The following is a 1,101,678-nucleotide window of genomic DNA, read 5'->3' on the forward strand; positions in this document are numbered from 1 at the left end:
ACAAATCAAGTTTTATTCCACTCATGTCGGAGAACATCTTCCGAAAATCGCATGATGAAACGAAAAAGTGTCAAGAGGTGACAATTATGCAAAGGAAGCTGTTCGTGCAGATAAAGGAATATGTAAATGCAAGTGTTGGTAAAAGTCACGTGACTAGATTATACTTCAATTGAAGATGTATGGGAAAATGTGAGCATGGCGCATATCTTGGATCAGTTTCAGAGAAAATTTTACTTTTTTTTAAATAAAAAAGTGGCATTTTCACAACAAAATGTTGACGAAATTATTCTACAAATTTTGATCCTTCCCATAAATCCATTAAATTCTTATAGTCTACTATAATTGAAAACAAAAACGGAAAAAAGAATATAGAATTATTGACTAAACAGGTGTGCATTAACTACTTAATTGCTCATTTCTTACTCCAAATACTGTGCATAATCCTCTGGGGATGCGAATAAAGGCAAATCTTTGACTCTTTGGCGCTTAGACTTTTTACCCTTTTTCAAACTATCCTTTTCGTCTGCTCTAGAACGCTTTTTATTGGTTTTTTCAACCAATTCACTTTCTCCTTCCGTTTCCTCTTCTTCTTCGTCTTCTTCTTCAACTTCATCAACACCATTTAATGCATCAAGATCAACTTCTGAATCGCTAAACTCGTCATCCTGATTGATATTAAACATTTCTCTTTCTTCCTCGTCAAAATCGTCTTCTTCGTCCTCATCAAACGAACCCTCGTTCTCAGAAAAATCAACTTCACCAACAACATCTTCCCCGTCTTCATCGAGATCACTAGGTAACTCTCCTTCTCTTTCTCCGTCATTCTCCTGATCACCATCATCATCATCATCATCATCATCATCCATATCTGAAAAGTCAGCCTCGTCAAAATCTGAGAACCCTCCATCCGAAATATCATCCTCAACATCAGGTTTAGATTTAACCAAAGCTTTCCACACCTCTTCATCATCCATATCTCCGTCCCTTTCGATTTCGTCGTCTATATCAACATCTCCCACATCACCATCTTTATGAACCTTTTTGTTCTTTATTTTCTGAACTTTGGTAGTGAAATACTGATGGAAAAAACGCTCATCTGCTTTAATATCAGTCACTTTCTTGTTTAACCAATTTTCGGTATTTGCGGGTACTTCCTTATTAAGAACATTGGTTGACTTGACAAGTAAATCACCTGTATGCGTACCACCCAAAGGTTGCATAATCGACGACCCTTTGGTTTGTGCCTTCTGCTTAGCATTCTTATATACAAATCTATCCAAAAAGTGAGCAAGTGTGTACAAGCCGAGATCTGGCTTTGGTTGTGGAGTCCCATCAATGATTGATGATGCGTAAATTGCAACTGTTGGGTGGTAATGGTTCAAGAATTGGTTGATCTCCCAAAGTGACGAGTTTTGAGCATTTGCATGAGTAGGATCTCGCTTCTTAGGGTCGTACAAAGAATCGGGTGTAATCTCTTTTTCGTCTAAAGATTTTGGTTCTTGTTCTTGTTCTTGTTCTTGTTTTTGTTTTTGTTTTTGCACTTCCACTTGAGCTTGTTGTTTCTCACTCTCTTCATCTTGATCCGGTCGAGCAGCCTTCTCCACCAAAAGATCAAAAACTTCGGGAATGGTTTTCGATAATTCAATCAACAAAAACAACATACCAGCAATCGCACCCACATTGAGCCAATGCAAAATGACTTGCATTATTCTCTTGACAAATGCCAATACCCTGGGTACATTATCCTTATCGTGCTTAAGAGACTTGTATAGCAAATTCAAGTATATACCTTGCTTTGAAGTATTCACCAATCTTGAATCCAATAACGACTCGTACAAGGTTCTGTAGTATCTATCAGAATTGATTTTTTGCTGAGAAACAATATGGTTGATGAGCACTAATGCTTGGATAGCCGTATTGAAATTCGCACTATGGGTTATTTTGAAAAGTGTATCAAGGTGGACTTGGAACACATCATTGGGCAATTCAGAAAATGGAAAAGCACGGTTCAAACCAGTTAAAAGTGCAGAAAACATCTTGGTATTCTTCTCTTCAATTATCTCATGTTCAGTCTTTTCTTCTTTTTTAACTGATCTACCACCCTTCTTTCCCTTTTTAAAGTTTTTCCTGTTGTTGTGTCTACCCTTTTCAGATTTGCCAACTCCATTATTATTGGACTTGTCGCCCTCACCATCTTTTGACAACGAGTTTGATTCAAGAAGCACTTTTTCAAAAAGTGCAAAATACGTCTTGACCAAAGTATTGGCCAACTCTACTTCTTTTCTTGTAATAATTGTTTGATTGAGTGTAGTCACACCGTAATATTTGGAATGATCATCATTGTTGCTTTGAAAAATAATATCAATGACGGCATCAACAATGATCTTTTTCATTGCAGGATGAGCTTGCTGAAGCTGTAAGATGGAATATGAGGCCTTAGCAGAAACTTTGTTATCCATGTCACCCAATTTGTTTACACCAAGCTTGAGCAAATTCACTTCTTGTTCTGGTTTTGCACTCAACAAGTCAAATGTATGTGTTAATGCACTCATACGCACATGCACAATTGAGTCTTGTAATAATTTCTCCAAAATTTGAATGAATTTGAAATACCATTTTTTCAACATATCTTCAAAGTAGTATACAGCCAATCGCGAGTCAGAATCCTCCTTTGTCAAAGGTTGTTTATCAAAAGCAAGTAATTTTCTATCGGGTAACAATCCATTTAGAAGCAAATCCTTCATTGCAGTAATCGATTGCAATGCAGCGGTTCTGGATTTTTTCTCACAATAACCTAGTAAGGTCTCCATGGCTTTGATATTGTGCATTGGTGCTTCCTGTATCAACAATGTCAATGCTGAGATTTTATCATTCAAAGTACCACTCGTCAATATCTGAGACAAGAACTTTTTCTGCGAAGTATTTGAAGCAAATTCTTCAAGATAGGTCTTGTTGTCATTGTCCAAGGTCAATTTGGCTCGATCTAAGAGTCTTTCCCTGGCAAACCTATCCAACTTTGGCACTTCAACAGTTGGGAGAGAAAAACTATTATACCAATCCAATCTACTAGGAACTTTTAATTTATCGCTCGAAACAGACGAAAAATCGGATATTTCCAGTGGTGCTGTAACCGCTGGATCTGCTTCGTTGGTCTCCTTACCAGATTGTACATCTTCATTTGTATTGTTTTCGCTGCTTTCAAGAATTTCTTTGTTTTCATTTCCCTTGCTCTTGGATGAAGAGTTCAATGTTCCATCATCATAAACAAGTTCTGGAACATCTTCAGGCTCTTCCTCTTCCTCTTCCTCTTCTTCGTCGCTCAGCCCAGAAAAATCTGTCACTGAAACATTTGAGTCCTCGTTTTCTTGACTGTCCTCATCTTCTACTTCAGCATGTCCCTCAGCAGTAATTTCGCGACTATCATCATCGACTTCATCCTCCTTCTCCTCCTCTTCTTCTTCTTCTTCTTCTTCCTCTTCTTCTTCCTCTTCTTCTTCTTCCTCTTCTTCTTCTTCCTCTTCTTCAACCACAGGAACCTCACCATTGCCTAATCCGATTCCGTTCATAAATTTACTCAACTCATTGTTGAGTGACTTGTCCAGAGTTTGTTGTGAATCATCGCCAAATTCCATTTCACTCTCTTCACCGCTTTCAATACCAGCCAACAATTTCAAGTCTTCTTCAGTTGCACCTAAAGCTAATGCCTCTTGACGGAGAATATCATCGGTGGACTCTTCCTTTGGGTTTTCATTGGCTTTTTCCTTAAACTCCTTGTCTTCCTTTTTATTCAGCGTTTTTTGATTTTTTTTCAGTCCACGTTTGTCTTTCTTTCCTCTGCCTGTACTCCCAGGTTTCAGTTGATTTAATTTATTGGAAATCTTATCCTTAAGGTTGGACAAATTCAAACCAGTACTCATTGGAAAGGGAGTTCTAATCTATTTTTGTATTAAAGTTAGGTTGATAGCCTGGAAAGAAAATGTCTGTGTATCGGTATGTGTCTATTAATAAGTGAGTGTGTGTGTGTGTGTGTGTAATCTATAATACCGAGATGAGTTTCGTTATTTGTAAATTCTCATTTTTTTTTTTCTCTCTCTCAATTGTGATTTCGTGATGAGGTTCTCTACATGCGCGCGCGCGTGCGGCTTATGGACGAAGAAAATCTCGTTTTAAACTTTTTTATGTTTATAATTTTATCTATTTTTTGTGCGTACTCCTTTCTATGGGCTTTCCTTTGTTGGGCGCAACAATTCCCTTTTTCCCTCCACAAAATTTAGTTTTTAACAATCCACCAATCTATTGACTATTATTACTGCAGCAACTACACGAATCACAAGCATAAGCATAATTATTACAGTCTCTACTGGAACGTTACCAAACAAGTTCAAACGCTTGTTTTCCCCCTTCCCTTTTTTTTTGTTTTTCTTTCATCCCATCAAATGCGGAGAAATAAGTCACTTCAAGCATTTTTAGGAACACAACCAGAAACACAACAATAATTTTTTTTTTTAGAAAAAGAAAAAGAAAAAGAGTAAAGGATGAACCCAAGTTCTGATCCAGTAATGACCACGGCCTACCAAAACTCAATGAAACCGCGTGAAGAATATGAACTAACAGAGATGTATCCCGATTTGGCTGAATCGGTACCGATGCCTGTCTTTTTTGTAATGGGAGACACAGAGTGTGACAGAGAAGATGGAACTGGTTATAAAAATGGTAAAGCTTTTAACTCAACCTCTGGTATACTCAATTTAAAGACCCCTACATTTAAAAAAATTACATCTACTATGCCGAACGCCACTGTCAAATTCAACAAACAATTACAGGAGTTTGGATTTCAAGAACCATCCAAGATTAATAGCAAAAACAAAATACAGGACACTTACATACGACCGTTTGAAATTGCAAACACTAAAAACACAAACAAGAATGCAAGCGATTCAGAAATTGCCGTGAAACAATTCCTAGAGAGCAAGCAAATGCTAGTGGAGTATGATATGGATGAACAAGATTTCTTATTCTTGCAGGCGAGAAACAAGAAAACTACCAATGTTGTAAAGATTACACCTGAAGTATTTGAGATATTGATTAGCGCTTTGGAAACTGAATGGACCAAATTGGAACACACAATGAATTCCATGACTGGCGGAATAGATTCCAATGGGACTGATTCGTCAAAGAAACTTCTCACAATGGGACACAATAATGAAATGTATGGAAACGATGACGGAATTGAGCCTGGTTCGATATACGACCAAAGGTGTGCCGTGTGTAACGATAGTGATTGTGATAACACCAATGCTATAGTCTTTTGTGATGGATGCGACATTGCTGTACACCAGGAATGCTATGGGGTGGCATTTATCCCCGAAGGTTCATGGCTCTGTCGCAAGTGTATGATTAACAAGAACAAAAGCGTGACAGAATGTGTTTTTTGTCCTAGTACTACGGGAGCGTTTAAGCAGCTCGATAACAGTTTGTGGAGTCATGTGGTATGCGCACTATGGATTAATGAGTTGTATTTTGCCAATCCAATCTATATGGAACCGATTGAAGGTATAGATGCAATACCGAAAAGCCGATGGAAGTTGGCATGTTACATTTGCAAGCAAAGGGTCGGTGCATGTATACAATGTGCCAATCGCAACTGCTTTTTAGCATACCATGTCACTTGTGCCAAGCGGGCGGGCTTATATATGGAAATGACGCAAGGTATGAAAGGTGCACTCACCAACAAATTGACTTTGAAATCTTTTTGTGAAAAACATAGCCCGCCTCTGTTTGACACAGGTGGCGTAACAAAGGGGATAGAGCGAACAAGACGCTATTTCCGAGATACCAAGATATTGAAGCAAGAAAATGCAAAGCTCAAGACTGATCAGAAAATTGCTAATAAACTCAATGTATTCAAGTGGAAAACAGAGCAGGGCACACCCATTGCTCCCAAATTGTTTAGCGATGTCTTGGTTGGCCTAATGTATAAATTAAAGGTGGAAAATCAAGTTAGTTTACCGGAAGAGTCTTCAAGCCAAGTGCTCGAGCTTAGCAGGCTTCCCAATCGAACTAAAGAAGACATTTACCGTGACTTGCGTAATATTGCAAATGAGATGTGCAGATACTGGTGCTTGAAGCGGGAGTCCAAGAATGGAGCTCCGTTGGTGAGAAGAAACAATAATTTAATGTCAGCCAACTCCATTGTTTATGACTCCAATAATTTGGAGAATGATACCATGAGCTCGAGCCAGATTGCAGAAAAGATTGGTTTTGCAAATTTGCTAATCGACGACATTGAAAAGCTTATATCGATAAATGGCGATAACATTGGGCGACAAGAATACCTTGCTGCCATGGAGCTACTCAATCTTGAAATTGTCAAGACGGCATATTTTCCGTTACGCACGTTTATTGAAACAGTTGTAAACTCGCTTAGACAGCGGTATGACTTTAATGGTGCTATTTTCAATTACAAGCCTAAAGATGCATCTTGCAAAAGTCTTTTGCAGATTCTCGCAAAAAACGATCGCTTTGCTTACCATTCCATTGAAGAGTTTCAATCTGATATCAATAGCCTTAGTCTGTGCGTGTTTGCCGAGAACAGGCCCTCATTCATGGTGTATAAGCAAATGAAGAAATGGAAGAGGGATTTTGATGAGCGGGTGAAAAGTGTAGAATTTCGTGATGGAGACATTGTTCAATACCCGCGTTTGAATCTATGCGGTACTGAGACCACGTTTAAAGAGCCGAGCTATAGACGAATACTAGATGAAAATGAGTTGAGTGAAGTAGAGGACGATGAAATAGAGTCTGAAGAAAGCAAGAAGTTGCTTACAGAGTTTTTGGCAAAGTAAGGATTTGTAATTATTTTTTTTTTGCTAGGAAGGAAAGAGAATGAGATTGAGGAGTAAGAAGGAAAAGTAAGAAGGAAAAGTGAGAAGGAAAAGTGAGAGGGAAAAGTGAGAGGAAAATGGACTGGGTGTGGGTGTTTTTTAGTCATTTCCATGTAATTTATCAAATGATCGACAACTTTTGGTGAAGTAATGCAAATTATTACAAAGATAAGCTCAACAATTCTACATCCCACACGTAATTTTCCATTGTAAATACTATTGTAGTCAATATTGTTCTTTTTTATTCTTTTCATCCTATTTGCAATCACATAATTTTATGGTCCATGTTATTCATAAAATAATAAGAAAAGAAACATCGTTAACAATGATCCAAATGTAGTTTTAGCTACATGGGTATACGAAACCAAAGCTCACCAAGAAACACTTGTGTGTGGAATTTTTTCTTTTATTCATTTTCATCATTTCCACGCATGAATTATTACACGTTTGAAAGTTTTGTAAATCTTGTAGATACCAAATTCACAGGCTCACATCAACTTTTCGCGAATCTTGTTTATTTTGGTTTTTGTTTTTTTTTTTATTATTATTTTTTTTTTATTTTTTATTTAATTTATTATTTTCAGTAGTCGTGGCGGGTAGAGGAGATTAGGCGTGAAGGGAACGAAGGGATCAACTTTTGATAATCTTTTGCACACACACACACACACACACACACACACACACGTATACATACACAGTGCTCTTGACTGTGTTATTCAATACACGCCGCTTAGGGGGAGAGAGAGAGAGAGAGAAAAAATATATATATAAAAAATAGAAAAAGATAAACAAATGCCAAAGTTGTTGCAATAAATAAACAAAAAGTGGGCTGCCAAACTTTCCGTAAAAAAGACCCCATCAAAGATTTCTCACCATCAGAGGGTTTAGAAAAATTCACATACAGTAGAGGGTATTTGCTCATTATCAACCTATAAGGTTTGTCATTCGTTTATTCCAGCATCCCCACTGTTCATTTAGGCTTCCTTAGTCCTCCGATTTTGATTCCTATTCTTCCTACAAACACAAGCATACCCACTCATACACACATATTTACATTTACATTCACAAATATACACCTACACACGCAGAGAAAGAGACAGAGAGAGAGAGGGAGGAAGAGAGCCCAATTTTCTTTTCGAATCCAACTACCCTACATTCCTTTGATAAATACCATTTACCAGATTCATTCGCTGGCTGATTTTGCAACCACCTCGATCTGTAACTATTCACATTTGTTTATTTTTTTTAAAAAAAACCCCAAAATATACATTTCTCAGGTTGGCCAAGGCAGATTTTCAAGTGTGAAAGGAGGAGCAAGTGATTAGAAATATAGCTACAAAAGATACAAAAAGCGAATGAGTTTTCAGAGCATCAACCCCAGAGTTGATAATCTGTCAATTTATACCGAACGTGAAAACTATAATGAGAATAGTGCTCAGATAAGGAGCCCTGCCATTAAGCAAACTAATACACCAACCTCGGTATCCCGTCTGAAATCAAAACACTCTCATAAAAGAAGAGCAAGGCTACCTATAATCGTTGATGTAGCTCTTGATAGAAATGGTAAACAAGTTTATCAAGTTCACGAGACTACCAAATTGGTACGACTGGAAATGCCCAAATCCCTAAGCTTTTCTTCCAACTACCATGTGGGACAAGATGGAACTGTCACTCAGCCTCATGCTATGCCTAATGCTATGCCAAATACTATGCCACATTCTATGCCACATTCTATGCCTCATACCATGCCTCATACCATGCCTAATGCTAATTTGCCAAATACTGACCTACTTGCAGATAAAAGCAGTGGCTTGCAACATTATAAGTCTCAACAACACACTTCATCATATGCAGCTTCGCCTGCACATACCCACCTTATTGACGATGACATTTGGTCCCAGGATGTTGAACGCGCATTTGAGCATGTCCTTCAGTTTATACCCAAAAGCAACTCAAACAAGATCAAGATCGCTGGTAGATCGTGTGGTCGAAATGAATTGATTTCGGATTATATTTATGCTAAAACTGGGAAACGGAGAACTAAAAAACAAGTATCGTCGCATATACAAGTCATCAAGAATTTGGGGCAAAAGACTTCCATCATACAATTGATAAATGACGGGCCCACATTTTCAAATGAAGAAGATAAGGAGAAGATGATGAAAATTTTCGAAAAGGTGTTTACCAGGATATACCTCGATATGTCAATTGGAGTTGATGATGTGCGAAGAGGAAGTTTGATGGATGATGAACAAGAGGATGAAGTTTCTAAAAGTCAACAGAGGCGCCGGAGAAGAAGGACAAAGATGACAACGGCAACAACGGCAACAACGGCAACAACGGCGACAACGCTAACAGGCAATAACAATAGCGATATAGATGCATCGAATATTGTGGTAAATCAATTCGCAATGTCGTTACAAAAAGAGCCTGATCATTCTAGTTGTTCACTATTGACCAAGTTTACTTCACTTGCGACGGATTTACCTAAAAAACAATTCAATCCCGAAATTTTTGTAAAGTTCCCCGATATGCGCGAATTTGTACACCGACCCAATATTGCAGTGATCCATAATACCGTGAACCTTTTCATTCCCGAAATACCGACCGATAAAGAAGTTGCCAGTCTCGACTCTATGTATGAACTTCGAAGCACACCAAATACTATTGAACTGGCCAAACTGACCAAACTGACCAAACTGTTCAACTCATTTACTAGTATTTACTCATTTGGTAAGCCCGTTTTCAAGTTTGAAGATTCCCATTTCAAGCTTTATGAAAAACGCAACTTTCTTCCTGAGTTTTGGAAGCCATTTTTATGCTCTTTAGCTGGTACCAGCTCGTCAAATCTAGATTTAATTTTCAGCGGGTTAACGATGAAACAAATCATTTACGAGTCAAAGGGCTTGAAGCATGAACATGACTCAAGTTACACCTCAAAATCAAGGATACGCGTCATTTTACTTTGGGAATTTAGTCGTGTGCATAGACTCGAGGATGGTTTTACTACTTCCATTCCAATCTTGTTAAAAACACCAGATATGCCAAGCTTATTGAATCCAGACATAGGCGACGAATTTCAAAGAATTGATAGAAACATGGGCCGAGGAACTTTCGAGGCCACTAATTTGCCTCTCTCCGTGACAGATAAACCTAACAATAACGAAAACATTCTGCAAAGACAAGTATCGGGTCCAGCTATACCACCACCATTACCACTAGGAGCAGCAACAGCAGCAACAGCAACAGCAACAGCAGCAACAGCAACAGCAACAGCAGCAACAACGATTCCAGCTGCTCCTATAGCTGCATCATCTTTAAGCTCGGCTCATGTACCCAGCCATCTACCTGCTTTTGTACCTGGCCAAGGTTTGGCTCTTGCTCGAGACCAATCTGGGTATGTGTGGAGGCATCCTCTAACACATCACCCTAACAGTCAACTCGTCAACCAATCACTGATCCAAAATCAGTTTCAGTTTCTATCGTCTCAACAACAAGGTTACCCACCAAATGTCAACTATGCTAATCCAAATAGTGGTCAAATAGTTTACTTTGACCATCCTCTGTCTATGGAGACTCATCATACGTATAGTGGTACCAATTATGTTCCCGAAGAACACTATCAACCTACCGGCGATGAGTATCACCATCAGTGATTGATGGATATCTTATCACAGGTGACGATTGTTTTACCCCTTCATTTCGTAGATTTACTTTCATTTTAAAATTAGTATTATTATTAATATATAAGCCGTATTTATTTATGCATTATATCTATGCGTTATGTTTTTTTTTCCAAGGGGAAGGCAACAATTGCATTCTCTGTTCATAAACATTGAATATATAGATTCTACAAAAGAATAAATGAATGAAAAAGGGAAAAGGAAAAAGGAGAAAAGAAAAAGGAAAAACAAAAGGAAACGAAAGAAACTAGTGGAAAACATGAGAAAATTTCACTCTAAATCCGTATCCATGGAAAACCAATGGTAGGTAAAAGATAAATTGGTTATCGAGGGCCGTTTCCTTTTTATTTGAAATAGGGTCTTGCATTTGACTTGTTTGCAACTAATGTTCATTTTCTGCCTTAACATTTTTTTTTTGATTTTTTTCTTTTTTGTTTGGTTTTGTCTACTTTGATTTCGCATTTTTGCAACTCCTTCTCTACTCCACACTAAGATTGGAAAATTGTATATATGTATATATATTATGTATATATTTTCTGACTCCTTTTTTTTTTCTCTTGCCCGCACTATTCTTATCGTACCCTTTGGTGAATGAAGGAGATGTTGTGAAACATCTTTGCAACTTTTTTAGACTTGTATCTTGAATTTTCGAATCTTTCAGATCCTCTATCCATACTCCTATATAACAAACATACAATACTACTTTCAAACTTTTTTTACATCTTCCTTCCCCCCCCCCGCAAAATTATATATACACACACACATATCGATGGATAGCAAAAGTATTGGAATTCTTGGAGGCGGCCAGCTTGGTCGTATGATTGTTGAAGCAGCACACCGTCTCAATATCAAAACAGTAATTCTTGATGCTCCTGAATCGCCAGCTAAACAAATTAACGCATTGGATGAACATGTTGATGGTTCATTTACTGACTACTCTTCAATCGAGAAATTGGCTGAGAAAGTTGATATCCTCACTGTTGAGATTGAACATGTTGATGTTGATGCATTGAAAAGGATTCAGACCAAATTCCCCAAAATAGAAATCTATCCATTACCAGAAACAATCAAGTTGATCCAGGACAAATATTTACAAAAACAGCACTTGATACAGCATGGTGTTGCCGTAACAGAATCTCAAGCCGTTGCCGAGAATAGTGCTGCAGATTTGGAAAAGATTGGGGAAGAATATGGCTACCCATTCATGTTGAAATCGCGCACATTGGCCTATGATGGAAGAGGCAACTTTGTTGTCAAGGACAAGTCGTATATCCCAAAAGCGTTGGAATTTTTAGCGGAGCGTCCCTTGTATGCCGAGAAATGGTGTCCATTCACCATGGAATTAGCCGTGATGGTTGTAAGATCAATTGAAGGAGAAGTATTTGCTTATCCTACAGTGGAAACTGTACACCAGAACAATATCTGCCACTTGGTTTATGCACCAGCTAGAATCACTGACACGTTGGCTAAAAAGGCTCAGTTACTTGCACAGAATGCAGTGAAGTCCTTCCCTGGATGTGGTATCTTTGGTGTTGAGATGTTTTTGTTACCTAGTGGAGAGTTGCTCATCAATGAAATCGCACCAAGACCACACAATTCCGGACACTATACTATTGATGCGTGTGTTACGTCGCAATTTGAAGCACATGTTAGAGCAGTCGCTGGTTTACCTATGCCCAAAGGTTTTACTGATTTTTCAACCTCCATCACCAATGCCATTATGTTGAATGTGTTGGGAGACAAGGAGACCCCAAATAAGGAGTTGGAAACTTGCCGAAGAGCATTAGAGACACCTCATGCATCGGTTTACTTGTACGGCAAGACGACTCGTCCTGAAAGGAAAATGGGACATATCAATATTGTCTCGTCATCAATGGGTGATGCAGAAAATCGGTTATCGTACATCATGGGAGAGAGCAAGAAAATACCTGAGGTTCCAGAGTCGGAAAGAGTTCAACCATTGGTTGGAATAATTATGGGTTCTGACTCGGACTTGCCAGTGATGGCTGTTGGTGCACGTATCTTGAAACAATTTAATGTACCATTTGAAGTCACCATTGTTAGTGCACATCGTACACCACACCGTATGTCGCAATATGCAATTGACGCGCCAAAGCGTGGTTTGAAATGTATTATTGCCGGTGCTGGAGGTGCTGCTCATTTACCGGGAATGGTTGCAGCAATGACACCATTACCTGTGATTGGTGTGCCTGTGAAGGGTTCAACTTTGGATGGTGTGGATTCGTTGCATTCGATAGTCCAGATGCCAAGAGGCATACCTGTTGCCACTGTTGCCATAAATAACAGTACAAACGCCGCGTTATTGGCGATCAGGATTCTTGGTGCAGCCGATTCACACTGGTTGAATGAAATGAGCACGTATATGAACAACATGGAATCTGAGGTTTTGGGAAAGGCAGAGGTATTGGAAGATATCGGGTACGAAGACTACCTTACTGATAAGCTCAAAAAGTGATTAGCTAAAAAATAAAAACAAAAACAAAAACAAAAATAAAAAACAGAGATAAAATTAGTAAATGAATAAGAGAAGGAAAGTAAATGAATAGAGAAATAGAAAGAGAGATAAAGAAATATCGATATTGTCATTTGTGTAGATGTGCAAAATTCAATATTTAAATTAGCAAAGTTAACAAAGTCATTTAAGTTAACAAGATGTATGACGTTAACAAGATTTATGAAGTTAACAAGATTTATAAAATTAAAAAAAAAATATTAAATTGTAAAAACATATTAATGTACAGATTGAATTGAAATCAGCTTTTGTTTGATGCATTCGTAACTCATAAAAGATGTTTGAGCTTAAGCAGCTCCATGGAAGAAAAAAACCAAGTAAAGTTTCGTGATCCTTGAATGATGGGTAGGAATAAAAGAAGCAGTTGAATTTAAAATTTCATAACCTTTTTCTTGACTCTTTTTTTCAACTGATCCTGCTTGTATCGCTGAGAATTGGAACTTCTCCAACCAGAGGTGCTAATCTTCTTTTCTTTCTTCTCTGCATCAACATCCATTGCTGCTGCTGCTGCTGCATCAGTAGCATCAGAAGCATCCTTATCCTTGCCTTCGTTCTCTTTTTCCTCTTTCTTTTTTGCTTCTTGCTTCAATGTCTCTTGATGTAACTTTTCTGCTATCCTCTGGTTCCTTGCATCGACGAATTTGGCAAATTCACCTTTACGTTTAACAGATTTTGCTTGAAGCTTCGACTTTGACCTAAGTGATTTAGCCATTTGTTGTAGATTGATTGTGTTGATGATATATGCTATAGAAATAGATGCAATAAGTTGTATTGTCAAACTCAAACCTCTAACTTCAAAACTAGCTGATCTGACCTATATATCAATATTAAATGAGATGAGCTTTTAGATGAGATGGGATATGCAGGATGCGATATGTATTCTGTGCTCGCTGCTCTATGCTCTATCTGTGTTCTGTTATCCGTATTCCATATCCTCTATTTTGATGTGTAAATATAAGCATCACACTAATCTAAGTAAATGCAAGTTGTCAAAACTGTCACGTGTTTACAAAGATATTTAGGGCTTTACATTGTTTAATTTTTAAATATTCAAATTTTTTTTCAAGTATTCAAAGATTCAGGGTAAAAAAAAAACAAAGAGAAAGAGTGCGACACATAGTTAACTTTGTAAATAGAGTGAGAGAAAATGTACAATAGTATAGGTTTTGTGTATGTCTTTATATATGGTGGACAGAAATAATAGTAGTGAAATTGGAAAGGGGGGGAGAAAAAACAAACAGAGAGAGAGAGAGAGAGAGAAAAAAAAAATATTACTACCTCAAAAAAGAAATATAGTACAGAGAGAGAGAGAGGAGAGAGAGTCACAATTAATTGTAAAGGGAGAGTCAACACCCACATAGTTAAGAAAACTTTGATCTACTCACACGACTAGCTGAGTGCGAAGGAAGAAAAAAAAATTGTGAAGCTACTATCACTTCAAATTTTATTCCACTAGAGATTGGAAAAAGAGGTTCTCTTAACACTTAGTTTGCAAGACAACACTACAAGGGGAAAAATGTATGTTCAACAAACCACTAGCAGGCCATCTGGATATGAAGAAATGAGGAAAAGAGTAAGAACGAGAGGAAAAGATTGAGTGGGAATGAGCTGAAGAGGAATCAATGACGGGAAAGTGTGAATCAAGGAGTTTGGAGAAATGAGATTGCTTGGAAATGGAGAGCCATTATCAATTTGGAAGGCAAACGAGTCCATCTCATTCTTTAGCAGAATGAATTAGATTTTGAATGGATTACGAGATTGTGTTTACGGCTTGATCGAGTGCTTTACCAAAACACTTTGAGAGAAATCTTGGCTATGGAGGTCATTAGACTTTGAATCTCATCAAGTTTTTTTTTGACCGGTGGCAATAATCAATTTTTTTTTCTCTTATTTCCTTGCTCGTCACTTGATTTCAATATTTCACCGCCAATACTACCACAACAACGATCAACGATCAACTATCAGCTTTCCCGTCTTTTTTTTCCTCTTTAACTTTTTCATACAAGCAATGCCTGGCTTTTTGATCCTTTTTCTTTTTCTTTTTCTTTTTCTTTCTAGGTCCAAAGATAAATACTTGAATTTCTGATTACTAACTAATATTTTTTTTCTTGTTCAGGGCTAATTTAAGAACTCAAAAGAGACTCGCCGCAAGTGTCGTTGGTGTTGGTAAGAGAAAGATTTGGCTCGATCCTAATGAGACCACTGAAATCTCCAACGCTAACTCTCGTGCTGCTATTCGTAAATTGTACAAGAACGGTACTATTGTTAAGAAGCCAAACACTGTCCACTCCCGTTCCAGAGCTAGAGCTTTGAAAGAATCCAAGGCTCAAGGTAGACACATGGGTTACGGTAAGAGAAAGGGTACCAAGGATGCTCGTATGCCACAACAAGTTTTGTGGATGAGAAGATTGAGAGTGTTGAGAAAATTGTTGGCCAAGTACAGAGATGCTGGTAAGATTGACAAGCACCTTTACCACAACTTGTACAAGGCTGCTAAGGGTAACACATTCAAGCACAAGAGATCATTGGTTGAGCACATCATCACCGCTAAGGCTGAGGCATTGCGTGAGAAGGCATTGAAAGACGAGGCTGAAGCTAGAAGAGTCAGAAACAGAGCTGCTAGAGAAAGAAGACAACAAAGAATTGCTGAAAAGAGAGAAGCTTTGTTTGCTGAAGAAGCTTAAACGGTGTGTTTCTTTTCTTACTTTTATCATGATGATGTCTAGGTGAATTCAATCGAGGAAAAATGAGAAGGGCACGAAACAGTGTGCTTTGTCATGGGCCTTTGTATTTTAATTAGTTTTATAAAGAGCAATATAACCTTTCGGGAGATTTCTTTGTGTTATGTACATGTAGAGATTATGTTTTGTTTTCAAATGTATTTTTTTTTTCTGAAAAAATATATCAATAGTTTTGGAGTCGACTTGTTTGTTTGTTTGTTTGTTGTTGTTTTTTTTTTTGGTATTTTGTTTTTATTGCTTTATGGAAGTGTCAGAGTAAATTAGTAAAGTCTAGTTTGAAAAAAATTGAGAAAAGATTATATGAGAAATTGAATTATATTTCTTTTTTTTTTTATTTCAAGTCATAAGTGGTGTATTAAAGACATATCGAAAGAACTAAATAAATTTATACATATATATGTGTATGTATGTGTATGTGTGTGTAATTGTATGAGGAATTTGTCTGTCTGTAAGTGCATCTAATCTTAAAAGATTGGCACATTATTTGAGGATTGCAGATGGACAATGGAGGATTAACAATTGTTGATTATTATTTTTTTTTTTTTGATGAATGACTGTTGTTTATAGTCGGTGACCTGGAACGAGACTAAACAAAACGGTGAATATAGCGGTCATTACCAAGATCAAAAACATCACCCACAAACTTCTCTTGACAATGAATTTGTAGATGAATTTCTCTTCAATCCTCAATATTGATTTGCCATTGCTTTTGGAAAATGTCTCCAGTAGTCCCAACCATGCTAAAATGGGGTCGACCAAGTAAATCGAGGATATGATGAAATAAAATGCAATGAAAAAAGGTGCAACTATAACTGGACGTAAGCCTTTTCTGTAATTCAAGAATACAAATATAAAGCTAATCCAAAATGCGCCAAAGAGGAAAAAAAAGCCTGTAATGATTCTTCCAAAGTTGGAGTGGTTGATATTTCGTGTAGCAGTAAAGTCGAGAAATTTTGGCAAATGGTCATTCTCCAATTTGTTAAAGACAAATGTCTTGACATAATTGAAAATATCTGGGTCATCACGTCCATCAACTTCAATCAGTTTAATGATGTATGAATTCAATTGTGGTGGCAAGTTGAGGTTCTTTTCCGAGTCCTCGACAAAGTACTTGAGAAGTAAATTGTGTGATGATCCTCTCAAGTTATCACGAGTGACAAATGACGAGGCTTTATTGGACATAGCTGGAGAATCCCTGATAAGTCTTTCCAAAAGCGATGGATTGATAACCGATGCTCTTTTGTTTTTGGGTTGCGGGTACACCAAGTTTCCTGTATCTCCAAACATATTGGGTGGTTGTGCGAGAGGTTGTGTGTTTTGCATATTATGTATCTGTTGCTGGTGATTAGTGTCCGTATTAGCATTAGCATTAGCATTAAAGTTGTTATTGTTGTTATTGTTGTTGTTGTTGCTGTTGCTGTTTAGTGAAACATATTTAGATGCATGTACTGCACGATCTGCTTGGCCGATATCCAATTGGTTGTCATATAAAGAGTCGCCAGAGTGTGGGTGCAAGTCAACACTGCTATCATCGTCTTCGTGGTCATGGTCATGGTCATGGTCGCGATCGAGAAAGTCGTCGTCATTGTATTGGTCAATCAAGTGGGATTGTGAGCTGACTCGTTTCTCTTGTCGTTGCAGATGCTTTAGCTTTGGCAGTGGTTGTTGTGGTAAAAAGGGGTTGTTTGATCTCGACCCTAGACTAGCAGAAGACCTAGCACTTGTTTGAAACGCAGGTGAGAGTGGACTTTGAAGTGGCTCATTTGAGTATCTATTTTCGGCATCGGTCTCGGCATTGTATTGTTCAATCAACTCTTTTAGTTTTGGATCGATATTGTCCAAGCTAATGTCACCTCTCAAGAATGCAGATAATCTGTGTGAATCGTTTTCCTCCAAGATATTGTCATTGATAATGAGATCTAGCAAGATGGATGAGCTTAGCGACTTGTGTTTTTGAGATGTCTCTGATATTGGTCTGGCTCCTGAACTTTGTCTATTTGAGGGGATACTTGGTGAGTCGGAGCTGCGATGCATTGCATTTCTTGGCGCTGAAAACCGTTGCTGTGACTGTTGTTGTGACTGTTGTTGTTGTGCCTGTGGTTGTTGTTGTGACTGTTGTGACTGTTGTGACTGTTGTTGCAAATCCAATGTATCATTAGTGTAAGCACCGCTTTGGTGGCTCTGGCTCAAACGGTTGTTATTGTGGTGGCTAAAAGTGCCTGATTGCCGTACTATCGAGTCTCTCAAGCCTTTGACATAGTGTTTACACAAGTTCAAGTGGTTGATCAAGTCGAACCAGAAATCCAAGTAGTCGACTTTTCCTTCGACATCCTTCATAAACTGGTAAAATGTAAACAAGTCTACTGGCGACTTTGACTTGTTGGCTAGGATCTCGCCCAAGGTGGGTAGCCTGTTCAAGTGTATACTTTGATTCGTTCCATTCAAGTTATTTAGGTTCGATAAGTAGTTGGAATTGGGGAAATTCAGCTGATACTTTTCGTCATACATGATACTGGATGACTAAGTAGTCCTTTTTAATTCGATGTTGTTTTTTTTCTATTCTATTCTTTTGCGGTGGCGTTTGTTTGTGTTGTACTGCTGGTGATATTAGTTGAATACCAAAGTCAAAGAAATGGTGTAACAGTCCAAAAAAAAAACAGAAAAAAAAAAATAGAAGAATGGGAGTAAGGGTTTTTTCAAGTATATAATTGAAATGAAGTGTTTGCAAGTAATGTTTTATAAAGATTGTGGATGTGTTGTAGATGATTTGTTTCTGAAGAAGAATGGGGTCGAGCTCCAATGATTACTATTTGGGTAAGGGTGTGACTTACTCCTTTGACGAAGATAAGGAGGAGTAGGTGCAGGTGGTGGTGGTGGGTACAGTGGTGGTGGTGGGTGCAGTAGTGGTGATAATGGCGTAGGTTTCTTGGTGGTGGTGTATGTGTGTTTGAATATGTATAGTTTATGTTTTTCTTGAGAATATCAATTTTTTTTTTTCTGACTATGGTTGATGGTTTGTTTGTTGTTTTCCTTTTTCCTTTCTCTTTCTTTTTTTTTTGTCTTCTTCCTCTTCGTCTTCTTCTTTTTCTTCCTTTCTGAGGCGAGAAAAATATAGGCAAATGGAAAGAAAAGGAAAGAAAAGGAAAGAAAAGGAAAGAAAAGAAAGGGAAAAAATAGAGAAAAAAATAAAAAAAATAAAGAAAATAAAAAAAATAAAAAATCTGTGTTGCCCTTAAAGCCCACTCTGTAACATCTTGTTTGTTGTTTGTTGTTTGTTGTTTGTTGTTTGTTTATTTATTTTTTTTTTTGTTTCTTTTTTTCTTTACAAAACACGAATTACTACTAGCAATAGACTACTATCGAGGTAAAGGAGTAAATAGTGAGTAACGAGTTTGAGAACTGACGGTTTGTCTTTGGCAAGTCGACTAGGAAACTCAGTGAAAAAGTATTCAGTATATAGTATTATGAGTATTGTCGACATTCTTAAAAAAAGGCCCAACCAAATGGGTGATTTTTAGACGAGAACAAAAATAAAGGAAAAAAATAAAAAAAAAAAAAAATAAAAAAAAATTGTAACAACAAACATTGTGCAATTTAGACTTTTGTAAAATTAAGGACACAAAAAACATTTTCTCATCGTGTTGTAAATAGCTTATATTATTTTACCTATACAGTCGACTACAAAGAGAGACTGGATTTGGGTTATATATAAACAGAGAAGACGGCTGTTTGCAAGGAGTGGAGAGCAAAAAACTTAGGGAAAAGAAAATTAAATAATAGGGCATTAAAAAGGAAAAGATGAAAAAGTTAGAATAAAGGATTGAAGCAAGGATGGAACAAAGTGCAAATGCTATACGACAAAGAGGAATGTTTAATAAAGACTTGATTTGACTCTGTTTTAAAAAAAAAAATGAAAATGAAACAAAAAATGAAAAAACAATTTTAAATCAAATCAAAACACTTTCCAAAAGCGCGACACGGCAAGAGCATCCACCCCCTGAGATTCGAAAGCACATGAAACACAAGGGTCTATACAAATATATATATATATATACATGTGTGTGTGTTCACTTTTCCATGCTTACATTCTTTTGTTGTCTCACTGCTCATCATCGTCTAAATGCACTGTCGCATGTTGACTATCAAATATGCGTATTGTTGGTATTATCATATGGATGTGATACTTACCCTATGTATATAAGTATATATATAAGTATATATATATGCTTATATCTCCTTGTACCTACAAATTGTACGCGAGTAATGGAAAACATTATAAAATACTCTATCAAGCTTTTTTCAATGATGGGACAATGTAGTATAAAGAGTGAAAAAAAAAAATTAAAAAACACTTGAAAATTAAAGAAAGAACTTAAGAAAGAAAGGTAAGAAAAAGTCTATACTATCAACTAATAAGTTTGAATGAGAGGAGTTTTGATACAATAAACCAATTACTTACTTTTCAGTTCGTCTCCAGCTAACTAATGCAGCAATACCTTTGTCTTCCTTTATTTTTTCTTAATGGTGTGTGTGTGTGTGTGTGTTTATGTCTGCTTCAACTGTTTGAGTTTTAGGACACTCATACTTCTATGCTGTATGTATGTATGTATATATGTATATATATGTATATACATATATTGTCTTGTTGTATTTTCTTTTCTCTCTTCCCCCCCCCCCATTAACTTCAATTACGCGTCTGTCAACAAGTTCTTCTCGTATCACGTGACTATACTATAGCTATATATATAAATATATAGCTATCCTTTTTCTTTTTGTGTTCTCTTTTTTTTGTGCTACTTGATACCTTTTTAATGCGAAATTTTATATATACATAGAGAGAGAAATATATATATAAGGAGCATTGTTACTTTTAACAAGAAATTTGGTTTGATTTTGGAAACAAATGTTTGGTCTGAGTTTGGTAAGAATGGGGCGAGGAAAGGGAAAAGGAAGCGAAGTTACCATATATCTACAACACTATAGTTCAGACCTATGCATTTTTATTTTTAATTAATCTATTTTTTACCTTTGAAATACCAACTACTTGTTTTGCTAACCCCCATAAAAAACTTATCAAGATGAGTATAGGTTTATTAGCCTGTATATACATACATGTTGGTCCAAGGGCTTTTCACTTTCAAAAATCAAATTGGTTCAATTTTATACTTGGTGAGGCTGTGTGCGTTTAGCTTGTTTTTTTTTTTTTCTTTTCTTTTCTTTGTTAGTGTCTTCTGTATGCATTTTTCGTGGTTTGCCAAAATACTTGGTCATAAATTTTATGAGTCTCTGTTGAGCATGCACCCCATCAAGGCTGAGTTGATTACAATTCGTTACACTAGATCAAATTGATTTTGCACAAAGCCCCTGACTAGTAGTTTTGCTTTAATCTCATATTCTAGAATCTTGCAGAACAAATAGTGCTAGAGACCTTAACAACTATACGAAAGAGGGCCAATAAAGATTGGAGGAATATAAAGAGGCTATGGCATGTTTCTATTTATACATTTCCACCGTTTATCTGCATTCCATTTTAAAGATATTCTTTTATATTGAATATATATATATCATATATATATTATTTATTTATTTATTTATTTATTTATTTATTTATCTGTTGATAGGGTAATCGAACAAGAGCAAATTCACACAGCTACCAGTTCCCTCCCCCCCCCCCCCCCCCCCCCCGCCAACCCACTCACTCTCTTCCCAAACCCAATCAAGGAAAAGAAGAAAACGCAGTTTACGAACAAAGCCACAAATCTTGTAAATTTATGTATTTATTTATTTAGTTATTACTTCTTTTTCTTTTTTCAAACAGTGTATATATATCAACTTGTCATTTACAAGTGCATTTGGTTCTTTATCTGATGATGCAATTCTTTTTGGTAAAACTTGAGATTGCTATTTATCTCTTTCGTTGCATTATATCATTGCAAATAGTTTACCCACCTTAGCCACTTTAAAGGTAGTCTTGTAACCAAAGTAATAATAATAATAAAAAAACAAAAGCAACAACAAAAAAAAAAAGAAAGAAAGGGGAATTGTGGAGGTTAGTTGAACGGAAATGGTGATTATTTAGTGCACAAATTCCGTTCTAAATATATCAACAATTGACTAGTCCTGTTTGTACATATATGTATATATATATATATATATATATATATATATACATATATAGATGTGTTTATGGGTTTTTTTTTTCTTTCTTTTGCATAGACTAATTGTGTTCCATAGAACTAAACTAAACTTCATATACAACAGGAATCATACAAAAAAATAATAAACAGGAAAAAAAGTCTTTTTTTTTTGGTGACTATAACGTTATATAAAACCTGGTGTAGTTCAATGCTAACAGTTGCAATGAAATCAAAGTGGACTAGTGCTTCTGGTATCAAAGAAAGATTTAAAAAGACAATAGACTCTGAGGACGAACATCAAAAGTCTCATTTACCACATGGTCGACAAAGCCATTATGGCCATGTACATCGCCGTCATCGGTATCGTCAATACTTATCACTGGACATTCTCGAGTCCGACAAAGTACAATCTATGACTTCTGCAGCAGCAAGTACTTACAACACAACTCGTTCATTAACCAAGTCTCTGTGGAGAATAATGAAAGATGCAACCATTATGTGCACCGAAGTCACTGTACTGGCCACAGCGCATGCGTATACTGCACTAAGTGGGGGCAGTAGTGGTGGTGGTAGTGGTGGTGGGAATAGTAGTAGTGGTATAAACTCTAATGCTCAAACTTCTTCTCTGGAAAGGATTGTACAGGAGGATGAAGAACTAGAACTAGAACAAGAACAAATCCCAATTTCAAAGGTGCAAAGGAGAAAATCAAAATCAAGTGGGAAAAAGAATAGAAAAATTAATCGAGCGCAACTTCGCAACAACCACCCAAATGTCAGTTTTGCAACCAATACCCAATGCACACCATCAATGCCATCATTATTATTAAAACAAGAACAGCAAGAACAGCAAGAACAGCAACATGGCTACCAAAAATCTCTGTTGCAGACAAGAAGAAACCACACAATGACCACATCAAATATACTCAGCCGATACCCTTCACCACTACCAATTCAGTCAGATATAAGCTATGACGTAGATGTGGACTCACTCACGATTAGTTCGAGATCAAGCACTATTAGTGAAGTGGAGTTATCACAGGTGCATATTGAATGTAGACTGGAAGACAACAATTTATTTAGTCGCCATTGTCGAAGATGTCAAGTTGGGATTAGAGACAAAAATATGGACAAAAATAAGGATAAAAATAGAACCAGAAACAGAAACAGAAACAGAAATAGGTGTAAGGGCAGTGGCAGATGCAGAGGCATAGAAAAGAAATGTATGTCTTCAGTCAAGGGATTTGAGAATATTAATCTCTTGGAGTTGGGAATATTGTGTTTAGTGATGGTTATGCTTTTCGTTATTATAAAGATGAAATGAATTTGACGAAAAAAAAAAATTATGAATCTACAAAACAATCTAAAAAGAGAGAGTAAACGAATTAAAGAACAAAAATGGCAAAACATATGAGCTAATAAATACAAGATAACTTGCAATGGAATGAAATGGTTTATACCACAAGGAAGAGAAACGGATTCGGGTTGGTGTACATGTACGAGTACGGATACGGATACGGGTATGACTGTTTGTTGCGAAATGCATTCGGATAAATTGTTTTTTTTTTTTCTTTTATTTTTGTATTGCCTTTGCACCGACAAAATTGCCTAACTTTTTTTTTAATTACATTTTTTTTTTAATTACTTTTTCTAGTGCTTCGGATATGTGCACTATATAGCAAAAATGAAATAGAATAAATGTAAAAAAAAAAAAACAAAAAAACACGGAATATAAGAGAGGATGGAGTCGACCCGGCGACCTAAACCCGAGACTAAAAATGAAAATGGAAATGAAAGTTAAAGCGAGCCGTGCAATTCACTCCTTTTTTTGTTTTGTTTTGTTTTGTTTTTCATATCTTCTTCCAACTTCTACAGTTCAATTTATTTTATTATTTATTTGTCATGTTTATAAATTTTTTTTTTTCTTTTTTTTTTATTTTTTTTATTTTTTTTTTATTTTTTTTGGGGTTTGAGGTGACTGCGATGTCTTTATGTCCGAGGTATTGCACAAAGATGTGTTAAAAACGATTGGGAAAGATGACCAAGCATTTGTTCGATTTAGAGAATAGATTAATCTCCAAAAAATAAGGAGGAAAAGGAGGAAAAAGAACGAGAAAAAAGATTGTTGACCGAGGAATTACATTTTGATTACATTTTGATTATGTTTTATTGCTTTGAGAAAAAAGGAGTTTGTACTAATATTGTGTTTGATGAAGGGTTGATTATTGAAGAGTTTATTTGTTGTCAAGCTGCTTAGAACGTTTGCAAATTTATATGGATAAAGGGCGAGAGAAGATTTGCCAGAAGTTCATGGGATGAGAGTAGAGAGGCTAGTTAGTAATGGGTTAATGAGTTATAGGTTGAAGAGAGTGTATAATGTATGAGGAATGGGGGATAACCCATCAATTTTTGTGAAAAGTACTTAAATCCGCACTGCTCATGACAAATTCTCTCTTTGTGATATATTCATCTTCTCGTCGTCGTCGTCGTTTATGTCCATGTTTCTATGTTTCCAGCCTTACTTAAGTAAACTTTTAGTTGATATGTGTGCAAGTTCTAGAGTGTACACCCAAACAAACACATATACTTCCAAACCCTACCCTCATACCAACCACAATGTAACTATTGATTGTATGGCAACTGATGTAGAGTTTTCAATTTCCCACGATATATATATATACTGTTCGTTTATTTTGAGTAGCTGTCAAAAGCAGAAAAGACAGAATTAAAAAAAAAAAATGCAAAGCAAAAGAGAATTGCTTCTATAATTATTTTTGTTTCTTGGCGTATAGAAAACGTCAGCCAAGAACTCAAGCAAAGATGAAAAGAAATAGAAAAATAGAAAAATAAGAATAGAAAAGAAGGAGCCAAAGAAGAATAGAAAAGAAGGAGCCAAAGAAGAAAGCGAGGGAAGGTGGAATATGTTATAGAGAATAAGGAGGAGAAAGAGATGGAGATAATCGAAGAGGAAAAGTGTGAAAATAAGCTCTCTGATAGTAGTAATTGCGAAGACTTGACGAGTCGTGTTGGTGTAGCTTTACTCTTTATTGTATACTATAGTTGGTGGCGAATTCAAATGCAAACAGAAAATCCTTGTCCTTTTTTTTTTAGCCATCACCATATATCAACTTTATAACTCCCATTTTTAGTAGTCATTTTCAACCGTTAACCGCTGACTATTATATCTCCTACTTCAACTCTTTCCCACTTCACTTTTTACATTTATACATTTATACATTTTACTCTAGTAATCTTCTTTTTTCTCTCTCTTCTTTTTTTTTATTATATTCTACTACTCATTTTGGATCAGTCACACTGGCATGTATGTATTGGAATGAACCTTGAGACGAGACAGGGAGACAGGGAGAAGCAGGGAGAGAGGAACTCGCTGACAAATTGCAAACTAACTCCGCTGTGGGATAAGCTTCAGCTTGGGTAATTGTTGTATTCTCCCAGTAGGAGAATTAATCATGTAAAGAAATAAAAAAAAAAGTAAAGCAGATCTGTACGGCGTTAGGATAATAACAAGTCAATGGAAGTTGATGACCAGTATTTGTAAGTATGTGTGCAGCTCCCAGAAATCCTATCCGTGTAAAGCCATCGCGGGAACGACATCTAAAAAGAAGAGTGTATTTGTGTGTCTCAAGCAAAATCAGATGGGTTTCGTTGTTTGTAAGCAGCAGTAGCAGTAGCAGTAGTAGTAGTAGTAGTAGTAGTAGCAGTAACAGTTCATTTTTTTTTTTGGCTTAGCTCCGCTCCGATTTCCATCCTCCCTTTCCCATTTTCGCATGCGAGTGGATTACGTAAGCTAACGTAAGGGAACTTTTATACCAAGAAAGTAAAAAAAAAAAAAAAAAAAAAAGGAAGAGGTGCGCACATCTCCTACATTGAACTTATTGAGAATTTCAGTTACAAAAAGAAAAAAAAATTATCTAATAATTTATATTTTTAATATACAACTACAGGATTCACTTTAGGGCTAAAAAAAAAAATGCAGCATTTGCTCACAGTATAGCTTATACTCCACCAGCTCTAAATGTATATAAAAGTAGAGGTAATTCACTTATACACCAGTTACACCTCTTGATTCGAGCTCGACAATGTCAAGTTGAACAGCTTATTCATTGCCTCAAATAGTCTATTCTACTGAAGAATCTCGTCTGCTTTTCCAACTCTTTTTGATAAGCAGCAACAACAACAAAACTTTTGCAGATATGCTCACCTTGTCTAAATGGACAGGTGTCTCCTTTATCAAAAACAGATTGGGAAGATCAAACAGTTTAAACGATGGGCAGACTAGACCCACCAGTACCACACCAATACCACCAATACCACAACCACAACCACAACCATCCATGATAATCAACTCTCTGCAAAATAAAACACACAATAACAGGACAAAGACACGATCTAGTACTAGTAATAACAATGGTACGAGTAATAGCACTACCACAATTGTAAATACATCGACACTTGGTAAAGCACCACCTATAGTCAAGTCCAACTCAACTACAGCGTTGCTCAAAAGAAGAAAAAACACATTTCGTCAATCACACCATTCACACCGTCGCGATACTGATCCCGCATCGATTTTATTATCATCATCATCACCACCACCATCACCATCCTCACAAACTCCTGCTCATTCCCTTTCTTCTTCTTCCTCAAAAGGGAGGAAACTATCACTCAAAAAGAAGGGTAAACACACCAGCAATAGACTCAGCATCAACAGAGCACAAATACTACAATCGGTTCCAACTCAAGACCAGTTACGGAAAGGCGCTCGTCCGTCAATGGAAATACCATCGTCTTTATTTCTCAATGCATCTACAGAATTAACTTCTCCACCAAAATCACCCAAATCTTTTTCACCTGCATCTGTACACTCTACCGAGTATTTTGCAGAAATAGAAGATAAACTCAACTCACAGTTTAACAATTACACAATTAGCACATCATTACCGTCCAGTTTTGAGAAACCCAGGCATGCGTCTATCCTCAGTCCCACAGACTATTTGACCATAGATATCAACAAAGACCAAGAATCTGTGTATAACTTTGAAGGAATCAATGAAGACGACGATGTTAATGAAGAAGAAGAAGAAGAAGAAGAAGAAGAAGAGGAGGAAAAGGAGAGAAATTCAGGCGATCTTGGAGGTTGTCCAATGTTACCCTTGTTCAGTGCCACACGAAATGTTGAGTTGTCTACAAGCTCACTTGGGCTCAAACAAGATAGGTACGTTGAAGAAGGCTCTAAAGTAGAATTTGAGACCAAAAGGAAAGGCAGTGGTAAAGTAGATGGGGAGCTTGCACCAAAGAAACGATCAGTTAGGTTTGCTTAACGATTGTTATAATCTTCCATTTTTTGTGCTTGGAATATTTTTTTTTTTTTTGCCTTCCTGACTACTTTATTCTTTTATTAATCCATAAGCTGCTTTCAATGATAGATGACATACAATGACGATAATATATGACGTTTAATGATACGATTTTCACGATTAATTCCAAATTTTTTTTTTTTTAATCTTTTTTTTTTATTTTTCTTTCAGTTCAAATATACGTAAATAGTTTTAGTATAGAGTTCATGTGTTTCTATATTTAAAAAAAAAAAAGAAAACTGTTATAATAATAGTCATAATTTATTAATGATTCTTCTTGCCTTGGATATGCAAATTGTATATAAACACTCAATAAATATTACAAAACAATTGAAAGAAAGAAAGAAAGAAAGAAAAATCACAAGATGCAATAGTAGCTCTAGTTTCGTTTTCTCTCATCCCCCTTCCTCTCTTTCTCTTTCTCTCTCTCTTCCTTTTTTCTTTTCTTTTCTTACATAGAAACATATACAGTTCGTTGAAAGGGCAAAATGTTCTTTTTCGGGATAGCTTATTTCAACCTATGTGGGAAAACTGGTTTAAACGGCAATGAGTTTTTCAAATAGTGACTAATTTAGTGTGAGAGAGATATATATAGAGTATGTATATATATGGTTGTGGTAAGTGGATGAGGGCAAACGAGCAGTAAAAGAACCGTGACCAGCACAGTAGAAGCGGACCAAAGAGCTAAACCACATCAACATTTACAATTTCTAGGTTTGAGTTTAAAAGTATTAGTTGTTTCTCGGAGCCGTTGCCTGCAATTCTTTTTCCGAACATTCTCACCTCCGTCGGCTTTCGTATCCCACACATCGCTACTCCTCCTTCTTTATTTTATGTGTGTGGTTCTTTTATTTTTTCTGGTTCTTTTGTTCTTTAATATTATTTCCATAGAGGTAAAGCTATAGATCACGTGCGTTATCATATATGCTTGTAAGAACAAGAACCAAAAATTAATATAATAAATAAAATCGAAATTGAAAGTAAGAATTTATAGAAGGAAATAAGAAATGAAAGAAATAAAATTATCTAGCGAAGCTGATATGTAAAACACAAGTAGTAGATCTCCATACTTGGGATCTTAAGTTGCCCTTCTACCGAAAACCTTTTCTAGGTGCTTTGTAATGTTGACTATTTTGCTGAAAAAAAAGAAACCCCCATTTTCTATGACACACACACACACACTCTCTCTTTTTATTATTATTGATTATCTGTTTTTACCGACATTACAGCAAGATAAAGGTCTATCGTTTGAAAGACTAGTGTGTGTCTGTGTCTGTGTGTGTCCGTGTGATATCCATAAGAGCCGAACAATGTCTAGTGTTAATTTCAATATATATATCTTGTTTACAATTTTTTAAGTACCAGATGTAACCACAATACACATTTTTTACTACTGGACATACTTTGCATCCCTTACATACATACTTCTGTCTCTGCTTCTACTACTAATAGCTCGTTACTGTCCGTCTTTCAAATGAAGATCCGTTTCTCTCTTTCTAAGTTTTGTTTTCAATTTACAATTTTTCTTCTCTTTTTTTGGCATTTTCCCACCTCCCGTCCCACAGATCAATGACCTTGCGTTATGAGCCCATACCCTGCAGACTGTCAAACAAACAATCTATCTTGAGCGTTTTTTCTTTTGTATATATATATATATATATATATAAATATTTATGAGTATATACTTTTCCTTTCCTTCTTCCTCTATTGTGTTTTAGTACATGATGAATTATTTGTCTTCTACAACGTTCTTTTTTTTTCATTTTTTTTTTTTACAGGCACGAACTCTCTTTGTAGCATGTGATTGTATTACCAATAGATGCTTGTGCTTTAGGAGCGCTCGGCATTAATTTACGAGATTAGTATGAGCTATTTTATTTTGTCATATGTGTATTAATCGTTTGCTTTTGACCATTTTTACTAGTTGAAAGAGTTGGATGGTTATGGTTGCGAAACATATTCGATACCTTTCCCTACTGACCTTTTCCTCCCCCTTTGTCCCCTCGGCATTTATTATTATTCTTATCTTTTTTTTTGTTGTTGCAATTTTGCTTCTTGCTATTTAATACACATTGAATCTGCCCTTTATTCCTTGGCAAAGGGCTTCGTAAGTTACTCCCCTGATACACCATGTGAATATACATTTGTATACTATACCCCCATACCAAAGCTATAGCAACAACAACAACAGTAGAAGAAGAAGAAGAAGATCAAGTCTCCTCCATTTGACTTTTTTTCTTTCGTTTTTTTTATTTTTTGCTTCTTGTCCAACCCGACTCATTAGACTCCACATTTAGTGTGTTCCAAGTTTCAAACAATGATTATAGTGAAGCAATCAAAATCTTTATTGAACAAGGTGACCCCCGATATCCTCACGGGCCAAAGATCACCTTCGCCATCTCCATCTTCACTTGAGCCGCCTTCTCCAAAATCAAATAATGTTTCAAGGAGATCTACAGTGTCTCACCATAATCACCACACGGGAAGTGTAAATGGTGCCCACTCGCCACCAAATAGTCCCAGCACACACAAGGGCATTAACTATGCTGGTGGTGGTAGTGGTGGTACCTATTTTGCTGATCACGATATAAGTCCTGTAAGCTCACTTGATCCCGATGCAGATCTAGAAAATACCGATAATGTAAAGCATTTGAAAGATACATTGAGGCGCGGGAGGTCTAGCAAACACCACGGACATAATAACGGGCATTCTCATGCCCATGGTCATAATCGACAGCACCGAGGAAATCACAAGGAAGACAGGGACGACGCACAACGGGAAGAGAAAGAGGCTGGTGCTACATCATCAACAACAACAACAACGGGTGCAGTATCTCGTGAAAAGAGGACTGGTTCCAATACACTATATGAAATCAGTCCGTTTGAGTGGATTTTGATTTGTATTATTATACTATTGTTAATCATAGTTTACAAGCTATAGTAACAAAAAGGGGCAAATTGAGCCAACTTTTCTGACCCAACACCCTATCCAAACCTCCAACCCCTTGCTCGTTTACACATACACATACAAATACATACGTAGACAAATAAGAACCTTTGTACAGAATTATTTATATATATAGTCACGAGACTCCTTTCAACTCAAACAATAGTGAGATGACGAGTAATGTAGTTATCCTTTTTCCTTTTTTTTTTTTTTTTGTCCTCCTCATTTTTTGGTTCCGATTTCAAAACCGCGTTTCATATTTGTACGTGATTTGTGATTTTGCGCGACATAGCTTGGATTTACGTTTTGTTTGTTTGTTTGTTCTTCCTTTCTTCCTTTCTTTTTAGAAAACTATGCAATAATTATATATCTGATAATTTACGCACTCTAGTTGCAAGAACAAGAACATATAAAGAGATGTGTTTGCAGATATAAAGAACAGGATTTATCCTTAAATATCAAACACAGCAAGTGATTTAACGCCTAGAGAAAGGAAAAGGTAAGTGCCAAAGTGCACATAAAGACCATTTGATGTTCCACTACAACTTTTTTTCTTCTTCTTTCATCTTCTTTCCTTATGTATCTTTTTTTTTTTCAAAGCCAAGAAAGGGATACACTTCGGTGTATTGTATAAAAAAAAAAAAACCAAAAAAAAAAAAAAAATTTAAAAAAGCCACACAAGGTCGTGCATAAATGGCAAAAATGCGTTTTGCTCTCTGTTTATTAATAGTGCTAGCAACTTAACAATACCAATACCAACAACAATAATCAGCACTCGCTTTTTTTTTTTTTTTTTTTTCTAATTCCCAAATTTCGAAACAATCCTCAATTTTATAGAAGAGACAAAAACCTTGGTAACATTGAGCGAGTTTGAATCTGTCTCTTTTATTTTTATTTTATTTTTATTTTTTTTGTGAAAAGCAAAAGCAAGAGAGTGAGAGTGAGAACAAGAAAAAAAAGCACCACCAGTTCCACAACTACCACTTTCTAACACCAATATATATATATCTCATCTATATATACATTATTTATTTTCACCCATCTTTATTGATACTTTGTTACACACAACCATAGCAAATACATAGCATCAACCAACCTACAAGCTATAGCATTTCCATCTAAAGAAGAAGAAGAAGAAGAAGAAGAATAATAGACAAGGTGAAAACATACAAACACACAAACATTTAAAAATATAAATCAGCAGAACAATCTGAATACACTCGCTCATTGACACAGCCACGATGCAAAGTATATTTCGTCTAGCTTTTCTATTCACATTTCTTACCCGAGTTTTAGCAGACGTTGAGATCACCTCACCAGAGTCTGGCGATTCATTTGCTGCTTCGGGAGGCACTGCTGCTGTCAAGCTTGAATGGAAAGACTCTGACGACTCAGACTCTGATTTATCCTTGGACAATGTCAAGACATATACCATCTCACTTTGTACAGGCTCAAACTCAGCCATTCAATGTCTCGATCCATCTATTGACCAAGAGAAGTTGAGTTCTAAATCACAAACTATCAATATTGATTCGACAGATGTGCCTAACGGGTACTATTACTTTCAAATCTATACTGTGTTCACCAATGGTGCAGACACAATCCATTACTCCCCCAGATTCAAGTTGACTGGTATGAGTGGTGCCACTGGTACTTTCACCGTCACAGCAACCGGTGATCCACCAGCAGGCGCAACTGAAAACTATGATGTTGCAACAAACACAGACTTTAGCAAGAGTTTCACTGTGCCATACACTTTGCAAACTGGTAAAACTAGATTTGCACCAATGCAAATGCAACCTGGCTCTACAGTAACCGCAACAACATGGACAAGAAGATTTCCAACAAGTGCAGTGACTTACTACACTACAAAGTCCAAGAGCCCCGTCGTGATGTCTACAATCACACCAGGCTGGAGTTATACAATGAGTTCAGATGTCAATTGGGCAAGTGTGGCCCCCTACCCTACTTACTGGTACCCAGCTAGTCAGAGAGTAAGTACCGCTAGTATCACAGCAACTAAGAAGAAGAGAAGATGGTTAGATTAAGGGAAACTATTGTCTATAACCTTACTTTATTTTGTTTTGTCTTGTCTTGTCTTATTTATCTTTTTTTTTTCTTTCTTTTCTCTCTCTGACTACTTTGTCATTTTGTCCTCTTTGTCATTTCGTCATTTTGGTTGGTTGAAAGGTTAGCTCAATGTTTGTGTAAATTTTATAGAAAAGACAAGCAAGTATTTGAGTCTACTAGATCTCTTTGAAAGCTATTATTGGTTTTCGTTATCACTGTTCTATCTTCCTTTCCCTTTCCCTTTCCCTTTCCCTTTTCCCTTCCTCCTTTTTTTAGACTCGAAGGATTCTTATTTCAATTTTGATTTTAATTTTAATTTTTTTTTTTTGGTGTGTGTGTTGGTGAGGGAGGGGAATGGGGTAGAGTGGAAAGGAGGATTAGGTGGAGTGATAGAAATTCACCAGAAAAAAAAAACAGAATGAAAAAAAAAATAAAATAAAGATCAACCTCATTTGCAACAAATCTTGCAAAACACATATTGGGTGTAAAAAGCGGTACAAGATTATTTTGTTGATATTAGCAGTTACCTCAAAGTTGTTGTTGTTTATTTCTTTCTTTCGTCGACTATGTGCATGAACTATCCTAAAAGTAAACCAATAACTGATTTACTGGTCAATTCAAATGAAACTAACATTGTCGATATGGGCTGTGCTACTTTTAAGCAGCTGATTGATGGGCACTTGGTGAGTGCCATCCGCGACGAAACAAATCACTTTGTGAATGATATGGATCACCAGGAAATTACGAACGGCAATGGCATAACAGGTACCAACAGCAGCTTTGCGGTGGATTTGGAGAAACAGGCATTGAAGGTTAAGGAAACAGTAGAGAGTGGAGAATGTGGAGATAATAATAATATTAATAATAATAACAATAATAATAAGAATAATAGTAATATAGTCTATAAGATAAAAAGAGACAAAAACAATAAATCGAGATCCAAGATACCTGATCTTATATTAGTTGCTTTTTTCATCATGTTCTTTTACGTTAGTAGTTCCAAGTGAGAAGTCTGTATTGCATTGGATGACGAATCAAGAAAAAAAAAATCTATAAATAAAAAGATGTTGCTGTTTCCGTTGTTTCAGCGCGTGTCAAGTGCCTCAAAATATCAGTTACTTTAGCACATATTGAATATTCATATATGTGTTGTGCAGTGTGAGTGACATTGATTGATTAGTTGTTAATGTTGTTGTTGAAGGAGGTTTTACAATTGTCGTTGTTAAAAACTTTTTTTTTTTTGGTTTCTTTGGATATATCAGTGTTGTTGATTTCGCAACAGACTGTTATGTTTTGAAAACCAATACAACTCGGCTACTACGAGTTCATTGGTGCAGTGAATTTTTGTCAACATTAGTGAGTAAATACATATAAGAGAAGGAATATTTAGACCATTGCGTACTAATTGGTTTATGAAAAAGACGCGTTTATTTTTTGAGGCTGTGTTTTCTTTCCCCTCATATTAAACGTTTTTATATGATAGTGGGATCTTGTGATGTTGAGCATTCGAGAAACGTAAAAAGCGAAAAGGAAACTGGAGCAGGAACAGAAGAACAACAACAATAAGATTTTTTTTTCAGGGGGTGAGAATGAGAGAGCTGTGGCAAGTTATTGTTGGTTTCTGTACCCTTTACATCTGTATTGAGACTGTATATACAAATTAGCGAAATCCGATATTGTGTCTTCTGGATAAAGCAAGTAAAGAGAGAAAAATAATAATAGAAATGTTTATAAATTGTTGAAAGAAAAGGGACAGAGCACATGCAACACACTGGAAATGACAGAGAGAAGGAAAATCTACAGTATTGGACTTTCCGCTTAATACCAATGGTAGTTCATCTATAAGATTAAGTAGAATGTTGAGAAAAAAATTGATGAATCTGTTAATTTGTTATGATAACACTTGAGCGACATGATAGGACAAAAAAATTTCACGGTGGTTTTGGATTATTGGGTTAGGTTACTTAATTTATTTGAGTTGAATTGAATTAAGTTGAGTAGTACATATAAGCAAAAAACAAGAACAATAGGGAAGAATAGAAAAAAAAAATTACTCAAACGGAGAGGGGCTGGGAGGAACAAGAAGAAGGACGAATAGGAGATTTGTGTGCCGTTGTGAGTACTGGAGACTTCTTATTTGGTTGTCAGAGATAAGTAGTGTTCGGTATGCTTATGTCTGAACAGTAATAGTGATATTACTTAGTTTTGTGTGTGAACTAAAGATATAACATTAGAAAGTTATTATACTGAGAGTTAGTTGATCTAAAGCTATCTACTCTAAAGTTGTCCTCTAGAAGTATATATCGAGGAGGTCTATCTAACGGGGATCTTGGTGGCTATTTAAGCTCTTCTCAACAACCTCAGAAGACGTAGCACAATGTCTATCTCGGGAAAGTACCGGCTCTCTAATTGGCGAGCGTATCTGCAGTTCGCTAGTCAGATGCCCAGAGGCGGATAAACTCGGGATGACAAGATGGTACGGTCCTTCAGGTGTTCTACAAGAGGTTAGTAAGGGAGCTACCTATTGGTTGGTAGCGAGCTTAATCACCTCGTAGATGCCCTGTATGTGACATTGGTATACATTTTATCCTATATCGGTTGAGGCAATGCTCTTGTAGATTATTAAGTTTTCAGGCAAGCAAACGGATGCTCCTAACCATTAGGTGTTGAAAACTTTGGTGGTGGTGTGTTAAGTGGTAAAATACTAGGTCGTGTGGGTGTGCGAGAATATACTCAGTTGGAGTTGGTTAGTGGACAATCTGCGAATATCATTCCAAAGGATTTACATATGGCACAAGTCTTGATGGCTAGAGCGACAGATGAATATGAGGAAGCAAGAAAAAAAAGTTTCGAAGGCTTTCTGTTGTTTGGTCATTGGCTGATGCTAGGCTTTATCGTATATCTGTGTAGAGTACTTCTTAACTGATGGATTAAGAGAACAGTTTTGAGGCTTTTCTTGAATAACCAAGTATTGACAAGTTTTTTATTGACAAGATTTATTTAGATATAGATTTAGATATGTATATGTTTGTGTATAATTGTGTGTAATTGTGTGTAAAGACTATCTTTCATGTCAGAATGTGTAATCCACATTCTACTCTTCTTATTCTGCCTATTGTTCTAGTGCCTGGTAGTACATTTGTTCCTACATATATGACTGTATATAGCCTTTACAGCCCCCATTTCCCCCAATTACCTCTGTCACACACACACTCTCTCTCTCTCCCTCTCTCTTTTCCCTCGCCCTTTTTCTACTCCTCCCCCTACTCCTCATATTTTCTCTTCTCTCTCTCCAAACCATTTATTAACAATTTCTTTTGTACCACGGTGCATATGGCTAAATACATATATTTTAGCAACCAAATAAGATCCCAATACTTTAAAATCTGCAACTAATGTTACAACAACAACAACAACAACAACAACAACAACAACAACAACAACAACAACAACAACAACAACAACAACAACAACAACAACAACAACAACCTTTTTCTGTTTTTTCTTCTTCCTCTTCTTCTTTCTTTCTCTTCTTCTTTCTTTCTTTCTTTCTTTAAATCAGCTATACAGTCAGACGTTTATCATTTGTTCTTTTTTTTTCACACCATATAATCAACTTATGATTCTTCTGCTGACCAGCACAAGCTTACCCATTACTATTTTTACCTATTAACCCCCCGCTTTAATCCCTCGTCGACATATATATATATATATATATATATATTAGTATATTAGTATATTTAAATATCTAAATATCTAAATATTTTCAAAACAATGTCTTCCAATAGACCTCGTCATTTGACTAACGACAATAGTTTCAATGGCCATGCTGGTAGCACCCAATCCTTGTCTACAGATGGACAAAATGCAGGAACCATACAACTCAAGAACCCATTCGAAACATCATCTTCATCAGAAGAAGAAATACGCACTAAAGAAAATTTACCACCCAGAGGAGTCAAGGAAGCAAGCAACTCTAGTATTGAGTTACTTAGTAAATCAACGTCATCATCAGGGTATCAACAACTGAAGCAACAACAACAACAACAACAACACCACCACCACCACCACCCTTATATTGGACTGTCTAGAAACTATGGTAATCAGCCCTACAGTGCTGATGGAAGCTACATTGATGAAAGTGAAGCTAACTTGTTGAACAATCCTTCAACGGCATCCGACTACTCCTCTTCTTCTTTAACATCATCTTCCACTCCTGGTATCCAATTCATACCACCAAATACGCAACCTTACCCTTCAGCATCGGGTACTACAACACCAACAAATTTACATCAAAAATATACACAAAACCCAGTGAGGGGCGAACAACTAAGCATCAAAAGACCACCTTCGTATGATCGGTACCCTCTAATAAATGAAAAGAAAGCAAGTTCAAACTTTGCTAGTGATTTCGAAGGATCACTGTTGCAGTCTCAGTCTCAGTCTCAGTCTCAGTCTCAGTCGCAATTTCAAAACCAACAGTATCCGCCACACCCGGACTCGCCATTTGCAACTCCAATAAACTATAATAGTAAACATGGTCAAGAATATTATAAGAAAATAGGACAAGGGCAGCAAGATCAGCAACAACAACAACAACAACAACAACTTCTGCTGCTGCTGCTGATGCAGATGATGCGAACTACAGACCCACAATACTATGGCGAGCGAAAAAACTTTAATTCAAACTCCCAGATAAACTCTCAAACCAACTCATTATACAAATATACAGACTATAGTCCTTTTGGTGGGTACCCCGCCTCTTCATTTCCTTTGGATATCAACGACAAAGAAGCAGACGACCATTTGCATAATCCAGATCCGATACAGGATGCCAAATATGAAAAGAATAGATTTTGGTACGATTTGAAAAACGGAGACAGTAGATCCCGATTGGGAATTGCCGGATTTGTTTTTCTCTTGGCAGCAGCAATTGCCGTATTTGTTGTATTGCCAAGCCTTACATACACTGGTGTCACCGACCACAAGGCGGTTCCACTAACATACCTGATTTTAACCCAGTACAAGTACCCCACTCTCAGCGCGATACGACAATCTTTGATAGACCCTGATACACCACTGGATGCAAGAACTATTGAGGCTCGGGATGGTAGTGATTGGTCATTAGTGTTTAGTGACGAGTTTAATGTTGTGGGCAGAACATTTTACGAAGGCGACGACCAGTTCTTCACTGCACCAGATTTGCATTATGATGCAACTAAGGATTTGGAATGGTACGATCCCGATGCCGTAACTACTGCTAATGGCACATTAACATTACAAATGGATGCATTCAAAAACCATAATTTGTTTTATAGATCAGGCATGCTTCAATCATGGAACAAAATGTGTTTTACACAAGGGAGAATCGAAATTTCAGCTAGATTACCAAATTATGGAACTGTTTCTGGTCTCTGGCCAGGATTGTGGACTATGGGTAATTTAGGTAGACCAGGATACTTGGCCACAACTGAAGGTGTATGGCCTTACTCGTATGACTCGTGTGACTCTGGCATCACGCCAAACCAATCATCCCCAGATGGGATCTCATACTTGCCCGGACAAAGACTTAACAAATGTACTTGCCCAGGAGAGTCGCATCCCAACCCCGGTGTTGGTCGCGGTGCCCCCGAGATTGATTTAATTGAAGCTGAGGTTATGACTGATGCCACTGGTAAAAAGGAGAATAATGGTGTTGCATCACAATCATTGCAAATTGCACCAATGGATATTTGGTACATGCCAGATTATAACTTTATCGCTGTGCACAATGACTCTGTCACAACAATGAATACATATGCTGGTGGGCCATTCCAACAAGCAATTAGTGGTATAACCACATTGAACATAACGTGGTATGAACGCAGTGAAAAACCTGGTCAGCCACACCTTTTCCAAAGTTATGGCTATGAGTACCTCAATGATAACGATAATGGCTACTTGCGTTGGTTTGTGGGTAAAACGCCTACACTCACGTTGCAATCTACAGCGTTGCATCCAAATGGTAATATTGGATGGAGGAGAATCTCAAAGGAGCCAATGTCCATTATTATGAACTTGGGTGTATCGAATAACTGGGCATACATTGATTGGGCTTCCCTAGTGTTTCCCGCGATGATGAGAGTTGATTATGTTAGAGTCTACCAGCCATCAAATGCTATAAATGTTGGCTGTGACCCTGACGAATACCCAACATACGATTACATTCAGGACCATTTAAACATTTACGAGAATGTGAATTTAACAAATTTTGAAGATGCTGGTTATACATTTCCAAAAAACTCACTCTTGGGATGTTGAAATGAGAAATTTTTCTATTTTGATTTTGATTCGGGTTTGATTTGGGTTTGGGTTTGGATTTACTTTTCTTTTATCATATTCGTTATCTATTTTTTCTTTTTTCTTTTCTTTTTTTTTTTTGGTTTTAAATTTGAGTTTCCGTTTCATTTCGTTTTGTTTATAAGTCCTTTATTTTTTGCTTTCCTGATGATAAGAAGATTTTGTTTTTATTTTTAGTTCCTTTCAAAAGATGAAAAAAATGTTCATGGATAAATGTTTTCAATTCTTTATCAGAGGTAAGAAGTTTAGGTCGCTTTTTACATAATAGTTTTATGTATTGTTTTGTATTATTTCACATTGTTTCGTATTGTTTTGTTTTTGGTGTAGGAATTGTCAAACCTGATAGGCAATTCAAAAGTGTTTTTGAAGTTTGTGTATTATATAACGGCATGCTTCGTATCACAAGAATGATAACATTTTTCATATGTATTCAAAATTTGACCATCTTAATTCTATGTCATCTCTTATATTTCCTCTTAAAATCAGAGAAGAAAGAATATTGAGTAATACATAAACTGAATATAACAATACAATAAAAGAGAGATGAAAAAGAAGAGAAAAAAATTGGTCAACAACGATTTGTACATGCTAGGGCGCCACGCGTGGTATGAGTAAACAAGGTATAAGAAGCCAAACTTATTTGTTTTCTACTTAAAATACGAACCATACATGTTCCAAGCGCGATTTACCAAATACAATTTGGTTTCCAAATCAAATGAAGAGTTATTCAATTCGTTCAAATCATGGATCCAATCTGCGTGTAGTTGTTTAGGGATAATAGGCTCGGCAGAAATGATCAAGTTGATAATCTCAATCAAAAGCTCACCCTCATACACATCCTCTTTAGCTTCCTTGTCCACTTTAGATTTTTTCAGTTGGTTGTTTTGAAGCATGATTAACAAATTTTCTATACTGTTCAAGCTTTTTAAACAAACAATATTTAACTGTTTGCCATTGACCATGATGGGCTTCGCACTTGTCAAGTATCTATACACTTGGTACAAGATGATGATAGAGGGGCTCATTGATACTAATCCAAAAAGCAATTGTTGACTCTTGAGTAACTTATCTATACCCGTGATTGCAACTGCACCATCAACTTTGCCTTTTTGAACTTGTATCAAAATTAAACGTAACAACGATCCAGAAATGATATATTTGATTGGTTGTCTAATTTCCTGTTCGTAACGCGACATTACGAGTTTTAAATCTCCATTCCTTACGTCTGACGAAACTGCCGTGGGTGTAGTTTCGATATTGTTATCTTGAGCAAATTCCCATATCATCTTCTCCAAGGAGTCCACATCAGATTGAAGAGAATCCCGTGAAGTAATTGTCATCCCACTATCGCTACGGAGGATGTTTAGCATTTCATTGATTGGGCCCACAACCCAATTGACAAAAAAACCCTTGATGGGCTCGATTCCGTTGTATTTGATCCAATAAACAATTTCTTCTCGGTTGTTGTAGATGTTACGTGTCTGAGATGGCGCATAAAATAGGACGAGAATAATAATTGGCCAATACCGTGTAATAAATGAAGGTTTGGAAGTAGACGTATATTGTTTGTCATTAAATCTCTCGAGTGCAGATGTGGCTTGCAAAATAGGGTTCTTTGAGGCCGGTAATGTGCCACTTTCAGTACTGTTTCCAAAATCGAGCACCTTCACTAAAGTTGGTAACAAGTTTGTGGCATCCGCTTTGATAAACTGGTCAATGTGTTGCGTGTTGATTCTTATTTCAGATTTTATCTCCCTTATTTTGGACTTGATTTCCTTATTGGTAATTGTTATAGGTGACTTGACTATGGATGTGATATACCATTTAAAGGAAGACAACCGTGAGGTATTTGACTTGGACAAAAGGGTAATTGCTGGATTGTCTTCAATAAAAAGAGTTTCGGCAGTTTGTACAATCGACCTGGCAATGGCTATGGCAAATCGCTTAAATTTCTTCCAGTTGCTTACATTTTCAACAACTGCTCCAGCTTCAATCTCTGAGGCCAGATGAAAATTGGAGGATATAATGCGGTTTGCTTTAACAACAATCGTTTCAACAAATTTATACAACTTGACTGGGCAAGTTTGAATAAAATAAATGAGCTTATTTACTGTAGAATTGTGGATCGTCTCCCAGTAAACTTGCTGGTTTTTCAAAACTAACGTCTTGTAAATAAGTGAATTGGACAAGTTCAAACTGAGTATAAGCACAAGATATTCATTAACCAATTTGAGTGTTGTTTCGTCATTTTGATTCTGGGCTTTGACCCCGTTGAGCTTTGCATAAATGGGAGCAAGCTTATCTAAACCTATATCTGAGACTTTTTCAAAATTAAAATTTTCGATGTCAAGTAAAAAATACAAGTCCTTAAAAGCATCTTGTAACCTCTCATTTTCCATTGGTTGTAACGACTCGTGAGGTGCAGACTGTATATTTAGCCCATGCTCTTCTTTTTGTTGTTGTTGCTGTTGTTGTTGGTATTGAGTTGCCAAGAATGTCTTTGTAAATGAGTTTAATCGCTCAAACTGGCTCTTGATTGCAATTGAAACACGATTGTTATTGTTGATGATTCGAAGAACCTTATTGGATCGCGATGAATTGGGAGTAATTCCCAACAGTAAGATATCCATAATAGCTTCTTTCTGTTCTATAATCAATTGCTGTAGAATTAGAGGAAATAGAGATCACGAAGATAAAGGGAAGTGAGGACGAGAAAGTTGCAAGTCTAGTAATTTGCTCTTTTATTTTATTTTATTTTATTTTATTTTTTTAATTTTTGGTGTGGGGGTAAAGTACTACTACTACGAGTCTCGCGGTAATCGCATGCTATCTTTGTTTGCTTTCTAAGTTTAAGTTTTTGTTTTTCTTTTACTATCTTTGAAGAAGAGGGGAGAAAGGAGAGAGTGTGTGAGAGAGAGAGGGAGAGAGGGAGAGGGAGAGCTAGGTTGCTCATTCAGTTGTCTACTTGTTTGCGGCAAACTCTGTACCTGGTAGTGATCCATACCGGAGTCGTACATGTCAATATACTTTGAAGAATTTCCATCTATTTACAAGGGTAAGAATGAATAAAAAGACAAAAACATTAAAATATTAGAACAAAAATTACAAAATAAAAAATTAAAAGAGATTGAAACACGGATTTTAAACAGGCTTAGATTACGAGTTTAGCTAGTCGAATATATATATATATAGATATCTATTCATCATCGTTCTTCTTATCATCCAATACTCCACTTGCCTTAATCAAGCTATCTATATTTTCGTCGCTCCATATCTTTTGTAAAACTTTACCCTCTTTATCTAAACTCAATGTGGCAAATTCCAACTTCTCACTATTCAAGTTAGAAGCATCCATTGTCTTGGACAAGACTTTAATGGCTAACTCGCAACCTTCTTTCAAAGTCAACTCTTCCTTGTAATCCTTTTTTAGCAAAGTTTGTGCTGCTGAGCTATTAGCTCCAATTGCAGTTGCTTTCCACCCACTAAAGTTTCCCGAAGGATTCGATGTATACAACTGAAACTCGTATCTATCATCCCACCCAGCGTACAAGAAACTCACACCAAAGGGCCTCAATCCACCATGTTGTGTGTAACCTTGCATTATGTTGGCAACTCTCTTGATCAATATCTCGCATGGAATCTCTTCGCTGTATGTTTTTAGATACTGCTGGGCTTGTACCCTTGCATTATTGACCAAGATCGAGGCATCTGCAGTCATTCCTGCTACAGCACAAATCATTTGGTCATTGATTATGTATAATTTTTCAGCACTTCCGTCGTCATCCAATAGTTTTGAAGTAACTTTTTTCTCACAGGCTAGTACGACACCTTCGCTAGTGACTATACCAATTGCGGCACCGGCCATTGAAATAGCTTCTTGTGCATATTCCACTTGATACAATCTACCTTCAGGTGAAAAAATCGTCGTTCTTGAATCGTATCTCCTAGACATTGTAAAGCAGTAACTCTATTATTGACTCGCGTTGGATTTACAGATAAATTATAAGTTCTGGTCCCAATACTAGTCCAGAAACAATTGATGTTTGCCTGTATGAATGTATGAATGTATATATGAAGCTTATATTATGTGTATTCCTTTATGTATTGCAGTATGAATCTCAGTAACACTGCTTTCTTTGACCTCCCTCTACTTGTTATACAAAGTTGGCTTACTGTTAAATTTTGCAGTCTTGAATTGGTGGCGAGTAAATGCTTAAATCGACCGAGATACTCGTGAGCGCTGTTGGATTCCGGACAAAAGAAAATCTAGGTGTGTCGCAAACAGTGTCAGAAGCCTGCCTAAAAACATCATACATAAAAATGTTTTACGTCAATACCTATATTAATTACAGCATTTACAAATAGGCAATAAATAGTCAGTACTGCAATTCTTCTCGCAGATCTAGGCACATACCCCAGACACAGACACAGACACAGACACAGACACAGACACAGACATCTATACATATATACATACTTACTTCCTTACTTCCTTACTTACGTGTTGGCACGGTTCTCATCGCAAGATCAATCACCACTATAAACTGCATTAAAATCCACTTTCAAGAGATGATTCAATGTCGGTGTTCATAAGCTCTAACAATATCCCCATTGGATATCGAACACCAGAGTTTCCCTCCTTATTCTGGCCTATTGGACCTACTAGAGGTTCGTATTTAAATTCGTTCCTATACTATTCCTGGGACGTTTGGCGATTTACTGTATACTGGTCTTTGATTTTGATGGGGGGCTTATACTTTTGTGTTGGACTCGTGGCAATCACGAGTAGTGTCATAAATAATGTGAGACATAAACTACCTGTGGGTCCTTCGAAAATAGCCACAAGTCTTTTGGTATTGACTTTTTATGTGATTACAGGTTTGATCAAAGGTTTTATTGGCGGTGCTATTATTGGTATCATATTGGCCGCGATCTACCAAGCAGGAAGTTTGGCAATGAGTTGTTGGATTCCCTTAACGTGGTCAATTGCACAAATTTTATACGATATCGCCTCATCATACCTGACAAGCTCCATTATTCTATAAAGTTAATTGTCTTTCTTTTTTTCTTTTTTTCCTTCTTCTTCTTCTTCTTCTTCTTCGTCTTTGTTTTTTTCTTCGTATCAACAAAAAATGATCAATTTAATAACTGGCCAAGATCGATGTAACGAGATAAGGTTCCCAAGTTCAAGCATTGACAAGTATTGTAGATACATGTATACATATACATATACATATACATATATGTGTATATGTATGTAGTATAGGACGCGCCGCAATACCTCGCGACAATTTTATGTTTTGTTTTCTGTACCGCAAAGTTGAAAACCTATTTTATGTATGTTTCTTTATCTTTCTTCTTGCACCTCTTCTAACCGTTCCTATACTCTCCATCTCTGTGACCTTTTCTAGTAACGCACTCGTTAGTATTTCTTACAACAATCTTCTGGTCACCTTAACGAATCCCAATGACGCAGGGATCCTTTGATATCGACTTTATTGCAATCAATCAAATTGCATATACTTTTAATAAGCTCGTGCATAGCAACAATAAGGATGTTTATCGAGACCAACTAGTTGCCAAAGCGAAGGAGACCCTCAAACTAATGGACCAATACCAAGCGATACACCCGTCTTTTAGTTCATTGACTTCATATTTATCGTCACAAGGTATTGCTGATGCAGAACATCTTTACAATGACTCTTGGGCTGCAAGAGTGACAACGTACTCGGAGTCGTTTATGTTGGAATTGGCCGACGAAATTAAAGGAATACATGAAAGCTATAGCAGTGCATTAAGTCAGGAACAAGCATCGGCGCTTTTTGACAAGGTTAGGAAAGGAGTCATTTCACGAATCATTAAAACAGAGTATCTGGATGCACTTCGCTTACTTGATAAATTTGCTTCTGTAGTTGAGTTTTCAAACCAACCACGCGGAAAGGACCATTTCCAGATGAATCGATTTGTTGAGTTTCTCTTTTTGAAGTACGTGGCTACAATATTTAGTCTTGTTTGGTTTCCATTGGATGATAACAAGTACAAAGTAGCATCAGGTGTCTACTTGAAAGAAGGGGACAAGCTATTATATTCTAGTTCCTCTTTCAAACCCTTGGACAAGATCTACATCCTGATAACGACTTATCAGCGAAAGAATGAAAGTTTATTTGAAGAACAAAATGATGAAACACGCTACTATTGGATTGTTAAGTTTCTAAATTTGAGTCTTTTGTTCAAGCAAATGGACTTTGTGCAGTTCCACAATGAGTTTACAGAATTATTTATAAACCAGAAGGAGGCATTGCAAAATTTGGTTCAGGACACTTCCTTGATCAAAAGCAATTTACTTGTAATGTACGGCATAGTATCGATATTTATGAAGCCGTTCAATCAATTGAGCTTGCTTAATATTGAAAATGATGACTTTGTCGAGTTGTACTATGAAGATCCCACAGACATTGAGTTTAAATTTTATAATAAAATAGTAAAACCTTTAGGTGATGGTGACAATCATGAGGTAAAGAAAGCATTTGCCGATGACAACTTTATGCATGAGCTTGTCTCGTATTTGGAATACAATTTGCCAGTGTCAACATCGAAACTTGCTGCCACAACGTGTTCATTTATTGAATATTTAAAAGTGATTATTGATAGTAAACTATTTCTTGTGATTATGTCAAGCACTGCCAATATTACTAGACGGAATATGCTTCGACATCTTGGCTACAGTTTAGAGCTGACGAACGAACTGGAACTTCACGAAGTGTCGAACCATTTACTTGGGTTAATCTCGGCTTTAGGGTTGGGTCAAATTGGTATTGGATACCTTGTAAAAGAGCAGGTATTTTATAATAATGGCCCACCTACTACAATCGAAGAAATTGGCCAAGTGCAAGATAGTATTGACCAAACAAGACACCAATTGCACGGCGACTCGTTAGCTGGACTAATGACTAGTTTGCTTATTGAAAGGCTTTATAATTAGTCTGTCATTCTATTGCTGTTGTTGTTGTTGTTGTTGTTGAAGTGGTGGTTTTTGTCTATTTATAAGAAAATGCTAAGTTTGATATTAATTGCATGATATGTAGTCTGCCATCGAGAGCATTAAAACGTACTTTGTTCATATCAAATGATATACGGTCTTTAAACAACATTTGGTGAACAAGGTAGCATGTGAACATAATGACGAATACTCCACAATCATCAAAATTCGTTTGTTGGTCGCACTGCATATGTAGAATCCTGATCTTGCTTCCTTTCTTAATTAATTTTTTACAATTTTCGAGTTTTTCACAGAGCAATTGCAACTGTCGTTCTTCATTTACATTATCGTCTACTCTCATGGAATCATAGACATAGAGTGTATTCTCTAGCAAGGATAATACCCCCAAGGCCCAGTGATCACCATTATTTGAACCTTCAAGGTTAATTTCTTCGAGAGGTTCTTCAATATAATTTATTGGAAGAAAAACAAATTTCAGTTTTAGTAAATCGTTCATTGGCAATAACGTTTCAATACTTTCTGCTGGAAAATGCTGGATTAGCTGGATTAAACTTGGAAAAAGAAGACATACTTGATTGGCAAAATCTCGGCACCTGCCAGAGTTTATAAATGCTTGTGTTATAAGCTCATAAACAAAGGATATGTCATTATCGTTGAGCCATTCTCCAGGTAAGATATGCTCCAAATCAGATTTGTATATAGCGATTGAATGGTATTGAAAAATTTTGAAATCGCGAGCCTTAGCGGAATGATTCCCGTTAGCCTTTGCTTTCCCTTTTCTTCTTCCTTTTTCGTCTCTGCTCTCACTACAGTCACCATTCGTACTTCCTTCTCCATCTTGGGTCTCGCTTGCAGCCTTGTTTAGTATAATATTGGTAAAAATATGTTTTATATCCCTCTTGGCCAAAAATGGCTTAAACGATGTGTCACTTTCAACTTCTAAACCAGTCTCTTCTAACTCGGTTTGTCGTTTCAACTGCCGCTTTCTTTGAGCATTAACTTTTTTCAACTGACGTAGTTCACGCTTCTCCAGTTTTGACAATTTTTTTGGAGATGGTGCAGAAGAAGCTGATTGTGATGATGATGGTAATGATGATGATGATGATGATGGTGGTGGTTGTAGTAATTGTTCTTTCTCTAGAGCTTCTTCATCATTATCATTTAGCTTATACTTGTTGCTATCTTTCTCAAATTCTGGTAAAAACGACGACCATGGAAGGCATTCTAATCCATTGGTAACCTTCGACTCTCTTGATTCTTGGTCTACGGTTTCCTCATAAGCAAGACAAAATCCCTTATGCTCCTTCCATTCAATCACACTCATCATTTAAAACATGGACGAAAAAAAAAAAAAAATAAAGAATGAAATATAGAAACAAAAAATAGAAATTGAGAAAAAACTCTTAAAAAAAAAATTATGTAAATAAATGAACTTTCAATCTATGTAGCTTTATTTGAAGTAATCAAGTTTTGTTAATTTGGAAAATGTGTCTATTTACGTCATCGTAGCATTGTTGATGTGCATTGTCTATACAAACGAATTCTCTGTCTAAAGCCCAAAAAAAAGAAGCAAAGAAAAGAAAAAAAAAAAAAAAAGAAAGAAAAGAAAAGAAGAGGAAGATGAAGAAGGAAATACAATGAAATAAATAGATCGAGATTCTTCTCAACAATTAGTTCAAAATTCGTAAAGATTGTAGATCATTTGGCAGTCGTTGATATTCAACCCAATTGATCCACTTGTCCTTTCCACACATATAGACATATACCTTAAACAAACACTTTACGCCAATAATTTCTTTTTCAACCTCTTTCCTTCACTAACACCAACACATACACATAAATACATATACATAAATAATCTAAATGCACCCAATAATTTCTAGGATCAGTACAGCTGGTTTACGACTAGGCAGTAACTTCTCAAAAAGAAGCATTTCCGTCAAAACTCGACCCAAGGTTGATATCAAATTGGGCCAGCCCACGTTTGAAACGAGGCCCCATATTATCCCGCAACCTGGGAATCTCACGCCCGGAATATCGGCATTGGAGTATTTCAACCGTCGATTAAAACTAGCAGCTCAATTACCTGATAATTCTCTTGCAATAATTATTGGTAATAGTGTGCAATATAGCTCTGGAGCGGTTTTCTACGATTTTCAACAGAATAATGACTTTTACTACTTAACTGGTTGGTTGGAGCCTGATAGCGTGATGGTTTTAGAGAAAAAAGGAACTGGTAGTAGAGATGAGGACGTGGCCTTACACATGCTTGTGCCTCCAAATGACCCACAACGTGAACAGTGGGAAGGTGCCAAGTCGGGGTTGGAGGGTGCCTATGAATTTTTTAATGCTGATTACGTGGAAGATATCAGTAAAGCTCCTGTGTATATAAGAAAGCTATTATCGTCTACCAGCAATGTCTTTTATGATAACCAAAGCAATGGAGGACATTTAACGTCCAAAAGTTCAACATTTAAGCTGTTCTTCAATCTTGGAGGAACAGATAGCAAGAACCAAACTTTGAATGACGTCATCATGAATTGTGGCAAGCCTGTAAACCCGTTGAAGAAGCTTGTTGCGCTGCAACGTAGCGTTAAGTCGCCAGCTGAGATAGAAGTTATGTATGCTGCAGGTCAGATTTCGAGTCGTGCCATAAACAAGGCTATGGGCCAAGTAGCTACCACTGCACCATTTCGTACTGAAAAAACATTGGCCAAATATTTGGAGTATCAGTTTGTTAAAGGTGGATGTGACAGGCAAGCATATATTCCAGTTGTCGCAAGTGGATCAAATGCATTGGGTATACATTACACTAGAAACGATGATATATTGTATGAAGATGAAACCGTGTTTGTTGATGCCGGTGGTAAATTGGGTGGTTATTGCGCGGATATTTCTAGAACATGGCCAAATTCTTCCAACGGCTTCAGCGAGCCGCAAAAGGATATTTATAGTGCTGTATTGAATACAAACAAGGCATGCATTGATCTATGTGACGAGAGTCAAAACTGCTCATTGCATGATATTCATGAGTTTTCTGTTAGTACATTGAAAAAAGAACTCAGTAATATTACCGGATTCCAGCATGTTACAGCAGCAGATGTTAGACAGCTTTACCCCCATTATATTGGACACCATCTTGGATTGGATTTGCATGATGTACCATCGGTATCAAGATTTGACAAGTTAAAAGAAGGCAATGTCATTACTATCGAGCCAGGTTTGTATATACCTGAAACTGATGCATGGCCCAAGCTGTTTAGAGGTATAGGAGTTCGGGTTGAGGATGATATTGCCATTGGCAAAACTGCGGGTGAAACTATCAATTTAACTAGTGGTTGTGTAAAAGAGATTGCTGGTATCGAGTCTTTAGTGTCCAAAGGAATCACAACACCTGGTATAGATGATGAAGTGGTGGTCTTGGACATATAGAAGAATATTGGATATATATAAGTAATAAAAATGATAATAATGATAATAATGATAATAGTAGCACTAGTAATGGTAGTACTGGTAATAGTAGTTCTAGTAATTGTGGTAGTAGCAGTATAATCTTGAGTGCTATTACTTCGACTACCGAATCTACTGCGTCATTCATTTGCTTTCAAAATCAAAATTCTATTTACACAAAATCTTATAAATATCGCGCACTTTAACGACCTAAATTGAGCAAAAGGGAGTTTGAGGCCGAAGCACCCTCAGAACCACCAGCACCTGTTCCATTGCTTGGCAAGTATGTCACATTTGGAGATCCTGCCAAAGTTGTAGCGATATCTTTCGAAGCTTCGAGTCTTCTAATCATAAGCAACCCGTCGCCTGCCTTGGCCAACGCCTTGGACACAACATCTGCCGACTCTGCTTCACCTTCTGCTCTAATAATACTTGCCTTTTTCTCTTGTTCCGCCTTTTCAACCAAGTACTTCGATCTCTCTGCATCTTGTTGTGCAATTTGTTTCTGCTCCACTGCCTTGGTGAATTCTCGGCCAAATGTCATATGGGTAATTGAAACATCTTCCAATTCGATATGGAATTCGTTGGCTCTTCTCGCCAACTCCTGTCTGATTCTAGCCGAAACGACTTCTCTTTGCGTGATCAATTCTGCAGCATCGAATTGTGCAACAATAGCTTTCAAAATTTCATTACCAATAGCAGGAAGGACCCTTTCGTCGTAATCCAAGCCCAAGGTTTGGTAAATAGTAGGTAATTTGTTGATATCAGGTCTTGTCAAGACACGTAAAGTGATGGAGACATTTTGCAAATCTTTTGACCCGGTGGTTGTGGTGATGACTTTAGGTTTGATCCGCACATCAAAGATGATTGCTTTCTGCAACCATGGTATAAGGAAATGTGTACCTTCGCCAATGACTCTTTGCTCCACACCTTGCAAACGGTCAAACAAGACAGCCTTTCTTCCTCCTGCAACGTCGTACATCGACGATTGTGCAATTGCAAATGCTACACCAGCGGGTAATGCAATCTTGGAAACAATTTCTGCAATCCTTTGAGACATCTTTGAATGTTGTCGGTGTTAGTAGTAGTAGTGGTGGTGGTGGTGTAAGTGTTGGTGTTGGCGGTCGTTTTCGTAGTAAGTAGTTAATGTAGCAACAATTGAGCCTTACTGTTAAGGCGCTATGGTGCGGAAAATTTTGGAAGTTCTGGTGCGAATGGCAAACGTGAACTCTCCACTCCTTCTTCCCTTTTCTCATTCGTTTTCTCTTTCTCTCTCTCTCTCACATACACACACACACACACTCTCTCTCTCTCTCTCTTTATTCTCGCTTTGCCTCCCCTCCCTCGGGGTATGTACGCTACCTTTTTAGTATATACTAAGCAATTACGTGTGTCAACTCTTGGTTGATCCTTTAGACCCAGTCACTGGAGGTAAGAAACGAAGTTTAAATTAAGAGGAATGCGAGAGGTTTGCATCTAAGAAAGGTAAAAGAAAAAGAGAGGGGAAAAGCAAATTTTTTTTTTAATTAAAAGCTGTGATTTTGAGTGTGTTGAAAAACAGGGGAAAAAGAAAAAGAAGAATCACAATAAAGCAATATGTTTTCGCCTAAGAGTCTCTGAAAATTTCATTTGCACCCAAGGCAGCTTAGTAGTATATAGAGCTGCTACTTTTGCTCATTACTTGACAAGTCTATTAACTAACCTATTGGTCAAGTATACAAAAGATCGATGGGTTGATTGATGGATTTAAAAAATTCAATTTATCAAGTGTGTGAGTGGGACAAATGTATGAATCTATGCTTCTATATCAGAATATGGGTCGTGTTAATTGGTTCGGTCTTAGAGACATGAAGCCAGCGCTCACCTTACGCGAAAAAAGAGGAAAGAAAAAGAAAAAGGAAAAATAGTTCAAAAATCCTCGACAAAACTCTCACCATATATAAAACTTCCCTGCTGTTGTTCATAAGTCTATAAAACAAATTTTTCTAATCAATCAATCAATCAAACTAACTATCTAACTAACTAACAAACAAACCGGATCAGATCAGGTCAACACATATCATACGAAATCAAATCAATACTAAATAACGTTAGTTTAAGACAACTTACAATAAATAAAATATAATAAATAAAATCGAATTCAAAATGTCTGCTTCATTAGATAAATCATTAGATGATATCATTTCATCGAGCAAAAAGACTTTCAAGTCTAGAAGACCTGGTGCAAAAGTTGGCGCCAAAAGTAACCAAAACAAGGTTGGCAAAAAGTTGACAAATGGCAAAGCAAAAAAGCCAGCCACTGTTTCATTCAACAAGCCAAAAGCCGCTGCTGCTGTTGCTGCCGCTGCTCCCGCTATAGATTTGAGCTATGCTACAAAGGTAAATGTCACGGGTTTACCAAGAGATTTGAAACATGACAATGTTAGGGTATGTTGCTTTTAACAAAAGTTACGAATTTGTTTTTTTTTTTTTACAGAAGGAAATGTTGTGCTAAAATAATTTTACTGCATCATTTTTCATGGGTTATCAATCTGGGTGTTAATGGGTAATATGGACACATGGAGGATCTCGGGAACTTCATCACTGCAGGTCAGTAAGTGAAGTATTGGAAAGTGTTTTGTCACAATAATCGGGGATCTATTGGGTGTATGGAAAGCATTTTTATTTTTGTTATTTAACAAAGCTACGTCTATCTGATAGGAGCCGAATGTCTCATTCTGATGCTTTTTCAAATACTAGCATCTGTTGGGCTGGGATGCAAACTTGAGAAGACGGTTGTGCTATATTCACGAACTGATGATGTGTGGTTTTCATCCATACTTATTTACTAAGTTCGTTATGAGCATCAACTTAAACTTTTTTTTTCCTTCTCCCCCCCTCCTCCTTGCTCCAAAAAAAAAAAAATAGAGAGGAAGTTTGCATTAAGTCATAAGTTTGTTTTTTGAATCTTATCTTTTTTTGTTCCTTAGATTCACTGAGTCTGATTGGATGGATAACGATAAATGAACTTGTGTCTTGATAGTTGAGGATTGAGTATGATCCTTTCTCTTCAACAAACAAGCCTCATTAGATTGGTGGACTGGTACAAAGGGTATTGGAATAGATCGAGGTTTTGGTTTTTGCACCTTATTTTCTGCGTTTTGCAAATTTAAGGAGCTGCTAAACCTCATTTCATTTCTACTTTGCAAATGATTACAAGTCTTAACTCGAGTTATTGGTTAGACTTTGAAAATTAGTTTCATTTGACTCGACTTTACTTGACTTGACTCAATCTGATCTGATCTGGTTAAATGATTTATTGATTAATTGAATAATTGGTTGAGTGATAGTTTTATTAAATTGTTGCTCAATTTCTTATACAAGTATCTCGATTGAAACTAAGCACGTGACTTTTGTTAGTTAACGGCACATTCTTTCCATGGAACAAACCCTCACCAGTCCTCATTCCAATAATGAGGGGTCACACTTTCTATAAGAGACCATTTGTCTATCCAGATGATCATATGATAGACGCACTTCCAATCGATCCCTGTTTGATCCCCATTTGATCCCCATTTGATCCCTGTTTGATCCCTGTTTGATCCCTATTTCTTTTTCATTTCTTATTTCTTCATTTCAAAGACCTTGAGTACCATTTATAGGTTTTTGGCAATTTGAAGATGCACTTCACCCTTCATTTCTCCGTAAATAAAGAAGAAAAAAGCAAATTGTATAACATGGTAGAAACCAATATTTAAGAAAATAAAACAGAGAGAGAAAGAGAAACAGAATGACTAACAAAATATAGGAATTTTTTCAATCACAAATTGGAGGTGTTAACAAAGTTGACATGAGCTACAACGAAAAAGGTCTATTTAAAGGATACGCCACTATCATTTTCAAATCTAGCAAGAACGCTGCTTTGGCTGTCGAGAAGTACAACGGTGCCTCAATCGATGGTGGTGCAGGTAAGTTGAAGTTGGAATTGATTATTGACACTTCAAAGAAACCATTGGCTGCTAGAATTACTGCTAAGCCAGTACAGCAAGTTAGAACACCAAAAGCTGGTGCAAAGGCTGGTGCCAAAAAAGTGTTGGTCAAGAAGAATGCTGTTAAGGCCAAGAAGGCTACTAAGAAGCCACAAAAGAAAAAGACTGTAGAAGAGTTGGACCAAGAGATGGCAGATTACTTTGAAAATTAAAATTTTGCTGCTGGTATCATTATAGTTGCAGTGGTTGTAGTGGTCAATAAACTCGTCTAGTTCGACCCCCAAAAAAAAAATAAGAAAAAAAAAAAAGAAAAAAGTTGTTGTCTTTTTTTTGACTTCCCAGTAGTTTTCCTTTTTTTTTGCCTTATCAGCCTCATAGGCAAGTATTCAAATTGAATAATCCGAATTTTGCTTTTGTATACATATATAAAAAAATATACTTTAATAATAAGGTTTTATGTAGTATCATTATGTGATGTTGTATTTGTTGTGAGAATTGTCTATGTGTTTTTTTGTTTTTAATTTGCATTTCGTAAAAAGCAATACCATCAGAGATGTATCTTCATTATACCTATAGGGTGTATGTGACCATTTGGTCTGTCTCGCTGATTGTTTTTTGTCACTTTAATTTTAAGTACTTTTTTCACTACACGATAAAGAGCAGAAAAAAGAAAAAAAAAACAATTAGAGAAAAAAAAAAATTAGCCGAGAGTATGGTTTGGTAATATTTATGTACCACAAATCATAAACAACACGAAGGGTCCAATAATTGTTTCTTTATCGGCGAACATCAACTTTCTTCGCTAGGCACTCCATTGAACAAGTCATCATATACATCAACAATTTATCGACAAAAGCAACCTGTTTTTTTCTATTTTTGAAAAAAAAGATAAAAATAAAGGTAGAAATCTAAACTAAAATAAAAGAAAAAACCAAAAAGGAAAAGGAAAAGGAAAAGGAGAAAGGAATACCAATTTTCTTGCAAAATCTTGACTCTTTGAAAAAAGAAACAAAAAAAAAAGATGCCAAATTTGGAATATATACTCACTGCTGAGTTTCATATCGATAAGGGCCCCAGTCTCACATATCAGTACCCCAATGAGATTCCTGGTCTTCAAAATCTTTACTTCTTGCCTGAGCTAATGCTTCCCGACCAGATTCACAAAAGAAATGAAGACTTCACGTTGTTCTTGTTGTATCGAAATCTCAACACTGGAGAGTTTCAATACTTGTACAATCGAAATACATGTGAGAGTGAGCCATACTTTTTATACACTATAGTGACAAATATGAAGAAAGATGAGTTTAAGCGTGGGTCTCAGATTAAGAGTTTGAGTGTTTTGACAAAATTGAGCTTTTTCAAAAGTTTTAAACCTTTGCTTATGATCTGTTTGGACTTGTATTTTCCAAAGAACGACCATAGTGTCATCAAAGAGTTGTACCGCGCTATCAATGAAAAGGATTTCCTGATCAGTCACGACTTGAATGGTGGTAAATCTGTAGGTGGAGGAAGTGATGATGATATAAGTATCGTCAAGAAAATTCTACTCACAAGTATCTTGGACCTTCCGATAAATGACAAGATATATTACGATGAAAGTTTTCGTAATCGAATTTTGGGGATTGGCAAGAACCAAGTCATGAATGAGTCCTTGTTCATACGTAAGGATTTGAGTTTGAACTCGGTAATTGATTTTAACTCGATGAAGATCCCAGTAAGGATCCCACTACTTTCCTTGCCGGACACGATTGGAGACTATTTGAATCCCACAGACTTAAACATGAGACCAAACTTGATTAGTTTTCTTAATTGTAAATTGGCAAGCAGCTATCTAAACAACGAGTTGACTATTTATGGGTTGCAAACCCCTCCCATCATTTTATTGATCAATGCCGTGCTAACTGGTAAAAAGATTCTTTTTCTAAGCTATGAAAATAGTGCTGGCCACATCATTGATCATGTATTGTTGCTCTTGAAGATTGTCACTGGTGGTGGAATATTGAGCGGGTTGTTAACAAATTATAATGTGTTCCCTATAATTGACGTTTCCAAAATCGATCTTCTTGAAGAGTGTGAGAGTTTTATTGCTGGTACAATAAATCCGTTTTTCAAAAACAATGACAAACTATGGGACCTACTTTATGACTTGGATGCAAACGAGTTGTTTCTCAGTTCTAATATTGAGAATAGCAAGTCTTTTGGTGGTGCTGGTGTTGGTGCTGCTGGTGGCGCTGGTGGCGCTAGTGGTAATAGCAATAGCAGTGGCGGATTTGGTTATTCAGAGTTTCGAAATTCAATTATTGCGGAAGATGCCAGGTTCCTTTCTAATTTACAACTTTCATTATTCAATTATAATGATGACTTAACAACACTACAACTTATTTTTAGAAGACACATAAACGAAATCATTCGAATACTTTTGAGCTCAAAGAATTTCAATAATAGCTTGGTGCCGTCGAATAAGGACCTCGTCTTGTTGTTAGATGGGATTGGGTATTTCTGGACCAGTGATACGAACAAACTACTCGAAATCTCCTGTTATCAATTAATCTCCAAAAAGTTTCAGGACTTGCTCTATACTGAGAAATTAGTTTATAACCTCCTGCTTCCCAATTTATCCAATGAATTAAACTTGATGATCGACTTGCACTACCATTTGCAAAGTTTGAGCAATGTTTCAGTGGTCAATAACAAAATCAATGAGCGGGAGATTTGGTTTAATATTTTGAAGTTTCTTATTAGTGGCAAATCATTAGAGATTTTTTTGTTGATTACATATTTGATTCCACCAAGCAGTTCAACTAGTTTACAAAGTTCCTCGGCACATGGAGGAAACTTGACCATATTTGACAAAAATAAAGGGATAGAGATATTGCTCATCAACTTGTTTAATCATGATGACCAAATCAAGTCTAATATTGTGATGATTTTGCAAGAGTTGCAAGACAATTTCCTTTGCGGATGGTGTCTTGAGAAATTTCTAAAGTCAAACTTGATTTATGAGATTGCGTTTAAAGAACTTATTGCTGAAAGCTAATCAGTCGGTTAGTTGATGAGTTATATGATCTCTGCTATATAGCTATTTACATGTTGATATCACTTTGAGAAGAAAGTTTCAAGCGTCGCCGTTCAATCGTTCTAAACCGCAATTCTTCTCGCTGCTGGCTTCTTCCCTTTTCTTTCTAATTTTTTTTTTTGTGTTGTTTTATTTCACAATCTTGTCTTCTCGTGAAGGTGTATAGTACTGAGCCTCTTTCTCCTTGTCGTCGGGGAACCATTTCATCTTTAAAACATTATAAAAGTTTAAACGATCACCAGGTCTTCTTGAACTGTAGGCATCTCCACTACCAACGTATTTGCTTCTCCTGCTTGCATCATCATAGTTTAAATTTGGATTATTTTCGGGGAACCCTGGTCTTTTAACGCTGACGGCAAACTCGTTATCTGAATTGTTCAAGTCCGAGTCATTTTCCATCTTGTGGCGCTGGTCTTTTTCGTAAGCAATGTGTTTCTTACCAATTAAGAATAAGGTGACAGCAACAGCAGCAAAAATACCGTATCTTCGTACAAGGGTACTTCTCGTATCAGTTGGCTTCTCAGCTAATCTATTCATGGTTTTTTGTATTTATGTTTATGCTGGTGCTGGTGTTTAGGTGCTTGGAGTGGTAACTTTGAAAGTAATGACCAATAGATGGTATGTGTAGTCATGATAAATGGAATAGTAAGATAATTTGAAGATAGATCTCAAAACACCTCAGTATGTCGCGACAATCCTTTTCCTATTTCGCTTTTTATTTTTTTTTCTGTTCTTCTTAGTTTTTTGAATTCTTTTTTTTTTTATTATTTCTTTTTTGATTTATTAAAAAAAGGAACCAACAATCACGTGATATCTTAAGTGCATTAAATCACGTGTTAGTTTCTTTACGCGTAATTCAATTTTTTTTTTCTCTACAAGAAAAAAGACACGACAATTTGTTGTTTTATTTTTTTTAAAAAAAAAAAAAACTATTTTGAAGAAAATGAAAAGACCAACTACCCCACATTGCAACTGCATGTGATTTGTACATGGGTCTAGTTTATCATGTCTACCCAAAAAATTACCGTGGTTAACCATCGATAATAGGTCTAATATTAGTGGTCTGTTTTCTTTTTTTTTTTTCTTTTGGTCTTTCCGAAACTAATAAACTCAGCTTTCAGGTGTTTGAAGAAAAATGATATGATACCTATTGGTGCTTGATCTTATTTTTTTTTTTGCTTGCTGATTGTAGAGGCTTGAATCAATGTAGAAATGATTGCATATGTTTTGTCATGTTAATGCTTTTCCCCCAAGTGAAATAATAGGTAATCTGTTGTTGTTGTTGTTTTTCTTTTTTTTTTTTTAATTGTTGTTATTGTTGTTGTTTTTCTTTTTTTCTTCCTTCCGTTAATTTGCGTCCTCTCCCCCACCTTGTCTCCTTCTTATGTCTCCACCAATTCTCCTCCCCCCCCCCCACAAAGTAAATATTTTGAGAATCAAAAGTTTACACTTTCATTCACTTAGACAGATTGATATATATATATATATATGTGTGTGTGTGTGTGTGTGTGAGTCTATGCTTATATACATATATATACTTATTAATTCAAATCAATAACCACCTTAGATAACCATCTTGATTTTACACGGTTTTTTTGTTTTTGTTTTTGTTTTTTTTTTTTTTCTAATTTTTATATTTGGGAAACAACTGAAAATTTTACAATGTCTGATAATGAAGAGATTGCGCATGCCATTGCTGGTGCCGGTGGTGGTGCTTTATCAATGATTGTTACCTATCCCTTGGTGACATTGTCCACCTTGGCACAGACTCAAGCTAGAAAGAAGGAGGAAAAGATTAGCAATTCGCCTGAGCTAGAGGCGAAACTCGAAAAACTCAAGAGTGAACCTGCTTTGAAACGGTTTACATATGCTGTGAAGAATAGTAACTCTGTGCTTGCTGCCAAGGAAATTATTAATGAGAAGGGTGTATTTGGTTTGTACTCTGGGTTGGAGAGTGCCCTTTATGGTATAATATTGACTAATTTCATCTACTACTATTTCTACGAATTGACATCGAATGTTTTTTTGAAGGCAAATAGGACTGCTGGGAAGAAAAGGGCCGGTCTTTCGACAATTCAGTCAATTATAACTGGTGCGATTGCTGGTGCTGTGACTTGTGTTGGTTCTAATCCATTTTGGGTTGCCAACACGCGGATGATGACTGAAAAGAAGAAGAAGCAACAAGGTGAAGAGGATGTTTCCAACTCGACTTTCAAGACTCTTTTGAGCATTATTGAGAATGATGGAGTGGGAACTTTGTTTGCCGGCGTATTGCCAGCCTTGGTTTTAGTGGTCAACCCCATCATTCAGTACACCATATTTGAGCAGATCAAAAATGCGATTATTGCCAAGAATGGTGTCAAGTCATTTACTGCAATCAAGGCCTTTTTTATTGGCGCTTTTGGTAAGTTGATTGCAACGTCCTTGACGTACCCATACATCACCTTGAAGTCGAGAATGCACATTAAAAAGAAGGTTTTAAGAGAAAAGCACTTGACGGAGGAGAAAGAGCCACAATTGTCAATGTATCAAGAGATTAAAAAGATTGTCCATGAGGAAGGTCTTGAAGGGTTGTATGGTGGTTTAGCTGTTAAGTTGAGTCAAAGTATACTCACTGCGGCATTCTTGTTTTATTTCAAGGAAGAGTTGTTGGTTGGTAGTGTGAAACTTGTGGAGATCTTTAGACTTTTGAAAGTGAAGAAGCAGGTTTCAGCTTAAAAAAGGTAAAGCAGCATAAGAGTGTGAGAAGAGTGTGAGAAAAATCAAATCTGCTATGACAATATGTGCACACGTGATACAATTGTTGCACTTTTATAGGTGGTTGAGTAGTATGGAATATTCAAGTTATATATCAAATTGCGACATATGCCGTGACCCTCTATACATATAGTGGTATGAATATAGACCCTCCATATACAGATATGTATATATATATATATATATATATACTTATAGACTGGCCATGGTTGTGTTATAGTACATCAACATTGACTATTTTTTATTGAATCACCTTTTTTCACTAACTCCCATCTGGAATTCCATACACTCACTCACTCGGAAGTCTCGGAATTATTTTCTTTTTCCTTTTTCTTTTTTTTTTTTTTTTTTTTGCTTACGCTATTGATATTCCTGTTTATATTAAAAAAAAATTTTTTTTTTGCCTATTCTATTTAATTGCTGCTCTGACAAATAGGAAGAGGAATACTTTGCCACGGGAATACAGTTTAACACACACACAATAAGAGATGAAGATAGGATAATACACGGGTATCAAATGCCGCTGTACAATATAATCAAAAAGGTTTGTTGTTCTGGTTGTGGTTTTTGTTGTGATTGTGGTTGTGGTTGTAGTTGCTTTTTTTTTTTTAACATTCCATTGCCATGAACTATATCTCTACCATCAAGGCGTTTGAGATAAGAGAATATATAACCCTTATCCTAACAATAAAAAGTGTTTTTGAATTGCCTTGACCTATCACCGATATGTGGTGTCTAAAGGCATAAGGAAGAAAAAGAAAAAGGAAAATAATTTCGATTTGCCGTTCTCAAATATTTTTTTTCTCTCTTATTCTATTGTTGTTCTTTATGTTCTTTTGTGTGTGTGTGTGTGTGTGTGTGTTTGGGGGGGAGGGGAAGTGATTGAGTGGAAGTTCTATTTAATTATTTATTTTATTTTTGTCCCTCTTTGTTGTACAGTTCACAGAATGAGAGATATTTTTTTATTTTTTTTTTTGTTCTTTTTTGCATGGTAGCTCTCTATTTATTTATTATTTTTTCATTCTGCACACTGTGTGGACATCCCGGCATTTGAAATACGAATTTATGGAATAGCAAAGTTGTTAAATATAAAAAAAAACGTCCATTCCGGACACCGTTAAGTCACACTTTCACTCCAGCTTCAGCTCCTCTCTTCTCTTTTCTCTTTTCTCCTTCTCCCTTCTTCCTTCTCCAAATTTAATTTTTGCCTTTTTTGTAAATCTTTTTCTTTTCTTTTCGTCTGATCATATTAACTCTTTGAAATTGGGCACGGGATTGGCTGTAAAGTCAAACAGTTCCTAACTTAGTAGCAGTATATATCCAAACAACATATTCCTTCACTATGAGGTTGTCTGACAAAAAAACAACAACAAAAATAATATCTATATCTATATATTTGTATGAGCACTGAATGAGTAGCCGAGGATGTTGATTTCAAATACCGCACGGCACCAAAGTGCTCGGGAACAGAATAGTTAAAAATAGCACACACTTCTCTTTGTGTAAAAAAACAAATATGTATAGTATGTATAGTATGTATAGTATGTATAGTATGTATAGTATGTATAGTATGTATAGTATGTATAGTATGTATAGTATGTATAGTATCTATAGTATCTATACTTATATTACTATATTCTTACGTAATTCGTGGAGGAGAACAACTGCTTTTGCGGTTTTTAAAAAAAAAAGAAAAAAAGAAAGAAATTTGTTTCTCTTTATTTTTTATTTATTTTTTTTTTTTTTTTTTTTTTATTCCTTCACTTTCTGGTGTTTGTAAATGCCGAAAGAAGCAACAAACAAATACAGTAACCAAATAATCAAAAAAAAAGAAAAAATAGAAAAAATAGAAAAAGATTTTGAAATTGAAAAAAGCAAGAACAAGAACGAATAAAGGGAGAAAATAAAAAAAAAAACAGTCACTGTTCATTTTTACTTCATCTAGAACTGATAGACATAGCAGAGGGGCTCCAACCAACCAACCAACCAGGTATTATATGCAAGTTGCTAATCCAAAAGCAGGCCTCACTAAAGGAAGTCGTGATTCCAGCCACGATGTCCAAGTGCAGAGCCAACCAAAAACTCAAGGACAACGGCAAGCGCAAGGACAAGCACAAGCACAAGCACAAGGACAAACTCAGGGACAACGACCGAGAAGAGTAGCCAGAAGAGCATGTTTATCATGTCGTGAAAAGAAGATCAAATGTGATGGTGAGCCGGTGAGCTCAATAACCTCTTCTGATGGAACAAAGATTATCCCAGAAAAGACTAGGACATGCTCCAACTGTAAATTTCTTGATATCGATTGTGTCTTTGTCCAAAGCAACAGAGGCGGTCGAAGAAAGCGGAAAGACGCAAATGACGATGAGACAATCAGCATGCACGAATCAATAACAGATATCAACATGGGCTCAGCACTGACTCTGGCATCGGAAGCAAAGAGGATAAGGAAAACACTACTGGAAAGGGAATCAGAAGCAGCAACACAACGCGTAAGTCTGTATATCCTTGATGGGACCGGAAATGCCGTAAAACCTGCACCCCCATCACCAGCACAGTCATTAACAAGCAGTGCTTACGATAGACTTCCAGCCCTTGCCGAACCATATTCAGACCGAATGGGACGACAATATCCACCTCCACCGCAGCCTACTATAAGGTCCTTTCCAGAGACAAGAGCTAATTACCGTCGTCTCGACCACCACCACGACCACCATCACGGCCACAAACAAGGACCTCCATTTATGCACTCAAGGACTAACCCAAGCATATCATTTTCCAGACCTGATGTTCCACGAAGACCGCTGTCAGAAGATAACTATGTAGGCCATCGAGTACAATCGCCCCTTCCTCCCCCACTAGGCAGTCACAACCACACCCATCCCCGCCGTGGTGGTGAAGAAGGCCCATTCTCACGCGGGTTTGACTCATATTCTCATTTTCCACCACCTCCACCATCTGTTGGCTATCCCCTATCACAATCACAATTACAATCTCAATCTCAATCTCAGCCTGCACCGCCCCCACCACCTTTCCTGACACTTCCGCCCCCACCACCACCACAACAATTACCACCACGAACTCCGCTAGAAGGGTATGATGGTCACTCTTATCGATTACCTCCTCCTCCTCCCTCTCCTCCTCCTCATCATCTCCAACATCTGCGTCATGATCCTCATCATCCTTATAGTCCGCCACCTTTTCACAAATTTCCCTCTACATCATCACAAACCGCATCTCATCAGTTCCCTCCCTTTCCTCCACCACAACATCTGCATTTTCATCCTCGTTTTCACCCTCGTGGACCTCATGGTCCTCATGGGCCACATGGGCCACATGGGCCACATGGGCCTCGCCATGGTCTACGCGGTCCTCATGGTCCTCATGGTCCTCATGGTCCTCATGGTCCTCGCCATGGCCCACACGGTCATCAGCATCATGACTTCCCTCCACCGCCTCCATTTCGTGAACATCTGGACTATCCAGGAAGCTACGAAATGCGCCCTTTTAGACCACTGCCTTCGCCTCAAAATGACTTATTTAGAACAACCGGAAAGACGAATCGTGAAGGTGATGAAAACGAGGAACAGAGCATTTTGCCCACTGTCGAAAACCAGAAAGTACAAGCAAAAAAAGCAACCCCGGAAAGCGGTTTGGAAAGCGTTGAAGGTCCAGGAACATCAGGTGGTATTGCCTCATCTGCAGCTGGTCTGCTCGATGTGAAAAGTACTAGAATGAAAGCTTCAGCTTCAACAGAATCTCGCCCTTCGAATCAAATGGATCGTGGTGAGAGTGATGAAGTTAAAAAACGCGATAATAATATAGGTAGTATTGTTAACCATGCTGGAGACAATGAGCTGCAAACGAGCGATCCTATACTTGGCAGAAAGGTAAAAGAGGCCAATTTTGCTAAAGCAAAGTCTTATGCGGATAGTAAAGTGGTCCCAAAAATTCAAGCTCCACAATACGATGATGAAAAAGACGCACCATTCTCCAATAAAGAGTTGGCAAAGTATGAACTACCAGATTGGAAAACACTAAACAAATTGGTTGACTATTACTACATTTACAACCAGCCAGGGCACCAGATTCTCCCTTGCAAATCCATTTTTTTGAAAAATATTTCATTAAACACTGATAGTTCCATTTTGCACATATTCATTGGAACCATTTGTATAATTGCCACGCGGAAAGATTCCACGCTCAAAATAAGCCCAGATGAACATTATTGGATTAAGAAAATGTACAAATACTGGGACAATTTGAATGGATTAGGGATTATGGTTTGTTACAAATTGATAGCCAAATGTACCGCAGTGAGATTTCACATGAACAAGATCAATCAGCATAATATCAAACTTTATGAGACAATCTATGACAACAATTTCGTCGAAGTATATAGCCAAAAAAGATTTGACGAAAAAGAGTCACAACGGAAACTGAAACTTGGATTGAAACTGGAACCAAAGTCAAAACTGAAATTGGGCAATTCATCTTCTAGAACGAGTAGACAGATTTATGAGCGTGAGGTTGTTTTGAAACTGATGTGGAGTTTTTACGTATACCATATAATTCTATTACGATTCATGCAGGGGAGACCATATTATAAGTTATCGTCGATTATTGATGATTTCAAATTCGATTACGAAAGAGATCACTATTCAAATAATGTGTTGTTGCCTTTAGATGATACTGACTTTCAAACATTAAGTCTTGGAGCAAATAGAACCACGTGGAAGCAATTACATGACAAAGATCATATTCCCTCTGATTTTAACAGCTTAACATTGGCGAGCAAGATATTTGAAAGCCTATTGAGCAAATTGGCAAATGGTGACTTGACATTTGATAATTTGATTAGTAAGAATGAATTCAATGTTGACCTTACGAATAAGATCAAGAATTTGCACTCCAGCGTTGTAGAGGACAGGAAAATCATTGTTGTGAATGTGACTTATTGGCTTGCCAATATGGTTTTGCGTGTTGGTGAAGTATTACAGTACACGTACTTTATAGTACGGGTGATGAAATTCAAATTATCGAAACATGATTTTAGAAAAAGACAGCTCAATGATGATGACGATGATGATAACAATAACAACAGCAGCAACAATAATAATAATAATAACGGCAATAGCAACGACAATGATGACGAAATGAATATGAGTGAAGCAGACGAAATGAGCCAGCCTTTGATCTGTGATGAATTATTGGACTTGGACGACCCCACCACTTTATTAAAGGGTTTTGACGTCACACACTGGAAGAGTCTTGTTGAAGTTATCAAGTCAATGTCGGGGTTTGTTGCATTGATTGAACTTATTCCGCTGGCTAAGTATAAGGATTTTTCCATTGTTTGTGGTCCCACATTGTTCAATGCTGAGGATGATGAGTTTAGAAAGCTGCCGTCTTCCTCGTCACTCCGCGATGTGATGAACACTAGAGAGTGGTGGGAGGCGCCAGAATTGAAAGCATCTGTCAAGCAAAGTTGGGTTAAATTACCTCAATATACCTTGTCCTTTTCTACCGCTTTCTTATCAGTTGCGTGCAGTTTGGTATTCTTGACAAAATTTATCAAGTTATCGAGAAACCAGGAGACAGGTAAACTAGTTGTTGAGTTTTTAACCACTGGTGAAACTCGGGATATTGAAGGTGTTGAGTTGGAAGACGACGTCATTGAGAGTTTGTTTGACCAGAACGTCATGGCGCAACAAGTTTCATCGATTTGTGAATTCACAAAGTATAAATTGAGCTTTTGCGACGAGGACCTTATGGAAATCACCATAAAACGAATGAACAAGTTAACTCAGTACCTTGATAACTTGTTGCACCGTTAGAGATAGTTTATACTGTGTTAATAATGTGTTATAAAATGTATATAATTTATTACAATAACTCGTGAATGGATAGCAAACGGGTAATGGTTTAGTCACGACTAGGTGGCCTACTGTATATGAACCTTGCGTGGCAACTTTTATGTATGATTGTTTCTTTTCATTTGTTTTTTTTTCAAGGAGTATTCGTGTGAAAGGCGGAGGTGTGATTGCACTCTCTCTCTCTCTCTCTCTCTCTTGTCCTCTCTATTCTTCAATGTTCCTTTTTCTTTTTCTTTTTATTTTATTTTTATTTTTATTTTTCCTTCGTTAGTCTCGCTGAAATCTCCACAGTTTCGGCGAAATTTCATTTTTTTTTTGCCTATATCCGAGCTAGCTAAGCAGAGAGAGAGAGAGAGAAAAAAAAAAAATTGGAAATTTTACTATGAGAAAGTGTGGGAAGAAAAAAGAACAGAAGAAAAATAAATTGTGTATTCTGTGGAAAGAGACACTCCCCCTCCCCCTCCTCCTCCCCACGTTGACACAAAGTAGCACGTTTCCCATCTTCATTACCATATGAGAAAAAAAATAAAAAAAAAACAATGTATATATGTATTAAAAGAACGAATGAACGAAAGAACGAAAGAAAGAAATAGAGAAAAAAAAATATATCAATAGAGGAAACTGGATTTCTCGTTGCTGTTTGGACATATATTTGTACATATATAATGGTGCTGTTCCTCCCAAAATATCTTCATTAACATAGCTCAGAATTTAACTCCTTTGTTTTTTTATCCAATTTCTTTCCATTACAAATACACATTTCCATTATTAATCATGATTAATGTCTTTAAACCATCGCTACATGCGAGAGAGACATACAACAATAATTCCATCGATTCATCCTATTCATCTTCAGCAGCAGCAGCGTTATTGCAATACGATGGGAACTCCAATAGTACACCGGTGCTTCCTTTTAACTATACCGTTGAGGGATTAACTAGAGATGTCTACCCAAAACCTTTGCATTCACATAATGATTATTGGAGAGCACATCCATTATTTGATGCTTTAAGTGTTGGTGCCGTGAGTATTGAGAGTGATATTTGGTATTTTCCAAAAACGTATACATTACAACGTACAAGTACAGAGACTACCGCAGAGGGAGGAAATAAAGTAAATGCGACTACTAGTAATGGAAGTTCCAATGGCGGAGGCGAACCTTCAACTTTGTATTTCAGGGATGATGAAGTATATGTTGGTCATAACCAAGTGTTTTTACGTCCAATCAATACATTGTTTAATTTATACTTGAATCCCCTTTACCAATTCCTAAGCTATGCTAATCCCAAGTTTACCTATACTGATGGCAGTGGTAACGCTTTGTTGGGTGACCAAAATAAACATAGCATATTCTACAATGATCCTGAGCAACAGGCTTATCTTTGGTTTGATTTTAAAACGGAACCCAACTCGACTTATGATGCATTGAAACCGCTCTTGCAGCCATTTATTGATGCTGGATTCTTAACGTACTATAATGCTACTGATGATACTTTGCACGAGGGCCCGTTAGTGTTGACAATCACTGGTAACTTACCCATAGAGAAAGTTGAAGAAGAAGAAATTCGCTATACTTTTTTGGATGGGCCCTTGGGTTATTTCAACCTGTCTGCAAATGAAAATGAATTACAGAGATGGAGTAAATTGTCACGTGTCGCCAGTGGCGGGATCCAGGGTTTGTTGGGTGACGAATACAACTCGACATTGAGAAACGATTTCAATGATGATCAGCAAAGCAAGCTCCAAGAATTGTTTGATTCTGCTCACAAGCATGGCTTAAAAACTAGAATTTGGGGCGATGTGACATGGCCTTGGAACTTGGTGGATCTGCATTTGGAAACTTTGTTCCAACTTGGATCCGATTTGTTGAATGTTGATGACTTACAACGCGCAAGCAACTTGTTTCCCAATTGATATCATTATTATAATTATTATTATTATTATCATTTTATAGAATATGTTGTGTTAGTGTAATTTCATTAGACTTTGTTTTTGGTGGTAATCTATAATATCTCTTTTTTATTTATTCTCTCTTTTTTTTTCTCATTGTTCTAGTTCATCTTTCCTCTAACCTTTTTTGATACATATACATATATATATGTATATGTATATATATATATATATATGTGTGTGTGTGTGTGTTGTTGTTGCTATTGAAGATGCAGTTGTTTTCCCTTTTGTTAGAAATTGCGTTTCAAGAGTTCATATGTATAAAATATTAATGCGTTTGCTGGTACACACCTTACCAAAGTGATGCCCAATCCATTATAGAGATTTATTATGCCTCCCTTCCTCAGCACCAATTTCCTAGCCTCCTTCCAAAAGTTTGTGTTTGATTGTTTATGTTCTGCTTTGTTTAAGATATCATGTGTTTGAATGTTTGACTTGATGGTGTCAACGGGGAACACAGACAAATTGAAGGTAACCCCAGCTACAGCACCACTAAATAGTAATTGTAAATCTTGGTTCTCAATCCATGGGTCAGCAGTACTTTTGAAGTGATTGTTGAGGTATTCAAAAGTGCCAAACCAAATTGCTGTGCCTACAACTTCTCTGATTATAGTGGATTCGAGCCCCTTCCATAATCCGGTTATACCATTATCCTTTATTGTTCGCTTTACTATTGAAGAGTAAGAGTGCGTTGTTGATGTTGATGTTGATGTTGTTGTTGTTGCTGTTGTTGTTGTTGATGTTGTTGATGATGATGATGACTTTTGCACCTGCGGCAGTAATTGTGACAGAATAGTTAAAGGTGTGCTATTATGCATATTGACCACTTGTAATTGGCATTTCACGAGCTCTACGGGTGTCAAGATAAAACTGGCCATGAGTCCAGCAAATCCACCGGAGACGCATTTGCTCCAGAATGGTATGTCGTCGACTGAAACAATCTTTCTCGAGTTAGTTCCATTGGATTTATCGATTCGGTTGGCGATAAAAGTCGAAGCATAGTTGTAACTACTAAATAATATTGCTGTTTCTAAACATGCACCAAGCAATGGAGCTTTCAATCCCTTATAAAATCCATGTACAAATCCTTCGTTGTGATACGTTTGGCGGATCATTTGTATTGTTGTTATGGGCGATTGGCCATGATTAGACTGTAGTCGAACCTTGATTGTGTCAAGAGGAAACTCGATTAATTTACCAACCATTCCTGAAATGGCACCAAACGTGACCTCTTTTATTGGGTGAATTTTCTGCTCAGTGGGTCTAGCAACATCGCGCAGTACCTGTTCCTCCTCCATTACTGTTGAATATGAGGGTATATATTGATGAGTTTCTTATTTAGTTTTATTTCTTTACTTTTTTTTTTTTTCTCAAAAGATAAGCAAATTTCGAATAAAACGGAATGCTTCAATTGATGTCATTGAGAAAAAATTAATTAATGTGATTTTGATGCGAAAATTGAAAAAAAAGAAAAAAAAAAACACTGAAAGAAAGAAAGACAATATTAATCTACGAGATTGGAGAACTTAAACAAAGAATACCAAGATTTACTTGTTAAGCGCGGTGAAAAAAACTGATTAAAAAATGAAAATTTGAAAAAAGAAGAAGAAGAATAAAAGCAAAACTTCATACAACTTCAGGGTCAGATGCATGATTTAGACATGTACTTATTTGTCAATGGTCTGATAGTAGCACTCTCCAATTGTTGAAAAAAAATACTAGTTTATTCAAAAAAAAACAAAAAAATAAGCCCGACGCGGGACTCGAACCCGCAGCCTTGAGATTAAAAGTCTCACGCTCTAGCCGATTGAGCTAGCCAGGCTAAACCAACAAGTATGCTACTGCACACGTTTGTTGCAAGAAAAAACAGTGTGGTTTTACATGAATTGCTATACTGAAAAGTTTGCTGCAAAACTTGTGATTGTTTTTTTTTTTCTTTCTTCCTTCTTTCTTTCTAAACACTCTCAAATCCTTTTTCTTATCATTTTTGGTGCTGTTTTTTTTGTTGTGCTGAAGCTCGATTTGTTGTTCTGAACGATTTCGTTACTATGTTGTTGAACAGGTTGATTCCGAGATTTACAATTAGTGTATCATCCCTTTTCTCATTCTTATCAAATGGTGAGATTACTTGCTTCTTACTGTGCCTTTTTATATATGTATATATGCACATTTCTTTTTCCTCTTTCGTAATGTCGCCAGGGGGAAAAAAGAAGAAGAACGAAAGATAGAAAGAAACAACAACAACAACAACAACAACAGCAGCAGCAACAACATCAGCACACACAAAAAGTAATGTACGAGACGATATCTAAAACTATTCGCATACATGTCCATCTCACTTTACTGTACTTTAATCTGTTTTATTACTTTTGATTTTAGCACTGGTTGGGAAAATTTAGCAACAATCAATCAATTTATCAATAAATGCACCTTATAAGTTGTGAAATGACTTGAAAACCATAAATTTCGAGGAGATTTTACATTGCATCTCCACCCCCATTTCTCTTGCGTTGTCCCCATATTAATAATACTGGATTTCTTTTCAGCATGTGGTGGTGGCTGCCGAAAAAACAAAATGGGATGGAGAAAGTTTTGAATGGTTTTTTTTGAAATTTTTTACAAAGCTGAGTAAAAAAAATGTAATTCGTGTAAAAAATAAGTGGAACATCAAACTATTTCAAAACACAATGTTTATGGTACCAATGAGAAGCTGAAGTAAAAGTGAACAACATTTGTATGGCACTCTAAAGGCAGTTCTATAATCAAATTATGAAATAATTAACTCTCTAGTAAATCATAATTGGCCTCCAGTATGGTTATTATTGTATATAAACCAAATGGTAGCAGCTACCACTCAATCCTGAGAGATTACTAGTTAGTTAAATTGCTTGTGATAGAAAAAGTATTTTATTTTTTTAAAAAAAAGATAAAGTACATAAAAATTATCACATGCAAGAATAACGCAATCAGAACTGATGTCATTTTTCTCTTTTCTTTTCTTTTTTTTTTTTTCTTCCTTTTTTTTGGGTGCTCAAAAAAAAAAAAAATTAAAATAAAATAATAAAATGAGCCAACCAAAGCACCTCGTGCAAAATTGCTGACAACGTCAACTGTACCCCCACAAACACACACAAATACATAGACACCCTCGAACTCAATCCAATATTGTTGAGAAACAGTGATAAAAGTATCTACAAAGAGTAGTGGTAATGGGGACACCGTGGTGCAAAAGTCTTGTTGACATACAATCCTAAACGATCCACTGCATCGAAGCGGTATGCTGCAAAACAAAATCACAACATCTCTTTTCTTTTTCCTCTTCCTAATATATATATATATATATACAAAGAAAAAGAAACAAGATCCAAGCTATCTTTGTCAGGTTTTGTCACCAAGCCATTCTTGTACATCGTAGATGTTGGCCCATTAGATCAAAAACGTATATTATTAACAAAGTTGCATCATCTTTACAGGATCGAAAGATAATAATTGTTGGTTCAACATAGAAACTGAAAAATTGCGAACAACAAACGACTAAACAAATCTAACAAACAAACCCTTTACTATTTACTAGGCACTAATTTTGTCATGCACTTATTATATTTGCGCCTGTATTCGTATTGTATTGTTTGCACCTACATCCTACTTGTTGTGTTGGAAATTTCTCAACACTTTTCTTTTCTTTTCTTTTCTTTTCTTTTCTTTTCTTTTTGTGTGTGTGTGTCCGTCTGTGTGTTTCCGTGTCTCTCCCCATAAATAATATATATATATATAGAACGTAGTCGACATATTTTAGCATAGGTATACATATTTTCACCATAAACATCTTGAAATCACCCAATTACTCATCTATTGACCCACCGAGCCATTGACCTACTGACGCTCTGACGCATTGACAAACTGTCTCATCTCACCATCGCCTCAGTCACATAATCGCTTAACCACTGGATAGGCTGTTACTTTAAAACAGCCATATTTCGCTTCTTCTTCTTCTTCTTCTTTTTTTTTTTTGATTCCTTCTTTCCTTTTTCTTTTCCTTCAGTAGGGATCAATTACAGTAGTTACAATTTTTGCAAACAAAGCAAAAATAAAAAACAAGAAAGCTAACTCTGGGACAACCAAAGACGTCAACGATTGAAAAAAAAATCTCTCCTACTAGAGAATATATTTTTTCCAAATTGCCACTCACTTACCACACGCTTCTTACGGATCTATTTGAATTCCGACTGCGCGACTCAAGCTTGGCCACTGCAACAGTTGCAACATTATCGAAATCAATCAATCCTCTACGGAGCACAGCATCAGCAGCAACAGCAGCGTCAGCAGCAACAACAACATTATCAGCAGCATCAGCAATGAGTACATCTACACATACTTCGCTTGAGTTTCTTACTAAGGACTTTTCCTCACTTAAAGAGGAAATTCCGTTTCTTGCAAAGAACTTGACAAGTTACATCACCTTTGATAATTTGTTCTACTACACTTTGGCCTGTATTGCATTTAATCCGATTTTCTGGAACATTGTTGCTCGTTTACAGTACCGTACCAAGTTTATCACCAAAGTCACCAGGTCCGCCAAGTTGGGTTGTTACTTGTTAGCCATTACAATTTTCTCGTTGGGCATTTACCGTGACTCTGTATATCACGAATTACTCAAGGCGCAACCTACTTACCAACCATTGTTAGATTCCTTCATTATTAAAGCAGTGGCCGTTGTTTCATTTGCAGTGGGTAATATCTTTGTCATCACTTCAATGTGGAGTTTAGGTGTCACTGGTACTTACTTGGGTGACTACTTTGGAATTTTAATGAAAGAAAGAGTCACGGGGTTCCCATTCAGTGTCAATAACAACCCAATGTACAATGGAAGCACCTTGTGTTTCTTGGGAACCGCACTCTGGTATGGCAAACCCGTGGGGTTGGTGGTTACGTTGTTTGTGTGGGTGATGTATAAGATTGCCTTGCTTTTCGAAGAGCCATTCACGGCTAAGATTTACGCGTATCACTTGAAGTTGGATTGATCAACCAAGTGAACACCACCCAGTGCACACAAAGTTGCACACAAAGCTGCACACATATCTGGACATAAGCATATTAAAATGAGGCCGCCAAGTGCAAACTTGGCATTGTTTTATATGTCAAATATGTCAAATGCAAACTGTAGACAAAAAGAATATCTTAAAAGTAGATTTTCAATTGGTGTATAAAGAAAAAGTATCGTATAGAGTATAGTTAAATAAAACAATTAAATCAAAATTGGTAAATAAATTCATGAGTTGAATAAATGTATAGAATAAATGATATATATGCAATATAAAAAAAAAATGTATAAAAGGATACGTCATGTATATCAAAATACACATTGGCACACATGTATTTGGACATGTATTGCTAAAGCAAAGTAATCACGATGAAAAAACTTTAAAATTATCAAAACCTAATGTCAAACCCAAAACGAAATGAAATCAAGAATATATATATAAATATATATATATTTATAAGGAAAACTAATGTTGTTGGAAGCAAAATTAACAAAAACAATAACAGTAATAAAAATGATGATGAATAAATGAATAAACGAATGAATGAATAAATTAAGTAATAAATGAATGAATGAATGAATGAATGAATGCCAGATCCTTGGATGAGCTGTATAAAAATTGTTTCCTAATTTAGCTCTCTCTCTCTCTCTCTCTCTCCTTTTCTCTCTCCCTATATCTCTTGTGTCATGTTTCCTAGATTTAGTTAAAGTCAAATACCTGCGAGACTCCTCTTTGTTCAACATGCTGAAGAGATAAAGATTGAAACTTTTCTGATGAGTTATGATAGTATAACCCAGAAATACTACCAGAACCAGAATCAGAATCAGAACTAGAATCAGTATTAAACCCAGAACCAGTGGTATACTCCCGCCTTCTCCCGGCACCGAGGTTCAACACGATATAGTAGAAGCCCTCGAAAGAGGCATTTGGAATCAGCTTAACTCTGGAATCGGGTAAGAGAAACTCCTCTTTCCATCTCATATAAATAAGATGATCACCACCTTCATCTGTTGTTTCACCTTGGTAAATTCTCTTCAACTTCTCCTTGAAAGCATCAGTGGGCATCATCTGGCAGTCAGTGAGTTTCTTCCAGTGTTCTATATCATTTTGTGGATGCAGTCCCCAGTTCTTATCCTCAGACATAAATGAATATCTCTTGAATGGTGCAGATCTTTGCTGGTAGAGATGTGTTGGTTGTTGTGATTTAAGTGTATTCAATGGGTTATTGATAACTTCACCACGGAAGTAAGTGGTAATTTCAGAATGGTCCTTGGTCAATCCATTAATTTGAAGAAATCCTGTTACGAGTGAGTTTTCAAGATCAACCGTTTTGAATTCGACTTTGATTTGGAAACGTGATTTGCCTGATTGTTGCTCACCTACAAATTGTGCATTAGGCTGTAGATATTGACTATGAAACTGGTGTGGGATTTTGGAGTACTGACTACAGTTGTAGTGGTTGTAATTGTGGTTGTAATCATAGTAGTGATGGTGATAGCGATTATTCAGACTGAAATAATCCAAGTTGTATCCTTTTATTGGCTTGGTATGCTGGTTAAACGATAAATCATTGTCTTGTGTTTGTTTTTGTGGAGATGTGCGTGAAAATGGAAGAAATGAATCATCTTGCGACTGAGAATTTATATTATTATTACCGGCGCTATTACAATTAGAATTTGCTGCTGCTGTTGTTGTTGTTGTTGTTGATGATGATGATGCAGAAGATGGAGCAGCTATGGGACAGGATGCTGATGAGTTGAAACTGGTGGTGTTTGGTCTTTTATTTGGGACTTCATGATTATTGTCATAAATGGTGCTTTTGAGACTCACAGAGGTTAATTCATCTCTTTGATTGGTTACTCTATGTGAGCCATCAAATTGAAGTATAGATCCCAATGATGACTTCTCTGGTTGTTCTTGGTTTTGTTGTTGTTGCTGCTGTTGCTGCTGCTGCTGCTGCTGTTGTTGTTGTTGTTGTTGTTGTTGTTGCTTTTTCTCTTTTTCTTGTTGTTGCAACTGTTGTAACTTGAGTAGTTGCTGAGCTTGTTGTTCGGCATTGATGATGGTGGTAATATTATTAGAATTATTGGTGGTAGTATCAATAATAGTACTAGCAGCGTCAATAGGAGTGTTGGTATTGGTACTAGTGTTGGTGTTTGCGTTGGTATTGATATTGGTGGTATCAGCAATACTATTAGTATTAGTAGTAGTATTAGTCGTAGTGGTAGTATTAGCAGCAGTGGCAGTATCACCAGCATCAGTAACGAAATCAACAGTATCAACATCAGTTATTGCTTCTTCGTTTGATACTGGGATGTGTGATCCTGGTGTATTACTCCTCCTCTGCAAGGGGTGGTTATTGCTTTCAGTGGCAGGCATTTGTAGACAAGGTAGAGTTTGGGATGATGTGTTGATCTAGCTGATATGGAACTATCTAGTTGGAATTTTTTTTTCTTTTCTTTTCTTTTCTTTTGTTTATTCTTTTCTTTTTCTGTATTCTAAAAGCAGTGTAAAGTAGTAGTAGTAGTGTTGGTGGTGGTGGTAGTAGTAGTTACGAAAAAGTTAGTGTCAGATTATTGGAGTATATTGATAGAAAGATGTAATAGATGAGATCAGTGTGACATAACAATCCAACCTAAACAAAATCAGAATTAGGAATACAATAAATCAGATAAAAGAAAACTGTGATGAGTGTGGTGTTAAATTGCTCCTGATAGTTTTAGCTTCAGTTTCAGTTTCAGTTTGAGGATTGAAAATGAGGTTTAGTTGGCGAGGTTGAGTTTCAGCTTAAGCTTCAGCTGCAGCTGCAACCTCAGCTGCCCTGTAACTCCCTTTCCACTTAATATGGCTTATCTCTTTCACTGGTTTTGTGTAATATTACACGCGGTGTTATCGCAGTTTGCTGTTTTTCATTTTTTATTTTATTTTTTAATTTATTATTTTTCCTTCTTTTTCTGCTTTTCAACTCTTTTCTCAACAGCAGCAGCTACCACTCTATTCCGAATGGCATATTATATATACAACCAATAGATGCTCTATTCTTCATGTTCACTAACTTCAGCAAAAGCCGTAGCATAATACTAAAAAAAAAAAATATACATACAACAGCAAATAGATCCTAAATATACAGTTCCATGGTTTTAGTGTATACTTCAGGAGGTGACACTTGCTACAAAAAATTAGCCCTCTCTTCTCCCTCTAATTACTTATTTATTTGCTTATTTCTATTTTTTTCAATTAGTTTGTTTTCCTTTCAAGTAATTTAGCGATAACGGGACTGCCCACAACAGAAAGAATGACTTACACACATTTGAACAACAACAAACAAAAAAAAATAAAAATAGAGGCCTAGCAATAACAATGGTAATAACATTAATGATTGTTATATGATTAGTGAAGACGACAAAGAAGAGGAGAGTAATGGTGAGATGGTGAGATGGTGAGATGAAACAAAGGAGAAAGATACACGCATCGGAATGGTCTATTTAAGCCAATGGTAGACTGAGCCTTATTGTGTCTTTTATCTTTCTTTTTCTTTTTCTTTCTTCTTCTTTTTTTTTTTTTTTGCTTTTCCTGTTCACATTGTCATTAAAAAGAGGAAACGAAAATTTGGAAAATCGGATCCGGACTATTTCTGGCCTCCAACAGAGCCTTGTTTGGGGTTTGATCGATTTTCTCGTCTGTTTCTTGCCCGATAAAGCCTTATACATTTCCAACTATTGTTAGTAAATTGTTCATTACTACCTTATGTTAGTATCACGTGACATTTTTGCTAAAGGCACCACGTAATCCACTTTATATCTAACTTCATTCACTTTCTTTTAAAGGACGTGAATGGGTTATGAACTCGTCATTTTCCAATATCCGAGAAGAAACGTACGTATAATCATTCAACTTTTGTTATTGTCACAGGTGTTTATGTTCTTCTCTTTCAATCTCAACAGTTGGCATATTTTGGGCAACATAAAAAGCATGAATAACATCAACAATATTGAATGTCGCAAATACGATGTTGTCAAAGATTAAACCACGACAAACACAATATCGACTGAGATTCTCAATAAATGAAGCCACTAAACTAAACCACACAGGTCATGCCTCCTATCAAGCCGCATGATTTCTTTCCGTCACAGCTCCAGTCCCAGTCCCAGTCCCAGTCCCAGTTCCAATCTGAGTCTTAGTCTTAATCTCTCTGACCCCCCTTTTGCATTTGATTCCCCGTGCTGTACATCCCATTTGTTTTACACCAAATAATACGACACACACACACACACACACACACACACGCATACGCACACATTTCACAACCAATTATATAACTCCCAATACTGTTCAGGGAAAGTTTTACAACAATATAGCTCACAATATAGAATGCAGGAACCACCTTCAGAGACACCGGGAAGTCCATTGCACCCAGCACCAAACGAAGAAATTGACCCACTGAGTCTCCCAACTACGCAATTGGAAAACAATGATATTGACTTGAATCCCGAGCTCTACAGCGACAACAATAATGTCAACCTTGGTAATAGCAATAGTAATAATAATGATAATATTAATAATGATAATAATGGAGCCACTGACTACTATACCGAACCCAATCTAACAAGCAACAACATTAACGGCAACAATTCAAATATAGCTAATTATGAGGATTACGGCAAAAATAACAGTAAGGGCCTATTACAACAATTGAATCTTAGAAGCGCTGCACTTGAAACTGAAAACCTAAAGCAGTCATTTGAATCTCCAGAGCGCCAAAACACTGTCTTGCCACTACAAACAAAGCTGATCCACCAAATCACTGAACCATTCCAGCAAATTTATCTCCAATTTAAAAACAACTTTGACTCATCTCCACAAGCACATCCAATCACCTCGGCCCAAGAATCACGATTCATCAATATCATAGATGAACAGCTCTTGCAAATTCAGCGCAAGTTTGTCAAACAGCAATCAGACACCAAGATTACTTATTCCTGTTCAAACCTAATCATGGACTTGGACGGTGTTTTGGACACTTTGTGGCTCCTGATACAACTAAAACAGCGTTTGTTTGGCCAGCAAGATTACTATATCAAGATTTTGGGTGACCTCGAAGATTACATAAACCATTATAGACGAATATTTGATGAAATTTGGATTGAATCCAATGTACAAGGCAAATTTCTAGATTTGGAAATGAAAAAAGTTGAGGCATTCTTCAAGTTCTTGCAGAAATTAGACCTACAACTCAGCTTATTGATTGATGGATACTATTTGCACTCGGGAAAAGTACAAACTGTGAACCTCGATGCAGACACACAACAACAAAAGCAATCCATTGGACAAGATCTACAAAGATTTAGTAGCACAGGACTAACTAGACTATTGTTGATTATATCGAGAACGAGGTTGGCGATTATTGAAAAGATCGACGCTGTGAGAGTCAAAGTACTGCAACAAGAAATAAGAGACTTGTTGGAGTTGGAAGTAAGTAGGATTTTTGAAGGTGTATTGGAACGATCTTGATATTTGTTGATATAAGTAAAGACAAATATATATATAAAATTGTATGTATATATAAAGTTGTATGTACAGAATTAGCCTCAAATGCGGCGCTGAACACAATCGCAATTACAAAAGTATGTTCTCTCACTTTTACCTTTTTACCCTTTTCTCTCTCTCTCTCTCTCTTATAATTTTTGTTTTTTATTTATTTATTTATTTATTTTTATTTTTATTTTCTAAAAAAAAATTTACCTTCTCTCCATCCTGTTCGTGCTACTTTAGTTTTCCACATTTAATCTTGATTTCTTACATCCCGCCTATTATTTCAAAAATCAAAATTGAAATATACAAAATAAAAAATAACAAATAGCTACTTTTTTTTTTTTTTTTCATTTTTTGATCTCCACCCTAAGTTCCAGCTCACTCCCGGTACAGCGCTATCCAATCATTTAGATGTGGCCATTCACTAGCTCAACAAACAAAGTCAACGACGAAGATCTTGAAAAAGTCACAAAGGACCTTCCTGCAGACCTTCAAGAATTCCTTATAAAGGAAAACCCAGAAACAAGAAACATCAATACTCATGACCCTACATTGCCTTACAAATTCGAATCATCTCGAGATATCAAAACCGTCGACCGTGTCCTATCCATCAAGGCCCAGCAAATTCAACGCACTCCACGCGAACAACTCGAATGGGATGAATTCCAAGTCAAAAACCAGATTGACAAAGCGGTAAAGATCAACTGTTCCGAGATTGAAGCAGCAATGAACTCGGATTTACAAGACACGCCATTTTGGAAAATCTTTGCTTCATTACCTGGGTCAACCCAGAGAGATACTTTGAAAGACTGTAAAAAGTATCAGATGGATGGATTAAAGACATTGTTTTATCACAAATGTTATAGCCAAGCACAATGTTTGGCGATTAAAATGTTTGTTGATACTGCGTTTGTAAAGAACTTTGGCGAATTGGGCCAGGAACAAAAAGACCCCGAAAAAGTCGATCAGTATTATCGAGATTTGAACCAAGCGTTTGATGTATTGTGGTCAGAAAAGTAATGAAATTTTTTTTTTTTAAAAAAAAACAAAGAAAAGGAAAAAGAGAAAAGATGTTTAGGAGAGGAATAAGAAAAATCATAAAGAAATGAAAAATTAAAGTAAATGGTAAACACCACTCCACTTTTAATTGATGCTTTCCTTCTGCTTTTCCATTATTATTATACTTGAACTCGTTTGAATTTTTTTCCTTTTTTTTCCCTTCTCGTTTTTTTTCCCTTGGTTATTATAAATTATTAGCCATTTCTTGCCAAAGCCGGAGTTTCTCAGAAAATTTCATGCTTGCCACTAGCCCCGAAGTACTGGGGAATGCATATATTGTGGTGTGCTTGGGAAGTTGTGCATAAACATGCTCGATAATCTGATTGTACTGTTTATCTTTGCTTTCCGCAATCTGACCCCATTGGAAATTGTCTTTATTGAGTTGAAACTTGATTCCTAACTGTGCCTTGTAAAACTTGACAATGACTTCCCATATCCCTTTTCCAATGAGCACGACGTTTTCGGCGTTACTTTCGTTTATTTCCCGAATAAGGCGAGGAATATTGGCGATTTTCTCCTCCGAGGTCAACTCTTCGGCTCGAACAGTGCATCTCAATGACAAATCAGAAAATCCAATGTCATATTTGATCAAATCGAAATCATGAATAGCCGAACATCCTGTAGATAATAAAGTTTTGAGATACTTGTCGTCATCATCATCATCATCAAACACCTTTTGATGCATGCCATTCTCCTTTTTCTTCCTTTTTTGTACAACTCTTTGTAAAACATTTGCTTGGTTGAATAATTTCCAGAATAAATTGGAATGATGCGCGTAATGATGCTGCTGTATTGAGGACTGAACTCCAGGATTGTATCCAACAAATAGGAGCTTGAGATTAGAGTTGAGAGAATGTCTTAAATCTGGTAGTTTAGAAGTATCTATCTTCACTTTCTGTGCTTTCAGAGGTGAATTGCTCACATTGTATGTGGCACTAGCATTTGATTTATGAATAATGGAGGTAGATTTAACTTTAGTCAGCAGTCGCCTTGAACTTGTGACGCGTTTATTGACTTTCACACTTTTTATTGACTTCAGCACATTCTCTAGGTTCTTTTTGGCCTTGTCATCTCCTTCATACTTGAACGTCTCGATAACAGTCTTAAGGCTTTTGTTCATCATAGTTTGCCACCAACCTTATGATTGCGAAATAATGATGATTGCGTTCTAGCGAGAAAGAGAAGGAGAAAACAGAAAGTGAAAGCAGAAGAAGCAAAAGCACAAAAACAAAAACAAAATGTTAGGGGACGTCTAAAACTTTTAAAAAATCACAAAAAACTCTCTAGACTCTTGCAAAGAAAAGACAGGGAAGGCACCGGCTTCATTTTGCACGTCCTTGAAACTTACATAATCATTATAATTATTACAGTCATTAAAATCACAACAAGTACACTCTCCTTCCTCCCCAATATACTCATATACAAAACATACAACAGCTTCAATGGTAATGGACAATGGTTTAGATGCATCGCAGATATCACATATATCGTTCAGCGGAATCGAACATGAATCAACACCAATCAGGAATTCACGCGTCATTTCAACTGAAAAAGCAGGCACTGATGTAGACGAGATAGAAAACCAAGATGAAATTGAAGTTAAAATCGAAGCTGAAGCTGAAACCGAAACCGAAATCAGCGATGACGAGGAGACTAATGAATTCAGAAGTATTGTGGAAACTCACCCTGAATTGAATATAGCTGGAAAAGAATTACATCAACTAAACCCGGTGAATGTTGCTCATGTCATGTTTTCTCCCGAGAAAAAGAATAGACAACGAGACTTGCAAACAGTGCAATCATTTGAAAATATATCAGGAAAGCCAAAAGGAGTACCAACAGAAATCAATCGAGAAATATCCTCGGTCCCCTCCGCTATTTCCACAACCACTCTCGCTGCTAGTGTAAGTAAGGTTTTTGACCCATTTACTCCTTATACTTTAAACTTGTACCTTCAACTAATTGTCAATTGTATCCTTTGGTCAATCATCATTTTTCTTGTTTACTCTGCTATCACCACAATAAGAACAGACATTCAAATCAAAACCGAGCAGTTCACACTACAAATCCTAGAGGAGATTGCAAAATGTTCACGTGAATACATACGAAACAAATGTGACTCTCCGCATAGGCCTCCAGCGATAGACCATGAGTGTGATTTATTGAACCGGTGCCAAAATCAGGATCCCTCAAAGTTTGCCAAGCTGAAAATCTCGGTAGAGTTGATTGCAGAGATTGTAAATGCATTTTTCAGTAAAATAAGTTTCAAAAGCTTAGTAGTTTTGATCTTGATATTGATGGTTACGATGGTGAACACCAGCTTGGCTGTACGAGATTTTCAGTCGGTACAAGTACGTAAAATGGAGAATAAAGTGGAACTGATTCAACGTGAAAATAAATATAAAAAGGAGCAAGAACTTGTTGAAGAGGATCAAGAAACGGTATTTATCGAACAGGAGCTAAACCTGTGAATATAAAAGTAAGCCCATCCATCTGATGATCACATTTCAACAACAACAACTTTAGGTCAAGATTAAAAGAAAATGAAAAGAAGAAGAAAAGAAGAAAAGAAGAAGAAAAGAAAAAAAAAAAGACTCTTTTTCAAAAGTACAATAAAACACTATTCAATTCTATAACTTGTTTATGGATTGTATTTTACACTAATTGGAGGAATATCAACGTCTTCACCATCCTCGTCTTCACAACATGCTTGAAGGACAAGATACTTCAAATGTGATGGAATCTCTTTTTTGCTCACCATTTTGATCAATTCAGAAATTGGTTTGCCTAATCTCTCTTGGTTCTTTTTGGCTGGGAAAAATGAGGCATAGAGCACAACAACGTCATAAGAGAGGATTGAAATCTCCAACCCATCCTCTTTTTGAAATTTATCCAATAATTGTTGTAATGTAATATCGTCTTCAATAACAATTTGATCCCACACTGTGTCAAACTCCTTCTTACCGTATTTGCCCTTGACCGATTTGATTGGCTCCGAGAATCCAATGAATGGCAACGCCAAATTGATAAACCCATTCTTGTACTGCTCTATATCGTCTTTTTCATCAACAACTTTGTAAAGCTCCAAACACACCAAACCTGTAACCAACGCAGTGGTTGTAGCAATGGCAGGAATAATCTTACCAGCAATAAACTTGGTCTTTGATGCATCAGCAGTCTCGATTCCATAGTTTAATGCCCTGCAATTTGATGCAGCCGTAATAAATTCAATGTGGTGGTTTGTGTCGTCATCTTTTTCAAACTCAATGGGAGTGAGTCTATATCCAGCCAACGTACTAGGTTCCGGCAATGAAGCAGCAATCTTTCTAACCTCTTCATCATCAAATGATCCAGACAACTGATTGGCCTGTTCTTCAGCCTCAGCTTCGGTTGCTGCAATTGCAACACCTGTCTTGGGTTTGAACTCAGGAATCGTTATATTATCCAAAACCTTTTTGTAATCCTCAACTGTGGCACTAGGCTCTTTCAAACCATAGATGAATGCAAGTAAGTTTGCACCACCAACAATAAAATCAAAATGATCCTTATTGTTGATATCAAATTTTAATGGTGTTGGAGCCCTTTTTGGACCAGACCAAAATGGCTCACCAGTAGATGTCTTGGCGTCGGCTGGGAAATTATACAACAATTGCTTAATATCATGGTTGAATTTGTTCTCAAATTCCAATCTAGCCCATTTGATGCAGTCATCAAAAGTGTATGGGCGTTCATTAAGGTACTTGGAAATATTCTCCAATGTTCCCTTTTTGTCTGGATTTTGTTTCAAGCTTTGCTCTACAAAGTTTGGCTGGCTCAAATACAAATTAACACTTTCTGGTGCTTCAACGTAAAAGCCTTGGAACAATGATTTTGCCCACGCAATTGTGTGATCAATTTTACTAGGGAAAGACCTCAATGTACATAATGGGATTGATTTTTCTGGTGGATCGTGAGATGAAGAGTATGACTCAGTGAGGTTTGGAATGACTACTTGAGTATTTCCCTTTGTACCCAAGGTACCGGATTCCAATAATGGTTTTTTGTAAAAGATACAACGACGATCGACATATTCTCTAGCCTCGACGTTATCCAAAGCGTTTGTAACAAAGTCCAAGTTTTTCCAAAAACCATCGTCAAAAATATTTTCAGAGTCAGGGCCAACTTTGTCCAATCTAGAGTCAATTTTACCTTTCAAGGCTGGGTTCATTGCCTGTACTGCAGATGCGGCAACATCAGATTTGTTTTTACCCACATCTTTGGGTCTAAACAAAAATTGACGATTAAGGTTAGATTTCTCAATGGAATCATTATCGGTAATGAAAATTTTACCATTTGGTCCAGAACCCAATCCCATCATTGCCCAGTTCTTCAACATCTCACATCCAATAGCACCTGCACCAACGAGGAAAACTTTCAAATCAAAAATCTTGTCCTGGAAAGTTTTACCAAAAACGGCAATTTGGCCATCATATCTTGATCCAATTGGTTTGTTATTCTCTGCATTCCTTGGAAACTCTTTTTCGGATGGGAGTGATTCTAAAGAATCGAAATAGAGCCATTGTTTAATTGGTGTAAACTTTGATGAGCAGCACTTCAACACTTCTTGTGCAATTAAACCTCCAAAAAAGGCAACGACACCAGGAATATCACCTTGAGCTTGATAAAACAACTCCTTCAAGTACTTTTCATCCAATTCTTCCACAATATTTTTGTTCTGCGTTGCGAGCTCCTGAGCATATCTAAATGCTTCGTTTGCATCCTCCAAATGATATGGTGCGGGTAACCTACCACGCTTGGTTTTGAATGCATGAAGTGCTTGGAATCCAATGTGTAATTGGGGTGGTTTGTCAAACTTGGCAAAGTCAGAAATCAAATATTCTGGGTTCTTCAATTGTTCAAGGAGTGGCTCGAATTTGAGGTCCTTAGGTACTTTAACTTGTGTGTATTGTCCTCCTTTTTTGTATGTTCCGAAACTCTCATCCAACTTGATCTTGAATGCATATGGCCCCAAGACTTCGACTTTATGAGGATTGCCATCATTTAATTTCGGCATTCCTTCAACTTCAGTGAATTTGACAAAATCGCCATCTTCCAATCCATGTCTCGAGTCGTCCAACATAGTTACAGTTCCATCCTTGTCTATGTCTGAGATAATTCCGCTCAAGGGTTCTTCGCCTGTTTGGTCAACAATTGTGAACTTATCGCCAAAGTCAACAAAAATTTGGCCAAACAAGCCTCGAATATCGGCATTGATGTAGCCAATGTCGTTAGCGTGTGTGATTTGGTTGATTCTGACTTGTTCTTCCAAAGTGACATTTGTGGAAACGATGCACTTGAACTTGAGTAGTGTTTCCTCATTGATGTTTTCAACAACGCTGATTGGCACATATGCATTCAATTCTCTCAATTTCACCGCGCTCACTTGGTCTGTTGGTTTTCCATCATCTGCTTCTGAAAGAAAGAATTGCGTTGATAAATCCCTGAGCTCTACAGGGTGTGGGTCGTACAAACTCAATGACTTGACACCTGCAAGAGCAATGTTTTTGGCAATCTCAATACCCAATCCATTCAAGCCTATAATAAGAACGTTGGCGTTTTGCATTTTGAGCATTGCTTCTTTACCCAAGACGTAAAGTTGACGGGAATACAACCCCTCATCAATCTCTTGTGGTGATGGCGAATCAATTTGCATGTTATCTGACATCTTTCGTAATAAAGTGGGAGATGTAGAATGTGTATATCGATGTAATTGAAAGAAAAGAAATAGCAGAAGAAGAAAAAAAAAATTGATATTTGAAAGGAGTTGGAGGTTTCAATTTGAATTGCTAAAGCTTACTAAATGTTTAAGGTAAGTTAATTCCTCAGGGTAATAATGTAAAAGAGGGAGAAAGTGTGCGAAGGAATTCCAACAGCTTTTTGTGCGGCAAAAAAATTGAAGAGGAGGTCGTGCCGGTTTTTCATAAATGAATGGTATTTTTATTTGCAACCCTATCAGACAAACACTATACACAAGGGTTAATCCGGTAAAATTTAACCAAAAAAAAAGCTGTTTGGAAGGTGAATATTTATAGAGTTTTGGAAATAATCAGCATTGGCTACAAAAGAAAGAAAAGAAAAGGATAAAACAAGAATTAAAAACAAAAACAAAAACATAGGAAAGGAAAGGAAAGGAAAGGAAGGTTTTGAAAGGCTAATTTTCAACACTGAGCAACACAAACTTGCAGAAACAGATGGAAAATGAAAATTAAGACTACTAATAATAATACTAAATTAATACTAATAATGATAATAACACTTCACTTTAGTACATGAATGGGGAGGTATGAAAAATAAACGAAAAGTATAGAAAAGAAAAGAAAAGAAAACAGTAGTATTATATTACCAAACAAAGTGCAATTTTAAAGAGTCCAGCATAGCCAATATAGTGTAGCTAAAGCATCCCTACTCTTTTGTTTTTCCTTTTTTTTTTCTTTGCGGCTTATAGGTTTTTTATGCCTCTATTTTCACCTTTACTTCAACATTTGTTTCCATTTTTTCCTAATTTCCTTTGTCTTTGGCGTCTTCACGTATATAGAAGCAGGACTATGGGATGTAATCCATTCCGTACTCCTTAAGTGTTTTATGCACATCGAAATCAGGGTCCCTGGGTTCCATGGTTTTCACCACACGTCCAGGAACACCAACTACTAATGAGTTGGGAGGAATATCGCGGTTTACTACTGCGCCCGCAGCGATAACACTCCCTTCTCCAATTGTTACACCACCCAATACTGTGCAGTTCGAACCAAGCCAGCAGTTGTCGCCAATCGTAATCGGAAGTGCGTTCTCTAAATAGCTGTGTCTCAAAGTTGGATCAATTGGATGAGATGGTGTCAAGAGCGAGACCCCGGTGCCACACATAACATTATTCCCTATCTTGACCACTGAGCAATCCAATATAGTGAGGTTGAAGTTGCTGTAAAAGTTTTCGCCCAAATATGTGTTAAATCCATAGTCAAAGTACATTGGGTACTCCATAAACGTACCTTCTCCCACATGTCCAATGAATTTTTTCAAATATTCCCTTTTGGCGTTGGCAAACTCCTTGGTGGTTTTGTAATCCCTGCATCTAAAATTACCGTAATCAAGCAAAGTGTCTCTCAAGTTCATTCTGGACTTCTCCAAGTCCACTTGCATTGGATTGTAGAGCATACCGGATATCATGCGATCGTAGTTTTCGAATGCAGCTTCATCAGTAAATGGGATATGGTTTAAATTGTTTTTAGCAAACTTGATAAGCTCCTCGTTCCTTTCAGCCTTGACATTTGTTTGCTTGCAGAAATCTTGCTTGTCCTTAAATTGAGGCATGAGTGTGTATGTATATATATATATATATATATATCTGTGTGTGTAAATGATGTATGAGGTATACTACTGACACGTACTCTGCAATTTGGTTCAAACCCTTAAAGTAACACTAGCAGAACAATTCCCGTCCTAGTCATGGATTATATATCTTATTTTAAATATCTTCATGGTACAAATTCCGCTGTGTAATTCTCGCTCAAATTATCGGAGCATTCAAAACAAGTCGGCTAAAATTTAGAAACCTTGGCAGGGAAATAGGGGAATAATAGAACCACATCAAATCAAGACTTTCCCAGAGTATTCCGCTCCCCAAACGCTCCCCAAACGCTCCCCAAACGCTCCCCACGCTCCTAACTCCCAAAAGAAAAAAAAAAAAAAAAAAAGAGATTAAATAAATTAAATAAATTAAAAAATTAAAAAATTAAAAAAATTCCGTCAATTGAAAAGTAAATCCAAGTGTAGGTGGGAGGGGTCGGCTTGTTGAATCAATTTTGGCTTTAACTTTATTTGTTTCCACTTTGTTTTTCCTTCTTTTTTTTTTATTTACAAACAGTCACTTTTTATTCTATTTGAAATTGAAAAAGCACAAAATGGTCGTCACACTTCACTGTCTAGCAGATGTGTGTTTGATTCCCGTACGTTATCAACCTCGATTGTTTCAAATTTGTCTTTCTTGTCTTTACTTCTTCGTCCCTTTGCTCACCTCCATGGCTCTTGCCTTTCCCCCGCTTTCCACCCTCCCCCCCTCATCCATCTCTTTTCCCGGAATGATTTACTAACTTGTTTCTTTTTTTTTTCTTCTTTATCAAGATTGGCACGAATACCGCTTCAGTATCAGATGAAATAACGGCAATTTCTAAACTCGCTGAGGATTCCCCGCTCAGCACAACTTTGCATTCAGCAGGTACGACTATTGCTGGTCCTTGGAACGAGGTTATGGATCTTATTGGTCAAATGCATGAATTGTTGCATAATAAGCACGATGTATTGAGGATTCAAAGCGATATTAGAGTGGGTACTAGAGTCGACAAACTGCAAACTCCGGCTGATAAGATAGATGTGGTTAAGAGAAAATTGAAAGCATTGCTGGGTACCGATTAAAATTTTATTAATTGCTGGAAGCTAAACAAATTCAATGCTCAAGACAAGAGAGTATCTAGAAGACACTTTTAAGTGGAGTTATCGATGTCGACTAGAAGAGTGATAAAGTGGATGAGTCTTAATACACTCGAGGTGATTGGAAGTCGGATACATAGTACATTTTTTTTGGAAACGTATAATAGCAGTAGTTCTAGTAGTAGTAGTAGTTGTCGTTGTTGTTGTTATAACTGTTTTTATGAGTCCTTCTTCCTAATTTATACTATTATTATTATTATTATTATTATTTTCTGATATATAAAGTACATAGTAATATATTACATAGATGAAGTTGAACTTTAGCTATTTCATCGTCAGTCATGAATTGAATGGCATTAGTAGATCATAGTGTTTGTGATGTTTAAGTAAAATGAAAAATCGAGAATTTCAAGTAAAAGAAAAAAAGAAAAAAAAAGAAGAAGAAAAAGAAGAAGAAAAAGAAAAAGAATACAAAAAGCATTGAAAGATTGAAAGCAAGCTGGAGTCTTTTGTTTTGGTTCAAGTGCCCAACTTCTTTCCGTGCTTTTATTCTTCGGCCACCGCCTCTATTTGGATTCTTTATCGCAATTAAAGGATGTAGCCTAAAGATATTTTCCACTCTTCCCTTTTTTTTCTCTCTTAGTCCACTGGTAGTATAAGCCAGGTGCTAGTTGTTGTGTGGGAAAGGCTGCTCAAGTTATGGTTGTTATGGGAGTTGGGAAAGTCTAGGTTGAAAAACGCCCATTTGTTGTTGGTGTTGGTGCTGGTGTTGGTGTTGTTGTTGGTGGTGCTGGTGCTGGTGCTGGTTCTGGGATGTTTGTTGTGGTTGTAATGGTGCCAGTGCTAGTGCTGGTGGTGATTGTTGTGGTTGCAAATGTGGCTGTGCCAATTGCTGGCTTGCAGAGCTAGTGGAAGATGTCGAGTTTGAACTTGGGTACGCTTCATATCTCCCTTCAAGAATGCTAGCTTTCTTCTTTCGTTGTTGTTCTCGTTGCTCAATAATCTTGTCTGTTTGTTTCTTTTCCTTGATGCTCTCCTTAATTGTATCTTCGCTGACTCCAAAGCTGGATGGGTCCTGCCAGAATAGTTCACGAATAACTTCTCTGCACTCGTAATCAGTAAACACTTTTCCCGTAGATTTGTTCAATTCAGCAGTAATATATCTCCATTTTTCAAATTCTGCTGCATCCAACAAATTTTTGAGAAATAGTTTGTCTGTGTTATCCCAGGCGCTCGAGTTGTTATTTCCTTGTTGCCCAACAATAACTTGGTACCTATTTCTTGCTGCTAAGTAAGACCCTACACCTAATATTTCGGCAATTTCAACCCAATTCTTACCCTTTTTCTTCAAAGTCACAATCAAGTCGTCTTGTTCCTGACTGAATTTAGACTTGCGTTTAGCCCTTTTAGCAGTTGTGCTTACAGTAATATCTGGCCGTATAGGGGCTTTTGACAAGGGGGGTGGCGGGAGTACTTTTTGCAACCTTTCGGGGAAATTGGGGAAAATCACCAAGCTATGAGACTGCATTGTAGATGCAACCTCTACAGAGTCTTGGCGACGACCCTGTTGTGACAACAGAGGCAGCTGCTGTTGTTGCGAGCGCAGTTGCAGTTGCAGGCGCAGGCGCAGGCGCAGTTGCAGTTGCAGTTGCAGTTGCAGTTGCTTACGTTTTGAAGTGCGTGTTTTTGACTTTCCATTTTCAGGTGTTGTGGATTTTCCATGCTGCGCGGGTGCGGGTGCGGGTGCACTTGTAGGATGTGGTGGTGGAGCTATTGCTGGTGGTAGTGGTTGTGCTGTTGATTGTAGTTGTGGTTGTGGTTGTGGTTGTGGTAGTTGTTGCATGTACAGGGGTTGGTTCATATTGTAGTATGAAAATTGTGGTTGTTGATAGTGATTTGATTGTAGATTGTGAGTTGCAGATATACCCATTATGTAGTTGCTAGTCATATTAGGGTCAAAGTACTGTGATCCATTATTGTTATAATGCTGCTGTTGAGGTGCTGGTGGTAATGCTTGTTGTTGTTGTTGTGCCAGTGCCAGTGCCAGTGCCAGTGTCGATGTTGGCGCCGGTGCTGCTTGCATTTGTTGGTATTGCTGTTGATAATAGGGAGCCATGTGCTGTTGTGACAGCGGAGGTGGAATTGAGTACATCATTTGCTGCAGAGATGGGACATTCGGTGATTGCTGCTGCTGCTGCTGCTGCTGTTGTTGCTGAGGAATATGGCTGTAGGCTTTTCCAGACAGTAGGTTCTGGTTGGTTTGGCCGTAGCTGTAATATGAATTGTGTTCAAACGACATTTGGGGTGTATTATATTTAAGCGGTAGTAATTGACTAGAGATTCTTATTTCCCCCTTTTTCTCTTTCTATTTTTTTTTTAAAAAAAAAAAAAAAATACACGCTTACCTTTTGATGATGATGATGATGATGATTTTATGGCTGTTGTTGTTGTAATTGTTGTTGTTGTTTATATTCTTATATTTTTTTTCTTGAGTAACACCAAAGAAGAGCTTTTTGGTAAAAAAAAAATTGTTTATTTTCTTTTGCTCAAGAATTCGTGGTATTTGCTTGTATTTGCTTGTATTTCCTTGTATTTGCTTGTATTTCCTTGTAATTATTGTATATGGAAACAGAAAAGAAAGGACAAACACAACAAGAAATACTGCCTTTTAACTCTCTTTTGTTATTGTTCTTTTTCTAGTATTTTTTAAGGCTGTTGTTGTTGTAATTGTTGTTCTTCTTGTTGTTGTTTAATTTTTGATTTGAAAATATTAGAATTAAAAACAAAAGACAATTTCTCTTATTATTCTCCTTTATTATTTATTTTTCTTCTATGAGGGAGGGGGGGCAGCGGTAATCAAATGGTTGGGTGTTGGGTATAGCTAAGGTTCGATAATATTGTCAAAAAATATATCAGGTAAGTTCTGGTTAAAATGATTATGATGAAGGAATGGAACAGGAATGGAAAGGTTTAAAAAAGAAAAAAAAAAAATTTTTTTTTGGTATTTCGACTGTATTATATATTGCACGATGGTATTGAGCAAGTCAGTTGTTGTTGTTGTTGTTGAATGAATTCTTGTTTCTCTTTGTATATGCTGTGCAGCCAGTGGAGTTTAGTTGTGGGTGGTTGAATTGTTGTAATAATGGTAGTGAATAGTGGTTGCTAGTAGTGAATAGGGGGGGGAAGAAGGGGGCAAAAGTTGGGAAAATAAAATAAGACAGAAACAAGAAACAAGAAACAAGGAACAAGGAACAAAGAAAAAAAAAGAAAAAGGTTGTTGGGATACTTGGATGGTAATTTCTCAGTGAAATGAGATGGATAATGATGCGATTGAGTGTTGAGGTTGTATAGAGTGTGTGTGGAGTGTGGGTCTGGTTACTTGGCGATGTTGGGTGATTGTATAGTTAAGATTAATACTTTTAATTTTTTTGCTATTATTATTTTTTTTCTTTGAGGGGGAGGAGGAGGGGGGAGGAGGAGGAAGGAAAGTACTTCTCTTAGACCATGGAGGAGATATATATTTTAATTGTGTATTATCTTTTTACATGTAGCTTTTGCAAGATACAAGTCCCACGGTGTGCTAATTTTTCAAGATACGATTGGACAATCTATGTAAAATATCGAGATTGTGGTGTGTGTGTGTGGTGTGCGTGTGTGGTGTGTGTGTGTCTGTGGAGTGTGTGGTAATAGTAGTGTTGATAAATGTGCTGAATATAATAATAGATTATATTATCCTTACTACTACTCAAACCCAAACTCAAACCCAAACTCAAACTATTGTCTGTTGATGATAATAATAATGATGGTGATAATAATAATAATTTTGAATCTGGGTATCTTGCAATTATAAAGTGACTCGTTTTCTTAAACAAAGAAATATTTGATTGTATGTGTTTGCTTGTTTGCTTATTTGCTTGTGTTTTGTGTGGGTAAGTATTTTATTTTCTATTTTCTTTTCTCAAATGAGACTTGTTGTTGTGATGGTTTTTTGTTTTTTTTTTTTCGGAGAAAATAGTCTGAGTTTATGAGTTGTAGACTGCTTGTTGTTGTTGTTGTTGTTGTTGTGTTATGTTGTTAGTGGTGTTGAGTGGTTATTATTGGTGTTGTGTGATGGATTTACTCTATTCTATATACTTCATGTCATTTGATGCAATGTGTAAAATTTCCTTGTGGGAACGGGACAACATATTTTTTTTTTTTTATTTTTTATTTTTTATTTTTTATTTTTATTTTATTTAATAATAAAATAAAATATTAAAGAGTATAATAATTACGTAATCACTCACTGAGTAAATAATTTTATTTTTTTATTTTTTATTTTATTTTATTATTTTATTTTATTTTCTGATTTCTTCTTGATAATCATGCAATTACCAATAAATATGTGCTGATTAGAGTGTATATATGAGAGAACACTCTGTTGACATAAAGAAAAAAGAAAAGAGGGGGGGAGGAAAAGGAGAGGAAGGAAAAAGAACATAAAATAGAGAGAGATAAAAAGAAAACTAAACATACAACAGAGAAGTTGAGTTGAAGGTCATAGATTAAGTTTTAGAATGAGGTGTAGTGTAATTTGGGATTATAGTTTAATAAGAGAGATGGAAAGAGAGACCCTTAAGCAAAATGTTTAACTCTATTATTTCTCTACCCCTCCCCTCCCTCCTCCCCCCCTAAGACCATAATGTCTTTTTTTTTTATCTATTGGTGGTTGGTGGGAGTGGTATGCACTTTACTACACGATACGATAAAGAGTTGGTACAGCCTATTCATTAGTATTGCTTGTTTACTTATTCTTGTAAACATTACACTTGGAAAGAAATGAAATACATTTTGGCTTGTTCTTGTTTGCTGGTAACAAAGAAATAATATATAAAAATAATAATAATAATAATAAAGAAGAAGAAGAACATTATATTATATTATATTACATTGTATTGTATTATACTTTATTTTGTATGTATGTATGTCGCTATATCTGTTTGTAGCAGTTTACCAAAAAGAGTGAGAGTGTGTGTATGAGAGAGGCGTGGGGAGGAGAGGAGAGAATGAAAAGTGAATGTGAAATACTGAGCTTCTGTTGTTTGTGTTTTCCCATCGCACATACGGAAGCTAACAAAAAACGAGATAGAAACAAATCACAGAAATATACTGAAATATCACTTATGTAGATATAAAAAAAAAAAGAGACCCCATTCATTCAGTAGTACCAGACAAAGTTGCAGATGTGTGCATTCCAACGTATAGTAGCTAAAGGAGTGAGGTGAGGAAAGGCGAGAAGAGGCGAGGCGAGAGGAGGAAAAAAAGAAAAGTATTAATAATAGTCAGAAGATGATGATGATGATGAAGAAGATGAAGGATTGATGAATGAAGCTTTTTTTAGTAAACTTCGATCATCTTTGCTTTGTCTTTTTAATTTCCCATTTGCCATTTATCTTTAAAACCTTAAAAAGAAAAAAAAAACCATTTCTAACTTTCAGAGAAGAAGAAGAAGTACTAGAAGGATGGCACATGTACGAGAGCAATGCGCCTCATACCCTTTCTCTCACCCACTATTATACTAATTTCAATCAACATTCTCTTGTAAGCTGATTTAAAGAAGGAAAGTAGCACAACGTTTAAGTGCAATATTTGATTCATCCCTATATTAATCTCCTCGTCGTCTTCGTCGTCTTTCCTCCTATGGGATTTGAAAAAATTATAAACCAATAATAAAAATAAAAATAAAAATACTGTTGAAATTTCAGATGCTCTCATATGTAAGGCCTCTTGTTTTTGCTAAAGTTTATTTGGTTATGTACGTGTTTGTGTAGATTGTGGTTATCCTTCACCCTATTGCTTTATAACAACAACAACAACAACAACAACAAGACAAATATAACCAACCACTGTATCTATCGTAAAGAGAATGAGTGAATGAGAATGGTATAAATTGTGTAAATTGAAAAATGAAAAAATTGGAAAAATAAAAATAAAAAATAAAAACATAAAATAAAAAAATAAATAAAAAAGTAACAAACCATTGCATTCCGTTGTCTCATATTGCACGTGTCGCATTTTTCCTCATTCAGAATGTATGCTGTGACTGTCAAATATCCGCACCCACACTCATCCTCATCCTCAAACAAACAAAGAAAGAAAGAAAGAAAGAAGATAAATGGAAAACACCACACTCTGGGTCTAACCAATTGAGTAATACTCACCAAAGTGATTATGTATATATGTATATATATATATATATATATATATATATATACACACATACAAACCACCTTTGGGTTTTGTTAGTTCCACATTTAGAACAATATATTAATATATATATATATATATATATATGCCATAACACCTAAATACAAAAGTAAGAAGAAAATAAAATACAACAATTAACGCATAGTAATCAAATGGAGAATAAGTACACAGTAAAAGAGACATAGTGAGACAGACCAAAATAATCAAGAATCAGAAACAACAACAACAACAACAACAACAACAAAAGAAAGAAAGAAAGAAAGAAAGAAAAAAAAGGCACAAGGTCCTGGTCTGGGTGATACATTGCATGAGCTAATTGCAACACCCTCGGCATTCACAGACCTATTCTTGTCTTTCCTTCTTCTTCTTTTTAACTTGTACAAGAAGAACAGGTAATTTTTTAAAAAAAAAGAAGAAAACACATGGACCCACACACACACACACACACTTTTTCTCTCCCTCTTACTTCAAATTTGGTTGGTTTTCGCACCAAATAAAAAATAATAATAGAAAGAGAAATAGAATGAAATCAAACAGACACATTCTGGAAACACAAGCAACAGCAAGAGCATAATACAGATACTTAATTGCAAACACAAGTAGCTACTCTAACTTATACTCCAAAACAACAGATGCAAAAAACAGATTAGAAAAATGGAGTTGGACGTAGAAGCACAAAAAAAAGAGTAAAGCAAAAAAGGATAGCAAAAAAAAGACAAAAAAAAGAAAATTGCCATTGCCAGAAATCGAATCTGGGTCTGCTCGGCCACAACGAGCTGTACTTACCACTATACTACAATGGCTGATATGTTCAACTCTACTATTGAGTTGTTTTTCTTGACAATGAACTGTTGCACAAAAACTCAATATAGCTATTTCGTAGTTTACCTTTTTAATGTATAAAAACTAATTGACTACTACTACTACTACTACTAGTACATCAAGACTTTCTTGAACCCAACAATATACCCTTCCTTGCCACCCCCGCCCCAAAATAAAGGAACAACAACAACAACAATATCAAGAATGCCAAAATATTCAAAAAAGAAAAAAATGAGAGACATAAACTGTATTAAAGGAGCCACAAAGCACAGCAAAAGAAATGAGCAAAAGGCATATACTTACTAAATTAATTGGAATACCACTATTACTACTAATACTACTACTAGCAATAATAATAATAATAATAATAATAATAATATTAATGGAAAGAGTCTACTTCAACATATAAATAACTTCAACCTTACAGATAAACAAATAAACTTAGAAAATTGAATTTGTTGCACTTTAAAAATCACTGGCACCAATAGGCTTTCTCTCTCTCTCACTCTCTTTCTCTCTCTTTTTTTCTCCACCACACTTTAGTCCTTTTTTTTTGAAAATGCCCTCAATTAGCTACTTGTCCTCGCTCTCTCTTCTTGCTTTTTCTTTTGAAAAAAACTTGAGCGGCAATTTCGAAACTTCATCCAACGACTTATCGGGATTGAAATCATCATCTCCTTGGCCAAAATTATACTCTTTCAGTAAGGGCGCCTTTTTTGTTCGTGGCGGTGCGGGCGAAGAAGATGAGCCAAGTTTTGTAGCCTTCAACACATCAAGGTTTCTTCGCAACTTCTCATGGAAAGCCTCATCTTTATCTTTTTCTTCATCTTGGGTAACATCTTGATAACTAGGTAAATCATCTCCTTCATGGAAGAACCTTGTTGCCTCTCTCTTATCACGATGCTCCCAAGGAAATATAGGTGGGTGCTCAATATGCTTTCCGGAATCTGATACCGATTCGGAAGCAAAAGAAGCTCTTTGTAATTGTTGTGGCTCTTTGAGATTAGACACATCCCATTCATTGACCAATTTCTGGAATCGCAAATTTGCGCCTTCACCTTTTAATCTCAACAATTTGTACCTCGTTGACTTATCAAAAAACCTATTAAAATCATCCCACCAAAACTGATGAAAGTTGCTCAAGTCACTCGATAATATATTATCGTAGCTCCATGGTTTGGCACCCCCAATATAGTGCAAAGCCTTAATATCTTTAAAGAACCTGTGAAATGCTGGCAAGTACTGGTAATCTTGGCGATAGTTGGGAGTTACATTGTAAAGATATGGCAATCTGTGCCAATTGGGGTAAAACTCATTCAACAAACCTTGGTCAGCACCATCAAAAGTCAGCGAGTCACCTTTACCAGCAAACTCAATCAAACTATTCAATGTCTCTTGGTTTGGTTTCAATTTGAACACACCAGAATTGAAGATATCGGGCCAGCCTGAGTCAGGCGATGCGGCAATCTCACCAACACCAATCTCATAGGAGTCAAACAAGTTATCCAAGCTTTGCAAGGGTAAAACATCAGCATCAAGGTAAACAATAGACTCGTATTGTGTTAATCCCCACAATAGCAACTTTGTGTAAGTAATCGACAATTCTGGACGATCCAATGTTTCCGCAAGCTTGGTCAATGGTGCTTGAATGGTATCAACAGGTATAATCTCGTCATAAACTGTGGAGATCAAATCTTGTAACTCTTGTGAAACTGTACTAGTGTCCAATAACAAAACCAATTTATGGCTTGTTCCAAGCTCTTTGAGTTTGGATCCAAGGGTGAGAACACCTGGAGCATAGGACTCGCCTACAAGTAAAGTAACAAAAGCCGAGTTGGATGCAGACATTGCAGAAGAGAAGACACTCTGGTGAAAATGACAATTGAACCTCTTTATTATTGAGTAATATGGAATTTCCAAAAAAAAAAAAGAAACAAGGGCCGTGTAGATACTGGTGGTGAGGAAACCAAAATTAATAACCAAAAAAGAAAAAGAAAAAGAAAATAGAAATACAAAGTCAATACTGGTTTGGCTCTAATAATTATAAATTAGAAAAAAAAATAATAAATTACACAACTATACAAGAGATAAGAGAACAACAATAAAAAAATACAAAAAATAAAAAATAAAAAAAATACAAAAAAAAGGGGGTGGGGGAGGCGGAGAGGTAGGGGATTTTCCTCATACAAAACAATATAAAATATAAACAATAAAAATACACACAAATATAAAATATAAAATATCAACAAATATTCAAATTACAGAAATAGCAAATCAAATACAAGGACAAAACCAAACATATAGTCTATTAAAATTATACATGTTTACAGCATAACAACAAGGTGAGACGTTGGTTAAGAAAAGATTCTTAGTATATCAACTTCACAACTCACAGAATTTTTTTTTTTTTCTTTTTCCTTTATTTTTTTCTTTTTTTTCTTTTCAATTGTTTTTGGGAGTTTCAAATAATGTTGATCCTATCGTTTTCTACTCCATTCATTCCTCACCCTCTCCCATCTCCCATCTCCCACCTCTCACCTCATCCACCCACGCACCATTGGTTGTGGTTGCAAATGGTGATGATGACTGGTTATAAAGGTAGAATCAATGAAATCTTATATAAAACTAAACTTTACGAGAAAGAGAAGGAAAGGTATATATACATATATACCTATATATACCTATATATATATATATATATGTAAAATAGGAATTTACAAAGATTTCTTACATCTCTTTCACTCTAAACTTCCAGTCACCAGTCTCTGGATCATACGAGATAAACTCCATCTCCGGTAATTTTTTCAAATTTTCAATATGGCGTTTAACAACGTCGCTCTTGGGGTCCAAGATCGGCAACTTGTCGACACTATTGAGAGGAAAACAACCTTCAAGGGTAATTTCGGCTGGCAAGTTTAATCCTTCACCTGGTCTTGGCTTTACATCATCATCTGGGTATACGACGCACGACTTGGTATCAAATGTCACCAAGTTACCTGGTATATCCTCGAGATTGATCATGGCAGTCAAGTCAACGGGATCAATAAATTTCAATGTACCATAATTCTTTCTGCCGATTTTGAAATCGTGCACAGATTTCAACTCCAAAAGCGATTTCTTCTTCAACTCATTCAATGAAGGCGACATCCAGTACCCATCTGCATCGAAAACTTCCTCACCATTTTCTCTCTCTCCAGAACCTACTTTATCTCCCGAGTCCCCTTTAGTTTGGCTTTCTAAAGTCTCTGACGAAGCAGGCTTCTTTTTGCTTTCAAAACCAAAAGTCACTTGTTTGGTGGGACTACTGGTTCCACTAACCAACAACTGTCCGTTCTTTCCATCTTCTCCACTGGACTTCTCTATAACCAATTTCTTGAAATTGATGTTAGGCTTAAACACATCAGAGGTGATTATAGCCAGATCAGTAATGGGCGAAAACAAATTGTCCACTTTCTTTTTAAATAGTTGGTCCTGCGCTTTCTCCTCGGGTTTCTTTGCCGACAACACATTAACTTTGAATAATGGAGTAATCCTCAGCGACGCGCTCCCCAAAGTAACAGTCTTTTTTGCCGGATTTGAAGAAGACAATGAAGAACTGACAATTACTGCTTGCGGTCGCTGACCTTGACCTTGTTCTTGCAGAGTGCCAGTGATCGACTGGAAAAGAGGATTGTTTCCATACGGATTCTGCGTATTGATATTTGCCAACGGTTGGGTTTGTTGTTGTTGTGATTGTTGAAGGAACAGCGGTTGCGATGATTGTGGTTGCAGTTGTTGCAGAAACCCGCCAGAGGTAGACAAACCACCTGCAAAATTTCCAAAGCCACCACCGACAGTATTACTATTATTACTATTATTATTATTATTGTTATTGTTATTGTTGGTGTTATTTCCACCACCAAATAAACCACCAGTTCCAGTGCCAGTTCCAATGCCGTTTTGTGCTGGCTTAGAACCAAATAATCCACCAGAAGTAGAAGAACTACCACCACCGAATAATCCGCCGCCCGTGGCACCAGATGCAGTGCTTTGTTGCTGGCCACCGCTTCCAAATAAACCACCAGTTGCACCACCAACGCCAGGTTTAGATCCAAATAACCCACCTGCAGAAGAGCCATTACCAAAAGCATTGCTATTTTGCTGTTGCTGGTTTTGGTTGCCTCCACCAAATAATACACCCGAGCTACCCAATGTGTTCAGTTGGCCGCCAAAAAGTCCGCCACCTGTAGATCCAGCTGGCTTTGAGCCAAAGAGTCCTCCGCCACTAGATTGTGGCTGCTGCTGTTGCTGTCCAAATAGTCCACCAGAAGTGCCCTGTTGAGTATTGTTTCCAAATAATCCACCACCAGTTGTTCCAGCTGGCTTTGAACCAAAGAGACCACCAGATGTGTTATTTTGTTGATTACCACCGCCAAACAAGCCACCAGTATTGTTTTGCCCAAAAGCTGATGTTGTTCCAGTAGCAGCAGGCTTAGAACCAAAGAGACCCCCGCCACTCTGTTGATTGCTATTGTTTTGACCAAACAAGCCACCACCTTGATTTGACTGCAGTTGGTTCAGTTGACCAAACAAACCACCGGATGTTCCAGAACCAAATCCGGTTGCCGGCTTGTTTGCTCCAAAAACGTTGTTACTATTGTTGTTGTTCAGTTGTCCAAACAAACCGCCACCGCCACCGCCACCGCCAGCGCTGCCTGATCCGAAAGCATTTGTATTTGATTGCCCAAACAATCCACCACCACCACCACCACTTCCAGACCCTGTGTTATTCGAGCCGCCAAATACAGAACCTGTATTGGTGGCACCAAATGCACCCCCGCCTAGAGCATTGCTGTTGTTGTTTTGTCCAAATGGCGAATTTGAACTTGCACCAAACGCATTACCAGTGTTTGAATTAGATGCTCCAAAAGGCGAATTGGTGCTACCACCAAACCCAGTGCCTCCCTGTCCAAAAGCACCACCACCACCAGTGTTGGAGCCAAATGCATTTCCAGTAGTGTTTGTAGAACCAAGTCCACCAAACCCGGTTGCTGGTTTAGCACCAAAAGCACCGCCTCCACTACCAAATGCATTTGTTGCTCCTCCGCTATTACCAAATGCACCACCACCTGTAGCGTTTGTTGCACCAAAAGGTGATGGGTTTTGAGCAGAACCAAATGCTCCTGTAGATTGACCGTTCAGACCAAATGGAGAACCGGTTGGTTTGTTAAAAGATGAGCCAAAAGCAGAACCACTAGCATTGCCACCAAATGGCGACGATGTATTGTTGTTCTGCGACCCAAAGAGACCACCACCCAAAGGTTGTTGAGATGATCCAAAACCAAAACCTGTTCCAGTAGCACCAGCTCCTCCAACCCCAGCACCAGTCCCAGCACCAGCACCAGCTTGGTTGGCGAACCTTCGCCCTTGCTCATAATCCTTCAATCTCAACTCTTCAAACGAAAAGTTTTTATATTCAGACATACAGCAAATATTTTGAAAAACGTTATTAATATTGGCTGAGTCCTTTTCAGTAAATGGAGTAAAAGCCCTACCGGCTGTTCCATTATTAACGTTTGGATCAATTGCTGCTGAGGTTCCAAATGCATTGGTTGTTGCGGTTGTCGCTGTTCCACCAAAGGGCGATGAAGTTGTATTTCCTGTGCCAAAACCACCAAACGTAGATGATGTAGCGGGTTTACTTCCGAAAAGCCCACCTCCAGACGATGTGCCAAATGCAGATGTGCCTGCTGTCGAATTGGCATTTCCAAACACAGAGGAAGGCTGGGTCAGTTGCTGTGGTTGTTGCTGTTGTTGGCCAAAAGGAGATAAAGCAGTGTTTGTTTGTGTGCCAAAGAGTCCACCATTACTACCAACACCACCAATGCCTCCGGTGTTACTACCAAATGCGCCGCCGGATCCAAATGTAGATGGTTGCTGCTGTTGTTGTTGTTGCTGTTGTTGTTGTGCTGTTGTTGTATTGTTGTTATTTCCAAATAAACCTCCACCACCAGTAGTGCTGCTACCGAATGGCGAAGCGCCAGCTTGAGTAGTACCTCCTCCACCAAATGGAGAGTTTGCTGGGTTGGCGGTATTGTTTCCAAAGCCACCAAAACCAGAAGATGAGCTTCCAAACATTTGCAAAGTGATTCAAGGATTGTTCAATTGATTTAGAGATTGTAAAGAGAAGAACAAAAGTAAAGAGGAAAGGAAAAAGTAAAACGAAGAGAAAAGGAGCATGCGAAGGAGAGCGAGGGGAGAGGAAGAAGAAGAAGAAGGTTTTTCTTCAAAGTTGTCAGTTTAAAATCACAAGTATTGTATATTTCCAAATTTTTTTTTTTTTTCCTACAAAGCGAGAAAAAAGTTGGTTACATGTGTTTCACCGCTACCAAATATGTTCTCAAATCGGGGTTCTTTACTTTTTTTTTTATTATTTTTTCTATTTTCTATGTTCTATTTTTTCTATTTTCTGTTTTCTTATACTATGTCTAACGTGTTACTTTTTGTTTCTTAGTTACTTTATTGATAATGTCATCATCATCATTTTCCCTTTCTTCCGCTTTTATTGTCTTGTTAGTTTTCCTTTTTGAAGCTGTTGCTTTTGCATTTTTTTTGGTCTTTGCTTCATATTTTTTCAAATGCTCCAGCCTTTCTTTTTGTCCTGCTGTTGATAGTTGATCTCTTTTCTCGATATATTCTGCATCGTCAACCAGTTTTCCCTCGAGCCACTCTAAAAGCTTGATTTCCTCTCCGTATATCTCATCTGTTTCGTTTTTTTCAATTGGTGTTTCCAACACAATGGGAATATTTTGCAATCTTTTGCAATTGGCAATGGCTCTGAATACCTCCAACCCTAAAAATCCTTGGCCTAGTTTCTGATGCAAGTCTCTGTTGGCACCAAGAGGTGCTTTTGAATCGTTTAAATGTATCGCGCTGAGATATTCTGCACCTATGAGATCATCGAAATTTTGCAAAAAGTCCTCTAGTTTGGTAGCATCCAGTATATCATACCCTGCAGCAAACGAGTGACAAGTGTCTAAACAAACACCAACTCTGGATTTATCCTCAATCATATCAATGACGTCTTTAATGTCTTGCAAGTTGGAGCCGATCAAGTTGCCATGACCAGCCATGTTTTCAAGTACTATTTTTACAAAGTTTGTTTCTTTAATTGCGCGGTTGATGTTTGTAGCTAGTCGAGTCAATGCTTCCTCATGGTTGCCGTCTAAGCTTGAACCAGGGTGGAAATTGTATAAACCGATATTGAGCAACTCGCATCTTTTTAAATCATCGACAAATGAAACGTAGGCCTTCTCGGCTTTCTCAAAATCGGGGTTTCCCAAATTTAACAAGTATGAGCCATGGGGTAATATATCTGTGCGTGGATTGTAGTTATGCGTGGAGCACAACTCGTGAAACTTTTTGACATCATCTGGGTTGTATTCTGGAGACACCCACTTTCTTGGTGATTTGAGAAACAAGGCAAAGCTATTAGCACCAATATCCCTAGCGTTGGTCACTGCGTTATAAACACCACCAGAAGCTCCAACGTGAGCACCAAATTTGAATTTGGTGGTTAAATTGCGTTCATACTTGGGCGTAAATTCAACCTTTACTTTCGGCGCCTTGCTAATAGAGTTTGGTGAGTTAGTCAATTAGTTATTTAAACACAGGTACACAGGCAGAGTAGTACTAGTAGTAGTAAGACTAGTAGTGGTAGTATTAGTAGTAATAGTACTAGTACTAGTGCTAGGGCACATACACTTTTGGTGGCATTGTGATTAATGATGTTTTAGCTGCTGTTTTGCAAAGTCTATCATTTAAACCACGCGTAAATTCATCATCATATTTTTTTATTTTTTTTGGTTCTTCAATTGCATTCTGAGGGAAAGTGTTGATTGTGTGATTGTGTGAAAACAAAGACCACAAAGCCGCACAAAACACGGCACCGCCCGTATTCACGTCGAATTCTTTTTTTTCTCTTGTTCTTCTTCTTTTTCTGTATATTTCCTATCTTGGCTAATTGCACGTGAGGACTAGTGCCTTGTAGGTCGTGCACATTCTCCTTCTCAATACACAAGACTCTCTCTCTATCTTTTTGTTTGCTTCTTCCTATTCTTTTTTGTAAGAATTTTCTTAATGGATGGAATCAAAAACAAGAACCTAAAATTGAAAGATCAAAACCTGTCATATTTCGAATATTTGAATCAAGTTCTTTTTTTCTTCCTTTTCTTGTTTTTTTTTTGGATAAATTCTCCACCACCTTTTCAAAAATTATTTATTGTTGTTGTTGTTGTTGCTGTTGTTGTTGTCTAAAATCATATGTTTCGAGTGCCAGTAACTAATGTGCGGAATTTAATGGTAGCTTTGTAATCCATATTTATTGTGAGTTTGTTGCCTATATTGCTATCTACAATTGTTAGTGTTAGTAAAGGTGTTGTTGGTGTGTGTACCAACACAGTTTTTTTGTTATCTTTCTTCTCATACCTGCTTACGTAACACAAACACTACGATGATTAGGTAGCACCTGCTGAATATAGATAATAGAAAAAAAAAAATTTAACAAGAGAAAAAAAAAAGAAAAAGAACAACAAAAGACGAACAATATTTATACAGAGATATTGCAAATTTGACTTCTGGCTGTAGATATATATCAACAACCACAGTTTTTACAAAAAAAAAAAAAAACAACATACACCGTCATTCCATTAGGTTTTATTTATTTATTTTTCTTTCTTTTTCGTCATCTTCCCTTACTTCCTCTCTCTTACACACACAGACAAACACACAGACAAACACACAGACACTCACACAGACACACTCTATCTCTCTGTTATCACACAGCTCAATACTTTTACTTATTTTCTCAGCTGAACCTCCTTCGAATGGCATCTTCGCTAATGAATGTACGACTTAGTATACTCCGATATATACACGCATTCCTCATACCAGATAGTTCGCTCCACGCAAGGCAGAAATGGATTTTGGGCCTTATCAATTTAGCCACTGTTGTTATCTTTTGGGTGCTCTCGAGCTTTCTAGTCAACGCCATGGTGGAGGATGATGAATATAGAAAACCATTTTTTATTACATGGACGAACACGAGTTGTTTCAGTTTATACATTATTCCATACTTGAGACTAAAGAATATGTCATTGAAACAATTCATGACAAAAATGAGAAGAGGTTGGAGATATAGTCGAGTTTCAGATAAACAAAGAGGAGCAAAAGCTGGAACTGGAGCTGGAACCGGTGAGGAAAGCATTAGCGGGTCTGTTAGAAGTAGCAGTCCATACGGATCAGACGATAACGAAAACAATAACATCTCGACGATGAATGTGATTGAAGACGAAGAGAATGATGTCGAGTCGAATTTGATTAGCGTCAAATCAAGGCCATCCACGCTAGACGGTACTTGCAGCGAAGCTTTTGCTAATGAGGATTCCACAGAAGATGGTATACTTGATGTGGGTATATTTGAGACTTTCCAATTATCGCTACTGTTTATCATCCTCTGGTTTACAGCAAACTTGGTCACCAACGCATCACTTTCCTACACTTCAGTGGCATCACAGACCATCTTATCATCTACATCGTCATTCTTTACGCTAATCATTGGGTTTTTAAAATCTGTTGAGAAAGTAAGTCAGAGCAAAGTATTGGGCATTTTACTCAGCTTTGCTGGTGTTTTGATAGTGACCAAGGCTGATACTACGGCTACTTCCTCCAATCCCATAGATACAAACCCAAACGCAGACCCAAACAAATCGACATTGGTCATCATATGGGGCAACTTACTCGCCTTGGCAGGTGCCCTCATCTACGGCATTTATACAATCCTACTAAAACAAAAAATCACAATTCCAAACTCACACAAGGAAAGAAACTTGAATACACATTTGTTCTTTGGCTTTGTCGGACTCATATGCTTCTTAGGGCTCTGGCCTATCTTGATAATTTTACATTTCACAGGGGTAGAAGAGTTTGAACTTCCACCAACTTTGTTAATGACAGAATTGCTTATAATCAATGCAGGCATTACATTTATAAGTGACTTTTGTTGGTGTAATGCTGTGCTTTTGACTAGTCCGTTAACAGTGACTGTTGGTCTTTCAATGACTATTCCGCTCGCTATGATCGGAGATTGGGTGTTTAAAGGTTTCCAACTAAATTTAGTATACATCTTTGGTGCTGTAATTGTCACAACTGGCTTTTTGATTATTAATAAAGAAGAAGAGGATGATTTTGTTATAGATGAACTTTGATAGATATAAAGACTTGATTTACATAAATGGAAGCTCTAGTATTTTATGTATTGTTTTTTTTGTTTTTGTTTTTATTTTGCTTCCTTCTTTCCTTCCTTTCTTCCTTTCTCTCTAATAATATACGTGCATTCTTCTAGCCGAGTTAGAGAAACCAAAAGAGATTCATAGAGAACACACACACACACACAAATATATATATATATATATATATATATGTATGTTTATAAAGTTATTTATGTTTGGAATGGACGTGTTAATTGAGTTATCTGTCCACCTCATAAACCTTTTCTTTTCTTTTCCTGGTTTTTTTTTTCTCCCACTTTTGCGATTCATTTTAAATATCGATTTAGTCTCTTGAAAATACAAACGCGGTACCAATCGATACTTGCAAATTCTAAACTTTTTTGTTTGTTATAGTTTGGTTTCCCAGTACAACACCATTCTTGAACTTTTTCTTCTCTAGTTTTCTCCTTCCTTCTTGTTCAATTAAAAATGCTCAGGCAATGGGTTTTATACTTGGTATACACTCTCTTCACATTCCTTCTTCAGTCTACATGTGTAATTGCTACTGGTAAACGACTAACCCAACTAGCAGTTGAAAATAATATGGCCGACCCTCACTTGGGATACATTATTCCCATAGCAAACAGTGATATCTCGATCCTTGATGGTAAAAGGGATTACTACACTTTAATTACTATCACTTCAACAAATCCACAACATGGGTGTTTACTATGTCAAGAGATCACTCCAGTTCTCGCTAAAGTCTCCAAATTATGGCATGCAGATTATTCAGCGTCCAATTTCCTACATTTTGTCACTGTGGACTTGAATGACGATACAAACAAACCGATTTTTAGGAGTTTGAATGTGGGAACTGTGCCGCATATATGGATGGTGCCGCCAAGCTCTGTCAATGAAAATCGTGAAAATCGTGAAAGTGGTGAAAGTGATGAGGAAAACAGGACCAAGTTTGACTTTCATTCTGTTCCCTTTGATGAATTTGCTATACCTAAAGGCTCACAGCATCAACAAGTCTTGGCGCTTGCAAAATTCATAGGACACCATACACAACATACTTTGATGATCAGAGATGAAAACGCCATGGAAAAGTTTATTAAGACATTTATCGTCGTGTTTTCCGTGGTTGTATTGATAAAGAAAAAGGGACCCGAGATGATCACAAGTGTCCCCAAAAGAATGGTTATATGCTTCCTTGCAATCATTGCTATACTTCTATTTACAGCCGGGTATCAATTTACTGTACAGAATCAAGTGCCTTTTATTGCAAAGTCAAACAAGGGCGAAGTAGTGTTTATTTCTGGTGGGATGCAGTATCAATTTGCGGTGGAAGTGGCGATTGTGGCAAGTACATATGCAGCGATGGCTACGACTACGTTGCTGTTGATAAATTTAGGACAATACCAAGTCAATGAGAAAAGTATTATTAAAGTGGAAAAATTGAGGATAGGGCTAATTATTGTGCATTGCTTAATAATATATGTGTTGTATAGTTGCTTGACTAGTCTCATGATGAAGAAAAATAGTGGATATCCATATGAATTGAGCAGGTTGTTCTAATACAAATTTTGAAGAGAGAGAAAAAGAAAAAGAAAAGTAGCATATATAAGAATTTACGTTTGAAAGCAATTATTGAATGTTTCACAGCATTGGTATCAGCTAGATTGAATGAAAAGAAATAACTAATACAGTATGATAGGAAGGAAACGACGGAACGAAGAAAGGAACAAAATACTGATTGTGAAATGCAACTTATTCCGCGTCGCGTGCACTCTATTTGTGTGGAAATAGAAATGAAAAAAAAAAAAAAAAATAAAGAAATCAAAAAATCAAAAGATTAGAAACAATATCACCAACAAAGTCTCATAAACCGCCGTTGAGACTAAATTCCGCCGCAAAGTTTCTACATTCATTTGTTGTATCTATCCACATACTTTTTAGATATATCTACCATTGTATTATATATTTATATACATATCTACTAACAACCATTTTTTATTTTATTGCGGATTCCTTTTTATTTTTATATATAGGAAAATAAAAACATTTTTGGGCGGTACAGTTATTTTATATATAATTTTCAAATTTCAAACAAGATGGTAAAACGACCGATCACTGATTATTTCAGCACAGTCACCATCACCAGAAAGAAACCGCGGCCTGAGGAATTGGCTCTGCATATAAAGGTAACAGAACCTAATGTAAATTCTGACAAAGAAACAAATGGCGAGAAACTAGAGGATGATGAGAATTTAAAGTACAAAGACTTTTGCAAAGAGTACAAGTTCAACAAAACCAACTGGGTAAATGGTTTAACATTAGACCAGAGGGAAACTTTACAGTTGGAAATTGAGAAATTGCATATAACTTGGTTAGCAGCTTTGCACCAGGAACTCACAAAACCCTATTTTATTAAATTGAAGAAATTTTTGGCATCACAAACTTTGCAAAAAAAAGTGATTTTTCCTAAGCAAGAGGATATTTACTCGTGGTCGAAGCTAACTCCATTGCCCACTATTAAGTGCCTCATTTTGGGGCAAGATCCATACCACAACTACAATCAGGCACATGGGCTAGCATTTTCGGTGCTTGAACCAACGCGGCCACCGCCTTCATTGGTCAATATATACAAGACTCTTGCCATTGATATTCCCGAATTTGTGGTCCCCAACTATAAAAGTAATAATACTGGTGGTGGAAATTTATCAAAGTGGGCTGAGAACGGTGTATTGATGCTCAACGCAGTTCTTACTGTTGAGGCACACAAGGCTAATAGTCATGCGAAACAAGGGTGGGAACAGTTTACTGAAGAAGTGATAAAACAAGCAATTAGGTATCATTGCAATAGCGAGAGCAGAGTCAATGGCGGTTTCGTAATAATGGCATGGGGCTCACCTGCTCAAAAGAGAGTAGAGAACATCTTTCGGAAAATGGATAAAGGCGATAAGGAAAAGTTTTTGGTACTTCAAACGGTGCACCCGTCACCTTTATCCGCTCATCGTGGGTTTTTCCAGCTGCAAGTGTTTAAAAGATGTAATGATTGGTTAAAAGAACACGATCGCGATGTTATCGATTGGAACGCACTTGCTGAAAAAGAAATAATTGAAGAAGGGCCGAAGAAGGAAGGATGAAATGGTAGATGAATAGGTTTAGATTCTACGGCAATTGATTCCATAAAGCAAGTTGCTTCATGTTTTTTCTCAGTACTTTTGTGTAGAGTAGAGTAGAGTAATTGTGTAGTAAGTTTTTTTTGAGAGTATTCAATGGTATTTTGCAGGATCACAATTGGAAAAGCATTTCTTGTATATTTGGATGATATCACGTAAATATTTGTTGTTTTTTTTTTCTCCTACACAATATTACATAATATATTACATAAGAATTAGTACACGCTAATGTTGCGACCTTCATTTTGTGTCTACTTTCCAGGTGCTATTTGTTTACAATGTTTAATTCTCTGAATCTATATGAATATATATATTTATATATATACCAAAAGGAAAAAGAAAAAGAAAAAGAAAAAAAAAAACAGAGAAAAAAAAAGGTAGAAAAAAAAAAACAGAAAAAGAACGAAGGAGGGAAATTTAAAAGATAAGCACAAGCTACTTCGATTTTCAACTTGTTTCAAGCTTATAACTTTGTTTTGTTTTGTATTGTTTTAGTTTAGTTTAGTTTATTTTCACAAATCGTATGCCATTGTCTTCATAATCTACTTTACTTTTATACTTGTCAAAAAATTCAAAATGGTTAGAAATTCAAGAAGTGATGGAGCTTCGGTATTGGCAAACACACCATCAACAACAACAATGCCTTCAAGTACGCAAAATCAGGTTAGTGAAATCGAAGAGACACTGGAGGAAAGGAGGAAACGGTTTTTGCTTGAAGTTGATGCAAAGCATGCATATGCTAATGATAAAGACGATGCAACAAAGCGTTTTCAATATTTATTAGGATTAAGTCCGATATTTAGGAAATTCATTGACCTTAATGCTTCTAAGGATCCCGAGTTTAAAAAGCGTGTTCGAGAAATAGATTTTCAACAGTCATTTAAAGAGTCCTCCTCAAAGAGCAAGAGAAGGAAAAATTCATCCAGAAGACGCAAAACTGAAAAGGAAGAGGATGCTGAATTATTACACGATGAAGAGAATGAGGATGATGAGGAACATCAACATACTATCATAACCGAGTCCCCCTCTTATGTCAAAGAAGGTAAACTACGGGAGTATCAGATTGAAGGTCTCAATTGGCTTATATCACTAAATGAGAATAGATTAAGTGGTATTCTTGCTGATGAGATGGGTCTTGGAAAAACTTTGCAAACCATTTCTTTTTTGGGTTATTTACGTTACATCAAGCATGTTGATGGTCCATTCATTATCATTGTTCCCAAATCTACCTTGGATAATTGGAGAAGAGAATTTTCAAAGTGGACGCCAGATGTCAAAGTTGTTGTTTTACAAGGCGACAAAGAGCAAAGAAACGATATCATCCAAAACCAACTATATACTGCACAATTTGATGTCTTGATTACTTCGTTTGAAATGGTTTTGAGGGAAAAAAGCGCTTTGAAAAAGTTTAGGTGGGAATATATTGTTGTTGATGAAGCCCACAGGATCAAAAATGAACAAAGCTCGCTATCACAAATAATTCGATTGTTCTACTCAAGAAATCGTTTGTTGATAACGGGAACTCCTCTCCAGAACAATCTACATGAGCTATGGGCTCTTTTGAATTTCTTGTTACCGGATGTGTTTGGGGACTCAGAGCAATTTGACGAAACTTTTGACCGACAAAACGGGAATTCTGAGCTCGATGAGAAAGCCAAACAAGAAGAACAGGATAAGGTTATCCAAGAATTGCATCAACTTTTGAGTCCTTTTTTACTTCGACGTGTTAAGGCAGACGTTGAAAAATCGTTGCTTCCAAAAATCGAATCGAATGTCTACACTAGAATGACAGATATGCAACTAGAATGGTACAAGAAGCTATTAGAGAAAGATATAGATGCAGTCAACGGCGTTGTAGGTAAGCGGGAGGGTAAGACAAGGCTCTTGAATATTGTGATGCAATTAAGGAAATGTTGCAACCATCCATATTTATTTGATGGCGCAGAGCCAGGTCCGCCATATACAACCGATGAACACCTTATCGATAATTCTGGTAAGATGATTATTTTGGACAAAATGTTGAAAAAATTTCAAAAAGAAGGCAGTCGAGTACTCATTTTCTCGCAAATGTCAAGGGTGTTGGACATACTTGAGGACTATTGCTACTTTAGGGATTACGAGTACTGTCGTATTGATGGATCTACATCTCATGAAGATAGAATAGAGGCAATTGACGAGTACAATGCCCCTGATTCTGCCAAATTTGTTTTTCTTTTAACCACGCGTGCTGGGGGATTGGGTATTAATTTGACTTCTGCCGATATCGTTATCTTATATGACTCTGATTGGAACCCGCAGGCAGATTTGCAGGCTATGGACAGAGCACATAGAATTGGCCAAAAGAAGCAAGTCAAGGTCTACAGATTTGTTACTGAGAATGCCATTGAGGAGAAGGTACTCGAAAGAGCTGCACAGAAGTTGAGGCTAGATCAACTAGTAATTCAACAAGGACGACTGGCTAATGCCAACAACAATGTGGGGAATTCCAAGGACGATTTGATTGAGATGATTCAACATGGTGCTCAGAAAGTGTTCGAAGGTGGTAAGAATAAAGGGGAGGAAGATGCTATAGAGGATGACATTGACAAAATCTTGGAAAGAGGAATGGAAAAGACCAAAAAAATGAATGAAAAATTCAATAAATTGGGTCTTGAAGATCTACAAAACTTCACCTCTGATGGATCGGCATATCAATGGAATGGTAAGGACTTTGCAAAGAAAGAAACCAGTGGTTTGGGCTTTAGCTGGATCAATCCTTCAAAAAGAGTGAGAAAAGAACAGACTTATTCAGTGGACAATTATTACAAAGATGTGTTGAAAGCCCCGCCAGCTGTACCTAAAGAAAAAGTACAGAAACAAATCGTGGTAAAACCTAAAGCTCCCAAACAATATACAGCCCAAGACCATCAGTTTTTTCCACCAGGGTTGGTGAGTTTACTTGAAAGAGAACAGTTGGCATATAAGAAGGAAATTAAATTCAAGTATTCACTTGATGATTTTGGAGATTCGGATGAAGAGTTTCTAGTCGAAGAAGAGAAAGACGAGCTTTCTCGAGAACAGAAAAGAAAACAAGAGCAGAAAAAAATTGACAATGTGGAGCCATTGACCGAAGAAGAGATCCAACTCAAGGACAAACTACTTGCAGAATCGTTTTATAACTGGTCTCGACGAGACTTTACAAATTTTATTCATGCAACGGCAAAATACGGACGAGACGCTTATGCCAAAATCTCCAAAGCTTTGGGCAGAAACACAGCCGGTTCCGCGGCCAAGACACGACTGGAAGTGGAGAGATATGCACAGACATTTTGGGAGAAATACAAGCAGATTGATGGCTACGAAAAGTATATTAATCAAATTGAGACACTGGAGAAGAAAAGAGAAAAGTTGCAAAATCAGCAGAATATACTAGTGTCCAAAATTGAAAGTTTGCAAGACCCAAGGGAGGATTTAGCAATTGTTTACCCACCAAATAATTCTAAGAGGGTGTACTCAAAAAGTGAAGACAAGTTTCTTCTCAACTGTGTTTACAAATTTGGTATATTCGACGAAAAATTGAATAACAGGATTAAGCAAGAAATTTTCGATTCGGAGATGTTCAAATTTGACTGGTACTTTCAATCGAGAACACCACAAGAATTGGGAAGGAGGGTTAATACATTATTGCTTGCTTTATCAAGGGAGGTTGATGGTCCGGCGTCTACTCATAAAACCAGGAAAAAAATCGACGTTTCTGCTAGCAGTTCTCGAGTTGGATCCACGGAACCAAGTACAATAGTGGAGAAACGGCCAGCCTCCGAAGTCTCCGAAGTGCTGCCGATAATCAAGAAACTCAAATCATAATAGTTTATTTCTTTTCCTTATACAGTTTTCGCAATAGCTAAACTTACAAGTACAGGTACAGTTATAGGTGCAGGTACAATTTCAAATACAAGTACTTTTGGCTTTTATTTTTGTTCTTTAAATAAGAAGTTTTTTTATATTTTATAAATTTTGATAATTTCATCTCCCAATGTGTTCCTAGTATCCCCCTTTTTTTTTCCCTCCATTTTTTTCCCATTCGTTACTGATTACCTGCCACCCATCCTTTACAGTTTCTCAAATTCAGGGTCTGAGTTGTGCTCCGTCGGCGGCGTCAGGGCACCGTCCGCATTTAGACTATTTCTCATTGGGCTATGTGGACTCTCCTCGCGTATGTTATTCAAAGGGCTTGTAGATTTCGAGCAATCATTGTAGTATTCAAGAGTCATGCCATTATCTCCGCGAAGATATTCTGGTCTTATTGTTGCTTCAACGGTTGAAATATAATAAGGCACTTTATTAGCTGTCCAACTAACGGACATGAGATCGCTCATTTCTTCTTTAACGACGCTAAGGTAGTCAAAAACTGTGTCAAACTGAGCCCTGTATCTAGGGCTAATAAAGTTTCGAAGACTGATTATTTTTGTACCAGGTTTCAAACCAAGAAGTAACTTTCCAACTGACGCATTAAGCTCGCCATCGAATAAATAATTGTTGATTATGAGCACGTCGCATTCTAAACAGTCACGTCGAACTTGCTCGTTTGCAACAAAGGACTGGCTCAATGCAAATTTCAAATCTAACTCTCTAATTCCTAAAATCGCCAAGTGTCTTCTTATAAGGTTGTCTTGAAGCTTAGTGAGCTTTGATGCATGTTTCATCAACTCACATCCACCGCTTATTGCGCCAAACTCTAACGCCGCTTGAAATGTGGTATTTCCCACTCCCGAACCTAAATCATAAAATTTCTGTCCAGGCTTGAGCCCAACTTTCTCCAAAACTTCACTCGTGAACGAAGGAAGTAGTTCCCCGTATACCTCTGCAGTAAAAGCTTTGTAGGATCGAAGCTTTCGTGAATCCGTCGATACAACCCGAGCATATACCCTGCATAAAATTTGATGAACTGCATATCGAGAAATACTGGATTTTAATTGTAGTCTAGTAAAGAAATCCAGAATATAATTTCTGGGTCTATGGCGACTAGTAGCCTCTGAAATGTTTAGCGGTGGCTCAACATTATTTATTGATATATCAGCTGCATCGTCAATAATAATCTCCTTTGTCTCGTTTTGATTGTTGTCAAGGTTCTTCTTGTTCTCATTTTCATCACCGGTTTCCTTTTTGTACTTGATTTCTAAACCTTCCTTTATGATTTCAACTGGTTGGTAAAAAGGGCTAGTAATTTCAAAGCAGATTTCTCCATAAAATGTCTCTAAATCCAAATCATCTAATTGAGGATTTTTTATTTCACTTATATTGAGGCATTCTTTTGCATTTGCATTTATGTCGACGTTTCTATTCAACACCTTTTCAACCGATGCAGTGTTGGGAGAAAGATATAGCATTAACAAGTTCCACTTGTCCACAACGAACATAAATTCTGCAAAATCATTTTCTTCAACAGCTCGCTCAAGCTTCTGGCAATAACCTGTGATGATTTCCTTAATATTCTCTGAATGTGAAAAATACAAAGCATAATGCAAAAGAAAAATTTTCATGATTTCGTGCACCGGGTCCAACTCGTTATCCTTTGGCTCGGCAAGGATGTACAGTTCGTAGTGCTCTGGATATAACAAAAACCTCACTTTTACTGCATGTGAGTGATTGGGATTTCCATTTTTATTTGAATATTGCGGAAACGAAATTGGCATATCCCGATAACATTTTTCGTGGCTTCCAATTACATGTGCACCTAATTCATCTATATATGGTATTGTGTCATCATCCCGAGTCATTGAGTCCTTTGGATCTTTCTCTTTATTATCCACCTCTTTTTCATCTTGATCCTGGAAATTTAGCTCGGGAACTCGTGGGAAATCCGAATAAAATTCTTTGACAAAAAACTTTCGACCGTGAAGATCAACTAAAGTATCAGAATTTATGTCTGGTGGATCAAAAGGCGATATGTGCTCAGATGTTTCCTCCTCTTCCTCCACCTCTTCTTCTTCTTCATCTTCTTCTTCCTCTTCTTTCTCTCCTTCCTCCTCTTCTGATTCCATTCCAATATTCATTCCCAGCGTTAGTTTTGAATGTAAATCAGAGTCTTCATATTCAGTCACTCCAGGAACTTTCGCAAGCGAGGTCAACTTACGCCTTTTATATGTCCGTTTTGTTGTTTTCTGTTGTTTCGATTTTGATTTTGATTTTGATTTTGATTTTAAATTTTTTTTCTTCTTTTCTCTTTCTTCTTTCAACTTCTTACGCAATTCATTCTTCTTTTCTTGTCTATTTCTAGTCTTTTTGACAACTTTAGTTTCAGGTGTATAGAATGTTGCAGGAATAATTTTACGCTTTACCCCTTCCTTCAATATTTGTCTATCACCGGTTACTGATTGAAAGTGTTTTGTTGCCTCGATTAGTTTTTCCAACGCCATTTTAGAAACTCGCTGATCAGTTTTATGCTCAGATGGTTTAGGTTTGGGAGGATTCTTTGCTCTTTGCTCGAGTCTCTCAAGACGTTTCCGTTCTTTTTCTTGCTCTCGTTCAAGCTTCCTTTCAGCTCGAGCTTGTTTCTCTTCTTCTGTCAAAACTTTTTTTGCAACTTTAATATTCTGAGCCGATTCTGCCAATCTCTGCAATTCGTCAAAATCAACTGCCTTGCTTCGCCTTGAAGCGCGCCTTGATGTAGTTAATGCCATTCCAGACTCGTATATGAGCTTTTCGGTTTTGTTTTTGAAAGTTACTTGCCTACTACAAGCATACGAAAGTCTTTTGTACCAATTTGCAATGCAGGACTCAGAACGCAATGGGAACTCGTGCAAAATTTCCTCATACTGTTTTCCCAAAGTGATAAACTCTCTCATTGTTTTCTTTTCGCCGCCTGTTAGTTCATTTTCATTAGTATTCAAATTATTGTCTTTTATATAATCGGCAATTTCCAGAATATTGTACTGCGGGAAATACTCTGTAAGCGTTTTAAGCGTCAAGTCGCTTTGCACGCAAGACTTGAGAAGTGCAAATTCCGTTTTATTTTTTTGCATGAATTCATTAAATGCACTTTTATCACTATTATCATAGAATTCAGGACTTGCTCTCCTAGAAAAGTTCTTCAAAATTTCTTCTCGCGACGAATGATCTCCATTAAAAGAGGAGTGCGAATGGCTAAGTAATTCCTCTATCGATGCTCTTGAACGAAGAAAGCACTCTTCATATACGTTTTCTTGCCTATGCTTGATTAATTCAAGCTCTTTAATTGACATCGGATATGCATAATTTTTTGTAGAAAGCTTTAAATCTCTAATTAAGTCGTTAGAGTCCATTTGAGGGAATTGTTTGGTAAGCCCTGTCTTTGTTAGGTCCTGATGCAGTATTGAGATTACCTTCTCAATATCCTTGTTATTCCAATTCAAGCGTTTGAAGATGTCGGTGATCATCGATAAATCTTTTTGAGTTTTCTCTGCAAGGTCATTATCTCGAAATTGCTCTTTGGAGTTATAAAATAGTTGATAAACATATATCTTTTCTTTAGCAACTAGACTTGCATCCTTATTATCAATTACATCATTCGATATACTGATTGCTTGCTTTATTACATCTCGCCAATGATACTGTTTGAAATTATTCACAATATCAGACATGCTTAGAGTCAGCAGTATCAACTGTTGTTTGAGCAACTCCAAATCGGTTGTCAGCCAATTTGAAAATGAAGAAGAAGAAGAAGAAGAAGATGATGATGATGATGATGATGATGATGGTGGTGGGGATGAACGGATTTGATTATCACCGGAATGCAGAGTCAATTCTTGAGTTTCTTGAGTCATCGCAGTAAAGCTTTCCAGTGGGTGATACATCATGTTTGTATTTGGGTGAAGGGGGGATGTTGGGTCGGAAAAATTTCAAGTTAGAAGTACTTTTAATGTAAAAGAATGATCTGTCACCACCAATAAATAATAACAAACTTGATTCACGCACAAATTTAGACTAGCCCCAACAAATTCTGGTGATGTGAACTCCTAAGAAGTGGCCAGACTATAAGATTCTTCAATCAGATCTGTCGATGCAAGTTAGTTCAAGTTTTGACTTTTTTGCTTTAAAATTACAATAATATGAATATTTACAGTTTTCATTTATTTATGTTTTTTGGAGGGGGAACTCAGAGTAGAAAAAAAAAAAAAAAAGAAAAGAAACAGGAATTACATTTTTGTGTTGAAATGATAAATGTCAAATTACGCGTTTTGATTATGTTCACGTGATTCTATTTTAACAAAAAGAGAAACGCAACAGAGTATCATAACATTGATGCATTATAAAAAGAGTCACATATGTTTTCAAGCGGCCCTTGTATTCAGTTGTACTTCTTTACACATAGATCCCTGTATGAACCACTTATAGAAGTCAAAGGAATGAAAGAAAAAGAAGAAGAAGTAGTACTAGTAAAAGAAGAAGAAGAAGAAGAAGAGGCACAAGAAAGAAAAAAAAAAACAGGACAGAACAAAAAAAGAAAAGAAGACCAAAAAAATAGAAACCAACGTTCTCCAAATGTCTATACGTTATAATTTACTGGCTCTAAATCCGTTTAATCGAAACTTGAGATCTTTGTAGATCTTTGTTTCTGGCTTCCAATGTTCAAAGATCTCGTATAATTCATGGATCTCTTCGGCCCCATTTCGACCCAATCTATTACATGCGATTCCTCGAGATTCTTCTCGATATTCATGCTCGTCGTTGTCGCCGTCGTCATATGCTGCTCTATTAATGGCATCCGGCCAGTTCTTCTCTACGTTGAACAAGAACCCTCTTAAGCACCACGGCAAAATGTACGGATTAGTGCCGATCTTACCCACGTTGTACTCTTTAATGTATACTTGATTTGACACTGGTAGTTCACTATTTTCGAAATTGTCATAGTCTATAGTCCCTTCGTGTGGGATCACCAAATCATCAGTGTCAAGAAAGAACTTGATCCCTAAATCATAAACCTTACCATCGTTATATATCTTAGAATGTCCGCCAGCAGTCATTGGACCAGCCAACGAAGTGCTCAACTCCTTTATCACGTTATTATCGAAAAACCCCAAGTTCAACAAATTTGTGCACATGGAGACCAACTTTTCAACAAATTTAGGCGTAAATGACGAATAGTCAATGTAACATGCTCGATAAATATTAGGATGGAAAATATGGGACGCTAGTGCTGAATAAAGAGGAACCAATTGATCATTTATCGAGCCAATAAAACAAATTTTGACATTGACATTGATTATAGTCTGAATCGATTCCTTGTAGACAACCGATTGGGTACTGTCAAATTTAGTTAGCTCAAATAGCTCGTTTAATGAATCGTGCTCAATTGTCGAGTACGCCTTCATGAAAAAAGTCTTGTCTGCTCCATAAAATGGCCCATTATTAATTCCAGCCATCCCTAACAAACCAATCCGCTTGTCTATTGGAGACCTCAATATACCCATACGTATAAGTCTTGCCAATAGTATTATTGAAACTACGCATCCCTGTGAGTGCGATGCAATAAAAATAAAGTCGGCATTATTCAACTCAGCTTCCCATTTTTGCAAAATCTCTGTAAAAAAATTAACCCTGTCAAATATCTTACCCTCTTTTTCCAATGCAATTTTTTGGATACTGATTTCTGATTTTTCGTCACTTATCAAATTGTTTTCTACGCAGTATCGGATAACGGCTTTCTCGGCTTCATTCGCAAACTTTAATGAAGTACCTTGTGGAGCTCCAATCAAAGGACGAATCATCTTTGTGGGGAAAAAACCGTGCACACCAATGATTAATATCTTTTTGATCTTCTTTAATGGTCCAGCTTTGTAATTCACAATTTCTGCATTCAAAGCACGATGCAAAGCCCTCTTCTTGTTCCCCTTGTTGTTGATCAATATATTTCCCATTGCATCATTTGTAACTGAAATTGAATTTGGGTCCAGTTGATCATCTTCATATTGTGTTGGTTCAGACTGCTGTTGCGGCAGACCCACCTCTGTATAATATTTGTTGAAACTGGGCAAGCATGCACGCTTGTGCAAAGGCAATATTGCCAAAGACTTTCCGTAAAGCTTGTATGACTTTTCGTAAAGTAATCCCATCTCGTTTTCAACTTTACTGGTCTTGCTCGCTTGGTTTTCGGTACTGTCGGGAATGGTTCCAGCTGAGAATCCAAACTTTGTCGAAATCTGATTAAGAAAATGTTTCCAATTATTCAAGTCTGTGCGAATAGTTTGACTAGCGTTATTTTGATTTGAGGTGGATGAATTGTGAAAGAAAATGCCTTCATGCGCAGCAGGGAGACAACCATCCCAATCTGGAACTATAGTGTTTTCTTTCAAATCCTCATTTTTGCGAGTGTTTATTTTTTTAAACTGAGAGTTTTTGTCATGTGGTTTATACAAAACAGCATCATCTCCTTTTTGTTGAGAGGGAGTGCGTTTGTTATCATCAATTAATTCTTGTTTGAGAGGTAATGGTGCCGTCGAATTTACTATAGTGTTTGCAACAATCAAAGCTGTTTCTCTTTTGTTCGCCTCCTTGCTCGTATCCTTATTTTGAGAAGACTCGGAGTTTGTATCAGTGTTTTGTAAATTGCTATAGTTGTTGTTAGTGTTGTTGTTAGTGTTAGTGTCGTTGTTGTTGTTAGTGTTAGTGTCGTTGTTGTTTTTAGTGTTGTTGTTGTTGTTAGTGTTGTTGTTGTTGTTAGTGTTTATACCTACACCTGTATTGTCGTGATTTGGGTTTGTAACATTTCTGTTGTTGCCACTCCATAACCAACTAAGGCCCCTTTTACCGCTGTTTGTATCCTTTACATGATCATCTACTTCATCTCCACTATCATCTTCAACTACATCATCGCCACTTGTACCCTCGACTTCGTCATCGTCAAACGTACTGTGCTCGTCGTCAACATCATTTCTCGTATGCTCCTCCTCTATATTTTCCTCTTCTCCTTTTCCATTTCCATTTCCATTTCCTTTTAATGACCATATAGAAGTACCTTGGTCTTTTTTCCAACCGAGCCAGCTCGTAGAACTTTTGGCCGCGTTAGGCGATAAAGCAGGTTTTTTGTTCTCCAGATTGGCTAGACCCAGATATTTCTGCAGCAGTAACGGCAATTGCTGTTGTTTCTGTTGTGGCATTTGCCCGGCAAATTCCGCATTCTTGTTCTTTTTGGAGGGCGACATCTTATTCTGTACTGAGATATCACTAGTTCGTTTGCTACGAGGCGAAACCATGGTGGCGGTTTTAGTGGTGTCGACGGCCGTCTCGTTGTGGTTACTGTTGTTATTCTTATTATTATCAGTATTATTATCAGTATTATTATTATTATTTTCAATGCTGGTGGTGGATGTTGTAGAAGGATTTGGCTCTTGTTCAGGCTTGGTTTCGTCCAATCTATTCCAAAAGCCAAATAAAGTGCTTGTGATATTAGACATTTTTATGCGGGGTAGTGTCGGTTGCCTTAATTAGTTTCTCCTTAAGAAAAAGAAATAGCTAGCAGTAGAAGTGGTGGTAAAAGCAACGGTGGTGGAGAACCTACTTCGGAATACGGTGTATTCAAAACGTTACTTAATAGCTATTTTACTTGTTTGTCGTTCTAAAAATTTTGCTTGTTTGTCCCAAAGTTGTTGTTGGAAATAAAGAAAAGGAAAAGAATATGTTATATGTTGTAGTATATTTCGAAACTAGTGTGCATGCAAAGGTAGGTAGCAAAAACTGAACAGATAAATACTTATTTTGGAAATATCTTTCTTTTAATTTTTTTCTTTTTTGCTTGTAATTTCCAGTTTCTAGTTTCTAAATTTTTAAAATTTTCTTTTTTTTTTTTTCTAACCAACAACTTGTAAATGCTTTCATCATCAACTTGTAAATGCTTTCATCATCAAATGGTACATACCTTTGGGTTCTCTAAATACACGTTTGATGTCAAAATTTCAGATCAATAAGGGACCATTTAGATTTAAGTAGAGCTTAGAAAAAGAAAAAGAAAAAGAAAAAGAAAAAAGAAAAAAGAAAAAGAGAAAGCCAGCTTTGACTTGCTACTTTGAATACTATAATATGTTTATGATTATTTTGTCGAGTTTCTAGTCATTTGTCTATACTGTTTTATGATCTCCTCGTTGATACCGGAGCCTCCGCATACAATGACGATAATTATATCATCCTTCTCCAAACCTTGAAAGTAGTTTAAAAACTCTTTTCTCTGGAAAACTGTAGCAACGGCAGCTCCACATGCAGGTTCCACCTGGTACCCCAAAGTGTCGTAAAGATCAAGAGTCCCCTGTATGGCATCTAAATCGTCAATTAAACCAAGGTATGTTTTGTGTGCTTTGTAATTTTCCCAAGCTTTAGCTGAAAGGTAGGGAGAGCCCAAGGAACTGGCCAATGTCTTTACACTCTTTAAATGAACAACCTGGCCATTCATGACCGTCTCATTAAAAGTTGGGGCTTGTTTAGTCTCCATTGCCAAGACTGGGACATTGTAAGATCTTAACCCTTCAACGACACCATTGTATAGACCACCGCCCCCAACAGAACATATAACACCTTTCACTTTATCAAAGTTTGGTAACTGGTTTTCCAAAAGGATTTCACTGACTATCTTACTATGCCCTTCCCAAATTAATGGATCATCAAAAGGATGACAATATATAGCCTCAACATCATCTCCAACGGACTTGATGATTGTTTCCCTTAAATGTTGGTCTGCCTCGCCCCAGTGCTCGCCATGAATAATGACTGTGGCTCCCAATTCTTCTAATTTTGCAATTACATTTGCTTTTGAAACTTTTGGAAGTACAACAGTACACTTGACATTGAAGAATCTGGCAGCATATGCTGCTGCTAGACCTGCATTCCCACCAGAAGATGAAAACACAATTATACTCTTTTTGTTCGATTTCTCGGCCTCTTCAATTTTCCTTGCAACTAAATAGCCGATACCTCGAAGTTTGAAACTTCCAGATGGTTGCTCAAGCTCATTTTTGAAAAAGATCCGACAAGGTGCAGAATTGATTTTATCTGTAACTTCAACAAAAGACGTTTTAATCGAGGGCAACTTCATTATAGGTGTGTGAAGTTGCAAACAAACATAAAATTTATAATTCACGTATCTAAGATCTGCTTTTCCAACTTGTCCGTCTATTTCTAATTGTTTTCATCCTTCTCTACCTTTCCTTGTTTTGTTCACTTCTTCATTTTCATTGAAAATTAAAAATAAAAAAAAAGAAAGAGAAAGAGAAAGAGAAAATAGATTTTTCTCTTTTCGTATCACAATGCTGCGAAATTCAAGTTTCAGATACGAATACAAAGGCGATAACGGCTTATTTTCCGTTGCCTTATATTTGGGAGGGCCATAAAAAAAAAATTCCCGCATTAGCGGAGATACGCATTTGCACGCGCGCGCGTGTGTGTGTGTGTGTGCGGATAGTTAACGCCTAAGAAATGAAGAGAAAAAAAGAAGAAAAAGAAAAAAGGAAAAGGAAAAAGGAAAAAGGAAAAGCGTCATTATATTTTATGCTAAAGCTTTGCGCTGTAAAGAAGCAACAAAATCATCGTTATCTGCCGTTGCAAGATATCAATTGATGTGTTCCTTTTCACTTTTAAATGACACCAAAGAGGAAAAAAGGACAATTCGCATTGTCAGGGTCGTATTCTCTGGTAGACCCAGAATTGGAAGATGAAATTTTGGAGGTCTACACTAATTATATGGACAGCCAAATGGATTTGAAAGAGGTAGAACAAGATCTAGCATTGCGAGATCTACCACAAATGTTCAGCATGCTAAACATTCCTTCCTGTTTTACAAAGGATATAGAGGCTGCCATCGACTACTATTATGACATTATGAAAAGCAAAAAGAGCTCGATGATTGATCGCACCAACCGGAAACAGAATATTACGATGTACATGATTGAAGCCTACACTATTACGCCATCGTCAGTCAAAGTGGTGGACGACGTCTTAGACATTGTTGATATTGATAAGCTTATAAACAATTTGAACAGGTTGCTCAAATTTCGAAATAACTACTCCCATATAAGAGCCAGCTGGGCCCTCTTTTTTGCTGATGGTGCGGACTACTACAACGCAAACCATGAAAATTATAAATTGGACTTGCCTGGTTTAAAAGCAGTAAAGACAAAATTGGGGTTGGACAATGATTTGCTGAATGGTGGTATGATAAGCGACTCGTTCTTGATTGACATGTTGGGCTGTAGTCAACACGATTCAAAAGATCGACTATTAAATTTCGATTTTGATCAGAGGGGTGCTTGTGTTACAATCAAAGATTTTGCCGAAATATTAGGAAGAATTGGCGAGTATGATTAGTTTCCCAAAACAAAACAAAAAAAGAGAAAAAAAAAAAGAAGGAAGCAGCAAAAGAATGTAGTGGAGGGGTAAAAAGAGAGAGGGAGAGAGAGGTGTCGCAAAGCGCAGTCACGAGTGACAAGTGTACGACTGCTGAGCATCGGTTTGAGCTAGTAGCTCACCGATACCAGCGGTTTGTGGTTCGTGACTTGATAGGCTATATTCCAACTAAGTGTAATTGTCAATGATCACACCTATAAAGGTCTCAATGCTCATAAGTTAAGAGAGTAAATTGTCTCATACAAAGTCACTAGTAAGGAGAATCGTGAGAGTGTACACTCCACACGTTCACCTAGTGATTTGTGTTCAATGTAGTTGACCGTCTAAATTATGTATTTTACCGATAATTCTATATAATAGTGATGAATTTATTTTACCACTTCTCGTTCCTATTTATATAAACTCATCTCGTTTGAAGTTTCAAGTTTCCCATGTCGTGCAATATTCTCCGAATATTCACTTAGCGGAAACGAGGGCACAGAGCGTCCAGTGTGTGTCGCACTGTGACACCATACCATTCTCCATTTTTTTTTCTCCAAAAATTCATTTCAAATTTCACGTGACTCTGTCATAAGTTTAAATTTACAAAAAAATTGATACTGTAAACATTTTGTATCACGTGACTTTAATCTTTTCCGTTTATTTTTCTTTTTTTTTTATATGCATTTGCCCCAGCCCTTAGAGAAGAAGAACGGAAAAAAAAAATTTGAAATTGAAATTGAAGTGCAATCACGAGAAAGAGAGAGAGAGAGAGAGAGAAACGCCAAATCAACAAGCTGAAGTTGCTAACTTAGTCTCTTCTTTCCTGGTCATCGAAACCACTAATTTCGCAAATAATTCACCACTTCGATTTTTCTAGCACCTTTGAATGTATAGAGTTTGTAGCTAATACACTGAAAAACACTTTAAAAGAGTCAATGGGGGTAAAGCATTTTTTTTTCCTCTTTAATTATTAGATAGATAAGGACCTTTTAATTGGTGAATTCAGTACTAGTATGTAATTTTAATCTTAATCACAATAGATTCTATTCTATTGACAGAGAATGTAGGGAGAAAATCTTCATCTGGTTCAAGCTGGCTTTGTTAGCTGTTGCGTAAAGCTGCAATGTGAATCTTGATCTCTTCTTCAATAAACATGTTGATGGGAGTAATTTCATTTTCCAGAAAAGAATTGAAAAGTGTAATAAGATTACAACTTTGATTGAAATCCAAACAAAAAATTTGTATTTTGACATACCTAAACATGGTACATTACACAAAAGGAAATATGATTAATAGAACACAATCGATTGATGATGAAAACTATAATGCACTACATAAATATGTGTAATTCATATACATAGAGTGTAGACTCTATATACATATATGAATATATCTTACTCAAATTCAAATCAGTTTTCATCAACGCCATTTCACCTGTCAACAAAAACTTCAGTTGAGTCGTTTCGGTCTCTTTGTAGGGAGATGTGTTGAACAAATATAGCTGCCTTATTTTGTGTAATTATATTAACTAGACGCGAATCGCCTTGATTGAGAAACATAATTGGTTTTGCTATATATAAATATATATATGTATATACGTATATATATATACACATAAATATATATATATATATATTTCTTTTATATCTCCATCCTCCTATGTTAAAGCCGCAGGTTTTTCCTTTTCCTTTTCCTTTTCCTTTTCCTTTAGTTTTTTTTTTTTTTTAATAATACAAGGAAACAACACTATTTCCACACCTCCTACACATACTCTTGATTAACTTGAAGCTCCATGACGGATAATATTTATAATTAACTCCTCCTTCCTCTCTCTCCAAGAAATACCACTTATGCTCTCACTAGAATTATACAAACAGCTTCAGACGAGCTTTATTGATTGTGTAATTCCAGACCTTAAAGAGGATTCAATTAATCTCAATAAATTTGCACTACTAGATGATTTATTAACAGTACTCGAAGCATCATTTAAAGTGGAATTCAACACAGCTTTCTTTTATCGTGCAAGTAATTCAAAGAATGACTCACAACAAAATAGCCAATATTTTCCCTCAACGAATGTAATGCACATCCTTTTCACGCTAGCATCAAGGTCAGACAAGTGCAATTGGACTGTAACACAATCTTACACAAAAAATGGTATAAGTGAATCACTCAGTCAAGTCAAACAATCAAACGCATACTATAGAAAGTTATCTTATAAACTGTCTTTGAGTTGCAGAAGTTTAGCTTTGTTGAAGCAGTATGTTGCCAAGGCAATAGAAAATCCCATTGACAATACTCAATTATATCAGTTGTTGATGGATGTGATCTCAGACTTGGTAATGAGGCCGAGTTTCAAATCACAATTTCCCCACAAGAAGATTAGCGACTTTTATAAAACTGCAAAGCGAAATTATCAAGATGACAATGTCACAGGTGAAGATGGAAAAAATATATTGAAGAAGCGACGAAAATCGTACACCAATCGATCAAAAGAAGAAATAGAGACTGATGATTTGGTGTTGAGTGACTCACAAGAAGACTCTGATACGGAAATTCGAATTGCAAGATGCACATTGGATGGAAATAAGCCGATTCAAGGGAAGCAAATTTTGACAGACATGGGAAGGAAGAGCCATCAGCAGGAACACGAGGAACACGAGGAACATGAGGAACACGAGGAACATGAGGAACATGGGGAGCAAATGGAGCAGCTAAATCACGATGCGCAAGTGGGCAATTTACCCACAATTGAAAAGGTGACGACACGACCTTTAGAAGCATGGAATGGTCTCAGAGTGTACGACGAACCATTATTAAAGGATAAATTGATTATTGATAATGGGTTTAATATTTGGAAACTAATCAACTGGACATTTTACTGTGCTGGACTTTCATCAAACTATTACTATGGCGTCGAATCAAATTGCTCGTCAATCTATAAAGCAGAAGCGAGGCTTTTGGATACCATATTTGATTTTCTCGAGGCAAATTTGGTTATGGAGTTAAAACGACTAATGCACCTGGAGGACCCTTACTTGCAATTGTCAAAGTTGACGACTGGTGAGAAGAAAATGATGATTTCACACGTGGAAAATAGCTCCAACATTTTGTTTCTGAAACTTATAAAAACCTTGGGCCATTTCCGAAGCCTGTACTATGATAGAATAGTGGAATATGTTTTTAATGGTCTTGCTGCTCGACTGACAGGTATGCCCGATGCTTGCTACCAACACGAAGCTGCTCTTGTAAAAAAGGAGGCAAGAGCAAAAAACACACAACAAAGTAAGAATAGCAGTGATTATAGAAGATGCAAAGTAAACGACAATTTGGATTCAATGAACCTTCGGTTTAAAATGAGTCTTGTGACACATCACTGGAGTCTCATCTTTACTGAAACTATTGTTATTGAAAAAAAAGACAAGCTTAACATAAACCAAAGGCACTCTCCACTTGAACTGAATAATTTTTTAGGTTACTTGAGCGAAAAGCTTTCAACACTAGACTTTAAGTACTTTGAAGCTTTTTATTTTGCTTCATATTATGAATCAAAAATCACCAAAACCTATAAAGACTTTTTTCTTATGCAGCTATCATGCAAGTTTCTTCTGGATGCCTTATCATCTTCAAATAATGATTACAACTTGAAGCATCGGTCATTTTGTAATGATAATGCATCATTGATTGAGGATGAGAATCTCAATACGATATTAGATTGGATCCAAGATACAGCTACTTATTCTCTGGTGACAGAAAATGAATTATGGAGAAGTTTTGGAGAATTTTATCAGATGTGGTTGAAGGTGAATTTTGTTCTAGAGTGGTTGATCCTATGGGTAATACAAGATTTCAAACAACAAACTTCCCACCAAATTTTCCTTAAGAGATTAAACACATTAGAGGAGGCGTTTACCGCATCTGATCACTTGCGACAGAAAGAGTTTTTCAAATTTGTTAAACTTTGTACTAAATCAAAAGAAAGGAAGAGTTCTAATTCCAAAACCAAGTTGAGATTTGATATCAATGAAGCAGACGCGAGTTTTTACAAGGCTAACTTTTCAAAATGTGATACATTTACATCAATATTGAAGCGTTTCGTATAAAAAGAAAGATTCCTGTTAGATGTACCTAAAATTGATTTTCGATAATCATAAAGTTTCTTGAAAAAAATATATAAAAAAAAGAAAAGCACTTTATTTTATTTTCCCCACCCCCCTTCATAATAAACTGTTTTTTTCTTATGTCCTTTTTCTTTGAATAAAACTTAAATGATATGCTTTACTTTGAAATAGTGCCTCAAATACAGTATTTGCCAAACACCAAACCCCACTAGTGAAGCAATTATGACAATAGAAAAATTCTTCACTCTTGAATTAGTTGACTCGTTTGTATCTCTCATTCTCTCCTCTCTAGCTTTTAAATATTGCAATTCTTGAATGATCTCGCCAGTTAAACTTTCAATCTTTTTCAAGTCAACTTCGTTGGGTTTTAATTTTTCACTTGCTTGCAATGCATTCCAATCCCTTGCTGCAGCTCCGCTTTCTATTTCCAATTCAACGGAACGAATGGAGCTCTCCCTTGAACCGTGCTTTTTCCATTCTTGCTCTTGATGGTTTGTAAAACAGATATCTACTGCAGCATTGTTGTGTGACGTAAACGCGACTTTGGTCTCACCAACGACGTTCTTCCTCGTAGCGTAAAGATTACCCAATGAATCTGTCACTCTCATGTCTAATCTTTGACCATCGCCTTTATAGCCGTCGGTAAAGACATTCACCACAACCATTTGATCTCCCTGGACAAAATCACGGATACAGACAGGAGTCGGATTGGGGAGTGCAGGAACTTCCATGTGCAATGCATTGGCAAAGCTGGCGAAAAGTACCAATATGTAGGTAAGATTGAGAACAGAATACATCTATTTTCTTGCTCTGATACGATTTAGTTCTTTGAACTTTCTTTATTTCTGGTACTTTTATGTAGATTGTTATGGTTCTTGTTACTAAGAAAAAACAAAAATCCAGACCGGTTGAATATAAAAGCTGGATGCCTGAGCTGTTGTAGTGATGGCGGTGGTATTGGTGGTGGCTTTGCCGTTTTTAACAGATCAGTATAATAATTGAAAAAAAATGTGTCCTCTCAAGTCGACATAGTCGAGGTAACTGAAGCGGAAAAAAAAAAAAAAAATCACTGAGGTGGAGGAAAGGGAAAAAGACGTGTTTCATTTTTCCAATGCCTCGGCAGCATAGGTTACCAAAAAAAGAAGTCTAGAATCTCAGTAGCTTTTTTTTCTTCATTTTTTTTTTTTCTATTTTTATCTTTATTTTTTTTATTTTGCTCCCTCTGTTCTCAGTTTGTGAATCTCACGACAGAGAAAAATTTACAGCTCTCATGAATTCCCAAAGTTGAGTCTTTAATGAAAAGTTCGCTTGAAAACAAGTCAAAAGGTGATCTTACATCAAAACTCTAAAATCTTACTTCGAGCTTCTGGATTTCGGCTCTCAAGTTTTTTATCTTCAAATTTCAATTTTTAAATTGACAAGATGGCAAAGGGAAGAGCCGACTCAACCATGATAAAGATGGTTTCTACTGCACTCACAGGATACGAGAAATGGTTTAGAATTCCAAGGAGTTCAAGAAAGCTACATCTTATCCTATATGACCCAAGGGCTAAAAGACACTGTCTTTTTGAAGAAGACAGAAAGCGTAAGATTGCTGAAGTTCCTCCTAAAGATTATACAAGAAGCCATCGTTAAGAAAATTCACTCGCAAAATCACAAGTGAGTTTCCAGGAATACAAGCACATATGTACATAGTCAATTATAGCAATTTCGGGAAAAGAAGGATACAAAGAAAAAAAAAAGAGAGTATTTCTGAGAAGAATGGCTAATAAAAGAGTTTAGTTTTCATTATTAATATAAATACAAGGAGGTGTGATTTGGCATTTGTGAATTAACCAAATGTCGAGCCTTTATACTAGGTGTATGTCTATTTACATGTAATATACAATTTTTATTTTATTTTTTCTTCTTATCTTCTTCTTCTTCTTCTTCATCTTCATCTTCATCATCTTCTTCTTCATTTTATTGTATAAATTATGTACCCTCTAAGTTTTGCAAGTTTTTAACATTCCAATCTTCACCCACCTTCAATGTATCATTATTTGCAATAACAGTGATGGCATCTCTCAGGTTCAAGAGATACTTTTCGGTGACATTCATCAAGTCTTGATTATTGATATCAAGGAAATTGTCTCGTCGTTCTTGTCTCAATGTGTCAGAAATTCCTTCATAAAACTCGGTTGCACCCTGACTCGCAACATTAATTGGCGCATCGACGCTTTGGAAAATTCGTAATTTTGCTTCTGTTAGGTCTTTCGAATCCCAGTTGGCATCCAAGCCGTAAGCAAAGGAAGATTGAAAAGTTTCAATAGACTTTATTGGGTTAGGGTCTCTATAAGAATAGAAATCTAGTATCCCTCCCAAGCCATCATAATTCAAGCCTCCTCCATATGCACCATTTGACTCTCTAATTTTCGAATGCAAATTTTTAAAAGTGTATAGCTGTGACAAGATTTGCAAAGCCGCACCATCCCTAGAACTATATGGCGCACCAGTCTTTGCTAAACTTGAATATCCAACTTGGAAAGGAAGATTAACCAACACCTTTTCTAAATTGGGGTTGTAGCTGTCAAATTTATGGTTCATGAGATTCACAATGCCAATATCAGCACCGGATACAGAGCCATCACCTTTTGTTGCCACAGAAATGGGATCATAAGTGGATATCCTTTCATCAAATTTGGTTATTAATGATTCATTTTCCGTGACGATATCTTTATTTCCAACTATTCTATACTTGAATTGTCCAGCGAGCACAAAACTCTGAATCTTCCTCAATATTGGCAAGAGCTCATTTTTCAAATATTCTGCACCATGTGCATCAAGGCTCTTGTTCATCTCCATTATCAACTGCACCTGTGTTATACCATTCATCTGTTCTGCAGCAAATTTTGCTGGGGTTAAGCGAGAGTTGCTTTCACCACAAGCAAAAGAATGGCCGCGGTCGGCTATATTGTTGATTTGATTTTGACCCAAATTGCGTACAAGTGTAGTAAGTTTTTCCAAAACGTCATTGTCATCGGTAAATCTAGTCTCGCTCAAAATCTCATGCCACAAATCATAAATGCGTGGCGCATTCTTCTCAAGTGCAACCCCAGATATCAGGTACTGCAATTTCATCTTGTTGATATTATATGGGTCTGCAGCAATTTTGGCACCAAAAGAGAGACCACCTGTGTATGTTTGTATAACGGTTTCTAAATCGGTTATTGGTGTGCGCGCTGTACCTGCCAAGTTGGTGAGGCAACTGCTAAATATTGGCAAATACTTGTACCATTCAATTGGAAGCAGATCCAAAGACTTTAAACCGCTAATATACACCAATCCGTTAGTATCAACAACTCTTCTACTAATGGACAAACCTTCATTATTTTTTGTATTGATAAGTGGATACGAATCACCTTGTTGTGGTATATCCTGAATAGTAAGAGTGGGTAATACACTAACGTCCTCTTCTTGTCTTTGGTATTCCACCAAGCCAATATTTCTATTGTATAGTTCATTTCTGTCTTTGTCTGTCAATTGCGATATCTTTTGTTCAAGATTCTTGCTTTCAAGATTTGCCAAATTTTTATTAAAGTTCAAATCAGGTTCCATAGTGAACTTGAAAGTTTGTGAGTTTTTGTTTAATATGGACTCATTTAAAAGATCTTCAAACATAGATAAACCTCGTGATTCAAACTCATTTTTGAACAAGGTTAATATTTCTTCCACTTTCAACAGCTCAATAGGATCAACACCATTTGTCCAGCTTGACACTATCGAGCTTAATAAACCAAATCCGAAATCTGGTTTGTGTTTCTTCAAACCTATCTCAAATTGATGTAACAAAGCCAGAACACGCTTATGATACAGACTGCTTGTGTTCCTTAGCTCAGGTAAGACTTTTCGTTGTATAATATCCTCTACTTTGGATGTTAAAGCGTCTGCTTTTGCTTTTGTCAAAAAGTTCAAGCCTATGGTAAATGAAAACAATGCAGAAGTAGAGTCCAATCCAGAGTTTGCGGAAAAATCTTCGGAATAGCCCGTTTCAATCAACTCTTGGTATAATGGAGAGTTATGACCATCAAACAATAAGGATCCCAATACTTTCCATTTGAAAACCTTAAATTGCATGTTTGCTTTCAATGGATTTCCCAAATACCAAGTGATTGATGAATGGAATTGTTCTGCAACAGGTTTGTTGGACATTGTGTCTACTGGTCCTTTTACAATCACATCGTAATTAAGTTGCTTCTTTGTTTCGAATATTGGAAGCTTGATATCTGTCTCTGACTGCTTTTCCCTCTTGTGATTCAGCAACGGCATATTTTTTCCATGCAGAGTATATTGTGTGTAATACAAGTTAATATGCCTCAAATGATTATCCAAACCTAAATTGCCATAAGTAAATGATTTTGCATTCGAAGGGGTATAATTTTTGGAATGAAATTCTAAAAGTTGTTGATGAGTTAAATCAGTGATATTAAGCGGATCACCACCTGAGTTGTTCAATGATGGATAGATGGATTCCAAAAATTTGATGTAAAAATAATACATCGAATTTGAGTATTGTCCTTTCATCTCGTTGAATACTACTCCTTTAAACTCCAACTTACTGTTGATATCTTGGACGTCTGAATTTTCCAATCTCCAACCTTCTTGCAAAAAGTCGTTTGATGTGAGCAAAGGTTGAAATACAGAAGATAGATATACGTCCAACAAATTGTCAAAATCTTTTGAATTGGTGGTGGCAAATGGGTAAAATGTATAATCGTGACCTGTCATTGCATTCATGAAATTGCTTAAACTTCGATTTGTCATTTTAAAAAAAGGATCTCGAACCGGAAACTTTGAAGACCCGCAAAGAGTGGTGTGCTCAAGAATGTGTGGTACACCAGTAGCGTCTGGTGCATTTGTCTTGAAGGCAATCAGAAACACATTATTGTGGTCGTTTGGCGAGTCCAAGTGTAGATGCTGAGCACCACTTGCTTCATGTTTTAGTAATACAGCCACCAAGGAAAACTCCGGCACCAATCGAGTGTTCTGGATCTCGAATCCATGCAACTTCAGCCCTATGGGGTATTTCTTTGAAACCAAACTCAAATCTGTCGAAGCATACCGACGAACACAAAGATTTCTCAGATGGTTTGCTATATTCCTTGTCAACATCTTATCAACAAGTCTTTACTTATAGTTCAGCCACTTTCTCTTTCTTGGGTTCCTATAGTTTTTATCTTTAATTGATCTCTTTGTCTTAAAAAAAAAATTATCTTTGTTTATTTTTATATTTTTATATATTTTTATTTTATATATATTTTTATTTTATATATATATATATATATATATATATATATATATTATATTTCTCTCCTCGCTAAAATTGACATGGTGATATAATAGTTTTATTCGCCTCTCTAGATGTTTTATTATTATTGCAATTTTAAAATTTAATTTTTTTTCAGTTTTTCAGTTTTTGAAGCGTGTAAAGGAAAAACCTCTTGATAACATTACTAGTCTCTTTTGACGTACAAGACTGGCACCGGTAACGGAAAAAAAAATTTTGCCAACTATAGTCAATTTAGTTTTTTTAATTTCAATTTGAAATTTGTACTTCTAGATTTACAACAACAGAAAAGTTTCCGATATTTTACTAGTCAGGGTGCTTTGAGATTATAGCTGCATCTTTTTTCCTTCCAGCAATTAGCAAATTAGAAGCTATAAAAACGGATGAGCGAGTCTAATGAGAAGGCGTTACTTGCATTTAGTGCAAGGCCGCAGAAAAGCGGGCTGAAGAAAAGTGACGACATTATTAAGAACTCAACTCCTGTGAACAATGCACAGAAAGTGTCACTGGTTGGCGGGTTCATAGCTGGAGGTTTAGCAGCATGTGGTGCAGTTACATTTACAAACCCAATCGAACTTATAAAGACTCGAATGCAACTTCAAGGGGAATTATCGAGGACGGAAAAGGGCCAGGTGAAGTTATACAAGAACCCATTTCAAGCATTCAAAGTGATTTACCAACATGAAGGAATACGAGGATTACAACAAGGGTTGTTATGTGGATACTATTATCAGTTGGGGTTGAATGGGTGCAGAATTGGTCTTTATGAGCCCAGTCGATATTATTTCACAAAACTTCTTTACCCAAGCAACATCAAGAATGGAGTTGTCTCCGAAAACATGCTTATCAATGTACTTTCTGGGTTCACATCGGGCGCTGCAGGTGCCGTGTTGGCATCGCCTTTCTTTTTGATCAAGACTAGAATGCAATCCTTTTCGAAAACAGGAGCAGTGGGTCAGCAAACGCATTACGAAAGTGCATGGGACGGCATCAAACAGATTTATCGCCACGAAGGGTTCAAGGGGCTCTATAGAGGTGTAGACGCTGCGATTTTGAGGACTGGCGCAGGATCGTCAGCCCAACTACCTATTTATTACTACACCAAGAACTTTGTATTGAAACACGATATTGTCAAAGACAATAGTTTAATGTTGCATTTCTTAAGCGCATCCATGGCTGGTTTAGGTGTGTCAATTGTGATGAACCCTTGGGATGTTGTTTTGACGAGAATGTACAATCAAAAAGGCAACCTCTATACTAGTCCATTGGATTGTTTCAAAAAAATCATAGCGATAGAAGGACCTTTGGCACTTTACAAAGGGTTTTGGGCTCAACTATTCAGAGTGGCACCACACAGCATCTTGACATTGATGTTTATGGAGCAATGTATGAAAGTAATGGTGAAGGTTGAGGATGGTCTCCACAGATTTTTTTGATTCGAGTTGACTTTCTTTTTCCTTGTTGTTGTTATTTTTGTTCATTCTCCTCCTCCCCCCCCCCTGTTTTTCGAAAAAAAAAGAAGCAAAGCAAAAGCAAAAGCAAAGCAAAGCAAACCAGAAATTGGTCGTTGGAGTCGATAAAGTGATTTTGTATAGAGTTTTTATAGAAAAATAGCTTATAATCTTGATAGAGTAATTGGTAGAGTCAAGTACAAGTAGCATAAGGTCATCTGCGATTAACATTTGACACTAAAATTGTACGAAAGCAACTGCTTTGATTTCAAAACACTTACCTTGGTAACATATAGGGTGGAGTGCCTTGTAATATGTTCCAGGATCTCTAGGTTCACGAAATACACTTTTCAAAACATAGAGCCTTTGAGACATATGTGTTTTTTGACACTTAAAATCTTTTTGTTTATCATCGAGTCTACATAAATAAACATGCAATATGCCTCATCTTCTTTCCACCATCCATTCTCCACTAAAACAAAAAAGAGGACAGGATATTTCAGATAAATTCACCTTTGCAAAGATTTGTTTACCAAAAGCTCAAGCTTTTTATTAGCTTGTTTCCCCACTCTCTCTTTTTCTTTTCTTTTTTCTTATTTTTTATTCTTTCCGCTCATTCTTTTTTCCTCTCAACTAAAATGAATTGATTTGAATCCACACTATAATTTCAATTTGCGCGAAGGAACGAACAAAAAACTAAAAAAAAAAAAATAAATTTAAAAAAAAAATAATAAAGACAAGTGTGCCGTAGTACCAGAAGGGTTTTTTCTCTCCCCCCTTAGCCGTCGATAGAGTATAGAGAATCCATCAATCATACCTTTATCGAACAACTCCAACCTCCCTCTCTTGGTAACATCCTCGAACTTAGACGGCTGTAACAAGATCAGAATAAAATACAGTGCAACTAAATCGTAATATAACATTACCATAATAGAATAGGATAACGCAGGGCACCGTTTTGTTTTCTCGGTTCCTGTTTTACACACAAACGATAATTTATATCTTCACCGTTTGCCCTCAGATTGTTTACCATCCAACAAAACTTTATCCAGACAAGAAAGGAACTAATGCGTGACTCCAACTTTAGAGCTGTTTCCGGCAATAAAGCGGCAGTGACAATAACAACCAGTTTATATGATAGGAGGGCTTTAGATGTCACCTCCGACAAGCCGTTGGTGAATTCGTTGAATTATCTTACTTATCTAGTCAGTTCGTCAGCAAAAGTGAGAGAGACATTATCAGTCGATGGAGGAATTGAGAGGCTAATTGATATCTTGCAAGAATGCCATAACGGCGACTTGCACACGGACAACTTTACAGAGGAAAAAAAGTTGTTGGTGGCGTGGAAATGGACCTTGGCTTTCCAATGCATAGTACTCGTGGGGACAAGAGGTACAGAAAAAGTGAGACAAAAAGTCGTCAAGGCTGGTGTGTTGCCAATTATTGCAACCGTCTTGGATAACTATTTATCATTGCATGAGGGCACTTTCCGACACATGCATGCAAATTCAACCACATATTCGGACGATAATGGGATTAGCCCCGCTGAAAATGTTTTCCAGTCAAATCAGCCAGGGCAACTGATCAACCAAAATTTGCGCAATTTGCGACTGAGGCTGACGGATGGTATAACCCTGCGATATGGTGGCACTACCGCTAGCTCGAACGATTTCAATACATACCGTCTTGTTGCTCGAGAAACTTCCAATTCAAACACAACAATAAGTGATACAAACTTATTTGGAGATCATAACTCCCCCAACAGCTTAAATATGGCGAGCCTAACGATTGATGATTATGAAAACACAAGCGTGGAACAATTATTCAACTTGCTTAGACTGATTGAATGGACAAATAAATATACTTTTACAAATGGCAATAACAATAGCAACAACAACAGCAACAACAACAACAACAACAACAACAACAACAACAACAATAACAATAACAACAAAATTAGCAACAGCAACGCAAACTCAACCACTGACAGCTCATTACTTCTAAACGAGAGTGCCGAGTCTGCAGTAGATGCGGATCTCAAACGTGCATTTGTTATATTGAACATTCTAATTAGATTAAGGGAGACCAAGGAGGCTGAAATTTCCAAGCCTGGGTTTGTTGATGACTGTGAGTTTGATATGGATAGTAATCTTCTGTTTTTGTCAGTTTTGTATGCACGCGATATGGAAATAAACAGCGCCAATGCAAAAATTGCGGTTCGAAACTTTACAGACACCGGCGTTGTTATACCAAAAGATGATGACATTGTCTGGTCATTGCAATTGTTGGCATACATTTCAAAATACCCGTACTTGAAAGAATCAATACAACATACGCACTTGGATTTAAATATGAGCATCCGAAGTAAACTTGTTAAATTATATATAGAGCAAGAAATCAAGCAGGAATCAAAAAGAAATCCTATTTTACTTATCAGACAATCATCGACACCTAATCCCCAAGGCGCCGACAATCATATTGAGAACACTAATCACAGTATAGGCACAGGTCTAGAGAGGTTTGACCCGAGTGCGTCCAACTCTCCTCAAATGGTGAAAGCGTTAACAGATGATAATCTAATACTCAACGAGGACAATTTTTCTTTGAGTGTGCCACTGCTAAAGTGCAAAGGAAGGTATGTTGGCGAGAGTACGGATGCGATGGACTCTGCTAGTGCTGCTAGTGCTGCTAGTGCTGCGAGTGCTGCCATTGCTAGTCGAGAAGATTCTTTTGGTAAAGACGAATATTGTGCTGAGAATGAAGAAGATCCCGACGAATACGAGGAAACTGTTTCTGAAACTAGCGGTAGTTTGGTGGATGCTGCATCTACACATTCTTTTGATTATATACTCAGCTTTTATGAAGCTTTGTTTGAGTGCGAGCAGATACAGGATAAATTTGAACGCAATATTAGGTCCTATCAGCTTTTGAGCAAACTAAAATTATACATTGAAATGGAACGCGATAAGCTTTGTGATGCTGTTATTGAATGCAGACTCAAACAAAAGACGGATCTTGAAAAGAGATGGAACTATGAGACTTATAACTATTTTAGTGTTGATGATTTTGATGAAGATAAAGATGATCGGTTATCTGCTTGCAAAGAAGTTGACTTATTTCCCTTAGTTGAGAAATTCACATTCTTGTCTGGGAGTGACATGTACTACTGGGCAGGGGTTATCATGCGAAATTCATGCAGAAGGAATGAACTTAAAGGTGGGATACGCCAATGTGGGAACTTGGAGTGCGGGAAATGGGAGAAATATCCAAGGGAGTTTCTGAAATGTAGAAGATGCAAAAGGACAAAATATTGTTCCCGAGACTGCCAAATGAAGTCATGGCATTGCCACAGGAACTGGTGTATACCAAGCGCATCTAGTAGTTCCGCCAGTAGCAGCACTACGACAGGCAATACTATTTCGATTCATGGCAATCAACAACATCATACCCATCCACATAATCAAGAAACCGCTAATTTCGATGAAGGCGGTGATTGAACTAGGGCTGAGAGTTCAATTGATGAGGTTCTAGAAGGCTTATAAGATTTTTTGGTTAGTAAATGCACTATCTTCAAGTATTGAAAACAGATTTTATCAATATTGTATAAAGTTCCGATTTTTTATCCCGAGATTATTTTTCTTTTTTCTCTTTTTTTTTCTTTTATTTCTTTTTTTAAAAAATTGTTCTTTTTAGTAACTTTAGATCTGTTCAAATAAAAGGCACTAGAGGTTTAGGTCACGTGAATGGTACCCACAATTACTGCCGCGGGTTATAGGGGTTGTGGATGTGTATAGATTTCATTTACTTTTTACTTCTCAGCCTCAAATTTTTTATAGTGTTTTTTTAACTACTATTCTATTTTTCTACTCTTAATGATTTCGTTAATAATCAAGAAATCTAATAAGTGCAGCTTTCCAGCCACACCTAGAGTCGTGTAATAATTATTTTAATACCACTATCTTTAAGAATAAACATGCCATATTCGATCAACACGGATAATGCAAGCAATATTGCAGCAGCAGCAGCAGCAACAACAACAACAACAACAACACCAGTGGCCGCGGTATCAGATCATTATCTTCCTCAAGATTTGTCACTCCCTGATTATGTTCCCTTGAAGCGTTCGTTGCATCGTGAATTTCTCAATATTTTTTCATCGAACATCGCAACCGATCCAATCAAACCTGCATTGAAACAACACCAGGAAGTTACAAATAATTACTTGCAACACATCTTATCCAATGAAGCACTCGAATTTGACATTGACTCTCTTAGAAATTATTTGAATGGATACAAAAATTTATTTTACGCGTTTTCACGACAAGAGCGATTTTCAAAGTTGACTCAAGAGCCGGAAATGGTTGCAGTTACCGAGCGAGACGAAGGCGATGTTGACTTGAACTCCCTAGATGAATTCCATATGATGCAAGGCAAAAGTTTTGTGGATCAAATTAAACAACATGTAGAGCGGGCGAACGAAGTTACTAACACTACTGGTTCTGACCGGCTTTTGAGAAAAGATAAGTTTTACCAATTACTTAAGAACATTATTTTCGTTATTGAGAACCCTGAAGAACCTATCCCCGATGATATTGAACACTTTCGAGTCCATGAAAATGACATTGGAAATGAAGATGCTGGGGATATTGATAGCGATGGTGATAATGACGAATTGAATGTCTCTGGTGGTAAGATATCTTTAAAGGATCCAATGACGATGAATTTTTTTGTCAAACCTAAAAAATCAACTAGATGCGGACACACTTATGAGGAAAGTAGTATATTAGAACTTTTTCGAAGTGGACAAAAAAATTGCCCAATTTCGGGATGCAAACAGCAAGTTGACTTGGAATGCTTAGAGGATGATGTATTAATGCTTATAAGGGTTCGAACAGCATTGAGGTCTGATAAAACTGCCAAAAAAGATTTAGATTTGGTTGCATGAATGTTTTTATACAGTTTTAAAGCTGGTGCTGATGTTTTCAAACGTGGGTTTTACAAATTAATAATTGGTATATACCGTGATTAAAAAAATGGCAGGTTCTTGTCAATTTGGTTTCCTAATAATACTTCATTTCAAAATGCTGGTAACAGCTTACTTGAAAGCTATGTTACTATTCATTAGAATGTTTTGTTTTTTTATTTTTTAACTTATCATCTTGCGGAACAACATGGTAAGTAAAGATGACTTTTGTTTGTACTTGTTAAGATTTAGTTCTGGTTGAATGATCTATATTTGTCTTACTCAAAAGAAGAAGAAGAAGAAGAAACATTTTATGGAATGCAATCAAAAAAACTGAGACTAAAAGCCAAATTAATAAATCAATAATTCAATAAAACAAATCCATTAATTTGGAAGCTCAAAGTATACATGGCGAAGGTGACTGTGAATTGCTTATGCTGACAATTTTTTTATATTTAATTTGTCTTTTCCATCTGTTTCAGTTTTCGGTACCTGAAATGAAATGGCTGTTGAAATATTATACTTAATTTTTTCATTCACTTGATGGTAGAGTGGATTGACCTGGTGAATGTTTTTGTTGTTTTTCAAGAAGGGACAAATAATAATTACCAAATGATATGTTTTAATGAAAATAGTTTAAACGACTCGCTACTACAAGAGACACGGAACCTCAAGGACGCCGCTGTGTTACTTTGCGAAGAATTCTAAGGTAACCACACCACTTGCAGTGCTACAAGTTACGCAGTAACTGTGAGTATCATGGTAAAATTTGGATGGAGTTCTGTATGCAAAGTGACACCTACCATTTTTCCTTTTGATTTTTTTTTTTTTTTTTGGATCACCACAAGATCTCGGTATTCTAAAATTGATACTCGATAATTTCTTGCCAAATCCCGTGCAAAGCTATTCCCTTCGATGCTTGAATATATAATAGCTATCGTTTAAGGTACAATTGGGAAAAGACAAGAGTTTGTAGTTAAGTTGTACATAGTATGTTTTGCTTTCTTCTTTCTCAGATTCTCTTTCACTTTTGTAAAAAGAGAGATAATAGTTGAGAGTTGAGACGGTACCAGAGCGAAAAAAAAACATTAAAGTGTCAACATCGTTTTATAATGCAGGAATTGCGATGTTGGTGATGGGGATTAGGATGAAGAAAAGTGCAAGCAGAAAAGGTTAGAACCGAATGATGATAAAAAGATGGTAAAGGTCCTTTGAAAGAACTTGTTATTTTATTGAAAAAATAAAAATAAAATTGCCCCGTCATCACTTCTTAGGTTCCTCAAATGTTTCAATGTGTAGATTCAAAGTACACAATCTTTAGTAGAGTTAACTGCTTTTTCGTCTTCTCTCTCCCTCCCTCTCTCTCTTTTTGTTTTTTTTTGTTTGTTTTTGTTTTTTTCTTTCTGTTTTCTATTTACCTTCAACATGGCTAATCGAGGATAATAAATATATTCGAGGCACATATATACTCTGTATTGACATTGTTCGAGGGAGTTGGTGTTTGTACCTAGACTTGTCTCAGGTTTATATTCATAAACTTTTATTCCATTTTTCAAAGTTTTATTTTTTCTTGAATCATGGTTTTCACAAGTTATTTTTTTTTTTTTTTTTTTTTTTTTGCTATCTCGGTTGTATGGATCCTATTCTAAAGTCACGGAGAGCTTTTCTGCAATTAAATCAGTCAAAATAATGAACCAAAACTCCAAAATTCAACTTCTACGACTGGGATTCAAATAGATGCTATGAGATTTCCTTTTTTTTTTTTCTTTTTCGCTTCAGCATTGATTTGATTTACCTAACAAAGAAACAAAAAGACAACTTTACTTGCAAATAGAATGGAAGGTAAATGGAAATGGCATGAACTAAATAGAGATGGATTCTGATTTTCCCCTTGTTTTCTACTTCTCTATTTGAAGGAAAAAGGCAATAGGTCTTCTTTACATATGATCTACTCTTTAACTTTTTGTCTGCTTTGAAAATTGTTAGTTTCCATCAACAGAATGTTACTTTGGCTGTTTATTCAATCAACTAGTTCGCAAGCAAGAAAAGCGGCGTACTAATCGATGAATATTCAAATGAGTACTTGTTGCATATAACTTTAGTACTATTTTCTCTAACCAGCCCAATAAAATACTCCAAAAAAAATGGTTCTAGAAGCATACCCCTATGATGAAACCCTTCCATTTACTAAGGAGAGTTGAATCGATTGTTGCATTTTATTGTTCTTATAACACTCTTTTTGTGCTTTGCAATATTCTGCTGCCTAATGTTGCAGAGAAGGAAGACAGCAAGACAGCACTAGAGCGGAGGTACATGCCACCAAAACAAGGTACTGTTCTGTTCAAAATGTTTTACAAAATTTTCCTCATCTATCCCTTTAGTTGCCTGGTAAGCAAAGTTTGTCATCAACAGGGGGTTCGTTTAATTTGAAAATTGATCTATTGATCTATCGACTTTTTCTTTATTTCATTATTTTTTTTTCATTATTTGGAAAAGATGAAAGAGAAATAATATGGAAACAGTTCAAAAATAAAAATAAACCACTCGCTCTTTCAGTATTAGCTAATGTTTACTTCAAGCAATAAAATATTGTAGGGGAGAGAGAAGGTTTCGAGAAGAGACTGTCAATTTATGCTCATGTCAAATTTGAACAAGACTTTTCAATGGATTACAAACGCGTTGCACAAGGCAAAGAAAATGATTGCTTTCGTGGAAATTAATATAGATAAACCCATAACAGACGAAGACAAATTAAGATTCTACTTGACAAGTTTCTCAATTATTCCGTTGTCTAAAGTACCACCCTAAAAGGTGTTTCATCTTGTAAGAAATGGTTGGAAATGAAAAAAATAAAAAAAAAGAAAAAATACTTATACAAGAACCATTGAAAAAGTAGATACATTCCAACACTCTGCCACGTTTCCCATTAAATAATGAAAATTCCATCCAGTTACTGTCAAACAGTAGATCTATAGTAGTGTTAAAACATTTAATTACATCAAGAACCACAATAATGTGCATTTGATAGTTGGACATAAATGATTGTTTTTGTTTCCCCATCATTGGTTAAAAAATAAATATGTCAAATAAATTGCAAAACTATAAAATTACAAAATTACAAAATTACAAAATTGCAAAATTGCAAAATTGATATGGTGTATTTAAGTGACATTTTGCAGTGACAAAGTTTATTATAAAACTATTATCATCCTCTTACCAATTATTGAACTAGAGCAATTCTAGACCATTTCCATTGCAATTTTTACTCCTCGTTCTATAATCCCGTGTTTCCAAATCCCTCTTGACTCTGTATTCTACATTCACTATCCTTTCTACTTCTTCTTGCATCTCCCGTAATCTGTGACTATGAAAATGGCGCCAATAACAATAACAAGCACGCACAGACCTATGCATTTGATTGCATGTGTTTACAGATTGATGCTATTATAATTGATCAAGAAATTATCGTTCCATTTGACATCCTATACCAGGGTCTCTACGATTTCCTTAAAATAATTCACCGTCATTAACATATTGATGACAGAAAATTATTATTACCGCTCTGTCCAATTCAGCTATATACAACACACTTGAATTAGAAGCAAGCTCAGTATCATAGCGATGGACTACACTTGAAAACATTGATTAATCCGAACATTTCTCAATCACTGTTTTATCTTGTCTAAAAATCGGATAAGAATGGGCGGGTAAGGTAGCAGAAAGGTAAATGGAAAGATGATATAAACTTCGTTCATTTACAAGTTGTTATTGGTAGTTAGATACATTTAAATCTAGTAGCAAAGAAGTTGTGCTTGGTACAGTGTGTGTGGTACGATTGTGCAAGACAAAAATTGTACTCTAAATCAAAAAAAACAAAATAAAAAAACAAAAGGGAAATTGCTAATACATCAACACGCGCGCGCGCGCGTGTGTGTGTGTGTGTGTGCACTCACAATACTCGAGACATTCAAAATTTTGTTTTTCTTCATTTATTTTCATTTATTTAATTTTTTTTTTTTTTTTTAATTCATTATCTTGAATCCACTGGCCAAACCTCGATTTATTAATTTCAAAGATAATTTTATGGCCCTACTCTACAAAATGATCGATATCAGTGCACAGACTGGAATTTGACTATTTTTTGGTATCGTTTGCCAGAGCTTCAAAATTCTTATTGGTATTATAACTACATATGATGGGAAAACCATATACTCATTTGCAGAATGTAAGAGTTGATTCGAAAAATCTAACCATCACTTCTGATTCTGAATACTTTCAATATTAAAACCAGAAACCATTTTTTATTTTTTATTTTTCAGAAACTAATAATTAATAAAAATGTTTGAAAAGGACAAGATAGACTTTGCATTTCAATGCGTCGACTCCAACCAACCTTTTGGTTATACTTTCCTTGAACATTTTCTTACCTTTGGTAGAAAAAAAAATTGGCCCACTTATTGCACGTGTTGGCTGAAACATGACAATACAAGGATTGCAATGTATGACTATATATATATGTGGGTCAAATCACTTTGGATTAAAACTTTTAGATTTTGGTTTTTTTTTGAAGCAAGCACGAATTTACGTCACCAATGATCACTTTGATTCTACGGTTTCTAACACTTCTTGCGCTAATACAAGCGGCGCAAGTTAGTAATGTTTTTAAAAGTTTTGATAAAATTCAATATGTACAAGCGGGCCTATATGATTATAAGGTACCTGCATTTGCGTATTGGAAATCCACTTTATCGTGGAATATTGATGGACAAAATGTTAAACCTGGAGATACTTTTACTTTGCACATGCCCTGTACCTACAGGTTTTATTCATCTCAAAGTACCATTCAATTGTCATTCGCGGGTAAAGCTTATGCGGATTGTACGTTGTTTTCTGGTGAAGATTTAGTTACCTTTTCCGAACTACAATGTACGGCAACTAGTTTAGTGAATGAAGATACAAATGTTGCTGGCCTGATTGATTTACCTTTGATTTTCAATCAAGGAGGAGGTGGTTCCAAAAACGACCTTGAGTGTTCCACTTTTTACAAAGGTGGTACTAATACAATTACGTTTTCTGATGGTGGAGAACCTTTATCTACAACGGTAAATTTCGAGCTCCGTAATTATTATGTAACACAATCACCGGAAAATTATTTGTTGATGAATTCACGTTATAGTTCAAATCTACAGAGACTTTACATTCGACTTACTGGTGCTGATTGTCCAAATGGAATTTCAAGCGGAGTGTACACTATAGATAATCTTTATACTACAATTGATTGTTCTCACGTCGCAACCTACATTGCTACATCATTCAACGGATGGAAAAATCCAACAGAAGCAGAACCATTTGACATGAGGGTAACATGTACTCGAAATTCTGTGAGTATTAGTTACAATAATATTCCTGCCGGTTATAGACCTCTTTTTGAAGTGACCTTTAATCTTGGATTGGGTCAACAAGCGAGGGCAAACGTTTATAATGATTTTCAATGTGTAGGTCAAAGCGCTAAGTCTAACTCGGAGCCCTTTGGATGGCAACCAGCGTCAGTTGGAAATGTTAATGTTAATGAAGGATATGAAATTGATTATATTACACTGACTTATGATATGCAGCTGACAAGAGTTACAACCTTGCCATTCAGAACTGGAATTGATAAAACAAAGACTATAGTGGTTGAAGTCCCTTACCATACGACGACTGTGACAGAACACTATTGTGGCAAACTGGTGAAGTATAGCACTGAAACAGAAGGTGGAGTGGTAAAAATTGAGGAAATGCAACCCGATAATGATTTATGTACACCTACTCAATATACAACTACATGGGTCACAACTACTGATGATGGCAAGGAAATAACCCAATCAGGAATTGTATCAGAACAAGGTGAAATCACTAGTACCATAACAACTTTTCCACCACCATTCACTACTGAGTACACTACTACATGGACCACGACAGATGAGGAGGGTAACGAAGTTACAGAGTCTGGTATTGTTTCGCAATCGGACGAGTCATTGACGACCATCACGACGTTCCCACGTCCATTCACTACTGAGTACACTACTACATGGACCACGACGGATGAGGAGGGTAACGAAGTTACGGAGTCTGGTATTGTTTCACAATCGGACGAGTCCTTGACTACTGTGACGACGTTCCCACGTCCATTCACTACTGAGTACACTACTACATGGACGACGACGGATGAAGAAGGTAACGAAGTTACGGAGTCTGGTATTGTTTCGCAATCGGACGAGTCATTGACGACCATCACGACGTTCCCACATCCATTCACTACTGAGTACACTACTACATGGACGACGACGGATGAAGAAGGTAACGAAGTTACGGAGTCTGGTATTGTTTCACAATCGGACGAGTCATTGACTACTGTGACGACGTTCCCACATCCATTCACTACTGAGTACACTACTACATGGACCACGACGGATGAGGAGGGTAACGAAGTTACGGAGTCTGGTATTGTTTCACAATCGGACGAGTCCTTGACTACTGTGACGACGTTCCCACGTCCATTCACTACTGAGTACACTACTACATGGACTACGACGGATGAGGAGGGTAACGAAGTTACAGAGTCTGGTATTGTTTCACAATCGGACGAGTCCTTGACTACTGTGACGACGTTCCCACGTCCATTCACTACTGAGTACACTACTACATGGACCACGACGGATGAAGAGGGTAACGAAGTTACGGAATCGGGTATTGTTTCACAGTCCGACTCGTCATTGACGACCATCACGACGTTCCCACCTATCGCACTGGACTTCACGACCGAGTACACTACTACATGGACCACGACGGATGAGGAGGGTAACGAAGTTACGGAGTCTGGTATTGTTTCACAATCGGACGAGTCCTTGACTACTGTGACGACGTTCCCACGTCCATTCACTACTGAGTACACTACTACATGGACGACGACGGATGAAGAAGGTAACGAAGTTACGGAGTCTGGTATTGTTTCACAATCGGACGAGTCCTTGACTACTGTGACGACGTTCCCACGTCCATTCACTACTGAGTACACTACTACATGGACTACGACGGATGAGGAGGGTAACGAAGTTACAGAGTCTGGTATTGTTTCACAATCGGACGAGTCCTTGACTACTGTGACGACGTTCCCACGTCCATTCACTACTGAGTACACTACTACATGGACCACGACAGATGAGGAGGGTAACGAAGTTACGGAGTCTGGTATTGTTTCACAATCGGACGAGTCCTTGACTACTGTGACGACGTTCCCACGTCCATTCACTACTGAGTACACTACTACATGGACTACGACGGATGAGGAGGGTAACGAAGTTACAGAGTCTGGTATTGTTTCACAATCGGACGAGTCCTTGACTACTGTGACGACGTTCCCACGTCCATTCACTACTGAGTACACTACTACATGGACCACGACAGATGAGGAGGGTAACGAAGTTACGGAGTCTGGTATTGTTTCACAATCGGACGAGTCCTTGACTACTGTGACGACGTTCCCACGTCCATTCACTACTGAGTACACTACTACATGGACCACGACAGATGAGGAGGGTAACGAAGTTACGGAATCGGGTATTGTTTCACAGTCCGACTCGTCATTGACGACCATCACGACGTTCCCACGTCCATTCACTACTGAGTACACTACTACATGGACCACGACGGATGAGGAGGGTAACGAAGTTACGGAATCGGGTATTGTTTCACAGTCCGACTCGTCATTGACGACCATCACGACGTTCCCACCTATCGCACTGGACTTCACGACCGAGTACACTACTACATGGACTACTACGGATGAAGAAGGTAATGAAGTGACAGATTCTGGTATTGTAACGCAATCAGGAGAGTCATTATCGACGGTGACGACGTTCCCACGTCCATTCACTACTGAGTACACTACTACATGGACCACGACAGATGAGGAGGGTAACGAAGTTACGGAATCGGGTATTGTTTCACAATCAGACACGTCATTGACGACCATCACGACGTTCCCAGGTCCACTCACTACTGAGTACACTACTACATGGACCACGACAGATGAGGAGGGTAACGAAGTTACGGAATCGGGTATTGTTTCACAGTCCGACTCGTCATTGACGACCATCACGACGTTCCCACCTATCGCACTGGACTTCACGACCGAGTACACTACTACATGGACTACTACGGATGAAGAAGGTAATGAAGTGACAGATTCTGGTATTGTAACGCAATCAGGAGAGTCATTATCGACGGTGACGACGTTCCCACGTCCATTCACTACTGAGTACACTACTACATGGACCACGACAGATGAGGAGGGTAACGAAGTTACGGAATCGGGTATTGTTTCACAGTCCGACTCGTCATTGACGACCATCACGACGTTCCCACCTATCGCACTGGACTTCACGACCGAGTACACTACTACATGGACTACTACGGATGAAGAAGGTAATGAAGTGACAGATTCTGGTATTGTAACGCAATCAGGAGAGTCATTATCGACGGTGACGACGTTCCCACGTCCATTCACTACTGAGTACACTACTACATGGACCACGACAGATGAGGAGGGTAACGAAGTTACGGAATCGGGTATTGTTTCACAGTCCGACTCGTCATTGACGACCATCACGACGTTCCCACCTATCGCACTGGACTTCACGACCGAGTACACTACTACATGGACTACTACGGATGAAGAAGGTAATGAAGTGACAGATTCTGGTATTGTAACGCAATCAGGAGAGTCATTATCGACGGTGACGACGTTCCCACGTCCATTCACTACTGAGTACACTACTACATGGACCACGACAGATGAGGAGGGTAACGAAGTTACGGAGTCTGGTATTGTTTCACAATCAGACACGTCATTGACGACCATCACGACGTTCCCAGGTCCACTCACTACTGAGTACACTACTACATGGACCACGACAGATGAGGAGGGTAACGAAGTTACGGAATCGGGTATTGTTTCACAGTCCGACTCGTCATTGACGACCATCACGACGTTCCCACCTATCGCACTGGACTTCACGACCGAGTACACTACTACATGGACTACTACGGATGAAGAAGGTAATGAAGTGACAGATTCTGGTATTGTAACGCAATCAGGAGAGTCATTATCGACGGTGACGACGTTCCCACGTCCATTCACTACTGAGTACACTACTACATGGACCACGACAGATGAGGAGGGTAACGAAGTTACGGAGTCTGGTATTGTTTCACAATCAGACACGTCATTGACGACCATCACGACGTTCCCAGGTCCACTCACTACTGAGTACACTACTACATGGACCACGACAGATGAGGAGGGTAACGAAGTTACGGAATCGGGTATTGTTTCACAGTCCGACTCGTCATTGACGACCATCACGACGTTCCCACCTATCGCACTGGACTTCACGACCGAGTACACTACTACATGGACTACTACGGATGAAGAAGGTAATGAAGTGACAGATTCTGGTATTGTAACGCAATCAGGAGAGTCATTATCGACGGTGACGACGTTCCCACGTCCATTCACTACTGAGTACACTACTACATGGACCACGACAGATGAGGAGGGTAACGAAGTTACGGAGTCTGGTATTGTTTCACAATCAGACACGTCATTGACGACCATCACGACGTTCCCAGGTCCACTCACTACTGAGTACACTACTACATGGACCACGACAGATGAGGAGGGTAACGAAGTTACGGAATCGGGTATTGTTTCACAGTCCGACTCGTCATTGACGACCATCACGACGTTCCCACCTATCGCACTGGACTTCACGACCGAGTACACTACTACATGGACTACTACGGATGAAGAAGGTAATGAAGTGACAGATTCTGGTATTGTAACGCAATCAGGAGAGTCATTATCGACGGTGACGACGTTCCCACGTCCATTCACTACTGAGTACACTACTACATGGACCACGACAGATGAGGAGGGTAACGAAGTTACGGAGTCTGGTATTGTTTCACAATCAGACACGTCATTGACGACCATCACGACGTTCCCAGGTCCACTCACTACTGAGTACACTACTACATGGACCACGACAGATGAGGAGGGTAACGAAGTTACGGAATCGGGTATTGTTTCACAGTCCGACTCGTCATTGACGACCATCACGACGTTCCCACCTATCGCACTGGACTTCACGACCGAGTACACTACTACATGGACTACTACGGATGAAGAAGGTAATGAAGTGACAGATTCTGGTATTGTAACGCAATCAGGAGAGTCATTATCGACGGTGACGACGTTCCCACGTCCATTCACTACTGAGTACACTACTACATGGACCACGACAGATGAGGAGGGTAACGAAGTTACGGAGTCTGGTATTGTTTCACAATCAGACACGTCATTGACGACCATCACGACGTTCCCAGGTCCACTCACTACTGAGTACACTACTACATGGACCACGACAGATGAGGAGGGTAACGAAGTTACGGAATCGGGTATTGTTTCACAGTCCGACTCGTCATTGACGACCATCACGACGTTCCCACCTATCGCACTGGACTTCACGACCGAGTACACTACTACATGGACTACTACGGATGAAGAAGGTAATGAAGTGACAGATTCTGGTATTGTAACGCAATCAGGAGAGTCATTATCGACGGTGACGACGTTCCCACGTCCATTCACTACTGAGTACACTACTACATGGACCACGACAGATGAGGAGGGTAACGAAGTTACGGAGTCTGGTATTGTTTCACAATCAGACACGTCATTGACGACCATCACGACGTTCCCAGGTCCACTCACTACTGAGTACACTACTACATGGACCACGACAGATGAGGAGGGTAACGAAGTTACGGAATCGGGTATTGTTTCACAGTCCGACTCGTCATTGACGACCATCACGACGTTCCCACCTATCGCACTGGACTTCACGACCGAGTACACTACTACATGGACTACTACGGATGAAGAAGGTAATGAAGTGACAGATTCTGGTATTGTAACGCAATCAGGAGAGTCATTATCGACGGTGACGACGTTCCCACGTCCATTCACTACTGAGTACACTACTACATGGACCACGACAGATGAGGAGGGTAACGAAGTTACGGAGTCTGGTATTGTTTCACAATCAGACACGTCATTGACGACCATCACGACGTTCCCAGGTCCACTCACTACTGAGTACACTACTACATGGACCACGACAGATGAGGAGGGTAACGAAGTTACGGAATCGGGTATTGTTTCACAGTCCGACTCGTCATTGACGACCATCACGACGTTCCCACCTATCGCACTGGACTTCACGACCGAGTACACTACTACATGGACTACTACGGATGAAGAAGGTAATGAAGTGACAGATTCTGGTATTGTAACGCAATCAGGAGAGTCATTATCGACGGTGACGACGTTCCCACGTCCATTCACTACTGAGTACACTACTACATGGACCACGACAGATGAGGAGGGTAACGAAGTTACGGAGTCTGGTATTGTTTCACAATCAGACACGTCATTGACGACCATCACGACGTTCCCAGGTCCACTCACTACTGAGTACACTACTACATGGACCACGACAGATGAGGAGGGTAACGAAGTTACGGAATCGGGTATTGTTTCACAGTCCGACTCGTCATTGACGACCATCACGACGTTCCCACCTATCGCACTGGACTTCACGACCGAGTACACTACTACATGGACTACTACGGATGAAGAAGGTAATGAAGTGACAGATTCTGGTATTGTAACGCAATCAGGAGAGTCATTATCGACGGTGACGACGTTCCCACGTCCATTCACTACTGAGTACACTACTACATGGACCACGACAGATGAGGAGGGTAACGAAGTTACGGAGTCTGGTATTGTTTCACAATCAGACACGTCATTGACGACCATCACGACGTTCCCAGGTCCACTCACTACTGAGTACACTACTACATGGACCACGACAGATGAGGAGGGTAACGAAGTTACGGAATCGGGTATTGTTTCACAGTCCGACTCGTCATTGACGACCATCACGACGTTCCCACCTATCGCACTGGACTTCACGACCGAGTACACTACTACATGGACTACTACGGATGAAGAAGGTAATGAAGTGACAGATTCTGGTATTGTAACGCAATCAGGAGAGTCATTATCGACGGTGACGACGTTCCCACGTCCATTCACTACTGAGTACACTACTACATGGACCACGACAGATGAGGAGGGTAACGAAGTTACGGAGTCTGGTATTGTTTCACAATCAGACACGTCATTGACGACCATCACGACGTTCCCAGGTCCACTCACTACTGAGTACACTACTACATGGACCACGACAGATGAGGAGGGTAACGAAGTTACGGAATCGGGTATTGTTTCACAGTCCGACTCGTCATTGACGACCATCACGACGTTCCCACCTATCGCACTGGACTTCACGACCGAGTACACTACTACATGGACTACTACGGATGAAGAAGGTAATGAAGTGACAGATTCTGGTATTGTAACGCAATCAGGAGAGTCATTATCGACGGTGACGACGTTCCCACGTCCATTCACTACTGAGTACACTACTACATGGACCACGACAGATGAGGAGGGTAACGAAGTTACGGAGTCTGGTATTGTTTCACAATCAGACACGTCATTGACGACCATCACGACGTTCCCAGGTCCACTCACTACTGAGTACACTACTACATGGACCACGACAGATGAGGAGGGTAACGAAGTTACGGAATCGGGTATTGTTTCACAGTCCGACTCGTCATTGACGACCATCACGACGTTCCCACCTATCGCACTGGACTTCACGACCGAGTACACTACTACATGGACTACTACGGATGAAGAAGGTAATGAAGTGACAGATTCTGGTATTGTAACGCAATCAGGAGAGTCATTATCGACGGTGACGACGTTCCCACGTCCATTCACTACTGAGTACACTACTACATGGACCACGACAGATGAGGAGGGTAACGAAGTTACGGAGTCTGGTATTGTTTCACAATCAGACACGTCATTGACGACCATCACGACGTTCCCAGGTCCACTCACTACTGAGTACACTACTACATGGACCACGACAGATGAGGAGGGTAACGAAGTTACGGAATCGGGTATTGTTTCACAGTCCGACTCGTCATTGACGACCATCACGACGTTCCCACCTATCGCACTGGACTTCACGACCGAGTACACTACTACATGGACTACTACGGATGAAGAAGGTAATGAAGTGACAGATTCTGGTATTGTAACGCAATCAGGAGAGTCATTATCGACGGTGACGACGTTCCCACGTCCATTCACTACTGAGTACACTACTACATGGACCACGACAGATGAGGAGGGTAACGAAGTTACGGAGTCTGGTATTGTTTCACAATCAGACACGTCATTGACGACCATCACGACGTTCCCAGGTCCACTCACTACTGAGTACACTACTACATGGACCACGACAGATGAGGAGGGTAACGAAGTTACGGAATCGGGTATTGTTTCACAGTCCGACTCGTCATTGACGACCATCACGACGTTCCCACCTATCGCACTGGACTTCACGACCGAGTACACTACTACATGGACTACTACGGATGAAGAAGGTAATGAAGTGACAGATTCTGGTATTGTAACGCAATCAGGAGAGTCATTATCGACGGTGACGACGTTCCCACGTCCATTCACTACTGAGTACACTACTACATGGACCACGACAGATGAGGAGGGTAACGAAGTTACGGAGTCTGGTATTGTTTCACAATCAGACACGTCATTGACGACCATCACGACGTTCCCAGGTCCACTCACTACTGAGTACACTACTACATGGACCACGACAGATGAGGAGGGTAACGAAGTTACGGAATCGGGTATTGTTTCACAGTCCGACTCGTCATTGACGACCATCACGACGTTCCCACCTATCGCACTGGACTTCACGACCGAGTACACTACTACATGGACTACTACGGATGAAGAAGGTAATGAAGTGACAGATTCTGGTATTGTAACGCAATCAGGAGAGTCATTATCGACGGTGACGACGTTCCCACGTCCATTCACTACTGAGTACACTACTACATGGACCACGACAGATGAGGAGGGTAACGAAGTTACGGAGTCTGGTATTGTTTCACAATCAGACACGTCATTGACGACCATCACGACGTTCCCAGGTCCACTCACTACTGAGTACACTACTACATGGACCACGACAGATGAGGAGGGTAACGAAGTTACGGAATCGGGTATTGTTTCACAGTCCGACTCGTCATTGACGACCATCACGACGTTCCCACCTATCGCACTGGACTTCACGACCGAGTACACTACTACATGGACTACTACGGATGAAGAAGGTAATGAAGTGACAGATTCTGGTATTGTAACGCAATCAGGAGAGTCATTATCGACGGTGACGACGTTCCCACGTCCATTCACTACTGAGTACACTACTACATGGACCACGACAGATGAGGAGGGTAACGAAGTTACGGAGTCTGGTATTGTTTCACAATCAGACACGTCATTGACGACCATCACGACGTTCCCAGGTCCACTCACTACTGAGTACACTACTACATGGACCACGACAGATGAGGAGGGTAACGAAGTTACGGAATCGGGTATTGTTTCACAATCAGACACGTCATTGACGACCATCACGACGTTCCCAGGTCCACTCACTACTGAGTACACTACTACATGGACCACGACAGATGAGGAGGGTAACGAAGTTACGGAATCGGGTATTGTTTCACAGTCCGACTCGTCATTGACGACCATCACGACGTTCCCACCTATCGCACTGGACTTCACGACCGAGTACACTACTACATGGACTACTACGGATGAAGAAGGTAATGAAGTGACAGATTCTGGTATTGTAACGCAATCAGGAGAGTCATTATCGACGGTGACGACGTTCCCACGTCCATTCACTACTGAGTACACTACTACATGGACCACGACAGATGAGGAGGGTAACGAAGTTACGGAGTCTGGTATTGTTTCACAATCAGACACGTCATTGACGACCATCACGACGTTCCCAGGTCCACTCACTACTGAGTACACTACTACATGGACCACGACAGATGAGGAGGGTAACGAAGTTACGGAATCGGGTATTGTTTCACAGTCCGACTCGTCATTGACGACCATCACGACGTTCCCACCTATCGCACTGGACTTCACGACCGAGTACACTACTACATGGACTACTACGGATGAAGAAGGTAATGAAGTGACAGATTCTGGTATTGTAACGCAATCAGGAGAGTCATTATCGACGGTGACGACGTTCCCACGTCCATTCACTACTGAGTACACTACTACATGGACCACGACAGATGAGGAGGGTAACGAAGTTACGGAATCGGGTATTGTTTCACAGTCCGACTCGTCATTGACGACCATCACGACGTTCCCACCTATCGCACTGGACTTCACGACCGAGTACACTACTACATGGACTACTACGGATGAAGAAGGTAATGAAGTGACAGATTCTGGTATTGTAACGCAATCAGGAGAGTCATTATCGACGGTGACGACGTTCCCACGTCCATTCACTACTGAGTACACTACTACATGGACCACGACAGATGAGGAGGGTAACGAAGTTACGGAGTCTGGTATTGTTTCACAATCAGACACGTCATTGACGACCATCACGACGTTCCCAGGTCCACTCACTACTGAGTACACTACTACATGGACCACGACAGATGAGGAGGGTAACGAAGTTACGGAATCGGGTATTGTTTCACAGTCCGACTCGTCATTGACGACCATCACGACGTTCCCACCTATCGCACTGGACTTCACGACCGAGTACACTACTACATGGACTACTACGGATGAAGAAGGTAATGAAGTGACAGATTCTGGTATTGTAACGCAATCAGGAGAGTCATTATCGACGGTGACGACGTTCCCACGTCCATTCACTACTGAGTACACTACTACATGGACCACGACAGATGAGGAGGGTAACGAAGTTACGGAATCGGGTATTGTTTCACAGTCCGACTCGTCATTGACGACCATCACGACGTTCCCACCTATCGCACTGGACTTCACGACCGAGTACACTACTACATGGACTACTACGGATGAAGAAGGTAATGAAGTGACAGATTCTGGTATTGTAACGCAATCAGGAGAGTCATTATCGACGGTGACGACGTTCCCACGTCCATTCACTACTGAGTACACTACTACATGGACCACGACAGATGAGGAGGGTAACGAAGTTACGGAGTCTGGTATTGTTTCACAATCAGACACGTCATTGACGACCATCACGACGTTCCCAGGTCCACTCACTACTGAGTACACTACTACATGGACCACGACAGATGAGGAGGGTAACGAAGTTACGGAATCGGGTATTGTTTCACAGTCCGACTCGTCATTGACGACCATCACGACGTTCCCACCTATCGCACTGGACTTCACGACCGAGTACACTACTACATGGACTACTACGGATGAAGAAGGTAATGAAGTGACAGATTCTGGTATTGTAACGCAATCAGGAGAGTCATTATCGACGGTGACGACGTTCCCACGTCCATTCACTACTGAGTACACTACTACATGGACCACGACAGATGAGGAGGGTAACGAAGTTACGGAGTCTGGTATTGTTTCACAATCAGACACGTCATTGACGACCATCACGACGTTCCCAGGTCCACTCACTACTGAGTACACTACTACATGGACCAAGACGGATGAGGAGGGTAACGAAGTTACTGAATCAGGTATTGTGTCGGTATCCGGCGACTCTGAGACAACCATCACCACGTTCCCACAACCAGAAGTTAGTGAGGGCGATGTGACTACAGAATACACTGCCACATGGACCAAGACGGATGAGGAGGGTAACGAAGTTACTGAATCAGGTATTGTGTCGGTATCCGGCGACTCTGAGACAACCATCACCACGTTCCCACAACCAGAAGTTAGTGAGGGCGATGTGACTACAGAATACACTGCCACATGGACCAAGACGGATGAGGAGGGTAACGAAGTTACTGAATCAGGTATTGTGTCGGTATCCGGCGACTCTGAGACAACCATCACCACGTTCCCACAACCAGAAGTTAGTGAGGGCGATGTGACTACAGAATACACTGCCACATGGACCAAGACGGATGAGGAGGGTAACGAAGTTACTGAATCAGGTATTGTGTCGGTATCCGGCGACTCTGAGACAACCATCACCACGTTCCCACAACCAGAAGTTAGTGAGGGCGATGTGACTACAGAATACACTGCCACATGGACCAAGACGGATGAGGAGGGTAACGAAGTTACTGAATCAGGTATTGTGTCGGTATCCGGCGACTCTGAGACAACCATCACCACGTTCCCACAACCAGAAGTTAGTGAGGGCGATGTGACTACAGAATACACTGCCACATGGACCAAGACGGATGAGGAGGGTAACGAAGTTACTGAATCAGGTATTGTGTCGGTATCCGGCGACTCTGAGACAACCATCACCACGTTCCCACAACCAGAAGTTAGTGAGGGCGATGTGACTACAGAATACACTGCCACATGGACCAAGACGGATGAGGAGGGTAACGAAGTTACTGAATCAGGTATTGTGTCGGTATCCGGCGACTCTGAGACAACCATCACCACGTTCCCACAACCAGAAGTTAGTGAGGGCGATGTGACTACAGAATACACTGCCACATGGACCAAGACGGATGAGGAGGGTAACGAAGTTACTGAATCAGGTATTGTGTCGGTATCCGGCGACTCTGAGACAACCATCACCACGTTCCCACAACCAGAAGTTAGTGAGGGCGATGTGACTACAGAATACACTGCCACATGGACCAAGACGGATGAGGAGGGTAACGAAGTTACTGAATCAGGTATTGTGTCGGTATCCGGCGACTCTGAGACAACCATCACCACGTTCCCACAACCAGAAGTTAGTGAGGGCGATGTGACTACAGAATACACTGCCACATGGACCAAGACGGATGAGGAGGGTAACGAAGTTACTGAATCAGGTATTGTGTCGGTATCCGGCGACTCTGAGACAACCATCACCACGTTCCCACAACCAGAAGTTAGTGAGGGCGATGTGACTACAGAATACACTGCCACATGGACCAAGACGGATGAGGAGGGTAACGAAGTTACTGAATCAGGTATTGTGTCGGTATCCGGCGACTCTGAGACAACCATCACCACGTTCCCACAACCAGAAGTTAGTGAGGGCGATGTGACTACAGAATACACTGCCACATGGACCAAGACGGATGAGGAGGGTAACGAAGTTACTGAATCAGGTATTGTGTCGGTATCCGGCGACTCTGAGACAACCATCACCACGTTCCCACAACCAGAAGAATCCACTGATGAATTCACTGTCACGTGGACCAGGACCAATGAGGATGGCTCAGAGGTTACTGAATCGGGTATTGTATCCAAGTCTGGCGACTACGAGACAACCATCACTACGTTCCCACCAAGCGAGGGCGATGTGACTACAGAATACACTGTCACGTGGACCAGGACCAATGAGGATGGCTCAGAGGTTACTGAATCGGGTATTGTATCCAAGTCTGGCGACTACGAGACAACCATCACTACGTTCCCACCAAGCGAGGGCGATGTGACTACAGAATACACTGTCACGTGGACCAGGACCAATGAGGATGGCTCAGAGGTTACTGAATCGGGTATTGTATCCAAGTCTGGCGACTACGAGACAACCATCACTACGTTCCCACCAAGCGAGGGCGATGTGACTACAGAATACACTGTCACGTGGACCAGGACCAATGAGGATGGCTCAGAGGTTACTGAATCGGGTATTGTATCCAAGTCTGGCGACTACGAGACAACCATCACTACGTTCCCACCAAGCGAGGGCGATGTGACTACAGAATACACTGTCACGTGGACCAGGACCAATGAGGATGGCTCAGAGGTTACTGAATCGGGTATTGTATCCAAGTCTGGCGACTACGAGACAACCATCACTACGTTCCCACCAAGCGAGGGCGATGTGACTACAGAATACACTGTCACGTGGACCAGGACCAATGAGGATGGCTCAGAGGTTACTGAATCGGGTATTGTATCCAAGTCTGGCGACTACGAGACAACCATCACTACATTCCCACCAAGCGAGGGCGATGTGACTACAGAATACACTGTCACGTGGACCAGGACCAATGAGGATGGCTCAGAGGTTACTGAATCGGGTATTGTATCCAAGTCTGGCGACTACGAGACAACCATCACTACGTTCCCACCAAGCGAGGGCGATGTGACTACAGAATACACTGTCACGTGGACCAGGACCAATGAGGATGGCACAGAGGTTACTGAATCGGGTATTGTATCCAAGTCTGGCGACTACGAGACAACCATCACTACATTCCCACCAAGCGAGGGCGATGTGACTACAGAATACACTGTCACGTGGACCAGGACCAATGAGGATGGCTCAGAGGTTACTGAATCGGGTATTGTATCCAAGTCTGGCGACTACGAGACAACCATCACTACGTTCCCACCAAGCGAGGGCGATGTGACTACAGAATACACTGTCACGTGGACCAGGACCAATGAGGATGGCACAGAGGTTACTGAATCGGGTATTGTATCCAAGTCTGGCGACTACGAGACAACCATCACTACGTTCCCACCAAGCGAGGGCGATGTGACTACAGAATACACTGTCACGTGGACCAGGACCAATGAGGATGGCTCAGAGGTTACTGAATCGGGTATTGTATCCAAGTCTGGCGACTACGAGACAACCATCACTACGTTCCCACCAAGCGAGGGCGATGTGACTACAGAATACACTGTCACGTGGACCAGGACCAATGAGGATGGCTCAGAGGTTACTGAATCGGGTATTGTATCCAAGTCTGGCGACTACGAGACAACCATCACTACGTTCCCACCAAGCGAGGGCGATGTGACTACAGAATACACTGTCACGTGGACCAGGACCAATGAGGATGGCTCAGAGGTTACTGAATCGGGTATTGTATCCAAGTCTGGCGACTACGAGACAACCATCACTACGTTCCCACCAAGCGAGGGCGATGTGACTACAGAATACACTGTCACGTGGACCAGGACCAATGAGGATGGCACAGAGGTTACTGAATCGGGTATTGTATCCAAGTCTGGCGACTACGAGACAACCATCACTACGTTCCCACCAAGCGAGGGCGATGTGACTACAGAATACACTGTCACGTGGACCAGGACCAATGAGGATGGCTCAGAGGTTACTGAATCGGGTATTGTATCCAAGTCTGGCGACTACGAGACAACCATCACTACGTTCCCACCAAGCGAGGGCGATGTGACTACAGAATACACTGTCACGTGGACCAGGACCAATGAGGATGGCTCAGAGGTTACTGAATCGGGTATTGTATCCAAGTCTGGCGACTACGAGACAACCATCACTACGTTCCCACCAAGCGAGGGCGATGTGACTACAGAATACACTGTCACGTGGACCAGGACCAATGAGGATGGCTCAGAGGTTACTGAATCGGGTATTGTATCCAAGTCTGGCGACTACGAGACAACCATCACTACATTCCCACCAAGCGAGGGCGATGTGACTACAGAATACACTGTCACGTGGACCAGGACCAATGAGGATGGCTCAGAGGTTACTGAATCGGGTATTGTATCCAAGTCTGGCGACTACGAGACAACCATCACTACGTTCCCACCAAGCGAGGGCGATGTGACTACAGAATACACTGTCACGTGGACCAGGACCAATGAGGATGGCTCAGAGGTTACTGAATCGGGTATTGTATCCAAGTCTGGCGACTACGAGACAACCATCACTACATTCCCACCAAGCGAGGGCGATGTGACTACAGAATACACTGTCACGTGGACCAGGACCAATGAGGATGGCTCAGAGGTTACTGAATCGGGTATTGTATCCAAGTCTGGACTCAGCATATCTACAATTTCTACGTTTAAACATGCTTCTTCTGTTATTGAAAGTAGAACAAGGCCAACTGTTAGCCCACTGTCCGTTGCTACTAGTTCTTTGGTTCCTGTTGAGGCTGCTGGGTCATCGATACAAGTTTCGTTTGTTTTATTTATTTTTACTGCTATTTTTACAGTGTTGTTTTAATTTTGTCGGTGGTATGCGAAGTCCATTTTTATAATTGGATCTGCCCACTATGAAAATATTGAACACTTTTTTTTTTGTATTTACTTGATTTTTTAATTTTTTTTAATTATTAATATATGTTTAATTATGGTTTGAAAATTTTATTTTTGTAAATGTAAGCAAATAAAGATGAAATTTCTGTCTTGAATTGTTGGTTTTTTTTTTCAAAAAAAAAAACAATTTATATATATATATATATATATATATTGGTTATTTAATAACTGTATTGAACCTTGAAGAATGTAAATAGGTTCCAATTATCTAGGAAGCTCGAAAGTCTAGCCTTTTTGTTGTGTGTTTTCGTGCATACTTGTTTTTTATTTTATGGACAAGAAGAATGCCATGGAATGTGTGTGTTTTTAAAAGTGGTTGATCTATATATTTTGCTTTTAGTTAGAAATTACAAGATGGAAGAGGAGTTAAGTTGATTGTTGTTACAGGTGCATAAATTTTCTTAGGAGCAATTTATGGTTTGCAAATTTCCAATGTTTAATATGGAGCATTATATACTTCTGCTTTGATGACTATAAAGTATTCAATATTTTTTGATGGGCCACCAGATATATAGATTTGATGGAAACATGTCAAACACTTTGAATAGCCCCATTTTAATATCATCTATATATATATGTATTGTCTTTCAAGGTGGTAAAATAGCGTTGCGCAATACAATCTAGTTAGAGCAGGATATAATCAATCACGTGACCCAAAATCAGGAGAAAGGTAATTGAAAGTAAGTATAATGAGTTATGAAAAAGTATAGTTCAAACATGGCATCACGTGATTGAGATTTAGCAACCTTTAAATAAATATAAAGATTATCAGTAGGTTAATCAATAAAGAGATTTTGATTTTGTATTTGTATCTTGAGATACATCTTGTGATGAGTGTTTTGCAGTTTTCATTGGATTTTTGGATTCTTTGTTGGTTTTTTTTTTCATTTGTTTTAGCATGAGTTTGATCTAAACATTTATATTTGTCTGACCTCCCTAGTAGTCCTTTTTTTTGTTCTTTGATGTGCAAAGGTTTTGAATTTTGCAATAATTTTACGCTACCTTGTCGCCAAAAAAAAAGGAAATTTTTTTTTCCAATTGATAAAAGGCCACGCTACCATATGTACAAATTCTTGACATAAAGCATTTAAAGAATATGGGATTATATTTTTATACCGTGTATGTCGTTGGGAGTTGCAAAAAAGAGTCTCAAGAAAATTGAATTAGACAAAGAAAAAGAAGAAGAAGAAGAAGAGAAGGAGAAGGGTGATGATGATGATGATGATGATGATGATGATTAGTACTAGAGAGCATCCGTTGACCAATTATGGACCATTAGAGTGTATGGTATTGTGTACTAGATTTTGATGTTGGATTTGATTGAAAAATATAATTGAAAACATCAAAGGTATAGAAGTTGCCAAGAGAAGCAAAGCAAAGATGTTCAATACTAGTCCACAGTAGTCTATAGTTTGTAGTCTATAGTTTATAGTTTGTTGTTTATGCCTGAAAAAAAAAAGGGTACGTAGCCAGTGGTTTGAATTTGATTTGAGCTTACCATATATTTTTTGGTCTTTGTCTTTGTCTTTGTCTTTGTCTTTGTCTTTGTCCCCTTTCTCCTTTTTCCTCTTATTTTTTTATATATATGTATATAAAGTTTTTGTCTATAAGAAAACTAACGAAGATGTTGTGGGAAATAAAGCATACAATGTTGACGAAACCAACAATGTGCTGAATAGAGCATTTTGTTTCACTCACTCATTCATTCAAATAAAAACAAAAGCATTGAAAAGGGTCATGGGGTCTCCCCTCCCCTTCCCCCAATGTATACTTTATGGAGAGACAGGGGGTTCGAGTTTAATTCTTTTATCCGAGGAACTCATCACGGTCAAAAATTATATAAAATATAAAATTAATAAAGTAAGAAAATTAGAGAGAAATAGGAGAAACTCTCAGTTCCAGTTTTGGGAATGCACGAAGATTAAGTTAACCATCAAGAACGAACGATAGAAGGTCAATTTGCTTTTCTTTCCTTGAACAAAGTTTTTTATTATTTTATTTTCTTAAAAGTTAGTTTTGATGACATCATGTAAAATTTTTTTTCACTATTCCATATCCAGTACCAATAATTCCGGAAAATAATACAAAAAAAAAAAAAAAATAAGTGATAGTAGAATGAAGAAGTGACGAGCAACAAAGTCATGGTGGTTGTTGTTTTTTCCCCCATTTTTTTTTCCACCTTTGCAACTCCCTGTCTTCTCCTTTGTATCCCTGGATAATCTTCCTACAATTTTTGTTTTGTTTTTGTTTTGTTTTTTGTTTCTTAGTTTTTTGATAATTAATTGTCATTGCATGTTTTGTTTTTGTTGTACATTTTGTATTTACTTGAAATTCCTTTGGCTCGTATCTGCTGCTTGCAAATTTTCGTTCACTCTTCTCTCTTTTTTTTTGTTCTTTATTTTCGATTTTGATTTTAATTTTGCCGTTGAGAGAGTTAATGAAGAAGAAGAAGAGGAACAACAACAACAACAACAACAACAACTACAAAATCGTCAATATTGATGCAAAGAGATCATCACCATCGCAAAAGTGCAAATCATCATTACTCACTCATTTGGCTAATCAATAGGTAACCGCTAAACATTACTAATGACTAGGATAATACATTAGCCTCTCTCTTCCCCCCCCCCCAAGTTTTTTCCTTTATTTTTTATTCTTCATTTGAAAAAAGTAGACGAAAACACTCACTTTGAGGCAAAACATTTGCCGATGCACGCAAAGAAGTTTAGACCGGATTTATCCAATACAGGAGGGATACTGTGTATTTGTAACAATCACCATTCTCATAAGCTTGTGCTTGTAAACAAGAAATGAAATTAAATGAAATGAAATTTAAATTAGATTTAAAAAAAAAAATGTCATTGGTTTAATAACAGTACACTAAAACACTTGTTGGTGGAATTTAGAGCAAACATCTTTTTGAAAGAAAATTTGGTTTATTCAAGTAAAAAGATGGCTCTGTTTTGCTGTGCTTTGCTCTGTTTTCTTTACTTTTGCCTCACGTTTCACACTACACACTACACACTACACACTACACGACTCCTGTCTTATGCCTCCTTCCTCCTTCCTCATGCCTCACGCCTATTGTCGTTGTAGAATTGGCATGCCACATTTTTCTTGTTTTCTTTTTTTTCATTAATTTAATTTCTTCGTATAACTAGCCTTTTCCTTTGAATCTAGATTAATGGATTGTCCACTATCAAAGTAAACAACATACTGTTTGCTTTCTCTACCCCAGACACTATTTCCACTACTACAACAACACATGGTCAATGTATTGCTAATAATGATGTTTGTAATAACACCCACACACAGAGAGAAAAAGAATAGGAGAATACCATAGAGAGAGAGAGAGGGAGAGAAAGTAAGAAGGAATCAACTTACGAGACATTTTCGGACATAACAATATGCAAGTACGTGGTGGTTGTGAAAGCAACAACAACAATAACAATAGAAAGAACAGTAACAACAACAGTAACAACAACAGTAACAACAACAGTAACAATAGAATGAACAGTAGTATCAAATGAAAAGAAGGAAAGGGCATTAAAATAAACAGGGTTTCGGCTAAATAATAATTACATGCGTCAGCGAACGACTGCAGCATAGTAAACAAAATATTCATACACAAACTGTCCATTTTCTTTTCTTATAAATTTTAAGTAACTTTTAAGTATTTATTCATTCGATACACAGGGATTCCATTCATAACCACACTCACTTGTTCAAATGCAGAGAAGAAGTGCACAGAACAATATCGCTTAAATATAGCCGAAGGAGTGCTAGTGTATTACTATGTTGCTATGTTAGTGTATAAGCGTTGATAGTTAGTCCCTGTATACTTTTAGAGAACTATTACAAAGCTTAGTCTTGGTTGCACTACCACCACCTTTTATTTTTTTAATTTTTTAATTTTTTTCTTTTTAGTCACAGCAAACGAAGAATAAACAAACCATCATCACCAACATACACACACAAGAAGGACAAATTCAAAAAAAATGGATGCCATGTTGACGAGAATTGTTACCAAAAAAAAATTAAAGAAAGCACCGTCTTTCTTTAAAGAGCAGCAGTTGTTGAGCTTTCAATTATAATTGTTTCCTCCTCCTCCTCCTCCTCCTGCTCCTGCTCATCCACCTCCACCTTCACCTCCTTCCATTTCAGTACACAAAAGGCACATGTCGTTGAACAATTATTCTTTCCACTTGATATCGAATGATTAAAGTATAAGACAAAAAAAATAAAAAAAAAAAATAAAAAGAAAATAACGAATAAAGATAAACAAACCATGTACACATATAATGTATACACTTGTTTGCGAATTTCATCTTCAAACATCAATCATAAACAAATTTCAGTCAAATACATACGCTTTTCACTGACTGCTTGGAAGGCTTAAGGAAATTAAAAAAAGAAAAGAAAAAGAAAAGAAAAGAAAAGGAAAGAAAAGAAAAGAAAAGAAAAGAAAAGAGAAGGAAATTGCTACTATTACAATAAATACAAGTTACCAGTTATAAGCAATAAGAATTTCATAATAATAAGCATAAGCATAAGCAAAATAGGTATCAAGAATTTCAGTTGAGAATCCGATAAACCCTGTTTAGTCAACTAAAGTTAGTTTCCATGCATATTAGTCTCAAAGATTAAGGGTTTCAGTGGGCGGTGGTGACGGTTTTGTGAACGTTGTTGATGTTTTAGTCAACTTCCCACCACCCTTCTTTTTCTTTTGTTCTTTTGTTCTTTCATTCTTTCATTCTTTCATTCTTTCATTCTATTTCTATTTCTTTCCCATTTTTTTTTTTTTCCATGGCAACGATGAAATTTAGTACAAACCAGCCTGAGGGTAAAACGCATAGACTACTATCACCATTAGCTTTGTGAAAGTACTTTTGCAACTCATTGAAGGTCACTTCGTGTGCAGGAAGAAACATATACTTTCACATGAAATATCTCATGAGTACCAAACCAAAAGCGATGAACATACTATTATCGGAAACAATGGAGACAAAATGAACGAAGAAGAAGCAATAGGGAGAAAGCAAAAAAAAAGGGAAAAAAAGGTAAAAAAAAAAGATGAATAAGGCATTATGATGGGTTCGAATTCGTATATCGATTCTAGCTCTTGACGACACTGTATGGATCTACAGTTGATTGTCCCATTTCCTTTTTATCTTTCACTTTCACTTTCCCTTGTGCATTTCCTTGTCCCAATTTTTGTTTTTGTTTTTGTTTTTAATTCTTTTTTTTTTTCTTTTCAACCTTTTTCAATTTAAAAAAAACACACTAAACCATTTACTCGAGAAGCATGCCCAAACAAGAATACAGCTACATCTCTACCACCATGCTTCTACTGCACTCAATGCGTTCCCAAATCTTGCCGCCTCAAAACGCCACATCCTACGCATTTGTTGTTGTGGATTATTTTGCTCATCAATTGGATATTCCCACATGTGTGTTCCTTTTGCAAAAATAACATTATTAATAATAATAATGATGATGATAATAATAATGATAATATAAAAAAAAAGCAGCAAAATATCAATTCCTGCTTTACAAACCAATTAATGCCGTGCCAGCTATTTCCTGTCCACTTTGGTTGAAGAAGGTAATTTTTTCAGCTATAAAAAGATGGGCGAAATCCCCATATTTTCCCCTCCCACCTACGATGAATTGTATTTGTCAATATAGAATTGTTTTGCTATTTCACTTTGCTGCCACAACCACAACCACCACCACCGCTTGACTCTCACTCTATTAGATCCATTCGAGCTAGCCAATGTTATTCCAAATAATACAAGTGCTCGTGGTCTTGTCCATCGCTAAAGCTGCCCAGGTCAGCAATGTTTTTCAAAGTTTTGATAGCCTTACTTGGCAAAATGGTGCATCTTACCCATATAGGACTCCTGCTGCTCCTAATTGGATTGCTCAATTGTCATGGAAAATCTTGGGCTCAAACGTTCAAGCCGGTGACTCATTCACATTGCACATGCCTTGTGTCTTCAAGTTCACCACTACTTCGACCGGAGTCAGTTTAGCTGTTGGTGACACCGTGTATGCCACATGTAATTTCGCTCCTGGTGATTTGGTTGTTGCTTACTCTGAATTGCAATGTGTTGCAACAAGCAATGTCAAAGCAAGCACTAATGCTTATGGTTCTGTTAGTTTCCCATTGACTTTTAACACCGGTGGCTCCGCCAATGCCGTTGATCTCCAGGACTCAAAATGTTTCACTGAAGGAACCAATACGGTCACTTTTACCGATGGAGGAAACCCTCTTAGTATTCAAACTAATTTTCAAGGCGGTTCAAATACCAATGCCCAATTGGGAATTGGAACCGATTCTATCATCTATTCTAATCGTGTTGTTCCCTCATTGAACAAACAACAGTTGTATCTTGTTGCTGGCAATTGCCCTAGCGGCTACACTAGCGGTACCTTGGGTGTTTCTGTTACTTCGGGTCTGATTGATTGTCTGACAATTCATGCTGCAATTAGTAACTCCTTCAATGCATGGTTCCTTCCTACTTCGGCATCATCTTTCCAATACACTACTTCTTGTAACTCCAACGGTTACTCAATTCGGTACTCAAATGTTCCAGCCGGCTATAGACCATATATAGACCTCCTTGCTCTGGTGGCTACAGGTAGTCGATTGAGAACAGTATTCACTAACCAATATAGATGTTCAAACAGTTTGTTCACCACAGATAACTCAAGAACAGTCACATGGAGTCCATACAACAATGACCAAGTTGGCTCTAATGGTGAAGAAGTTGTTGTGACCACAGAAACTTATTATGGATCAACAACTGCCGTGACTACTTTACCATTCAGTTCTGGTATTGATAAGACAAAAACGATTGTTGTTGATGTGCCTATTCCCACTACAACTGCATTTGAAAAGATTTGCGCTTCTGCTAAATCTTTTGAGACCATTAAAGCAACACCAGGTGCCACAGCTACAATCATTGAATATGATCCGGATGTATCATTGTGTCCTTTGGCCAGCTCGAGCAGTGAGGAACCTACTACTAGTGAGGAACCATCTTCCAGTGAGGAACCTACTACTAGCGAAGAACCATCTTCCAGTGAGGAATCTACTTCTAGTGAGGAACCATCTTCCAGTGAGGAACCAACTACCAGCGAGGAGCCATCTTCTACTGAAGAATCATCTTCCAGTGAGGAACCTACTACTAGCGAAGAACCATCTTCCAGTGAGAAATCTACTTCCAGTGAGGAACCATCTTCCAGTGAGGAACCAACTACCAGCGAGGAGCCATCTTCTACTGAAGAATCATCTTCCAGTGAAGAACCTACCACTAGCGAAGAACCTACTACTAGCGAAGAACCATCTTCCAGTGAGGAACCTACTACTAGCGAAGAACCATCTTCCAGTGAGGAACCTACTACTAGCGAAGAACCTACTACTAGCGAAGAACCTACTTCCAGTGAGGAACCATCTTCCAGTGAGCAACCTGCTACTAGCGAGGAGCCATCTTCTACTGAGGAACCTACCACTAGCGAAGAACCTACTACCAGCGAAGAACCTACTACCAGCGAGGAACCATCTTCCAGTGAGGAACCAACTACCAGTGAGGAACCAACTACCAGCGAGGAACCAACTACCAGTGAGGAACCAACTACCAGTGAGGAACCAACTACCAGCGAGGAACCAACTACCAGTGAGGAACCAACTACCAGTGAGGAACCAACTACCAGCGAGGAGCCATCTTCTACTGAGGAACCATCTTCCAGTGAGGAACCATCTTCCAGTGAGGAACCTACCACTAGCGAAGAGCCATCTTCTACTGAGGAACCATCTTCCAGTGAGGAGCCATCTTCTACTGAGGAACCATCTTCTACTGAGGAACCATCTTCTACTGAGGAACCATCTTCTACTGAGGAACCTACTACTAGTGAAAAACCTACTTCCAGTGAGGAACCTACCACTAGCGAAGAACCTACTACTAGTGAACTGTCAATTTCGTCTTCGTCGATTGTACCGCCATATCAAAATTCAACTGTCCCCGAAAGTTCATCCTTCAATACAGATACGGGTACCGAGATTCCACCAACAGGCACAGACACAAATGTCCCACCAACAGGCACCAACACTGGCGTCCCACCAACTGGCACAGACACAAATGTTCCACCAACTGGCACCGATACGAATGTTTCACCAACAGGTACAGACACGAATGCCCCACCAACAGGCACCAACACTGGCGTCCCACCAACTGGCACAGACACAAATGTTCCACCAACTGGCACAGGCACAAATGTTCCACCAACTGGCACCGATACCAATGTCCCACCAACTGATACAAACACTGGCGTCCCACCAACTGGCACCGATACCAATGTCCCACCAACTGGTACAAACACTGGCGTTCCACCAACTGGCACAGACACAAATGTTCCACCAACAGGTACAGACACGAATGTCCCACCAACAGGCACCAACACTGGCGTCCCACCAACTGGCACAGACACAAATGTTCCACCAACTGGCACAGACACAAATGTTCCACCAACTGGCACCGATACCAATGTCCCACCAACTGGTACAAACACTGGCGTCCCACCAACTGGCACCGATACCAATGTTCCACCAACAGGTACAGACACGAATGTCCCACCAACTGGTACAAACACTGGCGTCCCACCAACTGGCACAGACACAAATGTCCCACCAACTGGTACAAACACTGGCGTCCCACCAACTGGCACAGATACCAATGTCCCACCAACAGGCACAAACACTGGCGTTCCACCAACAGGTACAGACACTGGCGTTCCACCAACAGGTACAGACACTGGCGTCCCACCAACAGGCACAAACACTGGCGTTCCACCAACTGGCACAGACACAAATGTCCCACCAACTGGTACAAACACTGGTGTTCCACCAACAGGTACAGACACTGGCGTCCCACCAACTGGCACCGATACCAATATTCCACCAACTGGCATAGACACAAATGTCCCACCAACAGGTACAGACACGAATGTCCCACCAACAGGTACAAACACTGGTGTTCCACCAACAGGTACAGCCACTGGTGTTCCAACTACAGGCACCGATACCATTATTCCACCAACAGGTACAGACACGAATGTCCCACCAACTGGTACAAACACAAATGTCCCACCAACTGGTACAAACACTGGCGTTCCACCAACAGGTACAGACACTGGTGTTCCAACAACAGGCACAGACACAAATGTTCCACCAACAGGCACCGATACCATTATTCCACCAACAGGCACAAACACTGGCGTTCCACCAACAGGCACAGACACAAATGTTCCACCAACAGGTACAGACACGAATGTCCCACCAACTGGTACAAACACTGGTGTTCCACCAACAGGTACAGACACTGGCGTCCCACCAACAGGCACCGATACGAATGTTCCACCAACTGGGACAGAGACTGGAACCTCTTCATCTGGCACAAATGTTGAACTTGCACCACCCATAGAAACTGGAAATGGAACAGGGTCTCAATTATCAGAAAGTAGCACTAATGCTCAACCAACTGGTTCTAATAGCGATAATGGTGGCCAATCAAATGAACAAACTAATGGTAACAATAGTGCACAACCAAGTGAATTTTACGGCAGTGGATCTGGACCTAAAGCTAGCGGGGAAGAGACAGCTGTGGCATCATTGACCACAATTGCTACCCAATCAGCACCCTCAGTTTCAGAGTCTGCTATTATTAATGTTCCAACAGCATCAGCTTTCGAAGGTGCTGCTGCTCCTCAATTTGTTAAGCATTCGTCTTTGTTGACTGGGTGCATTTTCCTTATTACCATTTTGATCTGAGTCTTTCAGATATGAGGCGGTACTACTTGCCATTATTTTATTCGTTGTCTGCAATATTTACTGAGATTGTAAATGCTTTCAATTCTTCAATTTGACATCTTCCCATTATTCCAGTGAAATTCTTTGTCACATTATTTATTTATTTGTTTTCTTTTTATTTGTTTTTTTCCAGTTTTAAGGTGTTTGAGAATTAGCACAAGTATACTGCAATTGCATATACTCAATTTCCGGTTGTATGCTCCATATAAAAGCAATAAGCCTATGCTTTTTGTGAAGCAAGGATAGGAAGAGAAGGAGAGAAACGAAATGTTTTTTACAATCACAGTATTATTAAATTTCGAAGCTCCAGGCAAATATTCGAGTCGATTTTGTTTTTTAATTTTTTCTTTTTAATGTTGCTACTGTTGCAGTTTTTCTTTTCTCTCTACATTTCATTTTGCAATTTACTAATTGTATAAATACATTCGGTATGATTTACAATCATGTTTTTATCATAGAAATTATAGATAATTTATTTTATTTTATTTTATTTTATTTATTAACACAGTAGTTCATGGTTGCTTTGTAGATGCAAGAGTGATTACTATCCACCCTATCAATACGAGTTTGTGTATAGTTAGTTGATCAAACTGACTTATCAAAAGCTAAAAAAAATTTTCATTAAGACCTAGTAAGTAGAGTTTAAAGTCAGTACCAGGAGTTTCAACGGACTGAACGTAACAGACGGAAACTTGCTGATTATGCGATGGAACATGTACCAAAATCTCACTTGCAATTCACTTACATTACGATATTATTTTAATGTATACTTCACACACAAAAAATAAAATAGTACAGTGTTCAAGTAAAATACCTGTGTTAATTATTAAACCCATACTTTTAATCATTTTTATCGTTGGTTTTCCAAAAAAGAAAAACGATTTTGGGGCGAAGGGGCTGCTCTGAATACACAAGACACTAGCTGATAAAACCCGAAGATTATTGCCAATGGTGAATGCAACGACAAGGTTTTTAGATACTGCGAAAACGCAAAGCTCACATGACCTTTTATGTAGACACCAATGAATTCTTCTCATGACACACAAACACATATATATCCACACTTTCTCACTCTCATCTTCAGGGTAGTGGGAGGTTTCTTTTTTTCTTCTTTGTTCCCACATTTTATTCTTTGCTGGACAAATCCAAATTAGTTAGCTACCTAGGAGATACTACAGGTACCAATCTTTATATTCTATAAACACCACATTAGATTCCGCTTTCTTTGTTGCTTCAACCTCGACAAAGTTTTGCCTTCTTCCTTTTTCTTTTTTCTTTTTTTCTTTTCTTTTTTTTATTTTTTTATTTTTCCTTTTCTTTTTCATATTCCTGTCTTGCTTGTATTGCAACACTCGATTGGCTCATGATGAAGATACTAACCTCATTGGCACTTGTTGCATCCTTACTATTCTTCTTCTTCAACACTGCAAGAGCAGCAGCAGCAAAGGATTTACCCGAGAACCCTCCTGTTACCGACACCGTTTACTTCGATATCGAAGAAGAAGGAAATTCTATCGGTCGTATCACCATTGGACTTTTTGGCACTATTGTGCCCAAAACAGTTGAAAACTTCAGAACCATTGCTGCTTCGACTGACCCTAAGCAGCAATACACCAATTCCGTGTTCCATCGTGTTATCAAGAATTTCATGATTCAAGGTGGTGACTATGAATATGGCCAGGGATATGGTGGACAATCTATTTTTGGGAAGAAATTTGAAGATGAAAATTTCCAATTGAAACACGATAGGAAGTACAGATTGAGCATGGCCAATGCTGGTAAAAACACCAATGGTTCTCAGTTCTTTATCACCACGGCGGTTACTAGTTGGTTAGATGGTAAGCATGTTGTGTTTGGTGAAGTTTTGGATGGTCAGGATGTGGTTGATTACATTGAGAGTGTAAAGACTGCACGTGGTGATAGACCAGTCAAGGAGATTAAAATCTCAAAAGCTGGGGTGATTAAAGCAAAAGAGGACTTAAAAAAGGACGAGCTTTAAGGAGCGAAGCCGAAAGAAATAAATTACTCTGAATATATATATATATATATATATATATATATATATATATATCAATATCAATACCAATATCAATATTATACAAGCACGTTCAAGTGCCAAATTGTATACAACAGTGTAGTTTGGCAATTTCATGGTTTTGATGTTTTAATCTACTATATTTGTCCGTACACCTAATTGGTCCACAATGCTTCCTGGTCCATAGAGAGGTTTATCTTTAAGGTATATTGCTTCCTCAATATCTTTCTCCTTTGTCACTTCCCCGAGAAGCGCGTCAAATGTCGAACTTGAAAAACTAATAGTATTGTTTGCTGCCCCTCCATTCGTTGCCGTTGCCGTTGCCGTTGCAGTTGTTGAGTTTGTCGATGATGGCTGATTCTGTGCCTGTGCTAAATTTGGTGATACAGTATTAATTGCAGAGGACTCCAAACCTGGGCTCTCTTTAAACGGAGCTGGTGTCTCGGAATTGGGTTGCATTGGTTGTGGTTCTAATGAGTTCAGAGATATGTTACTCGCAAGTTTATCAGCTTCTCCGCCATGAATAGAATTATTAAATGAGTGTCCACCATCGGAGATATGATAACTTGTCATTTCATTCATTGTTTTTGCTGATTTTTTTAACGCCAAAACACTAGCTAGCATTCTCGACAGTAAGACATCGTATATTCTAGGTGCTTGATACACATTTGCACCGACAATGTAATAATCTTGTAATGTGTTTGTTGATGTAGGGGATATTCGTCTCTGCTTTCTAATGATCCAAAAATCTGGTTCTCGTACTAGGGCAATGACAAATTCTACACCTGTCATTTCCTGAAGTCTGTTCTGAAAGTACTGGTGGAATGTCATTCGTGGCGGGATCTGCACTTGTTGGTATTGAAACTGCATCATTAGCACTTGATTATTGGAAGTTCTGTCGTAAAATGGAGAGAGGGAGAAGTACTCCAAGACGTTTGTTGTATTAAGGCCTCGTGTTTGAATAAACTCTGGTGATTTCCATTGTATTTCGTCCAACGCCTCCATGGTTTAAGGGAAAGGATGCGTTTGTGTGCTTAGAAGTAAAAGAAAAGAAAAGAAAAAAAAAATAAGGAAAGGGAAGGCAGCAATAACGGGTATGTTTGTATGTGTGTGTGTTTATATCTGGATGAACGGTAGATTGTTTAAATGAAATTTTTAATTTTGTTTGGTTTTTAGAGTTCTACATGTTTTTCAATTTTTTCAATTTTGTTTAATTTTTTTCCTTTTTTATTTTGGGTTGTGAAATAATGTACTTTATTTTCGTCTATCTGCTACGCAATGTTCTTGCTGCTGTTACTGTTACTGTTACTGTGTTGATGGTGGTGTTCTTGGCGGCGGGTAATGTTGGCGAACTTATCGGTAGCGCCATCTTCATCCATAAACGAGGTTAATGCCTTTGCCAACTCCTTTGCTTCCTCAGCCATGACATCTTCCAGTCTCTCTATTCTCTGCGAATCATCTTGATTTAGTTCGTTTGTTTCTTGCTGTTCTCTTACTTGTATTGCAATTTGTTTTCTCTTTTCAAAATCTTGGTATCTAGTGTCGAGATCAAACTTTTCCAATTTCTCATAAATCGAGTCACCAAATCCATCCGTCTTGTACCGTGGAATAATATGCGTATGCAAATGCGGTATCAGTTGCCCCAGCTCGGGGCCGTCCTGAATGGCAATGTTGAGCGAGTCGGCTTTGTAGTGTTTGATGATAAACTTGTGAATGAGTTGCAATGTATTCATGTAATCAACGGATTCGTCTGGTATTAAGTCGCTGAATCTTAATACTGAAGTACGAAGTGGCACCACGAGGACGTGACCCGGGACCAATGGTTTTAAATTGACTAATGCATAAGTGAGTCTGGAGCGGAAAAAGACCTGTTTGTTGACCAAATATCTGAAAAAGTATACATCATGTGTTGAGCCCATTATATCTCTGTTGTTATAGTTGTTTTTTTTTTGTTTTTGGTATGTCTCGTAAACTTGTTTTCATCGTGTCTGAACAAAAGTCCCGAGAACGGCAGTTTCTTCACTGTGAGAACGAGCACTATCTAATCAAAATTTGAATCAGAATAAAAAAAAAAATTGAAAAATAAAATATGAAGAAAAGAATAAGAGGTGGAACAAACCTTGCAAAGGAGAATAAATTAAACATTAAAAAGGGGATAGTAGTTTAAAACCATTGAGAGAAGTTTAGAGTAAGCATTCAAACAGATTTGGCTATATGGTCAATGAAATTTGAATAAGTGCAAACTACACCGATTTAAAAATTGAAACCAATATAGTGTGATTTTTCTCTCTCTCCTTCTTTTCTCTCATTCTTTTCTTTCATATTTCCTAAAACAAGGTATAATACACATTACTACTATTAAAACCATTTATCGATGATACTATTATAGTACATTTCCAATTTTTATAAACAAGAGGTTCAAAACAAAGAATAGAAACCTTGGGCAATCATCAATTCATAAATATACTTTCTTGAATGTAAAAATGTCGTGGAAAAAAAACACTAAAAAATTGAATTAACTATGTAAATTTGGCATGTGAGAAGTTTGCTGAAAATGAGCTTTTTGTTTCCTAATTTGGTTTTTGCGCTTAATAAAACTCTTGAAAATTCTAGAATTCATTTCGCGATTACAAATACCTCAATCCCTCACAACCAACAACACCATAACCACCACCACCACCACCACAGTTTTTGCATAGACACTTACCTTGTTAAAAAATGAATTACAGAAAGAGAACCAAGAAACAAAACAAAGCAAAGCAAAAAAAAGCAAAAAAAAACCAGAAATTATGCTTGGATAGGTATTGACACGGATCGCTTAGTTTGATTCGATGAAGGTATTTGCAATAATATTTATTGGTGAAAGGGTAAAGCACAAATGAGGCCCGTTTGAGGTATTCCTCTCTATATATGTACCGGTTGATGGAACCTGATCCGATATTTTCTATTTTTTTTTCTTTTCTTTTCTTTTCTTTTCTCTTTTATTCCTTTTTTTTTTAATTTTTTTTTTTAATTTTTTTTCTAATTTTTTTATAAAAATTATTTCCAGAGTAGAGTAAGCTGTAACATTTTTGAGACGAAACTGAATAGATTGTGCAACTTATGGACCCTGGTTCTTGATTGCGGTAATGAAGATGTAAGAAGATGTAATACCTTGTCGTGTGCTTTATTACCGTATGGTGGTGTGGTGGTGCATTTTCTTGATCAGTAAGCAGACTGATTGTTCTAGACCAAGGAATCAATTGCGGCGCATCAGCATCAGCATTAACAGAAGCAGCGGAAGCAGAAGCAGCAGCATCAGACGACATTGGCTGAACAAAGTTGGCGGTGTGTACAATATTGGGCATGTGTACACGACCCACTATATATACTATTTTAATTTGGGGTTTTTCTTTTTCTTTTTTACTTTTATTTGAAAATTTCGGCTCACATGGCTGAACGAAACCAAGATTGATAAGATTGTATTACTAATTCTGTCCAGTAAATCATAAAAGTATCAGTAAGAATAAGTAATTACTTTGTGGGAAAGTTGTAGACGATGCAATTATAGTTAATGAGAGGCAATGAGCCAGAGCCAGAGCCAGAGCCAGAGCAATTGGAGTTGTTAATGGAAGTATATGTGGTTTTGTAATTGATAGTGAATTGGTAGTGTCCATGGTCCCTCACTCGGTATCTCTCACTCACTTTATTCACCCACTTTTTTTTTCCCCGTTCCCACGGGACCAAAGTATATAAATACACGTTGATCTGCCCCTCAATTTAACACAACCAATTCTCTTTTTCCATTTTCCCTTTTTTTTTTTTTTTTTGCTCTCTCTCTCTCTCTCTTTCTCCTTTAGTTTCCTAAATTTTCCAAAAGTAAAAGTTTCCATTAATCGACACTTTGCTAAACTAAGGTTAATATAGAGACATACAGTACCATTACTACTACAACTACAACCACCACATAGCTTTTTTTTTAAATTTTTACAATGGCTCCAGTTATTCAAAAACCAGCTCCATCATTCAAGAAGACCGCCGTTGTTGACGGTGTCTTTGAAGAGGTTTCCTTGGAACAATACAAGGGCAAATGGGTCCTCTTGGCTTTTTTCCCATTGGCCTGGACTTTTGTCTGCCCAACTGAAATTATTGCCTACTCTGAGGCATTCAAGAAGTTTGCCGACAAGGATGCAGTTGTTTTGTTTGCATCTACCGACTCTGAGTACACTTTGTTGTCATGGACCAATGCTGCCAGAAAAGATGGTGGTTTGGGACAATTGAACATTCCATTGATTGCAGACACCAATCACTCTTTGTCCAAGGACTATGGCGTCTTGATTCCAGAAGAAGGTGTTGCCTTGAGAGGTATCTTTTTGATTGACCCAAAGGGTGTCTTGAGACAAATCACCATCAACGACTTGCCAGTTGGTAGATCTGTTGAAGAGTCTTTGAGATTGTTGGAGGCTTTCCAATTTACCGAGAAATATGGTGAAGTTTGCCCAGCCAACTGGCAACCAGGCTCAGAAACCATTAAGGCTACACCAAATGACTCTAAAGAGTACTTCTCGAAGGTCAACAAATAAGCACTTTTAAGAGTACTTGACTCTAAATACGCGAAATAGTGCTCATTTGACTATTATGTAATCTAAGTTTATAGATCAATATATATTTATATATATATATATATATCACAACGAAGAAATATCGTAAACTAAACGTAGAAAGCATATACATAACTTTGGAGTGAAGGAACTGTGACTTGAATTGGATATACTTGTTGTCCTTTGCCAAAATTATTGCATTGTTATCTCTCAAGATGTTGTTAATCTTATTTGTTGGTTGTTTGATTCAATGTATTTGGTGGGAAAACGTGGCGTTTTCTTTTTTTCTTTTTTTTTCTTTTTTTTTTTTTTTTTACTGCGAGGCATTGAGATAGATGGAAATGAAACGCCACACCCACGACATCGGCGCCCGCCCCCTATTGTGCCACAGTAAACTTTGGGCTTTCGTCTTTCGCCCAACTCGGCTCTTACTCTAAGTTTTATTTCTGTCTTTTTTTTTTTTCCTTCCATTATTTGCTCCCGACAAAGCACGACATTTTGTAAGGCATTTGAGAAAATGAAAAACAAAAAAGGAAAAACAAAAAGGAAAAGGAAAAAATTTGCGAAATGTCGTTTCAAAAATTAAACACATTGGTCCATCATCGCCCATCGCCCATTGCCCATACCTGCTTGAACATATTCCATGGAAACTCTTTCGTCTATTATATATCGACTTTTCAAATATCCTTTTCTTCTTTCTTATTTCTTTTTCCCCTGTATTTCTACTAATTTATTCCATCATTCCTTCATTTTACTGTCTTTTCTCTCCCTCTCTCTCTCTCTCTCTTTTTTGTTTTGTTTTGTCCTTTTGGTTTTAGATACGCCATGGTTTCTTTATCCTGTAATAACCACTAAAGTAATCTTTCTATTCTGCTTTTTGTTTCCTTCTTGTTATTTGCAAATCGCGTCTCTCCTTTATCTAAGTGAATGGAAAGGTATGTATTAAAACAACCTTTCGGGTGTTTTAACCTGATATGGATAAAAAAAAAAAATTAAAAAATACTCCACGTTGCCTACGGTATACAATACAATACAATACAATACAATACAATACAATACAAAAAGTAGGCTAAACACTGTACACATTTATTCATCTAAATTGAGAAAGTTGAGTAAAGCAATCGCATTCTTTTAAGTATACATCATTCACCACCATCCTTTTTTTTTTTCCATTTTTGAAATAATTTTCTACTTTTTACTTCATCCAAAACCGTCCCATCTAAGACAATTCAATTTGTTGAAGTAAGAGATTAAAAGTCAAAAAGGACAGAGAAAGAACAAAACAAAACAAAACAAAACAAAAAAGAAAGGGAAATACTTCAATAATCTATTGTCTGCTTGTATTTAATCTGCAAACTTGAGAAAGGCTACTTTGAACGCCTTTTTTTAGCTCTATCCCAGGACGAGGCTGGTCTCTTTTTTCTCGACGTGCCCTCACTCATATTTCTATCCCTGTTTTCAAATATGCTCCAATCCTCACCGGCAAATTGATTAGCCATATCCCTTTGCTTCTCCCTAAAGCTCTTCTTTGTCTGCGTAGCGGGTAATCTGGTGAAATTCGACTCTTCGTATGCTTGTATTTCTTTCTCTTTTCTACGATCATGTTGGGTTTTAACACCTCCACGACCATGTCCAACAATAGTGGAGCCAATGTTTGCCTCAGCAATAGGCAAATCACTTTGCTCTTGCAAGTACTCTTCCATACTTTGCAATCTCTTGGTCTTGTCGGGTTTAGCCGTAGGCTCCCTAATGGAAGAAGGTGGCGCAACTGCAGATATCTTGGGAGGTTTATACTTTTCAGTTGATGATGATGATGAAGCAGAAGCAAAAGCAGAGGCAGAAGACTTCGATTTGGTTGCTTTCGGTGCAAGTTTGGCCAATGCAGTCGCATCTGGTCTATATGCCAACTCGTCGTCGTCGTCGTCGTCGTCGTCGTCCTCCTCATCATCATCATCATCAGAGCTAGAAGCAACCAGTTTGTTGCTTGCATTGCGATCACCACCACCACCACTACTAATACTACTACTACTACCCTCCTCGCCTTCTTTCTCGTCTTTCCTTTCTTGCTCCTTCTGTTGAGCTTCCGTCTTGTTATATGCTTTCACGAGATTCTCCATTTGATAGTTAATCTTCCGTTCAAGTGGCTTGACACCCTTCTCAAGCGTCACACGCTGTACAATCGTTCTTGCAATAGCTTCATCGCGCTGCTTTGAAACTTCAGTTCTATAATCAACATCACCACTATTGTTATTATGATCTAGACCATGAGTAGAATTACCCCCTTCTAGTCTATCTAGTTGACTAAGCACAACAAGAGATAAGTTGTTGATGTATGAGGCAAGTGCATCGTTCTTGAGTGAAAGCAATGATATACCTTCCGGTTCCTTTTGATTCAGTTTTTGTAATAGTTTATTGATGAAATCTGGTAAATTATCTCGATTCTCTTTAATATGGGCAGTAAGTTCGTCCACAGCATAACGTGTAGATTCTGCTGAGGACATAACAGATTTCAAAAGAAGATCTATTTCAGACATTGTCAATGATATAAAGATACCTATTAGGTATAAGTGGTTTGGAAAGAAGGAAGTATGAATTAGTGTTAAGTACTTTGCCTTATCGCATCGCATTCTACTCTTTTCATTTTAAGTTTTTTTTTTTTTATTATTTACTTTTTTATTTTTGGTTTTGGCAATTGAATTGCATTGCATTGTTTGTGATGTTATTTTTATTTTATTTTATTTTTATTTTTCTTCTCTTTCTCTTTTTATTTTTCTTTTTCTTTTTTTTTTTTTTTTCCTTTTGAGTTTGTGAGTATTCCATCTCAGATGAGATAAAAATATCGATTACACCAACCATTGCCTTTTCAGAAGCAACAAATAAATTTATTCACATATAGACATATATATATATATATTTAAAAATTCTTATTCTTTATTAGCAAAGATATTTTATTGAACACAGTCATTGGAAATACTCAAATATAGCTACCCATAATGCCTCAAAACGAGTATATTGAACAACACATAAAACAGCACGGAAGGAGGTTAGATCACGAGGAGAGGAAAAGAAAGAAGGAGGCTAGAGAGGGACATCGAGTGGCCAAAGATGCTCAAACACTTAAAGGTTGGAGAGCTAAACAGTTTGCCAAGAAGAGATACAGTGAAAAAGTATCGATGCGTAAAAAGATCAAGGCACACCAAGAAAGTAAAGTTAAGGGCCCCTCCACTCCAAAACAAGATGAAGGCGAAGCTTTGCCTACATATCTTTTGGATCGTCAGACAAATAACACTGCAAAGGCCTTGTCTTCGAGTATAAAACAGAAGAGATTGGAAAAGGCAGACAAATTCAGTGTTCCATTACCAAAGGTGCGTGGTATTTCGGAAGAAGAGATGTTCAAAGTGATAAAAACCGGAAAGAGCAAGACCAAGAGTTGGAAGAGAATGATAACCAAACATACTTTTGTCGGCGAAGGTTTCACACGTAGACCCGTTAAGATGGAAAGAATCATTCGTCCTGCAGCATTGAGACAAAAGAAGGCCAACGTGACACACCCAGAATTGGGCGTGACAGTATTTCTACCAATATTGGGCGTTAAGAAAAACCCACAATCGCCAATGTATACTCAATTAGGCGTGTTAACAAAAGGTACAATCATAGAAGTGAATGTTTCAGAGTTGGGTTTAGTTACTGCCGGAGGAAAAGTTGTATGGGGTAAATACGCCCAAATTACAAATGAGCCGGATAGAGATGGATGCGTTAATGCGGTTTTATTAGTATAGTCTCAAATCTATTAAATGCGACATTCTTTAAAGTTAATTTTTGGTTTCGATTGCCGGTATAATTTCTGTTTTCTTTTTTTTAATGTTTCGGTCTCTTTAAATTCGTTCACGCTTTATTTCTTTTGCTTCCCTTCAACCTCCCTTTTCATTTACCCCCCCCCCCCCCCCCCCCCCCCTCCTTTATTCTCTTCTTTTCTTATTTTTCTTTCTTTCTTTCTTTGTTTTTTTTTTCAAAAAAAAAAGAAAAAATTTGAATGACTTTATGGGTTGTAGTAATTTATACTCTGTGCAAAAACTACTTTCGTTGAGCATTCTTTGGATTTAGCATTTTCATTATTCATGACCTATATTTCAAAAACTCACGTTCTATCCCTTGCCTTCCCCCCCCCACCTCTTCCCCCTGGACCTACCTACTTCCATGCTTCTTGACCTTATTGAAATTCATTATCAAACAAGTCCAGACAAAGTATATTCTTCTTTCCTATTGATCTCAACCCACAATTGATTATCAACTTCCCGTGCTCTCGCATAATCTCCCACTGACTTCTAACAAGCTTACTACCTATCAAGAAACATAACCCAGAAATGTTTTGCTTATTGGAAATCAAAGGAAGAATTTCACAATATTTGTTAATCACATCATGGTGTTTTGTTCCTGAATAAGGATGTATACTATACTCCTTATGCAAATTTTGTTTCCTTAAATTGGTCAAAAACTCCTCTTTGATCCGTATTAAATATTGATAACCATTCTCGGCACTCAATGTTGCAAGCTGTTCCTCGTATCTATTACTATCCAGACTGGTTTCATTCATATGTTCAATTTCTGGATATCGGTTACTTTCAAGACCACAAGTCACAAAACAGAAACTCCATAGCACCAAGATTGCCAAACTCAACGGTGCAGCTGAATCATGATAGTCGCAATTAGAGTTCCAGTCTAATGGTTCATTTTCTTCTCCCAAAAAGACATTCCATAGGAAGACAAGACAATAAACAATACTTCTTAAACTCTCGACGCTTTTGTTTTTACTTCCCCAAAGATTGATCATCTTGCGTTGAACAATGTGATGGTCCTTCATTGACGCAGCAACACTTTGATTTGCCGGCGAGCCACAATAAATTGCAATATCATAGTTGGTCAAATCGGGCATAGCAATAATTTGTGTTAGGTAAAATATAGGTAAAGATACATTCACTTTAGGTGTATTGTAAACGGACACGCCTGTAGTAGCGGTGGGTTTCGCATTGTCCATTATTTGAAAGTACCAAGTGTCAAAGACTCGAGAAAGCATTTCTCTCCATATCTTGCTATTACTGCTCAAATGATTGCCCGTGAGCAACGACGAATGCGTTTGAAGCTCAACTTGTTGCATTTGGTACATTAGTGAGATCAATCCTGCAAGCAAGATTTTTTTGTAAAAGGGCGACTCGGCTTTAAGTTCTTCAAACTTCATTCCTCCTAATCCGCTTCCTCCTCCACTTTTGAGCAATTTTTTCACAGCAGACAAGAAACTTTCCTTTTTAGGGACTTTTTTCTTATTACCTGCATCTTGAAGCTTTTTTAATCGTTTAACAAGTTTTTTAAACGAGCCATTGATTTCGGTTGACTCCCAAATAGTTTCTTCATTGCATGGGATATTGAGCAACTGTAATTGGTAAAACAAAATTTGTGGATTATGGCGGAACTTGACATAATCAATTATGTCCAAATAAAAAGTCATAAATGTTGCCCTCTTTAAAGATTCAGATTCCACCCATTGATCAAACAATACTTGATCCTTGTTTTCATCATTATTTTCCTCTCCGCGAGAATCTTCAGCTTCATTTGTCTCGCTCTCTTCCCCTGCACTTGATGGCGCGCTTGTGCTTTTCTTGTTGATCTTTGCAGGGTTCCCACCCATCATTGCACTTCGTCTCAATAGTTGTGCAGTAGTTCCATGATGTAAGTGCGCTCTTTCGTGCAACCTCCGAGAAAGAAAATTTTTCTCCACCCATTCCAACATGTTGAGGCATTGCAAAATCCATACTTTGACTGGCGACTTGAAATCCTCGTGCTGAAACAATGCAAACCTCAATGGTTGTGCAAGTGCATTACTAATTTCCCACTCAAGGGATTTCTTACGTTGTTGAGACAATTGTTCTGCTGTTCCGGGGAAACTATACTGAGCACCAACAATAATCATTGATGCTAATAATAACGGGTTGGCTGTCTTTGTGTCAAACGACGGTTTGTGAACAATGGAAAATTGGGGATGAAAATGGCTCCAATACAGCGACAAGTAGTATGCAAATCTGTTCTCGAGTTTACTTTCGAGTTTGCTTTCGAGTTTATTTTCCAATTTGTTATTGGCTTCTCCAAGTTTGGCGATATCTAGTCTGTTGATACCGAGTGATTGAAAAATTGAGTTAACCAATTGAGTGTCCAAATAATAGTTTCTATACTTGCCAATATTGTATCTTTCTGAGAAATGCATATACTTACCCTCTTCGGTTAAGGTGATGTCTGAAAGTGCGGGAACACTCTCGGCAACAGAGTCAGCGGTGCTAGTGGGAGATGTGGTTGTCGTATCAGTATTATATACCTGGTTAGGGAATCTTGCATTTTCTTCAGTGATGGATCTCCGTGCAGTTTTTGATGCCATATTATTATAATTAGTTGTGAAGAACTCATCGAGAGGATTGGATTCATTTGAAAATACATTTGCATCCATGATTCCGTTATGAAGTATGTTTGCACTGTCATATGGTGGTTGTACTGATTGACTTATATTTGATTGGCCATTACTTGTCATTTGAGGCGACATCACATATGGTGATGGGATATTGGGGGTGTTTTGACCAAGTCCAAAATTGATTGTATTACTCTGTTGTGAGTGTTGTTGCTGAAATGACGGTACTGCTTGTATTTGTGACACCTTTTGTTGCTGTTGCTGCTGTTGTTGATGATGCTGTGGGATAGTACTAGCAGGCTGGACCTGGTACGGTACGCTTGTCTGTTGATAGTCGTTGAACAACCAATTCAAAATATCATTTTGGGGCAAAGTTGTTCCGTAGTTCTTGAGTAGAGTGTCAAAGTTATTTGTGTTGGGATACCCAAGATTGGTAGTCAAGGGATACAGGGGAGAGGAGTCGATTGTTGGTGGTATTGGTGGTGCACCAGAAATTGGTGTGTGTGCCAACTGATTATTGTCGTGAGTTTGTTGGTGTTGAAGATGATGATGAATGTTTTGATGCTGTTGATGCTGTTGATGCTGTTGTTCTAGTAGCAGTTGAGTAGGATGAGTAGGTGGAAAGTGGTTAGAATGTGAAGAGTTGAGCAGTGAATGTCTTTCTCGTCCATTAGGAGTATGAACATTAGGGTAGGATACTCTTCTCTCTGCTGTGTCAATGAGATTTGAGATTTGCATACCGTTTCCTGGCTGATGTGAAATCCCAGTATCAGTAGCGAGTGTTGCAATAGAACTACTTGAACCGTATTTTTTCCTCTTGATGTCTCTTTTTCCGCCAGTACGTCCATTATTGTTGTCGGATTTGGCTGGTGATGTCGCTGCAGTACCACTTGCCTCATTCATTAGTTCATAGTGTCTTCTTACATGTCTTTCTTTCAAATCTTTCCTAACAAAAGTCTTTCCACATTTTGTTGTTCCACCACCTACCCCTCTACTTCCATTTCCATTTCCACTTGCCTCGCCCATTTCGACTGGGAAATCGCAAACAAACACTTCCTTTGGTTCGTGGTTCAAATTATGACGAGCTAGGTGGTCGGATCTACTAAAAACTTTGTCGCAGTGCTGACATGGAAATGTTCCCAAAGAACGTTTTTTCTTTTTCTTGGTGGTGTTGGTCGTGGTTATATTGGCAACTGAAGAAGGGGCGGCTGAATTGTTATGGTTTGCATCCTCGAAATCAAGGGGCGTGCTGCCTGTGCTTGAAGTGCTCATCTGTTCTGTTCTGTTTTGTTCTGTTTTGTTTTGTTTTGTTTCCTTCCGTTCTAATCAATGCCTCGAAGACTATGTACAACTCTATACAACAGACTTGAAGGTGAGCAGGTAGTTAGCTGCTTCGGCTGTTAGTGTTTTGTAATTGATAGATTGGTTAAAAATATTTGTTGATGACTCTTGCAATGAGCTAGCGGAATCAAAGTCCGAGTAGAGAAAGAGCAAAAATAAAAAAATAAAAAAAAATAAAAAAAAAACAATAAATAATCTGTATATATATATATATATATATATGTATATGTGTGTGTGTTTGTGTGTGTTTGTGTGTGTTTGTGTGTGTTTGTGTGTGTATGAATATATTCTCATAAATACAACTAGAGTCAACCTCCTTGCCCTGTGACCACTTCTGAGCAACAAGAGTCAAATGATGCGCTGTTGTAACTTACACTTTGTTACTCTCATTCACCTATTGCTGTGCTCCTCTTTTGTCTGAAATTTCTCTCCTTCTGATGTATAATGAGCTAAAAATGGGCGAAATCTTTGACTTGTTTCCCTTTTTTTATGTTCTTTCGTTCAAAACAGTCAGATGAACGACGGTAGCCTTTTGCGCGAAACTGTAGCTCTTCACCTGACTATACAAAAGCGCTGGCATCACGTGATATTAGTGCATTGACATATATATATAACTATATAAATATATAGCTATAGAAATATATACATATTTATACACGGCATCATCCTCTTTGATTTATAGGTGGGGCGGGGGAATTTTTTCCTATTGTGGTATTGTCTCTGTTGGTAATACATTTGCCAACATTTACATTGGAAAAAATATTAGAAAAAAAAAAAAACTTAGTGAAAAAGTACTAATTTGAATTTTATTGACTTACTTGGTGTCTACTTGTAAATTATGTGGAAAACACCCCTTTTTCGTTTATATCAATTTAGGATCTTGGTGTTGATTTGGCAATTAGTTCTCTTTTTTTTTTGTTTTGTTTTTCTGTGCTTGGGATGTTCCAATAAAGATGAAGTAGCGATATTTGCATTACATTACGTTTTTTGCTTGGTTTCCACTCGTAAATTTTTACTGTTTGGGAATATATACACACACACACACACACATATATACATATATATATAATATGTCAGAGCAATTTTTCATTCATTTGCTTATACAAGACATGATCAACTGGAAGATAGCGATTGATGTTTATAACATTGTCATCATCACTGAATCTCAATTTCTTGGGCTGGTGCATTGATGCATCTACTAGCAGGAACGAATTTGCGATACTTTGAGCATCATTATTTGCTAGATGTATAGGATCGTTTGCAATAGCAACAGTGGCATACAGACCATTTGTTGAAACATTACCCTCACTAACATTAAAGTCAATAGCATTATTGCTATTGTCTTCTCTATCTTGTAAATCTTCGTCCTCCACATCTGTGTCATTATTGTAGTTTTTTGCGTCGCTGGCAAAGCTCGCTACAAATCGTCTGTAGTTTGCCAAAAATCCATTTTGAAGAATTATATGCTCCATGGTTGTGGCCGATTTGCCGCCGTTATTGAAATAGTCAAAGAAATACTCCTCATCATAGTGTTTATAGTCTCTAGAGTCTAGCTTCCAGATTGTATAGTACTTGTCGTAAAATTTTGGGTTTTCTAGTTTTTGGTAGCTGCAACCAGCGAGTCGATGGTTTAAAAACAAATGGAAATGGTCGATTAGGTTTTCCAATTTTATTTCCTCGTACTTTTCAATGAAGATTGCTTTTATAATGTCTGATAGCTCGTTTTTGTATCTATGATTTACTATTCGACCGAGAAAAATGTCTATATTATCCTCTTTTTGAATAATACTGTTAATGATATAATTTTTTATATTTGCATAAAGCAGTTGATTGCCTACAGAATCCGGTGGGAAAAACTCTTTGATCCAACCGTCAATTTTTTGGTAGCACATCACCATTGAAATATCTCTAAAGTCTGCTTCGTACGACCCTCGTCGAGAAAAGCTTCCTCTTTTGAACGAGGACTTTGGCGTATCCAAGGGAACAAGTATAGGACTAGGAGGCACGTGCTCAAACTCCATCAAACTATCTTCATCTTCTTCATCGCTATTATTATTATTATTATTATTATTATTATTATTATTGTTGTTGTTGTTGTTGTCGTCGTCGTCAATTATGCGAGGTTGGTCACTACAATGTTTTTTTGTAGAATGTATGTCTATCCCTTCTTCGCAAGTGGTTTCTTTAAAGTTGTGAAAGTCTATAAGGCCAAATTGAATTGTAAGATTAATTCCGTGTTGAATTAAAGCTCTAGTCTCGAAGAGGTGTGGATTGTTGCAAGTTGAAAACGGGAACCTCTGCTCCAAAATCTTTCTTTTAGAGTCAGCACCACCCATATTCTCAAAACTGTTCATTTTTCTTTCAACAAAGACTCAATATAGATTTTACGAGGGTTAAAAGAGAGAAAGGGTAAAGGAAGACCAGGAGTAACACACTCATATATATATATATACAATACAGGTGTATGAGAACAACATTTTTAGCAACAATAGGAATTTGCAGTCGCAGTTGCAGCCTCCCTCTATATCTTTTATTTTATATTAGTTTATATTATTTTATATTATTTTTTTATTTATATATATATTTTTTTTTTTGGTAGATTTTGTGCGGTGACAAATGAGACATGTGGGCTCAAGATGAAGCCCACATGTCCCCGGTTTCATGTTGTTTTCTTGCTTGTTTACTTACCAAGTGCTCCCAACTCCGTGATGCCGAGGCAACGTGCGCCAATGCTTATTCTAAATACTATGTGTGTTCAGCTTAGGAAAGAGGATCCTGGTTGTGCTCCTTCCACCACAAAGAAGATAAAGATGGGTTTTTGATAGAATTTTGGGATTCGATCACAAACTCCTTTGGTATATATATATGTATGTATATATATATATATATATATATATGTACATGGAAATGAAAGAAAATAATCGATATGAACGTTTATTGTCTATATTACTCAGAAGTAGATACATCAGGACTAGTAGATAAGTACAGCCATAGAGTTAGCAATAGTGGATTTGAAAAGCCATCTACCCTACTTTTTTTACTCTTTTTTCCTTCACACCTAACTTGCTAACCACATATTACACAATCGGTATCTGGAGATGTAATGATTCCTTTTCTTTATCGTTCCACCATCAAAAGGATATAGAAACATTTTATCATACACTGTTGCCCTATCTATCTTTCTTTTGTCTTTTGTCTTGTTTCTTTTTATTTTTTATTTTTTTTTTCTCCCCAAAGAGTGACGCAAATGGACAGTATTTCTGTGTCGTTTCCTTCTTTTTCTTTTCTTTTTTCCCCCCCCCCCCCCCCCCTTCACAAAGTGCCAGAATTTCACGACAAACTCCCTCGAGCACGAGATGACACGGTCTCCAATCTTTCCCAAAAAAGACAATTAAAAGCAGAAGGAGAGAGAACTGAAAAAAAAAGAAACATCTCACACTACAACACCACAACACCACAATACCACGACACACGTACCTCGTAGTTGTGGGCCGTTTTTTGTTTCTTTCTGTTCATTTTTTTCAGTATTTTTTTTTCTTTTTCTTTCTTTCTTTCTTTCTTTTATTCTTTTTGCTCCTTTCATATGTAAACAAAAGAAACCAAAAGAAAAGAGGAAGAATCAGATATATAATATCTTGCACGTCAAAGAACAGGGCCTTTATAAATTATTCATAGCAAAAACTTGGACTGAATCACATAAATTATCGCGATTCTTTTTCCATTTTGTTTTTTTTTTCTCTCTTGTTCTGTTCTGTTCTTGTTTTTTGTTCTTTTTTTTTTTTTTTGGATTTCAAGTTGAGTTTGTTACTTTCAGTTCGACCAAAGTACTCTTTATCTATTGAAATAAGCAAATGCTAAACACTCGAAATTTGAGGCTCGTTGTGGCCGTGCTAGCCATCTTTGGTATCGTTGCATTCTTTGTCAGCTCACAGAACTCAGCAGGCAGCTCAGTCGGCCGTGTCAACAAAGAAATACTTAAATCCAATAACAATGCCGGTGGTGGTATTCAAAAGGGTACCCTGAATGATCAGTCCAATTTGATCCAACCCCCTGTCATCGAAGACGAAGAAGAAAAGGAACAACAACAACAACAACAACAACAACAACTGCCACTGCAACAAAAGACGGAAGGAAAGAAAGAAAAAGGAACAAATCAACAGGACTTGGAAAAGGAGGATTCAAAGAATACGCTACAAGGAACTCCACACTCAGGAACAAAACCACCATACGAGAAAGACGACAAGCCCAAGAAGAACATTGCTGAGAAAATTGGTGGAAATCCCGGTGATTCAATTGCCGACTCCAACGGGAATATCAAGGAAACTGAATCAGAAACTGAATCAGGAAACGAATCAGAAAATAAAGATGAAAATGTCAATGACGTTGAAAAAATCACCGACCCTAAAAAAGTCAATATGAATAGTGAGTGCAATGAGGTGAAATACGTTGTTATGATTGATGCGGGCAGTACTGGTTCAAGAGTCCACGTTTACGAATTCAACACGTGCACTCAACCCCCAAAACTACTTTCTGAAGAGTTTATGATGCTTGAACCTGGCTTGAGCTCATTCGACACTGATACAGTTGGCGCAGCTAAATCCTTAGACCCATTGTTGGAAAAGGCATTGGAAAAAGTCCCAAAAGATAAACAAGGATGTACACCAGTTGCTGTTAAAGCCACTGCTGGGTTGAGACTACTCGGAGAAGAGAAATCGAATGCAATTTTGGCAGAAGTGAGAAAACATCTTGAAGAGGATTATCCATTTGCAGTTGTTAAAGGAGATGGTATTTCCATATTGGACGGCAAGGATGAAGGTGTTTACGCTTGGGTGACTGCCAATTATTTGTTAGGAAACATTGGAAATAAAGATAAGTTGCCAACTGCTGCAGTATTTGACTTGGGCGGTGGCTCAACCCAAATTGTGTTTGAACCCGAGTACAAAGATGACGTTCCAGTTGAAGGTGAGACCAAGTACAAGTTTACATTTGGTGACCACGATTTCACCTTGTACCAATTTAGCCACTTGGGCTTTGGTTTGATGCAAGGAAGAAACAAAATCAATAAATTGGTTTTGGACAATTATAAAAAGAGCAAAGATGCTAAGGAATTGACATTGTATACAAGCAAAAAGGAAGCCAAGGAGGCAGTTGCCGAAGTCGATATTATAAATCCATGTATCCCACCAAAATCTATCGCCAAAAATGTTGCAGTTGAAGTTGCCGATGGCGAGATTTATGTTGTCAACATGAAAGGTTCATCTGAGGCCACTGGATCACAATGTAGATTTTTGGCTGAGCAAATCTTAAATAAAGACCAAGCATGCGAAAGCAAGCCATGTTCATTCAATGGTGTCCATCAGCCATCCTTGGTGCGTGCATTCAACAAAGACTCAGATATGTATGTTTTCTCATTCTTTTACGATAGAACAAACCCTATTGGGATGCCATCAAGTTTCACAGTTGAAGAATTGAGGGACTTGACCAAGTCTGTGTGTCAAGGTGAATCATTATGGAACAATGTGTTTTTGGGCGAGCATGTTGACAATTTGAGCAAGGAACCCCAATGGTGTTTGGACTTGAGTTTTATTACTGCCATGTTGCACACTGGATATGATATTCCATTGCATAGAGAGTTAAGGACAGCCAAGAAGATTGACAATAATGAGTTAGGATGGTGTTTGGGCGCTTCTTTACCATTGCTTGATAGCACTAGTTCCAATTGGGAATGTAAAAAACCGAAAAAGACATCGTTTGAAAATATCTAGAGGCATAAAATATTATATAGATTACGTTTTAAATAGATGCACCTTTTTTAGTAGCAAAAAATGTCACCTATTTATCTTTCTTTATCTTTCATCATCATTGATATATATGTCTATATATTTGTGCGTGTTGTACAGTTCTCTAAATGTTATGTACATTTTCATGAACAATAAAGAAATTCAAAAGGAAGAATAAATAAAGGGTAGGCTAGTGAAATATTTAGTAAAGCATTTTTCCCCCCTTCCCTATCATATATCCGATGGATCCCTGCACTGATGATTCCCCTTTTAAAACAGTCCTTTGTGTTTCTTCTTTTGTGTTTTTATTTCTTCTCTACGTGTTGAAGATAAATGACTATAATTAGATTTTCCTCAGGACAATATTACATTCGACAAGGAGAGCTGTTTGATTTGATTACTTTCGATTACATCATCGCCTCTTATTCTAGACAAACGAGAGAACCAACCTTATGAGGGTATCCCTTCACCCACCTTCTCGTTCCCGCACCCACTTTCAAATCTGCTAATCTCCACTTACACCCTTCTTAACAATTGTCTTTTCCAGTACTCGACATTAGACTTCTTCAGTCTTTACTTAAAAAAAGTTTTAAACATTTGTGTTTATTCTTTTTTTTTCAACTTATTTTATAAGTTTCTATTTTTTTATTTTTTATTTTTTTTATTTATTTTTTATTTTTTTTATTTATTTTTTATTTTTTTTAATTATTTTCTTCACTCTGAAACTTCCAGCTACCAAATACACCACAGAGCCAACAACTCCACCTTACAAATCGCAATAAAACGGCAAATACATACTTTCTGATCTTTCTTCTCGTTTATTTCCCGTTTTTCGCTCTTCTTTTACCATTTGTTCCTTTTTAAGTTTTAGTTTTTCATCTGTTGTAATTCTTTAATTTGGATACCATTTGGGTGTTGTGTTTTTTTATTCCTTCTTTTCTTTAGATTTTTCTTTTTTCTTCAATGTCGGATTACACACAAAGCCAATTAACGGCACAAATTAGAAACCTCAATACTAGTAGCAACAACTCGTCAAATCAAACATTCCGTAAGGAAAACGATAATATTGAAAACGACAATAGTGAAAACATTAAAAGCAAAAACCAAAAAGACAATCATAATACAGAAGACGTCGGTAAGCGGAAAGGGAGCACACCAAAAACAAATATTAAACCGCTTACTTCACTAACTTCAACTGAATCACAATCACATTCACAACCACAACCACAACCACGACCACAACCACAGTCAAAATCGCAATTACCAACAACTCCAGCATCAACATCAGCAATGGACTTACAGCAATTGCGGGAGTCACGTAAAAATGGCATTTCTCACGTGAGCTCGTCATCTTCGATATCATCATTGGCCACTGAGGTGCAACCGGATGGGACAAACATTCCAGAGCCTCTGCATGCGGAATCACAAGCAAGACAGATTCCTCAACCTCAACAGCGGAAACAAAATCACCTGATAAACGACCACCCGTTGGTGCTGCCGCAACCCCAGTTCCCGCACCATCATCAGCATCAGCATCAGCATCAGCATCAGCATCCACAAACACAAACACAAACACAAACACCTCAGCAGCCACAGCCTTCTTCGTTTCGACGTAAGAACTCGATACAAAGGTTTAATCGATCGCTTTTGAACTCCAGCACCACGTCAATGGCTAGCTCGTATAATGGTGTTGGCAGTTTTACCAACTCTGCAGCAAATTCTGGACTAAATTCTGGAGTAAATTCTGGATCTGTTTCGGCATTACATAGCATGAGTAGTTCACCCAAGGATTCTTTTATTCGAGAAACACCTAGAATACACTCCAAATTGTATTGTGAAGAAGTTGCTGGCGGTGCTAAGACTGCAAAGGAAGTTTTATCGAGACTTTCTACTGATGAATTGCGTTCCGTAAGAACACATACTGAGTTGGCAGAGACAGCAAACGGCGTCAGGATGCTTGCCAAAAATCTTTCGAGAGCCACCATACAGTTAAATGTTAAATCGATCATGATTATCACCAAAGCTAGGGACAATGCTTTGGTGTACTTGACACGGGAAGTCGTAGAGTGGCTCTTTTCCGAGCACGAGGATATGACCATTTACGTTGATGCCAAATTGCAAGCGTCGAAAAGATTCAATTGTGATGCCATCATCCAAGAATATCCCGTGGCTGCAAAGCAGTTGAAGTTTTGGAATAAGAAATTGACCATGAAGTCCCCAGAGTTGTTTGATTTGGTTGTAACTCTTGGTGGAGATGGAACTGTGTTATTTGTTTCCAATTTGTTTCAAAGAATTGTTCCACCTGTGTTGAGTTTTGCTTTGGGCAGTTTGGGCTTTTTAACCAATTTCAAATTTGATGATTACAAGTCAAGGTTAGACCATTGTATCAATTCGGGAGTCAAGGCAAACTTGAGGATGAGATTTACTTGTAGAGTGCATACAAATGAAGGGAAATTAATTTGCGAGCAACAAGTGTTGAATGAATTGGTTGTGGATAGAGGTCCTTCGCCATTTGTCACACAGCTTGAGTTATATGGAGACGGGTCATTATTGACTATTGCGCAAGCTGATGGGTTAATAATTGCCACGCCGACGGGTTCTACTGCGTACTCTTTGTCGGCCGGGGGCTCATTGGTCCATCCTGGTGTTAGTGCAATTAGTGTGACACCAATTTGTCCGCATACGCTTTCGTTTAGGCCTATTCTCCTACCAGACGGAATGTTTTTGAAAATAAAAGTGCCTCTGACAAGTCGTTCCACAGCGTGGTGTTCATTTGATGGACGCGTTCGAACTGAGCTTGCTAAAGGATATTACGTTACTGTGCAAGCCTCGCCGTTTCCCTTTCCCACAGTGATTTCGTCAAAGAATGAATACATTGATTCTGTGAGTAGGAACTTGCACTGGAATATCAGGGAGCAGCAGAAGCCATTTAGTTCTTACTTGAAACCGGAAATGAGGAGAATGATTGCAGACAATCCCGAGGATCAAGGTACATTTGATAAGTTGAATAGCGGGGCGACGGGAGCAGAAGATGAAACAGAAGAGGAAGAGTTTGATATTGATTATGGCGACCAGGATGTAAAGGAAGAGAAGCATATAGCTACATCTGGTGGCCAAGGTGGTAGTCAAGACGCAAGTGAGACAAATAGTGAAGACATGCTTTTTATCCCACCTGGTGGTGGTACGCAGACTCCTCAGAATGCCAACTACTTGAATTCAGACGAACGAAGTTGCTATGCACATCCGCATGCAAAGATTCATTTAAGTGGCAATGGTGATTTATAATTAAAAAAAAAAAACGATTATCAATAAAAGATATCAGTTTCTCCTTAATTTTTTTTTCCTTTCTTTTAAAGAACAAAAATAGAAAAAAAAGAAAGAAAAAATACTAGACAAACTAAAAATAAAAAAAGGCAAGTTGAGAATTTACCTAAATACAAAAGAGAAACAACATCTTTGCTAGATGTTTGTATTGTAATTCAAAGTAGAGTTACCCTCTTTTCTTTTCTTTTCTTTTCTTTTCTTTCATTCTTTTCCTTCTTTTCCTTCTTTTTTTACAATAAATACACATCATAACATCACGTGATGTTATAAAGTGGGGCACGTGATGTTATATAATGATTTGCACGTGATTGTTCCTGTAATATGTTTACTTGTTGAAGCAATAAGCGCGTCCAAACATCATGTTCGCCACTTTTAGCAAAATGAATATAGGCTTAGACTGTGAATTTTTCTCTTTTAATTTCTTTTGATTTCTATTTTGTGGTTTTTTTTTTTTTCCTTCTTGTCGCGAATAAAAAAAAGTAAAACTATTTGACATTCTCAATTGTGACACATGATCACATCTTTGTAAGGTTCGTGCACAAGGTCGTGTACTTTGCCATTTGACACGCCTTTATAATGAGTAACGTGTACGGCCAAATAATAGCAAAACTAGAGGCAAAAAAAAGAAAAGAAAAAAACCAAAAAAAAAAGCAAACTCTCTTTTTTTTTTTTTTTTTAATTTTGGGTGTGAAAATGTGTACACTCATTATATACATACACATTGATACACATATGTATTACCAGAAAAAAAAAAATATATAAAAAAATAAAAATTTACAACGGTAGAAGAGAACATCTCTTGATTTCTGAAAAAAAAAAAACAAAAAAAAAAAAAGAAAGAAAAAAAAAAGTTAAAACAAAAAATTATGATACACTATGTAATCCTTCTTTCTTCATAAAATTTTCCCAATTTTTTTTTTTACCTCTTTTTTTATTTTTTTGGTTTATTAACCCTTTTTTACAAAGAAAGTAAAATCAAACTAGATCATGTCTGACATTAGTCAACAGATGAATAACTTGAGCGTTCAAGATAACAATAAACCCAATGGTAATGGGTATTCAGGTCAACCGCAACAACAATCGGGAAGAAGACAATATGTGCCACCACACTTGAGAAACAGGTCATCTCATCAGCCATCTTCCAATGGTGCAAACGGTGATATTCCTTTTGGAGGATCACGTCGTTCTGACTATGGTGGTGGTAGAGGTGGTTTTGGTTTTGGTGGTGGTAGTAACGGCGGCGGTAGCGGCCCATCAGGTGGGTACAGAAACGGTGGCGCTAGAGGCGGATCAAGAGGTGGTTTTGGTGGTGGAAGATACCAAAGACCTACACCAGGTGTTGGTAGATGGGTTGACGGCAAGCACGAACCTGCACCTCGTAACGATAGATTGGAACTTGAATTGTTTGGTGTTGCTGAAGACACCCTGTTTCAATCATCAGGTATCAACTTTGACAACTACGATGACATTCCTGTTGAGGCCAGTGGTGAAGGTGTTCCTGAACCAATCAACTCATTCACTGCACCACCTTTGGACGAATTGTTAGTTGAAAACATTAAATTGTCTCGTTTCACCAAACCAACCCCAGTTCAGAAATACTCAGTGCCAATTGTTGCTGCCGGCAGAGACTTGATGGCATGTGCTCAAACTGGTTCAGGTAAGACTGGTGGTTTCCTTTTCCCAGTATTGTCAGAGTCCTATATGAATGGTCCTGCTCCAATTCCTGAGTCGACTGGTGCCTTTTCATCACACAAGGTTTACCCAACAATTCTTGTTATGGCTCCAACAAGAGAGTTGGTTTCGCAAATTTATGACGAAAGTAAAAAGTTTGCTTATAGATCATGGGTCCGTCCATGTGTTGTTTATGGTGGTGCTGATATTGGTAACCAAATTAGACAATTGGACAGAGGTTGCGACTTGTTGGTTGCTACTCCAGGTCGTCTTAAGGATTTGTTGGAGAGAGGTAGAGTCTCCTTGGCAAACATCAAGTACCTTGTCTTGGACGAAGCCGACAGAATGTTGGATATGGGATTTGAACCACAAATCAGACACATTGTTCAAGAGTGTGACATGCCAGATGTCCAAGATAGACAAACATTGATGTTTTCAGCTACTTTCCCTAGAGACATTCAAATGTTGGCACGTGACTTTTTGAAAGATTACATTTTCCTTTCTGTTGGTAGAGTTGGTTCTACTTCAGAGAATATCACACAAAAGGTTTTGTATGTCGAAGACGAGGAAAAGAAGTCTGTTATTTTGGACTTGTTGAATGCAAACAGCGAAGGTTTGACCATTGTGTTTACAGAGACTAAGAGAATGGCTGACAACTTGGCAGACTTTTTGTATGACCAAGGATTCCCAGCAACAGCAATTCACGGTGATAGATCTCAATACGAAAGAGAAAAGGCACTTGCTGCATTTAAATCTGGTCAAGCGCCTATCTTGGTTGCTACTGCGGTTGCAGCTAGAGGTTTGGATATTCCAAATGTTTCACACGTCATCAACTATGACTTGCCAAGTGACATTGATGACTATGTTCATAGAATCGGTCGTACTGGTCGTGCTGGTAACGTTGGTATTGCCACTGCATTCTTTAACAGAAACAACAAAAACATTGTCAAGGGAATGCTTGACTTGTTGACGGAGGCTAACCAAGAAGTTCCAGATTTCTTGAACAAGATTGCTAGAGAATCAGCATTTGGTAGACCAGGTCGTGGATCTTCACGCGGAGGTGGTGCTGGTGGTTTTGGCGGCTCTCGTGGCGGAGCTAACAGAGACTTTAGAAGAGCCGGCGGTGCTAGCGGTTCATCAAGCTCTGGTTGGGGTAACAGCTCTAGCAGTGGCTGGGGTGGTTCAGGCAACTCTGGTTGGGGCAACTCTAACGGTTACTCCAACGGCGGAGGTTCTTATGGTGGCTCTCGTTCAAGCTTCAATGACAATTCAAGCTACGGTAACCCATCGTCCCAAAACTCATGGTGGTAGACACAGAGAGGGCAATCATTTGTACAAGAGGAGAGTAAAAGAATATACATAGACGCATTTTGAAAAATGCCTTGCTTTATTTCATAAAATGGGAGTTTTCTTTGGTTCTTTACGTAAACATCACCATCACCATCATCACCACCATCACAAGCGCAACACATTTCATCCAACTACACCGTCATCTCCATGCGCAAAAAAAAAGAAAGAACAAATCCACACACAAACAAATACATTGTTTGTATTGAATTCATTTATTATTTACATATTATACAAAATTGCATGTTATATTGGGTCCTTATAGAGTTTGCTTTTTATCAAAAAAAATTTTTTTTTTATCTTTTTTCTTCTTTCCACAACATATTTCACGCGACCAGATTATAAGTTAATTATCATGACATAGAAAGAAAGGGGGAGGCAGAAAAGCAGAAGCAAAAAGAATTAATGGGTTATAAATTTATTACTTGCACGTTTGTATTATTAGATTCTTTTTTTTTTTCTCATTATTATTATTGTTAGGGAATGAAAGTTCACATTGATGTGATGTAAAGTTATTAGATTATGTATATTAGTTATTATTTTATCGAAATTTATCAGTTTTTTACTTAAAGGAAATCATTTAAAGTTTTTGCTGTAATTTAGAAATTTTTGTGAATTGGAACAAGAAGCAAATCAAAACGAAATTAGGGTAAAAGTTGGGAGACAATAGTATATTTCCAACTTGGCATTCATTCATTAGTTCATTAGTTCATTAGTTCATTTATTACTTATTTTTATCGGTTTTCCCGTTTTGTTATTTTGTTTTTTTTTAATTTTGCATTGTTTTTGTCCATCGGTTGTAGTTGGAAACAATCCACCCCTTGAAACTTGATTTTGTGCGATTTTCCCAGCTTCTCCCGTCTCTGCTCATACAACTCTAAACCATAAAATTGGAGGAAAAAAAAAAAACTATTTTTCAAATATCTCAAATATATTCGAGTTTGAGATCATCAAATTGAACTACATAATGGGGAGGAGGAATTACAGGAACTATATTTTGGGAACAGCAATTCTCATTTCGTTTTATTACTTTTACTTATTTTTCAATACTACCAAAAGCTCGGCCTCGAAAACTGATTATAATTTACCAAAATTTCAACTCTTGCGTGAACTAGAATCGCATACAGATTGGAGAACTCGAGGTCTCAATTTTCAACCAAAATATACGTCTCCAGCAAGCCTTGAAAGTCAGGTGCAGCAACAGCTTGCTCTGGCGTATCCATACGACCGCGAATCTGCGTTTCCCAAGTTAATTTGGCAAACGTGGAAGATTGGGCTCGATGATCCTAGTTTCCCCAAGCGGTATGTTAATTACCAAGAGACATGGAACGATAAAAATCCTGAGTATAAACACTATGTTGTTCCCGATGAGCAATGTGACTTACTTATCGAGGAGCTCTACTCTACTGTGCCGGAGGTTGCAGAGGCATACAAGTTATTACCGAAATCCATCATGAAAGCAGATTTTTTTAGGTACTTGATTCTTTTCGCACGTGGAGGGGTATATACCGATATCGATACTGTTGGTTTGAAACCGGTGGATTCTTGGATCAGTAATGCTGTTGAAACTCCAAAATATTTGGATAGTGCAAATACTGCGGGCTTTGTTGTTGGAATAGAGGCTGATCCAGATAGACCCGATTGGAATGACTGGTACGCGAGAAGAATACAGTTTTGTCAATGGACAATCCAATCTAAGCGTGGACATCCATTGTTATTGCATCTCATTTCAAAGATTACCGAGTTGACCTTGACAAGAAGAGATAAATCACAATTGAACAAAGTTTTGGGTAAGGATCAAGGTGGTGATATTATGGATTGGACTGGACCTGGAGTATTCACCGATGCTGTATTTGAATATGTGAATAGGTTGATGCAAAAAGGTGGAGACACAACAAAGAATGTGATTCTGAAGAAAAAGTCAAAAAGTAAGAAGAGAGAAATGATTGAGAAGATTGTGGACTGGAAATTATTTACAGGAATGGAGCAGCCTATCTTGATAGATGATGTGATGGTATTACCGATAACTAGTTTTAGTCCTGATGTCAATCAAATGGGCGCCAAAAGTTCTGGCGACCCAATGGCCTATGCTAAACATATGTTCCTGGGAAGTTGGAAAGACGATCAAGTGGCAAATTGAAAATAAGAGTGGAAATGTATATGTGTATGTGTTTAAAAGGGTGGGGGGATAAAAGAGGAACAAGGAAATCTTGGAATAAGGAGATCACGGGACAAGGAGATTGCAGTACTGACTTTGGGGCAGGACAAATAATACTATCGGTGGAGCTTGATTTGTCATTCTAATGTTAGCTAATCTTCAAAGAGCAACAAAATATCAAAACACTAAAACACTAAAATAAGTACATAAAACTGGTGAAGATCGAAGTCGCAGCATTATACCACACAAGTTCTTCACCAAAAGAAGTAATCATGACGCTAGTTAAGACCTTTTTAGATTCTTTTAGAGTAATAGACTTAATAACTAATTAAAATATTAATAATTAGAGAAGGAATTATATTTCGGAATAAAATTGAAGTATATGCGTTCGAGTCAAAGTACCGAAATTCAAGTGTCATTTTATTTTGATTTTTTAATTTTTTTTTTTTTTTAATTTTTGACTGATAATGCGAATGTTGCACAAAAAAAAATATGTTAGTATTTAATGGGGCTAATTCCGTTGTTTTATACCATACTAATTTCCTTATCTATACTGCTCAACCAATCCCAGTATTGGACAATAAGATAAGACACTTTAGAAATGTTAAATTGACCTTCCCCAATGAAAAATTTTGGATCATGATTATAATAGGCATATCTATATATCTATATATCTATATAGATATACATAAATATAACTGAGGTAATTTTGTTTGCAATTGCTTTATCCCAAATTATTTTTTTATTCCTTCTCCTCCTCCTTCCTCTTCTTCACTTTACTAATCATTAGACATTCTTGTTGAACTTTGTTAATTTTCCAATTAATCTTGTTTCTCCTTTTTATTATCATCTTTTCCTTTTTTTTTCTTAAAAAAAAAAAGAAACAAATCTTAACATCATTTGATCAATCAACAATTTTGGAAAGATTTTTATTTTTATTTCTAATTTCTTAAACAAATGCCTGCAGAACCAATTAGATACGTGACTACAGTTGATCTTGATAAACCCGGAGATGTACAACCACAGGTGCACAATAGATGGCACCCCGATGTACCATTTACTGAAACTATTAAACCAGGAGAGACGGTGAAGCTTGAATGTTTGGACTGGACGGGGAACCAGATCAAGAACAATGACTTTGCGGATGATATTTTGAATGTTGATCTTTCACGTATTCATTACTTGTCTGGTCCTTACAATATTGAGGGTGCAGAGCCTGGTGATGCCATTTTGGTTGAAATCAAGGATGTGCAGCCATTGGAAAGGCAACCCTGGGGGTATTGTGGCGTTTTCCACAAGTCCAATGGTGGTGGGTTTTTGGACAAGTTTTACCCTGAGGCTGCAAAAGCGATTTTTGATTTTGAAGGTATTCATGCTACTTCAAGACATTTGCCGCATACCAAGTTCACTGGGTTGATTCATCCGGGTATTATTGGCACTGCGCCGAGTGAGCAAGTGTTGAAAGAATGGAATAGTAGAGAAACTGGGTTGATTACCGAGATTCAACATTTGCATGATACGCCGGTTGCACAGGCACCGTTGGTAAAAAATGCACATGGTGGAAAGGCAACAGGTGAGGTGTTGAAAAGGATTGCAAAGGAAGGCGCGAGGACCATACCGGGAAGACCGGAGAATGGTGGCAATTGTGATATTAAGAATCTAAGCCGTGGTTCGAAATGTTACCTTCCTGTATATGTCGCTGGTGCCAAATTATCCATTGGGGATTTGCATTTCTCGCAAGGGGATGGTGAGATATCATTCTGCGGTGCTATAGAGATGGCAGGGGTCATTACGATAAATGTAAAGTTGATTAAACAAGGTGTAGAGAAGTTATCATTAAAGAGTCCAATGTTTATTCCGGGTGATGTGCAGAATCATTATGGTTCTTCAAGGTATTTGACATTTGAAGGATTTTCCGTCGATGAGGATGGCAAGCAAGGATTTCTCTGTGCCACTACGGCATATAGACAATCTTGCATCAGAGCAATTGAGTATTTGAGAGGGTTTGGATATAATGATTATCAGATTTATTTGCTCTTGTCGAGTGCACCCATTGAAGGTCATATTGCAGGGATTGTTGATGTTCCAAACGCGTGTACGACATTGGGGTTGCCGATGGATATATTTGATTTCGACATCTCGCCAGAATCCAAATTAGAGAAATCCGGTGACTTGGACTTGGATATGGGCAACTGTGCTTTTGTCAAGGGAGCTAACCACAGGGTAACATATGAGTTCTAAGTGAGTAGTATAAGTAAATAGAGTATAGGATGGTTTTGGTATACGAGTTGCAACTTAATAATAATAGAAGAAAAAAAAGAAATAAAATAAAAAAAAATAAATTAAAAAGGAAAAAAAAAAAGGGAAAAAAAAAAGGTAAAAGAAAAGAAAGAACAGGATTATTGTGACTACATATTCTCCGTCGTATAGCCTCTATTACCTACCTCATATCGTCTCACCAAAAGTAAATTGAGGAAACATGGATGTGTCTATCTGTCTGTGTATGTAACAAGTGTAAGCTATACGAGACAATAGAGAAGACGCTCTGTTACTTTGTTACTTTCTTTCTTTGTTACTTTGTTACTTTGTGTGTGTAAGTGTGTTGTAAGTGTTTATCTTGTCCATATTAAATTGCTCCATCGTAAAGCACACCAGTATCTCTTTTTATTTTTTTGGCTAAACGACAGATGGAAATTTAAACCCACTTCTGTGCCAAGGTGTGTCAACGCGTGGTGCAAAAGTGTATATCCCACTCGATGAGCCTGGTGTTGAAGAATAACTGGGCCCGAAAAAAAAAAAGAAAAATAAAAAAAAAAAAAAGAAAAAAAAAAAATTTAAAATTGGGCCGTGTCAGTATTACAAGCGACAACTTTTCCAACCTCTGTTTCTCTCCCTCAAAGGTAAATTACAACAACTTGAGAGTATACCTCTTTGATTATATAGCCATATCGCTGTGTTTCAGTTTGATTTGAGATGTTTGTCAACCCTTTCTTTTCTTCTTCTTCTTCTTCTTTTTCTTTTTCTTGTTTTCTCTTTATCATTGCCTCGGTGCTTACAAAAAGGAAAAAATTAAAATACATATATTTTTTTTTTTATTATTTTTTTTATTTAATTTTTTTTTTATTTTTTGGCGTATCGTAAACAGAATTTTTCTTTTTTTTTTGTTCTTTTTTTTTCAACATTTTGTTCCAAGTTAAATTAATTATTTCACATTCACAATTCAAAATTCAAAATTTAAAAACAAATCCACTCGTTTGATCGATATAAAGAACAGATAATCTCCATAAATATTCTAGATTCTATTCTTGTTTTCTTTTCTTTTTATTACTATTATTTTTAAAAAGCCTACTTTCAACAGGACTTATATCTTCACATAGATTCAACTCAACGGCATCTCCTCCGCAGCAACAACCCTAAGCTCACCTCTAAGGTTAAACACAGACTCACAAACATACTCATACACACATTTTCATATATATATATATATATAAATAAATACATAATGTCTCCCGTTCAGTTGGCAGAAAAAAATTTCGAAAGAGATGAAAAATTCACAAAGGCTCTTCACGGTGACTCTCACAAGAAGCAAGGTTTGTTTGCCTTGATGGCCAAGTCCAAAGACGCTGCCTCTGTTGCTAATGAAGGATATTTCAAACATTGGGATGGTGGTGTTACAGAGGACGACGAAAAGAAGAGATTAGGTGACTATTCGCAATTGACTCACCACTACTACAACTTGGTTACCGACTTTTACGAGTATGGATGGGGCTCGTCATTCCACTTTTCTAGATACTACAAGGGTGAAGCGTTTAGACAGGCTACAGCAAGACATGAACACTACTTGGCGCACAAGATGAACTTGAACGAAAACATGAAGGTTCTCGATGTTGGTTGTGGTGTTGGTGGTCCAGGTAGAGAAATCACTAGATTCACCGATTGTGAGATTGTTGGTTTGAACAACAATGATTACCAAATTGAAAGAGCAAACCACTATGCCAAGAAGTACAAATTGGACCACAAATTATCTTATGTCAAAGGTGACTTTATGCAGATGGATTTCGAGCCAGAAACTTTTGACGCTGTGTATGCAATTGAGGCAACTGTTCATGCGCCAGTCTTGGAAGGTGTCTACTCTGAGATCTACAAGGTTTTGAAACCAGGTGGTGTGTTTGGTGTTTACGAATGGGTCATGACTGATGAATACGACGAGACAAATGAAGAACACAGAAAGATCGCTTATGGTATCGAAGTTGGTGACGGTATCCCCAAGATGTACAAACGTGAAGTTGCTGAACAAGCTTTGAAAAACGTTGGTTTTGAGATTGAATACGAAAAGGACTTGGCAGATGTCGATGATGAGATCCCATGGTACTATCCATTAGCAGGTGACTTGAAATATTGCCAATCCTTGGGTGATTTGTACACTGTGTTTAGAACCTCTAGATTGGGTAGATTTATCACTACCGAGGCTGTTGGATTGATGGAAAAGGTGGGTATTGCACCAAAGGGATCAAAGCAAGTCACATTTGCTTTGGAAGACGCGGCAGTGAACTTGGTCGAAGGTGGACGTAAAAAGTTATTTACGCCAATGATGTTGTACATTGCCAGAAAACCAGAAAACAAGGAGTAAATAGTCAAGGAAACAAAAAAATAGAAAGAGAAAAAGAAAAAGGTAAAGAAAAAGAAAAGAAAAGAAAAAAACAAAAACAAAAGCATGAAGGCATTTTAGTTTTCATATTAAGTTTGTAAAGCAATTCACTCGACAACTGTAAAGAGCAAAAAATTAAAAGAAAAGAAACAAAGAACGAAAAGGGTAAACTTGTTGTAATTAATGAATAAATGATATCTTGCAATGACAATTGTAATAACCAAATATTGGTCAAAAAAAAAAACAACGCATTTTGTCACTTCGAACTTTTGCTTGTCTCTGACTTGTAAGAGCAGTTGCTTGACATATTCCTGTTGTTGTTGTTGTTGTTATTATTATTATTATTATTACCATTATTTTTTTCTTTAACTTTCCGTCTTCTCCTTTGCCAAATCAATAAAGGCGCAGTAAAAATAGTGCCCTTGATAACTCTTGATGCCAAAGATTAGTGAACCAATGATGAACCTTGGGCCGACAACCGTTAGTATGATGTCTAATTGTATGCAGGATTGAGCTAAAATGTGCACACGGGGTGGAGGGTGGAGGGTGGAGGGATAAAGAAGACGGAGAGTGCGAGAATATTTTATTTCTTATCTCACAAAATTTAGTTTCTTTGCCACGAGGAAACGTCATAGTTGCTATTTCATTATTGTCTATGAGAACAAGAGGCATTATATATATATATATATATATATATATATGTATAGCAACATTTCCTCCAGAATGTGAATCTTTTTGGCATTTAATATAGGGGAGGTCTTCAACACTAACTCAATTGCACTTGTACACACAGATTTATATATTCTTATATATATATATACCCACACCAATATAAATCCTTATACACACCGTTGCTTCATTTATTTTCATTTTACAATAAAAAACTGAAAAACAAAATAATCAAATAAACAAAATAAACAAAATAAATAAATAAACACAACGTCAATGGCACCATTAGAAAATCCTAACTTAGAAGGGTACCACGTTGCCCGTCAAATGTGGTTGGAATACTATAATCCAAAAGCCGGTACATACATTGCCAAAAAAAAATGCAGTGGCTGTTACAACGATGAGAAATTTGTCGTTTGGGCAGTTTCAGTGGCAGACCAGGCCATTGTTGATGCTGCACGAATCTACCCGGAGTTTAAGCCCTTGATTCAACCTGCAATTGCTATATTTGAGAAATACAAAAATAGATCCAAGAAGGGGTTCTCTGCAGCTGAAGGCGGTGACAATGATATCTACTATGATGACGATGCCCAGGTTTGTTCTGCAATGCTTACTGCATACGAAGTCACAGGCGACAAAACATATTTGGACCAAGGTAGGGAATTGACAAGGTTTCTCATGAGTGGCTGGAACGATAACCCCAATGCGGTCACAAAAGGCGGTGTGCACTGGCACATCTCCAAGAAATTGTTGAATGCATGTACCACCGCTGAGGTGGCCAAGGCGTGCTTGCAATGCTCCAAGTTTATCCCACTGGAGGCACAAGTTTATGTTGATTTTGCTGCAAAATGCATTGACTGGCAAATCAAAGTCTTGCAAGATCCAGGTGACAAGTTGATCATGGATGGTATTGGAGAGGATGGCGACAAACCGGATGCTGCAAAATGGTCGTATAATACAGGAACTACGCTTTCGGCTGCAGCACACTTGTACCAAATTACAAAGGACCAAAAGTGGTTAAAGATTGCTACTGAGTTGGCCGAGGCTGGAATCAACCATAACTCATTCTTTTACGATCGTGATTTCCCAAACGACAAACGATACTGGAGAGACCCATCATATTTCAACCAATTGTTGATTGAGGGTTTGGCTGATTATTTGCTTTATGTGGGGCAAGACGTACCCGAGGGATTGGCACAAAGAATTCATGACGAGGTACGAAGACATTTGATTATGTTTTACGAGTTTATGAAGGACCCTCGTGATGGCGGATACATTCAAAGTTTTGAGCCTCACAATACATACAGAGAAGTGTATGATGCAAAATACCACCAATGGTTTGGAGATGGTAAAGGATGGGGGTTGAAAGGCGAAGATAAGGATGGTGAAGGAAATCCACAAAAATGCCTTATGGGTCTTGGCTCTGCTGCAAGAATATTCTTTCAAGGTGCTAGAATTGTTCCAAAGATTTAACGAGAGTAAGAGAGACAAGTGCCGTTGGTTTTACTTTGTTTTACCTTACTTTTCCTTGTATTGTATTCATATTTTCAAATTTTTTTTTTTTAAATTTTGTGGAATCAATGATAGAAAGAAATGTACACTTTTTGGTTTTTAAATTCTTGGATATTTTCACCAATATTGCCTCTATAATTCTTCTTTTTTTCTTGATTATCCTTTTTTTTTATATATTTTGGTTCAAATCATTTGAGGGTGAGATTTTTTCTTCTTTTATTTTCGTTGGTATGACTTTGAAATCTTCTTTTTTTCTGATTAAAACAAAAAAAAAATGCAAGAAAAGGAAAAGGAAAAGGAAAAGGAAAAAAGAGGAAAGGAAAAAAGTCCTAGTTTATGTTTTATTTTTTTTACATATCTAGTTTATTTCTATACCCTTAATTTGGGCAAATCAAATGCTGGAGTAGTAGGTAATGCAAAGTAGGGTCTTTCAATTACTACCAATGCGTTCTCGCCAAAGTTGGCTACTTTCATTATAGGTCTGTACTTCTCAGTCATCCAAAATGCCTTCTTGTCCAGGGCATTGATTTCAGCATCTCCCGCCTCTAATTGTTCCTCATCCTCGCCTTCATCTTTAATATGCTGCCTCATCTTGTCCAACCCACTTTGTTTCATTCCTTGCTCAATCTGGTGCACGGATGCCTCTTCGCCATCTAAGTAATCGGCATCATTTATAGTCAATCCACTTCTATTTCTCTTTCTGCCTATACTTAAATTTTTATACATCTTGTTGATTGGAATGTTTTTGGTCAAGTCAAAAAAGCAGATCCACGTTGTTCCATAAATCCAAACTTTATCGGACTGGACAAACATTCCCTGAGGCTTGTCTTCCAAAGCCGTAAATTGCCGAGGCAAATATTCACTATTCCTCTTAGACCATGCTGTAAGACCTTGACCTTGACCTTGACCTTGGCCTTGGCCTTGCTCTTGTGTGCCTATATTAAATTCAAAAAGCTTGTTTTCCTCGGTGAGGACAACTAAACGCTCGCTATTACGACAGGCAATAAGGTGAGGGGACAAAGAAAGCTTAGTAAGTGTGTATGGATTTTGAATTTTATCGTTGTTGAAAAGTGGATATATCTCAATACTACCATTAAAGCGCGAAATAATGAGTGTTTGTGAGTCTGGTGTAATAGTCAAATGATTTATAGAATATGAGAAGCTTCCATTATTCTTGTCGTCATTATCGTTTTCAAAAAGTTCGACTTCTTCTTCAAGAGTAATTGTTGCTTCGCCGTCATCTTTATCATCAAAATTGATTTTAAATCGGTATATCTCTTCATCTGGAGTAACCACTAAGAACTGGGCATCATTAAGAAGTTTGACAATTTTTGCACCAGAAACAAGAGAGTCAAAGTTTTCGTCTCTAATCTTGCTCACCTTGTACTTGTCCTCGGCCACCTCAAATAACTCATACACTTTGACTGATGACATCTTGGCAACAACCAAGACATTGTTTTTCAAGTCCACGCTTGTAATATTTTCATCATCCGATAAAGTGAGCTTTGAAACAAGTTTTTGTTTACTAGAGTCGCAAACTTTCCAAATCTTAACCGTTTGATCACTCCACAATGCAATCAATCTATTATCATTATTATCGGCATCATCATCGACAACAACATTGCTCTTTTGTTGATTAATCAATAACTTCTTGTATTTTCCATCGTGGAATGACTGCAAGTTTTGAATAACTATTGCTCTTTCAACACCACCACTCACCAAGACATTTAAGTTCTTGCTTTCATATATGGCCATGGCCCTTATATCGTTTGAATGTAGGAGTCTGTTGTAACTATGCACCCATTTACTACTAGTCTTTGTGTTTAACAAGTCAAACTGATGTATTTTACGGTCAATACCCAGTGAATAGAACTTATCCTCTTTAAGGTTGCAAACGATTGAAAGGACATCAGCATCGTGGATCTTGAAACTTTGCACCAACGTAAAGTATCTAAGGTCCCAAATCTTGACATGGCCCGTAGAATCTCCACTTATGAATTGATGCTTGTTCTTTAACACATCCAAAGACCACACAAGTGTACTTTCTGTCTTGGATTTGTCTACCCTCATTGTTGCCATAATTCTACCTTTGGTCTCTGGCTGAAAACTCCATACTCTAATTCTTCCATCAGCACAACCACCAATAATCTGTTCATTTTTATTCCACTTCAAACTCAAGACTCTTGCATCCTGACGCTGACAAATGATATCGTGCTCTAAAGACCCTTTACCGCCTGAGATATCAACAACGACAACAGACCCGTCGTCGCATCCAACAGCAAGCTTATCACCAGTTGAGTTGACATCAATTGTCCATATCACACCAGCATTACAATCATAATTTATCAATGGTTGGCCTGTAGCTAAGTTCCATTCTGTGATGTATGTTGATCCACCGATGGAGAATAATCGAGATGACTCAACTTTTCTTGAGGCGCCAGTAGTAGAAGGATGACTGGAAGAATATGTTGTTACCCAGCACAAACCTTCAACTGAGCGGCCCAGAGAGCCTGCGAGAGTAAGCTCGTGTGTCCAGTTATGACGAGGGTTCCATATCTCGATGTCACCATTGCTTCTGCCAACTGCGAGACGCAAATCTAAGGGTGTTGGTTTGTTGTCATCGAGCGTCGAACGTGTAGAGAACGCAAGCGATGTGATCGTGTGTGGAGTATAATCAACAAATCGACATCTGTGAACCTCCATCTTGAATTAGGAAAAAATAAAGTATAAAATTTAAAAATAAAATGAAATGCAATGATTGAAAGTTGAGAAAAACAAAAAACAAAACTAAAAGAAAAAAAAACAAAAGAAAAAAGAACCAGGAAAATCGCTACTATTAGTATGTTGAAGTAAGGTGAGTTTGATGGTTTGTGAAAAGTTGAAGCTTAATGGTTTTGTCTCATCGCGCACAATTGTAGAATATACTCATCCAATGCAAACACAAAATTGGAATAACGTACGTTGTGGGTTTGTCTTTTTTTTTTTCTGTCTTTTTTTTTTCTGTCTTTTTTTTTCGGCTATTTGTTCTCATTCTATTCTTTTTATTCTTAGTGGTATTTACTAATAAAGCTAGTCTACCTTAACAGCGTTTATTAATTGACAATATGTAGCTCTTCAAATCAAAGGTAATTGGAACTGGCCTAGGTTTTTTTTAAAAACGCTCTAACTAGCACTTAATATCTCCGAGTAAAAATTGACTTTTCTTGTTTTATCTTTTATCTCTACTGTGAAATAGAAGTAGATCAAAAATTTTCATTCAGTATTTTATTACGTGTATACGTTTCAGTTTTATTTTTGTTTTGTTCTCTCTTTTTTTTTTTTCTTAAAATTTGCACCCATTTCTAGTAAAAAATTAAAAAACTCAAGGACTATGCAAAATAGTTTGCGTATTCTCACCAAAATTACCAACAAAAGGCTTGTTTTGTTAAGCTGAACGCAATCAGTTAACAGAAAACTGCTAGGGAATTGTTCAAGAATAAGCTCTTTTCTTTTTATTTTCTTATTTTTTTCTTTTACTTCTTTATTTGTTGACAAGAAACACTTGCAAGAATTACAATAAAAAAAAAAATAATTTCAATCACAATCATTGGAATTTTTTGTTTTTTTTTGGTTTGCCACCTTTTCGGCTGACGACAATTGCAGTTTCGCTCAAGCTATATCCACATAAAGAAAAAGAGAGATCAATATGTATAAGGTCCACATACATTCCAAAAAAACTTCAGACAAAGCCTACAAAGCTATTTATAAAATTTAACAATCTAATAAACCATTTGTTTTCATCTGTGTTAAGCACCATATTGATGACGAGTTCCTTCTTGTCTTTACCCTTTGTATTTGCATGCTTCACGATTGTGTTTTTAACAACAACGTTTTTTTTAAGAAGCCACACAAGAAACAAAATTGCAATCAAACTCACCGCAAAATTCTTCAAAAACTTTAATGCATTAACGCCTACAATCTTGACAATGCGCAAAATTCGGCGCTTTGTAATTTCAAGTTCATCCAACTCAGCGTCCGACTGTTCCTCTTCCTCGTGCCCAGAAGGTGATCTCTCCTTCCTGCTATTGACGAATTCTCTAGTAAGTTTATTGATGATCGCATTGACATCACTCTGCCAATTCTTAAAGTCTTCAATAACATTATTGGTACCTACTCTTGGAGGTAAGGAAGTAATAGACCCAGGACCACCAAATCCAGCAACCTGAGAGTTTATATCCAAGCCAGCCCCTATATCAGCTCCAATGCCAATACCAGTGCCTTGGTTTTGCGAGTGCGTGTGCATTCTTTGCTGCTGTACGTAATCATTTATTGACAAGGCCGTGTTTCTCCGCGCATGCAGGTAAATGTTGCTCAATGTGGAAACACCACCACCAATACCACCACCACCACCACCTCCAGCTTGTACTTGACCCCTTAAACCACCACCACCGCCAACACTTGGTGTTCTGTTGGAAAGCCTATCTGTTTGACTAAACAGGGGCGACTGAGAAGGTAGCTGTATGTGGTGATGGTGAGGATTGTACTCTTCATCCGAATTAGGCATATCCTTTATTTGTTCCCATAAATACTCCAACTCACTCAATAGCTCTCGTGCCTCATGAGTGCCACTGGCATACACCTTCATAGTTTCAATCAAATAGGCAATGTATCGCTTTTTTGCTTCTGTCTTGTGTAAACCTTCTTCACGCTTCCAAGCATCCCATTTCTTCTTTGCGCCCTCATCCTCAGGCGTGAACCCCACTGGGCGTGGCATTATTCCCTTGACATCTCCTTCAGTCGCCTGTTTGTATAGCCCATAAAGCTTGACTCTGTTTTCTGCTGGCGGACGCGGCAAAGAGCCGTAATTGGATCGTGAGGACAAGGCTCGAATTGTGGCGATTGCTTTCACAAAGACACGGTCTGAAACATGGTTAGTAATAGATAATTTGTGAAGCAAAGTGGGGAAATAGAGGTTGAGGTTTAGCGAAAGAAATACATACCGACACTATCTGACATTTTTATTTCTGAAGGTTTTGTTTGCAGTTGCAATAGTTGCGATAGTTTCTGTAGTTTCTGTAGATACAATAGTTGTTGTTGCTGCTGCGTGTGTTGTTACGAGTGTTGATATGAATACGGGTCTTGCTTCTGTATTGAATTTTGCTTCTGCTTTGTTTGGCAAGATAAAATATGTATATGTATATGTATACACACACAGTGAGAGAGAGACAAATATCTGTATACACTATCTCTCTTGTAGCAACAGCGATATGTCAACAAAAATAAAGTGGGGAGGGGGGGAGAGGGGAGGAACTCAGAAAACAATAATATACACACACACACATATATATATATATGTATATATACAGCAATAAAGGTGCGGCGCAGACAACTTTATTTGCATCTGAATTTTTTATTTTTTATTTTTTACTTTTTTGCTCTACCTCCACGAACAATACAAGTTTTAAGAGAGACCAAGTACATAGTCGATTCAACTAGAGCGTAAAGAGATTACTAAGAGTATAATAATCAGTAGAAAGTCTGAGATATGTACACCACCGGATAATTTATGAGTTGAAGCATTCAAAATGAGTATCATATTGAAATATCAAAAGAGAAAAAAAAAAGAAAAAGATGTTTGCTAATGAAATGGACCAATCACACCCATATACGCAAAAGGGTGCAATGGTGAGTAGTCAGCTATAATTATCAATTTAGTTTGCACCAAAATAGGAACCAAATATGGCACATATCACTTCAAAGAGTGTTATGATTTGGCACCAGAGTGTTGGCAAACATATCCTTTGGGATTTAGTTTCTGAAACTTCCTCCATTTCATTATCCGGTGTGATTATATCTCTCCTCCATGTTGATGAAAAAAAAAATGGAAAGAAAAAAAAATAATGTCTATGTTTTCGTCAATATTAATTAAAACCCTATAAAAACAACACTTTTAATGTACAGAATCAAAACACCTCCTTTAGTTAGCAGGCACGTCAATCTCTCCAGCATTGATAGCGTCGATGATATCGTGTGGGTTCTTACCGTCAACACGGCATCCAACAGATTGTGCGGTACCCAAGATCTCCTTTGTTACTGAAGCCAAGTTCTTACCAAAAGATTTGTCTTGCATCTTTCTGGCAATCTCGTAGATCTCATCCAAAGCAATGTTACCAGAGTGCTTAACGTTCTTTTCCTTCTTTCTGTCTCTGACTGGCTCTTTCAAAGCTGTGATGACTAATGATGAAGCAGATGGAACGACTGATGCGGTGGCTTGTCTGTTTTGGATTCTCAATTGAACGGTAACTTTGATACCCTTGAAATCTTTAGTGGCCTTGGCGATATCTTCACCAACCTTCTTTGGGGACAAACCCAATGGACCAATCTTTGGGGCCAATGCGGATGAAGCACCGACTTCACCACCAACGGCTCTCAAGTAAAGGAATTTAACTTCGGATGGGTCGAATTTTGGAGGCATGGTTGATGTATATGGATGTTAGTAGAAGGTTTGTAGGAAGGGGTAGACAAGCTCTTTTGTGAGGTTATATGAATTTTTCACCAAGTTCTCTCTCTTCTTTTTTTTTTTTTTTTTTTTCCTTTTCCTTCTTCTCCAACTGGTGCAGAGTCAGAATGTATTAGGTGCGTGGATGTATGGCCTTGTGTCACTGTGTACTAGGTGTGTGGACACATGCGCAGTTTTAAGAGATCGTTTTTTTCTTCGTTTCTCACGCTTCTTGTACTGCGCACAATATATGTGTCTGTAGCCCTACAAAGCACGTGACCAATATATATATTCTACGTAGACATACAAAAATGGTGTATGCATAGATTTATATGCCTACAGATATATTTATTCATAAAATCAATGGATCTACAACCAATGCACATATGTATGGAAGTAGAAATATGGTCTATATATTGTAACAGGTTTTTTTCATCGACTTCCAAGCTTATATACGTTACAAATATCCACCAGGGATGTCTGAACTAATTCTAGAGTCTTCATAAAGAGAACCATCGCTGTCAACTACCGGTGTAGCGTCAGCTAGTTGCCTCAACATAATTGCTGGGTGTCTACCCGATTCTTGCAATTTCTTAAAAATTACAACTGGCTTTTCTGCAAGTTTTAAAATCCTCTCTTTGTCTCCGTAGCAAATCACTAGCACGTATTTCGACCAGTCATCCCGAGGTATATGATGACGCTTCATCGCTTGCTGTAAGATCTTCAAACAAGAATCATCAGTAGATGCTCGGAGTTGCTTTAATGGTTCATTAGCATCGTGCTTACTGACTTGCGAGCTTTTCAGGTTACTAGAAGAAAGAGGAGGGCGTGACTCCGATGGATGAACGGGAACGGTACTTCCTGAAGAGTTATTCAAAGCGGTACTCACAGCAGTAGTACCAAGGGATTTTGCGGCAGTGGTAGATTGAGGAGGATGAGGAGGAGGAGGAGGAATCATGGATGTGGTGGTAGTAGTGTTAGTAGTACTAGGACCAGGATAGGTCGAAATGAACGGAGCAGTCGAGAAACCAGTTTGACCTGCAGCACTGGCTAGTTTACCAACATCATGCGATATTTGTTGCTCTTGCATTTGTATGTCGCCAACATTCGTAGGGCTAGTGCTTATATGATCACCTAATTTAGCTCGCACCACAGCTGGCACAGATGCCGTCACAGGAACCAGTTGAGACTCAATGCTTTTACTTGAATTACTCTTTTGAATTCCGACTTTTTGTAGTTTAAAGTCAGCAGCATTTTTGAGATCTGCAAAACGTGACACCGATTGAGATATTATCTTACCCGTACCCATTGACAAAAGTGTTCCCGAAGAAAATCGGTTTGAAGCTGGACTCAGTGTGAATGAAGGGTCTCGTGATAAAGGAGTTGTTGTTAACCCTGCTGTTGCTCCTATTCCCGCTCCTTTTCCCGCTCCCGCTGATGCAGTTGTCGATGTTGTAGTAGGTGTATCGGGTGTTGAGTCTTCTTTGGATAAGCGTTTTTCACTGTTAGCATCGTGCTCGTGTAGATACGATAGATAAGACGGCGATTCTACGGTTGCAGAGCCCGGATCTAATGTTGGCGTAGGCAACGGTTTAGATTCCTTTAAAAGTTTTGTAATTGGGATTAGATCTGTTTTGAGTTTAGTAAAACTCTCTGATAATTTCTTTATTTCGTCATTGGTAGGGGAGATGGGCGATTCAGTAAGTACTCCTTGTAATAAATCACTATTGAATTTTTGCACCGAGTCTTGAATCAAATTTGTCGTTAGTGCAAGGGATTCCAATGTTATATGATTATTGTTAATATCCACGTTGTTCAAGCTGTATTTCTCCATATCCGTTAAGGACTTTGGCGGGTATTTCTTGTAATGATCAGCTATTAGTAGACTAATTCCCTTTTTGATGCTTAGCCTTAGCATAAGTGAGTCAATACCAATCTCTTTTAGATGCTCAGTGGTGATAAATGGAAGAAGCGAACCATCAATGTTATTATCAAGAAACGCGGCACCGTGTCTCTTGTCGTCATCTTTCTCCACAAGTGAGTTGATATAAGTGGCAACTTGGGCAGGATCCCATTTTAAGAATGATTCCGTCATTTGTGCTTAAAGCATTTGCTAATTTAAGATATTCAAACAAATTTCTCTCTATGTTTGGACTCAAAATTATTAGTAGTAGATCTAGAATTAATGGTAGGAGCAGTGAAATATATTGTGAAGTGGACCAACAAACTGTGCGTGTTTTCTTGTGCTCCGCCTTTTAGACGAGAAAGGTTTCGAAAACATCAAAATGTTTTGATTTTGTGACAACAAACAAAAAACCATTAGAAAACAAAGGTTAAGGGGCGGGAATAGGTAAGCGTTTGGGAGAAAGTGTGGGAAAAAGACATAGAATGAATGAGATTCCCATTTTTTTTTTAGTTTTTTTGCTTTTTTGCACACATGTATGGTCAAGTGCTTACTGGCTCTTTATTCAAGGTATCTAACCTTTGAATGGTATAAATATGACCTCTTTCAGTTGAGACTTTAGTGTGTCTGGCTACAATTTCTACTTGATATATGCTTATCTTTGGTGTCGCACAAAGAGGTTATGTCTTTCTTTCTTTCTTTCTTTCCTTCTTTCTTTCGTATCTTTCCCTTTTCACGTGGTTATTCAAATAAAGATTTAGGTATAATAAAGGCTCCTAGGTTAGGAACTTTCTCCTCACAACATTGCATCCATCGTCCTTACCAACCAACCATTACTTTCACTCATCATCTCAACATCTAATCAAACTCGCCACAAACACAATTGTACCAAGTAACTAAATCTTTTGATGTTGAGAAATGGTCAATTTTAGTGTTTAGATTCTATTTTGGATTATGACCACAATACTAGCTAGGAACAACTTACATTCAACTTCAATAGCTGTTGGTTATCAAGACTTGGTCAATAAAGGAGATGACCCCAAAAACGGAATAAGCTGCGTCTATTTCCGTCCACAGCTTACTCCTTTTAGTCAATTATTTCTCTATAATTTGTTCTTTCCACTCATTTCCCAATCAAATTCTATCCTTATCACATCATCTAACACATACGTACCACCTGATAAGCGAGTCCACAGTGGAATTGAACAATACATTTGTATAAAAAAATCAATAGGAGAGGAATTAAATAATTAAAGCACGAAATGATGATATATCACTGTGGCTATTGTAAATTCTTTTCTATACAAGCAAGCCTACTTTACTATTTCTCTATTACTTTGTCTTTGTCTTTGTCTTTTCCAATTTCGAACAAAAGGAAACAAAGAAAAGGATAAAATGAAAACGCAATAACCATAATCTATGGTGGGAGTTAACTTGTGGCTTTTCTTGTACCTCTATATTGTTTCAATTGCATCATCTTTAAATTATTGTAATCTTAAACACTTAAATTTCAAGCTAGATGAACTAGCAAAAGTGCTTAAGCAGACTGGTTTAAAAAAAGATTAAGTAACATCTAAACTGGCATTTTCCTTATTGTTAACCCTTAAGGAGCTGCAAAGGCTTCGTGGCAGAAGTGGGGAGGGGGGAAGGGAAAAAGGGAGAAGTGAGGAGAAGACAGAGGAATAGAATAAGGTTTTACTTATAACAATTGCGTAATCAAATTCCGTTTGGTCAATCTCAGGATAGAATAAAAGTGTGGTGTTTCCTTTTCTCTCTATTCGTTTGTTCAGTCTATCTCCATACCTGTTGAGGTTACTTGCTTTGTGTCACGGAGGAGACTATGAAGTAGATAATAATAATTTTTTTTTTTTTTTAAATTTTCTCTCACTCAATATTCGATTTGATTTCTGTACTCAATTTAACATTTTAGTATTTTGCAGCCACAATTTTCATCTCTTGTCTGAACACTATAAAAGGGCGTTGATCAGGTTTCCATGAGAATTCAACCACTTTTCGTTTATACAAAATTCCAACCAGTCTAAAGCAAATCAAACCAAACCAAATCAAATCAATACAAACTAGATAAATAAAAATCAAAACAGAAAACGGAAAAACAAATATTTCGCAAAAAAAAAACAACAACAACAGTATTCCATAATTTAAAGTCTCAAGTTTCCTTTTTTCTTCTTCTTTCTTTCATCTTTTTACAATGCCTGCTCGTTACGTTAAAGTCCCTTCTGCTCTCACAGGTGAGAGCAACTTGAAATCAGATGCTAAAGGAAAAGTGGTTGTTGGTGAGTCCACAATTGCAAAATTGTCTAAAGAGTCTCTCCCATATTTGCCAACCTGGGACAAAAATGAAAAGTACGAACCATATACTTTCCAAGAACATCACGATAATGCCTTGAAAGCAGACAAAAGTTTTCCAGACTTGTTTAAGGGCGATGACTATGTCACTACCAATCTTTCACCAAAGTTGGGTACTGAAATTCGCGGTATACAGTTGTCTGAGCTAAACGATGCTGGTAGAGATCAAGTTGCATTGCTTGCTTCCCAAAGGGGTGTTTTGGTTTTCAGAGACCAAGACTTGATTGATAAAGGGCCCGAAAACTTGGTCGAGTATGTTAGTCACTATGGTACACCACATATTCATCCCACGTCTGGTGCACCAAAGGGACATCCTGATATTCATTCAGTGTTGACTGGTGATACTAAGGAAGACGCATTTTCCACAAGAAACAACCTTGTTGTTTGGCACTCTGATGTTAGTTACGAATTAAACCCCACTGCTGTTTCATTTTTGGCCGTAACAAACATTCCTAAAGCTGGTGGAGGTGACACTGTTTTTGCAGACAACAGAGAGGCTTACAACCGTTTGTCGCCATTGTTCAAGGAAAAGATTGATAACCTCAAAGCAGTTCACAGTGCTGTTGACCAGGCCAACTTGGCAGTTGTCAAAGGTGGTGTTGTTAAGAGACACCCAGTTGAAAACATTCACCCCGTTGTTAGAACCACCCCAAGCGGTCAAAAAGTTTTGTACGTCAATAGTGGTTTCACTAGAAGAATTGTCGATTTGAAAGGTGAGGAGTCTGACTTTTTGCTTAAATTTTTACTTCAACACATTGCAAGCAGTCAAGACTTTCAAGTTCGTGTCAATTGGCAACCAGGCACTGTTGCCATCTTTGACAATAGAATTGTTTCACACTCGGCTATCCTCGACTTTGACACTAGTGACGGTAGATTGATTATTCGTGCTGCTGCAAGAGGCGAGCGCCCAGTCCACGACTTGGAAGACTTGAACAAACCAGATGAAAATCTCGTTTATGAAGGACCTGAATACATAGGTAACCACAGAGAAGTATAAGAGTAGATTTAGAATTTATAATGTTTAAAAGTGGTTTTTGTTTTCATTTTTTTCTCCCTCTCAAATGAATGCAAAAAAAAAAACAAGTAAAAGTAACTTATTCCATTGACTGTAGCAATGACTTGTTGTTTAGAAAATAGTATTACGAGGTGTAATAATGGGAATGGAATTTGTTACTGCTAGCGTTTTTTTTTTCGACTGTCTCTTTTTATTTTTCATTCATTCATTTATTCTAATGATTGAATATTGTTTGTAAAAAACAAATGCATTTGCACAAACGCGTGCGCGGATCGATAATAATGTAAACAAAGAAAAAAATAACGAAGTAAATACACCTTTCATGATTCAAATATATATATATACTTGGTACTAGTCACAAAATTTATCTTTACAAGATTATCGTTCTATTCCTTTTCTTTTTGTCTTTTTTATTATCACTCATTTTGAATTTCTTTTTAACATCAGAACGGCAATAAAACACTCAACTTACCTGTATCTGCATACATTTGTTCAAGATGAGTCGTCCACCAAAACCAACACTAGCATCAATTAAAAAGGCTGAAAGGATTAAAGATCTCGATGCTGGAATGATGCATGTCTTCTATGACTGTCAATTTACTACATATTCACACAGAAAATTACTAGTTATCATGAAGAACATTTATTATCGTGCAATTGACCTTGGTCACCAGGAATATTTTGCTATGCGCTTCACTCAATTACTTAACCATTCATTAAAGTATAAAAAGGGCGAACCAAATTCCGATCGTATTGCCAAATTTGTAGCTCACTTTGTACGTGTAATCAGCGATGACTCAAAACGGGACGATGAAGAAAACAAAGATGAAAATGAAGAGAATAAAGAACAGATTAAAGAACAGAATGAGGATAACACAGAAGACCAAAATATGGACAACAATTTGCAAAAAGAGTCTGCAAATCAATCTTTGTATGTCACGGAATTTACATCATATCTTATTAAGCACTTGTTACGTGGTATCGAGGCTGCGGATAAGCTGGTGCGATACAGAGTGACGCAACTTCTCGCTATGCTCACAAAACACATTGGGGAAATGGACAGAGAAACTTTTGAGGCGTTGATTGTGTCGCTCTCGAGCCGACTAAGAGATAGAGAGACACCCATTAGAATGCAAGCAATCTTGGCACTTTCTAGCTTCCAAGATTTCAATTTAAATTTTGATGCACTAGCAGGAGATGCTGGCTCCGAGGCCAAAGACAATGAGTGGCTCACGGAGTTGTTGGTACAATCACTACGGTATGATGAAAGTCCTGAAGTGAGGAGAACAGTAATGATGAACTTGGATAAGGACGCAAACACAATCCAGTATTTATGGGAGAGAGCCAAGGATCTAAACAATATAAACAGAAGGATTGTTTACTCCAAAATTACACCCGAGATTGGAGGGATGAAGAATATGCGACACGAACACCGGGAGTTTTTACTCAGGTGGGGGTTAAATGACAGAGACGAAAGCGTGATGCAAGCAGCCACCAAATTGTTATGCCATACATGGTTTGACTCTTGCGATAATGACATCAATGAATTTTTGGAGTACTTGAACGTAACAGAAAGTTCGATGGCGGAAAAGGCAATGGACATGGTCTTTTCAGAAAGAGCTGATCTAGTGCAAAATTTCAAAGCAGATAGGACATTTTGGAAAGCATTGGATGTCCACAAATCATTCCTTTGGAGGACATTTTTTCGTCATTGCTATCAACACAAGCTTTACAATTTGATAGAAATCAATTTTCCAGATGGCTTGGAGTTATCAGACATTTTGAAAAAGTACATGTCTCTTCGGAAAGATTTCGTACTGGCAAGCTTTGATTGTTGCAAAAAGCAAGATGATTTGCGTAAAGATGTGCAATTACTTGACCAGCAATATTTTGTCATTGAAAGGGAATTGATTCGGACAAACAGGGAATGGGAGAATTTATCACGTCATATCAAAATAGCTGAAGAAAGTCGTAGATCCAGAAGTGAAGACAGGGCTTATGAAGAAATGTTGAAAAGTAGAGAAAGTTTGGAGGAAAAACAAGCCGAACTCCAGCATCATTTGATTCAACGAAACGAAACCAAAAGGCACAAAATTGAAGAAGTCTACTCCGATCCCGACTTTGTGAAATTTGTCGAAACCCAGCGAGATTTTAATTTTATAGTGAACCAATTATTGATGATTTGTATCGATTTTGACTTTAGTGACGAAATTGCAAGAAGAGCAATGTTGAGCGTGATTCGGTCCGAACTTTACGAGAAAAGTATGGAAGATGACATGATTAGAAACTGTCTCAAGATCTTGAAAAAGATTTCTATCAATGAGAAAGATTTTGTTTCTATGACTGTGGAGATTATAACTGACTTGAGAGACATGGGCGACGATGAAGCGGATGATGACGATGATGATGATGATGATGACGATGATGACGATGATGATGATGATGACGATGATGATGAAGATGATGATGATGAAGACAAGGAGAAAGAGACGAAGGCAATGGAAGATGGTATTGGAGGTTCCAACGATAGAATAAAGAATAAGCGCCAGGCAAAGCAGAAGAAAAATAACAAAAACAACAACCATCAAAACTATAGTAATGAAGATATTAATGTTGACAAGGAACTCAATCTGGATCTTGGTGAAGAAGGAAAAGAAGAGGAAGAAGAAGAAGAAGAAGAAGAAGTGAATGAAAGTCAGTCACGGCGGACAAAGAAACGAAAAATCGAACCTGCAATGCCAGACGACGATGTTATTGTGCGTTGTTTGAAAATGACTTGCCAAGTATTGGAATTAATTGAGGAAGAGCTCGACAATCATTTGTCACTAAGTTCTATCCAATCAGGGATTGTTAATTACTCCTTGAGCCAAGTTGACAAGCCTTTGCTTTTCATGACTGGGTTAAAATGTTTAGGGTTGTTTGCTTTGATTGATAAAAAAACGGCCATTGATTCTCTACCCATATTCTTTCGAGCGATCAAATCATCTGGAGAGCAAGTACAAATAATTGGAGTCGAAGCTGTTGTTGATGTTTTTGCAAAGTACGGCAGAGATGTGATAGATTTTGAAGGAAGGCGGACATTTATTAGACTATTTTACAAGTTATTAAAACGGGAGTCAAATAAAGTACAAGCTGTAATGGCCGAGGGTCTAATAAAACTTTTCTTAGCCGATATCTTTAGTATAAAGGTTCCGTCATTGCTGGTTGCGGAGGTTGATGACCTGATACAAGATACAGTTGCAAGCACAGGCGAAGGCGAGGAAAATGATGGCGAAGATAATGATCCCGAAGTTGAAATTTTTGAAGCGTTACTTTTATCCTATTTTAATCCCGCTACTGCAGGTAATCACGAGTTGCGACAAATATTAGCATTCTGTATACCAGTATATTGCTACTCACATCCAAAACATCAATTAGGCTTGGCTTTCACCACTGGTTCATTTCTTCTACAAGCTTCCAAACTTCAACAAGGGCACCAACCAACAAAAATGGTTCCGCAATTGATTGCTTGGAGCGATCCGCAATACCTCGTACATGTTGCGGAAATTGAGCAAGAAAAACTGCCGTCTCGTATTTTACAAGCTGCTCGAATGTTAGGTGTTTTTGGTGAAGAAGAGTTGTCTAAAGATTATAGGCGAGCAATCATAAACAATATTTCAAAAATTCTGATTTCAAGTAAAGTTGGATCAGAGTACTTGGCTGCGTTTGTGGAATTGATTGAGCAAGTTGAAAATAGCATTGATGAAAACAAAGATAGATTTGAATTTCAATTGGATAGATCTACTTTGAAGAACCTTCTGAACCTTCACGAAGCTGCATTTGCAGCATTATCAGAAGCCAAGGAAATGGAATCAAAAGAAGAAGCGGAGTCATCAATTGGAGTAAAATCAAGAAGTGTATCTGCTGTGCCCGACTTTAATGAAGACGGGGTGCAGATCGTGAAAGAGAATATAGAGATCAAAGATGAAAAGATTGACAATATCAACACACCCAAGACAAATTTTATTGATAGTGATGAAAAAGATGAGGAAAACGCAAAAGAGCGGGGTAATGAAGTTGGAGTTGAGGATAGTAGTGTGGATCATGTGCTAGACAACGAGCCTAATCTGATAGGTGAACCATACCGTGTCCTGGTTAAGAAAGAGTACGCTTCTATTTTGGATGTGGCAAATGCCGAAAGACGTACTTTGTTAGATATACACTCTATTGATGACACGACCAATTCAGCGACCATTGATGATAACGATAAAGAAGCTAATTTAACAAAGCAAAATGAAGGCGGAGGCAGTGGTGAAGGGGGAGAAAAAGAAAGAGAAAAAGAAAAAGAAGAAGAAGAAATAAGAGGAGAAAAAAACAAAAGGAACAGAAATGTTACTACGGAGGTTACTGATCATAACCTGGGCATATTGCAAGTTGACGATATACTAGTTGAGGGAGACGAGACTGTTCAGACGGCAGAGAAAAACAAAACCAAGGACGGTTTTTATGGCATTGAGGATAAAAAAGGTGGCGGTGATAAAGAAAATGGTGATGCAAATAATGACTACAGTTCTGATGTGATCTTAGCCGATGAAGACGTTGTTCACGACGTGCTGATAGCTGGAATAGAGTCGAGGCTCGATACAGAATCAAAGAACGAGGATATACTAAGAGATGTAGTTGAAGATATAACAGCTTTGGTTGTTTCTACTAAATTGGCATCACCAAAAAAACCAATTTTGGATGCACCTATCGATGACTCGATATTGGACACAGTCACATCGGACTCTGACGAGGAGGAGGAGGAGGAGCTTGATTCAGATATCATCTTCAATTGATGATAGAGCCTTAGTCTTTGATAGAAACTTCCATTGCCAAGTGTATTCGCTCTATCGTTCTGTTCTCTTATTCATATCATCTTTATATACTTTATTACATCTACTAGTTTTTATTAAATTATTCATTTTAGAAAAAAAAAAACTCTTTGTCACTGTAGAACTAAAAAAAATATCAAAACAATACTATATAAAACTCACCAAAAACAGAAACAAGAAAAAAACAGCCGTTAAGAATAATAATCGAAATATACCAATCAACACTATAAAAACAGATATACAACGTCACATATAGCACTCTTTGAATCTTTTATTTAGCGCTCTTTCCTAAAAGTTCATTGACATCGGTAGTATTGATAACCACACCTTTTTCCGAACACTTGGCTTTGCTTTTCAATTCACTGCACAAACCATCGATGTCCAACTCTGTGTATCGTGGATGCGAAGTAATTCTGTCCCATATCTCACTACATTTCATTGTTTGTTGTGGTGCTGGCACAATATCGTTTTCCTCGTCATCTTCATCATCGTCATTATTGATGTTACTATTACCAACACTATTACCATTATAAGACTCTACACCTGGACCAGTGCGTGGCGTGGAGTCTTTACGTTCAGGAATAGAGTCCTTAATGAAATCGTTAAAGTTAAAGTTTGTATTGATGTCATTTTGTCCTCCAACCTTGTTGGTGAAATCATACATCGACTCTTCGGTAGTGAGAAAAGACATGGGGTCTATTTCTCTCTCTGATGTGGCTGTTTGATGTGGCTTAAATGAATCATCAAAGGCCAACGCAGCATCAAAGCTTGGTATATTGTTGTTGTTGTTGACAATGCTGTTGTTATAGTTGCCATCATTTGAGGTGTGAGGTGTGCCATTCATATCATTGAGGAAACTTAATGGATCATCGGTTGAGTATTTATTATCTAGAATGTTGAAATTGAATTCAGGGTCATCCAATCCTGATAAATTGTTGAAAAAAGCATCATTCATGTAGTTGTTCTTGGACTGATCGGGTGCGATTGAGGTGGTATTGTGTGGTGTATTGACATTGTGAGCACTATTAGTAGTGGATGAGGGTAACAAATACGACAACGGCGAATTATACTGCGAATGCATTGTAGAATTAACAGATTGTCCGGGAATAGAGCTTGTGGAAGGGTGCAGATGTTGTTGTTTTTGATATTGTTGTTGTTGTTGTTGTTGTTGTTGTTGTTGTTTAGGAATAGGATTTGCGCGTGTTCCGCATGCTTCGTTCAATTTGCTACAAAATGGGTCTATCTCTTCTTCAAACTTTTCGGCAAAGTTGATGTTTGGTCTATTTGAGCCTATGGATGAAGAATTGGAGTCCGGCGACACCAAGATATTGTCGTCCAACGGAGTGGTAGAGGTCGACGAGCCAGATACGAGATCGGGGCAAGTGTTATATGAAGAGTCGCTTGCTGGTTTTGTAGCATCTGCACGAGGTTGTTTCTGTTGCTTTTGATGTGTTTGATGGACCTGCAGCAGTTTTTCTTGTTGTTGCTTTAAATATTTTAGATTTTCCTTAGACCAAGGCAACCCAAAAGAGAAATTTGGTGACAGTGTTGAGATGGACGAATTGGAAGATGCTCTATCCAAGCCTGAGCTTCTTGAGCTGGCACTATTTGCTCTCCCACTACCCACATTCTGATCTTTAGCTTGTTGTTGCTGCTGCTGACTTGCAGCAGCTGCTGCTGCAGAGTACTCTTTGTTAGTATGTGGATGACTCAAGTGTCCGACAGTTGTGGGTAGATTTAAATCCAGGAAATCAGTGGTTCCTCTGTATTTTGCCAATTCATTCTTTAGTATATTGACTTGAGCTTGCAAGAAATCAGTTTCAGTGGTGGCTCTGACATTTTCATCCTCCAACATCTTAACCTTTTCCTCCAATTCTTGCATCTTGCGTTCCTTTCTCTCACGATAAGCTCTTTGTGCAGCTCTGTTTTGAGCTGTTCTCTTTGATTTGGGTTCTGTCTCAATTTGCTTCCTTCCAGGTTTGGTGTGCAATTTCTTAAGGTCGTTACCTGAGTCCAGGTCGGCATTGTCCACTGGTGGTGATACAATATCTGAGTAGTTCCGTTTAACGTCAGTCATTGTCCTTTTACCTTCTTTTTTTTAGTTCTTTATTTATTTATTTGTTTTTTTTTTTATTTGTTGATTTCTTCCTTGTTCAGTTCGTGCTGCTGATGGTAAAAATGGTTTTGTTGATGTGTAAATATGTACGTTAAATGTAAAAAAACACGATGGTGTTTTTTCTTTTCTTTTCTTTTCCTGTTCCTTTTTTTTGGTTAGGAAAAGAAAGTTGTGGTGGTTGGTGAAAGGAAGTGATTCTTTTATTTGACGAGTGCTGACTAATCTACTTCACACTCAAGAGGTGCTGTTCAGTTGAGTGAATTTATAAGGGTAATATCTTAGTGTGTGTGTGTGTGTGTGTGTGCTAGTTTGAATAATTAGCAAAGAAGCAAAAAAAAAATACGTTTTGTTCTTTGACTTGTCTTTGTTTTTATATTTGCTTGTATTAGATGAGTCTGTCTTGGGAGTTGAAGAAGCAAAGGAGTTGATTATTTAGTGATGGATATGGTATAAAAGAAATTGGGTACTTAAAAAACAAAGGGGGAAGGGGCGAGGACTATGTTTGTCTGTGTCAAGCTCTATAGAAATTTGGTGAGGGTTGGCTCTCGCTATATATATGATACACACAATTACACTAAATGTATTTTTCCCACTTTATAAATCTTTTTTTTTTTTTAAAAAAAATAAAATAAAATAAAAAAAATTTCTTTCCATTGCCTTCATATAGATCCTTCTATTATTTCTATTTAGAATTTTTATTTTTTATTTTTTAATTTAATCCTTTGCATCTTTACTATTCCTCTTGAGCTGCTAAAAGTATATATATATAGATGTGTGTATGTGTGTATGTGACACTCTGCTGTGTTCCATTCTGTCTTTGCCTCCACTCTCTTGCCATTTCCCATGTATCCGATATAAGTTTATTGTGCCAATTTCAATTGTTGTAGGTTCATCTATTTACAATGTACATAAGTATCAAAGTATGTTTGCAGTCATAACTCTCTTTATCTAACACATACTGAAAAGAAAAAAAAAAGCGGCAGAAAGGATTAGTAAGCAACTACCCCGTTTTTTTTTTTTTCTTGCTTTTTTTTTCTTTTTTCTTTTTGCAAAAAATACCTTTGAATCACGTGATATATCAACTTATGTGCCTTTACTTGTGTGTACTACAAAAGCTTTTATAGCCATCGATAACCTACCTCAAATACTGGAACAAAGACATTAAGCATTGACTGGTGACTCAGAGACTACTCAAAGAGTTACTACTTACTACCTTGTTCCTTGTCAATCCCCCTCCCCCTAAGAATCTTAACAAAAGAAAAAATAAAAATAAAAAAAGATTTTTCATTTTTCATTTTTTATTTCTTTTATTTTTCATTTTTTTTTTTTTTTTTTACTTGATCTATCTTTCTAAGTATATACATGTAACGATAGTCTACTTTCCTTTTTCGCTAGCAAAAGTGGCAGCAACAATCAATGGAAATACCAAGGTGACATCTGCATAAACCTTGACTGATCTAGCATCAGCCTTGATCTTACCCCAACTTATTGCTTCATCGGGTCTGGCACCCGCATCGGATCCGTCAAATTCCTGGCCCGTATTAATATACACCGCGTAATCGGCACCGTTCCTCATTAAACATGCGTTACAAATGTGGTGTTTTATCAAACCACCTCCCAATATGATCATCCCTGCTCTTGATGCCGACATCGCCATTGAGTTGATCTTTCTAATATCTGCAACAATGTCCAACCTCAACTGATGGGGCGAAGCTTTAAATGTATGGAAAAATAACATATCACCTATGGACCCATCGGTTAAACCAGGTGAAAAAATAGGAATTTGGTTCTTGTGTGCCCAATAAAGCACCGAAGTCTCATCATTAATCTCCTTACCCAAACGATCAATAATCTTGGACGGCGTGAGAATAGCACTAGAACCAGCATCAAGGACACCATCACCTTCCTTCTTTACTGCCTCTTGCTGCTCCTCAAGTAATCTATCAAATATAGGTACAATCCACTCTTCAAACTTACAATAGTTGTCATTAGGCACCAACAAGTTCCCAATCCTATTCATTCCCTGATCTCTCAATCCCTTCCCTGGTAATGTGAAATCGCCCATATACGTAGGGGCCAAGCACTTGATTAAATCTTCTTCAACTGCACCTGCAGTAGCCACAATACCACTCACCATCTTATGCTGCACAAGAAATCTTAAAGTATCTCTTAATCCACTAGAAATCAAGTTTGAAGTATACCCTAAAAACACCGTAGTCTTTTGTCTTCCTTCATCGTCAAATTCTCCAACTTGTTCATGTTCTGGTAATTCACTCTTGTGCTTACCTCTCCAACTCCTCATCTCATCTATTATATTACATGCTTGCGCAAGAGAGCTGGCTTGGAAACCCATTCGACTCATCGATGAGATCAAGTCTTTTGCAGTCATGTTATATGCAGAGTCCTTCAGGTAGTCAATACCAGAAACTTCAACAAAATCATCTGGCACAGGCACTGATTGTTTCAACACGGCATCGGAAGCCAAGTTTGGAAGTTTACCGGAATCACTCATTGATTATATAGTATGGCACTAGCAGGGTAAATGGAAAAAACTATAGGGAAAAAAAACGTATTTATGCCTCTTGTTTTCTTTTGTTTCGGATGTTATTCCATCTTGCTTCTCACTTTATATATTTTTTTTAAATTATTTTAATATTTTTTTTTTCTTTGAAAAAAAAAAACTAAAAGAAGAAAAGAAAAGAAAAGTGGTTTCACTGACTAAATCTCGTGGTTTAAGTTCCAAGGATTTGTAAAGAGGAATTTTGGATTCTTCAGAGGATGTCCTAATTAAAAGTCATAAAGATAAAGATAAAGATAATAATAATAATAATAAATTAAGAAAAAACAACAACAACAAAGAAACAAACAATAAAGACAAACAAATATACATGGCAACTGAGTTGAAAATGGATACCCAATATCTAACTTCAAATTTTCAATATCTCATGATGTAATGTAATGTAGTATAATGTAAATTAGAATCCACTTACCATGCCTTCTCAACAGTTCTTTTTTTTTTTTTTTTAATTTTTTGCCCTTTCTAGCAGTGTAAGATTCTGGAAATGAAACTGACTCGATAAGTGGAATGCACCAACGACTTTAGTATTTTGATCCAAAATTTTTAAGCGAACTATAGTATATCTTTTTTACCAACCATAGCAAGTTGCAAATCTTTTAGTTATTATTCCTTTTCTGTTCATTATTTCCCTTCGTTTTCCTAAAAATTTAATACTTTTCAGTTTAACCAAGAAAAAAAAAATGATATGTCAACTTCTCTTACAAATCCAAGTCAACAAAAACAAACATTAAATCAATAAATGACTCAAGAGCAATGTTTAAATTTACAAACATTTTCTTCAATTTTTCTTTTAGGAATCACAAACTGTGAAAATTTCAGTAGAAGTAGAATAAAAACGAACAAGAAAAATAGAGAACAAAAAATAAAATACAGAATACGGAAAGCAGTTAGCAGAAAACTCAATCAAATTCATTTTCCAGTACATTTTCCAGTGCATTTTCCAGTACATTTTCTGATGCATGTTCTAATTCACATTCAACATTGATATTACTCAAATAATTATCTATACCCTCTCACTCACTTCAGGAGTCCAACTCTGACATTTTGGTTTAGCAGTGTTATAAGTAACGTATGCACCTGCCGTGTTTGTATAGTTAGGTTTGTGTTTAGCTGGCAATGGGTATGCTCTATGCACTTTTTGATCTTCGGGTAACGCATTTGGAGGTGTATTTGTACCGTAACCCAACCAGTAATGCCAACCTGGCTCAACTTGTGACATATCTGGGTGCCAACTATTATATTCGACCCAACGAGTTCTCATGTGTATTTCTTCTGGTGCATCTGTCTCGTAGAATTTGTTACCAAAATCATCCTCACCAACAAGCCAACCGGATTTCAAATCATTATGAAATTGCAATTGCCATGCAGCACGCTTGATGCCCGATTTATAAGCATTCTTGACAAATCTACCTATTGATGTTGACATTTTAATCTGCTATTGTTGTATCGCTTCGGGGATGATGGATGGGGGGGGTGGTGGTATGTACTAAGCGGTTGAAGTAAAAGAAAATTAGTATCGAGAAATGAATGGGTAATCACAGTTGCGTTTCATTCACTTGGTGTAAAGAAATGAAATGAAAAGCGAGAATGAGAATGAGAGAGAGAATGAGAGAGAGAGAGAGAGAGAGAGTGTGTGTGTGTGCATGTGTGCATGTGTATACACACATATATATGTTTGGGTGTGCGTTTGTATGGGAGAGAGAAGGGGGGGGGGGGGGGGAGAAAGAAAAAAGAATTCATAAGATATTTTCAATTATGTCTGATTGGTTGCGCACATTACAAAACTGGAAACCGCCGCACACATATTAGTCAAACCCCAACCAAAGAGGAAACATTTTATTATTATTATTATTATTATTATTATTATTATTATTATCGACAACTGTATAAACAAATTGGGAGTAGAGGTTGAAGAAGCAAATGTTAGAAGGAACAAAGTCAAAAAAGAAAGAAAAGACAAAGCTCATTTCTCCATAAAGTTATAGACATTTCAATGTAATCTTTTGTATTTTCTCTTGCTCTCTAGAAAAAAAAAAACTAGCTACTCATTCTTGGTGACAGTTTTCATGGACAAAAAATATGCGTGCTTGCCCCTTTCAACCACCAATCTATACTGCTTGGGAATTTCCAACAAATCATCATTGTGCTCAGATATTATCTTGCCTAGAGAGCTAACCTCCAGGCTCATTTCATTTCCTGCCTCCGCGAGTCTCTCATACCATTCCTTTATTTTACTTTGCTTAATAAAATCCACATCACCATTTCGACTCACGTAATTCAATATACTCTTGACCCCCTTTTCCACCTCATGTAAAGCCAGTTTGATTTCCGTTAAAAGTTTCAAGCATTGGGTCAAGTTCACTCGGTTATTTGCATCAGGTCTAGTTGCAATAAGCTCGTGTTGATATTGTGCATAACTGGGAAATTCTGGAACGCCTATCGACGACCATGGTTTCATACGTAGATAATAAAGATGTTCCATGGAGCTCATATTTTTAGTAGGTCCCCTAGAGAAATCAATGAGTCGCAACTTAGCAAGCACTGCGCAAAATTTACTATAGCATGTGACTAGCTTATCCATGCACGTATAATGGTCAACCATGTAATCTTGGTATTTGATAGTGTGAAGCAAGCGAGGAATGGTGACATCAACACCATAGTTGTGTTGCGTTTTCAAAGCATCCTTTTTAGGACCATTTTTCAATTTTTTAATCTTCTTGGGCATATTAATTTCAATCTCATCAATCTTGGCCAATACAATTTTCCTCAATGGAGTCTTGATATGGTTGATCAAATGGTTCAATAACGTATCTGCATAAAGATAAACCATATATATCTCAAAAGGTTTGTAAAGCTCTAGGTCAATACCATTCAACAAAAGGTCAAGCATCATTTGTACTTTTTGGAAATATATAAACATGGTAACACTAAGTGATGGGATTCCAGCTTCCAATGGATCATAGATCTGAAAGCTGTCATATAATTGTCGCTCGAAAGTTTGCCAAGATACTTGTAAAGTATCCCATATCACTAATCCCTTTGATACTAATTGTTGCGACCGGCCAGGATTGGCGCCATATATGCAAAGATTATGGTAAATGGCACCTTCAAGATCCTGCATCACCTGCAGATGCCTCTCTAGAATCTCTCTTTTCATCGAGTCTTTCAATTGCGCTACACGAGTATTGAGGTTGTGTAACATTATAGTATTATCGCCAATCACATTTTCAACAATATCGGTAGTGAGTTTAGTCAAATCTGTTGAGGACGAACCAAATATAGATTTGTCATCGCGGATAAAGTATTGCTGAAACAATGCTCTAGTGAAAACAGAAAAGTCGGTGCTAGGGTATCGAATATTGTAATGCAAATAGTCCTGTAGCTGGCTAATGGACTTGATCTCACTGACCTGAGTTACAAGTTGAAAACTTGCTCTAAAAATTTCACTGATATGGTCAAGTGAATGAGAAATATTTATTTTTGCAACGTCAACTGGTATATTAGGATTATCAAGATCGGCTTGTATAAAACGTGAAAATGCGCCTTTTGGTATTGTTTCCTCATCATATTGAAAAGCACGCACTCTTTCAAGGTGCATCTCCACATCTTTGCAAAAACTAAACAGGCGACACAATTCCTCGTTCCCTTTCAATGATGCATCCTTATCCATAAATGGTACCAGCAGAGATAAAACACACTCTTCAAATCGATTTAAGCTCTGCACTATCTTCAACTGACTGATTAAAATGCCCCCATTCTCTACAATATCGTTACCCAAGATCCATTCAATCGTGGTATCGATCTCCTCGATAATCAGCAAAGGGCTCACATCCAGTAAAAAGTCCAAATCCATTGCCCTTGTCATGATATCTTCTTCATCGTAGAGGAATTTGCGTGAGATATCGAGCATAAAGCCAATGAACTTACACAATGCTCTAACAAATGTCTTGAGAATCTTGTGAACAGCCCAGTACTTGAAGTTCTTTTGATAAACTTGCTCCCCGATTCGTGAGTCTCGGAATGCACAGCCAGTTTTCAAATTATGGAATCGAGATTGAGAGTGGTTCACCAACAATGTTTGCACATAACGGCAACTCAATACGGATACGGGAAGACTATTATTTTCTAACCAATTTACCAATTGACACAACAAATGCGTTTGTACATTGATTATCGAGTCTACTTCTTGAGGTGCAGCGCAATCAAATTTGATATCGTATGTGTTGAGGTAAATAATTCCTGTATCTAGCTTAGTGTTTAAAACCTCCAATGCACGAGTACCTTCGAGAAGTTCAAATAATGGAGACTTTATCACTTTGTTATTTTTGATTTGCGCTAGCGAAGCATATACATCATCTGTTATGTCAACTAATTCTGTGTCCCGATCATTGAGACTTAAACTATCTATTATCTGGTTAGTATATTTGTTAAATAAAGAGGAATAGTCCTTAGTCCTTTCGCTACACTTATTCGCCCTTTCTAATTGGCCTTTTCTAAATCCTGTTTTTGTTTCTTTTTCTTTTTATTTTTATTTTTTTTCTCTAATTCAATTCATTTACACCGCTAGTTGTCTTTTATTTTGATTCTGTAATTAGAAAATAATGGAAAAAATGGCAAAGGTTTCGCGATGAAAGTACGTACTTATGTGAGGATATGACATGTATTTACAGCAATAAAGTCTTTAGTTCATTAATGGTGTTTCTTATGGGATCTTTCAAATCTTTTATAAACGCAATTGAAAAAAAAAAGGAAGAAAAAAAAATTCAAATAAAATACAACATAGAATTAAAGACAGAAAAAAGAAAAAAAGAAAAAAGAAAAAGGATCGCGTGCAAACACTTATCAAAAACACACCTGCAATCAGTATCTCTTTTATTTTTCTTCGTATACAACTGATGTCCTTGAATCAAATATAGTTTCCTTCGAATTGTATCCATCCTAGAAAAAGTTTATTGAGCAAAGCATATTTGTTTTGAAAGCCACAATAATGTAGCTAATAATTTTGCAAATTGCAGGGTTGGCTTATTTGTTTTCATTATGTAGTTTATTTATCATCAATTGATGATTTCTTTGGCCTTTGAGTAAGAATCTTTGGTAGGAAATATTTGTGACATAATTCGAGTAGTTGTACCTTTTCTCATTTGTTCCTTTTACGTGGTTGTATTCTATGAGAAATCGATTTATCTGTGAGTCCTCATTGATTTACAAAATCAAATACACTTGGGACAGAATATATGAGTTTTAAGCAATCTATATTGTAAAACCAAAAACCAAAAACCAAAAAGAAATAAAAAAAGAGAAAGCTATCGAGAGAAAGTAAATAATTTTAAAGGTAAGATTATACCAATTGGAGAAAACAGATGCTAATAACCTCCATGGCTGGCTTCATCAAGATTAATGTCGGTTTCAAAGTGCGGAATTATGATTCCAAAATAGGAAATATACTCGAAAGCTTATCAAGGTTTAATTATTCATTCTGCTGCGTTTATTTTTTTTTCAACACTTTTTTGTTGTATTCAGGGTGGTAGTGGTAATGGTTGTAATCATGAGGGTGAAGATGGTAACAGTTTCAAGGGCTGGTACTTTTGCGTAGAGTTTGGCAAGAATTCTTGTGCCATAATAGCCTCGTGTTGGCCATGCAAATTGACTCCTGCTATCTTTATCGTGACCCACAACTTGTCTTCTTTGTGTGAGGCTCCTCCACACTTTTTTTTTCTTTTTCTTTTCCTTTTTTTGTTTTTTTTATTCAAAAAAAAAAAAATAGTAATATTCCCTTGATTAAATTTGCCTATTTTTGTGTGTGGGTGTGTATATGTGTGTGTGTATGTCAAAGTTGACGCTTTTTATTGGGGATATTTCGTGCCGTTCGATAATCAGTGTACTATTTAAATACCTCTAACTTTTCATTTTCAATTATTTTGCCAACAGTCCTAGTATTTACTACAAATAGGAAACATAACTAGTGCATACGCCTAAAAAAAAAAACCAATTGAAAAGAGAAAAAAATTAAACAAGATCGTAAATGTCAACCGTTAATATTGACGATATTTTAAAGGGAATCTCAGATTCATTGAGCAAGCTTCAGGAACAACAAGCACGTCAAAAAGAACTCAGTTTGGCTGCCAAAGATTCCCCAAATAATATCTCCTGTGATTTAGCATCTGTCAATTCCCAATCAAAGTATACTTCAGAGTACTACGAAGCAATTGCCAAGGATTACATAGAATTCACGTATAAAAATCCAACAATTTACCACGTTGTCAACCATTTTGCCTCGCAATTAGAAAATAACGGCTTCAAGTACAAGTCCGAAAAGGATTCATGGTTGGATATCAAACCCGGAAAGTACTACACCACAAGAAATGGCTCATCGCTTGCAGCTTTTGTAGTTGGTAAGGACTGGTCGCCAGAAAAGGGTGTCGGAGCCATTGGTTCTCATATCGATGCGCTCACCACTGTTTTGAAACCAAATTCCACCAAGGAGAAAGTTGACGGATATGAATTGCTCGGGGTAGCACCATATGCAGGTACTTTGGGAAACATCTGGTGGGATAGAGATTTAGGAATTGGTGGCAGGTTATTGGTGAAAGACTCCAAAGGTAAAATCACTCAAAAGTTAGTTGACTCGTCACCCAGTCCTATTGCTCACATCCCAAGCTTAGCACCTCACTTTGGCTTACCAGCAAATGACTTGAACAAAGAGACCAAAGCAGTTCCTGTGGTTGGATTTTCAAGTAAAACACAAAAAGAAGATGAACCAACAGAGGCTGAGAAAAATGCTCCATTATTCGGTAAGCATTCTTTGAAACTATTACGCTACATTGCAAAGCTAGCAAATGTCAAAGTAGAATCCATTTCTCAGTGGGACTTGCAATTGTATGATGTCCAAAAGGGGACTTTTGGTGGGCTTGACAAGGAGTTTGTTTTTGCTCCTAGAGTCGATGATAGGGTTTGTTCCTACGCCGCTTTGAATGCCATTATTGATGCAAGCAACGAAAATTTGCTCAAAAGCGATTCCTTGACTGTTGTTGGCTTATATGACAACGAAGAAGTGGGAAGCTTGACAAGAGCTGGCGCTAAGGGCGGGATCTTGGAGCTTGTTGTCGAAAGAGTGTTGGCATCAGAGTATTTCAATCCAAATCAATCTGGTATACAAGATGCTTTAAGAGTCACATATGCAAACTCTATTATCTTATCAGCTGATGTCAACCATTTGTTTAATCCAAATTTCAACGAAGTTTATTTGGAACACCACAAACCCGTTCCAAATACCGGTATTACTATTTCTTTGGATCCTAATGGCCATATGGCAACTGACTCTATCGGTTTGTCTTTGTTGGAGGATTTAGCTAAGCAGAACGATGACAAAGTCCAGTACTTCCAGATTAGAAATGACAGTAGATCTGGTGGCACTATTGGGCCATCTATCTCAACCCAAACTGGCGCAAGAACGATTGACGTTGGAATTCCACAGTTGTCAATGCATTCAATCAGAGCTACTCTTGGATCGAAAGATATTGGGTTGGGAATCAAGTTCTTCACCGGATTTTTCAACAACTGGAGAAAGACATACGATAATTATGTGGATTTGTAGAAAAATGTTTAGCATAAAACCAAATCTAACAATTGAAAAAAAAAAAAACAAAAAAAAAAAAGGAAGATGATCAAAAGAAATAAAAACATAGAGTGAATTAAGTAGCATATGAATAAAAGTTAAACATGTAATGTTTTTAATAAAGACAATTATTAATTCTAAAATGAAAGCTATAGATTACAACATAGTATCAATAATCAGGCGGAAGTAATTTCAATCGAGTTTTATTTTTCGTGTAGTTCATGTTTGATCTTCGTTTCATTTTCACCTCTTACCCATTGTCATACTCCTTTTCATTTTGGAAAACTGGCAAAGTATGCACGTCATAGTAGTGAACTTGCGGCAGAAACAATAGAATGAAGAGGAAAAATAACAATAATAATAATAATAATAATGATGATGATGATGATGATGATGATGTATGTTTTTATTTTAAAAAAGAGAGAGGAGAACAAATACAAAAAGTAAGAAAAATAAAATTAGAAAAATAAAAAATAAAAATATAAAAAAAAAACCAGAAAGACAGAAAGACAAAAAAAATCAGTTTGGAAACTCACGACCAACATCTTTTGTAATTTGTATTCATAAGTCATCATCACGACATTTTCCAAATCGAACACGCTACAATAGCGTTGCCAGTAGCAATTAATATTTAAAAAAGAATACTCAACAAAATATAAGAGGAACAATTACAATTACCAGTCAAGAAATAATCTCAAGATGGGTATGTCAAATCATTCCATTGCTCTAATTGTCTTCATTGCCAATAAGTCAATTTATAGATTTATTGATTTGTTGATTTATCTATTATCTTTTGTTTTTTTTCTTTAAGTTTTAGCTCCTTTGGTAGTGTGATCCACCCCGAATGAGACGTGAAATGAAAGCACATTGTTACTAACTACAAAGATAGCACCCCCAAAGAAGATGAGTTTGCAAGAATTCTTCCAGGACGAATGTATGTATATGATCGAGTACAATCCTCATCAAATAATGCAGAGTACTAACAATCCTATTTTTTTCTTTCGTTTTAGCATTTGGTGGATCCTGGGCAGATACTGAAGTCGATATGGCATCGATTTCAGTTCCTATTGAAAAACCGTACGGTTATAATGACGGGTATTCTCGAAGCCCCGGACTAGGTGGGGCTGGAAATGTAGGACTTGGAGGAGGGGCTTTTCAAGGCGGTATTGGTCCTCCATATATAGTGAAGTTACTCAACCTTCCGGTCACAGCAAACGATGCATTTGTACAGGACTTATTTCAGAGCCGGTTTACGCCGTTTGTTAAATTCAAGATATTAACAGACCCTTCATCCAACATTTTGGAAACACATATTATCAAACAAGTGGCATTTGTCGAGCTCGAGTCCGCACAGGATGCACAAAAAGCATTGAAATGGCACGATTTGTATTACAAAGGAACAAGAAGAGTCATTGTTGAAGTTGCGGATTTCAATGACTTTCGTCATTGCATTCAATTTAACCAGGAACATGCCGATGAGATTCATCGTATTCAACAGGAATTTTTATTGCAGAAGCAGCAACTGAGGCAACCAAGACATATGGCTTTATTGGATGAGCTTGACAAAAGAGGACCGAGAGCTGGGTTTTCCGCGGTTCATGGCCACGGATATCAACAACACCAACACCAACACCAACACCAACACCAACACCAACACCAACACCAATACCCGTCATCTCATAATCAACCACCAGCTCATTATAATCAACACCAATATCCACTACGAGACATTGGTGGGCCACGTTCTCCGGAAAGAACTTACAATAGTTCCCACCATCTGCAAAACCAGTCTTTTGACACTCAATTTCCAGCCCACAAACCCGGGCTTGCACAACCTACTTTAAGCCAATTGCACGACAAAACGCAACTAAACTCTCACACGTCTACTGAAGCTCACAAATCAAAACCCAATCCATTTGGTGCAGCAAAACCTGTGGATACAGTAACAAAACAAATTGAGATTGAAAAAAAACTAATTAATTTAAATAAAACCACTGTTCAAACATTGGGTGATGATTCCGATATTGACGTCGAGAGCACCATTAAACAATTTCACGAGAGCGCTTTACATCCAAGAAGGGAGAGTTTCAACAGAAGAATGTCAAATGAACGCAGACACTCTGTTTCAATATTAAGAAGACAGTCGCAAGAATCAGCGCCAGCAACTAATCAACACCAAAATCATTCACAAACTGCGCAGTCAAACAATGGTGGTGAAAAGCAGTCTGAAACTACTGCGAAATATACAGCAGCACCCTCACCAAGAAACGAATTCATAGCCAATGGTACGGGCAAGTCATTAGCGCAATTACTTAGCGAACAATCAGATCTTGTTACGAAGTCTTCGGGCAAAAGTACTCCAAATAATATCACTCCAAAACCTGCGACGGCCAAGCCGGTAATTTTAAAGAAGAAATCGGTCTTGTCCCCACAACCTCAAAAACTTGAAATTAATTCTCAAGAAGGAAACATCACGACACAAAAAATAGCGGAGGCAGGAAAAGAATCGGTGTCGCTGCAGAAAGAGAAACAATCATTCACGAACGTAGATGGTGGAAATGACAATAGTAGTTCTCTAGCGGAAATAGGTGATGCGAGACTGTCAACATTGCGAAAGCAGGAAGACTTTAGCAAGCCGCAAAAGCAAGAAGGACCAAGCTGGAGGTTGAGGCAATCGGGCACTCAAGGTCAAGAAAAACAGGAACAAGAGGAACAGTCGAAAGAATTAGAGAGAACACAGACTTTATCACTTGCTGAACCCGCTAGTGATAAGGGCCAAGTATATCATTCAAGAAAACCATTGAGAGCATCAAAATCTAAACGTGGCGATGATGATAGACCAAATTTTAAGAATTTAGATTTTTTGGTACAAAAATCCACGCAAAGAAAAAACGCATCTACACCATTTCACACTACGAAGGAGTCAAACTTACAATCAAATAACTCATCATATGATACAAAAGGTTCATCGTCATTTGAGAAGCAACAACCTACAATTGCAGGACATGCTCTGCAACAGCCTTTTGAAGATGATTTTAATTTACCCATGCAGGATGTCGACACCGGTTCCGTAAGCAACGAAGAGCACATACCTAGAAAATTTCGTTCCTACCAGCAGCAACTGGATCAAAGCCAAAGACAAACTCAACTGGCCTCAGCCACTCCTGCAATTTCTTCGACGTCCTTCTCAACACTGGGAGATACAGTTCCTAACACAAGAGCAGTTTCTGCTGAAGTAACCCTTTCTAATGTAGACAATCTTGCAGCTAATCCAAAATCTAGTCCCACTCACACTGAAGTATCAACCGTCGATAGAACCATTAACACTAATGGCGAGCAAGAACATAAAGCAGGTGAAGTTGATGGAAATTTTCCAAAAACGAATGCAGATTCAGAGGAAAAAGAGCACCTCGAGTATGCAAATGGTGTCCCGCGATCTCCCTATAGAGGGCGAGGCAGAGGGTCTGGTCGAAGTCGTGGACCTGGACGTGGGCGTGGACGTGGTAGCGGCATTGTATTTGATGACAACATCCATAGTAATACAACAGGACGCGGTGGTTTTGTAAGACGTGGTAGTGATGATCAAGGTGCAAGCACTATTAGCGGTGAAGAAAGCAGAGAGGTTGAAAGAAGTAACGAAGAAACTTGGAGCAGAGGAAGAGGAAGTGGCAGAGGAGGGAGAGGATGGAGAGGAGGAAGGGGAAGGGGAAGGGGAAGGACAGGTGCGAGAGGGCGTGGTAGAGGCCATGGAGGCATGGGTAGTGAAGGACCAGTAACTGAACTCAGTACCGATGCTGGCTCAAGATGATGGCGCTAACACGGGATGCATTACAAATTATAATAATTGTTGATCGTTTCAGATACTTGAATATACTTGAGAAATTTTTGATGAAAGTTTTTAAGTATAATCTGTTTTTAAGTATAATCTTTTAATATGGTCTATAAGTGAATAATTTATTTGAAAAGTTTTTTTTTTTTTGAGCCTTTTTTTAAATCAAGTTAATCTATAATCTGTTTATGTAGTTACAAAAATGTTCTGTTTATTGACAATTAACAGTTATTTGTCTTTACAAGCAATAAATCAACAAAGACTAAATGAAAAAGAAGGAAAGAATCAAGAATTAAGGAAAAGATTGTTTAACATCAAACAACAAGAATCAAAAATTTAAATTTATTAAAAAAACCAAAAAAAAAAAATAAGGAAAAGAATGATGAAAAAAAGATCAAAACAAAGATATTTTATTGAAGTTGATAGTCTTGAAGATTGTTGTGTAATGATTATTTAATATGCAATCGTCTCTCAATTCTTTTCGGAGTTTTACTGATTGTTCTTAAATTATTCCTGAGTCTTTCAATGAATTTTCCATAATTGTCTCCTTCACAGCAGCCATGACTAATTTGATGTTGGAAGTATCAGTAGCCTGCGTTACGTGAGGATATATATTCAATCCGGATCGATTGACTTGGTTAAACCTCCACAAGATGTATTTTGCTGCTTTGTTGATATTATTTCCTCCTGTATAATCTGGGAAATGGGCTTCAAGCGGTGAATATTGCAACTTCTCTGCAAATACATCGATTTTATTCAAAAATAGAACTATGCTAGTCCTAGCAAACCATCTGGAGTTGACTACAGAGTCAAACAATGCAAGAGACTCTTCTAAGCGATTCTGGTTGTTTTCCTCAAGCAAAACCTGATCGTACTCGCTTAGTGCAACACAGAAAATGATTAATGTAACATTGTCAAAACAGTGAATCCACTTTTTACGTTCAGACCGTTGTCCTCCAACATCAAACAAATGAATGTTTAAACCGTTGCCCATATCAAAGTTGAAATCAAATATACCGGAGGTCTTTTTACGCGTATGCAATATATCTGTTGTTGACGGTATATAGTCTGGTTGTACAATACGATGCAAATTTGTGAGAAAATATTCGGTAGAATCAATGAGGTAAAATTGTCCTTGTTTGTGTATCATGAATTCCTTGACTTCAGGATGGTTGTAGATCGCTTCTATTTTGCTTGCTATTTCGGCGTCGAATGTAGTATCGTTAGTTCCGTCTAAAATAATTTCATAATTTAAAACTTCCTGGAGTGCATCATAATCTAGCACGTGCATGTGAGGTTGTACTGCCGTAGTATTTTCAATGTTATTGTTAATCTTATTGGATATAGTAGTTGTGCCATTGCTAGCTCCGGTCATAGCTGCTGCGTCTGCATGACCATTCCCCACTTCGCCATTGGCTACGCCGTTGACGTCATCAATTTTTGCGTTTGGTTTAATCAATTCCGGTTGTAATTCAATGATTGCATTGATAACGTTTTTGATGCAATCCATGATGTTTTTGTATACAAAGGGCTTATATTCGTATAATTCTTCGACAGAGAATCCCTCCTGGTGCAAGATTTTCATTTGCTTAACCACAGTTGATTTACCACTTTCGCCCGAGCCCAAAAGTAAGATTTTAACTTCCTTTAGAGTATTCAGTCTCGCGGCAATGTCTACGGGGTTTTGGTTGGTGGATGATCTGGATCCATTGAGTGTAGAGGTGACAGTTGCGTCATTGCTCTTTTTTGATTGATTTATTTTTGGAGTAGATACTTGTTGTTCTTGTACATATTGTTGTTGCTGTTGTTGTTGTTGTTGTTGCTGTTGCTGTTGAAGATGTCGATCGTTACCATTTGCTGTAGTAGTTGATAAGGGATCACCAGTCGATAATGTAGACCCATTAGAGTGATCTACATCTGAACCTGACCCAATTGCCTCATGTTTGGGTGCTATATGATTCAGATTTTCGGGTTGACTCAATTGTTGAGGAGAAGTTTGTTGATTTTGCTGTTGTTGTTGTTGTTGTAATGCCAGTCTCTGCTCCTGTCGTTTCAGCTGGGTCGTTTGTTGAGAATGTGGTGTATTCTTTTCTGAGGCATCCTTAGATGAACATAAACCCATTTTTATCCTTTTCTATATTGATTGCTAAATTTTGGTGCTGTTGATGCAAAAAAATATATATATTGGATTGAGGAAGTTGTAGTTTAGATAAAAACGTAGATGGATTGAAATGGATGTTGCAGATAGTTGGGTAAGAATTTCAATAGATTTATGATGTAGTGTTCCTGATATGTATTGAACTTAGCACTTGAAATGTTTAGTAGCTTTGAAAATTATATATATATATATATATATGTATTTATGTATATATATATATATGAAGAAGATTCGGTGTAGCTTTTTAGGTAATGCTGCTATTGATTAATAGTTGTGTTTGTAGTAGTTCCTTGTGCCTGGCAATAACTGTATCAGCAATAGTTGGAAGTAGATGTTTTGAGGATGGTTTGGGAATATTGTTTGTCAATTTAGTGCGGCATTAAAGGAAGGTTTGTTTACGCCCTACTTCCCATTTATATTTTTTTTTTTACATATATAATTTTTTATTTTTTTATTTTTTTTTTTTTTGGTATTGGAATATACTACACAGAGTCACTGCTGCCAGTAGTACTATTGCCGCTTGCCGCTTGGAATTCACCCCCTCCCGTTTTTTCCCCATCTCTCCGACAGTTTTTATTTGTTCCAGCGTTCCTCTCTTGCCTCCCTCCCCTTCCCCCCATCCCCCCCCCTTGTCTTTGTCACTCTCTCTCCCGCTCTCTATCTTCCTTCCACCTCCCTCTCTCTCTTTTCCTGGTTGTACATCACTGAGCAACTTGCTGCTTTTCTCCATCACTTTTTCCTTTGCATTTGGAGTATCAGAGATTTTATTTCGTGATAGAACTTCCTCCAGCAGATCAAAATTGTGAGAACTAGCAAAATGCAAGTAAAGAAAAAGAAGAACGAGTCAGGCTATTGAGTCTCTTTGTTGTACCCCCATCCCCTTCCATTAGCCTTTACTTTCGATTCATTTTGTTGTATCTTACCTCTACTAAAGCAACTTGAGAGAGGATAGCCTACGAACCATCTTGCCAAAAGCAAAGTGTAGCCAATTGTGTACTTGCCAAGTAATCACGCGCCTTCTCTACAATGTCACTTGAGTTATAGCTCGTCTTCCTCTTAGCCCCCACCACCCCCCCTCCCTTTCTCAATTTATATTTTTTTACGTAATGCATTCGTAAGACAATCATTGGCTATGCTTATATCTTTCCTTTTTTTTTTGCCTTTGCAATTTATTAATCTTCAAAAATTCAAGCTAGACGAATTGCAAAATTCAACTGGAATCACCACAAGAAAGAAAAAGAAAAAAAAAACCTCAATTTTTTACCATCGTATAAATCCTAATATCTTTACTACTAGTATTTGGATGCTAATGTGGTTGTAATTGTTAACCTATAAAGTTGTATGCATTACAATTATACATTATCTTCACGAGTCTACTATACCGGCAAGTTTAAACAAAAAAACCCAATAAGCAACAAAAATACCGCTAGGACTATTAGCTTAGTTATTTTTCAATTTACAAACCCCAAAGTTCATTTAAATCCTGTCCCCGTTCATCATGGGTCATACAAAGATTTCTACAAAAGATTGATAAAAGTAATTTTTTTTATAAAGGAAAAATATACAAAACTGCTCATGACCTACAAAGTCGGTTCGACTATTGCCTAGTAGCCACATCTGTACCATTTTCAAAATACACATCTAGTACAAAATACTACCAGATATCATCTTGCTCCACTTCCATCTGTCTCTTTTAATTATCAAGATTTACAAATTTCACTATTGTCATATCGCCAAGATTCCAAAAACCCCAAAACCCTTAGTATCGATAGCAATTGAATGCTATTTCCATCCTATCTTACCAAAATCTACTAAATTCCTTCTTGTCGGTTTCTGAAGGTTCTTTTAAACCCTTTGCAACAGTATAATGTAAACTATTATATTATTCTTTTAGAGGAGCAAACAAAACAAAACAAAAAAAAAAGAGATTTGTTTATTATATATAAAACCTTCTTTTCGTTGCAACCAAAGTCTTTTCATTTTCTACTTCGTAGCAAGAATATTAAAATATAGTTGCCCCAACCTGATCGAGTTCAAACTAAAAAAAAAAATTTGAATTTAAAACCAAAGAATAAGACTCCAATGACATACGTTTTCAATTACTTCCTGCAAAAAAGAAAAGAAAAAAATATAATTTAAAATAAAAAAGAGAAAGACATTTATTAACACTATATTTTACTCGAATAAACACCTGTGCTAGACATATCTGGTGAAGTCTTTTCTGACAAATTTGCACCCAAAGATAGACCATTACCAGCATTACTATGCTCTACTTCCGCGCCTTCTTCTCCTGCTCTTACGACTCCAACTAGTCCTTCTCCTCCTCCTCCTCGTGCTACTTCTCCTCCTCTATCTTTACTTTTTTCATCACCGCCATTATTCAATCTTTTCTTACTGGCAGCCAACTCGGCATCCTCCTCGTCCTTTATCCTCTTCCTTTCCTCTCTTCTTCTCTTTTTAGTCTCAAATTCATGCCATTCTCCCTTGAGCTCTTTCAAAAACGTCAACGGCTCTGGTTGTGGATCCTTTATGAAATATGCATCTTGTAAAGCCTCTTCTGCAGTAGGTCTGCTTTTTGGGTTTAGGCTAAGCAACTTTTCAGCAAGAAAAAAGGCGTCATGCGTCATTATCTCAGCATACTTTTGTTGAAATTTGGGGGCAACATTAATCTTTGGCTTAAGCATTTCAAACCATGGTAGTTGATCTACTTGAGGCCATTGCTCATAAGTTGGTGTGCCCATGATATTATAAATTTTGGCAAGCTGGCTGATTTCATCCATACCTCTAAACACCGCCATCTTTGAATAAAGCTCAACAAGTAAACATCCGACACCCCAGATATCCACTTCGCGTCCATAATCAGTGGCACCCAAAAGTAACTCTGGTGGGCGATACCATATTGTAATCACCCTATTGGTAAAGTCAGCCTTTTCTCCCTCAGCCAATATTTTCATTGTACGTGCTAGGCCAAAATCAGCTATTTTCAAGTTGCCTTCAGAGTCAAGCAAAATATTCGAACCTTTGATATCTCGATGAATAATTCTCATTTTATGTAAATAGTCCAAACCCTCCATCAACTGCTTAAATAAAAATTTGCGGTAGCCCTCCTCCAAATTCAAATCTGGGTGGGTCAATAATCCAGTTAGATCATGATCCAAGTAATCAAAAATCATATAAATCTGATTATGATCAACCATCATCTCTAATAAACCAACAATATTCCGATGCTCAAAACTTTGCAAAAGCTTTATTTCTCTAATTGCTGTAATGGGAAACCCTTCTCGCTCCTGCTCTAACCTCAATCTCTTTAATGCAACATACTCTCCAGTTGTTGAATTTTTGGCCTTGTATACTTTCCCATACGTACCTTCTCCCACTTGCTGGACTCTCTCGTATGGTGGTAATCCCTTCTTTATCGCCTTGATGCAATAAATTTGGTTGACAGAGAGTCGTGTTGCAATTGGCGCGGAAGTAGTACGGGAGATAGATGGCGACTGAACAAACGAACTATGTTGGTCTGTATGATCTCCATGTCTAGGTCCTTTAGGTACAGATATATACTTTTTATTATCTCTATAACCTGGTCCAACTGCTGGACCGGATTCAAGTACACGTCGTCCAACACGGCTTTCTTTACTTCTTCGTCCTCGACGCTCCGCCGTTGTTCCTGCTGCTCCCACTCTTATTCCCAGGCCAGCTCCTTTGCCTCGTGGCCCACCACCACCACCACCACCACCACCTCTTCTTTTTCCTCTGTCTCCGTCCCTTTCTCTTTCTCTCCCCTCTCTATCTCCATCCTTGTCTTTGGATGTCATGGATTTAGGCCCTTGTGGTGATTTACGAGGACGATTTGGTTCATTTATGTTTCGTCTCTTATGGGAATTAGATGCACTTGATGGTCCCGATGGTAAAGGACGTTTGGAACCAGAGCTGTAGCTAGATGTTTGACTGTTGTTGCTTTTACTATGCGATGAGTTACGTGACTGTGAATTCATAGAATCATCACGGTCTTGTTGGTGCGGTGGTGGACCTCTTGATGGCTGAGAGTGTTGTTGTTGTTGTTGTTGCTGTTGTTGTTGACGTGACGATGACGATGATGGTGGTGGCGGTGGCGGTGGTGAAGTCGGAAAATTCTGGTGCAATTGTTGCCTCCGTGGCCCTGATGGTGGTGGTCTAGATGCTGGACCCAGGGGTGGTGGTCTGCTCGTGCCTCTATTTAATTCTCTATTTGACCCTCTACTTGACCCTCTACTTGGTTCCTTTCTGTATTCGTCTCTTGATGGTTGCCCTCGTGATTTTGACGGTACATAACTAGATCTTTCATGGTCTCTGTTATAAGAGTCCAGCTTTGTGGGAACATAAGAGGATGATGATGATGATGATGATGACGAGTGATTCGCTTGGAAATCTCGCGATGAAGTAGAGGACAGCTTAGGCCCTTTTGGTCTCGATCTATCTGACATGGTAAAAGATCCCGTGATTGTTACTTAATATAGTATATCAAAAGAAAATAAGAGAACAACAATCCTATCCGTGTTGTTTGGTTCAAGCGCAACACCCTATAGCTTTGTTGTGTCTGTCTCAAGTACTTACTTATTCAGGGCAAATGCTTTCCAGTTTGAACCTCCACCAGTTCCCATTGAAAATCTTCCACACCGCAGACTGCTCACATGTGCTACCAAGTGTAGCTTTGTTGTCACTATTGTCTGTCCAGCCATGTTAAAATTTCTAAAATCCCAAAAGTCTTATTCGAGCACATACCACCACAAAATCTAACAACACGAAGAAGAACCCATGGAAGCATTTGTGGACATGTAAGAACAAGTATCAAACTATTAACTCTTTTTTTTGTCCAATATATCTAGTGGTGTGCATAGGTAAAGATGACCATTAAGGAGCGAGAGCAAAAGATAAGAGCTAGAACAAGAAAAGAAAAAATGGCTATAACACCATCAAACACCAAATGCAACAATTTAATAGCACAGCAGCTCCAAGGAAAATATATGCAACCCAATTTCCAATATTTCTCATCGCAATGACCATGTCCAAACATTAACGTAACTGAATCTCTAGTTTTCTAGTTAGTAATATGAATAAGAGATATTCAAATCCAAGAATGAAAAAAAAAAAAAGAAAAAGGAAAAAAGAAAAAAGAAAGGAGATAAATAAATAATGAAAGGAAAAAATTGAAGGAAAAAAATGTAATGTAATGAAAAGTGAAATAAGTTTTGAACTGATCCGATCTTTTTGCGTTCTAAACTTTGAGTTGATGCTGTTGTCTGAATAACGATTCAATTCACTTTTTTCCAAACAAAATTGGAGAAATGCTCCATCGATTTTATTCGTGCAGTGAAGGGCTAATGACACGAATGAAATTTAACATTGCAAATAATCAATCCATGTAACCATTTGATGTTTTGTTTAGCTCAGTTTTACCTTTTGCCTTTTGCCTTTTGCAAATTAAGACAACTAAAATATTGTTGACGACTATATTGAAAGAAATTTGCACCTCTTATGTCGTTAAGTATTCTCTTTGTTTCATATCATATTCAAAAAAAGGGAAAAGAAAATAAAAAAGTGACAATTGCTGAAACGGTTCATATAAGTTGTCGCAAAAGGACAAGAATCTTATTCCATTGCAAACATTATTGGGATTCAACTTTATTCTTTTTCATGCTTGATTGAAATTCCCAAACTCATTTGTTATATTTCATCCTTGGAGCTCAACTACATTCACAATTTAAATCGACACTGTCATTCTCCGTTAGGAATTTTAAGCTCTTTAAATCTCGCTACATCAACTTTGGCGTGTCCCGAGGCTCAATTCCCTCCATATATACACGCACCCAGCCATATACAACAATTCATAAATGGTCTCCTTATCATTTTACCCCATACCATCAATCAATTACACCCAATCAATCATCCACTCAGCATAAGCGCCACAAGATTGTGCACTAAGATATTTTTTGAGCACTGATTATTAATTATTCTGGAGTTGTCTAGTGAATACACCTAGTGAGCCTACCCATTGCCGTATTAAAAGCTTACTTGAGAATAATTTACTAGTTCGTTGAAAAAGAACCATACATTATCGCCACATCCACACACATACCACCTGAAATAATGATCGGAAGAGTAGCGCACATTGGTGTTGATCTTGTTCTCATTAGTGCATTTTTTGCCGGCTTGAAAAGATCAACTGGTGTTCAACCCAACTTGGACTTGATTGAAAATAAGGATGTAAGGACATATGCAGGAAAATTTTTGAACTTTGGAGATTCAGTTTTGGACAGTTCTGCTGCGTTTTTAGGGAGCAGCGGATACTTTACTAGGAAATGAGTTCAAAAATCTTGAAGTAACAAATCTAAATTGAGAATTTTGATTTTTTTTGTTCTTTTGTCTTCGGTCTTGTTTTAATGTTTTGTCCTATGATTTTCAATATTCTAAGCCAAATTGGTTATAGGTCTCTTTTCCATTTTTTTAAAAAAAAATAATAAAAAAAAAACAACAACAACAACAAGAGTTTTTAGAAATGTACATAGAGTTGATATGGTAATAAAGTTGCATTAAATAAAATTGTTAATCAATCACTAAATAAAATATGATCAAAAAATACCTCTTTTTGTTTCCAATTGGGATCATTATTGGACATCCTCTCAATTCATTTCCTACTCAACCGTGACCGATTTGGCCAAATTACGTGGGAAATCAACATCAATACCTCTATTCACAGCCAACCAATAACTGATTAATTGTACAGGAATCACATTCAATAATCCTTGCAAGCAATCCACGGTTTGTGGAACTTCCAATGTGGTATGAACTTTATCGTTTGAAACGATGGCATCACCTTCATTACAAATGACTATAGGTCTACCATCTCTAGCAGTAACTTGCTCAATAGCAGACATTGTCTTGGGGAACAATGAGTCCCTTGTTGCAAATGCAATGATTGGTAATTTATCATCAACCAAGGCCAATACACCGTGCTTCAACTCACCAGCAAGCACACCTTCAGAGTGCATGTACGAGATTTCCTTAATTTTCAATGCACCTTCCAAAGCAGTGGCAAACTGGTACCCTCTTCCTAGTAAGAGCAACGATTTCTGGTCATTGAGGTTATCGTTACACAACTGTTTAATTTTTGATTCCAAGTTGAGCACTTGCTTGATTTGTTCAGGAATCTTTTGCAATCCCTCAATAATTTCTTCGTGTCTTTTTGCTTTGGAGATGGAGTCATTGGAAAGCGAAAGAGCAACCATGACAAGCGCAATGTACTGCGAAGTGTAGGCTTTAGTAGAGGCAACACCAATTTCTGGACCAGCATTGATGTGAACACCACAATGTGTTTGTCTAGACATGGACGAGCCAACGGAGTTAACAATACCCACGGTTAACGCGCCTCTTTCCAAACAGTATTGCAACGCGAGTATCGAGTCGGCGGTCTCACCAGATTGAGAGACAAACACACAGGTATCGTCTCTAAAAACTGGAGATTTTCTGTCCAAAAAGTCACTTGCCAACTCAACACTTACTGGGATCTCGGTCAATTCTTCAAAAATGGATCTGGTAGCCAAACATGAATGGTACGATGTACCACAAGCAATCATAATGATTCTTCTACACCTCCTAATAGTTGGTAAAAATGCTTTCAAGCCACCCAATGTCACAGTGTGGTTTTCAAAATCAATTCTTCCTCTCATGGTATTAAAAGTGGAGTCTGGTTGTTCAAAAATTTCCTTTTGCATGAAATGCTTGTATGGACCTTTCATAATCTCATTCAATTCCATCTCCAAAGTTTGGATTGGCCTAACTGTAGATTCACCTGCACTCTTGGTTGAAGCTCTGTGAATGTGAAGCTCACCATCGTAAATGTGTGCAATGTCGTCGTCTTCCAAGAACAAAACTTTCTTGGTATGTTGGACAACGGAGGCTGGGTCAGAACTCAAAAAGAATTCAACTGGCATTGGCAAATCATCCTCGGAAAGGAATGCTCTTGATTGTGATGTTCTCAAATCACCAGGAACAACTGGGATGAAACCCAAGTCTGGGACGCCACTAGCACCAGCAGCGCCTGCACCATTGGATAATGAAAGGTTGCCGCCATTTGATTGTTGCTGCTGTTGTTGTTGTTGTTGTTGTTGGTGCTGTTGCTGCTGTTGTTGTTGGGCTGCTGCTGCTGCATTGGATTCAAACTCAACATCGACAAAGTCAACTTTCAACTTCTTTTCAGTTTTGACACCAACCAATAATGGTGAACCTTTTCTGGTACCACACACTTCACCTGGAAAGTGGTATGATTTTACCAATAAACCATATGAGCCTTCCAATTCGTGCAAAACTTGTTTTGTCAATTCATTAAAGTCTGGAGAGACTCCCGCTTTCAAGTTCAAGTCGTAAAAGTGTTTAAACAATTTAGCGATACATTCAGTATCGGTTTCACTTTCAAACTGGTGACCTTTAGACAAGAGATATTTTCTCAATGCGGCATAATTTGTGATGATACCGTTATGGACAACGATGAATTCAGCTCTTGAGGCATCAGATCTGTGTGGGTGACAGTTTTCGACTTTAGGTTGACCGTGAGTAGCCCATCTAGTGTGGGCAATACCCACGTGATTGTCAAATACAGCCGATCTGTCAATTTTGTCGTCAATGATTTTTTGTTTCAAAACCTTAACCTTACCTGGGGTTTTGACGATAATGCTGTTCATGTATTCCTCGTCGCCATCTCTAACAAGGTGACCATCAACAGCCAAACCTGCTGAATCGTACCCCCTGTACTCCAATCGTTGCAAACCTTCGATAAGGTTATCGATGATTTCGCCTCTTGATTTGTCCACCAAAAAGTTTATGTATCCAAAAATACCACTAAATATTTGTTAGTCTTTGATTCTGATATTTATTTATAAATATATACATATATGTATATATATATATACATATTTGAAAACGAGGGGCAAAAAGTGAAATAGCATGAATGGTAGATGGAAAGCAATCAACACATGTGAAAAAGAAAGAAAAGGAAGAAAGGGACAAAAAAAAGTGGATGGATGAAGAGAGCTAGGTAGGGCAAGTGGAATGGTAAAGGGTCGAGGATGTGATTAAAGGGACATGACGAGGTCATAACATTGTCCTACCAGTTTGCAGTTGTTCACTTTTGAATGAGAAAAATATATAAAAAAAAAATTTTGTTCAATTACATACCACATAGTTTCTATTTTTCAATTCTTATTTATTGTGATTGTTTTGCTCTACTTGTTCGAAGGAAAAGAAAAGAACAGGTTTATGGAAAGGAAAGTGAATGAAAGGGAAAAAGATTGTAGATGTGATTCGATTGAAGATTGAAATAAGTTGGTGGAAGGAAAGAAAGTAAGGAAAAAAAAAAGTTGAAGTGAAAGTGAAAGTGAAAGTGAAAAGAAGAAAGAATCAGCGTGTCTAAGTCTTTGTGTCTGTGTGTCTGTTTTTTTGTATGTTGAAAGTAATTTTTTTTGACCGCCATTTTTTATACCTTACAGAAATTCTAGAAATGAAATGTTCCTGTATAGATCATCTCTCACAACGATACGCATGCACACCAAAATAAGCAAAATATTTGTATAAAACCTTTGGTTAGCACTGCCAATTATAGAGATACAACCAAAAATAAAACACAACAAACAGTATACAACATACAAGAATTGTAAATTTCCTATTTTGTTTGGATTCTTCTTTCGAAACAGTTCATTTTTTTTTTTTGTTGTTGTTGTTGTTCTTTAGCTGTTTCAAGAAGACCGATAAGAAGCTGCAAAGTAATATCCGGATCAAATTTGCCTATTATGAGACGCTCGTGAGTCAAATAAAAGAAAAAAATTTAAAGTAATAATTAAATGGCAGATATACAAATCTGTATGGATTCACTTATACCAATTGTAAAATTAGACATGTGCTCACAGCGTATTTGGTGTTTTTGTTAGTACTCGTATACACATCTTATGCCTTGAAGCTTTCCAATTACACCTCAATCACCTACTCTCTGCCTCTTCCTCTCTCCCTCTCCCTTTCCCTCTCCCTCTTTCCTTCCCCCAACTCCATGTCCCAGCTCTTGCAAGTCATACTGTTTTCACTTTTCACACACCAACGTTAATATTCCGAAAATGAATACAGATGATGATGAAGAAGAAGCGAAAAATAAAAAAAAAAAAGAAAAGAAAGACAACTTTTCAATATAGAATTGGTTTCCCAATTATGTTTCCTAAAATGGATAAATTTACAACAAACAAAAAAGAGAGAAAAAAAATAGAATTAAATATAAAAATTAAAAATAAAAAATAAAAATAAAAATATATTTTCTGTAGAGATAACAAACTGAAATTGATCATTCAACAATCATTACAACGATGTCTTCCCTCCAAGGTCAAACTGAAAATACTCATTTACCAAGCTAAGATACCTTGAGTAACGGATATCCTTTCCACTTACTATATACTTTGCTTCTCTTTAATTTGTTTTGTTTTGGTTTGTTTTGTTGTAGAAGGTAATTTCAAATACTCTTTTTTTTTTCGCTTGGTTTAACTTTGTGTATGATTCCAGTAATTTATTATTAGAAGCACTGCCACCATAACATTCTACACCAACTGTCGCATAGCACTGTCACAAGTAACAAGTGTACGACTGCTGAGCATCGGTTTGAGCTGGTAGCTCACCGATACCAGCGGTTTGAGTTCGTGACTTGATAGGCTATATTCCAACTAAGTGTAATTGTCAATGATCGCACCTATAAAGGTCTCAATGCTCATAAGTTAAGAGAGTAAATTGTCTCATACAAAGTCACTAGTAAGGAGAATCGTGAGAGTATACACTCCGCACGTTCACCTAGTGATTTGTGTTCAATGTAGTTGACCGTCTAAATTCTGTATTTAACCGATATTTCTATATAATAGTGATAAGTTAATTTTACCACTTCTCGTTCCTATTTATATTAACTCATCTCGTTTGAAGCTTTCAAGTTTCCCATGTCGTGCAATATTCTCCGAATATTCACTTAGCGGAAACGAGGGCACAGAGCGTACAGTGTGTGTCGCACTGTGACACCAACCACAGTACTTTGACAATTTACAATATGCCATTGACCTCCATAGCCTACTAGGGAAAGGGGGGAAGGGGGGGAAGGAAAGAGTTCGTAAAACACATTACGAATATTGCCTATAGGCTTAAATATATATATATTTAGATTGAAAGAGAGCAAAGTGTACACATGTATAGCTTCTTTAGTATGTAGCAGTTCTTTCATCTGTACTCAAATTACTGTAATGGATGATGATTCCACTATTCTTGGGCTATTCTTCTCAAACGCTATATAAGCCATTATCGTAAATCTCCAAAAAGTTGGTTCTGGGTCTTTCACCTTTGTTTTCTTTCTCCAGCCCTATCTTTCCTCTTCCTAAAGTAAAAAAAAAAAACACTTAGTTTGTTCTTTTACTCAAAGGCTGAGTCTTTGCAACGAAAGAAAAAAAAAAGAACCAAAAAATTAAAAAATTAAAAATGGGAGCGCAAGAATATGGAAAAAAAAATAAGAAACAAAAATAAAAAAAAAAAAACACCGACCTTATGCAAACTAAAAATAGAAACACTTCCATACAGTCTTACTATCCATCAATAACCAGAGTTACAAACATAAATCGAATCTGCTTTGTTGTATTCTTCTTTGCATTGCATTGCTTTCCTTTGATATGCTTTGCACTCTTGATTTACCTTTTTTTTTGGAACCAACGGGGAGGCGGAGAAAACTCTTTTGACGAGAAATGTAGAAATGTACGGTAAAACGAACAGGTTCTTTGTTTTCCATCTTCTGTAATTTACTTGCTCATATGTCATAGGACATATGATATCGAGTTGACTCCAAATACCAGTCTGTTCATTTGAAAAAAAATAGCAAATGGGCCTGGTAAAACAAATTAGTACTAGACTATGCAATAACTTTGCTGAAAATTGAAAGTCTATTGTTGCAATTTTTTTTGGAAAAAATCAACATCTTTTGATCAAACACGCTTTTCTAAGTCATAGTCAAGTTGTTAAAGTCACGTGACTAAAAATTTTCTGGAAATAACACGTCTGTTTTTTCATTATTTTTTTTTTTTTTTTTGTTTCTTTTATTTCTTTGTATGTTAAAGTTTTTACAATAATTTTTTTTTTTTTTGGCATCAATATCTTCCAAAACAAAAACAAAATAAAAGGTTTGAGTCAAGACAACGAAATTGTCCAAGATATAAACTGAGTAAAATCCAAAAAAAAGGAAAGGCATTTAGCCATATATAGGTAGATTGTATATAAACCACTTCCCTTTTTCGTCTCTTTCTTCTTTGTTTGTGTTCTTCGTCTTTACACATTCTTCCCAATTGGCTTTCTTCTTATTTGTTTACTTGTTTATTAATATTATTATTGTCTTTGTTAGAAAACAACCACCCCCCAAAAACCCCTCAAAAACAGAAAGGATTTTCAATAGCAAAAAAAAAAAAATATTACTAAAAATAATAATTAGAAATTGGAATAGTACAATGTTGGGGCCTAATAAAATAGCCGCTTGTGTGTGTGTGTGTCTTTAATTAAGCACACTCTTGTTTTTTCTCAATTTTTTTCAAACCACGTAATGCAAAAATGTACTTGCCAATATTCACTAGAAACTATTGTATAGGAAACGGAAACCCTCTCCCTACCCCTTCTCCTTTTAAATGCCAGACAACTATTTAACCTATACTGGTTCGAATTCTACAGAGACTATTGAAAGCAGCACAAGCTCTAATATCAATGGTGCCAATAGTCAAAGTTTATCACCTTCTTCATTGGTCATTAATATCCAAAAGCTGCTGTCTCCAATAACTCTTTTGAATGACGATATCTTAAATTTAATCTTGAGACAATTGAACCAGATTGATGTGATCAATTTATCACTTACTCACAGACACTTTTGTAGTGCATGCAAACGTCGACTTCATGCAACCATTTATGTTTATTACGATACTAATGGCAATGGCTCTCTACTCAAACACCATGTTCCGCGAAACTGGTACGGTCCGCCATTTGTAGGACAAACTGTGCTTTCAAACACAAATTTCAAAAAATATTTACGCAGTCCAAATGCTTTTACCTGTTTGAACAACTTGGTAATTTTCAATCATTCAATGGTTGATGACGAAATGTTGAGATTTATGCAGAGGACCCTCAACTGCAGAATCTTGACCGATCGACTTGGTGGAGGTGGTAGCGATATTAATGAAACAGTGGCTTTACAACAAGAGTTGAACAAAGAGCTTAAACAACCCCATTGTCTGATATTATTTGATTTTCAACTGCCTTTGCTCGGCAACGAGGATTATGAATTTACATGCGACAATTTCCAAATTATGGATTGGAGACAATTTATCCCAAACAAGAGATTTCATGCTACAAGTTTGGGCATTATGGGTTTTGAAAAACAAGCTTCCAGCAAATTGTTTGAAATAAACCTCGGCTGTCTAAAGTCTCTTACCATTGCTGGATTCATGGGCAAACCTTTTCCAGAATTAAATGACATTGAGAATTTTGCTTCAAAATTGACTTCCTTAAAATGTCTACACCTTCATATCGGTAAAAAGAGCTGGTTTGAGTTTTGCAGAGCTATACGTCAAAACTCACTACGTGAGCTTGCAGTACCAATTTCAGTAACAAACCTGTGTGATTTTTCATTTGAATTATTGAATTCTTTGCAATTACAATCCAAGTCTTTAAAAAGACTCGTACTACGCACACCTCCATACATTCCCGATGCCACCTTCTTCACAGCAGGAACTCCTGAACGAGAATTGGAGTATTTTTTCATCTTTCCGAATTTGGAAGAAATTGTCGATAAAATGGAGCTCTACACACTCGACAGAGTGTACACAACAATGAATACAATTGACTTTCATAGAGGATCATTATGTGACCCCAGAACCTGTAACGGACTCCACATTACTGAGCAAGAATAAAGACATCCTCCTCCCCCTTCTAATAAAACCCTACAAAAATGGAAACTGCAAAAAACATAAATAGGAGAAAAATGACAACTACAAAAAAAAAAGAAAATGGAAACTACAAAAAACAAAGGAAAAAAAACCAGAAAAAAAAAATAAGTATCAAACTCGCCAGAATACAATTTGTTTATATAGCCTGTAAATATATATATATATATATAAATACAAATTTCTCTTTTGTGTTTTTTTTACACACCGTTTCAATTTTTACAGCCCTTTAAAACCCACCACCAGGAGGTCCGAAATTACCAAAGTTACCGAAATTGCCTCCAAATCCAGGACCACCAGGACCACGCAATCCACCATCTGGTAAACCTTGTCCCAATGCATCTAAATTCTCTTCAGAGTATGGGTCATCAAATCTGGCACCGGGTGGGACACCTTTTCTCCCGCTATACCCGCTATACCCGCTTGTGCCGCTGCCTATTCCTCTGCTTTCACCACCTTGCCCCGGGTGGAAAATTGGGTGATTTGCATCTGGGTGCATTCCTCCGCTTCCTAATGGTCCTTGTGAGCTGCCTTGCAAAGGATCCAAGTACCCTTTCAAAGTTGGATCTTTTGGCAATCCAGGTGGGTTCAAGTCATCGGAACCTATAGGGGGTAGATGCGAGGATTGTCCTAATGTGTCATGAGTTGGTTGACCCGGGTCTCTTATTTGATATTCATCTTCAAAATCGGGCATATCCGATGGTCTTTTGAATGCAGCATTTTGTACCCGAGGCTGGGAAGATTGTGGTGCTGAGGCAGAAGGATTACCACCGGTGAATACCGGGTTTGTTGGATGATAAGGTTCTTCTGGAGTAGGTGACTTCGCATAGTTACTTTCTGTATCAGTGTGTTCTTCGACAATTGGCTGTGATTGTTCTTGCTGTCCTTGTTTCAAATCATCTTTTTGAACGTGTTGTTGTTGTTGCTGCTGTTGCTGCTGTTGCTGTTGATGCTCCTTTTCACTTTGAGTACTGCTTGGGAATATTGAACTGACTTTTTCATTATCGACAACGCCTCTAAATTTTTTTTGGAATTTCTCAACCAATTCTCTGGGCAATTGACTAGTACCTGCAATGGGAAATTCAATAGTGTCCAAATCAAACCATTCCCAATTGATCAATGCGTTATCCAATCTTCCATCAAGGTTGAGTAAATTTACCAACGACTGGACATCGCTGATTGCGGTAAAGCTCAAAATGAGAAATTTCTCATCGTAGTGGTACAATTCAACTTGCTTTAGTTTATTCTCATTGGTTGTGCCCACAACCTTGTAGTGGTTTGATTCTGGGTATATTTGGCCAATGTATTCCGTAACCAACTCAAACGTGAGCTGAAAGTAATTGTCTATAGTCATTTTTTGGCTTGGTATGACGTGGAGTGACTGCTTATATTGTAAAGGTTATTGAATAATCCCCCAAAAAAAAAGCTGTGTAAGTAATTAATTGTTTAGGAAATGGTGGAACAGGAGGAGAACCAAAAACAAAGAAAAAAACAAAACAATTAAATAGTATAATCAGATAGTGGCAGTTGGTAAAGGATAAAAAACAGAAGAAGGAAATGAATTGTTTCTGGATGAGTTGGATTTCTTTGATTAATGTGATTGATGCATAAATGTAGGGTGACCTTCTTTTGAGATTTTTTTTTGCTTTTGCTTTTGCTTTTGCTTTTAAACTCTTTTTTAAATACTTTTAATAATTTATATTTTGAGGCCTAGCAGATTATAGAACATTCTAAGGGATCATTACATTTATTACACAAAACAAGAGATTAGATAACTAGAGGAAGTGTGTATACATAGTTGTGGAAGAAAGAGAAGAAGAGAGTTAGGAGGGGAGTAGGAGTCGGAGTGAAGGAACAAGCGGAAACTAATAATTATAAATTGGTGGGTGTCGCGCATCCAGTGTCGCAAAAAAGGTGAATTTGCAAATAGGAACTCGTGCGACAATGCAATTGTCCAACCATGTAATGTTGCAACAACGCAACAATTTATTATCAATGAAGGCCAAGTAGTGGGTCAGGGAAAAAAACGACAGGGGAAACACGTGAAGGAAAACAAGTGAAGGAAAACAAGTGAAGGAAAACAAGTGAAGGAAAACATGACAAAGCAAAAATAAATGAAGCAGGGCAAGAGGGGGAGGATACTTGTATATGATCTTCCAAAGTTCTATCCATTTTATTTGTGTACATCCACCACATTTGCAATTAAAATTCTTAAACAAATTGCTAATTCGAGTATTACTGATCAAAGAAATAAAACGCCACACAGTTTTACTAGAAGCAGATTCACAACTTTCTTGAAAGAAAAAACAAACCGCGGTAATCACGTGACCTCTTTATTTTTTGGTTTAGCCAAACAAAGTAAAAAAAAAGAGAAAGGACTTGTGCCAAAATCTATTCAAATAAATGTTGGTTGATAAAGCTAGTACCAACCTTTTTTTTTTTTTTTTTGACTTTGAAAGGGCACATTCACTTGACAACGTATACTCATATATGTTTTCTTCCCCACTTCTCTGTATCAAGAATTTACCTTTTGTGATATCACAAGAACGGAGCAAACGTCGAGTGCTCAACTGCTGGGTTGTGGCTACATTAATAAGTTGTCAAGCAGCATGTATTGCTATGCAACAAATTGTGATTGCTATTTGCCGTGCAACTCGAAAAAAAACAAAAAAATACAAAAAAAAAAAAAAGAAAGAAAAACCGAGAGAAAAATTAAGAAAGCAAAGTAAAACACCAAATTGCTTTCTCTGAACCTCAATTGCTGTCGATGTGACTGACAAAAAAGGGAAGTGTCTTATTCGGGATTCGGTGGCAGTAGTGTTTTGCAGTAATTCAGAGTGAATGTGGGAAGTGGGAGTGAAAGAAAAAAGAGACTAGTTTCTTTTACATTTTGTGGAAAAAAGAAAAAAAAAACAATCAATAAATAAGAAAATAGAAGAGATATCAAGACCATGTCTAGAGCTACTCAAGTGTATGGTGACGATTTGGAATTAATAGAAAGATGAAAAACTTGTAGAAAAGGACTATATTGGTCAACGTTGATGCTCCATTAATAGCAGAAGCAGTAGTACTAATAATAATCCCGACAGCTGCTTAATGTTAGTCGATTGCTAGCTGGTGAGGAAGGATCAAAGACGGAAGCGTGCGAAAAAAAAAGAGGCGGTGAAGTGGGGGGTTTAGAGAGGGGATGAAGCGTGCTTTTTTTAATGAGGAAAAAAAGTCATTGACTATTCATAGTTCCCCTTTTCTATCGTATTACATAATATCTTATGTAATACTATCTTATGTAATACGATCTAACTTTCCATTTGGGCTTTGCTTTTCATACAGAGGAAACGGAATTAACACTTCTTATCATTGAACTTTTTTTTTTTATTTATATATTCTATTTGTTTTGTTATATTAAGTCTTTTTGTAGGGAGACTATTAGTATTTATTTTATTTTTTTCTCTTCCTCTGTTTTTCCCTGTTCCATTGTACACGACCCACACTACTCACAAAAGTAAGTCCAAAAAGGGTGTTGCTGGCGTCGTTGCGACTGAGTAAGTAAGTGACTGAGTGAGTGAGTGAGTGACTGAAATGACTAAACCGCAGAATGTGTGAGAATGTTTGCGAATGCGTGCGAGTCAGAAAAAAAAAAAAAATCTTGTGGACAGGTTGATTTGGTAATCTCTAGAAAAGTCCACCATTCCCTTTCAATTACTCTACAACCCACTTCCACACTTACCAACCAATCAATCAATCAAAGATTACTATACCATTACACCAACAGAATAAACCTCATTTTTTCTAACCCCTAACTCCTTCTCCTTTTCATCTTCATCCTTTTACTCCTTACGCCATAACCCATTCAACTACGTACACCAACACTTAGACAAAACACCTACACACATATATACATATACATAAATATAAATATAAACATATACATATACATACATATATATATATATATATACACATACGTACATCAACGTCATTTCGAAACCATTTTCCATAACCTTGACTACACAGACAATTGTTAGCAGTTCAGAAGTTATACTAGTATCAAAACTTCAAGGACCATTTTCCAGACCAATACTATTCTCACTAATCACTATCATTGTTGATTTACGATAAAATTCTATTTCTATAGCTATACTACACTACGTGCCCACTTATCAAAGATACAAAAATGACTACAACCGTTCCCTTAATCTATTCGTTCCCCGAATTCTTGGGAGTCGCAGACGCTGTTGCCGATTTAATCATCTCGGCTCAGAATCAAACCTTATACAATACAACAGATGCTAAACAGATTGAAATGATCAAGCTGGGACAGATGAAGCGTCCATCAATGACCAAGACCAATAGCTCATTATCTGTCGCAATGGCCATGAATGGTGCTAACAACAATAGTAATAATAGCAATAGTAATCATAATCTCATTAGCAGTAGCAGCAACACCATCAACAACACCGTCAACAACACCAATAACAATAACAATAACAATAATAATAATAATAATAATAGTGGTAGTAGCACTTATATCGCCCACAGTAGTGGTAATGGCATATCTCCATTAAGCCATCCAAGTACAGGCACAAACACTGGAGCAAGCTCCACTACCAATAGTCCTAGTCTTAGCCAAAGCCAAAGTGTCACCAATATTGCTTCTGGTGCATCATCAACCAATTTGCAACAGAACAACAAGATCAAAAAGGAAAAGAAGATAATGAAGAAGCAAGAAATTAGGTTCAAGATTGCCATTAGTGGTGGATCGCTTATAAAAATTTTGAGCCAGGGACTCATGCATGAACAACAGTATATCGAATGGGATAAATGGGACATTTATTTTGCCGATGAGAGATTAGTACCGTTTGAGAGCCAAGATTCGAATTATGGCCAAGCTGAAAGGGAAATCTTTTCACTCATCAAGGGTGATAAGAAACCACGTATCTTTCACATTGACGAGTCCTTAATTGATGATCCACAAGAAGCAGCTGATGACTATGAGAAACAATTGATTCAAAACTTTGCCAAAAAGGATTCGGTGAAACTACCAATGTTTGATTTGTTATTACTTGGATGTGCACCAGATGGCCATATTGCATCATTGTTTCCCAACCAAGGTGAAGCTTTACGTGAAAAGTTGGCATGGTGTATCCCCGTGTCAAAAGCACCACTGGGTCCAGAGAATAGAATCACATTGACAATTCCAGTCATTTGTCATGCGGCAAGAGTTGTATTCGTTGTTGAAGGTTTGACCAAGGCTCCGATCATCAAGACCATAATGGAAAGACCCGAAAAGGGATTGCCCAGCTCTATTGTGAATGAGACTGCAGTGGGTAAAGTTAGTTGGTTTGTTGACGATGCGGCATTGAATGATTTATATGACATTACAAAGAAAAAGTATAAATATTTGTCGATTCCAGAGCCAGACCACTCAAAAGATAAACAAGAGGAGCAAGTATAAACAAGTATAGCCGGTGGTTGTATATGTTGGATAGTCAAAACTTTAAGCTAATGTACAATATATATATATATATATATATATGTATATATGTGTATACAGACACCAGAATAGTTTTAATCACTAATCATATACATACATAAATGTTATTTACACATATGAGAGTGCTTGTCACACCGTGCCAAAAGATTTTTTTTTTTCTTCATATAGTCCAGTTGACATCTAACTTGTCATTTCATTTTCAAGTGGTTAAAAGTTTTCTCTTATTTTGCTATATTAATATATTTTCAACACGCCACAAATCCTTACAAAAAAGGAAAAATGAATTCTTTGGTGAATTTTCAAGTAAACATCGAAGTATAAATTTTCTTTTTTTCTTTCTTTTGATGATATACTTATTTAGTCTCAAACATCCTTGACAATGAGTTCTTCTGGAGCACGCATTGCCCATTCGGTCCAAGATCCATCATATAATCTCACATTGACGTTTTGCAACTTTAATACATTTTCCAATCCCAATTTCAATACACATGCAGTAACACCAGTACCACACATGACTATTATTCCTTTGGGGTATTTTGTAGCAATCTCATCCAATTGTTCAACGCCAACAGCTTCCTTCACTATAGATTCGAGTTCATCGCGGGATTTGTATTGGTTGTTTTGTTCTTGGTCGAGGAATTTTGTGAATGGCAAGTTCTTTGCTGTTGGGATGTGACCTGAGGATAAGCCTGGTCGTGGTTCTGGTGCCGAGCCAGAAAATCTATCTGGTGACCTGGCATCGAGAACCAAGTACTCGTGAATGTGGTCTTCTTCAATTAAGTTGACCAATTCCTCGTACTCAATCACTTCTCTGTCGTAGCGTTCTTCAAACTCTTCAGCTGTAAGTGGTAGATGCTTGTCATCAATATCCTGTTCCTGTGTTTCTGCTTGTGCGTGAACCTTTGTTTGATTTTGACTTTGTTTGTTTTCAACATTTGTTTCACTCTCAATTAATTCAGTCTTGATTAAATTCAAGTCTAGTGGGTAGTCATAGTTTTTGTAGTTTAGATAATTATCCAATAGATAAACACGATCGTAACCAAACAATTTGAGAGTGAATGCGACTCTCGGGCTTGAAAAATTGCCAACTTTGTCATACACGACTAGATTATCCAGAGGCTTGATATGTCCCTTGCCCAATTGCTCGATAGTCTTGGCCATAATTTGTTGAGTAGGCAACATGTGTGGATAGGGCGAGTCACGACTGCACTTGTCTAAGTCAAAGAAGCGTGCGTGTGGTATGCGTTCGTTTTGGTATTCTTCCAAGGCGTTGCGTGGTGAATTGGGCATAAACCATGTTGCGTCAATGGGAACTGTTTGGCGATCATTGGCAGTTTCCTGTGCATTATCGGCAGGAGCATTTGAAGCGGGCGAAGCAGACGAAGCAGATGCTTGAAGTAGTGTACGAAATGACGAGGGTTTGATTATTGATAAGAATGACTTTGGCTTTGACATTGTTTTGTTGCAATTTGGTGATTTACTTAAATTGTGTATTGAAATCACTAAAGATACAAGTTATAAAGTGGGTGTAGAATGTGTTGATTAAGAGGTACAAGTTGTTTTGTTAGTCTTAGCATTGGGTATATAATTCATAATATTATTACTTTTTTTTGCCCTTTCCTTTTGGCGGGGAGAGGAGAGGAGAGGAGGCGAGAGGGAGGGTGTGTGTATATAAGGGAGAAAGTAGCGCAAAGCTATGTGATAAGAGATTGAGGTTGTATTAAGTGGGGAAAAAAAAAAGATTCAGCTTTAAGAATACGTTATTGAAAAAAAGAGTGGGTGTGGGATGTGAGGTGGTGTGTGTGTGGTGTGTGCAAAGAGAGGGAAGAACAACTAATGTTGTTATTAGAGTAGTGAACGGAGTTGACTGAAGAATAGGACAAGGAGAAGGAGAAGGAGAAGGAGAAGGAGAAGGAGAAGGAGAAGGAGAAGGAGAAGCAGAGTGAAACAAGTATTTATCAGATCGGGAAAAAGAATATTATTTGACAGATTCGACCAAGTTTTTTTTCCAAAGTACCTGCTTTCATATCGTATCTCAATGAGTGTAGAATCTATTATTTCAAATGTGTAAAAAAAAAATAAGTTTCCAAAAACCGTTTGTTTCCTTAGTTTAGGACAAAAGAAACAGAAAAAAGAAAAAGAAAAAAGAAAAACACTTGGATATAATATATTTAGTTGTTAATTCAACTTGTATTGAAGATAAAGTCAAGCTTAAGTTGAAGATCGAGGTGGTGGTGTAGAAACTTCCACCTCCTCGATCTTCACATTCTTTTGGTCCATATAGTTCGGAGTTAAATACAAATATGGAGTTAAGTTAAATTGTTTTTTTTCTCTCTCTGTTTTGTGTGTGTGTGTTTTTCTTTAGCTTCATTTCACTTTCTTTCTTTCTGTTTCCTTATTTCCTTTTTCTTTTGTGTGTGTGTGTGTTGTAACAAGTAGGTTTATCTTTGCGACAGTCACGGTATGAATGTTTACTCGTGTAAAAACTGCATTCAATCTCTTTGTAAATAATCTTTGTACAATGTTTACCATTTTATTTTTTTTCTATTATTTTTTTGCCTATTTTTCTATTTTTCAAATCTCACATGTTTTGTATGACTTGAAATATTGTTTACCTCCACAGTAGATCTAAGTTTATTGTTTTATTGTTGGTTTTTTTATTTGTAGAGATGACGTGAGTGATAGTGGGTGATAGTGAGTGGTAGTGGGTGGGGGAAGGGGAGGAAAGACGGCAGTATGGATGTGCCAATGTTTACTATTAAATCAGTGTGAAGATCAATTAATTAGTGGTGCCGTGTACATGAGGATTTGTATTCGGTCATTTGCCTCCTTTTTATCTTCTTCTTCTTCTTCTTCTTAATTGGCCAACTCCAACTTTGACAAAGATGTCCAGCTAAGCGACCCTTGTCTTCCCCTCCTTCTTTCCTTCCTTCCTTCCTTCCTTTCTGCTTATTATTTGATTAAATTTATTTTTTTATTTTTTATTTCTTTTTTATTTCTTTTTTTTTTTCATTTTGTGGAAGTTGGAAACAAAAATATTCTGGTAGGAAAAAAAAAATTGGTACCCCTATTTTTTTTAATTAATTTTGTCTATGACTCTCTCTTTCTCTATCTAAAGTGTTTTTAGTGTATACATATGGTAGCTACATTAATTTACAAGGAGAACAAGCACCCTATCGTACATATTTTGACAAGTTTTTTTTTCTTTTGTATGCAGTACACTATATTGAAACATTAAAGTATACAATTTTTTTTTTGTTTCTTTTTTTGTTTCCTTTTTTTTTCATTTTTTTTTATTTAACTGGCATTTGACAAGTACATTACATCTCTTTTGCCTAACCAATAACTATGAGAACTGCGCCTCTTCCGATCTGGGTGTTGGCTTTTGATTTTAAATTTTAAATTTTTTATTAGACATACACTTTTGTGTCTATCCTCTAATTTCATAGAGTTCTTTATCTTTACACACAACTAAGAGGCTTACTCTTTTACCTAAAATTTTGTTACTTTAAATTTTTATTTAATTTTTTAATTTTTTTAATTTTTTTAAATAATTGTATTTACTTTCTATTTCCCCCCACCCACCACCACCAAAGTTTTTGTGATTGGTTCCCCTAACAAAACAGATTTCCAGAGCGTGTCCTTCTTGTTCTCTGCTCAGCTCAGCTCAGCTCAGCTCAGCTGAAATTCCTTACTGACTCTAGCCAACAAAGCAAATAGCAACACTTGTAACACATGTAACACATGCTCATCTCCCATTTCATTTCATTTCATTTAATACCCAACCACCACAGCTTCAAGCATTAAAGCATTACTAACTAAAAACACTCGGACACTACTTCCACCAATTACTGACTAGTAGCAATTTGTCCATAGATATTAATGTAAGGGAAAAACAGATATATATTGTATGAGACAAAATTCTACACATACATACACAGTAAATAATACAAATCATCAAATCAATTTAAATTTAAAATTTTTTTTTATTCAGTCTCCTTTTTTTTCTTTTTTATTTTTTATTATTTGTCTCCCTTTTTTTTATTTATTTATTTATTTATTTACGACCTCTGACCGCAGCAGCAGCAGTAGCAGTAGCAGCAGCAGCATCATTTAGCGTCATTACTCACCACCCACCACTCACCAGCATCAGCGTTAGCAACGCGAGTTCAGCAGCGGCAACAAGCACTACCTACTACCACCCACCCCACCAGCAACAACAACAACAACAACAACAACAACAACAACAATAAACACAAAGAGCAGCAATCTTGTACTCTGAGTTTGATTTTTTATTTTTTATTTCTATTCTTTATTTTTTATTTATTATATTTTTTATTTTTAATTTTTTATTTTTTAATTTTTTAATTTTTTATTTTGGCTCTTTCTCTTTTGCTGGCGCAGTAAACTTTGAAAGAATTGAACTTCCCAAATTCCACAATATACAGTCCCACTATAAACAATACACTTTATACCGCAGTAGCAGCTTCTTCTTCTTTGTCTTCTTTGTCTTCTTCAACAATACATACATATATATATATATACAAATACTCCAACTTTTCCACAATTGTTGCCAAACATACCAAAATTAAACAAACCAAAACAAAACAAAACTAGGGTTCTACAAAGAGAAAAATTTATACTCATTAGCAACAAAGTATCTCAACACTAACCACAGAAAAAACATTCTCCCAACAACAACAACAACAGCAACAGCAACAGCAACAACAACAGGGAATAACAAATAAAAAACAACAACACTTGCATCTTGCATCTTGCACTTGAAACACAGTATTTCAAAGACGAAAAATAAGAAATATCTACAATTTCTCTAAATCACACCAATTTTCTGACCCAATCACCAGATCACTTCTATATCCATCATACCAATAAGTATTACTACTACTACTACTACTACTACCACTACTCATGAGAAAGGAACTAAAGTATATACTCTGGGCACACGTTGCTCTAGTCATTTACCTAATATACTTGTCTTTTGACCTTATAACTTTACTCCACGACGACACCTACAGCGATGCACTTATCGACTTTGAACTAAACCCACTGAAAAACAGCGGACAATTGAACAAACCAGCACTCATCCCCAAAATCATCCACCAGACTTATAAGCTGGAAAACATTCCAGATATTTGGAAAGCTGGCCAACAAGCCTGCATCGACTTGCACGAAGACTACCAATACATTCTCTGGACAGACGAAATGGCTAGGGAATTTATCAGCGAAGAATTTCCATGGTTTTTAAAAACCTGGGACAATTACAAGTACAATATCCAAAGAGCAGACGCAATAAGATACTTTGCATTATACCACTACGGTGGTATCTACATTGACTTGGACGACGGATGCGAAAAAAAATTGGACCCATTATTAACAGTACCGGCATTTGTCAGAAAAACTATACCCACCGGTATCTCCAATGATGTTATGGGAAGTGTACCAAACCACCCATTCTTTCTCAAGGCAATCGAATCATTGAAAAACTACCAGCGCAACTGGTTGGTACCCTACATCACCATTATGATCTCTACAGGCCCATTGTTTTTATCAGTCATTTGGAAACAGTACAAGAGATGGGGTGTTCCTGAAGCTGGCAAAGTAAGAATCTTGATGCCAGAAAACTACAAGGGATACAATAACTCCTTTTTCGCAATCGCACCCGGGTCCTCGTGGCACATGGGAGACGCCAACTTTATCAAGAGCTTGGCAAACCACTTGGTATTGGCCGTTATTGGTGGCTGTTTAATTGCAGTTGCCATCTTGGCTATTGAGTACTTGTTTTACTCATTTATCATCTCCACTTTTTTCAAAAAGTTCACCGCCAAGATTGGCAACTTTTTCATGTGGACAATCACCAAAATCTTGAGATTCTTCAACTTGGACAAGTTTATCGAATCAAGTGAAGCTTTGAAACAATACAAGTTGGTGGGCCTTGGAGAAGACGAAGAACGAACCTTTTGCGCAATAACTGAAAAGTTTAAGCAGCAAGAACAATTACCATTGCATGTACAACAACAACATCAACAACAACAACAACAACAACAGCTGCTACAACTGCAAGATAAAGACCAACAATTGCACAAACAAAAGCATCCTCACATTGCACAAGACAATCAGAACAAAAAGAATGGCATCAACTTGATGCAATTTTTGAAAAACTCCAATGTGAAAAGAAGGAGTCGAAAAGATTCCAACTTGCCATTCAATATTGAGATGATGGAGCAATTGGCTCAAGATACTACCATTGTGATAGCCGATGATACTAGCTCTTTACCCAATACAAAACAACACCACCAACAACAGCAGCAGCAGCAGCAACAGCAGCAGAAAGACGGTGCTCAAGAGCACATTGTCTACCTCTCCACCAATGACGACACTGACGTCGATCCCGATAACGAAACTGACCAAGCCTTCTTTTCAGACGGGAATAATGATGCCGATATACTGGCAAATGATGAGTTTAATGACGACTATAACGACAACATTGTATAAGATAACTTTTTTTTTCAAAAAAAATAAACAACAAACAAACTAAAATTTAAAGAAAGAAGAAAAAAAGAGAAAAACATTGTATAAATTGACCACGCCCCACACCACCCAACTCATTTGCAGTTGCAGTGGAAATAAGAATAATAAGATTAAAACAACAAAAGAAAAATTGCAGCAGAGATTATAGATCAAATCTTTTTCTGAGTCAAAACTTTATTTGTTCACGTTAATTCTTTCCTATCTTTTATTTAATTAATAATTTTACTTTAATTTTCAACCTTTTCCTTTCTTTTTCCTTTTTTTTTTCTTTCTTTTTTCTTTTTATTTATTCATTTTCCCCTTTCCAGTTTTCATATTAATTACTAAAAATTTGTATTTGATGTAACCAAAATTACATACAAAATTATGTAGTCTAATTCAAATCATCTGCACTTTCCTCATCATTTTCTCTCTCATTTACATCTACCGATTGGCACTTGACTCCAACAATTTGAAATTCTCCTTGTTATATCTTTTCTCCTCAGACTCCTTAATCTTTTTTGTAATCAAATCCGTGAGTTTATCAATGTGTTGCATTGAGTCATGACATATTTCAACTAATTTCTGGGCGTCAATAGGAACACCGCCATTCTTGCTCAACTGAATGATTTCTCTATTCTTATTCATTGTTATTGTTATGGAACCATCTCGCAATTGCTCCTCCATCGCATCAGCATCAAGAATACAAACCTCCCGTACTTCACCTTGCTCTTTTTCTCCTTGTACTTGTCCTTCCCCGTATAAATCACCATCATTGTCATTATCAATATCATCGTCGCCTTTGATATTCATCTCTTTTGAACCAAGGTTGAAAAATGAATATGTGAGACAAATTGGAATATGCAATATGCTCAACCCCACAGGCTGTCGCTCATTTACATCATGTATTATAACCCCATTGACACCACCATTGCCACTACCACCAAAACCACCGTGGGTAATTGAAACATCGGGTTTTTTAAAATGGCTCAATGCCAACATTGTAGCAAAACATCCAATATCAATCATTCCACCATCGTAGTTCCAAAAGTTCAAATCTGCCGTAATCTCCCAACACTGTTCTCCTGCAATGATACACAAATTCTCCAAGTCCAATGCATTAGAACGACGGATGGACTTTTCAATTATTCGTGAAATTAAAACCTCGTCTTGTTGCTGCGAACGTGTGGTATCAAACTTTAGTGATGCCATGGGAGAAATTTCACTATTGATAACAAAGATACCTTCAAATGGTCTATCTTCATAAGGCTTTGTGATTGAAGCAGAGATTCGCACCGATAGTTTTGTAGAGCCAAACGACACTTCAACATAACCGTACTCTGTTGGAGATAAGTATATGGAGATGTCACGAAGTTGCATTAGCGAACGACCATTGAGTCGTAACTGCGATTTAAGAGCAGTGTGGAGGAAATGTTTTTCATTTGCGGTGAGTTCAACGTGACGTGACATTGTTTGACGTCTTTATTTGGTCTTCTTAGCTCTTTTTTATTTGGCCCTAAGCTCTATGCTCTATACTTTAAGCTTGATTCTCTATAAAGTTTGAATCGTTTTTTTTATTTTTTCGTTGTTTTTTTGTTGCTTTATCGTTGCTTTATCGTCTCTTCTCTTTTCCTTTGGTTTTCCACCGGTATTCGATAAGTTTATTCAAACAGATGAAATAAAGCGAAATTGCCAGTTATTCACGTTTGGGTGGTAAGATTTTAACTAGTAAATCTAGTGATGAGATGGATGTTGAATGGAAATTTCTCGATTTTAATATTTGCAACAAACAATAATCTCTCTTTTTTTTTTTTCTTGCTTTCTCTTTTTCTCGCCCACACTCTCTTCCCTTGTGACATACTCACGCACCCAAACGCCCGCGCATTTATTCCATTAACCTTACTTCTCTGAAGAGCCAAAGTACAGGTAATTGAGGAACCCGACCCAGGAACCAAGGAAGTACCAATACGAATCTAATATTTTTTTTTTCTTTTTCTTTTATTTTTTTTTGCCATCAAAACAAAAGCAATCAATCAATTAATCAATCAATCAACGGAGCCAATAACATTTTGCATTACATCCATACTACCAGCCCCCCAATCCACGTAAAAATGCTTTCGAGAACTGCTATCAATAAACAATTAATGTCTCGCACATTACGGGCGCAACAACACTTACCTCTCTTTACACGTTCATTCACCAATGGTGGTAATTCACCACCGTCACCACTTAACTACTTTCAATCTCGTTCACTTCCCAGCAATACAATCATTAAATTTGTACCTCAACAGCAAGCATGGATTGTTGAAAGAATGGGTAAGTTCAATCGGATCTTGCCACCGGGTCTTGCATTTTTGGTGCCCGTTATTGATAAAATCACTTATGTTCAATCTTTGAAGGAAACTGCTATTGAGATCCCTACACAAAGCGCAATCACTTCAGATAATGTAAGCTTGGAGCTTGATGGTGTCCTTTACGTCAAGGTTAATGATCCATACAAGGCCAGCTACGGAGTTGAAGATTTCCAATTCGCCATTAGCCAATTAGCACAAACCACAATGAGGTCGGAGATTGGTAATTTGACCTTGGACTCTGTATTGAAAGAACGTCAGGCTTTGAACAATAACATCAACCAAATTATCAACGAAGCGGCAAACGATAACTGGGGTGTCGAGTGTTTGAGATACGAGATTAGAGATATACATCCACCAAACGAAGTACTTGAAGCTATGCACAGACAAGTGAGTGCCGAGAGGTCGAAACGTGCTGAGATCTTGGAATCTGAAGGTAATAGGCAAAGCAAGATCAATATAAGTGAGGGTGAAAAGCAAAGTGTTATTTTGCAATCTGAGGCCAACAAGATTCAACAAATCAATGAGGCGCAAGGTGAAGCAGAACAAATCAAATTGAAAGCAGAAGCAACTGCTAAAGGATTAAAGATTATTGCTGATGCCATAAAGAACACCGAGGGTGGTCAAGAAGCAATCAATTTACAGATTGCTCAAGAATATATCAAGGAGTTTGGTAAATTGGCTAAGGAGAGTAACACTTTGGTTGTCCCATCCGATGTGGGAGACATTTCCAGCTTTATGGCACAAGGTTTGTCCATATACAAGAGCTTGAACCAAAAAGCAGAAATTGGACAAAAAGAAAAGTAATAAAGATTGTTGGGTTTTTTTTTAGGGATGAAATTGAGAGGAAATAAACATAAAAAGAATGAAAAGAATAAAGTGAGAAAAATGAGAAAAGTGAGAAAAGTTGAAAATTTAAAATTTTGAAAAATGAGATTATTTTTTTCTTCTTTTACAAAGAAAAAATATAAAAGTGGCTGACATTGGATTCTTTATTCTGTCTATTATGTAAATAAATTAAAGTGGTCATTATAAAAGAATAATATCAAATGTTCATGGCAGAAAAGATAAAACAAAAGAAAAGAAAAAGATTTAGAATCTTTTAATTGTAATAGATCCTTGCAATTCTATGTTTTCTTTTTGAAAAACCCATCTAGGGCTCCTTTACCAACAGCTACTTTTTGCACGGGTTTCTTTCGTTTCAGCTGTTGGGCGTTCTTGCTCTGGTTTCGATTTCGGTTTTGATTATGATCTTTAATATTGGTTTTGTTGGCATTCGATGTTGTTTGATTGACTTCATTCATATTCGCATCCACTATTTGTAAGTCCCTCTGTTTCTTTTTGATCTCGGCTAAATAAGTTTCCATTTTGGTAAAATCATACTTTAAATTTTCAACCAATACCTCTCTAACCCCTTTGCACAAGTATGAGAAACACACATAGTCAATAGCACAGCACATCACTGTGTTTTGTAACACTTCTTCATTGATGTGTCCTTCTATACTTGTTGGGTCATTCAATTCCAGTTGTATTCTCCTCATTATGCTATTTCCTTTTTCTTCAAAGATAAAGTTTGATAACGCTATAACTTTTCCATTTACCCAATCCATTGCTTTATTAACAGAATACTTATAAAACCGTTCTTGGTTGCCTTCTATGATGGACTCGCAAATCGAGTCCAAACTCAGCAAATAGATTCGTTCTGGTACATCGTATACCCATGTATATTCACCAAGGCTTTCAAGACTATCTCTAATATCATCTATGGTCTTAAATGTATTTCGAAACTTTTCCTGGTGTGTGTGAAAAATGGAAATCAACAAGTATGTAAAGTTGAACGGCGAAGTAATTATAGTTTTACTAGATTGTAATAATCCGCCTTCGACACTGGGGTCCTCGGGTTCAAAGATATAAGACTTTACGGCATCACCGCTCGTAGGTAACTGGTAAGCGGTATTGTTGCCAAGTATAGTGTTGAGTTCATAAATCGAATCCGAATCAACCAAGTATGGTTTAGTTGAAGTAAGATTCGAAGTGGGGAGATTTATGATCTTATACTCAATAGAACATTCACTTTTCGTTTGGGCAGGTAGTATTATCACTTTGCTAGTCTTATCAATATTCATTTTTTTAAATAGTGAGAGAATATAGATATGAAAAGCCTTGGTGAATTTGGCGGAATGAAAACAAAAAATAAAAAAAAAAAAAAAAAGAGAGAGAAGGAGTATATGTATATGTGAAAGAGGTGTTTATGCGGTTGTAATATTATTATTTTAATTTTCGTGACAAAAATTACAATAAGAAGGAGAAGAAAGACAAACAATCCTCACGCGTCGCGACTGGACCAACCAATTAATAAAGCGTAATGAAAGGTGCAAACAGTAAAAAGAAAATTGGGGTGTGGGTCGATAGATATGTGCGCCTTCTCTTTCTTTCTCTCTCTCACACTCACTTTCTATGCGCGTGTCTGCGTGCGTGCGTGCCACAGATCATGTCTGTACTTACATGTTCTAATCTTAGATTCAATACAAATAGTCTACAATATAATATCTAGATTGCCAGTAAATTAAAAAGTTCTTTTATTTCTATAATTGTTTATGCTTTAAGAAAGGCCCACCCAGGAATGGATCAAGTCCCGTATAGCACCTATAGCAGCCATAATCACCATCACGGTTCCAAATACACTAAAACTCAACGAGCTCATTGAGGCTGCTCTTGGATCAACATTCAACAAATGGGCAGTTGCAATTGCGCCACAATTGATGCCCAATGTGACACCTCTAGTCAAGTAATCTTGTTTCGCGACACGAAGCACTTTAAACAAGGGCTCGTTGATCAAGACACCAATGATACCCGACAATATAGTACACACTGCCATCAAGGATACTGAACCTCCTAGAGCGTTGATCAATGGTGTACCTAGCGCTAACGTCACCGATCGACCGATAAACCCTATTGACCTCTCTGCTTGAATACCAATGGTGTGACAGAAAATCGGGTAAATGAAAAATGTAGCAGCAACACTGATCAAAATTGTCGGCATCAAGATCCAAAAGTTCTTGATGAAATCTCGTCTATGGGTAAACATTGGTAGTGAAAGTGCTACAATCAGCACATCCATTAGAGAAGAAAGGAAATCTCCACACCCGGGCCATTGTGGCGTTGATGTGAAGTCATCTGTTGGAGGAGTAGTGGATTTTGAGTTATCGTTCATGGTTTTGTTGCTGAACAAATTCAAATAGTTTTTACCTGTCTTGTAAAATTTTAAATCCTCAAGAAATCCCTTTGGATTGTGATGATATATTAATGAACCAATGAAGCAAACAAAGAGGATGATTGCAGTGGAAACCAAGATCGGATGAGCAAATTTCTTGGTCTGTGGATAATGTTGTGGTATGAGCAAAGCAATATAATATGCGATAACTGTGACTCCAAGATGGTAAGGAAGAAAAGTATGTATTGTTGAAATGTAATAAAATGGAAGTGAAATGATAAATAACGTCGTGTATAGTATCCAGTCGATATATTTCGAAACAAGTACAGTAATGGGTGATAGTTCAGTAGGTTTTTCGACAAATTGATCGTATGCAACTGTAGCTGATAGAGCAGATGATGACGATGACGGTAATGAAGACAGTATTCGGGCTTCAGTATGAGGTTGTGTGGATATCGGTGTAGATGGTACAAAGCTTGGTGCCAGCACAGCGGGTTTGGTTTGTTGTATTTCAGTAGTTGAGTAATGCTGTTGCAATGGTGCAACATGGTCTTTGTTGTATATTGGTTCTGGTTCTGAAAGTTGCACTTTGTGTTCAAATGGGTTCTCATGAAGCACGGCTGAAGCTGCTATTGTTGGTGGTGCTGTCTGGATCTTATGTACAGACTTTAATCTATTGAGATCAATTGTTGTAATGTCATCGCGCATGCTTGTGAACAAGTTAGAGCCCTGTCTACTAAAAATGCTCTCAACATTCTCGATACTTTGTAATTCCAAGCTCTCCTCCTTTTCGATAAATTCCTTTTCTTCTTTGAAAATCCCTAATTTGCCAAGGGACATTTTCAAAAATGCAATAAAGTAAACATCAAGCAAAACCAAGATAATCATACCAACCACAAATACACCGGCAATCTTCAAACACTCAATAAATGTAATTGGATCTGATAAGGGCAAGATGATAAATGAAGGTATAAAAAACACATTGATCCATTTAAGTGTAAAATTCATTGACGGTTTGATCAATGTTAAGTAATTGGTCAACACCCAACTGGCACCAGTTCGCAAGTGTGTTTTGTATTTATTTTCATTTTCATTATGGCTCATATCGGCAATGATACTTAGCACACATAACCATACTAAATTAATCAATAAACCCAATACTGAGCATGGGAATTTAATTTTAAACACATCTGTTAACAACACGTTGAATCCATATAAAATGATCATTATAATTATAATGCCAAAAGGCACCACGGCATAGCTATGAAATAAGTGTTTCCGGGAAAACCATACACCTAGGAATACCAGTCGTAAGATATATACTAGTTTGTTCTTGAAGTGAGATCTTTGTCCAAGTGACTCACGGCTACTGTCATTTCCAGTACTGATAGTGTTACTCCGTACTAAATCCATGCTATCGTTCATGGGTTCTTGAATATTGGTCACCGAGGTCATGAAAAACAAATTATCATTATACGGCCAAACAAAAAAAGAAAAACCCGCAAATGAAAATGAATTCTAGGATTTAGTGTTTTCTTTTGATTATATTCCTTTTTGATTTTCTTCTTTTTAAGAAAGAATTAATAAAAAAGACAAGAATAGCTTTTTTCTTCTAATTTTTTTGTTTGCACTGGAAGTCTGGGGTAATTTATACCAATCCTGGAAACGAAGTTACTGAAAAACATATAGTGATAAGAGATGTGCGAACATCGCAGTTAATTTATAAGAACTATCGGTACTAAGGAAGTGATCAAGGTTTTGAATCTTAAGCCATTTCACATAATTGACTTCTTTTCCGTTCTTTCCTTTTCGCCCCTATCCCCTCCCCACCACCCACCTTTCCCTCATGAAGATTCAGCATTTTTAAGAAAAACAAACCTAGTGGATCATTTAAAGAAAAAACACTCAGAGAAAAAAAAAGAATAAAGAAAGAAAGAAAGAACGAATAAGTAAACGCAAAGAGGGAACAAGATTCAAACAGAGTCAAATTACTTTATAACGTAAACTACAACAGCCAAACAGATGTAAATATCAATTCGATATATATATATCTATATTTATATATACCGACTCCCAAATATTCTAAAACTTTTCCCTCCAGCAAGATAAAAAGAAAAGGAAAAGAAAATAAACACACTCACTTTTCTTTATTTATTTTTAAGCTTGTTGGGCCTGTTGGGGACCTTCACTCTCACCTTCAATCAACTCCTTGAATTCTTCCTTGGCATACCTCAATCCGCAATATCCGCAAGTGGCAGGCTTGGGTTGGTCCAAATTGATAAACACCTTAGGGTGTCCTTGTACAGTAGAACCTTTGTTTCCGTCACAAACTGCAATGTTACCTTGCTCGGCTGTCAAGTATCTTACTGGTTCTTGGGCAATCAAGTCAATTGCAGCATGTGGTCTTGGTTGCTGTTCCAAGTTACGTTGTGTAAATCTATATGGAAATTTCGAAATAACTTCGATTCTCTCCTCTTGCGATTGCGACCATGTAGTTTCTCTGTTTGGTGCCTGCTTAGCAAACTCGTTGTTTTGTAAATCTTTCTTAGTTAGCTGGCTTGCCTTTGGCTCTGCAACGGATGGCGTTGGTGTAGCTTGCGAAGGGGTGTTTGATTCAAAACGTTTTGAAACTATTGATCTTGATGCACTTGATGCGGTGAGTGTTTTGAGGTTTAGGGTCTTGCACCTACTTATCCTTAACATCATTATCGATCGACTGTGTTATTTGGTGTTTTATTCTTGTTTGTCTTTGTAGTAAAGTTTATATCTGCAAAATAACTTCAGAGCAGATGTCGAAAACTTTAATGGTTTAGCAGCTCAACGGTGTGATGGTTTAATGGCTCAAAGACTCAAAGGTTTCTCCCGTATAGCTCTGAGCATTCAAACTTTACAAATAATAATCAATTTTTCTGTCGCACTCATTGGCTTGTAATGAAAGTATCAGTTGGTAGCGCGTTCATTCACTTACTTTAAAAAAGTAGCCGAGAAGCCATTATATTACTCTTATTTTGGCTTTGCTTTTTTGTTTTTAATTTTTACCCTTTTTCTAAAATAACAATAGATGAGAGAGGTTAAGAGATTGACATTCCAGTGGTTATACAGGAAAATTGTAAAAGATGGATTAGCCATTTGATTAAGGTTCGCCCAAAATTTCACTCGTATAAGCAATCATTAAAATTTATGTATTTCTTTATGCAAAACGGGGAGGGGGGAAAAAAGAAGAGAGTTAAAAATAAAAAATAGAGCCATTGGGCAATCTTTTCACCTCTATCTTCCAATCTTTCTTTACTTCTCTACAGCTCCTGTCTCTCGTATCTTGTGTCTGGTCTCCTGTCTCGTCTCCTGTCTCGTCTCCTGTCTCGTCTCTGTTGCGTTTCTCCCATCTTAGTTGTCTATAAAGTAGACTAGACCCCAAGCTGCACCAGCGGCAACTGACCCTACAGCAACCATTTGGAACCCTTCTGCTATCTTTTTCCGGTTTCCACAATCGTCTCCGAGGGATATTTGTGTTTTGATATAGCCGAATATGAATAATGTGATCAACATGACAATCACTGAGATTAATAATCCAGTTTTCACGACATGTGTAAAGAAATATGGTAAAAGAGGTACAAATCCTCCAAAGAAATATGACAATCCAATGGTCAATGCCGAAGTGAATTCCCTTCCCTCGGCAGGCTCTTCCAAGCCTTTACCAAACCTAATAACAAAATCTATAAGGTTTTTCGGTTGTGAATCTAGGTCTTTAAGGAAACTTATAATTGTTGCTTCACTTGCCCCAAGCTCAAAAAGTATTTCTGCTGCATCTTGGTTGATGGACTCTGGTCTCTTGAAGAAATCCAACTTTTCTTTTTTGACTTGTGATGTGTAGTATTCTGATTCTGATTTAGCTGCAAGGTATCCTCCCAAACCCATTGATATTGCTCCCGAAACTAGTTCCGCCATACCACCAGTGATAACCAATTTAGAGTCACCCAAAGAAGAAAGACCGGCTGTGAGAGCAAATGGCACTGTTAATCCGTCACTTAAACCAATGATAATATCTGACATGACCCTAGGATCAAATCTGCTAAAGAATTTGGTAAGAAAATTAGCATCAACCTCTTCATCTTCTTTGTTATCGGATGAGGATGCAACTGATTCTGCGGCATTCATGACTGCTTCTTGCCTTGCCACCTCGGCTGCTCTATCGTCTTGTGGAGTCAATGTGGCATCATTGTCTGTAGAGCCATATGGACCTTGGTTATTTTCCAATAGCCTATTAACTCTATTTATTTCTTCATCTGACTTGTTCTTGTGGTTTAGGAGACTTGCGACTCCGTTCTTCAAGGCTACTAACGACATTTGAGGATTATTCGATAAATTGTGAGTGTTTATTATTCTTTTCCAAAGAAGGTAGAAAGGAAAAAAGAAAATGGAATAAAATGAACAAAAAAAAAGGAAAAAGGAAAAAGGAAGTTTGATGAACTGCTTGAAGGGGTTGTTTCAATCAATATTGTTATGCACTATGAATTGCTTTGTAAAGATGAGATATGATACACTAATATTTCACAAGCGAGAAATGTGGTGTTTAAGGCTTGCCGATAATCGAAAAAGAAAATTAATTGGAGGAAATGCAACTGTAAATTGAAGTATCAAGTGGTCTGTAAACTTGATAATTTGCCTTTGTCGGTATATATATATATATATATGTAGATGTTTATGTATGTGTGTATATATATAATTCTTGTGGGAAAGTGAAAGGATGTCGAAGGAAAACCAGGCTACACTCTTTGTATAAATACAATAACAATTGTTAAAACAAAACAAATAAAAAAATAATAAGTAAAAAAATAAAACAAATAAAAAAAATAAAAAAAATAAAAAAAATAAAAAATAACCAAAATTCTCTCTACTCATCGCCAACCCACAACTACTACCCCAAGTACAACCACAATCACGATTCACAGTCTCACATCTACATACACTTACCCCTTTGTCACCCTTAGTTTTTTTTTTTGTTGTTGTTGTTGTTGTTGTTTTTTTGCCATCACTTTATTATTGGAACACTGTATTATACTATATTATATTATGGTAGTGAAGAGGTATGTTCGAATACGGTGTCACTAGTATAAACGTTCACACTATGCTTAGAAACATGTGTATTACCAGATTGCCTCTACTGTAAATACCGAATCTTATTTTTTTTTTTTGAGGTCTCTAGTCTTTTTTTTCATTTTTAACCTGTTCTACAAACTTTCAACTTGCACTTGATTCCATAGTTTCCTACAACTCTTGTGATGTATGTCATCCCCTCATCTTTATAACGACCCAATAGACTTATTCTATTACTCATGTACATCATCAATCAGGCAACGCACATTGTGACACTCTTGACAATAAAATCTTATATGTTCTATATTACAAAAGCCGAGAGAGAACTCTTCTTACTATCTCTCTAAGTATTATTTCTCTTTGTGTAAACATTGTTTGTACCTTTTGCTTACAAATTAACGCGCTCTCATTGGCTATAATTTAGTAAATACGAGAAATAAATAAAAAAAGATAGGCAAAAGTAGCCGCATTAGGCTTGAAAACTCAAAACAAGTTACTGAAATCAAGTAGCAGACATTTTACACATATATACAAACACTACACGTAGGCACTGAATTGTGGCTGCAAATTATATATTCATATTATCAAAAAGAGAAAAAAAAAAAACTATTGCGATGACTTACTAACTAGTCGATTGGTGTCATTGGATTAGCTCTCTTTTTTATCTCCTTCATCTCCCACTTTTCCTACTTCTTCTTCCTTACCCAATTTTACCGGCCCAAACAAATTTTTAAGAAAACAAAGAGGCAAATACAACAAACTTAGAGAAAAGGCAAACTGATTTGAATGTGATTGTGAATGAAAATATAGATTTTTCACTCCTGCATTCCTGGCAGTATTCGGGAACTACAGCAGTACAATGTTTATCAGTGTTATTTGATCCGACCACTCCGTACCATGAAAGGTTTCTCTGTCATACAAATTTCAGAACTAATGTCCCAATTGGGAAATTTTGCGCGTTTTTTTTTTGAAGGAAAAAAAAAAGAACTTCAAGTGTATCACCTATTATCTCATTGCAGTGACAATTTAGTTTTCCCTAAGCAAACAATTAAAACTTTTCCACTCCTCGAGTTGTATCTGTGGCCCTAATTTTGCACCTGTACTGAATCTATTTGACTGGGTTAAGCCTATGTCCCGTCATAATTTTACTCCCATCCGTTTTTCCTTTTTGTTTCATTTCCTTGTTTTTTAATTTTTGTAAAAGCATTTGGCGCAAAATAAAACAAAAACAATAGAAAGATAAAGATAAACTTTGCAAAAATTTAAGCCAAAACTTTTCCTACAAAGTACAAATTCCCCAAAATTCTTTACTTTCTATATTACAAAGAGACACCAAAACAAAGACAAAAAAAAAAAAAGAATTATGGCATTTTTAACCATTATGTAGACCATGAATAAATTATGTATTATCAATTTATAGAAAGAAATTCACAGCTAAAAAAGCTTCTTACAATCAAGTAACACAGCGCTACCAATCGATACTTTATCACTTCCGGAGATTTGCTAGATATTATCATAATAATAAAAGAAAAAATAAAATAAATACCAGATCTCTATTTTATTCAATTTTTGTAGACTCTTGCATCTATAAGGTGCAACAAAATATATATTTATTGCAAAAACCAAAAAAGAAGAAAAATACGGGAGAAAAATGTCTAGTGAGCCCAAACGAACAATATATTTAAATAATCTCAATGATAAGGTTTCCATAAATAAGCTTCGATCGAACTTAGCTACTCTTCTTCAACCTTATAACCCAACCAACATTATTGTTGCTAAAACACTTCGTCTCAAGGGACAAGCGTTCATTACATTCCAAGATGTGACTAATGCTCAAGCTGCAATCAATCAGCTAAACAATAAACAGCTTTTTAGCAAATCGATGCGTGCCTCTTTTGCTCATCTAGAAAATGATGCGGTACTATCCCCCAAAGAGCAACAAGAACAATATTCACGACGATACACGGGAAAAATTGAAAGGAACAAAGTGGCAAAATTAAGCCGTGGAAAACCAGGCAATCAACGAGCAAGTACAAAGACAAGAAAAGGCGATGCTGTTGTTGAAGGGCAAAGGGAGAAGAACAATATTGATGTGTCTATGTGGAAGAATTTGCCGCCTAATCATATTCTTCTCTTGCAGAATATTAGCAGCACACAAGTGTCGAAGGAGACTATTGAAGCTCTATTTACCAACTTTGAAGGATTTGAAAATACAAGATTTGTCAAGGTGCGAAATCTAGCATTTATTGAATTTGAGAATGAAGAATTCGCCAAACAGTGTCTTGCTGCCATGGATGACACGGTGTTGAAGGAAAAATTCGGCAACGATATCATCTTTTCCTACGCAAAGAAATAGAAATATGTTTTACTATTTTGCCTCTTTTCCTTTTTTCCCTTTTTTTTTTTTTCTTTTTTCTTTGTTTTATTTATATTTTTTTTTCACATTTTCATTTTTACAATTTGTTAGAAAGAAATTTTTGTGAAAAAATTATATATCTATACGGTCTATAGGATTTGATCATAGGTGTACTTGTACTTATAAGCTAGATCAAAATTTTGATCAATGTAAATCAGCGATCCGGGATCTCTAAACAACAGCGGTCGCTCAAGCGCATGGTACGGGTATTCCTCAAAAGATGCAATTCCATTCTCAGGCCCGTTTGCAACAGGTTTATTTTCACTACCATTTGCAGTTCCATTTGCAGTTCCATCTTCACGTTCATCATTTTGGTTGTTTGAATTTTGCAATGCTTGGTCAAGAAATTGTAAATTTGGCATCCAACTCTCAACCGCATCGTAGTTATTGCCGTAGTTCATCGCAGTAAGCTGCAACCACATTTGATCGGTGTCATCTCGGTTAGCATTTGCAATTTCTGAATTTGCAATAGCACCATTGGACTCATATGGTGCTGTAAATGAGTTTGTACTGGCACCACCATTCATTTGCACACGCTTGCTCTTGCCATCGACTAGACCATCAGTATTGTCATTTGAAATGTAGGAACCTAACTTTTCTTGCTTCGTGCCAAAAGTGTTTGCCAAAGGTTCAGTTGTGTAATTTGCAAAGTTACTTTGCGAGTTTACACGTGGCGAAAAATCAGGAGTGGGGTTTTCGATAGAATCCTTGTAATTAACAATTCTTGCCGAGGTGTCTGCCAACAATTTAGCCAACGAGTTGAAATAATCCAATTGCGATGGTGTAAACTGAAAAGCCCTGATTTTCTTTAATCCACTATTTTGCTTATCATAAAATCCAGAATCAGTACTCTTTTGAAAAAGTACATTTTTGGCCTTTGAAATTCTCCATGCATAATAGTATCGGGTTCCCAACCTTTCCAATAACGACAAGAGTAACAAACCCGCATGATTGAGGTTCTGCAATATAGATTTTAATATTTCATGGTGTCTTTTATACTCTACGTCGTGCTTTAACATTTCCATGTGTTGTGGCTTCTGCTCCATTGCCCTAAGATTGTAGCGCACTCTTACCAAGCATGATAATGTTAGCTCGTTGACTCTACTCAATGCCAATTGCAAGTTTGGATTAATGAATAGGGCCATTTCACTCATGTATCCGTAGATAACATCTCCAACCTGTGGCATAACATCGTAGGTGCTGATATGCATCAATTTGCAAAGGTAAAAGAATGCCATTTCGGAGTCCAATTTCTTTTCATAATGGAGGTATATATGATAATAGTATGATATCAAGCTTGTTCGAAGCCCCATAAATACTCGAAACATACAACGCAATTCTAAAGCGTTGTGCTGCACGTCCTTTAATCTTTTCTTTTGGACAATGTCAAACTGTGTTTTCAAAAGCACTTCCAATGAATGTAAATCATTGTTAATTACATTCATTTTAACCCCCCTTGTGATATCCAACGCGTAATTTGACAATCTTCTCAACAAAGTCAAATGAGTTCCCAAAAACCCAAACATTTCAACAATTTCTGCTTCCATAGCCACATCTTTCAGATTACTGTTTGAATCTGTCATAAATGGTCGAACAACATCAAAATGGTAAGGATGAATACTTGTTGGATAGCCTGCGTTGAAGCAGTGTGCAATGTCGGTGTGCACAAGGTAATACCAAATTTTACGACCCAAATGATTAATTTTCTCATCATGAAACACATCAAGATTATCTGGCTCGCGATTCAAACCTAGTGAGTGGGCCATTTGTACTAGTAACGCTGTGCCAATTTGTGAGTCACTACCTTCGATACTGTCACCCTCTTCAAAAGCACAATTTCTATATACTCGCATAAACAAGAGTGCCTGAAAGACAGTGAAATTGGCTTTTCTTGTTATATCAAAGCAGTAAATACACGAGTTTGCCACATCAATCAAAGTGGTTGTTATTGGATTTGCCAAAAGAAATTTTTTCATCGTGTCTGCCTTGGAATTGACAATGGCTTGATTAACACAATCTCTATTTGAATATAATGAATAATAGGTCAAACGCAAGATTACAAAACATATAGCAATGGTAGCCAAGTCCAACTTCTTAATAAATGTTACTTTAGTGAAAGGTTCCATGGTATAATCTGCTGGTCCAAATAGTTTTTGCAAATCTTGTCTAAATGCAACTTCGTCAACATAGGGCACATACGGGTAGATATCTGAAAAGAATAAGTCAATAAGGGTCCAAAAAACTTTCTTTTGTGGCAAAATTTGTTTGATCTTTTCAATAAGATGTAATTCTGGATTAACTCTACCGTCAAATAGCGTTTTGGCAATACTGATCTGTGTGAATGTCATTCTGCTTTGCGACTCAGCCAAAATATTTGACATATTAGTGTCTTCTTCCAATCTGTTCATGTCCTCTTCAAGATGGCTCGACAGCTTCTGGTGCTGCATTATTATTTTCTCTTTCTTCATTCGTGACTTGTAAGGGGTGTACTCATCGTAACCTTCAACTTCCAAATATCTCGTTTTAAATGCATTGTCCAATTTTTCCGAAATGCGAATGTCTGTCGAGCATGAACCATTATTTTCACCATTGGTATCGTTGATGTTGTTGGTAAAGTTATTGACATTGTTGTGAACAATTTTGTTACTATCAGCGTTATGTGAATGAACCAAAAATGGTCGATCCACGTCCATTATTTTTAGGTAACCTCTTTTGCATGTTGAAGCCCACAAAATTGTCAATGCTGGATCGCGCTTCAACAAGGCTATTGCAGATAATGGTCCGTGATTAATTCTTTTAACATTTCCTTCTACCTTCACGGAAGTATAACCTTCGTAAAAGTTTAAAATCTCGTCATCGCCAACTTCTGGATTTGGAAAAGTGGAGTGCGTCGGAGGAAGAATTGGCAGCTTTCGTATATATGGTTTCAAGCTAGTAGGGGAGCTACCACGAGTCGAGTTGGACGCCAAGCTATCTAAGTTTTGTTGATTCTTGTCTTTATGTATGATTAAATTCTCCAACTCTGCAATTCTTTGCTTCAAAATACGATTTTCGTTTTCACTGTTTTGGAGCAAAATGTTTGCTGTCGATACAGGTTCCACCAGTGGCAGTATAGGTTGTTGCTGGAATTTCCCTGTATTATTGAAATGTTGAAATGATAAAGCCGTGGGGCTGTTTACCAGACGGTCGCTACCTCCTGTTTTGACCGGTCTCCATTTGGTGTCATAGGTACAAGCGTAGCCCATGTTGATTTTTACACAACTCGAACATGGAAGCTGCCTGTTGCAACGAATCTTTTTTCTTTTGCACAAGTCACATGTGTTACTTGGTTTGCGTCTTTGTTTCTTGACTACTCCTCCTCCCTCAGGCATAATGGCGTTGTAAAATAAAAAAGTAGTGGATATATTTATGAAAGCAAAATACTGATGGGATGTATACTTTTGTCGTGTTTCTATTGAAACTATTGTTTGAAATAATGTCGAGTTAGTGAATGGAAATATAACACGTTCAAATCTTTAGTTCAAAATACAAGCAAGTTTAAGTTGTTTGATACTATTATCCATGGTATTGTCTAAATTTTTGGCTGCCCACATCTTTTTGAAGAAATACATCATATATATATATATATATATATATTTATATTGATTTATATTGATTTATACACATATTGATTTATATGTACATTGTTTCCATTGCTTTTCAGACCCACATTTTCTTTTTCACTTACAACGCAAACAAGCTCTAATTTTTTTTCTTTTTTCTTTTGTTTTTTTTTTTTTTTTCATTTTGAGGTTATAGGCCCTTGTACATGCTGTTCCACTTTGGTCTTTAAAATCCTCCAAAATAGTTTGTCTAGTGTTCATGGCTCCTTGTGGATGGTAAGTTAACATGTTTAAAAATGCTCAAAATGATGCAGTATTGTTTGCGTCATAATGCACTTGTCCTCAACCTTTGTTTCATTCCATTTAGTTAAAAATCGCTACACTTTGTCAAAAGTTGCGTTCTTTTTTTTATTACTATGTGTCACAGTGCGACACACATTGGACGCTCTGTGCCCTCGTTTCCGCTAAGTGAATATTTGGAGAATATTGCACGACATAGGAAACTTGAAACTTCAAACAAGATGAGTTTATATAAATAGGAACGAGAAGTGGTAAAATTAACTTATCACTATTATATAGAAATATCGGTAAAATATAGATTTTATACGGTCAACTACATTGAACACAAATCACTAGGTGAACGTGCAGAGTGTATACTCTCACGATTCTCCTTACTAGTGACTTTGTATGAGACAATTTACTCTCTTAACTTATGAGCATTGAGACCTTTATAGGTGCGATCATTGACAATTACACTTAGTTGGAATATAGCCTATCAAGTCACGAACTCAAACCGCTGGTATCGGTGAGCTACCAGCTCAAACCGATGCTCAGCAGTCGTACACTTGTTACTTGTGACAGTGCTATGCGACATAATGGCGACCAGAGTGAGGACCTCAAATCCTTGCAAATCATGTTGTTTGAATGATTTGATATGGTTACCTAATATTTCAAGTAATTGATACATTGGTTGAGGCTACTGTTAAGCAGTATTGTCGACCAGGATATTGAATGATCATGACATTTCAATACCTTGGCATTTCAACATTTGGTCAATATCATTTATGAGAAGGACCTGTGGAAGAGTAAATCTCCTATCCACGAATTAATAGCTTCACTATTGTGAACTACAGTTTAAAGGAGGAGCTACTCCTCATTGGAGAACTATGCGAGTTTAGTCCAATGGAACATAATGCATCGTAGTCATCGGGACGTATCCGAGACTACACCAGAAAATATCAAATAGCGTATACTGTCAACACTTTATGATGGAATATTCACCCATCAGTTGACAAAGGGCGAAGGTTGTAGACGTTAGACAGAGTGCAACTATAGACCGAATAGAGTCGTGTCTGCTGACTTGGCTATAGTTTGAAGGCTGTACGTGTGATAGGCATGGCGTTGAAACGAGTACCGAAGATTGCACGGGTATAGGTGGCTACCCTCAATTGGTGCAAAGATCGAGGAAAGTATTTTTAGGATAATGACCACATCCCTAATTTGGGTTTATATCATTTTTTTAAAAAAGACTTATTACATTCTAGAAGGTAAATAAGCACCGTTAAAGCAGCGTTTAAGAAATCATCATTACTGTCTACGGACTCATCTGAGTATGATGGTAGCAGACTAAACAAACTACACGGGTTATCGGTGAGGTAGAATTACACCAGATAAAAACGGCGGAGATGGTAACTACCGAGGGAAAGACTAAATTGCATCTCGCAAGAAAGACTATATAGCATCTTGAGAGAAAGACAGAATTGCATCCCGAAAGAAGCAACCAATTATTATTATGAAACTACAGTGTTTCAATAGGTCGTTCAATCATCACTTTATTAGAGATACTGACTTAGCGCCTGCTATATAGGAGGAGTCAAATCCGAGGCACTCATTTATTGTCGACAAAATTTTTAAGATGAGGCCAGGATACACGACTATGCGCTGGTGAAAAATTTTCACCCTACTCAACAAAAATTGTTGTCCACGACCTCTTACTCGCGTGACGAGAACTATAAGTATTCCCGAGATTGATTGAACGAAACCCTTGATAATTTGGAACAAAGGGTTTATCTACCATAAAAACATTTCACCAAAAAGTTTAACACCAAGTATATCACATATTACATTCAAGCAAAATATTATTCCAAAAACTTGAAAAACTTCTACTACAAATGTCATCTTCAACAAAAGATTCTAAGACCTCTAATCCTACTCCAAGGAGTATCAACCCTGGTCCAAGTAAACCAGACCTTGCTGGTGTCGACTCATCTTCAATTTCCGGGCAGTCTATTTCTACCTCGGGAAGAGCCGATATGAGCGAAGGTGAAGATGAATCTCCTGGTTTGAAAAGGACAGAAGCTCCTCAAATAAATCAGGTTGAGATTAACGAGATCTTAGACTTGAAATCTGAGATGATGATGATGCAAGAGCAGATGAAACAAATGACTGCTATGTTTAAAGCCGCTATGATTCAAACAGTCCCGCAACTTAGCACTCCTGTACCAGCTAGGAACGATGAGGCTAACAAGGCCCAGATTTCGGATGATAACAACAGCATAACCCTGCCAACTGACGTGCAAATGAAAGTTCATCCGGAAGAACACACATTTTCACCAGGACGTAACTTCCCTACCTCGAGGCCACACTCACTCGCTTCACCCTTGACTCACCAATCCCGTCAAAGTGGTACTCCTAGTGCTTATGGATCTGATAGATCTGTTGCATCTTACGATGGTATCCTTTACCATGGAGAAGTAGTCCATAGCGGATTCTGGGTTGAAGGCCATGAAGAAGCTTGTCAAATCATAAACGAGGCAAGACAGAGGTACCCTCATGGGGAAGACGTCAGGGTAATTCCATACATTCGAGTCCCAGACATAGCTGTCGAAAAGGCATTCATGGCGTACTACGACAAACTCCTTGCCAAACAAGGGAGAACTCAAAATGACAATATGGCACTCGGTCAGTATGACATTGCAAAACGTGTCCCTTTGAAGTTCTCCGATGAGGAAGGTTTCATGTTCTGGTTAAAGTCGGTTTTGTGGCACAAACACACCTACGGTGTTCCTGATAAGCTCATCATTAATGAGTTAAGGAACGGAGCTAATTTGACGAAGTCAGAGTCGTTGAAGGACATGATTGAGATGTCATGTAAGAGTGAGGGCCCCTTTGAACAACCGGTGGTTGATTACTTACCTATCTTGGGCAATGGGGGCACTCCTCCAGAAACGAACCAAGTTACTGATGTTATGACTGCTATCCATGATGCTTTGAAAAAGAAACATAATCCTAGAGTGAAAATGACCATTATTGGTATTGCTGTCAAAAAGTATTTGAGGATCACCAATACATCTCACCTAGCACAGGAAACATGGATCTCAATCTTTAAGACCCTTTTCGAAAGGATGGGTAGTGTCATGGATCAAATAATCATGTATATGACCCCGGAAGTTAAAATCGAAAAGCCGGGAAGGACTGGACCAATAGTCACGTTTGAAGATGCGTCGATCATAAAGATTGGCCTTGGACTCCTCAAGAATAAACCTAACGATAAAATCATTCAAGGTGTCAAATCATACGATTTGACATTTGAGAGGATCTGGGATGCTGTTAATGCAACATTTCAAACGAGGATGCATCTTATCTCAGATGACGAAGAAAAAGATGCCGGTACTACACTGGTGTCTAAAGGTGACAAATCACAAAAGACTACTAAATGTAATTTTTGTGGAAAGTACAGACACACTGTTGATAGTTGCCACTTATTGGTGACTGCTTTGGATGAAAAGTTGGTAAAGAAAGTCGATGGGAAGTATTACTTAGCAAACGGTGAACCGTTGGTCATGGATTTCTATAAGTGTCCCCTTTTAAAACACCTGAGCTTGAAATCTCTAAGTTCTAATGCGAGGCATCGCACGCCCCCAACAAAGTAAGTCCAAGGCAGCACAAGTTATGGAGGTAGAGGTTATTCCTAAGAGTACAGTCACTAGTAACTCTAGAGAAAATACCCACCACGAACGATTACCGACAGAAGTGATGCAATCTAATTCTCATATAATGTCTGATTCAATAGATGAAGTGATTAAACCCGGACCCATCATGATTGATGACGTCCCGGTTTACTTGGTGCACGCAGCCAATGCTCAATCTGCTAAGAAGGTAGTGAAGGATTGGACTGCGAAGAAAGCCCATCTCCCTAGCTCGCGAAAAGATGCTCACAATAAGTTGAAGGCTGATAAGGTGAAACAGCAACTCAATGCAGCAGTTAGACAACGGCAGGAGATGGAGAGAGTGGAGCGTGAAAGCGCACCTAGCCCTGTAACAGAGCAATCTATGCAGGAGTCCCGACGGGAATTAGACACTGAGTCCCCGCCGATCGGAGAGCAGTCTCCACCCTATGACTCACATTTACCATTCCTGGAACTCCAGTTTCCAGATGAAAACATAGACGTAGACCCAGACTACGAGTATGAAGAACCTAGCTCGGCTGGTATTCGGTTCGAACCCTCCGCACTGACAATGGATAGGGAATTAGAAAACCTAGCCATGGAGGACACCGTAGATCCTGATGAAGAGTTAAAGTTATTCCTATCCGAAGGAAAAGGAATTGAACAGACTTCTACGCCACCGGAGAATGGAAACATGATGAGTCACCCTCAAGAAGAAGTGCCTAAGGTGAAATCTGACGTTGTTGTTAATGAACCACTTAATGAGGAACAGGCAAATGCTACCGCTGATGATGGAGTTGACTCCCCAGTGGCTGACGATTCAATTAAACTCTTTAGTGTCGAAGACATCTTGAGAGAGAATCAGCTAGATGAGCTTGCCAAATTAAGTGCAACGTCCGACCAACCACACCACCTTGCTGACGATTCCACTGATCCACAGCGGAAAAGTCAGCGCCGAGTACGTACTAGTAAATTGACCATACTAGACAAACAGGCTGCATTCAAAGATGCCATGAAACATAACTTCTTCGTGTTTATGGATCTTTCGAAGTATTTGGGAATGCACGATGATGCTCGAGCCATGATGAGAGAAAGTACTAAAGCTATGTTGGTTGACAGAGATGTTTTGCAGAAAGCCCTTAAGGATGGTATTGCCAAGTTCAAGAAGAAACCAGTTGTTACTGAAGTAAATCTGACGACCACTTCGACAGGCTACCACCAACCAGGGGTCACTCAAGAACTACTCTGTTTCCCCGCATCCATACATGGCCGTAGGATAGAAATGAAATACGACACCGCGGCCCAGTTGAGTTTGATCAACCCGCAAACACTAAAAGGGTTACCAATTAAGCCTTTTCCCTTGAGCCAGCCAGTATTTGTTCAAGGTGTTAATAATGACACCAAAGCAATTACTCAGGGAGTGTTTTTAGATGTTACTGTCCATTTCATCTCCTTACCTGCAATCCTCTATTTGCACGAGCAAATTCCTGTTGGTCAGGTACTACTCGGGTTGCCATTCCAAGATGCGCACAAACTCTCCATTGGGTTTACTGATGATGGTGATAAACGAGAGTTACGTTTCCGCGCGAATGGCAACATTCATAAATTCCCTATTCGTTACGATGGGGATTCTAACTACCACATCGATTCATTTCCAACTGTCCAAGTGAGTCAAACCGTCGTCATTCCTCCCCTTTCAGAGATGCTTCGACCTGCATTTACCGGGTCTAGGGCGAGCGAAGATGATATTCGGTATTTCGTGGACCAATGTGCTGAGGTGTCTGATGTCTTCTACATTAAAGGTGGAGACCCTGGCAGACTTAAGCCTGAAATACACCCTCCCGTTCGTATCAACTTGCGAGATCCGAATGTTCACTGGCGGATGAAATCGATCCCATTAGGATCTAAACGTACCGCTGCAGTAGAGATTCTCCAAGAAATGATACGACAGGGGCAATTGGTCTATAGTGATGCGACTTATCGGAACCCATGGTTTCTCATAAGTAAGAAGGATGGAAGGCATCGATTGTTGATTGACCTTCGGGAACTCAACAAAAATGTGGAGTTGGAAGGGGGTCACCCACTCTCCGTGGATGATCTCACTACAGAGATTAGTGGTTGTTGGTTTATAAGTACTATTGATGTGCAGAATGCGTATTTTCAAATACCATTGGATGCTGCTACTAGCGATGTTACCAGTTTTAACAGCCCGTTAGGTTTGTTGAAGTATGCTGTCCTTCCTCAAGGATATATCAATTCAGTAAGTGAGTTTAGTTCTATCTTACAAAAGATTTTGAGCCCAGTTGCGAAGGATGTGATGTGTTTTATTGACGACATTGCCATCGTGGGTCCCAAAGTAGATGAACTTACCGACTCACTGGTTCGAGAACACCTAGATAAGATTGTCGAAGTGTTCCGTCTTCTAACCAATGCTGGCTTGAAGATTAACCCTGCGAAGTTAAAGATCGCTGTACCTGAATGTGATTTTCTTGGATACCATATTTCACCTGCAGGGAAAACGTTAATTAGGGGTCAAGTGGATGCATTATTGAATTACCCACTCCCTAACACGGTCAAACAGCTAGAAAGTTTCCTTGGCTTGGTCAATTATTACCGACAGTTGATTGTAGGGCATGCTGAGTTGACTGCTCCCCTCTACAACTTAGTCAATCAAGCAAGGAAGGAACCCAAGCATCAGATTCATTGGGATCCTACAACTAAGCGGTTTTTCCACCAAATCATCACAGTACTAACCAACCAACCGATTCTCCAACCCCTTAATTTTAAGGACCTCATTACTGTCCACACTGATGCTTCGACAGACTCTTGGGGTGGTGTGTTGCAAAACACCAATGCGGCTGGAGAATCGAAACTAGTCCTGTGCTATTCTGGAAAGTTCCATGGTTCTGAAAAGAACTATACTATTTACGAAAAGGAACTTTTCAGTATTTATAAGACGTTTGATGCAATCCATCCACTCTTGTTTGGATTTACTGGGGTCATTCATTTGTACTGTGACAACAAAGCTCTTGTCCTTGTGATGAATAAACCACTCGATAATTCACACTTTGTAAATCGGGTTTACAAATGGTTGAACTTCATCAGGACCTTCAACTATCAGATCCATCACATTGATGGACTGAAAAACATCATTGCCGATGCTCTTAGCCGATGCCACACGTCTACTCCGCAGACTGATCATTATGAGGTCAGAGAAGCTATTGCCGAGTTTAGGGCGAAGTTGGATCCTAAAGTACTAGCAGAAGTTAATGTTGTTACCATTGAAGCTGAGCCTAATAACAGTTATAAGAAGATCCCACTTCAAGCGCTTAGAAAGTACCTTGAGGCACGTACCATTCCCGTTTCGCACAACGCACCTGCTGACGCCAGACGTTTCATCAACCGCGCACTAGAGTTCTATTTACATGATGGAATCCTTTACAAGTTAGGTCGGACCGGTTCATACACTCGACGCGTCGTTTATGAGAACAATCAGGTTGAACACATATTCAATCTTGCTCATAGAGATCGTGGTCACCCAGGAGTTGAGACTACGTTCAATCTAATAAATACTGGATTCTACATTCCGAACCTCTATCGCAGACTTGCCGACTATATCAAACGGTGTGTTTATTGTCAAAAGGACCAACCTGCAACTAGGCAGCGGGATCCATTGTACTTGAACTACCCGGCTGGTATGTTTCATACAATCGTCTGTGACTGCGTTAAGCTCCGTGACGCTACTGTTGTCGTTGCACGTGACGAATTTCTGGGATGGCCCGAAGCTCAGGTTTTACCAAAGGTTACTGCAGAGGCAGTAGCCGACTTTATTTATTCAAACTTTATTGCTCGTGTAGGAACCTTTAGTGTTTTGAAAACCGACAATGGTCGTGAATTTCACAATGAGGTCCTCCAGCAATTGCTCTCAAATTATGGCATTTCTCCATCTTATTCTGTACCGTACCATCCGCAGGGGAATGGGATGATCGAAGCGTCGCACAAACGACTTATCAGATTCATCAAACTGGTTCCAGAGAATAAGAATTTGAGCAAAGTTTTGAATGCTGCATTGTGGGTGGATCGTACTACGGTTCGTAAACGTACGGGATTCACACCACAATACTTGGTTTTTGGATTTGAAGGTAATAATCTGCTCCAATCATTGATGCAAACACCATCTGATATACAACAATACACGGAGGACGAACTATTCAAGTTCCGCGTTGGTCAGTTTTATTTCCGTAAACAACAGGAAGACTCTGCTAAGGAAACTCAACGCCGCGATCGGGATCATCAGAAGGAAGTTTTTGACAAACGTTATGACACTAATGTACCGATCAAGAAAGGAGACTTAGTCTTAGTTTACGATGCTGCTACCAACAAGATGGGCTTGAATTGGTCGGGTCCTTTCGTTGTCCGGAAGGTGCTGTCGAGGATTTACTATCTTAGTAACCTCCAAGGCATTCCCATGAAACGTCAGTATACTAGGGAGATGTTGAAACCGTTTGTTGCCGCTCCGCTTAGTACTACAAAATGATTTTCTACTTTGCAGGGGGGGAGGCCACAACGGTTATCATCAATTTGTACAGTTATTTTACCTCAAATCAATTTTTTCCGAAATGCAATGAAAATAAGGCCGTATCGCTCATTCAGACTCTGAAGGGGGGGAGGATGTCACAGTGCGACACACATTGGACGCTCTGTGCCCTCGTTTCCGCTAAGTGAATATTTGGAGAATATTGCACGACATAGGAAACTTGAAACTTCAAACAAGATGAGTTTATATAAATAGGAACGAGAAGTGGTAAAATTAACTTATCACTATTATATAGAAATATCGGTAAAATATAGATTTTATACGGTCAACTACATTGAACACAAATCACTAGGTGAACGTGCAGAGTGTATACTCTCACGATTCTCCTTACTAGTGACTTTGTATGAGACAATTTACTCTCTTAACTTATGAGCATTGAGACCTTTATAGGTGCGATCATTGACAATTACACTTAGTTGGAATATAGCCTATCAAGTCACGAACTCAAACCGCTGGTATCGGTGAGCTACCAGCTCAAACCGATGCTCAGCAGTCGTACACTTGTTACTTGTGACAGTGCTATGCGACACTATGCTTGTCTCATCCTCCCTGCATCGACTCAAAGGTTCTATCTCGTCATCTACATTATAAAAAGAAAAAAAAAATGTCGCCCTTTTTAAATCCGTTGCATATGTGGAATTGATGATATAAACCCGATAGGTTTTATCTCCGATAAAGCGCAAGGCATTAGGCCAAATGCACGTCACGCCATCACCAAAATCAAATTGATATTTCTGTTTTCTTTACTTTTTTTTGTTTACAATAACTTAGATTCCACCTTGATAGAAGAGAAATTGCTACTCAGTATAATGTGAAGTGAGGTGAATACAAAACCTTTTTTTTTCTTTTGGTGCATCATTTCAATTCACTTCATTTTTTGTTCCCTTTCTTTCATTTTCTTTTGCCTTTTTATCCTTCGAAATTTAGTCAATTTAATTATGTTCTTTGTTTTTCTTTGTTTTTCTTTCTTTCTTTCTTTCGATTCTTCACTTGCTCTTTGACTAATGTTCCTCTATTAGCACTTAACCAAGAGTAGAATCGGTTCTCGGATAGACATCCGATTGCAATTTAGTCAAAATTAGCTTAGTTTTAGCCACATTTCACAATTTCTTGTGAAAAAAGATTCTCGGTAATAAACATCTTTTTGACAAATACAGTAATAAATACCGACAAAGAATGATTGTCAGACATTTTTCTATTGTTTGCCTAATTCGCGCACTTTAAACGAATTCATCTCTTAGTTACTGCCATACATAATATATACATACATATATATATGTATATATATACAAAGTTATAAGGATTGATATATACATTGATATAAACACTTCCATGACAATCAAGTACAAGGATTTATAATTTTTTTCAAAACGGCGTACTTGGCGTCTAAAACGTAGCATGTGCAGTTTACTTTATGAGCGCTTAAATAAATTATTCATTCACATAGTCTCTTAAAATTACTTAATATTACTTATACTAACTTATAGTTTGCTTTAGTTTTAATCTCTTTTTCATTAAGTGAGTCTAGATCGCTGACTTGTCCTTTGCCAAAAAAAGCAAATCTACGATTCTACACTTCAAGCAACAGTCTAAAGATTAAACATTTGATCAAACGGCAAATCTGCAAAAAAGTCCAAGCCACCGTAGTCTTCATATCCACCTAACCCCATTGCGCCCTGGGCATTGCTAAATCCTGGAGTAAGTGGATTCTCTATCACCATTGGTGTGAGACCAGTATGTGATGCTAAATGATCATGTTGCCCTTGTGAACTTGCCGTTAATGTGGAACCATGTATTCCTGCATTTGATGGTTGTCTACTCCATCCAGGCAAATTATGTCCATTATATGGCGTCCCTGGTTGAATAGTCACATCATCGCCAGCATTTGCACCTGAGTTTGTTGATGTACTGGGAAAAGGTGACTGAGAAGCAACTTGCGGCGGTTGTTGCTGCTTAACATCATTCTTTATTGACAACATCTGCAACCAAATCTTATCAATCTCTTCGCTGTTTACAAGGTCGAGGCCAAACTCATTGGCGAAAGTCTTTGCATCAACCGACAAATTCGATGCTGGAGTAGAGTAACCCCCAGACTCCGACGCACTGTTTTGACCATGCAGGGTAGACGAAGTACCCATAGATTCAGGCGCAGACGACAACGATGAAACACTATACTGATGCTTAAACAGCGAACAGGATACATGATCACAAAATTCATGGCCCTGGATGCTAACTTTGCCTAAAGTGCGTAAAGCAACTTCACACATTTCAACCATTTCTGAAAGCTGATGAGTTGAAAACTCTGGAAGACGCAAGTTTTCTGAATTCAAGTGCGCTGGATGCTTGTAGAAATCCATTGTGGTAATCACTTTTAACAAGAAAGTGTGGCTCTTTGTCAACTTCCATGCATAAAAGTACCGTGTGCTGAGTTTTGATACAGCAGCAATTGAGACCTCGGCGCATCTGGTGAGACACGATGAGAATTTACACAATTCTCTATAGTACTCATAATATTGATTATCGGCTGAGCATTTATCTTTATGATCAAGCTGAGATTTCAAAAAATAAATTGAGAGATTAACCCTTATAATCATGGCAATAAAGATCTGATTGGATTTGTGGATGATCTGCTGCAATTTTGGATTGATAAACATATCACAAATAGCCTCACTGTTACCCATGAGCTCAAAGTAATGTGGCATAATCTCGGTTGCGGCAATTTTGAGAATTTTTTTAAGGTAAAAGAACGATAACTGCACATCCTTATGTTCATAATGAAGGAATAAATGGAAATAAACTGAAACGAAAAACGATTTTATCGAAATAAAATACTTTGCAGGAAAATTTCTTGCAACAATGTGTTTTTGAGGATCCTTTACCACCAAACAATCTTTTAAGGAAGTAAATGACTGTGAAAAGATTGCTTCATACTTTGTGAGCAAGTTGCATAAATCAGAAACTTTAATCCTCGCCTTCACACTCAAAATCAAGGTCAAGATTTCTTTTAAATGATTGTTCAATTTTGCGCCTGATCCATACCAAATATTTGTTACGTAACGGTCCAACTCTTTGTCGTAAAGATTCTCGTTTCCCTCTTCGTTGAATGGCAATTCTGTATCATAACTATCGGGACTTATTAGCATCTGGCTTCCGTAAGAATAAGCCGAGTGGACATCTGACAGCACGAGTAAATACCATATTTTGCGTCCTAAATGATTCATCCTTTTATTTTCCAACTCACCTGGAAATTTGTTAGGTTCACGATTTAACCCTAAAGAGTAGGCCATTTGTAAAACCAAACCGCCCATTGCATTTGTATCAGCCCCCTCGCCATCATCTCCATCTTCGGGAGCAAACATGTAATATAACTTTATAAATAGTGCCAACTGCAACACAAAAATGGAAGTTCTTCTTAGAACGTCAAATTGATAAAGACACGAGGTGGCAATATCAACAACATTTATGTCTATAGGGTTCTGCATTAAATACTTTGTATCCTGTGCTTTTTCAGAAGGGTCAGTCGAATTTAATCTTTCTTCATTAACCAGTAATTTGTTTGAAAAAAGAGATAAATATGATAACCGCATGACAACAAGTAAAGTCCCAAATATAGCAAGATCAAGTCTCCGTTCAATCTTAACGTCTTCAATTTTAATATCTTCATAAGATCTGGGCCCAATTATTTTCTCTACCCATTCCACAAAGTCATGTTGATCGAGAATAGGCATAAAAGGGTAACACCATGCAAAAAATCGATCAATAAGCTTCCATACGACTTTTTTCTTAGGTAACATTTGCCTAATTCTTACAAGTAACTGCAACTCACAACTGAATTGTCCCTCATATAACGTCAATCCCAAGGGAAGCATTTCTTTGTTCAAATCCCTTTTCATCTTTTCCCTTAAAATATTATATGGCACCACATCTGCATACCCACCTTTTTGTAACATTGTTTTCTTGAAATGAAGCTCTGATTCTTTTGGTTCACTTGTCACGAGTTGCGTGTTTTCCTGGGTTACTTCATTACTTCCTGGGCTAAAAACAAAGCTGGTGGATTCTTTTTGCTTTGCAATAAATTTCCAAAGTGCTCGCAATGCGGCATCTTTATTCATAAGAGATGACCATGCAAATGGCCCATAGCTTATTCTCCTAAAGTCCTTACACAATACAGACGTGTAGTTTTCATAAAAATTAATGGTTTCTGTGTCATTTAAGTAAGGGTTAACATCAATTAGGCTTTTTTGCTTAGAATTGGACATGTTGCTATGCGGAGAATAACCAGGTGATGCATGGCTAGTTTCAGTATTAGCATTGGAGAAGCTGTTGTACGATGAAGACTGTTCCCTGAAATTTATAGGCGGCAACTGTATACCAGTAGTACCTGGTGAACGATCCCTTGCATTTGATAGTCTCTGTGTAGTTGTAAATTGTGGTTGACTTGTTATTCCAATTGGATGTGAAGAACCAAACGGCTGTACTGGACGTGTTTGTAAAAACCGTGGGCTCTGAGAAATTGGTGGATTTGGTAGCCTTGGGGCTGCTGTTGACAAAGGTGGCATTGTCTCACAACCAAAAGATAAGACAGCATCGGATCCAGATTTAAACCCAAATTCAGAACCAGTCCGACCTCCATACAGAGAACCGTACGAAGACCTAAAGTCAGATCCAGTGTTCAGCAAATTGTTGGATAGTGTTGGTTGGGCCAGACTCAAAGTGGACTCTATCGAGGCTAACTTTTCCTTTAAAGCCTTGAGTTCTTGTAATGACGCATCTACGTCAACATCATTGGGTTTCAGCACCTTATTAGGGTGGGAAATTTCTGAGCCACTTCCCATGCTACTGCTAGTGGTACTGCTAGAGTTACCTCTAGTGCCACTGCCGGTGCTCGTATCTGTACTTGAAACACCATTTGTTTTTTCTCTTTTACGTTTATTGCTATTTGCATTATGTGAAGTTTTTCCTCCCATATTAGCAGTGTTGAAATTCATAAACTGAATAGGTTGACTAGCACTTCTTTGATACAGTAAAATAGGCGGGTTTTGGCTATTACTCAGATCATTTTGTGTTCTTTCATTTGTAATGGGAGATTCATTTTCGTAAACACAAGGAATTTTGCGGCGACTTTTCAAACAATTGGTACATGGCCATGTTCTCGAACATCTAATTTTTCGAATTCTGCAATTCTGACAAACGTTACTACTCCGCTTTTTCCTCTCCAGTGTGGTTTCGCTTGCTTCAGATTCCGTACCGGGTTTTGGTTTTGAAACATGTTCCACTTGAGTCGGAGTAGAAGTTTCCTGTTTCTGGTTTTGCATGTCAATGCTCATTATGACCAATTTCAAATCAAAAATTTGCCGCTCGATTATAACTGTAAATTTTTTTTTGCCTTGGCGAATCAAACGAAACTATATTTTTACAAGTATACAGCTTGGGATGACGTGGTAGGCTCCTTTAGTATGAATATTCAAACTCTTCAAGATCTCTATGCCCTTTAAAAATAAAGCTTATTTTTCTGTAAAGATGAAAAGTGTCGATAACTCTTGCACGATTATTTCAACACAGCCGATGGCGACCTCAACCTTGCTGTGAAATGTCTAAGTTGAACGGTTTCTTTTTTTTTTCTCTTTTTTTTGTTTTTTCCTAAGTTAAAAGCAAAGGCAAAATGGAAAAAAAAAGTAATAATAACTAAACAGACCTGTTTGTAGGCTTGATAACAAAAAGCCAAATTTTTTTAGAATAACCTGCTATCAGATTCACCCGCTTTGAAATCGTAATATTCTTAAGGAAGTTAGATGAGGGTGAAACAGATAATGCTCGGGTGATTTCCTAAAACTGAATTAACGGATCCGCGCAAATACTATTTTTCCAAATTTTTTCTCAAAAGTACACGACCGATGTTTGGTCTGTGTTGTTGTTATCACGAACGGCGCTTTCAATAGTGCGGAAAATTAAACACTTCTTTAGTTCGTGCAGCGTCGTCGCATGATTGCAAAAAAGGAACGAACAAATTGAAAATCAATATATATATTAATAAAGAATATGGCAACAGTATGCCAAAGAAATAACGAAAAAGAAAAAGAAGAAAAAGAAAATACTGAGAAAAGCAAAAATTTCGTAGATTTATTTGAGATTACAGATTTTAATTACATTATAGAACAAATTGAACTTAGAACCATTAAATCTTAAAGTTGATAAAAAGATATAACAGAAAATAATTATTCTATAAATCAAAAAGTTTCTCTAATGGTAGATCCTCAAAGAGGTCGGTGTAATTGAAGATATTTGGCGGCGGGTAAGAATATGGATGCGATGGTCCGGCTTGATTCAAATCTGGAGGTTGAGGTTGAGATTGAGGCTGATGACGAGTTGAAGGATGAGGTTGAGGCTGAGGCTTTGGTTGATGTGCAAGATGAGATTGAGACCGCGGTTGAAACTGAGAATGAGAATGAAATTGTGATTGTGATTGTGTTTGTGATTGAGACTGATTTTGAAGCAGAGGGGAAAATTGCTGCGGAGGTTGAAACAGATTTAATGATGGGAATGGCAGTTGCATCTGACGACGCGGCTCACCTTCAATAGACTGTGATTGTGTTTGTAGATGAGCCGATTGTACTCCATTAGCACTCATTGGATACATTTGTGAACTTGATGCATAATTGATGCCATCTGTAGGTATATTGTAGTTTCCTATCAGGGAAACTTGGCTATTCAGACGCAAGTGGTAAGGATTACTCATGTCCCGACGATTGTAACCTTGTTCCAAAAACCCATTCAGGTTATTGGATTTGAGTGATAACATTTGTAACCAGATTGAATCAATCTCGGCACTGTTGTCAAATGTCATATCTTCAAATCCAGCAAAAAATAATCCTTTTGGATCTGTGCCTGAAAGTGGGGAAACCTCATCCACGGTCTCACCAGAGTTTGTTTCAATAGTTTGACTGGAAACAGTTGACAATTTTTCAGTTTTTCCAAATTTTTCAGTTTCTCTAGTTCTTTCAGTTTTACTAGTTTCTTTAGTTTCTCTAGTTCTTTCAGTTTTACTAGTTTCTTTAGTTTCTCTAGCTTCTCCAGTTTCTCTAGCTTTTCCAGTTTTTCCAGTTTTTTCAATTCTCTCACTACTAGTAGGAAATTGTTGTCTTTGCTCAGTCCCTGTCAGTAAACATGTTGACTTATTGTTATTTCTGTGGTTTTCTCTCGCTGGATCACCCATTTTAAAGATACCTGGAAGATCAACCTCTTCACAGTAAGTAAAAACCAATTTTTGTAAAATTTCCAACCCCGAAGAAGCAATATTGTTGAGCTGCTGAAGTCTTCGATAGTTTGGGGTTGGGAAATTCACAGCTTCTTTATGCTTCGCCTTATAAAATTTGGGGCTTGTGGCTATTTGCAAGTAATAATTTTGAGTCTTTACCGCCTCCCAGGCCAAATAGTATCGACTACTCAACATCGACAATGCTGCAAGGCAAACACGGCAACTCTTTTCCATCAATGTAATAAGTGTGCTTGTTTCATCAAGTAATTTTTGAAAATCTGGGTCATGTTGCACTTTTGTCTTGTTTGTTGTTGCATTCTCGTCATTTGATAGTCTCAACAAAGAAACATTACTGACAACTATCGCAGTGAGACACAAATCGCTAATCTTGACAATAATTTGAATTATACTAGGATTGATAAACAAGTCAGCACCTTCACCAAATATTTCTTGACTTTTTGTGATCAAGGCAAAACTATAAGGAAGGTCCTCCAAGAAAGCGAGTTCAAACTGCTTTCTTAAATAGAAAAAACACAAATCCTTATTAGATTTCTCGTAATGGTTGCACAAGTAACGGTAGTTGATCATTAAAAACGCATTCATTTTGAGTAAAGCTTGTACTTTCATCATTTTACTTGTACGATATCCAAGCTCTTTTTCTTCCAATGCACTCATATAGTTGCTCAAGTTGCCCAAAAGTAACTTCACCCCCTGTTCCAAATGGTTCAAGTGATTTGTTAGCTCCATTACCTTGACTTTTCCTTCAACATCCAAATATAGCTGTGTCAACATGCGCACTGGCCCACGTATTAATGCGGTTATGAATGCAAAATAGAAATAACAAGTCTTGTCTATTTCCTTATTTTCCAAATTAGAATTTTGCTCGGTATAGTATGGCCTTTTGGTATCATAAGATTCCTTACGGATCAGCATAGGCCATCCATAAGCACAAGTCAAGCTTTGTTCCGCTGAAACCATGAAATACCACATTTTTCGATATAAATTTTTCAATTTCTCATCCTTTGAGACTGTGACTTTATCAGGTTCTCTATTGAGGCCAAGCATATAGCTCATTGCAATTAAATTACATGTCTTGATATGACTATCGCCGCCATCGCGGCCATCGCCTTCTTCAGGAGCATAAGTTCGATAGAGCCTGAGGTATATTGCGCATTGTAATGTGGGAATACAGACTTGTCCCAATTTTTCCAAATGATGATAACAAGCCAGTGCAATATCCGCTGTATCAATGTTAACTGGGTTTAGAAGAAGATACTTTTTCTCAGCAACTTCCCCAGTGGGTGCCGGGTCTGTTAATACCTTTTCATTATGAAAGCCACGATTGTGAAACAAGGACAAATATGATAAACGAAGAATAACTAAAAGAATCCCCAAATTAGCAAAATCTATCCGACTACTGATCCTTATTTGAGGTTTCACTTCCTGATACAATTCTGGGCCAATAATGTTTTCAATCGCGGAGACAAATTGGCTCTCAATAATGAATGGCATCATGGGGTACAACAATTTCAAAAATCGTTTAAATAATAGCCAGATAACTCGTTTTTTTGGAATGACCGATTGTATTTGTTCGATCAAATTGCTTTCCCGTTCCTTCGCGCCTGTTTGTACACTCAATCCTAAAGCAAAAGTTGTAACATTAAGTTTACCTGATGGATTCTGTACATCTTTGAAAGGCGTAGTAGTAGCGGCATCAGCAAGCGGAGGAGGAGGAGGAGGAGGAGAAGAAAGAAAAGAAGAAGAAGAAGAGGAAGAAGAAGAAGGAGCTGTAGTCGATGGTGTTGTGTTTGCTTTTTTGGTTACCGCTGTTGTATCCCCACTTTTTCTTTCCTTTTCCCCCTCTCCTATCGTTTCATTTTGATTTTCTTCTGTCTTTGCTTCAAAGATGGACAAATTTTCGCCATCCATAAGCAAAGTGGATTTGATCCTCGCATCTTTTGGAAGCATTAATTTCCTTAATGGATCGTATGTGATTCCTATACTTGCTCTCTTGATATTCTCCAACTCTTTTTGCTCAGAAGCATAGCTTCGCAATGCTCGCATGGTTGGCGAAATACGCAATAGGTAGGACCACGATAACGGTGAGAACATTTTTGGTTTGTTCAAGTCGTTATAATGTGATTTTTCTGATTGAAGTTCAATTGTCTCATCAGATCTGAGGTACGGGTTAATACCGAGTAAAGATCTTTCAGGTCGAGATAATTCAGAAAGACGAAGCTCGCTGGTGACTGACATGTCTGTAGAGTATTCCAATACGGTGTCTGTGGTGACATTTTCCAAAGGAACATAACCTGGCCGTGATTCTTCGTGTGCGGAAAAGATAACATGTCTATACGTATTGATTGATTTGTTGTACACTAAATCAGCAGGTTTTGCTGATTGTAGGTGGATCACCTTGTTATTGTTACCTTGTGGTTTGACTAGCTGTTCTTTAAATTGCAGCTCATATGCTTTGACTTTAGCTTGTAAAGCTTCCAACTGAGACTTACCAATCAAAACACATACATCGGGGGAGCGCTCACGTGGGGTACTTTCTAAGAAGTTGTCCTCAATCTTTGTAGCTACCTCTCCTTCATAAGATGCGCCCGAGATTGAAGTTATGGGCAAGGTTTCTACCAAAGTTTTTGTTCTCTTTCTATCCAGCTCGGCTGATATACCCTCTTTTTTTAAAGACTTTCTTTTTTGTTTCTTGTTTAATCGCTCATCATATTGACATTGATCAACAATCCCCTTTTTCTGGCAAGTATCACATGGCTTACCTCTCGAACATTTCACTTTCCTTCTCCGGCATGGAAAACACAGTAGACTAGCTCTATTTCTTGTCTTATGGGTAACACTATTTGTATTTGTAACTAAGTCTGGATTTGGATTTGCATCAGTATGACTATTTTGACCGGGTATTGTAAATTCATCGTGTTGCTGATTGGGTTCTGGATTTTGATACATTTGCAAAAAAAGGAAAAGGAAAAAAAAAAATTCAAAAATCAAAAATAAGAGAACAGAAAAAAAAAATCAAAAATCAAAAGCACCAAACACAAATTTGAGTTTGAATTATAATGTATTCGTCTTTGTCGAGTGAACAGCTATGTATTGACTGATTTAAAGATGCTCAAATAAGATGATAAGGTACTGCTTGTCTATGATGTGGTTGGTTGTGTTGCAAAAGAATTGAAACATGTATCTCAAAGATGTTTCCAAAAAAAAAAAATATATATATATATTATTACCGAGGGTATTTGGGTAATCGCACAAAATCTAATCTCCGAGAAAAAAACGAGGTCTAGCCGGTCTAAAAGTTGCATTTGTATATATCTATATTTATATATATTTATATTTATATATTGATATATGTACCATACATACATTATTATATAACATTACTCTATATTTCTATTTGCTCCATATGATGTAGTATTGACGTCACCTTGGGAGTTGTTAAGTAAGGGCTCTGAAGCAGAAGATGGCCTACTTATACCGGCATTGACACATGCGCTATTGCACAAACTGCTTTCTTCATCTCCTTCGTCATCATTTGCAAAATCTTTATTGTACAAAAAGAATTGGATGAATATGGTAAAGTCCAATCCCAAGGTGCCCAAAGATCCTGCAAGCCACGAACTGTTAACCCAGAGATAATGCCAGCTCATATCGATTGACAATATCGAAATGACATATGTCAAATTACCTAAGCATGCAAAAAGAAAGAACATAAAAGAGATTCCTTCGCATGATTTCCTCTCGTAGTTCAAAACAATTTGTGGAACTCTTGAGACCAAGTAGAGAATGGCACATAGCCAGCCAAAAGTTTGCGCTAACGGGTCGTAAACCAAATCTTGTGGTTTATGAATTTCGCCTGGATGCTTTCTTTGGTGGTCTTGGTCTTTCAAGTAGGAGATGTACCATCCAACAATTCCCGAAACAATGACAATAGCAACCATTAGTGAGTTGAGCAAAAATGTCAGAGTGTTGCTAGATTTAGGTGGGGTTGACACCGATGATGACGACGATAATGATAATGATGTTGATGATGATGCTGCTGGTGGTGCTGGTGGTGGTGGTGCTAAAAGTTGTGTATTTGCAGCTTCCAAATCTTCTTGTCTCATATCGGAAGAAGCTCTAGCTGAGCCATTTGCATTGTGGTTATGATGATGGTGGTGATGGTGATGGTGTTCTGGCAAATTTTCATTCATGGGGTTGGCCGGTGACAAATGGTACAAGTCTGGCTTATTCTTAGCTTCATCGGCAACATTGGATGTACCATTTCCATATATTAAACATTGCCATAGTAACACAATATCAGCCAAAGTGTAATACACGGCAAGTACAATCATGGTTGGCAACACCCCTTGAAGCACTGCGCCAAGCACGTTAAACACGTCACCCGCAAGCCATAGTATAATAAATGTTAACGATAAGCCTTCAGATGATTTTCTTGTAAAGTTTTCATAGATTTGTGGAGCGAATACAATGATCCAACATGCGAGGGAGATGGAACCAGTGATCCCGCTAATTGCTTGTGCGTCTAATATGATCGGTGCTGGGGGTGGAATCATCATGGGAATCCAAAAAAAAAAAAAATGAGAAAGGGGGAAACGAATATATTTGCACTATTTGTTTCTGAAGTAAAACGACTGATGATGTATCCAACAAGTTTGGCGAGTGAAAGTGGAAAGGAATGTATATAGAAAATGAAACCTGACAGAGAGAAAGTGGAAAAGAATTTTTTATATTCTTCTTTCCTTTAAAATTAAAACCAAAAAAGAAATTAGTGGGCAAAAAAAAAAGGCAATTTCATATTATACATTCTCCACATACACTCTATGGCAACTTTGGGTCAACGTAATTTTTTTTTTCTCTTTCTTCCGCTCAACGTTGCGCGAGATGCGGCACTCCGCAATTCTTTTTTTTTTCTTTTTTTTGATCAGTACATACTATTGTTGAATTTATGATGACTCAAAGTTTCTTTTCTTTTCTCGTCTCTCTCTGTCTCTCTCTCTCCTTTCCCTTTTCATTTTTGCAACCAAATGGCGGAAATCAAAAAGAAAAAATAAAAAAAAAAAGAAAAAAGATCAACAACGTGCTACCAAATGAATTCTTTTAACTTCATTATTATTTTATTTGTTCACTCGTAATCCATGAAAAGAAAACAGCTGCTGCCGACATGGTTCAATTCCGTTTAAAGAGGCAATAGGTGGAGCTTTTTGGTTTTCTTTATTTTTTTTTGTTTCTTTTTTTTTATTTCTTTATGTTTTTTGTTTTGCAGAAATAAAAAAATTAGGGTAAGAGGAGCTATTATACTTGTCCAAAAGAGTGGGGATAGTTACAATGATACGTTTGCGATACATTTACTCTACATTTGCAATACATTTGCAATATATTTACAATACATTTACAATACATTTGCAATACATTTACAATACATTTAAAACTAGACTTATAATATTTCTAAATCAATTTGGATAGAAAACTTTGGCATACAAAGTTCCTATAGTCTTGCTGCTTGGTGTTTAGCACCGTGGATCAACGACTGCTCAATCTCATACAATTTATGGAAAACATCAGCAAAAAACCGTTGCGCAATTGGTCTTCGCAATTTAAAGGTTGGTGTTACGACATCCCTTTCAACTGTCAATGGATTGATTTCAATATGAATATTGTGCAAAAGTTCAAAACCATTTAAATGTTGGCGTACATTGGAATTTAAATGATTGAGAAACTTGGTTTTTGCTTCGACTGAATTCATCTTTTCAAGCATCTCTTTAGGCAGCATCCCAATCTTGTTGAGACCAAAATTCTCATTAAGAAACTTGAGACCTTGTTCGTATTCAATCCCAACAACACCAATCAAGTATGGCTTAAGTGAATTTCCATGAACGTAAAGTTGACTAATTGATGGGTTGTTTGACAAATACCGGTTTTCAACTTTTTCCGGTGAGACATATTCTCCTTGCTGCATTTTGAAAAAGTTCTTGACGCGGTCAATGATTGTAATTCTGCCGTTGGAGTCCACTGTGGCAATATCTCCAGTATGAAACCATCCCTCCTTGTCAATTGCCTTATCTGTCTCTTCCTGGTTATAATAATATCCTTTGAACATCTGTGGGCCCCTAAGCATAATTTCACCTTGTAGCTTATTTATGTCGTACCCCATATCTGGAACAGCACGCAATCTAAACTCGCCGGTAGGTGAGATGGAGCCGCATGTACCTGGTTTTGCTTCGTATGCGTCAGTACACGTTATTGCAGCACCTGACTCTGTCAATCCATACAATTGTCGCACACCCATGCTTAAGCTGGCCTTGAGATATATCAATGTAGATGCAGCCACTGGTGCTGATGCCGTTTGGACCCAGCGCATCTGATCAAATCCAATAGACTTACGTAAATTTGCATATGGAGGGAAGGAATCAAACTTTGTGTGGAATCCGGTCGAGCCATCAGCTTTACCTTGTTGTTCAATCTTGTACTTTATAATGTCATTAACCGTTTCCTGCTCCTTGGCTGTTAATTGTTTAATTTCTTCTTTAATGAGAGTCTCAATCTTTGTAAGCAACCGTGGTACAATTGACATATATGTCGGTTTAAAGATCTTCAAGTCTTCAATCATATTTGTAAATGTATTAATCTTTGTTTGACCCACTGTAGTTTGTGGAAACCCCAAGTGGTAGCCATTGGTCCATGCAAAAGCACACGTTTCTCGTTCATACAAGTGCGTTAATGGAAGAAGGATGAATGCCTTGTCACCAAGTTGTGCCTGGGGCTGATAAGCAGTGAGAAACGAGATATATGCTGCTGCACATCTATGTGGAATCATTACACCCTTGGGTTTCGACCCAGTGGTACCCGAAGTGAATGACAATGTGAATAACGCATCTGGGCTTGGTGATAATTCATTTATGGGCTGTTCTTGTCCTAATTGCTCAACTTGTTGCAAATCTTGCACTTGGATACCCAAAGCGTTTGCTTTCAGCAACGCAACTTCACTTACAGTACTGATTGGATCCATTGTTACTATTGAGATCAATGCCTCGGTCTCTTTTGGGTATTTTTCTTTCAAGTTGAGCAATACATCGACTTTATCCGAAGTGCAAACAACAATGGGGGATTGGGTCAAGTGTAAGATATATTGTGAGACATCTGGACCCAAGGTATCGTACAATGCTGTATTTGTTATAGCATACGACGAAGTTGCCAAGTCGGTCAACACCCATTCTAACCGGTTTACGGCAAAAATGGACAAGATAAAGGAGCAACTTTTTTCAATCACTTGATCTTTGTTGTTGCATAGATAGTTGGGAATTCCATAACCTGACCAGTCCCTCATATGATTTTTGATTTTCCGATGTGATTCCAATTTGTCGTTCAAATATGGGTTGTTCAATAATGAACGAAGAATCCCTGCACCCAAATTGTTTTTCCGTTGCCAAACCTCATCATAAGTATAAGCTTCGAATTGGTCGCCTGATTGCTTTTGTTGGTAGTTGTATGGCCTTGCACTTAAACATGGTCTATTTCCATACTTTTTTGCAGCATAATTAAAATATTTTGCATGTGTATCTAGTTCTGGGTGTATTGTTGCAATCATGCGATTGGGTATGACCTTGTTCCTGAATGTTTTGGAATAGTTTGTGCTATCATGGTGTAGTTGTGGGTTAGATACTGAATTGTGAATGTCTTGTTTGAATGGCAATTGGGATATAGCCAAGTCAGCTGTAAAGTCGTGACCACTGTATAAGCTTCCCATTAGATTTGTGAATCTCAAAATATCAAAATAAAACAAAAAAACTAGAATTAAGTACTAAAAAAAAAACAGAAAAAATTGTAAAGTATACGAGGATTGGTTAATTATTTATTTGGTTGGCTCTTGTGGCTGTTTATAATACGAAGAAGAAAATTGACATTGAGATATTTCGTTTATAAACATTGCCCTTTCCAATCTATTTATACTTTGTTATCAATAATATAGATCATCAACGTTTACAAAGTATTTGTTTCTCCCCTTAACACACAAAAACAACTTCGACACAATTACAAGTAATGAGGGGTAACTTACTCCATCCGGAAACCAAGCGATAAAACAAACGAAAAAAAAAAAAAAAAGGAAGAAAAAAGGAAAAGAAAAAAAAACAAAAATATTTGAAGAACAAGTAAAGGTGCAAAGTGCTTGAACTTGGGGGCGGAATCAAAAAGTGCCGCTCAGCACCCATCCCCAACTATTCACCAAATTCTCCACATCTTGGTTTCATTTGTACCAACCCCACAAACCCACTCTTTAGCATTTTCTTTTTTTTTAAGACTAAAGAAAGTAAAAAACACTCCATATTCACTTAAAGACAAAAACAAGTGGAGAAAAAAAAAGGGTTGAGTCCGTATTGTAAAAGCTATCTCGTTTTATCAATTCTGTGGGTTACGAGGTTAAGTGCATACTTAAAAAAGCGGAATAAAGAAATAGAAAAAAAAATCAGTGCGGATATCGGGTAATTGGAAATTAAGGAGAATTCAGTAATATGGGAACAACTCCGAAAGCTAATAGAGATTCAGTAACCAACAGCTCTAAGTATTAAAGATTCCGAAACCAACAGCTCTGAGTATTAAAGGTTACTATGTGTTTTTCTCATTGGGAAAAGAATGGCATACGTAAAAGAAAAAAGCAAATTAATGTAAGGGATATTGAAGGAAGGAGCAAGAACAACAAAAGAATGAAAGAAAAAAAAAAGAAACAGCCAACACCAAGAAATAGGAATGAGTTCTTCAACAACATCGTCGTTTTGTTTGGTCTCCTCTCTTTTTTTCTTCGGTTATCCACGGCAATCAGTATTGTTGCCAACCCATTCTGCTTAAACCTAAACTGGACTTTGGATAAGAAAAAAAAGGTTGGTGTGTGGTGGTAGGTGGGAAGAAGAAGAAGAAGAAGAAGAAGGGGAGGAGCAGGAGCAAGAGGGGTAAGTACCAATGGCTTAGAGTATAATGTCTATTGTGGTCATAAAGTGGGGACATCTATTCTTTTCTTTTCTATTTTTTTGTTCTGTACTTTTCTAGCGCTATGTCAACAGAAAACACCACTTTTCGTTCCTGCCACTTTATTCACATTTGTCAATTCTTTTCCCCCCCACAAAAGCAGAGAACAAAAAAAGGTTAATTGCGCAACAACATTTAACAAACAACAATAAGAAGAAAGGAGCTAAAAAAAATATATATATATAAAAAAAAATTCGATGCAAATGGATGAAGCGAGTTTATATTGTGCGCAACCATCTCCACTTTCCTTATTGCCCTGTTCTAGCAAGTATAAATATTTTTTTGCTGCCACTTGTACATAGAGTTACCCACGGAAATCAAGACAAATTTATATACTAGATACAACCCTTACAAGAGAGATGTGAAGATAAAGAAATAATGGAATAATCTTCTTCATTGTTTGACAAAATAGAAGCAAAAAAAAAGCAAAAAAAAGCAAGAAAAAGCAAAAAGCAAAAGACAGAATAATAAGTTTGATTTATCTTGGGTTTGCAATAGATGTAACTATAGTATATGGCCAATATGAACCTTTTTAAAAGGTTAAGAATAGCAATTCATAAAGCACCTAGTTCTAGATGTGGCAATGTTTTATATTGAAGTCAAAAGCAGGTTACAGCGCGATAGACAACCTTGGTATCCCCAACAAACTTTTCTAAAAGATGTATTACCTTTATGCGTTTATCGTTTCCAGCTTTACGCCAATGCAAAGAGTAATCTCATCTGAAAAAGACGAATGGTTTCAATCCCAAAGCTTCTTAGTTGTAAAATGTGACTTTTTTTCTCTTTAAAGTAGCAACTTTTTAACAGTCTCTTTAACGGTTTCTTTAACAGTCTCTTTGATCAAGTCAAAGTGATTTAAATGCAAGACAGGTTTCTTCATTCCTCAATTATGTTACTAATTTATCCTTCCCAACCATCCAACTCTTGCTCCTTACATATCGAAACATTTTCTCTCCACATTTTCTATCCACATTTTCTCTCCACATTTTCTTCATCCAATTTCCTCCGGTGTCAACTAATTATCAAAAGTTCACGGTAGTGTCAGTTAACTGAAAGTCTTTAGATCAAACTTCATTAGCATACATCAAATAGCTGGACTAAAAATGGTACATTCTTTTCAATCACGCAAGAATAAGACATAATCACTTCCTCTTTCTATCCAAACATTTATTAATATGTTGAGCAAACCTTCCTCCTGCAATCTTTCTCCCACAATTGTCACACGAAAAATATCGTGACGCCTCTATTCCCTTGAGTTTGCTCCTATCCTGACCAAAGATATCCTTATTGGTATCTGCCAGTTGCAAGTTTGTCGCCAACTTATCCAATTCAGGGATTGAAACAGTTGCTTGTGCCATACAAGCATGGTCGGCAAAATGAGTCACAACCTGGTTCCTTATAATATTATTTATCATGTCATCTAGTAGTGAATTTGCCTATAACATTAAAAAAAAAGGAAAAATCGTTAATATTGATTTTGTTCCAACGTTGAAATTGTTTAATTATAAGAAACATGCAAAAAGAAAAGAAGAAAAGAAAAAAACGAAAAGCCAGAACATACTACCATTCCATATGTGACATTTTCATTGGCCATGTTTCTTAGAAACAGCGATTGGTTGCAAATTATAAACAGATGAGATTAAGATCGATAGAGTAAAAGTAAAAGTAAAAGTAAAAAAGAAAAAGAAACAAAAAAGATAAAAGTAGAAAAAAAGAATAATTGATGCGGGAGAGTTCTCGACCTTTGCTCGCAATCAAAATAACGTGAAAACAGAAATGGGACCAAAAAAACAGCATCAAACAGAGATTAGAAAAACAAAGAAAGGGAAAAAGGAAAAAGAAAAATGGAAAAGAAATTAAACACTACTTTATGGTGCGGCTCTCTTGTGATGCTTTCTTATGAAGATAATATTAGTAACACATATAAATACGTATAAATGTCACACAACGTATATAACAACGACTACGACGCCGATGACGACGACGATGGCAGCCAAATAAGACCTTCGAAAGTAATCTTGGAAGATGATGATGAAGTTCAAGACTGGAAATTATTAGGTCAGCCCCAAAATCGTGGCCCACAAGCTTCCATATGCAAGTCATCTTCAATAACAACAACAACAAAAACAACAACAAACGCAACTGCTGCTATTGCTACTGCTACTGCCGCTGCACCACTGGCATCATCCTCAATTCCACGACGCGGAGAAAAAGAGTTTGAACCCGATGGCACACAGGTTCAGATATCCTCACTTGAGGAATCTCAAAATGCAATGTTTAACGCACTACTGAATACACGGGGTCACCACTTGAGACAGAAACTTGTTGGAGTTTGGTCTATGCGTCTTCAAGAATGTTTAATATTCAATATCAGAGGGAAATTCTTCCAAGACATGGGTGCTGCTAAAGGATCAGTAGTATACTTGAATGCCGTCGAGACGGTGTACTTGTGTGAACGTGGAAGCTTAGTTGTGTACTTGTCAAATGATGAATTTGATCTATGGCTTACGGGCAGTATGGAACCAGAGGATTTTGATGTTGAAACCAAATTGATGGCTTTGGATTTGGAATTTTTATACTGCTTAACAAAAATCAATTTGTCGAAGTATCTAGTCTACTCGCACCTCAAACGATTAGGCTATATTGTGCTTGAGCATCACAATGAGATAAAATCGGCATCGGAATTTGACATTAAAGAGGAAACTGAGTTGGAAGACGTATCATTTTGGAAATTACCAAGAAAATGGGGAGTACTATCGTACCCAGCATTGCATAATAGACATATGTCCACGGCCAATTATTTCAAATATACGCCAATATTTAAAGCCATAGCTATACAACATTTGAAGATAGCGGAATCCAAAAACAGCCTGCAGCACTCTAAATTGCAATTAACTTATAATGTGTGGAAACCAACACCTTCATTTTCCAAGAAAAACCCACCAAAACCAGATTTTCAATTAGTTGTTGTGGATGCAGAAAAGACACCTATGTATTTATCGTACGCACAAATCAATAATCTTCAACAACAGTTGGCACAAATAGAGGTACTGGATAAACTGCAAACTAATAAAAACCCTAAACCATCAGTCAAAAAGAAAGAACCACGCGTAGAATCCAAGAAGCAAATACAAGCAAAGAGGAATGCAGAAAGGCAATCCAAATTGGATATTTCCATACAAGAGAGAAATACGTATTTGAGGAAAAGAGATGAGAGTTGGAAAAATGGATTTGATAAAGTGATTGCGGCAGTTGTAAACCAAGGTCTAATAAGTTTTGTTCAGTTGTCATCTGGCAATTTCAGGTGTTTGGAAAGTGACGCAAAAAAAGTATTGGATCTGATATATCCCGAAAGAGATCATTCGTTAGTCTACAATGAAATATGAGAATAGAGTCTCTAATTTAGGAATATAACAGACAACCAAAAAGGAAAGGAAAAAAAAATCATCAAAACAAAAGAGAACGAGATGGAAAGGAATTTTATAGATAGAAAAAAGAAATAAAGAATCTAATGCATTTTTAGAGAGTCGGGTGTTCATCTGTGAGTGGTTTCTTTTATTGATACTATTATCGTCATTAACCTCAGAATTTTTCTTTCTTTTTGTTATTGTTGTTATTATTATCATTATTTCTAGTGGTTCTCTTGTCCACCTGATCACGCCCAGTCCAGTCTGCCAATTCTTTAGTGTTTTTTTCTTTTCTTTTATCCTTTAATTTTTTCTCCATCTTTTTCCATTTCCAGTTCATCTTCTTTTTTTATTGTTTCAGCAACCAGTGAGTTTATTCTTTGGGAACTTGTATCCACCTTTTTCAAATGTGGTGAAATTAGTATTCATGTAAATATTCAAATGGTCCTGAATATAATCATATGTTGGGTAGTCATCGGGGTCACATCCCATATTCACTTCGTCCTCGGGTTGGTACACTCGAACATAATCGACTCTCATTTTGGATGGAAAGGACAAACTGGGCCAATCGATATAGGCCCATGAATTACTTATACCCAAATTCATAATTATGCTTATTGGCTCTTTGGGAATTTGTCTCCAGCCAATATTTCCGTTGGGGTGCAATGCCGTTGAAAACATGGTGAATGTTGGCTCGTTACCTACAAACCACGTGATATACCCATCATCGTCGTTATTCAAAAATTCATAGCCGTATTTTTGAAAGTGATGGCCCAAACCTTCGCCCTTTTCGTACCATGTTCTATTAAGCATAGTTACCCCAGAAACAGCTTGTTGGAATGGTCCACCGGCATAGGTGTTCATCAATGTTACCGTCAGATTATGTAACTCAATAAAGTTGTAATCGGGCATATACCATATATCGTATGGAGCAATTTGCAATGATTGTGAGACTCGTCCTGTAGTGCCATGAATCTCACCTTCAAGAGCATCAATTTCGGGTGCACCACGACCAACACCAGGGTTTGGATGCGATTCTCCTGGGCAAGTACATTTATTGAGTCTTTGTCCTGGCAAGTATGAAATTCCGTCTGGAGATGATTGGTTTGGTGTGATTCCCGCATCACACGAGTTATAAGTATATGGCCAAACTCCTTCTGTGGTGGCCAAGTATCCAGGTCTGCCCAAATTTCCCATTGACCATAATCCTGGCCAGAGCCCTGAAACACTGCCATAACCTGGTAGCATTGCAGAAAACTCCAACTTTCCCTGAGTATAACACATTTTGTTCCATGATTGCACCATCCCTGACCGATAATGTAGATTGTGGTTTTCAAATGCATCAAGAGTGAGCTCAAGAGTACCGTTTCTAGTTGTTACAGCGTCAGGGTCATACCATTCCAAATCCTGTGTTGCAGCATAGTGCAAATCAGGCGCGGTAAAGAATTGATCATCGCCATCGTAAAAAGTCCTTCCTTCAACGTTGAACTCGTCGCTAAACACCAATTTCCATACTCGACCATCTTGGCCGATATTTGTTAATGCTGATTCTGGAGTATCTGGATCTACAAGTGACTGGCGTATGGCACTTAGCATTGGGTATTTATACCTCGTCAAGATTTCATAAACTCGAGGTTGTGCTGGCTGAACATTATTGGTAAAGGTTAATACGGGCAAGAGGACAAACACCAATATTGCGGCAATCAACATCATGATTAGTGCCACAAGTCCGCCAAAAGATCTGCGATCCATATTTTTCAAATCGGACATAAATCTATTCTCGTCATATTCTGCATCCTTAACCGGGTCTGGGTTATGCAAGTAATCGTCTGGTTCTTTTTCATCTATGCTCAAGGGGAATTGGCTTGCTGGGTACCCTCCAAAGGGTGAAAACTCATAGTCATAACTTGAATTGTTTGAGATTGGGTTTGGTGATGAAGCATAGTTGAATGTTGATGATGAGGCGTTATCGTCCAAGAGTAGATTTGAAGCAGATGCTTGGCTTGAATGGTTTGCATAGCCAAAAAATGCTTCTTTTGGGTACCGATCATACTGCTGTGCACCACATGCTGAACCACCACTGCTTCCCCCACCTACTGTGTATGCACTAGTAGTGTTATTGTTACTGTTACTATTACTATTGTTGTTGTTGTTGTTGTTGATGTTGTTGTTACTGTTTCCCATTATGGATGTTGCGGTAGATCTCCTTAATGATGAATTATACGTGTTTGAAGAGCCATAATGGTGATTCAATGGTAGGTGTGATAAAGTATTGGGTGACAGATTCAAGGGATCTGAGTCCGAGCCTGAGCCTGAGCCTGATTCTGAGTTTGGGTCCGATTCTATATCTAATTCCGATCTGTATGATCTCGAGTAAAAATCTTGTGGAGGATTGTTTTGTGTTTGATAGTTGTGTGAGTTGTAACTCAAGTTCTGAAAAGAGTTATTGTGTGGTATAGAAGATGAAAAATGTTGGTGGTTTTTTGGTGACTGTTGTTGCTGATACTGCGAATACGTGAGTTGGTTCTGATTATCCAGCGGTCGCGTATAGTAAACAGATTCTGAGTCAGTATTGCTTATTGGTCTCGAGTGTGAGTTGTACTGCAGGGGGTATCCATCGTTGTAAATATCTTCTTGTTGCTGATCTGCAAAAGGGTTCTGCTCTTGTGAAGATGAGGATTGTGATTGCGAATGTGATTGTGAATGTGATTGTGAAGTGTATGGACCGTTTTTTTGGTTTTGAAATTGGTCATATTGGTGTTCATAGTTATTGTTATTTGGGTTACTTTGACCACTACTCTTATGGCTGAATGATACACCATCTTCATTGGTAAGGTTGATGACTGGAGTTGTGCCGGGTGTCAAATTTCGTCTCATTGTTTGTTCTTTCACTTCTGTTATCCGTGTTTATCACCGTTGAGTTTAGTCAAATGTAGAATAGTAGAAAAAAAGATAAAGGATAAAAGATGGAAAAGAAAAGGGGGAAGAGAGCTGGAAACTCTTGATGACAAATACAGATAGTACTTTTAAACTTTATTGCACCCTTTCCTAGTCTTGATGAGTTGTAGGATTATTGGAGGTATTCTGTGAGAATATGAGTATCTGAAACAAAAGTACCAAAAACAAAACTGGACTCTATTTGCTTCTCTTTGTCGTCTTTTGATTGTTCAAACAAAAGTTGTATTTTTTTTTTCTTCTTCTTTGATTGATTTCTCAACTTGCCTATAATAATATTGATAATTAATCAGATCAGCCTTGATAATGATGCATTCAATGTAGAGTAACTGAAATCAAAAAGGAAATTGAAGTGAAAAGAATTGGTAAAAATTTAAATTTAATATAAAATAAAATATAAAATAAATGTAACTGGGAAAGGTAGAGAGGTAATAGACCTATCTGGGAGGGAGAGAAAGAATGGCTGGTTCTAGGAGATTATTATATATACTTATATGAGAAATGTTGAAAAGGAAAAAGAAAAGAAAAGTAAGAAAGTAAGTAAAAAAAAATGGTTTACTAGCTGTTGTTTGGGATTACATTGGCGTACATGGACAAGCATTTTCATATATTTCTTGCCTGGATTGGCATATTTTCTTTTAAAGTTGCAAAAAAGAGAATAAAAAATAAAAATAAAATAAAAAATAAAATAAAATAAAGTAAAAAAATAAAATAAAAATAAAAAATTAAACCAAACCAAACCAAAGCAAAAAGCTTAGCTAGAAAAGAGAGATATAGAGAGGGTATATCGGTGTATAATGTATGTATGTATGGGTGTATACTTCACTATGGATTCCGAATTAGGAATCTGGTGTTGCAACAGAAAATAAAAAAAAAAAAAAGAATAAGAAAAAAAAGAAGGAATGAGATCAGACAAAAAGAGACTGAGAGTCCTTTACCAACTGTAAATTTGTAATATATAAAGAAATAAAGAAATAATAAAATATATGATATAATAAATATTGAAACCAAGTACAACAGAATCGAAATTGATGACGATTTCTGTTTGGAAGAAAGTTAAACAGCAAAGTTTAGTTAGCGTTTAGCCAATTCACAGTTATTATCGCTACCATATGACATTTCTTAGCTTACCCTTTTGTTCACTTATTATTTTGTATTGTCTTTCTTCTAACAAGATTTATACAAGAAAAAACAAAAAAAAAAAAAATAGAATAGAATAGATAAACAAAAAAACAAGCTAATTGGCGATGACAAATTCAGAAGTAACTTTGCAAACCACTTGCTCGATATACGTATATGTAGAAGGCTTACTTAGGCTAATTTTTATTCGGGCTTTACCTTGTCTAAATGTTTTGTCTTGATTTTTTTTTTTTTCAATTCATTTCTTTTCTTGACTTTGTTCAGTCCTTTTTTTTTCTTTGAGCAATGTGTATAACTATTAAGTTGTTGCACTTTCTATATACACATGTTGTTACAACTGTATCGAAAGTACTAGTCGTTATCTAAAACTTGTAAAGATCAAAAAGACAATTCAAGAGGAAAAAGTAAAAAAAGAAGTTGGAGGAAGACAACGAGAGTGCAATAACATTAAGGAATAGTATATTATATGTTTAAAGTATACTTGAATCCAATTGAACGGAGGATGAAGAAGACGAGGGGGGTTCTATGTCTAATCTATGCTATATATCGTACTGGACTTAATACCATCTTCTCCCTTTTTCCCCTGTCCAAACCGTATTGTTCAGTAGCACTGCCACGATGCACTAGAAAGCCAATATTAGCAACTGTTTCTTTTACTTCCACTTCTACTTTGATACTCATTCTTTCTCTTGTTTAAAAAAACAACACAAAATCAGACATTAATAAGAAAAGAAAAGTGAGAAGAAGAAAAAATATACATATGTATATATATATATATATATGTATGAGTATATGTGTAGTTTGTTATTAGTCTCTCTTGTTACACGCGTGTTTATTTCTCTGTCTATTTGTATACCTGTCTGTTGGTGGAATTAGCATTGAACACACGACCAAGAGTTTACAAAGAAACACCTTTAAAGCAAAAAGAAAAAAAAAAAAGTGGCTGTGCGGTAAAATTTCATTCAGTAAAGCTCATTGATAAAAAAGGAATACTAAAAAAAAATAAAATACAAGTTCTTAAAAAGGTCTAAAAACCAAAGTGCTCAAAGCTGATGAGATACAGAAAGAGTTTTCTCTTTTTTTTTTTTTTGTTTATTTGTTTTTCACTTTCCACTTTGCTCTACTCAATGAATGCATAATTAGATAAATGGGTAAATAAGTAAATGAATAAAACAACTAATTAGATTGTAGAATGGGTGAATTAAACATGGTAAAAGAGATAGAAGAGGCCATTTGATAAATATGACCACTGACAAGTAAATCTAACTTAACTACATGGTGTCTTAATATGTTCCTGTTCAAATTCAACTGGTTGTGCTTAATAAAGAATGTAATGGAATAGAAGAGAAAAACCAAAAATACACCGCGTTTTTATTTTTTTTTAATTTTGATTTAAGAAAATCTGTAATAGATGCTATTAGTATCAACAAAGTAGACAGCTAGACACGTATTGTAAAAGGTGTAGATGGGGGGGCTTGTATTCAAAGGGTAGTATAAGTAAGTTGTGTTAGCAATGACATACCCAGTACATATACAAAAGGTTAAAAAAATAAAACTCAGAGAATCAAGAACAACTGAGAGTATAATAGAAGTAGTTTGTTATTCATCAACTCTTACTCTAACCTTTATCTTTCTGTTGCTCATACAATTGCATGGCTTACTTGTTCTATTGTCATATTTTTCGCAATTTATGCTCAAAAAGAAACTCTTGTTCTTCTTCATTTGGCTGTGGTTGTATATATTTTAAATTCTTTTTTGTGATGTTACTTCATTTTTTATATAACATACATTTGATTTTGACGTGTTTGTGTCTCTATAATGTTTTAATACTCAAAAGAATCAAGACAGGACAGGAACTACGTTAACCTGATTCAGGGGCGGGGGGAAGGGTGGTGCAGCAATATCAAAACAAAGAAAATAGATATGAACATGAAAAATGAAAATGAAAATGATAAAAAAGAGAAAAATGGATGGACAAAAGTAACCCACTGCCACTTTTTCATACACACACACACACTCTCTCTCTCTCTCTCTCTCTCTCTCTCTCTATTTCAATATGTGTCAACTTGATCTTTATATTTTTATTTATATTTTTATTTTTCTATCTTTATTTTGTTCCTGATACTAACATTATACTACTTGTTAATAAAAGGGATCGTCACACAACATGGCACGTGATATTGATCTAGACCTGTTATGATTCTAATTCTGATTTATAGTTTATATTACCTCTACACTAAATTTAAGTATACTCTTATTCTATTCTTGTTTTTCATTTTTATTTATTTATATATATATATATTTTTTTTAGGGGGAGAAGAGAAGTAATGACGTAGTTGGCAAATTTGTTGTATGTGTTTTATATACTAAATAAAGCCATAGATGAATTGGGTTGGATTGGGTTGGGAGGCTTGAACCTAATGGGGTGCTAAGCGTGTGAGTTTGTGCAAGGATATTCGTCTAATATCCCGCCTCTGTTTCAATTGCTAAGCCAAATCATTGAAATAAAAACAGAAAATTTTTTTTGCTGTTATTACTGTTGTTGTGAAAAATAATCATATAAAAATAAAAAACAGTACTATATTTTTGAAAATGTAAACAAAAGACAATTATGAAAAAAAAAATAAAAATTCGACAACAACCGCAATCGAGAATTTCTTTTTTTCTTTTCCTTTCTTTGATTTCTAGTTTTGTGTAACTGTACAATTCCCAAACATTTGATAACGTTGAATGCTGCCTTTGGTCTTTGTGCTTTTCACACAAAAAAAAAAAAAAAAAAACTTTTATCCGACTCTACCCTTTCAATTGCTAGAGCTACCACATGGCCTCGACAAAAAAAAAAAAATTCAACAACAACAACAACCATAACCATAACCATCTATTGTAGATCTCTATTGTACTATAGGGGGAGGTGGAATATAAGAAGTAAAGGACATTTTTCCATAATAAAAAAAATAAAAAAATGAAAATAAAAATAAAAATAACAGAGAGAGATTGACTGTAAACGCAAAAGTAACAACACAATTCTAGTATACTCTATTCTATCATTCAATCAATCAGTAAATCTTTCCTTTTACTTTCACATTTCTTTCCACCCCTTCTCTCCTCCTTCTTCTTCTTCTTCTCCTTCTTTTTATCCAACAACTTCATCAAGAAGAAGTCCTTTTATTGGCCTTGAGTTATTGCAAATTCTAACAGCATACACTATACATCATATCCTCACTCGTTAACCATATTAAACACGACATTCCTTTACAATCACAATTGTGTAAATTTCATTCAGCTTATTGTGCTCAAGCAAAAAAAAAAAAAAATAATTACAATAATAGAAGAAGAAGAAAAAAAAAAATTATTTCTTAGCCTAGAACACTATATACTTGAACCCAGTGTTTCTCATTGCTCAGAATTTGCATATTAATAGAAACTTTGAATCAACAACAACAGTAACAACAGTAACAACAACTACAACAAGAAAAACTACTATTACCACTATATCAAAGTCAAAGTCAAAGCTATTATCAACACCCATCAAGATCAACTGCTTTGTCCATTTCTTTTCTTTTCAAGACTTACTCCCCAAGAAATCAAGAAATTTGTTATTATTTTTCTGGCCACTTTTACCAGATACTATTAAATAATAAATTATATATTATTATTATTTTTTTTTTGTTCATCCTTTTTCCCCTTCATTTCTCGACTTTTTCACTCCAACCATTCAACTCATCCACCGTCCTAGTCGATCTCACTAGCATAACTTTGCATCTTCCCCTTTTTTAGCCAAAGATCTCAATCTAAGATCTATAGATATCTATTCTTTCAAGCGCAAATCCAATTTTGTTTCCTTTTCTTTACTTAACTTTTACCCACAAAGAAAAGAACAAGACGAAACTATTTGAAAAACAACATAATTAATTGGTTTTTTTTTATAAGGGATCCAAAGAGAAGAAGAAAAAATAAAATAAAATAGGGAAAAAAAACCTGGCCAAGACCTTTATCCAATCCTGTCAAGAAAATAATTAAAAAAAAAAAGAGACTAACTCAAGAAAAAAAAAAACAGAAGGTCGAAACAGAAACCAAAACGGAATAACTTAATATAGAGAAATAAAAAAGAGAGATAAGGGATCATGTCTTCACAAAGGGATCTTACTTTTAACACTCCGAAATTATCGGTAAACGATGCTAATACACATGATGAACATGGAGAACATGCATCACCCGAATTCCAGGCACATAATCCATTCGCAGACGATGAAGCAGATATCTCGTCATTCTCATCTTCATCACAAAATCACCAACAACAACATCAACATCAAAACCAACAACACCAAAACCAACACCAACACCAATATCAACCATATAACCAGGAAGACGACCTGCTGTTCACTCAACAAGATGCAGCAGAATACGAAAGACCATTCAACAACACCTACAGCGGCTACCATTCTAATGCCGGCAGCTCAAACTACTTGATCAACGACAACTCCGATGCCGAAGATACCTCGCGATTCCTCAACCGAGATTATAGCAACCAAAACAACAATATTGTTGATGTTCAGGCCAGAGCTCCAAGTAGCAGATACGCCGATTCGCCGCACTTGCAAACATCAAGTCCCGCAGAATTCGACAGGTACCCATCTGTAGCCGGTTCAAGAAAAGTATCATCAACATCATTATCATCACACTTTTACCAAAACAATGAAAAAGCAAAATCGGCTCAGTCGCGTGACCGCTACATCTCACACTCCTCATCAACAAATTCCATGGATGACACTTCCTCTAGGAAATCCACAACACCATTCACCGAGGATCTCAGTCCCTTTGGCGGATACCCGGCATCGTCATTCCCATTGAGCATCGATGAAAAAGAACCTGACGATTACTTGCATAACCCAGACCCAGTCAAGGATGCAGAGTATGAGAAAAATAGGTTTGTGTACGACATGAAAAACTTGGACAGAAGATCATTGGGAGGTTTAATAGGGTTGATTGTTATGGCATTGGGTGCACTCTGTGTGTTTGTTGTGCTTCCAGCATTGACTTATTCTGGTGCCACAGAACACTACAAACCAGAATCATATGAAGTCTTGACTAGATACTCATACCCAATGTTGAGTGCCATTAGACAATCATTGATCGACCCTGATACGCCACTGGATGCAATGCTGAAAAAGTCCAAACTGGGTGATACCTGGCCCTTGGTGTTTAGTGACGAGTTCAACGTTGAAGGTAGAACGTTTTACGATGGCGATGATCAATTCTTCACGGCACCTGACTTGCATTATGATGCCACCAAGGATTTAGAATGGTATGACCCCGACGCAGTCACCACAGCAAATGGTACTTTGAAATTGCGTATGGATGCATTCAAGAACCACAATTTGTACTATAGATCAGGTATGGTTCAATCATGGAACAAGTTTTGTTTCACCGAAGGAAGAATCGAAATCTCGGCTAGATTACCCAACTACGGAAACATCACTGGTTTATGGCCAGGTTTGTGGACAATGGGTAATTTGGGCAGACCTGGATATCTCGCTTCTACCGAGGGTGTTTGGCCATACTCGTATAACTCGTGTGATGCGGGAATCACACCAAACCAATCATCTCCAGATGGAATCTCATACTTGCCAGGACAAAGACTTAATAAATGTACTTGTACAGGAGAATCGCATCCAAACCCTGGTGTTGGTCGTGGTGCACCCGAAATTGATGTTATTGAAGGTGAAGTCATGACCGATTCCTCGGGTGACAAGGCCAATAATGGTGTTGCTTCGCAATCGTTGCAATTGGCACCCATGGATATATGGTATATGCCAGACTACGACTTTATTGAAATCTACAACAATTCCGTCACTACAATGAACACCTATGCTGGTGGACCATTCCAGCAAGCTTTCTCAGCAACCACAACCTTAAATGTCACATGGTACGAAAAGGGTGATCATGCACACAACTATCAAAATTACGGGTTTGAATACTTGAATGACGATGATACTGGGTACTTGCGGTGGTTTGTTGGCCAGGATCCCACTCTTACAGTGTACCTGACAGCTTTGCATGCAGATGGAAATATTGGTGCAAGAACCTTATCTAAAGAGCCAATGTCAATTATTATGAACTTGGGTATCTCAAACAATTGGGCATATATCGATTGGAATGCAATACATTTCCCCGTTACTATGCAGATCGATTACGTGAGATTATACCAACCTGAAGATTCTATTAATGTTGGTTGTGATCCAGATGATTATCCAACATACGATTATATTCAAGACCATTTGGATATTTACGAAAATGTCAACTTGACAAGTTTCGAAGATGCTGGGTACACATTCCCAAAAAACAAACTTACAGGCTGTCTGTAGGTAAAACAGTTTTTTTACTATTAGAGTCAATATTAGAGTTTTAAATTTATAGATTTGATTGCATTTTTTTTTTTTTTTTGCATTTGCGTTTATCTTTTTCTCACTTCTCTTTACCTTTTGTCTGTAGTCGAAATCAACAGATTTTTTGTTGCAAAAAATTAATAATAAAAAAAATGGAAAAAAAAAAAGTCTTGAGAGGTAGAGCAGTTCCTTTAGTGGACTCTAATAAAGAACAATTGTGGCATGATAAAGCAATGAAGAATGAAGGAAAGAAAATAAAAAGAAAGAGATGTACGGTATGTGCATGTGTTTGTGTGTGTGTTTGTGCATGTGTCTGTGCCTGTGCCTGTGCTTGCGTTCTGTTTCTGTGTATAACTCCACAATTGATTCAATTGCAATAATCTCGACCACAGTTTTATTCATGGTGTCCACAAACAACCTCAATTGGTATCATATGAAGATAAAAAAAAACATCAAAATTAACTACAATGGCAATGACAATAGTATTACATCATCATCACCCGCAGCATCATCATCATTATCATTAGTAGTAGTAGTAGTAGTAGTAGTAGTAGTGGCAAAAATAGGTTGAGACAATGTCTGATTTGCTTTGTACAATATCAAAATATTATCCCTCAATAATCCGTTCCCATGTTGAGCAAAGTAGGGATCTAGAATAATGATTAATGTTGATAATGAAGACATTTCCAGACATTTTCATAAAATTGACAGAAGCCACAGTTTTAATTTTATAAAAAACAAAGTAGAGAAAGAGAGAACAAAGGTTTACTTAGAAATCAATCAAACACATTTAATACACAAATACTTACTTAGACGGTTTTTTTCATGTACATATACACAGTTTTGAAACCATCCGTTCCGACTAGCGTTGTCTTTTTTTATTTATTGTTGTTTCTTCACTATCTACTATGTTGGAGTTTTCTTTTTTCTTTATTCTTGTTTTTTTGTTTGTTTTGGAATAACCACAGTCTTTTGTTGCATTTATAAAGGTCTCTTATTCCTCGATAATAATGAGTTGAGCCAGCATTTGCTTAATTTCTTTCCACCAATTAACTCTAGAAACCAATGACAGTAGAAATTCCAAATATCAAATCCATTGCCATAATTGGGGCGGGTCCCGGTGGTCTTGCCTCGCTTTATGAATTTCTTCATACAAATAAAGATGGTACGTCCACTATTCGTGACCCCAAATCCCATACAGCTCCATCACCAGGAAACTACCCCAAAGCGGCTGATCCAGCATTTGATAAGATAGTTGTGTTTGAACAAAAGGATCACCCCGGTGGGATTTGGGCTCCAGCTACTTTGGAAGCAGATTTGCCAGTACCACCTCAGGAAATATTAGATGCTGAAAACTATAATGACCCTAGGTACGTGAGACCGAGAACTGAAGTGCCTGAAGGCGTCAAAGGTGCAACTGTTGATAAGCCTTTTGTCACGAAAGGTGAACCAAATACAAAAAGTGGAAACTTTAAAGTTCGCAAGCAAGCTGAAGTACCGGAAACTGAGGTTAATAAGTCCGAGGGTGAGCAATTGATTGATGAATTGCAATGGAAAAGAACTGGTATTTTCCCATTTTTATTCACAAACATTCCACAACGTTTTACTAGATTTAGTTACTTGCCCGATGAAGAAGAGTTTCACAACAAGCAAAGAAAGATTTATCCCTTTTTGACCCATCAAGAATTGTCTCAAAAATTTACCGATTTTGTTGAGCAAGAGAATTTACTAGAATACATTAGATTAAATTCCGCTGTGGAGAATGTCGCCAAGGATAAAGACACTGGAAAATGGATTATCACAGTTAGACATCCTCAACAGAATGGTGATAATTTGTGGTACCAAGAAGAGTTTGATGCCGTTGTTGTATCGAATGGTCATTATACTGTGCCATATTTTCCGCACATTAATGGTCTTGCCGAGTATAATGCCAACTTCCCCAACCAGCTTATTCACGCCAAAAGTTTTAGAGATCTTGAGGATTTCAAGGATAAGGATGTCTTGGTAGTGGGAGGTAGTATTTCCACAGCAAACTTGTTGCAATACATTGTTCCTGTGGCCAAATCAGTCACTAACTCTAAGAGGGGTAAACATTTGGTTTTTGCGTATATCAATGATGCATTGGTATCGAAAGGGATCGATCCTAGACCGGAAATTAGTTACATTGACCCCAAATCGGGTGAGTTTTATTTTACTGATGGTACACTGGGAAAATATGATAAGGTACTTTTCACCACTGGTTATCATTACCATTTCCCCTTTTTCAATCCTCAAGACAACTACCTCAGCTTGGTCAACCCTGGTAATTTGTCGCGTGTTGGTGGGTTGTATCTCCACACGATTGATCAGAAAGATCCCACCTTGGGAACCGTTGGTATTATTGTTTCGCATTTGAACTTTCATACGATTGAGGCAAGTGCTGCTGCTCTTGCAGGTGTCTGGTCTGGTGCATCATCTTTACCAAATGTTGATCCTGAGCAAAAAAAGTGGGAAGATGATTTAGTCAACACTAGAGGTAATTCTCTTTTCTTCCATTTCTACGACAATCATGGAGCTAAAGAGATTATTGATGACTTGGAGCAATACTTCGCCAAGGGTAGATATAATCCATTGATTCGTGATGGTGAGTTTGTCGATGAGATTGATAAAGGTAGTGACTATTTGGAAAAATTGTTTTACGGCTTGAAAGATAAGACTATTGCGATTGAGGAAACAAACGATTGGAAGAATGAAACAGGGAAAGGAGAGATTACAAAAACAGAAAAGAGTACGAAACAAGACAGTGAGATACCCCTGTTGCAAAAAGGAGTTGCCGGTATCTCTGTTGCTGAAGTTCCTACAACTGTTCCTGCCTAATGTAACATTTGTTGCTGCTGTTGTTGTCGCTGTTGATGTTGATGATTTTGGTTTATCGTTATTTATTCTTTCTTTTTTTTTTCTCTCCTGCTTATCTAAAGATTTTTATGTAGAGTTTTCTAATAAATGATTTTCTTACCAAAACATTTTTCGCAGTCAAATTGAAATCAAGAATAAAAAAAAAAATTGGTTTGATTTTGAAGCAAAAGAGTTTTCGTTCTGATACGGTATTTTGTGAATGAAGTTTAATTTCCCGGTGATTTGTTTTTTTTTTATACAAAATGTTCAAACGAACCAATGGAGAAGCATGGTTTTCTTTTTCTTTCAAGTTTATCAGGATGGTGTATATCTTATCCAAACATTCTTGATTGCTTTTGTTTTTTTCTTTTTCTTTTTCTTTTTTAGTTTTTTTTTTTTCGAAATCCGCATAATATTCAAACATGTACTTGCAAGCATAGTAGGTTTGGTCCTAGAATCAATCAATTTATCTTTTGTTTTGTAAATATTTGCGAAGAAATTGACTAAAAGGTGTAAGAATCAGTGTTTACATTCTACAATTTGATAAATCACATGTTTCTTTTGTGCATTGATAGGCTCAACTGGAATAACATTTATACCATTGGCTCAACAGTGAAAGCCGCTTTGAAAAAGCTTTTGGGTGGAGATTTCTGTTCTTCTTCTTTTCTTTTTTTTTTTATTATTCAGTTTACTTACAGGTTTTGCCAGTGCTCATAATCAAATGCCAACTGTGGCGAGCTTTGTAATGTCGCAAGATAATCAATCTTCCGCAACATTGGATAAAAGGCAAAAAACAGCAAAATACAGCAAAAAAAACACACACACACACACACACACACACTTACACACACCTTTCCTCGCTTCCAACTCCCTCCCACCCCGTCAAGAAGAACTACACATTTCCTTCCTTTGTTAAATTTAACAATTTCTCAACCTTGAATTATACTACAAACCATAGAGTAATATGTTTCTGAATGCTGGAAATTACATTAAAAATTTAGCAAAATTTCTATAGCCAAGCAGTTTGATAAGCTTTCCCTTTTCCTTTTCTAATTTTTTCTTAATCAATCAAAGTTTCAATATCGTGTTTGAATAAATAAAACAGATAGATAGAATGACAACATGAGGAAATGACCAGTCAATAAAGGAACTTTTGAGATAGAGCCCAACAACAACAACAACAATTATATGAAAACTCTGTTTGTAGCTGGCATCGTTGTTTTATTGTTGAATATAAACTATAATTATGCAAGAGGTGGTAAACGTAATTTCCAACTCAAATGAGACCTTCTGGGGAACATTGTACCAAGAAGAAGCAAAGAAAACAAAGAAAACAAAAAAATAAAAGCAAAGAAAAATTGAAATATTGAATTGATTAAAAGATGAAGAATAAACACCAAAAATTTGGAAATCAACAACAATAGCAGATTCATATTTGAATAGTATATATCTTTTATTTCCTCCACAGTAGAAAACTGTGCAAATTAAAGAGACCCGAGTATGGTGCAGTTGGCAATATAACCAAATCAGTTTCAAATCAAATAAGTAAATAAAAAAAGATACAAATCAAATCTGAAAAACATTATCCTCACTTTTTATCTACACTGTTGCATTCTTTTACTTGCTTGTCAAAAACAAGTTTAACAAAATAAAAGTTCAAAAAATTCATAAAAAAAAAAAGGGGAAAACGAATAGATAAAAATATGACCTCGGACAAACCTTTCAACATTAAAAATGTGGCCATCATTGGCGCAGGTCCAGCAGGTCTTGCTTCTTTATACGAATTTCTACACACCAACAAAGATGGCTCTTCCACTATATCAAACCCCAAACTCCCACAGCTGAATCTAAACTACCCGCAATCACAGGATCCTGCATTTGAGAAAATTGTTGTTTTTGAACAAAAAAACCAACCCGGTGGGATATGGGCACCTTCGAACTTTGAGGCAGATTATCCTGTACCTCCACAACTGATTATGGATAAAGAGCAGTATCACAATCCTGAACAAATTAGACCAAGGAATACAATACCCGAGGAAATCAAAGGCGCTACTTATGAAAAACCCTTTATCGAGGAGAAAAAGAATATTGATAAGAACCATCTTCAAGGAAGTTCAAAAATTGGGGATACTGAATTTGTTGAGAAACAACGAAAATTGATAAATGAGTTGCAATGGAGCAGGTCTGGAATCTTTTCATTTTTATTCACAAATATCCCACAAAGGATTACAAGGTATAGTTATATGAAGGACGAACCAGAATATCACGATAAAACAAGGAAAATTTACCCATTCATGACACATCAAGAGTTGACAAATAGATTCACTAATTTTATCGAGCAAGAAGATTTGCTCAAATATATCAGGCTAAGCACCTCAGTTGAAAATGTTCACAAGAACATAAAGACAGGGAAATGGGTGGTGACCGCTAGACAAAGAGGTTCTTCAACTGATGGACTCGATACTTGGTACCAAGAAGAGTTTGATGCCGTTGTTATTTCCAATGGCCATTTTAATATCCCATTCATTCCCCACATAAAAGGGCTTGCCCAATATAATGCCAATTTCCCCAATCGAATTTTGCATGCAAAAAACTTTAGGGACCCAAAAGAGTTTACTAATAAGGATGTCTTGATTATTGGCGGTGGTGTTTCCACTACAAATGTATTGCAGTATGTGGTTCCTGTTGCAAAATCAGTAGCAAACTCAAAAAGAGGCGAGCAAAAGGTGTTCAAGTTCATTAATAAAGCATTAGTTTCAAAAGGAATTGAACCGAAACCACCAGTAGAATATGTAGACCCAATTACGGGTCTTTTCCATTTTCAGGATGGTACTCTGGCAGAATTTGATAAAGTCATTTTCTCAACCGGTTATCACTATTACTTTCCATTTCTTGACTCTAGTGAATACTTGCTGTTGAATAACCCAGGAAATTACTCACGCGTGGGTGGATTATTTCTTCACACTTTTTGCCAGAAAGATCCAACATTGGGTACCGTTGGTGTATGTCATTCACAGTTCAATTTCCATACCATTGAGGCAAGTGCTGCTGCTCTAGCAGGAGTTTGGTCGGGGGCAACACACTTGCCCGATATCAATCAACAACGGAAATGGGAGGAGGATCTATTGAAGGAAAAGGGAAACAACATTCTGTTCCATATATACAACCACTACAATGCAAAAGTGTTTGTCGATTTGGTGAAACCGTATTTTCCAAAAGGAAGGTACGACCCATTAATATTTGATGGTGAATTCGCTAGTGATGTTGATATTGGCTTCGACCATCTCGAAAAGCTATTCTATGGATTGAAAGATGGTACAATCACCATTGAAGAAACCAATGATTGGGATCTATCGAATGGAGTGAGCAAGGCAAATTTTCATGGATGATGCGAATACTAAACTAGTTGGAACTGCAAACATTTTGAGAATTCCAAAAAGATTTTGGCGAAATTACTATGAATAGTAGTGAGAGTAAACCAGGCTTGTTGCTGCCGCTGCTGTTGCTGATGATGATGATGATGATGATGATATAGATGATGTAAATGATAAAGATAATAATGCTGATAATGTATCAATTTGTTAACTCTACGTTTTAATATGTTTTTCTTTTATTTTATTTTGCGTACTCGTTGGATCAACCTTGTATCTCGTGCAGCTTTTACTCTTTTTCAACCCCCCCTTTTTTTTAAGGACAACCTTGTGGTGACACTAAAACTTGGTCACCCCCACTGGAAAGCCGCATCGGCAAAAGTAGAGATAAATTGGGTTTCCTTATCTGTGTAGTATTAATTTTAGAAGTGCTCCACACACACACACACACACACAGGCACACACAGACACCTAAACCATTCTATATCAACTATAAAGACAAACAATTGCCACGTCAAATCAATCGCAACTGTCAAAATCTTTGACGCTGTTGCCACATCAATTCCACTCACCACAATCCTATCATTTATCAACCCAGTATAACTGAAGTCTTTAAAACCGCTCCACAGTATAGATCATTACACTTTGTAATCTAATCAACTTTCTAACAATGACGGAACCTACAATTGCGTTCCATTTACAAACACATCAAACACAATTCAAAATTCCAACTGAGTTAATCAAGAAGAACTTCAAAAATATACAAAAACTTATCGAGAAGCAGAAGAAGCAACTTACTGATGACATACTCAAAATAAAGAAAAACGACAAGATGCCTACACAGATCAAGTTGGAGATGATCCGTAAACTAATAAAGAATTTTGAGTTGTTTAGGAAAAAATTGCTTGTACTTGTACGCAAAGACGAGGAGTATAGAGGCCGGATGATTGCACGATTGGAGAATATTGCTGAACTTGTTTCATATTGCAAAAGTAATGGGGATTCAACAACGAATGGAACAAAGAATGGCACGGGTGGCGGAATCAAAAATAGCTTTAGTGATCAAACATCCAGTCAAGCAATAGGTGAGCACGAGGAAAACAAGGGTAAGGTGACAGAAATGGAGCTTGATTTCAAAAATGCCGATTTGATAATGTGGTATAGAGATCAGGCCAATTTATTAATCATTGATTACTTAATAAAGCTGAACCAAAGTTTGACTAAAGATCAAAACGCAGGCATTGTTTTTCTTGAAAGCTTAAGCAAGACAAACCCAAACCTCAAAAAGCTTATAGACTACGATGTGCTATTAGAGTTTAACACCATCTTTCTATCCATTGTCAAAAAGCATGATCTAACGCAGATTGTTGCTTGGTTCAGTGAGAACAAATCACAACTAAAGAAAAACATATCCAATTTGGAATTTGAAATCAATTACTGCAAATTTTTGTCTTTGATAGAGCTGGGCAAAATTGACGAAGCAATCAAGTACTCCCGGGAAAGTTTATCAGGCTATGGCAATCAGGAAAACTACCTGACACTGATGAATGACACTATTAATCATACAAAAAATTTAGAAAAATTAAAAGGTTTGGGAGGTTTATTGGTATTTAAGTCTATGAACGATTTTGATTTGAAATCCAAGCTGAGCGGAAATTTAAATGGCGTGGGATATGCAAATGATATTGAGACAGGTATTGAAAACCAGTCTATACATCATCAACACCCTTATTATCGCGAATACAAAAGGCTATTGTCAAATGAACGATGGGAAAGCTTAGGACAATGTTTCATTGATAATTTCATACAATTATATGGAATTCCTAAAACATATCCATTATTCATTTACTTGTCCGCGGGTTTATCTAGTTTAAAGACAAAGTCGTGTTATTGTAATTATGAGAATACTATTTTCAAAGATGCTTCGCTGGGGAGGGAGAATGTTGTTCCAGTTGGAGAGCACAGTAATGCTATCAACGAAAATACTAATACAATGAATGCAAACAACGGGTCATCTTCTAGTGATCATTTTATCCATTTTGCTTTTAATCATGGAAACATGACAAATATCCACGTGACTAGTGAAGGAACTGGAGCGGGTATTATATCCCAAATATCTGCTTCAACAATACCCATAAACAATGATCAGCAGGTTTTGTCTGGGCTTTCTAAGGAACCCACCGACACAAAATTAAGAGGCCCCGACCAATATTATAAGCTTTTGGGTAAAGTAAACAACTGTCCCGTGTGCACACCAGAACTATTCCATTTGAGCAAAAATCTTCCTTTTGCCCAATTGATAACGAGCGTACCGCCAGAGCCATTCAGACTTCCCAATGGGAATATTTATCCATTCCAGAAGCTACTAAACCCTAATGATGATTACAACTCAATTCAAAATGATTTGGTAAGACAAGGAAGTATCAAAGATCCTTTAACCAAGGAAGTTTTTCCCATAGACCATTGTCGCCGTGTCTATCCCGTCTGAATTTTACTTATCCTTTCTGTCATTAATTTCATGCTCGTTCTTACCCTTTTAATTTTATACGTGTGATTACTGGTTATTTTTTTTTTTCTTTTTTCGCTTTTACTTCTTTCTTTAATACTTTAATTTTCATCAGAATCAGAATCAGAATCAAAACCAAAGTTTCCATTCCTTTTCTCATTTCTCTTTTTATTACTGTCGGCTGTTTTGCTTAATTGTGTGTTTTTTTCGAATACATATAGTCTTGCATCACGCTCGCTTGCAGGCTTTGTAGTATCTCTTATACCATTTGTTCTCTTGTGGTGATATTGTGGAAACATGGACCAATCAAATTTTCCCAGCTTCATAACCTTGTAGCCTTGTTCTTTGCCGATTATTTTGATGCCCCACGAACTATAAGGCTCACCTTCAAAAACACTCAATATTATTTTACCCTGGTAGCTATCGTCATTACTGCTGCCCTTATTATTTGACTTTCCGTTCTTATGTCTATATCCTGCAAAATCATCGTGTACTTTATTGTTTTCATTCACCAAATCAAAAACCGTGTTACAATTTTTAAAATATTCCAAAATGAGCTTTTGATGATCCCTAATGTTCCTATCCTGGTCCTTAATACCTTTTCCGGTGTGGGGAAAGTTAAACATGATATAGTCTAGCTCAGTATGAGAGCTAGAACCTGGTGTGAATAATCTTAGGGCAGACGCTTTAGATCCTGTTCGGCGTTGTTTTGAATTAGGTGCGATTTTTAACGTTTTCGCAAGATCAGTAGCATCTACATCATGCATGACCCTGACTCCAGAATCTTGCAACTCTACAAGCGTCTTATCAACGTCAGGGTACTTGGCCATCACCTCTTCTTGTGAGTCCAAACTTGTGGCTACCAAATTTTCTGGTCGAACATAATTTTGTAGTATTAAAGATTTCGCAAATGAGAAATCACCTTCTCCAACTAACAACACAGTATCCTCCTCTGTAAAAGGTAAATATCCTCGCAGTTGTTTTGCAAGAGCCAATCCGTTGTTTTGCTTTGCTTTCTTTGTAATTTTCATGGACTTGGCTTTGTTTAGTTGGTTTTGCGATTCAACTTGAGCATTTTTCAAAGCTTTTTGTTTAAGGGTATCTTGAACTTGATGTCTGGCCAAAGCAGCCTTCAATCCCTTTGAGCCGAGCGCTTTTCCTTTATTCTTTTTTGACATTTAGCGGCAAAAGCTCGTAACTTTAATACGTATATATTTTGTTAAAAAAGAATACTAAATAGATATTAATGTTATTCATAAAAGATAAACTAGTAATGATCTCTGCGCAAGATGGAGATGCGCGACCGAAAAGAAAAACATTCATAAAAGTAAAAGATTAAAAGATTAAAAATTGAAAAAAAGTAAATAATATCTTGCAAAAGTAAGACAGAGAATTTTGGAGTCGAAAGATGTAATTTGTTTGTCGATGCAAACCTAAAGCTCACGAATAAACTCTATATTTTAAAAATTATTGAAGAAGAAGAAGAAAAAGAAAAAGAAAATAAACACTCTAAAAAAGTACCTAAAGATGTACTTGAGCTTCCGCTACGTTAAAAAATGCATCCTCTCGTTCTTGGACGGGTTCTTCCTTTGATGGCTCTTTTGCATCTTCATCTTCCATATCCACATCAGAACGGGATATGTGATATTCCAGATCCTCCGATACTGCTCGGTCGCTTTCTTCAACATCACTTTCTTCTGAGGCAGATGATACATTGTTTGTGACACCATTTGAAATCAGATTATTGTTATTGTTTTTGTTGCTCTTCAAGTCACCATGGTCATTTTCATCAGCGTTTGGAATTCCTTCAGCACCTCTCTCTTGATTACCCTTTTGTCCATCTACCTGTCCACTTTCTAGCCTTTCTTCTTGCTCTTCCTCATCATCAGTGACATTTTGAAGCACCTCCTTGAACCCATCATCAAATTCGTAAAATAACATGAATGTCCCTTGTCCATTAAGAACCTCATCTTCGGTAACAACATACACAGACTCATCGCTGATCCTCCACCATGTTCCACGTAATTTCCTGTAACATATGTAATGCCCATAATTATGGGTTCCATAATGCACAATGACGGCTTTTAAATTGTAAAAGAGTCTTGAGTCTGATGTAGCAGTGTCGGCTGGAGTTGGAATCGAGGTGTCCAACGTTGTAATAGGGCTTCCGTCTGTATCAATCACCTTCTCATTATAAGAAGCGGTTAAAGACGATGCAGAAGACTCGGAATTGGATGCAGATAACTCTTTGTCTTCCCCAACACCATCTTTACCATCCTGGATCCAAGAATTTTCATTAGCCTTTTGTTTGCTTCTCAAAATGTTCTGATGTATTTCGTCTTGTTTCCTCATGTGCAATCTTGCATCCATGTTGATATCGTTTGGCTCGACAATGTACCTATTCAAGTCAAGCACTGCGGGAAAAGTTACATTACTTGGATTTTTAATCACCATATAGGTTCTTGGATCAAACTGGGAGCGGTTGATATGAATACTAAGCAATGGAGGTGGTCTGTCCAAGAAAATCTGCTTTGTTTTTTTACTCTTTTTGATCTGATTCTTAGTGGTCAATTTTTCAAACGCCTCGTCGGTGACTTGGTACTTGGCTAGTTCTCGTTCAATATCTGTGATTCTTACTTGTAATTTGCTCAACAAACTTTCATCGGCGCCTTTCAATTCGTCAAGTTTGCGTAGAAGAAACTCTCGAGTCTGTACAAGACCGCATCTATTACAATTTACATCATCAATTGTTTCTGGCTTGATCCACTCGTCCAATAATTGCGCGAGTGTAAAGCCTGAATGATGGTATGATGATGACTGGTGGCCACCAGTTGGTAAGTTCAAACTCAACCCACTATTGACAGCGTACCTTATACCACCCGATTCTCCACATGTTAAACAACCAACACGTTCGGCTGTAATCCCATCTACAGGTGTGATTAACTGCAATGGTACAACTTTATGCTCTGCATCGTCTATATTAGGGTCAATTTGCATAGCTGGAACGTAAACAGTTCCTAGTTTGCCCAACTTCTTGCATCCCGAAATCACTTCTTTCAAGTTTCGAACGTCGATGAATTTGGTCTCCTTTTTGCTCGAGCTACTATTCTCCTCGGGTTCTGGAGTTGGAAGACGGCTAAGACTCATTTTTTTAAATTCTTTTTCCAAAAGACCCATTATGAGTTGGTAAAACTCTTGTGCATCCTCTTGGTTGTATCCACTAAAGAAATTTTGTTTTGGTCCATTTGGCATTTTGTTCAATAATTGTTTTGTTGTAAATTCTTTACCTCGAGAGCCATATTTCCCATTAACATTATCGAGAAGTAGTTTCAATGCATTGGTGAACGTCAATTCCGGTCTCGGTTGATTAGATTTCATGGTAATCTTTTCGCCGCTCGTTTTATTAGTGTCGATTTCGATCTCCGCGTACAAGTATGAATCAATAAATTTCATCAACTGCCTGGAAGATGCTAAAGACTGTATCACAGAGTTCATGAAACACGTATTTCCATCATTACTTATGCCTCCCAATTCTCCTCCGTTCTTCATGGCAAAACGATGTTCCTTGCTCTTCTTAGACCTAAACCTATCGCTGCCTATTCTACCGTATTTCGAGTTTATCATTTTGTGTAATAGCTGTGGAATGTTAAAGGGCAAGATATTGTTACTTTGGTAGTTGGAGTTGTCGGAGTTATTGGGGTTATTGTTGTTGTTAGTGATTTCTGTTAACTTGGGAATGATATATTGGGTTGATATATAGTATACAGAAGCTATGACAAGGAGGCTGGTTGATATCGTCGCAGTGAGTTTATTTGAGTTTAAGAACGACACTTTGATGATCTGGATGAATAGCGTGAAATTGAGGAGTATAAATAAAACTGTAGTCTTCTTCGCAATGTACATGTAGAAGTAAAAAGAACGAAGAAAACGAAAAAGATCTGGTGGGGAATACAGAAAGCTTGTTAATGCAGCAATAATAGCTAATTTCAAGCTAGTATAGATACAATGGAGTTAACAGCAAATTCAATATAATGTAGTGATACTTTAATCTTTCCCAATAAGTGGTGATGTAATGAATGATTACACGAATTTATGATGGTATAAAATCTCGGTTTCACAGGCAGTTTGGCAAAAATTTCAGAAAATTATGATGATTTTTTTTTTTTTTTTTTTTTTATTTTTTTTAAATTACTTTTATTTTGTTTGTGAACTATATATACACACTCGCACAAATATATATATTGACATGTATATTGACATGTATATTTGACATCTTGCATCAGAAAGCAAGTACATTTTTCTTATTATTGAATAAACTAGTGAATTCAGGCCATAGAAAAACTGGAATTGCCTACAAAGCTTGCAAAGGTCGCATGGCTTGGTTATCATCAACATAACATTTTTCTTAATTGGCAAAAACTTGAAAAAGACAGAGAGACATGGCTAGGTTGCCACACCAGAAGAAGAAGAAGAAGAAGATCAATTTATATTGAAAAGGTATTGTATTTGTGGTCAGCATTTACGGAATATATCTATACAATCTACCATAATCCTTCCTCCCACTTACCACGTCGTCAATCAAACTTTTGCTCTCTTCTCTTTCCTAAAACCATAAAACGTATCAAGATCAATTTTGACCATACGATGGATGTTCAACCTCGCCTGCAACATGGCCACCGACTCTTGATTGATACTGTTGTGGTCTTTCTTTACCCCACCCGCATTTCAAAGGTCTACCATTCAAGTTAAACCCTGCCAACTGTATTATAGCTAATGCGGCACGTTCGTGTGAATCGTATTTCACAAAGGCGCACCCACGTTCGGGATGGAACTTGAAATCAACAATAAAACCAAAAGACTGAAGCAATGGGATCATCTCGTGCAGCTGAGTGAAATGGGCAATATTACCTATGTACACTGTAGTTTGCCATGATGGAGTTTGTCTAAGAACTATATCGTAGGTTTGAGGAGAAACCATTGCAACATTACCAGCATTGTTGTTAATACTATTGGTATTGGTGTTGTTGCTATTGCTGTTACTGTTGTTATTGTTATTGTTATTGTTATTGTTGTTATTATTATTATGATTATTAGTATGAGTACTATCTTGCTGTGTTTGTTGATTCATGTTACTTACTGGAACTGGACCCTGACCATTATTGGCATTAAAAGTATTATTTTGGTTGAATGGCACGAGGTTTGGGTTTGACCCAAAATTGTGCAACATCAACCCATTCAAGTTTGGACTTTGCTGCGGTAATGCTTGTCCATTCACTTGTGTAATTTGACCACCCATAAATTGGGGTGGGAACTGTGGAGTGTGGATGTTGTTGTTAGCATTATTGTAGTGACGCTTATTGTTGCCATTGTTATTGTTGTTGTTATTGTTGCTATTGTTGTTGTTGTAATTTGATCTATTTGTACGATTGTTATTCAGAAAACGATTAAATCCTTGTTGTTGATGCTGTTGTTGTTGTTGTTGATTGGATGCCTTGAATGGATTGTCTCCATATGCAAATTGTTGCGTGTGGCCATAAATTGCATTGCCATTAGTATTGTTGATATTATTATTATTATTATTGTTATTGTTATTAGTATTGCTATTGTTGATATGTGATTTGTGAGATGCCCAGTTGCATCTAATAGCTCTACCGCCAAGCCACTCGCCATTCATTGATTGGAGAGCATTCTCGGCGTCCTCTTGTTTTCCAAACGTAACAAACCCATACCCTCTAGACCTTGAGGTCTGCATATCCCACATAACGTGCGCTTGTTTCAAAGATCCAAACTTGGTAAAAGCTTTCTTCAATGCTTCGTCATTCACTTCAGAACTCAAGTCGCCAACAAAGATATTGTACGAAGGTTCTTCTGGTGTTGAACCACCAGCAATTGCTGCGGATTGGTAGGCCCAATTGACTTTAATATCTGAGCCATTGACATCCTTGCCATTCAATGAGTTCAAAGCCTTCTCGGCATCTTCGCTCTCATTAAATTCGATAAACGCATAATTAAAGCCAAGTTTGTTCTTGTCATTAAGCAACTTGATCGACTTGATTGGGTTGGACACTGATGAAAATATTTCATTGATTTGTTCCTCTGATGCTGATTTCGCCAAATTTCCAACATACAAAATTTTATTAGAAATCTCACGGCCACCATTCACAGCTGAAGCTGGGGCAACTGTACTTTCCTCGGACTCCAACTGAGTCTCCGACTCCTTGGGCGAGGGGCATGAGCCAGTAGAAGAAGGGGGATCTTGACTTGGAGAATTAGTTGAAATAATCTCTTGGTCCCTTTCGGCTTTGTCGTTATTATTATCGGTATCTTTGTTCTCGTTTGGTGTGTGCGAGGCCTCTGATTCGTTGATCGAGGCAGGAATTTGATTCTCAACGCTGTTGCTTGAATTCGACTGTGTGTTTGCTACTTGAGACATATTGAGTTGTTGTTTTTTTTTTTCTTTTCTCTATTTCACGTTTTGTTTCGAAAAAAGAAAGTAGTACTTGAAGCAAATAGATAGAATGCAAGGACTTGGGATTGTAGTGTTTGGATAATTAGGTGTACTAGGTTATATGTTGATCTAGTAGATGACGAATCCGACTTTTTTCTAAGAATAATCAAAAAAAAGGGGATAAAAAAAAGGGATGAAAAAATTGAAAAAGAAAATGGATTCAAAAATTGATAAACTTAAAAAAAAAAGAGAGCAAGATTACTTTTGTTTGGAATGAATGTTTGCAAAAGGATGGGTGCAACTTGTGTATGTTAATTGAGGTGGGCTAATAGTCGGCAAAATGATCTATTCTTTTTTCTTTGACTCCTTTTCTTGTTGCAGTGTTATTGAATAAAGATTCAGTAGTTGAAGATATACACCTCTTGTTTTCGGAAAATGATGCTGTACTTAGATGAGGATCTGAGTGACGTGACTGGATAAACAGAAAATGTGTAGCGTGCAAGTTCCTTTTTCTTTTTCTTCTTCTATTGTTTTTGTTTGTTTTGTCGAAAGGTTTTAAATATAGGTATCGGTTTTTTGGTGTTGTTTGTTTGTCGTTGACAATTTCTCCAGTCTCGTGAAAAATGGGAAATTTCGAAAAAATATAATAAAAATAAAAAAATAAAAAAATAGTAAAAATAATAAAAAAAAAAAAGAAAAGAAAAAAGAACAGAACAGAAAGTATGTAAAATGAATGTAAAAGTGGACTCACACGTCTTACTCAAGTCGGGTAATAATCAAAGTAAGGATGAAAAGGTAAGGCTCATTCCTTTGTCGCTTCATGAAATGCTTGTTATATAAAAAAAAATAACCCAACCTAGATCAAGTAAGAGCGAGAGTCACGAGTTGTTATTAAGTAATTACTATTCTCTAATCAACGAGGTTATATTGGGTAATACACGGTCAAAAAATAGATCTCATAAAGTAGCGGTCGATCCCGAGTAAAGCAGACGGGGCGTGGCGTCAATGCATATTATATCAAGAAACTTGTAGTTTGCAATTTATAAAGATTGGATATCGATACACATACACATACACGTACATATATGTTTGTAATCTTTATTGGTATCCTTTTCTTCTCTTTTTTTTTTTCTTCTTTCTTTTGTTCTGTAATATTAAATTTGATGTTCCTTTTTCATTTGCATCTTAGATCCCGCTGATGAAGATGTGAAGATGTGGGCGCATCTTGTTATTTCCACGTATTTTTTATTTTATTTAATTTTACAAAAAAAAAATAAATAAAAAAAATAATAATAATAAATAAATAAAAAATAAAATAGAGTAAAACTTTAAAAAAATAAAATTAGGAAACAGTGGAAGTATAGGTGTAGATGTAGATGAGGTTGAGGATGGAGAAGGTGAAGGTAAAGACGATGATTAAACTAATTATCAGAGATAGAACACACATCAAACATGTTAAGAACATTTTGGAAGAACACAAGTGGTTGAATAAATCTAAGAAGATTGATAGTCATCAAGGTATATTTACGATATATACCACATTGACTTTGTTGCCCACAATTTTATCAGGTTATGAATATGGCGAATATGAAGAAACTCCAAATCAAGAAGGCACGGGAAAGAAAACTTTACAATTTATTGTGGAAGAGTACTGCGTGCGTAATGGCATCGACGTATTGGAATTCCCCAAAAGATGGTCTCTCTACCCGCCCATGCTCCTCTTTAACTCCAGTTTAACCTTTAGTTCCAACACCAACACCAACACCAACACCAACACCAATACAAATTTAAATGGAGATATTTCACTACCTTCTGAGTTGTGCGAGGAGTTGCTCAAAAACCAATTGGATTTGTTTGGCACTTGTAACATAACTCATATTGCAATAAACAAGCCCATTATTGAATCTGACATTATGCGGCGACCGCATAATATTGTTCCGCTATATGGAGACTTTGGTCCACGCTTGCCACTAGAAGACTATAGACCAACTGCTAAGGACTTCCAAAATGCCTTTTGGTGTCATGTTGTACAGAATGGTATATGGCAGACCTGGGCTCCGTTGTATACAATGTTTTCTCGCGGAAACATAAAGGAGAAAAAGAGGATTTTAGATAATTACAAAACTTTACAAGGCACAGTTGTTATGGATCTCTATTGTGGAATAGGATATTTCTCACTAAGTTACTTGCGCAATGGTGCCAAACTTTTGTGTTGGGAGTTGAATCCATGGTCCGTCGAGGGATTCTGTAGGGCAATGGAACATGCTGGGTACAAATACCGACTATTTCAAGAAACTGACACTTTTGATATCATTGCTCTAAATGATGTAGATGCTTGTGTTTTTCTCGAGAGTAATGAGAAAGTATTAAACAGGTTGCAGAATGTGCAACGACATAGCTTGAGAATAAGTCATATAAATTTGGGTTTACTACCTACATCACAGCCTAGTTGGCCAATTGTTAATGAAGTGGTTCACATTTACTCCAATACGGATCCATTGGTACATGTGCATGAAAATGTACACGTTGAGGACTTTGAAAAATTAGGCAAAAAGATTGAAGCCAATTTCACTCGGGGAGAGGTTATACACCAGGAAAAAGTAAAGACGTTTGCACCTGATGTGTGGCATGTGGTGTACGATGTACGTGTTAGGAAGTAAACTTTGATGTATAGAGATGAAGAGAATACAATTGGAATTCAACAAGTATTCATTAGTAAAAGCAAAAGCAATTAGTAAATGGCAAGAAACTGTCAAAATAAAAAATAAAAAACAAAAAGCAAAAAAACAACTTAAAGTCATAATCAAATTATAGAGAAGGAACAAGTGTAGAAGAAGGAAGGGAGGAATTGTAAGCAACCGTTCTTATTAAGGAAATGGGATGTCCTCCTTGTTCCTACTTTTCTCTGATACCGTGCTCATCCTCGTTTATCCAATAGTAATAATAAGAGCCGACATGACACCGAAAGTATGAAAAAAAAAAAAAAGAAAAAAAAAGAAACATTTGTGGACATGGCACTCTACACTTTTTAAAAATTTTTCATTTGGTTCTCTACAAAGGTTCCTTGAAAGAAAACGCACTTGATAAAAAAAAAAAAGAAGGAGTGGTGCGAGGCTGAGCCGTGTTGAAAATTCCATGACCGTTGCAGATTGGAGAATCTTTTATTCTGTAAAGTTTGTTGTTGTTGTTAATGTTGTTGTTGTTGTTTTGAACTCTTTGCATCTTCTACAACTTTCCTTCCTCTTTGTTAACACACAAAAACCAAAAACCAAAAAAAAAATAAAAAAAATGATTAAAAAACAAAAGGAAAATAAATGATGATATAAGTTTTTGTCAGGATGAAGAAGAACAATAACAAGTATCAAATAGGTCGGTTCTACAGCTTATTTCCCATCCTCAATGTCTTCCTTTAATAACAAGCCTAGACAAAATCTCAAAATGAGAAAACCTAAAATTCAACTCTATTCCTTGTCCTTCTTTCCCTTCCTTTCCCTTCCCTTCCCTTCCCTTCCTCCTACCTACCTACCTACCTACTCAGTTCACCCACTTACTTACCAGCCGTTTCTCTACTCCAAAATTAATACACAGTTTACAAAAATGGTGTCAATTGCAACTGTTTGTATCTTTAGTTTGGTTGTTCAAGCATTTATATTAGTGTGCTGCGCCTTTCTCTACATACAAAAAATAATAATAAAAAAGAGAAAACAAAAGTTGTGGTGAACACAATAACGGTCATTTTTAATTTTTAATTTTTTTTTTCCACATTTTTTTTTGGCTTTCCTGAAGTGATAGTTTTTGGAAGAGCATTTAAAGTGTGCCAATTTCAGTGGTGTTAAGAGTTTGGTGCGTTTGTTCTGGTTACATGTAGATGGTGTAATACATGCACAGTATTTTGATTGCAGAAGCGTAGACAATATGAAGGTATCAATAATTCCGGTAGTTCATCGGAATAGTGCCCATGAAGATGTTTGAAAAAAGGTTTTTTTTTTCTTTTATGAGTGACTAATGAAACATCCAATAGAACAATTACAACGACTGCAAGGAAGCTTTTCAAACTATTGACCGGCTGTAAATTATTTTCAACATATAAAGTCACACTGTGGAGCATATACATTTTTGTGTTGTTTTATCAAGCAGTTACTACGAACCAAAGTAGATTATTGTTAGACTAGCTCAATTGTTTGCTCTGATAAAAAAATGATATCGATGCAGTTAGCCTACTCTCTACAAAGATTATATATCAGTTCTAGTAATTCCTATAATTCCTTCAATAGTCGAAAACTCGCTCTTGGTAAAGACATTTTACGCCATATTGAACGTCAATATAGATCATCACAAGCCAATCCAAGTATTTATTGTGCTGTTGCATCCGAAACAGGCGCACACAAATACATAGACAACCTAGGATACATATAGATAATAAACACTTAGTTGAAAAGCTCCGCGTGTCACAAATCTGGATTATTATTATCAGACAAACTTTTTCACGACATTAAAATCTTTAACATTTCTCCTTTTTTATATATAATTATTATCATTATTATCATTATTATAATTATTGTATTTTTTTTTTTTTTAAGGCACAATTTTTATATCTCACAAATATTTTTTATACAAACCCACATTGAAAGAAAGGAGAGATCCCCTTAATTAATCAAATACACACACAACTAAGGACCAAGACACGGACACATTTTTCCGGTAATCAATTACATACCCATTTTCATATTACCCCCTCTATCCATTACCTTCACCTTTGATATCATAAATTATCACCGCTTTACTGACCAAAGAGTGATGTCTACCCATTTACAGGGCTCACAGGAAGATGAAGAGCTATACAATATTTTAAACTTGTCACCACCAGTGATCAATGTTGCTGATTACCAAAGTGAACTGATACTTGGCCAACAACAAGGGTTCATAAAACCAAACTACAACCACAACAACAACAACAACAACAACAACAACAACAACAACAACAACAACAACAACCTAAACCACCAACACAATAACCAATTTGAAAACTCGATTCGAAGGTCAGTCGAACTAACTTTGGAAACTTCGAATATGCCACAATTTGCTGATGAAGAGTTTTTATCCCCGCATTCTCAAATTAGTCAACACAGCCAACATAGTCAAGATTGGTCCTCGCCAAACAATTTACAACTTGCAACCGGTGAAAATAGGAACGATGTTGGAAACAGTTTTGGAAACAATATTGGAAATAACATTGGAAATGGAAGCGGCAGCGGTAGTGGCCATGGATTTCTTCGTGTGGATAGTCCACAAGGATATCTCAACCCACACTCTCCAGGAAGCCATTCAGTCTACTCATCGCATTCGGCCTATTCGGAAGTTTCATCCCATCCAGCATCACCCTATCTCGATGCGATGTCTCAATTTAGTAATACCAATTTGGCACCTCCAGAAGTACCGACTGCATATTCAGATGTGGGATCTAATTACGGTGACGATGTGAACTACCCTAATAATTACAGTAATGAAAACAATGACAGTAGTTCCAACAACAAGAATGATAATATTTTTCATGACTATCGAAATTCCAACTTGATGCCAGGTCATTTCGACAGCTTTGGCTTTAACTCGAGAGATGGCGAGATCCCACTAGGTGGATCTGTCAGTTCAGCTAACTTGTTAAGCATGTATCAACAACAACAGCAGCAGCAGCAACAGCAGCAGCAACAACAACAACAACAACAACAACAACAACAACAACAGCAGCAGCAGCAAGAAGATTCTCCATTGAAGCAAACACAAAACTTGAATTTGTTACAAGAACAAAGTTCAGTATTTCCTAGAGGAGACATAAATTTTCAAGACATGGATGAAGTGCATAACCAACAATTTCAACCTATGGATGGTTTGGAACTCGATCCTAACTCACAACCACCACAACATCACAATCAACAACAAAATCAACAACAAAATTATCAACATCAACATCAACAACAACATCAACATCAACATCAACAACAACAACATCAGCAACATCAGCAACAACAACATCAGCAACAACAACAACATGGACAATTTCATTATGATAATAATAATAATGACATCGTCCACGAGCAGTATAGTTTTGCAAATCCACAAATGAACTTTGAACTTGATATCACCATTACACCGCCACAACAGTCTGATCAAATTTTTCCACATCAGCAGCCACAACATACTTCTTCTACTGCACTCGATTCCTTGGATAACAATGCATCTCCTGAAAACAGTAAACAATTACTCACCGAAAATAATCTTTCTCACTACTATACTCAAATCAAAAAAGAATTTGTAGAAGAGGACTCTCCAAACATTGTTATATCAATTCATCAGGCCCCCGAAGATGTGGCTGCCAAAACCCCATCTTTATTTAGTAATTCCTCGGCAAATTCTCCGGGAAATGCACTTTCGCGAATAAGTTCAAACAACGAAGAAGATAGAGTTAAAACAGATTCGAGTAATTTTGTCTCCAATGATCAACTCATGCCATCATCCTCTTCCACTAACAATAATAACCAAAGTGAAGCGAAAGATTTGTTGAACCCAGAGTACCAGTCAATTAAACGTGGAAGACGCAAAAGCCATGCATCCAAGTCAGCCAGCGCATCTCCACGACTGCGCTCTAGATCTACACGAAGTAGAAATAGCAGTCGAAGCCGAAGTAGGAGCAGAAGCAAAGATGGTGATGGAGACGGAGACGAAGCAATTGACGATGAAAATGAAGCAAATGACAGCGATGGTGGGAACACTTATGAAAACGAGGATATGAGTGAGCATGATGGTGATCACGATGGTTCTCATTCTAAGAATGATGGCACATCACAAATATCATCGCGTGAGAAAATGTTGGAACTTGCACTGCCAAACCAGACATCGAAAAGAACTCAAAAGCATCCAAGCGTTTACGCCTGCCATTTATGTGATAAACGATTCACACGGCCTTATAATTTGAAATCCCATTTGAGAACACATACTGACGAAAGGCCCTTTATATGTAGTCAATGTGGCAAAGCATTTGCTAGACAACACGATAAGAAACGACATGAGGATTTGCATACAGGTGAAAAAAAGTACCAATGTAAAGGTTTTTTGAAGAATGGGGAGCCATACGGATGCGGACGCAAATTCGCCAGAGCTGATGCATTAAGAAGACATTTTCAAACCGATGCAGGAAAAGAATGTATTCGATTATTGATTGAAGAAGAAGAAAGAGATGGTGGGTTACAAGGCTCGCTGTTGCGAGCGAATGAAATTGCTGATACTATTGTTAATGACAAAACTGATGCCTTGAACATGGCACAAGCAGGAAATCTGAACCTGGGTGTGAATGGTGATGACAATATCAATGCAGATTCCAATCATAATAGAGTACCACAAGTTCTAATATCACCGTCACAATAGAGATGGTAAATAGTTTTCTTTTATTAGTATTATATTTCTTATTATTGATATTGTTAATGTTATTATTACTACTATTATTACTATTATTATTACTATTATTATTACTATTATTATTACTATTATTATTATTATTATTCTTTGTTTTTCAATTTAATGACCAGATTGTTCATTTTTTTTTTGATGATGCTGTCGAATATCATGCTAGAATAAATGTTGTAATCTTTCGTCTTCTTGCAGATGAACTTGAACTCGTTTGGATTGAAGCTCTTAGTGTTGCTTTTTTTCTCGCTAATTTTTTTTTTTTCTCTTCTTTTTTGTTGCGAAATCATATTGGTGAATACCTTTCTCTCTCTGTTCTTTTCTTCTTTGTTTTCTCAATGTGTGAATTACTTACGAGTCTCATCAAACCCCAATCCCAATTTACTGCCTTTCATTATAGTGTGACTTTTCCATGTTATTCAACCCTGTACATCAACTTTTGTAATCACGATTACTCCTAAAAATGTCCATTGTCAGTCAGGATGAGGAATTCATGGAATCCATGAAATTTCAACCGCATAATCAGTCAACAGCTGGTTCTAATCAATCCACTGAAGAGAAGCAATTGCTTGAACTTCAAACACTTAAACAAGAACAATTAATAAAACAAAATCAACAGTTTCTCAATGACCTATTTCATGATAACTCTACGCAACCCATTAAGGTGCGAAACGTACAGATTACAAATGGTGATCAGTTCCGGGATAGTTTTGTTGCTGCACAATTTGCACCATTACTTGAAGAAGGGACCGTGATGAGTTTGAGAAATTATCTTGATGTAGTAGATAATATTCTGAAGGGTTTTTTGAAATTGGGCATAGTGGAAAATATCATGTGCAGCACACATCAAGTTAATGCTGTTCAACCTAAGAGATCGCCGTTTCCGTTCGTTACTGGTGGTGCTCGTGGTAATGCAGGAGCTATTGGGGCCATCAACGTTGTTCCCGTGTTTAACGCACTTCCTGTGAAACGTTTTTTTGCGAAAACAGGTACCAATATAGGAAACGGGGAAGGTGATGGGTACATCCAATTTCAACTCCGTAATATATTTGGAGGTGGCGAAAACTTGGTGTTTGATGCTGTGACTGGTACAAAGACGCAGAGCTCATACTTACTCAATTATAATCAACCGGTATGGAATAATCCAAATTTCATTTGGGAAAATCAATTTAGTATCAATTCACGCAAACTCGATTGGATTCAGAGTGTTGTACAATCGAAATCTATTGTAAATAAAATATACACTCAATTTCATCACACAAAAGTCAATCATGAACTAGTTATGGAAAATACTGTAAGAAATTTGAGTAATAATGCTTCCCGCAGTTTTGAAGTTATGCAACAAAGTGGACAGCTGATAAAGAGTTCAGTAGCATATAATATCAGTTATGACTCGCGAGATAACAAGCATTTACCATTTTCAGGGCGGTATATTCAATGTGGTGTCGAGTATAATGGGTTACTTGGCCTGTTGAATGCTTTTCCATATGTAAAGACAGCATCGCAAGCGCAACAAGCTTGGAATTTACCGTTCTTGAACTCCCATCTACTTGCGACCGTAAAATGTGGGTTACTTTACCCTTTACTTGCCGAGCGGAAATCGGGAATTTCACTGTCAATGTCGCTGTCACTGTCGCTGTCGCTGTTGCTGATTTCTCCTTCTCCTTTTTCTTCTTCGTTATTGGACCGTTTCTATATTGGTGGTCCAAATGATGTTAGGTCCTTTATGTTGAATGGACTCGGCCCAAAGAACCAAAATTCATACATTGGTGGCGATATGTTTATGAATGGTGGTCTCTCACTTTTCACGGATATCCCGAGGTACAAGGACTCGAATTTCAAGCTACATAATTTTGTCAATTGGGGTAGGATTGCATCAATGAGCAAAGACCAGAGTCTTGTAGATAATTTAAAGAAAATGAGTCACTCGTATTGCTTGAGTTGCGGATTTGGGATTTTGTACAACCATCCCATGGCTAGATTTGAACTCAATTTTGTTCTTCCGTTAATTGTTAATGAGAGAGATTTAGTAAGAAAAGGTATACAATATGGTATTGGTGTCTCGTTCCTATGATTAGTTGTGTGCAAGAGTAAAGTAGAGTAGAGTAGAGTAGAGTAGAATTAAAAAAAAAAAAATGACAAGTTCTTTTCTTTTTTTTATTTCATTCCCCATTCGTGTTATTTTAATTCCTAAAGTTTTGTTTCGTTTTATGCTAAACTCTTTTTAATCCATTCATTGTGTAAAGTAATGACCGCGGGGATCATTTCGCTTTCAATCTCCTTTCCGTTGGCCACTTCCTCATCAGTCAACCTTACCCAATGATCATCGTGTTCGAGGTCGACAAAGACAACTTCCTTTTTTCTCGTTTGTAACAAGTTACCAATCACAAGTTGGTGATGGTATCTTTCCAAAGCGCTTTTTGCCTTTTTGATCAATATACTGCTATCTGTCTCCAATTTAAAGCTGATAATCATTGCGCCTGAAGACCAGTTTTCAACCAATCTGCTTAAAAACTTGGGTACTTGTGCCAAGCGAATGACCAATTCACCATCTGTTGCGGCAGAGCTCTGGATCTTATGTTGGGGCATTCTTGATTGTGGAATAAAAAAGTCTGACACTGCAGCCGCGAGATAGAACAAGGCCTTGTTTGTGCATGGTTTCAATTCTTCCGAGATTAGCTTCAAGGTGTACAAGTATTGGTTAACTGTGGTGTATGGGATGAGCAAAAGTGAATTGGAGTCTTGTGCTTCGTGGTATTTGCGGTATACATGCAACATTTGTTCGCTGTATTTCGGATCAATTTCAATCTTGCCATTAACTTCGGTCATATAGTCTAGGAAGCAGTTTGTTGAGTGACTATAATGCCTCGAGTAAGGAAGTAGAGAAAACTCTCGGTGTAAAAAGATTACGGCATACCCGTTTTCAAGAAAGTATTCGGCAGAAGTAGCCCCTCTTGTACCAGCGCTGAAATTGTCAATGAACCGCACAGTATTATTTTCCAATGGGACTGTAGTTCCGCCTGAAGTAACCAAGGCGATTCTTTTCCCGGTGTTTTCCAAATGGTATTTGATGAACTTATCGAGCTCCTCCTTGATCTCGGGCAAGTATGATGGGGGTTTGTGGTTGGCAAAGTACTTGTCTTCATCGGAGATTTGAGCCGCTGCAAACTCGGGGATCTCTCTGTTGATGGCTGTGGCCTCTTCAGGGTTTGAAGTGTGGAAATTTTTCTGGTGAGCTGGAGTCATTATTTAAGCAGTTGAATCCAATTGGAGAAATAAATCTGAATATAGTCTAGCTTAGTTGACAATGGGTTGGGAAATTTTTATTATGTGAGACAACAAAAATATTCTGGGGTACGAACCTCTCTGAAGAGAATGAGAAAAAAAAATAAAATAAAAAGGGAAGAGAATCGCACCAAAAAAAAAAAAAAAAAAAAAAAAAAACTGGAATAGAAAATTCAGTGATACCAACTGTTTTTCTTTTTGTTGTTGTTGTTGTTGTAGTAGTAGTAGTAGTACTTTTTTGGATACTTGGAAATCATTGATGTTTTTGTAGAAATGGTGTACTTTCTTTGCTTCCAATTTTTTTTTTGTATTCTTTTTTCCTCTTACCAAGTATTTGTAGTAAAATGTGTTGTTACAAGCTAGCTTGTGATGTTGAAGAGAATAACTGGTTGTTAGTGAGTTATTGGCATGAATTTGAGAAGAAAAAAAACCCCCCCAAAAAAAAAGGAGGAAAAGAAAAGAGAGTCCAATTTGTCACATACCAAAAGCTATGATAAACTATTTACACTTTTTTAGAGGATAAAAATACCTACATACTAAAAGAACAAAAAAGAAACTGGTTGTTCTTCATAAAATATAACACACCCCATACATTCGAAGCTCATCACCCAAATGACGTAGTAACTTTTCAATTCAGATATAAGACTAGAATATAAACATTTTAGCAAGCAATCCAAGGAAAAAGATGAACTAAAGATATGACATGGATTGCAATATTTCCTGATTTTTTCTTTTCTTTTTTTCATAATAAATAAAAAAGAAGGACATAAAGAAACACTCTGACCCCTTCCCCCTTCCTCCGAGGTTGCTGCTGCTGCACTAAAAAAAAAAAGTTGAAGAACATTTTAAAAATTTCCCAATTGGGAAAATGAAATTTAAAAAACGCCTTTTTTTTTTTTTTACCAAAATAAGCCTTGCAAATGTTTAATTTTTTTTTCTTTTTTGCAGCTACAAGTCACGAAGCTTGTTTGACCTTATCATACAACACATAGTAGATACGCACATAGATACATGAGTGCATAAGTAGATTAAATGGAAACGGAAAGGAGATGAGGAAGAGGAAGAGGAAGGGGGGGGGACATTGCCAAAGATATAACTTTGTTTGCGTACTCACATTCAGTTTGAACTGTTCCAGTATCATACAATTTCGTATGTTTCTAATGATGAAAATTATTCAGTTTGTATAAATAGCAGTCGTATTTATAACCCATCATTTCTCGATTCTCATTTTTCAGTTCTAACCTCGTGGTGTCCCTCAAAAGCTATTCCAAACTTTCAATTTTTCAAAACTTTCGATCTCCATATTATAATTCTACTAGTTTGTACAAAACTCAACGACAAGTTGCCATTATGCAGTTTAAATATATTGTTGCATTCAGTTGTATTTTACTCACATCTGCTTCTGCCCTTTTTATACCTACGAATCTTGATGAATTTGAAGCCATTACAGAAACTACAAATGTCAAGGCTTTACTCAAGAAATACCCCAAAGGCAAAGTGTTTGACGATATCAGTGACTCCAACGAAAAGATCTTTGTTTATGATGTCGACAAGGCGCTACTGTGGAACGTAAAGAAACCAGAATTCAAATGGGAATAAAGCCATGCATAAAGAAATATTGGAACTGATATTAAGTAATAATAAAAAAAGAGAGAAGAAAAAAAAGCTGAAAATAGGCAAATAAATGAATAAACCAACAATGACAGTGCAAAAGCAATAAAGCAGCGAGTTTTCATGATAGAATAGACATAGACATAGACATAGACATATACATGTCTATGTATATATGTCTATGTATATATGTTTATATGTGCCACAGACTTTGGGTTTCTAGCTTCCAAGATGTTATTCCCAGATTATATAATATCTGAAATCGGTGCAATGGTGTCGAAAGTAGAGGTTACTTGATTTGTCGGTAGTGCCAGACTTTTAATTAAACTTTAAACAATGCTGGTCATTGGGTACTGGAGTACATATGATATATAATTATATAGATATATATAATGTTTAATCTTAGGCTCAGCATCATATAAGCATTGATATTCGTTAGAAAGTGTGTTTTGATTCAATATTGGATTCTTTTCTCTCTAATTCTATCTTTCTTCATTCGATAAGATTTACTATACATGGTTTTTGAGGTATTATACGTGGTGGCAGATTTTCCTTTTAAAATAGGCGTTTCTACTCCGCTCTCTTTCTCTCTCTCATTCTCACACACACACTCTCTCTTTTCCGCCCCAAAATCAGTGGTATTGAGAGTATTGAAAAAATAGAAAAATCCGTTCGTGGGGGTTTTTTTTTTTGATACTAAAGTATACACTTGTAACGAAATAATCACCAGTATATGATCACTCTGTAACTATCAACAAGTCTATAACAGAGAGGAAAAACAAGACAACTGTCTTTGTCATTTAAGTTCTTTTTTTTCATTTTCCATTTTTCCATTTTTCCATTTTTTAATTTTGGTTGTTTTACAAAAAAAAAAGTCAATCAATGTCAGCAGATTACTGGAACTCTTCGCAACGAAGTCGGTGGCAGTTCACACGGTACTCACTCTTGGAGGCACGAAGGAAACTTTTATTTCTTGAGCGCAGGATGATTCAAAATGGCCTAATCAGAGATTACCCAAACATTGTATACGATTACAACATGAGAATATACCTACACAATCTCCTACTCAAACTTGGTCGACGGATGAATGTCCGACAAATTGCCATTGCCACTGCCGAAGTATACCTTTCTCGATTTCTTACGAGGGTAAGTTTAAAAGAGATCAATGTGTATTTACTTGTCACCACATGTCTTTATGTCGCATGTAAAATCGAAGAGTGCCCGCAGCATATTCGATTGATACTTTCAGAGGCTAGAAATATTTGGTCAGAGTATATTCCTCATGATGTGACAAAGTTGGCTGAGTTTGAGTTTTATCTAATAGAGGAAATGGACTCATATATGGTGTTGCACCATCCATATAAACTGTTGATCCAACTACGGGACTTTTTAGAGACAAAATACGAAGTTTATGGTTTCAAATTATCGGAAGAAGAGATGCAAAACTCATGGAGTTTGATCAATGATAGTTATATCACTGATTTACACTTGTTAGTTCCACCACATATAATTGCCGTTGCAGCTATATACATTACAGTTGTGTTGAAAAAGAATTTGGCCCAATTGCGAAATAAAACTAGTCCTAGCGGTATTTCTTCTCTGATGTCCACAATGGTGACAAGTACAAAGAATAATACCTTGGACAACAGTGGAGCTGGATCATATTCTACAAAGGGAGTTTCACAGAATTCAATAACGCCTGAGATGCTAAACTCTTTAACTGATGGCGTAGAATCAGGAACGGGGTCAGGGCTAGGGTTAGGAGAGTCAGAGGGAGGAGGTTTATCCAATGAAGGGACTGGAGTCGCAGGTGTAGGTGATTCTGGCGTGAATGTCAAGAATTTACAAATTGATAAAGGTAACAAGACTACCCCATCACCAACAATTCTTTCTGACCATCATTTGCTGGCTGATTCTTTGCAAGCAGCAGGTCATAAGCAAGAACCTCGACTGCAGCTTCCAAAGGCTAAAGGAATGTCAAACCTGGATTTTGTCAATTTTGAAGTCGACATTTTGGATGAGGACACGATAAATATCCACAAGTTTATGAACTTTTTGGAACATTCGCATATTAACTTGGATGAAGTGGTTGAGGCTGTGCAAGATATGGTGGGCACGTACGTATTGTGGAACCGATACAATGAGCAAGGTGTCAAGAAGGCACTACAGATTATGCTACTACGAAGATGAGCACACGACGGTTCAATGTTCTAGCTGTTGTGAAAACAAATAACATATTCATTTAGTAACGAAAGTAAACCAGCCATTAAAACCGATAAAGTTATAAAACTTTGCATCATGGCATTTATACCATCCCAGAGTCTAGGACGCGTAGTATTTCTTCTTTTTTTTTGTCTTTCCCCTTTTAAGCTTTCTCTCTTTCTTTTTCTATTTTTAATTTTTATTCATTTCTTCAAATTGATAAAGAAAACCCGAAAAGAATCAAAAAAATTTAAAATTTAAAATAAAAAACTAACAAGAATGGTTGAAGCGAGTGCGAGGCTGTCAGAGCTGCCGTCAAATATTCTTTTATCAAGAAGGAGAGAGAGAGAGAGAGAGAGAGAGAAAAAGGTTGATGTGTTTTAATATTTAATTTTTTAGTTTTTTGATTTTTTTTTTTTTTTCGTTGAGACACACGCTCTTCTTTCTTTCTTTCTTTCTTTTTATTTTTTCATAGTAATTTTTTTTGTTGAGCGTTTTGTAATAACACCAGTTGATACTCATACACTCGTTCATATACCACCACCTCCAGCAGCTGAAGAAGAAGTAGTAGCAGCAGCAGAAGAAGCAAGAGGAAGGACCAGGTTTAAGACGAAATAAATTTCACAATTTCAGTGTTTATATAATTTTTTTTTTGCCTTTTTAAAAACAACCGTGTTTTTTCTATAGATAATCGGATATGGCTACTAGGACAAGAACACGTACAAAGACCAGGCGGCTGGAAGAAGAAGACGAAGAAAGCGGAAAATTACACCACGAACACCACCAGCAACAACAGCAACAACAGCAACAACAGCAACAACAGCAACAACAGCAACAACAGTTTCAACAACAAAAGCAGAAACATAAGTTGAATACATATAAATCATCACCATCGACATCAAGCACAACCATTGATCAGGAACAAGAAGAGGAGTTTGACCTGATGGTAGATGTGGCTCCCGTAAAATCCAAAGACGACGAATACCACGAGTCGTTTCTTGCCACTATTGAGAGAAACCAAATACCAATCTCGAGAAACTTGATGATCCTCCTTTATTCGCTACATTTTCTTAGCTCAAACCCCAAGATTGTCTCATACACCCATAAATTCATACACTTGCAGAACCAAGTTGGTACCAATCCAGCGGGGAAAGCCATTTACGATATCGATATTGACGACGCCTATTTCGTCATCAACTGGGTCATAACGGTAACATTTCTTCGTTCTGCGTTGATGAAGTATTGTTTTGAACCTTTTGCTGCAAAATTTTGCGATATCCACTCGAGAAAAGCCAAGACCAAATTTGCCGAACAGAGCTGGTCTTTTGTCTATTGGGGCGTGTCATTTATTTACGGAGTGTACTTGTATTTGGATGCACCATACTTTAATGATTTAGACCAAATATACATCAATTGGCCAAACTTTTATATGCAAGGCAATTTCAAAAGCTATTATTTGATTTCAATGGCATTTTGGATCCAGCAAATCTTTGTTCTACACGTTGAAAAGCCAAGAAAAGACCACTACCAGATGTTTAGCCATCACATCATCACATGTCTCTTGATTATTGGCTCATATTACTATTATTTTTTTAGAATTGGACATTTGATCTTGATGATTATGGATTCTGTGGATATATTTTTAGCAGGCGCAAAGATGTTGAAGTATGCTGGCTTCAACAGAGCCTGCGACGCAATGTTTATTTTGTTTTTATTGAGTTGGATTGGTTTGAGACACGGTGTATACAATTTTATATTCCACCACGCATGGTCAAAGTCAGTACATTTAATGAGCGACGGACAATGTGTTGTTGGTGAAGCTCAAAAAAGATGCTGGACACCAACTATTATCAATGTATTTATGGGTTTACTTGGAGGATTGCAGATCATCACATGCATTTGGATGTATTTGATATTAAAAGTTGCTTACAAGGTTATTATTGGTGTAGGGGCAGAGGATGTGCGAAGCGATGAAGATGACACCGATGTTGAATTGGAAGAGAATCATGAAGCAGATGACGAGAAAGAAGTACAAATGGGTAAAAATATAGAATTAAAAGTTGAATCATCATGGGCACTGACTGACAAACACAATGTTGAACAGCAAAATGATTTTATCAAAGATACTTACAATTCAACTGCCACTAAAGCAGCAGCACCAGTACCAGTACCGGAAACTAGGGAAAGGTGAATTGTAAATTATTAAGGGTGAAAAGTTATAAATTTGAAATGTGAAAAGTAGATACAAATTGTGTATTTAGACTAGATTGCATTTATATTATAAAGCATTGGTGTAACTTGTTTTTTTAATTATTATTTTTATTATTTGTTCTTTAACAGATCGTTTGTTGTTATATATATATATATATATATATATGCCAGAGTAGAAGAATTAGAAGAAGGACAAAGAAAAGGGTTGAAGGATACCTAGGAGCAACTTGAATTGTTTCTAAACTAGTTGGTAAATGGTATTCATCTGTGTATCAAAAAACAGATTTCTACTTCCCATTCAATATTGTTAGTTTAAACATTGCGCTTTACTTTATACTTTTTTCTGTTTTTCGAATTTTTTTTTATGAATTTCCTTTCCTTCTTCATCTCTTCTAGCTCGTTTTTATTACTTTTTTTTTTCCCTCTTTAACCCAAGGCCAGTGCGAGTGAAAGACGCGTCAAAGATAGAAGAAAAAAAGCAGCAACAAAATAGATCAGAAACAAAAAAAAAAAAAGATCAAAAAAGAAAAACAAAAATAGTGAATACGAAATCAACAGCAAAAGCCAAAAAAGAAAGAGAAAGAAACAACAAGTAAAAGTTTAGACAAGAACAACAAAGAATCAACAAATAATCTAAAGAGCAATATACAATAGAGAGAGAGAGAGTTTTCATTTCATTGACTCCCGAATACTTCAATTATTATTATTCTTATTATTCTTATTATTCTTATTATTCTTATTATTACTTTTTTTTTCATTTTATTAACCAAATACATCTTGGACTTCTTACCAGTTTGACCCAATCAGAGTCCTTTCTTCTAAATGGTATGGCAGATAAAACTGTAAGCGCTGCCACATCATTTTCCCTGGCTGTATCTACCGCAAAAGTTGCAACCGCAAGCACAAGTTCCACTACCAGTATTACTGAAACACCTGCATCAACACCTTTATCAGCATTTGTCGCCCCTTCTGCAAAGCAATCCTCGATATCAGTTGCGGTTCGTGTACGACCTTTTACAACAAACGAAAACAATAAATTAATAAGAAATGACGATGATGAGATGCTCATGGGTGATGGGTGTTTGTCCACGCCAACATCTCAGCAGCAATCTTCTAGTTCACAAAAAAAAGTTTTTGCTCCCATAGGGTTAAGGAAAATTATCAAGGTGGTTGATGATCGCATGTTAATTTTTGATCCACCCGAAACAAACCCAATTGCCAAGATGCAAAAAAATGCTTTCCCCAATAGCTTTAAAGGATCAAGAATACGCGAGCACAAGTTTGTGTTTGATCGATTATTTGACGAAGACACGGCGCAGGATGAAGTTTACCACAATACTACAAAACCTTTATTGGATTCTGTTTTAGATGGGTACAATGCAACTGTTTTTGCGTACGGAGCAACGGGATGTGGAAAAACACACACTATTCTGGGCACACCTGAACAACCAGGTGTCATATTCTTAACAATGAAGGAGTTGTATGAAAAAATCAATGAGCTAAAAGATACAAAAATCATTGATGTTAGCCTTTCATACCTTGAGATTTACAATGAAACAATTAGAGACTTGCTTACACCTGAAACTGATTTTAAAAAATTGATTATACGCGAGGATTCAAACCAAAAGATTTCAGTTTCGAATTTATCGACACATCGTCCAAACTCCGTTGACGAAGTTATGGAACTTATTCTCAGAGGGAATATGAATCGTACCTCCAGTCCCACAGAGGCAAATGCCACATCAAGCAGATCGCATGCAGTGTTACAAATTAATGTTGTGCAAAAGAATCGGACCGGGGATATCACCGAAGATCATACTTTTGCCACGTTGTCAATTATCGACTTGGCAGGTAGTGAACGTGCTGCAGCAACGAAAAATAGAGGTGCAAGACTTAACGAAGGCGCCAATATCAACAAATCATTATTAGCATTGGGCAATTGCATTAACGCGTTATGTGACCCACGGCGACGAAACCACGTACCGTATAGGGATTCAAAGTTGACGAGATTGTTGAAATTTTCACTTGGCGGCAACTGCAAAACAGTAATGATTGTATGTGTTTCGCCAAGCAGTCAACACTATGATGAAACATTGAATACTTTGAAATATGCGGACCGAGCAAAGGAAATCAAAACAAAAGTGATGAGAAACCAACAGAGTTTGGATCGTCATGTTGGCTCATATCTAAAAATGATTACTGAGCAGAAACTTGAGATTGAGGAATTACGAGCTAGAGAAGGTAAAGTTATTGAAATTGATCGAGAAAAGCAGGAAAAACTCCGCCACGAAGCATTTGTTTTATTACAAGAACAGATTGCTACCATAAAGCGCAATTTGTACAAAAACACCCAAGAAAGATGCAAGAAATGTCTTTTGCTTGCCAAAAGGAAGCTTTTGCTTCTTCAAAAAGTGCAAGTAGAGCAACTACTTTTGAATGCAAATAGCGGAATGTTGGAATCGAATCAAGAGTCCACCATTAGAGATTTATGCGAACAAATTGTATCTAAATTGAACTCACAAATTCCAGAAATTGAAGAGCAGTATTCCCAACAGTATGAGGTTGATTATATCTTGGGAGATTCCGCAATGCAAGGATTGAGTAAATTACAGAACGAGAAAGGCTGGACCGAGTACCATACCACAATTTACATGCAACAACTTGAAAACTTGAGCAAAGAAGTGCAAATTGATCAATTGGTCAAGTCCCTGGCGTTATTTGACCAGTTGATTAGATCAATGTACGAGTTCATATATCTCGGTATAGAGGGAGAAATTGTAAATGTGTTGCAAAACTTGGTCAATGGCAATTTCGAAACCGCGCTACAATACCATGCTAGTGAATATATAAGAGAAAGACTTTGGTATCAGCAGCCATTAAATAATTCCGCACAGCATCCACTACAGCAACATGATTCTAATTCCCTAAGTTCTCTTCCATTAAAGAAACTTCGTGGTTTCAAAAATAACACGCATTCCTCTTCAAATAAGACATCGCCAACAAGAACATCACCTCTTAAGACATCGCCTACTAGAGCGTCGCCAACAAGATCATCACCAATGAAGCCACCGCTCAAACGTATAAAGAGCTCTCAGAATCGCAAAGCTAAAAAGGTTTTTAGATGGGGTGAAGGTGCTCAAACAACAGAAAATGTTGCACCAAATACAAAGGCTCCCGATGGCCCACAGCAGTTGCACCATCAGCATCAATCGCGGCAACAGCGGCAAATGGACTCGAGTTTTGATGACACTGTTGTAAACACTTCTGCACTGGCAATGCTCGATACACTAGAGCAAGGATCTCCTACAATAGATCACGTACTCGATTTGGATCTCCTGTTCAATCCTGTTTTGGAATCTCCTCAATCTCCGCAACCACCACAACTACAATCAACAAATTTATTTGCCAAAAGTCCATTAAGCGAGAAACTGTCAAAGAATATACTGTGCCCCAACACAATTGGAGATGAACGTAATAAAGCAGAACAAAAAATGGAGCAGCTGAGCGGGCTGCTTGTAAATCGACGATTGAATGCGAGTTTAATTGAACTGCGAAGGCCCCTTTTGAATACACTGGCTGCATCGAGACTAACCCAAACTGAAGATTGAAAAGTGCCACATATAGATATATAGATATAGATAGATAGATAGATATATCTATGTATAGGTTTATTTGTCTAAAAGAGTATATCTTTTTGGGAAATGAATATTTCAAATAAAAAAAAAATCGTCGCAATTTATTTATTTATTTATTTATTTATTTATTGTTTGTAAAACCAAGAGAGTGAAAAAGTGAGAAGGCAGACTTTCTTCTTACCCTTTTCCCCTCCTTTCAACATGAAAAGCAAAAGAGTTTAATAGCTAAATAAAAATGTAATCAACAAATTTACCAACCTCCTTGACGACCACCTCTACCACCTTCCATTCTGTTACCATAATCGTTTTCATAGCGACCTTCATCACGACCTCCTTGACGTCCAAATCCTCCTGGGCCACCTTCCATTCTGTTACCGTAGTCACTTTCATAACGTCCCTCGCCACGGCCTCCATGAGGTCCATGACCACCTGGGCCACTTTCCATTCTGTTACCGTAACCTGTGTTGTAACCACCTTGACCGCCAAAACCTTCTCCTCTTCCACCAAAGTTGTCTTCTCTTCTTCCACCAAAATCATCTCTTCTGTCTCCGCCATAGTTGTCATTTCTTCCACCATAGTTATCGTTTCTTCCGCTTTGACGGTCGTTATATCTGTCTTCTTGAGATGCAGAATAGCTTCCCAAACTTCCGCCATGTCCGCCTTCTTCAGCACGGCCACCATGGTGTTTACCTTCTTGTCTGTGTTCTTTGTATTCGTCCTCTAATTTGTTAGCACCAATGGCACCACCAATTGCACCCAACACAGAGCCCAATTTTCCGTGACTTTGACCACCAAGCTCGTGGCCACCGTAACCACCCAAAGCACCACCAGCGACAGTAGCGAGGAAACCACGGTCTTGGTCACCGCCTTGTCCACCATTACTATTGTTGTTGTTGTTGTTGCGGGATTGAGTTGATTGTTTTGGGTCGTATTGGGATTGGTCACCTGATGAGTAGAAATCGTTTGCTGACATTGTTCAATTGATTAATTTTATTGGAGAATAATAAATAAGAATAGGAATTGGTAAAGTTAATTAAGCAAAAGAAAAGAAAAGAAAAGAAAAGAAAAGAAAAGAAAAGGTTCAGGAAAAGGTAAATTACATTGACGTTGGGTGTTGGAGATGAAGCTGAGTATTTATATTCAACACAAGTAAAGTGTTGCCAACAAATAGGATCAAGTTATGGGCGACGTCGAGCCAAATGCTTAAATTGCGGAGAGTTATTGTGCTATAACGTGTGAACATTCAAAACAAATGCATCAAGGGGTGAAATTATATGCAATAATCATTTTTGATGCAGGCGATTGTGAGAGCTTGCGGACGCAAAAAAAAAAAAAAGAAAAAGAAAGAGAAAAAGAAACATGAAATTTTTGGTGAACTCTACACGAGGAAATAGATATACTGCTTAAAAGGTGGTAGTATCGAGAGAGATGGGATGGGACTAGGGGAGAAGGAAAGGGCAGGAGAAGAGGCCACGTTCAATTTCTAATCAAAGTTCTGGGTTATAAAGGTTTGTAGTGCTGCACTAAACGTGGATTTCGCAGTAGTGGACGAAGCTGTCAAGGAATTGTATCATCTGTTGTTCTTTGTTTTATTATTTTTATTTTGCAACAACGCCTCTCTTTGCTGCGTCCAATCCCCCCTGCCACCCCCCTCCCCCCTTTATTTTCTTTCCCACCTTAGAATGCAATACATTAATTCACACACACACACACACACACACACACTCCTTCTCTCTAGTTCCTTAATCTTTGTCTTGGTGAAGTTTTCTCCCTTAAATGAAAGATACCACAAAAGTGTTGGATAGGAAGAAATGGGAAATCTAAAAGAAGGAGAGAGTTGGACCGATTCAATTCGAGTTTCAAATTAACAGGGGACATCTTTGTGCGAGTGAGTGAGTGAGTGTGGTCTTTTGTTTTGTATTTGTGTTTAATTCTTCTCTTTTCTTCTCTCTTCCTTTTCTTTTCGTTTCATCTAATTGTCACAGACCGATGTTGTTTCAATTATCGTTGACCTAAGTCCAATTCCAAGTCGAAAATTCAGAATCAATGTGGGCTTAGCCAAAATTTCAAATCTTTATTCTTCAACTTTCAAAGTCGTGATCATGAAGCTTGCTACGTCATTCCCCGGTTTTGTGTAGCATTGCTTACTCTACTCACACTGTTAATAGTCAACAACACACACACACACACACACAAACACACACCGATAATAGTATTAAAATTCTTATATATATATTTTTATTTATTTATTTATTTTTTTAATTTTTTCGCAGTTTTTCCTAATTGATATTTTCCATTCGATTGAGTTGTTTTCAATAGAATATTCTGGTGCGTACCTGGAACTATGCTCATGCTCGGTGGAAGGTTTAAGCTAAGCCATGGTAGAGGAAATGAGACTGAAAAACAACAACAACAACAGCAACAGCAAATAAGAAAACAATAATAATATTCTTGTTCTCGTGATTAGGTGACTTACGCCGTTTATAAAACTAGTTAATTCCTTGTATGGTGCCAACAAACTAATCCAATTTCGTATTTGTTTTTATCCTAATTATACCATAGCTAACAACGGGGTTTTACTTTACGGAAAGATAAAGCAACATGAAAAAAAAAGGGACGAAAAAAGAAAATAGGTTTGTCTATTAATGAGGGTTTATTATTATTGTTATTATTACTATTCAATTTTTTTTTCTTTCTTTCCTTTTGTTTTGTTTTCCAATTGTGCATGGTTTTAGCACGGTGTATAAATATGTATGTATAAAGATATATATATATATATATATATATATAAGGGGAGTAATCCTAATCTCCCACTGGGGTTTTTCCTACCAGCTTATGCGTCGAGAATAACATTTACTTTTCTCAGTTCTCACTTTCACCTTCCTGTTTTACTTCTTGATTTACTCCTTGTTTTACTCCTTGTTTCACTCCTTGATTTACTCCTTGTTTCACTCCTTGTTCTTATATTTTACATGATGACACAATCTCTCTTTTTCTGAGCCCCTGCAGCCCCTGCATCTCCGGTACCTGCTCTAGTCAGCTGTCCATTACTACTTGCACCTACTCCATTGTAGCTGGGTTGGCCATAATTATTTGCAGATGCAAACTTACCTGACTTTTTCAATTTTTTTTGTATATTCTTTGCCAATTCACGGTCAGTCAACCTTGCAAGACTTTTCTCATCGCCATTCTCGGCAGCTTTTCTATACCACATTTGTGCCTCAGCAACATTCTTTACACATCCTATTCCCTTCTCAAAGAAATTTGCCAACGCAAACTGCGCCTTGGGCAAATTGCACAGCGCTGCCCTCTTGGCCCATTCAAACGCTTCGGCTTCATCCTTGGGCAAAAAAGGATCAGCGCCCACGAGATACCATGCACACATTGAAAGCATCGAGTGTGCATCACCACCCAACGCAGCTTGCGTATAGTAGTGTATGGATAAGTTGGAGTCTTGTGGGATAATATCATCGCCATACTCGTAATGCGAACCCAATATCGCGGCAGATTGAGTGTGCCCCAATGCTGCAGCTTGTGCGTATAGTTCGAGCGCATACTTACGATCGGTAATAATGATGTCCTCGAATCCATTATAGTACAACTTGCCCAACTCAAATGGTGCTGCTGCCGTTAATTCTGTCGCAACATTAGTAGCACGTGTAAGCCATTTGATACCCATCTTCTTTGTATTCATATCGTTCGGCAACCCCATTCTTGAATAAAAGGAATATACTCCAAGTTTGTACATTGCTGCCGGGTGATTCTTGGCAGCAGCAATCTTCAAATACTCTACAGCTTTTCGTGCATCGCGACCGGTACCCAACCCTTCTTCATAGCAATACGAGGTACGGTATGCACTTTCAACGTGTCCGTGTTTAGCAGCAGACTGGAACAAAATGAATGCTTCTCGATTATCAATTTTTTCCAATGCTCCAGAAGAATATGCGTCTCCCAACAAATATTGAGCTTCGACATAACCTTTATCCGAGAGTTTCTTCAAGTAAAACACGGCTTCCTTTAAAAGTGATTTTTTCAACTTCTTTTCATTGCCTTCTAATTCAATATTTGAAAAGTCAATAGATTTATTTTTCTTATGAGCTTTGGAGTCCCTGTCCTTTGCGTCCATAGGTCCCTTTCTGGGAGAGTTGTTATACAGAGGAGTGTTTTCGCCCGAGGATTGTGATGACAAAGTTGTGTTTGTGTTTGTGTTAGTATTTGTGTTTGCAGCTGTATTTCCAGCTGCATTTGCATTTGTCGAGTTATTGATATCCTGTCCCAAGAGCAATGCAGTTTGCAACATATACTGTGCATATTGGAACAAGACATTGGCATCGTTTGATTTTTTAGCATTTTTACGATACAATTCCAATGTTTTGATTCTGGGCATTAAATGTTGCGAGTTGGAGCCGAGGTATTGCTGAATGACATTTTGGTTGAAATCAACCATTGATGCGTTGTCATTTCTCTCATAAAAGAAGGATGAGGTCGAGGATACCGAACGGCTGTGGCCAAACTTTCCCATTGGTGATGGCATGCTCAAGTTGTTTTCAGATCTGCTAAACATCTGGTTATCCAATGATAAGTTGTTTTGGTTGCTTGCTGTGGTGTTATTTGTGTTCAAGTTTAAGTTTGTGACTGATGATGCTGTTGACAATGGGTTTGATGGTGGTGAAACCACAATGCTATCCTTGGAGTTGCCGAAAACTGGCGGTGGTGTCGATGAAGTTTCATACATGGGGTATGGCATGGTTGGTGATTTCACATTTACAGTTGAACCAATCTTTGGTGAGTGGTTAAATGGAGCAGTTTGTTCAAAAGTTTGAGTACGTACTGGTGAGATTTGGGCCGGTTGTTGTTGCTGTTGCTGCTGTTGTTGCTGCTGTTGTTGTTGAGGGATATAATGGTCGGATGTTGGTAGTTGTGGTGCTTGTTGTGTTTGTGACAAGTTGGGAACCAAGTGTGGAGGAAAGTTGATATTAGAGCCGCTGTATTGGCTAAAAGCACCAGCACTTGCATTTCTCTGTTGTTGCTGTTGTGATGGTGGAGGCTCGTTGACTGCCAATAGGCTTCTATATGGTTGTTGTTGTTGTTGTTGTTGTTGATATTGTTGCTCTTGCTCTTGCTGTTGCTGCTGTTGCAATTGCAGTTGCAGGTGATTGGAACCTTTGTTGTATGTGGATGTCATATGCATGTCTTCCAAGCCCGAGGTGACTTCAGTCATACTTGGCGAGCTATCTGATCTATCACTCTGGCTATTAGTAACATTAAAGTCCAGTACCGGGTATGGTGGTGCTGATGACGAACTGCCCGATACCTGACGATATGGATGTTGTGAAGTTGTGCTCATAGTTTCTAAAAAGCAAAAAAAAAAAAAATTGTGTGTGTACTCTAGTGCTTTGAGACAATATATGGATGTGTATGAAGTGGAAAGCAGATGCTGATTAGGGACACTGGCAACGGTTTTGAATGAATAGATGTGGTTGTTCCTTACTGTTTCTGACTACTATCTTCCTTTCCTTTCCTTTGTTTTTTTTTGGGGGGGGGATCTTTCTTTATTTCCTTGTGTTGGGATACTTTTCAACTCTGTTCCACTAGACCAGTAGTACTTTTTCTTTTGTTTGTTCCTTTTTTTTTTTTGAGCTGTTTTTTGCTGTCAATAACCAGGATTCAAAGATCAGTCTAAAACACGGTGTATGGTATGGTGTTTTGTTGACTGTGAGTTTCGAAAAGCAAAGCAGAGAAAGCAGGAAAATAAAAAAAATGAATAAAAAAAAAATAAAAAATAAAAAATAAAAAAAAAATAAAAAAAGAAAGAAAAGAAGGAAAAGAAAGAAAGGAGAGAACAGAAAGGGGGACGTGTGACAGTGGTGAAATTGATCTGGTTTATGCGTCTACCTGTTGCTCGGTTGGTCTTTTTAATATGTGTTGTACCTCGACCAGTCTAGTGGGAGTTCTCTGATTGTGTATATGAATAAATGGATGAGCTAAGGATGAACCAAGATATGAAGTAGTGATCCAGCAAAGTCAACGTCCTTTTTATGGCTAAAAAAGAAATAAGAGTAGGAACTGATGGATCAAAGAGAAATTGGTTTGTCTTCAAGTGTTACAATTTTTTAGAATTTGTTACCTCGTGAATCAATTTTTTATTTTATTTTTTATTTTTATTTTTTATTTTTTTTATTTTTTATTTATTTTTTATTTATTTTCTATTTATTTTTTATTTATTTTCATTCTGCCTTTGGTAGAAATGTCTCCACTGTTGGATTGCAACTGTTTCTCTCATAACACTATGCCATCTATTCTACGTCCTATACATCTTACTGTGCATCGTGTGTCTCTCTGTGTGTGTGGGTGTGGCCCTTTGTTCCATGGTGTCTCTTTCGGAACTATTTTTATCTTTTTATCTCCTTTTACTTTTACCTTTTACCTTTTGTTTATTTTTATTTTTATTTTTATTTTTATTATTTATATTTATTAATAGATTCGGACATGCTAGTATTTTATTCTTACATTTCTGTGTCTGAGAGTATACTGAAAGTATATACTGCAGACAGTGTCTGATTCCTGTGTGTGTCTTTTTACCAAGTATTTTTTTTTTTTTCAAGCGTCACTTTTATAAAGAAATATTCTTTTTTGTCGTGTAGAATCTCTCTGCACAGCATTGGGTGGGGAGGGGGGAGTGTGTGTGGTTAGAAAGGGAAAAAATGGAACGGCACCAACAATACCACTATACTTTAATCGAAAACTATCACCGGTTCTTTAAAGCATGTATTTGATGATGGGTACCAAGTCAGAGCACTAGACTTTGTCATGAACACACTAGGAGGTGGAAGGTATGAGTATATATATATATATATATATATATAAGCATTTGTCTGATGAAGGGATTCAAACTGAGAAGTACACAACTATGGCTTCAAGTTTCAAAAAAAAAAAATAAGGAAATAAAAATAAATAGACAAGACAGACAAAATGTCTGTTTCTCGTATTCTGTGTCTGTTTCCTGTATTTAATTTTTTTTATTTTATTTTTTTGTGTGTCTGAATGATCTTTTTGCACTATTTTTGCACTCTTTTAGATTTCATTATTTCTCGTGTCTCTAAAGAGTATTTGCTGTTTGTGAAATAAAGAGAGAGATCCTTGACAATAATAAGCTTTTGACTTTTAGTATATATATATATATATTTTTCTTAATTACATTCTACAAAGATGATTGGAACTCTATAATGTATTTGATGTTGTTTACCAACACTGCTTCACTTTCACCAGGACATTTTGAATATGGCTACTCAAGTATTTCTAGAGCTTTGGTTGTGTTCATACACACTTTATATATATATATATACATTGCATCTTTTGTATATTAGGCTACGTCACATCACAAGTATGAGAGAAACCCTAGCAATTTCTAGACTGCTAGGGAAAGTACCAATATTCCTTGACTTTATACTATATGTCCTTCTGTTTCCACATCTTTTACTATATTGGTTCTAAGCCCACACACGTCAATTGTCTTCCCCTCCTCCTACTCCTCCTCCTCCTCCTCCTCCTCCTCCTCCTCTTCCTCTTCGTCTTCGTCTTCGTCTTCGTCTTCCTTTTCGCGCCTTTGATAATTCATGCAAGTAATTAACTAAATATATATCATAAAAATAATTAGTACACACTTTGCTATTCAGATAAATAAATATATATATATATATATATATATTTGTACATTTGGTCAAATACAGTCTATACATTTCTTTTTGAAATTGGAATGCATCCTTAAAACTATTGACTTCCCGTTTTGCAATTAACGTGTTGATGCTTAAACACCCAAATAATGATGTATATGTATATATATGTATATATATATGTACATCGTTTGTATATTCTGCGTTTCAGATGGCAGCACAGTACTCTTGGTGATTAAATCCTTCACCGGCTAATCTGTACAAGGCTTGAAGGAAAGATTGTGGGTCAAATATATAAGCCACCACTATCTCTTTGAGCAAAAGAAGAAAAAAAATTAGGAATTGTAGTTAGGGAGCTAACGGATCGTTAGGTTCCGGAAGGTGCCGAAGTGAAGAAACATTGTATAATACAATTTAGGTTACCTATACAACGGCTTGAGACAAAACAGACATGTAACTCTCTTCTTGCTATACAGTTACAAAAAAAACACCGCAATTCTCATCTAATCATTCCTCTTTCATCTGTCTACAATTGTTTTTTTTTTTTATTTTATTCGTTTCCGTTGTATATTACCTCTTTTTTTCTGTTTATAAATTCATTGTATTATGACCGATATATATATATATATATATATATGGGGAACTAGCAAATTGAAAAAAAAAATTTAACACTCTTTATTCTACAATAAATCCTCAATTCCTATTCAGCCTCTCTTCAAAATACTGAAATAAGCAGCTAGAAAAGCAGCAACAACGACACCAGCCAACGCAGTGACTCCTCCACCACTCAATAAATTCTTCAACAAACCTAAACCTCCGGCACCACCATTTTTAGCAGCATTCCGTTCATTTAATGCCATTTTTCGCTCATGTTCAACCAAAATCCTTGCACGATCTTCGGGGTCCAATTTGTCCAAATCCTTAAAATCTAAGGGCTTCTCTTTTCCTCCATTCTGTGCACCATCTCCATTCTCTCCATTCCCAGCTTCCGCCTCCAAACGCTTTCGCCTTCTAATTTCCTCCTCTTCTTTTTCTGCGCGTCTAATCAACTCTTCTTTATTCAGCTTAACAACATCGGGAAACTGCCTAACAAACCTCGGATTCTCCTTTGTGTTCCATTTCAAACTTTCTCTTGCTAATTTTCTCTTGACATTCTCCAGAGTATTAATGGACCCCGTCGTGCTTTCATTTCCAGTCATAAAGCTCAAAAGCCCCGTAAGAATCGTGGCTACACTCCATGCCGGATTCCAAGTGTCTGGATGATAATCACTCATCGAGAGACATAATCTTGTATTTGTTTGAAATCGACCATTGGGGGTAATCATCGAGATTGAAGGGGGCTTAAATGGATACTCAACGGGGAACCGCAATATACCATGATACTGTCCTTCCTCATAAACGGTATTCTTGGGACCAGTTATAATATAGTGCCACTCCAAAATGTTTTCGTCGTTAGGCTTGGCCATAATGTAAGGAGGCGGAGTTGCCTGGATCGACTTGTACTCTTTGCTCAATCTTCTCTGTGATTGCCTTGATGCCATTTTCAGAATAATAAAGTTAAATGTGGGGAACTGAAAATAAATGCTGGTAGAAGAAGGGGGGGGCAAGAAAGTTCGTGAAGGATTGTATCGGTAAACTATTAGCTGATATATTGGATTATTGGGATGGTTGGTAGTTTAAAGTTTCTGTTTAATTATTTTTCACTTTTTTTTTGGGGGTTTTTTACTTCTTTTGTATTGGTAAGAGTAGTTGTAGTTGTACTGGTAGTTGTGGTTGATATGTCTCTGTTATCGCTAAATCTGGGTTGGGGAAATCCTCAAATTGATCGCAAAGTGTGGTCAGACCCAAAAGAAAAAGAAAAAAAATTACATCGATGGAAATGCGTCATTTTTGATGATCTATTTTGTGACACGACACACACCCATAGGTCTGACTTTACCTAACTGTATACACATATTTATATATATATATAAATGGATATTTACGGATAATTATGGCTATATAAATACATGACTATTTTACCTGCTATACAACAAACACCAAAGTTACCAGTATTCCTATATACAAACACGCAAGTGTTTCGTTGCAAGCTTACAAAATTATGGCTTTTGGCCTATAGCATAAATAAGACTTACCTCGACCAAGTAATCAACTTCACCTTCTAATCCTTTTCTTTCTTTTAATTCACCTCTTTCCAATCGCTTCGTAATCTCTTCGGGACAATGGTTAACTATAAACTCCTTAGGTTGATAGATTTGGGTCCTGAATTCTCTTGCACTACTGACATTTTTTAAACCCGAAATGTCACCCAATGTGTGGTTCAACTTATCCTTCTTTAAGCCGCCCATATGTTGCACAGCCTTAGCAGAACCATTCCCAGCTTCTTTCGAACCACTACTATTTTCAACATCTTCATTATAAAAATCAATAATAAATAACCATCCACCAGGTTTAAGAAATGTTGCAAGTTTTTTGGTCACTTGTTCATAATTATGTATATGGTGGTAAGATATAGTGCAAACAATAGCATCAAAAAACGAGTCAAATTTGTTCAATTCTTTGGAGATTGAAGAATCAAGAATATCGTATTCATACGAGCGCATAGAAATATTTTCACTACTGTATTTTGCAGCCCGTTCATTGAAGTATTTGAGAAAAGTGGGGCCAATGTCGATACCAACAATCTCACTTTTCTCACCAGCATGCCCAGTCAAGTATGAAACGAATAGTTCAGTAATCATTCCTGTACCACATGCAAAATCCAACAACTTCATCCCTGGACGAAAAATAGTGTTTGGGTAATTGGTCAAATACGTTTTCGGGTTGGGTAAAGTGTTTTCCTTGGTGAATCCATTGAATGGTAAACTAGCATCCCCGAGGATTTTGGCTGACTCTTGTTCACTTTTGCGCTCAATTGGAGCGGTACTAATATCCATCTCAAGGATATGTTTAAGGAATAAAAGGGATAGAATGCGTTGACTTTCACGTTGTTCATATTTTCTGGCAAAATCTTCGTTGAAAGAGTCTTTGTTTGCCTGGACTGCGTCTTGGTGCAAAGTGTTGGTCATATTTGCTTAAGCGTAATTGTTTGCGTATTAGAAGAATGCAGAGCTTTTGGGTATTAGCAAATAAATCAAGAACAGATAAGTTTGAACAAAAAAAAAAAATTGTGTCTTATGACAAAAGTTGAAGTCTTATCGATGCTGGTGGTGGTAGGAGTAGTAGTAGTAGTTTTTGTAATAATCGTGGTAATTATAGTAATAATAGGTGTGGTAATCGGTGGGTCCCTATCTTTTTCCCCTCCGCTTTTTCTAACCCCCTCCCCCACCCCCTCGCACACACTCCGTTACTTGCTCCACTCGACCAAGACCTCATCGGCGCTCGTTTTCCATCTCCGTCTGAAATTTTTCCAAAAATGGAGAAGAAAAGAAAAAAAAAGAGTCAAGACCTCTTTTGTTTATGTTTCCCCGCCTCTCCGTGACATTCCCAAACATTTATAAGTTGACTCTACTAGCTTCAACCATTGCCTTACTACGAAAAAAACTGGCGCTGTTTTTGAACAGGATAAAGCTTGATTCATTGGTATTTTTTTCTTTTCCTCTTTTACTTGTTCAGTTGAAGAAAGAGACATGAATTGCAATCTAGTTTCTGATTGGAATTGGTAATATAGATTTTCTAACGCTTAAAGTCTGATAAGAAATAAGTTTATTACCGTACAATTCCTCTATTCTATTTTTTTTCATCTTCTTTCTCATTTCCTTTTCATTATTCCTATTTTTTCTTTTCTTTATGCATTTCATTTTAGTTCTTTGACATTCTTTCGTCGTTTTTAGTTTGTTTTATTTCCATGTTTTCTCATTATTGATTCTTGTCAACCGTTAAAGCGAAAAGTACCGACAGCTTCCCGAAAGCGGCACGAGGATAACTACCACAGTCAGGATAATAGGTCTATACTCGTTTATTTGTTTGTCCCCCCACTTGTGGAGGATTTTTTGGTGCTTGGGGTATGGAGCTTGATGTTTACTGATTGATGTTTTTTGGTAGAAAGAGTTACCTTGTGTCATATTATAAGTGGGCAACTGATAGCCGCTGTGGTTCCAACGACAATGTATCAGTTGACCCGATTAAGTCAAATTTAGAAAATAATAATATAAAAAGATAGATTATAAGATTCTGGATCAAAAGTACAACTTTGGTAATGATAAACTATAGATAAGGCAAAAAAGCTAGTTAGAAAGAGAGATAAAGACGCAAATAAAGAAACAAAACAAACACAAACAAGAAACAGACAATAGAGAATAGAGAAGTAAAGAATGCTGAATGATGAAACAATAAAGCAAGCAAGCTTTGTGAATACAGATGATCACTGTAATTGCGATAAACATAGACGTTTTTGTTTTCTGCTCTAGTCGGTGCCTATTCTTTTTTTAAAAAAAGATTACAGTGAAAGTAATTCCTTATCTATAGATCTGTGAGTGAGAGAGAGAGAGAAAAAAAAAATCATACTTCGTTTTGGTGGCTTATCTTTTATTTTTTAAAAGGGGGGTGGGGGAAAGAAGGGAGAAGCAAGAGACTTTTGCAACCAATTCCGTTAACTAACTCTCAAAGATTATAAATAGGACTCCAAATCAAATCCAAAATTTCAACATCGACCACCGTAACATTTCACAACTGTAACTTTGGTGGCCCCTACTGACTACAAAGATATAATTAACAAAAAAGAAAAAAGAAAAAAGAAAAAAAAGAAAGAAAGAAAAAAGTTAAGGCTCAAACCCAATTCTTAGTGAAACATTTATAAGTTTTTAAAAGTATACCAGAGAAATCAATCATGACAAGCGTAACTGCAATTCCACAAGTCGTTCTTGAGGGAAACATCCATAAAGTAATTCCACAATCTACCTATGAGTCGCAAATTTCTCCTTCCCGCTCAAAGCTTGCAACTGCCTCTACCATAAAGTTTGAGCCATTTGTTCATTTGCAATATTATGCATCGCAACAAGGTAAAGACAACTACGATGCCACAAGAAGACTAACATTATCGCAATTGGGTATTTCTCAAGAGACCGCTACTAAGCGTGGAGCAATCTCAAATATTGGTGTGAGCGATCCATTCCCACTCTTCACGCAAGAGGCAATTGACATAATGCGTAATGAAGTTTTACAAAGGGAAACTTTTTTGAAGTATGCAAGATACAGTTTCAACTCGACTTCTGGAATGGATTGCTGTATTCGTGGATACGTAAAAACCACAAACAACGATGGGGCAAATTCAGGTACAACTACAGATGCAAATGTAGAATTGGATATGATTAATTGTCCTTTTATTTATGAGGCGTGGAATCACCCAGAGACAATGAGGTTAATATCACAAATGGCAGGTGTCGAGTTAGAAGTTGTAATGGATTACGAAATTGCCCATGTTAATGTGTCGTTAAAATCAGAAGCCGAGGCTGAAGAAGAGAGGATGGCTCATTCCTTATCCAAAAAGTGTGAGCAAGAAGAAGAAAAAGAAGAAGAAGAAGATGTGGCCAATCCAGTTGATATTCACAGAAAACAAACAGGTGCTAGATCAATGTCCGAAACAAATGGTGATGACATTAAAGCCGTTGTCGGCTGGCATTACGATTCCTATCCTTTTGTATGTGTTCTCATGTTGAGTGATACTACAGACATGATCGGTGGTGAGACGTGTTTACGCATGGGTCACGAAAACACCTCCACTTCACCTCTTTCTTCTGATGCTGAAAATTCCTCTTTTGGTAAAGTTGCAATCATACCCGGCCCAAAGCTAGGATCCGCATCTGTACTCCAGGGTCGCTTGATCCAACATATTGCACCACAGCCTCGTGGCTTAAGTGAGCGTATCACCATGGTGACATCGTACCGTGCCAGAAACCCAGAATTACAAGATACATCAATCTTGTCTACAGTGAAACCGGAAGTTAATTTTGGTTCAAGATACAATGATTTCTACCCGGAATGGGTTCGGTACAGATGTGACTTAATGTGTGAAAAGTTAAACCTTGCCAAGGAAAAATGTGTCACTAAAGATGGGAAATTTGACAAAGCAGAAGCTAAAAAGAGGTTACAAGAGGTGGAAATGTATTTACGCAAGACATACGAGGAAATGGAAGTCACTGATGTAGAAGCTAATAAGATGATGAGAAAAGCTTCTGTTTTCTAATAGTATTGCTATTTAGCTTCCTTAGTAGAGATTAGTTAGAGTGCTAAATAACACGTTTGATTTGATATTTTTTTCATAAAGTAATAATTGGCTAAATTATTCTTTTGCTTCAGATTTATATTGTATTTTTCTTTTATTTATTATCATTATTAATATTCTTATTATTATTATTTTCTCTTTTGAAATTAGAATTGAAATACAATTTAGTATTACTGATCCATAGAAACTCCTGGTCTTAAGCACCAGTTTAATGCGCCTCTGTCCTTTCTTCTACAATCCTTAGCTTTCAATGACAACACAACTTTGAGAAAAAGCCTTTACTTTCTTCCGCATCTTCGTCGTACTGTTGTTGTTGCTGATGATGTTGTTGTTGCTGTTGTGGGTAATTGTTCATGTTATATCCCTCGTATTTACCACCTTGGTCCAATCCTCCGGTGGTTCCTACTGCGCCAACACCGCCATTCAAAAAATCGTTTTGTCCGCCACCACTCATAGACTCTTGTTTAATTGGTGGTAATGGTCTATTGACCAAATGTTGTAATTTTTGTTGGTGCAATTGCGCAGCCGACAATTGTTGCTGCGACTGCAAGTTTTGCAGCTGCTGCAATTGTTGATGTTGTTGCTGGGCCAATTGCAGTTGCAGTTGTGACTGCGATTATTGAGCTTGTTGTTGTTGCAGTTGCAGCTGCTGAGCTTGTTGGACCTGTTGAGCTTGTTGAGCTTGTTGTTGTTGTTGTTGTTGTCTGCTCCTCTTTTGATCACGGTGTCTTCTTTCGCGCTCATTCGGTGGATTTGGATGGCCGTAACCGTGCAAGTTTGGCTTTTTATTGATTGAAGCATCCCAGCCCTTACCGCCGTTCAAATGCATCCAGTCATAATCTCCGTCACAGCTTTGACCCAAGTCATCCAAAATAGACACAAGCAACATTCTATACTCTTCATACGGTGGCTCTGCATCAAATGGCAATGATCTGACCGAGTCCAAGTATTCTGCAAATTGGTTGGGCAAGCCGTCACAAAGCGTCACTGCTGGTGTGGTTCTCTTTTTGTCGCCAATCTTCTCATACTTTTGTTTGTTGGTTGGCGCTTTTAAACCTTGCCATGGTAATTGTCCTCTGAGAAAATAGAAAAACACATGCCCCAAGGCTTCCAAGTCGTCTCTTCTTGATTGCTCTCTACCCAAGTGCGTGTTGATGGACATATAACGTGCGGTTCCGCTCAATGACTTCTTTTCTCTATATGGTATGTGCTGTTTCGTTCTTGGGTCTCTATATTGTTTGGCCATTCCAAAATCAATCAAGTGGACATTGTTTTCATCCGGCATCCCTTGGCGTCCAATAAGGAAATTATCAGGCTTAATGTCTCTATAAATCAAATCGTGACGATGGACTTCTTCAACTAATGTGATCATTTGAATGGCAACTTGAACAACGGTCTTGACTGAGAATCTTCTTCCACACCAATCAAATAGATCCTCCAATGAAGGTCCTAACAAGTCAATCACCAAGATATTGTGCAACCCTTCTTGACCAAAATAATATGCATTGGGGATACCAGGACATCCTTGCAAATGCTTATAAGTTCTATACTCGTCTCGCAATTGTGGTGCTTCGGTCTTTCTGGGTTCAAATTTGATACCTACAGGAACACCATTGATGATGTTTGTACCTTCAAAGATGACACCAAATGAGCCTTCGCCAATTTTTTTCCCAATCTTGTAGTGTAACCCAACTACTGATGAGTTGGAGTTGCTTGCTGCATTTGCTGCTTGGTGCGAAGCAGAAGAAGAGGTAAGATTGTTGTTAACCATATTGTTCTTGTTGTTACTGTTGATTATATTATTGCTAGAATGAAGGTGGTGTTGATTCATTCCTCCCAAGGCAGAGTTTTGTTTGGACGATGATATTATTGGATTACTATGTGATGCTTGAGCAGCTGCTACTGCTGCTGGATTATTTGTTGTAGTGGAAATGCGGTTTGACATGTATCAGTGAAAGCCAATTATTACTTGACTAATTTGTTTGTTTGTGTTTGTTTGTGTTTGTTTGTGTTTGTGTTTGTGGATGTTGTAAATGTTGTGAAAGGTGTCGTCGTTGCTCTTGTGTTTGGGAAACAAATTAGTGGTGACAATGATAATGATAGTGTTGATGAAGAGAAAGAAATGAAAATGGGATTATGATGTTGATGCTATTGTTATTATTATTGTTCTAGTGATTTTCTTTTATAATTTCGTGGTTGTTGAAATTATGGTGAAACTTAAAAATTACAATGAATCCTCTAACTTTATCTTTCTTATTTTCCTTTTTTTTTTTGTGATGCAGGAGTATGTGGTTGTTGTGCTGATGGTAGTAGTACAGGTAGTAAAAAAAAAATAGTGGTTTTTGTTTTCCTGGTTCTTTGTAAATTAATTGTAATGTTGATTTTATCCGCCAATTAGTTTGTTATACACTGGACAAAATATTGTAATTGCGATTTCTTGCAAGTCGTGGAAAGAAATGTCGACCTTGATGTATATCACCCAACGTTTTGGTAGTAATAAAGCTGATGATTATTCACTCAATTTCAAAAAGAAATAATGGGAAAAATTAATCAAAAATTAAAAAAGAAAAGAAAAAAAGGGGGAAAAAAAGGGGAAAAAATCAACCAAATCGAATAAAATAGAAAATCAACCTTTGTACAAATTTGTGAGTGCCTCAAAATCAATGTAAGTTTAGAAGAAAGAACAAACAAACGAAAAGTTGTAAAAATCTTTAATATAATGAAGACAAAAGCTGGAGCAAAAGTAGATGGTATTGACGTCAATTGTAATGACAACTATTTTGTTTTGTTGACGAGTAGTGTTTAGTTCTCTATAAGTTATCTCTATCAAAAGTTATAGATACGAGGAAATTCAAATGTAGATGTGTATCTGAGAATGGTAGTGGCAGAGATGGTGTATATTGAATGAATCTACTTTTGGTGATGACCTAGCGTGTGTGGATGTGTGTATGTAGATGTGGGTGTAGTTGTAGTTGTAGTTGTAGTTGTGATTGGCTGATTGTATGTAGCAACTGCCACTTTGTTGAGTTCAAATCAGAATTGGTAGTTGAAGAAAGTGGGTGGAGGAGAGGAGGTCGATTGCCTGTTGAAAATTCTCTCGCTCTGAATTTTTTGTCCTTGTGGATTTTTTTTTTTTATTTTTTTTTATTTCTTTTTTTTTGAAGAGAGAGAGAAAGAGAGGGAGAGAGAGAGGGAGAAAATTTCTTTTTTTTTTTTCCTTTCCTTTCCTTTTTTATTCCTCCATTGATATTATCAACAATCTACAATCAACAATCAATTATTGTCTTTCACACCTTTTTGTTTATTTGGCTAATTTTGCTCTTTTTCCCCCATTGCTTCCAGTTTGTGGTTTCTATTTTCGTCTATTGCTGATAACCATCGCTTATTCTTCTCTTTTCTTTTTCACCTATTCATTCAATGTGAGAGAAAAAGGGCGCGGGAAAAGGAGAGAAAAAGAAGAATTGACGAATTGACGAATTCACCCATTCAATATATCTTTTTTTGGTCAAAATTATTGATGAGTCCACTATATACCTGTCTGGAATCGATAGCAGAAGATCTACTCTTTAAATTTATGTTTTGCTTTTTTTTTCCCCCGATATTACGTCCTTCTTTCATTCGATCCTCTTCTTAGTAGCTAATTGATAAATTTATACACTCTATCTCTACTATCGTAATTTCTTTTTTTATTTTAACTAAACTAAACAACTTTGACAGTATCAAAAGGTTGTAACGTATCCTTGACCTCATTTCTTTGCTTTGTCCATTTTGCTTCTTTTGTTCAGTTTCTATTGTTGTAGCTGTTGATGAAGTATCGTCTATTATGTGCAATGTATTGTATATACATATATATATATATATACACACGGGTGTAAGGGTGTAAGTAAATCTCATACTATACACACAGCCTTATTATATGACTGGTGATCATTGATGCTCAATGCCGCATAAAAAAGAAATAAAATAATTTCAAACTCCACAAAATCAGCACCAAAAGCAGACAGATTGTGAAAACAAAACTAACCAAGTTAATATATATATATATATACCTATATATAATTTCAAATAAATAGAAAACATATAGCAATTCATATATAGTCGGTCACGTGTATTGAACAACTATCTTTTACTCATACTACCAATCTATATTTCTTATATATATATAATTATGTATTTATTATATATCTAAAATGGAGTGGAGTCTCTACTTATTCTATTGCTGGGTCGACTACTAGACCCACTTGGTCCACCGTTATTCTCAAGAATATGCTGTCTCTCAACATATATCCTATCGATTTTTCCATCATAAAACGAATTAAGAAATTTGTTTTGCGCCACAAGTCTAGTCAACCTTTGTTCATAATTAATCAATGTATCCCGGCGAATCAAATCAGGTAGTTGTGCCATTCCTGGTCCATTTATTTTCTTATAAAGCTTGTTTCTTTGCTCCTTGATTTTTTCTAGTTTCTTAAGTTCCAAGACAGCTTGCGATGAGTTTTGTTGATAATCCTGTCTAGCATCATCAGCATCATCACTAACTTTCTTCATTTCAGTTTGCAAATCACCAAGCTCTTTCTCAAGTCTTGAAAGAAGCTCCCTCTGGTTCAAAAGCACCTGCTCAAAACCCTCCTTGCTATCTTCACCACTTGTATTGCGTATCAATTCATCCTCTTTACATTCCAATTCATATAATTTCTCTTGATTCTTATCGATATCATTTTCAAATCGAGCTAGTCTCTTGTCCAATATCGAAGCTTGCTCATTTAACTTGCGCAATTTTTTGTAACTTGCTTGTATCGAATCTTCATCTTCATCAAAATGGACTTGTCTCGCTGTTTCAAGCAGTCTTTTCAATGGAACCTCCTTATGCTCAATCCTATCCAACTCATCGCGAATTCGAAGATACTCCAATTGTATTGCTTCAACAAGTTGACTTTTAATATTCTCCACCGTTAATACTCTACCATTATCGTAATACACCCCATTGACCTTGATATTATACATGGACTCCAATTTTCTCTTCAACTTTTCCAAAGAAAAATTAAGGGTTAATTCTTCGTCAAATTGACCTAGTCGATTGCTAAATTCAATCGGATTTCTAGCAACTTCCGCAACATACTTGCTCATCTTGATGCCATAAATATCTCGATAAAATGTTTCTCTAAAACTATACTTGCCACTTTCCAAATTGTACATATTCACCACCATAGTGTTCAAAACCTTAAGCCGCCACCTGTGTAATTCATCCCCTCCGTCGTCAAAATTAGAGTGCCGGGGCTCTGGAATACACAATTTGAGATGCTCAATCGAAAAGATGGGGACAGGAACGTATATAGGGCAATTGTGGCTCAGTCGAAGCATCTCAATACTTGGATTTGACGGGTCGATATCGAAATCAAATGAAAAGATAAATTTGTAATTGCCGATAGAAGATGTGGACAGATTCATATAGTTATTGTAAAGCTGGCGAGTTTGAATCAAGTTAATAAAAAGTGACGCATGGACACCTTTATCATGGTGTTGATCATTATCATCATTATCATTATCATCACCATCGTTGTCGCTGTCGTCGTTGTTTTCGTGTTCGTCGGCACCACCTGCTCTGCCTCTTTCTTTGTCATCTTTTTTCCGCAAAAAAGGTCTTTTTCGCTTATCATCATACAATCTCATGTTACTCGAATTATGATACTGCAAATCCTTGCCAATGATCATTCCTTCAATCAACTCCAATTCTTTATTACTCTTTGCCACTACCAATATGGAAACCAATTGTTTTTGCTTACCTTGCGTTTTTTCTTTATTTTTTCTTTGTTCTTTCTCTTTCTTTTTCTCTTCTTCTTTCTCCTGGTCCCTATCGTTTCTACTTCTGTGTCTGTGTGCATCGATAATACCGTCCACGATCTTGTTGAAGAGCTCGAGTTTACCAGACATGCTGATTTGCAGCTCATTGGGTTCCGAGAGTAACAACTTCCTTGGCATGAAATGGTCAACCAACAATGAAGGATGGTTGTTTATCACGCAGAGTTTCTCAAAGCAAAATGCAAAAAGTTTATAAAGGTCTCTACTGCCACCGTCATTAGCATTTTGGTGCCCATTATCGGGTGATAAAGAAAGTGTAGATTGCATGGTTGATACTTCAAGCAAGCTATCAATGGTGTTTTTTTTCTTTTCCTTCGATATAGATTGATTGATTAGTGGCTCGCTAATCAAATGCAAGAGGATTTTTGTTAATGCAATCTGTAGCTTGCTAAGTTGAGTGGGAATATGGTAAACACCCGAGGAGTTGTGTCTTGTCGGGTTATGGGCTTGATGTTGCTGTAGTTGTTGTTGCAGAAAATTTAATTGTTGATCATCTCCTCCCACTGCTACAGCAGCAGCTGCTGCTGCTGCTACTGTTTGATCTTCAGCTTCTTGCAGACTATTATGAAACTGGTCTTGTATAACTGTGTCGGCTAGTGTGTTAAGACCTTGGCCACTGCCACCGTTTTGTCCCAAATCTTCCATACTACCATATATTGATGATGGGGGATCAGCCGATAATATATCCATCAAATTCATGATGCCTTTAATTGAATATGCAGAGACTATTTAATAATTTGATATCTTGAAATTCCAATAGTGGAATGGGTTGTACAATTAATTAATTTCTTTTCTTTTCTTTTTTTTTTGGTTTTTCTTCGATAACAGTAAGCCAGATGTTGTTTATATATATATATATATTTTTCTTTTCTTGTTTTTTTGGGCTTTTGAAAACAACGCGCAATCAAATGCGTAACTCGAGCATTTTACGATTTAAAACTGAAGTTTCGTTCTTCTGTCTCTTGACTAAATTACTAGAGCATTTGTGTTTTGTTTTGTTTTGTTTTGTTTTGTTTTGTCTTGTTTTGTTTTTTTGCCCAAACACCCTGTCAATATTTGTTTATTAAAACTATCTATTCAACCGGGAATTGTTCTTGTTCTATATTATGAGTTCTACAAAGCTGCTGCGCCAGGAATAAACCGTCGTCCCCTGGCCGTATTTCACTCGCCTTTCTGAAAAAAAAAAAAATATATAAGGTCAAAAACAAAGAAAACAAGAAATAAATGTTTCTCTATATATTTCTATCTCATTTTTTTAGTGTTAATATTTACTCCGATTCCACCTAGACTCTCCCATACAATAGATTCAACCTTCTTTGGTAATTTTCTTCCATACAAACATTGATCGACAAGCCACATACCAACAATAAACTCGTTTTTGGTCAATGTACCATCGCGTCTAAAGTCAACGAGGTTCCATATTTGTTCCAAAGTTTCATCCGGGAGCCCACTTCTACTCCATATTCTTTTAACAACTGCACCTAGGATAAGCTGACTAAGTTCAACTCTTTCTGGACGAGATTGATTATTGGCTTGTGAAGGTACCTCAATTGCAGAGTTATATACAGAGCCATCACTATTCACCTTTATTCCTGTGCCATTGTTGCTTTTCATACTCTCTTGCTCCTCCTGCTTAGATGAAGGGTAAGCGTTAGTAGATATAAGTGCGGCCCTCATTGAATCATCAATATGCTCTAAGTTGACTTTCCCATCTTTGACAGTTGAATAGTCAACTCCATGCAATTTTACTACCACAAGGTTTGTATAATTACCTTTATTACTCACCCAAACACCTTCGTATCTCTTCCTTTCTTGGTCTGTCAAATAATTAAGATCGCTATGGTTCTTCCATGGTTTGTACTCGTCAAACTTTGATTTTCTGTCTTTGCGCTTATTGGTGGTTCTCATTGTGGTTCTAAACTGGACCGGTTGCTGTTGCGATTGCTGAGGCTGTTGTTGCTGTACGTGTGCTTGCTGTGGACGAGACTGTGGTCCGAGTCTTCTTACGCCATTCTTTGTATTTCCATGATTAAAATTATTAGCAATCGCTGAAGCATCGGAAAACTCGGATTCTTCATTTTCTTCAACTTCGTTTCCTTCTTCTTCTTCTTCTTCTTCTTCTTCTCCATCTTGTTCTTCTTCTTCTTCTTCTTCCAATTCATCATCTTCTCCCGCACTTTTTCTGTTGACCCCTCTTACATACTTTGCTTCTCCCCCTAAACCTTCGCCTTCTGCCTCTACGTCACTATCTGGATCCAGCCAGATAACACTGTTTTGGTTCCTGTGATCATGACGTTTTAAACCAAATATATTTCTTGAATGATAGTGCTTCTTCTTAATTTCAGGAAATTGTGGAAATTTTGTGTCTCCACGACGGACTAATGTTGCAGCAGCTGTTGTACCAACATTAGGTTGTCCCGCGTCGTTCTCGGCTATTGAAATTTGATCATCGCTTTGATTGAAATTGTCTCCACTGGAAAAAGTGTCAGAAGACTTTGCATGCAACGCCATTATATGTTTTAAATCAGTCGATAACAACTCTGTGCTGCTTGAACCATATTCTTCTTGTGATAATGACGGTGGTGGCTTCCGACGAACCTTGCTTTTTGAACTTATAGATGATTTGTCACTATTGTAGAGTTTAATTGGTACCATAACTTGGTCACCTATATCGGATTCATTATCATGTTGATTTTCGTTCCTAATTCCATTTTCAACGTTGTTTTCATTTTGAGTCCCATGTCCATTTTCATGTCCAATTCCATTTGCACATTTGTTTCCATTCTCATTTTTTAAACAGTCGTCTTCAACATCTGAATCATGGTAGGTCACATCAATGCAAATCCCATGTCTTTCTGGTGTTGATATATTCAGCTCGGTGGTTCCTAGTTGATCATTTTCACCTGCTTTAGTAACTACATTCTTTGCAATAGAATTAACAGTCTTGTTTGAATTTGTAGATTTGACAGATTTAAAAGACTTAAAAGACTTAGCTGACCTATTCGAAGACACCGGTTTCTTCCTGTCTGTCAGATTCCATGTATAATCTTCATAACCTTTATCTTCTTTGTCTCCATCTTCTTCAAAATCAAACCCTGGAGCAAGTCCTCTCGTGGCTGCTTGGTCTGCTGCTATCTTTCGCGACGTATCTAGTCGTTCCCTCATATCACTCAAGATTTGTCTTCCCTTATCATTTTCACTCGCCTTTGGAGGCGCTGGAGCCTTTGATTTCTCATTAAGTGAAGTTTTCAAGTTCTTCAACATTTGCTGTGGTGAATAATTAGCTGATAATCTTCTCGAGCTTGGATCGTTTGCAATGTTTTTTGCTTCAATGGAACTTTTCACGTTATTTATCATATCCTTGGGAGTATGCGGCAGATATCTTGGCAGTTTAAAAGTATCTGACCTGCCACTTGTGGCAGAACCCAAATTGAAGTAGTCGAGGCCTTTGTTATCGTGATTATTTTTGCTAGCTGCTGAGGAATATGAGCCTTGTTTTGAACTGTCTGTATTGACATTTAATACAGGTCGAGGAGACTTGGTCATTATTCGATCATTGTTTTGTGAATATTGTTGGTTAACCATAGAAGTTGGTGTAGTATCACGGTGCACTGCATGATTTGATTTTGGTTTAGGCGTTGTTGATGCTGATGTTGTTGTGACGGTATTAGTGGTATTAGTGGTATTGGTATTAACTGCTCCTGCTAGTGCTGCTGGTGCTGCTGGTGCTGCTGGTTTAACTTTATTATTCTGTGACTTTACGGCTGGTGCACAAACGTATTTGGAGCTCTTGTTGTTGCCTTCATTATTCTGTTTCCATCCGTCGTCTCGTTTTTTACCTGCGTTGAATGCAGCAAGAGCTGCCGCATTAGCAGCAGTTCCACTGGCCATTTATGATCTGATAACTGGCTGGATAGTTTAAGGTTTAATTGGGCGGAATGTTTGGGTTTTAAAGAAAGAGAAGGAGAGGATGCCAGAGAAGAAAAGAGCAAATCAACGGCTGAGCAATTGAATGATTGAGTAGCTGAATATATGAGGAGAGAGTAGAAGAAGAAGAGGAGGAGGAGAAGGAAGCAGACTCTTATCAATTGTTGTTTACAATGGTTTGTGTTTGAATTGCTCGCGTTTGGATAAAAAAAGAAAGTGAGAGAGTGAGAGAGTGAGAGAGAAATATTTGACAAAGAGGAAAGAAATGGCAAAAGCAAAACAACATTACAAAATGAGGAAAGCGAAGATATTGCAATTTGAAAAAGGAAAAAAAAAATGAAAAATGAAACATTTGTATATATATATATATATATATATATGTTTGTTCCAATCTCCAATACAATTTAAAATTTAGATGGAATCAAAAGAATTTGAAAAAGGGAACAAAGAGAAATTGTCTACCATAAATCAGTGTCTAAAATTTAAGGTTTATAGAATACAGCAAAGAAACATAAGATAAAGATCCAAAACATACCTATTACAACAACGTACTACTTTTTTTTACCTCTTGAAGAATTGACGTAACGACCTTTACCCACACGTACACCCGATGGTCTGATCGTATTAACAGTGCCAAAAGGGCTGACGTAGTTATCGGCACTTCCTCCACCAATCCAATCTTGTAACAATTTTTCATTCTGTCTTCTTTCCCAATCATCGTTTTTCAATGCTTGCGCATACTCCTTCTGATCTTCTCTCAAGATCAACGGAGCTTGTTGTGTTTTGTGCCTATTTTGCTTGTTGTGTTGGTACCCGCCTTTACCTTGTAATCTTTGTTGATTTTTACTCAATGGTGAAGGAAGCGAATACTTTTCTCCACGCTTGATCCATTGGAAATTGGCTTTCAAATGAGGGGTTATTTTACCTGTCTTGTTATCCACGGAAACAGCACATCTGATTAACGTATCACCTCCACATTTGGGACAGAAATGTTTTGGTCTACCATCTTTGTTGATTGGTGTGAGCCTGAAACATGCATGACACCTATACATGTAGTTTCGCACACGCTTGATTTGCTTACCAGACATGGTATTTAACAAGTTTATACCCAATTGCATGGCAACATTTTGACACGCAAAATCCCCTGTAGCTAACGCCACTTTCACCAAATGACTATTGGACCCAGAATCCTGTATCTGTTCATTTTGATCTTTCAACATTTCCTCTTGGACGTTTTCTGGTGTGATCCATTCTCCATCATCGTCGGAATCATTGTATTCTTCCTCTACAAATGGCGGATTTTCTTCAACTTTTCGTGTGTTATCTTGTACAGGTTCTTGTACAGGTTTTTGTGTAGATTCTTGTGTAGATTTTTTTGCTAAATCTTTTGACGCATCGTGTACTGTTGGTACATCTTGATCCTTATCAACCAAGTTTTCTGGATGCTTTGATGCAATCTGTGCAGAAACATTCCTTTCGTCCCCATCATCGGTACCGTTTTGTGCTGTTTCCTTCTCTTCTTGAAGTCTCTTCATTTCAGCTTCTCTCTTTTCTCTTTGTCTTTTACCGCCTCTTTTACGTCCCTTTTTTTTCACCACTGCAAACCCATCAGAATCTGTTAAGTTAGCAGCATTGTTCTGAACAGCAAAATCTGGTTTAGGACTCTCCAAGATCTCTCCTGGAAAACTTCGTAATTTTCCTCCACTTTCAATCTCTAATTCATAAGCCAATGCTATAATATGCAAATCGTTTACTGACAATACGCTATAATCACCAGTCAATTTGGCAAACTTTATCACTTTATCAATGTATTCTTGTTTAGGCTGTTTGATCTTTAACAGATCGCCCCAAAGAACCAACTGCTGGCGTACATAATCGTCTTTCAATTCTGAATGAACTCCCGGAGTAGTGTAAAAGCTATTTGCAAATTGTTGTAGGGACGAGGCTGGTTGAGTGATTAATGGGCCTGCATCCAATATCACAGTTTCTACATGCTTGGTACTATGCATTTTATGTGTTGTGTGTCAAATGTTGATCTTATTAATAAGAGTAGCTTACGATCTTTTACCGAGATGAGCATTTGATTTTGAATACATATATATGTGTATATATATAAATATATATCTAATTTTTTTTCTTTTTTTTTTCGGGCTTTTTGTTCTCTCTCTCTCTCTCTCTCTCTCTCTCGCTCCTTCTTCTTCTTCTTCTGTTTTTTTCCCTTCAGTTCCTTATGAGCCGCACGACGTGAGACTTTGCAGATTTCAAGTAAGGTGAAAAAATAAAGTAAATAAAAAAAAATAAAAAAAATAAAAAAAAACAGAGATTCAGGGATTCTGTTTCTTCTTGCTGCTGGCATGGGTTGGGTTCAGGATTTGAAGTGTTTATCTTGCACTTGTACAGAAGCAATAGTAAAAAAAGCAGAAGAAAAAAAAAAAAGAAAAGAGGGACATTGAGAGCTATAAATGTAGATTTAGCAACTAAACAGCTTTTATGTATATTCCTTTAATCGCAAACGACAATTAGTAACTTCCATTACATCGCCATCAAACATAGTCTTGGCTAACATTTCAAAACCACAACTGAGGAGTATAAAAGACAGATGATAGTCTTGTACCAACATTGATTTCCTAGTGTTTTCTTTTTCCTTTTCTTTTTCCTTTTCCTTTTCCTTTTCCTTTTCCTTTTCCTTTTCCTTTTCCTTTTCAATTTGCTTCAATTGTCTGAGACCGCTACTAAACTGAAGTGAATTTCAAACTTAAGAATTAAAGAACGGAGATTTATAACTAGAATTAAAAACAAAGCAGTTAAAAAGCAGAAGAACAAATACAAAAAAATAAAACAAAGAAGAAAAGAACTGAGCAATCAAAACAGAATGGTACAACAAGATAGAATCGTTTTGCACTGGTTAGATCAATCAAGGTCACAACGTGTTGTGTGGCTATTAGAAGAACTTGGTGTAGAATATGAAATTGTTTACTACAAGAGAGACTCCAACCATAGAGCTCCCCCGGAATTGAATAACGTCCACCCCTTGGGTAAGTCTCCAGTGTTGGAGATTTTCCAACCTAATGGTGAAACCGTAAAATTAGCAGAATCTGGATGGATTTTCCAGTATTTAATCAACAAGTATGACACTGCCAACAAATTAAAGGGCACCAATGAGACCGAAAGTAATCAAATCAATTATTTTCTTCACTATAGTGAAGGTACTTTGCAGCCACTTCTAGTTGGACTATTGATAAATCATTTGGCGAGAACAAGACCAATGTTACCAATAAGGATGTTGATGGGCCCCTGTGTTGGTGGTATAAACAATAGTTACTACAAGCCGGAGCTTTTAAAGAATGTCAAGTATTTGAATGATATTGTCAAACAACAATACAATAAACATAGCAAGTATTTGGTTGGTGGGCAGCTTTCTGCGGCAGATATTATTTTGTCGTTTCCCATTCAGAGTGCAATCAACAGAGGAGAAATGTTAATCAACCAATCGTTGGAAAATGAGTATCCTGAATTGAATGAGTATTACCAACATATTATCAAACAACCGGGCTGGAAGGCTGCTGTTCAAAAGGTGAAGGACTTTGAAAAAGTCCTTGGCGATAAGCAACAACCAAACCAGGTTGATTAATTGGTTGGTTGATTATGAAATTGGATTGTATAGTACTTTCTATTTTCCAAACTTTATCGAGCGTAGGAGCTAGAGTATTGAGGGGAAGGAGAGAACAAGAGAAAGAAAGAGAGGCGGGGGGGGGGGGGGGGGGGGGGGGGAGGGGGGGACGGGAATTGTGTCTGTCATTTAAAGTAGTGCTAATTGCTAATACCTTAAACTAGAATAGTGAGCAAATTTATATGTATATGTATATGTATATGTATATATATATAAACGTACAAACAGTCTAAAACATATAATGTATGTATACTCAATCAAACAAAACAAGTAACATGCTGTTCATCAAGGAAAAAGAAAAAATATTTTGATGTTGAACTTGTATTTTCCCCAACTTAAATATTTGGCTTTGAAACTTCAAAAGAAGCAACCAAATCATTAGCCTTGATGAACTTGGGCTCTTTGGAGATGTTTTCGGCCCAAGCACTGATGTTTGGCCAGAGCTTATCTATATTTCCAAATCCCATTTTCTGGGCTGACTCTTTCGAGCCAAAAATATTAGTCAAGAGTGGGAAGCTCAAGATGATATCAGCACCAGTCAACTTCTTCCCAACAAAATACTTTGAGCCTGATTGCTTCTGCTTTGCTAGTATAGCATCTAAAAAGTCCAAATTCTTTTTGGTTTCGGGAAAATAAAATTGATCGTCAATTCCCTTAACCAATAGGCCCATAAGGGTTCTTGTTCCAAAAGGTGCTTGTTTTTTGGCAAATGAATGAACCAAAAGGGCAACCAAGTTTGGCTGAAGTGTGCCTTCGGAGTAATGTAAGAAATAATCAACTTCGTCTCTTTCAAGTGGCTCTTCTGGAGTCAATATATGGTTTGGATCATAGTATTGTAAAATGTGATTGATGATGTGCCCTGTCTCGGCAATGACCTGGCGGTCGCCATTGGGCTTGACAATTTCAATTACTGGCGATTTTCCCAAGGGGTGAATTTTCTCCAAGGATTTTGGTGCCCTAAAATCCTTCTCTCTTGCATAGGTCTTGAGTTCAAATGGAAGATTCAATTCTTCTAGTAACCACACAATTCTTTGCGAACGAGAATAATCCAACCTATGCTAAAAGGTTAGTATATTGTTATATTGCAAAAGATCAAGATAAAAGAACTTCAGAGGTTAGAAGTTACATACCAATGTAAAATGATTTTATCTGACTCTGTAGACATTTTGTATTGTAATGTATTTAAATTTATATTTTTTTTTTGATTCTTTGTATATTTTTTTTTTAGATTTATTTTGAATTGGTGCCACAAATCTTTGATCAATTCAAATAAAGCGAATAAAAGGAGGGGGGGAACTCAAGGAAAAAAAAGGATTCCGATTTTCTCTCCATAGACAAGGATTAAGGAAAAAGGAATAAGGAGATGGAGAAAAGCTGTGGAAGATGGAAGTAAAAAAAAGAAAGGACAAGAAGGATAAGCAATTCCAATGTGTTATATATCTTGTCTCCGTGTCTCTCACATGCCACTAACTTCACATGAGGAGTGCATATTGCTGAAAAGCACAATGTAATATGTCATGTTGATATGTTAAAATATGTAGGTGAGAGCAAAGATGACACAACATGAAATGTTCCTGGTTCTTACCTACCGTTTCAATTGCTCGGCTATGGAAAGGGAAGTTCAATGTCTATTGTCTACAGCAAGTGGCATAAATAAAGAGCACAAATACTTTACATGATGGAAGTTCAGGTGCGCTTTATTCTTTGAATTATATATTTTAGTCCCTCCTTCTTTACCGAGAGCGCCACTTCCCCCCTCCCCCCCTCTTTCCTTCACCTCCTCCTCCTCCTCCTTTACCTCCTCTTCCTTCCACCTGCTCCCCCATTTAACCCCGCAAATTTCATTGACTTAGATCTTAAAATATTTTCCATAGTCTTAAATAGTATTAGAGAGAGTAGTCGTAGATTATATTGCATTAAGTTTATTTTTTCTAGGTGTTCTTGTTTGTTATTCTAGTGGTTGTTTCTAGTTTAATTCTAAATAGGGATTGATATAAGATAAAGGTTACAATGGTAAACAATTGTATTATTGCTGGCTTCAAGAATAAATTGTGCTTAAATCTTGCGATGATAAGTTGTGAAAGTATGCAATTGCCGAGGAAAAAATGTTTCATCAATCATGTGTGACCTGATTTATGATTTAAATTAAAAACTAAAGAAGTTGAAAACAAAATTCAAAAAAATGTCAATGACAAAAGTATTCCAAAACATCAATATAGTGTCTACATACTGGAATATTCCATTTTGCAAGCTATTTTGGGTAAGAGTAAAAAAAGAGAAAAAAAAAAGTCCGTTATTTTGAAGTTTTGTCATTAAATCTCTGTTTTAATTTTTTTTAAATTCAAATTTATGCAAAATAATGAAGAATGTGTTAAAATAAAAACCATCAACAATATGGGATAGAAAGCAACAGTCAGTAACAATTGCAATATTTCCTTAAAAGAACAACAGTCTCTCCTAATGCGGTAGTTGGAATGGTCAAACTGTGTCAAGTATCAAAGCTGCATCTTGCAGAACTCGTTACTGGTTGTTGGTCCTTGTAAATTGGAATTGAAGTATATTTCTCGCCCCACCACACTAATTTCCCAAAACAGTTTGCTTAGAGATCTTTATTTCAATCCTGGTTTCTCTTTACAAAAAATAAAAAGAAGAAAAAAAAAAGAATTAAAAAAATATAAAGGACAGAACCCAAAACTTCCTAATCGGGAAACATATACATTCAGATCTCATTTACCAAAAAACCCCATTTTAGGAATGACACTCCCCACCACGAAGCTTGAATAGCCATCAATAATAATCACTTCTATAGTTGTACATTGGTGGGGTTGGGGTCTCTATTCATATACCCACATATATAAATATACATATACAAACATATATATATATATATATATCTTGGATTGCCCTTGCCAATGGTTCTAAATTAAGCCTGTATTGTCCTTCATTTTTTCTTTCTAAAAGAGATATAGAAATACTGAAATTTCATCCTATTCATCTCAATCATCTTTTTCCTTTTCTTTGTACTTCAATACAGCTGACACACTCGAAAGACAATACCCATCTTCTTTGAATTCCTCCCCCCCCCACACCTTTCAACTACGCAAAGAAGCAACAACAAAAAAAAAACTATTAAAAATAATAAAAATAAAAATAATAATAATAATAGAAATAAAATAGATTAAAATAATACAAAATATAATGCCAATGTTGCAAGAACAAAAAGTACCAGAAGACAGGTTTATATTGCACTGGTATGTTGATATTTACTTCACATAAGAAACAAGAAATACTACTACTACTACTACTACTAAAATAAAAAGATTGGGAAATAACAAAGAATACCTATTTAGATGACAATGAACTATAGACTAACTTTTTCCTTCTTCTTTCTAGGCTAGATGATTCTCGTGCACAAAGGATATTATGGCTTCTTGAAATATTAGAACTAGACTACGAAGTGAGAATTTACTTGAGACATCCACAAACATGGCGTGGTCCTACCCAATTATTTGACGCGCATCCCTTGGGTCGAGCTCCAATCCTTGAGATCATTCATGGGGATGGAAGACCGCCAATGAAACTTGCCGAGAGTGGTTTCATCATGCTGTATATATTGAAAAACTATGATCCAAATTACATATTGACACCAACAGACCCCAATGAGCAATTGGAAGTTGAGTACTGGCTCCATTATAGCGAAGGATCGTTACAACATTTACAAATGGCATTGCTTATCAACTCTGTTGCCAAACACATTGCACCTGTAGGATTAAAAAGTGTCGCTAACTTGGTTGCTAAAGGATTGAACAATGGTTATTATGTTCACGAATGGAGATTACACATGCAATACTGCAATGACAGGTTAGAGCAAAATGGCACCGGTTTTTTTGTGGGAAACAAATTGACTGCTGCAGATATTATGTTGAGCTTCCCCATTTATGAAAATATTTTTGACAATCTAGAAGGTGTTAAAGATTGCACACGAGATAAAAGAGATTTAAGGAAAGTCTGGCCATTCTTGGATAAATGGTGTAGAATGATTAAAAACATTCCATCTTACAAAAAAGTAAACCAGATGATGGACGAAGAAGTTGAGGATTTGATTGCGCTTAACCCAAGGTTTGATTATGCTAAAGGCGAGGCAAACAAACCATAAAAAGAAAAAGGATCAAACAAAGCAAACAAAGCAGACAAAGAAAACAAAGCAAACAAAGCAAACAGAACAGCTGATTTTGACAAGCTCGAGATAGCCAAGTTTGTAAATGTTTGATATACCCACCCGCTCATTCAAGTATACCCTATGTTGATATGAATAAATGATTGTATTAGTAAGCTAATTTTGTGAAACACCATAAAACTATGGTATTGTTGTATAGCGTCTATTCAGTTCAAAGGATCGTTCCGATCACCAATATCTTGTATATTTTTGTCTTCTCTAATAGACGCCACACTATATTCCGTCTTCCCCTCCTCGTCCTCTCCGCTCTTTTTTTCTTTTTTTTTTTTTGTTCTTCTAATTTTCCTCCTCCGTCCACTCTCAATCAGTGTCGCCCGTGTATTAAGTAACGCGCGTTGGTGAGACTGTAGATAAGACGAAACAGAAAAAGGGATGAGAAAAAGTGGAGGAGCTGGTAGCACCGGAAACTACAAATAGTTTGAATGAGATGACGGAATGAGGATTTTTGCAGCCACGGTTTGTTTGCTCAAGTGTGGCGTCACTTTGTTATAAAATTACTACATATACCCTCCATGTATTAATAATCAATCAATTAACAACAAAAAACAAAAAATAGCCAACAACAACAAATGATTTGTGAGATAACGTTTGATAACGTATGATAACGTACGGAAAGAGAGCAAATAAACTTTAAAACCAACTGGGCTCGATATATTCAGCCTGATTTACAAATATATTATCCATTCCATCCATATAAATAGTTGTTAATTGCAAGTATTTGACTTTTTTTTTTTTCATTTTCTTGTTTGTTTAATTTTTTGCTTTATTATTCATTCTAACTTTAATAATTGAAACAATCTTATTATTACGCTTAGTGATCAATTCTTATTACTACTAAACTATACAAGTGAAAAAATGGCACCAACATCAATTGTCAAAAACCCAGAAGAAACTCAAACTCAAGCTGAAGCTCAAGCTCAAGCTAAAGCTAAAGCCCCACTTAAGGGAAATATCAACAAAAAAGATACTACTGCTACTAATTTTACTTTACAAGAAGACGAAGTAAATGAACTCATTCAAAAATTAGCTTCAATCAAGCCAATTGGCTGGGCACAAGCAAAGACAGTAGCAAGTACTGGCTATGATACTGAGTGGGTCAATAAGTTACCTGCCACAGCTAAAGAAAGATACACCAAACATGGAGTGGACATCTCCAAAGGGTACCCTTATATTCCCACCATTGACAAGATCCCCAAATTTGTTGATGAGGCGTTTGCTATCAGGAATGAAGAATATCCATTTATTGAGCGCGGAAAGAATGCAGATCCCGAGAAGAAGGCGTTGTTTGGTGCTGCAAAGGATGTGATCAACTTGACACCATATGTAGGCACAGAGATTGTTGGATTGCAATTGGCGGACTTGGATGACAAACAAAAGGACGAGTTGGCATTGTTGATTGCTGAACGTGTTGTTGTCTTTTTCAAGGACCAGGATCTTTCACCCAAAAAACAATTGGAGTTGGGAAAATACTGGGGCCAAGTCGAGGTGCATCCACAAGTTCCCAGAGTTGGTCCAGATTATGACGGGATCACTGTTATTTGGCAGGACTATCAAAACCAAAGAAATGGTATTGGTTTAAGTTTCCAAAATTCAAAAAAGGGGAATTCAACTTGGCACAGTGACTTGGTTCACGAGTTTCAAACTGCAGGGATTACTCATTTACACATTGACTCTATTCCAGATGTTGGGGGAGATACTATCTGGAGTTCCACATACGGTGCTTACGACAAGTTATCACCAGCATTTAAAGAGTTTTTGGATGGCAAGACTGCTATTTACAAGAGTGCTCATTTGTATTTGAATAGAGAGAACCCATTGAAAGGGCCAAAGCATGTTGAAAGGGAACACCCAATTGTTAGAACACACCCTGCTACTGGCTGGAAATACTTGTTTGTTAATCGCGCAATGACTGATAGAATTGTTGGTTTGTTACCAGAGGAATCCGATGCCATTTTGAATTACTTGTTTTCAGTCATTGAAAACAACAGAGACATTCAAGTCACTTTTAAGTGGCAACAAAAATTGCCTGGCTTGAAATCACCTTCTGATGCTCACAAAACTTATAGAGGCACTTCAGCTCTTTGGGATAATAGAATTGCAAACCACAATGTGATTCACACTAACGAGAGTATTAAAGGGCGTCATGGTACACGTGTCACTTCTTTGGCTGATACAGGATACTTTGATCCAGAATCAAAGAGTCAAAGAGAGGCATTAGGATTGAGTTTGAATTGAATAGATTAAACAGAGATTTGTTAATGTTTTTATCAAATTTGCTTCTTTTTCTTTTTCTTTTTCTTTTATTGATATATTGAAATAAATGCACAGTTATTTTCGAAACAAATAATGAATATCTAGTATTGTATATCCGAATTCTTTTACTGCTTTATTCTCTAATCATTAAACTTGATAGTGTGTGCATTCAAACCCAGGTCGTTTCTGTGTATTTATGAGATCATATTGTGGTGGTACTTGTATTAGCTTTACTCCTGTACTAGTGGTTGCAAACACGCACACACACACTCACTCACTCACACTCACAGATGCAAGTATATAAATGTAAACAGCTCCGCAGATTGGGCCACACTTTGTGCCTTGTCTCAATAATGTAAGATATGTTATTACCTTATATGTTTAAAATACTCAATATACCTTTCTTTATGATACATAAAAACGGAATATGTATTTCAAATTATTTAATTTTGTCTTCAAGGGGTAAAATGTGTTTATCCCTTTATTTATCACTGTGGCGTCACCAGCTAACGAAAAGGCATTAATAAGCAACCAAGGAAGTTTTACTAACATTAAAACCAGGAATTATTAACGGTACTTTGCTTAGTGGCTTTAAAAGCTCTTTACTAGGTTTAGTACCTACCTGTTAATGTCAAAAGATATTAGTTATATAAATAATGGTTCAAATGTAGCACCAAAATTCTTTAGCTTGATATCTTAATCAGAAACCAACTATTAGAAATTTTCATTTAGCTTGTACTAAAAGAAAATTTAACTTAAGATTAAAGCAAACAATAGTGAGATTAAAAGAATGGCGCCAACTTCAATTATTGACGAAACCAAAGCCTCAGTGCAACAGCTTCCTTTAGATAAAAAATTGGATGAACAAGAGGTACAAAACCTCATTCAGAAATTAGCATCAATTGGTCCCGTAGGAAGTGCACAGCACAATACAAAAGGAAGAACTGGATACGATACTGAATGGGTCAATAAAATTCCAGAAACTACTAGACAAAGGTATGAAAAATACGGCATTGATGTTTCCAAAGGGTATCCTTATATTCCCACCATTGACAAGATCCCCAAATTTGTTGATGAGGCGTTTGCTATCAGGAATGAAGAATATCCATTTATTGAGCGCGGAAAGAATGCAGATCCCGAGAAGAAGGCGTTGTTTGGTGCTGCAAAGGATGTGATCAACTTGACACCATATGTAGGCACAGAGATTGTTGGATTGCAATTGGCAGACTTGGATGACAAACAAAAGGACGAGTTGGCATTGTTGATTGCTGAACGTGTTGTTGTCTTTTTTAAGGATCAAGATCTTTCACCCAAAAAGCAATTGGAGTTGGGAAAATATTGGGGCCAAGTCGAGGTGCATCCACAGGCAAATAGGATTGGCCCAGATTACGACGGAATCACTGTTATTTGGCAGGATTATTTTAATGAAAAAGGTGGTTTAGGCTTGAGTTTTCAAAGGTCTAGACAGGGCACCTCGCGTTGGCATGGGGATTTGTCTCATGAATTCCAAACTGCTGGCATCACTCATTTGCACCAGGACTCAATCCCTGATGCTGGTGGAGAAACCATTTGGAGTTCCACATACGGTGCTTACGACAAGTTGTCACCAGCATTTAAAGAGTTTTTGGACGGGAAAACAGCCATTTTTAAAAGTGCACATGTTTACTTGAGTAGAGAGAACCCATTGAAAGGCCCAAAACATGTTGAAAGGGAACACCCAATTGTTAGAACACACCCTGCTACTGGCTGGAAGTACTTGTTTGTCAATAGGTCTTACACAACCCGCATTGTGGGTTTGTTACCAGAAGAATCTGATGCCATTTTGAATTACTTGTTTTCAGTCATTGAAAACAACAGGGACATTCAAGTCACTTTTAGCTGGCAACAAAAATTGCCAGGCTTGAAATCACCTTCTGATGCCCACAAAACTTATAGAGGCACTTCTGCTCTTTGGGATAATAGAATTGCAAACCACAATGTGATTCACACTAACGAGAGTATTAAAGGGCGTCATGGTACGCGCGTAGCTTCTTTGGCTGATGCAGGATACTTTGATCCAGATTCAAAGAGTCAAAGAGAGGCATTAGGATTGAGTTTGGATTAACCACAAAAATTAAGTATTTCAGAGTTAACTAAACTTATTTAATATTATTCTAGTTAAACCCAGTAATTTAAAAAAGAAGTAGCTCTTCCAAGAGGTTGTAATCGTTCATCTACACCAAAGACTTTGTCTAGTTGTTTACCAACATTAGCAATACGCTCTAATAAATTGAAAAATAAAAAAAGGTCTCGTGGCAAGCTTGAAGAGGAAGGTGTGTGGGTTTACTATTTAACTTTTAGTTTCTTTGGTTTTATAGCCGATGGTAAGTCTTTTTTGTGATCTTGACATATAAAAAAAAGGATACTTGATACCAAAAGGAAAAGTAAAACCAAACACGCACTGCGCAAGTACTTTTACTCTGTCTTTCTCTTTCTCTCTTCCCGTCCCCCCCCTTTTTCTTTTATCCGTTCCTATATAATTAAGAATATAAAAAAAATAAAAAATAAATAAAAATAAAAAAGAAAAATAACTATTTTTACATTGCGAGATTTTACATTTAAGAACATTTGTTCCGCTAAACCCGTTTCTTCTTCGTATAGGTTTTTACACTTCCATTAACAATCATTAGGGCAAGAAAAGAACCAAATACTTTTTTCTGTTTCTTAGTCTTAGTCTTAGAAAAAAAAAAAGAATTAGTAGATTGAGTGACGGAAAACATATCATACACCCAACCTTTCTACTTTTGGCGAATCACAACCATTCCATCCTTTGCCTCTCCTGTCTGCTTGTTTGATTTTATATTATTCATCACCAACTGTTAATTAAATGCCACCTGTGGAAATAACTTTTGCATGGCCCACGAGCCTCAATGAGATCCCCGAGTCTCTAATAAAGTTACATCATCAAGTAGAGTTATACATTCTCATTAATTATTATGCCTCAAATGACTTGTTGTGGGGATCGATCTTCCTTATACGAGACCTCACGTTTATCTACATTGTCTACTCGTACTTTACTAGAACACTCAGGCGAGTTCGTGGATATGGACCAGTTGGATCGTTAAAGAGACTATACACCAAAACTTCAGTTGCAATTTCGTCCAGAGTTATGTCTTTACCATTCATAAGAAACAAAATCGATAAAGAATTGAATTCTACAATCAAAATGATCGAGAAGGAGTTGATGAAAAATAGTGATGATTTGCAACAATTCAAAGAATTACCTTTACATGGACTCTCGCATGATGATGTTTCGTCAGAGTTGGTCAAACTCCAGGACTTGAAACATTCCGATTGGACAAATGGTAGAGTTAGTGGCGCAGTGTACCATGGCGGTGACACATTGTTGAAATTGCAACTGGAGGCGTATCACCAATATAGCGTTGCTAATCAGTTGCATCCGGATGTTTTTCCCGGCGTGAGGAAAATGGAGGCTGAAGTAGTTGCAATGGTTTTGGAAATTTTCAATGCACCTGATGGCGCATGTGGGTCAACTACATCTGGTGGGACTGAGTCCTTGTTATTGACTGGATTGGCAGCTAGAGAATACGGAAGAAAATATAAGGGTATTGTCAAACCCGAAGTTATTGCACCCGTAACCATTCATGCTGGTATTGAGAAAGCCTGCTATTACTTTGGCATGAAACTCCACAAGGTTGACTTGGATCCAAAGACTTTTCAAGTCAATTTGAGCAAAGTCAGGAAATTGATCAACAAAAACACTGTTTTGCTCTGTGGGTCTGCACCAAACTATCCACACGGTATAATTGATGATATTGAAGGTTTGTCCAAACTAGCTGTAAAATACAAGATCCCATTGCACGTTGATGCATGTCTTGGCTCATTTATTGTTTCCTTTTTGGAGTCATCCAAAGTTCATGGCGATAAGAAGCTACCATTATTTGACTTTAGGTTACCCGGAGTCACGTCCATCTCGTGTGACACGCACAAGTATGGCTTTGCACCAAAAGGCTCATCCATTATAATGTACCGTAGTCCAAAGTTGCGTGAGTGTCAATATTACATTTCAAGTGATTGGACTGGTGGTATGTATGGTTCCCCAACCTTGGCGGGATCAAGGCCCGGTGCATTGATGGTTGGTTGCTGGGCCACTTTAGTCAATATAGGAAAAGATGGCTACAGACAAAGCTGTTTTGATATTGTGCTGACAATGTTGAAGGTGAAAAAGGCGATTGAAAAAGACTCTACTTTATCTGAATATCTTGAAATTATCGGGAACCCTATTGGCTCCGTGGTATCTTTTAAAGTCAAAACAAGCAAAAAGAAGGAGCTTTCTATATATGAGTTGGGCGACTTATTAACTAAAAAAGGTTGGCATTTTGCAACATTACAGAACCCGGCAGCATTACACTTTGCATTCACCAGATTAACAACCCCAGTTGTCGATGAATTAATTGATGACCTTGTTGGCTGCACGAAGGAGGCAATCGAGTTAACAAAAAAAACAGGAAAGAAACAAAGCGATACCGCCGCATTATACGGTATAGCAGGCAGTGTTCATACTGCTGGATTGGCAGATAAAATCATAGTTGCATTTTTAGATACCTTGTATAAAACATAGAACAAAAATATTGTTGACTTTTTTTTTTTTTTCATTTTGCCTTTAAACGAATTTTTTTGGGACTTGTATCTTTATTTTTCCCCCCTTATGTATCTGTAGCATTAGCTTGAAAAACAATATTCTTGTGGCTTAAAAAAAGTTGATGTACTCTGATAAGAGCAATGATATTTCATTTCTTTTCCTTTCTTTAATAGACCGTGTCTTTTTATAATGAAAATCAATGTTGGTTCATGTTGATAATTGATAATCGATATTTATTGTATGATGAAGTTGTCAAGACGGATTTCAAGGTGGGGTGTGGTTTCCTATTGAGGAAGAACGCGCGTAAATTTTTATGTGCGTTTCAAGTTTTTGATAGATAAGCGAGGGCATCTATAGATAGGAATTGGATAACATTGAAACATGAAGCTGTACAACACCGAGAACAATCACTTTTAATGGACCATATAGGTCTGCCACAAATTTTGTTTTCCTTTATCGATTAATCTGGTATCTACCCACTTTTTAAGTCTGCATTTATAGTAATTTGTTGGTGCCTAATTTCTTTGGGACGATTTGAATAGTACCACGTCAACTCTATCGACAACAACAACAACAACAACAATAACAACTACAACAACTACAACAACTACAACAACAACAACAACTGACATGAGAGATCTGTGCCTTGGTTGGATTTCGCATGTTTCAAGCTCATTCAGTTTTATCTCGGGGCTTAGCTGGGTATTTGCTCAACTACCGCAGATTGTGACCAATTATAAACTTAAATCGGCAGATGGTATCTCGCCATCTTTTTTACTTCTTTGGTTTCTTGGAGATTTTTTGAGTTTCACTAGCTGTTTACTTAATGATGCCACACTCAACTTTCAGCTATATTTGAGTATTTTCTTTCTTTGTAATGATATAACATTATGTTTTCAATATTATTACTATAACAGCGTTTACCCAAGGACAACTGCATTTGAAAGCTATACACCAGTTGACATTCTGCCACAACCAGTAGTAATTCACAAAGATCTGGATGAGCACGGTGAAGAAAGAGAGATACGCCAGCTTCACGAACAGCTGCTGTCCGATGAAAGTGCGCCAAGTAGCTACAATTCAACGGATGAAAATAAGTCGATAATGAAGAACCTTGCTGGTACGATTGCCGTCCACGCTGGCAGAGCAAATGCGTTTGCCAATGACGCAATGCTTGATAAGGCCCAACTGTATACGTTAAAGGATTCCGTGGGTCTAGCACTTGCATGGGGCTGCACAATTGTGTATTGTGCTTCCAGATGCCCCCAGCTTTATAAGAACTACAAACGGAAATCGGTTGATGGTATACTGCCGCTATTATTTGGTGCTGCTCTTTTGGGGAATTTAACATATACATTATCAATATTGACAAGTTGCTCCTTTATCTTTGGTGATGACCGAAGTGAATTTTTTTACAAAGAGTTGCCGTATATATTGGGAAGCTCGGGAACAATCTTGTTTGACTTGGCTTACTTTTACCAAAAGCGGTTGTACAATAATAGCAAGAAGCAGACTAATACTTTTAGATTACAGCCGTGGAGCGATATAGAAAGCAATAGTGCGTAATTAGTCTAAATCTAAAAGTTCCTTTGATATTAATGCCATCTGTAGAGTGAATCCTAGAAAGAAAAAAAAAAATTAACAAAAACAAAAAAAAAAGAAATTGTATAATATCTATTGCAATTATTGGTGTGAAACTTTGAAATATCTATTCTTCGGTATATATGTTTCTGCGTAAATGGACTTTTAGGCTCTGTCCTTGGTATAAAATGTTAATGTGGGACTTTAGATCACCATTTTTTTGCGCGCTTCCAAAAACATTGCAAAAATCGGTACAATATTCTAAATTTTCCCTCTCTCTTCTTTTCTTCTTTATTTTTTTTTTTTTTTTTTCATTTTTTCCTTATGGAAAATAGATTTGAGAATAAAGAAAGTTACCAAAACCAAACTTGAACGACATACGATAAACAAGAATGTTGCATTATATTGCAAATAAACATGGCGTTTGCTTTCGATGTATAGCAAAAGTGCGAAAAGGTTATACTTATGCAACACTTAGCCCGACCCAATCTAATGTGGGAGACAAAGTCTCCTCATTTTCTTTTTCAATGCCTCCCAAACAATTATCAAGCTTTGCCAATAGCACACTGCCGTTGGAACAATTAAAACGCTCTAAACAACCTAAACTCGAAGAGAAAATTAATCGAACAATGTTGAAGCATGGAAAGAAAAAGGTGGCGCGAGGTGAACATTATTTAACTGTTTCTCAAGATACATATCCGCATCCATTTACAACCATGGGTAAGGAAGAGGTTCTGAGTTTGACGTATAAAGAATTATTATACCTAAACACATTTCAATTTCAATCAGTCGAAGAACGTAAAAAAGTATGCAACAGTTTGGCCAGCTTTATAGGTGACGAGCTTCTCGCTAATACGAAACTAGCGAGTCGTATATACACATCAGTACAAAAAGACGATATGAAACTTGAAATTACAAGCCAGCTACTAGATCGTTTTGCCAAAGATAGCTTCTCGACTTCAATTATTCAATTTATGGCACAGTCTACTCACAGTGATACAAGAGAATTATTTTGCAAAAATATTAAAGCTATCGTGGAAGAGAAGAGTACAGTACTATCCAACACCGATGCAAAATCAAGATATTTGATGTCCTATTTATATAAACTTGCACAGACCCAAGTCATCAACGAAAAAACTATCTATATTGGGAATGATTTGTTTTCGAAAATTCTTCAGCTAGTTCCATCGAGTCAATATGGTGATTTGTATTCATATATGGTGCACATTAATGTGCGACCCCAGAACTCAGAACTCATTGATAAACTTCGTAAAATCTTGCTTAAAGGCACGGAAAGATCCAGATTTATAGCTAGGACCGGGTTTCTTCACCCCGTGTGGCATGACTTGAATAAAACCTCATTTAGTGAATTGCACTCTGCACGTGTGATTGAACATTTTGATATGAAGGAATTCCTTCGAAACACGTTTAGTTTTGTCAACAGGAAAGAGCACACATTGTCAATTTGGTCATTGAAATGTATGGAAGCCAAGTTTGAAAAATTGTGTGCAGCCGAAACTTCCAATCGTATGATGCGCCAACACCTTTCCTATATGCTTGTAACTGCTTTCCATGTGGTAACTGAGCTTAAAGATGTGAAAAGTGGGTTGCCGATTTTGCAGTATATGACTACCAACAATATTGGGGTAACGTTTAGTCGATACCATACCATTTTGAGAAAATTAAGAAGATCACTGTTATACGACGAGTTTTCAACAGTATTGAATGGTATGGATCTAAAACTGCTCACTCGCGAGGAGAAACTAATTGTTGCTGAGGAGATTTTGAGGTTAATCAAGCGCAGGTATCCTACTTCGCCAAAAGTCTTACTTGGATACGTTGGTGCAATGTTTGGCAAATGTGAATCTGGAACAACATTGGATGTTTTGAATGAAATGGGGTTGCTTAGTTGGCCATACGAAAAAACGCATTATTCGAAAATTTCTTCGACTAATGTGGTTGAATTGGCCAATGTGGATGAAGCTTTAGGAGGGCTCGACTTGAATTGTACAACATTAGGTCATTTATACGAAGTTGTTTTTAGATCATTGAAGGAGCACACTGGATACCAATTGGATGCATCCATCTTGATGAAATACTATCTTTTATTTGAAAAATGTCTCACGAATCACCCACAAATAAATTTTTCTGACCGCCCAATCACCGTATTTATTGACCACCTTATACGCGCACAAGACCCATTATCGGAACTGTATAAAATTTCTAAACTAAACTACAATTGCGTGAAGCGGGTATTTGAATTTTATTCCAACTTCAGCATCAACCTCAAATCAGAACATATTGACTGCCGAAATTTTGAAAAATTGATCGAAACTGCCATTTTTCAGTTTTCCGATTTGTCATTTGCAACAAAAGTGATTCAATACCTGTCGCTGAAGGGCAAATTGAGCTTCAAACAAATTTATCCCTTTGTTAGTTACTATTTCGAAAATGGCAACATGGAGGAGACAAAGAAATGGTTTCAAATACTAAATGATGGAGGATATAGTGCCACATCTAGACACATTAAGAGTTTGATCCATATAAGCCAATCATTGGGCACAGAAAGTGTGTTTGGACAACATTATAAGTCTCTGCATTTTTCCAAAAAGCGCGCCAATCGAAGGCTTTTGGAAACATTTGAGTTACAATCCGTACCTGTATCATTTGCAGAGGAGCCGGATATAGAATGAAACAAAAAAGGCAGTAAGGAATATGAAGAAAACCATTTTGAATGGACTCTCTATAGCGCCAATAGTTGAAGAGTTACATGTGTATAATTTTATGTTTCTCGTGACTGCAATATGCTTTTATTTTTTTTATGTTTTTTTTATCTTTATTTTTTTTTTTTTTTGATTTTGTGAAACTTTTTTTGCGCTCTCTCATCCCGCCATACTATTCTTCCTTTGTTTACATTTACAATGTTTTAAGTATGATTATCGCTATAGTCTCTTTTCGCACTTTTTCTTTCCTCCTTCTCTAGAATATCTAATTTCATAACAAACAAAACGAAAGGAACGAAAACTAATATATTACATTTGCCTAAACCTTGAAATTCACTTTATCATCAGCTTAAAGTTAGTTTAGGATTGCTTTATCATTGATTGCAATTAGGGTTGATAACAACTCTTGAAATTAACCTACCTTATCCACTATCACATGGAACTGAATCTTCACAACCACATATCCTTTATTCAAAGTGCAATTAAACCAACAACCACAGCAGGCTTAGACACATTTACCAAATCACAAATGGAGTTTGAGCACTCACTACATAGCACACCAAAGCAATCAGTTTCTGATATTGACAACAACATCAAAACGAAGAGCAGCAGGAACCATTATGAACTGCGACATACACCAATCAAACAACACGACCCATCATCCTTTCAAAAGCAGGCTCTGCTGCCGACATTTATATCGGAACATGAAATGCCAACCGATGATGACTTGATGCACAATTTGGGTGCTATTGAAAGCAATGTCAGTGAAGCTTTGAACGAGTTGAGCTCCACATATAAGACCATTGGCTACTCTTCTCGCGAGATTGCCTCGAAAAAGACAGAAATATTTACTGCGATACATACCACAATCAATAATTTTGCCGAGAGCTTGCAACGAGAACAAACCACAATTGAAAATGAATGTGAATGGCTACGGCAGCAAATATTGATAATATTGGCTATGATAAATGATCAAAAAGGTGATAAATCGCTAAACTTACTACAAAGGGGACTTGTGTTTGCCAATGAAGAACAATACTCCGATGGATACAAGCAAGACATTTTAACAAAATTATCCAATTCAAATTATTTTTTACCTGTTTCAAAGGAAGAGAAAGGACATGATGATGGACAAGAGTTGACTATTGAACAGCAGTATGACTACATGACTCAGAATATACCCAAATTGACCTTGATTGAACAACGTTCCCAATTAAATGACGTATTTATTGCCGTATTGAAATTATTTGTAGCAAAATTCAAGAAGTTCAATGCTTTAAATATGGAGTATGCAAATTATACCGATATTATGGGCGATGGTGAGTTGGAACTTATGGGAGATATGCACGACTCAATACCGTCTAAAAGAGATGCCGAAATGCACTATTCGGTAATTACTGAGTTTGAAGAGCAAGTGAAAATTGCTATGCCCGCTAAAAGTGCTACTGGACCCAGTTCTGCAAATCTTTTTATTTTAGCGAGCCCTCATAAATCTCATCATCTCCAACAACATCAACAACAACAACAACAACAATCTCTGGCACATGAGGATAGCTTGGAGATTGATAATTCACGTATTGACCGACTAAGAGAGCTAAACTACCAATTGGTGCGCATCATTAGAAGCTTGAAGATAACTAAAATCTCAAATGAACTTATGCTAAATTTAAAGGAACATACTGAGACTATAAGAGAACTTATTGAGCAACGCAAAGCTTTGATGCAAAGTCTAGCACAAACATCACTCGATTGTCTCAACTTACTACAATTGTCTGATGATCAGTTTGTTGGTCTTCAAAAATCTCACATTTCGTCACCACTACCTTCTCATTTACCAATTACTGTACAAGGTCTTCGATCAATAACCAAGAATCCACAATCTTATGGCATGCATACTGACCAAGTCCGGTACTTGGAGAAAATCGAAGATTTTTTGAAAGAAAAGTTAGATCACAGACAGAAGCAATGGACGATGTATTCTGAAAAGTGCTCAAGGTTGTGGGAGAAGTTGGGTGAAACCCAGGAATATATTGATGAATTCATACAGAGAAATAATTCTCTATCTGAATATGCTATGCGTAACTTTGCACTAGAGCTTAATAGATTGATGATCCAAAGGTCAGAGTACATTGAAACTTTTATCACCGATGCACGAAAAGAAATTGATCAACTTTGGGACAAAATGTTTTATTCACAAGAGATGCGCATGGAATTTCAATTTTATTCATATGATGCTGATTTAGATGATACAGATAAGGAAACAGTACTCAACTGTCATGAAGAAGAAATCGTGAAGCTTAAACAAGAATATGATAGTAAGGCGTCGGTTTTTAAGCTTTACAACGAGTTGGGTGATTTGATCAAAGATCAGAAATTCTTACAGGAAAGTTCGAAAAATAGTTCAAGACTATTGGACAAGAACTCGTGTAAGATTTTGCTCAATGAGGAGAAATTGCGGAAAAAAATTAACAAAAACATGCCCACAGTCATTGCATCCTTGAAACAAGCTATAAGTTCGTACAATCGTTCAGCATCGCTCAATGGAAGCAAACCGTTGATGATGAACGGAAAGGATTTCTTTGAAGAGATTTTACTTATTGAATCAGAGCAGCAAAGGTCGGGTGTACGGATGCGACCAAGAACATCGGCATCACCTCAAAAACGAGTAAGTTCTGCTCGTAATTCACCGGAAAAGCGCAACAATTCAAATCAATTTAGAGTACCTTCAAATACAAGATTAAGAATCAACAAATCACCGGTTTACTCAAGACCGCCTTCATATAGTCAAACTAAACTTCAAAATCTTAATCAAAACCAGAACCAGAACCAGAACCAAAACCAAAACCAACGCCGAAGTCCAAGCAATGACAAAAATCATATTTCAATTCTGAATCAAAATCAAAATCAAAATCAAAATCAATCTACAACTCAAAGCCGTGCATCTTCAGGAGCAACTACTAGGCATTTCAGCAACCCATTGAAAAACCTGATAATCAATTCTTCTTCAATAACTATGCTGCTTAGTCCTGAAAAGAGTAGCAGGTCAAATTCACAATTTGGCTCGCCGCCTATCAAGGACATTGGACAACCTTTACGGTCGCCTTTAAAAATAAGAGACCTTAACAGCAAACCTCCAGGTTTAAAGCCTGATTACTCGCCTGGTTTGAAATCCGAAACCACGTTGCATTTCCAACCCACCACTATTCAATCTCATTTTTTTGAGCAGAATCAATCTAATGTTACGAGCAGCAACGTGAACGACTCATCGACACTCATAGGCGACGACTACAATAATTGGCGAGAGGAAAAAATCCGTGAACTTCGAGAAATGTAAACATGCTCAATGATGTATAATTAGCCATTTTCGTATCGGAATGAAAAAAATAAAATGAGAAAAAATCTTATTGGCATGGCATCTTTATAATTAGTAATTAAATAGGACATTTTATGATGATAATGACCCCGTTGAATTGTTTGGCTATATTTTTTTAAACTGATTGTTTTTTGCTGACAGCTACACAGAATAGCGCTGGAACCAAAAAAACAATTTACAAGTCGAGATCTTTTATTCCCTTTTCGACTTTTATTCGGAGTGTTTCCTTCGCTCCATGGTAGTTGTCTTTGTTAATTTCACCACTCTTGTTGTCTATATAGCCATCATTATCGTCGTCATCGCCATCATCATCCTCATCCTCATCCTCATCCTCATCCTCATCCTCATCCTCATCCTCATCCTCATCATCCTCATCATCCTCATCATCATCCTCATCCTCATCCTCATCATCATCATCATCTACAATAGCAGAATTCTTATCCTTTTTCAAGCCCGTCTTTTCATCATCAATGCATCTTTCATCGTCTTCTTCTTCTTCTTCATCATCATCATCATCGTCTTCCTCCTCGGGGTATCCACCCAATTTCATAACAATTCGATTAACAACCTCATTCCAATCCATCATTCCCCCCATTCCTATATCACCATAGCTTCCAAACACCTTTTCCAGCGGCTTTAAAACTTCTATCCAGGGCATTTCTTCTGCAATTAATCTCAATTGTCTTTTTGTGGTAATTGCATTATAGGAATAGCTTCCCATGGCAGGGGCTAGTAGAATAGGATACGAAGTGTTCCAGGCACGTATAACATTTGTCAACAAATTGTCGCACAACCCAGTAGAGATTTTCGACAAAGTATTGGCAGTAAGTGGACAAATCACTAGGATATCTGCCCAGCGGCGTAGTTCAATATGCAAAACAGGATCCAGCCTAGCTTTCCATGTTGTCCATTCATCAGAGTCTCTCCATATCCTAACTCCCTTATTTTCCAAAACGTTTAAACTTTCTTGGAAAAGAAAATTCTCACTCGATTTCGTCATTATTAATTGAATTGTAATTTTGTCCTGTGTATAAATTTCGAATAGTTTGCTAATGATTAACTTGATCTTTCCGGTAGATAAAGCGCCACAAACGCCTAATAAGACGTGAATCTTCCCATCGTCCTGGGGTAATCGAGGATCAATGTTTGCATTCTGTTCTGCATTTTGATTGGCATTACTTGGTTGTTTATTTGTAGAAGTTGGATCTACGGCAGTTGCAGATGCCGGAGGCGCTAATAAATGTGAAGCTGTTCCAGCGGTAGCAGTCGTCGTTGATGAAGGAATGCCATTTACTCCTTCTTTTATGCTTTCTTGGCTTTTACTTCCATCTCTAGAAAACACCAAAGAATGTGCATTAATACCGGAGCTTGACCCAGATCCACTTCTCGATCTGTTTCCTAGCTTGTTTGGCCTCAAAGTTTCATCTACAAAGAAGTGAGCATGAACAGAAGGTGATTTGTGATGTTGTGGTTCTGCAGGAGGATTAACAGTATAGTCTATACTAGAAGTTGAGTTATTCTTTGTTGTAGCTGTTGCCAACAAGGATGACGGGGGTTTTTCCAAGCTGTTTAATTTTTGAATTAACGAATCTGAATTTAATCTATCTTTCAAATAAGCACCTCCCGCCATCACCACATCTTTCCTATTCGCATCAACCAGTGGTGCACCCTCATTCGAAAATGTTGACAATGGCAACAGCTGAGCCGAAGCATTTGCCGATGATTTCCCGGGATGATTAGTCGATGAAGAAGTTTGTGGGGTGGTATTTTTCGCTAGAATTGATGGTGGCATCTCTGCGTCATCTGACTTTGCCTGCAACTGCAATTTCTTCTCCTTCAAAGCAACCTCGGAAGTCATATCTTCGATGAGCAAATACTAGAATTGATTAGATTTTGATTGATACTATACTCTATCAAGATGAAAATTCGTTGTGGATTAAGTAGTGAATTTTTGCTGCTGAATAAAATTAAGGATAGTTAGCTTCGAGGTAGCCTCGCAATTCTCTGATTTGGTTGCTTAATTTTTGAGCTGACAAAAGTTTTTTTTTTAATTTTTTTATTTAATTTTTTTATTTTATTTATTTTATTTTTATAGCTTCTAAGTAAAAAAAAAAAAAGATGTAATATAAATGTATATATGTTTTTATAAGAGCAAGAAAACAAAAGAGGAAGAAAAGTTTTTATTTTTTTAAAAAAAAAAAAGAACACAAAGATCAAGATTACAGACTATGGTGGGGGGGGGGGGGGGGGGGGCCACAATTTTTGCCTGAACTTATCAAAATGGAGTGCACTATCATTTTCGTCAAGGCAACAATTATACAAGCAAAAAAGTGATGTAGAAGTACACTTATGAAACAAAAATATAACAAGAAAGCTGGGAAGGGAAAGGGGTAGAGGGACTGAAGAGTTAAGAAAGTGAAAGTGAAAATGGAAGTGAAAGTGGAAGTGAAAGTGAAAGAGAAAGAGAAAGAGAAAGAGAAAGAGAAAGAGAAAGAGAAAGAAGATGTATGTGAATAATTGAATGAGAAACGCGAATAAACTAAGACTAGTGTTGGATTTTAATAAGACTTGTAGAGAGAATGGGGAAAAAAAAATCAAAAAAGATAATTAATTAAATCTACTCCATGTTCTATTTGCTAAAGACTGTTTCATTCTTGGCTCCATTTGTGTTTTGTATTTCTACAATGCTCTAGTATACAAGCTATCTATAACCTCGTTGGTTGCTGGGATTTGTCATGGTCTAAAGACAAGTCTTGGAATAATTCGTGGGCACGGTCAGCCTCATTTAAACTTTGCTCCAATTTTTCGGAACCTTCAGGGGCCATTGGTGGTGGACTGTAATTCTCCTCTTCGAAATTGGACGACAGCGCAGGCTGTGCTACTGCTATAGGTTGCTTAAAATTCTTCATTGGGTACAGAGTAGGAGGAGCTGGGTAAGCATGATGCGGAAGGAGAGCTGGCGGAGGTTGGTATGTAGCATATGCTATACCAGAAGCAGATGGATGATAAAAGAATGGAATCGGATAGTATCCGGGACCATTGAATGAATTTGTATTCGCTGGTGTTGCAAATTGTGTTGCTTGGAAAGGAACTTGGGATTGGGGTATAAAGGGCTGTGGAACTTGAGACCCCTGTGAAGCTAGTGCATTTTGTGCACCTTGTGAAGTCTGTGGCATTTGAGGGCTTTGAGAAATCTGATAGTTTTGCGGTATACTTTTTGGATGTGTTCTTGGCCCCCTACCATAATATATTTTTTGTTGTAAGGAATTTCGCTCAAATGCTAGATTGCTTAATAATGAAGAGTTTGAGGGATGTGGTTGTTGTAGTTGCTGCTGTTGTTGTTGCTGTTGTTGTTGTTGTTGCTGCTGTTGCTGCTGCAGTTGTTGCCGTTGTTGTTGTTGTTGAGCATAAATAGAAGGTGAAACTTGCGGCATATATTCATTTGCAAACATTTGTGGAGCATTTGTCACCAAAGGAGCATGGTTATATGGTCCTTGAGGTGCAAGTGGCATAATGTTTCGAGACCCACTGATTGTGGATTGAAAACCCAGTGCATTAGATACAGGTACCGGTAGTGAATGTGGTTGTAGTGACAAATGTGCTGGTTTGATTTGCTGAAGAGCGTAGTTGCTGTAATGGGGAAACCTATCATATCGAACAGTGAGTTGTCGGCCTTCAAATTCAACATTGTCAAAGTACTTGATTATTTTTTCTGACGAATGTTGATCTTTCGTGGTTACAATTGCAAACCCTCGACTCTTTGTGAGGATCTGTGGCCCCATATGTCGGTACATGAGGAAACTACCATCCACAGAGACTTGTTGAATAGGAATCTCTACTCGTAATATCGAGATTGAGTTACCAGGTTCGATTTCGCTAGCTCTTTCCGAAAGAAACTTTTTCAACGAAGCCCAATTTGACGTATATGGCACATTCCCTATAAATAATCTTGTTGGGTTCACATTTATTAATTGTTCTGGATTCTTACCCTCTCCAACCTCTACCTGAATAGTATCAGGAGTTGCTTCGTGCAGTTGCTTACCTTTATGGTTAGATTGAAACTGTAAAGACTCCAGATGCGATTGTTCAGGTTGTGTTGCTTCTAATTCCGTTTCCGTTTTCAGTTCCGTTTTCGTTTCCGTTTTCAGTTCCTTAGCTCCAACATCTCTTGAAAATTGTCTATTCTGAACCATGTTCATTATAAAAGAAGGAACAGGCTGTTTCTGGGATAGCAGGTCATGCGTGCCTAAACTCGACGCACTTGAGCCTCGCGCATTTGAACGATGTGAAAACACCGAGTCAGCACGGCTACTGGCAAGCGAAGTATTTGATCTCCGGGATCTTACCCCTAATGCGTGTGATAATGAAGATGAAGTTGAAGATGAAGTTGAAGATGAAGTTGTGGAAGAGAAGTTGCGCTGAGCAAAACCGCTCTCCGTGTGCGATATACCTCTTTGTGGAGTTTGTGCCGGGACAAACGATTTGTTAAACTGCAAAGTATGATTTGCCAGTTGTCTCCTTCCATTTATCGACTTTTCTTCAATTCCGTTCTCCATTTCCAACGCCAACTTTTGGCCCTTATAAAAAGATTGGTCGAGTTTTTCAATTAGAATGTTGCAAAGTCTTAAATTTTCCACTTTGACCACAGCCCACCAGGGTTCATTTTTGCTCAATTTAACAATTTTGAACGTTGAGTTGTCAATATGACTTTGTAAAAAATCATTGAGAACCACTTCGCTGACACCATTTGCAATGTTTGCAATTCTAATCATATACGGTTTTGGTGTAATTCTGGAGTTACCAGGTGATAACGAGCTTGTATGTTTATCCAATAGTCGTGAACTCGATGGCTTGGCATTTTGGAGTTGTATGGCCGCATCTTCATCGTAATCGTCTCCAGTTTCCTCTTTTCCAACTCCTTTCTCGGTTTTTTGCTCAATTCCTTCCTCAGTATCTGCTCCGGTTTCTTCTCTTACCTCACCTCTTTTCTCTACCAGAAAGTTTGAACTTTTATACATGTCACTGGTTTTTGTGTTTTGTTGCTCGTTGGAAAGCTCTACTTTGCCGTCCAATTTGTTTCCCAAGCTCGCGCTCAATTCAGGGTTCTCTTCTGTTTGTGGCTCTCCCATGCTGCTTTTGATTAGCGCGGCTGGAACTTCTTTACGTTATTGAGCAGTTAAAGCACTATTTTGAACTAATATGAAAGGAAGAAAAAGAAAATAAAACAGATGAATAGGTTTAGTGGTGTATAACTCAATGTCTTCAACAAATGTAGTATGTGCTTTTTTTCACTTAGTGGAATATTCTTTTTTTTTTTTTGATTATTTTTTGAATTTTTTTTTTCTCTTTTATTTTTATTTTTCTTTTTTTTTTTCTACTTTTCAATTGTTATTGTAGATGTCAATGCGTGACTAAGTTATTGAGTGATTGTAGAAGACAAAATGAGAGTTTAATGGATCAAATCGGTAAATTCAGCATAAACAGAATATTCTTTCATATAAGTTGAGATGATAGAGGAGGAGGGAAAAGAAGCTCTGGTGAATGGTAGTCTCTTCTCTTCTGTTCCTTTTTTTTTACTTTTTCTTTCTTCTAACCAACGTCTGTTGATGTAAAGTTGGTTCAATGTGTTTATTTTTTAGTTTTTAAATTTCTTATCAAGTCCTTGATTTTTTCCTATTCTACTTCCACTTCCCTTTTCCCTATTATTGTTTTAGTTGATTCTTTGAAAAGGATGGCAGCAGAATGGAAGTATTAGAGTAGAAGAAAGCTAGGTGATTGGTTTTGAAAATAGGAATGAAAAAATGAAAAAAAAAACGAAAAGTTCAACATTCTTTAGAAAAAAAAAGGGGGCAATACAAAGTCCATCGACCCTAAATCTATAATAAACCATACAAATACTCTCTTTAGGGAAATCTTCTGGAATGCAATTATGTGCATCTGCATTTTTCCATCACTTAACCAAAAACAGCTGGAAATTGCTATGTAATGTGTCTTGTAAATTGGTTTTCTTTGAGAAATGGAGCATGAGCAACGAAAACCAAAATCAAAGGGGAAAAAAAATAAAAAAGAAAATAATGATAATAACAATAAATTAAATGAGAACAGAGCAATGGGCAAAACGTAATAGAGAATATGTAGTGGAAATTTGATGAACAGAAATTTAGGAAGTCCAACCTATGAAGTATGAAGATATTGTGGGAGTGGAAATGGGGAGGTGGGGGTGATAGTGGGGGGGGTCTGACGAATGGGGGAAAGATTGCTGCTCTGGTATGACGCAGACGATGAGTCGCCCAGAACTCTAATTTTCGGTTTGTTCTTCTTCTTGTCTTCACTGATTTTTCGGTTTTGGAATTTTGTTATTTGTTTCTTTGTGTGTGTATTCGTTTGTATGTTGACGTTTGTCTACATAAGAAGTACTGTGCGGATTACTGCATGGTGAGTTATAGAATGTATTGGTTAGAGAGATTATAGCTTTTTCTTTTTATCTATCTGATAAACACAAAAAAGTATGTAGCGGGCGGGACAACGACCCACTTGAATTAGATGGAGAAAGGATTTCTTTTTTCAAAAACAACAACAACAACAACAACAATGTACTACAAGTTGTCCATTCTCTGAGTTTAACCAGTGTATATTAACTTCTAGTTATTACTTGTTGACAAACAACATGATATCAAATTATAGTGTGTCGTTGATAGAGGCTAAGAACCGGGAAAAAAAAAAGCAAAAAGGGGTTTGTTCAAGGCTATTGAGGTTGTTGTGATTATTAGTAGAAGTATTATAATTTCGCAGCAAGTAGAAATATAGTCGACACAAAATCATTGGCTTTTATTTTTTTTATAATTCTTTATTTTTGTGTCTCTGTGTTTTGGCAGCGTGCGCGCGCGAGAGCGCAATCGCGCCTGAAACGCCCTCGCGGCCACACCCACTCCTCGCCTCATCTTCTTCGACAACTACTGATTGTTATTAGTATCAGTGCAAAAGCTCGTAACCATATTACTATTTGCAAGAAAGGCAATATCAGAAACTTACAGTATACATCTTGTTGCCTTTTCAATTTATAAGTCAAGTTATCTTATTATGAGTTTTACCAGGTTCTTTAACAATAGTAAAAACAGTGAACATACACCATCATGGAATATTTTTAGTTTTAGTTTTCTCTTTTTCTCTTTTTCATTTTTTAAATTACTCTTCATTCAAGTAGGAAGGATTGTGATTGTGCGTGTGACTAAGGCAGAAAGAAGAGATAGTTTATGGAAGTTACATTTCAAAAAAAAAAAGTTGATTAATAACCTGGGTAAATAGAAGGGGGGAAACCCCAGGAAGCTAATGCTTTAGCTGGAAAGTTTGTCATAATCTCAGCTATATTGTACTGTTGAAGATTAAAAACGATAATACTATACTGTGTGACAAACTGAAAGAACTTGACATGTTCAAAACACAATTTGTTTTTGGTTCAAAAACCTACCAAAAAAAAACTTTCATTTTAAGTTGAAAAAAAAATAGAGAGAAAAAAACAAAAAAAAATTCAAGATCACGTGACCATTTGTATTTATTTGCATGCAAGAAAACGCCTCGGTTTTTATATGCCTAATATAATCTCTTGCATTTCGCCATTTGTGTCAATCCTCCAGGATGCAGCAGGGGTTGCAAATGTCAGCGGGAACAAAGAACAAAAAGAAAATGTAAATGCACAACTTGTTTGGTTGATATCTTTTGATCCTGGGTACGAGAGTTGGATCAACAAGGAAATTGACAAAAAAACCAAAGTAAAAAATTTATACAAATGATGATAAAAACCAAGAGAAAGTGAGAAAAAAAAAAGGGTTTGCTGTCAAGTATTTGTGTGTGCACGCAGAGGGTACTTTTTTAATTAAGTTATAGTTAAACTTCACTAGGTTCAAATTGTGTTTCAAATGTGTTGAACTTCCCATCTATATATGCCATTTCTTTCTATCTCTTTTTTTGTTTGTACTTTTCTTTTTCTTGGTCAAGTAAACCTCCCCCCCCCGCTCATCGTTATCCATCGTAGCATACTTACTACCTAGCACAAGCATTCTATGACGAGGGAAAAGTGAAGAGGGTAGGAAAATAAAATGGGAGAGAGACTTTTTATCGATGCCGTAATACCCAATGTTTTTGAATTGGTGCCTTTTGATGAAAGAGAAAAGTTTGTATTGCAAAAAGCAAAAAGCAAAAAACAAAAAATGATGATACTCTCGGAAAAGTTTGAAAACAATCTTTACTCAATTCCATTAGCATTTAGTTGATAAAATGTATTTAAAGACAAGCTCATGTGTAAAGTTGTTTGGTACAAAAGTGTTCAGTATTTTCAAATTTTTTCGTTATTATAAGGATCGGTCTGCATATTGCAGAGCCGAAATGTGTTAAATCCTTTTAAAGTTGTCAGCTTTGCAGAATGTTGTTTCTATTGTTTTTTATTTTTTTATTTTTTTTATTTTTTTATTTCTTATTTTTTAGGGGGAACTAATCCTTTGATTTCCGTTCTTGAAAAACATGAGAATAGTTCATTGCCATTTTCATAACTTCCTTTTCGTACTAAATATTTCACAACTGTTTTTTTCATCTTTATTAGGCTTTAATTTTGCTCTCTAATTGTTGTAGTTTGTTGTTTGTTGTTTGTCGTTTGTTGTATTTTTGCTTTTTCTTCTGTTTCTACTTCTTGAAACTTAAAGTACAGAAGCCAAACCCCTCCATTCTACACACACAAAAAAAACAACAGAGGCTTTCCGTTACTTCATTACTCAAATACAAATTGGATTATAAGATAGATGAAACCATATTCAATAAACATTTTTCATATATTTATACACACATATATACAGGCATAGACATATCGATAACTCATAGCTCTCTCCAAATCAGAAGTCATTCACAAAACAAAAAAGGGTGCAAAAAAGAAACGTGCAAACACTAAACTTAAATATTATACAAAAGACATTTCTTACCCATTTCCAGATCCTCCACCTCCTCCCCCCCCTCTTTCTCTTTCCCTCTCCTTCATTCAAATAAACTTTACGTCCCCTACCACCCCAGAAAACCATTCTTTTGTGAAATCAATTACAAAACATACTAAGATTAAGAATAGGAATAATATTGATACAAAAGAAACCAATTAAAACAACAGAGGCAATACACTTGTAGCATATCAAGTGTTGAAATCCACTCCAAATTGTTTTCTCAGAATTTGAATATCAAGTGTCACACTTAAACATATTTATCCTGTGCTGACACATTCTTGCAACCATTGTTGGCAAAACAAAACTCGGAATACCATATATTACAATGACAGCTTAATCTTAAACGCATTTATTCAACACACACTCTCTCACACACACAAATATATATTCAGAGCATTATATAAGAAGTGACCACTCTAGGCTATTTAAGAGCATCACTAGTTAAACACAGTTACTCCCATTTAGTTAACTAGGAATAACAGATTTCCCAAAAGTTTTCAAAACATCCTATTTGCCTTTTGCTTTTTGTTTTTTTTTTTTAAAAAAATTAAAATAAAAGTACAGACACACAGACTCACAAATAAAAGTCAAAAGTCAAAAGAGTCAAAGGACTCTAAAGAATTAAAAGGAACCACAGGTTTGATCACATTATCCAGGAAAAAAAACGATAAAGAAATAGCTTTCACATTACAATAGTGCCCTAAAGTAACTATTGGCGAAAAAAAAACTCCCTATTAACTCGATTTCACTTACAACGTCAACCGGCAAAATGCCTAGAAGGAGATTAGATTCGTCCATACGAAGAAGTCGGACCAGATCGGGGTGCATAACATGCCGAGATAGACATATAAAATGCGATGAACAACAACCAATTTGCAAGAATTGCTTGAGGTCAAACAGAGAATGCTTGAAAGGTACTCGCTTGAATTTTAGACAGTATATATTTCATGACCCAGAAGAAGATCCAACTACATCGAGGTACTTGAAGATGCTAGAACTAAAACTGAAACTGAAACTGGAACTGGGACTGGAACTGAAACTGAAACTGGGACTGGGACTGGAACTGAAACTGAGGCCACTGCTGCTGCTGCTGCTGCAACTGTATAGAATATTGGATCACTCAATCACTGTTGCCGCGTTATATGATCACGTATCAAGATATCAACAATACTTGCCACTACATTCATTGGACGATCTAAAAGAGTCTGATATGAATTTCCACGACGATGGATTTGGCGCATTCAACCAACCATATACAAAATTAGAAAAAGACGCAGAAATAGAGGCAACAACAGAAGAAGAGGAAGAAGAAACAGCAGCAGCAGCAGAAGTGGAAAAGGAGATGACAATAGGAATGTATGCAGCAGATATTAATATGCTTGAAACATCAAACACGTCCTACATGAGAAGCTGTAGCACTTCTAATTACTTTGCCATACAACAAATGTCGCAAGCGCATGGATTACCCTCAGATCAACCAGTTTATTCAAATATGGCCGGCCATATAAACGCTGGTTTCCCAACCATGCCAACGCTGTTTGAAAAAATAAACCATGATGCTCGACTTTATAACGCAACACACCCACAAAATCAAATGGTTCCACTTCCGCAGCATCTGCAACCACAAGTACAACAGCCTCAACCACAAGTACAACAGCTACTTCTTTCTTCAGTTCCAGATTTTTATTCAACACAGCAGCTGCCCTCACAGTTACCACCATCACCACCACCCCTTCTACAACCACCACCTCTACCACCACCGTCACATAGTTTGTGGTTTCTAGACTTGACAAACGATGCAGAGATTTGGAGCACAATTATTCCAAGGTTGTGCCGCCAAAGTAGTGACACATTCCTACCTGATTGCTTGCAAGCAGCGTGTTCACCATCAATTGATATAAAATATTTACTGTTAACAACGAGACAGTTTAAAAGATGGAGTCTAATTGAATCTGCACTTGTTAACCAACAAAACATTACCATGTTTGAAACACTTTTGATTAGCATTTGCTTGATCCTTTACACCATCTACACCAAGAATGAAAAGTACAAACTAAACGATTTGCAACAGATGATACTCAACAGCGAATCAAAATTGTTTGAGAGCATTTTAGAAAAAATAACCCTGTTTTTAGTCTCCGTGGAAACACCGGCATCAGCCATAATAGTTTCAAGTATACAATCCATAACCATATTGAGGTTTTTCATTAATAAATTCCAAGATCTCACGTTTAACAAGCGAGATCAGAAGCAGAGGAAGAAAATGAAAAAGAAAATTGATCTTGAGACTATTGATAAACAAGGCGTGGAAGCCGGACTCGCAACTACAACTGAACCTGGTGGTGTTGACCTAAGTCATTTCTTAAAACTCAACCCATATGAAATTGGGTTTCTAAACTCATCCTATCGCGGCATTGACCGCAATTCTTTTGCAAGGGTCTCTGGATCTCAACCTACTTCAAGACAACCTTCTTTAAACCCCACTTTTACTCTACCAGAGTCGCAAAAAATATCCTCACTTTTATGGTACCTTATCAAATTGGATTACATAACAAACAACCCACTCGAAGCTAATAATTTTATATTCAGAGAAACTTATCAGTTTGAAAACATGTTTGAAATAGATGCACAGCCCTGGCCATTGGCGGATAAATCAAAGCTAGCTAGGATAGTTCTCGAGAAATTCACTATGAAATTATTAAACATACGCAATGACAATTTGGTTAGCAACATGAATTGGGGACTTAATAATATCTTTGCGCTGATAAATCAAAGTACAACATGGAGCGCTACCACAAAGTCACAATGGAGTAATTATTTCGAGTGGACTATTCGGTATGTGAATCCACCAGAACCACGTGCAAAATAGCAGAGTACAGCTGCACAATTATTTGTTACAAAATAATGAAAGAAGAGAAGAAAAAGATTTAGAAATATAATACAAAGAACAAGACCAATAACAAAAAAGAATGAGAATAAAAAAGAATTGAAGATCAGGCTCAATCAAAGAAACCAAAGCAAAGATAAAAAAGATATACCAACAGACCTATGAAAACTTATTTAAAAATTATATTTGGATCCAAAAAAACCAATTTGGTGAAGTTGTTGTACTTGAGAAGAATGGCAATGCCACAATTTTCCGTGAAGAAAAAAAAAATAATTCTCGACATCGGTGCACACCCTCTGAATTGATTTTCATTCTTGAGCTCAATTTTTTTTTTCTTTTTTTTTTTTTTCCTTTCTTGTCTCTCATTTTTCAATTGGCTTTTCCATTCTCCAAATAAAATTTTTTTCTCTCTTTCTTCTTCTCTTTTCACCCACTCTACTCATCTCTTAACCAGACTCTTTTTACAATGTCACAAGGTACTCTTTACATTACTCAGCAAATTAGAAGTCTTGCTCCAAAGGCTTTGATTAAGCACTTCAACTTGGATGTCAAATTGGCAGACAAAGATGCTACATTCGAAAAATACTTTCCATTGAACAAGATTCCAGCTTTTGTTGGACCAAAAGGATTCAGATTGACCGAAGTCATTGCTATTTGCATTTACTGTATGTATAACCTTTTTAGCTACTTTTTACCAATTGGTTTATTTGCAATTGCCCAATTGTGCAGTTGCCGATTTGAATGATGAGAAATTTTTTTCAAATATTAATACAGTTATCCCTGTCTTAATAAATTATGTCGAGAATACTTAATCTGAAACAAAAAAAAACCAACAACGGCAATTGTCTTTGGCTTTATTACGCTAACTTATCAATCATTGTTTTTACGGTAATACTAACAATATTATAAAGTGATCAACTTGGCTGATGCTGAATCTCCATTGTTGGGAAAGAATGCCGCTGCTTACGCCCAGGTCTTGAGATGGCTTTCTTTTGCCAACTCTGAGTTGTTGCCAAAGGAAGCTTCTGCTTTTAGACCATTGACTGGTGCTGACCCATACAACAGAAAGCAAGTTGAAGAGAGTCTTGCATACTTGAAGAAGGTCAACGGTGTCTTTGAAGAAAGATTATCCAACTTTACCTACTTGGTTGGTGAGAGAATCACTTTGGCAGATATTTTTGCTGCTACCGTTTATGTTAGAGGTTTCGAGTACTTGTACGGTGAACAATGGAGAAAAGAGTATCCTAGTATTACCAGATGGTTCAAGACCTTGATTGCTTCTCCATACTTGAAAGAGTTTGTTGGTGACTTTAAATTCATAGAGAAGCCAGTTGAATACACTCCACCAAAGAAAGAGAAGAAGGAGAAGGCTGCTCAAGCTCCAGCTGCTAAGAAGGAAGCTTCCGCACCAAAAGCTGCTGCTGCTGCTGCTGCTTCTGAACCAGCTGAGCCAGCACCAGCACCAAAGCCAAAGCACCCATTGGAGGCCTTGGGTAAGCCAAAGGCTGCATTGGATGAATGGAAGAGAGTCTACTCCAACGAGGAGACTAGAGAAACTGCTATTCCATGGTTCTGGAAAAACCAATATGACCCAGAAGAATGGTCATTGTGGAAGGTTGACTACAAATACAACGATGAGTTGACCTTGACCTTTATGTCCAACAACTTGGTTGGTGGTTTCTTCAACAGATTGTCTGCTTCAACCAAATACATGTTTGGATGTATGGTTGTTTACGGTGAAAACAACAACAATGGTATCACTGGTGCTTTCTTGGTCAGAGGTCAAGATTACGTTCCAGCTTTCGATGTTGCTCCAGATTGGGAATCTTATGAGTTCACCAAATTGGATGGCTCAAAGGAAGAAGTTCAAAAATTCGTCAACAACATGTTGGCTTGGGATGAGCCAGTCGAAGTCAATGGTGAGAAGAGAGAAATTGCTGACGGTAAAGTCTTCAAGTAGATCTTGAACTAGCTAGTTTATATATTTCTGTTTAATTATCTTTTTTCTTTTTTTTTTCTTTCTTCAGTGGTCAGCGACTACATTGTTCATTCTACATTTATATTTATAATTTATCAGATGTAACCAGTTTGTCATGTATACTATTCTAGCTTTTAACAAAATTTGTGTATATAAAAAAAAGGCGGCGGTGTGTCACATTGCGACACTAACTTGTCGCAATATGCCCATATTTCCACAAAGTGGAAATTCGTGCCAAACCCAAAAATGGGAAGGTTTGGCGAAGACAATAGAATTAAATGTAGAAATGAGAATATAAATAGAGGAGAGAAGTCGCATCTCGAACTACTCTCAATTTATATAGAATTATCGATAAATACTAGTTTTATTGGTCACCATAAGTTAGGCGCAATCTGCCGTGTATTCGTAGAGAATGGCCACTCTGCCGAATGCCTTCACTTAACAGATTGTGTCAGATAATTTACACCTTACACTTAAAACATTTGTTTTACTCAGTATACAATCAAGGAAGAATTCACTCCCTTCGAATATAGTCAATTGGTAGTTAAATATAATCGCTGGCACTAGTGAGCTAGGTAGCGAAATCTAGTGTACAGCAGTCGCACACTTACGAGGAGTGACGTTGCTATGTGACAAAATGGTGGTCCCTAGCAGGAACAATGACCATTCCTGCAACTTTGCAGATCAATTGACTCAGACAAACGATTGTTGCTGATTGATGTTTTAGTGCATTAAATTGTCAAACTGGAATGTGACACTGTCGCGAAAGTGATCACTATCCAGTATAAAATACTATCGGAAGACCCTACCCGAAAGACAAAGTTAGGGGATATGCTGAAAAGAAATGCATGAATGTTGGAGATCTCACTCCCACAGGGTGGAAGTCCCTAGGAACAAAGAAGGCCTAGCTGAAATAGCTGACGAGGAGAGCACACTCCCCTTGGGTGAAAGTCCCGTAAATTAAAAGACATCTAGCTGAAATAGCTGACGAGGAGAGCACACTCCCCTTGGGTGAAAGTCCCGTAAATTAAAAGACATCTAGCTGAAATAGCTGACGAGGAGAGCACACTCCCCTTGGGTGAAAGTCCCGTAAATTAAAAGACATTTAGCTGAGATAGCTGACGAGGAGAGCACACTCCCCTTGGGTGAAAGTCCCGTAAATTAAAAGACATTTAGCTGAGATAGCTGACGAGGAGAGCACACTCCCCTTGGGTGAAAGTCCCGTAAATTAAAAGACATCTAGCTGAAATAGCTGACGAGGAGAGCACACTCCCCTTGGGTGAAAGTCCCGTAAATTAAAAGACCTACTAAAATTACGGAAACCAGAGTATTGTGGGATTTCACAGCAGCAGCTCTAGCGAAATTCCTTTATGATGCTTTTATTGCTCGAGTGGGGTCATTTCAAGTGTTAAGGACTGACAACGGACCAGAGTTTATCAAGGGTGTTTTTGCGATACTTATTATAAACTCATGGAATCAAAGGAACCTTCTCAGTCCCGTACCACCCCCAAGACAATGGGATGATTCAATCATCCCATAAAGGAATTATTCGATTTATGTGCCTGTTACTCCCGAAAGCTTTGGTGGAAGTCCCCGAAATTAAAAGTATTTTATATTTGAAAGCTAGGAGAGCCAACTCCTCTTGGGTGGAAGTCCCAGAAATGAAAAGTGATTTATTTTTAAAAGCTAGGAGAGCAAACTCTTCTTGGGTGGAAGTCCCAGAAATGAAAAGCGCTTATTTACGATTGAGAAGATCAAACTTCCGTTGGGTGGAAATCCCATAAATAAAAGAACTTACAAATGAGAAGAGCAAACTTCCATTGGGTGGAATTCCCATAAAGTAAAGGTATTATAATTGTGAAGATCAAACTTCCATTGGGTGGAAATCCCATAAATTAAAGAAGGTTGTCACTACTTGTAGGATGCCTAAATATCTTACCTGTTTCAGAATCAAACGGCAAAATTGATGGTTGTTGACATGACACAATCGGGAAGAAATTCCGGAAGCGAAAATAATGCGAAATTGCTACAACTACTGCAAGTCGAAAAATTTCGATTTCGCGATGAGCCATCGTGATATTTATTCGCAATATTATTGGTCAGAGAAATTTATACTGAAAACAGGAGATGCCCTATACATATCCATGCTATTCTCGACAAAGTAAACGACCTTACATTGAACAACACCTAAAACCAGTTAACAAATTAGCCTATAGCAATACAACCATTAACATTGCAATGTACCTATCCAATCTTTACATATACTAAACAATATGTCAAACCCTGAAAACACTAAGCCCACAGAAAATAAAGTTCAACCTGACAAACCATATACTCATGTCCCAACACCTGATAGAGCTGATCTAAGACAGACGCTCCACTCAAACTCCACTATCGAAGATGAAGATACGTCCTCCATCGGTGATAATGTTAAACTGATTGTGCAAGAATTGGTAAAACCCAGTAGAGCAGATGTGACTTTAAAGAAACCAGTTACCATAAACTAAAACCAAGAATCTATATCAGAATTGGAAAATCGGATGACTAGGATTGAACAATCTTTGCTGAACTTGACTACGATGTTGACCGGTATCTCAAAAGGATTTCAAACTCATAGTTCTGAACCTGAAAATAAATCAAGAATGCTGGAACAACCCGTGCAATCGACGCCTACTATGGGATCAAATTTGTGTAACAGTCCAGCCCGTACTATACCATTGTATAACGAAAGTCTTGACATTCAAGGAGGTTTACAACCTTCTACCATTTATGACAGAACTTCCTACACTCTGCAATCAAGACCTGATGGTATCATGGTGAAAGGGTATGAAGAGACTTGTGAATATATTAATGAGATTCGAAGGAGGTTTATTGATGATAGTAAAGTTGAAGAAATTCCTTATATCATGCATCCGAATTCCGCGGTTGAGAAGACCTTTATGGCATACTACAATGCTTTAGCCGCGAATTTGAATAGGACACCTAGCGATGAACTAGCCTTGAAACGGTATAACGTTCGAAAGTTCCCGCCTATGAGAGTGAAAGATATAGATGGATTTCATTATTGGTTAAGGAGTATGGTTTGGTATAAACACACTTATTTCATTCCGGATTACTTAATCCGTGATACGATAATTGCAACAGCCAAGGAAGTAGATGATCCAACATTGACTAGGACCGTCCAAACGAGTTGCAAGAAAATAGACAAAGCGCTATATTCACCTATTAAGTATAACCTTATATTCAAGGACTGGAGAAAGAGTAATAATGATGAGAAGCCTACCGATATAATCAGGGAGGTGGATGAGATATTCAAGTTGAACATTCATCCACAGAGTGTGATGGTAAATGTACAAGGAGAAATTGAAAATTACCTTGAGAGTAATCACGTGAATGCTTTGCCTGTCGTGGATGGATCAGAATATCCAAGATGTTATATGAGAGACTAAGTGTGGTAATGGATCAAATTATATATTATATGAGTCCAGATATCAAGGTAGTAAAAGTTAATGAAAAAGGTTTAAACTATGAAATCACATTGAATGGATTCGAAATTAGGCACCACCTATATTCCTTGAAAATGGGTAGTCTAAAACAATTGTTGGATGTGGAAGGCGAAGTACCATATAATGATATATGGGATGCGGTTATTACAACATATGACGATAACATGTCACGTATACACGTCGTAGAACTGACTTTGAAGATGAAACAGACGAAAGGAGACTTGTGTCAAGTATGCGGTAAAATTGGACATGAGTTAGCAAAATGTTATAGAGCAAAAGAGGCAGAGAAACGTGGTACAATATTAATGAAGAATAGAAGGGTGTTTACTCCTGACGGCACTGAATTGATAATAAGCGGAAAAGAAACAATGATGAGAAAGTATCCGGACTTATTCACGAGTGCTGAAGGGCGACACCTGTATAAAGAATGAGAGCCGATAGTGATAATGATATAATATGGGTATTGAACAAATCTTCAGATGGTTGAAGTAAAGTGAATCAGTTCACAGTATTGAAGTTATGATTCCCAACTACTACTAAGATAATGATAGATCCTAAAAGAAGAACCCGTGAGACCATTAAAGTATGAAGGTTTGAAAACAAGAATACCCTAGTGCAGAGAAGAGGATGATTTTTCATGTCTGTTCCTATTGCAACTGAAGGCAAAGGAAACTTGATTGTACTATTAATTCTTTTCTCAAAGGGAGGGTGCGATCCATGAAAAAATCATCGCTGAAACCTATTTAAAGAAGTCACATGAAATTTAAACAAAAATTTCAAAGCATGTTTACAATGTTATAAAAGAGCAATCATGACGGTACTTCAAATCGAAAACAAAGGTTTGTGAATCTAATGATAAGACCAAATAAAAAACAAAAAATTTCAATGAGTTTACCAAATGAATTTACTCAATACACAAATACAAGTTGACCATTATATTGAATTAAGATTAACCGAAAGAAAATATTGTTAAGTCGAAACTCGTCGACATACCCCCCCTTACTCCCTCGTGGAGGGGGGAGGATTGTCACATTGCGACACTAACTTGTCGCAATATGCCCATATTTCCACAAAGTGGAAATTCGTGCCAAACCCAAAAATGGGAAGGTTTGGCGAAGACAATAGAATTAAATGTAGAAATGAGAATATAAATAGAGGAGAGAAGTCGCATCTCGAACTACTCTCAATTTATATAGAATTATCGATAAATACTAGTTTTATTGGTCACCATAAGTTAGGCGCAATCTGCCGTGTATTCGTAGAGAATGGCCACTCTGCCGAATGCCTTCACTTAACAGATTGTGTCAGATAATTTACACCTTACACTTAAAACATTTGTTTTACTCAGTATACAATCAAGGAAGAATTCACTCCCTTCGAATATAGTCAATTGGTAGTTAAATATAATCGCTGGCACTAGTGAGCTAGGTAGCGAAATCTAGTGTACAGCAGTCGCACACTTACGAGGAGTGACGTTGCTATGTGACACGGTGCCTGTGTACTGAATTGCTGTGTAATTTGAGTCGAAGCCAAAAAAAAAAAATAGCTGAGGAAGAAAAACAAAGAAAAACAGAAAGAAGAACAAAAAAAAAATAAAAATAAACAAATACCACTACCATCAAGAATAACATCACCAACACGAATCAACGACGCTCCAAGTAAGGAAATAAGATAAAATAAAGTAAAATAAAATAAAATAGAATAGAACAAAAACAACTGGGAAAGGATTCATTTCAAGATACTCCACTTTCTCACCACAACTTAAACAATCCTTCTTGCACTCTCCGTTAAATTATTAATCAATTGGGGGTTTCTATTTCTTTTAATCCTTAAAAGTTTATTAATCCATTTTTAGACAACTTTAACCTGTTGCAGCAAAATTTGATACAGTACATCAAGGACTAAGATAAGGATGGTATATTACAGGAATCCATATATCAACTATATTCGAAGGAAGCCGCTTGCTTTGCTAGCACCACTTACTTTACTTGTCATCATCTACTTATTTTTCTTTTCATCTTCATCGTCAACAGGGTCTGGATCTGCTTTAACGAAGGGCCAGAACAAATATAGCTATACGAAAAAGACAAAGGGTTGGTTCAATAGTAACCCAAACAAAGATTCGGTAATTATCAAAGATTTACCCAAAAATCGAATCAGTCACCATGATTTGAACAAGTTGACCACCTCACCAGATGCTCTAGCAAAGCGAGAGGAGTTGTTGATCTTGACACCAATGTCGAAATTCTTGCCCGAGTTTTGGCAGAATTTGAATAAGCTAACGTATGACCATTCCTTAGTGTCATTAGGGTTTATTTTTCCTAGAACCGAGGAAGGTGATGTAGCATTGAAGGGTGTGGAACATGCTTTGAAAGAGGCAAAGGCCAAGGGAACCTTGAATTGGAAAAAGGTCACTTTACTAAGACAAGATTCAGGGTCCTTGGAGAGTCAATTGGAAAAAGACAGACACGCTTTTAATGTTCAGAAGGAGAGAAGGTCGATGATGGCTATTGCCAGAAACTCGCTCTTGTTCACCACGATTTCGACCAAAACCTCATGGGTCTTGTGGCTTGATTCAGATATTGTTGAAACTCCGCCAACACTTGTCCAGGATATGACCGCACACAATAAACCAGTGCTATCAGCCAATGTTTATCAAAGGTATTATGATGAAGATCTCAAAAAGAATTCAATTAGACCATACGACTTTAACAATTGGATTGAAAGCGAAGAAGGTTTGAAGATCGCAAATGAGATGGCGGATGATGAGATTATTGTGGAAGGATACGCTGAGATTGCGACATATAGACCTTTAATGGCACATTTCTATGATGCTAAGGGAGATGCAAATACAGAGATGGCATTGGATGGTGTTGGAGGCGGAGCAGTTTTGGTCAAAGCCGATGTTCACAGAGATGGTGCAATGTTCCCATCGTTTCCATTCTATCATTTGATAGAAACTGAGGGTTTTGCAAAGATGGCAAAGAGATTGGGCTATGAAGTATTTGGGTTGCCCAACTATCTAGTGTTTCATCACAATGAGTAGATGATTAATTACTTATTAAACTAGACACGGATAGAGTTAGACATTTTTTATACATTAAGTAATGTTTAGATTAGAAATTGGCCATTATTGTTTTCATCGACCAAAAAATAAAAATTAAAATAGAAATTCATTATTTTCTAGCGGTCAATGTGATTTCACCCCTCCTTATCCTCCCACCTGCTCCTCTATCAAGTCAGTGTAAATGTTGAGTGCGATACATTTTGATTTATCCATTCTCTTTATCAAAGAAATAAAAGAAAAAGGGGAGAAAAAAAGAAAAGAAAAAGAAAAAAAAAAAAAAAAACAGAAAAAGAGAAAAAGAGAAAAAAAAATTAAACGGGGAGACACACAGAAAGAGAGAAAGAGAGCGAAAAAGAGAGACAAAGATATACACCTCATCTCATTTATCATTTTTTTATTAAATATTCTGTACAATACTTTTAACACCATTTTATTTATTTACTTGATCAACAAAGATGCAGTTATCATGGAAGGACATACCACCGGTGCCAACATCAAATGATATGTTGGACATCATATTGAACAGGACACAGAGGAAAACACCTACTGTGATCCGTCCTGGTTTCAAAATCACTCGTATTCGTGCTTTTTACATGAGAAAAGTCAAATTCACAGCTGAAGGTTTCGTTGAGAAATTTAACGATTTGCTTAGTGGATTTCCTAATATTAATGATGTTCACCCTTTTCATCGTGATTTGATGGATACATTGTATGAAAAGAATCATTACAAAGTCTCTTTAGCTGCCGTGTCCAGAGCCAAAACTTTGATTGAACAAGTTGCAAGAGATTATAACCGTCTTTTAAAATTTGGTCAATCTTTGTATCAATGTAAACAGTTGAAGAGAGCTGCTTTGGGTCGTATGGCTACCATCACAAAGAAATTAAAAGATCCTTTTGTTTATTTGGAACAGGTGAGGCAGCATTTGGGAAGATTGCCAAGTATCGATCCAAACACTAGAACCTTGGTTATTTGTGGGTACCCAAATGTTGGTAAATCATCATTTTTGAAAAGCATCACCAAGGCTGATGTCGAGGTTCAACCATATGCATTCACTACCAAGTCCTTGTACGTTGGTCATTTTGATTACAAGTATTTGCGATTCCAAGCTATCGATACCCCAGGTATTTTAGATCGTCCTACAGAAGAGATGAACAATATTGAAATGCAAAGTATATATGCCATTGCGCATTTGAGATCATGTGTATTGTACTTTATGGATTTGAGTGAACAATGTGGGTTTTCAATTGAGGCTCAAGTCAAGTTGTTCCATTCAATCAAGCCATTATTTGCCAACAAGTCGGTGTTGATTGTAATGAACAAGTCAGATATTATCAAGATTGAAGACTTGGATAAAGCAAACCAAGAATTGCTCGAGACTTTGAAAGTTGTTCCAGGTGTTGAGATTATGCAAACTTCGTGTTATGAAGAAGATGGTGTTATGCAAGTTCGTAACCATGCATGTGAGAAATTACTCACAGCTAGAATCGAGCAAAAATTGAAGGGCACTGCAAGAGTCAATAATGTTTTGAACAAGATCCATGTTGCTAGACCACAACAAAGAGACGACGTTGAAAGATTACCATTTATTCCTGAAGGTGCTAAAGATTTGTTGAACTATGATGCCGAGGATCCAAACAGACGGAAATTGGCCAGAGATTATGAGGCTGAGAATGGTGGTGCTGGTGTGTTTAATATTAACTTGAAGGATAAATATATTTTGGATGAAGAAGAGTGGAAGCAAGACACTATGCCCGAGTTTTTGAACGGTAAGAATGTTTATGATTACTTGGACCCAGATATTGCAGCTAAATTGCAAGCTTTAGAGGAAGAGGAAGAGAGGCTAGAGCAAGAAGGTTTTTATGACTCTGATGACGGTGAAGATGAAGATAATATGGAAGATGCCGAAGATATTGCCGATATCAGAGCCAAGGCCCAATGGATTAGAAACAAGCAAAAGACAATGATTATCGAGGGAAGAAATAGAAAATCTTTGAAAAACAAGGCTATAATGCCAAGAGACCAAATCAAAAAGAGTATTGGTGATATGGAAGAGCATATGTACAACATTGGTCATGACACTGAGAAATTGCGTGAAACTATTAACAAGAAGAGAAAGGCAGACGGTGATAGTGGCAAGATGTCGGGTGTTGATGTTCTTAGACGCGACCAAGGTATCAAGGCGCGTAAGTTAACCAAAAAGAAGCACGCACTTACCCAATCAGATAGGTTGAATGATGGTGTTAGTGATGGTGCTATGAGGTCTCAAGCCGAGCGTTTGGCCAAGATTCAAAGGAGAGAGAGAAACAGAATGGCAAGACAAGGTGAAGGTGATAGACATTCTACTGCTGCATTGCCCAAGCATTTGTTCAGTGGTAAGAGAGGTATTGGTTCTAATGATCGTCGTTAGTATATGTGTAATTTAATAAGTTTTTGAATCTTTAAAAGAGAAACAAAAAAACGGAAAAAGAAAAAGAACAAGAAATCAAATTGGCAAAGACAACAACTTGCATGACAAGTTTGGTAAGCTGATTTTCACTCTTTTAATAATGTGAGTTCCAAAGAATATTGTTTGAATTCTCTGCATTTCTTTGCACCTGCGTGTTAGTCCACCATCAACTCTTGATATCATTTTCTCTTGTACTGCCAGTTTTCCTCCGCTCTTTTCAATCTCCTTTTTTTTTCCAATGTTACGATTCTGCATGGTGTACTAATCGAGCGGGAAAGATATAAAGGGGGTACAACCAATATGTTAATGTATAGGAGAGCATCAAGAGTATGAAAATAGTAACAGTAACAGTGAGGGAAAGAAATGAAAATAGTAACAGTAATAGTGAGGGAAAGAAATGAAAATAGTAACAGTAATAGTGAGGGAAGAGAGAGAAAAAGAGGAAGATATAAACAGAGTTGAAACAAATGATGATTAAGAGCAATTTTCCTTTGCACTTGTTCTTGTATCCCGTATATATATATAACTGATAATGTTAGTGTGTTAGTGTGTTAGTGTGTTAGTGTGTTAGTGTGTTAGTGTGTTAGTGTGTTAGTGTGTTAGTGTGTTAGTGTGTTAGTGTGTTAGTGTGTTAGTGTGTTAGTGTGTTAGTGTGTTAGTGTGTTAGTGTGTTAGTGTGTTAGTGTGTTAGTGTGTTAGTGTGTTAGTGTGTTAGTGTGTTAGTGTGTTAATTTGTGTGGTGTAGCAATTTCTGACTCACTCATACTTGGGGAGAGCGATCCATTTCTCTCTTTTTTTTTTGTTCTTTGATTTTTGGTTTTCGTTTCATGATCCGAAAGTGTCGATCAAACCAATTATACTAGCAACGTGAATAAAACGGAGACTTCGGATCACATTGTGTAAGATGTTCTTAATATCTCCCCCTTTAGAGTCCTATATTGTAAAGGAGTGGCGCACGAGAGAAAGAAACTAATATGGATTGTATATTTGCGCAGACCATTCTTTTCCTTGTATAGTTCAAGTTTTGACAAAGCAGAGGTAAAGCCAAACCACACTTGCTTTTGTTTCACAGGGGCTTCACTATTAACGTCGAGACCGTATCTTGAACGCCATTGCAGGATTCCTGTTTTCCTCTTTTTTTTTTCCTTTATTGTTATTGTTATTGTTATTTTTATTTTTATTTTTATTTTTTTTTTGATAACTATTTCAGGAGTGTTGAAATTCCTTTTTATTCCTCAAATAAGCCTAATTTCTAATCCACACTTTACCCCCTTATCAGTTCCACGATATTCTTCTTATCTTTCTTTCTTATTTTCTACTATTTTTTTTTCCTTCTCTCTATATAGTCCTCCATCAAAAAGTAAAAGATAACGACAAACAAGAAGAAGTAAAGAAGTTATACCTCTTTTCATTTTATTTCATTTTATGGTTCTCTCTTTTTAATTAGTCAAATACACTGTTTTATTTGGCAAGAAACTTATCACCACATTGGTTCCAAAAACAATCTTTTCAAAGTGCAAACTAAGTTTCCATTCTATACTGAATTTTTGTCTAACAGACTAGGTTATTAAAGGAGAAATTATCGATTATACTCCTATCACTTAACAAAAAAAAAAAAAAACAATACTGCCCCCATTACCACTACTAGTACCACTACTGCTGCTACCACCACCACTACCGCCTGCCATTCTCCCTATCATCACTTCAAATCTTTGGCCATCCCCTTTTTACCCCCCCCCCCCCCCTTTCTGTACTAGGTTGATTAGTTGCCTTTCTCTAACTTTTGTTTTTTTCTTTTTCTTTTTCTTTCTTCAAGTTCGTTTTCAAACCGAGGTTCGGATCTTAGCTACAACATTGGCCTTTTACATCAATATCTAAGATCATTGCACCCGTGCCCTCCCCTATAATTTCCTCCCCAACCTCACACCCTTTCATTACTCCTCCTTTGCTTGATCAAAAACAACCACTTTTCAATAAAACTATAGATCCTATTTAGAGCAAAAAGACGCATAATATTACACTATTGCTCACCAAACCGCCACCACTAGGTATTGTTCCGTTTCTCATGAGTGCTCAGCCAGAGCAATATTATAGTAACAATATCAAGAGCTCAATAGGTAACAATTTGCATTCTTCAGGTCCCCCAATGTCTCCTTATGCACCGCTAGTTGGCAGTGGCATAAATAGTAGCGTCAATAATGACACAAAATCTCATCAAGCTACAAGATCCAGCACTTCATCGATCCATGCGATTCAGGCATTTGAATTTGGGGAATTGAGTAAGCATCTACCACCTAATACTGGACCACCAGGTACCGTTCCCGTGACCAATGGAAGCAGCTCCACCAATAACAAAAATCTAAGCCATGTGCCATGTAAATTCTTTAGACAGGGCACCTGCCAAGCTGGTGATTCGTGTCCTTTTAGTCACAATATCGAAGGCTCATTATCCGCTGAAAAGATACCATGCAAATACTTTTTAAGAGGCAATTGTAAATTTGGTATGAAGTGTGCATTGGCTCATTATTTACCTGATGGTACAATTGTTAATGCAAAAAACCTTGCACAAAAGGGTAGCTCCAACGGCAATGGTGGAAGCAATGTGACTCTTGGACAGAACCATTACCATAATCATAATCAAAATCAAAACCAAAATCAAAACCAAAACCAAAACCAGAACACAAACCAGAATACAAACCATAATACAAACTCAAACAGTTACAACTACACAATCACCAATGGGCAGAATCATGATTATCGTAGGTATTCTTCAGGTAATGATCAATATTATCAGGCGGATAGCATTAGCTCATCACCAAGCTATTTAAACGAGCATTTTCATTATTCAAATGAGAATGGATTCCATTCTCAGAGTCTCATGGGTACAGGTAGCAGCATAGGAATTGTATCTTCAACACCTCTGCAGGAAAGTCAAAACCCTAATAAGAACTTTCCGGCCCTGGTATTTTCAAATCACCAGCTGAAACTAACCAGTCAACTGCAAGCGCCACAGTCACTTGACTCGATTCAAGGAAGACAAGGATTGCTAAGATCCAACTCCATGGTTAAAAATGGTCATTCTCGATCATCTTCGATGCAATTTGAACCTCACTCGCATTTCCTATCTTCTTCACTTGAGCACAATAAACAATGGCAATATCATACGCCGGCACCTTTGCAATCTTCTCCTTTCCAAATGCCAATCAAACTGGCACTGTATCAGCGGTATCCGACTACTTCAGCTACTCATGGTTTTTTTGACAATGACAACTCAACACACGCTGTGAAATCACAATTTGTTAAACTTCCAGAAACATGCGAAGCCAATGAGAGTGTGTTTGGTCCTGAAGATATTGGTCATACTGCGGAGTTAGATGGGTCACCGTTATAGTCATTTGTCAATACTAGAGAGGAGCAACAACAACAACAACAACAACAACAACAACAACAACAACAACAAGAACAAGTCAATTGGGGTATACCATACCAAACCCCAGTTTCAGTAAAAAACGTACACAATCTTGAATCACAGCCAGCTTGGGTGCATGCCTCTGCTGACAGTAGAATATCTTTTGATATCGGCCAAGCCACACCATATGATATGACCACGATCTTGAATACCGGAGATTCAAGTCTACTTGATGGCACCCATGATGTTGCACGACCTGTCCTTGGCCAAAACCATGATTTTCAAAATATAGAAGAAGACGAAGCAGTTAGCAGCTACGAGAATAAGAGTGATAGTGATTGTAGTGTTTTTGACGAAGACTTTTTACCCAGCTCATTGGCTGATGAAATTTTGACTCCGCAACAACTGAAAAGACGTTCATCAAGATCTCAAAGCGGAACTTTGAGCTTGAGACCGAATATCAAAGAGGAAGCGATACACCGTTTAACAATCAAGGATCATACAACAATATCAGGAAAAGAAGATGGCAAATACCTTGTCCAGCAAGAAGATCTCTTCTTTATGGATTAAACAAAAGAGAAACAAAAAAGTAGTATTTTACTGATGTCTTTGACAATATTTTACAGGCTAGCTGGCTGGCGAGCTTTTTCTTTTTCTTTTTGATATCTTCTTCTTTTTTTAAATATCTGATTTCCTTTATTCATTCATTTCTGGCATTTCTTAAATAAAATTTTTAGGGAACTACCCTTGTTTTGGTTACAATTAACCACCCTTTTTCAAAAGTTGACGGGGGTTCCATTTGTTTTGATTTTGACTTTGATTTTGATTCTGATTTTGATTTTGATTTTGATCTTGATTATTTCGTTCTGAGGTAGACAGATTCACCAAACATTATACATTCTTTTGATTCACGGCTAATAATGTTTGATCATCTAAAAGAGAATAGATAGAGATAACGATTAAAAAATTATACATACATGTATGTAATTATTTAAAATATACAAACATTTGTTATTTACATTTTACTTTAAAAAATTTGCTTAATCTTTATTTACATTCTTGTCGCTCCCTTCTACGCTTCTTGTAAACAATCGAGGGTCCTCCCTGTATATATCAGCAGCTTCATTTAAAAAGTCACCCATTGTCTTGGTATCAAATACATCCAATTCTGACTTCAATCCTCTGTACGCATCGCTTTCGAACAATTTACCTACAAGCAAGATCCTTCCATCCCATGGGTTCATTGTGTACACCAAATAATCGTTGACTTTGGTCTCAGTTTGTTGAATTATTTTACCAGAGTCACGTTTATCGGAAATAGTTAATTTTTGAGTCGTTTTCAAATTCATGACAAATTGCACATAAACACCGATTCCATCCTCATCAGGAATGGTAGTGAACACAGAAACTTTAGGATTCTTATCGATCGAAACCAAGTCCCATGACAATTCTATATTTGGCTGCTGTCTGAAGGTAACTGCTCGATTTGTAAGAACTTCATTAAGATGTTTCCCACATGATTGATCCAATTTCGACGTTATGAACTTGTAAATTGTACTACTTGGTGAGGTGGTGAAGTTGTTACATGCTTGAGCAAATACTTTATTTGTACGGACATATGTTTCAATCGCCTGGTCTTTCCAATCATTGAACTGCAAAGGTTTGTTGATTTCTCGTTTGAACTTGAGGATGTTATAAGTATTGAATCCAAAAAGTAAAAATCTATTCAAAAGCACCCTAGGCCATCTGGTGATGGATACTGATGTCAACTTGGGAGGAATATAGTGGTCGGACATAACACCAATGACAGAGATGGGTACCTGCGATATACTCATATTCTTATTTTTTTTCTTTTTCTTCGCCGGTGTCGAGGTGGATGTGGTTCCATCGCTAGTTGATGAGGAATATAAACGATGAGCAAGTGTTTGCTGTTGCAACACTAATGGCCTCGTAGGTACCAGCCGAAAAGCAGCTTCCACTAGGCATCTTCGAAGACCAATCATTAGGAAAAGCAGGTGAAAAGCCAAAAAAAAAGTAAATAAAAGGAATGAAAAAGAAAAAAAAAAAAAAAAAAAAAACAGAATGGAATAACAATTAAGTGAAAGTTAAATTTCCTTTTGTCCGTTGCTTTGCTATGTATGCTGGATATAGATGATATTTAATGTATGACTAGAGTCTTCCTTAATTAGGTCCTTTCTTTCTTTCTTTCTTTCTTTCTTTCTTTGTTTCTTTGTTTTCTATTTTTTTTTTTTTTCTTTTTCTGCTTTCATGAAAAGTCTCGAAATTAAATCTGGTCTTAGATCGCTTGTGTCGTGTTTTGATTGTCGTAAGTCCTTGAATGATGGAAAAGAGAGAACAGACAAAAAAAAATTGTCTTCTCTGTTACTACTGTCACTACTGTTACCTCTGTTACTTCTGCTGCTGCTTACTTTTATCTGCTTTTTTTCTGGCCGAGTCAGGTACTGTGACACTGGAGAGAGATTTTATTTTATTATATGAGACATACCTCGATGAGCTTTGTTTCTTGAGGATTAAAAGAAATCAAATTCAGCTATAGATACATCACCCTTCTCTCCCGAGCTAACCCCCCTCCCCCTACCACCGACTTATAATAGTTCATTTTTTTTTTCATAAAATAGCACCTTTTCTTTTATATATATATACATACATACATATATATCTATTTCAATCTTTCGTCAAAACAAAAGTCATCCACAGATGCCATCACAGACAAAGACCAAACAAAAGCCTGAGAAGGAGAGATTCATTCAGTGCTGCGCCGATATTTCTTTGGAGCTAGTTGCCTCCCTTAAATCATCAAAAGATATCAATTTAAACGGATTAATTATTAGGTATGCCAAAAAACACAAGCTTAAAGCACAACCACGACTTACAGATATCATATCTTCTATCCCTGATCAGCACAAGAAATATCTTATTCCGAAATTGAAGGCCAAGCCTGTGCGTACTGCGTCTGGTATCGCAGTTGTTGCCGTGATGTGTAAACCACATAGATGTCCACACATTGCATATACAGGAAATATTTGTGTTTATTGTCCTGGTGGCCCAGACTCTGACTTTGAGTATTCCACTCAGTCATACACAGGTTACGAACCCACCTCGATGAGAGCAATCAGAGCCAGATACGACCCTTATGAACAGGCTAGAGGGCGTGTGGATCAGTTGAGGAAATTGGGCCACTCGATAGATAAAGTGGAGTACATCATCATGGGTGGTACATTCATGTCGTTGCCTATCGATTACAGAGAAAATTTCATAACACAGTTGCATAATGCCTTGACTGGTTTCAATGGTAAGAACATTGACGAAGCTATTGAATTTTCACAACAATCCCAAACAAAATGTGTAGGTATCACAATAGAAACAAGACCGGATTATTGTACAGAGACTCATTTGAGCGATATGTTAAAGTATGGTTGTACCAGATTGGAAATAGGTGTGCAATCAGTCTATGAAGATGTTGCTAGAGACACGAATAGGGGCCACACAGTCAAGGCTGTTTGTGAAACTTTTGCCGTTGCTAAAGATGCCGGTTACAAAGTTGTTAGTCACATGATGCCGGACTTGCCAAATGTTGGTATGGAAAGAGATTTGGAGCAATTTAAAGAGTATTTTGAGAATCCGGACTTTAGAACAGATGGATTAAAATTATATCCAACCTTGGTCATTCGCGGTACGGGTTTATACGAACTCTGGAAACAAGGCTTGTACAAATCCTATAATGCAAATGCATTGATCGACTTGGTCGCCAGAATATTAGCCTTGGTTCCACCATGGACTCGTATCTATCGTGTCCAACGAGATATTCCTATGCCATTGGTTACCTCCGGTGTCGAAAATGGTAATCTTAGGGAGTTGGCATTGGCAAGGATGAAGGATTTAGGTACACTGTGTAGAGATGTACGAACAAGAGAAGTTGGTATACAGGAGGTGCATCACAAGGTTGTGCCCGATCAAGTTGAACTCATCAGACGAGACTACTATGCCAACGGAGGTTGGGAAACATTTTTGAGCTATGAAGACCCCAAGCAGGATATCTTGATTGGATTATTGAGACTCAGAAAGGCAAGCAAGAAATATACTTATAGGAAAGAGTTTACTAAACAGCAAACATCGATTGTGAGAGAATTACATGTGTATGGTTCGGTCGTTCCCTTGCATTCAAGAGATCCAAGAAAGTTCCAGCATCAAGGATTTGGTACATTGTTGATGGAGGAAGCTGCTAGGATTGCCAAGGAGGAGCATGGTTCACTGAAGATTAGTGTTATTTCTGGAGTTGGTGTGAGAAATTATTACGCGAAATTAGGCTACGAGCTAGACGGACCTTTCATGTCTAAAGCTTTATAAGTTAATATTTTTTTTTTTCTATTTATTGTTTTGTTTTTACATTTGAAATTTGGAAATATATTACCTTTACATGTATCAGAACTAAATATACCAAATAAGAATGGTTGATTAAAATGCAATTTGTGTATTAGTCTATAAGATGCAACGTAAATTCTATTTGATTAACAATGAGTAAATTGATATGCTAAACGCAAACTACTTGATCTCAACGATTCAAAAAGCTTCTATTCACTGATTGAAGACCACCTCTGTGTAATGCCGGTGCCCTAACCTTGCCCTTCAATAAGGAACTTACATTCTCACTATTTGCAGCCTTGGCGGGAATAGCAGCTGCATTCTTGTTACTATTTCCAGCGGAACCAATAGAGTCGGCACTTGCAGCACCACCACCTGTAGCACTCGTCTTGTTACCTCCTTTCTTTTCTGCCTTCAATTCGTTAATTCTATTTTGCACTAGTTCATCGAGATGCGTCTTCTTGTCTCTATACTCAACAAGCCAAGGGTTTTGAAGCAAAGCACCATAAGACGGGCGGAGATCGGGGTTCTTATTGAGACAACTTTTGACAAAAAATTGTGCTTGCTTGGAGAATACTTGAGGATCTAGGTTTGGTGGCTCGCCATCAACAATAGCACTCAACTGTGAAAAGATATTTCCGTATGTTTCTGCAGGGTAGGGGTAATGACCACATGCAATTTCCAAAATCGTTAAACCAAGTGACCAAACATCAGATTGAACTGAGTACGTCGCATCATCCGGTCGGGTACTCTTGATCCTCTCCGGGGCCATGTAGGATTGACATCCTATATTGGTCTTTGCCATTGATGCCACAAGATTCCCCGAAACACCAAAATCACAAAGTTTCACTTTACCAGCAGAATTCACCAAGATATTGGTTGGCTTAACATCTCTGTGAATGATGTTGTGATTATCCTTCAATTCTCTCAAGCCTCTAGTAACGGATTCTGTAATGTACGCCAAAACTGCTTCGTCTTTGATACCAATATTGTTACCAAATATTTGGTCAAGTGATCCACCATCCATGTATTCAATGCACATGTATACGGCACCTTCAACGAAAAAGGCTCCATAAAAGTCAACAATATATGGTGAGACACATTTATGAAGAATGTCCAATTCCATCAAGATCTGGGTGAATTTGGTCTCGTCCAACTCGAGTCTAACTTCTTTCATTGCCATGAGCACTTTGGTAGGTTTGTGCAAAACTTTCAGCACCGACCCATAGTTACCACGCCCTAGTTCTTCCAAGTATTCAAATTCTTCAAGCGAAACACGAAACGAGGACCCCGACAGGAAATCGATACCTTTTGAATGTAGAGATGCTTTACCTGCAAAATTGAGTTGTCCTGATTTGATATCAATGTATTTAGAATAGTTGGCGAATAAACCTTGTAATTGTGGTTCTTCTTTCAGATCTGCAGACGAGGCCGATGATCTTTGAGAAGTGTCACTTGACAAAGGAGTCGCTGACTTTCCTAAACTATTGTTTCTTGAGGGCGTTGAAGATGAAGAATCGCTTAAATTGAGTTTGAAATTCGGTTTCTTCTTTCTCTCCGATAATCGCCTGGACAATTCGTTTTGCCCAAATTGTTTGCCCATTGACATTGCAAATGGAGAGTTAGACTCTTCCCTAGGAGAAACTCCTGTAGAATTTATAGGTTTGTTTGTAGATGCACCTGGAGATAAGTTGCTTGGGGAGCCAAGTGGGTTATTGAATGGCATTGCACTGGTGTTTAGCTTCATTCCTCTTCTTTGTGATAAAGAGGGTTTTTTACCCAAACTAGCAGCCACTGGAACATTATTGACAGACTTCAGCTTCAGGGCCACTGGGTTGGAACGGTCAGGCATGTTTAGTGATGGTGGAGCTATCGATGGTGGAGCTTGTGATGAGTTTGTGACTGTACTGTTGTTATAATCATTCGTATTGGCGGTGTGGTTGTTGCTGTTGTTGTTGTTGTTATTACTGGAGTCGTTATCATTGTTTATACCCGTATTTGTATTCTCGGTATTGAGAGTTGATGAGTTTTTTGCGGCATTATCGACAGCTGCGGAGGGAGCCATAGTTTCCACGGTTGTATTATGAACCACAGTTTCAAGGATTGAGTCGCTATTGGACCCTGCAGTGCTCTGGGGTGCTGGTGGTTGTAGGAGATTAGGATCGAATGCATTGACTGGTTCTGAAGCAGGCTTTGAGCGTCTTTGCTGAAAAGCCATTAATCTGGCTTGCATGTCACTATTGAGCAAGGGGTGGTTAGATGCTGATAGAGATGTGGGTAAACGTGGAGTTGGGGTGGGAGGCGAAGCAAGACCCTCAGGTGCATTTCCCGAACTGTTCTTCAAGTCGCTCTTGGACTCATTCTGTTGTTGATTAGCGGAATTATTATTTGTCGTGGTGTGGGGGTCATTTTGTTGATCATTGTTCAAATTCAATTCCAGCAACTTGGAGTCAACGGTATGAGCGTCTGAAGATGCCGAATCGTTTAATGACATATTTGTTTGTTGCTTTGAATGAGTAATTCAAGTTTTCTTTTTTTTTTGATTTTTGATTTTTGATTTTTTTTTGACCTTTTTCTTCTTCTTCTTCAACAAAGATGGTTATAGTAGAATTGATACTCTTCAAAATGGGTGCATCCAATGATTCCTCCTGAGATGTTTTTTTTTCAGGGAGGGGGCGGGGGTGGAAGGAAAGTGGATTTAAGAAGGTGTGTGATTGTAAAATAGAAAGAGGGGGAGTTAGAAGAAAGTTTGGCACCTGTTCTCTTGTCTATATCTATGGATATGTATGTGGATATGTATAAATTTTTCAGTTTGTAATCTAAAGACTTTGATAGTTTTCCTTCTGTTTTTTCTTTCTATTTTTTTTTGGTTTATTAGGCTTTCTTGAGCTTTTTGAGGTTGATTGAAGTTTAAGTCTCGTTTTTTTTTCTTATTTGGGATTATTGATTATTGATTATTGATTATTTTGTATGTTATAATTTTTTTTAGTTTCTATTTTATATTATTATTTTTTTTCTGTTTCTTTCTTTCTTTTTTTTTTTTGTGCTCTTTGTCTCTATTTGGCCTTACTTGATTGCTACTGGGTTGTACAAGATGGTTGGAGAGGATTTAATTGGTATTGAGATGGCCACTAGCTAGTAGAAATGTGCAAGTCGGAAATAACACTGCTTCTTCTACTCTTCCTCTCCCTTATCCCTAACTTTAAATCATTAGAGATGATGTTGTGAGATGGGGATAAGTAAAGTTTTATTAATACAAGAAAATGAGCAATGAAATAGAGGAATTAAAGGAAGAGAAAAAATACAATTAGTCGAGCCGAATGGACTTTAAATGACTGTTGTTGTGTATAGAACAAGGTCCCGTATCATATATATGTACATCTATATATATATGTATCCATATTTACATGTTTACATGCTTTTGTAAACATCTTCTTGTGTATAAAAAATTGGATATTGGTGTATTAATAGAAATGTTGTGATGTTTAGTTTCCATAATTGTTTTTTAGTGTGTGTCTTTGTGTGTGTCTCTCTGTCTTTATGTGTGTGTGTGTTTACCCCCTGGTTTTGATATTTTATTTTGTACTTGCCACCCAATGTTAGAATTTTTTTTTTAGTTCATTTTTTTTTGATGTATTGTGATTAATAAATTTTTTGTGTAGTAAAGTTTCCGCTCGAGCACCAAAACGGTTGAAAAGCTTGAATGATTATACAAACATGAAACATTCTTACTCCTTTCTAGCACAATAAACTGTTCAAAATATTGTCATCCTCCATATACTTTCATCCCTTTGTTTCCTATCTCTTGCTTATTTCTATTCTCTATTGTTCTCAATACAGTTTGCCCCAAAAGAACATTCAATCGAAAAAAGAAAGAAAAATAAAAAAAAAAAAGAAAGGAAATTTGAAAATTGAAAATTGAAAATTGAAAATTAAAAAATAAAAATAAAAAATAAAAAATAAAAAGAATTTATATAGACTGAAAAGACAAAAATGGGACAAAAATGGTTACATTGCTTGCTTGCTTGCTTGTTTGCTGGTGCTGTAGCTTTTTTTTCCTATGTTTATGTTTGAATATCAAGTGAAGGTCGAACTTTAAGTCAAAAACCAAAGCAGAAGTTGAAGCTAAAGAAGAAGACGAAGAAGTGGAAAAGAAAAAAAGTACAAAAAGAAATCCAAAATTATTGCGCTTTATTTTCCCCTTTGTTTCTTCAAATGGTATGCGTGTCTTGGGGCATTCTTGTTGTAGTTTATGATTTTATTTTTTTTCTGTTGCCTTTCCATATACTATTTCTTTTTCATTTCCAGAAATAAAATTGGTTTAAATAGAAATTAGATTGCAGTGTTGATGAACCGTATCCCCAAGACCAGGCTTATATAAATGGTGTATGGTGCTTCAAACCGCAAGAAGAGAAAATGTTTTTGTTTCTTTTTGTTTCTTTTTTGTTTTTTTTTCCGTTTTTTTTTTTGAATTTCCCAAGTTTGAGTTTTTTGTCAACGCCCACCATATCGATATACTTGTCAGATACCGGTATCGACTTCTTAGTATCTTCCCCTTATCTCTTTTGCTCTATTAAATTCCTTTGATAAAACCAAGATGATATTCTCTGCTTATGTTGGATATATGCTGAAACAAAAAACTGCCCTTCGGAACACCGAGTAAATTGCTGTGCGGAAGCAAAAAAAAAAAACTTTGCGATTTAATTCTTTCCACATCCCTCATCGCACATGCTCAAAATATCTTCGGTACGACATACCCGAGTCGATTCAAAGTAAATAGGCAAATGGGCAAATGGGCAAATAAACAAATAGGCAATTGTTTCTTTTTATTTTTGTAATTTTCTTTCTGTTTTCATGTATACAATAAGTTGCATTCGACCTAGATTTTTGACATGTTGATGTCAGGCCCGCCTTAGCTGTCTTTTGTTAGGAGAAACTTGGGCTTAAGATATGCACATTCTCTAGTGGCTGAAGTTGGCATGTGCTTGCTGTACACGACACAATACATACAAGCGTGATAAGAGCTTGCGCATTGCTTTATTCAGGTCTTTTTTTTTTCTTTCTACTTTTTCTTTTCTATCTTTTTTTTTTCCAATTTTCTTTCCATTTCTATTCCTGTTCCAACCTGTTCACATCGACCGCTTCAACTATTCCGAGGGCTTGTCTTTTCACATTGTTCTAAAGCTTTTGATAGACTCAAAAAACAATCACTGCCAAAAGAAGAAAATGAAATATATAGCATTGCCAAAACATTTGAGGAAACTATAAAGTCAGAACAACAACTTTCTAGATTTATTTTTCTGACCTCTGCTCTATTTGGGCAAGTAATTTAAGTTGACAAATAAAAAAACATTCATTGGCGATGGATGCTATTCTCTTATTATCCCTCTTTTTTGCTTCTTCGCTTTTTCGCTTCTTCTCGCTGTGTCTTACTTTACTTTATAGAAATTAAGATACTTATTCAAAAGCAAAGTAAGAAAAAAAAACATCACATAATTAAACATTCGCCAAAAGCTTTGTAAACTATTGTTAGCCTTGGAACCATTCCAAGTTGTTGCTGTTATGATAACAATATGTTAACAGAAAATTGAACTTGTGGAAATATTTAACTGGCTTGGAATTTGACATGCGACTGGACAGGAAAAAAACCATCACTCTCTAGTCTTCTTGCTTAGTAAACTCTCATGTTCATTCAGTTGGTACAACCAGTAAATAGGTTAATGCTTCTTCCCCATCTGCTCCAAACGATAATGTGGGTGGGGAGGGAGTAAAGCTTGATTCCCTATGTTGTGTGGAAACTCTAGGTCTTTCCAACTTGCTATGTTTCTTGTATTTCGTTTGTTTTTTTCTTTTTCATTTATTCTATATTGGGCTGCCACTTCTGTAGTAGTTTTGCAACCAAATATACCACGCGTCGATTTCCAAAAGCTGTCACTTGATAATTCTCAATCTTTTTCTTCTCTCTCTCTCTCTCTCTCCTGCTTTTGATCTAGGTTTTTGTTTTCGGTTGCTTAACTATTTTTCGCCATTTCTTTTTTTATTTTTTTTTTTTGATCTTTTGCTTTCTTACCTAGATCAGTTCATTTCTCCACGTTTTAGTCATTGCCGTCAAGAGTTGGCATCACTCAGTAGCAGCAGCAACAACACCAACAACGACAACAACAACAACAACAACAACAACAACAACAACAACAACACCAGCAGCACTGCTAACATAATAGTCAATCCATTATTCAGAACTAAAGGCATCGGCATTATCTATAAATTGCATCCATGTGTTTTTCATGAACAGCAGCCATAATGATTCCACATATGATCCGGCACATGATGTTAGCTCTATCGTTTGGTCAAATCATAGCGCCTCATCTTTATCAAACTTGAAAATTCAAATAAACGACTATGACACTTATCAAGCATCTCCAACTAAACTTGACCAACTATATACCCAAGTCTCCCAAGTGCCAATCATTCGAATCTATGGGTCGATTCCTATACTGAATGATGACGTAAATATGAAACTGAGTGTGCAAAACTCCCCCTTGAAGAAAACGTCAAAAAATGGCAAAGATTTAGCGTCTGATTTTATTACCAATTCAGCCACCAATGCAACTCCAACTACTATTACAAATAATATTACAAATAATATTACAAATGCTACCGCTAAAATTGCCACTCGTGGCTCATCCTCTGTGTTTAACGTTATAGTCCATATTCACAACTTTTATCCCTACTTTTACGTTGACTGTCATGAGACCGATTATGAGAAACTACAAAGTCCAACATACATCACTCAAGTAATCAATTACTTGGAAACAATGATGCAACTTTCCTTTAAATCACGTAAAGGTCGAAAAGGTACTGAAGAGCAGGAATTGGATGACGACTCAATTATACCGGAGGAAGATAACGACGAAGGTAGAGCAATTCCAAGGGCCCCAAGGATGCGAAAATATGTGGCAAAGGTTTCAATCTGTAAAGCCGTGCCAATATACGGTTTTCAATTAGGTTACAAACTATTTTACAAGATATCATTACTCTCACCATTATACAAGACCAGGCTCGCCAAGTTGTTTCAAGAAAACAAAATATCCCTAGTTGATTTTGACAAACCGCCACAACCATCTTCACATGCATCTGGCGCAGCTCAAGGCGATAAAAAGACTAAAAAACGGTACTCGTACACGTATGAAGTCCATATTCCTTTTCTTTTGCAATTTCTAACTGACTTCAACTTATTTGGTTGTGGGTGGCTATTCGTAGATAGAGACACTGTAAATGACGGACTGCAGACTCGTGGATTGTACTTTAGATCGCCCTTGTTCACCGAAACTCATAAAAATGTTTATACCACATCACAATTACGCTGTCTCACGAAATATTTGCAGCGCTATATTCTTCCAGATAATGTTTTGGTGGATAGCACCTACCAAAACTTTGCCAGAATCGGGAAATCTATGTTAGAAATTGACATCACCACCAGCAGTATAGTTAACCGAAGGTGGCTTTCTGCAAGAGAGTTACATGATGACTTTACTGAGCGCGAAGCATTTAACGACTACCAAGCCGATATAAAGCTCTTTGGACGTCCCAAACACGGATATAAACATGAGTTAGATGGAAGTCCCAAAATATATCTCTCCTCTTTAAAACACATCTACAATGATTTGAAATATCAATGTCGCTTGAAAAACTCCAGTTTTGATGTCTCTGTTGACGTATTGGAATCATCAACCAGATGCTATTTTGGCACTGGATCCACCACGTGGTCCAACCAAAAACAGCTCGACGAACTTTTGAACTATATGATTTACATCAATGGAAAGCTGGCATTCAACTTTGAGAAGTATTCGAAAAAAGTTATCAAGAATCGAAACTCGCAAAAGTTTTACAAAGATGACATAATGAATAAGTTTCCAACCTCATTTGCGTTAGTAGACTTGGAGAAAATTACCGAAACGCACTCCATGAAGATGAAGTTTGGTGATGATATTGTCATTTGGGGCGAATTCAACGATTTGTTTAAGCTTGCCCATCTGGCAAGTTTTGTAATGTCTGAGGAAGATGGTAAGTTTTTGTCCATCGAAAATAACGAAAGCAAGCAAACTGTGGAAAATAAAGTTGCTGATACAGTTAATGGCTGGAATAATGATAAAGAATCTGATGTAGATCTTGCTGAAGAAGTAGACTTTGATCTTGATGAGGAGATTGACGAATCTGGTAGTGAAAACAACTTTGATTACGGTGAAACTTCCCCAAATCATGGTAAGCGAGGTAAAGCTATATCTGCGTTTGATGAACTCGGCAATATCGAAGTGCAACAAAGCTTTAGCGATAATGAAATGAAACATTCCCCCATTAATGCGTGCAACAGTTCAAAAGAGAGTGGTGACAAATTGCTAGAGGATGAAATTGATGAAAAATACGATTCTGCTAAAGAGTTTGATATTGCTATGAAAAGGTCTATGACACAGGCAAAAACTCAAAAATACACTGCTGAACAACTGCCAGTGATTTCACTATCTTTGGAAAGCTTTACGTTTACTCCAACTCCAACTCCAACTTCAACTCCAACCTCGACTACAACCCAAATTGGAACTCAAGTTCAAACTCAACAACAACAACAGCAACAGCAACAACAACAACAACAACAGCAACAGCAACAACAACAACAACAACAGCAACAACAACAACAACAAGGTCCACATCCAAAACTTGGATTGAAAAATTTGCTTATCAACAAGAACCTGTACGAAGTTGTTATCCCTGAAAATCTTTGCAAACGAACTTTTAAAGATGAATTTGAAAATACCGGGACACTTGAAATCAACTACAATGACCCATTTTATAGCGAAAAAGAGGACGTTCCTGCTAAACCATTTATTTTTGCTAATCAAAAAATGGTTGTTCCTGTAAAGAACAAACACACAATACCTTCTTTGGATATAATTCAAAACAAGGAGGTGAAACCTAATCTGAACCAAACCCCAAGATATACAAATTTTCTATTCAACCGATGGCAATATTTACCAGAACCACCAACGAAAAAAAGTGTTGCTAATTGGGTCAAAGAAGAAGAGCAAAAAAATATCAACAAACGACAAAGGTACCGATCACAAATAGACTCTGGAAAGACTCAATTGTATGACTTTAAATTTAGCTACAATTCAGAAAAAGTTACTAGAAAGCCAGATGAATTTAATTACTTGACTAGCTTTCACTTGGAAATACATGCTAGTCCTCCAAACTCCAAACTTGTTGCTGATCCACTTCGTGACCCAATATTGATGATTTTTTACTCCTTTGATGATGAGAATTGTATGTTTGAACAATGCAATTACAAGTCAGGAGTTTTGATCTTTAACAACTTGGGTTTGAATCCTCATCTTTTTGATCGTTTGGGCAACTCGTTGGGTCAACGGTTTGAAATATATGACGATGAGCAAGAAATGATAATGCGGCTTGTTGAATTGGTCAACATTTTTGATCCTGATATCTTGTCCGGTTACGAAGTGAACTCCATGTCTTGGGGATACATCATCGAAAGGTGTAGACTGGTCTTTGAAACAACCATAATGAGTGATCTTAGTCGTGGTACTCAAAGGAGCAATGGGAAGTTTGGCGATCGGTGGGGGTATACTCATACAGCAAACATAGAGATAAATGGTCGACATATTCTAAATGTGTGGAGAATATTGAAGTCAGATTTGAGTTTAACAAGTTATACTTTAGAGAATGTGTGTTATCACTTGCTTCACGTCTCAGTCCCCCGGTACCTGGCCCATCAATTGTCACAGTGGTGGCAAAGTGGTAATTTCCAAAACTTGTACGTTGTAGCTTCTTACTACATGAGAAGAATTGAGCTTACAATGAAGATTATATTTGTTCAGGAGTTGATCACTCGAAATGTTGAACACTCAAGGTTGATTGGAATCGAGTTTAATTCCAATTTTTACCGTGGCTCTCAGTATAAAGTTGAGTCGATTTTGGCTCGAATCACCAAACCAGAGAGTTTGCTTCTCAACTCTCCGTCGAAATACCAAGTCCATGAAATGAGACCAATTGAATGTATACCTCTCGTTATGGAACCAAAATCAAGTTTTTACAAATCACCTTTGATTGTGTTGGACTTTCAATCTTTGTACCCAACTATCATGATTGCCTACAACTATTGTTTTTCAACATTGATTGGTAAGCTACACAACTTCAAGCCCAAAAAAAACAATGTTGGCTATTTGAAGAATTTGGACTTGCCGCCTGGTATGATTGACTTGCTCAAGAATGATGATGCTATTAATGTATCACCTAATGGCTTTGCATTTGTAAAAAGTCATGTGCGAAAATCAGTTTTGGCAAAAATGTTGGAAGAGATCCTAAACATACGTATCAAGACAAAATCCGTTATGAAAATGTTTGGCGACGATACAGAATTGAAAAAGTTGTACAATTCCAGACAAACGGCATTGAAATTAATTGCTAATGTTACTTATGGCTATGCGTCAGCTACGTTCAGTGGGAGGATGCCGAATCCCGATATCGCTGATGCGATTGTCTCGAGTGGCAGAGAAATTCTCGGTAAATCTATTGAACTAATAGAAAACGGCGGGTACGGGGCAAAAGTTGTTTATGGAGATACCGACTCGCTTTTTGTTTATTTTCCAGGCAAGTCCAAGGCAGAAGCATTTAAACTGGGTAGGGAAATTGCAAAGCTAGTTACAGATTATTTCCCAGATCCAATTAAACTTCAGTTTGAAAAAGTCTATCATCCATGTGTGTTATTGGCAAAGAAGAGATATGTAGGTTATTCATACGAAACTGAGAACCAAGTGAATCCCAAATTTGATGCCAAGGGAATCGAAACGGTACGAAGGGATGGAATTCCTGCTCAACAAAAAATCACCGAGCGGGCTTTGAGAATTCTATTTGAGACTCAAAATTTGTCTAAAGTTAAGGAGTTTACAGTAAAACAATTTTACAAAATCATGGCTAATAAAATCTCCATTAATGACTTTTGTTTTGCAAAGGAGGTGAAGTACGGTAATTACAAAGATGAAAGGTATTTACCTCCTGGTGCAGTTCTCGCAAGCAAAGCCGTCGAAGATGATCCTCGAAGTGAGCCACAATACAAGGAAAGAATTCCTTACTTGGTTATACGCGACCCTTTAAAGGAAAGGATCAAGGATCGCGTAATTTTTCCCGAGGACTTTATCAAGTCATTTTCCACGTCAAATCCTCTCATGCTTGATTACGAATACTATATTACTAGGGTGCTAATCCCACCCTTGGAGAGAATTTTTAATCTCATGGGAGCTGACGTTCGAGGATGGTACAGAGAAATGCCAAAGACCCTTGGCCTTACGGATAATATTACAAATCCATTTAATGACACTTGTTTGACTTGTGGTGGTCGGTTGGATGGACAAATGTATGTTTGTTCAAAATGCAGATACTCTCCACAGCAACTAGCAAATAATATTGTAATGACTTGCAAATCAGCTCAACAAAAGATTACAATGAATGAAAACACCTGCAGAAACTGTGTGCATGGTGTTTTTTTACCTGGAGGTATTATGTCGCAGTATTTAGATAACTGCAGCAATCGTGATTGCAGTATTTATTTTCAAAAAGTGAAACATGAACAAGAAACAAAATTACTATTGAATAAAAAAGACAAGATTATGGGTGAAATAGACTGGTGAGCTTTCCCCCCCCCTCCACACCACCCATTTTCAAATAAAAAGAGAGCGAGAAAAATCAAGCTAATGAATATAAAAATTTATACAAAGTTACTGTTAACCTGCAATTCGACAATTTCCGTATTTTTCACCTATTTCCTACATCATTATCATTATGATTCTCTTCTTCCTCCCACCTCTTTCTTTGATTTTCTTCCTCTCTGCCACCCTTGCGTGCTTTCGACCACGTGATCTGATTTTGGCAAAAAATAAATTAAGTAACCTCGCATGTGTGCTTGCGCGTTTTCAACCACTCTAATTTGTATTTTTTGTATTTTTTATATTTTTTTTTATTTTATTATTTTTCAAATTATATATCTCCTCTACATTTTATTAAACTTTATAAAAACAAGTGATATATTCACAACATTTACTCATTTGCTAACTGGCAACAAATAGAATAAATACTGCAAATGGCAAAGAATTCATTCAAAAGTATTGTTGGCCATGGTAAAGCGACAAAACGATATACGTTATTCAACATATGGGTTGTCACTCTCGCTCTCAAGCTTCTACTAATGGTTGGCTACCATTCAACCGATTTCGATGTGCATAGAAATTGGTTAGCTGTCACACACAACTTGCCATTATCACAGTGGTATACTGAAAACACTTCTCAGTGGACATTAGACTATCCACCATTTTTTGCCTTTTTCGAATGGGTTTTATCCCAGTTTGTTCCGTCAAGAGTTGAGAAAGATGGATGTTTGGATATTGTTGAAGTGGGACAGTATGGTTTGCCAACTGTCTATTTCCAGAGAATTACGGTCATTGTTAGTGAGTTGGTATTATTTGCAGCTCTTCAATGGATCATTGATACTTCATCAAACTACGAATTAAGACGACGAATGTATGTTGCTACTGCAAGTCTAGCTTTATCGCCGGGCCTCCTATTGATTGATCACATTCACTTCCAGTACAACGGTATGATGTATGGGTTTTTATTGCTATGCTTCAACAGTGCGAGGTTAAATCGTTATCTACTTTGTGGATTTTGGTTTGCGCTCTTGTTGTGTTTCAAGCATATCTACCTCTACTTGGCACCGGCTGTGTTTGTTTTTCTTCTTAGGTCATATTGTTTGAATTTGCATTGGGACAAAAAGATGAATGTATTTAGTAATCTTTGCAAACTTGTCAAATGGAGAAACTTGCTCAAATTGGGTTCAGTTGTGGTTCTTGTATTTGGGATCGCTTTTGTTCCTTTTTATAAAGCATTACCCCAATTGCTATCGCGTTTATTTCCATTTAGTCGTGGGTTGACTCATGCATACTGGGCGCCAAATATGTGGGCATTGTATTCATTTTTTGATAGGTTCTTCATTCAAGTTTATAAACGTGTTCCAATGACTCGATATTTTTTGGAAAGAACATTTAGGTTTGATGCAGCCGCACTTGGCAATGATGCCTTGTTGCAAACCTCAACTCGCGGTTTAATTGGAGATATTGAGTTTTTTATTCTACCAGAGATTACACCAAGGCTTACGTTTTTATTGACGTTATTCTATCAGATTATGGCATTGATCCCGCTTTTTATACAGCCCTCGTATCGAAAATTTATCGGGGCCACCACGTTGTGTGGCTATGCTTCTTTCTTGTTTGGATGGCACGTGCACGAAAAGGCGATTTTGCTTGTGATATTCCCCATGACACTTATTGTGGCTCGCGATCGAAGGTTGTTGCCGGCTTACAACTTACTTGTCGCATGTGGATATGGGTCATTGTTTCCGTTGATTTTCACGTCCAATGAATGGTTGCTCAAGGTTGTTTACACATTTCTTTGGTACATTATTTTCTACTTTAATTTCAGAAAGGTAGTTAGGGTATCAAAAACAGTCGACCGGAGTGGAAACGTCGACCGCTTGGTCAATGCATACCTTTTGTTGTTCATCTTGATCGTTACCTTTACTACAACCGTTGACATTCTCAAAGGAAAGTTTCCAATCTTGAAGCAATTTGAATTTCTTAATTTGATGATCTACAGTGTGTACTGTGGTATTGGCGTTGTTGGTAGCTGGAATATTTTTTCATGGTTGTATTTTGTAGATGAAACCATCTGGGAGTAATGCACTAATATATGCAATAAATAACTATTCAAACACTTTATCTTAATTCAAACAAAAAGAAAAAAAAAAGAGTAAGTAATCCTTTGAGACCTAATATTGGTGTGCTACTACTTAGTTTGACTTTTCAAAATTTACTTTTTGTTGAATTTAACTTTGAGTCAAATCAATACCAAAAAAAAACAAGGATGCAATGCGATGTATGTGGAAATGATAAGTAGTTCTTTCAATACTTAACTTCAAATTACTACAATAGAATAAGAACAATTTGTTTACAGGAAATTGTGAAGAGGACAAATGTTTTCTGTTTTTTCTTTTTGTTCTTTCATCTAGTATTGTTAGATCGTATTTCTTCTTTTATTTTTCTTTCTCTTTTTCCTCCTTAATTGCAGAAACAGATTTTAAATACATTTTATCACTCATAAAACTTTTCAGAAAAATAAAGGGGGAACAAGAATGATAAAAAAAACAGTCACGTGACTATTAATAATATTATCTTGTTTTTCAAACTCCGAAGTAGAAAATAAAAGTTACTTTTCTTTTTCATTTTCTATGTTATTTCTTCTCTTCTCTTTTCATTTCTTGTTCATTTTCATTTTCATTTTCATTTTCATTTTCATTTCTTTCTTTTTGAAGCAAATGCTTACTCACCAGATGTGAAATGTTCGCAGATAAATGAGCGAAAAGGAATGGTTTGAGGGAAGGGCGAAAGCAGATGTATATGGCTATCAGAGTAAGAATCCGCAGTTGAAGTCGTATATGCATTGCTTCTCCTATCCTTCATCCGTGGGAATACTAATTTCGTAATCTATTAGATCGCATCATGGACGTTCCTCGACCGAGTAAAAGTATCCTTGTCCTTTTCATCTCTTCTTCTCCTTGCTTTCTGTTCTATTATTAAATTTTGTTGGTGGGCTTGTTTAATCAGCAAGCAATACGTAGCAATTTAAGACCCCGTTACACAAAAAACTCTATTCCGCAGATACCACTCCTCCCCTCCCCCCTTTTCCGCTCCATTTACATCACTCCCGTTTTATATATAAACATGTATGTTCAACAACTTTCTTCAATCTGTTCAAATTTTATCCGTTCTCCTCCTTGTTATTTTTCTTTTCCTTTTTCTTTTCCTTTTCCCCTTTTCTTTCACCTTTTTCTACTTATAAACACAATTCCCTTTTCAATTTTATTTTATTTTATTTTTTTGATTTAAACTTTAGAATAAGTTCAAAAACGTACAAATAAAGAAATATACAGTTACAATGTCCGACGATCAAATCACATTAGGTCAATACTTGTTTGAAAGATTGAACCAACCCCCAATTAATATCAAAAATGTTTTTGGTGTGCCTGGTGATTTCAACTTGGTATTGTTGGATAAGATCAACGAGGTTAAGGGAATGAAATGGGTAGGAAGTGTAAATGAATTGAACGCAGGGTACGCTACCGACGGATACTCAAGAGTCAAGAATGGATTTACAGCAGAGGGTTCATCAATTGGTTGTTTAGTGACAACTTTTGGTGTTGGAGAGCTACTGGCTGTAAATGCAATTGCAGGAGCATATTCAGAACATGTGGGTTTGGTCCATGTTGTTGGAGTCCCATCCACTGAGTCTCAAAAGAAGGAGTTGTTGTTGCACCATACATTGGGTAATGGTGACTTCACCGTTTTTGGTAAAATCTCATCATACATTAGTGCCACTACTGCAATTTTGGATGACCCAAGTAGAGCAACAAAGGAGATTGATAGAGTTATTGAATCTGCTTTTATTAATCAAAGACCCACATACTTGGCGTTCCCATCCAACTTTTTTAACATGAAAGTGTCCAAAAGCTTGCTTGATAAGCCATTGAACTTGACACCACCACCAAATAACGAAGAGATCCAAAATGAAGTTTTGAATGAAATCTTGAGCATGATCTCCAAGGCTAAGAATCCAGTTGTTATTATCGATGCTTGTTGCGGTAGACATAATTCGACGTACGAGGCTAGTAAATTGATTGAATTGACCAATTTTAACTTTGCAGTCACGCCAATGGCTAAAGGATCGAGAGATATTGACGAGAATGACCCTAGGTACGTTGGTGTTTACTTGGGAGATTTGTCTTACCCTAAATCCAAGGAGTTGGTTGAGAGTTCGGATTTGGTCTTGTCATTGGGTGCTGTGTTGTCGGATTTCAATACCGGTGCCTTTTCTTATTCTCTTCCATCCTCAAAAGTTGTCGAGTTCCACTCGGATTATACCAAAATTAGAAATGCACAATACCCTGGTATTAGAATGAAGGAGTTGTTGGCAAAGTTGGTTAAGTCTCCAGAGTTGAAGAAGATTGTAGAAGGTTATAAGCCCCGTGCATCTTCTTTGGACTTGATCCGTCCTGTTGAATTACCAGATGACCACAAACTTACTCAAGCATGGCTCTGGTCTAATTTGGGTTCTTGGTTGAAAGAAGGTGATGTTATCATTACCGAAACTGGTACTTCAAATTTTGGTATTGTTCAAACCAAATTCCCCAAAAATGTTATTGGAATTTCACAAGTCTTGTGGGGCTCTATCGGTTACTCGGTTGGAGCAGCATCTGGTGCTGTTATTGCGGCCGAGGAAGTTGATCCAAACAGAAGAGTTATTTTGTTTGTTGGAGACGGCTCTTTACAATTGACTGTGCAGGAGATTTCAACTATGGCCAGACACCATAACAATATTTACATTTTTGTGTTGAACAATAGCGGTTTCACGATTGAGAGGTTGATTCACGGTATGGAGGCCAGCTACAATGAAATTCAAGAGTGGGAGTACACCGATTTGCTCAAGACATTTAAAGCTACAAACTACGAAACCTTCTCGGTTGGCAAGGTAGGCGAGCTTTCCAAATTGTTCAAGGACAAAGATTTTGCTGTTAACAACAAAACCAGATTGGTAGAAATCAAGTTGGATACTTTTGATGCTCCAGAGAATTTAGTGAAGCAAGCAGAAATGTCCTCAAAAACTAACGATGCATAAAATGATCAGCACGTGGTTTTTTTTTTTTTGTCTTCTTTTGTTTTTCTTCTTTTTGCTCTCTCTTTCTTCATGAAAATAATAGAATAAATACAATTGAGTATAAGCATATTTGTATACTTGTATACTTGTTTATCTTGGTATATCTACTCAAGGCCGTATATCAAAATGTATGTAACAAAACCTTTTTATCTCAGTTTCTCGAATGGAAAATGTAGTCAGGAAACAACTGTTCCCAATCCTCATTGAACAAGTCGGAAGTCATCAACACAGGAGGACCACCAAAAAAGTCAATGTTATCCGCTAGTAGCATATCTGCATTAGAGAAATTTTGCGTTTCGGCACTCGAGGTAGGAGAAATTTGCCTATCGATACTATCGCTATTCTCTACGAGCGGCGCATAGTGCATCTCTGAGTTGGGCATGGGGTTCTCGACATCTTCAATTTCATTTTTCATTGTTGTCCTAAACAATTCTTCGCTTTGATTCTTGACACCTTTTAAATCATCTGAGTCGTAGCTTTGTTTCAATTTTTCTTTAATCATATTATATGATTTTTCAGCAAGTTTCCAAGTGCGTGAGCATCCTCTTAGGACACCCATAAAAAATTGGAGACGCTCGCTATGTTCATTTGTCTGTGAGATTGAGGAATTTGTTAACAAAATAATCGAAATAGACAAGATTGACGCATAAACAATAAAAATCGATGCTCTTTTGTAACCATGTTCAAGCTCAAATTTTTGAATCGATGCATAAAGGTCATCTATTGCATTCAAGCAAATGGGCAATGGCGACAAATGGTTGTTTGTTGGAAAGCTCTCCGACTCAAGTCCAATGAATGGTCTATTTAAGCAAAGAATTAAGATATAATAGTAGTAGCGTATCCCTGAATACGTTGGGTTTTCACCAGTATTAACCAAAGATTCTCTGTCCCATTGCAAGTCGCTTGGTAGTTTCTCCTTCCATTGCATAATTTGCCAGTTGTAGTCGAATACTTTGCCTAGTCGAGATGTCAAGTCCAAATCGTCCGTAGCATTTCCGCCGTTACTGCTATTGCTACTGTTACTGTTACTGTTGCTGTTGCTGTTAAAATTGTTTGTTCTTTCATTTTCTAAATCGGACTTTGTGAAAATATCATTCAACATATTGTCGGAAATATTGATGAGATTTATAATTTGGTTTAAAGGATCGCTAATGTACGAAACAGCTTTTGTTGCCGTGCTAGGTATAACCTCAAGCTTTTTCCGTTTCAAATTACCTTCCTTTTCTTTGTTTTTCAAATAGCCATTGTAAGTAAAATCGTCAATCCATTCCAAATCTGGTAAATCACTGGTAACAGGAATAGATGCATCGGAAAGTTTCAAGATCGATGGTCTTCCCAAAACCAAGCTAATAAAATGATCAGCCATAAAACAGCCCCAGTATATTCGCGACCTAATCTCCACGTCTAACTTATTCAAGCTCTCTTTAGATTTCACAAACCAGACTTCCGGGTTCAACTGGAATCCTATATCAAACCCCATTCTCATTGCATTGCCCGATAACATCCATCCACTAGAGTTCAGTCCATTGCAAATATCAAAGAATGCCAATAATAAGAAACTTTGTAAAGAAGTTATAGATGGCTGGCTCATAGTGTTCAAAAGCAATGTTTTCAGTTCGCGGTAGTATTGCTTTGATTTATGATGAATCTTTTCGTCTATTGCCATTCGTGAACCCAATGCACAAATACTCAAGACCAAAACTTTGGAGCAGTAAAGACTGGTTGGCGTTGGGTTGAAAAAATCAATGAGAAATGCTTCTCGAAATATAAACATGTTATGGTCAGGATACTGCCATGTAAAAAATAGATGAAGACATTGTAAAATCTCCGGATCTTTATTCATCGTATTTATAACCAGTACTTCTGTCTCGCGCTTACTTGTTGAGGAAGTTGCATTGGAATTATTTCTATTGTTTGTAATAATGGAGTTTCCATACACCGATGTTGGTCCATAGATGGCTTTATTTTCTTCAATCTCATCGTGATGATCGTGATGATCGTGTGGATCATGTGGATCGTGTGGATGCGGAAGCGGCGAATCAACACCCATCGAAGAAGGAATCAGACCATTTTTTTGTTCCATTTGGAGTACATCGGTCAAGATATCCGTGTTTTGCAAATACTTAATTTGATCATTGGTGTTTTTCAATTTACGGAAGGATTGGATAAATGACTTGATCGATTGGACTTGTGCCTCTAGACTTTTGACATAGGTAGCTGGTGGTCTCTTTTTTCTCATGTCCTGAGTCGTTTCAATACATTCAACGCCAACTGTTTTGCAATTCAGACATGGGTTATTGAAATCACATCTCATCTTGCGAAGACGACATCTTTGACAGCTCAATTTTTTCGGGGCTGGCGTGGTCTTATTCGTAGAGACTGAAAGTTTGTTCCCGCTACTGCTATTGGAGCTAGAAGAGGGACTCATTGAAGTAGCCTCATTGTCGCTGAGTCTTCGCTTGCTTGCCTGTGGCATATTGTAAAGCTGACAGTAAAGCTGACGGTAAAGCTGACGGTAAAGCAAGTTCTGTTAAGTAAAGTCCAGAGTATAGGGCTCGAGGATGTAAATTTTATTTGTGCGTTGGGGTAGATCTATTTAGATTTTGTGTTTTACCGTGCACACGCGGCACGATGAGCACACTCAGACTCAGAGTCACGCTAAAAGAGACACGATTCTAACTTAAAGATATTAAAATGGATACGCAGAGAATCTTTGATAACCACAACAACATCAACAAGAACAACTACGGTAACTATTACTGCAGATTATATACAAATAATTGTAAAGATTCGCTCGCTTTTTTTCTAAAAATCTATCATTCTATAACACACACAATATATATATATATATCTAATTTAAGTATATGATTTGGTAACTTGAGTAGAGAACAATGCTTATACCTGCGACGATAAGAAGATAATCACAAAACGGTAACCAATGGTCAGCTACGGTATAATGTTCCTTCTTTTTCATCGATCTCAAATGAATCATAGGTGGATATATGTATACTAATGGTATACAAGCAAAACACCCATTAAACGACACAAACTTGTCAATGTTATCTGCATTTAAATATGCAATCGAACTGATGAGGACCACTGCGAGAGCTCTGAACAAATTTTTGAGCCATTTGACTTGGGGATTATATTTACCCGAGTGATGGTATAGTTTACCTTCTGAAGATGTGTTGCCACCGGAACCGCGTGGATGTTTACCCTTGCCTGGATGCCTAAACAATACCGACTCGCCAATCTTGATAGCTGGGAAGAGTTGCAATGGTGCCGATAAGAATACAGCAACTGAATACAAGAGTAGTATTGATTGTACGGCAATGTTATCTTGCGGAAGGTTCAAGATAACGATAGTCTTAACCTTGTCGCCAAAAGCAGTGTATCCAATTGCACCAATGGCAACAAAGATCGAGGTGATCACCGTCATACTAACAGAGAGGACCATGGGGAATTTTTCAGGTTCGGCCATTGATGCCTCGATTGGAAGGATCAATCCTATACCTTCAAATGCTGTTACAGCAACGCCAATCAACATCGTCCAACTATTTGGATTAAAGCTTTGAATGTTGGGTCCAACACCTTCAAAATATATTTTCAATCCAGAAAACCAAAAGATGATCAATAACCCAACAACTATAAAACCTGAGGAGATGAGTGAAACAACAGATAGTTTAGTCAAGTTTCTAATCAAGACCAAGGGAATCAATAATAAACATTGTATGACAACAACGTTTGCACGATTGAGCCATTGCGGTCTAGTCAGAATAAACTGCTCAACAAAAGCAATCATGTTTTCTGCAGTGAATAAAATGTAAGTCGCCACAAACCCAATTTGACTGAGAAGAATCGAGATCAAAATGGAGTATTTCAATGGTTTACCATATGTTTTGAACCCCAACTCACCAAAAGAGGTTAGCTTGAGTACTTGCTTTGATTGGATTAATATTATGTAGCAAAAAAAAGTGACGAATCCAAATACAGATAGCGTAATGATGGAAAAGAGCAATCCACCATTGTAGAAGGCCTTTGGTAAAAAAAGAACACCCGAGCCAACCAACGCTTTAAATACCAAAAAGAATGTTTTTGCAACAGTTGCAGTTCCCTTCGGTGGTGCTTTGACCCGTGGTGGCAATTGTCTTGGAAGGTGGTGAACTGCGCCATAGCTTCTTCTTTCCCCTCCTCCCACGGCACTCGTGCCTGTTGATGAAAGCAAGCTTGAATCCTCATCAAACACATCTTCATAATCATTATTATTGCCATCATCATCATCATTGTAATCATCACCACCGCCACCACCACGTTTCCCCTCTGTGTCATCATCGTCATCGTCGTCATCATTAAGATCTTCACCAGCAAAATGGCCGTATATACTAAGGAACTCCATAAAGTTCAGGGTAAGAAAGTTTGGAGGTGGCTGGTTCTTCTTCAAGGACTTTTGAATAATAAACTCTCGACGAAATCCACCAGGCACATTTATATCACTTGCGGTTGAGCCTCTTCTTGCTTCTTCCAAGTATGAAAACGAGGTGCTCCTTGCACGTCGTTTTGGGTTTCCTATATTGGTCCCGCCAACGCCATGTAGTGAGCCTTCTGCATTCTCTAAACCAGGAGAGTCAGAAACGTTTTCCATTTGATGGTATAATCGACGAGTGATATCGCCACCCTGTTGTTTCAAACTTTCCTCGGGGCTAACCAAGTGTTTACTAATAGTCTTCAAGTCTATTGTTTTTGAGTTGCTAGTAGTGTTCAACTGTGAAATGTGATCATCATAGCTTTCCTGTGGTGACAAATTGGCCAAGGACGAGGCAGAATCATTTGCATTGTGAGACGTTTGTGAATTGTGGCGTCCAAATGTGCTAAGATTGGTTTGCGAATTAGAGTTAGAATTGGAATGGAGGTGGGTTGCATCTGGGTGGAGTATCCTGGGATCTCCAGCCCCCGTGCCGGTTCCACTTCCAAGTCTTGGTGAAGAGAAAGAAGCTGTAGGCAGCCTCAACGATGGTGAGCCGGGGTTTCTATTTGCAACGGTGGGATACTCGTCATTTGATGATTGTGTGTCCCTATGGAACTTTGAGTTTTGGTTAGACAGTGTCATAACAAAACTGTACTTTTCTTCCACCAAGTATCGACTTGACTGTGTGCACAAAAAATTGAGATACAAACAGTCGTGATAATGGTAAGGGTGGTGGTTGTAGTACTATTAATTGTAATTCTTTTTCTCTTTTCTCTTTTCTCTTTTCTGTTCTTTAACTTTTTGTAACAGGTTTTGTTAAGAAGAAAGAGAAAAAAAAAATAGTGTATATATATTTAGCATATATATTTACCAAAGAATGCAGCAGAAATTCGTCAAAGGTGATAATGGTGTCGCAAATATAGACGGAAATTAGGCAACCCAATCTGAATGGAAATATACATATATACATATGGTAGCAACTTAGTAAATAAGCCATATTATATAATTTCACCATCTTTTCTGAAAACTGCCCTATACTCAAACGGCACATCATTCAAAAGGAAAACTTGAGGAAAGGCAAAAAAAGCACCTTTTTCCTTTGCAAGATGAACTTTGGTAAATGGTTCCGCTTACAAAAAATCAAAAAAAAAAGTTTTGGAAACAATTTGAGTTTGGAATTATTTGAGTGTTTGGATTGATACATTTAGGAAATGTAAGCAAACAAGTATTCAAGGTACTAGGATTAATCTTTGATACACCTGTTGAATTATAAACTATTTCTTCCAATTTGGAGAATAGCAAATGTAATTCATTTGTGGTAAGCTAGATGAAAAGCCACAGTTTATTTCTTCTTTTTTTTTTGCTACCTTCTTTTCTTCTTTTTTTTCTTTTATTTCACCAATTGTACGTGAAGTATTAGATCCGGAAGAAGGGAAAGAGAAGAATAGACAAAAACATGAAGAAGATGTAACAATCTTTCAAAACAAACGCTTGCATTTGGCGTAAGTTCTTTATTTGCCTAATTATTGTTACATTATGTATGTCCACTGTGGCAACTACCGTATAGTAGAGAACACAATTTTATTGTTTCCAGGAGGCTTGTATCTTCTCCAAAGACCGTATAACAAGTATGGAACGACAAAGATGAAGTCAAAGTTAAGGTGGGGTAATTTGATTTGACAAAAACAAAATTGTACAAAACGGCTACAGAATAAAAAAAAAACCATAAATTTTTTTTAACTCTTTTTTCCCCATTTTTTATTTCAATAAGTTTTTAAAGAGATAGATAGAGAGAAAGAGAGATACATGGCGATGTGGTTAAAAATTGGATTTAGTCCCAATAGTTAGTTACCCCCCCCCTCCCCACAAAGATTGCGTAAAAAATGGAAGGATTGGAGGAAGGAAGCAGTGTTGATTAAATCTTCCTTCTACCCTCTTCACTCTTTTGTTCTTCCTCCGGAGTTACCCGCAGCTTCTTTGACACCCAAAAAAAAAAAAACGAAATTCAAGTTTCTATATCATCAATAATGAACTGTAATTTCTTCAAAGTTGATACAATTATAAGTCGTTGCTAAGTTTGAACGAGGTATTAATTTGATAAATTAGTTTGGCACTTAACCTAAGCTGTTCATAAACAATTAAAATCTCCTTATAGTAGAAAATGGGAAGGGAAAAGAAAAATGAAGTGGAGGTAGAGAGATAAAGAGAAAAAAATTAAAAAGAAAAAAAATTAAAAAAAAAATGTCAGAGATTTTCCAATGTTCATTTGGAATCTGTGGTATTCTAAAGAACAACTCCGTAATCCTATTGTTTTATTTTTTTTTTCTCAAACAGACTCCGGGTCAAAAGGTAAAGGCATTGTGGGTGGGTTAAAGGAAAGAAAAATCAAGCAATATATTAGAAAAAGGCTATTGTAAACATTTTTGCTCTAGTACTTTAGTAGTACTTTACTGCCTATTTTTACTTATTTGCTGTGCTGACCATACCACCTCTCCCCCACACCCACCGCACAGTATAAGTTATTGTTTATCTTGTGATGAGCAAGTGGTTAAAAAAGAAAAAGTACAATACCATATCAAAGGTAATAAGCTCTCTGTTCGTTTGAGTCAGACAAAATTCATTGATAGACTTATTGTTTGTTTTCGTCACAGCCGCTTTGTACCCCTATTCTCTCCTATTCCACCTCCACAAATTCCCAATATATATCTGTTAGTAATCACTTTTGTTGAGTTTTTCCATGAAAGGGGGAAAGAAGGGTAAAATTGAGATGAAGTAGTGGCTGGAGAGCAAACAGAGAGATTGAGAGAGAGAGAGAATGAGAAAAGTGGAGACACGGATTAATTAGTTTGTGATATAAGATATTGGAGGAATCTCCCAAATAAGAAAGAGGAATAAATAAATTCAAAAATAAAATTGAGGTTCCCCAATATTAGTCTCCACAAGCTTTTAATGGTGAAAACAAAAAAATAAACATACGTTCGTAACCAGTGCCTAAAATTGCTATAAAATAAATAATTGAATTAAATTTCTTTTTTTTTTCTTAAACTTATTTTTTTCTGTTAGTCTTCGGAAAAACTTTTTTTTTGTGTAAAGTTGTAATATATTGGAATACCTGTTTTGCATTACCCCAACCATTACGGTGATTGGTTATGTTATTGAGCATTTGTGCATTATATACTTTATAATTACACAAACACACAACTATTGTTGATGGGGAGGAGGAGAAAGAGGGAGAGAGAGAGAAAAGACCAAAAGCAAAAGAAGGAGGATAAGCTCTAAATAACTTTGGAGGCTTCATCTATAGTGGCGTTCTCACGGCAAATAAATACTGGGGGAAAAGGATTAGGGAAAAAAAGAAAGAATTTGTAATATTCACAACAATAAGTAGTTCAACACAGCTGTGGAGAAGCTTTGCTTTGTAGAAAAGGAGAGACAGAGAGAGATAAAGAGATAAAGAGAAAAAGAGAAAAAAAAGAATAGGGTAAACACAAATGAGTTAATATTTCAATATCAATAACACTTGTCTTTGTTCTTGTCTGTGCAGAGTGCGTGTATGTATAGTGGAAAGAAATTTCAAATGTAATATAAAGAAAAAGAAAGAAAAAGAAGAATGAGGCCATAGAATTAATGCGAGCAATCAGTTTCTTTAGACATCCCCTCACGAATTGTTAGGGGATGTCCCGAGCCTAACTATGAAGAAGGGAAAAGAAAAAAAGAAAAAAAAAGAAAGGAAAGGAAAGGTTTGGGCAATTTGCAAAAGGTGATAGATGACATTTATTTAGTAAACCAACATATTTATATTGTGTAATATATATACCTATATATATGTATTGATACTTGATAGACTGTGGTGGGTGGTGGTGCTGGTGGTCATTTGAAAGCAATTACATAATGGACCAATAATCCGTGGGGTAAAAATTTACTTCTCTCAACTCCCCCCGCCCGTAAAGAACATGGTGGTACAATATTTGTTGTGAGAACAACAAATATTGCACAAAAATTAGAAAAAGAGTACAAAAAGAAAAGAAAAGAGCTGAAAGTGAAACCCAAAAAAAAATTAAAAAAATAAAAATAAAAAATATTTTTATTTCTCCAAAAATTAATAATCGAGCAAATTCAATGGAAAGTTTTAGCGAACACCCAGACAGGCAGACATGGGAAGCAGCACAGAACAGCCACGGAATATTCACTTTATCTTGTTTCCTTCTTTTTTGTGATTATTCTTGAATACTATAGAACAAAGTAGAGTAGAATAGAGCCAAACTAAGTAAATGAAAATAGAAGAGAGAAGAAAAAATAATTAAAGAAGTTGATGTTTGGTTTTTCCGGATGTGTCTAATAATGTATTACTTGCAACGCCTTTGATGGCCTTTTTCTCCTACTATTTTGCCTCATTCATTTGCGTAAATTTCTTATTTATTGTTTATCTTGTTTTGTATCTTGTTAGCTTGGATTGTGAGCCTTACCCCATTTGAAACCAATCATGATTGTTAGAACATGGAAAAAATATCTCTACCAAATTTCTTCACATTGTTCATCTACATATACTACTATTTCTATATTGATTGGAGGACCTGGCACATTTCCGAAAAAATTAAAAAAAAAAATAATAATACAGTTTAGAATTATCAACATAAGCCAAAATTTCATCTAGTTCTCTTTTTATGCTAGGGAAAAAAAAAACAAATACAATTGAAGCACAAAAAGTTCAACAAAAGTAGAGAACCAAATGGATTACAAAACAAAGTATTACAAAACAGCTAGACACAACAAAAGAACCACAAAGATTGAATCTGTGATATTTCTCATGTATTACAATCTCTTTGTGTGTGTGTTTTTTTTTTTTCTCTTTGTTCTTTCATTCTCCAGTACCATTTTGCTCTTGTATCAAAAAAATTTTTTTTATTGCATTATGCATGCCTCACTCTTTATTGTACTCCGGAGTCTTGTGGCTCTTTGGCTTCTCCGCCCGTATCTGTCGCTTCTTCTTCACCCGCTAGAAAGCTGGCTCAAAAGCTATTTTTCTTTTTAGACATAAAAAAATTGGAATTGATTTTTGATCAATGGGGATTGATGCAAAACAGACAATGGAATAATGAAAAAAGAATGAAAAAACAAAAGGAAAAGAATTAGAAATGTGTCTCGGAACTTCTCCCCGGATTAAGCACATTGCAATTTGAAAGCGAAAGGATGATAGCAACTTCTTAGTTAGGATTGAAGAGCTATAGGATAAAAAAAAAGATCAAAATTTTAATGGGAAGAATATGAAAAGTGGAAAGATTGTCATAATATCATGTTGCTAATTTCAATTATAAATCACAACAAAATGTCAACCAAAAAGGAGTAGGGGGAAGAAGAAGGTAGGGGGAAGAAGAAGAAGAAAGACCTATTGGCTAAAATGGCTAATTAAAATTACGAATAAAGACCACACACTAACCAAGATAGCTGGTAGAGACAAAGAAGAAGAAGAAGAAGAAGAAGAACTTTGTTTAAGCCATATCTCATTATTTACAATTTCATGTATATCTTCCAATGTTCCTATCTATACTTCCTTGTTGTTGTTGTTCTTTATTGGCTTTTCACTTTTTGCCCTTTGCGTTTTGCCTTTTGTGATTTTGATTTTGCGTTTTGCAATTTGCATTTCGGCATTGGTTTTGGTTTTTCTGATATATTGGGTATAGTATATGGTGAGTTTGAAAGATAATGCTTTGTGTGTTGTAGTTCTAGTACCATTGAAGAAAAAAAAAAGGCGAAACATGTAACGGTTAGTGAAAACTATCCAATGAGTATGAAGCTTGAACATAAATCAATGGCACCTCTTGGTTACTATCCAAAAATGCACTAGAGATAAGTTCACAATAGTGCCAGAACCAAAAAAGAAAAAAAGGAAAAAAGAAAAAGAAACAAGGCAAACCACAAACGCACTCTGCCCTCCACTTTCCGCCCTATCGCCCGTGTGGGTTTAAAACAAAATTGAAACATTGGGCGACACTTTTTTTTCTCTCGTTTGCAAAGTCATTGGCATAGTCCTTGACAAATGTTGTTTTTCTTTTTTTTTTTGGACTTTTGGTGTTGGTGAAACAAGATGTTTATTTCTACGAAACGATAAGTTGAACAGATGGTTCTACTTCCATAAACTATGGTTGTTTCATACTAAAAGAAAAGAAAAGATTGCTTTTTAGTGGTTTCACTTTCACTTTCACTCTTCGCCTCAAGTTTCAAATACATTTGCTCATACAAATATCGAACCATATGCTCTCTCTTGACCAATACTGATCTGAGCTATAATCAGAAAAAAAATAGGCGAAAAAAGAAAATCAAAAATGAAAAAATGAAAAAAAGTTAAATGGAAAGGGGTATTGTGGATACTCGGCAGTACTGCTGTTACCTCTTTGGTTTTATAGAGTCATAATCTCACGACATCTCGTGGATACTCTGTTGTTCCAATAGCTTAATGACTATTGCGATATATTATATACATAATTTTTATATATATATATATATATATATATTGTATTGTTTTATGCACTATTAGAGTACTCAAACTATTTTGTTCTTTGATATTTTTTTGGGAGGGGGCAGGGGTGGCAAGGGGGGGGCCGTATTATAAAACAACATCTCACGATATCTCCTTCATGTACAATCCTGCAAAGGAAGGAAAAAGAAGAAAAGCAAAGGAAAGAAAGAACGAAGGAAAAAAAGAAAGGCAAAATGGTCAATTAAAGAAAAAAAAAAAGTGCCAATGTTGCAAAAAATGGCCAGATTCATAAAAAGAAAACCATACAATTTATGTTGTGTCGAGGCCCTCAAGTCGTCATCACCAAAAAGATGTTACTGACTTAAATTGTACAAATTACGACATTATAAAGGCTATATCTATAGAATCAATGTGAATATACTAGTATATAGTTTAATACCAAGTTTTAGCATTCTTTCAAACAGTCTGTTTCTGTTTCTGATTCTGCTTTCTTTTTTCAATTTGTTGTTTTTATTTGCTTGTGGCTTGTTTCCTCTACTTGTAAATGGAGCAAGGCTTGGGTACCTGAAAAGAAAAGACAGGTGCAGAGAATGATGAGAAGTAGAAGGTAGATGTATGGGGCCGACTCAAGCATTCGCTAGTCCTTCTTTTAGTTCGAAGGTAAATATTGCTTTTGGGTCGTGCGAGTAAAGGTTGCTGCAGAAATTACTAGGTGATATCACTAAGCAGCGCGAGGGGAAGCAGGAAAAAAAAAGAGGGGGAAAAAAAAAAGGGTGGGAGGGTGGAACTAGAAATGACACCCGCACGAGAATAAAGACCTATGACGCAATATCGTGGTGGAAGCAATAAGCAATCGAGGTAAGTGGGGGTGTGGAGGTGGAGGATGCGTTTGAAGCTGAGACGGAATGGAGGAGTACCACACAAGAGATGAAGAGGTGTAGAAATGAGGTGGAGTCAAGTGCAATAGAAAGAAAAGAAGAAAGAAAAGAAGAAAAAAAAAGAAATTCGGAAATGCAATTTTGTTGAAAAAGAGTGTTACAGCAACGATGAGCAGTTGCAGTATAGGCAAGCACATGGTAGTAACTTGTCGTAGCTGTAGTGGCACCTTGTAACAACTGTACCCCTGTAGCTATAGCTCTAGTAGTAGCTATAGCTATAGCTCTAGCTCTAGCTCTAGCTGTAGAGCTGTAACTGTAACTGTAGTTGTAGCAAGTTACAGCTAGACTCAAACACAAGTTTTCTGTTTTAGCCCTTTCTTTTTTTTTTTTATTTCTTCTTTGTTTGATGTAGCCTTCGCCTCCCTCTTACTCTGGAGAAACTTAGCGATGCAGAACATTTGCTTTAGTTGGCTTATAATGTGTGCAACAGAACAAAAGTGGATATATAAAATGGATGACTAACTGATACTCTATATCCTCAAATTGGATACTTCATATTATATTAAGAAGAATTAAGTACACAGGCTAACCAAAAACACTACAAAAACTACATGAAAAAGAAAAAGAAAAAAGGAAAATGGAAAAAAAGAAAATTATACAACATGTAGCTGGAAACTTTTGTTAGCAGATGGAAAAAGGACGCCTTGCCTTGCCTTGCCTTTCCATGCCTTCCCATGCCTTTGTTCCTTCGTTTCATAATTATGTAATATATTACAAATGAGTATGGATGCATGTGCTTGTGTTATTTGTACATATAAAACATTGTGCATCATCAGCTTTTCTTTTTGCACAATTTCTTCTGGAATTAAAAATAAAAATAAAAATAAATAAAAAAAATAAAAAATAAAATAAAAATAAAATAAAATAAATAAAAATAAATAAAATAAAATAAAAAAATAAAAAATAATAAAAATAAAAAGCGCCAAAAGGCACAGAATAATTTTCTCTGGCTTTTCTTCATGTGAGGCATTGATCCATTATTCCGTAAAAACTTCCCCCACTTTAGTCTCCAACCGCCCCATAACTAAAAATAAAATATCAACCAACACTTGCAACTTGTAATCACCCATTTTCAAATATGGAAACGAATACATATATACATATATACATATACACATATATATATATATATATATATAGCAACCTCTGTTCCTTTCAATTTATTTTCTTTTTCCCTTTTTTATTTTCTCCCTTTTACTTTAAATCTCCCTTCATAATACCATATATTTATATATACATATACATATATACTTACAAAACACATACCTATTCGCCTTTTCCCATATCTCTCCACTACACAATGTACTACTACCATTCACTAGACGATATGGTCTTAGGTACCTCCAACAATACGTCCTACATCAATACAGAATTTACTCAGAATATAGACTACCTAGAGTATGTCCCTCCAAGCACTACACGAACCCACCACCTCCAAGACAATACAAATTTGACAAACTTTATCAAATACATGAACTCAAACCCAGACTATGTATACCACAACAAGTTTCTCTATATGAGATTACACAATATCTGCTGGAGGAGAATTTTCAAAAACCACAAAAACATACCAGAGCTTAACCCATTAGCTATCAACTGGGACAAAAATTCAGATATCACTTGGCTATTTGGACCAAAGATTGAACAACCAGCAAGCTCAGTACCTTCATACCCCTTTGCCAATGCGCAACAACAAAGTCAACAAACCCAACAAACCGTGTCACTCTTGCTGCTGCTGCTGCTGCCGACGCAGGCAAAGGCTGCCGAAGCACAAGCACAGGAATCAAATGTAATGATCTTTCGCAATGAATCATCTTTAGATGACTTGGACAATGCTATAGAAGATGGTGTTGAAGATGATAGAATGTCTGTTTCTTCTTATGAATCAGATTCCGACTCGTCCTCAATCTGTTTACAGTTTGACCAAGATTTTATCCCTACATTATCTGCAGCATCCAGAAAGGATTCAACTACTTCGACCTCAACAACCTCCACTTCGGTCACTTCATTGATGGAATTGGCAGCCACTGCAGAGGCAACAAAAGAGATCAAATCCATTTTGAAACAACATCACAACAAGACAAATAATAATAGTAATAATAGTAATAGCAACAGCAACAACAATAATAATAATGTTGAGAAACAAGGAGGAAGAGAAGTTTATAACCAACCAAATAAATCAGTGAGCTTCAACTATATTATAAGCACTAGAGAGATTATTGATAATATTGCATTGGACTACAGTTTTTTGGATAGAAACTGTCTTTAAACAAACAGGAATTACAGTGGAATGATTGTGGAATGACAGTGGAGTGCAACATTTGAGTTGGAGTTTTTTCCCCTTCCTTTCTTATTTTTCTATTTTCGTTTTTTGCTTGATTTAAACATTTTGGCATTTGGTGTGGAATGGCGGGGGAGATGAACTACCAAAGAAGAAAAAGATGAAAAAAGGTTTTCTTTACATCATAGCTGGACTATGGATTAATTAACAGCATCACCACATGGGCATATATGATTGTACAAAAGTTGTTTATTTGGCATATTACTGTTTGATTTTATTTTTTTTGCCAATCTTTTGTGTGGAGCAGGGTTGCTCTTTTACACATTTATCTTGTATGAATTTTTCACATATATATGACTGCAATTACAATTACTACCACCCATTACTATTACCCACTAATACTACCTACTACTGCTACTACTACTACATGTTTTATACAAAATAGAATGAGCATTAAGATATACAAAAAGTTTAGATTTACATTTACTTCATAATACAATACACTGTTTGAATTTCCTTCTTTTTGCTTTCTGTCTCTGTATATTTGTCTTCTCTACACATACTAAAACGAATAACTGTGGGATTAAGCAATCTATTGCACCATCCCTGTCATTCCTACCCAACTTCTTGCTTACTCACACTAATTACCCAAGTGTATAGACGTCGTACAGATTTGTTCTCTCCCACTTTCGCCCATTATGTGGTCATACATATCACTTGGAACATGGTACATCATCCAAATCATTTTTCCAGAGTACAGCTGTAATTGCTTGTCATGTTGCCTTGTTTCTATTTTATAATGTGAAGAAAGAAGAAAATAAATAAAAGAGTAAAGAAGAAAGATGGATTATACAAAGCAACGTCACAATCGAAAGTCTACATTGAAGAGAAGAATTCAACTACGTTCTATCAAACGTTTTCTTATGGATTTTTGTTTATACTTATACAAAGAAGTAGTATTGAGGTTGCTCTGGTTCCTACATGTTGCTAGTGGTCAGCACAAAAAAAAACAAAAGAAAAAATAAAGAGAGAAAAAGCTAGATAGAGCAATTTGTAATTCTACTTTACCTATCCTCGATTGCTTTCTTTTTAATTCACCTTCCTATTGGTTAAATGATAGAGCTATTTGTTCAGCACTAGAACTGTGGATCCCGGTCCTCCATCCTGACATTGCATCCTAAAATGAAAAAAACTTCAATTTTGTTTTTTTTTTTTTTTGGTTTTGCTCTTTTATTGTTTATTATAGAATATATTAGGGTCTAGACTTGGAGTTTAAAAATTTCGTAGCCATATGCTCATCGCACTGTTGAGAAAGTGGCGAATATACAAATTATACTTTCCTCTTCTTCTTCTTCTTGTTCGTTGTTGTTGTTGTTGTTGTTGGCTAATGATCCGCAAAGATGTACCGTGCAACCATTCATGTGATTTTCAAAACCACTTACAAATGAAATTTTCAATAAACTACCTGTGAGTATTTTGCCAGATTCGTGTTTCTTAAACAGGGGAAACAAGTAATCCAAACAAGAGGGAAGCTTTCTATTTTTTTTTGTTATCTATTTCTACCCCCCCCCCCCCCCCCCCATACTCCCGTCTTCTTCTACAGATATATCAATGAGTCTAAATGGAAAGGTGGATATACACATTTCCGCCGCTTTTCCCCCAATTTCCTCTTTGCTTCCTTTCCCGCTTCCCCCACCCCCCCTAAAAAAATAAAAAATAAAATAAAAAATAAAAAATAAAATAAGAAAATAATAATTGAACTTATCGCTCACTTTTGTGTAATCAAATTGTTATTATAATATATATATATATATATTATTTGTTTTTTGCAATTAGAAGAATTTCCTTATCTCCGGGTGGTACCTTATTCCATATGGATGGAAAGTGGCTGGAGGAGAAGTGGGGGGGGTTAGCGGTGGAAAAGCGGATGTAAAGTATTTACCGGTGGACTGGAACATCAAGATTATCAATTTTATTTTTTCCTTGGGGGATGCCACCTTATCCAAAATACAATAAAGAGAAATAAAGCCTTTCATCCGAGTGACTCACATAATCTATTTTATAATTTTAATAACCAAAATTGAATACATAAGCTTAGGCTATTGTATTCAGTATTCAAACCAAGAAACGTTGATCACATAAAGTATTTGATCCCAAGCACTTTGCCGAACTAAACTTTATGTATACTTGAAAGAAGAGAAAGTTCACAAACAACATCTAAACTTTTTTTCAATCCACTTGGTTTGAAGTAGTGAATGAATAGAATTTGCAATCAGAGATTTCCCTCAAACTTGAGTAGATCAGTGGACACTCTAATTAGGAGGAACATCAGCACTTTTCCTTTTCTTCTTTTTTTTTGTTTTATTTACAATTACTAAGTTCAAGCTGCAAAAAGAAAAAGGGTCACGTGCATTTTTAGAGCCCAATTATTTTTTTTAAACAATCCATTAATAAACTTGATATTACATCATAAACTTTTCTCTCCCTCTATATATATATATATATATATATGTTGCTTAGGTATACATTGTTCGTAACAATGTTGAAAAAATCTCCAATGGTGGACTTATCCCTATACCCATATTCATAAATAGAAACGGTCATAAAATTAAATGTGTTTTGAATTCTCCAACAATAAGTTGACCACAACTAGCACCAGGCTAATTTTTTGGATTGGAAACCTGGTAAGCTACCACATTAGCCCACCCATAATCATCCATGTCTCTTTTCTTTTTTTTGTCTTTGTAAAGCTCACGAATCAGTTGGAAAAAGACTAATTAAAAAAAAAATTAATAAACATAACCTTAACATTAACCTTACATCTCCTATTGACCATTTTCAATAGTATCACGTGAAAGGAATTTTTATGATTTTTTTTTTTTTTTTAGATTATTCCTAATGGAATCACTTACTTAATTAAATGAAAAAAAAATAAAGAACTATTTTATGCAAAAACTTTGAACTGAGCCGCACAGATGCCACCCTAATAAAAAGAAAAAAAAGAAGAGAGAGAGAGAGAGAAAGCACTTTTTCATCTTGAAATGATCTAATCAAATCCAAGTTTATCCTCCATCTGCTCTCCTTCACATCTACTCCAGTTCATTGTACCAAATTGCAAAGAGCCCAAAATGAAGCTGCACACAAGGACTTTGCTTGCACCAAGCACTAGATTCTTTTCTAGTACATCCATCCACCGCGCATTGAATCGCCCTCATCGACCTCATTCCCCTACTCATGCTCAATCTAAACCACAGCACGAATCTCGTTTCCAACCTCGAACGGGCAGTAACTTGTCTCCAAGACAAACCCGATTTGGCAATAACAATGAAAGGTATGGCTCAGCATCGGGTAAACAACTGGGTCAAAACGATCGTTATAGAGGTGACTTTGCACCTAAAAGATACAACAACCACAACAATAACAGCAACAACAACAACAACGGTGGTTATCCAAGCTCCAATGTAAACAGTAGGAATGCTGCACCCCCTAACCAAAAACTGAATATCAATCATTTTGCAAATGATAAATTTGCAAAAGATGGTTACTATACACGTAGGGATCTTTATGAATTGCAAGAAATATTAGAAAGTAGCACAGAATCTACAAGAGATGCAATCCGGTCACTATTGAATCAATTGGTCGATATAGCCCCTGATCGATTTGTTAATTTGGTGACTGATCAAGGGTTGAAAGAGACGGATATCAAGTTTGTGATAAAAAATTTGGATTTGAAAAAAGAAGGAATATCTATACATTCGAGCAGCAGAAAAGCTGACTCAAAGACAGAAGATGGGGCAGACAAGGGAGCCAGTACCAAGCCGCAACTCCCAATTGTGCGCATTCGTCCCATAAGGGATATGATTCAAGCCTACTCCGAGGAAAAAGCGAAACTCAAGGAACTCGAATTGATCAGCATGGGCTCCAAAAAGGCATTGCGTCAAATGGACAAAAAATTGAAAACAGCGCAAAAGCAAAGCAGTGAGAAGTCCATACAATTTACCTGGGGAATAAGCATGAATGACTTGAAAAACCAAAAATTCAATGAATTGAAAAACCGTCTCCTGGGAAGTAAAGGCAGTAATAAAGTTAACTTATACTTGATCCATGATCAGCGAAGGGCAGATTGGTCAGTATACGATATATACAAAAAAGACCAACTGGGTGAACAAGTTAAATTGGAGTTGAAAAGAAGACAGTTGGTTAAGAAAACAGTTGAAGAGATGTTGAATAACGAAGAATTGGGGTGGACCTGGACTTCGGAAGGAGATGTCGAAACAAAGTTGGTTTATTCCATAACAAAAAAACCAACTACCGGAGGTACAAATAGTACCAGTACTATTAAACAAACAGATAAAAATAGAGACGGAACAATTAGGGATAAGAAGAAGGAGAAACTTGGTTCTGCTGTGTCTGCATCAATATCACTGCAGCAAGCAGAACCTAAACCGCCAGCCAAGGAAAAGAAAAAATTAACAGATGAGGACCTTGATGCATTATACTCATTCAAGATTGACGATTAAACTAAGCAATAACGTGTACATATATATATATATTATAAATTTCATGATGATCTACATTAAAAAAAAAAAATTTTAAGGAAAAAAAATCAAAACCAAAATCAAATTAAATCAAACTAAATCAAATTAAATCAAAAAAAATTAAATTAAATTAAACCAAATTAAAAACAAAAAAATTTACAAAGTACTGAGTACAGATATGTAATGCGGAGCAAAAATTAAATTGAAAAATTTGCCATATAACGCATTATACAATACTCCCATATCTATAACTTTGATTCGATTGCAAAATCTTATCATTTTGTTTCTTTTTGATTGCAAGTTTCTTATCGCGTAAATTTTGCTGTCGCTCTCGTAGTTTCTGTACCCTATACCCATACATATGACTCGCTAACACTCCATCGATTATTGGGTAATTAAGTATTTGTTTTGTATGTTTATCCTCTAGCGCATAATTCCCTATGGTGTCTATTGCCTCCTGGTAAATTGCTTCATCTTCATCAAACTTCTCATTGGTGTAATCTATTCTTGATAGAAGCGGATCACTATTAAAGACATCTTGCATAGATGTAGACATCTGAGATGACCCTGACGCAATTGATCTCATCGCGTCCGAATCCTCCATGCCCGTTACGCCAGTCGCCTCCTCATCTTCCTCCAATATCGGAGAGTTGGGTGGTGAAGTCATTGGTGATGTTTTTGGAGAAGTAGGATATATCGCCCTCATCGACGTGTTGTTGGACAACAATGATGCATTATCCGGTTGCAACGCATGAATCTCCGATGTACTAGGAACAACCCCGGGTGCGGATACAACTCCGCCACTTTGGTTCGCGGCCGGTTCTGGCAACCAATGTTTGTGTTTTCCGTCATAATGATATCGCAAACCCTGATGTATTCGACTCATTCTACCTTTGGAATCCGGATGCGCCACCATCGCCTCAACAGAGTCAAACTGGCGGTAATCCTTGTAATGCTCACCACTAAATGTCTTTTGAAAATCAATCAAAAGATCTTTGAACCCTAGCCAATCCTTTAATGCATATTTGAATTTGTATCTACCCCATGGTAATTGCGAAACTGTGAACGGATAGTAGGAGAATGAGTACCAATGGCCAATTGCAAATGCAATTAATTCAACACACAACAACGCATTTTGAATGCACACTCCAATACTCTCACCATTACCATTACCGTCACCACTACCATCATTTTCCCCCTCGCTACCCGGAAGAAGTTGAAAGAAATTTAATATTGCGAGAATAACACCTTGCCAATACGAGGCAAAAATGATTAGTTTCACACAAAGAAATTTGCCCACTGGTTTAAATGGCTTCAAGTCATCCCATAAGATTTTCCAGAAAATCGCTAAACTGTAAAGACTCAATGTTACGCTTGCATTGTAAATAACCGTCATCCACAAATAAATCAGATGCAAGCTCATATCGTTGACATTATACCAACCAATCATCTCAAAAAACAACGTCGAGAAACAAATCACTGGCTTCAACCACACGTATTGCAATATCCCTCGCTTGATATTAAGAAAAGTACGAGAGTCTGAGATATCCAATGGTGGCATAATGTATTGCATAATTCCAGGGTGTCGTACAGGTGCTCGGCCACTAGTCATTATAATAATATTTCTCTCTCCTCCAAGCATATCTGTAAGCAAAGAGAAAAAAGTATAAATCACAAATGCCTCATAAATTTCCCGTAATGGTTCAACTATAAAACGAATCAACGGCGACTTTTGGTTTACAAGCATTGAGTAGCACGAAATGGCAAAAAGTGGAACGATAAGCTGGATTCGAATCATAAGTCGCTGTTGGAAAGGTTTGCGGTAATTGAAGAGGTGGAGAAGTATACTTAGAAAAATAATCATTGCCGAAGTTAATGAGCTATAGAAAGATAGCGTGATTATCCATTGCGGAATATATGGAACGGATGTGATGTTCATGAGATGAGATGTTCTGATGGTGGTGTTGGTAGTGGTAGTGATGGCTGTACTGAATGTGGTTGTGCTAACTGTCGCGGGGTTGCTGCTATTGATATTGAATGATATGACATCGTGGATTGACATTACCATTTAGCACATACACAAATTTGTTAATCTTTAAGATATCAAGAAACAGAAAAAGTTAAAGTTAAAAAAAAAAAAAAATAAGCCTAAAAAATGTCAACAAAGAGTTGGTTGCTTGTGGCGATGTTTTCAATTATGATTGTGCTTCACTGATTACGAATGATTGATTACTCTTTTCTTTCATATATAATAATTTAGGTGCTTGTGCATATTTTATTTTATTTTAAGAAAAAAAAAGAGAATTTTTGTGTCATGCCCATAGTAATGCCGGGTAAATTATTTTGAACTGAACTAGTCCAAAGATTTAGAACCAAATTGGTTTAATACATTACGAAAAGTTTAACATTACGTTAAAACCCTTTTTTCAAACCTGAAGTAGCATAAAAGCACCATAAGACGCAAGGAGAAAAAGAATTGTGAAATAAAGTGAAATGTAGAGGAAGAAAATAACAATAAGTAAACAAGAAAAGGCACTATTGTCTTAATGCAAAAGAAGCGATATTCAATAATAGTAGTAATACTCGAAAAGAAAAAAAAAAAAAAAAAAAAGAAATAAAAGAAAGGTTAGGCTAATCCTTGTTCTTTCAACTTTCTCATGGATTCCTTTTCTTGACTAATCTTTTTCAAGTCATCTTCAGTCACCAAATGATGTTGGTGGTTTTCACTGCTTATAGTGTGTTCGTCAACTCCAGGCTGACCGATGATTTTACATTCGTGAACTGATTGCACCCATGAATCTTTTATTACGTCGGGCATAAGATATCTCTTTTTCGGATCTAATGTCAACATGTGCTTAATTACTGTGCGTGAATCGTGGGGAAGTAATCTTAGTAACCTATCGGGCCCAATATTTGCATGGTGATTATGACGACCGTGGCCAATACTATTACCATTACCATTACCATTACCACTGTGCTCACCCAAATTCATATTGTTCATACCGTCCTCAATTGACGATGTTCCATTTTGTGGGTTGACAAGTTGCGGTCCTGCAAATGAGCGATATGAAGGGTCACTCAATTTTGGCAATTTCCAAGGAAATCTCTTGAGAATCATGCAACAGTAAATGATTGCAACTGACCACACGTCGGCGGTTCTTGGGTCGTAGCCTGTTCCCACTGGCTCCAAGACTTCGGGTGATAAGTAAGGGTCCGAGCCAACAACGCCTCTAGCCTTAATGAGTTTATGTTTGGGACTCAACATAATATCATCCTCGGTGACAAAATATCCCAGTGGCACTTCCTTTCTAAACTGTACTGCTGAGCCGAAATCGATCAATTTGAGGATACCAGTATTGCTAACAACACAATTGTCTAGTTTCAAATCGCGATGGGCTAAACCGTTCTCGTGCAAGAAATGAACACCATTAACAATCTGTTTGAAATAACATGAGACTTCATTGAGTTCCATTAACCCACTCATTACGAGATTGAAAAAGTCATATGGACAATACTCCATAACAATAAAATAATCAGGGTCCACGATTTTGGAATTTGTATGTGAGTAATCCTCCAAAAGTTCAAACGTGTGAATCAAGTTCTGGTGTGTAAGAAACTCGCCAACTTTATACTCATTAAGCACTTTTGTCTTGTAATCAGCTTCTTGTTCTGCGGGTAATCGACTTCTAAACTTTTTAACAGCATATATTTTCAGCGGATCTGTCTTGGACGTGAGTAAATTGACTGAACCACTTGCGCCCGTCCCTAACAATTTACCTGGTTGACCATATTTTTTAAAGATGTCAGCCTTGGGATGTATCGGTTCTGGCTTACCCAATTTGGACGTGTGTTTCGACCTACTTTCCAGTGGTTTGAGTTTTTTGAGAAATCTTCTAAGTGGACTATGGTGCTTGTGTTCTTTTTCCGATACAATACTTGCCGATGGAGAATTACTATTGTTTTGGTTGATGTTGTGGTTTAAGGATGCCGATGACCCATTATTGCGAATAACTGTTGAGTTTGTGCTGGTATGATGCGGAGCATGATTGGATTGTTGTTGTTGATGTTGTTGTTGTTGATGTTGTTGTTGTTGTTGTTGTTGTTGTTGTTGTTGTTGTTGTTGTTGTTGTTGTTGTTGTTGTTGTTGTTGCTGTTGTTGTTGATTCTGCTGCTGGTAGTGTTGGAATTGTCCTTGGTTTGGACCTTGTCTAGCTGCATTACTCATTTGCAGTGGTTGATGCTGTTGATTGCTCCTCAAAATTGAGGTTTCAGATTTCAGCAGCAGTAGCAGTGGTGATACCAGCCTCGACGAAGGCTGTTGTTTTCTCAACAACGATCTATGGCTCGAAGATGATGTTGATTTCTGATCATCTGTAAGTGACGTCGACAGAGAGCTAAATAGGTTTTTAAATGGCATTTTATTATGGCAGTGAAACTATTCTGGTGGTGGTAATGGTGGTTTCGGTAGTAGCAGTGTTGTGTGTATGTGTGTTATGTGTGTGTATGTGTCTATATGTGTGTGTATGTATCTATATGTGTGTGTGGATGAAGGGGCGGAGCAATACAACTTGGGTAAAACAAAGAATTGTTGATAAAGCGAAATAAGAATAATGAATAAAATAAAGACTTATTTATAGTATTCGAGACAAACACCTAGTTTGAAAGACAAGCAGCTTAGAAGAGATATGAAAAGGAATGATAGGTTTAGTGTTGGTATAAAGTGTAAATTTATTGATTTCAATTCTGGTACTGGTGGTTCGTTTTGTTCACTTTGTAAATTCCCGAAATACGAAAAATATTTGGAGTCGTTGATTCGGTTTGAAAAATTGGTACAAAATCGAATCTATATAAATATATATTTAAATATATATAATAGAATGTATTTTATAGACATTAAAAATATCTCGTTTATTACTCAAACCGGGTATGTAATCGAACCAGGTTCAGGACGAAATATATACACGAATAGGTGGAAACACACGTTTTCATTTTTCATTATTGTTATTTTGTTGTGTTATTGTAAGAGCTTTTTTTCTATTTTTTTTTTTTTTTTACTTTGAGTTTTGTTTGTTCTGGGAAAGATTGCTAGATTGATTGGAAGTAGTGATAAATACAATAAGTTTTACCCGTAGACTACTATCTCTATCATCAATTTTGAAGAATCAACGATATTAAAAATGAGGGAGAAACAATAAAGAGACAATTAAGGACTTTATTACATCATTGGTTCGTTTGTTCTTGCTTTTTACCTTGCTTTTACTATGTATAGAATATTCTATCTCACTAATGATCCAATCCAGTTTTTCTTCTTATTATTTCGATTTATTATCCTGGTCTTGCCTTATCAGTTTCGCACTTTATCTATTCTTTTCTTCCTTGCCGTCTGTTTCAATCATTCTGTCCTAATAAACTTGCTTGTTTGTATGTGTGTTTTTAACTTTGCTCTATCCATCACTTTCACTTGCTATATATATTTTCAAAGTCAAGTCGGAAATAGCCACAATTATTTGAATACAGCCGAGGATAAAAAAAAATTAAAAGTAAAAAAAGAAAAAAAGAATTTGTTAACAGAATAAATATCGAGAAAAAGAGTAAGAGGAAAAATAGTTCTAGTAATAGCATTTGCAATATCAAAGTTCATAGCAATGTATAACAGTGATAAACAAATTGTAGTTTCGAAAGCACATGTCATTGTCTTGGTACCACTTTTGTAATACAATTTGTCTCTTTCCTGTACAAGTATTGACTTCCAAGCTAATGGAAAACCAAATTTGCCTTATTTGTATCTCCTTAGCTTGTACACATTCTACATATGCTCTCTTTGTACCCACTTTCTCGTTGCCTGACCCAATCTGCTTTGTCAAAACTATTGTCAAATCTTTTCCAAACCCTTGACATTTTGAGATTCATCAACAAATCAACCATAACTACTCTGTGGATATAAATTGCTAGCTTGGATTTGCATGCGCAAAGAATATAAAGCATAGTCTATGGTACCTCTCGCTGAATTTACTAAATTGTTTAAAAAGAAATTATTCATATAATAACAGAAATGGACCACTGTCCATGATGATATGAAATTTACAATACATTAATAACAGCTTTCAGGTATAGAATATATTACTCAAGAAAAAAAGAAACATAAAGGATAAAATGCAATAGGGTAATGGGGAGGAGGAGAGGGGATGGGGGCAAAAGAAAAACTATGAAAATGAAAAAAAAAAAACAAAAAAAAAACTTGGCTCTTAAATTTTCCTACATAAATGTGCACTATAATTAAGATCATTCTTATGTCATAGTTGATTGCTACTTATCTTCTTCCAGCACCATTACCGGTTATCGAAGAACTAACTGATGAGTGTAGACTACCAACATCGCCATTACTGTGTCCATTAAGCAATGACTGGTGTTCTTCTTCGTCCTCATCACTAAATTTATTCATACTAAAAGAATTTGATCTCGATGAAGTCGAGCCTTGTCTAGACTTTCTTTTTCTTCCTCCAGTTGATGAGCTCTTCTTTTTCTTGTTTCTCTTGTTTTGCTCTCTATTCAGCATTGCATCATCAATCACCAAATCGTCCTCACCATTTTCCAACTCTAAATCACCATCAGAAACATTTTCAATAATCGTCTTGTGCACACCGTCAACATTGACAACGGACTCAATGATTCCACCTGTTCTATAAGATCTAGATTCTTGCCTTTCCAAATCAAGAAAACCGTTTCCTCCATTATTAAAACTTCTGTTACCAACTGGTATATCTATATGTCCATCATCATGATGGTCGTGACGGTGGTGGTCAGTGACATCAACTTCTTCCTGTTCATCCTTTCCACCTTGTTTACCTTCCTCCTCTTTTAACCCTTTTGCACCATCTTTAGAAAGGTCTAGCATTTTAGGTGTTGGTGAGTTCAATTCTACCGAACGTCTCTTGGCTTCATTAATTGCGCCATGTTCAGTTGGGTACAATTCGCCCGTTTTGTGTGGACTCAAATGTTCACCTGTAGTCTCCGGGTGTATAGGAGCCGGAGAAGCAGCTTTTGCAACAGAGTGGATTGTACCTTGGTCAGGCCTCTTGATGTGGACAAAAGATTTCGAAGTCTCCAATGGGTTCAATGCTGGGTTTTTGATTTTGAATTTGGAACCACCACCACCTGCTGCTGCTGCTGCTGCTGCTGTAGCGACAGCACTGTTCGCGCTTGCACCAGTGCCATTGTTACCAGTTAACGAATTGCCTTTTTGACTTGCTGATAGTTCCCCATTTTCATTCTTGTGATTTCGATGATTAGGTGTATACGATATCAGTTTTGCTTCTGAAGAGCCAGTTCCAGATAACCTTTCTTTCAAATCAGGACGTTCGCTCGACTCAAGAGAATTTCTTTTAGAAGCAGCGGCACTGCCGCCTCTTTGATACAAGTTGTGCAAATACGAGGTCAAATTCCTCTTTGACAATGGGCCAGGGTGTTTTCTCTTGATATTCTTGTTGATGTCAACGTAAACGTCGGACTCGTCAACAATCTCTTCACCAATCAATTCTTCAATGACATCCTCCAATGTCAATACGCCCAAAGCTCCAGTTGCTTCACCTGGTGTTTCGCTAACAATGATCATGTGTGACTTGCCTTCTTGAAAGTAGTTCAAAATGTTTAAGCACGAGGTATCAACACCTGTTTCTGGTAGAGTGGCCAAGGGAAACGATGCAACAGGTAAAGCATCCTCAGGGTCGTAACTGATCAAGACTCTCACCAATAGCATACCAATAAAGTTGTTTGGCTCATTGGGTAAGTGGATTGGAATACGAGAGAATCCGGCATTGAAAATCTCTTCAACCGTTTTCTCATCCAATAGCGTGTCTGCACTCATGGTGTATACTCTATCCATGGGTGTCATAATAGTGCTAACTGATTTCTCCTTCAAGTCCAACACAGCGCTGATGATGGTGACTTCGTCCTGGTTCAATCTTTCCACACCCATAGTCTTGTGCAAAGTCACCAATGTTTTTAAGCCTGATTTCTTGTAAACGGTACCGTGGTCTTCACCAAGGATGTGGTCCAATAATAAGGCACAAGGGTATGCGACGGGATACATGATGTACATCAACATCAAGACAAATGGTGCAAATAATGCACCAACCTGTAAGCCATACCTAACACAGATGGATTGTGGGATAATTTCGCCAAAAATGACAATAGAGACTGTGGATGTGACAACTGCGGGCCATCCGCCACCAAGACAACGGTCCAAGACGATGGGCAAGGTTTCGTTAGTGATGACGTTAGAGAGCAATAGAGTCACCAAGACCCAATGCTTACCTCTTCCAATCAAACGCAAAACTTTTTGTGCGTATTTTCGTTCATTCTTGTCACCGCTAGTGGAAATGACTTTCAAGTAAACTTCGTCTTGGCCCATGAGACCCAAAGTTAAGCCGGCAAAGACACCGCCCAAAAGAACCAACATCATGGAGATGAATAAGTTTGTCCAATACTCGTTTGGTGTCAACTCGGTCTCTTTGCTGGCCTCGACACCAGTGCTACTGCCAGTAGCATGGATAGGAAGCGAGTGGACTAGCTTGAATAAGTTTGAAATTACTAGTATTAATTTGGCAGCTGAGCCAGTGCCATTTATGGAGACGGTAGAACCATTGTAACGCGGTATAGAATGTTTGGTTTTTGACATATACGGAGTAAATGAACCAAAATGGTTTCGAAACGAAAATATTGAAGAATAAAAAATAAACTAAAATAAAATAAAAATAAAATAAAATTTGGGGATTAAGTTAAATTAAGTCAAATCAAATTAAATTAAGTAGGTCAAGTATAGGGTTGGTTGTGTGAAAAGTGGGAAAAGGTGGTTTCGAAATATTTTTATATGGATCGTGAAGTAATAGTAATGTGCAGTGTTAAGATTCAAGAGTGCGGGTCTTTTTAAAAAAAAAAGAGAGAGAAAGAGAGAAAGGAGAGAGAAAGGAAAAGAAGGAAAAGAAGGAAAATAGAGAGGAATGGGATATTAAGATTGGAGAATGGAAATGCGCAGTCTGCTTGGTACTAAATTGTGTTGTTGTTTTTTTTTGCCAGGTTCTGACCCTCTTTTCTCTCCTCCTTCCTCCTTCTCCACCCTGAGAGAAGCAATCGTGCTACACTAAATAATTTGATGTACGCCATTAGTATATTATATTACACCAGCAGTTTAGTTGTTTTTGTTATATTTTTTTCTTCTTCTTCTTCTTCTTCTTCCATCTCCCCTTCCTTGCCTCTCTCTTTCTACTGTGTGCCTGTGAAATTCTTCTTGCGCGTAATCCCTCTTCCTTCCGTGCTTTTTCCTTCACTTGTTTGTTTTTTTTTTCTTTCGTCTTTGTGCATCTTCTCTCTCCTTGTTGGAACTGGGCTCAGCAGCAAAGAGTGGAGGGGGGGTGGGTGCGTGATGCGTGAAAACACACAAGACTTATTGAAACGTGAAAGCTAATTAAGAGCAAAAGGCTTATTTCTGTTTATCAAGTATTAATTAGTCTAAATATCACAATATTAAATCACGGCAATATCATCAAAATAATACAATGCAACATCTTTCTGTTAGCTCCAGTTGCACAGCATTACGTTAACTCTGTAGCAGGAAGAAACAATGCAAAAGTCTTGGAATGCACAAAAGATTGGTGAAAAGGGTAGCAAAATAGTCAACTTTCTTTACTTTTCATTAGATTTCATTGATTCACTAGCTTATTCACTCACTTGGTAATTCACTCACTTGGTAATTCATTCACTTACTCATCATCTATTTCTTCTCTATGGAATGACGTCAACTCTGAAATTTGATGCGGCTCTTCTACAATCACTACAAATGCAACAGTTGACAGCCACAAACCTTACCTTAGAATTTCAAGTAGGTCGTGTCCCAAAGCCCAAATATTTTCATTGCAACATTTGATAGATACAAAGTTTCTATTTATATTGAATACTAAAGACTAACGAAAAAAAAATATGCTATTTCCATATTCAATATGAATGGTCAATGCTATATAAAGCTTATATCGGTTTACCTAAAATAAGTCCTTCCTCCTCTCCAAGTAATATTTCTATAACTAACTTTTTTCTCTTTTCAAAAACACAGAAAATTGAAAGAAAATTGAAAGAAAAAGACAACTTCAATATGACTCCATCTATTTGCTTTCCCTCTTCCTTTTTTGCTTCCAGTCATTTTTTATTTTTTTATTTTTTTATTTTTTTATTTTTTTATTTTTTTCTCCTACTTTTTTTCATGCGAAAGAATGAAAAAAAATGGAAAGGACACGACCGCATAGATCACCAACTGCTATGTAATGTTAAGTAAAGTAATGGTTCTAAAGAGAGTGAGTGAGTGAGTGAGACACACACACACACGCATATGGAAATCATTGCTGTCACGCGAGACTTGATTCCAGCAATAGCTTGTAAGTACCTTTCTTCCTCCACCCACTCGCCCACATTGTATGGTATACCTCATACAAACTGCTGCACTATTCATTTACTTACACACTCCACATATTGCAACGATCAATCGAAAAGAAAATGAACTAAAGAGAAATGAAATAAAAGATTGTATCAGATGGACTTTGATAAAAATGTAGATTCGCAATTTCCAACACAAATAAACTCTCCTCCAATTCTTTTTGTAAATTTATAAAATTTGGTTGCAAAATGGAGCAGAAAAAAAAAAAAAGGAAATATAAATAAAAAACAAATAGTGAAATTACATAGTAGGAAACATAATCCTCATCTTGAACTAATCTTTCTCTACGTTTAATGACTTTGTTCAAGTAAAATAACAATCCATTCAATTAAACTCTCACACATGTTCTGGTGACAAATTTTTAATTCCATACTTTGAACATTGAAAGATTGCAATGCAATTTTTTTTTTCTTCTTCTTCTGATGCCAGGTACAAATGTCTTTATTATGACTCTATCCCCATGTTTCGTCTATTTTTAAAAAAAAAGAGAAAAAAAACAGTCTTTGAGAAAAAAACATGGAGCTTGTCTGTTTTTTTTTTAAAATAGGAAACAACATGCGCTACCAATATATATATATATATACATATGTATAGAACTCAAGATATCAGATGGTAGATTTCGCGACTAATGTATACACCATTCTATTTTGAAAGAAACAATCAAAAATACCAACCTGTAACCACTCCTAGCCCTTCTTACCCGCGTCTCCCCTTCTATTTCGAGCGCTTGAACAAAAAAAAAAACAACAACAGTAAAATTATATATATACATACACATCCGTATATGTACATATATATATGATGGTTCTAAGTATCTAACTCTGAATGCAACTCAGCTGGTACCTACAGTGTTTGAATGATATATATGCACTGATTATTGTGCGAATATTTGTGGTGCTTTCCATTCCTTCTCTTTTATTCCTAGTCGCACTATATTCAGTTGATAAACTCATCATTAAGACCTACCCATTCATCATAAAGAATCCAGAACCAAAGTTTGCTAATACTGAATACATTAACAAAAGCGAAGCATCGAGAATACGCAAGGAGGCATCCAACTTGCAGTTTGGATATAACAACAATAACAATAACATTATCAATAGTAGTGGCACCCACTTTCGACGACGCGACTCCTATGCCATACACGAGCTAACATAATGATAAACGAAAAGAATGATGACATGGTTTCCACAACACAAATCTACTTTCCCAATGATTTGCGTATACATCTTTGTGAGTCAAATGTGATGGTAATTGGGTATGAAATGTCAAACATTTACATTGTGTTTGACTGTCTCTTGAACGACAAAGTGGTGCATGACTTTAAATTGGATGATCCCGAATTGAAAGTTATTGGATATATCAACCAACACTTGCCAACAAGTTATCCTCATTCAACTCACAAAACTTTGCAAATGTGGTTTGATCAAAAAACAAACGAGTTGAATATCAATTGCAGATCAACAATCATTTACTTTGACCCACCAAATTTTAGAAACTTGGAATACTTTTCAATTCAACCAATACTTTTACAGTCAATGGAAGCAAACAACTCGAGCAAAGAGACAACAAATAACAATACTTTCAATCATAGTGCAAAAGAAAACAAATTGAAGTTTTATGAACCATTGAACAATAAAATACTAATGCTGAACGGCATGCCTCAAAAGTTTATTTCTGATAGCGATGTGCTCGACAAGATAAATCAATTGTTTCGCATACGCTTGAAGTTTAGAAACCCTGCAACAGCAGGCGTCGGCACAAGGATGTTTCAATTTTTTCAACATTGTCTCTATGTGATTCTCGTTCCAATTGTACAAATACTACAACAGCTATTGATCATGGCCATCGACATCATCAACCAACCCATAATTTTCAGCACTTCACTTGTCAAAATCTCTAGAGTATTCCGTCAAGCTGATTTACGACTACAACAACTCAATTATTTTCCTATACAATTCTTGTGCTACTACAACAAACGCATCCTATATGACAAATCTGACTCTCTCGTTATCACCAAACTAAAGATTCCAGTACTCAACAACGATCTCAATATCAACAACTCCAACTATATCAACTTTTACAACTCGATATGGCTCATCTTGAACGATATTTTGCTAGGACACAGTATCTATAATCTTATTCAAACACACCAAAACCAAATATTTTATTTCTTCAATTCCACAATATTACAGAAATATTTGTTTCAAGACTTGACATCATTGATTACATGGATTTCAACAAAACATCCAGCCGGGTTCAAATTAAATACCAATTTGGGAACATTTCTTGGTGATTTATACATTTGGACAATACATTTTTGGAAGCTGGTGATGGACCTGATGAGTTTCCCCGGTTCCAACTCCAACTTGAACTTGAACTCCAACTTGAACTCAAATTACAACACTACACTTGTGATGCTAGCAATCAAATATATTTGCTTCACAGGGGGATGCTCTTTTCTAATTGCCTTTCTCACTGACATTGTTTACTTGATCACATTCCATATATACGCATCGTATTATTGTGCTGCTAAGCTCTACAAGAAGCAAATAGGAGCTATCAAGTCCTTGTTCCAACTCATTAGAGGCAAGAAATACAATGTTTTGAGAAACAGAATCGATAATTTGAATAATTACGAAAATGCGCTGCAATCAGATTTCGGAACTGGAACTGGAACTGGAACTGGATCGGGGGCTGGGTACAGATCAGGAGACGGACCCCAGCTCAGAGTTGGAACTTTTACTGGGTTCGAATTGGATCAGTTACTTGTGGGTACATTGCTATTCATGATCCTAATCTTTCTCCTACCCACAGTTTTTGCATTTTACTTATTGTTTTCGATCCTACATATACTCACATTGATGACGCACAACTTGTTGGAAAATTTACAGATAGTGTTGAACTTTACTCCATTATTTGTCATAATGCTTAAATTGAAGAACTCCAAAAGACTCCAAGGCGGCATCACATTTAGTCTAATCCGTTGTAGTAAAGGTGTAACTGAGCTACGCATGTCTAACAAGTCACTAACGTATCATGAAGTTTTTACAAACTTTTTTAGGTTATTCAAACGAGCAAAGAATTTCAGAGATTCAATCTTGAAGAATATGATTAATGGAAACGTAATTCTGATCCGCTACGACTACAATTTAAAGTTTTTGTACTTGATGTTGCCTGAAGAATATAGAGAAACCACTAGCGTTTGGAAATATGTCAAGTGAAGTTAGCAGTAGAGTGGAGAGTAAAAAAGGAAAAAAAAAAGAGGAGGGGCAGGAGGGGTGTGGTTTGATGATCTAATATGTAAAGGGATTAGAGCCATGTCAAAGGACGAAGTCAATCCTGCTATCAATGAAGTTTTAATGAGTTCTATTTCTTTATCTTTTTCAAATATTTTTGTCTTTAATTAATTTTGATAACAATTTATTTAATAAAAAAATGATTAGAGTATCTACTTTATTGAATTATTAACGTCCTTGAGGTGGTGATATCAATAAGCTATTTGTTTACACATTCTATAAACGAAAATTCGTGAATGTTTCCCATAGACATCTACACCTATATATGTATCTACATGTGTAGTTTATACCACGCTTAAAGTATCGTTATTACATATATTTGTAAATCACGTGCATGTAGCATAACTTAGGGTTTAGAATACATAATATGCGGACAAAAATACCTAATGGGCATAAAAGTCGTGTTTAGCAACACATTTTTTTTTCCCTTTTTTCTTTTCATTAAAGTTAAGTCGCGCTTAGTATTTTGAAAACTTAGTCGAGGTCGCACGGGAAACATAGTTTACCTCGCTCAAAGTATTAGGTCTTTCACTCGGAAACCTTGTCCAGTCGACCTATTATTCTCACTAGCGAATCTCTGTCTCGTTCCATACCAGTTTTGTGTAACGTTAGCTCTACATAGTATAATACAAACACACACGCACACACTCAAAAACACACTAACACACACAAACACACACAGACACATACTGAGTGAGAGAACAGAGATTGTATTTTTCAAATTTTTTTTTTTTCAGTACCAAGAGAGAGAGATTCTAGTTAACGAAAAAAACAGGACCTATCTAACCTCTTTGATTTGTTAACGACAAGCAAGTGATCATTACATAGAACACCACAACCAAAGATGTCCTTACCAGCCTCATTTGACTTAACTCCAGAAGATGCTAAATTGTTGTTAGCTGCCAACGTCCACTTGGGATCAAAGAACGTTCAAGTATGTTTTCGAAATTAAGGAAATAATGTTGGAGAGAAATTCCAACTTTCATGACTATAGCAAAGTATTGAGAATTAAATGAGAAGACTATGAGGAGTTGAAGAAGATTCAGAAAATTCAATCCAATGACCCAGTATATGATGTTTACTTTGATATCAACTTGTGGCAATTTTTTTCTTCTTCTTTAATGAATTGCAGCAGAAAGGAATATTGGATTCTGAAATGCAAATGAAAAGAATGTATAGAGATGGCCAATGTGCATTGACAGAAGTTGGATTGGAAAATTGGATATACTTGTCTTCAACTCTTTATAATTTTTATCATCTTTTATTTTCTTCTTCTTTGAATACTTTGCATTGGTTTTGAGTAAAGTACTTTAGTACTTTGATAGAATTTAGGTTACTAACAGCATCTTTTTCTTTTTCTTTTTTAGGTTCACAACAAGCCATACGTTTACAAGACCAGACCAGATGGTGTTAACATTATCAACATTGGTAAGACCTGGGAAAAGATTGTCTTGGCTGCAAGAATCATTGCAGCTGTGCCAAACTCATCAGACGTTGCCGTGTGTTCATCAAGAACCTTTGGTCAAAGAGCTGTCTTGAAGTTTGCTGCTCACACTGGTGCTACTGCCATTGCTGGTAGATTCACCCCAGGTAACTTTACAAATTACATCACCCGTTCATTCAAGGAACCAAGATTGGTTATTGTTACCGACCCAAGAACCGATGCTCAAGCCATTAAGGAATCATCATACGTCAACATTCCAGTTATCGCTTTGACCGACATGGACTCACCATCTGAATACGTTGATGTTGCTATCCCATGTAACAACAAGGGTAAGCACTCTATTGGTTTGATCTGGTGGTTGTTGGCCAGAGAAGTTCTCAGATTGAGAGGAATCATTGCTGACAGAACCACTGAATGGTCAGTTATGCCAGATTTGTACTTCTACAGAGACCCAGAAGAGATTGAACAAAATGCTACTGAAGATGTTCAAGGTGAAGAAGTTGAAGAAGTCCAAGCCGCCGAAGCCGAGACTGAATGGACTGGTGAGACTGAAGAAGTTGACTGGGCTGAATCAGGAGCTACCCCAGCTGCTGAAGATGCTGCTGCTTCAAACTGGTAAGTTTTGGATCCCTGAATATTACCAGCAACAGCTTACTTTCAACAACCACTACATTACCAAACAAAATCATCACTTGCCACACGGGTTTTTTACCATCTTGCATCATGAGTCGTTGGCAGCGTATATAAAGTATTAATTTATATATATGAAAGGGGAAGGGAATGTGTATTTTACATATAGTTTTTTAATTTTCAAAACTACGATTAGAATTGTTTCTTTTACGTAAGATCAAACCTCTCTTTTTTTTTTCTCTACTTCTTCTCTATTTATTTTCTTTCAATACAGTTAACTAGATTGAATATGGTGGATTGGAATAAATATGTACGTATGAAAGATGTAGTAGCTGGAGTTGGACAAAAGAAGAAAAGATATTTTCTATGCAATAGATCTGGCTATGTGCTTGAGTGCTTGAGTGCTTGAGTGCGTGGGTTTGTTTGTGCGCGTATTTGAAAGCAAATGTCGCTACCCACTGGCTTTGGAGCCAACTCACCCTCCCCCTCCCCCCGAAAAAAGAAGAAAAACTTTCAAAACAATTCTACATCTACTTTGCAACTCTTCTTCTTCTTCTCCTTTTCTTTCTCTTCTTCTTCTTTAATTTAGTTACCACGAATCGAGGCTGTCATACCTTTGATGATGATATGCGACCCTCTTCACTGTAAAGGTCATTTCGCCTGTTTTAGGTTTTTTTCCCCCATTCATCAGCGCATGACAGTCCTTTCCAGATTAAAAGACACCCGTTAATATCGTACATTTTCTCCTTCTTCAATGAGATTTGTACTTCATGCACTGGTTACATTTCATCAAATTTCGGACGGAAAGCAAAAGGAAAGTAGAGAGTGAGGAGTAATATTTCAATACTCATGTTAGAATTTTGTTGCCTCATATTTGTAAACTTTGATCTTTATGAAGTGTAGTGATGAGGTTATTGGCATTATCAGTGAGTAAATTGGCTTTTCTATTTTCATTTTTTTTTCAACTTCCTCTACTTTATGTACTATGGACATTGCATCAAATCTTAGTAGACAATGCTGAATCCTACACCGTTTGTTGGTTTTAATAGGGTATAAGCATCTTGAACGAACCTTTATTCTTTCATTCTTCGTTTCTATTCTTTTATTTTCTTTTCGTATTTCGTTTTTTCTTTTTGAAATAAGGACTTTGCTTTTTTTTCCATATATACAAAGGCTTTTTAAGCTGGAATTTACAAAATAAATTTTTTTTTTATCCTCCTATTAGAGTTAGGATGGTGTGTTTGTTAGTTAAAACTCTTCGACCTGTTCCGAAGGGGAGGTGGAAAATGGGTTAAAGACATACATGGCAGGTCTATAACCAATTATCAAATTGAATTTTTTCAAAACTCAAAGCCATGTTGGATTTACTTGAAAACAAAAGGGAACAAAGAGAAGATGGGCAAGTGTCTATTTTTTTTTTTTTATTGGATAAATTGATCAATTAATTTCATTTGACGGTTGACATTTTTACCTCATTGGGGGGGGGGGGGGGGGGTTTGAATTGTACGGAGAAGTTTTCCCTTTTTTTTTTCCTTTTTTTTTATTTATTTTATTTTTGGTTTCCTGACTTACTTCGAGTAAGTCCCACAGTCCCATAGTCTGTGCGTCAAGACGCGGGCGCGTGTCCCATTAAAGTCACCGTAGATTTATTTTCCCTCGTTTCACACTCATATTCAAATTGTCTTTGTAATTTAACAAAATCACGTTTCACGAAATTATATATATATATATATATATATATATAATTTTCCATTTCTGCTAGCTAACTGACACAATTATATATGAATAGGCAATAGGAAGAAGATTGGTTATCTTTACTACTTTTGTTATCATAATTATCACCACCACCACCAAAACCACCACCACTCGTTAAACTAACAACGCAAAGGTTTCATTTATCTTATTACCGCCATTTTTAATACAGTACAACAGAATCAACAAAAACTAGGAATAAGTTTTATCAACTTCCTCTTTATTACCATTTTCACCACCATTAGCTCAAAATAAAATAAAAAACAACAACCAACAACTGTCAAATCTATCGATTTGTCGTTGTATTTTTTACTCATATTTTCCATTAACGAGTACTGTGTTTTTAAATTTTTTAACTTTTTAATTTTTTGTTTTTATATTTCTTTCATTTTCTTTTCTTCCCCCAAAAGAGTTATTTTACTTGCCAAATATCAGGTATGACATTAGGACAAAAGTTACGTGAGTTGATATATCTACTCAGTACAGACGACAAGTACTCGGAATATGACTCGAGAAAGTCTTTTAATCGTGTGAATAAGCCAGATACCGAGAACTTATTGGGTGGAGCAAGTGGGAGAGGAGTCAACACCAATTATGCAACAGGCAGCCACGGCTCGGAAAACAGTAGCAGCAGTGGAGGGTCATTCGAAATGGCAAGCAACCTTGCATCGGGCCAAGAGAACAATAATCCAGATGCTGGTGTGCACGAAATGAAACTAGCATGGAGACACATTAAGCACTGGCTACACAAGAATGCACCGGACATTAATAGTTCACTTCTGAGCAAATGCACATCAGACGATTTGAGAGATTTCCAGAAAGATTTGAACATCACACTTCCAAACTGTGTGGTTGCATTCTTCAAGCTTACTGATGGACAACTGAACTTTGGTAGCAGTTTGAACATTGAAACCAATGGACTTATTTTTGGGTTAAAATTAATGTCATTAGACGAGATCATGGTGCAGACGGAGAATTGGCGTAAAGTTTCAGATTATATAAATAACGAAGCCAGGCTCGAAAACTACAAGCTGAATAACTTGAGTAAATTGCCAACGTCGCATGCTAACAACGGTCAATATCAGAAAAAAATTGGATTGGGCGTCGGTGTCAATACCAGTAGCACTACGAACCTCATCAACATCAACAACAACAACAACAACAGCAGCAACAATAATAATAATAATAATAACAGCAATAACAATATTAATAATAACAACAGCAATAACAATAATATCAACACAAGCGAGATGTCATCACGCCGCACATCATTTGATTTATCGCAAGTGGAATCCCGATCGAGCACATCCACCACTTCACACGATGCACTGAATATAGAAACCGCTACGAAAAAACACAAGACAAAAAAGATGCCTAGACAAAGAGCAATACCACCAGGGACTATACATGAAACTTTTGCCCACCCTATGTGGATCCCAATGGTGACTGATGAAGTTGGTAATTATATTGGTATTGATCTTTGCCCAGCTTCACAAGGTGTTATGGGTCAAGTTATTCTTTTTGGAAGAGATTTTGATTTCAAGTTTCAAATCGCCGAGACATGGGGTGATTTCTTGTTAATCTTTGCCAACGATTTGGAAATGGGAAACTGGGACATCAAGATCAACAAAAAGAATAACTACGGCGACTTGTTTATAGGAAGTGAAGGTGATTTGGTATTTGTTGACAAAGAATCGTCATTGGAAATACCGTATTTGGAGATTTTGAAAAGAAGAGCAGTTAAGAAATGGATGTCTAGCTTGGATTTGGAAAAGAACATCAAAATCCAGAATGAAGGTGCAAGCAAGGAGCTGGACAAAGGCGCGAATAATGAGCTTGTGAGGGAACTTAAAGAACACGAGCAATCAATTCTTACGTTAAGCAATAAAAACTATCAGTCCATCGACACATTTATCAATAAAAACTTGGATATCATTGATAACATGAAGAAACTGGAGGTTGAGCAACCGATTGAGATATTTACTTCAAAACTGCTGAAACAAAACAAGGACAACAATATTAGACCTGCTAGTTTAGGCAAGGAAAAAGTTTCCGGAAAGAGCCCTTTATCGCAGGAAGTTACTTTAGAAGTAAACGAGGCTGATCCCGTTCGTGTGAAAGGCAACAACACTAGCGCAACAGCCTCTGAACAAATATTAGAGAATATAGACATAAAGGATTAGACAATACCGGACTTTTGAGGTTTTTTTAAAAATTATTTTTCAAGTATATTTTATGCATTTTATATTGATTTAATTTTCGTTTTTTCAAGTCTGCTTTTGCTTTCATTATGTATTCCTTAAATAAATAAAAACAAAAAAGAAAAATAAGGAATAAGAAGAAATAAAAAAAAAAAAGGAATAGTAAAATTTTACCAAATAATTCTCTGTATCTTTCCAGGCTCACTCCACCACGTAAATGTGTAATTGAAAAACACAAGACTCGTAATTGCATTGATGATGTTCAACCAAATGAATTCCAATAAATTGGCATATCCAGTGCTAGGAGCAATGAACAATCTAAAGATGAGCAACGGGACAATGTAATATCTTGGCTCGAATAATGGCGAAGGTGTAATGGTCAAGATCGTAGCTGTGATAAAACCCAAAATCAGTATTGGCGATAAACCAAATTGATGTCCTGCTCTGTATATCGTTGCAACGCAATTGTAAGTAACAAAATGGTACACTGGTACTGCCAAGTAGGTACTGTACTTGGTGTTCAACAATCTCCTAAAGATGTAAAATGTATAATGCCTATTATCAGCGAGCAAGAAGGGGTGCACAATAGTAAAATTATTGATGATGTAGAAAATCGCCCACGATGCTAACATATTAAAAACGAGATTAATACCATAATTACCAACAAGAAACTTAATATACAAACTCAAAGTTTTCTTACTCAACCAAATGGGCCATGTAAAAAAGTTTACAAATGTGAAGCAATAAAATATCTGTACAAGATGAAGCTGTACTTTGTGGTTATCCTTATCTCCAAATGTAATGCCTCCATTGTATTTAATAAATAAAGCAAACAATGCAAAGTTGACAATATAGCCAAGCAACTGCAAGTGACTTTTAAAAGTCGTCTTGACAAATTGTATGATTCGATTGCATACTCCACTATCACGGACAATTTGTCGATCAATATAGACTGTGGCAATAAACGCAAGCCAAACAATATTTGTTTGCCTTAACCAAAGGCTCGCAAACCCCAACTGAGCACTCCATATTGGATGCTGTTTTGAACGAGTTGTGACAAAAGCCAATGATCCCAAAACTAAAACAGTCGACCAAACATCAGTATAGAACAAAGAGTAATAAGTGAACAATAATGGCTGTGCAATTATATTAACCGTCCAAAATCGATTCACATTCGACTGCTTAATTTTCTTTGCTATAAAGGGCAATGCAAGTAAGCCACCAGATAAGTTTAAGGAACGCAAAACATTGTCATTTTGGCACAAGCCATGCGTCATGGTGATAAATTCCAAAAGCTTTGTGTAGATTAGACCCAAGATGTATAGTCCTGGGGGCGTGGTGATTTTGTTGTCCCAAATGCTGAAATTATATGCACAATATACTTGGCATTGTCGAAGATGGAATATTTCATCAATGAATGGGTCTTGGAGGTGCTTGGTTGTAAGGAGGAAAATGTACCCTACGAATAAATAGAAAGCTAGTGTACATAATACCTTGACCTTTGCGAGCCGTCGCTGCATTTGGAATTGTGATGAGACAACCAATGGCATATATGCTCAATTGAGTGAATAATAAAACAGAACTAGAAAGATGTGTTGTACCATCCAGATTCAAGTCGTATTAATCATAAGTAATAGGAATTTTTTTATAATTCTGTCTTTCTCCTTTATCAAAAAAGGTACCGTTTACCATTTCGAAAAATTGTATCAACAACACATGGTAGCATATAATTTTTACAAATGCTGGGTAACGGATTTTGCAACCAAAAAAAAAAACTTCCTCCGTGTCATAACTATGATCTGAATGTTTTCACAACTTTGATTAAAACAGAAAAAACCAGAAAAAAAGGAAGATCAGAAACAAAGTGAAAGCATAACAAAGTGCATGAGAAGAATAAAATTCAAAATTTTTGTTTTTCTATTTTTTACTGTCCCTTTTCTCTTTTCTGTTTAAAAGATTACTGGTTTTTAGTTTGAATACCAGTACTTTGCTAGACAACAGAAACATAGAGACGTATTCTTAAAGCTATAATCAATTGAAAAACTAAGAGTTTCTTAAAGTAATACAAAAAAAGAAAAAAAAGAGGTCTTTAAAGTCGTTATTATTTTTGCTCCAGAAAATCACCTGTCCCCCCCCTCCTTCCTCCTTTCTAAAATTGCTAACCAAACCCGTTTAAAAAGTGCTTCAGGTTTTATTTGATTTTCTATTTTACTAATAGAAAAAACGACAGCACACGAGCCAATCAATTAATCAAATAATCACTTGATTAATTAAGTGAGCAGTCAAACATGAACTCTCCAGAATCTATGTTGGCAGATGATCGTTTCATTCCCGCAACTACATCGCCACAGGCATATAAATCATTTCTGCCTTTGTTTGAACCGGTGAATAACATAGAAAACTCGAGTTTGAGAAGAGCCGACTTATCAACTAGAGATGATGCATTTTACAGTCGATCTCTTGAGCAACAGGATCCCGAATCTTCAATCACTTCTAACAACTCGTATAGCTCCAGCGGTACAGCTTTAAGCAGTCCCGAATTTAGTTCAATATTTCTCAGCATACGAGATTTACACCAAGAAGTTGTTGCGGAAACATTAGGCTTTACCCAAGATACTAAAGTGTTCCAATTCAAGAAAAGTTATACTCATAGACCTGATAATCAGTTACATATTGAAGAAAGATTGGGGCTCAGACCCAACATTTGCCAAGACCAGGACCGAATTTCAAATATAATTTTAAAGTCGAAAATGACAAAAAAAGAGAAAGATACTCAACTCAAGACTATCTTGGCAAATGACATTTTGCAAGCACCGGGGTTGCGCAATGACTACTATTCCAACTTGGTAAGTTGGTCTAGTTGTACTAACCGCATTATAGTTGGACTCGGAAGTAGGGTATACATTTGGGGTGGCGATGATTATATCAAACTTGTTGACTATGATAATGATGAGCTAATAACAGCCATAAGCTGTAGTCCCAGTGGAGTTTTGGTGTTGGTTGCATTTGCGAATGGCAAATTGGCGGTGATTGATCAGAATGAGGACACCAATGAAGTACTCTGTGAATACCACATGAACAATGGTCACTGTATATTCTGTTTGACATGGTTCAATGATGAGCAACTCTTTCTTGCTGGAGATGATTCTGGTAAAGTATATACTTTTGAAATAATTGTTGATCCATTTGGTAATATGGAAATAGACGAGTTCAACAATTTTCAATGTCACCAGCAGCAAATTTGTGGTATGTATTATTTTACCTTCAATTCCTTCTTAAAAAGTCAATGGTAGGAGAAAGGGAAAGGGAAAGGGAAAGGGAAAGGGGAAGAGAGAAGTGAGGAGGAAAAGGCCTGGCAATCAGAAAATTTTTCGAATATTTATACTAAAAAGAAACTTGTCTTGTGTTGTATCTATAGGTATTGTTTTGAATTCCAAGAATAATGAATTAGCTGTGGGTGCAAATGATAATTGTTGCACAGTTTGGGATGTGCTGTGCTTGAAAGCGCCTGTTTTGAAATTTGTGCTTCCCCACAATGCGGCAATAAAGGCTTTGGCATACTGCCCTTGGGCAACGTCGCTCTTGGCCACCGGCGGTGGTAGCAAAGACCGCAAGATTAGGTTTTGGCATACTTTGAGTGGCACTTTGTTGAATGAATTTTACACCGATGGACAAATTACCTCTTTGATCTGGTCTAGGTACAAGAAGGAAATAGTTGCGACATTTGGATTTGGCGGCTCTACAAAATCAAACCTCATGCGTGTTTATTCATACCCAGCAATGAAACCAATAGTGGAAGTCAATGCCACATGCAACCTAAGAATTTTGAGTGCAGCAACCAGTCCAGATTTCTGCTCCATATGCGTAGCAGCAAATGACTCTACTATAAGAATATATGAATTGTGGAAAGTGTCTTCAGAAATTGCTTCAAACCCTAGTTGCAGAGCTCCGGGTGCATATGGGAGCGAGATCATAGAGTTAGTAGAAGGTGTAGATAAATTGGGCCCAGTAATTAGATGAATACATTGAAGTACCGGCAAAAGCTGCAATATCTGTTAACTCGCCATAATGTTTCAAATGGGACTGCACTTGAAAAACGTTAAAACTAAAATTCTTTTCCACCTTTCCATCTTTTCCGTTCTTGTTTCGTCTTTCTTTTTTCAATTTTTCTTTTTTTCTTTTTTGCAGTTTCTCCGATAATGGTCATTACGAATATAGTTAAATAAATAAAAAATTGGCTGGGCTGTGTGAGGTAGGGGCGGAAATATTAAGGGGGTTCAGGGAGGACGAAGAAAAGAAAAGACAAAAGTAACTCTTAACATGAAATAGTGTTGGTAAGCGCACTAAGGTTGGCTTTAAACCCGGAATTAAACAGTAAATCACTCTCTTTCATACTTCTCCCTCCTCCTCCTCCTCCTCCTCCTCACAATCGAAAAAAAAATAGTTAAGAATTACTACTAACAAAATTACATCATAGCGATTCGTGATTTGACACAACTACCTTTTTCCTTCATAAGTTCAACAACACAACAGAAAGATTTACAGAAACACTTACCCAAACACCCATACAGACATCTGTAGTATAGAAATCAAAAACGAAAGCATACATTCACATCCAATATGTCTGCTGCTTTAGTCAACCGCTCTTTGACAACTGTTCGAACAGAGCTTGAGTTCTTGAAGGATTCAGAAGTTATCACCGAGGCTTTATACGACAAGTTAGTCGCTGCACTTCCCACAAAATACAAAAAGGACGAAAAGCCATGGGATGTTGATGCCTTGCAAAATAATGCGGACAGTAGTAGTAATTATACAAATGGCAATAGTTATAACAGTACAGAGAAGTTTACGGTGGGTGCAGTAAAAGTTGCTACAGAGCAACAAAAACTACCACCTTCGAACCCAGATACAGAACCTGCACCTTCATACAACGACAAGGTAAACCAAATTTCCGAATCATTGTCCAAGACAAATTTGAAGCCACCTGCATATCCCCCATCTGATCCATCACCAGTTGGGTATTGTATGGCCTCATATGATTATAAAGCACAAGAACCAGATGATATTTCACTCACAAAGGGGGATAAAATCGCGGTAACCGAACACTTATCAGAAGATTGGTGGAAAGGATACAAGGCAGGTACAGGTCGTGACAAGGCCGGTGTATTTCCCTCAAATTACGTTAAGGTGATCTCTGAACAAGAGTTTAAATTCTCGCATAAAGATGCAGCGGCTCCACCTTCTCCTAACCCATATTCTTCTTATGGTCCACCAGCGCCATACGGACAACCATCTCCATATAACCAGCCATCTCCAATGCCTCAACAACCCTCCTATGGCGGCGGATACGGATTCCCACCTCCACAACAATACCAGCAACAATACCAAGTAGCCCCTCAAGCTGCACCTCAACAAGTACAACAAGTTCAACAACAGCCCTCCGGACGCAATGAGGCATTCAAAAAGTACGGTAGTAGGTTTGGAGAGGCAGCATTGTTTGGTGCAGGTGCTTCAGTGGGTGCAAATATTGTTAACTCTATTCTTTAAAGGAATAGACTTTAGATCGAGTTTTTAAGAGCCCATTTGCTTATTGAAGTTTAAAGCTTTCCTTTTTCAATCTCATTTTTCGATCTTTTTAGTTTATTTTTGTTGGTTTACTGTTTACTGTTTATAGTTTAGGGTTCATAGTTTAGGGTTCATAGTTTAGGGTTCATAGTTTAGGGTTCATAGTTGATGGTTTTGTTCAATTTGAGGTGTTCTGGTTAACATATTCGTTCCTCTTTCTTTTTCTCTTTTTTTTTTTTTTTCTTTCCTTTTTTTTCTTTCTTAGAATTGTGCGTTGCAAGTATTTCCTATTTACATCTAAGTTTTCTATTTACGATTGTTTCGACTGTCAACAACTGTATTCAACAATAATGTGTCATTGTCCAATAATATTCTATTTGGCGAGGCGGATAATATGTTTGCAATTTCCCTAGCTGTATCCAATCTCTTCAATTCAACATAATCTCTAGATTTTTTAATTGCTTCACCAATCAACTCAGCCGACTTGGCCTCACCTTGAGCCTTTACAACCAACTGCTGCTTCTCTTGGATTGCTTTGTCAACAATAAACGCTGCTCTCTGGGCGTCTTGCTGTGCAATTTGTTTTGCTTCGACGGCAGCACTAAATTCTGGAGAGAATGTCATGTAAGTCAATGAAACATCGTCCAAGGCGATATCAAACTTGGCAGCACGGCGAACCAAATTCTCGCGTACCAATCTTGAAACTTTTTCTCTCTGTGTGATTAATTGTGCAGCGTTGAACTGAGCGACAACTGATTTCAACACTTCATTGACAATGGATGGCAACACTTTCTCTTCATAGTTCAAACCCAAAGAAACAAATATTTTAGGAAGTTTCAACACTTCAGGTTTGTACAACACTCTGCATGTGATATTCACCATTTGTAAATCCTTGGTTCCCGTTAAAGAGGCAATTTCCTTTGGTTTAGCACGAACATCGTAGATAATTGGTCTTTGAAACCAAGGGATGACAAAATGAGTACCTTCAGGGTAGATCTTTTGTTGAACACCATTAAGTCTTGAATACAAAATACCACGTTGACCACCCTCAACGTTGAAAAGTGCATTTTCTGCAAAGAGCACAACTCCTCCTAAAAGAAGAACTCCGCCAATTCCACCAAAGATTCCGAAAGGTGTCTTTGGTCTCTTACTACCACCTGCTTGTTGAGCCCTACGTCTCAATTCGTTAGATAAACTTTTCCAATCTGGATTGTTCATTTGTATTTTGGTTGATTAAATGACTAGGATGCCGTGAAATGTGAGTTTTCGTTACTCGTGATCAGTGATGTGGGGGAATGGAAACTAGAAAGGTTTTTGGGGCAAAAAAAAATCTAAAGTTGCCGTCTGGTTATGTCTCGCACATTTGTTTGGTGTACTAGAGAGCCTCTCGCATGAGAATATTTTTAAATTCAAATTCTCTCTTTTTTTTGTATTATTATTTTTTTATTAATTTTATTAATTTTATTTTATCTTTTTTTATATTTTTATATCTTATTTCATCTGTTTGTTCAATTATTCTAGTATCCATTTTTATACTTACTTTGCCTCCGATTTACCCACACATGGAAACTGTTTAGAGCCAAAGAAAAGACTACATCATGCTCTTTTTTTTTTCAAAATCTTGTTTGTTCTGATGTCATGTATCGTTTATATTTTATTTTATTTTTTCTTCATTTTTCTTTTTCATTATATAAAAGATAAAAGGTATTGTATAAAACTATGTACAACTGTCGCATAGCACTGTCACAAGTAACAAGTGTACGACTGCTGAGCATCGGTTTGAGCTGGTAGCTCACCGATACCAGCGGTTTGAGTTCGTGACTTGATAGGCTATATTCCAACTAAGTGTAATTGTCAATGATCGCACCTATAAAGGTCTCAATGCTCATAAGTTAAGAGAGTAAATTGTCTCATACAAAGTCACTAGTAAGGAGAATCGTGAGAGTATACACTCTGCACGTTCACCTAGTGATTTGTGTTCAATGTAGTTGACCGTATAAAATCTATATTTTACCGATATTTCTATATAATAGTGATAAGTTAATTTTACCACTTCTCGTTCCTATTTATATAAACTCATCTTGTTTGAAGTTTCAAGTTTCCTATGTCGTGCAATATTCTCCAAATATTCACTTAGCGGAAACGAGGGCACAGAGCGTCCAATGTGTGTCGCACTGTGACATCCTCCCCCCCTTCAGAGTCTGAATGAGCGATACGGCCTTATTTTCATTGCATTTCGGAAAAAATTGATTTGAGGTAAAATAACTGTACAAATTGATGATAACCGTTGTGGCCTCCCCCCCTGCAAAGTAGAAAATCATTTTGTAGTACTAAGCGGAGCGGCAACAAACGGTTTCAACATCTCCCTAGTATACTGACGTTTCATGGGAATGCCTTGGAGGTTACTAAGATAGTAAATCCTCGACAGCACCTTCCGGACAACGAAAGGACCCGACCAATTCAAGCCCATCTTGTTGGTAGCAGCATCGTAAACTAAGACTAAGTCTCCTTTCTTGATCGGTACATTAGTGTCATAACGTTTGTCAAAAACTTCCTTCTGATGATCCCGATCGCGGCGTTGAGTTTCCTTAGCAGAGTCTTCCTGTTGTTTACGGAAATAAAACTGACCAACGCGGAACTTGAATAGTTCGTCCTCCGTGTATTGTTGTATATCAGATGGTGTTTGCATCAATGATTGGAGCAGATTATTACCTTCAAATCCAAAAACCAAGTATTGTGGTGTGAATCCCGTACGTTTACGAACCGTAGTACGATCCACCCACAATGCAGCATTCAAAACTTTGCTCAAATTCTTATTCTCTGGAACCAGTTTGATGAATCTGATAAGTCGTTTGTGCGACGCTTCGATCATCCCATTCCCCTGCGGATGGTACGGTACAGAATAAGATGGAGAAATGCCATAATTTGAGAGCAATTGCTGGAGGACCTCATTGTGAAATTCACGACCATTGTCGGTTTTCAAAACACTAAAGGTTCCTACACGAGCAATAAAGTTTGAATAAATAAAGTCGGCTACTGCCTCTGCAGTAACCTTTGGTAAAACCTGAGCTTCGGGCCATCCCAGAAATTCGTCACGTGCAACGACAACAGTAGCGTCACGGAGCTTAACGCAGTCACAGACGATTGTATGAAACATACCAGCCGGGTAGTTCAAGTACAATGGATCCCGCTGCCTAGTTGCAGGTTGGTCCTTTTGACAATAAACACACCGTTTGATATAGTCGGCAAGTCTGCGATAGAGGTTCGGAATGTAGAATCCAGTATTTATTAGATTGAACGTAGTCTCAACTCCTGGGTGACCACGATCTCTATGAGCAAGATTGAATATGTGTTCAACCTGATTGTTCTCATAAACGACGCGTCGAGTGTATGAACCGGTCCGACCTAACTTGTAAAGGATTCCATCATGTAAATAGAACTCTAGTGCGCGGTTGATGAAACGTCTGGCGTCAGCAGGTGCGTTGTGCGAAACGGGAATGGTACGTGCCTCAAGGTACTTTCTAAGCGCTTGAAGTGGGATCTTCTTATAACTGTTATTAGGCTCAGCTTCAATGGTAACAACATTAACTTCTGCTAGTACTTTAGGATCCAACTTCGCCCTAAACTCGGCAATAGCTTCTCTGACCTCATAATGATCAGTCTGCGGAGTAGACGTGTGGCATCGGCTAAGAGCATCGGCAATGATGTTTTTCAGTCCATCAATGTGATGGATCTGATAGTTGAAGGTCCTGATGAAGTTCAACCATTTGTAAACCCGATTTACAAAGTGTGAATTATCGAGTGGTTTATTCATCACAAGGACAAGAGCTTTGTTGTCACAGTACAAATGAATGACCCCAGTAAATCCAAACAAGAGTGGATGGATTGCATCAAACGTCTTATAAATACTGAAAAGTTCCTTTTCGTAAATAGTATAGTTCTTTTCAGAACCATGGAACTTTCCAGAATAGCACAGGACTAGTTTCGATTCTCCAGCCGCATTGGTGTTTTGCAACACACCACCCCAAGAGTCTGTCGAAGCATCAGTGTGGACAGTAATGAGGTCCTTAAAATTAAGGGGTTGGAGAATCGGTTGGTTGGTTAGTACTGTGATGATTTGGTGGAAAAACCGCTTAGTTGTAGGATCCCAATGAATCTGATGCTTGGGTTCCTTCCTTGCTTGATTGACTAAGTTGTAGAGGGGAGCAGTCAACTCAGCATGCCCTACAATCAACTGTCGGTAATAATTGACCAAGCCAAGGAAACTTTCTAGCTGTTTGACCGTGTTAGGGAGTGGGTAATTCAATAATGCATCCACTTGACCCCTAATTAACGTTTTCCCTGCAGGTGAAATATGGTATCCAAGAAAATCACATTCAGGTACAGCGATCTTTAACTTCGCAGGGTTAATCTTCAAGCCAGCATTGGTTAGAAGACGGAACACTTCGACAATCTTATCTAGGTGTTCTCGAACCAGTGAGTCGGTAAGTTCATCTACTTTGGGACCCACGATGGCAATGTCGTCAATAAAACACATCACATCCTTCGCAACTGGGCTCAAAATCTTTTGTAAGATAGAACTAAACTCACTTACTGAATTGATATATCCTTGAGGAAGGACAGCATACTTCAACAAACCTAACGGGCTGTTAAAACTGGTAACATCGCTAGTAGCAGCATCCAATGGTATTTGAAAATACGCATTCTGCACATCAATAGTACTTATAAACCAACAACCACTAATCTCTGTAGTGAGATCATCCACGGAGAGTGGGTGACCCCCTTCCAACTCCACATTTTTGTTGAGTTCCCGAAGGTCAATCAACAATCGATGCCTTCCATCCTTCTTACTTATGAGAAACCATGGGTTCCGATAAGTCGCATCACTATAGACCAATTGCCCCTGTCGTATCATTTCTTGGAGAATCTCTACTGCAGCGGTACGTTTAGATCCTAATGGGATCGATTTCATCCGCCAGTGAACATTCGGATCTCGCAAGTTGATACGAACGGGAGGGTGTATTTCAGGCTTAAGTCTGCCAGGGTCTCCACCTTTAATGTAGAAGACATCAGACACCTCAGCACATTGGTCCACGAAATACCGAATATCATCTTCGCTCGCCCTAGACCCGGTAAATGCAGGTCGAAGCATCTCTGAAAGGGGAGGAATGACGACGGTTTGACTCACTTGGACAGTTGGAAATGAATCGATGTGGTAGTTAGAATCCCCATCGTAACGAATAGGGAATTTATGAATGTTGCCATTCGCGCGGAAACGTAACTCTCGTTTATCACCATCATCAGTAAACCCAATGGAGAGTTTGTGCGCATCTTGGAATGGCAACCCGAGTAGTACCTGACCAACAGGAATTTGCTCGTGCAAATAGAGGATTGCAGGTAAGGAGATGAAATGGACAGTAACATCTAAAAACACTCCCTGAGTAATTGCTTTGGTGTCATTATTAACACCTTGAACAAATACTGGCTGGCTCAAGGGAAAAGGCTTAATTGGTAACCCTTTTAGTGTTTGCGGGTTGATCAAACTCAACTGGGCCGCGGTGTCGTATTTCATTTCTATCCTACGGCCATGTATGGATGCGGGGAAACAGAGTAGTTCTTGAGTGACCCCTGGTTGGTGGTAGCCTGTCGAAGTGGTCGTCAGATTTACTTCAGTAACAACTGGTTTCTTCTTGAACTTGGCAATACCATCCTTAAGGGCTTTCTGCAAAACATCTCTGTCAACCAACATAGCTTTAGTACTTTCTCTCATCATGGCTCGAGCATCATCGTGCATTCCCAAATACTTCGAAAGATCCATAAACACGAAGAAGTTATGTTTCATGGCATCTTTGAATGCAGCCTGTTTGTCTAGTATGGTCAATTTACTAGTACGTACTCGGCGCTGACTTTTCCGCTGTGGATCAGTGGAATCGTCAGCAAGGTGGTGTGGTTGGTCGGACGTTGCACTTAATTTGGCAAGCTCATCTAGCTGATTCTCTCTCAAGATGTCTTCGACACTAAAGAGTTTAATTGAATCGTCAGCCACTGGGGAGTCAACTCCATCATCAGCGGTAGCATTTGCCTGTTCCTCATTAAGTGGTTCATTAACAACAACGTCAGATTTCACCTTAGGCACTTCTTCTTGAGGGTGACTCATCATGTTTCCATTCTCCGGTGGCGTAGAAGTCTGTTCAATTCCTTTTCCTTCGGATAGGAATAACTTTAACTCTTCATCAGGATCTACGGTGTCCTCCATGGCTAGGTTTTCTAATTCCCTATCCATTGTCAGTGCGGAGGGTTCGAACCGAATACCAGCCGAGCTAGGTTCTTCATACTCGTAGTCTGGGTCTACGTCTATGTTTTCATCTGGAAACTGGAGTTCCAGGAATGGTAAATGTGAGTCATAGGGTGGAGACTGCTCTCCGATCGGCGGGGACTCAGTGTCTAATTCCCGTCGGGACTCCTGCATAGATTGCTCTGTTACAGGGCTAGGTGCGCTTTCACGCTCCACTCTCTCCATCTCCTGCCGTTGTCTAACTGCTGCATTGAGTTGCTGTTTCACCTTATCAGCCTTCAACTTATTGTGAGCATCTTTTCGCGAGCTAGGGAGATGGGCTTTCTTCGCAGTCCAATCCTTCACTACCTTCTTAGCAGATTGAGCATTGGCTGCGTGCACCAAGTAAACCGGGACGTCATCAATCATGATGGGTCCGGGTTTAATCACTTCATCTATTGAATCAGACATTATATGAGAATTAGATTGCATCACTTCTGTCGGTAATCGTTCGTGGTGGGTATTTTCTCTAGAGTTACTAGTGACTGTACTCTTAGGAATAACCTCTACCTCCATAACTTGTGCTGCCTTGGACTTACTTTGTTGGGGGCGTGCGATGCCTCGCATTAGAACTTAGAGATTTCAAGCTCAGGTGTTTTAAAAGGGGACACTTATAGAAATCCATGACCAACGGTTCACCGTTTGCTAAGTAATACTTCCCATCGACTTTCTTTACCAACTTTTCATCCAAAGCAGTCACCAATAAGTGGCAACTATCAACAGTGTGTCTGTACTTTCCACAAAAATTACATTTAGTAGTCTTTTGTGATTTGTCACCTTTAGACACCAGTGTAGTACCGGCATCTTTTTCTTCGTCATCTGAGATAAGATGCATCCTCGTTTGAAATGTTGCATTAACAGCATCCCAGATCCTCTCAAATGTCAAATCGTATGATTTGACACCTTGAATGATTTTATCGTTAGGTTTATTCTTGAGGAGTCCAAGGCCAATCTTTATGATCGACGCATCTTCAAACGTGACTATTGGTCCAGTCCTTCCCGGCTTTTCGATTTTAACTTCCGGGGTCATATACATGATTATTTGATCCATGACACTACCCATCCTTTCGAAAAGGGTCTTAAAGATTGAGATCCATGTTTCCTGTGCTAGGTGAGATGTATTGGTGATCCTCAAATACTTTTTGACAGCAATACCAATAATGGTCATTTTCACTCTAGGATTATGTTTCTTTTTCAAAGCATCATGGATAGCAGTCATAACATCAGTAACTTGGTTCGTTTCTGGAGGAGTGCCCCCATTGCCCAAGATAGGTAAGTAATCAACCACCGGTTGTTCAAAGGGGCCCTCACTCTTACATGACATCTCAATCATGTCCTTCAACGACTCTGACTTCGTCAAATTAGCTCCGTTCCTTAACTCATTAATGATGAGCTTATCAGGAACACCGTAGGTGTGTTTGTGCCACAAAACCGACTTTAACCAGAACATGAAACCTTCCTCATCGGAGAACTTCAAAGGGACACGTTTTGCAATGTCATACTGACCGAGTGCCATATTGTCATTTTGAGTTCTCCCTTGTTTGGCAAGGAGTTTGTCGTAGTACGCCATGAATGCCTTTTCGACAGCTATGTCTGGGACTCGAATGTATGGAATTACCCTGACGTCTTCCCCATGAGGGTACCTCTGTCTTGCCTCGTTTATGATTTGACAAGCTTCTTCATGGCCTTCAACCCAGAATCCGCTATGGACTACTTCTCCATGGTAAAGGATACCATCGTAAGATGCAACAGATCTATCAGATCCATAAGCACTAGGAGTACCACTTTGACGGGATTGGTGAGTCAAGGGTGAAGCGAGTGAGTGTGGCCTCGAGGTAGGGAAGTTACGTCCTGGTGAAAATGTGTGTTCTTCCGGATGAACTTTCATTTGCACGTCAGTTGGCAGGGTTATGCTGTTGTTATCATCCGAAATCTGGGCCTTGTTAGCCTCATCGTTCCTAGCTGGTACAGGAGTGCTAAGTTGCGGGACTGTTTGAATCATAGCGGCTTTAAACATAGCAGTCATTTGTTTCATCTGCTCTTGCATCATCATCATCTCAGATTTCAAGTCTAAGATCTCGTTAATCTCAACCTGATTTATTTGAGGAGCTTCTGTCCTTTTCAAACCAGGAGATTCATCTTCACCTTCGCTCATATCGGCTCTTCCCGAGGTAGAAATAGACTGCCCGGAAATTGAAGATGAGTCGACACCAGCAAGGTCTGGTTTACTTGGACCAGGGTTGATACTCCTTGGAGTAGGATTAGAGGTCTTAGAATCTTTTGTTGAAGATGACATTTGTAGTAGAAGTTTTTCAAGTTTTTGGAATAATATTTTGCTTGAATGTAATATGTGATATACTTGGTGTTAAACTTTTTGGTGAAATGTTTTTATGGTAGATAAACCCTTTGTTCCAAATTATCAAGGGTTTCGTTCAATCAATCTCGGGAATACTTATAGTTCTCGTCACGCGAGTAAGAGGTCGTGGACAACAATTTTTGTTGAGTAGGGTGAAAATTTTTCACCAGCGCATAGTCGTGTATCCTGGCCTCATCTTAAAAATTTTGTCGACAATAAATGAGTGCCTCGGATTTGACTCCTCCTATATAGCAGGCGCTAAGTCAGTATCTCTAATAAAGTGATGATTGAACGACCTATTGAAACACTGTAGTTTCATAATAATAATTGGTTGCTTCTTTCGGGATGCAATTCTGTCTTTCTCTCAAGATGCTATATAGTCTTTCTTGCGAGATGCAATTTAGTCTTTCCCTCGGTAGTTACCATCTCCGCCGTTTTTATCTGGTGTAATTCTACCTCACCGATAACCCGTGTAGTTTGTTTAGTCTGCTACCATCATACTCAGATGAGTCCGTAGACAGTAATGATGATTTCTTAAACGCTGCTTTAACGGTGCTTATTTACCTTCTAGAATGTAATAAGTCTTTTTTAAAAAAATGATATAAACCCAAATTAGGGATGTGGTCATTATCCTAAAAATACTTTCCTCGATCTTTGCACCAATTGAGGGTAGCCACCTATACCCGTGCAATCTTCGGTACTCGTTTCAACGCCATGCCTATCACACGTACAGCCTTCAAACTATAGCCAAGTCAGCAGACACGACTCTATTCGGTCTATAGTTGCACTCTGTCTAACGTCTACAACCTTCGCCCTTTGTCAACTGATGGGTGAATATTCCATCATAAAGTGTTGACAGTATACGCTATTTGATATTTTCTGGTGTAGTCTCGGATACGTCCCGATGACTACGATGCATTATGTTCCATTGGACTAAACTCGCATAGTTCTCCAATGAGGAGTAGCTCCTCCTTTAAACTGTAGTTCACAATAGTGAAGCTATTAATTCGTGGATAGGAGATTTACTCTTCCACAGGTCCTTCTCATAAATGATATTGACCAAATGTTGAAATGCCAAGGTATTGAAATGTCATGATCATTCAATATCCTGGTCGACAATACTGCTTAACAGTAGCCTCAACCAATGTATCAATTACTTGAAATATTAGGTAACCATATCAAATCATTCAAACAACATGATTTGCAAGGATTTGAGGTCCTCACTCTGGTCGCCATTCTGTCGCATAGCACTGTCACAAGTAACAAGTGTACGACTGCTGAGCATCGGTTTGAGCTGGTAGCTCACCGATACCAGCGGTTTGAGTTCGTGACTTGATAGGCTATATTCCAACTAAGTGTAATTGTCAATGATCGCACCTATAAAGGTCTCAATGCTCATAAGTTAAGAGAGTAAATTGTCTCATACAAAGTCACTAGTAAGGAGAATCGTGAGAGTATACACTCTGCACGTTCACCTAGTGATTTGTGTTCAATGTAGTTGACCGTATAAAATCTATATTTTACCGATATTTCTATATAATAGTGATAAGTTAATTTTACCACTTCTCGTTCCTATTTATATAAACTCATCTTGTTTGAAGTTTCAAGTTTCCTATGTCGTGCAATATTCTCCAAATATTCACTTAGCGGAAACGAGGGCACAGAGCGTCCAATGTGTGTCGCACTGTGACAACAACCAATTGTAAAAATGTTTATGATGGTACGCCCTCTTGCTCATGCTTTGCATAGTGTTCACTGAGTACTTTTTTCCAGTATTTCTTCCGATTCGTTTGCAATTGATTCTTTCTAAACAAGTTTTCCAAAAATATCAAAAACAAAATCACAAGGGCCACGATTGAGCTTGGAGCAATCATTCGGATAAACTTCTTGGTGGTAACTGTCTTTTGGTAAGGGCACTGGGCATATGGTCCGCCAGATACAAAGCAAGTTGAGATCGTAATGTCGTTCAAATCAATCCATACAGGATACTCTGCGTTTTCTTTTTTTATCACGTTATACAAAGCAGCCATCTCAATGCTCAGCCTTGGTAAGCTGAAATTATATCCATCGGGGCATGCATCGTTATCGATATCGAAATATGATCGGCGACTACGTGTTGAGATGAACCAGTCATTCGGCGATGTAATGTTTTTGCAAGCATATTGGTACTCAGTATAGCAATCTTCAACGGTCCAGCCGTCGGGATTCATTGCAACACATTTGTACGCAACATTTGCATCGGATGACAGCACATTTCCTCTAGTCGTTTCATTCATTATTGGTTGGCCAGGTGCAAAAGACCAAAAGTTATATGGTATAAATGCTTCAAAAGCCACCTCCACATCCAGCAAGCTCTCGTTTGCGGTTGGATAATAACTCTGGTTTGAAGTCTGTGCAAAACTATCGTTTGTCACTTGATAGGACGAGGCATTAAAAACCGGCGATAGTCCACATTTGACATAACGCCGCACTCCTTTCATAGTGAAGCGTTTTTTGTTATTGTCAGTTACATATCTAAAATGTGTATATAGAGATAAATTGTTGAATGTCTCAATGTCGTTTGCAGAGTTTAAAACTCTATCGCAAAATGCATCTGCCTCTGCTGTATCGAGTGTAGTTGAAGGCATTGTATTGTTAAAAAATATATTACTTCGGTCACGCAGAGTAATGGAGTAAACTCTGCGCGAGTCCACAAGGTCATTATTCACAACATTGACCAAGAGCCTCTTGACCTCCAGGAACAAAACAGAATCTAATGATGGAAACGTGTAGTTTGATTGCGCGTAAAATTGCTGATAGTTGCTTTGAGTACTATTTGCCTCTGAATTTTGATAACTTTCGAGAACATCGGGGGTAAAAATATAAGGTGATAGTGGTGCCACGGTGTCGTATAGTGTGGTGTTTCCTATTATGTTGGTGCGTGAGTTTGGGGCATATATGTTTTCTAAATCAATCGTCTTGTTTGATTTTTCATAATGGATCGATTTGAGATTCAATAGTAAATGCATAAAATATACATTAAAAACTGTATTTGACGATTGTAGGTACTCAAATATTGTGTCCATGATGTCATTAGTTGTGAATCCATATTCGCAAAGATAGGTGTTGTTATTCCAGGTGACATTCACTAAAGAGTTCAGATAATAAGTGACATTTTGTGGAAAAGGTGCCGGACATAGCTGCCATACGGATGTAAACTCATTCCAGTAAAGAGTTAACAGCACCACCTGTGTCCCTAGTTGTAGCAAATTTGTCAACTCGGCCAAACTGTCTGCTGTGTAACCTTGGTTGTCAAAAACCGAGTTGAGTGAAATCCCAGCCACGCCTACTTGGTCAATCGGAATTGGTTTCGAAACATCTCTCTGTGTTCGCACGGCAACATTTATCACATCCGTGTTTATGGATTCTGTAATATTTATTGTACTAGCGCTGATGCTGCTGCTGGTAGTGTTGCTGGTAGTGTTGCTCGTGTTGGTGTTATAGTTACTGTTGTTACTTTCATCACAGAAAACCCATTTCGAGAGTAGTGACACAAGGAAAAATATTTTGATTAAGTTGAACATTCCAGTTGACAAATTAACATTTCTTTCAAATGGTGCTTTCTTCAATTAGGATCTATAATCGTTGTTCAAAGAAAAGTAAAAACTATAGTTTGTGATGAGCCACAAGTAATTTACAATTTAATTTCTGATTCTGTGTTCAGTTTAGTCCAGTTTGTGCCCTCTGCTACCAAATTAAGGCGCAATTTTCTCAGCGGGATGCAAAACAGCTTACGGTTTGAAATAATGCGATCAAAGCATCGCCAGCTCATAGTATTATGTTAGCACCAAAACTTTGCAACTGGATTTTTCATTTTTTTTTTTGTTGTTTTCCTTTTAGCTGAGGTTTATAATTAACTCAATTAACTGTAAGTTTAGAGAATTCATGTGTATTTTTATAAAATCACACACTTGTTAATCTAAAGGAATTAGTCAACGATTTCCTCTTTTTTTTTTTTTCCTTTTTCTGACCCCATGTTCGCTTCACATCGATTTAAGAAACTACACACTTGAAAAGGAAATGAAACGGCTCTTTTGGCGGATCTTTAGCCTTTGCAATTTTTTCCATCCAAGCTCATTATTCTTGTCGACATTCTTTGCAATGTTATTTCGATCAAAAATAAACTAAAAGAGTATAATAAGCTTTGACTTTATGAATGAGACAGAGTAATCTTGTGAAATAACAATTATCATCTGAATTTTCTTTTCAACTACAACTAACGCTTCATCCCGGATCACAAAATCCAAATTTATCCGAAACTTCAGATCAAAACACAATAAAAAATTATAAATCAAAAAAAACGTAAATAAAGGAAATGAAACATAAATATTTAATGACAAAAAAAAAGCACAAGGTTTCACATTTTGTTGTTTAGACTGAAGGTGATGAAAGGTTAATTTTGTCTACAACATCATCGACTTGGCCAAACATTTCCTGCTTGGTTCCTTCCCCTTGTTTTCTAGATCCCTTTTTCTTTTCCATTTACTCTTTTGAAAAACCAAAAAAAAAAGAAATAAAACATAAAAAATATAAACTCAATAGAGTAGGATATAAGAGAGAATATAAGAGAGAATATAAGAGAGAATATAAAAGAGAATAAAAGGCAACATGAGTGAAGGTTCTACGGACTCGACCCCAGAGATTGAGATGTTTCTACGCGGCTTGAATGCAAACCAGCGTATAGCTGTTACATCTCCTGCGAATGGCCGGTTGCAAATAATTGCAGGACCGGGTACTGGAAAGACAAAAGTGCTTATATCAAGGGTGGCATACTTGCTATTACACGAACGGATCAAGCCCGAACATATCATTGTTACAACATTTACCAAAAAAGCAGCCAACGAGATGGTGGATCGATTGGGAAAGATGTTAGGAAATACAGGTGATGGCACTGGTGTTGTTCCTGGTACCAGTATTGAGTTGGACAAACTACTTATTGGGACCTTCCACAGTATATGTTTTCGTATCATTAAAAAATTTGGCCACAAGGTAGGACTTGGTGGGTTTACAATTGCTGATGAGAGGGATAAAGATATATTGATTAAGGAGATGTTTGAAAAAAATTTATCCGATACTGTGATTAGCCATTTAAAGCTGAAACTTAAAGAAGACGCGCCTTTCCTTATGTCAAACAAACCCAATGAGAAATACTTTGGTGTGGATATCCCTAGCTTTAAACGGCAGATTGGAAAATTAAAAGCTCGAGGTTACTTACCAGAGACGTACCTTCGGCTGAGAGACTATAATCAAACTATGGGCTTATTATATCGAGCCTATCAAAACAAACTTTCCGATGAGCGGAAACTTGACTTTGACGATTGTTTGCTCTCTTGTTACAAATTAGTAACGAGAATACCAGTGTTACACCATGTGCGACACGTTCTCGTTGATGAGTTTCAAGATACTAATGAGATTCAATTACAATTGATGTACGAATTTGCCAAGGGGGATCCCTTGAACCTGCAATATCAACATAATGTCACACTTGTTGGTGATCCAGACCAATCCATATACGCGTTCCGCGAAGCACAATCAAACAATTTCCACAAAATGAAAGAACATTACACGACACAGGATCTTTCATGCTCAGTTGTATCCTTGACGGAAAATTATAGATCAACAAAAGATATTCTTGATTTTTCAGAGCGGGTGATGACACAGCAACCGGATCGAATTTTGAAAAACTTGAACTCGCAATGTCCACATTCTTTCAAGCCGGTGTATCTGAATTTGAGCTCTGCAGCACAAGAAGCTTCGTGGATTGCTTACCAAATAGATTTTCTTCAACAGCTTCCACATAATCCCATCAAATATGATGAAATTTCGATTCTCGTAAGGGCCGCGTATCAAACACGAGCAATCGAAGCAGAACTAGTGAGGAAGCGGATTCCCTACATTATGGTGCGCGGAAAAGCATTTTGGGAGAGAAAAGAAGTGACTGCCATTATGGACTACTTGCGAGTTTGCGGTGAACCTAATGATAGAATAGCAATACTTCAGACATTGAATTATCCTAAGCGCGGATTTGGTGCAGTAACGTTGGAAGCCATAGATAGGGCCATCACAACTGCTATAACTTCTTCCAATGCTACCAGTATTAATACTAGCACTACTACAACCACTGTTGTTGATGACCTCAATAATGTTAATAACACTATTACCGTTAAGGACGCCAACAATACCTTCATCAATAAAAGAACTAAAAAGAGTGCACGCGACGTGCTTCGTGGGTTATTGGAGAGTAATAACCAATACGGAGTAAAATTGCCTCTGAAAGCAAAAGAGAGCTTGAAAGGGTATATAAAAATGATAGATCAAGCGCAAGTTATGTTGGACAACTTGGAAAAAGAAGAGCAAATAGACCCTTTAAAAGTTGCTCGATTATTTGATCAAATATATACTGACTCGGGTCTCAAGAAAGAATATGAAAGCGAAGAAAAAGAAGAAGTGAGGTTGAATGTTGAGGAAGTAAAGACTCAGTTTTGCGAATTTACTCCACAATCAGATCTTTTTATGGAAGAAGTCACTCTTGATGAAATTGAGGAATCCAATAATGGCAAAACAGATTTAATCAATAGTACCAATGATGATCTTGGGGAAAACTTTATACGCAAGTTTGTCGAATCAGTAGGTTTATACGAGGATGACAAGACAGGGGACGAAAAAAAGAAGAAAAAAGTCGGGGTAGCAATTAGTACAATTCATGGTTCGAAAGGCTTAGAGTGGCCAGTTGTATTTGTTCCTGGTTTATCAGAAGGCTTACTTCCCGCCGGTTTTGCATTGACCACGGACGATCCAAATTCTTTGAATGAGGAAAGGAGATGTTTTTACGTTGCAAGTACAAGGGCCAAGACGTTGTTGTTTATTTCGTCATACATTGAAAAAGAGTATTCTGGCTCTTCATGGAGAAAGCCAATTGACACTGTATCGAGATTTTTAAAGGCTATCGATGAGAGAGGTTCCTTTGTGAAATCTTTACAGTTTCTTGCAAAAGACGGCAATTTAGAAGCATTATACACATTGTTGGGGAAAGAACTTGTAATTCAAAGTCAATTTGACAAGGAAGCGATGTTTTCAGCGTACAAACTGAACTGGCTAAAACAACATGAAACAAGCATGGCAAACTTCGAGATAAAGTTTGCGAGTGAATGGAGTAAAGGATCATTGCAGAATCAAAAATATCGACAAAAATTTGATGAATATGGAGATGATTACACAGATGGTGCTGATTTGTATAAGTCTAATGCGAGGCTTTTACCTCATAATCAGGAACGAAAGTCGACTCTATCTAAGAGTATAAACCACTTGAGTAGTGTTATAATTCTGAATCTGCTGGGCACTAAACGAAGCAAAGCGCCGACATATATACCTGACAGGAAACCACTGAAGAAGAAGTTCAAAAGTCTACACACCCCAAAGTTAAAATGATTAAAATTGAGAGGTTTAGTAAAGAGTTTGGCCTTACATTTGCATTTTTTACTTTTTTTTTTCCTTTTTCTTTTTTTCTTTTTTCTTTGTTTAAAAAAAAAAGAAAGATGTAGATTAATAATAGTTTATCAATTGTATAAATTATAGTTGAGCATCTCGTATTTTACTAAATCCTTTCCACTGATTGTAGTGTCTGCTTGGTTTATTCAGCAAGCCTACCCTACCCAGTTGTTTTCCAGCATTTTAGTTATCTATTTATTTAACTATTGAGAAACTCCATGGAACGGTCAAGTGGACGTTTTTGTCATCATCCACAAACTTTGACACTGCAGAGTAAGTTCCTCTAGCAATCATACCGCTTGGTGCTTCAACCTCGGTAAATTTCCTTTCGTAATATGGCTTATCCTGCGTATTTGGAGCATAACTGCCCAATGGCTCTTCTAATTTTTCCACTCTAAGTCCACCACGTTTCACCGAGTGCAAGTATTTTAAACCAGTAATAATCTCATGTTGAACTCTAAATTTGACCACGAGTTGATAAACACTCTTTTCTTTGATGCTGAATTTGATCTCTTTGCCAACAATCGTTTTACCCTGATCATCTTCGAGGTTAATACGAATAGGTTCGAGTTCGGGTTGTTCAGGGAATTCCAACGCGAGTTCTACAACAACGACCTTACGATTATCTCCCGGTTGCACAGGGTATGGCGCTGAGTCAGCAGAGCCAAGACCTAAGCTGGCTTTCCATTTGGCAAGACTTTCATCCTCTGCATCAAGCTTGTTGTACTCATCAATGGTTTTCTTTTCAGCAACAGTGTATCCTTCAACTTGTTCAGGAACCAAGTCGTCGTCTAAATGTGGGTTTGACATTGGTTTATTCTCTTTTTGCTTTTTTTTTTCTTTTTCTTTCGGAGGCTTAGTTCAATGATTTAAAGTTTATAAGAAAATTAGAGTGAAAAGAGTCTCTTATAAACTTATGCAAAACCTTGTAAAGAGCTTCGGTCGGATAGTAAACTTCTGACAGAATGGTGAACCTTTCGTTAATTTTCGAGATGAAAGAGGGTGGTTGAAAATTGACGTGTACAATTGATCCAATTTAAAATCGATAATCTGATCTGGGGAAGCGAGGAAAAACAATATATATATATATATATATATATACCCAGAAAGTACAGATCATCAGACGTGTCTGTCGTCAAAAGTATTTTTATGTCACGTGCTCACTCAAAAGGGGGCATGGCTGGAGAATGGCGGCTCGAAGAAAAATAGCTATAATCCCCAGCACAATCGATTTGACTGTAACGATTACAACGATTATAGTTACTACTGCCACAACTGCTAGGACACCTACAGGGACTACTAAGACTTTTTTTACCATTTAGTGCTGTTAATCTTACCATTATCGATCATGAACTAATCTCTGATGGTATTAGCCCATCAATTTACGAATATCAACAGTTGCTTTTTATTTTTTCTGCAATATATATATATATATATATTTATCCTCTATATAAGAACAAATAAGATCGCCGTGTATTTTTCCAATTCTTTTTCTTTATATTCTCTATATTCTTTTCTTTTCTATTTTTCTCATCAAGAATAGATACAGTTTCTTTTCTTTTGGCTCCTTTTAGATGAAAAATATATATAGTTCAAAACTATGGCTTTCCTTTTTTATTCTATTTTCTTTTCTTTTCTTTCCCTTTCCATCTATCTTTTCTTTTCTATCCTCATTCACATTCACAGTCACAGTCACGGTCACGGTCACAGGTGCTGGTTACTTCCTTTTGCATGTCCATTCTGGTTCACCAGAGTTCCACTACCATTCCGAGATTTGTAATTCAGAGGCATTCTTTTGCCACGCTGTGGTTTTCCAGTCTTGCCATTCAGTTGTCTTTCGTCTCCGGGTATAATTATGTACGGATTATTCAAAAGTCTTCTTTCAGTCTCTTTATCGTATGGAGGTGGCGGTTGTGGTATCGGTGGTAGTTGCGAGTGGGGTGGTATGTTGAGATACCCTGCAGGATAGCCGTATGCTTGAGAAACCATTGGTTGCTGAGCAGCAAAATATGGGTTGAAAAAAACAGGCACAGCACCGCCTGGAGTTTGAGGTACTAAGCCCGGCATACCATTTGGTGCAATAATTTGTTGGTATGGAGCTTGCATGGGTATTTGCATCTGTACGTGGTGTTGGTTTTGATAAAATCCATATCCCATAGATTGAGAAGCAATGTTTGTTTGCAGTTGCTGACGATTATAAGGAGGCTGGCGGGGTTTGTACTGCGCTCTATAATTCCCGTCATGTCGCTGGTGTTTCGATTTTGAAAAATTTTCTGTTTTCTCATGTATCTCGCTGGGTGACATTGTCCCTCCATTTTTAAATTCGTCTTCGTTCTCTTTTCTTTCGACCTCCAGATCCTCCCCTTCATCGTTAGCTTCTTCCTCTTCTTCCTCTTCTTCATCATCATCCTCCTCCTCTTCATCGTTAGCTTCTTCCTCTTCTTCCTCTTCTTCATCATCATCCTCCTCCTCTTCATCGTCATCATCGTTTTGATCTTCATCTTCTTTTAAGAAAATTTCTTCTCGTAATTTCCTATAAAGAGCTTCTTTGGAAGCACGTTGACTTTCAATAGTAGATTTGGTAGTTTCTGACGCCGACGTAGATTCCGATTCGGCGGAACCTGGTAACTCAGTTGCAGATACATCGACATTAAGATTTGAAAGACTTTCCGAAAGACTCTTGACTCCGTCATCTTTGGTTTCTTCGCTTGGGGCTTGTGGCGAAGGCTTGTTTATTATTTTTTTCACAATGAATTTGGGTTTAGAATTGGTCGTGGTACTGGTACTGGTACTGTTGTGGCTGTTGTCATTATTGTTGAGATTGTCCAACAACCCTTCAGATGACAAATTTTGTGGGCGAGGTCCCCTCGAAGGGTTAAATGCATGATTATTGATAGGTGAGTACACATTGTAATTCATTTGCTGCAAATGATATGGATTGTTGTATTGCGAGTGATATCGTGGAGAAAATGCTCTTTGTTGTTGATAATGTTGCGGCTTGTTCATTGAGTGATGGTTGTGGTTAGAAGTGTGATTTTGATTTTGATTTTGATTATAATTTGGATTATGACTTTGACTATGATAATTATTACCACGAGAATAATGATTGGACGCATGTGTTGGTGAGGATGGAGGTGAATGCTCAGCTTGATATTGCGATGCAACGTCGGCAACTTTAACAAAATCACTTGATTCATTATCTTCGTCTAGTAATTCCTTAAATGATTGATAGTCATAGTCCGGTATAGGAGTAACCACAATCTCGCTTTGTTGATTGTTCCAATGTTGTAAATTGTAATACTGGCATAGCTGGTGACTCAAAAGCCTATAGTATGAATTTTTCAAGTATTGAGCTTGTATAACATACTCTGGCTGTTTGATGTTGCCCAAAATGGAATTCTTGATAAACTTGATGAGATCCTTCTCAAGATATAATATGAAAGGTCGGTCCTGGTGCCTGGTCAATGCAGTAATGATGGATTTCGGTATGTTATTGTTTTCCGACATCCTGCAAATACTGAAACCAAGAAAATTATAAACCGATAAAAAGGTAAAAGGAAGAACAAAGAAAAAAACAAACTTTGTGGGATCAAGCTAGCTTAATAGTTGGGTATAGTGTATACACCGTGATTATGGATAATGATTGGTTGTAATATATATGTAAATATGATGGGATATAAAAAAAAAAAATTTGGAAAAGAAGATTTCAAGATATATAACGTAATCCGACTAGTTGTACTTAGTGAAACTGTATATAAAGTTGAATCAAAATGAGTTTAGTGTGGTCCTAACAATTTGTAATTGGAGAACAGTTCTAATTCATATACGTGTGTTCTGCCTTATTTTATATATATATATATATATATACATGTATGTATATATGTATAATGTTGTCAAGCCCGTTCTGAATCCAATAAGAACTGTACTTTTCACTATGTTTTATCAAATAAACCGTCTATGGGATAACAAATGATTCAATCACGAAAAAAAAAAAAGAGTATTTGATTTTGAACCTTTTGTTTCTTCCAAAAAAAAAAAAAAATATTCTTCCAATACACTCTATTTTCTTTTTCGGTTAACTTGTTGTTTTTTTTCTCTCTCTCTCTCTCTCTCTTGTTTTTTAGTTTCTTGATGGTACTATATTTTTCTTTGGCTCTCTGTTAGGTGGGGCTCTCTGGTTTATATTTCTAAAACTTTCTTTGGAAGCGCGTGGTAGCAGCAATAACCTAGGACTCAACAATTGTGGTGGAAATGGACGGATTGGATGTAGAGCGAGCGAGATCAAACTCTGGATAATCTTGCAGCCAAAAACAGCTATAAACTATTTCGAAACAACTTCCTTCACAATCTCTCACTTACTTCCCCCCCCTTTCCGCCATCATATCAATTCATATTTACTTTTTATTTTTTTTTTTGAAAAGAATCTATTTGCTTTTTTGCCTCTTCTATATTACTGTTTTTTACGTGCCTGATGAGCAGTGCTGACGAAGTATGTGTTTTGTTGTTTTTTTTATCCAAAAAAGCAAAAAATCAAATTGAACAATCTTGTTTTAATCAAAGAATACATTACTAACAAATCGTCCTTCTTCCTTTTTTTTTATCTTAGATCCGTGCTAAAAGACTTGCCAAATTGGCCGCTAGATCAACTTCTTCCGAGCAAACAAACAGTTCCAGCTCTGAAGAAAAGTTACCACTTCAGCAGCAGACCCAGGGCCCTCTGCTGCTGTTGCCTAAACAGGACGTGGAGCGCCACCGAAATCAAACCATATTGGATCAGGAAAAAAGACAGAAAACAACTGCTGACAACACCATTAAAAAGCAAGAAAATGTTTCTCTGAGAAGTGCTACTCCCACAGCCCATGCATCACCACAACCAACTACAAATGCAGGACCTCGCCAAAATCAACCAATCACTCTGTCCAATTGGGTTGGCGATAACATCGACAAAATATTCCAATTAAAGTCCAATCTGAGTGACATTTCCAAAACTGCACACACAATCACTGACAACGAGATTGGCAAACTTGACGAAAACTATTTTGATGAAATATTCATGGAGATTTTGAATTTACCGAGCAAATACCCGGAGCCAATAAGTTATCTATATAGTATCTACGACAGGACGTATAGTTTGAAACGAGAGTTGCCGCTCAAAGCCAAATTTTTTGAGGAGAAGAATTCATTTTTTTCCTTAATCTTGAAGCATGCCGTCAGATATTCAAATATGGCGTTGCAGTTCCCGGATATGTTTGCAACTTCCAATCTTCAAAAGTCTATTGGGTATATAATTGACGATTTTGCTCGCATTTCACCATTTGTAACACAGTTGATTGAAGAGGCAACCGAAGATGACTCGTTATTGTCCTTATTGAACTATATTATACCGAGCTTGAGTGTGCGATTAACTCAAAGAGATGCTATTGGCACCTCTAAACATCTTGGCTACTTAATCATGTTTGAATCTTTGGTTCTGCTCAAACCGGTTGCAGCGATTTTTTCTCAAGTCAATGGATTTTTCCCAAATCTGAGGAAGGAGGGATTGGAATATGAATGGCACTCTTTGTTGGGACCTGTCTTTAGAGTGTCGCCTTTGGGTATGTCATCTCATACGTATTTTGGTGAAGACCCAAAGTCAATGTCTACGCCACAATTGAATACCGCATTTGAGCTTGCTCAAGGTGAGCTCAAGACCGTTCTCAATCACTTGTTTGTCATTGTAGATAAATTGATTAGAGGCTCGGCCAAGACCAGGGAAGATACGTTGCGGTGGTTTGCTGAATTGATCAATTTAAGCCACTTGCGCAGAGGTAGCCATGCCGACTTTACAAAATTAGCCAGTGATGGAATCATGTTCAACATTACCATGGTATTGATTAAGTTGAGTCAACCATTTTTGGATTTCCCTCTTTATACCAAAATTGACAAAATTGACGTTGATTACTTTGCCAAAAGTAACTTGTTGGATATCCTGGAGGAGTCTAGAGTCAACTCTCTGATTGAAGATGCTTCACAATATGTTGAAAAAAAAAGGCAAGCTTGGGCAGATGCGAATGCAGATGCAGATGCAGGTGAAGGTGGAAGTAGAGGTGGAGGTGGAGGTGTTGTCTCCACTCCAAACTTTATATCTGATTGCTTTAATTTGACATTGGCATATGTCCATTATGGTATGGGTGGTATTTACATTAAATATGATAGGATTCAGCTGCAAATTAAACAATACAATGAACGTTTATCCATGTTGGAGCTGGGCCAGCTGTTACCAGGAATGAATCCAATGCAAGCTAATGCATTACGAGCGGGTTTACCAAGAATGAAGAAAGCATTGGGTGTTCTCGTTGCCGAGAAGTATGCTATTCGTGCAGTGTTTAGTTTAAGGGATTTACAATTGGATATTTTTGACTTTGTCGTTGGTGCAACAACTTTCATCACCAGAATGATTGATCCAAATCATGCTTACCCACAACAAAAGATTACTATTCCTATTTACAAAATTACGAGTGTTTCTCAATTGGATGATCATGACTTTTTAAAAACAAAGACACCGGAGCCATGGAAGTACTATCCAGAGTTTTTGCTTGAAGGTTTGATCAACTACTGCAAATTTTGTGTAAACTTTAATGGGTGTCCATTGGTCCGAAATGAAGAAAAGCTCCTCACGTTTGTTCAATTCACCACCATCTTGCTTAGATGCCCTGAATTGATTGGAAATCCACATATGAAGGCAAATTTAGTTGAAATTTTGTTTATTGGAACCTTACCCGGAGCAAATGGCCAAGAAGGAATGATTGCGCCTATTTATCGTGGAGACCGTCTTGTTATGAAGCATTTGTTATATGCATTGTTGGACTTTTATGTCATGGTGGAAAAAACTGGTGCTTCGTCGCAATTTTATGATAAGTTCAATAGTAGATACTACATTTCGGTGATTATCGAAGAGTTGTGGAAAACATCTGAATACAGATCACAGTTGTTGGATTATTCGCAGAACAATGTTGATTTCTTCATCCGATTCATTGCTAGAATGTTGAACGACACGACTTATTTGTTAGATGAATCATTCAGCTTGTTGAACTCGATACATGATTACCAAGTGGAGTTAAAGAGACGTTTGCGCGGGGAGCCAGAAAATGAGGAGCTTGGAAGCACCGATGAATTAAATGAAAATTTGAATACTGCAGAGAAGCGAGCTACATCATTAATGGGATTGTCTAATAAGACGATGGAGTTATTTAAGCTTTTCACAAAAGAAGTACCAAATGGATTTGTGTTGCCCGAAATTGTTGATCGATTGGCTGGAATGTTGGATTATAACTTGTCAATTTTGGTTGGGCCCAAGTGTTCCAATCTCAAGGTTGAGTCACCAGAAAAATACCACTTTGAGCCTAAAAAGCTTCTTAGTGACCTATGTGAGGTTTACGTTAACCTTGCGTTGCAAAAAGGTTTTGTTATTGCCGTCTCACGAGATGGAAGGTCTTTTGATATTTCTTACTTTCAAAAAGCGGAAAAGATTTTGACAACCAGGACTTTTATAAACAACAAAATTATAGATCAACTAAGGCTCTTTGCTCAAAAAGCAGAAGAAAACCGTCAATCTGAGCAGACTGAAGAGTTGGAATTGGGTGAAGTTCCAGATGAGTTTTTGGATCCTTTAATGTTCACGTTAATGGAAGACCCGGTCATTTTACCATCATCTAAAGTTAGCATTGATCGCTCAACAATCAAGGCGCATTTATTGAGTGATGCCACTGATCCATTCAACAGAATGCCGCTCAAACTTGAGGATGTTACTGAAGATGTAGAGCTTAAGGCCAAAATTGCAGATTTCAAGAGACAAAAGAAAGAAGAAAGATTGAATGGAGAGGTTGCTAAATAAATGGACATTTTATAGCTTATGTAGACATTACATAAACACAATGAAATATAACATTACCTGTCTCTCTTTGAAATCAAGAGTTGTAAGTCCTTTAAAAGTAGAAAATAAAGAAAAAAAATAAAAGAATAATAAAAAAGCCAAATGTATAATCGACGAACATTATATTTATTATACAAATTTACACCAAACGTCATAGACACAAAGTCGCTTCTCCATTATCAAAACTAGAAAACAAAAGATAAGTTCTAGAACCACAAATCCTCAATCATGTTTTTTTTTCTATAATCTTCATCTAAACTTAAGCTTTGATGGCGAATTTTCTTTGTGGGAAAGTGATTCTTTGCTTTCTAGCCTTGTCAGTTTCCTGAGATCTTTCGAATTTGGTCAATTTTCTTCTCAAAGCTCTGGTCTTCTTAGCTCTCAAGTCCTTTGGTTGGTATTTCTTACCAGCGTAGAAAGCCTTGACGTTTTCTCTTTGGTTGATGTTAATAACAGTTAACACTCTAGCAATGTTTTTACGAACAATGTGAATTCTTGGCAAGCTTGGTCTTTGCAATTTTTGGACTTTCAAGTTGGCCAACTCTTTTTTCAACTCAACGAGTTGGTTTTCCAATTGCTCCTTGGACTTGGTTCTTAATTCGAATGATTTGACGGCGACCTAAATAAAAAAAGAAAAGAAAACTGTTAGTATTTATTGGCTTCGTTTTTCGAGATCAGTAAAGGGACATGACTAGAAGGAAGGGGAAAGAAACAAATATTGAATGGCTCTTTTCATTACTGGAAAACACTCGTTTGTGCACGTATATCTTTTGTATTCTGTACTCAAAGTATGCAATAGCAAATGAAAAGAAAAAACACAAGTAATACTTTGTCATTCTTCAATATTGAATTTCTGCAATTAATTTGTGGAGATCTTAGTTCTATGTTTCTAATCACATGCGATAATCTAAATTGTGTTAAATTATTTGTTTCATGAACAGATCAAAAAGCCAACTGTTAGTGAAAAACACAGACTTTCTTGCCCTATATTCTCTTCCACAACTTACTAAAGAATCGTTTCTGCTTATTTGTTTCTACTTCAACTGTTTGATCTGAAAATACAAATGATCCTTCATTCGCTAATACTGATAATGCTGATGCTAATGCTCTTCGTGTGGTTCTTGCTGATGCCTCTGTTGTTGCCAGCATATGATCCGTGATTCTCTTCTTCTAGTTCATTTTCCTGGTACTTCATTTCATCTTCCTTTTCTCCCTCTTTGTCCCTATTAACTGTTTAAACGACTTTATATCGTGGTTATAACATACCATTGTGTATGTGTATTGAACTGAACGTTGATGCAAACAAAGGTCTCTTTGAGTCTACACCTCTTTCTAGTATTATTATTGAAAATTTTAGAAAAACTGGAATGGTCGCACTCACTGTAGGTTTCGGTCGCGCAAACACACTATCGCGATGTAATCTGAAAACCCTACTTTTTAATGTTCGCACGTGATCACGTTTTTTTCTTTTCTAAAAAGTGACATATAAAATTCACTATTCAAGCCGCTCATCTTTTCAAAGCAGTATTCTGTTACGCAACTAGAAATTGTGTTCTGTACTAACTACATTTGTAACAAAGCTGGTGGGTGCATATCATCGAGAATAAGTAAAATTGGCTTCTAATGGCAAAAAGTTCATCTACATGCTGTTAATATGCAACACTGTTATATCTATGTTATATCTATGTTATATCTATGTTATATCTATGTTATATCTATGTTATATCTATGTTATATCTATGTTATATCTATGTTATATCTATGTTATATCTATGTTATATCTATGTTATATCTATGTTATATCTATGTTATATCTATATTAAACCTATGTTTTAGTTACAGTTTCTGTTTGAGCTCTTGTAGTGTGTGTGTGTTTTTTTTCTGCTCGCTCGATTGGTTTGTTGATTTTCTCTGATAACCTCGCGCAATGTCAGTGACGAGATCTCTTGGTAAATAAACAGGAGTATGTGCAAAGAATACGTAGCTATCTACGCTAATGGACAACTGTAAATTCTGCAATTTTTTTTGTTGCTGATACTCGCAAGTAAATCATGAATGTTTTCTGACCATCTGACAATACCTTAAAAGTTTGTAGTTTATTGTTTCATCAATAATTTTTAGTATCGCTAGAGACAATTTTTTTTTTGGCGTCTTTTGCAGCAACACTGATGAATCAACTTACATGGCTTGTATAAACTACATGTCACGAGACACTACACACTTGCTATGGACAACTGTTTGTGCTCGTTATTTTTATCTTTATGATCATCTTAAGAAGGTGGTTGAACCAACATTACTTTTTAATCTTTGAAGCAAAGTTCGAGCTCTTTTCTTCAACCTTGTGGTTAGTATTTTTTTTAGAAACATCTGCAAGTATCTTCAAGTAATTCTCGGTCTATATTCGGTTGTAATTCCTCGTTCGCCCCGCACTTTGCCACCAAAAAAATAGAGAATTTGATCCCGAACTCGTTGGCGAGTCCGAAATGACAAAGTATCTGCTAACAAAACTTATTAAGAAGTTGTTATATGTTTACCACATCATGATAATCTCTCCATAAGCACCCGTTAGCCATTGGAATAGAAAAAATGTGAGAAATTAAATAAAAGCAAGATTACAAAACAAAAAAAAAGAAAGAAAGAAAGAAAGAAAGAAAGAAAGAAAGAAAGAAAGAAAGAAAGAAAGAAAGAAAGAAAGAAAGAAAGAAGAAATATATAGTTCTACAATGTAAGATCTCCAAGATCAATAATACTTCTTCTTTTCTCGTATCTCTCTCTTTTTTTTTGTCAATTTGTATTATCGATAATAGTTATAAAAGTTAATTAGACAGAAGCAACATACTTATGATGAGTTTTTCAAGTTGGTAGATAACCATTCCAAACCTTCGTACAAACCGTCACCGGTAGTAGCACAAGTGGCTTGGATGTACCATGGTCTTTGTCTGATGGAGTGTAATCCCAATTTTTCTGTAATTTCAGCGGCATTCATAGCATTTGGCAAATCTTGCTTGTTAGCAAAAACCAACAAGAGCGCGTCTCTTAATTCATCTTCGTTGAGCATTTGTTGTAATTCTTCTCTGGCTTCGGCAATACGGTCTCTATCGTTGGAATCAACGACAAAAATGATACCTTGAGTGTTTTGGAAATAGTAACGCCACAATGGTCTAATCTTGTCTTGTCCACCAACGTCCCAAACTGTAAATGAGATATTCTTGTACTCAACGGTCTCAACATTGAAACCAATTGTTGGGATGGTGGTGACGATTTCACCCAATTTCAATTTATACAAAATGGTGGTCTTACCGGCGGCATCCAAACCAACCATCAAGATTCTCATCTCTTTGTTACCAAAGAGGTTGGCAAATAGTTTTGAAAATGATAAACCCATTGTTAATAATATATATGTATATATATGTGTGTGTGTGTGTGTTTTTTAATATGAGTATAACTGGTGTAGTGTGTAGTTTGGTATCTATTTATACTGAAATGTCGAGACTAGTAAAAATTCAGAAAACAAAAATAATGAAAAGGGTCTAAGTGTTTGAACTTCTGAATAATCCTAGTAAAAGATAATGGGTTGATAATATATGTATGTGTGTATATATATATATGTAAATGCTAGGTGTGATATACACTTGATGAACGGTGGTCTTTAATCACTGTTGTGGGAGAAAAAAAAAAGGAAAAGATTGCTTGTTTTGGTTGCGGGTGGGAAAAGATTCTTCGACAAAAAAAAAAAAAAGAAAAATTGGCGTTCTCTTTGTTCCGTTCTTTTTCTTTTTCTTTACGATGGTTTCTTAAAAATCAATCAATCAATTAATCACGAGCAAGTAATCAATCGGATAGAAATTCAACTGTTTATGTGATCTAAAGAGGGGGGGGGATTCAGGAGATAAATATTTATCTATATGAGTTTGGTTTAAAGTATTAGGGAAAACCTTTAGTGAGAGAAAATAACAACAAATCAGTTTTGTTTTTTTCGACTTTTGATCAGTCGCTCGCTCGCTCGCTCTATTTCTCTCTTGATTTTCTGTCAGTGTCTCGTTGTTCGTTGTTCTCTGTTGGACGACATTTAATTTTATTTTTTAATTCTTATTAATTAATTTCTTTTTTGTGTAACACTTTTTATCTTCAATATTTTTTTTTGAAACTCAAAGATACGCAGCTTGCAAAATTATCACGCGCTATTAATGGGATCACTCCAGCCACTGTAAATGGTACTTAGTATATTGCTGCTATTCCTACTGAAAAAGAAAAGAGGATTTCTGTAAAGAATGTTGGAAGACAGTGACGCGTCACAAACAAGTTATTTCTAATACTCACAATCAGATCCTTGTGGTTTGTGCAACCACTCGCCTTATTATCTTCAAAACTATATAAAGAGTTTCACCACACACATATCTTCGAGTACCAAGTTTAACGGATTTAATCAATGTTATATACAAAGACATGCATTTACGTATATATAAATGAAATATATACATGTATTGATGTGAGAGCAGATGTTTTTGTTTAGCAATATCAGCTTCACAAGAACGAGATAGTTGCAACGAAACCAAAAGAAAAATAGTAGTACTTACTTTTGAGGTAAAGAAAAAAAAAATTTTGAAACAAAAAATTAGATATGCAAATGAAAAAGGGTTGGTGGAGATTTGGTACTATTGATTCCTTTCTTTAAGTTTTTGTTTGTTTGTTCGTCTGTTTGTTTGTTTCTTTCTTTAGTTGTTGTTTTTGTTTTTCCTATTCTTCCGTTGACTTTAAAATTGTATTACTTTCCCAAATTGATCTTACTACCAGAAAACTGTTTCAATGCTCTAATAAAAACAGCATAATTAACATCTTTATTATCAGGCTCCCAGTATATTTCACTCAATCGGATATGCCATGGTGGGTAATCTTGTAAATTTAAGGAGGGTGAAAAACATATCAACAAGTCGGGTTCGGGTCCAACCAATTCTACAAGTTCCTCATCAATCAAATCAATGGTGATGTCATTAATTGATAGATCGCCATTGACTGCCAACTCACTCATGGTTTTCGTCAACTCCACCAACGTAGGCTTGCCATCAACTCTACTGAGTAAATCAATCTCTAAATCAACTTGGCCGCTGGCGTATGTCTCATTTAAATTGCTGTTAGCTAAGGTTTCGTCGCTGTACAATATCAAGTTTTTGTTTGGCACCTTGATCGAAAATCTGGGTACTGACTCACTTCCAAAATAGGAGACTAAATTCTTGGTAATGTTGTTACTCAAGTCCACGACAAATTCGCTGCTCTGATTCATCGCCCCAGTATACTCGTAAATAATCAACTTGTTAATCCCGGCACTCACAGTCCATGCAGCCAATTCACTAATCAGGTTCATGAACCCATCTTTGCCCCCATTTTCATCATCGTCATCCTTCAAGTCCAAGATGCAAGAAATGGATTTGGGGATTTTTGTCATTTGGTTCACGTCATCTCGGATGACTTGTGGAGACTTGTTTGGATAGTATGTAAGCGATAAAAATTTAAGATACGTCTTTCTATAAGCGAATTGAAAGTTTTTGAAAATTGCAATAAAAAAGAAAAGCCAAAGCAAAATCAAGTGGTTGATAAAATAAAAGAGCATTTCTGGCAAGGAACTGGTGATGGGCTTCACTTTGGAAGAATAAATCTGGTGCGACAATTGCAGCAGTAGTTTAAATAAGTTGAGTGTACGGTGTGAGCTAGGAGGCAGGTGTGACGCCTGTTTGCGGTTCTTGAGAGCGTCCATTGACCGTTGTCGTAAGTTTGCCTCATTGGTTATATCCCTAATTTTGACTTCCCCTACATTGTTCAATCTCACATCTTCGATAATCTTTGGTGTTTTTAATGTATCTGCCATAAGGAGAATGTGTACGTGTACGTATGTGTATGTGTGTGGGGGGATATATATGTGTATGGGTTGAATGGGGTATCTGTTTGTATGTTTGTATGTTTGTAAGTGTGAATGTCTTGATTCTCTTGGTTCGTCTTCAATTTGGTTGTAAAAAAAAAGAAAGAAAAAAAAAAATTAAAGAAAGGGTACTTAAATGTACAAGTATAGTATTTTTAGTGATTTTGTTTTCAAATTCTTCTTCTTCATAGTAGTTGGTAGCAGCGAGGAAAAAGAGGTGTCCTAAGAAGTAATCTTTGACTCTGGAATCACAAGTATATTGCAAAGCGTTGAAAAGCTGGTGAAGACTAAAATAATGATCTTTTGCTTGTTTCGTCAATTTCACAGTTAGTCTTTCTTTGGTTTTTGCTATTTTTAGAATTGTGTGATTGTTGATGTTGTTGTTGTTGTTTTTCTTAGCTTGGTGGGATGGTGTGGATAAGTCCATATATTTTTTGCAACAATATGAGATAAACAATTTTAATCAACACCAGTTCGAAATTAAAACTGAATACATGAATCCCAAAAGAATTATACAAATGAAAACAAGGAGAATACTAGCAAGATTTGTGATTGAAAACATTTGGTATTTTATGTTCTTTTTAATTTTTTCTTTGGTTTTAGAACAATTCTATTACCGATGGAAACTATTGTTTATGGGATGATCTTTGCATAAGTAATTGCGTGGTTTTTATACAAGGGTCAAAACTTCTACATTAGCTGTGATCTGCATACACCAACTCAGCCTTATTAAAACTAGATCAAACACAAGTTAAATAGCTTGTTATAAAAGTCAAAAAAAAAAAAAGAAAAAGAAAAAGCAAGTAGCTCATAAGGAGCTAGTGGGAAGATTCGGAAACATGGTCCGTATTGGTGTATAAGCATGGTGAACAATAGACCTGGTGGCTAAACAAAAGGCAAAACTTTTACCCCAGACTGGTAGCATAGAAGGACGTGCAAAACGGCGAAGAGAGATTACCGAAAAAAAGATAAACTGCAGTTTATAAGTACAATACAATAACAATAGAGAGAGAAATAAAGAGAAAGAGGAAAGTAAGAGGAAGGATAATAAAGATTGGGGTAGCCTCCACTTTGCCTTTGCCTTTGCCTTTGCCTTTGCCTTTGCCTTTGCCTTTGCCTTTGCCTTTGCCTTTGCCTTTGCCTTTTCTTACTTCTTTTTTTACTCTTTATTCTTCTTTTTGCGCGGACAGTCCTTGGACCCAATATAAGCATGTCTATATATATTGTCAACAGTCGATCAAAATTAATTATTCGATTTGGAGAACAAAAAAAGCGAAAAGAGGAATTCTTACTAGCATGACGTTTAATCATAGATCAACTAAATGTCAAAGTTGGTGATAGAGTTACTTGTTGTTACCCAAAAGTTTAGTATATTTTTTTTTTCTTTATTTTTTATTTATTTTTTATTTTTTATTTTTTATTTTTTATTTTTATATTTATTTATTTATTTATTTTTATATACTTTATTTTTTCAGTTTCTTTTTTTTTTGTTCTCTCCTCATTGAAATCGTAAATTGGAACAAAAGACAATCACATACCCTCAAGATTCTCAGATTCTCGCCAAGTTCACCAACAACAGTCATATCCCAGGACTTAAAGAGATATATACAATAAGCCTCCCTTCACCAATACTCCACATATTTCTATTATACTGATTGCATTTCACATCTTAGAAGACACTCAACACTTGACAAGAGGAGCTTTTTCCTTGTTTACTATAATAAAGTTTATCATTAAACTATCCGCATCAGTTCCACAATCAAAAAACCACAACCACAACTACAACCACTACCAACACCATCGCATCCAGAATAGCAATCACATCTTGAGCTACAACTGCATACTTTTCCATATATTGTAATGTTATATATATTGCATCTGCTATCGAGAACCTAACAATCAACCACATTTTTTATTTACAAGATCAGCTAAAAAAAAATTAAACAACTACAAAAAGTTCACGATGAAACTATGGTCGTTTATCGATCAATTATTCTATGACAATACCATAGAAGAAGAATACTACAAAAAGCTACGGCAAAAGAGCTCGTCGAATTCAGCCTTTATTGTCGGTTTAGTTGCAGCCGTGGGTGGGTTCATGTACGGCTACGACACTGGGCTCATCAACGATCTCTTGGAAATGAAGTATGTGTATACACACTTTCCAGGTAACAGCCAAAACTTTTCAACACACGAGCGTGCAATAACCGTTGGGTCGTTGTCCCTTGGAACTTTTATCGGTGCTTTGATTGCGCCTTTGACTTCAGACAATTATGGACGGAAGTTTTCAATCATCATGAGTGGCGGCATCATCTTCAATATCGGCTGCATCCTTCAAATCTGCTCAGTCGAGCTTGCACTACTATGTGTTGGAAGGTTAGTTGTTGGGATCGCCGTGGGTATACTCTCAGCAATCGTGCCCTTATACCAAGCAGAAGCTTCACCAAAATGGTTAAGAGGATCAGTGGTGTTTACTTACCAATGGGCCATCACATGGGGATTCCTTATTGCTAGCGCAATTTGCCAAGGAACCAGAAGAATGAACAATTCTGGGTCGTATCGTATACCGATTGGAATGCAATTTTTATGGTCATCTATTTTGGTTGGAGGTATGTTGTGTTTACCGGAAAGTCCGCGTTTTTATGCGCAAAAAAATAATTTACCTAGAGCATTGGATGCGCTTGCAAAGCTACGACGACTACCTCAAGATGATGACGACTTGATTGAGGAGCTAGTTGAGATTAAAGCTAATTATGATTATGAATTGTCCTTTGGCAGGACCAAGATTTGGGATTGTTTCAAAAGTGGAGGTGGTAGACACAAGCAAGGATTACGAATGTTGACCGGAATGGGGGTGCAATTTTTCCAACAGTGCTCGGGAGTAAATTTTATTTTCTATTATGGTGTCAATTTCTTTAGTTCTGCTGGAGTCAAGTCTTCGTACATAATGTCACTTGTGACGTATGTGGTGAACGTTGTATTCACTATTCCGGGTATCATATTGATTGATACAGTAGGTAGACGTCCATTATTATTTTGGGGTGGTATAGGAATGGCCTGCTCGAACTTCATTATTGCCATTGCAGGTGTCAGTGTTCAGGAACGACAGACAAATGCAATACTATGTGTGTCCTTTGCATGCGTTTTTATTACATTTTTTGCCAGTACTTGGGGTGGCTGTACGTGGGCATTATGTTCAGATATCTACAGTATTTCAATTAGACAAAAAGCTGTTTCGTTGACAGCAGCAACTAATTGGTTAGTCAATTTTATTTTTGCCTTTATTACTCCTTACTTGATTGATACCGGAGCTCACACGGCTGCATTGGGTAGCAAAATATTTTTCATGTGGGGCGGGTTGAATGTGTTGGGTACATTATTTGTCTATTTTACAGTGTATGAGACCAAAGGTTTAAAGTTGGAAGAGGTTGATTACATGTATGCTCATTGCACAAATCCACGTACATCGACCAAGTTTAAGTCAACAAAGATCCAGTACGATCAAATGGATGAGAACTATAATCTTATTGCTAATTCACAGCCCGCATCCACTACGTCCAATGATGCTTCTAATGAAAAAGATATTCATGATACATCAACTCATGAACATTCAGATTCTACGCAAGCCAATGGAATCAACAACAACGAAGCACTATTTGTTGTTGATTCGGCGAGATCAAGCATTGAGCTGGGAGTAGATGTGGATGCAGAAGGGCCTTATCTTGATGGTGCTGGTTTTATTGGCACAACCACAAGCGCAAGCGCAAGTACAAGTGCCAAGGGAAATACAAATACAAATACAAATGCTAATGCAAATGCAAATGCAAATTCAAGCATTACACGCAAAAGTCGTAAATTTTCTTTTGGTTCAAATATTGCCTCCATCAACTCATCCAAAACAGTCCCGCAGCCCACAACATCATCTCAACCAAATAATGATTATCAAATATATTTAGAATCGTTAAAGAAGCAGTATTCGCAGCATTACATAAACTCTGCAAGTATCATTAGAAAGATATCATCAGAAAGGTCTGGAACCACTTCTAACTCACACCATATGCAGGTACCACAGGATGCTTACTTCATTGATGATGGACCAGATTTTGTGCAGGTTGATGATTTGCAACATGGTGTCGAGATGAATGAGAATATTCCAACAACGATAATTGCAGCACCATTCTACAACCAACCACCTTCAGACTCAGACTCAGATTCAGACTCAGATTCAAATTCAAATTCAGACTCAGACTCCAATTCAGATTCCAATTTGAATCCGAACTCGAATTTGGACCTAGATCCAGGATCACAGCCAGGAATTTGATAAACGCTCTGAAAGCCAAAAGCAGGTGTCAGCGCTGGCCACTAACATCAACTGGAACAAAAGAAACAACGAGATGATGAATTATTAAAGGGGTCCACTAGATGGATTTTTGGTATATTAAAAAACAAAAAGGGAACAGTTTACTTCTTCTTCTACTTCTATTTCTATTTCTACTTCTTCTACTTCTTCGACTTTTTCATTTTTCCTTCTTTTTTTTTTTAATAAATTAGATTTTATATAAATACACGATTGTTGTTTTTGGACTTTTGGAGTTTACCAAACGTTATAATATATATAGTTTAGTAGGACGTGCAAAAATCAGAGCATGATAGGCTAAACAAGACGGGCTTGTAAGAGGAGAAAGGATATGCGCGACTAATAAGTGGTGACACCTTTTCATTATAGATTCTCCCCACATTTAAAATTATTAAATTTCCACGCCACCCAGAGCAAAAAAAAAAAGTAATATATACATACATACATATATATATATATCAAAAGTATATTAAAATTCCTCAAGATTGTCAAGAGTCTTGAATTACATGGAAAAATAAACCAGCGACACTAACGTTGCATACATAAAATTTTCGATACAAGCACAATGGCTCTCGAGGAAGCACAGCCGAAGCAGCACGAAATTCACGAAGCTATCAAGGAAGGCAATTTCAAACTTGCAGAGCAATTGATTGAAGAGCATCCTAAACTTGTCTACTCACAAGATGAAGATGATCGAACACCTTTACACTGGGCTTGCTCAAAGGATAATTACAATCTTGTAAAGTTTATTCTTGACCATACACCCAAAGATACAGATATTGATAATTATACTGATCTTAGTGGTTGGTCGCCGCTTCACATCATTGCCTCCTTGGGCAATGTCGATATCCTTAAATTGTTGATGTCGCATGATCCACAACCAGATATAAATCAACTTACAAACCAAGGAACCACATTACTTCATTTGGCAATTTCGAAGGACCATTTGCCATTTGTTGATGTACTATTGGACGAGTATGGAGCCAATGCTAGAAAAAAGGATAAAAATGGATATACTCCTTTACATCGTGCTGCGGCTTTGGGCTCAATGGGTATGACTAAAGCTGTTGTGGAGAAGGGCAAGAATGTCAATGTGAATGCAAAAGATAATGATGGGTGGACGGCGTTGCATCATGCATTAGCTGAAGGGAATGGTGATGTTGCAGTGTACCTTGTGAGACAAGCGCACGCTGATCCAGAAGTAGTGAATGAAGAAGGGTTAAAACCTATTCAAGTGAGTGTTGATGAGAAAGTTGCCAGGTATTTCAAGGAGAATATTGAGTAGTGAAGATAGTTGGAGAAAGAGAGAGTGAGTGGGAGTCAGAGAGAGGGAGAAAGAGAGAGGGAGTCAGAGAGAGGGAGAACAGGAAGAAGAAGGAAGTGGTGATAAAGGAACATAAATTTTAGAGGAGCTTAGTAATCAGGATAGTAGCTGGCATTTGATGGGGACATATCATACTCGTATTAGGTGGAAAAAGGTGCGATGGACAACTTGGTGTTGCGAACTGCGTTTATGATTTCTGTAATTTGTTTATTATTAATATTGTTGCACATTTATCTATGAATATATATATATATATATTGAATTGTGTGTCTCTCTCTCTGTGTGTGTGTGTGTGTGTTTGTCACATATGAAACACCGTTGAATATATAGTGTTTTACATAATAGTAGATACGGATTAGCCAATATATATTTTTTTTTTTAACAAAAGAATGTACTTGTTTAATAGCTTTATTTTATTAAAATTTTGAGATATATGAAGTGAGGTAGGGGAGGGGAGAACAATAGAAGAAAGAAGGAATTGGTAAATTGTTGAAGAAAGAGAATGAAAATTGTGGCATATAATCGGGATTTAATTTATAGCCGGGCCATATACATATATTTAAAAAAGCCGCGTAATTTTAGCCCTTTACTTTTAAGGAAAAATAATAATAAAAAAACAGCAACTGGGAATGGAGTAGCGTATAATTTTCAATTTGAGTCGATCTTCAGCCCTTTCGACTAGGAGTCACACCAATTTCAGCTCCTGCTTTACTCGATGGAAAACTCGGATTGGTAATATTTTGTGCATGACTTACTACTGATCTGTGTGTGTGTCTACATTCATATATACTGATTAGTATGTTGTAAGTATGTTGCAAGTATGTATACTGAGTTGATTGTCATCCAGTCTTTTTTGTTGCAAAATTTAGAACAACAGAAATGAAAAAGGGGAGGACGGGAGAGCAAAGAAGGGCAAGAAAATGTGGGTGATAGCAGCAGCAGCAGCAATCAATAACATCTCCCAATTGAGGTTTGGATTGAGAAGAATGGAATACTTTTTGATTGCTAAAGAAGGTTAAGAGGCGAAACAACAAACACAGAAGTATTATTTCTCAATAGTGGAAATTACCTAAAGAAACTTACCCACCGTATGCGGCTTTCGGCTCTTACACTTTTTTTTTTCTTCAAAAACAAAAAAATAAATTTTGGCTTTTTCTTATATGTAAATGACTATAAAGTTCTTTGTAAGTATGTGTGTAAGGGTGTAAAAGGAACAACTAAATGAGCAAAAAAACGGTAATTAAAAATAAAAAATAAAAAATAAAAAATAAAAAATAAAAAATAAAAAATTAAAAAGACGAGAGGAACAAAAATAGAATCGGGGGCAAAGATGGACGTCATAGCAAAGGAATGTAAGGATAGCAAAGAAAGCAGCAAGAAAGAAAGAAATAAAAAAAAAACATTTAGAATTAAAGAAAAATATACAATTCAAAGAGTGGCATCGAGTAGATGATGGATGATTACAAAACGCAAAAAATAGAAAAAAAACGAAAAGGAAGAGACAGAAAAAGAGAAAAAGAGAAAGAAAACGTGATCTTAAAGTGACGCCAGAAGATGAGGAACACACCGTCTAATACAAGGTTAGTTTGTCAAAGTCACAACAAATGATGGGAGAAGAGATGGGTCTTTATATTTAACTTTGTATAATTTCATTTGATGTGTCGTTGGCATGTCTCTATGTTGTCTGTGTCCAGACACAGACACAAGTACAGACACAGACAGACACTTTATTGATTGAGAATAAAAAAAAAAAAATTAAATTAAATAAAATAATTCCCAATTCGTAAAACAGGAAACTGAAATTCTGAGCTTCGACCAAAAAGCGCCAAATTCCCACCCCATTTGGATAATTTGTCAACTAATAGAAATTACACAAAATGCAAATACACCGAGCTACATTTTGTACTCTTTTTATTTTCTTATTATTTTTAACTTTTTATTTTCTTTCGACTATTAGAGTTTTGTACTGTGGTTTGTCAACAACCCTCCCCTCCTCCTCCTAGACTTCCCTACAAAATCTGTTTGGTTAATCTCTATACCAAGGACCAATCGGTGATAAAGAGAGTGAGAGACAGCCAGTGTGTGTGTGTACGCGGAAAAGTTGAAGGAATAATGATATTGGTATGAGGATAAAGATATACGGTTATATATTAGGCCAATTTATCTAAAAAATGATTTGACAAATCAAGAATTTAGTACATGGCAAAAGTAAGTTGGTATAGAGAAACAACCCTAGATTCTCATATACATACATATATATATAGTATAGATTTGAAATGAGTACCCCACGCATTGTCTGACGACTGAGAAATGCTTTGAATTGAGAGATCTCGGGATTGACTTGAGCGAATTTTTCAATCTTAAATTATTATTTTTTTTTATTAATAATTTTAATAATTTTAATGCCGTTTAAAAGGTGACCCATATCTGTTGGAGATAAAAGAAGTAAATAATGATACAGGAGGCACCGTGCAAAGTAGAGGAAGATGGAGGTGGAGGAGGATGGAGGGTCGAGTAAAGAATGCAAGAAAATGAAGAGAGACGAGTAAAATAGTTAGATCCAGCCTTTTAACAATATCATTTGTCTATTTTTTAAAACAAAAATTTATCTATTAATTCTTTTCAACATTCAGCATCCTTTTGTTTGCTTTTAGAAAGCCAATTGATTTCAACAATTGGACCTCAAATGGTTTTTCTTTTTTATTATTCTTTCTGTTTATGTAATTATTTTGAATGGAAAAGTTGTTGAAGTTTGCTCGAGATATGAAGGAAAAGCAGAAGAAAGGAGGAAGGAGGAGGGGAGGAGTCCGTAATTGTCCAATCGGTTATTCATAACCTAAAAGTTTACAATCCAAAAGTGCAATGTTTTGTCTAGATGAGGCAAAACCATTGAGATATATTTCTTGTGACGAAGGTGAAGGCAAATAATTGTGGGTTTCTTCCATTCCATTCCTTTTCTTTGTTTTTCCTTCTTTATCTCTTGCTTCTTTACTCCCTCATGCCTGATGCACCACTCCTTGAAATAATCGCTCTCTCTCTCTTATGTATATACATTGTTTTTTTTTTTAACACCCATACTGAAATTCCATTCATTCTTTTTTCTTTGTAAAAGAAAAAGAAAAACAGCCCGTTCTGTGACTATGTGACTCTGTGACTCTAGTTCCCTCTGATACTTTACTTCTGTGTTAGTTATAGTTGCCGTTTTCGATATCATCCATAACATGTACCCGACACACTAAAACTAACATCAATACACTTGAAAGAAGAAGAAGAATACTTCAAAGAGTAAAAACAAACAACAATAAAGAAACTAAATTAGTTAGGCAATAACACCTTTTTTTTTTTATTATTTGAACTCTTTTATTAAGTTTCTCGATGAAAACAATAGAGAACAGGCTTTACTGACATACACAGACACATACAAACAGACACATACAAACATACTTCATAGTAGTGCTGCAGCAGTTCAGACATAATTTAGCATACTATCTGTGACCTAATCTGTAGCTTTCTTCTGTATGATTGCTATATCCCCAAAAAAAAAAAAATTATTGCATAATGTGAGTTAAGTGTTCCCTCTTTCCCTTTCCCTTTCCCTTCTACTTCTTCTACTTCATCAATGTTTATGGTTCTTACTAATCTGAAATAAATTAAAAAATAAAATTGGTTACAATTGAAGGATGACACTGGCAGATTGGAACAAAGGAATACACAGTAAAAAAAAATAAAATATAAAAAATAAAAAAATAAAATATAAATAAAATAAAAAAAAATAAAAAAAATAAAATAAAAAAAACAGACGGGAGAATAGCAACAGTCAAAAAAGAAAAAAAAAAAACAACCAAACTTTCCAAATGTATATAAATGTAACCATGAATCCCTCTTTAGCTTTCCCTTCCATCAATTGTTTCTTTTCCTCCTTCTTTTTCTTCCTTTCTTCTTTTCTCTCCTTTTTCTTTTTCTTTTTCTTTTCTACCTCTTTTAATATATTCAATCCATCTAGCAAGTTCCTTTTTTTTATTTTTATTTTCCACTAGAGATTATAAATATATTTAAACTTATATTCACTCACGCACTCCCACAAATATATATATATATAATCATTACTAATTCACAATGTTGGCAATTGGAGACGTTATCTTAAGAGCATTCAACTTTGTATTCTTGGCCATTGCTTTGGGTTTGACTGGTTCCCTTGCGGCTACCACCATTACACAACACAACCCACAAGTCAACTTTGCTGTGTTTGCAGCTGCATTTGGTCTCTTGACCTCATCATTCTATGGTATCTTTGCATTTTTCATTGATGCCTTTGCTTGGCCAGTCATTTTGTTCATTTTTGACTTTTTGAACTTTGTTTTCACATTTGCTGCTGCCACCGCAATTGCTGCTGGTATCAGAGCACACTCTTGTGGAAACCAAGACTACCTCGACAACAACAATATCAACCAAGGCTCAACCGGTAGATGTAGAAAGGCCCAAGCCTCAACTGCATTTTTGTACTTTTCAGCATTTATCTTTATCTTTTCAGGTGTCTTTAGTGCTGTCGGATTGTTTAGAGGTGGCTTGTTTGGTTCCTCAAGAAGAACCTCTGCTCCAAGAACTGGTGTTCCATCAATGTCCCAAGCTTAGAAAAATTTTTTTTGTCCAAAAGAAAAAACAATCAAAACAATCAATCAATCAATCAAACAAGAAAAAAAATTTGTTAAATTGGGGAGCGGCGCCAGGGCCAGGGCCAATTTTCTATACACCACCAACTATTTTATTGAAAAAAAACTACTACTACCACCACTACTATTACTACAACATTCATAACACTTACAAATCGATTACAACCATGACCAATAGCTCACGTTTTATTTTAATAATTTTTTTATTTGAATTTGTCCTTTGCTTTTTTTGGAGGAATTAAAAAATAAACTGTTTGCTATATACCAATTTCTTACCATAAAGTAGTTGAATGGGAAATATACACCCCTTGCTCATTTTGTAGCAACCTATTCAATAACTTTTTTTTTTTGTTCTTTTCCTAAACACACCCCTTTTCATCAATCCACGTTATACTTCAAAAGAAACTCAAAAAATTAGCTTATAGTTTTCAACAGGACATATCTACACCACCATCACCAACCATTAACCATTAACCATTTGACAATTTTGGTCTACACATTGAACAACTACAACCTCTTTCTTTTTTCTGAGATACCCACACTAGAAAGAGAAGAGAAACCAGGATATGCTGTTTTTGAATTCTATACACATTCTTAATATCTAGTATTTTTTTTTTATCATTATTATTACTATTACTATTACTATCACCGTTGACTAATTTTAATACATTATTCGTTTAGCCATTTGCAAAGTTTTTCTGTTTTTTTTATTCTGTTTACTCTGTTTACTCTTGATATTTGTAAGTAGCACTTTTTACTTGATACAATTTAATGTACTTTTAAATTGAGTTTTTTTTTTTTGAGAGAGAGAACATCAATTGACTTTTTCATGTTAATCAATCTTGAAGGTACAACTTATATTTTCGTTTGTGTTGTTTCTTACTAAATGTTGTAAGAAGTTGTCTTGAAGAAGATTGTCAATAATTGTATTGAAAAAGGATGGAAAAAAATGGCAACAAAGGGAGAAGCAAGTGTTTGCTATTGGGTGGAAAGAAGGAGGGGGGTGGGGGGTGGAGGGCAGAGAGGTTTCAGAGTAACTGAGTGAGAGACAAAATTAACATACCATGAGGTCATAAATTTTTTTTTTAATTTAATTTTTCTGTTCCGTTCGCCTCCCTTTTTGTGTGACTTGTTTGTTATTTGTTTTTTTTTCCCTCTTCTTGAATACTTTGCATCTTGAGAATAGGAATCCATATTTTTCAAAATGTTATTGAAAGGATTCAGTAGAGAAAGAAGGAAAGGGAAAGGGGAATAAATGACCAATGCATATAATTGGGTTCAAGTATGACTAGTATTACGTGGAAAGGAAAGAGCGGTGGCAGGGTGTGTGTTTCTAACAGAAGAATAAGAAAAAAGAACAGGTTCAACAAAGACGTAGGTGATAAAAGCCTTTTGGAGGACAAATTTCTTTGTCTTTTTTTTTTTTTTAAGACCGGAAAAGAACCATTTATATCTTTGATCTTTGATCATTGCTAATGATAATACCATTATAGTTGACTACCGTCTTCTTGATTGGTTTTTTTACTGTGATCACCTAATACGACTGACCCTTCCCTTTTCAACAATTGTTATTGTAATTCTTTTCTTTTAATATATAGAAAAACACATTGGATGGTTACTTATATGTAGCAATCTTGTCTTTTTCTATACTTTGCTCTATTCATTACAAAAATGAATAAAAAATAAAAATGAAAATGAAAATAAAATTTAAGGGAATAATTTTAGAAATGAACAGTGACTACACTTTAACCTCTTGGCCAACGAAATGTTTCTGCAGCGCAACACCAAGATACAACATCACGAAATCCAATTTCCTTCCTTTTCACATACACATACACACACCTCCCCCCCTTCCCCCCTGTGCGGTCCGTAAATTCCGTTATGGTTGCAAAAGAAATAGAATAATAACAATAAAAAATTTAGTAATGACCAAGTCGTTAACTAAAAAGCTACTACTATTGTTGCTCTGAGTTGCTCTGAAATGCTCTGAAATGCTTTGCTTTAAAAAGCAAATTAAGAACCGAGCCGATTTTATAATGACGTTCTGGTTGCTTGTAATCTTGGCATGGCTGAAGGGCAAGGGCATCAAACTCTTGTGCCTTTGCTTTTAGCTTTTTGCTCTTTGCTTTTTTGCTTTTGAAAGGCCAAAGGTAAGGATGTATGTGTGTGTGGTGTGGTTGTGGAGGATGGCGTGGCGGACGAATCAAGAACTTGCTCAGTCCACCTTATCCCTCTTACAGCTGATATAGTCAATACTCAGTAGGTCGGGTTCCACTTTTCATTTTTTTTCAAATTTTTTAATTTTTTTTTTTTTTTTTTTTTTGTGAAAAGTCTAAATAAAAGATAGAGAAAAAAAAATAAAACCTAAGCAAGAGAGAATTAATTAAACATGATAAATGTTGTGATTGTATATCTATACATATATATTTATGATATTCATATTTTGTATTCGAGGGAAAAAAAACCCCACGAATTCAAAGTACTCAACTCTATTTTCTACTCTTTCTCTGCTTCTTCTCTCTTTCATAATCATTCTTCTCTTTCCCTTCATCGGCCTGGATAGTGTTAACAATACGAGCCATCTTACGATGATACTCATCGTACATTTGCTTCTTCTCGCCAATCTGTTCACGTGCAAGGAACCTATTTTCATACCTGATATCCTTGAGTGCCGCCTTGTGCTCCTTCTTAAGCTGCGCTTTGACTTTGGCAAGTTGTTGGCGTTCAACATTGATATCGTACGATTTCTTATCAGGATTGAAATTCTCTTCAAATTTGGGTGTGTACGTAGCAATTCCAATCGATTTGTGGTGTTGCAATTGCAATGGTTGACGAGATTGAAGAGATGCAGCAAGAAGTTTGCTAAACTTGGTGAGGTAGGAGGAAGTAAGTGAAGTGTATTTAGTGAAATGCTTGAGCATTGCAATAAAAGACTCCAAGATTTCGATAATGGAAGATTTGTCTCGCCATGTCGAAAGCGTTTTGTCCATAATCGTGAGGAGTTTTATAAGAAGTTTTGACTTGATCTGAGTGTTAAAGTGCAACTTCTCTTTGTTCGTGTTTGTAGTTTTGAAAATTTCTCCAAATGAAATAGTCGAATTTTCTTCGTATTTGGTTGACTTTACCAAGTTAAGCTGATTTGATGATGATGAAGTAGTGCTGCTGTTGCTACCACTGTTGCTGTTGTTGTTGTTGGTGGTGGTGGTGGTGGTGGTGCTTGGAATATGACCCGACAATAGCTTATTGGTATCCACCTTTTCCGGCTCGGGGACTAAGCTAAGGAATGCAAACTCAATGAAATTGATGATTTCAGGATCAAATCTCTTGGCAATTCGCTGATACGTGAGCAAAACATCAACCAAAAAAATACCCATTGCTATCAGCCTCAACTCATCCTTGGATCTATAAATGGTATTGCTCAAAATCTGGTTGATGAGAATAAGACATGGCGTAACAATCAAATGATAGTGATCCGATGTCGAGAATAAAAAACCCACAATTATGAAAAAAGCCAAATCGGATGGTTTTAATTGCAATGTGGATTTGTTGATTCGCGACTCAATATCCAGAATGTAAACCCTCATACGCTCAACCAATTGTTCATTGTACTGTGATGCAAGTTTCTTTAAAATAGTCAAGATGGGCTGAAACTCTTGAAACTCATCGGCCAAGAAAAGAACGTACTCGAAAATGATGCTTACAAACTTATTCATCAAGTCCTTATTTCCCATTGCCAAATGAGGCTTATAAGCGTCACATATTATTTGAATCTGTTTGGCTTGTTGGGAAAGATCAAGGTCCTTTAACTGGCTCTTGAACTCGTCTAAATCAGTGGGCATGCTAATAGGAGGAGATTTCCGCGACACTGGCTTACCGCGTTCTTCCCCCTTTTTTCCCTTTTGTTCGTCGTAACCATTGTCGTTGTCGTTGTCGTTGTCTTCCTCCGCCTCCTCTTCTTCTTCTCCTTCTCCTCTTCCTTCTTTAATGGTAAATCCATCTTCTTCGTTTTCGCTTTCTCCACCCCAAAACTGTTGATCATCATCATTATCATCTTCATCACCTAAATCCTCACCAAGATCATCTCCTTCGGCTTCTCTATCAGTTACAAAGCCTTCCATTCTTCTTAACCTATCCTGCTCCAATTTCTTAATTTTTTCCTCGTGTTCCTTTTGCAATTCTTCATCCGTCTTTGTTCTGTCTGCTGGTACTGCTCTCCTGTCATAAGTCAATTCTCTCACTTTGTTATCATATGCAATTTCTTCGGGAGTCTTTGTTGAAAACTGTGGTTTTGCAACACCTTTTTGAGTATTTCTCAAATCGTCCATGATATCCCCAAAATCTTCATCCAACTCATCGATTTGGTTTTGAGTCTTTGCGTAATCTCTTTGTCTCTGTTGTTTATAAAACTTTGATTTTGCAATAACTTCTTTCATAACCTCGGCCTTGGTCTTTTTTCTTGGTGGACCTTCAACCATTTGGTCTTCATCAACATATTTCACAGTCTCCTCGTCATCCAAAGATAAAGCTTGTCCACTATGAGTCAACTGGAATCCACCATCCTCGTCCTCGTCGTCGTCGTTGTCGCCTTCCGCCATTTCGCCATCATCATCATCACTTTCCAAAGAGTAAATGCCTCTCTTTTTTCCAGATGTGGCAGCTTGTCGTTCTCTAGTGAATCTCGCCAACATCTTTTCTTCTTGGGTCATGTGCATATCGTTTTCACCAAAACGTTTATCCAAGACTCCTCCAACTCTATTACGTTTTCTTTTTTCCAAATCGTATTGCATCTTCATTTGTTTTTGTATTGCTCCCTTCTTTGCTGTAGTTGCATTATGTTGCTTCGAGCCAACTTTAACAAACTCGCCTCCAGCAGTGATGGTGATATCATGTTTTGTTCTATTGATTCGTTGATCGAACTTGTTGAATTGGTCTCGAACTGATAATAAGTTTTGTTTTTGCAAGTCTCGATCTATTTCATTGCGTCTACTAGTCTTGGATTTCTTACTTTTCTTACTAGTGTTTGTTTGACCAATGAGCCCCTTTTCTTTGAGTGCAGACTTGAGCTGCTTGAGCTGAGATCCGGCCATTTATATTAGATGAAGAAGTGGATAAACGGATAAATGTGAAAGTGTAATTAAAAGTGATTCAAAGTGTAAATTAAAAGTGAATATAAAAATTTCTATGTACAAATGAGGTCAATAATCGCTTGTAAAGATGCAGCATCTCTCTTTCTCTCTCTCTTTTTTTTTTCTCTCTCTTTTCTCTCTTTTGGCAAGTCTTTGTCCTATGCTTCATCATTATCCATCCATCTCTTCGCGCTCGTGCTATGCCTCCGAGAGAGAGAGAGAGAGACGAGGGGGGGAGCGCGATGAGTAAGTGCGGTAAAGCGCCGCACTTTATTTTTTGTTTTCTTCTGTTTTTTTTTTGCTTTGTTTGATTTAAAGTGATCTTTAGGGGAGAGAGAGAGAGAGAGAGAGAAAAAATAAAATAACCAAAAAAAATTTACAATGAAAATATAGTGTGTCCAACCCAATGCTAATGCTATACTATATAAACGGTTTGTTTTGCAAAGACAAATTTAATCAAAAGTTACTGTATTTATAGCACTGATACTTGATGATAAAATTGATGATTCGAGAGATTTAGAGTACGATTGAAACTATAAAATAATTCAACAAAAAAGTAAGGTGTTGATTTATTCAACACCTTTTCAGGTGAATTTGTTGCCAAAATAACAAGGAATAATCTTCCTTTTTTCCAAGATTCGTGATGTTTGACAATCATTCTCTTTTTTTTCTCCTATACATATATATATATTTGGGTGAGATGCTTCATGATCTTTTGTCTTCTTTACCTTTATCTTCTTATGAGTCTTTATGGTTGGAGCATCAAATGTAATGACAACATTGTAAGAAGTATTGTGGTATACTGAGTGTGTTAAGCTTATTTTGAGCACCTATTGCCATATATCAAACCGCACTAGGAAAGTATCTCTTTATATACATAGTGACTTACATATATATACATATATTATATTGACTGATTGCATTGTAAAGTAATTGTTTGTTTTGGCACTTGTCTGTTTATGTCTCCTTAACCAAGACTTTAAAGGTAAACTCAGGGATGTATATAATACTCGGATTCAAGTATCTAGGGGAATAAAATATCTCACTTTTTTTCTTCAATAATACCACCCCTTCAACATCGACCCTCATTGAACTGGTTGTTTCCCTCCCCCTGACTTTACCTCTTAAAAATAATAATAATTATAATAGAAGATTTATAGAAAATGGAAGAGGCATCGAGTATGGAAATCTACACTCATTGACATTGGTGGTGTTATTATTATTATTATTACTATTGTTTATTATAATTTGGAGAGACCAAAGCACAGCAAAGAAAACAAGAAAGAAGAAAGAAAATAATAAATACAAAATATTACCGAAACGAAATCAACGAAAAAAATAAAAAATGTGAAATGCAAACTGCACTATATCAAACCATATCAAACCACATCATGTATATCAAACCACGATGGTACAATATTGTTCAACTACTTCTCATAATTTCCGAGATTCGTGGCATATTTGAACAAATGAGATCTGAAATTGATAAAGGCGATGCTCGAGAGCCTAAACACAATTGCTATTCTCTCGCTCATTTTTTTTATATATTTATTTTTTATTTTTTATTTTCTATTTAGTTGACACAAAAAAAATTGGCAACACAATACAATACAATACATGAAAAGAGAAATGAGAGAAAAAGAGAAAAAGAGAGAAAAAGAAATCCGCCCAACGAAGAAGTAGAGAAGAAGTAAAAGGCTCTTTGTCTGTGTTTGTCTGTCTATATAATTTTTTTTTGTACACATTTTGTAAATGCCTTCAGATAGAGATTATCTCAACTACTGAACTACAGGCAAAAGTTCTCTTAAAAGTAAAAAAAAGAACTAGGCAAAAAAAACATCAAAGAGTATTTATCTATATATTAGTAGCTGCCTTCAAAACACCAACTTTTAGTTAAACAAAAGAGTATATACCAACCAACCAAAAGGAGAAAACAAAGGTGCTATACATTTGTTATACCTTTGTTATACATTTGTTATACCCACGTCTTTCCAATACCTTCTATTCACCATCATCATCATCATCATCATCATTATTATTATTATTATTTTATATTCGACCCAACCTAACTTTCGTGAAGTAAAAACATATCCATTAATAAGCACTTTTTTGCTTCCCCTTTTGTTTTAAAAGCAACTCATATCGCCTGGCATTTTCCATATCATCTTCGGAGTTTATTAAAAAAATTCTATTTGTATTTTTCTTTCTGAAACCTTTGAGTTCAAATACCCTATAAATTTATACATACATACATATATATATATATATATATATATATTTATCTTCTCCTTCAAAGCAAATGCACAAGATGAGGAGATTGAAAATAGGAATCCGACCGCAGTTGATGGTCTTGGTGGGGTTTGCATCGTTGGTATCACTATTGATATTGGGACTAGTCACCGGAATCTACTTTAGTGACAATCTAAAGAGTCTAAGGTCAGAACGACTACTGGTAATTGCCCAGTTGAAAGCTCTTCAAGTAGAGCAAGCCGTCGACTACTTGGAAATCACAGTATCCTCCATAGCCTCAGTGGATACAATAGTCAACTCTATGCAACAAGCAGACGAAGGAAACACACTGTCTGCGGTATTCCAGGAAGCTAACGACCTCTTTGAACAATACATCTCAACAGACGTACTCCTTTCAGCAAGAATCTACGACAAAGATGCAAACCTCTTGTTAGCAACTACTGATGATGTCACTGACAACAACAACAACAACAACAACAACGATGATCTGCCGTCCATATCAAATGAAATAAAAAGCCAACTATATCCCATACCAGATGGAGGACCCGTACCAGATGTGGTGGACATCTACGCCAGAGATGGATTTTATTATTCGGGACCCATTGCAAGCTCCAACAACTCATCGGCCAAATACTATGCCGGTATCACCACATCCATCCTTGATCTGGATAACTCTCTACTCGGTTATATAACTGCCATTGCTGCAGCAGATGCACTTTCCGCAGCACTAAATGCAACGTCTTCAGACTACTGGGCGCTTGCAATACAACCTATTTACTCAGATGGTACCTCCGACTACATTGCAAATACTACCCAAAACGTCACTGGGTTTGAAGCCGTTTTCCCTAACCCAGGCGGCATCATCAAGGTGGGACAAACCTACAATATCTCTCGATATTCCTTTGTTCGTCACGCGTTCAAGTCTGGAGATGAATCTGGTGTAACAACAAATGTTAAATCAGTCAGCGGTGCACGTGTTGCAGCCAGCTTTAGAAGAGTAATTTTTGGTAACTGGAATTGGTTGATTGTTACTTCCCAAAGGAGGTCTGAATTCAATGCTCCAGTAACAAAAATGAAGAAAATCATTATTGGCGTTGTTATTGGAGTAGGTGCATTCATGTGTCTTCTCACATTTACTTTGGCTGCTTGGTTCATCAGACCAATAACAAGATTGAAGGAAGCAACAATGTCAATCACTAGATACAAAAAGGAAAAACACGGAGGCAACTCAGGTTCAGGTTCAGGTTCTGGGTCAGGTTCTGGAACAGGAGCAGGACAAAGACCAGGGTTGGACACGATGCCAGATGATACCTTGTCAGATGAAAAACATTCAAAACGAAGTAGTGTGCACACATTGTCATCGAGTGGATCGTCTTCTGTTTACTCCACAGGCATTAGATTACCATCGCGCATACCAAGATCAAAGATGCTATTTAAAGATGAGTTAACAGAATTGTCCGAAGCTTTCAATATCATGACGGGAGAGCTAGAACGACAATATGTCCACTTGGAAGATAGAGTCAAACTTCGGACAAGGGAACTAGAAGCATCCAAGATTGAAGCCGAGGCTGCCAACGAAGCCAAGACTGTGTTCATTGCCAACATTTCACATGAGCTTCGTACACCATTAAATGGTATTCTCGGAATGGCATCAATTGCTATGGAGGAAGAAGACCAAGCACGAATGAAGGAATCACTAAAGTTAATCTATAGGTCAGGTGAATTGCTTCTACACATTTTGACTGAGTTACTCACTTTTTCTAAAAACACATTGAACAGATCCAAGTTGGAGAAATCAAACTTTCAAATACTCGAAATATCATATCAAGTTCAATCAATATTCATCAAATTGGCCCAAGATCAACGCGTGAATTTCAAAATATTTGTTAAGCCGAATATTTTTCGAAAATTGATTTTGTATGGCGATTCCAACAGGATTATCCAAATAATCATGAACTTGGTGTCCAACTCACTTAAATTCACACCAGTTGATGGTTCCGTTGATGTAACTTTCCGTCTTCTTGGAGAATACGACCTTGAAAGGTCCAAAAAGGATAATTATGAGCATGTATATGTTTTACCACCACAACAAGAAGAAACAACTTCACCTATAAAGCAACAAGGAAAACCACTTTCACCGGTTATAGAATTTGACCGTCAAAGCGATTACTTTGCACCAAAACCCAAACCTGCAATACCAGCAACCAATATTGATGAACTAACGACGGCACTCTATGGCGGTGCCACAACTAATGATAATGAACAAATTAAAAACAACAGCAACAAACAAAATAGCTTTGTTAACAACAACGACAATGCCAACTATGAAGACGACGATGCACACAGTATTGCAACAATCTCTACAACACAATACGAAAGGAAAATATTTGAGTCTCAATTCACGAATAAGCCATTGTCAACTCCTTTAAGTATATCACCAGGAAACTCTTTGGAAAAAATTCCATCCAGAAATAGTCGAACTCCTTCTGTTACTACAATCCACGATCTGACGAGTCTCAACAGGCTTACACTCACGCCAAATTCTAATGATATGCGCACATACCCAAAGCTCGACAAGAGGTCAGATTTTGATAACGATATGGCCAATAATGAAGTTGTCAAGAATGACAAGGCATATAGGGTAAGAAACATGTACAAGCCCAAGACTTGGGTCATTCAAATTGAGGTGAAGGATACAGGTCCTGGTATCGAGCCGGCATTGCAAGAAAAAGTATTTGAGCCGTTTATTCAAGGTGACCAGACGTTGAGCAGAAGTTATGGAGGAACGGGATTGGGACTTAGTATATGTCGTCAATTGGCAAAGATGATGAAAGGAACATTGACTTTGAAATCAACTGTTGGCCAAGGGTCTACATTCACATTGTGCTTGCCATTGCCTCAAACAGGTGAGATTATGATTCCGCCTCAAGATTTAGACGAGTTTTGTGATGATGAGTTTAACCCTACTGCCAAGGTGAATAGAAAGGTTGTCTTTGACAAGTCGGTTACCGTGATGGATGATGTGGTTGACGATAATACTGCACAAAGTTCTTCTGGTGAATTGGGTCTGGAGGGCGAAAAGAGCTCTGATGAGTCTAAATCTTCATCAACCTCTACTTCCTCAGTGGCAAGTGCCTCGGGCAAGGTTCCCGAAGCAATGGTCAAGAGTCTCAAAAAGACGATATTTACCGAGAAGCCAGAGTTGCTTCAGCAAGGATCTACTGGTACAGCAAACTTTGCCCTTTTAACAAAGTCTCCAAAACCGGAACCAAGTGAGCCCAATTCGGTAGTCAGTGCGATTACAAACACTAGGATACTTATTGCTGAAGATAACAAAGTTAATCAGGAAGTTATTAAGAGAATGTTGAGGCTAGAAGGGTTCAACAATATATTACTAGCCTGCAATGGTGCAGAAGCAGTTGAGTTTGTAAAAGATTCTGAGGCACAGAACAATCCATTTGGTCTAATATTTATGGATGTGCAAATGCCACAGATTGATGGTTTGCTTGCGACAAAGATGATTAGACAGAATTTGCATTACACAAAACCAATAATTGCGCTTACTGCATTTGCAGATGAGAGTAATGTTAAAGAGTGTTACAATGCTGGAATGAATGGATTTTTGGCCAAGCCCATCAAAAGGATGAATTTGAAAAAGATTTTTCAAGAGTTTGGACCAGCATTGATGGAAGAAGTTTTACAAAAACAGATCGAGGAGGAAGTTATTGTAGAGAAGAATAAAGAGAAACATACAGTGGGTAAACAAATTGAAGAGTCGAGTGGAGAGAAACCAATGGATTCAAACGAACAACATGTTGAATCTGAGGCCAACGAAACTTTGAAAAGAAGAAAAGGCACAATGTCTGACATTCAAGAATAGATTTCGGGAAAAAAAAAATAAAAAATTAAGGTTGCACAGAAATCTTTTTCTTCTCCCTTTTTTTTATTATTATCATTTCCTTGTTCTTTTGCTTTTGATTTTGATTTTTACGAATCCAAAAGCAGCATTTCGATAGCATTTTATTTAGTTCTTTCTTTAAACATTTTAGAGTATTATTTAATAGACGGTTACTTTTTTATATTTATATCCTTCACCCCCCCCTCTTTCTAACTTCAACTTTGAGTGCCAAACCTTTCAGGACCGCTATCATAAACATTTTTTTTTGTTTTTTTTTGTTTTTTTACAAGACAAAGCTTCAGCGCAGAATATATTTTTTCATTTCTTATAGGTCTGCAAATTACAATTGTAACAAATAAAAAATATTCTACACACGAGCATTTTGTCCTATATCTTGTTTGTAAAATTGGTTCAACATTCCGATAACACCACCTTTGCGTTTTGATTTATCTCTCGCTGTTTTGCTCAAAGAATCTCCATTATCTTCAACATAATAATTATCATCGTCATCAACATCACGACGAACACCACCATTTTTATAATCACCAGCAACAAAAACATCATCGTCATCAACATCATCTTCTTCGGCATCAGCATCAGCACCAAAATGGCTTACTTTATAAATGGACTCACCCAAACTCTCGTTGTCCTCACGTTGATTGACTTTTGATAATTGTGTGTGTCCTATACTTCTAGTATTACTAGCACTTCGAGGTTTAATCAAGTTATGTTGTTTGCCAGTTTGATGTTGATTAGGTTGAGCATGTTTGGTTCCACCATAGGACTCAAGAAAGTACATGTATGACTTGATCATCTTGTCGTCATTTTGGAAATACAGCAAGGCGTCATAGTCATTTGAAGAATCTTCATCCGATTCCGAAATACTTTGGAATCGTTTCTTTGCTGGTTTGATATCAATATTCATATTATTAAAATGATCATCGTCTGAAGCTTTGTCTTCTTCCAGGTCGCTTTTTGAGATTTTGGACTTTCCTCTGGTATGTTTCGATCTTGATCTTGTCCTTTGCTGGTTTTTCTCTGCATACATCATGTTTTTGTTTTTTTCTTCAAAATTAAACATGGCAAAGTAGCAAACGTAGCCTAGTCCATCAACATGAATGCTGTATTCGCGAAAGAAATCCACAATGGCACCAGAATTGTGCGATACATTAAACCATAAGATGAATGGAGTAAGTATTAAGCTCAAAAGTTCATTGATGATAATAAAGATTTTGAGCGAGTATAATTCGCAAAATTCATTCTTCACTTGTATAGTGTGAAGCTTTTTGTTCCATGAACTTGGTAAATAGTGAGTAAATTGAGACACGTACCGAATATTTGCTTCGGGGTCATACACATAAGTACTTTGCTTATTTTGCAGCAGCAGCAGTGATGATGATGATGATGATTGGTCCAGCGAGCTGCCTGCCGATGTCACAGCCCAGATAGTTCCAAATATACTAATGTAGAATAAGGCTGATCTCCCCTCGGTAATTTCAAATGACCAGAACGAATGCAGTTCATTTTCCAAAAAGATTCCCAAAATGACCAAGACTGCCAAGACAGACCCGGAAATGAAATTAGCTAGTTTCATTCCATTTATTACGTAAAACCCCTTGGGAAATTGATCGATATACGTGTTTGCTGGTGCCTGTGACATTTGGAGTCGTTTTGTAAAGAAATGTGGCAATTCATTAAATTCACGTAATTTCCATTGTGCATAAGGAGTGTACTGTCTTAACCCTATTAGGGAGCTTGGGTTGGATTTGTACTCGTTGAAATACTTGAAGAATGAGCGGAGAACAAAGTAGATGACAATAAATGGACACAAAATTACATTTATCATTGCTGCCAATTTGAACCGCAGTGCTAATTCGCGTGCCAATTGGTTTCGATTATATTCCTTGAGGATACTGCCATTTATTTGTCCTTGTTTATTGAAAACGAAGTTTTCAATACATAGTTTCAAATTCCACTCCAAGGTTCTTGTTAAAACGGATTTTTCATTTAAAATAAGCACTGAGAGATCCAAGATATTTTTGTTGATCAATGCAATCATATAGTTTTCTCTCCGCATAATTCTATTAGCGATATCGTGTGCATTTAGTCTAATCTTGGAGGACAAGTCATTAATATAGTGGTTTTCCACTGGACGGGTTGTTGATGTGAGGCTGTTGTAGTCCTTGAGCAACATGAGTTTCTCAACAATGGTTTTCCAGCTAATGGTCATCAATTCTGTATCACCCACATTGAGTAGATGCTTATAGAAATTCTTGACTTCGCGTAATTTATACACACAGTCAAAGTATAATTGTATGGAGCGAAGGATGACGTATATGCTAAAGCCAAATACTAGAAATTTGACAAAAAAGGGTACTTTAGTTGTGTAAAAATGAGGGATAATCAAGTCAGAAAGAGTCAAGTGAGGTTCATCATCGTGGTGGTTGATCTGCATAAATTGATTATAGTCTATACCCCATTTGAGAAAGATTGTAAATGCAATAATGAATACGAGTATGACCAAATCGATAATTCTGGTGAGGACGATATTGAGCAATCCTTTGCCGCGATAATAGTAGTAAACGTCGCTGAGAAATTCGTCCATGTTGGTGATGTTTGCCCACAAGTATAGTGCTCTTTCTTTTGGTGGAATGACAAATCTTGTTGCTCTTGGTGTTGTAGATGCTTTGTAGTTTGTATTTGAAAAAAATGGTTTTTGTTGTTGTTGTTGTTGTTGTTGTGGTTTTCTATAATATTTTTCGGGTTGATTGTAGAGTGGTAAGACTGAGCCGTTGGGTTTTTGTATTGGGTTTGCACGAGGTGGTGCTATTGCAGTTGCTTGGGATTGAGGTTGAGAAGCCAAGGGTTGATCTAATTTTAGATTTGGAGGTAGGGTTTGAAACTTGATATTCGGTCGTTGTTGTTCTTTTGGTGGTGGTGGTGGTGGTGGTTGAGTTGATGAAGGTTTCGCTTGTGGGCGGGGACTTTTGTTATTACTGTATCTAGCTTTATTGGGTGCCGGTCGAACATATGAGTCTGAGCTGGATGACAAGTCAGAGTCAGACTCAGAGTCTAGTAAGCTATTAGAGTTGTTGATGCTGTGGTTCTGGTTGTGAATGTGGTTATTGGTTTTCTTTTGTTGATGACGACCTGATTGGTGAGTAGTAGGATTTATGTTGCTCATTGCAATTGAATTGTTTGAGTATAATTGTTCATCTGGGTCCAAGTAAAAGTCATCTCCCTTATACCGTAGATGGTCTTGCTCTTCTTGCTCTTCTCGTTCTTCTTGTTCATCATCGTCATCATCATCATCATCATCATTAACTCCACTACCACCAATAGTCATTTCGCGACGCATTTTTTGCTGATACGAGCTATCAAATTCCGGATCATAGTATTGGTAATTGTCCTGGAGTTGGTTGTAGATTGAGTTGAGACCGAATATTCGCGATAAAAAGGTATCCTGATCTTTTCCAGCTTCAGTTTCAGTTTCAGCTTCTTCTGTCTCTTCTTGTTTGTCTTGCAGACGATGGTCTTGATAAAGGTCTTTATCAATATTGTTGCTAGTGCCTATCTCGTTATTTGAAAGTACCAAGGACGATAAGGTTTTAGCATCATTAGTGGTGGCGTTTGTGTGTTGGTGATTATGGTATGGGTTGGAAAAGGACATTACAGGTGTCCATTTGAAGAGGAGGGGGAGGAGGTGAAAAGAGAAATTATTGCTTAATTCGTCAAGTGGTTTGTAATTTGTTGTTGTTTGTTGTTGTTTGTATTAGAATAGCTGGTAGTAGAGATGATATTCGTTAGCAATGAGAATGGAAACTGAATATGCGTTAATACCTTAAGAGTGTAATTCTCTTTCTCTCTCTCTCTCTCTATCTCTTTATTTACGTGTATTTACAGTATACATAATCTCTTATCTTGCCCTAGCCTCAATTTCCTCGTGTGTTGTTGAGAGAGAGAAAAAGAGAGAGTGTGTGTGTGTGTATTGTGTGTGTGTGTTAATAAATCTCTTTTTCTTTCTATGTAAATAATCGGTATAGAAAGAGAAGTATTACACAAAATAATAGGAACTGTTAAATGTGAACCACACTTGCAACGCAATCACTGTCGTATTCTGTTCAAAGCTGACATTGCAATATGTGACATTACACTTATTTTTTTTTTTTTTTTTTCTTTTCTTTTTCTTAGAAATAGACGTTTTTAATTCTTAGTGTCAGTTGGTAGTTGGCTACAAGAGCAAAATACGACACATTATAAAGCACGACATATGAGGGGAATGGGAAATGTATAATGTTTTTTTTGTAGTGCATGACAACTCCCCTCTTTTTCTTTTTGGTTTTTTTTTCCATTTTTTTTTTCATCTTCCAAAAGTTCGTAATTGTAAAAGAAAAAAAAGAAAGCATAGTAGTGTATAGGAAAGTAAATGGAAAGGAGGGGTACATTTGTGACGGAATGGGGAAATGAGAAAAATAGAAAAAAAAGGAAGATAGAAGAGGTTCAGTGGTGGGGGAAGGGGGGGCTCGGAAAACTGGGAGATGGGTCGAGAAGAGGGGATAGGCTATCGAAGGATGATAAAGGTAAAAGTTTTAGCCATCTGCTAACCAGTAGCAATGATACATTTACTTTGGGTAACAGACGAGGCGTATTCTTTTTTATTTTTATTTTTTTCTTTTTGCCCCGTGAATCACATCATTCTTGAGCGCACAAGTCCGAGCCCCCGATTCATCCAACCTCAATTTCACTTCAAAATATCAATCTTAGTTGCGGTTACAGTTTTAAGTTCCAAGTTCTTGGTTCTAGATTCTAGGTCTTGCCTCATCATCTCTTTTTCTTTCTTCTTCCTCCTTCTCATTGTAGGTTTGCAATTGTATTTAAATACAACTACTAATGACTCTCGAGAATGGTGGAAGGTTGGGGGTTGGGGGGGGGGGGGGGGTGGGTATGTAGTTATAGACCGAGAGAAAAAGAAGAGAGACAAGATAATGGCAAGTGAGTTATTTTAAGAAATGTTTGCTATCGTGAATGCTTCTCCCCCCTCCCCTCATTTTCTTTTTGTCTTTTTTTTAGTTTTTTTTAGTTTCTTTTTTTGATTTTTAGCCTTATCACACATTTAACCACCCCTCCTGTACACTCCCCTCAATTTACATTTTGTTAGTTGAACCCGGAGAATATCAATTCTCTTTCATTTTTCTTCTTTATTATGGTTTATTATTAGTAAATGACATAACTGTAATTTAAGACTACAAAACTGTTATCTGTATGTAGTGTTTTCTCTTATCCTGAACAAAGTAGAGTGTTAAGGTCTTTGTTGTGTAATAGGAGAAAAAAAAAGCAGATAAACGTGGAGACATTGTATTATTATGTTTCTACAAGTACATCGATACTTGTTGACACAACTATACATCTCTTGTATTCTCTCTTTATGTATTTTTTACAATAGAATAAAAGAACACAGGCAAAAAAGAGAGATGGTAGCGATAGATACACTAATATTTAAAAGAGGAAGAAAAAAAAGAAAGGGAGGTGGGGAAAACAAGGAAGCAAAAATAAATAAGAAAAAAAAAAAGAATAAAAACGTTTCTTATATTTATTTCCTTTACCCCAGATTCCCCATTTTTTTTTTTTTTTAAAAAATTTTTTTTTTGGTTAATGCCTCAGAGACAAAGAGTGCGAGAGAACAGAAAAAACAAAACAGAAAAAAAACTATTTAGGGAAATGGAGAGGTCGGGATTTGCGACGGGTAAATTTATTTATGTGAAGTAATGAAGTGGCTCTCTCTCTCTATATATATATGGTTTATCTGTATTTCAAATTGGTAGAAACATTGTATACTGTTTAACTATGTTTCTTTTTTCTTCTGTTCTGTTCCTCTCTTATATATGGACTGTTGTAGAAGGAATGTAGTAATAGAATATGTGTTATGAATGTACATTAGCTATTAAAAGGAAGAAAGGAGGGGTTGTCGGGATTATAACTCAAGTGATCAAGTGACAATAGAGAAAGCCTAAATAAAATAAAATAAAATGAAATAAAATATAAAAAAAAAAGTTCCTTTCAGCCAGATCCATTTTTTTTTATTTTATTTTTTTATTTTATTTCATTTTTTTATTTTTTTAAGAATTTCATTTTATTGTCTGTCTGTCTGTTTGTCTGTTCCCCACTTTAATTTGTACTGCACTCCACTCTGTCTCCCACACAAACACAAACACAAACACATATACGTATATATACATTACCCAGACACTTGTATAGAGAAAACTGGTAATATAATAAGATCTTCTGCTACTGGGCTATTCAAAGAGTAAATATATATATTATATATATACATATATACATATATATATGTATATCCATAAATCTTCTTATACAGCCCTATTCCCCTCTCTTTTTCCCGTCTCCATATAAATTTACTTGAATCTATATATATATATATACCTCTATTTTGTACATACTTTTATACAGCCACATCCTTCATCCACTAGATACTTTTACAATAATCATAACAAATACTAAGGACTATTACACTTTTTTTCCCCCATACTATATTAACCAATCCTTTTCACACCACTACAAATTGTAACACACGTTCAACAGACAAAAGAAGCAACAACTTACAATAACCTTTTTAATAACTTTTACCTTGTTTTTTTTTTTTGAACTAGCCACCCACACCACTACACATACTACACACATACTACACACACATGATGAGTACTCTGGGTTCGACAAGGTCAACAGTTGCTCCACACTTACCAATACTGCCAAATAATGCAACTCCAAACAACAACAACAACAACAGCAACAACAGCAACAACAGCCACTCTACAGATGCTTCTACATCATCAGCTGAGCCTACCTCTCCCAAATCTCCAACATCCCCTACAACTACTTCCCCCACTCTAACCTCGGCCTCATTATCATCTTGCAACTCTTCATCCAAATTTTCACAAAATAAACAGTATATGACAAAAACACTACTGGGCAAAACACGACTCTTTGAATGCAACAAATGCAAGGCTGCATTTAGCAGAGAAGAACACTTGACACGACACGTTTTGTCAACACACGACAGACTCAAACCATTCCAATGTGGCTTGTGCAGTCGTTCCTTCTCACGCAGGGACTTGCTCTTGCGCCACGCACGCAACTTGCACAATGGTGACTCCTTGGCAATCCAACGAATTAGAAGATCCTCGAGCAAGAGTCATCAAAGACAAGGCAGAGACAGCGAAGAAGTAGACGAATCTAGAATAGGTGTGAATATGACCATGGGTATGACCATGGGTATGGGGTTTCACCAAAAACAAAGACTGAAGAGTGTACAGGAACAACTGGAAAAACTGAAAGTTTTTCTAGAGAGTGGCAACAGTGACTTCTCAACTGCAGTGGCATCAACTGACGAAGATGAAGAAGAAGATGATGATGATGATGACGTAGAAGAAGAAGAAGAACAACAACAGCAACAAGAAGCAGACGTTGTGCACAAGAGATCGCAGTTGAAACGTGGCCGCACAGGACCAATGATTCCTGAAGATTCAATAGCAAACAAACGATTGAAAATGCTGGTCAATATGCTCGTTAGCTAAACATATAACCAGATAACTAGTTTGGCAATCTTACAAACAAAGAAGAGGATTAATTTGAAAAACAAAAACAACAAAAAAACAAAAAAATTACAAAAAAATTACAAAAAGTACGACTCTTTATTTATATATCACTTAGTTCTCTATATCTCTCTCTAATTTTTTTTTTTTAACTTTTGGTTTAGAGTTTATGGAAGGTTTAATGAATTTACGATTAATATTTCTTTCTTTTTTTTTTCAATGGCTAACCACTCTTCTCTATGTGTGTTTCTCTTTGTAATTGGTAATAGAATATGAAAACAAAGACATATTCATACATAGATACTTTACCCTACCCTATAGTCCCAGCACATGTTATCAAGTATATTGGAAAATGTATGAAAATATAATCAATGTACGAAACAAAAATGTGCTTTTCTTTTACTCTCTTTGGGAAAAATAAGGGTCGTGTTGCATAGTACCATTGAAAACTGAGTCTCAAAAAAACCTTGACTAATTGCTAAACAAGCCAACATAATAGTGACAAAACGGGACAAAGAGCCAAAGAGCCAAAGACAGAAAATTTAGAAAATTTAGAAAATATAGATACAGTAAATTTTGTTGAATAAAAGAAAGAGAAACAAACGCATACAGCTATGAAATGGGAGATGGTAAACACGGTATTGTCCTATAATAATTTTCTGTTACTATAAGTAGGACAAACGGAATGTAGATTAAATTTTGTAAGAATTCAATAGAGTACAGAAACTGACATCCGGAAAGAAATAAAGAAAGAAAGACAAAAAAAAAATAAGACAAAAACTCCGAGAGAAAAGAAGTACAAGTACAACAAAGGTATCTTAACCAATATAGAATGGAACACACAATTCTTGTCTCCTCCACTTCTTTCCTTTTCTTTCTGTTTTGGCGAATGTCCGATAAGCTGAAGACAATAAATAGAATTTTATAATATCAACAATATTGTTGATACAGTGAGAATTGAAAGTTTTTTTGGGTTTCTTTCCTTCATTCTGTCTGCTTTGTGTAGTTATCACAATACCTCCCCTCCCTCTTCTCCCCTTCCAATTACCACTCATCAATAACTGGTGTAATACTCTATACACGGGTTATCCCTTATTTACTTGCGGATGTTAACGGAACCGTTGTATATTGAGCAAGAGGTTGTGCAACAATAAATAACTACATATGAGATTTAGAGAATTAGGGAAAACAAATTTTCAGCTCAAAGAAAAAGAAGAAAGAAAAAAGAACATAAGCATAAACATTAACATTAACGAAAAATCATAAAATAGAGAAAGAGATGATGATGATGATGATGAAGAGGTAGAGATTTTGAAGGAAAAAGAGTAAATGGCTAATTTTTTTCTTTGAACTCATATAGGGGTTTATATCTGGCCAAAAAAAAACACTCTTTTAGTAATCACATGACCTTAAAATGTGATTTGTTGATACAGATGTATTGATAAACTTGATTCTTTTATTTCTCTATTCTTTTGTTATAATTGTTATTTTGGAATCCTTTTGGAATCCCTTTGGAATCCCTTTGGAATTGGTTGAAAATGGTCTTTCCCCCCTTTTTTCTTGTTCCTCAAGTAGTTCCATTTATTTATGCTTCTACCTACCCGCTCCCCCATATTGGTACTCATAATTCATCACTTCTGTCTTTACAATAATATACTTTACAGCCATTCTTTTTGAAATTACTTGTAAAACAGATTTGAATACAGTTGATTTTCATTCTGTTTCCATCAAACTTCCATTATATTTCCATTATATTTCCGCAAACGCATTTTCAGTGCTAGTGCATGCATGAGACTCCTCAATGTGCGAATCAAGCAGATTCATTCTGCGCTACACAGTTGAATTCAAATTTCCCCATAAGCACAAACAAACACATACGAAAAAACAAAATACACCTATATACAAGATAGACTCTTTCATTCACATATCTCATTTTCTTTATTTTTTCAATTTTTTTCAATTTTCTTGTTTTGACCTCAATGACGAGAGTAGTCGTTACCGGAATAGGCATAGTCTCACCGCTTGGTGTAGGCTTACGACATAATTGGAAACGACTAATAGCAGGAGACTCGGGTATCATATCCACCACTCAATTACCCAATTACGCCAAGGATGGATGGGATAAGATCCCATCAAAAGTAATTGGAAAAGTCCCCGAGGGATCCATCGCCGATGGCAAATGGGACCCGCTGGACCATCTACCCAAGTCCGAGATTCGTCGAAATGCTGAATTTTCACAATATGGACTTGCATGTGCACAAGAAGCGTTTTTGGACTCAAAGCTAATTAAGGGAGATGCGGCACAAGTAGAATTGACAAATATGGACCCAAGAAGAATAGGGGTTGCCGTTGGAAGTGGGATTGGCTCATTCCATGATGTTTACAACAATGCTCAAGGATATATGACGAGTGGATACAAAAAAGTTCAACCATTGTTCATTCCTCGTTTACTCAACAATATGTGTGCCGGAAATATCTCCATCAAGTACAACTTGAAAGGACCCCTACATTCGGTATCAACTGCATGTGCTACTGGGCTTCAGGCTATTGGAGATGCATACAATTTTATCAAGATGGATTATGCCGACGTAATGGTTTGCGGAGGTACAGAGAGCTCGATCCATCCTTTGGCGCTTGCAGGTTTTGCCAGAGCCAGATCAGTAGTTACTGATTTCAACGATACACCGGAAAACGCAAGTCGTCCTTTTGACAAGGACCGAAATGGGTTTGTACTAAGTGAGGGATGTGGGATACTTATCTTGGAAAAATTAGAACATGCATTAGCTAGAGGCGTAGGTGAAGAGGAGATTTATGGTGAAATATTAGGCTATGGTATCTCAGGTGATGCATATCATATTACCGCGCCCAGGGAAGATGGTGAAGGTGCATATAATGCCATGAGCCAGTCTTTGGAGCGAGCAAACTTGGACGCTAGCCAAATTGGGTATATCAATGCGCATGCCACGTCCACCGTAATTGGAGATCGAGCTGAAAATAATGCAATGATGAAGATTTTTGGGAAAAAGTCACAAACTGGAAACAATCCTGAAAAGAAGTTTCCCCTAGTTTCATCTACCAAGTCATCTGTAGGTCATTTACTAGGTGCTGCTGGAGCAGTAGAGTCAATATATACTCTAAATGCTATAAAAACAGGAGAGATTCCACCTACATTGAACTTGAGTCTGCCGGGTGGTCACCCTGAAGACGATTCTGAACAATTCAAGACATTTGACTATGTTGCAAATGAGGCAAGTAAGGGTGTAGATTTGGACTATGCAATGTGTAATTCATTTGGCTTTGGTGGTGTCAATAGTAGTTTGTTGTTTGGAAAATACAAAAGTTTTGTTTAGAAATGGATACGAATGAAAAGGGATATAGAATCAGAAATCAAAGATAATCCTCCCCAAAGAAAAAAAAAAACAACAACAACAATAACAATAATGATAATAATAAGAATTAATGAAGATTTTTTTTTAGTAAAGAAAAGACAAAAAAATAGTAAACAGAAAATGCAAAAAAAGAATAGATTGTTTAAGATTTTTTTTTGTGGTTGGAGCTGAGTTTCTTGTTACATACCCCTTATAAACATGAGCAAAGTTGAATTAATATGCTCCAGTATGGCGAGTAGCAGCATGAATTGTATTAGTCCATGTGATCTGTGATGATAAGTATAAGTATATATATATATATATATATATATATATATATATATACGTAAATATGTAAATAAAATAACAGTTTTTTTTTTCCTATTAATAATTTCGCATACTGTGGATCCACACTTTCTCCAAATAATAACTGAAATTTTTTATTGACCAACAAATTTCCTTTTACCTCGTTTTCTCTTTTCTCTCGGAATTCTTCCTTTTATTTTTTTTTTTTCTTTAATTTATTTTTTTGCACCATTTGCCGGTGTGATTACATAACCGTTTGTAAAGTTTGTACAAATTTCTCGGCTGCAAATTCGGCTGCCACAGTTTTACGGTTTCGGATGATAATCATCAAATGCTGTGGCAATATCATCCATAGAAATGTAGAAAGATAAAGGGCTTTCTTGTCTTTTATTTTGTAAATTGCCAAAATTAATATATGGAGGTATTGGAAAAATGGAGGTACAAAGATTAGAGAGATAATTGATAGAGTGTGTATTGGATATGATTTATTATTACATAACGATGCCACAACAACCCCTACCACCACCTTCCTCCTGTTCTTTGTTCTTGGTCTTTATATATATATATATATATATTCATTTTTCTTCTTGTCAACTACAAAAGCTGTATATAATCCCCAAACATTTGCTGTACATTATAAACAGGAGATTCTCCTAAAGGTTCAAAACTCATCCTTACTTGAAAAAGTTTCTTATCAAATTCGTCATCAAGTTTATTTCTATATAAAGAATAAAAAGAGCAAGAAAAAATTTAAATATATAATTCATTATCGCCCACTTGAAATGTCTGTAACTAAAGTCCAAATAACTTCTCGAAAGAGACTTAGACCATCTTCAGAAGAACCATCTTTGTTGGAAACACCCAAAAAGTTTAAGCTTGAACAAAACTATAAACTGATTAACCTTCAGAAACTGGAAGATGTCTTTACTTCGTCTACTGCTAAAGCTGTTAATAGTTTTACCAGCAAAGACCTTACAGAAACCACAGCAAAAGCCAAACCGGAAGTCATTGAGTCAATCTCCGAAATCAAATTTTCAGCAAGACACCAATCCATTCTTTCTATAACTCATTTTAAAGAACCACTCAAAATCCAAACTGGATACCCTATACCCGAGATTGAACCTCACGAAATTCTTGTTTATAATCGAGCCATTGGACTTAACCCCATTGATTGGAAGGGCAAGAAATACGGGTTTGGAATTTACCATTTCCCCTGGATCAATGGCCGTGAATCGAGCGGAGACATTGTAAAAATAGGCAAAGACGTAAAAGGCTTAGCCGTCGGTGATCGAGTCATTGTTAGCTCTACAAGCTATAGAGACAACCGCACCTCCACATTCCAACAATATACTGTTATTGACTCGCGGCTAGTTTGGAAACTACCCCAAAATTTTACATATGAAGACGGAGCAACCATTGGTGTAGGCTTGGTCACTGCCGGTATCCTATTATACAATTCATTTGGCTTTGACCTTGACCTTGACCTTGACCTTGGACAAAAAATCGAGGAACCGAGCAATATTGCAAACAATAATGGGGGTAAAGGCGAGGAAAAAACAATTTTGATTTGGGGTGGAGCAACTGTGGTTGGAATATATGTTGCACAATTGGCAAAACTATATGGTTTGAAAGTCATCTCCATAGCAAGTTTGAGACATAAATCATATTTGGAAGAGCTCGGGGTAGACGTTTTGATTGACCGTCACTTGTCAACTGAGGAAATCGAAAAGCAAATTGAAGGTGCTTCTCCTAATGGTATTAGCTTTGGAGTTGATTGTGTTTCAAAGGAAACTTCAGCCAAAGTTGTAAATTTCTTAGATCAACGCTCGAAAAGTCTACCTGAAAAGCTGGAGAAGCCTGCTTTTGCTGGAATTGTTGGTAAGCCAAAAGAGACACCAACTCTGGTTGATGTTCGAGAAGTAGTCATCAAACGATTTCACGAAGATACTGATTTTGGTGCAAAATTCATCAAGACAACAACACATTTTCTTGATAAGCACTTGATCAAACCTGTTAAATATAAACAGTACAGAGGAGGTTTGGAAATATTGGAAGATGCTTTGAAGGATTTAGAAACCATTGGAGCAAATGGAGAGAAATACGTTGTTAGTGTGTAATATTTCATCTGTGATAAATATATACATATATATATGTATATATATATGTATATATGTATATTTGTTTTGAATAAATTAACTTATTTTGTCAATGATTTTGATTCGCCAATTGCTTTGCTATCAACCTCTGCTTTAGTGTTGTTGTACATATTGTAACCAGTATCTTAATCGCTGTTACCATCTTCTTTTACTGCTGGTGCTGGAGCTGCTTCATCTTCATCATCATCATCAAACTCTTCTTCATCTCCAATCTCAAATCTCGAATCTACTTCATCATCTTTTAAAACGTCATTCAACTCATACCCAATCTCCATATCCCCAGTAGACACGTTTCGGTAGTGATGGTAATTACTATTCCTCTTGCGTTTGGCTATATCAACTAGCTTTCGAAAGGCACTGGAGATTCGAGTCACCGCAAGCTGTCTTTTTCTACTGCCCAACATCAACCAAGCCACAATCGACAACAAGATTCCAAAAACAATCATTCCATACCATCTGTGGGGTTCAATATTCCAAATCAGTTCATGGTCTGAAGTATCATGGGTTTCGTAATTGTAATAGTGGTAAGTCTTGGTTGCATCATATGGCTCAAATGGCGGTCTAGCAGCAATATTATTTTGCTCGGCACCAAATTGATACAATGCTTCCGAAGGACTATGGTAGAATCCCGGTCTGTCTATACTTTGCAAATTTGCATCCTTTTGTTGAATAGCAGAGTAGTTATTGAATGCCTGGATGTATTCATCGTTTGCATACAACATTGCTCTACCCAATGCCCATGAAAAAGAATTACCATCTAGTTTCTCAACTAATTGCAATGTCTGGAATTTCTTGTTGCTATTGCTCGTTGGTTCATCAATTCCAAATCGAGGAAACCCTAACCCTAGATGCAAGAAGTTCAAAATCCAAGATGATTTGAAGCACAATTCTGACAATTCATCCTCCGTCAATCGATCTTTTTCATCCTTTTCAAGATTTAATTCAAGTAATGTTGACCATGGCTGAGAACAGACTCTTTCAGTCTTGTTGAATATAGTTTGGTAATCGTATGTATTCTTCTGGTCTTCACTGCTATCACGTTTTGCCTTATCCTTTTGTGACAACAAGCCACCAATTGCATCCCAGTATCCACTCACTCCTATAAAATGATTAACATCAAAGTCAAATGATGGTATCAAATCATTCAATAAGCACTCGCTTACTTCATCGCCCTCATTAAATTGTTTGCAGTTTGCCTTGGGAGCACCTCCGTGGGTCGAGTTGGCCAAGACTGGGAAAATGTTGGTGAGGCAGCTTTCAAAGTTTGACCCACCAATGAAATCGTATGATTTGTCGCCTAATATCTCGCTTCTGGTATACCCCTTTGGTATACACGGATCAGTAATGGGTGCTTTGGTAAAGCCCCAGTAATGGTATTGCGGCTCATTTTCATCAGTTGCAAGCAAGGTATTATGATACCTTGTGCGAGCTTGGAACATTCCAAACCCCAAAAAGGAATCTGAATAAACGCTAAATTCTTCTTGGATTGGTGAGTCATACAATTTTTTTTCAGGGTTATAGACTGGTAGTCGCCGCAACTTCAAGTGATACAAGTTATTCTGGTGCTCTTCAATTTCTGAAGCATTCGGCTGAAATACAACTTGTGTGGACGCACCGCCCATATCTAGTAATCCATAAGTAGTGTGATTCTTTCCATGTTGATGAGATTCGGGATCATTGAATGCTCCAATTAATGAGTTTATACTTAACCAGCCGTACAAGCCTTCATAGTCGCCATCAATAACATTGACATGTGAGGCGCAATCTGGAATGAAGAAATCAGATTGTTTTTCAAAGTAGATGCATATTTCGTTAAGAATTTGTTGTTGCTCAGTTGGCGATAATAATCTCATGCCTGCAGTGGCATGGAGGAAGATGGGTGTTCTATAATGCTGCGATTTGGGGACAATCTTGCTGGCTCTTGAAAGTAGTTTTGACAAGTGGTGCTTACCAATCTTGTGAGGTGCTCTATTGAATGCCGAGATCCCGGGGGTGATTTTTTTGTGCCACCATGATTTAGTATGAATTTTGGGGAAATGTAGTGATTTGTTGTTCTTGTTGCCCATTGACGTGTTTGTCTTGGTTTTAGTCTTTGCTTTTGTCTTGGTTTTATCGAGTACGTCATCATCCTCCGAATCACTTTCATCTTCAGAAGATGATGGTGTATCATCATCATCCTTTTCATTGAGCTCCACGTCTTCGCTTCTCCTAAAGTTAACTTGGTCAAAACTCAAGCCCTTTTCAAATGTCTTTTGTGGATTAAGCCAGTTGTAAACATGGACTCTGGATCCTTTCGATCCGGCATCTATAATGACAAAATAGTCCAATGGGATTCCATCCTTTGAAAAAATTGGTCCGCTCGAACTACCTTTCTTTTTGCTATTCTTCAGCAGTTTCCTCTTTTCCATTAACTGATTAGACATAGGTGTAAAGGTGATAATAAAGCTTATGCCCAAGAGAAATGAAAAGAAGGTGGAAAAAAAAAAAATAGCAAATAGAAGAGATAAAAAGGAAAGATAAAACAGAATAAAAAATTGTTTAATTTGTACAACGGAACGGGAATAATTATAGATCCGAGTGAATCCTTAGTTGTTTTCCATTCATTCTACAACAATTGGAAACACAAAAAATTTAAAAATTTAAAAATAAAACAAAAAAAATAAAAAAGGAAAAAAGGAAAAATAAAATATTAAAAATAGCAGAGTCAAGTATTAGGAGTAGCTCCCTAGATTTGTGGTGATGCTTTCTTGTACAAGTAAATATGCCAATATATGAATACATGAATATACTGCGAGAAGGGGAGAAGGGGCCAAGAGAAGAGGTTATTTTTTGCAAGGACAATAAAGCTAATACGCATAGAAACATCCACTACAAAACCATCATACCAAGAAGAAGATAAGAACTATGAGAACAAATGTGGAATGGTAAATATAGGCTCTCCCTCCCTCTCTCTTTGTGATGAAGATTGAATCTAAACAGTCCTTTCTTTTCGCCTTTCTGCCATTTCAATTACTGTCACAGAGAAATTACAATGTTTGTATAGGCAAGTATTTACTAATCTCATGATCATACAAGTACATAAAGTGAGTTGGTTCAAAGCCCCTTGTATGTGTCTGCATATAAGACCTCACTTTTTCTTTTTGGTGTACAACAAAATAAAAATAAAAAAATAAAAAATAAAATTTTTAAATGTTTTTGCACGAATTTCAAATCTCAAATTCCAAACTCTAAATTTCCCATTGAGATTCATTGAGATTCAACATTTTCCTTTTTTTTTTTTAGATTGAAGATTTAACAACTATCTTTTTCATCAAATAAGACCATTACTTACTCCTTATTTTTTTGTTGCTTACTTTTTTTTTTTAATTTTTTTTCTTTTGGTTTACTCCCTCTTTTCTATTTAACAATTTATCTTTTAGAATAGCTATAAATTCATCTAAGATGTTCCCCGGTCAAGGTAGACACACATATGGCGGCCAACAGCAGCTGCTGCAGCTGCAACAATACAACTATGGACCACCACAAGGGCCACCTCCAAATGGATACGGTCCTCCTCCAGGTCCACCTCCAAATGGATACGGTCCTCCTCCAGGTCCACCACCCCAGAACTCTTGGGGATATGGTAATCCAAGTGGAACACAATCATCGAATCAACAACGCTATCAAGGTCAACAAAGTGGGCAGCAAAACTACAATGGAGGATACCAACGCCCTAGTCAGCCTCCTCCACAACAGTCAGGAAACCAAAGAGGACAACCGGGTCAGAATGGAGAGCCAGATTACGGTCACCAATATGGATCAGGGCAATACTCGCGACCACCTACTAATCAGCAATCTTTTGGTGTAGAGAACTACAATTATCAATATTCTGCGTGTAATGGACGCAAAAAGGCTTTATTGGTGGGTATCAATTATATCGGTACAGCCAATGAGTTGAGAGGACCAATCAATGATGTCAACAACGTTGAACAGTTTTTACTTACCCACGGATTCAAAAGCGACGATATAGTCAAGTTGACAGACGATCAAAGGGTTCAGAGAGCAATCCCCACACGTCAAAATATTTTAGATGCCATCCAGTGGCTTGTCAAGGATGCTCGCCCCAACGATTCCTTGTTTTTCCATTACTCGGGTCATGGTGGCCAAACCGAAGACCAGCCTGATCAATATGGCAATTACGATGAAGATGACGGGTATGACGAAGTGATTTACCCATTGGATTTCCAAACCAATGGTTTCATTGTAGACGACTTGTTGCATGACATGATGGTAAAGACTTTGCCACCAGGTTGCAGAATGACAGCATTATTTGACTCTTGTCATTCAGGTTCAGTGTTGGACTTGCCATATATGTACTCGACAAAAGGTGTGTTGAAAGAACCAAATGTGATGAAAGAAGCCGGTCAAGGATTATTACAAGCTGCAATGTCGTACGCCACTGGTAATAGTGCCGGTATCTTTAAAGGCTTGAGCTCGTCCGTGAAGTCATTTATGAACCAAGGAAGATCATCACAAGCGAATGAGTATAGTAAACAGACCAAGACTGCGGCTTGTGATGCCATCTCGTTAAGTGGTTGTAAAGATGACCAAACAAGTGCAGACTCCAGTATTGGCGGACAAGCAACCGGTGCCATGAGTTATGCATTCCTCACGGTCATGAACCAAAACCCCAATCAATCGTATTTGAGTTTATTGCAAAACATGAGGACTATTTTGCAATCCAAGTATAGTCAGAAGCCGCAATTGACTGCTTCGCATCCTATTGATTGCAACTTGCAATTTATTTTTTAGAGGCATCCGAAACGAATTGTGGACGTGCTCATAGGTATGTTTGCTGGTGGCACTAGATTGATCTTTGTAAAGAATACAAGTACAATGAGGGGCTGAATGGCGTTTTGAGTGATAAATAATTATTTGCGTGCAAAAATACTTTATACATTTCTTTCTTTTCTTTCTTTCTTTCTTTTCTCCGCTTACTTTTAATTTTTATACAATTATACATCGTTCGTATTTGCCTTTTGCTATTACCTGGGGATTATGCATCATTTCGATATCGGTTATTAGAGATTCAAATGTTTGATTGATATTCAAGTTATCCTTTGCTGAGATTTCCATGTATTTACATTTGTATCTCTCAGCTAGTTTTTCTCCTTCTTGTTTGTCAACTTGTCTCTGGTATTCTAAATCGCACTTATTTCCCACAAATATCATGGGAATATCATCACTCCCTATTGAATTTAGTATTTTATTACAAACATGTTGAATTGTCTCAAACGATTGTCTAGATGTAATTGAAAACACCAACACGTATCCATGGACACCAACAATGTGCTTTTCGTTTAGTATGCTATTCTCGTCCTGACCTGCAGTATCGAGAATCTCGATTGCGTAATCTTGGTTTTGGATATTAATATTTTTGCCAAATTGGTTTTCGAGCGTTGGGTAATAACTATCAAGAAAATGGTCTTCAACAAACCGTACAATTAGCGATGATTTCCCAACCGAGCGAGCACCAACAACTGCAAGTTTCCGTGTTTTTAGTGGCATAATACTTTTTTTTCAGCTAGTACTAAATCGGTGGGTATTTATGATTATGGGTGGTGTTTGATATACCTGTTGAAAACAAAGTAATGGTTTGAATTTTGAAAAATAAAGGGAAAGCCCCGGGGGAGGGATGGTGCGGGGGGGGGGGGGGGGGGGGGGGGCAGTGGTAAGTGGTAAAGCAAGAGAGACAAGAACAGGGGATTAAAGTCAAGATGTGGACAGAAGAAAGAGAAAGAAAAAGATTGAGAGAGAGAAAAAAAAAATGTTAAATGGAATTGTATATTGGTTGCAAGAGGATTTTTCAAGAGCAATTTGAATATAAAGTTCAAACAAGTTGTGTTTTTATGGGCAATTTATAGGCTTGCTACTTGTTACTAATAATGCATGGTTGGAGATGCGTGTTTGATGGATTTGATAAATTGCATATGGATCTGAAGGGGGTTAAGGCGGTGATGTACAATGGTTTAAATAAGTGTCAAAATATTTTGTTCTCTCTCCTCAAGTATTCTGTGCCCAAAAAAGAAGAAAGAAAAGAAGAAAGATGGAACGAAAAGAAGAAAGAAAAGAAAAAAGAAAGAAAAGGAATGGCTTGTTTCTTGTGAAATTTGTTTATGTTGAGATTGAGTAACGGCTTTTCTGGTTGCTCCTATTTGAAGTGATTGAAGAAGGAATTTTATTTCTTGACATTTTCCAACAATACTGTGTTTAATAATCTAATACTTCGAATGTGATGACACCGTTTTCTTAAAATGCAAATTATATAAGCAAACAACCATCTAAGCCAAACATGTAATATGCTTATGTTTATATATATATATATATACATATATATATTTGTATTACATTGTAGGTGTTAATATTGTTAGTAAATACAACTGCTACTAACTGTCAAATTGGTTTGAAAAAGTGGGGGGGGGCATATGGAGATCTATGTATGGGCTGTGTGACTATATTATGTACTCGCTATAGTACGAGCTGGTTCTTGAAAGTATCTCAATATCTGTTAGACGAATTACTCTAAAAATTTTATTGGATATTTGTGTTATTTTGCATCAAAGTTGGAAAAATCGAAATGGAAATAAAAGAATACTGTATAGAAATCATTTTGATGTGGCTAATGTGTTGAGTGTTTATTTTATTTTCCCCCCAAACCTTTGCCAAAAAGATTTGAAGCTTTGGACTATGACATTACTTATTCATTATAACTTGTGCAAGGAAGAAAATGTGAATGGAAAATTGTTTGTCACGTGCGATGTATAGTTGCTAAGAAAGAATTTGGTACTAATTAAAAGGGAAAGGTTTATTGATTTTTTGTTTTTCTTTTCAGGTGGCACGAACAACTGATTATAAAAAAAAAAGGATGGGGATCTTGATCTGAAGCTACTCTCTAGTGCAACTTTTAAATAAAGCAGTTTGAACTCAACATTGTATGAGGTTTACGAAAACAAAAAAATTGTGTTGAAAAAGTAGATACTGAAAATGTTAAAAGAAGAGGTTGTTGGGAAGAGGGCGGGGGGGGGGGGGGGGGGGAGAGGGGCGAAGGAGGTGGAAAGAATTTGGAAAGAAATGGGAGACAGAATTCGAGGCAAAAAAAAAATAAATCAACAAACTTTATTACCGACTAGCCGACTTACCAACTTACCGACTTAATGATTAGTCGACTAGCCGACTGCTTTCGATCCATATCAATCCTTATCATTTCAAAATATGTAATTACCCCCTCCTTTACTTCTTGATTATTTTGTTTCTTTTCATCTATACCTTCTTTCCTTTCCATCCGTATTATTATTATGCCCAACCTTCACTACAAACCCTGTTTAAACTTTTTGTTCAATATCCAAAATGGGATAAAAATATCACCGTTTTAGAAGAATAATAAAAAAAAAGGTACATACACACCTCCCCCCCTTCTTCCTCCTTCCCAAAAAAGAGAAGAAAGATAAAGAGAAAGAAAAACAATAAGGTTTATAAAATTGTTTCAATTTTTTCTTTAAATTTTTTTTTTTTTTATTTGGGGGAAGGGGGAAGGGGGAAGGGGAGATGGGTTAGTGGGGGAGGCTGAGGGCGATCCTCTAAAACCTTGAAAAGTTTAGCCACAGGCAATGGAAACAGAGCTAACCACAAATTTACAAACTAACAAACAAAACACACATATGTATGCACACACTTGCATATTTATATACATACATACATACACATGGGGAGAGAGTATTAACCTAAGTACTTTAATTTAAATAGCTCTAAAAACAGTAAAGAGAAGAAAGTGAAAAGAAAGAGAGGAAACTGGCCAATTGACAATGTACAAGAAGAAACAATAGAAAACTCAGCAACAGAATACCTAAACAAAATGGCCCATGTGAAAACAAAGAAAAAAAAGCATCAGCAAAATTGTTAATTATGCAAGAATAAAAAAAGAAAAGGAAGAGTGGGAGGTGGGTGGGGGTGGGTTGGTTGATTTATGAGTTTCTTAACGAGAGTAGCAACGTCGAAAGGAATGTAGTCGCCGCATAAAACGAGATCGACGCAGGCCATTGCTGTTCAGATATGAGCTTAATCTTAACAATCAGCCTGGATCCAGCCTAAGCCCATCCCCTCTTTATGAATCCAACAATTATTGACAGTACACAGTTTATATCTCTCGCTTTTACTGACCATCTGTCCATCATTCATCCTCTATCGCCCTCACCTTATTTTCCATCGTCAATATTCACCACACAAACTCTGAGAAAGAGCAAAAGTCGATCGATTTGGGAAAATACATAATCGTGCTTCATCAATGGTTACAGAATAAAAAAGTTGGAATAAAAAAATTCAAATTAAAAAACAAAAGCAAACAAGAGAAAACAAGAGAAAAAAATGGTACAAGGTTTACATCCTTGAGTCTTTAGACTTTTTGTTCTGTTTTGCTAGGTTTTGCTAGGTTTTGCTATGTTTTAGTCTTTACTTATTCATCATATATTTTGTAATTTAGTTGTTTTACATTTACAAAGACGGCACATAAGCCAGGGTTAAAAAAGAGCAAAGAAGGGCAAAGAAGGGCGAGGGAGGGGTGGAAGGGTGAGTGGGGGTGGTCAAACAATAGAGCAATCGTGTGTGTTGGGGTGCCAATATATACTAACTTCTTTTTATTTATCTATATCTTTATAAGTAACTTTGGTTCTTTTCTAATTTATGCCTCAAAAGTTTAAAGTGTTTGTGTTTAAAATGTTCTTTTTTTTTTTTTTTTACTTAAATACAAAAAAAAAAAAAACAAGGCGACCTTTAGGATTCGAATTATAAACACGCAAGCACAATAATATAACACAAAACCATAAACATAAATATAAATATAAATATAACGGAACTAAGAAAATTTGAAGCTTGACACAATAAAGTATGTATATATTTATTTATTTCAGTCTCAAAGTGAACGTTAGTGGTCAGAGTCAAAATTACCAACAAAAAAAAAATTGGCAAATATATTAACAAAAGCTCAAACAATAACAATAGCATGAACAATAGAGCTTAATTACATAGCATGTTAATTAGGCAATTGGAAAAAGTCAACAACAACATGTGTTTTGTTTTGAAGAAAGACAGCAGAATCAACTTTTGTAGTACTATACAACGTAGAAGATTTGTATTTGTTTGCACTTTATCAAGCATAAAAAATGGAAAAGAAAAAGAACGAGAAGAAGAAGAGGAAGAGTAACTAAAGAGAGAATGGTTCATAAATTGCTTCAAGTGAACACAAATTTTCATTTAATAAACCAAAGCAATTGTTTGGCCATTTACTTTTTTTTTATTTGTTTTTATTTTTTTGAAAGTCTGTGCGTCCTCGGTAAATGAAGTAAAGCATTGGAAAAATAAACTTGGTTGATTTCGTCATAATCATTAAAAGAAAATAGATTTTAAATACTGTAAAACGACTATTAAATGCATTGGGCACACTATTTCTCTCACTGTTAATGCTGCTATTGCTGCTATTGCTGCTGCTGTTGTTGCAGTTGTTGCAGTTGCAGTGGGTGATGCTGAGAATAATAATAATAATGATGATGATTGTTATTACGCATCTCCTGTGGTTCATACATCTTGGGATTCGGGGTGGCTATGGACTGACCATGACGTGGTAAGTGAGGATGCTGTTGCTCTGACAATGGTATTTGAGGTGGCGGCGGCGGCGGCGGTTTCAAAGGCCCCGAAGTAATATTGTAGCGAGTATCCCCATGCGCTTGAGGTTGTGGGATAAATGCAGTTGGTGAAATAACCCCATTGGATGGAACAAGATCACCGCCAACCAAATGAGCTGGTACCGGTTGTAGATGATGAGGATGTAACTTGTTGAAATATGAATTTGTAGAATTATTGGGCCCATTATGCAGATGCTGCTGTTCTTGAGGATGCTCTAAGTTTATATGTGCTTGAAATCTTGGGTTTGCGCCATTAGACTCGTTTCCTAAAAGTCGCAGATCCTGGCGATTTATAGGTTGCTGTTGCTGTTGCTGTTGGTGGTTCTGGTTTTGATGCTCACGATAATTATGGCTGGTTATCGCAATCCCATTGCCAACCCCATATTGTCCATTCTCGTGGTGGCCAACTACAGGTAGATCCAAACTGGTGTCTCTAACCCTCTTTCTTGGCTGAATGCTGGACAAATTCTCATACCCAAGACACACCTTCTTACTTCGTTCACAATTAAAACAGCTGGGTTTTCTCTCGTCGCATTTGATACGTCTTTTGCGACACGTGAGACAACCAGTTCTGGTTCTTCGTTTAATGATTTTGCGCTTGTTTATCAAGGCATTATTTTCATCATACATAACCCCTTTGGAAAGCGGATATGGGTATGGTTCATAATACTGTGGTTGGACATGCTGCGAATTTATAACGTGACCTGCAGGGAAAAATTGTGCTTGTTGTTGTGCTTGTTGTTGTGCTTGCTGTTGTGCTTGTGCGGGATGCTGATAATTTTCGGCAACATAGAAAGGTGCATTTGGGCCTTGAACAACATAAAAACCTCCATTTGACGTGTTAGGTATTTGCTCAGCAAGTATCTGCTGTTGATGGATGGCACTAGAAGAGGCACCAAATGGAATCTCAGTGGTATGAATACGTTGGTTTAAATCAGACAGAGAAGGGCCATGCAGGTGTCGGCGATTATCCCAAGCAAAGTGCCTAGCCAAAGACCCTTGTGGGTCATGTTGCTGGTGCTGTTGCTGCTCCTGGGAAGCATCGACAATACTACTTTTATGGTCATCATACGCTTCTTGACTCATTTGTACTTGGGTTGCGTCTTGTGTCGTCGATTGTGTTTCAGGTATATGTTGCAGTATATGGTGAACGGAACCAGACCTAGGGTAATGCAGTAACAGGTGGAGCAGAGTGTGCAGCTTTTGTTGTTCATAACTAGGTGGCTGCAAGTGTAGTGGCTTGATATTCAGAATGAGCGGTTCAGTAAGACGACGAGAAGGAAGTGGGCCAGGTGGGGGAAGTATATGTTGATGTTGTTGAAGAGGAAGTTGGGGAGGTGCATGTGTATGTGTATGTGTATTAGTATTAGTAGGGTTTGAAATATTTGTACTAGATCGCAGACGGTCCTCAAATGGCAAGATCCTTGGTAACTGAACCATGGAAGCTATGGGAGACTTGGAGTGATTTGGTAAAGATGGTGGGAGCGAATGACTTAGCAGTCGCTTTTTCTCTGTATGCTCAAGTAAATTTGGTCTCGATGGTATTTCAGTATCTGGCTTGGTGAATTTGGCTGCTTGATGTCGAGGCAGATTTAAATACTTGTTTGGACTGTGCAAGTGGTCAGTGTAATTTGTAGAGTTTGTATTATCTGGCATCTGTGGCATTGCACTGAGGCTGGTTGTATTAGAATCTAGCATTGTTTGTTTTGCAACGGTCGATTTGGGTGATTGGTTACTCAACTTTTCGTCGACTTTGTTGCTATTGTCATTGTCCATTGATGTAGTAGCACTGGCACTTGTGTTTGCTGATGAATTATTTGGTAGAAAGAATAGCTTTGTTGAGCTCATAAGCTCCGAGACTGACGGTAATTGGGTCATGATCTTTGTAGCTTATGCATTTGATCAAAATATATGCGTGGAAAAATAAATGTTAAGGAATGAATGGAAACTCAATTTTGCTCTCCAAATAATGCTGGATTCCGTGGTACGCTGTCAAATCAAGAATTAAAAAAAAAGGAAGAAAAAAGGAGGAAACAAAAGAAATCAATAAGTAGTTCTTTTCAAGTTCAAGATTGATACAAAAGAAGTAAAAAATGAATGAATGAAGAACGCCAACCTTAATTTCACTGCCGTCTCGGGGGTGTGTATGCAATGTACAAATATTATTGCAAAAAAAAGGTGTATATATCTTTTTTTTTTGATTTATTTATTTAATTTATGTATCGATGGTGAATACAGTCTTGAACTTAGTTGTGGTAGAAGTGGTTGGTGAATATAAGTTCTATAATGAATCAGAGTATTTGAGGAGCAAGACTAATTTGCAGTGATTTCTGTTAGTTGGTGGGTAAAGAGGCGGAAATGTATCTTTATATGAACATTTCACCACAAATAAACCATTTTGGAAATTAAAGATGTTTCAATTGCAGGTGTTCCAAAGGGAACAATTATAATTGTTTTTATTTATTTTATTATTATAAATAATAAAATAAATAAAACAAAATAAAAAAATAAAATAAAATAAAAGATCAAATGCAGAGTTCTATTTTTTATTTTATTTTTTATTTTTTATTTTATTTTATATTTCTGTTTGGTTCTGCCAGATTATCTCCTAATCTGTAATGATTGCAAAATCACCACAAATAGATTAATTCTAGTAAAAAATGGGGACTAGTTGCCGTTCTTGGTGCGTTTTCCTTGCTGTAGCCTTTGGACCAGTGCTACAAACCACTAATACAAATAGAGTGTTGAGGGCGACACGCCAATTATTTCTTTATGGGTTCTATTCTGATTGTAGTTTTAATTTTAGTTTTAGTTTTAGCTTTAGCTTTAAATTTAGCTTTAGTCTCCAACTTGGTGTTTCTTGTTCTCCTGAATCTGTTATCGAAATAACAAGAACAATAATAGTAATACCAACAAAGATTAAAATAACCATATCAACTTCAAAAGAAGAACGATGTGCTTCTGCAACAAATTTCTCTTTATTTTTTTATTTTTTATTATATATATTTTTTTCGGAATTGGTATTGTCATCATTCCTTCGTTTGCTGCCGTGAGATTTTGATCAGCGGTGTGATGATGTCAAAAACAAAAAGACAAAACAAAAAAGTACAACAACAACAACAACATCAGTAACAACACTCGACTTCTCATGTATGTACCTCTTTTGTTTCGGCGCATATTCAGAGGGATTCACGCTCTATTTTGAATTTGCAAAGAACAAAAAAATTACTAATTGTCTGGATGTATGTGAGTACTTGCCTCAACTGAAGATTGCAAATAGAAATAGTAAGAGAAATACAGCGAAGAAGAATAAGAAAATCTACTTTACCTTTTACCTTTACCTTTTCCTATATTTGTTAATTTTTTATTTTATTTTTTTGACAAGGAGGCTAATGGGATTTGATTGCTCTTGCCAACCGAATTATTCTCAAGGTTCTGCTGCACAAGTAGTTGTGGTTCCTATTTTTCTACATATATACACCAATACCTTTTTGTTGTCGATTTTCTTTTCGTTTCTTTTCTTTTCCTTTTTTTTGTTTTTTAAAACTGACTCACTTACTTATTTATTATTAATATGAACCTGTTTCATTGCAAAAAGGTGTCGACACCCCGTTGTCCATAGATTAATAATAAAAATAAAAAAAAGAGAAAAAACATATTGTATCTGCCCATCATTGTAAATGCTGAATCGACTAAATAAATGTTTGTTGGTCACTGCTGTATTTGAAATAGCACAGGGTACTGCAAGCAAAAAGGTACATATTTCAAATGTGCAAATTCCAAATTGGCTCATGTTTTGTGGAGCAACAGCCACAGCAGGAGAGAGATAAAGCGAGGAAAGCGAGGAAAACGACAAGTGGAACAAAAACTAACAAGTGAAAAGCGAGAGAGTGTACAGACGAAAAGCAAAGTGAAACACCGAGTCTGTATCGGCAGACATATTTTGTCAGAGTAGACAAGAGTTTTTCAACATGTCTCAGACACAGATATTAATGGGCGAAACCCACATTCTGTAGTGTTCTCTTGGGTTTTTTTTCTACTTTGTTCAGTTTTGGTTCAGTTTTGTGGGATTTCCATAAAAGAATGCAAGCTTTGTCGTCGGCAGAAGAAAAAAGAAAATAAAAAAACAGTGATCCAATACCCAGTAGCGTCGACCCATGATTACTTGAGTATTAAATCTTATTGATGGGCAGATTGAAATTAGTAGTTCGTAACCGATTAGTAACCAAATGAGATTTTATTTTCACATTTTATTTTATCTTATTTTTTTTTCAATTTTTTTTTTTGTTTCAACGTAAAAGGGTCTAAGAATATATATTAGACCGCAACCAGAAATGAATTAAATAATGTAGAAGACAGCAATCTAGTAACGTGTGAAAGAAGATGCAACGTCAAGTCGTTAAGTTGCGGAAGCAATACTTTATTAACTATTCTTTCCAACATCTTGATGGAATAGGTTTTAATGCAATACTTGCTTAGAGATTGCGAGAGGAAGAAAACAAAATAATAATAATAATAAAACAAATAAATTAACAGCTTGTCAGCATGATAATGTGTTGATGGTCTAAAATGATGATGGGCTTATGGAAAAGTGAAACACAGCCAGTTGCATATCTTGTGTAAGCTTGATGTGCTATTGATGTACAAAACTACTCTCTTTCTGTCTCTCTTGCCCCTTCCCAACCTACTCCTCCTAATTCTACATTTAATATTTCATATCTTATAGACAATTTTTTTTTTCTTTTCCGCATTACGTGTTCATATTAATTTGCAGCATTTTGTCAAGGAGAAAATACCCAAGCTTTCTTCGCTATACTCAAGTACTGATGGAACATAAAGACCATAGGTTATCAGTCCGGCAAAAAGATTAAACAATTTGGCTAAACTATTTTTAATTTTTCACGTTTCTTTTTTAACTTGCATTTCTTTGGTAGGAGCCTCTATCAGCGAAGATAGCCGACTTTGTAGACCAAAAGAAAAAATTGTTTCTGCACCTTGAAGTAAGGTCTAAAGGCCCAAAGGATCATTTGGAAAACAAATTGTAAAAGAAAAATTTGGAAAAATTTTGGAAAGTGAAAAATTGAATACAGACAAAGTGTTTGTATATGTCTTTGTGTTTTTATGTCTTTGTGTCTTTGTGTGTGACACAAGAACCATCAAGAAACAAAAACAAATTTATTTCTTGTTGTTGCTTGTTGCTTGTCTAAGAAAAAAAAAAAAATCTGGAGACTTTGAAGGATTATATAGATTACTTTGACAATAAAAAAAAAAGGGCATTTTGAACGTCATGATGTCCATGACCACTTTTGTGGTTCAATAGTGAAATATAATATGCTACGATGAACAGTGAACAAATAGCCCTGGCAGCAACAATACTTAGAACCACTACAATAGTATCTAGTGTCTTTTAGCGCTAATCCTTTGTTTAGTATTATATCCGCAACAATAGCCCAAATAAAATAAAAATAAAAAAGAGAAGCAAGGAAGAAGAAAAGAAAAAATTGAAAGGTTCAGTTCTTAGTTTACAGATAAGACAAGGGTATGGTTAGGATCCAGAAGCTAAGGCTTTTTTTTAGATTGTAACATACATCTAACAGAGCCTTCTTACAATACTAATAGGCTAACCTCGTGGTTCTTGAAAAAAAAAAATATTAATTTTTTCCTCCCCTTTTTTTTTTCCTCTTCAAAATGGTAGCAAAAGCAAGAATTTACGAATATCGAAACGAAACGATACCACAAAATATGCAAAATAATGACATGCTATAAATGCTGGATAGCAAAGAGATGAATTATTGGGGGAAGAAACAGGAAAAGCAATGGAAATGTGCATGATATGGCTCATACAGTGTAAGAATGAAGGAAATAAATAATAATAATAATATTAGTAATAGAGAGATAGAAAAAAAAAACCAGGAAATATGCACCGGGTATGCACGGCGAAAGAAAGTATGTTGCTATAAAAGCAAATTAAAAAAAATAAAAGAATAAATGAAATAAAAATAAAAATACAAAATGGAAATAGAACCAGACCCATAAATGGCAAGAGACAATATTTGGGAGGACTGAAATTCAAAAAAAAAATTATCTTGCGTCATGGGGGGAGAAAGGAAAGGGAAGGAAGGGGGGGAGGAGAAGGACAACAAACCGACAATGTAGTCTGGCGATCGCCGAAATTGATCAACTTGTCCAAGGTGGAGGTGCATCTTTCAACATAATAAAAATAAAAATATAAATACTTTTTGCGTGCATATTTGTGATGTTTGTACAATTGCTTAAAAATGCACATACATTTATTACTCTTGAACTTTTCTTTTTCTCTTTGCCAAACATACCCATATAAACATATATATATATATGCACACTCTTTATCATTTCCTTTAGTCGTCAAACGTATGTTAGTTCTGGTTTGATAATTGTGTGTGTGTGTGTGTGTTTTGGTGGTAGTGGGGGGTGGGGGATGGGGAAAGCAATCTCATGGAGAAATAACGTTTTAGTTCCTTCCTTCTTTGCTTTCTTACAAAAGAGGAATAAATTACAAATAAAAAATTGAAAAGCAAAAGCAAAAGAAAATAGAAAGCCAGAAGAGCTAGGAGAGTAGGCGGGGGGGGGGGGGGGGGGGGAAGAAAAAAAGTAAATGGGGGATAGAAGCAAGTGTGGAACTTCCAAGTATCTAATACCTGAAATTTCTTGCTATTTGTAGATGTCTTCACTTAAATTCTATTTTCGATAGTCACACTTGAGGTTCCATTTGCTAAATTGAGAATGGACAGAAATTCACAATATAAAGTAGAGTGAGAATAGCAATGTCCTTATGTTCCAGTTGTTGAAAATTAGAATTAACAAGAATGGAAATAGAAAAAAGGGAATAGGGAAAAAAAAAAGTGGATATTGTTCCTCCCATTGATTCAAGGACACTCGAATGCTTCTTCATTTCAACATCTTTAATTTGATGAGATATGGGAAAGTGGGGTGCAGGATGTAGACTCAAGATTTACACACCGCAGACCGCAGATCGCAGTAAAGAGCAGGCGTTGAACTAGTACTTGTTTTTTTTTGTCGATGACTTTTTGACGATGAGAAAAGGTTGGTTAAAGCTCATAACCAGAAAAAAAAAAGTAAGAACCAGTAATAATTAAAAAACAATGCAAATTAGTAAAGAGAAGTCTTGAGAATTAATTGGAGTGTGGTGTAGTGGGTGGTTGGTGGGGGGGGGGGGGGGGGGGAGAGAGAAGAGGAGCAGGGATGGTCAAGATTCATAACCATTTGTGGTTTAATTTTTATTTACATTTACTTTAACATCTTCGTGACTTTGTTATTGAAACTTGGTGGGTATTTCAGATAGCCACATTGTTTACCTCGAAAAGAAAAATCTTTCTTGCCTTTGACAAAAGAGGGAAACAATAATTGAAAAAGATTAGACTACAAAGAGTACCGGATAGAAGTGGAAGAGTGAATACTTTGTAAAAGAGATTTTAGAATATAGGTAAAAGTTGGTCCTTATTTTTTTCTTTACAGAATCAGAAAACAAAAAAAAAACCTTACACCTCTAAACAACTGAACTCAATCTCAGAATATAGTTAGTAAGATCCCATTATTCGCCTATTGCGGAGATAAAATGAAATAAGCGTTTGCTTAGCAACTATGGTAGATAAGCACAAGGACAAGTGTGCAAGCGAAAGATCTTCGTAAATGCAGCTCTCGTTCTAGTTCTAATTCCATCTCTCGCGCTAGCTCTCAGTCCAACTCTCACTGCAACTCTCGTTCCACTTCCGGTTCCATTTCTCGTTCCAATTCCCGTTCCATTGCCCATTTCACTTCTCGTTCTATTTCTCGTTCCATCTCTAACACAAGCTCTCGTTGTAGCACAAAACTAATAACGCACAATGCAGAGTACCGCATACAGTTACTCTGCTCTGCTCTGCTATTTTCATTCTTCTCTTTACTCAATACACCAATGCATTATGTTATGCAAGAAAAAAACACTGCATACAATGTAACGTTGACGTCACCACATGCATAGCATAATTGTCCAAGCCCAATTTTTTATGTATTTGGTGACAGTTTTCAAAATTAAATTAAAGTTTTGTGGTTTGGCTGCAATTCTTGGTAAACGCTTTGAAGGAAAGAAGAAAAGAAAAAATTTAGGTGCATAGATGACGCGACCATACTGAATGATGACACGAATGGTTGAGGAATCTTTACTTTGCTGCTAAATAATGCTTTAGTTAGTTAATTATTTGAGGGTATTTGAAAGAGAGGTACCTGTATCGAAAAGGTGAAAGGAAGAACTGTGTCTAGTTAATAGCAAGCTCTTGAAAAAAAGAAAAAAAAGGAAATAAGAAAATGAAAAAAGGGAATCTATAACTTGGTTAACGTTTGTTGTTGAGACTTTCTAGAAATGAAAGAACTTGAAGATGAATATGGAAACGATAAACCTAGTTGTAATTACTCTTTAGCCTAGAGTATCATACGCAGAACGCCAAAAGTATGTAATGTGTGCAGCTTATTGTGTAATCTCAATTTGGGAATTGGGGGAGCCTAAATTCTGGAACAAGGAAAGGGGTGGAAAGAGTTCCAAAAAAGACAAAAATAAAATAGAGAAAAACATTTGAAGAGTAAGGTACAACGTGTGTGTGGGGGGGGGGGGGGGGGGGTAGGTGGTGGTAGAAAATTGGGTATGAGAAAAGAAGAAGGGATAATAGGAAAATGGGAAAATAATGGAAGAAAACTTCTACATCCTATTTCAGATGTCTTCGTATGATAACTTCAATGACTAATGGTTGGTTGTTTTTTTTTCTGTTTTATTTTCTTTGTTTTATATATATATATATATATATTTATATATTGGGAAGCAAGTCAAACATTGAGGTATAAAACCGCGGAGTGCCGGTTTCCTCCACTATTGTTATCTTATCTTATCGTTCTTTTTCATTTCGTTTTTTATTTTTATTCTTTCCTTGTCGCTTTTTTGTTTCCACTCACCTAGTGCTTGGTTCTATTTATGGTGGAATTACTTGTACAGTGAAATAGATAGCTTTGATATTTGGGAAAAACCCTAGAATCTCTGTTGCTATGAAAAACTGGAAAGGGAAAAATTTACTAGTTTGTCACTTTATTCAAAAAGAAAGAAAGAAGATGCGAGAGAGAGAGAGAAAGAAAATGGAGAATAATTTGTAATACATTTTTATGAATGGTCCGGGATTTGACTCCTTCTATTTCAGGTTCAGTTACTCTCTTATAAATGACACAAACATCTTGCACCAATCGTACAGGTTAAAACTCACATACTTTTCTCTTTTTGGTCTTAATTCCTTTTCTTCCTCTCTCTTTCCCCCCCCCCCCCCCCCCCCCCCCCCACCCCCAACTCTTAAACGGCACCAGCATTATTCTACTCGATTAGTAAATTTCAGGTGCTCATCTTCATTTGAATATCAATTCCATTTTCATGTTTTGTCTTTATTGTTGGGTATTGCTTAATAATCCTAATCTCATCCAGGCTATGTCGATTTGTATATATACACTTTGGTTTTAAAACAGGTTGCATTTACGACGATGTTTTGAGATCTCGCAACCATCTTTTTTTCAATTATTTATATTTTTTTATTTTTATATTTTTATTTTTATTTTTATTTTTATTTTTTTCAACAAATCATTACAAGTGCCGACTAAAGCAGAACCCCTTAAAACAATTAGAAAGAAAGGAATCAAATATAGACTCTGTTTCGTAACCCTCTCCATTTTTTTTTCTATCTCCAGTGCTTTTGTTATTTTTTTTTTTTTGGTTATTCTTCACCAGAAAGCATTCCTTGAAAAGTTGGTAAAAAAATATTGCAAATGTGGATACCCATAGTTGATTGTTGATCAATAGATACAAACATCTAAGAATATCTGTTCTTTTTTCTTTCTCCAGACTCAAAAGGATATTATGTTGGCATCCCCATATAAATATTGAGGATACGAAAACGCGTCAATCGAGTTCAATTAGCGCTACCACTTGTCAAATTCCCCAAGGGTACAAAGTATTAGAGAAAAAGAAAACGAAGAAGATAAAAAAATAAATAAAGAAATAAAAAAATAAAAAAAATAAGAAAAGGTAAACATATAACGTTTGAGAGGGGAAGAGTGATTTTGATCCACACCTGTTTCTAGACGCCACTTTAATTCATACAACCAAACAAACCTTTCCTTTATAGAATAAAGAGTTACAACCAATTTTGATGCAACTGGAAAGCAATACAAGCTCCATTCACAGAATCAAAGAGTTGGAGGAGTATCTCCGCCTCGTTGCCCAAACAACTTTTGGTTGTCCTGTTTCTATTAAACACGATAACACCAACAGAAACAACGGCAACACGCATCTAATAGACTTTGTCACAAATAAAAAAGATACAGACTCTCTATTTTTGATCAAAGAACAACAACAACAACAACAACAACAACAACAACAACAACAACAACAGGAGGAAGAAGACACTTGCGATGTTTACGTATACGGAAACTCTAATACATTAAAGCGCCGATTGCCCAGTACAGCTCATGTTTTGGTAATTACAAGACCAACTCCATTTGTAAAAGATGCCACACTTGCGGAGCAATTGAACATCATTAATCTTCCATTGCACCACAATAATAAAAACACACTGAACCAAGAAACATTTCAAAATGCTATTAAACAGGGACTAATTCCATACTTGGACATTATAGCAGAAAATGATGGAGACGCAAAAGGAGAAGGAGAACAAAAAGTAGAAGTAGAAGCTCAAAGAGAAACAAGAAGAGAGTCAGGTATTGTACGCAAGAAATTTGAAGAGTTCATTTCCGTCCTACATCGGTCTGATACAGAAATCCTGGTTCCCAACTTACTACACACAACACATTACAAAGTGCAAGACGTTATTGATCAAAAGACTACATTGGAATCTGTGATGGAGGACACAATATTCCTCAATGAATTAACCTCAATCACCAACGTTTGGGTAAAACAAATTCAAACCATCACACACTCTAATCATACACCCCTTGATGGAAATTCATTAGCAGATGAAGTGCTTTTTTGGACACAAATGGAGCAGGCTCTATTGTCGTTAACTAAACAAATTCAATCCCCACAGGTCAAGACCACTTTGGAAATCTTAAGCAGGGCACGACGATACCACGTAACAATAAGTTTTGAAAATAACACCGGAATCAACGAAATGATCACCAAGACCAATATTGTTAACTCCTTTTTGCGCGAGCTCCCCATCCAAGAGCTTCAGAATTTGAATCGTGACTCCCTGATGGAAAGATTTCAAAAAACATTGGGTAAAATATTTTTGCATGTCAAACTGAAATTGTATTTGCTTCCTCTGGATAGAGCAAGAGATACCGTTTATATGTTGCTCAAAGAATCTATTTACAAGATGCGTGAATTAATGGTGAAAACCCCATACATGTCAATGTCAATGCCAGAACTTGAATCCTCGATCAAATCATGTTATACTGTGCTAAACTTTATCGAAGTTAATATCAAGACTTTATCCAATTTACTCCGAGAATTGGCTAGAAAGACAAAGGACAAGAGTAGTTTTAGTGCACTTGATCAAAAGGATTTAGATCAACTTCGAGAAAAATTAGACGACATAATGAATGTTAAGAGAAATCATAATGAACTCTTGGAGAATATAGCAATTCTCAAGCTGAAGAAAACTGGAGCGACCAATATAGACGTTGCATTGACTGATTTATTAATCAATGCATATAACAAGTACTTGCTATCTGCAATACCTATTCACCCTACAAAAGAAGTTGAAAATCTTTGGGTTGTTAATAAACGAGCATACAATCAAGTTTATAGACTGGTTTATGAAACTTGGTTATCCCAGTTGAGCTTTTATTTTTCTAGAGCAAAGTCATTTAAAGATTATTTGAAAATTCTTTGGAAGTTTATCCGCAAAGACCCCGTACCGAAATTAGCCCTTCAGTTGAGTGACGAAAACAAATTAGCTATACTAGATGCTGCTTATGGAGAGTTGAGACTTTTACAAACAAAGTGCCGGAAATGCCATAGTCGGAAACATGTTAGCTTAAAAGAAAAATTGGCTTTACAAAGTATTAAAGCAAAAGTTGAGTTTTACAAAGTGAATTTGCAGCTAGTTTTTGGAGATGCTTGGCCTCAGTATACCATTGGTCAACGAGTCAAGACTGTTTGTGAAAATATTGAGGCACTATTGGTATCCGACTTGGCCATGTTGAACAATTTTTCTGCAAACAAAATTGAAGAACTGGACGACAAAAACGGAGAGGAAGAAGAAGAAACAAAAGAAGAAGAAACAAAAGAGGAAGGAAGTGTTTCAAATAAGATATCTCGCTTGGGATTTAGCTCAACGGGAAATATCGAGAAAACTTACTTTTCTCTACTCTCATCAAATATCAGAAAGCTCAAGGAATCCCAAACTTTGTCTTCTTGGTCTCAAGTGGGCATTATATTGCCTTTTACGAAGCCACTTGCATCGACTAATGCTGAGTCTAGATCGTTGTCAATCTTTACCGAAGTACTTGACCAGCTCCACATTGTCAAAATGATCTATGCAAAGATTAATAAAGACAATTATGGCAATGTGTTTTTTTCTCAAGCCAAACAATACCTAGAATACTTGACTAGATTTCTTGAAGCGTTTTTTAAAGCAGATTTGAATGACTTTAGCAAATTGGCCAAAATTTTCCCACTAGCTACCAAGGATGAATTTAGTATCCCAATCTCCAGTCGCGAAACTGATATTTACGCAAACTTTTTAAAGACACTAGATAATGCAAAACTGTTACTCACTGAGATTACAGCGCTAAGTAATTTTTTTGCTTTTTTTGACCAGAATTTACATAATCTTAGGAAATCAAAATATGATTATGAAGAAATCTCCACTTGTATAAAAAACATTCAAGACACAATTGGTGATACAGTATTTGGTTCTGATGAGTTGGCCAAGACAACATATCAAATATGTAACAAGTGTCTCGGAAAAAATCTAAGCTTTCTATTCCAGCAGCAACTTCAAATGTTTGAACAATCCTTTTTCAACCAAACTAAAGTACCCACCAAAGCTTTACAATCCCAACTGTTTTTTCAGCCAGTTTATCATACATTGTATATTGAAGAAGGTAAATTAGCTTTAAACCCTACTATAAACAAGGGAAAAAATCAATGTTTTGCAAATGTGGAAAGTTTGATGCAAGTTATATTGAAACAAAAAATGCTTCATCAAAATAGTGCTAGACCTCAAAACTTTGATTCACGAATATTTTTGGAAATTAAACCACTTTTGAATAAAGTTTATGCAAACATTGAACAATTATACCAAGAAGGAGAAACTTATATCAACAATTGGTGTACATTAGAACGCCTTTGTGCTATTGATGTTGGTGATGAAAATGAAAAAGCTTTAATTTTTCAACAAGATGAGGATATTACTAGCTGGTTTGAAACATTGAAGGAAATATACCAACGTGAAACCATTTTCGATGAAGCCGAGCTGGAAAAACACTTCAAGGGGCTTTTCACTATATCTTTCAGAGCCCTTACTAATAGATTTGCAACATCATACTTATATTTCGAAAAGGGTACAGTCAGGTGGTTTGTCGATCGACTAGAAGTAGAGCTTAAAACATTGTGCACAAAATTGGTAGAGGCAAAACAAATTTTGCAACAGCCAATTAGAATTGAATCTGGTGCCAAAACTGTAATTCTTTCAGTTGAAAAATTTTTGAACTGCACTAGCGAATTGGAATTATGGATGGATAATGTCTTGTGCTTCAAGAACATACAAATATTTTTAGTCAAACATAATTTCAAGTTCCCTAGTTCTGGCTGGACGTATGTCGAGCAATTACAGAGTCAGATACTGGAAGTGAAAGCTCTTTGCGAAAAGAAAAACTTATTCTTTGTTGATAAGAACATTTTGCTCAAGGATTTGGTAAAGATGGAATTCCAAGCGTTGTGGAATTCAGCCAAGGACTTAGAAATCAAATGGGCTAACGAAAAACCTTCATCTGAAAGTTCAACTCCGCAAGATGCTATAAGAAATATTAAAGCATTTTTGAAGAAAACAAATGAGCTTCAAAACTATCTGGGAATCTTGTGCAAGATAAACCTGAACTTTGAGATGAGATTGGATACAAAAGTACCCGAGTTTCAAAATATATTGTCCGAGATTGAGCGGCTCGATAGTATATGGTCGTCTTTGAGTATTTTATGGGAGGAATTGTTGGCTATAAAGATGTGGCCATGGAAAAACGTTGAATTTCGAACGTTGCGGAACAAGCTAGTTGCATTACTGAAATCCGCAGGCGAGTGGTCACTCGCAATAAGGCAATACTCTGCTGCAAAAAAATTACAATCAGAAATAGATTTCTTTTTAAAAGCGCAGCCCAAATTATCAGAATTATCGTCAAGTGTGATGCGGGAACGCCACTGGCGCAAACTTCTTTCTCAGATGGGTTTGAAGTTTGTCTATGATAATTTGACTGTTGGCGATTTGTGGCAATTGAGTCTTCGGCTGAATAGTCAATTTATTGATGATGTCCTTGAACAAGCGCGTCAAGAAAGCATTATTGAGGAAAGTTTGAAAGAAATGATTGAATCATGGCGTGATTGCTCTTTTGAATTATTCAATTACGAAAACAAATATAGATTGATAAAGAATTGGGGACCACTTCTTGAAAAACTTGAAGTAAATTCATCTACAATTAATGCAATGAAGAAATCAGAACACTCATTCGTATTTGCAAAGGAGATAGAGCAATTGGAGGGTAAAATAGCATCCTTGTACGAGTTGTTCAACATCTGGGTTGATGTCCAGCAGGAATGGGTAGATCTCGAGGGTGTTTTTGGTAATAAGCATGGCGATATACGGATTTTATTACCAACAGAGTCTGCAAAATTTGAAACCCTAACATCTGATCTTTTCTTGTTACTAAAGAGGCTTTATAAAGTGGATGAATTATTTGATATCATTTCAGTCCCTGATGTTTGCAAAACGATGCGCAGATTCTCACAAGTTTTAAATCGGTTGCAAACTTCTCTTGTAGAGTACTTGAACCAACAAAGAGAATTGTTCCCAAGATTGTATTTTATAGGAGACGATGATTTATTGGAAATGATTGGTGCATCAAACAACCCGACTAAACTAGGTAAGCATATGAAGAAATTATTCATGGGTGTTGAGAGGCTTTTATTCGAACCTGAGCTGAATACGATAACAGGCGTTGTTGGAGAAGGAGAGGAAGTTTTGAAATTTGCTAAAGGTATATCTTTTTTGGAGTATCCACTTCTACACGAGTGGATTTCTGTACTTGAGCGGGAAATGCAGCTCACTTTGGCCCGTCTTGTTTCTGAAAATGTAATACTGTGGAAAAACTATTTTGAAACTTTAGATGAAGCTAACATGACAAAGATAATTCAAGTTCTTCCAGGACAAGTTCTCCTTCTTTTAACTCAAATTGTGATTACCGCGACCATTGAAGATTCAAATGCTCCAGCTTTTGGTAACGTTGCACAAGTTTTGAAATATGTGGAAAACTTTTTGCTGCTCCTTATTCAAACTTTAAAAAGACATTCAGATGTACTAATGCAAAGAAAAGTAAAGAATTTGATTATAGAGATTTTACATCAAAAGAATGTGCTTTCAGCAATACTCTCGGCAGATTCTGTCCTGAGTCGCAAAACAACCTGGATTCTTCATCAAAGGTACTATTTTACTCGTACCACGTCTGATCCAACTAATTGCTTAATTGTAAAGCAAGCATATTCTGAGTTCAAATATGGTTTTGAGTACATTGGAAATCCGGAAAAACTTGCATATACACCATTGATTAATGAATGTTTTATCACCATGTCGCAGGCATTGTCGATGCATCAAGGAGGCGCGCCTTTTGGTCCTGCTGGAACTGGTAAAACGGAGAGTATCAAAGCGCTTGGTCAAAATTTAGGAAAAATGGTTGTGGTATTTTGTTGCGATGAGAGCTATGATTATGCTTCTATTAGTAGAATCTTGATAGGTATAAGCCAAGTAGGGGCATGGGCATGTTTTGATGAGTTTAATAGATTGGAAGAGCATACACTAAGTGCTGTTTCTTCATTGGTTGGATTGATAGAAAACGGATTAAATGGTGATGTAAATCGATTACAGATTTTGGATAAGACATTCAAATTAAATCCCGAAACAGGCTTGTTTGTTACCATGAACCCAGGGTATGCAAATCGGTCTACGTTACCAGAAAATTTGAAGAAGCAATTTCGAAGCTTTTCGATGCAAAGTCCTGATTCTTTAGTTATAGCCGAGGTTTTGCTTGCTTCACAAACATTTGAGTTTGCAAAAGATTTAGCCGGTACGGTAGTTGCAGCATTTACCGAATTGGAAAAACAAGCTACAAAACAAGTGCACTATGATTTTGGTTTGAGAGCTATAAAAGCCACGATCCGTAGATGTGGCGAGGTGTTAAGGACGAAGATGCAGGCAAACGAAGAGGCAAAAACGAATTTTGGTGGAGAAGTAAGAACCAGTGAAAATGAATATGGCAATCAAGAAGAAATTGAAAAAGAAAAAACAAAAACAAAAACAAAAACAAAAACAAAATACAAGGAAGAACAAAGAAACGGTTACATTGCTTGTACAAAAAATGAAGAATTACAAATAATCTTGTCGAGTTTGGAAGATTCAATTTTACCAAAACTTGTTAGGCTGGATAGGTCCGTCTACTTCAAAATTATAAAAGATTTATTCTCCGGTATTGAACTGCCATCAAAAGTTGAGGATAAGTTGACGACGAAATTGACAAAAGAGTGTATTCTACGTGGTTTCATCCCCAACAACGACTTTGTAGAGAAAGCCATACACTTGTGCAAAACTTTGGAATATCACAAGGGTGTTATGATGGTTGGTGAGTCTGGCTCTGGGAAATCTACAATTTTCGAAGTTGTTGTCCATGCCCTCTCATCAATGAACGGTTTGGAACCTCAGGTGGTGACAGTAAATCCAAAAGTTATGTCAAAAACACAATTGTATGGTAATTATGATAAACTTACCAAACTCTGGAGTGATGGTCTTTTGACAAACTTGTTACGGAAGGTTAATGATAATCTCCGTGGTGAGTCGCAAAAACAATTTTGGATAGTTTTTGATGGTGATGTTGATCCTATATGGGCTGAAAACCTAAACAGTTTGTTAGATGATAACCAAACACTAACGATACCGAATGGTGAGCGTATACATTTACCCTCCAATGTCAAAATAATTTTTGAAACAAGAAGCTTGAGAAATGCTACTCCCGCAACTATTAGTAGATGTGGTATTGTCTGGTTTGACAAGGATATAGTCGGAGTAAATGACTTAACTTTAAGGCTTGTTACAAAATTGAGACATGAGCAGTTTCACAAATTTACTTCTACACAAAGGGCATCCGGCAACTCAAATGAGGATTTACAAACTGTGCATCTTGAGCAAATTCTTGATCCCACTTTACTTAAAGAATTTGATCTGGTTGCCCAAGAGATTGAGCATGTGATGACTTATACTTTTCAACGATCTATCAATACGGTTTTTGCTTTACTTAAAAGTTTTCTCAAAAAGATTTCTATACTACCAGCGCACGAGATATCGTCAATCGACATGAATGAATTCATCAAGTGTGCAATATTTGTTGCGCTTATGTGGTCATTTACCGGGGACAGTAACTTGGATGGCAAGAAGAGATTTGAAACTTGTTTAAAAAAATCTCCTGTATTCTCAACCTTACAACTACCACCAGATCTTACGTTCAATTATGAATTAACTCATGCAAAACAAAGATGGATAAGCCTTGGGGATAAGCTTGGGCCACCATTGAATCTTCAGCCGGATGATATCAACGATCCCAATTTAGTCATACCCACAGAGGACACAGTTAAACACGAGAGTTTATTGCATTCCCTTCTTGTCACACACACACCTTTGCTTTTATGTGGTCCACCGGGAGCAGGTAAAACCATGACCCTTTTAAAAGCTATAGCAAAAGCACCACACCTTACAATTTTGTCATTGAATTTTTCAAAGGAAACAACTGCACAATCGTTGATTGCTTCTTTAGAAAACGCTTGTACTTATAAGACAATAAACGGTCAAAAACATCTTTTGCCAAAACTTGAAAACAAATGGTTGGTAGTCTTTTGTGATGAGATCAATCTTCCTCGTCGGGATCAATTTGGTACACAAAAAGTTACTTCTTTGTTGACTTTAATGATTGAAAAGCGAGGCTTTTGGCACCCAAGGGATTATCTGTGGGTAAGCCTCGAGAAAATTCAATTTGTTGGTGCATGTAACCCACCAACAGATGCTGGAAGATATGATTTAGATGTACAATTTTTGCGCCATGTATGTTTGATCATGGTTGATCATCCTACAAAAGGTCCAATGACAAGAATTTACGAGACAATGCACAATGCAATCTTGAAGTTGTGCCCCTCATTAAGGGTTCATTCTTCTCAGTTGACTTCTGCTTCTATTGAAATTTATGAAGCCTCAAAAGCCCATTTTGCTAGTAAAGTGGGGCCAGAGCATGTTTACTCTCCGCGTGAACTAACAAGGTGGTGCAGAGGCATTTTACATGCACTAAAAAGAGGCAGATACCTACAATTACCTGAATTGATGCGTTTGTGGTATCACGAAGGTCTCAGGCTTTTCTTTGATAGACTTGCCGATGAGGAGCAAAGAAAATGGGTAATTAAGCTTTTCCGAGAGGTATCACATCGTCATTTCCCAGTTATTGACTTTGATAAGTGTTACAAAGAACCAGTTTTGTTTAGTGACTGGTTAAGTCGTGAATACCAATCAGTGGAAGAAGCTGAACTTACCAAGTTTGTATTAGAACGCTTAAGAGTTTACAACGAGGAGGAAACTGACATCCAGCTTGTCTTACATTCGACGCTCTTGGATCACATTCTCCGAATTGATCGGGTTCTTAAACAACCTCAAGGCCACTTGATTTTAGTAGGACCTCATGCGAGTGGAAAACGAGCAATATCAAAGTTTGCGGCATGGATCAATGGGTTAACCGTTGAGCAGTTATCTGTAAGACGTGGTTTTACTTTGGATAATTTTGATGATTTTTTGAGGAAAATTTTACTTCGATGCCTTGAAGGTGAAAAACTTTGTGTGTTAATTGACGAGGCTAGTGTAGTAGAAGCTAGTTTTATTGAAAGAATGAACACATTGTTAGCGAATGCAGAAATACCTGGGCTATTTGAGGGCGAAGACAAAACGATACTCATGAATAGGTGCTTTGAAAAAACGCTGGCATTGGGATTATCATTGGAAACAGATGCTGAATTGTACAAATGGTTTTCATCGCAATTGTCTCAAAATTTACACATTGTATTCCTTGTTCCAGACTCGACAGATAGTACAAATCTGATTGTCATTTCCTCGCCGGCATTGTTGAATAGGTGTGTGTTGAATTGGATGGGTGATTGGAGTATTGATGCCTATTATTCAGTTGGAAATGCACTACTTGAGGGTGTTAGTAGTCTCTATGATTACAGTGATATAAACTCCACAAGAATCGATGGGAGCAAAGAGAACCCTAACAAATCCTTAAAGAGTTTGGTATTGAATGTTTTGATAGAAATACATCGTGGGTTTTCAACAATAACTTCTGCCATTAATTCCCTCTTTCCGATAACCAAGCAAGTTTATCCCGGCCAATTTGTTAAATTTGTTGAAACTTTTGCACAATTGTGTATCCAGAAACTGTCAGAGTTGGATGATAGGAATAGGCATTTGATTCTTGGTTATCAAAAAATAAAAGAGACTGTTTCGCAAGTAGCCAAACTAAAAAAGGATTTAGTTGAAAAGGAGAAACAATTACTGCAAAAAAATTCCGAGGCAAGAAAAATGTTGGATAAAATGCTTGTCGACCAAAATGAAGCAGAAAGAAAGCAAGAATTATCCGTCGATATTCAGGCTGAGCTTGAGAAGCAGGAATTGGAGATTAACTCGAGGAAAGCTATAGCTGAGAAAGAGCTTAAGCTTGCAGAACCTGCGATCCTTCATGCCCAGAGAGGAGTACAGGATATTAAAAAGCAACATCTTACAGAAATACGAAGTATGGCAAACCCTCCTCACGCAGTAAAGTTGACTATGGAAGCTGTATGTATCCTACTTGGATATAATGTTTCCACTTGGAGAGACGTTCAATTGGCTGTTAGAAGTGAAGACTTTATCCCCAATATAGTCAACTTTGATTGCGAAGAAGTGGTTACGAACGAGCTTCAAGAGTATATGGAAGTGCATTACTTGGCCCGTGACGATTTTACATTTGAAGCTGTACATAGAGCAAGTAAAGCGTGTGGACCTTTGCTTAATTGGGTCCGTGCTCAATTGGCGTATTCAAAAGTGTTGTCTGATGTTGAACCTTTGCGTGAAGAAGCTGCAATATTGGAACAAAGATCAATCAAGAGTAAAGCACAGTTGATTGCCATAAGGCAAATGATTGAAGAATTGGAGACCAAAATTGAGGAGTACAAGGGAAACTATAGTGACATTATTCGTGAGGTTGAGATGATCAAAATAGAATCTGCTTCTGTAGAAGAAAAGATTACAAGAAGTACACTTTTGATAGAGAGTTTGCATTTAGAGCTAACGCGCTGGAAAGATTCCATCGATCTGTTTGCAAAGGAAAGCGATGAGATTCACGGGAATGCTGTTTTGGCTGCTGCCTTTGTTTCCTATGCTGGTCCATTGGATGAAAAAGGGCGAAATAAAGTGCTCAAGGTCTGGAAAGAAAAGCTTAGTCATGCCGGTATCAAATGTGATGAGAATTTGATAATATCAGAGTATTTGGTTGGAGTTTCGACATTAGAAAATCATTTGCAAAATGGATTGACAGATGATGAGCTAAACAAGGCCAACTTTGCACTACTTGAGAAAGCTATTTTGCCAATCATTATTGATCCGAGCGGAACTGCTGCAGACGTGTTCATTAGCTCATTAGAAATTCTGATTAAGCGTACAAAGTTTATGAGTAATAGTTTTTTTAATGATTTGGAAAACGCGCTACGATTTGGACTTACGTTATTGATCGAGGATTGTGAGTATTATGACCCAATAGTTGATCAGGTTATTAGAAAAGAGACAAAACGAAGAGGTGGTAGAGTGTTGGTACGTGTTGGAGATGATTGGATTGATTTGCACTCGAAATTTCGCCTTGTCTTAATGACAAAGCGTACCCAGGTGAATTTACCAAACTTTATTTTTGCAAGAGCTGGTTTGGTCAACTATTCAATCACATCTGGTAATCTTGAGAACCGTGCTATAGATCTCGCCTTGACAAAGAGGAGTCCTGAACTTGCTGTTCAACGTACTGAGTTATTATTTGCCAAGGGTAAATACCAAGTTCAACTACTGAAACTAGAAGATTCACTTTTGGAACTATTGTCACTGACATCAACTGGTATCCTCGAAAATGACAAGGTACTTGGCCATTTGGAACGTCTTAAAAAAGAGTCTTTAAGCTTATCCGAGAAACTTGGCAAAGCCGATGAAATCATGTTTGAAATTCTGCATGTGAGGTCCAGATTTGAAACAATAGCTGAGGTTTCCGTTACCATTTTTCAGTGTCTTGCACAGCTAAAGAACATTTCAAGCTTTTATGAAATAACTAGTCATGATTTTTTCCTTGCTTTTGAAGAAACCATGTCAACCACTTTTTCGTTTGAACAAGAGAAAGAGGTTGAAACTTATTTTGAGCGTGCTTTTTGTTCGCAATTGTATAACAATTTTTCACCCTCACTTGCATTCAAAGATAAATTTGTATGCTCATTGTTGATGACCATCGTCGTGAAATGCCGCCAGTATGGTGTATCTTTTGAACAATTGCTGACTTACTTATCATTACAAGCCTCCAATGATACCTTGGTTTTGATGGATCCGAAAATAATTGATCTTGAAACAAACTCTGAACTCAAAAAAGATGTTTTGAGAGTATTTGAAGGTCATATCGCAAACCTTCAATTGTCTAAACTCGATATTTTCCTGCCTATTTCTAAATGGACATCTGAGTTGAGACCATTTGGTGAATCATACGAGTCAGAATGGACTTTGGAGAAATGGGTGCATGACAAATTATGCCATTTGTTCATAATGACAACTAGCAACGACTTTGATGCTACATACAAAATCCTTGACCTAGCAGAAAACGAACAGGAAGTCGATTGCACGGTGATTTCTATGGGGTCGTCTGAGAGTTCTATTTTGGCCACAGCAAAGTTGAAAGAGATTTCAAGTACAGGTAAATGGCTCATTATTCAGAATGTTCACATGTTCCCAAGTTGGTTACTTGAATTGGAGAATTTTTTGAATCACACAAACATGCCTCAGAGCTCAAAAATATTTTTAACTTGCGATCAACAGTCAAATATTCCAGATACGTTGATCAGATTGGGAAAAGTGTATTATTTTGAAAATGATGGCGATTTCAGGCGATCATTTATGGATACTTTCAAAATGGTACCGTCATCTGTGTTGGAAACTAGTCAAATGCACAGACATGTCTTTTTGCTACTAACATGGTTTCACCGCATGATTATGGAGATACTAGAATATTGTCCCTTTGTTTTCAAGAAAAGGTATGATATAAATGAATCTGATTTTCAAGCATCTGTGAATATTTTTACTGTATTCCTTGGTCACTTTGGCGAATTGGATGACAATATATGGGAATTGATTAGATTTTCACTTATCAATAATATTTACGGTGCCAAAGTTGAAGATGTTGAGGACAAATCCCAAATAGCCAAACTAGTTCAAAGATTATTCATTGCCGAATCATTAGATTCTGATTTCCAATTGGTGTCAAGTGTTAATGACAGTAAAGACGATGATAATGTTAATGATACCACTAACAATAATGATTACGCCAGTCAGACTATCACCATGTGGACCGCAACTTCTTCAACAGAGGATTGTTTTGAATGGATTCGAAATTTACCCGAGAGCATACCGCTCTCCTGGCTCGAGCTACAAGAAGATTTGAAAAATGTCAAAAGAGATGCAATCGCAAAAGAAGCTTTAAATTCAATTTGTAACTTTGAAAATATATAATTTTTTTACATAATTATTAATAGAAATAAAACTGATTTGATTACGCTACTCTAAACGTTAAAATTTGTATTATAATACTAGTATACAAAGAAAGGTTTTAAAGGCGTAAAGGGGGGGGGGAGTTTACAAGAAAGAAAACAATTTGATAATTTCCAACATAGAAAGTAGAAAACTTAACATGTTTACTCGTCACCTTCCAAGGTTTGAGCAGCGATACGGTCCAAATCTCTTTGACCGTTTTCTGAAATCTTTCTACCACCTTTAGATGAAATCTCCAAAACACCAATTTTTTGCAAGCTTTGGACACATTTTCTGTTGATTGATCCTGAAGAGTCAACGTGCTTGTGAGGTCTGAAACCTCTGTTCTTAGCACCACCGTACAATTTGTTCAAAGCACCAACACCAACTTGCTTTCTCAAGTAAATGTGTCTGGCAATTGAAGCAGCTCTCTTGTAGAACCAGGTCTCAGCTTCTTGTGGTGGCAATTCGTTACCAGCTGAGGTCTTCACAAGGTCAACATAACCTGGAACTTCCAATTTACCTTGTCTTTGCAAGAACTTAGCGTAAGCGTTGATAAAATCTTGAGCTGGAACGTCTCTAAAAGGGAAAAGGAAAGAAAACTGTTAGTATTAAAAATTCCACAGATCGTAAACAAACAATTGTAACAAGAAGAACCGGTCCGAGTGGGTATGCATACTCATTGCTATCTTTTTCGTATGACTTTGATGAGAATGTAGTTGCAAATATATGTCTTTTCAAAAAGGAAAAGTGACTTCTTTATATATTCCCTTCATTTGTCATGAATAGTACCTGAGAATGTTTGATCCATCCACCACGACGGAGTTCTTTCTTATTCACTGTTGCGATATGATAAATCGTTCAGCACGATCAATCGATTAGTTATTCAACATACCTAACTGATACACCTGGCATGTTGTTGGTCTTTGAGTTTCGTATATTGGTGAAGAACTAAGAGAAGAACATAAATTTTTCATGAAAAAGCATCCTATTTTTCCTTTCTTTTTTTCTGTATTTTTCCTGTCACATTCACCTATGGGTAGGGCGCGTCGTCGAATGTCGCGACACTTTTAAGCTCAGAGTTTGGAGAGAAATAATATAAGTAATAAAAAAAAGATATACTATTAATTAGGGTAAAGCCCTAATTTGTTCACTATTGATATCTACTAAGGCTGTTATATTTTAAGCTCAATGCAGATGGACGCAATTACACGTAATAGGAAATGTATCTTCCGCTTTTACAAATCCGGGGAAAGCACATATAAGGAGGAATATGAAGAGTATATAAAAGTCTACGTGTGGATAATATTAGGACACACACATATGTATATATATTTATACATATCTATAGATATTTGTAAATATAATCTAAAACATTATTCTCTGAGCTTATTTTCTCAACTAGCCAAAAAGCAAGCTTTGTCTTTGATGTACAACGTATTGCTCAAAATCGGTCAATGATGCTTCAATACTCCAAAAATCGTCCAGGAATTCATTATTCTCGGGCCACATGGTATAGTTTGCCTTATATGATGGTTGTGTAGAAACACCGAGAAAGTAGCCACTCGGGTCAGCTATACTTGTGACATCCATCTTTGAGTAAGTCACTTTAAACAGTTCTTTTTTGCGAAACCTTGGTGAATTAAATGCGGTTTTCCCCCACATAGTGGCTATATTTAACTTATTTTTGTCCTTATCTTCAATTCCCCTAAGTAGATATTCGCGAATAATCGAGTCGTCTGTCACAGACCAACATTTTTGTACTGAGATAGTATCAATGAGTCTGTAGCCTGTAAAAACATTGTTGCATATAAAAGAGATAAAATCTGTCACCATTTTAAGGACATGCAAGTGAGACTCTTCTAAGGCTTCTCCATATTGGAACGATAATGTTGTAAACCTTCCGCGTCTAATAATGACATTTAAAAGTTCTCTTCGATCTGATGAGATATGCGGTCCCACAATAGCTTGATCAACAAGAATTAAATGCTTCACCATTGGTGAAGCAATACTAGATATTAAATCATTAGTTTGAGTATTGGTAAATACTTTGTAACCCGCACCCAGTTTGGAATCAACTTTAGTTTCGGTTTCAGTTTCGGTTTCAGTTTCAGATCCCATTTCTGGCTCTCGCCCTAATGTATTATATATAACAGGACTAAATTTCATTTGATCAATAATTCGAATGTCTACAATCAAACTTTCCAAATTGCTAAAAAGTTTCAAAAGGAGATCCCCAGCATACCCGGAATATAAGGGCCATCTGCTTTGATGAAAAGTTGCATGGCTTTTCCTCCGTTTTAGCCTTATGGTTAATTTCCGCAATTTAGCGTTCCCTGTAATAACAGATAATAAATTTATGGTTCCTAAATAATTTACTGCAAATGGATTGTGCAAAACAAGTGTAAATTCTTTCAAGTTTAACAGTGATTTCAGAAAATTTGAAATGAGCTCATCGATACTCTGTGGATAACTGAGGTCATCAAAATCAAGAAACAAATCCAACCGTTGTAACACTGGTAGAGTACCTGAAAGGAGTTTGCTCGTGACCAATGTTTGAGAATGCACGGCCAAATAAGTAAGCCGATTGAGCAGCATATTCTCTATCTCTGCCTGTAGTGCCAGAGATGCTGGAGATGCTAGAGGTAAGGACAGTACATCCAACCTTTGATCCAACACTTTCAAATCTTGCATAATAGGGAATAACCTTAACTCGCCGGTTTTCAAGATGGTATTATCACATTCGACGTATTGAACAAAGTTACACATGCAGAGCTCGAGTTCATACCGGCTTCGAAAGAACTTGTCGCCTCGTGGACTGGATCTGAAACTATTACGTGCCAATTCGCTATCCCTACATGACTCAAGATTCTTTTGTACCAATTCTGACAAAAACTCCCGCTGATACAGTTTTCGATCGCTAAATAGCTCCTGCAGTCGAGGTGTACACAAAATAGAATCAATTTGGTTTCTTCTCACAAGACTAACACTGTAGAACAAATATGGACCAAGAAGTTTCCGCAATCTAGTGCTGGTAGATGATAGAGCTAACAAATCTTTGTATGAAATGCCACATCGTTTGCTATTGAGGATATAAACATGGGATGGGAATTGTTGGTGTTTGATTACGGAATTACTTCCATCCTGAATAGTACCGTTTGAGACCCAGTAAACGATTCGCATCAATACATCTTCAGGTAAACTGTCAAATGTGATTTTCGATTGAGACCTCGGCGAACCAAGTTCTGAAGCAGTCATTTGAGTCATTTTCAATTGTGTGTTTCTTTAGTCTGTAATCAGATTTTGAGAGATTTATTGGAAACTTCCTGACGAGAATTAAGTATTCGATTCGGTTAACCTTATCTAGAAGACGAACATGATTGCTGATTGTTGTGGGCAAATTCAAGCATCTTGTGTTAACTGATCTCTTACTCTCCTAGTTCAAGATTCACAAAAATAAAAATAGAACAAACATTAAACAATAGAAAATATAAAACATAAAAATATAAAACATAAAAATATAGAACATAAAATATAAAATATAAAACATAAAATATAAAATGTAAAAAATAATATGCTGTAAATTATAAGCTCAAAAACACGAAGATAAACGATTGATGCTAAATTGAAAAAAAGAAAAAAAGATAAACGAGATGACTTGGATGATCGAGGCAGTCTGACCAATTATGAATTTTTTTTGGTTCCGACCATGGTTACTACAAGTTCTCAGTTCTTTAGATATAAACAAACACTAAAATTACTCTTTTGTTTCATTTAACCAGTAATTGCATAATTAAACAGTTTTCTACAACAATCATCATATAAAATCGAAAAAAAATTTCATCAACGAATCCAATGCAAAAGGTATACAAGCTATATACGAAATATAAACTACTTCTTTCCTTATACCTTGAAACCCCTTGATCTTCTTCTACCTCTAGCTCTCTCGAACTTTCTACCCTTAGACAAGATTCTTGGAGCCTTACCCTTGTGTGGACCGAAACCAAAGTGTCTAACAGCTTCTCTAGCGTTTCTTGGACCTCTAACAATCAAAGTGTTTTGACCCTTTGGAGCTCTCAAAGCCAATTGGTCCAAAGTGATAGCTTCACCACCATTCTTGATGATTCTAGCTTTGGCACCAGCAGTGAATCTCAAAGCAGCAACAGTGGTCTTTGGGAATTCCAACAATCTGTTGTCGTCGGTAACGGTACCAACAACAACGATGGTCTTCTCAGAAGAACCTTTTTGCTTCAAAGCACGAGAGATTCTTGAAACTGAAACTGGTGGTCTGTTGATCTTTGACAAAAACAATGATTTCAAAATGACCTTGTTGAATGGAGCATCAGTACGACCTAGATTAGAAAATTGTTAGTATTTCACATTCATGTCTGCTCATTATCAAAACAAAAGACGCGCATTACCTATTGAAAACAGAATAAGGTAAAAACACTCGCAGACTCGACTCAACCCAGATAATTCCAAAATAAGTAAAACAAAGGAATCAAAATCTGGGCAGATATGATGCCATACTTAGATATCATTATGGTTGAATTCAAAAAAAAATGGATAACAAAAATGATCCACTGAATAGTTATTCAAACCTCAAATCGATCTTTTGCAGGGCCATATCTCGATCATCATTACAATATTGATCGGCAGTCTCTATCATGTGAAGCATAGACGATAGTCGTTCGTTATAATATTTCTCCTTTCAGGTTGCATCTTTTTGGATAAACCCAAACTAGTAGGTTCATCTTGACTTTTCTTTAGTTTATTTGTTTCTCTCATTACATACGAGCCAAGAAGGAGTACAATTTGACCAACAATTTCAAGTAGACATTGTCTGACTTTGGAGCTTGTCTGTGACCTGATCTGACGTGTTGCTTGGTGGTGTGATCTCTACCCATCTTTGCTGTGTTGTGTGTGTGATGAAAACAAAAGGTATAGTAAAAGACTCTAAACTGAGAAGGATTTTTTTTTTTTTGCCCTTTAGTTCTTCCCTGAAAAATTTGTTCGTATGCTCCCAGGCTTGTGCTCAGCGAGAGAGAGAGAGAGAGAAAGAGAGAGAAAAAAAAAAGAGTAACACAATAGAAGAGTGCTTAATACAACATTTTGGTAGCGTCAAACTATTTTTTCGCTCTATTGGCACGTGATGTGCTGGGACCTAGAAAACTACTTTTTGGTAACGCGCAAAAGTAAAGATACGACATCAACTTCTAGTTGCCTTCTTTTCCAAAAAAAAAGTAGTCACGTGGTATTCTAATGTCGTATTCCATAATTTTCTGGTGTCCAAAGTTTTTGAGGGCTGTTTCTGCGACATACCGATAACAACGCCCCTTACGAAAATAATCAGAAAGCGCAATACTGATATAGAAGCTCGTGTTTCGTGTACTACTCTATAGTGTAAGAATCATATCGCTATCTTTCCGAATTCTCCGCTTTCAATTCCTCTCTCTACCATTCTATACCCTACATCTTTCCATCGCCAAACTTTCAAGCCAACAATGGCCCAGTTAACCCCTATTAAAGGATTCACAAACTGCTCTGTTACCAAGTCAATATGTATTATAACAACAGTGATACCACTTGTGCTATCCATATTATCAATTAAATATGTTGTTCGTATGTCTTTGGATCCATATATCTACCAATACCATCAATATTGGAGAATAATCACATATCAATTATCAGTGGTGAACGAATCAGATTATCTTTTAGGCGTTCTTCTTTGGTTTGAATTCAAGGTTATTGAAAGATTTTATGGTTCAAGGCGCTATCTATCCTTAATTGTCGCCTTTGCTGTCTACAATGCTATTGCGTGCACTTCTGTCATGGCTATTGGCCAATTACTAATAAATTACTTTACCTTTCTCCTCAAAATTTTTTTCAAAGGATTCACGCATGACAAGTTTAATTTCAAGCCCACGATTTTGAATGAGGCTGTGCCAGGGCCCATTGGTCTTATTTCTTCTTTCTATGTGACCTATTTGCAGAATATCCCCACATCATATTATTTCAAGATTTTGCTTAGGAAACCAAAAAGAGTTAATTTGGAAAATGAGCCAACCAATCAAAGCGAATCTTCTCGTGGCATTAACCCAGACGGCATAAAAGCTTTCACGGTAAGCAACCAATTTGTGGTACACATACTATACATTATATTAATTTTAAACAATGGGATCAAGTCATTGATTCCAGGCTTGGTCGGTCTACTCGTTGGTAAATTATACGTCTATGATCTTCTCCCATTCACAAACTATTTAATTCCTAAAACATTTTTCCAAGTTTTCATCAATCCTAGCAAAAAAGTCTTCCAAACTATAAATGCAATGATTCAAAGGGTCGCTCGATCTGGTTATACACCCTTACCGACTACAACAAACCAAGAAAATCTTATGCAAGAGCCACGTCTCAGCAGCGAAGAACCCGAGGATAATGACGATATTTTAGATGAAACCAGAAGACAAGAAAGCCAAATTCGAGCGGAAACACCTGTTCGACCTTTGGGTAGTCAATTTTTGGATACATTTAGGAGATAGGAAACTTCTCTTTATAATTAAGTTTTTCCTTTTTTTTTCTTTTCCAAAAATGCTTTATTTTTGACTTTTTTTTTTATTTTTTTGATTTTCTGTTTTCTTTTCTGTTTTCTGATCTCTGTTTGTTTCGTTTCATTTCAATCCCTTTATCCTTTACTTTGGATTTTCCGATTTAGTGAGCTGAGGCTGCTTCTTTCTCCTTCTTCCTCCTCTCAACATCCCAGTTGTATAATCGAGCAGTATTGACTTCCATGGTTGTAATGTTTTCTCTCAAAAACTCCAAATCCTCCTCCACTATGTCTCTTTGACCATTACTCTTTTCTAGTCTATCTTTCAAAAGCAGTATAGCGTCATCAAGCTTATATTCGAGCATCACCTCGGCCCCAAGCCATAAACATACGGAATCCAATTTTTTCAAATCAACCGTGGCCTTGCTATACAATGTATCGTTTAATTCGTAGTTGATGGTTAATTCACTATTTTTGCCACTTTCTCCGTCTTCTTCGTCTTCATCGTTATCAGAATCTTTTGCATCGTCTTTAGCAGATTCTTTTAGTTGGGCAATTACTTCCAAATTTTTTTCAATATCTGGAATTTTGATATTCAAATCCGCCAATTGCTGCTGCTTTGAAAGTTCCATGTACTTGTATTGCTGAAGCCTTTGTTGAAACTGAGACATTAATGGTTGGAAATCGTTTTCTGGGTCCTTAACTATATCGTCGACTTTCTCGATGAAAGGAGCTTCCGGAATACCACGAGGGTTAGTCTTTTTGGGTCTACAAATGTTGTTAGTATGATTTTCTCTAGTAAGAAATGAATTGCTCTCAATATTAACATACTTTAATATTTCAGCCATGATTATCTCTCTGGAGTGTTAATGATGGAGATACTCTAAATTGTATATTGAAGTCAAAGCGGAAAGAGAAGGTAATAAAATTCAAAGGTCAGATCCCGCAGTTGCAATATATTTTACAGGTATTAGAGAACCAGAAGCCGCAGAAGGAAAGAGAGAAAAGAAAAAAAATCAAAGACAACAAAAAATAAACATAGAAACTAAAATAAAAATAAAATATAATGAGAAAACATTTAGAAACAAATTGTCAAATATAAACTGCCAAATTCGTTTTTTGAGAAAAAGAAATCAATTCTGAAAAAACTATACTACTATACTAAGCTGGGATAACTTAATTAAGGAAAAAAGATAGAGGGCAATGTCTATTAGCTAGATGTTTACCTTTATTGCAAAGGGATACCACCATAACAGCTTTCGTTTTGCTTCTTTCTAGTTTCGAGTGCATTCAACACAGACTCTGCTGCCTTGACACCTGAGAGAGCCATGGCACCAAAAGTAGGACCCATTCTGTTTGAACCATCAACCTCTGCTAGTTCCATACCAGCAATGACCAAACCAGGCACAATTTCTCTGGTACCTTTGACAATGGCATCTTCGGCTTTATTCATGTCGAGGCCTCTCATTCCGCCTAGTTCAAAAGACGAAGTGGAAGATGATTCATTCTTGCCCTTTGAGCTGTCGTATGAAGCACCACGAGGTGGCTTTCCAATTTCTTCCAAACGCTTAGCAGAAAAAGCACCAAATGGACCATCGTGGCCAGTAGTTGACAATACAACATTACAATTAATGGTGTTGGGATCCATGCAGGATTGAGTATCATGATTCAATGCAACCAATGTCCAATTGGTGACAACACCAGCAATTCTCAATTCGCCGCTCGTCTCATCGCGTCTAGTGATCAAATCCTCAACAGCAGTAGCGTTGAACAACTTGATGTTTGGGAACTCGAGAACTTTTGATAACAAGGTCGACATGAACAAAGCTGCATGCTTTACAACAACATAATCGCCTTCATCCTCAAACTCAATTCCCAAACTAGTCAAGAATTGATCAGCAGGCTTACGCAAAACCATTGCTGAAAACAATTGTCCACCAAGCCAGCACCCGCCACCTGGCGATACTGATGCTTCAATGATTGCTATTTTGAGGTCAGGTCTATTTTTTCCCAAAACATATGCAGCTGATAAACCTGCTGAGCCTGCACCAATAATAACTATATCTGACTCGGTATACTTGTCCAAGTCATTAAAGTATCTTTTGGTCATTGCACGAGAAACTGTTGACTCTCTAATTGGAGCAAACTTGAAGTTTTCCCAATCAGCAAAAGAAACACCGCCATCTTTTGATGATGTGGACTTTAAACTAATTTGAGGCAAAGCTTTATGCTCAAAGACAAATGATTCCATCTCAGGAGCTTGGGTTTGCAAAATAGTTGGTGGTGTCATTGTTCTGTCTTACTTTGCTTTGCTTTTTGCTGTTTTATTTTGTTTAATTAGAGTTGATTATTCTATATCAATTCACTTTTAAAATGGGTTTCTTCTTTGGTTAAAAGAAAAATACAATTGATATTTAATCTATAAGATGAAGAAAGAAAAAAAAAAGGAAGAGAAGATTTCCTCCCCCTTTTTATATTGTAGAATCATCGGGATTCCCTGGCTCATTTCACATTGAACTTTAATAGCATAATGGTTTGGTTACTTGTTCAGTGTAAAATTGTTGGTGTTGGTATTCAATTGTTGCGAGATTAAACCGATGTGTTAGCGCATATCCCCTTTTCTCAACCATTTAGGTGGGGAGAGGGGGTTACGATTTTTTCTCCCTTTTAAATTTATTTTTTTTCTTTTGGGCAAGGTAAGTGCACAACACTATTCTCTTCCAGATTTCTAAATGCATACAATGTATAATACATTGTGGAATACATTGTAGAATAAATCGTAGAATGCATTGTAGAATACGTTGTACCCTCTACAAGCATATTGGAGATTAACCTCCTACTTCTCTACAGTGTCTTTAATTTCGTTAATTAGATGAATTCACGCGTGTATGGACAAAATAGCTGCCAACGTATACATATGAGGTCGGATAGTTGAAACGTAATAAAGGGTGAAGAATTAAAGGAAGAACATGTATACAGGCACTAAATTTGATTTGGTTTGTGTAAGAGCCTTTACAATCTCAACTGTCAAAAGAACTAATTTGAACTCCATATTATTCTACATACATGTTTTTTCATTTTATGCGAGAGTAATTTTTAAAGCAAGCTCTACATTCAATGTACATACTTTTACAGTTGAATTGTCAGAAGTTGAGAAGATTTATCTGCTAAAACCTGTATAATTCTCGTGCAAATTGTTATCAAGTTGGATCAAATTGAATAACCACAAAATAACAAAAAAAAAAAAAAAGAAAACAAAAAATAAGAAAATAGAATAAAATAAAAAAAAAAGAACCAAGTGCCCTGCACTCAAATTCAAGCTTCTAAAAGACCTCCTATTATCTGCTATTTTCGCTAAATTTGCTAAAGTATCGGTCCCGGAAACTGCGTATATTTGACTCACGAAGACCGTTGCTGGTGACTCCAACATACAGGTCTCCCCTTTTCACATAGACTAGAAGTCTCCTTGACCACTTATTGAAACTTTGCTCGATATTGTATTGCAACTCGAGTTTTTCATGCTGTGGAATTAAAGTGGCTTCAAAGTCATCATTAGCCGTGGGCATCCAGAATGCTAGTCGTCCGTTTTCAACTAATCTCTCGCTAGAAAATTGTAACAAATCGTCGAGCAAACTCGACAACTCGTATGGTCTTTTTGGTGGGACAAAGTCCCGTCTCAAGTAGGCAAGACTGCCGTTGTAGATATTGCTTTCTCTCCCTGCAGCTTTTTCCTCATTCTTTGCTCCAAGCACCCTCAACCCTTCACGAACTCCGTATGGTGGATCACAAATAATTGTGTCTATTTTAAAATCAGATCTAAATGCATTATGGGTGAAATCCATAGTTAATACATCCATGAAGTTTGGGGTTGTTCCATAGTCTTTAAAGTTTGAGGCAATCGTCTTACCATCTTTGCCACTAATCATTCTTGCATCAATATCAGAACCAAAAGTGAGGCCTCCAAAAGCGGCAGCTGCCACCATAAATGATCCCGTCCCGGCAAATGGGTCATAGACAATGTTTTTTTGTTGGACATGAGCCATATTACAAGTAACCAACGATAACTCAGCATCAAATGACGTTGTGCCTATATAGCCACGCTTCTTTAAATCATATTTCTCAACAATGTTAGTTCTCATCTTTTCACTCAATTGCACCTGCCTACCAAACCAAAGGTATTTAGGAGCAGTGGCCCTCTCCATACCGTAAACCTCATACTCCTCCAAAATTGTAAATGTTTCTTGAGGCGATTTAAGATCAATTTTACCATTAAAATCAAGATAAGAAAAGGACTCAATTATTTTCAATTGTTCTTTCAGGCTCTGGCGACCTTTGAAGCTTTCAAACGTGAATTTGAAACTCACATCATCAAATTGACGAAAATTTAAATCTTTATTGCTTTTAATCATGTTATGCAACTCCTCGTAAGTTGAACCCTGGCCCCATAATTCATAGATGCCTCTGGTGAGTATTGCTCGTGATACTAACCGTTTGGCACAGTCATCGTTTTCTAGTTCAACTTCGAGAAATGGTATTTTATCATTGTGTTTTGATAAATCCACTGAAACACCTTCTAAATCCGCCAAGGCCTCCAATTCTGCAATCCGGAAATTGGGGTATGATTGTACAAATAAAATGAGATACTTCTTCATCCTGGTATGAACAAATTTCTATCAATATGTCAATTTATGGAAATGGAAATGGAAAAAAAGGGGGAAAACAAAAAGATGTTTTTTTTTTCAATTATTTGTAATTGGGGATTGTTGCAAACTCACGATGCCTTTGTTTAATTTTTATTTATTGTTTTTTTTTTTTTTTTTTTTGGTTTTTTTCACTATTTCTTTTCTTCTTCTTCCTGATTTTCCTCTTCGGTTTTTTTTCGCACCAATTTGCAGCAAATCTTTGTAGACATACTGAAGCAATGAGTATGAAACTTTATGAGTTTTTAGCTCCTTAATATTACCAATAATTTCGCATAACTACTATCGATTGTGCAAAACTTAAAAGATTACACTATCAAAATTTTAGGTGTATAATCATACATAAATACGTAATTACTTACCTATTTACTTATATATATATATATATATGTACATGGCTAACTCTTCTGAAATCACTGATAGTTCGTTGACTGGGAAACAGTGTATATCTTGTTTACTTGATCAAAGAAGCAAAGGAGCAAAGAAGTACTGTATCACGTGGTCTAGTTATGCGCTACCAATTAAAATTTCTCAAGGTTCTTGTTTTGTTGTGTGTGGCAGTGGCTGGTGCCATCAAAAACTCTTCGGAAAATTTGTTGTTCAAAAAAGGAAACATCACCAAAAGGTTGATGTCAACATTGCGCAACAGTTTCTGAGTTCTACCAACAATTTCGTTGTTTGACCCATTTATAATCATCACAGGTTTACAACAGTTTCAATCATAGGGCATTAGGTTTGTTTTTATAAAAAATATCACAGCCACCTGTCTTTTTATATTCTGTATAAGACATACATAGATTGTTTATAATTCAATAAACTAAACGAAAACAAAAAAAATAAAAAATTTCTTCATACCTTTGGCAACCACAATTTATCTATAGATCTTGATATAACTCGGCATTCAACTTTACCCTGTTTTAGTTAGAGTAAATCAATCCCTGAAAAATTTAACATAGTTTTTCATTTAGTTAATTATTACTATTTCCTTCCCGCCCCCCTTCCTTCCTTCCTTCCTTCCTTCCATTAGCCTTTTCTTTATAAAAGAAGGAATTCAAAAAAAAAATATAAAGAATTCGAATACAGCAATGTCACATATCGATGCAGACGACGATGAGGCTCTTTTTGAGGATTTGTATGGAGATGATGAACAAACAAATACCAAGGATCAAGTAGAAGGCACCTCAAGTGGAGTCGCAGACGAAAGAAGCAAGACATCTGAAGATGCAGAAAACAAAGAACAAGCACAAGAACAAGAACAAGAACCAGAACAAAATCCAGAAAAAAGTGTTGGTGAATCTACTCCGCAAGAAGCTGCTACGGAGCATAAAGGTCTGACAATTCCATTACCTCCACCCACCACATCATCACAGGATCAAACTCTGACACTGTCGGTTCTTCCACCTCCACCTCCACCACCACTTCAGGATCCATCTCAAGATCCTTCTCAGGATCCTTCTCAATCGCAAATACAACCTTTACCTGCAGGTGGAATTGCACCACAGGCACCACCACAATTTGCATTTGATCCAGCTCAATTTGCTCAATTTACTGGTATGACTCAAAATACGAATCAATTCCAAGGAGGTGCAAGTGCCGGTGGTCCTGCAAACATGGTATCTTCACCAGCTGTGTCAATCACTCAACAGCAACAACAACAGCAACAGCAGCAGCAACATGAAGTGAGTCGCGATAGCGGAAAGATGTTTATTGGTGGATTAAACTGGGATACCACCGAGGAGGGCCTTGCCGAGCATTTTAGAAAATATGGAGAAGTAGTTGACTACACGATTATGAAGGATAATGCTACAGGAAGGTCCAGAGGTTTTGGATTCTTGACTTTCAAAGACCCGGCTTCGGTTGATGCTGTAATCAAGGAGGAACACATTTTGGACGGCAAATTGATTGATCCCAAGAGAGCAATTGCTAGAGAGGACCAGGACAGAGTTGGTAAAATCTTTGTAGGCGGTATTGATCCCATGGTTACTGAACGGGAATTTAATGAATTTTTTTCCAAATTTGGAAGCATCATTGACTGTCAGTTAATGATTGACAAGGATACAGGAAGATCTCGAGGGTTTGGATTTATTACTTATGACTCTCCTGATGCTGTAGATAAAGTATGTGTTAACAAATACTTGACTTTGAAAGGTAAGGCAATGGAGGTTAAGCGTGCTGCACCAAGGGGTCAGCATAACCAACAGGTTGCTATGCAGCAACAGCAGCAGCAACATCAGCAACAGCAGCAGCATGGTCAACAGAATCAACATGGTCAACATGGTCAACAGCAGTCACAACAACAAGCTGGCTTTTTTAACCCATATGGTGCACAACAGTTTGGACAGGCTTATCCCCAAATGCAAATGAATCCTGCTATGAACCAGGAGTATATGCGTTACTATCAGTGGTTCATGTATCAACAAGCACAGGCACAGGCACAGGCACAGCAAGGTGCCAGTGGTGCAGGTACTGATGCTCAACCTGCTCAACAGCCTATGAACCCGCAACAACAAAACGAGGAAACTGAAACGGGCGATAACACGTCAAATAAGGGGACTCCTTCTAGTTCTGAAAACCATTCTCCAAATCCAGACTCCGCATCAATGTCCAGTAGGCCCAACATTCCAAGAGGACCAAAGAGACAACCACCAAGCGGTCCGAGAGGCGGCCGTGGTGGGTTTAGAAGAGGCGGAAGGGGTTTCCATCCATATAGCAGAGGTGGCAGACGCTACTGAGTTGTATATTCCTTGTGTAAATCAAAATAAATTGATGAAACTTGAAAAAAAAAGAAAAACAAAATAATCATAAAATAATAACAAAACAGTATTAAAACAGTATTAAAATTTTATAAAAAAAAGATTGAAATAAAATTTACTTTGTATAAAACTATATATATTTTCACTATATTAAACTTACCAATACGTCGCTTTCACTTTTTCTTCCAAAATTTTCTGTTATTCCGATTACTTTGATTTTAATGTTTTTTTTTCCTCTACTTTCTTCTACTTGGACGTGCATTCTTGGCTCTTCTCTGTTCCTTAATTGCTCTGGCCTTTCTAATTTGTTCTGTCGATTTAAGCTCCTGTTGCATTCCAGGTTTATTATAGCCTTTAACTCTCATACCAGAATCAAGAGCTTTTTCAACCTTTTGTTTTTGCTTATGGTAATCGTCTCTGTACTTATCTGGAAGCTTAGGCACGCTTTGCTTCTTGTGCTTGAATCGTTTGTTGTTTTCGGGTGTTTCGTTGTTAGTCAATGAACTGGTTGGTTTCAAATTCCTCTGCTTCCTCCATTCGTCAAACTTGCCTGATCTAAACGTGGCTGGAATCTTTGTACCATTTTCACTAATAATATACTTCTTATCTGTTGACATGGAGTTGATGTATTTACCTTTCTTCTTATCCCATTTCATCACCTGCTGCTTATTTTTCTGTAACTTGTCATCATTATCCAAATCAAAAGTAGCGGCCTGTGCATCATTTGCAAATGATGATGCAATAGATAATTGCTGATCTTGAATGACTGAGGCGGGTGCATAATGGCTCATGAAAAATTGCGGATCTTTAAAAGTCTTTTTCTTATTATGAGCTTCATCGCCGAGTTCGAAAGTTTCCTGAAGCTCTGCCTCGTCAACATTTTGATTGTATCCACTGGCTTCACCATCAATTTTCAAAACTTCCTCTTCGATACCATGTGAGAGACCCGCAAGCCTTTCTTTTTGTAGCAATTCTTTTCTTTCCTGTGCTTTCCGTTGTATTGGAGCAAGCTGCCGCCTTCTTCTGTGCATAAATTCTGCAAGACTATCATTCTCCTTAACACCTTTTTTCTTCAACTCAAAAACAGTTTCCTTAACATTTCGGTTCTGCAACTTGGCAAGAAAATCATCCTTCATTTTTTCCAAATTCTCACCAAACAACAAATGTTGATCGTCCCAAGAATTCGTTTCTAAAATCTCCTTGCTTCGTTTCAAGGACTCTTGAGAGGCTGGCTGTCTCGTGCGATGATACAATTTTTCACCCTTTGCTGCAACATCCTTCAACACTTTGATCTCGTAATTGTTTCGAAGCAAGTTTTCATAAAGTTCCTGGAATGTTTCTAAATCCAATCTTGGAATTGCTCCCACAACTAATCTTTCTGTATAATTAATACGTGGAGGTATAAATGATCCGCCTTGTTTCTTTTTTAACAACTCGCATTTCGCCTCGTGCATCGAAGTCAATAACAATTTTTTCCCCAAAAAGATCTCCAAATCGAGCAAATATGGCAATTCACTAGAATTGACTATAGAATAAGCCCAACCTTTATTACCAGCTCTTGCAGTTCTTCCGACCCTATGTATAAAAATCTTAGAAGATCCAGGTAAGGTAAAATTGATGACGTTTGCCAAGACTGGAATATCTATACCTCTAGCCGCAACATCAGTAACTACCAATATTTTCGTAAGACCAATTCTGAAAAGGTAAAGTTGATTTTTTCTAGCATGTTGATCTAAAGTACCATAAATGTACGAAACAAGATAGCCCGCATCCTTAAGCAAACTCGTGACATATTCTACGTGATGCTTCGTGGGTACAAAGATAATAGTTGACTTCTCCGACGGCAACTCTTTGGCAGAAGGCATTCTCTCTTTTTTGAATTTATACTTTCGTTTTTTCCCATTGTTTTGTTCTTTAGCTTCTTCATTCTCTTCATCGGATTCGATAGACCTCTTGTCCATGGCGGCCAACTTTTTCACTTCTTCGGGTGTGCCCAAGGGCATCTTGATAACTTCTTGTAAAATATATAGCAAATTCGCCTCTCTCTCATTCCTCTTGGTTGTAAAGTAGGCCATTTGCAAATTCTCTGACAATTTCGAATCGGCATCTAATCTAACCAAAACGGGATTGGTTAAACCTGCCTTGGCAAACTCGACCAAAGATCTAGGCAAGGTAGCTGAGAATAGCAAGGATTGTCTGTTGGAAGGCAAAGCCAACAATAATTCATTCAACTGCTCAGCAAAACCCATTTCAAATAACCTATCTGCTTCATCAAAAACAATGTACTGTACACTCATCAAATCATATTGCATCTCAACTTTCAAATGAAGAAATCTACCAGGAGTACAAACAATAATATCAGGCTTGGTCATCATTTTTCCAAAATCCTCTTCTAAAGAATCACCACCAATCAACACAATTGATTGCAAATTCGTACCATGGCTAAACTCCTTCACCTGTTTATAAGTTTGTAAGGCCAACTCACGAGAAGGTGATAAAATAACTGCTCTGACTCCACTAGGGCTTCGCAGTTTTAATTTTTCAATCAAGGGGAGGACAAATGCAGCAGTCTTACCCGAACCAGTACGAGCCATACCCACAACATCTCTATTATCTATGATCAATGGAATCGATCTTCTTTGAATCGGTGTAGGTTGCTTATATCCCTTTTTGGCAATATTTGCTAGTAAAAACTTTGAAAATCCAAAAGAGGCAAACGATCCCGCTTTTGCTTTCTTCGCGGTTGGATTACTCAATGCAAGAATACTACTTAGTGTTTTATCCTCCTCTTCGTTATCCTCTGCTTCGAAATCAAGACTTGCAAAGTCAAAATCGGATCCCGGCTTGCGGTCAAGCTTGGCCTTCTTGGTTGGAGGCATTTTCCCAGTATCTTTCCCTTTATCACCATCATCATCATCATCATCTGAGGAGACTATTTCATCTTGAAGTTCAACCTCCTCTCCTTCTTCTCCCGATGTGTTTTGCTCGTCATCGCTGCCCAGCTCATCGTCGGAGCGTAAAGCTAATTTGCCCGCAATATCATAGTTTTCAACGTCGGAATCTTCTATATCTGACATTGTCATTAGGTTGTTGTTGTTGTTGTTATTGTTGTTTTTGTTGGTGGTGGTGGTAATGAATTGTTCTTTTAATCTCCAAGTTGCATATATCGCTATTTGTAAATTCCTATGGAGTTCTCATCGCGAACCTCAAAAAAAAATATAGAGGTGATGAGTGCATCCGAATATTGTCGCGCTACTGCGCCGCACAGGTCAAGACCAGAACTTGATTGAAAACACTATAGGTTTAAAAACAAACTCTACGTTACTCTACTAATTGAACTATCTAATAGGATATTCTAAATTATATTCTCTTAAATTGTTATTATATATATATATATATATTTACATATGCGTATGTATTTTTTTAATCTAAATAAATCAAGTCTAATAATAATAAAAAAAAAAAATATTACTGATTATCGTGGAAAAGGAAAGGACGAGGTGTCACCCGGAAAAAAAGAAAACAAAAAAAGAGCTTATGAATCTATCTGAAAACTACTTCTTGTGCTTCTTTTCCCTGTTGCCTTTAGGAACACGAGCAAGGTAATAGAAAACAACAGTTAAAGCCATGTTGGCAACAATGAAGCAAATAACAAGTCCCCAATTTCTCCATCTCTCGCTGTACAATGCATTGATCGATTTCAAAAAGACATTGGTAGAGCTCATTTGACAAAAGTCACAACTTCCTCCATTATCCTTCACATAACCACCGAAATTATTGATATACGTCAGCATGTAGTCTGAACATGAAGTTCCCAGGGGTGGCACCACGGTAACAAGTTCTGATCCTCTACAAACAACATTGGTGTTTGCTAAACCAGTCGACAACATACCTTGCACCAAATAAGTAAATGGGTTGCAGTAGTACATAAAAATCCAGAATCCTGGCAATGCATCTTTCGTAGCCAAAACACCACAGAAGTTAAGACACAATGTAAACATCATCACCGCAAGATTAGCAGCATTTATATCCAACTCGTTAAATGACATACACAACTGACCCAACGTTGATGTATAAACAAAGAACGCAGTAATAAAGAGCCACATAAGTACACCTCTTTGGTTGACAGAATCAGTTGGCTCGGCATTTTGGTATAATCCAACAGGGTAGTACCAGCAAAAGTATGAAATAGTACCAATAACAAATTGATATGGAATCTCAGAAGTAATTTGACCAGTGATGAATGCAACCCAACTAAATGTACGGGACGGAGCCTCACGAGTCTCATAAACCTCTCTATGTCTGACAAAGTATGGCAACATTTGCTGAATCAAAGTGTTCAATGGAATGAAAAACATAAATACCGAAAACATTTGGTTTTGTAAACCCTGCATTGAAGTACCTGCTTTGAAAAATGAGAAACCATTGAACAAAGAAGCTGCAATAACCAAAAACAATTTTGCATAAATATATGTAGGCGTTCTCCAGTTTTGAAGTATAACTCTCCAACTAACAATCAAATATTGTTTCCACAAAGGCGCAGCGTACTTGTATTTTGTTTCGGGGTCTTCATCACGAGGCAATTGCGATAACTCTGTTTGCATTCTATCCAACTCAGCTTGCACCGCTTGGTATTCCTTAGAGTTTCTCCAAACCTCAAAATAATCTGCTTTGGCATGTGATCCTGGGGCTGCACCAACAACGTGCAACATCCATTCAGCTGGATTGGCACTTGGTGGACATGGGTCTGCGCCTTGACTTTCAAAGTAGTTGATCAATGTTTGGCAGCCCTCACCAAGGTCTCCAAAGTAAACAGTTTTACCACCTTTTTGTAAAAACAATAATCTGTCAAACTCCTTCATCAAGATAGCTGAAGGCTGGTGGATAGTACACAAAATTGCCTGTCCGTGGTTAGCGAGCTTTCTCATCAACTTACAAATCGACCATGCAGTCTGTGAGTCCAAACCTGAGGTGGGTTCATCAAGAAACAACAATAATTTAGGTTTGGCAACCAATTCAACACCAATAGTCAATCTCTTTCTTTGCTCAACGTTAAGACCTTCACCGGCAACACCAACCATGGCATCGGCATAATCTGTCATTTCCAAAAGATCAATAACATAATCAACATATTCATCTTTCTCTTTCTTTGGAACTTTATTAGATTGTCTCAAATAGGCAGAAAATTGTAATGCTTCTCTCACGGTGGATGCAGCCAAATGCAAATCTTGTTGTTGAACATAACCAATAGATCTCTGGAAAGACGAGTCCAAAGAGTGACCATTCACCATTCTTTCACCATCAGTGATGACACCAGTAGTAACACGCTCTGATAAACAGTTCAAAAGGGTAGTTTTACCAGCACCGGAAGCACCCATCAAAGCAGTAATCTGACCTGGCTTGACCCATCCATCAACATGGTCCAAAATAACACGATCTTCTTTTTTGATCTTGACTTGGTAAGTCAAGTTTCTCCAGAAAAAGATTTCCTTGTTGCTTGGTAATGCATCACCACTAACCTCACCTTTTTCGTTGAAATTACCATTACCATTTTCAAATCTTTCAGCCTCGGCTTGAGCTTCGTAACTAACTTTTTCATTTGGCATTCCACCAAACTCAGAGTCGGTTTTGGCTTTTGCCAATTGTTTTTGTTTCTTTTGTTTCTTCAATGATCCTCTCAAAAACAAAACAATTTCACCCTTTTGCATAGCACCTTTGTTGAACTCAGTAAGGGAAATGTAAATGAACAAAAAAAAGAGAGCAAATCCAATAGTAATACCAAAGTTTCTCCATTTGTGGCCATTGGAATACTCATAAAGTTCACGCACGTAGTCTGAACCATTCACAATTAAATTACCTGGCTTTGACCCAGTAGCAGAACAAACTCTGTTATCATTGGAGATATTCTCGTAACCTGGACCAGTAGGTATGAAATTAGCACATTCAAATGGACGATCATGAAATTCATTAACCATCAAGGACTCAAATACGTACCCGACAGGGTTAATATAATTGATCCATCTCGACCAACCCAACATATTTGGTGTTGGGATAACAAAACCAGTGTAGATAACCATTGCTAACAAAAGAACAATTGCTGGCGTCATTGCACCAGCTAATGATGTTGACACAGCACCAATAGAACGGAACAAATGCGACATAACCAAGGTACACCAAAAACATATGAGCCAATAAAAGAAGAATCTTCCAGGGTTTCTTCTAAAGTTCACCATGAAATAAAACACAAAGTTAAAAGACATGGACATCAAAAGTTTAACAGGAAGCTCAGTAACAATACCAGCCAACGCATCAGCTGAGGGTCGATATAGAGCGTATTTTTTGTGCTTTTCCACAATTGGTCTAGCTTCGAAAAGAGCCATAATTTCCAAAAGCGAGGCAAATGCATTATACAACACTGCAAAGAACATTGCAGCACCACGATAGTAAAAAGAGTCAGTCGTTTGACTTAAGTTGTAAAACACCGAGGAAAGGATAAGTGCCATTACCAATTGACCAAAGATGGAGAAAATGGTGATTGATGGATCTCCCTTCATTCGAAGCCAATTCCGATGCATAATGTATCTTGTTTGCATAAAGAATGAAACAGTGTATGGAGATGATGGGCTCAAATTTTTGGACTGCTTTGCCACGTGTGAGTCGTGGTATGTTTGCTTTGTATTGAGATGGGTGCAATCAATAAAGTGTTGGTCAATTTCTTGGATGAGGGCATTATACTCTGGAGATCTTTTCCAGTAAGCATCAAACTCTTCTGCTATACGAGGAACCTTATTGTCAAAGCCTGGACGAACAATTCTTTCAGCTGGATTAGTGATGGATGTCAAGAAATCAGCAGTGGTTTGTCTTTCAGGACATTCGTATCCCATATTGATGAAATACTCTTTTGCCTTGTCTGCTCTTCCGAAATAGATTTGGTAACCTTCATATAAAACCACAACTTTGTCAAACAAATCGTATGCATCTTGAGAACATTGGTAAATAGCAATCAAAGGGGTAGTGTCAAGAATGGTTGCGGCAGTTTTCAATGCTCTGATAAACTCCAACGCGGTGGCTGCATCCAAACCTCTTGTGGCATTATCCCAACATTGGATATTTGCTCCACTCAATGATGCTTCAGCAATCGAAACTCTCTTTCTCTCACCACCGGAAACACCTCTAACGAAATCGTTACCAACGTTTGTGTTTCTTGTGTGGGACAACCCGTATGTTGCCATATAAACACTGGCCAAATGCTTGGCGTATGCTTCTCTTTCAATACCTTCACCACGATTTTTTGGTGTTCTTAGTCTGGCGGCAAAGTCCAATGTTTCGCCAACGGTCAAGTGAGGAAAATGAACGTCAGTTTCTGCAGAGTAGATAACATCACCTCTGTAGTGTTTCTCGATATCCTTTGGCGACAATCCGTCGTATGTAATTTTGGATTCTTTACCAACATGGAAACCATATGTGTTGACAGCAATTGTCTTTAACAAGGTAGAACAACCACTTCCTGGTCTACCCAAAACCACAGTCAACTCACCGGGTCTCATTATAGCATCCATATGTTTCAAAATGTTGAACAATTCGCTCTCTTTTTCTTTTCTGAGCGATCTGATTCCTTCTGTGGCCAATTTCCAAAGTGCATTGGTGACTGTTGGTTGATAATCTGTGTCATTGGCGACACCGTATGCTCTCAAGTCTCTGTAAGCGACACCTAATTTGGAAGGTTTGTAGTAGTCTGGGTCGGAGTCAAACAATCTCTTCAAGTTCTTCACCCAGAACTTGGCTTCAAAGTGGTCTGAATCTGGGTTCAATCTATCCAAATCTGACTCGCTGACTGGGTTAATACCTGGAACATCTGACATGTTACTCAAGTACTTGCGCAAAGTGGCAGCAGATTGGTCATCTTTGAGTGAGTCGTGGGTAAATGTTCTAGCCAACTGCCTAATGTTCTCATCATTATCGTTGACACCTTGGTACTCATTGATTGAATGTTGGTCAGAACTTGAATACGTTTGTGTTTTTTCTAGCTTATTGTCGGAGTCGTTTTTCAACTCCCCACTAGAGCTAGACATCTTGATTCAATTTCGTTGTAAAAACCAAGTGTAAGAAAGAAAAAAAATATTGATAAAAAAAAAAAGAGAAAAATAAAGAAGAGAACTTGAAAAAGGTTTACAAATGAATAAGAAATGCTGATCCTCTATTCTATTTATAAGGCGTTGAAATTATTCTGGGAAGAGTCAGGGAAGTTACATAAACAAACGTTAGTATAAATAAATTAAAGAAATAAATAAATAAATAAATTAAAAAAATAAAAAAAGACAAAGAAAAAAAAAGAAAGAAAAGAAAGCAAAACAAAACAATAAAAGCGGAAGAAAGAAAAAAAAAAAAAAGAAAAGAAAATTCACAAATCTAGAAGAGGCTGTTTCCGGATCGGATAGAGGTACTGGGGTAAAAACCTATCCGAGAAGCATGTGCTCTGGGAATATAAAAAAATACTTTGTTTCCTACAAAATTTTTTTATTTTTTTGCCGAAAGGGTGCCAAATGAATTCTTCTCTATATGAAGAAGAAGTTACGGCACGTGCTTTAATCCTATTCGCCTAATTTACTGATTAACTCTGTAGTCTGTTTAAAGATAAATAACTCTCTTGTAATTCTTGTGAATATAATTACGTGTGAATTGTATTTTCATGTTTAATCTTCTTGAAGGGTCAGTACATTGTTGAAGATGGTTTCCTTTTTTTTTTGTTTGTTTTTTCAATACAATTTCGTTTGTTTTATTCGTTGTAGCTTTCTTTCTCTCGTGGCTAAAAGAAATGAATAGAAAAAAAAATTATGGATATTCAAGGGAGGTCTTCGGGCAAAGGAAAGAACATGGACCAAACAATCTTTATCCGTCTTAAAAATGAAGAACAACAAGAATCAAAGTTTAAGGAACCAGAACAAATTCCGTGAAAAAAAAAGAGTAAGAAAAACAAAACAAAGCAGAGAGGATAGCGATTGTAGAGAAAACTGGCCACTGCTAACAAGAATTATCCCTCCTTTCGTTCATTAGTTGTGTTTTTCTCTTTCTCTTTCTCTTTCTCTTTCTCTTTCTCTCTGCTTAGTCACAATATATTCGGAATGCGGTCGTAAAGGAATTGATCCGTCTTCACAAAGATACGCAAGCATACGCAAACATACAAGTGGCTTAGTCAAACTCATCGCACTGCCACACAGACTCAAAGACTCTTTCTCTCTCTCTATCCATCTTCCCCTCCTCTCTTGCTCTATTTTTTTTTAACTATCCTTTTTCCATCGTAAATATAGCCTTTTGTTTTCCTTCTTCCTATTCTTCTTGTTCTTCTTTTTCTATTACTCGAAGCATTTTTGCGCCTTAAAATGCATTTATCGGATAAATTTTTTTTTTGCCGGGACGAGACCCTCGTTTCTTCCGTTGAGATTTTCAACAATTGGTAAAAAAGATATTATCAAATCTAATTTATACTACTAGCGAGTAGTAATTGTATTTGTCGTCAAACATGTAATAGTTATGAGAGCAAGCTAGGTTTTTAGCTTTGCCATTGGCTACTCTTTGAAAAAAGAATATTTAAAGAAACAGCAACAACAACAACAACTACAACAACGACATGTGGTTTTTTTTGATTCGTTCTAGAAGTGTCTAGTCCACAATCGCTTGGCAGAGGATATGGGAATGACCAGAAATCCAATTGTGGTTACGATCCACTGAATTCGGGTAATTTGCATCTTAGTACATTCCCATTTACCCGAAGAAAAAAAAAACATTGATGAAAAAAAAAAGGAATTACACAAATATAATACTTTTATCCTCATCTCCCTTTCCGTTTTTGTACATTGAAAAATTTACCCGCATCCTTTCTCTCGCCCTTTGCTATCCGTCCCGTCGTATCTCCGCATCTCTGAATTAACAAATACATCCGTAGAACTAACTAAAGAAAATGGTTTCTTCGTTTAGCTAAATCATAGCCATAGCATCCATTAAAATAATAAAAAACAAAACAAAACAAAACAAGACAGGACAAGACAAACAACACTCAAGTAAGTTCTTCCAAACGAGGGGAAAGAAAAAAGCTTTCTATTTCGAACCAAAAATTTGCTTTGCTGAACCTTTTCACACAAACACCAAACCCTCACATTTGTACAGCAAAATGTGTTTGCATTACGCTCTCAAATTCGTCCGTGTACAACTTATCGTTTAGCATGCGGCTTTGCGTTCTCTCTTTTGTGCACTTCCGTACTGTCACAAAAAAAAAATAAAATAAAATAAAATAAAAACAGGAAATACTGGCAAAATAGATTAGCAAAAATAAATTAAACGGTATATATCCGAAAGTAAAGATTATACGTCTACCATTTCTCGGACTTTATATAGAGATTAAACTTGGGGAATAATAGATTAGATATATGCATATATATTTATGTGCGGAACATACTGGATAATCTCTAGCCGGGTTGAAATCTCTCTGAATCCTGTTTTTCATAAATCACAATTCCGTGTGTATCTAGTGTATTTCGATAAGAAAAAGGAAAAGGGAAAGGAAGAGCCAGGTGCGGAAGTGGGGAGAAGTGGCTGCACCATAAGAAAATTAAAAGGTGACAAATAATACATTTGAATTTTAAAAGCTTTTCAAACCGTAAGTCAAATCAGACAACCTTGACTTTTTGTTCTCTATTCCTCTTGGGTACACGCACAAGCCAGTAAAGTGCTGCAGTGATAAACATATTAATCACAATAAATGCAATCACTATGCCCCAATTTCTCCATCTCTCACTATACTCAGCATTCAAGGAATGCAAAAACACATTGGTCGACCCCATCAGACAGAAATAACATACACCATCCACACTCTCCACATATCCACCAACCCTTTGAATAAATGGACCCAAAAACTGGTTACAACTCATACCTTGGGGTGGAACAACAGGAACCATTTCATTAGCATTGCAAACAACATTAGTATTTGCTAAACTCGATACCAAGATCCCCTGTATCAAATACGTCAACGGATTGCAATAGTACATAAAAATCCAAAACCCTGGCAAATCCAGCTTTGTAGCAAGCACGCCACAGAATAACAAACAAAACATAAACAAAAGCGATGCCAAATTACCAGCATTAATTTGATGCTCCAGAAATGACATGCACATTTGACCAATAGTAGAACACCAAACATAAAAAGCAACCAAATATAGCCATACAAGTGTACCTCTCTCTGCAACTGAATCTGTGGCAATTGCATTTGCATAAAGTCCCACAGGATAATACCAGCAGAAATATGCTAATGTGCCCAAGATGACTTGGAACGGCAACTCCGAAGTGATTTGACCAGCAATAAATGCAAACCAACTAAACATCCTAGAGGGTGACTCTCTTGTCTCGTAGACATCTCTATGCACAGCAAAATACGGCAACATTTGTTGAATTAGTGTGTTGAATGGAATAAACGACATGAACACAGAAAACATTTGATTCTGCAATCCTTGTAGAGATGTACCTGCCTTGAAGAATGAAAATCCATTAAATAATGCAGCTGCAATGACAAGAAACAATTTAGACCAGATGTATACGGGCGTTCGCCAATTTTGCACAATTACCCGTTTACTAACCAACAAATACTGGCTCCACCACAGCGCAGCATATTTTAACCTGGTCTCGGGATCACCATCTCTTGGTAATTTCGATAACTCTGTTTGCATTTTGTCCAACTCAGCTTGCACCGCTTGGTATTCCTTAGAGTTTCTCCAAACCTCAAAATAATCTTGTTTTGCATGTGACCCCGGGGCTGCACCAACAACGTGCAACATCCATTCAGCTGGATTGGCACTGGGTGGACATGGATCTGCGCCTTGACTTTCAAAGTAGTCAATTAATGTTGAGCAATTGAATCCTAAATTTCCAAAATAAACAGTTTGGCCACCTTGTTGTAAAAACAACAACCTATCAAACTCCTTCATCAATATAGCTGAAGGTTGATGGATAGTACACAAAATTGCCTGACCATGATCTGCAAGCTTTCGAAGTAGTTTACATATAGACCATGCAGTCTGTGAGTCCAAACCTGAGGTGGGTTCATCAAGAAACAACAATAATTTAGGTTTGGCAACCAATTCAACACCAATAGTCAATCTCTTTCTTTGCTCAACGTTAAGACCTTCACCGGCAACACCAACCATGGCATCAGCATAGTTGTTCATCTCTAACAAATTGATGACGTAATCAACATATTCATCTTTTTCCCTTTTGGAGATGTTGCTCGATTGTCTCAAATAGGCAGAAAATTGTAATGCTTCTCTCACGGTGGATGCAGCCAAATGCAAATCCTGTTGCTGTGCATACCCAATAGATCTTTGAAACGAAGAATCTAAAGAATGTCCATTGACCATTCTTATACCATCAGTAATGACACCAGTAGTCAATCTCTCTGACAAACAATTAAGTAACGTAGTTTTACCTGCACCTGTAGCACCAATTAATGCTGTAATCTGTCCAGGTTTGACCCACCCATCAACACGATTCAATATGATGCGATCTTCTTTTTTGATCTTGACTTGATAAGTCAAATTGCGCCACATAAATATATCCTTATCAAAAGAGAGGTTTGCCTGGCTGGCCAATGAATCAGGCATTCTTCTTGATTTTTCCTTTTTTCCGTGTTCTTTTTCTTCTTCATCATTGTCATCTTTTTCTTCTTCTTTTGCTTGTCCACGTCCGCCTCCGCCTTCGCCTCGTCCAATCTTGTTACTCCTCTCCGCTTCAACTGCGCTTTCAAAATTGACTTTTTCATAAGCGTTCTCGCCAACCTCCTCCTCTTTTACCTCTCTTCCATAGTCATTATTGATAAAATTCCCATTACCTTTAGCCCTTTTAAGCAATTTATGCTTACCCAATTTTCCTCTCAAAAATAAAAGAATCTCTCCTTTTTGCATGGCACCCTTGTTGAACTCTGTCAAAAAAATGTATATTACAAGAAAGAAAACAGCAAACCCGATTGTAATACCCAAGTTTCTCCATTTGTGTGAATTAAAATACCCATATAATCCAGCGACATAGTCTGTACCATTCACAATATTGGATCCTGAACGAGAACCCACAGTAGTGCATACTCGATTGGCATCAGAAACGTTTTCATAGCCTGGTCCCATGGGAATGAATGTAGCACATTCAAACTCACGATTATGGAATTCGTTAACCATCAAGGACTCAAATACGTACCCGACAGGATTGATATAATTGATCCATCTCGACCAGCCCAACATTGTTGTAGTTGGAATCACAAACCCAGTATAGATGACCAATGCTAGTAGCAATACAATCGCAGGAGTCATTGCACCCGCTAATGATGTTGAGACTGCACCAATAGAACGGAATAAATGCGACATTACCAAGGTACACCAAATACACATGAGCCAGTAAAAGAAGAACCTACCTGGTTCTCGCCTAAAGTTCACCATAAAGTAGAATACCAAATTGAAAGATATGGACATTGCCAATTTTACTGGGAATTCAGTAATAATACTAGCTAAAGCGTCTGCCGATGGTCGATATAATGCATATTTTTTGTGCTTTTCCACAATAGGTCTAGCTTCAAAAAGAGCCATAATTTCCAATAAAGATGCAAATGCATTATATAATACTGCAAAGAACATTCCTGCTCCTCTGAAATAAAATGATTCCGTCGTTTGACTCAAATTATAAAATACTGATGACAAAACAAGGCCCATAAAGAATTGACCAAGTACACTAAAAACTGGAATAGATGGGTCACCTTTCATTCGAAGCCAGTTTCTCTTTGTGATGTATTTCACTTGCATCGGAAACGACACTGTATATGGTGACGCCGTATTCATGTGTTTAGCTTGTTTTGCAACATGTGACTGTTGATATTGGCCCTTTGCATTACGAGTCTCGCAAGTTGCAAGATAGTCATCAATCTCTTGGATTAAAGTTTGATGCTCTGGTGATTTTTTCCAATACTTATCAAACTCCCGGGGAAGTCTAGGTACTTTGTGTTCAAACCCGGGGCGAACAATTCTTTCAGCTGGATTTGTAATGGATGTCAAGAAATCAGCAGTGGTTTGTCTTTCAGGACATTCGTATCCCATATTGATGAAATATTTTTTTGCCTTGTCTGCTCTTCCGAAATAGATTTGGTAACCTTCATATAAAACCACAGTTTTATCAAAGAGTTCATAAGCATCTTGAGAACATTGATAAATAGCAATCAATGGAGTAGTATCAAGCACCATCGCAGATGTCTTTAAGGCTCGAATAAACTCCAAGGCAGTGGCTGCATCCAAACCTCTTGTGGCATTATCCCAACATTGGATATTTGCTCCACTCAACGAAACTTCGGCAATGGAGACCCTTTTGCGTTCGCCACCAGATACGCCTCTCACAACCTCATTTCCAACATAGGTGTATTTAGTATGTGATAAACCATACATGGCCATATATGCACTTGCCAAATGCTTTGCATAAGCTTCTCTAGTTACATTGATGCCTCGGTTATGCGGAGTTCTAAATCTTGCGGCAAACTCCAAAGTATCACCCACTGTCAAATGAGGGAAATGTACATCTGTTTCAGCAGAGTATATGACATCTCCGCGAAAGTTTTTCCGGATTTGTTGTTGAGTTAAGCCGTCATATGTTATTTGAGACTCTCTACCTAAATGAAATCCATATGTATTCACTGCGACTGATTTTAGTAACGTGGAGCACCCGCTTCCTGGCCTACCAAGCACCACAGTTAGCTCTCCTGGTCTCATTATACCATCCATAGGCTTTAAGATGTTAAAATAATCGGATTCTTTTTCCTTTCTAATCCACCGGTAGCTTTGTGTAGCTAACTTCCAAAGAACGTTAGTCACTGTTGCTTGATAGTCAATATCATTGGCAAGTCCATAAGCACGCAAATCACGATACGCTACACCCAAGCTCGAAGGCTTGTAGTAATCGGGATCGGATTCATACAACTTTTTCAAGTTTTTGACCCAGAACTTGGCTTCAAATAGATCTGAATCTGGATTTAGTCTTTCTATTTCGTGATCAGATAATGGATTGACACCTGGCACCTCTGACATGTGCGAGAGCATTCTCTTTAATCCAATCGCAGTGTCGGTATTGTTATTCTTATAGCTACTATCATTATTAGCATCTTCTTTATCATTGTACGTCAAGTCAGCCGATGCTTGTGTGAAAGTTCGTGCTAAATCTCGTACATGTTCGTCGTCATCGTTGAAACCTTCATATATCTTTAAATTTTGTTGCGAAACCTCGAGATTCATCTTTGTTTTTGAAATGAACGACTCATGAAAACGGAAGTAAGTGTTGGTAAAGGTTTGTTGAAAAACTCAGCAAGTTGTAGTCTTGTAACCAATCCTAGCCTTTTTTTTTGGCTGTATATTTGTATAATTAGATCATGTCAACCCTTATCAACTCCTATCAGCTCATGTACGCTCATGTCAGCTCATGTACGCTCATGTCAACTCATGTCATAGTGATTCTAAAGATAATAAAAAAATACTAAAGGTTGTGGTACTTTTGATTCTTTGCAATTTAAACTAGATCGTGGCGAAGGGGTAGTCTGAGGAAAAATAGGTGGGCTCATTCATCAATCTGACATTTCCTTAATTAAAAAATGACCTAATTTTTCATATTGTTATTGTTATTGTTTTGTTATATATTCAATATATATGATGAAGTTTGAACCATCCAGCAGACAGTGCTCTTTGAAACTTGTGGATCTAATTTTAAACTTTGAACTCATTTCTGATTTAAAGTCACAAATCGCGTTTTGTGAATTAGCAGAGTTGTACTCGATGGGTTGGGGTTATACCAGACCATGAGAGAGAGAGAGAGATAGATCAACTAAATGTGTCTTACGCTGTATCAGCCTCGTACTGCCAAAAAAAAAAAAAAAATACAGAGGAAATGTCGCATAGCACAGTCACAAGTGACAAGTGTACGACTGCTGAGCATTGATTTAAGTTCGTGACCTAATAGGCTATATTCCAATTAAGTGTAATTGTCAATGATCGCACCTAAAAAGGTCTCAATCCTCATAAGTTAATAGAGTAAAATGTCTCATACAAAGTCACTAGTAAGGAGAATCGTGAGTGTATACACTCCACACGTTCACCTAGTGATTTGCGTTTATTGTAGTTGACCTTATGAAAACTTGCATTTTAACGATGTTTCTATATACTTGTGATATATTCATTTTACCACTTCTCTTTCCTATTTGTATTGACTAGTTTCATTTGAAGCTTTCAATTTTCCCATGTTCCGAAATATTTATCAGTTATTCATTTAATGGGATTGAGTACACCAAGAGTCCAGTGTGTGTCGCACTGTGACAGGAAACAATGTATTGCGGGTACAATCTTACATATTTATACGTAAATGTATATATTGAACCTTTTCTTTGCCATTCCTTATTCTTGAAACGATTTTAGAAAGATAAAATTGAAATAAAGAATATAAGACCATGCAAACACATAAAGATGCACATAGACGTAGACATAGACATAGACATAAACATAGGCATGGGCATGAAAATACAACTACAGATCTTTATGCAAAGGAGAATAGGATAAGAAAAATAGAGAACATAGATCTACTTTGGACCAATGACGCAAAGTTATTGTCCCACTAAGAAAACTTGTTTTAATCAAACAAATTCAGATTGTTTTAAGATATTGGCCCTGTATGTACACCTTGCATCAAACTCAGGAACTAAAGAGACCATATATCTTTTGTTTTAAATTCAAATGAATGTAAAATAAATGAATACGTGTCTTTCCAATCTTATGAAAAAGTTGATCAAACTTTTCCTCATATTTGTAGTTGCAAGTATTTAAAAAAAAACACCGAATTTTGCAATGTTTAAAGACAAAATTGTCCTTCTTTTTTTTTTATCTTTCCTCAATTCTACTTTTTCTCTATAGAATATTTTTTGTCTAGTACAATGTAATTTTCAAGATTGATGTCACGAGATCTCACGATAGTTACTATGTTTTAACAAACAAGAATTCTATCAATATTGTGTTTCTACAAAAATCCGTTTAATTTCCATATAAATGTATCATTCACGTGACTGAGTTATTTGGTTACATCATATGGTTTCTTTTTCCATTTTCCTAATTTCAAGATTAAACCAAGTCATTTTTAAATAAAATTTTCAGATTATACCTTTGTTTATAATGGGAACTAAATCAATATCTCTACAATCCAATTTGTAATTCACAATTAAATGGGTTCTTTTTATACTAATATACAAAACAGATATAAGCAAGTTTAGTGACCAGCAGCAGCTTGAGCAGCAAACTTCTCTCTCTTGGCAATCTTGTCGTTAGCCTTTGAGCCCATGATACCACCACCCCAGTGCTTCTTGTTCTCTTCGTATTTTTGCAAGTAGTTGGCATCGATGGTTGAGATCAACTTAGACAATTCAGCTTCATCAGCAGAGTTGACTTCGGTCAAAGCAGCAACTGATGAGGTCTTCTTGTGAACCAAGGTTCCCAATCTAGCCTTACCTTTCACAATGGCGTATGGGACACCCATCTTCTTACACAAAGCTGGCAAAAAGACAACCAATTCGATTGGGTCAACATCGTTGGCAATCAAAACCAATTTAGCCTTCTTGTTTTCAATCAAGGAAACAACGTGGTTCAAACCGTATTTGACAACAACTGGCTTTGGTGAAGCATCCTTAGCGGATTTACCTTCAGCAACAGCAGCAGCCTCTTTAGTCAAACGCTCCTTCTTTTCAGCAGCAGTTTCTGGTCTGTACTTGTTGAAAAGCTTGAAAGTTTGGGCAGCAGTGTTCTTGTCCAAGGTTTGGCTAAATTGAGCAATAGATGGTGGGACCTTCAATCTCAAAGACAAGATCTTCTTTTGTCTTTGCAATCTAACGTATTCTGGCCATTTGACAAATCTGGAAAGGTTTCTCTTTGGTTGGATACTTTGACCAATACCAAAGTTCTTTGGAGTAGACTCGAGCAATGGGTTCTTGGCCTCGGCTTGCTTACCGGACTTAGCAGCGAATGGAGCTGGTGCGACCTTCTTTCCTTTTGGTGCCATTATAACTGTTGGGTGTACTTGGTGAAAGGGACTCAGAGGGAAGAGGGAACTAATAGTAGGGATAGACAAGAACAGCTCAAAATCAGCTCAAACCTCACTCTCTGTGTAGTTCTCGCTCTCGCTTTCGTTCTCGCTCGCGCTGTGCCTAATTGACGCTCTCTATGTGTAGCACTGAAAATTTGTGGTTTTTTTTTTCTTTTTTTTTTTTTTTTTCGCAAGTCGACTAGGTATGCGATGTGCTATGGTTAAAGCTATACACGTGACCTAGTGAGACTGTTAAAAAAATTCTTTAGAAAATTCAAAAAAAAAATAAGCAAAGAGGAACGTAACTTTCTTATTAATGCGCAGATGGTAGCGTTTTATCCTCACCTTTTTTTTCTTTATTTCTTGCAACTTGTCTTGTTCATTCAATCAATTTATCGATAAGCAACATAGTAATAGTAATAGTGGGTGGAGGAAGGAAAACTATTTGTATCGTTGAAGAACAAGTACTTGATAATGAGGGTTTAAGAAATAACATATCAAATTATAACCTATATAAGAACTAAATTTAAAAAAAAATTCAACAAAAAGACAAAAAACCTTAACCTTAACAATAAAGTAATATAATACTTCAACAGAACTAAAACAACCTAAACATTTACCCATTTCAAAACTCGTATCCTCATCATTTTCTAATTTCGTTAATTCTTTCTCTATCTCTTCTTTCTTTCTCTTCCTCTTATTTCCTTCCCTTCCCCCAATTGCTCTTGCCAATTATTTCGTTTCATTCCACTTTCGCAATCAAGTTCAATCTTTAGAGCAATCTCTCCATCTAGAATCACACCATCCTCTAACTGTAAATTGTGTCCGTGTAACTCCTGAATTTGGCGCTGGTCCATTGTATGTCCATTTGCCATTGGGTAACACCCCTGCAGGTTTAATACTGGGTTTCAAATCCCATGGTAAATACTTTCCCTCCTTTCTCGTTATTGAGACATAATTGTCACAATTTCTACCAAACTCAATTACTGAACTACCAGCTGCCTGATGTTGGTGTAATATCTCATTTGTTTCAAATTCTTCAACTTCAGGCTCGAAATGTTCACAATCAATGTACTCAAAAGGAACACCATCTTTTCTTGGTTTCAACACCACGTTGTTCCATAACTTCTCCCTCGACATATTGCTCACGCGATACAAGTTATATTGATAGTGGAATGACTTTAAATCAGGTTTTTTGGAAACAATTCGAATGAGGTCATCCTGAGTTAGTGAATTTGGTAATGTATGTGAATTGACACGTGCATTGTAATCGTAAGCATAAAGACGAAGGAAATGTGGGTTGATCCGCGAGTCTCTATTCTTGAATGGTGGCCTTGTACTAAATTTATCATTGGCAACACTAGAACTGTCACTAGAGCTTATACCAGTACTTGTACTGGAATCAGGGTTCGAGCTAGCACCAGTACTATCGTTTGGAGTGGGCATTCTATCTTCAAAAAATGTAATTAGCTCTTGTGGTGGGTATCCTTGCTCAATCGAGAAAGATTCTTCAGTTTCCGTGCTTGGTTCAGAAGGCTGCATAGATATATTCAGTGTCGTGGAACAAGCGAGTGAATCATCTGTAGAGCTATTCACAAGGTTGACTAAATTTGGTCCCGAAATATTGGAAAGTTTGTTTTTCCATGTCTTTAGTGAGCTTGTGAGGTTGGAGTAAATAGAGCCGTTGTTTCGTTGCATACCCACTTCTGTTTCCTTCTTCATTTCTTTGTCTTTTTTATTTTCTTTTTCTTTTTCTTTTTCTTTTTCTTTTTCTTTTTCTTTGGAACTTCGCAATAGTTGGTACAAGCAATCTGTTGAAGTTGACCTGTAAAGTGTTTTACCAACACGATGCTGTTGGTGATGTTCAGTACTTATAGACGTGCATGCCGTTTGAGGTGAGCTTGGACTAGATGGTGGAGATATTATTGAATCAACAGGAGATGACTTACTATTTGTAGGCACATCCGATGCTGTTTTCAACCCATAATTCAATAAAGAACAAGAGGATGAAATGGATAATGATCTCGTGGTTGGTATGCTAATCACAGAAGATCGATTCGAAACATACGTAAAGTGAGAATTTCGAAATGAATGGTACGAAAATGGTGGTAAGCATTCTTTAAAATGACTAGATTGGCATGATACTGACAGCCGCGAGCTAAATGAATGGTTATCCTGATCCCCATCCTCGTCTTCGTCTTCGTCTTCATCTTCGTCATCTCGGTCAGTTTCTAGACTCTCTAACGAGTCATCCAATCTATCAATTTCGTCTTCATCAACCTCTTGAATGTCATCAAACGTGCTAAATTGCGTTGTATTAGTGTTTGTATTTAGAGGGTGGTCGATTGAAGGTGAATCTTTTCTATTCAGTAGTGTGAATGATTTTTTAAATTGCAATTTTGGCGATACATTTTGCTTTTCGAAAAAGTGTTTTTCTCGATACTTTGGCGACCGTGGCGACTGTGGTGATAGTGTTGGTAGATGTGTTGAGGTTCTTGTTCTTTTTCTTCTTGCTGCTAGCAGATGCAGTATCTTCTCATTTGTATATTTCAATGCATAAAAGTTACAAGTGGTGGGCTGTGCGTATTTTGTGTGTTGGGAATTTGCTGGGTGTTGCAGTTTATGATGATCATGATGATCTTGATGATGGTGGTGGTGATGCTGGTTCTGCTGCTGATGGTGATGGGATATTGGTTCGTATATTGGGTGGTATAGTGTCTCTACTTCGTTCATAATAATTGCCATCTTACTCTATTCGGTTATCTTGCTGTTACATGTACATGCCTTTGCTGTATATGACATGAAATGGACAGTGGTGGGAATTCAAAAGTGCTTAAAATGTGCAATTGTTTAGTCCAATTATTGGTGGTGATGTATTGAGGAATGTATTTGCAGAGTGGTTGCAATTATTGTTGCAAGAATCGTGTCACCAATAAAGTTGCAGATGTAGTAATATAAGTAACTTCACACGAAAAGAGAATCAAAGAAAAAAAAGAAAGAAAGAAAGGTATCTATAACAGAATACAAATTTTTGTTTCTCTTTTCCTCTGGTCTGGTGTTGTTTCTTTGTTAATGGTACTGTTAGCACTAATATAATAATTGGAATTCAGGCGGGTAAAGGAGTGTTTCTTTTATTTTATTATATTATATTATATTTTTGGTTGGTTAATTGGTTGGTTGGTTGGTTGGTTGGTTACAGTAGTAGTATGAATTATGGATCTAGAGTCGTTTGATTTTGCGGGTGTTCTAGACAGTCGGGGGTTTAGGCGGTGATCGATGAGTAGTGCAATCGGACAGAATTATTATTATTGTGTGTGTGTTTGTGTGCGGGTATGTGTAGTAGTGAGGTTAGGTTGTACGAGAGTCCGATATTGCCTAGAAAGGAGATATGTGACAATCTGTTTGAGAGTTAGTTTGATGATGTATAATATGAGGTATTTATGAACAAGTTGTTGACAACTATACTATTTCTAATTCTTTGTTTCTAAAGGTTTGGTTTGATTGAATAGAATTGGAATTAAAAGAAAAAGGGGAAAAAATAGGAAAAAGAAAAGAAAAGAAAAGAAAAGAAAAGAAAAGGACAGGATATATCGTGTTTTAAGTAATTGGCTACTCAGTGTGTATTGATGTCACTTGTGCCAAATCGCCGTAATCTGGACTTTCCAATGGGTTTTCGGCCCATCAAATTTTACTTTTTTATTTTTATTTATTTATTTTTTATGTTTTTTTGCTCTTTTGGCGGTGTTACAGATTCTCTCTATTTTCTTATTCTCTATTATTATTATTAGTTTCCGTTTTAAAGTTTCTCTTGTGTTTTGTGCCGTTTATCATCAGCAGTCGAAGAAAAAAAAGACGAGGAAGAAGAAGCAGAAGATATTGAACAATAGGAACAACTCTGGGAGGGAAGTAAATAGGAAATGTTTATAGATACAGTACAATTCAATACTAAGGTAACGGTTAGATAACCCACAAGAACAGCTTTTTACACCTTAATTGATATACTCACGTATATTAAAATTACATTACAAAAAATGGTTACTAAGCAATTGGATATAGTACCACCACCACAGTTAAAGAAAAAGAAAAGCAATAATAACAACAAAGTAAAATAAAATAAAAATAAAAATAGAATAGAATAGAGAGAGAGAAAAGAAAAAAATATACGTGACGATAACAGATAACAACTATATAGTTGATAAGACTTTTTCAAATAAGTGTTGCTATACATTAAGAGTCCATTTCTGTTTATTGAATAATGAACAACAAACTCATTCTTACTTGCCAGCAAACTAGTTAAACCGTATATGTATATGTATATATAGAATGAGATTAAAGATGAGTAGAAAATGGCAAAAGGCAAACAAATGGCAAACAAATGACAAAAAAAGTTTGGGGGAGGGGAGGAGGAGAAAGGGGGGGAGAGAGAGAAAGAGAAAGAGAAAGAGAGGGGGGGCGGTCGACTGCGAAAGGGAGAAGGGATGGAGATGGTATCTTTCCTTATCTTTCATTGCTGTCACACATACGCTTTTGCATGTAGATCTGGACTTTTGCATACCTAAAATGTATCATCCATCACCAACAACAACACCATCAACAACTACGATGAAAATGACGACTACAACAAAGTCAAACTATGCTAGTAATAATAATTACAACAGTTAATGTATCATCTGTAAATTGCACAACCTATATCTCACCCCTACATTCCCTCTACCTCTTTGTCCTTATTCGTTCAAAGTAAAGATTAAAATAACAATAATGATAATAAGAATAATAGTAGTTAAAGAACCAAGAGGCGATTTAACAAAGTGAAGTTGAACATTTTGGCATCACAACCAAGAAAATAACAATGATAGGTACCACAGCTATCACAATCAGATCCAACAAGACTCGGTTAATTGTATTTTGACATGACTTCAACTCACCTCTACAACCGTTTACTCCCTTCCAACCCACAGTTGAACCCCAGATTACAGATCGATGTGATGGCTACGTAGTCAATACGACACTGGTAATCTAGTGATTATTAGCCTTGTAAGCGTGACCTACTTTGTACAAACGATCGCTTCCTCACACACACACACACACGCACACAACAAAGTAACTCATTCGTTAAACACTTTTGAAAATAGATTAGTGGAAATGGATGATACACTTTTGGTTGTTTCCCGCACATTCCTAATCTTTGATGCATACGCCCTCTACTTCTTCTTCTTACAACTACTACTACTACTACTACACACTCACTCACTCACTCTCTTTCTCTCTGCCACCATAACCCTTTTATCTTCCCACTCCCCTACCTTTAAGTCTCCACGTTTTCCGAAGCTTCACTATCGTCAAAAACAATATCCAACTACATTGTTTGGTTCAATAGCTTAATAACAAAAAAAAGGGGGGGTGAGAAAATGAAAAAGGAAACGTTATTGTTTTCTCTCCAGTTTTAATTATATTCACGAGACAATAAAGATAACGAAACAAAAGTAAAAAGATAAGAGCCACGTTGCTACTATATAATTCTTAGTCAAATTTGTTTTAAAAAAAAAGTAAAGAAAAAAAAAAATACCAAATTAGTACCATCCTTCAAACTTACAATACTACGCTTTCTAGATGATAAACATGCCTCGTTTCGTCATTTACAAGGTTCATGAATCATTACAACCTCCACACTTTTCTTTAATATATCTTCCTTTTCCTTCTTCTTAGTCCTCCCCCCCCTTTATCTCCCCCCTCCCCCACTCCAAAGAAAAATGAAAAAAAAGAAAAAAAGAAAAAAAAAGAAAAAAAGCAAAAAAAGAAAAACGATTCGCATAGTCTTTCCACTTTAAGTTATTTAGCGCAATAAAATTCCGCTCCACAACTACTCGGTATAAGAAGACGACATGGATGGAACTTGCACCAAAGTAAAGTTTAACCGCACCATTGTATCATCCACGACTCCATGGGCATGCCCAAGTGTTGTTGTTGTTGTTGTTGTTTATGATGATGATTATGACAATAATTGAGATAATGTTTTGTACAATATATATAAATATATACTGCAACATAAACGTTTGCAAGAATTAATGTAGCTGAAGTATTCAAAGTTAATAGACACGGAAATGGCCGAAAACCAACCCAGTTTCTAGACTCTAGCTGTCATCTTCTTTCTTTTATTTTTTTTTTAGAAAAAAAGTTTTTAAAATTATTTCTTTGGCTTTGTCCGCCAAGTTCAATCCTTTGCGATTATTTAACTTAGATGCAATGTTGTATCTTATTCTTCTTTTCGTTTTGATCTTTTATTTCTTTTGGGGGATTTTTTTATGGATTTTTTTGTTGAATTTTTGGTTGGATTTTCCTATTTTGTCTTTTCTTTTCTAGTGTCGGAAGCCGGAACTTGAAAAATTGAATCTGGATTTCCCGTTTGTTGTTTTTCTTTTCTTGAAAAATACAAAAAAAAAAAAGACTTCTGGTTTTTTTACTTTAGCTTTTTCCATGATTTTAAATCCGTCGTCTTGTTCTTCCGCTCCTCCGCTCAATCTTGAACCGACTTTATCCTTGAACATGTACTAGACATGTAGTTTATCTAAACATTTGGTAGCATTTACTCAGTTTATGTTTCATTGTAGAATACCACCGTCAATCTTTGAATAAGCAAGCAACCAACCACCCAACCAACTAACTAATCAACAGAGAAACAAAGAAACAAAGAAACAAAGAAACAAATGAAGAGAAACAACTTAAATGGCTCGTTTGATGACGCTTTAGGCAAAAAATATCGGACTTGACTAACCGCGCTTCAACAATAAGACATGGCATCGTCAAAATATAACCTCTAGCACATACATTTCCCAAATTGTTAAAGATAAGGATTTCTATATATTGAATGGATCTGCTGGTTATTGGTTGCAAAAAATATTAAAAGAGGTTCAGAACAGAATGTGAAAAAAAAATTCCCCCCGGGAAAGGAAAAGATAGAAAAAAAAAGAGAGAGAAGAAACAATATATGTAACTCCATCTTTCGTCTTTTAAATTTCCATCGTCTAAAAAAGAAATAGCAAAATAAGGGGGTGGAGGGGTGGAGGGGGGGAGTGGGAAGGAATTAAAGAAAAAGAGAAAAAACCACCATGCCATTTCCATCTACACAAAAGAGTATCTACCACCTTAAAGTCCACGCTTTATACAATCAATAACAATTTATGTATATATATATATTGTAAATTGATATTCAACAAGCTAAACCTTCTATCCTTTCTAATTCCGTCAACGATCGTCATGCTCATAATCCATGTTATTCAAGGCCTCCATCTCAAGTGTAGCATCGTCATCCCCATTAGAGCCACCGTGCCTTTTTAACCAATCTCTTTTTCCTTTACGCCCGTATCCACCTATTCCACTACGTTCTTGTCTATATTGTTGTAAATGCAACCTCTCTTCATCGTCTTCCACTCCTCCTGCTGCTCCTCCTGCTGCTGCTGCTGCCTCTTCCTCCACTAGTCTATTATATGCAGCATTCATCCTTCTCCCTTGTTTATCCTTTATTTTAATTCCCTTAATCTTATGCTTATTCTTATTTTTCCGTCTTTTGATTTTACTAGCAAATCTGGCAAAACTACCAATAGTCCGTTTCATCGGCAGCACTGAGTAAAAATCATCAAACACTTCATCAATCTCCTCCAATTCAATTCCCTTGGTCTCTGGGTAAAACAATACAACACATACAACACTAATAACACACGACCCAGCAGGGAACAAATAAGTCGCCCATTTAATGTTTTGTCTCAATATTGGTGCTAATAAACCAACAATAAAATTACTGAGCCAATTGCATGAAACAGCCAAGGAAACACCTTTGGAACGGACAGACAAAGGGTACGATTCCCCAGATAACAAAAAGGGGATAGGTCCAAAACCAAAACCAAATGAGGCATTGTAGATGATCACCAATACTGCAACAACCGATGGTGTGTAGGATCTGTTTAATAACATAAATATTGACACTAAGGTAAGACAAATACCCATTGCAATACCACTAGTAATCAAAATAGGACGACGGCCCCATTTGTCCACCAAGAACCAGGGTGGAATAGTCGACAAGAGATAGATTATACCATTGATCCCAGTCATCAATAAAGCACCTGAATCATTGAAGCCCGCTTCAAGAAACACCAACGGTGCATAATATGAAATAATATTGATACCATTCAATTGAGCAAAGATCAAGGACGAACAAGCAACAAAAACACGACGCTTGTAATGTGTCAAGAGATGTCTCCACGTACGTTCTGACTTTGGTGTAAGTTTCCTCTCTTGTAAGATTGAATTTTTGATCATGAAAAACTCAGTTTTGGGCTTATTACTCAGCATGTGCGAGTCGTATAGCAAACTCAATACATTGAAACCCTGTTGATCCATATCGTTATCCAAAAGCCAACGAGGACTCTCAACGATAAAGAATCCACCAAGAAACAAGACAAACGCAATAGCAACCTGGATAAATAAAGGTAATCTCCAACTCAAATTGGCCAAAAACAGATGAGGCTTGGTTCTAGTATCGCCAATATCCTGGATAAAATAACAGAAATAATCAACCCATACACTCAATGCATACCCAGTAATATTACCTGTAAACTCGCCGCAAACCAATTTGCCTCTTTCTTCACTGGGACTGATCTCACATTGGTATGAAGGAACAATAGTAGACAAGATACCAACGCCAAATCCACTAAACACTCTACCAATAGCGAATACAAACATATTGGGACAAAACGTTTGTAAGCATCCACCAATCATGAATACAAATGTACCCAACAATATAGTTCTTTTTCTTCCAAAATTATCCGATATCTTGGCAACCAAGATTGAACTCACCATGGCACCAATCTCCAATATTGAGATAACTAGGCCAATGATCGCTGCCAGTGGAGTGTTGAAGTACCCGTTAAAAGTATCAAAGGCTAATATTCCACTGCATACACCTTGTTCATATCCAAACAAACTCACAAACAAACTAACAAACGCCGAGGTAAAGTACACCAACTTTGTGCCTTTGAATCTCAATTTCGATGTATAGCGTTTATTATCGAAATCAACATGATCATAGGAGTTACCAAACTCATCGGTATACGAGTCTAAACTTGTGCGTTCCAAATCTTCTGATTGTTTGAATTGGATCGGATCGAATGTCTCGTCATCGTCTTCAGAGTGGTTAGATTCGTCTGTTGGTTCACCTGCACTTGAACCACTCGCAGGTTCACTAGGGTTACTGTCATGAGCAGTGTCTGGTTTGTGATCATTGTTCTGTAAAGTATCTGGCTCTATTTGAACAGTATTGGGTTGTTCAATGGCTAAAAGCGACAGCTCTTGATCGCGGAAAGGGTCATTCAGTAATGGATTATACGACATTGTAATCTATTGAGCAACATCGGCTGTACAGATAGATTAAAATAGTTATATCTATTGTGAGTGTTGCTGTTATTGTTGTTGTTGTTATTATTGATAATTCTCCTTCTGTTGTTTTTCTTGTTGTGATTTATTCTCGGGATTGTTGATAGATCTCCTATTGTGTTTTTGTAGTTTGCTGCCAGCCTACAAAATACCAATCTTTATGCATTTCGTGACAGTTTTGGGGAAAGTAGTGCACTAACCGCCAGAATGAAAGCGTGGGGGAAATAACGAAATAGGGAAAGAGAGAAAGACGAGAGAAAAAAAAAAGAAAGAGAAGAAAAGAGAAACACAATATCAGACCGACAGCAATACCACAAGTGGGAAAAGGTAAAGAGGTTTTTGAACCTTGATAATTACATTACCGTAGGAATTACAAGGTATACACAGTAGTAGTGTCGGCGATATGAGAGTGTATGCTTTGCTGTCTCTTGAAGATTTTTAGTTTTTCTCTTTTTTTTCCTCAAGAGTTTTTAGTTGATTATACTCTTTAGTAAAGAGAGAGTTTGATCAAAGTTTTACGGCGCTCTAATCTGGATATAGTTTGTAGATCTTCACAGGGTCTCTTTTGCAATAATGATTCTAGTCAGAGAACACAAAATGAGTGCTTCTCAAAAGTAAAATATATTTCTCTAAATTTCAACATCAAAGTGCATAATTTATCTCTATATTATCATATAGTACCGCTGTATAGTTCGTGTTTAGTCAGTGTATAACCAGTCTATAGTTATTTTCTAGTTATTTCTTTGCCAAAAACAATTGAGCTAAAGTATGCAGACATGTGTGCAGACATATCTTGATATGTATTTTGCAAATACCAAGTTATGAAATTCGTTAAAGTCCAACTATTTACAAATTAGTTCTATAAAAAATATATTAACCTATATCTCTGTTTATTCACCAAATCTCTTCCACTTTGTAAATCAACCATTCTTCTTCTTTTTCTTTATTTTCTTTTTCTTGTTTTTTCCTTTTTTTTGTCTTCTTCCTTCTAGGTCCATTACTTCTTCTTGAAGTAACTCTCAATGTAAAAAGCTGCAAATAATGCAGTCAATGGTGTCAAATATGCGACATTAATCAACACGGGCAATGCTTGGTCTGGTGTACTTATACAACTAACCAACTTTGCAGCTTCGGTACTTGGCTGTCCAGGAATGGTATTCACGTTGTTTACGTCATAGATCCATACAAAGCAGTGCAACACGGCGAATGAGCCGCCCACGATGAATTGGGTGATCTGCATGGATGTCAAGCTCTTTTTGAAAATAGTTGGCACTCTAATATGCAAGCATGATAATGAGTAGTAAAAATACATTAATGAGTGGATAAATGAGTTGAACACAACAAAAATCCAAATTGGTGGGGACTGGAAACGGACGCCTGCCCACATACACATCATTGCTCCAGCATGGTGGTAACTTTGCAAAAGTGAAGAAGGGCGACCTTTCAAAAGAATGATGATGGTGTCCACCACCTCATAAAATTTCGAAATGTAGAACCAAAACCCAAGGATTTCCAAATTATGCAAGTTCTTGGAAGTTGACGACAAAACACGCGAAAAGATTCCATTTTTCGAGTCGCATACACTTTGGAAAAACACATCGAGTTTCCTCAATGCGGTAGTGTTCTCGGTGTTTAAATTCAACGCCTCGTAAAATGAAGGGATGATCTGCATTTTGAATAGACCCATTGTTGAAGCTATAGTCGATGTCATTCCTACAAATGTCCAAACAGAATAAACACAAAGCAAGACATTGTGCAAAAGAACAAAAAATTTGAAGAAAGATGTCTTTGAAATAGCTGTAGGCACAGCTGGAAGTCTTTTGACAACTTTATCGGTTTTCTTCTCTTCTTCCTTGGCCTTTTGCAACTGCTTGGAGCGAATGAGCTTGTTAAGATAGTGAACAGACGTGAAGTAGACTATTGCAATGGTCAATGGAGTTGTTCCTTGCATTGTTGAAAAGTAAAATTTAGTAAGAAACTCATTTTCAAATGGAGACGGAGGCACCGGAGTATCCATCTTGGGAAGCGTGTTCCATGTGTCCGCATTGGGAAGTCCGAATTTCATCAACATGATACAAGAGTTGTAATGGTGGTGGTGGTGGTGGGAAAGGAGGAGGAGAAAGAAGTAGTAGTGAGTAAAGAAAGATGGGTGAATATGGGAAAATTATGGACAGAATCCAAAATTTAGTAATGAAAAAGAGCAAGAGCAAGAGCAAAAGTGTATGAGATCTTGGCTGAGATTTTATATAAACCTCTAACCACTGAACACTAAAGGCTATATAGTATTGGATTTAAAAAATTAAAAAAAAAAAGAAAAAAGAAAAGAAAAGAAAAGAAAAGAGAAGAAAAGAAAATAGGCAGAACTTCATACCCAAACAACTGAGATGCAAATGATACAAAAACGGTACTAAACGGGATGAAAGGGAAAAGAATTATATGAAAAAAAGAAAAAAAAAAAACAGAAAACATGAAAATACATGAAGAATGTAAAAAAAAGCACAATATTGGGAAAAAGGAAAAGAAAAAGAAGAAAAAGAAAATAAATTCTAGAGAGGAAACAATGAAAAATTATGCTTGGGTTGTGCTCCAGTTAACTGAATTCGACTCGATTTGATTTGATTAGATTACATTTTTCTTTCTCAAACATTACTTAACTTCCTCTTGCTTTTCACTTACTGCTTCTTGCAGCTGATGCTCAAAAACCATTCACTATAAGGTTATTTTGAGTGATTATTATTATAGACTAGTGCTCTATTCACACCCTCATCCAAACCTAACCCAACCCAACCCATATTATTTGAGCTTGTAAAGTTTGTAAACTATTAGGAAATAGCATTTGCTTTTCCTATACTATTCTCTATTTCTCTTTCTCTTTCTCTTAAAATATGAAAAAAGTAGGTGGGGAGAAAAAAAAAGAAATGAAAAGATATGAACCCCCAAAAAAAAAAGAAGGGGAGAGATACTAAAGACAGATTGTTGATGAGATTTTCCGTTGGGTCCGGAGTCGAAGCAACCTTGTTTGTAAATGTTCTCCGGCTTAGTCTAAAATTTGATTGTTTTTGCTTGCCCAACAATATATATAAATACATACATAAATACATAAAGAAAGAATTGCCATATTGGGCAACATGCGTTATATTTTTTTTTGTTGACTCTCCTCCAATTCTGCCACACGATGTCTTAAATTTTTTATTTGTTTTTTATTTTTTATTTATTTTTTTTTCCTCATTTCTTTCACCCTCGGTCAAAGTTTCGCACTTCAAACTCCGAAACTTTGCCAAACACCGTTTACTTCAATATAGCTATCTCTCTCTTTGCAAACGACACTATCTCAAAAAATTAACTTCTGGAAAACAAAATCTGGTTTATTTTTGGTTGCAAAAATTCACCTAACATGAGAGATGCTAGAGTCAATATAGGTGGATAGTGGTTACACACTTTCCAATCACAAAAAAAAACGAAGAAAAAAAAAGGATGAAAAGGATTTAAAGGATTCAAAGGATTTAAAGGTATCACGTATCATTATAAATATACAAACATTTCTATTTCTTGTTATTTTATTTTTTTTTTCAGGCATTATTATAGATGTTGTTATTGTTCGTTTCTCCAAGAATAGGTTGTAAATTGAATTTTACAGGCAGAATAGAAACTTTCATGGAAGATGGGTGATTGTTTGAAAAATTCTTAGTGTATCTAACTTCGTCCATACCATTACCAAATTTCTTACTTGATCTAGTTGGTGATTGACCGTATCCGTAATATGCGGCACTTTTTCTCGTTGGTGATGGAGGCGCGGGAGGCATGTATGGCGAGGCCAATTGTTTCACCGGTGAATGGGCCATCAACTGTTGTCTTGAAGGCGACACCATATAGTAGCTATTCTGCTTATTGGTTGGAGACTGTAATTGACTAGGGGTATTATAATTGTACTTGTAATTGTACTTGTTGTCGTACTTGTGATTAGAATTGGAATTAAAATCGTAATCGTAATCGTAATTGTAGTTTTGGTTATAGTTCAAATTCAAGTTTGAATTTAAGCTTTTGTGCAAATTGTTATTGTTATTGTTTGATTTGAGAGGCGAGCTCTTTATCGAAGAATTGAAATTATAATTTGTTATACTTTGCAAAGGCATGAATTGCGCTGGCGCTGGAGGTGCAAGCGGTGAGAACATATTTGACACATTAGTCATCTTTATGGGGGAAGACACCGACGACTCCAATATCGGACTAAAAGACATCACATCTCTATCGCAAATAAAATAACCACGTTCGCCAAGCCAATACGCCATTGACTCAATAGCCTGAGTGAGCTTAGAATTATCATAATAAGACATGATTATTTGATGATATGATGCAGCACTCTGATCGAGAGGTTTTTCATTAACAATCACCTCGCATCCAAGAAGAAGTTTAAATGGAATAACCAATTCTTCTTCAAATTTCTCAAAATCAAATTGCTCATAAAACTTTCCACCTTTATCATTGAGAGTAAACTTAAACTCATATGAAGATGGAAGAAGATTTGAAATTTGTCTTGCACATGACCTAATCTTGGTTTCTGAACCTTTGATATTGAAATCGAGGTAGTTTTCGGATCCAAACGATTCAACTGATTTAGGGAAATCAATAAATGAATTGTAATCATGTTCTAATTGATTTATAAGATGCAACTTATTGTTGTTGACCAACATCAAGTAGTGGTTTCTCAAAATGCGAAATTTAAGGTTATAATAGACTGTAGTGTTGGAGGCTGAAACGGTTGTGGCCACATTTTGGTGTTGTTGCACTGCTTCGTTCATGCTATACTTGAGTACCAACAGGTCAATTTCATCTTTGACCAATGGAATGTTCAGCATGTTTTTACGTGGACACTTGATCAACACATTCGACTCCCTCTGCAAACAATACAAGTTTGTCGATTTGTCGTAATTTGATGAGAATTTGATAAAAACATTGTACCTCTTCATAATAGATTGGATAATGGATCCACCATTACCAATAACTGATTTGTGAAACACCTCAGGAATGTTGAATCTCAACTCTGATGGTAATTCTAACTCAATTAACTCAATTGTATTGAGAATAACATGATTCTGCTGTTGCTGTTGTTGCTGTTGTTGTTGTTGTTGTTGTTGAACTAAAATGTCAATGAAGAAATTATACTCGTTGTTGTTGCTAAATTTGAATGTGGGTATATTGTTCAATTGGTTAAGAATTTTGAGCAATTTTCCATTCTTTTTGCCGCTAATAAACTCTTTTTGTTCAATATTGAGTTCAAGGCGGAGATTGAGCTGATTACAAGAGTCGCACGCCGTGTGAAGTAATGATTTAATCTCCTTGGCAGATCCAGTGATTGCAAATTCATAGTTTTGTTCGTTTGTAACCAAAGTGCAAGTTTTTGTGTAGTTGCAACAAGCTTGTTGCAAGGACATTATTGAATGAGAAAAGCCCGTGAGAGTATAGTACCTTGCGGCAATGTTATTGATTGCCTTTGCACACTCTTCAATCTTGGCAATTTCAAGACCTTGCACAGTAATAGTTTGTTCACCAAATTTGGGGAATTGAAGTGTAACGGAGTATTTCAGCATTAAACCTTGCAACTCCTTCTTGTCATGCAACATCATCAAATCAAGCTTGTTTTGGTCTAATGTGGTTTTCAAGGTAACTAATTGCCCTTCAGTTGAGATCAACTTGTTCAACATTGTTTTTGTAACCAATACTTCAGCGGCGCTTTTTGCAGTGAGCCAAATGTTCAGCTCTAAAGGTTCTGTTGTTAAGCTGGGCAAATAAATATTGGCTTTGCATTGCTTTGCAATTTGCTCAAAACTGGCAAATTTTTGTTTACCATCTGCACTAGCCGAGCCACTGCCACCTCCGATAAGTGGAATAATGCCAATTGGTACATTGATTGCCTCAATCAAGTAACCTTTCAAACACAGGTCAATAAGAACCTTGAGACAAGTTTCAAATTGGGCTAAACTTGAATCCTCACCAATCATATGAATGCTGTGTACAACATCGCTCACATCAAATATGTTAACAGAAGTAGGAGTACCAGTAGAGCCAGAAATTGCAGTTTTCTTTTCTGTGTATGACAGTTTACAGTTATTGATGATCACTTCTATTTGGTACATTTGACACAATTGATTCATTTCATCAATAAATTTGGTATCAATCTTCATAAATTCGGCTTCGGTAACGCAAATAGTCTTTGCTGTAATGCATTTGTATGAGTTCAAGATGTGCAACTTTGCCTTGTTGATAAACTCATTGTCGCCCTGAACTAAGAAACAAACCGAGTTGCTGGTTATAGAGTATTCCACAGATCCTGCTGTAGGGCTGGTGGCTGAGCATAAAGAACCGGCGTTGATTGCATTGACTGCATCAACAATCTTTTCTAAATTGTCAATTATTTTGTATGTTGATTGAGTGGTTTGACTTGTGCGTGTTCTCCAAACACCAGTGCTTGTTTCATAATATGTTTGCAAATTTTGATTTTTTGATGTGACTCTAGCATCAAGCTTATAATGGTAGGGCAAGTTAAATGCGATGGACATGGTTAGTGTTAAAATTCAAATTAAGTCAAAAAAAAATAAATATGGAACAAGCGGTGAAAGCTAAAGAATTAAAGCTGAATGATAAAGAAGTAAGATGCGAAGGGTATCAAAATTAAAAACTTCAATGTTGGTAGTACACTTTTTTTTTTTTGTTTTCTTGTTTATATGACTGTGAAAATTGACTTGTCTCTAACAGCCTTTTTTCCTTTTTCCTTCTTAAATGTCAAACTTATTGCAAAGGAAAATTCTGTGAGCTTATATATATTTATGTATATATATGTGTATATATATATATTATTGACTTCCATCGCCTTTTCCCTTTGATCTGTCCTTCTACTTCTTTCATCCTCTTCTTTTTCCTCCTCCTCTTCCTCCTCCTCATTTACTGCATGTGCAGCGAATCAATCTCTATTCCTAATTAGGAAGTTGTTTATAATTGTTCTGCACTTTGTGTTATTTATTCATTGACCTAGAAGGGAAACCAAACCTTTGGCCATTCCCTTAGTGCGTCATTTCTTTGAAGGAAAAAATAAAAAAAAAAGATTCTATGGCTTATGAGATTATGCCCTAATATGGCTACTTAGAGTCTAAGATCTTTTCCACGTGCTTTATAATATTCTATGCTGATGAGTATAGTTTATTACATATTCTTCATGTTGTTTTCATTGTTTCAATTCTTTGACTTTTTACCTAATGTGGAGAATGATTTGAACGGTTGCCAATCATTTATTTACTTCCTTCCCTTTCTTTTGCTTTGTTTTGCTTTGTTTATTTTATTTTATTTTTTTTGTTCCTTCTTTTACCTGATTCGTATTCTGAATATCGATGATTTTCCAACAGCTTTTTATCTTTGCTTATACGAAAACAGTAAACTGAATGTTCAGATTACTCTATGAAAAATTAAAAAAGAAATAAAATAAAATAAAATGGAAACTCCGAAATGTTTCACCATAGCCTTCTATTGCTTAATCATTTCCCATGGAAGGCTTCCTTCAATGATGTAGGTTGTCAAATTGACATGTTTAAAATTAAAAATTTTAAAAAAGAAAAAACAAATACTAGAAGGAACGAGAGGGAACTAAGTAGCATATACGTCTAATGCCGTAAGAAAACAAAACTAATAAAAAATCATGTAGACTAAAAATTATTTGTTCTATTAAATTTTGGCTTGCTCAAGTTTTGGCTTTATTTAGTGAAAGTTAAAAAAAAAAAGTATCTCTAGTTTCCTTCCACCATCAAGTTTCATATTCAACATCTATTTCTTGCTCTCTTCTCTTCTCTTCTCTTCTCTTCTCTTCTGTTCTCTTCTGTTCTCTTCTCTTCTCTTCTCTCTCATTCCCTTGCTCTAAAGACGCTTTGAATCCCATATGTAAACCATCTCATCCCATCCGGTAGTAGCACACCATCCTGGCTCACCCCATAAACTATAATCGCATCCAATAACAAACTCTCTATGTCTTCCCATTATACCTCTAGCGCCACCTACTTTTGTATTCAAAAATCTTGCCCTTTCGTCACTTTCGTCTCTCCATATTCTAGCAGTCATATCATATGATGTACTCATCAACTCACGGCTATCGTGTGGTGACCATTGGACTCTGCGAACTGCAAATTCGTGACCGATAAATTCGTTCAATGGGGTCGGACCTCGATGGTGTGATGCCGGCATGGGTGATTGTGCCGATGGTTGATCGATATTACTAATCATACGAAGATCCCATATACGTACACTCTTGTCTGTTCCAGCAGAAGCCACAACAGTTGACTTGTACTTGTTCCAGTCAACACTAAGCGTCTCCATTCCATTATGAGAAATAAATGAAAGTTGTAATGGGTGTGGTGTACGAATATCCCAAATGTGCACTTGCGATGAGCCATTGCATGATATTAGCATACTAGGCGAATGAGGTGAGAATTGTGCAGAGTAAATGCAGTGTGAAGTATCCGACGGCTGTTTCTGATGGTTAGGATGATGCAGAAGTGGAACAGTGCTTATATTTCCTCTAGCAGTAGCATGTATTGGTGCTGTTTTGGTGGTGAAGTCATGAGACAGAGGGTCCAAGGTGAGCATTGACTCTTGCCTCTGATGTGACCAAATCTTGATGGTCCCATCCCAGGAACCAGTAACAAAGTTTGTCTTGTCGACCAAATTCCAATTGACCAGAAATACTTCTCGTTGATGCTCCCGCCATTGCATAATAGGAAACTGTGCCACTGTGGTGTCAAACAATTTAATCAGACCATCTCCACTCGCAACCACACATTGGTTTTCATGGATTTCACTCCAAGCCAAGTCAAATAGCCCATCCTGTGTCTCCCATGACATTTGCTCTCGAACACGCCCCAGTGGCTCAATGTCGAGAATAAAAAGTTTCCCATTTCCAACAAGGCCATAATTGGCCGCAGTCGCCACGGCAAGTTTGTTATCAAAGTATGGTGAATACTGTATGCCGTACCCATTATAGCCCTGGGTCCTAAAAGAAAGCATTGTGATTTCGATGTGAGATAAAAAGTAGAAGAAAAAGAAAAAAGGTTTTCTTTTCGTTAATTTTGTTTTTCTTTGTTTCTTTTTTTTGGTTAATTTCGTTCACTTCTTCTTTAGTTTGGACGAGTTCAAGGGTTGCGAAAACGTCAATGGTGGAACAAATGATGGAATTGGTGGTGGAAAATAATTAGAGATAAGTGGGTTATAATTTTTTCGTGCGGCGTTCAATAATTTATACTTATTTTTTTATTTATTTTTCAGTTTTTGCAATAAATATTTATATTTCTATATTTTTTTATTTTTTATATTTTTTTTTAAAAGGATTGTATAGAATTATATAAAAGAGTAGATATAGGTATATACCTATATATATGTATGTTTGTTTGCAAATATGACTATGGGTGTAATATGTATTGGTCTACGACAATTCATTCATGCAATCCATGCAAAGTGAACAATAAATAGCTTAATTCCTCACATGTCGAATGTTTCGACACTGAGATACTTGATAAGGTCTTTGTACTTTGGTTCCACCTGTTCTCCTTTGAGAAGTCCAAATTGCAAGAGATCACCCAAAATTAGTCCTGCCTTTTGGTTGGAATATTTCAAGTAGTCGAAATCATCGTCACTCGATGTGATGGCTTCTTCTATGGCTACTACTGCGTCATCGCCACTGCCGTCCTTGTTTACTTCGCCCTCTAAGTTGAGCTTGTCAACATCAAGCGTAATGTTATAAGTACTATCAACACCTTTTTCGCCAACTTGCGCTTGCGCATCCGGTTTAGGTTTCAATGGTCCATTTTGGATCAAGCCCCATAAACACCAATATATCTGTACCGTGGCTCTCCAGTAAACACACTCATTAAACAATTTTTCAATTTCATGACGAAGCAAACTTATCGCTTGAGGCTTAGAGTCATCATTCAACAAGTCCATTGCTGACTTTGATGTTTTCAAATTGGATGAAGGGAATTGGAAATCATACTCAATATAGGATTTAATCAAGTTCAATTGCTCCAATTTTGTTGGGTACCTGTGCTCGTCAATGTAGTATGATTTCTCAGGATCGTGATAATCAGCCATCCATTCACTAAAGTGGTTTACAACGTCAAATGCTGGGAAATTGGGTCCAGAATATTCGAAATCAATGACAACTAGATTGGAATCTTTCTTATTTGTCGTAGACTTGAGTGCAACTTCACTAAGGTTTGCCGAAGACGAAGTTGGTGTGTCAACGATTATATCTTCTGGTTTAAAGGACTCGTGAAGGAGTAGATTACCATATTGTGTATCATTATGACAGAACTTGTAATTTGAACTAAATCCATCTTTTTCGTATTTGCTAAATAACCAGTACTTGTAATCAAATACCAAATCCTTAAACTCGTCCATGCTCATCATAAACACATCTTTGATATCTACACCGGCAGACTCATACCCAGGTAAATATTCTTCCTCAAAGATGCGCAACCATTTCTCAATCAACCGCCAGCATGTTGGTAAATGTTGCAGGTAGTCTTCGGTGTTCAATTCAATCTTATAATGCAAATCCTTCATTCTTCTTCCAAACATCTGACTAATGACTTCATCTCTAATCTGCTCCTTATTCAATGTTATGTATCCCTCCAAGAATTGCTCAAATCTACCGTTGGTGAATATTCCCAAGAGTCGAGGACCAATCCTCTTTTGCGATAACTTGATCAATGTTTGCAACTCGGAGTCACGGTCGATTAACTCGTCGACATTTTTCCCATACACCCTAAGCAATAATGCAGGTAAGTGAACATCTTGACGATCATCATTGTATTCAATCTTGTATATCGAATTGGTCAACGCACCTGAAATTCTGTTTATGCTCAAGTTCAGTGTGACAAGACTCTTCTTGTGCCATTTGCTAATCTTCAACGCTTTTGTGAGTGCTATTATATCCTGTTTAAAAAACTCTGCGGGCAAGGTATTGTCCAAGATAGCATCTATTGAAGGGATGCTCCGATCAGCATCGATCTTTGTGGAGGTGAGGGTAAGCCTGTCTAGAGAGGAGCTAGATAATGAGCGGCGTGTTGTTGATGACAAGCTCGGTCTCCTTGTGGCAGAGGTTGATCGCGAATTCGCAGTTGAATTTCTAGTCCGTGACCTGGACCTCGATCGAGAAGACGATTTTTGGGAAGGAATAATCTCCATGACGAAGGTGGATAGAAAAAAAAAAAAAAAAATGGAAAGGTGGTTGATATAAGATAAAGAAAATGTGGTTTATTTGAATTTTTTTTTTTGGTTAACACTGATTAATATAACTTTATCAATCTTGTGAAAAGTGGTAAATGCTAGTAAACGCTTATCTTTTCAAAAATCGGTGACTTTGAGAAATTGAAGTGAGTTTTAAAATTGTTGAAGAAACACAAAAATTCATGTGCTAGTGTTTATCATGAAAATATTTGTGTCTGTGTATATATTATTCTCTTTTCTTTTTATAATTTATTTTTCTGTTTTTTTCTGTTTGGTGTGTTTGGTGTATTTGGTGTATTTGTGTTTGTGTTTGTGTTGGTGTTTGGTGTATTTGGGTTTGTGTCTCGTGTACATAGCGACAGATGTGGAAAGTTTGTTTTTTTTTTGGCATGTGATATGGTATACAGTAGAAGGAAAAATATCGTAAATGGAACTGTTTATTGTCGCAAACACATTGAAATGTGAAGAAGAACAGGTACCAAAAAGAGGTATTTGATCACTCGCTAACTCATTCACATCTTTCTGTGCTTGTATAGTTTAAATTAGAAAAATTGAATAACTATAGCTATTGTTTATTTAACAATTTTCATGTTGAATGAATCTAAAATGTCTATTGTATTGCATATTGCTATAATTCAAAAGTCACACGATAGATTTATAGAATCAAGACCCGTCTCAACACTTGCCTTGAACGAGTTTTCTTTTTTTTGTTGGTTCTTTTTTTATTTTTTCTTTACTCACAACGGTTATAACTTGTTGTAGATTAGCAAGGTCCTTCTCTCGTCTTTAGTCCTTCCTTCTCTCCCCTCCCCCCTCCCCCACTTCTATTCATCCTTCTTTTATCCCCTCTAAATGAGAACATTCAAACAAAAAAGTTAGAGAATAGAATATAGAGTATAGAAAGCATTAAACAACATACAGGTCTTTAATGCAAACGACCTGCAACCGTCTTCGTCTCTGTACTGCACTGAGCCAACCCTAATTTCAAAAACACTATTTGCACAGGAATCGTTGGGAATATGTGCCATTAAATTTCTAAATATCAACGTGTGGGAACTCAACCAAATAAAATAAATAAGTAAATAAAATAAAATAAAGATATAACAGAAGAGTGGGCCGGGAGAGACTCCATTGCATGTTCTTGTAAAAAAAATATTTATATATACAAAAGTCCAACTTATATTTTTATGCCCGACATTTTTACTCATTCAATTATTGCAAGCATGCGTTGAAATAAAGCTGTGCACAAGTGCTTACATCTTCTATATAATAAATGTAGTAGGGATGTACACACTTCTTAAAAGGCTTTTCTTTTCATTTGTTTTTTCAAATACAAAGATGTTGCGTATAGGTGAAAGATAGAGGACCTTGGAACTCGTTGGTAATAATAATAATAATAATACAAGACCTGCCTACGAGAGTTCAAGTATAAGATATTAAATGTTTGCCTTTTCTAAACGCAATAAGTGGTACAATATTATCCCAAATACAAAATCTAAAGAGAAAGGTAGCGCAGTATATATGTTAAGAACACAACACTTTGAAAGAGTATGTCTTTGAAATAAAAAAATGAGACGTTACAAAGTTAATATAAATATATATAGGTGTGTGTGTATATATAGATATAGATATATAATAACCGACAAGACTCGGGCGGGTTGTAGGATTGAGTTTATTCACAAAGGAAAGAAAAACAAAATAAGAAACAAAATAAGAAACAAAATGCAAAAGTATGCAATGGCCAGACTATTTTAGACCAAATTCTTTTGGTGTCATAGAGGGTTCTTAGCGGTATATTGTGTGTGTGTGTGTGTGTGTGTATGTGGAAGTAATCTAGTGGTTTGTCTTTAATGATGAATATAATGATGTTTCTGCTAGTCTAAACACACTTTCAGTTTTGTGGTTAAGGATTTGTTCCTAAACTTTACAAGTCGTTTAAAGATCATTGTTATTATTTTTTTTTTTAGGGGGTTCTTAGGATTTTGTTTGGTTCTGTTCTTGGGAATTGTACAAAGATACAATAAAGATCTTTTACCAGTCTGTGGGAGAAAATCTTGCAAACATGTCCATACATATGTTCTATCAATATATACTAGTAAGTAGTGTGTCTTTATAAGCTACCCACAAAAAACATTTCATTCTGTATTATTTGGCCTACCTTCTACTTGACCAATACTAAATCTCTTTGTTGATTGTCAGATGAAACTGCAACATCATCAGAAGCAGCAGAAGCAGCAGCAGCAGTAGTAGCAGTAGTAGCAACTGCAGCAATATCACCCCAAACCACCACCGCCTCCGTCCGCTAGTAAACAGTAAGCACTACATGTTATGAGCCTTGCTTGCCGCCTGAATCAAAGGATTGAAAAAAATAAAAAATAGAACAAGAGCAAGAACAAGAAGAAAATGAGTTGCTTAGACTGAACATCTCTCTTTTTATCTAGAACTTCGCAACCGTTTGGAATTCCTCAGCAACAAATCTCTAGACATACACAAATGCGATAAGAGTATAGAAGATGAATGCTCGTAGTGGTTGTTTAGTTGGTTGGTTGGTTGGTTGGTTGGTTGGTTGGTTGGTTACTTGGTTATTTGGGTTGTACGTTTGTTACAAAGGCGGAATTATTTTTCTACACTATAGAACGCTAAGCTAAAGTGAGCAGCTTATTGTTACTTAAAGAAGGTGTCGTCCATCTTCATTTTTCTTGCGGTATAAAAACTCATTTGTGGCACAGTTTTTGTTGAAAATCTGCACTCGTTTGCCAACTTTTGGACGCCGGATGTGCGTGTTGCTTTGTAAAAGTAGGTGTAGAGCAAGATGAAATTTAAGAGACTTGCGGAGCAACTGTCACAATCACCGGTTCGGCACACGTTTTATGAACTCTACAAATATCACTAAAGGACCAATAGGACCAATAGAGCCATCAAGATTCCAAACATTACCGTACACTTTGATATTTTTTAAATACATATATATATATATATTGTGCAAAGAATAAACATTGCTGTTCGTATAATGTCTCTGCCATGTTGATAAAATATATATTCAAATATATATATATGTATATATATGTATAGATATGAAGAAAAATAATTGTGAAAGTCACGTGTCGTGTATGTTATTTGTCTGAAGAAGGAAAACAAAGATAAAGAAGACACCAGTTTTGGTTGACTTGTTGTCCCGATTATGTTATACTGAAGGTAGAGAGAGAGAGAGAGAGAGAGAGAGAGAGAGAGAGAGAGAGACAGATGATACGCTGATGCAGTCCATACTACAAAGTCTACTTGGTGATTGAACTTTGACGTAATGATGTGGGATGATGTTTCTATCCTCTTTCTTCTTTCCTCCCATATCCTCTCCTCTCCTCTCCTCCCTTCCCCTCCATTCCTTACTTACTCTCTTTCTTTCCTGTTCCAAATCCTCGCTATTACTTCTTGGTGCTTTCGACTACTTACTTGATGAAACTGCTTGTTGGATAAGTTACAGCGGAAAAAGATCAGGTGCTAACAATTTGAGACAACTAATTTTGGAATCACAATATACAGATACGCCATGCAAGCAAGCAAACGTGCAAACATGCAAGCATGCAAAGAAAGCAATCGCGAAACCAAGAAATTGACAGACATCTATGATGCCCTTATTGTTTTCTAGATCTCAAAAAAGCACAACTGCTCCAACTTGAGAGCAACCAAGACTGAAATTGTCTACCATGTATCCAAAACAAAAAAAAAGAGAGAGGGAGAGAAAGAGAGAGCAGAGCATTGCAGGGGGGGTAGGTAGAAGGTAGTTTGTAGTTTCATTGTAGGATGATGTGCTTCTAGAATAGTATAATGAGAATTACACTTTGATTGTTCCCTTCTTTCTTTCCTCTGCCGCCCCTCCCCCCTCCCGCACCGCCTACCCATCCTTCCTACGTTTTACTCGGACAACATTGGTTTCTTTATGTGGGTTTGGTCTTGACATGAAAGAAGTATAGTAGACTTGCCTCTCTCTCCCAAAACGAGAAAACCGTTTATTGTATATGCTAAATGTTCTGCTGCCTTTTGATCAAAAAGGGAATCGTCCAAGACGAAATGCCATGTGGTCTTGGTCTTTTCTTTGTTTTGTGTTTGTGTGTATGTGTTTGTGTGTATGTGTATGGATATCGGTATGTGCAATAGAAAACGGTATGTTTTTTAAGCTCTCTCTTACCAGCAATCGCTTGAGTACATCCCGTAATCTGGTCTTCTTGGATGGCATTTTTGGTTAACGTTACACAAAATATGACCCTGACAATAAACCGACGAAACTAATCAAAAATCTAAAATTAATTATAAAATAAATTATAGAATAAACATATATAATATACATAGAACTTGCAAGTAGATAGAGAGACAGGGCATCGTGGCAAAGTACACTACCCCTAAATAGTATCCATACTATTTCTTATATTGCAAGTGATATAATATATAGCCAACATGTATTCGGATATTTGTATTTAAATATGAGTTCCAGTATATAGTTTTGTATATTGTAATTGTAATTACTGAACGCATAAAAAGAAATTAAAGGGAAAATAAAAAATAAAATACAAAATAAAAAATAAAATAAAATAAATTTAAATAGTAATAGAAAAGACCAGTTGTGGAAAAAGTACACTACCTGCCATATGCCACCAGATTGACGACATCTTATTATCCCATTAGTCTTTTGGCTCAGACACTCTTAATATTTGTTGGTTTTGTGTCTGTAATTCTGCTTAATCTGTGTTTGTTTGTGTTTGTTTGTGTTTGTTTGCCTAAATAATTGATGGCAGAAAAATTGAAAATTGGATCAAGTCACACTACCCTAGAATCTTACTAAGCTATGTGAACTACTACTAGCAATGGCACCGGTTCCTGCTCCTGCTCCTGCTCTTCTTCTTCTTCTTCTTCTAGTTGCTGTTCTTGTTGCAGTTCCTGTTGCACTATAGAGAAACAATAGATGTTTATGCTGCTTAGGTGGCAAGATACAAAGGGTGTCATTGGTCATCAACATTACCATCGCCATCACCACACTACACTACACTACATATACTCAAATACCCGTGTACCTATATTTCTACCTATACATATCCATTGCATTGTATGTAATATACATCTAAAGTGTACATTGTCTTATTCTAGTTAAACCCAGTCACCGGTTAATATAAAGGTTTTGCCACCGCTCTTTCTCTTTTGTCTATCTTGGTCTCTTTGCATATATTGTTGTAAATCTGCACCTGTCCAATCATTTTTGTTGCCTTTTTTTTTTGCACTACAAAACATTTCTAGTGAATATTCAGATACCAGCATATTCTCTCTCTCTGTGGTCCCTGTTCTTAAAAGACCTTACGGAAATCTTCTCTCACCAAAGTCGTCCTAACTTTTAACAACGGCCAATTAAATTATAATATTATAAACGTAAAGAAAGAAGGGTAACAACGTTTGTCGGTATGCGTTTGGTGACTTTTTGTTTCTAGAAATTGCACACTGTTCAATCTGGCCAATTTGTTGTATATCACATTGCACATTTCCATTGCACAAACAAAGAGCGAACAACAATACTCTAGTATCCAATGCAATACCATAGTAGTACAAGTGGATACTGTATTGGTACGACATTCCATTACACCAACTACAACAACAGCGGTTCCTCTTCCTCTTCCTCTTCCTCTTCTTCGTTATTATTATTATTATTACTATTATTATTACTTTCCATTTTTTTCCCAAATTTATTTGTAGCTAATATTATATATAACCCTACTTACGTATACACATACTCTACATACATTACTTAATCCTATTGTTACCAGTATAAGCTACTACTACTACTACTACTGCTAATACTACTGCGCTCCTTTAGCCCCCGCTACCAGTGCATTTGTGTCGCACTTAGACAAATTTCAAATTTCCTTTCCAAATAATAATTGAATTTCCCACCCAGATTATATTTCACCCTGGCTATATTGGCACAAAAATTGAGCCCTAATTTACTCCGTTTGACTAGTGTGATCTTTGAAATAAATAAAAAATAGGCATAATAGAACATCAACAATATCATCTAACAACAGTTGAAACCCACTAACCCCACCTTCTCTAACCCCCTACCTCCTCCCTCCTCCTATCACTCCTTCTATTCCTACTCCTACTTTTGAAAAGAAGTATAGTAAATAGACTATAAGCTCGCACAAACCACAAATATCCCTGCGAAGCAAAAGGCAAGTGATAAAGTAAATAGAAGGCGTATTAGATATACACCCTATTAGATTGAAGCTATACTTGGAACCAGCAACTGCAACTGCAACTGTAACTGCAACCGCAATAGCAATAGCAACAACAACAGCAAAGACAGGAACAAGAACAAGAACAAGAACAAGAACCAGACAATAAGAATAACACCCCCTCCTATCCCCACATCACATCCAATCCTTACCGCCCCTTTCTTTTCCCCCCTCAACCCACTCCCTTATTTCTTATATCCCGTCATATCACATTACCAAAAAAAAAAAAAAAAAGAAGGAGTGCAACATTTTCATCGTTTCATCGGTTTCGATATCTCCACAATACATTATTTCAAATACAAATACATATACATATAAATATATAAGCAAGGCATATTCTACTCTGTCAAGAACCACTTCACATGTTTAACACCAAGATATTTGAAAATAACAGTAGTTCCTCATCTACACTGGCCGCTACGGCAGCTATGAACCTACCTTTACAACCAACAATACAAGACCAACACCCGCTTTCCCTGAATTCGGTATCAAACTCAACTACAAACTCAAACTCACTTTCAAACTCAAATTCAAACTCAAACTCAAACTCCTCACAATCAACTTCCTCATCAAGCCAACACTTTCATTCCAGTAGCGATAGCATGAGTATAGACCAGCCGCAACCAATAGATATCACATTCAACCATCGCCCATCTATTTTCAACAACTCGCGATTCAGAAGAGAATCAGTTGCTCATTCTCAAGGTATGGGTGGTATTTCGTGGGGTTCAGTTACTATTGGATCCTGGTTAAAAGACGAAGTCATGTCAGCCAATATAGGTGTAGCAACAGGTGTCGGTGGCAGTGGCGGCATCACAACAAACTTTTTGAGCCCTCACCTAAACCCACAACTGCATAGCAATAGTCACCAACAGCTGCACAACCATTCAGTCCATAATAGTAGTAATTTGCATCTGCATCTGCTGCTGCTGCTGCAACAGGTGCTGCATGGTAATCAAAACTTGATCAATCCAAGACGAGGCTCCTTTAGAACCGCTTTACACCCAAGTTTGTCGCCTCAACAACAAACATCGTATTTGCCTGATTTGGAAGCAGATTACTGTAAAGATTACAATTGTTGTGGCGAATTGCTTCCAACATTGCATGATTTATTGAGACATTATGAGGAGGCTCATATCCTGGCGTCACCTCCACTTGACTCCAATCAACACTTGTTGAATAACAATAGGAATCGAAATAATTACAATAACATACATAACGTCATGGAAACTGTATCCACAACCGATGTGTTTTTGAATAATCACCATACTGATCGAAAGAACTATGATGGCGGAAACTACCACTTTAACAACCACCAACAAGCTCAGCATTCACAACACCCAAACCAAAATCAAAACCATCACAATCCTCTGCAGCTGCAGCTGCTGCAGCAATTGCAAAATCAACATCAGCATCAGCATCAGCATCAACACCCTCAACTGGCAAATGCAAACCAGCAACTGCTCCTGCTGGTGCTGCTGATGCTGCAACATGCTCGCGGAGGTGCCAACTCGCAGTTTTTAAACAATCAATTTGGAACACACCAGTCACCTCTTTCATCCAATGACGACACACCAATGCAAAACGACGATGATGATATCTACATAGATGATCCAGCGCGCCACTTGTACGTGATGGAAAATGAAGAAAATAAACCTTTCAAGTGTCCCGTTATTGGATGTGATAAGACTTACAAGAACCAAAATGGTTTGAAATATCATAGGTCGCATGGACATCAAGGTCAATCTTTGAGAGAAAACCCAGATGGTACCATCAGCATAATTGATCCTGATTCAAATCTGCCATACTTGGATAACTCAGCATTAGAGAAGGATAAACCTTATAGATGTGAAGTATGTGGAAAGAGATACAAGAATCTCAATGGGTTGAAGTATCACCGTGGTCACACTACCCATTAAAATTAGAGGCAAAATGACGCAACAGACAAAGACAACTGATGCGGAGAAAGAGAGAGAGAGAGAAAGAAATGGAGAAGTTTGAAACCAGTAGAAGTATGAGTTTTAGTTCATTGTATCTACATTTTGAAAGATTTTTTGTTTTTTTTTTGCATTATTTTGGAAGCGAGATAAAAACGATAAAAGAGAAGAGCGAGGAGAGGAGAGAATTAGAAGACTGTTGAAAACTTGATCAACAGCTTTGTTTACCTGAGAGTATTTTGTATTTTTTTTTTGTTTTTGAATTTTTTTTAGTTGGTAAGAAGGTGCTGCATTATTATTTACTTTTATTCATTTATTTATTAATTCATATATATAGATATATATATATATATATAAATTTACGTTTAGTTTTTTGGCTATTGATTTTGTAATTGAACCACATAGTACTCAATTCAATATGTTACTGGCTTTTGTTTTTCAATATTTACAAACTGCTACTATTAACTTGAGTGATTTTATATTGTGATATGGCATCCTTTTCTGGGACAGTAAAATTATATTTATTGTCCTTATCTTTTGAAGCACAGCCTTGACCAGTACTCTCATACACGTGCATTCTTACACACTGTTTTTTTGTTTTCTATCTCTCACTTTCCTTCTATCTCTGCCTCTTTGTTCTTCCCACTCTCGTGTGATAAATTCTAGCCACGCGCTCAAAATATATCTCACCTATTTCTATTTCTAACTGTCTTTTTCTCCCCCACCACGCAAAAGTCCTGATTTGCAAATCTATCACATGTTTTTACTTGAACTTAACTTAACTTAACTTAACTTAACTGGACTTGACTTGACTTGACTTAACTTAACTCAATGCCCAATCCAGCTTTTATTCATTATCCATAAGTTTTTTACAAACATTGCTTTCTTCTGTCACTCATTTCTCCATCTTCCTCTTTCTTCCCCCGCCGCTACCGCGTCTTTCCATTACTTTTCCAAAAGTTTGAGTTTCCAAGTTGCTTTTACTACTGTTAATAATTTACATGCTTTATAAATCCACAGAGATCAGAAGTTATATCCGAATATTCGGTCTCGTGATCCCCTTAGCAATCACAAGAACATGGTTGTATTTGACTACCACAGTCACAAGTTCAATCTTTGTATTATTGCCGTTGGCATTGATTACGTACCATCAATATTATGTAACGTTAATTCCTTTGGCCAACTCGCCTGTTATCCCATTAAACTTCACAGAATCAGGAGTAAATAGTCAAAATTGGCAAAGTTTGCAGAACACAGAAGATTGGGGAAGTTGGGGATCTGTACCTGTATATCAAGAAAATAATGAGACTAAAGTAGAAGGTGAAACTCAGACTCTTAGTCATGATGATGCTAACGTCAAAATATTGAAGCCAAAAACATATCTATCAAACCTCATATCCCCGCATTTTCGAAATTACAATTTCGATGAAAATTCTCCATACATTTTCAAAGTACGATTGAACATTATTTGCCCAACCAATAATAACCCCGCATATGGTCAAATGCCACATTACATGAGCAGTTCACCTATGCAACCACCATATCAACATTCTTCTTCACATTTACCTACATCTACATATCCTTCCCGTCAACTAATCAATAAAATACACTATAATATTCAAAACTCGGTTTTTGATCAATTTACACAGGGTTCATTCATCCTCAATTGCGACCCTTTACAAATATACCAGCTGAAAAATAAACTTGTGCCGTATAATTTAAGATATTGGGTCTCCCCAAATGTGGTGGACTATGCTCAATCAAGAAGCATTGAGCTTGATGTTTTTGAAATTAAAGGTTCTCAACTAGCACATAACAAGCATCTTCCTCGCAATGGAGAAACTTTTCTGTTTGATGATTTTAGAATTGAGATGGACAGTCAAGGAGAAAATAGCGGTGGTTACATAATTGAAGATTACGTTTCCCATGCATGGTTTGAAATTAAATGGACTGGATTTAGGTACTACCTTGTGAAATACTACTACACTTTTTACATTTTGGGAACAGCAGTGTTTTTTGCCATAATGTTGCTAGTGTCTGTTGTTACTGGGTATGGAATTTTGTGGATAAACCATAGAAGAAGTGAAGGAAATAAAGGAAGAGGATTCAAGAATAGTGAGGTGGATTATTCGAGTAAAATCAAATCTGAGCCAAGAATCAAAATTGAAGGACAGAGATGAGTTCTAAAATAAGTTGCTCACCAGAATAGAATAGACTAGACTAGAAAAGAGCAGAATATATTCAGTTAGAGTAGAGTAGCTAAAAGAGGAAAAGAAGAAAAGAAGAAAAGAAGAGGGAAAATTGGTGGAGAGAGGGAGGATAGGGTGAAGGAGGGTAGGAAATTTACACTTTATCTGTATCTTTGATTCTATATTTTTATGCGTAATAAATAATAATGCGTGATATGTAAACAAAAAATTCATCAATCATTTTCTAACTTGCGTTCAACAATCTCATTTCATTACTAGAGTCGACACTGAGGAATGGAATGATTCTTTTAAAGTATGTATATTCATTCATCTCATCCGAATCCTGTGCCGCCCCAACAATATCGTTGCTACTCAATGACGTTATTTGCTCCCTTCGATCATTTATACAGTCAGTTTCAATTCTATCATTTAGGTAGTCACGAAACTCTTCAATTGCTATGTTGAGTTCATTGATAGATTTACCAAGGTTGATCATCTTAACAAGCGGTTGAGGTTGTGGGAAAAGAGATACTTGCAAGGGTGAACTAGATTGGTGATGATGAGGGTTCTTGATATCATTTAAAGTCGTCACTGCATTCGCACTGGACCTTAAAGTGGATTTTGATCTTGTGACAGAGTCCATTCGAGTACACAATGAGGCCGATGTAGATCGGGTTAACGACAACAGCGACTCTGAAGAAGTTGTTCTGTTTGAATTGATTTTTTCCAAAAAAATTCCATCGTTTTCTTCATTTAGGTAAAACTTGCTGTTGTACATATCTGAATTGATGAAAATTGAGATATATGGAAGTTGTGGATATTGAGGAAAATAAAAAGTCGATGGAACAATACTTTTATGGGGAAGAGAAGGTGTCGCTCCTATCGCTGCTTCTCCCGTGGCTCCTGTGGCTCCTGCTGTAGTTGGTGATGGAGGTGATGGCAAACATGGCGAACATGGAGGAGAGTTGGTGCGGTGTTGTTTTTGATGCTGGTTTTGGTGATGCTTGTGCTTCTGGTTGTGGTGGTTCAAAAATTGTCCTCGACTCACAGCTGAGTTTCTGGAATGAATCATCTGATATTTTTGATTCATTGTATCATGACATACAACAATATCAAACTTGAACATGGGCCTGATTATTTCGGGTGGTATTTTTGATAGTTCAGGGGGTTGGATGTTGTATGATTGTTGATCATTCAGGTTAGTTTTCCCACCCTTCTGCATCTGCAAAGTATCAATAGTTAAAATTGATTCGCAATCAGATTTGACTGAAGAGGACTCGGTGAATGAAGTTGGTGCAGAGGCTAACGACAATATGCTTGGTGATGATGACCTTGATCTAATGGATTGCGACAAAGTAGATATGGATGAGAATGATGCGCCATTCCGCTTTAATATCTTATTATCAGTATCGCCTTCACTTCCACTGCTTCTATCACCATGGCCATCACCATTGCCCACATTTCCAACTTGGGCATTGTGGGCACCATATCCATTATCTTGATAATCATGCTCATCTTCCGTGTGATCATTATCCTCAGGCGTTTCTTCATCCGATAAGAGTCTCAAAAGTCTTCCGAGAGACGACACTAATGAGTTAGACTTATTACCAGTTGTGCTAGAATTGGATTCCAAATTGGTACTAGAGCTGGACTTGGTTTTCAATCTCAATTTCGATTTTGATTTTGATAACGATTTAGTATTCAATTTGAGTGAATTTGAATTTGATGAAGCTTCGCTGGCTGCTGATGGAACTGTTGAACATGTGTACACAGCTTCATCAAATATCTCAAACGGATGTGTTTTACGCAACTCGGACGACTTGAGGGTTGTGGCCAGTAAATATACTTCTGAAGGGCTATCAATCAAATAGTCGTCTTTTCCAATGGGCAAGATTCCAAGCTTTCGATTCACAAGCGGACTATCGGGTGTATAGTCAAGTTTAACAATACCATTGTTGACCATAGTAAAGTTCAGAAGTATCTCATATGACTGGGTGAGGTGGGATTGGAGTTTTCTAGTGACATTTATCGATGACGAAGATTGGTAGTTGTTGATGCCAACAACTCTCCACACAAGCAACTTAATGTAGTAAGATCTAACGAGTGGGTTCCAATGTGTGAAAAACATTTGGAAGCACTCTTCGCTAATGAGATAATTGACAAAATTCACCTTAAATGACTCATTGAGATTTTTGATCCATAAGAGATCCTCATGCGTTTTTACCTCAGTTTGACTTCCGTTTCGAACACTACTGCTCAATGCATCGGGTATCATATCCCAAGTGTTGAACAAAAATGCAAACGATTTCAACAAACTTTGTATATGGTCTGAATGACATAGAATCATGTAGTTGCAATTTAACCAAAACTCCCAGTCAACCAAATAGGATACTTCAGTCGAGTTGTTTTCAACATAGTTGACAAACTCATTGACCACGCCCAAGATCAAGCCAATCTTGTTGGATTCATAAATTGAAGTCTCCTTGGCAATCGACTTGAAGCACGAATTGATTAATTTGATAAGACTGGCGCTAATGCTATCGATCGACTTGTCATTCGACATTGCAGTTGCGCAATGTGCTATATCCCTTACAGTCTTGAAGATTTTGATGATGGAACTGTAATACATATCACTTTGCTTCATATTTATATTGAATGTAGGTGGTGGAAGTGGAGGAAGCGATTTATCGTTTGACATATTTGACAATTTGTTTTTTAGTGGTAACGAAGCTTTCCCGTTTTGTAAACTTCCCTCGGTGCTAATGCGGTTGACTGAAACTTGGAATATTTGATAAATGTGGCTTAAGATAATGGTGAAACCGGGACAGTTGGCAAGTACAAGGAGCTCACAAGCATCATCTGACTTTAGTAATGATTTCAGGACAATGTTTATGTAATGACGAAGGAATGAATTAAAAACATTTGAGTCAGAACCACACCATCTACGCACCCATTCCCCGTTAGGATTCTTTATACCAGACACCGGGTGTTTTGGTGGAGGCATACAGTTCATATACCGTTTCTGTGCTCGAGATTTCAAATGACAAAGTCCTTTGTAGTTGATGAGATGGTGCAAGTGTTGTGGAAATGTTTGGTGTAGATGCAAGTTATTTTTGGTGTTTGCAGGCATGGACTTGAGGCAAGATTCAAAAGTCACTTGTTTGACATTCAATAGAAAAAGCAAAGCATTAGATACGTTTGGGATATTGAAAAAGCTATATGCAAATACCTTTCCAATAAATGCTGCCATTGATCCTGTTACTGTCTTTAGTGTGGTCAATTTATCAATGCAATAGTCCAAAGTTGTGGTTAACAAATCACGAAAAGTCTTTTGGTCATCGAAATGGCTCCAATCGTCGCGAGCTATTATGCGAGAGATACACTCGAGGTATGCATTGCGGTCGGACACAGGAATGGTGGAATAACATATCAGCTCTAGTGTCGCTGGTGGTTTTAAAGATGGTGAAGTGGTGGTGCTGGTGCTGGTGCTGGTGGTGTTGGTGTTGGTGTTGGTGGTGGAACTAGTGTTAAATGCTGGTGCATATGCAGACGCAGTAGCTCCTGTTGGTACTGTTGAGGAAGATGGCAAAGACGACGATGACGATGAAGATGCAGGCGCCAAACTTTCCCTTGAGTTGGCTGATGGTAGTGATCCATGCGATGTATACAACAAATTTCCTATGAGGGCCCTCCACCATTTGATCAAAATCTCCAATATGACACTTGTTAGACTTTGATATATTTTTGAGTCTTTGGAAAAACATTGGTCTAGCTGACTAGCGGTTCTTAAAAATGGAATAAGTGACGTTCGCAATAAGTTTCCTTTAAGAACTGTCCCACTTCCATTGCTACTGCTGGAACTATTGCTATGGTGATTGTACTTTTTAGAATTAAACTTATTTAGTGCGAGCTCCAATTTCTTGTACCTTTTAAGTAATGTCTTGATTAATTGGTCATTGTTTGTTGTTCCTGGTCCTGTTCCTGTTTTTGTTCCTGGTTTTGTATTTGTATTTGTATTTGGGTTTGGGTTTGTGGTAGTGGTAGTGGTTTTGCTGGAAGATGGGGAGAAGGATGATGATGAGAATAAGTTTGCATTTGCATTTGATACAAATGAAGAGCTTGTTCTCATTGGTGAGTGTGAAGCGAGTGACGTTGGTGAGGAGCTCGACCGGGGAAGACGAGACGACCCCAATGGAGTAGGTGGTGTTAATGGTGGGTGTGATGGGCTATTGGCAAAGTTGGACACTGCGCGTGGTAACGGTTTGGGCAGCTTTGGTTTCTGTTGTTGTGGTTGTTGTTGTGGTGGTTGTTGTTGTTCTTCCTTTGGTAGTTCTGCTAGTGGTGTTGGTGGTGCGAAAAAACAACTGTTTTTTATATTTTTCCCATTTTGTAGTTGAACTATAGTTTGGTTAGCACTATTATTATTATTATTATTATTATTACGATCGTTTTCGTTATTATTATTATTAATATTATTATTATTATTATTGTCATTATTATAATTGTCATTATTATGGTGATTATTATAAGTTTGTTTAGTTGGGTTTAAATTGTGATTAGCAGCATCTATAGTGTTTGTAGTTGAGGAAACTAACGGTGATGGTGATGGTGATGGTGATGGTGATGGTGATGGTGATGGTGAAGATGATGATGAAGGTAAAGATGGTGATGATACTGGAGCTGGTATTTCTTTGTCAGTGGCATTATGCAGTGATTTTTTGCGGAAATTAGCAGCTCTGGCTAGTACGTTAGTCATTTGTCGTTTATGTTTCGTTACCTTATCTTTGTTTTATTGTTGTTGTTTTTATTTTTTTGGTAGTATCTACTTGGTGGTTTATGTTTCAAACAGAATAATATGAAACAGAATGGAATCAGGTATGTGTTTAATGATTGATTGAAATGGTCAAATGCATGTACTAAATTGTGAATAGCGATTGGTATGAACTTCTCACACAAACGGGGTGAGGACAAGAACAAAGAAGAAGAAGAAGAAGAAGAAGGTGGAAACGGATGGTTCCCGATCTCTTGAAAAAAATATATAGCGAAGGTGGGTGTTGAAGGTGGAGGGAAATATGGGATGCACTTTTGGTAATGATGATTGAAGCCTGGGCGGAGATGGAGGTCAATATGGTGGATGATAAAAATGTTGAAGGATAAAGAACAGGCAGCAATGAAAAAAAAAAAAACAAAGTGAGGATGGAAGGATTTGTAGTTGCCTTTGGCTGCCAATAATACACTGTTTGATACAATATTTGGTTGTAAATAAATGTATGTAGTCACAAACATACATACATTCATTCATATATGTATATATATATATATGAGTATCTACGAGTACCAGATATAGGCAGTTTATATTTGTATGTATGTTTGTACCTTTAACGTACACAATGTTGTTGCAAGAAATAATATATCTAATTTTATTTATTTATTTTTATTTTATTTATTTTTCTCTCACTCTGCTTCGCACAATTTCTATTGTTTCCTCGAAGCAAGTCTTTTTATAATTTTATTTTATTTTATTTTATTTTCTTTCTCCCTCTCTCTCTTTTATATCTAACAGATTGGGAGTGGATTTATAGAGGCTACAGCTCGAATTTCAAGTTTAAGCAAAAAGAATAAAGAAGAAGGAAAAAGGAAAAAGAGAGAGAAAATAGGCAAGAAGAATAGAGGCAGAGAAAGAGAGAGAGAGAGAGAGATAAAAGGTTTGGACAATAAGAATATGGAATATGGAATATGGCATGATCATATTGTTGTCATGATACTCTCGTCCTTTATCTTGATTTCCTTGTCTCCTGCACTCACTCTCCCTCTCTCTAATTGTAATTATTCTTCATTGGTTGTGGAAGAATGAATTGGAAGTATGGGGCGTTTTCTGACCGAATATTAGATCCCAATAGTTGTTGGTTAGTGTATTGTTTCAACTTGCTATCACAAAACTGGAGCCGACGGGTTTTAGAATAAACAGAGAGAATAAATAAAAATTGTGTATATGTATATATATATATACATATACATATACATATACATATACATATACATGTATATACATTTATTTATTTATTTTTAAAAAAATAGTGTTAATGCGAGATCCCTAAATCGGTATCTAAGGAACTAAAACAAGAAGAAGAAGAAGAAGCGGAGGAAGATGAGGAAGAGAAGGATGAGGAGGAGAGGGGCAGAAGGATGCAAGAGGTACAGAACAAGAGGTGTATGATGTAACCAAGCGCTATAATAGCAGGATGGGAAAGAAGAGAATAAGACAGGAACGGAGGGGAATGAAGGGGAATAAAGGGTAAGAAGAGTTTACAACCTATTTTTCAAGCACTGAAATTCCAACAAATGAAGAACGAAATAGCCCAAGTTTAGTTTCTAAGTATTCTTTCTTTAAGCACGAGATGAATCATCAACCAAATATTTAAAAAAAATTTTGCACCTCTCAACACAACTTACACACATTGGCACTTGCTGTATTAGAACATACATCGTGAAACCGGCAATTTTAATTAACTGAGACGATGTTTTCTATCCTTTTCTAACCTTCACCAACTTACATCTCTTGCTCCTTCTGTAGTCAAGAAAACGAAAAGAAAAAAAAGAAAAAAAAAAGAAAAAAAGGGAATAACCAAAACACGTTTACATTCCTCAGTGTTGGAAAAAAGAAAAAATTAAAAAAAAATGGATCCAGACATCGTCTTCTAAAGAAAAAGGGCTTATAAATATATTTCTTGTTTCATAACTGCACTTGCACCGATGCCAGTGCTGGTACTTCTCCTTAGAATTGTTGTTGTGGTTGTTGTTGTTGTTGACATTTTCAAAAAAAAAAAAAAATTTGAAGAAAAGAAATTATCCAACGCACAGCGTGTGTTGAAAGCTAATCCAAACAATTCACTACAACTGCTGCACAGCGGTTCGGCCGAAGGAAGAGCAAAAGACGTGCCAACAAGCAAATTGGTAAACACCCTTGATTTCTATGTTTTTTGTAATGGAAGTTTACTCTGAAAAGTAGATGCACTACAAGAATAAACGATTAAGCAAATTATACTACAAGACATGACAATATAAGTTCAATTACACACATCACTTTAAAAGCAAATCTCAAATCTACCTATAGTGTAAAAAAACAGAAGAAAAAAAGAATTTCAGGGTGATGGAGAACAGTGCTCTGGCCTTTAAACGTCAATCTTGTCTTTAATTTTATCTATTTTTGTTTTGTTTATTGTTGCCAGAGATACCGTCAAAAAAATAAATAAAAAATTAAAAAATTAAAAATAAAAATAAAAATTCCAACCACCAAGTTACAATTGATAAGTTGCTGTTCCTACAAACCAACTTGTGTTGAGCTATGCAACACATTGCTTAAAACAACTTTATCCTCACCTCACTAACTTTCGGGGGAAGGGGGGGTTGAATAAAATAAAAGTTAAATAAAAATCAAAAACATCCTCTCTTTTTTCCTACTTTCTGTCTCCCTTTTGCTACTGGTAGTGGTGGCAGTAGCTATTGCTGAGCATGGCTTAAAGTATAGATAATAAGCCATAACGTAATTAAAAAAAGAAGAAGTAGTAGAAGAAGAAGAAGAGAAAGAGATTAGAGAGGTAAATCTATTACAAGGCTTTTGCCGACTTTCATAATGCAGTAAGGAACAACTACTACAACAACTACAACAACAGAAACTACAACTAAACTTTTTCCACCATCTATCTGCAATGGCTATTTATGGCAATCAAATGTCTCGATGTGGAATTTATGTTGTTGTTGTTGTTGTTGTTGTTGTTGATTTTTTTGTCTCCTCTCTCTCTCTTCTCTCTTCTCGACAGTTGCACGCACATTATTCTCTCCAGAAAACAATCAAAGTGCACCACCACTTTGACTCTTGGTGCTTCTTTTCCTCTTTTCTTCTTTTCTTCTTTTCTTCATTTCTCTGTATTTCAATTTTCGATTACACCTATTGTTATTCAGAGATAAGATTAGATTAAAAATATATATATATATCTTTTAAATTTGCTCAACACCATAAGATTGATAAGATCATAAAAGCTTACAAACTTTGAGTCAATCCTCCTTTTTCATCGTATATCCACCAACATCATTCACATCTGTAGTTTTCTTCTTTTTTTTTGTAATTTAGTTTTGGAAGAAAAAAAAGGAAAAAGCTTGGGTTTTGGTTTTAAATTTTATTTTTGTTTTGTCTCCTTTTTGTTTTTTTAGTTTCTGTTTATCAAAAAAATAGAAAACTCTTATCTTCAATCCTAGCCTCTACGTATCTCAACGCTGCTTATCAGTTTTCCTCCTCCCTTGCTCATTTCAGTTGGGCGGTTCCCTAAATTCCATAGAAAGAAATATGAAACTAGAAAAGTGAGAGAAAGAGAAAGGAGAGAAATACCAACTACATTACAGAAAAAGAGCAAAATTAAAAAAATTAAAAAATAAAAAGATATAAAACTATATCGAAATGCCGTGATAATCAAAATGTAGTTTTTGATTTCTTTTTATTCTTACCTTTTTTCTTCTTCTTTGGTGAGGAGTTTTTCGACGCAGACGAGGGTGTGGTGAGTTTCGAAGAAGAAGAAGAAAGTGGTGTATCAGTTACACCTTTTTCACTTTCCTGATCCTCGTCGCTTCCTTCTGCTTCTTCCTCTGCTTTTTCTTCTTCTTCTCCTTGATGATGTTCGTCATTTGATTCGGTTGTTTTATCCACTTCATTTTTTTCATTAGCTTCATCTTTATGTTCCTCTTTTTGACAACTAATTTGTCCACCATCTCCAAACGCTTTTCTCGCAAAATCCTTGATTGACTGGTCGCTCATGGGGTTGGACAATGGATCGTGCTGATTATGCTCAATTATGGCCTTATTACTCTGCCTCTCAGCAACCATTTTATTAGCTATGTTGTTGGATAATGTCGGGTCTTTAATCTCGCCGTGTTTGTCTGATTCTGAATTTATACTACTAGTGTTTGGGTTTTCTTTATCATCATCATCATCTTTCTTTTCTTCTTCTTCTTTCTCTTCTTCTTCTTCTTTCTCTTCTTCTTCTTTCTCTTCTTCTTCTTCTTTCTCTTCTTCTTCTTCTTCTTTCTCTTCTTCTTCTTCTTCTTTCTCTTTTTCTAATTCTTCTTTTTCTTCTTTCTCTTCTTTCTCTTCTTCTTTCTCTTCTTTCTCTTCTTCTAATTCTCTCTGCTGTTTTGTGGGATTGGAAATTTCTATGGTGAAAGCTTCCTTATTCGCATCGTCATCTCCGTTTTTCACTGGTGATAAAGAGTCAGGTGAGCAATCTAAACTATCCATTGTTTCCTTTTTTTCACTCTCTGCAGACTCAACATCAGGCGTAACTTTTGCAGTATCTGATGAATCTACTGGGTCGAAGGATTCACTCTTGCGTTCTACTTTTTGAGTCGATGCTTTCTCGAGATCATACTTCAAGTTGAGCTTCTCATCAGCCAGAAGTGCAGGGGTTTCAGGTTCAAGAGGTTTACTGTGAGATTCAGCTTTGGCATTCTCTTCTGGCTCAGTATTAGTCTTTTCTATTCCTTCAGCATCTTGAGTATGGGAAAGGTTCTCAGCTTTAGTGTTAGATGATTGAGTATCACCTGACAACGTTTTCTCACCTTTCAAACTGGTCTCAGTTGTTGATATTGAATCCTGCATTCCTTCAGGAACGTTATTGTTTCTATCTTCTTTCTCATCTCCTTTTTCATCTTCTTTCAGGTCTTCTTTTTCTTTCACTTCCTCTTCTTTCTCATCTTGTTTTTCTTCTTTTTCTTTCACTTCCTCATCTTCCTTCACGTCTTCAATTTCTTTCACTTCCTCTTCTTTCTCATCTTCTTTCTCATCTTGTTTTTCTTCTTTTTCTTTTTCTGTCTCATCTTCCTTCACGTCTTCAATTTCCTCTTTTTCTTTCACTTCCTCTTCTTTCTCATCTTCTTTCTCATCTTCCTTCACGTCTTCAATTTCCTCTTTTTCTTTCACTTCCTCCTCTTTCTCATCTTCTTTCACGTCTTCTATATCTTTCACTTCCTCATCTTTTTCTTTTTCTATCTCATCTTCCTTCACGTCTTCAATTTCTTTCTCTTCCTCTTCTTTCTTCTCCTCCTCCATCTCATCCTCTTCCTCTTTTCCTTCACTATCAATGTCTTTTTCAATGTCATCATTAGCCCACTTACTTGCTAATGTGTTTGATTTGCTTCCATTCTCTTCAGGTATTTTCTTTTTTTCAAATACAGTATCTTGCTTAGGTGATTCATGCCCCTCTTGTTCCTTGTTGCTTTCTACCCGTGGTGAAGTTTCTTCCGAATCCCCATATTCATTTTCATCTTCCCTTGCACCCTCGTTATCACTATTACTCCTAGCGATACTATCCAATTTTTCGTCTAATTCCTTTAGTTCATCCCTCGCTTCTGTATTGAATTCAATCGATTCATTATTTAATCCTATAAGTTTTTCCAAATTCTGCACAACATCTTGGGAACCGTCAATATCTTTATTGCCTTTACTCTCGTAAACTTTTTTAAACTCCTTTAACGCAACTAAGTAGGTCAAGTTTTTGCTAATTTCTTCTGCTGAATGTTTTTCAAACTTGTCTTTGATTGTATTCAATGTCTCAACTTGGCGTTTCAACTGGCTAATGCTTGGATTTGGATTTTGTATATTGTTTTGGTTGCTGTTCTTGTCACCACTTTTGTTAACATTGGTACTGTTCTCTTGCAAGTTATTAACTTCTTCCTTCAAGTGCACAATGTACTTTTGCAACTCTGAGATATCTGACATACTGGAATGTGTGGGTGTAGATACATTGGTTGTGCTCAATTCAGAAAACTCTGTATCAGATTTCTTGAGACTATCAGTGTACTCTGTGTATTGACGATAAAAGTCCTTTAAAGGTGCAAGCTCAGTTTCGAGCTCTTGAACCAATTGATCTTTCTCCCTAACTTTTGATTCTAAATCGTTAACCTGCTCAAGTAGCTCTTTTTGCTGTTCTTTTTGCTGTTCTTTTTCCTTTGTTAATTGTGTATTCAACAGAGTTTGCGTAACCTTCAAATCCTCAACAATCTTCTCAGTATCAATAACAACTTGCTCTGAGTGCTGGAGATCCTTGCTTGCTTTCTCATAGTCTGACTGGAGACTTTCGTAATTTTGTTTCAATTCTTCAAGTTCTCTTGTTTTCAGTTCAATTTTACAAATGTTTTCATTATTTTCAGCAATATAGAACCCTTTTTCTTGTTCAAGTTTTGCTTTATTTTTCTCAGCCTCTTGTATGGTTTGTTCAAGTCGTTTTATGCTGCTTTTTGCATCGTATAGAGTCTTTTGATTTATAGCTAGCTCTTTAGTCAAATTGGTAACTTGTGACTTCCAATCTGCTTCTTGCACTTCCAATTCAGCAATCCTGGCATCTTTTTCAACAAGAAAAGATTCCATTTGCGTATTAAATTTGAACTTGTACTCCTGTTCAAGTTTTCTCGCATTTTCCTGTGTTATTCTGAGGTCTGCTCGTACATTCAAAAGTTCTTCTTCTTTTCTAGTGATTTGTTTAATTAGTTTGGTGTGCTCGCCTTGTGTGCTAGCCTCTTCATCAACCAATGATTTCACTTTTTGGCTCAATTCGCTCGTCTTGGATTCCAAATCAACTTTCTCCTTCTTCAATTTGCCTAGCGTCAGTTCCAACTCACTTTGCAAATCTTTCAACTCTTTTTGCAATTGCAACACTTTGGCATCTGAAGCTTCGGCAGTGCTCTTAACATGATGATCTAATTGCTGCTTAACGCGCTCAAGCTCCAATGACCTGGCCACGAATAGTCTATAGAGCACTGCTGATAATAGACACGCCGATGTGGTAATTAAAAGTGTATAGAACATATGAGGTATATGTGATTACGTTGTATTATAACCCTTTTTTTGTTTTGTTTCGTTGTTTTTTTTTTGTTTTTTTTTTCAAAAAAACTAAAAACTAAAAAAGTAGAATATCTATATTCAAGAGTGATGAAGTAGTTGTATAGAATTATTTGTGTCAACGCACTGAAAAAGTGACTAGAACTGATGGAGATCAGAATTGTTAGAAGCGTGTTCCAATTACACGTAAAATATTTATATTTGTAAAAAAAAAAAAAATTAATGAAACAAAAACCTTTAAATTGTAGCTGAAAAGAAGTTTCTTATTCTTTACTTCCAGAGATGTTGTAGATTACTTCTAAAATAACTTTAACAAGAAAACAATTACTTAGTACAGTTGTTTTCAGCCAGCCTGGCTAGCTCAATCGGCTAGAGCATCTGACTCTTAATCAGAAGGTTGCGGGTTCGAGTCCCGCGTTGGGCTTTTGTTTTTTTCTTTTAGTTCAAAGCTAAAATTTTTTTTTTTTGTTTTTCTGGCCATGCAATAAAAGCATTCAGATTAAACCTGAAATATAAATTCTGAGTTTTCAATTTTGTATTTATCATTATTATTGTTGATGATGTTGTTGTTGTTCAGTTATTCATTCAGCAAAAGTGTGTACTGAAAGCAAAAGGTACTGGAATAAAATCCCACGTATTTTTTTGAATAAGACAGAATGATTACTTTGGAAATAGGAAAAGGAATCAAGAAAAAAAAAAATTTGGTTTTAGATTCACGCAAAGAATTATTGAAAAGAAAAGAACAGCCATAATATTATATTTTAGTAAATCTATATTCAACAATCAAATCAGTCTGATTATTGTGCTAGAAGATTGATACTCAGGTACAAGAGTGCTAGTGATGAAAAGTTTTGAAGGTGGCGAAGAAAAAAGAATACTACAAAACAAAATCTTAAAGAGGATAAGATAAGGGATGATTTATAGCTGACGAATGTCGTCAAACTCCAAGTTGGTTTATTACTCTTATCGCTTTCTCCAGGCTTAGACATAAATAAAAAAAAAATTGACTATAATTTTCAAGAGATGAAAGAAGAAAAGGGCAAACTATCGGAATTGAAAAAAAATGCTATATTCCCTTTCAAATCTGATAATTTTATACTAATGGTGACTTGTTTGCAAATTCAACATAGCTGCAAAATATAAAGACATAAAAGACAGAGAAAATAAAAAGAATAAAATAGGTAAATTCAAAAAAAAAAAAAAAAGAAATTCAATTTTGTGTACTGAAGTGACCCCAACTTCAAATCCGAGACGGGAAATCAAACTGGAATATCCACACTTTCTTTTGTTATTTCGATATATATTTATATACATATACTTATACTTAATTTTTTTTAGCAGCAAACATACAATACAGACTGTAGAGACATCTAAGACAATTTCCAAGCATTCAAGACATTTATATTTTGGCGGTAATATCCAAATTTTTTTTTTTTTACTTATGAGTTAAGCAATACTCAACTATAAAGAAGTGTGTTCTTCCTTCCGTTTTATGGTCTTGTCTGCCTTCTCCTCCTCCTTCCCCTATCCATTCTCCTTATTTTGTTTTGTTTTGTTTTGTTTTGATCTCAAAAACCAATGTTGCAAGAACTTCCATTAGAGATAATCGAGAGAATAGGATTCTCCTTGGATCAGAATGATATCATATCGTTGATGTTGACCAACTCCACGTTTCATAATTTGTTGCAACCGTTGCTTTACTCGGTCATCAATATTGACGCCACACCAAAATTTTTCCATGATCATGACACGCCTGGGTTGAAGGAGTTTTTCTATCAATATAATGTATATAAGCTCGATCAGTATAATTTTGCCAAAGCAGTCACCATAAGAACTACGTTTCAACTCAAGTTGTTCTTCAAGAAAGTTGCAAAGTATGCCCACCACGTGAGAAAGTTTATGTGCATGCAACTACCGGATATCCCTGATTTGGAAGTTGTTGATTATTTGCAACTCGTGTTGCCAATGATGAAACAACTCGAGCTGTTTTACTGGGATCATAATTATGCTATACCGGCTACACTTCTAAGAGGTAATCTGCAACTTCGTCAAGTGCAAGGTTATATTGAGGGAATCACATGGCTGCCGGTGTTGAAAGAAGGCGTGTTTACAAATACTGAAGGTGATGTTCCCATGAACCTATCCACCTTGTGTTTAAGAAATGCTGATCTAACCAATTTTACATACGATTACAGTCAAACAAAGTCGCTAACTATAGAGAATTGCACATACAAGAGAAACTATTTGCTTTGTCAAGATTTTTCAGGCTTGAGGCATCTCACTATTGATATGGAGAGTGATAGTAGTATACCTACACTTTTATCGAGACTTCAACTAGAATCTTTGGAGGTCAAAAACATAGCAAGCACCAACAGATTATTGGATTTGTTGGCAAGTGAGAAGTTGTACTCGTTGCAGATAATGCCAGCTCTAGAAGTACATGACATGAAACAGTTGACTAGGTTTACAAACTTGAAGTATCTTGAGTTGTCGATTTTGGAAAAAGATTTGCTTGAACTTCTTCGTTTCCTCACCACATCTCCACCACTGCTACTACTACTACAACAGCAGCAGCAGCAGCAGCAACAACAGCAGCAGCAAAAACTCGAATTTATTTCATTCAATGTATTGGAGCCTTCCGAGAGAAATAATAGTCTTATTGCAGAGGAGTACTGGCAGTGTTCTAGGACTTCGATCAATATCGTTGATCAAAACAGACAAAAGTATCAAGATTTTGCGTTGGAGTACCATAGAAAATTGAATGATTTGAGATGGGTCATGTTTAATGGAAATGGTAAGAAGTACATGTTTGAATTCGATGCCGAAAAGTCGGTAATTTATAGAGATGGATTGGAAAGTTACTTTTCCAGACTTGTAAATACACTAATATAATTGAAAAAAAACACACACATTAGCTCAAATACCAGAAGAACAATAAAACATAAAACATAAAACATAAAACATGAAACAAAAGACAAAAGACAAAAAATAAAAGATAAATGATAAAAAAAAGCTATTGAGTTGAAGATGTAGATCATTTGTAATAGTCCCGAAATCATACAAAACTTTTGATATTCAATTGAAAACAAGAAATACAGGAAAAAGAAAAGGAAGAAAAAACAAGAAAAAAGAAGGACACACACACAAACAAGGTGGTTGACATTCTAGTTCTATTTGTTTTTTTTTAATCTTTTCTTTTTCTTTCTTCCTTAAAGAATAACATAATTTCAGGGTGGAGATGATCTAGAAATTGTTCTCCCAAAATCAAAAGTGTTCCCCTTGTACCATTTTAAACTGAAAATAAACGAATATAATCAGGGTAAACGAGAAGGCATTAAGCTTTGGTGTAAAATGTGAGAGTAAAAATCAATAAAAAAGAAATTGCAAGAGTCAAATGTAGTAGTATATGTGTATTGATGGATCTATACACTGTTGATGAATTGGAATAAAGAAGTAGACTAAAGTGTAAAGAGCAAGAAATTTTTTTTCGTTTTAATTTTTTGAAAAAAAAAAATATAGAATATGTTCATTGAGTTCATGATGAGACTGAACAATTTTTTTTTTTTTTCAAATCACCAGTATGTCGTACTAAAACAATTCTCGACATTAAAAGTAGACATAAACACGTGATACTCAACACGTGCTACGTGACAATTGACAAAAGTTTTTTTTTTTTCCTTCTTCTCTATTAAATTTTATTTTCTTTCCCAATTTTTGTATTAGGTGTATTATTATTATTATTATTATTATTATTATTATTTTTTTTTTTCAATTTTTCTGTTGGTTGCAAAAATGTTGGGACATTTCAACCAATTTTTTTGAGCCAACCAAAGCCATTTTTTGCAGAGATACATTGGATGCATCAAGTTAAAAACATCTTATGTTTTCTTTTTCTTCTTTCTTTTTTTTTTTTTTGTACTAAAAACGAATCTACTATAGCTATGTTATGAGTAAACGTAGTATCTTCATTATAGTGTACGTGCAAGCTAATTCAATATTTAGCTCTATATATATATAGATATAGGCTGGTTAAAGGATTAAAGGAATAAAAAAAAAGAAAAACACAACATAAAAGTGATTGTTGGTTGAGTGCAATGAGGTTGGCTCGGAGTTTGTGTTTTTGTGTAACCAATATCCCTAACTTTTGTCTTTATTTATTTTTTTTTTTTTTGTTGTACAGGCGGAAAAAATAAAAAAAAGAGAGACAAATTTTACCACCACAACGACGTGTTTGTTTTGTATGTCTCGTTTTGGCTGTTCCTCTTTCTTTCAATTTAATTTAATTTAATTTTTTGTTTTTTGGGTCGTTGTGCATCTAATGGTATCTTCGCATATAAGTTCAAGATAAGATCCTTGTTTTTCTTTTCCTTTTTCTTCTTCCTTTTCTTTCGATTATCTTATTTGAAATCTCTTCATTTTCTTATACTTGTTTTTCCATTTTTTCTTCCAATCGAAGATCTTAATATATACCATTGACTCCATTAATCAACTGGAAGCAAAAAGAATAATTTATAATGAGACCAGAGATTGAGCAAGAGTTATCTCACACGCTTTTAACAGAGTTATTGGCATACCAATTTGCCTCTCCAGTTAGATGGATCGAGACCCAAGATGTCTTTTTGAAACAGCACAATACAGAAAGAGTGGTGGAAATTGGTCCATCCCCAACTTTGGCTGGTATGGCTTCGAGAACTATCAAGGCGAAATACGAGTCATACGATGCTGCATTGTCTTTACAACGTCAAGTTTTGTGCTACTCCAAGGATGCTAAGGAAATTTACTACAAGTCAGATCCAGTTGAAGTGCAAGAACCAAAGAAGGAAGAGCCAAGTGCACCTGCTTCACAAGCACCTGCTGCTGCACCAACTCCAGCCCCTGCGCCTGCTGCTGCTGCGCCTGCTGCTGCACCTTCCGGTCCTGTTGACTCTGTTCCAGATGAACCAGTCAAGGCTTCACTCTTGATCCACGTTTTGGTTGCTCAAAAATTAAAGAAACCATTGGATGCTGTACCAACATCAAAGGCCATCAAGGATTTGGTTAATGGTAAGTCCACAGTGCAAAATGAGATCTTGGGTGATTTGGGTAAAGAGTTTGGCTCAACTCCTGAAAAGCCCGAGGATACTCCATTGGAGGAATTGGCTGAACAATTCCAAGACACATTCTCTGGCCAATTGGGTAAGACTTCTACTTCCCTTATTGGTAGATTGATGTCCTCCAAAATGCCTGGTGGTTTCTCAATAACCTCGGCTAGAAAGTACTTGGAAGCAAGATTTGGCTTAGGAGCAGGAAGACAAGACTCTGTCTTGTTGACTGCTTTGTGTAATGAACCAGCCAACAGATTAGGTTCCGAGGCCGAGGCCAAGGCGTACTTTGACACTGTCGCTCAGAAGTACGCTTCTCAAGCTGGTATCTCATTAGCATCAGCATCATCTGGTGGAGCTGGTGGCGCTGGTGGTGCCGGTGGTGCGGTTGTTGATAGTGCTGCATTAGACGCATTGACTGCCGAAAACAAGAACTTGGCAAGACAACAATTGGAAGTTTTGGCTAGATACCTCCAAGTTGACCTCAACCAAGGCGCCAAGTCTTTTATCAAAGAAAAAGAGGCCACCGCCGTCTTGCAAAAGGAATTAGACTTGTGGGTTGCAGAACATGGAGAATTTTACGCCAATGGTATCAAACCAGCTTTTTCACCATTAAAATCAAGAACCTACGATTCATACTGGAATTGGGCTAGGCAAGATGTCTTATCCATGTGGTACGATATCATCTTTGGAAAATTGACCTCAGTCGACAGAGAAACCATTAACCAATGTATTCAAATCATGAACAGAGCCAACCCAACATTGATCAAGTTTATGCAATACCACATTGATCTTTGTCCCGAATATAGAGGTGAAACTTATCGCTTGGCCAAAAAATTGGGTGAACAGTTGATCGACAACTGTAAGCAAGTTTTGGGTGAAGACCCAGTTTACAAAGATGTGACAAAGATTACAGGTCCAAAAACCACTGTTGGCGCCAAAGGTGAAATTGTTTACGAAGAAGCCAACAAAGAATCGGTTAGAAAATTTGAACAATATGTCTACGAAATGGCCCAAGGTGGTCCAATGACCAAGATTAGGCAACCAACAATCCAAGAAGATTTGGCTAGAGTCTACAAAGCCATCTCTAAACAGGCTTCAAGGGATAGCAAGTTGGAAATACAAAAAGTTTACGATCAATTGTTGAAAGTGGTTGCTGCCTCAGGTGAAATTGAAACCGAAACGGCTACAAAGGATGCTTTGGCATTGGCCACTGGTGCTAATACACCAACCGAGGAAGACGAATTGTCGACAGCATCTGATGATGACGAAATTGCTTCGTTGCCAGATAGAAAGACTTCTATTGTGCAACCAGTGTCTTCATACATTCCATCACAAACAATCCCATTCTTACATATTCAAAGTAAAAAACAAACGGGTGATTGGGAATACGACCGCAAATTGTCTTCACTTTATTTGGATGGATTGGAGTCTGCTGCTATTAACGGTTTGACTTTCAAAGGTAAACAAGTTTTGGTTACTGGTGCAGGTGCAGGCTCAATTGGTGCCGAAATCTTGCAAGGTTTGATTAGCGGTGGTGCCAAGGTGATTGTTACCACATCAAGGTTCTCCAAAAAAGTAACTGAGTACTACCAAAATATGTATGCTAGATACGGTGCTGCTGGATCCACATTGATTGTTGTTCCATTCAACCAAGGTTCTAAACAAGATGTTGACGCTTTAGTAGATTACATTTACAATGATCCTAAGAAGAATGGTTTGGACTGGGACTTGGATGTCATTATTCCATTTGCTGCTATTCCAGAAAATGGTAACGGTATCGACAATATTGACTCGAAATCAGAATTCGCTCACAGAATCATGTTGACCAATCTTTTAAGATTGTTGGGTGCTGTCAAGTCAAGAAAGACTACAGACACTAGACCAGCTCAATGTATTTTACCATTATCTCCAAATCACGGTACTTTTGGTTTTGATGGGTTGTACTCTGAGTCAAAGATCTCTTTAGAGACTTTGTTCAACAGATGGTATTCTGAAGATTGGGGAACCAAATTGACCATTTGTGGTGCAATCATTGGTTGGACCAGAGGTACTGGTTTGATGAGTGCCAACAATATCATTGCCGAAGGTATTGAAAAATTGGGAGTTAGAACTTTCTCCCAAAAGGAGATGGCTTTCAACATCTTGGGTTTGTTGACTCCAGAATTGGTTAAATTATGTCAAGAAGAGCCAGTTATGGCAGATTTGAATGGTGGCTTACAATTTATTGACAACTTGAAAGAGTTTACCTCTAAATTGAGAAATGATTTGACTGAAACTGCCGAGATTAGAAGAGCTGTTTCCATCGAGTCCGCTATTGAACAAAAAGTCATTAATGGTGATAATGTTGATGCAAACTACAGCAAGGTTACAGTTCAAGCCAGAGCTAACATGAAGTTTGATTTCCCAACTTTAAAATCCTATGATGATATCAAGCAGATTGCTCCAAATTTGGAAGGTATGTTGGACTTGGAAAACATTGTTGTTGTTACCGGTTTTGCTGAAGTTGGTCCATGGGGTAACTCCAGAACCAGATGGGAGATGGAGGCTCATGGTGAATTCTCTTTGGAAGGTGCTATTGAGATGGCATGGATTATGGGAATGATCAAATACCACAATGGTATGTTGAAGGGTAAGCCATACACAGGTTGGATTGATGCCAAGACCCAAACACCCGTTGAAGATAAGGACATCAAGGCTAAATACGAAGAGGAGATTTTAGAACATTCAGGTATCAGATTGATTGAGCCAGAATTGTTCCATGGCTATGATCCAAAGAAGAAACAAATGATCCAAGAAGTTGTTATTCAACATGACTTGGAACCATTTGAGGCTTCAAAGGAGACTGCAGAACAATACAAGCACGAGCACGGTGACAAGTGTGAAATCTTTGAAATTGAAGATAGTGGTGAGTACACTGTTAGAATTTTGAAAGGTGCTACTTTGTTTGTTCCAAAGGCTTTGAGATTCGATAGATTGGTTGCTGGTCAAATCCCAACTGGATGGGATGCAAGAACCTATGGTATTCCAGAGGATACCATTAATCAAGTGGATCCAATCACCTTGTACGTCTTGGTTGCTACTGTTGAAGCCTTGTTGTCAGCTGGTATCACAGACCCATACGAATTTTACAAATACGTCCACGTATCCGAAGTTGGTAACTGTTCTGGTTCCGGTATGGGTGGTGTGAGTGCCTTGAGAGGAATGTTCAAGGATAGATATGCCGATAAACCAGTACAAAACGATATCTTGCAAGAATCATTTATCAACACCATGGCTGCATGGGTCAATATGTTGTTATTGTCGTCTTCCGGTCCAATCAAGACCCCAGTTGGTGCTTGTGCCACTGCTGTCGAGTCTGTTGATATTGGTATCGAGACAATTTTGTCTGGTAAGGCCAAGGTTGTTATGGTTGGTGGTTACGATGATTTCCAAGAAGAAGGATCTTATGAGTTTGCCAATATGAATGCTACTTCAAACTCGATTGAAGAGTTTAAACATGGAAGAACTCCAAAGGAAATGTCTAGACCAACGACTACTACAAGAAACGGTTTCATGGAAGCTCAAGGTTCTGGTATCCAAGTCATCATGACTGCTGACTTGGCCATCAAGATGGGTGTTCCAATCCATGCTGTTTTGGCCATGACTGCTACCGCTACCGATAAGATTGGTAGATCAGTTCCTGCTCCAGGTAAAGGTATTTTGACCACTGCACGTGAGCATCACGGCAATTTGAAGTACCCATCACCAAGCTTGAACATCAAGTACAGAAAGAGACAATTGCAAAAGAGATTAGAACAGATTCAATCTTGGGAAGAGTCAGAGTTGGGTTACTTGCAAGAAGAATGCGAATTGGTCAAGGACCAATATGGTGAAGAATTTTCGGAATCCGATTTCCTTAGAGAAAGAACCGAAGAGATTTACCGCGAATCCAAGAGACAAGTTTCAGATGCTAAGAAACAATGGGGTAACTCTTTCTACAAGTCTGATCCTCGTATTGCTCCATTGAGAGGAGCATTGGCTGTGTTTGACTTGACCATTGATGATATTGGCGTTGCATCATTCCATGGTACCTCAACCGTTGCCAACGATAAGAACGAGTCTGCCACTATCAACAGTATGATGAAGCATTTGGGTAGATCTGAAGGTAACCCCGTGTTTGGTGTTTTCCAGAAATACTTGACTGGTCATCCAAAGGGTGCTGCTGGTGCTTGGATGTTGAATGGTGCTATTCAAATTTTGGAGTCTGGTATCATTCCTGGTAACAGAAATGCCGACAATGTTGATAAGTTGTTGGAGCAATACGAATACGTCTTGTACCCATCAAGATCAATCCAAACCGATGGAATTAAGGCGGTCTCAGTAACATCATTTGGTTTTGGTCAAAAAGGTGCCCAAGCAATTGTTGTTCACCCAGACTATTTGTATGCGGTGTTGGACAGATCAACTTATGAAGGCTATGCTGCAAAGGTTAATGCAAGAAACAAAAAGACTTACCGTTACATGCACAATGCTATAACCAGAAACACAATGTTTGTTGCCAAGGACAAGGCTCCATACTCTGACGACTTGGAGCAGCCAGTTTACTTGGATCCATTGGCCAGAGTTGAAGACAAGAAGAATCAATTGGTGTTCTCCAACAAGAACATCCAATCCAAATCATCGTACGTCACTGAAGTTGCCGATAAAACTGCAAAAGCATTATCTTCATTGAACAAGTCCTCCAAGGGTGTTGGTGTTGATGTAGAATTATTATCTTCCATTAACATTGAAAATGAGACATTTTTGGAAAGAAACTACTCCCCAGAAGAAATTGCTTACTGTCAAAAATCCAGCAACCCTCAAGCTTCATTCACTGGAACTTGGTCAGCAAAGGAAGCGGCTTTCAAAGCATTGGGTGTCAAGTCTCAAGGAGGCGGTGCAAGTTTGATTGATATTCAAATCTTGAGAGATGCAAATGGTGTTCCTAAAGTAGTTTTGGAAGGAGCAGCTAAAGAAGCCGCTACCAAAGCCGGTGTCAAAAACATTAGCATTTCCATCTCACACGATGATTTTCAAGCCACTGCTATTGCATTGAGTGAGTTTTAGATAACTAGTTGATTTTTAATTTTATTTTCTTTCTTATCAAATATTTGTTTTCTTTTGTTTAATACTATTTGTTTCCTTTCGTAGTTTGAGTATAAAATTTGCACAACAATAAGAGATATTTCATTTAGTTTAAAATAATTCAGAAATCTTTAATTTTCTTTGATTTATATTTGTTTTTTGTTTTCTAATCTCCCTTTTGTTTTATCTAATTTTTGGTTTTGAAAGAATTAAAATCTTTCGTAGATTGGTAAAGCGCGACAACGACAGGGACAACATGACGGAAAATCAAAGAAAGAGGGGGGGGGGGGGGAAAGGAGAGAGAGAGAGAGAGAGAGAGAGAGAGAGGTAGAAAGCGAAAAGTGAGTGTGAAATTGAGGGACAAAGAAAAAACCCAATTTCGCGTTAGTTTGAAATCAGCATCAACGACGATAATTTAGTGAGGGAAATTTAAATTTAAATTTAAATTGTAGTTATTGTTGTTGTTGTTGTTATCAGTTATTTTACAAAGCCAACAGCATTATACTTTTCCACCCAACACATGTCGCTAGACAATCAATTGGTAGACTCAAACGAGGTCTCCTCATCACCGACTGATGTTAAGAGTGTAGAATTACAAGACGACGTCCAAGAAAACTCTCGAGATATCGACACTGCCACCTCGACTCAAACCCTGGAATCACCAACAAACAATGATGTAAAAGATCAACTTCAATCCCAGCATCGAAATGTGAATGGAAGTGGAAACGAAAATGTTATTGAGACAGGAACTAAAGAGAATGATGAAAACAAGGGTGATGTTTCTGAAACAGTGGCCAAGACGAACGGTACGGCCATAGAGGAACTGAATCAAGAAGACCAACAACAAAATGAATCATCAGAGGCAGATTCTTCTGCTAGTAAAATTATAAATCCAGATGCAAGTACAAATGCAATTACCAACGAGCCAGTCGAAACACCAACTGTTGTTATTGGTGATAATAACGACGAAAGCACACAAGCAGCCACTGCTCACAACCATCATCGTCAACCATCATCAACGTCATTAACCTCTACGGCAAGAGTGGAAAATTATCAAATCTTCAAAAAGGTTTTTGAACAAATTCTCACAGGAAAGGAAGCGAAAAAGGATGAGCTGTTAAAGAAATCTATAGAGATTGCTCTTAAATCCCTCGAGACATCTAATGAACGCAGTCCACTTGTTATTTTTAAAGCACTTAAGGCATGCTGTGAACACTCTTCTGTGGACCTCAAATTGAAAGCTGTTGACTTGTTTGCAAAATTGTTTGATTATTCGCAATTTGACGATAACTCTGAAAAGACAACCCTCACAAATAATTCAGTCGCCGTTATTGCAACTTGCTTTGAAGGCGAAGGTACCGACCCTGAACTTGAGTTGCAAGTTGTGAGGGCATTAATGCATTCAATCTTACTTATGCCTTGCCACGGAGCCGCTTTGTTGCAAGCCGTGCGACAAATATACAACATTTTTATCTTTTCGTTAACGGCAAGGAACCAAGCAGTTGCTCAAGGAACTTTAACCCAAGTAATCAGTGCAATTTTCTCACGTGTACAGGACTTGACGGTAAAGCGCACAAAAAACGAAAGCTCATTGGACTTGAAACTTGGGTCAGCACTGCAAACGAATTTGAATGGAAATGGAACGACAAAAGAAGAGCAAAAACAAGAGCGAGAGCAAGAGCAAGAGCAAGAGCAAGAAAAATTGACCTTAACGAATTTGGAGAATATCAACAACACTTCTGAAATTGATTACGACCAAATTGCTCCAGACGATAATGACGCTGATGTTGCAGTCAAGGATGCATTTTTGATATTCAGGGCAATGTGCAAATTATCTATCAAGTCATTGGACAGCAGCACCATTGACATGAAGTCACATTCAGTGAGGTCTAAGTTGTTATCCTTGCACACCATCCATACAATTCTTAAAGATCATATTGACGTATTCTTAAGCCACGATGTTGTGATTAGATCAGGAAGCGCGAATGAAAAAGTGAGATTGGTAGATGCTGTGCGTCAGTACATCAACTTGGCACTTTCCAAAAATGCGGCTTCAGTATTGGCACCAGTTTTTGAACTTTCATTGGAAATATTTTGGATCATTATTTCGAACTTGAGGTCGGAGTTTAAAAGAGAAATTCCTGTTTTTTGGGATGAGATATACTTTCCCGTGGCAGAGATGAAATCATCTAGTCCACACCAGAAAAGGTACCTCCTTTCCATAATCGAACGCCTTTGTAATGATTCGCGATGTATTATTGAGTTTTATCTCAATTATGATTGCGACAGTAATATGCCAAACATTTGCGAAAGCCTTATTGACTACTTGACCAAACTTTCATTACTGAAAGTAGACGTTACCCAGTTACAGAAGCAAGCGTTTATAGAAAACAGACGTAAGGGAATATCTGTATACGACGTGGGCAAGATATCCAACTTGACTAGCAGTACAATGTCTTCCAAACCACCAGAACCTGAGATTTATGAATTGTTCCCAGTTGAGCATGCACTAAAAATGACAGCTCTTAGTAGCTTGGTGGCATTTTTGCGTTCAATGTACTCTTGGGCGCAAAGAGGTATTATAAATGGTACTTCAAAGCTGCCAGCCATGGATAGCAACAATGCTTCATTCCTATCCTTGAGCAGGGATCGATCAGATTCAAATAATACATCTGCAAATATAAGTCGAAACCAATCATTTATTAACAGTGGTACTGATGCAGAAAATACTGCCATCAATGAAATCGAACAATTTGAAAGTCAAAAGCAAAGAAAAAAAGCTCTATTAGAGGGTATCAAACAATTCAATCAAAAAGCGAAAAAAGGTATCAACTATTTCATAACCCATGGTTTCATTAGAAACGATTCTCCAAGCGAAATTGCCAAATTTCTTCTTGAAACTGAAGGGTTGGACAAGGCCGTCATTGGGGAATACCTTGGCGAAGGAGACGAAAAGAATATTGCAATTATGCATGCATTTGTCGATCAGATGGAATTTGATAACTCTGCATTTGTTGACGCAATGAGACGTTTTTTGCAAGCTTTTAGATTACCTGGTGAAGCTCAAAAGATTGATAGGTTTTTATTAAAATTTGCTGAGCGATATGTGATGGGCAATCCTGGACTATTTGCCAATGCTGATACCGCTTATATTCTAGGCTACTCTGTGATTATGTTAAATACTGACTTACACTCGCCTCAAGTTAAAAATCGGATGTCATTTGAAAGCTTTGTTATGAATAACTCGGGTATCGATGATGGCAAAGACTTGCCAAAAGAGTTATTGGAAAGTATTTACAAGGAGATTCTTAATAATGAAATCAAGTTGCAATCAGAACAGCACGCTGCATTGCTTGCCGGTGATATTACAATTGCGTCTAATTCCGCACAACCATTGGGTTTTTTTGGCAGTAGGAACTTGGCTCGTGAAGCATACATTTATGCATCAAAAGAGATGTCAACGAAAGCAGAAAAACTCACTAAGCAACTAGGCTCTAGAAGTGGTGTTGATGCCTCAGATATAAAGTTCCACGCCGCATCAAGTGTATTGCACGTCAAGTCAATATTTGATACATTGTGGATGTCAATATTAGCAGGACTCACACCTCCATTCAAGGAATATGATGAGGACTATGTAGCAAAAGCATGTTTGGAAGGTATTAAATTATCGATACGCATTGCCTGCATGTTTGACTTGGAATATGCACGTGCATCTTTTATTGGAGCTTTAGTTCAGTTTCAGAATTTGAACAATTACGAAGAGATGAAACGTAAAAGTGTTGATGCCATATACATTATGCTTGAGTTAGCAGTAACCGAAGGCAACAATCTTGGCAATGCGTGGACACAAATCTTAACTTCTATATCACAAGTTGAGCGATTACAGTTGATTGCTCAAGGCGTGGATCGAGATACTATACCTGACTTGACAACCACAAAACTAGTCACACGCAGCTCAGTTGAAAGTCTGCGAACCAGCACTAGTTTCTTTAGCTCTTTTTCATCGCAAACTCCAGCTCAATTTGCATCGAGCAAATTCCATAATCAACATCTTTCATCTGAAGTTGCGAAGCTCCTTCTCAAAACTGATTTAGAAGTGGCTGTTGACAAGGTGTTCACCAATAGTGCGTCGCTTCTTGGCCGCAGTATAACTGAATTTGTCAAGGCCTTATCTACAGTGGCAAAGGAGGAAATTGATTCATCGGGAGATAGCTCCAATCCAAGAACTTATTCGTTACAGAAGTTTGTTGACATCTGTTACTACAACATGGATCGAATCAGATTGGAATGGTCTCAGCTTTGGGCCATTATGGGCGAGACATTTAATGTTTTGGGCTGTCATCCAAACAAGTCCATCCTGTTCTTTGCATTAGACTCATTGAGACAGCTCTCAATGAGATTCTTGGAGATTGAAGAGTTGTCGCATTTCAAGTTTCAAAAAGAATTTTTGAGGCCATTTGAGTATGCAATGACGCATAATAGGTCAGCCGAGGTTAAGGATTTGGTTTTGGAGTGTGCTAATAATATGATTTTGGCTCGTGCAGGTCAAATCAAATCTGGATGGAAAACTATTTTCAATGTTTGTACTGCTGCTGCTAGAGAGACTCGAGAATCTTTGGTGACAAAATCTTATAAGATGGCTATTTGGATTAACAAAGAGTACATCGAAGAGGTACACAAGCAGGACTCATTTGCTGATTTGGTTATTTGCTTTACAACTCTCGCCAAGAATGAGAAATTCCAAAGAATTAGTCTTTTGTCATTGGATGTGCTATCAAGACTCATTTATGAAATTGCTCAGCTTAGTTTTTTCAATATTACCAAGACAAATACCAAGGGTGACATAGAGGATGTAAAAGATTCGGAAAGTACAAAAAGTTTGGAAAATGGTGAAAATGGTGAAAATGGTGAAAATGATGAAAATGATGAAAATGATGAAAGTGCTGAATTAACTTTTAGAGCGCAGCAGTTGCGAAAATTATGGTTCCCAGTCTTGTTTGCTTTCCACGATATCATTATGACTGGTGAGGAATTGGAAGTCAGGTCCAAAGCATTGAGTAGTCTTTTCGACTTGTTAATGAAGTATGGAAAATTCTTTGATCAAAACTTTTGGAACACTATTTTTCACGAGCTTTTGTTTCCGATTTTTGATGTATTGCGTAACCATTGGGAACTCAATTTGGAAGTGTTGAATGATAAGTTGTCAGTGTGGTTATCCACAACGTTGATCCAGGCATTAAAGAGTATGGTTGATTTGTTTACATTTTACTTTGATGATTTGAACCACTTGCTTGGAGAGTACCTTGAGCTTGTCACATCTTGTATTTGCCAGGAAAATGATACTATTGCCAGAATTGGACGCGAATGCTTAACCATATTGTTACTTGATAACTCAAAAAGATTTAAAGAAAAAAACTGGGACGAAGTTACCATTGCATTGGGCAAATTATTTGATCTCACCACTGCAGTTGAGCTTTTCGAACTCGATCCACTTCGAAACAATATTGAAGATGGATCAGAAGGACAAGGGAATTGGAGTGAGGCAGATAACGAGGAGAGGGACGAGGCGGGAGAAGAGGGTCATGATGGTATTGGAAATGCATCAATTCTGCTTGGCCACGACAAAACAAAATCATCAAGACCCAGCATTAGAAAAAGTAAATCATCAATTGTTGTCAAAAGTGTTTTGCAATTGCTCATGATTCAAACGCTTTCAGAATTGCTTGAAAAGGATGAGTTTTACGATAGTATACCTTGTGATCAGTTGATGAAACTTGCAGGTTTACTCTTGCTGTCGTACAAGTTTGCCAAGGATTTTAACGACAATTATGACTTGAGAGTGCGTCTATGGAACTCAGGAATCATAGAAAGATTGCCCAACTTGTTAAAGCAGGAGTCTTCTGCCGCAGCAGTGTACATTAATATCATGTTCAGGATGTATTGCGACGATGACAAGACCTCACAGGAGTATAAAAACTCCATAATGGAGCAGTTGACACCATTATGTACTCTCATCACCAACAGATACTGTGAGTTTGATGAATCGAATCAACAGAAGAATATTAGTACATGGAAACCAGTAATTTCTGAAATCTTTGAAGGCTACGTTGAGTTGGATGACGACGATTTCAAAAAACATGGCCCCGAGTTGTATAAATTGGTGGTGAAGCTTTTGACAAAAAGCATGTCGGAAGAAATGAAAGGCGCAATACGCAGTTTCTTATCGAGAGTTGGAGAAGAGTTTGTTTACGGTGCGTAGTGTGTTGTGTGAGGTTTTAATTTTAGACTAGAGATCATGAGTGGATCAAAAGAGAATCGGAACAGTTGGAAAATAGAGGTAAACACACACATATATATATATGTAATTATAAAATGTAGTTGTAATTTGAAATTGAAATTGGAATAAAAAGTCATGATATAAGTTTGTTTCATTTTGTCTTTACTTGCTTTGCTGCAGTTCAATTTATAAAAAAACAAACAACAGAGAAAAACAAGAAGATTATCGTTTTTCAATCCTGATTATATCGTTCTGTGGCATCACTTATGCTATTACAATGATACGATAAATAGGTGTCTTGTATTATTTGTTTTTTTTTTTTCTTAATTTGTTTATTCCCCAGTCTGCAGCAATGGTTTCAGAACAAGTGGCTTTACAAACTTTCACTTCTTCTTCTTCCAAGTCTCGTGTGAACTACCAGAGCAAACTCTCTTTACGTTTTGGCCCACACCCCGCCTGCATATAAGCCTCTCCCACCACCATTTACCATCTAAAATTTTGCTGACTACTATTTTTTTTCTTTTCTCTTTTTTTTTTTTTTTTTTTGTCTTTTCGCACATTCAACGACGGACGAAGTTGAGGAAGCAAAAAAAAAAAAAAATCTCTATCGGAATTTTTCATCAACATTTCGATACTCTTTAGCTAAGAAATATTAGAAGCGAATTGAAAGATACAAAGCTCAGGATGTCATTTCAAAACAAAGTATGTTTCAAGATGAAAAGAAAATAAAAATAATGGTGGCTGATACGAGGTGTTTATATCAATTGGTGAGGGGGGTATCAATTTAAATACTTGGGTAGGGAGTTGGAGTTTAAAATCAAATTTTGAGAAAAGAAAAAAATGGGAGGAAAATAGCACGAGGGAACATGAAGCAGAATAGTATTGTTAAAACATTTGAAAATGGTGGTGGAATAACTTTTGCAGGGTTCAAATCTTGCTTGACAAACAATATATTCTTAGAAAGGAGAATGAAATATCACGGAGACTAGAAAAGATTTGAAAAGAATGAAAAAGTTTTTCCAAAAAAAAATTTATGTTTTAGAACTTGAGTCCTTGAGATTCGTTGTTTTTTTTTCTTTCTATTTTCTATTTTTTATTTTACATTTAATGTCCTGCTGCATCTCCCAATTATCATTGTTTGATTTGACTCCGGTGTTATTAATTTTCAGCAGTTACCATCGATTTCCATCGACTACTTTAAATACGCGATACTAACTTTGCCATAGAACTTGTACGACTTATTGGGTAACGACGTTGAGGACGACAGTGCTGCTCCATCCCTTCCAATCAAGGAAGTTGTGAGAAAAAACACTTCATCCAAGAAGGCTGACGTTCCTCCACCATCAGCTGACCCAGCAAAGGCCAAGAAAAAGTCTAAGCCAACTGGTAACGAAGGTGCTTTGAAGACCAAGAACACCAACAAAGATGCTCCAGTTCCTCAATCCACTGCCACCAAGCACCAAAAGAAGCCATTCGACCGTCACTCCAGATCAGGTAAGACCGACTCTGAAAAGAAATTGAAGCAAGGATGGGGTGAGAGCGATAGAAGAGAATTGGACGGAGAAGTTGAAGGTACCAGAGATGCTATTGCTGAATTGGAAGATGAGTCTGTTGAAGAAACTGAACCAGTTGACAACACTCCAAAGAAGTCTTTGCAAGAATACCTTGCCGAGCAAGAACAAAAGCAAAAAGAGTTGGATGGTGCTAAGAAATTGAGACAAGCCAACGAAGGTGCCGAACAAAAATGGACCGCCGAGCAAAGAATTGAAAAGCAACAAGAAGCTTACTTTGCATCTACCCACCAAAAGAAGGTTAAGGCCAAACAACCAAAAGAAAAGGTGTTTTTGGAAATTGAAGCTTCTTTCTCCGATGAGCAACAACAATTCAGAAACAACAACTCTAGAGGTGGCCCAAGAGGCGGTGCTAGAGGTGGCGCTAGAGGTGGTGTCAAGAGAGGTGGTGCCAGAGGTGGTGCTAGAGGTGGTCAAGGTGAAGCTAAAGCTAAAGCTACCAAGGCTGCTTTCAACGAGGAGAACTTCCCATCTTTGTAAACAGTCTAGCCCTGAGCAATGTGATCCATACCCCTTTCCACCGCTTTTCCATTAACACTTTTTGAGTCTTGCGTGCGGTGTATATATATGTATGTGTATATGTATACGTATATGTATATGCTAATCATTGCGTATAACTTCAGCAGTTGTTTAATGAATGTTTAACACGAAATCTGTATTCTCTGTATACATATACATACAAGTATATATATATATATATATATACATATATAAGTATATAAGTACATTTATGTATCGTAATACAAGAGGGTTTCGAAGAAAGTGAAATGTTTTGAACGATATAGATAACATTACAGTTACTATTGCAGAGCCAAACTTCATGGACTCTTGTAATGAAGTTTAGTGTAGACATGAAGAAATAAACAATAAATCTCTATTTCCTTTCGCTCTACTCATTATACCTAAAGCTTTTCATATATTCTTCTAGTGTTTTTCTTTTCTTAATTGTGGCAAGGGAGACTCAGTTGAAATTCCCAAAGAAGTAGAAGCCAGTGATTAGCGTCTGTTTTGTCATATGCAGATTCAAGATGGGCTGAGAAAGTGAAGGAGGGGGGGAAAAAAAAATGAGGAAGGTAGCGATTTCCTTTGGAATCCCCTTTGCTCCCCCCGCATTCTTGGCTAAGCAATGAATTCCAACATACACAGCAACGTATGTACAACTTTTGACTATATATATATACATACATACATATATATATATACCATAGAATTGGCAACATCATTCCATAAAAACACCAGTCTTTTATTTTTATTACTTTTTCCTTCACCTCCTTCTTCTTTTTTAATCTTTTTTTTTTCTTTATTTTATATTGGACCACCACACAGTGAAACTATTTATCAATGGAGAATGAGTCAAACTTTGACCAGAGCAGACCACCGAGTCAAAGTCTGAGCCTGAGCCAGACTCTGAGATCTGGCGGGAAACGGTCCTTCTATCGCAATTTGGCAGTCAATTTGGCAAACACCGCAGTGACAAAAGGTAACAACATCATTCAAAAAAATCCGGGAAGTAAACGGGCAATTGCAGCTGGTACTGCATCCACCATATTGGAGATGGGTATTGATCGTTACGGTAATTTGGTAGATGATTCATCAAGGTCACTACCATCATCGATGGGTCGTCATGGATCGGTTGATCTAACAGAAGAACAGATTAATCATATAGCCTCAATGGCTGAATCTGCAGATGAAGCAAAGAGTCCAAAGCAAAGTAACACACAACATTTTGCAGATAAATTGATTGAAAAACTCTTACGCTCTAGCTTACCTGACGAAGTACCCGAAAAAGAACTATTTGAAGAACGATTGAATAACCCCGACCGCGTGAAAAGGCCTGGGTTGTCCTTTCCCATATTGATTTCTAATTTGAAGCAATTGGGCTCAAAGATGACCAACTTGTTTGCTTTGCAATACGAAATAATCAACATTGTTGCTTGGAGAAAACCAAACAAGACATTGAGTGTGTTGGTTCTTTACACTGCAGCTTGTATGTGGCCACACTTGATACTCGTTTATCCATTACTCTTTGTCTTATTTGGCATGTTGCTTCCAGGATACACACATCGTCACCCTCCTCGTAGGCCTGACTTGATCAAAGTGAAAAGCAGAGGTCAGTCTCTCTTTAAATTTTTGAATGCTACTGAAGAAACAAGCATTGTTGAAGATTTAGTCGACACGGAGTACTTGAAAGAAGATGCAGACATTGCCGACGTTAATTCTACTTCGTACACAATGTCCGAAGCCGAATCAGATAATACTAAGGCATCCACAGCAGTATCAGTTTCTAGTCAAGGAGGTACCGAGAGTTCAGAGAAACTGGATAAAAAGAAGGAAGTTTCTAAAAGACGGAAACGTAACCTTGACTTATTAGTTAACTTGAGAGATATGCAAAACTCAATGACTGATTTACTTAAATTGATTGAAGAGGGTGAAACATTTTACTACGAAACTGCAGGTTTCAAAGATGAGCGATTATCAACGTTTATATTCTATGGGGTTTTGGTAGCTACATTTGGTGCTATTTTCTTTGGTCAATTTATCCCTTGGAGACTTATTTTTATCCAGAGTGGATGGATTGGTTTGACTTTGTGCCATCCAAAAGTGAAGAAGTTCTTGGTTGACTTTGGTGCAGCTAAAAAGAGAAGAAGCAAGGTTATTCAAAGGAATGCAGAAGCAGCTCAAAAAGCTGATCCAACGGCTGAAACAACTTCAAATAAAGGGTTGAAACAACTTTTGACTCAGCTTGACAGAAATGATATCATTGTTGATGACTCTCCCGAAGTTAGACTTGTTGAAGTTTACGAGCTTGAAATCAAAAGTATTTTGCAAAATGATTGGAAATTTTACCGTTATTCAAATACCATCTATGATCGTCTGAACAAAAATAGATTGTCTGGCAAGCGACCACCAGGAGTAGACCACCTTTCAAAAGTTTTCCCACCTACTGACTGGAAATTCGACGCCGAGTTTGTAAACAAATGGGTGTTGGATACAAACCCGATGGATTTTATAAAACAAAGAACTTTGGATGCAAGCTTATTTGTCATTAAAGATGATGAAAATGAAGGTTGGATTTACGATAACATGAAGAATGTAGTGAATCTGGAAATTGTTTACGAATTCAGAAGAAGAAGGCTTTATAGAGAGTGCTTCCGGTATGGAAAATCCCATCGAAAGCCCGCTATAAAATAGACAAAGGTGAAGATAGAGACAGCGACAGAGACAGAGACAGAAATAGTGGTAGAGATTGAGACAGAGATAGAGATTGAGACAGAAATAGAAATAGAGATAAAGATAGAGAAATTGCAATAGAGAGGCTTGAGCATGATTTTTTTTTTTTTCAGAAAAAGCATAACATTGTATTTAAAGTTTTCTAGAACTCAATGAGGAAGTGGAGAGGCACGATATAAGCTGCAATACGAATAGATTGTCGCTGGTGGATTCAAATAAACGAAAAAAAAAAGAGAAGAGAAGAAAAGAATTGAAAAGAATTGAAAATGTTTAAAAAACAAATTGTTTGCATGATGCAGCAATTAAATTTTGTTATTAATTCACAGCGAAATATAGGATACGGCAAAATCATCAAACTTTTGAACAAATATGCTAGCTACACTTTTAGCGATAATCACGGTAGCAATCACAGACGTGTAGCTTTCCTGAGTAACAATTTGCAACGCTTCAATGATGTATAGTATACTAATCAAATCAAGCACTTGTCTCATCGTAGAAGCATCGAATGGCCAAATCATGGTTAAAATTCGAAATAATTTTATTGCGCCAGCAACTAAAGTAGTTATAAAAAGCACCGACACGTAATGTTGTGTTCCGTCTTCTGATTTAATAGTCCGTCGTACATCTTTCATATTCTCAATTCGGCTATCCAGCTTCAATCCCAATTGAAACACATACCTAGATATTAGATAAATTGTTCCATTAAAAATAATGTTTTTGACAGTGATTTCTAGTATAAAAAACAAATATTGTATAATCAATGGTTGTGAAAGCACCCGCAGTATAACTTGGGAATGCTTAAACTCTTTCTCGTATGTGGCCCAGGACAAATAAACCTCAAGCAATGTGATCAAACTTGCCAATTTGAGCAAATAGCGGTGTTTGGCAAAAAATCCACTTTCCGGATTAGCATCGATCTCGCTTTCCGTGATGTTATAGGCCAAGTGTCTATATGCCCCCTTTTTCAATAATAGCAAATCAAGAAAGAGTATCACAGAGTCGTACTCAACGTATTTGTCGCATATTTTAAAACATCGTGGGCACGGCGTAAGCTTGATGTAGTCGCTTTTATAGATAGAATATAGTTTAGTGATTCCCTTTTGTCCACACTCTACACATATCATTGGGGTGTTGATTGGTTAGTATAGATTTCTGTTAAAAAAATGCATCTGAAAAGCGCAAAACCAAAAGTAAGATTACATACAGAAACAGAGACGAAACAAAAAAAATTAAAAAAAAAATATTTATATAAATATATATAAAAATAATTTAACAATACATTTAGTTCAAAGATAACTGAAACTAAAAAAAAGAAAAAATGTATGAAACACCTAGTTTAATCAAGGTTTTTCACGATTTTGGCGAAATTGTTTGTTTGTTACATTACTATTCATTCACGTCTCAACTATTTACTTTGTAGTCACTTACTCTACACTCGTTTTTTAGCACCAAGCTGCTGGTGGAGCCATATCGGGGACTTTTCCAAGTTCAAAAACGTTGGCTTGAAAAGCAGCTTGGTACACTTGCTTTAGACTATCTGATAATTTGTCGAATCTCGCACTTCTTGGATCTGAACTGCTTTTGGTTGAATCTTGCACAAGTGAGACACCTTCAATGTTGTTTTTAGTTGAAGAAGCGAAAGGGTTCTCCACGTTTGTTGTATTTTGCGATGCGCCGAATGGTTGTTGTTGTTGTGGCTGTTGCTGTTGCAGCAACAGCACGTTCGGATTTTGATTCAGAGTGAATGAGAAAAAAGGCACTGCTGATGTATTCAGCTGACCAAAAGCTCCCAGTGATAATTTTGTGCTTTGCTGGTTGCTTGCACTAAACGCAGAAGGAACAGTAGAAGATGCCCCAAAGCTATTTTGCCCACTTTGGCCATTTTGATTATTCTGAAACGCTGTAGCTGTGTTTGTATTTCCAAATCCAGCTGGTTGAGAAGAATTGGTACCACTCAACGCACCAAATGGAGAACTAGTATTGGTGGGTTGGTTTTGAGACAGAGTCGATGTAGATGGCTGACCAAATGCACCAAAAGCCCCCAGACTGCTGGAAAACCCACTGTTTCCAAATACAGATTGAGTTGTCAAAGGAGCGGTAGCAGCACTATTACTACTACTAGTAGTTGTATTATTTGCTGGTTGGTTCTGAAATATTGACAGAGACTGGCTAGAATTCTGGTTTAGAGATGCAAACGGCAGTTGTGTGCTTTGTTGCGAAGCTCCATTCAGAGGTTTACCAAATGCAGCTCCACCAAATGCACCAAAGTTGCTACTTGTCTTTGCGCCTCCTGTACCAAAAGATGATTGTCCGAACCCAGTGCCTCCAAATCCGGAGCTGCCAAAACCTGAGCTGCCTGCAGCCGTATTATTAGGCGTTGTTGTAGAAGTTGCTCCACCACTGTTGCCGAAACCTGAACTGCCAAAAGCTGAATTGCCAAAGGTTGAGTTTCCAAAGCCTGAACTGCCAAAGCCTGAGTTCTTCGTATCAGCATTAGCTTTGCCAAATCCAGAAGACCCAAACCCCGAGGAGCCAAATGCCGATTGATTCGTACTGTTTGTACCAAATGGATTCGCTTTGGCAGAATTACCTGTTGCAAATGGATTTGATTGTGCTGATGATGATCCGAACCCCAGTGTTCCAAACATGTTTATTCATACAAAGAAGCTTGCTTGTGATGTGTGTTTTTATGTCATGTTTTTCAGTGAGAAACCATCTTTATAATTGCGCGGCTACTAGCAAAAAATTATATATATATATATATATATATATATAAAAATACACATGTACATAAATGTACAGAAATGTATATAATTTGATGAGGCAACATGGCAACGAAAGAAATAAATACACTAACCAGTATCATCGAGGAGGTGACAATGAGAGAGGGTATTAACTGGAAGAGAGAAAGTAGAAAAAGCGTGGCACTTGTAGATTTCGTAAGACATTAACAAACAATGGGACTTGGATTACAGACTACCTCTACTAGCTATACAATGTTAATTAACTCACCGAACACTTACATTTTGATTCAAGTTTGCTCGACAATGACTGGTCAAGATGGAGATCCTTTGGCTACAAGTGTTGAATGCATCAAGATACAAACTCTTCATGTCTTCTACAACTTCTACTTTCGTCTTCAGTCCTCCGCATATCTCCTGTAATGAACTTTCCAATGACTTTCTCAAAAATGGCTTCGAAAGTGAAATACCATTAAATTCCATCTTGTCAAAGCCTTCAATGAGCCCAATTCCAAGACCCGAAGGAATGATAAAGTCTGTTTTGCCCTTTTTCTGCTTTATGACATATTTTCGCGACAATATCTTGTCAATGTGTTCTGCAATCGTCGCATCAGTGCCGATTCCATTAACATCCATAAGCGCAATGAGTTCTGGCTCAGTCATTAGTGACGGAGGACTAGTCTTGCCCTCTTTCATAACTCCATTCGATATTTTCACTTGTTCTCCTTCTTGGAAGGTGGGCAACTGCTTTGAGCTTTCCCATTTCTTGTAGATAAAGATGTCTAAATAGTTCCTTTCAAGTACCATTAAACCACTTGTAGTGAAGAACTCATCACCCCATTTTAAAGTCGCCAGCGTCATGCTACCTACCGCATCTTTACTGCAGCATGCTAAGAAACGACGAACAACATACTCATAAACTTTTTTTTCATTGGCATTGGTCAAGGTATCAAGAGAAACATAATTAACTGGATGTATTGCCGGATGCGCATGATCATCATGTGAACCATTCCTTGGCGCTTCTAAACCGCGTTGAAGTAATTCCAGAGTGTATTGACCCCATCTACTGTCCTGTTTTTGTTTTTCCAAGATACCACTAAAGTCCATTGATGATGGGTACTTATCAGTCTCTGTTCTTGGATATGAAAGGAAACCTCTATTATATAAACTTTCGGCAGCTTCAAGTGCCGCCTTTGCTGACATCTTAAAATATCGAGAGCAATCCTTCTGCAACTCCACCGTGGTCAATGGGAGCGGGCGCCAATTTGTAGTTCTCTTTGTTTCCAATTTAGTGATTGTACCAAATTCATGTTGTAAACACGATTCGTATTGTAAAGCTACATAGAAACGATCAAAGACGTGTCCTCGACACCAATTAAAAGTTGTCTTTTTTTTCTCTTTCCAAACCGTTGGCTCTATAAACCAAAACGGTTCAGGCTTGAAACTTTGTACTCTTTTATACCTGTCAACGACGAAACCTAATGTGGGGAATTGACATGTTCCATAAGAGACGACATCTTTTGTATCGATTGTCCTACTTGCCTTTAAAGAGTCCGTTAACAATCGTGTAAAGCTCAAGCCAACTCGAAAATCCACTTCCATTCTGCATGCAACAGCTGCAGCCGATTTCATATCCAATTCTGAAGGAGATCTTGCCGCTCGAAGTACATGGCTTTTATCAAGATGCGAGAATCGTGCTCTCCAAACATTGCGCAACGTTAGTCGTGGGTTACCTTTCCTAGCTGCATCAAATATCTCCTTACCAATAAATTCACCCTCTCTATCACAATCTGTCCAAATCATTAATTGGTCAGAGTTTCTTGCTTCTTTTGAAATGTTATCAAACACGTCTTGCTTAGTAATTTTTGTGACAATCTCAGCAGTAAAGAGCCGACTAGCGGCACATTTACCCCACAGGTACTCAGGTGGAAAGTCAAGGTTTGTGATATGACCAACGACCGAGGTCATTGTCACATCACATTGGCCCGATTGCGGGAATAAAAATTTGAAATCATAGTTTTTGATATATTTATTTTTCGAATTTCTCACTTCGACCCTACCGCCTCCTAAAATTGATGCCACTTCTTTTGCAATTGACGGTTTTTCGGCCACGCATAATACTTTCATATGACCGGTTGTGAGAAGTGTTTCGAATGAGAGTCTTTGTTGTTTTCTATCAATAAGTGATGAGGGCAAATGTTTATAAATATATGTAGATATATATATTCATACATACATACATACACGCACACACATCTACACATATAGATCTATATATATATATATATGTATATATTTCTTCACGCGTCTGAGTATCATTAATCATAACTGCCGCGTTTGCTATTGCTTTTTTATTGCACGTGATCAAAGAGGTGCTTAAGACATAGTGACCGAAATGACAAAGTAAACCTTTTTTTTCCTTTTTTTGTTTTTCTTTTGCAAACAATCTTATTAAAGAAAAGCAAGACGAAGCTATTAACAATACTCTGTTGCTTCTGAACTATAAGGGCTAAGGCATATGCATTTGGTTGTTCGTTTGAACGATTAGTTGCACTTCTTTTGCTTGATTAATTAATCGGATACACCTCCTCAATTATATATATATATATATATACATGTTTCATTTTTTTGGTGTCTAGCACGTCTATTTATGAGTTTGTCTATATCTCACAAATACTACATTTTTCTCTATAAACTGACTGATAAGTAAGTTTGATACTGGCAAATTTATATTCTTTTTTGATCCTTCACACAAACCCACTATTATCTTGATTGTATCGTAGTAGTGATTACGGAACTTGTAACACCGTATATAATACAATCACGTACTCACTAATTGACACTCTTTTTTTCAAACAAGGAATCCCATGCTAATTATTTAGGCAATTATATGATAAGAATTGTGTATTTCCTCGGTTTAAGCCCATACTCTTTTTTAATTTTAATTTTATTTTATTTTGTTTTATTGTTTTATTATTTTATTTTATTTTATTTATTTATAGAAAAGGAATAAACACAAAATTCTAAAAAGAACACAATTGATAAGGCTATTTACAAATTGAACGGACCGCTCCCCTGAGTATGATCAAGAGCAGTCTTTATGATTCAATTGATTTGGCGTCAACACTGAGTGGTAAAAGTATCCAGACTTTGAATAAAGATGGCAATGAACAACCGATGCAGTCAAATGAAACTGTGACTAAAATGGAGGATATAGATGAAGATGCCGATGATTATAACCCCGAAGAGTTTATTTCGAGCAATGAAGGTATAGTCAAATCTAAATTGACCAGCTCTTCTCAAAATGCGATCGAAAAACTGATTTCTGGATCATTTGATAATGAATTCTTGGAAGCGGATTCCATCACAAGTTTTGAAGGTCAATTGCCACCGTCAGACGTTTTGAACATGTTAGCAAGCTTGGAATGGACACGCGCTAACACGGATCTGATAGAGCATCTTTCTAGAAAAATTGCTTTTTTAAAAGATAACATAAGGAAAACTGTCAGTTTGCATGGCGAATACTTGAGCTCTGGACGTGGTGATGTTCCTCTGTTGAGGGAATCTGCTCGTAAATATTTATTGGAGGTCTCTCAATGTTTCTTATCACTTAACGAGATTTATGAAAAACAGCATTCCGATGTCATCAATAGTGAATCTACATTCAAGTGTTGGAGCATGGCTAGAGAAAAACTCTTGAACAAAATCAACAGAACCCTGAGCGATAAAACCAAGCAAGGTGCTAAGCTAGCTTCTTTGGTGAACGAATCTAACAAGATTGACAATGAGATAGAAGATCTAGAATTAAGGATTGCAAGACTAAAAGAGAAAAAAGCCATCATATCGAAGGAGATAGACTATACACTGAGCGTTATTCAAAGTCGAACATCAGTGCTTGTTGATCAGCTCCAGGATATTGAGGGCAAAGGTAAGCGTGCACTTTTCGATTATCTAGCAAGCATGGGGTATACAAAGGAAGGTATAATACATTTAATGAATACAAAAGTGGTACCGATTGAGTTTGGATTACAGAAATTTAGAAAAATTGATGTAAAATCAACAATGTCACAGGAAAGTACTTCTCAAGGTAATATGTTAGTACCACGTAACCCAAATAATTTAGAGGATGCAAACAAAACAGAGACAGGTTCCGATCTAGATTTAGCGACAAAGCAAAACAGAGCCCAATCTTCCCATTATGATATTGCTTCCAAAGACGCATACGAACGTGGTTATGCTAAAGGAGTTAATAGCTCATCTGCTATCAAGACCCAATTACAAAAGCTTATCAGCCACAGAAATACGACACCCTCTACCCTACCGGCTAGCATGCAAACTTCTATACATGTAGAAGATGGAATGACAATTGAACAGACGGATTTGAACCGAGTTTTGGAGTTCCTACATCGACAAGCGCAAGCTCTTGACTCGCAAATTTTGGAATCTTCTCGCGCAGCTGCAGCTTTCCATGAAAATGCACTCGCATGGGAGGAGCTCCTGCGTCATATTTTACGACTGGAAGAAGACTTGGAGAAACTGATTGCATTACCATACGAAAACGAAACCAGTAAGACATATACCACTTCTCTTACGAGAAAAATTCAAGGGAGTTTGAAAAGGACGCTTGAAACCTTGACAACCCGACAGAGAGATCTCGCAAATCCAGATATTCTACCGTTGCATCTGCAACAACAACAACAACAACAACAAAGACAGCTCCATGATTATCGTTTTGCAAAAATGGTTGTGAACGATCTACTAGAAAACGAAGTTCAAGCAGTGAGGAAAGCGTTACAATTAATCCACAAAAATGTAGAAAACAACAATGATGCGAAAGATGCGAAAGATGCGAAAAATATCAATAACAACTTTGAAGCATAATAAACACAAAAAATCCTTGATGCTAATATATTTGTTTAGTTTATAGTATTACATGCTTACCCACATTTTTTCCTCTATTTTTTTTCATTACTTTTATTTATATTTTTCTCCTGAATTATACTTCAAACATGTTTACTTTCGCTTATTTCTTGGTATAAAGATACTACTAGTTGGCTTTGGTTTTGGTGGTCTGATAACACCAGAGGAAGTAGGACCCACTGGTCTCTTTGGTAATGTACCAGATGATGTTGGTCTTGGTATATCAGCCTTTTTTGGCTCGGTCGTAGATTTTGATGGTGGTTGTTCCTGCATAGGTTTACTCATTTTTGTGGGTTTTGCAGGAAGACCCTGAGTATTCTTGGCTTGTTGAACAGTACCATTGTTTACATGAAAGGGAAGCCTACTAGGATGCGTAGTTGCATTGGTTGTGGAGAGTGGGAGTGAATCTTGTTTCAAAATATTCTTTTCAACTGACTTATCCAACTTTCTCTTCCCGGAATAAGCAGAACTAGAATTTTGCTCGTGAACCGTATTAAAAGTTTCAGCCAGTTTTCTTTGTCTCTTTAAATCAAATTTGTCAACCAGGGAATCGTTCGATAGTCTTTTGCTTGGTGCACCTTCCAGCTTTGGCGGAATTGTTTTTGTGGAGGTAGTTCCAGCTCCAGTGCTAGTGGCAATACTGGTTATTTCGTTCTTGCTGCTCAAAAACCCTGGAGATGCGTTAGTAACAGCATTTCTTTGCTCTGCATCTTTTAGCAACCTGTTCCAGACTTTATTTCTCAGTAAAGATTCACGATTACCCAAAATCCACAAGGTAGTTCGAGCACGCGTAAGAGCCACATTCATACGTCGGACATCACTCAAAAAACCCACATTTCCGTCGGCACTTGCTCTGACACACGACATGATAATTATTTCTTTCTCTTGGCCTTGAAATCCATCAACAGTGTTGAAGTCAATCTCATTGAGAATTATTTTTCCGTACTCCCTAACAAACACATCTTTAATAGTCCGTATTTGCTCTTTATATGGTGAAATAATACCAACCTTACCAGCAAAGGCCTGTTGAGGAATTAAAGTAATGAGTTTCTGAACCAATTGAAGACAAATTCGAGCCTCCTCTAAATTGAAAAGAGACCTTGTCAATTCATTCTTTGTATGCCTACTAGCAATGTCAAAGAATCGGTACGGCGACAATGGCTTGATACTATGCCAGGGTCTCTTGTTCTTTTCCTCCATGTTGGGCCCGTCCTTCAACTTTGACTGGTAAAATTCAGCACTTGGAAATTGGGATATTTGGGGATGCATACGGTACTGCACGTTCAAAAGATAAACTGAATCAGGGTAGTTTGTTTGCATACGCACAAAAAGACTTTGCTCATAGTTGAACGAACTAGCGGCTTGTGACAAAACAGTTGGTGGCAATTGATTTGGATCTCCCACCATAATACACTTGCGACACCCATACCTGAGAGGAATGATTGCCGAAAGTTCTAGACACTGACATGCTTCATCGATAATGACCTGATCAAATTTGACCGATAAGCTTGAAATCAATTCATGCGCTGACCCAGATAAAGTCGCACAAAGAACTTGAGCGTCATCCAAGATTTTGGTTTGAATTGTACGTCTACCTATTTCTCTGCTTCTATAAGCAATTGATGCACGCTCTCTTTGTTCATCCAATTTTTTGGCCAAATCGCTTCGCTCTTTATTCACTTCTCGTAACCTAGTCTCAAGCTTGTCAATCTCTTTAGAACTAAGGCTCTCCGTGCTAAGTCGAGTCTTGATCTGATCTCTTTCTTTGACCTTCTTTGTATGTTCAGCTCGGATGCCGGGATCAATAATAACATCTTCTTGTTGCTTGCTTTGCAACTCTTTGTCCACTAATTCTTCTAAAGTCAAATCTCGTACAGCTGCATTTATGGCATCACTTCGTCCAAGTCTAACTACTTTAAGATCCATATGCTCGCCTTTCGAGTTCTTTACTCCATTTCGAAGACGAAGAACCAACTCATCAACAGCAGCATTACTTGGCGCACAAATTAATATTTTACCACCTTTGGAAGGCTTTGCCGCCGGTTTTTGGGGCAATTCAATAATCTTATCACTCTCTTTATGTGAAAGTGCGTAGCCAACTATACCCAAAATGGTTTTTGTTTTTCCTGTTCCTGGTGGTCCTTGGATCAAGAAAAAGCCATCACTTTCGTAAGTTCCCTTAATTGCTCGTGCCTGAGATTTGTTCACATCATAAATTTTATACATTTGTTCGATTTCCGCATCATTCACCTCAATTGGTGGATTTGGCTTCGCGGCAATAATCGCATCCGACAAATCATAGTATTCCAAGCCTCGCAAAGAAGAAAATTCTCTTTCAACGGTTACCATTTGCATCACTTTCATTCCAATAATGGATGTTTTTGGAGTAAGTGCACCAATCAATGGGCCACTAGGGTATACCCGCACGGTAACATCAGCAAGCTCAGGACCAGCAGACTTTATCAGAGTAACTTTTGCCAAACAGGTTAACGTGTTTGGTGCTTTTAGGTAATTTCTCTGTTCTTCAGGACGCAAAATCGTTGCATCATTAGTGCATCCCAAAACAATAAGATCTGAAGCAATAAGTTTTCTATCTTCAATTGTCTTTTTACTCATCGAGGTAAATACATCAAAAAAGCCATCAATACTAGTTCTGCTTCCAACCACCAACTCAAAGGGAGTCTCTTTAATTGTATCTTTAGCCGATTGAATTGCTTGCCAGCACTCTAGCATAAGCAAAGGTTCCATAGCTTTGACGTAATCCTTGACTTTATCATACGAGTTTTTTACCTTCTCATACATTGACCTATCCTCACTAGGGAATTCGCTCTTCGAATTATAGTTCCATTTCAAAACATTGAGGTATAACGGTTTCAAGTTGACATTTAATCGCTTAGCCATTCTTTCTTTTTCCAATTTCTCCTCATCTGCAGCAGATCTTTTATGAGAAGAAGAAGCAGAAGAAGAAGAAGAAGAAGACACAACTCTTCCATGGAGATCAACCTCGGTAACTTTGACTTTCTTCTTCTTGTCCACAAAAAGATCGCTTACATCAACATTATCTTCATCCTCATCAGAAGAATCTGATTCTACTTTTCTTGCATGTCTTATTGTGTTGAGTGAACGACCAATCACAGGTGGAGCTTTTTTAGTATTAAATCCTGCCGGACGAGGTGGTGCGGGGGTCTTGTCTGGTTTGGTAGGAGCTGTCCTGGCCAACTTCAAATCTTTTCGAATCATGTCTAAGCTATTCGTACCTTTTGCAGGAAGAGATGATGGGGGTGCAGCAGGAGGCTCACTAAGAATTCGAGCAAATCTACCCAAAGTTTGCTGTTTACCAACTCTTTTTACAGTTGTGCTATCAGGATCGGAACCATAGTTATATTGACTAGTGGGTTGCTTGAAGTTCTTGGAGCCAATATCTCCTTCGGCAAATTTGATCAAATGTCTGTTTGATTGCAAAGAATTTTCTTCCTTTGTTAAATCAATTATGTTACCTTGTGGGGAACCAATTCTTTTTGAAGTGGCTCTTTCGCCATCCTTCTCAAAAGATTTCTTTTCCTTAGCACGATTTGCCTCATCCACAATCTGATCAACCAAATGCGGGTTACACTCTCTTACTTTTGACAAAATTTGTGTTCGTTGAGACTCTGACAACTTGTTATTGAATCTTTTAAACTTGACTCCAAATTTCGTTAACTTTTCAATTATTGCATCTTCGATTCCGAATTGTTGCTCACCAGCTAGATCTAGGACCTTCATGACTAATTCGACACAGGAATTGAGTAATGCAACATCACCAAGACGCAACCACAAAGTCATGGAGCCAAAAGCACCCATAAAGTCCAGAAATAACTGTCGTGCGCAGTCTTTGCCCTCATACACACTGAGTCCATCTGCAAAAAGTCGAAATGACTCCAACATTAAATGACTCAAGTCCAAAGTGTCCCTAGTGAATTCAACAAGCTCGTGCATATGATATCTTCCAGCCCAAATAATGGCTTGTTCGTAAATCATCACCAAAAAGAGAAGCGCTTGACTCCAAAATTGTTTCACTTCGTCGTGTGCCGATGCCATACCCGGCGATAGTAGAACTGGATTTAATGGATCGGCAATTGCCTTTATTACATCCATGAGAATCCTTACAGTTTTCGGGCTCGGCTCGTAGATCTTGAGAGTAGTGAGCTCCTTTAAGTTAACATTGATAGCTGTCAAAAACCCCTTTGGATTATGTTTTAAACCTTCCTGTATTAGTTCCAACCGGCCAGTACCGTCGTAAACTTCATTCATAAAATCTAAAGCAGGCTGACTTGAAAGTGGGGCAAACACACATGACCACAACGAGTTTAAACAATTTTGATCAGACAAGATAAGTTTAAGGTTTTGTGGTGATGTTAAACTAATATTACCAAGGATCAGGTTAACATATTTAATCACAGCAGTGACAGAATCATTATGATGCACTTTGACTTTTGTAATATCCGGCTTTTCAACAGTATCTTTTACAGGACGAAACAGAATGATCAGTCTAATGTTTTTGAAGCATTTTATAATCTCTTGTGACAAAGCGAGATTTGAACTCAACTTCAGTCGATGAAGATGGTTCCAAAGTATGGGAAATGTATCGAATAACATGGGCTTTTTGTCATCAGTCAAAAGTAAAGTATTTTGCACCAAGATGGAAAGGTCATATCGAATACACTTTGACACAAGTAATGTAGCATAGTTGTTTTCATGCGAAAAGTTCCTCATGGCTAACAGTAGTAATTTCTCGCTTTCTTCATCGATATCAGCACGGATAGATCTGAATTTGAGCAACTCGACGCTATTCTCGCTGTTATTGTCCTCGTTGTCTTTGAAACTGAACTGATTGTTCAAAAGTTTAAACCCCATGTTCTGGAGATAAGAATCACGTTCAATATAGTCTAATTTATTTGAGCTTGAAAATCTCAAAAGAAAAGAGCTAAATTTTTTAGAAAGTGGTTGTCTTTGAATGATGTCAACAGACGCAATCATTTGTGGAATCCAAGAAACCAAATCATTTAAAAGCCATTGACCTTGATCAAATTTTTCGTTGACTATATTGGTTATGTTGGTAGTAGGAGTAGTGTCATTTTCAATAGTACATTTCTCTATATGTGAGAAAAAAAATGGATTCTGGAGTATTCTTTGAGACAACTCTATTGGGTCATTCTTGAAATTTACCTTCCAAAAAGTATTCTTTAATCGTTGTAAAATTTTTGCAAATGTTTTGAGCATAATGGGGAGAGGGCCATTAATCTCAGACATCAAACTGTTGGCCAATGTTCTCATTACGGGGTAAAATCGCAAATTTTTGTATTGGCTCATGACTTCGATATCACTTGGGGCATTCAATCGTTTCTCCAACGCTTCATTGTCGATGAAATCAATCACAGTGTTGAATGCTTCCCAGAACTTTACAGCATTATGGTCGCTATAAAATGTAGGGTCCTCAATCCGGTACAAATGGACAGAAAACTCCAAAATAAAAGCTTCACTTAATGATGTTTCGCTATAAACCACTTGATCCTGTTGAAGTTGTTGGAGCCATTTTTGCGCCCACAATTTATGATCTGCGTCACTGTTACCCTCAAGTAAGAGATACCACAACCCAGGTAAAAGTTCTTTGGGAAATAAATTTGTTGAGCCGACTCTCAATAGCAGAGTGATAAGCACGCCAAACTTTTCCTTTACTGAAGAATGTGATCTCACAATTTGAGGATTACCGAGACACCAATTAATGCATACTTGTACTTGTTTTGCATTTAGCTCGTTGCTTCCACCGCTTTGAACTTTATTGTATACTTCCTCCAAAATTGGTACCAAAATCTCTAATTCCCAGTTATTGATAACTTCCATAAACTGCTGAACATTTGCAATAGGTATTTTCTTTATAGTGGCAAAATTTAGCCTTAATTCGGCCTTTCCTGTATTGTAATTTAGCAAACATTTGTTGCATGCAGTCAAGCTTTTGGCCATATACGGTCGCAAGCTAGGACTCAATGCATTATTTGGAAAAGAAAATAGAATCAACGAATAGATCGAGATAGGATAGAGCTTTTCATTACAAAACCAGTGGATATCATTGGTGTACCGTAAGAGATACTCGTGGCATTTCTGCAAGGCTAACTCATGGATGCCGCTCTCGCTTCCACCATCTAAAGAGCGATTAATCAAGGAGATTAAACTATTGTATTCCTTTTCATCAAAAGGTGGCTGTCCACTGTTGCTCATGTTGATATGCCATATGTGTGCTATTGTTTTTGTTTTCTTTTTCTTTTTCTTTTTCTTTTCCTTTTTCTAAGCTGAATTTAAATGCAAATGTATATATAATTGTAATTGTGAGGTACTAAAGGACTCAGAGAAAAAGGTGATGATCTGTTTCGAAAAACTACAGACGCGAAGCGAGTTTTTCCCTCGCGACACGAAAAATGTGAAGTTACATAAAAGCAAATCAAATTAGTCAAATTGAACAAATAAATGAATTGGAAAGGGGAAAAAAAGGGATAAAAGAATAAAAGAAGAAGGAGAAAAGAGAAAGGTTAAAGGTTAAAGAAAAAAAGGAAAACGTTTTGAGAAAACAATTGCATCAAATTAAAACACTCTGTATGAAATGACCCGGAATTCAATGAAACATTTTTTTTTATTCTTATTATCCTTTTTTTTTTTCATTTTAATTTCTTTGCTCAGTTGGTATTCACTAGAATAGAGCAAAGTCTATATTATATCTCCTTGCTGCCTCGATCCAATCATCACCACTTGCCCAACATTGTCTCATAATTGTGAGACCCTTTTTCGCATTTATGTTTCCTTTCTCGCTCATTGCACGGAACCGATACTCAAAATGAATTTGCAAGCTAGGGTCTAGGGTTTCACAAGCAGCTGTAAAAAAACAGAAAATACAACATGTACCTGTAGTCGAAGTGGGAGGGACCATATCCATTCCCAACTTACCTATTGTGTAAGCTAGATTCTGCACAAGCGGCGAGTCTCTAGGAACCTGAAGTACTCTTCTATATAGGTGAATAATGCCCGTGATGGAAAATAAAGTATTTGTACACTTTAGTATTTCCATCGATTGATATTCCGCTGAGTTTGACTCGTTCTGAGACTCAATTATAAGATTGTTCTCTTCTAAACACAGGTTGTGCAAAACATCCTTGAGGCTCAAAGCCTCAGAAACAAGATCAGCCGGAAGAGCTATTTTATCGGTTGTTTGGGAACGGAATTGACTGATAAAAGCTTCAGCTTTGCGAGCAAGCACGGTTATTTGAGCAAAAGATGTTAACAACTTGAGTTCGAAGCCCATCAACGGGTCAATCTTGAAGGAACTGCTTTCTTGGTACGAGCGCGACACATTTGACAAAGTGCTAACTGGTTCATATATCTCAATATCACCTTGTGCTGGCAAGTAGGCTTCCGATTTTTGTGTTGCGGACAAAGCGCCAATGACATCCATGTAAACAAACCATCTTAGCAAGAAAAATGGAACATTTTTGTCACTTCCCGTGAGCGGACTCTTTCCAAGAGGTTTTAAGGATCTTGCCATTACAATTTGCCTGGCACCCATGGTGTGAATACGGTGCCTACTGAAATCTTTGGAATCGAATATCTCGTAACAAGATAACAACAATGCCGTAGCTAATGCTTCATCTGACGTGGAGGTAGACTCGTTTTCGAGCAAATTGATTAATTCCGAGCATGACCGCGCTAGTAATAAATCAATCACGTCCACTGGTAGATACTCTACTCCTATTAGCAGCGATCTCATTTTTGCTGCAAATGCCAACAATGTAGTTAAAACTGAAGGGTATACCATAGCCATTTGCGACAACAATACCTTGAATGGGTTTTCGCCATACATTTTAGGAGGTGCTGGAACGAGATGCTCTGACGCATGATTGACCCAAAAATGCATCAAGTTTCTATAATACGGCACTTCAAGTAGCAAGGATGGCAATGGCTGAAGTGAGCGGGGGATATTTATAAACATTTTTGATTGATGCAGCAGTAAATGCAGTGGCAGGTTCAGGTGCAAGTTCAGGTGCAAGCTTTGCTGTCCATGTACTGATAATTGGTGTTGACCACCGTTTTCGTATTCTTTTTTTTCGTCTTCATCATCATCTTCTTCTTCTTCTTCTTCGTGATCATCATCGCTTGCATTCACATCTAGAATATAAGGTCGGCGAGAGCGGATCATAGATATGGGATCCGAGATAAAGTTGGATTGAGGTCGGGCCAAGTATGCTTCGGTCGTGGCTAAATCCTCAGAATACGAATCCAGGCTTTTCTCCACTTCTGATTTCACGGAAGCTAGATCCGTATTCAGTATATACTCTTGCAAGATATTAACATTACCTAGCTGCAAGCTCATTTCTCCCGCTGTCAACCTATCAAATGTCTTTTCCAACCTAGACATCCCTAGTTGTGGACTTTTCTTTGTTATCATGTTTTGATATTCATTACCTTGTCCCTGTTTTTGCACCAATAATGAAGGTGTTGCGGTTGTATCGCTCAGTGAGTATGTGCTTATAGGTGTATCAATATTCCAAATAGGCTCTTGTGTTTCTCCTATTTGAGCTCTACCAAAGTTCAACGATGATTCCGAATTATTTTCTTCAACCGCTCGGATTTTTCTCCTACTCTTGTATGGTCGTCCTCCCCATACTAACTTCAAAGAGTAATCACACTCGACATTGCGTTTTACGCAATACTGACATCGCGGCTTTGTCTCGCTGCATTTAATTTTCATTTTCTTGCAAAGCTGGCAACCATTACGGCTCCGTTTAAATCTTTCTTTTCTCTGGGTATCCATCTATTGGAAATTCTATCACTTTCTATTGCCTTTTACTATTTTATTGTCCCAACCGCTGATGTATCTGTATAGAGCAATATGTATTATGTATTACCTCTGATGAGCAATGTGAGGTGTGGAGCTTTATGGCTTGAAAGGTTGAAAGTTTTATAACTTTGATATCTATGAAGATCTACAATATGTGGGGGACGTGCCGGGGGAGGGAAAGGGAGGAGGAACTGATAGTTTTGTGATCAAGTGCAATATTTCCCAGTCTTTTGATGGAAGGAAAACAAAAGAAAAAAAGTAAAAAAATAATTATCATTTTTGTGTCAAATGGTGCAAATACATGACGCGCGAAAGGAATTCAAAGCTATTATATACCCTTATCTTTATTATTCTTATTATTCTTATTATTATTCATATAATTGTTCTTATTATTCTTATTATTATTCATATAATTATTCTTATTGTTGTTGTTGTTGGATTAAAAAAGAGGGTCCCTCAATAAACGGATAATTTGAAAATTTTATTGGAAAAGAAAAATAGGAAAAAAGAATGATGGCTGCCGCATCAAGCCTACTTTATATTATTTTTGAGCTTGAGAGATAGTATTATGTTCAAGAAATGTGTACTTGGGGTCTCATAGGTTTTAAATAATTATTATTGTTATTTTTTTTTTTTGGTTTATTTTACTATTTTTATTATTTGAGTTTTCATCTAGTTTTTCTTTGTCTCTGACTATTCAATCCTCTGTACCAGGCATTCCAAAGAACAAGAGCTTATAACAAGGAGATGTGGGATCAGTAAAATGGCCATAATGGTTTTCAATTTGGCTCCCGCAATGGAAACAAAAGCACGTTAGACATTCGCTGCATTTCATCCTGTTGCATCCTTCGGTCTTTTCTATAACCGCTTCACAACTGGGACATTTCCTAATATCACCTCCCTGCTTGATCAAACTCTCAAAGAGCTGATCCATTTCAAACTCCTCGACTGCCTTAAGGATCCTTTTCATACCAAACTTAGCATTGAGAATCTTCCTCTCGTTTGAGCCTTGAGGCAAAGAATTGTATGTTTCTAAATCTTCTACTGGTATACCACCATATGGTGCATTTTCAGCCGTTTTTTTACATGGCTTGAATCTAGCATGGTATGACATACGACAATCGTTGCAAAACGCATACCGACACTTTGCACAGACAACAAGCCGTTCATTCAATTCTTCTCTGAATATAGATTCTTCGCAACCAATTCTGGGACACTTTACTAATCTGTTTGGAAGAAGTCGGCCTATTAATTCATATTGTGCATTTTTGAATAGTGTCAGATATCGTTCAACAAGATCTTTACTTAACAAACTTTCCAATACTGTTGGTGGAATGGGTGGTATTAGTAAAGTCTTTACAATATCACTCACTTTTTCGTTTTCATTATTCATCATCCAAGTCTCGAGCTTGAGCACCTCTTCTTTCGTCTTTATGTATTTTTTAGTACACTCAAAGTTTGGACAGTGTACTTTATCAATACTTCCCTCAGTGATGTGAGATGCGAAATAGTCTCTTAAGCACTCATTGCAAAACACATGTTGGCAATCTTCTAATCTTGTGCAATGTGCACCCTTTAAATCCGACTGGCATATCTCACAAGTAAAAGTTGTGCAGTCAAACTTTGCTTGTAAACACTTTCGGTCATTGTCAACCAATGCAAGATATTCGTCAAGTTCAGTAACATTAATACTATTGGGGATATAGTTTTCCAAACTATGAAAAATGTGGTCAAGCATACTAAACACAACTTGGTCCTTGTAGTCTTGCCATATCTGTAAAAGGTCTCGGCAAATATCATCTTCTTTATCACTCAAGTCAGGCCAATGGAGCTCAAGAAGTGGCGGATTCTGTTCTGGGTAACCATCAACTAATGAAACTTTCAACTCTATAGGGTGTAGATAATGAACATTTCGTGAAGACACTATAGTCTCTTTTCCATTAGTGCGACTCACAAGATTTAAAACTGTTGAAGTAGTTTCGATGGGGATGCTTATTGAGCCTTGAAATTTACAAGCGTCAACGACAAAGTTATCATATATCGCTGCACAGGATTCCAATTCCTGGATCCTAAAGTCTTCAAAATACTCTTTGGATGGTGTCATGAGAAGTAATGATCATTTGGTAGATAGGGCCATACTCAAAGGTGCTTATAAAAGTCATCTCGAGACAGTGGCGAGTTGAAACATTGATGTGTGTTATCTTGTAATATGCATAGTTCCGCAGCGCACGGATTTATGTTCTACAAAGTAAAAGAATTTCAAGATTCAAAAAAAAAAAAAGAAAAGGAAAAAAAAAAGAAATAAATAAAAAATATCATTAATATGAAATGAAATAGAGAGAGAATGCGTGTATGATAAAAGCGAGCTAGGGACAACAAAACTCTAAGCTTTAATTGTGTTGTTCTGATTATATGCATTCATCCTGTTCGAGACAGTCATAAATAGTTACAAACCACAACAACAACAGCAACCACAACGGCAACCACAACGGCAACCACAACGACAAAAGCAATCACAACAGCAACCACAACCACAACAAAGAGAACAAAATTAAAACAATCAAATGAGTTCCCTTTCGAAACGGGTCAAGACGTTTGATGCATTCCCCAAAGTTGATCCCCAGCACCAAGTAAGGTCTGAAAGAGGTGGGCTTTCAACACTTTTAACTTACTTTTTCGGTTTGCTTATTCTCTGGGTTGAGGTTGGTGGCTTTATTGGAGGATATGTCGATAGACAATTTGAGGTTGATAGGGTTGTGCGATCTGATTTATCAATCAACGTGGATATGATTGTTGCAATGCCTTGTGAATTTATCCATACCAATGTCGAAGACATTACTCGAGATCGATTCTTAGCTGGAGAAACGTTAAACTTTGAAGGGATCCATTTTTTTATTCCGCAAAATTTCAAGATCAACAACCCAAATGATTTCCACGAGACTCCTGATTTGGACGAAGTGATGCAGGAAAGTTTGAGAGCTGAGTTTAGGCAAGGTGGACAAAGAATCAATGAGGGAGCACCGGCATGTCATATTTTTGGCTCAATTCCAGTAAATCAAGTTAAAGGCGATTTCAGAATTACTGGCAAAGGGTTTGGTTATAGTGATAGACTGCACGTTCCGCTTGCAGCATTGAACTTTACACATGTTATTCAAGAGTTTTCTTATGGAGAATTTTTCCCATTTTTGAATAATCCACTCGATGCCACAGGAAAAGTTACTGAAGAAAAGTTACAGGCTTATATTTACAATGCCCAAGTGGTGCCAACATTGTATGAAAAATTGGGTTTGGAAGTGGATACAAATCAATACTCTTTAACTGAAAACCATCATGTAATCAAACTAGACGAGATTAGCAACCGACCCCAAGGCGTTCCTGGGATTTATTTCAGGTACGAGTTTGAGCCTATAAAATTGACGATTAGAGAAAAACGAATTCCGTTTTTCCAATTCGTAGCCAGATTAGGTACCATATGCGGAGGTTTACTTGTTGCTGCGGGATATTTATTTAAATTGTATGAAAAGCTCTTGGTTCTATTATTTGGAAGAAAGTATGCTGAGAGGGGAAAAGAAAAAAAAGATGGAGGTATATTAAATCAAGGCATTCTGAAAATGACTGATGAATGATGTATGTATATATAAGTACATGTATATGTATATATAAATTTTTATAAAAGGATGGATGAGTATTAATTGAGAGTAATGTTGGTCTTTATTCTAATAAAAGAATGAAGAATTGTTATGAACGATTCTCATATGCACCATCACCATATTTTGTCTGACTTGAACTTTGTGGAGCTGGTGGTTCATAAATTGAAGGGATCTGACTAATAATCAAATTCACAAGTTCTGTAAGCTCTCCAAATTGTTGGGTATTTCTTTCTGCTAATCGGCTGATTTCACCATTGATAATGTTAAATTGGTTCTCGCATTGCTCCTGAAGTTTAACTATCTGTTGAAGCAAATTCTCAACAGTAATTGGCAAGTCTCTAGGCTGGGCTGCGTTGGACTTATGTGGTTCTGGTTGCGATTGCAATTGCGGTTGTGATTGCGGTTCTGATTGTGATTGTGATTGCGGTTGTGTGTATGTCGAAATTATAGGTTCCAGATAATGCGGCCACAAGTTCCGATCATATCTTTGTGATGTGGCCATGCTTGGTACTGACTTGCAATTGGACAAATCTATGGCTAAAGGGCAAAATTCACCATGAGCAATGCTCTTACCTGAGGTTTCCAAATCTGAATTCCAAAACCTATTGAGATTTGAGCCTCGTGGTGCAGGATTCTGTTCTTGAAGTTCAGTAAAGTATGATATTGTATCACTACTAGAGCCACCAAATGCATTTGGTTGTATATGTTGCAGAGTATTTCCAGTAGCTACAGAAGAGCGCGTATACTCATCCATTTTACCACTATGAGCTGACTGTCCTACAAGTGGCGGTGAAACAGCATGGTTTGCTGATGTGTTTGTAGCTGGTTCGTCAAGAAAAGAAGTTTTGTTTGCAGTAACTGTTAAAGGACTCATCTTTGCTGTCCCTTGTTTCTCCCTTCCCTTCCCGCTCTTTTCATTCTTTTCATTTTCTTTTGTTTTCTTGTTTGGCTGTTGTTGTTGTAGAGGAAGAGTGTTGTTTGCCTTGTCTTCATCTGATATTTTGTGAAACAATGATTCACTAAGGAGTCCACTTTCATACATAAATTCCATAATCCTTTTCAAAATTGTTTCATTTTCGTTAAAAGTATCTTCATTATTTCCATCATGTTTAAGCCGGCTCTCAAAATTTTTTTTCAATAGCTGAAATCGTTGATTAATTGTCCTAGTCTGCACAATGTTTGCATTGGTTAATTCATTAAACTCAAGCAAGACTCTTTCCCAGGTCCTGATTTTGTTCCCTTGCGTGAATATATCTGATTTGAATTTATCTATAAGACTAAGAAGATGATTATCGTATTCAAATGTGAATTGAAAGTTGCTTCTTCGTGGTAATGGACCAGACGTGTTGTTGCTCATTATAAGTTCTCGATGTTCCTACAGTGGTGGTTTCCCCGTTATATGCTTTTTCTTCCTGCAAAAGTTTGTTTTGCTATTTGTAGGTATTTCTACATCGTTTTATATCTTTGATAATTTAAAGTTCACTCTTCCATGGAAATCCATTACATTTGAGACATATATTAGAGCAAGAGCCAAAAAAAAACAAATAAAATAATTGATGAATGAACGAAAGAAAGAAAGAAAGAAAGAGAAAGAAACTGGTGAATCAAAGTGTGAAGTGGTTGAAAAAGGAGTTGGAAAAAAATTACCTCGGAATATATACATATGCAATGCGTCTAAACCTCTATTGGACTGGTCCCTTATTTCTTTTTTTTTTTTCTTTTTTTTGAGAAGGCGCGCCATTTATTTTACTGCTGCAACATCCGCGACAATTTACGATAGCATGGATTTATTATGCGTATCTCTGAAAGAATAAAAGTAAATGACAACCAACAAGCATCTTTGTTTTAGGATGTTTAAATTTAACGCGTATAAGGTGTTTATATATTTATTCTCATACTTTCTTTTCTGTAAGTAGATGAAGTTGAGTTGAGAAAAAAAAATGAAGAAAATGACATAGAGTAAATAGATTCCTAAATTCTGTACGAATAGGTGAGTATGTAATGTGGTGTTAGTCAATCAGTAAAAGGCCCAAAAAAAAAACATTCTACGTAATATGCACAAAAAAAATTAAGAATTGCAAAGTAGAGCCAAAGATGAGATACTGATGAACCAAACCATAGCCGTTTGAAAGCAAAATGTAATGTGTGACGTGCATTAGCCGAGATGTATAAAAATAAGAGGAAGAAGAAGAAGAAGAAATAAAATTTTCACTTACAGTGTGAAGGTGGGGAAAGTTCTGATGATGATTTCACATTCTCCACACAATTCCAATTAAGACTCAAAAGAATTTCATAAGAATGCTCTGGAATCTTCTCTTGCGTGAAGATCGTTTTACTCCTTTTTTTTCTTTTCTTTTCTTTTTTCGTGTGGAAAAGGTCTCCTTTCGCGGGGCCCCTAACCATTTGCAATAAATGAATACATCAGTGGAACTTTAGCGCTATTAACCCAATATTAAACACTGTGGAAAGAGCAATTGCCGCGGGTTTTTTTTAAAGATACAGCTAAACTGGAAGACAATTGTTCTTTTTGTTGTTTTCTTTAATGTTTCTTGTTGTTTCTTGGGCGGGTGGGAATAAAGAGGAGGAAAAGAAATTCTCTTTCCTTCTTTTTTATTACCGTTTCTTTAGCTCTTCTCAGTTCTCAGTTCTCAGTTCTCAGTTCTCCTATCTTGCTTGCGCCTCTCTCCTATATTGGAATATTAAATTTTTGTCTATGGAAGCATCCATTGAAATTATTCGTGATTTTAATGAAATTTAAGAGACAGCCGCTAAGCAAAACAAAATAAAAAACACCGTATTCCCCTTTGCGTTGCATGCATAATATTTTTGCTCCAACTGTGTAAATTTTTTTTAAAAAAAAAAAGAAACAAAGAAAGAAAGAATTTAGCTGGTCGCAAAAGACATTGCAATCACAGCATGGAAAATACACGGTTTTAGTGCCGCTGTGGTAATAGTCTTGACATATCGCGTTTCCCCTATCTCAATTGTAATGATTACAAGAACTGTAATTGAATTTTCTCTTTTGCAATCAAGTGTTTCTTTTTGTTCCATTTTTTTTTTCTCACTTATTTTTTTTGTTCCATTTGTTCTATATAGAATAAATAGAATGTGTCCTTTTTTAAAAAATCTATTCTCTCGGCATGTATAGTCAAACAGATGTTGCAAACTTCTTATAACCGAGATTATGCAAGGGGATCTAGCTTGAACGCTGGCTCTTGAAAAACTCTTTGAACAGAGAAAATAATATAATATAAAATAAAAGAAAAGAAAATAAAGAAATAGCAATAATGATAAGTGAACGTAAAATATGTGAAACGAATAATGAAAACAAATTCTCAAAAAAACAAAAAAAGTTGAAGTATGAAAAAAACCTTGAATAGTTTCTGAGGCAGAATACATGAAAACTAAAAAGCTTTTTACATTTTTAGTTCTATCCGCTGATAGAATTGTGGACTCCATGTATTCAAGTTCTTCTTTTTTTTTATTATTTGATGTTTGATTTCTCTTACTTCTGTCAAAAACTATAAAATGAAAACAAAAAAGAAACGTTGCACACCGTTTTCTTTGAATTTATTTTATTATATTTTCAGTTTTGTGTAACTTACGAAACAAGATCGATGTACGAAAAAAAATAAAGAGCGTTGTGTAGGTGTGTATATATGTATATGTGTGTTTGTGCATATAGAGATGTGCAAAGAATAAGGAGGAAGAAAGATAATGATGTTTTCAACTCTAAAGAATAAAATACATGTTGCACCAAATCCTGCTAGGGGAAAAAAGGGGGGGCGGTACGAAAATAACATCAACAAATTAAGAATACAATAGAATCAAAAGAAGAAAAATTAAATGAATTGAATTGATAAAAAAAAGAAACCAGTAATAATAAACAAGATGTATAACAGTATATGTATATAACTTGATTAGCGCGATAAAGAAAACGACAAGAAAAAGAGGAAAAAAAAAGAAATGTGTCAAGTCGTATTCAGTAATGGGTTTTCATCCTCACTTTCCGGTATTTGCTCCACAATTGAATTAACCAATTCGGTAAAGTATTGGAGCTGTGAGGAAGACTCTTCTTGTCTTCGTGCCAATTCAAATCTCACCTCTTCAAGCTGTTTTTCAGCTTGATTTTGAAGAACTAGAATTTGATTTAAAAGCGATTGCGCGGTAAGATGGTGGGCTAAATGTTCGTGTTGCATTCGTGGCAAAGGATCCAGATTGTGCCGTCGAAGGTTTTCATGAATATTTGCATGATGAGCATAGTCCAATTCCACTTCGGACTTGTACCTTCTCAGCTCTGCATTTGATGAGTGGAATTGTTGGATGTGTGTAGGTTGTTGATGTAGTGGTTGATGTGCCCGATAAAGAGTTGGGAATTGGTCAAAAAAAGTTTGAGGCAACGTATTAGATGCATGAGATAACTGCATATCTGCATTACTTATCTGGTACCTCTTCAGTGCTTGGCCGAGTTCGTTGGCTTGTAATGATTCTAAACTTTGAAAACTTTCAAAAGACTCGGTTGCAGATGTCGGAAAAGATATTTGCTCTTTACTCAGTTGAGCCGAAATAAATGTGTTCACCAGTTGGTGTTGGTGTTGGTGCTGATGGTGCTGCTGTTGGTGCTGTTGTTGTTGTTGCAAATCAACTCGTTTATCCTGTCGGCTCGAACCTAGCTCATTTAACTTAATTGAATTGTTATTAGATTCCTCTTGTATTTTTTGCCGTCGCTGCTGTTTCATACTAAGTAAAAAATCAAGAATCTCCTTCATTTTTGTCTCATTCTCATTTAATACAAAACTCTCAGATGAATTTCTTTCTTCTTGCTCAAAACGAGTTTCTAAGCTTTTCTTTAATGCTTGAAACCGTTGTTTTATAGTTCTGCTCTGAACAATGTTTGACCCAAACGCCAGGTTGAAATGTAACAAGACCGTCTCCCAAGTCCTTAATTTCGATCCTCTAGTGAACAACCCTTCCAAGTTCTCGAGAATTGAGTCTAGCAACACCGTATCGGATTCATATGTAAACTGAAAGTGGGGTCTGCTGCTGGAGGTAGATGCAGCGGAGATTGGCTCATCACTCATTACATTGAGGGGAACAATAGCATACAATTCTCCACAAAACTAGGAACAAGTCAAGCAAAGCAAAGCAAAGCAAAACGAAACAAGAAAACAAAATGTAAAGAAAACAATTGATGTTTTATATGATCATAACTCTTTTTTTGATAAAAACTCAAAAAAACTAGAAACAAAAAACAAAAATAAAGCAGAAAGAAAGATAAAAAGCGGGGGAAATTTATAAAAAAAAAAAAAGAAAAAGTCAACTCCTGTTCTAGATGATTCGAGAATACAATTGGAAGATCATTAGTATGGGAAACAAATAAATGCATGTTCTTCTCTTGGTCTTTTTTTTTTATTCATTCTTATTTATAATTTTATTTATAATTTTATTTATAATTTTATTCATAAATTTATTAAAAAATTTCTTTTTTTTTTTTTTTTTGTAATTTCAACGGATCGGTATTAGAAGGATGCACAAGGGGCTAATTGTGGGTGAGAAAAAAGAAAAACGCCTGGACCGAGAAAAAGTGTGTGACAGACAGGAAGACTGAGAGAGACTGAGAGAGACTGAGACAAAGAGATGCACAATGATTTGTAATCCTCGTGACCCCAAATTTCTACAGTACAGTCTACCGAAACCCGAACGATTTTTACTTAAAAAGGTTAGCGGGTTCTAAGTTTTCCGCTAAGGGCTTTAGAAAGAAAAAAAAACAGTTTAGTTATGTGAATCAGAAAAAGAAAAAAGAATTAAAAAAAAATGACCTCCTGGTTTAATTGAACTGAGAAGTACATGGTTGGTTCCTGGCATATCATTTGATAAGTGATTGGAATATATGGTGATGTCCATGTGGTCCTGTCGAAGAATGCCTTATAAATGTTGATTGTGCGGGTTTAAATTGCGATCATTTTATCTTAAATTAACAAATAGGGAGGGGGTGAAGAAATGGTGTATGTTTCGGATATAAACCTTTTGTGTAGCTGCAAAATTAAAATGAAAAACAAAATTCGATATAAAACTATTTAATAAAAGAAAAAGGGGTAGAAACATGACGGTGGAAAGGTTTCAAGGCCAAACCGATTCAAGAAAGAGAGAGTGTGTGTGTGTCTGTGTGTGTGTGTGTGAAAGAGTGTGTAGTTGTGTAGGTGTGTGTGAGAGTATAAGTGTCTATATGTGTCAAAGAGGGAATTAAATACACTCTTTTGCAAAGGTTGGTTGTGGGGAGGATCAAAGGAAGGGAGAAGCTGTGCATACCTTTGTAGCCTGTACCTTTCAATCTTTAACTGATCTCAAACATTTACTTTTCTTTAATAATTGCAAGTTAGAATAAAAACGGCACTGCGTGTCAAGAAATGTTTTGCCGGTATTAGCCGGCAAAAACAAAAGAACCTTGTAACAAAAACTCACAAAACTTATTTCAACATCTTGATACTCTCACTTTTTTACCAACTTAGTCTACAACTCATGTGTGCAACCAAATCTCGCTTGGTTGTTTATAGTGTTTCTTTTTTTTATTTTACTATTCTACATTTTGAATTTACTTCTTCATTTTACTTCTTTGTTTCATTGTTTGATTTCATACTCTTTTTTTTTCGTGTTTTTGGAAAAAAAAAGGGAGACGGTATCAAGTGCTTTGGATAATGGGACTGATCTCGAAGCACCAGCTGATATATGTGATTAACATATTCAATATATTGATTAAATACATCACCATTGCTAAATAGAGATTGTATTGACGCTTTTATGCAGTTTGCAATCATATTCTTTTATCGGAGCTGACTGATTTTTGCATCCAAATTAGTAAAAGAAAATGTTGAAAACTATCCATCATATAAAATTAAGAGAAATTGAAAATAATAAAAATTAAAAATTAAAAATTAAAAAAAAATAAGAGTATTTTGGCCATCCAACAAAAGCTAGCATCGAAATACTTACGCCCCGATCTCATCTTGCTTTGTATAGTTTCCAAGATACCAGTCAATTTTGTTTTACATCGAGTGGTCGATGATAGTATAACATTTACTTAATTGCGTCTTCTTTTCCTTTCCGTTTTTTTTTACATTGTCTTTTGTCTTCTGGTAATTGTTATTCAACTGTGATATTTTGAGGAAGAGAAGGTTGCAAAAACACGCAGAAAACAAGATGCCGCAACATTTACCACAAAAAAATTTCCATCCACTACAAACCATTCATCTCTCCTCAACTGAGAGTATTCCACCATTGTTAACCCAACTATCCTCTATTCTACGCTAATCACAAACTCGCCTCATCTATACATGTACACACATATATATATAGATATGTATAGATAAGTAAATGTGTATTAAAAGAGAAAAAAAATTCATCTACTTATTTAATGAAACACTGAAAAAGTAGCTGAAAAAGAAGTTTCTCTTGCTCTGTTCAGGCTTGTTAATGTTGGAGAAAATGACACTAGCTTGTGTTGCAACAAGGAACCTTTTTTTCTAAGAATATAACAAACTAGGCTCTCCAATTGATTATCACAATTGTTAAAAAACAAACAAATTCTCATACCACTCTTAAATTTATACACCGAAAGAAAGATATCTTAGGATGGGAAGCGGGTGATGAGTCTAGATATGGCAAGTCAAATTTGAAAAAAAATCAACTGCGGCTCTATAATAATCATTATAAAACATACACTTTCCACTTTAAAGTGTCTTAAACTCCAGTATTCAACATGTAACAAAAGCCAATACTTAGACAAATAAATCAATAAATAAAGAAATTAAGAAATAACAAAACCATGAAAATAATCAAGTACAACACCATGCAATAAAAAAAAAGGGCAAATAAAAAAATAAAAAAAAGATGGTAACGAAATAGTAAACGAAAATTGTTTCCTATAAAAAAAAACATTATACAAAAAGACAAAGGCTTGTATGAACCAGTAAGCAGCCTATTTGCTTCCTCAACAATACATAGCCACATCTTACTTATATTTGTAACTTCTACCTTTCATTTTCTTTCAAACTTATATCACGTCCTCCTAATGACCATTAACATAATAAATCCATTCAACAGAGAATAAACTGTTTAATCGAATAAACCGAATCCCATGTCGTCGTCGGATTCTTCCTTCTCTTCTTCCTTGGCCTCTTCAGCAGCTTCTTCAGCAGCACCACCAGCAGCAGCTGAGGCACTAGCACCTGAACCAACTGAAGCACCACCAGTTGGGACTGAAGCCAACTTGGTGTTACCTTCGGCAACCAATTCGTTGATGTCCTTACCTTCCAACTCTTTCAACAAAGCGGTCAATCTTGACTCTTCAACTTCAACACCGACGGATTCCAAGATGGAAGTGATGTCCTTGGCAGATGGTGAGGCATTACCACCTTGGACCAATAACAAGTAAGCAGCTAAGTATTTCATTGTTGTTTTAGTTTTAGTAGAAGTAGTAGTTGTTGTTGTAGAATAATCACTTTTAAGCAAACAAACGGCAGACTATTCCTTGGTTGAATATACTAGAATATAACAAGGTACGTAAGTACTTTCATCAAAAAAATGGCACCGGTGCCGTTCGCTAAGGTGAATTTTTCGACTACACTCTCGCGGCTAAGGTGATGGACTCACCGCGTATTCTTTGTGTGCTGCAATATGGATAATATAGTCACGAGATTGTAGTTAGGGCTAGGGTTTACTGAGAAAAAGTATTACTGTGTACCGTACTTCAGCATAAGTTTTTTTTTTCGCTCTCCCTTTCTAGCTCTTCTTCTCTTTTTGTGCTTTATTAGAGTGGAAAGCTACCAATTAGTGGCTTCTACTACGTAGTATACGTATTGTGGTTTTAAAGTTTTGCGGCCGATTAGTGAGAGAGAGACAGAGACAGAGACAGACAGAGAGAAAAAAAAAAGGTGAAAATTTAAAATAATAAAAATCAGACTAGTGAGGCAGCGATGTAGTGTGGTAGTGTGTTTACCGAGTTTTTTTTTCTCTCTCTCTCTCTCTCTCTTTCTCTCCATTGAGTGCGCTTCAGAGAACTCTGATATACTGAAAAAGATTTTTGAAACCAAGAGACTGTTTGATTTTTCAGGAATATCATCAACAACAGCATATAGAGACAATCATGGTTGACGCAAGTATGTGACATATTAAACGAAAGGAAGGCATATCTAGAATGTAATGGAGAGGGTCAAGGAATCATAGTTGATCAACTGTTATTGAATCTTTACAAGTTGGAATAAAATGTTGAAAATGTTGAAAATTAGAGACACGAGGACCCAAGCTTTCAACTATATTGGAGTTATCTATTGAACCTGACCAAAATGAAAGTCAAAGTAGTACCAAACCAAACCAAACCAAACCAAACCAAAATAAACCAAAGTTCACAAAAATAAACCAAAATAAACCATACCAAACGAACAACTATGGCGATTTACCAAAAACATGTCCTCGAAGATATCGATTGGGAATGGCAAATCAAGCCAGAAGACCTACAATATTAATTTTTGCTGGCTTTCCTTCTAATAGGATATAATATCAAAACTAGTTGACCATTTTTTATTCCTCAAGGAACTCTGCCTTTGACTTTTTGAAATGCCTTCCATTACTTTTGTATAAACCAAAAATATTGATAGATATTTTTCAAGTTCCAAATTACTAACTGAAATGATTCTTTAGCTGAAAAGAAAAAGAGAACATTCAAACAATTCTCCTTCAAGGGTGTTGATTTAAAAGACTTGGTTGAAATGCCAACTGAGGAATTCACCAAGTTGTGTGGAGCTAGAGTCAGAAGAAGATTCTCTAGAGGTTTGGACGCAAAGCCAATGGGTCTCATCAAGAAATTGAGAGCTGCCAGAGCTGCTACCGAGCCAAATGAAAGACCAGCTATTGTCAAGACCCATTTGAGAAACATGATTGTTGTCCCAGAAATGATTGGATCAGTTGTTGGTGTTTACAACGGTAAGGTTTTCAACACTGTTGAAATCAAACCAGAAATGGTTGGCCACTACTTGGGTGAATTCTCAATCACATACACACCAGTTAGACACGGTAGAGCCGGTAACGCCTCTTCAAGATTCATGCCATTGAGATAAATATGAAGGAAATTTAAATTCCAAACTTATTTATCCACCCTACATTCCAAGCTTTATCTTCCATCCCTGGACTGGGAAGGTCCATTTTTGACTCTGTAATTTTATAGTTTTTTACGGGGTTTAATACAAAAATTTTGAGTAAAAATAATTGTTTGTAGGTTTTCTTGTAGAAATGTTGATGGTTTATTCAACTACGTCGTTTAAGATGATGTCTTTGCCGTTATTGAAACTTAACTTATATGGTGTTTAATTACAATTCTGTTGTATTCCGTCCTTTCACCATTTTTGTTTTTACTTCCTCTATTTCCATTTCTCTCTGTCTCTTTCTTTTTTTTCTTTTTTTTTTTATTTTTTTTTTTGCTTTTGGCTTTGGCTTTGGTTTTGGTTTGCTCATTTCTAGCTTTGTTGTTTCGTGGTAGTTGAATCAGGGAAGATTTGAGATTTTTTCCGCGTAAAGTGCACACTCAGAAGAGAGATTGTGTAGGCTATAAACAATTGTATCCATATATCAATATATATACATATATATATATATTGATAAATTTGCATATTTACATATTCGTACGCAATTGATCAAAGATGAGCAATACAAAGGATGTTGATGCTGATGCGTCAAACTTATTAGCAAGCCTTTCGGTGTCGAAGGAAAAGAAAGAAGATACTAGCAACATATTGGCCGGACTATCACTTAATGGAGACGAATCTAATAAGAAGGAGGGTAGTGGCGTGAAAGATACAGAATCAGATAAGCAAAAAGGAAATGGAAAGGTCGAGAAAGTCGAGAAAGATGAAAACAAGGACAAGTCTCAGTCCGAGGCCAAGGATGATTCCAAGCGTGAGACTAATCTTATTGAGAACAGGTACGAAGTCGAGGTGAAATTGGATGATATTCAAGCCGACCCCAATTCCCCGCTTTACTCTGTTAAGTCGTTTGAAGAATTAGGTTTAAAGCCGGAGCTCCTTAAAGGTCTTTATGCCATGAAATTCAATAAGCCATCAAAGATTCAAGAGAGAGCATTACCTTTACTTATTTCGAATCCGCCAAAAAACATGATTGGCCAATCGCAGTCGGGTACTGGTAAAACTGCTGCTTTCTCATTGACGATGCTTTCACGTGTTGATGAATCAATCAAAGCACCGCAATGTATTTGTTTAGCTCCAACAAGAGAATTGGCTAGACAAACATTAGAAGTTGTTGAGACCATGGGAAAGTATTCCAACATTACTTACCAATTGGTGGTGCCAGACTCTGTGCCAAGAGGGCAGGCCATCAGTGCACAAGTCCTTGTTGGTACGCCAGGTATAGTACATGACCTTATTAATCGAAAAGCAATCAATGTGGCGAAAGTGAAAGTTTTTGTTTTGGACGAGGCTGACAATATGTTGGATGCCCAAGGTTTAGCCGACACGTGTCTTCGTGTGAAGAAAAGATTACCAAGAGATTGCCAATTGGTATTGTTTAGTGCAACATTCCCTACTGAGGTGAGGAAGTATGCTGAAAAATTTGTTCCTAATGCTAACTCGTTGGCCTTGAAACAAGAGGAGTTGAATGTAAAAGGTATTAAGCAATTGTACATGGATTGCAAGAATCAAGAACACAAGTTTGAGGTCTTGTGTGAATTGTATGGGTTATTGACTATTGGCTCATCGATCATATTTGTTGAGCAAAAAGCCACTGCTGATAGCTTGTATCTTAGGATGAAAGAAGAGGGCCATACTGTTTCGATTTTGCATGGTGGCTTGGAAGTTGCCGATAGAGACCGATTGATTGATGACTTTAGGGAAGGTAGATCGAAAGTATTGATTACGACGAATGTTTTGGCAAGAGGTATAGATATCGCCACTGTCTCAATGGTGGTCAACTACGATTTACCACGTACCAAAGAGGGACGTCCAGACCCTTCGACTTATTTGCATAGAATCGGAAGAACCGGTAGATTCGGTAGAGTTGGTGTTTCTGTGTCATTTGTTGCCAACGAAAAAGATTACCAAACTTTGAAATATATTGCAGAGTATTTCGGCATAGAAGACCAAATGACGGTGGTGCCAACTGATGACTGGGACGAAGTGGAAAAAATCGTCACTAGAGTTATTAAGGAAAAGAAAATGACATAGAAGATTAGCACGATTTAGAATAGCGAATTTAATCGGTTAAAGTGTTTACTTTTTTTTTTCATTATTATTGTTTCCTCTTGTATTGCTTTTTTTTTTTTGGTATATACATATATTTACATTACAAACTTTTGGTGCATTCTTTCGGGTAATCTTCTCATCACCACATCCCAGTCGATGCACTCCCAGCAATTTTCCAAATACTTTTGCTTACCGTAAACACCATAATCAACAAGGTATGTTCTTGGTGAGGCGTCGATTGCCAATGCTGGGATTAACTTTCTGTTACTAAATGCAACTCTATCTTCTGCCTCTTGGACTGATCCCAATTGCAATTCGTTAACCTCTTTCTTTGATTTGAGTGCTTCCGTGGTTTTCTCACTTTTCGACTCACCAACCTCTTCTTCGTCTTTCGCCATTCTTTCCTTGTCCTTGAAAATCTCCCTCATACGACTCAACTGGCCTGCTCTTTCAACGTCATGTACAACACCACCATTATATGTGACAACCAAGGCCAACTCAGAAAATGAAGGTGAGGCGTGGTGGTTTGGGTGGTTTGGGTGGTGGTGGTAATCTTGTTGGCTGGCTCCTGGTCTATTCGAATGGGAAAATTTGCTTTGAGCAACCAACCATACTGTTCCGTCTCCCTTTACTGCTTTTGCAGTGTTGATGAGAAGGTTTCTAAACTCCTTCACAGAGCCAAAGGAACTTGAGATCCACGCAACAAGGTTTGGGTCTGTTGGTTGATTTATAAAGTCGTCAGTAGGTGTTTGGAAAAGAGCTTCTTGGGATGGTCTTTCTATTTTCACTGGGGATAAAGGAGTTTGCATGGGACGCAAGTTTTCAAAAAATGAAGTGAGTGCATATAATCTTCCAGCAGCTTTATGAACATTGTGTAAATGTGGTTTGTTTGTAGTGATGGCAAGAAGTTCTTCCACAGTTGGTTCGTGGTCAGCTGAATGTTCCAATAGTCCTGCTGACTGTGCAATGTGCTGATTGAGGTTCTGAATCAATTGTTCACCTTGTTTGAACCAAAGTTCATTCAATGCCTTGTGGGTAAAGAGACCTTCGAAATCAGCATTAGTTGCACGTAAAATTTCCAATGTCTGATTAACGGGAAGCGAATGGGTCCCCGATATACTTCGACAAAAGGTGAGACGACCGGCAAGACCGGAGAGACCAGTTCTGTATATCATCTATGTATGCAATTTGTGTATATATATGTGTGTGTGTGTGTGTTTTGTATGTACACGAGTCTAGATCAAGTTTAAAAATGTCCTTTGTCTGATGTCTAGAATATTTGTGAGTTTAGGAATTTTTTCAAGACCTTTCGCTCTTTCTCTTTAGCTTCGTCTTCCTTCTGTTCTTTAGAAAAAAAAAAAAAAAAAAAAAAAAAAAAAGGGAAGAAGAAATTTGATTTTTGGTTCTACATTTTTTTCTTTTGTTCTTGTCACAGTGCGACACACATTGGACGCTCTGTGCCCTCGTTTCCGCTAAGTGAATATTTGGAGAATATTGCACGACATAGGAAACTTGAAACTTCAAACAAGATGAGTTTATATAAATAGGAACGAGAAGTGGTAAAATTAACTTATCACTATTATATAGAAATATCGGTAAAATATAGATTTTATACGGTCAACTACATTGAACACAAATCACTAGGTGAACGTGCAGAGTGTATACTCTCACGATTCTCCTTACTAGTGACTTTGTATGAGACAATTTACTCTCTTAACTTATGAGCATTGAGACCTTTATAGGTGCGATCATTGACAATTACACTTAGTTGGAATATAGCCTATCAAGTCACGAACTCAAACCGCTGGTATCGGTGAGCTACCAGCTCAAACCGATGCTCAGCAGTCGTACACTTGTTACTTGTGACAGTGCTATGCGACAGAATGGCGACCAGAGTGAGGACCTCAAATCCTTGCAAATCATGTTGTTTGAATGATTTGATATGGTTACCTAATATTTCAAGTAATTGATACATTGGTTGAGGCTACTGTTAAGCAGTATTGTCGACCAGGATATTGAATGATCATGACATTTCAATACCTTGGCATTTCAACATTTGGTCAATATCATTTATGAGAAGGACCTGTGGAAGAGTAAATCTCCTATCCACGAATTAATAGCTTCACTATTGTGAACTACAGTTTAAAGGAGGAGCTACTCCTCATTGGAGAACTATGCGAGTTTAGTCCAATGGAACATAATGCATCGTAGTCATCGGGACGTATCCGAGACTACACCAGAAAATATCAAATAGCGTATACTGTCAACACTTTATGATGGAATATTCACCCATCAGTTGACAAAGGGCGAAGGTTGTAGACGTTAGACAGAGTGCAACTATAGACCGAATAGAGTCGTGTCTGCTGACTTGGCTATAGTTTGAAGGCTGTACGTGTGATAGGCATGGCGTTGAAACGAGTACCGAAGATTGCACGGGTATAGGTGGCTACCCTCAATTGGTGCAAAGATCGAGGAAAGTATTTTTAGGATAATGACCACATCCCTAATTTGGGTTTATATCATTTTTTTAAAAAAGACTTATTACATTCTAGAAGGTAAATAAGCACCGTTAAAGCAGCGTTTAAGAAATCATCATTACTGTCTACGGACTCATCTGAGTATGATGGTAGCAGACTAAACAAACTACACGGGTTATCGGTGAGGTAGAATTACACCAGATAAAAACGGCGGAGATGGTAACTACCGAGGGAAAGACTAAATTGCATCTCGCAAGAAAGACTATATAGCATCTTGAGAGAAAGACAGAATTGCATCCCGAAAGAAGCAACCAATTATTATTATGAAACTACAGTGTTTCAATAGGTCGTTCAATCATCACTTTATTAGAGATACTGACTTAGCGCCTGCTATATAGGAGGAGTCAAATCCGAGGCACTCATTTATTGTCGACAAAATTTTTAAGATGAGGCCAGGATACACGACTATGCGCTGGTGAAAAATTTTCACCCTACTCAACAAAAATTGTTGTCCACGACCTCTTACTCGCGTGACGAGAACTATAAGTATTCCCGAGATTGATTGAACGAAACCCTTGATAATTTGGAACAAAGGGTTTATCTACCATAAAAACATATCACCAAAAAGTTTAACACCAAGTATATCACATATTACATTCAAGCAAAATATTATTCCAAAAACTTGAAAAACTTCTACTACAAATGTCATCTTCAACAAAAGATTCTAAGACCTCTAATCCTACTCCAAGGAGTATCAACCCTGGTCCAAGTAAACCAGACCTTGCTGGTGTCGACTCATCTTCAATTTCCGGGCAGTCTATTTCTACCTCGGGAAGAGCCGATATGAGCGAAGGTGAAGATGAATCTCCTGGTTTGAAAAGGACAGAAGCTCCTCAAATAAATCAGGTTGAGATTAACGAGATCTTAGACTTGAAATCTGAGATGATGATGATGCAAGAGCAGATGAAACAAATGACTGCTATGTTTAAAGCCGCTATGATTCAAACAGTCCCGCAACTTAGCACTCCTGTACCAGCTAGGAACGATGAGGCTAACAAGGCCCAGATTTCGGATGATAACAACAGCATAACCCTGCCAACTGACGTGCAAATGAAAGTTCATCCGGAAGAACACACATTTTCACCAGGACGTAACTTCCCTATCTCGAGGCCACACTCACTCGCTTCACCCTTGACTCACCAATCCCGTCAAAGTGGTACTCCTAGTGCTTATGGATCTGATAGATCTGTTGCATCTTACGATGGTATCCTTTACCATGGAGAAGTAGTCCATAGCGGATTCTGGGTTGAAGGCCATGAAGAAGCTTGTCAAATCATAAACGAGGCAAGACAGAGGTACCCTCATGGGGAAGACGTCAGGGTAATTCCATACATTCGAGTCCCAGACATAGCTGTCGAAAAGGCATTCATGGCGTACTACGACAAACTCCTTGCCAAACAAGGGAGAACTCAAAATGACAATATGGCACTCGGTCAGTATGACATTGCAAAACGTGTCCCTTTGAAGTTCTCCGATGAGGAAGGTTTCATGTTCTGGTTAAAGTCGGTTTTGTGGCACAAACACACCTACGGTGTTCCTGATAAGCTCATCATTAATGAGTTAAGGAACGGAGCTAATTTGACGAAGTCAGAGTCGTTGAAGGACATGATTGAGATGTCATGTAAGAGTGAGGGCCCCTTTGAACAACCGGTGGTTGATTACTTACCTATCTTGGGCAATGGGGGCACTCCTCCAGAAACGAACCAAGTTACTGATGTTATGACTGCTATCCATGATGCTTTGAAAAAGAAACATAATCCTAGAGTGAAAATGACCATTATTGGTATTGCTGTCAAAAAGTATTTGAGGATCACCAATACATCTCACCTAGCACAGGAAACATGGATCTCAATCTTTAAGACCCTTTTCGAAAGGATGGGTAGTGTCATGGATCAAATAATCATGTATATGACCCCGGAAGTTAAAATCGAAAAGCCGGGAAGGACTGGACCAATAGTCACGTTTGAAGATGCGTCGATCATAAAGATTGGCCTTGGACTCCTCAAGAATAAACCTAACGATAAAATCATTCAAGGTGTCAAATCATACGATTTGACATTTGAGAGGATCTGGGATGCTGTTAATGCAACATTTCAAACGAGGATGCATCTTATCTCAGATGACGAAGAAAAAGATGCCGGTACTACACTGGTGTCTAAAGGTGACAAATCACAAAAGACTACTAAATGTAATTTTTGTGGAAAGTACAGACACACTGTTGATAGTTGCCACTTATTGGTGACTGCTTTGGATGAAAAGTTGGTAAAGAAAGTCGATGGGAAGTATTACTTAGCAAACGGTGAACCGTTGGTCATGGGTTTCTATAAGTGTCCCCTTTTAAAACACCTGAGCTTGAAATCTCTAAGTTCTAATGCGAGGCATCGCACGCCCCCAACAAAGTAAGTCCAAGGCAGCACAAGTTATGGAGGTAGAGGTTATTCCTAAGAGTACAGTCACTAGTAACTCTAGAGAAAATACCCACCACGAACGATTACCGACAGAAGTGATGCAATCTAATTCTCATATAATGTCTGATTCAATAGATGAAGTGATTAAACCCGGACCCATCATGATTGATGACGTCCCGGTTTACTTGGTGCACGCAGCCAATGCTCAATCTGCTAAGAAGGTAGTGAAGGATTGGACTGCGAAGAAAGCCCATCTCCCTAGCTCGCGAAAAGATGCTCACAATAAGTTGAAGGCTGATAAGGTGAAACAGCAACTCAATGCAGCAGTTAGACAACGGCAGGAGATGGAGAGAGTGGAGCGTGAAAGCGCACCTAGCCCTGTAACAGAGCAATCTATGCAGGAGTCCCGACGGGAATTAGACACTGAGTCCCCGCCGATCGGAGAGCAGTCTCCACCCTATGACTCACATTTACCATTCCTGGAACTCCAGTTTCCAGATGAAAACATAGACGTAGACCCAGACTACGAGTATGAAGAACCTAGCTCGGCTGGTATTCGGTTCGAACCCTCCGCACTGACAATGGATAGGGAATTAGAAAACCTAGCCATGGAGGACACCGTAGATCCTGATGAAGAGTTAAAGTTATTCCTATCCGAAGGAAAAGGAATTGAACAGACTTCTACGCCACCGGAGAATGGAAACATGATGAGTCACCCTCAAGAAGAAGTGCCTAAGGTGAAATCTGACGTTGTTGTTAATGAACCACTTAATGAGGAACAGGCAAATGCTACCGCTGATGATGGAGTTGACTCCCCAGTGGCTGACGATTCAATTAAACTCTTTAGTGTCGAAGACATCTTGAGAGAGAATCAGCTAGATGAGCTTGCCAAATTAAGTGCAACGTCCGACCAACCACACCACCTTGCTGACGATTCCACTGATCCACAGCGGAAAAGTCAGCGCCGAGTACGTACTAGTAAATTGACCATACTAGACAAACAGGCTGCATTCAAAGATGCCATGAAACATAACTTCTTCGTGTTTATGGATCTTTCGAAGTATTTGGGAATGCACGATGATGCTCGAGCCATGATGAGAGAAAGTACTAAAGCTATGTTGGTTGACAGAGATGTTTTGCAGAAAGCCCTTAAGGATGGTATTGCCAAGTTCAAGAAGAAACCAGTTGTTACTGAAGTAAATCTGACGACCACTTCGACAGGCTACCACCAACCAGGGGTCACTCAAGAACTACTCTGTTTCCCCGCATCCATACATGGCCGTAGGATAGAAATGAAATACGACACCGCGGCCCAGTTGAGTTTGATCAACCCGCAAACACTAAAAGGGTTACCAATTAAGCCTTTTCCCTTGAGCCAGCCAGTATTTGTTCAAGGTGTTAATAATGACACCAAAGCAATTACTCAGGGAGTGTTTTTAGATGTTACTGTCCATTTCATCTCCTTACCTGCAATCCTCTATTTGCACGAGCAAATTCCTGTTGGTCAGGTACTACTCGGGTTGCCATTCCAAGATGCGCACAAACTCTCCATTGGGTTTACTGATGATGGTGATAAACGAGAGTTACGTTTCCGCGCGAATGGCAACATTCATAAATTCCCTATTCGTTACGATGGGGATTCTAACTACCACATCGATTCATTTCCAACTGTCCAAGTGAGTCAAACCGTCGTCATTCCTCCCCTTTCAGAGATGCTTCGACCTGCATTTACCGGGTCTAGGGCGAGCGAAGATGATATTCGGTATTTCGTGGACCAATGTGCTGAGGTGTCTGATGTCTTCTACATTAAAGGTGGAGACCCTGGCAGACTTAAGCCTGAAATACACCCTCCCGTTCGTATCAACTTGCGAGATCCGAATGTTCACTGGCGGATGAAATCGATCCCATTAGGATCTAAACGTACCGCTGCAGTAGAGATTCTCCAAGAAATGATACGACAGGGGCAATTGGTCTATAGTGATGCGACTTATCGGAACCCATGGTTTCTCATAAGTAAGAAGGATGGAAGGCATCGATTGTTGATTGACCTTCGGGAACTCAACAAAAATGTGGAGTTGGAAGGGGGTCACCCACTCTCCGTGGATGATCTCACTACAGAGATTAGTGGTTGTTGGTTTATAAGTACTATTGATGTGCAGAATGCGTATTTTCAAATACCATTGGATGCTGCTACTAGCGATGTTACCAGTTTTAACAGCCCGTTAGGTTTGTTGAAGTATGCTGTCCTTCCTCAAGGATATATCAATTCAGTAAGTGAGTTTAGTTCTATCTTACAAAAGATTTTGAGCCCAGTTGCGAAGGATGTGATGTGTTTTATTGACGACATTGCCATCGTGGGTCCCAAAGTAGATGAACTTACCGACTCACTGGTTCGAGAACACCTAGATAAGATTGTCGAAGTGTTCCGTCTTCTAACCAATGCTGGCTTGAAGATTAACCCTGCGAAGTTAAAGATCGCTGTACCTGAATGTGATTTTCTTGGATACCATATTTCACCTGCAGGGAAAACGTTAATTAGGGGTCAAGTGGATGCATTATTGAATTACCCACTCCCTAACACGGTCAAACAGCTAGAAAGTTTCCTTGGCTTGGTCAATTATTACCGACAGTTGATTGTAGGGCATGCTGAGTTGACTGCTCCCCTCTACAACTTAGTCAATCAAGCAAGGAAGGAACCCAAGCATCAGATTCATTGGGATCCTACAACTAAGCGGTTTTTCCACCAAATCATCACAGTACTAACCAACCAACCGATTCTCCAACCCCTTAATTTTAAGGACCTCATTACTGTCCACACTGATGCTTCGACAGACTCTTGGGGTGGTGTGTTGCAAAACACCAATGCGGCTGGAGAATCGAAACTAGTCCTGTGCTATTCTGGAAAGTTCCATGGTTCTGAAAAGAACTATACTATTTACGAAAAGGAACTTTTCAGTATTTATAAGACGTTTGATGCAATCCATCCACTCTTGTTTGGATTTACTGGGGTCATTCATTTGTACTGTGACAACAAAGCTCTTGTCCTTGTGATGAATAAACCACTCGATAATTCACACTTTGTAAATCGGGTTTACAAATGGTTGAACTTCATCAGGACCTTCAACTATCAGATCCATCACATTGATGGACTGAAAAACATCATTGCCGATGCTCTTAGCCGATGCCACACGTCTACTCCGCAGACTGATCATTATGAGGTCAGAGAAGCTATTGCCGAGTTTAGGGCGAAGTTGGATCCTAAAGTACTAGCAGAAGTTAATGTTGTTACCATTGAAGCTGAGCCTAATAACAGTTATAAGAAGATCCCACTTCAAGCGCTTAGAAAGTACCTTGAGGCACGTACCATTCCCGTTTCGCACAACGCACCTGCTGACGCCAGACGTTTCATCAACCGCGCACTAGAGTTCTATTTACATGATGGAATCCTTTACAAGTTAGGTCGGACCGGTTCATACACTCGACGCGTCGTTTATGAGAACAATCAGGTTGAACACATATTCAATCTTGCTCATAGAGATCGTGGTCACCCAGGAGTTGAGACTACGTTCAATCTAATAAATACTGGATTCTACATTCCGAACCTCTATCGCAGACTTGCCGACTATATCAAACGGTGTGTTTATTGTCAAAAGGACCAACCTGCAACTAGGCAGCGGGATCCATTGTACTTGAACTACCCGGCTGGTATGTTTCATACAATCGTCTGTGACTGCGTTAAGCTCCGTGACGCTACTGTTGTCGTTGCACGTGACGAATTTCTGGGATGGCCCGAAGCTCAGGTTTTACCAAAGGTTACTGCAGAGGCAGTAGCCGACTTTATTTATTCAAACTTTATTGCTCGTGTAGGAACCTTTAGTGTTTTGAAAACCGACAATGGTCGTGAATTTCACAATGAGGTCCTCCAGCAATTGCTCTCAAATTATGGCATTTCTCCATCTTATTCTGTACCGTACCATCCGCAGGGGAATGGGATGATCGAAGCGTCGCACAAACGACTTATCAGATTCATCAAACTGGTTCCAGAGAATAAGAATTTGAGCAAAGTTTTGAATGCTGCATTGTGGGTGGATCGTACTACGGTTCGTAAACGTACGGGATTCACACCACAATACTTGGTTTTTGGATTTGAAGGTAATAATCTGCTCCAATCATTGATGCAAACACCATCTGATATACAACAATACACGGAGGACGAACTATTCAAGTTCCGCGTTGGTCAGTTTTATTTCCGTAAACAACAGGAAGACTCTGCTAAGGAAACTCAACGCCGCGATCGGGATCATCAGAAGGAAGTTTTTGACAAACGTTATGACACTAATGTACCGATCAAGAAAGGAGACTTAGTCTTAGTTTACGATGCTGCTACCAACAAGATGGGCTTGAATTGGTCGGGTCCTTTCGTTGTCCGGAAGGTGCTGTCGAGGATTTACTATCTTAGTAACCTCCAAGGCATTCCCATGAAACGTCAGTATACTAGGGAGATGTTGAAACCGTTTGTTGCCGCTCCGCTTAGTACTACAAAATGATTTTCTACTTTGCAGGGGGGGAGGCCACAACGGTTATCATCAATTTGTACAGTTATTTTACCTCAAATCAATTTTTTCCGAAATGCAATGAAAATAAGGCCGTATCGCTCATTCAGACTCTGAAGGGGGGGAGGATGTCACAGTGCGACACACATTGGACGCTCTGTGCCCTCGTTTCCGCTAAGTGAATATTTGGAGAATATTGCACGACATAGGAAACTTGAAACTTCAAACAAGATGAGTTTATATAAATAGGAACGAGAAGTGGTAAAATTAACTTATCACTATTATATAGAAATATCGGTAAAATATAGATTTTATACGGTCAACTACATTGAACACAAATCACTAGGTGAACGTGCAGAGTGTATACTCTCACGATTCTCCTTACTAGTGACTTTGTATGAGACAATTTACTCTCTTAACTTATGAGCATTGAGACCTTTATAGGTGCGATCATTGACAATTACACTTAGTTGGAATATAGCCTATCAAGTCACGAACTCAAACCGCTGGTATCGGTGAGCTACCAGCTCAAACCGATGCTCAGCAGTCGTACACTTGTTACTTGTGACAGTGCTATGCGACAGTTCTCCCCAAAATGTGCGTTCTTGTTGTATTCTCGTTCTAGGTGCCTGTTTCTCATAAATAAGCAACCAACTTTGTAAGTGTGAGCTAACAAAATTTAAGAGTTAGGCGTAGTTCTTTTTTAATCACAGCAAGGCATAAAAGTAAATACTAAAGATACAAAACATACATAAAGATATACAGAATATAAATAAAGATATACAAAATACAATAACGAAATACGACATACGAATTACAAAACACGAAACACGGAAATACAGTAAAATATATATTGACTAATGTATGTAGTGCTACCTTCTCACTTTCAAACTTTTTACCCTTCGTATGAAGGAGTTTCCAGGAGGTTTCAAGTCATCTGAGTTATCAGTGTCTAAAGTGTTGAAGGACCCGCGCCTACCATTTGCACCGTCAGATACTGCAGCATAGAGACCATCATTGGAGGATCTCCTGGAGTTGCCTTCAGAGCCGCTATTCTTTCTTAACCTTTGAGCCAATGATTTTTTTCTAGCAAGACCACCATTGTTCACATTTAAATGGTCGTCTGCAGCCTTGGGTGCTGGTGCGCCATTAAGAAAAGTTGTAGATCCTAATCCAGCAGTAGATTCTCCGTGTATAGGTTCTGCTTTGCCCTGGGAGTCAAAGTTGATCACTGAAGGGTTTTGCTTTGGTGTGTATATGCTTGTTGAAGGATCGTTGGTGACTCTGTTCGTTTTAATCACTGGTGGGTTTTCCTTAATTTCGGAATCGGTGTACTCATCGCGTGCATCATAGTTTCCAAAAGCGAGTTTCATCTGAGCATCTTTATCAACATTTGCTGCACCGGCAATCGAGTTATTGGGGCCATCTATGGGGAATGCCATCACTGGTGCTTTCTTGACATTCTTGTTTCTGTGAGGAGTGCAAGCATCAAATGGACCGTCGTGATGGAACCCGCCACCAAAGAAACCTGTAACGTCGAGCTTATCAATGGTGTCCAAATTCTTTGCTGGCACAGCTTCCTTCTTCTTAGAGGATTTTTTGGAAGACTTGTGGCGACTACTAGACGAGTGATGGTGGTGTCTATGACTCTTGGAGTCTGGGTCAGATGTAGAGCCAGACCCAGAACCTCTACGGTGCTCTCTTGACGATGAATGTGGGTGTGAACGTGAACGTGATTGTGATTGTGATTGTGATTGTGAGTGTGAGTGTGAGTTTGATGAAGACGACGATGATGGTTCTTTTTCTCTTCTGTACTCCCTTTTACTAGCTTCAGGGCCTGCTGCTTCTTCATAAGAAGGTGGGGCAAATTCAGACTGAGGTGGTTTTGGTGGACGAGCTGGTGGGACATTCAGTCTGTGGCGCTCCGGAGATCTACGTTCAGTTCTATCCTGCTCCTCATTCAAAGCGGAAGCAAATGGGTTGTTTGATTTCATGGGTCTGTACAATTTGTTAGTAACTTACTCAAGTATGATTAGAAGAAAGATGGATGTGGTGTAGTGTAGTGTAGTGTGGTGTGGTGTGGTGATATGAGTATCTATATTTTTTTTTCTTGTTGTTGTATGTTTGTTATCGCTTAACTTTAATTGTTGTTTTGTTTTCTCTCCTTCACTCTTTCTCTCTCTCCCTCCCCTCCCCGCGCCTCCTTTTTTTTTTCTAGTGCTGATTGTCCACTTTTTATCTGCTTTGTTGAATTTGCAAAAGAGCAATTAAACTTCACACAGCCAACATTTCATTCTCGCTTTCACTCAATCTTCCCAATGCGTCTTTCTTTCTCCCTCCCTCTCTCTCTCTCTCTCTCATTCTTCCCTTAAAACAATAAGAGAGTAAGAGTGAGTGAGAGGAAAAATTAAAACGCATTGTTTTGTATGTTCTCTTTTTTTCTATTGTTCCGTGTGTGAATGTATATGTGAATGTGTATGTGTGTATTATTTTTTTTTCTTGCGTGTACCTGAGGTAATGGGTTATGGCGTTGTTACTGCTCGTATTGTTGTTCTCCTTACTTCCGTTGTTTCCAACGCAGCCTCTAAACATTCTCTAATTGAAGTTCTAGACAAAATTGAACAACAACTGCAACAACAACAACAACAACAACGACAACGACAACGACAAGAAAGATGTGAGTAAAAAGGAGGAAAAGACGTAAAAGACGTAAAAGAAATAAACAATAATCAGTCAATTGAAATAATCAAATGATTTGAAAACAAAAGAAACAGTAAAAAAGAAAAGAAAAATCCATTTGGAATGTGTACATACCTTTTAGAGTAGTTGATACTGGAATCACTGCCTGCCCTAATGGGTCTGGGCATAGCCGATGGTCGTGGTGGTTGTTGGAACTGAGGTTGTTGTGGTACATGCATGTGGGGGTTGAGACTCAGTCTCTTGCTTGGAGTGTTAAAGTAAGATGTAGGTTGTTTAATGCTATCTGCAGAGCCATTGCTTTGGTAATACGACAATACTTTATTTGGGCTAACAACTGATCCCTCGCCATCCTCATCCTCTGCATAAAAATCCTCCTCATCCGAGCTGTCGAGGAGTTGTTTGTTTTTTGCAACCCAACTATCAAATTGACTAGAGCTTGTAGATAGAGTCGAGGATTTCCGTGGACTATAGTTGTGTGTTGTCCTGTGCTGTGCGGGTGTAGGAGGAAGTTGTCTAAATGGGTTGTTGGAAGATCGCTTGAACGAATCAGCTGATGAGTACGTATGTGGCGATTGTTGGTACATTTGTTGTTGTTGTTTTTTTTCTTTCTTTTCTTTTCTTCCGTGATTGGACCTCTTGTTGTCTTGTTTTTTTAATAAAAAAATTGAAAAAGTAGTTGAATGGGATTGCAAAGCGTTGATACTTGAGTATTTTGTTGTTTCTCCTTTTAATTAAACTCTCTTTTTTTTTTAATTATTATTATTATAATTCCTATTCTTTAGCTGTTAAGAACACTTGATCTTGTATACTTTCTCTAGTACTCTTCACTAGTGAACTGGAAAAAAGAGGAAAGTAGTAAAAAGAGAATAAAAAAAAAAGAAAATGATAGTAATAGTGATAGTGAAAATAAGATAAAAAGGTGTCTTTGTTATGGTTGTAAAAGAAAAAAAGTTGAAAGTTTTTGTTTCTCTCCAGGAGGGTCCTTTGATCTAATTGATACTTGTAAGAGAAAAATTGGGTCTGGTGGTGGTGTGTGTGTCTTACTCCTATTTGGTTTTTTTTTCTCTTCTTCTTCTTCTTCTTCTTCTTCTTCTTTCGTCTCTTTTTTTACTTTCCTTACTGCAAATTCTATGGAATACGTCCTGCATGTAGAATGATTTAGCAATAAGTTTACTTTGATTATTTATTCCTAATTTGGCCTATTATGTAAGATTATGCATCTGTATTATGTAATTTCTATCAACTATGTTACATAATGCTTACTCTATAATATATGTGCTAGATTATGTAAGAGCCCCATTATATAATAGGTAACGCCAATTTCAGGACACGCGTCGATTCGCATCGATAATAAAAAATTAAAATAAAAAAATTAAAATTAAAATCAGAAAATTATGAGCGTGATTTTTTATTCCACACGATAACGGGAAAAGATGAAGATGGAGCCCACGTTATATGGCGAAATATTAAAAACCCAGAAACCAATAACTTAACAACCAACAACTAGTAGCACTTGAAGTTCCTTATTATAATCACATTGTAGTGAACCGTCATTTTCAAAAAAAGAAAAGAAAATAGAAGAAAAAGAAGAAGAAAAAAAAGAAGTAGATAGAAAAATATGGTCTTTTCCTTTAAATTTCCCCTCTCCCTTCCCCTCCTCTCTCTCTCTCTCTCTCTCTCTCTCTCTTACACATTCAGGTGTTGTGGTCAGATTTTCCTACGACGCCACTTGATTCTCCAGAATGCTGCAATGGAAAACATTCTTTTAGCCATCTGCACAATGAAGTAAAGGTAAATACTTTAATGAGTTTACTGAATTTAATGAATTTGATGAATTTGATAAATTTGATGAATATATTGAATGAACTTCGCCCTACTCTATAGCTTAAAAAATCAATGGTATCTCCTTTTCTGATGTTTTTCAAATTTCCCACCTTAGGTTTTCTTTTCGTTTTACTTCCAAATTTGATAAACAGAACATGGCGAATATTATATCCTACCCAGCTGGCGCTTTTCTTACTTTTCTTTTCTTTTTTTCTTGTTCCTTTTTTTTTTTGTTCCATTTTGGTCCTAAAAGGAACTCCACGTCCAGTCGGAAGGTACTTCACCAACAACACTTTGCCGTCGACTTTCATTGTAATCGCCATTAACCAACTCTCCATTTTCGCACGTGTTTATTTGTCTCGATCTCTTGATAAATTGGTAGTTCGGTAGTTGTGCAGTATACGGATTTTCAACAATAACAAATGACTCATCAATGTCCTTTGAAACGTGTTGACTAATTACTTTAGTGACATCCTGACTCATTCTTGTACATTTCTGGCATACCCTTGACTCTTTCATTGTATGTGTTTGAACCCTATTTGGTAATGGAACTATAAGATTTGCATATTGGTCAAGCACAACTGTTTCTTCTAAACAATTGTTGCAAAATACCAGTCCACATAATCGGCAGTGATGACAACTTGAAACGTCATAAATAATAGACACAAGGGAACTAAATAGTCTTGCTCTACAACCCATACAGGTACTCGAATTTGGTTTCCAATGCTCATGGGTAGGCTCGGATATTCGTAATTGGTCGTTTGCAACATTCAAAATGGTGTACGTAGTATAAGCAGCAACTAGCAGATTTGTTGTAGACGACGAGTTGCGTTCCATTGGTGGTCGAAGCACAGCAGGTGTCATCAATGGCTTTTTCATGCGAGTCAAACTAGTCTTTAATTTGGCCTGGGGACTAATGGAATTATAAAGCTTGTTGTTCTTGGTATATTCCAAAATAAGTTTAATATCGTCTTCCTCTTTATTTTCCTTTCCTCTCTCCCCTCCTCCTACTCCTCCTCCTTCCTCTTCCTCTTCCTCTTGCTTTTTGGAAAGTCTCCTTAATGGTTTGGTAAGATCAAAGGCTGCTGGCTGGTACTTTTCTTCTCCGCCTTCATTACTTGTTTCAGCTAATTCAAAGGAGTTTAATCTGCTAATCCCAGCACTCTTGGTACCTTTACCATTTTTGCGACTCTTTGAATCTTCTTCGGTTGAGCTATATGAACTGCGCTTTGTGTTTGAATTATAAGTGTAGAAAGTGCTATTCATTCTTGGGAAACGTATATGCTCATCGTATCCAAAGCTGCTATGCAAATCATTCACATCTATATCCATTCCATTACCCGTGCCATTACTTGTTCTTGTGCTTTGAGTTGCACCATGATGCAGTCCTGAATTTGAGCCTGGATTAGAGCCCTGTTTAGAACCCTGTTTGGTATTGAAATTCAAACTTTTGGAAGGGCTCTCTCGAAACAAACTGCTTGTAATGTTCAGGTCTGTTGATATGGACACAGACTTATCGATAGGTTTCTTGGAAAAGGAAAATGGCGGTAGCGCCATTGCATCTTCTATAGTCTTTGATTCCTCAACCGTCGTCATCTGTATATATATTTTGTCACGGGTCAGAACCAAGTTTGTTACTAATGCTGGTGCCTAGATGTATTTATGTAAAAAATAAGAAGAATAAAGGGCTTATATTCTGTTGTATTAGTCTCTTGGTTTTTGTTGTTTGTTTGTTTTTTAAAACCGATGCCCAAACTTAAACTACCCCCGTGGTTGCAACTGTGTTTGTGTTCCCCCTTCTACTTTGGTAGTTTATATATATATATATATATATATATATATATATATATATATATATATTTATGTTTGTTTGTGTGTGTGTGTGTTTATATATACAACTGTATTACTAATGAGTGTTATCAGAGGCGAATTTTAGAATGAACAGTAAAATAGAATATTTTGAATCTACTTATACGATTCTTATTGGAAGATTATCAGCTTCTTCCTGCTACTCATAAATGAATGTCGAAAGACATACTTCCTTTGATGTAGGAATAGGCCAAAGCGCATATTTATATTGATATATGTATATATGTATATATATATATATATATGTATATGTAAGATATGTCTTCAAGTACATAAATATATATATATATATTCTAATGTCTTGTCGCAATTATTTGATAGTTGCGGTAGCATCTGTTGCTCGAATCCCCCACCCGCCTCTCCATTCTCTATGTCTCACATTATCTCTTACACTTTCTATTTCCCACAGCCCGACTTCTTGTTGAATATATCGAACAATTTATTCTTGCATCATTTATTACTTACTTCAATTTGAATATCCATTTTTTCTTTGTCTTCTTCTTATTTCCCTTCTTCTTCGTCGAGACAAAAAGATAAGGCACATCGGTTATATTTATGAGGCGAATGAATAAAAAATTGAGAAAAACTTTTGGTCTTTAAAACACGACCTGCTGTTTTTGTTAGCACTTCTACATGTGCATGGGGAGGCAAGGAGCAAGGAGAAGAGCATGTTGCCTAAATAATTAATTAAGGACCAACCAAGTTGATATCTTGCTAAAAAACTAAAGCTAACCTTCACTTGTTTTCCCTTTTTCCTGTGAATCTTTTTATTTTCTCTCTACATTTCTTATTAGTCCTTGGTATTCTCAAAGTTTGACGATATTATTTCGTATCTTATTGAATAACCAGAAAGATTCAAAAACAAAAAAAAAAAAAAACTAGAAAACAAACGAAAACATCTTTTCTTAAGATAATAATGTGTAATCAAATCAACATGCCAAATGCAAATCATGTATGATGTTCTGGAATTCCGTGAAACACAAACTGTTCGTATGACAGCCCTTTACCTAAGTAATAGAACACAAACTTTGTGGAATTTTGTGTGTGTGCGTGTGTGTGTGCGTGTGTGTGTTTTTAATGTTGTACCCTAGATAGAAGCATATAAATATACGCTGGTATGACGTTAAACTTGGTTTGTCCAGTCTTATTCTAAGATCTGTCTAAATATCATTTTGTATTTGGTTTGAATTCAGTTTGGATTCAGTTAAAATTTGGTTTGGATTTGGTTTAAGTAATGTAATGAGACTTGTTTGCTTGCAAATGTTTGCACTTGAAACTCAAAGTTTAAGCGGTATTTACTTTGCACTTAGATTAGTGTGACATATAAATAGCTAGTTGTCTACCTAGCATGGCAAAGGTCTTGAAGATCCATCTCCTTTTTCTTTTGTTTAGTTTTGTTTAGTTTTGTTTTATCTTGTTTTGTTATTCTATCAATTAGAATTGAATTCTAGAGAAGACAGTCAAATGATCAGACATACTCTATTGGCAACTCTTCCTTAAAGATTTTGTTCTTTTCTTTCCTTCTTGCTTTTTCCTTTATTCTTTTCCGTTTCGTTTCTATTCCCTTTTTTTTATATAATTACTATCAATATTATTACTATTATTATTTCTTGGATTTAGGGGGTAACGTGTAATTAATAGAAAAAAGAATAAAAAATATTTGGTCTGTTGAACTCCGTTTCCGTGTTGGTGTGCGGCTTTACTTGTCCAACATCTACAAATATATATATACATGTACATATATATATATATATATATAAATTGGTGTTGTTGGGGTAGCAGACTGATAGGAAATATCAGTTACTCAATGTACACAATATACTTGTTCCAAGTACAATAATTGGGCACTGTTTAAGCTCGAATTGAGATGTTCATAACAGCAAATTATTCTCTAAAAGTTGTTTTGTATATTTTTTTTCTTGAGGGAGAGAGGAGGGGGGAAAAGTAAAAAGAAGAGTATTGTGTTGGCACTGGCGTTAAGGTGTGGGTGTGGGTGTGGGTGTATAGAGGTAGGCAAAACGTGGTGGAGCAGTTTTTTTTAAGAAAAATGGGAAAACACATAGTTACAAGATTAACAATATACACGGGTGCATTGGTCGTCATTGGTGATGTTGACCAATGTACTGTATTCGATAAATCAATCAATCGATTGAATGTCAATTGGGTGAAAGATTTCGTGAAAGGAAAGACAATTGATAGAAATTGGTAATTGGCTATTTAACAAAAGTAAAGCAGAGCTTTGATTCTTTTTTTCTTTTTTTTTTTTTTTATTAGTACATAAAAACACGAACGAACTATAGTATACCACCGATATAATGTTTTTTGAAGTTTTCATATGACTTCTTTTCTTTTCTTTTCTTTTCTTTTCTTTTGTTATTCTCTTTATTATTGCAGTAGTTTTTTCTTCAAAGGACAATTTATAAAGAACCACCCAACTCTGTCACTCACATCACTATTGAATTCCAATCTTGATAGTCAATTCTGGAGCATACATTCAACTTCATCTTTATCATTATCCTTTTCTTTTAGCAAGATCATTTTCTCCTCTAACTTTGTTTGCTTTGCTGAACTTAGTCAGCAAGGACGACGTAAAGGGCGTACAAAATACCTGGGAACCAAGCAAAGATACAAAGGATACAGCATATCCAGAAACTGGCACCGAGGGTACCTGTTTTCATAAGCACGGCAAGCGGTGGTAAAAAGATACTGGCAATAACTGCAATGATTTTCTCAGAGTCCATCTTTTTGTTTGTTTGTTTGTTTTATTCTAATTCGTGATGACGGTGAGTGGAGGTGAACAAGGGTGATTATTGTTTTTTACTAATGATTGTTGATGAGGATATAGATTGGTTGTTTATACTAGCTAGTCACTCTCTGGCTCTCTTTTCTTTTTTCTTTTTATTTATTTATTTCTTTTGTGTGTGTGCGGAAATTGGGTACTCGTCAACTCTATTTAAAAAAAAAGAAAGAAAAAAGAAAAAAGAAAAAACAATTTAAAATATTAGTAATAGTTTATCCTGGACGCTACCATTCATATTATTACATACTATTCGTATTAGTTCCCGATTTTATTCCAATTCTTTCAATTTGTCTTTCTTTTCTTTTGTGTGTGTGTGTGTTCAAAATGTTTTTGTTATTGTTATTATGTACTTTTGCTCTTGGTGTCATGGATGGATGAACCGGTTTAGTGAGGCATGACTATCTACATTGAATTACTCTCTTTGAGAAAAGGGTGGAATTAGCTCAAACCAATTGTACTGTGCCGTAATAAACTCGATATTTCATCTAACAACTATATTCCTTTATACTGTTTTTTTTCTATTATTATTATTACGGCCGACGGGTATAAAAATAAAAATAAAAATAAAAAGTAGTAGTAGTAGTAGAAAAAAAACGGCCAAATGTGTGTAAGAGATACATAACGATTAGATGGCCACACTGCATGTATTTGACTATACAATATATGAGGCTTTTTTTAGCAAGTGGCGGGTATACTCCAAACAATCACAATTTATCTTCATTCTCTATTACTAGGTAAATGTTTTGTTTTTTTTATTTTCGTTTTTGTTTTTGTTTCTTTTGATTTTCAATAACCCCAGAGTCGTATATTATAAAAAAGAAAGAGGAAAAAAAAAATTAAAGTCATAAGTTCTATTTAAAAAAATAAAAAATAAAAAGTTGGAAAAAAAATGTCCTCCGGAGGAGATTTGAACTCCCGACCACAAGATTGCGGAACTTAATTACAGTCTCATGCTCTAAACCAACTGAGCTACCAGAGGGGAGGCTTGTCTCTTTTGTAACAGTAGAATACTGAGTAAAATCAATCTACTACAAAGGGGAATATGTAAAAGCTAAAAATCAAGAATATAAAAATTTAAATTTTTTTTTTTAATTTCACCTGTTCAGTAATTTGTCTAGTCATTGATATCACTTTTATCTTGTTGTTGCTCATGCTTAAACATTTTGCATTCTCTTCTTTACTTTTTTATTTCCTTTCTTTCTCTTCCCTCTCTTTTTGAGTTTGATTTGTTTTTTTTTTTTCTTTTTAACTTTTAATTGCAAAGTTTGATGGTGTCTAAATGTTTCTACATTATATTGCACGCTTTTTTTTTACTTTTGTCTATTTTATTAAATGTGTTTGGGGTATGGATATTAGTATATGATAAATCATTAAAAGTATAGTAAGATCAAGCATATTCTGTTAATCTTTTCTATGTTTTTAATGAAGTAAACTATAAGTTAGGGGGAGGAAAGAAATGTTTTTTTAAAAAAATAAAAAACCATAGTCTATACGGTTAAGGTTCTGTTTTCTTTTTTCTTTTTTCTATTATTTTTAACAGCTTTGGTGCAAAATTATTAGCATTTATTACAATAGAAAAGAAAAGATCAGAAAAAGAAAAAAAAAATTATACGATGTTGCCGCTTACAAAGAGTCCATTCACAACCTCCACACTATCTTGTGACAAAGGAATGGACTAGACTTTCTGCAGATGTAAAGTAGAATACCCCTGGTTATTTGAGAGTAGTTTGGTTTATCAAAAAATGTTTTTTTTTTCCTTCTCTCCTTCTCTCCTTCTCTCCTTTTTATTTTATATTTTTGCGTTGTTTATTTTATATTTTTCCCACTAATTCTCTCCTTTTTTTTTTTTAATTTTATTTTACCGAGGACGTTGAAGAGCTTTAAGCGGGATGGGAGCGGAGGAGCGGGAAACAGAGAGAGAGAGAGAGAGAGAATGGAGAGAGAGAGAATGGAGAGAGAGAAAAAAGAGAGAATTAAAAAAAATGAAACACAATCAATTTGGAACCGAGGACATACATGCTAGATATCTTTGCAATTATTACAGTGTAAAAGTATTTTAAAAAAAATGAAAGAAAGAAAGAAAGAAAAAAAAAGAGAGAGATAAAAAGAATAGGAAGAATCGTATGATGTCTTGAACTAGTTAAACAAACATAAATAAAAAAAAAAGACCAAAAAAAAACTCTGATTTTACAATCAAAGTACATACATTTTTTTCCAACTCCTTTCTTTCCCCCATGGTTCTTCTTTTGTAAAAGAAATTGAGAAAGAGAGTGAGAAGGACTTGTACGTGCGTCTTTTACCCCACAGTATTGTTCCTCGTTTTTATTTTTATTTTTTATTTTTTATTTTTATTTTTATTTTTATTTCAGCAGGAAGAGCTACCATGGGGGAAACAAGTGGTGGTTATGTTGATTCTGTTGATTCTGTTGATTATGCTGTTAAGGGTACTACATCCTTTAAACATACAGAAGTAGTATTAAGCCAATTGTCTACAGTGCATAATGCTTACAGTTATGTCGGTTTCTTTTTTTTTTTTCTTTTTCCAAATCACCTGTTCTTATGTTCCTTAATTTGTCATGAATTATTTCAAATATACTACCTTTATTTGTTGGAAGAAAAAGGATTCAATTCACCATTCTCTCCCTCTTTTTTTATAATAATAGTGTGTACTGTATTGTACTGTATTGTATTGTATTGTATAGTATAGTATAGTGCTGTACTGTGCTGTACTGTGTGGTACTGGATCGGTTTTCTCTTTTAATAGATTTTTATTTTTTTCCCATTTTATTTTTTATTTAATTTTTTATTTTATTTTTTCCCATTTAATTTTTTTCACCCTTTTCTCAATTCGCATTTCTTCTCCACCCCTCCTCTCCCCACGATTCCCCCATGTAGACAATTTAAATATACATCCATTTCCTCCCTTTCCACTTCCCACGTTTTAGTTCATTCTATTTAGTAGTTTTTTTTCGTTTTTTCCCCCTTTTTACTCTTCAACACTACACACAGAGTCTTTATAAGCACTTGTTTATACTGACAAACACACACAAATAAATATATACATTTACATATATATATATATACATTTACAAACAAGTAGACACTTTGCCCTCCTTTCCACTTGGACATATATTACACAATGGCTTTATTACCAAACAGTAAATTGTTTCATAAAAACAACAAGGTTGACCCCGAAAAGAATCCCAAGATTGTTGAAAATGTCATTTCCTCACGACCACCACCAACTCCAGCAAAGGACATTGCCGATGAAAGAGCACGCACCAACTGGGACTTGAAGGAAATGCACGAGTTTTTGGAAGGCAGCGAGGCCAAATCAACCGAGGTTATTCGTCTCTACCAATCCATCGAACGTGACCCAATCTTGCAAACAAGACCAGAACAATTTGACTTGACACAAAAGGAAGAGAGACAAGTTGTTGCTGAAAGAATCGACCAAATGTCCAAATACATTGAAACTGAATCCTACTCAAAATTTAGAAGAAGATTACAATTGATGACTGTAATTGACCCATCAATGGGAATCAGAATCTTGGTCAATTTGGGCTTGTTTTTGAACTGCATCAAAGGTAACGGTACCCAAAAGCAATACGACTTTTGGGCAAAAAAGAAAGAAGCAGGCTCTTTAAAACAAATGTACGGTTGCTTTGGTATGACCGAATTGGGCCACGGCTCCAACGTTGCTGGCTGTGAAACAACAGCCACCTTTGACGAAGAATCTGACACTTTTATCATTGATACCCCACACATTGGTGCTACCAAATGGTGGATTGGTGGTGCTGCCCACTCGGCTACCCACACTGTTTGCTATGCTAGATTGATTGTTAAGGATGTAGATTATGGCGTCAAGACATTTGTTGTGCCATTGAGAGACTCACAACACAATTTGTTACCTGGCATCGCTGTTGGCGATATCGGTGCAAAGATGGGCAGACAAGGTGTCGATAATGGTTGGATCCAATTTACTGAGGTTCGCATTCCTAGATTCTTTATGTTGCAAAGATGGTGTAAAGTTAGTCGCCAAGGAAATGTTACCTTGCCACCATTGGAGCAATTGAGTTACATCTCACTTATCGAAGGTAGAGTTGGTATGGCTGCAGACTCTTATAGAATCGGCGCTAGATTCACCACCATTGCATTGAGATATGCCGTTGGTAGAAGACAATTTGCCAAGAATGGTGCACAACAAGAACTCCAACTTATCGATTATACTTTGCACCAAAGAAGATTGCTCCCATACTTGGCATTGACATATGCAGCAGCAGTTGGTACCGACAGATTGGAAGTTGAACACAATGAATTATTGGCAAACTTGGACAAAGGCTTGGCCACAAACGACAAGTTGTTGTTGAAAAATACCATTAACTCTACCAAGTCCATGTTTGTTGACTCTGGTTCATTGAAATCTACTTTGACCTGGGAAGCTTCAGACTTGATTGCCGAATGTAGACAATCATGCGGTGGACACGGTTACAGCTCGTACAATGCATTTGGTAAGACATGGAACGATTGGTCTGTGCAAACCACTTGGGAAGGTGACAATAACGTTTTGGCAATGTCTGCTGGTAAGACCATTATCAAAAATGTTCAACAAATTTTGAATGGTAAAAAATTGAAAAACTCAAGCTTGGAGTTCCTTAATGATGCACCAACCTTGTCAAAGGCCAAAAAGGCGGTAATTAGAATCAAGGAACACGTTGACGAGCCACAACGTGTCTTGAAAGCAATTGCTGCTTTAATCTCCAAGTTTGCCGTTGACTTGATTCCAATTTCTCACCAATCATGGGATGCAATTGGTGCTCAAAGAGTAACATTGTCCAAGTTGAGATGCCACTACTACTTGTTGGAAACTTTTATTGAAAGGTTGGAGAATCAAGTCAAGGCAAACTCACCAATTAGACCACAATTGGAGAACTTGCTCAAATTGTACTATGTCACAAACATCTTGGGCCCATTCCTTGCCGAATTTATCAGGTTTGGTGTTATTCAGCCAAAGGTTGCTCAGTACATCACCTCGATTTACCCACAAGAATTGTGCTTGAGAGTGAGACCATATGTCATTGGCTTAACCGATTCTTTTGAACAACCAGACAACTTTATCCACTCATTGATTGGTAAATACGACGGTGATATCTACAACAACTACTTGTCTGCAGTTAAGATAACAAACAGCCCACGTAACCACAAGGCACCATACTCTGAGGCACTCGAGCAAATGTTGAACAGAGTCTCAATTGATGAGAGAGCAAGATTTGAGAGATCAAAGGAAGTTGAAGCACTTTTGTCAAAGTAGAGGGGGAAAAAAAAAAAAACTAAAAAATAGAAATATATATTTATATATTTATGCACGTATATAAATAAACTACTGCGTATATTTGATCTATACCTTTATAATCATTTGTCTCTATCTTACAACTTTTTCACATACTTTAAAATTATATAGTTGAACGAGCTTAGTAACCATATTCCAAGCATCCACGCTGCCCTCCTTCCCACACCACCTCTATTCAAAAATGGATATGCAAATTTCTGTGATGGGTCTCTTGCAATGAACTCAATATACATCCAATACAATATGAGCACTACACCACTTCCAATTATACCTCCCACGTTTCTCTTTTCATCCTTAATTATTAATGAAACATATGGCCACAAATGGATTTTGAAATCTAATGCAAAGTTGCGCTCAATGGTATCGGTGTTTAACAAGTGAGGAAGCACCAAATGCAATGTCCAATAACTTGCAGTCACTGCAAACTCCAAATTGACCGCCATAGTGTAAAAAATGGAAGAGGGATGCGTGACACTGGTGACAAGATATGCTATTGTCAATACAAGCAGAATATTGGTGAGGAATTGCAAATGACCACCACGTTGGAGGTATGGCGGAAGCTTGAGTCTTGTGGTGTCACGTAAACCACTTATGCATATTGCAAGTGAAAATAGGTCAAAAGTTACACTCATTTGCAAAAGAATAAAAGAGTAATTCTAGTTTAGCAGCTTTGCCATGTGACAAACTCGTTGTTGGGGGAAATAACAGATGTTAAAAGGTTGGTAATATGTAGCCTCGGTGCTAGTGTCGGATGTAGCTAATACTTTATTCAAAGAAGTGTTTCCTTTACTTCTTTTCCACTATTTCTCTTTTTACTCCTTTTTTCATATTTTTTTTTTTAAACTTTATATATATGTATATACATACATTTTTTTTCTCAACAACCCCCTATTCTTTTGGTGTAAATCACTCCTCGGTATGTGTGGAACACAAAGTATATAACCGTAGAATGAGCTTTACAGATTTATTTGATTTTTAGGGAGGTTAGTTTAAGTCAAGATTAAAAGAGAGGAAGATGTGTCTATTCAGCTTGTGACCTTTTCGAGCCTTTGACCGACATTTTCAACATGTAGGGCAAGACAAATTGAAAAAAAGCGGTGGGGGAGAGGAAGATAATTAACCAACTGTTGAGATTATACAATTTGGAAACATAGTTGGCACGTCTTTAAGTATTTTTTTATCATGTGAGCGATGCGTGGTATAAATGACATTGATGATGTTGAAGATGTTGGCGATGTTGGTAATATTTTGTATTAGCATAAAAATCAACACTTAAATTTGGTCTCGAGAATGAGAATGGCTGATTGCTATAATATGCTTTCTTTCTCACTTCTTTTCTTTAATATATAGATACACGTATTATGGAGGAGAGGTTGTAGTTAAATCAATTGGTGCTTTCAATGATGGGCTGCCTTGCGAGTCTTAACTAGCGGAAAGAGTTGATCCAAACTCTACTATTTGTTGCTCTACTCTTCATAATTGAAAAAGAATGAATATCCATTATTCTTTACGTATCAATTTACTAACTTTTAATATGAATAGCGAAAGGTGGACTTTTTGATAATATCATCTCCGGTGTGACGCTTCATATTTTGATGATTAGCCTTGAGAGATGTTAACTAGGTTTTTCTTCTTTATTTGTTTTGTTTGTGTCTCAATGTTTGTAAGGGTTTGTAAGTGTTTTTGCGTGTTTGTGTGTGTGTGTGTTTCTCTCTCTATAATTTTTTCCCTCATCGCACAATAACTTTTGGAGTTTACTTGACATCTACAACTACAACATTATCATTCATTAACCTTTAGCTGATCACCTCTTCGATTACCAAACTCGACAACACCACCAGAAAAGATGGCACCTAGACAATCACAAACAGCTAAGCGAAACAAGACTCAGAACAAGACAAGAGAGAATGAATCTGAAGTATTTCTGGACTCAGCAGCTAGAAACTTGTTAGAGAATCAACCAAAACTTGCAGCAAAGTCCAAGGTCAAAAAGCTTTCTAAATTGCAAGTTAAGAAACAACAGGCCAAGATCAGGCTATACGGAGCCAAGAACGGAAAGGAGTATCGAGAGGAACAACTTAGTATACCAGATTTAAACAAAGCTATTGTACCTGGTGTGAAGGCCAAACGCGGGAAAAAGGGTAAGAAATTTGTTGATGATAATGATTCGTTAACCCTAAATCGTTTGGTCAAGAGCATTAATGACAAATACGACCAGGTCAATGAGAGTAAACTTGAAAAATCCAGAAGGTTGGAGGAGATTCGAGAGTTGAAGAGACAGGAGATGGAACGTAAGGAACAAATGAAAAAGGATAAATTAGATGGTAAAAAGGATGAGTTACGAAGTAAAGCTTCAGTTGCAAGAGCAGCTAGAAGAAAGAATGCTAAAGCCAGAAAGGCGGACGAGGTCGACGAAGGAGAAAATACAGTACCGAAGAAGAAAAAAGTGTCTTTTGCTTAATCATATTCACTTTTTGTCTATTTGTATTTTTTTTTTACTTTCTTTTTTTTTTGTTCTTTTCATTTCCCTTATATTAAATATATACATTTATTTGTTTATATATATATATATATATACATGTATTGTATACTCTAGAAATCTCAAAGGTCTAATAGTTGAAGCTTTTAAAGAACTCAAAAAAGTGTTAGAAGAAAATATTCTTTTTTCTAATCTCTTGTTTTCTCTTTCTTGCAAACCAGTAACCATAGGCGATACCGACCAAACTGCCTCCCAAATGTGCTGCATAGTCAAAAGTTCCCCATCTCAACATTGTGCCTGCTGCGTTCCAAAGCACAGTTCCCAAAAACAAAACCAATGAGCCACCAGGAATCGGAATAAAAAATATTCCCACAGGCGCAGCAGGGAAAAGCACAGAGAAGGCTCCAAAGACACTGAAAATTGCACCCGAGGCACCTAATGATGCCACGGATAAGGAAGTGCCCATGATTATAGGAATGGCCAATGAAGCAAACGCCGAGATAACAGCCGAGTTCAAATAAAAAATTGTAAAGCTTGTGGCCCCCAAAACAGGAATCAAAGTAGATGCAAACGATTGAAAACAAAGCATATTGATTAAAAAGTGGCCAAAATTTTGGTGGGAAAATGACGAACCAAGCAACGTCCAAGATGATTGTACATTATCTTTGAGTAAGAGACAATACTTCATGGTAAATTTTTGTAGTTGTGGTACTCTCCACATAAGAAACACGGCACCATTGATACCAACGATTGTCCAAAGCAATGCTTGTGGGTTTCTCTTAAAAATTGATAGTGGTGTATACTGGAAGGCCAATGGGGTAATAATTGTTGTTCCTACACAAAAAGCAACTGTAAAAATAAATGGCTTTTTCAACCGATCCCAGCTAGTTCTATTGTAATATTTGTTGTAATTCTTCCATGTTTCGCTTCTGAGCTTCAAAGCACTTTGTCTAAACCCTCTTAACGCATGGAATTGCGAGCTGATTTTCAACAGCTGGGTTTGTCGCACCGTTTGTAATACATTGCTTTGGAAAAACTGTCGTTTGAATGGGGAAAACATCATGTGAAGTATTGGGTAATGATGAGAAGCAGTGAGATTTAAGAGTGTGCGTGTGCGCGTGCGTATGTATTTGTATTTGTATTTGTATTTGTATCTGTATGAAATGATAGGAAGATGAAGAAAGAAGAGTTTATACAGTTGATTGGTGAATATATTGTGTTTAGAACCTAAAAGAAACTATAGATGGAGATGATTATCTTTGGATTTGATTTTCATTTGCGCACAAAATTTCAAGATTAATTTTTTTTATTTTGTTCTCACTGTTGAAATTTAAGTACTTTTGATGAAATAATCTATTATTCATGAATTCATCTGTATCAGTGATACTTCTATATATCTAATTCTACATCTTATATGTTTCCATTTATGTCTATTTATACTTGCCATTTGTCTCAATGGCTCACGACTTTCCTCTTTTTGTTGGGTAGTCGTGTACATGCTTTGTATCATGTTGGTTTCATCAGCTGACGTAATTCTATTGTGTGATGTGACTTTGATTCATAGAGGGGTGTTAGTTTACGACAAGGGTCCATGCCTGTTTCCCCCCTCAAGTGTTTCTCGGGATTATGTTTATGTTCACTCTTAAACGTACTGGTGTTACTGATGAACAAATTGCGGCTATTTTAACTGCCTATGAAGTTAAATATCCGAGTGGACCAGAACATTTTACAGTCCCGATGGTTAACAGACTCCTTGCACAGAAGGTAAAGAATATCCCGACGCAAGGAACTCTTTATTCTCACACAAGTCTCTCAATCTTTCGAACTGGTTTCTTGGAAGGTTTTTAGTTAGCATGTCTGCTAGCTGTTCTTCTGTTCTAAGATATTGAACTTTTATCTCACCTTTGGATATGTGGTCCCTTATGAAGTGGAACCTGCAGATACATGATGTTCTTTTAGCTCTCGGCTTTCAACGCAATCAAGCCGAATATTGCCTTTACATTAGACGGTCTAGCGCCTCCACTGTGATGGTTGCGCTCTATGTGGATGATCTTCTTATTGCCGGTTCTCCCAGACGTGCTATTGACCTGGTCAAGGCCCATCTTATGTCTTCCTTCAAGATGAAGGACCTTGGCAAAGTTGACCGATTTTTGGGCCTTAACATCTGTCAAAATGGGGTAGATGGAGGTGAAGCTCTCACTTCATGACTATATTGACAAGATGTTAAGTGAGTTTGGAATGGAAGACTGCAAACTGGAACCAACGCCAGCGTCTGCCACGATTGATCTTACTCCACTTGACCACATTCACGATGACAATGAGAACACTAGTGTACCAGATAGAGAATCTAGGACATGTGACTTTGGACGTCCATCGGATTACAGAAGCTTGGTTGGAAAACTACTCTTTGCAGCTAATACTGTTCGTTATGATATATCTCATATAGTTGGGGTTCTCTCCAGATACTTACAAGCCCCTAAAGAAATTCACTGGAAAGCTGCTAAACGTGTACTTCGTTACCTTCATGGCACGAAAGACTTTGGTATAAAATATAGACACATTCCTGGGTCAACAGTGGAAGGCTATAGTGATGCTGACTGGGGTAGTGACACGTCCACACGGAAATCAACAACTGGACTTATCTTCAGATATGCCGGTGGCCCCATCACGTGGAAATCAAAGAAACAAGCTACAGTTGCTCAAAGCTCGTCTGAGGCTGAATATGTAGCACTCAGTGAAAGTTGTAAAGAAGCCTTATGGTTGATAAATCTCCTTGGAGAATTCAATGTAAATGTCAAAGGACTAGTGATACATGAATACAATAAGGGAGCCATTGATATGGCAAATCATCCAACTCAACATCACAAGTCTAAACACATAGATCTCAAGGTCCACTTCAAAAGGGACCACATATCCAAAGGTGAGATCAAAGTTCAATACCTTAGAACTGAAGATCAGCTAGCAGACATGCTAACTAAGAATCTTCCAAGAAACCAGTTCGAAAGATTGAGAGACTTGTGTGAGAATAAAGAGTGATGTGACTTAGATTCATAGAGGGGTGTTTAAGTGGTGTAGACACAAAAGTGGATCAAAGTCACATCACACAATTGAATTACGTCAGTTGATGAACCCAACATGATACAAAGTATGTACACGACTACCCAACAAAAAAGAGGAAAGTCGTGAGCCATTAAGACAAATGGCAAGTATAAATAGACATAAATGGAAACATGTAAGATGTAGAATTAGATATATAGAAGTATCACTGATACAGATGAATTCATGAATACAGAGATTATGTCATCAAGAGTAATTAGATTTCAACAGGTTATGAGCTCTCGTAACGCTCTAGAAGTCTTCAATGGAGAAGTTCTTCGTGGTGATGACAATTATTATGAATGGTATCAAGATGTCACTAACAAATTTGAAAATTTTGCTGATGAGATTCTCACCTATTGCGAGACTGGGAAAGTGTTGCCCCTCGAAGGTGAGACGGAAAGTGACTGTCGCTCGATAACCACCTCGGTTAATGAAATGGCGAAAGTGATCCTAAGGAATAGTATCTCAGCGGACGTACGCGCTGATGTTGTGTGTGACCAACGAAACGGTCACGAATTTTTTCAAGCAATCAAGGCCATGTTTGGCCAAGTGAGCCTCCAGACGGCCATTGATGTTGCTTATGACTATCATACCCTCTCTTGGGATACTGCTGGTGAATCCCGCTTAAGAGATCTTAAGGCGGCCCATAAAAAGTTTACGACAAGGGTCCACGCCTGTTTCCCTCCTGAAGTGTTTCTTGGTATTACGTTTATGGTTACTCTTAAACGTACTGGTGTTACTGATGAACAAATTGCGGCTATTTTAACTGCCTATGAAGTTAAATATCCGAGTGGACCAGAACATTTTACAGTTCCGATGGTTAACAGACTCCTTGCGCAGAAGGTAAAGAATTTTCCGACGCAAGGAACTACTGATTCTCAGGCACTCGTTGCTCGTCGCCCTGTTACTTGTTACAACTGTGGCAGAGCTGGCCACGTTTCTCGTCAATGTAACACCAAACGTAAACCGCAACCGACCACTAAAGCGGAAGAGACTCTGGGTTCCTCCAAGAATTCTTGGTGGGCCTTCTTTGGAAGTCAATCCATTAATCAAAAATTATACTTTGACAGTGGAGCTTCTCAACATATTATTTGTGATAAACGCTTAATGGATCACCTTGAACCCGTGGACGATGTTATCAAAGGTCTTGGTGGTCACTCGGTAAAGGTCTGTGGTAAAGGTAGTGCTACTATTTTTCTTCTGAAAGACAGACCTATTAACCTTGAAGATGTTCTTTATGTTCCTGAAGCTGGTGTGAATTTGATTTCCATCACGAAAGCGACTGAAAAGGGTGCCTCCTTTCTTTTTAAAGACGGTTTTGTCTTGGACGCTGCGACTCAGACAGTTATTGGTAAAAAAGATCCTCACATGAATCTGTTGTATTATGTTACTAATCAACAAAACAAGGCAGTGTCCTTTCAGGCCCTTCTGGCCACCGCTCCAACTCCCGTGGCTCTGTGGCACGATAAGTTTGGTCATCCTGGTGCTACCGCTGAACGTAAGCTAATGGACTACTATAATCTTCCATCCAATGGGGAGACCGAGTCTCCCATTCAGGACTGTGATATATGTGCGCAAACCAAAGGTGTTGTTCGGGCTCCGAAACGCGGTTCGTCCAGCCCTACTCAACCACTTGCGTTGTTACATGCTGATGTTTGTGGTCCTTTCTCCCATGGAGCGGTTGATAAGTCGAGATATTTTTTGACGATTGTTGATGGTTATAGCAAATTTGTTCATGCTGTACCTCTTCAATTCAAATCTGATGTTCCCAATACGATTATCAGCTTTATTCAGTACTCTGAAACCTTCTTTGCGTCCAGTGGTCTTAACTACAAGGTTGGCGCACTTCGGACTGACAATGGAGGTGAATTTGTGAACAACACCCTTCATAACTATATGCAACAAAAGGGCATTCACCATCAGCTTACAGTTCCCCATTTCTCCTAACAAAATGGAGTTGCAGAACGCATGCACCGTACTCTTCAGACCAAAATGCGTGCTATGTTAACTGAGGCCTCGATGCCTATTCAATTCTGGCCTGAGGCCCTTCAGACGGCTGCTTATTTAACTAATCGCACCCCGACAGCATCTCTTGATGGCGATACACCATATCTCAAATGGTATCGTCTCATGCCCTCGGCATCTCACTTGAAGCCCTTTGGCTGTGTTGGCTTTGTTCTCATTCCTAAAACTTTACGTGCTAGCAAACTTGCTCCTACCAACAAGAGGTGTGTCATGCTTGGTTATGACCGCCATCACCGCGCATACCGCATGTTTGATCCAGAAGCCAACAAGATTATTGTTTCTAGTCAAGTTACATTCCATGAGACGGACTTTTATTACCAGACCTTGAAGAGCACCCCACCTGTGCCCGCGGTAAACACTGCTCCTGGTGCGGTTGCTGGTGGTGTTCTGAGTGGCCCTCTCCTTACTCATGCGGATCTTGACAATGTGCTCTCTGCTCCTACGCAAGATGAGCAAGATGAGCAAGATGATGACACGATTGAGTATACTGATTGTGATAGTTCTAGTATACAAGCCGATAGTGAACACCTGGATACAATCAGTGCTGATGAATCTCTTGCCTATGCGTCTGACTCTTCCCATGATGCCATGGACGTTTTACCTCCTGCTGAGGAGGCCGCTGACCCTTCGACTGAGAGACCATTTGCGATCTGTGATGCCCATTTGGATGGACCAATGTCTTACCCTGACCAATTTCCCCCTCAGGAACACTCCCTAGCTATTGATTTTCCTGCAGATACTGCAGTACCTTTAGCCCTTGATGCTACTGGTTCTGTCGTCACTGACTTGGTTCCTTTTGTCAGTATTCCTGCTCCCATCAAATTCAAGCGATCTCGGCATTCTAAGCAATTGTTGCCTGTTCCGGATGCCTCGTCGTGTCCCTCGTCTGCTGCTGTTGACCTAACTGAACCATCCAGTTCTGACTCTGATGTTGCTCTGGTCCCCACTCGTGATCTCCGCCCCGCGAAGAAAACCTTACGCCTTGCCTCCCTGGACCCTTACTCCCAAATTGTGCCTATGGGTTCTGCTCGTGATAGCTATGTTGTTCCCATGATTGATTCCGTGCCCAATTTTTCTGGCGCGTCCCCCCGTCCTGACCAGGCTAAGCCTACCGTGATTGAGGTCGATTCGGACACTGCTTCTGATGAGGTCGAGGCCCCTCAGAGATATTTGGAATATCCCTTGGCTGATCACACGTCAACCTGCTTTATGGCAGGGGTCCAGGCTGTTGACTCTGATCCTACCTGTCCTAATACTTATAAGCAAGCTATGGCGTCTCCGGACCATCTACGCTGGAAGGAGGCTTTTGATGCAGAAATTCAGGCTCTTATTGACAATAAGACTTTTGAATTGGTTTCCCTTCCACCTGGTCGCCAAGCTATTCCTAGTCGGTGGGTCTGTCAGATCAAACCTGATGCTCGTCTTAAAGCACGAGTTGTTGCAAAGGGTTTTAAACAGATCAAAGGTATTGATTATACTGCCACCTTTGCTCCTGTTATTCGCTACGAATCGATGCGCATAATGCTAGCTCTTGCTGCCCATGCGAGAATGGAAATCCACCAGATGGATGTGACTACGGCTTTCCTTAATGCCCCCTTAGAGGAAGAAATTTACATGAAGCAAATCGAAGGATATGAAGATCCTGCCTTTCCCGACAAGGTTTTTAAACTCAACAAGTCTCTCTATGGCCTCAAGCAGGCTCCTCAAGCGTGGAACCTGCAGATACATGATGTTCTTTTAGCTCTCGGCTTTCAACGCAATCAAGCCGAATATTGCCTTTACATTAGACGGTCTAGCGCCTCCACTGTGATGGTTGCGCTCTATGTGGATGATCTTCTTATTGCCGGTTCTCCCAGACGTGCTATTGACCTGGTCAAGGCCCATCTTATGTCTTCCTTCAAGATGAAGGACCTTGGCAAAGTTGACCGATTTTTGGGCCTTAACATCTGTCAAAATGGGGTAGATGGAGGTGAAGCTCTCACTTCATGACTATATTGACAAGATGTTAAGTGAGTTTGGAATGGAAGACTGCAAACTGGAACCAACGCCAGCGTCTGCCACGATTGATCTTACTCCACTTGACCACATTCACGATGACAATGAGAACACTAGTGTATCAGATAGAGAATCTAGGACATGTGACTTTGGACGTCCATCGGATTACAGAAGCTTGGTTGGAAAACTACTCTTTGCAGCTAATACTGTTCGTTATGATATATCTCATATAGTTGGGGTTCTCTCCAGATACTTACAAGCCCCTAAAGAAATTCACTGGAAAGCTGCTAAACGTGTACTTCGTTACCTTCATGGCACGAAAGACTTTGGTATAAAATATAGACACATTCCTGGGTCAACAGTGGAAGGCTATAGTGATGCTGACTGGGGTAGTGACACGTCCACACGGAAATCAACAACTGGACTTATCTTCAGATATGCTGGTGGCCCCATCACGTGGAAATCAAAGAAACAAGCTACAGTTGCTCAAAGCTCGTCTGAGGCTGAATATGTAGCACTCAGTGAAAGTTGTAAAGAAGCCTTATGGTTGATAAATCTCCTTGGAGAATTCAATGTAAATGTCAAAGGACTAGTGATACATGAATACAATAAGGGAGCCATTGATATGGCAAATCATCCAACTCAACATCACAAGTCTAAACACATAGATTTCAAGGTCCACTTCATAAGGGACCACACATCCAAAGGTGAGATAAAAGTTCAATATCTTAGAACAGAAGAACAGCTAGCAGACATGCTAACTAAAAACCTTCCAAGAAACCAGTTCGAAAGATTGAGAGACTTGTGTGAGAATAAAGAGTTCCTTGCGTCGGGAAATTCTTTACCTTCTGCGCAAGGAGTCTGTTAACCATCGGAACTGTAAAATGTTCTGGTCCACTCGGATATTTAACTTCATAGGCAGTTAAAATAGCCGCAATTTGTTCATCAGTAACACCAGTACGTTTAAGAGTAACCATAAACGTAATACCAAGAAACACTTCAGGAGGGAAACAGGCGTGGACCCTTGTCGTAAACTTTTTATGGGCCGCCTTAAGATCTCTTAAGCGGGATTCACCAGCAGTATCCCAAGAGAGGGTATGATAGTCATAAGCAACATCAATGGCCGTCTGGAGGCTCACTTGGCCAAACATGGCCTTGATTGCTTGAAAAAATTCGTGACCGTTTCGTTGGTCACACACAACATCAGCGCGTACGTCCGCTGAGATACTATTCCTTAGGATCACTTTCGCCATTTCATTAACCGAAGTAGTTATCAAGTGACAGTCACTTTCCGTCTCACCTTCGAGGGGCAACACTTTCCCAGTCTCGCAATAGGTGAGAATCTCATCAGCAAAATTTTCGAATTTGTTAGTGACATCTTGATACCATTCGTAATAATTGTCATCACCACGAAGAACTTCTCCATTGAAGACTTCTAGAGCGCTACGAGAGCTCATAACCTGTTGAAATCTAATTACTCTTGATGACATAATCTATTATTCATGAATTCATCTATATCAGTGATACTTCTATATATCTAATTCTACATCTTATATGTTTCCATTTATGTCTATTTATACTTGTCATTTGTCTCAATGGCTCACGACTTTCCTCTTTTCGTTGGGTAGTCGTGTACATACTTTGTGTCATGTTGGGTTCATCAACTGACGTAATTCTATTGTGTGATGTGGCTTTGATTCACTTTTGTGTCTACACCACTTAAACACTCACTTCAAGTCAAACCTATATGTACACACACACACACACACACACATATATATATATACATACTCTAGTTTTTACACTGTTATTCGTTCATTTCAAAGTGTAATCATCTTTTCTTACTAAATCATCAGTATTGATATTACTATTATTGTTGATGTTGATTCCTTAAAGTTTTTTTTTTTTCGTCTTTTATTCTCTACTTTTCTTTCTTTACTATTAATCTAAACATCAAATTCATCTTGTTTTTCTTCCAATTCAATCTTTGACTTTCCCGCCAATCTAGCAGCTGCCATGTTTTGTGTACCCACTTGCTTCTTCACCTTCTTTGTCATTCGTTCAATTTCTGCTTCGGCATTATCAGCATCCCTCTCAGCATACTGCATGACCAACCTTCTTCCCAACAAATGCACACCTTCAAGTTGTGTCATTGCATTCTCCGCCTCTTTCAATAAATTGAACTCGATAAATGCAAAACCTCTAGCACTTTGATCGAATTTCTTGGGCACTCTCACCGATTTCAACGAACCAAAAGCACCAAATAATTCCAAAAGATCCTTCCTTGTTGCTTCGAATGGCAAATTCTTGATAATGATTTTATTAGACTTGCCAGATTTGGCAGCAGCACTACCAACAGCTGTTGCCCTTGAATCCTTGGCTCCTCCACTTTGTTTATGAGAAATCTTGAGCTGCAACTTGTGACCATCAAGAACATGTCCATCTAAAGCCGCAATTGCTGCATCAGCCTGTGCCTTGCTCCTAAATTCAACAAACCCAAATCCCATACTAAGTGTCTTACCGGTATTTTTAGGATCAGGTTTGGTCTTTACAGTAGCAAGTACAAAGCCAGATAAAGGCTTGAACAAATCGGAAAGTTGCTGCACTGTAGTGGAGAAGTTGAGGTTTTTGACAAAGATGGAAACTGTTGAACCGTGAATATCACCATCCTCTGTGTCGTCAATATCTTGACCGAGAATATCGTTTGCACTGATTACTTCGACTGCCTTGACTGGTTGTGATATATTGCCAGCAACGCCAGCAACGCCAGCAGTGCCGGCAGTGTCAGCACCAATACCAACATTAAGACTTGCCTCTTCTGCCGTAGTTGGAGCTCTAGTAAACAAATCTTTTGGACCTTTTTCCAAATACAAGATACTTGAATTGAATCTCTTGTAAGCAAGCTTGGTAAATGCCGCTCGAGCACTTGGCGCATCTTTAAATTCTACTATAGCAATAGTTCCCGCAGGAGGCATAATGATTCTGGCAATTGGGCCATATTGAGAAAATAATTCGCCCAACTCTTCTGTGGTGGTCCCATAAGTAAAGTTTTTCACCAATATGATCTTGTCATCTCTTTCTTTTTTGTTGAAAGAAGTCAAATCAACGCCTTTATCCTCAAAAAATTTCTTGACGTCTCCAATAACGTGCGCCTCTGCTAATGCTTGTTTGACTGCAGAGCTAGAGTTTTCAGGGTCAATTAATTGCGACTTGGTGACTCCTAATTTAGCTGCCATCGACTCCATTACAGCATCAGTATTCATAAACAACGAGTTCCAACTAAATTGGGTCTTTACAGCTTGTTCTTTTCTTTTCAATTCTCTTTGTTTCTTCAAAGGTAAATTCTTCAAATCAAACTCGTCTAATCGATGACTCTTTTTCCTATCTGCAGCAAGAATGTGCAATAACCTTCCTTGAAAAATCTCCTTATCCAACGAGCTATATGCTCGAACCGCATCTTGGGGATTAACAAATTGAATATATACAAAACCTTTTGACTTTGAGGTTCTGGTGTCTATGGCTATATGCACTTCTTCTAGTGCACCGTACGGCAGGAAGAGCTCTCTAAAATCATCTTCAGTAGCTTCATACAGGATATTTCGAATAAATAAACGCCCAGTGTCTTGTAGTTTCTCAAGAGTTTTCTCTTCTTCAGTCTTTTGCACAGATTTTGAGACTGGTACCAGCACTTCCGTAGTTTCCAAAACTGTCAGTGGGTTGATTCCTTCATTTTGTTTCAAACTATCATTCTCCAATGCAGATTCGGGAACTTCGCCATTCTCCTTGATCCGAATACTTCTGGATTTCAACCAGTCCAAATCCGAAACATTTTCATCTTTTGCCAAATTATTCTCAACATTATCCAAACTCATCATCATCATCATCTCTTCCTCCTTATCTTCTTCCCCTTCTTCACCTTCTTCTCCTCCCTTTCGTGCTTCAATCTTACTAAAATCTTCGTATTCATCATCACTCGCACTCTCCTTTGCTTCTATAACATCATAATTTTGAGCAATAGGTTTAGTATCTCCGGCCAAAGCATCCTCGAGTTCTTTTGCCGAACGACCACCTGATCCATCGGCGATTGCATCATTAGCCCAAGATTTCACTTCGTGCGATGGCTTCATCACTTCCATATACTCTCTAAATTTTGGATCATTCTCCATTTCTTCTTCAATTGCTGATTTTGGTTTTTGTCTCTTGACATTTTTAGCCATTTCATTTTGTTCAATTAATGCTTCTTCCTGTCGCCTAAGTCTTTCATTATCTCTCTTTCTCTTTTCTCTGAAAGATATTGGCACATTTGGATCGGAAAATGTCTTTGCAATTTCCACATCTATTCTTGCCGTATCAAGAAAGGACTTGTTGAAAAATTTTACAGCTTTTTCCGCCGACTCTCTAGATTTGTATCCAATAAATGCAAAACGCCTCGATTCACCGTTCTTGGATTTCACAAGTTTAACATCCGTAACATCGCCTTGCTCGCCAAAATGTTTTCTTAAGTTATCTTCTGTGAAATACTTTGGAAGACCCTTGACAATTAATCGTGACATGTTGTATAATTGATAGTTGGATGTAACCGTAGATTCTTGAAAAAATTTACTGTAGTAAGTAAGTAAGTAAGTAATTAAGTAAGTAATTAAGTAAGTTAGTGAGTAAGTAAGTAAGTAAGTAATTAAGTAAGTAACTAAGTTAGTGAGTGAGTAGGTAAGTGGGTAGATATATAAGCAAACAAAATAGGTACGCAACTATTCAAGTTAAATAAACGAATAATAAATGATTGAGATGAGGTTCTGCACTTCTTTTTTCTTTTTATTTTTTTAATTTTTTTAATTTTTTTTATTTTTTATATTTCTTTTTTGTGTAAGTGATTTTCTTTTGTTTGGTAGATAAATTGTTTCTTAAACTCTTATACTTCTTAAGGGGTCGTCTTTAACCTCAACTTTAAAGTGAACAAGGACTGACTAGCTTATATTAACGCTTGCATCAAATCATGGAGTTGGTAGATCATTTTGGGATTAGGTATAATGGAAATAATCCAGATGCTTCATTAAAGCTTTGGCTTAAAGGAATGTCATGTTTGATGTTATTAGTTGCTTATATCTTAACGTACCAACTTATTTCAGTTTTTGCAACACTTTTGGCAACCTTCTTTCCTGATACAGCTGCTCTATTGAAAAATCGTTGTAGCAACGCTTTTTGGGATTTAGGATTACATTTAATGGTAAGTTACAATTGGAACCAATCTAAATAAAAGGAAGCAGAAATTGAAAAATGGGAAAATGGGAAAACAAGAAAGCAGGAAAGCATAATAAAGCAAAAAAATAAAGAGTAAAGAGAGGCTTCAAAAGCCATGCAAATGCGATGTATTGATGATCAATATAAAGAACTCATGAATAATGTACTAACAATCACTATAGAAGCTGAATAAAGTCAGGTTCAAAGTAGTTGGTGACAAATTGAGCCCATATCCAGCAGTTGTCGTTAGCAACCATAGCTCGTTGGTAGATTGTTTTGTAATACATCATCTCTCACGACTTTCCGCTAGAATAAATGCAGACTCAATAGAAGGTGACGAGAATCATTACCATCGTTTTTATCAATATTACCATCACCACCTTCACCGCCGTTCCCAGCCATACCAATATATCAACAACACAAACAACCACAACAGCAACAACCACATCAACAACAACCACAACAGCAATAAGAACGAGAACCGGAACCGGAACCAGAGTAATGGGGATCATAACAGTAATAACGACACTAACAGCAATTCTCAAAGCTTGAATCTACCCACAGTCAACTTCTTTTCTTGGTTTTTGGTTTGGCGGGTTCCTACTATGAAGATCTTACTCCACCTTTTAAAATGCGACGAGAATTGGGAACTAGAGGAATCATCAGTACTTTTTGTATTTGCAAGATTATTAAGAAGCAAATTCTCTGAATGGATTGTTATGTTTCCCGAAGTTAACATTTGGACAGAAAGTAGTCACAATTTGCAACGCCAAATCAGTGAGAAATACTACTTACCAGCGTTGAACAACTTGCTTTACCCACGATTTTCTGCATTCTATAATGTCATTACCGCATTACACAAGTACAAGCCACATCCATACTCAAATTTGTACGATCTCACAATAATATATAGTCACAAAACAAAAAACGGTGAAGTTTCGTATACTCCACCAACTTTGCTTGAAATTTTCTCATCGCCAAGTCCTATAACCATCATTGTTTATGCAAAGATTCGACCCATATCCAGGATTCCACAAAAAAGAAAAAAAGTTGAAAGGTACCTTGAGCGTCTTTGGAAACATAAGGATAAGATCATCAGCCAGATAGAAACTGAAAACTCCCTCCACCAAGCAGAAAAACAACCTCAGGATATATCTGCTTTGTCATTAATTGCAAATACGTCAAGAGGAACTCCATTAGGTGAACAACAACAACAACAACAATAACCACTACTACCACTACAATCATCATTACCATTACTACCACCACAATAACAACAACAATATCATCAGGGACAGCAACTATCATACAAAAAATTTGGAAATTGAGTCCCAAACAAAAAAAAAATTCAATACTCCTGTATACGGCTGATAGGTAAACTATAGATTCTTGATTTTGCCTTTTCGTCCCTTTGGATCCTGTAGAAATGGTCAGTAAATCGATCACCTTGAATATGAGTCAAGAACTTTTCATCATGTGTAATGACAATGAGTTGAAAGTTCAGTTGCTGTTTTCTATACTCAATTATTCTATTCAATGCCAATGCCAACGCTTCCGCATTTTCATTATCCAAATTCGTAGTTGGCTCATCCAAAGCAATCATACCACAATTTGCACCAAAACATTCCGCCAATGCCAACCGAATCAAAATACTCGCCAACACTTTTTGTCCAGCAGAACATCTTCCCCTCATATCCAACTCGCTATTATCCTTTACCATGACAACTCTGTAATTATAAGATCTGTTACCCTTGGCCTGCAAGTTAACATCGCTTTTAATAGCTATTGTAGAAATATCTGATCCTTTATATGTTTGAGACCACAAATCACCCAAGATTCTATTGATATCCTCCATTTTTATACTATGAAACTTCATAATAGCATTGTCCAAAGCCTTTGAATAGTTTTGGATGTCGTTTGACACTAGTAGATTTGTTTGAAGCTTAATCCATTCCTCGTGGTATAGTTCGTTGACATTCTTGTACTCAGTCTCCAACTCCTTCTTTAATCCTTCAATTTGGTCTTTGATCTGTTTCACTTCTCCAATCTTTCCTGCATGTTGAGAAGTGAGCTCGGAAAGCTCATCCCTCAACCGCCTCGAATGTTCTTGATACTCGAGTTTTTTCACCTGTGCATTTTCAATATCCATAGCATTGATTTGAAAATCAGTTTCATCCAATTTATGAATTTGCAGACGATAATCAATATTAGCTATTATATTATGTTCGATTCTTGATGAATCCATCACTTCTTTTTCAAGAACTTTAATCTGTTGGGACAAATGATTCATTTTCTGTTTGATACATTCAATCTCTTGAATAGTGTTTTCCATCTCAACGGTATTCTTCTCCAATTCTGCCCTGTCATTTGTCTCATACTCTTCTATTGCATTTTTCAAGTTTATGAAATCTGAATAAATCTTGGAGATTTGCTCTGTATTTCGTTGTAAGCTTTCTTCTTCTAAACTGTTTAGTCTTTGAATCTCGCTCAACTTCTCAAACTCCATTTGTTTTTCTTTTCGTAACTCTTCGAGCTTTTTTTGAATTCCAGCAATCTTCATTTCAGCTTGCTCGATTGCGGTTTCAATGTCCTTAATAGACTTTTTTACATTGTGGACCTCGGCGAGTGATCGCTCAAGATTACTTATGACCAACTTTGTGTCCTTGATTTTGCCCTCCAATTTTTGAAGGTCTCTTTGAGCTTTAAATTTTTGCTCTGTACATTCGTTCAAATCTACCCTTAAACCCTTGATTTTTTTATTCACCTCTTGTTGTTGTGCTTGAAGCTGCGCCACAGTTAGAGTTGCAGCACCAGAACCATAACTTTCCAATTCATCATTTAAATCGTCGATTTGAATAGCAAGGTCCAGTGACTCTGAATTTAATCTAGTAGTATCAGATAAAGGTTTCTTTAGTAAATTAGCAGAATCCACATTCGACTTAAGCAAGTCATGTTTACTTTTTTCTTGCTTTAAAAGTTCGTTTACGTGGTTTATTTTAGCATCCGCTGACTCAATTTGAGTCTCAAAAGTAGCTTTTAGTGACAAACACTCTCTATAAGTTACAATTTTTAGCCCTATCTTTTTCGTTTCCTCCAATTCTTTACCTATCTCATTAGCACTCATTTTTACCTCTTGAGTCTTTTTCTCATCAAAACCTCTTCTCAAATCCTCAATAAACCTTTCCAATTCATCCTTGTTAAAAGTTCTCTTACACAAGAGACAGCAATTGTTCTTCTTTGCCACCTCCATTGCAGAGTCTCCATACTTTTTGGTAACCTCAGCAGTATTAACATCTTCCATCACATTTCGATAATCGTCTTCCAAATTCTCTACCACAGTCTCATAATCATTAATCTCGTCTTCTTGAATAACTTCTAATAGTTCCAGTTTGAGTTGTTTAGTCTTTTTATTATTTTCATCCCTGGATTGAAAAATGGCTTCTCGAGAACGTTTCTCCGATTCTAGTTCGCTTTCTAAACTAAACACTTTTCTTTGTTGTTCTTCCATATCCAAGGTAAGTTGTACAAGTTTTTCATTAAATTTTACCTCAGCAACATCAATATCCACATCTGATCCAACAATCTTCTTGTATCTGTCGTTTAGCTTCTTTAAAATGTCTTGAACAGCGTCATCTTTTTGTTTCATCGAATCTTCAAGATATTTGAGTTTCGACTTTAGTTCAGACTGTTTGTTACCGGTAACTAATCTTTTTGAAATTTCGTCAAGTTCAAATTCCAACTTTGAGATTTCTTCATTTGATTCAATAATCTTTGAATCAAAGCTTTTGACTTCATTTAGCTTCTTCTTTGTACTGAGTTCTTGATTTATTTGTTCTAGTTCTGTTCGTTTTACAGTCAACTCATTTTCATCGCTAGCAATGACGTCCAATTTTCTCTTTAAAGTCAATAAAGTTTGTTGATTACTCGAGACTTCTTGACTTAGGTAATTGCAAGTTTGTTCATTTTTTAGTATTGAGTCGCATACATCCTGGTACTTGGATTGTTGTATTGATTCTTTTGCTTTACTTTCAACAACGAAATCCTTTTGTTGCCTTTTGGCAGAGGCAAGGCTTTCTTCAACGCTTTTTTTGAAACTAGCTACAGAAATATTATCTTGTTCTAGGTATTTCATTAAAGCAGCATGTTCATGAATTATATCCTTAATCTTTTTTTCATTAGATTCGTACTCTGCTTTTTTTGCCTTTAATGACCCATCGAGTCTAATCAACTCATTTGAAATGGCAGATTTATCTTTCAATTGCTTTTCCAAGTCAAAACTCTCCGTTTGCAACTCTTCAATTTTGGCTGATTTCTCAGTATTGATTGAGGCAAAATTTTCTTGTTTGTGGTAAAGTTCTTCATCTGTATCTTGAAGTATAGTGATTGTTGTTTTTAACTTTTCAATGCTTTCCTCGAGTGACTCCTTTTTCATCAATAAGTTTTCATAGTCGCTCAATGTCTTTTGGAATTCTTGATTTGAAGCAAATAATTGGTCAGCCTCTTTTTCTTTCTTTTCAATCTTGATATTAAGCTCACTAATTTCCATGGTGAAATGATCTACTGATTGTGTCTTTTGTGCCAATTTATCCTTTACTTTTTTTGCTCGGTCTTTGTCTATCTTCAAGTGATTTACACTTTGTTCGATTAGTTTGATATCAACTGACATGTCCCTCTTTATTGTTTTCAAGTTATCAATCACTTTGGTGAATTTCGAGGCTTCAAAAATATCATCAAATTTCTTCTTCAATACTGACGCCTCACTCAATGGCCATAAACTATCATCTTGATGGCAAAAAATCACGTTATCTAATATTGCAGGGGAAGCTCCTAAAAAAATGGGAATCTGAGCATCCATCTCTGCGTTTTTTGAAGATATTGCTGTCTTTTGTCCCTTTTCAATATAAGCCAATTGTCCTTCAAGGGTCTTGAATGTGAGTCCCCCGTTTCCACCAGCTCCTCCACCAGCTCCGCCCTTTTTCATAGTAGCGGAAACACTGCGTGTAGTGATCATGGATTTGCCATTTGCATTCTTGAATGCCAATTTTACTTCCCCATGAACTGCAACGCGTGAACTTAATCCTGGATCATGAACAAACGCGCCCCCTTTGGAGTTTGGAGGAAGATTCCCTGTTGTTGCATATCTCAAACACTCGATAATTGTGGTTTTACCACATCCATTTTGACCACAAATCAAAGTCAAAGGAAATCCAAACTGAATTGTTTCATCGTGTTCTGGTTCAAATGCTCTTATACCTTTAAGGGAAAGTTTGTAGATACTTGACATTAGGTTTCTTGAGTGGTGTTGGCGGTGGTGGTGGTGGTAGTGGAGATGGGTATGTGTAGCAGTGAGGAGAGAATTTATCGCGGGTTAAGTAAGTGCTACCAAAAGAAGAAATAAACAGATGCAAAATGTTTACTGTACTATTTTACTTTTCTACTTTTCTACTTTTCTACTTTTATTTTTTTATTTTTTTCGATTAGGATGAAAGAAATTAGCTATTAGAAAAAGACGAAATTAGAATTATGAACAAAATGGTTGATCTTAAGATAGGAATGATTCGTTGAAAAATCCAAATTGATAATTACCTCAATGCAAGATGAAAATATTAAAGACTTCTATATAAATATACTCTATTCAATGTGGGTTTTTGACAATTCAGTAGCAATTTCATCAACATTCTTATCTTTGTCTTCAACGGATACCCCAGAGAGGTCTTCCTCCAATTGTTCCAAGTCCAAATCTTCTTCAAGAGCATCTTCCTCGTCTTCCTCATCCTCATCATCATCTTCTTCTTCTTCACTATCGAGTTCTTCCAACTCATCCAACTCGTCCAACTCACCATGACCTCTTTCTTCAAAGATATAATTAATCTTGGTAATGTGCTCCGAGTCTTCTTCAAACCTGTTTCCATTCAATTCAAGGTATTTCAAATTGGGCAAATGAGAGCCGATAGCTTCGGCCAATACTTCCAAACTATCTACTTCCAACTCATTGTATTGCAATTTCAATGTTGTTAAGTATTCTTTCTTATCGCCTTTTGAAATGGCCTTGACGACTTCCAATGAACCTTTATTTTTCAAAAGTGAGTCGTTCAAATTCAACTCGACCAACTCTGGCCAGTTAGATATCGACTCTGCTAACTTGATAGCACCCTTTGTAGTTATTGTGTTATCTTGTAAATCCAAGACTTTTAATTTCTTGTTTTGCGATAAACCTTTTTCAATCAACTTGGAGATACCTGCTGGTCTGATACCATTTTGGTATAAACGAACAACTTCCAAGTCCTTGTGGTTTCTCAATCCAACAGCCAAGTGGTTCACTGAACCATTCTCCAATCTGTTTCTTCCACATACGAATGTCTTTAATGATGGTAATTTTTTTGCTTCTTTTGCCTTGGCTAATTTGAATAATGAGCCACCGATTCTTGAGCCCGCAAACGGACCCATTCCATTGTTGGACAAAATTAAATGCTCTATGGACACAGCTTTTGCAATATAATCGTCGATAGGATCAATAGTTTGCAAACCAAATGCATTGTCACTCAAATTAACTACTTTCAATTGAGGCAATTTAAGTAATGCAGGGAGGAGATATTTTAAGGATTGGGGGATCTCGGTGTTTAATCTTCCAGTGTACAAATCTGAGAAATCAATCTCAATTATGGTATCTCTTCCCAAAAGAGCTTCGCTCAATGCTTTTGAAGCCTCAATACCAATGGTGTTTCCCGAAAAGTCAACTTTTTGAACATTTTTCAATTCGCTGAGTTCCTTGAGGTAAGGTTCGATGTCCTCCGCCGTGTTGAATTTGATTTGCTTGCCAGCAACAGAATATGTTGTTTCTGGAGTTACTCCAAGGTCAATAAAAGCCATTCTATCTTGTTCTTTTTTCTTTTCTTTTCTTTTCTTTTGATTTGATTTAATTTAATTTGCTTTTCTATATTTTTATTTTCGCTTTGTGATGAATTATACAAAGTATACCTTTTTTTTTTTCTTTTGCAAAGATCAAGCTGTTGGTAATCACAAATCAAAGCTTGTATATAGTCTCGTTTCGTATTGTTTCATTTAATCAAGTCTTCTCTTCAGTTGTTAATATATTTGAAATCTTGTGTGTGAGTGTGTGAGTGTGTGTGCGAAACAGAGGGAGAGAAAAAAAAAAAAGAGAGAGAGAGAGAGAGACAATGTGTGTGCACTAACCAGATTACAAAGTCAAGGATGGGAAAAAAAAAAAATTGCAACCTTGAACCCAAAAGTGTAAAGCAAAGTTGGTGATTGCTTTGATAGATTATTGAATAGTCCACTATAGAATACATCAAAAATGAACTTTCAAACAAGAATCCCACCAACTACAAAAGAAGAGTCGTACATTGAGAAGATCAAGAAGACTCCAGCATTCACCATCGGTACTCAAGTTGCCCTTTTCGGTCTTGGTGTTTTATTTATTCAGTCGCCATTGATGGACATGTTGGTCCCACAATTATAAAGGTAGAGAATAAGGAATGAATCAAACGGAGAAGGAGATATTAGTCCAAAGGAGATAGAGATCAATGTTTCGAGCAATGGAGATGATGGAAGGATGTACATAAAAGGACCCCTTTTGTATATATATATATGTATGTGTATGAATATATGTATATACACAAATATCTGAGTTAATTTTCAAGATTTTTTCAAGATTTTCAAATGATTGTATTCTTTTCATTTCTTTGGTTGATGGTATTAAATATCCCCTTATTTTGGAAAGAAATAAAGAAGCATGGAAGATACAGGTGATGACATGGATATAGAAGCGCTTCTATAAGATGGTAAGTTTTGAAAGTGAAAGTGCTTGTTTCACATAGGCCATCAAATACTATTGCAAGTGCTGATCACAAATTCTCCGGTATAAGCTTCGCCATGATTTCATCAAAATATGACGTATGGGACAATGCAGTTTTTTCTTCTCATTCATTCATTCATTCTTTCTTTCTTTCTTTCTTTCTTTCTTTCTCTCATAATCACCTTTTGAGGTTAGTGTATTTCATTTATGTTTGTTTCTATATTTCCCAAATGTTAAATTTGGACTCTTCAACCAAGGAATTTGCTTTTACATTCTTCAACCGTAATTTAATACTATTATCACTGATCGAAAAAGAAAAAGAAAAAAAAATAACGAGTTTGAATAAAAAACATTCTTTTTCCAGGCTCAATAAACCAAATTTTGGTATAAATTTTTTTTTAAAATTTTGTTATTCTTTGTTTTTGAAGGCTGCCTATATTGTTTGAGTTCAAGGTTTACATTTGAATGGCGAAGCTCACAAGAAGAAATAACAACGTTTGTTGCAAATATTTTGGTTCAATCACCTCATATGATATTTGTTTACTAGCAGCACTAGGCATATATTGGAGATGGAATACCGAGAAAGTAAATAGCTTTAATGAATACACTGTTTAATGGGAAATCAATGTGATGTTTGAATACATGGTTCAACCTACTTTAGACCCCTTTAAACTGAAGGATACAAAATGAAAAAAAAAAATGTAATTGAAAAGAGAATAAACGAATGAAATGAAAAAAAAAGAGACAGCATAGTTACATTTGGAATAGAGGTGATCAATAGAACACAAGAGAAAAATTTAACAAACTCCGTTGAAAATTTTGTGCTGAAAATAAGAAGTACTGAGGTATGAATTGATGATAAAGAAGAAGAATGAAGAAGAATGAAGAAGAATGAAGAAAGAGAGATGGTGAAGCATAGTCTACAATCATCTACAGTTTATTTGTACTTGGTAAGCAATCTCATTTGACTGATCCCCTCCCTTAACCTGTAGTCAAAAAGTCTACAAGAGTTTGGAAATGAAAGATCTTGGGGAGATGAGGGGGGGTGAGAGAGAGAGAAGGAGTTGAAGGGAAAGACTATTTTTAAAAGAGGATGTGATAATTTGGTTGTAGTGAAATGAGATAGAAGTAAGATAGAAATAAGATAAAAATATGAAGAGGACAATGAAACCAAGCTCCACTTTCAAAAATCATGTGTTTCCGGAGTTTTCGTATCTTAAGTCCGTAACAGACGTGTTGGTAAATGGAAAACAGATTCAATGTATGTTTTTGTCACACTTTCCACGTTTTCCATATTTTTCACACTTTTGCTTCATTGGGCTATACAAATTCGGAATGTGGGGTAGAGGAGAGAGAGAGAGAGAGAGAGAGAGAGAGAGAGAGAGAGAGAGAGAGAGAGAGAGAGAGGGGTTGAATATTTACATAGCAAAAAAAAGAAAAAAAAAAAGAAAAGGATGATTACTTATAGTGCATGCAAAGTTAACACACATACAAAGTGTACATATCATCAACTATCAACTATCGATTATCAATTGTATGTTTTTTAGGTCTTTATTCCGTTTTCTTTTGCCGAAACAAAAACAGAAATTCGTTTAAAACTAGTGAGGCAGAAGGTGAAAGAAGAAGAGGGTCTATGAAGTTTTACATTGTAGATGGATATTAAGTGTAAGCCATTTTGATTGATTCTTCAATTATCTTTTTATGTTGTTTTTTTCAATTTTTTTTTTTTTTGATATTATCTTCAAATCAGGCCACCGGCTCATCTCTGCTCTGCTTTCTGTCTTCATGACTCCAATTCCTTCCCCTCCCTTTCCTTACCTTTATCATTTTGACACTAGTCCTCACCTCTGATATGCTTTTATCAAATGTCCTTCTTTTAGAACAGTTTGAAAGGGAATACCGAGGATAGCTCGGTTTTAGAAAAGAATACTTTATTTATATGCAAAAATCACCTGTTTGTCACAAACAAGTATCACTATCACTACTAATACTACTGCTACTACTACTAATACTACCACCAGCCATTACTAGTACCAGCATTTGCAATTTGTGGAGATTAACCAAGAGATGATCACTTTATCTTTACTCCACATTATTCTTTGACATCTCAAAATATAACCTTCACCTAACCTTAAATAAGTAGAAGAATGATAATAACAAAAAAGGAACAGAGAAAGAGAAAAGAAGTAGGAAAGAATGGGAGTTAATGTGACAAATTGTGCATTTGCTTGTAGAGCTTCGTTTTACATACCTTCCTCAAGTAAGAACATCACGTGAAACAATTTCCTTTTTTTTTTCTTTTATTTTTTATTTTTTATTTTTTATTTTTTATTTTTTATTTTTTATTTTTTATTTTTTATTTTTTATTTTTTATTTTTTTCCTGTTTTCTCTTTTGCCTCGGACTCTTTTTCAGTTTTCTTTTTTTCTCTCTCTCTGCTTTTTGCTGCTCCAAATACCTCGGTAGAATTATGACTATTTTTATTATTATTATTTTATTATTATTAATATTTTCCTTTTTGTTTCATTGTGACTTTAATTATGTTTGTGACACCTAAAACACAAACGACGGATAATCGTTTGCCTTCCTGCCCTCTCTTGCCTCCCCCTTCCCCTCCTCTCTTTTCCCTTCCCGTCCTCTTTGTATCTCTGCATTCCAATGTCTCAACGTCATTACCAACTGCAGGAGTTTACCTTTGTATCTATCACTACAACAATTACTACTACTACTACTACTACTACTACTACTACTACTACTACTACTACTACTACCGCTACCAACTAACTTTTAAATTACAGGAGTTAATCTGCATATTTGTGACTGGTGTCAGATATGTCGGAACAACACAATTCCCGCTGGAGTTCAAAACAAACGGGTCAACTGTTTCCCTCGGTTCTAAGTTGATTTCTCTCTTCTTACGTACTCTTTCTTTTTTTTTTTCTAATTTTTTTTTCTCCAATACACTTCTTTACCTTTCTAGAAAAAAAAAAGTAAAAGAAAGAAAAACAACATCAATAATAGTGAATAAAAACTTTTCCTTAGTGTGACATGGAACTATCTAGTACCTTCTTGCTCATAGCACCATCATGGGCAAGGAATATGGAAACTACCTTTGTTGTTAAGAATGTGCTTCTCTTTTTTTCTTTTTTATTATTATTATTTCTCCGCTATTCGAATGTAAATCAATTTTTTTTTCTCTCCTGCGTATGTGGTGGTGATAGTGGTGGTAGTGGGTGGTGGTGCAAAATGGTGGGGGCAGGGGAGGGGAGTAACACAGAGAGAAAAAAAAAGGAATACTGGCAATAGCCGGCAAACTCATAACTATCTTCTTATGTAATATCTCTTGTGAAAAAGGTAAGTAATTATCTAATCTTATGTATGAGTATTACATAAGGGGCAAGATGTAATCTTCTGATGTCAACCATTTACCCCATACTTTTTTTTTTTTAATTTTTTTTAAAAATTTTAATTTTAATTTTTTTTTTTCTTTTTCTTTTTCGGCCTGTGAATTTTTCTTTTTTTTTTCCCTCTTCAGCTTCTTCTTCTTCTTCCTCTTCTCTCCTTCTCCCACTTTTTCTAAGCGTCTACTAATTAGTTTTTACTCCGCTACCTAACTTCTCCTCTCCTTACTCTCGACACACGTTGAGTGTTTCAAATTTACTATATATAGGAGTTGCCATTCCTTTCCCCAGATTTTTTTTTTTCACACTTCTTCTTCTCTTTTCCCACTTTTTTTTCTCCTTTCTTCTTATTCTTCTTTCTTCTTTAACTATCCTTTAGTTAACTTTTTTATTATACAAATCACATATATACATACACACACACATACATACATACAGATAAATTAATAATGGTGTTTACACAAAAGACTGTCAGCTTGAGCCAAGGGCCAGACCCAAGAACCTCGATCCAAAAGGAAAGAGCTGAACAAAAATTTGACCCACAAGAAATGCAAATCTTCTTGGAGGGTTCCAAAGAAAGAGCCGAACTCATCAAGTCATTGGTGCAACAGATGGAAAGAGACCCAATCTTGTGGACAGATGGCTCCTACTACGACATGACAAAGGAACAATTGAGAGAACAAACCGCATTGAAGATTAACAGAGTCTCTAGGTATTTGGAGACAGACTCCATCGATGTCTTTAACAGAAGATTATCCATTATTGGTGTCTTTGACCCATCAGTCACCACCAGAATCGGTGTCAACTTGGGTTTGTTTATCTCTTGTATCAGAGGTAACGGTACTTATGAACAGTTGAAATACTGGGCCTTGGACAAGGAAACCGCCCACATCAAAGGTATCTACGGTTGTTTTGGTATGACTGAGTTGGCCCACGGTTCAAACGTTATGGGTCTCGAGACTACTGCTACTTTTGACAAAGACAATGACGAATTCATCATCAATACCCCGCACATTGGTGCTACCAAGTGGTGGATTGGTGGTGCTGCCCACTCTGCTACTCACTGTACAGTTTACGCAAGATTGATTGTTGATGGCGAAGATTATGGTGTCAAGACCTTTGTTGTGCCATTGAGAGACTCAAACCACGACTTGATGCCAGGTGTCACCGTTGGTGACATTGGTGCCAAGATGGGTAGAGATGGTATCGATAACGGTTGGATCCAATTCTCATCGGTTAGAATCCCAAGATTCTTTATGTTGCAAAAATTCTGTAAAGTTGACAGAGACGGAGACGTTATCTTGCCTCCATTGGAGCAATTGTCATACTCTGCTTTGTTGGGTGGAAGAGTTATGATGGTTATGGACTCATACAGAATGTTGGCCAGAGTCTCCACCATTGCATTGAGATATGCCATTGGTAGAAGACAATTTAAAGGAGACAATGTCGACCCAGATGACGAGGAAGCATTGGAGACACAATTGTTGGACTACCCATTGCACCAAAAGAGATTGTTGCCATACTTGGCTGCAGCATATGTTGTCTCTGCCGGTGCCTTGGAGGTTGAAAGAACTATTGAAGCCACTTTGTTGGAGTTGGATGACGCAGTTGATGAAAATGACGAGGCTGGAATCATGAAGGCCATTGACGCTATGAAGTCATTGTTTATCGACTCTGGTTCCTTGAAGTCTACATGTACTTGGTTGGCTGCTGAAGCCATTGACCAATGTAGACAAGCTTGTGGTGGCCATGGTTACTCTGCATACAATGGTTTCGGTAAAGCATACAATGACTGGGTTGTGCAATGTACTTGGGAAGGTGACAATAATGTTCTTGGTATCAACATTGGTAAGCCATTGGTTAAGCATGTTATTGCCATTGAAGATGACGGTAAGGTTGTTAAAGGATCTTCAGACTTTTTGAACCAATTGAAGGAATTTACTGGTAAAGAAGGTTCTGAAAAGGTTATCTTGGACAATGCTGCTGATATCGAAGATGTCAAGAAGGTGATTAAGGCTATTGAAGTTGCCATCATTAGAGCATCATACACTGCTGGTAAGACTGTTAGAGAAAAGTCATTTGACTATGTGGGAGCTGAATTGGTTATCATTTCCAAACTTAAGGCTCACCACTACTTGTTGACTGAATACGTCAAGAGAATTGATGAGTTTGACCAAGAGGACAAGAAACCATACTTGTACCAATTGGCTCAATTGTACGGAGCCACCATTGTGTTGGACAAATTTGCTGGTACATTTTTGGCCTACAATGTCATCTCCACCAAGGCCACTGCTGAATTGGCTAGTCAAGTTATTCCAAAACTCTGTTCTGCTATTCGTCCAAATGTTGTTGGTCTTACTGATTCATTCCAACAATCTGATATGATGATCAATGCACCAATTGGTAGATACGATGGTGACATTTACGAAAACTACTTTGACTTGGTTAAGGTATTGAACCCACCAAAGAACCACAAGGCTCCATACTCGGCTGCTCTCGAGGCAATGTTGAACAGACCATCATTGTCTGAAAGAGAAAGATTCGAAAAGAGTCTTGAGACTGGTGAAATCTTGTCCAAGTAAACTTTTCCTCCCCCCCCCCCCCTCCTCCTTTCCCCCTACACCCACCATCTGTCTCCCAATTTTTTTCTTTACTTAAAGAAGATGAAGGAAAAAGAAAATTAGCTTGAAAATTAAATAAAATAGGTTTATAAATAGGCTCTTTTTTAGTTTAATTCTTTTATATCATGTGTTTTATTTTGAAGTTTTAGTAACATGTAAGAAATTGTAGGAAGTAGATTACAATTTACACTGTAATTACATGAAGGTTTTCCCCCGAAAAAAAAAAAAATTTATTCGTTTTACTTTTTTATTTCTCTATCTTGGCTATGTTAAAGTCAAAATTGTGGCTAACCCATTTTCTTCTTGTGATATTGCCTATTTTGGCGATCGAATCCAAAAAAAAGTGTTAGCTATATATATATATATATATATATATATAAATAAAGGATATGGATGAAAAAAAAAGAATATGGAAAATCGCACTTATCTGCAAAAGAAGTAGCTCTCGTTTACGATAGTTTTGCAGCTACGACAAATTTCAACAAACCTTCTTCGACTTCTATAGACCAGTTTTTCTCCCCTCCTCACCCCCTCTTGTTTCCGTTTCCATTTCCCATTTCCCAGCTCCCTTTTGACGATTGGCTAACGCTTTTTTTCCAAAGTTAATTTCAAATTAGATCACAATTGTACAAAGTTAAACAAAACGGAATACACAGGTTCACTACAAAATGACATGGAAGAAAGTGACGCTAACATTATCGCGACCACTTGTTGCCGGCCTTACTGGCGCAGTCATAGCGTCTACGATAGCATATAAAGTTGGCCAACAACGAACCATCCATAATCCGCCGCAAAATGCATTCCCCAAAACTTCAACCACGAAATTAACTGACTTGTCTTCTCCTCAATATTGCACCAATATCTCAAAAGTGATCCCTGAATTCACCAAATTAGGAATTGAAGTTGTTAACAGTAAACCGGAGATTGAGCATCACACCGGTAATGATTTCACTACGCACAAACCATTACCGGGTCAAGTGCCACAATACATCATCTATCCCAAGACTACCGAAGAAGTCTCTCAGGTATTGCAGATATGCAATCGCGAATTAATTCCGGTGGTCCCATTTTCGGGAGGTACTTCACTTGAAGGTCATTTCCATTCAACTAGACTGGGCGTGGTCCTTGATACGAGCAAGATGAATAAGATCCTAGCCGTTCATGATGATGACTTGGATGTTGTTGTGCAAGCCGGAGTCAATTGGCAACACCTCAACCAAGAACTCGAGCCATATGGGTTGATGTTTGGTACAGATTGTGGTCCACAAGGGCAAATCAGTGGGATGATTGCAACAAATGCCTCAGGTATTAATGCATCGAGGTATGGGGCAATGTCAGCTAATGTGATAAGTGTCACAGCTGTATTGGCTGATGGAACTATTGTCAAGACAAAGCAAAGGCCAAGAAAATCAAGCGCTGGCTATAATTTAACGAATTTGTTTATCGGAAGCGAAGGAACTTTGGGTGTGGTTACGGAAGCAGTGTGTAAAGTATACCCTAAACCCAAAAGTGAAACTGTGGTTGTTGTGCAATACCCTACCATTCTAGATGCTACAAAATCAGTGGCCCAAGTATTTCGATCAGGGATGCAGCCAACGGCAATTGAGCTATTGGATAATGATATGATGCACTGCTTGAACTATAGCGGTTATACTACACGACCATGGCTAGAAGTGCCAACAATTTTCTTCAAAATAGGCGGAATCAACGATGCAGTAGTTGAGGAAAATGTAAAAGTGCTCAACAAGATCACCAAAGCGAATAATGCCGAAAGCTTCACATATGCGCAAAGCAAAGAAGAACAAGAAGAACTATTCTCTGCTCGGAAGAATGCATTTTACGCAATGTATAATTGGGGGAAAAACGAGATTGATGAAGACGTGCGTATTTGGGTCACAGATATTGCTGTACCTTTATCGAGGCTATCACCTGTGCTTGACAAAGTTCATGAAATGATCAAAGCCTCACCTTTCAAGTCTATTATATTGGCACATGCAGGCGATGGAAATTTCCATGCAGATATTTTTTACCAGCATGAACAAAGGCGAGAGGTTGAAAAATTAGTGGATCTGATGATTGAGTTGGGTTTGGCTAATGAAGGGACTGCGACAGGGGAACACGGTATAGGAAATGCAAAGAGAAACTTTTTAGAGTTGGAGTTGGGTCAAGATACTATAGATATGATGAGAAAGATTAAATTGAGTTTGGACCCAAACAGAATATTGAACCCTGATAAAGTGTTCAAAATTGACCCTGAAGATAAGGGAGAGTATTAGATGTGCTGATGTAATACGTTACACGTATACATACACACGTACGTGGATGTTTTGAAAAATGGTGAAGTTACATATTATAGATTGTAGATTTGGGTTTATAGATAAACTTATTACATTAGATTACGGACAATGTGCGAAAGCACCGAAAAAAAAAAAAAAAAAAAAGTATTATTTATTATTTTATTTATTGTTAATATTATTATTCAAGATAAATGCGAAACGGTTTCTCCATCATTATCTTTTCTCATTCTTGCTCTCCTAATTCTTTTCTCTTATCAACAATATACTATTGCCTTGCATCACCACCATTACCACTACTCGGACAAAAAGAACGACTACAGAAGCAACATGTCGATACGATCACGGAGCTCAGCAGAGCGTCTAGAGCAATACATCAACAACCTATCAATTAAGGAGAACTTTTTACACGAACGCAAGGGCTCTTCTAGTTCGTCACACGACCCTAGAATCTACAATACTGACTCACGACCAAATGCAAATCCAAACAATAGCACCAGCACCTGCACTGGTACAGGATCTGGAACTGGAACTGGAACTGGTTCAGGAACTGGAACTGGAACTGGTTCAGGAACTGGTACTGGTATAACTATCCCCATATCAAGTCTAAATATTAGAGACAGAGAACGCACACGATCGCGATCCAAGTCTCGCTCGTATTCACAGTCACAATCTCAACCACAGAAATTGCTTTTCCTGCGGCCAATATTTAACATCAATGAGTCTGTTAATGATGAGGACGTTCTTGAATTAGAAGATGGCTTTAGTGCAGAGCATTTTCGAGACCACCCCGAGCCGCAACTACTAGCTAGTTCAATAGGTAAAGATCATAATGGCAAACTCATTCCGTCATCATCCACTATTTCATTATTATCTCTTGATCTGAGTATATCGCCAAAATACTGGATTCACCAACAGCAGCAGCAGCTGCTGCTGCTGCAACAACCGCAACAACTGCAGCTGCAGCATCAATCTGGAGATGGAAGAATAGGACTTGTACGTAATAACTCAGATAATAAATCTTACTCGAATATACAGAGGCTACAGACATATGCAAAATTAACATCTCCATCATCATCAACATCAGCCAATGGAGCAGAGTATATCTCTATACAACCTTCTCAGGGATTTGGACATCTTTCTGGCACGCCGTACTCAGTACCGAATACAATTCCCAACTCGCCAAATTTGGATCCAACGTCATTGGGTGGATCACCATCGAGGTTCTGGCTAAATTCACAAACTCCCCCTTCAATGGATGGTCAAGCGAAAAGACACATATTTCTGATGCAAATGGTGAATAGAAGGGAAAGTATTGAGCAACGATTGAACCAAGAAGCAAGAGATCAAGATGAAAGGGAAGACGGAGAAGATATAAACGGAAATCGTGGTAATAGTGGGAATGGCGGAAGTGACTCACCGATTCTCAATCCTGTTCAAACACCACTTGAAGACCCGCCGATGACCCCTTTGCTCTTGAGTAATCAAAGAAACGACTACTTTGGAAACAGTTGTTCGAAGGGGTCAGGTAAATCAAAAGAATGCGAAATTGAAGAGATCAAAGAGGTCAAAGAAAGTGAAAATGATGAAGAGAACGAAAAAGATGACCAAAATAGGGAGAATAGGATGAGAGTCGAAAGTGAGAATGAGAATGAGAATGAGAATAAAGTTACAGTTCACGGAACAAGTAGGAGCTATACATACAGGGACGATGATTATTTGAGGATGGATTGGCAATAGTATTGAAATAGTAACTTTTTTTATCCTAGAACTAATTAGATAGTAGTATTTGTGTGCGTGTGTAGCTATAATGAAGTGCTACTAACCTCCCCCCCCCCCCCCCCCCCACGTCCCACCTCTTGCAAATACAGTTCAAAATTAAGGTGGCGCGAAATATTCAAACCAAAAGTTTCAATTTTTGCACCTTTATTAAATAATTGGAGATCTCGTGTAAACCAACATATCCTCTTCTTTCCTCTCAAGCACACCGATAAATGTCGAATTACGAAGGTATGATTAACTTACTTCTCTGATATTTCTTGTTTTTTGTTCTTCCTTTCTTTAATTTTTTTTTAGACTTTTGACATTTCTTCTTTCGATCAATATCTTTTTGCTGGTTCAACAATGATACTAACAAGTTTATTGTAGAGGAACATAACATAGCTTCACAAGAGCTGCTACAACAACTGCTGGAATCACAACTGCGATCCCAAGATCGTGGTCGAAATCGAGAAACACTCACTGATATACTTGATTCATTCATCAATAGATCACACAACCACAATCGCAATGATAGCAATAACAATGGCAACTCAAGTGACTCTGCTGCTTATGACTCTAATTACGCATCAATTACATCAGTTGAGGCACTAGCTGCTGCATTAGATCAACTACGCGCAATGGACAACTCCAGTTTTGCAGATTCTTTGCTTTCAATCCTTGATAATCAATCGTCTAAAACTAAGGGGGTCCAGCCAGATTTTTTGGATACTTTGGAGAGGGTGTCTGTAAAGGATATTAAAGATGTCGAGGCCTCGTGTCCAATATGCACAAATAGATTCAAAGACGATAAATACCCCCTCATTGTGAAATTGCCATGCACTGGTTCAGTGAAGCACGTTTTTGATTTGGAATGTATCGGACCATGGTTGATGACTAATTCCACGTGTCCAATGTGTAGAACTGATGTGTTGGCAGTTGCAGAGAATAGAAGAAAACGGATAGAAGAGGAAATTCGAAAGGCAAAAGAGGAGGACTCTGAAGAGGAACCAGAAGAAGGGTGGGATGTTTATGGATAGAGTTAGTGGTAATAAAGGTTTGTATGAATATGTGTGTATTGGTACTAATGGGAAGATAGATAGACTAAAGAAGTGGAATAGTAGAATAGTGGAATAGTGGAATAAAGGGATAATCAGTCAACCAAAGAAACTAGAACATACATATATATATATATATATATAGAGAGAGAGAGAGAGAGAGATGACAAAAGAACATTCTTTGGCATGATGGTACTTTGCATATTCTACTGTAATCACTCATTTACTTCCTCTTGTTCATCTTGTTCATCCTGCTAATCTTTGTCATGTCTTATTTTAAAGGAAAAAAAATATTCTTTGATGGCTTATGTATTTACAATATCACTACTTCAAGTGTCTCTTAAACTCCTCTGATTCCAACAATTCTTTCACCTTCAATGCGACAGGGTCTTCTATACCCTCGTAGCTCAGTGGGAATTCCAATTCTGCATTTTGCAAGTCCTCGTTGTAACTCAATTTCTCGCGCGAGGTGATTGTGGCCTTCATCTCGACTTGTGGAAGTTTGTATTTGTTGACATAACTCAACCACATGTCGACCACTTCATCGTTTGCATCATATGCAATCAATTTCTTGTTATACGTAATCCTATGGAAGTTCTGCTTTGTCTTGGCTTGTGCAAAAGGTGATTTGATAACCGTATATAATCTCTTCTCTGTCTTTAACGAAGTAAGTGGAGACATCGGGATACCCAAATAATAGGCTGCTCTTGCTGCAAATTCACCCATTCTTGCAAGCTCCGGTTCTTCATAACCACGGAAAAATAATTGACAAACTTCATCCCCATGGGTCTTGCGAAGTCTTAATGGTTTATATTTCAAAAGTTCAACATTAAGAGGAACTGGACGGCCTTCATCTTTTAAAGCACGTGAGCTCAATGTTTGCGGCGAGTACTCGAACGGAGTGTTAAGTAATGTTTCTTGGAATTGACGATCTTCCAATTTTTTAGCTTCGGTTTTTTCAAGATATTCCGTTGGAGAGAGGAACTTCTGAAGTGACCGGCTACTTCGGGTTGAGAACGCCCTTTTGTATATTTGTGAGCAAACAATCAGCATCTTCTGGCAAGAAAAAGTACTAGGGTAGTTGGAACAAGGAGCGGTGAGGGATTATTTGTTCTTGCAGTTGAATTTACTTCAGTCTCAAATTCTAGTCCAAAATGAGATTGAAAAGTTTTGGTAGGTTTAAACTCGCGATCATTATTAGAAAAGCAAGAAGCGTAAGAAAAAAAAAAAAAAAGAAAAAGAAAAGAAAAGAAAAAAAAAAAAATCCAGAAAATGTATCTCTGACACAAATATTGATAGCCACGACACGACACACTCGTAACTAGTGTACAACCGTAGAATACTACTATGCTCTTCAACAAAGGCAGTTGCAAAAAAAAAAACCCCAACCAACTAGGATCCCTTCTTCACGCCTACTATAACAACAACATCATCATCATCATCATCATCATCATCATCATCATCATCATCATCATTATTATTATCTTCGATATCATCGACTAGTTTACTACATCAAAATGGGAAAGACAAATAAGGACAAGAGGGATTTATATTATCGACGAGCGAAAGAAGAGGGATGGCGAGCTAGATCTGCATATAAACTACTCCAACTTGATCAGGAGTTTAACCTTCTCAACTCAAATGTTAAGCGTGTGGTTGATCTATGTGCAGCTCCAGGTTCTTGGTCTCAAGTTTTGAGTAAAAGACTCCATTCAAGTACCACCGCTACCAATAATTCATCTACTGCTACGACTCCTATTACTCCTACTACTCCTACTGCTCCTACTGCTGCTGCTGCTGCTACTACTACATCCTCTGTTAATGTCAATGCCGATGCGGCCAAAATTGTTGCAGTTGATTTACAGCCAATGACCCCGATAGAAGGAGTCACAACAATTCAAGCGGATATCACGCATCCAAAAACCTTGCAACAAATTCTAGACTGCTTTGATAATGAACTTGCTGATTTTGTATGCAGTGACGGTGCGCCTGATGTCACGGGACTTCATGATTTGGATGAGTATGTTCAACATCAATTGGTATGGGCTGCCTTACAACTCACCACTTGTATTTTGAAACCAGGTGGTTCTTTTGCAGCAAAAATTTTTAGAGGTAAGGATATTGATGTGATGTATAAACAATTTAGCAAATTTTTCGATAGAGTCGTGTGCGCCAAGCCCAGAAGTTCGCGAGGTACCAGTCTTGAAGCATTTATTGTTGGACTTGGCTATAGACCCATCGAAGGGTGGGTGCCCAAATTAGACGCAAGTATGTCGACGAATGAATTTTTTGAAGGAGCGGGGTTACATGGTGGAGCTAATGATGAAGTCTATGAAATGGGAGATGAGGATAGAGAAATTGTAGAGTTTATTGCCTGTGGAGATGTCAATGGTATAGACTCTGATGCCACATATGAATTAGATGCTGATTCGCTACGGTTAGATCCTGTACAAAAGCCAACGGCTCCACCATATAAGAAAGCACTTGAAATGAAAAGAAGAGGTGAATTGGTTCAACGATAGTACTAAATTTGATAGTTGCCATCTTTCTATATATTCTGTATTTATGTCAATATAATGATACACTACTTGTTTGCATACTTACATTAATTTATTCTTTTTGCTCTGCTTTCAATGGCTCTTCTCCTTTCAAAACCAAAGCATCTGGTTTCAAAGTTGGGAATAACAACACTTCTCTGATTGTGTTTGAGTCGGTCAAGAACATGGCCAATCTATCAATACCACAACCCCAACCAGCAGTTGGTGGCAAACCATACTCCAAAGCATTACAGAATGTTTCATCAACCAATTGTGCTTCGTCATCACCTTGCGCCTTTTGTCTGGCTTGTTCTTCGAATCTGGCTCTTTGGTCAAATGGATCGTTCAACTCTGTGTATGCGTTACAAATCTCCTTAGTGGCAACAAACACTTCGAAACGCTCACACAAACCTGGAATCTCTCTGTCTCTCTTGGCCAATGGTGACATCATTTGTGGGTGACCAAAGATAAAGGTTGGGTTAATTGAAGCATCTTCCAATTCACCCACCAATTTGTCCAACATTCTTGCGTTGGTCAATGGTGGAGAACATTCCAAGTTGTTATCTTTCAACACTTTTTTCAAGAACTCGGCAGTTTCCTCAGTATGGAGTTGGTCTCCTGGTGGGAATTTGACCTTGTAAGCTTCTTCCAATCCTTCCATCATATTGATTCTCTTCCATGGTCTAGAAAAGTCCAAGGTCAACTCCTTACCTTGAGGGCCATCTGGGTGGTACTTAACAACGTAGCCACCAGTGATCTCCTTAACCATCTCTGAGAACATCATTTCTGTGGTATCCATCAAGTCGTAGACATCGGCATATGCTTGATAAAACTCACAGGTGGTGAATTCTGGGTTATGAGTCATATCAATACCTTCGTTTCTAAATTGTCTTCCAATTTCGTAAACTCTATTCATACCACCAACAACCAATTCTTTCAAGAACAATTCAGGGGCAATTCTCATAAACATTTCCATGTTCAAGTCATTGTGGTGGGTAACGAATGGCTTAGCGGTGGCACCACCTGCAATAACATTCAAGATAGGAGTTTCGACTTCAACAAAGTCTCTGTCGTCCAAGAATTTTCTAATGTACTTGATAATTTGTGATCTAACCTTGAAAATGTCTCTACTTCTGTCGTTCATAATCAAATCCAAGTAACGTTTTCTATATCTTGCTTCTTGGTCTTTGAATCCATAATGTTCAGTTGGTAACATGTGCAAACATGGGGTCAACAATTGCACCTTGGTTGCAAAGACTGATAATTCACCATCACCACCTTTTGCTGGTGCAGTTCTACCTGGGTATCCAACAACACCGATGATATCACCTCTTTTCAACAAATCGTGCTCTTTCTCGTAAATTTCAGCGGATTCAGCATCTTGAGCTTGAGCCATGATTTGGACTTCCACTCCGTCACCTTTCAAGACGTAGAATCTCAACTTGGCACCTGCTTCTCTTTTGGTCATGATTCTACCAGTGACTTGAACAGTGATATCATTCAAGGTTTCACCTCTCTTCAAATAGTCGTACTCCTTAACAAAGTCATGCAATCTTTTGGTGACTTCGAATTTGTGTGGGTATGGGTTCAAAGCAGATGGGTCCTTGTAGTTGTTTTCACGAAGCTCTTCAATTTGACGTGATCTAATCTCGTGAAATTGGTTTGGGTTCAAGTCGGCCAATTCATCTTTCTTTTTACCGGCTTTTTGAGCTGGTGCTGGAGCTGATGCTGCTTTTTGAGCTTTCTTGGCCTCGAGAGCTCTTTGCTTTTGTCTTCTTTTCAATTCAGTCTTGGACACTTGTTCGCCGGTGACGTCGTCCAAGTAGGTCTTTTGGACCTGTTCTGCTACTTTATCAACTTCAGACATGCTTTAGTGGTTGAATATTACTAAGTTGGGGTTGAGATTGTAGGAAAATAATGAACGATGCTCCTGGTTCTTCAATTTTTTTTTTTCTTTTAATCTTTTTTTTTTTTTATTTAGTTTTTCAAACTCTAGCTCACGAACGTCGCTATCTCTTCTTCTTCTTCTTCTTTTTCCATTTTTTTTTTTTTGACGCACTGCAACAAAAGCCATAGAGCTCTGAAAATTTTTCCAAAATAGAGAAACATAGTGATTAAATAAAAAAAAAAAATCGGAGGGTGCTTAAAAGTGTGTATCGTGTGTGAGTTAAAGGGATAGATAATCATATTTCACAAGAGTCATATCATATAAGCATTTCATTTCAATCATGCCTAAATACAAGCCATCATCTGTAAATACAGTGACGATCTCGTCTTCTGTTTTGTTATCGTTAATTAAACACACATCAGAACACTACCCAGCCTTGTTTTCAGGTGCATTATTGGGTTTCGAAGATGAGTCATTGATCGACATTACACATGTTTTCCCATTTCCATACCCTGATCAATACGAAGGTGGGTCATTCAAATCTAGAAGTGGAAGCCAATACCAGAAAGAGTTGCTTGAAAATTTCAAAAAACTTGGATATGGTGTTGAATTCCAAGGATATTTCCAGTCATCTATCTCGGGTAACTTTGCTACGTCACAACTAATTGATGGGTTGGCTCAACAACAATTACTCAACCCTAATGCCTTTATACTTGTTCACAACATGTCCAGCGAAGGACAAGAGCTCGATTTGAAGGCGGTGAGATTATCTTCAGGTTTCATGAATGGATACATTGATGGTAAATGGAAGTCCAGGGATTTGGAGAAAAACAAGGTTTCTTATTTGAACATTTTTGATAAATTGGAATTGGAAATTCAAAACCAAGCATTGGTGGACTTGTACTTGACTTCCAACAATAAGCAAGCAACTCCTTCGGAAGCACAATCCGAATTCAAGAGTCTTGATTTGCTTTCTAACTCCGGTTCAACTACCCATCTTTTAGAATCGTTGTGTAGTCAAGTAGACTCTTTCAACTACGATCAAAACAACTTTAACTATTACCAAAGACAATACCAAAAGGAGCAATCCAAGATTCAGCAATGGAAACAGCAGAGGAAATACGAGAACTTGGAGAGGTCCAAGAAGGGAGAAGAGGAATTGAGCACCGATGAATGGAAATCTATTTTCAGATTGCCTCAAGAACCTTCAAGATACAACAATATGTTGCAGAGCCATTCTATTCACGTCTTAGCTGAGGATGTATTGAAGAAATGCGACGAAGAATTGCAAAAGAGTTTTGCTATTAATAGAAAATTGACAGCTGAGTAGTTTGTTGGTGTTGTAACTCTTACTGTGGTTGTAACTCTTACCGTGGCTGTTGCAGTTGCCGTGGCCGTTGCCCTGGATCTTGTTGATTTTAGTTTGTGTTTTTCTTTTTTTGGTATATGGAATAAATTAGAAACATAATATCAGAAAGTATTCTCTCAAACTTTAGAATCTTCTCCAACATTCTATCTCTTATTTACTTTGATTACAAATTTTAAAGCGTTTTATGTTCTACTAAAGAAAAGGAAAGAAAAAAAAAAAGAAGAAGAAAAGAAAAGAAGAAGAAGAAGAAGAACAAAAGAAAAGAATGGTAGAATTATTTTGGTAGTGGCATTGATCGTAACGATGTACAGAGTTACAACAACAATATCATTAACCAAAGGCTCTTTGACAATGCACTTTATACAAAGTCTGGTTAAGCTTTCGAATGGTAAAAGTATAAATAATGTAAGTAAGTAAGTAAGTAAGTGTGTTGTTATTTATAATCTACCTGTGTATAAACCGGTTGGGGTCGTTTCGGATGAGTGGATATATGGTGATGGTTGAGATTAGTTCGCTTTCTCTCTCTCTCTCTCTGCCTCTCTCTTTCTCTCTGTGGATGTTGATTTTGTATCACCAACGGATCCTCTTCACTCCCAACTTCTTTCTCTCACCCTCACTTTCTCGTTCTCTCTTTATCTTCCCCTTTCTCTTTCCTTTTCAATTTCGGAACTAAGTGTCATATATATCCAACCAAAGTCTTGAATAATCTCCTATTAGATTTAAAAATTGCAAAGCCTTGAATCTGATATCTCAAAGCGATAATTATGGGAAAACCGACAGTATGTATATGCATTGGCGAACCAAACACCTACACAACATTTACTAACATGCGGCTAATAGTACATTTTAATAGTTCGACACGGTGAGTCGCTTGGAAATTGTGACAAGAGAGTCAACTCGCATACACCCAACCACCTTGTTGAGCTTACGGAAAGGGGCCATCTTCAAGCACTCAGAGCCGGTACTGTACTAGCGGACTTTGTGCAGAACCCAGAATTACAAGATTGCAACAGTGGCGATGGGAAACGAAATAAGAAAAGTATCATGTTCTATACTTCACCGTATTTACGTACTAGACAGACATGCAATAATATTATAGAAGGTATCAAGGATCTTCCAGATGTTGACTATTGTGTTCGAGAAGAAACTCGTATGAGGGAGCAAGATTTTGGTAATTTTCAAAAGTCCGCAGAAGAAATGGAAAAGATTTGGGAAGAGCGGGCTCATTATGGCCATTTCTTTTACCGAATACCGCATGGAGAAAGTGCTGCAGATGTGTATGATAGAGTTGCTAGTTTAAATGAGAGCTTGTATCGACAATTCCGACAAGATGACTTTCCAAATATATTGGTCTTGGTGACTCATGGGATCTGGTCGCGTGTATTTTTGATGAAATGGTTTAAATGGACATACGAGGAGTTTGAAAGTTTGAAAAATATACCTCATTGCAAGTATTTGGTAATGAAACGCGATCTGAAGGCGTCAGGATATAAGCTCAAATCCAAACTAGAGACTTGGGATGACTTGTCTGAGGCCGAACTTCAAAATGAGGTGTTAAAAGCAGCCAAAGAGGCTCTGAGACAAGTGAATGCGAATAATGATGCAGGCGATGTGATTACAGATCTAGAGCTACAGCCGATGATTGAAGCTCAAAAAGATGCTGTAGAGACATTGCGAGAAAAGAATAAAAAGATCAAGGACACTTATAAGAAGATTCGCTCGTCTAGCAATTCGAAAAACTCGCGATACAAAGATAAGTTGATTTCAAAGTTTAAGCAGGATACATTGAGTGACTGTACAAGCGTGGAAAGCTTTGATGATATGAAACTGTGATAAAAACCATCGATTAAAAAATTAAAAATAAGGGATAAATGGATGTGGAAAGACAAGGATGAAAATTTGAAGAAAGAGAAAATCAAAAGTAACGAAAATAGGATGAAAAAGTTGAAAGCAAAGGAAAGAAAGTATCAAATACAAAGATTTGTGGAATTCTAGATGGGAAAATTAAAAAAGAAAAGAAGAAAAGAAGAAAAGTAACAGAAAGAAAGAAATTAGTATTAAAAAAAAGACCAGTGTAGTATAGTGTTCGTATAAAATATTTGCGTTCTTTGACTTTTTTCTCTACACCCACACACCTCCACACAGGCACGTACTATATCCTTCTCACTATTTTCTCGGTTCTGTTAGCCGTGGCATATGTTGTTCGGACAGAATGCAACCATTTGTCCATGTATGCACGACCTTGCATGTTAAGGCCCTCTGTCTCCCTCGCATAGCTCCACCCCCACGGTTCAGTGGATTGTTCATGAGCTTCCCAATTTCCTCCGATCCTATGAAATTTTCCAAGCGAAAATCACATTTATTGAACTAATTCCTAAAACTTATTTTTCTCTTTTTTCCTTTTCTCTCCCCTTTCCCCTTCCTTCTCCTTCTTTCCTTCTTTCCTTCTTTCCCATCTATTACAGTTTTTTTCATCAATTATTTCAACAATTGGTAAATATTATAAAACCTGTACATTTCAAATCACATCTAAATAAAATGGCTCGTCAATTCTTCGTTGGAGGTAACTTCAAAGCAAACGGTACAAAGCAATCCGTCACACAAATCATTGACAACTTGAACTCACAAGAGTTGCCAAAGGACGTCGAAGTTGTCATTGCCCCACCTGCATTGTACCTTAGTCTTGCTGTTGAATTGAACAAACAACCAACCGTTCAAGTTGGTGCACAAAATGTCTTCAACAAGCCATGTGGTGCATTCACTGGTGAGACTTGTGCTGAACAAGTTATTGATGTTGGTGCCAAGTGGACATTGACTGGTCACTCTGAAAGAAGAACCATCATCAAAGAAAGCGATGAATTCATTGCAGAAAAGACCAAATACGCTTTGGACAATGGCTTAAGCGTCATTTTGTGTATTGGTGAAACTTTGGAAGAGAGAAAAGGTGGTGTTACTTTAGAAGTCTGTGCTAGGCAATTGGATGCTGTTTCCAAGATCATCAAGGACTGGAAAAACATTGTTGTTGCTTACGAACCAGTTTGGGCTATTGGTACTGGTTTGGCTGCTACTCCAGATGATGCTGAAGAAACCCACAAGGGTATCAGAGAGCACTTGGCAAAGACTATTGGTCAAGACCAAGCTGAAGCTACTAGAATCTTGTACGGTGGTTCTGTTAACGGTAAGAATGCTCCAGAATTTAAAGACAAGAAAAACATTGACGGATTCTTGGTTGGTGGTGCATCATTGAAACCAGAGTTTGTTAACATTATCAAATCCAGATTATGAAGCTATTTATGAATTTAAATATCATTTTAAAGATTGTTTAGTATTGTAGCTTTTATAATTCTTGTGATTATTATTACAAATTATCATTATCAATACTATAAAATACTATACTAGTACTATGATTGTACATTAATGGAAGATAACATGTTTGACTCTATCTGGTCAGACTTTATCAGTTTATAAACGTTTAGCCTTTCGTAAATACCTAACAAATGATCCAAGTACTCTTGCGTTTTATCCTCAATAAAGAGTCTATCAACAGGAATATCACTCTCTGTTAGTATTTGATCAAGGCTCACTATATCCATGAGACCCTTCAATGTTTCCTCTTTATCTTCACTACCATTAATCCAATTTGACAAGGAAAAGAACAATTTACCGCCTTTTGGCCATTCCTTAACCCATCGTTTCGCTTGATCGATGGAGCCTGTATATGAATGTAATATTACTCTTAAAGGCGGTAAACCCGATGCAGATGTTGATGTGGTAGCTTGTGAGTCTGTTGTAGTCGATTTTAACTTTTTTGATGATGTTGAAGAGTACTTCATCACCTCTTCGAATAAAGCACCGTGGGCTTTTACACAATGTATTGAGACCTGTTTGTCCATACGTTGTGCAAACTCCAACTGGTGGTTAAAAATGTCCATCTGATGTTGTATTGTAACTCGTGACTTTGATAATACCTTGTCAGGTGGCGGCAGCTTATTACCATTGTCATTTGCAATGTTGTTACTTTTCGGATTTCCCAAAAACCCAACATCGGGTACTCGAAACAATTTATCTAATCCAATTTCTCCAATCCCATAAACCTTTAAATTGTGCTTTTCAATGATCTCCATACTTCTTTTGGTGTGCTGATGTATACTCATTGGTTCGGGAAGGTTAGATAGTAATTCATTTGAAAAAGTTGGTTTCAAAACTTTGTTGTAATGATCAATTTTGTTTGGTTTTGTATCGCCAGTGTAAAATAAATGGCTAAACCAAGGATGAACGCCAAAATAAGGGACGATGATATCTTTGTTGTCAACTCTGCTAAGTAAGACATCAAGACATTCAATATCAATATGCTGAGTGGTCATTAAGTGGAAAAAATATTTGCAAAATGGTGAGTTTGCATTCTCTTTATTGAGAATTGTGGCAAATTTCACAGCATCATCTGTTGTTGTCTCAGGGTGGAAATGACAATGATTATCACATAATTGTAAACGTGTTTCGATCATATTTCTTTTTTTCCTCTGAAAGATGCAAAGTCAGTTTGGTTGATGGAGCTAAAAGAGTATAAATGTTAATGCGGAAGTTGTAGAATAAATTGCTATTCTTGTTGTTGTTGTTGTTGTTGGTGTTGTTGGTGATGAGAGTTTCGCAACAGTTTATATGAGAATAGTTGCTCGGATTTAGCAAAGAAGGAAACGTTAGTGTTATTTTGAGTGGCTTGATAATACTACCCCCTCAATCTGAGCCCTTGTTTGCATCACCGTCATTTTGGCATCGTCATCTCTTAAGGTTGACCAAAAAATAATTAACAAAGTATCCACACTTTATCTAAAGAGTACCAAGCTGTATCATAGACTTGCAACTGATAATATGGTATAAAAACAGAACCTAAAGTAGTAAAACAATTAGAAAAAGAAAGAAAGAAAGAAAGAATCTAGTTATCCGTGTGCTTTTTTGCTCGATACAAACAAGCACGATAAACACAATTTGTATTATATATTATTTTAGATTTGGATGTTTTTTTATGACGTAAAACTGTTCCTTCATGACATCCGTTCACTTTCTTCTTGCCTAGTAGTAAAGCACAAATAAAGAGTCAACAAGACAATCTAGAGCCAACACTAACTCTGTGGCATTTTATAAAGATGAAAATTGTTTATAGTTGTAATAGTACCCAGTTTGTAAAGGGTGTAGGATCTCGAAGTTACTGATGGCACACAAACTATTGTAATTGAAAATCACAAAACACGCGCCCAACGCCCATATCCTGTTGGCTTTTTCTTTCATGGATTGTCTTTACAAGTAATCAACAACAACAACAACAACAACAACAACAATATGAAAAACTATTTAACTTATAAACACCGTTTCTTCAAATAGTTCTTTAGCAATTAAAGGCCATAAGAGCATGTGCAGTATCCAGAGTATGGGGTGAAAGAATGTTTTGACGGAATGGAAAGCTCACAAAAATGCGTCAGAGAAAACTTTCGGGGTTTGCGAGGTCTCGCACTTCTTTCGAAAAAAAAAAAAAAAAAAAAAAAAAATAAAAACACAGACAAACAAAGCAAAATAGAAAAATAGAAAAATAGAAAAACAAAAGTGTTCTTTTAGCATTTCCAAACTCTTGAATCGAGTTGTCAGTATACTGTTACAATAACTGAAACCAAATAGGAATTAACCATTTATTCATAGCACGAGCAAAAACAAGAGCCAGACCGCCCTCACTTCCGCACCCCTTCCCCGCCAATTGCACTAATTTTAGCTTCAAGTTTTTAGTGGTTGGATTGAACCCAAATTTCTAAGATTTCATTGTTAGCTTTGCATCTAGCTAAAACTTTCTATCAACACTCCCTCACACAACTTGTTGCTAGTCATATTTTATTTTCAATTGCAAACACTGTTTATAAACATTACCGCCGTTACTACTAACTCCAACTACTTACCTTGAACTATGTCAGAACTGACTGCGATAAAACTACCAGCATCGTTGCCGTATCCGGTGATCATCTCCTCGATACTCTGTCACAAGGGTGACAAGATTGAAAAGCATATGGAGATATTCAATTACAAATACTGGACATATGAAGATGACCCACACTCAAAAGAAGACCCGCCAAAGAAGATGCGTGTCGAGTGCATTGGATCTTTTGAAAGTCCCATTGAAGGCGAAGTTGATAAGATCAATGTTGCGCCAAACGAGGAAATAACACATAGCAACATTGACATTTTACATATTAAGGAAGCGTGTGCTCATACGGTACAATATGGTGGATTATGTGCCTTGTGTGGAAAATCTTTAGATGACGAAAAAGATTATTCAGGTTACGATTACGAGGAAAGGGCCTCGATTGCCATGTCGCATGACAATACCGAATTAAGAATAAGCTACGATGAAGCTGCAAAAATTGAACATAACACTACGGATAGGTTGAACCAAGAACGAAAATTGATTTTGGTTGTCGATTTGGATCAAACTGTTATCCATGCAACTGTGGATCCTACAGTGGGCGAATGGCAACTGGACCCTGAAAACCCAAATTACCCTGCAGTGAAAGATGTAAGAACATTCTGTCTCGAAGAGGATCCAGTGGCGCCTCCTGGATGGAATGGTCCCAAATTAGCGCCAACGAAATGTTGGTACTACGTCAAGGTACGCCCTGGTTTAGCTGAATTTTTGAAAAAAATGGATGAAAAATATGAGATGCATATTTATACCATGGCCACAAGAAATTACGCATTATCAATAGCGAAGATCATTGACCCTGAAGGAAAATATTTTGGTGATCGAATCTTGAGTCGAGATGAGAGTGGGTCTTTGACTCATAAAAATTTGAAAAGGCTTTTCCCGGTTGATCAGTCGATGGTTGTCATTATTGACGACAGAGGAGATGTATGGCAATGGGAAAACAATTTGATCAAGGTTGTGCCGTACGATTTTTTTGTTGGAATTGGAGATATAAATTCGAGTTTTTTACCCAAAAAAAATGGTCAACTTACTGGACCAGTTAAGAAAAGGAAATCAATTGCCAAATTAGAAGCTGCGGCAGAATTGAAGATTGAGCAGCAACAAGAGCGAGAGGACCAAGAGAAGCGCGAACGAGAACTAGAACTAGAACGAAAACGAGAAAGAGAAAGAGAAGGAGAAAGAGAAGGAGAAAGAGAAGGAGAAAGAGAAGGAGAAAGAGAACAAGGGAATAGTCAAGAAAATGATGATGTGCAAGAAAAGGGACAAGAAACTGATCAAGAGGTGGATTTTGACAAAGAGAAGGAACTTACAAAGGTGGATGAAAGCTCGCCTGAGTTAGTATCGAACCCAGTTGAGCGAATACTCGAGTTGGGTGGTGGTGAAGGAAACACAAATCTACTTCTTGAACAATCGCTTACACGAAACCAATCGATTGAGCAGCAACAGCATGATCGACCTTTAGCTAAATTGCAACACGATTTGGAACAGTTACACGAACGACAATCTGAGGGAAGTAAGTCTGGTGATTCACTGGATGAAGCCGATGTGAGTGATGAAGAAGATAATTTACTATATGACGATGACAATGAACTATTTGCATTAGACAAAGTGCTACAAGACGTACATCGTGAGTACTATACCCGGTACGACTCCAATCCAGGTCTGTCGAACAAACCGAATTTGACCGAAATAATACCGGAGATGAAAAGCAAGACGCTTGCAGGAATTACCATTTTGTTCTCGGGTATCATACCATTAGGTGTGCCTTTAGACTCGGCAGATATAGTTATATGGTGTAAACAATTTGGTGTCAATGTCGTGAACGAGGTTTATCCCGATGTGACGCATGTCATATGTCGAGATATAAGTGAAGAGAATGGTCCAACCTTTAAAGTTCGAGTAGCTCAGAAATTGTATGGTGATAAAGTGAAGATAGTCAATCCTGATTGGTTATTCTCGTGCTTGAGCTCGTGGAGTTTAGTAGATGAGACAGAGTATTTGATTCCCACAAATAATCCAAAGCTCTGGACAATTAAGGACAATGAAGTTGAAAAATATACGAAAAGATTGGAAGATATCAAAAAAGCAAAGTCACAAGCAGAAGCATCAATCGAGTCTGACGATCCATTTGCAAATTTTGATTATGATATTGGTGACGCAAATCAAGAAGTCGATGAGTTCCTAGCTGAGCTTAGCGACGACGACGACGACGATGCCGATGCCGATGCCGATGACAATGAAGATGAAGATCATAATGATGGTGGCGATGGTACTAACGTCAAAGATGATCGGGAGAAAAGCAAGAGAAAGAATGGCAATCATGATAAGGAAATTGGAGAGGATCTGAGTACCAGTAGAAAACGTGCTTTTGATGATTTGAATGACGACGAAATGGAGGATGATGTTGATGATGATGATGATGATGAATTGCAAGATGAGCAAGCAAAATCAAATGGACACGATTCATTCATCAAAGATATGTATAGCAAAAAAAGAAAAGTAGAGGATGATGCAGATGGTGACGGTCCTACACATGACGGAAGAAATGACAATGTCAGTAGCGGAAAGGATGGGGATGTGGATTTAGAAGACTTGGAACAAGAGCTTCTTGATGGATTTATTGGTTTAGAGGAATAGACAGTTTTTTTTCCTTTTTTGTTTCCTTTTTTTATTGCCTTCTTTTTTTCCTTTCTTTGACCTTTTTTGTCTCCCTTCTTGTTTCTTTCTAGTTTCTTTCGTGTTCCATTTCATTTGTCTTGCTTTTTAATTTCCTTCATCTGCCCTTGTAAGTATACCGTATGTATACTCAACGTCTACTTTTTGTGGATAGATTCGCAACCGATTGTCCATCTTTCCGTTAAAATGTTTGAAAATGAGGTATAGCTGACTCAGGATGCCATAAAACATTACATCTAGTCAAATATAATACAGGCAATTTGGGGCAAAAAAAAAAAAAGTAGAAAACTATACCATTGCTACTATATCGCTATTGAAGTTACGTACGTGGGTGGACTAGTTTTATTTACTTTTTTTTTCTTTTTGTAACGTGCTTGCGGCTCATTATTGCATGTTCAAGATTCTTCTTTCTTTTTTCCTCTTTCTTTTTTCCTCTTTCTTTTTTCTGTTTTGTGTTTTGTGTTTTGTGTTGAGGTTGAACTTGAAAATTTAGAAACAACTGATTGGTTCCATGTATATGCAAATACCAGTGCTTTATTTTTATTTTCTTTTTTAACTCTTTCCTTTATTGTTATTGTTCTTTATTTTTACCCGTGATTGGATCTACAATTATCGGCAAAGTATATACAACTACTTTTATTCAATAAACACACCTCACTGCTATAAACAAACACTATTTTGTCTGCTTTTGAAAAAAAAAAAAAAAGAACACAGTGGTTGGTACTCGTTGTGAGGTATTTTCCAAGGTATTTTCCAAGTTACTTTTCTAAACCTTTTTTAAACCACGTTATTGCTTCCCCTCTGCTGTTTCAAAATGTCTCGGATTATTTGTTTTTTATTTGTTCGTTTTCTTTTTTTTTTGGTCTCTCACTCTCTCTCACTCTCTCGCACTGAAAAGCATTCACTACGAGCACTACAACGAATATTAGATCATATAGATTTCAGTAGATGTATCACCAGACTCGAAAACATAAGTCGTGGTTATTTTTTTCTTTTGCAATTAAAGTTCCTTCTTTGCAAATGTTATTCATGTAAACAATCATGTTTCAAACTCAAGAGTATTACCGATCTATATGCTCAACTTGTTTTGACTTGAGCATATGCTATATTAGTATTTCCGATTTTGTGATACATTCCAACGCGAAATCTCTAAAAATAGCTTCATCAGATTGAAAAAATGTGCCAACAAGGCATCTTTTCCTTATACTACTTCCATTTCCTCCTTTACTGTTCGTACAAATCATTTCTGTTTTTTTTTTTTCGTCAGTATCACAACTTTGCTGTTGTTTAGACTGTATTGAATGATAAACGTCTAGCTCAAGTTTCGTATCCTTTGCCTGTTATATTACTATTTGTTTCTCTCCGGAAAAAAAAATGCTTAATCATTAAAACTCCATAATCTTTGTTCACAATGCTTTTCTGTGCAATCAAAGTCATGCCGGATGCACTGACAATACACGATTTTGTGAGGCTGTGGCTTAAATATGCACATGTATATGAATATATATAACTCTGTATAAGTATATATAAATGTGCAAAGAGAAGGATTCCAAACTTTTTTTTGTCAATGTCAATCATCAACATAATTGTATACTACTCACTTTGCAATTGATCGCTAATTGAAAAGAAAAATAAGATATAATTACTTTCAAAATGACGTCGATTTGTTTTCGTGCTATCATCATCTTTTTTTCACTAGCGTGCTTAATACTTTCATGTTTTGCAATTGCTGGATCTTACAAGAATGCCAATTATTTAACATCAACATACTTAATCAATTTTCATTTAGATGGCTTAGACTTGAGACAAATCATTAGCACATCGATTGGTTCGGGAAGCAGGAAAATAAAGAGGGCAGATACTACTGCAACTGCTACTGCTACAGTTAGTACTGGCACCACATTTTCAACCTCGTCAAATACTGGTTTAGCAACTACAGTAGCTTCTCAAGTGGAAGCATGGGCTAACGCAGCTTCAGGTTTGACTTCTTCTTCTACCACAGATGCCTCGGACATAATTTCTGCCATTGCTGATGTTTTGGATAACCTTTCGGCGCTGGAGTTGGGTCTTGCCGATGTATATTCGACTAGTTTTTGGGGATATTGCCGTGGTGAAAAAACTGGAAACAGTACAACAGCAACCACTTCTTCTTCTTCTTCTTCTTCTTCAACATCGTCATCGTCGAACAGCTCGGTATTAAAATGGATGGACAATAATTTTGATAATTCAGATGTCAATTATACATGGTGTTCAGCACCAAAAGTTGGGTTTTTCTTTGATCCAGTGGAGATACTAAAGGAGGAATTGAATAGAACTATCGATGGTAAAAGTGTCGACTCACAATCAGATGATATTAGTCAGTTATCTCAAACATACAAGAGTGAGTTGAAACAGTTGATTGATAATTTATCTCTTCTGGATTTGAACTTGCCGGGTAATTTGCAAAATGACTTAAAGACTCTCAACAACTTAACCAAAGCGGGTTTTGCGTTGATGATAATAACGTCGGTGTTGTCATTCATATCTATTGTCGTGCAATTGATGGGCTGTTGTGTATCTCCCGATAATTGTTGCTTGTCGTTTCTCAACTTCATGTTGCAAGTGCTAGTATTTCTAGCAGCAATCATAGGGGCAGGATTAGTAACTGGCTGTTATGTGTTTGTTAGAAAGCAGATTAATAACAATTTGAGTGAATTCGGAATCAAATCGTTCTTGTCTATAAATTTCTATGCGTTTGCATTTTCAGCTGCGGTGGCGGCATTATTAGTGGTGATTTTCAGCCTTTTGGGCCATTGTTGTGGAATTTGTGGTGGTAGAAGGGTAGGAAGGGGAAGGGGAAGGTATAGAGCAGCCAGACAAGATGCTCCTGCTGCTTATGAGCATTACCATGAAGTTGAAAAGTAAAAGACTTGGAAGTCATAGCTCCCGTCAATATTAAATTCGTGGTGAATTAATAGTGCCATTTGTTTTTACTCAAGTTGACTCGTTCATTTCTTCTTGTTTTAACGAACAAATAAACACTTTAATATATATAAATGTATATTGTTTAACTATTGCTTTTTATTTAATATTGTTAAAAGTTAATGATGTATATCTTATTGTTAGTTTGTTTTTTTTTTGCTACGAGTATTACAGGTTAACCCTTTTGATCATGGTGAATGTCATTTGGCAACCATTTTATAGTACGTAAGTGCGCTACCTTTGAACAACCTTTATAAAAAGTTGGGCGGAAAAAAAAAATAATTGATAATATTGTGATGATGTTCTTGAAGTGTTTGAAAGCACGCCGCACAATAAAACATCACCTAAATTTCACATTTGTTTGTCACCAATCATCACCTATCATTTGAATTATTTTGAATACTATCAATCTTATTATCACTTTCTTGCTTTCTTGCTTTTTCTTTTATTTTTCTTTCTGCAATCCTCAGAAAGCCTTTACTCAAACATGATTTGTGCACTTTCGGGACTTCCAATTCAAAATCCCGTTGCATCGCCCAAGAGCGGGTCCGTTTTTGAAAAGAAATACATAGAGAAATACGTTCTCACCAGTGGGAAAGATCCAATAAATGATGAACCATTAACTATAGGGGAGCTTATATCATTACGTATTACCCCCTTGTCACAAACCTCATCTATACCTGGCTCATTAAATGGGAATGGTAATGATTCATCAAACCCTAACAACAACAGCAACAGCAACATCAATAATAATGATAATGATAACAATGACATTAACATTATACCACCAGCTCCTGCCACATCATCAATTCCGTCACTTCTTTCAACATTACAGAACGAGTGGGACAGTATTGTTCTTGAATTATTCACACTACGAAAAACTGTACAGCTGTTGAAACAACAACTCAGCATGGCTTTGTACCGTGCTGATGCTTCAGTGAATGTTGCTGCAAAAGCTCTTAGAGAACGCGATCAAGCTAGAAGAGAGATTGAACGATTGGTGTTGAGCTTAGAAGTCAAACCAGAGGAAAAAACGGAGGACAAAGATAATATAGATGAGGAAAAGATAAATACGGGCGATGGTGTGTTACAACAGATTCAAGAAGCCAAAGAAAAGTTGTTTATCGAGCACAAGAGCAAAAAGGTAAAGTTTCCATACACTGCAAACAAGTTTCGATTTGCTAGTGTATCCGAAGCCAATGGAGTATTCAAAGTGAAGCTTGATGCTTCAGATTTACTTGAAAAGCATGTAAGGTTTGAGACCCTTAATAAGACTATTAGCTTGGTGCATGAAAATGAAGTCATATCATACAGTCTTTTTGATAACTTATTCACAAAGTGGCAAACAAGCCTGAAAGATGATATTACAAAGTTTTGTATTAACAGCCACGGTGTGATTGCTGCTGCATATGGTTCTACATTGGAATTCTCTACAGGTGCGAAATTTGGAATTAAAGCAGCAGAAATTGTTGCACATCCTGAACTCAACTTGTTTGTTGTATTTACCGAGACCGAGTATTTAATCACAAATGGTCAAGAAGTACTCTTTAAAAAGAATCTCACCTTTAGCACGGATTTGGCGGCAATACATGTGGATGGACAATTAATCGCATTGGATGATAAAAAGCAAATACTGTTATTCGATCTAGTGTCGGGTGAGGTTGTTGGATCTGTCCCGTACGTGGAACACACAATTTCAACCTCAAGTTCAAAAACTAGGTTAAACCGCTCAGTAATACAGATACAGTTTGCAGCAAATGGGTACTGGTTGTTTATTTTGTCTGATATCTTTGATGGAACGATTGATAAAGACCATGGTATTGTAAGCGTTATACAAGTGATTGATTTGAGGAAAATTGCAGAAGTGAAGAAATTTGAGTTTGATTTCAAGGTAGACAATTTTGTTATTGATCCAACTTCAACGGTGCTTTTTGTAAATAATGAGGATGGAATCTCGTCATCGATATATCTGAAAAAGACAAAGACATGGAGTGCTTGGGAAAGTGTAGAGTTTGCAGAAGGTATGAGCAAGGGTAAGAATGTTTTAAGGTTGTTTTCTAATGTGGATGATATTGCCAAGAACCAGAATTTGGAGTTGGTTCATTTGGATGGGTATAATGACGTGTGCAGATGTCTACGATTAGAAGGAGTATAGAAGCGACAATATACAATTAATACGCAATATACTGGTGACTCGGTCGGTCAATCAATAAATAATTAAGTCGGTTAACCATACGTCGATTTAGACGAGTGTGGCCAGACTATATACTAGTGTACAGACTATATACCAGTGTATCACAACTAAGACTTGTTTTTCCAAACCATCCGGTACAGTTGATACTCTCAATTAATCCCGATCCCTTAATATCTCTGTTTATCTTTACTAATTGTGTAAGTTTTCCCCTTTGACCCACACTTAATTACAGTTTGCTGCAAACAATAAAAAAGCAAAAAAAAAAAAGCAAAAGAAAGCAAAAGAAAGCAAAAAAAAAGTAATAAAAAAAAATTAAACCCGAACGGATTGCGCTATTTTGATCTACCGTACTATTATTACCTCCTTTAAAGTATAAATCACCAATTTATCCTTGATTCCTTTTCTTATCCTTGTTCTTTCTTTTCTTTTCCCTGATATCAATTTTGATTATTTTTTTTTTTCTTTACCTTCCTTCTTGACAATTTACAAAACAATAAGATGAGCATTTCCACTCAAGAAATAAATAAATTGGCACAGGATTGGTTATCAATTGACCCCAATCCCAAATCCAAGCTGGAAATCCAACAATTATTAGATGCTCAAGACTATACAAAATTGCAGGCAAAATTGTATCCACGGATTGCCTTTGGCACTGCTGGGTTAAGATCATCCATGGAGTCGGGTTTTGCACATATGAATGATGTTACCGTGTTACAGGCATCTCAGGGTTTTGTCAGCTTTCTCATCAATAAGGCTCAGCTGAATGAAATTCCATCTATTGTAGTTGGATATGATCATAGGTATCATTCGCAAAGGTATGCTGAGTTATTGGCGAGTGTGGCACTTGCAAAAGGCTTAGTAGTTTACTATTTGGGATCAGTAGATCACTTGTCACTGGAATCATTGGCGCTCTCGGGAGATAAAGATGCTATAGCAAAGTTCCAATTTGGTGCAAATGGTGCAAATGGTGGAAATGGTGAAAATGGTGAAAATAACAAGTATGGAGAAGACGGTAGAGAAGTTGGAGGAAATGCAAAAGATGCCGCTTTGAGAGAATATGTGCACACGCCCATAGTTCCATATGCTATAGATGAGTTAAAAGCCTCGGGAGGTGTTATGATCACTGCATCACATAACCCAGCAAAGGACAATGGATACAAAGTATACTATTCAAATGGATGTCAGATCATTCCTCCTATTGATAGTGAAATTTCGGACTCAATCGAAGAGAATTTAATCCCATGGAGCAAAGAGAATGTTTGGGATGTTGTTGGAAATTTCAAACTTGGTATAGAAAATGGCAAATTGAAGCACGTAAGAACGGAGATTGTGCAGAAATATGTTGATGCTGTGAAACACAAATTGATCAAGAACCATGACTTGGACTTTAATTTTGTTTATACTCCAATGCACGGGGTGGGGTTAGATGTATTTGAACAATGTTTGAAATTATTCAACTTGAAACAAGGATATGAGGTGGTTGCAAAGCAAGCAGTTCCTGATCCGGCATTCCCCACAGTGAGTTTCCCCAATCCTGAGGAGAAAGGTGCATTGGATTTGGCTATGGAGACTGCAAAAGCAAAGGGCATCAATTTAGTTGTGGCAAATGATCCAGATGCTGATCGGTTTAGTGTAGCTGTTGTTGACAAATCCGGTAAATTTAAGCAATTAACAGGCAATGAGATTGGGTTTTTATTTGCAATGTATGTGATTGAAACATTGCCTAAAGAAGAGCTCAAAAAGACATACTTATTGAACTCTACTGTTTCGTCGCAAATTCTCAAGGCTATGGCTGCAAGAGATGGTTTCCATTATGCTGACACCTTAACTGGTTTTAAATGGGTTGGTAATAAGGCCATTGATTTGGAGAAGGAAGATTATTTGGTACCATTTGCATATGAAGAGGCTATTGGGTTTATGTTTAGCTTAGTTCATGATAAGGATGGAGTTTCAGCGGCGGTAACGTTTTTGCAATTATACCAACAATGGTTTGCAAACAATACTCAGAATGTTTTTGATAAGTTGGAAGAAGGATATCAGAGATATGGTTGGTTCAAAGATTTTAATGGGTATTATAGAGTGAATGATGTCTCCATTACAGGTAAGATCTTCCAAGATATTAGAGATTCATACAAGGGTCAGGAGTACCCTACTGAGATTGGTGATTTCAAAGTTATAGATTGGAGAGATTTGACGATTGGATATGAGTTACTGACACGAGATCATGTTCCCGATTTGCCAGTTGACCTGCATTCACAAATGATTACTGCCGTTTTAAAGCCACTCGATCAATATGGCAAAGATGCTGACGATCGCGACTTGTCAGTGAGGTTCACGTGTAGAGGCTCGGGTACGGAACCGAAATTGAAAGTTTACATTGAGGGTAAGTCCACAGTGAGTGGCTCTGATGCTGTGGGTATTGCGGATAAATGTTGGGAGGCTCTCAAAACCTATTGGTTCAAGCCTGACCATTACCATTTGCAGGAAAACAAACCATGATTGTTGAATGCTAGAGAGGCTGGAGGAAAAACAAAGAGAGTGTATGGGTTTGAGAAATAAGTTGAACAAAAATTGAAATAAAAAAACAAGAAAAGGAAATTGAATGCACAGAATATAGAAACTGCATAGATTTTTAGTGAGTATATTTAGACACAATACGAAAGCAGATGACCAGATATTGTTGTAGGTGCTATGATTTATTCCTTTGGTTGGTTGTAGTTGGAAACAATTAAGATATTGTGTATGTTGGGTAAAGCTTAGATTGATTACCAAAAGGAAAGTCAAGTAAAAAAGAGGAAAAAAGAAAGATTGACAAAGAGAAAGTCTACAAAGAATCAGAGAATGAGAGTGTGAGAGAAAAAAAAAAAAAAAAAAAGAAAGAAAGAAAAATAACACACATACATACACAAGATAGGAGAAAGATTAATTTAAATTTTTTTGTGAGGTATTATATTTTCTCAAAACAAGGACTTTGAGAGAGAGAATATTGGAGCAACACCTACCACGGCCCACTATCTACATATTTTTAATTACTCCAGCCATCAAACACGGGGTTTGTTTTCTTTTCACTCTAATTTACTTTAATCAACTTTAAGCAACTTTACTCTACTTTGCTTTATCTATACTACACGATAAGTGACATAGCGACATAGTGACAAAGTTGTGATTCACAATACGATACTAGATGCCACTTCGAACGTTGACGCCGGATTTATACGGCAAGAAAAAATCCGATCTACCCATGTATGTATCACCATGAGTATCAACAACCAATAAAGATTGGGAAAAAGAGGCAAATAAAACATGATTACTAACAGCAAAATGGGTGTATAGATTCAACAAATTATCCCCAAGAAAACATTCGAATCGAATATTGATCAAACGGATATTCTATGCAGTTATAGCAGTATTGATCACATTTACCATATACAGTAAGTTCACTACTGACTCGGTAAGTCTTGAGCAAAGTACGTCTGTAGGACAATCGGGTACTTCTGAAACGGGTAATTTAGATAATCTAAAAGATGTTGATGGACTACAACAGCAACAACAAGGAGAACAAAATGTACAAGATGTACAAGATGTTGCTGCTGTTGCTGGTAATGATGATGGAGAAGGTAAGGGAAAGGTTTACAAGGTTACCAAAGACGGAGTTGAGCAAGTAGAAGATGGTGCAGAAAAGGGAGAGCAGAAGAATGTGAATCAGGAGGAAGGAGAGAACCATGTTGTTAGTGCTGAGGATATCACCACTGAAGAATTAACCAAGAGCGGAGTTGAGTACTTTGATCTCAATGATTACCAAGGTAGTTCCCAAGGTAACCAGCAAGGTGACAATGTCCTCTTTTTGATGCCATTGAGAAATGCTGAGCATGTTTTGCCTATGGCATTTTACAACCTAATGAACTTGACATATAATCATGAATTGATTGATATTGCATTTCTTGTATCTGATTGTTCTCCCGAGGATACTACGTTGGAGACTGTGTTTCGGTACTCTGTGGCTTTACAAAATGGGACATTGGTGGATTTGCTCAAGCAAGAAGAGCAACTGAAGCATGGTGCCCAGGTCAAAGGGTCGAATGATTTGTACCAATCATATATGGAGCCCACCTATATGGAGAATGTCAAAAAAGCATATAGTAATCCGGAACATCATAAGGGTTATAGAACTCCATTTAGGTCTGTTACTATATATCAAAAGGATTTTGGTCAAGTGATTGGCCAGGGTTTTAGTGATCGACATGCGGTGAAAGTGCAAGGTATTAGAAGGAAACTTATGGGTCGTGCAAGAAACTGGCTTACGTCGAGTGCGTTGAGGGCCGATCACTCGTGGGTGTATTGGAGAGATGTTGATATTGAGACTTGTCCAGGAAATGTTATTGAAGAGTTGATGCTGCATGATTATGATGTGATGGTGCCCAATGTGTGGAGACCGTTGCCTACATTTTTGGGTAATGAGCAGCCGTATGATTTGAATTCGTGGATTGAGTCTGATGCGGCATTGGATTTGGCCAAGACTTTGGATGAAGATGATGTTATTGTTGAAGGGTATGCTGAGTATCCTACATGGCGTGCACATTTAGCATATATTCGTGAAGCGCAAGGTGATCCAAGGGAAGTTGTTGATTTGGATGGTGTTGGTGGAGTTTCGATATTGGCAAGGGCCAAGATTTTCCGTCAAGGTGTTCATTTCCCGGCCTTTACTTTTTTGAACCATGCTGAGACCGAGGCATTTGGTAAGATGGCTAGACATATGGGGTTCAGAGTTGGTGGGTTGCCGCATTATACGATTTGGCACATCTATGAGCCCAGTGAGGATGATTTGCAAAAGATATCCAAGTTGGAGAGAAGTCGAAGAAGAAAGCATAATAAGAGGAGTTAGGATTCTAAGAGGATCCTTGCCCAGGACTCGATGGAGGTTTATAAAAGAAAAAAAAGAAATCAGCATAAAAATTAGACTTAATTTAAAAACAAAGTGAAAACTTTCTTTTGCTATTGTTGTTGTTGTTTTTAAGCGGAGGAGGTGCATGTGTTAAACCAATGAGTATTGATGAGTTGGATGTTTTTAGTATCATTACTGTTATTACTATTACTATTACTATTATTATTACTGTTGAAGTTATTCTAGATTTCGTATATTGTAGAGAATAGCAATATATATATATATTTCATATATTTTAATAGACTTGGTAATTAAATATTAGAAGCAAAGGAACGGAAAAGTAAGAAAGAAAAGAAAAAAAGAGAGAGAGAGAGAGAATGTAATACTCTTCTCTTTTACTCTTATTTATTCATTAATAGTAACCCATTGCCCCCTTCTTCTTTTTTTTATATATTACTTCTTCTTCAATTGTGGTGAGTTACGTTTGTGGGATAAAAATTTACAGAAAAAATTTACAGGAAAAATCTGCTTATTGTATTTGTTAAAATATTGATCAGAAGGAAGGCAGGGTTTTTTAATCAAGACATATTTAACATAATATGTTAAAATGTATCAGAGATTGTTCACTCATCCATGGTTATTCATCATTTTATTTTAATAAATAAAATCACAGATTTTTACATTTTATTTAGCCTGGGTACTTTGTTGTGTGTGTGTGTCGTGTATTTTTAAACTGTGTTTATTTGCTTATTGTTTTTTTTTTCACTTTCATTTTGTAGAATTAGTGTAATCTTTCAACGTCACTAGCGAGATTCGAACGCGCGATGATTTACAGAATACTAAATTGATTCTAGGTAAATAGCCGGGGACGAATTAGCTATGACGTTGAAAATTTTAAGAAATAGCTGATAGAGTAATGCAACTGTGAGGTGTGTATACAGATACATATATATATATATAAACTTTTTTACCTTTTTTTCGACTTTCTTGACATTTCTTTCTCTTTTACTCTGCAGTATCATATGTTGTGTTATTGAGTTGGAATTGAAGTAATGGATAGACATAGGTTGGTTATTAACGTGTTGGGTATTTGATGTAATTCTTTTCTTACTTTTTTTTTTTGCAACAAAATGGAGCAAAAGAGAATTGGAGGTAAAAATTAGAAAATAGATCAAGAAATGAGATGTATATGGTAAATACATGAAAAATAAGAGAAAAAAAAAGAAAAGTTCTAAATTGTGGTTCAGGTTTAGTATGGACAACGTGTGCAGATGCAAACTACGATCAGCTGGTAAGTAACTTGGGTTATTGAATTGAAGTAGGGAAGTAGGGAACTGGAAGTAGGGAAGTGGAAGAGATAAGCGATGATGGATCAACAAAATGTAGGTTTAAATGAGAAACTAAATGTGACACTAAACCAGTTCGACAATAAAGGCGGGACCACAAAGTGGCTTAAAGTAGGTCAAAGTAGGTCAAAGTAGGTTAAAGACTCCATGTGGGTATTTGGATGTGCTGTTCTTTAACCATTTTTCTTTTTCTTTTTCTAATTCTTTTTCCTTTTTCTTTATTAATAGAGTTTGGATTGGTGACGATGGCTATGACAAAGTAAATCAGAGATGGTGAGCTTTTTTTTCAAATATCAATTCAATATACTCTATAACCAAATTCTTGCTGAGAACATCCAACTTTCTTTTCTTTCCTTTTTTTAAAATTTAATTTGGATCTTCACCTTAAAACATTCTCGGGCGGCGTAGCTCCTCTGTCTCTCTCTCTCTCTCTCTCGCATCAAGAAACACAAAATCACTGTAACTTTTTTTTCTTTTCTTCTTCTTCGTCTTCTGTTTGAGACACGCGCGTGTGTTTGTGTGTCATGGTATTTTCAAACTAAATAAAGAGAAAAAGGAAAAACACTTTATCACGCGTTCCTCTTTTTTTTTTTCCTTTTCTTTTTTTTCATTTTTTTTTTTTAGTTTCTTGTTTTTTTGAGGGTAAGAATGACGAGAGGCAAATCTCTGACGATGACGATGGTGATGATGATTAAGATGATGATGGTGATGATGTTTATAATCGAGAGTTACACATTGTCCTTTTTTTCTTTTAAACTATGTATAGACTTAAACAAAAGATGTTCTTATTGTGGTGGTAGCACATGGTCCTATCTTTCTTTCAACTTTCTACACGTTTTTTCTGCATGTATTTTTTTTAAGAATCAGGCACACCACAATTGTTCCTCACTTTATATATATTATTCTTATATTCTTTACGTTTGTCCTACATTTTCTATTTCCCAACCAATTTTGTCGAGATATGCAAGGAGGAATATCAGACGTTGGTTCTCGGAGTCAATCTATATTGGTTATTAACTCTTACTTTTACTTTTATTTTTTTTTTGGGTGAATGACGATTAAGCCACGTTTTGATAATCTAACTTGTTGCTGCTAGTGCAAATGTAAAAGTGTGTGTGTGTGTGTGTGTGTGTGTGTGTGTGTGTGTGTGTGTGTGTGTGTGTGTGTGTGTGTGTGTGTGTGTGTGTGTGTGTGTGTGTGTGCAAGATAACAATTTCTTTTTTTTTTTATAAAGGAAAAATTAAACCTATTCATTGACCAATAAACATTGAGAGTGCAGATGGGGTGGAGAGGGAGAAGCGAGGGAATAGTAGTAGTAGTAGTAGTAGTAGTAAAAATGTTGCTGTAGTTTATTTGATGTATTATTTTGAGGTCTGACTCTTTTACTTACACTTTGTCTACCCTGACATTATTACAAACATCATTATTATTTATAATACTAGAAAAGCTTTGGGATATATAGGCTTTGGTTTTTTTGTTGCAAAATGCAATAAGAGTCCCTTCTCCTTTTTTTTATATATGTATATCCCTCTCCAATTATCCAAAATAATCCGTCTACAACAACAACTACAACAACTACACTGTATGTCCATATTGTGTGGTACTTCTAATAATAATAATAATAATCTCAACAATAACAATAACAGTCGAGGAAAAGTATTTGACATATCTGCACTACCTTTGTAATAAATTAAATAAAAGAAAAAGACACGATATTTCTCTTCTCTCACTCTCACTCTCCCCTCTCTCCATCTCTCTCTTTTGCATACAGCGCATATTTTGGTAACAACAACAACAACTACAAAAAAAAAAAGAAAAGAGAAAGAAAGAGACAGCGCATTGGCAATTTGGTGGAATATATTACATAAGATATTACATAATACCATACCATACTATACATAACACCATACACTATACGTGTTTTATTTATTTTTTTTTCTGGCCAAAAAAAACAAAAAAAGAAACTGCGTGCCAGCACACACTCAGACACACCGACACGTTTTTTGTACACAGGAACAAAATATCACCACAAAAATTTCTCTACATGTTTCATTCAATACTTTCCCTTCCCAATATCAGAGCACTACACAAGACGCATGCAAGCACGTACTCTTGCACCAAATAATTTTTTTTTTTATTTTTCCTCCTTCTCTTTCTCTCCCACCCATACAGAGATATAGATTTGTATATATATATATTCTCTGAAATTCGTGTCGAAAACATGTTTCCTTAAAACTTTTTCTTTTTTTTCCTTTTCTTTTCCTTTCCTTTTTCTTTTCCTCTTTGACCTTGACTAGTTTTATCTTTAGGAGGTACTACTAACTATATACAAGCTTACTTTTACTACTTTTATTATTACTATTATTACTACTACTATTACTGCACAATGAAGGGATTGATTTTAGTCGGAGGATACGGTACCAGATTGAGACCATTGACCTTGACCTTGCCTAAACCATTGGTTGAGTTTGGTAACAGACCAATGATTTTGCACCAGATTGAAGCTTTGGCCAATGCTGGTGTTACCGATATCGTATTGGCTGTCAATTACAGACCAGAGGTTATGGTTTCAACATTGCAAAAGTATGAAGAAGAATACGGCGTTAGCATCACATTTAGCGTTGAAGAAGAACCATTGGGCACAGCTGGCCCCTTGAAATTGGCTGAGAAGATTTTGAAAAAAGACGACTCTCCCTTTTTCGTCCTCAATAGTGATGTCATTTGCGAATACCCATTTAAGGAATTGGCTGACTTTCACAAGGCCCACGGCGGTGCAGGTACCATTGTCGCTACCAAAGTAGATGAACCAAGCAAATATGGTGTTATTGTCCACGACAGAGACACTCCAAACTTGATTGACAGATTTGTTGAAAAACCAGTTGAATTTGTTGGTAACAGAATTAATGCCGGTTTGTACATTCTTAACCCATCGGTTATCGACTTGATTGAAGCCAAACCAACCTCTATTGAAAAGGAAACATTCCCTATCTTGGTTGACCAAAAACAATTGTACTCGTTTGACTTGGAAGGATACTGGATGGATGTCGGTCAACCAAAGGACTTTCTCAGCGGAACCGTTTTGTACTTGACCGCCTTGGCCAAAAAATCACCAGAAAAATTGTGCCACGAAAAATACGTACACCCACAAGGTAACGTTTTGATTGACCCAACCGCTAAGATTCACCCATCAGCATTGATTGGTCCAAATGTCACCATTGGTCCAAACGTTAAGGTTGGCGAAGGTGCCAGAATCCAAAGATCAGTATTGTTGGCCAACTCTGAAGTTAAAGACCACGCTTGGGTCAAATCCACCATTGTAGGATGGAACTCAAGAATTGGTAAATGGGCAAGAACCGAAGGATGCACCGTGTTGGGAGACGATGTCGAGATCAAGAATGAAATCTATGTCAATGGCGCCAAGGTTTTGCCACACAAGTCCATTGCCGCCAATGTCGAAACCCCATCCATTATCATGTAAATTGGTGCAAAAAATTTAACAATACCAAATACACTAGAAAAAAAACAATTACTGTACCCACGTATACATACACCCCCCCACACAAACAATCAAAACACATGAACCATTCTTTCTTGCCAAAACATTTATTTTTTTTTGTTTTTATTTTTTCCATTCATTCATTCATTCATTCATTCAGTTTTCCTTTTTATTTTTAATACGAGGTTGAGAACTACATCTATATAGAACTAAAGAGAAAACAAGGACAGCAACGACAATTTTCAAACTGTCTTATGGTATTGTTTTTTCTTTTCTTTTTTTTTTTCCCCCAAACTTTACTTTGTATACACAATTTCTTTTTTAATTTGAAAAATAGACACATAAAAAAAAAATATATATATATATATATATATATATAATATAAACTAACCTATGTAGAGTGCAACATCTAGTCACGTGCAATATATATATATATATATATATATGTATATTTACTATATATTATATACCACTACTACTATTACTTATTGATAACTCGAGTTTTGATACTACACAAACCAGCGACAATGCCAAAGTACTCCTTATACATTTCATTCATCTCTAGTTGTACTTATTATTTTTCTTTCTGATTTTGTTTTCTCTTTCCAGTTACAACTGCGATTGCATCAACCGATTGATAAAAGCTTTCAAAGTACATTTATCACAGTATTACTCTATATACAAATATTCTAACCAAATATATTCTAATCTAAATATGGGAATTGACCGAAAAAGACTCATCAAATCTTGACTTTTTTTTTTGTCTTCATTCACTCTTTCATTCACTCTTTCATTCTTTCAATCCTAATCTAATGCTTCTCCCCACCTTCATTTTTTTTTTCGAGGATCTTATTCAGCAATATCAGCAAGTCCTTGCATACAACTCTTTCTCAAAGACTCACTAAGAGGTTTCTTACCACTAAGATACTGCAATAATAAAGTTTTTGCAACAATGGGTTTACTCACACTTCCCATCTCTTTCACATCAGTTACATCCTCACCAGCCTCATCATTCTTTGATTTAGTCTTCTTATTTTGTTTCACATAGGAAATGTTGAACTTGTCACTACTTGATACCTGCTCCAACACGAGCAAATCATCTTTTGGCACTGAACCTCTAGTCTTGCCCATTATTTCCCTCAACTCATCCAATCCCAAACTCAACTCTTCCCTCTCCTTGTTTTCTCCACTCTTGCTTCTTGGATGCGCCAAAATCGATTTAATCAACCCATCCTTCAAATGATTGAAATCAGTATTTCTAACAGGCGACAATCTAATCAAGAAATGCACACCATGCGACAACAATTCATCAATGATTTGTTCTGACTCTACGGGGTTCATCAATGATTCTTTCAAGTTCTGCCTAACTAAAGATGACGAAGCACCCTCGTCAGCACGAGCTGATGGTGGTGGTGGATTAGCCCTGGCGTATGATTGAAGCAAAGAACGGGCTTTGGCAATATCGGAATCTGCAATATAAATTCCAACACCATAAACTTTGAAACTCATAAACGTTACAGCTCGAACACCATGGCCCAATAATGTGTACGATTGTGAAACGTAGGGCGATTTAGAGATGTGAGTGGGAAATGGCAGGATCGAGTCATCAACTTTTACCTCGGTAGTAGCATTAGCTGCAGAAACAGAGGTAGAGCCAAGTACTGGAGACGCAGCACTATCAAGGTGGATTTTGGACAAGGCATTATTGTGGAATCCAAATGGTGAAGGAAGCGTAGTATGCTTTGTGTATAAATGGTATGAATAAGCAAGAGTTGATGCAATTGCAATTGATGGGAGGATAGACCTCAATGGCCTCAAACGGATCGTTTTGAACATGATCTGATGTGTGAAGCAAAAAAAGAAAATAAAAATGTAGTTAGTTATTCAAAGAAAAGAAAGAAGAAAGGTAAAAAGGTAAAAAAAGAAAAAAAGAGGAAATGTATAAAGAATAATAGAAAGAGCAAGCTATATTTTGTGGTATGTTAAATTTTAGCCCGATATTATAGTGTGGGGAGCAAAGTGTTGGGCAGGTCGGACTGGTAGACAGAGAAAAAGTCATAAAGAAAGGGAAGAGAAGAAAAAAAATACTATTAAACAGCGGACAAAGCAGAACGAAGGGAAAAGCCGCAGAGACAAAATAAACAGCGGGAAAGCGGTAGCGTTTAAAGGATTTAATTACTAGCCTTTATTTGTGGCAGGGGTGCTGGGTTTTTTTTCCTACATCAATTAGGGTTGCTTGTTCTATTCAGATTACATGACAGTTAGATTATGCTCCTTTGATTTCTTTGTATTTGTTTGATTCTATCTTATTTTTTTACTATTTCTATTTCGGTTTCTTTTTCCTTTATTTTCCTTTTTTTTTCTTTTTTTTTCTTTTTTTTTCTTTTTTTTTCTTTTTTTTTCTTTTTTTTTTTTTTTTTTTTACAAATTGGCAATCTCTGGGCTAACAGATTTGCTGTTTTGCAAAGTCAAACCGCTAGCTAATTGGGCTTTATATATTGTTTCCCACTTGCTCCACACTTGTTCGCAAGATCTAATCTCACAATTCAACCAATTATCCTCGTGACTATTGTGTGCATTTGCTAATTTTGCAGCCAAGTACCCAACTAATGTATCTCCTGCACCCGTGACATTCACAATCTTCAACTTCTCATTCTCCTTGGGTATGGGGAAATACTCTACCAACACACCGACCTTATTATTCGTATTATTTGTAACTGACGTGATTGGCCTGTAAACTGATGTGGTTGGTATACTCTTTAAGTCATCTAAATTCGTAACTAGACTGAATAAAAGCACACCCTTATCACCCAATTTAACCAAAATATTTTGGAAATATGGAAGCATATGAAAACTTTGTTGGAATACACCAGCTTCCCATAGTTTTAAATTATGTTTTTTGTCAAGATTTAAAAGCTTTTCTCTCATTATGGAATCGACACCCATGGCATCTACTACGGGGAACCAATGATCATAATCTTCAAACTTACCGTTTTGAGACATAGTGTCGAAAATGGTGTTTAACTCGGCAACTGTTGGTGTGATCAAATTAATTGCATTATGTGGAAATACAGAGAGATCAGTCTCTGCCAAGCGTTTAGCCTTGACATGAGACGTGGGTTCAACCACTATTTGTGGCTTTCCTGAAATTGACTTGTTAAAAGGTACATGTTGAATAATTTTGTTTAAAGATTGAACAGAAAGGTTACAATCAAGTACAACCACTCTAGGTTCATCATTCACTATTTCCTGTATAATATCATCTGCAAAGGATGGTTCTTCAATGATGCTCATATCAGCACACGCAATGATCAAATCACCATCAACGTTATGCGTACACACATATTGCGCAGTGTTGCCTTTGCCAAAAGTCAAATTGGTAACGATTTTATCCTTCAACTGGCTTGATATAGTATCGCCCGCAAAGTCTCTTCCTATGCGGGACATAAATTTGGTGGTTGGCAACGACGTGGTATAGTTACTCGCCAATGCAATATTATAGCCTACCCCACCAATAGAATTTGTGATTGTACCAATATTCGAATCCAGTAGTTTGTGGGTGGAACCAAGTGTGGCTGCTGTATCGAGAGCAACTGAACCAACCACCAAGAGATTCGTCTTTTGTTGCAGTTTCTCCGCTCCTTGCAACTTATCAGTGGACTTATCAGTGGACTTATCAGTGGACTCAACAGTGGACTCAATAGTGGACCCAGTAGTGGATGGTTGTTGACTTATCTGCAACATTTTTGACACCAGCTGGTGAGTTCTCTAAAACAAAAAAGAGGTTAGTCTCATCACACCTCTCCAAAAAAAAAATAAAGAAAAAAGCAAAAAGAAATAAGTAAAAGAGAAAAGACAAAAAGATATCACATACATACCGTTTTCATTTCAGATTCACTTGCTGATTCACTTGCTGATTCTCTTGCAGACTCTTCCAAAGCATAATATGATTTTGCAATGGTGGCAGCAGCAAGTGCATTATTTTTGACCAAGCTTATATTGGCATGCACAGACTGGCCCTTGGTCACTTTCGCTATTTTACTCAACAAGTAAGGTGTCAATTGTTTCCCTAAAATGCGGTTTTCTTTTGCTTCTTCATTTGCTTTGTCAATGATCAGCGTTATAAAGTCATTGTTCAATGCAGTATCTTTAGGCGGTGGAATGCAAAACACGTTACCACTTTGTAAATTTAGCAGTTGCTGATTGAATACAATTCTTGCAGCTTCTTCTAAGGTGTCAAATCCAAATGGTGATGCAACGTTGGACTCACGTGTGTAAAAGCCTGGCAACTTTAACTCATTTTGTGCGACTTGCTTTTTATCTTCATTATATGTTCCTACAAATACTCCTTGTGTTTCCAAAAACTCCAATGTCCGAGGAATATCCAAGATCGATTTCGGACCAGCACAGATTACACTCACTGGTGTTCTGCCCAATTCTGTTAAATCAGCAGAAATGTCCATCGAAGTTTCGCCTGGGTTATCTCGATGCACACCACCAAGTCCTCCAGTAGCAAAGAATTTAATACCTGCCAAATGCGACAAGATCATTGTCAGTGAAATCGTAGTTCCACCATTTAGTTTATTAGCCATGACGAAACCAATATCTCCTCTTGAAACCTTGTGCACTTTACCCAGTTGTGATGCTTCTGCAAATCGTAACAAATCAGATTGTGTTAAACCGACATGTGGCCTACCATCAATAAAAGCACACGTAGCTGGAGTAACACCTTGATCACGAAGAATGGATTCAACTTCGACTGCCATATCGATATTCTGAGGATATGGAAGACCATGTGAAATGATCGTTGACTCGAGTGAGACAACAGGTTTTCTTAAATTAAGCGCATTTCGCACTTCTTCTGTCAATCGCAAGATGTTTCTCTGTTTCATCAAACCGGATTGAACAAAAAAATATATGAAATAAGGGGGGGCAAAGGGTGGAGGAAGAAAGGAAGGAGAAGACCAAAAGCGGGAAAGTTAGTAAAAAGTGGAGGGGGGGTTAAAGTGAATGGGTAGGTAGATGAAAGTAGATGGCAGAGTTTTTTTTTAAAAAAAAAAACTTTGAAAGAAAATTGAGTAAACTTGAAGAGAAAGAAAACTAGTAAAGCGGCTTTTTGATTTCGTGGGGATGGAGGGGGGGGGGAGAGTTGCGCGTTAGAAGAAGAGAATCTTTGAGTTTTGAGATTTATGTGTAAAAGATGGAGTGAGCAAGTGAGAAAGAAGGAAAATAAATGGAAATAGAGAAGAATTATACAGAATAAATGCTCCTTGTTTACAATGTTGATTGAAGAGGTTCCACTGACAGAAACAGATCGAGATTTCAATTTGGTGGTAGAAAGCTTGCATGATCTAAAGCATCCTGCTCTGCGGTATACAAAAGATTTACAATCCATCGAATCTTCTACAGCAACCGGTGCAATCAGCATCAACTATGAATTAATCAAAGCAATATCCCTTCATGCAAACCCCAACCTTGCTTGGTGCTCACAGCAAAATTCGCAGATTGTCCAGTCTATAATAAACAAAAATGATATACTGCAGTATATAACTCCATTTATTAATCAGGAATTTAGACCCAATTTGAGGAAAGTTGAAAAGCAAGCCAACTCAAGCAAGATAGGTAAACTGGGTGGTCTTCGACCGCACCTCAGTTTTTTCCAAGACCAAAAGTTTGATCCGGTTCCTCTTGCACAAGCATGGTTTCTTCTTGAAGCTACTGGCAATAAAGAACGTGAGGTGAATATGCTTGTCCTACTTTTACTAATCGATGACTTTCACTTTGGTATACAGGGGCAAATACAAGCATGTCACATGGTGAGGAAATTGAAGATCCTCACGCCTAATTTGGTGCCTCAATTGCGAGAGTGTTTGAAGAAATGTCTCTTGCACATTCCACCTGTCACAGAGGAAACTGAATCGTTGAATATTCTACAAGTTGCTTTTCCGTGCTTATATAAGGTGGACGATGAATATGACAATAAAAGTTTAAACTTTATTGATACTATTGCCTCTATACTAAAGTCATTAAACTATGTTGTCAACCATGAGAAAGTAATTATCTTTTTATTGGAGCAATTACAAATTTGCGTTAAGAGCATTGGCAAAGATGTATTAGTTTCTATTTCAAAGATCTTTTATATGATGAATCAAATCATTGTAAATTTTGCAATGATTGAGAAACCAAATGTCATCTTGGCAGCATTGAAGTTACAAAGTGAAGTGCTACAAGTGGAGTCTCCATTGGTGTACAGTTTTGTATATGATTTGATTGGTGCTTATACAGTTTTACTGAAACGATTACTCAAGTATAAAGTAGCTGCTGGTATTCAAGAGCAAATTAAAATGAATCTAAGTCAATTGGAAAAGTTGGCTGAAATGAGTGGAAAACTGGATGAATTTAGTAACCTATGTACGTATATACAATGAAAACGAGAGTACATTTGGCCAATATATCAACCTATACAAATACCTAAACATCAACATATAAATATATTTGCAAATATACAAATATAAGTATAGATATATATATATAAATATAAGTATAGATATATATATATAAATATAAGTATATATATATATATATATATGCATATGTGTTTGCATACATTTCACTTTTACCTTCCTCCCTGCAAGGACTCCACCACTTTGATATTTGTATCTAAAAACCTGTTTAAGCAATTCAGCAAACACTGTTCCTCTTGGATATCCAATTTTGGTGAAGTAATAGGTTTGTTCAAATTGCATTTTTTAAAACACATATCGGTAAAACTATGGATGGCAGTTTGAATTTTTGATTTGGATTGTTCTGCTTCCAAGAATGTCATTATTTCCTTTCTTGATTTCTCATCTAGGTTTTGCAATGCTTGTGTTGATATCGATGCCATGATTAATTGTGTAAGTATATGTGTTGAGTTTGAATTGATTCTTTATCTTTGTCGTTCTATTATATGATGATGTTTTATTCCAAACCCTTATTTTTCTATAATTTTATCACTTGTATGAGTTGATGATATTGATTGGAATGGAGTGGAAAGCCTTAGATCGTTCTTTTCTTTTCTTTTTTTTTTATTTTTTTTTATTTTTTAATTTTTTTTAAGTTTTCAATTTTAATTTTCCTTCTTTTTTTTTTTTCCATTTCTTATTTTTCAGTTCTTCATTTCTTTTTGTTTTGAATTGTTTTCTCGCCTCTTTTTTTGTATACACAAACTTTCCGAGACTCCATTGCTTATGGAAACATGGCTGAACCGATTAGCGATACAAATAATTTGCAAAGCGCAGATCAAAGAAAAGAACGCGATGTTATTTACTTCAATCGATTAAAGAAAGATATCAAAAGAGTAGAAGAGCACCTCAGACAAGCAGATGCTGCCATCGCCACATTTGGTAAGGATATAATCCAAGACAGCCCCATCGAGAAACGAATATTGGCAATGTATGCAGCTTATGGAACTGTACCCTATCGACCGGAAAAAAATGACACTATAACCACCGCATCAACATCGGTGCTTTTGGAAAACATGATTGAGGACAAGAAAGCAGTGCTTAAAGAGTTTACAAATATTCATAAAGACCCTGGAAATGACTTGGGGTATGTAACTCAGGAATTACTCAAAATCCGAGACGCGCGAGTGAAGGAACGGGATATGATGAAGTCTATTTTGGAATTGGAATTGGTTTTAGATCTGGGACTGAATTTAGAAAAGAAAAGTGAAAAGACAAGGTTTGAAGATGAAGTAATGGGAAAATTAAAAGAATCAGAGAAATTGGATAAAGTGTTGCAACTGTTTTTGAGGAAAGTATCTGTCAAATATACTGCTTACTGTGACTCAATAGATGGGATTGTAAATGATAAAGACGAGTTGCAGTTAAAGGTAGATGACTTGATGAAGTTTTTCAATGAGTTGATAAATGGAGATTGGGTTGAGGTACGAAGTTCAAGTCATATTGAAGCAGTTGTCAAGATTATGGAAAACGGGAGTATATTGCAACGTGAAAATGGGAAAGTAAGGCTACGAGGACTAGAACCTATAAAGTGACTTGTTTTTTCCCTACCGTTGCCCCCTTGCTCCCTTCCTTCTTTCTTTTTTTCCGTTTTTTCTTTAAAGAATAATGATGTTTAGTTCTCTATGATTTTTTATAAATGTTGTAAATATTTGGTATCCTTATATGTGTATTTGTATGTGTATTTGTATTTGTATGTGTATTTGTATTTGTATTTGTATTTGTATGTGTATTTGTATTTGTATGTGTATTTGTATGTGTATTTGTATGTGTATTTGTATGTGTATTTGTATGTGTATTTGTATGTGTATGTGTATTTGTATGTGTGATGCATAATATGGTGCATAGTGTCGTGCGAATTCTCGGTGTAGGTTTTCAAATATATCTCCGCCATTCCGGAATGTAATCTCCGATTGTTGCGATAAATCCGTTACCCTTCACCCTTCAACAAACTGCCAGAATCCACACAAGATGGTGTTTCGAAATGTTATGATAACAAGGATTGTAAGAGAAGATTCTCCTTATTTTTTTATTCTTTTGCTTTTAACAATCCTTTCTTATCTTCTTTTAATTTTTTTTTATTGTATTTTCCTATCTTTTGTTTCCCTCTCTCATATTCTCAGGCTATAAGAATTACATTCATTATGTTCTTTTTCTGTTTGTTTCTTTTCTTTTTTTTTTTCTTTTTTTTATATCTCTTTATGAATGAACATCGTTGGTTTCTGTCGTGATAGATTTGAATATCAAGCATGTAGAATTCAAGTAGAACCAATATCACTAAAACTGAATTAAAATTAAACCGACTTAGGCTTAACTGACTTAAATAGAATAAAATAAATAAATAAATAAAATAAAAATAAAAATAAAAATAAAAATAAAAATAAAATTAATCTGAAATCGAAATTATCACCGCACAATTCTCCGAAAGCCAAAAAAAAAAATAGGAAAAACAAAAACACACTTTGGTCTCTCGATAGAGAGAAAGTACCCTCCACGACAAACTAATAAGTTATTTTATCTACTTCCTTTATTAAATCAACAGATTATAATTGTTTCAAACTACGATGGAAAAATTGCAGAAACGCCACAGGCAAATCGTGAGCTGTGATCGGTGCCGTAAGAGAAAGATCAAGTGTATCAGAACAGGCGATCCTATTGATCTCACCGACCTCGGAAAACAACAGCCGTGCGTAACATGTTTGAAAATGGGGAAAGTTTGTGAATATACAAAGTCGATAGAAACTATGGAGATATCCAAACTAAGAAAGCAGCACAAGGAGGCATTGGGGAAAGCTAAAAAGAGTCTGGGGGAAAGACGGCAAAAGACAAAGGTCAAAGGTATGGCCAATGGTACGGGTGAGGTACAAACAGAAGCAGAAGCAGAAACACAAGAACTGAAACAACAACAACAACAGCGGGAACAGCAACAACAACAACAACAACATATGTCACTATTACCGAATAGAGACGAGGGCAAGAAAGAGCTTCCTAGTCTTGAAGATGTGGTGCTCATCAGACAGAAAATAGCAGAGCTAGAAAGGAAGCTAGGACAGACCTCTGCAAAATCAACAAACTCAATCAACTCAACAAATTCTGGAAATTCAGCAAACTCTGCAAATTCAGCAAATTCAGCAAATTTGGTAGCTACTGCAAGTACTTTTACATCTCCATCAACTGCACAAACAAGCCCACAAAATGCATCTCAGCTTGTTATCCCACCAGGAAAAATCAACTTTAGCTACTGCTTCAAAGAGTGGAAACCATTACAGCTAAGTCACAGACCATTTCCATACATGTTACTTCTTAGACGAGACGCAGGCGCAAGAATGATATGGTACTACATTGGTCAAAAGGTCAAAGTTAGAACCAATATTTTTGACGACTCCCACCTCTTAGTTAATTTACCGGAAGCAAGAATGAATGAATTGCGAACAAAAGCAAAAATTGTCTTTGGCGATGCCTACATCCCAGGTACACACGAAACCGATATGTTTCAAGATATTGCTTCGGTTAAGAATGTTATTGGTTTGAATGATAAGGCATTGACCTTTTCACCTCCTGGGGTTGATTACAATGACCCTATTTCGTCGTATTTTAGCTTGATACCTCCAGCATGGGTCAATAAAGAATTGCTCAATATTTTTTTCAAAACGATTTACCCAAGTATTCCCATCATTGATGAATTAGAATTTAGATCTACTTTGAATAGGATATTGGGTCCCGAAATCAACGATAATTACATGAATACCTACCCTAATATCGGCACATCAAACGACTTGGCCATCTTGGCAACGCATTTAATCATATTGAGACTAGCTTATTTATCACTCTTGGATATTAATGGTCAAGGCACTTCGCACTTGCTAAACTACCCTGTATCTTTCGATACATATAGAGCAGCAGACACAATTATGAAAGAGTTTGATTTTACCAAAAGACAAACAATGACTATTCTACAAGCTGGATTGATGATTCGAATGTATCTAATGTTTTCACCAGAAAATGTAGTTACTGGGGCTGCAACACAGATTACCATGGGTGCCATTATCCAATTATGTTATTCGATTGGACTCAATAGGGACCCTGAATGCTTTAATAACAAGACCCCCAAAGCACTTAATTTGAAACGCAAAATATGGCATTTCGTTATGCGTATGGATGTTCTCAACTCTTTGGTGTTCAACACAACCTTATCAACTGATTTGGATATTGCTGATTGTGAACTACCCGAGTTTTCTCCAGAAGCAGCCAATTGCGTTGATCTCAAGATTGAAGGTGAAATCATTGCTAGTTTCCACAGGTATCATCGTTTATTCTTGCACAGTCGAAAATTGGCCAGTATGCATCTAAAAGTTAGTGAAGATTTACGAGTCGATGACTTGGTTCAAGTGTTGTCAGACCTTGAAAGCGAAACACAAAAGACTTTGGGAATCCCTAGCGCACTTTTTAATCAATCTGGTAATGGATTTCTACCTTTGCTCAACCTTCGCATCTTCATTTATATCGAATTAATGCTTGCATATACTTACTTTACATTGTATCTATATTACGAAGCACTCGGCATGACAACTATGCAAACCATGTATTTCAGAAAAACTATCTACATTCTTACCGAGGATCTTTGGGAGTTGAACTCGTACATTTTCAAAAGCCCTAATCGAAATGCCGAGGTGTTGAATTTGACACCATTGACTGAAGTTTTTTTACATTTAAGTGTCATCATATTGAATTGCGTAAGGATGAGACTATTCTGTAACATGGCCGTCATGGAGAAAAACAAAGCGGATTTAGAGATGGCTGGAAAGGGAAAACACAGCACAGGGGTCAAAACTGGAGCAGAGACACATGATAATAATCTTGATGATCATGAGTTTAACATTGCTATATTGAAAAAGTTGGATAACCAATTGAAAATATGCACCAACTCACAAGTGAGATTGATTGGTAACATTGCAACTCGATACAGATATTCTGTTATGTTGCGACGAATCCATCTCATAGTATTGAAGCTATGCGATATGGGTTTTCTGGAGGTAACGGGCCATAATTTTGCAATGATTAGCGGTGCAGTGATGACTTTGCCCTACGAAGTGTTGGGAAGATTTAGCCAGGTACTCGAGTCTCGAATGTTTTCTCCCGAAATGCAATGCGAAAGCCTATTTGATGCCACTGATGAGGATTTGATCATGGAGTTGCAAAGAGAACATCTATGGAATCAATTAAAGAGGATACAGACTGAGGAAATGCTAACGAGTTCGTGGATTGATAAGACCAAGAGGTATAATAAGCATGCTGATGATTTCGATATCAATGTTTTCAATTTCAATCTTGACTTTTTGAACACCAATGAATTATTTTCGAATTAATATAAATATACTTTTTTAATATATATATATATATATTTTCAATTATAGGTGATGAGAAGTAGGTAAGGAAGGGAAAAGGTGAAGAGTTGAAGGAGTAAAAAGACAAAGAAGTAATGTAGTAATATGAAAAAGAGATGGAAATCAAGGCGTTTGCAACCACGACGGGAAAAGAGGTTTTTGAAAAATTAAATTTTTATTTTCTAAAAAAAAAACAGAAAAAAGAATCAAAAAAAAGAAACAATGATAGTTTGAATTTTGTTTTATTTTTGCCATTTGATCTATTTTCTCTACTTTATTAGTTATATTCTAAGAAAGGAGTTGACCGCGTTTACGCCAGACTTTATAAGCCATTAGCACCAATACGCAACTAACCACTAATGAGATCGAGGTACTTACAAAATACGCACCGATTCCATTTTCCGGGTTGGCTAGGTCCTGATCGGCAATCTTTCCATAAAACAAAGAATAGATTATTGATCCAATAGCTGGTGCAATCATCAATGAACCCCATGTCGAACCCATGATATCTATCCCCCACACTGAGGCGACAATCGTTGGGTATATAGTAAATAGACCACCATAGGCGATACCACTTAATATAATGTTATTATACCATTGACCAAAACTTCCCACAACTATGGTGCAGACAAGAAGCCAGATTGGGTTTAATTTATGAGATTGGAAAAGGTCAATAAGAACCCCAAGAATGAGCCTGGATAATGTAGAAAATGTAGCTAAAAGACCCACTTTATTCGATAAATCCAGCGACTTGGCACTCGATGGCATGGTCGGTGCTGTTGTTAATGCAATAATGGAGCTGAGGTTGTTCTGGTAACTTTCCAAAGGTCCAATATTAAGTATTAAGGAAATAAGAATAACCCAAGCAGAGATATCTTTGAGAAATCTCAAGTATCGTTGCTTATGGTTTGGAGGATCCATCGATCTACGTGATCTCAGTGGAGTTAACTCATTGTATGAATGAGCTGAGTCATGACGTAAAGGTGTCGTTTCAGATGCACCCAGATCAAAGCTGTCGGTGTTTATATTGCCGGAAGAGGAGGCAGATGCTGATGCGGAAGCGGAAGAAGTAGCGTTAGTGGTATCTCCAGTAATCATGTCTTCAAACTCTTCAAATATTGCATCTTGCTCAACTATGACTATTGAACTTGATACAAAACTTAAAATGCCCACAATCAAATAAAGCAACGCAAAGAATTCGAAAGCCCTTACTAAGTTGAGCACATTATTGCTATCATCATGATCTTTGTCATTGCCTTGAACCCACCCTATTCTTCCTTCATTCTCTGCTTTATTTATGTATTTAAACTGTTCCATTTTCAATACTTGAGAGCCTAATAACGCACTTAATCCATAACAAGTCACGGGTAACGAGATGGCCAATCCCTTGTGGTGTGGGAAAATTTTGGCGCATGTCAACAAGTTGGAGAAGTACAAGCTCGACGTGGCTAACCCAATCATTCCAAACGTTATTGCATAGATCCATACCCCAGCATACTGTTTGCTTACTAGCAAACTATTGCAAAAATATGCTGGCACAAAAAGCCACATCGACAAGAACAGTAGGATAGATGGTCCATAACAGTCGGAAAGATATCCAAGGATAGGTAGACTCAAATACATCCCTCCAATAGAAACAGATGCTATGAAATTAATCTGTAAATAAGTTAACCCTAAAAGCGAGTGGAAGGTTGGTGCAAAAAGGGTAAATAAAAGTATCGATCCTGAAACTAGACATGAAAGTAAGGAAATCAAGAATGCAGATAGTCTAAGATGTGGCGGCGAGATGCGAGAGGATAAGTATACCTTGATCTTTTGCGATATTAGTTGAATGAATTTCATTATTGATATACTATGGAATGGTAATAAAAATATTCAATATTAATGAAAACGATAAGAACAATGTTAATAATGATGACAAAAGGCCAAAAAGAAAAAAATAAAAATAAAAAATAAAACAGATGCTAAATGTAGTTGTAATTGCTATTGATGCTATTGATGCCTAGTATGCAAGTATATTTGAGTATGATTATTGTAAAGCAGGTCCTATTGCAAATGCTCCAGTACTAGCTTGTTGAGTTTTTGGTTTATCAGTTTATTGGTTTATTAGTTTATTGGTTTTTTCGTTTTTTCGTTTTTTCGTTTTTTCGTTTTTGGCTACTCGATGTATTTAGATGTTGTAAATTTTAACTGCCGATGGAACGATGACTCACTAATATTGATTTCCCGGTATTGAAATGTGACTCTGTCCATCAGTCTCTAATACTCCAAGAATCACAGATGACGATTCAAATATACTATATAGAAGTATGAGTGATGTTGAAACAGGGTTGGTATAATAAGGAAATAACGTGTAACAAGTATTTTCCAATATGTAGTACGGTTGTTATTTGCCGTGTTGGCTGCGAATTGATGATAGGTTTCAAAATTTCTATTTTCCTTATTCTCACTCCTGCACTCTCTCGCACTCTCACATTCTTTCTATTTCTTGATCTTTTTAATTTTTTTAATTTTTTTAATTTTAATTTTTTAACTTATTTTTTTTGTTCGCGGATGAAGCGCGCCGGATTCAAAAACGGAAAAAGAAATTGTGGAGAGGATTTAAACTTCCGATCTCCCGACAGCTTAATAATTCTTGCATCGAGAAAGAGATAAGGTAAACAAGAAGAATCATGAAAACAACAACAACAACAACAACAACAACGAAAAACTTAATTTAACTTTTCAATTCGAGAAGCAGATTTTTGCTTGATATATTACGGAATATTTACAATCATCACCTGAATCACATCAATAGGTAAGCTAACTTTGTTTGTATTTTTTTTGCTTTACAATATACATAAATCAACTATGCACGTCACACCTCTTATTCTTTGCTCTCTTCTCAAAAAGTTCCAACCTCTTCCTTACGCCTTTGGAATGTACGATTCAAATCTATCAACCTCACCCTTGGATCCTAACCAAATACCGGATTTGTCGTGGATTCCTTTTGGCAAGATATCCAAGATTCTTTCACCTTTATCAGTCACGGCTCTACCACCAGCTTGCTCCAAAAGCATAGCCATGGGGAAACATTCGTACAAGATTCTCAATTTACCATTCTTGGATTTTGTGTCTGCTGGATAACTGAAAATACCTCCGTAAAGCAAGGTTCTGTGAATATCGGCAACCATAGAACCAATATATCTTGCACTATATGGTTTACCTTTAAGGGAATCCTGAGGTTTCTTCAAATCTGCAATGTAGTTCTTGACATAGTCTGGCCAGTAGTAAGAGTTACCCTCATTAACAGAGTAGATGGCTCTGTGTTCAGGGATCTTCAAATCTGGTTGCGTAAGTATGAATTCACCCAAGTTGGTATCCAAAGTGAATCCATTGACACCGGTACCAGTGGTCAACATCAAATGCGCAGAAGCACCGTACATTGTATAACCGGCAGCAACCATCTCAGTACCTTTTCTCAACACATCGTTTATCGAGCCGTTGGAGTCGTCCCTCAATCTATAGATTCCGAAGATCGTACCCACAGAAACACCAGCATCGATATTGGAACTACCATCGATTGGATCAGTACACACAGCATACCTTCCACCACCTTCAAAGATGATCAAATCTTCCTGTTCTTCACTAACAAGAACCTTTACATTGTTTGACGACTTCATTGCATTAATGAAAATCTCATCACCAATAACATCCAATTTCTTTTGTACATCACCTGTAGAGTTTGCTGTACCCGAGACACCAATCAAGTTGACCAACTCGGCTCTTCTGATGTTGTGTGCAATAAATTTGAATGCAAATTGTAAAGAGTTAAGCAAGAGACTCAACTCACCAGTGGCATTGGGGGCTGTCTTTTGTTGTTCTTGCAAAATAAATCTCGTCAATGTGATGATATCGGTCTCAACATCCATCTGTTTGGAGACTGTATCGTTGGCTGCTTCTGTCATTATTCGGTTGATTTGGTTAATTCAATTAATAAGGTAAATATAGAAAGAATGATTAGTTAAGTTTAATCTTATTATCAAGAAAGAAAAGAAAGAAGAAAAGAAAGAATGGAAAAAGGAAAAAGGAAAAAGGAAAAAAGAAAAAGAAAAAGGTAAAAAAAAAAACGAATTTGTATTTTTTTTTTTAAAAGATTCAATCATTCTGGGTAATTTTTTTATTTTTTGCATTGTTTGGGGAGGTAGGAGAAAACGAACAACTTTAGAGTCTTGTCCGGCATGCGAATATCAATGGATTTACCCCATATTTTCCACTCACACTCTTTTTGCTTCCATTTCTCGCACACACTTGTAATTCTTGATACGCTACATAACAGAACTGAACATAACACAACATAACAGAACTGAACATAACGTAACATAGCATAACATCACTATACATATCCTACGAATTTATTTCTATTCTTTGACGCTGGTTTATCGAGTATGGCGAAGTTGAAAGATAGCAACATAGAGAAAGAAACAAACATATACATCCACGAGTCAAAGTTGCCCGGGTTTGACGTAATTTTATTATATTCTTTTTTTCTATTAACAATTTTATTTTTTACTTTTACTTTTTATTTTTATTGTTCTTTACTCTGCCTAGTTTGAATGCCGCAATGGGAGCAACTGGAAAGAACTCGAGTGCACTATGTGTAGGAAGTGGACCCATTCACGAGGATTCGACAGCAATTATTTTTAAATTTTTTTGCTTTGTGAAACGGAGGACAGGAAGGTCAAAAAAGAAAAAAATTTATGAAAAGACAAAGAAAAAAAAGAGAGAGGGACTGGCGTTATTGAGATAGTGAGCGTGCACTTGGAAATGAGTCCATCGGTCGTGGGTCCGTGTTAAATAAATGTGGGCGATTGGCAATATGCTGGTGCGAATTCTAGAGCAAAGGGTGGAATCGGAACAAGTCGGAAATTGCTGTGAAGAGAATTACTTCAAAACCCCGGGGTTAGTTTAGGGGCTGTGATAATATATATATATTTTTTTTCTTCCTTCTTTTTAGTCTACTTTTTATTTTTATTAAGCTTTAGTTTTCAGTTGCTAATTTAGCATATGAATATTTATAATAAATTACATAATACAATGTGTAGAGAATATTTGCAAAAAAACTGATATAGACAAAAAAGTTTCTATGGAGTTTAAAACCCGTGTTTGTTGAATCAGTACATTATACCGACATCTAAAAAAATAAAAAATATGTTGAATGATATCACCAAATCCGTCTGAAGAAGAGTTTTGGTTTTCGCAATTGTCAATAATCTTGAATCCTTTGTACTGGATAATTTATTTGTGGCACACAAGAACGCTAGTTTATGGGTAACACACATATACAAATATATATATATATATATGATTATATATATAGATATGTGTATATATTTGTTTATTTTGTTCATTTCGAGGCTCTTTACTATTTTCCCAGTACTCAAAACATCATATCGCTTCTCTGCATCAGCCCCATTAGATCCCTACCACATGTTGGGTGTTTTCATCGCTATTATAATATAGCAACAGCTCTCTGCATTTTTAAAAAAATATACACCATTCATTGTTGTTATGACAGCAGCTGCAGATTCGGGCCTTGATTTTTCTGTTGGTATATAGATCTGTTTAATTCAAACAAGATATCCACTGTATTGACATTGGGGCTATGAGAACCACTCTTGATGTTTTGGTAATCAGTAGTACCAGCTTTACCACTCCTACCACTATCGTGATAATGATTTTTGGAATGACTATGATGTCCATGATACCCATTACCCTTGTGGAGATTCCTCAAAACTACATTCTTTTGGTTCTTGCTATTACTCAGCGATGTTTTTGTTGTCCATTGATTAGATGACTCTAGGGACTTGTAAATTTTGTAATTCTCTTCATCTTTATCTTCCTTAGCCTGTTGAATGTATTTCTTGTATTCAGAATCAAAAAAACCCAATAACTCATTTGCATTAAACTCTTGGCCAGATGTAGCTAAAGATGCATTGGTAGCCGAAACAGTAGTTGGAGTTGAACCACGAATCGTTTTGGGAGTTGGATTCCGAGTCGAAGATGGAGAGGCAGTAGGTGTCGTGGTGGAAAATCGTTTATTGGAAGCATTTAGCAGCCTCACATTTCCTGCTCCTGCTCCTCCCGCCGTTGTTGTCGTCGTTGTCATTGGCTGCGGTGATAATGAAGACGCATTCTTCTTCTTGAGTTGGTGATGTTGCTGTTGTTGTTGTTGTGTAGGAATTTTCTTGTCTATCGATTGGGATGATACTGCTCTAGGGACTGATGTTGCAGGTCTTGAAGGTTGTGGTTGAGTTTGTGTTGGTGGTGGTACCACATTTGCTAGTTTAGCTGCCCAATCAGTTGCCATTGTTGTCTTGATCTATGTATTATTTGTCTTACTGTTCTTTAAAAGTCGATATGATTACTTGTTATTGTAATCTTTAGCACAGTGGTACATCTACAAATTGATTAAAAATTGCGCAATAAGTTAATAATTTTTCAGAGAGATCACAAGTAGCTGAATAATAGAGTATAGTATAATATAAATATAATATAATATAATAATATAGTTTAAGCAAGTGATACATCATGTAAATAAATCAGAATACAAAAATATTCCATAGTCACGTGAACAATATATCTCAGTTTGCTACTAAATATGACTTTTATTGCTTGTTCTGAGATTACACTACTCAAAGAGGCAGTCGAGACGTGTTCTTCTCCTCTCTCTCTTTTTTTTTTCCTCTCTTTTTTTTTGATTTTTTTTTTTGGTTTTCTATTTTGACGCACTGACTGACGTGTTACGTTTTCTCTACTGCCACTCATAACTTATTCAAAACAAGTGTGTCGATAACCAGAATATTCAGTGTAAATAATTTTTCATTCGAGAGATCAATTTTTTTTTTGTCTATACAAAACAGCACCTACACATCTACTAGAGACACACATAACAGTGTATAGAGGATTTCCAGTCTTGAATAACACCTTCCCTTATTTCCACACACGTTTTAAGCTATCAATCATTGGCCACGTTGGGATCTTATTCACCTTCACCACAACTAGTTTACCATTTCACAAAGCAAAAGTGAATTTCGATAATCTAGTCAATTGAACAGACATTTCCCCTTGTTTCTGTTTCATTATCTTACTTCATTTTTTTCCTTTTTTTTATTTTATTTGATTCTTTAGTATCAACATTATCGTTGCTACTATTTTTTTCCTTCTTTTTTTTTGGTTCTTTTGAACGTTTTGTTTTATTCTTTCCACTAATAAAAAGTATCACAACAATCATATAAAATAATGAGTGGGCTTTGTGTATTGGACTTGGTTAAACCATTTAGTCCTTTCTTACCAGAGGTGATTGCACCAGAGCGTAAAGTGCAATTCCAGCAAAGAGTTATGTGGACAATAATTACATTGATGATTTTCCTCGTTATGTCAGAAATTCCGCTTTATGGTATTGCTAGTTCAGATTCCAGTGACCCATTGTTCTGGCTTAGAATGATGCTTGCCTCGAATAGAGGTACCTTGATGGAGTTGGGTATTTCACCTATTGTTTCCTCAGGTATGTTGTTTCAATTGTTGCAAGGTACCAAGTTGATTCATGTTGATATGCAAAACAAGAATGATCGTGAAACCTTTCAAGTTGCCCAGAAATTATTGGCCATTTTGTTGGCAGTGGGCCAAGCAACAGTGTATGTTTTGACCGGAATGTACGGCCCACCAAAGTCATTGGGCGTTGGTTTGTGTCTCTTGTTGATCTTACAATTGGTGTTTGCTAGTATTATTGTTATTCTTTTAGATGAATTATTACAAAAAGGGTATGGTTTAGGAAGCGGTGTTTCATTGTTCACTGCCACAAATACTTGTGAACAAGTGTTTTGGAAAACATTTGCACCAACAACATCTTCTTCAGCTAGAGGTACTGAGTTTGATGGCGCAGTTGTAGCTATGTTCCATTTGTTGGGATCAAGGAAAGATAAGAAAAGAGCCTTGATTGAGTCATTCTATAGACCAAATTTGCCAAACATGTTTCAATTAATTGCCACAGTTTTGGTCTTTTTTGCAGTTGTTTATTTACAAGGTTTCAGAATCGAATTGCCCATCAAGTCAACTAGACAAAGAGGTCCTTATGGTTTATACCCAATCAGGTTGTTCTACACTTCAAACATTCCTATTATGTTGGAAAGTGCATTGGCTTCAAATATTTTTATCATGTCGCAATTGTTGTTTATGAGATGGCCCAACAATATCTTTATCAAGTTATTGGGTACTTGGGATGCAAGACCTGGTTCTGCTCAATTATATGCCAATGGTGGATTAGCCTATTATATTCAACCACCATTCAGTTGGTCTGAGGCATTGTTGGATCCTATCAAGACCACAGTGTATATTGCATTTGTGCTTGGCTCATGTGCTGTCTTTTCAACCACATGGATTGAGATTAGCGGTACCTCACCAAGAGATGTCGCTAAGCAATTTAAGGAGCAAGGTCTTGTGATTGCTGGACATAGAGAAACCTCAGCATACAGAGAGTTGAAAAAGATTATTCCTATTGCCGCTGCTTTTGGTGGTGCAACCATCGGTGCCTTATCTGTTGTATGTGATTTGATGGGTACTTTGGGTAGTGGTACTGCAATCTTGTTGGCTGTGACTACAATCTATGGTTATTACGAGTTGGCCGTAAAGGAAGGTGGATTGAACAAATCATTGGTGAGTGGATTCTCGGATGGTATTTGAAAAGATTAGAGAGTTGAAGCGACGGAGAGAGCGGGTTTTTTTCAATAAAAAAAAAGTACTTCACGAAGATATACCTAATTGGTATATGGTATCGGAGTATATCATTGATATAGTATATATGTGTATACTACAACTATAAATTTAAAGGCAACCCAAAATATATTCATTATTTTTTTTTGAAAAAAAGTTTCTAACGAGATTAAGACAAAAAAAAAATGAAGAAAAAAAAAAGAAAAGAAAATAAAAATTAATTAAAAAGGAATGTAAAAGATGTAATCTTGATAAAAGTCGAGAATGAACTAGCTTTGAAGTGGTTTCTTAAAGTCTTTTCGTGCAAGTGTTAGTGTCTTGATAAGTTTAAGTAAAGTTGCAAAAGTTCTACAATGCCCAATGTCGTGTTCTCTTTTTTTTTATTTTATATTTTTATTTGTCTTTTTTATTCTATTCTTTTTTCTTTTTTATTTTTTCTCCTTTTCCTATTCAGAAGTCGCGACAATGGGTTGATAGCTCTACCTCATCTCACTTTTGTGCAAGACTCAAGGAGAGAAGGGGAAGAGGAAATATAAAATTAAAAGTGGTATTAAAAACTGAGGTTGACGTGAAATAAAGTGCAAGCATCTAACAAATTTATAAAAGAAAGATAGTTTAAATAGTCTTGTGGACATAATACCTTTATTTTTTTATTTACATTTTCCCAGTATCAAGAGTTCTAGATCCAAATTAAATTTTTATGATTCAGCAACGTAAAGTGCCTCAAGAGCCAACAATAGCTGAAAGTTCGGAGACGGAGTCCTTCACCTCAGAAAGCAAGAATGCTACTTCACATACGCCACAAGTTGGCAATAAAGAAGATGCTAATGTTTCCTTGGATGATTTATTTGCCGATTTGAAGAAAGAACTTGACACTAGTAATAATGAGTCTTTGGCTTCAGGGGCTTTGCCAGATCAACTAGAAGTTGATGATTATAGGAGCATAGAACGATCCTTGCGTTCTCTTCCTAAACTTCAATCCACTTTTGACAACAACAACAACAACAACAGCAGCAATAACAGCAAAAGCAATGGTAAAAGTAATGGTAAAGATAAATCTAAAACATCCGCTGGCACATTGAAGATATACGATCCCATCCCCATTTCCAAAAAAGAAAAGAGTTCAGACGATACAACCGATTCTCGTTGGTTCCATATGGGAAGACCAGAACTTACACCACAACTTAAGCGTGATTTGCAAATTATTCAACAGCGTCAGGCACTTGATCCAAAGCGACATTATAAGCGTGAGAAATGGTCCATACCAAAACATTTCCAAATGGGTGAGATCATTGAGAGCTCTACAGGCTATTATAACCAATTGAAGCGTAAAGAGAGAGGCACGAGTCTTGTTGGTGAAGTGTTGGCAGATGATGCGACAAAGAAGTATTTCAAGAGAAAGTATGGTGAGATTCAAAAGGAAAGGGAGAGTGGTAAACGTGCTTTTTACAAAAAGGTTAAACATAATAGGAAACGATTTTAAATTATGAATGTGTGTCTGGGTGTGCAGTGGGGGGGGGGGGGGGAGAGCAAGATCCATTGTTGGTGAATGAGTTATCTAGTATTTGGAATAAGAAGAGTTTGGATATTGACACTCGTTGGATTTGGATACAGAACAACAAAGAAAAAAAAGAAAAGAAAAGAAAAGAAAAGAAAAGAAAAGAAAAGAAAAGAAAAGAAAAGAAAAGAAAAGAAAAGAAAAGAAAAGAAAAGAAAAGAAAAGAAAAGAAAAGAAAAGAAAAGAAATAACGGTTCTTGATTTATCTGTTTATACATAGGTAAATGAATAAACAATTTTTAATTTACGTGACTGGGTTTTACCAAGTAGATGTGCCAAAACAAAAAAAAAAGAGAACATATTAAGCTAGAGAACTGAATATTGTAGTAATAGAGTCTTGCTCTTTAAACATTAATATTAAACCTTTGCTTATTACAAATGCACAACAGTTGGAGATTAACTAGTTGTTTTATGGCCAGAACCAAAAAAAAAAAAATAATAATTCTATATAGGGAAGTGGGAGGTGGAAGATTATAAGAAAAAGTGTAAACACGAGTATTAATGCATGAACTTCATTATCATTATTCTTCTAGGCCTGCTCGCTTAAAAACATCCAGCCGTACTTGATCCCACAACACTTTTTTCTCCTCCTTTGACAATTTCCTCTTGCCTGGTGCTGGAACAATTCCTGTTGAATCTTTTCCCATTCCCTCTACTACTTGTCCACCTCCATTTTCAGTATAGCCTTGGTTGATAATGTTTCCGGCAAGGGCAGCAGCATGTTTGCCTTCTTTCAATTGTTTCTTTATCTCGTCGACCCGTAGCTTGTATTCATGAGCTGTTGTTGCCGCTGCAGCCAAATTTATCAAGTAGTTTCGCACAGCGATTTCCTTGTACTTAAATTTCAAGAAATCGTGGTGCTCATTTAGTACATTTGTGTTTATGCTCAAGTTATGCTGCAGTTCTGAGTTTGTATTTTGTCGCAGTGAGTTTATTTGCAACAATCTGCTTTGTTTAACCAGGATTTCAGCGACTGATTTTCGAAATGCCAAGTCCAAGTTGTGTTCTTTGTATATATTTGATTGTACTAGGGTGAATATCAATTCCTTGTCTGTAATGTGTGGTTGGATGATTATTAGTTGTACAACTTTGGCCAAGTCGCCTACTAGTTGAGGTGGGTAGTGTTGATTATAGCAAAGTTGTTGTTGTGTGGTTGAGGCTGATGAGATCATTGGCAAGTTGATCAAGATGAGTTTACACCGTGTTACATTGAGGTTCCAGTCTATTAAAAAGTTTGATTGTAAATCGTTTTGAAATGTTAATCCTGAGCCAAGAGATATTTTAAAAGTTTCATCTGGGTCAAAAGTTGGTGAGTTGTACAAGGGCAAAGCTTCTCTTTGTTTTTTTGCTTCAAATTCTCTTTCAAAGTGTTGTTCATGCAATGCTATGTCATTAATCAATTGTTCAACCGTTGTGGTTATAGGTTCGAAATCTTCGGGGATGGTTGCGGTGGAGCTGGAGTATATCGATGGTGCTGATCTGATGGAGCGTTTGCCATTGTTGGTTAATGATGAAAAGATGGAGGATGACGACGAGGACGAGGATGAAGAAGAAGAAGAAGATGTAGGAGTTGTTCTTGATCGGTGCAGTAACAGTTTGTATGAGTTTTTAAAGTATTGTGAAGGAGCTGATCGTATGGAGGATGCAGATGGTTGCAAACGGGGTATTTTTTTATTGGGGTCATGTGCATTAAGGTTGTTTGATGGTGGGATTTGGTTGTAAATGGCTGTTCTAGCATTTTCCTTGAATTGTGATGGTGCCTTCTGATGAAGGTTATTTGTAAATGGGGAACTATACATGGCGGGGTCAAATTACTTAGTTGGTAGGGAATTGTAGTAATAAAAAATTGAACAAACTAGTGGAAAACAAAGAATAAAACACTCACAGACACAAGCAAAAATTGAATATAAAAAAGGAAAAAGATATAAAGATAGAAAGCTATTCAGTATATATGGGTATTTATCATACAAATGTGGGTGATTAGTTGTATTGACTCTTTGTGTAGTGGATGTATGGGGTGGGTGTATGTCTAGCCCTATAGATGAACTTGGACAAAGTGGTTAAAAAGTGGTGAAGAAGTGGTGAAGAAGTGGTGAAGAAGTGGTGAAGAAGTGGTGAAGAAGTGGTGAATATCAGGTAATAATTATTATTGTGGAAAAATTGTTTCTCTCTCTCTTGTGTGGTGACAGTATAATGATGATGGGGGGTCTTTTATTTCCCCTATATTGAAATTCCAGTGGGTCTTAAAACTGAATAATTTTTTTTAATCCGGGCAAATACAATATATACAAAATTTACCAAAACAAATGTATATACATCAATGTATACATATACAATAAAATACACACAGACACACACACACACATAGAGAGTAAGGAAAGAAAAAAAAGAAATTTAAAAAAAATACTGGAAAATGGATTTTAATAATAAATTAAGGAGGTGATATTGTTCCACTTTGCTCCACCCTAGTTTGCTCTGACACGGAAGAATACAAGATGCAGTTGTACACATATATACATATATATATATATATATATATATATTATATAGACATATCTAAAGGTGAAATTCAAACATGCAGGAAGACTATAGATAATAGTGAAGGCTTGGTAGGTGGAGGGGGGGGAAGAGGTAAGGGAAAGAGAAGGGGAAGGGCAAGTGAAAAAGAAGGGCAGATGAGGTAAGGATGGAAAAATATGAGATGAAAAGAAAGAGGGAGATTTCGTACTAATTTTTTCTTTTTCTTTTTGTGTATTGTTTTGTTGGCTTTGTGGTATTGTGGATGTGGGGCGACATCTAATATTAGCGCCTTTTGTGTGACTGGCTTATACATGGGCTCTTTTGGTAGGTATATATATATAGAGAGAGAGACAAAAGAGGTAACAACAACCTGCTTGCAGTCCTGTTCATAAGCAAACTTGTGCTTTATTGTAATGAATTGCAAAAAGGATATCATTAAAAGATTAAGATAATGGAAATAGAGGAAGAAAAAAGACAAGGATTTAAATTGTGATCACGCAGAATAATAATAATAATAATATTAAAAATTATTAAAAATGATTACTGAAAATAATAAAGCATCTACATAGTGTGTGATCGGAACATAGCAATAAGGCAGAAAGACACCTCAATAAGTTTATATCTCCACAACATTTATACGGAAGGAAGGAAGGAAGGAAGGAAGTAAAAATATTCCGAACAATAGAACAATAAAACCCCAACAGCAAAAAGCAAATAGCAAAGTGTAAAAAGTAAAGAGAAGAAGGTATAAAGAGTAATTCATCTTTTTTTTCTTACCTTTTTTTTTCTTTATTTGCACGACCTGTGCGTTTCTCGCTTACTAGTAATTCCGATTTTTTCCACCGCTTGCAACTCTCATAACATCCCTTGACAATAAAAACAAGTCGATAAAGTCTCCATCTTCCTGGTCATTTGCTCTTGCATAAGGTCTAACTGTTCAATACAAAGAATGCATGGTAACTGTTTACACAGTTATCTTATATCAAATATGAACAAGCAAAGCAAATAAATAAATAAATAAACTACTAAAAAGAATTGGAAAGGAACCAAAACAAAATAAAACAAAAATAAAAAACAAAACGTTTATAGTTTAAATTCATCAATGGTTCATCAACAAATCTGAAATACATCAACGTTGAAAACAATATTCTGTTACACGGCGTTCATATCCAGAGCATTGTGAGACTCTTTAATCGAGCTTGTATTGTATACGCTCATTCTCTTTTAATGAAAAAAAAATTGTTTATTAATCTTTTTTTTTTGGAAAAAGAAAATGGGCAGATTTGCCTTTTCTCTCCAAATTTCTTAGTCGTATTCTTCTTTATGCCCCCACCACCTATCCCCATACATCTCCAGATTTTAGTGTGGGTGGGGGAGCCGAATCGAAGCAAAATTTTTTTTTTTTTTTCGCTTCGTTTGTCATTTGTTGTTTGTTGTTTGTTGTTTCTAGTTATTTACTTTTGTGTGTTGTTTGCCTTGCAGTTGAGTTTTTCCGAGCAAATACCACTCCCCTCCTTCCCCCCCCCCCCCCCCCCCCCAAAAAAAAAATTTCTTTCTTTTTCTTTTTTAATTGAAATTCCACAAAAAAAGTATCTTTATTCTAATTTTTTTTATTTGTGTGTATTAGGGTAGGGTCAATCAATATTGTGTTATGACAGGCACAAGGCTACACTTACCAAGTGAATAAATATAATGCACTGGTTCATATCTTATAGAAATTGTATTAATAGAATTTGGTGAAATTCACATTAGCTTCTTTGTCAAAGGAAAAAGACTAGAAAAGAACATAGTACAAGCTTCAGTTCAATCTTGCGAATTTAGCCTTGGCTTGTCGTTGCACACACACACACAGCTCTCAACTACAATTTCATGAAACTCACTCTCAAAAAAGGAAAGAACTTTTTTTTGCTCTCGATCCCTCCAAACAAAATTATTATTCTTTTTTTGGCTCTTCCAAACATGATTTCAAAACTTTACAATTCTCGGAAAAATTTATGTTTTGAAAAAATTAGCAGAGATGTGTGATGGTTTAATTTTCTTAGTTTCGCTGTTTACCTTTTGCCCTCCCTCTTTTCAAAAATATTAATTGGTAACCTGACTTCGTTACCGAAATGACAGTGGACAAGGTGGGGGGGGGGGTGAAATATATGTGTGGGAACTAACATGTGCTTTTGCATGTGTGGAAATCATTATGTAGGTAAATTGTATGGTTATTTTTTTTTCGCCATCTCCCCCCCCACTTCTTGCGCCCCCTTTTACACTACTAATGCAATCATGTTGCATTTGCGAGAATTCTTCCGAGAATCAGTCGGATTTATTCTACTACACTTCTTGTCTCTCTCTCTCTCTCTCTCTCTCTCTCTCTCTCGGAGCCCCCACATCAAGACCAATATCTTCGGAAAAACAATTAAGAAGCAAGTGGGTTTGTTGGACGTCACTTTATTTGCTTCTTCTTTTCAAATCATCCAATTCTTTTTATTTTTTATTTTCGAAAGAAAATGTAGATGTTCCTTGGTGTTAGTACTCTTCTCTGTTCTTATATATTCTTTCTACTTGTTTTCTTTCGATTTTCTCATTTTATTTTCTTGTGTTCTGTTAAAATTTTATTTTTTCCTTTTCTTTATCTCAATAAAGTCGTAAGTTTATTTTCCTACGTAAAGTCAATATCTAAAACTATTTACTTTCTTCTTTCTTTCTTCCCTTCTTCCCTTCTTACTTTTGAAGCATGTATAACCTGTTTAGTTTAATTATTTATTTTGGAAGATAGGCCCAAACCCAAAACTAAAAGAAAATTATGCCTCATAATAAAACAATCACGTGACTACCAGGAAAAATGAAAGTAAGTCACCCACGACTTAAAGTTGCAAACAGTGTCGCAAATATTTGCACTCATTTCTTTGACATTACATTTCTAAGACCTTTCAGTGTTCAACTAGTTCTGAATCGAAGGCCATACTGTTATACCATACTGTTGTAACATTGAGAAACACACACACACCCACACATACATACATATACACACACACACTTTCTCTCTCTTTCTTTCCACCATCACCAACACCATCGACTTTATATTTACATTTACCATCACATTCCCAACTTAACCTACTTACCTCGCTACGCACCCACCAGCACCAGCATCAACATCAAAGCTTATCAACCCAAAAAAAAAATGGCGCCAACAGTAGAGGAAGAAGTCTCAGAAGACATTGGATTTAAATTACAAAAGACGGAATATAAACTTTATGATTCATTGAATTTGAGTTCGCTTTCCTATGTCCTAGCAAAACCATTGAATCTATTAGCATTGCACAACAAACTACTAATAATTGCGTCTTCGAATTATAAAACACTTCAGTTTGCTTCATTAGACGACTTTACGAAAATTGACCACGTTGACGGAGATTTTAAAATTACTCAATTGTACTTTACAAACTCATATTTTTATATACTAAATGATGGAAATATTCAGGTGTTAACAACTGAGCAAGTGGAAAAAAAAGACTTTACATTCAAAACACTCGCAGAAGGTAATTTTAAGAGTATTTTACCAATAAATGGATCAAGTGAACATGAATATCTTGCGATAAACAAAAGCAATGACTTGTTTCTTGATAATAAACAACTCGCGTCAAATGTATCTGCTTTCACCTACACAAATGAACCAGTATATTCGACCAAGGACCAGAAATTTGAAATTATGGGCAAGAAAATTGTATTTGGCAATGTCGATAGTAGCGGTAGCGATAATGATAAGAACAATAATAATGATGATGATGATGATGATGATGGTGAGGCTATGAAGGAAGAACTTGCAGACCACGAAGTGGTTTCTCTCACTTCATTAGGTTCAAGCCCAAACTCATCCTCCTCAACCATTCTTATCGCATTTGATCTCAAAGATGCAGAGTTGGATGATCATGATATTCGCACTTTTGTTCTTTATCTACAAGACAATGGCTCACGTTATATTGCTTCAGAAATTGAAATAGTACCAGCTTACAGCTCTGCTCAGCGATCGCCAATATACTACCACGCTTCAATCACCAATTGGTTAGCAAACACAAAGTTTAACATCATCACGTCATCATTATCGACCGATTTGGGTATATTGCAAAATTCAACTGCTCCTTCCTCCTCTTCATCCTCCTCAACGGACTTGATAATTATTACACCATCGGAAGATACTAATCGTGCACAATTCCCCATAGACGATGACACGGGTGATGATATATCTCCCATAGGGATGTGCATTTCATTGAGCGATGTAAATACAAAAGTGGACGATCCTTGTATGGGGGTGGAGGATGTTACTGGGAAATTACCCAGAGTTATTTGTTTGATGGATGATGGATGCTTAATAGAGTGGTGGATCTTTCACAGACATGGGATCATGAATGATGAATTGTCTTTGACCAGGGCATTGAAGGCAAGTGAAGTGAAGGCAAGTGGAGTGAAGGCAAGTGAAGTGAATGGAAACAAAGACAATGTCGAAGGTGGTAAAGTTGAGCAGAAGAACCCATTTCTGTCAAGTGGCAATCCATTTGGATCATCTACATCTGATGCATTTAAGATTCCATCCAACATGACTTCAGCAGTTGATAAAAATAAAGACATTACTGGTGGATCTTTTGGAAACATAGGATTCAACAACACCAGCACAAATACGAGTGCAAACACTACCTCAAATACTGCTTCAAATACCAATACCAATGCCAATACCAATACCAAAATTGAGCAACCAACGTCAGGAGCATTTGGCTCTACCGGGTTTGGTCAAGCAGGATCTGGTAGCGGATTTGGTCAAACAGGATTTGGTCAAGCGAGTTTCGGAAAGAAACAAACACAAACACAAACTGCAAACAAGACAACACTGACTATTAAAACGAGCTTTTCCAAATATAGTAACCAATCGACAAATGGATTTGGGAGCGTTAAACAAGGTGAATCGATATTTAGTGATAGCAACAATGATGATAGATTAGGACCAGACAGTTCAACATTGTCATCACCATTTGGAAAAATAAAGTCGTCAACATCATCACCATTTGGCAATGTAAAGTCGTCAACATCATCACCATTTGGCAATGTAAAACCGTCAACATCATCACCATTTGGCAATGTAAAGCCGTCAACATCATCACCATTTGGCAGCTTGGGAGATGCAAAAAAGAATGAACCATCGCCATTTGCCAGTCTAAAAGAAAACGTAGACAACTCAAAGTCATCATCACCAGGATCGACTGATTTTAATTTTGGAAATAATGAATCACCTTTTGATTACAACAAGAATCCTCAACTAGGGGCTGATAAACAAAAGGATTCTGAAGTGCAATCAGAACCATCACAAAATGTAACAAGAGATACATCATTTGCAGAATCTGTTGAATCCTTGAATAATGGTTTCTCGTCAACTGGTTTTGGTACAGAAGAGGAGGAGGACGAGGAAGAATTCGATGAAGACGAGGACGAAGAGGAAGAAGAATACAGTAGAGACGATGACGAAGAAAATGATGAAGAAGAAGAAGAAGAAGAAGAAGAAGAAGAAGAAGAAGAAGAAGAAGAAGAAGAAGAAGAAGAAGAAGAAGAAGAAGATAAAAAGACTCCTCATTTCGGTCCCACTACAACGTCCAGTACATCGCCATCTGGCTTTGGTTCAAGTATGGCAGATGAATTGTCTTCTCTTGCAGTACTGGAAAAGATTAAGAGTGAAGATAAAAAGTCACAAACAAATTTACAAGAGTCAAAAGCTTATAAAACGGAGACTAAGGATAAAGAGGAAATAAAAGAATCAACACCAAAAGCGGAGGCAGGATTGGAAGCAGACCCGGAGGTAGACTCTCCAATTGGACCTGTTGATCCCGTCGAATTTTCTGTTTTTGATGGTTTTGTAAATGCTCAGGCTGGTACCGGAAACCCTATTGCTGACAAAATCAGAGATATAGTTGCTGAGACACAAGGTCAACTGCAAGTGCTCAACACTAACATTCAGCTGGTGGCAAATTTTATTGATGCTCACGAACAACCAGGTAAGGATGGTTATAGAGTATCGGAGGTGGAAAGTCTTGATTGTAACCAGTACAACTACACAAAAGAGATCCAGTACCTCAAACAACAAATCAGTAAAGTAGACGAATTGATCAAGACTATTCAGGACTCAGAGCATAATAAAATCAAACTCGATCGCATGTACGATCAGTTATCAATTTTGGAAAGAGGTGTACTGCAGAACCTGAAACTTTTGAAGAATCGGCCACTTGACGTCAAAGACGAGCAAATGCAATTGAAATTGAGAGCAAAATTGAAAAATGTTAAAGATTTGGAAGATAAGCTTTTGCAAGTGTTGATGCCGATCAAGGCTAAAAATTCATTGAATGCAACTACTGTCGCAAACATTGAGAAGGTGTTGTATCAGCTTCACGACCAAGTGTTGGAGAAAAAGAACTCAGTGGATGATTTGATTGATCAGATTCAAGAACTAAAAGTTGGAAACGGTGCGGGGTCTGGAGTTGTTACCAGATTTGTAGGAGGCGAAGGTGAAGAAGCGCAACTGGATGTGTCGTTGCTGATGCTGGTGAATAGAGGAAAATTGGAATTGAGAAGGAGATTGAGACAGTTGAATTCATCTAGTATGAAGCAGATAGCATTCTAGGGGAATCTATTAGTATAAACTATATATATATATATATATATGTATATATGTATATTATATGAAGCATGTAATACTTTTGTAAATTGAGATATTTATTCATTTTTTGAATTTTTTATTCTTTTTTTCTACTAAATAAAAGTGAGACAACGGCTATTTTCTAATACTACGCGCAGTACAGAAATTTACTTTTCTCATAGGTAAACAAATGTGTACATGTATAACATGTTTGTTTACACGAATTAATGAGAAGCATCAGAGTGAGGTTTCATAAGTTGATCCCACCCGCTTGAAAAATTACTTAGTACTCCTACACATGTACACATATACACATATACACATATACACATATACACATATACAAACATTCATACTTATATATATCTATATATATATATATATATATATATAGCCTCGCAATTTTCACATAAACAGTAGCCTTCATTTCATCATTATGAATGACATTATAGGTTTGAGGGTTAATGTTCCTGGAGCAACAGGACACGCCGTCTTGCGATATGTGGGGATCATTCACGGCAAGAACGGAGTGTTTGCAGGATTGGAGCTTCAGGGAACGTTAGCAGCCACTAGAGGTAAGAATTCGGGCGCAGTTGAAAATGTTCAATATTTTGACGTGGAGATCCCCAAGAGTGGATTATTCATCCCATATGAACGGTTAAGAAGCGTTAATCCTAAACTACCAGACCTGAAAACATACTTGTCCCATTTTGGCGATACCATTATTATCAACGAAACCTTGAGTAGGCCGGCTAGTGCTGCAGGGATAGAAGCTAGAACACCCACCTCAAGAACTTCCTCTGTGGGGAATGCATTGCCCATAGGATCATTTGCTGCTTCTTATCCATCTGCAAATAATGCAGGTGAAGCAACAGAAGCGCCTATATATGGTATAAATACCGGCAATGCAAGTGACACAATGCATACAACGACAGAGTATACTACTACAATGGTATTACCAGCACCAGCAACAACAGTAGCACCAGCAGCACCACCACCAGCAGCACCACAAACTATAGCACGAACACCGGTTGCAACAACAGATACTCGGTCAATATCTAATAATACTCCGCTATTGAAAAATAGTGTTCGTTCACCGTTAAGTCCTATATCTCACACAGGAGGATATTTGAATGCAAGAATGGGTGCCATGAGCGAAAATATATATAAGGAAATGAATTCAAACGTTGTAGACGTGTCGCAATATGAAACCGAAATCAAAGAGTTGCGGAAGCTATTAAAGGAAAAAGATAGAAGACTTGAAGGTTTTGCCAGGCAGAGAGAAGAATGGCATAATGCAATGGATGACTTGATGGCAGTTCAACAAGACGGTATGCAAGTATTCGAAGATCGTATTCACGAATTGGAGAATGTGAATGCTAAGCAAGCAAAGGAACTTACGCGGTTGAAAGAGGAGCTCAGAATCTCGAAAGAAAGTATGAAACAATTGGAGGATGAACTCGAACATTTAAGGAGTAAAGGAACAGAGAAGAAGGAAATAGGTAAACTGCGAAACCTTGATGGGGCCAAAACAGAACTGAATGAAGACAAACACAAACAGTTGGCAATGGGCGATAGTCAGATTCGCGAGATTGAGAAATTGAAACGGGAGCTTGAAGAATCGAGATTTAAAATTGGGGAGTTGGAAAATGACAAAAATAAACAAAGTCATGAAGATCATATGGATTCCATATTAGCCGAAGATATCCAAAATGTAGATTTACTAGGTAGTTTAAAAACAAACAGCGGAGAAATCTCACAATCACCGTCAGATTCAAAACTGCATCCAAATGTACATCCAAAACAAGAACTACAAAATCCTCATAGAGATGCTGTTGAATCTACTAAACGTTCAACGGAGACAGTACTTATGGAGAACACTGCAAACTCTTCATCATCAGTCTCAGGAAACTATGTTGCTTCAACATCGAGTGATTTAATACAAGGATCAACTCATCCAACACATGCCAATTTCACTACGGATTTGCCAATTTATAAAGCACCAAAACCAATTGATCCTGCTGAAGGTAGGAATGACTGGTGTGGTCTTTGCGAAAGAGACGGCCATAGTAGCATTGACTGTCCTTTTGAGAACGATATATTTTGAAAAAACAGAATTGTCTATAAACATAATTTTTTTCGTTTTCGTTTTCGTTTTCGTTTTTTTTCCTTTAAAAAGTGAAACTCATTTCGAATAATATGAAAAATGGATGACTTATTGAGCTCCCTATCTGTTTATTAATCCGTCCATATACGTGATTGTCGATCTTCTTGATTATAAAGTTCTTGCATGGTTTGAGTCGCAACTTTTAAATCTAATTACATCGATGTAAATCCAGGGTATAGCTATGTTATTAAGCTTTAGCAAAAACACCTCCATCTTCTACAAAATGATTATTCTCCTCCACCATTTGTACTATGTTAATGATTAATTAAGTTGGATTATTTCTTTCTTTGTTCTTTTTCTTTTTCAAATTCCATGTCATACCAAACAGTCTTGATTTTTATAAAGTATAAATCCATTCGTCTTACTTTGTTGTTTGGCTATTGATCCTTTCTCAAGTTGGCAATAAGCCACTGTACTCGTTAATCTCTAAATAAAGAATTTGACTATAAGTAGGAAGTAAATGGATTTAGAGTATCTTTATCCAAAAAAAAGTAAAGATAATTTGAAAAAAAATAATCATGCATAGAAAGAAAAGAGTACAGAAATTCGAGAATCAAAGTGAGAAACTTTTAAATAAAGTACTTATCAATTTTCGCTAAATATCCTCTGGAAACTAATATACATATTCTCTTTTGATTTTGCCATTAGCAATAAATTAATTTTACCGTTTCATGAAAGTTCTACTCAGAAATTGAGGAACTGTGTTTGGGTCCTCAAACTGGCTCTTTATGGAGAGGAATGTTTCGAAAAGACTAAAAACAACAAATAATAAGCTTGCACCTTGAAACGTAGAAGAATAATAAGGAGCAGGAAGAATGAAACAAAGGCTCACGTCCCCTAAATACCCCCTAATTTTGATGTCGCTTTTTTTCTATTTAGTTTATATTTTTTATTTTTTATTTTTTTATTTTTTTATTTTTTCATGTGAAAGTTAAGGACCCCCTGTCGTATGCTTTACTTTGACCCCTCTCTCTCTTCTTTATAATTTTAACTTTTCTCCCTTAATCCCACATTCACCTCCCCTTACTATACATCTTTCCCCACCATAATTCTCGAATTCAAAATTTCAACAAAATATGTTCAAATCGTATATTATGTGAATCTTTTCATTATAAAAATAGTCTCCTTAATCCAATCCACACTACTGCTAAAGAAAAGTGAATTTTCCACCACCACCACCACCTCCTCCTTTTTCTCCACTACACCCCCCCTACTTTATGAACCAGAATATTCTGTTGACTATATTCCAATTAGAAACTGTTCACATCAATATTTTATCATATTACTAAACTTTCTGCCAGTTATCACATTCACCAGCTTATCCCCCCACCCCAATGTCACTTGAGCAACAAGAAATTAAACTTCACAATGGGAAACGTGTATTCACAACATTGAGCAATCTTTCACAAACAGCAATTGTGGGTCAGAAATTTAACCGTGTGATTTTTCTTTTTCATGGGTTCCCCGATGTCAATACTACATTCAATAAAATCTGGCCCCTTTTGATTGACCACTACAACTCCCTCAATGAACCTGTTTTGATATTAGCTCCAAAGCTTAGGGGATACGAAAAGTCTAGCATTGGCCCTGAAGGAGAATACATGTTGCCTTACTTGGCTGATGATGTGAAAGCATGGATCCATGAAGTTAATCCAGAGCTCAACAAACCTGTAAACATAGTTGGCCATGACTGGGGTGCAATTCTAGGCTTCAAGTTTGCCAACATGTATCCTGACCTTGTGACTTCGATGGTTTGTATGGCAATTCCATATTTGGCAAATGTCAATCCATTGGAGTTGGTATGGTATGCACCAGAACAATTGTACTTGTCAACATATTTCTTCACCATGCAATATGCCTATTTCTACAAGGACAAGTTGACCCAAGATAATGAATATTTGACCAAATTGTGGCAATATTGGTCACCCGGTTACAAAGCAACTCAAGCAGAGATTAACGAGATACGTGAGGCTTTTGCTAAAGATGGCGTTGTTGATGCAGTTACAGCCTATTACCGCCACCTCTTTCGACCATTTTCCCTCAAAAAATCGAGATGGCCAGTCGACTTCACAAAAGTGCCTACTTTGGTACTAATGGGCGAAGATGATGGATGTATGTCTAAAAGACTCGCTTACTTGGAAGAAAGAAAATTAAAACAATATGGTGAAAAAGCTAAAGTCAAGTTGTTACCACAAGCTGGTCACTTTTTGCAAAGAGAACAACCTAAAATCGTTGCTGATCTGGTTGTTGAATTTCTAGACCAATGGAGCAAATAAACAGAAGGAAAGAGATACAGAGAGAGAGAGAGAGAAAAAAAAAATTATCAGATAAATAACAAGTCAAGTGTTATTAATTTGATGGATAGTTGCCTTTTGTTTTTGTTTTTGTTTTTCCTTTTTCCTTTTTCCTTTTTCCTTTTTCTTTTTTCTTTTTCTTTTTTTGGGTTGATATTTTTTATTATTATTCTCTTTACTTTTATTCATCCTTATTTGATAAACAATGTATGTAATATATATATATATATTTGTCCATTATCCTTGCTCAAATTTAAGCTGAAATATCATTCACTTCTCCGTTGGCGTACATCATACTCTCATCTTCAACAGTGGTTGTTATATCGATATCCTGGAGTGGAGCACTAGATCTGAGCTCAGATTGTAATTTTAATAATTGAAGTTTACCCTTGATAGCATATAAATGTGGCATCACCTTGAGTCCAGCTTTGAGCTGTGTCTGTATATTCTTAACTGAAATATTTGGATTGCGTGCAAATGAACCACCATGCACCAACAAAACCCATTTGAGCCAGAGACTTAATGTAAAATTGCTAGTCACGTTCTCTTCCATCACAGTGCTGATAACAGAAAACAATTTTTCACTTTGCTCAACTGACAAAACTGTCACCACATCTCTAATATCGTCGCTTTCAGAAGCTGAAGAACAAACTAGTAAAATGTTCTCGGCATCCGGTATTTCTTCACCCAAACTTTTCGTCAAGCTACTGATGAGAGACTCCTTGTCCAAAGGATTCACATTATTTTGGCTTGGTAAATCAATCAAGGTGTTTGTAACGTTTTTTGTACGTATTACAGATGCTCCACTCCCATTCTCTGCATTGATTTGTGACTGATCAATTGAAAATGCACCAGCATGAAAGTCCTCATTATCGTCATTCCAAATAAACAAAGGAGTGCTGTTGATTGCAAACACATTGGTAATGTATTTGTTTGTATGGATTGTGTTGAAATGTTTCCCAGAACTAGTGAAAATGTCAAGTGCAGATTCCCCTGCGGTCACTAAATAAGATTCATCATCAAGTTGCAAGCTGCCCACATATCTATTTATACTCCTTTTATCGTTTTCGTTTGCAACAAGTTCCCGAGTGTCGCCTGTTTTGGTATCGAAAATAAAAGTCGATTTACCATCGCTTAAAATACACATATCCTGCAAAAAGTTTTCTACTTTTGTAAATTCCACAGGACAAGTAAATGTTTTGCTTTTAGCAAACTTGTTCTTTGTAATTGAACCAATATCGATCTGCTTACCATCACCAACATATACTTTTCCATCGACTATGGCCAAGCTATCGAATCCCGACACTTTGATTTTAGTAGACTTTCCAGTAACGGCATTGATCTGGTAAAGATCTCGCAGCTTGTTCACCCCGTATATGTTTTCTTCCTCGTATGCTACTACTTTATTTAGCTGAAACTCTTGAGCTGATGTTATAGTGTTGATGATGGAGTTTGACAACCATGAGATGACCTGTACCTCGCCAGACTCTAAAATCGCAGCCAAGAGATACTCATCGGCATCAGTGCCACCAGTATTTTTTTGCTGCGTTCCATTCACAGCACGCTTTTTTGAAACTTTGCTACTAGAAGTTGTGCTTTTGGATCGAAACTGGATATCCATAATTGTCCCATCAATAAAGATGGATCCTGCGAGTGTGCACTCTGCATTAGATGAGGAGGAGGTGGAGGACGAAGATGGGGACGAGGCAGTAATTTCGTAAAATTGAATTTCATCTTTATCATTTCTGTGAACGACTTTAGCTATTCGATTTTGGAAAATACAATATGTGAATGTCATCTGGATGTGTTTCGACAAGGAGGCAGATTATAATGATTATGAAAAGTTGAGATGTATAATGGAGTAGAATTTTGCGGTGTATAAATTTAAAAAAAAGGTTTGATATAACAATGTTTTTTTTTCTGTTTTTTTTCTCTTTTTCTCTCTTTCTCTCTTTCTCTACACTATATATATATTTTTTTATATATAAATTCACATATATACATGTATACACATTTTTTTTTTGCTGCGTAAAGAAAGTTGAGATGAGCGAGAATGAGATGTCTCTTCGATGTCTACACTTTGGAAATATGCGCTAAAAAAAGGTTCCGATAATGGTGGTATAGATACAAATACAAACTAGAAGGATCTTCTAGAAAGGAAGTTTTTTTTTTTAAAAAAATATGTAGAAGGTATATTTATCATGTTTCTTTAGCAGCACTTTTTCTTTTTCTTTTTCTTTTTCTTTATGTCTCAATGTTCCAAGGCGATTTTCATATACGTACTTTTGTAAACTACTTACAAACCTTGAAGTTCAATCATTTGCTGTACTTGACTACGGCAAAGGTCTTTCAAGTCTACCACGTCAGCCTTTAACTCTTCAACTTGTTCGGATTTCTCACCAATGAGTTCCAACATAGTTTGCTCCTTTATACTTTTTTCCTGTATAGTCTTTTCTAGCTCTGCAATCTTCTCTTTCAACTCATTAACTTCATCATTCAACTTGATCGATTCCAATAATTCTTGCTCTCTCTGTTCCTTTTCGTCTAGCAATTTTGTACACTCATCTTTCAAAGTATGCAACTCAATCTCCAATCTTCTGATATTGGAACTCATCTTATTGACCAACTGTAAATTATTGTTGGTTGTTTGTGTTGATGGAATGCCAAAACTGTGGGTACTTTCACTTGTACCACCCACATTTGTTCCTCCTGCCCCTCCCACAATACCTCCACCAACAATACTGTGAGATATACCTGGTGTACCAGGCCCACCACCGAAATGACTTGGTGTCAAATATGAATATTGCTCGCGATCATACAAATCATCGTTCATCTCGGTGAATGAAGTCAGAGATACATTATGACTGTTGTTCATAAACACACTATACTCTCTGTTCAATGCTGGTGTCGTAGAAGATTCTCCTAGTCGAATGTCGTTCCAGCTCAAATTGGAGCTCATGGAATTGTCTCGATTAATCTTCGAATCAAATTTGAGAGGTTCGGGTCGTTTCAGCTCTTTTGCTCTTTCTACTTGCTCATTGAGTGTTTGAATTTTAGCGTTAAGATTTGCACGCTCTTGATCATAAACGGATTTCATCTTTTCTGTTTTTTCAACAAGGTCTTGCAAATCGCTATCTTTAATTTTCAACGAAAGCTCCAATTCATTAATGCGTGAAATATGTGCTTGTGATTTTTCATGGGAACTGGAGATTTCTCTAGCTTGTGATTGAATGGTTTGGTTTGCCTTCATGATATCTGAAGATAATTTGGCTTTTGTTTTCTTTGCAGATTCAAGTAAGGCCTTTAACGATTCAGCTTTTTGTAATAAATTTGATTCCATTGTTTTCCAATTCTCTTGCGAAGACAAATATTGTTTTTGTAATAAATGATGAGCGTCAGATAAGGTTTTGAAATCCACAAAGTCCACTTTTTCCTCTTCACTTCCTTTTGTTTCGCGATTGGATTCATGCTTTACTTCTCGATCTAGTCTTAACCGTTCAATTTTCTCTTCAAGTCTGTTTATTTCCTCTGAGTAATTCTTTTTCACTTTCAATGCTTCTTGTTTCATTTCATGTATTTGCTCCTCTTTTGCTGCGAGATCAAGTTCACTTTGCTTTTTGGTCATTTCGTGTTCGATTTTCAAATTGCCCAATTCTTTAGCCAATTCTTGCTTTGATAAACTCGTTTCTTCATGAACCAGGAGCAAGTCTTTGTATTTATTTTCTGAGGATTTCATCACTTCATTTTCGTCTTTCAACTTACGCAAATCTTCAATCGTTTCTGTATATTTAGTAATCATTTGCTCAATACTCTTTAACTTGTGAGTCTTTAAAAAGTCTTGTAATTCTTCCAGTTTTACAAGCGACTCGTCGTGACGTTTAGCAAACTCGCCCATATCCTCTTCTAGCATCTGGTTTGTTGCTTTTAATTTTTTGATTGTCTCATTGAGTTTGAGTTCCTTGTGCGAAAGTGCCTCGCCTTCTTTCATCAATTGCTGAATAGTTTCATCCTTTTGAGCTATTGTTGTCAAAAGTTCGTTTCTTTCTCTCTTTGGTTGCTTTGACTTTTTCAATGCATTGACTTCATCCAAGAGTCTCTTATTTTCGAGTTTCAATTTTTCCAATTCATCCTTGTGCAGACCCAAATCAATGGTTTCTTCAGGCTTGGTTATCTCATGTTTGGTATCTAAAGGAATTGATACGTTCGATAAGTGTTCTGGTGAAAGAACACCTAAATCGTCAACACTAGTATTTCGTGATGATAATTCAGAGCCTGATAATGTCTCACTTCCATTGGACAAAGTTTTTCCACTACTAGCAAGTGTCTTTTTCTTCCCCTTTGCAGCTAATGCTAGTCTTTCTTGTAAAGTCAAGCGTTTTTTAGATCGTGCTTCTTTGTTGGTCTTGTCATTATGTTCTGGAGTTTCCAGTTGTTTCTGTTCTTGTTCTCCCTTGTGTTGCTCGCGTTCATTTTCCTGTGCCTCGAGACTAGGTGCAATTGTTGGTGTTGGCTTGGCAGCATCGGCATTTGCTAGTGTTTCATTTGAATCGTGTTGTTTCCCAATTGCTTCTTTCAGCAGTGAATGTTGTTGTACATCTATGGCCTGTAGTGGTGTAGTTTTTAGTTGTGTTGTTTCTTCTTCTTCTTCTTCTTCTTCTTCTTTTTCTTCTTGTGGTTGTTCAACATCTAAACTTTGTCGATTCAGCCGTTCCTCGTTGTCATGCTGCCGCTTTTCATGTTCGAGCAATTCACTAGATACTTTTGTCTTTTCATCAGTCATTGCTTACCAGGTAAGTGTCAGAGCTTGTAGATTACTTTTCACAAAGAGTGTAAACTGGTTTTATTTTTTAAGTTTTGTAACAGCAAAAGTTTTTTCGAGACCAAAGTGAATCAGGAACAAGAGATAATGTAATCAGTCTGCACAAAAGCGAGTTCTCCTTTGATTTCTCTTTTGATCTTTTTTTGATTTTTTTTCTCTTTTCTTCGCATGATTTTGTTGGTGGTGGAGCGAGAAAGGTGGTAGGAAAACCAAAATAGGTGGGAGACGGAGAGCGCAAAAAAAAAGTGGTACGAGGCAAAGTAGTCGTGCTATACATTGTTGAGGGCAAAAAAGGTACCTTACTTACATATCCTCATTTTGGAAGCACAAGCTCACAATAGGTTGAAAACTTGAATTGAATGGTTAATCCAAATTAAAGGAAGAGGTAGTGACTTACAAATTTTCATAAATTGGGAGAAAAAAGATGTAGGTCAAAAAAAAAAGTTTACAATACTTGTAATTGCAAAATCTTTTGTATCGATTGCTTCTTCTGTAGCTAAATGCTTGAGTAGTTAATTGAGTAGTTATGTGTGTTGAAAAAAATGAACATACGATAGATCTATACAAAATAATAATAATAATGACAATATTGATAATGAGATAATAATAATAATAATACAAACAAAATACCAGAAACTTTTCTTCTTTGCCTTCTTTTAAACATAGGAATTTAACTTGTTTGACAAAAGTCACAATGATTGTCCTTTTCAAAGTATATATATACACAAGTGTGTTTGAGTGTGCAAAAATATTAAAAACAACAACAAAAAAAAAAAGAAAACCGGCTCACATTTTCAAGAAACTGTTATGGGGTTTCAATCATTTGGTAAGTAACAGATGAATCAGATTCATCCAATGTTGATGTAGAATCTCACTATATAAGCCATGAATGCAACTAACCAGTTCCAAACACAACTTGACAATCACACCATATAATTGAAAATGAAATTGGAAATCAAAGTAAGAAACAAAAGTAGGGAAAAAAAAACAAAACAAAACAAAACAAAATAAACAATTGAAAAACAAAAAGCAAGAAAATTTTTATTCCGTTTTTGTTTTTTCAACTGTGGTTCAATTATTGCGGCGATTGGTGGCCCTGTTGGGACTGTACCAGTTGAGCTTGTTGTTGCGGCAGAACCTGTTGGCCATAAGTTTGTGCCAGGTTCATTGGCTGATAGTAGCTCTGTTGTATGTGTTGTGGATTCATTTGGCTAGCAAAATACTGCGCATGTGTTCCACCACCAATGGTGTTACCAGACAGTCCTTGTGCGCGCTGGTATTGCGAATGCTGACTCAACCCACTAGCTGCGCTATTGCCACCACTACCAGCACTACCAACAGCACTACCAGTTCCTAACCCTACGCTACCAATGCCACTTGACATGGTTGAAGAAGGTTGGAAACCTGGGTAATACAAGTTGGATGCTGACGATGCAGTCCCGGAAACGGTTCCAGATGCAGTTCCAGATGCAGTTCCTTGTTGCGGCACTTGTGTGTAAGCATCTGGACGAACCGTACTTGGTGGAACTCCATACCAGTAAGAACCGGCACTATAGTCTGTGCCACTTGGTTGAGTCATGTATTGACCTTGTTGCAGGGACTGTTGTTGATAAAAAGGTTGCTGATGCTGGGCATATGATTGCGAGTAAGATTGTTGATGCTGGTGCTGGTTCTGGTTCTGGTGCTGATGCAATTGTGGTGACTCTGTTGTATACGAAGGCTCAGACTTTGGGTCTTTTGCAACATTGGTTTGGAAATCAGCTTTAGACTTACGGTGGCCGTGCTTCTTTGTTACAATATGGGTGTTCAAGTGGTTCAATGAACCGTAGCTTTTCAGACATCCTGGAAACGAGCAAGGGTACTTTCTCACAATCTGGTTATATCTTCTTCTAAAGCGTCTACCTCGTTTGGCATCGTGCGCTGTTGGGTCCAAGTCTGTGGAAAGGCCGGTTGCTGAGATAGGTAAAGATGTGGTAGCTGTTGCTGCTGCTGGATTACCACTATTACTGTTACCCATTCCTACACCAATACTGATACCAGGATACAGATATCGCGTGGGTGCACCTGTATTTATAGTGCCAGCCAGATATGGTGCACTGTTGTATTGTGACAATGCTGCGTATGAATTGAGGGGCTGGGATATTGTTTGTCGCTGCTGATAACTGTCGTACGTTGGTTGTTGCAGTTGTTGTTGCTGGTATGCTGCGTATATGGATGGTTGATTTGTAGAGGATGAAAAGTCATACGGTTGTTGTTGTTGTTGTTGTTGTTGCGCTTGGGTCAGATGCATTAGATGAGAAGTATTTTGTTGACCTGACTGTTGTAGTAGACGCGGCAAGTTTTGGCCTTGAATCAGGCTTTGTTTATTATTCTGTACTCCATCTAGGTAAGACGCCAGTGGTTGCTGTTGCTGTTGCATTTGTTGTTGTTGCATTTGTTGTTGTTGTGGTTGTTGCTGATACTGGTTAGTCTTCATTGATACTGAACCTCCTGATTGAGTTTGTGGTAGTAGTGGTATTGTTGTAGGGTCTGATACGGAATTCGATGTGGAAGTAGATGTGGCTATGGAGTTGGATGCAGAAGGTATGCCACTCATCAATGAGCTATTTGTTGAAGAATACCTTTTGGATTTGGTAATTAGGTACTGCTGATCTTCAAAATTGTTGTCAGATAAAACAAGTTTTCCACTACTCATTCGATGCCTAAAGTATGAGGGTGAAACGATTAAAGAACAGTTGTGTTGATCGTTGATCTTTTTCTGATCTTTTTCTATTCTCTTTGGAAATTTTTCTTCTTTTTCAAGTTTTTTCAAGTTTTTTCTTTTTTTTTTCTTCGTACTTTTTCGGTTCTCTTATATGCTCCTCGGAATGCAAGCGTTATATCGTTTGAAAATAGGTCTTGCTGTATGCACAATATAAAAGTCGTTAATCTCTGTTGTTTGTTTACTTTTAAAGATCCGGAGTTTCGTTTAGCCGTTTATACATATACTTGTAAAGAAAATAAAAAAAAAAACAACAAAAAAAACTAAAGCTCAAACGTGGATCTGTGAGTAAACCAAAAAAAGAAAAAAAATGAAGAATGAAAAAACTTTTTTGATAAGCAAGATTTATGAAAAATGAAAAATAGTAAATCCCACCTTTGTTTTGTAAAATTTTCCAACCTCTTCTGCTTTCTGCTTGAAAAGTATGAAATTGATGGCCTCTTGTTTCTTTTGGTCCAAAAGTGTAGTTATTCTATAATATTTTGGAACCCCTGTTTTGCTCAAATGTAATATTTATTTTCCTTCTTGTTCTTCAACCAGTGTTTAATTATAATATAGAAACCCAAAATGTGTCCTCTTTATTATTTTTAGTGTTTCTCTCTCTCTCTCTCTATGCCTGTCTGTCTTCTTCAGCCCTGATAAAACGTTGAGGCTAAAGTTTCTCTTGTTTGCAAATATAATACTTCTAGTACAGATATATGTATATGTATATATATAGATATATTCTCTGTTTTGTGTCTGTTTATATCTGTTTTGTGTCTGCTTATATCTGTTTGTGTGTCTGCTTATGTGTTGTACTCCACAAGTGCTAATGTTACTATGTCGGCAGTGTCTGAAATATTTATATTTTTTATTTTTTTATTTTTATTTTTTATTTTTTATTTTTGCTCACACTCAAAAAGAAACAGCAAGTAAAAAAAAATTAAAAATAAAACCTAAAAGGCAAAACGACGCAAAATGAAAAATTAAAAAAAAAAAAAAATAAAAAAATTGAAAACGGGTTCAAGATATTCTGTAGTTGCTGACGTAAATGATATTATTTATTTTTTTGTCTGTCTGTCTGTCTGTCTGTCTGTCTGCTTAGTTTGCTGGGAAAGTAAATATTATTATATTTATCTTTGCAGACACAGGAATTATTCTTTCTTTAATTTTTAATTTCTTGCTTACTTTAATTTGTATCTCTCTGTCTGTAAATCAGCTGACACAGAATGTATCGAGATCAAGATGTACTATTCTTCTTCCTTTGGAGTATCTAAATCTCAAATAAACAATTGTATTGAGCTTTATCTTGAGGTCAAAGTAGATTCAATAAATTCGGGTTCGCTTGATTGGATCCAAAAAAAAAGTATACTATTGTGTTCAAGTCAAGAATCTAATAAAATTTTGAATGCAATATTAAAGTTGGCAATGTATAGATTCAAAACGCCTTGTACAATAACCCCCCAAAAAATAAAAACAAAGAAAAGAAAAGATAATTACTCAATAATCAAGGTTTGCAAAGCAATGAGTAACAACAATTTAAGCTTATTCTCTATTCTTATTCTTATTATTTGTTTTTTTTGAGTTTGAGATGACCCTTGATCGATGCAATTAAGCTTTGGTTAAGGGAACGTAGTGTATCAATGAGGTAAGAAAAGCTTGCTAAAACTTTGCACAAGTTGAATGACGTCTTAAGTATCTGAGCGTTGATGACGGGTACAATACCTATTACTTTCCGAATTGAGTTGATTTTGAGATATATATATATCTATATCTGTATGTTTATATCAATTGTGGGGTATAAAGGGTATTCCGCAATTTGTTAAGGTTGGTTGGTCGTCTCAAACTTGTTTGTAAAGTGAGATTATGTAAAATAAAAATGTAAACTCTACCGCTTAAAACAATTTAATATATATATATATATATATATTTTCAAACGATAAGTAGTACCCAAATAAGTGAAAAAAAAGGGAATGTCACTCCAAATTGATGCTTAAGCCAAATAAAGGGCAGGGGAAGGAAGGAAAATAAAGGGAAATGCTTGAAAGTAGTTTGTAGTCTATAGAAAGTTATAGAATGTAGGTGAAACTGTATTGGGGGGGGGGGAAGCAAGGAGAAGCTAGGCTATAATAAAGATCTTGTGTTTGGTAACTTTGTCTTCGGAGAAGATTACTTCTTCTTTCTTGGTAGGCGGTTGTAGTTGTGGTAATGGTGGTATTGGTAATGCTGATAATGATAATGAAGATGGTAATGGGAAGTGTGGGGTGAGGGGAGGTAGTTCCTTTTTTCTTCTTCTTTGCCTAGTCTATCTGGTTCTTAAGGCAGATGATTATAAAGTTGTAAAAGGATTGAAAACTTGCAAAACTTATATATATCTGTATACATAGACATACACAAGTAGGATAAAAACAAACAGGAACCTGTTTATATATATATATATATATATGTGTGTGAGAATATATAAACAACGTAAACAGGATGTGGATAGACCTAAAACCAACAGAATATAAATATAAATAAAGAGGGAAAAAAAAACCCAAACCCAAAAAACCTACCTAAAACTTAAAAAAAGCTTAAAAAAAACTTAAAAGTGAAAATAAGAATACAAGTGGAAAACATAGGAAGAAGTACAAGAATCAGAGTTTAAAAAAAAATAGCTCATAGTGTACATTTTGGTTGGATGATTTGTATGTTTATGTGTGTGTCTATGTGTTTTTTTTTCTATAAAAACCTGTAAGTCAAAGTCTAAAGTTCTAAGTTTGAGTCTAAATTAAAATTATACTAAACTCAAGTTTTTTAGAGACTATGAAGTCCTTTGGAAAATAGGAAGAGAAGACATACACATACAGACATACATACAGACGAACATACAGACGAACATACAGACTAGCAAGAGTCCGTAATGCAAGTAGGTGTAAAATGCAGTTCTTTTCTCTTTTCCTCATACTGAAAGAGTTTCTTTGTTTGTTTTTTTTTTTTGTTTTTTAAATATTGGGTTAGGAAACACGATGCTTTTTCACTAAAAGGGTAAAAAAAAAACCTTGCAGTTCGAGACGTTTTTTTTTATAAGAATATTCTTAGTGCTATGTTTATTCTATTCAGAGAGGGTTAAACCAAAGGGTAAAAGAACAATCAGTAGAGTAAGGCAAAAAAAAAAGTTGGAAAAAGAATGAATGAAGACTTTGAGAACAATACAAGTAATTATCTTTGCTATGATGTAAGAATAATTATATATTTAGAGAAAGAGATGCTGGGGAAGGGGGGAAGGGCGGGAGAGAAGAAAAAAGAGAGAGACAAAGAGATACAAAGAGACAGACAAATGTATGTACCATTGCAGAAGAATAAGCGGTTTTATTCTTTTCATTTCAAATGCATTTTGCCCATTTTGCCCAATCCCATTTTGCCATTTTGCATGTATTCCATCAATCTTTCTATTCTGTTTTTAGCCTCAAACAGTATTGGTATCTGTGGGGCAAAAAAAAAACAAAAAACAAAAAACAAAAAAAGACCAGAGCAGAATTTTATTTCTAAGCAACGTTACTCTGCGTTATTTTTGTAACATAATCAATGGGGTTTTTTAAACAGTTGTGGGATAAAGTACTCTTATTCCCCTTTTATTAATGTAGGGTAAGAAAGAAAACAAATATAAAAGGACAATAGCTTTTAGTATTCACTCAGCGGGTAATTGGCACAAGTCATCACTAACCATGCATGTGCGCAATTCTATATCCAACTACATTCGAAAAATATTTTTTGGTTACCTACTTTATGAATCAATGAATCAATGAATGAATGAATGAATTGGAAAAGCCAAAACAAAAGGTTTAAACAAAGAAATAGTTTATGAGTGGGCTATATATCTACTGGGAATACGTATCCCTCCTATAGATATACGGTAAAGATGAATATGTATTAAGAACAGTTTTCTTTTTTTCTTTTTTTTTTTGAGTCAATACATAACTGGGGTCAGCATCTTTTTTATTTGTAGTCTATAGTGTAAATGAGTCAATGATGAAAACCATCTTTGTGTTTAGATGCCACACGTCTAACTTTTCCCAACTGCACTTTAAGAGAGTAAAATTGTGGTATTATTCCTCTACTCTTGTGTAAGCATTTGACGTTGTATTCTATATGGATGCAATTTCAGAACAAGGTAAAACCCCCCAAAAAAAGAAAAGAAGAAAAAAGAAAACAAAGCTAACAAACGAGGCAAAAGTTACGGGATATTGGATGTTGCAACAGAAGAATAAGGACAATATACCTCTGTTTTCTCACATTACTATTATGGTTTTGCTTGTGTTGCAATTTATATGCATTTACAAATGGGTTGAAGGTTTTTATCCCCGGTACCCTTCTTCTTGCCAATACATTTTATCTTTTTTTTGAGTTTTTAGATTTCGTTGAGATTTGGAATTATTGGCTTTGTCCCTTTCCCATTTTTTTTTCTCTTGCAATTCACAATTCGGTTTTGTAATTCATTTTTTTTTTTTTTTTGTTCGTTAGTCTTTGTTAGAAATGGCACTTGTCTAAAATATTTCATAAACTCACAACAATTGCTTCAACACCAAATTCTTCTATCATTTGCAATCACTTTTAGTGCTTCGTGTTTACTAAACGAAGTCTACTGAGCGCAGTATCTGCAACGAAAACAATGTTACAAGTACTGCACTGCTCTCAGAATAAGTAAACAAATATGTTAAAAGAGGAAAAAAAAGGTGACTTGAACTAACGAGCAACCTCGGGCCGAATATATTCATTGACTCGTTGCAATATTCTTCGACTTATTCTCTATTGTTTTCCTTTTCCCTTTCCCTTTCCCATTTCGCTTCTTACTTCTTCTGTTTCTTTTAACTATTTATTTATTGTGTTTATGTCTTGTCAATCAGCTAAATCATTTGTGTATAAGGGTGTCTGTGAATGTAATGTTCTCTGTTGACGTAACCAGCTCCGCATACAACAAAGGCCCAATAATAGAAAAAAACCACAAGAACAAAATAAAGAAACAAAATAGAAAGACAATACAGGTTGTTGTATTTCCATGTACACATCTTTTGTACATAAGCAAGGAAGTAATGAGAAATAAAAGTCATTACCATGCAATTGATAAAAAGTATAGAAACTGTTGAACCCTCTGCCCTCCTTTCTTTTACCTACCCCCTTTCCCTTTCCCTTTCCTTTTCCCCTCCGCTGTCCCCAGAGTTTTCATTTTCAGAAATGCACCATCTAGGAAACAAAGGTGAACTAAAAATAGTTTACTTTCTTGTTTCTGCTGCTGCTGCTGTTATTATTGTTCTTCTTCTTCTTCTTTATACTAATAGTTCGGATATCGGGATAGTAGCTAGCAGAAAACAGTGGCAACATAAGTTATAGCCGCAATTTGTAGCCACTAGTTTTCTCCATCTTTTATCTTGTCTTTTAATTGTTTTCTTTTCTTTTTTTTGTTTGTCTCTCAGTATTACGATATTCTCAAAAAGCATGGTGACATATTTCTGGTTTTGAGTAGAAAGCAAGATGCACTTGACGCCTCGTGCTTTTACATCGAGTTTCAAGTTAATGTCCACAAATTCTTCTAACCGTATATCCACTTCGGAACTATACCCACCTCTTCTTTTCTTCTCTTGTTAATTCATCATCATCATTTTCAACAAGAGCCCCACTTTGCCAAAAGAGAAAACGATAAAGAGTAATCAAAACACAGTCTCTCAATAATAATATCTCAAAAAGAAGAACTACAAACTAAAAACTACAACTATAAAACTCAAACGCTCAAAAAAAAAAATAGAACAAAGACATGATTTGCCAATGCGCTTTGCTGAACCACAAGAGTGTAAATAGTTGCAAAATTATGTTTGTACAAATCCTTTATTGTGATGTTAGTTTTCAGCACCTAAGTTTCAACCAAAATGGTAATAAAAAATAAAAAATATGAAAAAGTTAACAAGAAAATGATTATACAAATAAGATCACAATACCGATTCTTACTTCCTCTTCTTCTTCTTCTTCTTCATTTTTCATCTTTCTTTTTTTTAATAATTTTTTGGTAAATCACATTCATGTACATGCACAAGCAATCTGAAGTTGAAAACGGAGTTGTACATGAAAATAGCATAAACAAGTAAACCAACATATCCACGTTTTGGTCCTTTTTGTTTTTCATTTTCATTTTCTCTCATCCATTGTTTTTTTTTTTTTTCAATTGCTTCTTTAACGATTCCTGGGCAAAACAAAAGAACAAAGCAAAAGGCATTAGTCAGCTTCACTTCACTTTAGTTTACTTTCTTATTCTTTTGCCTTTTCCTTTTTTTCTAATCTTCGGGCGAAGGATAAAGTCAACGGTACGATTTGATTTTTATGCATTATACAGACTAAAAAGAAGCAAAGCAAGCACAATAGACTTCGAAATAAATAAAAACCCACGTAAATGCACTAGAAACTAACTTATCGCTTTGGTTTTAATCTACCATGATATAGTTTAGTGTTTATTAGTTCTAGTTCTAGTTCTAGTTTTCGTTTTCGAATTCGTTATTAGTTTTTGCTCAAACCCTATATCTTTTGTTCTTTAAATCCACCACAGGAGATAAAGGTTAAACTTAGATGTTGCACTATATTGTAGTTGAGAGGGGAAGATGTAAAGGGGGAAAAGGGGGGGAGGGATAAGAACCCTGGATTATTGATTACAAATAGCTTCCCTTCTCTAGAGATGTTTACTGAAGAGTATGTATTGTCTAATTATCTAGCTTCGCTTGTTTGTTGTTTTATTTTAAAAAGTTACATGCACTCATCTGCCAGCAACTGTTTTTTTTGCAAAAAAGTCATACACACTATAACCTTGGTTGAGGATTTTTAGAGAAAGGAAAAGAATGTGAATACCCCAAAAGAAAAGGAAAGGAAAAGAAAAAGAGAATAAAACAGTTCAGTCTACTTTGGAGGATATGAGACAATGCAAAAAAAAAAAACCACAATCGAGATAGACACCAACCTCTAGTATATATTTTTGTATCCATATGTGGTGTGATGCAGACATTAATTTGTATCACATTTCCATTCAAGAAGGAGGAGGAGAAGGAGGAGGAGGAGAAGGGGAGGAGAAGCCTCTACCCCATTAGGTAATCCCGTGCGCTATATCTTCCCCCCCCCCCCCCCCCCCCCCCCCCCAACCTCATCCCACTTTGAAAACTGGCTTGAGGCTTTTTGTAATTCTTTTTCTTTTTCTCAATTGCAGCTGTTTAATATATGAAAAGCTTTATTAAAAAAAAAGGAAAAACAAAAGAGCAAAAAGCAAGAACCAGCCATTGATATACAATTTTTTTTGTTTGCTTGTATTTTGTCCACCTGTTGTTGTTGTTGTGGTAGTAGTAGTAGTAGTAGTAATTGTTTAACATACCCAACATTTGTTTTGCCAACTACGCATTTTGCATCTTGTGGATCTTATGCACTGGTTACTACTACTGTCACGACCAAGACTACCAAGACTACCACCACTACCACCACTACACCCACTACCGCCAGATCCATCTGAACACATGATATAGCAATTACGACTTAATCGAGATTCTCTTTCTATATATATAATATTTCTTTCTGGTTACTAATATCTCTTTAGCCAAGGTGGATTTGTAAAAAGAGACAAAGCACAAGAGATAGAAAAAGGCGGCATATTTGTAGATGTATACAATGACAAGAGCAAAGATTAGAAGAAAAAAAGGGGATGATGTAGCAAGAATGATATTTATCTTGAATCATTGACCAGTATTTCTTGTAAAAAAGAGTAAAGAAAATAAGATGTAAGTATACCATTATAGTCTAGTGTAATTGAGTACTTTATTTTTCATTTAGTTTATTGTAGTAGTAGTAGGGAGGGTTTCCTTTTATAAAGAAGAATAAAAATATGAATACTGTAACGAATTAGCTGAGTCTTGTGAGTTACTAAATTTTAACTTTGTAGTGAAGCAAGTGTTGGTGTTGAACCAACCAACATCAAAGATACAAAGTGAAATAATACAAAACGGTATATAGTTATGGCACATTTCCGTTATAATTGTAGATGAGTGCCTCTCCCATCCTTTTTCCACAATATGTGTTTTTACAATGCCTCTCTTGAACAAACACAAACACAACAGGAAACAAAAAACAAAAAAACAAAAAACAAAAGCACACATATACATACACACACATACACAGATGTTCTCTTTGTCCTTGTGGTAATTGAGTAGATTAAACAGAAACCAATTCACAAAAGGGAATGAGGCATTTAAATCGTTACTTATCTTAATGTGAAAGATTCCATCCAAAAATATGTTTGTCTGCCTTTAATTTTCTCATCTCTTTTTTGCAACACAAGTATATGGCACCAATCTTGTTTCCAACTAAAATACTTTTAGAGTAAAAACTCTATCCACCCCCCCCAAACACCAAACTCCAAAAGTTTACTATAACATTAGACATATTCAAAATAAAGAAAAAACAGACAGGTCTACTATTACGACTCAGGGCCAAGTAATAACGGTGTTTGATATACGAAGTTAGCTTAATCGAAATTAAACTTAGAGGACCAAACAACTATTAGTCTATTGCAAAACTTTTTAATGCAAAAAAAATTAGTTTTAAAAATCTAAAAAAACAATTTAGAAATAACAGTAGGAAAAAAATTAAAAAAAAGAATTGACAAAAGGACCAATAAAATACTAGAATAGAGGAATGGGCCAGAAAACACAGAAAAAAAAAGAGGAAACATATAGTGTTGGAAAAGTACACAATTCAAACTGCAATTTGTCCATCAAGATTACATCAACTGAGATGATACTGGTGCCAACGTCGGAAAACCCCCAAATAAGAAAAAAGAGTGTAAAAAAAAAGCTAAATAAAACAAAACAAAAATTAATCAAAATTCAAAAAAGCGTTTTGATTCTATATTTAGTATGGCAAAGAAAAGAAAAAAAAAAAACAACAGAAAAGCCCAATCGCATAAAAGGCACGAAAGTTGCCAATTGGAAAGACTTGTAATTTTGCTTTTGGGGTTTTTGTCCTTTATTACGTTGTATCAACCAATTGATGGTGAATACGAAGGGCTTGAAATGTTTTAAAAAAAAAATATCTCAAAAAGCAAAGATAAAAAAATTGATATAAAGTAAAGAGTGGTTCAAAGCCTCATCAGAAATTATAAAGATTACGGCGCGTGCCCAACAATAGTGATAACGGCGAAGACGACGACAACGACAACGATGACGATGACGACGGCGGCGGCGAAAACGAATTTGTTGAAAGTAAGAATAGCATACATGAATTACAATTGTTTTAGAGGAAAGAAACAAAAATCGCCGTACGATAATTGTTACTCACGCAGTGCAGTCAAACCTCTGTTCTTTAAATTCTTTTTTTATTTTTATTTTTATTTTTTGGTTCTTTTGTATTTTGTCTGGTTTCCCTCCACACCCACACACACACCCCTTTTTTCTTCTTTTTCTATCTTTTACCTCTTTAAATGCTTGTTCCGGCGGATATTTGAAGTTCCCGCTTACATTGAGAAAATGACTTTCATTCGTTTTAATTCTATTACGCTGCCTTAGTTCCACCACCACCATCAAAAAATTGAAAATTCAAAAAATTAAAAGAGGACACCTATACACAAATATGTAGGTTGGTAGTCTGTAGTTCAAGTGCACAAGTTACGAAAACTATTGCACCTCTCTCATCCTTTCTCACTCTATTTTCTCCTAGCCTTCCCGCCTCTAGCCTTTCTCCTTTATGCCCCCCCCCTCAACTTCCCTCCTCCACCCTCATCAACATCTAGAAAAAAAAAATAAAAAAAATAATAAAAGTAAAACGAGACATATTTTGTAAGAGCCGCATATTATTACACAAACTTAACTCAAGTGCACAAAACGGTAAACAAATTGGCAGGAGTTAACGATCAACTTGCATTGCAGATACGCCAATCCAGCAAAAAAAGCGCAAGCTTATGCAGTCACAACAAAATAAACCAATATGCATACAAGATATATACTTCAAAGCAGATTTTGGGTAAGAGATAGGAGACTTTAAAATTTTTAAGAGGGAGGCTGTGTAGAAATTGAACAAAGCAAAAAATATACAAATATACAAATTTAGAATATACAAAGACAAAACATTAAAAAAAACTAACTTACAAACTAAACAAACTAAACAAACGATACCAGATGAAGAAGGAGATGGAAATGGAAATGGAAATGGAGTTGGAGATGAAGTTGAAGGTGGGAAATTGAGTGATCGCCATAATATTCCAATAACTTATTTTCATACTACACTGAGCGGGGTATCTCAAAATTGCATGTGAAGATCTCGGAGAAAAGAAAGTGATTGAAAAAAAGAGGATTATACTAGAGGCAATATCCTGGATGGCATGTTTACCTCATCAACAGTTGAATTGGAAATCTCCATTTTTAATTTTTTTTTAGTTTTTTCCTTTTCTTTATGAAGAGAATACTACTAGTTGTAATAAAAATAGGTTGTAGATGGGTTTCCACTAATCCATGTTCAAAACTAAGTCGATGAAGAATCCAAGAGATAGTTTATTAGATCTCGTAAAATTTTAAATCTCTCTTCACTGACTAGATGGATAATTATAAACATATATATATATATAAAGAGGGAACTCCAACCATAGACATGGTCTGGTTCAAACACATTAAACGAAAAAATGAAAAATAATTGAGATGGAATCAATTAGACTTTGAATAAAGAGCGAGTTTTAAAAGAGAAAGGAGGAAGAAGTTAAGTAATTGTTAAAGTATTTTTGGTAACTCTTAGGACACACAAGCACAATTCACTAACCATACTTTTACTGTTCCAGGTTATTTTCGATAGCCAGTGCTGTACTGGTAAGCTACACCCATTTCAAAATTACTCTCTTGTATTTGAGAATTTAAGGCAACTATTGGAGAGGTAAACCAATACTAATATACAACATTAACACTCTTTATTGGAAAAGAATAAATCAGGAAAAGGAAAAGCCCAAATAAAAAGTCAACATTTTATGTGTTACGAGGTGTGAAAAAGACTCACAACCAAGGTGACGAAGTTTGGACAAGAGTTTCAAATTGGATTTTACAAAATTTGCAGCAAAAATTTAACACACATACAAACAAACAAACACATACACAGCTAAAGCAACAACCAAAAAAACAACCAAAACAACAACCAAAACAACCAAAACAACAACCAAAACAACCAAAACAACAACCAAAACAACAACCAAAACAACAACCAAAACAACAGTTTTTTCAGAAGCAAATCATTGCTCAATATTGTTTTTGGTTGTGTGTATTTATCTTTTTCTTTTGGCTTTGTTCTTTTCCTTTTCTTTTTTTTCCTTTTCCACCCCCTACCCTCAAATATTACTAGTTCTTAACCACATTTGTCAACAATGTTTGCAAAGCCAAGTGAAATAACAAAACAAGGTTTGAGTTGAGCTGGCTCGATAGGGTCTTGCTTTAATTTACCAAATCAGAAAATGATAACAAAAAAAAAAGAAATTCAAAAGAAATTTAGAATCAAGCTAAATGATGATGATGATAATAAATGAAAATAATGAAATAATAAGAAGCAAATACACAGTAAAATGGAATAAAAAAAAAAGAAACAACAGCACCTTGGAAATGAGAGATAATTTGTTTACTTATTGTGAAAGATTAATTGAGGAAATATAAACCAAAACTGAAGAAGAAAAGTAACCAAGTTTCAAGTCTAAAATTTGCTTGTCATTTGCAACAAAGAGAAGATGCAATGGAACATCAACGGGACTCTACCCGGTTTTGGTCTAAACTATATTTTGAAAAAGAACAAAAAAAGATATAAAGAAACTTTATTGCCACTTTTGAAAACATCGACAGTGGAAACACCATGCTACACAACCATTTGGAAAATAGAATAAATATAGAAAATCAAAGACATTTTGTTTGAAAATTTTGGAGTGTGTGTGTGTAAGTGTCTGTTTCGTTTTTCTTTAAATACTATCATACTGGTTATGAAATGTGAACAAAAATTTTGAAAGTATTGTTGATCTTTTAGATAATACACTACATGCAAAACAGATACTTGTTCATCAAAAAAAGAGACAAGACACAGCAAAGAGAGGAATAAATTACAAACAGATGAAGAAAATTGGTAACAGTTGGCAAGAAGCACTCACTTGTTACTTGATTAACAAAAAAAATGTTTCTGTTACATTTTCCACATCCAAATTGATTAAGTGTACAGATGTGATTTGTTTTTTCTAGTTTTTCGAGTTTATCTGGAATTCAAACACAATTTTGCTAAATGAACAATACCTTTTAACATCGTCAACTAGATAATAATTACTTTTAACAGAAAAATTCAATGGTCATTCGCAAAATAAACAATCAACTAGTTTTCTGTTTATTTGTTTCGCTTTTGTTAAAACATTTTAGATGAAATCCTCATCCTAAACATAAAAAAAAATACTCGATCAATATTTTCTAAACCAAACTGAACCAAACTAATTGAAAATTGACATACACATGGAGTTGTGTGAAATGTAATTTTGAATGTATTGATGTTTCAGGAATAACCCATTTTTCTCAACTTTTACCATACCATATTTGTCACCCCTAAATATTATCAAAAACTTTTCCATCTGTGAGGTTTCTATTTGCATCCCATTTCCATTTGTTATGGTTTTGTGGAACCGCATTCTTATTGTATGCAAATGCTATCCTCGTACATAACAACCGCTCTCAGTGTCCATTTTTTTTCAAACTTCTTGTACTCAAGATTCCCTTCCATCACACCAAAGCAAAGCAAAAACATGGTTAAAACAAGGTTAAAACAAAGCCAACTAACGCAGAGTGGTTATGAAGATGGAAGCACGCTTCATAATCTTAGCAGCTGATACAAAAGCATTGCCGAAACAAAGAATAATAAAAATAATCAACGATAAAACATATAAAGTACAAATATTAAATGAGAATTTAACAACTGAGAGTGACTACATCTGCTTAGGCTGATTTTTTTTTTTCATATTCTTTTTCTTTTTCTTTTTGCAGAGGGTAAAATTCTTGAAGAATGAAACAGGCTACTAGTGTCACATAACACCTTCAGTCGACGTTAAGAATGCGACTGCTGTGTACTAGAATATCGCTACCTAGCTCATTAGTACCAGTTATTCTATTTTCAACCCACAATGGCTCTATTCTGACATAATGATTTCAAAACAGTTCTTCCCCATGATTATGGGATGGTGCTTAAGTGTAAGAATTAAATTGTCTCATACAATACTCAAGTGAAAGGAATTAATGGAGTAGCCATTCTCTACCAATATTCACTGATTTGCGTTAAACTTGTTGTGACCGTAAAATATGTTATTTATCGATAATTCTATACAATTTGATAAAAGTCCAAAGTGCAAACTTCTACTCTCTATTTTTACTCTTCTATATTAACTTAACTCGTTTGTTTCTCTATTATCCTCAATAGATGGTAATGACAGTAATTTCTGTTCCACAGAAATAATGGCACAATGCGGCTTATTTAGGTCTACTATATGACAACGGAGACAGATGTAAACGTGTAAATACGATTGTGCAAAGGAGGTCCAAATAAAAGACGTGCTTTCCCCATTTGGATTCTTCTTCCTTTCCATTTTCCATTTTCCATTTTCCATTTTCCATTTTCTACGTTCTATTTTTTTCTTTTCTTTTCTTTGCTCTCTTTTTCATTCTTTTTTTTACCATTGTTAATTCTAAATGCTAAGTTACTTTTTCAAATACGAAAGCTACATAAAACGCCACCGCCTCTTTCTCTTCTCCTTCGGCTCCATATTTCCCATCACTTCTTTTCAATCCTTCCACTAAACTCTTGTTCAATTTGCTAAAATACTTGGGGATTTCTTGATTGAAAACATCAATAAAGTTCTTCTTGTATCGAAGTGTCATATTATACTCCTCACACAAGGCTCTCAAAGTTTCAAATGGCACAACATATTCCGGCACATTGTCCACAGCATCTTTTAACCAGTAGGTATACCTATTACCAAACGCAGGACGGAATACACCATCGGCAGGAGGCTCTTTGTCAAATGTAGCCGAATACAACGAGTTCCCAAACTTGAACTTGCCATTCTCATCCTTCAGAATATTCTTCTCTACAATTTTCGATCTGATGAAGTCCGACGAAGGAATTGTTCCAATAAATGTGCCGCCAACACGCAATGACTTGGCAACATTCACAAGCAAGGCCCGCACCTTCTCTTCGGTCTCAAACGCATAGTGAAGCGCAAACTGTATCGACACTGCATCAACAGGAAATGCTTGATCTATAATCCCTGGAAAATTGGGTTCCAAGATATCCGGTACTGTTTCCGTAAAGCAATCACCAGTAGCAAAGCATGCTTCAAAATTGTACTTGTTTGCCGTTCTTGCGCCCGAGTGCGATTTGAACCTTGCCTTTTGTTTCGAATACCTACTAAATGCTTCCCGCACCGATAAATCTGAAATATCAATGCCAATATACTGGTCAATCTCAATAAACTCACATTTGTTCAAATCACCACCTTTACCACAACACAAATCAAGCACTGAAAATATCTTGGGTGCGTTACCTTCTGCTGAACTGTATTTAGCCCAATTACCCAACAAAATGTACTTGATGGTATTATTGAAATTCCGCAACTTGTAAATCGGCGACATTGTCCTTCGCCCTTGCCTCTTGGACTGCTGCGTCCTTTCGTTGTAATGTTGTCTCACTATACTATTGATGTCTCGATTCTCTCTATCGCTTATTTTGCTATGGAACGTGCGATAGTGTGCCTCGTCACGCTGCGTATGGATGACTGATGGATTAGCAACATCCAAGTGCAAATAGGGATTAACCTCTCCATCCCCCTTGGGTTGACTTCCTTCATCATTTACATTCTCCTCAACGGCAAGATGTTCACGGATCGATAAACTCTGTTCCAATTGTTCTCTATTTCGTTTAACCCGATCCATTCGTGGGTCAGTGCCTCTACCACCCAACCCAATGTTGCCGTATTTCAGGTACAGCGATGACGATGAGGGGAAGGAGGAAGAGGAAGAAGTAGTAGAAGAAGGAGTAGTAGTAGTAGATGGAGGAGGAGGATTGGCTGTGTTTATGGCCTTTTCAGCTGAAAAAGATTCCACTTTAGCTGAAACGGTGGTAGTTGAAGCAGATGCAGTGGGTACTTGTTTTGCGACTCCCAGTGATTGTTGCAATGTACCATTATCGACTCTTGACCCATACTGATCATATTTCTTATCTTTATTCTCATCTGCGCTTCTCATCCATGCAGGTTTATTCTCTTTAACATTGCTATAAATAGATGCAGGTTGTACATCATGCACTCGATCTCTCCTCGAAAACTCTGTGTGACCATCATTTGCTCGACGTCGCTTCAGGTCTTGAAAAGCACCATCATTCTTAGCTTGTGGTATATATGAGTCTTCGGGCATTTGATAGTTGGCGTAGTTGATGCTTCAGGGAAACTATCGGAATACGACGTTGAAAGACCTCCACACTTTTACTTTTTTTTAAAAAATAAAAAGTTGTTTTTTATAAATTTTTTATTTTTTTAATTTTCTATTTCCTATTTCCTATTTTCTATTGTTCTTTTCTTTTGGGATTTCCTGATTGTTTCTACGAACGCGCATTTCAACATATAGCCTCCCCCCCCCCTTCATTACTACTACCCATACCACCATCAACGCAAAGTCAACCGCGTCTTTTCCCTCTCTGACCTTCTTTCTCTCGTAGCTTCTTCCCCCCTCTCCCACATCACCCCATCTATAACAAAACCAATTGTAAAAAACTTTGTTTACGTCAAAATCATTCCTATTACATGCAATACTTTGTAAATAATATCTCAAGTATATTAAAGTCTATTGATAACTAACAAATGCCACAAGGTTTACAAGGTCTATAAATTCTAATCTGTTTGGCAAATCCGATTTGTATACAAGCTGGGCTACAACTTTTCATTAACCTTTTGATCAAACAATTCCACAATTTTCCTAACAAAAGGTTTCTGGTTCGGAACGTAGTGTGCTCCATCGTGAGGTACAAAATGTACTTTGCTTGCCGGGTACAAAGTCGATACATATTTGGATCTAATAGCAGGCACGATTGAATCATTTTCTCCATAAACTAAGATAACATCAGTGTCAAATCCTTTATCGTCGTCGATTTTGAGGTATTTTTCAGCATCAGAACTGAATACCACTTCTGGTTTGTATTGCTCTAAATCTGTAATCTCGGCAATCCTTTCTTTGTTCTCGGAACTAAAGTTGCCATCTGAAGGTTTCGTCAAGCAAAAACCCGAAATGAATAAGCCGATTTTCAATGGAGGATGCGCGGGGAGCATGCGCTGCAATGAATTTGTTACCATGATAGCCATGGCGGCTCCCTGCGAAAACCCAATTATACCATCATATGGCCCATTATTATTTATGTGATCGATAATATACTGAATTGAATCGTCAAGACCTGCATTTTTCGATGGACCCTGATGTTCAAACCATCGACGATTGTTTCCCGACTCAACTATTGAATTCCAAACGTTTTTAGACTCCTCTTCTGTCGCAGCTAATGGGAACCCAAGCTCACTTTGGGATTCAATTGTTTGGCATGGATCTATATAATCCAACTCCACGCCCAATTGTTTTGTTAAAGCCTTACGTAACCCAGATGATTTTTTGGCAAAGGTTGCACCACTTTGTAGATAGCCAGGAAGGCAAAGCACTTTTGATATTCCACGAGACATTTAACTGGAAAAATTTATCCTAAAAGCAAGAAAAGAGAAGCAAGGTTAACGGAAAAGAGAATAGAAAGAGGAGAAAAGAAAGGGTATAAGTAGTAGAAGAATACATAAGTGTCTCCTTTTTCTGGCTGCATATATATTGAATTATAACAATGTAAATAAAGCAATTACTCGAATTTGAAGCTGTAGAATGAAATATTTTCTCGCGTTATGAAATAAAAGAACGGAACGTTACATGCAAAAAATATAGCAGCAACCACCGCTACTATAACTCCATCATCACCTCATCGGCAGGAACAATATTATATCCATACCAATTATGCAAGAGCTAGACCAATTCTTTACTGAAATCGGTGAAGAGATTGCAAAAGAGTATGTATATGGCTCCATTTCTATCTTTATTAAATCCAAATATATATGTATAACTAACATTTTTTGCTTCTTTTTTTGTTTTTTTGCAGCGTAAATAAAAAATCGTTATTGCAAGATCTTGAACACCGATTCGATCTTTCCATCATCCCATTCCTGTCACAAGTAACTTTATGGACTTCAACGAGTCCAAACAAACTTAAGGAAGTGATCAATAAAGACGCGGAGCTAGAAGGAGAGCTCAGAACAAACTTACAGAACTTCAATCAAGAATTGTCTACTTTAGAGTGCAAGGCTGGACAGAAGGAACGTCTTTCCAATAAATTTATTGAAGACTCGATTCAGATTTTATTAAGCAAAAGGTACTTCCAAGTACTCTCTAATGCATTCGAAAACGACCCAATCAATATCGATTTGGTAACCAATGGCGATAAGTTAGGAGTTATGGCAACTCCAACAGAAATTTACTCATCCTTAAATGTTCAAGAGATTAATTATCAGACCTATTTGATTGCTTTACTAAAACTCATAGATATAATAGTTGACTACACAACAACAACCGTGATCAACCAATCCATCGGCTCTGCAAATGTGGCATCTCCTAATTATACCATTGGCTTGATCAATCTGCAAATTGTCTCCAAGATACAAAATGGGTTTCTGCTATTGGACTTGAAGAATGATATCTTGAGGAAAAAATACGACAGTTTGAAATACAGTTCGCAAAGATTAAACAAGATTGTTTATGATCTTTCGTTAAGAAATTTGATAACAACTAGTGCTAATATTCAGTGATTTACAAATGGAATTGAGGAAAAAAAGAAAAAACTACAAATCAAATGAAGGGAGGAAATAGAATAGATGAATCATATTTTCTAAACTAGTTATTGTTTCTACTATCATTTTCTTTGCCTCTTGTCGTGGTCTTCTTTGTTTGTGGTAGTGGTAGTAGTAGTAGTAGTAGTAGTAGTCGTGGTAGTATTTAAGTTATTATTGGTTATCGCACAATCAACTTTACCAGTCTCCACTGCAGATGTACGAATGGCAGGGCGCTCCAAAGGTTCTTCCGCTGCTCTTTTTTGTTGTAAAGAGTCTTTGCCATCGACTTTAATAGTTTTAAAATCATCAACGCTTTGAAGTCTCTCATTCTTTTTTTGTTCATTTGGCTCTGATGATTCTTTGTAAGCATCGATCTCAGAGTTGCAGTCTCCATCCTTATCACTGGCTTCTTTTATTTCATTACTTGTCTCAGAGTGTCGGCTTTCATTTTGGTTATTACAACCACCGTGTGCTTGGATACTCTGTTCATTAACCTGTTGACCATTTGTAGTTTCCTTTGCATTTACCTCAATATCACCAATTGTCGATTTGGTTAAAGCTTCATTATTGGTCAGATTGCGTAAATTATCGTCCCTTTCAATCTCCAACTTATCAGATGTAACTAAAGTATTTTTCTCTGCATCTTTCAAAGTATTTGTAATTGCATCACTAGGTTGTACCGCATCAATGTTTTTCTTTTCATAAATCAGAGTCAATTTTTCCAACAGAACATTATAAATATCAGGTACTTCTTTCATTTCGTCATCCAAATCCCTTCTTATAATCTTCAACATATCATTGACAACTGGAAACACGTCTTTCTTTGCCGTTTTACGCTTCGAGTTTGGCGATTGCAATGTATCGGGAACTTGGTGTTTATCGTAATGCTCATAGATCTTGAAATAAACAGTAACAATAGTATCATCCACCAATGACGTAGGACCATACCCATTGTTAAGTTTTCGCATTTCATTTAATGCATGCAAATAAAATAAATGAGGCTTTGTACTGTTTGGCATACCTTCGTTTTGGAACTGCTCAAGAATGTACTTCCCCGTAGTATGGAAAGCAATGTAGGGCAAATTATTTATAAAATTGTCGGTGTAAACAAAAGAATCCCCCACATTTAATGACTTTCTAATAATTTTGCATATCGAAGAACATAAAATCTCCCAAACCAATGAAAGGTTCACCATAATCGAGCTCGATCTTCTCAACTTGGGCATCATAACAACTAGACTGTTTAAATCTTGCTTCTTATTCAATAGCTGAATGAAATACTGCACATACTGGTTGGTATAAAGGAAATGTTTCCCAGGACGCTCAAACTCGGGTTTCCATATCAGAACCAATTGCTTATTTGTCGATTTTAAAGATATGAAATCTGATAATGTGTCCAATGCACCTTCTAAATCGTTAAAGTGTTCATATAACACACGTGATAAACGATATTTAGGTCTATGTTGCCAATTCTTCTTATCAGCCGCATCAATCTGTTTGAGTGCAGAAACAATGATCTTGAAAAATGCTTCTCTAGGAGTGTCGTTGTTAGCGTCATTGTCATTATCAACGTCACTTAACTTGTCTTTGTTTATGTGAATATTTCTTTGCTTTTGGCCGTTTTTGTCGTCTTTGTCAACTGTTTTACCGTTGTTGAAATTGTGCTTTCCTTGATTATCACCAAGGACAGAACTGCTTTCAAATTTGACTAGTGAACTAGCTTGCAAATATGACACTGCCTTCTGCGGAGTCAACTCGTTGCGCTCCACATACTTTAGACACAAAGATACTAAACAATAGTGCGGTTCGATCACGGACTCCGCCAGTTTTACTCGAGAAGCTTCTTCGCATGCACGAATCATAGTCTTAAGTACAGTTGCCGATGTATAACCGAATTTCCTCTGGACTTTGGAAAGTTTATAATAGTAGACCCAATTCTTGTCTGATTTTAACGCTAATTGAAACGCTTGCTGAATCAACTTGTAGCAAAACATTTGCGAGACTGCTGGCTTTTCATTAGCAGTTATAAAGCAAGTATTTGCGCTAGTACTTGTATTAGCACTGGTGTTACTACTGATGCTAGTGCTAGTGCTAGTGCTGGTACTGCTACTGTTTGTGTTATTGTTGGTGTTGGCACTGGTTGCGTTGCTGCTATGGCTAATACTCAATCCTCCACTCCGACTTTGGCTACTGTCCAAATTAACAAACCTTGGCTGAGATTGAACTCTAAACGCTAACATATCCATTGGCTTACTAATACACCCATAAAGAGCAGTTGCAAACGTAGCCATCATACCCCCTACAATGGGTTTAATTGTTTCCCGTACTGATTCGTCTAGGGTTCCGTTTACTGCCATCAAATAGCATAGAATAGATTTTCGTTGCAAATTCGCAGTGCCAACTTTCCGATCAAAAACGGTAAGTTTATCTGATGTCCATATGAGATCGTCTTCGACCAAATAGCCGTATGCTTGAGCCATGAGATACCAACTCTCGACTCTATTGCTTCCACAGACCAAGTCGTAAGTGAAAAGAGATATTGCTTTTTCAATCTCCACTGCCCTACCTTGCATGTTCTTCTTGCGCAGCTTATACGCAGTGAATACCAAAAGTCCTTGGAGGTAGTATAAACTACTGTTTATGTAATTTGATGTCAATGACAAGGACAACAGCTTTTTGTCCAACCCTAGTCTCATCAACCCGTGAAATGCGTCACGGAAAATACTAGATTTCAACTGTGTTGCATCCAAGAAATGGTCAAAAATTGCCTTGTTTCTACTCAAGATCGGATCGGCTTCAACATCTGGATCTCCAATCACATCATACATTTCCTCAATCAAAACTTTCATATCCTGTCTAGGGACATTTTGGATTGTACTCTTTTTGAAACACAAAGGAAGCACATATTTGGCTAATTCCTGACAACCGTCAAACAGTAATCCTTCTTTTGCTTGTGTTTCATGATCGTAAGGTGTGAAATCTTCCAATCCTATATTGTAATGGTACCTGCACTTGATGATTTGCACAATATCATGTCCAACTGAGTCGGATGCCGAAGTGGGCTCACTTAAATACTCTTGCGATGCTTTCAAGAATATACCTCCTGTAGAGTCACAAATTCCACTGGCACCCAACTGAGCATGGAATAACTTGATTGAAGAATGTAAAACTTCAGTACTCAATTCTTGCCTAATGTTTGCAATAATCAATACTGATACCCGGAGAAACATATCTTTAAGTTCATTATAAGATGTTGGGGAAACAGATTTGATTGAAGTGTAATAAGACGACATGCTACATGCCTCCTCGTGAATCTCAAAGAGCAAAGATATCTGGAATAACAGCTCTAGCATATCAAAAGGTATCGATTCTTCTAATCGCCAGCTATTTTTTTCAAGCAGCTGAATGAGTAAACGTAAACTATTGTTGCAGAATCCTAAAACCTTGCATAACGTTTCATATCTGAATGCATCAGTGCCACTGCTATACCGTTCGCTTGTTAGGTACACGTCAAGTATGCGTAAACTTTCTTTAAATCCCACAACAAGATCTTTTGACAGTTCCCTCAAGTGTTCGTTCAGGGTATAAAACTGCAAAAGAACGTTCCATAATGACAAACTAAGGTCAATTGAATTTGTACTCAAGAATTTCTTGATGGATACTATTGCCTCGGTTTGTTCACAACCTGTGTCCATCAAAATATCTTCGAGAAGTCGAGTGGCGTTTGCATTGTCTTTGGATGTGTCACCAAACAAAATTTGCGAAAAAAGCTGCAACACAGAAACCACTATTATTTGAGTTCTTAAGCTCTCTATCGTTAGTGCGGGAATATTGACATAATTCGGGAATTGGATATTCAAATTCAAATTATGTCCTTGTGAAGAATTTAAAAGCTCTTTAAGCGATGTTAGAACCAGCAGATCATCATTCTGTGCGGTGGCAGTAGCCTTGTTTTTGTGTATCAAGCACCATTGAAACCTTGCACGCAAAAGTAATATCCCCTTGGATAATTTATCATCATCATTATTATCATCACCATCATTGTGTTCGTCTTTGCTTAGTTTTCTAATCAGTGACTTGACGTATATGCTCCATTTTGAAATAATTGTTTTCAAAGTCAACATTTCTTGACTCAATCCATTAATTACTGTTTTGTTCATCTTCTTCTTTTGCTTAAATGCACCTTTAATCTGAGATTGCAAAGTTATTTCATAATCCGTGAGTAGTTCAACTACACCCACGGCAAGCGTCAAATCTGCAATGTTCAATTTGAGGCTTGAAAATAGAAATGTTTCTAGATGCAACACCCATTCTCTTATATACTTTGCTATTTCTTTTCCCCAAAAGCAGTTCAACAACAAATGGCTTTGTGAATCAACCAAAAAATGTTTTAATATGTTAATCCTTAGATCAAAATAGTCCATCTTTTTCCCACTTAATGTTGAAATAATGGTTTCTCCATTTTCCCACTCATCGAGTAAAGGTAATTTGACGTCCTTAGCTTCGTCTTTCCCGTTGTCACTAAAGCTTGTCAAAAGATCCAATAGTTTCAGATTATCTGCCGAGCTTTTCCCCTTTTGATTACCAAGCGCAGTAAATGCTTTCAGATATATGTTTTGCCAATCTGTCACAATTTTTAAAAAATCATTTTTGTATTGTTCTTTAAACACTTGCTTGCCAAAATAAAACAGAGAAATTTCGTCAGTTTCTAAAACGCCCGTAGATGCTCTTAGTTGGCTAACAAAATAATCCAATCCAGCAAAGTTTGACTGTTGAACTGGTCCAGACGGAAACGATGGTTCACTTTCCAGTCTAGCAAGACGTTTTGATGCTCTGTGTATTTGCTGTTTAGTATCAGAAGTGTTTGAAACGTTTGTTTTGTCATTTGTGGGAGTATTGGCTTTTGGTGCAACAGCGATGCCAATAACATTCTCAGTTTCAGTAACTTTACAATGTTGGTCACTCTCATTCTCAAAATCATCTACTTGTTGCTTTTGTACGTCTATTTCCTTATTAGAAATCGTAACTTCATTGTCTGCTTTCTCTGATATCTCCAAACTGTCTTCTTTTGGCAGGTCGCTATCCTTGCTTGCCTTGTCGTCAGCTGAAACCGCAACTGCTTTATCAACAACGTCGGAATTAGAAATAGACGAGAGTATATTCTGGTCTTTCAAAGTAAAAGAAATCGTTTCAATAGAGTCCTCGGTCAATTGGTAAGGATCTAGATACCGCAGCTTCAATTTTTGATGGTCCTCGCATTTATTCTCATCGCGAAGATCACCCACTGCAGTATCTAAGGACATGAATATATCTGACCAATAAAGATTCTCTTTTTCATTACTCAAAGTTATCTCCAAATTCGTTTTCAATTCTTGTTGTCGCTGTTGAGTTTTAAAGTCACTTTTGACCTTGGTAAGAAAAGGTATTTGTTTGAGCGGTGAAGCTATTTCATGCACATTTTTTGATTTGAAATTGAGTCGAGATATCAACTCTGATAGTCTTTGTTTTGATTGCGAGTCTGGAGGAAGCAACCCATATAGAGGGTCATCGCTTTCTTCGTTTCCACTCACTGAATACTCCAAAGTGAATCGAGCCATCCTTTGCATTCCAATTCCATCTAAAATTTGATGTAGCATTTCCAACAAGGTTTCATCCGCTTCGTTATACAAGAGTGCTATGCTGAAATCATCCATCATGGTGTAAAACATAGATTTTGTATTTTTCTCCCACGCTGCAATATTGGTATCGTCCTTTTCATCTTCCAAAGTGTTTAAATTGTCCTTCGCCAGTTCTAATTCCAACATACTAAACAAGAGAATTCCTCGATTACGGAAAATCAAGTATCTTAAATTTTTCACATTGGGAGCCAACTGTTGAAGACCATCGGCTAATGAATTGAACGATCCATTTTGTATTCCAAGTAAATGATCTGATTCTTCATAAAAATGATTGGCGATGATGTCTATCGACATTATTTTCTCATAAACTTGATATGCTTGGGTCCATTGTTTTTCTGTTTGAAGCCTTAATGCTTGTTGAAATAGATCGTATGCTTGTTCAACTTGCAACTCTCGAGTGTGTTCGTCTTCGAGATCTTTCTTTGCAGCCTGATCTTCAACGAGGTTTAATGGGTGAAATGTCGACATTCTTATACAAAAGTGATTGATGCCCCAAGCTTTCTCGATGAGAGATTGAAAATGAAGAAGAAAGAAGATAAAAAAAAAGAGAATAAACTATCTCAAAGTGGCCTGGAATTGCTTTAGAGTATTTTAAGGAATTTACATATTGAATAAGATTAAACAAACAAACAAACAAGCAAACAAACAAGTAAACAAGCCAAAAAAAAAATAAAAAAAAGGATACGCAAAACACAAAACGCGGCACCCAGCACGCAAGATTTCCGTTATTGAAATTTGCACCTCGCTTCAATAGAGAGAAGATCACGCGGATGATCAAGTACTTTGAAAGTTGGAATTAACTAGCAGCTACAATACTTTGCACGGAATTTTCTCTATGAATTAATCTATTCTATTTCATTCATTTCTACTTTATTCAACTATAAAGTTTTTTATACTATCTGTTCATCAAATTTTTCGCTTTTTAGGTTATTTAAAGGCGTTGATGGCTCTGATTCAATATTTAGGTTCTCGCTTTGTGAGGAATCTTCTTCTTCTTCTTCCCCTACGCTTTCCTCCTCCTCCTCTTCTTCTTCTTCTTCTTCTTCTCCCTCTCCCTTTTCTTCACGTTTTTTGGCATCTTGCTTCTCCTTTCTTCCGAACCGCAACCACCATATAAAGTGGCTAGTGAAAATACCTAATTCCAAGGCAAAGACAATAGCATACAAAACGATACTCATGATGTCTATCTCTCCCACAACAACACTTAATAATGAAAAAATAGCACCCAATGAATCCATCGTTAAAAAGACAAAGTTGATACCAATAACACGCCCTTTCCGTTTAGCCAACTCAAAATAGGGTGGGATCAATCCCAAGGCCAAGAGCACTGATGCTACGATTCCAATAATCAACATGGGCCATTTAATTCCCCTCCTGTGAAGTGGCCTGAGCCACAAGATAAAGCCTACTTCCAATCCGATCGATATAACCACAAATGTGGCAACTAAGACAACCATCTTCCACCTCGCCACAACGCTTGGTGGATAGTATAATACCTGAGCCCACGTCACCAAACAGAAAAATGTAAACAATTGTGGTTGAATCCTTAGCGGAATAGAACCATCTATCCCAAAAAAATATATCGAAAACGGTACACCACTTGCAGCCCAAAGAAACATCATGAGTGGAGGTAAACCTTCACAGTTCTTCGTCCTAAAGTTTCTTATAATTTGAGGTACAAGTTGGATGCACCAAAGAACTGTACCAATTGTACCCAAGACATTCACCGCAACTTCGTTGTGCATATTATATTAAATTCCAATTCTAGTCCGTTGGTATGTTCAGTAATGTGTTTATCCAAAATAGAATAAAAATTAAAAACTTCAAATAAAAAGAAAAAAAAAAAGAAAAAAAAAGACCTCAAGTAAATAACAAATGGCGAATGACAAATGAGAAAAGGTTAAAGGAGAAAGTGGTTGTCCTCATCACCTTTGGATAGACATAGGGAATATACTGTGGTCTTTATATTGTTTTGATGCCGTTCCTAAAAGTATATTGCGTTTTTGCTCTATCTTCAACTTCCCTCCCCAGATATTACCCTTTTTTTATTTTTTTTTATATATTTTAATTTTTTTTATTTTTTTTATTTTTTTTTTGAATTCAATTGCCTCTACGCCACACGTTAAAAAAGTTTATGGTTTGTGACATTTACAGCGGTTAATTAATATATGGAGAAGAGGATGAGAGACTGATGCGCTTTGCGCTTTTACACTGCAAACAAAATAATATGTTCATGGGAAAGGCATTTGATGAGAGAAACCACTTGTTAAGTTTATACAAACTTTGTAGAAATCAATTTTGTTGATACTGGGCTTGTATCGGTTAATCCTATAGTGAAAATGACTACCCTTTTTCTTTCCCTTTCTTTACCTATTTTATTTTTTGCCAGTTCTAAAAAAACTTTACAGCGCCAAGAATGAAGTTTTGAATTTACGATACTATGTTTGACGCAATAAATACGAAAACAGAAATTGGTTCCGCGGTATATACCAGTAGCGTGAGATAATAACCGATTAGGAAACTGGGTACGCAAATTAAATGAAAAAATCAAAAGTCGAAAATAGATAATTAAAAATAGAAAATGAAAAATAGAAAATATACAATAAAAAATAAAAAATAGAAAATAAAAAGTATGAAATGCAAAGAAATATTGAATTGAATGAGTTGATATTGCAGCTATTCACTCTCGTATTCAAAGTCCATACTGGATTGATCGGAAGAAGGCTCGCTGAACTTGGCTTCCGACAGAGAATCATCGTCGTCGTATACTTGAGAACTGCGTTGTCCATCATCTTCTAATTCATCGTTCTCTTCAACATATTTATGTACTCTTTTTCTAGTACTTCGAAGACCACGACTGCTGCTCCTCATCTCCTTGTATTCTTGACCAACTTCCTTGTCATAGCTGGTTTCCTCTTTCGCACCTTCTTTTTCTTCTTCCTTATCATGTCGTATCGCGTCATTGTGGTTTCTTGAATCATTTGGTTCGCTATCAGAAACAATGAATCCACCATCAAAAACTTCTTCTTCTTCTTCTTCTTCATCACTATTATCGTCGATTCCGTTTCTATCACTAACCTTATTGATGTAACTAGATTCTTTAAATACGCCACCTTGCAGTTGTGTCGAGTCATTCAAGCCTATTGCATGATCGTCAACGACAAACCCACCATCGTAATAGTCTTCTTGCTCCTCTTCTTCCTCTACTTCGTCTGCTTCCTCTACTTCCTCTTCTTCGCCTGTTTCCTCTTCTTCCTCTGCTTCATTTCTCTTGATTTCTTCCCCTCTCTTTTTCTTGGGACTGGCAAACTGAATCGTATCGCTGTCATCATTAACAACACCATGGGATTTGTTTAAACGATTTTGCAAACGCAACTTGAGTAAAAAAAACCTCCAATTTTTCAAAGCATTCTCTTCAACTTGCATTTTCCGTTCATATTCCTCCATTTCAATCATAAAGTCTACTGCAACCCTTGTGGCTTCCTCGTGTATCTTGAGAACAACAATGCCACCTTCTTTTGCATTTGGCGTTCGTGCCCCTCCCTTACCTCTCTGAGTAAAATCAAATGAAGTAATTGCCTTTGCATAATCAATACCCAAGAATTGAGCTGTTTTTTGAAGCAACTTCAACGAGACAGTATCCGAAATACGGATCAAGCAACAATTCTCTGGTATCATCGACTCTGTGTAAACATCAACATTTCCATATGCATTTTTTGGAATCCTATCCTCAAATTCAATCTTGGGAATATATAGTTTAGTCTGCGACTCTGCATACAAACGCACTTCTTCATCGTCAGTATTACTTTCGTGTGCCACATTACCACCACCATTTCCTACTCCACTAGATTTAGTCTTCATGGGCATAGCACCAATCTTCAATATTCTTCCTCTCATATACCAAGCTTTCGCTGACCTCAATCTCTTTACACAACTTCTCTTGTATACATCCACCAATTTCCCCGAACTCTTTATACGGAAAGTCCCACAAACGCTGGACTTGTCCTTTGGAGAAATAACTTCATTTTGACGCAACTGAGATTCTAAAGCGTAAAGCGGGTGATTCTTAAACGCTTGTAGGTTATTGGGCATCCCTTCAGCCAAATCACGTTCATGAAACTCTTTCATCTCATATATATCGCAAACTGATCTCTTTTTGCCTCTGTTAGCAGCTTGTAAAAGATTCTCATACCAATCTTCATCCTCACTTGATCTAAAAGATATTCTTTTCCGAATAGTCTTTGCATTATAATTAATGCAGTACCGCCGAGTCACATCCCTAATGCGTCCCACTTTGTCGATAGCCAATGCATAATGAAGTTGATTTCGCTCATCTGTAGCAGGTGGCTCAAAAGATGACTTCTTCCTCTTCGGACACGTTTCAATAATCTTCATAACAATGGGGTCAATACTGATCCATGAGTTTTTGTACTTGTCGTAAACCTCAACCCAAAAGATTGGATAAGGTGAATCCATAAACTGCACATTGCTCTTTGTATGTTCTTCTAGTAGTTTCGTTGGACTGGTAATAATGGTGTAGTCAGGAGGCTGTAGTGAGAAAACTAGTCTTGCATTCAAGCCTAGAGCCCTCAATAAAGTCACAAACCCTTGTGCCGCAACATCCCGACTACCTCTGTAATTGGCAACAAGTTTCTTGAATAAATTCTTGGTTACAACCTCTGCCTCCTGAATCACTCCAAGTTCCTGCCAATCCTTTCTTACCAAGCCTTGAACTGTTATTCTAAATTTTTCACTATAGATCGCCATGATTTTCTTTAAAGCATCCAAAAGCTTCCGTGATCCAAGCAAAGGTGAGTTTTTGGAATCATATGTAAGTAGTTGTTGAGTTTGTGTAGTTACACACGCTCGTTTTAACTTCTTACCAATATCCTTTGCATTACACCATCTGTTGCGCAAGATTAGGTGAATGAGCATTAGTGCAATATACTCTTTATGGATTTGCACTCTTCTTCGTCGCTCTTCTTTGCTAACAAAGTTCACTTTACTTCTTCCTTTCCCCGTCTTACTTATCTCAAAATCTTCCTCTTCTGGTGCTCGTATTTGTATAGTTAACGCGTCTGCTTCAGCTGCTGAACCATTGTTGCTCTGCTCATCAAATTGATAGCTGTGGCCCGTATCTAATGAGATTTCTTCAAAATCTTCCGATTCCGCAGAACTTGCATCTGATGGTGGTTCACGTACGCCAAGATCTATATCTTCAAAATCATTTGAATCTGAGCTTTCGTCAAAGGAATGTTGGTCTTGCTCTTCTCTCAATTCTGTAGTTTTCTTATTTAAAGATTGTTTTTTGACGTTTCTTTTTTTTCTCCTAGGCTCTTCATTATCTCCATCACTACTATTGTTATTGGTGTTCCTCTTTGCTAGACGCGCTTCTCGAAGAAGCTGCTTATGATAATGGTTCGGGTTGTCCGACATTTGAGCTCTCTAGCAACCAAAATAAAAAGAAATGTTCAATTGATACATATGTGTCAACTATTGGTTAAATAAAAAAAAAAAATTGAAAAAGTTAAATTAAAATTTAGGGAGGGGGGAGAATCAGGACTATTTCAATCTTGTTAAGCTTATCGACAGATTATATGCTTGAAATGTGGTAGGGGTAGGGATAGCGGTTGCTACTGCTTGCTTTTCATGAATTAGTAGATAAAATTGATGCAAATACAAATAGAGAGAAACGGGAGCGCGATTCTTGCTATCCACTTTTCATTTTGAAAACAGAGGAGGGAGGAAAGAGGGAAAAAAAACTTAGAGAGAAAAAGAGGAAAAAAGGAAAAGATATATATTTCCAAGATGCAACTGAAAAATTCATAGACAAAGATTGACAACAACAGATTCTCCCACACTTGAAGGGAAAGACATGAACAGGATATGACAATATGTTGGTTAACACGACATCATTGCAGGTATACAGGTGTATCGAGTATATGCATAACGAACCAAGGGAGTCGCATCTATCAGGCTCGCATGGCGAGTCTCCTTGCACACAGAGTTGACGAAAGAGTGGTTACAGAACTTTATCAAAAATTGACTCAACACAAGCAGAGCCAAGTTCGAATACAACCTCGAATAGAATATACTGCACTTTTTGCTAAATCTTTGGATAAAAGTGTGGACTTTCGAATAGCAGACTCCTTGGTCTCTTCTGGGAAGCGTTATTCTCAAGCACATTTAACTACGTTATTAGAAAGCAGCGTGTTTCATATTGTGTGTGTTATTGAATGTCTACGACAGGGCAAAGATGTACTGTTTATTCATAAAGAGTTTTTCTACAATGTAAATAACAAATGTAAAGAGCATGAAGTCGATTCAGATTTTACTGAGGATGTTAAACATTTAGCAACTACTTTTAATATCACACCTAACGATTTACTAGGAAAAGGAATAAGGAGTTTTTATAATATATCTCGAGGATTGGGTCAGAATACAAACATCTTGACGCTTGAAAACTGGATTGGTATTATGTCCTCAGAATCAGTTTCTTTAGCGTTTTCGCAAATGAACTCCAATGTTCCTGCATTTATCATGTTTGATACTTTGAATAGAACACCTCGTTATAGAGAAGAATACTTGATGCAATACGAGTTGTGGATCAATAATACTTTGCAAATTATGCAACAGAAACGACAACACACCAGCTCTTTAAAAGCTTGCATAAAGAATTTGGCACGACATGCTGTGATGTTTGAAAGCGCTTCACTTGCGCCACTTTTGAAGCACACGATCAACTTTTCCAAATCTAGAAATATGGGTTTCAAAATAGAATTGGAAGATTCTTTTGTTTGCGATCTCATATGGAATTTGGCTCTTATTCTGGTAAAGTATCAGTACGTTGAGTGGATGCATGTTGCTGATGCACAAAAAATTTTGATGAACTCTATTGGAAAAGGGCCAGATGGGCACAGATCCTTGACTTATAGGGCCTATTTGGGAATTGCAATTGTAATGGCACAACTTTCCAAAACTAAAGGTTATCAAATTTTCAAAGCTGCGCAGAGTAAGTTTCCACTAGATTTGACAACAAGCAACAAAAAGGATTTAACTGCTTCTTTTATAACGGAGATATTGCTTGCAGAAAGTTCAGAAGAGGCACTACGTTTTTTTGCCAAGGGCTCTTTGGAACTAGAACTTAGCTCCAGTATCTGGCTTGCGCTTCTTCAAAGATTGAAAAATGATCGTGTAATGACCGAAGCCAAAGCTTTAGCATTGTTTCGGAAGCTTTTGAATTCGAAAACCAAGATAACAGGTGACTTGTTAACGGAGTTTTTACGACCTGTGCAGACAATTGAGACATTTGATGAGATGTACTCGAGTGTTGGTGCAGTATTTAATAACAAAGAGCACTTGTTCTTTGCAAAGTACTTGCGTCTCTTGTTGGATGATTCATCCATTTTAAGTTCTGATAAAAAGATACATTATTCATGGGATCCAACGGAATATGAATGGAATGACAACTGTATTAACCACCGCGATACTCGATTCATCGAACATTACATTGAGAGGCTACGTTTGAAATATTCAAGTACTTCGATACAATTTACCAGTTTATGTTTCCGTTTGATTGCAAAATTTCAAAAACAAAATGTTTGGGATTTTTACAAGGAGGAAATAATTTTGAAAAATCATTTGCCGAATGCCCCATGCTTAGAGGTATTGCTTGACCTGGCTATTGAGCAAGTACAAACACAAATGTCGGGGCAGGAGCAGAAACACAAACACAAACACAAACACACGCAATTACAACAGCAATTACTGAAAGCAGAAGCTACGCAGGAATTTCCAGCACCTCATTTTGCTATTCGAGAATTTCAAATACATGTCAAACAATCCTGTAATGAATTTGGAATACGTGCAAACGATACCCTATGGATTAAATACATTCACTTATTAGATCATGTGAAGTCGATTTCTGAGCTATCTAAAATTATCAAATGGTGGGTTGACGTCAAATTTCACCCAAAAAAGAATACGTTATTAAGGTTATTGGCTGCACTACCTGAGGATTTTGCCGTGAGGCATATTATCCATCATGAGAAAGTTCATCTGAAAGAAGATTGGGATTGGCCAACTTTGAGAGAATTTAAAGAATACATGATTAAGTTTGAAAACGATGATTTACCAAAACAAGAATGAGAATGAGGAGAGGGAGAGCTCAGCAAGAAGATTGATATAATTACGCAGCTTTACTTGTATAATATTAATAGATGATAGACATTTTTTGATTTTTTTTTTTTGCCAAACGTATACTTGTGTAAACTTATTAATATACTCTAATAATGTGTTGAACTGTGTATCTATATGTGCTTTGTCTATGATGTGCAAAAATGAAAGAGAGGTGAATAGAAGAAGTTTACTAATTCCGTCCTTCAGTAACCGCGAGCCAATCAAATTCCGTTCCTGTGATCTCCGACGTTTTATCGGAAACAAAGGAAAAAAAAACTTGAATAAATAAATAAATAAATAAATAAAATAATTCTCAAAGATTCGCACATTATTTTTATAGCTTATGTTTGCACTCGCTAACCTCAACCCAATGGTTGTCTCTATATATATATATATATTCTTTTTTTGTTTCCGCTTAATGCGAAAATCAAGAGAACAAAAAAATAAAAAAAAAAAATTCAATGAATTAATATATGAATAAATATATATATATAAATATATATATAGTTAGTTTTCGACCCCAGACTCTGAAAAAAAAAAAAATTTTGAAATTTTACTAGTTTTTTTTGGTCCAACTAAATTTCTCTTTTTCTTTTTTTCTATTCTTTTTGTTCTTTTGACTTTACCAACCCCAGGTTGTTATATATTTTTTATTTTCCATATTTTCTTTTGTTGTGATTACTCCTTCTTCATTCTACAACAATGTTGAGAACTATTGCCAGAAACAATACCAGTCTTAGAGCCACTACTCAGTTGAGAAGCTTCAGTACTTCTTTTGTTGCTCTTAAGGATACCAGAGTCGAGACCGATGCGTTTGGTCCAATCGATGTGCCAAACGACAAGTATTATGGTGCTCAAACTGCTAGATCCAAAATGAACTTTAAGATTGGTGGTGAAGCTGCAAGAATGCCAACCCCAATTGTTAGGGCTTTTGGAATTTTGAAGAAATCCACTGCTTTGGTCAATGAGGAATTAGGCCAATTGGACCCTAAATTGTCCAAGGCTATTCAACAAGCTGCTACCGAAGTTTCTGAAGGTAAATTAGATGACCACTTTCCATTAGTTGTGTTCCAAACTGGTTCCGGTACTCAATCCAACATGAACGCCAATGAAGTCATTTCAAACAGAGCCATTGAAATCTTGGGTGGAGAATTGGGTTCAAAGAAACCAGTTCACCCAAATGACCACTGTAACATGTCACAATCATCAAACGACACTTTCCCAACTGTTATGCATATTGCTGCTGTTACCGAAATCAACAACTCATTGATTCCCCAATTGACCAAGTTGCGCGACTCGTTGCAAGCAAAGGCTGAAGAATTCAAGGATATCATCAAAATTGGTAGAACACATTTACAAGATGCTACACCATTGACCTTGGGTCAAGAGTTTTCCGGTTACGCTCAGCAATTGACCAATGGTATTGAAAGAGTTGAAAAGACCTTGCCAAACTTGTTGTACTTGGCTCAAGGTGGTACCGCTGTTGGAACTGGTCTTAACACCAAGAAAGGTTGGGACGTTAAAGTTGCTGAACAAGTTTCAAAGTTGACCGGTTTCCCATTCAAGACCGCACCAAACAAATTTGAGGCTTTGGCTGCTCACGATGCCATTGTTGAAGCTTCAGGTGCTCTCAACACTATTGCCGCTTCATTGTTCAAGATTGCCAACGATATTAGATACTTGGGTTCAGGTCCAAGATGTGGTTACGGAGAATTGTCATTACCAGAAAACGAGCCAGGTTCCTCAATCATGCCAGGTAAGGTCAACCCAACTCAAAATGAGGCATTGACTATGGTTGCTTGTCAAGTCTTTGGTAACAACGCAGCAATCACCTTTGCAGGAGCCTCTGGTCAATTTGAATTGAATGTTTTCAAACCAGTCATGATTGCCAACTTGTTATCATCAATCAGATTGATTGCTGATGGTGCCGCATCTTTCAGAGAACACTGTGTCGATGGTATCGTTGCCAACAAGGACAAGATTGAAAAGACTTTGCACGAGTCCTTGATGTTGGTTACTGCTTTGAACCCAAAGATTGGTTATGACGCAGCATCAAAAACCGCCAAGAATGCTCACAAAAAGGGATTGACTTTGAAAGAATCAGCTTTGGAGTTGGGTGTATTAAGTGAAGCTGAATTTGACGAATGGGTTAGACCAGAAAAGATGATTGGTCCAAAAGATTAATCATTTTGTATTTATTGATCAATATACATATGTATATATTTGTATATATATATATATATGTAAATATATATATAAAAGAAGAAACAATTTATTTCAGTGTAATCTGAGTCGATACATAGTTCACTATACCGTAGTTGTTATTCTTTTTTCTTTCTGCAATGTTTTTATTCTAAAGAAGATGTTATAGATTGGAATTTACCTCACATTTTAACAGTTGCGTTTTTTATATGTTTTTTTAAAAAATTCTATTTCTTCTTGTAATTTTGCAATCTTGTCTTGAATAGTATTTCTCGTAAGCCGCTTTATACAATTTTTCTTTCCCCACCTTTATTTTGTTGGCTTGATTAGTTTTCTTTTTCATTCACCTTTCAGTTTTGTGTCACCTTTGCTTTTTTTACTTGAAGGATCATCACCACTTTGCAGTCTCAAACTCTATATGTCAAAAGCCTTACAAATACCAAATTCATTTATTTTAGCTTGCTAATTAACTTGTATTCAACTTGTTACCACCTGCACATGGGTCTATCATCACTTCTTCTGCAATTTGAGAAGAGAGGTAAATTACCTGAAAAATCTGTCCAGACAAATAATCCTCTGACTTTAAATGTGCAAAGCAACAATGCTTTGACAAAGTCCGGCACCGCCACTAGCACCACTAACACCAAGAACACCGGTGCCAAAATTGCATCAACAGAAAGATATGTTGACCCGGCTATAGCCAGGCTTAAGGAGTTGCGACGGTTAGAGAGGGAAAAGCTTGAGAAACTGAAACCGACAACTCTGAGAAAAATTAGCACCAGACCGGTAAACACTGCTCAACAACAACAACAACAACAACTGCAACGGAATCAAGGTCGAGAAAGTCAACAAAAAACATCAACACAGCGATCAAAAACAAATTCCAGTACGGTGAAAAACGCTCCCAAGAAAGTTTCTTCTTATGAATCAACCCCTGTAGCAAAACAGCAACCAACAAGACCGAAAATGAGCTATAGTGAACTTATGAAGAAAGCAGCAACAATTGACCAGAGCAAATTTTCAGTAAAATACCCCGGAAAAGATGCTTTGACGAAAAGTACCACTAACTCTGCTTCTTCCCCTTCTGCTTCCGCTTCTGCTTCTGCGTCACGTACGTCTACACCTATACCGCCATCTAAGAATGGTTTGAAACATGAAAAAGAAAGGCGGTTCAACTCCGCTGGCTCCGCTGGCAAAAGACCTTCGACAGATACATACAAGGATAGTCAAAAAGCACAAGCGAAGCAGCAAACAAGACCAAAGAATATTCATTATCAAGAGACAATTAAAGATTCTGCATTACTTAATTCTCGTGATCTTCATAAGCGCATGGCTTTAGCCAAAGCAGCACCGCGACAAGCCAATGCTAAGATCCAAGAGATGCTAGAAAAGAAACGTAAGATGAGACAAGAACATATGAAGAACAGAAATGTCGAATATGAGGAATCTGACGATGAACTTAGTGACTTTTTGGTGTCAGATGATGAATTTGAAGAGGAAGATGGGGAAGGTAGTAATGGTGGTGGATATAATAGAGAAGAAATTTGGGCAATGTTCAACAAGGGAAAGAAGCGTCAGTACGTTTACGATGATGACTCCGACGATATGGAAGCTACTGGTGCGGAAGTTTTGGAGGAAGAGCGTAGATCCAAAATCAATGCAGAAAGAGAAGATAGGTTGGAGCAAGAAAGATTGGAAAGACTTGCTGCATTGAAGCGTAAGAGACTTAAGCATTAGTTTGGTGAATCAAATAGTATATATAGATATATTCATTTACATAGGTATATTTATATATATGTGTGTATATATATGTGTGTATATACTTTTGGAAGTATTCGACGTCACTAGTAGTATTCGTATGGCGCGCATAAAAGATCTCCGAGCTTATACATAACCACTCTAAAATATCCACTACAAAGCTCTACCAAGATGCTCTTCACAGTTCTCTCTATGAATCGATGGAACCAATTTACAACAAACAAAGCGATATAAATTTGCTAAACAAAGAACTCAAGAAATCACTGCTTTCATTCAAAAATCGATTACAATCTATAATTCACGATGCTAATTTTGTCAAACTAGTCCATGAAAGCTTGGAGTATCCGATTGTTGCAAACGAGCGATGTGGCCTCTGGTATGTTCCGCCAAAGGATCGAGCAGAGACTTGCTACTTCAAATCTACTGACGGTCATACAAATGTGTGGTCTTTTTCTTTACGAAGATTGAATTTGCATCTCTTGTCTTTAATTCGCCAAAACGGGGAAGGGGTCATGATTGTTGATTCAACACGGCGTGGTAAAAGGATGCCAGATGCCTTGCTCAAAACAATTCCTATATGGTGTGCTGTGTTAAACGAAGTGCTTTATGATAAGGTTGCAGTTGTGAATGACAATGACGATTATATTGACAATGATATTGATGATAATGATAAAAAGAATGATTTCGAGGCGTGGTTTAAAACGCCAGATTTGGTTCCAGAAAGTGAACATAATTCAATCTTGAAACTCATCCCAGATTTTGTCAAGCAGGTTAAGGAGATGAATTTGATTGATGTAGAGAAATACCGACTAGATAAGCCATTGGTGCCCAGATGGTTCTATCCTGGATGTCCAGAACAAAATCTAGATGACTCTGTGTACAATATTTGTTGTGTTTCAGCATCAACAAAGGTCGATGTGCACAGGACCATTAACACGAAAACCAAAGACGGTCTGATAGTTAATTTTGAATATATACAAGGTTCGGCAGATGATCATGAGTTATGGGTTCCCAAATCATTACCAGGCTTAGGTGCGAATGTGTTTTGGCACATTGTTTCCACTACTGATATACTTGATAAAACTACAGGTTATCTTCCAAATTGGCTTTCCGATGGAGATTTGGAAAAACAAATCAAATCACTAATAACAAATCAGGCATTAACTCATGAAATAAATCTTTTTCCTGTTGGCAGCACGGGCTTGAAGTTTGGAAAAATAGAACGAGATATAAAATACCTGGAATTGGAAGCAAACACCGTCATACTCCATGACAAATTCAAGGTTGTTGAACTTCCTGAGACATGTAAAGATTCTCCAACAAAATTTACGGTACACCACTATCCAGTTCCTAGTAATAAAAAGGGATCAAACATGCTCAGAGAAATACTTCCCAAACTCAACGACAAGCTAGATATTTGGGAACCATTGGTAGTATTGTGTGGTACTGGTCAAGATATAAGCATTGGTATGATATTAGCATTGTTGTGTACGTACTACAACCTAGAGTGGGATCTTTTGGATACAAAGAGCCCAACAACAACAACAACAACAACAACAACAACAACAACAACAACAACAACAACAACAACAACAACAACAACAACAACAACAACAACAACAACAACAACAACAACAACAACAACAACAAATATTACTACCACTACTGCTGCTGCTACCACCAGTACTACTTCAGAGAAAACAAGGTTGCAGCCCGCAGGTGCTGTCTCCAAGGCTATAGTCAAGAAGCATTTGAGCAAACTTTCCGAATCATACAAGGTCAACCCGAGCCGAAGCACTCTACAAAGTGTAAATAGCTTCCTATTCACTTGAAGAACTAGTCTTGTTTATTGCTTGTTTTTTTCCTTTTACCTATTTAAACAACGGTACTGCTGTAGTAAACTGTATACTGTTGTTTAATATCCGTTATAAATTTGTTCCAAATATCTTGGATCTGTCTGTTTTCATCATTGTCTATTTCCGTGCTCTCCAAAACCAAGTCAATTTTCTTACTCAATTTGACAATGGACTTGATTCTCTCTTGATGAATCTCTGTATCTTGTGCCGATGCCTTGGCGGACAATTTTTTGGAAAGCTGTTTGTTTAATGCACCAACCAATTGCTCAATCAATTCAGTGCCGCCCGTTCTTATCAACTCCATAGCTTCCATCTCGTGCAAGTCAAAAAAATTGCCGAGATTGCTGCATGCAAGTACAACTATATCCGGTTGGTCATCGAGTAAGCCTTTTTCGATTATATTTTTCCCAAGTAATTGGATATCAACATCGTGTTGTACAAGTGACGTGTCATCTGCCGCCATTACTGAATATATAAATTCGTAACACAATTTTCGAAGCTCGGCACCTTGATCCAAGGTGTACTTGTATGGGCCCATAGTAATGATCTTCTTGAAATCCTTCTCTGCGCTAAGCTGTTGTGCCAATTTCGGCAAAATAATCAGGTTTAACAATGGCGCTAATATCAATGGCTTGATGTGTATACCTGTCAATAAGTTTCCCAAGGCAATCTTTCTCAAATCTAAATCAACAATATCAAGCCATTCAACAGATGCATTCACCAAGTATGTTAATAGCCTACTACCTGTGTTGGATAATTCAAGGTTACTTATCAAATACTTTGTAAAGACAAGCACAAGGTAAATTTTCCTTCTATCGACTTGATTCTCAACAACCTGTTGAATCTGGTGTTCCTCCAAGCTCAAAGCAATTTCACCCAATACATCTCCTGTTTTTCTCAATTCAGGAATCAAAGCTGGATCAAAGTCATTGTTTTGTAAACTGAAAATGGCATCCCAAATCTCGGTTTTCTGCCTTTGGTCACATGAGTCTACAACAAGTCTTAAAGCTTCAACTAGTGAAGATCTTGTCAACGACCTGGTTTCTGCTTTATAAGCCTCTAATATAGGCGTGATGAATGCGTGAGGATTTCTTTGCACTTTCAAGCCAATCGCAGTCGATACAGCCTTTACATTATCTTCGTTTGTGAAATTTTCTTTTCGCAATAATTCAATTAATTCATTCACATCAAGGAGATCGTCATTTGCAAAAGCGAGAAATAAAATAGCCACTGCAATTTGGGAATCGTTGATGTTACTCTTTAGCAACAGATGTAATTGCTCTATGGCTGCGTTTATATGTGTTTCTTTTCCAAGATTGTCAGCGCCAATTGCCGAAATCTTTGCTGAAACGGGTAAATTTGGGTTCAATAAGGATGCCAATTTGTCATAAAACACTTTATTATCAAAATTTTGCGAATATGCTCTGATCATGTTAAAAAACAGCTCATCATGAAGCAAGATTTTGTCGCTATTGACCAAGTTGATAATGACATCTGCCAACAATGTTTGCTCACTTTCGTTCAGATCCTGCGACCAATTTGTGAGAATTTCAAAGATCAATTTGTGGTTTGAAGCATTCGTCAATGGAAGCAATTTCAAAAGACTCGAAATAATAGTTTCCTTCTTCCGCTTATCTGATACAGTCTGCAATGCAAGTTTGTTCAAAAGTATCAATGCCGAAGTAGAAGTTGCTTCATTTGCCGACAAAATATATTGTTCCAAACCATCCACTATTGCTTCTGAATATTCATCAGGTAATGTCTTTGTGGTATAAATGTTATTTAAAACATCTAAGGTTGCTTTGCTAGTAACTTCATAACTTATAGATGATTTCAACACATCAAAAATAGCTTCTTGAGTAGAATTCTCAATAGTGGTGGTGGTGGTGGTGTTGGTAAGTGTTGCGCCAAGCGCTTCAATTGCGAGACGGATCAATTCACTAGGATATTGTTTCCTATTTTCAACTTTTGTAACCAAAGACGAGACAAGCTTTTCAACGTTTGCAATTTTGGAGCTCTCCTTGTGATTAAGCAAAATTTTCAAGCATTTGAGTGACTCAATAATCATGTTAAAAGATTTGTCTTCAAGGTTAATTGCAATATCATCCCCGATTTTATTTATAACCAAATTACTCAAGTCATCGTGGAATTTCAACACACTAGTGAAAAATTGTAGATACTCTAAAGAGCTCAGTGAATTAATATTCCTTTTTTCCAAAGCTTTGAAAGATGCTTCAATCAAAACGGTATTATCAAACCTATTTAAACTTTCCACAAGCTTGAGAAATACCGGAATTAGTTCCTCCTTGCATGAGTTTAATCTCTCTATAATAGGTTCAAAGAGTGATTGTACTGGTTGTGCATCGCGTGGAGAAGTTGCATGAATGATTGCAATGCATGATCTAACTGCTTCCAGGACAACCTGGTCGTTTGAATCCTTAATTGGCAAGATTGGTAAAATTTTGTCTAGAACGGTATCCAAAGTATCTGGATATGACTTGATAAGCACGCGTGATAAAATAGAAGCTTGCAACCTCAATTTCCACGACCCATCGTTCTCCTCTTCGCCCACGGCCTCTAGCTCATCTTCGCTAAAATCGATATCGTCGCCGTCTTCTTCATCCTGTTCTTCACTCCCAATGTCAAACCCTTCATCATCGCTTTGATTCAACGGATCATATTGTAAAAACGTTTGTATTACATCAAGAACGGTATTCTTATTGTCAATCGGAAGAAATGCTGCATCAACGAGATCAATAAGAGTGGTGAATGCCTCTTCTTTCAATGCATTCTGTTTCTCTAAAATGTCTAGATCAAGTTCTTCTTCGTCTTCTTCGTCTTCTTCGTCGTCGTCGTCTTTATGTGTTTCGCGTGTCTTGCCTATGTGAAGATCCAAGTAAAGCTCTTTTGTAACTGCATCAAAAATATCAGCAACCTGAGATGGTTTTATACGTCTTCTTATGACGACAGATAATAATTGATACATTATGTAACTCTTGTTTGGTAAACTCGATGCTTGAAACTGTTGGGATACAGAATCCACCAAAGTGGATATCTGATGTTCCTGATCAATCAATGCAATAACGTGTTCGGCTCCTACTATTGCCTTTTTACCAATAATACCTTGTTCAGTAAAGCTTACTTGGATGAAATACTGAGCCAACTCAAGATTCTGTTTCGGAGAGAGAGCATACCCGATTTCCGAAATCAAATCAATCAATAACTCAATATTGTCAAAAGCAATTTCATTCTGAAACACTTTTGGCAAGATGTAGCTGAATATTTTTTTAGCCAAATCCCTATCGAATTTATAGTTCGATTTCGATAACTTATCGGAAACAAAATCGGATTTATCTCTCGAATTCGATTGCGCAAACAACGACCTTAATGCCATATTTGGGATTGATATTGTGAAGCTTCTAAAATTTCGTGTTTTGCTCGACGATGATCCGTTACTCGTATTATTTGGATCGTTGCTCGCTTGCACTAATGCAAATAGCTCTTTGACGAGCAGCAAGATCGAGTCGTTGCTCAAGTACCGCACCATTGGCTCGAATGATTTTATCACTTGGTTTTGTACATCGGGGTTGGGGTCATCCAACATTGTTAAAAGTGTGGGAATCAATTTGTCCAAATGATAACTGATGGACGACTTTGAGGACGTGACTGTTTCATCATTGAGATATTTACGAAGATCTTCCAAAGCCATGAATCTAATATCTGGATCAACATCCTTGACACGGTCTTGCAAGTAATTGAAGTTCAAATCAGGCATGATTGGTTTGTTGCGGATATATGTGATTATATGATCGTATTTGTAACTGTGTGTAACTGTGAATCTGTGTGTGATTCTTGCAACAGTGGCGGTTAGAGTAAAAAGTAAGAATAATCAGTGAGGGTGATAAGGGGGGTGGTCAAACTGAATTTTTCTGAGATTAACTTTGGTTGCCAAAAATTAAAAGTCAAGCCAAAAAAAAATAAAAAAAAAAAAAAAAAAGTAAGAGAGTAAAAGTAAGAGGGAATGAAAGTAAATCAATAATGCGCGCAAGTTATAGCACGAGTGTAAGAAAGAGATCACAAATAAATAATAGTATGCAAATAGTTGCAAAATAAGATTGTCATACAAATCCTATACGGGAGAAACCTCAACTTCGCTGATGATTAAATTGGATTGCGGTTTGCTTTCCTTTGATCTTGAACTTTTGACTTTTCTATCACCCAGTTTTTCCTTTTTTTCTTTCTTTTCTTTCTTTTCTTTCTTTTCTTTCTTTTCTTTCTTTTCCTTCTTTTCCTTTTTTCCTTTCTTTTCTTTAGATTCCTTCTTTTCTTTCGATTCCTTCTTTCCTTTGTCTTCTTCGTCCTTTTCCGCATCCATTGTTTCAGAATCATCATTTACATTAAGGCCATCAACACTCGACTCCTCATTTTCATCCTTCATCGGTGACTTTTTCTCCTCCGTTACATTCTCCACCGTTGCGTCTTCCTCGTGACCTTTTACAACAATTTTTTCATCTACCAACCTTTCGAGAATAGCTTTATATCGGAGCACTGTTTCAGCAGTCAACTCTTCTCCCTTGGCTTCTTCTTTCTTCCCAGCAGTATTACCCTCAATTTTAACTTTGTTAGCTTCCGTTTCATCTTTCTCCTTTTCCTCCTCTCTCCCATCTTCGTTTTCTTCTTTATCATTTCCACCGTTCAACAATTTTTCTTCAATTTTCTTTTCCATCTCTTCAAATTTCACATTCCATTTGTTAATCTCTTGTTTCAAATCCTCTGCCAATCGCTCTCTTGAGCCACCTTGTAAGCTTGCCAAGTACACAATCAATGCATTTTCGTATTGCTTTGGTATCTTATCAATATTCTTCAAGATCCAATTCTGTTTCAGTTTATTAAACTTCCAATTCTCGCGGTCGTTCAAGAATTGTACAAGATAAGTATACTGATCCTTGACCATCGTTGTGGGTGGTTTTCGTTCACTTTTGGGTAATTTGACCCTCTTGGGTGGTTTTTTGTTTTTAGTATGATGTATGTCATCTTGGAGTTTCCGTTTTATCCCACTGGTGGCTTGTTTAATTTGCTTACTTGTTAAATCCGCAGTTTCTATACGTTTTGTGGAAAGAAGTGACGATGATGATGATGATGATGAAAAAGAAGCAGAAGAAGGATCTTGGTTCTGTTGGACTTTAAGACCCGCCTTTTTCCATGCAGGGATCGAATTCGAGCTCATTGTGTATTGGTAGAGGTATCTTATGTGCTTGACAGTTTGTAGATATGTATATATATATCTATGTATATATATATATATATATATCGAGGGGAATATAGTTATTATAGAATTTGTGTTGAAAAGGATGACAGATAATGCTGTTTTAAAAAGCAAGTAGCGCATGGAGTGTAAGGCATCGCGAACTACAAAATAAGTTGCAATACCAGATGCTCACCAAACAGACGAAAACTACAAAAAAAAAATTCTTCCAACCTTTTTTTACTCCTCCTCTTCCTCTTCTTCTTCTTCTTCTTCTTCTTCTTCTTTTTACAACAACTACTTAAACATCATCAACACCAATCCAACCAACTAACAAAACACATAGCCGTATATACATCCCTTGAATATACGTCAATCACTTTACTTCTTTTATTTTTTATCTTCTCACAAACTTGTAGATTTGTTTCCTTCACTTTGAATACATCTATTGTTAGCAGTTTAAGTTGTGGTATAATTGAAATTCATTTCTTTTTTAATGAATAAAGACAATTATTGCCATGGTCAATCAAAGCTGCAAAATTGAAAATATTTAAATACATGGTTTGAGTCTGTCATGGGAGAGATTTTTTTCTTTTTTTTTTTTAATTAAAAAGTTTCCTACTCATGATAGATATAAGAGATTGTATACATTTTTATTACTTGTAACCAGCTAGTATCGTTGTTGAGTCTTTGCTTTTTGTTCTATGAATTTGTTGTTGTTTTTTTTTCTTTTTTGGTCCGTTTTCATTTTAGACCAATCCGTTGATTTTAATTCGTTTTTGCTTTAGTTTAATCGCTTTTCCCCAATTTCTCCTTTTCAGCAACTTGTTTCTTTTCATCCTCTTCTTTCTTTTTTGATGCAGCCCAACTTTCATATTTTGAAGTCAAATCGTCAGCTATTTCTTTTGCAGTGGCATCTTTATCATTTGTATTCTGCATTTTCTCGATAGCATTACCAATGTACGACAAAGTAGATTGTATGTACTCATTCATTTGAGGATTTTCACCATTGGGGTTGAGGATTCCTTGCGCAACAGTCTGAATCTTGGCTAGTTGTTCTGAAGTTATCTCCTCCTGGTTGTTTCCATTACTACCACTGCCACTACCACTGCCATTGCCGTTGGTTGTCGTCGTAGCGGTAGAATCTAGGGTGGAGGCAGAGGCGGAAGGGGAGGTAGAGGTTTGTGTTTCGACTGGCTTTTGCTCAGTGGTTTGTTTTTCTGTGGTCATTGTAGGTCTTGAAGTAGCTTAATGTATTTCAATGCAATCTATTGCAATATGGAGAAAGAAAGAAAAAATTCTACAGTTGGTTGAAGATGTCAGAATCTATAAACTATATTATATATTTATGGATTAGCAAATATGTAAAGGAAGTGGTAGTTGGTTAAGGGTTCATGCGCGGATATACATGTACACTTGGTTCTGCATATAATGGGTATTATAACTTTTGTCGATATTAGGAAATACCGGATAAATAGGAAGCAAGTCTAGAATTGACGAAAGTGATACCCCACTTGAGTAGAGTTTGAGCATTTGTAAAAGATAAAAACGATGGAGAAGAACGATCAAATAGTTTGAATTACTTGACTGGGAAGAAACCTTCTACAAACAAAACACATTTCGACAATTCGTGTTGCACTATACACAAATATCCGTGATGAATCACTACTCCAGGAAGCTCAAAAACAAAAACTAAAAAAAAAACTCACTTCTCTCTTGGGACGGCATCATCCTCGTATTTTTCATAAAGTTCATTGAATTTGGATCCAATCTTGTTTCCCACACCTTTCACCTCATCGCCAACTTTGTTTAATCCGCTCAGAATTTGTTCGTCCATTTTTTTCTGGTCCTCCTTGGCGTTTTCATTAAATTTGTCCAACCCTGAAGCTTTTTCTTTTTCATTATTGTGGGTTTGATTCGCAGAACTATGTTCGAATTTACCGTAATTGCCTTGCAATTTGCTCTCTTCGTTACCAGCGCCGTGTTCAAATTTACCATGCTCACCTTTCAAAGTATTTCCCTCCGTCTTTCCGGCAGCACCTTGCTCAAACTTACCCTCTGTCTTTCCAGCAGCGCCTTGCTCGAATTTTCCTTGCTCACCTTTTAAAGTATTTCCCTCTGTCTTTCCAGCAGCGCCTTGCTCGAATTTTCCTTGCTCACCTTTTAAAGTATTTCCCTCTGTCTTTCCAGCGGTACCTTGCTCGAATTTTCCTTGCTCACCTTTTAAGGTATTTCCCTCTGTTTTTCCAGCTGTAGTACCAGAAGTCAACTTGTCAGCATTGACATTGTCTAATTTTGAGTCAATTGCGTGTTCGCCTTGTTTCACATTGCCCAAATGGCCAAACTCTTGTTGTTGTTGTTGTTGATTAGATGACATTATTTATGTGATGTTGAATGCTCAATTGCGAAAAAAATAAGAAAAAAAAAGTAAATAATCGTCAAAGGATTAAAAAGGTAGGATTGAACAATTTATATATCAGAAACTGTGATATTGATACTGACACTGGTTTGGTGTTGTGCAATATTTATTATTATTTTTTTAGGATGCAGTTTCTAGAACTCTGGTTGCTCTTATTTGCCTAGCTGTAAAGTATGGTCTTTTGAGGGTAAAAGTTTGGAAGTCATGAGAATTTTCTCCCTTTCTTTTCTTGTTTTGCTAGATTTGCTTGATTTCCCTTGATTTGCTAGCCCCCTAATTATTTATTAACTCTTCTCGCTCTCATCCTCCACGAACTAATGCTGTCAAATATGGTTGTGATACTATAATGTAATTGCGCATGATTTCAAAAGGATTTCATATTTTCTTTAAATTGTATGGTTTATAAATTGTTCTTTTTGTTCTTCTAGCACATTGATAGTTACAGTCACACGGGACAAGAAATAAGGAGTATACTTTTCCAACCTAATCAAACAACAATCTCCATGAGTACTCTATGGAGGACACACTAATGAGATTAATGCACCATCTGTTTTATAGTATTCCCAAATTACACCCCATAATCAGGCCATTTTTCTACTCACAAACAAAGTCTAGCAGTCCCGCCCTCAATTGCAAAAGATACATGACCCTAATGACAAAGATTTCACCGAGACTCGTCATTGCAGATTGGGACGAAACATTGACTGAAAAAGATACTATTTCAGTATTAGCACAAGCACCTTCGACCAGCATTAAGCCATTTACTCATTATGGAGAAATATACGGCGATGTGTATACTACATATACAAAACAGTTTGGACCCTGCAAGACCTTGGAAGACCATATTGCTTTTCAAAAGGGTATGCGTCCCATTGAGATGAGCTCCATCGATGCTTTGGAGGCAGATAGGTATTTTGCTGGTATTTCCAAAAGTGACATTGAACAAGCAGCAGAGAAAGTAAAGTTGAGACCAGGTGCTGTTGAATTTTTGAAGCATTGCCAAAGTGCAAAGTTAAAAGTGGTTATCCTTAGTGTTAATTGGAGTAGAATTTTTATTGGTGCAACATTGCGACGGTATGGTATTCCCGTAGCGGATGGTTTTGAAAGTACCAAAAGTCAATGGAATGTAAAAATCATTGCTAATGAGTTTGAGTTTCATAACGGTATCACCACGGGCATTTGGCAAACACCTGATATACGCACATCAGAAGACAAGCTACGTTACGTTGAAGAACTTAAACAGTCCCTTACTTCGTCTGTGCCTGATAAACTGCATCTACACATGCAAGTACAAGAGACAATAAACATTGAAAATCTTGAGGATGCTGACAATGCAGATGCTTTAGGAATAGAGGGCGGTTCAGAAAATGTGATGTACATTGGTGACTCGGCAACTGACTTATTCCCGTTAGTTGCGGTGTCATACCCCGTAGCAATGCAGGGTAGTAAAATTGATAAGTTATTGGATGACTTTGGTGTTGAACATTACTCCGGTTCATGGAATGATATTGAGAGCCTCATTGATTGGAAAGCTAATGATTAAAAAAAACTCATGCTATATTGTACAGTATATAGATATACACATATTCACATTTATATGGAAGAAAGAAAAACAAGTTGGGAAAATCGGGGCGAGTCGGGGCGGGTGGTTTGTCTGTCTTCAATTCACCAAATATGAGGTTTCTACACCAAACATATAATTAATAATTACAAGAGAAAAAGAAAAAAGCATAAGAATAAGAGTGATGATACTGATGATGATGATGATGATGATGATGATGATGATGATAACAATAGTAATGACAATAGTTTTAATAATAGTACTAATATTAATAATAATACAAAACAAAGAACCCTACTCTAATAACATCCAAACCCAAGAATTATTAAATTGCCTCTATTGCCTATATTTTTGCTTATAAGAAAAAGAAAATGAAATTAAGTCTCTTCGCAAGATATGCAAACATTGTTGTTTCTTTTCTTCTTCTTCTTCTTCTTCTTCTTCTTCTTCTTCTTCTTCTTCTTCTTCTTCTTCTTCTTCTTCTTCTTCTTAGTTCCTGATTACTCATTTCCTCCAACTGGGCAGAGCATATTGCGAACCATTATGTACTCCTCCAGGAATGGGCAAGTATTGTGCTCCACCACCATTTACATTTCCACCATACGACCCATTCACGCCTGCTCCTCCAACAGATATTGCAGATGCGCCCGGTGGTGGGGGTGGTGGGGGACCATGTTGTTGTTGTGGGACAATATAATGGCCATTTGCTTGTGGTAAATTTGGTGGCGGCATCATTTGGGGGTGCTGGTGTTGTTGAGGTGATTGTTGTTGTGAAACTGGATGTTGCTGCTGTTGTGGAGGTGGTGGTGGGCCAGAGTAGTAATATTGTTGCTGTTGTTGTTGATGTGGTGGTAGTGGAGGAGGAGGAGGGTAATAATATTGAGGCTGTGGTGGAACTCCTCTATAGTGTTGTTGTTGTTGTTGTTGCTGTTGTTGAGCTTGTTGTTGGTGGACTTGTTGTGGCGTTTGCTGCGCTTGTTGCAACTGCTGAGGTACTTGTTGAGGAGTTGGCTGTTGTGGCGACATTTGCAGTGGTGATGGGTGGTAATGATTGGGCAATGGTTGAGGTTGTTGGGGTTGTTGTTGCTGTGGAGGTGGTGGTGGTGGTGGTTGTTGTTGTTGATACGATGAGGATGGCTGTGGTGGTTGCGGTGGTTGCAGTGGTTGTTGTTGTTGCTGTTGTTGTGGTGGTGGTGGTGGTTGCTGTTGCTGCTGTTGCTGTTGCTGTTGTTGTTGAGGCTCATTCTTCACCTCTTGCTGTGGTTGTATCAGCACTTGTGACTGCCTTTGAGTTTGAGTATATGCAATTCGCTCATTGGGTGCTAGTGCAACCAAGTCCCGCAAGAGAAAACTTGGAACATCTGGTGGTTGTCTCAACTCTGGCACTGGTGCTTCTTTCTTTGAGGCTTTTGCCAACTGGTCAGCTCTATATTCGAAATACTCGCTATTCTTCAAGTCTCCAATTGCCTTGAAACATGCAGCTGCTCGACTGCATGCATCTGAGGCATCCATCAAGTGGTCATCGCAGCGTTCATAAACACAGCTCAAGCCATCCCATGCTGTGGCTGTACCTTGTGAGCCATCTTCCAATTGTAATTTGAGTGCTTGGGAGTATGCAGCTAATGCATCTGGTAATTGCTTCAACTCCAAATACAATTTGCCCACTGCGAGCCAAGTGATTGGTGAGTTTGATGCGCATCGGAGTGCCACTTGATACGAGTCATAAGCTAATCTTGGTCTATCCATAAATGAGTGGGCTCTGCCTAGCAAGTACCAAGGTAAAAAGTCTGTTCCTTCGCTCACCATTGCTTCATTTTCCAAATTGACAATCTTGTTTAGTAAACTTATTGCTTCTTCTGCATTTTCCCTGGGGTTTAGCAAGAGTAAGAGATATGCATTTGTCATGAGAATTCTCGGCGAGTCGCCTACAGCCAACTCTGCGTCTTTGCATGCATTGATTGCGCCCATAATGTCGTTGGCGCGTTCCTTTGCTGTTGCCAAGGCGCACCATAATGCTATATGTTCTTCGATTCGTGAGAGTGGAGGTGGTGGTAATGACAATGTTGCAGTGAGCTCTGCAATTGATGTTTCAATGTTTCCGTCAGCTGCGGCAATGGCAGCCAATTCTGCGTGGGCTGCTCTAGCAGTCTCTATATCTTGAGAAGAGTAGTTTTTGGTACTGTATTGTTGTTGCTGTTGCTGTTGTGATGATGGTGGTGGTGGTGGTGGTAATAATGATAAGCAGTGGGTTAATGAGTTTGCTGCGTGGGCTCTTGCGCCTGCTCGTATAAGGGTTTGTGCGCTTAGTAACCAAAGTGAGGCATCTTTGGGGGACAACAGTATAGCTTGTTGTATGGCCTGGTGTGCTTGGTCATTTAGTCCAATTAGCAAGTAGCATTCTGATAATTCTTTGAATATTTGATAGTGTTTGAGCAAGTGGGGAAACTGTTCAATTGATTGGTTTAGTCTTTCGATTGAGGATTGTGAGCCAAACGTTGCATTATTTTGGATATCGTCGAGTCTAAGGGATAAACTTAGTCCACACAAGGCTGTTAGGTTTGAAGGGTCTCTATTTACCGCATTTTCAAATGATCTGATTGCGGTTTCATTGATGCCCAATGTGGTGGCGCATTCACCGCACTTGACCCATGTTTCTGTAGCTGTGGCATCGTAGCTGCTTAGAATCGTAGGTTTTTTCGTCACTGGGGAGACCTTTGTGGTAGAAGGTGAAGACCGCTTTGGCATAATTGTTGGTTTTCTATAAAGATGGAGATGTGTGTGTGTGTGTCTTTTGTTACTGTTGCTGTTGCTGTTGTTGTTGAAGGCTAAAGTAGCTGTCAATTATTGGTGGGTTATAGTTCAATTAATTTCTTGGTTGTAAAGAATCAAAAAGGAAAAAAAGAACTAAGAAAGAATTAAAAATTCTAGTTTTTTAGATACTTTGATATTATTGAGATCTCGATATCAAATTTATATCCAATATATTTGTAGATATATATGTATAAATGTGTCCTACTAAAGTTCAATGTTTACTTCTCCATCAAAAGCTGAATTGGGAAATACAATATCGTAAGGTGAAAGTAGAATGATGTTGGAAGAAACTTGGTGTATATGGATTCTTAGATGGCAATTGAGAAAACAAAAGAAAAAAGAAAAGAGAAAAGAGAAAAACAGAAGTAGGACCTGGGAAAAAGGTTGAAAGGTTGGAAGGAATGGAATGGAAAAGTGGGAAACAGGGTTATATTTATATATACATCTATGGATGCTTAATGGGAGAATGAAATTTTGGATTACAAGACAAAGGGAAACAGGAACACTTACATATATTACAACCCACTTGAGCGTCAAACCAAAAAAAAAAAAAAAGAAATAAAGAAAAAAATAAAAATAAAAATATTTTTATTTTTGGGTTTATTTTGTAAAGTAAAAGTGAAAGTTAAAAAATAAAGATAAAAAATAAAATACAAAGTGTGTATTATTACAACTACAACAATCATAACGTCAAGAACAACAAGAACAGGAACAGGAACAGGAAGAAGAAGAGCAGTTGTAGCATGGACATCAAAAACAATCACATTGAACAACGGAAGTAAAAACTGGCAATTTTTTGAGTTCAAAAAATAAAAATAAAAATAATTAAAATAAAAGCTTTTGCTCCAGAGACATACATGAATGCAAGGTTTAAGAATAGAAGACAATAGCGCAGACTAATGCACATGTAACTGCACATGTAAATGCACCTATGCCCGCTGAGTGGACAATGTTGATGGTGATAATGAAGAGAGAATAAGAGAGATTGAAAGAGAGAGTGTGTGTCTGGGTGTATGTCAAAAGATGGTGATGGCATATGTGTTTGTTGTATCAATGTGTGACCAACAACAAGGGTTAATGCTCTTTCTTTTAGTCCTGTTTTGTTCTTTTATTTTCTTCATCAAGTGCAAGTACGAATGCTTTTGATGGTATTTTCATTTTAAATCTACTCAGGGTGGTAATTCACTATGGGTTAATATACCCTCTTGTACGTGGCTTGTTCTATTTGAACAATAGTATGTACACCAACCAATTTTAAGCAGACAGGCAAATGAACTTAGAAACAAAGAAACAAACAAAACGCATGCATATCACTCGAGTTCCATGTTCTCTTCCTCTTTCCCAAATCAGTTAGGACTTAGTAAAAGCCTCCCCCCTCCCTCTCCCTCCACTCTTTCCACTCCTAACATTTAAAAATTGAAGAATTGTAAAGAAAATAAATTTTTAATGACTTCAGTTTTGATGAATACCCGATCCCCGTAAAAAATTAAAAATTAAAAATTAAAAAATAAAAATAAAAATAATTAAAGAAATAAAAAATAAAAATAAAAAAATAAAAAAATTTTATATTGATCAATTCCCCAATCAACAAGAGTCTTGTAGAAACATCAACAAACAGATAGATATTGCAAAAAAAAAAGGAGGAAAAAGAAATAATTGAACTAAAGAGTAAGAGTAAGATAATAATAATAATGAGGATAATAATATTAGATACCAAAGAGAGAAATAAAAAAATACAATGCCAACACTAAATTCGATTTCCATTCAATTATCCGAGTCTAAAGATAGTTTTAGATTTGTATGCTAAATTTAAACTTACCAGATGGGTGATGGTGAAGAAAGTGAAAAATAAATAATAAATAATATATAATAAATAATAAAATAAAGAACATACAAAAAAAAATTACAAACTTTGTTTCCCACAACTGAACTTGAAAACTGTGAAATGTAGGGAAAAAAAATTAAGAAAAAATTTAAGAAAAGATTAAGAAAGAATGCAATAATGGTTAATGGAGGTGGAAAAGGGAAATACAATGGATTGAAGAACAGATAAAAATAGAGAATATGGTTCTATTTTCGTGCTTGACTTTGAGTTTGAGTTTGGGATCAATGTAATTGGATTTGGTTCATCTATTCACTTATTTATCTATTATTTATTATTTATTATTTATTTTATTGTCAATACACTTAATATTGTTTACCCTTTTTGTTGTTTCGGCTGATGGGATTAAAGAGAGGAAAAGGAAAAGGAAAAGGAAAAGGAAATGAATGATTATGAGCATTGAAAGTAACAATAATAATAATAATAATAATAATAATAGAAAAATACTTCTACTCCTTTGTGTGTTTGTTCTTTTGTCATGGTACCTTGTTTTTGTTCCGCATCTTCTTCTTGTTTCTTGTTTCTTGTTTCTTGTTCTGTTGCTGTTGTTGTTGTTGTTGAGAATCAAGATATAATTATAAGCCACTTGACGGTATCACGTGTTAACATACACGTGAGACCAACTTGAAGGTTGACGATTGGTAGCGTACGAAGAGATGAGTAAAGTCGTGCAAAGCACAAGTATGTGAACCACTCATGGGAGAACATAAATGTCGACCAGATTCTAAATAGAAGCTAAAGTTAATAGTCTTGTAGAATTACCGAATTAATGACCTACTATCCGACCTGATACAGTTTGAATTAAGTACACGTTCTGTCTCGTAAGTTGCTCACACTTTAACAGGTTATGAGCCCTGACAACGTTGGCGTATGAACGACGATGGTGTGAAGCATGAAAGGATGATAGGACGATTGTAAATGGTTGAGTGATATATTTGTTTTCAGCTCGAGATGTCTATATTATGTTGGTCAAGTGATTGAGCTAACGTTAGATTATTAGCTGCATGAATAGAGTGATGAATTGTCTCAAGGGAAGTATCCTTTGTCGTGATAAGTAGGATTGTTGGTTCGGTCACTGTTTGCAATTAAGCTAGGATTACTATTTAAAAGGTGGAAAGGCCACTAGTTCGAGCAGAATGGAAGTATGCTCATTTTGGAAGTAATGGAAGCTTTCTGGGTTTTTGATAACTTACATGTTAACAGTGGTGCTGTGAAGCACAACATTGTTTGGAAGATTGAAGTTTCATTGGATGAAACCTGGTCTTATTGGGATAGGTGACATGAGTAGTCATTCTATCGTTTGCCCGAGATTGACTTGAACTTTTAGGAAATAGTGTCCTTTTAGTCATGTCAAAGTATAGCAATTTGAATTTGAACAGTGCTGAATTGGACGGCCGTCAAATATGAGCAGATATACTCTTCAGGAAAGGGCGTTGAAATGGGTTCGCGTCAAATAGGAAGGGAAAAATGTTTTATCTGTTACGACTGGTGCAGAAAAGGATGCACATTCGTTGAAAGCTGAGAGCAGCTTGTGAGGGAACTTGAAGGGTAAATTACAAATGCTGTGTAATACTCAAACTCGTATCCCGAATTATCCAGAATGGGATAATGTGTGACTGAATATATATATACGATTATATATATAATTTCAGTGTGAACTCTAATAGCCGAGGTTTATTGAATTGTGATTATCAATGAAACCAGCTACGGAGTTAAATTTATTGAATTATGTGTGATGGAATGTTTGATCCATCAAGTGAATGTTTTTCCATAGTTTCACAACGGAAAAGAGACATGGTAAACATAATTTTACTCATATGGAATTTTATGAGTTGATGATGCATACGAACTGCATAAAATTAGTTTTAATATCTTTTAAAAGCAAGGAAGGTATTGGCAAGAGAATCTGATCCTGTTGATCAGACAGTTCAGATTCAGAGAGGGAAACTATTGAAATATATGTTTGACCTCAATAAGTGATTTGAGAATCTGATCCTGTTGATCAGACAGTTCAGATTCAGAGAGGGAAACTATTGAAATATATGTTTGACCTCAATAAGTGATTCTAGAATCTGATACTGTCGATCAACGAAATGTATAAAATATACATTTAGAGAAAGAAAATAATGAAGGTTATCCGGGTGAAAACACATCCGATGTTAAGGTTACTGGAGGTACCAGTATATGTTATGATTGAGGGCAAGTTACATCCTAGGAGGTATGGAAGCCTACTTAGAAGACTACGAGAAATGCACCTCTGAATCCGTATTGGCAATGAACGATCAATAGGATACGTAAAAAGAATACAGTTTAGAAGTATTACTTATTAATTACAAGGACACATAGACAAGAGTGTCAGGGCCCGTCAGTGACGAACAACTAGACGGTGCGTTTAATGTTAAAAGAAATTAGTGTACCGCGGACGCACTCGCTGCACTAATATGTGATCAAAGAAATGGTCATAAGATTTATTAGGAATTTAAAGGGACATATGGTGAAGTTAGACTAGAGACGGATATTGATATATCACATCACTTCCGTATGTCCTTGTGAGTCAATGATGACTCTTCCCATGGCTGGGATTTTTGGAGACTTTTGAAGGCTAATGAAAATAGCCTGGTTACACAATTGATCTGCTTGGTGATTATGTAAAGAAGCAGATATGATTGTTTCTCGTTAAAGTGAATATGTTAAGGAATTTGTCTTAACATGAATGACTTGATTGAAGAATTGAAATTATGGTTTTGAAATTAGCAATGATATTTTTTTTTGGTTGTTTGATTGAATGACGTTTAATTTAAGTCAAATCATTTTTTTCTTATCATTGTGAATGGTCGGTTTATTTAATAGATGATGAATGGAAATGACATGATGATGTCAAGTGACTTACACTTAAGAGAGGGTGTTGAGAATCAAGATATAATTATAAGCCACTTGACGGTATCACGTGTTAACATACACGTGAGACCAACTTGAAGGTTGACGATTGGTAGCGTACGAAGAGATGAGTAAAGTCGTGCAAAGCACAAGTATGTGAACCACTCATGGGAGAACATAAATGTCGACCAGATTCTAAATAGAAGCTAAAGTTAATAGTCTTGTAGAATTACCGAATTAATGACCTACTATCCGACCTGATACAGTTTGAATTAAGTACACGTTCTGTCTCGTAAGTTGCTCACACTTTAACAGTTGTTGTTACTGCATGGACTAAATAATAATACTCAAAGTTGTTGTTGTGTCTGTTAGTCTTCCTAAACTTTTTAAGATTAGACCAGTAGAAATGCTTCTTTTTGTTTACTTTACTTTAATTTTATTCTATTTTATTTTTAAGCATTTAAACATTTTTCCTAGGTTGTTGTTGTTGTTATTGTAGTAATAGTAGTAGAGAATTCCACAATCTATTGTCAGAGAAATGATCTATAGGCTTAGACAATACTTTCAACAAATGGTGAGTTAGTACAGGAGTATGTGACACTATACTACATACTCAAAGATAAATTTATACATACATATACATATATACATCCAATCTTATTCTTCTTTTTATTTTATTATTATTCTCTAGTTGTGGCATTTGAAAATATTGTCGTCTTGATGTACATATGCATGACGTATGTGCTTGCCATCTCACTGTGGAAAAAACATATATTCAATATCGTAGCATCCTTCTTTTTGCCTCTCTGCCTTTTTGCTTTTTTATACCTTTTTGATTCTTGCTTCTTACTTTTTCGTTTCTGTTGCTCGAATTTCACATAGATGTTGACATGTGCAAGATTTAAAGCTCATAGTGTACTTGCAGTAGCTTTGCTTTGCTTTGCTTTAATTCTTTGGTTTCTTCTCTACTCTATTTATTTTTTTTTATTACTGTCTTTGAAGATGTGCGTTATCTTTGTACAAAAAAGGAAGGATTGGAGATGAGGTGAACTGCGTATTATAATTTAATTTTATTTTATTTTTTCTTTTTCTTTTTCATTTGTTTTAGTATCAACTACTGACTAATTTTCTTAATACTTTTTTCATTTGAAAACGATGAACAATTCGAAATGGAATGGATGATATACAAAGAATGATAAAAGACATATATACTTACTGATGCATTTACAAATACTTATGTACCAAAATAGTTATCATGTACATATATATGTACAAGTACAAGAGATGAACTAGTTGCAGATGAAATATTTCATAGCTTTTTTCTGTTTTGCTATTGCACTATTCCAAATTACAATATAATAAAAATAACTCAAAAAATAACTCAATAGGAAAGAAAGAACAAAACACACGGGGAAAACCAATTACTTGCTTGATATTGAGAATATACAGAACAAAATACAAAAAAGTTCAAATTAAAAAAAAAAATTAATCAAAAAAGTTCCAATTTGCATTGTGAATCAACTGAATAATAGAGCAGCTTATTGCCCGTTCGTTCCCTAAAAAAAAATATGTAATAAAAAAAAAAGCTGTTTCATGTACAGCTGATAAACATCTCAAATGACACAAACAACAATTATTAAACCAACCTCACACTTCTTCCCACTTTTATTCTGTATAATAATTCAGATAAGCTATATCAATGAAGGGAAAAAAGGGGAATGAAGTCACCATTCAATAGCAAAAATAGAGGAAGCTGAAACAAAACATTCATGATAATGCAGTGTTGTGGTATGTATATACGGGATTAAAGGAGAAGAGAAAAAAGAAAAGAAAAGAGAAAAGAGGGTGGCTAGGTCATATCCGACAATCTTTGCTTTGAGTTTCACTAAATTTCTATTGTTCTGTAGAAGTATTATTTACCACCACTCACCTTACTGTTGATCTATGGACCCCCCCCCCCCCTCCCCTCCTCCTCCACCTCCTCCTAGTCGTCTTACTCTTACTCTTACTCTTAATTCCAACTTAGAGTGCCTCGGAGTTAGTATCTAGATTATATGTGCAAGCAGTACTCTGCATAATAGTGTACAAATGTAGTAGATGTAACCAGTTGCATGGAGAGGTATGTATGTATGTATGTATGTATGTATGTATATATGTATATATGTATATTTATATATGAAACATACAAACGGTTATGAAGCTTGGTTATTTAGGTATATGTACATATACAAGAGATGCAGATGAAGATGCACCACTTGTTGTTTACAATTGACAAATTAAATTTCAAGAGAGAGAAAGAGAAAAAGTAAGTGCAAAAATAAATCAAGCTGGAGTTAGCCGATCCTGCTAATGGAAAGTTGAAAATTTGTATTCTTTTTGCAACTTCTACATATCTGGGTTTTTTTTTTAAATAAGAGTTTTTAAAAATGTTAACCTTTAACACATGAGACGAAAAAAGAACAGAAGCAATACAAAAAGAAAGAAACTATTATTGTATTCTTAGTTTTTTAATTCTTTTTGAGGTTTGACATATTTTCTTCAGTTAGTTTTAGCTGGTTGGTTATGAGAATACTTGTTTTTTGTAACTTACAAAAAGTCATTCACAAGCTTCAACTACTCAAAAAAAAAAAAAAAAAAAAAAAGAGTTGAGAAAAAAAGAAAGAAAGAAGAACAGAACAGAATAGAATAGAAAATAAAATAAAAGGACTTCTTAAACTACCTATGCATCACCAACCACTAGACTGTAATATCTTCCTCTTCTTCTCTTTTGGCAATTTTTGTCTTTCTTTTGTTTCTAAACTGTCGGCTATTTCAATAAGTAGCATGGGAAAATCTCTATTGATGGAAAAGGAGAAAAAATGAAAAAAAAAAAAACAAATGAACAAGAAAAAGTTTATCCATTTGGTTGTGTCCATCATTTCCTTCTGTCTATTTTCCTTTACCCTTTTGCCATCAGGGGGCAGGGGGCTGGAAAGGGAGGGAACAACAATTTAGTCAAAAGTCTTCAGCATTATGTCTGATGCTTCTTAATGCCCTTTTTTTTGTTAGACATGTAAACACACACACATACACGCAAGTAGCATTCTTGTTCAATCTCTTTACTTCCTAGTCTTCTTATAGAAATTGTGGAATTACCCTTCTCATTTTGTTTTTTTAAAATGAATAAGCCTTATCTTTTTCATATATATTGGATTCGTATACACTTTATTAATACAAATGCACTATTGCCTTGTTATATAGACAACACTCTTTTGCCCACGCGTTATCTAATTCATATGTCACTACAAGTAGATCAGTACTTTAATATCCTTATTCTTAAAAATTTCATCTTGTATTTTTTTCTTTTCCTTTTCCTTTTCCAATTTATATTTTTTTTTTGAGTGGAAATCAGCCCAATTCTGGGGGAGTAAATATGGTGAAACCAGCCTTTACACAATATTCGCTTCTCCATCTCTTTTCAATTTATTTATTTTTTGCGTACTCAACTTTTAGGTGGCTTTTATTTTTATCACCATTCCTCATCTTTCCAATGTAAAAAAAAAATAACCATCCATCCATCTCGTAACAAGAAACGAGCCCTACACAAGAAAAAATTAATTAATAAAAAAAAAATTTAAAGAAAAAGGAGGAAAAATCACCATTTATTACCAATACCAATACCAATCTATACAGAAATATTTCAACAAAGCATCATGATCAGTCGACTAATACACAGTAAACACTACCTCACTCTTTTTAGACAAAACTCAAGTATAGCAATACCTCTACTATACAGCCTCGAACTCCGATGTCGATCTTGTGGAATCAAAGTACAGGACAAAAACAAAGACGAACCAGGCTACTATATAAAGCCAGTGAAACTCTTAAATGACTCCAAAACTTTTAGTGAACAAACACAGAAACTGGGTCTAGTTGTAGCAGCAGATGCTCCAAATATTCTGCAAAATCCCATCAAAAAGCGACCTCTGGATGAAGCTTATGACAAACTCATATCCAAGATGTCGCAATCGGATAAAGATCTCCTCATCAATGACTTTACTCTGTTTGGTCAACCCAAATATAAAGACTCGAAAGAATTGGAAACAATACCCAAAAACGATAAAGGAGAAACAGTTAAGGAAGTAGTGAACAAGATCTACACTGTAAAGCCAGACGAAACAAGTGTCGAGTGCATGAGATGCCGAAATATCCAATACCAATCTTCCTACAAGATGACTGATGAAAACTTTCCCATTTCGGAAATGGAACAAGTATTGCAAAATCTCCCTAGAGCATCAACAGCACCTTTGGTTTACCTATTCAATGCAAACGACTTCCCCATGGGTATCAACCCCAACATCTTCAAATTCCGCAACCCTAAGGACATATACTTCATCATGACAAAGACCGATAACTTGGTGGCGGACATAAAAAACAAATTCAATAAATCAGCCATCCTGCATGAATATACAAAGAATTTTGTAAGTGACTATTTGGGCATCAAATACGGGGTTCCCAAACAAAATATCTTTTTATCTTCGAGCTTAAAAGGGTGGAAATTGGATGAGTTGCACAGATTTATTCCCGATGGAAGCTATATAATTGGCAACACAAACTGCGGGAAATCCACCATGATCAAGAGCTTAATGTTGAATGAAGAATTGCAAAATAAAAAGGAACAAGTGAGACACGTGCCCTTCAATACTGTGTCCAAGATCAAGGACAAGTTTAAGCAACAATTTTATCAAAAAGTTGGACCTGGTGTTTCGTACCTCCCTGGCTTCACCAGAGATATTATTCCATTGAATATAGGGTTGAAAACCGTCTACGATGTTCCAGGCTTCAGCTCGTCGCCAAAAATACACTACTTGTACGAGTCTATAAAGGAACCTAAAATCATACATCGATTAATCAAGGGAGAAAAGACATTTGCCAAGGGTTATAATGGAGCGCAGTACAAATCATTTAAAGGACCGCAAGTCTTGTGTTTTGAAGGGTTGGGGTACTTGCAATTGCCCAAAGATTGCTTGTTCCAAATCCGTAACGTTACTAATTTCAAGATTCACGCATTCTCCAATATTGACAAGGCTGCAAAATTGGCTCAAAACATCCCGCCATCATTGGCCAATGATTTTGCTATTGGAAATCATTCATTGTTTTCGCAATTTGACAAGTATCTTGTTCCACCATTTTATGGAAGTATAGAACTTGTGTTTGAGAACTTTGGCTATATTCATATCAAGCCCATTGGTGCAAAACAAAGTAATGAGTTGATGAAGCTTTATTTGTATCCTGGCTTGCAAAGCATAATTCGCCAGCCCATCATCAATTATATTACAAAGACTCCAACTGGGTTTGACAAATATGGTAATGCGTTGATGAAGTATGACCCTGTATACAAGAGTGAGTTTGCATTAAAGAGGTTCAGGGGTGGCGAAGAGTACCAGCCTCTATTTTCGCGATTGATTCCGTGTGTTGAGGATATTGAAAAATTTGTTGGTGGTGGTGGTGGTGGTGCAGTTGCTGCTGCTGGTGCTGCTGCTGGTGCTGCTGAAACAAACATTGTCGATGGAAATGATGCACAAGGGTTGGCCCAGAGTTTAAGGAGTCAAGAGTACCTTCAGTTGAACCAGTTTTTAAAGAGACGTGCAAAGTATGATGAGTCATATTACATGGATGCAAGTAATAAATATGATTTTTGGGTTGAATAAACATTATGGTTTAGGGTATATATATTTATGCATATGAATTTGGATGTAAATAGATAAAATACGAGGTAATAGAGTTTAGAAAAGTATCGTTGGGATTGTAAGTCATTATTCTTTTAGATTAAATACATTGTTCCATGGTATCCTTCATTTCTTTTTTTTTTTTTGCTTTTTTGTTTGCAATGACAGAGAAAGTTTTGAGGAAAGTATTTGAAGTAGAGGCATGATACGCGTATTGGTGCTTCTTTGTTTTGCCGTGTTGTTGTTGTTGTTGTTGTTGTTGTTGTTGTTTTTATTTCTGTTTTACTTTTTCTTATAGAGTTCTTAATGGGTAATTCTATTTTACTTTTGGTACTTTTCAATTTAGTTTTGATGGTTTGCAAGAGAATTCTTATGTTCTTTTTTTTCTTTTTTTTTCTTTTTTTTTAACCAACTCATTTTGAATTTAGATTGAGATTTATAAAAAATTTCAAGCTCTTCACAAAGCTTTGATGCCTAAAAAAAACTATTGTTGGAGCAATCAAAGAAATGAAAAACTCTGAGAAAGCAGCAAAAGGTGTGGTATTGGAGATTGTACTCAGGATGGCTGTGGAGAGATGGCAGGTGACACGCGCACACGCGCGATTTTTTACTTTTTTTATTTTTTATTTTTTTATTTATTTTTTATTTTCCTTCCTTTGTTCTGTTATTGTTGTTATTGTTGATAAAGCGAAAGGAGGTGTTGAATGCAAGTAGAGCAAAAAGTGGTGCATCAAAAGTGAAGAAGTGGTGAAGAAGTGGTGAAAATAAAAAGATGTGAGAATTTATTAGTCGATAATGAAAGGAGCTAAAGAAGTTTAATTAATTATTTGGTTGTTTACAACTTGAAGGAAAAGAAAAAACAAGCTTAATCAACCTTTTTTTCGATTTTAAACATATTTGACCAGCTTTTAATAAGGTGTGTGTGTTTACATTGAAAACTCTGGCGTAAGTTTTGAAAATTTCTCCTAATGATTCGATATGGGCCAATACAATATAAATTATCACCACCACTACAATCAACACTAACACTAACGAATGTTACTTTTTATTTTACAATATGCCACCAAAAAGATCTTGGAAACAAAAAATAATGAATAAAAATAATATGAATTCATATCTACTGTGGACATTCTCTGGCCATATTTAATTCTTACTATTTAATTTTCTTATTCCTTTATTCCTAAATCTGTTCAACATTGGTTGACATTGCAGTTTATCGCGTCGTGATGTTTGTTTTCACTTTGATTAAATTTTTAATTATTATTTTATTTTTATTTTTTATTTTTTATTTTATTTTTTATTTTTTATTTTAAAGGAGTAAAAAGAGAGAGAGAGACTGTGTGATGTGATGTTTGTTAAAGAGATATATTTTTTGTTTTTTATTTTTTTTTATTTTTTTTTATTTTCCTTTCAAGTTGTCCCACAAAAAATCAATCACCTACAATAAAATAGTTGGTGTTTGTTTTTGTGTTTGTTTTTAATTTCGATTGAATCAAGTGATAGATTCAGAGTTTATTGAACACAAGGATAGCCACCAAAAACGTATTAGGAGCTAATTATATTTGCTGCCCTTTTTTTTTTAATTTTATTTTAACAAAACCCAGAAGCCTTTAATCCAACAACTATAACAACAACAAACAAACAAACAAACAAAACAAACAAAAAAAATATATGATCCCATCAAGACCCCCCCCTCCTCCTCCCCATGTTGTTACTTTACTTTTGCTTCCTTTTTTAGTTTCCTTTCAATCATTCATTTTGACCTATAAATAAATATATATATATATATATATAAAGAGAGATTCCTTTTTACCTCGACTTTGGATCATCATATATAACCCAAAACACCTTTTCTCCTATTCTGCCAAAACCAAGCCATTCGTTTCATACAAGTTCATCTTCAACTTTCTCACTTTGTCTCTTATTTTTTTTTTTTAATTTTTGTCCTTCTTTCACTTCCAAGCCACTTGACAACATACGACACCTCATTTTTGCAGTTGAAGCCACAACCATAGACTTATCTCATCGACAAAATAATAATAATAAAATTTTAATTACCATCCATCCACTCGGAGAAGACAAGTTACAACAACAACAACATAAATACTTTAGTATAGAAAGCAAAACAAAACAAAACAAAACAAAACAAAACAAAACAAAAAATTCGAAAACTAAACAAATTAAAACTAAAACTAAAACCAAGACTTTTATTCACAAGCCATATCATCCTTCACCATGTTACGTAGTCAAAGCATTCCAGACTTTAACGATAAAAACACATCGACTTCTTCTTCATCAACAACATCCAGATTCCTCAATTCTTTTCGTAAAAGAGAATTGAAAAACAGATTTAGTCTCTCAGACTTGAAAGCATCACCGTCAACTTCAACATCAACTACTTCCTCACCACACCTTTCATCATCGTCTCGACGCGACTCCAAATATAGTCCCAACTTGACCTCTACAATTATTCGATCTCCATCAATATCCTCATCGATTTCGAAATTTGAACAAACAAACCACCACAACTCAAACAACACCTACTCCCACTCACACTCACACTCCCACTCCCATTCATCAACGTTGACTTCAACTACACACTCAAATCGTAAATCGGGCTCATACGCTGCAAACTCATTGAAGCGACGCTCATTAATGATTCTCAACCCCATAAATATTAGCCACAATGTAAGTCCAGAATCAATGAAGTCCCAAAGCTTATTCGATAACAACTCAATTGATATAGAACTGGTTTCTTCATGTGAGTCCAACAAGGAAAACAAGGAAAGTCAATATAACAACAACAGTAGCAGTAGTGATAATGGTGCTAACTATACATACAAACCCAACCACTCTAAATCAATGACATCATTAAAACAGCCTAAAAAGTTGTTTATCAAGAAAACACATACATTGTCAACATCACCACCATCACAACCATCAACTACTACTACTACTACCAATACTATTACTACACTTGCTCCACCACCCACTGCTTACGCACAAAAGAAACTCCATCGAACGACAAACTTGTACAATCTTAGCGAATTCGTTGGTCAGGAAATGAAGGAAAAGACGAGGAAATCAATCGAATTTGAAGCAAACGAGATCAAGTCACTCAATGAAAAACTCCATCGTGATGAAGATAAAGAATTGTTGCAAACACAGCTAAGGTTGATTGAAAACGCTTTGTTTTTAACCACAACGAGCAATAAACCATTGAGTAGTATCAAGGAGGAGGAAAAGCAACCGAAGCAACTATTATTAGATGATGTAGACTATTCGCTGGTATTTAAAGTGGAAGATTACAATAACGAACAAGAGTACTTTGAAAAAGACGGTGATCAGTTATACTTATTGTACTAAACAAAGACACGAAATAAAAAGAACCACCAAAAGACTATAAATATTAACTGAATCAGAAAAACACTTGCTGATATAAACAATTTAATTAATTAATGAATTTATGATACCCTTCTTCCCCCCCTCCTGCCCCATCCTTTTAAAAGTTAAAAACAAATTGAAAATTTATTTTTTTTTTGGAAAAAAAAAGAAAAGGAAAATAAAACATATAACGAAATTTGATTGATAATGTAGAGTTAATTCTCCTTACAACATAGAATCTCTTCCCATCTTCAAAAACAAATAAATAAATAAAAAAATAATATAGATTAAGGCTATTGCTCATTACTTGTGATAACAGTTTCACAACAGAGAACTAACCTCACCAAAGAATAAAACAAGTTTTGAAACATTTCTTTTATAGGCATAAAAAAAATTAAAATGCGGCTTCTGTGGCTCGAACACAGTACCTCCAGATCTTCAGTCTGACGCTCTCCCAGGTGAGCTAAAGCCGCAGATGATAAGTAAGAAAACCCACGCCGGGACTCGAACCCGGAATCCTTTGATTAGAAGTCAAAAGCGATAACCAATTTCGCCACGCAGGCTTTTTCTTGGAAAAGTAATAATAGCTAAACTTTATGAAGAGCATTTTATTTAGCATAAAGTCAAATGACTTAATTTCAATATCTATCAAATCTATACTATTTACTATATTTGTTTTTCTCTGCAAATGTTTCTAATCAATCTAACAATACTGTTGTTCATTAAGAAGTTATCGAAAATGGAATTATCATTGCGATAGTTTTTCACTTATAAATATTGGACATGTCTTGTCCATAAACTTGTCCCAACAAGTCGTACAATTTCAGTTGAATTATAATTTATAAAGTTTTGTTTCAATTCAGTACCAAAAAAATAAAAAGAAAGAGTGAGGAAACAATATTTTTTCAACTTGTTGCATGATTTTCTTGCACCTTCTTTTTCTCTTTTATCTTTTAATTATATCTCGTCGTATACTATTGCATCATTTCTTGTACAATCTTATTGAGATGTAATTTTCTTTTTTTTTTTTTATTTCAATATTATTTTCCCTCTTTTTTTCAGTCAATATAGATTAATAAGATAGAAAGCCACAAGTTATGCTCAACTGTATCTTTTGTTCCTTGATCACACTGGATCGTGTTAGACTTAATGTAGACATATAACTTGCTGATTAGTTGATCACCCTATACAAATTAAAACAGGTTTATAGTAAGTACAGTTGGTTCATTTCATATCATTTTACATTTACCTCAATCATAGCATCCAAGTAATATTATTCTACATCCTGTTGATTGCGAATTCCTTGTAAAAAGTAAATAAATAAAGATATAGGCACAATGTCGTTGGTTCATTGTGCAATATGACAACACACAATCTTTTGAATAAATTGAATAAAATGAAAAATTTCAATAATTTTGATAATAAACAAAATAGATAGTAATAATTCTAATAATAATAATAATAATAATAACAAACATACTTTTGTATACAAGAAAGCCCTGAATCAACCAAGACCCAACATTCTATACAAACCCACTACATTACTGGTTGCTCATTTCTTATTCTCAAATGAATCCCCAACAGAGCCCCGCTCCGTCACATGACCAGCACCTGCCATTTGCCCCTCCTCACCATTATCATCATTATCATATTCTTCTTCATCCCTAGCATTGATATTATTGTGAAATTTCTCGGGACCCAAGAAGATGCATATAATCATGTAGGCAAAAACACAACCACAAAATATGCACATCACTTTTCCATAATCGTACATTCCTGGCGCACCTCCTTCAATTGGAAACCTTTCTCCAAGACGAGCCTCAATTGTTGAACTTGCCGAACTTGCCAAATTACCCAATTGGTAAGATAAACCTGAGATCAATGTTCTATGTGCCTTATTGACAACCTCTAATAAATAGACACTAGATATACCCCATGATCCCATAACACCTGCACTCAAAAGAACATATGCCCACCATCTCGTATCAGCGTGGAAAAATGATGGGTAAATAAATGCGGCACACCAAAGGGAGCAAATGATAACAGTGAGTCTTCTACCCAATAATTCAGAAACCGAGCCCATTACGGTTCCTCCGAGCATAGCACCAAGATTACTCACAACCACAATAACGGTTCTCATATTCCAACCAACTTCAAATTGTTTTGTCAACATGGTGACATACAAATCTTGTGATCCGTGGGTGGTAAAGTTCCAGCCAGCGTAAAGCAAAACCAAATAAATGAGCAACAACCACTCTGTCTTCAATGTCTTGATCAAACTGGGATCAATCCAACGGTTACCATGCTTAGCACGGAATCTCTTCTTTTTTTCCTGCATAGCAATAAAATCCGGTGACTCGGGCACAATTAGTCTCCATACAATAAGAATAACACTCAAACCAGCGCTAAACCAAAACAAAGATCTCCATCCTTCACCTGGCTTGTAGGTGTTGATAAAAGCTCTGTAGAATACCATTGCAAGAATATAACCAAATGAATAGCCCGGTAAGTAGAAACCAGACAATATGGATCTAGCACGAGTTGGTTGATTTTCCAAACTGGTAACCATACTGATTGGTGCCATAGCGCCCATAAGAATACCAAAAACAGCTCTCACACCGAGGAATTGTTCCAAAGTTTTGACAAAACCGGTACCAATCTCAACAAAGATAAAGCATGTGACAATTGTGATATATGTCCATTTCCTACCAAACTTATCTGCAGCAAGACCAAATATCACGGCACCAACAGATCTCAACATCAAGACCAATGTCATACCCCAGGTGATTTGGGTGACATTGACATTCAAAGTAGCTGCAATTTCTGGAGCCGAGACCGAGACAGCAAAGAAATCAAGGGAGTCCAATACCCAACTAAAGTACCCCAAGAAATAGAAATTCCAATCACTCAATGTCATTTCCCTTAAGCCTGGTAAAGGGTTAACGACTTCATACCATCTTTTGTTAGTATGATGTATGGGCAAGTCGATTAAAGTAGAGAATCTTGTGGCAAAGTAATGGGAGATGGATTTGAATGAAAGGTCTGGCCCTTTGTTGAAAAGTTCTTCTTCTTCTCTGTCATGGTCTACAGAGTCACTAATGTTGGTTGCATATGGCGAAATATGCTCAATGTCAACCTTACCACTCATGATTTAATGATCCCTTTTCCTTTTTCCTTTTTCCTTTTGTGATAGGATACTTGTTCAAATGGTTTTTGAGTGACCTGGAATGAAGAAAAGAAAAGTGGTTAGAAAAAAAAGAAAAAGAAAAAGAAAAAGAAAAAGAAAAAGAAGAAGAAGGCAAGATAATTCTTATCAGGGCTTTGATGGAAGTTATATGCTTTACATTTTATATTGCCCTTATTGTTTTTGGCTCTACCTTATTGTTCAACTGCCTCCAACTTCAACTCATACTCCCGCCCTTGCTCCTCTTGTCTTCTTCTTCTTCTTCTTCTTCTTCTTCTTTCCTTTTTGTTCTTTTGGACCTTACCCCAACATTCTCAATTTGAACAATAGCGGAGAACTTGTTCTCCAACATTCTTTATTGTCTCCACAATGTAGAAAAGCTTTTTTTCTTCATGAGTGGTTTTAATTTTTTTTGGGGGTACCTTATCAGTCTGCTCAGATATTATGTGTACTAACAAGTGTGGGGAAACGGCAAACATCAAGCAAAATAGTGTATACTTAGCTGCAAAAATACTTAGCCGTCAAATTTTTTTCTTCTTTAAAATAAATAAATAAAAAGCGCTTTCGCAGCCAATTAATTAATGATGCATTAGTCGGAGAAATTGACACTTTTTTTGCCCCGTTGTGGAGAGGAGCGATGGTGGGAGTTGAGAGCAATAAAAGAAGAAAAGAAAAAAAAACCAAAGGAAAAAGGTATATGACAAGGCGGTGGCAATTCAATTCAGCATCTCCATTTTTGGCTGTAGATTTGAAGTCCTTGCTCGATACTTGTTTTAAAATATACTAAGTACAAAAGTTTTGAGTCTTTTTTTCCTTTTTTTTTTTCTTTCTTTCCTGTTTTTCCTTTTTTGTCGTTGTTCCTCCTTTCATGTAAAAGCTATCAGTCACTGCTGTTTTGACGTTTGAATGTAACTCAATGGTCCAAATAAGGGGACTATAATTTGTGTCCGAGTGCCAAGCTAAATAGAGAAGGGCAACGTTGGCTGAAGGACAGGTGTGAAATGGCGAGTGAGGGGAAGTTAGTTCTGGCATTTTCGATAAGGTGGAGGAAGAAAGGAGGGAGGGGAGAATGGCAGATAGTCCGAGAGAGAGAAAGAGAGAAAGAGAGAGAGAGAGAGCTGCCTGCCAGTTAAATTGACTGCTACCCCACAATCTTTTTTTATTTTTATTAATTTTTTTATTTATTTTTTTATTTTAAATTTCCTCGTAAATAAAATTTTAGGGGGAGGTGGGAGGACTTTTTTTTTTGTGAAGCACGAGGAGATACGTTTGAAAATATAAATTACATACACACACACAAACACACACCGAGACAAACACACTTACGAACACGCGATACTCTGATAAATCAACTGCTATCTCTATTCGTCTAGTTAATTCTTCCATACCCGGGCTGTAAAGGGTAAGCATAGGCATACTTTGGTCGCGTCTGTATAACGATGGGCGAGGAAGGGGGTGGCAGGGGGGCAAAGGGGAAGGAGAGGGAGGAGTAATTAGTTGATAATAGATAGAAAGCCTTGGAGAAGACCAGGAAAAAGTAATACATCTCAAGACCCGCCTTCAATGTCTTTGACCAATGGTATATACAACTTCTTAGCGATTCAAACTTTAGCAATGCAACTTGATTTCTCCTCATAGTCATCTCTAATTGATTAGTAATACCAATAATTATCCTTGAAAAGAATGAGAGTCAACTTCTGGAGATAAAGACAAGATGATTGCATTCTTTTGTAGATATAAAACATACAAGTATATGAAGTCCGTGGTTTCTGGTAATATATTCTCACTTTACGAAACAAAAATCTAAAATACTGAATATCATATAGTGAGATGTATCAAAGTTTGTAGACCATATCACGTGACTAAGATAAGGAAAAGTTGAGTCATAGTTTGTTTGAGCAAGAGAAAATTTTTTTATTTTATTTTTACTTTTTTATTATTTTTTTTTTTTTTTCAATATTTCCAATTTATTCATTTTGACAGGTATTGAGAAATTGAGAAAAAATCAAAAATTTGAAAAAGACAAAAAGAGGGAAAGAGAGAGGGTTAGAGAAAGAGAGAGGGATATGGAACGTTAGATCCAATGAGCAAGTAGGTTAGTGGGCTAGTGGGTTAGTGGGTTAGTGGGTTAGTGGACAAGTGGCAGAGTTTTGTTAGAGGGAGGAATAGAAGTAAGGAAAATGGCGCGCTTACAAAATTTCTATAGCTAGGAGCTAACCGCTAACGGCCCACAATTGAACAAATGTGTAATTTTTCAACACCTTCCACAACAACAAAGGGTATTTTTTTTTCTACTGGAATAATATAATTTCAAATTTACACCCACTTCTTTTCCCTTTCTAAAAAATTTCTTTTCTTTTTTTTTTTTAAATTTTTTTCTTTATCATCTGGATAACTTACTTCTTATTCTCTTCACCAACATAAAGAAAACCTCAATTTCATTAGTAAAATCATGGTTCAGAAAGTTTTGTTATTAGGTTCTGGTTTTGTTGCCAAACCAACTGTCGACATCTTAGCAGCCGACCCAAACATCGAAGTCACCGTTGCGTGCAGAACTTTATCCAAGGCCAAGGAGTTGGCTGGTGACAAAGCCCAAGCAATCTCCTTGGATGTTACTAATTCAGAAGCATTGGACTCGGAATTGGCCAAATTTGACCTTGTCATCTCATTGATTCCATACACATATCACGTCAATGTTGTTAAATCCGCCATCAAGAACAAGAAACACGTTGTCACTACTTCATACATCAACCCACAATTGAAGGCATTGGAGAAGGAAATTGAAGCTGCTGGAATCACCGTAATGAATGAAATCGGTTTGGACCCAGGTATCGACCACTTGTACGCCGTTAAGACAATTGAAGAAGTCCACCGTGACGGCGGTAAGATCAAATCATTCCTCTCATACTGTGGTGGTTTGCCTGCACCTGAAAACTCTGACAATCCTTTGGGATACAAATTCTCATGGAGTTCGAGAGGTGTCTTGTTGGCATTGAGAAACTCTGCCAAATACTGGCAATCAGGCAAAGTCGTTGATGTCAAGTCAGAAGACTTGATGGCCAGCGCCAAGCCATACTTTATCTACCCTGGTTTTGCCCTCGTTTGCTACCCAAACAGAGACTCAACAACTTATAAAGAATTGTACAACATCCCAGAGGCAGAAACAGTTGTTAGAGGAACATTGAGATTCCAAGGCTTTCCAGAATTCGTCAAGGTTTTGGTTGACACCGGATTCTTGAAGGATGACGAAACTGAAATCTTTACAAAGGAAGGACCATGGAACGAAGCTACTGCCAAACTTATTGGTGCTAAATCATCATCCCAAGAAGATTTGATTACCAGAATTAAAGAGCTCACCAAATTCAAGTCTCAGGAAGACGAAGAACGTATTATTGATGGATTCAAATGGTTGGGTCTTCTCTCTGAGAAACCAATTCATCCAAAGGGTAACCCATTGGACACATTGTGTGCTACATTGGAAGAATTGATGCAATACGAAGAAGGCGAACGTGACTTGGTCATTTTGCAACACAAGTTTGGCATTGAAAACAAAGATGGAACCACAGAGACCAGAACCTCTACTTTGGTGGATTACGGTGTTCCAGGCGGCTACTCATCAATGGCCAAGTTGGTTGGTGTTCCTTGTGCCGTTGCCACTAAGCAAATCTTGAATGGTACTTTGAACAAGAAGGGATTGCTTGCTCCAATGTCATCAGAAATCAATGATCCAATCATGAAGGAGTTGAAAGATGAATATGGTATTTTCTTAGTCGAAAAGACCCTCTAATTTATAGATAGCAACTATTTAAATATATAAACAAGTATATTTAATTTACACATGAGCAATTAAAATCTACATACCAAACCGCTTTACACTCCCTCCCCTCCCTTTCTCTTCCCATTAAAAAAGAAAATGTAGAAATTCTTTGAAAAAAAATAAGAAAAAGAAAAAGAAAAAGAAAAAAGTAAAAAGTAGTCAATATTCATGATTAATCGTAAAAGTCATCATCGTCTGATTCATAACCGGACGAATATGCAGTAAGGGTATTTGTTAAATCCTCTAAGAGCTCATCTTTATCTTCAACAATCTGTGTAATTTTGTCACCACCATTATTGCTGCTGCTGCTGTTGCGAATATTCTCAATAATTACCCTATATGGTTTAAGAAATGAGCGCAACCCTTGGTGTACATTAAACTCCACATGAAACTTTGTGTTTGCACCATTTTTGAGAATCTCTATGGGGAAAGTATCACCACCTGTTAAAATGTTTTCTATATACAAGTTTTGATACATGTTTGTAATGTCCACATCTTCCTGTTTGATATCAACTTCTTGTTTAGTTATTATATTGCGAGAAAAATATCGCTCACAATCGCCAGTTAGTCCCAAATCTATTTTTTCATCCTTTTGTTGCATACTCTTGAGATTCAACAGCTTAGCCGTCCAGTCTTGTATATTTGACAAATTAACATCCATCATTTGACTAGTATTGCTTGCATTATCCGCTTCACTGACAATCTTGATTTCATTGACAATTTTCCTAGTTTCATCACCACGCAAGAGACTATCCTGCAATCGCAGCATATTTACCTGGTTAACAAATTGATTGTTGATACCCCAAATCGAATTAATAAACATTGCTTGTATACTAGAAGTGTGCCATACTGACTCCATTTCCACATTTTGCAACATTGTTGAAGCATAATCTGGTTTTATTGGGAAAAACAAATTCAGCAGTTTACTTAATTCAACAAATGACTTGATCTCCGAAATTTTTTGTATGGTGGAAATCTTCTTATTTGAATTTTGAGAAAGCAAAGCAAAGGTCCATATATTCATCTTGTTGTTGAAATATTCATCCTGAATACTTTCAACCATTGCCGTTGTGAATCCGCCCCATGCATCACTCATTGATGTGCCCAATTGAATACCTTGCAAATAATCACATCTTTCAAGCCAAGAACGGAAACTTTCCATAATCTCATCTTCCAATAAAGCGTTGTTGAACTCAGCGTGACCAACATCATATGTAGCAAACTTTTGGTTATTGAAATTGTAATGTGATCCTGGTTGATTATGTACGTGTTGATAATTGGGTAAAGTAATGATAGATTTTGGATTATAGATGAGCTTGTTATAGTCTGACCAGTATCGCGTGTTTCTTGTGTTGAGCAATCCAGAAGTTGGTTTTCCCAGGTCCAAATTTCGCTGATACTCATTCTTCTCAACTCGGGGTGCAGGTGAGGATAATGATGATGGAAAAGAAGAAGAGGAAGATGCAGAAGATGCAGAAGATGCAGAAGGTAGCTGCGATGGTATGAGTGATGACTCCTTGTTGAAAATGGGCATATCTAAAGATGAAGGTACTTGTTCCGAATACTCATACTTGCCCAATGCTCCCAATCCACCTCTTAGATCAAAGACTAATGCCCTTGGAAAATAACTGGATGATCCACCGCCAGCACCGCCAGCATCGCCAGCACTTCCATTATAATTATCACCACCACCACCACCACCAGTAAAAGAGCTCAAACTCAGACTTTTGTAGAGAAATGTGTTGAGATCATGATATGGAGATGCACTGGATTTCGTGTAAGGAATCTCTGACTCTTGACAATTGTAAAGATGAGTCGTTGTATTGTTTGCAAACTGACCAAATGAAAGGTTGAAAATTTCACTCATTATAAAGCCAAAAAACAAAAAACAAAAAACAAAAAACAAAAAACAAAAAACCAAAAAAAAGGAAAATAAAAAACACGGCAGGAGATTGGTCGATTCTGAGTAGTAACGAAATAATTAATAATTTACAGAGAAGGAATCATAAGAATTGAGGTACGATTTTTTGTAGATTTAGAGATGCGCTTTTGATTTCTCCATTAACTCCATAAATGTTCTTTGACGCTTTTGTGTGCGTGTGTGCGTAACTTTTTCTTTTCTATACAAATTTATTTTTACATTTAAAAATTTGTCGATGATGCAGAAATATATATATCTGATTACAAGGTCAATACAATAGGAGCTACCGAGTTGGCTATGTATTACACTTTTCGGTTCATGAAGAGAATCCCACTTGTATAAAATATATAGATGTGACTAAATCGCACGTAGTTCTGAGTGAGTAGCTTGATAGATTATTATCAATCTGGAATATTACAAAGCAGATTATAAATAACCCAAGTGCGCTCATTGAGCTCGATATAATCACACTCACGGGTGGAAAAAATTACTATGAACTGTATAAACATTTGAATGGACCTTTAGACACGTACTCCACTAATTTAGTTCAATACTGTGTACTCAATATAGCCAAATTTGCGTAAGTGATTTACTCATGGATAAAAACCATGCCATTTATGGTGGATTGGCATGAAAACTGCTTTCAACATAGTGCGTGCTTTATTCTGAACAGTATGGTATATTCTCTCTGCAATGTCGTCTTGGTGGGGGTGATAAGGCATAATCAGTTGATGTTCAATTCCTTTCGATGAAATGAGATTATGCAACTTAGTGTTTAGAAACTCACCACCATTATCCGTCCATCCATAAAGCACCAACGCGGTCATTGTTACCACTAAAAAGAATACTTGTTTCAGCTAAAGTGATAAAATTTTGATCAACGTCTCTGTGGCGTTAGGATTAACTCGGCAAAGTATCGACATGTAAGTAGTGGCTGTAACCATCAGCAATGTTTAAAGAATATATTTGGAACCGTCGAGTGATCCATATATAATGAAAATGGTCTACAGATGTTTGGGTGAAAAAGCTGGAGGTGGACGGGTAGGAGAAAAAAAATTACTTACTTTGAGTTTGAGAACAAAAACTTATCCAGCACAACATGCTTCATCATATGGAACAGCACCAGTCATCAAGTCTTTGTCAGTAATGAATCGTTATGAAGCACCACTGTCGATGAATCTGCGTCCGGAAAGATCCAGGTGCACAAGATTAAAAAAAAATAGGCGGTTTATCAGCTAGGGAATTCGAGGAAGTAGTGTTCGAATTAAGCTTCAAGGGGCTTTCGCCCACAATTGTTTTTTTTTTTTCTATTTTTACCTTTATTTAGACACCTAGGAGCATAATGACCAAACTTACCACACGAATGGCACTTAGCAACGTTTTGGGCGACCAACGCCAAAGATTCCACTTCAGTCTCATTAGGGAAAATCCTCAATTATGCGGTCAAAAATGGATGTGAGGATAGGAATGGTAAATTTATTCCAATCATCATAATACTCCATTTGAAACTTACTAATCATTCCATCAATTTGTTGTTTCAGAAAACCCTCGGCACGAAGACCAGCCATGTAGAGGACTCCACGATATGCGGCATAGGGGATTCGATTGGCAATAGCCATATCAAAATGATTCACAGCATCATGGTAGTGTTGGGTGCGAGAACCTTTTTGATTTTTCCAAGGTCGTAACCGTAATTGATACGCCAATTCGACAGCAGTACGAAAGCGAACAGTTCCATATTCTCTTTTGAGATACTGATACATTTCACGACCAGTTTTGTAGTGTCCATTCAAGTGAGATCGAATCTCTGGCGCAACGCTATTCTTGATTATCAATCTAGAGATATTATCGAGCGCATTGATAAGAACGGGCTCATCTGCGTCAGACTCATCCATATAAAGGGCAATTTTTCCAGTATTGCAGTATTTAATTAAGTCAGTGGAGTAAATTTCAAAAAAGTCAGTTAAACTATCATGCCATTCATAGTAGTTTATATCACTAGTGAGTGTGATAACATCGAGCTCAATGAGCGCACTTGGGTTATTTAAAATCTGTTGTAAATGGAAAATCCTTGACGTCATTATTTTATTTAGCTGCTTAATATATAAAGCTATCCACTCAGAACTACGTGAATTTTAGGCCCATTTATATATTTTATACAAGTGATATTCTCTTCATGAACCGAAAAGTGTAATACATAGCCAACTCGGTAGCTCCTATTGTATTGACCTTGTGATCAGATATATATGTATATATTATGCACCCCCCCCCCCAACAGGTCACAGAAATTGCGAGCAAAAAAAAAAAAAAACTTCGTAACTTCAAATGGTGGCAGGTTAGATTTTCTATTTTCTTTCTATCTCTCTCGGTAGTGCAAAAGATTTTGAAATAATGTGTATATCTGAATTTTTTTACTTATTTGTTAGAAGTTGAATTACTTTAATGATCGAATACATATCGAATTTTAGGGCTTAAAACTATTGTTGTTCGTTTTGTTTCAGACGCGTTTTCGATTCAAATTTTGAACAACGTCATTAGGGGTAACTTTTCTCTCCCAAATTAAGTTTAAAATGAATGGGTAAGTGAGAGAGCGGGAAAATGTTTTAGTTAAGAAGCTAAATAAAAATAAAAATAAAAATATAAAAATAAAAAAAATACAGAAAACGAAAAGAAATTAAAAAGAAAACATAAACTTGAAAGTTGGAGATTTAAGAAACTCATTAACAACAACAACAACAACAACAACAACCACATCATCATCATTATCGACAAATAACCAGTTCTTTCACAATAATCCTCAACTCTAAATTTCACAGACAATTAAGAGAAACTAAAGGAGACGCATTTATTTCCTTTTACTTTACAATTTTTATTTATTCTGTAGAGCTGAACGCATTATATTAAAGATTATTAATATCAGCATATTTGACTGCTACAAGTTGAGTTAGAGAAAAGAGACGTTTGAAAACAGATATGACTACTAGTTTGGAAGTAAGTGACATTACCAAATCACCATCTATATCCTCGCTTTCATCAGTTAATACTACCCATTCTACAGAACAGCTCATCAAGAGTTTGTCGGACTCACCTACAAAGAAATTAGATACCCAACAAACTGTTAATGGAAATAGCACAGAAAATACTGCTAATACTGCTAATGACGCTAATGACGCTAATGCAGCTGAAACAGGTGAAACAGGTGAAACAGATAATATTGGTGTTACCATTAATACGTCCAGTATTAATGATAACGATACAGAAATAGGTACCTCAACTCCTACTACAACAAATCTCACTACCGTTCCTACAACAGAGACAGTGTCTCCCATTGCACAACCAACAACTAAACTACCTCAATCCTTCGCCTCAAAAACTACTTTCTACAATGAATTAAACAACTCAAGCAATACTCTCATCAGCAGTAACAACAACAACACCACCACCACCACCACCAACAATGGTATCACCAACAATAGCAGCACAACCAATGGCAATTCCAACAAGCCAATCACAAATAAAAAGAAACCCATTAAATTCACAGTACGGAAAGTATCACACGAATTAATTAACCCTTCTGCTGTATCGAGTAACACCGCATCCACTTCGTTCTATACCAGTACATCTCATCATAGTAATAGTCCCTTGCTCAATGACCGGCAACAAAATCTGCACAACTACCTGAAAAAACAGCAACAACAACAACAACAACAACAACAATATCATCATCATCATCACCATCATCAACAAGCAGATACAAGAAAACTAGAAAGTGCCCAAGCGAAATATAGCTCGTACGAGAATCGTATTGTCAAGATTGAAAAAGAAATCGATTTTTTGACTCAGTTGTTGCCTCCATATAACGTCGAAGTTGATTATAGTACCAGAGTCAAGATTCAAAATGCAATTGAGAAGTTGAGAAATAAGCAGGATGAAATTGAAAAAAAGAAGTACACGTTAGGGATCACTATAAGCAGATTATGGAGGGGCCACGAAGGTAGCGAGATTTGGGTTAGGAAGTTTGACAATTGAACATCATTTGTCATGCTGCAATAAGAAAAGAAAAACTGGGTGCTCTGAAGATAAAAGTCAGAATCTTTGAGGAGAGGTAAAAAAACAAAGTAGGAAACAAACAAAAAAAAAATAAACAAGATATGAACAAGGGCGTAGAATAATTAACCGGGTTTAATATTACTAGTGCTTTAAGCTATTGATGCTTCGATATTAGTGACAATAAAACATATGTATCATCTGAAATTGACACTTTTTTTATGATAAAGTTTGAGTGAAAGTTAACTTGTATGAAAAGCTGACTTCACTTTACTAGTATAATGGAGTTGGCGTATAATAAAAAATCGAACTGATGCGATGCTAGAAATTAGTCAACGGGCGTCTGAGTGAGGGAATGGGGTTTTAGAGGTCGAGGACTGGAAGGTGGAGGGTAGATGAAGGGATATTTAAAGACATCTACACTATATTCCTCTTCTTATCACTTATCACTGCATGATTGGAATTTACACAGAGTAGGAAAGAAAAAAAAAGGTAATTTTTCATACTGTACCTTTCAGATTTATTTACACCTCGCTGACCAGATTAATCGAATGTATCAATATCTAGTTTATCTAGTTTATCTATAGCCTTACATATAGTAATATAAATATCAGATGTTTGTCTGCTTTATGAATTAAGGTACCTTTGTTTTTCGTGTCTTTATTTTTTTATTTGTCTATACAGGATCTGCCTCTCTTACTTTGTCATCGTTTCATTTTAGTTTGTATGTGTAAGTGTGGGTGTGTAGGTGTGTAGGTGCGAGCGTTGACCCTTCACCCGCAAAAATCTCTTTTTTAATTTCTGAGTATCAAAGATTAAACCATTTGATGCAAATAGAATTAATAACCAGTCTCACTATATTTACGACTTTTGTTAGCATTCTATTCTTGAGCACCAATACCAACATCTACTTCTGTGACTTTGCTTAGTATCCACTGGTAATATACCTACATACACCTACACATACCTATACATATCTACCTAACTAATTAACTAACTAACTATCTATATATATATATAAATAGCTAAGTATAGCTTTACATTATAATTCGGTTCTCTTACTGCGGACTGAGCAGCCACAAACACTCAAAGCCCTAGTATCATCTAGTTATCATTTCGTTTCACATGTCTACACAATTTGAAAGGGAAAACACCTCAAACAGTCAAGTGTTTGACGACAAGACACTAGCAGCTACAGCAGAAGCCACGACAGCATCGGCAGCAAGAGACCGTAATTATTTCAATAGTTCTGATGATGAGAATATAGACAGGTTCGATGATGATGGACCCATATGGTTTGGTAGGAACCTGAACTCACAAAGAGGTGGCGCCTCAACTACTGCGCCCTTGCCATCCTCATCCTCATCCTCATCCTCATCCTTTTCTTCATCGAGGTCAAGATCAGCGAATAATCGAGTTGTGGGGATATATCTGCATACAGCCCTTCCCTTACCACTGCCGCTGTTAATAGATCCTAAATCTCAGGATCTCCAACATCCAGATTCATCCGATACTACGTCATCAATCACACCATCTTTGCGTTTCTCAAGGCCAGATGTAAATTTAAAGCAACCATCGTCGGAACAGTTTGCTCCTGCTCATTTACCAACGCCAAGCAATAGCCTAAACTCTCACTCAAACTTGGAGCCAAACCTGAATCCACTTCTGAACCCAGGTGCAATCACAAATTCAACTGCAAACACAAATTCAACACCAAGCACCAATGCAGATAATCAGCAGGACAGATCCAACTATGAAAGTATTCTCAAATTTCCCATAGAGTCTTCGCACTCGTACTCATATGCACATTTGTCACCCAATTCACTTGCACTAAGGTTGAATGTTTTAAGGAGATGTTTAGAGATTCTCAAAGACAGGCCTGATTTGTTTAGATCTATAGCTGGAGGGAGTAGCAATGATGCGAATGAAGAAGAGATAGATAATGACAATACCAACAACTACTACGACCATGCCCAAGACGACCATGTCCACGGCGATGCAAATAATGACAACACCTCCTACCAGCGTTTCAAATTTGAAGCACAGACGCCGCATTCAACTACTTTAGGTATCAAACCAAAGAATAAAGTATTTACACAACTCCAGAATCTTAGTACAGATTCTATTTTGGACACATCATCATCATCATTATCGCCAACAACATCAGCATCTTTAACAGAAAAAACAAGCAAAAAGTATAGATTGCAAAACAATGCATCATCTGCAGCCTTGGCTGCATTATTTAGACCTCCCTTGCCAAGGTCTGACTCTTTACCTATTGATACAACTCGAAGTGGGCTTCGAAAAGTGAGTGCTCCTTCAAATTTGGAACAGAGTTCCACTGCCACCACTAATATCAGCACAGTCACCAACCAAAAGTACGATGAAGACAATTTATCAACCAACGATGGGTTTAAAGATGTGTTGAATCTTTTGGAAAAAGATATGGACTCTGTGATGAATAATTATGAGATTGCATCTACATTACATGATCTTTCGCTATCTTCGCAAGAAGAGCAGCACAAGATCAAACATGACATGGTTAAAAAGAAACTTATTTACGCATTGGCAATGCCATTTCTTGAAACTTCAGTACAAACATCATCGCTATTGGAGAGTGAAGATGGTTCTGCATTGAAACGCGCTGCAATTAGACCCTCAACCACTGCATTGAACTTGCTCAATAATAACTTACATTCCAAAGCACTACCGCTGGGTGTACTGGCTGCACTGGCTGCACTGGCTGCACTGGCGCCAATGACACCATTGACACCACTGGCACCACTGACAGCTGCTGGACCACTAACGCCCGTAACACCAACGCTGGCATTGCACGCGATGCACCCGCTTAGCACCGAACAATCAAATGAACATCCAGGGCGAACGTCACACAATGGAGGAAATACCAAGAAACGGCCTTTCCAATCTATGCTCACTAGCAAGTACTCAGCACCACAATCCGTGTTCACGATCGAGGCAGATCTTCCATGGTCCGTCAAGGCGGCAAATGACTTGGCATGCCTCATGTTTGGAATTTCAAAAACTACTATAAAGGCATTAACACTTATGGACTTGATTGCACCACAATTTCGTGATTTTGTTATGTCACGGTTAACGAAAACGGCATTTGAGAATAGACGAGGCGATCATAACCTTTTTGCAGGAGAAATAGTTGCCATTATCCGACCTGGGGACCAAAATTTTTCGTACACTTCTCTTTGGGCGAAGAAAAAGGGGAATTTGATAATCTTTATGTTTGATCAAGTGCCCTGCGATGCTTTTGATGCAGTCATACTGCGACAAGATGACGATGAAAACAATAACAACAACAACAAGAGGGAACATATTTATGAGGATATATTTACCATACAGTCCGTCCACGAAGTTGCTGGAAACCTTGTACGTGATCATGATTTGACTACAAACTTGAAAACACTAAGAGAGTTGAGTGAGTCCTTGGACTCAGAATTGACTGAATATAGTAAAACTTTACCGAAAGACGAAGATAAGAGTCGAGCACAAAGTCACTTTATCAACCGTACGAGGTATTTCACTCTTCAACTTGAAGAAGGCAACCAGAGTATTCCCTGTGCCATAACATCTAGCTCAATTCCTTTGAATGATAACAAGTCTGCCATTAAACTCAAAATTCACACAATGCCTTATGTTGCAGGTATATTTGTGCTTAATGCGAGGACTTTTCAAATATTATCCTGTAACAATGCAATTGCAAGGAATTTATTTGGAAGGTCATCGGAAGAGTTGCAGGATCAATGCATCAACGAAATTATTCCAAATTTTATCGATATTCTACATGTCGGTCTTGAAACCAATACTGAGACATTCCAACTCACCACGGGGTTGGTATTGCCTGAGCATTTTTTCAGAAAATACGATGCGCTCATCAAGTACCAGCAACTGTCTGACCTGACTGAAACTGAAGAAGACATTTTCTTCAAGTCACATGGTGTTGAAGGTAAGCATCGTGACGGGAAGACCATATTTGTTGATGTTCAAGCTCGAACTTCAGATGAAGATGCATTGATTTTGTGGGTGACTTACTCCAGAACTGGGCGAGCACGCAGTATGAGCAAAGAGCTAGATAAGCTAAGCTCATCGACTTCGTCTATTTCTTTAGCATCGAGCGATAAATCTGCCGGGGCTACAACCAGCTCAACACGCACTAAATCTCATTCAAGTCATGCGAGATTGTCAGATTTGGTTCTTACCCCAAATCAGGCGCAGACTCAAACTCCCAAACATGAAAAGACAGGAACAAACGATTCATTATCGTCTATCGGTGGACCTCTTCCTTCGCAGTTGAAGTTGTTTGACAATGAAAAGGAAAAAGAGCTATTGGAGTTTTCACCGCGAGAAGTAACGAGAGCGCTGAGTACTCGAAGGGTTGATACAGTGAATATATTGCCAAGAGCCAGTTTAGATAGCTTTATGTTTCATGACCAAATCGAAGATCAGAAGAAAAAACAACAACAGCAGCAACAGCAGCAGAAAAAAAAGAAGAAGGCTTTGTTTGAAGGAGAGAAGAACCCAAACAAAATAGAGGAAGGGGTGGAACTGAACAGGTGGAATGACGTTAATGAGCAAGAAAATGATGGAAACATAAAGGAACGAAAGCAAATAGAAGAAGATGAGAACGAAGTAGGCGGACAAGCGGGAGAAGAAGAAGAAGAAGAAGAAGAAGACGAGGGAATGGTGCAAGAATTGACACCTCATGAGGTAATGGTTCATCAAAACTCCTTCAAGGCCACGTATTCCGAAGAAGAAATATTGCAAATGGAAAATGAGTTTCTAGCTGGTATTCGCAGCAAATCATCACAATGGCCTCAAGATGTTGGGTTGGCTAGGCGGACGAAAAAATTTTCTGAGTTTAAAGTGGTGAAGGAGATGGGTGAAGGAGCCTATGGTAAAGTTGTTCTTGCTCAACATAAAGAAGATCCAGTCTACAAGATCATTATAAAGTGTATTGATAAGGAAAGAATTCTTGTTGATACATGGGTAAGAGATCGTAAGTTGGGTACAATCCCCAGTGAAATCCAGATTATGGCATTCCTCAACTCCGAGCCACACCCAAACATCATGAGGATTGTTGATTTTTTTGAGGATCTGAAATATTACTATCTTGAAACCCCCATTTTTGGAGACCCACCTGCGATCGATTTGTTTGACTATATAGAGGTCAAAAAGGATTTGACCGAAACAGATTGCAAATTTATCTTCAAACAAGTTGTGTCATCAATATACCATTTGCACAAGCAAGGAATAGTCCATAGAGATATCAAGGATGAGAATGTCATTGTTGATGAAAAGGGACTCATCAAGCTCATTGACTTTGGGTCAGCTGGGTATGTCAAGCAAGGACCATTTGATGTGTTTGTTGGAACTATAGATTACGCATCACCAGAAGTTTTGCGCGGAGAGAAGTATGAAGGGAAACCGCAGGATATATGGGCTTTGGGAATTTTGCTTTATACAATGTTGTACAAAGAGAATCCATTTTACAATGTTGATGAAATCATGGAGGGTGATTTGAGGATCCCATACGTTGTGAGCGAAACAAGTTTAGCTTTGATCAAGAAAATTTTGGTTAGAGATGTGGCAAAAAGACCAACAATTACAGATATAGTAGAGTCAGATTGGTTGCAATCTGAATAAAGACTTTTTGAATTCCGAAAAAATCAGCAGAAAACGATATTTATTAAGTTATTTTTTTCTTTTTTTTTTACTTTTTTTTGTCGTTTGTTCTTTGACATGTATGCGTTGTGATATAGATTCTCTATGTAGTTTTATATGCAAAGGTGTCTCTGACGATGTTATCTATATAATTGATGTTGATGTTGATGTTGATGACTAGTCAGGACTTTCATCTATGTTGTTACTACTATAGAGTGCGCATTATTTTTGGACTGTAATTAAATCCGAAATTATATGACATATATTACCTACAAGTACGAGTAATTTGTATACAATCTATATTTACTCATAGCTTCAAGGTCAGCAAAAGACTTTATACATGTTACTGGCTTTATTATATATATACTGCTATGAGCTTAAATGACGAGGTGACATTCAACTTGTATTCTAGCAATGGCACTAAATGCGAAATCAGAATAATACATCCCATCAGTCTCACTTCTGTACTTTCACACATTCCTGCCAAGATTTCAACACTGAAGGAAAAGATTCATGATTTCCTAACACATGATTATTGCGACACGAAGAATAAAAATGAAGAGGAAACTGAAAAAGAAGGTAATCAAGAAGAAGATGAAGAAGCCGAAGACGAAAAAGAAGAAGATGCTGAGCAGAAGAGTTTATACCTCTTCAAGTCAGATATCAAAGTACGACCGAGCCTATATCTTTGTGAGATTACTACGCGAGATTATGGAGTTCTAAAATATGGAGCCATCTTTCCTGTTGAAGAGGAAGCAGGTATATTTGGTGTATTCCCGGTGCCGCACGAAATACAGCGATCAGAATTAGGGAGAGAATATTTGAGTATGTCAAATGGCAATGATTTAGGCAAGCTTATGGTGGAAGAGATTGTAGGTCAAGATGCGCTCAAGTTAAAAGCAGATGATGCAAATACGGAGATTTATCATCAGGAACAGAATGAGACCAATAATGACATGGAAAATGGAATGGAACAAGAAAAGAAAGAAAAGCAGAAAATATTATTCTCAATGAAGCCACCGGTAATTTCACAAGCAGTGAACCAAAGTCCTGAAAAGATCAATAACCCAGAAACCTACATTCAAACAAAGTATTACAGCTCGCTATATGCATTAACCGAACCTTTAAACTATTTTCCAAAGACTGCATTGACTCGATATCGTAATATGTGCACAAGTCAAGAAGAAGTAAGTAGCATCTTGCGCAGCATTATTTTGTCGATTGATGAATTTGATAGAAGATATGCAAGGGGAGTCAAGTTATTTTTAAGCGAGGCTTGTAATTATTTTGAGTTGGACAGTATGGAGAAGTTGAAGGCTAAGTTAAACATTCTGGTGTTTATGGCGCAAGAAAATGAGGGAGACAATGAGGAAGGAAAGAATGGACAAGAAGAGCAGGAAAAACAAAAGCTCAAAATTACCGGAATAACGCCAGACCAGATGCAAAAAGTGTTGTTACAGTTAAAAATCAGGGAAGCGCAATTGCAAATTGTGATTTTGCTTGAGTATTTTTGGAGTATTGAAATTGATGAAGTAAAGCTTGTGGAAAACCACCTTGAAAAAGTTACAAAGGAACTACAAAAATCACATTCAAAGCAAAACGTTTCTTTAGTACGAAAGAAGAAGAAGAAGAGTAAGGGTAAGAGTAAGGAGAAGAAGGAGAAAAAAGTGAAAAGAAGCGATGAAGAAAAGGGGAACAATAGCAAGAAAAACGATTCAAACGAGGATGAAAACGTAGATACCAAAGAACTTAAAAGAATTACCCCAAAACTTTTGACTAACATAGGCGAAGAGACAAAAAGTGAAAATGATTATTGGGCTGCACTCGAGCTATTTTCTTATTTAAACGCACTTGTCGACCGATTAAATTTATGGGAGGTTCTACTTTCAAGTAAAGATATAAATAACCTGCGAGGATTTATGGCCTATGTGCTAATACCTTACTACCATAAAAGACTCCCGCATTTAATGAAACACATTGTGCAGAATATGAAGCTGACGAATATGAAGTTTACTAGTTTGAAGAAAAAGAAAACTGCCGAAGGCGGAGATGATGATAGGGACGAAAAAACTGGTAAAGAGGATAAAGAAGATCAATATGATCTTGAAAGAATTGATGAAAACTATGTGAAAGATGACGATCTTGACCAAGTTGACCAAGCTGACCAAGCTGACCAAGCTGACCAAGTTGACCAAGCTGACCAAGCTGACCAAGTTGACAAAGTTGGAGTGCAACATCAACTAGTGGGACGACCCAAATTAGCCGATGGCAGCGCCAATGAGTCTATCATTAAAGACATTTCGATCTCCACTCTTCGACGCTCTAAATCAAATCTTGGCCAAACTAAGGATTTGGATAAAAGACAAGTGAACTTGGATCTAAAACCGTCACAAAAACAGGAATCGAGAATTGGTGGAAACTCTGATCCTAACTCAAGTCTAATTTTTACCAAAGCCAAAAGAAGCAAAAGTATTCCTCAAATATCCTCAACCATGATCACCAACACACCTGTCAAAAAGAAGCAATTGCAGACCATGTCATTTTCACAAGTCGAAGCTACTCCCGCTAGCAAAACGAATGCTAACGCCTCGGGATTTACGGAAATCTTTTCACCAGCTAAAGATGAATCCATATTCTCGAGCCCCGTAGAAAACTTTAAAAAACCATCAAAAGTTAAACAGCCTAATCTGCTTACACAAAGGTTGCATGAAGCAGCTGCAGTAGCGGTGTCTACTGTTTCAACTAGTAATCAAGTTGATGTGGAAGCGACTCCAAAGAAAAAAGTCGTATCAGGGACCGGTACTGGTCAATTACTTATACTGGCAACGCCATTAAAACCGCAAGAGAATGGCTTTATTTCGAAACTTCACGTTAGTTCTTCTTCGCCAATGGCAAAGGAAAGTGCAAAGCCAAGACCAGGGGACCCAAATCCTGTTCATGAGTCACCCATGTATAATGCATACAAAAATTCAAACTTGTTGAATTTTGATGGCGATCAAGACACAGATGAGGATTCTGACGAGATATTGAACCCAAAGAAAAAGCAAAAAACTGTAGCAACATACACTAGGCGAAAATAGACGAAAATAGACGAAAATAGACGAAAATAGATGAAAATATGTTAAACTAAATTGAAAATTTCATTATAAGATAGAAACAAATAAATGACAAAAGTAAAAAGAGAACGACACAAATGCAAATAGAATCGCCTTAGAGTAGATTTGAACCAGGAAGAAAAAAAACAACAACAACAACAACAACAACAATAAAATAAATTGACATTTGAATCATGGAAAAGTAATCTAAATAGTTTTTAAAATGTATTACTAACTAACCTCGCCAAAGAAAATACCTTTAACTATGTCCTTTGCATCTCCTTGCGCTAAAACAATTTCTGAAAGTGGCGCTCCCAACCTTTTGCGTAATTTGTCTTTTAATTCTTCTGTGATATCATCTACTTCCATCGCATCATCATCATCATCATCACCATCACCATCTTTATTAGTATTGTTATTATTATTAACATAATCATTCTTGTTATTATCAGTACCATTACCATTACTGACACCACCAATCTCAAGATTCACTTTTAAGCTTCTAAGAATGTCTATAACCGTGTTAACTAAAATCTCCTTCTCTAGCTCCAGCTCATTTTCTTCAATGATGGTCCTGTACCATACTTTCAAATTGCCCACTAAGACAAGTTTGAGCACTTCGCTTCCGAGATTTTTGAGTCCCAATAATGCTCCATAGTGTGTTCCCACAGGCTTTGTCGAGTCTAGTAACGCTCGCAATAAGGTTCTTGTGACTCTAGGACGAAGTGTCGAATATGATGATCCATAAGTCTTGATAACGTGCTCCAACAATATAGCAGCAAACTCTCGTATTGCCAACTGGCTTCTGAGCGTGTCTTCGCATTCAGGCGAATTGTCCTTCACTACAGGGCCAATTCGTTTGGCAAGAAGCAATGTAAGTATACAGGGCATCAAAGCATGAACATAGGGGTCCAAAAAAATTGTCCTGTTATCAGCCAACGCAGAGATGACTTCAAGCATAGTTGACAAAATCTCAATATTTCGTAATTGGTTTGTAATTTGTTCAGCCACAAATTGAATAAAATATGGCACCAACTGGTGCAAACCTGGATCAGACTTTAATGACGTCAAGGCAGCATTCTTTAAACTTTCCTTCTCTGGGTCAGAACTCACCAACACCTCCACCACTTTATCAAAATACAATTTGAGTTCTTTTGATAATACATGTTTAACCAACGGTTTAGTTTCGAAATCTCGTTCCGTTGTTGATGTTGATGTTGCCGTTCCCGCTTTCTTCTTTGACACACCAACACCACCACTACCGCCACCATCTTTACCATCATTAGATACACCAAGTGCCAAGACGTCGTTACCCAAGAAAGTTGATGTTGCTCCTCTAACGGCTGGCGGTAGATTTTTGATTTCAGATGGAAGTGGATTTTGAGGTACCATGGGCTGTACACCTTCAATAGCAAGCCAATGTGCAGTAAATGTAGTCTTACGTGGGATTTTTGGCAATTCCTGGTTGATCAATTTTTCAAACTCAACTTCGTGGTCATCGATATAGTATAGTGTTTGACCTCCTGCGCCAACCATAGTTTCCTTAAATGTTAATGGCTGTGAGTTATCGTACCCATATAATGGCTCCACATTAAGCACTTTCAACGCATAGTCAATATCGGTAGTCATAAGAGTCTTGCGCTTCGAATGACGCATGAATTTGATTGCAAGTTCGAGAATCTCATGGATTCTGTATTCGACATCCATGGCCAAATTCTTTGCCGATTCATCAGGGAGATTGATTCCCATCGAGTCGGCTGAATCCTTAACAGTGTCATATGGAGACCATAAGGAATGTGACAACGGAACTCTTGTATCCATATTCACAGTGGGGTTGTTCTACTAATAGTATTGTTTTCTTTTTTTTTTACTGTCGGTGATGTTTGTTGACAATTTCTTCACTAGTATATTTTCACTATCAGCGATTGACGTTCTATAAGTTTTCGTGCTATCAGTTTCGAAGACAGAGAGACATAGGCATAATATCAATTTTAATATCAATTTTTTTTTTGTGTTTTTTGTCTTTTTTTTTTTATATTCTTTTTTCTTTTCTATCTTGCTTGTTCGCGACAGCATTAGTACAAACATTTTAATATCAAATCATTCCCTATATAAACAACTGAGCTTATCCATGTTCAAGCTAATGACCCAACTCATGAGAGTTGGAGATAATTACCAATCGGAACTCAATGGTTTCATACCAAGAATAATTTCTTTCTTTTTTCTTTTTAAATTTATTTACAAACGAAAATATAGTCTACATATCAGATATATATATATATGTATAGGTGTACCTTTTTCTCTTACTTCAATGGATCTTACAACAAGTTTGGATTAGCATCAGTTACTTTTTTTGTGACTTTTGGGTAATTGGTATTTTCTTTCAAGTTCTTGAACTCAGGAACTTCTATGTCGTAGTTAATTTCAAATGTTGGATTTTCCTCAGTAGTTATTCTTGAAATTTGCTTATATACTGTAGCATCCCTGACTGTAGCCCTAAGGAACCTCAAGGCAGCCTCATCGTGTTGCATATAATTCTTGTAAGTTCTAACAATCGAGTAGTACAAGCAATCTCTTTCGGGTGATTTGAATTGCTCTGAAAAGATTGTGGCCAGTCTAATAGCAGCCCAATCAGCATTGGCAATATACTTGTAACCTTCACTATCCAATTTCAATAACAATTGATTCCAAAGAGTCAAAATTTCTTCTGGTGTATATTCAACATTTCCCGCATTTTTCAAGATAATTCTATGCGAAACAACACTTTTAGGGACCTTAAACTTATCGTATGCGCTTACAACATCATTGACCAAAGTTCTGTCTTTCCATGGCATGTGCGAAATCAAAGTGTTTAAAAAATGTTCATTGATATTCTTGCATTTTGCAAAAGTCAACTTCATCAATTTCATGGCCTCCATGCTTGGTTCGGGGTACTTGTCGAAAAGGATCTTGAACAATCCAGAGTTGATAGTAACCATCCTCGAAGGTTGTTCTTCTCTACGCTTGATGTAGAATTGACAAACACGGCTCCACATATCAACAATATTCTCAAATGAATCTCCCAGTGCATTACAGTTTTGTAAAAACGACACCACATAAGGAGCCTTCAACAAAATGGTATATGGCAAGTGATCGCTTTCATCAACGGCTTTTTCAAAGAACCTTTTGGCAATAATGGTGTCTTTACAGTTTCCAATAAATGCAATATGAATTTGCGATAATGCACCAAGAATCGAGCGAGCTCTTGGGTTATTTTCATAATTATTCATCAATTGTTCAAGACAGTCCAAACCCCTAGCATGGTCTCCGTGCTTAATAGCAATTTGACCAATCCTTTCCAACAAGTATGGGTGTATTGGCTCATTTTCCACTAAACTCATCTCGTAAATGCGCAAGATTTCTTCGTACGAAAATCTCTTGGAGTCATAAGCAACTTCAAGAACAACAGACAAAACCGTGTGGTCCAAGTACATTTTGCCAATATCACCCAAATCCTCTCCTTCAGACTGAGCAACCCCAGTCTCCCAAAGATTCATTATCTCATCGTTAAGCTTGAATTGCATCAAGGTGGCAAATACTTTGAACAAAGTTCTGGCTGAGACTTGTTGAGGAAATTCTCCAGCGGCAATGGATTCCGCAAGAGCAATTGCAGCCGATTGGTATTTCAAGTCGTCGCCAAATGAAGCTGCATTATCTCTATCTCTATTTCTGGACATCTCCAATCTTTGTCTTCTCACTGCAATGGCTGCACTATAGATACTGGCCGCGTATCGGTAAAGGTCGGTTTCTGTCATTTGGTTTCTAAAGTTTTCGTCAAGAATAAGTGTGGCCATCTCATCTGTGGCTGTGTGGTCTATCTTTTCGGTCCTTCGCCCCACCACATGGTTAGGGACATGGTATATACGACTAAAAGAGTCTAACTTGGATCTATAAGGGTTGGCTGCAGCATTCTGAGATGAGGGTGTTTGGATAGTAGTGGCTACAGTAGCAGGTGGGGCAACAGTAGATTGTGCACGCTTAAATTGAAAAGTGCTCTCATACTTTGAGTTAGATGTGGGCGTGGTATTAGTTGGGGCATTAGTGGTTGTGGTACTGAATGGCGAAGGGTTCGTGCCACCCGTTTTTGCATGTTTGAATTTTGATATCAACGCTGGTCTAAGACCCTGCGATGTGTTGACTAATCTGAACATCCTGTTCCAGTGGTAAAGTAGTGTGCTTTGTTGTGGAGAACCGGTTAAAGAAGACACTCAAAGGTAAACTAAATTATTTTTATAGGTTTTATTAGGAATTTACACTATATTTGTATGCTTATTTTTCAGTCTATATATATATATATATTTTTTTTCAATTTTCAATTTTCTCTTTTCTCTTTTCTTTTAGTTCTTTTTATTTCTTTTTATTTTTTTTTATATTTTTATTTTTTATTTTCTCTGGTTGTGTAGAAAATTAGATGATTGAAAATGACTACAATTGATAGATGAAGAGCCAAAAAAGAAAAGAAAGAAAAGAAAGAAGAGAAAAGGAAAGGTAAAATGGCTAAACTTTATCTATGGATTATATAATTACACCATGTCTTCCAAAAGCATTGAATGAGTTGGTGTATATTCGTTTCTGTTTGTTATAGATAGTGCCTTGTGATAAATATATTACTGTGTCTAAATGGCATGACTAGGCTGGCGTGTATTTAGCTCAGTAGTAAAAAGTATTTCTCTTTACTCTCATTCTTTCATTCTTTCTTTATATTTTTTTTTTCTCCCTTCTAGTATTTCGTGACGCAGAAAACAGTTGCCAGAAGTAAGTATAGTGTAGTTTCAATGTATACCAGTGGCTGGAAAAGAACTTTTTAGATACAAGGTTCCATTATAGCCATTACAGCTGGTTTCCATCATGTTTTGTTGGGTTATGCCATACATTCCATCGATTAACAATAGATTTGTTGGTAGCGCTTCTTCTTGATCATCATCATCATCTCTCCGCGTATTACATGTACACCTCCATCCTCTCTCGTACAAACACATACACACACACTTACACACACAGACACATTCTAAGTTATTCAAGATACAAGTCAGTTTAACCAAAACAACAAACTTCCACTTAAAAAGTAAGAGAAGTCTTTTGCATTTTATTACTTCTGTTTTATTGTTTTATCTTAGTTGTTTTTCCAATAAATCAATTAAACAGTCGTCTTTTCTTTTATTGTACCTTTTTTTTTATAATTTTATAATTTTTTTGTTTTGTTTTGTTTTTGACATTCAATTTTAAAAAAGTGTGTTTAGTCCAAGATCATGACCTTACCAAGTGGTGATTCTTCTATAACTAATAATACTAACCAAACATTAAATGAAGATGAAAAGCGAAGGTTAAGAAGGGAAAAGCTTGCTGCTTTAAGGCAAAAGAAACTAGCAGAGGCACAAAATGGAGAAGGAAATAAAAGGCAGGAAGGAAATGGAAATGGAACTGGTCAAGGGACCGGGAATGTAGCTGCAGATTTGACTACCAAAAGAAATGAAAAGCAGAAAGTGGAAAATTCATTTGCAAAACTGAACTCAACTTCTATAGACCACTCATCAACTGAGACACAAGCTACTTCGCTAGAAGAGAAGCAACGCTTATTACTAAAAAGACAGGGACAGAGAATCGAGGATTGGAAGAAAAACAGATCAGCAGATACAGCTTCTCATTTTCCACAGCGTGCAAAAGAGAATTTGTCTCATACACGAATTGCTATTACAAAAAAGTCTACCTTCAAGTTACCCAAGATTAAAAGAAATAATAATAAACGAGTTTTTGGTTTCGTGAACGAAGACAAAGAAGGAGGAGGAGGAAAGGAGGAAGAAGATGAAGAGGAAGAATTTACGAAAAAAAAGATTTTGAAAATTGCAAATGATGATGCAAGAGATTATTTAAACTATGGTGAAAAATTCCGCAAGCCAGTACTGGAAGAAGCGGAGGATGATCTTGATCAATTTATCGAATCCATCAGCAAGTCAGAAAGTTTTGTAGATAACAACAACGGTGGCAAACAAGTACAGGAACAAAACGTTGAAGAAGAGAAGCAGCAGCAGCAGCAGCAGCAACTAGAACAAGAACAAGAACAGGAACAGGAACAACTAGAAAAACTTCCACGATACCTAGCGGTAAATAATAATAACAATGAAGATACTGATGAAGTTTATAGATATGAGGAAGATTTTGATGACGAATTTGATGAGGATGATGAGGACGATATTAACAAAAGGTTGAGTGCAAAACTCAATAAGTTGCAAAACACTGCAAAGGAACTTAAAGAGATTGATCACACATCCATCGAGTATCCAAAATTTAGAAAACATTTCTACCAAGTACCCTTTGAGATGAGCACCATGGACAATAGAGAACTTGACATGCTACGATTAGAACTTGATAATGTGCGTGCACGAGGTAAAAATGTGCCACCACCATTTTTGACCTGGGGCCAACTATTAATGCCAGAAAGTGTTATGTCAGTAATCCAGAATGACTTGGGGTTTGCCAAACCATCGCCAATACAATGTCAAGCAATTCCGATTGTACTATCGGGAAGAGATATGATTGGCGTAGCAAAAACCGGTTCTGGTAAGACTTTGTCATATGTCTTACCAATGGTACGCCATATTCAGGACCAACTGTTTCCTAAACCTGGCGAGGGTCCTATTGGATTAGTCTTGAGCCCTACAAGAGAATTGGCGCTTCAGATTGAAAAAGAGATTTTGAAGTTTAGCTCTACGATGGATCTAAAAGTATGTTGTTGTTATGGCGGTTCAAATATCGAAAATCAAATTAGTGAGTTGAAGCGAGGTGTGAATGTTATTGTAGCAACTCCCGGTAGATTGATTGATCTTTTAGCGGCCAACGGAGGACGAATAACCACCTTACGACGTACGACTTTTGTCGTCTTGGACGAAGCAGACCGTATGTTTGATATGGGATTCGAACCTCAAATTCAAAAGATATTTACTCAGATCCGTCCAGATAAGCAAACTGTGTTATTTTCGGCAACATTCCCACGCAAGCTCGAACAGTTGGCAAAGAAAGTGTTACACAATCCAATCGAGATCATTGTTGGTGGAGTAAGTGTTGTTGCTTCTGAGATTTCTCAAGAAATTATATTGTTTGAGGATACGGACCAATTGATGAATCACAAGATACAGAAATTGGAGGATATATTGAGCAGGTTTTTCGACCTCGGAAAGAATACTGGGAAAGTGCTTGTATTTGTTGAGAAACAGACCGATGCGGACAAGTTAGTTTCGGTGTTATTGAAGAAGGCTATTCCGTGTATTGCAATACATGGAGGCAAGGATCAAATAGACCGAAAACATGCAATCCGTGAATTTTCCGATGACCAAAGTGGAATTAACGTCTTGATAGCAACCTCAATTGCAGCGCGTGGGTTGGATGTAAGAAACTTGGATTTGGTTGTAAACTTTGAACCACCCTCGCATTTGGAGGACTATGTGCACAGGGTGGGAAGAACTGGTAGGGCTGGCAAACACGGAGAAGCAATCACATTTGTCGATAATACACAAGAGAAAGAAATCAGTATTTTAGTCAAAGCATTGAAAATGAGTTCTCGTGCCGTTGATTCAAAGTTGCAAGAGATTGCAGATAAGTTTATGAAAAAAATAGAATCCGGCGAAGAGAAGCGCAGTTCTGGTTTTGGTGGTAAAGGGTTGGAAAAGTTACAGAATGTTAGAGAGACAAATATGCAATTGCAGAAGAAAATGTTTGGAAACTTTAAAAAAGAGGATGGCAAAAAGAGCCACCGTGACCTTTCTGAGCAAGTTGATTACTTTGGCTCATCATCGTCATCATCATCTTTTCCTTCTTCTTCCAATACTACTACCACTACCACCACCACCAGCACCGCCAGTGCAATTGAGATACCCACCTTTGAAATCATTGAAGGAAACTCACCAGAGACATCAGGTCCAGATAAATGTAAATTTTATTGCAGAGTTACTATCAATGACTTGCCACAAAAAGTTAGATGGGGGATTGTTCAAAGAGAATCATTATCCAAGATCATTGAGGCGAGCAAGACATCCATCACAACTAGAGGCCAATTTTATCCACCTCAATCGAAGCAAACTCCTACAAATGACCAACCCAAGTTGTATTTGTTAATTGAAGGTTTGACCAGGAAAGCCGTGGAAGAAGCGGCTGTGTTGATTCGTGACAAAATGCTTCAAGGAGTTGAGGCTATGAGACTTGACAACCACTCCGCTCCTACAGGGAGGTATGTAGTCTAGCTTCTGGTGTGAATGATAACAAGTATTATAACAAGTGCATCTTATTAAAATCTTTTATTGTTTGTATTTTATTACTAAATGTGGTATAAGAAATTTTTCCATTTTTTGTTTCTTTGTTTCCTGTTCCCTAATTTTTTTTTGCTCTATTTTTCTCTCCTTCATTACTTCTATGTTCCTCTCTCACATTTTTGATGCTCGGTTAATTGCAGTCGTTGTTAGTAATTTGTTAATCCCGTTTTTTTTTTTTTTTTTTTTTTGGTTATTGCATTGCCCCGCATTTCTCTGTGATTTCAATTAATTATTTAATACAAATTCCATATTTTAAAAAAAGAAACAAACTTTCCCAAACTTCCCAAATTTCACACTTTCCAACCTTTATTCTTTTTCTTTTAAATATTTACTTTTATTTACTTTTATTTTCTTTTTGCTCTCACCATACCCCCCTCCCCCCCCAATTCATAGTTTCTTCCAGACTCCAACTCTGATTATATTTAAAGTTCCTTATAAAATAACTACAACTTTACGATGCCATTTGATCCAAAGCTGTATGAGAAATACGAATTCTACACTGTAACTCAAATTGAGGAAGGATTTATTCACGTGCAATACACGAATCCAAAAACATTAAATGCCTTCACAGATCAAAACTGGAAAGATTGCGGAGAGATCTTTACAAGATTGGATAAGGAAGAGGATGTGTCGTTGATTGTGTTCTCCTCAGGAGTGCCAAAATCTTTTTCGTCAGGATTGAATTTGAAAGCGGCCATGGATTCTTTGGGAGGCAACGATCATCTTCCAGAAAGAGAAAGAGTGCGCCTCTTGCACAAGCATATAACTGAGTTTCAAGACGCAATCAGTGTACCATCACGCATTAACACTCCAACGATTGGCGTGTTGAATGGAATCAACTACGGTTTGGCTCTTGACATGTCAAGTGCATATACTATTAGAATTGCTGTAGAAGGAGCACGATTCTCCATTGCTGAGGTGAATATTGGTATTGCCGCTGATATTGGCTCATTACAAAGATTGCCTGCATTGATTAACAACAAGTCAAGACTTATGCAACACGCATTATTGGGTGATGTTTGGGACGCCAAGGAGGCCTTGGAGTTGGGCTATGTCAGTATGATACACCCTTCTGTTGAGCATGGTATCGAGCAAGCCAAAGAATGGGCCGAAAAGATTACTCAAGTTCCCCAATGGGCAATAAAAGGTACAAAGAAACATATTCAAGATATTTTGAATGGCCAAAGTGTTGAGCAAGGATTAAAAGATATTGCTGTTTATAATGCAATCAACATCAATGGATCAAAGTTGAAGTTATAGACTTTTCCATTTCTTTTATTCTGATTAAATATTATCATTATTATTCTTTTATTTTTATTCATTTAGCTACTACTTGACTTTCTTTCTTGTTATTGTTAGTGTTGATGTCGATGTTGATGTTGATGTTTTCTATCTTTTTTTTTTTATCCTCTTTAATTTTATTGTTTAACATATATTTGCATACATATGTTCTTCCTCTATTTTCTCTCTCTCTCTCTCTCTCTCTATCTCTCCTCCACTTGTTCTCGGTCCCGTGAACGCTGCAAGATTCTAATTTTTCGTTTTTTTTCTTTTTTCTTTTCTTTTTTTTTTTTTTAATTTTTTTCTTTCCATTTCAGATATTCAATATGTGCAACAAAAAGTAAAATTATTCACCAAAACCGTTGAAATAATATACAACCAACATTACAAATCACAGAACAAATCGTCTAAATGCTGGTATTTATACGAGGCGCTTCTTGCCTGAGGAGAGTTACATCTTGCAAGGGGGTTCACAGATCATATAACTCGTTTAGTATACCCGTCAACGATGCCATGGCTCAAACATCTGCAACTGCAGCTACAACTACCCAAGATCAAGTATTAGCTCGAGGTGAACAGTCATTACTGAAAAATTTTAAAGATCTTATTACTCAGCTACCGTCACAGAGTATTATTGAATCATACAGGTTAAGTTCTGTGTGTGTGGCGTCTACAAATGAAACCACGGAGTCCAAAATCAAGATGCAATTATTGCATTTTCTTGAAGAGAAAAATTACAAACAAATCGCCAACGTGCTCGAAACATGGTCTGCTCAGGATGTTGATGGAATGATTGAAACCTTGGGGAGAAAAACTATAGCAGATCTCATTAAAGCGATTATTCAGGATGTTCGACGCGAGACTTTTGAAACGCTTCTTAGTTTCCCAATAGAAAACATTGCTAAACAGCGTAAAATTCCATTAACCTCTACAGGATCAGGATCAGGATCATATAGTTTATATGGAAAGATGAACAAGTTGCAAGGCAAGTTGAATAAACCAAAGGTTAAATCAGATCGATTCAAATCTGTTCACCAAGTGAGACAAATTTATCAAAACATTTTATACGTCCAAGGCCAAGAACATTTCTACGAACGTGAAAAGAGGGTGGATATATACAACAGCTCTAACCTTACCGGACATAAGCTTACAGCGTGCGATTATGAGAATTTAATGACTTTGGAAATAAACCACTTGAAACCTGACTTGGCTAGTAAATGGCTTCGACAATTTAAACTTTCACATGGCGAAAATTGGAGGGATCAAATGACTCCGCGCATGTGGACCTTGGCTGTGCAAACAGAACTTTATGGAAATGATAGACTTTGGAGCATTACTCGCAAAGATTTCTCATCTTTCTCAAAACATCAAGCCAAGTCCAAGTTCAGACCGCGTGGAAATCTAACATTCAATGACATCAAGGGTCATTTGGTTGAATTCGACCTTGAGTTCCATAGATCGTGTTTGCTTTCTTATGCATATAGTCACCAGGTTGATAAACTTCAGACATATATAAAATCTTTATGGAACATTGATTCCAATGGAAAATTAGTTGGCGCAAAACTTTCGCAAGATAGTCATTTGTATCCTGATTACAAGCTTGTTATTACAATATTAGTTGCATTTTCCCATGCCGGAGACTTTTTTTCCGGGGTCAAATATGTCAATGCTTTCCAAAATGAATATGGAGTGCACGGTCAAGTAGGTGCAAAAACACTTTATGAACAGTTGTTTAAGTGGGCCGATGTGAGCACAAACTATACAGAAGAATCAGCACTTAAATATCTTCTCAAGGAAAGCAAATATGCACGAGGACTGGAAATTGAGCTTGAAGATGCCAAGAACGATGCAAATTTCGATTATGATGGATATTTGCAAATGATCAATAGACTCAAGTCTGATCGAAGCTTAATCTTTGACCAACTATGGAAGCTGATGCAATCTTCTGACCCTGATGTGCCATTTTCGACCTCTACATACAAAATATATTTGGAACACTTGAGAGAAGAGCCAGATGAAACAAGACTTTATCATTACTTAGAATGTTTATTGAAGCAGTACAATGCCAATTTCGTTGATCCAGAGTCATTTACAAAAAGATCGGGGTTGGGGTTCACGGTAGTTAAAGATCCGTCAACTGCAATTCATATATATTACCTTGAAGCTATGAAGGATATCATTGACTTGAAAGGGTTCTCCAAAAAATTGGGTCAAATTGAACCCTTGATTGAGAAATGGAGTCTTGATAAGGAGATGGAGGAGGATTTGAGAATATGGTTAGAGGAAAGGCTACCGCTATACAAGGAGAACTTGGAGCAAGAGCGTCAAAAGTTTGAAGAAAACTTGTCGAAAGAAGAGGACTCTTTTCTTGATTTGATATAGAATTGTAAAGAAAAATAGTTATACTAGAAAGCGGTACATCTAGGGATTATATGTAGCGTGGGTATGAGATGATCATCAGTAGTTTTCTTAGCATATTTCTTTCCTCTATTTCTCTTTTTCTGTTTCTCTTTCTCTTTATCCTTTTTTCTATCAGTTCTTTCCATTTCTTCATGAATGGTAATATTATCGTTAATGTTTGTAGGTTCTAATTTATCAATTAAATGAATTATTTGTTGCACGTGACTAAAGAGTTCAGTAATGTTAATCTTCTCCATTTTTTTTGTCTTCTTTCTTTCATTCTTCCGTTCTCGCTTTCTCTTTAGATACCACGTCGTTGATAGCGTGGTGACTCGAGGTGAGAGAGAGAGAGAGAGAGAGACGAAAAAAAAATACATAAAAAAAAAAAGGAATGAAAAACACCAACTGAATAAAGTCGCACAAGTTAATATCAGTTACGATTCAACAACTCAACAACCTCACATATATTGAATTCACTTTATACCAACAGATATACTACGATATATCATAATACACACAAACACACACACACACATACACATTTTCTATATATATACATACATATAATATAATAATAGAACTTAACACGCAACTATGGCAGCTGAAGGAATTGAAAAATTAACAGAAGTCCCCGTGGAGTTTTTCAAAGATGGTTCACAATTTGTCAAGAAATGTCAGAAACCAGATCAGAAAGAATACTTTAAGATAATCAAAGCTGTTGGTGTCGGTTTCCTTATGATGGGTGTCGTGGGGTACGCTGTGAAGTTGATTCATATTCCAATTAGATACTTGATTGTTTAGTCTGTTCATAATAATTAATTTGTTTTTAATTTCAATTTATTTTATTTTGCTTGTATCCTTGTTTGGTTTTTTGTTAGTTTTCTTTCTTTCTTTCTTTCTGATTCGAATTGCAAATTCTACAAACATTTTGTTATTACAGAGTAGAGGACGTTATATTTAAAAAGTGGAGCTCATATGTTTTATAAGGAGGAACCTCTAGCATGATGAAAAAGACTTCTGCACTAGAGTATTCTTTAACACGTAACTGCGCTGGACAGTTGTACTTTGGGGAAAAGTCGCGACGAAAAAAACAGCGTGCGACAATTATTTCTCATCTCTGCATCTCTGCATCTCGAAACCTCTTTCAATTTTCAGAAAACTCAACCCTAAGCCAAAGGAAGTAAAGACCATACCTTACACACAGATAAATATATATATATACTTATATACACATATTTATATAGCACAGGTTTTTGCCACACATACACAATGTCACTGACCTCTGCATTTGTCAAGAAATTGGCATCAAACGACAAGCCCACGCGAGATGCCGCACTTGAGGCTCTTCGCAAATACTTGGCTTCAAAAACACTCAAATCTGGAAACTCGTTATCGTTATTAGACATGGAAAAGTTATGGCGAGGTCTTTACTTTTCCATGTGGTTCTGTGATAGGCCGAAGGCTCAGGAACGTCTCGCTGAAAGCTTGGGTCAATTATACCTGGAAAACATCAAGTCTGTCGAGTCCTTTCTTTTGTTCACAAAAGCCTTCAACTTGATCATGATTAAAGAATGGGCATCTATTGATCAATGGAGGATAGATAAATATTACCTACTAATCCGTCGTGTATTGAGACACAACTTTCAATATTTAAAGAAGAATCAATGGGATTTAGAATTGGTGAAGAAGTGGACGCAGGTGATGATGGAGACGATATTGAGTGGTGGTGATAAAGTGCCTGTGGCATTGCCCTATCATTTATGCGATATATTCTTGGATGAACTTGAATTGATAATGTTTGCAGATATAGAAGATAGGGAAGTTGATGAAAATGATCCCGAAGATATGAAGCAAAAATTAGAGGAGTTGAACAAAGAGAAAATTGCAATTGCCAATGAAGTGCCCATTCGGGAACTCATCGAACCATTTACAAAGTTGAGCAAGGAAGCCAAATTAAAGACTTTGAGAGAGAAAACAAAGGAGGATGTGTTGGATAATGAAAAGTTGGTTGAATGGGGAGTCGTGCGAAATTCTAACGGCAATAAGGGTGGAAACTCGGAGGGTTCTGAAGAGGATGAAGACGACGAAGATGAGGAAGATGAAGATGAAGAAGATGAATGGAAAGGGTTTTAAAAACTCTGTTATTTTTTTACTCATTAAAACTTTACTACTTTAATACATTTAAGTGTTTTAAGTGTTCTAAGGCTTTTGTCTTTTGTCTTTTGTCTTTTGTAGAGTCTATAGAGTTTATTAAGCAAAGAAAAGACTTGACATGTAAATCAAAATAGTCTTGAATGGTTGCAAAATCTGTATTCATTACGGACATTTTTTTGTATGACTGTTACATAACAACGTCACTTCTCGTTAAGTGTGCAACAGTTATGTACTGGAATACTGCTGCCTATCCCACTAGTACCAGCGATTTAATTTACAACCAAGATATGGATCTCATCTGAATAAGGGTTTCCATAACTGTTTTTTTCCCATAAATGTGGTCTGGTGTTTAAGTGTGTTAGAAGTAAATTGCTCCATACAATATTCACTAGAATTGTGTTAAACTTGTTGCGACCGTAAAATATGTTATCTATCGATATATCTCTACAAAATTTGATAAAAGGTCTAATGTGCGAACTTCTACTTCCTATTTATATTCTTCTATACAAACTTCACTTAATTATTTTCTCCAATCTCCTAGAAAAAAATGGTAGTGACACTAATTTCTGTTTTCTCACACAATAATATTGGCACCATGCGGCTTATCCAAGTCTCTATATTACAACCTTTTCTTTCCTTTAATAATTCTTTTTCTTTTATTATTATTCTTTCTCTTTTTCCTTCTTTAGAAGAAAAGGAGGTGGTGATTGGAATAGACATCTAGAGCTGAGATAGGAAACAGAGGTTGATTTAATAAAACAATGTCAAAGCAAAAAGATAGAAGATCAAATAACCCTTATATCCCAAAATATATAGCATCGCGGCCATGGTATCAAGAGAATCAGAATTCCGCTGTAACGGTGAATGAGGAAGAGATAGCTAGTGGAACCGATGGAGCCAATAAAGCCAAGGCAGTTGAGGGAGCCCGTGAATTGGAAGAAACGGAAATGAAATACGAGCATAAAAAAGCAGATGAACAAGATTATCTTTCGCATCATCGAAAGTCAGGAGGAATAGTTGATTACAGTTTGGCACGAGAGGGGCTGGGGATTAATGACGAGTTTGACGGAACTATCAGGAAAGGGACAGAGACAGATGATTACGACACCAAGAGAGATCGATGGTATGGTTATTCGACAGAGGAATGGCTTGAGCAGGTGAAGAAATGGAGAAAGAATAATACAACTGATAATGATGCTCATGTAAACAACAACGACTCTGATGATACAGATTATGAGTTGGAGTTGTACGAACTTGGCTTGGACCGAGACGAAGTGATGAGCAATCGCACCAAACAAGATCCAATGGAGAAGATGCTACGTGATAGACAAGATGTTCCAGCATATATTCATAAGATCAATAGTCGTAAAGATGGAAAGATAACTCTTGATTTTGATTATGATCCCAAAACTAAACGAAAAGTGAATATTCCCGAAGGGTTTGTTAATGATCAAACCCAGTTTGTGAAAAAGATGAGCGGTGAAGCTCAGAAATTGAGTACTTTGCAACAATTTGCTTGGGAATTGGACAAAAAAGATTTGGAGTCGAGAAGGATTCAGGATTTGATGAATAGCGAGGGTACTACCAGAGCAACGGATTTGGGTAATAGTCTTGAAGCTAGTCCAACTTTGATGATGATGAAGGCAAAGCAAGCAGAGGAAGCTGCTAAGGAGAGATCCATTGCCAAGAGAAAGAAATTACTCGAAATGTATTCAAATGATTAACACTGAATGACATTGATTCCCTAATTAACGATACGTTCAATGCAGGAGACGTGTTCAAGAGTACAATAAAACATGATAAGAAAAGTCAGAAATAAAGAAACTTTTTTTTTCTTTCTTTTCCTGATCCTCCTCCTCCTCCTACTACTTCCGCCACACCCCCCCCCCCCCCCCCCCAACACGCACCCAAATATATATATATATATATCATCACCAGTTACCAAATACAACAAAATATAACACAATATAAAAATACTAGATCAATATCCATCTTTCCCAAGTTGTTAATCTGATATATCTATCATTTTCAAGTAGCTCGAGGAATGGAAGCTCATGAGCAGCTTCCACTAAAAGATTGCCATATCTCCCATTTTGAGTCAAAATTTTGAGCCGATTAAATGACATCAACTTTGCCACTTCTAATTTTCCGTCATATTTATTGAACAATGAGCGCAAGTACACGTCTTTGCAAAGATTTTCAGTTGAGAAATAGTACATTAGTTGGCGTTTGATGTGTTCCTTTTTGGTTTTGTGTTGTTTGTTTTTGTCGCTGATTGCAATTGGGGATATGGTCAACTGCTCTGAATAAGTACCAAGGGTGTGTGAGTATTGTTGGAATTGGTGATATTGGTGGATGTTTGGAGGCAACTTGTATATAATCACAGGGGTCGGTATTGGGACCATATGCGCTGATGGATGCGGTGGCGTTAACGGTTGTGGTAATGGCAACGTATGTGGCAATGATGCAGATTGCTGTTGTTGCTGTTGTTGTTGCTGTTGTTGTTGCTGTTGTTGTTGCTGTTGTTGTTGTTGTTTTGAGGGTTGTGGTGCTGTTGTAGCTGATGAGTGGTGAAAGAATGATGAGCCCATTGAAGGTATAAATACTGGTGAAGAAACTGCATTTGTCATTATTGCACTTGCTGTTGTTAGAGGTGACTCTATAAATGGTAAACTGCTTGCTGTGAGTGGAAGGAATTCTGGCATAAAATTTGAATTTATTGTGTAAGCATTATGGTCTATACCTGTATGAAAGAAGGGTTTTGCATCCGCTTGATACTTACTGAGTGTATTTGAGGGTTTTGAAAAGTTTTGTCTGTTGACTTGGAGCTTTTCATCCACAGCTATCAACATTTTATCATCACAGTTGGTATTTTGAGAGTTGATTGATGATTTTTCAAAAGTATCGATACAAATCTGTTTATTTAAAGTAACTCCACAATTGGTCATACCTATAACGTTTTTATCGTAAAGAGCTTCTGGTTCAGCAAACGAATTGATACTCTCGTCGCGGTCGCGGTCGGTGTTGATGTTTGAATCTTTGGCAACATCTGTATTACATAGTAACTTGTTTTCTGACCATGCGTTAATTACTGGTGGTGGTGCAGGCGCCAATCGGTTTACATTGTGCATTCTCAATTGACAATTGAAAATTGCTGATTGTTAACTATTTGTGTATTTGATTTTTCAAATTAGTAAATGGTAATTCAGATTCAATGTCTGTTTAGTTATAATTTCTTGTATGACTTTCTTTCAACGTTTGGTGGAAACAAATTTTTGTAAGTTGTGGTTGTAAACTCTAATTTGGCAGCCAAAATTAGCAAAATAGCTACTCTATTTTACAGTTGATTTTTTTAATTTTTCTTTTCATTACTATTTTTATAAAGAAACATATTCAAATTAATTATTTGCAACCACAACTTAAGCACGAGCTAGCTACATTTTTGGCTTAGATGACAATTATATTTACTAGACTAGTATTAGCTAGCAAGGATATACCAACCCGTATTTAATTCATAAAGAAAGTTTCATCTTGTTTCTGGTGATTGCGAGTCATTTTGCCCTAAGTTGAATCCAGTTACCTGAGACAAAGTTTTGGTTTTTTTTTTTTGGCGCATAATTAGTTGAAGTAGTCGACTAGAAGATACAGAAATGCATTGGTTTTTTGATGGATGGGGGAGGAAGAGGAGAAATAGAAAGGAGGAGAAAGCTAAGCTGCTTTGTATGTTATTGTTTAATAAAGAAATATGGGGTATTCCTTTTGGTTGGTGTTACATAGTCATCAAGTCGGATCATAAGTTGGCAAGAGTTGCAGCCTTCAAGCTTAAACTAATTTACGAAATGAAATGGTACATGTGTCATGATTGGTTACAATGTTGAAGCCAAGTGTGATCTACTACCTCTATCAATACTACTAATTCTACGGGTGAATTAGAGAATTAAAAAAATATAAGAACTGAGCAAACAAATAACCAATGAGGCTAAAATAATAAAAGAGGATATGAAAGGCTCTGATCTTTGTGGGCTATGCAAACTATTTGAAAGTACAAATAGCAAATAGCCCACATGGGGTCCCTCTTTATTACATCCCTCAACGCACAAACCCTAAACACAAAAACAATTAATCAATATAAATTAAGATGCAAAAACACAAAGTTACAAAGTTACAAACATTTAAAGTGCACACGAGGGTTAGGATGGCAAGTGTAAAGATGGGAAGTTGAATAAATTTGAAATCCAAATTAAGATGAAAAGAAAAAATAGAAAAATAGATAAAAAGAAGAAGAAGAAGAAGAAGAGGAAGAAAATGGAAAATACAAAAAAAAAAAACAGAAAGGGAAATAAAATAAAAGGGGGGAAGAGAGAAGAAGAAGAAGAAGAAGAAGAGGGAAAAAAAAATGCACGCGCACGTTGTCCATGATACTATCGCAAGAGGCAAGAGTAGAAGCCTTAATTTATCAAGAATCTAAAATTCATGTGAGACAAAAAGTCTTTAACTTGATTTCATTCCTTGATTAGATTTATCAGTACACTACAGTACAGGTGAGTGGGGCGGGAAGGGTAAGAGGAGGAAACAGAAAACAGAAAACAGAAAACAGAAAACAGAAAACAGAAAATAGAAAAGAGAAAAAAAGTCAATGGGCTATACTTTATAAGAAAGTTTCATATTATTTGCAACTATTAGTATTACATACTGTTGGCAAAATGTAGTTGTGGCATTGTTTGTTCCTTTCATTGGGGGTTTCTTTATATGTTGTCTTTAAGTTATGCTTCTTGTGTTGTATTTGCTTCAACTTCTCTCTACATCCTTCCATCCATTCAAGCTTCCATATAAATCCCAAATAAAATGAAGAACTCAAAAACAGAAGAAGAAGAAGAAGAAGAAGAAATTGTTGGTATTATTTGTTGATTATTGAAAGATACTACTAGGGATATAGCATTGTGTGCATATGTGGCTATTTTGTACCCGTGCGATTTGACTTTATAAAAAAAACACATATTTTTTTATTTTATTTTATTTTATTTTATTTTTTGTTAACCCTCGTGGGACCTTTGAAACTCTGACTCTCATATACATTTTTACACAACAAAGTGTACAACGTTTTTCCTTTTTTATCTCTTTTTTCTTTTTTGCATATTTTTTACAAATAGAATAATGACATATTCATTTTGTATATGGTTGTGAAAATGCAATTTTGTATATATATATATATATATATATATATAGAACTTACGCTAGATTCCTCTTCTTCCAGTTTTTTTTTTTTTTGGAACTATCTCAAGACTCTTGAATCAAATTGGTTTGACTTTATTGCAGAACTCAAAGAGACTATTTCATCAAACATCCTGTTGCAACTTCATCTATAACCTGGATTGCGACACTCTCATCACACTACAGTTTATTGCATCTTATTTTGTTCTACCTCACTTCACTTCACTTCACTTAACCACACTTAACCACACTTAACCTCACTTAACCTCACTTAATCTTACTTAATCACACCTCATAGCACAGCAAGGTACAGAACATTTGGATCACCAACTTTCTCTTGTTTTGTTCCACGCACAAGAGTCCTCACCTTTACAATTATTACACAAAATACTCACTACGTTTTTTATTTTTTTTTTTGGATCTGTTCGTTTTTTTTTAATTTTTTGCAGACATTTAGCCAAATTTATGATGATGAAACTACCACCACCACCAGAGCTCAAGACTACTATCATCCAACTCAATAAGGACTTGGATTCAGAAGAGTCTAATTCTGGGTATGAGATCTTGACAAATGAGTATAATGCCGAAACTGCTGGTATTGCCTCAAAGATGTCAACTGATACAGAATCCGCACCCACTTCACCAAACTTGGAAGCAACTGCGGGCAAGAAGAAAAGAAGAAGATCGACTGCTAATATCAATTCAGAAGAATTGGCTAAACGTAAACACGAAACAAAGCAATTACACTCAATTATTGAAAAAAGAAGAAGAATAAAAATAAATAGAGAGTTTGAAGCTCTAAAATACTTGATTCCTGCTTGCCGCAACTGGACCAATAACAATAACAATAACAGTAACTCAAATTCAAACTCAAACTCGAATGAGAGTGGTTCTTCTCTGGTTTTATTAAAGGGCAGAAAAGGTAATAATAATGGCAATAGCAATAACAAGAACAGCACTGCTAGTAGTAGTGGTGGTGGGAGCAATAATGGAGGCAAGATTGATGGAATGTACAAGTTGACTATACTAAAGAGTTCGGTGGAATATATCTTGTATTTGCACCATATCATACAGAAGCAGCATGAACTATTGTCGAATCATGCAGGCATTGGTTCGCGTATAGATGAAGATGTGCTGAGTTTTGATATAGACTTTGCCAAGATACCTTTAAACGTAAATCAATATAGAAATATTGATATTGATTTTAGTTTTAGAGATCTCATGGCTGAAATACAGAACCTGGGGGAACTTGAAAGGGACAACAATTGCGTGACAAAATTCAAGAAGAGGAAAACTCACAAAATTGTTGAGGAAGAAGAAAAGGGAATCAAAATCAAAGACACAATAGAGAATGAGCAGCAACATGAAAAGAAGAAAAATACTCAAGTGCAAGGAAAATATTTTGGTGAAGATGAAGGACAAGGCGGAGAAGAAGAGAAGCAAAAAGACAACGATGGTGAACACGATAATAACGATGAAGCTGATGTTACAAGCAACGAGAAAGAAGGTAAAGTATTAGATCATGATAAAAAATACAAACAGATTTTCAAATCTCCTATTAACAAGTCCTTGAAGGAAAACAATTCACACTTTGCCTCTATAAAGTCTAATCCACATCCTTCATCAAGTCGTAAGCAGCTGCTACCCACCCCCGAGTTTACTCCTGATATTCCACCTGAATTTTCAATATTTAAAAACTATACAGGATCAAGCGGCATCAGTAATATTGGCTCTGATAGTGGGAACAATGGTGGGAATAATTGTAATAATGATAGTAAAGGTAGGTGGCGTGAGAGAGTCAACTCAAACCCTATCAGTCCGCACACTTCCATTTTAAAGTCTACTCATCCATCACCATTTTCTGCTCCATTGAGATCTACCAGCTCAAACCAATCTTCTCCGTTGAACTTTGGATTCTCCAATGTCAATACCAGTAACCTGCTTTCTGCCTCACTTGGTGGTAGATTTACGCTACCTGACCCCGCAGTTAACCCATCGCTGAATTTAAGTGAGGTACCCCGTGGTAACGAGATATTCAGGAATATGCCGCTACGCAAACAAAGTCTGCACTCAATGGAAAATCAAGAAGACGAGGAGACAAAAGAGAGGCAGACAAACGACGAAACAGAACCACAAGCAGATGCTGAGAACAATAACAAATTTGGTGAACAGTATGCTTCTAAAACATTACTTTCATTGAAAAGATCAAGTATCGACCACTTATTAAATTGATTATGGATCAATTTAGAAATAGAATAAACGAAAAAAAAAGAACGAAAATGAAGAAAAAAATTCTTAAAAAATATAAATACGAATTATACGAAATTTAAGGTTCTCTCAAATCGTGGTTTGCTATTTCCTTTGGCAAATGTTTATATATATGTTTGTTTGTTTGTTTGTTTTTTATTTATTTTCAATTCTATAGTAATGCATTATTCATTGTGATTCTTTCAAAAGATTGTTGTCGTATAAATATTCCACATATTCATCGACTTTACTTGGCCAAGCTGCCATTTCATCGTAACCTTTTAAACTGTGTGGGTCTGTAAGAATTACTTCCTGAAAGAATGGCAAAAACATAGACCATGTGTCAAAAGATATGACTTTTCTCGATGTTGTTGTTGTTGTTGTAGTTGTTGTAGACGATGAAGATGTAGTTAAGAAATCGTACCAATTATTAACTCTGTCATTTACTTCACTTCGCAGTACATCTGTTGCCTTGTTAGCACCATTTTCAGATTCATCTTGTGTTGTTTCAAAATGTTGATTTATGACCAATGGTAATAGCAATTGCCAATAACTAATTGCAAGATCAACATCTAAAACTTTCTGGTTTTCAGTTTCTAGAAGAAATGTAAATGCAAATTCGTAAAGCTTTTTGAAATTGAGTTCTTGTCCTGTAACAATGTCATGGTACTCACCCCTACCCTTTATTAAATCATTGTGAAATTTAGTAATAAATTTTGACATCTCTGCAATGTCAGCAATTTTATAATTCTGCCACACTTGTAAGAATGATTCGCGTTGGAACTCACCAACCTTTCGTGATTTAAACAAAAACGCTAAAGTCAATGATTTGGGGTCATCGGGATCAATCTCAAGGTCCTCAAGGTATTTCAATGTACCATCGATATCAATAATCTGATCATTGCTTGGGTCTTTATATGCATCAAATATGGCAACCAATGCAGAGTTTTCTGCCGGCTTGGGTGCTCCTCTCGTTGTTGTTGTTGTTGTTGCTGTGTTAGAATTCGTACTACCATTAGCTGGCCTACTATAATTTGAATGTTTTGAATAGTATAGATCAATTGCTTGTGCTATATTGTAATTAGTTTGATCCAAGTATCTCGCAGCAGTTGACGTTGATGTAGACGTCAACTCACTGAACTGGTTCTTTAAGGCAGCCTTATTTACCTATATGAAATAAAAATACGTTAGTAATAAACTCGAAATGAGAGAGAAACAAGAATAAAAAGAGGTAAAAACGGATAAAAATGAGAAAAGAAACTTGGAAGGGGAAAATTTAAAAAAAAAAAAGAAGAAGGAAAATGAATGGATAGATTGAGGCCAACTCTAAAATTAAAACATTCAAAGTGGTACTTTTTTTTACATACCATTGGGGATAGTGCTTTGTATGAGTTATTGATTCTGATGAGTATTGGAAGAATGAAGAGATATTAGAGATAGAGACTGGTTCTCCCGATCTCTTAGCAGTACAAAATTGCGCGTGAAGAACGCAACTTTTGCTTTTCTTTTTTTAATTTTTTTGTTTTTCTTTTTGGATGGTTTCTTTGTTTTGAATTTTTTGGGTGGTGAGAAGTAGGGAGCGGGAGTGTAAAGATTGAATTTATGTGTTCTAAATATAATGTTTTCTTTTTTCCAGATTTGAGATTATTTGATCTCCGATTTCCCTTCTGATCGTTGTTCTCAGAAAGTGCATCCAAAAGTCTTTCAACACATTCAATACAAAACACCACCAAACAATTTTGGTAAGGTCTAATTCCTTTTTTTTTTGTTGTTGTTTCAAGTTCGGCGCCATCCATTTCCTTCCTTTTCACTTTCTTCTCCCAATTCAATGTTGATATGAATGATGGAATACTGAGGATTTCTGCTGCTCAAATCCAATCAGTAATACCACTCAATGTATTGGATGATTTGGCCCAAATTCAATCAGATATCGATAACGATATTCAAATATTATTGGAATGGTTGCAACCAGTGATACCTGATGTGATGCTGCAAAGTCAGCATTGTCAAACAAGCTTAGGAGATTTAGGAGAGTTTGGAGAAACTCCAGAAATTCTGGAGAGCTTAGAAAATTTAGGAAATACAAGAAATTCTGGAGTTTCGGGAAATACTGCAATAATTAGAAGACAAACACGAAGTTTGGCATCGACAGCGGCAGCACCGGTAACAAAAGTGTCAACATCAACAGCAAGGACGGCAACGGCAACGGCAAAGCAATATACTAAAGATGGTGTTTTAGAGACAAAGTTCATCTCTTCAAACTATAAAGAACCTTCACATCGTGTGAAACAGGCAATTAGGAGTTGTCTTAAACTTGAAGAAGATCAGTATAAGTTTATGGATATTTACTTAAACACGGTGGATGCGGAATTGAGGTCTTTGCAAGTCCCTGCCTTTATGGCCGTTGACTTCAACGGCTTTAGCCATGCTTTAAAAGAAGGCCAAAATCGATCGTTTGCAGACTACATTCAGTTTATTAAACTTCTCCAGCGTCACTATGACAACCAACTTGATAATTTGATGTTACCCGCCTCTGTTCGCAGTATCTTTGATGACAAGTACCGCATTATTCTTCAATTATATTTGTTGAGACAACAAGATTTCTTGCCATTGATAAAGCAGTTTTTTGTGACCTCATTTTTTGGCAAAAGCACTCTTTCGGCAAAGCCAACATCTTCATCGATGACGTTGAATATGATTGACGTCATTACAACTTTGGTGTCAGTCGGTCTCTGTGAAAAGTTGAATGAAATTATGGTACAAATTTGTGTTGAAAAAGTCAAGACATACACCTTGCAATTATGCTGCAATGTTTGGGACAGACCTCTTCTAGATAACTTAAAGTCATTCATACAAGACGAAATCTACCCAGATTTCTCCATTATTGTGAGCTACACTACACCTAAGATGACTTTGACGGATGCAATGAATAACCACTATTTATACGAATTATCCAATGTTGCTCACACAAAACTAATATCACAACGTATCACCGAGATTTTCCAGCTAGTTCTTGCATACCCCAGTAGCCTACATGCATTGATTGAGTTGCATCTGGTTCTAAATCTGAAAGTTCAGCAAATTTACGAAGTCAATGCACATCAAGTTATGTTGACGAATCACGCCTCAAATTTTGAAGCTTTGCAAAGTCTGGAGCGAAGCAAACTTGTAGACACATTTATAAATGAATGTCAAAAGAATTTGCTTCATGCAGGCGTGAACACTATTGACATTATTATTGCTTATACCAAGACCGTCAAGTCTTTTTTGATGATTGACCCGAGAGGAGTGTTGCTTGATAAAGTGATACGACCTATTCGAGAGTATCTAAAGACAAGGCCGGATATATTCACCAAACTAGTCCATGGCTTGTTAGATACGTCGCCCCAGACTAATAGGTTGTGGGAATTGGCCTCTCAGTTGTATGATACAAAGTCTACCAAATCCAAAAAAAGAGGTGCTTACAAAGACTTTATTGATCCCAAGTGGACACCTGATCCTATCGATGCGTTGCCTGACTTTAAAAGAGAAAAAGTAGGCGACATAATTGAATCATTGCTCTCCATCTTTGAATCAAAAGATATTTTTATACAAGAGTTCACTACCTTATTTGCAAACCAGCTAATAAAACTGTCATCGTTTGATGCACGCAAAGTAGGAAACAAACTAGCACTTTTGAAAGAACGTTTCGGAAACCAAAGTTTCCCTACACTTGATGTAATGATTAAAGATTTTGAAACAAGCGAAGCATTAAATGCCACACTAGGAACAAAACAGCTACAAATGGGAGTTCTTTCGCATTTATATTGGTCAAGTATCTTGGAAGGTATCAATCCTGAGTACAACCAATTCAAATTACCGCCTGATATGGACCTAATGTTTAAAAACTTTCAAGCCGAGCACGCGATTGAAAAGCAAGGAAGAACTTTGAAGCTTGTCCCCAGTTTGGGCACTGTCAAACTACATATACATATGAAGAGCCAGACACGGGAGTTTGAGGTTAGTCCGGATAAAGCTGCGATAATCTCGTTATTCAGTGAAGAAAAAAATGAACTTTCAATAGATCACATTGCTTCCACTTTGAATATGCCTCTGTATATGGCTACTGAAGGTTTATCATTTTGGGCTAAAGAGGGAGTATTGATAAATTTGACACCGACTTTGTACATTGTAGATGAAGACGATGACTGAGATTACGAAGATAATGAAGAAGCCAAGCATGATCGAAATGGCATAAGTGTTGATGATATCGATAACGAGCTTTGAATTTTGTTGACTAATATTTTGAGAGAAATCGAAAAGGTTCCTTTTTTTTTTCTTATTTTTTGTTTCTTCCTTTTTTATTATTATTATTATTATTATTATTATTCCATTCTTATTTAATTTTATGCTAATGTATAGTTCTATTTGCGATCGGTTTTTTTAGTCCATTTCCTTGCCGGTCTAATTTCATCGTTGATATAACCTGGTACTTTGATACCCCAATTTCTTTCTAGATGAAGCTGAACATCTTTTACATCAACTTTATCCAATTTTCGATGCTTTGCTAAGCTGCATGAAAATTCCATCACATTCGTAACAAACTCGTCCGCTAAATCCATAAAAAGATCTTCAACATCATTATCTACAGAGGTCTTGACATCGCCTTGATCAACCGAAATTCTTGTGATCAACTCATTGAGTTTACGCTTTGTCAACACTCTACCATCATTGTCTGGTATATTCTGTGGAGTGATCGAGGTGTTTCCATTAGACGTGGATAAGGAGTTTGCAATTGCAGATGAAGAAGGTGTAAGACCTGTAGATCCTAATGGTTTTTTCGAAGTATTTGGTGCAGACGACGCTGATGAACCTTGTGCATTTTTTGAGCTCGGAGTTGCTGCTCTTGAGATTGTCGCGTTTGTTTTCACGGTTGTTGTTGGTGGTTTTCCGGGCGTGGGTGTCGAGGACTTCTTGGACAAGTTTGTTGTCCCTTTCTGTATACTTGCCGGTGTCTGCGATTGAGCTTCTGGCTGCTGCTTTACTGGTGGTTGTGTTGGCATATTCACGTTTGAAGCTTTTTCCGGAATGTTCTCTGTCTTGATGGTTGGTGCTGATACTGGTGCTGGTGCTGATGCTGGTGCTGATACTGGTACTGGTGTTGGTGCTGGTGCTGGTGCTGATACTGGTGCTGATACTGGTGCTGATACTGGTGCTGGTGCTGGTGCTGGTGCTGATACTGGTGCTGATACTGGTGCTGATACTGGTGCTGATACTGGTGCTGGTGCTGGTGTCGATGCTGATGATGGCGTTGACGCCGATGACGGAGGTACCGTTGCAGATTGTGAAGGTTGTGGTGGTATAATTGGCGGTGTTGGTACTGGAGAGACAGAAGTCCTCACTGATTGAGGGGCTGAGAGCTCATTAGGAGTTGGAGAAGGTCTTTGGGGTGTGCCTACAGGAGTAGCATTAGCAGATAACCTACCTGAGTCCACTAACACTTTTCTCATATATAGAGCTCCTTTGTGGCATTGTTGTAGTTGGCTTCTGACATCAAGAATTGATTTTTCAATATTTTGTCTCTTTGCGGGGTCTGTCTCTTGATCTTTCAAAGTCCTGAGCTTTTCGATTTTGTCTAGTAAACTTTGTAAAATATTCCTCACTTGATTGTACTTTTCTAGAGTTACTTTCAGAGAGTCACCAACAGCTGGAGTATTTGTCCTTTGGGGAACAGGTGATTGGATAGGCTGCTGTTGATGAATTGATTGCTGGGGCAATTGAGCAGGTATTTGCCGTGACGGCACTGGTGATTGTTGTGATGGCATTGGCATTTGTTGTGATGGCATTGGTGATTGTTGTGATGGCACTGGCATTTGTTGTGGTGGTATTGGCATTTGTTGTGATGGCACTGGCATTTGTTGTGGTGGTATTGGCATTTGTTGTGATGGCATTGGTGATTGTTGTGGTGGCATTGGCATTTGTTGTGGTGGTATTGGCATTTGTTGTGATGGCACTGGTGCTTGTTGTGATGGCACTGGTGCTTGTTGTGATGGCATTGGTGATTGTTGTGATGGCATTGGTAAATGCAGCAATTGAGGAGCTGTTGTCGGTCTCGGATTTGCAAATTCACTTTGCAAAGGAACCATTGGGGCTGATTGTACATTCAGCAATACGGAAGGTGACGCACGTGAGGATGTACCAAACTTCGGTGTCTCCGTTTTAGCTGGCTCGCCATCTACTACGCTAGAATTGTTTATTGGTGCTGACTTGGGCTGTTGCTGTTGTTGCTGTTGCTGTTGCTGTTGCTGTTGCTGCTGCTGTTGCTGTTGCTGTTGCTGCTGCTGTTGCTGTTGCTGCTGCTGTTGCTGTTGCTGCTGCTGTTGCTGTTGCTGTTGCTGCTGTTGATATTTCAACAACACACGTTTGATCTTGTCAACTATTTGAAGATGTGCTTGCTTCTTCACGGGATCAGTTTCAACCTGACTTGCAGCTAATTCATCTTTCAACTTTTGCACAAGTGCTTTTACTCTTTGCGGATTGAGTTCTGCCTCTGGCGTCGGAGTTGCAACAGTGGGCGTTCCTATATTTTCTGAGCTCATGATTAGGAGAAGACACCTTTTATCGAGTTGCAAGAAATCTATAGTAGACTAAGATGCTTTAACTTAGTTTCTTAGATTCTGCAATATCAAAAATAAAGAATAAAAAATAAAAAATTAAAGAACAAAATCAAGCCAACCAAAATAAAATAAAACAAAATAGAACAGAATAAAACAAAACCAAGCGAAAAATAGATTCAAAGAGGTTTTGGGGTTTTTTCCTATTCACATACTTGATAAAATAATAGTCGTGTGTTGTGCTCAATTATATTTAGTTTTCTCCATCTATTTATTTTTTGTTTGTTTTGATTTAATTTCTATATCTATATAGTCTATAAATTCACCACTCTGGTTATCACTTCGAAAATGGCCTCATGAGTTGTGCTGTTCAATGTCGATAGTTTCTCATCTATGTATTTATCAAGTAACTTCCTCACTTGTTTGATTAATACTCCATTTTTGCACCAAGTTCTGATTGGCAACCATCCATTAAGAAGCAAACCTTTTGCTTCATACTCGAACTTACCTCCAAAAAGCAAAGTTGAAATGGTGGTCGAAGGCGTAATACCTCTAATGTATAGCTTAGATGTCAAATGAGATGATTTGTATGTCAAGAATGGGGTCTTGATTACCACCAGGTCGGCTTTAGGCACTTGTGGAGCCAATCTAGATATATCTGTGGGGTCATCTTCAGAGCTAGCATCATTTGGTTCATAATCTTTTGTACTAAACATAACAGAAGATGGATGGATAAATACTCTTGTTAACGGCAAAGACTCGGGGTCTTGTGAATCGTTTTTGACCCAAAGCTTTATCTGCTTAGCTTCTGGATCAACAGCAACAGAACCCAGCGAGGTCTTTAAATACTTTTGGTTCGGATATTGGACTCGTATGATGTTTGGGTACAAAGATCCCGTGACTATGGCCATAACCAATGCATAGTTGATTTTCGCTTCACTTTTACCGATGCTTCCATATGCTGTGAATCCCATCTCCAGAATGAGCTGCAAAAACTGTGCTTTGGTTGACTTTATGTCTTTTAAAGCTGTATAAGACAAACAGTTTTCACGAATAAACAGCTTAATAGGGTTTTTGCTATATTCAAGGTAAACTTTAGCCTCTGCGATAAGATCACCATATCCACCAGAATACCTGTTCAAAATCTGTTTAACCTTTTCCCTATTCTCTAAATTGTTGATAAAAATGCTTCCTACTGAATTGATTGCCGCCAACGTAACACACATATCAAGACAATCGAATATGCAGCCCAATATCAAGAGCTTACCTGTATGTGGGTCCGTTGGTAAGTATGAAAGATATCGGCCCAAATTTGTAAGATTTCCACTGTCTAAAGCACCAACATCTTCCAATAAACGTTGAGCCGAAGATAATGCTTGCTTATCAGGAGCATCAAGACCACTTGCTATAAACTTTTCAACGTTCGAAATACCCATGGACTTAACAATCAAATATAAATTTTCTAACCTTACTCTCTTGATCTCTGGAATGGGCTGTACAAGCATACTCAGTTCTGTCTCCTTTGTATACAAATGGTAGCATAACCCACTAGTAACACGCCCAGCTCTACCTCGTCTCTGTTTAATTTCTGCTTGAGAGCACCATTCTTCAATAAGCTTTGTTGCGTTTAAAGCAGGGTCAAAAAACATATTTTTAGAACGACCTGTATCAATCACAACAACACAATCGGGAATAGTGATCGATGTTTCTGCAATATTGGTAGCAAATACAACTTTCCTGGTTCCCCTTAACGGTTTAACAAAGACCCGTTTTTGCTCTTGTGGTGATAATGAGGAGTGAAGCGGTAATGCCAATATTCCAGAAAAATTCAAACTTGTTTCCTTTACAGCGCGGTTGATCTCACCAACACCTGGTAAAAAAACAAGCAACGAACCATCATTATCTTGAGCAGCAAGCTTTTTGTGAACATGCTTGATAAGTTGCGCTAGTAAATCATAATTGATGTTTCCCATTTTGAAAAATGCTGCATCTGCACGAGGTGTGATAAGATCTCCATTGACTTCCATCTTGTAATCCAACTCGTCAATAACATCATTTAAATACAAGTCTTGAATCGGGTAGGTCCTTCCTTCAACATGGGTATGCTCAATAGTTGATTTAAAAAACTGGTCGAATTTATCCTTTTTGATTGTTGCAGACATCAAGATTATTTTTAAATTCTTGAATCGCTTGACCAAATCTCTAAGAATAATCAATAAAAAGTCGCTATCGACGGATCTTTCGTGTACCTCATCAATGAAGATGTATCTGAGATGTTCAAAGATCAGTCCACTTTCAGTCTCATTATGTTGCTGATTTGATATATTCTGTAGCATTCGAAGTAAAATACCTGTTGTAACAAAGCTTATCCTAGTGTTTCCAGAAACTTTGCTTTCTCCTCTGATGATATATCCAGTCTCGCGACCAACTTCATCTTTTCTTTCCTCTGCAACTCTATTTGCCAAACCCATTGCAGAAATACGACGTGGTTGTGTGCAAATAATGGTAGATGAAAAATCCCCTCTTTCATTCAAGTCATCAAGAATATATTGCACAACCTGTGTAGACTTACCCGATCCTGTTTCACCCGTAACTAATGTGATCTGGTTAGAGTTAATTGCTTGCACCAATGCGTCTCGTTTCTTCCATGCTGGCAACAGTTCCCGCCCTCGATCTTGTTTCAACTCTTTTAATCTGCTTTCATACAGTTTCTTCACTGCTTGTGGATCGAGTTTTTGTGCCTTATTCCTTTTTTGTGATGAACGGTAGTTTAAATTCAGTCTTGTTGTTTGCGATGTGGCAGAGTCATTAATCTTTTCATACATGCATAATGACCCAGGGTTTTGAATTTTATCCATCAAATTTAATTCCAACCACTCTACTATCGAGTACAACATGCATTCTCCAACATGCAACTCTGAGATCAAACTCTTTACTATCGCTAACTTGACGTAATTGGCAATCTTGTATTCGTTCTTTACAACAATTTGAATCCCTGGTAGTTCATTAGGATACATAGGACTTTTGAAAAGCTGAACACTAACTTTGTCGCCCTTGATATTTTCTGGCAGTAAAGGAATAGTCACCACATTATAAGAATTTTTTTCAATGTTTGTTTTGGCCATACTCAACGCTTCTACTTCTTGATCCCACAATTCTTGACTCTCCTCTTCACTAATACGCAAGGGCAAGTTCAGCAGCCCTGTGTCCAAAAGTTTAGTTAACGCAATTGCAGTGGCAAAATCATCCTCTCCGCATTCCTCAAATAACCGAAGCACAATGTCTTCCGAAAATCCGGAATGTTTCAATCTTTTCATCGCAAGTTCTGTCTTTAATGGCCTAGAAACTTTCAACACAACATCAGATTCAGTTTCAGATTTCAAGAATGAAGATGGTAAATCATCTTCAGGAAGGTGAAAGATAAGCCACTCGAGTGCATCAGTAAATGTTGATGTAAACTGGAGAGACTCTTTCACGTGGTTGCGTCGAAAACCTAGATTTACCAATTTATCAACGAGACTTTTGTCCTCATCTTGCTCTAGTTTACCAAAATTATTCTTTTCTTTTCCATGCTTCTCGTTACCCTTGTTGTTCCTCAAATTCTCCTCGCTCCAGTCAAGGTACTCTCGCACTGAGAGCTCTATATCCGCCCTAAGCTCCGATGGTATGTCAAATAGTGGGGCAGATTCCCAAACTTTGCGAGGTAGAGAGTTTGCCAATGTGGCAACTTTACTATTTCCCTGCTCATGTCCCAAGGAGACTGCTGGCTTATGTACTTTGGCCTCCTGGTTCATCTTATCTAGCTTCTCTTTAGCTAATTTCTTCTTCAACTCTTCTTGTTCTATGTACACAACGAAGGGGTTGATATTGTATCGAATATCGTGCAAATATTTATTTTCTTTTAAAAGCTTGGCTCGCTCGTTTTCCAAATCGGTCCAATAATCCCTAAAGATTATCGGTAATAACATTTTCATATTCTTTATATAGTTGATTCTGTGCAACACAAATGTAGCTGACATGTGTCTCGCTTCGTTGGTAGTCTCCTTTGGTGTATAATCTGGTTTGAACTTTATACTAATCAATTCCTTTGTTTTCGGATTCTCCCACGACAAAGTAACGATACATACAACTCCACTCGACTTTTTCATCATGCTATAATCGCACTTATTCCATTTCTGTTTTTGACAATGTTCGTTGAGTAAAGTTACTGGTAGCTTACCTGTCCATCCAAAATTATCGCCTATTACTAGCCCTCGGGCAGGCTTTTTAGCATCTGTAGACTCATCAGTCAGAGACCTATTCCCTTTCACCTTTCCCTTCCCCGCGCTAGCATTAGCATCAGCACCGTTATTCGAATCCACGCCCTTCTTCTTCTTATCACCTTTTTTCGTTACAGGCTCCGGTGTTTCATTCTTGGCCTTTACTTTCTTGCCCATGAGTTTTAAAATATTATGAATTGAATGACCCAGTGATTGAAGTGAATTGTAAACTAATTTTATTTTTTTTTACAAATTTCTTTAAAATCATGTTTTTGCGGCAGCTTACAAGTTCAAATGCGACAAAGCAAAAAAAGAAAAAAGAAAACTATACATTTGAAAACTTTGAAGAAAAATAAACCACAAATTTGATAGACATTGATTGTGACTTGTGGTAATAAGACTTTCCCATAAAGATATCCTACCATTGAGCTTGTAAAAAAATGGTTATACTGGCTTTGGCTGAATTCTTTTGCATAACCAAACTATTATTGGTCATAATTAATTTTTAAGAAAAAAAAAATCAAGATATTTCAATACCTCAAAAAAAATTAAAATGAAGCTGACAGGATTCGAACCTGCGATCGCCTGATTTGGAATCAGATGCCTTACCGGACTTGGCCACAGCTCCAACAGTAAAGAAATGTTAATTAGACTATCAACACGACTTTTCAGAGAAAAAAGATACTAAAGCTCTTATATCCTGGAGTCTAGTGGTTATATCTTGATAAAAACTAATGGATTCAAAAGAAAGTACATAATTATTGTTCTTTTTTTCCATAAAAAAAAAAAAAAGAAAAGAGGTCTCCAGATATTTACTGTCAATAAACCGGTAATACTTATTTCCATCTCTTTTGGTTAGTCTATATGAATATAAAGAATCTACTACATTAAAAACAACAAACAGCATCATAACAACAACAATGACCATTACCTCTTGTTCTTCTGTTTGATTTCCACATCTTTTGTTGCGTGTAATTTAACAATGTTCGGATAGTCTGGTCTATTACCCATGTAGCCTAGCGACCAGTCGTAACTAACTGCATAGGCAAATATCGTACCATTCTTATTAAAAGCGGTAGCTGAAACAGTACCTGGCAATTCTGGAAACAGTTTTAATCTTTGTTTTGCATCCTTGTCCCAGAAACAAAATGTTCCATCTGACCCTGCAGTACTAAAGGTACCGTATATAGGATGGAATGAAATGGCATTAACAGGGTAGGCTTGTGACTCGCTAGTACTGGATGTCGTTCGAACTCCTGTTGTTGATGTACTAGATCCAGATTTTCTGTGACACTTGAATGAAAATCCAAACTTTTTCTGCTCGCTGTCATTAATGTATTGGATTGCACAACGACCTTCAATTGAACCCACAGCGAACCCATTTGCTTGTGGGTAGCATGCTATTGTTCTTGTCTGCCATTTCAAAGGAGATTGACTAGTCTTCCAAATTGCTTGTGGATTGTTCAAGTCTATTATACTGATATGCCTCTCTGCACAGCCCACAACCAATAGTTTCTGTGATGAATCCATCGTGTAGCACCGCTCTGGTAAGTTGATTGTACTAACAGGGTTTGGCGTTCTCATGTCCCAATACTTTAAGGTCTTATCCCACGATCCACTGGCAACCACTGGGGTATTTGTTGGGCCACACTCAACGTATCTTACTGCCCTCACTGGTGCATCGTGCTGTCCAATTTGCTGTTGTTGTTGTGTTGCTAAGTCGAATATTTTGACTTGATTATCTGCTCCTCCACTAACAACCTTTGTACCATCAGTGGACCACCGTGACGAAAACACGGGTGCACTGTGTTCATACATGGCCTTCCCCTGATTGTTCCCTGTGTTTGAATCAATCTCATAGATTCTCACTTTTTTATCCCAACTAGCAACAGCCAAGAGATCTTGTTGTGGTGAGAATGAAATATCTTCAATTGAATCCTCGGGACCATTGTTGATGGTAATATCATTCATGAGCTCTTGGCCCGTGGCTGCACTCGTAGTGGATGTTGGAGCACTAGATGCAGTTAGGAATGACATCTTGGTATATTGATGGTATCAAGGATATGATTAATTGAGCAACAAAGTATATTTTTTTTTTTGAAATGAGGACCTCAACTTATCCAGTGCGGGTTTTGAGAATATATGTATATGTATATGTGTATGTGTATATATATATATGTATTTTTTTTTTCTTTTCAAGTTTCTCTATGTTCTTTTGTGTTCTTGATGCTCGATCTGAATATTTATAGCTGAAGCCGCGAAATATCTTCAACCCAAAATAAAACGAAGTGAATGAGTGGGGGGCGGGGGGTGACAAACAAAAAATAAGAACAAAAAATAAAAGAGTCAAAAGAGATAATGAAAATATACAAAATAGAAGGTTAAAAAGCAAAAAAAGAGGGATAGTGGAATGTAGAAAAAGTTGGATTCATCGAATTGTCTGCTTATCTCTTTAAATCGTTTTGATATAAAGAGCAATTAGAGTGAAAAGAGGGGGGGTTGAGGTTAAGAAGCTAGCAATATAACTCTATAATCTATTTATGTTCTACTTCTAAAAGAAAAATGGCGCTTAAACATGTAACCATGACAATAAATCCCCAAATGGCCAATGCCAATCCACCGTATTTGCAGAATTTCTCTAAATTGTTCATCTTTGTACGTGGTTCTAGTGGTTTCATTAACATATATGCAAACAGCCCTGGTAAGATGAATGCAATAGATGTCGAACCGGTACTTCCAACAAATGCAAGTACCCTGGCTAGCGAAGTAACAGATAATGCCACTATATAGCCCAATAGGACAATCGCCGTCGTGATCATATAAAACCTACGTGTTGTCATTGGAACTACAATTGGGGCATGGCCCAATGTATCATGAGCGCCTTCCATTGGAGTCGTAGAAATAATAGATGATGAAAGATTGTTGTTGGTATCAGCTGAAGCAATACTCTCGACATCTGAGCTTGTGGCATACCCATTGTCTAAACTACCATAATTGGTGCGTTCTTGTCTCAATTTCTTTCTCAACTTTGCCGACTTGACCCCATTTTTAATGAAATAAATGACATGGTTAACTGAGCCTCTACAGGGATGACACTGCAAGGGGAACGATAATGCTGACATTATAACAATTGAAATGTTTCCAATCAAGGTATAAATTGATGACGGCGAGTACATGGTGATTATATCAGCCTCAACATCTCTTCCAAACGTAAAGTATCCGAAAATGGCAACTATAAGGTAACAAAACAGTGCTGTTATGAGAGCATTCCAAATTATGAAATTCGATTGTCTTGTCAGGCTTCCGTCTTTTGCATCTGGCTGGAGTTCATTTAAAAGGGCAAAAAAAAGTTGTTGGAAAGTAAAACTGAAAACAAATAAAGGTAATGAACTTAAAGTGTCTGAAATATTCACAGGTCCAATCCAATCAATCTGTTTTGGAGGAATAAAGCTATGTGTTTCCTTGACTTCAACAAGATAGTTACCAATAACCAAGCAAATCAAATATGCAATGGAAAAGAGTGCCAATACACTAGTGTATTTGAGACTGCTCAAATTTTTCAAAAAGGATAAAGGTGCAACCACGAGTGCCATGATTATTGTGATCCATAATTTTCTATCCATGAATATTGAACTTTCATCAACCCTCAAACTCTCCATTATCTTGGGCATAACGTCTCCAACCACCACCAAATACGAAACGGCAACACCAAAGCATTTGATTGAAATTGCAGTATCAAAAATGATTGATAGATTGGGATATGTGATCTGAGCCAAACTGAAAAACGAAACCGAGCCTCTTTGTCCAGTGTATCTTGCTACTTTATTCTGTAGATACAGTCCGAAAGCTGAAGTGCATGCTGACCAAATAATAAGGATACAACCAAGTAGTAAACCATTTTGACGAAGACCATACGGCATCGCCAAGATCCCTGCACCGATAATGGTGTTTAGAATGTTAACAGTCCCCGACTTGATAGTAGCTCTAGTCATTTGTATGAGTATATGTGAATGAAGTTATTTGACTATGAATCTATCAAACAATACCTCTACTTATCGGTACAAATGTTATTCTTGGAGTCGGTGAGGGTGTGAAGTAGTATACTTGAAACAATGAAAGAAAGAACGAAAGAAAAAAAAAAGTTTTTTGCTATCGTCTATAATTTGATAGCAATTCAATGAGTTGAAGACCTAATTATTATAAAACCCTTATCTGGCAGTGTAGGTCTTTGAAGAGAAAAAAAAATAAAAAGAGAAAAGATTTCCGCTGCGGCGTTATTTTAAAAAATTTGGTACTAAAACGTTAAATATATTGAATATGCTTTTTTTCTTCACAGTAATCTATGTTGAGATTGATGATATCAACGATGTTTCTTAGTCAAGGTTGACTTATACACTTAGATGTAGATAAGAAACAAGTAAATTAAGAAAGAAAAGAAAAAAAGGCGGTTGTGAATGTGAATGAATAATAGTCTTCACCTGCTTCCATCACATGAAATTTGCGATCGAGAAATTTAAATTGCGTTGAAACTTCGAGATAAGAAAACAAATAAATTATCAATCACAAATGTGGAAAAAGAAAAATTGAGTAATTGTAGTACTTTGTGACTGTACTAGCTCAGAGTTTTAATAATGAAACTAGAGTGTTTAATAGCTCAGTTGTATTGGAGCTGTGGCCAAGTCCGGTAAGGCATCTGATTCCAAATCAGGCGATCGCAGGTTCGAATCCTGTCAGCTTCATTTTTTTTGTAAAAAAAATCTGCTATTTTCTCTTCAACTGCTTAATATTTTTTTTTCGCTATTTTAAACCATACTATTAATAGACACCTTAAAGATGCGATTTGATGAGACTGTCATCAAATATATGATGAACTATTCTATTGTATATATCACGGCTCCAGGATAAGAATAATGAATTCTTGTGGTTGTTTTACTTGAAAAGTGAAAAAAAATTGTAAAAAAAAAAGTGAATAATATTTATTAGCATGAATTATGGACTAAATTTTGCTAAATTACTAAATAGTTGTTTAACTCCCACAAGCTACCACGAACGTTACAAATTTTTTTGTAACTTCAATATATCATCGTTTGTAAAACTTTTATAGTCTCGTGCTCCTTCTCAACTTTGACAAAGTAGATAAATGCTATATGATTTCCCCCCAGATTGGAATGTTTTAAAGGAATTTGAAGAGTGTAAACTGTGGTTTTGGGGCAGAAATTTGACATTTTTATTTTCCTTCTCTCGTTTTCTGTGTCTTGTTTCTCGTTTTTTTTTTTTTACTTTGGTACTTTATGAATAGTTGGACTTTGATGGATTGTAGTAAGATAGAAGAGAAGAAAGGAAATGAAAGCTGATGCTCATTGATGAGTTTGGACATTTTCCAGGGTTATAGGAAATTTGTGGGATGTGGTGAGAAAATAAGGAAATACCTTGTAAATTTGCTTTGCATAAACCTGTCAAACCACATTACATAAGCGTGCGCTTCAGGGATATGTAAAAATGAAGCGCCCAAATATACCCAACACAGATTTTGAAATGTAGAGATGTTCTTGCTCTTCATTTCATGCAATGGTAAAACGCGTGCTGCTTTTTTTTTCTTTCATCACTTATAAATTTCGTTTCCAGATAAGAGAGAGGTTTCTTCCTTTCTTTTTTATATATCTTTCAATGTGTTTCAACTTGTAATGTAAATATCATCTGATTAAACCTTTGGTCAAAATGACTGGAAAACCAAAAGAAAAGTGTGGAAAGAAATTGCTGAAAGAAGTTATTAGATGAATATAAACATGGTATGCAAAGCGGCTTCTATCGACTTATCAGTAAAGTTAATTTACCAAGAAGACATTGAATGAGTACGTTTGTTTCTTTCGTTGACTTTGCATTGGTTCTTTATTATCATCCACTTTTAGCTACCTTTATGGCAGCATTTGTTAAAAGAAAAACCAAATATTTGCGTGGCACAACGCTTACATTCCACAATACTTTTTTGTCTAGATTAAATTCAACAGCATTATCTTAATTATAACATTTTTTTTGGGAGTACATTTTTCACTACCCCCAATTCGAGGATCCCTTTAATTTTTTTTTCACATATTTTGCAACCATTTTATTTCATTTTTTTTTTTGGCTTTCCTTCTCGCGTTGAAAGTAGTGATGAGAAATACTGAGCATTGTTGAACAACAACAACATCAACAACAACAACTACAACAACAATTGCAAGCAAAGAATAGATTCCAAATTTTCAATGCAAAGATTACCAATACACATTTTTCCTTTTGTGAGATGAAGCAATTACTGCTGTTTATGATTATCCAGTTATTTAAAAGCGATCTGCACCAAACCCAATCCCGAACCCAACTCACTGATTATCATATGTTCACACCCCATATACTCAATGTTATACAGTGAATGAATTAAGCATTGTACTTTGCACAATTTACAGATATTTTGTTTTCAGAAAAAGAGCCACATTTGTTTGTAAATTCAATGTTTTGAAAAGGTTATGCAAGTAATAGTACCGGAATTAGAAAACTAATTGGCAAATTTATAAGTTGCGTAATATGTCAAAATTTGTTTTGATTAAAATCCTATTGTTTCCATGCAGTTATATTCAGTTTTTGAGCGATTGTCATACAACTTTTATACAATTTAACAATTTAACAATAATTATCCTTGTGTTTATCCTGCAAACTTACCAATTTACCTAAACTAAATGCTTGCTTTAATCCAGTAATTTGTTTTCGTCATTGAGTTCCGGTCCTTTTCTAGACTGTAACCTCTGTGATTCCAAAATAAACTTTGCAAAACCATATTTTTATGTTCTTTTTTTACCTATGAGAAAAGAAACAAGAATTGAATGTTTCTAGATCTTTTTGGACAAACAACATATTGTGGATATAACACAAAATAAAAGATAACATATAGCTTTGAGTTTAGAGAAATGAGCAGAATTCTTTCCTTTTTCATCCTGGGTGACTTCCAGAGGTTGTGTATTATTCAGTAGACGCTTTTGACTTGAGATCCAGCTTTTGCTTGCACACCTTTCTCATGGCTGCAAAAAGTTTCTGCTATTAACAATAAACCAAATTGGAACAAACAAACTAAAGAACAAAAAGGAAAAAGAAAAAAATCAACAACAACAAGAAGAAGAAGAAGCAGCAAGCAACAGAAAGAGTTTAGACTCGTAGGTGATAGCCCATACAATCTTTGTAGTAAATATTACAACTCTTGCACAGTTGTATTTTTTTTTAAGAAATAGCTGCAAGCAAAGTATCCACCAGCAAAGTGTGTAAACATGCGTACTGTCCAGCCAATAAAAATATTTGTTAATGTTTTCCAAAATTGGTTTACTTTCATTATTTTAACCTTTTTTTGTCTCTTCAATTCCGGCCAGCAATTCAGATTTTCTATTATTTTGGTTTTAATGGTTTTCATGGTTATTCATATCTCATTGATATAACGATAAAGAGATAAAAGGGAGTATAAGCAATATATTCAAACGTGCAGGGAGTGAGGGACAAGCTCTGATGGATAGAAAAAAAACTTGTGCACATGCTTTTGACCAAATTGAGTTTTATTTTTTTTTGACTCGAGTAAGGCGTTTGATGCGATAGTAGGAGATAAGATATATGCCAGTATCAAATAATTGGCTGGCTTGTATGGAAAAAACATATTTCTTAATACTGATTACGTTTAAGTAACAGTTGATTGTCAATTGTCAATTGTCAATTGTCATTTGTTTATGAGGGACAGGAAATTGGGTACAAGACAAAACAGTTTACCACACCATTTTCCCAACATAATAGTTTGCACACATTGAACACACAAAAGAGGGGGCGGAAGTAAAGTAATCAATGGTTTTAAAGGTGATGTCTGTGGCTGGTTAATTATTCCAATGCAGGATTACCAAGATTACCAAGATTCTCTAACTTCTTTAACTTCTTTCCCGTTGGTTCCGATTGAAATAACAATCATAATCCAAAAAAATTAACAACAACAACAAGAAAAAATATACAATACTCTCAAGATCCACGGTAGGGTGTGTTAAGCTTTCATTTCTTTTTTTTTTTAAAAATGATATCTTTTTCTATTATCAAGGTGGAAACATACCAGAATGTTGTATAAGTATCGGTGTTGTTTTGGAAATAATCATAATACGTTGTGTTGCATAATTTGCCTTAATTTTCTTCTTCCTCATCCTCATCCTCTTCTTGTTCTTCTTTTAAGGATAATTTATTTTTTTATCTGGTTTTTGTCCAAGTATTTCTTTTTCTTCCAATCACTGTCCATAGCTCCAAATCATTGTCAAAATCCAGCGCTAAAACGGTAATGTGAATAAAAATAAAAATAAATTCAAAATAAAACTGGATCAACAGCAAGTAGGTGGACGACAATCATGTGTATTCAGACAGCGCTGGTATGTAACTTTTGTGCATTAACTTTTAGTCAAGTTTACAGTTTATGGGTATAATGGAAAAACAGGAACATAAATGTCTAAAAAAGGAAAGTCACACAAGTAACTTTGTAGTAATATGGATGGTATCTATGAGGCTTGCATATTTAATAGTTTTCAATATTAAGATTTCGCGTGGAGATGGCGATTCTTTTGCAGCAATTGAGGAAAGTTATAAATAACCGCTGCGCGTTGATTGTTGTTAGTTGTTGTTGAAACCCTCTTTTTTCTTTTTTATTTTTTTTTCTCTCTTTAACATAGACACAAACACACATGCTTTTCTCCGGAATGTTTGTACTTTATCACAAGGGTGTTTGACATTATCAAAATCATGGGTCGGTAATTGGCAAACGAAAAAGCAAAAAGGCCCATATGAAAGAAAATTTTGTGGTTAAACTCTAGCATGTTTATTCTTTAATTTTGTATCTGTTTTGCTTCTGTTTTGCTTCTGTTTCGCTTCTGTTTTTTATTTTTATTTTTGTTTTCATTTTTTGTGTTGATAGATGCTGAAAGAAAAGCGAGTGGTTAGTTTGTTTCTTCGTAATGATAGGTATGATCAACAAACCAAGATGTAGAATGGCAGTTGAAAGGAAAAACACTGAAAAATGGAGAAACATCCAATGTGAATAGGTTAGTATACTTTACGTGTCTCAACTCAGAATGCTTGAGCAACTAATTGCGTTTAGTTGATACAATTTGTTGATACTCAAAAACCTCTTTGTTATTTTCCACTTTCCACTTCAACATCATCAACTGTGGTGAAGCCATATGATGTTTATTTTTGTATGGAAAAAGCGTCTTCTCGTTCTTCTTCTTCTTTTTTTTTTGGAACTCTTTGTTTTGTTTTTCCAAAGTTGGATGTGGACGCGCCTTGTGGAAAACTAAAAAAAAAAATGGAATTTTAAATTCTTAATATTTTTATTATTTTTTAGTTTTTTTAGGCGGCTCTTTTAGAACACAAAAACCGCATCCGCTTTTAATTTCCTTCATTTTCATTCAAACAGCTTCCAATCCATTTCCATTTTTGGATACTTAACAATTGAGCAAAATAGCAACAACCAAGTTACAATCGCATTGTAGTTTCTTATTGCATTAGCGAGTCTTGACAGTGATAGCAGTAGCAGTAGCAATAGCAATAGTATAAGCAATGGATGTGTCACATTTTGTAGCTAAATATAGCTTCCAGGTGAAATTTGATAGACAAAGACCATTTGTATTTCTCAGTTTGTCTCTTTCCATCCAGTGGTGTGGTTTTGCAGCAGTAAGCTATATGGATTTGTGATAATTAAAGATCTTTGGCACCAGGTGCAACTTTGGTGAGGTTTCAGTTCTAGAGGGGTTCATAATCTAGTCACCGGATGCTAGGGATGCACCGCATCAATTACTGCCTAAGTTGATTTTTTCTGTTTTTGTTTTTGTCTTTTGTTTTTTGTTTTTTGTTTCTTGATTTTTCTTATTCTTTACAATTTTCTTACTTGCAACTTTGCGTTTACCATACTCCGTATCGCTATTCTTCTCATTCACATTTGTTACTCACACCCACTTTATCTTTGACCACCATCAACATTATCACCATTACAACACCAGCAGTAGTAGCAACAACAACTGCAGAAGCATCATCAACAACAACAACAATAATAATAATATAACATAAATAACATAAACCAATTGTGTACGCTTGTAATTCTACATTACGCGTTTGATTGACTTTTCAAATTTTCTTTATTTTTGCACAAAGGCGGGGATAGTCATATTCTCAAAACATTGGTGAAAACCCTCGAAATGGATAAATTGTTGTAATGGTCTGTTCTGTTGGATTGACAATTTAAATCCTTTTAAAGCAAAAGATATCAAACCAATGCCAACAGAGCGACAAAATAGTAAAACCGAAACCAGAAAAAAATTAAATAAATAAATCAAAAAACAAAATAGAAACAGCAATTATGAGACTATTCCTGGCTGATTTACTACCATTATTGGACACATTGCCCTTGAGCATTTCCCAGAATGGACGTTTCAGAGTTTGTTTTGGCGTAGGTGGGGGGGGGAAAAAGAAGGGAGAATGAAGAAGGGGTGGAAGGGAGGTTGAATTGAATTGCAAATTGCGAGTACCATTATTTCCTTCAAGTTGTCAACTCAACTTAGTGTTGGTGGTGGCGGTGATTTTGGAGGTGGTTTTGGTTGGATTCTTTTTGTAATTTTTTTTTTCTTTTATTTTGTTTTGCTTTGTTTTGTTTTGCTTTGTTTTTATTTTGTGTTGTAGCAAGAACAACAACAATGTCGTGGAACCTTCCCCCCCTCCAAAAAAAAAAAATAATAAAATAAAAAAAAATAAATAAAATTATAAAAGAATTCCGAAAAACGCGTAGCAGCACCCCTCTAACTCTCGGTACTGGATGATAACAGCAACAGCAGCAACTACAACAAAATATAATATAGTATAGTAGAAAAAGATAAGCTAAGTTAGGAGCCTATGCGGCTCACGCAATGAGATTAGATCGTTGGTTGGCAGCTTTCAAATGTACCACTTTGAAGATGAATACTTTATAGAAAAGGAAACATGTTTACACATTAGAGTTTTTAGTGAATATCAGTACAGAAAAGAAAGGAAAGGAATAGTCAGAGTCAACTGATTTCTAGTTTAAGCAAAGGATTGGGTACAATAAGGTACATAGAATAAAGTATTGAATATGTCAGCAAAATAATAAAAAAAAGAAAACAAAAAGAAGAACCAAGTATAGTGAACCACCAATTTGGTGGTTCACTTCATCCATTCAATAATGATAAAACATTCTTAAATATAACCAATGCGGAAGGCGCATATAGCATATACACTATTCAATTTCTTTTCTTAAAACCCGATATTTTTTTCCTTCGATTTTTGTTTCTTTTTCCTTTCCTTTTCGATCCAAAGCCGAGCGACTCTAGAAGTTTCAGTTTCAGTTTATGTTTTTGTTTGTTCTGGGGTTCGTTCTGGTGCTAGTGCTTGTGGGGGAGGGAGGGAAAGAGGGAGGGAGAGTGTGTGTGTGTGTGTGAAGAAGAAAGGGGAACGGAGCAAGTGAAAGAGGAAAGAAAGTAGGGAACCTTGTACGTTTAAGGATCCTTGTAAACTTGATGTAAGAAGACTGCTCTTATTAATATTTTTTTTTTCGTATTACTACTAAAAGTTTTAGCCGCCTACTGGTTAATGCTCATATTGCTAAACAATTGCAAGTTTGTCACTATTTGTTATATACTAGGGGCAGTGACTACTTTTCAACACAAAAATAGTTTCTATGTAAGAAAACGTAAACCAACAGCTAAGAATTCGACATAGACTTTCAGACTTTCAGACACTTAGATACTCAGATACTCTGGCGATCAGATTGTGGCGCTCCGGAACATTAAGACTCGCAACCAATTCTTCTTTGCAACAGTGTATACATATAAATATATATATATATACAAACACACACATCAACACAGAGTAGCAGAATGCATTGGAGAGGGTGGGAAAAGAGAGGATAGGGGTAATGAGCGAAGCAAAAAAAGAGAGATAGGGGTATAGAGCGGTAAGTATCGGTAATCTTCTTGCCAGGGAATTAAGGTAGGTTGGGTACAACGAGATAACAGGTGGTGTTGGTTACTTTTCGCATTTTTTTTTTCTTTGTTCTTTTAGCTCTTTTAACTCTTTTTGCTCGTTTTGCTCATATATTCATTGATTAATAAGGTGGCATGATTAAACCGCTTTTGTTTCACTTTTTCGATGAAAATGTTTAATAGTTTTTAATTTTTTTTTTGAAAGGAACAAAAGGAATGGTGGTCAATGGCAAAGCTCATAATGCTAGTTACTTTAACTGTTGATAAACTTGGGATACTTGTTTTCCGAGCTGTTGCAGCTGTTGCAGGTGAAGGAAGTTGTAAAAATTCAAAAAAAAAAAGAAAACAAAAACATACATGCTTGTTGGAAGACTTGGAAAGCCTTTTTTTTTTCATTTTGCAGCGTAGAAGCATATGTTAGGTTCCCTTAACCCCTCGACGTTGTTTGGTAGCTTCCTCTTCCGCTTCTTCTTCAACTTCTTACAATTCTTGCCTTTGTGTGTGTATTTTTTTTTGTTCTATAAAGAAAATGCCCACCGGATTTATCAGCAGTGCGCGCAACACATAAAACGTGTGAACGACAAAGAATTGTGTGTGTGTGTGTGTGTGTGTGTGTACCTGCGGAAAAGAAAAAAAGGAAAATACCTTTGGGCCGAAAATAAGAATCCTGGTTACAGAGGTTTCGGGTTTCTTGTACATTCAATTTTTCTATTTATTCCTTTAATTTATTTCTTCCTCTTTCGCTTCCTCTTACTCTTTCTTTTGTATCTATATACATATATATGTAAACCTTATGTGCAAATCATTCTAATATTTGATAAGCAAAAAAGGAAACTTGCTTCATCGTGCCAGAAGCGGAAGAGACTAAAAAAAAGAAAAGAAAACAAAAAATAGAGGAATAGGACTAAAAGTGTGTTATGGGCGGTGAGGTGCTCCTAGTGGTTCAACAGGACAATATATACACACACCCCAAAATGCAGATCAAAAGGACCATTGGTGGGTATGATAGCAAACACTTGCATGGGTTCCTTTTTTTATGATGTATTGGGTCAAAGCAAATAAGAAAAAAATTTGAAAATAAAAAATTTGCAAGAAAAAAAAAAACGTACAAATGATAAAGAAGCAGGAGGGGATGTTGTGGAAGCAATGTGTTTTGATGCTTGTTCTGCAACAGAGGGACCCATACCTAACGTTTATCAGAGCACCCTGTTCTGCAAATTTAAGAAAAGGGCCGAGATTTGTTTGTAAAGAGAATAGAGCAAAAGTCAGGTTATATTATATATTCTTTGTTTGCTTCTTTATTGAGTGGGGGAGGGGGGGGAGGTAAGAGCGAAAGAAGGCGGGTGGACGAGTTAAAACCTATAATGTCATTAAGCGTTGTATCTATTTAGATTGTTTTCAAGCAAAGAGATCACGTTTTATTTTAATTCAATACTTTAATTTTAATTTTCCAATTTTCAATGATTTTTTTGTTCAGTTACTGATGGTGGGGGAGAGAGGAGGGAATAGAGAGAAGCTTCTCTGTAGAAAGATATACCGACACACAATAGTTCTTAGGTTTCTGCAATGATGACTGAGATAGAAACTTTAAAAATAAAATGGGAAAAGGATGTGACAAAGGGCGCAAGACAAAAAAATTCTCTTAATTACAAAGTTCTTATTATAAGGAATGGACAAAAGCACCTTTACAATTTTAACCTATTCTTGAGTTCCCATGTAGGTTTTGTTAAAGTAACATTGGTGGTTAACTAACCAGAGTTTGGAATTAGCGCATAATGCACACTCCCACTCTCATTCACTCATTCACTCATTCACTCTTTCTATCTTTAACTCTTTGACTCTTTCACTCGTTTTGGTTATACCATATGCATGAAAAATATTGGTCACATATTTCTTTTGTTTGTTTGTTTTGGGATTCTAATTTTCCATGTACGAACGACAAAGTCATAAATTCGATTTTGTACTATTTTGGAGCTCTTTTTTTTTAAATAATTTTTTATTAATTTTTTATTAATTTTTTTTTTTTGTCCCACGGACTTGGAAGACACTGGCTAATTGCTAAAACTTTTACTAACCATCAAACCAAGAAGCAAGAAACGCAAGAAACGCAAGAAACGCAAGAAACCATAAGCCATAAGCTAAATTGATAAAGTGTCTTGAGGTTCTTTTTTTTTTATCTCTCAAAAGAACACAATGCAACAAAGAACTAGACACCATTCATATAGTTAAACATAACACAGCAAAACACAACAAGAAAAGACCCTCTTAATCGAGATTCTAGACGTCACAATTCAACGTGATAACTCTTTACTTTTGCTTGTTAGCCCCGGTACGTACATACAAAACATGTGTAACTGTTTTTACACACTATTGTCGTTTTTTATTTATTTTCTTTTCTTTACTCTTTTGCTTACACACTTAAATCTCTCTCTCTATGTCAAGTACATAACACATCTTGATTACACAATCAGTCAATTAGGGAGTCATGGAAAAGAGTATATAAGAAGATGTAGATTCCGTCAAAAATAGTTTTCTGCAAAACCTCATTATTCTAACATAAAAGAATAAAAAAAACAACAAAAATTAGGGAGCAACACAAACACCATCTATCTCATTCTTCAACCTAGCTAAGATACAAGTTGGTTTTTTTCTTCATTCATAATTTGTCGATAAACCAACAATTGCATTGGGTTTATTTACTTCATTATTACAACAACAACGACATCAATAACAATAGCGACAAGAACAGTAGCAGATCATCACACTATAAAGAGACCACCACCCCAAGAAAGAGTTACAGTGTAGGATCAATTAGTGGACATCGATACATTCAAGAAACGCAAATTCGAAAACAAAGAAGCAAGAGAAGCAAGTAAACTGTTCTTTGTGAAATTAAAAACAACAACAACAACCAAGAATTTGTTTATCAACAATTGATTATAAAAGAAGACCAAAAGAAACAAGAAGGATTAGTTGATCAAAAAAAAACAGTTAAAATAAACCCATTCCATAGGATAAAATACCTTATTTTTTTTGTGTTCTCCCTTTTTTTCTGTCTTTTTCTTTTCTTTTTTTTTTGGCTTCTTCCTCCCCGCCTTTTATTGCCGACTTCCTGTCAGATTCCGTTAGAGGGGTATTAAAATTCCCCATCCCCCAATAACAACTACAGACTACAACTGCAACAAAAATAATTATAACTATAATTATAATTATAATTATAACAACAAGAGTAATAGAACTACTACTATTATATATTTTGTTTTATTTCGTTTTCCTATTCACCTTACTTTTTATTCAACACTACTACAACCCAAAAAAAAAAAGAAAAAGACAATTATGCTGTTAGAGGACCATCATTCCTATCACACATCCAATTCAGGCCATGTCAAAAAGAAGAGAGTTGGCAAGGCTTGCGACTCGTGCCGTATAAAGAAAACAAAGTGCGACGGTAAGAAACCATGCAACCGATGCTTACTTGATAACAAGATTTGCGTGTTTACCGAGAAGAAGAAACTCAAGGAAAAAGTACATCCACCAGGGTACACAGAGTTGTTGGAAACGAGATTAGACCTCTTGTCCAAACTGTTTGAAAAATTGATTGACCTTGCTAAACCACACTTGCCCGAGATTGAGGAGGTGATTTCTAAGCAAAAGAAGAATAAATCACAAAGAGGAGGAGAAGTCGTATTAGAAGAAGAAGAAGAACTTGAACATGAACATGAAAATGAACAGGAACAAGAACATGAACTTAAACATGAACCTGAACATAAACATAAACACAAGCACGAGGTGGAAGCAGAAGGCGATGGTGGTATATTCACAGACGAAGATGCTGAGAACCAGGCGCAACAACAACAACAACAACAACACCAACACCAACACCATCATCATAATGAGCACGAGTATGATTTGATCCCCATCAACCAAGTTATTGCATACCTCATTGAGAAAAGAGGCTTACTTAAGAACTTGCCTTTGGAATGGGAGGAGGGTGCACTCATTGCTGCAAATACCGATAGCACAAATATGAATACGTCATCAAAACTTTTTGCTGAGCACAAATACGAGAATGCATCTGCTGGATCCTCGCCCAAATTGAGACACTCTTCAGTTTCATCTGTTTCGTCAAAAAAGATTCGAGTAAAACAAGAGCCAATGTCTCCCAATTTCTCACGAACAAGCTCTTCAGAAATGCCGTTTCAAGTAAACCAGAATAAGTTTTCTTTAACGTCGTCGTCGCACGAACCACCCTTGTCTGATCTTGAAAGCGATGCCTCAAATGGCAACTCAGACTCGATTTCACCTCCATACTTGTATGGCCAACCACCAATGCAACCAGCAGCATCTTTATTTGCCAACAATTTTACCACGTCGAGTAAAAACTCATCCATGTCGTCACTAAATCACCGATATGAACATCACAACTTGTCCAATATTGGCGATTCGTCGTCAATGTCTACTAGTCTAACAAACAATATTATGGGAAACACACCGCTGTTTACACCAGTGTTGAAGAGATCCCCTTCTTCTCTTACTTCGTTTAGTCAAAAGCTGAAAACAAACAGTGGCAATGCCATTAATGCAAATGGTCATATCCATAAACCACAGCATCATAACAAGGCTCCATCCATCGATACAAAGAGAAGAAATAGTTCACTATCGTCACCCACGTCGTCAGTATACAATGTCTTGTTATCACAACCGCCCTCAGCAACAATGCTGTTTCGTGACGACTTCAACCGAAACTACGAACCAGTAGAAGACGCATTGGTAATGGAGGGCTGCAGTAATTTTGGCAATGGTATTGGTGTTGCTAACGCCAATAGCAACAGCAATAGCAACGCCAATAGCAACACCAACAACAGTAGTAAGAACAATAATGATGGCAGTAGTTCAAACAATGGGCAGATACCTTTCCAAAATCATTTCACAGGCCAACACGGAGAAATCTTTCACGATGCTTCTGGTTACTACATGAACAATAGCGAAGCAGGTGGAGCACCAGGTGCAAATACTGCTGTTGGTACGGGCATCGGTATGGGCATGAACATGAGCATGGGCATGGGTGTGAGTGGTTTAGGTGCTGCTGGAGGTATCCAAACCAATGGTCATGCGCATTATTTCGATGGCTTATCAGGGCCATACGACCCCTTTATAAACAATAACAACGCGTTTTAAGAAGAAGAAGAAAAAAAAAAGAAGAGTCTTGGAAGAAATTAAAAGACAATAAAAAGAGTAGCTGGAGAATAATAGGGACAGACCATTTTCTTTGCTTTGCTTTGTTTTGTTTTGCTTTGTTTTGCTTTGTTTTCTTTCTTAATTCATTTTACGTTCTACATCCTGGTGGTGGTTTTGTCATCGTGATTGCCAATGCTTGTTTAATTTTTTTGTTTTGTTTTGTTTTAGTTTACTTTTTTTTCCTTTTGTTGCCGATAATCTGCTCAATTTCATCCTCAATTCCACCAAGTTACAGATTCCAGGTTCCATTTGCTTAAGTTTCTTTGAGATGAGTTTGAGTCTAGCGTTTCTATATAAATTTTATTCAATTCTACGTGTTCTTAGTTCTAATGCATAATTGTGTCACGAGTACAAAAGGAATAAATATTAGTAGCAGAGTAAATGTCGGGTATAAATCTCAAAGTGAGGCTCTCTTTTTTAAAGGCCGTCATTACTTTTTCTTTTTCGGTTTCGGTTTTTTATTTTTTTCTTCCCGCTTCCACACTTTCTCGCCTTTCAAGTTTTCTTATATTTTGTGGCGTACAGAGGAAATATCAAAACCAGAATAAACTTGCATTTGAACTACAAAGCAAAATTACTACAATTATGATGTTGCTGATGTTGATATTCTTTTATTTTTTTTTTCGTTTTGACTTAATATAATATACCATCTACATCAATTATTTTTTTTTTCTTTTGTTTTCATCTTACAGGACAAGTAGAAATAAAAAGTACAAGGGAAGGTGCAAATTTTGCAAGCAATAAAAAATAAATGCGGTGAGAGTGGCGAGAGGGGGAGAAGGAAGAGGAGGGACAAAGTGATAGTGATAGAGGACCGGGCGGTAGGAGGAAAGCAGGTATGTACTGGGATCCCAAGTATGCAATCCTGGTTTTGGGATAACGTGTTCTTTTATTGACTTACTTTATTCTTACTCAATCTGCTTCTTAATCTGTTTCTTTTTACTTTGCTATTATCTGAGATATTTATGCCACATAGTCAGGTATAAGCGGATTAAAAGAAGTCCTTATCTTTCGATTTATTCTTTTTAACACTTTTCTACAATCTGATGTATTCTCATTTTCTTATTTGCGAGTTCCTACAGATTGTAGAAGCGCTTATTAATTACTCTTGGCCGATGTCCATGTAATAATAAAATAGAATTAAAAAATAGAATGGAATAGAGTAGGGTAGAGTAGGGTAGAGTTAAAAAGAGAAAATTAGAATCCGTTTGATTAAAACTCCATATTTTATTTTAATTTTTAATGTCGGACTCGTGGTATGCTCTTCTTTATTGAGGGTGGTAGTGGTTGCAATGATGGTTGCTTTTGGGCTTATTTAACTCAATTTCATTCAAAGAGTCTTTGCAGTGACCTCCCATAAAGTCAGAAAAGACATTAAACGTTGACTAATCAGATTGTAATGAAAAGAAAGAGAGAGAGAATGTGAGTGCGTGCGTGAGTGTGTGAGTGAGTTCGTGTGTGTGTATGTTTAATCGTTTTGTGTCAATTTCTAACGGTTATGAGTGTTGCAAAGTAATATTATTTAACAGCATACAAAAAGTAGACTCAACAAGAAGACAGAAACAAACCAACACGAAACCACCACGAAACAACCATGAAACAACCAAAAAAGAAAGAAGAAAAGTAGAGTTCAAACCAAACAAAATGAGTCTGGAATTGTTTCCGCAATTGGTATTGAGATTGAGTTTGGTTTGTTGAAGCTTACGAGGTGGAGAAGAACTACAAAGGTACTCATTTACAACGTGCAGCCAATACACACCATCGTTGGAACATGGTTTGCAGAACGTGACAACGCCGAGCTGCAAGAATAGAATAGTTCATTACAGAGACCTCTTTTTGCATAGGCAATGCAAAAGGACTCCAAATGACCTTCCTTTCTAGTTTCTCGTTTTCTTTATCACCCTCTAAGACAAAATACTGAGTCTTTTTTTCACAACCACATTTCTTGCTCCGCTTTCTGGTTGGGGGTAGTATACCAATCAATGAAATTTAGACGCCGTTGTCATTAACCGCCTCAGAAACAAGAATACAAAAAGCGAAAATATGCGAGCACATGAGAGAGAGATAGATAGAGTGAAGGAGCGTGTTAGTTTGTGGGTATAGGTTGTTGGTGGTGGTGATGATAATGGTGGTGGTTGAGGAATGATGGTGATTGAGGAATGAAGGAGATGTGCAGGAAACAGAAAGGGGGGCGAAGGCGTGGGAGACCAAAAACACCAAGATACCAGCATCAACACACATTTACACTCACTTGCTCACCCCTAGACGCCTTAGGCAGACACTGATTCTCAATTGGCTTACTTGGAAAAAATCCGGATTGACCTTTTGAAGGCAAATGTGGTTATATGACTCTGTGATTATGCGGTTATGAGAAGTTTGAGGGCCATGAATAGTATAGGGGGGGAGGAAGTGGGAGAGTTTTTTTATTGATATTAATTTTAGACGTGGCTATCTGAAGTTTCAAGAAGGCTTATTGAACGATGCTTTTCAGAAACATTTGAAAGTACTAGGAGATGATGTTATATAATTTGGTAACTTTAAAATCATTACTGTAAAAATAGATTAATGGTTGGAATAAAGCTACATGTTTTCAAGAAGAAGCTATTGAAAAAGCAAAAGAAATAAGTAAACAAAAAAAGGGTGGAGGTAGAGCTACAATAAAAGAAAAGGTTTAAGGATGTTTTGTTGACGAGAGAATTTGTAACTTATCCTTCTTTGTTGTTTTTTTTATCAGAGACTTTATCCGGGAGTCCACGAAAATAGCCAAGGATAAATTTGTTCAAAGGTATAAGGGTGCAACGGGATATTGGGGACGGCGGAGTAGGAACAGGAGGATAAGTTGAGAAACATCAGAAGGATCAAAGGTTCAGCTTCTATCTTTTAAATCAGCTGAGAAACTTACGGACTGCTCCGCGAGAAAAAGAGTGAGAAGGAAAGAGAGAGAAGGAAAGAGAGAGAAGGAAAGAGAGAGAAGGAAAGAGAGAGAAGGAAAGAGAGAGAAGGAAAGAGAGAGAAGGAAAGAGAGAGAAGGAAAGAGAGAGAAGGAAAGAGAGAGAAGGAAAGAGAGAGAAGGAAAGAGAGAGAAGGAAAGAGAGAGAGAAGGTCAACCATATTCGTAAATTCCTATGCCAAGGTTTTCTGTAACTCTTCTTCTTCTTCTTCTTCTTCTTCTTCTTCTTCTTCTTCTTCCAATTGTTCCTAGTTGTTCCCAGTTGTTCTCAACTTTGTCTCATTTCTGCATTGTTGTTGTTGTTGTTGTTGTTGTTGTTGTTGTTGTTGTTGTTGTTGTTGTTGTTGTTGTTGTTGTTGTTGTTGTTGTTGTTGTTGTTGTTGTTGTTGTTGTTGTTGTTGTTGTTGTTGTTGTTGTTGTTGTTGTTGTTGTGTTGAAAAAGATATGGGTTTGCACAATTATCATATTAATTTCACTAACATTTTGCCTAGAAAAAAAAATAGAAATTACTGCAAAAACAAAATGAACAGCATGAAAACAATGCCAAGTTTCTAATATGTTGGTCCTTCTTTCTTTGAGATGTTGACGAGGTTAAAACCGGCAACAAATTGGTAATGGTGTACAACCGGTTCTTAATTCTATAGTAAGACCAAGGAACAACTTTACGAGCTTGACGTTGTTGAGTAGTGTTTTATGTTTCTTTTTTTTTGGTAATAACAGGCAAACCCAACAAAAAAAAAAAGCATCCAAAAAACAACAACAACAAGAAGAAGAAGAAGAAGAAGAAGAAGAAGAAGAAGAAGAGTTTGATAATCGATGGATTAAGAATATTTGGTAAATGAATCGGTTAAGCTCTTGCGCATTGTTTATAAGCTGAATACTGCTCTATTTGATTACTGGCAAATAAAAAAAAGGTTCAAGAGACAAACATCAAATATGAAAACAAGTGCTATGAAATAACCCTTAATGTGTTTTTTTTTCCTTTGATTCTTGATATATGAATGCAAATTTTCATTGACGATAAATAAAATAAAAAAAATATCCTCAATTTTTTGACAGCTGAAATTTTGGAAATTAGAGTTTTAGCTAATTGGGACCGGTATTGCAACATAATCCGGTCAAGAGAGGTTTAGGGAAATGAATTGCAATTTAGTAATGGTTTACTCAAATTTATCTAATCTATTCTAGTATTTTTTTTTCTTCTTATTGTTTTTTTGTTTTTTTCGTTCTTCCTCCCGATCATTTCTTCTCAGCTGTTTCAACCAATGCCATATCAGTTTAGTAATTTCAAAAGCAAAAGATAGGGCGTGGGCATAAAAAGAAAGAATAATAGACGGGCTGAATAAATTCTTTTTTTTGGTTTATATATGACAGAAGTTTACTAAACTTTATTTTCTTTTCACGTGATATGAAAAGAAGGTTTGGAATAGTTTATCATCTTATAAAAAACGAAAATGACATTTACAACAAATATAATTATATTTACAAAATAGTTAATAAAATACCATACTGTTTGTATTGATGTATCACTCACATATATAGAGAGCAAAAGAGAGCAAAAGAGTGAGAACCCAAAATAAAGGGGAGAACCCAAAAAACAAGAAAAGGCTGTTAAAAACACCTAAATTTGTAAAAAAAAAAAAAAGTTACCAAATGCATTAGAATTACTTGAAAAAAACACACAATTACACATCTATATTCATGGAGCATCGGTACATTCCCAATCTGTAGGCTCATAAGCGTCAGGCTGATCAATAATCTCTACTTCTTCTGGCGTCAATTCAAAGTCATTCATCGCCAAATTCGCTTTCAATCTCGAAGGTGTCTTTGTCTTTGGTAATGGGATGTACCCCTTTGTCAATGACCATTTGATCAAAATCTGTGCTGCCGATTTATCATACTTTTGCATAATCTTTTGATATTCAGGGCTTGAATCTTCCAACTTGGATCCATGTGTCAATGGTGCGTACGCTTCTACATGAATATTTTTCTTTAAACACCACTGTGCTAATTCTTGACGCATACACCAGGGACTAATTTCTATTTGGTTGACTGCCGGTGGGATTTTCAAATGGGGCCAATTGAGCAATTCCTCAATGTGATGCTGACCATAGTTTGACACTCCAATGTTTTTAATTTTGCCCTGGGCCACAGCATCCTGCATAACACCCCAACTCTCTAATCGACGTTTTTGTCCAGGTAATGGCGAATGGATCAATAACATATCGATATATTGCAAATCCCCAATCTGACTCATCATGGTGTCAATGGCCTTTTCTGTCGCGGATTTGCCCAATTGACTATTCCACAATTTGGTGGTATAAAATATCTCCGATCTTTTCACTTCTGGATGGTCATGAAGATAAGATGAAATACCTTCAATGACTTCTTCTTCATTGCCGTATAACACAGCTGTGTCAAAGTGACGATATCCCTCTTTCAAGGCTTCATAGACAATGTTGGAGGTTTGGGCAGTGGGGATGTTGTAACATCCCAACCCTATAGATGGGATAGTATTGCCTGAATTGAGTTTGATTAATCTATACGACATTGTTGAGGTCTTGGAGAAAATTAGTTATTGATTATAAAAGTTGAAGAAAAAGAAAAAGAAAAAGAAGATGATGATGAAGATAAACAAACTTCTTAGATTGCAATATCAAACTTATATAGCTTGTGTATATCTAGGTATAAGCTCATGATTGTGTTTACTAACGGGAAAACCAAGTATAGGAAAGGTACCAAAGCGCCTAAAAAAGGCCAAATAAAAAAGAAGCCAGGTTTTCCGAAAAGATAGCAACTATATGAAATGTCTCATTATCAGTATGATGTAATTTGCTGACGAAAGGAGGACGTGTACTACATATATATATATATATATATATATACGTGTGTGTGTAGTAGACACTACTCCCTAACTCTAGTACGATTAGAAAGCAAACCTACATTCTCTATTGATTGGAGTTTTTTTTTAATAAAAAGAGGATTGGACCCTGTTTTCAAAGATCAAATTTCAAAATGTTTATTAAAACCGTTTTTATTTCCACAATGTTTCAAGATTTACTCTCCCACTCCTACTACACGGTCTGTTTCTGTTTCTTTTTTTCTCTTCTCTCAACTACAACAGCGAGGTTGTGTTATTATATAATATGGATCTAAAATAAAGCCGCATTTCTTTAGTCGTCTCGTGGAAAGTCGGAACTGGAGAATAAAGGGCAACGTAAAAACCAGCCGTAACAAATCATATAAAAGTTACATGTGAAAGCAAAAAAGTGGGAACAAGAGTGGAAGTTGATTGTGATTGTTTTGAATTTCAATCCCGATATATTCCCATTTCCCTTATTAAGCTTATATAATGTACTGCATATAAGTTATGCTTTTTTAAGAAAAGAAAGAAAAGAAAAGTTTGGCTCTAGTGTTTTCGAAAATCCGGGGTGGTGCCTCTTTCTTTTTCGGTTTCATTTCAATTCTCTTGAATTCCTTTTCATTGATTTTGTTTTCAAATTAGGCAATAGCGATGGAACGTAGCCTCGGTATTTCTGATTCAAGTACAGGTACTCTAGTTTGCAGCAATGTGAAATATATGAGAGAGAAGAATAAAAATATAAGAAAAGTAATGATAGATTCGTTGTAGAGAGAATGAATAAACCCTTAGAGCAAGAGTCTTGAGAAGTATATTGATTGTTTGCTTTGAATAATAAGGAACCGACGAGAAAGAAAAAAAACATAAAAAAATACCCTTCTAGTTGCACGTGCTTCTAGTTTCGCCGGACTTAAACGTGCGTCGCTTCAACTTGGGGATGGAAATGAGGGGGGGGAGCGAAATTGTTGAAGGAGGCGGAAAAAGAGATAAAAAGGGAAAGGAGATTTTATAAAGGACAAGAAGATATAATATAGTATTGTGGATGGGGTCTAGAATTGTTTATGGTGCATATAGAGAGAAGAGGAGGAGGAGGAAGAGAAATGAAGGAAGGGAAAATAGAGGTGGATGGCCATGCTTTTCTCTCTCCTTGCTTCTTGCGATCAGGTCATACTTGAGCTTATTAATAGGGTCAAATTCAAAGTTTGGTATTTCCAAAGTATGTGTTCACCATACTCTAATACAATTGATCTGGAAATACGCTTGTAAAATCATATGAGCGGAGTTATAGAGTAAACAAGCGTATATACATTGCATACTATAAGGTGAATAGTTCAGAAGATTAAAACATTGAAAAAAAAAACAACGTGGAAAATGGAATGATAGTAAGAACAGAAGTAGGAACAAAAGCAAAAGCAAAAGTAAAGTATGGACTCCTTGTGTCGTGGGTAACTCTCTCTACTACTATTACAACTACTACCACCGGGTGTGTGCTCTTTCCTCTACTTTGTTTTTTTTTTTAAAAATTTCTGATGTCTTGTCTTCTTCCGCCGTTATTATCATTCGTCATCTTATTATTTTGTAGTGGTGTCATCTGTTTTTGCGTTCATGGAAGATACAGACCCGGAGCTAACAAACTCGAGCGGAGGAGGGTAGTGCGAAGAGTTACAAAAAGCAAACTTACCAATGGAAATGTCCATTGGTAGCGCATGGAAACCACCTCTCCATATACTCACTATTTACAAGACTAGGTTAGAGCCAGCTGAGTAGCTGTAGTAGTAATAGCTGTAGTAGTAATAGTAGTTACAGTAGTTACAGTAGATGCAATACCAATTGATAGTCTTAGTAGTAGATGGTGGTACATAGCAATACATGATATGTCCATAGGGGCAATTTGTTAGTGGCGTTATTATTAAAACAAGTATTTCTTTATTTATTTTTATTTTACTTTTGCGTCTGCTAAATAGAGAGGAAATTTTAGTACTATGACGGAACTTTACTCTCCCCAAAGGCTTACTCCACCTGAGAGTGTTCCGAAAACTAAAACTAAAATTAAAAAAAAAAAAGAATTAAAAAAAAAGACAAAATAAAAAGCTATTGTCCAACAAAGATACTTAAACTCCCCTAAAATTTCAATTGATATAAATTTCCAACACTTTCAATTGATTTCCAATTCCCTTTTTTCCTTTCTTTCTTTTTCTTTCTTTCTTTCTCTTCAATTTATATTCACCACTTTTTTTTTTCTTTTCAACTCAATTGAACTTAAGAGAAAAAAAAACACAAGTTGTAATTAAATACATATACATATAATCAACACACAATGGCTATCAAAATTGGTATTAACGGATTCGGTAGAATCGGACGTTTGGTCTTGAGAGTTGCTTTGCAAAGAAAGGACATTGACGTTGTCGCTGTCAATGACCCATTCATTGCTCCAGACTATGCTGCTTACATGTTTAAGTATGACTCCACCCACGGTATCTACAAGGGTGAAGTTAAGGCTGAAGGTGATGACTTGGTTATCGACGGCCACAAGATTAAGGTTTTCCAACAAAGAGACCCAGCTGACATTCCATGGGGTAAAGTTGGTGTTGACTATGTTATCGAGTCAACCGGTGTCTTTACCACCACTGAAGGTGCCAAGAAGCACATTCAAGCTGGTGCCAAGAAGGTTATCATTACTGCTCCATCATCAGACGCCCCAATGTTTGTTGTTGGTGTCAATGAAGACAAGTACACCCCAGACTTGGACATTGTTTCCAATGCTTCATGTACCACCAACTGTTTGGCTCCATTGGCCAAGATTGTTGACGACAACTTTGGTATCCAAGAGGGTTTGATGACCACTGTCCACTCTATGACTGCCACTCAAAAGACTGTTGATGGTCCATCCCACAAGGACTGGAGAGGTGGTAGAACTGCTTCAGGTAACATTATCCCATCATCAACTGGTGCTGCCAAGGCTGTTGGTAAGGTTATTCCAGACTTGAATGGTAAGTTGACTGGTATGTCATTGAGAGTTCCAACTGTCGATGTCTCTGTTGTTGACTTGACTGTTGTCTTGAAGAAGCCAACCACCTATGAGGAAATCTCCAAGGCCATCAAGAAGGCTTCAGAAGGTGAAATGAAGGGAATTATGGGTTACACTTCAGATGCTGTTGTCTCTACTGATTTCTTGGGTTCATCATACTCTTCAATCTTTGACGAGAAGGCTGGTATCTTGTTGAGCCCAACCTTTGTCAAGTTGGTTTCATGGTACGATAACGAGTTTGGTTACTCTACCCGTGTCGTTGACTTGTTGCAACACGTTGCTAAGGTTTCTGAGAGCAAATAACTATCCACGAAATTGTAAAATCTCTCGGGAGGCTTGTTGAGAGCCTGTTGAAGAAGTTGCAATTTTTTAATTCCAAAATAGGGTATAGTTGGTATATATGTTTGATACATGATACGTTGTAAGAAAACTATTTTTTTTTCATTTGTTTGTTTGTTTGTTTGTTTGTTTGTTTGTTTGCTTGTTTGCTTGTTTGTTTGCTTGTTTGTTTGTTTGCCATTGGTGGTAATTGTAGAGATGGAAATGTGGGGTATGTCGTAGTAGTAAATACGTAGAGCCAAACTACACTATTAAATGATGCCAATTGAGCAGGTAATAAAGACATGGCTTAGACTTTCTTTTTAATTACTACAACAATCCAATTGACAAAAAAAGAAAGGAAACAAATATAAAAAAAAAAATCAATAAAGACCGGTTTTGTCAAGATTTCATTAGCCAAGAGACATGGATATATCGGTAATTTTACAGAGTGTACAATGTGAAATCTATAGCTTGACCATTTACAAGTTGCCAATCACCATCAGTTATCGTTTGTCTCTCTCTTTTCTCTCCTTCTCTACAATTTTAGACAATGGTATGCGACACTCTAGTATTAGTAGGAGGAGGAATAGTAGTAGGAGGAGTGGTAGGAGGAGTAGTAGTTATAAATGTCTCTTCTTTTGTCTTGTTTTTCTGGACATTGGCCTATTATTATTACTACGTGGCGTGTAGTTAAAATCCGAAGAATGGGAATTTAGCGTAAGAGAACAGATGTAGAAAAACAGACTTTGGACGAAACAGAGAATATTGACGTGTCTCCTTTTTTCTTCTTTCATTTTTCATGTTTTTTCAACAATTTTTTTGTGTTTTGTGTTTTGTGTTTTGTTCATTCTTTCTTACGAGTGAGAAAAAACTTGAATAAAATAAAATGAAATAAAAAACACGTACTAAATATGCTTACTGCTAAATTACTACTGGAATTATTTGAGACGGGTGTTTTTTTTTTTTAATTACAGTGTTGTAACAATAGGAAAGAAAAGCCCTCGTTGTACAAAAGATTGATTTTTCAAACTTCCCAAAATATTCATATCCTCTCAATTGAGAAGTAATAATTAAATATATATCTATATATATCTATATATATATTTATTTATTTATAAAAAATCAAAAACAAAAAGGGGAAAAAGGAAAATTCATCCTAATAAAAGAGGAATACCTTTGTCAAGTATCTTTTCCTTCTGCATCTTCCTTCATCCTCCTCCTTAAACCATTCCAACACTTGTGAACTATAGACACAGCATTGTTTGATTCTTGGATTACTGAAATTGACATTTAAACCACTAACCATTAGTCTGTCTCTATTCTCCTTATATTTCAATCCATTTACAACCAACAAACAATGTCGACTTCTGCTCAACCCCATGAGACAAAAGTCAAATTGACAAAATCATCAGGCAGCAGTAACAACAACAACAACAGCAGCAGCAGCAGCAATAGGGCCAAAGTTGCCTCAATTGACGCAAAATACTCTGACGACGAACTTTCAAGCGATGAAAGTATCGAGGATACTGCTGACGCTTTGGCTGATGGAGATATAGATCTTGCTGAAAAGACAAAGAGAACTCAGTACGACGAAACCAAAGAGACCATTGAATCGTTGAAAAAGTTGGAAGCAATCTTGGCACCCATCTTCTTCACCTTGTTATCATTCTTTGTGCGTTTCTACAGAATCTCAGTCAACTCGAGTGTTGTTTGGGACGAGGCACACTTTGGTAAGTTTGGTTCTTATTACTTGAGACACGAGTTTTACCACGACGTGCACCCACCATTGGGCAAGATGCTCGTGGGTCTCTCTGGATACTTGGCTGGATACAATGGCTCATGGGATTTCCCCAGTGGTGAAAAATACCCTGAATACATTGACTATACAAAAATGAGATTGTTCAATGCCACCTTTTCGGCATTGTGTGTACCCTTGGCTTATTTCACAATGAAGGAAATTGGCTTCACCGTTTGGACAACATGGCTATTCACATTGATGGTTTGCTTGGAATCGTCATATGTGACCTTGGGCAAATTTATCCTTTTGGACTCTATGTTGTTGTTCTTTACTGTATCCACAGTCTTTTGCTTTGCACGCTACAACAACTTTAACAATAAGCAACAAGAGTTTGGAAGAAAATGGTGGAAATGGCTCTTGTTGACCGGCGTCTCCATTGGATGCGTGTGTTCAGTAAAGATGGTTGGATTGTTTGTCACATCCTTGGTTGGTATTTACACCGTTGTTGATCTTGTCACTAAGTTGCAGGACAAGTCAATTTCTTGGAAGAAGTATGCATGTCATTGGAGTGCCAGAATTATTGGTTTGATCATTGTGCCAATGTCCATCTTTTTACTTTGCTTTAAGATCCATTTTGATTTATTGTACAAGTCGGGAACTGGTGACGCCAATATGTCCTCTTTATTCCAAGCCAACTTGGCCAACTCAGATGTTGGTGGTGGTCCAAGAGACGTTTCCATTGTCCACTCTGTGGTTACATTGAAGAACCAAGGCTTATCAGGCGGCCTCTTGCATTCACACGTTCAAACTTTCCCCGAAGGTTCTAAGCAACAACAAGTTACAACCTATAGCCACAAGGACTCCAACAACAATTGGATTTTCCAAAGGGCTAGACCATTGCCTTCTTATGATCCAAGTGCTAACAAAACCGATATTGAATACGTTATTGATGGAATGCACGTGAGGTTGATGCACCCACAAACTGGTAGAAATTTGCATACTCACGAGATTCCAGCCCCATCCACCAAATCAGAGTGGGAAGTTGCATGTTATGGTAACTTGACCATTGGAGATGCCAAGGATAACTGGATTGTTGAGATTATGGATCAACAAGGTGACGAAGACAAGTTGAAATTACATCCATTAACTTCATCATTCAGATTGAAGAATGAAGTCTTGGGCTGTTACTTGGGTGTTACCGGAACCTCTTTACCACAATGGGGTTTCAGACAGGGTGAAGTTGTTTGCTACAAGAACCCATTCAAGAAGGACAAGAGAACTTGGTGGAACATTGAAAATAATAGAAATGAAATCTTGCCACCAGCACCAGAGAATTTTAAATTACCCAAAACTAGATTTATTCGTGATTTCATTCAGCTCAATTTGGCAATGATGGCCACTAACAATGCGTTATTGCCAGATCCAGACAAGCAAGATGACTTGGCCTCGTCATTTTGGCAATGGCCAACCTTGAATGTTGGTATTAGAATGTGTGGATGGAGTCCCGATAAGGCCAAATACTTTATGATTGGCTCCCCAGCAACTACATGGACCTCCACCGTGGGTGTCTTTATTTTTGCATTTATCACATTATACTACATTGTTAGATGGCAAAGACAATTTGTTGATTTCCCTTCCAACCATCCACAAAAGTTGCAAAAGTTCATTATGGGTGGAATCTATCCAATGTTTGGCTGGGGTTTGCACTTTATGCCCTTTGTCATTATGGGCAGAGTTACATATGTCCACCACTATGTGCCAGCCTTATATTTTGCCATGATTGTGTTTTGTTATGAGGTTGATGCATTTGCATCTATCTTCAATAGGCCACGTGCATCTGCTGTCAGTAAAATTGTATATGCAGCAATTTATGTGACGTTGTATGCTCTTGTTGCAGGAACTTTCTGGTACTTGAGGTATTTCTCATGGGGTATGGAAGGTGACAAAAAGGAGTGGAAGCATTTGCAATTGATCAACTCATGGAGAGTTTCAGATGATAACTATATATAAGTTTTAAGGGCCAAAAAAAATAAAAAAGAAGAGAGAGAAGGTTGCGAGCAAAAGAGTTGGAATGAAGGTATTTAGGTTCTTTATTTCTGTTTTTTTTTTTTCAATGAAAGAAATAGAAAAAAAAAATAAACATACAGACATGGAAAGAGTAGTGGACAGTTAGATATTGTATAGCATGTTACTGTTGATAATATTATGTGGAAACTTTAATTGAGGGGAGGAAAATGTAAAACTACACTAGATTGATTTATAAAATAAAGAGGTAATCATTAAATATAGTTGGTTCTTGATTTCAGCCTTAGTTTGACATTTGGTATTTTTTTTTTGGACTCTTGGTTTGCGTGTGAGTTCTAATTCGGTTCCGCCAGCCGGAATATGCACGGACATAGCCAAAAAAAAAAAAAAAAAAAAAGACAAAAAAAAAAAAAAGAAGTCATTGTATGACAGCCACTGCTACCATAAATCTTTTGCCAATTTGTAAGCAAGGAGGAGAAGCAAAAGAATATCTCCTTTCTTTAAATAATACCACACCTTCAGTACCACAACTTTCTCATATAGAACATACATATTACTATTAGATATATATACATATACATACACATACACACTCACATTCACAAAATGATAATTGCAAGGCAGCTTTTAACCAAGTCATCAACATCGCAGCAGCGTGTTGTATCTGCTATCAGATCTTACAAGTGCTCACAAAGTGCAGTGCTGCTACATAAAAGGTTCAATGCTACTGCAACCACCAATAATAATACAATTAAATCGCAACCGAAAACTTTGAAACCATCAGCATTTGCATTTCCATCAGAACCTAAAGTGGCAAACTCAAATTCAAATGCAAGTGCAAATACAAGTGCAAACACGAGCACCATTGCACCAAAGACCACAGAATCACAAGCTCGCCCGAATCAAAACGAAGAAACAATTCGAGAAGATATCGATGATTTCAGAGCCACAAAACTAGTGCATGGCGAAACGAATAAAGTGATTGCCATTACAGAACGAGCATTACTCAAATTAAACGATATAAGGACATCCAATCCCAAAGATTCTGCATTACAGATCCAAGTAGAGAGTGGCGGATGTCATGGCTTCCAATACAACTTACACTTGATCGATTTAGAGCAGTTTTTGAAAGAAACAGAAGATCCCGAAGATGTGTTTGTATTTGCGCGAGAGGAGGGTAACTTGAAGGGAAGACTTGTATTGGACGATTCTAGTTTGACGATTTTGCAGGACTCAAAAGTTGACTATACAAAGGAGTTGATTGGAAGTCAATTTAAAGTCGTTGATAGTCCCTACACCAGCACGTCTTGTGGATGTGGTGCTTCTTTTGATTTCGATTTTGAAAAATTGGAAAAAAAGCAAAGCGAAGAAGGAAAGTAAAGTCAAGTAAAGTGAAGTAAAGTAAAGGAATTGAAACACGGCAATTTCTTAAATTTTCTTGTTTATTTTAGATGTCATTTTTAATGTTTATATGTATTTAAATTCAACCGTTGATGTTATTGAAAGAGACTAATAGAAAACAATATATATATATATATATATATTTATTTATATGTAATTCATTTCCACCATACAATACTCTAGATAATAATAGTTGTCTTTACTCATGATGCCATCAATTGGTTTATACCTTTTATGCTCTCTGCAGCATAGAACCTCACATCGATGTCGTCATCGGATTCCAATTTTTCCAAATTGGACAAGATTTGCAAATTGATCAATTTCTTCAACTCTTCAGGGTTGGCTCTTGCCTCTTCATTCTTTGCCAATGCTTCAACGAGTGTCAAGTATGATTTGGCGACGTTGAACCTAATGTTTGGCACCGAATCGGTGATTAGACTATTGATGAACGGAAGTGCTTTTTCAACTAGCACATCATGGTTGATCACTGGAATCAAGCTAGTGATTGTAAAGAGACATGTGATTCTAATGATGAAATTGGTGTAGTCAATTTTGTCATCCTCGTCGATGGAGTCATCTTGATTTAGTAACCTGCTGAGAATCTCTCTTGTCGCCCATTGTGATCCAAAAATTATAGTCAAATTTTTCAAATTGTTCACAGCGGCTTCTCTAATTGCATACACGGGGTCCCACAACCACGACATACAAAGTGAAAGCAATTCGTTATTAAAGAATGACTCGCCTAGTTGGTCAGCCAACTTTGGAATATATTCAATGATTGCTAACCTCACCCTCCATTTGTGGTCTTGGGCCAATTCCGTAATGGCAGGCAACAAGTTTGTTGATAGTAAATTGATGCCAATTGTTTCATTCACCACCGAGAGGTTTGAGATAATGTTCAACCTCACATCGGGGAACTCGTCTTTCAACATATCAAGGAAAACTGGTAATAATTTATCAATTGTTGCTTGCTTCTCTAATATTGGAGACAATTCTGTTATCGACGATGCCAAGGAAGCACGAACATTTTCTTGTGGATCTTGACTTAGCTCATTGACTACTGGGATAATCTTGTTCAAGATTGTAGCTTTTGTAGGTGGATATCTTGTCAACAAGTTACAAAAAGCTGGTAATTGCTTTGCAATTGCCTTTCTTACTTCTCCCTCGTGGTCCTTCATCAATGTGATAAATGGATCAATTAGTTGAAACAAGTCTTGTTCGTTATGAGCAAAATTTGTCGCAATCTTGCTGAACCTGTCAGCAGCGGTATACCTCACTCTCCAACTATCATCTTTAATTAATTTTAATGCACTGGATAAGAAATCTGAATTGAAACTATATTCTTGGATTTTTTGGAAAAACTCCAATATGGAAATCAATACATCAACACTAAGGAACTTGACAGAGTCTTGGTCATCATTTATCAAGTGCTGGAACATCTTGGATATGATTTCCCAATCCTCTGTGTTTACCTTGTTGACGTCATTAGGAGACTTTTCTGTAAACTCCGTCAACAAGTCTATCAAATGGGGTAAGTTCGTAGCTGCTGCTCTTCTCACCATTGGATAATCATCGGTCACCAATTTGAGATACATCTTCAATAAATCTTTTCTCACTTCGGCATTGACTCTAATGATAACTGCCTTGTACAACCCACAAGAAGCAATCTTTTTCAGAAACCAGTTGCCCTGGGTGAGGTTTGTAATCAAATTGAGGAAAATCTTGTTGATCTCTTCTTGTGTCATCTCCAAACTGATCTTGTTTAACGAGTCTATGGCCTTGTCCCTAACCAATGGCTCCTCCATTGATGCCAAAATAGTCAAGATCGAGACCAATGGTTCACTATATTCATGTCCACCAATCAAGGGAACAAAATCTCCCAATTTGGTTCCCAATACAGTAAACACTTCTTCTTCGTCGTCTTGCGCAACATCATTCAAGAATGGTAACAATTCTTTACGAGTCCTCTCGGGTCCCAAGGCGATAGCAATTGTGTCTACTTTCTGCATGGCTTCTACTCTATTTGATACATCGTCATGTTTCAACTCATCCATAAGGAGAGCCAATGGATACAAGTCGTCGCCAAATGTGTCCATATTTACTTTTGAGTTTTATTGTGATTGATGCTGGTGGAGTAAAATAAAAAAAGAACAAATAAAAAGGAGGTGTAGGTGGTGCTGGTTCTAAGCAGTTGATAATATTAATAGTGTTTAGTAATCTAAAAAAGTCGGTGGTTTAGTCTATGCAGCGTTGTAAATGAGCAATAAACAGTGTTTGTTTGAGATTGAGAATTTTGAATTTTGTGTGTACTTGTAAAAGCGTGGTTTTGACTATTTTGTTGTTGTACTTGTTGCTGTAGCTGTTGTTGTTGTTGTTGTAGTTGTTGTTAAAGATGTCGCTTTTTCAGCTGTTTGCTAATTATTGAATAATCTTTTGTCTATCGTTGTTGTTGAACTTCGGTTTAATCTACGTTTTTTTCGTCTCTGACGTCTTTTTTTTTTTGTGGTTTTTTTTTTTTTTTTCCTTTTTACTGACAACTTGTATATTGTCTCACACTGAACGAGAAATTTATTGCGACAATGCAAAGAGTGAAACGTTAATTTTCCTTCGCTCATTAAAGGTAGAGGTGGAGTGAATGAGCAAAATACCTTTATTGAATGAAGGGAAGGGGAGGAAGGAGCGGAATGAGTGGAAAGAGAGGAAAGAGAGAGGAGGGAGTATAGTAAGCAAAGAAGATAGAGCGATAGAGAGAGCAAGGGAGAGAGCTAGAGAGAGCTAGAGAGAGAGAGTTTGTGTGGGGGACTAAATTGTACAGAGTCAATATTTTATTAAAGTCTGAAAGTTTTATCAGTAAGCTTATATAGTAATTAGCGGGCTAGTCATGAAAACTTGAAAACGAATGGTATGTTTGAACATCTCTGGTTGTAAGTCTTAGCAAATGCAAGTAACTGTGGATTATGTTTCCAAAATGATTACTTTTTTTATAAGGTTTGACCAGAGTCGCTACCAACCGCAACCATTAATCTCGATACAATGTGGTTATTTCAAGGGGCATTGATAGCCTTGCAATCTGTGCCATTCCTTTCGTGTTCTTTTTGTCCATTTTATTTATTAGACAAATCAAAATTTGAATTTGAATGCCTTTGTAGTTTTACTCTTCAGAAATAATGAGATTTCTTAATAATTTTTGTAAATTTTTATTTTGGGGAGTTTCACACTCTAGGTTGTGAAAAGAAAAATGCACACGATATAGCACGTGACACAAACTTTAAACAGATGAATGAGTTACAACTCCAAGTTTTGTATAATGCTTCACTCACTCACACAAATAGACACACACGCATACACCCACACTCGGTAACTCACTCTTTTGTTGAGTACACAAAATCTTCATATGAAAATTTAAAAAACATGTATTCCCTCAAAGGATACAAGAAATAAAGAAACGATGTTTCCACAAATAGTCTACAATTTGCAGCAACTTCTATCCACTAGCCTTTTTGGTCTCAACATAATGGCCCCATCGCCCAACTCGCTAGATATTCTTGATTCACAAATCAAACTGGAGTTTAAAGATGCATATCTTACGAAATTAAATCAGTTTCGTGAGGAGAGCCAAACGTATTGGGAGTTTAGTATTGTTCCTGGTATGTTTAAGCAGTCGGACCCAGAAACTGATGAGTCGCTGTTTAACTACTTGGATGAACACTTTGGCAAGATTGGCACGTGGGATGATATTGTTTCCCAACTAAATATTCTTAATGCTGAGGCTGAGCCAAATGTACAGTACAAGATCCTTTACTTGTTTCGACATTATGCGGGGTATCACAATTTGGCACATTTGAAATACGGAAACGATGCTTGGAATGAGTACTGGTCCAAAATCAATGGCGATGGTGAAATGACATGGGGTCCCGATGCCAACTTGACTACTGAAAGTGTAGAGTTGGCGAAACTGAATAGTCGGTTAATCTCGAAGGAGTTGAGAAACAATGCAAATGGAGACTCGTCACTTATTGCGCCACAGAAGTTGTATGTGTCTCCATTGTCTCGTGCTGTGGACACGTTGTTTTATACTTGGAATGAAATTCTTGATCTCAAACTGATCCAGCCAAGAATACAAGAGAACTGGAGGGAGACGATGGGTGTGCATACTTGTGATAAAAGGTCCTCTAGGTCTATTATCGATGAGCGATTTACACACAAGGGTTTCCAAATTGAGCTGAGTTTAACTGAAGAAGATGAACTATATCAAGATGATTATAGAGAAACAGTAGATGAACAAGCAATGAGAATGAACTCGGCGTTGCAACAATTGTTTACTGAATGTGGTAGAAATGAACTGATTATTGCGATAACAAGTCACAGCGGCAGTATACGGACACAGTTGATGGTATTGGGCCACAGATCATTTGCAGTGCAAACCGGTGGAATGATTCCCGTTTTCGTCAAAGCTGTGAGAAACGAAAACTAAAGAAAAAAAAGATGATCCAAAAAAATAGAAAAAGGAAGAAAAGAATTAAAAATTGAAAAGTTGAGAACAATATTTTAGAGGTTTAAGGGGGCAGGGGGGCTCCTGAATAAATATACATACCTATATATTTCTGAATCTCTCAAAACGATAAAATCAAATATTGGTTACAACCATCAATTGTCCTCTGGGTTTTACAATATTGCCATCTTTTTCATGAGCTTTTATTTTTTTTTTGGTCTTTTGTTTCCTTGTAAGAAGTGCAAGTGTTGCAAACGCCATGGGTAATTGTTGGGGGGAAAAAAAAAAATAATAAACAAAAATCAAGAAGTACTTCCATAAACTATTTCCCCTATTCCATCTTGTCTTCTTTCGTTAGCTCTTGTTGGCTCTTTATTTACACAATTTATGAATTTTAAGAAACAAAATGAAAACTAACATCCGGATCAAAAACAATTCTGTCACGTGCAAATGTGTGCTTTGAAAATTGTCAATTAAAACAGTTTATATATAAGATTAATTGGTAAAACTTTTCAACTTCATTTCCAAAATGCATGGGTTATGTACTTTCTTCTTTCTATTTTATAAAAAGAGAAAAAGAAAAGGAAAAAAAAATATTTTGAGTGTCACGGAAGGTGGATGGGTGTATGGTTGAGTAGTTGAAAAAAAATAAATGAACCAATTTGACATGAGCTCGTGTGACTATAAGGCACAAACACAAAAAAACTTGCTTGCATCCTTACTCTGTACCCTCACCCCCCCTTGCTTTCTTCTCCTTTTGCACTATCTCTATTTTCAACCATGGTTTTGAGTTTTTCTGCAACTGTCAATTTCGTTTATAGATATATCAATATATAATTTCACCAGCAATTAAAGCTCATGTTGACTTTTCCAAAAAAAAATAAAAATGGGAAAATAAGAAAAAGACTAAAAAAAAAGAAAAAGCAAAAGTTAAATTTATGACTTCCTGGCACAATGTCAGCATTCGCAAAGTGGATGAAGCTGGTCGATATTGCTATAAAGATGGTGCTATTTAAGTTGAAGTAATCTATTATAATCACATACGAGACAATGCTAAGTGCACTCCTTTGAGTTGAAACTAACAAAGAGTACCACGTGGGGTGGGGTGTAAAGAAAAGAAGAAGAAGAAGAAGAAGAAGAAGAAGAGAGTGAGTGAGTGGGGGAGGTTTATGAGATTTATGAGGTGTATGATGTTTTTGCGGTGTTTTAAGTATAGGTTTGTGTTCAGGGCTTTTTATTTTGTGAATGGATTAACAGGTGCTGTTTATTTTTTTTATTTTTTTTTTATTTAATTTTCACAAAAGCTATCAAATTCGTGGAATTGCGCTTTGCCTAATTGATAAATATGGTAAGTATGATAAGTTTGGTAAATTGATAAACTAATAGAAAAATTCTTTAGTTAAATAATAAGTAGTTTTAGTTGTTTTCACTCGATACATCAATGGTGCAAAACACTATATTGCTTATGGAGAAGGAAGATAAAGAGTGAACGTTAAAGGACATGAATGTGTACACAAAACATTCCTATTGAACAATGTTTTTTAAAACAAAAGAAAAAGAAGAAGAAGAAGAAGAAGAAGAATTGTAAAAAGGGAAAGTTAACTCTCAACTACTCGTATATAGCGAATAGGTTAAATGAGTTTGTAGATATTGTAGACTTCAACACATTGTTGCTTGGTTCAAATGGGCATCTCATTTGCAAAAAACAATAAAAATAAACAAAAAAAATTGAAAGAATATATTTGCATCAACCAGGCTTTTTGTGTAATCTGATTATGAGTTATGAAATGCGGCTTTTGTCTTCACATTTATTTTATTTCCCAAAACTGTTATTACTATTATTACTGTTCTTATTATTACTGTTCTTATTATTTTAATTCAGCTGTTGGATTGGGTGGGGTAAGTAACCTCGGTTGCTCTGGCTATAACTGGAAATTACAAAATTATACTACAACATCTTGAGTTTGGAATTACAACTGGAGCTAGTGTCAGGTACAAACTGGTTGGTTGCATATGCCAATCTACGTTGGTCAAACACACAATCTCAAATGCAAAATTTACTGCTTCAATGTATCTCTAAGTTTGTCTGAGTTTTGCATGCTTCTAATTCTCTTGATAAAGCTGATGAAGAAATAGCTTAGTAATTGCAATGGATATGAGTGAGCTCCAAGATAAACTTAGGGGGAGTAAAGAGTTAGGATGAAGAAAAAAAAGAAGGGAACAAATGATTAATAAAGGGGAGTGTCGGAATCCTAGAAAAAAGTAAAGCATTTAAACAACAATAGAACTCATAAATACTTGTTTGTTTAGATTTTTTGGTCTTGAGAGTATCTAGTAGTCTACACGACAAAACTAGAAGTTTCATAACTTCAACATGTCTTTTTATATAAAGTTAAGGGATATTAAATAATACTTTTTAACCAATTACTATATTCCATATATATATATATATATTTAGTATACCAAGATAATTTGAATATACCAAGATAATATAACCTTTATTTTGGCAAAAACATACCAGTGCTCATTCAATGCAACCCAATAACTGCGACATATTGTTTACAACTAAGGACCAGTTGATGCTGTTTTAACGGCATTCTAGTGTTTTGTTTCTTTGTTTGGTCACGTTGTAAATAGGAAAGCCACAATTATAGAATTTCCCAGGGTTTACACAATTTGCAATTCCGAAACACGCTTTTGCATTTAAGGAAGGAAGAAAGGAAAGGAACGGAACGGAACGGAGAGAAAGGAGGAGGAGTGGAGGAAGTAGATAATTTCTCCGAACACTGGAAGAACTTAGCTAAGCCACTTGTAAGAGATAGACACCAACTAAGTCGGTAATGGTGGATGCACTAGTACTATTAGTAGTAGTAGTAGTAGTAGCAAGAGCATTCCTGGTGAATTTATAAATTCATAACACCAAGTAGTGATTAAGGATACTGCTGATGCAAGAATAGAGTTTTTGAAAAAAAAAAGGGGAAAAGAAAAGAAACAAAATTGTAAGTTGAGATTAACCATTCATGAGTGATATTTGCTATCAGCCGATAATGTGTTTCTTCTAGTGCTTGGATGCAATCCAACAATAACAATACACACATAGGTTTAATGCACATAACATCTACTACTGTGCAGAATAAGATGTGAATGTTTCAGTAAACCATTTCGTCATAGAAACAGATCGAAAGTTTACCATTTTTCCCCTCACCCCTCACCCCTCTTTTTCCTTAAAAAAAAGGAATGTAAAAACTTGTTTTCCGTGAGTTTTGGGAATGTAACTTTATCTTAGCTTGTGGACTGGGTTATAGCATGATCAACAAAAATTTCTATAAAAAAAAATGGTTTAGTAAGTATTCATTGGTCTACCCTCGAAAAGTATCCTAACCCTTTATTTAGACCAGACACCAGAAACAGACGCTTAGTCTAAAGTCTGGCAAAAGTATTGGTGAGGAGAAATGAAGTGAGGGGAAAATAAATATAAGAAGAACTGAAAAGTTGAAGAGCAGAAGAAGATTGAAAAGCTGAAGAAGAAGAAGAAGTGTTTCAACAGATTCTAAATGTAATGTTTCTATTTGAACAGGTGATTATGGCTCTGTTGCTGCTGCTGCTGCTGCTGCTGCTGTAGAAGTAGTAGACCCTCTACATATTTGTCCTACTCCCTGTTTCTGAACCATGTACATTAACTCCGAACTTCCTCTCTTCTTTACTTCTTATATACTTGTATTCCTTCAATGACTCCTTCAAAATGAAAAAAAGGAAAAAAAAAAAAAAAAACAAGATTTACTATTGTTTTCTGATTGAATTCAAGAACCAAAAAGAACGAAACTTTGTGCTCAAGACCATACATATTGTAAAAGATAAAGAGCAACACCAATACAGAAGAGAATTGCTAAAGGTTAGAATAACAAAAATGTTTAAAAAAAATTGTAGAATGACAAGAAGTCAATTATAATATTAGAGGTTATGGTTGGTGTTTTATACAGAGGATAATGATTGCTTAGTTCAACAACCATGTACCACCAAAATTTTTTTCTTTTTTAGTTGATGCGCTGGTGTTCTTAACCTTTGCCATTTCTGCCCAAAACACCTTTATCAGTTGAAACACAGTATCTAAAAAACCTTTTGCTTCTTGACTCAGTGACTCAGTTACTGATAAACTAACTAACTAACTAACTAAATAACTTCAGCCTTCCCCTTTAGCCGAAAAGAAAAGAAGAAAAAAATCAACACACAGAAAATTGAAAATTGAAAATAAAAAATTTAAAGACAGACACAAAGAATTACTTGTCTGTCTCTTTAATTGACGGATTTATTATTATAATAATAAATCCTGCTAAGAACAAGAATATCTTTTCTTTTCTGAATTGCACTCTACCAACTACTTTATAAAGTTTGAACTTGTGCTTTAATATTGATTAAAGTTTACCATGACTGGGCTGAGCTAGGCTAGGTTTGCAGAGTTAGTTGTTGTTGTTGTTGTTTATAATTTTTTTTCCTTTCTTTTTCTTTTTCAATAGGAGTAGTTTTTTAATAGTTTTAATTTTTTTAGGGTTTGAAGGTTATATTATTTAAAAGTAAAAAAAAAAACACTTCTACTCATGGTACAGTGCTGTTGATCACTTCCAAACTGTTCAAATATTGGCGAGCAGCTGTTAACCATACTGTACAGTGTTATCAATTCAAACCAAAATGAAGAAAAGGGAGTGGAATAGAAGTAGTTAAAACCGTTTGGTTAAAAATTTTCAATAGCGTAAAAACTTTTGCGCTCTTACATAAGCCATCGCTTTCCCTTACTCTCTGCCTCCTCCATTACTCTCTGCTTATCTATTATTCACTATGTATTTATTGTGTATTAATTTACTCAAGAACAATAAAAGACTAAAACAAACAAACAAACAAACAAAGAGAATATTATTATTGCATGTGCAATTTCAGGCGTTCCCAGTGCTTCGTGCTACTATTGCAATACAATACAATACAATACAATACAAGAAGTGAGAAATGTACATTAATTAATTAAATAATTGATTAATTTTTTTTTGCAATAGTTGCAGATTAAGTTTATGGAATTGGGTTAGAGTTTTTGGAAAATTAATGAAAATAAAAGAATTAGGTGGAATAGAACAACCAGAAACTTTTTGTTCATGAATTTGACCCTGGTTTGTTGTTAGTTTTTGGTAATACATCAGAAGACTCTTAAAAAAGGAAAAGAATTTAAGGGAAAGAAAGTATTACAAAGAAAATAAAAACAAATAAACACCCATTCATGCATATGGTATAAGAATAAAAGAACCATTTTCACTTACGAAAATTAATAGATGGTCCTTCCATGTATTTTTTAGTAAATATATATAGAGAGCTAAATTCCTCTTCCTCTTGAACCACCTTCTTGTTCTTGTTCTTCTTCTTCTTTTTTTTTGGTCTTTGAAAACCTCCATGTTTCACAGCATTCTTTGTTTCAACCTATACACTACTCGTCTTTTCAAAACTCCAGTACTGACTACTTTGTCAAACTTGCAACCTTAGAAAACAATTTTATAAAGGTCATATATAATATATTATTATCTACATACTATACCAGACTCAAAACACAATTCTCTCTTTTTTTTTGGTGGGTTTTTTTCAAAGCTGTGAGAAAACATTAAAGAAAAAGCTCATCTGTCAACGACAAAGCATTGATAGGAAATTTCAGATTAGTTCAAGTGAGTTCCGTTGGTCCATATTGTTGTTGCTGTTGCTGTTGTTCTTATTCTTCCTTGCCGTTATCATAAATTCGTTTTATTTAATTTTTTATTTTTTTTATTTTTTTCCGACTTTAAATTCCTTCGAATTCCCCCCCCCCTCGTCCGCCACCTCGTGCTTCCACTTCGTCAGCCACCTTTCTTCTGTGCCGGAAAAAAGAAAAAGACGTGTGAAAAGAGAAGGAAAAAAAATTACTAAACGATCACAAACGTCGCTATATTTTTTTTTTCCGCTCCTCCACTTGATAAGATAAAAGAAAATCAAATAGAAGAAAGACCAACTGCAAAGCCACACTGCTTGAAACTACTTAACAAGCTGTGACCAATTCCATCATCGCATTACAAGCATCTTGTACAATTATTAAATACAAACATACGTATATATATATATATATATATACTCACTCACTTGAGCAACGCAAAGGGGTCTAGGTGGGCATCACTACATCCTAGATACTATTCAGTACCCAGTCAACGACTATTCCCTTCCTTCATTACTTACACTCATTTACCAATCATTGCAATATACTCAATCTTTCAATTTTCAATTTTCAATTTTGCAGACCAAAACTTTAAACTGCTTTATCAAACACCATTACACTTGCAAAGGGAAGAGAGAACAACAAGAACGGAGCTTTATAGATGAAATTTGGCAGTAATCTACAGCATTTATCAACCCCGCAATGGAAGAGTTATAACATTGACTATAATGACTTGAAATACCAAATCAAAATTGTTACCAATAACAAAGAAGCCTCAACAAAAATTACAAGGCAACAACTATCAAAACTACAGCATTCGTTTATTGAGAATATCGAATATGCCAATTTGTTTGTCATTACCAAGTATGGAGAGTTGAATAGGAAATTACAACATCTTGAAACATTGCTCAACAAGATTAGAGAAGAGGGCAACACCACCACCAATGCCAACACCAATGCCAACACCAATGCCAGCGCCAATGCCAACACCAATGCCAACACCAATGCATACTTTATCGAAATTGATGAGTTATTCTATCAAGCATTAGAAATCTCAAGTGTGTTGAAGAACTTGTCAAAGTATATCCTCTTGCAAAAAATTGCATTAAAGAAACTTTTCAAAAAGTTTCTCAAATACCATCACTCGAAAAAAGAAGCAGTAACGTTTGTGTCCGATTTGAAAACATTCATGTTGCAAAATCCAAAATCACTTATCAACTTTGACTTGTCCAAAATAACATTGGAGCTAACAAACTTTATCAACGTCATCAAGTATGAAAGAAATATGATTGAAAAGTATAGTCAAACGCCAGCATTACAGAGGAAAAACTCACTATTCAGTATAGCATCAACCATGAATTCATCCTCAGATTACCAAAATTCAATCCTCCAAAAAGCTACCGCCACAGCCATGGCGACGGAGTCTCGAACAGGAACAGGTATAGGAACAGGAACATGTACACCATCCAACATTGATAGCTCCAACTACCAACAAATTCCTCAGACTCCGGAACTGTACTTTGACTTGCTCACACTTTTAAAGAAAAATTTTAAACTCGATTGTCTAGTTCCTGCAGATATTACCAATGACGTTACCCTAAACTTCAATATATATCTCAACTTGAAAACATTCAATGAGGATATGATGTCGACCACATACCTCAACAATGACTTGCTTGAAGAACCAGCAATGATTGTGAGCAATGCTTCAAACCCCAACTCCTTAATAATTGCACCTATCGGAGGATTACGAAAATACTCGTACTGCATCTTACCAAATAATATTGTACAAATTTTTCTAAACCATCTTTACGATAGATTTAACGAAGAATACAAAAACCAGCTTTTTGATTATTTCCAAACAGCAACTCTGTTAACTAAAAAAACCATCAATTTCATTGTTGCCAATGACTACACGCCAAAGCTGAAGGTTTTTTACAAAAGAGCAAGGTATACAATTGTTGATGATGATGATGATGATGACGATGATTGTGATTGTGAGAGTAATAACAATTATGGTAAAGAGAACAACAATATCAATAACAATGTTGATGAAGATAATGAAGATAGAAGAAGCGAAAGGAAAAAGAAGATGGCACCTTCTGAAGATGATGGGTACTTGCTCTCTTTTGAACGCGATATTTCCACCACCGACAAGATTCAATTTATTAGTGTTATTGACTTTCCTGAAGATTATCACGAGATGGATATTTTCCCACATAATCATCTCGGTGTTTATTCAAACCAGCCAAACCTTGCCGACTTTGAAAGCTCGTTGCTAACCGATGTTGATATGAAGACCGGTCTCGTTGAAAACAAGTTCCATACAACAAACTTTAGACGGTTTCCCAAGAAATTACAACAGATATTGGGAAATAATGGGATAACTCTTTACAAGGGGTTTGACTATTACCAATACCAACTATCATGTTATTTCAATATTGTTCCTAATGCAAAGTATATAAACAATCACTATACAAATTTGTTGAAACTCAATTTGCTCAAGACATTTGAAAATGTTGAGTCAACACATCAACAATCGAACCAGGAAGAAGCCATTATCAGACACAAGTCAACCACGATTTTGAACCACAAATTATCTCTTCAATCTCGGAAAGCAATAGAAGAAGAAGTACAGGATCAAGATCAACAACAACAACAACAACAACAGGAAAGACAGAATTCTTACAACTCGAGCGTCTTTGATATATCTCCCGAGCAGGACTCGTTGAGTGTCTCGCCCGCTTATATTCATGACGATAATCAAATTGGTGCATTTGTCCAATCGGTGCTTAATTTGAAAAATAAATTCTTCAACAACGAAGATGCTATCAACACGAAAAGCAGTAGCCCCTACAATAAAAAGATCCACGAAAACCCATTTTTCCATGAAGCAAGCGAGATTGATCCATATACAAGGTTGCTTTCCGTCTACCAAAACCAATCTACTGGTTACGACTCCATAAATGATGAGCCAGTTTCATACTTGCATAGAAACGATTACCAACACAAGTACGAGTACAACTATGACCAAACCTTATCCTACATTTATTTCTCAATAACAATTGTCTCTTTGTTTCTTTCAGGTTTACAATTGGGTATATTCTATTCCATTTTCAAAGCTACGTCACCAGACTCAAGCTCTAGATTTGTTGTTCGAGACAACTTGGGTGTAGTGGTGGTACTTGTGTTTGCAATGATTGTCAGTATGCTTTTCAATTTGATTGGAATCAATCTATTGTTTTACAGATTCACACAAGCACCACAGATGCACAGTTCGATTGTATGGGGTGGACTTGTCATTACATGCATGGGTATCTGTTGGAGCTGCACCTTACTCATTGGAAACCTTTAAAAAAAAGGGTAGGGAAAAAGAAAAAAGAAAAGTAGGAGAAGGAGGTAAAAACTTAAAGCTAGATAATCGGGTCAAATATCTATCAGTAGTATGAATTCTCTGTCTGGAACAGAAGAGTTTGTTACATACATAGAAATAACGATTATATATATATATATATATGTGCATAAACAAATAAATATGATTAATTAGAAGGAACTGTCACCTTTTTTATAGCTTTTGTTGCTCAATGTCCTCCCATTTTTAATAATAGTAGTAGTGATACTGAGATTTAGCATAAATTTTTTAAAGAAAAAGCACGAAAGAAAAAAAATAGAAATCTTGAAGCTATTTTACAAATACTTTTTGCCTCGCCAAAAAAAATTAAGAATGTAAAAAAAATGTCCTCCGGAGGAGATTTGAACTCCCGACCACAAGATTGCGGAACTTAATTACAGTCTCATGCTCTAAACCAACTGAGCTACCAGAGGGGAGGCTTGTCTCTAGAATGCGTGAGCAAATAGCAATACTAATTATGTTTAGCAATTAATCCGCTACTACTTGTACATTTTCTTTTCCACTCTATAATTTACATCACTACCAAACATGATTGAAAAAAAAAAAGAAAAAAATTGAAATTGAAACTAGTAAGCTTCTAGGTAAATACTTTTGATGGTTTGAGTGACTATATCATGTTAGAAAAGAAACAAACAAAGGAAATGAAAACTTATCAAACAAGGTGAGTGGTTCGTTGAATCATCGGTTTTCTTTTCCATTTTTTTTTTTTTGTTTTTTTTTGTTTTTCTTTTTTGTAAACAAATTATTTTGCTTCAATTTGTTGCAAAATTTTTACTCAAACAACACATACACAGAAGCAGCAACTAAATTTTTTTATTTTTTTCAAGATTGCTTAGTCTACAATAATCTACATTTCTACGCTTCGATCCATTTCTTCTTCACACTAGTCTAGTCTAATTTTAAATCTAAAAACAAGCATATGGTTAGTCCTTTCTAATTTACTCTATTCCGTCTCTTGTTAATAAATAACAAGCTATTGCCTTTGTTATTTGTAGAGTTGTTATAATACAAGTCATTCTCTATTAGTTTATTTGTACCTTGATAAAAAATCTTCATCGAGTCGCCAAAGTTTACTAGGATAGATTTAAATCCATACTTTGTAGATGACAAAATCTTCAGATCAACAGTGATTGGGTAAGTTTCCTTGCCCCCATCGACAAGGGAAATGATAAACCCTTCATATGAGTCTTTTTGTTGTGTTTGCTTCTTGTTATTACGTTGTCGTAACGATGTGAGTCCATAAACCGAGGAGCATTGCGTTTTTCGTCTTGTTGTCGACCCTGTTACTGACTCTGTTGGGACAGATGTAAATCTTTCAAGACCAATGATGGTGTTGACATCAGTAACTTGCCATGTCTTGATGTCCTCATACCAATATTGAGATTCCAAAACATGGTTGAAACCAAGACATCTAATCTCTCTTACATCTCTTTCTACTCGGAGACATATACTGTTTTTAGATCGTTGATTGTCAATCTTGAACGTGTGCACAATGAGCATATTCGTGTCATCTTGATAAACCAATGAGAATGAATTAACTGAAACACAACCGCAAAATTTACAATGCGTAGGTTCTGAATGGGCAACTCTAAATGTCCCGGCTTTGAAATGTCCAATGTTAAACGACTTGACTAGTATTCCAGTACCAATATCGACCAAGCTCGCGGTAAGGTCATGAACAAGTACAATCATGCCAATAAAGTCTAATGGGATAATCACTGAAGGATTGAGGTCATGCAGGGTACCAGCCAATGGATGCACTGAAGTAGTTCCTCCACCCATGTAACTGTTTCTAATTGGAAGTTTGCGGTAAACAAATTTGTTGTTGACAGCTACACCAACAGTAAGGTCTCCATTTTGGTCTCGAAGCACAATCTTGTCATTCACCCTTGGTGTTTTCACCTTGGCAGCTGCCGTTAAATAGCCACATTTGTCACTCTTAACATTGCCCGAATGGCATGAAAAGATTACTATATCATCTTGGAGAATCAACACAAAATCCTCATATGCCGTGGGATCCGAAGCTGCTGTTTGATCAAGTCGTTGAACAAACGGGTTTGGTGGCGGCGGAGGGAAATTGCCATTAAAATGGGAACTCATAGATGACAAAGAAGCAGTGCTATTCCGTTTCATCATCTTTCTGGTCAAGTAACCAGGAACAGTTTTCTCCCTAAAGAAAGACTCCAAAACTTTTGACTCTCGATTCATGTTCAAGTCGGACTTGGTCCATTTCAACTTGTAGTTCTCAAAGCAATATATCGTTTGTTTGCTGAAGCTGACTAAAATAATGTATATTCCATCATCGCTGATTGCTATATGGTTGATAGGCCAAAGGTCTTTTGCCAAGATATGTTTCCTCTTGTCCATTGGTGACCACGCAGTGATTGTATGGTTCAACTCAAAAGACACAACTATAGCACATTTCGAATTGGTATACACTTTGAGAATATCTGATGGCTTAAAGTTTTTCAATTCAATCGAGTTGAATCGTTCATGCTCAATCAAGTTGTTGGACAATGACGGCTGTGCTTTAAGATTCACGCCAATAAGAACCACGGAGACAAGAAACACCAAGCTTAGTAGAATTTCCAAGTAGAATATCGGTGTCAGATCTAACCGTAGCGTCATTGTTGAAGTGAGAGATGAAATCAATATGTATACATATACATATATCTATATATATATATATATAGGAATATATATGAGAAAAATTGTATGTGATGATTTAGTTTGATCCTTGTGGGGTAGATATCGGATTTCAGATACTAGATTAAAGATTTTAGATTTCAAGTTTTATCAAGACGTTTTCGGCTAAATTTGTAGGAAAAGCAAAAATTTTTTTTTTTTTTTTAAAAAAATAATAATAAATATAAATATAAATATAAAAATAAACATAAAAATAAAATTAATGACAAAAATTGACAAAAATTGACAGAAATGATAGGAATGACGAAAATGACATAAATAAAGTGTCAGAATGAAAGCTTCCAAATTTACAATTGACTTTGCATCATACGGAAAGTAATCAATCATACAAAGGATTTGAAGAGAGAGAGAGGCATTTATATACAGAGGAGCGGGAGAAGGAGGGAAGAATAGAGAGTGAAAATAATAATTAAAAAAACATGAGTTATAGGCGTGCGTAGAAAAGCAATTGACGTAGTAAGGTATCTATCGACGGTGGTTGATTTTGGTTTCGTTTCCGCTGCTGACTCCATTCATCAAATTGTGACTTGTTTGTATGATGACAAGTTAGAGTGTTGGAACTGACATTAAACAAATATGCTTTTTGTTTGCCTACAAATTTTCTTTTTTTTTTTTTTTTCAAATTCTACTTTACACGATATTACGAGTTTGTACATAGTTGTACCGAGTTTTTCAAATCACATTCATTTGTCTATTAATTAAACATGTTTCCAATCATTATATATTAGGCATTAAAGTCAAAAAAGTCTGGGTCGTTAGTTCTCTTTTCACCTTCCTCCTTTTCAAGGTTGTTCAAAGCGTCAAAATCTTCTTGCGACAAGGTAAATGTCTTGATATTGTCAATGATTCTTTCATCGGTGGTGGATTTTGGAATGACAATAGTGCCTCTTTGTACACCCCAAGAAATCAAAACTTGACCAGCATTAGCATTGTGTTTCTTGGCAATGTCTGTGACAACCTTGTTCTTCAAAGTTGAGGCATCTGCATGACCCAATGGCGAGTAAGCTGTGATGTAAATGTCCTTTGATTTCAAATAGTCAAACAAATCTGGCTGGGTCAATAATGGGTGTGCCTCAATTTGGTTGATTACTGGCACCACATTAACGCCTTCGGAGTTTAAAAGTTTATCGAGCTTCTTCTTGTTAAAGTTCGAAACACCAATTGCCTTGACTTTTTTACCTTCTTTATAAATCTTTTGCAAATTTCTCCATGTGTCAACAAAGTCATAGTCGTCGTATGGCTTTTCAGTCTTTGGATCAACTGATAATGGCCAATGGATCAAGTACAAGTCCACATATTCAAGACCCAATTTCTTCAAAGACTCATCCAAGGCTCCTTCTGGGTCCTTGTGTTGGTCATTCCACAATTTGGTGGTGACAAAAATTTCGTCTCTTGAAACACCAGAGTCAGCAATGGCTCTACCAACTTGGTCTTCGTTTCCATAAGCAGCAGCAGTGTCAATGTGCTTGTATCCATTCTTCAAAGCTGTCAATGTAGCTTTGTATGCTGCATCTTCTTCATCAGCCAACCAAGTTCCCAAACCAATAGCAGGGATCTTGAGACCATTGTTTAAAGTGTAGGTTTTTGTATTGATTGATAATTGAGAAGACATTTGTATTTATGTTTGTTTTTGTATTTGTGTTTGTATAGTAATTTGGGTATATGCTATGAATATTAAAATTTAGAGAAAAAGCGAAAGAGTAATAAAGTGGTTATGAAAATTGGATAAATTGCAACCGTTTTATATTTCACTACTTGTCCCCATGCCGTCTACGGTTTATTTCAAGTATGGGAAGAAGATTCACCACTAGTTTCGATTGCTACCGCCACATGTTGTGAATGACATCATATACTTGGTGAGGGCTTACTAATATACGAACTAAGACACTCAAATCCGAATAATTTTTAGCTATTTATTCTAGAATCTGGAACTCCATACTTGCAATTCCATATTGTGGTTGTGATTATATAGTTGCTTGATTGTCTAATTACTTAGTTGTCTAATTGCTTAATTGCGTAATTGCGTAATTGCTTTTGCTTTACCTCCTTGACTTTGACTTTGTCTTTAGTTGCTAGAGAAAAGAATGTGCAGGAGTTTTAGGGGGTAAAAGGTGGTGAGAGGGGATCAAGAATAAAGGAAATTTCCGGGCGAGACAATAGGTGGATTGCTACGGATGTTCATACGCTACCAAATATATAAATAACCAACCAACCCTATCTTTAGTCAAATGAACTATATTTTTGAATTGTGGATCTTCAGCAGTTTCCATTGCAGCAACCAAATAAGAATGTAAATAATAGAAGATATGCTTGTATAGTTTTAGTCTTTTTTCTTTTTCTTAAAGTTATGTTTTTGTTTATGTGGAAACAAATAATGATTCTTCGTATTACAGTGAATTACAGCATTATTCACTCCTCTCTTTTCACTTTTCATTTTTCACTTTTCATTTTTTAAATGCCACTTTCTTTGCTTTACAATTTTTGAGAATTTGAAGTAATAAACGTTGTAATGTTTCTGTGGATATAGCCGAAAGTCTATATACTGAATATCACAGAAGTGTCCTATACTTTATTCTTTTTTTTTTAGCTAATAAAGTATTTCAGCTTGTCTTTTATTCTTTACTGTCCTTCCTCGCCTCCTCGCCTCCTCGCCTCCTCGCCTCCTCGCCTTCCCTTGCCCCCCTCTACCATGTACAAGAAACTAGACAATCTGGATTTTCTAATAGCAATGCTAGTTGTTATAATTCATACACCAAAAAGTGTTTTGTCTTACGAAATTAAAAGTGCATTGTAAACAAGAGCCTTTTGCTTTTTAATTGAATTGAGAATGCAATTTGTGAGTGTTTCTTCTCAATAGCTCTTCCAAATGTCGCATGCGCGTAATAATTTTTGTCTGTGTCGAAAAAATTTCCAAGTGGTTTGGGCGACAACGACCAACAACATCTTTAACAACCAACAAGAACAATAGCATATTCAGCAGCTGCAGCAACAACAACAACAACAACCAACCAACCAACCAACCAACGCCATGGAAAGTCCCTTGAACACCACTTTGGGTGCCAGGTTGAGTGCATACTTGGTCACAGCAAAGGATTTTCAGAGACAAAGACAGAGAGTCAACAAGAGAATCTCTAAATTGCGTCATGAATTAAACATTGTCACCAAGGACACCAAAAACTACAAAGCCAAAGAGAAAACATCAGGAATCACCCAGGAGCAATACGATGAAGATGACAGATTTGGGTTGGTGATCTTATTACTTGCAGAAAGGGATATGCTTTACGCTTTAGAGATCAAGAGCATGCTTGAAATCAAGTCTACATCACATGCAACTTTGTTGAAGACAAAGATGAAGCGTGCATTGACCCACGCTGACAAATTAATTAAACTTTCATCATCACCATCATCATCATCACCATCATCATCACAAAGTGATGGCAATGACAACAGCAAGAAAAGACTTAGAAAACAGGTTGAAATCTACATTTTTGCAGCTTTGATCGCGGGCCAGTTGTCGATTACTACAAAACAGTGGTTAAAAGCGCTTAATGCGTTTTCAATAGCAAAATGCTGTTTGGACTACTTGTACACCGAGGATTCAGATAAGGAGTCGTATATAAAGACGTTGTGCACTGAATTGATTGAAACATCAGTGGACCCATCGATCAACTTGGCGTCTTCTCAGTTGAAGATTTCAGGAGACTTGAAAACCTTATCGAGAAAGTATTGCCATGAACAATGCTTTCCACAATTGAGCCCCGTTTTAGGGTTGATTGGCGAAAAGTACACCAAGGACATTGCTTCGTCGATGCAATTGCAAAAAGAGGTGGACTGGCGTGGACATACGGCAGAGATTTATAATGACGAGGTTGCATTCAAGATACAAGAGTTGACAAACGATAAGAAATGGTTGAAATACAATGATGCCAACCAATTTGATGGTGTTATTGCTTCGTGGATTTCAATATTGGACTTACACAAAAGGGACACAGAGAAGAACCAGGATGATGACGATTTGGAGCAAAAGCAAAGCAGAGCAATTTTGCTGACTTATCTTAACTACAATTTGCTTTTTACAAAGTTGAAGAGAGATTTGTTATTAATTGGTCTGTTGGCAGGAAAGGCCGAGAATAGCAAAGATATCGTAAGGCTTTTTAATGGTATTATTCAGATAGTAAAAGAGTTGGAGGATTTGCCCGGTGTATACAACGATGAAGATTTGCATTATTCACTTGAGCATTTGGAACAGTATTATGAATACAAAAAGAATGTGGTGATTGCCGAGGCATATCAATTGAGTAGCAGGTTTGCTGAGGCATTGAAAATCTTTGATTATGTCAACAAGAGTCTCAATTTCACTCCTGGTGAACAATATTTTAAAGTTGATTTCCCATTTGACGTTAGCAAAAACACAGAAGTTGCTTTTTTCAAAGTGGATTTGGAGAAAAGAATACTCCAATGTCAAATTAATGCGCAATTTGAGCAGACCAAGGAAGCAGCATGTACTAAATATACTTTGGAAAACCTTAGCAAATACCCCGCTGGACTCAATGCCCTTAACGTACGCACTATCGAGCCAATCTTGTGCAAACCGGTGCTATTTGATATTGCCTATAATTATATTTCATACACAAAGCAACCTGTAACGTCTGTTGGAAATTCAGCGAAGCAAGTGCAACAAGAACAGCAACAACAGAAGCAGCAGCAAACAGAGAATACAGATGCGTCACCAAAAAAGAGTGGATTTTTTGGAATCTTTCGTGGTTAATAGTAGATAAAAAATATTTATATATATATATATATATATATATATATATATGTATATATTACTACATATTACTATATAAATGTAATTTTAAGGTCTTGTTCAAAAAGTATGGTGTTTGTGTATGTGGGTCGGGGGGGGGGGGGGGGGGTCGGTGCATGCGACTCGAGACAGGTTGAATTCGGCCAAAAAGGACCGAAAAAAAGGGCCAGACAAAAAAACAAACAGGACACAAACAATCAAACGAGCCTTAATTGAAGCCAGGGTGTAATTTTTTTCTGCTTTTGTTTCTGTTTCTGTTTCTTTTTTTTTTATTTATTTTTTGTTCTTGTTTTTCTTTTCTGAATCAGACATGCCTTTAAAAACAAGTGAAGAAGAAGAAGAAGAAGAAGAAGTATGAATAAGTCTGGACTGCCGCTTACACTAGCCATTTGTGTTTTAGGATTGTATAGTACTTTCTTAACATGGTCTATACTACAAGAACGTATCAACACTAAACCTTATGGAGATAATGAATATTTTCAAGCACCATTAATCATCAATATCGTTCAGGCACTACTTGCATCTATTGTTGGTTTCATCTATACAAGGTTCACAACACCCCACACTTCTCCATTTGACGTGTTTACTAAAAATGGGAGACATGGTCTTTATGTATTGAGATCTTTATTGCTCATTTCATTTTGCTCGAGTTTAGCTTCACCAATCGGCTACAAATCGTTAAATCACTTGGATTATCTTGCATACCTTCTAGCCAAGTCATGCAAGCTTATACCCGTCATGTTTGTGCATTTCATGTTATACCAGACGAGGTTTCCATTCTACAAGTACGCTGTCGCCGGACTGGTAACATTGGGGGTCATAATGTTTACTTTGGCCCATTCAAAAGAGACGACTAAAGTAAATGATGGGAACACAATGTTGGGCATGGTTTACTTGGTTGGAAGTATGTTGCTTGATGGCTTGACTAATTCTACGCAGGACCAAATGTTTAAGATTCCATTAAAGACCAAATTCACAGGAGCCATATTGATGTGTACGTTGAACTTGTGCATATTTTTGATGACCTTGGCGTATACTGTGATTTTCCAATATGAAGAGATTGCATACACATTGGAGTTTTCTAAAAAGTTTCCTGAGTTGTTTTACGATATCCTTCTCTTTGCAGGGTGCGGAGCTGTGGGTCAAGTATTCATCTTTATCATCTTGGAGAAGTTTGACTCAATTGTATTGATTACTGCAACAGTGACGAGGAAGATGCTAAGTATGATCCTTAGTGTAGTGTTATTTGGACACCATTTGAACTTGAACCAATGGGCAGGCGTAGGCTTGGTATTTGGAGGCATTGGATATGAAGCTTTAGTCAAGTTTCAGCAAAAGAAAGTGAAGGATGTAGAGAAGGACAAGACAGTGAAGGTTAAAGTTAATTTTAGAGCGAAAGCAAAAGACGAGTAGACATAGTTGATTATGTTTGCGTATAGATTTATAGATTTATAGATTTATAGATTTAGAGTCGAGGAGGATTTACAACAAACAATACATACATTTTTCTATAATGATTCCTTTTCCCTTTTTTTTTTTTTTGGTCTACAACTCGAAAATTTAATGTTTTTTTGTAAATTTGAAATTAAATGAAAATGAAAAATAAAAAGAATAAAAAATCAAGAACAAGAGAAAGTGCTTAGTCGCGTTTTTTTTTACAACCGATTTCTGAAGCTTGCGCCTTGAGTAACCTCTAGAACCTGTTCTCCTTATTCTCCTTATTCTTCATTTTTTTTTTTTTTTTTTTTTGGGTTTGAACCAGCCTTGAAAACCTCTAAACCAAATACGGGTTTTACAATATTTTCAAATAATTTCTTTAAACTCCATCACCTTGTAATGTGGAAGAGCACCTTAGCTTTATGCGAGCAATGGTGCTGCTTTCTTGCTACACTATTCCCCAAAGTGTTTTGCACTGCAACACTCACATGGGCTCAATTTGTCATGATCTTTATTGTCCCTGACTTTGTCGAGTCCCGGTTACAAAAATATTTCCATTTCATTGTTACCAACTTTATGTACATTCTATGCATTTACACTTACTTTAAAATTATACGTACTGGACCAGGTTCTCCATTGGACTACCCACAACTCAAGATTAGATTTTTCAATTCAGATAATCCGTATAAACAGTTTCCTGCCAATGAAGAACCTCCAGCATTTATGACTGTACATACGTTGAAACTCGGGGGAAACCAGGGTTTCCGATATTGCAGCAAATGCAATTGCTGGAAACCAGATCGAACACATCATTGCTCAAGTTCAGGGAAATGTATTTTGAAAATGGATCATTACTGTCCATGGTTTTCGATTTGCATTGGGTTCTTCAACTACAAATTTTTCATTCAGTTCCTATGCTATATTGCCATTTATTGTTGGATAATATTTGCCATCACGAGTGTTTTGCTTTATAAATTTCTTATTAAAGGCGGATACGAGGACCAATACTTGTCGATTAATGTTGTGTTGTTGTGCGTAATTGCACTTACGTTTGCATTTACGGTAACTGTTTTTGCAGGGTTTTCAATGTATCTCACGTCAAGAAACCTAACTACAATCGAGTTTCAAGAGCGAAGATGGAATTACAGAGGTGCTGATCAGTATAGTTATGAGTTTGACAATAATGGGAAACAAAAAAAATTGGCCAATATCTTTGACTTGGGCGTTAAGGAGAATATGCGTCTGGTATTAGGAGAATCGTGGTGGTCGTGGTTGTTACCCATTGACATCAATTGTAGAATTGCAAATCTGGGATACAATAACGGAATCAACTTTAAGGTGAACAAAGAAGTTTACGCCAAATGGTGCAATAATGCCGAGCTACAGAATCAGTTGAATGAGCAATTGAGAGAGTATTCCAGCCGAATGAGGAGCGCCAGAAACTATGATTATGCTGACGTTAGTGATGGTGATGTGGATAATAATAGTAATGTAGGGGCAAGTGTTTAGAAACAAGGCTAGAGTATAGTGAATAGAACAGAATTTGGCAGGGCCAAACTTCTTAAATGGCAATTTTTGCATACAAACATACACATAAAATCTACACTAATCAAATAAAATGAATTGTAATAAGACTGTGAAAACTTTGAAAAAAAAAAAAGACACTATGTAACTTTATTCTCTTCCATGTTATCCAAATTACACAGCAATCTCTCTTCCATACCGTGTATATTCTAATCCAGTTTATGGTGTCACATATTGCCTCTATTGTTTTCTATCTTGTGCTTTTCACGAAAATTTATAAACTATTTCATGTGCGGCGGCGCAGTCCAGCGTAAATATAAAGCGCCCAACGGTTCAACTACACAATTTGTTCGTTTTGATTATCTTTGTACACATACAAATCCTTCACCATCACCATTAACTTGAATTCACTTTTACGCTTACTTCTTTTTTTTTTTTTCTTTCTTTCACCTCACCCAAACAAAAACATCGAGGCAGCCACTCAAGTTTACCAAGACATTAATTCTACAGAGAATAAGAAAGCAGAAACCAAACGAAAGGAAATAAAAAAAAAGAAAGCATAAAGAGATTTTTTTTTTTTTTGGAAAAAATAAATAAACAGAAAGACTTAAAAGAAAACAAACAAACGAAAAGAAAGAAAAGAAAAGAAAAATACGCATGTACCAACAACTCCCGTTTGACGAGCTCAAGGTTGACCCCACGCAGAAGAAACGCATAGCCTACTTCTACGATGCCGATATTGGTAATTATGCCTATGGTGCCGGTCACCCTATGAAACCGCATCGTATTAGAATGGCCCATTCCTTGATCATGAACTATGGCCTTTATAAAAAGATGGAGATCTATCGAGCCAAGCCCGCGACAAAGCAGGAGATGTGTCAGTTCCACACCGATGAATATATTGATTTTATAAGTCGTGTCTCACCCGACAATCTTGACTTGTTTGCCAAGGAGAGTGTGAAGTTCAATGTTGGTGACGATTGTCCAGTTTTTGATGGATTATTTGAGTATTGTGGGATTAGCGGTGGTGGATCAATGGAGGGTGCAGCCAGATTGAACCGAGGCAAATGTGATATCGCGATAAACTATGCTGGTGGGTTGCACCATGCCAAGAAGAGTGAAGCTTCTGGCTTTTGTTATTTGAATGATATTGTATTGGGAATTATTGAGTTGTTGAGGTATCACCCGAGAGTTTTGTATATTGATATCGACGTGCATCATGGTGATGGTGTTGAAGAAGCTTTCTACACAACCGATAGAGTCATGACCTGTTCGTTTCACAAATATGGTGAGTTTTTCCCTGGAACTGGTGAATTGAGAGATATTGGTGTTGGTAAGGGGAAATACCATAGTGTTAATGTTCCACTTCGAGATGGAATTGATGATGCTACGTATAAGTCAGTGTTCGAGCCATTAATTAGCAAGATTGTTGAGTGGTATCAACCCTCAGCTATTGTTTTGCAATGTGGTGGTGATTCCTTGAGTGGCGATCGTTTAGGTTGCTTTAACTTGTCAATGGAGGGGCATGCAAACTGTATCAACTTTGTCAAGTCATTTAATATACCATTGATGGTTTTGGGTGGTGGTGGATACACAATGAGAAATGTGGCGAGAACTTGGGCGTTTGAGTCTGGATTGTTGAATAATGTCAAGTTGCCACAAGAGTTGCCGTATAATGAGTATTACGAGTACTATGCTCCAAACTATACATTGGAAGTGAGGAACTCAAACATGTATAACCAGAACTCGCCCGAATTTTTGGATAAGATCATGACCAGTATATTGACGAATTTGGAGAATACAAAGCATGCACCATCGGTGCAGATGAATGTGGTGCCCAATGATCCCGAGGACTTGGGTGATGTTGAGGAGGATACGGCGATTGCTTTGGATACGAAAGGTGGTTCTGAAATGGCTCGCGATGCACAAATACAGCCGGATAATGAGTATTATGATGAAGATGATAAGGACAAAGGAGAAAGAAATGTGAATTTAAATGAAGTTGATAAGGATGACACTATGCAAATTGATAACAATGACACTATTGAAGCTAAGGAAGAAGAAGAAGATGATGATGATGATGAGAAGAAGAAGAAGAAGAAGAAGGAGGAAGAGGAGAAAGGAGAAAAAGAGAAGGTTGTTGGAAATGGAAGCGGGCATGCAGAAACGTCAGGACTTGAAACAGAAGATGCGATGGAGGTGGATAGTGCACCAGCATCAACCCTGGCACCAACACAGGGATCAACACAGGGATCAACACCAGCTCCAGTAACCACTAATGAAGTGACTGGGGCCAATGTATCAAATGGTGAAAATAAAGCCAATGGCGCTCCCACATTGACTGAAGAGGAGTTGAAGGAAATTCAAGAGTTGAATGAGAGTTTGTAATGAATGTGTAAAAAACGGGGAATCTTTCTACTTCTTTTCTTTTCTTTGAATATTTCTTTGAATTTTTCTTTTTCTTTTTTTCTTTTTGCCCCAACTAAAAAAAAAAATAAATTGTAAAATTATTAGATGTTATCCAAATCAGAAAAAATAATAAAACATATATATATGTATGATCATAATTATCAGAATTCATGGCGGGACAGATGCATAAAGAATAGTTGGTGGTTATACTCAATAGTTTATTGGTTTCCATTTGGTTTCCATTTGGTTTGCATTTGCTTTTCTCCCTTCACCTTTCTCTTTCTCTCTTTGTCTAGTTGCATCTCTGCGTCTTATAATCTGTGAATCCGCGTCATCTATATATATATACACCACTAGTGGATTTCTCCTCCCCACAAAATCACCAGACTTTCCCTTTCCCCTCCCCACCTAGGTTATCAAAAAGTTGCTAAAAAAAAAAACAAAAATCCTTCATAGAATAGGTATATATAAATAGGTTTAAATACACATTGGACACACCGAACAGATAGACACGAATGTTTAGAACAATACGAAATAACCCTTCATTTTTCAATAAAATATTCCAGCGACATAGTCCGACATCACACTACTCTGCTCAGTCTAACAAGCCAATGGGTGACAAGTCCTCGTCTTCAAGGTCGATGACGACCCTGTCAAAGTCGTATCTACAAGTACAGTCACAATCACTATCTCCAAACCCTCTGAATCTAAGTTCTAGTTCTAGTTCTAGTTCAAGTTCAGGGTCAGGTGCGAATCACTCTATACTTACAATTGAATCTTGTGAAAATCTACCCAAGGCTCGGCTACCTGACTACGTCAAGTCCCAACAGCATCGTCTCTTTAACATTATATGGCGTACTTCACCGCCAAAGAATGTTTTGATGGTTAAGAAGCCATGGGATGCCACTGTGCGCGAGGCAATGATTCAATTAATTAATCATTTGCATGTTGAGTATCCACTGTGTAATATAGTTGTTAATGAAGATGTGGCAGATGAGTTGGTCAATGAGGTGACTACGGTGAATAAGATTATGGACAAGTCAATTCAGCATGTGATTTATACTGGGGAGACCAAGGACATAATCGATAAGATTGATTTGATGATTACTTTGGGAGGTGATGGAACTATATTGAGGGGCGTTTCGTTGTTTTCAAATGTCAAAGTGCCGCCGGTTTTGTCGTTTGCAATGGGTACATTGGGGTTTTTGTTGCCCTTTGATTTCAAGAATAGTATGGAGTGTTTCAAGAGTGTTTATGAAGGAAGAGCAAAAGCGTTGCATCGGAATAGATTAGAGTGTCATGTGATTAGGAAATTTGTTGAACAAGATGTCGAGGACTACAAAAATGAGACGGAGGCGAGGGAAGAGGATGTTGTTGACACTAGACTGAAGGTGCTGATGGTTGCTTCCGGGTTTGGTTCTAAGTACGATGTGCAGAGTGTCAAGGGTAAGAGACAAATGGTTCATGCTATGAATGATATTACGATCCATAGAGCCAGCTCTCCAAATCTCACAGCGGTGGACATTTATATCGATGGTGAGTTTTTCACTACAACGTATTCGGATGGGTTGATTTTCTCGACACCAACAGGGTCAACTGCGTATTCTTTATCGGCGGGTGGATCGATCACGCATCCTGCCGTGCCGTGCATCTTGTTGACACCTATATGTCCGAGGTCGTTATCTTTTAGACCGTTAATTCTTCCCAGCACGTCGGATATAATGATTAAGTTGTCTGAGAATAACCGTAATAGTTTTATTGAATTGACGATTGATGGTATAAGTCAGGAAGACTTGCACCCCGGTGATGAATTGCATATAACCTCAGAGACAATTGTGAGTAATGGCAAGATTATGCTGGGAGGAGTAGGAGTTGGAGGAGGAGTAGGTGGAAAAGGAGTAGGGGGTGTTTGCAGCAGCAGTAGTGTTAGTGGTGGTATACAAAAGATTAAGGAGGAAGAGCCAGAGGAGGTATATGTCAATGGGCAAGATGTTGTGTATAATGACAAGAATGGTATCTGGTGTGTTGCTACTAATCCCAACCAGTGGGCCAAAGACTTGAATAGCTTATTAGGATTCAATAGTTCGTTTAGAGATCAAAAGGGCAAGAAATTGCATCTTTAAGTGAATAGAAGTAAAACAATAGAAGTAAAATAAAAATAAAAATAAAAATGGCTCACCAATTTAGGTAAAGGTTGAAAGATGAATTGAGTTTTGACAATTGAGAACAAATGAGAAAGAATTATAGTAAATGTATAGTCCACACGGTAATTTATCACGTGACTATAATATGTAGTACATTTTTTTTTAACTTTGGTAATTTGACATTTTGTTTTTTCTTCTTTTTCTTTAAGAAGTTTGGTCTAGTTTTTTACCAGTCGCTACCCACCCATTCCGCCTTTTGTTTTTTAATGCTTTTAATGAATAAGAGATGGAAAATACATAAAATAAAATAAAATAAAACAAAATAAAGTAAAATAAAAATCAATCAGAATTTTTATAAATTACAATTTTGCACCCCCCAAAGTTAGTTTGATTCCTATATACCAAAGTCGTGTATATCATACAAAAAATCAACATTGAAGATTGTCCCACATTGTTTTACGGTTGAGTTTGGACACACCAGTTGAAATTTTCTATTTTTTCTTTTCAAATAATTTTTTCTTCATTATAACTAGAAAATGTGTTATTGAAAAACGAAAAGAGAGTGAAAGGTGAGTGTTGCTTCGTAAAAGATTTTGTCAATAGAGGGTCCCAATGTTAAAGTAGTTGTTTGTAAAAACTCTTTTTTTTTTTCTGTTAATGTATATTGCGAAAAAAAAAAAAGAAAAAATTTGGAGAAATATTATTGGTCAGTTTAACAAAGCATGGATAAGGATTTTCTCCTTTGTCTTTTTTTTTTCTCTCTCTTCCTTCCTCCCCTTAATTCCTTATTTGTTTTAAGTAATTTGTTTGTGTCCTGTTGTGCTTATGTTAAACATTTTTTTTAATGTGAAAGTAAAAGGAGGGAAGAGGCGAACGGGGAAAAACAAAAAAAAAAAAACAAATAATTAAATATTCGGGCTGTGACGGAATTTAGATTACGCTGTTGCTGTTACTGTTCAGTTAATTCCCGCATTTCCTTGAGCTTTTCAGATGTATTTCTTTGTTAATAGATGGTCACGTGCAACATTCAATAATAGTAGAATGTCTCGATGTATTTTATTTTACAGACATAGCCAGCAGAAAAAGTGGAAGTAGAAGTAGAAGTGGAACTAGTCGTGGGAGAAGGGAGAATACTAGGAAGGGGGAGGGAGGGGGTGAACAGCAAAAAAAAATTAAATAAATAAAAAAAAAAAAATTTTGAGATTTTGATCTGCGCAGTCATCCAGTGCCAGTCGCAGGTGTAGGTGTAGGTGTAGGTGCAAGTTGCCAGTGCAAACACACAAAACAAACATACACAAAAATGAACAATAGAACAATAAAGTAAAATAAAAAATAATAAATAATAAATAATAAATAAAAAATAAAAAATAAAAAATAAAAAAAAAATAATTTAAGACAAGACAGAAATTTTGAAAATGACGACGACGACAGAAACAACAAGAAAAAACAGAAACTGAAATAGAAACAGAAACAGAAACAAATAGAGAAAGAGACTGAACGAGAAAAAAAAAAACCTGTTACAACAACAACAACAACAACAACCACCCCCACCACCACCAGAACAACAACTATAAACACAGTACACACCACACAGATTGCATAACTCCATCCTCAATCAGTCTTTCATAGTAAGAAGAAAAAAAAGAGTGTGCATTATCAGTATTAGAGAGTGTGTGAGTAAGTGAGTGAGTGATTGAGCTAGCTAGCATATACCACAGATTCTTTCCAATATTTTTCCACTGTCAAATCTTTTAAGACAACCAACAAACTTTTTTTGGTATAAACCAACTCAATTTTTAACAACCAACTTAGTTAAGAAAACACACACCTCTCCTCTCTCCTTCCTCCACCCCTAGCGTTGTCCTACACCATTACCACTACAGTATCAAATTACTAGACACTCTCACAATGTATAATACATCGCATTCCATTATGGTGGGCAACAAGCAACCCCCACCATCTGCCTTGAATGGGGGCATGCACCCTGGAGGCCAACCGCAACCGCAACCGCAACAGCCACCACCACCACCACAACATCAACAAATCAATAATCAGGGACAGCCGCAGCAACACCCATCTGGACCCGGAATCATTGTTGCTGCAGCTCAAGCAGCAGCATCAGGAACTGGTCCAGGAACTGGTGCACAAACTAACCCTCAACAACAACAGCAACAACAACAACCTCCTCCTCCCCAGTCTCAGTCTCTGGCTCAGACTCTGGGGCAACCACAATCACAACCTCAACCACAACAAGGTCAGAATCCTGGTCAAGTACAAGCACGAAATTCTGCTACAAACACATTTAGTGAAGCAACTGTCTCTACTTGGATTGCAGTGGGATCTTTGGCTGAAAGTATGGGCGACTTGGAACGTGCGTTGTCCTCATACGATGCTGCTTTAAGACACTCGCCAAACAATCCAGATATTTTAACCAAATTGGCCAATGTGTATAGGTCAAAAGACGTCTTTTTCAAAGCTGCTGAATTATACGAACAAGCCTTGAATTTCAACTCTGAAAATGGTGAGACTTGGGGCTTATTGGGCCATTGCTACTTGATGTTGGACGACTTGCAAAGAGCTTATGCTGCTTACCAACGTGCCTTGTACTATTTGGAAAACCCAAATGTACCAAAATTATGGCACGGAATCGGTATCTTGTATGACCGTTATGGATCTTTGGAGTACGCCGAAGAGGCATTTGTCCGTGTGTTGGAATTGGAACCAAACTTTGACAAGGCAAATGAAATCTACTTTAGATTGGGAATAATATACAAGCACCAAGGTAAATTACAACCAGCTTTGGAATGTTTTCAATACATTTTGAATAACCCTCCACAGCCTTTAACCCAGCCAGATGTGTGGTTCCAAATTGGCTCAGTATTGGAACAGCAAAAGGATTGGAATGGTGCAAAAGAGGCATACGAGAAAGTATTGCAAGTAAATCCCCAACATGCTAAAGTGTTGCAACAATTGGGCTGTCTCTACTCTCAAGCAGAGTCTAACCCTCCAACACCAAGTCAAAGAAATGGTCATCATCAAGATATTCGACCTTTCCAACAGGACTTGAACATTGCTTTGAAGTACTTGACCCAGTCCTTGGAAATTGACCAAAGTGATGCACATTCATGGTATTACTTGGGTAGAGTCCATATGATCAGAGGCGATTTCAATGCTGCTTATGAGGCATTCCAACAAGCTGTCAATAGAGATTCGAGAAACCCAACATTTTGGTGTTCCATTGGTGTATTATACTACCAGATTAGCCAATATCGCGATGCTTTAGACGCATACACCAGAGCAATTCGTTTAAACCCATATATTAGCGAAGTATGGTACGATTTGGGAACATTGTACGAGACTTGCAACAACCAAATCAGTGATGCATTGGATGCATATAGACAAGCCGAGAGATTAGATCCTGGAAACCCCCATATAAAGGCAAGGTTAGATCAGTTGATCAAGTACCAAAATGAAGGAAACACTCATGCGCCTCAGCCACCACCAGCGATCCAGCAACCAAGATTACCTCAAGGAATGGTGTTGGAAAGTAACCAGCAACCAGGTCAGCCAGGTCAGCCAGGTCAGCCAGGTCAGCCTGGACCACAAGGACCTCAGGGACAAACAGGACAACAAGGACCAGGACAATTGGGACAACCTGGTAGAGCTCCTGGTGGTCCAGTAGATGTGCAACATCAGCAGCAGGCACAAGCACAAGCCCATATGCACAATCATCCCCTAAGTGGTATCCAACAACAACAGCAACAACATCCACAACAACAACATCAACAACAACAACAACAGCCAGTAGGACTGATACCAAGCTCATTGAATAATGCAGGTGGTCCAAATCACCCACAGCAACAATCCCAATTACCTGCTCCTCCTCAACTGTACCAGCAACAACAACAGCAACAACAGCAACAGCAACAGCAGCCACAATTGGTACAACCTATTCAGCAGTTGGCTCCTCAACAACAACCACAACCACAATATCAACAGCAACAGGGTCCTCCTCCACCGCCTCCCGGTGTTTCAGCTGGACTTTCACAATACCAAAGTTCTCCCGCAAATATACAATCGCAACCCCCTTTAGGTTCTAACCAGGCTCCTCCTCAGTTCCAGCATCAGCCTCAACTTCAACCTCAACAACCTCAACAACCACCACAGCAACCACCACCATCACAACAACAACAACAACATCACCAGTCCCCACCCCAACCACACATACCACATCAATCTCCACCACCTTTGCAACATTATGGTGCAAACACGACAGAGCAAGGAACCTCAACATTGCCTCCTTTCAATAACCAAGCTGCTCAGCAGAGCAATCGTATCGAAAGTGTCGTGCATCCTGCAAAAGAAGTTAAGCAAGAGGGTCGTGGTGGAAAGTCTACTCCAAAACCAAGAGAAAAAAATGAAAAGCACGAGAAGCAGGAGAAACACGAAAAACACGAAAAGCGCGAGAAGCGCGAGAAGCGCGAAAGGCAAGACCCTCCACAACAGCCACAGCAAGTACAATCCCAACAATTTTCACAACCTCCACAACAAACAGAGCAAACGCGGTTGAACTCATTGGATAAGGGACAGAAAGATGCTCCAGTTGATGTCAATTCAATGCCACATCTTCAAGGAACAAAGACTGATGCTCAAGCTCCATCATCTGCTGCCACTATAGCCCAAAGTAGCGAAGGGTCAACATCTGCATTTGATGCTGCTAACCAGCAGACAAAGAACAATGGTAAACACGATCTCGAAGAAAAAGATGACAACGAAAGATTATTGAAGAAGAGAGCTGACGAGTCAACTCCAGCTACTTCGGGATCGCATGAACCAGAGGTCAAGAAACTGGCTGCAGCTGTAGAAGAGAAATCTAATGAAGCAGAAGAAGCAAAAGAAGCAGATAGTTTAAAGAAATCCGAGGAACCACAGGCCATTCAGCATGAAGTTCAAGTTTCATCGAAGCAGCCATCCAATTCTTCTGATAACGAACCAGTAGAGCAACCTGATGCTGGGGTTCCTGCATCAGCTAATGTGCCAGCTGTACCACAATATTCTGCTAACGTTAGAAATGCTGACAAGGACGATGAGGACACAGAGATGACTGATGCGCCTGATGATGTTGAGTCAGCTGCAATCCCATCCGGTGATGATTCCAACCAAGCGAGTTCATCTGACCACCATGAGCACCAGCACTCGCACGAGGAAATGAAGCGTAATGAAACTGCTGGCGAGAAAGTACAAGCAGAGCCAGCCCAAGAAGATTCCAAGCTTATAGAAGCCGGTAATGATAAAGATGAACAAGCATTGCAGGAGAAGGCAAAGGCTGCGGAGGTTAAAGCGGAGCTGCTGAAGGGGGAAGAGTCGGAAAATCCGATATCTGAACCTATACAAGTTGAGGACAAGATTGAGGCAGATGCCGAGAAGAAAGCTGAGAATAAGTTAGAAGATAGACCTGAAGAGAAGCCAGGAGATAGACCGGAAGATAAACCGGAAGATAAACCGGAAGATAAGTCAGAGGATAAGCCAGAGGAAAAGCCAGAAGATAAACCAGAAGATAAACCAGAAGGTAAACCAGAGGATAAACCAGAAGATAAACCAGAAGATAAACCAGAAGATAAACCAGAGGATAAACCAGAGGATAAACCAGAAGACAAACCAGAGGATAAACCAGAAGATAAGCCAGAGATTAAACCAGAGGATAAATCAGAGGATAAACCAGAGAATAAACCAGAAGTCAAGGTAGTGGATAAACCAGAAGTTAAGGCAGTGGATAAACCAGAGGATAAGCCAGTAGATACAGTCGAAAACAAGGATAAAAATGAAGATGAGGATGATGATGAGGAAGAGCCAGCTTCCAAACAAACTGAAAGTGTTGAGCCACCAATGAGGAAAGTTGAAGAGGATGAAAACTACGACGAAGAATAGTGGTTTCTGTAGCAGTTGTAGATACTAGTTGTTGTATTCTTTCTAAAGACTTTTGTGTATGTTTTATTTAAATTTGTACCAATATATAACTAATTTTATTTTCTTTTTCTTTTTTTTATTTTCACCTTTTTGTCTCTGTTTTTGTTAATTTTAATTTTGATTCAGTTTGAATTGCAACAATATCGAACTTTGGATACTAGTAATCATGAAGGAAAATTTCCCGGTAACTCTGTTGGTATGTCTTGTGTCAACCTACCAAGTAGCTCTTCATCGGTTTCACCGGCACCACCAATATTGATGATTCCATCATCTAGGTCCTCTGCATCAGAGGAATACATAACGCCGGAACTTTTGACCAATCGCACAATTGCCTCTGCCTTGTTCAAATTCAATGGCTCAATTTGTTGCATCTGTTGTACTCTTCTGTGTGCAATATAGAGATTAATAATCTCTTTTCCAAGTGCAACAATGACTAACCCAGCAATATTTGCAATCAATACTTTACGATCCAACGAAAGATGCTCAAGTTTGGAAACTCTTGATAGAAGTGGCAAGACCAAGAGACCAACTTTTGATGATGCCAAAGGCCAAAGAATCGTTGTAATAGTTTTGAAAATCACACTTGGCGAAGAAAGACTGAATGAGTAGTCGTGTTTCAATGAGGCTAATGTGAATTGTAAATTTGTTTTAACACAAAGTCTATAATAGGGCCACCATGATTTGCGTAGCTCGTAGATGTACCGAATATTTTTCTTGATGTGCTTGTACAATGCTGAAATCACAGGGATGTTGCAGGATGCTATTTTTGATGTTGATTCGTCGCTAACCTGTTTGTCGATGGCTTGGTAAGTTTTATTATGGTGACTCCTGTATTCATTCAATTCACCATTAAGCTCTTCCAAGCGTTCAACTTCTGATGCACCCAAACTATTTGCAATTGCCCGTGGTCTTGATTTCATGGTGAGATTGAAATATGCTCTGTTGAATGTGAGGCGATGGAATAGGTCATATCCCCATCTTATGGGGATCAAAAGTGATATGATGTTATTTGTTGTCAAAAAATCTATTCCCCTTACGGGATTTAAGATGGATGTCATTGATCCATTCATTAGTTGTTTAATTTGGGTGACGATGTTTTTGTAAATGGCACGTACAAGTGAATTATCAGCTAAAGACGAAATATAACTGGCAATCATGAGTTCTGTGATTGCCGAGGCAAAGAAATCATCATTTTTTGCAGCAAATAACACGTCAAATATTGATGATGATCGCAGTCTAAACAATACAATTGGCAATACTGGTATTCTGGAGAATTTCAATGGATCAATTAGTCCCTGTACTAGCGCTTGCTCCAAATTATCAACAGCATAAGTTTGTGTATTGCCAAATAATATTCTGGATAAAGTCGAATACGTGTTATTGGAACTAAGTAATGATCTTCTCGTTAACATTCTCACAAGTAATGGACCGGGAACAAGACTATCCATCATTTTCAATCCTGCTGTAGTAAGACCAATATAGGTCATCGATACAACCCCAGTGAGCGCTGAAGTTATACCGAGAAACACACCTCCATATTGCACTAATCTGGAGACACCAGTTTTGAAAGATGCTTGAAGTGCCACCAATTTTGATCGCTTCATAAAAAAGATAATATCTTTTTTGCATTGGGGACATTTGGCTAAAACGTAAACGGACAGGTCATCAACATGTTGCGGTGACGAAGTTGGCAAATGTGGCGAATGTGACGATGAAGAAGAAGATGTTGATGATGTTGATGGGAGCAGCGACACAGCATCCAAACGTGTTCTTGAAATGTCAGTGTCTCTTTCGCCATCCGGTTGATAAGTTTGCATTCCGGGATCAGTGTGGGGATCAGCATCTCTATTTTCATTTATATTCTCAAAACCATTTGAACCATTGTTTGCTTGTTCCTGAGTTTCGCCATCCTCTTCATCTTCGTTAATGATGCCAATGATATTGCCAAACCAATCATTTAAAGCTCGAGTCGACAAGTTTATATGGATGTTAGTTGATTGTACAACAGGAGGCGAACCGATTCCAATATCGCCACCTATATGATCGTAATTCTCCCTCGATAATGGAGCTGCACTAAAAACTCTCTTGGCGTGGATCACATGTAGTTGGTTTGACGGAATGGTGTTGAACCAATCCAATAGACATTTTTTGTGACAACTGATTGAGCATGTAGTACATGGCTTGACCATATCTCTAGCATCTGCAATTGAGCCAAATGCCGGAATCTCAGTATCATCACCTAAGCAGAAGCAGCAAAGGTCGCTGTTGCTAGGAGAACCTTGGCTACTAGACATCGTGATTATTGAATGATACTACTTTATGTAAATCCCAAAAGATAAGGTCTTATGAGATGTGAAACTTGGCGAATTAACTGTCTGCTTTGTTCTGTTCTGTTCTGTTCTGTTCTGTTCTGTTCAAATTTCTTTCTTTCTTTCTTTGTTTTATTTATTTTTATTTTCTTAATTTAATTTTATTTGGCATAGGAAAAGAATCATAGTGGGTCTATTTCTCCGCTCAAACTGAATTGTATACCCCAACATTTTTCCTACACGCTGTATTTCCGTTCTCTCTCGTTAGTACGTGACGTAAATATACGCTTTTCATATATTCCTTCTATAGCTACTTCCTCTTCACAAAACAAGAGAATAATAAATAGCCCACATTTCTTTATTTACTAGCTTGTGCCAAATCAAGGCAAGTTCACGACACTTTTACGAATAATGATAATCAAGTAAGGAAAAAAATTGACACTCAATATCAATTTACTTAACCAAGGGTGTCTTCATATTGATTTGATTTGATTTGATTTGATTTGATCTGAACAGTTATTTCAAACCATGGCTGAAGATCAGATATACAATAATGATAATAAAATAAAAAATAAAATAAAAGTACAAAATAGGCCAGAATGTTGCAATTTGAGTCAGAATTTCAAACTAGAAAAGAGGTGTTGTTGCATCAAACAAGTGTTTCTGTATTTCTAAGTTCTACGTCAATTGGGTCTTGGCTAATTCTAATCCCATTGCAAAATGGTACAACCTTGCATCAACAGTACATCCTTCTTTCTCACAAACTTTGTCCAACTCTTGTCGCAAATTATCCAATGGCAATGTAAAAGTAATGATAAATTCGCCGTCTTCTAACTTTGGCTTGGGGTTTTGATTTCTTTCGTCTTTTAAGTCAACATCAACGTAGGCCAACACCATATTTGCATTGGTTAATCCGGGATCACTATACACTATAGGCGAGCTATTACGAAATTTCCCAATATAGCCAGTCTCTTCATGCAACTCCCTAACTGCTGTGGTTTCAACCGATTCTTTCGGATCGATTAATCCTGCTGGTAGCTCAATCACAACATGTTCAGTTGGTGGACGAAACTGTTGCACCAATACTAATTCCTTAGGTTTATCGATATGGTGGAGAATTGAAACAATAGACACTGCATCGATGTTTGTTGTATCTGATCTAGTGGTACGCACTGCCATTTCCCATTGTCTATCGGAGCCATTGGGATCGGTGTATTCGATCTTGCGAGTTTGGATCCATTTTCCACCCTCTGGTAGTGGTGAGACTGAGGTTACTTTGGCCTTATATGGGGATGGTTTGGTTGACATTGTTCTCTTGATCACCGATCTTAACATATAATTGAACTGATGTGTGGAGCGATAGTCAGAGAAAGGTAAGATGAAGTATAGAAAAGACCAAATAAAAAAAAGGAAGAAATAAGAGGAGAACAAGAAAAAAGTAGAATAAGAATAAAGGATTGATAGATGGGGAAAATAGTAGCAAATTATAATTGATGTTTGCTATTTTCAGGTTGAAAAAAGTGTATTCAGACGTCCGGATTTTTCTCTCTCTCTCTCTCCTTTTTCTTTGTATATTTTTATGTGTATTATCTTTCCCATTGAATGGCTCAGTTGCGGGAGTGCGAAAATGATATGGGAATGGGAGTGGAAGTCAGTTTGCACAAAATCGATGGTTTGAGCTCTTTGCTGCGAACGAAAAGACGTTACAATTGCATCGGTAGATTCAACACGAGCAAATATACAGTTGTTTGTAATTGACACTTAAAAAGATTTGACTATACAAAGACTTTGTTTATTTAATCACTCATTCACTCATTTCGTTATCCACTTATTTACTTATTCATTTGTCCAATTTTCCTTTTGACTTGAAAGTTATTTGGTGATTTTTTTTTTTTTTTTCATTTTAACTTAAAAAAGAATCCAACCTGTTTTAGTATACCACCATATCAACAAACATCGGAACCCATCTGATTTAGCTTTTCTTTTGTTTTTTTTTTCAGCTATTTCCTCCTTTCCTCCTTTCTTTCTTTCTTGCTCATAATAACTATTTATAATGACACGAGACGGAGATAATAGCGAACTTAACCAGATCAAATCTAAGATACAAGAGCACCTAGTCTCCTCGGGGAACTACGAACTTATAAGTAAGCAACTAAAGCTTCAGCTTATTGAAAGTGGTTGGTATGATAAAGTTGCACAAATTGCAATGGATGAACTCAATAATTCCTCGAGCAAGGATACCAAAGATGGAGGTAGAGCATATACGACAAAGAGCTTAAGCGACTTGTACACAGTTGTAAAACCCAAGGCCGAGGGTTTAGTACCAAATGAAGTGCGGGAGAATATGTTGAAACGAATCGAGCTGTATCTTGATGACCTTATAGAGTAGTATTTAATTAGATGAAATTTTGTTATCAACATTCATTGTTTCCTTTTAATGCTTTCAAGGAAAGGTGAAGCGGTTGTTACTGAACAAGAAGACAAACAAATGAACCCAAGTAAAGAAACAATAAAAGCAAAATAAAAGCAAGAACCAATTTGAAACAGTTTACTTATTTTTAATTACAGTCAAAGTCAAAGTTAATAGTGTTATGTTGTATTATGTTGTGTGTGTGTGTGCTACTATTGATTAAGATGTTTAAGGTGCTTACCATAGTAGAGGTGTCACACACTATGTCGCAGCCGTGCTTTATACGTCATTTGATGTATGCGACACTGAAAGAAAAAAAAATAAATAATAAAAGTAGTAATAAAAATAAAAAAAATCGAGCCAATCAACAGATATTTTTTGCTGATTATATACAAATCCACGAGAGAGGGTAGAGCTACAGTGGAGCTTTTTTTTTTTCTTTCTCCTTTCTTTCTCTCTAACTTTTTGAAAACACTTCTGCTTCACGAAACCTTCAACAGCACAACAGAGTTTTTAATCAATCTATTGGTTTTACAAATATCAACCACTGTTCAAACTCAAGTTCAAGCTCAAGTTCAAGCTCAAGTTTAAGGTCAGACTCATTTTCGCAAATACGTTTTTTGAGCTGACACATTTTTATATATCACATATTATATTAAACAAAGTTTAAAATCTAAATCGACTTTGCACTTGTTATCAAAATTTTTTTTTCCTCCCCATTCATTTTTGATTCTTTACTTTGGTCATTCAAATTCAAAGAAATTTTTCCATTATAGACCTTTTTTTCTGATAATCGCAACATATCAAAGACATCATTAGTGCATCATCACAAATACTAATCAGAACAACTATAATTTACTACAAAAATGAATTCATTGACAAGGAACATTGCTTACAGGCTGTTGAAGCAACAGACTAGATCGTCTTCGTACCTCGTATCATCGATTTCACACATTCCACAACAAAGCAATAACACACCAGTTGCATCCAAACGTTATGTATCCTCTAAGGAATTAACGCCGAAGGAGTTGCCAACCGACTTTCCATTAATGTCACAAAAGACTGCCTCTAGTGCAGTGGATTATGCCTTGACATCATTAGACACAATTGCCAACTGGGCTAGAAAGTCTTCCTTTTGGCCCGTGACATTTGGTTTGGCATGTTGTGCCGTGGAGATGATGCATGTCTCAGCACCAAGATACGATCAAGATAGATTGGGTATTATTTTCAGAGCCTCACCTCGTCAATCGGATATTATGATTGTTGCTGGTACATTAACTAACAAGATGGCGCCAGCATTGAGACAAGTCTACGATCAAATGCCTGATCCTAAATGGGTTATCAGTATGGGTTCATGTGCCAATGGTGGTGGTTACTACCATTATTCGTACTCAGTTGTGAGAGGTTGTGACAGAGTTGTTCCAGTCGATATCTATGTTCCAGGATGTCCACCTACAGCGGAAGCTTTGATGTATGGTGTCTTTCAATTGCAAAAGAAGATGATGAAGACCAGAATCACCAGGTTGTGGTACAGAAGTTAGGAAGCGTGTGTAGATTTATTCTTCAATTTTAAACCATGATATTTGAAACGAAAAAAGGAATGAAGGAAACAAGGAAGAAGAAAAAAATAACAACAACAACAACAACAACAGCAACATTGTTTTTTATTATTATACTTCTTTCTAGTTGTAGCTACTGTTGTAAACAAAAGCATTAGTCATTAGAAGTTGATACAATTTTACTTACAGTTGAGTAGTATGGTATAAAAAAAACGACTAATTAATAATCCAGAAACAGAGGCAAATGTAGAAGCAGAAAGAGGTTATGTGTTTACATGTGTCTAGGTTTATGTGTGAAAATAAAAAAAAACTAGGTAAAGCTCTACCTATAAGTTCGTTAGCAGATTATAGGTCTGTATATATATATATAATAAAAAAAATAATTAGAGGCAAGAAACAATTGATGAGCACAGTCACGTGGAAAACTACACGTGAATAATTTAGCTTCACCAAATTAATTAGATAAAAATATATATATTTGTGTACAATAGTACTTTGTTTGCCAAATGCACACGACCTTTGATGTTTTATTTTTTGCTTGAAGTGTGGTATTGGCTACCGTAGCATTTCATAATAACGGCAGTAGGAGCAGTAGTAGCAGTAGTAGCAGTAGTAGCAGTAGTAGCGGTAGCAGCAGAAAAAATAAAAAACAAAAAGTGGGAAAAAAAAGGGGTGGGGGACCTAGGGGGGGAGGGAGAGCAAAAAAGAGAAATTTTACGCCGAACTTTAACCACAGAAACCGAGTCACTCAATCTGTCTGCGCCCACTGTGAACAAATGTATGAGATTGCACTCTCGCTTAGCAAAAGCTATTGCCCACACTCTTTTCTTAGTGCAATCTTTCACATTCGCAATCTCTTACACACACACACACAGAAAGAAAGACTATTATATCTATCTCTTTTTGTCTCCCTCTCTGTGACCTCAGTCTGTCTCAGCCACCCACACACACACACTCATCATTCTTTGCTCCTTCCCAACCTATTCTCCGTTTCTCCTCATTCATCCTTTTCTCTTATATAGACGCACATTTCACCAAATTTCAAACTAAATCTTTTTTTTTTTTTTTGCCTCCCCCTTTCTCTATTATCCTTTTTTTTTTCCCTCCTTTCTTTCCCTCTTTTCTTTTCCTCTTTCCTTTATCTTATCAGTAAACAAGTATACATCAAAAAATGGCCAGAACTAAACAGACAGCCAGAAAATCTACTGGTGGTAAAGCACCAAGAAAACAGTTAGCTTCCAAAGCTGCTAGAAAATCAGCACCAGTATCAGGTGGTGTCAAGAAGCCACACAGATACAAGCCAGGTACCGTTGCTTTGAGAGAAATTCGTAGATTCCAAAAATCTACTGAGTTGTTGATTAGAAAGTTGCCATTCCAAAGATTGGTTAGAGAAATTGCACAAGACTTCAAGAGTGACTTGAGATTCCAGTCCTCTGCTATTGGTGCTTTGCAAGAAGCCGTTGAAGCTTACTTGGTTGGTTTATTCGAAGACACCAACTTGTGTGCCATCCACGCCAAGAGAGTCACTATCCAAAAGAAGGATATCCAATTGGCTAGAAGATTGAGAGGCGAAAGATCATAAACTGGATAAGTCCAAAAAAAAACATGATGTTTCTACATTGGAGTGCTATTCAGTTCATTGCTTCTTTGCCAATTTTTTTTTCTTTTTCTTATAGTTTTAGTTTTAGTGTTCTTTTACTCCTTTATTCCAAGGTTTTGACTTTTTAAGCTCGTGCAACTTTTGTTTTTGACGCTTGTTTGTACCATAGGTATTTTTATTTTTTTATTTAGTAGCAAATTTTCTATTTTCGATCATACCATATCATATTATATCATTTTGTATTTTCTTTTCATTCTTTTTTTTTGTCTTATTTAATTTTTTCTTATATAATTTTTTCTTTTCTTATATTATGTTTTTTTTCTTTTTAATATCTTTCTATTCTATCATATTTTACTTGAAGGCTAACCCTCTTTGGTTTGGTGTTTTGTAAACCTTTAGCGTTGACGATAAAAGAATGACTAGAGTTATAGTGTGTTTGTGTGCAGTTGAATAGTATCCTGTGTCCGTGTCGGTATCTAAATACGGTAATTGCAAGGACCAAGTCTCTGCTTACCAACCCACTTGACTCACCCACTAGGCTCGCGCACTCTGTACCTTTAACCTTTTGCTTTATATACGGTTCAAGTACTTCATATTTGCTCCAAATTCACAAATCGAAACATCGTTCAAAAAGGACCAAGGTAAATAAGAGATATTGTTCTTCAATAGTAGATTACTTGTTACAGAGTTCTATACTTTACCTCTAAATTTATAGTCTTTTCTCCATTATATTTCTCAACTTTCTACACAAAATTGTATAACAGACCTCTTATGAACAATTGGGCAAACCACAGCCAGAGCTGCAACCACAACCACAACCACAACATCTTCCACTTCTATTATATGAAAAAAAAACTTGAACAAAACACCAATTTTTTTTGCCTCTACCTCTCCTTTATTTGCGTTTTGAGTGGTTTTCTTCTCATTTTCTTTTTACCTTTTTTTTTTTTCTTTCTTTCGTTTTTTTTCTTTCTTTCGTTTTTTTTTCTTTCTTTTAAGATATTTGAATCATCCTTTACTGCTCTTGCTAGTTTCCTCTTTTCCATTTTTGTCATGTTCACCTCTGTCGGCTTCATTTATACCTACCTCTTTCATTTTCTTTACCAACTCATCCTCCGGAGCATCCCCTTCACCAACATCACCAGCATCTTCATCATCATCTCCATCATTAGGATATTCCCTCTCATCTTCCTTATCATTCTTGCTATTTTCTTTCCCTTTAGACAAATAAGCTACAGAAGGGTCAAATGAACTCTTCAATGGAGTAGTATTAAACAGCAGGCCTCTACTTTCTTCGATGTTTCCATTTCCATTATTATACTCACTATCGCCTCTATCATTGGTGGTGGAAATTCCCAATAAACCAGTAGTATCTGTAGAATCCAACTCATCTGCTGATGGTGTGCGGAAATGGGTCATGTTCAGCTGGTAGTATTCTTGGTAATCCGGATATAGATTATAAGGATTACCACCGTTGCTACCAAAAGGAATTCCCATTTGTTGTTGTTGTTGCTGTTGCAGCAGCAGTGGCGGTGGCGGTGGTATTCCGGAAAGCAGGTTCCCCAATGGAATCTGATGCTGACTATGTTGGCGAGGTGGTGGTATTGTACCAGGATATCCACCTGCAGCAGCAGCGGCAGCAGCAGCAGCATTAGCATTGACGGCAGCTATAGCGCTTGCTGGATCCATTCCCATTGATATCGCAGCTGCAATTTGCATCTGGGCAGCTTGCTGTTGTTGCTGTTGCTGTTGTTGGCTTTGATGCTGACCGTGACCCTGACGATGATTGTATCTTCGATTATTCATTGAGACTCTTCCCCAACTCAATCTAACCCTATTACCGCCAATGATAAAACCCTGCATTGCTGATATCGTCTCTTCGGCTTCTTCCCTAGTAGCATACTTTACAAATCCACAGTTTTTGCCTGGTGGAATTTTGATTTGCAAAATGGTACCAAATGGTTTAAAAAGAGTAAATAAAGTAGCCTCTGTAACTTCTGAAGAAAGACCACCAACAAATACTGTAGTGTTGCTAGTATCAGAAAATTGTGAGTTTTGTTGTTGCGATTGTTGTTGTTGGTGATGGTGGTGGTGCATCTGTGGTGTGAAAGAAGGATGTCGTTGCAACTGTGAATAAATAGGCTGCTGTGGTTGTTGTTGCTGTTGTTGTTGTTGTTGTTGTTGGTACTCAGGAGAAAAATAGTTGGGGTATCCAGAATCTGGAATATCTTGCAGTAACGACAGGTTTGGCGAGTGGTAAATACCTGGCTGCTGATAATAGCCGAATATAGGACTTCCACTGATTGGAGCTTGCGACTGCTGTGACTGTTGCGACTGTTGTTGTTGTTGCTGCTGCTGCTGCTGCAGTGAGGGAGGAGGTGGTCCTAGTGCAGTAGCTGGTGGGTGCTGTCCAGCACCATGAGGTGGTCCAACTGCACCAATTGCGCCCATAGAAGGCGGGACTATTGGGGGGCCCATAGGCGGAGGAGGCACAAACATCATCTCTGGTGGGAGGTGTCCAGACAGAGGAGTTCGGAGCTGATTCGGCGGTCTTTGCAAAAAAGGACCGGGCCCTAAACCAATGTTTTGATAATTGTCATTATGATTAATACCGTTGATGTGAATGTTATTGTTGTTGTTGTTGTTATTGTTATTATTGTTATGATTGAATCTTCGGTTGAAGTTGTTGCTTCTTGGTGTTGCCAAAGCAACTCTTAGTGGACGACCAGCAAACCACGCACCATTCATTTCGTCCAATGCCCTTTGTCTCTCCAGCTCATCCGTAAACCGAACAAATCCAAAACATCTAGATTTTCCTGAAATGGGGTCTGTCATGACCCTCACGGTTTTTATAGAGTCGGGAAATTGCTTTTGAAAGAACGCCAACAAATGTGCCTCGGTAGTCGAGGCAGACAAATCACCAACAAACAATGAGTATTCAGGCAATTGCACAATCGGCGCACTCAATGTGGCTCCACTAGCCCAATTGAGGCGAAAGTATTTCTTTTGGTTATCTGGATTGTTGGGAAATTGTTGTTGTGAGGGCATGGCAACATCGGGTAACAATTGGCCATTCAAACTCAAAGCTTGTTGCGCGTCTTCAAAAGTTTCAAACTCAACAAAACAATATCCCGAATTGGTCATTCCTTTGTAATTGGCATCTATCTTTATGGTTTTTGGTCTGATCAACTTTACCATAACTTTCTTTTGTAAAATGTTCCACCAAAGCTGCGTGATTTGTTCTTCGTCCAACCACGAGTCCAAATCGCCCATCCATAATGTCCGAGGCATTGGTGGTGAGATTTCCAAGCTTTCCCTTTTTGGCGTAGCAGTGGGCGTAGATGCTGAAGACGAAGTAGAGTGTTGTTGTTGCTGCTGTTGCTGCTGTTGCTGTTGCTGCTGCTGTTGTTCATCTTCATTTTGATTTTTGTTTTGCTGGTCTTTTTGTTGCTGTTGTTGTTGTTCGGAGATTACGGCATTGGATTGTTGGGTGGATACAGGGGGGTTGGGTACTGTATAGTCCAGTAAAAGCTCCTGCTCTTGTTGATGCTGGTGACTTGCAGTACTTGTAGTAGTATTTGGATCCATTTCTCAATCAATTGGGAGAGTTTCGTGTTGCCAAGAGTAACGTGGATGCAAGAGAAATGGGAAAAATTGAAGGGCAAAATCAGGTGAAAATGGGTGAAAAAGGGAGGGGGCGGGAGGAAGAAAAAGGGGGGAAAGTGAGGGGGGCTGTGGACTTTTCTATGTAGATAATCTTGTTCTGATGTGATATCGATACCGGATATTTGAGTTAGAACTTGGCCAAAATGGCAATAACAAACAAATACAAACTAAAGCTTAACTAGGCTCTGGTCTTGACTCCAATTGAAGATGAAAATGAAATAGATGTACTGCTTTCTTTTCTTATTTTTTTGTATGGAAGAGAGAGAGAGAGAGAGAGAAAAAAGCAAATTGGTTGGTGTTTCCGGTTACAAATTACACAGCACAATTGTTGGTGTGTGGATTAGAAGGTTTATATCTGTATACATGTATATATGTATACATGTATATATATTGTGTTCTATTGTTGTTCTGTAGTGCGCACTCACTCACATTTGTGTCGCACTTTGTTTTATTGTTTTTTTCCCCTTAGCTTTCACACAGTGTCTCTCTTTCTCTCTCTTTCTCTTTCTCTCTCTTTCTCTCTCTCTCTCTCTCTCTTACTCCTTTATCAGTTTTATTTTTTTTTCTGGAGTGCTATCTACTGGACGACGCATACTTACATCCACACATACACACACAAAAAGAGAAAAGAAATATGGAGCGACTGGATATCGTATTTCCGGCTTTGTGCAATACCCGGTAATGAATTTGTTCAGATGTGGAAACAAGGTACAGAACTCAACTATGCCACTGACAAATTCACATGTACATATATATAAGAAACAAAGGGTACGAAGCTTCAATTCATTTATTTTTTTTTTGTTCTATATTTTCTTTTTTTTTTTTGCTCTTTACTATATCATATTACGGACCATAGAAGCTAAATCTGTGAAACCAACTCAAATTGGATCTTAGTCAACTATGGTGTTAAACAGACTGCTTAAAGGATGGGTACCAAAAATGATTGGTTGCAAAAACCACTCTCCGTTATTGATTTTGACACAGAAAAGTAAAGTGTATGTGATATAACAATAAAGTCAAAGACTCCTTTCTTCTTATGGGATTAGTGATGACTTATTAGTTTGTTTTACTTATCATTGGTTAAAACAACAACTAGTGGCTTGATAAACCATCTGATTCAATAAATGTGAATAATGTGCGTTTCTTTTTTTTTTTTTTTTTTTGAAGTTTTTTTTCATAATCTCCATAACAATACATGTCACTCGAATCTTATCCTGGCTTGTTAAAATGGACTGGCAATCGGAATAGTCAACGTGTTTGCTAACTTGCTAGCTATATATGGATCACGTTTAAAGGGCTTGAAGATATTCATATACGAAAATTGATTTAAATATATTATATTTCCTTCACTTTAATAGTAAGTTTTTTTAACTACTAAACTCTCTTTAGATTAATATTTCTAAACTAGTTAAAGTAACCTTTAAAAGTGATTTTGAAGTAAGTTTAGTACAAAGAGTAAAGAGTTTGGATGGCACTTTGGCATAGTCTATCGTTGAAAGAGAATGTTAAGTGCGGTGGTAAGCGGTGAGGAACGCGTATGTTTTCTGTACCGCTTTCCATATTATATTATATTATATTATATTATATTATATTATATTATATTTTTTTTTTTGTTTGTTTTTCCTTTCTCGCTTTTTGTTGTTTTCTTTTGTTTTTTTTTTTTTTTTTGTGAGGGATCAAGTATCTTTGTTTACATTCACATTATCATCACAAACATTCTACAACAAGAAAAACATATAGCTGCTAGCCACTTAACCGACTCTTGTTTCACTAATTTAAAGAGGACAGAAATACTTGAAACTCGGATCTTACATAATATGGATTCAATTGCAGGTATCAGTAAGGACTATACAGAGAGAGAAGACATTCTAGAACAGAACAGATCAGATGAAATAATAACGGCGGGTATTAGCCAAGGACTTTCACAACTTGATCTAAATCTGAACGACCAACAAATTAAGAGGCACAAAGAGAAGAAAGCGGAAGAAGAAGAAGAAGAAAGAGGCAAAGAAAAAGAAGAACCAAAACAAGTGAATTCTCTAAAAAACTTTAGTCAGAAATCAGAAAAAATGGAGAATGGAAATACTCTTAATCATGTAGTGAAGAAAACGTCGTCACAACCATACCTTGCTCCTCGACAACAGTCTGTATACCAAAAACAACTTCGGTATAGACCAAATGACAGCTTTATATATAATAAGAGCTCAACTTCAGCCTCATATATCGACCATAATAGCCAGCAGCAGCAACAACAACAACAACAACAAACGACAAAAGTGTCTTCCAAGCAGCCTTTTAAGCAGCCTTCGCCTCAGTCGTCGGTACCAAATACATTCCAATACAAGAAACACCCTAATGCGAAATCTAAGGACTTGAAAGCGAGCTTTTTTACTGAAGAAGAGTCCCATGTTGAGAATGAGCATGAGCTTGAGCATGGTCATGCCCATGAGAACCTGGGTGACGTATATCAAAATAACAATAATAATGATAATAATAATAATACACCCGATTGGATGCCCAAGGTCTTAGAAGATAAATGGCCATCATCTCTTGAAGCCAATCACTACAATGGTGCATTGTTTAATAACACCAACAACAACACCAATAATATACATATTAACAATACTCACGCCAACTTTCTACATGAAGATCCTCAAAATTCGGTAGAATTTAATCCATCAAATACTATTTTGCATAACTCCAATATCCAAACAATCGAAACCCAGCCCTGGCAAGCCCGATCCAAGCTTGCATCGAAAAGCTTGCAGCAGATATTTCAAGATACTACTGACGAAAGCACCAACGACAATGGCAACAGCAACGGCAACAGCAACGGCAACAGCAACGGCAACGGAAATGCCTCAATCTCATCAGTGGTATCCACACCTGTGGAATCAATCAAAAAAGTGGATGAGACTACCACCGCAGCCGTTGTTGCTCCCACTACTGCCCATAATGTCATTGACGAGAACAATTCCCAAAATGATAACAAACAAGAGCCAATCACGCTAGTAAAAGAGCAGAAAACTCCGGCTGCTCCAACAAGAGGGGGTTCACCGGTCAAGTTATTTGGTGCTACATACGATACCTATACAAAGAATGCATTAAACGGACTTTTAGTCAATGTGAAATCCAATAAAAACACGCCTGCGTCAAATAAAAAGCGCCACGAAGTTGGAGCTTTGAAAGCACCATTAGCTCCCAATTTTCACTTGCAAAACACTTCTGAGGTAAAGAGAATTAAGGAATTTACCAAAACAGGATCATATACCGATAAAGCATATCATGATAATGCCAACAATATATATTCCAAAGTCAAGCAACGAGGATTCAACCTACACGAGCTATCAAATGTCAAGGCAGTTTCACAAAGTACGGCAACCTCAACGCCATTAAAACCTAGAAGCTCTATAAATTTTGGCGAAATTGGTGATAACGAAGACGATTATGCCTCGTTTACTACTGGCTACAGCTCGGGAGAGCAGAGTAGCAATATTGACTCAAAGGAAGAGAATGATAGTGAAAATGCAATGACGTATACTTCTGCTACAAGAAATACCTTTGATCCTAGTTTGGACTCCTCTGAAGACAGTCTGTTGCAACAACAACAACAACAACAACAACAACAACAACAGCAACAACAGCAACAGCGACATCAGGTAGCGGGTGGGGGCTTGAAGAGTAATCCACTCCATGCACGAGATGAAGAACTAAAACACAGAAATGATGGTGATAACGACTCTGAATATACACTAGAAAGCTCTACAGATCTCATGGATGAGTCGCTTCGGACAGTTGAACTACACTTGCCACAAGATTCGCCAAAACGTAAACAAAAGAGGCGCGAACAACACTACCAAGATAATATTGGAGTGATCGATTACCTTGATAGAAGCAGCCCCAAGGCCTCTTCGATTCTTGGCAAAGATCTGCCAAGTCTACCTGAGCATACTCCTGCAAAACCAGTTTGGAAGTCATTATCACGTCTCAAGTTGAATGGACCAGTTCCTCAATTGCCTAATCATATCTCTCCTACAAATTATCAACCTGAGAAATATGGAGACATGGTCTATGATGAGAAAAACAATAGGTGGGAAGCCATAGGTGGACTCCGAGAAAATACTTTGGATAAAATTGACGACTTGGTAGATGATGATGACGACTTGGTGGATGCTGATGATGCCGGTGGAGGGCTTCAAATACCACTAAGTGTTTTGAAAAAGGATAAGGTCAGGAAGCGACAGGATAATTTGGAAGTCTCTTTTATTGATGAAGCATCGATAGAGAAGCTAGACATGAAGAGAAACTCGATGCAGGAAGAGGTAAAGAATGATAACGCAGAAGTAGAAGATGATGATGATGAAGAAGAAGAAGAAGAAGAAGAAGAAGAAGAAGAAGAAGAAGAAGAAGATGATGATGAGGAAATGAGCGGGATCCCACTAGGAGAAGTGACTGCACTCTCTCAAGTGAAAGATACTTCATATTCTGAGTCGAAAATGCAATTAGTTTCCGTCATAAATGATGCCTTACAAGAACAAAATGTAAATACCCATTGGATTGATCTCCAAAACCTTGATTTATCCAGCTTTGGGCTCAGGAATGTTAAAGATCTTGATAAAATGTTTCCGAATTTGGTCAAATTGGATTTGTCTCATAATGAGATTAAATATTTAGCAGGTGTGCCACGAGGTATATTAGAATTGAATTTGGTATCAAATGAAATTGAGAATCGTACTTCTTTTGATAAGTTTGTTCGATTGCTCCATTTAAACCTAGACTCAAACTTCTTAACCAGTTGTGATAACTTGTTCAACAATATGACTTTGACAACTTTAACCCTATCGAACAATGCAATTCGAGATATATCTTGCTTGCTGCAGTTGAAATATCTCACTACATTAAATATTGCAAATAACCAAATACAGGGAGTATTGGATTTTACATCGTGGCATCTTGAGAAATTGGAAGTGTTAGACTTGTCTAAAAATAAAATTGCTTCGATTGTTGGTCTTGATAGTTTCCAAAATTTGAGGGTACTAAACGTCAGTGACAATTTATTAAAAACTCTCGACTGGCTGAACTCAACACTTTGCAAATTAAGCGCGAGCCGCAACATTTTAGTTAAAGCAGATTTAAAAGGTATGCCAAATTTACGAAGTATAACACTCGATGGCAATAATTTGAAGTCGATAAATGTTTCGCATAATAACGTTATAGAGCAGTTGTCGTTGAAAACCCAACCACGTCTATTCGATATGAACCGGAAACGTGGTACTGGGGGTGTTCGTGTTCGTGTTAGTGACGAAGAAAATGTCTTTCAAAATGTTTTGGAGATAACTAAGTTGGATATTTCAGGAAACACATTCCCCAATTTTGATCAGCCATTCCGCTTTGTCAAGAGCGTGTCGATGATGGCCATGAATTTTTCAAAGTTACCGGATGAATTTAGTCAAATTTTTCCAAATGTGCAAGAATTAAACTTGAATTTCAATACGATAAAGTCACTTGAACCACTCTCGGGACTATCGTTGAAGAAATTGTACTTGGTGGGAAATCACATTGCAACCGTTTCAACAGTGGTTAAACACCTTAGGTTTAGCAACAAGACTTTATTGGAATTGGACTTGAGATTGAATCCACTCACAAAAAACTTGTATCCATATGTTTTTGTTGAAGATGAATTGGAAAACGGTGCAATAAATTTGGAAACTTCAGAAGACATCAACATTTTCACCAGTCGCCTTGAAGAAATCGATGCTAACGAATGGAAGGAGAGGAATCATGAGTATATCCTGCTGGTAATGCATGAAACCAATCACGCTAGGTTTGTCGATGTGCTCAACTATACATGTTATCCGCTTGTTTTGTTCAAGAATATCAATGTTCTCGATGGGATCCGGATAAAGAATAAATTCAAGAACATTGCTTACCGGTACTACAGAAAATTGCATCCAAGACAAGATAAATGAGGATCCTGAGTTTCTATACAAAGCTAGTTGATTATTTTGCTTGAAGGAGTTAAAGGAAGTAAAAAAAAAAAAGAGGGAAAAAAAAAACAAAAAGAAGAAAGAAATTAAGATAGGCAAGTTAAATACGGATTTTCACGAACAACTTAAGATGACCATTGAATTTTGTAGTCCTTGTACCTCACATATAAATTCTCTCCGCTGGCTATAGAAAACATAACCAGCTTTGTAATTAATGTATGGTTGCAAAATTCCGCGTGCGCGCAAATGAAGAATAGAGAAAGAGAGAGAGATAGGGAGAGAGAGCGAGAAAGAGATTAAATGAATGAGCGAGAGTGAGTGAGTAAGAGCGGAATTGTAATTTGAAAAAGTTGTTGATTAAGAATCTTTATCAGGCACCGACTCGAGGCAATGTATTAGATAAAATCCAAATATTAGATCAAGTTTGATGCTCCAATGGTCCTTTCAACTAGAATTTCAATACAATGGCCCCCTAGCGAGCCCAAAGAAGAAGCAAATGTTTTGGCAATGACCACGGCAAACAACAATTATGTTGATATACGTATCTTTAAGTCGCAATATCCGTACCACCTGAAAGCAAACGAAAACAAGAAACAAAATGAAACTTTAAATGACAAAACAAAAGAGCTTCCGTTTCGTGATGTTTTTGAGCTATGTTTAGCTGGCACAGAAGTTCCATTGAGTGAAACTAAAATCAAGTTTGTAAACACTATCAATAGTCAAGCATTGCAAGAATCTATTGACTCGGGACAAGAGGTAGAAGCTGATGAGGATGTCGGAACATTTTCAGAATTCGGTTTAGATCGTAAGGAAATAGGCGAGATGAAGTCGCCAGAGGATGGTGTTAGAAAGCTGTATGTGGAAATTTGGCGGTCTTTAGATCCATGGAGACATACGCCGCAAAACGAAGTTCGCGAGTCAGTTGAGGGCAATACCGATAAGGACTGCTTGGCATTTGAATTAGTCGAAAACACTATGAAAAACAAATGTAAAGGGAAATTTGTCAAGATTGAGAATTGGGCACAAGGTATTATACAGCTTGAGAGTACAATTGTTGTTACTCGCAAGTGGTTTGATGGCGAAAAATGGGTAAATCTAATTGAATACGGTGAGTGCGAGTTATTTCCAAATCTTGAGACAGATGTTCATGATCTTGTTGTTGGCAATGTTGTGAAGACGACCAATAACGAACTTTCATGGATATGTATAGAGAAAAGTTGAGCAAATGATTGTTGGACATCAAGAAGATTATAATGTCACATAGTTGAAGTAATGTTTTTTTTTTCACATACTATAGTACTATTGTAGACTCAAATGCGATAATCATTAGCATTTAATAGGTTTGTGGATTATATTATTTTTCCTTCTCAAAATGCTAGACTGGACTTTATAGGTCTTTTTTTTCATTTTTCAACCACAGCGAATCTCCTATATCGCTCTCTTTGTTTTGACTTAATTTTTTTTTTTTTCAATTTCGTTGCTTGTTCTCCTTTGGTGATCTCTCTCTCTCTCTCTCTCTCTCTCTCTCTCTCTCTCTTTCTCGCGTTCTAAATTCTTTTGTCATTTGGACGAGTCTAAGAAAAATAGTTGGCGACATTGATGAGGCGAGAAAATATGAAACTCGATCAGAAACAACTCTAATCTTATCAGTCTTGCAAATCATCTTCCTACACACACATATATATTATATAAATATATCTATTTATATTTATTTGTATTCTTATATCTACTTCAATTTATAAAGAAGGAGTTGTTTTTATTTCCCTTGAATCCAAAAGAAATAAGAATAATAAAAAGATGAACGGCGAAGGATGGTATGCAAACACACAAACTAATGGATTTTAACAGACGTTTTTTCCTTCAAAAATCAAAGGAGTATAAAGCGGCAAAGGTATTCAACTTACTTGATGGCAATTATGGAAGTGGATTGCACCCTTAATTTTCATTTCGGTTGTTCTTCCTCTTCTTTTGCTTCCCTTCTTCCCCTTTCCTTTCCCCTTTCTCTATCCGCCTTTGCTTTGATTTGATTTGATTTGATTTGGCTTGCGATCTGCGGTGAAAAGCTGCATAGTTCCCCACTATTATCCTATTTTGATTGTCCGAATAAACTTGATACTAACTATTTTTTTTTTGCTTTGTTCAATAGGTTATTTATTCTAGCAGTTGTTGCCAATGCTGTCAACTTATTCTCGCAGGTGTTTTTCACCATCATGTATTCCGATTTGGAGTGCGACTACATCAACCCTATTGAGTTGTGTAATAAGTTGAACCCATGGTTCATGCCGGAAGCTGGTTTGCATGCGTTCATCACCGCATTGTTCTTGGTCAATGGATACTGGTTCTGCTTCTTGCTCAACTTGCCATTGCTTGCATACAATGTCAACAAGTTTTACACAAAGAACCACTTGTTGGATGCCACAGAGATTTTCAGAACTTTGTCCAAGCACAAGAAGGAAAGTTTCCTCAAGTTGGGTTTCCATTTGTTGATGTTCTTCTTTTACTTGTACAGAATGATCATGGCATTGGTTAATGACGAACATTGAATAAAAATACAAAAAGTGGCAAGAGAGGTGATACTTGTGAGGATGAGTTTAAGGTGAAAGAGTGTGACAAAGAGAAAGAAGAGGAGGTGGACCAAAGTTGTCGAGCTGAAGCATTCAGATTGGTGAGGCGCAGAGTGCGGTGTGTTTTTGAATAGAGTTTACAGAACACTAATTCTATATGGAAGTAGGCTAGACTAACAAGCTAGCAGAATATTTTGTATAATCACTTTAATTGAATTATTTACTATCTAGATTCTAATCTCTTGGTCATACATATATACATACATATATATATGAGCATATGGATCTGCTTAGTTTTCGAATTGGCATTGATTATCCAAATTTTTTTGGAAAGGGTTTCCTTACCTGTCGTACAATTGAAATCCAGAAATATTTTTAATACTGCCACACGGTTTGAACAGCATTTCTCGAAGGGGTTATAATAGGGTTTTTAGATGATACTTCGAAGATCAGCTTTTAAGTATTTATGTATTCAGGATTTCCGTAGTTCTTACTTATTTGTTGAATGATAAGCTACAATTACAGTCGCTGAACGTAGCAAATTCCGTTTATGCCGAGTGGCTGTTAGTTTCAATTTGTTTTGTTTCTTATAGCGTCAAAAATTGTCTTTGAACCTCTCTTTCTTTTCCTTCCCCATTACTTCTTTGTTACTTTGCCCTTTCTGGAAAGAACATAAAAAAAAAAAATCAAGACTTTCTAGATCTTTGAAACATCTCGTAGTTTACTTTCAAGTTCCAATGCATCGGCTCGTAATTGTTTAATTCTGTCCACTAATGTCTTTACATGATCGACAAGAATTTTTTGTTCTTCTAGTTTTGCGCGAAAATATGCAGTTACTTCGCCCTTGTTATTCAAGTTGGTCAAACTCGACGCTGCATCACCTTTACCCAATAATATTTCATTTAGTTTCATCACATCTTCTTTTACGTTCTCGATTTTACTTTTAGTCAGAGCAATCTCTTTCCTAATGGCAACAATTTTATTTTCTATTCTTGAGAGATCCGTAGCATAGCTTTCATTTTCAAAAGAAGAGTCGCATAGTTCTGCAATTGCTTCAGTAATCAAAGTAAAACTTTTATGATGATTAACACCATCCTGTGAAGATTTGGGAGTGAAATATTCAAAAAATCGGCGTAAAGCATTTAAAACTTCCATCCTTAATTCTGCAGTTGATGCATTGCCACAGGAATCATCAAGCTCGACCTGTTGCTTTTTATCTTGAAGAACTTCTGTTTGGTTGGTGGTTGAGGTGGTCAAGCCATGGGATGTAGAAACCACATTCAATTTGGCCAAGTCAGCAATTGGCTTGGTGGGTTCACTTTCAGTTCCGACTCTAACCTCAACAGCTGGAGATTCACCTGCCGTAGCATGTTGATGATCTTCAGATTGAGATCGCGTCAAGCTCGGATCATTTTGCTTTTTCAGTACTTCGCCAACTTTTGGACGTCCCGGTGGTTTAAATTTTTTCGGTCGTCCTTTACCGCGTCGCTGGTTTTTGTTTTTGTTTTCGTTTTTATCTCGATTTGGCTTGGTAACTTTTGAATTGGTTAAATCAATAGGGTCATGGAAATGCTTGTTGGAGTTCGATTCCTTTACTTCATCAATTGTACATTTGTCGGTATTCAGAAGATTATTAGCTGAATTAAGTGCTTGATTACCTGAGGCATCCGCCAGTATGATCAATTGGTTACTGGGTTGGCCAGCTGTACTGTCAAGAAGATGTTCTTTGGAAGACCTCTCATGTTGGTTTAGATTTTCCTGGGGTTTTCGCTGTTGATGTTGATGTTGATGTTGTTGATGTTGTTTTTGCGGTGGTGGAGGTGGTAATGGTGGTTCTGATTCTTCTCTTGAACTAGCCGCATTTGGAGAAACTAAAGTTGACAGAAGATTAAGATCGCTTGCCTTCACCACACGGGTCCTACAACAACCATTCAGTTAGTATATTTAATCACTTTCTTTCTTTTTTTTTTTTTAGAAGGAGAAGAAGAAGAAGAACAATCAAAGGCAACAAGACCTTCACCACATACCCTAGTCCGCGTATCCGTGCTTTCCTTTTGGCGTCGCGATTGATTGTATCCATTTACTGAGGAAGAGCTAGATGTACATAAAGAGTAGATTCGCGCTTTTGTGACAAAGCGCAGTGATAATCGGATACCTCTGCAAAACCTTTAGAGACAATAAAGTCGATATAGTCTTGATCATCATGATCAACTGCTCCAACTCCAACTGCTTCAAAAGCAACAACAGCTACATTCATAATGACACACACACACATTTACAGAGTAACAAATGAATTGAAAAAAAATAGAGAATTTATCAATAATCAACAAATTAATGGCTTATAATATATTACACACATATATAACTCACTAGATTTATTGTTGAGAAAAGTGTTCCAACAACATGTTTCTCTCGTCAGAGTCAGCACCCCAGTTCTTGACAACGACACATGAAGCACCAACAACTTTTCTGGCGTTACCTTCTCTGTCCAATTGGCACAAACCAGCCCATTCACCCAACAACTTGGCGTCTGAGACCTTGATCAATGGGATCTTCTCTTCTGGCTCGTTACAGAGAGCTTCAACCAATTTGATGATTGACTCTTCGGTAACAGCGTCACACAAGACACACAATTGAGCTTCTCTCTTGGACAAAGCCTTTGAAGCTTCTCTCAAACCTCTAGCTAAACCATCGTGGACCAATGAGGTTCTCAAGACGACTTTCAAAGCATCTTCGATGGAGACGGATGATTCTTGCTCAACAGCAACTTCTTCAACAATTTGATCTTGTTCAACGTCGGACATGGCGGATATTAGTAGTTTGTGAGTTGTCTATAAATATGTATGGACTTCTTCGTCAAGTAAATGTATTTACTGCTCAGTACCCTCTAAAATTTCAAGAGAAAGTGGCTCCCCTTGTGGGAAACATGGCGATGTGAAATTTTCAAATAGACTATCCTCTACCCACTGTCGTTTGGTAGCGAAAGAACTAAAACAAAAAGTGGTGCGCGCTAGAAACCCTTGATGGAATATTTGCACGTGACTAGTACTTCGAGATTCAAATCTAGAAATGCTGTTTTACAGTACTGAGCTCACGTGAGATACTCCATTACTACTCGCATTGCCAATATTCATAAAAATGTAACAGGTCCTTGCTCTTTCTTACTAGCCGAGGAAGAATGTTTATTAGTTTGTTTCATTATTATGATCATTACTACTATTGTTTTCTGCCATTTCCGCAAACAATTTAACATGTCAACAATAGAATAACAAGGTTCTAGACTTTGTTTTAACAAATCTTTTTTTAAAGGCTTGTGTATCTCTATTATGTTTATTAATTTGCGCAGGTATGATGGAAGCTAAGATTTTGATTTAGAATTACAACTGAAAATAATAAATGTTTCTTTTTTAGTTTCGCTCCAGAATAGGAAAAGAAGCTATGACGGCTATATATCTTACTGAAACAAAACATATCTAATAAATCTCTAGGTTACTTCTAGGTCAACTCTATCATACTCTACCGTCCTAGCCTTCATAAACGTCTGCATTGACGTTAACGTTGACGTTCAAGTTCAAGTTCATTCTGGCGTCAGCGTCAGTGCCTGACCCCTCTTAATCTTTTTTGGTTTTATTTGATTTGATTTTATTAAATTTTGTATTCTGTTAATTTACATGCTTTAGCTTCGGCTGATGGTTTGCATCTGTTTAAGCTAAAAAGCCAAAGTTGCTCACCTTTGTTTTTTTTTTTCTTTTTTGGATATGTTTGGCTCTGCAAAAGGGCCATAGCTAATGGGTTTGCGTTTAGTGTTCCCGCCGTTTATTATTGCCTCTCATCTTTATTGTGTTATGAACTCGGATCTTTGTTGAAAATAATATACGTATATGACAAATGGAATTGCTATTCTATTAAAGACTACTAGCTTGGGGATCCTCCTACTTACGAGTTGGAAACAAAATGCTTTACAGACGAAACAAAAGAATAACGACAAAGAGAAAACAAAGGAAGTGGAACCCTTTTGGTGATTTACTTATTGTGCAAGTAGCAACCTTCCATTTCATTACCGAATCAGGAAATTGTGTGCGTGGACGCTAAAAACGAGCTTTTTTGTACCTTGCGATTTCAGTTAATAGTTACCACCAAATTGACATATGTGTGGAGTAAAGTATGAACAGCATTGTGATTCCAAATATTTCTATGCATATATGTGATATATATATACATAAATATATATATATATCTATGGGTATATATAACTGCAATGGTACGGACATGTTCGTGTTCACGATGGCTCTCAAACACATTCTTCTCAAGACAAAGCTATTCACATAACCATTCAGAATGAAAATTTCGGTTGTTTTACTGTTTGGTCTCGCAACCACAACTCTAGCAGCATTCCCATTTGAAGAAGAGAACACAGTAGGTGCAACTCCAACATCTCTGCCATGGTGGGCACAGATACTTGGTGGTGGATCAACCTCGAGTTCCTCAACGACTCAGTCTGAGACGCTGTCCAAAACACAAGCTCAAAGTCAAACTCAAACTCAAGTCGAGGCCAGTATTACCTCGGACGTCTCAACTACATCGTCAACTTCTACTCAACCGTGGTATGCTGGATTTTTCAAAACAACCACAGCCAGTACAGCCACACCTACAACCTCTTTGGCTGTATCAAATACACAACAGTCACAAGTTTCTGCATCTGCGACGAGTACAAAAACAACAAGTTCCCAGAACTGGTTCCAAAGTGTTGCAAACGACTTTGGCCTTGGTAAAAGCTCGTCCGGTAGTACTGCTACTAACACACAATCTGGTGGCTCAAGTGGCTCAACATCTTCACTGGGTGACTCGGCGGACTCTACTGCTGAAACTACTGACGAGACCGAGTTGAATGACGATGGAAATGGCGTGGCAAATCCTTACAGTCCCACAAATATCACGTGCCCTGATCATGATATCGTGCGTGCAGCAGATGGACTCTCGGATAACGAAAAGGAATATGTATTATCCAAGCAAGCTCTTACCAATGAGCACTTGATTGACTTTTTGGCAAATAGAGCCAACTTGAGTGATTTCGATGCCGCATCTTTCATTAACGACAATGCCGACGAACACAACATCACTATTGGCTTGGCATTCTCTGGTGGTGGTTATAGAGCCATGCTTGCTGGTGCAGGCTCTATATTGGCGCTTGACAACCGCTTTGAAGACTCCAACACAAACGGCCTTGGTGGTCTTTTGCAATCTACAACATACATCTCCGGATTATCTGGAGGCTCGTGGCTCGTTGGAAGTTTGGTGCTCAACAATTGGATCTCGGTGCAAGAGATTCTCAATGGCTCGACTGAGATATGGCAATTGGAGGATTCACTTTTAAACCCATCGAGCTTGAACCTTGCTTCTTTGGCTAAATATTATACCGGTATTGGCACTGCTATATTATCAAAAAACAAAGCCGGCTTCCAAACTTCTGTTACTGATGTTTGGGGAAGAGCTATTAGTCATCAATTCTTTGAGAGTTCCAGTGGTGGCAGCAATGTGACGTGGTCCAGTGTTCGTAATTTCACCACTTTCAAAGACCATAGTATGCCGTATTTCTTTGCAGTTGCCAACGGTAAAGTTACTGACGAAACTGTTATTGATCAAAACTCCACTTTTGTTGTGGAAATTTCCGCATATGAATTTGGAAATTTTGACAACTCTTTGAAAGCTTTTGTTGACACTGAGTATTTGGGCTCGAGTATACAAGGTGGCGATGCCGACCAATGTGTGCGTAATTTTGATAATGCGGGTTTCATTATGGGTACCTCATCCTCGGTTTTCAATCAGGTGCTTTTACACTTGGACGACTATGATACCAGTACTATTATCCAGCCCGTGTTGGAGATGGTTTTCCAGGATTTGAGCGATGACAAAAACGATGTTGCTGTTTACGAACCAAATCCTTTTTACGAATCGACATATGGAAGTATCAAAAGTGTTGAAAATAACCATACGCTAAGCCTTGTTGATGGAGGCGAAGATGGACAAAACGTGCCATTCTACCCCCTTATTCAGAAAGATCGTAATGTTGATGTTATTTTTGCATTTGACAATAGTGCCGATACTGAGCTCAATTGGCCCAATGGTACATCCTTTGTTGAGACTTATAAATGGCAATTTACCAATCAAGGAAGGGGAACGCCTTTCCCCTTTGTTCCAGATGTGGATACTTTCCTCGAAGACAATCTTGGCGAAAGACCAATCTTTTTTGGATGCAATGCTTCTGACTTGTCACCTTTGGTGGATTGGCATGATGAAGATGACTTGAACACCACTGATATTCCTTTGATTGTATATATGTCGAATAATCATCAATCCTACTTGTCAAACTTTTCAACTTTCAAGCTTGCTTACGATAATGCCGAAAAGACTGGAACGATTCAGAACGGATACGAAGTTATGACAAGTAAGAACTTGACTGATGACAGTGACTGGGCTACTTGTGTTGGTTGTGCTATTATTAGAAGACAACAAGAGAGATTAGGTAAGGAGCAAAGCGATGAATGTAAAAAATGTTTCCGTGACTATTGCTGGCAAGGAACTTTGGATGACGGTCCAGAAATTGATGCTGAAGGATTGCAATCAAATAAGAAAAATAGCTCGTCTCATTCAACTACCAGCAGTAGCTCATCTTCGTCATCATTGGCCTCGAATTCGACACGGACCCACTCAGATGAGAGTACCTCTAGTGATGGTGGCGCCGGCACAATCAGTGTAAGCACAACCACGCAAAGAACCAATGGTGCAACTGTTGCAGCACAAAGTGTGACTGGATCCACAAGTGTAAGTTCAACAACTGCAACTGCAACTGCCGTTGCCACCAGCGAATCTACCACAACGAGTGTAGCTTCCGTCAATAATGCCAATTATGCGTCAAGCAATTCACTTCTCAACGTCATTTTTGTTTGCCTAATGAGCGCCATTTACGTGGTTGCATAATCTTTAATTTCATACTTTAATTAGTTGGATACCTCATTTTGATAATAAATTGAATAAAATAGAAAAGTTTCAATAGTAACTTCCATTGAGTAAAGAAATGTGTAGAAAGATGTACGTTTACATATGTGTGTGTATACTCTACTTTTTTCTTTTTTCTTGATTTTTGTAAAATAATAAATTGAAGAGCAAAATACATAAATAAATTGATAAGTTTTTTTTTCAAAAAATAAAACAAAAGTTAATAACATGGAACTCTATTATTGTTAAAATAAAATTACATGAAGAAATGAAGTGGGATGATTAAGTATTAAACAGAATGGAATGAAGAAAGAGAAAGGTGGGGGTAGAGGGAGAAGCAAAAGGTAGTAATCGGAATCAGGAAACAGGAAAGTCAACATACCTGATGATGTCAACGCTCTCAAAGACAAAAAATCTATAAACGAATCATTAACGGAAACGACTGAACGACAAAAAGAAAAAAAAATAAACAAAAACAAAAACAATGAAAGCAAACAAAGTAACCAGAAAACAAGAAACAACAATAAAAAACAAAGTTTTACATTATAGTTCCATTGTCTCGGCACCAAAAGGTTCGTCACTGGACTCGTTGCTGTCACCACTATTTTGCACGTCATCCATCTCGTCATCGCTATCAATTACATTTTCATGCACTTGATCATTATCATTATGTTGCTCACGCAATGCTGCCAAGCTTGTACCTGATCCACCGCCAACGATACCACCAATAACTGAGGCTCGTTTTGGAGGGATTGGTGGCTGGTTATTGATATCGTACTCGTCTTCTTCGTCCTCAAAATCAACATCAAAAAAATCATCGGCTGTGCCGGTAATCTTTTGATAGATGGACTTGACATCGGTGATTATACCATCATACGAAAGTTCTGAGCTTGGTGAGTTTGTAAATATGATTTGGTTTTTGGCATCTGGTATGTCTTTGAGGACTATGTTGTTGTCACTGGTTGGCTTGAATACGTTTGACAAGTCGCTGGCGACATATGTCTTTTCAACGTAACCCAATTTGCACACAACTTCAACCGTTTCTTTAGGTACAAATGATTGCAAATGTGATCCCAACTTGAAAGAGTTTGCAAGCACTGGTGTTCCTTGCGCGTTAACAACGAAATCCGTCTCATCTAATATTTCATCGATATTGTCTGAAGACTCTCGCAACAATGATTCTTCCATCTTGGAGTAGGCTGATTCCAAGTCACTTTTGGCTCTGTTCAAATCCTGTTCAACAGTTTGACTGAACCAAATTGATTGGCCTTCAGGACATAATCCTGTTCCTCCATTCTGAATGACCACCTGCACTGAGTATTCATTGTTTGTTGGTAATGAGTGGGGTGGAAACACAACAATTGCCAGTGACTCGTTTGCTGACATCCACTCTTTACAATCCCGCCTCACAATGGTAACAAGTCTTGTAACATAGTGTGGTTGCAAATTTTCCACTGCTTGGTTATAGCTAGATTGAAGAAATTTGGGTAATTGCGTAGGAGCAATAACAACCTTTTCATTAATCTTGATCTGCGAATTGTCATCGAAATGCGCAATCTTTGTAACTGGGTCAAAGTCCACCAACGTGGTGTTCAATTTGTAAGTTGTACCAGCAACTGCAGCACTTCTACAAAAACCTTGTGCCAACTCTCCTGGGCCACCATATTTTGAAACCATACATGGGAATTTTCCATAAACGTCAAAGGAAGAAAGAAACCTCTTGATCTTTATGAGAGCTTCCTTTGTGCTAATTTGCTCCTTGTAGCTTAAGCCAATCGAGTATACCAACTCATTAATTTGAGGATCCTCTAATTTGAATTGCTCTCTCAAGAAGATTTGGATTGGCTTGTCCTTGTATGGTTTGACTTTTTGCTTATACTCTGCTTTGGAATCCAACAAGATAAATTTCAAGAATTTCATCAAGTACCTCTTGGTCAACAACGACAAAGACTTATCAATAAAGATGTCCTCCTTCGAGGTTGAATTGATCTTTTGCTGGAAATCATCGTTTTCGAAAACATGGAAATTGGAAAGAGATTGGAATTCCAAGTATCGGTAAACACGCGACTTGACCAATAAACTCAACAAGTCCGATTGACAAAACATGATTTTTGGGGTCAAGTCAATACCATAATCCTTTGAGCGGAATTGATTGTTGAGTTTGCCTCCAGGGATGTAGATCTGGGCATCTTGGAAATGTGGGATTTTGCCCTGGTTGACTTCGGCACACCATTTTTTCAACTGTTCAATGGTCAAGGTCGAGGTAGAGTCACCATAGTAGGGTCTACTATCAATGTGCAAGACCGAGGTGTTTTGCCATGACAAGGCAGCAGCCAAGATACTTTCTTGTAAACTGGTTCCTATAATTAATACATCGCAATTGTCCATCTTCAAGTATTGGTCCTGTGGTTTCTCTAAACCGGCCAAATGAGGAATAACGGGTGGTGTGTATGAGGTGCTTGTCCTCCGCTCAGCCATTGACTTTCTTCTTTCTGTTCTCGAGTAGTTCATGGTCAGTAGGTCGTTTTGAGGTCCTAAGTTTTATATTGGCTTTTTCGGTTTTTTGAGCTTTTTCTAGCTTTTTCTAGCTTTTTTTTTTTCTTTTTTCTAGCTTTTTTGACTATATGGCTATTGGGCCGTTTTTGTTTCCAAGCTATTGGACAATGTCCTCTTGTGACTGCTTTTGGGCTATGACTAGGGGAGTGTTCGAAACTTGCTGAGAATGGGTGGGGGTGGGGGTGGCACACAGAAATATTCACTTGTTCACTTGTTCACTTGTTTACTTGTTCACTAAACTGTTGTTTCGCTTCTTTGCAGCAATTTACTGAGTAAAAGACCAGTTTAAATCTCCGAAAGAGTTTCCAAATTCTCGGAGGACAGTATAAACTTTCACAGTTGGTGTGTGGAGTAAAGAATTGTTCAATGTTGATGGGAAGAAAAGGAATGGGGAAGTTTGGGTTGTAAAATTGTTCTAGTGTATAAGTTATCCTCCAGGGTCGTTGTTGGCGGAGGTCCCTTTCTTTCTTAATTACTTTTCTCTTTGAGAGTCAACTTGTAATACAAAAAGCGAAAACAAAAAAAAAAAAAAAAAAAAAAAAAAAAAAAAAATTTTAACTGCAAAACACAAAAACGTATAATTGAAATTGGAGTCACAAAGAGGAAATAAAAATTTTCTTTAAATTAAAAATTAAAATTAAATTAAAAAAAAAAATTAAAAAAAAATAAAAAATTTTTTTTGGAGTATCCACTTACCCAATCCAATCTTAATCAATAGATTACTGTTGGAGCGTCGAACGAAGGAAAAAAAAATTTAAGAAAAAAAAATTTGAACACAATCATTAATAGTGGGGGCAGGAGGGCATAGCAAGTAATCTAAAGAGTATGTTTAAACCCCCAACATAATCATTTCTTTTTACTGCTGACGCTGAACATACATGTATTCCTTTTTTTCATTTGGGCCACATATGATTACTGTCTTCTAATTGAACTTTTTGAGTGGGTGATCGCTCGTGGGAATTAAAACTTTGCATTTGTATATAGGGAAACAAAAAAAGAGGGTGGTGTGTGGATCCTTCCACGCACTTATCCAAATTGTGTTATCAAAAATCAAGAGGGAAAAAAAAGACACGTTTGGTAGCTTTTAAATTATTTATATTTTTTTTCATTTTTTTATTTTTTTTTTTTTATTATCACTACCAAAAAAGAAATTTATCCGAAATGAGCCGAACGCGCAAGTATTTCTTTACCCCCGCAGTAAGCAATCTTTGTCCAATCACTTGCAAGCTAGAAAAGAAGTACTTGCTGAGTAACTGAAAAGGCTTTTTGGATGAAATGTTTGTTTTTACAATTGATTGCTAGTCTGTTCAACGAACCAGTACCAGATGTTGTTGAATAAAAGTTGTATGACCTAAATTCTTTTTCCTTTCAAAAAACAAAAGATAAGAGAAATATAAAAAAAAAAGGTGTGTATTGTAAAAAATCTTCCTCTTCTTTTTTTTTTCTCTTCCTTTTTTTCTCTCTTTTTTGCATCTTTTTCAAGTAAAATTGAAAAAGTTCATTTATTATACAACTCCGGGGGGAAGGGAGGGGGAGAAAGAAAGAAAGGAAGGCAAAAATAAAAGAAACATAAATGTTTCAAAGTATTTACTATATCCTCTTTTTTTCATTTTAAAAATTTAATATTCTTATACTCTATCATTTTTTCTTTTCGGTTCGTGTTTGTTATGTTAAACATTACTTTAAATAATTTGAAGGATTCACATGTAGTGCTAAGCAAAAATCAATCTAGCAATGTATGCAGCTTACTGGCTATATAATTAGAAATGTTTCAAGACCCTTGATCACGTGATATAACGTCCTTTGAAACAAGACCTTTGCTTTTGCTTTTGTTTTTGTTTTTGTTTCTTTTATTTTTTTTTTGTCCACGAGTATTTAAACTAATACTTAGATAAAGGTATAGAAAGATATATGACATTTACGTAATTAAGAATAAAATTTCCACGCCCCTACATTCCTTTCTTGCCTTGCCCCCTTTCTCTTTCTCTGCTCTATAGCAAACAAGCTTTTTTGTTTCATTCTGTTTCTTTTTTTTTGTTTGTTTCTTTCTTATTTCAAATCCGACTTTCTAATGACTGATACCCCCAATGGAGTGAAAGGATCATTACTTCTTGCATGGCAAGTACGCGACAAACACTGTCTAGTAATTGGAGCAGGAGACGTGGCATTATCACGAATTAATCATTTAATTCTAGCACAGGCCAAGATAACTGTTGTCACTGGCGAGACCAAAGAGCCCCACCCTTCAATCCTCAAACTCAATTCAGAAGGACGGATACACAATTTCGTGCAAAGAAACTATGAAAACAATGATTTGATCATGTACGAATCAACAAAACCAACAGTGAACTTCCGCAACATCACACCCAAAGACTTTTCCGAAATATCATCCTTGAGCAATGAGACATTTGCATGTGTCTGTTGCTGCATTGATGATTACGAATTGAGCACAAAGATTTACTACCAGTGCAAATTGCTTCGACTACCAGTAAACATTGCCGACAAGCCACCCTTGTGTGATTTCTATTTCGGCTCAATGTTTAACAGAGACAATTTGCAGATCATGATTAGTACTAATGGCAAGTCGCCAAGGCTATCCAAAATGATCAAAGATAATATCGCAAAGGAGTTTGATGGCGTCGACTTGAACAATGCAATTGAGAATTTGGGCATGATAAGGTCACGGTTGAGACAGTTGATCTTGATAGACGACGACTTGGTAACGATCGATACGAGGATGAATTGGATCAAAACATTGACTGATTTTTTCACGTTAAAGCAATGGTCTGAGCTACAGTTGGTTCCTGAAACTTTACTGGAGCCACCACACGATAATAGGTTCATGTATGTTGATCGAATAATAAAGTATTTCCCAGATTACCCACCTCAAAACTACGAGACATTTAAAAGTACAATCTTCGAAAGTGAAATAGAAGAAGATAAAGAAGATGATGAAGATGATGATAAAGAAGGACAGGTAAAAGAAGTAGAGACTAGTTTGGAGAACCTAAGTATAGAATAAAGAAGTTTGATACAAGCGTCAAGTGGTGTTCAATCTCTCCCACACTTTTTTCTTCTCTTCTTATTTTTCGTTTTTTTTTTTTGAGATACTCCACATAGAGATGTAGGTTAATGCTATAGCTCTTAGATCGTATTTGATATATTACATAATTACATGTTCAAGTCCTCGTGAATAAATTGTTTTTCACCACCTCCTCCAACATATTCTCCAACAATATGGCCATCGCCAATCAAGTTATATTGATAACTGGTTAATCCTTCCAAGCCAACAGGGCCCCTGGCATGGATCTTGTTTGTACTTATACCCACTTCAGTACCAAATCCGTACCTGAAACCGTCCGCAAACCTTGTAGATGCATTCCAATAGACTCCAGCAGAGTCGATACTCTTCATAAACTTTGTTGCAGTCTCCTTGTTCTCAGTAATAATAGACTCGGTGTGTTTTGATGAGTGGGTGTTGATGTGTTTAATAGCTTCATCGACGTTGTCGACATATTTCACGGCAATGTCAAATGACAAATACTCCATGTCGAACGAATCCTTATCAGCATCAACAATGTAATCTTGGTCCAAGTCTTTAACAACTGACTTCAATTCAGGCGCAATGTGTAGCGTGACTTTAGCTTCAATCAATGTGCTCAACAATTCTTTCACCTTGTCCTCTGCAACATCTTTATTGATAAGCAATTGCTCCACAGCATTGCAGCCAGCAGGATAGTTGGTTTTTGAATCAACAACAATTTTTTTGGCTTTACCCAAGTCAAACTCAAAGTCAACGTATATGGAACAAATACCATCGGCGTGTCCCAAGACTGGGATCTTTGTGTTTGCTTTGATATTGCGCACGAGTTCATTCGATCCTCTTGGGATAACTAAATCAATGTATTTGTCCTGGTCCAATAAGTCAGCAACATCTTCTCGACTCTGAATGAGCTGAATGGCTTTTGCGGGGACTTGGGTCTTTTCAGCCAAAGTCTGGTTAACGATTTCACTCATAATCTTGAATGTTTGATACGATTCCTTACCACCTTTGAGGATTGCTGAGTTACCAGATTTGATGGCCAAAGCAGTAATGTTGGCAATAACTTCTGGTCTACTTTCAAAAATAATCAACAAAACACCGATGGGTGCTGTTACTCGGTACAAGTTGAGTCCCTCATCCAATTTCTTTGCAATGGTGATTTTACCCAAAGGGTCTGGCAAATTAGAAACATCCAAAACACCTTGAAGCATAGTATCAAATTTACCAGGGTTGGAGAGGTCTAGTCTTTTGATTAATGAGGAAGAAAGGTTGTCTTTTCTGGCATTTTCAAGGTCGACTTGGTTAGCTTTTAAGATGGCGTCCTTATTTGCCCTGAGTGAATCGTGAATTTCTTCAAGCGCTTTTGATCTTTGCTCGTTGGATAAGACTTTTAATGAAGAAAATGCAGCGCTTGCATCTTTGGCAATTTGTTCTCCAGACATATTTTGATTGTTTTTGTCTGGTGTGGGATAATGAAGCTACTCTGAATGATGGTTAGAGTGTATTTACCTTGAATAGACGAATATTAGATATAGATAAATAATATATGTATGTTTGTCTGAGTGTGGGCGATTCAAAGTATGAATCATTCTTTTGAAATTTAATTTTCAATACAAACTTTAGTTTAGAGTACAAAGCTAATTATGTAAGCGCATACATATAATTTTTATCACTTATTTTTTATTTTTTATTTTTTATTTTTATTTTTATTTTTATTTCAATTTTTTATTTTTTAAAAAAAATTGTTAATTTTGGAAAACTGCGGACCCACATGTAAAATACGCAAAAAAAAAGGAAAGAAGCTGAGACTACAAGAAACGAGAAACGAGAAACAAGACAGGAAAGAGAGAGAGTTTGTATGTATACACGTATTTATATATATATATATATATGTGTGAGTGTGTGTGTATTCCAAGAAGGCTTTGACAATTTTGAAAACAATTGACACCACGCAAGTCATTTTCTTCAATCTACCCACCCCATTACCACCACCTTTACTCACAATTACATATCTCAACCAATTTCATTGTATTTGCTCTTACCTGCTTATAATTTTATTTTTGTTTTCTTTTTTTTAGTAAAGCGAGACATTTGATTATTGACGTATTGAGTTATTTCCAAAGTAATTATCCCATAAAACATCTTTAGGGTTATAATGCTGGGAAAGAATAGAAATTTACACAATGGTCCCCTGGAAGATCCTTTTGCAGGAGAAGAAAATGATTTGATTGATCTAGATTTCAATTCCAATACTCCCTACTCCAATTACGACCCACAACGTGAATACCCTAGAGTTGGCTCTTCTCGAGCGACGCATACTGCAGCCAACCCATTCAATGATCAATTTGTAATTTCTGATGATGATGATGACGATGACGATGACGATTACGAAGAAGAAAGAGGAGGGAAAGGAAGGAAAGGAAGTATTCGTGATGAGATGGAGGGGGAAGATTACGAGGGGCGTTATGGACAAAGATTTGCACCAGCATATGGAGAAAACAAGAAAACACGGAGGACGGGATCAGCATCGGCTCCCAACGGCACAAAGTTTAGACAAAACTCTGTACCGAGTCTGGAAGTTGAGTTTGGATCGAGTAGCCGAAGACTCTTTGGAAACTCGGGCGATGCATATGTCAATATGAACGAGGATAAACCCCGAGATTTTGACTTGACTCATTTTTTCCAAAAAATAAAAAACATGTTTTCGGGTGCAAGTCTGAATAGAGCTGATAATGCATTGTCACCAGCAGTCCCCCGTGAAATACATGTTATGAATCATGCTGCTAATCTGGGCTATAAATACTATGGTAACCACATTTCTACCACAAAATACAATTTTGCCACGTTTCTTCCCAAATTTTTATTTGAGCAGTTTAGCAAATACGCCAACTTGTTTTTCCTTTTTACATCCATTATTCAACAGGTGCCGCACGTTTCTCCCACAAATAGGTATACCACTATTGGTACCTTGATTGTTGTGTTGTTTGTCTCTGCAGTCAAGGAAATTTCTGAAGATATAAAGCGAGCCAATGCCGATAAGGAGTTGAACAACACAAGAGTCTTGGTCTTGGACCCAAACACTGGAGAGTTTGTGCTTCGAAAGTGGGTTAAGGTACAAGTTGGAGATGTTGTTCAAGTTTTGAATGAAGAGCCGTTTCCGGCAGATTTGGTGTTGATAAGTTCATCTGAGCCAGAAGGATTGTGTTACATTGAGACTGCTAACTTGGACGGTGAGACAAACTTGAAGATCAAGCAGGCAAAGACTGAAACGTCAAAGCTCAAAACTGCTAGTGAATTGATGCGGGGTCTTTCGGAAACAGATATCATCTCGGAACAACCAAACTCATCACTTTACACATATGAAGGTAATTTGAAAAATTTTGCTGGTGGCCAGGATATACCGTTGGCACCCGAGCAACTATTATTGCGAGGCGCTACATTGAGAAATACCCAATGGATCAATGGAATAGTTATATTCACAGGGCACGAGACCAAGCTTATGAGAAATGCCACTGCAACTCCCATCAAAAGGACAGATGTCGAAAGAATCATCAACCTTCAAATCATTGCCCTTTTCTGTGTCTTGATTGTGCTTTCCTTAGTATCATCCATTGGTAATGTTATCAAGTCAACAGCCGATAAAGGCGAATTGGGGTATTTGCATTTGGAAGGTACATCAATGGCGAAGCTCTTTTTCCAAGATTTATTGACATACTGGATTTTGTTTTCCAACTTGGTGCCCATTTCTTTGTTTGTTACCGTTGAGTTGATCAAGTACTACCAGGCATTTATGATTGGAAGTGACCTTGACATGTACTATGAAGAGACAGACACACCCACGGGTGTAAGGACATCCTCACTAGTGGAGGAGCTAGGACAGATCAATTACATTTTTAGTGATAAAACAGGTACATTAACGAGAAATGTGATGGAGTTTAAGGCATGCTCAATAGGGGGCCACTGTTATATCGATGAGATTCCCGAAGATGGACATGCTCAATATATAGATGGCATAGAGATTGGATACCACACATTTGATGAACTTCACACAGTCTTATCTAATACTTCAACGCAACAATCGGCAATCATCAATGAGTTTTTGACATTGCTCAGTACTTGCCATACTGTTATACCTGAAGTGAATGGTCAGAATGTTAAATATCAAGCTGCATCGCCGGATGAAGGTGCATTAGTTCAAGGTGCTGCCGATTTGGGTTACAAGTTTATAATCCGTCGGCCCAAAACAGTGACTATTGAGAATGTGTTAACCAAGACGCAATCGGAGTATGAGCTTCTCAATATTTGTGAGTTCAACTCGACAAGAAAAAGAATGTCTGCCATTTTCAAATGCCCAGATGGAGAGATTCGGTTGTTTTGTAAAGGTGCCGATACTGTAATCACTGAACGTCTTTCACAAAATGAGCCACAACCTTTTGTGCAGTCAACTTTGAGACATTTGGAGGATTTTGCAGCTGAAGGATTGAGGACATTGTGTATTGCGTCACGTATAATTTCAAAGCAAGAATACGAAAGTTGGTCTAAGAAGCACTATGAAGCTTCTACTGCATTGCAAGATAGAAGTGAAAAGTTGGACGAAGTAGCAGAGTTGATTGAAAAAGATTTGTTCTTACTCGGAGCCACAGCAATTGAAGACAAGTTGCAAGATGGCGTTCCAGAAACTATTCACACTTTGCAAAGCGCAGGTATCAAGATCTGGGTCTTGACTGGTGACAGACAAGAAACGGCAATAAATATCGGAATGTCATGTAAGCTTTTGAGTGAGGATATGAATCTCCTTGTCATCAATGAGGAAACAAAAAGTGACACAAAAGCCAACTTGCAAGAGAAATTAACTGCAATTCAAGAGCACCAGTTTGACGTTGATGATGGATCATTGGAGTCCTCTTTGGCCTTGATCATTGATGGGTATTCGTTGGGATTTGCACTTGAGCCTGACTTGGAAGACTTGTTTATTGAATTGGGTTCGCGATGCCGTGCAGTGATTTGTTGTCGAGTTTCTCCTCTACAAAAAGCACTTGTCGTTAAGATGGTCAAAAGAAAGAAAAAACAATCATTGCTTTTGGCCATTGGTGATGGTGCCAACGATGTCTCCATGATTCAGGCTGCACATGTTGGTGTTGGTATTAGTGGAATGGAAGGTATGCAAGCAGCTCGAAGTGCTGATATTTCAATTGGACAATTCAAGTATTTGAAGAAATTGCTTCTTGTGCACGGTTCGTGGTCGTACCAAAGAATATCAAATGCAATCTTGTATTCTTTCTACAAAAACATAACGCTATACATGACTCAGTTTTGGTTTGTTTTTGTTAATGGGTTTTCGGGGCAATCAATTGCCGAATCTTGGACTTTGACTTTTTATAACGTGCTCTTCACTGTGTTGCCGCCAATTGTGCTTGGTGTTTTTGATCAATTTGTTAGTGCTCGATTGCTCGATCGTTACCCAATGCTATATCAGCTTGGACAGCAAAGAAAGTTCTTCAATGTGGCGGTATTCTGGGGCTGGATCATCAATGGTTTTTACCATTCGGCAGTCATCTTTTTATGCTCGTTCTTCATCTACAGATATGGTAATGTGATGTCTAATGGCAAGACTACCGATAATTGGGCATGGGGTGTTGCTGTGTATACCACGTGTACTTTGACAGCCTTGGGCAAAGCTGCGTTAATAGTCACAATGTGGACGAAGTTTACCGTGATTGCCATTCCTGGGTCATTCATCTTGTGGTTGTGCTGGTTCCCTGCATATGCTACTATTGCACCATTGATTAACGTGTCCGATGAATACAGAGGAGTTTTAGCCGCAACATACCCATTGCTTACATTTTGGGGTATGATCTTTGCAGTTCCCGTATTGTGCTTGTTGCGTGACTTTGCTTGGAAGTATTTCAAGAGAAGCTATAGTCCCGAGACGTATCACTATGTGCAAGAGATTCAAAAGTATAATATCCAAGACCATAGACCCAGAATGGAGCAGTTCCAAAAGGCCATTAGAAAAGTGAGGCAAGTGCAGAGGATTAAAAAGCAAAAAGGTTTTGCCTTTTCGCAAGCAGAGGGCCAAGACCAAGATAAGATTGTCAGGTTGTATGACACAACAAAGCGTGGAAGAGGTACCTAGAGTATGTATGTATGTATATATATATTTATATATATATATATGTGTGTGTACATAAATTTATACAAACATTTACACATTTTCACATATTTTTACATATTTGTATAGAAATGTATGCATACATACCCAACTATTATTAAGTGTAAGTTGGTTTAGTAATGTAGAGTATTAGTAAGGTTCGCGGAGTCGTAAAAAAAAAATGAAGGGAAGAAACAATAAAAAAAAATAAAAAAAAAGTATTAAATTCAAAAAATATAAAATTTCAAAATTCAAATGAAGATCTAATGAGTAAGCTACATCACTACTAAACGACAAGGCGATACATCAAATAATGGCTGACACACCCAAGCCAGCGGACTCGGCACCGACACCAGCCACTGAGCCAGTAAATGATAACGAAAACAAGAAATTGTCTAACAAGGAGTTGAAAGAATTGAAAAAGAAAGAGAAAGCTGCCAAACGGGCTGCGCAGAAGGAGGCTAGCGGAATAACAGCAGAACAACAACAACAGTTGACTGAACAAAAAATTGAAAAGAAGAAACTGAAGCAAGCCGGTTCTGGCACTGCTACTGCCTCGAATTTGAAGAAGCAGTTGAATCAAACAAAGATCAAGGATGATCGCAAGATCCCACATCTATTTGGACATTTGGAGACAAGAGAACAGAGGAATGCCTCATCTCCTGCCGTGTCGCACATTGTGCACCCTGCGATCCTTACTTTGACATTGAAATACTCAAGTTATAGTATTGTTGGGTCTGTGGCAAGGTTGACCAATATGCTTCTTGTATTCAAGCAAGTTATCCAGGATTACAAGACTCCTGAGAACACCACTTTGACCAGGCACCTTACAGGGCACCTTTCGCACCAAATTGAGTATTTGAAATCGGGACGTCCTTTATCTGTGTCTATGGGTAATGCCATCAGGTGGCTTAAACAGGAAATCTCACACATTTCGATTGACACGTCCGAAAGAAAGGCAAAGGAGATCTTGTGCCAGAAGATTGACGATTTCATCAGGGAGAAGATTGAGTTGTCTGATCAAATCATTGTTGAGTATGCTTCAAGCCACATCAATGCCGGTTCGACGATTTTGACTTATGGCCACTCGCAAGTCTTGGAAGAGCTTTTCGAGTACTGTGCAGTTGAACAAGGCAAGGAGTTTAACTTGATCATTGTGGACAGCAGACCTCTTTTTGAAGGTAAAAAGCTTTTGCGAAATTTGGCGAAAAAACATGTCACAACAAACAATGATGGCACTAAATCGGTTCCAATTACCCAAAGTCGTATCAAAGTCCATTATGTATTGCTCAACTCGTTATCATCTACATTATTGGAGGATGTTGACTGTGTGTTTTTGGGTGCACACGCAATGTTATCCAATGGTCGTTTGTTTGCACGTGTTGGTACTGCCTTGATTGCAATGATGTGTCATACTAGAAATATTCCTGTCCTTACATGCTGTGAGTCAATCAAGTTTTCAGATAAGGTGCAGTTAGACTCGGTGACAAACAATGAGCTCGCAGATCCCGATGATTTGGTTGTCGACACCAGCAGCATGGAGGCTCCTCGCAAAAAGTCGTTTGCAGTTGAGCAATTCTTGAAACAAATTAAACAAGAGCAGAATGACAAGAAAGGTGCTTTTCTGTCAAAGGGCAAGTCTACTGGTGATCGTAAGGATGGAAGTGAAGCAGAAGAACGAGAAGATGAGCCATTGAAGGATTGGAAGAGTATACCTTCATTGAATGTGTTGAACATCATGTACGATTTGACACCTCCAGAGTATATAAACAAAGTAGTTACCGAGGTGGGCTCGTTACCTCCATCATCGGTTCCTGTTATATTGAGAGAGTATAAAAGCACGTAGTTTAGATACAATAGAATCATTTTTTTGATAAATAAATATATAAAGAAAAAAAGTTTATGCTTTTGTTTTCATATTCCTCTCTTGTTATTTTATTTTGGCTAATATCCCTTTTCTTTTTCTTTTTCTTTTTTTTATTTTTTATTTTTTGTTTTTTGTTTTTTAATTTTCATCTTTTTCATCTTTTTCTGTGTATCTATTTTGCGTTGGCGTGTGTGGTATAGTGTTTGGTAGGACTAGGTGCGAAAGTTGCAAATTCCAATTGAAAACAACTTTTCAATACGTTTTGCCACCACCTCCTACACAACCACAACCATCACTATCTCTACTATTTCTGTCCCTTACACGTCAATGCAAGTATGGCAGAACAGGAATTAGCCTTGTTGAACAGGGTTGAATTGAAGTTTGCACTTGCCGAAGATGACCAACAATTGGAGAAAACACTTGGTTTATACCTCGCCCCCACTTTACTAAAACTATCCAGTCCCCACGCCGAAGTACGCAAGCTGGTTCTCAAGATCATTCAACATGTCATGCCTCGAATCACAAGTAAGACTATCCAATTGCCCGTAAGGTCGTTGATAGAACAAGTTTATACACCGAATGTCCAAGCAGGTTTAGACACGACATCTGTGAGGTTATACTCGGCATTGTTTTTGGCACGAGGAGTCGACAGACTAAGTTTCGAGGAGAAAAAGTCGTTGGTGCCATTGGTTGTACAAGGGATGTCCAATCTTCCATATTCCATTGCTGCTCGAATGTTTAGTGTGTTGTGCAAGCTTTTGGTTGGCTGGAAAGCTCCTGTTTGGGACTCATTGGAGTATCATGCATTCAGGCAAAGCTTTGGTTTCACGTCAAATCCGACGAACGAAAAATACTTGGCGTTTAAAATCAGTCAGTTTCTAAGACTCAAGCCCACAGCAATTGGAGTTGACTCGACCTCAGGCTTGACTGAACAAGAAGTGAAGTTCTTTACTACCGATGCAGGTATGGTTTATTACGACAATAGAGATCTACTTGATGTTAAGGTGAATTTACTTGAGTTTTTAAAGTCGGCTTTCTCCTTGGATCAGTGTATATTACCATATTTGATTGCTGCTGCTGATCCAGCTTTGAATATCAATGATGTTTACAGCAAAACTTTAAAGCAACAACAACTGCAGTTGCAACTGCAACTGCAACTGCAACTGCAATCACTGTCAAATATTGCGCTGGTACAAATACTGGATTCTCGGAACTTGATGGATTATTTGATAGACATGTTTTTCGTGGAAACTGAAAAGAGCACAACAAGTGTCAACTTGAAAACTAACATCTTGCACTTGCTAGTCAAGACCGATAGATTTTTTGTCCATCCAGGTTTGCCCCGTGTGGCATTGAATGCTCTCAACTCAGAGCAACGTAAGATTCGGTATTCGATATTGGATATTGTGTATCTGTATGCAAATACACACAAAGGTTCAAGTCAATCCAATGCATTTGCAAATGAAGTTGCGCAAACTTTAAAAACTCAATTGTCTGATAAAAGCCAAATAACAAACGATTCACTGGCTAATTTGGAACGACAAAAGAAATATGAGACTTTAGGGAGCCTCTTATTGGCTTCACCGTCGCTTTTCCTTTCGCAATGGGAGTATATTTCTTTCCTCTTTGACGCCTTGAGTATCGAGCCTCCTGAAACACGAGTTGTGATTCAGGGTGTCTTGTCTGGTTTGGCAGTCTATTTTGGACAACTCAGTGAGGGCAACAAGAATGAGTTGCGTTTATTAGCCTGGCACGAGCTTTCACAAGTCAATACTAGGAAAACATCACACGTTATAATAAAGTATGTCAATGCGGCATTTCCATTTGAAGATGCATTTGCAAGGTTTATTTGTTTATTGGGAACCAACAACGAATTTGGAGCCGAGACCAATGAAGAGTCCAAGCGCGGCTTACATCCTTACTATTTCAATTTACACACATCAGACTATGCCAATAATCGCCGTGTCCAGTTCCCCGATTTTAGTACATTTGTCAATCTTTTTGTTGAAGAGTTCTCGAAAGCACAATCATTACCAGACCTGAGTATTTACTCGGTTGTTCCTAAAATTATTGAGTTTGCAAAACAACTTTTGGTTATGGAGGCTACTCGTGATTCCAAAACTGTGATTTATGTAGACGAAGAATGGTCATTAAGAGTAGAAAAGTCGATAGAATCAGATTTGGAAGTACGCAAATTACTAAAAATCAGACTGGGTTTATTGGTGGAAAACATGTCGATTTTATTGAGGTGTTGCATCGACGTGTTAACAGAAAGTTTGAAAGAAGGCGCCATTTTTAGACAGACCCTGGCTCAAGAAACTTCATTCCATACAGTCCAGCTTTTGACATTTGCCTCTTTTGAATCAGTTCAAACTTTGATACCATTGTTGCCCTCATTAATGCACGAAACATTGGACAAAAGACTTGAGCCAAAGACATTGCTGCGTGTGAGTAAAATCATCAGCATCATTGTTAGCAGCTATTCTGCAATTGATCAACCAGAGCTTGAAACTATTGTGCAACAGATGAGTGCATGTAAATACTCTGAAACATCGATGTTAATGAGATGTTATTTGTATGCACGAATATTTAGCAAAGGTGTTCAACTTCAAAACCTCAATTTTCTTGATAAGTTTCTTGATAAGTTGCTTGTCGATTTGGAAAACTCGTTAGCATCGAGGCAATCACGCGACACTGTAATTGAAGGGATCTACGAGATGGCCATTTACGGGTTGTTGCGCCAAATTCTTTTAACGAAACCAACTTTTGCTGATACAATCAGGTTAGGCGTAAAGGAGAGTTTGAAAAAGTTTGATGAAAAAGCAGTTTTACTCTTGGGAGCTTTAGCAATGAGCAATAGTGATACTAACCGTCCATCTTCTGACTCAGCTGAGGGTTTACTCACTCAAGATGAGCAAGCTATTTACAACTATCACAATTCAAAAGATATTGAAGTGATTTTTGCCTCTGGAGAAGCATTGACTTTGGCAGCTGCTGGATTCAAATCCAAACAAATTTTGCTCCAGCGTGACACGATTGGAAGTATCGAGTTGGACTCTCTTACCAGTGAAACAACTCGATTGCCCATCTTGCTTGATACTGTTTTTGATGCATGTAAGAATACGAAACCTTTACTTAGAAGAGCTGGTTGTATTTGGCTTCTTCTGTTTGTACAAAACTGTGGACACCTTAACATAATCAAAGACAAGTCCATTGAGATACAGGCCGTTTTTATGAAGTTTTTAGCAGACAGAGATGAGCTCATACAAGATGCTGCATCCAGAGGGTTATCCCTCTTGTACGAGCTAGGTGACAAAAATTTGCGTGAAACACTTGTCAAATCATTGTTTAAATCGTTTACTCAAACAGATACAAACACCTATACAGCTGGTAGTGTTGAACAAAATACTACGCTTTTTGAACCAGAAACTTTGAAATCCAATGACGGATCCATTTCCACGTACAAGGACGTTCTTAATCTAGCACAAGAGGCAGGAGACCCGAGTCTAGTGTACAAATTCATGTCGATAGCCAAATCATCTGCCTTGTGGTCGTCAAGAAGAGGAATTGCTTATGGTTTAGGATCGATACTTGCGCAAACGTCGATGGATGATTTGTTACTAAAAGATAAAAATTTGGCCAAAAGGCTAATCCCGCGTTTATACAGGTATAGATTCGATCCATACCCACAAGTCTCACTGTCGATGGAGACTTTATGGACTACTTTGGTTAAAAATTCACTGCAAGTTGTTAAGGACTATTCTTTGATTATTTTGGATGATTTATTGAAAGGAATGGGAAATAAAGAATGGCGTATTCGTCAAGCTAGTGCCACTGCGTTAAATGATCTTTTCCATGTGATTGATTTCAATCTGTATGTGGACCGTCTCAAATCGATTTGGAATATGACTTTCCGTGTTATGGATGATATCAAGGATAGCGTTCGTAAGGAAGGAGAAAAGTTGGCCAAGACACTCGTTGCTACATTGACCAGAGAACTTGGCAAGAAGAAGAAGAAGTCAAATAGTGATGACGAGAACGGCAACTTGTTGGGCGAATTGATTGAATTTCTTTTGGGAAACAAAGGTTTGGGATCAGAGTCTGCTGAGATCAAGGAGTTTTCCATTAGTACACTTTTGAAATTGTGTAAATCCAAGAGCAAGATGTTGAAACCATATGTAGGTGAGTTGGTTGAGAACTTTATCCTTCAATTCTCAACGATGGAGCCCGAGGTTGTTAATTATCTTGCTTTGAATGCTGGAAAATACAACATTGACAATAATGAGCTTGATTCCAAAAGATTGAAAAGTGTTGGTAACTCGCTGTTGATGGATTCGATAGATTTCTTGCTACTGCAATTGGACGAGTCGCATATTGAGCAATTTATGAGCAAACTTTCCCATGCCGTCAAGCGAAGCGTTGGCTTGCCCTCAAAAGTGAGTGGCTCAAAGGTGTTGATAACTTTAGTGACAAATCATAGGGAGTTGATACAGCAGCGTCTGCAGGGACAATTTTTACTAAACTTGGCAGTGAGTCAATTTTCAGATCGAAATGAAACAGTTGCAAGTTGTTATGCTGCTGCTGCTGGCTACATCTGCAGGGTTTGCACAACTGATACCATTGTTAATTATTCGCAGAAACTTTGTTCCATGTACTTTGACCCCAAAGATTGGTCAAAAGCACGCTACTTGTCCTCCGTTGCTAGTGAATGTTTTTCTCGATATGGCGGTGACAAATTCGACGTGTTGGCATCTGCATTTCTACCATTTGCTTATGTGGGCAGGTTTGATGGAAATGAACGTGTGCATACAAATTTTGATAAAGTGTGGACAGAACATGCTAGTGGAAGCTCTGCAGTGAAATTGTATGCAACAGATATCTTGGAATTTTTCACAACTTATTTGCAATCAAACGAATTTGCTGTTCGTGTCACGCTTGCCAAAGCCTTGTCTAATTTGTGTGCAGTTTATACAACCTTTGATCTGTTTTCGTCACAAACAGTGACAAAAGTTTTAAACTCTTTAGTAGAGGCAAACAGAGGCAAGTCATGGGACGGAAAGGAATATGTGTTTCAAGCGTTGGTTGATTTTTCTATCTTGTCCAAGTCTTTTTGGTTATTGCACGATCTGGATTTGAAAAATGGAATTGAGAAAACCGTGAGCACAGAAATTAAGCGGAAGAATAAGGTATACCTGCGATTGGCGCTTCGTGCCGCATCCAAATTTGTCCAAAACACTCCGGTTTCCACAGTTAATGATGTCTTTTTTGATATAATGAGAGAGTTTTTGCAGCGCGAATATAAAGTTAGAAATGGTAATGGCGGTGGTGCAAGTGATGGTGATAGTGATAGTGATGTTGAGATGGCTGATGCTAATGGCGAAAAAGGACCAGGGGCAATTGCGCAAGAAGAAAGAAGGTTGGAACTTTTGGATATTCTTGGTGATTCGTTCTCTCCCGGTTCAACTTTAAAAGTACAATTGGATTTACTCTGGTGGGCTATTAAAAAATCGCTCAACCCGGGGCTTTTCCCTACATGGAGGACAAAAGTGAGAGTCTGTAAACTATTGAGAGGTGTATTGCAAGATTTACCAAAAGAAGTGGATACCGAAACGTCGTTGGGTGAAACGTGGATCATTATTTGTGACCAGTGTTTGCATGTTTCAGAACTCGAATCAGTCAAGATTGAAATGATTCGACTCTCAAAGAGCATTATCAAGTTTGTAGAGTCGGAAGCCATCAAGAATTTGATTGTTTCCAAGTTGTCAGAGTTTAGAGCAAAAGAGACCTCGAGTGTTGTCAAAGTAGAGGTAGAAAAGGAATAAAGAAATAAAGTTTTTATATATTTTTTTTTCTTTGTTTTCAAAATGTGTTTAGTTCATTGCACAATTATTCAATTATTAGATACATACATACAAGTATATATAATATTACTTTTACTAATTACCACCTCTCAATCTCAACACCAAGTGCAATGTAGACTCTTTTTGGATATTGTAGTCCGACAAGGTTCTGCCATCTTCCAATTGTTTACCGGCAAAGATCAATCTCTGTTGGTCTGGTGGAATACCTTCCTTGTCTTGGATCTTGGACTTGACATTGTCAATGGTGTCCGACGACTCCACTTCCAATGTGATTGTTTTTCCTGTCAATGTCTTGACAAAGATTTGCATACCACCTCTCAATCTCAACACCAAGTGCAATGTAGATTCCTTTTGGATATTGTAGTCTGACAAGGTTCTGCCATCTTCCAATTGTTTACCGGCAAAGATCAATCTCTGTTGGTCTGGTGGAATACCTTCCTTGTCTTGGATCTTGGACTTGACATTGTCAATGGTGTCCGACGACTCCACTTCCAATGTGATTGTTTTTCCTGTCAATGTCTTGACAAAGATTTGCATACCACCTCTCAATCTCAACACCAAGTGCAATGTAGATTCCTTTTGGATATTGTAGTCTGACAAGGTTCTGCCATCTTCCAATTGTTTACCGGCAAAGATCAATCTTTGTTGGTCTGGTGGAATACCTTCCTTGTCTTGAATCTTGGACTTGACATTGTCAATGGTGTCAGACGACTCCACTTCCAATGTGATTGTTTTTCCTGTTAATGTCTTGACAAAGATTTGCATACCACCTCTCAATCTCAACACCAAGTGCAATGTGGATTCCTTTTGGATATTGTAGTCCGACAAGGTTCTGCCATCTTCCAATTGTTTACCGGCAAAGATCAATCTTTGTTGGTCTGGTGGAATACCTTCCTTGTCTTGAATCTTGGACTTGACATTGTCAATGGTGTCCGACGACTCCACTTCCAATGTAATTGTTTTTCCTGTTAATGTCTTGACAAAAATTTGCATTGTGTATGTATATTATTCAAGAAAGTGCTGTAGTTGTAGTTGTTGTTGTTATTGTCCACTAAGTGTTGATGAGTAAAAAGATAGTGTTGTGAAAAAAAAAGTGTTGTAAAAAAGTATTGTAGAAAAGAGTTCGACGTTAATATCGACCTGGTGGCAATTGCTGTCTCCTTATATACTAATCAGCAGCAAGCCTCACACAAGCACACACAAAACACATAGACGACTCCTTATCATGTGTCTTGATCAAAAGTACACGACTTTTGCCAACTTGTGAATTTCTTTTTTTTTCTCTCTCTCTGTCTCTCTTTGCCTCTCTCTCTCTCTCTCTCTTTTCCCCCACTTGCCCCTATTTCATGTGTCGTGTCTAAAATTCTTGATGATTGTATGACTAAGCACACACAATAAAAAAAAACCGCACAAACACTGAAGCTCTCACTTTCCATGTCTCGACTTATCTCGGAAGGTATTAGGCTCACCGAGTAATAGTATAGTAAACACTCCGGGATAGCTAAGCCGTGCAAGAAACAAATCGACAACAGTGGAGGTAAGAAAATGAAACTTAACGAAAAGAAAAGAAAAGAGAAGAAAAGAGAAGAGAAGAGAAGAGAAAAAATGGAAAACAAAACAAAACAAAACAAAACAAAAAAATACTGCTATAATGTTGGATAATGGATTCTATCGGCCATATCTTTGCTAGGACTCACTAGTAAACATTGAGGGGGTGGTTTCAATCGCCCCTAACACAACATCTTCAATGCCAGCCACGGACTACAAATCGAGTTGGGTATTACGATTATCTCTCACTTTTGGGATTACATTTGAAACTTATCGGAAGGTGAACGGCCTATTCTGTTAAATCACTCAACTCCAGATATGGTTGTGTATGTGTATGTGTTCTTTTTTTTTTACTTCTACTGTTTATGTCGTTGTCAATGGCTTGTAGTTTTGTTTACATGTGTTGTGGTATTAAACATTCTCCTATACTCAACCAGCCTTGCCAAAAAGGGTAAGAGTTAAAAGAACCAATACGAAAAACAGAGAGTAGTAGAGGAAGGTGTTAAATAAATAAAGGAGAAAAGAAAAAAAAAAGAAATTTAAAAGCGCAAAATTTTTATTTATTTCTTTTTATTCAATTTTATTTTTTATTTTTTATTTATTATTTTTTTTTTATTTTTTTTAATATATATTATTTATTATCTTCACGTGCCACGAACAGCAGGAACAGATAGAAAAAGTTTATCAAAGATTATGTGGTAACTTACGATGGAAGGTTGCGTCAGTTGATAAATCGGCCCAGAAATAAGGTCATCAAACAAATCGATATGGATGTATAAAAAAAAAGTAAAAAGTTGATCCAATTGACAACAAAATGTTGATGATTGTTGTGTTCGTCTGAAATACTATAGTTATGAGATGTATGAAAGGAAAGTCTACGGTTCTAGAATTATTACAACTTGCTAGCGACAAAGCAATCGGAGTGGAGAGAGTTTAGCACCGGGATAGTATCTTGTAAAGTAGATGAACTCTCCGAATCTTTTTTATTCTTTTTTTTTTCTCTTGATAAGTTTGGAAGATTATTTTGTCTAGTATTGTTTTGTCAAAATGGTGTAGAATGCTTCATCGTCACATTGTTTCGTGCTTTCAAAGTCGTAAAGTTATGTTCACTTGCTTGTTTTTTTTTCTTTACTAATCTCTCTTTACAAAATTAGAAGGTAAGAAGACGAGCTATTCTACAAAAAAAAAAACTACCTTTATACCATACTATCTATATACATCTTTATATATATATATATGTGTGTGTGTATGTGTGGGGGGTGTAGGTATTCTTATTGTCTTTATGCCTTTGTTGGTGATTACAGGCAATGGATCTATTGCATCCATACTTCACTATGGAAGGATAAAAATGAAAATTATAACAAAAAAAGAATAAAAAACAAAGGAAAATGGAACAGCTACTGAAACATTGTGGTCGTGTGCAATGAGGAGAGGTCACGTGCATAGTTTATAACTTATTTATATTTAAGACGCACACAACCTATAGTTTTCCTTAATTCACACATCTTCTTCATCCTGTTGCCATTGTAATTACGAAAAGCACGCATTTGTTATTCATCAAAATGTAGTCTAATTGTAGTGAATAATACTTAATATCCAGTCTCTATACAAAAGTGAAGGATGTAGTTTTCCCTGCAATTGGCTAGAACTATGCCTGTATTAAAAAAAAAAAAAATAAAATAAAATGTCAGCAGTGTGATGTAAGTATTGCGAGCTCTTTCTTCTTTTTCTTCTTCTTGTTAAGTTTTAATTCTTCTTTTTTAATTTTATTTTATTTAATTTAATTTTTTTTTATGTGTATATACTTGTTTTTTTTTTTTTTTTGAAACCCACCAAAATTTTGTTGGTTGGTAGGATTGACAACTAGACTTTAAAGTCGATTTCCAAGCTATACTTTCACTTCTTGCTTACTTAGCCCAAGAGTCTTTCTTTTTTCTCCTTTAATCAACAGAACCTAGACAAGGCAAATCAGAATAGAACAGAACAGAACAGAACATAACATAACTAGCTGAAAGATAGAGCTTTTGATTAATAGAAATATATTGCTAGTATTCACACCAGTAGTAGCAAAGAAGGAAACGAGCCACATCATCATTTCCATTTTTTTTTACTTATTTATTTCATTTTCCTAGCATTCTCAACCAATACTTTACAAATATGTATTGAAACAACCACCCCTGCCTTTGACACTGTCAAACACTTGTCTAGAATAACTTTATAATACAAAATTAGCAAGAAGAAGGAAAAATCAAATTAACCAAGATTAAAGAACAATCATTGGTTTTATCGGTCGATTAAGCATATTCACTTTTTATTTACAGAAAAAAAAAAGAAGAAGAAACATTAAGGAAATAGAAAAGTTTTAAAAAAAATAAACTAAACCTTGGTTATATCATTACACAGTCCAGTATCTATTACAATTACTCAAGTTGATAAACGCTGATTTTTTTTTGACTTTAAAGAAATAAAAACCCTCAAAATGCAAGCAAGTACAATCAGCCCACATTTGGCAGAACTGGAGCAGTTTAATACAGTTAATGTTCCAGAAAGTAGTGCCAACATCAACATTCCATCACAAAATAGTCACCACCAACAGCAGCAACAGCAACAACAGCAACAACAGCAACAACAGCAACAACAGCAACAACAGCAACAACAGCAACAACAGCTACAACAGCTACAACATCACAATCATCATCAGCAAACTTCTCTGCATCCACAGCATACTCATAATGGTGCTCTAGGTTACAGCAGTCTGCCGTCAGAAGGTCCAAAACCTTCTTTCAATTACGACCTCGAGATATTCAATTTATGCAAACAATATCTAAATAACAAGAACCATCATGGTCTAGCCTTGATTGCTAGACAGAAAGGTATCCCACCATTTCTACGCTTCAAAGCATGGCCAGTATTACTCAAATACCATCCATTTGTCCTTGACCCATTTATTCAACCAGATAACGAAGTCATAAATGAAGGTAACGAACTGGACTCCTCGTCGTCGACTTCTTCTTCTTCTTCTTCATCTTCTTACTCATCTTTTTCGAAAGATAGTGGTTCAAGGAATAGCTCCTCAAACGGTACACAGCGTCTGCACGAACAAGCCAGTTATAATGCGCGATCCGATACTGAAAATAGGATCAAGAAGGACATTTCAAGGTATGTGCAAAGAATATTTGGCTCGCTGTCGACTGAATTGCCATCTTTAGACCGGGAAATTCTCGATGTTATTGAAAATGCAGTAAAGAAGTTTACATTAAAGTGGGGCAAAATTATCAAATACGACCTTTCTTTGCTATGGATGGCGCTTAACTTGGCAGAGTGGATCCCACCGCTTCCAAAGACGCCATGGGTATTGGTGGGAAGAGACCAAAACTCCCACCCAAAACTTACACATAATGTTTTGGACGACTACACGCATTACATAGACAATATCCCAGGTTTGGGAAACTACCTTGAGGAATTGATTTACAACGACGAGCACATTTCGTCATTGGCTTTCCACGAGGTTTATGAAAGACTTGTTTTGGTGTTGCTCCATTGTCCTGAACCTGATTCGAGGAAACAAACCAGTCAAAATGGTTCAACGGGAGGTAAAGGAGACGTGGCTAGCAATGATCACCACAACCATCATAACCACCATCATTATCATCATCATCATCAACAAGATCAACTCAACAAGACGAGACTCCCAGTGACTGGTGGCACCATTGAAGAAAGAGTGTCATTCTTCATCTTTTGTTTGCGAAAGTTGCTTCCTGAACTTTCTCAGTATTTCCATGAAGAGCAAATTTTGAGCAAATTTGGATGTCTGGATGATGAGTGGTTGATATGGTGGCTCAAATTCTGTGGCACTAAGGCGTGGTCTAAATTTGATAGAGGCCGGATCTGGGATTTCATGTTAGGGTGGAGATTAAAAAATCCGAAAAAGAATTTCAACTACTATTATGAAAAGCTCAATTACGTCAATAGAGACACGTTGGAGAAACTTGGACCAGACATTTTCTGGACACTCAACTCTGAGAAAACTGAGAGACCCAAGATGAATCCAAGAAATAATTCCTTTAGGGATTTGGTGCATGAGTTGAACTGCAATTTCCATATATCAAGAGCCGATTTCAATCAGCAACTACAATCAGACAGCTCTAAATCAAAGATTGTTAGTCCCGCCTCTGATGCCCCTGCCTTAACTATCCCATTCTCCACCATTGATCCGCATGTTGCACTCATTTTCATCTCGATTTCGTTGCTAAAGTCCAAAGAGAACACATTAGTAGAGTTGGACCAGCATGAAATACGACAGTTCCTATCACGACTTCCATCAAAGTCGTACGAATACAACCACAAACAGAGGAAACGTTTGAACAATAATGGAAATGACCCAAGCTCAGTGCGTAGTAGTAAGCCATCGCTGCCGTCGGAAGAGAAAACCCTTAACACGATTATAATCTCGAATGATGCACAGGACAACAAGCATAAGATCAATTTCATCGATAGTATCATTAATGAAGCGGGCGAAGAGTGGCGCAAATGGCTATGGACCGAATTTGTTGATGATGGGTAAGCGAGAGTTAGTCTACGAATATGTATATATGTATTTGTACATGTATGTGTACATGTATGTGTACATGTATGTGTACATGTATGTATACATGTATGTGTACATGTATGTATACATGTATGTGTACATGTATGTATACATGTATGTGTGTTAGTGTGTATGGGTGGGTGTGTGTGTGCATGTATGTATGTCTATATGTATATTGTATGGAATATTTTGTTTAAAAATTTATTAAAGCGAAGGAAAAAAAAAAAAACCAGAAAATGTAGATAATGCTTTGAGCCGCACGCCGTACCGTTTTGTATCTTTTCCTTTTTTTCTCCCTTCAGTAGTTTCCAAATTACAAGTGTGATGAGGTCTACATTTGTGATAAGCCTAACAACAATTCCATCCTTTATTGCATTTACAACTCAGTAAATAACAAATCAGATCAAACAAAAAAGAATAGTTAGAAAGAATAGAATAATAAAAGAATAGCAAAAGGATGGAGCAGGAAAATACGAGACCAGAGCGTAATAAGCGTAATGCAGATGATATTGAGGAGCTTGAAATAGACTTGAAAGCCTCAGTGCCGCTTTCGAAGAAACAAAAGCGGTTGGTGAAAAAGGGTAAGCTCGAGATCAAAGAGCCAGTTTCAGATGACGAAGCATCTAAGCAGAACGAGAGACAGGAGAAGTCACAATACGGTGTTTGGATTGGGAATTTGTCTTTTGATACTACGAAAGAAGACTTGGTGCGGTTCTTGACTGCGAAAAGTTCGGTTAACGAAGAGGACATCACTCGAGTGAATTTGCCCAAAAAGGGAAACCAGATCAAAGGTTTTTCTTATGTTGATGTAAAGAATGAAGAGCAAGTCACCTCTCTTGTTGAACTAAGCGAATCTTTTCTTAACGGACGTAAATTGCTTATCAAGAATGCCAAATCGTTTGAAGGCAGACCAGAAAAGACAGAAAGTAAATTACCACCAAGTAGGATTCTTTTCGTTGGGAATCTTGGGTTTGACACTACCGAAGATAATCTTGAAGAGCACTTTAGACACTGTGGGGATATTGCCAGAATCAGAATGGCGACTTTCCAAGATACTGGAAAATGTAAAGGGTTTGCATTTATTGATTTCAAAAAGGAGGAAGGTGCTGTTGCCGCAATGAACTCGAAATTGACCAAGATGATGTTGAATAGAAAGCTTAGATTGGAGTATGGTGAGGATAGATCGAAAAAGAGACCAAAGAGTCATACAAACGGAAGACCTTCAGAGTTTACCGGTGGAGAAGGAGAGGAAGCGGCAAGAGGTGACCTCCTGGCGCCACGGATTAGCAAACCTCAGTATAGAGAGAGGGGTCAAGACAGAGGTCAAGACAGGGGTCAAGACAGGGGCCAAGACAGAAGTTACGAAAACCAACATGAGAGATCTTACGACAGACGCCAAGAAAGACCACGCGATAAACCACAGGATAGACAGAATAAACGTCAAAAGTCTTCAATTGCATTGGCAACTGCTCAAAGAGCAAGTGCAGCTATTGTGCCGTCTTCTGGTAAGAAAATTACATTCGATTAAACTGAAAGTTTGATTTGAAAAAATACTGGTAATAATACTATTAATATAGATATAAAGATTTAAATATATATAAAAAAAAATGACAAAGGTTATAAAAAAGAACATCCTAGAAATTGAATATTTTATTTTATTTTTGACGCAATGTCTCTCTCTTAAACGGGAGAGTTTAAAGGGAAGAAAGAAAGATAAAAAAATCCAAAATTCAAAATTCAAAGTCAAAATTAAGACAACTTTTCAACGAGGTTCACTTGCTTCTCCAATTGCTTGTGTCTTCTGTACTCCTCTTCACTCACTTCCAAATAGTCTGGATTGTTCTTGTGTGCTTCATACTCGGCTTCTGTAACAACCTCGTAAACAGATTGGACTTCGTAGGAAGAGTCATCACGGATAGATGGCGCTTTTTGTGCCTCCTTGCTTTGTGGTGGTTGTTGGGAACTGCTTTCAACATCTCTGGCGTTGACACCTCCTACAGTCTGGTCACCTTTTGGAACAATAGCAGCAGTAGCTGGAGTTTTCTCAGCATTCTTAGAAGCTGCGGAAGAAGAGACTATTCCTGCATTCTTATTCTTTTCGGTTTGTTCAGCTTTTCCAGCTTTTCCGGCTTTTCCGGCTTTTTCAACATCCTTGTTGGTGGATGAAGAAGAGCTGTCCTTTGATGAACGTCTACGTCCCCAATTCTTGAATCTATCGGTCAAACTATTGGACTTGTGAGGCTCTGATTGCTGTTGGGCAGAGTTACTACCACTGGCTGCACTGGCTGCACCAGCTCCAATTGCACCTCCTGTGAGAGCGCCAATAGCGGTCTTGGCACCACTACCGCTTTTACCGCTGTTTTTGTCATTGACGTTTTCTGATTCCTCATAGGTTGGAATAGATGCTTTTGGGTCAGCGTAGTTGGAATTGATAGCCTTGGAATTGTAGTTGTCGGCAATGTCTTTTGATACTGGAGCTTCCAAAGCAGCAACGTTGGTGGTGGTAGTGGTGGTCGTGTTGTTGCTCTTATTGTTACCCTGCTTAAATTCTGGAATGGAAGCTTTTGGGTCAGAATAGTTGGATTCTTGCGCTTTAGGGTTGTACTCGTTGGTAATATCCTTAGATACCGGAGCTTCTAATGCTGCAACATTACCTCCAGTAGTAGTGGTGTTGGTGTTGTTGGTGTTGTTGCTTTTATCTTTTTGCTGTGGAAACTCTGGGATTGAAGCTTTTGGGTCAGCATAGTTTGACTTGATCTCTTTTTGGTTGTAGTCCTTAGCTGTTTCCGAGTGAGCAGTAGGAATTTGAGGAACAGATGCCAGGTTGAAACCAGATGATGCATTGGCTACATTGGCATTGCCACTACCACCAGCTCCCACTGCACCGGCTCCAATAGCACCTGCACCTACAGCTCCAGCTCCCACAATGCTTGCTCCAACTGGAGCTTCAGCGCTCTTGGAAACTTTCGGGGTCGATTTAGTTTCAGCTTGCTTGGTGTTTAACTTCTCAATCGCCTTTTTCCTCTCGTCAATCAATGTATCGAGTTCTGAAGATTTAGGGTCTTCTCCAGTGTATGTGGCTCTCTCTTCTCTCAAGTCCTTGATTTTCTGCAAATTGGTAATCTCATCTCTCAATCTATTCTTTTGTGCAGCTTGGTAGTTTGTCTCCTCACCTTCGTATGATCCTTTTTGGAAAAGTGCATCATGTTGGTTACGTTCTTTCTCAAGGTCTTTTTGAGTTGCTTCTTTTTCTTTGATAGCTGCAGTCACTGACGCGCTTTTCTTTTCCTTCTCTTTCAACTCTTTGGCCTTGAGCTCTTCTTGTCTCTTGCGTTCCTCTTCTTCAGCTCTCAACTTGGCTTGTCTTTCTTCTTCCTCGGCTTGTCTCTTTTCCTCTTCTGCCTTCAATTTAGCTTGTCTCTCCTCTTCTTCTTTTGCAAGTCTCTCTTCTTCTTCTTTTTGTCTTTGTCTCTCCAATTCCTCTTGGTGCTTTCTTGTCTCGTACTCCTGGGTAGCTTGTACTCTTTGACGCTCGTGCTCTCTTGCAGCCTCCTCAGCCAACTTATCCTTGTCTGCTTGCCAAGTTGTCATCTTTTCCTTAGCGTCTGCCAACCTCTTGGTTCTGTCTTGCTTGTCAGAGTCCAAGTCGGATAATTTAGCAGTGTAAGCACCAATAGCTGCACCCAAAGCTGCAACTTCCGCAGTCAACCCTTTATGAGTTGACTTTTTCTCATCCAAGTCCTTGTTGATAACATCAATTTTGTCGTTCAAGTCCTTGGTTTGATTCAAGTTTGAGTCAATGGCTTTCTCGTGAGTCTCGTATTGGGAAACCAAGTCGTCCAATTTGACATTCTTTTCATTAACAATAGCAGAAAGTTTTTCAATCTCATCAGCCAACTCTGTGTTGCTATTGTCCAACTTGGTTTTCTTTTCTTGAAGAGCCTCGATTTCCTCGGTAGCCTTGTCTTGGCCTGTCTTTGCATCCTCGAGTTCTTGCTTTTTGGTAGCAAGGAGTTCCTCGTGGTTCTTTTCAAGGGTTTCCTTATCGGTGCCATGTTGGGTAACTGCTTTTTCTTCACGTTCTGTAAACTCCTTCTTTGCAGTAGCAATCTCCTTTTTGGTCTTTTTGTCGAAATCCTCAGCGGTCTTGATCGAGGTCTTTTTCAAGTTTTCAATGTTGGCCAACTTCTTTTCAATTTCTTGGTTAAAAGCTTCCTTCTTCTTGTTGAGTTTGCCCAAGTACTTGTCAAACTCGCCTTTCAACTTGCCCTCGTGTTTCTTGACTTTTTGGTCCAATTGCTGTTGTCTCTTGATCTCGTCTTCTTGTCTTGTTTTCGAAACTTCACTGTTGATAGAGGTGATGACGGGCGCAACTCTCTTTGCTGCCATTTCCATCAATTGTTCTTGGGTCATTCTCAAACCAGAGCCCAACTCAATAACCTTTTTAGGGTCATCAATGTCGTGTGCAAGTGACCCCAAGGCAACGGCGTTAAGTTCTTGGTAGTGTTTCAAAAGAACAGGCTTATCCTTGAGTTTCTCTACTGTTGCCTTGTTTGGGGCTTCTACAGGTTCATACTTGGTCTGTGGTGGTGCAGCTATTTCCTGAGAGTCTTGTTTTGCCAACTTTTCGATATCGTCATCTCCTTGCAAGACTTCCTGTTTGGCTTCTTCGGTTTTTTTGATTTCGTCTTTTGCTTCTTCAATGTCTTTTTCAAACTTCTCGTGGTGTTCTTCGGCTGCGGCTTCAGCCTGTTTCACGGCACTGGTTTCGTTGCTGGTTTCGTTGTTGGTTTCGTTGTTGGCTTCTGTATCTTTGATGAGTGCTGCTTCGCCCTGTAATGGTTCTTCGACATCCTTGCTTTCATCTTCAGCATCTTCAGCATCTATAACGTCTTTTGTAGTGTCAGTATTATTGGTCTCAGTTGTACCGGTTACATTTTCGGCATCACCATCGGTTATCTTCAACTGTTTAGACTCGTCGTCGAGTTTCTTTTCTACAGCATCTGCGGATTCTTTGGTTTCGTCGGTAGCTTTCACTTCTTTAGCTGCTGGTTTTTTTTCGGCAGTCTTGGTAGTGGTTGTTTTTGGAGTGGTTTTCTTTGCAGTAGATTGTTGCTGTTTCTTATTCTTCTTTGCTTCTGCCTCCAATGTTGGATGGTGTGCAAACTTGGCAGGGACTCTAATATGGTCTAATTTGTTGTCCTCTCTCAATTGCTTGTGCAAATTGGTCTTCTTTTTCGAGCTGTTTTGTTCGTCGTCTGGTTGGCCCCTAAAGGGAGACACCCAGCTCGAGCCAGAAGTCAATTGCTTCAACCTGCTCTGGGGCTGCTGTTTGGAAGGTTTTGTCTCAATCGACGTATCAGACATTATGGTGTGTTTAAGATATATGGATATTGTCGGATGTTAATGCCAGAATGCAAATTTGGTACTTGCTACTTGCTACTTGCCACTTGTGAGTTGAGATATAAAAGGGTTAAAAGTAAATTCGGATTTGGAAAAATAAGGATGTTTACAATTGAAGAAAAGGAAAGGGGAAAAAAAGGGGGGGCAGGAGTAGAGGAGAGAGAAATGTTGGATTGGAAGTCGAAGAAGGGAATTTTGAAGGGGAAATAAGGTGAAATTGCGAGGCTCAATTGAAATTCCTAGTATAATGTGGAATGACGAAGAAATTAGTGTGTGCGTGTGTGCGTGTGTGCCGCGTGAGGTAAGCCAAGGTTAAGTTAAAGTTGCTACCACAATTCTTGTTACTGTTACTGTTACTGCTACTGCTACTGCTACTACTGCTACTACTGCTACTACTGCTACTACTGCTACTACTGCTACTACTGCTACTACTGCTACTACTGCTACTACTGCTACTACTGCTACTACTGCCAGTGTTAGCTCCAATAATTTGCTTATCATCCAGCAATAAACACAATAAGGAGTTGTTGACTTGTTTTGTTTTTTTACTTTTTTTACTTTTTTTACTTTTGCTCTCTCTCTCTCTCTCTCTGTCTATTTCTTTCTTTCGTTCTTTTACACTATTGAGTGCTGTGTGCTAACTTTATTGAATTGCCATAGTTAACACAATGTTGTTGATTGATATATAGGTATAATGTACAAGGGATTAAAGTATATATATATATATACATACTAAAGAAGAATAGAGAGCGAGAGAGAATATTAGAATTTGAACTGAAAAGGGTTACAATTCTTCCTAATGCAGTAAGGCGCACACACGACGCCTCAATAATAGGAGCCATCCATATATTCGAACCCAATCCTTCTTTTTTTTTTTATCATTACCAACTCTTGTTCTCTACGACCATAGAAGTATGTTGGAACAAGCATCATAAATGAACATTTCTTAACTCTCTCTCTCTCTCTCTATCTCTATCTCTCATTCTCATACACTAGATACGATCTATGATTTTACTTTCTTTAGCTTTGTTTTTTTTTTATTTTTTTGAATATTTTTTATCAGGAACTTCCACCCTCATTTATCCCTATTCGATCTGTCATTAAGGTTGTTTTTGTGTTGTTTCTTTTCCTCCCTCTGTTTTTTTCTTTATTTTATTTTATTTTTTAAAGTTGCCCACAAACTTTTGTGTGTGATTCTTTTTTTTTTTTTTGCTTTATGTCACATTTTTATATTTATTTTTATTTTTATTTTTATATTTATTTTTTATTTTTAATTTTTCTTTTTAGTGCTATGTGCTATTGCTAGTAACTTTACTGTGACACACAAACACTAATAATACATTCTTACTGCTACTACTAGCAAACTTGCCTGCAGCGTCCTCCTTATATACATCAGTAGTGGATCAAATCTGCTCTAGTTAAAACTCATCTTCACCCCCCTCCCCACGAAAGTACAGGTAAAACTGTATTAGAATGCACTAACACGCTATTTGTTGATTACAATAGACCTTCTCCCCTTATTTTTTTTTTACGCTTTGCTTTACTTCATCACCATCGCCATCCCCCATCTCCCTTACCTCCCCCCCCCACACACAAATACACGTAACTGGATGAGAGACAGAACTAGAAACAGTGATCCTGGATCACTCTCTGACCATTCGAGTAATACTCAACCTCCGGGTCAACAACAACAACAACAACAACAACAACAACAACAACAACAACCACCTTTTGTAGCGTATAGAGCTAAATTTCCTTCAACTGTTTCGCAAACCTCATCGCATGGTGCAGTCAGCTTTGAAGACTATGTCCACTATGCTGCACCCAAATCACTAAACATCAGATCCATCTTCCCTCCCTCGGCTGTCACTTTGGGAAGAAACGCATTTGACAGGTATGGCGACCTCATTTCTGATTTTGAAATCATATCATGCAATGGAGATAGGATACCAGTATCGATGCGGGTGTTGATTGACAGATGGGGCAAATACTTTGCACACATCTTGGCAAAAGGGTACGTGATAGCTGTAGACCAGTTTGAATCTGGTGCTACACCAACCCATTCCAATATCTTGCAGAATACCAAACGTACTCATCAACAAAGCCAAGAAGAACATGAATATGGACTTGGACGTGGAGATGGACACGAAGATAGACATGGAGATTTAAATGTAAATGTTAATGTAAATGCTCAAACCATTAAGGATGCCCCTCATTTCCGAATACCTTTCCAAACATCAAACGAAAACTTGAATATTGACTTTGCAGAGCAAAGAAGGGCAAAGTCCTCTACGTCCTCTGCGTCATCGGTATCAATTGATCCTCAGCAATTGGAGAAACAGGATCCATCTTTCATAGCAGCAACAGCAGCAACCACAGCAGCAGCAGCCACCAACACCACTACTGATACCATCACTACTGACACTACTGCTCCTGTTGCTAATGCTGCAACTAGTAATACCACCACCACTACCACTAGCTTCTCTTCTCCACCAGTGCTAGACAGCTTGATCAATACACAATTGAAAGATATTCCACCACAAAAACCATTGCCTAGAGAACAGCTCCCACCAGTACCGTCGGCTCCAACTTCATATAGGATGTCGTCCCCACGAGCATCGCTTTTGCACACACTATCTGTACTACGAAACATACCCGCGTCAAGGTCACCCAAAGGTTCACCATTTGCATCACCAAGAGCTTCCTTATCTGCACCATCTGGCCCGGCACCAGGATCAAACACGGGCTCGTCACCATTGCATCACGACTTGAGTCTGTCTCTCCCCAATATGAGACCGAGTTTTAGCAGGTCTAACTCGGATTTGAAGCTCTCCTCGACGTCTACTGCAAGCACAAGAGGCGAAAGGTTGAGCCATGCAGATATTTCAAGTGGAGATGGTGGCAATTTCTACAGAGAGAGGAGTGACACATTGGATGAAGAAGGGGAGGTTTCGGACGAGGAGCCCCAGTTTGAAAACTATGCTATGGAACCATCTTTGATACCTAGGAAATTGTATATCCCATTTACAACGACGACAGTACGAGCATTTTGCGAGTTTTTGTATACTGGCCAGATTGGCAACCGGTGGCAAATAGCACCAACGCTCTTGGACAATTTCCTTATTGGCAAGTTCTACAAGGTGTCGACACTTTACGATCTTGTGAGGGACACGTTGGTGAATATCATTGGTAGGAAAGAGCAATACTATATGGAGATTAATGATGAGCGGATCAGTGCGCATTTGAAGTTTATATCTTCTATTGATGCCGGAGAGGTGGATTACGACTTGATGGAGAAGGTTTCAGATGTATGTGCAGCCGCCAATAATTTCGATGGTGCTAATACAGGCAATGGCAATGGTAGTGGTGGTAGTGGTGGTGGTGGTGGTGGAAGTAGCAATAACGGTGATAATGATGATGAAGGAAGTAGTAGTGACGGTGGTAGTGATCGTAGTAGTGATGGCCACAAAGGTGGGTTTGGGTTGGAGTACCTTGATGCTGAGAGTTTAGCTGCACCCAAGATTGGACCACGTAATAGGCTGGTATTCGATAGACCCAAGTATGACTACGATGAGGATGAGGAAGAGGAGGCGGAGGATGGTGTTGCGAAACATAGTAAGCTCAATACAGTCACTGTTGAGGAGGCAGTTGACCCGGAATCTGCCGTGCCGCTGGATAGTATCATCGATGCAATTTACGAGTCCTGTGTGCTAGTTGGCGATATGAACTTGTTTTTGCGTTGTGCAAACTTGAAGATCATAAAGTCCTTGTTGCAATGAAAGCTTGGTGTAGTTTGAAAATTGCACGTTTTGTTTTTATTTTCATTTACATTTTACATTTTTCTATATGTTGATTTGCTGGTTTGCTTGTTTGCTTGTTCTAGATAGTAGAACCTGATTGTTTTGCTTTGTTTTGCTTTGCTTTGTTTTGTTTTGTTTTATCTAGAGTTTGTTTAGTTGAGACAAAAGTATCTTCAATCTGAGAATGTTTGTTCCTTAGTATAGAGTCGAATTTTGCAGTATATATATATATATATATATATTTGGGATGGTGTAAACATCAATTTAGAGTTTTTTCTTCAATATGGGGCAATTCGCTTATGTATAATTGTTTGGAAGATGGGAATTAAAGGTACAATATGTATGGAGGTGTGTCACGTGTCTGCAACTTTGTTTTCTTCTCCCTCTTTCTCTCTCTACCCTGTTTTTTTTGGTTCTCACACAGTTGAATGTGGTTCACGGTTGAAACTAAGGTAACATGGGTGCGATAGCTAGGTATGAGATGCAATTAAGACTAAACTAATACTTTACAATGCCATGTGTATTGGAAATCATGAAAAATGAACAATAAACATGACAGAGTTGTGATGGTGTGCAATATGCAATGTTATTAAGCGTTTTCATGCTTGTGAATTGTTTGGTGTCTACTGCAATTTTATAAAACATTAAAATTGTTGTGCAGAAGTTTGGTCTAAATATGTGCTAAAAATGTGAAAAAAGGTAAGATATGAAATACCACCATAAAGATTAACAACGTATGAAAGAACTAACAATAACTATGAAAACATCAAAGGTAACGTATCACACTAGGACGAGAAACAAGTTAATCAGCCAGCTCTGTCAAATTTGGAAGACAGTACGCTATTAGCAGTACCTCAACCCGAGCAGATTACATACAAAAATTGCAATAAAAAAAATGTTGGAACATTCTAAAGGGTACCATTTGAAACGCTGAAAGATGGGAAATATGAACCTGTTGTTTGTATAGTATGGAAAAATCGGTGTTGGGAGTTGAAGTAGTTTTCGAGTTAATGATTAGGATTGTATATGCTTCAGGCTATCACGTGAGCTGTTTTTCACATAGCCAGATCACGTGATGACAGTGTCGCAAATTTGTTTTTACAAATATCGGAAATAGAAAAAAAAGAGAGTAAGAGTTGGGGAGAGAAGAAGTCACAACGGAAAAAGTGGAAAAGTGTTTGGGATTACTAAGAGAAATGGAGATTATGCAAAAGTAATGAGAAAGACAGAAAAGGTCGGAGCATAAAGTTACTCTTCCAAGTTAGTTGAAGGTACGGGAAACCAATAGCCAGGTTTCAATATATAGCTAAGGTCACTTAGAAGAAGCTAAAAGAAGGTGAAGGTAAATTAATTGTATTGGAAGAGGAATATAAAAAGGAGTAGGAATATCCCATAAGTTCTACGAATTGAGGAATTGTAATTTTAGTAATTTTAGAAGTCAACGAATTTAATATACGAAAGACAACGATTTGTGTAACAAGAAACAACTTAATATGAATGCTAGGATTATTCAACTTCAACAGGTTATGAGCAGCTCTGATCAGTGGTACCTGCAATAAGAAGATCATCAACATAAAGTGCAACAATGAACATTGAATGATCATCTATCTTGAAATACAAACAATTTTCCGCCCTATTTCTAATGAATCCTGAAATTCTCGACACTGTATCAACTCGTTGATTCCATGCTAATGGAGCTTGCTTCAAACCATATAGAGACTTATTCAACTTGCATACGAAGTCTGAACATTTTGAAATCTCATATCCTTCAGGTTGTTGCATATAAATCTCATCATCCAATGACGCATTTGGAAAGGCAGTGGTCACATCCATCTGATGTAAAAACCATTTTTCTTTTGAGCAGCAATTGCCATCATAATCCTCAATGATTCATACCTAATGACCGGAGCAAAGGTTTTCTCATAGTCTATTCCTTTAACTTGACTAGGTACTCTGGCCACCAACCTTGCTTTGAACCGTCCATCCTTTTTGATTGTAAAGACCCATCTACTCGTGATCGCATTCCTTCCTTTTGGTAATCGTACTAAGCTAAACGTTTGGTTCTCAGCATGTGCATGCAATTCCTCATTAATAGCTTCCTTCCATCGACTAGCATCTTTCGAATTCATTGTTTGTTTCAATATCTTTGGAACATCCTCCGTTATCAGTTTCTCATTTTCCGGCGCAATAAAACTACTGGCAACATAGTTTACTGCAATCAGCTTTGCCATCTGTTGATCAACCAGTTTAAGTTCACCATCACTGCCATCATCCAGATCATTTTCCCTCTCTTCATCTAAATCCATTGACATACTTGAGTTGTCATCAACAATTCGAGAAATATCCATTTCGTAGCTGAAGTTTCACAGTACCAATACCATGGACATCAACTTTGAAACCACCACGTCTTCGCATTTCATCTTTATAAGGTCTTAATGACTTGCACATGTGCTTATCACATACAATGTGATGTGAAGCACCACTATCAAAGTCGAATTTGTTTGCCTCCTTTTTAAGACCAAGAAAAGCTACCCATTCATAATTTTTTTCCCAGGTCTTTTGTCTTTCCAAGGCATCTTCTTAGGGTTTGTTTTAAGGAAACTTGCGAGATAATTCAGGACAATTTCTAGAAATATGACCTGGTTTCTGACAATTATAGCACTTCACCACACGTTCAGCAACAAAAGCATTTGCCGTAATTTCCTTGGGTTTTACCGTGTCTTTAATGTGTGCTACCATAAAGGGCTCAACATTTTGTATCGTAAAATCTTCAAAACTATCAGAATATTTTCGATTATAGTCATCAACAATATCCTTAATTTTGTTTTCTGGGATACCAGCCAATTTCAATGCAGCCAACTGTTGTAACACGAAATAAGCATCTTTTGTGAAATGACGGTAAACACGATTATGAATTTTATTGAAAGCAGACATACAGTTTGCAAGTATGCTACCTTCAGCTGTCTTCCATGGTTGTTCATGATGTTCACAAAGTAAATCAATAGCACCAAGTATAGTCACTTGACCATAAAGTTTTTGAAGTTGTAAAAATAAGTCTCTTCCTGAACCAGTAAATTCACTTGCAGTTCTAAGTGCATTCCCTGTAACACTATTAACTAAAATAAAGCGTATGAGACAATTTAATGACTCAACTAACTTTGCTTTGTCATCTTCATTTTCTTCAACAAGAACACCGACGTCCCCATGCATGCAGTATTGATACACACCAGTCGACGACGACCTCAACTTCACTGACAAGACCCTTAACCATTCATAATAATTGTCACTTCCTGAAAGTTTGTCAGCTTGGTTGAAGTTGGCAAGCGTACCAGGGCTGCTCATAACCTGTTGAAGTTGAATAATCCTAGCATTCATATTAAGTTGTTTCTTGTTACACAAATCGTTGTCTTTCGTATATTAAATTCGTTGACTTCAAAAATTACTAAATTACATTTCCTAAATTCGTAGGAGTAATGGGATATTCCTTCTCCTTTTTATATTCCACTTCCAGTACTGTTAATCCCATTAGTCCTGTTGACTTTTCGTACTATATCATACTAGTCATATCATCATCAAGCAGTCTCTTGTATTGATTAACTCCTATCTATCTTCCAACTTGACTTCCAATTGGTCAGTGTAGGTCGTGTGTATACCAAAGTGATTATGGTTTAGTCTTGGCAACCCATCGACCTTCCTTTGGGTGTGGAGCAGTTGCTACAAAACTACTGAAGATGAGAGGAGTTCAGTATAGTGTAGTCCTTGCATCGTGTCTTTTTTCCCATTGGGGAAATGCGTAAAATTCGAGAGGGCGAAGAATTTGAGTTTCCTTGTAAGTGAAAAATAGGAATGTGTGACAGCAGAGTAATCTAAAGTCAATTTGTTTGTTAGAAAATGACGCAAAATTAGGTACATTTTTTATGTAATGGAACTGACTAGAGGAAGATAAAAAATGTTGTAAGCTAAACATTGACAAAATGTTTTATACTTAGTGAATCCGATGAAAAAGTACCTTGGACTCTAGAAAGAGTTGTTTATTACATCAATTATGACATCTGTGTAGGAAGGGTTCAGTGATATAAAGAGTGGTTGAATGAAGTCAGGGTAAATTTGAATGTAACTAAAGCTTTAAAATCATAGATTGCACTTGAAACTCGGTGTAAGGACGCACTTGAAACTCGGTGTAAGGATGCACTTGAAACTCGGTGTAAGGATGCACTTGAAACTCGGTGTAAGGATGCACTTGAAACTCGGTGTAAGGATGCACTTGAAACTCGGTGTAAGGATGCACTTGAAACTCGGTGTAAGGATGCACTTGAAACTCGGTGTAAGGATGCACTTGAAACTCGGTGTAAGGATGCACTTGAAACTCGGTGTAAGGATGCACTTGAAACTCGGTGTAAGGATGCACTTGAAACTCGGTGTAAGGATGCACTTGAAACTCGGTGTAAGGATGCACTTGAAACTCGGTGTAAGGATGCACTTGAAACTCGGTGTAAGGATGCACTTGAAACTCGGTGTAAGGATGCACTTGAAACTCGGTGTAAGGATGCACTTGAAACTCGGTGTAAGGATGCACTTGAAACAGGATGCACTTGAAACATTGAAACA

General features: G+C 37.0%; 361 protein-coding genes and 9 non-coding genes across 370 annotated transcripts; 194 read left to right on the top strand and 176 right to left on the bottom strand. All coding sequences in view use genetic code 12, as the record gives it.

Moving 5' to 3' along the window:
- Positions 1-419: 419 nt before the first annotated feature.
- MAK21 (RNA-binding ribosome biosynthesis protein mak21) lies at positions 420-3,917 on the bottom strand (the record flags this gene model as incomplete). The annotated part of the gene is made up of 1 exon (XM_001526054.2): positions 420-3,917. The coding sequence occupies one exon, from the start codon at positions 3,915-3,917 to the stop codon at positions 420-422; it is 3,498 nt and encodes a 1,165-aa protein (XP_001526104.2).
- Positions 3,918-4,559: 642 nt separating this feature from the next.
- PVL30_003510 (uncharacterized protein) lies at positions 4,560-6,845 on the top strand (the record flags this gene model as incomplete). Its single annotated transcript, XM_001526057.2, has 1 exon — positions 4,560-6,845. One exon carries the CDS (start codon positions 4,560-4,562, stop codon positions 6,843-6,845), a length of 2,286 nt encoding a protein of 761 aa, XP_001526107.2.
- A 1,394-nt stretch (positions 6,846-8,239) lies between these two features.
- On the top strand, positions 8,240-10,540 carry PVL30_003511 (uncharacterized protein; the record flags this gene model as incomplete). Its single annotated transcript, XM_001526058.1, has 1 exon — positions 8,240-10,540. One exon carries the CDS (start codon positions 8,240-8,242, stop codon positions 10,538-10,540), a length of 2,301 nt encoding a protein of 766 aa, XP_001526108.2.
- A 796-nt stretch (positions 10,541-11,336) lies between these two features.
- ADE2 (phosphoribosylaminoimidazole carboxylase ade2) lies at positions 11,337-13,043 on the top strand (the record flags this gene model as incomplete). Its single annotated transcript, XM_001526059.1, has 1 exon — positions 11,337-13,043. The coding sequence occupies one exon, from the start codon at positions 11,337-11,339 to the stop codon at positions 13,041-13,043; it is 1,707 nt and encodes a 568-aa protein (XP_001526109.1).
- Positions 13,044-13,470: 427 nt separating this feature from the next.
- PVL30_003513 (uncharacterized protein) lies at positions 13,471-13,812 on the bottom strand (the record flags this gene model as incomplete). Its single annotated transcript, XM_001526060.1, has 1 exon — positions 13,471-13,812. One exon carries the CDS (start codon positions 13,810-13,812, stop codon positions 13,471-13,473), a length of 342 nt encoding a protein of 113 aa, XP_001526110.1.
- A 1,033-nt stretch (positions 13,813-14,845) lies between these two features.
- On the top strand, positions 14,846-15,784 carry RPL19A (60S ribosomal protein L19A; the record flags this gene model as incomplete). The annotated part of the gene is made up of 2 exons (XM_061119488.1): positions 14,846-14,862; positions 15,217-15,784. 2 exons carry the CDS (start codon positions 14,846-14,848, stop codon positions 15,782-15,784), a joined length of 585 nt encoding a protein of 194 aa, XP_060975471.1.
- A 618-nt stretch (positions 15,785-16,402) lies between these two features.
- On the bottom strand, positions 16,403-18,349 carry RAX1 (Bud site selection protein, Revert to axial protein 1; the record flags this gene model as incomplete). Its single annotated transcript, XM_001526061.1, has 1 exon — positions 16,403-18,349. The coding sequence occupies one exon, from the start codon at positions 18,347-18,349 to the stop codon at positions 16,403-16,405; it is 1,947 nt and encodes a 648-aa protein (XP_001526111.2).
- A 3,852-nt stretch (positions 18,350-22,201) lies between these two features.
- Positions 22,202-23,299, top strand: PVL30_003516 (uncharacterized protein; the record flags this gene model as incomplete). The annotated part of the gene is made up of 1 exon (XM_001526062.2): positions 22,202-23,299. The coding sequence occupies one exon, from the start codon at positions 22,202-22,204 to the stop codon at positions 23,297-23,299; it is 1,098 nt and encodes a 365-aa protein (XP_001526112.2).
- A 2,890-nt stretch (positions 23,300-26,189) lies between these two features.
- PVL30_003517 (uncharacterized protein) lies at positions 26,190-27,317 on the top strand (the record flags this gene model as incomplete). The annotated part of the gene is made up of 1 exon (XM_001526063.1): positions 26,190-27,317. The coding sequence occupies one exon, from the start codon at positions 26,190-26,192 to the stop codon at positions 27,315-27,317; it is 1,128 nt and encodes a 375-aa protein (XP_001526113.2).
- Positions 27,318-29,670: 2,353 nt separating this feature from the next.
- KRE9 (Cell wall synthesis protein kre9 precursor) lies at positions 29,671-32,348 on the top strand (the record flags this gene model as incomplete). The annotated part of the gene is made up of 3 exons (XM_001526065.2): positions 29,671-30,229; positions 30,788-30,799; positions 31,597-32,348. The coding sequence occupies 3 exons, from the start codon at positions 29,671-29,673 to the stop codon at positions 32,346-32,348; spliced, it is 1,323 nt and encodes a 440-aa protein (XP_001526115.2).
- A 588-nt stretch (positions 32,349-32,936) lies between these two features.
- Positions 32,937-34,925, top strand: PVL30_003519 (uncharacterized protein; the record flags this gene model as incomplete). Its single annotated transcript, XM_061119489.1, has 2 exons — positions 32,937-33,261; positions 34,735-34,925. 2 exons carry the CDS (start codon positions 32,937-32,939, stop codon positions 34,923-34,925), a joined length of 516 nt encoding a protein of 171 aa, XP_060975472.1.
- A 1,219-nt stretch (positions 34,926-36,144) lies between these two features.
- KRE6_1 (beta-glucan synthesis-associated protein) lies at positions 36,145-38,670 on the top strand (the record flags this gene model as incomplete). The annotated part of the gene is made up of 1 exon (XM_001526066.1): positions 36,145-38,670. One exon carries the CDS (start codon positions 36,145-36,147, stop codon positions 38,668-38,670), a length of 2,526 nt encoding a protein of 841 aa, XP_001526116.2.
- Positions 38,671-39,356: 686 nt separating this feature from the next.
- Positions 39,357-41,339, bottom strand: NCA2 (Nuclear control of ATPase protein 2; the record flags this gene model as incomplete). The annotated part of the gene is made up of 1 exon (XM_001526067.1): positions 39,357-41,339. One exon carries the CDS (start codon positions 41,337-41,339, stop codon positions 39,357-39,359), a length of 1,983 nt encoding a protein of 660 aa, XP_001526117.2.
- Positions 41,340-41,905: 566 nt separating this feature from the next.
- Positions 41,906-42,661, bottom strand: PRE9 (Proteasome subunit alpha type-3; the record flags this gene model as incomplete). Its single annotated transcript, XM_001526068.1, has 1 exon — positions 41,906-42,661. One exon carries the CDS (start codon positions 42,659-42,661, stop codon positions 41,906-41,908), a length of 756 nt encoding a protein of 251 aa, XP_001526118.1.
- Positions 42,662-43,286: 625 nt separating this feature from the next.
- PVL30_003523 (uncharacterized protein) lies at positions 43,287-43,754 on the top strand (the record flags this gene model as incomplete). Its single annotated transcript, XM_001526069.1, has 1 exon — positions 43,287-43,754. The coding sequence occupies one exon, from the start codon at positions 43,287-43,289 to the stop codon at positions 43,752-43,754; it is 468 nt and encodes a 155-aa protein (XP_001526119.2).
- Positions 43,755-44,176: 422 nt separating this feature from the next.
- On the top strand, positions 44,177-45,691 carry PVL30_003524 (uncharacterized protein; the record flags this gene model as incomplete). The annotated part of the gene is made up of 1 exon (XM_001526070.1): positions 44,177-45,691. One exon carries the CDS (start codon positions 44,177-44,179, stop codon positions 45,689-45,691), a length of 1,515 nt encoding a protein of 504 aa, XP_001526120.2.
- Positions 45,692-45,909: 218 nt separating this feature from the next.
- PVL30_003525 (uncharacterized protein) lies at positions 45,910-47,033 on the bottom strand (the record flags this gene model as incomplete). The annotated part of the gene is made up of 2 exons (XM_061119490.1): positions 45,910-45,961; positions 46,015-47,033. The coding sequence occupies 2 exons, from the start codon at positions 47,031-47,033 to the stop codon at positions 45,910-45,912; spliced, it is 1,071 nt and encodes a 356-aa protein (XP_060975473.1).
- A 539-nt stretch (positions 47,034-47,572) lies between these two features.
- ICP55 (aminopeptidase) lies at positions 47,573-49,141 on the top strand (the record flags this gene model as incomplete). Its single annotated transcript, XM_001526072.1, has 1 exon — positions 47,573-49,141. The coding sequence occupies one exon, from the start codon at positions 47,573-47,575 to the stop codon at positions 49,139-49,141; it is 1,569 nt and encodes a 522-aa protein (XP_001526122.2).
- Positions 49,142-49,361: 220 nt separating this feature from the next.
- On the bottom strand, positions 49,362-50,219 carry PHB1 (Prohibitin-1, subunit of the prohibitin complex (Phb1p-Phb2p); the record flags this gene model as incomplete). The annotated part of the gene is made up of 1 exon (XM_001526073.1): positions 49,362-50,219. The coding sequence occupies one exon, from the start codon at positions 50,217-50,219 to the stop codon at positions 49,362-49,364; it is 858 nt and encodes a 285-aa protein (XP_001526123.1).
- A 1,085-nt stretch (positions 50,220-51,304) lies between these two features.
- Positions 51,305-53,339, top strand: YRA1 (RNA-binding RNA annealing protein; the record flags this gene model as incomplete). The annotated part of the gene is made up of 2 exons (XM_001526074.1): positions 51,305-51,586; positions 52,947-53,339. 2 exons carry the CDS (start codon positions 51,305-51,307, stop codon positions 53,337-53,339), a joined length of 675 nt encoding a protein of 224 aa, XP_001526124.1.
- An 809-nt stretch (positions 53,340-54,148) lies between these two features.
- PVL30_003529 (uncharacterized protein) lies at positions 54,149-56,164 on the top strand (the record flags this gene model as incomplete). The annotated part of the gene is made up of 1 exon (XM_001526075.1): positions 54,149-56,164. The coding sequence occupies one exon, from the start codon at positions 54,149-54,151 to the stop codon at positions 56,162-56,164; it is 2,016 nt and encodes a 671-aa protein (XP_001526125.2).
- Positions 56,165-56,332: 168 nt separating this feature from the next.
- PVL30_003530 (uncharacterized protein) lies at positions 56,333-56,740 on the bottom strand (the record flags this gene model as incomplete). The annotated part of the gene is made up of 1 exon (XM_001526076.1): positions 56,333-56,740. The coding sequence occupies one exon, from the start codon at positions 56,738-56,740 to the stop codon at positions 56,333-56,335; it is 408 nt and encodes a 135-aa protein (XP_001526126.1).
- A 1,125-nt stretch (positions 56,741-57,865) lies between these two features.
- Positions 57,866-58,921, top strand: PVL30_003531 (uncharacterized protein; the record flags this gene model as incomplete). The annotated part of the gene is made up of 1 exon (XM_001526077.1): positions 57,866-58,921. The coding sequence occupies one exon, from the start codon at positions 57,866-57,868 to the stop codon at positions 58,919-58,921; it is 1,056 nt and encodes a 351-aa protein (XP_001526127.1).
- A 2,036-nt stretch (positions 58,922-60,957) lies between these two features.
- On the top strand, positions 60,958-64,797 carry PVL30_003532 (uncharacterized protein; the record flags this gene model as incomplete). The annotated part of the gene is made up of 1 exon (XM_001526078.1): positions 60,958-64,797. One exon carries the CDS (start codon positions 60,958-60,960, stop codon positions 64,795-64,797), a length of 3,840 nt encoding a protein of 1,279 aa, XP_001526128.2.
- Positions 64,798-65,610: 813 nt separating this feature from the next.
- Positions 65,611-66,750, top strand: AIM6 (Altered inheritance of mitochondria protein 6; the record flags this gene model as incomplete). The annotated part of the gene is made up of 1 exon (XM_001526079.1): positions 65,611-66,750. One exon carries the CDS (start codon positions 65,611-65,613, stop codon positions 66,748-66,750), a length of 1,140 nt encoding a protein of 379 aa, XP_001526129.2.
- A 266-nt stretch (positions 66,751-67,016) lies between these two features.
- On the bottom strand, positions 67,017-68,084 carry ORT1 (mitochondrial ornithine carrier protein; the record flags this gene model as incomplete). The annotated part of the gene is made up of 1 exon (XM_001526080.1): positions 67,017-68,084. The coding sequence occupies one exon, from the start codon at positions 68,082-68,084 to the stop codon at positions 67,017-67,019; it is 1,068 nt and encodes a 355-aa protein (XP_001526130.2).
- Positions 68,085-68,534: 450 nt separating this feature from the next.
- On the bottom strand, positions 68,535-68,608 carry PVL30_003535. Its single transcript has one exon. It is a non-coding gene; the product is annotated as a tRNA-Lys (tRNA).
- A 2,533-nt stretch (positions 68,609-71,141) lies between these two features.
- Positions 71,142-71,807, top strand: OPI3 (Phosphatidyl-N-methylethanolamine N-methyltransferase; the record flags this gene model as incomplete). The annotated part of the gene is made up of 1 exon (XM_001526081.1): positions 71,142-71,807. The coding sequence occupies one exon, from the start codon at positions 71,142-71,144 to the stop codon at positions 71,805-71,807; it is 666 nt and encodes a 221-aa protein (XP_001526131.1).
- A 720-nt stretch (positions 71,808-72,527) lies between these two features.
- Positions 72,528-74,207, bottom strand: PVL30_003537 (uncharacterized protein; the record flags this gene model as incomplete). Its single annotated transcript, XM_001526082.1, has 1 exon — positions 72,528-74,207. One exon carries the CDS (start codon positions 74,205-74,207, stop codon positions 72,528-72,530), a length of 1,680 nt encoding a protein of 559 aa, XP_001526132.2.
- Positions 74,208-76,199: 1,992 nt separating this feature from the next.
- Positions 76,200-77,339, top strand: PVL30_003538 (uncharacterized protein; the record flags this gene model as incomplete). Its single annotated transcript, XM_001526083.1, has 1 exon — positions 76,200-77,339. One exon carries the CDS (start codon positions 76,200-76,202, stop codon positions 77,337-77,339), a length of 1,140 nt encoding a protein of 379 aa, XP_001526133.2.
- A 432-nt stretch (positions 77,340-77,771) lies between these two features.
- PVL30_003539 (uncharacterized protein) lies at positions 77,772-78,380 on the top strand (the record flags this gene model as incomplete). Its single annotated transcript, XM_001526084.1, has 1 exon — positions 77,772-78,380. The coding sequence occupies one exon, from the start codon at positions 77,772-77,774 to the stop codon at positions 78,378-78,380; it is 609 nt and encodes a 202-aa protein (XP_001526134.1).
- A 223-nt stretch (positions 78,381-78,603) lies between these two features.
- thp1 (uracil DNA N-glycosylase Thp1) lies at positions 78,604-79,542 on the bottom strand (the record flags this gene model as incomplete). The annotated part of the gene is made up of 1 exon (XM_001526085.1): positions 78,604-79,542. The coding sequence occupies one exon, from the start codon at positions 79,540-79,542 to the stop codon at positions 78,604-78,606; it is 939 nt and encodes a 312-aa protein (XP_001526135.2).
- Positions 79,543-79,867: 325 nt separating this feature from the next.
- PVL30_003541 (uncharacterized protein) lies at positions 79,868-80,890 on the top strand (the record flags this gene model as incomplete). The annotated part of the gene is made up of 1 exon (XM_001526086.2): positions 79,868-80,890. One exon carries the CDS (start codon positions 79,868-79,870, stop codon positions 80,888-80,890), a length of 1,023 nt encoding a protein of 340 aa, XP_001526136.2.
- A 170-nt stretch (positions 80,891-81,060) lies between these two features.
- UBA1 (E1 ubiquitin-activating protein) lies at positions 81,061-84,123 on the bottom strand (the record flags this gene model as incomplete). The annotated part of the gene is made up of 1 exon (XM_001526087.1): positions 81,061-84,123. The coding sequence occupies one exon, from the start codon at positions 84,121-84,123 to the stop codon at positions 81,061-81,063; it is 3,063 nt and encodes a 1,020-aa protein (XP_001526137.1).
- An 878-nt stretch (positions 84,124-85,001) lies between these two features.
- Positions 85,002-85,766, bottom strand: PVL30_003543 (uncharacterized protein; the record flags this gene model as incomplete). The annotated part of the gene is made up of 1 exon (XM_001526088.1): positions 85,002-85,766. One exon carries the CDS (start codon positions 85,764-85,766, stop codon positions 85,002-85,004), a length of 765 nt encoding a protein of 254 aa, XP_001526138.1.
- A 166-nt stretch (positions 85,767-85,932) lies between these two features.
- ECM15 (UPF0045 protein M15) lies at positions 85,933-86,867 on the top strand (the record flags this gene model as incomplete). The annotated part of the gene is made up of 3 exons (XM_061119491.1): positions 85,933-85,988; positions 86,385-86,401; positions 86,599-86,867. The coding sequence occupies 3 exons, from the start codon at positions 85,933-85,935 to the stop codon at positions 86,865-86,867; spliced, it is 342 nt and encodes a 113-aa protein (XP_060975474.1).
- A 721-nt stretch (positions 86,868-87,588) lies between these two features.
- Positions 87,589-89,181, bottom strand: ADF1 (actin depolymerizing factor, cofilin; the record flags this gene model as incomplete). Its single annotated transcript, XM_001526089.1, has 1 exon — positions 87,589-89,181. One exon carries the CDS (start codon positions 89,179-89,181, stop codon positions 87,589-87,591), a length of 1,593 nt encoding a protein of 530 aa, XP_001526139.2.
- A 4,678-nt stretch (positions 89,182-93,859) lies between these two features.
- On the bottom strand, positions 93,860-93,931 carry PVL30_003546. The gene has a single exon. It is a non-coding gene; the product is annotated as a tRNA-His (tRNA).
- Positions 93,932-94,523: 592 nt separating this feature from the next.
- GLG2 (glycogenin glucosyltransferase) lies at positions 94,524-95,798 on the bottom strand (the record flags this gene model as incomplete). The annotated part of the gene is made up of 1 exon (XM_001526090.1): positions 94,524-95,798. The coding sequence occupies one exon, from the start codon at positions 95,796-95,798 to the stop codon at positions 94,524-94,526; it is 1,275 nt and encodes a 424-aa protein (XP_001526140.2).
- An 879-nt stretch (positions 95,799-96,677) lies between these two features.
- PVL30_003548 (uncharacterized protein) lies at positions 96,678-100,067 on the bottom strand (the record flags this gene model as incomplete). The annotated part of the gene is made up of 1 exon (XM_001526091.1): positions 96,678-100,067. The coding sequence occupies one exon, from the start codon at positions 100,065-100,067 to the stop codon at positions 96,678-96,680; it is 3,390 nt and encodes a 1,129-aa protein (XP_001526141.2).
- Positions 100,068-100,417: 350 nt separating this feature from the next.
- Positions 100,418-101,705, bottom strand: APN1 (DNA-(apurinic or apyrimidinic site) lyase; the record flags this gene model as incomplete). Its single annotated transcript, XM_001526092.2, has 2 exons — positions 100,418-101,558; positions 101,692-101,705. 2 exons carry the CDS (start codon positions 101,703-101,705, stop codon positions 100,418-100,420), a joined length of 1,155 nt encoding a protein of 384 aa, XP_001526142.2.
- Positions 101,706-102,829: 1,124 nt separating this feature from the next.
- On the top strand, positions 102,830-104,194 carry PVL30_003550 (uncharacterized protein; the record flags this gene model as incomplete). The annotated part of the gene is made up of 1 exon (XM_001526093.2): positions 102,830-104,194. One exon carries the CDS (start codon positions 102,830-102,832, stop codon positions 104,192-104,194), a length of 1,365 nt encoding a protein of 454 aa, XP_001526143.2.
- Positions 104,195-104,800: 606 nt separating this feature from the next.
- OST6 (ER oligosaccharyltransferase complex subunit) lies at positions 104,801-105,761 on the top strand (the record flags this gene model as incomplete). Its single annotated transcript, XM_061119492.1, has 3 exons — positions 104,801-105,563; positions 105,612-105,635; positions 105,742-105,761. The coding sequence occupies 3 exons, from the start codon at positions 104,801-104,803 to the stop codon at positions 105,759-105,761; spliced, it is 807 nt and encodes a 268-aa protein (XP_060975475.1).
- A 550-nt stretch (positions 105,762-106,311) lies between these two features.
- UNG1 (uracil DNA glycosylase) lies at positions 106,312-107,346 on the top strand (the record flags this gene model as incomplete). Its single annotated transcript, XM_001526095.1, has 1 exon — positions 106,312-107,346. The coding sequence occupies one exon, from the start codon at positions 106,312-106,314 to the stop codon at positions 107,344-107,346; it is 1,035 nt and encodes a 344-aa protein (XP_001526145.2).
- A 612-nt stretch (positions 107,347-107,958) lies between these two features.
- ISW2 (chromatin remodeling complex Adenosinetriphosphatase) lies at positions 107,959-111,225 on the top strand (the record flags this gene model as incomplete). The annotated part of the gene is made up of 1 exon (XM_001526096.1): positions 107,959-111,225. One exon carries the CDS (start codon positions 107,959-107,961, stop codon positions 111,223-111,225), a length of 3,267 nt encoding a protein of 1,088 aa, XP_001526146.2.
- A 245-nt stretch (positions 111,226-111,470) lies between these two features.
- Positions 111,471-115,196, bottom strand: DOT1 (Nucleosomal histone H3-Lys79 methylase; the record flags this gene model as incomplete). The annotated part of the gene is made up of 1 exon (XM_001526097.1): positions 111,471-115,196. One exon carries the CDS (start codon positions 115,194-115,196, stop codon positions 111,471-111,473), a length of 3,726 nt encoding a protein of 1,241 aa, XP_001526147.2.
- Positions 115,197-115,892: 696 nt separating this feature from the next.
- PVL30_003555 (uncharacterized protein) lies at positions 115,893-118,793 on the bottom strand (the record flags this gene model as incomplete). Its single annotated transcript, XM_001526098.1, has 1 exon — positions 115,893-118,793. The coding sequence occupies one exon, from the start codon at positions 118,791-118,793 to the stop codon at positions 115,893-115,895; it is 2,901 nt and encodes a 966-aa protein (XP_001526148.2).
- Positions 118,794-119,425: 632 nt separating this feature from the next.
- Positions 119,426-120,421, bottom strand: CHA1_2 (catabolic L-serine/threonine dehydratase; the record flags this gene model as incomplete). The annotated part of the gene is made up of 1 exon (XM_001526099.1): positions 119,426-120,421. One exon carries the CDS (start codon positions 120,419-120,421, stop codon positions 119,426-119,428), a length of 996 nt encoding a protein of 331 aa, XP_001526149.1.
- Positions 120,422-120,963: 542 nt separating this feature from the next.
- PVL30_003557 (uncharacterized protein) lies at positions 120,964-121,689 on the top strand (the record flags this gene model as incomplete). The annotated part of the gene is made up of 1 exon (XM_001526100.1): positions 120,964-121,689. One exon carries the CDS (start codon positions 120,964-120,966, stop codon positions 121,687-121,689), a length of 726 nt encoding a protein of 241 aa, XP_001526150.2.
- A 1,871-nt stretch (positions 121,690-123,560) lies between these two features.
- On the top strand, positions 123,561-125,813 carry PVL30_003558 (uncharacterized protein; the record flags this gene model as incomplete). Its single annotated transcript, XM_001526101.1, has 1 exon — positions 123,561-125,813. The coding sequence occupies one exon, from the start codon at positions 123,561-123,563 to the stop codon at positions 125,811-125,813; it is 2,253 nt and encodes a 750-aa protein (XP_001526151.2).
- Positions 125,814-125,974: 161 nt separating this feature from the next.
- ERV25 (vesicle coat component) lies at positions 125,975-126,628 on the bottom strand (the record flags this gene model as incomplete). The annotated part of the gene is made up of 1 exon (XM_001526102.1): positions 125,975-126,628. The coding sequence occupies one exon, from the start codon at positions 126,626-126,628 to the stop codon at positions 125,975-125,977; it is 654 nt and encodes a 217-aa protein (XP_001526152.2).
- A 625-nt stretch (positions 126,629-127,253) lies between these two features.
- On the top strand, positions 127,254-127,466 carry PVL30_003560 (uncharacterized protein; the record flags this gene model as incomplete). The annotated part of the gene is made up of 1 exon (XM_001526103.1): positions 127,254-127,466. One exon carries the CDS (start codon positions 127,254-127,256, stop codon positions 127,464-127,466), a length of 213 nt encoding a protein of 70 aa, XP_001526153.1.
- Positions 127,467-127,805: 339 nt separating this feature from the next.
- On the bottom strand, positions 127,806-130,982 carry CYM1 (Mitochondrial presequence protease; the record flags this gene model as incomplete). The annotated part of the gene is made up of 1 exon (XM_001526104.1): positions 127,806-130,982. The coding sequence occupies one exon, from the start codon at positions 130,980-130,982 to the stop codon at positions 127,806-127,808; it is 3,177 nt and encodes a 1,058-aa protein (XP_001526154.2).
- A 558-nt stretch (positions 130,983-131,540) lies between these two features.
- On the top strand, positions 131,541-132,593 carry OAC1 (Mitochondrial oxaloacetate carrier protein; the record flags this gene model as incomplete). The annotated part of the gene is made up of 1 exon (XM_001526105.1): positions 131,541-132,593. One exon carries the CDS (start codon positions 131,541-131,543, stop codon positions 132,591-132,593), a length of 1,053 nt encoding a protein of 350 aa, XP_001526155.2.
- Positions 132,594-133,675: 1,082 nt separating this feature from the next.
- Positions 133,676-136,105, top strand: PVL30_003563 (uncharacterized protein; the record flags this gene model as incomplete). Its single annotated transcript, XM_001526106.1, has 1 exon — positions 133,676-136,105. The coding sequence occupies one exon, from the start codon at positions 133,676-133,678 to the stop codon at positions 136,103-136,105; it is 2,430 nt and encodes an 809-aa protein (XP_001526156.2).
- A 476-nt stretch (positions 136,106-136,581) lies between these two features.
- PVL30_003564 (uncharacterized protein) lies at positions 136,582-137,553 on the top strand (the record flags this gene model as incomplete). The annotated part of the gene is made up of 1 exon (XM_001526107.1): positions 136,582-137,553. The coding sequence occupies one exon, from the start codon at positions 136,582-136,584 to the stop codon at positions 137,551-137,553; it is 972 nt and encodes a 323-aa protein (XP_001526157.1).
- A 4,610-nt stretch (positions 137,554-142,163) lies between these two features.
- On the top strand, positions 142,164-158,768 carry PVL30_003565 (uncharacterized protein; the record flags this gene model as incomplete). Its single annotated transcript, XM_001526108.2, has 1 exon — positions 142,164-158,768. One exon carries the CDS (start codon positions 142,164-142,166, stop codon positions 158,766-158,768), a length of 16,605 nt encoding a protein of 5,534 aa, XP_001526158.2.
- A 5,433-nt stretch (positions 158,769-164,201) lies between these two features.
- Positions 164,202-168,692, top strand: PVL30_003566 (uncharacterized protein; the record flags this gene model as incomplete). Its single annotated transcript, XM_001526113.2, has 2 exons — positions 164,202-164,310; positions 164,659-168,692. 2 exons carry the CDS (start codon positions 164,202-164,204, stop codon positions 168,690-168,692), a joined length of 4,143 nt encoding a protein of 1,380 aa, XP_001526163.2.
- Positions 168,693-170,094: 1,402 nt separating this feature from the next.
- CPR2 (Peptidyl-prolyl cis-trans isomerase B) lies at positions 170,095-170,730 on the top strand (the record flags this gene model as incomplete). The annotated part of the gene is made up of 1 exon (XM_001526115.1): positions 170,095-170,730. The coding sequence occupies one exon, from the start codon at positions 170,095-170,097 to the stop codon at positions 170,728-170,730; it is 636 nt and encodes a 211-aa protein (XP_001526165.1).
- Positions 170,731-170,895: 165 nt separating this feature from the next.
- On the bottom strand, positions 170,896-171,771 carry MED6 (Mediator of RNA polymerase II transcription subunit 6; the record flags this gene model as incomplete). Its single annotated transcript, XM_001526116.1, has 1 exon — positions 170,896-171,771. One exon carries the CDS (start codon positions 171,769-171,771, stop codon positions 170,896-170,898), a length of 876 nt encoding a protein of 291 aa, XP_001526166.2.
- A 266-nt stretch (positions 171,772-172,037) lies between these two features.
- On the bottom strand, positions 172,038-172,685 carry HNT2 (Dinucleoside triphosphate hydrolase; the record flags this gene model as incomplete). Its single annotated transcript, XM_001526117.1, has 1 exon — positions 172,038-172,685. The coding sequence occupies one exon, from the start codon at positions 172,683-172,685 to the stop codon at positions 172,038-172,040; it is 648 nt and encodes a 215-aa protein (XP_001526167.2).
- Positions 172,686-174,737: 2,052 nt separating this feature from the next.
- Positions 174,738-175,328, top strand: TSA1 (cTPxI; the record flags this gene model as incomplete). Its single annotated transcript, XM_001526118.1, has 1 exon — positions 174,738-175,328. One exon carries the CDS (start codon positions 174,738-174,740, stop codon positions 175,326-175,328), a length of 591 nt encoding a protein of 196 aa, XP_001526168.1.
- A 1,385-nt stretch (positions 175,329-176,713) lies between these two features.
- PVL30_003571 (uncharacterized protein) lies at positions 176,714-177,880 on the bottom strand (the record flags this gene model as incomplete). The annotated part of the gene is made up of 1 exon (XM_001526119.2): positions 176,714-177,880. The coding sequence occupies one exon, from the start codon at positions 177,878-177,880 to the stop codon at positions 176,714-176,716; it is 1,167 nt and encodes a 388-aa protein (XP_001526169.2).
- Positions 177,881-178,339: 459 nt separating this feature from the next.
- Positions 178,340-179,125, top strand: NSA2 (Ribosome biogenesis protein; the record flags this gene model as incomplete). Its single annotated transcript, XM_001526120.1, has 1 exon — positions 178,340-179,125. The coding sequence occupies one exon, from the start codon at positions 178,340-178,342 to the stop codon at positions 179,123-179,125; it is 786 nt and encodes a 261-aa protein (XP_001526170.1).
- Positions 179,126-179,556: 431 nt separating this feature from the next.
- On the bottom strand, positions 179,557-183,069 carry PVL30_003573 (uncharacterized protein; the record flags this gene model as incomplete). Its single annotated transcript, XM_001526121.2, has 1 exon — positions 179,557-183,069. One exon carries the CDS (start codon positions 183,067-183,069, stop codon positions 179,557-179,559), a length of 3,513 nt encoding a protein of 1,170 aa, XP_001526171.2.
- A 1,142-nt stretch (positions 183,070-184,211) lies between these two features.
- On the bottom strand, positions 184,212-185,474 carry PVL30_003574 (uncharacterized protein; the record flags this gene model as incomplete). The annotated part of the gene is made up of 1 exon (XM_001526122.2): positions 184,212-185,474. One exon carries the CDS (start codon positions 185,472-185,474, stop codon positions 184,212-184,214), a length of 1,263 nt encoding a protein of 420 aa, XP_001526172.2.
- A 1,515-nt stretch (positions 185,475-186,989) lies between these two features.
- On the top strand, positions 186,990-188,903 carry GDA1 (Guanosine-diphosphatase; the record flags this gene model as incomplete). Its single annotated transcript, XM_001526123.1, has 1 exon — positions 186,990-188,903. One exon carries the CDS (start codon positions 186,990-186,992, stop codon positions 188,901-188,903), a length of 1,914 nt encoding a protein of 637 aa, XP_001526173.2.
- Positions 188,904-190,208: 1,305 nt separating this feature from the next.
- Positions 190,209-192,203, top strand: UTR1 (NAD(+) kinase; the record flags this gene model as incomplete). The annotated part of the gene is made up of 1 exon (XM_001526124.2): positions 190,209-192,203. One exon carries the CDS (start codon positions 190,209-190,211, stop codon positions 192,201-192,203), a length of 1,995 nt encoding a protein of 664 aa, XP_001526174.2.
- Positions 192,204-193,229: 1,026 nt separating this feature from the next.
- Positions 193,230-195,224, top strand: DED1 (DEAD-box ATP-dependent RNA helicase; the record flags this gene model as incomplete). Its single annotated transcript, XM_001526125.1, has 1 exon — positions 193,230-195,224. The coding sequence occupies one exon, from the start codon at positions 193,230-193,232 to the stop codon at positions 195,222-195,224; it is 1,995 nt and encodes a 664-aa protein (XP_001526175.2).
- Positions 195,225-196,227: 1,003 nt separating this feature from the next.
- OCH1 (membrane-bound alpha-1,6- mannosyltransferase Initiation-specific) lies at positions 196,228-197,400 on the top strand (the record flags this gene model as incomplete). The annotated part of the gene is made up of 1 exon (XM_001526126.1): positions 196,228-197,400. One exon carries the CDS (start codon positions 196,228-196,230, stop codon positions 197,398-197,400), a length of 1,173 nt encoding a protein of 390 aa, XP_001526176.2.
- A 975-nt stretch (positions 197,401-198,375) lies between these two features.
- PVL30_003579 (uncharacterized protein) lies at positions 198,376-199,659 on the top strand (the record flags this gene model as incomplete). Its single annotated transcript, XM_001526127.1, has 1 exon — positions 198,376-199,659. One exon carries the CDS (start codon positions 198,376-198,378, stop codon positions 199,657-199,659), a length of 1,284 nt encoding a protein of 427 aa, XP_001526177.1.
- Positions 199,660-200,920: 1,261 nt separating this feature from the next.
- On the top strand, positions 200,921-202,048 carry ERG6 (Delta(24)-sterol C-methyltransferase; the record flags this gene model as incomplete). Its single annotated transcript, XM_001526128.1, has 1 exon — positions 200,921-202,048. One exon carries the CDS (start codon positions 200,921-200,923, stop codon positions 202,046-202,048), a length of 1,128 nt encoding a protein of 375 aa, XP_001526178.1.
- Positions 202,049-203,011: 963 nt separating this feature from the next.
- Positions 203,012-204,208, top strand: PVL30_003581 (uncharacterized protein; the record flags this gene model as incomplete). Its single annotated transcript, XM_001526129.1, has 1 exon — positions 203,012-204,208. The coding sequence occupies one exon, from the start codon at positions 203,012-203,014 to the stop codon at positions 204,206-204,208; it is 1,197 nt and encodes a 398-aa protein (XP_001526179.2).
- A 408-nt stretch (positions 204,209-204,616) lies between these two features.
- UTP4 (U3 small nucleolar RNA-associated protein) lies at positions 204,617-206,950 on the bottom strand (the record flags this gene model as incomplete). Its single annotated transcript, XM_001526130.1, has 1 exon — positions 204,617-206,950. The coding sequence occupies one exon, from the start codon at positions 206,948-206,950 to the stop codon at positions 204,617-204,619; it is 2,334 nt and encodes a 777-aa protein (XP_001526180.2).
- A 1,015-nt stretch (positions 206,951-207,965) lies between these two features.
- Positions 207,966-209,242, bottom strand: PVL30_003583 (uncharacterized protein; the record flags this gene model as incomplete). Its single annotated transcript, XM_001526131.2, has 2 exons — positions 207,966-209,146; positions 209,227-209,242. 2 exons carry the CDS (start codon positions 209,240-209,242, stop codon positions 207,966-207,968), a joined length of 1,197 nt encoding a protein of 398 aa, XP_001526181.2.
- A 961-nt stretch (positions 209,243-210,203) lies between these two features.
- On the bottom strand, positions 210,204-210,701 carry RPL12A (60S ribosomal protein L12A; the record flags this gene model as incomplete). The annotated part of the gene is made up of 1 exon (XM_001526132.1): positions 210,204-210,701. One exon carries the CDS (start codon positions 210,699-210,701, stop codon positions 210,204-210,206), a length of 498 nt encoding a protein of 165 aa, XP_001526182.1.
- Positions 210,702-211,182: 481 nt separating this feature from the next.
- Positions 211,183-212,820, bottom strand: STE50 (Adaptor for signal transduction; the record flags this gene model as incomplete). The annotated part of the gene is made up of 1 exon (XM_001526133.1): positions 211,183-212,820. The coding sequence occupies one exon, from the start codon at positions 212,818-212,820 to the stop codon at positions 211,183-211,185; it is 1,638 nt and encodes a 545-aa protein (XP_001526183.2).
- A 2,017-nt stretch (positions 212,821-214,837) lies between these two features.
- On the top strand, positions 214,838-215,992 carry PVL30_003586 (uncharacterized protein; the record flags this gene model as incomplete). Its single annotated transcript, XM_001526134.1, has 1 exon — positions 214,838-215,992. One exon carries the CDS (start codon positions 214,838-214,840, stop codon positions 215,990-215,992), a length of 1,155 nt encoding a protein of 384 aa, XP_001526184.1.
- A 515-nt stretch (positions 215,993-216,507) lies between these two features.
- Positions 216,508-220,827, top strand: YCG1 (chromosome condensation complex Condensin, subunit G; the record flags this gene model as incomplete). The annotated part of the gene is made up of 1 exon (XM_001526135.1): positions 216,508-220,827. One exon carries the CDS (start codon positions 216,508-216,510, stop codon positions 220,825-220,827), a length of 4,320 nt encoding a protein of 1,439 aa, XP_001526185.2.
- A 307-nt stretch (positions 220,828-221,134) lies between these two features.
- On the bottom strand, positions 221,135-222,940 carry YAP1 (DNA-binding transcription factor yap1; the record flags this gene model as incomplete). The annotated part of the gene is made up of 1 exon (XM_001526137.2): positions 221,135-222,940. One exon carries the CDS (start codon positions 222,938-222,940, stop codon positions 221,135-221,137), a length of 1,806 nt encoding a protein of 601 aa, XP_001526187.2.
- Positions 222,941-224,354: 1,414 nt separating this feature from the next.
- On the bottom strand, positions 224,355-225,491 carry DYS1 (Deoxyhypusine synthase; the record flags this gene model as incomplete). The annotated part of the gene is made up of 1 exon (XM_001526138.1): positions 224,355-225,491. The coding sequence occupies one exon, from the start codon at positions 225,489-225,491 to the stop codon at positions 224,355-224,357; it is 1,137 nt and encodes a 378-aa protein (XP_001526188.2).
- A 1,069-nt stretch (positions 225,492-226,560) lies between these two features.
- NUO17 (NADH:ubiquinone oxidoreductase, B17.2 subunit) lies at positions 226,561-226,983 on the bottom strand (the record flags this gene model as incomplete). The annotated part of the gene is made up of 1 exon (XM_001526139.1): positions 226,561-226,983. The coding sequence occupies one exon, from the start codon at positions 226,981-226,983 to the stop codon at positions 226,561-226,563; it is 423 nt and encodes a 140-aa protein (XP_001526189.1).
- Positions 226,984-227,598: 615 nt separating this feature from the next.
- On the bottom strand, positions 227,599-230,217 carry MAK10 (N-alpha-acetyltransferase, non-catalitic subunit; the record flags this gene model as incomplete). Its single annotated transcript, XM_001526140.2, has 2 exons — positions 227,599-229,961; positions 230,199-230,217. The coding sequence occupies 2 exons, from the start codon at positions 230,215-230,217 to the stop codon at positions 227,599-227,601; spliced, it is 2,382 nt and encodes a 793-aa protein (XP_001526190.2).
- Positions 230,218-231,579: 1,362 nt separating this feature from the next.
- On the top strand, positions 231,580-233,151 carry APE1 (metalloaminopeptidase ape1; the record flags this gene model as incomplete). Its single annotated transcript, XM_001526141.1, has 1 exon — positions 231,580-233,151. The coding sequence occupies one exon, from the start codon at positions 231,580-231,582 to the stop codon at positions 233,149-233,151; it is 1,572 nt and encodes a 523-aa protein (XP_001526191.1).
- Positions 233,152-233,871: 720 nt separating this feature from the next.
- PSP2 (polymerase suppressor) lies at positions 233,872-236,980 on the top strand (the record flags this gene model as incomplete). The annotated part of the gene is made up of 2 exons (XM_001526142.2): positions 233,872-233,875; positions 234,183-236,980. 2 exons carry the CDS (start codon positions 233,872-233,874, stop codon positions 236,978-236,980), a joined length of 2,802 nt encoding a protein of 933 aa, XP_001526192.2.
- Positions 236,981-237,503: 523 nt separating this feature from the next.
- GPA2 (Guanine nucleotide-binding protein alpha-2 subunit) lies at positions 237,504-239,123 on the bottom strand (the record flags this gene model as incomplete). Its single annotated transcript, XM_001526143.1, has 1 exon — positions 237,504-239,123. The coding sequence occupies one exon, from the start codon at positions 239,121-239,123 to the stop codon at positions 237,504-237,506; it is 1,620 nt and encodes a 539-aa protein (XP_001526193.2).
- A 2,204-nt stretch (positions 239,124-241,327) lies between these two features.
- Positions 241,328-243,622, bottom strand: LSK1 (serine/threonine protein kinase, CMGC, CDC2/CDK sub; the record flags this gene model as incomplete). Its single annotated transcript, XM_001526144.1, has 1 exon — positions 241,328-243,622. The coding sequence occupies one exon, from the start codon at positions 243,620-243,622 to the stop codon at positions 241,328-241,330; it is 2,295 nt and encodes a 764-aa protein (XP_001526194.2).
- A 1,663-nt stretch (positions 243,623-245,285) lies between these two features.
- Positions 245,286-245,501, top strand: PVL30_003596 (uncharacterized protein; the record flags this gene model as incomplete). Its single annotated transcript, XM_061119493.1, has 1 exon — positions 245,286-245,501. The coding sequence occupies one exon, from the start codon at positions 245,286-245,288 to the stop codon at positions 245,499-245,501; it is 216 nt and encodes a 71-aa protein (XP_060975476.1).
- Positions 245,502-245,830: 329 nt separating this feature from the next.
- Positions 245,831-248,374, bottom strand: GFA1 (glutamine--fructose-6-phosphate transaminase (isomerizing); the record flags this gene model as incomplete). Its single annotated transcript, XM_001526145.2, has 2 exons — positions 245,831-248,033; positions 248,370-248,374. 2 exons carry the CDS (start codon positions 248,372-248,374, stop codon positions 245,831-245,833), a joined length of 2,208 nt encoding a protein of 735 aa, XP_001526195.2.
- Positions 248,375-251,872: 3,498 nt separating this feature from the next.
- PVL30_003598 (uncharacterized protein) lies at positions 251,873-253,147 on the top strand (the record flags this gene model as incomplete). Its single annotated transcript, XM_001526146.1, has 1 exon — positions 251,873-253,147. The coding sequence occupies one exon, from the start codon at positions 251,873-251,875 to the stop codon at positions 253,145-253,147; it is 1,275 nt and encodes a 424-aa protein (XP_001526196.2).
- Positions 253,148-253,409: 262 nt separating this feature from the next.
- Positions 253,410-254,534, bottom strand: PVL30_003599 (uncharacterized protein; the record flags this gene model as incomplete). The annotated part of the gene is made up of 1 exon (XM_001526147.1): positions 253,410-254,534. The coding sequence occupies one exon, from the start codon at positions 254,532-254,534 to the stop codon at positions 253,410-253,412; it is 1,125 nt and encodes a 374-aa protein (XP_001526197.1).
- Positions 254,535-257,354: 2,820 nt separating this feature from the next.
- Positions 257,355-258,635, top strand: SOL1 (suppressor of los1-1; the record flags this gene model as incomplete). The annotated part of the gene is made up of 1 exon (XM_001526148.1): positions 257,355-258,635. The coding sequence occupies one exon, from the start codon at positions 257,355-257,357 to the stop codon at positions 258,633-258,635; it is 1,281 nt and encodes a 426-aa protein (XP_001526198.2).
- Positions 258,636-259,037: 402 nt separating this feature from the next.
- Positions 259,038-260,129, bottom strand: tum1 (sulfurtransferase; the record flags this gene model as incomplete). The annotated part of the gene is made up of 1 exon (XM_001526149.1): positions 259,038-260,129. One exon carries the CDS (start codon positions 260,127-260,129, stop codon positions 259,038-259,040), a length of 1,092 nt encoding a protein of 363 aa, XP_001526199.2.
- A 3,474-nt stretch (positions 260,130-263,603) lies between these two features.
- CSH1 (CSG1/SUR1-like protein) lies at positions 263,604-265,187 on the top strand (the record flags this gene model as incomplete). The annotated part of the gene is made up of 1 exon (XM_001526150.1): positions 263,604-265,187. One exon carries the CDS (start codon positions 263,604-263,606, stop codon positions 265,185-265,187), a length of 1,584 nt encoding a protein of 527 aa, XP_001526200.2.
- A 459-nt stretch (positions 265,188-265,646) lies between these two features.
- Positions 265,647-266,672, bottom strand: RRP45 (3'-5'-exoribonuclease; the record flags this gene model as incomplete). Its single annotated transcript, XM_001526151.1, has 1 exon — positions 265,647-266,672. The coding sequence occupies one exon, from the start codon at positions 266,670-266,672 to the stop codon at positions 265,647-265,649; it is 1,026 nt and encodes a 341-aa protein (XP_001526201.1).
- Positions 266,673-267,346: 674 nt separating this feature from the next.
- On the top strand, positions 267,347-268,360 carry SLP2 (Synaptotagmin-like protein 2; the record flags this gene model as incomplete). Its single annotated transcript, XM_001526152.2, has 1 exon — positions 267,347-268,360. One exon carries the CDS (start codon positions 267,347-267,349, stop codon positions 268,358-268,360), a length of 1,014 nt encoding a protein of 337 aa, XP_001526202.2.
- A 320-nt stretch (positions 268,361-268,680) lies between these two features.
- On the bottom strand, positions 268,681-269,679 carry PVL30_003605 (uncharacterized protein; the record flags this gene model as incomplete). The annotated part of the gene is made up of 1 exon (XM_001526153.1): positions 268,681-269,679. The coding sequence occupies one exon, from the start codon at positions 269,677-269,679 to the stop codon at positions 268,681-268,683; it is 999 nt and encodes a 332-aa protein (XP_001526203.2).
- A 476-nt stretch (positions 269,680-270,155) lies between these two features.
- Positions 270,156-271,994, bottom strand: PVL30_003606 (uncharacterized protein; the record flags this gene model as incomplete). Its single annotated transcript, XM_001526154.2, has 1 exon — positions 270,156-271,994. The coding sequence occupies one exon, from the start codon at positions 271,992-271,994 to the stop codon at positions 270,156-270,158; it is 1,839 nt and encodes a 612-aa protein (XP_001526204.2).
- Positions 271,995-272,924: 930 nt separating this feature from the next.
- On the bottom strand, positions 272,925-273,473 carry PVL30_003607 (uncharacterized protein; the record flags this gene model as incomplete). Its single annotated transcript, XM_001526155.1, has 1 exon — positions 272,925-273,473. One exon carries the CDS (start codon positions 273,471-273,473, stop codon positions 272,925-272,927), a length of 549 nt encoding a protein of 182 aa, XP_001526205.1.
- Positions 273,474-274,151: 678 nt separating this feature from the next.
- On the bottom strand, positions 274,152-275,111 carry CCC1 (the record flags this gene model as incomplete). The annotated part of the gene is made up of 1 exon (XM_001526156.1): positions 274,152-275,111. The coding sequence occupies one exon, from the start codon at positions 275,109-275,111 to the stop codon at positions 274,152-274,154; it is 960 nt and encodes a 319-aa protein (XP_001526206.1).
- A 2,401-nt stretch (positions 275,112-277,512) lies between these two features.
- PVL30_003609 (uncharacterized protein) lies at positions 277,513-278,217 on the top strand (the record flags this gene model as incomplete). Its single annotated transcript, XM_001526157.1, has 1 exon — positions 277,513-278,217. The coding sequence occupies one exon, from the start codon at positions 277,513-277,515 to the stop codon at positions 278,215-278,217; it is 705 nt and encodes a 234-aa protein (XP_001526207.1).
- Positions 278,218-278,366: 149 nt separating this feature from the next.
- Positions 278,367-281,648, bottom strand: CTA4 (Fungal transcriptional regulatory protein; the record flags this gene model as incomplete). The annotated part of the gene is made up of 1 exon (XM_001526158.1): positions 278,367-281,648. One exon carries the CDS (start codon positions 281,646-281,648, stop codon positions 278,367-278,369), a length of 3,282 nt encoding a protein of 1,093 aa, XP_001526208.2.
- Positions 281,649-284,050: 2,402 nt separating this feature from the next.
- On the top strand, positions 284,051-285,811 carry PVL30_003611 (uncharacterized protein; the record flags this gene model as incomplete). Its single annotated transcript, XM_061119494.1, has 1 exon — positions 284,051-285,811. One exon carries the CDS (start codon positions 284,051-284,053, stop codon positions 285,809-285,811), a length of 1,761 nt encoding a protein of 586 aa, XP_060975477.1.
- Positions 285,812-292,012: 6,201 nt separating this feature from the next.
- On the bottom strand, positions 292,013-295,750 carry MRR1 (Citrinin biosynthesis cluster MFS transporter mrr1; the record flags this gene model as incomplete). The annotated part of the gene is made up of 1 exon (XM_001526160.1): positions 292,013-295,750. One exon carries the CDS (start codon positions 295,748-295,750, stop codon positions 292,013-292,015), a length of 3,738 nt encoding a protein of 1,245 aa, XP_001526210.2.
- Positions 295,751-296,643: 893 nt separating this feature from the next.
- On the bottom strand, positions 296,644-300,645 carry PVL30_003613 (uncharacterized protein; the record flags this gene model as incomplete). The annotated part of the gene is made up of 1 exon (XM_001526161.1): positions 296,644-300,645. The coding sequence occupies one exon, from the start codon at positions 300,643-300,645 to the stop codon at positions 296,644-296,646; it is 4,002 nt and encodes a 1,333-aa protein (XP_001526211.2).
- A 431-nt stretch (positions 300,646-301,076) lies between these two features.
- On the bottom strand, positions 301,077-302,252 carry RTC2 (Putative vacuolar membrane transporter for cationic amino acids; the record flags this gene model as incomplete). The annotated part of the gene is made up of 1 exon (XM_001526162.2): positions 301,077-302,252. One exon carries the CDS (start codon positions 302,250-302,252, stop codon positions 301,077-301,079), a length of 1,176 nt encoding a protein of 391 aa, XP_001526212.2.
- A 932-nt stretch (positions 302,253-303,184) lies between these two features.
- FAA2_3 (medium-chain fatty acid-CoA ligase faa2) lies at positions 303,185-305,443 on the bottom strand (the record flags this gene model as incomplete). The annotated part of the gene is made up of 1 exon (XM_001526163.1): positions 303,185-305,443. One exon carries the CDS (start codon positions 305,441-305,443, stop codon positions 303,185-303,187), a length of 2,259 nt encoding a protein of 752 aa, XP_001526213.2.
- Positions 305,444-307,859: 2,416 nt separating this feature from the next.
- On the bottom strand, positions 307,860-308,311 carry SGF11 (SAGA-associated factor; the record flags this gene model as incomplete). Its single annotated transcript, XM_001526164.2, has 2 exons — positions 307,860-308,153; positions 308,279-308,311. The coding sequence occupies 2 exons, from the start codon at positions 308,309-308,311 to the stop codon at positions 307,860-307,862; spliced, it is 327 nt and encodes a 108-aa protein (XP_001526214.2).
- A 343-nt stretch (positions 308,312-308,654) lies between these two features.
- SEN54 (tRNA-splicing endonuclease subunit sen54) lies at positions 308,655-310,103 on the top strand (the record flags this gene model as incomplete). The annotated part of the gene is made up of 1 exon (XM_001526165.1): positions 308,655-310,103. One exon carries the CDS (start codon positions 308,655-308,657, stop codon positions 310,101-310,103), a length of 1,449 nt encoding a protein of 482 aa, XP_001526215.2.
- Positions 310,104-310,481: 378 nt separating this feature from the next.
- Positions 310,482-313,001, bottom strand: KRE6_3 (beta-glucan synthesis-associated protein; the record flags this gene model as incomplete). The annotated part of the gene is made up of 1 exon (XM_001526166.1): positions 310,482-313,001. The coding sequence occupies one exon, from the start codon at positions 312,999-313,001 to the stop codon at positions 310,482-310,484; it is 2,520 nt and encodes an 839-aa protein (XP_001526216.2).
- Positions 313,002-318,343: 5,342 nt separating this feature from the next.
- Positions 318,344-320,584, top strand: KRE6_4 (beta-glucan synthesis-associated protein; the record flags this gene model as incomplete). Its single annotated transcript, XM_001526167.1, has 1 exon — positions 318,344-320,584. The coding sequence occupies one exon, from the start codon at positions 318,344-318,346 to the stop codon at positions 320,582-320,584; it is 2,241 nt and encodes a 746-aa protein (XP_001526217.2).
- Positions 320,585-321,670: 1,086 nt separating this feature from the next.
- PVL30_003620 (uncharacterized protein) lies at positions 321,671-323,461 on the top strand (the record flags this gene model as incomplete). The annotated part of the gene is made up of 1 exon (XM_001526168.1): positions 321,671-323,461. The coding sequence occupies one exon, from the start codon at positions 321,671-321,673 to the stop codon at positions 323,459-323,461; it is 1,791 nt and encodes a 596-aa protein (XP_001526218.2).
- A 1,721-nt stretch (positions 323,462-325,182) lies between these two features.
- PVL30_003621 (uncharacterized protein) lies at positions 325,183-326,868 on the top strand (the record flags this gene model as incomplete). The annotated part of the gene is made up of 1 exon (XM_001526169.1): positions 325,183-326,868. One exon carries the CDS (start codon positions 325,183-325,185, stop codon positions 326,866-326,868), a length of 1,686 nt encoding a protein of 561 aa, XP_001526219.2.
- A 652-nt stretch (positions 326,869-327,520) lies between these two features.
- FYV10 (GID complex subunit containing RING finger motif) lies at positions 327,521-329,338 on the top strand (the record flags this gene model as incomplete). Its single annotated transcript, XM_001526170.1, has 1 exon — positions 327,521-329,338. The coding sequence occupies one exon, from the start codon at positions 327,521-327,523 to the stop codon at positions 329,336-329,338; it is 1,818 nt and encodes a 605-aa protein (XP_001526220.2).
- A 119-nt stretch (positions 329,339-329,457) lies between these two features.
- PVL30_003623 (uncharacterized protein) lies at positions 329,458-330,679 on the bottom strand (the record flags this gene model as incomplete). Its single annotated transcript, XM_001526171.2, has 2 exons — positions 329,458-330,522; positions 330,674-330,679. 2 exons carry the CDS (start codon positions 330,677-330,679, stop codon positions 329,458-329,460), a joined length of 1,071 nt encoding a protein of 356 aa, XP_001526221.2.
- Positions 330,680-330,877: 198 nt separating this feature from the next.
- On the bottom strand, positions 330,878-333,259 carry UBP1 (ubiquitin-specific protease ubp1; the record flags this gene model as incomplete). Its single annotated transcript, XM_001526172.1, has 1 exon — positions 330,878-333,259. One exon carries the CDS (start codon positions 333,257-333,259, stop codon positions 330,878-330,880), a length of 2,382 nt encoding a protein of 793 aa, XP_001526222.2.
- Positions 333,260-333,983: 724 nt separating this feature from the next.
- PUB1 (E3 ubiquitin-protein ligase pub1) lies at positions 333,984-335,789 on the bottom strand (the record flags this gene model as incomplete). Its single annotated transcript, XM_001526173.1, has 1 exon — positions 333,984-335,789. One exon carries the CDS (start codon positions 335,787-335,789, stop codon positions 333,984-333,986), a length of 1,806 nt encoding a protein of 601 aa, XP_001526223.2.
- A 1,427-nt stretch (positions 335,790-337,216) lies between these two features.
- Positions 337,217-338,464, top strand: TRM12 (S-adenosylmethionine-dependent methyltransferase; the record flags this gene model as incomplete). The annotated part of the gene is made up of 1 exon (XM_001526174.2): positions 337,217-338,464. The coding sequence occupies one exon, from the start codon at positions 337,217-337,219 to the stop codon at positions 338,462-338,464; it is 1,248 nt and encodes a 415-aa protein (XP_001526224.2).
- Positions 338,465-340,601: 2,137 nt separating this feature from the next.
- Positions 340,602-343,223, top strand: CRZ1_2 (DNA-binding transcription factor; the record flags this gene model as incomplete). Its single annotated transcript, XM_001526175.1, has 1 exon — positions 340,602-343,223. One exon carries the CDS (start codon positions 340,602-340,604, stop codon positions 343,221-343,223), a length of 2,622 nt encoding a protein of 873 aa, XP_001526225.2.
- Positions 343,224-343,725: 502 nt separating this feature from the next.
- Positions 343,726-345,336, top strand: SAM50 (sam50-like protein; the record flags this gene model as incomplete). The annotated part of the gene is made up of 1 exon (XM_001526177.1): positions 343,726-345,336. One exon carries the CDS (start codon positions 343,726-343,728, stop codon positions 345,334-345,336), a length of 1,611 nt encoding a protein of 536 aa, XP_001526227.2.
- Positions 345,337-345,470: 134 nt separating this feature from the next.
- Positions 345,471-346,508, bottom strand: CAB2 (Phosphopantothenate--cysteine ligase cab2; the record flags this gene model as incomplete). Its single annotated transcript, XM_001526178.1, has 1 exon — positions 345,471-346,508. One exon carries the CDS (start codon positions 346,506-346,508, stop codon positions 345,471-345,473), a length of 1,038 nt encoding a protein of 345 aa, XP_001526228.1.
- A 1,389-nt stretch (positions 346,509-347,897) lies between these two features.
- PVL30_003630 (uncharacterized protein) lies at positions 347,898-348,146 on the top strand (the record flags this gene model as incomplete). The annotated part of the gene is made up of 1 exon (XM_061119495.1): positions 347,898-348,146. The coding sequence occupies one exon, from the start codon at positions 347,898-347,900 to the stop codon at positions 348,144-348,146; it is 249 nt and encodes an 82-aa protein (XP_060975478.1).
- Positions 348,147-349,040: 894 nt separating this feature from the next.
- SSN8 (RNA polymerase II holoenzyme cyclin-like subunit) lies at positions 349,041-350,348 on the top strand (the record flags this gene model as incomplete). Its single annotated transcript, XM_001526179.1, has 1 exon — positions 349,041-350,348. One exon carries the CDS (start codon positions 349,041-349,043, stop codon positions 350,346-350,348), a length of 1,308 nt encoding a protein of 435 aa, XP_001526229.2.
- Positions 350,349-351,057: 709 nt separating this feature from the next.
- On the top strand, positions 351,058-352,551 carry lag1 (Sphingosine N-acyltransferase lag1; the record flags this gene model as incomplete). The annotated part of the gene is made up of 1 exon (XM_001526180.1): positions 351,058-352,551. One exon carries the CDS (start codon positions 351,058-351,060, stop codon positions 352,549-352,551), a length of 1,494 nt encoding a protein of 497 aa, XP_001526230.2.
- An 847-nt stretch (positions 352,552-353,398) lies between these two features.
- KIP3 (tubulin-dependent ATPase kip3) lies at positions 353,399-356,179 on the top strand (the record flags this gene model as incomplete). Its single annotated transcript, XM_001526181.1, has 1 exon — positions 353,399-356,179. One exon carries the CDS (start codon positions 353,399-353,401, stop codon positions 356,177-356,179), a length of 2,781 nt encoding a protein of 926 aa, XP_001526231.2.
- Positions 356,180-356,456: 277 nt separating this feature from the next.
- On the bottom strand, positions 356,457-357,179 carry PVL30_003634 (uncharacterized protein; the record flags this gene model as incomplete). Its single annotated transcript, XM_001526182.1, has 1 exon — positions 356,457-357,179. The coding sequence occupies one exon, from the start codon at positions 357,177-357,179 to the stop codon at positions 356,457-356,459; it is 723 nt and encodes a 240-aa protein (XP_001526232.1).
- Positions 357,180-359,174: 1,995 nt separating this feature from the next.
- Positions 359,175-361,553, bottom strand: CHS4 (Chitin synthase 4; the record flags this gene model as incomplete). The annotated part of the gene is made up of 1 exon (XM_001526183.1): positions 359,175-361,553. The coding sequence occupies one exon, from the start codon at positions 361,551-361,553 to the stop codon at positions 359,175-359,177; it is 2,379 nt and encodes a 792-aa protein (XP_001526233.2).
- Positions 361,554-364,583: 3,030 nt separating this feature from the next.
- UBC6 (Ubiquitin-conjugating enzyme E2 6) lies at positions 364,584-365,420 on the bottom strand (the record flags this gene model as incomplete). Its single annotated transcript, XM_001526184.1, has 1 exon — positions 364,584-365,420. One exon carries the CDS (start codon positions 365,418-365,420, stop codon positions 364,584-364,586), a length of 837 nt encoding a protein of 278 aa, XP_001526234.2.
- A 558-nt stretch (positions 365,421-365,978) lies between these two features.
- PVL30_003637 (uncharacterized protein) lies at positions 365,979-366,947 on the bottom strand (the record flags this gene model as incomplete). Its single annotated transcript, XM_001526185.1, has 1 exon — positions 365,979-366,947. One exon carries the CDS (start codon positions 366,945-366,947, stop codon positions 365,979-365,981), a length of 969 nt encoding a protein of 322 aa, XP_001526235.1.
- Positions 366,948-368,707: 1,760 nt separating this feature from the next.
- Positions 368,708-370,063, top strand: PVL30_003638 (uncharacterized protein; the record flags this gene model as incomplete). Its single annotated transcript, XM_001526186.1, has 1 exon — positions 368,708-370,063. The coding sequence occupies one exon, from the start codon at positions 368,708-368,710 to the stop codon at positions 370,061-370,063; it is 1,356 nt and encodes a 451-aa protein (XP_001526236.1).
- A 286-nt stretch (positions 370,064-370,349) lies between these two features.
- Positions 370,350-372,047, bottom strand: YCK2 (Palmitoylated plasma membrane-bound casein kinase; the record flags this gene model as incomplete). Its single annotated transcript, XM_001526187.2, has 2 exons — positions 370,350-370,646; positions 370,767-372,047. The coding sequence occupies 2 exons, from the start codon at positions 372,045-372,047 to the stop codon at positions 370,350-370,352; spliced, it is 1,578 nt and encodes a 525-aa protein (XP_001526237.2).
- A 2,240-nt stretch (positions 372,048-374,287) lies between these two features.
- HDA2 (histone deacetylase) lies at positions 374,288-376,660 on the bottom strand (the record flags this gene model as incomplete). Its single annotated transcript, XM_001526188.1, has 1 exon — positions 374,288-376,660. One exon carries the CDS (start codon positions 376,658-376,660, stop codon positions 374,288-374,290), a length of 2,373 nt encoding a protein of 790 aa, XP_001526238.2.
- Positions 376,661-377,203: 543 nt separating this feature from the next.
- IRS4 (Increased rDNA silencing protein) lies at positions 377,204-379,852 on the bottom strand (the record flags this gene model as incomplete). Its single annotated transcript, XM_001526189.1, has 1 exon — positions 377,204-379,852. One exon carries the CDS (start codon positions 379,850-379,852, stop codon positions 377,204-377,206), a length of 2,649 nt encoding a protein of 882 aa, XP_001526239.2.
- Positions 379,853-380,439: 587 nt separating this feature from the next.
- nob1 (20S-pre-rRNA D-site endonuclease nob1) lies at positions 380,440-381,897 on the bottom strand (the record flags this gene model as incomplete). The annotated part of the gene is made up of 1 exon (XM_001526190.1): positions 380,440-381,897. The coding sequence occupies one exon, from the start codon at positions 381,895-381,897 to the stop codon at positions 380,440-380,442; it is 1,458 nt and encodes a 485-aa protein (XP_001526240.2).
- An 863-nt stretch (positions 381,898-382,760) lies between these two features.
- Positions 382,761-383,519, top strand: PVL30_003643 (uncharacterized protein; the record flags this gene model as incomplete). Its single annotated transcript, XM_001526191.1, has 1 exon — positions 382,761-383,519. One exon carries the CDS (start codon positions 382,761-382,763, stop codon positions 383,517-383,519), a length of 759 nt encoding a protein of 252 aa, XP_001526241.1.
- A 374-nt stretch (positions 383,520-383,893) lies between these two features.
- On the bottom strand, positions 383,894-384,723 carry GTT1_1 (bifunctional glutathione transferase/peroxidase; the record flags this gene model as incomplete). The annotated part of the gene is made up of 2 exons (XM_001526192.2): positions 383,894-384,611; positions 384,689-384,723. The coding sequence occupies 2 exons, from the start codon at positions 384,721-384,723 to the stop codon at positions 383,894-383,896; spliced, it is 753 nt and encodes a 250-aa protein (XP_001526242.2).
- A 2,033-nt stretch (positions 384,724-386,756) lies between these two features.
- Positions 386,757-387,714, top strand: GTT1_2 (bifunctional glutathione transferase/peroxidase; the record flags this gene model as incomplete). Its single annotated transcript, XM_001526193.2, has 2 exons — positions 386,757-386,809; positions 386,952-387,714. 2 exons carry the CDS (start codon positions 386,757-386,759, stop codon positions 387,712-387,714), a joined length of 816 nt encoding a protein of 271 aa, XP_001526243.2.
- Positions 387,715-388,650: 936 nt separating this feature from the next.
- Positions 388,651-390,030, top strand: PVL30_003646 (uncharacterized protein; the record flags this gene model as incomplete). Its single annotated transcript, XM_001526194.1, has 1 exon — positions 388,651-390,030. One exon carries the CDS (start codon positions 388,651-388,653, stop codon positions 390,028-390,030), a length of 1,380 nt encoding a protein of 459 aa, XP_001526244.1.
- A 308-nt stretch (positions 390,031-390,338) lies between these two features.
- PVL30_003647 (uncharacterized protein) lies at positions 390,339-392,152 on the top strand (the record flags this gene model as incomplete). Its single annotated transcript, XM_001526195.2, has 2 exons — positions 390,339-390,344; positions 390,809-392,152. 2 exons carry the CDS (start codon positions 390,339-390,341, stop codon positions 392,150-392,152), a joined length of 1,350 nt encoding a protein of 449 aa, XP_001526245.2.
- A 762-nt stretch (positions 392,153-392,914) lies between these two features.
- On the top strand, positions 392,915-394,669 carry DPL1 (Dihydrosphingosine phosphate lyase; the record flags this gene model as incomplete). The annotated part of the gene is made up of 1 exon (XM_001526196.1): positions 392,915-394,669. One exon carries the CDS (start codon positions 392,915-392,917, stop codon positions 394,667-394,669), a length of 1,755 nt encoding a protein of 584 aa, XP_001526246.2.
- A 651-nt stretch (positions 394,670-395,320) lies between these two features.
- On the top strand, positions 395,321-396,256 carry PVL30_003649 (uncharacterized protein; the record flags this gene model as incomplete). Its single annotated transcript, XM_001526197.1, has 1 exon — positions 395,321-396,256. One exon carries the CDS (start codon positions 395,321-395,323, stop codon positions 396,254-396,256), a length of 936 nt encoding a protein of 311 aa, XP_001526247.2.
- Positions 396,257-396,736: 480 nt separating this feature from the next.
- Positions 396,737-398,964, top strand: PVL30_003650 (uncharacterized protein; the record flags this gene model as incomplete). Its single annotated transcript, XM_061119496.1, has 2 exons — positions 396,737-396,765; positions 396,822-398,964. 2 exons carry the CDS (start codon positions 396,737-396,739, stop codon positions 398,962-398,964), a joined length of 2,172 nt encoding a protein of 723 aa, XP_060975479.1.
- Positions 398,965-399,430: 466 nt separating this feature from the next.
- Positions 399,431-402,328, top strand: ASE1 (Microtubule bundling protein; the record flags this gene model as incomplete). Its single annotated transcript, XM_001526199.1, has 1 exon — positions 399,431-402,328. One exon carries the CDS (start codon positions 399,431-399,433, stop codon positions 402,326-402,328), a length of 2,898 nt encoding a protein of 965 aa, XP_001526249.2.
- A 214-nt stretch (positions 402,329-402,542) lies between these two features.
- SIS2 (Protein phosphatase 1 negative regulatory subunit) lies at positions 402,543-404,225 on the bottom strand (the record flags this gene model as incomplete). Its single annotated transcript, XM_001526200.1, has 1 exon — positions 402,543-404,225. The coding sequence occupies one exon, from the start codon at positions 404,223-404,225 to the stop codon at positions 402,543-402,545; it is 1,683 nt and encodes a 560-aa protein (XP_001526250.2).
- An 847-nt stretch (positions 404,226-405,072) lies between these two features.
- On the bottom strand, positions 405,073-407,496 carry PVL30_003653 (uncharacterized protein; the record flags this gene model as incomplete). Its single annotated transcript, XM_001526201.1, has 1 exon — positions 405,073-407,496. The coding sequence occupies one exon, from the start codon at positions 407,494-407,496 to the stop codon at positions 405,073-405,075; it is 2,424 nt and encodes an 807-aa protein (XP_001526251.2).
- A 4,621-nt stretch (positions 407,497-412,117) lies between these two features.
- Positions 412,118-414,217, top strand: PVL30_003654 (uncharacterized protein; the record flags this gene model as incomplete). The annotated part of the gene is made up of 1 exon (XM_001526202.1): positions 412,118-414,217. The coding sequence occupies one exon, from the start codon at positions 412,118-412,120 to the stop codon at positions 414,215-414,217; it is 2,100 nt and encodes a 699-aa protein (XP_001526252.2).
- Positions 414,218-414,701: 484 nt separating this feature from the next.
- Positions 414,702-416,195, top strand: TEF4_1 (elongation factor EF-1 gamma subunit; the record flags this gene model as incomplete). Its single annotated transcript, XM_001526203.1, has 2 exons — positions 414,702-414,900; positions 415,147-416,195. 2 exons carry the CDS (start codon positions 414,702-414,704, stop codon positions 416,193-416,195), a joined length of 1,248 nt encoding a protein of 415 aa, XP_001526253.1.
- Positions 416,196-418,486: 2,291 nt separating this feature from the next.
- On the top strand, positions 418,487-418,720 carry PVL30_003656 (uncharacterized protein; the record flags this gene model as incomplete). The annotated part of the gene is made up of 1 exon (XM_061119497.1): positions 418,487-418,720. One exon carries the CDS (start codon positions 418,487-418,489, stop codon positions 418,718-418,720), a length of 234 nt encoding a protein of 77 aa, XP_060975480.1.
- Positions 418,721-418,753: 33 nt separating this feature from the next.
- PVL30_003657 (uncharacterized protein) lies at positions 418,754-419,662 on the top strand (the record flags this gene model as incomplete). The annotated part of the gene is made up of 1 exon (XM_001526204.1): positions 418,754-419,662. The coding sequence occupies one exon, from the start codon at positions 418,754-418,756 to the stop codon at positions 419,660-419,662; it is 909 nt and encodes a 302-aa protein (XP_001526254.2).
- A 29-nt stretch (positions 419,663-419,691) lies between these two features.
- On the top strand, positions 419,692-420,150 carry PVL30_003658 (uncharacterized protein; the record flags this gene model as incomplete). The annotated part of the gene is made up of 1 exon (XM_001526205.2): positions 419,692-420,150. One exon carries the CDS (start codon positions 419,692-419,694, stop codon positions 420,148-420,150), a length of 459 nt encoding a protein of 152 aa, XP_001526255.2.
- Positions 420,151-421,631: 1,481 nt separating this feature from the next.
- On the top strand, positions 421,632-422,765 carry MNN9 (Golgi mannosyltransferase complex subunit; the record flags this gene model as incomplete). Its single annotated transcript, XM_001526206.2, has 1 exon — positions 421,632-422,765. The coding sequence occupies one exon, from the start codon at positions 421,632-421,634 to the stop codon at positions 422,763-422,765; it is 1,134 nt and encodes a 377-aa protein (XP_001526256.2).
- A 476-nt stretch (positions 422,766-423,241) lies between these two features.
- On the top strand, positions 423,242-425,194 carry NOG1 (Nucleolar GTP-binding protein 1; the record flags this gene model as incomplete). The annotated part of the gene is made up of 1 exon (XM_001526207.1): positions 423,242-425,194. The coding sequence occupies one exon, from the start codon at positions 423,242-423,244 to the stop codon at positions 425,192-425,194; it is 1,953 nt and encodes a 650-aa protein (XP_001526257.1).
- Positions 425,195-427,298: 2,104 nt separating this feature from the next.
- Positions 427,299-429,212, top strand: PVL30_003661 (uncharacterized protein; the record flags this gene model as incomplete). Its single annotated transcript, XM_001526209.2, has 2 exons — positions 427,299-428,611; positions 428,642-429,212. The coding sequence occupies 2 exons, from the start codon at positions 427,299-427,301 to the stop codon at positions 429,210-429,212; spliced, it is 1,884 nt and encodes a 627-aa protein (XP_001526259.2).
- A 470-nt stretch (positions 429,213-429,682) lies between these two features.
- PVL30_003662 (uncharacterized protein) lies at positions 429,683-430,477 on the bottom strand (the record flags this gene model as incomplete). Its single annotated transcript, XM_001526210.2, has 1 exon — positions 429,683-430,477. The coding sequence occupies one exon, from the start codon at positions 430,475-430,477 to the stop codon at positions 429,683-429,685; it is 795 nt and encodes a 264-aa protein (XP_001526260.2).
- An 883-nt stretch (positions 430,478-431,360) lies between these two features.
- On the top strand, positions 431,361-433,010 carry ELP3 (Elongator subunit; the record flags this gene model as incomplete). The annotated part of the gene is made up of 1 exon (XM_001526211.1): positions 431,361-433,010. The coding sequence occupies one exon, from the start codon at positions 431,361-431,363 to the stop codon at positions 433,008-433,010; it is 1,650 nt and encodes a 549-aa protein (XP_001526261.2).
- A 205-nt stretch (positions 433,011-433,215) lies between these two features.
- On the bottom strand, positions 433,216-435,519 carry wis1 (MAP kinase kinase Wis1; the record flags this gene model as incomplete). The annotated part of the gene is made up of 1 exon (XM_001526212.1): positions 433,216-435,519. The coding sequence occupies one exon, from the start codon at positions 435,517-435,519 to the stop codon at positions 433,216-433,218; it is 2,304 nt and encodes a 767-aa protein (XP_001526262.2).
- A 3,256-nt stretch (positions 435,520-438,775) lies between these two features.
- Positions 438,776-444,721, top strand: REV3 (DNA polymerase zeta; the record flags this gene model as incomplete). Its single annotated transcript, XM_001526213.2, has 2 exons — positions 438,776-438,781; positions 439,271-444,721. 2 exons carry the CDS (start codon positions 438,776-438,778, stop codon positions 444,719-444,721), a joined length of 5,457 nt encoding a protein of 1,818 aa, XP_001526263.2.
- Positions 444,722-445,275: 554 nt separating this feature from the next.
- ALG8 (glycosyl transferase) lies at positions 445,276-446,820 on the top strand (the record flags this gene model as incomplete). Its single annotated transcript, XM_001526214.2, has 1 exon — positions 445,276-446,820. The coding sequence occupies one exon, from the start codon at positions 445,276-445,278 to the stop codon at positions 446,818-446,820; it is 1,545 nt and encodes a 514-aa protein (XP_001526264.2).
- Positions 446,821-448,076: 1,256 nt separating this feature from the next.
- Positions 448,077-449,813, top strand: PVL30_003667 (uncharacterized protein; the record flags this gene model as incomplete). The annotated part of the gene is made up of 1 exon (XM_001526215.1): positions 448,077-449,813. The coding sequence occupies one exon, from the start codon at positions 448,077-448,079 to the stop codon at positions 449,811-449,813; it is 1,737 nt and encodes a 578-aa protein (XP_001526265.2).
- A 190-nt stretch (positions 449,814-450,003) lies between these two features.
- PVL30_003668 (uncharacterized protein) lies at positions 450,004-452,328 on the bottom strand (the record flags this gene model as incomplete). The annotated part of the gene is made up of 1 exon (XM_001526216.1): positions 450,004-452,328. The coding sequence occupies one exon, from the start codon at positions 452,326-452,328 to the stop codon at positions 450,004-450,006; it is 2,325 nt and encodes a 774-aa protein (XP_001526266.2).
- Positions 452,329-452,703: 375 nt separating this feature from the next.
- PVL30_003669 (uncharacterized protein) lies at positions 452,704-454,959 on the bottom strand (the record flags this gene model as incomplete). Its single annotated transcript, XM_001526217.1, has 1 exon — positions 452,704-454,959. One exon carries the CDS (start codon positions 454,957-454,959, stop codon positions 452,704-452,706), a length of 2,256 nt encoding a protein of 751 aa, XP_001526267.2.
- Positions 454,960-463,033: 8,074 nt separating this feature from the next.
- On the top strand, positions 463,034-464,002 carry PVL30_003670 (uncharacterized protein; the record flags this gene model as incomplete). Its single annotated transcript, XM_001526218.2, has 1 exon — positions 463,034-464,002. The coding sequence occupies one exon, from the start codon at positions 463,034-463,036 to the stop codon at positions 464,000-464,002; it is 969 nt and encodes a 322-aa protein (XP_001526268.2).
- Positions 464,003-467,142: 3,140 nt separating this feature from the next.
- Positions 467,143-468,534, top strand: AIM23 (Altered inheritance of mitochondria protein 23, mitochondrial; the record flags this gene model as incomplete). The annotated part of the gene is made up of 1 exon (XM_001526219.1): positions 467,143-468,534. The coding sequence occupies one exon, from the start codon at positions 467,143-467,145 to the stop codon at positions 468,532-468,534; it is 1,392 nt and encodes a 463-aa protein (XP_001526269.2).
- A 2,644-nt stretch (positions 468,535-471,178) lies between these two features.
- On the bottom strand, positions 471,179-472,969 carry PVL30_003672 (uncharacterized protein; the record flags this gene model as incomplete). The annotated part of the gene is made up of 1 exon (XM_001526221.2): positions 471,179-472,969. The coding sequence occupies one exon, from the start codon at positions 472,967-472,969 to the stop codon at positions 471,179-471,181; it is 1,791 nt and encodes a 596-aa protein (XP_001526271.2).
- A 1,893-nt stretch (positions 472,970-474,862) lies between these two features.
- On the bottom strand, positions 474,863-477,229 carry MAM3 (cell agglutination protein Mam3; the record flags this gene model as incomplete). The annotated part of the gene is made up of 1 exon (XM_001526223.1): positions 474,863-477,229. The coding sequence occupies one exon, from the start codon at positions 477,227-477,229 to the stop codon at positions 474,863-474,865; it is 2,367 nt and encodes a 788-aa protein (XP_001526273.2).
- Positions 477,230-479,833: 2,604 nt separating this feature from the next.
- gpi1 (pig-Q) lies at positions 479,834-482,259 on the top strand (the record flags this gene model as incomplete). The annotated part of the gene is made up of 2 exons (XM_001526224.2): positions 479,834-479,839; positions 480,142-482,259. 2 exons carry the CDS (start codon positions 479,834-479,836, stop codon positions 482,257-482,259), a joined length of 2,124 nt encoding a protein of 707 aa, XP_001526274.2.
- Positions 482,260-483,178: 919 nt separating this feature from the next.
- On the top strand, positions 483,179-484,397 carry RPS0 (structural constituent of ribosome; the record flags this gene model as incomplete). The annotated part of the gene is made up of 2 exons (XM_001526225.1): positions 483,179-483,268; positions 483,702-484,397. The coding sequence occupies 2 exons, from the start codon at positions 483,179-483,181 to the stop codon at positions 484,395-484,397; spliced, it is 786 nt and encodes a 261-aa protein (XP_001526275.1).
- Positions 484,398-486,597: 2,200 nt separating this feature from the next.
- SMI1_2 (Cell wall assembly regulator) lies at positions 486,598-488,343 on the top strand (the record flags this gene model as incomplete). Its single annotated transcript, XM_001526226.1, has 1 exon — positions 486,598-488,343. One exon carries the CDS (start codon positions 486,598-486,600, stop codon positions 488,341-488,343), a length of 1,746 nt encoding a protein of 581 aa, XP_001526276.2.
- A 188-nt stretch (positions 488,344-488,531) lies between these two features.
- ALG10 (glucosyltransferase) lies at positions 488,532-489,881 on the bottom strand (the record flags this gene model as incomplete). The annotated part of the gene is made up of 1 exon (XM_001526227.2): positions 488,532-489,881. The coding sequence occupies one exon, from the start codon at positions 489,879-489,881 to the stop codon at positions 488,532-488,534; it is 1,350 nt and encodes a 449-aa protein (XP_001526277.2).
- Positions 489,882-490,649: 768 nt separating this feature from the next.
- PVL30_003678 (uncharacterized protein) lies at positions 490,650-492,381 on the top strand (the record flags this gene model as incomplete). Its single annotated transcript, XM_001526228.2, has 2 exons — positions 490,650-491,607; positions 491,780-492,381. The coding sequence occupies 2 exons, from the start codon at positions 490,650-490,652 to the stop codon at positions 492,379-492,381; spliced, it is 1,560 nt and encodes a 519-aa protein (XP_001526278.2).
- A 600-nt stretch (positions 492,382-492,981) lies between these two features.
- Positions 492,982-493,908, top strand: PIN3 (protein that induces appearance of [PIN+] prion when overproduced; the record flags this gene model as incomplete). The annotated part of the gene is made up of 1 exon (XM_001526229.1): positions 492,982-493,908. One exon carries the CDS (start codon positions 492,982-492,984, stop codon positions 493,906-493,908), a length of 927 nt encoding a protein of 308 aa, XP_001526279.1.
- Positions 493,909-494,232: 324 nt separating this feature from the next.
- On the bottom strand, positions 494,233-495,144 carry PHB2 (Prohibitin-2, subunit of the prohibitin complex (Phb1p-Phb2p); the record flags this gene model as incomplete). The annotated part of the gene is made up of 1 exon (XM_001526230.1): positions 494,233-495,144. The coding sequence occupies one exon, from the start codon at positions 495,142-495,144 to the stop codon at positions 494,233-494,235; it is 912 nt and encodes a 303-aa protein (XP_001526280.1).
- A 5,651-nt stretch (positions 495,145-500,795) lies between these two features.
- PVL30_003681 (uncharacterized protein) lies at positions 500,796-502,556 on the bottom strand (the record flags this gene model as incomplete). The annotated part of the gene is made up of 1 exon (XM_061119498.1): positions 500,796-502,556. One exon carries the CDS (start codon positions 502,554-502,556, stop codon positions 500,796-500,798), a length of 1,761 nt encoding a protein of 586 aa, XP_060975481.1.
- A 1,772-nt stretch (positions 502,557-504,328) lies between these two features.
- MTC6 (Maintenance of telomere capping protein 6) lies at positions 504,329-506,179 on the bottom strand (the record flags this gene model as incomplete). The annotated part of the gene is made up of 1 exon (XM_001526233.1): positions 504,329-506,179. The coding sequence occupies one exon, from the start codon at positions 506,177-506,179 to the stop codon at positions 504,329-504,331; it is 1,851 nt and encodes a 616-aa protein (XP_001526283.2).
- Positions 506,180-507,263: 1,084 nt separating this feature from the next.
- srs2 (ATP-dependent DNA helicase srs2) lies at positions 507,264-510,083 on the top strand (the record flags this gene model as incomplete). Its single annotated transcript, XM_001526234.1, has 1 exon — positions 507,264-510,083. The coding sequence occupies one exon, from the start codon at positions 507,264-507,266 to the stop codon at positions 510,081-510,083; it is 2,820 nt and encodes a 939-aa protein (XP_001526284.2).
- Positions 510,084-510,338: 255 nt separating this feature from the next.
- RDI1 (rho GDP dissociation inhibitor) lies at positions 510,339-510,953 on the bottom strand (the record flags this gene model as incomplete). The annotated part of the gene is made up of 1 exon (XM_001526235.1): positions 510,339-510,953. One exon carries the CDS (start codon positions 510,951-510,953, stop codon positions 510,339-510,341), a length of 615 nt encoding a protein of 204 aa, XP_001526285.1.
- Positions 510,954-511,847: 894 nt separating this feature from the next.
- On the bottom strand, positions 511,848-513,650 carry PVL30_003685 (uncharacterized protein; the record flags this gene model as incomplete). Its single annotated transcript, XM_001526237.2, has 1 exon — positions 511,848-513,650. The coding sequence occupies one exon, from the start codon at positions 513,648-513,650 to the stop codon at positions 511,848-511,850; it is 1,803 nt and encodes a 600-aa protein (XP_001526287.2).
- A 964-nt stretch (positions 513,651-514,614) lies between these two features.
- On the top strand, positions 514,615-518,016 carry UFD2 (Ubiquitin conjugation factor E4; the record flags this gene model as incomplete). The annotated part of the gene is made up of 2 exons (XM_001526238.2): positions 514,615-514,632; positions 514,750-518,016. 2 exons carry the CDS (start codon positions 514,615-514,617, stop codon positions 518,014-518,016), a joined length of 3,285 nt encoding a protein of 1,094 aa, XP_001526288.2.
- A 298-nt stretch (positions 518,017-518,314) lies between these two features.
- Positions 518,315-519,324, bottom strand: RPL35A (60S ribosomal protein L35A; the record flags this gene model as incomplete). Its single annotated transcript, XM_001526239.1, has 2 exons — positions 518,315-518,674; positions 519,322-519,324. 2 exons carry the CDS (start codon positions 519,322-519,324, stop codon positions 518,315-518,317), a joined length of 363 nt encoding a protein of 120 aa, XP_001526289.1.
- A 1,570-nt stretch (positions 519,325-520,894) lies between these two features.
- ARF1 (Arf GTPase arf1) lies at positions 520,895-521,440 on the bottom strand (the record flags this gene model as incomplete). Its single annotated transcript, XM_001526240.1, has 1 exon — positions 520,895-521,440. The coding sequence occupies one exon, from the start codon at positions 521,438-521,440 to the stop codon at positions 520,895-520,897; it is 546 nt and encodes a 181-aa protein (XP_001526290.1).
- A 1,380-nt stretch (positions 521,441-522,820) lies between these two features.
- PVL30_003689 (uncharacterized protein) lies at positions 522,821-523,918 on the bottom strand (the record flags this gene model as incomplete). Its single annotated transcript, XM_001526241.1, has 1 exon — positions 522,821-523,918. One exon carries the CDS (start codon positions 523,916-523,918, stop codon positions 522,821-522,823), a length of 1,098 nt encoding a protein of 365 aa, XP_001526291.2.
- Positions 523,919-525,932: 2,014 nt separating this feature from the next.
- Positions 525,933-528,290, top strand: SNF3 (Plasma membrane low glucose sensor; the record flags this gene model as incomplete). Its single annotated transcript, XM_001526242.1, has 1 exon — positions 525,933-528,290. One exon carries the CDS (start codon positions 525,933-525,935, stop codon positions 528,288-528,290), a length of 2,358 nt encoding a protein of 785 aa, XP_001526292.2.
- A 601-nt stretch (positions 528,291-528,891) lies between these two features.
- On the top strand, positions 528,892-529,611 carry NAS6 (putative ankyrin-repeat protein; the record flags this gene model as incomplete). Its single annotated transcript, XM_001526243.1, has 1 exon — positions 528,892-529,611. The coding sequence occupies one exon, from the start codon at positions 528,892-528,894 to the stop codon at positions 529,609-529,611; it is 720 nt and encodes a 239-aa protein (XP_001526293.1).
- Positions 529,612-533,766: 4,155 nt separating this feature from the next.
- PVL30_003692 (uncharacterized protein) lies at positions 533,767-534,282 on the top strand (the record flags this gene model as incomplete). The annotated part of the gene is made up of 1 exon (XM_001526244.1): positions 533,767-534,282. One exon carries the CDS (start codon positions 533,767-533,769, stop codon positions 534,280-534,282), a length of 516 nt encoding a protein of 171 aa, XP_001526294.1.
- Positions 534,283-536,809: 2,527 nt separating this feature from the next.
- NOP14 (nucleolar complex protein 14) lies at positions 536,810-539,407 on the bottom strand (the record flags this gene model as incomplete). Its single annotated transcript, XM_001526245.1, has 1 exon — positions 536,810-539,407. One exon carries the CDS (start codon positions 539,405-539,407, stop codon positions 536,810-536,812), a length of 2,598 nt encoding a protein of 865 aa, XP_001526295.2.
- A 2,338-nt stretch (positions 539,408-541,745) lies between these two features.
- SLN1_2 (Histidine kinase osmosensor) lies at positions 541,746-545,576 on the top strand (the record flags this gene model as incomplete). The annotated part of the gene is made up of 1 exon (XM_001526246.1): positions 541,746-545,576. The coding sequence occupies one exon, from the start codon at positions 541,746-541,748 to the stop codon at positions 545,574-545,576; it is 3,831 nt and encodes a 1,276-aa protein (XP_001526296.2).
- Positions 545,577-545,961: 385 nt separating this feature from the next.
- Positions 545,962-549,264, bottom strand: ATG9 (autophagy protein atg9; the record flags this gene model as incomplete). Its single annotated transcript, XM_001526247.2, has 1 exon — positions 545,962-549,264. The coding sequence occupies one exon, from the start codon at positions 549,262-549,264 to the stop codon at positions 545,962-545,964; it is 3,303 nt and encodes a 1,100-aa protein (XP_001526297.2).
- Positions 549,265-552,559: 3,295 nt separating this feature from the next.
- PVL30_003696 (uncharacterized protein) lies at positions 552,560-553,183 on the top strand (the record flags this gene model as incomplete). Its single annotated transcript, XM_001526249.2, has 1 exon — positions 552,560-553,183. The coding sequence occupies one exon, from the start codon at positions 552,560-552,562 to the stop codon at positions 553,181-553,183; it is 624 nt and encodes a 207-aa protein (XP_001526299.2).
- Positions 553,184-555,180: 1,997 nt separating this feature from the next.
- CEM1 (Mitochondrial beta-keto-acyl synthase) lies at positions 555,181-556,551 on the top strand (the record flags this gene model as incomplete). Its single annotated transcript, XM_001526250.1, has 1 exon — positions 555,181-556,551. The coding sequence occupies one exon, from the start codon at positions 555,181-555,183 to the stop codon at positions 556,549-556,551; it is 1,371 nt and encodes a 456-aa protein (XP_001526300.2).
- A 1,106-nt stretch (positions 556,552-557,657) lies between these two features.
- PVL30_003698 (uncharacterized protein) lies at positions 557,658-558,992 on the top strand (the record flags this gene model as incomplete). The annotated part of the gene is made up of 1 exon (XM_001526251.1): positions 557,658-558,992. The coding sequence occupies one exon, from the start codon at positions 557,658-557,660 to the stop codon at positions 558,990-558,992; it is 1,335 nt and encodes a 444-aa protein (XP_001526301.2).
- Positions 558,993-559,156: 164 nt separating this feature from the next.
- PVL30_003699 (uncharacterized protein) lies at positions 559,157-561,439 on the bottom strand (the record flags this gene model as incomplete). Its single annotated transcript, XM_001526252.2, has 1 exon — positions 559,157-561,439. One exon carries the CDS (start codon positions 561,437-561,439, stop codon positions 559,157-559,159), a length of 2,283 nt encoding a protein of 760 aa, XP_001526302.2.
- Positions 561,440-562,472: 1,033 nt separating this feature from the next.
- MCA1 (Ca(2+)-dependent cysteine protease) lies at positions 562,473-563,822 on the top strand (the record flags this gene model as incomplete). Its single annotated transcript, XM_001526253.1, has 1 exon — positions 562,473-563,822. The coding sequence occupies one exon, from the start codon at positions 562,473-562,475 to the stop codon at positions 563,820-563,822; it is 1,350 nt and encodes a 449-aa protein (XP_001526303.2).
- Positions 563,823-564,017: 195 nt separating this feature from the next.
- On the bottom strand, positions 564,018-564,578 carry RHB1 (GTP-binding protein; the record flags this gene model as incomplete). The annotated part of the gene is made up of 1 exon (XM_001526254.1): positions 564,018-564,578. One exon carries the CDS (start codon positions 564,576-564,578, stop codon positions 564,018-564,020), a length of 561 nt encoding a protein of 186 aa, XP_001526304.1.
- Positions 564,579-568,537: 3,959 nt separating this feature from the next.
- PVL30_003702 (uncharacterized protein) lies at positions 568,538-570,622 on the bottom strand (the record flags this gene model as incomplete). Its single annotated transcript, XM_001526255.1, has 1 exon — positions 568,538-570,622. One exon carries the CDS (start codon positions 570,620-570,622, stop codon positions 568,538-568,540), a length of 2,085 nt encoding a protein of 694 aa, XP_001526305.2.
- Positions 570,623-578,961: 8,339 nt separating this feature from the next.
- On the top strand, positions 578,962-591,852 carry DYN1 (dynein heavy chain; the record flags this gene model as incomplete). The annotated part of the gene is made up of 1 exon (XM_001526258.2): positions 578,962-591,852. The coding sequence occupies one exon, from the start codon at positions 578,962-578,964 to the stop codon at positions 591,850-591,852; it is 12,891 nt and encodes a 4,296-aa protein (XP_001526308.2).
- Positions 591,853-592,034: 182 nt separating this feature from the next.
- On the bottom strand, positions 592,035-592,785 carry RPS19A (Protein component of the small (40S) ribosomal subunit; the record flags this gene model as incomplete). Its single annotated transcript, XM_061119499.1, has 2 exons — positions 592,035-592,449; positions 592,766-592,785. The coding sequence occupies 2 exons, from the start codon at positions 592,783-592,785 to the stop codon at positions 592,035-592,037; spliced, it is 435 nt and encodes a 144-aa protein (XP_060975482.1).
- A 486-nt stretch (positions 592,786-593,271) lies between these two features.
- On the bottom strand, positions 593,272-595,137 carry PVL30_003705 (uncharacterized protein; the record flags this gene model as incomplete). Its single annotated transcript, XM_001526259.1, has 1 exon — positions 593,272-595,137. One exon carries the CDS (start codon positions 595,135-595,137, stop codon positions 593,272-593,274), a length of 1,866 nt encoding a protein of 621 aa, XP_001526309.2.
- A 636-nt stretch (positions 595,138-595,773) lies between these two features.
- Positions 595,774-596,777, bottom strand: RPL18A (60S ribosomal protein L18A; the record flags this gene model as incomplete). The annotated part of the gene is made up of 2 exons (XM_001526260.1): positions 595,774-596,222; positions 596,666-596,777. 2 exons carry the CDS (start codon positions 596,775-596,777, stop codon positions 595,774-595,776), a joined length of 561 nt encoding a protein of 186 aa, XP_001526310.1.
- Positions 596,778-597,374: 597 nt separating this feature from the next.
- On the top strand, positions 597,375-598,409 carry PVL30_003707 (uncharacterized protein; the record flags this gene model as incomplete). Its single annotated transcript, XM_001526261.1, has 1 exon — positions 597,375-598,409. The coding sequence occupies one exon, from the start codon at positions 597,375-597,377 to the stop codon at positions 598,407-598,409; it is 1,035 nt and encodes a 344-aa protein (XP_001526311.1).
- Positions 598,410-598,578: 169 nt separating this feature from the next.
- Positions 598,579-599,262, bottom strand: PVL30_003708 (uncharacterized protein; the record flags this gene model as incomplete). Its single annotated transcript, XM_061119500.1, has 2 exons — positions 598,579-599,182; positions 599,246-599,262. 2 exons carry the CDS (start codon positions 599,260-599,262, stop codon positions 598,579-598,581), a joined length of 621 nt encoding a protein of 206 aa, XP_060975483.1.
- Positions 599,263-599,642: 380 nt separating this feature from the next.
- THI4 (thiamine metabolism- protein) lies at positions 599,643-600,704 on the bottom strand (the record flags this gene model as incomplete). The annotated part of the gene is made up of 1 exon (XM_001526263.1): positions 599,643-600,704. One exon carries the CDS (start codon positions 600,702-600,704, stop codon positions 599,643-599,645), a length of 1,062 nt encoding a protein of 353 aa, XP_001526313.1.
- A 1,048-nt stretch (positions 600,705-601,752) lies between these two features.
- Positions 601,753-603,066, bottom strand: PVL30_003710 (uncharacterized protein; the record flags this gene model as incomplete). Its single annotated transcript, XM_001526264.1, has 1 exon — positions 601,753-603,066. The coding sequence occupies one exon, from the start codon at positions 603,064-603,066 to the stop codon at positions 601,753-601,755; it is 1,314 nt and encodes a 437-aa protein (XP_001526314.2).
- Positions 603,067-604,199: 1,133 nt separating this feature from the next.
- PVL30_003711 (uncharacterized protein) lies at positions 604,200-605,846 on the top strand (the record flags this gene model as incomplete). The annotated part of the gene is made up of 1 exon (XM_001526265.1): positions 604,200-605,846. One exon carries the CDS (start codon positions 604,200-604,202, stop codon positions 605,844-605,846), a length of 1,647 nt encoding a protein of 548 aa, XP_001526315.2.
- A 257-nt stretch (positions 605,847-606,103) lies between these two features.
- Positions 606,104-608,944, bottom strand: DBP10 (ATP-dependent RNA helicase dbp10; the record flags this gene model as incomplete). The annotated part of the gene is made up of 1 exon (XM_001526266.2): positions 606,104-608,944. The coding sequence occupies one exon, from the start codon at positions 608,942-608,944 to the stop codon at positions 606,104-606,106; it is 2,841 nt and encodes a 946-aa protein (XP_001526316.2).
- A 477-nt stretch (positions 608,945-609,421) lies between these two features.
- Positions 609,422-613,939, bottom strand: CDR1_1 (Multidrug resistance protein; the record flags this gene model as incomplete). Its single annotated transcript, XM_001526267.1, has 1 exon — positions 609,422-613,939. One exon carries the CDS (start codon positions 613,937-613,939, stop codon positions 609,422-609,424), a length of 4,518 nt encoding a protein of 1,505 aa, XP_001526317.2.
- A 2,592-nt stretch (positions 613,940-616,531) lies between these two features.
- On the bottom strand, positions 616,532-621,172 carry CDR1_3 (Multidrug resistance protein; the record flags this gene model as incomplete). The annotated part of the gene is made up of 1 exon (XM_001526268.1): positions 616,532-621,172. One exon carries the CDS (start codon positions 621,170-621,172, stop codon positions 616,532-616,534), a length of 4,641 nt encoding a protein of 1,546 aa, XP_001526318.2.
- Positions 621,173-623,183: 2,011 nt separating this feature from the next.
- On the bottom strand, positions 623,184-623,969 carry RPL8B_2 (60S ribosomal protein L8B; the record flags this gene model as incomplete). Its single annotated transcript, XM_001526269.1, has 1 exon — positions 623,184-623,969. The coding sequence occupies one exon, from the start codon at positions 623,967-623,969 to the stop codon at positions 623,184-623,186; it is 786 nt and encodes a 261-aa protein (XP_001526319.1).
- Positions 623,970-624,758: 789 nt separating this feature from the next.
- PVL30_003716 (uncharacterized protein) lies at positions 624,759-626,738 on the bottom strand (the record flags this gene model as incomplete). Its single annotated transcript, XM_001526270.1, has 1 exon — positions 624,759-626,738. The coding sequence occupies one exon, from the start codon at positions 626,736-626,738 to the stop codon at positions 624,759-624,761; it is 1,980 nt and encodes a 659-aa protein (XP_001526320.2).
- Positions 626,739-631,235: 4,497 nt separating this feature from the next.
- Positions 631,236-633,377, bottom strand: PVL30_003717 (uncharacterized protein; the record flags this gene model as incomplete). Its single annotated transcript, XM_001526271.1, has 1 exon — positions 631,236-633,377. One exon carries the CDS (start codon positions 633,375-633,377, stop codon positions 631,236-631,238), a length of 2,142 nt encoding a protein of 713 aa, XP_001526321.2.
- Positions 633,378-634,416: 1,039 nt separating this feature from the next.
- Positions 634,417-635,490, bottom strand: PVL30_003718 (uncharacterized protein; the record flags this gene model as incomplete). Its single annotated transcript, XM_001526272.1, has 1 exon — positions 634,417-635,490. One exon carries the CDS (start codon positions 635,488-635,490, stop codon positions 634,417-634,419), a length of 1,074 nt encoding a protein of 357 aa, XP_001526322.1.
- A 1,498-nt stretch (positions 635,491-636,988) lies between these two features.
- Positions 636,989-639,976, bottom strand: PVL30_003719 (uncharacterized protein; the record flags this gene model as incomplete). Its single annotated transcript, XM_001526274.1, has 1 exon — positions 636,989-639,976. One exon carries the CDS (start codon positions 639,974-639,976, stop codon positions 636,989-636,991), a length of 2,988 nt encoding a protein of 995 aa, XP_001526324.2.
- A 1,345-nt stretch (positions 639,977-641,321) lies between these two features.
- On the bottom strand, positions 641,322-642,464 carry PEX7 (peroxisomal targeting signal 2 receptor; the record flags this gene model as incomplete). The annotated part of the gene is made up of 1 exon (XM_001526275.1): positions 641,322-642,464. The coding sequence occupies one exon, from the start codon at positions 642,462-642,464 to the stop codon at positions 641,322-641,324; it is 1,143 nt and encodes a 380-aa protein (XP_001526325.2).
- Positions 642,465-642,935: 471 nt separating this feature from the next.
- On the bottom strand, positions 642,936-644,642 carry PVL30_003721 (uncharacterized protein; the record flags this gene model as incomplete). The annotated part of the gene is made up of 1 exon (XM_001526276.1): positions 642,936-644,642. One exon carries the CDS (start codon positions 644,640-644,642, stop codon positions 642,936-642,938), a length of 1,707 nt encoding a protein of 568 aa, XP_001526326.2.
- Positions 644,643-651,321: 6,679 nt separating this feature from the next.
- SFP1 (transcription factor) lies at positions 651,322-652,878 on the top strand (the record flags this gene model as incomplete). The annotated part of the gene is made up of 1 exon (XM_001526277.1): positions 651,322-652,878. One exon carries the CDS (start codon positions 651,322-651,324, stop codon positions 652,876-652,878), a length of 1,557 nt encoding a protein of 518 aa, XP_001526327.2.
- A 1,019-nt stretch (positions 652,879-653,897) lies between these two features.
- PVL30_003723 (uncharacterized protein) lies at positions 653,898-655,076 on the top strand (the record flags this gene model as incomplete). Its single annotated transcript, XM_001526278.1, has 1 exon — positions 653,898-655,076. One exon carries the CDS (start codon positions 653,898-653,900, stop codon positions 655,074-655,076), a length of 1,179 nt encoding a protein of 392 aa, XP_001526328.2.
- Positions 655,077-655,329: 253 nt separating this feature from the next.
- PVL30_003724 (uncharacterized protein) lies at positions 655,330-659,841 on the bottom strand (the record flags this gene model as incomplete). The annotated part of the gene is made up of 1 exon (XM_001526279.1): positions 655,330-659,841. One exon carries the CDS (start codon positions 659,839-659,841, stop codon positions 655,330-655,332), a length of 4,512 nt encoding a protein of 1,503 aa, XP_001526329.2.
- Positions 659,842-663,552: 3,711 nt separating this feature from the next.
- Positions 663,553-666,939, bottom strand: PVL30_003725 (uncharacterized protein; the record flags this gene model as incomplete). Its single annotated transcript, XM_001526281.1, has 1 exon — positions 663,553-666,939. One exon carries the CDS (start codon positions 666,937-666,939, stop codon positions 663,553-663,555), a length of 3,387 nt encoding a protein of 1,128 aa, XP_001526331.2.
- Positions 666,940-667,322: 383 nt separating this feature from the next.
- On the top strand, positions 667,323-667,396 carry PVL30_003726. The gene has a single exon. It is a non-coding gene; the product is annotated as a tRNA-Lys (tRNA).
- A 1,154-nt stretch (positions 667,397-668,550) lies between these two features.
- Positions 668,551-669,864, top strand: PVL30_003727 (uncharacterized protein; the record flags this gene model as incomplete). Its single annotated transcript, XM_001526282.1, has 1 exon — positions 668,551-669,864. One exon carries the CDS (start codon positions 668,551-668,553, stop codon positions 669,862-669,864), a length of 1,314 nt encoding a protein of 437 aa, XP_001526332.2.
- Positions 669,865-671,486: 1,622 nt separating this feature from the next.
- FAS2 (3-oxoacyl-[acyl-carrier-protein] synthase) lies at positions 671,487-677,141 on the top strand (the record flags this gene model as incomplete). The annotated part of the gene is made up of 1 exon (XM_001526283.2): positions 671,487-677,141. One exon carries the CDS (start codon positions 671,487-671,489, stop codon positions 677,139-677,141), a length of 5,655 nt encoding a protein of 1,884 aa, XP_001526333.2.
- A 538-nt stretch (positions 677,142-677,679) lies between these two features.
- On the top strand, positions 677,680-683,418 carry SEC7 (guanine nucleotide exchange protein for ADP-robosylation factor; the record flags this gene model as incomplete). Its single annotated transcript, XM_001526285.1, has 1 exon — positions 677,680-683,418. The coding sequence occupies one exon, from the start codon at positions 677,680-677,682 to the stop codon at positions 683,416-683,418; it is 5,739 nt and encodes a 1,912-aa protein (XP_001526335.2).
- Positions 683,419-684,120: 702 nt separating this feature from the next.
- On the top strand, positions 684,121-685,487 carry PVL30_003730 (uncharacterized protein; the record flags this gene model as incomplete). The annotated part of the gene is made up of 2 exons (XM_001526286.1): positions 684,121-684,138; positions 684,663-685,487. The coding sequence occupies 2 exons, from the start codon at positions 684,121-684,123 to the stop codon at positions 685,485-685,487; spliced, it is 843 nt and encodes a 280-aa protein (XP_001526336.1).
- An 861-nt stretch (positions 685,488-686,348) lies between these two features.
- Positions 686,349-688,199, top strand: PVL30_003731 (uncharacterized protein; the record flags this gene model as incomplete). The annotated part of the gene is made up of 1 exon (XM_001526287.1): positions 686,349-688,199. The coding sequence occupies one exon, from the start codon at positions 686,349-686,351 to the stop codon at positions 688,197-688,199; it is 1,851 nt and encodes a 616-aa protein (XP_001526337.2).
- A 359-nt stretch (positions 688,200-688,558) lies between these two features.
- Positions 688,559-689,362, bottom strand: ARV1 (sterol homeostasis protein; the record flags this gene model as incomplete). Its single annotated transcript, XM_001526288.1, has 1 exon — positions 688,559-689,362. The coding sequence occupies one exon, from the start codon at positions 689,360-689,362 to the stop codon at positions 688,559-688,561; it is 804 nt and encodes a 267-aa protein (XP_001526338.2).
- Positions 689,363-689,680: 318 nt separating this feature from the next.
- On the bottom strand, positions 689,681-690,886 carry PVL30_003733 (uncharacterized protein; the record flags this gene model as incomplete). Its single annotated transcript, XM_001526289.1, has 1 exon — positions 689,681-690,886. One exon carries the CDS (start codon positions 690,884-690,886, stop codon positions 689,681-689,683), a length of 1,206 nt encoding a protein of 401 aa, XP_001526339.2.
- A 360-nt stretch (positions 690,887-691,246) lies between these two features.
- TOP3 (DNA topoisomerase) lies at positions 691,247-693,106 on the bottom strand (the record flags this gene model as incomplete). Its single annotated transcript, XM_001526290.1, has 1 exon — positions 691,247-693,106. One exon carries the CDS (start codon positions 693,104-693,106, stop codon positions 691,247-691,249), a length of 1,860 nt encoding a protein of 619 aa, XP_001526340.2.
- A 954-nt stretch (positions 693,107-694,060) lies between these two features.
- PVL30_003735 (uncharacterized protein) lies at positions 694,061-695,860 on the top strand (the record flags this gene model as incomplete). The annotated part of the gene is made up of 1 exon (XM_001526291.1): positions 694,061-695,860. The coding sequence occupies one exon, from the start codon at positions 694,061-694,063 to the stop codon at positions 695,858-695,860; it is 1,800 nt and encodes a 599-aa protein (XP_001526341.2).
- Positions 695,861-702,620: 6,760 nt separating this feature from the next.
- PVL30_003736 (uncharacterized protein) lies at positions 702,621-704,672 on the bottom strand (the record flags this gene model as incomplete). The annotated part of the gene is made up of 1 exon (XM_001526293.2): positions 702,621-704,672. The coding sequence occupies one exon, from the start codon at positions 704,670-704,672 to the stop codon at positions 702,621-702,623; it is 2,052 nt and encodes a 683-aa protein (XP_001526343.2).
- Positions 704,673-705,459: 787 nt separating this feature from the next.
- Positions 705,460-706,866, bottom strand: PVL30_003737 (uncharacterized protein; the record flags this gene model as incomplete). Its single annotated transcript, XM_001526294.1, has 1 exon — positions 705,460-706,866. One exon carries the CDS (start codon positions 706,864-706,866, stop codon positions 705,460-705,462), a length of 1,407 nt encoding a protein of 468 aa, XP_001526344.2.
- A 460-nt stretch (positions 706,867-707,326) lies between these two features.
- PVL30_003738 (uncharacterized protein) lies at positions 707,327-708,388 on the top strand (the record flags this gene model as incomplete). The annotated part of the gene is made up of 1 exon (XM_001526295.1): positions 707,327-708,388. One exon carries the CDS (start codon positions 707,327-707,329, stop codon positions 708,386-708,388), a length of 1,062 nt encoding a protein of 353 aa, XP_001526345.2.
- A 112-nt stretch (positions 708,389-708,500) lies between these two features.
- Positions 708,501-709,769, bottom strand: PVL30_003739 (uncharacterized protein; the record flags this gene model as incomplete). Its single annotated transcript, XM_001526296.1, has 1 exon — positions 708,501-709,769. One exon carries the CDS (start codon positions 709,767-709,769, stop codon positions 708,501-708,503), a length of 1,269 nt encoding a protein of 422 aa, XP_001526346.2.
- Positions 709,770-712,383: 2,614 nt separating this feature from the next.
- On the bottom strand, positions 712,384-713,493 carry PVL30_003740 (uncharacterized protein; the record flags this gene model as incomplete). The annotated part of the gene is made up of 1 exon (XM_001526298.1): positions 712,384-713,493. The coding sequence occupies one exon, from the start codon at positions 713,491-713,493 to the stop codon at positions 712,384-712,386; it is 1,110 nt and encodes a 369-aa protein (XP_001526348.2).
- A 3,031-nt stretch (positions 713,494-716,524) lies between these two features.
- On the bottom strand, positions 716,525-716,860 carry RPP2B (60S acidic ribosomal protein P2; the record flags this gene model as incomplete). The annotated part of the gene is made up of 1 exon (XM_001526299.1): positions 716,525-716,860. One exon carries the CDS (start codon positions 716,858-716,860, stop codon positions 716,525-716,527), a length of 336 nt encoding a protein of 111 aa, XP_001526349.1.
- A 694-nt stretch (positions 716,861-717,554) lies between these two features.
- Positions 717,555-718,524, top strand: RPS15 (ribosomal protein S15; the record flags this gene model as incomplete). The annotated part of the gene is made up of 2 exons (XM_001526300.1): positions 717,555-717,567; positions 718,109-718,524. 2 exons carry the CDS (start codon positions 717,555-717,557, stop codon positions 718,522-718,524), a joined length of 429 nt encoding a protein of 142 aa, XP_001526350.1.
- Positions 718,525-719,103: 579 nt separating this feature from the next.
- Positions 719,104-720,639, top strand: DBP5 (RNA helicase required for poly(A+) mRNA export; the record flags this gene model as incomplete). Its single annotated transcript, XM_001526301.1, has 1 exon — positions 719,104-720,639. The coding sequence occupies one exon, from the start codon at positions 719,104-719,106 to the stop codon at positions 720,637-720,639; it is 1,536 nt and encodes a 511-aa protein (XP_001526351.1).
- A 113-nt stretch (positions 720,640-720,752) lies between these two features.
- On the bottom strand, positions 720,753-721,832 carry PVL30_003744 (uncharacterized protein; the record flags this gene model as incomplete). Its single annotated transcript, XM_001526302.1, has 1 exon — positions 720,753-721,832. One exon carries the CDS (start codon positions 721,830-721,832, stop codon positions 720,753-720,755), a length of 1,080 nt encoding a protein of 359 aa, XP_001526352.1.
- Positions 721,833-723,836: 2,004 nt separating this feature from the next.
- Positions 723,837-725,597, top strand: PVL30_003745 (uncharacterized protein; the record flags this gene model as incomplete). Its single annotated transcript, XM_061119501.1, has 1 exon — positions 723,837-725,597. The coding sequence occupies one exon, from the start codon at positions 723,837-723,839 to the stop codon at positions 725,595-725,597; it is 1,761 nt and encodes a 586-aa protein (XP_060975484.1).
- A 5,430-nt stretch (positions 725,598-731,027) lies between these two features.
- On the bottom strand, positions 731,028-733,439 carry PVL30_003746 (uncharacterized protein; the record flags this gene model as incomplete). Its single annotated transcript, XM_001526304.2, has 2 exons — positions 731,028-732,153; positions 732,970-733,439. 2 exons carry the CDS (start codon positions 733,437-733,439, stop codon positions 731,028-731,030), a joined length of 1,596 nt encoding a protein of 531 aa, XP_001526354.2.
- Positions 733,440-734,925: 1,486 nt separating this feature from the next.
- PVL30_003747 (uncharacterized protein) lies at positions 734,926-736,275 on the bottom strand (the record flags this gene model as incomplete). Its single annotated transcript, XM_001526306.1, has 1 exon — positions 734,926-736,275. One exon carries the CDS (start codon positions 736,273-736,275, stop codon positions 734,926-734,928), a length of 1,350 nt encoding a protein of 449 aa, XP_001526356.2.
- A 3,965-nt stretch (positions 736,276-740,240) lies between these two features.
- Positions 740,241-740,327, bottom strand: PVL30_003748. Its single transcript has one exon. It is a non-coding gene; the product is annotated as a tRNA-Tyr (tRNA).
- Positions 740,328-742,487: 2,160 nt separating this feature from the next.
- Positions 742,488-744,659, top strand: POX1_1 (fatty-acyl coenzyme A oxidase; the record flags this gene model as incomplete). The annotated part of the gene is made up of 1 exon (XM_001526308.1): positions 742,488-744,659. The coding sequence occupies one exon, from the start codon at positions 742,488-742,490 to the stop codon at positions 744,657-744,659; it is 2,172 nt and encodes a 723-aa protein (XP_001526358.1).
- A 116-nt stretch (positions 744,660-744,775) lies between these two features.
- On the bottom strand, positions 744,776-745,330 carry PVL30_003750 (uncharacterized protein; the record flags this gene model as incomplete). The annotated part of the gene is made up of 1 exon (XM_001526309.1): positions 744,776-745,330. The coding sequence occupies one exon, from the start codon at positions 745,328-745,330 to the stop codon at positions 744,776-744,778; it is 555 nt and encodes a 184-aa protein (XP_001526359.2).
- A 1,214-nt stretch (positions 745,331-746,544) lies between these two features.
- On the top strand, positions 746,545-747,159 carry LOC1 (60S ribosomal subunit assembly/export protein; the record flags this gene model as incomplete). The annotated part of the gene is made up of 1 exon (XM_001526310.1): positions 746,545-747,159. The coding sequence occupies one exon, from the start codon at positions 746,545-746,547 to the stop codon at positions 747,157-747,159; it is 615 nt and encodes a 204-aa protein (XP_001526360.2).
- A 184-nt stretch (positions 747,160-747,343) lies between these two features.
- Positions 747,344-748,240, bottom strand: PVL30_003752 (uncharacterized protein; the record flags this gene model as incomplete). Its single annotated transcript, XM_001526311.1, has 1 exon — positions 747,344-748,240. The coding sequence occupies one exon, from the start codon at positions 748,238-748,240 to the stop codon at positions 747,344-747,346; it is 897 nt and encodes a 298-aa protein (XP_001526361.2).
- A 6,817-nt stretch (positions 748,241-755,057) lies between these two features.
- Positions 755,058-755,753, bottom strand: PVL30_003753 (uncharacterized protein; the record flags this gene model as incomplete). The annotated part of the gene is made up of 1 exon (XM_001526316.2): positions 755,058-755,753. One exon carries the CDS (start codon positions 755,751-755,753, stop codon positions 755,058-755,060), a length of 696 nt encoding a protein of 231 aa, XP_001526366.2.
- Positions 755,754-756,242: 489 nt separating this feature from the next.
- On the bottom strand, positions 756,243-758,849 carry MRD1 (Multiple RNA-binding domain-containing protein 1; the record flags this gene model as incomplete). The annotated part of the gene is made up of 1 exon (XM_001526317.1): positions 756,243-758,849. The coding sequence occupies one exon, from the start codon at positions 758,847-758,849 to the stop codon at positions 756,243-756,245; it is 2,607 nt and encodes an 868-aa protein (XP_001526367.2).
- Positions 758,850-760,139: 1,290 nt separating this feature from the next.
- On the top strand, positions 760,140-760,760 carry PVL30_003755 (uncharacterized protein; the record flags this gene model as incomplete). Its single annotated transcript, XM_001526318.1, has 1 exon — positions 760,140-760,760. The coding sequence occupies one exon, from the start codon at positions 760,140-760,142 to the stop codon at positions 760,758-760,760; it is 621 nt and encodes a 206-aa protein (XP_001526368.1).
- Positions 760,761-760,882: 122 nt separating this feature from the next.
- Positions 760,883-764,818, bottom strand: RAD50 (DNA repair protein rad50; the record flags this gene model as incomplete). The annotated part of the gene is made up of 1 exon (XM_001526319.1): positions 760,883-764,818. The coding sequence occupies one exon, from the start codon at positions 764,816-764,818 to the stop codon at positions 760,883-760,885; it is 3,936 nt and encodes a 1,311-aa protein (XP_001526369.2).
- Positions 764,819-765,165: 347 nt separating this feature from the next.
- rna1 (Ran GAP Rna1) lies at positions 765,166-766,404 on the bottom strand (the record flags this gene model as incomplete). Its single annotated transcript, XM_001526320.1, has 1 exon — positions 765,166-766,404. One exon carries the CDS (start codon positions 766,402-766,404, stop codon positions 765,166-765,168), a length of 1,239 nt encoding a protein of 412 aa, XP_001526370.1.
- A 4,795-nt stretch (positions 766,405-771,199) lies between these two features.
- On the top strand, positions 771,200-773,332 carry POX1_2 (fatty-acyl coenzyme A oxidase; the record flags this gene model as incomplete). Its single annotated transcript, XM_001526323.1, has 1 exon — positions 771,200-773,332. One exon carries the CDS (start codon positions 771,200-771,202, stop codon positions 773,330-773,332), a length of 2,133 nt encoding a protein of 710 aa, XP_001526373.1.
- Positions 773,333-774,039: 707 nt separating this feature from the next.
- PVL30_003759 (uncharacterized protein) lies at positions 774,040-775,647 on the top strand (the record flags this gene model as incomplete). Its single annotated transcript, XM_001526324.1, has 1 exon — positions 774,040-775,647. The coding sequence occupies one exon, from the start codon at positions 774,040-774,042 to the stop codon at positions 775,645-775,647; it is 1,608 nt and encodes a 535-aa protein (XP_001526374.2).
- A 348-nt stretch (positions 775,648-775,995) lies between these two features.
- On the top strand, positions 775,996-777,405 carry PVL30_003760 (uncharacterized protein; the record flags this gene model as incomplete). The annotated part of the gene is made up of 1 exon (XM_001526325.2): positions 775,996-777,405. One exon carries the CDS (start codon positions 775,996-775,998, stop codon positions 777,403-777,405), a length of 1,410 nt encoding a protein of 469 aa, XP_001526375.2.
- Positions 777,406-777,659: 254 nt separating this feature from the next.
- On the top strand, positions 777,660-778,463 carry PVL30_003761 (uncharacterized protein; the record flags this gene model as incomplete). Its single annotated transcript, XM_001526326.2, has 2 exons — positions 777,660-777,675; positions 777,814-778,463. The coding sequence occupies 2 exons, from the start codon at positions 777,660-777,662 to the stop codon at positions 778,461-778,463; spliced, it is 666 nt and encodes a 221-aa protein (XP_001526376.2).
- A 342-nt stretch (positions 778,464-778,805) lies between these two features.
- Positions 778,806-779,534, bottom strand: RSM10 (mitochondrial 37S ribosomal protein rsm10; the record flags this gene model as incomplete). The annotated part of the gene is made up of 1 exon (XM_001526327.1): positions 778,806-779,534. The coding sequence occupies one exon, from the start codon at positions 779,532-779,534 to the stop codon at positions 778,806-778,808; it is 729 nt and encodes a 242-aa protein (XP_001526377.2).
- Positions 779,535-779,998: 464 nt separating this feature from the next.
- Positions 779,999-781,003, top strand: TRM7 (tRNA (uridine-2'-O-)-methyltransferase trm7; the record flags this gene model as incomplete). The annotated part of the gene is made up of 1 exon (XM_001526328.1): positions 779,999-781,003. The coding sequence occupies one exon, from the start codon at positions 779,999-780,001 to the stop codon at positions 781,001-781,003; it is 1,005 nt and encodes a 334-aa protein (XP_001526378.1).
- Positions 781,004-781,091: 88 nt separating this feature from the next.
- Positions 781,092-782,885, bottom strand: KRS1 (lysyl-tRNA synthetase; the record flags this gene model as incomplete). The annotated part of the gene is made up of 1 exon (XM_001526329.1): positions 781,092-782,885. One exon carries the CDS (start codon positions 782,883-782,885, stop codon positions 781,092-781,094), a length of 1,794 nt encoding a protein of 597 aa, XP_001526379.1.
- A 361-nt stretch (positions 782,886-783,246) lies between these two features.
- PVL30_003765 (uncharacterized protein) lies at positions 783,247-784,236 on the top strand (the record flags this gene model as incomplete). The annotated part of the gene is made up of 1 exon (XM_001526330.1): positions 783,247-784,236. One exon carries the CDS (start codon positions 783,247-783,249, stop codon positions 784,234-784,236), a length of 990 nt encoding a protein of 329 aa, XP_001526380.1.
- An 803-nt stretch (positions 784,237-785,039) lies between these two features.
- On the top strand, positions 785,040-786,108 carry PVL30_003766 (uncharacterized protein; the record flags this gene model as incomplete). Its single annotated transcript, XM_001526331.2, has 2 exons — positions 785,040-785,054; positions 785,116-786,108. The coding sequence occupies 2 exons, from the start codon at positions 785,040-785,042 to the stop codon at positions 786,106-786,108; spliced, it is 1,008 nt and encodes a 335-aa protein (XP_001526381.2).
- A 705-nt stretch (positions 786,109-786,813) lies between these two features.
- Positions 786,814-787,560, top strand: TPI1 (triosephosphate isomerase; the record flags this gene model as incomplete). Its single annotated transcript, XM_001526332.1, has 1 exon — positions 786,814-787,560. One exon carries the CDS (start codon positions 786,814-786,816, stop codon positions 787,558-787,560), a length of 747 nt encoding a protein of 248 aa, XP_001526382.1.
- A 116-nt stretch (positions 787,561-787,676) lies between these two features.
- Positions 787,677-788,780, bottom strand: scn1 (Cut9-interacting protein scn1; the record flags this gene model as incomplete). Its single annotated transcript, XM_001526333.1, has 1 exon — positions 787,677-788,780. One exon carries the CDS (start codon positions 788,778-788,780, stop codon positions 787,677-787,679), a length of 1,104 nt encoding a protein of 367 aa, XP_001526383.2.
- Positions 788,781-790,225: 1,445 nt separating this feature from the next.
- On the top strand, positions 790,226-792,877 carry fcp1 (CTD phosphatase Fcp1; the record flags this gene model as incomplete). The annotated part of the gene is made up of 1 exon (XM_001526334.1): positions 790,226-792,877. The coding sequence occupies one exon, from the start codon at positions 790,226-790,228 to the stop codon at positions 792,875-792,877; it is 2,652 nt and encodes an 883-aa protein (XP_001526384.2).
- Positions 792,878-794,569: 1,692 nt separating this feature from the next.
- PVL30_003770 (uncharacterized protein) lies at positions 794,570-795,820 on the top strand (the record flags this gene model as incomplete). Its single annotated transcript, XM_001526335.1, has 1 exon — positions 794,570-795,820. The coding sequence occupies one exon, from the start codon at positions 794,570-794,572 to the stop codon at positions 795,818-795,820; it is 1,251 nt and encodes a 416-aa protein (XP_001526385.2).
- A 544-nt stretch (positions 795,821-796,364) lies between these two features.
- Positions 796,365-798,032, top strand: PVL30_003771 (uncharacterized protein; the record flags this gene model as incomplete). Its single annotated transcript, XM_001526336.1, has 1 exon — positions 796,365-798,032. One exon carries the CDS (start codon positions 796,365-796,367, stop codon positions 798,030-798,032), a length of 1,668 nt encoding a protein of 555 aa, XP_001526386.2.
- Positions 798,033-798,569: 537 nt separating this feature from the next.
- PVL30_003772 (uncharacterized protein) lies at positions 798,570-800,570 on the top strand (the record flags this gene model as incomplete). The annotated part of the gene is made up of 1 exon (XM_001526337.1): positions 798,570-800,570. The coding sequence occupies one exon, from the start codon at positions 798,570-798,572 to the stop codon at positions 800,568-800,570; it is 2,001 nt and encodes a 666-aa protein (XP_001526387.2).
- A 685-nt stretch (positions 800,571-801,255) lies between these two features.
- Positions 801,256-802,953, top strand: VAN1 (Mannan polymerase I complex van1 subunit; the record flags this gene model as incomplete). The annotated part of the gene is made up of 2 exons (XM_001526338.2): positions 801,256-801,314; positions 801,405-802,953. 2 exons carry the CDS (start codon positions 801,256-801,258, stop codon positions 802,951-802,953), a joined length of 1,608 nt encoding a protein of 535 aa, XP_001526388.2.
- A 3,732-nt stretch (positions 802,954-806,685) lies between these two features.
- On the top strand, positions 806,686-807,777 carry MPG1 (mannose-1-phosphate guanyltransferase; the record flags this gene model as incomplete). Its single annotated transcript, XM_001526340.1, has 1 exon — positions 806,686-807,777. One exon carries the CDS (start codon positions 806,686-806,688, stop codon positions 807,775-807,777), a length of 1,092 nt encoding a protein of 363 aa, XP_001526390.1.
- An 867-nt stretch (positions 807,778-808,644) lies between these two features.
- On the bottom strand, positions 808,645-809,631 carry AIM18 (Altered inheritance of mitochondria protein 18 mitochondrial; the record flags this gene model as incomplete). The annotated part of the gene is made up of 1 exon (XM_001526341.1): positions 808,645-809,631. The coding sequence occupies one exon, from the start codon at positions 809,629-809,631 to the stop codon at positions 808,645-808,647; it is 987 nt and encodes a 328-aa protein (XP_001526391.2).
- A 585-nt stretch (positions 809,632-810,216) lies between these two features.
- On the bottom strand, positions 810,217-811,539 carry PVL30_003776 (uncharacterized protein; the record flags this gene model as incomplete). The annotated part of the gene is made up of 1 exon (XM_001526342.1): positions 810,217-811,539. One exon carries the CDS (start codon positions 811,537-811,539, stop codon positions 810,217-810,219), a length of 1,323 nt encoding a protein of 440 aa, XP_001526392.2.
- A 122-nt stretch (positions 811,540-811,661) lies between these two features.
- PVL30_003777 (uncharacterized protein) lies at positions 811,662-812,687 on the bottom strand (the record flags this gene model as incomplete). Its single annotated transcript, XM_001526343.1, has 1 exon — positions 811,662-812,687. The coding sequence occupies one exon, from the start codon at positions 812,685-812,687 to the stop codon at positions 811,662-811,664; it is 1,026 nt and encodes a 341-aa protein (XP_001526393.2).
- Positions 812,688-813,074: 387 nt separating this feature from the next.
- PVL30_003778 (uncharacterized protein) lies at positions 813,075-814,223 on the top strand (the record flags this gene model as incomplete). Its single annotated transcript, XM_001526344.1, has 1 exon — positions 813,075-814,223. The coding sequence occupies one exon, from the start codon at positions 813,075-813,077 to the stop codon at positions 814,221-814,223; it is 1,149 nt and encodes a 382-aa protein (XP_001526394.2).
- Positions 814,224-815,032: 809 nt separating this feature from the next.
- Positions 815,033-815,833, top strand: PVL30_003779 (uncharacterized protein; the record flags this gene model as incomplete). The annotated part of the gene is made up of 1 exon (XM_001526346.1): positions 815,033-815,833. The coding sequence occupies one exon, from the start codon at positions 815,033-815,035 to the stop codon at positions 815,831-815,833; it is 801 nt and encodes a 266-aa protein (XP_001526396.2).
- Positions 815,834-816,862: 1,029 nt separating this feature from the next.
- PVL30_003780 (uncharacterized protein) lies at positions 816,863-819,664 on the top strand (the record flags this gene model as incomplete). The annotated part of the gene is made up of 1 exon (XM_001526347.1): positions 816,863-819,664. The coding sequence occupies one exon, from the start codon at positions 816,863-816,865 to the stop codon at positions 819,662-819,664; it is 2,802 nt and encodes a 933-aa protein (XP_001526397.2).
- Positions 819,665-819,970: 306 nt separating this feature from the next.
- Positions 819,971-821,524, bottom strand: MCH1 (Putative monocarboxylate transporter mch1; the record flags this gene model as incomplete). The annotated part of the gene is made up of 1 exon (XM_001526348.1): positions 819,971-821,524. The coding sequence occupies one exon, from the start codon at positions 821,522-821,524 to the stop codon at positions 819,971-819,973; it is 1,554 nt and encodes a 517-aa protein (XP_001526398.2).
- A 1,064-nt stretch (positions 821,525-822,588) lies between these two features.
- Positions 822,589-823,629, bottom strand: FBP1 (Fructose-1,6-bisphosphatase; the record flags this gene model as incomplete). Its single annotated transcript, XM_001526349.1, has 1 exon — positions 822,589-823,629. The coding sequence occupies one exon, from the start codon at positions 823,627-823,629 to the stop codon at positions 822,589-822,591; it is 1,041 nt and encodes a 346-aa protein (XP_001526399.1).
- A 1,601-nt stretch (positions 823,630-825,230) lies between these two features.
- Positions 825,231-826,031, bottom strand: PVL30_003783 (uncharacterized protein; the record flags this gene model as incomplete). The annotated part of the gene is made up of 1 exon (XM_001526350.1): positions 825,231-826,031. The coding sequence occupies one exon, from the start codon at positions 826,029-826,031 to the stop codon at positions 825,231-825,233; it is 801 nt and encodes a 266-aa protein (XP_001526400.2).
- A 932-nt stretch (positions 826,032-826,963) lies between these two features.
- SEC61 (translocon subunit) lies at positions 826,964-828,403 on the top strand (the record flags this gene model as incomplete). Its single annotated transcript, XM_001526351.1, has 1 exon — positions 826,964-828,403. One exon carries the CDS (start codon positions 826,964-826,966, stop codon positions 828,401-828,403), a length of 1,440 nt encoding a protein of 479 aa, XP_001526401.1.
- Positions 828,404-829,133: 730 nt separating this feature from the next.
- Positions 829,134-829,916, top strand: fcf2 (dTDP-fucopyranose mutase; the record flags this gene model as incomplete). Its single annotated transcript, XM_001526352.1, has 1 exon — positions 829,134-829,916. One exon carries the CDS (start codon positions 829,134-829,136, stop codon positions 829,914-829,916), a length of 783 nt encoding a protein of 260 aa, XP_001526402.1.
- A 596-nt stretch (positions 829,917-830,512) lies between these two features.
- Positions 830,513-831,790, bottom strand: STD1 (transcription factor; the record flags this gene model as incomplete). Its single annotated transcript, XM_001526353.1, has 1 exon — positions 830,513-831,790. The coding sequence occupies one exon, from the start codon at positions 831,788-831,790 to the stop codon at positions 830,513-830,515; it is 1,278 nt and encodes a 425-aa protein (XP_001526403.2).
- A 3,893-nt stretch (positions 831,791-835,683) lies between these two features.
- Positions 835,684-839,163, top strand: PVL30_003787 (uncharacterized protein; the record flags this gene model as incomplete). The annotated part of the gene is made up of 1 exon (XM_001526355.1): positions 835,684-839,163. The coding sequence occupies one exon, from the start codon at positions 835,684-835,686 to the stop codon at positions 839,161-839,163; it is 3,480 nt and encodes a 1,159-aa protein (XP_001526405.2).
- Positions 839,164-839,614: 451 nt separating this feature from the next.
- PVL30_003788 (uncharacterized protein) lies at positions 839,615-841,285 on the top strand (the record flags this gene model as incomplete). The annotated part of the gene is made up of 1 exon (XM_001526356.1): positions 839,615-841,285. The coding sequence occupies one exon, from the start codon at positions 839,615-839,617 to the stop codon at positions 841,283-841,285; it is 1,671 nt and encodes a 556-aa protein (XP_001526406.2).
- Positions 841,286-842,679: 1,394 nt separating this feature from the next.
- Positions 842,680-843,621, top strand: PVL30_003789 (uncharacterized protein; the record flags this gene model as incomplete). The annotated part of the gene is made up of 1 exon (XM_001526357.1): positions 842,680-843,621. The coding sequence occupies one exon, from the start codon at positions 842,680-842,682 to the stop codon at positions 843,619-843,621; it is 942 nt and encodes a 313-aa protein (XP_001526407.2).
- A 271-nt stretch (positions 843,622-843,892) lies between these two features.
- UTP9 (small (ribosomal) subunit (SSU) processosome (contains U3 snoRNA)) lies at positions 843,893-845,437 on the bottom strand (the record flags this gene model as incomplete). Its single annotated transcript, XM_001526358.1, has 1 exon — positions 843,893-845,437. One exon carries the CDS (start codon positions 845,435-845,437, stop codon positions 843,893-843,895), a length of 1,545 nt encoding a protein of 514 aa, XP_001526408.2.
- A 498-nt stretch (positions 845,438-845,935) lies between these two features.
- Positions 845,936-848,419, bottom strand: PVL30_003791 (uncharacterized protein; the record flags this gene model as incomplete). The annotated part of the gene is made up of 1 exon (XM_001526359.1): positions 845,936-848,419. The coding sequence occupies one exon, from the start codon at positions 848,417-848,419 to the stop codon at positions 845,936-845,938; it is 2,484 nt and encodes an 827-aa protein (XP_001526409.2).
- A 1,114-nt stretch (positions 848,420-849,533) lies between these two features.
- Positions 849,534-851,153, bottom strand: PVL30_003792 (uncharacterized protein; the record flags this gene model as incomplete). Its single annotated transcript, XM_001526360.1, has 1 exon — positions 849,534-851,153. One exon carries the CDS (start codon positions 851,151-851,153, stop codon positions 849,534-849,536), a length of 1,620 nt encoding a protein of 539 aa, XP_001526410.2.
- A 13,787-nt stretch (positions 851,154-864,940) lies between these two features.
- ABD1 (mRNA cap guanine-N7 methyltransferase) lies at positions 864,941-866,659 on the bottom strand (the record flags this gene model as incomplete). Its single annotated transcript, XM_001526361.1, has 1 exon — positions 864,941-866,659. The coding sequence occupies one exon, from the start codon at positions 866,657-866,659 to the stop codon at positions 864,941-864,943; it is 1,719 nt and encodes a 572-aa protein (XP_001526411.2).
- A 512-nt stretch (positions 866,660-867,171) lies between these two features.
- FSH1 (dihydrofolate reductase) lies at positions 867,172-867,966 on the bottom strand (the record flags this gene model as incomplete). The annotated part of the gene is made up of 1 exon (XM_001526362.1): positions 867,172-867,966. One exon carries the CDS (start codon positions 867,964-867,966, stop codon positions 867,172-867,174), a length of 795 nt encoding a protein of 264 aa, XP_001526412.1.
- A 316-nt stretch (positions 867,967-868,282) lies between these two features.
- tsn1 (Translin-1) lies at positions 868,283-869,127 on the top strand (the record flags this gene model as incomplete). The annotated part of the gene is made up of 2 exons (XM_001526363.2): positions 868,283-868,335; positions 868,425-869,127. 2 exons carry the CDS (start codon positions 868,283-868,285, stop codon positions 869,125-869,127), a joined length of 756 nt encoding a protein of 251 aa, XP_001526413.2.
- A 104-nt stretch (positions 869,128-869,231) lies between these two features.
- On the bottom strand, positions 869,232-875,297 carry HIR3 (Histone transcription regulator 3; the record flags this gene model as incomplete). The annotated part of the gene is made up of 1 exon (XM_001526364.1): positions 869,232-875,297. One exon carries the CDS (start codon positions 875,295-875,297, stop codon positions 869,232-869,234), a length of 6,066 nt encoding a protein of 2,021 aa, XP_001526414.2.
- A 422-nt stretch (positions 875,298-875,719) lies between these two features.
- PVL30_003797 (uncharacterized protein) lies at positions 875,720-876,574 on the bottom strand (the record flags this gene model as incomplete). Its single annotated transcript, XM_061119502.1, has 1 exon — positions 875,720-876,574. One exon carries the CDS (start codon positions 876,572-876,574, stop codon positions 875,720-875,722), a length of 855 nt encoding a protein of 284 aa, XP_060975485.1.
- Positions 876,575-877,505: 931 nt separating this feature from the next.
- On the bottom strand, positions 877,506-880,265 carry PVL30_003798 (uncharacterized protein; the record flags this gene model as incomplete). The annotated part of the gene is made up of 1 exon (XM_001526365.1): positions 877,506-880,265. The coding sequence occupies one exon, from the start codon at positions 880,263-880,265 to the stop codon at positions 877,506-877,508; it is 2,760 nt and encodes a 919-aa protein (XP_001526415.2).
- Positions 880,266-880,811: 546 nt separating this feature from the next.
- PVL30_003799 (uncharacterized protein) lies at positions 880,812-882,977 on the top strand (the record flags this gene model as incomplete). Its single annotated transcript, XM_001526366.2, has 1 exon — positions 880,812-882,977. The coding sequence occupies one exon, from the start codon at positions 880,812-880,814 to the stop codon at positions 882,975-882,977; it is 2,166 nt and encodes a 721-aa protein (XP_001526416.2).
- Positions 882,978-883,709: 732 nt separating this feature from the next.
- On the top strand, positions 883,710-885,191 carry FUM1_3 (fumarase fum1; the record flags this gene model as incomplete). Its single annotated transcript, XM_001526367.1, has 1 exon — positions 883,710-885,191. One exon carries the CDS (start codon positions 883,710-883,712, stop codon positions 885,189-885,191), a length of 1,482 nt encoding a protein of 493 aa, XP_001526417.1.
- A 516-nt stretch (positions 885,192-885,707) lies between these two features.
- On the top strand, positions 885,708-886,946 carry PVL30_003801 (uncharacterized protein; the record flags this gene model as incomplete). The annotated part of the gene is made up of 1 exon (XM_001526368.1): positions 885,708-886,946. The coding sequence occupies one exon, from the start codon at positions 885,708-885,710 to the stop codon at positions 886,944-886,946; it is 1,239 nt and encodes a 412-aa protein (XP_001526418.2).
- Positions 886,947-887,004: 58 nt separating this feature from the next.
- Positions 887,005-888,799, top strand: RIT1 (tRNA A64-2'-O-ribosylphosphate transferase; the record flags this gene model as incomplete). Its single annotated transcript, XM_001526369.2, has 2 exons — positions 887,005-887,010; positions 887,225-888,799. The coding sequence occupies 2 exons, from the start codon at positions 887,005-887,007 to the stop codon at positions 888,797-888,799; spliced, it is 1,581 nt and encodes a 526-aa protein (XP_001526419.2).
- Positions 888,800-888,842: 43 nt separating this feature from the next.
- On the bottom strand, positions 888,843-892,598 carry PVL30_003803 (uncharacterized protein; the record flags this gene model as incomplete). The annotated part of the gene is made up of 1 exon (XM_001526370.1): positions 888,843-892,598. The coding sequence occupies one exon, from the start codon at positions 892,596-892,598 to the stop codon at positions 888,843-888,845; it is 3,756 nt and encodes a 1,251-aa protein (XP_001526420.2).
- A 354-nt stretch (positions 892,599-892,952) lies between these two features.
- PVL30_003804 (uncharacterized protein) lies at positions 892,953-894,050 on the bottom strand (the record flags this gene model as incomplete). Its single annotated transcript, XM_001526371.2, has 1 exon — positions 892,953-894,050. One exon carries the CDS (start codon positions 894,048-894,050, stop codon positions 892,953-892,955), a length of 1,098 nt encoding a protein of 365 aa, XP_001526421.2.
- An 807-nt stretch (positions 894,051-894,857) lies between these two features.
- Positions 894,858-895,687, bottom strand: PVL30_003805 (uncharacterized protein; the record flags this gene model as incomplete). The annotated part of the gene is made up of 3 exons (XM_001526372.2): positions 894,858-895,305; positions 895,483-895,490; positions 895,679-895,687. 3 exons carry the CDS (start codon positions 895,685-895,687, stop codon positions 894,858-894,860), a joined length of 465 nt encoding a protein of 154 aa, XP_001526422.2.
- Positions 895,688-895,773: 86 nt separating this feature from the next.
- On the bottom strand, positions 895,774-896,445 carry PVL30_003806 (uncharacterized protein; the record flags this gene model as incomplete). The annotated part of the gene is made up of 1 exon (XM_001526373.1): positions 895,774-896,445. The coding sequence occupies one exon, from the start codon at positions 896,443-896,445 to the stop codon at positions 895,774-895,776; it is 672 nt and encodes a 223-aa protein (XP_001526423.2).
- A 694-nt stretch (positions 896,446-897,139) lies between these two features.
- On the top strand, positions 897,140-898,030 carry PVL30_003807 (uncharacterized protein; the record flags this gene model as incomplete). The annotated part of the gene is made up of 1 exon (XM_001526374.2): positions 897,140-898,030. The coding sequence occupies one exon, from the start codon at positions 897,140-897,142 to the stop codon at positions 898,028-898,030; it is 891 nt and encodes a 296-aa protein (XP_001526424.2).
- A 522-nt stretch (positions 898,031-898,552) lies between these two features.
- Positions 898,553-900,793, bottom strand: PVL30_003808 (uncharacterized protein; the record flags this gene model as incomplete). Its single annotated transcript, XM_001526375.1, has 1 exon — positions 898,553-900,793. One exon carries the CDS (start codon positions 900,791-900,793, stop codon positions 898,553-898,555), a length of 2,241 nt encoding a protein of 746 aa, XP_001526425.2.
- An 8,517-nt stretch (positions 900,794-909,310) lies between these two features.
- Positions 909,311-911,308, top strand: GEP3 (Mitochondrial ribosome small subunit biogenesis protein; the record flags this gene model as incomplete). The annotated part of the gene is made up of 1 exon (XM_001526376.1): positions 909,311-911,308. The coding sequence occupies one exon, from the start codon at positions 909,311-909,313 to the stop codon at positions 911,306-911,308; it is 1,998 nt and encodes a 665-aa protein (XP_001526426.2).
- Positions 911,309-913,561: 2,253 nt separating this feature from the next.
- On the top strand, positions 913,562-914,692 carry PVL30_003810 (uncharacterized protein; the record flags this gene model as incomplete). Its single annotated transcript, XM_001526377.1, has 1 exon — positions 913,562-914,692. The coding sequence occupies one exon, from the start codon at positions 913,562-913,564 to the stop codon at positions 914,690-914,692; it is 1,131 nt and encodes a 376-aa protein (XP_001526427.2).
- Positions 914,693-915,110: 418 nt separating this feature from the next.
- Positions 915,111-915,183, bottom strand: PVL30_003811. Its single transcript has one exon. It is a non-coding gene; the product is annotated as a tRNA-Phe (tRNA).
- A 16-nt stretch (positions 915,184-915,199) lies between these two features.
- Positions 915,200-915,273, bottom strand: PVL30_003812. The gene has a single exon. It is a non-coding gene; the product is annotated as a tRNA-Arg (tRNA).
- Positions 915,274-916,262: 989 nt separating this feature from the next.
- JEN1 (Carboxylic acid transporter) lies at positions 916,263-917,858 on the bottom strand (the record flags this gene model as incomplete). Its single annotated transcript, XM_001526378.1, has 1 exon — positions 916,263-917,858. The coding sequence occupies one exon, from the start codon at positions 917,856-917,858 to the stop codon at positions 916,263-916,265; it is 1,596 nt and encodes a 531-aa protein (XP_001526428.1).
- A 2,488-nt stretch (positions 917,859-920,346) lies between these two features.
- Positions 920,347-921,681, top strand: LYS9 (saccharopine dehydrogenase (NADP+, L-glutamate-forming); the record flags this gene model as incomplete). The annotated part of the gene is made up of 1 exon (XM_001526379.1): positions 920,347-921,681. The coding sequence occupies one exon, from the start codon at positions 920,347-920,349 to the stop codon at positions 921,679-921,681; it is 1,335 nt and encodes a 444-aa protein (XP_001526429.1).
- A 202-nt stretch (positions 921,682-921,883) lies between these two features.
- Positions 921,884-923,578, bottom strand: DML1 (mtDNA inheritance, partitioning of the mitochondrial organelle; the record flags this gene model as incomplete). The annotated part of the gene is made up of 1 exon (XM_001526380.1): positions 921,884-923,578. The coding sequence occupies one exon, from the start codon at positions 923,576-923,578 to the stop codon at positions 921,884-921,886; it is 1,695 nt and encodes a 564-aa protein (XP_001526430.2).
- Positions 923,579-925,050: 1,472 nt separating this feature from the next.
- On the bottom strand, positions 925,051-925,713 carry PVL30_003816 (uncharacterized protein; the record flags this gene model as incomplete). The annotated part of the gene is made up of 1 exon (XM_001526381.1): positions 925,051-925,713. The coding sequence occupies one exon, from the start codon at positions 925,711-925,713 to the stop codon at positions 925,051-925,053; it is 663 nt and encodes a 220-aa protein (XP_001526431.2).
- Positions 925,714-926,605: 892 nt separating this feature from the next.
- On the top strand, positions 926,606-927,661 carry PVL30_003817 (uncharacterized protein; the record flags this gene model as incomplete). Its single annotated transcript, XM_001526382.1, has 1 exon — positions 926,606-927,661. The coding sequence occupies one exon, from the start codon at positions 926,606-926,608 to the stop codon at positions 927,659-927,661; it is 1,056 nt and encodes a 351-aa protein (XP_001526432.2).
- Positions 927,662-928,804: 1,143 nt separating this feature from the next.
- On the top strand, positions 928,805-933,352 carry FUN31 (serine/threonine protein kinase; the record flags this gene model as incomplete). The annotated part of the gene is made up of 1 exon (XM_001526383.1): positions 928,805-933,352. The coding sequence occupies one exon, from the start codon at positions 928,805-928,807 to the stop codon at positions 933,350-933,352; it is 4,548 nt and encodes a 1,515-aa protein (XP_001526433.2).
- Positions 933,353-933,741: 389 nt separating this feature from the next.
- On the top strand, positions 933,742-936,450 carry PVL30_003819 (uncharacterized protein; the record flags this gene model as incomplete). Its single annotated transcript, XM_001526384.1, has 1 exon — positions 933,742-936,450. One exon carries the CDS (start codon positions 933,742-933,744, stop codon positions 936,448-936,450), a length of 2,709 nt encoding a protein of 902 aa, XP_001526434.2.
- A 246-nt stretch (positions 936,451-936,696) lies between these two features.
- On the bottom strand, positions 936,697-938,286 carry taf6 (histone H4-like TAF Taf6, SAGA complex subunit; the record flags this gene model as incomplete). Its single annotated transcript, XM_001526385.1, has 1 exon — positions 936,697-938,286. The coding sequence occupies one exon, from the start codon at positions 938,284-938,286 to the stop codon at positions 936,697-936,699; it is 1,590 nt and encodes a 529-aa protein (XP_001526435.2).
- Positions 938,287-938,783: 497 nt separating this feature from the next.
- On the bottom strand, positions 938,784-940,655 carry RMD9 (Protein rmd9, mitochondrial; the record flags this gene model as incomplete). Its single annotated transcript, XM_001526386.1, has 1 exon — positions 938,784-940,655. The coding sequence occupies one exon, from the start codon at positions 940,653-940,655 to the stop codon at positions 938,784-938,786; it is 1,872 nt and encodes a 623-aa protein (XP_001526436.2).
- Positions 940,656-941,753: 1,098 nt separating this feature from the next.
- On the top strand, positions 941,754-944,738 carry PRP5 (pre-mRNA processing RNA-helicase; the record flags this gene model as incomplete). Its single annotated transcript, XM_001526387.1, has 1 exon — positions 941,754-944,738. One exon carries the CDS (start codon positions 941,754-941,756, stop codon positions 944,736-944,738), a length of 2,985 nt encoding a protein of 994 aa, XP_001526437.2.
- Positions 944,739-945,263: 525 nt separating this feature from the next.
- On the top strand, positions 945,264-946,067 carry PVL30_003823 (uncharacterized protein; the record flags this gene model as incomplete). Its single annotated transcript, XM_001526388.1, has 1 exon — positions 945,264-946,067. One exon carries the CDS (start codon positions 945,264-945,266, stop codon positions 946,065-946,067), a length of 804 nt encoding a protein of 267 aa, XP_001526438.2.
- A 534-nt stretch (positions 946,068-946,601) lies between these two features.
- On the top strand, positions 946,602-948,470 carry PVL30_003824 (uncharacterized protein; the record flags this gene model as incomplete). Its single annotated transcript, XM_001526389.2, has 1 exon — positions 946,602-948,470. One exon carries the CDS (start codon positions 946,602-946,604, stop codon positions 948,468-948,470), a length of 1,869 nt encoding a protein of 622 aa, XP_001526439.2.
- A 612-nt stretch (positions 948,471-949,082) lies between these two features.
- SSS1 (Sec61p translocation complex subunit) lies at positions 949,083-949,289 on the top strand (the record flags this gene model as incomplete). Its single annotated transcript, XM_001526390.1, has 1 exon — positions 949,083-949,289. The coding sequence occupies one exon, from the start codon at positions 949,083-949,085 to the stop codon at positions 949,287-949,289; it is 207 nt and encodes a 68-aa protein (XP_001526440.1).
- A 468-nt stretch (positions 949,290-949,757) lies between these two features.
- PVL30_003826 (uncharacterized protein) lies at positions 949,758-950,621 on the top strand (the record flags this gene model as incomplete). The annotated part of the gene is made up of 1 exon (XM_001526391.1): positions 949,758-950,621. The coding sequence occupies one exon, from the start codon at positions 949,758-949,760 to the stop codon at positions 950,619-950,621; it is 864 nt and encodes a 287-aa protein (XP_001526441.2).
- Positions 950,622-951,403: 782 nt separating this feature from the next.
- SLU7 (mRNA splicing protein) lies at positions 951,404-952,366 on the top strand (the record flags this gene model as incomplete). The annotated part of the gene is made up of 1 exon (XM_001526392.1): positions 951,404-952,366. One exon carries the CDS (start codon positions 951,404-951,406, stop codon positions 952,364-952,366), a length of 963 nt encoding a protein of 320 aa, XP_001526442.2.
- A 252-nt stretch (positions 952,367-952,618) lies between these two features.
- On the bottom strand, positions 952,619-953,773 carry PVL30_003828 (uncharacterized protein; the record flags this gene model as incomplete). Its single annotated transcript, XM_001526393.1, has 1 exon — positions 952,619-953,773. One exon carries the CDS (start codon positions 953,771-953,773, stop codon positions 952,619-952,621), a length of 1,155 nt encoding a protein of 384 aa, XP_001526443.1.
- A 2,551-nt stretch (positions 953,774-956,324) lies between these two features.
- PVL30_003829 (uncharacterized protein) lies at positions 956,325-958,085 on the top strand (the record flags this gene model as incomplete). The annotated part of the gene is made up of 1 exon (XM_001526394.2): positions 956,325-958,085. The coding sequence occupies one exon, from the start codon at positions 956,325-956,327 to the stop codon at positions 958,083-958,085; it is 1,761 nt and encodes a 586-aa protein (XP_001526444.2).
- A 204-nt stretch (positions 958,086-958,289) lies between these two features.
- Positions 958,290-959,470, bottom strand: DCN1 (Scaffold-type E3 ligase; the record flags this gene model as incomplete). The annotated part of the gene is made up of 2 exons (XM_001526395.2): positions 958,290-959,267; positions 959,468-959,470. The coding sequence occupies 2 exons, from the start codon at positions 959,468-959,470 to the stop codon at positions 958,290-958,292; spliced, it is 981 nt and encodes a 326-aa protein (XP_001526445.2).
- A 466-nt stretch (positions 959,471-959,936) lies between these two features.
- PVL30_003831 (uncharacterized protein) lies at positions 959,937-962,291 on the top strand (the record flags this gene model as incomplete). Its single annotated transcript, XM_001526396.1, has 1 exon — positions 959,937-962,291. One exon carries the CDS (start codon positions 959,937-959,939, stop codon positions 962,289-962,291), a length of 2,355 nt encoding a protein of 784 aa, XP_001526446.2.
- A 212-nt stretch (positions 962,292-962,503) lies between these two features.
- PVL30_003832 (uncharacterized protein) lies at positions 962,504-964,678 on the bottom strand (the record flags this gene model as incomplete). The annotated part of the gene is made up of 1 exon (XM_001526397.2): positions 962,504-964,678. One exon carries the CDS (start codon positions 964,676-964,678, stop codon positions 962,504-962,506), a length of 2,175 nt encoding a protein of 724 aa, XP_001526447.2.
- Positions 964,679-965,007: 329 nt separating this feature from the next.
- Positions 965,008-969,129, bottom strand: ucp12 (Putative ATP-dependent RNA helicase ucp12; the record flags this gene model as incomplete). Its single annotated transcript, XM_001526398.2, has 1 exon — positions 965,008-969,129. The coding sequence occupies one exon, from the start codon at positions 969,127-969,129 to the stop codon at positions 965,008-965,010; it is 4,122 nt and encodes a 1,373-aa protein (XP_001526448.2).
- A 377-nt stretch (positions 969,130-969,506) lies between these two features.
- PVL30_003834 lies at positions 969,507-969,580 on the bottom strand. Its single transcript has one exon. It is a non-coding gene; the product is annotated as a tRNA-Trp (tRNA).
- A 299-nt stretch (positions 969,581-969,879) lies between these two features.
- GLE2 (RNA export factor gle2) lies at positions 969,880-970,989 on the bottom strand (the record flags this gene model as incomplete). The annotated part of the gene is made up of 1 exon (XM_001526399.1): positions 969,880-970,989. The coding sequence occupies one exon, from the start codon at positions 970,987-970,989 to the stop codon at positions 969,880-969,882; it is 1,110 nt and encodes a 369-aa protein (XP_001526449.2).
- A 497-nt stretch (positions 970,990-971,486) lies between these two features.
- PVL30_003836 (uncharacterized protein) lies at positions 971,487-972,944 on the bottom strand (the record flags this gene model as incomplete). The annotated part of the gene is made up of 1 exon (XM_001526400.1): positions 971,487-972,944. One exon carries the CDS (start codon positions 972,942-972,944, stop codon positions 971,487-971,489), a length of 1,458 nt encoding a protein of 485 aa, XP_001526450.2.
- Positions 972,945-973,617: 673 nt separating this feature from the next.
- PVL30_003837 lies at positions 973,618-973,691 on the top strand. Its single transcript has one exon. It is a non-coding gene; the product is annotated as a tRNA-Trp (tRNA).
- Positions 973,692-984,320: 10,629 nt separating this feature from the next.
- Positions 984,321-986,162, top strand: FCR1 (Fluconazole resistance protein 1; the record flags this gene model as incomplete). Its single annotated transcript, XM_001526402.1, has 1 exon — positions 984,321-986,162. The coding sequence occupies one exon, from the start codon at positions 984,321-984,323 to the stop codon at positions 986,160-986,162; it is 1,842 nt and encodes a 613-aa protein (XP_001526452.2).
- Positions 986,163-990,871: 4,709 nt separating this feature from the next.
- PVL30_003839 (uncharacterized protein) lies at positions 990,872-991,723 on the bottom strand (the record flags this gene model as incomplete). The annotated part of the gene is made up of 1 exon (XM_001526403.1): positions 990,872-991,723. The coding sequence occupies one exon, from the start codon at positions 991,721-991,723 to the stop codon at positions 990,872-990,874; it is 852 nt and encodes a 283-aa protein (XP_001526453.1).
- A 2,626-nt stretch (positions 991,724-994,349) lies between these two features.
- TDH1 (Glyceraldehyde-3-phosphate dehydrogenase) lies at positions 994,350-995,363 on the top strand (the record flags this gene model as incomplete). The annotated part of the gene is made up of 1 exon (XM_001526404.1): positions 994,350-995,363. One exon carries the CDS (start codon positions 994,350-994,352, stop codon positions 995,361-995,363), a length of 1,014 nt encoding a protein of 337 aa, XP_001526454.1.
- A 1,375-nt stretch (positions 995,364-996,738) lies between these two features.
- On the top strand, positions 996,739-999,129 carry PMT2 (Protein O-mannosyltransferase 2; the record flags this gene model as incomplete). Its single annotated transcript, XM_001526405.1, has 1 exon — positions 996,739-999,129. One exon carries the CDS (start codon positions 996,739-996,741, stop codon positions 999,127-999,129), a length of 2,391 nt encoding a protein of 796 aa, XP_001526455.1.
- A 621-nt stretch (positions 999,130-999,750) lies between these two features.
- Positions 999,751-1,000,524, top strand: ISA2 ([4Fe-4S] proteins maturation; the record flags this gene model as incomplete). The annotated part of the gene is made up of 1 exon (XM_001526406.1): positions 999,751-1,000,524. One exon carries the CDS (start codon positions 999,751-999,753, stop codon positions 1,000,522-1,000,524), a length of 774 nt encoding a protein of 257 aa, XP_001526456.2.
- Positions 1,000,525-1,000,748: 224 nt separating this feature from the next.
- Positions 1,000,749-1,002,641, bottom strand: TPD3 (protein phosphatase 2A structural subunit; the record flags this gene model as incomplete). Its single annotated transcript, XM_001526407.1, has 1 exon — positions 1,000,749-1,002,641. The coding sequence occupies one exon, from the start codon at positions 1,002,639-1,002,641 to the stop codon at positions 1,000,749-1,000,751; it is 1,893 nt and encodes a 630-aa protein (XP_001526457.2).
- A 1,418-nt stretch (positions 1,002,642-1,004,059) lies between these two features.
- On the top strand, positions 1,004,060-1,005,019 carry PMU3 (phosphoglycerate mutase; the record flags this gene model as incomplete). Its single annotated transcript, XM_001526408.2, has 1 exon — positions 1,004,060-1,005,019. One exon carries the CDS (start codon positions 1,004,060-1,004,062, stop codon positions 1,005,017-1,005,019), a length of 960 nt encoding a protein of 319 aa, XP_001526458.2.
- Positions 1,005,020-1,011,417: 6,398 nt separating this feature from the next.
- Positions 1,011,418-1,014,111, top strand: PVL30_003845 (uncharacterized protein; the record flags this gene model as incomplete). The annotated part of the gene is made up of 1 exon (XM_001526409.1): positions 1,011,418-1,014,111. One exon carries the CDS (start codon positions 1,011,418-1,011,420, stop codon positions 1,014,109-1,014,111), a length of 2,694 nt encoding a protein of 897 aa, XP_001526459.2.
- A 383-nt stretch (positions 1,014,112-1,014,494) lies between these two features.
- PVL30_003846 lies at positions 1,014,495-1,014,581 on the bottom strand. Its single transcript has one exon. It is a non-coding gene; the product is annotated as a tRNA-Tyr (tRNA).
- A 520-nt stretch (positions 1,014,582-1,015,101) lies between these two features.
- On the bottom strand, positions 1,015,102-1,016,796 carry PVL30_003847 (uncharacterized protein; the record flags this gene model as incomplete). The annotated part of the gene is made up of 1 exon (XM_001526410.1): positions 1,015,102-1,016,796. One exon carries the CDS (start codon positions 1,016,794-1,016,796, stop codon positions 1,015,102-1,015,104), a length of 1,695 nt encoding a protein of 564 aa, XP_001526460.2.
- An 802-nt stretch (positions 1,016,797-1,017,598) lies between these two features.
- On the bottom strand, positions 1,017,599-1,018,486 carry GCY1_2 (Glycerol 2-dehydrogenase (NADP(+)); the record flags this gene model as incomplete). The annotated part of the gene is made up of 1 exon (XM_001526411.1): positions 1,017,599-1,018,486. One exon carries the CDS (start codon positions 1,018,484-1,018,486, stop codon positions 1,017,599-1,017,601), a length of 888 nt encoding a protein of 295 aa, XP_001526461.1.
- Positions 1,018,487-1,019,902: 1,416 nt separating this feature from the next.
- Positions 1,019,903-1,021,642, top strand: SRP68 (signal recognition particle subunit srp68; the record flags this gene model as incomplete). Its single annotated transcript, XM_001526412.1, has 1 exon — positions 1,019,903-1,021,642. The coding sequence occupies one exon, from the start codon at positions 1,019,903-1,019,905 to the stop codon at positions 1,021,640-1,021,642; it is 1,740 nt and encodes a 579-aa protein (XP_001526462.2).
- A 393-nt stretch (positions 1,021,643-1,022,035) lies between these two features.
- HUT1 (UDP-galactose transporter) lies at positions 1,022,036-1,023,094 on the top strand (the record flags this gene model as incomplete). Its single annotated transcript, XM_001526413.1, has 1 exon — positions 1,022,036-1,023,094. One exon carries the CDS (start codon positions 1,022,036-1,022,038, stop codon positions 1,023,092-1,023,094), a length of 1,059 nt encoding a protein of 352 aa, XP_001526463.2.
- Positions 1,023,095-1,023,517: 423 nt separating this feature from the next.
- On the top strand, positions 1,023,518-1,024,627 carry PFA3 (palmitoyltransferase for Vac8p; the record flags this gene model as incomplete). Its single annotated transcript, XM_001526414.1, has 1 exon — positions 1,023,518-1,024,627. One exon carries the CDS (start codon positions 1,023,518-1,023,520, stop codon positions 1,024,625-1,024,627), a length of 1,110 nt encoding a protein of 369 aa, XP_001526464.2.
- Positions 1,024,628-1,025,299: 672 nt separating this feature from the next.
- Positions 1,025,300-1,027,030, top strand: RPD3_3 (histone deacetylase; the record flags this gene model as incomplete). Its single annotated transcript, XM_001526415.1, has 1 exon — positions 1,025,300-1,027,030. The coding sequence occupies one exon, from the start codon at positions 1,025,300-1,025,302 to the stop codon at positions 1,027,028-1,027,030; it is 1,731 nt and encodes a 576-aa protein (XP_001526465.2).
- Positions 1,027,031-1,027,566: 536 nt separating this feature from the next.
- Positions 1,027,567-1,029,174, top strand: POS5 (NADH kinase pos5; the record flags this gene model as incomplete). Its single annotated transcript, XM_001526416.1, has 1 exon — positions 1,027,567-1,029,174. The coding sequence occupies one exon, from the start codon at positions 1,027,567-1,027,569 to the stop codon at positions 1,029,172-1,029,174; it is 1,608 nt and encodes a 535-aa protein (XP_001526466.2).
- A 1,953-nt stretch (positions 1,029,175-1,031,127) lies between these two features.
- On the top strand, positions 1,031,128-1,035,123 carry SSN6 (glucose repression mediator protein; the record flags this gene model as incomplete). The annotated part of the gene is made up of 1 exon (XM_001526418.2): positions 1,031,128-1,035,123. The coding sequence occupies one exon, from the start codon at positions 1,031,128-1,031,130 to the stop codon at positions 1,035,121-1,035,123; it is 3,996 nt and encodes a 1,331-aa protein (XP_001526468.2).
- Positions 1,035,124-1,035,326: 203 nt separating this feature from the next.
- On the bottom strand, positions 1,035,327-1,037,456 carry PVL30_003855 (uncharacterized protein; the record flags this gene model as incomplete). The annotated part of the gene is made up of 1 exon (XM_001526419.1): positions 1,035,327-1,037,456. One exon carries the CDS (start codon positions 1,037,454-1,037,456, stop codon positions 1,035,327-1,035,329), a length of 2,130 nt encoding a protein of 709 aa, XP_001526469.2.
- A 693-nt stretch (positions 1,037,457-1,038,149) lies between these two features.
- YSA1 (ADP-ribose diphosphatase) lies at positions 1,038,150-1,038,806 on the bottom strand (the record flags this gene model as incomplete). Its single annotated transcript, XM_001526420.1, has 1 exon — positions 1,038,150-1,038,806. One exon carries the CDS (start codon positions 1,038,804-1,038,806, stop codon positions 1,038,150-1,038,152), a length of 657 nt encoding a protein of 218 aa, XP_001526470.1.
- Positions 1,038,807-1,039,524: 718 nt separating this feature from the next.
- SUS1 (SAGA histone acetylase and TREX-2 complexes component) lies at positions 1,039,525-1,039,860 on the top strand (the record flags this gene model as incomplete). The annotated part of the gene is made up of 1 exon (XM_001526421.1): positions 1,039,525-1,039,860. One exon carries the CDS (start codon positions 1,039,525-1,039,527, stop codon positions 1,039,858-1,039,860), a length of 336 nt encoding a protein of 111 aa, XP_001526471.2.
- An 887-nt stretch (positions 1,039,861-1,040,747) lies between these two features.
- On the top strand, positions 1,040,748-1,041,422 carry NdufS7 (ndufs7 ubiquinone oxidoreductase subunit; the record flags this gene model as incomplete). Its single annotated transcript, XM_001526422.1, has 1 exon — positions 1,040,748-1,041,422. One exon carries the CDS (start codon positions 1,040,748-1,040,750, stop codon positions 1,041,420-1,041,422), a length of 675 nt encoding a protein of 224 aa, XP_001526472.2.
- A 1,189-nt stretch (positions 1,041,423-1,042,611) lies between these two features.
- Positions 1,042,612-1,043,022, top strand: HHT3 (histone H3 h3.3; the record flags this gene model as incomplete). Its single annotated transcript, XM_001526423.1, has 1 exon — positions 1,042,612-1,043,022. The coding sequence occupies one exon, from the start codon at positions 1,042,612-1,042,614 to the stop codon at positions 1,043,020-1,043,022; it is 411 nt and encodes a 136-aa protein (XP_001526473.1).
- A 1,026-nt stretch (positions 1,043,023-1,044,048) lies between these two features.
- NGR1 (Negative growth regulatory protein) lies at positions 1,044,049-1,046,628 on the bottom strand (the record flags this gene model as incomplete). The annotated part of the gene is made up of 1 exon (XM_001526424.2): positions 1,044,049-1,046,628. One exon carries the CDS (start codon positions 1,046,626-1,046,628, stop codon positions 1,044,049-1,044,051), a length of 2,580 nt encoding a protein of 859 aa, XP_001526474.2.
- Positions 1,046,629-1,047,901: 1,273 nt separating this feature from the next.
- Positions 1,047,902-1,048,191, top strand: PVL30_003861 (uncharacterized protein; the record flags this gene model as incomplete). Its single annotated transcript, XM_061119503.1, has 2 exons — positions 1,047,902-1,047,961; positions 1,048,096-1,048,191. 2 exons carry the CDS (start codon positions 1,047,902-1,047,904, stop codon positions 1,048,189-1,048,191), a joined length of 156 nt encoding a protein of 51 aa, XP_060975486.1.
- A 17-nt stretch (positions 1,048,192-1,048,208) lies between these two features.
- NUD1 lies at positions 1,048,209-1,052,675 on the top strand (the record flags this gene model as incomplete). The annotated part of the gene is made up of 2 exons (XM_001526425.2): positions 1,048,209-1,048,215; positions 1,048,447-1,052,675. The coding sequence occupies 2 exons, from the start codon at positions 1,048,209-1,048,211 to the stop codon at positions 1,052,673-1,052,675; spliced, it is 4,236 nt and encodes a 1,411-aa protein (XP_001526475.2).
- Positions 1,052,676-1,053,128: 453 nt separating this feature from the next.
- Positions 1,053,129-1,053,914, top strand: PVL30_003863 (uncharacterized protein; the record flags this gene model as incomplete). Its single annotated transcript, XM_001526426.1, has 1 exon — positions 1,053,129-1,053,914. One exon carries the CDS (start codon positions 1,053,129-1,053,131, stop codon positions 1,053,912-1,053,914), a length of 786 nt encoding a protein of 261 aa, XP_001526476.2.
- Positions 1,053,915-1,054,490: 576 nt separating this feature from the next.
- On the top strand, positions 1,054,491-1,055,236 carry ERV14 (COPII-coated vesicle protein; the record flags this gene model as incomplete). Its single annotated transcript, XM_001526427.2, has 2 exons — positions 1,054,491-1,054,507; positions 1,054,840-1,055,236. The coding sequence occupies 2 exons, from the start codon at positions 1,054,491-1,054,493 to the stop codon at positions 1,055,234-1,055,236; spliced, it is 414 nt and encodes a 137-aa protein (XP_001526477.2).
- Positions 1,055,237-1,055,953: 717 nt separating this feature from the next.
- PVL30_003865 (uncharacterized protein) lies at positions 1,055,954-1,057,337 on the bottom strand (the record flags this gene model as incomplete). The annotated part of the gene is made up of 2 exons (XM_001526428.2): positions 1,055,954-1,057,175; positions 1,057,285-1,057,337. 2 exons carry the CDS (start codon positions 1,057,335-1,057,337, stop codon positions 1,055,954-1,055,956), a joined length of 1,275 nt encoding a protein of 424 aa, XP_001526478.2.
- A 295-nt stretch (positions 1,057,338-1,057,632) lies between these two features.
- On the bottom strand, positions 1,057,633-1,058,061 carry RPS12 (40S ribosomal protein S12; the record flags this gene model as incomplete). Its single annotated transcript, XM_001526429.1, has 1 exon — positions 1,057,633-1,058,061. One exon carries the CDS (start codon positions 1,058,059-1,058,061, stop codon positions 1,057,633-1,057,635), a length of 429 nt encoding a protein of 142 aa, XP_001526479.1.
- Positions 1,058,062-1,059,595: 1,534 nt separating this feature from the next.
- PLB3_2 (Lysophospholipase 3) lies at positions 1,059,596-1,062,235 on the top strand (the record flags this gene model as incomplete). Its single annotated transcript, XM_001526430.1, has 1 exon — positions 1,059,596-1,062,235. One exon carries the CDS (start codon positions 1,059,596-1,059,598, stop codon positions 1,062,233-1,062,235), a length of 2,640 nt encoding a protein of 879 aa, XP_001526480.2.
- Positions 1,062,236-1,062,796: 561 nt separating this feature from the next.
- On the bottom strand, positions 1,062,797-1,064,764 carry MRS6 (Rab proteins geranylgeranyltransferase component A; the record flags this gene model as incomplete). The annotated part of the gene is made up of 1 exon (XM_001526431.1): positions 1,062,797-1,064,764. The coding sequence occupies one exon, from the start codon at positions 1,064,762-1,064,764 to the stop codon at positions 1,062,797-1,062,799; it is 1,968 nt and encodes a 655-aa protein (XP_001526481.2).
- A 2,160-nt stretch (positions 1,064,765-1,066,924) lies between these two features.
- Positions 1,066,925-1,067,831, top strand: MET8 (Bifunctional dehydrogenase and ferrochelatase; the record flags this gene model as incomplete). Its single annotated transcript, XM_061119504.1, has 2 exons — positions 1,066,925-1,066,931; positions 1,067,005-1,067,831. 2 exons carry the CDS (start codon positions 1,066,925-1,066,927, stop codon positions 1,067,829-1,067,831), a joined length of 834 nt encoding a protein of 277 aa, XP_060975487.1.
- Positions 1,067,832-1,067,980: 149 nt separating this feature from the next.
- PRO2_1 (glutamate-5-semialdehyde dehydrogenase) lies at positions 1,067,981-1,069,294 on the bottom strand (the record flags this gene model as incomplete). Its single annotated transcript, XM_001526433.1, has 1 exon — positions 1,067,981-1,069,294. The coding sequence occupies one exon, from the start codon at positions 1,069,292-1,069,294 to the stop codon at positions 1,067,981-1,067,983; it is 1,314 nt and encodes a 437-aa protein (XP_001526483.1).
- Positions 1,069,295-1,070,007: 713 nt separating this feature from the next.
- Positions 1,070,008-1,073,988, top strand: DRS2 (aminophospholipid translocase; the record flags this gene model as incomplete). Its single annotated transcript, XM_001526434.2, has 1 exon — positions 1,070,008-1,073,988. One exon carries the CDS (start codon positions 1,070,008-1,070,010, stop codon positions 1,073,986-1,073,988), a length of 3,981 nt encoding a protein of 1,326 aa, XP_001526484.2.
- A 328-nt stretch (positions 1,073,989-1,074,316) lies between these two features.
- PVL30_003872 (uncharacterized protein) lies at positions 1,074,317-1,075,849 on the top strand (the record flags this gene model as incomplete). Its single annotated transcript, XM_001526435.1, has 1 exon — positions 1,074,317-1,075,849. One exon carries the CDS (start codon positions 1,074,317-1,074,319, stop codon positions 1,075,847-1,075,849), a length of 1,533 nt encoding a protein of 510 aa, XP_001526485.2.
- Positions 1,075,850-1,076,205: 356 nt separating this feature from the next.
- Positions 1,076,206-1,081,692, top strand: ECM29 (proteasome component M29; the record flags this gene model as incomplete). Its single annotated transcript, XM_001526436.2, has 1 exon — positions 1,076,206-1,081,692. The coding sequence occupies one exon, from the start codon at positions 1,076,206-1,076,208 to the stop codon at positions 1,081,690-1,081,692; it is 5,487 nt and encodes a 1,828-aa protein (XP_001526486.2).
- A 3,237-nt stretch (positions 1,081,693-1,084,929) lies between these two features.
- Positions 1,084,930-1,087,843, top strand: OCA5 (Protein required for Brome mosaic virus replication; the record flags this gene model as incomplete). Its single annotated transcript, XM_001526440.2, has 4 exons — positions 1,084,930-1,084,935; positions 1,084,974-1,084,979; positions 1,085,195-1,085,201; positions 1,085,766-1,087,843. 4 exons carry the CDS (start codon positions 1,084,930-1,084,932, stop codon positions 1,087,841-1,087,843), a joined length of 2,097 nt encoding a protein of 698 aa, XP_001526490.2.
- A 481-nt stretch (positions 1,087,844-1,088,324) lies between these two features.
- On the top strand, positions 1,088,325-1,089,395 carry NOP13 (Nucleolar protein 13; the record flags this gene model as incomplete). The annotated part of the gene is made up of 1 exon (XM_001526441.1): positions 1,088,325-1,089,395. The coding sequence occupies one exon, from the start codon at positions 1,088,325-1,088,327 to the stop codon at positions 1,089,393-1,089,395; it is 1,071 nt and encodes a 356-aa protein (XP_001526491.2).
- Positions 1,089,396-1,089,616: 221 nt separating this feature from the next.
- Positions 1,089,617-1,093,234, bottom strand: PVL30_003876 (uncharacterized protein; the record flags this gene model as incomplete). The annotated part of the gene is made up of 1 exon (XM_001526442.1): positions 1,089,617-1,093,234. One exon carries the CDS (start codon positions 1,093,232-1,093,234, stop codon positions 1,089,617-1,089,619), a length of 3,618 nt encoding a protein of 1,205 aa, XP_001526492.2.
- Positions 1,093,235-1,094,880: 1,646 nt separating this feature from the next.
- MDS3 (mck1 dosage suppressor) lies at positions 1,094,881-1,097,049 on the top strand (the record flags this gene model as incomplete). Its single annotated transcript, XM_001526443.1, has 1 exon — positions 1,094,881-1,097,049. The coding sequence occupies one exon, from the start codon at positions 1,094,881-1,094,883 to the stop codon at positions 1,097,047-1,097,049; it is 2,169 nt and encodes a 722-aa protein (XP_001526493.2).
- A 2,613-nt stretch (positions 1,097,050-1,099,662) lies between these two features.
- On the bottom strand, positions 1,099,663-1,100,635 carry PVL30_003878 (uncharacterized protein; the record flags this gene model as incomplete). The annotated part of the gene is made up of 2 exons (XM_061119505.1): positions 1,099,663-1,100,477; positions 1,100,629-1,100,635. 2 exons carry the CDS (start codon positions 1,100,633-1,100,635, stop codon positions 1,099,663-1,099,665), a joined length of 822 nt encoding a protein of 273 aa, XP_060975488.1.
- Between the last annotated feature and the right edge of the window lie 1,043 nt (positions 1,100,636-1,101,678).

This window comes from Lodderomyces elongisporus, chromosome 4, assembly GCF_030384665.1.
Source record: "Lodderomyces elongisporus chromosome 4, complete sequence".
Taxonomy (NCBI): Eukaryota; Fungi; Ascomycota; class Pichiomycetes; order Serinales; family Debaryomycetaceae; genus Lodderomyces; species Lodderomyces elongisporus.